This window comes from Choloepus didactylus, chromosome 17, assembly GCF_015220235.1.
Source record: "Choloepus didactylus isolate mChoDid1 chromosome 17, mChoDid1.pri, whole genome shotgun sequence".
Classification (NCBI taxonomy): domain Eukaryota; kingdom Metazoa; phylum Chordata; class Mammalia; order Pilosa; family Megalonychidae; genus Choloepus; species Choloepus didactylus.
Genome location: NC_051323.1, coordinates 72392629 through 73385281, shown reverse-complemented (window position 1 = coordinate 73385281; position 992653 = coordinate 72392629). Strand labels below are relative to the sequence as shown.

General features: G+C 42.5%; 6 protein-coding genes, 2 long non-coding RNA genes and 1 pseudogene across 26 annotated transcripts; 3 read left to right on the top strand and 6 right to left on the bottom strand.

Annotated features, from left to right (window-relative positions):
• Positions 1-33340: 33340 nt before the first annotated feature.
• On the bottom strand, positions 33341-41353 carry LYG2 (lysozyme g2). The gene is made up of 6 exons (XM_037807335.1): positions 40891-41353; positions 40348-40415; positions 37790-37930; positions 36838-37034; positions 35853-35991; positions 33341-34613 (listed from the first exon to the last, which is right to left on the bottom strand). Exons 2-6 carry the CDS (start codon positions 40388-40390, stop codon positions 34495-34497), a joined length of 639 nt encoding a protein of 212 aa, XP_037663263.1. The 5' UTR covers positions 40391-40415; positions 40891-41353; the 3' UTR covers positions 33341-34494.
• Positions 41354-66116: 24763 nt separating this feature from the next.
• On the bottom strand, positions 66117-75444 carry LYG1 (lysozyme g1). Its single transcript, XM_037806636.1, has 6 exons — positions 75346-75444; positions 73399-73465; positions 71335-71439; positions 70197-70363; positions 66487-66619; positions 66117-66290 (listed from the first exon to the last, which is right to left on the bottom strand). Exons 1-6 carry the CDS (start codon positions 75442-75444, stop codon positions 66172-66174), a joined length of 690 nt encoding a protein of 229 aa, XP_037662564.1. The 3' UTR covers positions 66117-66171.
• A 32513-nt stretch (positions 75445-107957) lies between these two features.
• Positions 107958-121569, bottom strand: TXNDC9 (thioredoxin domain containing 9). Of its 11 annotated transcripts, none has more exons than XM_037807475.1 (6): positions 119773-119872; positions 119142-119324; positions 117556-117774; positions 114005-114123; positions 112075-112329; positions 107958-108160 (listed from the first exon to the last, which is right to left on the bottom strand). In XM_037807475.1, exons 3-6 carry the CDS (start codon positions 117742-117744, stop codon positions 108043-108045), a joined length of 681 nt encoding a protein of 226 aa, XP_037663403.1. In that variant the 5' UTR covers positions 117745-117774; positions 119142-119324; positions 119773-119872; the 3' UTR covers positions 107958-108042. The 11 variants fall into 11 exon arrangements, with proteins under 11 accessions (XP_037663403.1, XP_037663401.1, XP_037663404.1 ...); XM_037807473.1 differs by having other exon boundaries at positions 119153-119324; positions 119773-119871; XM_037807476.1 differs by having other exon boundaries at positions 119142-119190; positions 119773-119789.
• On the top strand, positions 120749-223057 carry EIF5B (eukaryotic translation initiation factor 5B). Of its 2 annotated transcripts, none has more exons than XM_037807470.1 (24): positions 120749-120954; positions 173203-173328; positions 173430-173514; positions 174199-174874; positions 179431-179648; positions 180051-180201; positions 182812-182910; positions 183369-183458; positions 185096-185170; positions 188143-188423; positions 201242-201349; positions 201537-201647; positions 204885-204952; positions 205532-205673; positions 210791-210922; positions 211871-212053; positions 212178-212339; positions 213765-213896; positions 214913-215044; positions 215154-215230; positions 215324-215488; positions 217202-217340; positions 220363-220524; positions 220880-223057. In XM_037807470.1, exons 1-24 carry the CDS (start codon positions 120920-120922, stop codon positions 220985-220987), a joined length of 3657 nt encoding a protein of 1218 aa, XP_037663398.1. In that variant the 5' UTR covers positions 120749-120919; the 3' UTR covers positions 220988-223057. The 2 variants fall into 2 exon arrangements, with proteins under 2 accessions (XP_037663398.1, XP_037663397.1); XM_037807469.1 differs by having other exon boundaries at positions 188140-188423.
• REV1 (REV1 DNA directed polymerase) lies at positions 222533-311191 on the bottom strand. Of its 6 annotated transcripts, none has more exons than XM_037807463.1 (23): positions 311049-311191; positions 293782-293845; positions 292307-292433; positions 275253-275421; positions 269687-269839; positions 267064-267701; positions 264535-264642; positions 262973-263089; positions 250392-250500; positions 244571-244699; positions 241917-242071; positions 240037-240156; positions 236757-236977; positions 235702-235874; positions 228420-228522; positions 227137-227302; positions 226661-226863; positions 225341-225574; positions 224638-224758; positions 223909-224126; positions 223644-223800; positions 223258-223360; positions 222533-222942 (listed from the first exon to the last, which is right to left on the bottom strand). In XM_037807463.1, exons 2-23 carry the CDS (start codon positions 293833-293835, stop codon positions 222831-222833), a joined length of 3690 nt encoding a protein of 1229 aa, XP_037663391.1. In that variant the 5' UTR covers positions 293836-293845; positions 311049-311191; the 3' UTR covers positions 222533-222830. The 6 variants fall into 6 exon arrangements, with proteins under 6 accessions (XP_037663391.1, XP_037663393.1, XP_037663392.1 ...); XM_037807465.1 differs by having other exon boundaries at positions 250392-250497; XM_037807464.1 differs by lacking the exon at positions 311049-311191 and adding an exon at positions 309571-309618.
• A 43676-nt stretch (positions 311192-354867) lies between these two features.
• AFF3 (AF4/FMR2 family member 3) lies at positions 354868-879075 on the bottom strand. 2 transcript variants are annotated; one of them, XM_037806556.1, is made up of 24 exons: positions 878998-879075; positions 878782-878883; positions 786648-786722; positions 784271-784391; positions 782908-783220; positions 782412-782797; positions 629815-629862; positions 549212-549292; positions 541288-541324; positions 529303-529354; positions 461665-461716; positions 438750-438790; positions 397165-397348; positions 390381-391439; positions 387776-387900; positions 384192-384390; positions 381087-381208; positions 372711-372774; positions 370283-370419; positions 365933-366004; positions 364284-364377; positions 361651-361700; positions 361316-361539; positions 354868-358196 (listed from the first exon to the last, which is right to left on the bottom strand). In XM_037806556.1, exons 2-24 carry the CDS (start codon positions 878832-878834, stop codon positions 358075-358077), a joined length of 3711 nt encoding a protein of 1236 aa, XP_037662484.1. In that variant the 5' UTR covers positions 878835-878883; positions 878998-879075; the 3' UTR covers positions 354868-358074. The 2 variants fall into 2 exon arrangements, with proteins under 2 accessions (XP_037662484.1, XP_037662485.1); XM_037806557.1 differs by lacking the exon at positions 786648-786722.
• On the bottom strand, positions 492849-494530 carry LOC119512019 (annotated as a pseudogene).
• Positions 513644-530943, top strand: LOC119512021. Its single transcript, XR_005212310.1, has 3 exons — positions 513644-513756; positions 514766-514902; positions 530785-530943. It is a non-coding gene; the product is annotated as an uncharacterized LOC119512021 (long non-coding RNA).
• On the top strand, positions 716947-720133 carry LOC119512020. Of its 2 annotated transcripts, none has more exons than XR_005212309.1 (3): positions 716947-717111; positions 718377-718638; positions 719923-720133. It is a non-coding gene; the product is annotated as an uncharacterized LOC119512020 (long non-coding RNA). The 2 variants fall into 2 exon arrangements; XR_005212308.1 differs by having other exon boundaries at positions 718358-718638.
• Positions 879076-992653: the final 113578 nt, after the last annotated feature.

Here is a 992653-nt window from a genome sequence, read left to right as displayed (position 1 = left end):
TAAACATTGAATTGCCATATGACTGGCACTTCTGCTGGCTATATACCGAAAGAAGTTGAAAACAAGGGCTCAAACAGATATTTGTACACCAATGTTCACATCAACAAATGAATGGCTATACAAAATGTGGTATATACACACAATGAAATTATTCAGCCATAAGAAGGATTGAAATGCTGACACATGCTGCAGTACAGGTGAACCTTGAAAACGTGGGTGAAATAAGCAAGACACAAAAGACAAATACTGTATGATTTCATTTATATAAAATTTCTAGTTAATACAAATTCACAGAGACAGTGGATTAGAGCATGGGATGGAGGCATGGAGAGTGGCTTGCTGGGTATAAAGTACTTGCTAAGAAAAACAAAAATTGTCCCTGCAAAGGGGCCCAAATTTAATTGGATCAGGCATTGGAGCAAAAACAATACAGTAACTTCCAGTTGACCAGGATGGTGGTGTATAACACTCTTGGGTGGTGTTCCCTGTGGAATCGTTCAACAACTAGTGGGAAATGGCAGAGCCATCCTCAGAGCTCCAGAGAACAATTAAAGGGTTGCAGTGACTGGGCAAGTGTCAAATCAAGGAAACAGTTTTAAAAGTGATGGGAGAGTCTCATGGCACCCTTGGTGGACTTTTCCCCCACCCCATCCCCAGCACAGTGTGGAGCCAGCCTACACTCGAACTGTGAGTCCATGGCCCTACTCTGTAGAGAGCCAGTGGCCTTTACGCATATGTTGGGGTGCCTGTATGTCAGTGCCTGTCTGTCAGCAGCCTGAAAGACCAAACCAGAACTTGCTCTGCAGGCAGAGGTAGCTTGCGGATAGCTAGAGTGTGTAAGAAACAATTGTGTCAAGGCAGCCTGGGGCAAAGGATTGCCAGCTTTGGGACATGAAGTAGAACATCCGGGAAGGGGAAGAGTATTTCATGGGAAACAGCAGCAATAAGATTCCCGTAAGTGGGAATTCCTCAGCCACAAGCAAGCACAAGCCCAGAACAAAATGCAAGCTCAGTGAGGACCCAGCTCTTCACTTTCACATTGGGCTGATCTTGATATGAGGTCTAAACTGAAGGCAAGCACCAGCCATCAGAGCCAATTGGCAAAGACTGTGAAAGGGTTTTTGCAGTGATGTGTTTGTTAGTAGCTCCTGGCATGCAAGGAAATCTCGTATCACCAGCAGATTCAAATTTAAGGAACAGATAGCTCAGGCTAAATCCAAGAATTAACCATTAAAATATTTAAATATACAGTGTGCAAAAAAAGATTACAAGGCAAAGAAAGAGGAAATGATGGCACACCCAAAAGAACAAGATAAAAATCAGAACCAACAGAGAAGACTGGACATAATAGATAAAGATTTTTTTAATTTTCAAAATGCTCAAGGAGATGAAGGAAAACATGGAGAAAGAACTAAAGTACATAGGAAAATAATGAGCAATATGAAATCTCAAGAGAAATTTTTAAAAGGAACCAAAGAGAAATACTTGAGTTGAAGACCACAATAATATGCATGGAAAAATTCTCTAGAGGGTTTCAACAGCAGATTTGAACTGGGCGAAGACTCAGTGAACTCAAAGACAAAACAATTGAGATGATTCCAGCTGAGGAGCAGAAAGAAAAAAGAATGGGGGACAAAAAATGGTGAACAGAGCCTGAGAGACCTGTGGGACACCATCAGCCATACCAATATATACATTATGGGGTTTTCAGAAAGAGAGAAAGGAGCAGAAGGAATATTCAAAGAAATAATGGCAGAAAAGTTTCCAAATTTAATGAAAGAAACAAGTGTATACATTCATTCCAATGACCCCCAAACAGGATAAACTTGAAGAGAAATACACCCACTCACAGTAGTCAAACTGTCACATGCCGAGGTCGAGAGAGAGTTCTGAAAGCTGCAAGAGAAAAAACAAGGTATATACAAGGAAGTCCCAGTAAGATGAAATGCTGATTTCTCATTAGAAAGCATGGAAGCAAGAAGGCAGTGGGATGAAATATTTAAAGTGCTGAAAGAAAAGAATTGCCAACCAAGATTTTGTATCTGATGAACTTCTCTCAAAATGAGGGGGAGATTAGGACATTCCAGGTAAACAAAAGCTGAGGGAATTCGTCACCACTAGACCTGCCCTACAAGCAATCCTAAATGGACTTCTTCAGACTGAAAGGAAAGGATACTACCCAGTAGATTGAAATGAGATACATAAATACCTCCAGAAAATGTAACCTAATGTTTAATTATAAATGTCTTTACTACTGGAAGGCGGGGCAAGATGGCAGACTGGTGAGCTGTATGTTTTAGTTACTCCTCCAGGAAAGTAGGTAGAAAGCCAGGAACTGCGTGGACTGGACACCACAGAGCAATCTGACTTTGGGCATACTTCATACAACACTCATGAAAACGTGGAAAACGTGGAACTGCTGAGATCAGCGAAATCTGTAAGTTTTTGTGGCCAGGGGACCCGCGCCCCTCCCTGCGAGGCTCAGTCCCGTGGGAGGAGGGGCTGTCAGCTCCGGGAAGGAGAAGGGAGAACTGCAGTGGCAGCCCTTATCAGAAACTCATTCTACTGATCCAAACTCCAACCATAGATAGACTGAGACCAGACACCAGAGAATCTGAGAGCAGCCAGCCCAGCAGAGAGGAGACAGGCATAGAAAAAAAACAACACGAAAAACTCCAAAATAAAAGCGGAGGATTTTTGGAGTTCTGGTGAACATAGAAAGGGGAAGGGCAGAGCCCAGGCCCGAGCTCAGGCCCTGAGGCGCATATGCAAATCCCGAAGAAAAGCTGATCTCTCTGCCCTGTGGACCTTTCCTTAATGGCCCTGGTTGCTTTGTCTCTTAGCATTTCAATAACCCATTAGATCTCTGAGGAGGGCCCTTTTTTTTTTTTTTTTTTTTTTTAATCCTTTTTTCTTTTTCTAAAACAATTACTCTAAGAAGCCCAATACAGAAAGCTTCAAAGACTTGCAATTTGGGCAGGTCAAGTCAAGAGCAGAACTAGGAGAGCTCTGAGACAAAACGCAATAATCCAGTGGCTGAGAAAATTCACTTAACACCACAACTTCCCAAGAAAACGGGGGTGTCCGCTCACAGCCATCATCCTGGTGGACAGGAAACACTCCTGCCCATCGCCAGCCCCATAGCCCAGAACTGCCCCAGACAACCCAGTGTGACGGAAGTGCTTCAAATAACAGGCACACACCACAAAACTGGGCGTGGACATTACCCTTCCCTGCAACCTCAGCTGATTGTCCCAGAGTTGGGAAGGTAGAGCAGTGTGAATTAACAAAGCCCCATTCAGCCATCATTTCAGCAGACTGGGAGCCTCCCTACACAGCCCAGCAGCCCAGAACTGCCCTGGGGGGACGGCACTCACCTGTGACATAGCACAGTCATCCCTCACCAGAGGACCCGGGGTGCACGGCCTGGAAGAGGGGCCCACTTGCAAGTCTCAGGAGCCATACGCCAATACCAAGGACTTGTGTGGGTCAGTGGCAGAGACAAACTGTGGCAGGACTGAACTGAAGGATTAGACTATTGCAGCAGCTTTAAAACTCTAGGATCATCAGGGAGATTTGATTGTTAGGGCCACCCCCCCTCCCCGACTGCCCAGAAACACGCCCCACATACAGGGCAGGCAACACCAACCTCACACGCAAGCTTGGTACACCAATTGGACCCCACAAGACTCACTCCCCCACTCACCAAAAAGGCTAAGCAGGGGAGAACTGGCTTGTGGAGAACAGGTGGCTCGTGGACGACACCTGCTGGTTAGTTAGAGAAAGTGTACTCCACGAAGCTGTAGATCTGATAAATTAGAGATAAGGACTTCAATTGGTCTACAAATCCTAAAAGAACCCTATCAAGTTCAGCAAATGCCACGAGGCCAAAAACAACAGAAAATTATAAAGCATATGAAAAACCAGATGATATGGATAACCCAAGCCCAAGCACCCAAATCAAAAGAACAGAAGAGACACAGCACCTAGAGCAGCTACTCAAAGAACTAAAGATGAACAATGAGACCATAGTACGGGAGACAAAGGAAATTAAGAAGACCCTAGAAGAGCATAAAGAAGACATTGCAAGACTAAATAAAAAAATGGATGATCTTATGGAAATTAAAGAAACTGTTGACCAAATTAAAAAGATTCTGGACACTCATAGTACAAGACTAGAGGAAGTTGAACAACGAATCAGTGACCTCGAAGATGACAGAATGGAAAATGAAAGCATAAAAGAAAGAATGGGGAAAAAAATTGAAAAAATCGAAATGGACCTCACGGATATGATAGATAATATGAAACGTCCGAATATAAGACTCATTGGTGTCCCAGAAGGGGAAGAAAAGGGTAAAGGTCTAGGAAGAGTATTCAAAGAAATTGTTGGGGAAAACTTCCCAAATCTTCTAAACAACATAAATACACAAATCATAAATGCTCAGCGAACCCCAAATAGAATCAATCCAAATAAACCCACTCCGAGACATATACTGATCACACTGTCAAACACAGAAGAGAAGGAGCAAGTTCTGAAAGCAGCAAGAGAAAAGCAATTCACCACATACAAAGGAAACAGCATAAGACTAAGTAGTGACTACTCAGCAGCCACCATGGAGGCAAGAAGGCAGTGGCACGATATATTTAAAATTCTGAGTGAGAAAAATTTCCAGCCAAGAATACTTTATCCAGCAAAGCTCTCCTTCAAATTTGAGGGAGAGCTTAAATTTTTCACAGACAAAGAAATGCTGAGAGAATTTGCTAACAAGAGACCTGCCCTACTGGAGATACTAAAGGGAGCCGTACAGACAGAGAAACAAAGAAAGAACAGAGAGACTTGGAGAAAGGCTCGGTACTGAAGAGATTCGGTATGGGTACAATAAAGGATATTAATAGATAGAGGGGGAAAATATGACAAACATAAACCAAAGGATAAGATGGCTGATTCAAGAAATGCCTTCACGGTTATAACGTTGAATGTAAATGGACTAAACTCCCCAATTAAAAGATATAGATTCGCAGAATGGATCAAAAAAAATGAACCATCAATATGTTGCATACAAGAGACTCATCTTAGACACAGGGACACAAAGAAACTGAAAGTGAAAGGATGGAAAAAAATATTTCATGCAAGCTACAGCCAAAAGAAAGCAGGTGTAGCAATATTAATCTCAGATAAAATAGACTTCAAATGCAGGGATGTTTTGAGAGACAAAGAAGGCCACTACATACTAATAAAAGGGGCAATTCAGCAAGAAGAAATAACAATCGTAAATGTCTATGCACCCAATCAAGGTGCCACAAAATACATGAGAGAAACACTGGCAAAACTAAAGGAAGCAATTGATGTTTCCACAATAATTGTGGGAGACTTCAACACATCACTCTCTCCTATAGATAGATCAACCAGACAGAAGACCAATAAGGAAATTGAAAACCTAAACAATCTGATAAATGAATTAGATTTAACAGACATATACAGGACATTACATCCCAAATCACCAGGATACACATACTTTTCTAGTGCTCACGGAACTTTCTCCAGAATAGATCATATGCTGGGACATAAAACAAGCCTCAATAAATTTAAAAAGATTGAAATTATTCAAAGCACATTCTCTGACCACAATGGAATACAATTAGAAGTCAATAACCATCAGAGACTTAGAAAATTCACAAATACCTGCAGGTTAAACAACACACTCCTAAACAATCAGTGGGTTAAAGAAGAAATAGCAAGAGAAATTACTAAATATATAGAGACAAATGAAAATGAGAACACAACATACCAAAACCTATGGGATGCAGCAAAAGCAGTGCTAAGGGGGAAATTTATAGCACTAAACGCATATATTAAAAAGGAAGAAAGAACCAAAATCAAAGAACTAATGGATCAACTGAAGAAGCTAGAAAATGAACAGCAAACCAATCCTAAACCAAGTACAAGAAAAGAAATAACAAGGATTAAAGCAGAAATAAATGACATAGAGAACAAAAAAACAATAGAGAGGATAAATATCACCAAAAGTTGGTTCTTTGAGAAGATCAACAAGATTGACAAGCCCCTAGCTAGACTGACAAAATCAAAAAGAGAGAAGACCCATATAAACAAAATAATGAATGAAAAAGGTGACATAACTGCAGATCCTGAAGAAATTAAAACAATTATAAGAGGATACTATGAACAAATGTATGGCAACAAACTGGATAATGTAGAGGAAATAGACAATTTCCTGGAAACGTATGAACAACCTAGACTGACCAGAGAAGAAATAGAAGACCTCAACCAACCCATCACAAGCAAAGAGATCCAATCAGTCATCAAAAATCTTCCCACAAATAAATGCCCAGGGCCAGATGGCTTCACAGGGGAATTCTACCAAACTTTCCAGAAAGAACTGACACCAATCTTACTCAAACTCTTTCAAAACATTGAAGAAAATGGAACACTACCTAACTCATTTTATGAAGCTAACATCAATCTAATACCAAAACCAGGCAAAGATGCTACAAAAAAGGAAAACTACCGGCCAATCTCCCTAATGAATATAGATGCAAAAATCCTCAACAAAATACTTGCAAATCGAATCCAAAGACACATTAAAAAAATCATACACCATGACCAAGTGGGGTTTATTCCAGGCATGCAAGGATGGTTCAACATAAGAAAATCAATCAATGTATTACAACACATTAACAAGTCAAAAGGGAAAAATCAATTGATCATCTCAATAGATGCTGAAAAAGCATTTGACAAAATCCAACATCCGTTTTTGATAAAAACACTTCAAAAGGTAGGAATTGAAGGAAACTTCCTCAACATGATAAAGAGCATATATGAAAAACCCACAGCCAGCATAGTACTCAATGGTGAGAGACTGAAAGCCTTCCCCCTAAGATCAGGAACAAGGCAAGGATGCCCGCTGTCACCACTGTTATTCAACATTGTGCTGGAAGTGCTAGCCAGGGCAATCCGGCAAGACAAAGAAATAAAAGGCATCCAAATTGGAAAGGGAGAAGTAAGACTGTCATTGTTTGCAGATGATATGATCTTATATCTAGAAAACCCTGAGAAATCGACGATACAGCTACTAGAGCTAATAAACAAATTTAGCAAAGTAGCGGGATACAAGGTTAATGCACATAAGTCAGTAATGTTTCTATATGCTAGAAATGAACAAACTGAAGAGACACTCAAGAAAAAGATACCATTTTCAATAGCAACTAAAAAAATCAAGTACCTAGGAATAAACTTAACCAAAGATGTAAAAGACCTATACAAAGAAAACTACATAACTCTACTAAAAGAAATAGAAGGGGACCTTAAAAGATGGAAAAATATTCCATGTTCATGGATAGGAAGACTAAATGTCATTAAGATGTCAATTCTACCCAAACTCATCTACAGATTCAATGCAATCCCAATCAAAATTCAAACAACCTACTTTGCAGACTTGGAAAAGCTAGTTATCAAATTTATTTGGAAAGGGAAGATGCCTTGAATTGCTAAAGACACTCTAAAAAAGAAAAACGAAGTGGGAGGACTTACACTCCCTGACTTTGAAGCTTATTATAAAGCCACAGTTGCCAAAACAGCATGGTACTGGCACAAAGATAGACATGTAGATCAATGGAATCGAATTGAGAATTCAGAGATAGACCCTCAGATCTATGGCCGACTGATCTTTGATAAGGCCCCCAAAGTCACTGAACTGAGTCATAATGGTCTTTTCAACAAATGGGGCTGGGAGAGTTGGATATCCATATCCAAAAGAATGAAAGAGGACCCCTACCTCACCCCCTACACAAAAATTAACTCAAAATGGACCAAAGATCTCAATATAAAAGAAAGTACCATAAAACTCCTAGAAGATAATGTAGGAAAACATCTTCAAGACCTTGTATTAGGTGGCCACTTCCTAGACTTTACACCCAAAGCACAAGCAACAAAAGAGAAAATAGATAAATGGGAACTCCTCAAGCTTAGAAGTTTCTGCACCTCAAAGGAATTTCTCAAAAAGGTAAAGAGGCAGCGAACTCAATGGGAAAAAATTTTCGGAAACCATGTATCTGACAAAAGACTGATATCTTGCATATATAAAGAAATCCTACAACTCAATGACAATAGTACAGTCGGCCCAATTATAAAATGGGCAAAAGATATGAAAAGACAGTTCTCTGAAGAGGAAATACAAATGGCCAAGAAACACATGAAAAAATGTTCAGCTTCACTAGCTATTAGAGAGATGCAAATTAAGACCACAATGAGATACCATCTAACACCGGTTAGAATGGCTGCCATTAAACAAACAGGAAACTACAAATGCTGGAGGGGATGTGGAGAAATTGGAACTCTTATTCATTGTTGATGGGACTGTATAATGGTTCAGCCACTCTGGAAGTCAGTCTGGCAGTTCCTTAGAAAACTAGATATAGAGTTACCATTCGATCCAGCGATTGCACTTCTCGGTATATACCCGGAAGATCGGAAAGCAGTGACACGAAGAGATATCTGCACGCCAATGTTCATAGCAGCATTATTCACAATTGCCAAGAGATGGAAACAACCCAAATGTCCTCAACAGATGAGTGGATAAATAAAATGTGGTATATACACACGAAGGAATACTACGCGGCAGTAAGAAGGAACGATCTCGTGAAACATATGACAACATGGATGAACCTTGAAGACATAATGCTGAGCGAAATAAGCCAGGCACAAAAAGAGAAATATTATATGCTACCACTAATGTGAACTTTGAAAAATGTAAAACAAATGGTTTATAATGTAGAATGTAGGGGAACTAGCAATAGAGAGCAATTAAGGAAGGGGGAACAATAATCCAAGAAGAACAGATAAGCTATTTAACGTTCTGGGGATGCCCAGGAATGACTATGGTCTGTTAATTTCTGATGGATATAGTAGGAACAAGTTCACAGAAATGTTGCTATATTAGGTAACTTTCTTGGGGTAAAGTAGGAACATGTTGGAAGTTAAGCAGTTATCTTCGGTTAGTTGTCTTTTTCTTACTCCCTTGTTATGGTCTCTTTGAAATGTTCTTTTATCGTATGTTTGTTTTCTTTTTAACTTTTTTTTCATACAGTTGATTTAAAAAAGAAGGGAAAGTTAAAAAAAAAAAAAAAAAAAAGAAAAACATGGAAAAAAAAAAGATGTAGTGCCCCCTTGAGGAGCCTGTGGAGAATGCAGGGGTATTCGCCTACCCCACCTCCATGGTTGCTAACATGACCACAGACATAGGGGACTGGTGGTTTGATGGGTTGAGCCCTCTACCACAGGTTTTACCCTTGGGAAGGCGGTTGCTGCAAAGGAGAGGCTAGGCCTCCCTATGGTTGTGCCTAAGAGCCTCCTCCCGAATGCCTCTTTGTTGCTCAGATGTGGCCCTGTCTCTCTAGCTAAGCCAACTTGAAAGGTGAAATCACTGCCCTCCCCCCTACGTGGGATCAGACACCCAGGGGAGTGAATCTCCCTGGCAACGTGGAATATGACTCCCGGGGAGGAATGTAGACCTGGCATCGTGGGACAGAGAACATCTTCTTGACCAAAAGGGGGATGTGAAAGGAAATGAAATAAGCTTCAGTGGCAGAGAGATTCCAAAAGAAGCCGAGAGGTCACTCTGGTGGGCACTCTTACGCACACTTTAGACAACCCTTTTTAGGTTCTAAAGAATTGGGGTAGCTGGTGGTGGATACCTGAAACTATCAAACTACAACCCAGAACCCATGAATCTCGAAGACAATTGTATAAAAATGTAGCTTATGAGGGGTGACAATGGGATTGGGAAAGCCATAAGGACCACACTCCACTTTGTCTAGTTTATGGATGGATGAGTAGAAAAATAGGGAAAGGAAACAAACAGACAAAGGTACCCAGTGTTCTTTTATACTTCAATTGCTCTTTTTCACTCTAATATTATTCTTGTTATTTTTGTGTGTGTGCTAATGAAGGTGTCAGGGATTGATTTGGGTGATGAATGTACCACTATGTAATGGTACTGTAAACAATTGAAAGTACGGTTTGTTTTGTATGATTGCGTGGTATGTGAATATATCTCAATAAAATGAAGATTAAAAAAAAAAAAAAAAAAGAATGTAGGATGAAGCCTAAATGGATACAAAAAGTTGTAGGTTTGTAAAGTGGAAAATTTATTTCTGTAATCAAGGTTGAAAGATAGATACAGAAAGCTGTAAAAAGTTTGTGAAAACAATTATTTCTGTAGTCATGTGAAAAAATAATAAAAACTAGTAATAACACTGCTTAACAATAGAACCTCAAAATTTAAACAAAAAAGTGGTTTTATAAAACGAAATAGCATCAAATATTTTATCCACCACCCAAAGCAGTAATTAATATTTAATGTTGTGGGTATGTGTCTAATAATTCATAAAATATAAAACATTCCTCACTGTACTGCAAGCTTCTCACATTAAGGTCTCTTGCTGTTTTTATTAAGAAAAAATGTCCTTAAATTATTGAGGTGTTATTTCTTAACAAAAGGTTGTAAAGTGTTTTTCTGAATAATCAGTGTAGGTCACAAAAAGTCTCTTTTATTAAAATAACTTCTTGCACTTTATGTTAAAAAAAAAATGTCTTTACTACTGTATTTTTTGTTTTGTAACTCCACTTTTTTCTTACCAGTTCTACATTGCAAATGCTTTAAAAATAATGACAAATCTATGGTTTTGGACATATATAAAGATCTAATTCATACAAAAAAAGGTACAGGGAAGGAGGGGTATAGGAACAGTACATGTATGCTGTTAAAAATTTCAATATGATATCAAATCAAATGTGATTCTTACAGATTTAAGATGTTAATTTTAAGCCCCATGGTAACCAAAATATAGTATCTGGGAAAAAATATATATAGAAGAAAATGAGAAGGGACTCAAAATAATACACTAGAAAAAATCAAATTAACTTGAAAGTAGGCATTAACAGAAGAAAAAACAAAAAATGTGTAAGGCTTACAAAGACCAAATAGCAAAATGGCAGAAGAAAGTCCTGCATTATCAGTAGTTACTTTAAATGTAAATGGATTAAATTCCAGTCAAAAGGCAGAGGTTGGCAGAATTAATTAAAATGCATGACCCAACTATCTGCTTTTACAAGAGACTCACCTTAAATTCAAAGACCCAAGTAGGTTGAAAATGAAAGGACAGACAAGAAAATATACCATGTAAATAGTAACCAGAAGAGAGCTAGTGGTATCTATACTAGTATATAAAATATACTTTAAGTCAAAAACCTTTATGAGGGACAAAGAGTTCATTATATACTGGTAAAGGGGTCAATTCAACAAGAGGACATAACAATTATAAATGTATGTGTACCTACCAGCAAAGCCCCCATATATATGAAGCAATATTGACAGATTTGAAGGGAGAAATAGATGGTTCTACATTAATAGTAGGAGACATCAATTCACCATGTTCAATAATGGATAGAATAATTAGAAGATCAATAAGGAAATAGAAGACATGAATGATAATATAAACCAACTAGATCTAACACATATGTAGAGCATTTTACTCAACAGTAGCAGAATATATACTCTTCTCTAGTGCACATGGGTCATTCTCCAGGATAGACTATATTATAGGTCACAAAACAAGTCTCAAATCAATTTAAAAATATTTAAATCATACAGTGTATCTTTTCCAACCACAATGGAATGAAGCTGGAAATCAGTGAGAGAAGAACAGGAAAAGTAGGGATAATTTTAAGCGTATTGCTGAAGATATTTCTAATGCATGTCCTACCTGCCAGTAATACAGTCCTGACAGGGTAATGGACAGGGACCACAGCTTGAGGCCCCTTTGGACACTTCCAAATGAATGATAAATATGTTCTGGTTTTTTTTATTCTTAAAGTGTTTTTAAGGATTTTTCTTGCTAGAGATCCATGACTGTAATGGTAGGAAAAAATTCCTTGATTTTATATTCCCAAATTGGAGAATCCAAATTTATTTCTCCAGTAATAGGGGCACACATTTCACTGGTATTGCTGTTAAAGAGTGATGTAGTAACAGTTACAAACTTTACCTTTTACTCGGAACTCTACTGTTCTGATCATCCACAAACTTCAGGAAAAATGAAAGAGACCTAATGGAATTCCAGAACTACAAATATCAAAGCTCTTAAAAACCCTAGAACTTCTAAGAACCAAAATATTGGTGCCAATTAGATTAGTCCCTTTAAGACCCACAGGTTATCTCCTTCTGAGTTAATAACATGCCACCCTATACATTGGACATTCACTTCTAATGCTAGATTACTAGATTTCAACCTATTACATGTGGATACATGTGACTGGATATTACAAAAGATTCATATTATGTCTCCAGTTTTATCACCAGCAGGTATAAGTTTCATTTCCAAAACACCCACTGAAGCTGCTTCTACATGATCTGAAACCTGGAGATTTGTTCTTCTGAAAAGGGCATCAGAGAAAACTGCCCTTGAGCCTATGGAAAAGACCATATCAGGTACTGCTAATAACTGACACAGCAATAGGATGCTGAGGTGCTGATTCTTGGTGATTTATGTCCCAGCTAAAAAGACATTCATCACTTTGTCCTAACTACTGGATGCCCACTCCACTGGGGGACCTCAAACTGAGGAGTCTTAGGAATTCTCCAGAAACTTCTTCCACTCCAGGAAATGGAACAAAATTAATTTTCTGCTTCTTCAGCACCCTTTTTCTTTCCCTTTATCTACCACTATTCTGGCCTATCATTGTACTTTGACACCCCCTTTTAACTAACCAACAGATTTCCTATGATCTTCGAAGACGAAGACTTCTTGTTACCTTTGACCCCCTATGGTCTTCTACCTATTAAACTCTCTGAATTGCTTTTTCAGGCCACAGCTGTCGTTCTGAATTTAAATGATTGCTGAAAAAATTTAATAACTACTTCTTTAAACACTTCCAGAGGTAGATTCCCTTTTATGTCCCCTTGGTACTTAAGTTCCTCTTACATTGTAAATCCTAACCTTCGGTCTTGTAAAAATTGGACCTTGACCTTGTGGTCTACTGAAATCATTTTAACCCTATCAGCAAAACCTAACCCATCAGAAGTAAAAACTAATTTGGGGATAAACTTAATAGCTTGTTCTCTCCAAAGACATTCCAGCCTGCTCTTCAGGAGCAGTTAAACATTAACTCTTTCTGAGGAATCTGCCCACTTTAAAGGGCAAGAAAATCGGCTTGTTCCTGCTAAATGATGCTTGTGCTCCTGATACAAGTCGGCCACACCAGGAGACTACTTCTTATGTGGACATCAGGCTTACACCCACCTGCCACACACTAATTTATTCTGTGCATCAGAGTGATTGTTAGAGACTTTCAGATGTTTAAAATTCCACCAGTCCAGTGGATCATGTTTCCGTGAATTATGTGAGCTGAAATTTCCACTATGGGACTAATAAATACAACTGTATGCAGCAGTCTGAAAATTGGATCTGACCCTAGCAGACAACTTTTGCTCTAGAAACAAAACAAACCAGTTGAAATGAAAATTCATTAGCCAGAGTTGTCAAGGATAATCGCACAGACCTTGATTTCCTCCAGCCAAGGGGGAGTTTGTACTATCACAAGCATTTATCGCTGCCTGCAGGGCAAGTAGAATAGTGGTGATTAAAATAAGTGGAAAGCCACCTCTTCCCCCTCACTGGATGCCATCTCTCTCAGGATATCAGCTTCTCACCCAACTTGACCCACCCCATGAATTCTGATGAATCATTTGCCTGTCATCCCTCACCACCAACCCTCTCTACCCTATGATGATCAGACTCCACTTTAACTCTGACTTAATCTGAGTTGATTCCAATCTTACTAAACATTGTCCCATAGAACTCATCTCCAGATAACCCTGTTGGTTGGTCTCTTCTGTCTGCACAATCTCAGGCACTGACTGCTTCTGCCCATTTCCTTCTGCTTGTGGCAGGTATCAAGGACTCGTTCCTCCCTCCTCATCATGCTGTGATTTCTAGGAAGAGCTTCTTCCCTTCCGTCCATTAGAGGCTTCTCTCTGGGGAGACCCTGCAACCAGGTATATGGAGGCCAATAGTTTCTCTTTCCTCAGCCATGAAATCCAGGAGCTCCTGGAGCTACAAGTCAGAAAGAGTGCAGTTAAGATTTGGGAAAAGAAAGAAAAGAAGGGGTTAGACTACCACTGAGATCTGAGAAAGTCTTAGAGCCCCTTGGTAATGAGCAGTACACCTTCTAGAGTACTGACGGCGAACCAGAGCAGCTCACAGTCCTCGGTAGTGCCCACCTCCTGAGACCGTGTGGGACCATCTGCAGGATAAATGGATCTGGATACTCTGAAGTCTCTCTCTGCACAGTGAGTCCTGATGGTTTTCTTCCTGGTCTCTGGTAGCCGTTCCCTGTTACAACCTCCCTTTGCTTAGCACCATCCCCCAGTCCAAATGCAGGCTAAACGACCTCCCCTGCTTCTGCAGCCTCAGCCCTAACTCTGACACTTTTCCATTCTCACCTGTGGCCTTACCCTGTGGCCTCTGTGCCCTCCTGACCTTCACCCGTCCTGCTTCAATCCGCACCCTACCTCAGGCCTGGCTCCTGCCCCGGCTCCCCTTACTCCTGTCGCTGACTCATACTGACTTTATTCCCCACTAGGTTAGGGGCAGTGGAGTATGCTTCCCTAGAGCCCAGGATGAGGTACAGGGTCTCACTGCAGCCAGAATTCAGGGCTTGGGACGGTGTTTGTCAGAGAACCAGCTAGACAGTTAGTGGGCTTACCCTGTGTGGCCCGAGGATCTCAGGGAGACTTCGGTCTGGCCTCCTAGGCTTGTGTGCCGTAGCCTCAGGGAAAAGTCCAGGCACAGCTCAGCCGGAGAGCAAGCGTGGAGCCTTGTGGCCCTGTCTGGCTGAGACAAAGCAGTGTCTAAGGAAGATTGGACTGAGGCACCCAGGAAGCTTCCGTGTGACAGAACTGGAGAGTCTCGTAGAGTCACCTGGGGAAGAGCGTCAGGTGTCTAGGGAGAGACCCAAAGGATAACCTCTCAAAGTGCTCAGAAAGCTACCCAGGAAAGGGCCTGGGTACCGCCTCTGGGAAGAAGACAAACAGTGAACTGGTGCGTCACTCAGGAAATGATGCAAGGCAAGTCTTCAAAGGCTCAAGGGAGAGCCTAGACCAGAAGCAACTGAAAAATGCCCAAAATTACACACGGGGCCGATCAGGGCAGGGCTCCTTTAGGTGTGTGCAGTTTATGGCTTGCTGCCAGCTATATAGCACGCACCCTTCCCCTCCTAGGAAGTTCCACACCACAAGCAAAACAGAAATCTCACCAGGAGTGGGTTGGGAACACCATCTGAGTACCTCTTGGGAGAGTTCTTTCTTTGATTCAGGTGCTCAGGAGGTGCTAGAAACCCACGTTATATAGTTTTGGGTAAGGCCAAGATGGGGCCTACCCCTCAAGGCCCTTGACTCCATAAGGCTTTAAGCTGAAAGGGATGTCATCCTGGCCCCTTTGCTCGCCCACCTTTACCTCCCCAACCATCCATGTAAACAGCCGACATTGCCAGGCACCTTGGAGGAAATCTTCAGGCAGTTTGGGGAGACAACCTGATCACAAAAGCAGTTCACATCCAGGGTAGCCTCATCCTGCCACTCACCTGTGGGAGAGAAAAATCTGAGAAGGGCCTTGAGATGTTCCCCTCTGATAGGACAGCAGGGTTCAGGGGAGTCTGCAGCAGGGGGAAAGCAGGTCGCTGGCTCACCAGGGACCAACACCTACCTGAGCTGGACATCTGTTAAGTCAGAAACGTGTAGGGTCTGAGATTTTAACCTGCTTTCAAGCAAACAGGTTGGCCAGCAGTAGTTAGATATGCAGAAGATTGCAAGATCTCTGGGATGGACAGACAATTTCTTACTCAGAATCAGTAGGTTTCTTCTCCATTCTGACAAGCCACCTGGGTCTTCCCAGACACCAGGGAGGACTTCTCTGAAATGGCCAAGGGGCTGTGGGTTATACCCTCTCTGTGATAGCACAGCCCCAGAGAAATTTTGGGATGCAGGGAAACATTACTGGTGGCACATAACTGGCACCAGAGTTCTCCAATCACCTTGTATGTTTGCAGAATTAACTGGTGGAAGATGAGGAAAGAACTATGGGAAAAATTGTTTTAAAAACTATTCTTTCAGTTTCAATATTTCCCTCAGTAACTAAACAACCCAGTCATGTACTTTAGGGTAGAATCTCCTAGCTTCATTCTGAATGAACAGAATCACAACTACCATATGATGATAATTAGCATTGCTGTATTACAGAATGAGAGGGAAGATGTCCACTCTCTGCTTGTGTCTCCTTTGCATTAGAAACCATTTTCCTTAAACCATAAAGCTCTGGCTACTACATCATTGGAGTTCTCTTGGTGTGTGGTGAATTCGTTCCCCTGGTGGTTCTTGACATTATCCACACCTGCATTGTATGCGGCGCTTGCTCCTGTAAAGAACAGACAAGAACCTGTCAGTGTGGAGATGCCACAGGACTAGCCCTGACTATCGCGTGTCCTTACGGTAGAGGAGGAGGGGAGAGGGGGAAGGAGGCAGAGGGGAGGGAAGAGGAGAGAGGAGGAATAGTTTTCTCTGAGGCTCCAGAAGCATAGAGCACATCGCAATCATTCCACCGGGATTCCTGAATCGGAATCTGTTTACTTCGGTGATTTCACAAGTCTGCCCCATCCCCTCCTGTGATGAGAAGCCTCTGGCTAAGGGTCTTCCTGCCTGATCAGGATCCATCTGGGATTTAGCACCTGGAACAATCCACCTGGAGAACAGAGCCGATGACAGTGCGGACTCGAGCTAGTCTGAGCTGCGTCCAAATCCCAGGTGTGTGAGCCACCTCAGAGTTGTGAGTCCTTGACAAGGTAACCCTCTAAGGCTTAGTTTTCCCGTTGCTCAGCTCACAGGATCTCCAGGAGGGTTAGGGAGATAGTGTCTAACTACTTGTCAGAGGCAGTGGCCAGGAGCTGTCTGTTGTTCTCAGCCAGTCCACAGGCCCCAGTGACTTCAGGGACATCGGGGCTGCATGCTGCACCTGTCCCCCCAAAACCTACATGCATCCTGGAGTTGCCTGGAATCTGCTTTTTAAACATCATTTCTTTAATTTAAAACTTCTGTCATAATTAAAATGCAAATGCCTCAGTCAGAGGTAGTATGTTAAAGGAACATCAGTTATGTTTGATAGCATAGGTGGGACAAAGATGAGATAACCCTGAGTTACGAGGTAATAACAGGATCAAACTTTGCTGACACTGAGGCAAGACTGGATTCAACTGGGACGGTGATGAGTAGCCTGGGGCAACGTTGAGGTAGATTAGCTGCCGCAGAGCCTTTCCTCAGAGACTGAGGGCTGGGACAGGGCACAGTATGTGAGGAGGTTCCTTCTTCACAGATGGAGGGCTGGGGATGGGGCTCGGTGTGTGAGGAGGTTCTTTCCTCAGAGACTGAGGGCTGGGACAGGGCACAGCGTGTGAGAAGGTTGCTTCTGGGACCGGGAAAGGCGGTGAATGGAAGGCTGGGAAAACTAAAACACAACACGTGAACTTCATGACGCATACTTACACCATGGATACCCAGGGCTCCCTGCGTAGGAGCTGTGGGCCCTTGAGCTCAACCTTTCTCAGATTCCTCAGGGTTACATGGGGCCTAAGAATAGTTCCTACATCATATTACGGTTTTGAGGATTTGCTGAGAGAATTCAGAGTTAATACTTTAAAAGTATTCGTAACGGCTCTTGTTTGCTGAAACTCACCCTTGTGCCCGGAAGGCGATTCAGGGTGTGTGTCCCCTAAACAACATCTTTCAAATCTTTACAGGGGGAGCATCTATCCCCATTTTACAGATGAGGAAGCTGGAGGCCAAAGAGGACACAGTCCTTGCTGTTTACCCGGGCGATATCATCGACAAGGTGAAGGGGCTCTGACCCTCAGAGAGGTGGGCCTGCCCCAACCCCACTTCCCCACGTATGTCCCTACAAGGCACCGGGCATTAAGTATTCAGCGGGCTGAGTTGCAGGACCCCGCTGTGCAGGGCTGCTGGGAGGACAATGAAGGCTGGTCTGAGGTGGACGGGGAGTCCAGGCCTCCCTGCAGACGCCTGTGATGCAACAGCACACGGGACCACCCCCAGCACACACCACACCCAACAGACCCCCCAGCACACCCAGCACACACTCAAAAAACCCCAGCACACACCACCCCCAGCACACACCTGCACACGCCTAGCACACCTAGCACACACCCGCACAACCCCAGCACACCCCTAGCACACACCCCAGCACACGCCCTGCATGCACTCCTAGCACACCCCCAGCACACATCAGCACACACACAGCTCACCCCAAGCATACCCCAGCACTTACCCCCAGCACACACACCCAAACACACACCCAACAAACCCCCAGCACCCACCCCAGCAGTCACCCCAGCACACACCCTTGCACACCAGTGAGGAGGAGAGGAGGCAGGGCAAGGGCAGGCACAGAAGACACGTGAGTCCTGGCAGGTGAAGCTGTACAGGGGCTGGGGCTGGGGCTGGTTTCCAGCAGGCACCTGGGCAGCCTCCATGGAACCAGCAGGGAAGCAGAAAGAAAAGTGGCCTTGCGTGAGAGGAGCAGGGTTCCACCCACTCTATTCCCCTCCAGGTGAGCCAGTAGTGCAAGGGCTTTCCAGACTGAGCTGCCTTTACGTTAGCTATTCTTTAAACAACATCTACTAAGAGGAATACCAACTGAATATCTGAAAATGGAGAAACCCAACAGATTTCTCTTTGAATTACCAATTACCAATGGTGTGATCACTTGACGCCCCTAGAAATGAAGCACAGGAGAGTGGTGGGACTCAGTTTTGCAGCATAAATAGTAATTTTTACTAGTGGTGAGAGAAAGAAAAAGAGAGAGAAACAGAATCTCAAAAGCAGTTACCCAGGTGGTTGAAAGACGCTGTGTGTCAGTGTGTCAGTCATAGAACCTGTACCGTGTGGGGAACCAGGAGACAGGCAGCGACATGCTTGGCGGTGGCAACTGTTGCACTGAGACATTTGCAACTAGGTCATAGGTGAGGCTGTAGTCAGTGGACGGTTTTTGGTGGTTTCCACAAAGTTGAGTTAAAACCCATGGGCTTGTCCAGATCGCCCGTGCACTGGCGGACTGACTTCTTGTGGTTGGAGATGGCCAGGGAAGGAAGCTCCCGAAGGTGACGACAGCCTCCTCATGATTGGGCTCCCAACAGGCAGAGCCTGATCCTGAAGACTTAGTCAACTTGTAAAGAGGAGCCACAGTCTCAGAAATACTTGGCATCCATTGTCTGCAATATCCAGTCCAACCTAGAAATCCTCTCAATTGTCCTTTTGTGAGGGGCTTGGGATAAGTTTGAATAGTATTTCTTCTATCAGGAGAGAGTGTTTTTCCCTCCTTACATAGGTCATGACTTAAATAATGGACTTGGTTTTGGCAAAATTGTAATATATCTTTGCAACTTTATGCTCTTTTTCTGCTAATGTTTAGAGCAAGTGAGGAGAATCCTTTTCAGGCTTTCTTGTTCTCTGAATGAAAAAGATCATCTACATATTGTACCAGAACTGAATCACAGGAGAAATTTAGATCTTTTAAGTCTTGATTGAGGACCTAAGGAAAATAGGAGGAGGCTTCAGTGGCTGTCCAAGTATATTGTCCTCCCCAGGTGAAGGCCAAAATGTATCTACTGTCTGGTCTAGCAGTACCCTGAAAAAGGGAGAGCAGAGACCCACTACAGTGGGGCAAGTGGGGGCAGAATTGACGACAGGATGCTATTTACGTTAGGTAGTACCATGAAGCAAGGGACAAAAATTTTGTTGATGGTACAGAGGTCTTGAACAAATGGATCTCCTCATCCATTTGGTTTATTTATAGGCAGGATGGGAGTTCCTCTTTTTTTGGGTGACCTCAAGGACATTGGAGAAGTTTGGGGAATGGTTTGGTAGGATCTTGGTGAACTTCAATAGGTTCTGCTCCAATTATTTTTCCCATCAGTGAAATTTTGGTCCATAGAATGTCAGATATGGTGTCAAGATCTTTATCTGGAAGATCCATCAAATATAATGGAGAAGGTAAATGTATATCCAGAGCAGAACAACTTTATTTGAATAGAGGAGTCCTTTGGAATCTCAAGAAGCAGTCCATCTATTGTGCATTTAATATTACAAACCCATTTGCAAAGTAAGTCTCTCCCTGTTAAATCTGCAGGGGTGTTATCACAGATCAGAAAGGAATGTTTTTCAGTCAGGGACCCAAGAGTTACAGTTAAAGTCTGGGGATTATTTGAAATACTTACCAACTATGTGGTCTATTTATTCTGAGATGAGGTTGAACAAAGGTGTCAGGACTTAATGTGGAGACAGTCACACCCATATTTACTAGGAATCCATGAGGATGACCATCTATGGTGGTTTGGAGCTCTGTACACCCAGAAAAACATGTTCTTAAACTTAATCCATTCTTGTGGGTGTGAACCCATTGTAAACAGGACCTTCTGATAAGGTTACTTCAGTTAAGATGTGGCCCAGGATAGTCTTCATCCTATTACTGAAGACTTTTAAAAGTAATAAAAGTAATGAAAGTCTTTAAAAAGCAGAATGAAATTCAGACAGAGAAAGCCACAGGGAGCAGCCAGAAGCTGAAATTCAACGGAACTGGAAGAGAAGGGAGAGACCAGGAGATGCCACCATGTGCCTTGCCATGTGACAAGCTAAGGGCCAAGGACCAGCAGCAGCCAGACCCAGGATGTCACAGTCTTCAGGGAGAGAGCATCGTCCTGACAACGCATTGATTTGGACTTTTTCCCAACCTAAAACTGTGAGTGAATAAGTTCCCATTGTTTAACTCAACCCACTGCTTGGCATTTGCTTGAGCAGCCAAGGAAGCGAAGACACCATCTATACTTAGAGCTAACTCACTTTGAGTGTTTGAGAGTAATGCAAGATATTGGGTGCTTTTTCCTTCCTGAAAGCAACCACAATCTGAGCTGAGGGAATTTTCTTTGTCCTGTTTTTTCTTTTGTAAGATGGGATAGCCTTTTGTTCCAGTGTCTCCCCTCTTCACGATATGGATAATGTCCTTGTCCACAGGTGGTTGGTTGGAAGTGGGCCACCTTGCTGTTTGATCTGCAGGGCCATAAGTTTATTTTGGGTCCAGTCTCATTTTTGTTCTAAAACCCTTTAAAATGTTCTGACAGGTGTTGCAGTTCAGTTAAGGGAATATTCCCACTCTAATTTCTATCTTGTAATTAGATCTCCAATTTCAACTTTAACTCTCTTGACCAAATGAGATAAAAGGGCTGCTGCTATATTGACAACCTTCTTTAGCTCCTGAATGTTGTAAGGAGGTATTTTCTAGTCTATCCTAAAAATCTCTGATAGTTTCATCTTTTTGATTTGAATGGCTGAATTACGATCCAATTGATTTTTATTGGAAATGTTTCAGGTATGGCTTTTAGGAGCCTTTGCTCACAGAAAAAGGGATCCTGTAGGTCCTTTTCTGGTTCAGTCTAATCAGCTTTTGTCATCCATGACTTAGCATCTGAAGTTCCAACCAACCTGTGTACAAGGTGATGAGGTCAGGCAACCCTAGATCATAAGCACTCAAAGGAATTCTAAATTCTACCAGGAAGAGTTGTTGGTCTTTTCTGGGTTTAGGAAAAGACTTCATTGTAGATCTTAATTCAGTTTGGGTCCAAGGTTTAAATTCTACAGTTGCCTGCTTACCTGACTCATGGGCAGAATGGATCTTTAGAGGCAGCTAGAATGTGAGAGTCTTAGGAGAGTCGCTGGGAAAAGGTGGGGAGTGTAGACAAGGGGAGATGCCTGCAGGGGAGTGTGGGAGAGAGATGGGAAGGAGATGCGCAGAGAGAGAACTGGAGATAGGCAACTGGAGGACAAGGAGTGGAAATTTATTAGGGAAATAAGTCTAGTTTATTAAATTGCTCATTAGCTTTGGTCAAAGAATCTTTTAATGAAACAATTTTTGAATCAGAATTTCATTTGGAGGCCTCTGCATACCAATCAAAATATGCTGCCCACAGAGCCTGAGAAATTTTATTCCCTTTCTTCTCCCAGGCGCCTCTCAAATGAACAATTTTGTTCTAGTCAAATGTTCTAAAGAACAGCCGTTGATCGTCACCCTTGGGGCAGTTATGGCACTCAGTGGCCGGGCCGGGCCGGGGCGGAGGTCCGTCTGTTAGCCTCATCCTCAAGGTCTCTGTCTGCCAGTTAGGATCTGATCCAGGCGTGCCCAGGTCAGGCTCAGCCTGGGAGGCCATGAACGACTTTACGGTGTCGCATTTCAAGCTGCTCCCTCTCTGCCGTTTCCCCAGTCCTCTCTGGTTCTTTGGTCCTTCCCTTTACAGTCCTCCAGCCAGAAGCAATCATTGCATCAATTTCTGTGTGTCTGCTGCCCAGTTAGCAGGAGGAAACGGAGAGTTAAAGAACACAGGGGTTTGGTACCACCCCTTGGAGCCACATCTCTACCAAATGGAGAGGCGAGTTCTCCTGCCTCAGAGACTCAGCTCCTGCTTGCTGCCATCACTGGCTGCTTCTGCTGCTGCCACTGCCCCCGCGAAAGTGGTTTCTTGGGGACTGGTGCATGAGGTCTTGGAGGAAAAAACAGAGTGAAAAAAACGTGGGATTTCCCCCAGTCTCTCTGAGCATTAGTAGGTTCCTTGTCTTCACCTCCATCCAGAACTCTGCTCATGCTCTCTGCCCATTCTGGGCTTCAGGCTGCCTTGAGCTCATGCCAGTGAATAAAGAGTACACGCCGTCATTTGCTGGTACATGTGTTGCAAATTCTGGTGCCCTTTCCTGATCATCACCCTGCTACATCTCTATACAGAGTTCTCAAACAGCTGCTCAGGCATCTGCCTGGCTCTCCATTTAGTGGGAGAGAAAGGTTGGTATTTGTTTACTCCATCTTATCTGGATCTAGAACCTTCTACTTAATACCATAACTTCAAAAAATATAAAGCAAAATTTTATAACTATGGTTGGGAACCTTAGTACCCCATTCTCAGCAAGTGATAGACAAAATTCAGTTATAAAAGATGAGAATAAATCAATTAATCAACATGTCCTGTTTTTACTTATAGAGAACTCTACATCCAATAATTGCAGAATGCACACACCCTTCAATTGCACATGTAATGTTTTCCAAAATAGACTATATTCTGGGCCATAAAGAAAGCCTCAACAAATTTTACGTGATTGAAACCATACAGGGTATGTTCTCTGACCATTGTGGACTTAAATTAAAAATTCAGTCACAGAAAGATACTAGAAATCTCCAAAGTAATTGTGGATTAAAGCAGAAAATATTTTCAACTATATCCAAATACATTGGGTGCACCACCATTATGGAGAGGATGTGACTCAAAGTCAAAGAAGCCTCAGCCAGTCTTGTTAGCCTTCTCTGTGGTAGAAAACCGAGTCCTGGGGCACCAAGCAAGACTAGCTAGTCAGCAGCTAAGCTGCTGTGAAAACGTGAGGCTCCCAAGCATGGAAACTACTGTAAATGTCACTGGATGGATCAAACCCCAGAAGACTTGTTGCCCTCGTGCCCCTTCTGAAGGAAACTGCTCTGTGGATAGTCACTGCTAAAGGCATGCTCAGGCCAGAGGTTCCGACATGTGGAAACAGAAAGGTAACCTGGACCAATCAATTCTCCCTCTGACCCAGAGCTGGGAGAGGGAAATGGGGTGGACCAGACAAAAGAACTCTGACTCCTAGCTGAGAGGAAAGCAGGGTCTTAAATGATCACAATGACCCTTCATGCTTCTGGAGCTCCCTGGAGTTTTCTAAATGCTTTCTCCTGTTCTGATCTTATTCACATTCGTGGACAGAGGAGAGCTAACATTCTTACTTCCATTTCGATGAAGCCATGGAACCAGGATGAGAAGTGATGTGGCTGAGCCCTGCAGCTGGTAACCTGCAGAGCAGGGGCAGGACCTCTGCCGTCTAATATGAACCCCGCCTCCTCTCTGTGCTCTGCCTGGCTCTGGCTGGAGTATCCAACCAATTCCGCTCACAGCTGAACCTTTCAGCAAGCTGATTTCCCCATGAGGCATTCTTGTCCCGTTTCCATACCTGCCCCCTTCCCCAATTTGTGTTTCTAAAGAGGCAAAGGAGCTCCCTCTGCACCCAGCAGGACAGGGATGGGAGGAGCACCTCTGGCCTTTTTCCAGGTGCCTCACGGTATGGAACACTCATTCTTAGCTGGTGGGAATGTAGAATGGTGCAGCTGCTGTGGGAGACAGTTTGGCAGTTCCTCAGGAAGCTAAGTACAGAACTGCCATACGATCCATCAATCCTGCTACTAGGTATACTCAGAAGAATTGAAAACAAGTATGCAAACAGACATTTGCACATTGATGTTCATAGTGGCATTATTCACAATTGCCAAAAAATGGGAACAACCCAAGTGTCATCAACTGATGAACAGATGAGCAAAATGTATATATGCACAATGGAATGTTACTCAGCTGTAAGAAAGAATGAAGTCTTGACAATATGTGACAATATGGATAAACCTTGAGGACATTATGTTGAGGGAAATAAGCCAGACACAAAAGGACAAATGTTATATGGACTCAATAAAATGAATTAATTTTAATGAGCAAACTCATGGAGTTAAAATCTAGAGTATAGATTACCAGGAGAAAGAATGAGAGTAGAGAATGGGGAGCTGATGCTTAATTTGAGGAAAAGTTTTAACAAGGTTGATTGTAAATGTTTGAAAATGGATAGAGAGATGGTAACACATTAACATGAGTCCTGAATTATGGGTGTGATTGTGGATGAAAGGAGAAGTTTAAGATCATGTATGTCACTAGAAGGAAGCTAGAGGATGTAATAAGGGACTGTGTAACATAGTGAACCCTGTTGTGGATGATGACTATGGCTAATAGTACAAATATAAAAAAGTTCTCCATGAACTAGAACAAGTGTATGCCGCTATTACAAGGTGTTAATAATAGGGTGGTATATGGGGGGAAGTATAACACATGCAAACTATGGACTATAGTTAACAGTAATCTTGTAATATTCTTTCATCATTGTAACAAAGTTTCCATACCAATGCAAAGTGTCAAAAATAGGGGGTCTAAGAGGTATGGGATTTTTCTTTTTGGAGCAGTGAGAATGTTCTCAAATTGATTACGGCGATGAATGCACAACTCTGTGATTATACCGAGAGTCACTGATTGTACACTTTGGATGGGTTTTATGGTGTGTGAATAAAACTGTTTAAAAAACTGACTGCTTCTTAAATGATCCCCAGTTCACTGGGAAAATCTCAGCCAATTTTTCCTTCAGACACCTCCTAGACTCAAGTTGGGTCTGCACATTTCAGAAACACAAATGAATGGTGGTGGCTGTACAGTCCATCCAAAGTAAAAGTAAATATTGGAATGACAGCTAGAAAGAAGTAACTGAAAATACTGCTCCCTTCTGTACTCAGCAGGCAAGGAAATGAAGGACTACCTCATAAGCTAAACTCCAATTAGGCTGGCAATGGAGAACATTGCAGAGTCAGCCCCTTTGTCCATGGAGTCCTGGAAATGTGTTTGGTGCCTTCAAGTATTCTAAGAATTGATGCCTACCTTTTGACTTATTGCCCTCTGGCAGAGAGACATGGCCTCCTGGTGTGCATACCTTGTGGGAGCCACACCTTGAGATTAGGCAGGTCCTGTGACTCACGGCTAGACAATAGAATATAGCGGGGACTTCCAGGAAGATGGTGGACTAGATGAGGCAGAGCAAACTTCTCCTCTGTGGAAAAAAAAAAAAAAAAAAACCACTGGAGAAAAGGCATAAAACACCCTGACAGCAGTTCCAGGACACAAGTGGCCAGAGAAGGACCTCTACAATACATAGTGGGGACTAGAATGAAAAGTGGAGAAATTACATCTGAAAGGATGGGGTGAGTTTATTCAACCAGGACTATAGCCAGGGGCTGGCAGCTGCAAGCCAGCTGCCGAGCACGGAAGGGAGCAGCTCTCCACTTCCATGCACCCATCTCAGCAATTAGCTGGGGACATAATACTCCTCAGCCCCACAGACAGGAGATCCTATGAGGGAACCTGGGAAACAGTGGTCCTGTGTTAACCTCATTTACCCTCCCCACACAGAAGCCCGCAGTGAAAAGAGGCGAGAGGTGAGGATAGACGAGGGTGCCACATGGAAGCACCAGGAATCCCTCCCCCACCCCTGAGGCTCGTGGGTGCAGGCAGGCAGGGACCAGGGCATGTTTGAGCTGGAGGGTGTGATGCGCAGCCCCACAGCCTGACAGTGATCCACTTGGGGGCCCAGGAATCACCAGAACCACTGTGCTCTTAAAAGGACTCCCTGCTGAACTGAACAGGGCCCACCACACCCCCCCCCCCCCCGCCAAGTACCTAGGAGTAAACTTAACCAAGAATGTAAAAGGCCTCTACACAGAAAATTACAACATTTTACTAAAAGAAATCAAAGAGGACCTAAATAGGTGGAAAGACAGCCATGTTCATGGATAGGAAGGCTAATGTCATTAAGATGTTAATTCTACCCAAACTGATCTACAGATACAACACAATTCCAATCCAAGTTCCAACAGCTTATTTTGCAGTCTTGGAAAAGCTAGTTATCAAATTTATTTGAGAAGGAAAGGGGCCTCGAATTGCCAGAAACAGTCTACGAAAGAAGAACAAAGTGTGAGGATTAAACTTCCTGACTTTAAAGCCTATGATAAAGCCACAGTGGTCAAAACAGCATGGTACTGGCACAAAGATAGACATATTAATCAATGGAATCGAATCAAGAGTCCAGAAATAGATCCCCAGATCTATGGTCAACTGGTTTTTTATAAGACCCCCAAATCCATTGAACTGGGAAAGAATAATATCTTCAACAAATGGGGATGGGAGAACTGGATATCCATATCCAAAACAATGAAAGAGAACCCCTACCTCACACCCTATACAAAAATTAACTCCAAGTGGATCAGAGACCTCAATATAAGAGACAGTTCCATAAAACCCCTAGAAGATAATATAGGGAAACATCTTCAAGACCTAGTAAAAGGAAGTAACTTCTTGACCTTTCACCTAAAGTCCAAGCAATGAAAGAAAAAACAAATGGGGAATTCTCAAAATCAAAAGCTTCTGTGCTTCAACAGACTGTGTCAAAAAGGTCAAGAGGCAGCCAAATCAATGGGAGAATATAATTGGAAACCATATATCTAATAAGAGACTGATATCCAGCATATATAAAGAAATCCTACAACTCAATGACAATAGTATAACAGCCCAGTTATAAAATGGACAAAAGATATGAAAAGCCATTTTTCTGAAGAGGAAATACAAATGGCTAAAAAACACATGAAAAAATATTCATTTTCACTAGCTATTAGGGAAATGCAAATCAAAACCACAATAAGATATCATCTCACACCGATAAGAATGGCTGTCATTAAACAAACAGGAAACTAAAACTGCTGGAGAGGATGTAGAGAAATTGGAACTCTTATTCATTGCTGGTGGGAATGTATAATTGTACAGCCACTGTGGAGGACAGTTTGGCCATCCTCAGAAAACTAGATATCAAGTTATCCTACAATCTGGCAATTCTACTTCTTGGTATATACCCAGAAGATCTGAAAGCAGTGACATGAACAGACATTTGCACACTGATATTCATAGCGGCATTGTTCACAAATCGCTGAGTTGGGAACAATCCAAGTGTCTTTCAACAGATGAGTGGATAAACAAAATGTGGTATATACATACAATGGAATACTATACAGCGGTAAGAAGGACAAGGTCCTGAAACATATGACAACATGGATGAACCTTGAAGACATAATGTTGAGTGAAATAAGTCAGACACAAAAGGAGAGAGACTTTCTTACCACTAATGTGAACTCCCTGAACAATGTAAAATCAGTGTCTTATAATGCAGAATATGGGGGACTAAGGGATAGACAGAAGCTAGTGAGGGGGAATGATTACCTAATACGTACAGATGTGTTAATGAGGGTGAACTTAAAGGTATAGGAATGGACGGGGTGATGATAGTTTGTTAATGGGATTATAAGTATCAGTACCACATTGAAGGCGAACATGATTGAAAGGGGTTGTTTAAAGGCATGTATCCCACAGATTAGCACTACAAATATAAATTAGTGCTTGTGTGATCAACTTCTAAGGTATGACACTGGTACAAAGAGTTAATAACAGAGTGGTATTTGGGAAAAACGATTGCAAATTGTAGGCTATATTTAATAGGAATACCTTATTGGTACCACACTAATACTAAGGATAAATAATTAGGGACTGATAAGAGCTTTGGAGTGTTTTGGGTCATGATAATTGTTTAAAATGGAGAGTGATGATGATTATACAACTAAGTGAATATAATGTGAGATGTTTATCTTGGACATAATGTATGTGATGTGAAATTACGAACCCCGTACTTAATAAGTCAAGCTCTCAATCTTGAGCTTGCTCTTATGAAACTTATGGCTGAAAAGCAGAGGCTAAGCCTACTTGTAATTATGCCTAAGAGACACCGTCAGAGAATGTCTTTTGTTGCTCAGATGTGTAAGCCCAACTCTGGAAATAAACTCATTACCCCCCCCCCCCCAACATGGGGCATGACTACCAGGGGTGTGTGTCTCCCTAGTGACGTGGGACACGACTCCCAGGAATGAGCCTGGCCCTGGCACCGAGGGATTGAGAATGCTTTTTTGACCAAAAGTGGGAAAAGAAAGGTAACAAAATAAGGTCTCAGTGGCTAAGAGATTTCAAATAGAGCTGAGAGGCTGTCCTGGAGGTTACTCTTATGCATACCTCAGTAGATATTCCAAATGGCCACAGTAAACCAAGCCCTAATCAACAGTAGTCACAAAAATACTAAAGAATACCCTGGTCCCTATGTGAGACTCTATAAAAGTTTCACTCACTAAGTTTATTTTTCAGAAACTTAAATCCTCCAGAGTTCCTGTGCCAGGTAAGTCCCCAAACCCAGAAGCAATAGCCTCTTCAAGAACATCAACCAGATGCATCCCCCTTCCCCATAATTTTGACACCCCTTTTCAATATGAATAAGTTAAGGTGGTCACTGCCCATATATCCCTGAAGATTGAGAAAGTGATCAAATGAGAGAGAGGAGTAGCAACTGACAAGATAGGATTTAACGAAGGATTAGAAACCCTGAATCTTTATATAATTTTTTTTTTATTTTTTTTGTTTCTAGGGCATTAGAATAGCTAGAAGAAAATAACTGACATGGCAGAACTGTAACCCATAACATTCTTTGAAACTTGCTATATAGCTACTTATTAAATTGTATTTTGAAAGTTATTATCTTTCTGTATTTACGTTATATTTCACAATAAGGAAATAACTGACATGGTGGGAGTGTAACCTGTAACATTCTCTGAAATTTGCTCTGTAACTACTTGTTAAATCTTACTTTGAAAGTTATCACCTTTCTGTATGTTCTAGTTTGCTAATGCTGCAGAATGCAAAACACCAGAGATGGATAGGCTTTTATAAAACAGGGGTTTATTTCACTACACAGTTACAGTCTTAAGGCCACAAAGCGACCAAGGTAACACCTCAGCAATTGGGTACCTTCACCGGAGGATGGCCAATGGCGTCCGGAAAACCATTGTTAGCTGGGAAGGCAGCTGGCATCTGCTCCAAAGCTCCGGCCTCAAAACGGCTTTCTCCCAGGACGTTCCTCTCTAGCAAGCTTGCTTCTCTTCAAAACATCACTCCCAGCTGCACTCTCTTTTTCCCCCCCGGAGTCAGCTCATTTATGTAGCTCCACCAATCAAGGCCCACCCCGAATGGGTGGGGCCACGCCTCCATGAGAACATCTCATCAGAATCATTGCCCACAGCTGGGTGGGGCACATTCCAAGCAAATCCAACCAACACCAAAACTTCTGCCCCACACAAGACTATAAAGATAATGGCATTTGGGGGACACAGTACACTCAAACTGGCACACTGTTTAAATGTTATATTTCACAATAGAAAAAACTAGTTATTAAATAAAGAACATAGCAAAGGTGGTGGGTGCGAGTAGTCCCATCAGACGGCAGCATCCATCTTGAGAGTCCCCCACTCCTCTGCTGCCTGGAGGACACAGAGAGCCACGATGGCAAATCCCCCTAGCAGGGCACTGTGGGTGGCTCTAGAAGCTGGGGGCAGCCTTCAGACAGCAAGCAGCAAGGAACAGAAGGCCTCAGCCACACAGCCTTGAGGAGTGCAACTCTGCCAACACTGTGTGAGTTTGGAGGCAGCTCTTTCCCCAGCCAGGCCTCAGAGGAGAACCGAGGCCCGGCTCTCACCGTGACTGCAGCCCGGGGGAGACCTGACCTGCAGAAACTGCCAGATAACAGAGGTGCATTATTAGAGGCTGCTATGTTTGCGATGATCTTGTTACTTTGTCATGGATAACTAATCCATGCCTCTAGAAGGTAGAACAAATGGCCAGCAGCCAGGTCAAGACAGATTGCAGTTCAGGCTCAAGTTGACAGGTGTCCCAGTTTTGTAGGTGAGTGAGGTTTACTGCTTGGTAGAATGGTTGCAGGGGAATTTTGGATGTGATTCCATGTGTGCAGCAACATATACTACAGACCAATTCCAATAATCTGTAACTCCAACTTGCCCCTGCAAACCCTCTAAAATACCTGAGTCTGCCCTTGGGATATGGTGTCCACACGCTACACCACATGGATGTCGTGAACCTCTATCAGACCAGACCTGCTCCCCAGTCACAGGCATTGGGGAGCACAGCAGTTGGTCACTTCATCTTTGAGTCCTTTAACTCTCAGTCATTCCCCTCTCACAGAACAACTGCTCCCTCAAGACCCCATTGCCCACCCACTCACTCTGGTGGCCCTGTGGCCACCACACAGCGATGCATAGTGACTTCTCACCTTCATCTCCTTTCATCTCCTCAGTATCCCCTGAGGCAGGTCTTATTCTCAGGCCCGTTTGTCAGATAAGTTCATTTAATGTCATTGTGCCAGTTTGAATATATTGTGTCCCCCAAATGCCATTATTTTTGATGTAATCTTGTGTGGGCAGACGTTATCAGTGTTGATTAGACTGTAATTCTTTGAGTGTTTCTTTGGAGATGCACCCCACCCAGCTGTGGGTGATGACTCTTATGAGCTATTTCCATGGAGGCGTGGCCCCACCCATTCATGGTGGGCCTTCATCAGTGGAGCCATATAAATGAGCTGACAAATAGAGGGAACTCAGTGCAGCTGTGAGTGATGTTTTGAAGAGGAGCTACAGCCAAGAGGGACACTTTGAAGAAAGCACAGGAGCTGCAGATGAGAGACAGTTTGAAGATGGCCGTTGAAAGCAGACTCTTGCTCCAGAGAAGCTGAGAGAGGACAAATATCCCAAGTGCAACTAAGAGTGACATTTATGAGGAACTGCAGCCTACAGAGGAACGTCCTGGGAGAAAGCCATTTTGAAACCAGAACTTTGGAGCAGATGCCAGCCACGTGCCTTCCCAGCTAACAGAGTTTCTGGACGCCATTGGCCATCCTCCAGTGAAGGTACCCGATTTTTGATGACTTACCTTGGACACTTTATGGCCTTAAGACTGTAACTTTGTAACCAAATAAACCCCCTTTATAAAAGCCAATCCATTTCTGGTATTCTGCATTCTGGAAGCATTAGCAAACTGGAACAGTCATGCAGAGGAAGCAAGAGGGAAAGCTGCAGCTTCTGAAACCTCTGATAAAAGCTCTCAGCACTGATGTATAAAGTTCTGGGAGGTATGGCCAAGAAAGAGAAAGGCTGAGAGTGTAATTACGTATAGCCAGGGAAATATTTTAATTTTTTTTAAACAAATAAGACAATCTTTCTTCATTGTTAATTTTCAGGCAAATAAAAGATGGGAAAGAAAGAAAGAGGTTAATTTTCAGGCAAATAAAAGATGGGAAATTTTATACAGTAGGTAGTAAATACAGAGCAATTCATGATCCCTAAAGGGGTACAGGCAAAAAATATTAATAAAATTGAGGATGACGGAAATAATGCTTAATGGAGCCACATTTGAGTCTAACAACATTGAGGTTATTTTCAGTAAATCCCAGATAGTGGGGCTACAGATTGGAAGAAGATGAAGTCTTGGAAGGTTCTGTGACAGCTAATTAGTAAATCTAATAGATTATGGAGAAGCTTGGCATGAAATCAAGAGGTCTAATGAGGCTTATATGTTATTTCCAAACTGTTCTCACCATGTTAAGTAGTGAAGGAAAGCAAGCAATACTGGAAGGATCTTCCTGACCTCCAGGCGTAACTAGTCCTTGCTGTCAGTGCCCCTCCCTTATCCCTGGGCCTTGCAGGATTCACTCGCGGCTGATTTCCAGCTGCCTGTATCCGCATCTCTGTGCCTACAGTCTCTTTTTCCTGGAACTGCAGAAATGTGTGCGGCCTCCTTACGGTGGACCAGAATCGGCCACACTTGACACTCCCCTGCCCTCCCGCTCCCCTGCCCACAGGCAGAGCCCTCCACCAGTGGCCCTCAGAAGTTGATTCCAAAGGCCCCAGGGGTAGGACAATTCCGGGGTGTGGATTTGCACCATTTCTTACAGTTTTCCTGCAGGATTCGGCTCCGGTTGCCCACTGCGGCCGCTGACTAATGAAGCTTGCTTGACTGGCCATCTGCCCTTCCTGCATCATTGCCCACCTTTATACCACTGTTCCCTGCGCCTCTGGAATAAAATCCTCTTTACCAGGTGCACTTCTGGGGGAGCCAAACTGACACACTTCCGGCATGGGCTCTGCCACAGGACCGCCTCTGCCTGCAGTTATAAGGAAAATACCGGGGCACTAGATTCAGGGTGTAAGTCAGTGTCCTATTTCTTGTTTTTCAAATTACCCCCAAATTATCTCACCCAGATGTACTCTCCTGCCCCTGTGGTGACATGAGGGGGCTGGCATGAGAATGCATGCTCGTGAGGAAACGACCGAAAGAAATCATTCATGCCCACACTCGGGGATAGCAGTTAAAATATTTAACAACTGGTTCAGCCTGTGCCTTGGCCAAGCAGAACAGATCTGGTGTCTGCTGCAGGGCTGCCATAGAGCCAAGCCTTGGTTCTGCCCCGTGAAAGAAAGGGGCCCCTGTCCTTCCAGAGTCAGCTTCAGGCTGGCTTGAGAAAACATTGGGTAGAGAATGGTTTCCTTGACTTTCTCCAAAGGGGCTCAGATGGAGGCGGATATGACTCTGGTTCCCTCTCAGAAAGAGAAACAACAGATAGAAGCATTTATTAACCATCTCAGAAGGAAGTGGGGGCTAAAGACACAGCAGGGGCCATGTCTATAGGGACTCTGTGAGTGTTACACTACAAAGATTATCATTTGTGTCCTCTCCTGACTGTAGAAATAAAAGCTGCAAACACTACCTGTTGTCGTTCTAGAGAATTGCCTCTTCTCCATTGTGGGTAGTCTGGGCAAGATCGAAAAGCAGAGTAGCCAAGGGGTGGGAGACCTAAGATAAGCCAATCAGATTCTCTCTCCTAGGACCAGGTCAGGAATAGAGTGACACAGAGATGGGGGGATCCCATTTATACAGTGAGGGAGCTAATTCATTCATGCAGTGGGAATTCTATATGGTTGAGCCAACCAGTTCCTGCTACCCCAACCCCCAGAGTTGCCAAGTTCCCATTCATGTCCGTGACCTTCCCGTTGGCTCTGTGAGCCTTTTCATAGCCTTCCTGTAATTTCCTTTCTTGGCTTACATTTTCCAGAATTGGTAACTTTTGCTTGCAACCAAAGAATAGTAACTAATTCAGATCCCACATGCTTATCTTCAGTCTGGTTCTGGGGGGTGGGGGGGGGTCTCTCTGGGGCCAGGGCATGTGGCAGTAGCTACTGAAAGCAGCAGAAAGGAAGCCAGGCCCTGGATCCTCAGCCAACAAGACGACGACACCGGAGGGTGGCATGGGCCTGGGGGATGTCGTGTCCATTGTTTGAGGAAGGTCAGCTTTCCCACAGTCGGCTCTTAGCTACTCGTGGAGCCAGAATTCCATCCCTAGCTGCTTCTCACAAGCACCGGGAAAGCTCAAAGGCTCACGTCAAGCTTCCTTAACTTCTCGTTAGCAATTCTGGTAAGATAGGAAGCAGGTTGGATTGAAATCATGGACTAAAATGAGCCCTAACTGGGAAATGCAAACTTCAGTTATCACGATATTCACATTTACTACAAAACATATGTGTGTCTACCTACATTTTGTGGATGCTGTGTTGTGAATTGGGTGCACTTTCTTTCTTTCTTTTTCTAACGCTATTTTCAGTAAGAATATCGGGAAATGAATTTTCTGTCATAATTGCAGCCATTCCTGTGCTGTGTTGGTCCATCCTGGGAAGAGAACGTCTGGACGCCCTGCCAGCCTGGCCATCCACACACTCTTCCTAGAAGCCATGTCTTTTATAGAATTTAGCTCGGGCAAGAAGATCATTGACGAGGTCAGTTTCTACGTCCGAAGGGGTGACAATGGTTTCAATTCCTGACTTAAAGGCTGAGAGACCACCTGAAAAGAAACACAGATGTTTAGATTCAAATATTAACTTTCAGCAGAAATAGGATGAGTATTTCTAGAATATCGGTCCTCTAGGTAGATCTCCCAAAGCAGGCAGCCCCAGTCCTTCTTTCCCCCTCCTCCCCTCCTGAAAGGGTATGCTGGGAAATTTTCAGATTTCTTTCTTTCTTTCTTATTTTTTTTAAGACTTCATTTTTCTTTCTACAAAGGTCAGATTTGCTTCTTCTATAGTCTAGACCTGGGAGTAATGGATCCCCAACAAATCTTCCATCTGAGAATGCTTGTGGCCTTCTCTTATTCATTCAACAATTCACTCATTTGTTCAGGCACTCATTCATTCATCCAATAATTGTTTTTAAGCACCTACTTGGTGCCAGGATATATGCCCCACTAAGCGTGGGATGCACAGTGTACCCAAGACATATTCCTTTGTGGAGGTATGTATGTGTGTGCTGTTTTATCCTAGAATGTCACCTTCAACAGTTATTTATTAAACACATAATTGTGCTCTTTGACGTCTAGAGGAAAAGACCGCTGGTCCGAATCCCTGCCTTTGATGACCTTGAGATAGAACATAGAGACTGTTCTAAATCAAGGCTGCTGAGGTGTGGAGGGAAGGGAGGCTAATGAGGTTGGCTTAGGCAGGAGTGGTGATGGCCAGATGTGAAGTGAGGAGGAGCCGGGAAAGCCTGAGAATGCAATCTGGTTTTCCGTCTGGGATGACTGGATATATTATAGTGCCTTTTGCAGAGACAGAAAATGCACATGAAAGAACAGATTTATAATGGGAGGCTGGTGAGTTAATTCAGTTTGGGGGCTGGGGGCGGCCAGGCAGACAGTGCTCTCCAGGGGGGCATATCATGGCCCCTGAAGTCCTGACGGCACCCAGAGTGCTCACAGGGTAAAAATTTCTTCAAACCGTTCAGAGAGTGGTTCATGGTTTCAAGTATTGGAGGGAAAATCTATCAGAGGAGGGCAAAACCTCTTCTTTGGAACCATCTCAGGAATTCCGGGGATCACCCAACGGCTCAGAAACCAAAGAGAAATGCAGCAGGAACCTCACCACACAGCGGGAGAGAAGATGGGAGCTGGGACAGGAAGATCACCAGGCGAGCTCCAGGCCGCCTTGGAGCAGCTGCTCCCAGACCTACCGCCGACCCCACAGGGACACCCCCAGGCAGGCCTGGGGTCACCCGGCCTCAGTGGCCAAAGCCCTGAAATGTGGCCTACCTTTGAGGTGCTGAGCTGCGCTCCACGTGGGGAATTTTCTCTGGATGGCCTGAATTCTGTCCACTAGAATCCCGACAGCCTGCATTAGGTGTTCTTTGCTGTCCCAGGAACCAACAGGATGATATGTTTTTTTATCAAGCTGCAAAATTTGGATAATAAGGTCAGCATCTGGAGGAAGCCACCCATTTTTCTGACGTCCTGATTTCTCCTCCTTGTGTTCAATTTCACAGATACTGTCCTTGGCTCCTCTCCTTCATCTCCTCAGAGTCAGATCTGCCCTTTCCTTTATGAGGAAGAGGGACATGGAAACCAAATAAGGTGTGGGAGAAGTGGACATGGCATGCATCGTTTTAGTTAAGCATTCCACTATATATGTATAAAAAGAAAGAGAATAAAATGAAAAGTTGTTTTAAAACGAAGAGCCCCTAAATTCCAGATGTTTGCAATAAAAGATAATTATCTAGCAAATTCAGGAAAAAAAATTGTTTCTAACTGGGAAGGCTAGAAGGCTGGGGGCTTTCTACAGACAATTTTAAATAGAGCCTGGAAGCAAATATCCAAATAATTTGGATCCACTTCCTCCAATTTACCTAAAGAAAAAAGTTGGTTCGGGAAGGGCTAAATTAGATAGGATTTTGATCTGCGTGGGTAAAATTCGCCACTTATGAACCCCCAAAGACACCTGCAGTAACAGTATGTTTTATAAGAGTTTTCTCAATTCAAATACGTTGCATATTATTTCTTTCTGAGCTGCAGTTGTGGAGCTTATAAAAGACTTTTTGGAGGATATCCAATAACTCATAAACCTTGAGTACAATACCAAAGGTGTGTTACAGAAATCCCAGAGCATGCTCTGCTGCAGCACCTGTGGACAGACCCCTGGGTATTTTGGAGCCTGGAAGCACGACAAGTGGATTTCTGGTTGGGGCTGAGCTTTTGCAAGGAAGGATGAAGTGGGGCTGGTTTAGTGCTTCTAACCAAGTACCTGCATCAAGCCAAATTTAAGTCCTGTGTGGTCCCAGCCATCACGCAGGATCGCTCCACCGTGGCTTTCTCTGGAGATGACGGCGGCGATGAGCGCTGGGTCCACGCAGTGCCTCTGCCCAACTTCTTTGATCAGAGTCTTGTAAGACCTTATGGCTCTCAAATCCATCTCGGCAAACATTTCAGAACCACGGATCCCTGAGTCAATAAAAAAGAAAAGAAACTGTGTTTCCTCTACTCTGGAGCGAAACTTTTTTCAAAGTATAATGTTAGCCACAGCCCCTCACAGCTGCCCACGACTTGGGTCAGCCTTTCAGACATTCTCTTGGTCTCTGACTCCATAACCAGACAGGTCCACAACTGCAGGCAGTTGCTGGTTCTTTTCTCCTTTTCTTCCCCGTTGCTGCACGGGGAAGACTCTTGGACTAGAAGTCAGCCCTCCTGAGTTGGAGCCCGACTCAGCCACTCCCTGGCTTTCTGAGCCTCAGTGTTCTGCCCTGAAAATTGAAAGGATGGGATCGGGCAGGACCTCTGGGGTTGCTGCCAGCCTTGACTCTTTATAATAGTGACAACATCATGAAGAAGACTTTGGAACAGGATTGCAAAAGAGAGGAAGAACAAAGAGCAAGAAGCTTACTTAAAATGCTCATGCTATAGAATTAAATAAAGCAATAAGCAAAAAAACAAAGCAAGAATATGTAACCTTTTATTTATGCAATAATTTCAATACATAGCAATAAACACATTTGGACAAGGATTGGAAAGAATGGAGGAAAATTAAAAGAAGTGGTTTGTTAGTTTGATCAAGATTCTGTTTTTTTCCCTAGTTTTTAATGTTGATATTATTATTATAATAATGATTATGCTTTTAAAACAAAATAATTGTTTCCTAAGAAAGAATCTGAAAGTGATGAAAGGGAGCAAGTCAAACCTTTGCTCTAATTTTCACTTACCGCAGTTAATCACCATGTTTCCATCACAGGGGGCTCCAGAGGTTTCTATGGTCATGATGTCCCCGTAGCATCCGTGGTACAGGCGAGGAGGGAGTGTAGGGTTTACCAAGTGAATAAAAGGGTACAAACCCTTAGCAGTGCCTGGGAAGCAGAGTGATAGTTCTCGTGAAGGCTGTGTGAAAATAATGCTTGAGCTGCGATTACCAATGTCACTAAACTAAAGACGGAGACTTGGTCTTCCCCAGGCTGCTTTTTGCCATTCTTGGCTCATTAGCTAAGAAGGAACAGAAGAGTGCCCCCCTCCCCACTCTACTCCCACCTAAAAAAAAATACAGTAGTTAATTCTAAAACACTGGGCAAAATATTATGAAGATCAGTTGTGATAGGTCCCAAATATATTTGCCACAATCTTGATTAAAATTGCTGCAAGATTTTTAAGCTGGAACCTTAAAAGGAATTTTAAGACACTTAGGACACAAATGCTTCTGGAGATGTAAACCATCCAGATTAACAATTTGCGCTTGTTTAGAAAGAGAAAAAATAAGGGTATCAAAACAACTTAAATATATTCTCATTCTATGTCATATCACTGTGAAATTGAGTTACTAAGTCTATTTATTAAAATTAGAAATAAAAATTTAATTTAAATCTATTCTTATTTTTTTCTTTTGTCATTATGAAGTAATTTTCTGCCCAAGTCTACTTACTAAAGGAGAAAAAGAGCTTTTCTGTAATATTGAAAAATTTGTTCTAATAGTTCTACGAAATGTTGACTGGTACCTTAAGACTACAAATATTTGTCATAAGAAATACATTAAAATGTTAATTGTAAAAAACTTACACTTACACTTAGTGTTATAAACCATGTTTTTAAATAGATAGGTGGATTTTCCTTCCCACATGGCTGCCCGTGAACTTAACAGTAGAAAGAGACAGCATGGTCTCTTAGAATTAGGGACACAACCAAAGGAACTCTTCCTTATGAATATTTATTTTATGAGGAAAACATAGCCACTCTAAAAATTGACTTTTCCAAAAGGTGTGGTTAAGACAACAAAAGGAGGGAGCAATCAAACAAACAAAAATAGAGGTACAGTCAGCTCTCTCCCACCCACCAACAGGCAAAAAGGGAATCATGAACAAACCAAGTAGACAATGAAACCATCGTGCAAACCCGGCATCCTAAGAAAGCCTGTCTAGATAATAAAAGTAGCAGAAACCAGCAAGTCTTTAAACTTCTCCAAGAAATGGGGATTTCCATGTTTTGCAGAGAGCACAAGCCTTTCCCTCAGCAACTCCTTGGCCCTCAGAATAGTATCTTGTGCCCATAGTCCGCTTAGGAAATGTGGGCGACCAAATGAACCCGACATGGGTCACAGGGAAAATCGAGGCACGGGATAGAATATGCACCGTCATCGAGACAGTGGATCATAGGTTACCAGGGGGCGGGATGAAGGGGAGGGGGTGCTTTTGCTTGATGGCTGCAGTTTCCCTTTGTGGGTAATGGATGCTGGCAATGGTAGCACGTACTATGAATGCAGTTAATACCGCTGAATTGTACGCTTCAAAGTGGTTAAAATGGGAAATTTTAAGTTGTATATATATGTTACTACAATAAAAACTTTTTTTAAAAAAAATTGAGGCATGGGGATGGGCAGTAAGGGGCAGACTGAAAACATACCTCCAGAATCTGCCCACTTCTCGCCACCTGAGCTGCCACTGTGGTAGAAACCAGCATCATTGCTCACCTGAACTACTTAACAGCCTCCTACACCTCCCTGCTCCCACCCTTGCAATCCACTTTGCAGCCAGAGTGCTCCGTGGAAACATGCCTGGGACCCTATCATGTTTCCTCTTAACCTTCCAGTGGCTTTCTTCTCACTCAGAGAAAAAGCCAATTCTGTATCATAACTTCCAAGGCCCCACCTACCTGCTCTCTCCAGCCTCTGCTCTCCCTCTCCGACTCTTCTCCAGCTGCAGTGTCCTCCTTGTTAATCCTTGAACAGCAGGCAGGTTCCCTTAGCCCAGAATGCTGTTCCCTCACATACCTGCTCAATTTCTGCCTCTGAGCCTTTACTGAAGTCACACCTCCCATCCAGCAGGCTCTTCCCTTCTCTTATTAAGACACCTAGCCTTCTTCAACTGCCCCTGGATGTGAGTCCTTACTCCTAAACTCCTCCCAGACTAGTATTTGTTTAACTCATGTATTAGTTAAGCTACCATTCATTTTTGCCTGGCATCAATACTTCTCTCTTTGGGTGCCTTGATTCCCAATGCTCCATACACCTCTTGCTAAGATAAGAAGCCTAGTAGGTCCATGGTCAGTCAGGAAGTAAGCAGACCAGTAAATAATTCATTATTTAAAATTCCCATTGATTTTGCCTTCACCTGCTTGGCAAGCAGAATACACTCTTAGATATAGAAATAAGCAGTTGATGAATGCCAGGCTGGTTAGAAGGAAGCCCACTCTCTGTGTAATCATTCTTTTCTGATTCAGTACTGTGCTGAGTATCTCGTGGACACCTGGTAACGATGTTAAATGTCAGTTGATGACTTACCGATGAGGGCAAAAAGTCCCCAAAGCACGGCAGCTGATAGCATCGTGCCCACTCTTATTCTGCAGGACCTGTTACAATTTGAAATAGAAACGGGTTGACTTTAAACTTGACAGTTTCTAAGGGAAAGGTTATTTGGTTGAATAAAAAGTTTAGAGTTATTTTCAGTTCAATCCCCTTTTTCTAGTTCCAAGATATTATTCTCACAGACTCAGTATTTTGGCTATTGGATCACTCTCCTTCCTAAGCATAAACTCCCCATCATTTTAATTCAGTTTCATGTTAACAGGAGTCCAGTTACCACATGCAGATACTGCCACCCCATCTCTAAGCTTAGTCATCCTGTAATTTTGTCCCTGTTCTTGTACTGCAGTCTCCTTGGAAAGAAAATTCAAGAGAAACTGCGGGCACTGCCGGGAGGAACACCAGAGAACCCGACTTGGTAGAGGTTTGCTGTGCCCCATCTCTTCCTCAATGGACTCTTTTCTTGGTTTCTTTCCAAATCAGCGTAGATAGTTCCCAAGAGGCAAGGAAACCGGCACTAACCTGGCTTGTGACCCGAGAGGGAGAAAGTCTACCCCTCGGTTTGAGAAGGTCTTCCGTTCTCAGCAGCACCCTTCTACAAAGCGGAGGCCGTGGTCCTGCAGCATAGGGTTATCGCGTGAGAATCCACTCGTTGGCAGACCACTGTGGACCTGGCTTCGATGCGGGCTGACCTTGGTGTAGCTCTACCTGCGGAGGAAGCTTCTAAACGCCAGCCTGAGACGCACCTGCGTCTGCTGAGCTCCATCCTGTACCAGCCCCCGCTGGGGGAGTTTATATAGGGACCAAAACCCTCTCTTTAAACCACTGACCTCATTAGGCCTGATTATGATAGTACTTTGAATTCAGGTGGCCCCTCTAATAAAAGGATTTCAAAGCATTCATTAGCCACTATTAATTAATTAGTCTAATGAACCCCCTGGGTGTACTGGAGGCATATATTTGGTAGATTGTTTCTGGATTTCTAAAATTGTGCTAGGCAAACAGCTTCTAAATTTGAGAACAGGAAACAGATAATTAGCCCCAATAAGGCAAAAATAAACAGGAAATACTAGCAGCTCTCATTCCTGGATTGGTTGTTTGCCTAAAATGTTGAGTCTCCAGCTCGTTATTCCTCATTCCAATGTCACATGATCCCCATATCAACATGTCACATGAGCGCAGACCCCCCACCACATGGTCTCAATAAGTGCACGTGGTTCCTTGCTCCAGCCCCACCTCTGACAAACAGTTGTGAGAGCAGCTACCTGCTCTGGAGAGCATTTCAGAGCCAGGTAGTAGCAGGGTGGGTGCTGGTTTCCCAACTTTCTGAAGAAATGAAAAAGAAATTGGCCAGGGGTGACAATGTCTTCAGCTGTGGAGTTTCTTTCTTCATCCTTACGTCCGAAGGAGTAGATGGAGCACATCGTGCAGCCCTGAACACAGGAGATGGAAGGGGCATTCTCGAAATGCATAAGGCACAGCGCCCAGAGGGCAGGAGGGAAGTCTGGCCTGAGTCCTTCCACTGGTGTGAGAAGTTTCTAAGACTGTGCACCGTCCGTCTGCACATCCAGGAAAGAGACGGCGGAGGCACGGAAGACAAAGGCACTGAGTCGAACAAGTTTCATGATTCCTGGGAGATCATGCCCTCCTGAAGCTGCTCTCCACCCACTGCACGTCCTTCTGTCCTGCCCTGTAGGAAAGGACCACCCTTCCGTGGCCTGCAGCCTTCCACTCCTGGGAAGAGGGGCAGGGATGTTCTGAAACCCTGGTTGATTCCTTCCTCGACTATCAGGAAAACGACTCGGGGGGCCTGTGCCTCCCCGCCCCCACCACCACTCTTCAATAAGGGCTTTCGCGTGGGTCCAGCTGCTCCGAGGCAGCACTTGGGGCCCGTGGGCCATCAGTGGTGGTGGTGACATCATCGCACCAATGTTGTGCTGAGTGCATGAGATCACGTTGAGGCTTCCGGGCTAAGGACAGTGAGAAGTTTCAAGAGAAGGAGGAGAAGAGGGCAGAGGAAGAAGGAAAAGTCAGGCCACGGGTGCGGGGTGGGGGCTGGCGCTGTCCTTGGAAGCTCCTGCAGAGAATGAGTGAGAAGGAAACACAGAGCAACCTGTGCATGGTGAGGCGGGTGCCACGTCTCCCCCTGCTTTCACGGAGCGGCTGCGAGTCCTTCTGGGAACCAGGCACAATGGCCGGGCCCTGTGCGGCTTCAGCGACTGTTTCCAGGCTGATGTCCACTTTGCTCCAACAGTGAGAAGACAGAAAGGACACTCATTTAACACCCACCACACATCAGGTTCCTGTGGCCACGGTGTCATCCGATCCACCAACAACCGCATAGGGTGTGCGTTCACCCTCCTCTTAGAGATGAGGAGACCAAGACTCAGAGGAAATTAAGCACCTTTTCTAAAGTGGCACAGTCAGGATGTGGCAGAGCCAGGATTTGAGCCCGGGTCAGTAAGATTCCAAAATTCATGCCTTTCCACTCTAGCAGATGATCCCAGAAGCAGTGACTGCGCAGGTCCAAATCGATTTGTGTACAAGGTACATGACAGACAGAATAAGTAACACCAGTCCTGGATATTTGCCACTGTCTCTCAAGGGTTTGTAGGAGCTATTGTCATTGCTAAGATAGAAATTAGTATGTTGATTGAATCCACAGTGGCTTTTTGTCATTTTATATTTTCTCTGCTGATATTAATCATAGCCAACACACACTGAGCTTCTGCCACAGCTCTGGGAGACACTGGGGCCAAGCATGGCCGCTGGTGAAGCCAGGTCTGCTGCCCTCCACGGCCGGCTCTTGATGGCTGGACCCGCTGCCCCAGCAGACGGCTAAGGGCCAGTGCTCTCATATGCAGATCTTAGAAATCTTCTGGCCCTTGGCAGCAATTTACTGAATGATTCTCCATCTCTTTTTGGGGGGTCATGAGTTTCTATGCTTGTGAGGAGGGGTTTGGGGGGACTGTGACACCCACCATAGTCTCCAACCAAACCATCCAAAATAAAAACACAGTCTACGTGCCATGTCCCTGCCATGCACGTGAGACTCTGGGATCCGGCCCCTGGCCCCTGCCGCGCCCGTCCAGTCAGTCAGCCCCTGAGACTGCCGTGGAGCAAGTCTCTGGTGGCCTCTGCTGAGTCATAATGCATTTGGGGTTCCCAGCCTTAGGAGTGGGGTCTCTAGGCATCCTAACATCTCAGTGGCCTCAGTGAAAGGCCTCGAGCCAAGAAGTATGTAGGTGCAACAAAGACGACTTTGCTTTGGTCAGTCTCACCAAAAGTTTGGTGTGGCAGTAAGTGTCCTGGCCTGGATCTGACCGCAGATCTGCCTGAAGCCGACTGGGGACAGTGGGCAGGTCACCGAGGCACCACTTTCCCATCCGAAGAGTGAAATGTCTGGGTGAGAACACACCACCTCGCTCCAAAAATCTACCAGTGTGGTGAGTCACGCACATCCAGGGAAGAACCACGGGGGTGGAGTAGAGAGACTTGGGGACCCCTCAGATAACACCACACAGAGCCCCTGTGGGCCTGAGCAAGCCTAGGGCAGTGCCCTTGGGAGCTGAGGGAGCCCAGCGCCATCAGCCCCTCAGCCCCTGCCTGCTCCCCACCTCGCCACAGCCCTCCCCAGGGCTGGGCTGTGGGGCTGGAGCCTCGGCTGCCTCTGCCTTTCTCAGGACGAACCCGGGGCCACTCGTGGAACCCCTCTAGGTCTCAGTTTTCCTCATCCATAAAATGGAGATGACAATAATGCCCCATGACTTTGTTTGGGAGATAAAAATAAATTATATACACAAAAACATATTAAACTGGAATGCTTCATACCCATGCCAGTGGTTAGGTCCAGATGTCTTAGCTTCTTGTTGATTTATTTGTTTGTTTTTTTATCCATGGGACGTCTGAGAAAAATACTGAAGGACTGACTTACAGGACTCCAGCTGGGAAGGACATAGGACAGCACACCAGGGACTCCTTGGGGGGCTCTGCAGCCTCCTGGCAAGACCAGTGGAGGGACTCCAAGGGGGGGAAAGAAAAACAGGCGGAGTGGGGAGTGGCTGAGTGAGGGAACTGAAGGGAGGCGGCTGTGATCAGTGAGCAGGAGATTTAAGTTGATTCTGGACATGAGAAGGGTTTGAGTCCTCAACCTGCCATCGCTGGTTTTGAAGATAGAGAAAGGGTGCTCCAAGCCAAGGAATGCAGCAGCCACTAGAAGCTGGAAAGGGACCTCGGCAGCCGGCCAGCAAGAAAACAGGACCCGAGTCCTACAACCACAAGGAACGGAGTGCTGCCAACAGCCCCAGTGAGCCAGAAGCCAGAGTCTCCCCACAGCCCCGAGAGAGGAAGACAGCCTGGTGACCCTGGATTTCAGTCCAGAGAGTCCCGTGCCAGACCTCTGACCCTCAAAACTAAAAGGTAAAATTTCTTTAAGCTGGGAGGTTGACCAATTTGTTACAGCAGCAATAGAAAACTGATACACCATCCCAAGATTTGCAGGTGACCTGTGACATCCCTAAGGGATATTACCTGAGACCTTTGCTAAGCCCTCAATTTGTGACTAGATATCTTTAGAGCACATACAAAGATATCGTTGGAGCATTTTCTTCCCTACCCTACCCCTGCCCCAATACAGTAAAATACAACCAGAGTTTTTACTGACTATTCAAAATCAGTAGCCACCTCACAGTGAAATCCCCAGAGTCAAATGCAGTTTGTTCATTGGATGTTTATCTCTTGTTTGGCAACATGGTTTCACCCATGACTTTCTCTGACTTCATATAGAATTGCAGGTGTGACTGGCCTCTGCATGGGACATGCCAATCTAATTTATTCAAATGTTGCATTTGGCCATGAAATAAAACTTTTCAGGTCTCTTTAGGTTTTCTTCATTTCTCTTGCTGATTTTTAGCAATTGACTGTCTTTTTGGTGGCATTGATAATAAATAAATAGATTTTTTGTTGTATAAACATTTGAGGAAATGTTTGTCAGTTCATCAAAGTTGGGTCGACTTGGCTTAGGTGAATTGATCCCACTCACAACCTTGTGAGACGGGATTAAGGTTGAAAATTAGCAACTGAGACGTTACAACATGGGCCGTGAGGATCACTCTCCCAACCAGCAAATATTAAATCCATGAACAGTAGAGGGGACTGCAGCCCAGTTTGTTTGCTTTTCTTTGTAGAGACCATCCACAAGGGAGTTATTCCTACTAAGCTCTCATTAAAAACCATTCTTTTAGGCATTTGGAAGTATAAAGCAAAGAAAAAAAGAAAAAAAGAAAAAGATCAATATATTTAACTCCATAAAATTTGAACACTGTTGTATGTAAAAAGAATTTAATTCAAACCATGGAGTAGGAAAAACTCATTTAGCAACATATAAATAGAAGAAGGGTTAAAATCCTTGATATGTAAAGACCTCTTTGAACTCAATAAGAACAACTCAAACACTACATGGGAAAATGAGCAAAAGACTTGAATAGGCAATACACTACAGAACAAATACAAAAGGCAATATATAAACTTTCCACCTTACAAGGAAGCAAAGACATACAAAATAAAACAGTGAGATTCCATTTCTCACTTATATTGAAAAAGATTTTCTGAAAAAATATTATCCAAATTGATTGTACACTGTGGATGATTGTATGGTTTGTGAATATATCTCAATAAAATTGAATTTAAAAATATTATTCAAAGTTGGAAAGTCCAGGAAGCACTTTTTGGAGAGGATACTGGTAACTTAAATATGAGAGAGAACACTCTTTGACCCTATAATTCAGCATGCAGGAATATCCTAAGGAATCAATTACAGAAAGACAAACAACAATAACAACAGTCCAAGAATAATCATCCCATTATATAACATTATTTATAAATACTTATATATAATAATAAAATGTTGGAAACAAATAAATTTAGTACATCCATATGATACAATGCTTTGTAAACAAAAGAGATGTTTGGAAGACTTTTGATAAGTTTTCTTGTTTACTAACAGAAAAATGTTCCTGGTGCATTGTTAAGCTTTTTACTTAAACAGGCTATTTAATGCCATTCATGAGTGTTTCTGATTTTGTTTTAAATGTGCATATATACAAGTCTGGACAATAAACTGAACTGTATCTTCAGCTGTACTAGACGTTAAAAAATTGTTCTTCGAAGTGGCCGCACCAGCCTCTGAAGCAGGATATGTGGGTTCCTAACCCTCCACGTCTCCACCAGCATTTGCTTTTACCGGACTTTTAAATTGCGTGGGAAAGCGCGTCTCGCTTGCTTTCCCCTGGCTGATGGTGAGCTGTGTTTCATATGTGCTTATCGGCCATTCCAGGTTTGCCATCTCTGAACTGCCTGCTTATACTGTGATCCTTTTTCACTGGGCTATTTGCCTTTTTCTCATTTTTTTATAGAGTCGATATACAGTCATCTGGGGTCTTAGTCTTCTGTTAATTATACGCAAAAAGAGAGAGAAAGCAATTGCATAACATAATACAAAAAATTAATGGTGGATAATCACAGTAACTTTCAGTCATTTTCAAGGACCCCATATTAGGTTGTCGGAAAGAAATGCTATTTTAAAAACTGTTTAGGATTTTAAGGAACCCCATTTGTTCTCTACAGATAAGCCAAGTCGGATTCCACGGGTGGTTACCATGTGGACTTCCCTTTCACGGCCGAGGAGGGATCCCTGGGCCATGGGCCCTTTTGCAGCATTTTGTGACAACGACAAGGGAATCTTCCAGAACTGGAGCCCCTGGGGCCTCAAAAGGTAGGCTGGGCTGGTGGGCTGTTGGGGGGCATCCATGGTTGTCTACTTCCTGGGTTAAACTGAGGGTTGAGAGGCCGGACCCTGAGTTTTCATTCCACCTGTGCTCAGCAGAACAGGGGCCCTCCATTGGGGTCCCCGTCTGGCGACAGGCAGCGGAGAGCAGCCACCTCGAGTCGCAGCTGTTGGCGACCCCTTCAGCCTGGTCCCATGCTCAGCTGCCCCCCTGAGGCTGGCACAGGATGAGAAGGCCTCGGGCCCTTCCCCCTAACAACCTGCAGCTGAAGAACGACTGTTCAACTGTTTGGGAAAATTGGGAAAATGGCCCCAAACATTCATCCAACAGAGAACGACATTGTTCCACTTTCTCCTCTGGAAAAAAACAACTAAAGAAGGTGCCACCTTAAGCGTAGGGAGTAGCTCAGCCTGAAACATCCTACAACCAAGTCTTGTCCTGTTTTATTCATCTCAACCCGATTTACTCAACGTTCCGCTTTCCAGGAGTTCCCATCTGAAGTTCCCTTAGGGGCTGTAACTATGGTAGAAAAATAAAAAGGAAAGAAGAAAATAGGAGTTCCAGGGTTCCTTCATCTTTGCTCCATCTTGCTTCTCTGGAAGCCACCAGGCACACACACCTTCGTGTGTTCAATGGCAAGTTCTCTGTGAATTAATTATCTACCTTGAAAAGTATCGACAGTGACCTGTAGATCTGGGCCGAGCCAGGACTGTAAAGCAAACAAAGTCTCCTTGATGATGTATTTTGTACAGTGCTTCAGAATTTAAATGGGCTTCTGAATAAGGTAAAAATGACTGAAATGACCCCTGGAAAAGGGGCAAGCATGAGTCTGTCTCCCTTTAAGCACACACAAAGTGACTTCCATGGTCTCCCGGCCAGCAGGTGATGGAGACGAGCCCAGACCCTGGGTCCAGGGCACTTCCTGCCATCGTTCATTGGCTCAGATGGCCTGGAAGGCACTTTCCGACCCTACATGTCAGGATTTGGTTAATTCTTTTGTAGTTTCCTAAAGCCAGGAATTGATGACCTTGTCCAGAGGTCCCTCATCGGGACCACCCTGATTTTGACTCTGCCCACTTCCTCCAACACACCCTCTCCCAGCCCTGATGGAAAATGTCCCTGCTTGGCATCCGACAGTCCGAGGCTTTCTAGATCAGCACCTTCCAATAGAAATATAATCTAAATCTGTATCTATCTATCTATATATATAAATTTTCTATTAGCCACACTAAAAAAAGACAAAAAGGAAAAGGAGAGATGAACTTTAGTAGTACATTTTATTTAACCCATTATACCCAAAATTATTATTTCAACATGCAGTTAATATAAAAATTGAGATATTTTACAATGCTCTTTTCCACACTAAGTTTTCTGGGTATTTCAATCAGCACGATGCTAGTGCCCCCTTGAAGTGCTGTGTGATACCTAAGTCTTGACCCTCCATCCGAACCCCTGCTCTATCCTTAACTGGCCATTTGACCTTAAGCACCTAACTTGACCTTTCTAGGCTTCTATTTCCTCATCCAAAAAACCAGAAAACTATTATTTATTTGTATTGTTTTTATGAGAATTGAATTCAAAATTCTATATAAGGCATGCATCATAGTGCCTGTTACATATATATATCAGTCATTCAACAAACGTATCTCTTCATTACCAATTATGGCTCCTCCCCTGCTCTCCGGTCCTGCCCCGTCTTCCCTGACTAGAGCTGGTTGGTGCGGAACCATTGTCCTCTGTGGGCCTCAGGCCTCCCCAGCTCTCGCCCCTGAATCTCCATCGTCTCTTCTGGGTGGTCTCCCGCCGCCTGTTGAGCAGTATTCTGTCATGCTTGTTTTCACGTCCCAGCATTTGGCTCAGCACTTGGCATACCATAGGTGCTCAATACATACCTGTGGGCTGGAAGTGCAGCAGGAGAGCACATGGAGTAAACCAAGACTGACAAACACACCACGGCATCACGCTCCCCGTGATAGATCCCAAAGGCTGGGGGAGAAAGCAGGTGTGGAGAATTCTGTGGGTGACTGTACCGAGGCGGAGCCCATGCAGCCCTGATGGGAGGGTGTGCAGGTGACACCGAGAGGGACACACACAGTCGAGCAGCCAGAAGCAGGAAACCCCCCGTGGAGAAGGCTGGGAGCAGAAGAGAAGCGGCAGCGGGAGGAGCTGCGAGAAAGAGACAGAAGATCAGAGAGAACCAGAGCCGTGAGCGGCCGTCAGGAGAGGCAGCTGGCCACACAGGAAGGGGCAGTTCCTCATGTTAGGACAGACAAGCAGACTCCTTCTGGGCCACTGGGCTGTGACCTCCAGAGAAACATTCCAGCTCTCCCTGCCGCCTGCTTCCTGTGCCTTTTCATTCACTTTACAACTATCGCCGTCATCTCAGGTGACCTGAGCATCCCGCACTGCAGCCAAAATCGATATTTCTTCTAGTTTAAGTAGGCTACTTCTAGGTTTAATTTTTTTACTTCATAGATGAGAAAACTGCAACTCAAATAAGCACATTGATGGGGTCTCTCTCTTCCTCCTCCCCTCCCCTTACCACACCTCCCGCTCCCCGTAAGAAAGCGGAGATGAAGACACGGAGAAGACGGGCGACAGGAGAGGTACATGTTGACACAAGGTAGGTGCTGGTGTGAAGTCGTTTGGGGGCAGTTGGAAGGGCCACCCCCAGGAAAAGAACGCTTGAGTTGGACTTTCCAGTTTTGCTCAGGCTTACGTCAAAAATCCCAGGCCACAAACTGTTCCCCGTGGAGTAACAAAAGTCTTTTTTGTGTGTATTTGGCCATTTTCATCATTGTGTTTTCACCCTGCTGAGCTTGGAAAGGACTGTTCTAGAAACAGCTCTTAGCAAAGTCCTGTTGACCCCACACGCTGCACTCGATGCCGCTGCACTGGACTCCAAGGACAGTTATAAACAGTTTTCCCTCCTGGGACAGTTCAGATAAGGTGTCCCGACACAGCTTCATCAAACAGACACGGTGCTCTTCAGTGGATTCGTTGGCGTGATCCCAGAGCCCTGGGCTCATGAGGTCTGAGGTGGATGAATTAACAGGAGACGAAGCCTCGTGCCAATCGGCTGAGTGGGAAAAGAACGGGAGAGGCCTTCCTTCACCTGGGGAGCAAGGAAAGGGTGTCCCTTCAGGACTGACAGATCTGCAGCCCCTCTCCCGGCTCCCCAGGCCAAGGAAACCCCGTACGGTCAGCTCCACAGTGGGAGCCCTGTGAGCCAGGCAGTTACTGCTCCTTGCACATCTGCCTCACATCCCTCAGGGTTTTTATTTCCTCTCAGAACATAGACGTTGTTTCTCTAGATTGATTTATTTCTGCTAAGCGCTTACATCAGAAGACAGCGTGCACCAGCCCCCCTTTATGTTTTCTCCCGGGGTCTGTCACACGACGCAATGCCGCAGCCTTCCATGCAGGCTCCGGGATACACACAGCGCTCATTAAAACCAGAGCCTGAGAACACCCTGTTTCTTTTAGCTCCCATTTTACAGATGGAGAAATTTGAGCAGAGGGATAAAGTCAGATTTGAACCCACGTCTTTCTCACTCCTCGAGGGTAGTTGCCTTTGTTAAAGCCATCATCTTCAGTATTCTTAGAATTTCTGCAGAAATGTCTATGTAACTTGATTGTGAACATGCACCGGTGATGTCGTATGAGCAAACTTTTAGGACAAGAGGTAGTCAAAACAAATTTTTTAATGCAACTCCCTGGAAGCAGCATAATTGAATAAAGAGAAATTAAACCCACTAGAAAATTCAGACCATTAGTCATTCCAATCCCTGACCTTACAGATGACTAAACCAAGCTCAGGTTGTCACCGCACAAGATCACACAGGAGTGGCAGAGCCAGGATACAACCCAAGACTGCTGACAAAAGATGTGTTGTGACCATCTGACCATCCACCGTTCTCTCTCTCTCCCTCCCTCCCTCTCTCTCTCTCTCTCTCTTTAATACATTTTGCACTGTGAAATCCAACATGCACACATAACAGTGATAACCTTCAAAATACGATTCAACAAGCAGTTGGCTGCTGGCCACCATACTCACTTAAGACAAAATACACCTCCCTCTCCTTCTTCCCAGTTCCAAAGGCAAGTGCTCAGGGCTGGGAGGAGGAAGGGGGCCTGGGTTCTGTGAATTCCTTCCAATTGTGCTGCTTGCAAGCTGCAAGCCATGTGATCCCACAAGCTTTGTGGGGCTCAGGTTTCTCTTCTGTAAAATGGGAGTGGCACGCATGCTGTGACAGATATCGCACAGTGGGGTGGCTTGACAATAGGAATTTGCTGACTCATGGTTTGGAAGGCTAGCGGTCGGAACTCAAGGCATCAGCTAGGCCATGCTTGCTCCTCAGCTCTTTGATTTTGGACTTCTGGTCTCCAGAACTGTAAACCAAGGATTATAGATGTCTGTGTATTATAGTGAAAAACACAAGCATACCAGAGATCTTTAAAGTCGACCGAGAGAAAAGATGGACTACCTACAAAGGAACAGTCAGGAAGGTCCACATGTTGTATGATTCCGTTCATACGAAATGTCCAAAGTAGGCAAATTAGAGAGAAACTACTGGAGTCTTATCTTACTCCACACCACCCTGCACTGCCTGGGACTAGTGCTGCCTGCGCCACACCTGCAGCCAGGCCCAGGTGTCCCAGGTGTCTAATCGACCCAGCACGGAAACCGGGGCTCCTGAGGACGAGACGCAGGTGGGCCTGATCACCTTCCCACGCCCGCCCTCCGAGTACAGATGACTGGCGGGTGCCCAGGCCCCTCTCCCAGAAAAGCCCCTGGGTCCCTGCACCCCTGGGGCCATCACTGAGAGGCCTGTGCCCCCACCGCTCCCCGCAGGGCCAATACACCAGGGCAAACGGGCTCACAGGCAAAATTACAAGAAGCGTTTCAGAAGGGAAGCATCACATGAATTCCATCAACATCGAAAATATTAGAACAGACCAACTCATCATTTTAAACTAGCTTAATAAGATTAAATTCAAGGAAAAGTGAAGAGACATGAAGAATAGTGTTATCCAGATACTAATCTAGATAACAAGAGTTCCAGAAAGAGAGAAAAAATCAAAACAAAGAGGAGGACATACTCAAAGGAATACTGGATATGAATTTCCCAGAATTAAAAAAGGTGAAAAACCTCAGATGGGAAGGACCCAGAGAGTGTGAAGAGGAGAGAGCACAGACACCTCAGGATGCATTGTAGTGCAATTGGAGAATATTAATAACAAGTGCAATATTAATATTAAAGAATATTGATAGGAAATAATTAAAACTTACAATTTTATATCCGGACAAAATAAGGGCATGGTAAATATGGCCTTAGAAGATTTGCCTCACAAAGACCCACATTGGAAATAGTTTTAGATGAAGTTTTTGAAAAAGAGAAGAGCAACAAATCCAGGAGAGGTTATAAAGATCTATGAAGGAAAGATAATGAGATGCTTTGGTAAAGGTATTTGTTGTCTTAAAAAAAAGAAATAAAAATAAATCCATAATTACCATGAATTGAAAATCAAGATAAGAGCACCCTGATGAGAGCTGGGGTAAGGAGAGGCCAATGGAAGTGAGAGTGTGCTCATTTCTTACCTTTTCCAGGGAGAGGTATGAATACCTATTCTTTTTTAAATATAGGAAAGAATTTAAAAGACACAAAATGAGTGCAAACAGAAATAATAAGCTAAGATGATAAAAATAGATTCAGATTCATGAATGATTACAATAAATGTAATTGTGATAAATTTACCATTCATTGAGTTTAGTGACAAATTGGGTTTTTGTTTAAATCCAGCTATATCCTCTTTGAACAGAGATAAAACCTAAAGATCTAAGGACATGCTAAGTTGAAGATTAATGGGTAAAAAGACATCTCTGGCAAGTATTAGCTGAAAGAAGATTGCTGTGGCTACATGATATCACGGAAAATAGACCTTAAGATAAAAATGCAAAATTAAAGATGGAGACACTACATAGAGACAAAGGTTCAATTCACTAAGACGATAAACCATGTAAGCACCTAATAAAGTAGTGGAGAATATATTAAACAATATATATGTCTACCATCATAATGAGAAATTTCAACTTCCGTCTCTTGATTATTGATAGGTCAAGCAGAGTACCCCCACCCCACCCCAAATCTTCAAAGATACAGGAGATCTGGACAACCCAGTTAACAAGCTTGTCCTGATGTTTGTCCTCGGTATGCCCTCGGTATATCAAGTAGGAGAGAAACTCTTGTACATGTACTACAGAAAACATGTTTGAGAACATTCATAGTAGTACTATTCACGCCTGCAAAAACTTACAGACAACCTAAATAATGTCCATTGATGGAGGAGTGGATGAATAATTCATGCTACATTCATACAATGCAATATTTTATAGCAGTCCAAATGAATGACATGCAATGAGTGCAACAATACAGATAAATTTTTAACTATACATTTTTAATTAAAAAAGTCCCAAAAGATTACATAGAGCATTATACCCTTTTTATAAAGCTAAAAACTAACTAAAATGTGAAGCCATAAAGTTATACACAAAGCAAAACAAAGGAATGAGGATCACAGAATGTCATGAACTAATATTCATGAATTATTACAATTCTGACTCCTGAGGTCTGAAAAGCATTTAAATAAAAAATAATAGGAAAAGCATATTATTTAGCATTAGGAGTTAATCATCAGAAATTCCACTCCTAGGTGTTTATCCAAGAGAAGTGAAAAAAAAAACATGTCCATAAAAAGAGTTGTACAAAAATTTTCATAGCAGCTTTATTCATAATAGCCAAAAACTGTCAACAGCCCAGGTGACCATCCGTGGGAGAAAGCATCAGCTGGTATATTTGCACAATGGAATCCTAGTCTACAAAAAAAAGGAATGAAATACTGATAAATGCAACAATACTGATGCATTTCAAAAAACATTTTGCTGAGTGAAAGAAGCCTTATACCAAAAGAGTGTACACTATAGAATTCCACGTATAGGAAATTCTAGAACCAGGAAAACTGTGGTGTGAGGAATCAGCACAATTATTGCCTTGGTGGGAGAAGACTGATTGGGAAAGGGCACGAGAGAACTTTCTGGGGCGATGGCAAACTTTTGTATCTTGACTGGGGTTTAGGTTGCACAGGCCTAGGCATTTATTGGAACTCACTGAATGATGCACACGATAGTTTCCATTTCATTGTATATAAATCTCATCTCCAAAGAACAACAAAAAAGAACCAGGAACAAATGTTGAACTCAGAGTGTTAATGATTTTCATGCTGAAGTATGTGTGAGTTGGGTACTGATGTCTGCAATTTAGTCTGAAGGATTGAGGGATGACCAGAGGGATGGGTAGTTGAATCGATATGTGACAAAGCTGGTAGGGTAAAATGTTAAGGTAGAATCTAGGTAATAAAAGCTTTCAACTTTCCCATATGTTTGAAATTTTCCATAATACAGTGTTGAGGGGGAAAAGAATGGCAATGATCCAAATTTCCATTAGGAAATTTGTTAAATGATGGTTTATCTGCATACTGGAATGAAATACTATACACCAATAAAAAAGAACTGTTGCCTCAAGGAAGTGTGACTGGGGACCAGGGAGGGGTGATGTGCTTTTAATTATTTGTACAATTCTATTTTCTCCCCATGTGTGTATATTACTTGAGAAAAATAAAAAGGAAAGATGACAGAAAATTTTCAAAATGAAAAATAATTGATTTTTTTTTCTTACTTGGGAAACAATGATTATATTTATCTAATGAGACAATCTACTTCATTCTCCAAACTGATCACTGTTCAAAAATATAGCCAGGTTTCATCTGGAAGTAGAGCAGACTGCCATTAATTTGATAGTGATTGTATTAGTTATCAATCGCTACATGACAAATTGCCACAAACTTAATGTCTTAAGAGAAGCACATTTATTCTCTCTCGGTTTCTGTGGGTCAGGAACCCAGGCAAGCTTTGCTGAGCCCTCGGCTTCAGGGTCTCTGACGAGGCTGCACTGAAAGTGTTGGGGTTTCACCTGCAGGATCTGCTTCCAGGAGCACACACCTGGTTGTTGATGGGATTCGGTTCCTTTGGGGCTGTTGGCCAGAGGCTCCCCCCCCAGTCCTTGCCGCATGGGTTTCCCCAACACGGCCTCTTGCTTCATCAGAGCCAGCAAGGGAGAGAGTTTGCTAGCAAGATGAAAGTTACGAGCTGTGTGATTACATCATGGAAGTGCGATTCCGTCTCCTTTGCTGTATTCTACCCGACAGGAGCAAGTTGAGGGCAGGGGATCATAGGAGAGTGTGACTATCAGGAGGGGATCACCGGGGAGCACTGCAGAGCCCATCTGCCACAGGACCTGCTGCTCTACCAGCCATAGTCTAGGTGTGATATTAACAGCAGAAGCCAAGAATTCTGGTTGAAAATTCTTCATCCTCAGAGGAAAACCTAGATTTTCAATAGAATGTGTAACCTTTATCAGACTTCACACCAATAATAAGAAAAATCCTTAGATGAAGGGGGGAGGGGAGGGAAGGAAGGAGGAAGGGAGGAAGGAAACTTCTAAGGCCAGCTGTTACGGTAGACAGATAGCCGCACTTTGAAGTACTGTCAAGCATTCAGTTACGTATTTGTCCGAGCTGTCTCCTACCTGTCTCAAAAGCTCACATCCTTTCTGCTCCCTCTGCCAGGCCCTGGGTTTCAGCCTCATAAGCAACAGCTTCCTCACCCACCTTTATGCCTCCACGCTGTCTCTCAGCCGTCTTCCCTCCCCACAGCTTCAGGGGGGATTTTTCCAACCCACAAATCTGATCACAGCCTGGGCTCGAAATCTTCCAAAGGCTCCTTTCACCCTTGGGACAAGTTCTAGGATCCCTGGCATGTCCTAAAGGACTAGGTCAAAATCTGGCTCCTGCCCAACTGTCCACTCCATCTTCCAGAATTCTTTCACCATTCAGGGTCCAACGGTGCACAGCCACCTGTATTTTTCCAGGAAGTACCTGCCTTTTCAAGCGACCATGCGTTGGCTTGTATTTCCCCCATTGCCTGATATGCTCCTCCATAATTATCTCCTGGCAAACTCCTGTTCATCCTTCAAATTCCATCAAAAATGGCACTGAGGAGTGGTAAGGAGCCAGACTTCAGGTCAATATGGTGGCTTGAACACAAGCGTATGAATTCCTCCTTCCCAAACCCACTAAAACTGCAGCTAAGGAATCTATGTTAAAAAGGCATAAATCCACAGGGTTAGGGATCTACCAGGTTTTTTGAAGGCATGGAGGGGGAGGGGAGAGCAAAAACTGGGAATTCAGATTGAAAACTACCTATCCTCAGAGAAGATTCTAGATTTTCAAGACATAAAAGTGAAAGCTGGAAAGCAGATGGACAAACAGTCACTGATAAAACAGAAATGAGGAAGGGAAATCCTATCTTGGCCTAATTCACAACACCAAATCCTCAGAAGACTCAGGAATTGGCAGCCCTGGTCACCTCCTGAAGTGAGGGTAAAGCAGAGTAAAATAAGAGCGCCACAGTTGAAAGAGGATTAGGAAGCAGCTGAAATCTCACATCTCTTCTCTGATCCCAGCAGATTCCATCTCTGGAGAGAGTAAGACAGAGGTCTCTGAACAGAACCCCTGGCACTTTTGGGGAGGGTGGGGCATTGAACAGAACAAAAGAGCTAGACATGGAGGATTCCCAACAAACAGCCCAGGAAGATACATGACAGGGAGGCTCACAGCTGATAAGCCCCACCCGTGTGCTCTGAGCTGCCGATAAGCTTTTTAGTGCCCCCCACCCCCTTTAAATATGGGCAGATAACCAAGTATTTCCTGACATCTGAAGAAAGCCTCCAACCTGTAATAAGGAGACCAAAACAAACAAGAAATATCACCTTGGAGGAAACAGGTTACACAAGAGAAAAAGCGTGTGAGAAGGGCCGGGACTCACTAACATCCTCGGAGAGAAAAGAGAAGACATTGCATTCATGAAACAAAGGCAAGACACTATAAAAAGGAACACTCAGAGAACAACAAAAGCTCTTAGAAAATAAAAACAGGATAGCAGAAATGAAAACATTAGGACATTTAGAAGATAAAAATAAGGGAATTTCCTGGAAAATAAAACAAAGGACAGAGGTGAAAAAAGAAGAGAAAAAAAAATCAGGAAAATAGAGAACAAGTCCAGGAGGCTGATACTGAATAACAGAAGGAAGAGAGAGAAAAATGGAGGGGAGGAAATTATGAACAAAATAATTTTTTGAAGATTCCAGTTGAAAAGTCCCTGGAGTTCCTGGATAAAATTAACAGATAAAATGAAAATGCTGCCTAAGCACGTCATTGTGAAATGCCAAACACTGGAGACAAAGAGAAAATCCTACCATCTTTTAAAGGGGAAGAGGGGGACATACAACATACAAAGGATTAACATTAGGCACTTCTCAACGGCAACCCTAGTAGTTAGAAGACCAGTGGGGCAATCAATCCCTTCAAAATTCTGAAGGGAAATTATTTACAAACCAGAATTTTATACCAGGCTAAACTACCAAAATGTGTGAGAATAGAAAAAATATACATTTTGGACAGGAAAGGTCTCTAAAAAAATGTTACTTCTCACTCAGCAATCTCAAGAAGCTGCTGGAGGATGTGCTCTTTTAAGACAAAGGAGGAGGCTAATAAAGAGGGCTGCAAAAAATGGAAGCTGCATTAAATCTCGCCTCAAAGGAGTGATGGTGAAGGGGATCCCGGGATCTTGCTTCAGACAGGAGCAGATCAGAAGGCTCCTGGAGAGAATTCTTCATGAAGAAGAATTGATAGAATCCCTGATAGGAGAGGAGATATAGAATCGAATGAGTGATAAGTACAGAGAAAACTAAGGCAGCAGGCAAACAAAGCACGCATATAAATTCCAGAGAAAACAAGAAAGAAGTTATTCGAGAAACAAGTTATCCTGGGTCACAACACACTCAGCTGTGAACTCGGTTTACAAGTCTGGTCCAGGACAGAAACTTTTTGTGTTTTAGCTCACAAGCTCCTTCCTGGCAGAAATGAGCATCTTGATGAAAAGGTTGAATACTTTTTAAAAAAAAATAAACTTTAATTAGTTAAGACTTGTTCTGGGACACGAGTCCCCTACCCATCCAGCTGACTGTCCGTCCGTGCAGTGACCTTTAGCCAAACAATCTTTCCTTTCTGTATTTTTGGGGAATAAAAATCCTGCTGACCCAGAGAATCCTCTGCAGAAAACATGGAAAGGAGAGCAAGCAGTTTTCTTACTGAATAAGTACACACCAGAGTATCGCGGGCCTCATAGATCACTGCAAAGAGACTAGGAAGACAAAAAGAAATTCCACCATATTCCAAGAAATTGTAATCCTTTTATGCTGCTCTAATTTTAGGTGTTACACACGCATGTTCTTATGATTAACAACTTATCCTCCCATATAATAATCTGTCCTTCAACAGCACCCTTTGTTGTACATTCTTTCATAGTTTATCCTAAATTCAACTTTATTGGAAGGAATAATAAAAGTTCTCTTATCTCTATATTATGCAGCACAGAGAAAGATGCTCAAACTCCCGCAGTGATAGGCAGATGGGGTCACTAACTTCCTAGACATTTACGTTTCAAAGGGATGGCTCCAGGGTTGTAAAGCTGACGAGGCTTACTCGGGTTCTAAAGACATATATACTCTCCACTGCCTTGGACCACCTTGCCAATTGCAAATTACAAAATGTTTAGCATCCTCTGCCCCTTCAGAAAATACCAGTAACTTCCACACCACACGCCACTCTCACCCAACATTATGGCAGCAACAAAAGAAAGAGAAGGAGGTAGGGGAGAGGGAGGGAAGAAGAAAACTGCTCTCACACATTTTCAATACCTCCGGTAATACCCACCCGGCGCAGCCAGCTTGTCCTGATTTGCTTGGAACTTTCCTGGGTTTAGCACTGAAAGTCCCCATCCCAGGAAACTTATTAGTCCCAAGCAAAATACACTCATCAACGTCATTGTTGTCATCGTTATTCTCCTACTCCGCCTCCTCATTATCATCACCATCATCATCATCATCATCATTGTCATCATCATCCTCATCACCATCACCATCATCATCGTCACCAATATCATCCTCATCTTCATCTTCATCCTCATCACCATCACCATCATCATCGTCATCATTGTCATCACCAGCATCATCCTCATCTTCATCCTCATCACCATCATCGTCATCATCACCGACTTCATCTAATTAGTGCACGTGTCACTTGGGTAAAAATGAAAACAAGAAATAAAAAGAAAGGCTTTAGAAATAAAGACATCCGGGTTTGGACTCTGGCTCTGCCACTCACCAGCTCTGACTAGGGCTTGTTCTTCACAGCTCTGGTTGGCAGTTTTCTTGTCTGTTAAACAAATAAAAATGGTGCATCTTTTCAGGGCTGGTGTGAGCCTCCGAGGCGCAGCCTGTTACCTTGTGTGAGCTCAGCCAGGCCTCAATTCTTCTCCAAACTTCTCACAGCAATTTTTACTTATCTCTTTCTTAGAGAAATGTTGCTTATTGTGTCCTAGGTGTTAGTACACCTGTACCCTGCCTAGAAGCCTTTGCGGGCAGGAAATACATCTTTTCCTCTTTATTGTACGGTTTCTAATACAGTGGCTGGCAAGTAGAAGGTGTTCAATAAGGAGCTCTTAAATCTCTGTGTAATGAATATTCTTACATTTTACCACCTGCTGTGACTTCTCCAGAGCCCCCACTGTGATGTCACGGTGCTCCTGGGATGCCACCAGCACATGGTAACATGAGTCACCTCCACTTAACCAGTGTGCGTCCAGGGTGGGAGCTGTGGGGGGCCGAACTGGTGTTGGGACTTCAGGAGGACTTTATCCACACAAATGCTTTCCCTGGGGGCTCATAACCAGGGCCTCACGGTCTGTTTGCCTCCTGCCAGTTCAATGACCATCTCCAAAGGGGAGGTACCTGTGAGGTCTCAGTTCTTTTCTCCTTGGTGGCAACCAGTTTGCTGGGCTCAGCCTTGGGAGTAGGTCTCGGAAGGTGGAGAGAACAAGAAGGCAGTGGCACTGGAGGGGGTCAAGGGCACCCCAGGCCCCTCAGGTGAGGCCTCCCCTGTCACCTGGCCCACTCCTGCCTCTGTACCTTGTGCCACCTGTGGTTGGCGCTCCTCCTCACTGCCGTGCGGGCTTCTATCCCCAACTAGATTTTATGATATGACATTTCCTGAGGGCAGAGACTCTAGCATAGTGCTTGGTAGAGAGCTGAGAACATAGTACTTGATTCAAAAAAGAATGTGTTTGGGGACTGACTGAACTTGTTTGAAATGATGACGATTGTTCTAGAATACCATTCTTTAAGTATGTGTGTGTGTGTGTGCTCTACAGAATATTAATATTGCACAGTTGATACATTAATGACTTTTACAGAAAACAAACCCTCAAATTAAATAATTTGCATGGTTGATGTACTTGGTGTATTTGATGGCAGCAGAAACTGATGGATTACTATCCCGTGGCCCCAAAACAAGAGAACAGTTTGGCTGAGTTCCAGAGATTTTGAGTGGGAAGTTGGGGGGCATGGGTGGAGGAAAAGGGCTTGTGATCCGGGAAAGGACAGGAAAGGAGGAGGTGAACTCAGATGACAGAGAGACAACAGGGTTAAGAAAATGTGGCAAAGTTAAGAAGTGACTCAAACTGTTCCACCTGGAGATGGGGTTGGCCACTGGCTTACCTTTTTTCTCATTAAAGCTTTTCAATGAAAATTTGACTTTTATCAAAGAAGCCAAAGGTAAGGTTGCCAGATAAAACAAAGGCAAGCCAGTTAAATTTTAATTTCAGATAAACAATGAATAATATCTGAGTATAAGTATGTCACAAATGTTGCATGGGACTTATTATATATATATATATTCATCGTTTATCTGAAATTCAAATTTAACCAGGCTTTCTGTATTTTTATTTGCTAAATGTGGCAAGGCTAGTCAATGAGGCATAGGGTTCATTTTACAGAAATCCACATTGCAAGTAACCTGAATAGAAATATCTTTATAAATACAAAGCTCTCTGGGGGAGGATACGGAGGTGTTAGACTTTCTCACCTGAATTGTTGCTGATGTTCTCACAAACACTGGGGACTGACGGCTTGATATGCTGATCCCTCTGTCCTGGGGCTTGCCCTTATGAAGCTCGTTACTGCAAAGGAGAGGCTAAACCTGCTTATAATTGTGCCCAAAAGTCTCCCCTTGAGTGCCTCTTTGTTGCTCAGATGTGGCCCTCACTCTCTCTAATTAAGCCACCTTGGCAGGTGATCTCACTGCCCTCCCCCCTACGTGAGACCTGACTCCCAGGGGTGTAAATCTCCCTGGCAATGTGGGCTATGACTCCCAGGGATGAATCTGGATCTGGCTTCATAGGATTGAGAACATCTTCTTGACCAAAAGGTGGATTTTAATGAAACGAAATAAAGCTTGAGTGGCTGAGAGATTTCAAATGGAGTCGAGAGGTCACTCTGGTGGACATTCTTACACACTATATAATTAACACTTTTTTAGGTTTTAATGTATTAGAATAGCTAGAAGTAAATACCTGAAACTACCAAATTCCAACTCAGTAGCATTGACTCTTGAAGATGATTGTGTAACAATGTAGCTTACAAGGGGTGACAGTGTGATTGTGAAAACCCTATGGATCGCACTCCCTTTATTTAGTGTATGGATGGATGAGTAGAAAAATGTGGACAAAAACTAAATGAAAAATAGGGTGGGGATGGGGGTGATGGTTTGGGTATTCTTTTTTACTTTTATTTTTTATTCTTATTCTGATTCTTTCTGGTGTAAGGAAAATGTTCAAAAATAAATTGGGGTGATGAATGCACAACTACATGATGGTGCTGTGAACAGTTGATTGTGCACCATGGATGACTGTATGGTATGTGAATATATCTCAGTAAAACTGAATTTAAAAAAAAGAGAGAGAACAGTTGTAAACAGCTGAAATAAACAAATCCAAATACTTTGTTAGTTCTATTAAAGATTCTTTCAGGAAGGGACTGGGAAGATGGCGGCATAGAGAGAAGTGGAAGACTTAGTCTCCCCCAGAACAATTCATAAATGAACAGAAAACCAGTAAATAACCTGGAATGGTAGCGGGGAGACAAATGTGACACTACATTCAACATCCACCAACCTGAATTGGGAGGAATGCCCAAGATCACAGCATAAAATCTGTAAGTAAAATTGTGGACCCGCGCTGAGAGCTGAGAGCCTAGAGCCGGGAGCCCCTCCCTCACGGAAGCCGTGCCGTGCACTCTCTCAGCCCAGCTCCAAGTGAGGTTTTAATAATAACTGCTCAATACAGACAGTGAATCCTCAACAAGCAGACAGTGTCTTTTGGTGACAACTGACCTTGGGAGAATCAGGGGAAATATTCTGTCTCTCGCTCTCTCTCTGGTGAGAAAACCTCAGCTTCTCTCAGCCCACAAGGCATTGCAGTAAAGGCAGCCTCACACATTCTGCATTCTGAAACGAGCTGAAAGCCCCATGGCACAGCCAAATGGCCCAGGGCTTCCCTAGAGGGACGGCGCACACTGATGACGTAGCATGGCATCCCCCTCAGCTGAGGGAGGATCGCGGCTGGGAGGGGGGATCCGCTCGGAGAACCCAGGGGCGCTACGCCAAGTCCGGTGGTTTATGGGACACCAAGAGAGAGCTGCCCTTCCTCCCTGGCCACCCGTGCGCGCGCCCCACATTCAGGGCGGGAAACTCCAGCGGCGCCCCCAGGCTGAGCTCTCCAACTGAACACACAAGAATCATCTCCCTTCACTACGTGGGAAAAAAGGTTGAGAACTGACTGGAGGGATATAGGTGGCTCACAGACGCCATCTGCTGGTTACTTAGAGAAAGTGTACGTCACCAAACTTTGTCTCTGAAAAATTAGATCGATATCCCTTTTTTTTTGATACAACTTGAAAGAACCCTATCAAGCAAAACAAATGCCAAGAGGCCAAAAACAACAGAAAATCTTAATGCATATGATAAAACCAGATGATATGGAGAATCCAGCTCCAAACACACAAATCAAGATTACGGAAGAAACGTTATACCTCACAAAATTAATTAAAGAACTACAATCAAAGAACAAAAACATGGCAAAGGATTTAAAGGACATCAAGAGGACCATGGCCCAGGATATAAGCGCCATAAAAAAGATCCTAGAAGAGCATAAAGAAGACATTGCAAGAGTAAATAAAAAAATAGAAGATCTTATGGAAATAAGAGAAACTGTTGGCCAAATTAAAAAGACTCTGGATACTCACAATTCAAGACTAGAGGAAGCTGAACAACATCTCAGTGTCCTAGAAATCCACAGAACAGAAAATGAAAGAACAAAAGAAAGAATGGAGAAAAAAATTGAAAAAATTGCAGTGGATCTCAGGGATACAATAGATGAAATAAAACATCCAGACTTAAGGCTCATTGGTGTCCTAGAAGGAGAAGAAAAGGGTAAAGGTCTAGAAAGAGTATTCAAAGAAATTGTTGGGGAAAACTTCCCAAACCTTCTACACAATATAAACACACAAAGCATAAATGCCCAGCGAACTCCAAATAGAATAAATCCAAATAAACCCACCCCAAGACATATTCTGATCAGACTCTCAAATACTGAAGAGAAGGAGCAAGTTCTGAAAGCAGCAAGAGAAAAGCAATTCACCACATACAAAGGAAACAATATAAGACTAAGTAGTGACTACTCAGTGGCCACTATGGAGGTGAGAAGGCAGTGGCATGACATATTTAAAATTCTGAGAGAGAAAAATTTCCAACCAAGAATACTTTATCCAGCAAAACTCTCCTTCAAATTTGAGGGAGAGCTTAAATTTTTCACAGACAAACAAATGCTGAGAGACTTTGCCAATAAAAGACCTGCCCAACTTCAGATTCTAAAGGAAGCCCTACGAACAGACAGACAAAGAAAGAAGAAAGAGATATAGAGAATTTTAACAGACATATATAGTACCTTACATCCCAAATCACCAGGACACTCATTTTTCTCTAGTGATCACAGATCTTTCCCCAGAAGGGACCATAAACTGGGACATTAAAAAAGCCTCAAGAAATTAAAAAAAAAAAAAATTGAATATACTCAAAGAACATTCTCCAAACACAATGGAATACAAATAGAAGTCAATAATTTTTGAACTATAACTCCACTATTTACTTCCTACATGATAAAAAATACACAAACTCTAAGGACAAATCGATGGTTTTGAACTCAATGTAAAATATGTAATTTTAGACAACTATATAAAGGTGGGGGAATGAAGGAGTATAGGAACATAGTTTATGTGCCCTATTGAAGTGAACGTGGTATCAAAGAAAAGCAAGATTGATAGGGATTTAAGAGGTTAATTTTAAGCCCCACAGTAAACACAAAGAAATTATCAGAGAATATAACCGTAGAGATGAAAAGTAGAGTTTGGGTTAAGAGAAATGGGGGAAGGGGCAATGGGAAGTTAAGAAAGGAGTGTAGGGTTGCTGTTTGAGGTGAAGGGAAATTTCTAGTAATGGATGGTGGGAAAGAGCATTACAACATTCTAAACGTGATTAATCCCACTAATGGAAGGCTAGGAAAGAGGTGGAATGGGAAGATTTAGGCTGTATATATGTTTCCACAATTGAAAAAAGAAAAAAAAAAAAAGACAGTCTAACTAGACGACAATTGAATGCTAAGGATGAACTTGGATGGGATTGGAGGGTGGAGGACAGGTGGCTCGAAGGGACACAGTTGAGACATAAGGAAAAGGAAATATAGAATGTAAGCTTTGTATCATTGTTGAATCCCTTATACTTCTTAGCTGCGCTTAATGGAATTACATAAAAGAATGTTCTTGTTCATGGGAAGTACATACGTGAATTATAGTGTATATTCAAGGATGTGTGCAGCTAACTCTCATATATTCAGAAGACAGAGAAATATATGATGGATGATAGATAGGGAGGGAAAGAAATAGCGATGTGACAGCTTGTTAAAGTTGGTGGATTGAGCTATTGGGGGAGGGGGGTCAGGGTATGATGGAGTTCTGTGTATGGGGCTAGTATTGTTTTTGCAACTGTTCATGTAACTTTGAATTTATTTCAAAATAAAATTAAAAAAAAAGAGAATAACTGGAATAGACCAAAAGCAGAACAACAATAAAATATTTAAAAAAAAAGATTCTTTCAAATAAAAAAAAAATAGCATCATTGATGATAAATGTTTGGAAATGGATGGTGGTGCTGGTAGCACATTGTTGTAAGTGTATTCAACGGCCCTGAACTATAGAGGTGAATGTGGTTAAAAGGGGAAACTTTAGGATGTATATGTTACCAGAATGAAAATTGAAGGATAAAACAGGACTATACAACACAGTGAACCCTGTTATAGACAGAAGACTATAGTTAGTAGTACAAGTTTAAGAATGTTCTTTCATAAATTATAACAAACATATGACACTAATGCAAGGTGTTATGGGAAAAATATAAACGTAATGTAAACTGTGGATGATAGTTAGTAAAACCATTTTAAAGATCTTTCATCAACTGTAACAAAGGTAACTACTGTTAAAAAATAGTACAATTATAAAAAAGTGCTATCAACAATTGTAACAAATGTTCCACACTGGTGCAAGATGTTGGTGGTAAGGTGGGGTTTGGGAATCCTGTATTTTGTGCAGGATTGTTCCGTAAACCCATAACTTCTCTAATAAAAATTTTTTTTAAATCCCCCCACAAAAAAAAATACAAAGCCCTTAGTACACACACACACACACACACACACACACACACACACACGCACGCATGCACCTGTCCATACGAGACCACAAAACACAGGTTATAATTCTTCCTTTAATGAAATTCATGTTACTTTGAGGACCTTTGGGTCAAACTCAGGTGCACAGTTACAACCCCACTGACTGGTTTTATTTATAGAACAACCGAGGCCTCATATAGACGATCATCTTTGGTGTGTTCTGAAGCACTAGAAGCCGTTTCTCTTGTAGTATTTGGCCCGTGCAAGGACGTCGTTGCAGAAGTCACAGCTCAGGTCCTCGGTGCTCCTGATGTAGCCAACATCCCCACCGTAGGCGCAGAGGCCACCTGAAATGAAGGCGACAGGTTTCAGAGCTGCCCAACAACCCCTCGCTCGTCTAGCGAGGTCGGCAGGCAGCTTGGCTGCTCTTTCCTAATTGCCTATCAGGAAGCAGCCGGGTGTGGGGAATCTCGTGGCATGTCTGGCCTCTGGCCTTACTAACCCTGTGCTGTGGAATGACCAGCCAACTGGCATCACACATACCTCTCAAGTACTGGTCCGGGGTCCAGGATGGAAACCGACTCTGGATTTCTTTGATTCGAACAACAAGAACTCCGATGATCTTGGCAACCTGGGACTCGCTGATCTGGGGTCTGGGAGCATAGAGGCCGGGGTCCTGGAGGGAGGCAGAGGGAAACTGGGTGGGAGGGCAAGGTGGCTCCAGGGGCTCACCGCAGCGCTTGCCTGTCCCTTCTCTTTTCCTCGTTCTCCTTTGGAGGAACCAAAGCCGCCTTCAGTCTCCCTGGGCATAAGCATTAAGCTACCCGGTTTGGGAAAAGGAAGATATCACTGCTTCAGTGTGATGATGGGGTAGAGTTGGAAAGCAAGGATGACAGTTAGTTGCATCTTGAAGGCAGCCAATGCCAGCCCTCCAAAGAGATCACAAAGGGGCTTTTCTCTCTGCACTTGTAATCTCCTTCCAAGTAATCCAAGTATCTAAATGAACTTCTAGCCTTTCTCACACTCCTTTGGTTTCACAACTTTTAGGGGAAATGTCTGACTCTTTTCTCACTCCACCTTCCAAGGAGATGGACTCATCCTGTTCCCAAAAATCAGGTTTGACAAAGGAGGCAGAAAAAGGCAGCGGAAGCCACGATGGCCCTGGCATCACAGGACACGGCCCGGGGCGGGCTCTGTGTTCTCCCACCGCCATGTGACCAGTGACTTCGCAGCCGTGACACATGCTTTGGGAATCCATTTCCCCACTTGCCATTGAGGGATCAACTGCCCCCACTGATCTTAACGGATTTCTGGGTGAGTACCAAAGGCAAACTAAGATGAAATATTTGAAAGTGCTTTTAAATTGTAAAATGTCATAAAAAGTACTAAGAGGAAGAACATAACGAATAAATATTCCCAAGAGCTTTAAAAATGACTGTAAGAATTCTACGTTTCTCAGCAATGACAATTATGGGAAATGCTGTACAAAAGTGGCATCCTCGCTCTCACCCAGCCATCCTCTCCCTGACCACCCAGGGAGTCAACCCAGTAGTGGGACTGACAACCAGGTCATCAGAAGTCACTGTCAGACAACAAATGGTGTCAGGCAGAATTACTGCAGAAACAAAGCTTGATCTGAAGACCAATTGTGAAGAAAGAAGACAAGAGAAAAGGAATTTAAAATGTGTTGAGAATCTACCATATACCCGGTAATTTTTCACATCATTGCATTTAATTCTCATTCAATTCTAGGAGGGTGGCATTTTTACAGGTTGGGAAACTGAGGCCCAGAAAGATTGGATGACTTATCCAAGGTCACCAGACTACAAAATAACAGAGCAAAGATCCAATCCCAGTCCTCTCTTCCCACCAAAGCCCGTCATCTTTCTCCAGCACCCCTGCCTCATCGGAAATACAGAATAGAGAACCATGGGCAACATCCTGGAAACACTGCACAATTTGCTTTGAAAAGAAATTCTGGAAATAAAAGGCATGCAAATTGGAAAGAAAGAAGTAAAACTGTCATTATTTGCAGATGATATTATCTTATATCTGGAAAACCCTGAGAAATCGATGCACAGCTACTTGAACTAATAAGCAAATTTAGCAAAGTAGCGGGATACAAGATTAATGCACGTAAGTCAGTAATGTTCCTATACACTAGAAATGACCTAACGGAAGAGACACTCAAGAAAACGATTCCATTCTTAATAGCAACTAAAAAAATCAAGTACCTAGGAATAAACTTAACCAAGGATGTAAAAGACCTATACAAAGAAAACTACATAACTCCAATAAAAGAAATAGAAGGGGACCTAAAAAAGAGATGGAAAAATATTCCATGTTCGTGACAGGAAGGCTAAATGTCATTAAGATGTCAATCCTACCCACACTGATCTACAGATTCAATGCAATTCCTATCAAAATTCCAACAACCTACTTTGCAGACCTGGAAAAGCTAGTTATCAAATTTATTTGGAAAGAAAAGATGGCTTGAATTGCTAAAAACGTTCTGAAAAAGAAAAATGAAGCAGGAGGACTTACACTCCTGGACTTTGAAGCTTATTATAAATGCACAGTAGTCAAAACAGCATGGTACTGGCACAAAGATAGACATACTGATCAATAGAGTTGAGTTGAGAATTCGGAGATAGACCCCCAGATCTATGGTTGACTGATCTTTGATAAGGCCCCCAAAACCACTGAACTAGGACATAACAGTCTATTCAACAAATGGGGCTGGGAGAGTTGGATATCCATATCCAAAAGAATGAAAGAGGACCCCTACCTCACCCCCTACACAAAAATTAACTCAAAATGGACCAAAGATCTCAATATAAAAGAAAGTACCATAAAACTCCTAGAAGTTAATGTAGGGAAACATCCTCAAGACCTTGTATTAGGAAGTCACTTCTTAGACCTTATACCCAAAGCATAAACAACAAAATAAAAAATAGATAAATGGGAACTCCTCAAACTTAAAAGTTTCTGGACTTGAGGAAATTTGTCAAAAAGGTGAAGAGGCAGCCAACTCAATGGGAAAAAATATTTGGAAGCCATGTATCTGACAAAAGACTGATATCTTACATATATAAAGAAATCCTACAACTCAATGACAGTAGTACAACAGCACAATTATAAAATGGGCAAACTATATGAAAAGACATTCCTCTGAAGAGGAAATACAAATGGCCAGAAAACATGAAAAAATCTTCATCTTCACTAGCTATTAGGGAGATGCAAATTAAGACCACAATGAGATGTCATCTCACACCAATTAGATTGGCCACTATTAAACAAACAGGAAACTACAAATGCTGGAGAGGATGTGGAGAAATTGGAACTCTTATTCATTGTTGGTGGGACTGTATAATTGTACAGCCACTCTGGAAGACAGTCTGGCTATTCCTTAGAAAACCGGATATTGAGTTACCCTTCAATCCAGCAATTTCACTTCTTGGTATATACCCGGAAGGTCGGAAAGCAGTGACATGAGAGATATTTGCACACCGATGTTCATAGTGGCATTATTAACAATTGCCAAGAGATGGAAACAATCCAAATGTCCTTCAACAGATGAGTGGATAAACAAAATGTGGTATATACACACGATGGAATACTACGCGGCAGTAAGAAGGAACGATCTCGTGAAACATTTGACAACATGGATGAACCTTGAAGACATGCTGAGCGAAATAAGCCAGGCACAAAAGGAGAGATACTGTATGTTACCACTAATGTGAACTCTGTAAAAAATGTAAAATAAATGGTTTATATTGTAGAATGTAGGGGACCTAGCAATAGATAGCAAATAGTGAAGGGGGAACGATGATCTGCTGAGAACAGGTAAGTTATGGAGGGTAAACTTAATATTATGGGAATGCTCAGGAATGACTATGGTTTGTTAACTTGCGGCGGGGGGGAGGTTAGGGTAGGAACAAGTTGGCAGAAATGTAGTTATTTTAGGTTATTTGTGGGAGGGAGGGAGGGAGAGAAGGAAGGAAGGGAGGGAGGGAGGGAGGAAGGAAGGAAGGAAGGAAGGAAGGAAGGAAGGAAGGAAGGAAGGAAGGAAGGAAGGAAGGAAGGAAGGAAATTGTGGCTCTAAATGAAGCAGAAATGTCGCAGCTCGAATCTCCTTGGCAGGGCCGGGCTCGCGCGCCCCAGGGAGCTCCCCAGGAGCGCGGCCGAGGCTGGTGCCCGCGGAGAGCGGCTGCTCCGCGGAGCGCTGACGCCGGGGAGCCGCCGGGCGTTACCTGCAGCGCCGCGAGCGGGACGCGGCCGCCGAGCGACTGCCGGGACAGGAGCCCCGCGATCACCGCGGGGTCCACGCAGTATCTTTGGCCCACGGCGCGCAGCACGGGCTGGTATCTCAGCAGGTACGGCTTGTCCATCTCCGCCAGCCTTTCGGACGCGCGGACTCCTAAGGCACAGCCAAGAGGAAGACTTTAGTTTTTCTGTTTTTAACAGACGGGGCTCAGCACCCTGGGTGGCTGAGGGGCTCGGTGGGATGGCGCTGACATGGAAGTTCTCGGGGGGAGGTAGACGCCAAGCCTCTGCGGGAGGCCTGGGACTGAGAAGCCCGGGGGCCTGCATCCCTCGTGGTCACCTCCTGCCCCGGCTGTCCTCCCGGGAGCCTGAGTCGGTGTCCCCTGAGCAGGGTCCTCTGTGGCTGCCAGGCGTGCCAGTGCCCCTGGGGGCGTGTCTGGGGGGCTGCGCTGGCCCACCAGGGACAATTTCTGTGGGCACAGCACCCCGACCCCATCCTCAGCACCCCAGGCAGGGTTGTCCGGTAAAATGTGGGCACAGGATGTGAAGGAGAAATTCTCCCAACCCCTTCAATGAGTCCTTGGAGAGTTTCCCTCCATAGTTCTGCTCAATTTTCCACTCTCAAGTGACAACCAGAAACCATGTTTCAGATTCCGTGTGACCTGAGACCCTTATAAAGTAGCAGCAATGCTGAGCAAAATGAAAAGCAATATGAACCTGTCTGGCTAGCCACTTACCTTCTAAGCACTTCTATGGTTTAAAAAGCACGCCCATCCATGTTAGATGGATCAGAGTTTACAACATTGAAAAGTGACTACTGTCGTCCTTCCTTCAATGGAGGCTCAGAGAAGTAGGCATCTTGTTCAGAAAGGAGAGCCACGACCCAGACAAGCTCTCTGGACCCCGTCCCCAGGCTCCTCCCACCATGCCATAGCTTGGGGCCGTGGGGAACGGTGGGAACCAGTAGGACACGCTGAGAGGAGCAAAACCTGAGGGAAGGACTGAGAGGTCTGGGGGAGCCTATAAAGGGAAGGGACAAGAACCCTGTGGACGTCTCTCTAGACAACAGGGGGCTGCCTTCTGAGGGAAAGAGAAAGGAAAGGAGGAGGGCGAGAGTGTAACTACCACAGTAGTTCAGTCCCTGTCGTCGTCCAGTTACACAAGACGCCCCAGGGGTGTCGAAGGTTCGGATGTTTCCATAGCATCCCCAGTTGCTGCTTTCAGCTGAGTCTGCACAGTGAGAATATTTCATTATAAGGCATGAAACTAGAAAAGTTCTGGTCACCCTTCCGTCCATAAACAAAGTGACATTGATTACGATAACTATAATCAAAACGACAACAACAAGAACTTCACTCTACAGTGGAAACGTTTTGGAAATTTACGATATGCTAAGAAATTACCATGGAAACCATCTGATACTCAATTTTCACCTCCTATCCTGTGGACATAAGGAACTATTAGCATCGTTAGACCCCACGCCAAGCTCTGGGGCTGCCGCTCCCTGTAAACGGGCCCTCATCACACATCTCATCTGCGCTCGAATCCCCTCCTGCTCAGATATTCCCAACTCGCTGGTCTGTGAGACGTTTGTTTGCTCTGGATAAAAAAATGGATGAAGCCTGGGCATCTGTGGGATCTGAACATAGACCCAAAGTAGAGGCACTGCTCTTATGCTGGGACTTGGGGGTTCCTTCTTCTGCTGTTGGGTGCACATCTGGGGGAAGCCCTGGAGGCCAGGCCCTGGACCTGTCTCCACGTGAGGGAGCCTTTCCTCTTCCTGCCTTTCCAGCTCGGTCTCTTCCGTCTCCTCCTCTTCCTCCCTCCCTCTTCCTCCCTCCCTCTCCCCCTCTAGCTCTCTTTCTCTCTCCCTCGCCCTCTCTCCCTCTCCTCTGGTGTCATTCCAGTCACCACCGAAGGGGAGGTGTGGGGCTAGGCACCCTCTGCATTCCACAGCGGCCACCGAAGGGAGGAGCAGTGCCTGGTGCTGACACCAGTGAATTCCCACCAAGATGGCGGGGGACGGGAAGTTACTCGCCTCACCAGTATAAGCCTGTAAGGACTTTTCATTAGCTTGCTCCTTTTGATCTATTTTAATTCCTGAAGTAGATTGTATAATCAAATCTTCATGATCCTGGGAATCATTGGAAATTTATCTATTGCATATCACCATATATCTACTGTACGTTTCCATAAATACATTTTAAGGTTCTGTTTTCTAACTAAAATCTTCATTGATTTGACATCTGAAAATACTAGTATTTTGGAGTAAATATTTTTGCCTTACAAATTTTTGAGGCGTAATCTCAGAGAAATGTAAAAATAAAAATACCTGGTCCTCTATGAGTATAGTAAAATTAGAGAAGCCAATGTGTACGTTTAAATTTTTTAATCGGTACTCTTTCACCTTTGTGACTGGTGACTGATACTCTTTATGTGGTAGGTGGTTTTATCCCACCTCCCTAACCCCATTAGATGCTCCTTGAAATTCCTTCCATTCCCAGTGCTTAGCAGCTCATCGGAATTTAAAATATTTGTTGAATTAATGGGTGAATGAATAAATGAATGGATATAAGACTCCATATGAGAAATTTTTAGACTGCCGAGTCAGGAAGAAGTTTCCTTCTCCTGAGGAACTGAGCCTCCTCCTATAATTTATCCAGCACCATGCACTTCCCCTTTTGGCCCGACTGCACGGAACCCCAGAAAAAAGCCTGAAGTTCAGTGCCAGCCACCATGCCAGCCTCAATGGGTAGCTTAGTCACATCTCCTTGATTCCCTAAGTACCAGTTTTCTGTTTACATTGTTAGTCTTCTAATGGTAAACCACTTCAAAATCTTCAGTGGAAATATGTGGTGTATAAGTAAATTCAATCAAGAAAAGAGCAGAAAATACTTTCAGTGAAAGAGTTTTTATAGTGGGACAGTGAGCAGCTATCAGTGGTGTATACTGAAAGTCCAGCCTCAGGGAGAGCTGTTTTAAGCCCACCCGCATTCTGGAGAAGCCCCTTCTTTGGGGGCAGCAGGGAAGAAGCTGCTTGTCAGTGGCTGTTACCAACGCCAGGATTTGTTGGAAAGCCTAGGAGAAAAAGAATGCTTTCCACTGCGGTTTCCAGTATCAGAAGTGCCACGTGCTCCTAGGCTTTCCTTCCCATTGCCAAGTCACTTGGAAACAATGACACCCACTCACGAGTGACGGCCAGGAGGCCCAGCAGCAGCCACAAGGCAGACATGGCTCCGATCCGGCTCCACAGGTCCTGAAACAATTTCAAAATAAAAATCAGCTTGAAGATGTGCAAATATTCATAGTTATGACAATATATAATGTTTCTACAGAAAGGGAGGAAAAGAGAAAGGAACAAATTTCTCTGTGTCTGAACTAGGAAAAGTAATTATTTGAATCATAACGAAAAAGCAAAAGTAAGGTGTGTGCTCTGTCCATCTTCTTGATTAGCTCGAAAGTCCTTAAAATTAGCTTAAAAAATTCTTGCTTGGCCCTCAGAGACTCAGTCATTACCAGACATTAATTTTTTTCAAGAAGCCAAGATACTTTGATTTCCAATTATATTTCTTGATATAGTAACCTGCCCCCAGATCCTGCAAAGCAGTTGATGTGCCTTGTCCCATTAGTCTCTTCATTTTCCAAAGATAATAAAAAGAGAATTTTGAATTAGTGATTTCTCTGATTTGGATTCGTTTTTCTTCAGGTTAGAGGGAAGTTTACACTTTCCTCAGTGCCGTGGAACATAGATTAATTTTTTGCTTTGGAGGGAGGAAGGCGTTGGCAGCCATTTTCCCGCTGCTCTACCCGCCCCCCCAACTCCATCCCCCACTTGGGCCTGGAATCCCAGGCTCCCTCGGCCACCTTCCCCGTTCTCCCTCCGTAAAGCTCCTGTGCTGGAACAAACCTGGGCTAGAGTCCTGGGAGGACGGACAGATAGGCTACTCCCTCCAGCAAAGCCAAATCCCCTTGGAGGCAGCCCACCCCCGAGCACTCACACTCCCCTCACACCTCGCTCTTTTTAAATGCCCACCATTGCTCTAATCACCTTCCAAGTGTGCACACAGTCCCGGTTCCCTCAGGAGCTACCGAATACACAAATACCACACAGAAAGGTTGTGGGTGACCCCAGGGAATGCTGGAGCAGTGGGTCCCTGCCCCCGAAGCCTCCACCTCCCCACCAACCTGTCCCCCTGCAGAGTGTTTCCCACCTTCTCCCTTGGTCGGCTGAGCCTGGCTGCCTGCCATTTTGAATTATTACTACCACTATATTAGGAATGTGCATATAAATATGACACTCGGCACTTTCAAAATGCTTTTGTCATCTCTTTTGTGTTAATGGGTGGTTGCACCCCAGGAAGGAGGAGAGGAATTTAAGAAGTCGTTTGAAGTGAGTCTTCTAGAATTGAGGTGGTGTGTGCTCCTCCGATAAGGCCATGGTTTTTGTCTTTCTTTTCCACAACATCGAGATGGTCTGTCTGATTTCCCTTAGTTGAGCAGAAAATATGATCAATCCCAACACCAGAAAGTAAAGGACCTTGCGATTTCAGCTGGGTTAGAAGAAACTCTTGAATTCAATCACGCAGTAGAACTCATTTATTCAGCACTGAGTCCCCAGCACAGAATAAGAGAAGACAATGGCACAATCGGTTCCATCAATTGCAGGAGAAAAGAATGGAGAAAAAGCTTCTTTGGGTCAGGAAAAGTTCAGAGTCTTGTGAAATTTTATCTTTATTGAGGCTTCTCACTGGCTTTATGGCAAAGACCCTTTAGAAAAAGGCATTGTTTGCATTCAAATGATATACAGAGTACTTCATTCTTTTCACTTCATGCTTTTCCAGGAAACAAAGATCCGTCTCTTGAAAACCCAGGTGAAAGGACTTCTCTTTTATTATAACCTGGGAGCTACCTCATTTTTCCAACACGAAACTCTATCGGTGTTTAATAAAAGCACTTGAATGAAACAAGTCTAGATAAAAATACCTGTGGCAATTAGGAACACAGCGCTCTTTTCGGCTGACTCTGAGACCAGGGCTTCGAAATAATTTTTTCAGTTACATCAGGGAAGAGCTAGAAGTGACAATGGACATATACATAGCCTGTTGAAGCAACCCAGACTCCACGGCCCAACCTTACAGGCACCTGAAAGGATTCTCTGTTCAGGCGGGGGACGTGAGGCACGGCGGGGACGTGCTTGGGGAGTGGCCTTCGGTTACCAGTGACTGATCTGTTCATGCTCCCGTAGCTCCCTGCACTTGAAAACATTGTGAAAATGCCAGGCAGTCTCCGTATGTTTTTTTATAAACCTTCAACTGCTCTAAAAATAAAAATAACAACATATCAGGCAGAAACAGCCCAGTGGTCATGCTTTCAAGTACAGTATCTATGTCGGCGTTCGCCTTGTCCCTTCCTGGAGAGCACAAGAGTAGCAGAGCATGGGGCTGAAACAAGCCGGAGCAGGGCTTTGCAAGGCCCTCTGGACACCCGATCTTCCCTCAGTAGCCACCTCAAGATTCTGACAGCCTCTACCAGGCCCCCTTCTTCTACCTACCCTCCCTCCACGGAGCACATTGTCCTTCTTAAAGCTTTACTGAGATTCGTCAGGCATAACGCCCCAGTTCTTCAAGCCCAGTTAGCCACATTTTCCTGGGAAAGGGGAAGCGAAGGTGTTTGGTCTTTGTAGTTCTCTCACCCCAGAACTTCCAACCCTTGTCTATGAATGTTCTCCCAGATTTTTTGCCATCGCCTCAGGCAGTAGCCATCCCCAGGTTGTCAGGGCCCCTGATGTGCTAGGAGGTGAAGGCAGCCCTCCCGGATGGTGGTCCCCCTTTCCATCATGGAAGATTCAAGAACCGCTCTGCGCATCCGGGTTTGCTCCATGCTGTCTCGTCCTCCTTGCTCTACTGCTAACGCGTGTCTCCATCTGTCTGCTCCCTGCGGGCTGATAGGCCTTTCCGTGGAATCACGTCTTGGTCACACACCCTTTCGTGGTCTTGTCTCCCCTCTCCCCACCCCCCGCCACACAGCGACAGTCCGGGCCAGTGCCTGGCAGAGTGCAGTGCACCAACAGGCCTTCAAGCAAAATAATAGCAGCGACAATCATGCATATAAATAAATATCCCGTGCTTCTGACACTAGGAGAATGTTGTCTTGGACAAATCTAACTTTTTAGAGTAAAAGGTAAGGCAGCAACATGATAGCTCATTTTAATTGATCATTTTTTGGGGCAAGGATTGCATCTTCACATGGTCTGCGAAAATATGTATCACCTCTGTTTGGACTGCCAGCAGCTATAGCCAACCCTGAAAAGCTCATGATGTTCGGTGGCTCCTCTTTCCTCACTGTGGGCAAATCCTTTCCTGGCCAGGCAAGATTGTCAACCGCAAGGGAATCTCTTCTCTCAGGACTTCTGCTGCAGGGCTACTTTCTTCATTTTGCCCATTTAGGTTCCCCAGGATTGAGAATGCCCAGCTGGCTCTTCTAGAGCTGGGGATGTCCCCAGGAAGATCCCGTTCTGAATGAAGATCAAAACAAAGAGCCCTTGGCCTGTCTGTTACATCCATAGATCTTGAAACTTGTGCATCTTTTTGTTCTGTTAGCCAAGACTTAAGCTGTTAAGACATCTTGGCCTTAGTTCTTTCATTGCTTCCAGAGAAAATAAGACATCACCTTAAGTGATGGTTATAAAACCATCGCTTAAGGTGTGTGGAGTTACAGTAACATTTGCAGGACTGAGGGTGAGGGTGTGGGGTAGATTGACCAACTGGCCAAGTACAAACAAATTAGTCCTTTGAGTTTAATTCAAACAAGAGACACCCGACTTGGCCTATTACAGCTACTGTTAAATGCACACATATTTCTGTTCTCCCATGCTTTGATTCATCCATTCTCACAAATACAAAAGGAACTATATACTTGCAGTAAGAGAAACAATTTTTTGTGGGTTTTGTAATGAACAGGAAAAAAACCATTCTATCTACACAGTTTTTCATAACTTGGATTTTTCTTGCAAGGTCCTTAAGTTTAATCTTACTCCAACTTTTCCTATTTTCTTAGCAGCAGACACAACTATTATCAATTGATCACCAGACCCTGGATTTTTCATCCTAAATAAGCCTGAGTGTAAGTTCCACGACGGTATTTTCCACTCACCTGTCTTCAGTTCACTCTTGTCCTCAGAAACAGTCAGCACACAAAGCTTTATATATAGTCTGCTTCCTGCCTCCTCTCTTTAAAAGTGTTGACCTCATCCTACTGTGCAGAGAGTTATGGCTGTTTCATAAATTATAGTAATAATCATAATAATTACAAATACTTTGAACTTATATAGGGCCTTTTATTCAAGAATGTCCTGGCATTTTGCAAACATTAACCAATTAGTTCCTTACCATAGTTCAGAAGGCCGATCTTAGTTGGAGGCTCATTTTGACACTTTCAGTTCCAATACTTGTTTTTATTCTCACTACTTTCTGGGAATGGGTCTTGGTAGGAAAGAAAAAGAGAGTGAAAGAAAAAGAAGAAGAAAATGAAAGAAGGGAGTGGGGAGGAAGGGAGAGAGGAAGGAAGGAAGGAACGAAGGAAGGAACAAAGGGAAGAAGGAAGGAAGGAAATAGGAGGGGGTCAGGGAGGGAAAGAAAGTGGGTGGGATTAAATTTGGGGAGCAGCCACCTTGATTCTGGGTCTGTATCTGAGGCACATAGAGCCATAGCTATGCATATTGTCACCCACACCCTACAAAGCTGGGTGATGTGATTTTATATGTTTGGGATCTACACTTTGCTCCTAGATGTCGACATCGGTAAATACTTTGGGAGGGTTTATGTGAAGTTCCCATGAAAGATTCTCTGTTCCAGATTTCCCAAGGGATGAGTTTCATAACTAAAAGTGGGAATCCCCTTCCACCACTCACACCCTACGCTCCAGCTCTTCCGAACTATTTGATTTTCCCCAAACATGGCGCTGTCTTTTGCACAATGCCTTCCTACAGGCTTCTCCTCCTGGCTGGAACGCGCTTCTCTCCTTTTGATCTAACCCCTTTAGGGACAGGGACTGTCTCATTTGCCTTTATAACCCCAGCGCCAAACACACTACCTGACACATCTTAGACACTCAGTAAACCTGGTGGAATAAATGAACGAATGGCTTGTTCATCGACCAACTTGTTTCTAATTATCCCCTCTACACTCCCCCTTCCCCCTGTACTCCATGAGAGCAGTGAACTTGGTTGCCTTATTTAGGACTGAATGAATCCGCAGTGCTCAGATAGGAGTCTTGTCCACTGTGGGTGTTCTCAGTAAACAAGTGTTGAAAAAATCAGCGAGCGAATACTTCCTACAACCTCACTCATCAAGATCCCAATTGGGCCCCCACCTTTGGGGGTTAGGCTCCCACCGGTATTTCTATCCCAGCACCTGTGCCGTTTTGGTTTGTTTTTTATTAGCCTGAAACGAACCCGAGGGCAAGGACTGGGTCTTCTATCGTGTATTCTTTTACTGGCACATAAGGGGTATTCAATATATTGTCTGTGGAATGAATAAATGAACAAATTAAAGGGCATTTGTGGCTGTTGGTAAGTCACTGACTCAGCACCCCCAGCTTCCGACTTTGGGATTTCGGATTTTGCTGTTCTCTACCCTTGGCTGGGAAGGCGAGGCCATGAGAAGGCACGTGAACCAGGTCTAGACGTGATAACCCAGAGCACTCCAGAACTTTAAACTCTTGAGGGCCCAAGAGTGTTGGGCTCCTCTCTGTTGGTGGCAGAGTTGTGGAAAAAAAAGCAGAGAAATGTACTAAAACCCATATCCCTACCTGTTGGGGGTTGAACTCTGTCCCCCATAAAGACACGTTCGAGCCTAAATCTGTGTTCCTGCGGGTGTGAACCTTTGTAGACAGGTGAGGAGGTTGTTACTAGTGTAGGTGTAGACTCATTTGTAAATAGGATCTTCACAGAGCCTTCTGGAACCAGGATGGGCCTAAATCTGTATGGCTGGGATCCTCGCAAGGAGAGGAAGTCTCGGCAGAGACCCAGATGACTGCGCAGGAGGAATAGAAGCCAGAGAAGTAGGAGAAGCCAGAGAGAGAAATGGCAGCAATGTGAGCCAAGGACTCTCAAGGATCGCAGCAAGATACAGCAGGACACTGCAGACGCAAGGAGAAAGCGTGGCCTGTCCATACCGTGATGTTGGACCTCCAGCTTCCACAACCAGCAGCTGAGAGATTACTGTTGTTCAGCCAACCCACTGTGTTGTACATGTCGCAGCAGCCCTGGCTCCCGAAGACGGAACCCTTTTTCTTCATTTTGTCCACAAAGGTCTAGCACACACCAGCAATTAACATTTATGACAGCGGGAGGATACGTGGGGAAGATCTGGTCCCATTTGTGAGAGCACCGTGGACTTCCATAGACCTAGTTGAGACTCGCACATCCTGCTGCCCCAGACATCCAGGGGGTGGTTTTGAAAAGAAAGCTTGCTGCAGCAGGACCGGAGTGAGACTAAACAGAAACAGCTGAAGATAGTCCTGCCCCACCCCAGCCTTACCTCACACACACAGGATCCTCTACTCACTTCTGAGTGTGCCTTAAATGAATTGTCTTCTTACCCTCAGCTTAAGGCCAGTTTCCACATGGTACCCCTCCAAAGGAACACAAATTAACCTCCCAGAGACCCCCAAACAAATACAGAGCTTTATAGTAAATCATCTCGAGGGATACCAAAAAGGAAATCATTCCACACATCTCAAAACTTCCTAAAACTCCGTTTTGCCCATCTCTCTCTCCAAGGTTTTAGAAAGTATCTGCCCCACCCATATTATTTCTCCTTTGAAATGTCTCCGAAACAGTACCCTCCTCCCCTTTTTTTTTCTCCTCCTGTACCTCTGGGCATCCACTGTTACCCCAGTAGGATAATAAATATCACAAGGAGAAGATTCTCCTGCACACCGGTGGAAAGCATGAGGGGAAGAAAAGGAGCATTTATTGAGCATATCAGGGCCTTTCACAAATGCCATCTCTTTTGATCCTCATTTAAACCTCTGAGTTGGGAGATGAGGAAAAGCGCCTTGCTTGGGAATGGAGGCACAGAGCCAGGACTCAGGTCCGCAAAGCCCCTCTTCCTGAGGACCCTGGCCCAGGTGGCATTCCGCTTTTACTTTCTGGATAATCCCTTTTAGGCAGGTGCTTCTTGGAACCTTGCTTCTTGAGGCTCCTGCCCTCCTCTACGTTTGGCCTTTCAACAGCCATCAATTCCAATGGGGCTGCCATCTTTGGTTGCCCTTCAGGCCTCTGAGAAATGGCTTCTCCTGGACCCTGCCGAGTCTGCGATGACATCCAGCTCCTCACCAGCTGTGACCTCAGGAATCCAAGTGGCTGAGGGGACTTTCTCCATAAAGCTCTTGGCTCCTGCCCTGCTCTCAGACAAGCCGCTTTGGAAACCCTGTTTAGCCAGTGCTTCTCTCCTCTGACTGATTCTAAACTTAGGGCTCTTGGCTTCCCAAAGGCATCTAACTTGTCCCTCCATCTCTGCTGCCAGAAGGTCCTGCCCCAACTTCCCACCTTGGCCCTCAACTTCGCCTGCTGGGGGTTTCCTCTTGTCCCCAACAAATTTGTTCATCATGGCCCCATTCAGGACTTTCCAACTCACACCTGCATTTTAAGGTAAACTCCTATTTTAAACCTCACCGTGTCATACTTTCGTTTTGGGACGGCCTCCCCCTGGACTTTAGTGCCATGGTGGGCTGGGGGGACAATTTATTTCACAGAGAGTTAGATGCTGGGCTGGACTCATCCAAGTAAACTGTCCAGCAACATTTTCCTCAAGGAAGAAGAGTGGTATGTGCATGTGTGTGCACGTGTGTGTGTGTGTGTGTGTGTGTGTGTGTGTTGTAGCAAAATAAAAACTTGGCTTGTCTTGGTCTCCAGTTCCTGGAGAGGTGACCTCTCCATTCGTGGAATTTCCCCTGATAGGAGCAGCTTTTGTTATTCCTGGTGGGCCCAGGACCACACCTGAGAGTTCATAAGCCAACGAGATGCTGGGGCGGGGCCACCACGCCTGCAGCCTTCAGATTGGGGCAGCCTCGCCAGAAGGGCCACCCAGGTGATTAGGGGTTTGGGGCTTTGAGCCAGGACAGGTCAGCCCACGTCTTCCACCTCTGGGCAGGGAGGGGCTGCAGACTGGGGTCGGCCACGTGGCATAGATTCCACCAGTCACAGCTATGTATTGAGGCCCCATGTCAACTTGGGGCCCTCGAGCTTCCCTGTGGCAATGGCCCCCACTGTGCTCAGCACGGCTTGTTCTCATCCCACATGGAGGGGACACGGAAGCTCACGTCTGAGACCCTCCCAGACCTCGCCCCGTGGTTTCTTTTGGTGTCTTTGTTTTGTATCCTTTTACTTTGAAAAAAAACAACTATAATCATAAGTATAGTGCTTTCAGTGAGTTCTGAGTCTTTCTAGTGAATTACCAAACCTGAGGGGGTGATGGGAACCCCAGAATTTGTAGCCAGCCAGTCAGACCTTGCCCCTGGCCCCTGAAGGACAGTCTCTTGGAGGCCCTCCCTTAGCCTGTGGGGTCTGACCTGACTCCGGATTGAGTCTGGAGCGAGTTACTGCAGGATTTGCAGAAGCTGATGAAAGGTGCCGACATCTTTGTAACCCACATAAAGTGTGTGCGTGTGTGAATGTGTGAACCTCTTCATTCCCCAACAGCTGAAGTCAAACAGCTCCCAGACCACAGCTGAGGAAGCCCTGCTGATCCGGTTTCAGCTCCCATCCCATACGCCTGTCCTCGACTCCTTTCTAGGGTCCCAGGGTTGGAAAATTCTGGCACAGCCTACCTACCGTGCAGGTTCTGCTTTCCAGACCAGTGGTTCTCAACCTTTATTTTATTCTACATTAAACATGATGGACAACACACAGGCCCAGCATGCTCCATGCTGATGAAAAAAAAATTTTAAGTTGTAGGAAAGTAAAGCAATATAATACAGTTTATAATTTCCACAACTATTAAAGGTATGTTGGTGAGTACCTTCAGGTAGTGTCCACAGAATATAATGTGTGAAAGATAAGACGATGTTGTCCCAATTCAAATCAAGCCATGCCAAACTCTCATTGCAAGAATAGCTTTCTTCTGTCCCCTCTCTTCTCCCGTCCATAAATACCCGAGACTCCCGAGAGCATGTGCTGAATCTGGAGGCCCTGTCTACTGAGGGAAAACCAGGAAGTGTGTTTAGTGATGCTTCGCTCTCTCTGGTGGTTGGCAGCTGGGGCAGCTCCTGGGCGCTGAGACCCTGTCCCACCTCTGTGGGGGTTCCTCCAGCCTCAGGGGAGGTGGACAAAACCTCTGCTCTAGTGTTATATTCAGCATTAAGGGTTCCTTGTCTCCATGAAACTGAGCTCCCAATGCTTCAGTGCTTTGGAACACGGCCTCGCTCACCTTACATACACACATGCACTCAAGGAGCCATTTTCCCCAGTCCATTCCACAGTGCTGGGGCAACTGGGCCAGAAAGAGGAATGTGTAGACGTAATTCTTTCCCAGAACCAGCTCTCCTGAACATCACAGGCCCCAGATTCTAAGAGCCAGTCTTGTCTTTTCTATTTATCTATTTCCAAAAAAATCATGTGGGAAGTACAGATTTCCTGTGTATCCCCCTCTCACACACAGTGTTCCCTATTAAGGTTTTGCATTAGTTTGGTATTTTGTCACAATCGATGAAACGATACTAGTATAATTATGTTATTAGCTTTAGCCCACTGTTTACATTAGGGTTCACTCTTTGTGTTGTACAGTTCTATAGTTTTGTGTGTATGTGTGTGTATGTGTTAACATAAATATAACTAAAATATCCCTTTTCAAATATACAATTCCGTGACATTAATTACATTCACAAAGTTATGCCTCTATCACCATCCTCCAGGGCCACAACTTTCATCATCTCAACAGAAACTCCAAACCAATTTAACATTAACTCCCTGTTTCTGTTTGCTAAAGCTGCTGGAATGCAATGTACCAGAAATGGGTTGGCTTTTACGATGGGGATTTATTAGCTTACAAATTTACAGTTCTAAGGCTGTGAAAATGTCCAAATTAAGGCATCAACAGGATGATATCTTCTCTGAAGACAGGCCACCAGTATCCAGGGTTCCTCTGTCAATGGGAAGGCACCTGGCAACGTCTGCTGGTCCTTCTCTCCCAGGTTTCGTTGCTTCCAGCTTCTGGCTTCGGTGGCCTCCTCTCAGCTTCTCTGGGGCTTTTTCTGTGAGCTTCTCTTAGTTTCATCTCTTAGCTTTTGTATGTGTTTTATCCTTGTATAAAGGACTCCAGTAAGGGGATTAAGACCCACCTTGAAAGTGGTGGCTCACATCTCAGTTGAAATAACCTAATCGAAAGGTCCCATCTACAATAGGTCTGCACCCACAGGGATGGATTAAAAGAACATGGCCTTTTCCGGGCTACATAACAGCTTCAAACTACCACACTCCTCATTCCTTTCCCCAACCTGCCCCCTGGTAACCTGGTGTTCTAGTTTCTGACTATGAATTTGCACATTCTGCTTATTTGATATGAGATTATACAGTATTTTTCCTTTTTTGTCTGGCTTATTTCCCTCAACATGATGTCTTCAAGGTTCATCCATGTTATAGCATGCATCACAACTCCATCCCTTTTCACTGCCTAATAATATTCCACTGTGTGCATCTACCACATTTTCTTCATCCATTCATCTGTCAGTGGACACTTGGATTGCTTCCGTCTCTTGGCAGGATTTAGAGTTGGCTCTTCACTTTTCTCTCCTGAGTGTCAGCTTCATCCTTCCCTCCATCCACCCACCCAAAATGACAGCCAAGAAATCTCTGGGTTCATTCTTTCTCATTCACGCCTAAGGAAGAGAGAGATGCTTCCTTCAGCCACTCTCAGAAACGTGAGAAAGCTGCTTTCCAGAAGCACCCGGGAACCTCCCTTCATCTCTTATTGGCTCCGACTGAGTCACGCGTCCGTCTCTGAGCTAATATAAAGGAAACTAGGGATTGCAGTATGAAGAGTGGCCAAGGCTTGTGAGCTTAGACAGGTCTAGAGTCTGAGGTAGAGTCAGGTGCCTCCAAAGCACCTAAACTGGTCAGGCAGATAGAGGTGCCTGATGGAAAGAGAAGAGCGAGGGGTGAGCGGGAGGTCTCCACAGTGAACACGACACAGGGCGGAGCCCGATGGAGAAGATTCAGTGGTGAAAGGGAGATGAGGCCCTGGAGAAGCACAGGTGGCGGCTCTTCCATGGGGTTTGGCTTGAAGAGTAGAGAGAGATAAGGTGCCCGCTGAGAGGAACGTGGAGGCAAAGGAGGCGTTTCCATGTTTTACTTTTATAAGAGAAGCTACTAGAACATCTCTGAACACTGACAGGAGGGATCAGTGGAGGAAGAGGTTGGAGATGTGGTGGGGGCAAGGTGGGCACAGGCTCGGGCACCACAGAAACTTTCAGCAAGTGCCGTGGAGGGGCAGGAAGTTCCGGGTTTAAGTTCTGGTCAGGCCCTTCCACTGGACCTAACATCTCCCCTGGGCTGCAGAATGGAAACTTATTGAAACATCTGCACATGGTACAAAAGGAGGGGTGGTTGGTGAGAGCTGGGAGAGGGCCCTGTGTGTCCACGACTCCCCAGCAAGATGCCCGGAGGAATGAGCGATGGAGCAAAGCCCCTGAGAAGCTGAGCGGGGCTCCTGTGCGGGCTGGGCTTTGGCTGGGAGAGTGATACAACTGACTGGAATCTGAGGGATTTGTGAGACTTTGGGCAAGTTACTGTTTGAGCCTGTTTCCTTGTCCATAAAATGGGGATAATACATGCCTTAGGGAAGTCTGGAGAATTGAATGAGATAATGTTTGTAAATGACTTTTGATGGTATTTTTTTTTCTTTCACAAGATCTTCCCTCTCCCCCTTCCAAGCTCAGTCAACTCTACAACTCATGTAAGGCCAGTGACAAACTTCTGGTTAAGTGCTGGATTGTGTTTTGGGGGCTGTGGGATCCAGTGACACGCTAAAAGGAGAAGCAAAGGGGAGAGGAAGAGATCACTGATATAAATTTATATTTGTAAAACTTTTGTTCTTCGAGTAGACTCCAAGCTGCTTGCCAAGGAATCTTCAACAAAGTCCTTGTGGAATTTTTCAAGGTGGCAATTAAACAAGTCCCAGTAACCAGGATATTGGCTACCTGGGAAGGAATGCTGTCAGCCGCGTCCTCTTCCCAGGAAGGGCTAAGTAAGATGTCATTATTCTTAAACCCTTTTTCACAGCTTTACTAGGTCATGGGTGGTTCTGGCCACAGATGCCAGGAAGCAGACAGAAGGGAAGAAATCAGAAAAAGGGAACTGAGAAGGAGCACTAAGGCTGGCCGTGGACACCACCGACATGCTATGTTTTATTGTGGAAGTCACTGAACTTCTTGAATAGCTAGTTTTCCTTTTGGTTAAAACAAGAAAGGAAAAAAACCACATAAAGCAAAAAATACCACACCGAACCAAACCCTTCTTCCTAACTTAGCTCCTTGGGATGGGCTAAATTGTTTTCAACTCGGGGTGTTTGGAAATAAGGAGAGGTATTTTTTTGGTTGTCACAGTTCTGGGGTGTGGTACTGGCTTTCAGAGCCCCCTGACAATGCTGCTTGACACTGCTCGATGGGGAGCCCCAGTTGTGCCAGTCTGTCGGGTTCTGTACTATTGCACGATGTTGGCACCCAGGAATCTTCCAGGAGCATTTTACACGAGGAGCAGATGCTGTGTGTGCTCTGCTAATGTTTCCTGGGGGGGAACAGCAGCTTTTTTGCCCTCCTCTAAGGCTGTGCCTAGACACAGGTTCGGGATGCAGCGTTTGGCTCCAGCAGCTACCCAGTAGAGATTGGGTGTGGCAAACACTCCCTTGGCAGGCAGGCTCAAGGGGGCTTTCCTGTTTCCATAACCTGGAAAGACCTTGCTAATGTTTTTCTGAAAGCAAAGGAAGGAACTGATCTGATCAGGTCTGATGTGCACTCAAAGAACCTTTGTGTTCGCTCAAGGAGACCCTGCGTCACATAAAGCTCGTCACTTTCTTCACCCCTGATTAGGCAAAACATCAGGAACAATAAAAGCTACATTAAGTTTTTCACACCTTGAACACATAATTTATGAATTACTTTTTCTGTTTCTCTTCACACGGCATGATGCCATCCTCAGAAACAGAAGTCCACATGTGGTCAAGCAAACTCATTGCAAAAGATCACGTCTTTCAACTCATGGTCTGTCCAGAGGGAAGCTGTGATTGAATTTCAGAGTCACAAAGGTTTGATTACTTAAAACCACCAGATGTGTAGATAGACCGCTGGTTGCTGCCAGGGCAATTCAGGAACTTGCTGCCGTTACTGGGAGTGATTGCTGGAAGAGGAGAAGTGGGTGGGCCACCCTTGCTTAGGGGAAGCCAAACCCCAGTTCATTGAGAGGTTCTGCCACTTACATGGTTATTATTTTTTTAATAAGCCTCTACTTTGCAATTCTACTTTTTATCTTTGGCTTGGCTCTTCCCTGAATTGTAAAAATTCCTTGTGTATTAAGAGGAATGATGAATACCAGTTTACAAATGTGTGGATGCTTATATAAATTGAGACATAGAAACACACATCTTTTATTGGCTTTCCTCTTACATCAAGTAAAATTTCAGAGAGAAATACTTTTCAATTGTTAAAAACCTTAACTTAAAGGTCCTCAACTACCTTTGCCTGAAAGCCTTGAGGAGAACGGCTACAAACAAAGGCTAACCATTTCATTAGGGGAAAAAATGACTGGGCATTTGAATTATGAACCTGAGATAGGTACTGTGTGTGTATTTTCAATTTATATTCATATGGTGCCTTTTATCCAAGAAGTGTGAAATAAAATATCAACCCTATATGACAAGGAAAAAAATGTGTCTATAATACAAAAACAAGTTAAGTAACAAACAAATGATTAGACTGACTATGGAGATAGCAGTTCCAAGAAGCAAATAATAAGCTATCTCATCCAAAGCATCCATCCATCTAATCAGATGCGCCATGCCCTGGGCTATATCCCAGAAATAAAAAGTTGAATCAGACACAGCCTCTGCCCTCAGGAATCTCACTGTCAGGTAGTGAATGGGCATTTACTGACATTTTCCTATTTTCTGTCGGGCTAAGGGGTTCAATTGCTGGCTCCCACCAGAGCCAACATCAGATTCTTCATGTAGAGATCATAAAACTAGACTCCATCAGCCAGCCCCTGACATACTGGTGACGTAACACTGAGACAAGTTTTTTTTATCATCCACAGGCGTAGAAGTGTGAGACATACCCAGCACCCAAGGAAACTGTCATAGATGCTGTGACTCTTGCAGTCTGTGGAAACCTGCCCATGGGGTCACTTTCACGTGTGCTACTGTAACATCCCCATGACACATGGTAAGGCAGCGTCATGACTATCTGTATTGTACATATGAGGAAACAGTGATGCTCAAAAATGAAATGACTTACCTAAGCTACCAAGAACAGCAAGGGGCAGCGGCAGGGCTGGGACACTGTCATCTACGTTGGAATCACCTTGATACCTGGATACCTGGATACCTGGATACCTGGAATCATCTTGAAGGCTTGTTAGGACCTGGATAGCTAGGCCTCCCCACCAGGGTTCCGGATCCAGTAGGTCTGGGGTGGGACTCAGCATTCTGCCTCTCTAACAAGTTCCAGGTGACACCAGAGGTGCTGGGCCGGGGACCACACTTTGAGAACCACTGGTCTGCATCAGAGTTCACGTCCCTTTCTCCAGCTGCTTCATCCTGGGAGTTGGAGAGCTCTGATTCAGCAATAGCAGGGTTTCTCCACCCACCCTTCAGACTCATCTGCCTTTTAAAATATCCCAAAGCCTTCCCACCCTCATTCTGATCCTCTAGCTTGGGATGGACTCAGATATCTATACTGTTTAAAAATTCCCCAGGTGATTCCCATGGGCAGCTAGAACTGGGGACCACTGACTAATTGCAAATCATCAGGTGATTCCTAATTCCTTCAGGTCCTCCCCAAAGCTGCTGAAGTATAAAAAGACTTTGAAATAGGGCTTAGAGTTATGGAAAAGAAATTTATAATACATAATAAACTGCACCATGATAGTTGAGTAAACTTAAAAAAGAAAAAAAAAAGACATTGAGCCTTCGAGAGTCTAAAGGGAAAGAAAGGCAGTTTATTAGTTAATCCACGAAACAAATTTATTCTGCTTTGTTTGATTAAGAGTTAAAGGTCCAAAGAGTTTTAATCATTTCTAAATAATTCTCCCATGGGAGCAGGGATGGCTATTTCTCCCCAGGCTTTCCAGGGAAGGACCCCAAGGAGACAGGGTGCATTTCAGGCCTGTCCGTGAGTTAGAGGGGAAGAATGTTCTGATGTGGTTTGGGGTCTCTCCCTTCTGGGATTGTACAAGGTCATTGCCAGCTTGCTCCTTGGGGACAGAACAGACAACTTCAAGTTCTTTCCAACCGTGGACTTGCGTAGGATAACGCTGGTTTACATGCAGACTCTCGACCCTCACCTCACACTCAGACGACGGAGCACTGAAGTACCCTCGTCACTCTTCCCAGCCATGTGATCCTGCTTTACCGCCTGATTTGCAAGAGCACTTGGGCCCGGTGCCATCCCAGGGGTTGGCGATGAACACCGTATTAATCGTAGTCTGTGAGGCTGCTCAGTGCTGGCCCACATGCAGCCCCATTCATCTGCTTGTTTCCAAATAATAAGTCTTCAGGAACCCACCAGCCAATATGGAAGCTGAAGCATTGGCAACATTTTAATCTCTTTACGTGGCACCCTCCACTTAACCTGAACGCTGACTCAGTCATTCCCCTGAACGCTGACTCAGTCATTCCCTTGCTTTTATTTTTAATTAAACTTTTTATTTTCAGATTGTTATAGATTCACATGCAGTTGTAAGAAATAATAGAGCGAAAACTTTACCCAGTTCCTTCCAATGGTAACATTTGAAAACTGTAGTGGAAATCGCAAGTGGGATATTGGCATTGGTACGGTGAGGATACAGAAACTCCCATCACCACCAGGGCCCCTCGACTGCCCTTTTCCAGCCACCCCCACTTCCCGCCTGCCCCCACCCCTCCTTAACCCCTGACAACCACTAGTCTCCTCTCCATCTCTAGAATTTTGTCATTTCAAGAATGTTATGTAGAGATGGATTCATACACTATGTAAACTTTGGGAATTGGCTTTTTTCCCTCACTTAGCATAATTCCTTGGAGTTTCATTTGGGTTGTTGGGTGTATCAATAATTGTTTTTTTTTACTGCCAGATAGAAGTAAAATGAGCCATTTTACTTAACCCTTCACCCATTGAAGGACATCTGGGTTGTTTCCAGTTTGGGGCTATTACTAATAAAGCAGCTGTGTGTGTGTGTGAACATAAAAGTGCAATAGTTGGGTTGTATGGCAGTTGTGGGTCTCATTTTTTCAGAAACTGCTAAACCATTTCCCAGAGTAGTTGTACCATTTATGTCCCCACCAGCAAGGTATGAGAAGGCCAGTTTCCCTGCATCCTTGCCAGCACTGGGTGTCGTCATTATCTTTTAATTTAGCCGTTCTGATAGGTGTGTTGCTATTTCATAGTTAATTTGTGATCACCCTGCAGAGGAGGGGTGGAGGGTAGAACGTGGAGGTTGGTGATCAAGGGGACTTGAGAGGAAGTTTACAACCCACACGGGGCACGGCTGGGGGCACGGGGGCAGCGCGGGCTTGAGCAAGGCCGAGGGCGTGGCCAGGGCCTTCAGTGGCCAAGTGATAGCCCTGGGAAAATCCCTGGGGAAAAGCCGGGGGATCTTAAGGTCTGAATATCCTGCTAGCTCCAAGGGAGGGGACCATGTGTGGGCTTTTTCAAAGTCAGCTTGTCCAAATGTAGGGCAGAAAAGGAAGGGGCAGGTGGTACTTGAAAACTGTCAAAGGTGGAACATCAAAAAGGATCAGACTCTATTACAGTTCACAACTGATGTTTGAAGACTGAAATGTGCCATGTCTCATTTAATTGAAGCTTAATTTGTTTAAATATAAATTTTAAGGGCCACCCACTTAGGTAGCAGCCAACTATAATGAGAGGGAAGTGGCTTGGAAGAGTGTAAACGTCTGATCCTGTCAGATGGTTGGGAAAAGTCAGGAGAAGATGTAGGAGATGTTCAGGTCATTTGCTCAAACATCTGAGATATCATTAGCAATTTTAACCCATTGCCTCATTTTCTGGGCTCAGAGCAACTTTGTGGGTGTTATCTGTTCACGTGCTGCAAGAAGTAGCCTTAGGGGGACAAATGCCCCTTGAGCCTGGCTGACGGAGAGCCTAGGATGAGGCAGGTGCCAGCGGCCGCGGCTGTCAGAGAGCATGACCCTCACTGAGGGCTTTGAGGTCCCAGCAGGACGAATCATCTATTTGGATATTATTTTGGACCCTTACTGATTGTCATCAATTATTTTATTTTGCTATATTGCATGGTGGCCTCCCAAGCACCAGCGGCCCCATTCTCTGGTCAGGGAAACCGGACAGAGTATAGCCCACTTGGAGTGTGGGAGCAACCTTGGCGCAGTTTGTGAAGGGGCAGGAGCCCCCAAATTTGTATTTTTGGTGTCTGAGAGGCAGGGAATTCCGAGTTCTTTACCCCGGGTGGCGTGACCTGAATGAGAAATGGTTGCCCTTGACTGAACCAAACAGCCAGGCCTTTGGCAATGGCCCAGAAGTGGCAGTGTGTAATTAGGATGTCCTCCGAGCCAAGGTGACTGCACTTCACGTCCCGTCTGTCATTAGGGACGCCCTGGTTAAGGGACAACAGCCACATCTGGGGCCCCCAGCAAGAGTGTGGTGGCGCTGCTCTCTGGGAAGTGGGTGGATTCCCTTCGTTGATCCCAAGGGGTTCCCCAGGCAGCCAAAGGGCTGGGAGAGAGGTCACCTTCAGCACTGTGGCCCCTGGCAAGGGACTGGGACAGGGAAGGCCACTCTCCCTGCAGGTGGGAAATGCCAGAGGGCCCGGACTGGGCACTATCCCGCGGGCAGTTTCCATATGCACAAGGAGGCCTCGGCGGCTGTGACAAGCTTTCTACAGCGACAGGCCACGGGGCAGGTCCCGGAAGAGCCTGTTCCCAGGAGGCCTGGTGTGTGGCCACAGCTGTCACTCCAATGCCTAGCGCAGGCAGTTGGGACTTTTTTTTTAATTTTGTCCAAGAAGCCCATGGGCAGTCTGTGGGCACGGCAGGTGGTGTAGAGGCCCCGGGACCCACGGGGGTGGTCACCAGTGCTCCACCAGAAAGGAGACTCGTGGGGGCACTAAGAGAAGAGCCATTAAGTGGCATCTAGGCGACTCTGGGATCTTTGGTTGTAAAAGGTCATTCAAAGTGGGCTGATTTGTGGGTGAGCACATGAATAGGCTTTATTATTATTTGTAAATCGGGGATCTGTCTTGCCTCCAGAAATCAAAGGAGCTAGTAAGCGTTGGGCTTGCCGGAGAGTGATTGGGGCTGTAAAATCAGGAGTTGCTTTTTAGCTATAGCAGGAATGGAATGGTTCTCAGCAGATGCCTGAGAATTATTTAAGTGCAGGGCCCTGAGCCTTATGGGGAGCAGTAGCCTGTCCCCCTTCTTAGTGAGTGCCATGGTAAGTGGGAGCATGTACTGGGTGACAGTGTCCCAGGAATCTCCTTGCAGGAGAACGTTGCCAGGGTCGTGACATAACTGGGCACCTGGGGGCAGGTGGATCCAGTTAAGGTCCTGCTCACAGAGGCTGTTGAGGTGCCCAAGGCCAGCCAAGTAAGGGTGCATCATGCCCCTGTGAAGGGGCACATGAACCAAGCCTGAGAGGCTATTGAAATGGGCATTAAATAGAATGTAGTAGCCAAGTCTGTACAGCAAACTTTTTTTTTTTATTAAATTCAGGTTTATTGAGATATATTCACATCATACAATCATCCATGGTGTACAATCAACTGTTCACAGAACCATCATATAGTTGTTCATTCATCACCCCAATCTATTTTTGAACATTTTCCTTACACCAGAAAGAATCAGAATAAGAATAAAAAATAAAAGTAAAAAGAACACCCAAATCACCCCCCATCTCACCCTATTTTTCATTTAGTTTTTGTCCCCATTTTTCTACTCATCCATCCATATACTGGATAAAGGGAGTGTGATCCACAGGGTTTTCACAATCACACTGTCACCCCTTGTAATCTACATTGTTATACGATCATCTTCAAGACTCAAGGATACTGGATTGGCGTTTGATAGTTTCAGGTATTTACTTGTAGCCATTCCAATGCATTAAAACCTAAAAGGTGTTATCTATATAGTGTGTAAGAATGTCCACCAGAGTGACCTCTCGACTCCATTTGAAATCTCTCAGCCACTGAAACTTTATTTCATTTCGCATCCCCCTTTTGGTCAAGAAGATGTTCTCAATTCCATGATGCCAGGTCCAGATTCATCCCCAGGAGTCATATCCTGCGTTGCCAGGGAGATTTACACCCTGGGAGTCGGGTCCCACGTAGGGGGAGGGCAGTGAGATCACCTGCCAAGGTGAATTAGTTAGAGAGAGAGAGGGCCACATCTGAGCAACAAAGAGGCTCTCAGGGGGAGACACTGAGACACAATTATAAGCAGGTTTAGCCTCTCCTTTGCAGTAACAAGCTTCATAGGGGCAGGCCCAAGATAGAGGGCTTGGCATACCAAGCCATCATCCTCAACGTTTGTGAGAACATCAGCAAAAATCCAGGTGAGGAAGTCCAACACGTCCACATTTTCCCGCAGCTCCTTAGGGGGGCCCTGCCTATATATTTTTATTCTCTGTCTAAATTACTTTGGGATGTGTTACTATTTCACTCTAACCTACACAAACCTACCATATGTCAATTCCTCTTCAAAGTTCCATGTAATTATGGTGTTTGAACAAACTGACTGTAGAAGTTATATTGTTTAGAAAATATAGATCCTGCACCAAATAAACATTTCTTCCCTTGGTCTCACATTGAAGTTGAAGTTTTCACACACAGTCAGTTTCAGCCTTTACCCTTTGGCCTGATTTGCCCTCGTCTTAACCAGATCTGCTTCATTCATATCTCTAATTGAAGTCTGGGCTCTTTTTCAGCTTTTTGTAAAGCAAACTGTTTGCCAGTGGACGGTTGTGTGGCCTTGGACATCTCAATTATGTTACTGGAGACTTAGTGGGTGGGACCACGGCACTAAGATGTCAATGACCCACCCTGGGGCCCCCATTCATTCTTTCCCGTCCCCTCCATTTTGCTGTTGAGCCTGTCTACTGACTTCTAAAAATGTCACTTATTATACTGTTCAGTTCTAAAATTTCCATTTGGTTTTTCTTTATATTGTTCACTTTTTTTTTTTTTGGCTGAGATTTTGTCTCTTTGCTGAGACTATTTTTTTCATCTGTTTCAAGTGTGTTTGTAATTTGTCATTCAAACATTAGAAAAATCTGGTTGGATAATTCTAATGTCTCTGTCATCTAGATGCTGCCGTTTATTGTCTTCTCCATTTAGTTTGAGATCTTCCTGGTTCATGGTATGAGAAGTGATTTTCAACTGAAACCTGGATATCTGGGGTGTTTTGGTTTGCTAAAGCTGCTGAATGCAATATAACAGAAATGGGTTGCCTTTTACAATGGGGATTTATTAACTTACAATTTACAGTTCCCAGGCCATGAAAAATATCTAAATTAAGGCTCAACAGGACAATACCTTCCCTGGAGCCTGGGTGGTGGTGAGCTTGGGCTCCTCTGTCAGAAAGCAATGCACATGGTGGCATCTGCTGGTCCTTCTCTCCTGGGTTTCACTACTTCCAGCAACCCATAGGAATGGATTAAAAGAACAGGATTCTTTCTGGGGCACACAGAACCTGCAAACCATCACATGGATTATTACAGGATAAGACTCTGGATCTTATTTAAACCTTCTGGCTGGCTGGCTTTCTCTGACACCACTCCACCAGGGGAATGGGGGCTGGTGGGGGTCATCGCTGTGTCTTTACTGCTAGGCGGAGGTGGAAGCCCAGGTTCCCATTTGACTTCGGTGTCACCCAAAGAGGGAACCTCATTACTGCTGGGCAGGGGTGAAGTTCTGGCTCCCCCTGGGCCTCCACAGACACCTCCCTGGCTGGGCAGGTTCAGAGTGCCGTGATGCTGTCACCCGGTGGCCTCCACTGCCATCGTGGTTGGGGTGGCCTTGGCACTGCTGGGTGGTGGTGGAGTCCTGCTCTCCGCTTGGCCTCTTCTGACTCTGTTTCCTAGGGGACTGCAACTCTGGACTTCCCGTGTGGTCTCCACGGCCCCTGCAGGGGTGTGTGTCATTACGGCCCAGTGGGGACGACAGTCCCAGCCCCTCGGCCACCACCCTGGAGGGAGAACGAGGGACCCTGCCTCAGCCTGGGAGGGTGGAAGCCCAGGAGCTCATGTAGCCCTTGCCGGGAGGGGTGTTGATGGAGCCACAGCTCCTTCCAGTGGTGTGTGGCTAGGGTAGAGCAGTTATTACTACGAGTTTTCTGTCTTGCCAGGCCACCCCTTTCCTGAGCTGGCTTTCGTTGAGATTTTGTGTGTTCATTTTTGCCTGCGCCCGTTGCTGCTCCGGTGGTGGGCTTCCCCAGTCTCAAGTCCGGGATATATGGGGCAACAAGAAATAAGAACCCAGGGAACTGACCGCTGTGCACAGCAAGGTCCTGACCCATTTTCTCTCTTCTCTCCACCTTTCAGTCGGGTTCATTTTCTAATGTCCTGGGCTTTTGGTTTGTACTTTGCAGGAAGAGTAGGGAAAGTAAGTCTAGTCCATCTTCCCAGAAGTACTCCATTCCTTTGCTTTTTTAAGAAAATGTTTTTTTCCACATCTACATTATTTCCTTCAAAATATTTGATTAGGCCATTTTCTCACTTACTATTATAATGATAAGACTCATCCATATTGTGCTAGCTGCACGCGAGGTTTGGGGGGTTTTCCAGGACAGACGGTGGTCTCAGCCCTGCTCTGTTCATGCTGGGCTGTGGGGTCCAGCTGAGCAGCCCCCGTGCCCTGGCCCCACCCCTCCGCCCTCCGCGAGGGCATCTGAGGTGGCGCCTGGACTGCCACGGGCTGAAGATGACAGTACACTGACTGTGGCTGCTGGGATCTTTGCAAAGGTCAACGTTTCCCAGCAGCTCCCAGAGACCCTTTCAAATGCCTTGGAGGAAAGCTGCCCAAAGCTGCTGAACGGCACTTTACAGGGAACGGAGCTACAGTTGGGCTGAGTTTAGGACATGCATCCCTAACAAAAACCAGAGATGATCTGTTTTAATCAGAGTAAAAAAATATATATATTCTGTGTCTTGTTTCAAATGCATGAAGTTAGTTAACCTCAGTATTCGTTTATAAATCCTGAAATGTAATCTACCCCATTGGTCCTAGGACCATGTAAATGGACTTGTTTATGAACTTATTAACCACTTCTCCGAAGATGAACTCCCTGTATCAGGGGCCTCTGGCTGTGTCTACAGCTTCTAGCACTCATCAGTTTCTATTCTTCCAGGAATTTTGGGTGTCAGATGCCTAACAAACACCTTTTTGCATCTAAACTCTAAATGGTCTTGGAGCTCTAGCATCCAGAGCAGGGCGACGTCAGACAGACCTGGGATCCAGACCTTGCTCTACTGCTTCCCGTCGCGGGACCTGGGGCAACTTGCTGAGGCTGTTTCCTTATCTGTAAGAGGGAACAGGGTTGTCGTGGGGATTACTGAAGGTAAAATACTAGTCCAGTTAGCTTATCAGAAGGTCTGACATGTAAGCAGGATGTCGGGGCAGTTAAATGGTATGTCAATAATGGAAGCCTGTGGGCATGGCAGCCAGTATGTAATACATGTCTTTTCAGAGCCGTGTTCTCCCTCTTGGCTGCTGATTAGAGCCGCACAGGGAGCTCTAGGAGCACCTGGAGGCCTGGGCCGCCTGCCAGGCCACTCACAGTGGGGTCTGTGGGGTGAAGCTCCCCAGGTGTGGAGAGCAGAACACAGCCCCACAAGACGTCTCCGTCCTGCTCCCTGGAACCTAAGTTCTGTTCTGTTACGTAGCAAAAGGGAAGTAAGGTAGCAGGTGGAACTAAGGTTGCTAATCAGACAAAATAGGGGGATTATCCTGGATTACTTTGGTGGGTCTTCCTCATTCTTACCTGCGGAAGAGGGAGGCAGAAGCGTTAGTGTCAGAATGATGTGACGTGATACTCGAGCCGTCACTGCTGGCTTTGGAGGTGGATGGGGCCACGGGCCAAGGAACGTGGCAGCCTCCAGCAGCCAGGAAAGGTGAGAAAATACATTCCCTCTAGAGCCTCCAGGAAGGAACGCAGCCTGCCGACACCCTGATTTTAGCCCCGGGAGACCATGTGGGATGTCGCACCTCCAGAACCACAAGGAAACAAATTTGTGTTGTTCTTAGCCACCACGTTGGTGGTAATTTTTACAGCAGCAACTGGGAACTAAGACAGGCAGACAAGGTTAAGAACTGCTGCTCCAGAGTTTGGTTGCTCACTGCCTTCATTTGTCACAGTCTTGTCTCAGCTCTTTCTAGGGGTGGCTTTGCCTGAGAGGTGGGGGCTGGCTGGCTTTCTTGCCCAGGATTTTCCCTTTTACTCAGGGGATTCATCCTGTTTTATTTTTACTTCTGTATTTATAAAGGACCAGACCTCTACCCCTCCTGTGAAACTTCAGACAAGGATGGACACAGGTTTAGATAATACAATGGGCTTCTTCACAGAGATACTATGGACAAGTGCAAAATTAGGTCAGTTGGTTTAAAAATACATGAAAATGAGCTGAGAATTTATATCAAGTATAAGAAAAAAAGCTGCACAAGGAAGAATATGCATTTAGAAATTTGGAACATGGAAGAAAGACCAGGAAGGTATCAGCTAGTTTCCCGAGAGGGGATGGATTAGCTTGGGGTGGGGTGGGAAGAGGAGCGGGTAGGGACACGGCAGAAGGTAGAGGTGAAGGCCTGGCGTGGTGACCGCGGAGGGCAGGGGCCACCTCGAGAGCGGCACTGTCAGAGAGCCAGCGGGGCGCCACGCGTTCCCCGACTCATCACTCCCTCCCCACAAAAAAACCCACACCCCTCATTCTGTGGGACGCATTCCCAAGTAAACATTCTACTTGGAACATGACACTTTAAAACTGGAAATGCTGGAGAATTTTCTTTCCCAGGCCCAGGGCTCTTCTCGGTGGGAATGCTCTATTCAGTAATGTGCTTCACCACGCAATTAAAAAGGTTAGGATGGGCCACAAGGCTGCCGCATGACATGTAATGTGTGCTTTCCATTTTATGAGCCTATAAAGCTTGCTCCCTTGGCCAGGTTCTTCTGTTTTGTTTTACCCTGAGATCTCATTTAGAGATTTGACCTTCTCTAGTTCTGTGGGAGGGAGGAAAAAAAGTCTTGCCAAGGTTGTTCATCCAGAGCAGTGAGAATTATATTTCCTGTGGAGCTGAGGACACTGGAGAAGCCTTTAATGAAGTCAGGGTTTTGAGGTACACAGGAAGGAAAAGGAAGTCCAAAAACTTTTTTCCTTCACATTTGCCTGATTAATATTTTTGTGTGCAACATCTCTACAAAGGTGTTATGGATTGAATCATGTTTCCCAAAAGATATGTGCACGTCCTAACTCCTGCTTCTGTGAATTCAAACTCATTTGTAAATAGGAAATTTGTAAATTCCTTTATAATTGCTTCTTACTCTTTTTTTGTTATTGATTTTTCTTTTTCCCTTGTATCTATCTCCATCTTATATATTTTTGTTTTTTCCCCTATATCCATCTCCATCTTGCATTTTCTTTTCTCCCCATCACACTTATTTCATCGGATTCCCTAGTTTGGTTAAAGGGAGTCACTCAGGCTAGATATTTTCAACTACTGCCCCCCCCAGCCCCCCATCACCTGAGCACCCTATCAGTCACTGCACCCTACCCCATTCCACTTCTCAACGTCTCTCGCTCCTGTCCCTGGCTTTTCTCCGTTCCGTCTGGCACTGCACTAGCTCAGGCCCTCATCCACTGCTACTGTGCTCCGACCTCCGAGCCAGCCCAGTCCTGAAGAAACCTGCAAAGCCACATTTTGCCTAGGAGAATTCCAAGTTTTCATTCAATAAGGCAGAGAAGTACACTCAGAGAAGATGCCTCTCATCTAGCAACTGAACAAAATAGCTGGAAAAGCCATAAAAACTGGTGAGTTTTTCAATGTCAACAATCATATAAAGACATCCAAAACCTGGTCACCTGGCAGAACTGGCTTGGGCAGTTAGGAAGGTAAGAAAGCAAGTTTCCCAAGAACCAGTTCCAGAACCCTACAGCAGCCAGGCTTTCCCAGTGTGCTAACTGGGCTCCCTGAAGTGACCAGTGGTTGGGGAATTCTATTTCCTCCGTGGTTAATACTCAAACAAGTTAAGGTAAGGTCATTATTAGAACTGCTTTAAGACTTCATTTGGGTGGAGAAGAAACTCCTTTCATTGTCTGTTTACAGAAAATTGGTTAATACTCAAGAATCATATCTGGAAATTGATATTTAAAGGGCAATGCACATTACCCCCCCAATTGTGTCAAACAGTGTTCAAAGACAATGAACTGTTTTTACCAATGTAATGCATTCAGGACACTTACTGTAAGATGACTGGGGTAAGGGGTTGGGTGGAATTCCAGGTAAATGATTTAACTTCTTGGCATTTCCATTTCCTCATTTGCAAAATGGGGGTAATAATTTTTGCCCTGATTACCTTACAAGCGTTTAAAGGTCCAAATGGGAAAACTTATGTTGAAGCATTTTGTAAAATACAAAGATATCTACATACAAGTAGGCATTATTACTGAACATGAATACCCAGCTATATACAAAGTTAAGATTACACTCACCATTGGCACAGGTTTTGTTTTGTATTTTTTCCCAATGTTTTTACAATTTTAATTCAATACATATTTATTGAGCTCTTGTTCTAAACATTGAGCTACACAGTAAGGAGAGTATCAAAAACACGAGAGAAAAGCAGTCCTCATAGTGAAGGTGTTCATAGTCAAGATGATTCGATATAAGGTCACTAACTCATTTTATTCAAAATATATACTTAAGTAAAAAAATTATTTTCTACATGGTTGTAGGACATCTAGTTTATCATAATAATCTTAAATTTGAGGAAAGCCTATGTCTGCACCATCCAAAATGAGCAGAAAGTTCAAGGAATTATATTGCAAAACTTTCTTCAAAGACATACAGAGGTAACTGGTGTTCAGAATGGTGAACATCCTATGGTCTCAGAATTATACAAGTAAATACTGGATTATTTCAGTACAATTGTGCTATAAAGTCTACTCATTGAATCCATTTTCAAGTAACTGAAGATGGTGATCCAAGAATAAAACAAAAAGAGCTCATTTTCAGTGAAAGTAGAGTTTTCTGTATTACTATTTCTTGTTTTTTTTTGAGAATTCATGGAGTATTTTTCATCAGGCAATTAACCCTTGCATTGATAGTGTATATAAAAGCAGTGCCAAGTCATTATTGACCAAAATGAAGCAGGGGTGTCTTCCATGTGCTTAAAGCAATTTCAGGTGTGCGAGGGACAGTAGTTCCAATAAATCTCCACCAAGACAAGGAGACAGGGCCAAAGGCGCACCGAGAAGCCCTGGGGGCAGGCAGCAGCCTGTGGGGCAGGCAGCGTGGAAGACGGAGATTCTTCTCTGTGAGCAGAACGAGAGCTGCCGCTCTCCACACACAGCCTGCCGGAGGGGCTTCCTGCTGGCCTGGCGCCGTGTACTGGTCTCATTATTGCGTGGCCCTGTCTTTTCAGTCGTCTTGGATACACACCTAGGAGTAAAACTGCTGAGTCCCACGATATCTCTGTGTATACATTTTTTTTTAAGGAATCGCCAAATTGTTTTCCAGAGTGGCTGCACCATTTTACATTCCCACCAGCAATGTACAAGGATTCTCATGTTCCACATCCTCACAAGACTTATTATCTTCTGTTTTTATTATTATAGCTGTAATAGCTAGCTCTTATGTTTAGGTTGTTGACCCATTTTGAGTTAATTTTTGTATTTCATTCTTTTGCCTGTGGATACTTGCCTTTTCCAGCAGCATTTCTTTTAGAGGCTGTTCTTTCCCCATTAATGGTCTCACCAAAAATCGATTTATGGCTGGACTCTCAATTCTATTCCACTGGCCTACATGTTTATCCTCATGCCAGTTACACACAGTTTTTATTCCTATAGCTTTGTATTAAGTTTTGAAATTGGGAAATCTGATTCCTCCAACTTGGTTTTTTTTTTCAAAACTGTCTTGGCTATTTGGGGTTCCTTTCAATTCCATATGAATTGGAGGACAGGCTTTCCGTTTCTGCAAAAAGGCCATTAGAATTTTTATAGGGATTGTGCTTAATCTGTAGATCACTTTGGGTAGCCCTGCCATCTTCTTAATATTATTTTCCAATCTATGAACATAATGTTTTGCCATTTATCTAGGTCTCCTTTAATTTCTCTCAGCATTGTTTTGCGGTTTTAAGTATACAAGTCTCTTACCTCCTTGGTTAAATTTATTCTAGGATGCTATCTTACTTTTGGATGCTATCATAAATGGAACTGTTTCTCTTCATGGCTGGCATATCTTAACACAACCGATTTTTGTTTTTTGCAGTGGAATTTTGCTGAATTTATTAGCTCTAGGATTTTCCAATCCATAAACATTGGATACCTTTCTGTTTATTTAGGCCTTTTTAATTGCTTTCAACAGTGTTTTATAGTGTTCAGTATATGAGATTTGAATTCTTTTCTTAAATTTATTCCTCTGTATTTTGTTCTTTTTGAAGAATTAGTCTCATGTTTGGCTCATTCAAACGCTAGTGTATAGAAGTACAATTGATTTTTGTATACTAATCTTGTATTCTGTGATCTTGCTTAATTTATCAGTTCTAAGTTTTTTTTTTTTTTTTTAAGTAGACTCTTTAGGATTTTCTACACATAAGATTATGTCACCTAAATACAGATACTTTTACTTCTTCCTTTTCATGTGGACACCTTTCTTTTTCCTGCCTAATTACAGTGATTAGAACTTCCAGTACAATGCTGAATAGAAGTGGCAGAGTGGACATTCTTACCTTGTTCCTGGTTTTAGTGGGAAAGAATTCAATATGATTTTAGCTTTGTCAGGTTGAAGAATTTCACTTCTATTTCTACTTTGTCAAGTTTGTTATTGTATTTTAGTCATGAAAGGTTGTTAGATGTCAAATACTGTTGGGATGATCATGTGGTTTTTGTTCTTGTTCCACATATATGTTGTATTACACAGATTTTTGTATGTGGAGGGAACATTGGTTTTCTTGGACAAATCACACATGGTCATAGTGTATAATCTTTTTTATAGCTGCTCGATTTGATTCGTAGTATTTTGTTGAGGACCTCTGCATTGATACTGGTTTCTAATTTTCTTTTCCTGTGATGCTGTGATCTAGTTTTGCTATTAGGGTAATACTGCTATCATTACCTTTTTTTCTGAAAAGTTTGTGACGGTTTGGTGTTAATTCTTTAAATGTTTGGTAGAATTCACCAGGGAAGCCATCTGGGTCTGAGATTTTCTTTGTGAGAAGTTTTAAAATTACTAATTTAATCTCTTTACTTGTTATACCTCTGTTCAGATTTCTATTTCTTTCTGAGTCTGTTTCAGTAGTTTCTATTTCTAGAAATTTGGCCATTTCTTCTAGGTTATCTAATTTGTTGCCATATGGCTGTTCACAGTATTGCCTTTTTATTCTCTAAAGATGGTGATATACTTTCATTCCTCATTTTAGTAATTTGAGTCCATCCCACCCCACCCCAATTTTGTTGATGTATTCAAAGACCCAACTTTTGGTTTTATTTTTCTATATTGTTTTTATATTCTTTACTATTTCTGCTTTAGTCTTTATTATTTCTTTTATTATTTCCTTTTTTCTGCTTGCTTTATGCTTAGTTTGTTTTCTTTTTCCAATGTCTTAAGATTGGATCTTTCTTTCTTTCTAATAATTTTTTATACAGGTAGCTACTGTTATAAATGTCCTCTAAACATGTTTTTGTTGCAATCTATAAATTTTGTCATGCTGTTTTTTGTTTTATCTCACAGTATTTTCTAATTTTCCTTGTGATTTCCTCTGACTCATTGGCTACTGCTCCTAATTCTAATGTTATTCATTTCTAATTTCATCCCAGTGTGGGCAGAGAATATAGTTTAAAATTTTTTTAGTCTTTTTAATGGCCTAACATACAGTCAAGTATCATGGTGAATATTCCATGAGAACTTGGAAGTTTTTTGGATGCCTGATAGGTCTAGTTGGTTTATAGTGCTGCTCACATCTTCTGTTTCCTTGTTGACTTTTGGCCTAGTTGTTCTATTCATTATTGAAAGTGTAGTAATGATGTTTTCAACTGTTACCACTGAATTGACTATTTCACCCTTCAATTCTGTCAGTTTTTGCTCCAGCATTCTTACAGCAAGATACTGACAGATTTCTGTAATTATTTATTGGTTCTGGTTTGAAGTACATATGTTTATAATTATTAAAGCTTCCTGATGAAAAGCCTAGTTTATATAACGGTGTGGCTTGAGCACTGTATAACTCCAAGAGGCACCTTGATCTCTGCGAACAGGAATCTTTGTGAACAACAACCATTGGAGGTTGTACATTGTAAAACCTGCAGCTAGCCTATTAACAGCTATAAATTTCAGCAAAAAGTAACACTAAGATATATTTACTGAGCTATTTAAAAATTGGGGTCCTCAAAGGCAGCTAGTATCAATATTTCAAAAAGCCAACCAGCAATTATGCATGTACACATCATATAACTGCAAAAGGTAATTAAAATGCCTTTGCCTTTGGCTCAGTTTCTATCAACTCATGGTAACAATGTTCATTTTATGCATTTTAAGAAGTAATGTCTTTTTAGGTTCTAAAGAATTGGGGTAGCTGGTGGTGGATACCTGAATCTATCAAACTACAACCCAGAACCCATGAATCTCGAAGACAATTGTATAAAAATGTAGCTTATGAGGGGTGACAGTGAGATTGGGAAAGCCATAAGGACCACACTTCACTTTGTCTAGTTTATGGATGAATGAGTAGAAAAATAGGGGAAGAAAACAAACAAACAGACAGACAAAGGTACCCAGTGTTCTTTACTTCAATTGCTCTTTTTCACTTTAATTATTATTCTTGTTATTTTTTTGTGTGTGCTAATGAAGGTGTCAGGGATTGATTTAGGTGATGAATGTACAACTATGTAATGATACTGTGAATAATCGAATGTACGATTTGTTTTGTATGACTGCGTGGTATGTGAATATATCTCAATAAAATGAAGATAAAAAAAAAATAAAGCTTCCTGATGAACTGATCTTTTTATCATTAATAAAATGACCCTTTAACTCTAGTTAAAGTTTTTATTTCAAATATTTTGTCTATCCTCTCCAACTCTGATTGCTGGTTGCATGGTATGTTTTTCATTGTTTACTTTCATCCAACTTCTATCTTCAAATCTGACGAGTGTCTCTTGTATACATATAGTTGGACCTTGATTTTTAATATAGTCTGAAAATACATGCCTCATGATTGTTTAAATACTGAATTCATATTTAATGTTAAATATAAGACTGGATTTACATCTGCCTTTTTTTGTTTTTAATATACATTAAATCTTTTTTTGGTTCCCCTGTTCCTCCTTTACTAGTTTTCCATATTAAGTGAATACTTTCTAGTGTAAAATTTTAATTCCTTTAATTATATTTTAGTATTAAAATTTAGTATTTTGGGGGGATTGTGTTACTGTAGGGCTTACAGTATACATCTTATCTGAACCTACTTAAGCTATATACTGAATTCCAGCAACATATAGAAATGTTACTCCTATACAGCTCTATTCCTTCTTTCCTTTTGTTATTGTTGTACATATATTACATCTCTATAGATTACAAACCCAACAGTACTTTGTTGTAATTATTACTTTTTATAATTTCATGTCTTTTAAGAAAGTTGAAAACAGGTGAGCAGTGTTTACAGCTTTTATATATTAACCTTTTAGTTTACCATTTTTTGTTCTCTTCATTTCTTTCTGTGGATTCCTTACCCCAATATACCTTTGCTCCCACCCAACTGCTTTGTGCTGCTGTCACAGATACATATATTTCTATGTATATGTGTATACATATTGTTTTATAGAATTGCTTTTTATATCAGTTAAGAGGAGAAGTGGTAATTATAATGTCTTTTATAATTTCTTGTATCGTAACCTCTAGTGGCACTATTTTGCTAAGGATTTCAACTACTGCCTGATGCTTTAAAGCCTGAAGAACTTCCTTTAGCAGATAGATCTTGTAATGTGGTTTCCTAGGAACAGATTCTTCTTCTTTTTTCAAGTCTGGGAATGGCATTATTTTGCCTTCATTTCCAAGACTATTTTGATGGATATGATTCTTGGCTGCCAGTACTTCTGTTTCAGCACACAACATTCATCCTACTGCCTTCTGGCTTCCATTGCCTCAGATTAGAAGTCAGCTGTTAATCTTAACAGGGCTTTCTGTACATGATGGCTTTTTTGTTTTCAAGGTTTTCTCTTTGTCTTTCAACATTTCTCCTGTGATATGTTCAGATATGAACCTTTTTTTGTGATGCTCCTATTTGGTATCTGCCAGTATTCTTTGATGTGTAGATTAATGTTTTCCAACTTTGGGAGTTTTCAGCTATTATGTCTTCTAATACTTTTTTCTGCTCCTTTCTGGCTCCTCTCCTTCTAGCAGGCACATTACACACATTCATGTTGATATCCTACATTTCTCTGAGGCTGTTATTTTTTCCTCATTGAATTCTCATTTTTTGGTTCATATAATCTCTATTGACCAATCTCCAAGTTAGATGATTCTTTCTACAGCCCATTCAAATCTATTTTTGAGTTCCTTATGAATTTTTCATTGTAGTTATTGAGTTTTTCAACTTTACAATTTCCATTTGTTCCATTTACAATTCCTGTCGCTTTATTGATACTCTCTATTTGATAAAATATTGTTATCACATTTTCCTTTACTTCAAGCATGGTTCCCTTTAGTTTTGGGAAAATACTTATAATAATTGCTTTGAAATCTCTGCTAACCCCAAAAATTTATGTTGGTTGCTTTTTTCCCTGTGTATGGGTCACATTTTTATATTTCTTTGCCTGTTAACTGGGCATTTCAGATAAATATATCATAGCAACTCTGCATACTTATCCCCCCCCCCCCCCCGTCCCCACCAACTGTTGTTTGCTGATCTTTTAGAGACTTGGCTAAATTATTTCCATGAAATTTAAACCTGCAGTGTGCAGCCTCCAATTCTGCTCCTCAGAGGGCACAGCCTGAGCACGTGTACAGTCACCCTGACTCTTCCCCCCACCACCAAGGACAGTGCTTTTAGCCAGGTGCTTCTTTTTCTTTCCTTGATCTCTGTGCTGGTTTAGATGCATTATGACCCCCAAAACGCCATTATCTTTGATGCATCTTGTGTGGGCAGGAAGCATATTGGTGTTGATTGGGTTGCAGACTTTTGATTGGATGTTTCCATGGAGATGTGTTCACTCAATTGTGGGCGAGACCTTTCATTGGATAATTTCCATGGAGGTGTGGCCCCGCCCATTCAGCATGGGCCTTAATTAGTTTCCTAGAGCACCATATAAGCTCAGACAGGAGAGTGCTTGCTACAGCTGAGAGGGACACTGAAAAATGCACAGAAGCTGAGAGTAGCTACAGGTGAGAGACAGTTTGAAGACGGCCATTGAAAGCAGACTTTGCTCCGAAGAAGCTAAGAGAGGACAAATGCCCCAAGAGCAACTGAGAGTGACACTTTGGAGAGAATCTGAAGCCTAGAGAGGAACATCCTGGGAGAAAGCCATTTTGAAACCAGAACTCTGGAGCAGACGCCAGCCACGTGCCTTCCCAGCTAACAGAGGTTTTCCGGATGCCATTGGCCATCCTTCAGTGAAGGTACCCCCTTACCATGGACACTTTATGGCCTTAAGACTGTAACTTTGTGACCAAATAAACCCCCTTTATAAAAGCCAGTCCATCTCTGGTGTTTTGCATTCTGGCAGCATTAAGACACTAGAACCATCTCCTTTTGAAGGTAATAGTTGGCTACCTCCATTTTACCACACCTTGCTGTTAACATCCATGTTACAGCTGATCACCCTACTGTTTTTTTATAATTCTCTGGGGAATAAATTGCTCCACAGTTTGAGCCAATTCAGTTCAGGTCTTTGTAGTGTTTGAGGCTTGCTCTGACTCAAGGACGACTCTTCAAGGCTGTTTCTTTCTTTGGTTCTCTTTGTTAAACTTCTTACTGGTTTACCCTTTTGCTTTTTGGTATCACAGAGGTTCCAGTCTCCTCCTAACTGCTCACTAGAGAAATCTCCATTGTTTTCAGCAGCACCCGTAGGCTTGAACTTCAGCTCCCTTACTCTAAACGAAATCAGTCCCTTTATGGAGTGCCATGGAGCTCTGTTTTTATAATCTGCCTCTTATACTGGGCAGAACCTCTATGCTATCGCTCTGGAGCTGGAGGTGGGACAGTAGCCTGCTTCTCTATGAATGAGACCTTGGTCTACAAGTGGGGTGCTATGTGGCAAACTTCGGTCTTCTTGGATTGCCTCTCATTGTGTGGAATCTCCACCCCATGAGCAAGCTGTTGTGGTGAGAGCAACTGGGGCCAAGTACACTCTGTCCGCTGTGCTGGGGGAGAGCCTCTTCCCCATGGGTGGAAGAAGGGAGCTCCAGATCTCTCTGCTGCTTTTGCCTGGAACAGAGCTTCTGCAAGATGGGAGTGGGGGTGAGAAGGATAAGAAATGGTAGCAGTCTGCTCCTCTCAGGGAGAACTAGCCCTAGACTGGGAGCTGGGGGGAGGGGGCCTGGGGTTTTGGGCCAGACCTGTGCTGGGTGGTAGGGGGAGATGGGGATATGGGACCATAGCAAAAATGCCACAGACTCTCACTGTTCTTACCGAGATTCAGTACATTTTTTCAATCTTTTTGTGTTTGCTGTATGTACTTATGACAATTTCCAGACATATAAACTTTTTTTTTAAATTTTTTTTTTTACCCAGTTATGGCTGCTCCACTGAGGAGTCTGCAGAGTTTCTCATGCTGCAATTCCAGAAGTGCTTCCTGATTACTTTATAATTCAAATCTTAAAATACAAGCAATCAGGATCCTTTAAATAAGGCAGTATGTTCAGGGCCTGAAATAGCTCTCTGCTGCCATCAGCTGCTGATTCAGCATCAACATGCAGCAAACAGAATGATTAAATAAGTGGCTTAACAGTTATTTAAAAATATGCCAGAAGTGAAGAGTGTTTGTAAATTCATTTATGAGGGCATTATGTTATACCAGTAAACATTACATGATGTGTTGTATAAAGTAAATAATCTGCTTAAAAATTAGTCCTGGGACTAGTTAGTTGAATTCCTATTTCTAACTCAGTAGATTGAAAACACAACTGTGAATGGTATAAAGACATAAGAATCACATTGTGATCAAATCCACCTCAAACACAGAATCTAGACCTTTCCCAGAAAATTTAAGAACTCAAGAATTTTCCTCAACTTACCATGATCTCCACAAAGAAAATAAGAAAGCTATCTTTCAATGTGATGCAACTGTATGAAACTCCAGAATACAAGCATTAGATGAACCACGTATTGAAACCAAGAGAATTTAGTAAACACATCTAAATCTGAAGTAAGGAGAAACAATAGATGATTTACAAAGAGTTTTAACTGAGCTTTAATCATCATCAGAGTCTGAATCATATTTCTTTCCTCGGATTGTTTTCTTTTCCAGCTTTGTGAAGTTTGCTCCAAATTTCTTTTGGCTTTGAAATGGTGGCTCCATTAAATTTCCACTAAAAATAAAGCAAATTTGAAAATCATTTTATTCTTTATGATTTAGTACAGTGGTATTCCAAACTGCACAAAAATCTCTTTTCTTTTTCACTATAATGTATGGGTAGATGGTTAACAGTTTTAAACTATACCTGGTACTAAGTGTTTTAGATCAATTTTTACTTTATTTTCCCTTTTATCATTAGTTACTAGTTAACATTTCAAGGGTGCATCAACAGAATTTCTGGCCGAAAAGCACAGAACAAGGTCAGAGTGTTTTGGTGTCATCTGCTCTGGATATGCGGAACCTGTATTAGACATCCTTGTTCCTGTGAGAATGACTCAGGACAACACTTCTCTATTGTTGATAGCTTGTTAGGACTGGTTTGGTCCTTTCCAACATATCTTAATTTTTAGATCTACCTACAGCAACAAAACTTGTGGGATTTGTTATTAATTTGGAATTGGTATGAAACTCCTGTCAATGATGCTTGAGAAATAAATGAGAGTATTTCTTCTTTTAAAAATATCTGGGGGACTACTCTTAACACCCCATTCTTGCTTCTAAATATCATTAGCCAGAAAAAGAAACCACGGCTCCATAGAAAAACATCTTGTTTGTACGAGAAAGGAAGTGTTCAAATAATTACAGGGACATGTCAAAGGCCACACAGACCAGCCGGAAGGGGGCTCTCAGTGACCAAATCCTGGACAATTTGAGCTTCAAGGTAAATAACAGTAACAGACTATAACCCACTGACTACAATAATCCATAGCCTACACTGATATAAACAAACAAATGAAAAAGTAAATAAATGTGGGAGATGGAAGAATTCTTACAATTGGTTAATGCACATCTCAAAATTATAACCACCAGAAATGAGACAAACTATTTTCATATGCCTCCTCACAGGATGCACTGAGAAGGGTACAACATCACTTCCATAAAAGCCTACCAAAAATGTACAATCTGAATCTAAACTTGAGGAGACAAATCCAAATTGGGGAATATTATACAAAACAGCTTTTACTTTTCAAAAATGTCAAAGTCTTGAAAAACAAAGAACTACTAAAGAGCTGTTCCAGGTTAATGGATACTAGACACATAATAACTAAATGCAACATATTTTTTGGGTACGGAGGACAACGTTGGGACAATCGGTAAAATTTCAGTAAGGTTTGCAGATTGGATAATAATGTTGAGCAATGTCAAAGACCTGTTTTAATCACCGGTACTGTGTTTATGTAATAAAATGTCCTTGCTCTTAGGACATACAGAAGTATTTAGGAGTAAAGGGATATGACAGCTACAATTTCTACTCAAACGGTTCTGAAAAATATTATATGTATATTGAAAGAATGATAAAGCACACATAATAAAAGTTCAAAACTAGGGAATGTGAGTGCAGGGTATATGGGAATTTCTTATACTAATGTGAAACATTTAAAAGCTTAAAATAATTTCAAAATAAATTTTATTTAATAGTTATTTATATTTTATTAATATTAAGAAAATAAAACTTAAAGCTTCTAAAACCAATTCTACAACATAGGAATGGTTTAGGCATGTGCAGAAGGAATTCGGAGAAGTGGGGAAGTGTGCGGTGAGAAAAGATGACAGAACTTTCTACTTATTGAAAGGCACTATGACTCTGAAACGATTGCACAACTTTACCTACTATCATTGCAAATTAAAAACAGGTACAAAAAACTACAAGGAGTGAAGCTGTGAGACACACAAGGAGGTGAATGGATCCTGCAGACAGTATTTTGAGTGAAGTAGGCCAGAAAAAATGGCAAATACTATAATGCCTCACCGATATGGACTAACTACAACGTGTAAACTCAGAATTGAATCTTAGAGCACAGCCTAACAGGGAAATGATTATTGTAATGGTCCCTAGAGTGTAAGCTCTTACAGCACTCAAATCTATTCCTAAATTGTAATGGCCTTCTCCAAACTTTGAGATGTTGATCCCTTGGTGTATAACCTGACTGGTCTCTGGAACACTGGGTATCTGTGTGCACCTGAAACGCAGATCTAGAGCTCAGCAGATATGGATGTCAGTATTAGCGCATACAGCAACTGTTTAAAAAACAAAAAACAAAAAAGCTGAAAAAGAGCCCAGACTTCAATTAGAGATATAAATGAAGCAGATCTGGTTAAGACTAGGGCAAATCGGGCCAAAAGGTAAAGGCTGAAACTGACCGTGTTAAAACTTCAACTTCCATGTGAGACCAAGGGAAGAAATGTATATTTGGGGTAGGATCTAAGTGAGATATGACAGGTCTGTATAGGTTAGAGTGAAATAGCAACACATCCCAAAGTAATTTGGGCAAGAATAAAAATATATACTTGGGGGCCCCCTTGAGGAGCTGCGGGAGGATGCAGAGGTGTTGGACTTCCTCACCTGTATTTTTGCTGATGTTCTTACAAACACTGGGGACTGATGGCTTGACGTACTGAGCCCTCTATCCTGGGGCTTGCCCCTATGAAGCTTGTTACTGCAAAGGAGAGGCTAAACCTGCTTATAATTGCGCCTTAGAGTCTCCCCCTGAGTGCCTCTCTGTTGCTCAGATGTGGCCCTCTCTCTCTCTCTAACTAAGCCACCTCAGCAGGTGAACTCACTGCCCTCCCCCCTATGTGGGACCTGACTCCCAGGGGTGTAAATCTCCCTGGCAACGCAGGATATGACTCTTGGGGATGAATCTGGACCCGGCATTGTAGGATTGATAACATCTTCTTGACCAAAAGGGGGATGCGAAATGAAACAAAATAGAGCTTCAGTGGCTGAGAGATTTCAAATAGAGTAGAGAGGTCACTCTGGTGGACATTCTTACACACTATATAGATAACACTTTTTAGGTTTTAATGTATTGGAATAGCTAGAAGTAAATACTTGAAACTACCAAAATCCAACTCAGTAGCATTGACTCTTGAAGATGATTGTATAACTATGTAGATTACAAAGGGTGACAATGTAGATTACAAGGGGTGTAGATTACAAGGGGTGAAAATCTTGTGGATCACATCCCTTTATCCAGTGTATGGATGGATGAGTTAAAAAAATGGGGACAAACACTAAATGAAAAATAGGGTGGGATGGGGGGGATGTTTTGGGTGTTCTTTTTAAATTTTATTTTTTATTCTTATTCTGATTCTTTCTGGTGTAAGGAAAATGTTCAAAAATAGATTGTGGTGATGAATGCACAACTATATGATGGTACTGTGAAAAGCTGATTGTACACCATGGATGATTGTGAATATATCTCAAAACTGAATTAAAAAAAAAAAAACAGGCACAAAGGACAAGATAATATACTCTGATTTGTGGAATCATAGACAAATCTGTCTGAAGAACTGGGCAAGTAGATGAATGAGAAATGAAGGAAGGATTTTAGATTTGTTTTCCAACTGAGACTGTTCCCCACCTCAGGTAATTTAAGAATAGAAACCTTCTTGTATTTTTTCTGATTCTACACTTTAAACAAGAATAGCTACATTAAAAACTTAATGTTTTAAAATATAAGCTTTATAGGGATGTGTGGTTTTAGTTTTCATTTTACCAAAGAGAATCATTTAGTTCAAAATCAATTTGTGTAATCTGGTTAAAGTTGGAGAGATTCATTTCTGGAGTGTCATTGTGTTACCAGACTGAGACACAGAATTAGTTTCAATAGTACCTGTTTGTTGAAAACTTCTATACTCCATGATTCAGTTTTATTTATAAATCTGATTTTGCTTCCATTAATTCTTGTTGTAAAATCATGCTAATAACTTACATTTTAAGAAATATGCTTTTCCTTTGTGAAAGTTTTTCTACATCTTAGTCAAAAAGTCTTAATTTCATAATATAAATGAAGATATAAAATCCTCTCTAAAAATATCAATAATGAAGACATGAATTTAACCCAATGTTTTTATAAAAGTTACCTGTAATTAAGAATATCAGAACAACCGAGCCTCCATTCTAAGGTTTCTGTGGTAAAGTCGTCTGTATTTCCTAGGTCAGTAAATCCAACAACATAATCCTGTGTTTTCCCATCTTTTACCAGTGCTAGCGTGGGAATGACTTTGATGCGCAGTCTCTCGCAAAGGAAAGGTGCTTTTTCCACATTCAGCTTCAAAAATTTTGTCTCGATATGTTTCTTAGACAGTATCGCTAAATGTCTGTCCAGTATCTTACACCTGTAAGTAACAACAAAATAGAAATTCAAAAGCTCAGGGAACAAATTTCTTTTCTTTTCTGAAAAATATCATTAGGATACCTCTAATTTTATAGGTTTTTTGTGTGAGTCTCAACTCAGCAGCCAACTGGTGCTCGTGTCAGACCTCACATTTCCTTATCACAGGTTCGCTGCCTGATTATGAGGGGTAGCAAAAAAACCTAGCATTCTAGTAAGTCTCATCTGCCCTAATGATATTTGTAGGGAACAAAATATTAAATCTGCCTTAACTCAGTAAGGGATTCAAAAAGTTGTCATGCTGGTGGCAAGAAAAGAAAATTAAAATTGTCATTTCTCTTATACATGTTTCCTAGTATCACACAGAAGGGAAATAACTGTGAACTTGATGGAACCCAGAGGAGACAAGAATAAGAAACATAATACCTCATGCCACATTTGGAGGCCATTAAGAAGGACTGAATGTTGCTGAGAGGTAAATCTTTACTTCTAACTGTGCACCTGTCAGTAAGCAGCACAGTAAGGTTAGTCTTTAAATAAAACGACCATTATGATTCTAAAGAAATGAAAGATATCAACAATAAATTTTATTAAGCCAATTTTTATTGAAGTGGAAACTGGGAGGGACATGTTCTTTAGATTAAAATCTTTTGTTTTAATCTATTTCAGCTTTTCTGCAACAGTGTTGTAATAATCTCAGTGTTTTTTTTTCACCTTATTCTCTCAGTCAAAGAATTCCAGACAATCAATTCCTGAAAGGTGTTAACCAAAAACCAAGCTGCTGGGTGATGTTGCCAAGACGGGGGTCAGGCAAGCTACATAAATGAGAAAGAGGGCAGGGCTGAGACAACAGAGTGATGGAGACTCCGTAGTGGAGGGTACTTTCATCTGAGGGTGGCAGCTGCTACTCAACACCAACAAGGCGTTGTCACACTGAATTCCAGGTCTACTATTAACAACACTTTTGATTTTTAAAAGAAATTTAGAAATGTGGATTTTTAAAGAAATAGGATCTCTCCCAATTTTTAAATGTTAGCAACTAATTAAATTTGTAGGCAAAAATTAAAAAAAAAAAGCAAAGGCTTGCATTTGCCGATTTGAGAATAGCTTCTTCTAGGGGTATTTTCCCTTTACATGAGATCTTTCTCCTTAGAGAGGTTTGCAGAACAGGGCCAGTCTAAGAGAAATCACTTTCTTCTTCTTCCAGCCAAGCTTGGAAGCCCCAACTCTGCTTCCGGTGAAAGTCCTGGTCTAACAGAGGGCCCCCCCCCCCACCCCATCAAAGTTGCCAGCAGAGAAGAATGAACGAACAAACTATGAAAGGTTACATCCTAACAGCAGGAAACACAAAGCAGAAATAAAATTTGTACTGATAATAAATTAAGTATACATTTCTAAGATGTTTATGAGATAGCTAGTGAAAATATAATTCAGAAACTATAAACCATTTAAATGGGAATATTCTTGATTTCCAATAATAATTCATTTATACCTTTACATATCACTGGTTTTCGAATTTACCTTTAAAATAACAACTGCTTAACTTTAAAGTACTGATTTCCAGCCCGACACATACTTGGGAAGGACTTATCTTTTATTTTTCTATTAAGCCATTGTATGTCTATCAAACATTTCATCATGTTTAAGAAAACAAAAATCACTGATGGTAAGGAAATTACCTGAATGTGGAGTCTCTGTAGAAATGGCAGACCACTTTTTTACTCTCCTTGACTTCTTGGAAAAAATCTCTCTCACTAGGGATTTCTCTGTATTCCCCATGTCCTTTAGAAAGCCATTCCTAATTTGGAGAGGAGGGAAATATTACACATTTGAAGTATCTCTTTGAATATTACTATATATTTTAAGTGTCCAAATCACTGTAACATTTTGTAATGAAGTTGGTTTTATCTTGCAGAGGAATGAATTCCTTTTAGCATTCTACTTTCCTATGTTCTAAAGTTAATGCAAAACTACAGCCTATGGGCAGCAACTGTCTCCACAGCATGGCTTGGATTTGAGACAAGTGCTTGTCTTGGTAACTTAAAACATTTGTTTTCTCAGAACTTCTTAAATAAAAATTTAGATCCAAGGGACTTTGAATGTAAATATCCATTTAATTTTTTAGCACTCAAACTACAAAAATCAGAAATATTTGATCCAGGTTACTTTAGTTTTAAAACAATGTTCATGAGATAAAGCCAACCCTGAGAAGAGGAACATTATCAGTGCAGCTCTGAAGTTTGGGAGCCCTGTTTGCTTTCAAGAGGCAGTGACACTATACTGCCACTGACAGGCAGTGTCCTAGGGAGAAAGAACTGTCTACTCACGTGGTGCCCAGAAACAATAACGAGCTCACAAGAAATCTAATCCCATTTCCCATTCCCTATGGGAATTTCTTATTAGTCATGCCTGACAGACCTGTCAGCTTCTTGGACCTTTCCCGTGACAGGAAGTTTATTACCACAACTGGAAGCTCATTTACCAGGCAATTGGTTTTAATAAAAAGATCACAGGGCTTGCAAGAAGGCATAGGTTTGAGTACCTGTTCTACCATTTATTAGGCAATGAACTCTACCCCTCTGAGCCTGTTTCGCCATCTGTAAAGTGGGGATAAGAAGTAACTATCTCATCGGGTTGTTGTGAAAATGAAAATGAGACGATCTATGTGAAAATGCCTAGAACGAGGTCTGGCACATGTGCTTAAAAAACATTTGTATACACATACTCTCTAATTTTTAGAAGGTCTTCTCACACTGAACTGTGATATAACTGTAACTTGGGTCTGTACATCCCAGCTTGGGACCTAATATTAGAGGGCAAATTCTAATCTCTCTTTCATGTCAGCCCTTCAAGTATCACACCTCACCTAAGTTTTCCCTTCTCCAGACTGAACCTTTCCAGTGCCTTCTGACTGTTTCTCAGATGAAAAGATTTCTAGACTGCTTACTCTTCGGCTGCACCCTGCTGAACACACTCAAGCCTCGTCCATGTTCATTTAAATGTGCCGAGATCTGGGTGCCTCCCCTCCCCTCCTCTGGGCTGCAGCTAACAGGGCCCAGCCTGCACTCCGTTTTCGTATCCATGTCACACTGGCTTACTTGAAATAATACTCACAAGGAGACCTGATGTTTTCTCCTTATGTGATGCTTCTGTGGTAAAGCTTCTATAAACTGTTTAAACTCTCAAATGCGATTCCTTAATGGCAGGTGACATTTCATGACTCCTTTCTTAATTCAACAATATGTTCTCTTTTTTAAAAAAGGTGTTTCTTTTAACAATAGGGTGGTATATGGGAACCCTGTATTTTGTGCATGATTTTTCCGTAAATATACAACTTCTCTAATTTAAAAAAAGAGAAACTTCTTTATTTCTCTTTTTAAAAAGCTGCTATTTTTTTTCCATTATTTATTCTCACATGTTTACCAACAGGCTGAAGACGTGAACTTGTGCACGTTCCTCAGAGGGAAGGCAAGTCCAGTCTGACCTCCAGCAATGCTTGGCACTTCTTCTCAGGAACTCACCACACCCCTGCCCTCTTAGCTCAGTGCCTTTCACAGAGCATGTGCTTGGCAGCTCTCTGCGAAACAGAATCAAGTCAGGGTGGGCACAGATTCCAGGGCAGACTGAGCTTACCTGAGGCAGTGGCAGCTGGGTACCATGGCTCTTGCTTAGTGGATTATTACCAAAGCCTTTGCTGGACACTTCCTGTTCTCACCTGCCCCCTGTGCTTTCTACCTAATCTGAGGTTGCTAGCTCCTGCCATAGCAGGAAGATGCTTGGCTGGCAGAGAAATAGAGAATAGCGTAGGGCTACTAAGTGCTGAGTATAAATCACTTCTTATGCCTGATTTCTCCAATGCCTTGTACATCAGAAAATCAAAATTTGGTTAATCTACACCACTCTCTCAAAACGAGTATCTTTACAAACCACTAAGGCTACTTGCCTACTTTCTCAGAAAACATTTTAATAAAAAAGATCTATTAAAATGTAATCAAAGTTTTAAAATAAGATTCTCAGTTATCCCATGACAAATTGTTTTAAATCAGTTTATATATTAATAATTTAAAAAGGCCTAAAGTCTGCCTACTTCACTTGGTTTTTAAACACTCAAGACTACTGTTTTGAATTGCTGACAAGTTCATTCAAGTAATAAATTATTTAATGTATGTTCCTGACTGCAAATCAGGTTGAATCAAAGTCTTTCTACAAAAATATGGGAATTGTATCCCATAGATATGATGATTTTTTTCATTTGAGCATTAACAATTAGTAGTGTACTTAAACATGGTAACAAAGTATCAGTTTGTGGCAGGATCTAATTATATGTTACCTTAAATCCAATAGTCTGTCTTCTAGTTACTAACACTATATTACAAAACAAGCAGCTTGGTTTGAGAACCATGTAATATCTTAGAAAACTCAACATATAAGACTCTGAACTCAGTCATATCATAAAAGATTCCTTCTTTTTGTAGCAATTCTTCTAAACATTGAGGGTGTAAATATACTAAATGGATACTATAGCAGCACAAACAAATCCAGTTTTAAAGTTTATGTTTTAGTAGCCAAATGAAAGGGAACCCGAGTTGATAATGTATTTCAATATAACTTAAACTAATGGAAACATTTTTTTAGTCATAATCCAATTTACAGAGTTTACCCCTGTGGTGTCAATCAGGGTCTACAACTCCGAGCCTGTCCACACTCACACTCTGCGAGACCAACCGGGACAGAGCTGTGGCTGTTTTCCTCTGTGCCCAGCATGCGATCTTTTGAATAAAGAGATCACATACTTAAACGTTACACTGGAAATGCCTGAAATAATTTCTTCAACATGAAGTACCTCATAGCTCTTATCTGTCATTCCTACATTTTGAGGCTAGCTAAATTATGACCAACTATAGTTCTACTTGAAAGGGAAACTGCTGATTCCTAGCGTTCTCAGTGCTCTTCGGTCAATTCTCTCCATAACCAAACAAATCTGAGCTCAAAAAAGAACCCTGAGTAGGACATGTCTCTTTTACTTGACTGTGGTTTAATAAACTGACTAGATTAATTTTTGCATTGTCTTTGAAATTTTTTTTTTGAGCAAATTTTTAACAGTGATAGGTACTTTCAATTCAGAGACTATAAAAAAGAGGACCAAAACATAACTACTGCAGCCCACGTATATATAATTTTTAGGAGCATACTGTTATAGCAATTTCAGAAAGCAGGGCAGAGAGGTTACTTGTTTCTGCTGTTGAGCTTTCCTTAGTGCTTCAAGTCTCTTTTCTTTGAGGCGTTCCAATTCATCCTCATCCATCCGATCCAGTTTCTGAATTTCAGAATCCAGATGTTCTTCCACTAGTTTGCTTGTCTGAAGCAACTGATTCTCCAGGACTTTTGAAAACATGCCAACAGATGCATCACCTTCCATTCTTCTAAATGATACAGTTCAGCCTTGGTGCTGGGAAGATTTACAAAATTAGAAAAAAATTTTTTTAAATACACAAAGTTTTCTCTCCCATCTCAAAAATTCTAGCAAGTATATATATCTATACTCTGCAAAGTATTCTACTGACACCCATGCACATGAGGCTAAACTTAAGAATTTTAAATGTTTTAAAATTTAAATTTTTTAATAGGTTACAGTCATATCAGTCAAAAACTAGAGCAAAATTTACATGCTTCTGACTTAGTTCATGATTTGCTATACAAAAGCAAAGACAAGTATTCAAGACAATCACCAGACCAGAGAGAAATTAATAGATGGAGTTATAGCTAGTGGTATATATTGACAATCAGTGTTCCTTACCAAAGGAAAAGGGAAACAAAGCAGAAATGACTGTGAAACAACATACTTGTACTGAGGTTTTACACATTCACATATAAATCAATTTGATAGAGTTGAGAAAATGCAGTTTTTCATGGTCTCTGCTCAAATGAGTTTTCATTAGTCTCTGCCTCCTAATTAATCTCATTACAATCTGTGTAAAGTAGTGCCTGGTGATCCACAAGCATTCCCGTTCTCCCATTCCATTCCTGTTCTGTAATCAAAGAAAATCTAAGAGTCTGCAAAAATTGATATACGTATTATTTACTGACACTCAAGTGTTCTTAACTTTGATGTAAAACAATATAGTAGAGAGATTTAAAAAAATTGATTTTCCATCATTAGTCCTCTGGGTAAAATAGTTTAGAAACTTGTCTTTTTGTTAAACAAAGTATTATAAAACAATTAATTCAAACTAGAAGGGAAGATCTCAACTATATATTTTAAGAGAAATGTTATTTTCTACCAGCTACAATGTCGTGTTGAATTCCTGGGAAAATTTACCACGGACATAAGATTTACAATTTGCCTATTAAAGCAGGAGTTTGTAAATCTGAATAAACTATGATACATTTGTAAACTCTATTGAAGCTCCTTAAAAAATGTGAATAAACTGTGAACTCATTCACCCAACTTCTGACACAGTACCTGGCCCACAAAGACCCTCTATAAATGTTTGTTAAACAAAAGAGAAATATTCTTCTTGCAAACTTCACTTGTAATTTCTTTTTCTTTACAGGAAAAGCAATTGAAAAATAACTGAGTTAATCTTTGTATCCTCAGAGCTACCAGCACAGGGTATGGAACACCGCACGTGCTCAATAAATATCTGTTTAATGTTGAACCAAGTGTCTCGCTTCTGTTCAAACTGTCATAAATTTGAAAAGACACCTATTTCTAAGTTAAAAAAAAAAAACAAAAAACAAATTGCAAGCTTCCCATAAATGCCATAAAACTGAAAAGCGGTTGTATTGCAAATACAGTAAAAGAATTGCACTCACACCACACTCACTTCCCAAGAAAAATGTCCGTCACTTGCGGTGCTCGGGGCTGCAGCGGGTGAAGTCAGAAAACCGGGTATTAAGACATTGATTTGCACATCAGGACCTGTTCTTACTCGGGGCCTGGCGCACGCTCACCTCTGGAGTTTTACAGGATGAGCCCAGAATTTAATTCTGCGAAAACTGGGAACAGAAACGAGTAACAAGAGCGGTTCTGGAGGCAGGTGCTGGCGTCCCGATAACTTCGTTCTTCCCAGACCTCCGCTTCTTCCCTTTTTTAGGCTCAAATGGAGAGTGGGAAGCAGCACCGCCAGTCCTCCAATGACCTACCCGTTTCCCCGACTCCCTTCGGGAACTGCCAAAACCACCGAGGGGGCGGCCTCACTCTCAAGTGCTCCGCCGGTGCCTTCCCAAACGCAGCCCCCGACCCTCTCGGGCGCCCCCAGGACAGACCCAGGTACAGCCACCGCCGCCCGGACTTCAGCGCTCCCCCGGGCGCATGCGCCACAGCCTCGGCCCCCGACTCGGACGCGCCGCGCCCCTCCCCCGCGCCGGCCGGATGTCGGACGGCGGTGTGTCAGTCAGCGTCGGGACGCGGCGGCGGGGTGTTCCACACCACTCCCTGACTCACCTGAGCGCCCGGTGAAGCTTGGGAGGTGAACAAACAGCAGCCCCGGGAAGGCGTCGCTGCCCGGCCTCAGCCTCGCAGAAGGTGGGGTAGCAAATCGGCCACCGCCCCCACCCCGTCATTGGTTGCGGTCCTCTCGCGATACAACCCGCGACGTCCGAGGCGGCCGGGCGGGCGGAGGGCGCTTCTGCGCGTGCGCGTCCCCCCGAGCCAGGGGTTGCGGCGCTTCGCCTCTGTTCCGCTGATGGGCCCGCGGGCGAGAGACCCCGTCGCTGGGCCTCGTACCTGCTCGGTGCGCAGCTCTGAGTGTCCGACCTTCGGCTCTGCTCAAGTACTGACTATAGGAGTACATCAGAAATAACGAAGCCTCCTTCTTGCTCAAGAGTTCGTTTCCTTCCCATTTATTAAGCAGTGGAGGCATCACTTAGCGCGGCGCGAGGTGGTGCCGCCGCCCAGATCAGGACACGGAAGGGTCCTTCGTGACTTCCCTACCACTCGAATTGTCGAGAACGTGCTCTGAATGTGAAGACCGAAACCTCCCTAGGGGGTAACTGCTGGGCATGCCCTCGCCTCGTGATTTCTTTAGTGACTGTGCACACTTCGTAACCAGTGGGCGCTAGGGAGCGGTCCCAGTTTGGGGCTGGATTTTCGTATCTCCCTCGGGAACACCCAGAGCCCATGCTCGGCCCCTTCGTGGAGGGTGAAAGGTTGAAGGGAGGCCCAAATTCCTCCTCTGAACCGAGTGCCGGTCTCTAGGTGGCTTTCCCCGAGGGGCGAGGGCTGACACGGAACTGACAGCCTCATTGTCTGCCCCGGGTTCTAGAACCCGGCTGCCTCGAGGCGGCCGCTGACAGGGGGCGCGCGGGCTCCTGCCGGGCCGGCGGCCGACTGGAGACGCTCTACCCCGAGCGCCCCTCTCGATGAGCCGCGCGCTGCGTCCCCACGCCGAGGCGGCGGGGCGACGCGCGTGCGCACTGGGGGCCCACACCATATGTGCCCTGTCCCAGTGCGCGGGTCTGTGGAGAGCCGGGTGCGAGAGGCGGCAGCGCGGGGGGGACGGAGCTGAGCGGACGCCAGAGTCGGCCGGGGCGCGGTGGGTCCGCGACAGACCGGATAAACGGGCTAGGACCACGAGCGCCGCTGACACGCGATGGGGAAGAAGCAGAAAAACAAGAGTGAAGACAGGTAGCCAGCGTCTGGGCGGTACGGCGGCGGCCCCCGCGGCTGACTGGGGCTCGCGGGTTCCGCCGAGGTGGGGGCGGGGGCCGGGTTGGGGCTCGTGGAGACCCTCGCGGGGCGTCGGGCCCGGGCACGGCGTGGGCGGCGCGGGTCCCAGAGCCAGGGGCCGGGCGGGGGCCGGGAGGGCGCGGAGGGCCTCAACAGCGGGCGGGTCCTCCTCGCCGGGGCTCAGCTCCACCTGCCCTTGCCCGGCCTGGGGAGAGGGGACCCCGGCAGGCGCCGCTCGGTCTGAAGAGAGGGGCAGTCGTTTGGGGGTCCCCGGCCGCACGAGGAGGGTCTCGGACGGCCGGGAGTTACTTTTGCGGTGCAGCTGCTGGGAAGGCTGAGTTTCCCTCTTCACGGCGCGGGTCGGAAGAATTCTTAAGCCTTTGTACCTGTGACTACTTGTGGGGAGAAGGGAATCCCAATCTGGTGTACGTGCTTCCGAGTCGGTCAGGAATGCTGGAGTTAGAGAGGCGTTTATCAGCTCACTCCTTCTCATACTTCATCTAATTTGGATACAGTTCTCAATTATCTCTGGGCTGATTGTCCAAACTCCATGCTTTTCGCTTTCCTTCTTCCGGCCTGTCTTTTGGTGGTTTCTTTTCTCTCTAGCACCTCCCCTAAGGAAAGGAGGAGGAGAGGAAATAAACCAACCAGGGTCGCTCCTTTCTAACCACATGAAAGCCTTTTGTGGGGAGGGAGTGTAAGGGGGGGTCTGTCGAGTTACCTACCGGGAGATCCTTGAATCGTGTGTCACATTCGATTGAGTTCTTTTTCTCTTTTCATTGGAAGAGTTTACTTCCTGGGCGTGAACAACATCTGTTACTTTCCTCCTTTGTGCACTATCCTCAGACACTTCAAATTACTAGGGGGAGAAAAAGTTAAAAAAAAAAAAAAAAGAAGGTAAAAATCCTGTGATAGTTGATCACTCTGACTCAAAAGACGTATGTGGTATGAAGCTAAAATAAGTACTATTAGAGTTGGAATTCTAGATTCTTTCTTTACTTGGCAGGCATCTAACTTATGAGTGGAATTAAAGACGCCGAAGTGAGACTTGTAATTCAGCTACAGATCTAATGGAAAATGTTAATTGGTTCCGAGAATAGACTTACTGGTTATCAAACCTGGTGAATAAGAAACAGTAGCCAGAAACAGTTTCTGTAGTTCTGACGATTTTTGTGTGTGTGCGTAAGATTATTTTTTCCCCCACTGAGAGAAATTTTCAAGTAAGCACAAAAAATGTACCCATTACCCTGTTTCAACCGTTGTTAGCACATGACCAATCTTGTTTTATCTATTTGCTGGATATCTTAACGCAATTCTCAGTATCTTTTCATCTGTAGATTTTTCAGGTGTATCTCTGAAAGATAAAACACTTTAAAAAAACATAACATGAGACACAGTCACAATGTCATCATCAAACCTAAGGAATATTAACCATGATTTCTTAAATATTGTCAAGTATTTATTTGAATTTCCCTGATTGTCATATATATGTATAGATAGATTGAATAATAATTGGTTTGGATCAGGATTACAGAAGTCTGTTGAAGAGATAGAAAGTACCTATATGTCATTTTTCTACTTTAAGTGTATACTTTCCAGGATCTTTCATTATGGATAAAAGCTTTTTATTTATTAAGCCTTTTCATAATGGAAAAAAAATGATATTTTTGTCTGTATATTTTTAGAGAAAAGTTGTTTCTTAATGATTCATAGTTTTCCGTGGGTGGTGTAAAGTTTTAATTGCAGACACTAGAGCCTGTATTAAATGATTGGTTTGGTAGTATAGAAGGAATGCTACATCCTCCCCCCACCCCCACTAATGTAGTCTTTATTTTTTTGGCTCATGTTGAACGGAAAGTGGTGGCAACATAATTGAAAAACATACAAATTTATTTTCTCATATGCCAATATGCAGATAGTACTTTCCTTCCCTCCTTCCTTCCTTCCTTCTGTCTATCCTTCCTCCCCTCCCTCCCTCCCTTCCTCCCTCCCTTCCTTCCTTCCTTCCTTTTAATGCTTCATGGAATCTTTACTTGAGTGGCTTTCAAATTGTATCTAAGAAATTGTTTGGTTTTGCAGAGGGCCCCCTTTACCAGAACTGCTTGGCTTTTTTATTTTTGGCACTCCACATAAGATATTTTGGGGAGATGGGGAGAAAGTTTCACTGTTTTGCAAGTTAGTTTGCTTTTGCAAAACCTTTGTATGTTTAGATTGTACTTTCTTGAATATTTGTAAAAGGAACAAAAACACAAGAGAAAAAAGTTTAGAAGGAGAAAATCCTATTTTAGGATTAATATTCTTGTTTGCATAAAATGAGATATTATATTTGGTTTCACTATCTTGCATGAAGATCCTCACTTTAAAGGTTTTATCGTCATCCTCGGTCTCCTTCTCCACATGATCCTAAGCCAACTGTTTCTGGCCAGGTTGAACTGTGGGTGAAATGCGCAGCTGCTTATTAGTTATCAAGATAAAGCACTGAGCCAATTCTCAGTTCTCGAAAAGAACATAAAATACACAGCTGTTCTTAATCCCTATAGCTTTGTATGTAATTAATCCTTTTATTCAATTTCTTGGCCATACACTATTCATTTAAAATTAGATTTTATTATTAAATTTGCATATCTAATTTATCGATACAGCATGTGTTTTGTTATATCAGTGACTTACTTTTGTTTAGAAACCGAGTTTCAGAGTTATGCTCCAGCTTGTGATATGGTGTTCAAATTTTCCTGCCTTTTTTTTAATTGGGGAAACTTGTTGAGACTAGGGACAGGATTCATTATGTACAGATCAAACAAAATATAAGGCAATATTTTCATTCCTTCCTATAACCTTTCCATTCATCAGTTTACATATGGGACTTTCTGTGCTCTAGTGATGCTCCACTGTTTCTGTTTGCATAGTACGATGAATGCTCTTACTGATGTGTGCAGAAATAAAAGGATCTGTGTTATCTAGCTTTTCACAATTGGTCTATAACTCTTCATTCTAGTCCCTGTTTTTTTTAAGAATTGCTTTAAAGGTGATGCCTTAACTAAGGTAGAATTCTCGAGTTATAAGAAATCTGAGTATGTTACATAGTTATTGAGGGAAGATGATAATTATTTAGATTTTAAAAAGATGTATATTCTGAGAGTCCTTTTGGAGTAGTTTGTTCCTCCTCTGACATTTTAGGAAGCTGCCATGTGGAAGGAGGGGGAGAAGTCCTGATTTGCCAGAAATGAATAACAAAGCAGATGATGGACTTTTGTTGGTAGTTACAGTAATCTCTTTAGCCTTCCATGCTGGAGATCCCTATGAGGAGGTTGTACAGCTACTTTTCTTCTCCTCCTCCTCCTCCTCCTTCTTCTTTTTAATGCAGTTTTATTGAGATATATTCACACAAGATACAATCCATCCAAAGTATACAATCAGTGGCTCACAGTATCATCATTATGCAGCTAGTTTTGATGCTGCTTTCCACTAGTTGTGCTTTACTTATTGTTCTAAGTGTATTCCATTCTTGCTACTGGTCTGTAGGTGAGCAGTGCATTATTTCACAGAGAAACTGAATGTCAGTGGCTTGGTTACTTGGAGCAGTGGTTCTCAAATTTTTTGGTCCTAGGACCCCTTTACACTCTTGAATTACTGAGGAAACCAAAAGGCTCTTATTTATATCTGTCAATTCTTAGCATATTAAAAGTTAAAAATTCTTTATTAATGAATTTAAAAATAATAAGCAACACTTTACATATCAACATAAATAAAATTTTTAATGAAAAATAATCATTTTCAAAAAATATTTAGTGAAGAGTGGTATTAAACATTTTTGCAAAACTCTTTACTGTCTGGCTTAAGAGAAGATAGCTAGAGTCTCATATCTGCTTCTGCATTCTAGCTGTAGAAATATCACACGTGGCCTCTGGAAGACTCCACCATATAATTGTGAGAAAATGATTATAAAAAGGTTAATGACCTCATTACTATTTTGAAAAATAGATTTGACCCACTGAAATAGTCTCCCCCTCCCCTGAACCACTGGCTTGGGGATTCCTAAACTAGGTTCAGGCATTTGTGAGGCATTTCCCAAACTATTTGACCATTATTAATACTTGTATTACATGTGCTTAGACTGTTAGAGAATCAGACAAAGACAGCTTAAGATATCTGTAGACATGTAATCTCTCTTGATATTTTACTCACTTATTATTTTCTTTTTTTCTAATGCAATAGATGAACTTATCAGTGCTGGTTGAAAAAAGGAAACAATTCTGATTGATTTTATTAGGCAATCCCGGTGTTTTTAGATTGCTCTGGGAGACTTGACATCTTTATGGTATTGAATCATCCCATTCAGGAAATATATTCATTGTATGCTGAGGTGCCAGATATTGTTCTAGGCTCTGGAAATACGGTAGTAAGCAAAATAGATGTGATATACTTCTTCATTTATTGAGTTATTTTAAGTGTGTATCAGTAAAAGTTTATTATTTTCTTTATTTGGTTATTTAGGATATTTCTCATTAGAGTTATTCCTAGGTATTGTATAGTTTTGGTTCCTATCAATGTAATCATCTTTTCTTTCTTTCCTTTTTTTTTTTTTTTTTTTTGTAAATAGAAAAGCTTTTTTCCAAGATAGTTATTATCTCGTGTCTGACCAAATTACTCAACTCAGTTATTATGGTTAAAAGTAGTTGTTTAAACGATGAGGACTAAATTGTGATTTAGTTTATTAGCTTGTAGTAATATGTAATAACTAAATAGTAAAGAGAGAGAGGGTAGTGGGAAAATTAAAGACATTATAGCATCATTCATATGTTAAGCAATGCTCAAAACAGTTCTTTTTTCTTTCCCTTTCTAACTTATGCATTGTGACAAGCTTGTGCTGTTAAGAAATTGTAGTACAAAATATTCAGGTACTTTGGGTCCTCATTAATAATAAACAGTTTTTATTGGAATTATCGTAGTGTGCCACTTACCTGAGCAGTGACCACAATATTTGCATACTTTTAATAATAAAAACACTGAATGTAGATTTAACTGTTAAACATGCTATAGTAAGCAGTTTGAGAATCTGGGAGGTGGGGAAAGGTGGCTACAAGAGCTGTTAAATAACATGAAGAAGAGGATGCTGGGATTTAGCATAATAATGAACCTGTCAGCTATTAAGCCAAGCCTAACTCCAGAACTTGTTGTATTTTTTACACTGTACTGTATTTGCTGACTTAAAACATCCTGATATTGAAAAATACAGACTTGCCAAAAGAAAAATTAATAATTATAGTGTCTTCACTGAAGTAATGGTTAAGGATTATTCAGAATTTAAAGAAGGTGGGAGAATAGAAAAATGACAGCCGTTGTCCATACTGGTCAGTCAGTGCCAATGTTTCTTTGAAGCTTTTCCCTCTTCCCTAACCTTGATTGAAAGACTGCCTATCTCATAGCCTGTCTATTTCAAGTGAAAGCAATGATGACTTCGGTGTATCATTCCTTCACTTTTCAGACATGGTATTTGAAACTTCATGTACATCTTTCAGAGGAATCCCTTCTTTTCACCCAGGTAGCAGTCATTTTTTTCAGAATCATTGGTTTTCAGAATACTCTGTTAACCTCCATTTGCTGTTAAAAATGTATCTTCTACACAAATATAATTTTTTTTTTCTGTTTCTGAAATATTATTCAAGTCAGAACCTTAGTTGTAGCAGTTCCTAAAAAATACGAGTACTGTTTTTTCTCAAGATATTGGATCTTCAGTCTGAGCCTCTGGTGAAGCTAGCAGATGTGCTTGATGATACTGTAGTTGGAATTTCTTCTAAGTTTAGAGCCATATGTCATAGGATTGCAGCTTCCATTAAAGTACAAGTAATATCACCTCTTTGAAGAGAGATTAATTACTACTTTAAGTGTCAGTTCTCATTTCTCAAATTGAGGCACTTTTCATTTTTTAGCTTTTTATTTCAACATAATTCTAGATTTACAAGAGTTGCAAAAAAAAAAAAAAAAAATGTACAGGGAGATCCTGTGTGCTCTTTACCTAGTCTCCCCCATTGTAACATCTCATATAACAGAGTACACTGTGAAAACCAGGAAGTTGACATAGGTACAATCACAGAGTTTATTTAGATTCCACTAATTTTATAAGCACTCAATTTTGTGTGACCAAGTGTGTGTATAGTTCTGTGCAGTTTTATCACCTGTGTCTCTTCAGGTACGCCACCATCATATTCAAGATGCAGAACTGTTTGATCACTAGAGCTTTCCCTCTTGGTGCCCCTTTATAGCCACACATCTCCCCCAACCACACATTCATTCTCAATTTCTATAATTTTGTTATTTCAAAAAATGTTACGTAAATGGAATTATTTTGAGATTGGCTTTTTTTCACTTAGCATAATTCTCTTGTTATCATTCCCAGTTTTTGCAAGCACCAGTAATTTGTTGCCCTTCTAATATGGCACATACCATGGATGTGCCACAATTTGTTTAACCATTTAACCACTTAAGTGTATTTGGGTTGTTTGCAGTTTCTGGCTATTAAAAATAGAGTTGCTGTGAACATTCATGTACAAGTTTTTATGTGAACCTGTTTTCATTTCTCTGGAATAAATACCGAGTGCATTTGCTGGGTTGTATGGTAAGTGTGCATTTATTTTTGTTTGTTTAGTTTTTAAGTGAGACAGTGATCTTTATTTCCTTTTTCTTTTTATACTGAGATATATTTCACATATCATAATATTCACCTTTTTAAAGTGTAAATTTCTGAAGTTTCTAGTATAGTCACAAAGTTGCCCAGGAATTACCAAAATCTAATTCAAAAATATTATCATCACCCCAAAAAGAAATCCTGTACCTATTATCATTTATACCCCCCACCTTCTTCTGCCAGTCCCTGCCAATTACTAATCTATGTTCTGTCTCTTGAGAAGTTTCCGATTCTGGGCATTTCATATAATGCAGGTATGCATACAGTGTGTGGCCTTTTGTGTGTGGCTTCTTTAATTTAGCATAATGTTTTCAAAGTTCATCTATGTTATAGCATATATCAGTACTTTATTCCTTTTTATAGTTGAATAATATTGCATTGTATGGATATACCATATTTTACTCATTCATCATTTGATGTACATTTGGGTTATTTCCACTTTTTGGCTATTATGAATAATATTGCTGTAAATATCCTTGTACAAGTTGCTCTGTGGTCACATGCTTTCAGTTTTCTTTGGTATAATCCTAGGAGTGAAATTGCTGGGTCATATGGTAACTGTGTTTAACCTTTTGAGAACTGCTTTCCAAAGAAGCTGCTCCATTTTATATTCCCATAGCAATGTATGAGTATTCCACTTTCTTTAGAACCTCATCAACTCTTGTTATTATCTTATTTGTTCATATATCCATCCTAGTCAATGTGAAGTAGTATCTCACTGTGGTTTGTATTTGCATTCCTTAATGGCTAATGAAGTTGAGCATCTTTTCATGTGCCTGTTAGCCATTTATATAACTTATCTATTCAGATCCTTTGCCATTTGTTGAGTTTTTTTTTCTCTTTATTGAAGAGTAAGAGTTCTTTATATTTTCTAGATTCAAGTCCCTTATTAAATATGTTTGCATATATTTTCTCCCAATCTATAGGTTGTCCTTTGTAACACAAGAGTTTCTAATTTTGATGAAGTCCAATTTATCTATTTATTTTGTTCCTTGTGTTTTTGGTGTCATATAAAGGAAACCATTGCCTAATCCAAGGTTATGAAAATGTATACTTACATTTCTTTCCAAGAGTTGTATAGATTTAGCTCTCATATTTAGGTTTCTGACCCACTTTGAGTTAATTTTTGCATATGCTGTTAGGTAACTATCCAGTTTAATTCTTTTGCATGTAGATATTTGGTCTCCAGCACCATTTGTTGAAGAGACTATTTCTTCCCCGTTGAATGGTCTTGATGCCTCTTGTCAAAAATTAATTGACCATAGATGTATAGGTTTAATTTGGACTCTCAATTCAATTCTATTGGTCTATATGTCTATTCTGCACCAGTACCACAGTGTTTTGATTACTGTAGTGTGATTTTATTTAAATGAAAATTTCAAGCACATATAAAAGTAGAATAGTATAATGAGCTCACATGTACCCATCAACCCAGATTCAAACAGTATCAATTCATGAGTGGTCTTGTTTCATCATCTATATCCCCTCTACTCTCTTTCTCCCTCTTCCCTTTATGTTGAAAAAAATCCCAGACAATTGTAAATACTTGAAGAAGTTACCAATTTTAAGAAAGATTTGCATGTTAAATATATATACGTTTTTTAAAGTGGTGAATTTCATTACCTTTGCTGTGCTGTTAGAATAATGGATTGCCATTCTCCTTTCCTTCTCAGTGCAATTTCTTTCACTTTTTTCTTCTTTTTTAAAATTTTTATTAGCGATGTTGTAGGTATACAGAAAAAGAATGCAGAAACTACAGAGTTCCCATATACCACGCCTCAAACACCCAGTTTTCCCTATAATTAACACTATGCCTTAGTGTGGTACCTTTTTTAAAAATGACGAAGCAATAATATTGTAATTATACTATTAAATGGAGTCCATAGTTTACATTAGAGTTCATTCTTTGTATTGTACAATTCTATTGTTTTTAAAAATTGTTTTTCTGGTAACATATACAATCTGAAATTTCCCCTTTTAACCATATTCAAATAAACAATTCAGTGGTCTTAATTACATTCCCAATGTTGTGCTACCATCACCACCATCCATTACCAACACTTTTCCATCACCCCCAGACAGAAACTCTGTGCCAATTAAGCATTAAATCCCCGTTCCTTACCCTCACCCCAGACCCTGGTAACCTGTTCACTAGTTTTTGGCTCTATGAATTTGCTTTTTCTAATTATTTCATATTAGTGAGATCATACATTATTTGTCCTTTTGTGTCTGGCTTATTTTGCTCAACATGAGGTCTTCAAGGTTCATCATGTCACATGTATTAGAACTTCATTTCTTTTTATGGCTGAATAATTTCCCATTGTATGTATATACCACATTTTATAGATCCATTCATCGGTTGGTGGACACTTGGGTTGCTTTCATCTTTTGGCAGTTGTGAATAATGCCACTTTGAACATCAGTATGCAAACAGCTGCTCGAGTCGCTGCCTTCATTTCTTTTGGGTATACCTAGAAGTGGGATTGCAGGATCATATGGTAATTCTATACATAGCTTTCTGAAGAACCACCAAACTGTTTTCCCATAGCTTTACCATTTTACATTCTTAGAAACAATGAATGAGTGTTCCTATTTCTCCACATCTTCTCCAACATTTTTTTTTTTTTCATTTTTAGAATAATAGCTGTTCTAGTGGGTATGAAATGGTATCTCATGGTTTTGGTTCTCTAATGGCTAATGATGTTGAGCATCTTTTCATGTGCTTTTTGGCCATTTGCATATCGTCTTTGGAGAAATACTTTGTCCATTTTTTAAGTTGGGTTCTTTGTCTTTTGATGTTGAATTATAGGATTTCTTTGTATACTCTTGAATATTAAACTCTTATCAGATATGTGGTTTCCAAATATTTTCTATTCTGTGTATGTCTTTTTCCTTTCATGATGAAAACCTTTGATGTACAAAAACTTTTAATTTTGATAAGGTCCCATTTATCTATTTTTTCTTTTGTTGCACATGCTTAGGTGTAAAGTCTATGAAAATCATTGTGTAATACAAGGTCCTGAAGATGCTTCCCTTTGTATTCTTCTGGGAGTTTTATCTAGGTCTTTGATCCATTTCATGTTGATTTTTGTATATGGAGTGAGGTAGGGGTTCTCTTTCATTCTTATCCTACTTTCCCACCCATTTGTTGAAGACTTTATTCTTTTTGCATTGAGTGGACTTGGCACCCTTGTCAAAAATCAATTGGCCATAAATGTGAGGGCTTATTTCTGATCTCTCAATCTGATTCCATTGGTCTGTGATTTCTATCCTTGTGCCAGTACCACACAATTTTGATTACTATACCTTTGCAATAGGTTTCAAAATTGGAAAGTGTGAGTCCTCCAACTTTGTTCTTTTTCAAGATGGTTTTGATTATTTGGGGCCTCTTAGTCTTCCATATAAATTTGATGACTGGCTTTTCTATTTCTGCAAAGAAGGCTCTTGGGATTTTGGTTGGGATTGTCACTTTGGGTAGAATAGACATTTTAACAACATTTAGTTTTCTAAGCCATGAACATGGAATGTCCTTCCATTTATTTAACTCATTGATTTCCTTTAGCAATGTTTTGTTGTTTTTCTGTGTATAAGTCCTTTACATGCTTGGTTAAATTTGTTCCAAGATACTAGATGCTGTTAGTTGCTGTTGTAAATGGAATTAAAAAAAATTCCTCTTTAGATTGTTCATTATTAGTGTATCAACATTTTCGTGTTGTTCTCGTATCCCATCACTTTGCTGAATTTGTTTAAGAGCTCCAATAGCTTTGTTGTGGATTTTTCAGGATTTCCTGTATTATAGGATCACGTCTTCTACAAATAGGGAAAATTTCACATCATCTTTCCCAGTTTGTATGCATTTTCTTTTTCTTGCCTGATTGCACTATCTAGAACTTCCAGTACAATGTTGAATAAGTGTGATGAGAATGGGCACCCTTGTCTAGTTTCTTATTTTACAGGGAAAGCTTTTAGTCTTTCACCATTGAGTTTGATGTTAGCTGTGGGTTTTTCATATATGCCCTTTATCTTGTTGAGGAAGTTTACGTCTATTCCTAATTTTCTGAGTGTTTTTTTTTTTTTTCTTCAAATCATGAAGGAGTACTAGATTTTTGTCAAATGCGTTTTTCTGCATCAAAACCACACTGGTCATGTGGTTTTTTAATCCTTCATTCAAGTTTGTGTCTGACTGGTGTTCATTCTTTGAATGTTTGTTTAAAATTCACCAATGAAGCCATCTCTGGTCATGAGTTTTTCTTTGTGGGAAGATTTTTGATTACTGATGCAATCTCTTTACTAGTTATTGGTTTGTTGAGATCCTTTATTTCTTCTTGAGTTAGTGTTGGTAGTTTGTGTGTTTCTAGGAATTTGTCCATTTTATCCAGGTTATCTAATTTATTGGCGTGTAGTTGTTCACAGTATCCTTTTATAATCCTTTTTTGTTTCTGTGGTGTAGGTAGTAATGTTCCCTCTTGCATTTCTGATTTTAGTGATTTGCACTCTTTTTTTGCCAGTCTAGCTTAAAGGTTGTCAAGTTTATTGATCTATTCAAAGTACCAACTTCTGGTTTTGTTGATTCTATTTTTCTATTCTCTAATTTCATTTATCTCCACTGTAATCTTTATTTCCTTCCTTATGCATGCTTTGGGTTTAGTTTGCTCTTCTTTACCTAGATCCTCTGTATTAGTTAGGGTTCTCTAGGGAAACAGAATCAGTGAGAGGTGTCTCTGACTATCAAATTTGTAAAAATGACTCATGCAACTGTGGGTAGGCATGAGTCCAAATTCTGTAGAGCAGTCAGCAAACTGTTAACTCCAAGGAAGATGTCCAATGAACTCCTCAGGAAACGAACCGGCAACTTCGACGAACTCCTCAGGAAATGAACTGGGATCTTCGACAAACGTGTTTGATGAACTCCTTAGGAAATGCTTCACTGGGCAGCCGAAGAAGTGAAGGTCCTCTATCTGTCTTGCTTATAAGTCTTCAGCTGATTAATTGGATTAAATCCAGCCAATTGCATTCTGTCATTGTGGAAGACCCGCCTTTTGGTGAGTCATCAGTCACAGCTGCAGTCAATTGACTGATGATTTAATAAACCAGCCTGTTGGTTTATTAACCAGCCAGAAACTCCTCACAGCAATTGTTAGGCCAGTGTTTGCTTGACCAGACAGCTGGGTACTATCACCTGGCCAAGCTGACACATGAACCTAACCATCACATCCTCCAATTGTGAGGTTAGGTACCTGATTTGAGATCTTTCTTCTTCTTTAAGCATTTAGAGTTATAATTTTCCTCTCAGCACTGTCTTGCTGCATCCCACAAATTTTGGTGTGTTGTGCTTTCATTTGCATTTGCATCAAGGTATTTCCTGGTTTCCATTGTAATTTTTTCTTTAAGCCATTTATTGTTTGAATGTGCTGTGTGATTTCCACATATTTGTGAATTTTCCAGTTCTTTTGCTGATTTCTAGCATCATTCCATTCTGGTTGCAGAAGGTACATTGTATGTTTTCAATATTTTTAAATTTATTGAGACTTGTTTTGTAATCGAACATATGGTCTATCCTGGAGAATTACCCATGTGCATAGTGAAGAATAAGTATTCTGCTGTTGTTGAGTTGTACTTCATATATTGTTTGTTAGATCTAGTTGGTTCATAGTATCATTTTTCTGTTTTCCCTACTGATCATCTTTCTAGATGTTCTATTCATTATTGAAAGTGGTATACTGTAGTCTCCTATTAATTAATGTAGAACAAGAAAACATAACAAGATAAATATGTACTCAACAGCAGAGCCCTAAAAATGTATGAAGCAAATATTGAAAGATTTGAAAGAAAAAATATGTTCCTCAGTTCTGTGGTCTTTAAATCCAGTAGTTCCATTTGGTTCCTTTTTAAAATCTCTCTTTGTTGGATTTCTCACTCATTTTCCTGATATCCTTTAATTCTTTCTCTGTTTCCTTCTCTCTCTCTCTTTTTTTTTAATTTAATGGCAGTTTTATTGTGATAAATTCACATACCATACAATCCATCTGAAGTGTGTACAATCAGTGTCTTCTAGTATATTCACAGTTGTGCATTCATCACCACAATCAATTCTAGAACATTTTCACCCAGAAGAGGTTTCAGTGAAACCTCTGTGTTATACAGCCCCATGTTTCATCCTTTGGCTTTCCTTCTAGTGACGTACATGACCCTAAACTTTCCCTTTCAACCATAATTGCACCCATATATTGCTATTAGTTACATTCACTATAATGTGTTCCTATCACCTCCATCCATTTCCAAACATTTATAAATAACCTTATTATATATTCTGCACAAATTAAGCATCAGCTCCCTGTTCTCTGCCCTCGTTGTATCCTTTGGTGATCTATTACCTGGATATTAATTCCCATGAATTTGCTCATTATATTTAGCTCAAATTAGTGAAGTCATATGATATTTGTCCTTTTGTGCCTCATTATTTCATTCAACATGGTATCATCAAGGTTCATCCATGTAGTCACATGCATCATGACTTCATTTCTTCTTACAGCTGTAATCTCCCATTGTATGTATATACCACATTTTATTTATCTGTTCATTGGTTGATGTATACCTGGGTTGTTTCTGTCTTGGCAATTGTAAGTAATGCTGCTATGAACATTGGCGTGCAAATGTCTGTTCACATCCCTATTTTCAGTTCTTCTGAGTATATACCTAGTACTGGGATTGCTGGATCATATGGCTGTTTTATACTTAGCTTCCTGAGGAAACACCAAACTGTCTTCCCCAGGGGGTGCACCATTCTTCATTCCCACTAGCAGTGAATAAGTGTTCCTATTTTCCACATCCTCTCCAGCACTTGCAGTTTTCTGGTTTTTTTTTTTTTTTTTTTTTTTTTAATAGATGCCATTCTAGTAGGTGTGGCATTTTATCTCACTGTAGTTTTCATTTGCATTTCCCTCATAGCTAGTATTGTTAAAAATCTTTTCATGTGCTTTTTACCCATTTGTATATCCTCTTCAGAAAAATGTCTTTATATCTTTTGCCCATTTTTAAGTTGGGTTGTTTGTCTTTTAATTGGATTGTAGATTCTCTTTATATATTCGGGATATTAAACCCTTATCAGATATGTGGTTTCCAAATATTTTCTCCCATTGAGTAGGCTGCTTTTCCACCCCCTTGACAAAATTATTCAATTTTGAGGAGGTCCCATTTATTTATTTTTTCTTTTGTTGCTTGTGCTTTGGGTGTAAGGTCTAAGAAACCACCTCCTACTATGAGATCTTGAAGATGCTTCCCTACATTTTCTTGTAGGAGTTTTATGGTTCTGGCTTTTATATTTAGATCTTTGACCCTTCCTTTATTTATTTTTAATGTCTCTGTGTGTATGTCCAAAGTCTGATCTTGTTTGTTGATGTTTTCTGATTTTTATCTTGTTCCTTTGGATGGGCTTCATTTCTTGTTTCATTGTTTGTTGTGTAATCTTTTGTTGCACATTGTACATTTTAATATTTTATTACATTGACTATGGGATTTAGTCCCTGGGCTGTCTGTTCCTTAAATTTGTCTTCATCTAGTTATATGAGAGAGACTTCCTTAAGTGCCGTGTGCTAATAAAACAAACAAACCAATGCAAAAAATGCCTTTCATAGTATTTGTAAATTGATTTTCTGCAGGCTGGTACTTGGCTTCAGAGTTTAGCTCCCCTACTAAGAACTTAGATCAGCCCAATGTGAAAGAGGTTCTCTAGTTATTTTTTTGAATCAGCATCTTTTCTTGGTTTGAGCTTCCTTATGGCCTTAGAATTTGCCCGTTTTCAGGAATTGGGATGACCTCTCTACTCTCTATGAAACAGACTTCCTCTCTCCTATGTGCTTTGCTTTAGTTGTTTTTTTGCTGCTTAAGGTGCTTCTGCAGTTCTGGGATGGTGAACTAGAGAGGAATGTCCTGGTTCAGTCTTTCATGCTGCCTCCTGATGGATTGGCAGCAACATACAGGTATCATGGTAGTATATAGGGGTTACTTTGCTCCCTCTGGAACAGGGCCAGGGACCCATGATAGGAGCGCATGCTGGTTTCACACCATGCCAATGAGAGGTTGGGGGAAGAGACAGCAAAGGTTCCGTGAGTTTCTCTTACCTTTTTTTTTTTTTTTTTTTTTTGGCAACAAATCTTTATTGAGCACTATTCTAGGCATCAGGAAAACTAAAGAACATTTTCTCCTTGCCTTCATAATGATTGTTTATGATAATTATACAGTATTGCTTTGAGTGTCTGTGATGTAATTTACTCAATGATTAACAGTAAACTATTAGGTAAATTTTGGTTACATTTTAATGAAATTTATAACTCTGTGCTTAACTATTGATATATTTGAAGTTTCATGACAGAAGGAACCATAACTGTTTCATGTAATACTGTGTACCCAGAGGATGGCTTATTCACACCAATGCAAATAAGGATAGAGTAAAAAAGAAAAATGGAAGGAAATGTAGTTAAGCTGTTTTTCAGTTTTTGTCTACTATAATTAATGCTGCCATCCACTTCATGCATTTAACTTTTTTCCTTAATTTGGTAAGAGAGATGTGTACTTACTTAAGCCTGATGAATAGGAAGAACTGAAAGATGAACCAACCAGGTGGTCCACCAGCTTGAGGACTATGGCCCAAAGGAGACTCCTGTAAGTTAAAGCACTGATAGGAAGTACCTGAAGTAAAGGTTCAGTGCTTAATAACTAGGCCAAGAAATCAAATAATGGGAAGCTGCCTTTGGAACACATGGTAACTGGATGAAGTTTGCTTCTCAGAACTCCGACTCACTAGAGAAGAGCTTTACTGCACCAGATGAAAATAACAAGATGGAGGATGGGATACTATGCCCCAGGGAACAGGGCTAGAAGTCTCTTTTCTTCCTCCGTGAGCAGTTACACGGAAGAGTGGCCCTGTTTATCATTTTCCATATTATATGAAGAGATTTTACTCCCTGAGCAGCTGGATATGAGCATTTCTTCATAAGGAAGGCCCTCCTCGTGAAAATGGGATTTGGTCAGCCCACTTCGGGCCCAGGTGTCTGCCTGAGGAAACAACTCTATTATAGCACAGAGTTTCTCCTACCATTTTTAGGTTGTATTTTCTTGATTCTGTACTGGCTCAGTTACTGCATCCCTTTAACTGTTCTGGAGTTTTGAGGAAGATTGCTCTTGTAGTTTTTGCTGTGTGTTCAGAAATTCTGCTGGGGAATGGAACCTTGGAGTGTCTTTTTTTTTTTTGAAATAAATTCAAAGTTGTATGAACAGTTGGAAAAACAATACTAGCCCCATACACAGAATTCCATCATACCCTGACCCCCCTCCCCCGATAGCTCAGTCCACCAACTTTAACTTGCTGTCACATTGCTATTTCTTTCCCTCCCTCCCTATCATCCATCATCTATTGCTGTCGTCTGAACATATGAGAGTCAGCTGCACACATCCTTGAGCATTCACTATAATTCACTTATACACTTCCCATGAACAAGAACATTCTTTCATGCAATCCCATTAAGTGCAGCTAAGAAGTACAATAGATTCAACAATGATACAAAGCTTACATTCTATATTTCCTTTTCCTTATGTCTCAACTGTGTCCCTTTGAGCCACCTGTCCTCTATCCTCCTGTCCCATCCAAGTTCATCCTTAGCATTCAGTTGTCATCTAGTTAGACTGTCTTTTTTTTTTTTTTTTTTTTTTTTTCAGTTGTGGAAACATATATACAGCCTAAATCTTCCCATTCCACTCCCTCCCTAGCCTTTCATTAGTGGGATTAATCACGTTTAGAATGTTGTAATGCTCTTTCCCACCATCCATTACTAGAAATTTCCCTTCACCTCAAACAGCAACCCTACACTCCTTTCTTAACTCCCTATTGCCCCTTCCCCCATTTCTCTTAACCCAAACTCTACTTTTCATCTCTATGGTTATATTCTCTGATAATTTCTTTGTGTTTACTGTGAGGCTTAAAATTAACCTCTTAAATCCATATCAATCTTGTTTTCCTTTGGTACCACCTTCACTTCAATAGGACACGTAAACTATGTTCCTATACTCCTTCATTCCCCCTCCTTTTATATAGTCAAAAATTACATATTTTACATTGAGTTCAAAACCACTGATTTGTCCTTAGAGTTTGTGTATTTTATATCATGTAGGAAGTAAATAGTAGAGTTATAGTTCAAAAATTATTGACTTCTATTTGTATTCCATTGTAGTTGGAGAATTGTTCTTCGACTATATTCAATTTTTTTTTTTTTAAATTTCTTGAGGCTTGTTTTATGTCCCAGCTTATGGTCCCTTCTCGAGAAAGATCTGTGATCACTAGAGAAAAGTGAATGTCCTGGTGCTTTGGGATGTAAGGTACTATATATGTCTGTTAAAATTCTCTATATCTCTTTCCCCTTTCCCTGTCTCTCCGCCAGCAGGGCTCCCCTCAGAATCTGAAGTAGGGCAGGTCTTTCATCGGCAAAGTCTCTCAGCATTTGTTTGTCTGAAAAATTTAAGCTCTCCCTCAAATTTGAAGGAGAGTTTTGCTGGATAAAGTATTCTTGGCTGGAAATTTTTCTCTCTCAGAATTTTAAATATGTCATGCCACTGCCTTCTCGCCTCCATGGTTGCTGCTGAGTAGTCACTACTTAATCTTATGTTGTTTCCTTTGTATGTGGTGAATTGCTTTTCTCTTGCTGCTTTCAGAACTTGCTCCTTCTCTTCAGTATTTGACAGTCTGATCGGAATATGTCTTGGAGTAGGTTTATTTGGATTTATTCTTTTTGGAGTTCACTGGGCATTTATGCTTTGTGTATTTATATTGTGTAGAAGGTTGGGGAAGTTTTTCCCAACAATTTCTTTGAATACTCTTTCTAGACCTTTACCCTTCTCTTCCCCTTCTGGGACACCAATGAGTCTTAAGTCTGGACGTTTTATTTTATCTATCCTATCCCTGAGATCCATTTTGATTTTTTTGATTTTTTTCTCCATTCTTTCTTTTGTTCTTTCATTTTCTGTTCTGTGGACTTCTAGGACACTGAGATGTTGTTCGGCTTCCTCTAGTCTTGTATTGTGAATATCCAGAGTCTTTTTAATTTGGCCAACAGTTTCTTTTATTTCCATAAGATCTTCTATTTTTTTATTTACTCTTGCTATGTCTTCTTTATGCTCTTCTAGGGTCTTCTTTATGTCACTTATATCCTGGGCCATGGTCTTCTTGATGTCCTTTAAATCCTTTGCCATGTTTTCGTTCCTCGATTGTAGTTCTTTAATTAATTTTGCGAGGTATAGTGTATCTTCCAATATTTTGGTTTGTGTGTTTGGAGTTGGATTCTCCATATCTTCTGGTTTTATCATATGCATTAAGATTTTCTGTTGTTTTTGGCCCCTTGGCATTTGTTTCGCTTGATAGGGCTCTTTCAAGTTGTAAAGAAAAAGGGATATCAATCTAATTTTTCAGGAACACAGTTTGGTGATGTACACTTTCTCTAACTAACCAGCAGATGGCATCTGTGAGTCACCTATATCCCTGAAGTCAGTTCTCAACCTTTTTTCCGCGTTGTGTGGGGAAATGATTCTTGTGGGTTCAATTGGAGAACTCAGTTTGGGCTGGAACCGTCTGCCCTGAATGTGGGGCGTGTGTACGGGTGGCCAGGGAGGAAGGGCAGTTCTAATGTTCAAATCCCCCAGGATCCCGGAGATTCAAGGCCACCACATGAGTCTAAGCCTTCATTTCACTTCAGCCCCAGCCTCTCACTCTCGCTGATCCATAAACCACCGGACTTGGCGTAGCGTCCCTGGGTTCTCCGAGCAGATCCCCCCTCCCAGCCGCGCTCCTCCAGGAGCTCAGCCGAGGGAATGCTGTGCTACGTCACCAGTGCGCGCCGTCCCACAAGGGAAGCGCCGGGCCGTGCGGTGGCGCACTCCCAGCCCGAAGCAAAAATGGCCGAGCGGGGCGTCTCAGCCCCCTCCTCCTCGCACAGTTCCTCCTTCCCAGCTCCGGGACAACTGGCGGGGCTTTGGGCTGTGGGCACGGCCCCGGGCAGGAGTTTATCCAGCCCTCTGGGGGCCAGCTGCGAGCCGCGGGGTTTCTTTCTGCTTCCAGCTCTCCCCTCCGTTCCCCCGAACCCAAGGGTATCTGCTGCAGGCTATCTTCCTGGCCAGACGGCAAGAGGCCGGCCCAGCCCCCTCTTGCTGTGTTTTACTGCGTGGTTTCCACAATCGCTATTGGAGCTGCTCCTTGTTTTTGTTTTTGTTTTTCTTTTAAAAAAAGAGCCAGCTGGTCTCCATACGCTGAACCCTGGCTTCCCCAGCCTGCCGCACAGCTGCGGGTCTTCTAGCCAGCTTACTCACTCGTTTCAGAATGCTGACTCCCGGTTTCACCAAGTATACGGCCCCTCTGGAGCTAGGAGCCCTCATCCAGCTGGTGCATTGCTGTAACCGGTATTCTAGGTCACTTTCTGGTTTTTAGCTAGTGTTTTTCACGGAGGCGTTTTTTTCGCCCTGTCTCAGCTAGATGCCATCTTAGTTTCCCCTTGGAGTGTCTTACTCTACCATCTTGGTCAGCTGGAAGTTTTCTTGTTTCTCCCAATGTAATTTTTAAGATGGTGTTTCAATTATTGATTTAGAAAATTCAATTTGGAAGATACTCTGATCAAAAAGTACAGTAATAGTTTTAGTGGTAGACATGGTTTTAATTGAATTGCTGGAATGAAACTGATGAGCCTTTATCATTTAATGGTTGTCTTTGCTGTTCAAGAATAGGGCTTTTTCTTTATTTAATAGTGCCTATTAGGAATTAACATACCCTGCTGGATGCTGGTTGTAGAAGGTAGGAAAGTGAATTGGTCATACAAAAAGAAATTTTTTACCCTCAAAGGATCTTACATTTTGATGGGGGAAATAGCCATATACATGGATAATATGGAGTGAGAAGCTGAAGAGAGAGAATGTAGTTTAGGTTAAATATGGGAGTACCACCCTCAAGACTTCAAATTTGCCTCCTAAAGGTAAGGTATATGTGATTTTAAAGTTCCTTGTAATGAAATCTGCCAGCAGGAGAACATGGCAGATTGGTAGGCACAGGAGTATGCTGTATGCTTGACTCAAGTACCAACGGGAGAGATAGGGAGTAACTAAGATCTTGAGTTGGTCCTGTACTGCCTGACAATTCTGACACAAGCACAGCCAGACCATTCTAATGATGGCATTGTTCAGCAAGTTGGTTTCTGAGATTAATTGTCTACACCAGAATTTTTATTTGCAAGTAAAGAAGATGAGAATAATCCTTTAACCATGCAGTGGTAAGGGACCATAGCCAATTCTATGGAATACAAAGACTTTCTACGAGTTCACATTTAGTGAGCATTTACCCTGTGATCAGTTATTTTAGGACATAAATTTTATCTTTTATTAAGGTGTTGATAATATAAGCTTCTATCTCTTAGGCAGTTATGAAACTCAAAATATTCTTATTGAATGTTAACAGGTAAAAATTTTATAAAATTGAAATATGGAGCAGTGATGTGAATGATGACACTGTTTTGCTGAATTTAAATCATTTCTTCTCAAACATTAATGTGCATATGATTCTCCTGAGGATCTTGTTAAAATGGAAACTCTGATTGAGTAAGTCTGGGGTTTGGGCTTCAGATTGTGCATTTCTAACAAGGTGATACTTGTTCTGCTTCTCCTGGGCGACACTTTTGAGTAGCAGAATCTAAGTGACCATTCCACAGTGAATATATTGCCTTGAATAATGAACTTTGAGCTCAGCATTGCTGTACTATCAAGGGCTTGATTTTTCTAATACTTTTCAATTTGAACTAAAGATTTTTTTTTTTTTAATGCCATTTAATTGAGATATATTCACACACCATACAAACCATCCAAAGTGTACAATCACTGGCTCGGCGTATCATCACATGGTTGTGCATACAATCCTATGACCAATTTTAGAACATTTTCATTACTCTAGAAAAGAAGTAAAAATATAAAAAGAAACCCTAATCCTCCCATACACCTTATCCCCCCCATTATTGACCCATAGATTGGATGTAGTACATTTGTTACTGTTGATGAAAGAGTATTAAAATATTAGCTACAGTCCATAGTTTGCAAAAGGTACATTTTCCCCATATAGCCCTCTACTTTTAACTCCTTGTAATAGTGTCATACATTTGTTCTAGTTCATGAGAGAACTTTTTAATATTTGTACAGTTAATCACGAACATTGTCCACCATGAGATTCACTGTGTTATACATTCCCATGTTTTAAGCTCCAATTTTTCTTCTGGTTACATACATGATTCTAAACTTCCCCTTTCCACCACTTCAATGACCTTTTTTTTTTTTTAAATCTTCATTTTATTGAGATATATTCACATACCACGCAGTCATACAAAACAAATTGTACTTTTGATTGTTTACAGTACCATTACATAGTGGTACATTCATCACCCAAATCAATCCCTGACACCTTCATTAGCACACACACAAAAATAACAAGAATAATAATTAGAGTGAAAAAGAGCAATTGAAGTAAAAAAGAACACTGGGTACCTTTGTCTGTTTGTTTCCTTCCCCTATTTTTCTACTCATCCATCCATAAACTAGACAAAGTGGAGTGTGGTCCTTATGGCTTTCCCAATCCCATTGTCACCCCTCATAAGCTACATTTTTATACAACTGTCTTCGAGATTCATGGGTTCTGGGTTGTATGAACTAAAGATTTTGACCATCTTCTCTTGGCAAGAACACTTAGTTTATATATTTAGTCTGCTTCTGGTCTCTTCATCAACCTGAAACAACTTAGCATTAAGTTTCTAAATGACACTTAGGTTTATGTCTTGTTACAGTATTCTGTAATATGATGGCTGCTCATCCATATGGTTCATGGTATGTTTGTCAGAAGTCTTTATTTTCAAAATGACAACAAAATTAAAAATGTTACCAGCGAAAATACCCGCAAGCCTGCCTCTCCCTCTTCACTCCCTCATTGGGGATACACCAGTTTGAGAAAGCTGCCCTGGACTGATTTAGTCCAGATTACTTTTTGCCATATTGACTTGGAATCTATAATATGTATGAATTTATATTCAGTATGTTTGGAGTCTAAAACATGCTTTTGTATCCTTACTACTTGAATGTATTGGTATTTAGAAAGTGAAGGATAGGCTGAATTCTGTGAAGGTAATGCAATATATTCCCTTTACATGGCTTTGTACAATGTAAAAGCAGTATGGTTTCATATCCCTTTTAAAGACGCCAAGTCTTAGTTTCTAAGGAAGTTGTAAGGAGGATTTTTTTTTTTTTTGAGATGTTATAGATAGGTAGCTCTTAACTTAATAATGGTTGTTTGGTTGTTGTGCTTGACAGATTCCACTGAGGAAGTGGAGAGTGCGGGAACTATTGGGATCAGTAAGTGAGGAGAAGTCTAGTTGGCTTTTCCTTCTTTGTCTTGTTTTTCCATTTCTTTGCATGCATAACTGTTGATGGTTAAGGATGTGCTGGGTAAGAAGAAGAGATGGCAATTTGGGGAAATTAGACGCTAAATAAAGCGTCCTGTGGAGAACACTGGACTGGATTTCCCTGTTTTCCTCATTGCTGCTGGCATTGCTGGGGATAGGTTAGGGGTACAGAATTCTCCCTTATGCTTTTCCCCTTACTTGCTTCGGTTGGTAAGAGGTTATTTATTTATTTATTTACTTACTTATTTGTGGGGAAGGAGCAGACATTGAAGTAAGGTGAAAGAGCACAAACAGAGCTGGGCGTGACCTTTCGTTCCCTCAGCATTGTGTTTAGAGATTGCAGACAATTTATGTTTCACAGCTTGGGGTTGGAGTGAGAGGAAGGAATGGTGTGGTTTGGATTTTACCTCCTTCGACTAACACTTTCCATTACTACAAGGACCTAATATGGATTGGAAATAAGAAGAGATATGGGGGTGCTCCAGTTATTATTGTTTCCTGATAAGTCACCCAAATTTAGTGGCTTAAAACAACAAAGATCATCATTTTCTCTTGTGGTCATGGCATTGATGGGGCTCATGTAGGAGTTCTCACTCATGGTCTCTCATGTGGTTGCAGTTAGACAGTGGCTGGGATGAAGTCATCATAAAAGCTTCCTGAAACATTCTGATAGTTGATGGTGACAGTTTTGGGGGACCTCAGTTGGGGCTGTCAGTTGGAGCATCTGGGCTCTCTCACTGTGGCCTGGAGTTGACTAACCTGGCAGCGTGCATCCCAAGATACAGAAGGTAGAAGCTGCCAGTTTAAGGCCCAGGCCAGGAAACCATAGCGTCACTTCTGCATATTCTGTTGATCAGGCAGTCACAGTACCCCACATTAAAGGGGAGGAGATGTGGACCTCCACAGAGAAATGTGGAGACAGATTTTAAAAGTTCCTTTGGTGGCCAAGCAGCATGGAGGAGAGCGGTTGATAGGAGAGTCCCAGGAGCCTTGAGGAATTTGAATTGTGAAACAACTTGGGAGGGGGGTGGGTTTCCTGTATTTTTGTCTAACTTTTTACTCATTAGGGATCTGTTCTGTTGAGAATGCCTGTCTTTATTAAATGAAATTTGCTAAGTTTGGAATTGAGAGGAAGTTTGTACATAAGGTTAATTTTCATTTTCTTTGTAGTAAACAATTTTTGTAATATGTTATATACCTGTACAGGTTTTGCTCCATTGATCTCAATATAAAGTAAAAGTTTTATTTTTAATTTTTATCAGGATTTATTTAATTATTCCAAAAAACCAAGTCCCACAGTTGAATATATGCATACACAGTTAATAAATACCATGTTTTAAAAAGATACCTCCAGAGTAACAGGTTAGCAAACTATATGTTACAACATGCTAATATTCTGGTATTTATAATTTATAAAAATGGAGAAATGAATTATATTAGATTTACGTAATTTTAACCTTAATTGTTTTTAGTAGATACTCTTAAATGCATTCTGTAATTCTCAGCTATATTTTATAATATTCCTGGAAATTCAAATTAGCACCTTTTTTGAGAGGTAATTTACATAAAATAAAATTCACAAATTTTAAATGTGCAGTCAGTGAGTTTTGATAAATGTATACAATTGTGCATCCTTCACAACAATCATGATACAGACAGAATATTTCCATTACCCCATTAAGTTCCATTATGGACTTTGTAGGCAATCCCCTCTGCGAGTAGCCACAATAGCTTTTGCCATTTTGGTCACTGTAGTTTTGCCATTTATCAGAGTTGTGCCAGGTTGGATATATTATTTCCCCCCAAAAGCTATATTCTTTAATGCAGTCTTGTGGGGGCAGACATATTAGTGTTGATTAGGTTGGAATCTTTTGATTGAGTGTTTCCATGGAGATGTGACTTAATCAAAAGCTTTGCCCACAGTTGATTAAATTATTTCCATGGAGATATGGACCCTGCCCATTCAGGGTGGGTCTTGATTTAATCACTGAGGTCCTATAAAGGAGCTCACAAACAGAAGGAGCTCTGAGCAGCTAAGAGGGACATTTTGGCAAGAAGCTAAGAGCTGACACTGATGCTGACACTTGGAGATGCTTGGAGACATTTGAAGATGCTAGCCCAGAGTTTGTTCCGGAGAAGCTAAGAGAGGACTCCAAAGCTTAAATGCACAGAAGCTGAAGAAGCTAAGAGAGACCCAGAGACATTTTGGAGAAAGCCATTTTGAAATGTCTTAGGAGAAAGAACCAAGAACGCGCAAGAGCTGAGATTGGAGCTGGAACACAGTCCGGGGTCAGTAGATGCCAAGCTACGTACCTTCCCAGCTAACAGAGGTTTTCTGACGCCGTCAGCTGTCCTTCAGTGAAGGTAGCATCTGTTGATACCTTAGTTTGGACACTTTATGGCCTTAGAACTGTAAATTTGTAACCTAATAAATCCCCTTTATAAAAGCCAATCCATTTCTGGTATTTTGCGTAACGGCAGCATTAGCAAACCGGAACAAGAGTATGTAGACTTTTTTTTTTCTTTTCCTCTCCATCTGTGGCTTTCCTTTACATTTTGTGCCTTTTTAAAAATTAAACTTCTATTTTAAGATAATTGTGCATTCACATGCAGTTAAGAAATAAAACAGAGAAAATAATAGAGAGATCTATGTGCCCTTTACCCAGTTTACCCAAATGATAACATCTTGCCAAACTATACTGCAATATCACAGCCCAGATATTGACACTGAAACAATTCAGAGATCATATTCACATTTCCCATTTCACCTATACTCATTTCTGTGTGTCTGTGCGTGTGTATTTAGCTCTATACAATATTATCACGTGGGTAAGTTCTTTTTTTTTTTTTTAATCTTCATTTTATTGAGATATATTCACATACCACGCAGTCATACAAAACAAATCGCACTTTCGATTGTTCACAGTACCATTACATAGTTGTACATTCATCACCTAAATCAATCCCTGACACCTTCATTAGCGCACACACACAAATAACAAGAATAATAATTAGAGTGAAAAAGAGCAATTGAAGTAAAAAAGAACACTGGGTACCTTTGTCTGTTTGTTTCCTTCCCCTATTTTTCTACTCATCCATCCATAAACTAAACAAAGTGGAGTGTGGTCCTTATGGCTTTCCCAACCTTCCCCTATTTTTCTACTCATCCATCCATAAACTAGATAAAGTGGAGTGTGGTCCTTATGGCTTTCCCAGTCCCATTGTCACCCCTCATAAGCTACATTTTTATACAGTTGTCTTCGAGATTCATGGGTTCTGGGTTGTAGTTTGATAGTTTCAGGTATCCACCACCAGCTACCCCAATTCTTTGGAACCTAAAAAGGGTTGTCTAAAGTGTGCGTAAGAGTGCCCACCAGAGTGACCTCTCGGCTCCTTTTGGAATCTCTCTGCCACTGAAGCTTATTTCATTTCCTTTCACATCCCCCTTTTGGTCAAGAAGATGTTATCCGTCCCACGATGCCGGGTCTACATTCCTCCCCGGGAGTCATATTCCACGTTGCCAGGGAGATTCACTCCCCTGGGTGTCTGATCCCACGTAGAGGGGAGGGCAGTGATTTCACCTTTCAAGTTGGCTTAGCTAGAGAGAGAGGGGGCCACATCTGAGCAACAAAGAGGCATTCGGGAGGAGGCTCTTAGGCACAATTATAGGGAGGCCTAGCCTCTCCTTTGCAGCAACCGTCTTATATATTATATCTTATATCTTATATCGCCTACCACAGTCAAGATACAGAACAATTCCATGTTGTCCATTTGAAACCACACTCAAATCCTTCCTGTATCCTCAACCGCCAACCTGTTCTTTAACCCCTGATAACCACAAACCTGGTCCATATTTCCAAAATTTTGTCTTTTTAAAGTTGTCATATAAGTGGAGCCATGGAGTCACCACTTTGGGTTGGCTTTTTTCCACTTAGCATAATTTTCTTGTCAATATCCAAGTTATTGCATGTATTGGTAGTTCACTCCTTTTCATTGCTGAGTAGTATTTCATGGTGTCGGGATGAACCACAGTTTGTTTAACTGTTCACTCATTAATGGGCATTTTAGTTGTTTCCAGTTTTTGGCTTGAGGTTAAAGCAGCTACAAACCTGTATCTGCAAGTTTCTATGTTAATATAAATTTCATTACAAAGAGATAATTGCATGCTGGGTTGTTTGGTAACTACATTTCTAGCTTTACAAAAAACACACTATTTTCCAGAGTTGCAGTACCATTTTCCATTCCCACCAGCAATGCATGAATGATCTAGTTTCTCTGCATCCTCACCAGCGTTGGGTATTGTCACAGTTTATTTTTTGACCATACTAATTGGTGTTTATTGATATCACATTGTGGTTTTAATATGTATTTCCTGAATGGCTAATGAAATGGAATGCCTTTTCATGTGTCTGTGTGCCATTTTGTGTATTCTCTTTGGTGAAATGTATTTCCATGCCTTTTGCCCATTTTCTAATTTGATTTCTTGGATTTTTGTTGTTGAGTTCTGAGAGTTCTTTATATATTCTAGATGAAAGTTCTTTGTCATATGTAGTTACTAAACATTTCTCCCACTCCATAGCTTGTCTTTTGATCCTCTTCACAAGGTCTTTTGCAGAATAAAAGTTTTTGTTTTTGGTGAGGTCCTGTTTGTTATTCTTTTTGTGAGTCGTGCTTTGTGTTTCAAGTCTAAGAACTCTTTGCTTTGGGCTAAATTCTAAAGATTTTCTTCTAGTGTTTTCCTGAAAGTTTGATATTTTCGCATTTTCCATCATCTGTTTTGAGTGGGGTTAGTGAGAGGTTCTTTTTTTTTTTTTTTTGAGTATGGATGTCCAGTTGTTCCAGCACCATTTGTTTAAAAGTCTATCCTTCCCTTATTGAATTGCTTTTGTACCTTTGTCAGAAATCAGTTGCATACATGTGTGGGGGCTGTTTTGGGGTTCTCTTTTCTGTTCCATTGATCTATGATGTTTTTCCCTCAGTCAGTACTGCACAGTCTTGGTTATTGTAATGTCTGTATCTACAAAAGATCTTGTTGGGATTTTGATAGGACTTATTAAACCTGTTTCTCATTTTGGAGAAAATCAACATCTCTACTATGTTGAGTCTTTTAATTCATGAACATGGTATGTTTTTCCAGTTATTTTAGGTTTTCTTGGATTTCTTTCATCAGCATTTTATAACTCTTAGCACGCAAGTCCTGTACATGATTTATTAGATTTATACGGAAGTATTTTACTTTCTTTGGAGTGAGTAAATGATATTATGGTGCTTTTCTCCTGCTTGGTTTTGTTTAAATATATTTTGTTTTTTAGAAAACTTTCAGATTTACAGAAAAATTGTGATGATAGTACAGAGACTCTATAAGCCCCACACTCAGTTTCTCCTATTATTAACATCTTAATATTAACAGAGTACATTTGTTACAATTAATAAACTGATATTGATACTTTACTATTACTGAGGTATGTTTTTTGCACAAATTTCCAGTTTTACCTGCTCCAGGTTCCCATACAGGATACTACATTACATTTTTTTTTTTTTTTTTTAATCATCATTTTATTGAGATATATTCACATACCACGCAGTCATACAAAACAAATTGTACTTTCGATTGTTTACAGTACCATTACATAGTTGTACATTCATCACCTAAATCAATCCCTGACACCTTCATTAGCACACACACAAAAATAACAAGAATAATAATTAGAGTGAAAAAGAGCAATTGAAGTAAAAAAGAACACTAGGTACCTTTGTCTGTTTGTTTGCTTCCCCTACTTTTCTACACATCGATCCATAAACTAGACAAAGTGGAGTTTGGTCCTTATGGCATTCCCAATCCCACTGTCACCCCTCATAAGCTACATTTTTATACAACTGTCTTCGAGATTCATGGGTTCTGGGTTGTAGTTTAATAGTTTCAGGTATCCACCACCAGCTACCCCAATTCTTTAGAACCTAAAAAAGGTTGTCTAAAGTGTGCGTAAGAGTGCCCACCAGAGTGATCTCTCGGCTCGTTTTGGAATCTCTCTGCCACTGAAGCTTATTTCATTTCCTTTCACATCCCCCTTTTGGTCAAGAAGATGTTCTCCATCCCACGATGCCGGGTCTACATTCCTCCCCGGGAGTCATATTCCACGTTGCCAGGGAGATTCACTTCCCTGGGTGTCTGATCCCACGTAGGGGGGAGGGCAGTGATTTCACCTTTCAAGTTGGCTTAGCCAGAGAGAGAGGGCCACATCTGAGCAACAAAGAGGCATTCAGGAGGAGACTCTTAGGCACAAATACAGGGAGGCCTAGCCTCTCCTTTGCAGCAACCGTCTTCCCAAGGGTAAAACTTATGGTAGAGGGCTCAACCCATCAAACCACCAGTCCCCTATGTCTGTGGTCATGTTAGCAACCATGGAGGTGGGGTAGGTGAATACCCCTGCATTCTCCACAGGCTCCTCAAGGGGGCACTACATCGTTTTTTTGTTTTTTTTTTTTTTTCCTTGTTTGTCTTTTTTCTTTTCTTTTTTTTTTTTTTTTTTAACGTTCCCTTCTTTTTTCAAATCAACTGTATGAAAAAAAAAGTTAAAAAGAAAACAAACATACAATAAAAGAACATTTCAAAGAGACCATAGCAAGGGAGTAAGAAAAAGACAACTAACCTAAGATAACTGCTTAACTTCCAACATGTTCCTACTTTACCCCAAGAAAGTTACATACTATAGCAACATTTCAGTGAACTTGTTCCTACTACATCCATCAGAAATTAACAGACCATAGTCATTTCTGGGCATCCCCAGAACGTTAAATAGCTTATCTGTTCTTCTTGGATTATTGTTCCCCCTTCCTTAATTGCTCTCTACTGCTAGTTCCCCTACATTCTACATTATAAACCATTTGTTTTACATTTTTCAAAGTTCACATTAGTGGTAGCATATAATATTTCTCTTTTTGTGCCTGGCTTATTTCGCTCAGCATTATGTCTTCAAGGTTCATCCATGTTGTCATATGTTTCACCAGATCGTTCCTTCTTACTGCCGCGTAGTATTCCATCGTGTGTATATACCACATTTTATTTATCCACTCATCTGTTGATGGACATTTGGGTTGTTTCCATCTCTTGGCAATTGTGAATAATGCTGCTATGAACATTGGCGTGCAGATATCTGTTCGTGTCACTGCTTTCCGATCTTCCGGGTATATCCCGAGAAGTGCAATCGCTGGATCGAATGGTAGCTCTATCTCTAGTTTTCTAAGGAACTGCCAGACTGACTTCCAGAGTGGCTGAACCATTATACAGTCCCACCAACAATGGATAAGAGTTCCAATTTCTCCACATCCCCTCCAGCATTTGTAGTTTCCTGTTTGTTTAATGGCAGCCATTCTAACCGGTGTTAGATGGTATCTCATTGTGGTCTTAATTTGCATCTCTCTAATAGCTAGTGAAGCTGAACATTTTTTCATGTGTTTCTTGGCCATTTGTATTTCCTCTTCAGAGAACTGTCTTTTCATATCTTTTGCCCATTTTATAATTGGGCTGTCTGTACTATTGTCATTGAGTTGTAGGATTTCTTTGTATATGCAAGATATCAGTCTTTTGTCAGATACATGGTTTCCAAAAATTTTTTCCCATTGAGTTGGCTGCCTCTTTACCTTTTTGAGAAATTCCTTTGAGGTGCAGAAACTTCTAAGCTTGAGGAGTTCCCATTTATCTATTTTCTCTTTTGTTGCTTGTGCTTTGGGTGTAAAGTGTAGGAAGTGGCCTCCTAATACAAGGTCTTGAAGATGTTTTCCTACATTATCTTCTAGGAGTTTAATGGTACTTTCTTTTATATTGAGATCTTTGGTCCATTTTGAGTTAATTTTTGTGTAGGGGGTGAGGTAGGGGTCCTCTTTCATTCTTTTGGATATGGATATCCAACTCTCCCAGCCCCATTTGTTGAAAAGACCATTATGGCTCAGTTCGGTGACTTTGGGGGCCTTATCAAAGATCAGTCGGCCATAGATCTGAGGGTCTATCTCTGAATTCTCAATTCAATTCCATTGATCTATATGTCTATCTTTGTGCCAGTACCATGCTGTTTTGGCAACTGTGGCTTTATAATAAGCTTCAAAGTCAGGGAGTGTAAGTCCTCCCACTTCGTTTTTCTTTTTTAAAGTGTCTTTAGCAATTCGAGGCATCTTCCCTTTCCAAATAAATTTGATAACTAGCTTTTCCAAGTCTGCAAAGTAGGTTGTTGGAATTTTGATTGGGATTGCATTGAATCTGTAGATGAGTTTGGGTAGAATTGACATCTTAATGACATTTAGCCTTCCTATCCATGAACATGGAATATTTTTCCATCTTTTAAGGTCCCCTTCTATTTCTTTTAGTAGAGTTATGTAGTTTTCTTTGTATAGGTCTTTACATCTTTGGTTAAGTTTATTCCTAGGTACTTGATTTTTTTAGTTGCTATTGAAAATGGTATCTTTTTCTTGAGTGTCTCTTCAGTTTGTTCATTTCTAGCATATAGAAACATTACTGACTTATGTGCATTAATCTTGTATCCCGCTACTTTGCTAAATTTGTTTATTAGCTCTAGTAGGTGTATCGTTGATTTCTCAGGGTTTTCTAGATATAAGATCATATCATCTGCAAACAATGACAGTTTTACTTCTTCTTTTCCAATTTGGATGCCTTTTATTTCTTTGTCTTGTCGGATTGCCCTGGCTAGCACTTCCAGCACAATGTTGAATAACAGTGGTGACAGCGGGCATCCTTGTCTTGTTCCTGATCTTAGAGGGAAGGCTTTCAGTCTCTCACCATTGAGTACTATGCTGGCTGTGGGTTTTTCATATATGCTCTTTATCATGTTGAGGAAGTTTCCTTCAATTCCTACCTTTTGAAGTGTTTTTATCAAAAAGGGATGTTGGATTTTGTCAAATGCTTTTTCAGCATCTATTGAGATGATCAATTGATTTTTCCCTTTCGAGTTTTTAATGTGTTGTAATACATTGATTGTTTTTCTTATGTTGAACCATCCTTGCATGCCTGGAATGAACCCCACTTGGTCATGGTGTATGATTTTTTTAATGTGTCTTTGGATTCGATTTGCAAGTATTTTGTTGAGGATTTTTGCATCTATATTCATTAGGGAGATTGGCCGGTAGTTTTCCTTTTTTGTAGCATCTTTGCCTGGTTTTGGTATTAGATTGATGTTAGCTTCATAAAATGAGTTAGGTAGTGTTCCATTTTTTTCAATGTTTTGAAAGAGTTTGAGTAAGATTGGTGTCAGTTCTTTCTGGAAAGTTTGGTAGAATTCCCCTGTGAAGCCATCTGGCCCTGGGCATTTATTTGTGGGAAGATTTTTGATGACTGATTGGATCTCTTTGCTTGTGATGGGTTGGTTGAGGTCTTCTATTTCTTCTCTGGTCAGTCTAGGTTGTTCATATGTTTCCAGGAAATTGTCCATTTCTTCTACATTATCCAGTTTGTTGCCATACAGTTGTTCATAATATCCTCTTATAATTTTTTTAATTTCTTCAGGATCTGCAGTTATGTCACCTTTTTCATTCATTATTTTGTTTATATGGGTCTTCTCTCTTTTTGATTTTGTCAGTCTAGCTAGGGGCTTGTCAATCTTGTTGATCTTCTCAAAGAACCAACTTTTGGTGATATTTATCCTTTCTATTGTTTTTTTGTTCTCTATGTCATTTATTTCTGCTTTAATCCTTGTGATTTCTTTTCTTCTACTTGGTTTAGGATTGGTTTGCTGTTCATTTTCTAGCTTCTTCAGTTGATCCATTAGTTCTTTGATTTTGGCTCTTTCTTCCTTTTTAATATATGCGTTTAGTGCTATAAATTTCCCCCTTAGCACTGCTTTTGCTGCATCCCATAGGTTTTGGTATGTTGTGTTCTCATTTTCATTCGTCTCTATATATTTAGCAATTTCTCTTGCTATTTCTTCTTTAACCCACTGATTGTTTAGGAGTGTGTTGATTAACCTCCAGGTATTTGTGAATTTTCTAAGTCTCTGATGGTTATTGACTTCTAATTGTATTCCATTGTGGTCAGAGAATGTGCTTTGAATAATTTCAATCTTTTTAAATTTATTGAGGCTTGTTTTATGTCCCAGCATATGATCTATTCTGGAGAAAGTTCCGTGAGCACTAGAAAAGTATGTGTATCCTGGTGATTTGGGATGTAATGTCCTGTAGATGTCTGTTAAATCTAATTCATTTATCAGATTGTTTAGGTTTTCAATTTCCTTATTGGTCTTCTGTCTGGTTGATCTATCTATAGGAGAGAGTGATGTGTTGAAGTCTCCCACAATTATTGTGGAAACATCAATTGCTTCCTTTAGTTTTGCCAATGTTTCTCTCATGTATTTTGTGGCACCTTGATTGGGTGCATAGACATTTACGATTGTTATTTCTTCTTGCTGAATTGCCCCTTTTATTAGTATGTAGTGGCCTTCTTTGTCTCTCAAAACATCCCTGCATTTGAAGTCTATTTTATCTGAGATTAATATTGCTACACCTGCTTTCTTTTGGCTGTAGCTTGCATGAAATATTTTTTTCCATCCTTTCACTTTCAGTTTCTTTGTGTCCCTGTGTCTAAGATGAGTCTCTTGTATGCAACATATTGATGGTTCATTTTTTTGATCCATTCTGCGAATCTATATCTTTTAATTGGGGAGTTTAATCCATTTACATTCAACGTTAAAACCGTGAAGGCATTTCTTGAATCGGCCATCTTATCCTTTGGATTATGTTTGCCATATTTTTCCCTCTCTCTATTAATATCCTTTATTGTACCCATACCGAATCTCTTTAGTACTGAACCTTTCTCCAAGTCTCTCTGTCCTGTCTTTGTTTCTCTGTCTGTAGGGCTCCCTTTAGTATCTCCAGTAGGGCAGGTCTCTTGTTAGCAAATTCTCTCAGCATTTCTTTGTCTGTGAAAAATTTAAGCTCTCCCTCAAATTTGAAGGAGAGCTTTGCTGGATAAAGTATTCTTGGCTGGAAATTCCTCTCACTCAGAATTTTAAATATATCGTGCCACTGCCTTCTTGCCTCCATGGTGGCTGCTGAGTAGTCACTACTTAGTCTTATGCTGTTTCCTTTGTATGTGGTGAATTGCTTTTCTCTTGCTGCTTTCAGAACTTGCTCCTTCTCTTCTATGTTTGACAGTGTGATCAGTATATGTCTCGGAGTGGGTTTTTTTTGGATTTATTCTATTTGGAGTTCGCTGAGCATTTATGATTTGTGTATTTATGTTGTTTAGAAGATTTGGGAAGTTTTCCCCAACAATTTCTTTGAATACTCTTCCTAGACCTTTACCCTTTTCTTCCCCTTCTGGGACACCAATGAGTCTTATATTCGGACGTTTCATATTATCTATCATATCCCTGAGGTCCATTTCGAGTTTTTCAATTTTTTTTCCCCATTCTTTCTTTTATGTTTTCATTTTCCATTCTGTCATCTTCCAGGTCACTGATTCGTTGTTCAACTTCCTCTAGTCTTGTACTATGAGTGTCCAGAATCTTTTTAATTTGGTCAACAGTTTCTTTAATTTCCATAAGATCATCCATTTTTTTATTTAGTCTTGCAATGTCTTCTTTATGCTCTTCTAGGGTCTTCTTGATTTCCTTCATATCCCGTACTATGGTCTCATTGTTCATCTTTAGTTCTTTGAGTAGCTGCTCTAGGTGTGTCTCTTCTGGTCTTTTGAATTGGGTGCTTGGGCTTGGGTTATCCATATCGTCTGGTTTTTTCATATGCTTTATAATTTTCTGTTGTTTTTGGCCTCGTGGCATTTGCTGACCTTGATAGGGTTCTTTTAGGGTTTGTAGACCAGTTGAAGTCCTTATCTCTAATTTATCAGATCTACAGCTTCGTGGAGTACACTTTCTCTAACTAACCAGCAGGTGGCGTCCACGAGCCACCTGTTCTCCACAAGCCAGATCTCCCCTGCTTAGCCTTTTTGGTGAGTGGGGGAGTGAGTCTTGTGGGGCCCAATTGGTGTCCCAAGCTTGCGTGTGTAGTTGGTGTTGCCTGCCCTGTATGTGGGGCGTGTTTCTGGGCAGTTGGGGAGGGGGGGTGGCCCTAACAATCAAATCTCCCTGATGATCCTAGAGTTTTAAAGCTACTGCAATAGTCTAATCCTTCAGTTCAGTCCTGCCACAGTTTGTCTCTGCCACTGACCCACAAGTCTTTGGTATTGGCGTATGGCTCCTGAGACTTGCAAGTGGGCCCCTCTTCCAGGCCGTGCACCCCGGGTCCTCTGTTGAGGGATGACTGTGCTATGTCGCAGGTGAGTGCCGTCCCCCCAGGGCAGTTCTGGGCTGCTGGGCTGTGTTGGGAGGCTCCCAGTCTGCTCAAATGATGGCTGAATGGGGCTCTGTTAATTCACACTGCTCCCCCTTCCCAGCTCTGGGACATTCAGCTGAGGTTGCAGGGAAGGCTAATGTCCACGCCCAGTTTTGTGGTGTGTGCCTGTTATTTGAAGCACTTCCGTCACACTGGGTTGTCTGGGGCAGCTCTGGGCTATGGGGCTGGCGATGGGCAGGAGTGTTTCCTGTCCACCAGGATGGTGGCTGTGAGCGGACACCCCCCTTTTCTTGGGAAGTTGTGTTGTTTAGTGAATTTTCTCAGCCACTGGATTATTGCCTTTTGTCTCAGAGCTCTCTTAGTTCTGCTCTTGACTTGACGTGCCCAAATTTCAATTCTTTGAAGCTTTCTGTATTGAGCTTCTTAGAGTAATTGTTTTAGAAAAAGCAAAAAGGATTTAAAAAAAAAAAAAAAAACGGCCCTCCTCAGAGATCTAATGGGTTATTGAAATGCTAATAGACAAAGCAACCAGGGCCATTAAGGAAAGGTGCCCAGGGCAGAGAGATCAGCCTTGCTTCGGGATTTGCATATGCGCCTCAAGGCCTGATCTCCGCCCTTCCCCTTTCTGTGTTCACCAGAACTCCAAAAATCCTCTGCTTTTATTTTGGAGTTTTTCGTGTTGTTTTTTTTCTATGCCTGTCTCCTCTCTGCTGGGCTGGCTGCTCTCAGAGTCTCTGGTGTCTGGCCTCAGTCTATCTATGGTTGGAGTTTGAATCAGTAGAATGAGTTTCCTGTAAGAGCAGCCACTGCAATTCTCCCTTCTCCTTCCTGGAGCTGACAGCCCCTCCTCCCCCGGGACTGAGCCTGGCAGGGAGGGGCGCGGGTCCCCTGGCCGCAAAAACTTACAGATTTCGCTGATCTCAGCAGTTCCACGTTTTCATGAGTGTTGTATGAAGTATGCCCAAAGACAGATTGCTCTGTCTACATTACATTTAATAGTCATTTCTTGTTAGGCTTCTTTTGGCAGTGACAGTTTCTCAGATTTTGTTGTGACTTATCACTGTTGATGTTGACCTTGATCTTCTGGTCAAGGTAATGTATGTCAGGTTTCTACACTGTAAAGTTACTCTTTTTCCCCCTCTTATCATACTGGACTCTTTGGAAGGAAGTCACTATGTGCAATCCACATCTAAAGAGTTATGCTCCAGCAACTTGAGGACTATGATTTATGTGCTCTGGGCTCAATTTATATATGTCCTGCCCCAGCCCTATAATTAGCCATTTTGCACTCACTAGCAATGAGTGAGAATTCCTGTTGTTCCACACCCTCACCAGGCAATTGGATTTCAGCCATTCTTAGAGGTATGTAGTGGTATCTTGTTTGAATTTGCATTTTCCTAATGACAAAGGATGTTGAGCAATTCTTTTCATATTCTTTCCCCCCCCCCCCCCATCTCTATCTTTTTGGTGAGGTGTCTGTTCAGATCTTTTGCCCATATTTAATTGTTTTTTTTTTCTTATTGAGTTTTTTGTATCATGTTTTTTATTGTAGAATATGATATACATATATAGAAGTGATAACTTTCCAAGTGCAATTTAACAAGTAGTTAGCAAATTTCAAAGAATATTATAGGTTATAGTTCCACAGTTTCAGTTATTTCCTTGTTGTGAAATACAACATATATACAAAAAGGTAATATCTTTCAAAGTATGATTTAACAAGTAGTTATACAGGAAATTTCTGAAGTTGTTACGAGTTATAGTACCATAGTTTCAGCTATTTCCTTATTGTGAAAAATAAGATATATACAAAAAGGTGGTAGCTTTCAAATTACAATTTAACAGGCAGCTATAGAACAAATTTCAAAGGATACTATATGCTACTGTTCCACCATTTCAATTCTTTCCTTCTAGCTATGCTTACTGAATTTTAAGAATTCTTTGTATATTCTGGATGCAAGTCCTTTATGAGATAATGTGTTTTGCAAATACTTTCTCCCAGTCTGTGGCTTGTATTTTCATTCTCTTAATTGTGTCTTTTATTTTTATTTATGTTGTAAGCCAGATAGAAGTATCAGGTAATAGGAACTGAGACAAATAGGCCTTTATTGTGAGGTTTTCTGGCTAGCAATTGTGCTTACGTTTGCTGAAGATGTAGGTTCCAAAGGCTTTGAATTTCTCTAGTGTTCTTGTTTTAGTCTCCCTTCATGTGTTTTGGCTTCCCTGGGTTCTCATAGATAAAGAGTCTGTATCTTGCAGCTCTTTCACCTGCAATCCACTGTTATTACAGTGGGGGTCTGTAAATTGAGGGAGGGGCTGTGTTCTGTGATCTTAATGATTAAATCTCAGCCTTTTAGTGGGTTTTCCTGGGCTTTGACCTTTGAAATGCTTCTTTGCTTCCCCTCCATCCTTAAGTGAGAAAGGAAGGCTAGAGGGAGTCGGATTTGGATAAATGCCCTTCCACCAGGTGAGATTGGCTTTGGGAAAGTGTTTTCACCTTGAGAGCAGGGAATGCTTTGAGCAGATTTAAAAATGGTGTTACTGTTCCCTTTCTGTTGCCAGTGCCATTAGGGGATCTTTACTGGCTTTTTGCCACTAGAACTTCCTGGAGGAAACCCACAAAAGTATGGGAGCCCTGTAAGACTGTGAATCCCAGGAGTTTCTCATTTTCACACTAGTCCACACTCAACATCCAGCGATTTGTCAAAATTTTTTAAGTGTTCCTACCAGATTATGGTTCCAGTGGCTTCTGTTCCAAATAAACAGATCTTGGGTATGACATTCTGTACTTGGCCTGTATCTCCAAATTTCAGGGTGAAGTTTCCCTGCAATCTCAGTCCTCTCATGAATCTGAGAGAAGCCATTGAATTTCAGTATGTTTAGGATTATTTTTTTGGTAAGATTGAGAATGACAACTTCTAAGCTCTTTACAAGTATGAGCTGAAACCAGAGGTCTGGTGTTTTATTTTTAATTTCAGTTTCTACATGTTATTAGCGTATAGATATGTGATTTATTTTTGTTTGTTTATCTCATGTCCTGCAACTAAAGAAGGCAGGGGGAATAGAAGCTAGTTAGCAAGGCCCAATAGAGTCGGAAACTGCACACCTACCTGACAGCAGTGATCCTGAATGAGGCAGTGCGGAGGAGGGTTAGTTGGCATCTGGTTCCTGTCTCCCTCTGTTGTCAGCCACTCCCCATGGGAGCTGGTTCTCCACCCTTACCTGGCATCTAGGCTGAAGAAGGTACGCAGAGGCAGGGCTAGTTGGCTCGCTGCTTCTCCCCTTTGCCCTCCTTTGGTATCAGTGGAAATATTCAGGGAGCTGAGCCTCTGCCCACAACTTGCAGCATTAAAGAAATGTGAATCAGCCTCTGCTTCCTCCCTGCCTGTTAGTAGCAGGGCCCAGCTGGGACCTTAGCTTAAACCTCCACTTGAAAGCGACAAGGTAGTTATTGCTCTGTGCCCCACTTTCACTGGAGATGTTTCAGCAGAGCTGACAGGGCAGCTGAACTTCCTCTCCACTTGTCTGCAGTGAGGCAGTGTGAATCAGTGCTTCAGTTTTGCTGGGGTGGTGGCAGTGGGGGCCGTCAGGAAGCTGAACATATACATCCACCCGTCCCATGCACTACAGTGCACCGAGGGAATGCCTGCTGTAAACATTTTCATACAATGGGGAACCCATGGGGAACCTAGACTTCTGCCAGTAGCAAGCACCCCTTCCCCTCCTAGATGGGGTGGTGCTAATGGAGGCCTAGTTGAGAGTCAGGACTTCTACCACATTCACTGGGAATGAGGCCACCCTAATAATGTCTTTGGAGACCACATATACTTCCAGGAATTGCACCTCTATCCAAACGTAATGAGGTACCCCTCTTCGTCCCTGCTGAGGTGGTGTTAGGAGAGGCCTACTGGAGATTCAGGTCATTTGTCACCGCTCAGTGTTAATAAATCACACCTTCCATCGTGACAGAGTAGGCCACATAGGGAGTAGTAATGGGACCTTCCTCCGCCTCCTAGCCAGGGTGGTGTCAGCTAATGCCTTTTAGGGAGCCACAACTACCCCCATCTTCAGCAGTAACAAGGAATCCCTCTTTTCCCCAAATATGCTTGGAGGTAGAGTGCACCAAGTTTGGGTGTGTTGTTGGTGCTGTCCGCCCTGAATGTGGGGCGTGTGTCTGAGCGGTTAGGGAGGGAGGGCAGCTTTAATAATCAGACCTCCCAGGTGTTCCTGGAGATTTAAGGCTGTTGCACGAGTCTAAACCTTCATTTCAGTCTCGCCACAGATTGTCTCTGCCACTGACCCGCAGTCCTTGGTGTTGGCGTAGGGTCCTTGTAATTTCTGAGTGGGTCCCTCTTCCAAGCCGTGCCCTCCCAGGGCCTCTGCTGAGGGATGGTTGTGCTACGTCACAAGTGCACGCCATCCCTAAAGGGAAGTTCTGGGCCGCTGGACTGTGTAGGTGCGTTCCCAGCCTCCTGTAAGGATGGCTGTATGGGGCGTGTTAATTTACCCCTTTTTGCACAGCTCCGGCTTCCCATCTCTGGGACAATTAGCTGTGGGTGCGCGAAAGGCTATTATCCACCCCCGATATTGTGGCGTGTGCGCATGTTGCTGGAAACACTTCCTGTCGCACTGGGTTTTTTGGCGCAGCTCTGGGTGTGGCTCCAGCGCTGGGCAGGAGCATTTCCAGCCCACCAGGAAGATGGCTGCAAGGGGCTTGGTTATTTTCCCCTTTTGGCCCACCTCTGCCTTCCTCGCTCTGAGACAATTAGCAGCAGGTGTGCGAAAGTCTATCTTCCACGCCAGATATCGAGACATTCCCACAGCCCATTCCTGCCACGCTTCACTGTGTGGTTCTTGCTGCCGTACCTGCAGCCACTTTGGGGTTTTTTAAAAAAGAACTAGTCCGATTCCAAACGCCAACCCGTGGTTTCCCCACACCGCAGTGTGGCTGCCAGATATTCATCAGCCTTACACACTCGTTTCAGAACTCAGACTCCCGTGCATGGTCCCTGTGGATTTAGCAGACCTTGTCCAGCTGGTGCATCGCTGGAACTGGCGTTCTGGGTCACTTTCTGGCTTTTATCTAGTATTTTTCATGGAGGTATTTTTTTGCCCTGTTGTCTCTCCTAGCTGCCATCTTAGGTTCTCCCTGGAGGCAGAGTGCAAAGCCTGCATTTCCACCCCCACCTAGCAGCGTGCTCCTTCATCCATACAGGATTTAAATGAGATCCAGAATCTTACAACATAATACCCAAACATCCAGCTTTCATTGAAGACCATTTGTCATATCAACGGGAAGATCTCAGGCTGAATGAGAAAAGACAATAGACTCCAATACCAAGATAGAACAGATGTTCAGCTTATCTGACAAGGATTTTAAAGCAGCTAACATAAAAATGGTTTAAAAGGCAATTTAAAATATGCATCAGGCAAATGAAAAAATAGAATCTTTTTCCGGCAGAGAATTAGAAGATCTAGAGAAGGATCAAATGGAAATTTTAGAATGAAAAAGAAAAAAAAAAAACAAAACCCCAAATTAAAGCTTATTGGATGACTCAACCTTAGAATGGAGAGGACAGAGGAAAGAATTAGTGAACCTGAAGACAGAACAACAGAAACTACCCACTCTGCACAACAGAGGGAATAAAGATACCCCATTTCCCAGGTAAAAATGAATGGAGCCTGTTCTAGTTTGCCAATGCTGCTGGAATGCAAAACACCAGAGATGGATTGGCTTTTATTAAAGGGGGTTTATTTGGTTACACAGTTACAGTTTTAAGGCCATGAAGTGTCCAATCAGCAATTGGGTACCTTCAGTGGAGGATGGCCAATGGTGTCTGGAAAACCTCTGTTAGCTGGGAAGGCACGTGGCTGGCGTCTGCTCCAGAGTTCTGGTTTCAAAATGGCTTTCTCCCAGGACGTTCCTCTCTAGGCTGCAGTTCCTAAAAAATGCCACTCTTAGTTGCTCTTGGGGTGTTTGTTCTCTCTCAGCTTCTTCGGAGCAAGAGTCTGCTTCAACGGCCGTCTTCAAAATGTGCGTCATCTGCAGCTCCTATGCTTTCTTCAAAGTGTCCCTCTTGGCTGTAGCTCCTCTTCAGAATGTCACTCTCACCTGCACTCAGTTCCTTCTGTTTGTCAGCTCATTTATATGGCTCCAGTGATTTAATTCAGATCCACCCTGAATGGACAGGCCAACACCTCCATGGAAATTATCCAATCAAAGTCATCACCCACAGTTGGGTGGGGCACATCTCCATGGAAACACTCAAAGAATTACAATCTAATTAACACTGATAGGTCTGCCCACACAAGATTACATCAAAGATAATGGCGTTTGCGGGGACATAATACATTCAAACTGGCACAGAGCCTCAGGGACATCTGGGAATATAACAAAATATCAAATACATGTGTCATCAGGAAGGAGAGAAGAAAGAGGGTGGAACTTTAAGTATTTGATGAAATAGCTGAAAAACTTTCCATGTTGGACAAAAGATATAAATATACAGATTCAAAAAGCTGAGTGAACCCCAAACTGGATAAATCCATGCCAAGACATATAGTCAAACTTTCATAGAAAAAGTCTCATAAGCAGTGAGAGAAAGAGACATTACCCATGGTGAATTTCTCACCTGAAACTGTGGAGGCTAGAATGAAGTGGCACAACAATTTTCAAGTTCTGAAAGAAAAGAACTGTCAATCCAGATTTCTATATGCAGTGAAAATATCCTTCAGGAATGAAGGGAAAATCAAGACATTCTGGGATGAAGGAGAATGAAGAGGTAGACTTATCACAAAGTAGTGGCTAAAGGAAGTTCTCTAAACGGAAAGGACTAATAAAAGAAGGAAGAAAGATCAGAAACTTAAATCTTTCAGAAAGCTCCTGTGACAGCTAAGTCCCAAAACCCAGAGGCAGTAGCCTCTTCCAGAACATCAACTGGATGTGTCCTCTTTGCTCATAAAGTTGACACCACTTTTCAACCTGGACAGGTTAGGGTGGTCACTGATTAAACTAGAGGAAGGGGTAGCAACAGACAAGATGGAATTTAACAAAGGATTTTGAATACTGAATCTTTATATAATTTTCTTTTTCTTAGTTGCTTGCTAGGTTATTAGAATAGCCAGAAGGAAAGAATTGGAATGGTGGAACTGTAACACATAGCATCCTTTGAAATTTCTATAGCTACTTGTTAAAGTGTAATTTGAAAGCTACACCTTTTTGTTATATGTTTTTGTATATATGTTATATTTCACAACAAGGAAATTATATCTGTTATGGTAATCTGTGATCAGAGATCTTTGATGTTACTATTGTAATTATTTTGGGGTGCCATGAACTTTTCCCATGTAAGACAGCAAACTTAATTGATAAGTGTTGTGTATGTTCTGACTAATCCACTAATGGGCCATTCCCTGTCTCTCTCCCTCTTCTTGGGCCTCACTATTTCCTGAGACAGGAGAATATTGAAATTAGGCCCATGAAGGACTCTACGATGGCCTTTAAGTGTTCAAGTGGAGGAAAGAATCACATGTCTCTCACTTTAAATAAAAAGTTAGAAATGATCAGTCTCAGTGAGGAAGCTTGAGATAGGCTGAAAGCTAGGCCTCTTGCACCAAACAGACTAGTGAATGCAAAGGAGAAGTTCTTGAGAGAAATTAAAGGTGCTACTCCAGTGAACACATGAATGATAAAAATGAGAAACAATCTTACGGAGAAAGTTTTAGTGGTCTGGATAGAAGATCAAACCAGCCACAACATTCCCTTAAGCCAAAGCCTAAGCCAGAGTAAGGCTCTAAACTTGCTTCAATTCTGTGAAGGCTGAGAGAGGTGAAGAAGCTGCAGAAGTAAAGTTTGAAGTTAGCAGAGGTTGGTTCACGGGGTTTAAGGAAAGAAGCTATCTCCATATCATAAAATTACAAGGTGAAGCAGCAAGTGCTGATGTAGAAACTGCATCTGTCTAACTAAGATAATCTTGATGTAGGTAGCTACACTAAACAACAGATTTTCAGTGCAGATGAAACAGCCTACTGTTGGAAGAAGATGTCATCTAGGACTTTCATAGCTAAAGAGGGGATGTCAGTGCCCTGGCTTCAAAGGACAGGTTGACTCTCTTGTTAGGGACTAAATCAGATGGTGACTTCAAGTTGAAGCCAATGCTTATTTACCATTCCAAAAGTTCCAGGGCCTTTAAGAATTATGCTAAATCTTTTCTGCCTGTGCTCTATAAATGGAACAACAAAAGCTAGATGACAGCACATCTGTTTATAACATGGATTACTGGGTATTTTAAGCCTTCTGTTGAGACCTTCTGCTCACAATAAAAGATTCCTTTCAAAATATGACTGCTCCTTGACAATGCACCTGGTCCCTGAAGAGCCATGTTATCTTCATGTCTGCCCACACAGCATCCATTCTGTAGCCCATGGATGAAGGAGTCATTTTGCCTTTCAAGTCTTATTAAGAAGTACATTTTGTAAGGCTTTAGATGCCAGAGATAGTGATAACTTTGATGGATCTGGGCAAAGTAAACTGAAAACCTGGAAAGGATTCTCCATTCTAGATGCCGTTAAGAATATTTGTGATTCATGGGAGGAAGTCAAAATATCAACGTTTACATTAGTTTAGAAATAGTTGATTCCAGCCCTCATGGATGACTTTGAGGAGGGGTTCAAGACTTTGTTGGAGGAAGTAACTGCCGGTATGGTGGAAATAGCAAGAAAACTAGAATCAGAAGTGAAGCCTGAAGACGTGACTGAGTTGCTAAAATCTCATGATAAAACGGTAATGGATGAGGGAGCTTCTTATGGGTGAGCAAAGAAATTGGTTTCTTGAGATGGAATCTACTTCTGGTGGAGATGCTGTGAAATGATGTTGAAATTTTGAATATTGTTTAAATGATTTAGAATATTACAGAAACTCATTGATTAAGCAGCAGCAGGGTTTGAGAGGATTCACTCCAGTTTTGAAAGGAGTTCTACTCTAGGTAAAATACTTTCAAACAGCATTGCATGCTACAGAGAAATCTTTCGTGAAAGGAAGAATCAATGTGGCAGACTTCATTGTTGTCTTAATTTAAGAAGTTGTCGCAGCCATCCCACCCTTCAGCATCCACCACCATGATGAGTCAGCAGTCACCAACATTGAGGCAGCACCCTCCACCAGCAAAAAGATTATTACTCCCTTAAGGCTCAGATGATGGTTACTATTTTTGAGCAGTAAAGTGTTTTTTCATTAAGGTATGTACATAGTTTTTTTTTTTTTTTTTAGACATAATGCTGTCGTACACTTAATAGACTGCAGTATAGCATCAACACAACTTTTATACGCACTTGGAAACCAAAATTTTATGTGACTCACTTTATTGCCATATTCGCTTTTTTTTTTTTTTTTTGTAGCGGTGTGTTACTGAACTCGTGATATCTCTGAGGTATGCCTGTGGATAGAAAGTCAACATCAACCATCAACCCGAAGAGTTTAATTGACCTATATAGAGCAGTTCACCCAAGAAGAGCAGAATACACATTATTTTCAAATCCTCATAGAACATATACCAAGTTAAACCATGTCCTGGGCTATAAAATAAACCTCAAAAAATTTAAGAGAAGTAAAATCATAAAGAGTATTTTTTTCTGACCACAACAGAATCAAACTTGATATCAGTAACAAAAAGATTACAGGAAAATTTCCAAATACGTGGACACTATAAACTGCATAGTTCTAAATACATGGGTCACAGAAGAGGTCTCGATGGAAATTTAAAAAAAATACATAAAATTAAATGAAAATGAAAACACAGCATAACAAATATCTTGGGCACAGCTGTAAATAAAATTTATAGCACAATAGTCTCACACGGGAAAAGAGGAAAGTCTCACATCAAGTTCACTCCTTAAGAAATTAGAAAAAGTAAAACAAAACAAATCCAAAGTAAGCAGAAGGAGGAAGATAATAAAGATAAGAGTTTAAAGCAATGAAATTGCAGGGGTGTTGAAGGGGACCCTAAATCAGAAAGCAATAGGAAAAATTGATGGAACACAGCTGCTTTTTTGAGCAGATCAGTGAAATTTACAAACCTTTAGCAGGACTGACAAAAAAAGGACAGACTACTAATATCAGGGCTGACGTGGGATACCATTTATATGTGCCTTTGTATATCAAAAGAATAACAAGAGACTGCTACAACAACTCTATATACATAAATTTAACAACTTAGATGAATTTCTCCAAAAGTAGAAACCAAATCTCAACCACAATGAAATAGACAATTTGAGTTGTCTTACTCCTTTTAAGGAAATTGAACTCATAATTAAAACCTCCTGAAAAATAATTCTCCATGCTCTGGTACTTTTACTGGAGGTGTCTTCCAAAGGATTTAAAGAAGAATTAACAATTTTAACTCATCTCTTCCAGAAAATAGAAGAGGAGTTAAATATTTCTTCTTCATAACTTAATAATGATATTAGATAGTTTTATAATTATTAGCTCAACTGTCAATCACAATTTAGGTAATTCCCAGTTCTTTTCATGAAGCTACTATTACCCTGAGGTTAAAACCAAAGGTAGTATAAAGAAGAAAACTACAAACCAATGTCTTCATGAAATAGATGCAAAAATTCCTAACAAAATAATAGCAAATAGAATTCAGTAGCAATACATTTTAGCAATACATAAATAGAAATTATACCAAGATCAAGTGGGGATTATTCAAAGGATCCAAGACTGGTTCAGTATTCAAAAATTAATCACTGTAATCCACTGTATTAACAGGCTCAAGAAAAAGAAATCACATAATCATTCCAATTGATGCAGAAAGCTCTTGACAACAGTCACCACCCATTCATGATGAAAACTTTTAGAAAACTTAGAGGGAAACTTCAGCTTGATAAAGAACATAAAAAAAAATCTACATCTAAAGTCATCCTTAGATATGAAAGACTGAATGCTTTCCCCTGAGATTGGTAGCAAGGCAAAGATGTCCACTCTTACACTGCTATTCAAAATAATACTAGAAGTTCTAGCCAATGCAATGAGGAAAGAAAAGGCATACAGAAAAGGAAGGAATGAATAAAACTCTTCTTATATGCAAATGATATGATGGTCTGTGTAGGAAATCCCAAAGAAGCTATCACAAAACTCTTAGAACCAAAGAGTTCAGCGAGATTGCAGTATACACGTCAACACAAAAAAATCAGTCACATTTCTCTGAACTAGTAAGGAGCATGTAGAGATGTAACTTAAAAGTACATACCATCCCAGTTGCTTAAAAAAATTAACTTGTTTTGTGAAAATTACAAAACTGATGAAAAAAATAAAAGAGTATCAAAATACATGAAGAGACATTGTGTTCATTGACTGGAAGCCCATAGTAGAGATTTCATTTTTCTTCAAACTGATGAATAGGTTTAACATAATTCCTATTAAAATTCTAACAAGATTTTTTTTGTAGATATATACAAAATTATTCTAAAATTTATATGAAAAGTCAAGGTAGTTAGAATAGCTCAAACAATTCTGATGAAGAGTAAAGTGGGAGGCATAATCTCATCTATTTCAAGACTTAAATGGCTGAAATAATCAAGACAGTGTATTGTCAGAAGGAAAGACATATCAACAGAACAGAATACAGAACTCTGAAATAGACCTATCCAACTATGGGGAGTGAGTTTTGACACAGGTGCTAAAGCAATTCAATGGTGGATGGTTGGCCTTTTCAACAAAGGTTACTGGAGCAATTGGACATCAGTAGGAGAAAAATGAATCTAGACCTCCCACCTTATGCAAAAATTAAGTCAAAGTGGATTTTAGATTTAAATGTAAAACGTAAAAACTACAAAACTTTTAGATGATAGTAGCGGAGGAAATTTTTAGGACCTCAGGCTTGATGAAGAATTCTTAGTCATGACACCATAAGCATGGTCCATAAATGAAAATGATTGATAAATGGTACCTCAAGAAAATTTAAAACTTTGTGAACAGGATGAAAAGAAAAGCTATAAATTTGAAGAAAGTGTATGCAAACTACCTATCTAACCAACAATTCATCCAGAATATATAAAGAGTTCTCAAAACTCAACATTCAAAAACATCCATACAGGATATGGGCAATATGAAGAGACAGTCCCAAGATGATGTTGATTGCAAATAAACACATGAAAGGATGTTTAACTTCATTGGCCATTAGGGAAATGCAAATTAAGACCATGATGTGATATCACTCCACGCCTGGTAGAACGGCTTAAAGAAAAAGTAGCCATAATATCAAATGCTAGCTGAGCTACAGAAAAAATGGATTGTGTAATATGACTAGTGTGAATATTAAATGGTACAGCCATTCTGGAAAATAGTTTGGCAGTTTCTTTAAAAAACTATACATATACTTACCATATATTCTAGCAGTTGTACTCCTGTGCATTTATCCCAGATAAGTGAAAACTTTATCTGCACAAAGATCTGTACATGATTGCTCTTGACAACAGTCACCACCCATTCATGATGAAAACTTTTAGAAAACTTAGAGGGAAACTTCAGCAACACCACACAATACTACTTAACAATGGAAAGGAATTAACTACAGTATTAAAACACACAATAACTTGGATGATTCTCAAGGGCATTATACTGAGTGATAAAAAGCCAATCTCAGTCTCTCATGTATGATTATATTGTATAACTTTCTGGCAAAGGAAAAACAAAGATGGAAAACAGATTAGTTGTCAGGTGTTAGGAACTTTGGGGTGAGGGAAGCTGCAGGTCAGGGTGTGTGAATGTAACTATGAAGGAATAGCATAGTTTTGTTTGTGGTTGTGGTTATATGTGTGATGAAATTACATAGAACTATATATACATTATGCAAATGTCAAATTAATATGGTAATATTATACTATAATTGTACTATAATATTGAACTAAAATTATGTAAGATGTAACTATTGAGGTAACTGTTAAATAGTACAAAAGACTTCTCTGTACTATCTTTGCAACTTTTTTGAATCTTAAAAAAGATTTTTTGAAAAGTTAAAAAATGTATTATTTGTCTTGAATGTATTTTGGCTTGTCATACACCCTTCTGCTACCTTACAAGAAACTTTACTACACTAAGTCCTGTTTTTATGGTTTGATAACTTGCTTCCAATTTCAACATTGTTAATTTTCAGGTAATTTTAACTTCTAATGAATGACCTCATTTGCATCCTCAAATCATGAGAGTAAATAAATATTGTTCTTATAAAGAATATGTGTCTGGCGAAGAAGCAAAAGTAAATCCAGGTAAAATTGTTGTAAAGAAATAGAAATTCAGAGATAGATGTTTTAAAGGGCAACCTATAAATAAATTGAGGTGGGGGGGTAGTGGTAGTTGGTAGTGTCACATTTATAGGCTAAAAATGGATGTTTTGGGTGATGCTATCAATATATACATTGTAGGTGTTCTAGAAGGAGAAGAAAGGGGCATAGAGAACATTTAAAGAAATAATGGCTGAAAACTTACCAAATTTAAAGGAAAAACATGAATGTATGCATCCAAGATGCTCATTGAACTCCAAACAGAATAAACCCCAATAGGCTCACACCGCACCATGTTGTAATTAAACTTTTGAATGCCAAAGATTAAAAGAGAATTCTGAAAGCTCCAGGAGAGAAGCTACATGACAAATACAAGGGATCTCAATAAGATTAATGACTGATTTCTCACCTGAAACCATACAAAAAGGCAATGGGATGACATTTAATGTGCTGAAAGCAAAAAAAATGCCATCAAGAATTCTATATCTGGCAAAACTGTCTTTCAAAAATGAGGGAGGAATTAAGATATTCTCAGATAAACAAAAGCTCATGGACTTCATCACTACTAGACTGGCCCTACAAGAAATGCTAAAGGAAGTTGTGCAGGTTGAAAGGAAAGGGCACTAGACAATTGACTGAAGCCACATGCAGAAATAAATATCTCGGGTAAAGGTAATGACATGTGTAAATGTAAATATCAGTTCTATTATATTTTTTATTTGTAACTCCACTTTTTACTTCCTACATGATCTAAAAAGCAAATATATAAAACATCCTGATAAATCAATGATTTTGGACTCATAATGTGTAAATATGTAATTGGTGACAAGAACTTCATGAAGGTGGTGGATTGAGGGGTACAGGCACAATACTTTATGTGCTGTTGAAGTGTTAAGTTGGTATCAAAACTAAAGATTTAGTATGTTTAATTTAAGCCCCATGGTTCCCACAAAGAACATGTCAGGGAATGTGCAAACTCATAGAGACAGAAAGTAGAGTGCAAGTTTCCAGGGGTGGGAGGCAGGGGCAATAGTGGGTAAGAACAAAATGAGTGTAAGGTTTCTGTTTGGATGAAGGGAAAGTTATGGTAAACGATGATGGTGAGGACCCTGCAACTCTGTGAATGTGATTAATCCCACTGAAGGATATACTTGGGAGGGGTTAGGATGAGAAGATTTATGTTGTATGTTTCCACAATTAAAAAAAAAAAAAAGACAAAAAAAATTACCATTAAATACAGTACACAAAACTGGATAAGATCTAGAATGGCAGAGAAAAGACTCAAAAGGACGTTATTGGGAGATAAGAAAAAATTGGAATACAGAATGTAAGCTTTCTTGAGTTTGATAAATGCACTTAACATGTTTATATAAGTGAATATCCTTTTTTTTGCAGGAAATGTACATGGAAGTATCGTAAGTTCAAAGAGTATGATGTTTGAAACCTACTCTTAAATTATCAGAAAATAGATGATAAATAGAATGATATGGCAAAGTTGGCAAAATGTTAAAATTGGTGAATCTGGGTTTTAAGGGGGTAAGGGTGGGATGAGTTGTGTTGGAATTCTCTGTATAGGGTTTGTATTATTTTTGCTACTGTCCTGTATGTTTGAAAGTATGTAAAAATAAAAAGTTAAAAAAAAGGATGTTGTAGATTTCTTTATAAATGAACTAACTGCATAAAACGATAGCTTGATTCCTAAAAGATTGTAGCTGCTTATAATTTTAATAGTTTTATTTTTTAATGCTCTCAAGTTTCCTTTTTTTTTCTATCTTGATTCTGGAGGAATGTAGCCTATGAAAACACTGAGTTGAATATAACAGAAAGTTGCCTTCTATAGTTCTGCAGTAATTTTAGAATAAGCGATTAGGGACTAAAATGGGGAATATTAACAGGAATGTTATAGCTTTGATAAAGGAAAATTTAAGTGGTCAGTAGATAGGAATACCTGCAGAAAAATGCTTCTACAGATGCCTTTCATTATGAATGCCATGCCTGGACTTTTGATTTGACTACTTAGATAGTTGACTGTCATCTTAAATCTGTAATTCGTAGTGACCGGGTAGAGGAGTGAGGCTGAAAATATTGGTGGAGTATGTTTAAAGTTCCAGATTAAGTCACTGGTGTTACATGTCAGTGACATGTCTGGTCTTTGTAATATGGTTGCCTTTTTAGGAAGTCCTCCTGAACCCGGGGAGGAGGAAGTACAGTACACATTTAAGGAACCCTTTACAAACTACTGGAGTTAAGACTGTTAGTCATATTATATTTGATAGATTTTATAGCTGTGTTTGAACTTTTCAAACAAATAATTCAGCAACTAGATTATTCCCCATTTTCTAGGAAGGTAGTACAAGCTGATGTCAGATTTGGGTTTGTTTGTCATATGCTACTTTCATCCTGGGTGGCCTTTTGTAAACTATTTTCTTTAAATATAACGTCATAGAGTTGTTATGAGGAATAAATGACATAATTTATGGCATTTCTGGGCTCTGTTGACAGCACAATGCCTGATACATGGTAAACACTCAGAAACTGTTGTCTTTTATTATTAGCTTGAAGAAGATTTTCAGACTTCTAAATCTTCTGTCATTCTAGAGTTACTTGTTGGTGAATACTCCATGAATATAGCCAACCACAAGAAGACCTCTAAGCTCTTATGATGAAGGGAACATAATTAAGGTGAAGGCTAGCAAGTATTTAGAGGGAGGTGCCAAGGTAATCATTAACACCTTCTTGCCCTGTTCTCTGAAGCTTCTGTGGTGTGGAATTCTGGCCGAGATGCCTCTGGGGACACCGGGAGATGCTGGGCCAGACTTCAGTTCTTATTACATAAGGATATCTGAGAATTGCCTGTGATTCTTCCCTCTTCCTTTCTCTACATACCAGTCACTTACATGTTGCTGATTGGATCCCCTTAATATTTATCTAATTGACTCTTAACCTTCCTCTTGCCAGTGCTGCTCATCATTTCTTACCAGATTTACTACAGAAGCTCCCTAACTGGTCTCCCTGCTTCCTGACTAGTTGGATTTCTGCACTGCCACTTATACCGGAGGTTGCTCTCTAAAATGCAGATTTGATTATGTCATCAGGGTTAAGAGCTCTGCTATGGAATCAGACTTCCTGGGTTCAAATCCCATCTCTGCCCAGTGTGATTCTGAGCAAATTCTCTGTGTCTCCATTTCTTCATCCATACAGAAGAATGACAGTTCAAATCTGGCCCATAGTCACCTGGAAAGATTGCTAAAACTTACACTGCCTAAGTCCCATCCCCAGCTTCTGATTCTTATCTTGGGATGGGATCAAAAAATCCAGAACTCACATAAAGGTTCCCAGGGGGTTCAGATACCCCTCTGTGAGCCCCTGCCCTTGGGTGCACTGTGCTCTGCCTGCCGTCTTCTCATACTCATCGTGCCCGACGTGAGCACCCCTTTGCCTGGCTAACGCCTACACCTCCTTCACTGCTTGGCTCCAGCATCTCCTCTGCTAGGAAGCCTTCTCCGACCCTCTCATTCTGGATTGGTGCTTTAGGAAGTGACCACCACTGCAGCAGCTCATTAGTTTATGACAAGAGCATCCTCAAATAAACTGTCTAAAATATAGGGTGAAAGCAAACATATTTCCATTCTGGCCATCTATTTATGAAAGCATCCAATTGTGATACTTTGCATTTTGCAATTCCTTGTTTAGTTATTTATTTGCTCTCTCTCTCTCTCTCTCTCTCTCTCTCTCTCTGCTACTAAGTTCCTTGATGATACACCTTATATCTTCAGTGTCTTGTTATGTATGTAACCTTTAGTTATATTTATCATAAAGTTATTTTTTCTCATTAAAAATTTTCTTTACTGAAATAAAGTATCCTTATACAATATGTCCATCTGTGAGGGTCATATTGCATGACAACTTTGTTTGCTTATGTGTCATTCATTTGAATTCCTCCACCTTTCTATTTGTACATATCAGATTGACTGACCTTGGTTTCTTTAACTGGAACGCTTTACTCCTAGTAATATTGGTAAGTGAGGACAGTGTGGGATGGACTCTGAAATGAAACTAGGTTGGTGTAAAATATTGTGAGAGGTTTAGTTCTAGATTTTTGGTGGTTTTATCTGTTTGTTTTGGCAGATCATCTGAATTAATTTAGATTTGAAAGTGTGGTCATAACTCCATTCATATACATACAAAAAATTTGGTATCTACAAAAGTTAATCTCCTTTGTTTGGTGAGCATTTCCTGGAACTTTTCATCATGGCTTTTGATTTTAAGGTGACCCAGAAACTTTGTTGAAGTAGATACAGGGAAGCTGATAAATGAGTATAACTCAACTGTTATCTTGTAAGAACTTGCCAGATGATTTTTCTCAGTGGGTTACTTATTCTTAAAAAGGGTTAAAACAACAAAAATTTCTCTGAATGTAAGTATGACGGCTTATTTTGCTTTTGAGTAACATTTAGGTCTTTGTTTTCATTTAAGTGCCAAAGATGATATTGATCTTGATGCCTTGGCTGCAGAAATAGAAGGAGCTGGTGCTGCCAAGGAACAGGAACCTCAAAAGTCAAAGGGGAAAAAGAAGAAGGAGAAAAAAAAGCATGACTTTGAGTAAGTATATTTTAAATATATTTGACTTTTATTAGCTTTGGTATTGGATTCACCATTTCAACTAACCCTGTGCCTCAAAATATATTTTAATTCTGTTCTAGTGAAGATGATATCCTGAAGGAACTGGAAGAATTATCTTCAGAAGCTCAAGGCATCAAAGCTGACAGAGAAACTGCTGCAGTAAAGGTGAAAGAGGGATCATTGTTACTCACTCATGTTTCGTGTTCCGCTCACATTTCATAGTGCTAGTTTGGGGGGTGTACATTTGGAAACTTGAGCAACGTACATGTTAGTTAAAAGTTTCTGTAAATTTTGATACCAAAGGAAGGAAACAAGTTTGAGAAGAAATTAATGTATTTTAAAGATACTTTATTTGGGAATCTAAAAGTATTTTGTGGTATGTTGCCTGTCCATAAAATTGGAACATTTGTTGATATGACCATATGAAAACATTTTGGGTAGTGAAGGGTTCCCTCCTCCCAGCTCCACCTCCAGTTTTGTATACTGTTTCTTGTTTGTCCTTTGAATTCAAATAAGCCTCAAAGTGGTGGGAAAGTGATAGATATTTTTCTTCTTCCAGTTTTATTTAGGCTTTGCATGCCGTTTGAAGAAGGTAATAAATGTGCACTGGTGATGAGTCCTTGTTTCAGAATACCTGGATTCTGAAAATCACAGTGAATATGGTGTGTGATGCCTAGACTAGCTTTTGGAACTGGTTGAGTTTTCATATTCTTGTAAAAAGGAGCTTATTTTGACATTATTTTGAGATTTTTTTCCACATGTACTTCACGAAGCACTTTGAGGGGTTTAGATAATTCGAAAAAATAAAATATAAGTCTGTTAATATTGCTAACAATGGAAATATTTTAGCCAACAGAAAATAATGAAGAAGAATCCATCCCAAAACAAGAGAAAAAAAAGAAAGCACAGAGGGGAAAAAAGCAAAGTTTTGACGATAACGATAGTGATGACTTGGAAGATAAAGATTCAAAATCAAAAAAGACTGCAAAACCAAAAGTGGAAATGTACTCTGGGAGTGATGATGATGATGATTTTAATAAACTTTCTAAAAAAGCTAAAGGGAAAGCTCAAAAATCAAATAAAAAGTGGGATGGGTCAGAAGAAGATGAGGACAGCAGTAAAAGAATTAAAGAGCGTTCCAGAGTAAATTCTTCAGGTGAAAGTGGTAATGAATCAGATGAATTTTTGCAGTCTAGAAAAGGACAGAAAAAAAATCAAAAAAATAAGGCCGGTCCCAATGTAGAGAGTGGAAATGAAGATGATGACTCTTCCTTCAAAATTAAGACAGTTGCCCAGAAGAAGGCAGAAAAGAAAGAGCGTGAGAGAAAGAAGCGAGATGAAGAAAAGGCAAAACTACGGAAGTTGAAAGAAAAAGAAGAGTTAGAAATAGGTAAAAAGGATCAGAGTAAACAAAAAGAACCTCTAAAGAAATCTGAAGAGGAAGCTGTAAAATCCAAAGTGACTCTTGATGCTGGAGCAGCCCCTGCCTCTGAAGAAAAAGGAGAGATTCCCACAGCTGCAGAAGGTTGGTAATAAGGAGGGTAGAGCAAAAGATTTTTAATTCATGCTTTGTCTAAGATTTGATCATCGTGCTCCAAAGTCGTTTTGTTGCTTGTTGGTGATGAAAGTACTTGAAGAAGCCTTTTAAAAATTACAGCTGAGTACTCTTTGTCTTGATTTTCATTGTTAAACATTTACATGTATAGTTTAAAATATCCTTCAGAGGGTCCAAGTACAGATGGGAATTTTTATGGAATTTCATTGTAAAAAATATATATATATATTTTGATGCTGATAAAGACTGGAAGTTGCCTAATGAAAAATTTATTCTTTGATAACTTAATGACAGATAATAACTTTGAGTCTTTTCTGTCTTTGAAAACCCAGTTTAATTCATGAAATAGAAAAATAAACTTCACATACTAAAAAACTTATTTAACATCTTCTAAGCGATAGTGAACCTCATTTTTGTGCCAGAACAAAATAAGTTTTCTAGATAAATTTCCTCTTCCTATTCAGCATGAAAATTGCTAGGATAGTAAAGTGATTCTCATGGAAAGACTATCTATTCTCAAAATGCAGATTTGTTTTTATTTTAGACTAGAAGATTTTTAATGGAAAAATTGACATAGCTTTTTTAACAACTGGAATTTTTATCATCAGACATCTTTGAGGACAGACACGATGAAGGTAGCTTCATAATCTTTAATTCTTCAGCATAATGCCTTAGTTTTTGGAGTGTAAATATATATATATATACATATTTATTTATTGAGATTGTTCATATACCATACAACTATCCAAACATCCAAAGTGTACAATCACTTGCCCATGGTGCCAAAATACAGCTGTGCATCCATCACGACAGTTAGTTTTGTTTTGTTTTTTTCCAATTTTTTAGAACATTTTCATTATTCCAGAAAAGAAATAAAGACACACAAAAAAGGAAATTCAAATCCTCCCATACCCCTAACTATCCCCCTTCCATTATTGATTCATAGTATTGGTATAGTACATTTGTTACTTTTGATGAAAGAATGTTAAAATACTAACTGTAGTATATAGTTTGCAATAGGTATATATATTTTTTCCTAAATGCCCCTCTATTATTAACTTCTAATTATGTGTCATACATTTGTTCTAGTTCATGGCAGAGATTTCTAATATTTGTACAGTTAATCATGGACATTGTCCACCACAAGATTCACTGTTTTATACATTCTCATCTTTTAACCTCCAGCTTTTCTTCTGGTGACGTACATGACTGAGCTTCCTGTTTCCCCACCTTCACACACCATTCGGCACTGTTAGTTATTCTCACAATTTGCTGCCATCACCTCTGTCCATTTCCAAACATTTATGTTCACCCTAATTGAACATTCTGCTCATAATAAGCAACTGCTGCCCATTTTTTAGCCTTGTTCTCTGTATCCTGATAACTTAATTTCATGTCTATGAGTTTACATGTTATAATTAGTTCATATCAGTGAGACCCTGCAATATTGGTCCTTATGTGTCTTATTTCACTCAGTATAGTGCCCTCAAGGTTTCTTCATCAACCCATTTTTTTAAAGACGATTTTGTTCCCACACCATACATTCCGTCCTAACTAAACAATTGATGGTTCCCTGTATAGTCACATATTTATGTATTCACCACCATCACCACTATCTGTTTAAGGATGTCTCCATTTCTTCCACAAAAGAGGAGGAAGAGTCAAAGAAGGTAGAGAGACAGGAGAAAATAAAAGAAAAAGAGTAAAAAAGAAAAACAAAAGAAAACATGACAGCTAGGAAGCAACAAAAGGAAAGATAGCATTAAACTAAAGTAGAATAAAGAGTCAGACAACATCACCAATGCCAAGAGTCCCATACCCTTCCCCTATGTCCCCCCCCCATATGCATTTAGGTTTGGTGTATTGCCTGTGTTATATTAAAGGAAGCATGATACAATGTTTCTGTTAACTGTAGTCTCTAGTTTGCATTGATTATATTTTCCCCCCAATCCCACCCCATTTTTAACACCTTACAGTGTTGACATTCATTTGTTCTGCCTCATGTAAAAGCGTATTTGTACGCTTTTATCACAATTGTTGAGCACTCTGGGTTTCACTGAGTTATACAGTCCCAGTCTTTATCTTTCCTCTTTCCTTTTGGTGTCCCACATGCTCCTAACCTTCCCCTTTCAACCATACTCATAGTCACCTTTGTTCAGTGTACTTATGTTATTGTGCTACTGTCTCCCAAAATTGTGTTCCAAACCTCTCACTCCTGTCTTTTTCTTTGTCTGCAGTGCTCCCTTCAGTGTTTCCTGTAGAGCAGGTATCTTGTTCCCAGTCTCTGTCATTGTCTGTTTGTCAGAGAATATTTTAAGCTCTCCCTCATATTTGAAGGACAGTTTTGCTGGATATAGGATTCTTGGTTGGTGGTTTTTCTCTTTTGGTATCTCACCCCACTTCCTTCTTGCCTCCATGGTTTCTATTGAGAAATCTGCACATAGTCTTAAAAGCTTCCTTTGCATGTGATGGATCACTTTTCTCTTGCTGCTTTCAGGATTCTGCCTTTATCTTTGATGTTTGATAATCTGATTACTAAGTGTCTTGGCATAGGCCTATTTGGATCTATTCTGTTTGGGCTATGCTGTGCTTCTTGGATCTGTAATTTTATGTCTGTCATAAGAGATGGGAAATTTTCATCGATTGTTTTCTCTATTATTTCTTCTTCCCCTTTTCCCTTCTCTTCTTCTGGGACACCCATGACACTTACATTCCTGCATTTCATTTTGTCCTTAAGTTCCCAGAGATTTTGCTCATATATTTCCATTCTTTTCTCTGTCTGTTCTTTTGTGTGTAGGCTTTCAGGTGCCTTGTTCTCCAGTTCCTGAGAGTTTTCCTCTGCCTCTTGAGATCTGCTGTTGTATGTCTCCATTGTGTCCTTCATCTCTTGTGTTGTGTATTTCATTTCCATAGATTCTGTCAGTTGTTTTTTTGAACTTTTGATTTCTACTTGATGTACACCCAGTGTTTTCATCATATGCTTCATCTTTTTTGCCATATCTTCCCTAAACTTTCTGAATTGATCCAGCACTAGTTGTTTCAATTCCTGTATCTCAGTTGAAGTGTAAGTTTGTTCCTTTGACTGGGCCGTAACTTCATTTTTCTTACTGTAGGTTGTAGTTTTCTGTTGTCTAGGCGTCTGGCCTCCTTGGTTACCCCAATCAGGTTTTCCCAGACCAGAACAAGCTCAGGTCTTGGAAGGAGGCAATAGTTTCAAGTCTCCCTGAGGGTGACTTAGAAGATTGATGCACCCTGTGAGGCTTCAAATCACTATGCTTTTCTGCCCAGCAGGTGGCACCTGACAGCCTGTAGCTCCAGACTGGTGTAAGGAGGTGTGGCCCGTGGCTGTTTTCCCCCAGGTTCTGGGGTCTGGTTCTGAATGGACGGCAGGTAGTAGAGCTTGGCACTGCCTCTTTCCTCTTAGGGATGATATACCCCCTGTGGAGAGGTCATTAGCATTTGAATAGACTCTGACTCCGCTATCTCCACCCTTTTCTGGGTCAGAGTGCTAGGAATTGACAATAACTGAGGCTTTCTCCACTGAGCCGAAAAAGGGACAGAAAGACCCCCTTCAGGATCAGTGCAGCCCCCCTCAGTTTCACCCATCGGCCAGAGACAGCACCAGTGTCCTCTGGGCTCCCACTCTCTCCCAGAGAGGTTCTCCAGCTCTCCAAGGTCAGTCAGAAGCCTCTGTCTGCTTGTTGGGGTTTCATAGCTTGTATTGAGCATGTACTAATTAAAACCCCAGTTGGAGCTCAGCTGAGCTATATTCGCTTGCTCGGAGAGAGCTGCTCTCTAGCACTGCACGGCTTTGCAGTTCAGGCCATGGAGGGAGGGGCTTCTGGCCCGGGACCGCATTTTTTACTTACAGATTTTATGCTGCGATCTTGGGCATTCCTCCCAGTTCAGGTAGGTGTATGATGAGTGGATGGTCACGTTTGTCCCCCCACAGTTATTCCAGATTATTTTCTGGTTGTTCCTGGCTGTTTATTAGTTGTTCCAGGGGGACTAACTAACTTCCACTCCTCTCTATGCTGCCATCTTCTTTCCCTCATCTATATTTTTAACTATTATCCTCCAGTTAACCCTTTAAGGTAGGCATTATTCTTGTCATCTCCAGCTTATAGAAGTGAAGTTATTTACACGAACATTAGGTTGGAGTTAGTTCATTCTATACATTACAGTTTCTGCTTGAGCATCTGCCATGTGCCAGCCACTCTGCTCAGACACTGTGGGTTCAGAGATTCATTAGATGCAGCGTTCCCCTCTCCCAAACTGGTGCTCCCTTCCCCTGTCTTCTTGGATGGGTCAAGACAACTGATAGCAATGCAGCATCGTAGGCTTCTCAGAAGGCCTGTTGCTGAGGCATTGTGGTTACTCAGTTGTTTTAGGTATTCAGGTGCTTGTGATGGCTTGGAGGCCCTGGACCTGGCCCCAGTGGCTCTCGAATTCTGGAATTTGCTCATCATTGCCTTAAGAAATGACTTTCTTAAAAATAAAGTCTTTGCCTTTTTTTTCTTTGGTAGATGACAATGAAGGTGACAAAAAGAAAAAAGATAAGAAGAAAAAGAAAGGAGAAAAAGAAGAAAAGGAGAAAGAGAAGAAAAAAGGACCTAGCAAAGCCACGGTTAAAGCTATGCAAGAAGCTTTGGCTAAGCTTAAAGAAGAAGAAGAAAGACAAAAGAGAGAAGAGGAAGAACGTATAAAACGACTTGAAGAATTAGAAGCCAAACGTAAAGAAGAGGTATGTTTCATGAAGTTGCTGAAATTGATACTGTGTTTAATTTAAAAACTCTTGTCATCTAAAATATCTCGAAACTTCTATTTCTAAAAATTTTGTAGTTGTATGAGGATTCTCTTATGTTATTGTTTTGATATAAATAATAGGATGAAGTAGAAATCCTAATTTTATTTCCCCAGTACACATAGAACTTGCTTGTGTATCGTTACCAATGACTTATCCACTCCAATGTTGATGTTAATTAATGATCGTTATGTACAACATTAAAAATACTTTAATTTGGATTCTCCTACCATAATACTTCACATGTATACTAAGAGCTTTGTTGAAGCTTGGGTGTTTAATTTTAAATTTTATAATTCATTAAGGTAATAAAATTTTTGCTTGACATGACCTCTTTAAAAGGAACGATTAGAACAAGAAAGACGAGAAAGGAAAAAGCAGAAAGAAAAAGAAAGGAAAGAACGCTTGAAAAAAGAAGGGAAACTTTTAACTAAATCCCAGAGAGAAGCCAGAGCCAGAGCCGAAGCTACACTTAAACTTCTACAAGCTCAGGGTAAGTTTTCTTAATAAACTGAATAGTCTATAAGTTTCTCTCATGCAGTTATATCTCTGTAACGTTCAGAAGGAGAATTGGATTGAAGCAAAAGGAGAATTCCTGTGAAAATGCTGTGAAAAAGTCCAATAAAAATGTAAGGAAGCAGTAATGTGATTCCATTGTTGAGGAAGATGACTTCTACACTATGACAAAAATCTATGGATGAATGATAACATATCTACAAATATATACGTACATGCACAAAGAAGAAAAATGACATGATCATCTCAATAGATGCAGAAAAATCATTTGACACAATTCAACATCCATATATGTTAAAAACTCACCAGGAATAGATAGCAACTTCTCATATAGGGCATCTACGAAAAAATTAAAGCTGTCATTGTACTTAGTGGTGAAAGACTAAATGCTTTCCATGTAACATTCAGAATAAGGCAAAGATGTCCACTCTCACCACACCTGTTCAGCATTGCACTGACATATCCTTGCTAGTTTAGTTAGGGAAGAAAAAGAGATAAGAGGTATAAGGTTGTAAAGTAAGATGTAAAATTTCTGTTCGCAGATGGACATGATAATCTACATGGAAAATCTCTCGGACTTTATCAAAACCAAGCAAACAAATAAATACTAGAGCTATTAAGTGAGGTGAGCAGGTTTTTAGGATACAAGACCAATATGCAAATATCAGTTGTATTTTTGTATGCTGGCAGTGAACAACTGGAAATTTTAAAAATGGTACCATTTACAATAACACCCTCCAAAAGAGAAAAAGAAATTGAAATACTTTGTAATAATCCTAATGTATTATTATATGTAGGGTCTATATACTGAAAACTATAAAACACTAATGAAAAAAGTCACAGAAGGCCGGTATAAATGGAGAGATATATCATGTTCATGGATTGGAAGATTCAGTATGGCTAGGATGTCAGTTCTCCCCATGTTGATCTGTAGATTCAGTGCAGACCCCGTCAAAATCAGAGCAGGATATTTTGTGGGTATCTGCAAACTCTTTGTGAAATTTATACAGAAAGACAAATGAGTTCTGGCAGTCAAAATATTTTTGAAAAAGGAGAACCGGAGGACTCATACTACCTGATTTCAAGACTCACTAATTAATACACTATGATGTTGACAGAATGATGGACCTATAGATCAGTAGGACAGAATCAGAAGTTCAGAACATAAATGAATAAATGGTCAGTTGCTTTTTATTTTTTGGTCATTGGTTAAAAGCAATTCAGTGGAGAAATTATAGTCTTTGCAACAAGTGGTATTAGAACAATTGGAAGTCTATAGGCAAAACAATAAAAAAACCTAGTCTTAAATCTTGCACATTATGCAAAAATTAAGTCATATTGGATTGTAGATCTACATATAACATGTAGAACTATCAAACTTGTATAGGAAAATAGGAGAAAATTTTTGTGATGTTTTGTTAGACAAAGAATGCTTAGGTACGACTCCAAAAGTTTAATTCATAAAAGGAAAAAGTGATAAATTTTGATGAAGTCTGATGAAAAACTTTTGCTCTGCATGATGCCATCAGGAGAATTCAAAAACAACCTACAGATTGAGAATTATTATCTGCAAATCACATATCTCATGTAGGAGTAATAAAAATATCTGTAAAGATCTCTCAAAATTCAACAATAAGAAAACTCACAATCCAACTTAAAAACAGACAGATCTGAACAGACACTTCACCAAAGAAACTATTTAAGGATTACAAATAAGCACACGAAAAGGATGCTCAACATCATTGATTATTAGGGAAATTCAAATTGAAACCACAGTGAGATTCTGTGCATCTACGAGAATGAAAAAATTTTAATGCACATATCCTTACCAAATGCTGGCAAGTATGTGGAACAGTTGGAACTTTTATACACTGCTGGTGTGAATGCAAGGTGATAAAGCCACCTTGGAAAACACCTGGCAGTTTCTTATGAAGGTAAACATATACTTGCTGTATGTCGCTTCAGTCCCACTACAAGATGTTTACCCAATAGAAAGGTTTTTACAAAAGGCTGTGCACACATTTTCATAGCAGCTTTATTCATAATTGCCAAAAACTTGAAACAGTTCAAATATCCTTCAGCTATTGAATGAATAAAGAAACAATGGTGCATCCTTATAGAGGAATGCTATTCAACAATTTAAAAAATTTAATATTGATACATGCAACAATATAGATACATTTAAGATTCAGTATAGATGAATTTTAAATGTATTATGGTGACAGAAGCCAGATTCTATTTAGGTGACATTTTGTAAAACCAATCTTTTGGGCTGGAGAACAGATCAGGAGTCCCCAGGGGCTAAGGCTGTGAGGAAGATCTGACTTACCACAGGCCTGTACAGTGGGTCTTCACTCTGGTGGTGTGTGCCAAAACACAGAATCGTACACCAAAGAGATTTTACTGTTTGTAAATTTAAAAATGCAATATATAAAACAGATAAATAGTGTCTTCCATGAATGTCCTTTTGTTGTTCTTTTTTTAGGGTATGTATCTCGGAGGTAAATGAAGTATTTTCTTTTTAAATAATATTTCTCAGTAATGTGCAAGTATTATAAACCTGAAGTTTTCAAATTTTATCTTTCAGGTGTTGAAGTGCCATCAAAAGACTCTTTGCCAAAGAAAAGGCCAGTTTATGAAGATAAAAAGAAGAAAAAGCCACCACAGCTGCTAGAAAATAAAGAAGGTTTGTATATAAAAAGCTTCTGATTTACTGTTTTCCCACAACTTTCAAAACAGAATGTCTTTTTAAAAAGAAGTTACCAAATCAGATATGCAGATTGAAACTTATTTTCTATAGATTGTTTCCTATTATGTCATCATTCTCACCTGATTCAAATGACAGTAATGGAAAAAGTACTTTACTTCGAAAAATCTGGGTCTTACCTTATGAATCACTATTGTTAACTCTCAAAAGCAAAACTCATATTTTTCTTTTCTTCCTTCTCTGTGATTTTACATTCCATTCCTTAAGCAGAAGAGTAGTTTTCTATAAAACATTCGAGTGACTGATACTTAGCATTTTTCTACACTTGCCAAAAAAATAGGTTTGTATTACTGGTTTTCTTCAACGTTTAACAGAGTATCCTACAGAAATTATGTACTAAAAAAGTATTGTTAACTTAGTTTCTTCCTTTTTTTCAGTGTCAGAACCCATAGAATTAAGTGCTGCTATAGAAGTTGTGGAAAAAGAAGTACCAGAAAAAGATGAGACACCACCTCCTGTTGACCCAGGTCGGTAGTATTAGCTGTGATTGATGAATTCCTATTAAATGGCCTTGATGTGTCATAGCTGTCTTCGAGTTACCATTAAATAGTTTAGGGAAACCAAATATTTGGATGGATAGCCTTTTCTTCTCTCTTTATAGTTACTTCTTAGCATTTCCCACCTTTAAAAAGAATGAAAGTGAGATTTGAATCAATTTTATTCTCTTTAGTAGTGTCAGCAAAATTTTTGTAGAGGGGATGGAGGGTTTTGGATTTTCTGTATCAGTCAAAATCTGGTGGTACTGAGAACTAAAGTTCTTTCTTTATGCTTCAGAAGCAAATTGAAAGCATATTTTAATTAGAACTTTCTAAGAACAAAAAAAATTGGCATTTGAAACCTTGAAGATCAGCTACTATTTGCTAATCAATAAGAGGGTTCAGCTTATTCGTTCTGCACGAGCATGTGTGTGTGAGGTTTTTGTTTTTTTTTTAATTAATTTGAGCATTTGTAGTTTCATAGGAAAGTCATGCAAACTCCCCCCCCTGATTTTTTTTTTTTTAAGGTAAACATTGTTCTCATTCATGAGTCTGAACACTGATAGAATAGCAAGGAGCTAAACGGTAAAATCAAGATAATCCCTAGAATTTAAAGATAGGAGTGGGAGTGGAGACAGCCTTGGAGATTATTGAGATTTGACCCACACTGGTAAATGATATCGTTGATAGTTCTTTTCCTTACTTTTTTCTTTCCTATTCTCAGTATGAAAAGGATTATTCACCTGGGCAGACATCAGCTTGGTATTAATATGATTGCATTGGAGAAATTCAGATTGATATGACTCATAGCAGTTCACTGAAATGTTCCTAACAATCTGAAAAAGGATACATTTTTGTACCACCAAAAATAACTGCTGATTTAGAGACATTTTCCACTCTCATATCTTCTTCAGAATGACTTATCCAAAATTATTGGTAAATAATAATTATTGCAGGGAAGCAGATACCCCATGCCCCACCCTCATTTTCCTTTTATTTGAGATGAGTTTTTATTGCCTTTTTGGGTTTCTGTTAAAAGAGAGTTGTAATTGGTAAGGAGAGTATGAAGTCTGTAATATTAAACAATTTTTAAATGTAGCTTTCTGCCTATTTTGGTGGGGGGGTCTGTAGTAAAGCACTACGTTCAGTTCTTATTTTCAACTGGAGTTGTAGTACCTTTGTACCTACAACTTATTATTTGGGTGTATCTGTAAAGGTGAAAGCAAAATTCTTATGTGTAAGTATGAGTTAAAGATCAAAAAGGAGAGATATATGAAATTTCATTTGTCCTCAAGTAAGAACTGAGTATGTACATGTATCCTTTCTCAGATTGCTAGGAACATTTCAGTGTCTGGGTGTCTAATATTTCACTTACCTTATATATGAAATCTAGGTTAAGCCTAATATGGCATATTGAAAATAGTAGGAAATTATGACGCATTTAGTAACAGTAAATTGTAACATGCTAACTATATTGAAATAGAGTTCCAAAAATACTGAAATGATGTATATATTTTTTGCATAATTAAAACCTTTTCTTTTTATGTCAGAGCATAGTTTCCCACTTTTCTAAAAGCCTCATATTTCCAGGTAATTTTTGTGTCTTTATTGAAAAATTTTATTTACAGAAGAGGAAGAAGAAACTGAGGATGCTGGATTGGATGATTGGGAAGCTATGGCCAGTGATGAGGACAGAGAAAAAGGTGAATAGCTCATAAGCACATGTTGACAAATCTGGTGGTTGTTAGAAGTATATGTGTTTACATGAATAGTCAGTCTGATTATGAAAGCCCTCTGAACATTCCCAGGGACATGGACCTGTCTTGTTCTCTCTGTTGCCGTGGTTCTTAAATCCTCATGGGGATTTCATTTTATGAATAAGAAGGTCATTTGTAAGATAGATAGATAGAATGCAGTTTTTCATAGTGATGATGTTTTAAGTGTAGTTAGGTTATTAAGGCTGGCCTATAAAAGCTTCTTGACCTTAAGGGTAATGCATGTATAATATGAATAAATAGTATAATTCCTAATCACTAGGAATAAAAAACATCTAAGTATTTTTCTTGGTTATTATTTTCTTTCCTTTATTGCTTGAATCTCGACTCTGTTTGGGTTAAATTTGCAGTTTTTTTCCCTAACTTCTTGAGATAAATGTTTGCCTCTCTGATCTTTTTCAGCCGTATACATGTATATAAAGCTATAAATTTTTCTTTAAGCATTTACTTAGCCAAATTCTACAGATTTTGGTACATTACTATTTTCTAATTTCTATTTTGATTTCTCAGCTATACCTTTGGTTTATTTAAAAGTATGTTTCTTAAAGTTCCACATGTGGGAATTTCCTAATCATCTTTTTGTTGCTTCACTGGGATCAGAGAATATGCATCTATCTTTTGAAATATATTGAGACCTGTTGTACAACTTGGCATATGTTAATTATTGTAAATGTTTCATGTGTGATTGTAAAATCTTTGCATTCTGCAGTAGCTGAATGCGTTGTTCTCTCTAAGTAGGTCAAATTAGCTGATCATTTTGTTCAAGTCTTCTATTTCTGTACTTTTTTTTTTTTCCGTTTCTGTTAGAAATCTATTTCTTCTGGAATTCTGTTAATTTTTGCTTTATAAATTTTGAGGCTGTCTTATTATGTGAATACAATCTTATATCTTTCTGGTGAATTGACTTTTATCATTGATGCTCTGCATTAATGCATAAAGTCTACTTTATCTGATATAAATATAACTTCATCAGTTTTGATTTACAAGGAACTGTTGAAAATACATTGGTTTTAAGTTTATCATCTTACCAAGTGCTCTTTATTTGTTCTGCCTTTCTTTTTTTCTCCTTTCTTTAGGATTGCTTGATTTGTGTTTTATTACATTTTGTCTCTTTCCGTTTATTTGGAAGTTCTGTACTTTCCATTTTGTTTTAGTGGTTACTCTAAAGATTTTAACACACATCTTTGAACTATATTTCTAATGTTACGTTCTTTCCAGACAGTGCAAGGACCTTAGACTTCTTGAACTACATTTACCCACCTCTTGATTTATGTATCCTTGCACACATTTCTTCTAATTCTGTGTATATTTTAAACCCCATAATAGTTTATTATTCTTATTTTTTACAGTCAATTTTTATTTATGTTTACCCACATACTCAGCATTTCATTGTGCTTCATTTCTTCCTGCATCTCTGACCTTCCATTTGGGATCATTTTCATGCTATCAGAAGAGTACCTTTTAGTATTTCCTTTAGCATGTATTTATTAGTGACACATTTTATTTTTGCTTTTCTGAAAATGCCTTCATTTCATCTTCATTCTTGAGGATATATTTACTGAGTAAGGAGTTCTGGATTGAAATTTTATTTTTTTAAGCACTTTGAAGATATTATTCTTTTGTCTTGGTTTTCATTGTTTTTGTTGAAACGTCAGGAATCAGCTTAAATTTTACTTGTGTCTTTGGTTCTCAGCAGTTTTGTCATGATAAACCCAGAGTGGATTTCTTTTTATTTATGGTCTTAACAGTTCTGCATCATTAATGAGCCATTGTTTCCCTCAGGGATTCCAATTAACACCTATGATAGACCTTCCTACTGTATCCACCTACTTATCCCCTTTTCTCTATTTTCACCCTTTTGAGTCTCTGTGGTTCATTCTGGATTGTTTCTTCTGATCTGTCCTCTAGTTCATTAATTCTTTACCTAGTTGTTCCTACTCTGCTGTGAAATCCCTCCTTTCAGTTCATCTTTTGTGTTTTCCAGTGTTAGAATTTTCATTTTATTTTTTATAGTTTACATTTCTCTTCTTACATATTGAATCTTGTCTTTTGTTCCTGAATGTTATAAGTGTAGTTGTTTTGAATTTTGGTTTTATAACTTCAGTATATGGAACTGCTCAGGGAATCTGTATGCTGACTTTCCTCATGTCAGTTGTTGTCTGCTGTGCTTTGTTACTTTTGTATATTGTCCTGGGCATTGCACTCGTTAAGCTGTATAAAATAGTTTGAGGCCAAGGATAGTGTTGTCTTTCTCCAGAAAGGATTCATATTTACTTCTGCAAGGAGTCTGAGGGAAGTAGCAATATGAAGTTGTCTTAATGCTAAATTCAGGATTGAGAGGATCAGAAGGTTATCTGCCAATCCTTGGAGCTCCCCAGGTGTAGCTCTTTAGGATTTCACCCTTCATTGAGAATGTTCCCCAGTGTCCAACCCATTCCTGCCTCCAAAATTCTTAGTACTCTAGGACTCCCGGTGTCTGGCCCCCTTTCACTGAGGGATTGTTAAAAAGCACTGATTAGCATTTCAGTTGTCTCTTCCAGAGTCAGCAAATGAACTCAAGTATAAAGTAGAACTAAATACTGGGCTCATGTCACTAGGTTTCTCTCCTCCCTTGGATCCTGGCTCAGTAATGCTTCCCCCCCCCCCCACACCTATTTCAGTATGGATTTATGCATTACATTTTCACTGTGAAATAAGCAGTTTTCACTATAGCGTAGAGACACTTTGCAGTTATGATGCAGCAAGACATTAATTTGCAATTAATGCTATAACTACAGTGGTACTGTTTTATTAGTATACTTTCAGTATTGTTGTCCCTTACCTTAAAGTCTCTTTCTTGATACATATGTCTCATTTTAACTTTCATTTATTTGAAAATCTATTTGTTTCCCTGAAAGAAGGCAATACTGTGCATATAGAAGTAAAAGAAAACCCTGAAGAGGAGGAGGAGGAGGAGGAAGAGGAGGAGGAGGAAGAAGAAGAGAGTGAAGACGAAGAGGAAGGAGAAAGCGAAGGCAGTGAAGATGATGAGGAAGATGAAAAAGTTTCAGATGAGAAAGATGCAGGGAAAATATTAGATAAAAAGACAAGTAAAGAAATGAGCTCAGAATCTGAATCTGATTCTGATGATGATCGAACTAAAGAAGAAAGGGCTTATGATAAAGCAAAACGGAGGATTGAGGTATTTATCTTTCCCTTCTCTTTACGCCTTTCTTCCCCTTTCCCTCTTGTGCTCAGTCTTACAGCAAACAGCATACTCTACAACTAAGGAGTTTCATTGAGCACAGCTTTAAAAAAATATATTTTCAGAGTGGTGTTTTTACCATTTTTTTGGTAATGTTTAGATGTAATAGTCTTTGACACTTGTAATCCAAGGACTTCACTCCCTTTCCTTACTCAGAATGCTGAATGACTCATCACTTTTTTGTTTTTTCCAAATTTTAGTTGCATGCCTTCGTTTATAGATATGCAGAGGTAGTCTGAGCAGATACCCTTAAGTTATAAATGTCAGTTATGTGTTTTTCTCACATATTTACATTAGTCAGTATGAGACATCTGATCACTTTAATTTTTTAAAATCTGGTGGGTTGAAGAGGCTTTTATTCAGTGAAGACACATACTTAGTGGGCTCTGTTTTTCCTACTTAATTCAGTGGACTTACAGAGAAAGTTTTCTTTAGTTCTGTCAACTCACATAAATAATCTGTTAAAAAGTATTTTAGCTTGCTTGAGGATGCTAAACTATTTTGAAGCTAAAAGGTATTTTAGCTTTCTTTTTTCTTCATCTTTTCATGTATAAATCTAACTTTTTTGTTGTTCTTGTTTGTTTTGTTTTAAAACCTATATGTCAGTGTTTACCTTTCCCTTCTATTAAGTCCAAAAAGGGATATGTATTCTGAATTTCGGAAAGACTCAAAAGGTCAATAGTTCTAAATTAGGATTTCTTACCCTTGGCACTATTGGCATTTAGACCAGAAAATTCTTTGTTGTGGGGGTCTGTCCTCTTCAAGTAGCATCCTTCCCCTCTGCCCTCTAGATTTCGGTAGCATTCTCTTCCCTTCTCCCAGGTATGACCACCTGTTCCCACAGTACCTACTCGAACCAGTTTCCTTGCTCTGTACCCACGTCTGAGGGACTGGTGAAATATCTGTACTGTATTTGCTGGTTGAAAAACAAACAAAAACCTGTACAAAGCAAAAAGTAAAGATTATCCCATCACCCCACTCTCCAGGCTTGTTAATAGTTCTGTGTATGAGATTAAAGTTTTAAAAATATTTAATTAAAAAATAACTTAGATAATAAATTTTATAAATACATATTCTTTTTTTAGCATAACAGTATGCTATGGGCCTCTTTTGTTTTTTATGTACTTTTTTTAATTAGAGAAGTTGCATGTTTACAGTAAGTTGATGGAGGAAAAAATAGGACTTTCATACCCACCCTCCCCACTCCCTCCCCATCACTCCCCATCACACACTATTAAAACTGATAGAACAATAATACCATAATTATACCACTGACCACAGTCCATAGCTTACAGTAGTCTTCACTGTTTGTGTTGTACAGTCCTATGGTTTTTAAAATTTTTTCATTCTAGTAATATACACACACCCCAAATTTCCTCTTTCAACCACATTTGAATACACAATTCAGTGCTGCCAGTCATATTCACAATGTTGTGTCACTATTACCACTACATACTACCAAAACTTTTCCATCACCCCAAACAGAAATGCTGTACCAATTAAGTATTAACTCCCTGTTCCCTACCCCCACCCTGGCCCCTAGTAACCTGTATTCTAGTTTCTGAGTAGGAATTTGCTTATTCTAATTATTTCATATCACTATTATACAGTATTTGTCCTATTGTATCTGGCTTATTTCACTCATCGTGGTCTCCTCAAGTTCATTCATGTTATCACATGTATCAGAATTTCATCCCTCTTTATGGCTGGATAATATTCATTGTATGTGTTTACCACATTTTGTTTATCCATTCATTTAGGGGCGCTTGGTTTGCTTCCATATTTTGGCAATTGTGAATAATGCCTTCTGTGGGCATCAGTATGCAAATATCTGTTTGAGTCCCTTCTTTTCTATTCTTTTGGCTATATACCTGGAAGTTGGATTGCCAGGTCATATGGTAATTACATGCTTAACTTTCTGAGGAACTGCAAAAGTGTTTTCCACAGTGGCTGCACCATTTTACATTCCCACCAGCAATGAATGAGTGTTCTTATTTCACCACATCCTTTCCAACACTTATTTTCTCTTTTTTAAATAGTAGCCATTCTGGTAGGTATGAAATGGTATCTTGTGACTTTTTGATTGCATATTCCTAATGGCTAATGATGTTGAGCATCTTTTCCTGTGTATTTTGGTCATTGGTGTATCTTCTGTGGAGAAATGTCTCTTCAAGTTTTTTTGCCTGGTTTTTAATTGGGTTGTTTGTCCTTTGTTGTTGAATTGTAGGATTTCTTTATATATTCTGTGTATTAAACCATTATTGGGTATATGATTTCCAAATATTTTCTCCCATTCTGTAAATTGTCTTGTACTTTCATAGTGAAATCCTTTGCACAAAAATTTTTAATTTTGATGATGTCCTCTTTATTTTTTCTTTTGTTGTTTATGCTTTTGATGTAATATCTAAGAAACCATTGTCTAACACAGGATACTAAATTCTAAAGATGCTTCCCTATATTTTCTTCTAGAAGTTTTATAGTTTGGTTTCTTATATTTAGGTTTTTGATCCATTTTGAGTTGATTTTTGTATATGGTTTGAGGTCAGGATCCACCTTCGTTGTTTGCAAATGGAGATCCATTTTTCCCTGCACCATTTGTTGAAGAGACTTTTCTTTCCTTTTCAGTGGTCTTTGCCCCCTTGTCAAAAATTCTTTGACCATTATGTGAGAGTTGATAGCTGTCAATTCGTTTCCACTGGTTGTTGCTTACTTTTGATTAATGGTTTTATTTTATTTTTTTCCTCTGCTGGTTTGGAAGCAATTCATTTTTTTAATTCTTAGTGTTTATCATAGAAATTATAACATTTAGTGTTGATATAACAGCGTCTAATGATAATTGGTATGTTTATCCTTCTCCTAAATATCCCAGTACCACAATGTCTTGATTAATATAGTTTTATATAGTAAGCTTTGAAATTGGTAAATCTTCCAACTTTGTCTTTTCAAGGTTGTTTGGGCTATTTTTGGTTGCTTTTCCGCATGAATTTTAGGGTTATGTTTTCAGTTTTTGTCGGGATTTTTATAGGGATTGTGTTGAATCTGTAGATCAATTTTGGAGAGAATTAACATCTTAATATTGACTCTTCTAATGCATGAACATAATCTATGGATTTTATCTCCATTTTATTTAGATACTCTTTAATTTCTCTCACCAATGTTTTGTAGTTTCCAGAATACAAGTTTTGCAATTCTTTTTTTAGTATATTACTACTTGTATTCCTTTCTTGGTACAGTTGTGAATGAAATTTTCTTAATTTTATTTTTTATTATTCATTGCTAGTTCTAGAACTATAACTGGTTTCCATAGATTGACTTGTATCCTGCAAATGTGCTAAAAATTTTTTATTCTAATAAGTTTTTATGGGTTTTTTAGAATATTTTACAAGAAGGATCATATTATCTATGAAAAAGACAATTTTATTTCTTCCTTTTGAAATCCTTTTCTATACGATTTTAGAAGGATTGTATTATTTCCTGTTTAAATATTTGGTAGAATTCACAAAAGCCAGGCCATTTTGGGCCTGGGCTTTTGTTTTATGGGAAGATTTTTAAATTACTAATTCAATTCCTTTATTCATAGGTCTATTCAGATTTTCTATTCATCTTAAATTAGTTTCTGTAATTTTTGTCTTTTTAATAATTTGTTTTGTCTAAGAGCATGAAGTTGTTGATAGTATCTGTTTACAGTGCTGTAAGTTTCTGTAAGGTCAGTAGTGATATCCCCTCTTATGATTTTGGTGATCTGTGTCTCCTCTTTTTTCTTGGTCTGTCTAGCTAAAGATTTGTGAATTTTTTTTTTATCTTTTTAAAGAACCAACTTTTGGTTTCATTGATTTTTCTCTGTAGTTTTCCTGTTTTCTCTTTAATTGATTTTCATGGTATTGTATTTCCTTCTTTTTTGCTTGGATTGGATCTAGTGTGTTCTTCTTTATCTGATTTCTTAAGGTGAAAGCTTAAGAATGCTTATTGATTTGAGATCTTTCCTTTCTAATCCCACGTAAATTTGTACTTACAAATTTACCTCTTTGTACTGCTTTAGCTATGTCACACAAATGTTAATATGTTCATGCTTTTGTTTTCATTCTGCTGAAAATATTTTCTAAAGTCCTTTACAGTTTCTTCTTTGATCCGTGTGTTAAGAAGTGTTTGCTGTAATTTCCAAAGGTTTGTGGATATGCAAAATTTCCTTCTGTCATTAATTCTGAATTCTGACCATTGTGTCTGGAGAACATACCTTGTATGGTTTCTATAATTTAAAACTAATTGAAACTTTTTTTATGGCCTAGTATGTGGTCTCTTTTAGAATATTTCTTGTGTGCTTAAGAAGGATGTATATTATGCTGTTGGTGGGTTGAGTGTCCTATAGATGCTAGTTAGGTGGTGGGTTAAGTGCTCTATAGACGCCAGTTAGGTCGTTGCTTGATATTGTTGAAATTTCCTGTAAACTTGCTGGTTTTGGGGTGTAGTTCTTCCATCCATTATTTAGAGTCACGTTTCCACTCTGATCGTTGAATTGTGTATTTCTCCCTTCAGTGCTATCAGTTTTTTCTTCGTGTATTTTGAGACTCTGTTTTTAAGTGCATATTTGTTTACACTTGCTGTATTATCCTGTTCACTTGACGCTTTTATCGTTATAAAATGTCCCTCGTCTCTGATAACATTTTGTGTCATAAAGGCTATTTTGTCTATTGGTATAGCCACTCAATTCTGTTATGGTTTATCATTTCCCAACATTTTATTTTCATTCTTTCTCTTGTAGACAGCATGAAGTTCAATCTTGCTGTTTTATCCCATCAGACAGCCTTTTCATTGGAGTCTTAAATGATTCACATTTAAGTTTATTGTGGATATGGTTGTTAGAATATAATTTTTTTTCTGTTAACTATAGTCTCTATTTGCATTGATTCTATTTTCCCCCCAATCCCACCCCATTTTTAACACCTTGCAATATTGACATTCATTTGTTCTCCCTCATGTAAAAACATATTTGTACCTTTTATCATAATCATTGAGCACCCTAGGTTTCACTGAGTTATACAGTCCCAGTCTTTAACTTTCCTCTTTCCTTCTGGTGTCCCGCATGCTCCTAACCTTCCTCTTTCAATCATACTCATAGTCATCTTTGTTCAGTGTACTTACATTGTAGTGCTACTGTCTCCCAAAACTGTGTTTCAAACCTCTCACTCCTGTCCTGTCTTTTCCTTTCTGTCTGTAGTGCTCCCTTTAGTGTTTCCTGTAGAGCAGTTATCTTGTTTACAAACTCTGTCATTGTCTGTTTGTCAGAGAATATTTTAAGCTCTCCCTCATATTTGAAGGACAGTTTTGCCGGATATAGGATTCTTGGTTGGTGGTTTTTCTCTTTCAGTATCTTAAATATATCACTCCACTTCCTTCTTGCCTCCATGGTTCCTATTGAGAAGTTCACATATAGTCTTATCTAGCTTCCTTTGTATGTGATGGGTTGCTTTTCTCTTGCTGCTTTCAGGATTCTCTTTTTATCTTTGACATTTGATAATCTGATTATTAAGTGTCTTGGCATAGGCCTATTCAGATCTATTCTGTTTGGGGTATGCTGCGCTTCTTGGATCTGTAATTTTATGTCTTTCAAAAAAGATAGGAAGTTTTCATTGATTATTTCCTCTATTATTGCTTCTGCCCCTTTTTCCTTCTCTTCTCCTTCTGGGACACCCATGACACGTACGTTCCTGCATTTCGTTTTGTCTTTAAGTTCCCGGAGACGTTGCTCATATTTTTCCATTCTTTTCTCTATCTGTTCTTTTGTGTGTAGGCTTTCAGGTACCTTGTTCTTCAGTTCCTGAATATTTTCTTCTGCCTCTTGAGATCTGCTGTTGTATGTCTCCATTGTGTCCTTCATCTCATGTGTTGTGCTTTTCATTTCCATAGATTCTGTCAGTTGTTTTTCAAACTTCAATTTCTACCTTATGTATGCCCAGTGTTTTCATTATACGGTTCATCTCTTTTGCCATGTCTTCCCTAAACTTTTTGAATTGATTTAGTATTAGTTGTTTCAATTCCTGTATCTCAGTTGAAGTGGAGTTTGAGTGGGCCATTAACTTCATTTTTCTTAGTGTAGGTTGTAGTTTTCTGTTGTCTAGGGATCTGGTTTCCTTAGTTACCCCAATCACGTTTTCCCAGACCAGAATGGGCTCAGGTCTAGTAGGAGGCAATAGTATCCCGTCTCCCTGAGGGTGTTTTAGATTGGTACACCCTGTGAGGCCTTAAGTCACTGTGCTTTTCTGCCCAGCAGGTAGTGCCTGTCAGCCTGTAGCTCCAGACTGGTGTAAGGAGGTGTGGCATGTGGCTGTTTTCTCCCAGGCTCTGGAGTCTGGTTATGAATGGAAGGCGGGTAGTAGAGCTTGGCACAGCCTCTTTCCTCTTAGAGAAGATACATCCCCTGGGGAGAGTCATTAGCATTTGAATAGTCTCTGACTGTGCTGTCTCTGCCCTTGTCTGAGTCTGAGCTCTGGGAATTGAAAACGGCTGAGGCTTTCTCCACTGAGCCAAAAAATGGACACAATGCCCCCCTTCATGGTCAGTCTGCAGACCCCTCAGCTTCACCCATCGACCAGAGACAGCACCCAGTCCTCTGGGCTCTCCCTCCCTCCCAGAGAGGTCCTCCAGCTCTCCAAGGTCAGTTGTACCAAAAGCCTCTGTCTGCTTGTTGGGGGTTCGTAGCTTGTCGTGAGCAGTCCACTCGTTAATTAAAATCCCAGTTGGAGCTCAGCTGAGCTATATTCGCTTGCTTGGAGAGTGCTGCTCTCTAGCACAGTGAAGCTTTGCAGTTTGCCGTGGGGGTGGGGTTCTCAGGCTTTACAGTTCGGGCCATGGTGGGAGGGGGCTCCCAGCATGGATTTGCAGTTTTTACTTACAGATTTTATGCTGTGATCTCGGGCATTGCTCCCAGTTCCGGTTTGTGTATGGTGAGTGGATGGTCACGTTTGTCTCCCCACAGTTATTCCAGATTATTTACTAGTTGTTTCTGATTGTTTATTAATTGTTCTAGGGTGACTGACTGGCTTCCATTCCTCTCTATGCTGCCATCTTCTTCCATCTCCTAGAATATAATTTTAACACCTTTGTTAAATTTTTTAAGCTTTATTTTTAGTTATTTTCTTCATGGTTCCTCTAGTGATTAAAATATATGCCTTAATTTATCATTGTCTTCTTTTGATTAATACTAACTTAATTCTAGTAAAACATAGAAACTTTGTTTCAGTATAGCTCCATTCCTTCTCCTTTCCTTTATGCCATTATTGTCATACGTGTATATTTGTTGTAAACCAACAAAAGTGTTGTTATTATTGCTTTATTTGATCTTATATTTTTCAAAGGAGTTAAGTGAAAGGCAAAAAATATATTTATAGAGTCTTTTATATTAACCTATATTAGCATATTTGGTGTTCCTCATTTCTTCCCATGGATTTGAGTTACTGTCTGGTGTCATTTCTTTGCTACAATATAGCTTCATTCCCACTCCCTCACTGCTTTTGTGTTATCTTGTTAATTTTTATTACCTCTTTATATATTATAGGCTCCTATACTTTTTTTTTAATTAGAGAAGCTGTAGGTTTACAGAAAGATCATGCAGAGAATACTGAGTTCCTATATAACTCTCTTCACATGCACAGTTTTTCCCTATTATTAATACTTTGCAGTAGTGTTTTACCTTTGCTACAACAGGTGAAAGAATATTACTCTAATTATATTATTATTTATAGTCCATAGTTTATGTTAGGGTATACTCTTTGTATTGTACAGACCTATGTTTTCTTTTAAATGTTTATTCTGGTAACATATATACAATCTAAAATTCCCCCTTTTAACCAAATTCAAATATATAATTCAGTGGTGTTTAATTACATTCACAATGTTATGCTACCATCATCACCCTTTATTACCAAAACTTTCCCATTGTCCCAAAAAGAAATTCTTCACTAATTAAGCATTATCTTCCCGTTCCCTACTCCCTGCCCAGCCTCTGATAACCTTTATTCTAGTTTCTGACTCTGTGAATTTGCTTATTCTAATTATTTCATACCAGTGAGATTATACAGTATTTGTCCTTTTGAGTCTGGCTTATTTTACTCAACTTGATGTCTCCAATATAGTTTCTTTCTTTCTTTTTTTTGGTAATCAAACCTTTTAATAAACACTTAACTGAGGTATAATTTACATACCATGAAAGTTTCTCGTATAAAGTGTACAGTCCAATTTACTAAGTTGGGAACCATCACCATAATCCAGCTTTAGAATAGTTCCATCACTCCAGTATGATTCCTTTAGGCCTCTCACCTCTCACCTCTTTCCTTGCAAAACTGCCCACATGCCCTTCTGCATGTGTACTTAATAAATAAGTTTTTTTCCTGCTTATTCAGGAAAAAAAAAAAGATTCCTTTGCCCATTTATAGTTAATCGCCATTTCCTTCCTCTCCCCAGGCAACCACTGATCTATTTTCTCCCTCTATTAGATTTGACTCTTCTGGAATTTCATATATATGGGATCAAGCAGTAGAATTACTGTTTCTTGAAGTTTTTTAAATCAAGAGAAGAAAGTTGAAAAATGGACATTTTTGCTGTCTTTTGTATTTGCCTATATATTTACTTTCACTGGTCCTTTTTTTTTTTCCCCTTAATCTGAGTTCAGGTTATATCTGGTGTCACTTCATTCAGCCTGAAAAACTTCCTGTGGTGGTTCTCATAATGCTGATCTGGTAACAGTAAATTTTCTTAGTCTTTTTTTAATCTGGGAATTTGTTTATTTTACCTCCAGTTTTTGAGGATAATTTTCCTGCAATACAGAATGTTTGTTTGACAGTTTTTTTTTCATGCAGCACTTTAAATATGCCATCCCACTGTCTCCTGGCCTCCGTTGTTTCTGGTGAGAAGTCAGTTATTAATCTTACTGGGGTTCCCTTGTTCATGACAAGTGGTCTTTTGTTGCTATCAAGCTTTTGTTTTTGACTTTGGCTTTCAGCAGTTTATGGTGTCTCTTGGTGTGGATTTCCTTTGGCCTTTATTTCTTCACATATCTTTTTCTGCCTCTTTTTTGGTCTCCTGTCCTGGGCTTTCATTACATGAAAATTGGTGCACTTGTTTGTGTCCTACGGGTTTCTGAGGCTCTGTTTTTGTTTTTTTTTTCATTCTCTATTCTTTCCATTGTTCAGATTAATCTGTCTTTTTTTTTTAAAGATGGAACAATTTTAATTATCCAGTCTGAGGAATAGAAGGAAAAAAAATGAGGGAAAATGAACATAGCTTCAGGAACTTTTGAACTCCATTAAACATACCAACATACACATCAAGAGAGTCCCAGAGGTGGCCTCTGGGTCGCGGCCAAGCAGATGGCAGTGAGCATATACATGACATCAGTGACTGGTGATAACTAAGTTGATGTGAGATGCTGGTGTGGATCAAAGAGTCTCTGCAGTTGAATTTTTTTTTAATTAAATTCAGTTTTATTGAAATATATTCACATACCATACAGTCATCCATGGTGTACAATCAACTGTTCACAGTACCATCACATAGCCATGCATTCAGCCCAACCTATCCTCGAACATTTTCCTTACATCAGAAAGAATCAGAACAAGAATAAAATTAAAAGTAAAAAAGAACACCCAAATCATCCCCCCCCATCCCACCCTATTTTTCATTTAGTTTTTGTCCCGATTTTTCTACCCATCCATCCATACACTAGATAAAGGGAGTGTGATCCACAAGGTTTTCACAGTCACGCTGTCACCCCTTGCAATCTACATTGTTGTACAATCATCTTCAGGAGTCCAGAATACTGGGTTGGAGTTTGATGGTTTCAGGTATTTACTTCTAGCTATTCCAATACATTAAAACCTAAGAGGTGTTATCTATATAGTGCATAAGAATGTCCACCAGAGTGACATCTCAACTCCAGTTCTGCAGTTGAGTTTGAGAAAGATTGAACAGTGGTGCCCAGGGGCTGCCCATTGTCAGTTTGTGGACAAGCTGTTCCCTGGCTCCATTAGCGTGAAGAAAGAGACATTCCAAGCTAAGTTAGAACATGAATACATACAGAACTTCAAAACACTACAAGCAGGTTTTAAGAGAATGGGTGCTGACAAAATAATTTCTGTGGAAAGTTTCAGGATAATTTTGAATTCATTCAGCGGTTCAGAAATTGATGAGCTGTTGAGCCTCTCTAATGAGTTTTTAATTTACTTAACATTTCAACTCCAAAATTTCCATGTGATTCTTAAAAAATAATTTTTTGTTGTTGATATACTGTTTTTGATGAGTCATAATTGTTATCACACTTTCCTCCATTTCTTTAAACTTGGTTTAGTTCTTTAAATATATTTATAGTAGCTGCTTTCAGGTGTTTGCTAGGTCTAACATCTGGACCCCTCAAGGACAGTTTTTTTTTTGACTACTTTTTCCCCTGCTATAGGTCAAACTTTCCTGTTTGTTTTTCTTAGAGTTTTTTTGTTGGCAGGTGGACATTTCGGATAATATGTTGTAGCAAGTCTGATTTCTGCTGGTCCCACAAGAGTGGTGGTTGTAACTGTATTTGTTTGGTGAATTGTGTGGATGAATTTGGTGGAACTTGTTTCTCCTGTGGTATATAGCTGCTGATGTTTCTTCTTTGTTTTTATTTTTAAACCTGGCTTTCTAGGGATTCCATCTGGGTCAATTTATCTTAGTGGTTAGCCAGTGATTGGTCAGTGGTTGTGCTTAAAGACTTTGAGGCAGTAAAGCTTCCACATTTTTAGTGTGGCTTAAAGAATGCATTCAAACTTGGGTCAGTTTACTAGTCTACTTTGGTATGCGTTTGCAAGGCCTCTTACTGAGTCAAGAATGGGTGGCTCAATAAGGCCCTCTCTGGTCTTTTTTCATTATTTCCACAGCCGTCAGCATCAGCACAGCCTTCCAGATAACCAGAGAAAAGTGGAATCCACAGGGGATCTCCTTGTGACTTTTCTGGCTGATCTTCCAGGTTATTGTTTGCGCCTCCAGTTTCAAGAGCTTAGTCTTTGCTGCGAGCCTTTCCTGTGTATGCCATTGAGCTCACTGTTGATTTTGACAGTGCCCAGTGCATGACCTCCACAGTCTTGCTAACCCAGTCCTACTCCATGGAGCTAGAGGAGTGCGTGGAGGGTGATGGATAGTCCCAGTTTAAAACTCCACCGACCTGCATTGCTTTTACTAAGGGTCAGAAGACTTTCTTCAGTTAAATGTTTCTCAATTTGTTAGTTATTTTCCTTTGGCCAATTTCCATGATCTTTAAATGATTTTTTTTTTTTTTTAACTGTTTTGCACCCAGTTTTATCATTGCTTTTTGGATAAAGGATTTGCCAAACCCCTCGTTCTATCGTTGAAGAAGTCCCATCTCAGCATATTTAACAGCTCCATTTTATATTTGTTTTACGGAAGGATTCTAATTTAACTTCATAGTTCTAAAATCTTGGTGTATTTTAGAATTTGGAGAACTTCCTCCCGGATTTCTTGTGTCAGAATCTCCATGCTGGTTTGGGACCTCTACCCAGTTGATTCTTTGGCAGCCAGATAGGTATCAGCCATGATGTTTGGAAGACACTCATCACGAAATCCTCCGCTGAAGAACATTAAGTTGTTACTTATTTTCCACTATTATAAACAATACTGCAGTGAACAAAACACTTTTGTTGTACAAGTACCTCTCTGTGACTTGTCATTTTATTGTTTCAGGATAAATACTTAGAGGTGGAATTTCTACATCCAAATCTGTATCACATTGCCCTTCAGAAAAGCTTAACAATTTCGCCAAGTGTGGGAGGCAATTTTTAAGCATATCAAATCATAATTAAAGTCATGATGTTTGAATTTGAGTTGCACGTACTGTGAGGCTGTCATATACTACTCTTAGCTAGTAAATAAGTCCTACTTCTACAGTTCTTAAAAGTTTTTCATTCTGGGACCATTTCCTACCAGTGTTTAGTGCTAGAAATGAAAGTAAAGGACACATATAAAAATGGATTTTAACTAGTAAATGGTTTTGTAAATGACATTACTTCAGGATTTTGATGAAAGTCTACCTCATTTGCATACCAGTTTTACTGTACTTGAAAGGTTGTCATTTTGAAGAAGGACTGTATATATCCTGGCAGGTATTTTTGTTTGGTTATCAGAAAACTGAAATATTTAGGTAAATGCTGCAGAGAAAACATTTTGGTTCAAGGAAAAGCTTTTCTCAGAATTATTGGTGTACCTGGAAGTGGTAATGTCTTGGGATGGCAGTGAATGTCATTGGATTTATTTAAGCAGAGACTTAATAGGCTCCTAACTGAGGAGGTTTAATAGCATTTGTACACTAGATAAAAGTTTGAAATAAATTCCTTTAAGAAACTATATAAAAATTTTAGGTTCTAACAAATTTTTTAAAAATTTAATAGACTGTACTGTACTGTATGGTAAGTATGACTGAAAATCAAATTGATTATATTCTGTTGAATTAGCTATATACAAAGGTGTTCAGAAAGTTTGAGCCAAATCTACACCATTCTTGTTCACATTTAATAGTGGAATTCTGAAATCTCTTTTAAACAGGTTTCTCCTTGTTCACGGTAGCTGCGATAGGATTTAGATTGTAAAGTTTACATTATAAAATTAATTACATGTAGTCATGTCAATATAGAACTTGAAAGCAGGCTGTGGCATTCTGTTAAATGATAGTGAGGGCTTGAAATAATATTTAATTTTTGTGACTGTTTCTTCATTTCTAGAAACGGAGACTTGAGCATAGTAAAAATGTAAATACAGAAAAGCTAAGAGCCCCTGTTATCTGTGTACTTGGACATGTAGACACAGGGAAGACAAAAATTCTGGATAAGGTGAGAATGTTTTATGAATTGACATAACTTTACATAGCTAATTTTTAATTTTCTGAAATACCTAACTTTCTAATTAGGTTTTTTAAAAAGCTAATAAAAGCTAAAGCATATATAGGCAATTTTTGTTACTTTTGCTTCATCTTTATCTATTTCAAAATACAAATCTGAATTTGCTGTCTTTTTACAGCTCCGTCACACCCATGTGCAGGATGGTGAAGCAGGTGGTATAACACAGCAAATCGGGGCTACTAATGTTCCTCTTGAAGCTATTAATGAACAAACTAAGATGATTAAAAATGTAAGTACACTGTATTTCTTACGGGTGTTTTCATTTCTAAGACAAAGTTAAGATACAAGGTATTTCAAACAGAAAAAGCTTTGTATGTCAGATACCTATATGCTCACCATTCAGAATTAACATAGGTTAATATGTAAATAACATAAAGCGTTACTTTGCTTTAGATCTTTCTTTTTAAGAAAAAGCATTACATATTGTAGGAGCCCTTACTTACCAGTTCCTTTTCTCTCTCCCAGAGGTAACCACAGTTCCGAAGTTAAAGCGTCTCATTCCCCTCCTTGTTCTAAGACTTTGACTATATATCTCCATCTTTAAAAATTCTGTTTGGTCTTCCACTCCTTTTTTATGTTAAATTGATTACATTTTTCTTATCTCTCTTTTTTCTCTAAATTGTTTGGGATAACAGAGAAAATCATGTAAGACAAATGTAAAGCTTAATGAATCAATCATTATAGTACAGACACCCTTTAAAGTGTCACCTATGTTAAGAGATAGAATGTCAGCTACCTCAGAGGCTCTCCACATGTCCCTTCCCAATCAAAACCCTCTTCTTCCACCCAAGTGTAACTTTCATGGTGATGATCCTCATTATTATTTTTTAATGTATTAGTGGTGACAGAATGGTGATATTCCAGTTCTATCATCCATCTTCCTTTATTTATTGGATTTCTTCTATAGACAAACTATGCCTCCTCAATTGTTTGACTACTCAGTGGTAATATGTATAGGAAAGGCAGAATAAATGCCTGATCCTGTATCTTTATTTACCAACTTTTAAAGTAAACAGTGGCCACTTTTGTTTTGTTTTGTATTATTATGAACGCTAAATGGATTTAAACATATTTGCTGTTTTTCACCCCTTTTCAGTTGTATTACTGATGCTGAGAGAATCGCATCTTTGCCTGGTGGTTGGCTGCTGCGTGTTTTGGATTCAATTATCATAGTATTAGTCTTCCTTGCATCCATGCTATGTGGCTTAACATGATGTTCCAGGCTCAACTCACACATCTTTACCCCAGGCCTGAAATGGTCATTTCTTCAAGAAATCCAGATTAGTTTTCATGGAAATTGGCTTTCAGCCCACAGTCTGGACACTGGGGAGTGGACAGAGCTAGGAAATTAAAAAGTGTGCATGCGTGTGTGTGTCTGTGTAAAGATTAAATTCCTCATTGGTCATACTGATACTTTCAGTTCATATTTAGGACTTGAAGTATTTACTTAGCCTCTTCTTAATTTTATCTGTATTTCTCTTTTCCCCCTACATTGAGAATCCTGCATCTCAAGTACACTGAGGTTGATAGAATTAGGATATCATATAATTACTTATTTGCTGTACCCCATATTACGTACATGACAGTCTCAGAATAGCAGTACCTACACTACCACCTGCCTGATTACTCGAACAGTTTTTAAAATTTTTGTGTATGCTCTTTCCATTCATTCTCTCTCCTTTGTTTTGTTTTATTGTAACAGTTGTAATTAGAATGTAATCAAATCAGGAGAAAGAAATGACACAGTTATTTGAACAAGGAAGACTGGTATAAAAGATTATTAAGGGAACTGGACTAACGGTGGATTGGGTAAGAGGGGAGGAAAAGACAATCCTAAAGGATACCCTAAAGTTGAAGGGAGGTATCCAGCAAAGGGCCCAATTCAGAGGACAGAATTCTTTTCAAGGCTGGGATTCAGACCTCACTGGAAAGGAGTGGTTGAGGCCCACTGGTTAGTGGAAAAGTACTCTGGGCTTTCCTAGGCCAGAGCTGGTCCACAGTCACAGGGTAAGGCTGGAGGCAGAGACCCACCTGCTGAAGCTCCAGTAGACTGGCTAGGAAGCTGTCCCCTGGGCTTTCTGTCGATTTGCTGGACAGCCAGCTGGGGTCCCATCTGCATTCCTGGACAGGTCCTGGGAAGTTGCCCAGGGAGGAGGCTTTGCTGTTGACTCACTGGGAAGCTGTCGTTAGGAAATCACCTGGAAGTGATCTAGGACATCCGGGTCCTGCTTTTTATGCAGGAGGCACAGTTCCAGCTCCCTGCTTCACATGGGCCCCAGGCCAGGAATTCTGTCCTGTCTGAATAATTAGCCCCAGCTCCTACATGTTAGAAGTCACACTGCCCTCTCTTGGTCCCTTAGGGCCCCCAAGGCCTAGGATGCCAACTTCTCAGGCTCCGTGTTCTCTCTTCATTTCTTTCTAGTACTCGGGGAGTTTCCTTTTGGGCCAGACTGTATGATTTAGAATTTATTTTGGTTGTATTTCATCTACCATTTCTATGTATTGGTAACTGAAGAGTTCGTATCAGTTTATCCACCATGTTGCCAGAACTTGAAGTCTCATGTAATATTTTAGAACAGTGTTAAAGAGCAAGATTTTATTAGGCCTGTATTAAAGTTCTTGGGATAATCTTTATATGACAAATGATCGTAATTCTTTATGTTTGTATTCAAGACACTGAAATGAAAATATATATGGTAGTCACTAAACGTTGATTTAAGACCTTCAGAATGGAAATTTGAAACATTTTACCTTTGAATCATTTTGGCCTAGATCAGGAGATAGAATTTTGACAAATCATTTGAAGATTGATGAAAAATATAAATGAGCATTGTAAAGGGTTTCAGTTTTGTTTTGTTTGGGGGTATGTATGTATGTAACTTGTTGGTTAATACTACTTTTTAGGTTAAAAGAGAATGTCAAACTGAGTCCTGTTGTAGTGTTCACATTCATTTATACACTTTTGTTCAGAAAATCAGGTATTTATGACATGACTTAGATAAAGCAGAGTATGAATTTATTCTTTAAAATTTAGGTCAAAGTGGCAGATGTTCTTTAAAACACACTTTGAGATATTTCTGAGAGTTTAGACTCACTTTAAAATTGGACCAGATAAATTTTCCAAATGTTGTGAAATATCTTGAATATCCGCTTCTTACATATAATCACTCTCAGATGACTGTCATTTATATCATCTCTCACTAATAATTGGCTCAAACTTATGCTACATTTTAGTTTTGTGACTTAAAGAAAGAGGCTATTTTCTCATTTCAGTTTTTTTTTTTTTTCTGCAAAACTCCTGATGTTGATAAAAGTTTTTTATGCTTTGCTTGTTGACTCACTGTTTTAAAAGTTTATTTGGAAAAAGGAGTGCTGATATGTTTGAGTTTTTATGGCAGACTGTTTTAAAAAGAAACTTTTTGTTCTGGCTTCCGTAAGCTCTGCACTTTTCCCCCACTATTTCTAGTTTGATAGAGAGAATGTTCGGATTCCAGGAATGCTGATTATAGACACCCCTGGGCATGAGTCTTTCAGGTAAGAACAATTTGAGTCTTCTGTGATCATGCAGATGGCTTCATACCCTCGGGTCTAGAAGCTCAGTGGGTGAGAAGTACGGTCAGTCATTGACCTTGCTGTAGCACTTGTGAGACGTTGGGTCCCTCTGGCTGCCAGTCCTCATCTGTGCCTCTTTGCTATAGTAGTGTTTTATTTGGATACTTGTTTTTTATAGAGGGAAGGCTTTTGTGCTTTGAAAGAGCACCTCCTTAATATGGAATGCAGAGCAAATCCTAGTACATATCTGGTAAATCTCCTGTGAAACTTATTACAGTGGAAAATTATAATTTTGTCTCTTGGCCACAAAATTGTCAGTAAAATTGGCAGAAATATTGGAGTAACTTATGGGACTAACTCATTCCAACTGATGTCAGTTCACTATGTGTGTCAGATAAGCATTTGGCAAGTTAAGGAATAATGGCACTTTAACAATTTCATGCATGTCCCCCAATTTTGTTCTTTTTATTTAGCTTTTACAAAGACAGTGAAACAGTTTGTCTTAGAAAAAGTATTAATTTCAAGATTTTCTGTTTGTACATATTTCCGTGTTTTCAACAGTAATCTGAGAAACAGAGGAAGCTCTCTTTGTGATATTGCCATTTTAGTTGTTGATATTATGCATGGTTTGGAGCCGCAGACAATTGAATCTATCAACCTTCTGAAATCTAAAAAATGCCCCTTCATTGTTGCACTCAATAAGGTAAGTTCTTCTTCTGAAAGATTTAATTGTAATGTAACTTAAATATAGTAGAACACACCCATGCTAAATATGCAGTTCAATGTGTATTGTTACATTTATACACACATATAACCACCACCATTCAAAATATAGACCATTTCCATATCCCCAGAAAGTTCCCTAATGCTCCTTTGCAGTCAATTTGCCTCCCTTCCCTCTAGCCCCAGGCAAATACTGATCTGCTTTCTGTCACTGCAGGCTAGTTTTGCCTGTTTTAGAATTTCACATAATTGTACAGTGTGTAATCTTTGAGTGGGGCATCTTTCTCTACTCATGTTATTATTGATTTATGACTTTCATGTATCATAGGGTTGTTCCTTTTTATTACTGAGTATTACATTGTTTAGATAATACCACACTTCGTTTATCTATTCACCTGTTGAAACACATTTGGATTGATTACATTTTCAGATTATTTATTAATAAAGTGGCTGAATATTGCTATACAAGTCTGTGTAGACGTTTGTTTTCATTTCCCTTATTATAAATACATAGGAATAGTATTGCCGTGTCATATGGTGTGTGCATGTTCAACTTTAAGAGAAACTGCCAAATTTTTCCAAGAGTCTGTTCAAAATCCTTTGCTCATTTTTATTAGATTGTTGTCTTACTGAGTTTTAAGAGTTCTTTCTATCTGTTAATATAGGTCCTTTGCCAATTTTGTGTATTGGAAATATTTGCTTGTAGCCTGGGACTTTTTCATTTTCTTAATGGTGTGTGTTGAAGACCAGAAATTTCTAATTTTTGCAAAATCTAATTTATGTGCTTTTAAATTATGATTTGTGTTTTTTTTATGTTCTATATAAGTCATCTTTTCTTTCCACATGTCTGTGAAAATTTTCTCCAGTGTTTCTAGACTTTCAATAGTTTTAACTCTTAATTTAGATCCATGTTTAAATTTTTGTGTATGGCATGGAATAGGGGCTGAAGGTCACTTTTTTCCATATAGATAATCAGTTATTTCAGCACTATTTGTTGAAAAGGTTATACCTTTCCTCATTACCTTGTAATCCCAGTTGAAAATTAATTGACCGTATAGTTGTATCTGTGTGTCTGTTTCTAAACTTGATCTTCTGTTTCAGTGACCTGTATGTCTGGCCTTGTGCCAGTACCAGCCTGTCTTGCTTATTATAGCTTCATAGTTAAGTCTTGAAAGCAGGTAGTTGTAAGTCCTCAGATTTGTTTTTTTTTCCTCAAAATTGTTTTGGCTATTTTTGGTCCTTGAATTTCTATGTAAGATTTAGAATCATCCTGTTTATTTCTACATAAAGCCCTGTGAGATTTTCACTGGGATAGCATTTTATCTGTAGATAAATATCGGAAGAATTGATTGAGTGTTCTGACGAGTGAACATTTGTAATTTAGAGTGTATCTCTAAATTTATTTAGCTTTACCTTCCGTTAGCAGTATTTGTGGTTACGTTGTCCACATGTTGGACATAATTTTTCTAAATTTATCCTTAAGTATTTCATGAGTTTGATGCTATTTAAATAGCATTTTTTTTTTAATTTGAATTTCTAATTGTTTGCTGCTGTTATATAATATATTGACTTTGTGTCTTGTGACCTTGTTAAACATTTCATTGATTAGGCCTAGTAACTTTTTTTTTTTTAAATAGTTCCTTGGGATTTTTTGTGTACACAATTATGTTGACTGCAAATAGACTTTCCTCCTTATCTGTATTTTTTAAATTTTTTTGTTGCCTTATTGCACTAACTAGACCTTTTAGAACAGCTCTGAATAGAGGTGATGAATGTAGACATTCTTGCCTTTTTCCCCATCTTGGGGGAATTTTTTCATTTCATTCTTTCACCGGTAAGTATGTTGTCAGCTGTAGGTTTATTTTGGCATGTGCATCTTACCAGGTTGAGGATATTCCCTGCATCCACTCTCATGGGGTGCCGAGAGTGGTGGTAGTGGTGGTGTTTTAATCATGAATTGTTGATGTTTGTCAAATGCTTTTTCTGCACTTCCTGAGATGTTCATGTGGCTTTTTGCCTTTATTCTATTAACAACATGAATTACTTGGTTTTTTTAAAATGATAAACCAGCCTCGCATTACTAGAGTAAATTGCACGTGGTCATGATGTGTTATCTTTTTCCTCTGTTGTGGATTTGATTTCCTGATATTTTGTGGAAGATTTTTGTGTCCATGAGTGATACTGTTATGTAGTTTCATTTTCTTAGTCTTTTTTTTTGGATTTGCTATCAGAGTAACATTGGCCTCATGATTTGAGAAGTATTTACTCCTTGATGGTTTTTTGAAACAGTTTGCATTGGAATGGTATTATTTCTTCAAATGTTTGATAGAAATCACCAGAAAAGCTATGTCAGCCTGGAATTTACTTTATGAGAAAGTTTTTTTGAAAAATTATCTCCAGGAGGTTTTATTAATAATTTTTCTGTTAGGGAAGTTATAGGTTTACTGAAGTATCATGCATAAAATAAATAAAATATAGAGTTCTTATATCCCACCCTATTATTAAACCTACCATTAGTTAGGTACATTTGTTATAATTCATGAAAGAACATTTTTATAATTGTACTATTAACTATAGTCCATTGTTTGCAATAGGGATGATTATGTTGTGCAGGTCTATGTTTTTAAATTTTTATTCTAGGAACATATATATGACCTAAATTTTCCCCTTTTAACCACATTCACTTAAATAATTCAATGTTGTTACTAATTCACAATGTTGTCCTACCATCACCAAAACTGTACAATCAACCCCAATAGAAATTCTGTACGAATTAAGCATTAACCCTCCATTCCCTACCCCAAGTAGCCCCTGGTAACCTGTTTTCCAGATTCTGACTCTGAGTTTGCTTATTCAAATTATTTTATATCAGTGATATCACATGATATTTATCCTTTTGTGTCTGGCTTATTTCACTCAACATGATGTCTTCAAGGTTTATCCATGTTGTGGCATGAATCAGAACTTCATTCCTTTTTAATGCTGAATAGTATTCCATTGTATGTATATACCACATTTTGTTTATCCATTCATTGATTGATGGACACTTGGGTTGCTTCCATCCTTTGGCAATTGTGAATAATGCCTCTGTGAACATCAGTGTGCAACTATCTGTTCGAGTCTGTGTTTTATCTTTTTATTTCTTGATCATTCTAGCCAGAGGTTTATCAAATTTAATTAGTCTTTCAAAGAACCAGTATTTGGTTTTATTGATAGTCTCTGTTATTTGTCCATTTTCCATTTCATTGATTTTCATTGTTAATTATATCATTTCCTTCCCTCTACTTGCTTTCAGTTTCATTTGCTCTTTTTCACATTTCTTACGTGGAAGGTTAGAGTTCAGATCTTTTTTCTTTTCTAAAATAAGCATTTATAGGTACTAATTTCCTTCTAAGCACTACTTGATATGTTGTGTTTTTATTAGTATTGAGGTCAAAGTATTCTCTGATTTCTGATTTTTTTCTTTGACCTATGCATTATTTAGAGGAATGCTGTTTAATTCTAAATATTTGGGATTTTCCAGATATATTATTATTATTGATTTCTAATTGAATTCCATTGCAGTCAGAGAACGCACCCTGAATGATTTCATTTCTTTTAAATTTATAGCAGTTTGTTTTATGGCCCAACATATGATCTCTTGTTTTCACTTGAAAAGAAGGTCTTTTCTGCTTTTTGTTGGGCAGATGCTCTATAAACATCATTTAGGTCAAGTAGGTTGATAGTGTTATTCAGTTCTTCTGTATCCTTACTGATTTTTGGTCTGCCAGTTGTATCAGTTACTGAGGGTGGATTATTGAAATCTCCAACTGTAATTGTGGATTTGTCTGTTTCTCTTTTCAGTTCTGTCACTTTTGCTTCATATTATTTGAAAATCAGGTGCATAGACAATTAAGATTATTGTTTCTTCTTGATGAGTTGATCTTATTTCATCATTACAAAGTCTGTCTTTATCCCTGTTAATAGAACTTATTCTGATGTCTGCTTTGTCTAATATAATATTAATGTTAGCCACTCTAGCTTTCTTATCAATATTATTTGCATGGCTTCTTTCACTTTTCATGGCTTTGTGTCTTTATTTTTAGAATGCATATCTTGTAGGCAGTATGTAATTGGATCTTTGTCTTTTTAGCCAGGACAGTATTTGGAGTGTCTAGACCATTTACATTTAATGTATATTGTTAATATAGTTATATTTAATTGGACTCTACTGTTATTTTTTTCTACTTAACTCATCTCAAATTTATTCTTTCCTTCTTATTTTTCCTGTGTTTTGGGTTAATTGCATTCCACTATATTTTATTTTATGGCCACTATTGGATTATTAGCTATGTGTTTGCTTTATTTCTTAGTGGTTGCTCTAGGTCTTGCAATATGCACATTTTGTATCACTGATGTATCAGTGATGAATCCCTTTCTACATTCAAATAATACTATTACCCCTTTCTATATATTGTAAGAACCTTACAACAGTATACTTCTCTTTATCTCCTATCTTTTGTGCCTTTATGCTTTTGTTCTCATACATTTTACTTCTCTATATTAGAAACCTACAATTCATTATAATTTTTGCTTTAGTCAGCTGTCTTTTAAAGCAATTTTAAAAAATGTGAAAACAAGTCTGCTTTTACCCACATTTACCATTTTGATGTTCTCCATGTCTTTGTGTAGATCCAAGTTTGCTTTCCATATCATTTTCATTCAGTCTGAAGAGCTTCCTTTAACCTTGACATACAAGCCTACTGGCCATACATTCTAACCATTTCACCATTCTGAGTACATACTGCATTAGTCATCCTAGGATAATTTTAGCATCTCAGGTTTCAAACAAATGGCAGTCTCTCATGAACTTGGTGGAAGCTGACAGGGGCAACATGGTATCTAAGCAGTTTCTAATTTAAGAAGGGATGCACTTAAACATGCTTTAAGGGACTTTTAGTACAATAAAATCTGAGTAATTATTAGTTTTCTGGATATATATATATATATGTATGTATGTATAATATACATTAGGATTTTCTGAAGTTGTTAATCTCATTAAATGTTCTCAGTGTTGTGAATATTTTAGAGATGTTTCTCATGAAGAAACTTTTCCAGATTGATAGGTTGTATGATTGGAAAAAGAGCCCCGACTCTGATGTGGCAGCTACTTTAAAGAAGCAGAAAAAGAATACAAAAGATGAATTTGAGGAGCGAGCAAAAGCTATTATTGTAGAATTCGCACAACAGGTGAGCCATCTTTCTCCTCTTTAAAAAGCCTGTGTGTCACAGAACATTTTTTCTTCTCTTACATTATTGTTCTAGTTTGCTAATGCTGCAGAATGCAAAACATCAGAGATGGATAGGCTTTTATAAAACGGGGGTTTATTTCGCTACACAGTTACAGTCTTAAGTCCACAAAGCATCCAAGGTAACACATCAGCAATCGAGTACCTCCACCGGAGGATGGCCAATGGTGTCTGGAAAACCTCTGCTAACTAGGAAGGCAGCTGGCATCTCCTCCAAAGCTCTGGCCTCAAAACGGCTTTCTCCCAGGACGTTCCTCTCTAGCAAGCTTGCTCCTCTCCAAAACATCACTCACAGCTGCACTCCGTTTCCTCCCCCTGAGTCAGCTCATTTATATAGCTCCAGTGATCAAGGCCCACCCTGAATGGGCGGGGCCATGCCTCCATGGGAACATCTCATCAGAATCATTACCCACAGCTGGGTGGGGCACATTCCAAGCAAATCCAATCATCACCAAAACGTCTGCCCCACGAAACTACAAAGACAATGGCATTTGGGGGACACAATACATTCAAACCGGCACAATTATCATTATAATGAAGTCCACATTTCCATTAATACTGGTTCTGTTCCCTTATTAGTCCAGTTTGGTAGTGTTTTATTTTGTTTTTTCCTTTTTCCTTATCCCTTTTTCTTTTTAATATCAGAGTCGAAATTTCACAGATTTCCTTGCAGTTTGAATGTTTTAATTTAAAAATCTCAGTTGCCTTGGAAAGAAACGTTTCTGTAATTATTACCTGCAGAATATACATGATCGTTTCTTGAATATTTTTGAGGAGCTTCAGAATGATCAGCCATTTGTTCATTTAGCTTCTAGTTTGTCATTCCTATTCTGGATACCATCTTCCACTGCCTGGCATTTTGGAATGACTTTGCTTTTTGCGTACCTAGGGCTTGAATGCCGCTCTGTTTTATGAGAATAAAGATCCCCGTACTTTTGTGTCCTTGGTACCTACCTCTGCACATACTGGTGACGGCATGGGAAGTCTGATACACCTTCTTGTCGAGTTAACGCAAACAATGTTGAGCAAGAGACTTGCACACTGTGAATCGCTGAGAGCTCAGGTGATGGAGGTAATCATCGTCTTTCCTTATTTTGTAGAGGGTTCCTTGGGTGGGGATATTCACTGATTTTAGGTTTAATGAATGTGGTACATCATAGCATGTGTTTCCCTCCCTTTGCAATAATGTCTCTTAGGTTAAAGCTCTCCCAGGAATGGGCACCACGATAGATGTAATATTGATCAATGGGCGTTTGAAGGAAGGAGATACCATCATTGTTCCTGGAGTAGAAGGGCCCATAGTAACTCAGATTCGAGGCCTCCTGTTACCTCCTCCTATGAAGGAATTACGTGTGAAGGTAAGCAGAGGTGGTTATGTTTGCACATGTGGGTTGTACGGTGTGTTAGAAGTTCTGCTGAGGTTGCTTCCTCACTTTGAGAACCACTTAGCTTAACACACATTACACACGTCGCTCACTTTCCCCATCCTATTTAGATGTCATCATTTAAAAGTACAGTCCTCACCTGGAGTGAAAGCACCTGGTTACCAGACAAGGCTGTTGGTACAAATTGAAGTACAGTGTTTTGGTTCTATGCTGCCAACTAGTTTTTTGTTAACATTTTTTATTGGGAAATAAAACATTTCATATTGAAAATCCATAAAACATAGGTGAAAAATATAATAAATTGTTAGGACATAAACCCACCTGATCAAGAATCAGAATGGCACTGCTACCCCCAGAAGCTGCTTTCTTGCCTCTTCCTGATCATAGCTCCCCCCACTGCCTTAGTTTTATGATAATGATAAACATACTTCCTTTCTTTTCTATAGTTTTAATACCTATGTTTAGACCTTATATAAAGGCAGTTATTCTCAGGGTATTCCTTTGTATTCGGCTTCTTGCAGTAAAAAAAATAACCTCAAGATTTATCCTCCTTGTTGCATTTAGCTGTAGTTGGTTCATTTCCATTGTTGTGTAGTGTTCCGTTGTATCAATAGGGCATGATTTGTCTCTTCTTCTCTTGTTGATGGCAAGTGTAGGCTATTCCCGGATTTTAATTTTTGTTATTTTTATTGCTGCTGCTGTGAACCTTCTCATATTAGCTCTTGGTCCAGTCGTGTGAGTCTCTCCACAGTGTCCACCTAGGAGTGTAATTGCTGAGTCACTGATTACGCTTCTCTCCAGGTTTACTAGATGAGGTCACACTATCCACAGTGGGGTGAACATACCAGTGTGGTTATAACTGTTTATACCCTTTCATCTGCAGTATTTTTAAAGTTCTCATTGTTTCACATCTCCACCAGCTCTTTGATGCTATCATGTTATTAAATTCTTGCCTTCCCAGTGGGGATGTAGCTCTTTGCTATTTAATTTTGAATTTCCTTGATTGTTAATATGGTTTGTCATTGTTTTATGTGTTCATTAGCCATTTAAATTTCTTCCTTTGTGAAATGCCCATTTTTACTCCTGTACTGCCTATCCTTCCTACAGATTTATTTGAGTTCTTTATATATTCAGGATACTAGTCTTTTGTTGGTTTATCTGTGCTGCAATGTCGTCTCCTACTCTCACTTGACTTTACTTTTTCTGTGGCATCTTGAGAAACAGGAGTACTTAATTTTAACATTGACTTTATCAATCTTTTATTTTGTGGTTATTGCTTTTGTGTCTAGTTTAAAAATTCTTTTCCCATCCCAACATCATGAAGATACTGCCTCTTGTATTATCTTCCATTGCTAACCACTTTTCAAATAAATGTGATAAATGCTTTTCCCTCTTTAGAACCAGTATGAAAAGCATAAAGAAGTAGAAGCAGCTCAAGGGGTAAAGATTCTTGGAAAAGACTTGGAGAAAACATTGGCTGGTTTACCGCTTCTGGTGGCTTATAAAGAAGATGAAATCCCAGTTCTTAAAGTAAGTCGTTAAAAAAAAATTTCTTTTTCAAAAGCTGTTTTAGTTCTTCTGTGTGTCAGCAGGGTACTCACCGGAATGGGGAATGAATGGCACAGGTACCGCTCTCTTTGTGAGCCTATTGTCTGGTGGCCTCTTAGCACACAGATAATCCTCTTAAATTACTTCACTTTGTCACAGTCATAATAATTGGCATAAATATTTATATAAAATATCTGGAATCCTGAAGTGTGAATTTTCTTCAAATAAAAAATGGATCACAAGCTGGAAGTTATTTGTGTTTTATTTTAGATGTCCTAATAAGGATTAGAGAAATCTTATTAGGTACTAGGATTCAGTTAAAGGCTATCTGCTTGTTTGTAGGAGCAGTTGGCCTTCATAAACCTAGCATGGTTTCACAAAAGCGGGCTTTGCGCCACAGTTTATCTGAGAAGATATGACCGTTAGCAACAAGAGGCTCTTCCAGTGGCTGGAGCCACCACTGTTGAAATCATTGGCATCAGAGACCCATTACCTTAGGGACGGTGAGAACAGGGGCCTGTCCTTGTTTGGCCGTCCCTGCATTCAGTGGACTGCCGTGGCTCTGACAGCCCCAACCTGCTTATTTCCTACTTTTTTCTGGTTGACCTTTTTTTCTTCAGAGGCGTGGGGGCAGAGGAAAGAGGAACTGAAACCTAGGGCATTTCATAGTTAAAACAGTCAGGCAAAGGCTTTCAGTGCTTTTAACTTTTAAAAGATTATTTGTTATTTCTCATACACACACACACACACACACACACACACACACACACTTGTTTCCATATAGAGCAAAGGATAAACATGTTTCATAGCGGAGAAACCCAAGGCAGAGAAGGGGGATGTGGTACAGCTGGGCGTGGCCTTAGCCTCCCCCCTGCTCTCGTGCAGTTCCTCACGCTCTCAGGGTCACGTTTTCAAGGCTGAATACACAGCCCGTCGGAGAAAGCTCCTGAGGATTCAGACATGTTTACACACATTGTGACATCTGATTTCCTTTCAAGGATGAACTGATCCATGAGCTGAAGCAGACCCTCAATGCCATCAAGTTAGAAGAAAAGGGCGTGTACGTCCAGGCGTCGACGCTGGGCTCCCTGGAGGCTCTGCTTGAATTCCTGAAAACGTCAGAAGTGCCCGTAAGCAGTTGAACCCGGTTCTGTAAGAATCAGCATGGGACCGGTTTGTGATACTGTTTCTGTGGCCCGGTACATGCAAAAGGAATTCTGAAACCCTCTTTTTTCCTAGTATGCAGGAATTAACATTGGCCCAGTCCATAAAAAAGACGTTATGAAGGCTTCAGTGATGTTGGAGCATGATCCTCAGTAAGGAATTTCTCTTCTGCAACTAATGCCTTCCTATTAATCTTTCTTCTTAGAATTGACTCAGGTTTTCATTGATTTGTTTTACCCTTTCAGGTATGCAGTCATTTTGGCCTTTGATGTGAGAATTGAGCGGGATGCACAAGAAATGGCTGATAGTTTAGGAGTTAGAATTTTTAGTGCAGAAATTATTTATCATCTATTTGATGCCTTTACAAAATATAGACAAGACTACAAGAAACAGAAACAAGAAGAATTTAAGTAAGTTGGTGACTCTTACTTGGGATCTTTGGTAAGGAAGGTGGTTGTTTAAGAACTACCAAATACCAGAAGGCTGTCTGGACAACAGAAGTGTGGCATTTCCTCACCCACCAGAGCCTGCGTCCAGAAGGGTGTTAGCACTCACACATCCTGCACATTGCAGACACCCAGGCACTATGTGAACAAATACCCTCTGTAGCCTTTCATTTTATTTTTTAATTTTTACTTTGTCAGGCATAATTACCATTAATGGGTGAGTAGTTGCTAAATTTTGGGGACTTGTTGGAATTCTGTATTAGGGATTGCATGGAATAGAAGTCACAAAGCTGGAGCATGGAAAATTAGGAAACAAGATGATGGATTTTGAGAGAGAAAAGTTCATTCCTCTAACGAAGATTTGTGTGCCTTCAGTGTGGGTGGCACCGTCGTGTTAGAGGAGTCAGCAGTGAACCGGACCACATGCTGTGGCCTCAGAGCTCAGGTTCTCTTTCCACGAGAGAGGCAGCTGATAGAGAAATGAAAAGTGGTGGGAAGTTCTACAAAGCACAAAATACAGAGTGAGGGCCTAGAGTGATGAGGGAGGAGGGGCTGGTGTTGTAAGGGGAGGGGTATCTCATCTCTTTTGGGTTTTTGAGTCGAGACCTGAAGGATGTGAAGGGAGCCATACAGAGAACTGGGGAGGGTCCGCAGGAGAAGGGCAAGCTGTAAAGGCTGCAGGGCGAGGCTGAGTTCAGAGGAGGGAGGCAGCCACACAGGCTGAGGCAGAGAGCCCGGGGAAGTGGTGGGAGGCCAGGCCAAAGGGCTTGTTGGCAGGGCCGGTATCAGGTCAGACCCTGTAGGACATGGAAAGAATCGAGCTTCTGTTCTGAATTGTATGAGAAGCCATTGCAGAGGTTTGCCTAGCATGATCAGATTGGCTGTGGTATGGACCAGATTTGTTAGGGTACCAGTGACAAGAGACCGGGGAGGTTCCCACATCCAGGCAGGAGATAATGGTGCTTAGACCAGCGTGTGGTGCTGGGGAGGCTGGGGGGAGCGGGTGCGCCTCAATCTGAGTTACATTTTTGAATAGAGCTGCTGGTAGAATTTAGATACGGATATGCTGACTTTAGATTATGAAACCTGAAGTGAGAAGACTTAAATTTGGTTAAGAAGACTGCTGGAAACTATTATAAGCATATGCTTGATATGCAAGGAAATTAACCTTCGTAGTAGCCTTTTGGACCAGTCCATTTGGGAAGTCGGTGGAGAAAACGAGGTTGTGGTTTGATGTTTATGCAGTCCCAGAAGAGTGCGTGCAGGTGCCAAACGACAGGCCTGTGAGCAAGCGTACCTGGGCTCAGGGCTGCAGGGTGGGTTGCACAAGTGCCTGACATCTCAGAGGCACCCAGGGTTCCTGCCTGGTGGCTCCTCCTAGGGTTGGGACTGTAGGAGGGAAGGAAGGCAAGACTTCGGAAGAAACAGAATGGAAAGGAGGGAAAGATGACGAGAAAACGAGATGGGGAGAGTGGGTGTCCATGGACTGCACGTGCACACACACGCCTGGTGGGTATCCACAGCCCCTCACATGGGACCTGGGAGGAAATGTGCTTTTCTCTAATGGCAGAAGCAGCCTCATATACATCTTACTTGTTTTCTGACATTTAAACAATTTTATGGTGACTCATACGCAGCTTCTAAAAAATCTTGGGTTTTCCTTTTTTTTCCTTTCAGGCACATAGCAGTATTTCCTTGCAAGATGAAAATCCTCCCTCAGTATATTTTCAATTCTCGAGACCCAATAGTGATGGGAGTGACTGTGGAGGCAGGTCAGGTGAAGCAGGGCACACCCTTGTGCGTCCCGAGCAAAAATGTAAGTACTGTTTGTACTTTTGTTGATCATTTCTTAAAGTAGTAACTGTTGGCCACCAAGAGTGGTGGCCGACAAAAATTTTAAGCAAAATGCCAAACAGCACACCCCTGCCCCTCCCTTGGAAAAAAAAACCAAGACCTCATATAGTGTATTTTCACCTAGTCGTACAAAGGAGACTGAAAAATTTTATGTTTGGGGGCAAATAAGGACTGGCTTGTTTTGAATTTTTGAGGTATCTTTATGCCCTATGGGAAACGGACAACTCGACTCAGTCGATTGTAACATGTACCATTTTCACATTTTAAACACTTTGAAATTGGGGTGCATTTCACAATTAAGTGTTTTACAACTACTTTTTGCGAGATGGCAGTTTTATGAAAACTGATAAGATCAAGAAAATGCTTGAATAGGTTGTCTTAGGTTTGATGTAATTTTATTTAGCTGCAGTAGGGCTGGTTTTGTTTTGGTTTTGTTTCTTTGAAAATGTCTGGCATTTTAATTAAAAGAAGGTGGCTTAAGAACTGTACACATGAATTTTTAAAAATATATTCTCTATAACTAGAAATTGCCTCACTTCAGGAATGAATACCTTTTTTTCCCCAAGTCAAGTTCAGTTCACTTGCTTTGTCCTGTAACTCAGAACCACATGACAGCTGTCTTCATGTGCTTGCTTTCTGGCACTGACTGTTGCCCAAGCAGTTGCTTTGGGCTGGTAACTGCCCAGCAGTGGCTCTCCAGGTGTGGTTCCCAGGCCAGCAGCAGCAGCTTGTTAGAAATGCAGATTCTTGGGCCCCGCCCAGACCCAGTGAGCACTCTGTTTTACCAAGCCTTCCTGGGGACTCTGATGCCTGCTCAAAATTAAGAACCACTGCTAGAAGTCTTGCTTCCTTAGCTGTTACTGAATAACAAGAGCACAGATGTACTGGGTGTTCACTAAGTGTTGGTGTTCCAGGCTTCACGTCATCATAGTTATTTTCACAAAAATATGGTTTTTTTCAAGAAGATACTAAGGTAACCAAGATGTTTAAGAACTTGCCCAAGATCACCTAGCCAGTGACCACTGCCTGTGTCATGTTGACCTTTCATGGCTCTGCTGTTAGCGATCCTGGATAAGGGAAGAATTGAGGGTGCCTTCTGTCATTTATACCTCGTTATCGCCAAATATCAGCAATCTCAGTGTTGCTATCAGTGCTTCAGTTAATGAAGGTTTGCAAGGTGTCATGAATTACTGCATTTTTTAATTTTGAAAAGTTTCAAGCCTAGGGAAAAGTTAAGAATGGAATATACCCATATACCACACACCTTTCCACTAGATCAGTGTCATTAATTTGGTAATATCCATAATGTATCTTCTTTCATACATCACCTGTTGTCCCCAAAATCTCAGATGTCCAACCACTGACATCAGTTCAGGGTGCATTCAAGGTGCATGGAGTTTGGTGACTCTGCGTCTCAGTGTCACTTAATGAAAAAGTCCCTCACCCCCACCCCTGACGAGTCCAGCCCTGTTGTGCCAGCCGCTCCTCAGTTTGGATGTGTCCGGTTCCTCCTCTGCGGAGAGGACACTCCACAGGTGCCCTGGCGGACCCCCTCCGCCATCTCACAGGTTGTCTTACTCTTGGTGATGTTAAATTTGATTACTTGAGGAAGTTACTTTTTCATAAACCTCTCCTTTGGAAGGGTAACTTTTTCTCTCTTTGTAATTCCTAAGTAATCCATGGGGTGTACTTTGAGTCCCTGTGAACTTCCCATTTCTCAGCAACCTTTATCTCAGTGGTTTCGGTACCATTGGTTTTCCTTGCCTAAATCAATTATGACATACGTGGTTGAAAATTGTGATTTTTTTTTCACACTTCTATAAAGAAACTTCTTCCCTCTGACCTTCATCAAGTATCCTACAGACTTGGTGTGTTGTTTTTTTTCAAAAATTCAGTGTGTTACAATCCATGACCATTATTCATTTTGATACTCAAATTGGTCCAGATTTGCCCAGGGGAGCTGTTCACATGGCCGTGTCCTTGCCACATGGCACTTGGGCACTTTTCTCCCTTTGTGGGCTCCAAGGTGCTCCAGGTGCATTTGGTGCTTTCTACCTCAGACCTGTTCCTTTAGGGGGAAAGGGCACCTGGAGACCACCTAGGCACAGCCTGTCCCTGCCAAGGAGCCACGCTCCTGTACCGGGGCAGGAGACTGAGCCAGGGCGGCTCACTTTTAAAGTTTTATGAGTCCACATCCAGCACCAGTTTCCTTTGCCTTTCTCTTTTCCATACTTGCACCTCACGCCTCCCACAGGGAAAACTCGTTTCTAACATTTATATATTTACTCATTTGTTGTGTTCTTCAATACACAAAAGCTCAAGTTTTTTCCCCTCTGGAATGAATATATTCTATTAAAGAGATAGTCAAGGACTATATTCACGTTACATGCAGTAATTATTTTCTTTGTGGCCTTGGCCTCCTAAACCCATCTCCCTGTTTCATCTTACTTTCCTGTATCTTCCACAAAGCGGCCAGTGTTTTTCCACCCCCAAACTATACCTGAGATGTTACTCGCTTGCTTAGAACTACTCCCACATCCTGGGAGTAAAACCCAAAGTGCCCACGATGTCCTGCGAGGCCCTGCACACCCAGTCCCTCGTTCCTCACCCTCACTCCCTCCCGACTCCGGATCGCGTGTGGACAGGTAGAGCATGAATGGGGGAAACAGATTTTTAAGTCCATCAGTGTCCAAATATGTCTGTTTCATATTTTTGGGACTGACCACACCAGCCAGGTTCTGTCACAGTGCACCAGCCGTCTCCTTCAGTCCTTGCGCCCCTCTGGTGAAGGGTGTGTGTGTGGTGGTGTGACCCCCCCCCCCCCCCGCCCCAAGTTTAACTCGTGAGAAGATTGCACCGTGGACACCTCGAATGAGAAGCCCAGGGTGGGGGTTCTGCCGCAGCTCTCACCGCCGCTGCCAGGCCCTGTTGCCCAAGAGCAGCGCATCTTTCCAGTCACCCAGTGAGTTCTTCTTTCCTTACAGTTTGTTGATATTGGGATAGTAACAAGTATTGAAATAAACCACAAACAAGTGGATGTAGCAAAAAAAGGACAAGAAGTTTGTGTCAAAATAGAACCTATCCCCGGTGAATCTCCCAAGATGTATGGAAGACATTTTGAAGCTACAGACATCCTTGTCAGTAAGGTGAGTCTTTGTGGGAAGTGGCTCAGCTCTGGCCGCGTTTCCTTGGCAGCCCTGGAGGCTGTAGTCGGCGCTGGCAGGAGGTGGTCCCCAGACCTCTTCTGTGGCCTGGCCTCGCCTTGGCAGCATGCCAGGGCCCTCTTGCCCACTGTGCTAGACATTCATGGCAGTGGGCTTCCTGCTCCCCCAGAAGGCAGGCAGCCCCACCTTTGCTCTTTCAGCTCAGGGTTTCTTCCTGACAAGCACCATCTGGGAACAGCGGGTGGGGGCCCATGCAGTCCTTGGGCTTTTCCTTGTTGGGCAATGACAGCTTTAGCAAATATCCTGTTTTGTTCATTCTGTGCCTTGGGCATTGCAGATCAGCCGGCAGTCCATCGATGCACTCAAAGACTGGTTTAGAGACGAAATGCAGAAGAGTGACTGGCAGCTTATTGTGGAGCTGAAGAAAGTATTTGAAATCATCTAATTTTTCCACGTCGGGGAAGGAAAAAGTAAATGCAATATTATGTTGTACTATCACCAACAAAAACAAGACAAGAATATGGAACAGACATATTTGGACACTGATGGACTTAAGTATGGAAGGAAAAAAATAGGTGTATAAATGTTTTCCATGAGAAACCAAGAAACTTACACTGGTTTGACAGTGGTCAATTACTTGTCCCCACAGTCCACTGTGCCTGTTCCCACCTTCTCTACTGGCTGCTGTTTTAAAGTTTGCCCTTCCCCAAATTTGAATTTTTATTACAGATCTAAAGCTCTTTCAATTTTATACTGATTAAATCAGTACTGCAGTATTTGATTAACCAAGCTTCTGCAGATTTTGTGATTCTTGAACTTTTTTGATGTAAGAAATACTTTATTTATGCATATTCTTCCTGCAGTGATTTTTTTTCCAGCCTTCTTCTGCCATATGCCCTTAGGAATTTTTTAAAATAGAAAATTAGGCATTCCAGTATTTCTTGATCTGCTTTGTGTGAAACCATGGTGTGAGGCATAGCTGGCTGCTTGTTACTGCTTGTATAGTCCTGAGCGTCCTTTGTAATCATCACAATTCAGAACTACCAATAAAGACAGACATTGCCCAGGGAGTGCTGTTAGGCTTCCAGGCCAGCACAGCTTCTCTTCCCAGCGGGCTTGTTCTCCTGAGGATGAGAACAAGTTATTACCTACCATACCTTGTGTACTGACTGAGCACATTAGGAATTTTTATATATTAATCTCGGTCTGTTTTGTCCTAGGAAATTCTATCATGCAGACATTTTTTGATGAGACCAGCTGGCAATAACAGGGACTTGATTAACATGTTTGGGCTTCGTGCTCTAAGTTGCTGCCAGTACAGCCTGGTGATTTATTTGTAGTGATCTGACTGTAGCTGCTTTGTGGTTTCCCTGAACACGCGGCGTGGGTCCAAGGGAGCACATGCTCCGTTTCCCCGCTTAGGAGAGCGGTTAGTGTGATGTTACTTGTCCACAGCGCTCTGGCTCTGACTACCTATTTATAGCACATTGTTGTAGTCAGTTGTGAGGTGTTAGAGGAAAACGTTCCAAGTCTTCATTGGCATAGAATTATAAACTATATTTTTTAAAGTGTTCTGGTAGACTAGCATAGAAAAATATTTTATATACATTTGAAAATCTGGGTCATTCTCTTTATTATTGACGTTTCTCAAGGGCCAGTAGAGGCAGACATAAAACGTCAGCTGCGGGGTGGGGGTGGGGTGGTTTCTACTACAAAATATGTAAATTTTCCACCTGGAAGAAGTAAAGATTTGTTAATGTTCTCCTGTGTTCATGCTTGGGGAGAAGAACTGTGAGATTTTTAGAAGCTTTACCCTTGCCTGGATGGAACAAGTGGGATCCCAGTTTAGGACTTCTCAGGAATTCCAAAGCTTAGCACCGATTCTTTAATAGTCGGGCCTGGAGGTTTTTCCACCTTTAAGTATAATAAACAGTAGTTCACCATTTGTTTTCTAGAGTTGAGTTCTTAAGGATTCACAAAAAGGAGCCTGTACAAAATATATATACAGTTCTTTATTAAACAACTGTAAACACTTCACTGTAAAAATCCATAAAACTTTATAAACAAACATTTTGTAAATAGAATCTATGCTACAGTAAAAGAATTAACACAATTATTTACATGCAATACTGACAAATTTGGCACTTCTTGAAAAGAAATGTACAAAACACTTGCTTAAAAAGAAATTTAGAATGGTAAAAACTCAGAGCGTTACTCTCATGCACTTTGCAAATACCTCACGAGCACCTAGGGCCCAGCTAGCAGAGAGCCCAGGCTCCCGGCAGGGCCTAGGTGACCTTCAGTGTGCTTCCGTAAGTCTGCTGTAAGACCACCTGGACGTTATCAAGAATAAAGTCAAATGCCATATTCCAAACCGATTCCACAGACTGCTGCATCAACCTAAGGTGGGGGGAGAAGCGTCATCAGGAAGGAACAAGTCCTGACGAATCAGCTTAAGGTGTAATAAGAATCAATTTGGGCAATAAAGTAAAATCCTAGAGCACACAAAAGAAAACATGCTTCCTGTGGTTTTAATTGCATTACATAACCGCGAGACGCACCACCATGTTCTGGCCTTACCTGCGGCTGAGCTAACATTATGACATTTCTTTTTCTGGGGTTCAAAATCAAGTTTAAAACTTGTTCAGACCCCCTTCAGTTAGCCATTTGGCAAGCCACTCTTTTCCTTTGATAACAAAAGTACTGAATAATTACCTCTTCATGTATTTTATAACTAGATCCAGTTTTTCCAAGTCTTTTTCCTCTATTAGATCAGTACAGTATTTCACAACTTGCAGAATATCTTCTTCCATTGGATCTAGGGAGTGGAAAAACCTCAAATGAGAACCAAGGTAGCTTCTGAAGGAGAAAAGCAGAGGCTGGCAGGGATAAAGAAAAACTGCATTTCTACAGCTAGACCCTGACATACAGCTCTCAGAAGAAAGGGCTACAGTAAATAACTTCTCAAAGACTGGATTTTAAAAAGCATAAGGAGTGGGTAGCTGGTTAGGGCTTACTAGACTTAGAAAAATGAGTTAAACAGATCTCTGTCTCAGTCTGTTCATGTTCTCAGCCTTCTGGCAGCCCCCTCTCCGGCCCACCTGAGATGGTCGTTATCCACTCCCGGAGCAGGGTCTTCACGTCACAGAACTCGACGGCTCCAGCTAGGTTGGGGGCTGGTGGCCGAGCACAGGCAGGCACGTCCGGCTGCAAGCTGGTACAGCCCGGCACACCTGCAGTGGCAGCAGCTCGTTCTCCCTGTGAAGGAAGAAAAATGATAGAAAGTGCTGTATTTACACAATATCAGGTACATTAAAAGCTGATAAACATGAAGAAAAAAGTGTAAAAAACACAAAAAAACATTACCAGGGGTTTTTCGGCAGCAGGACCTTCTTGTTTGAGGAAGCCATTGATTAGCTTCTGGGGACTCCCACAGGGCCCTGCTAGAGATTTTGCTGGACTACCAAGAAGCTTGTTTTTCAAAGGACTCTGAACCTTTTTCTTGGGGCTGATGAAGTTTTTCTTGTTTCTTTTCTTCTCTTTCACTGCTGCTGGTTTTAGCTGAAGCAAAGGATTGTTTGGCACTAAAAAGAAAGACATAAGAGCTTCAACAAAATGTTTCCAGGTAGTACCAGGGGTTCTTTTTCCTCCTCCAATACATCCTATGCACACCCCTGCCACATGCTCTCACCACGTGTGGGAGGCAGCTAATGCCCAGGGCTGAAAGTGCAGGCACTTCCTAATGTGACCTCTGACATGTCTAATCACCTGCGCTTAGCTAATGATGGACTAAATGAAAATTCAACAGGTGAAAAACTTAGAACAGTGCCCACTAAACTGGAGGCTCAAAGAAATGTCTGGACAGGCTATTAAGTAAGGAATGGTGCTTTGAAGTTGAGAAGGTACAGATACAAATCCAATTATGACTACGATAAACACTTCTTCATATTTCTACTTGCTCACTTCAGACAGTCCCCAATGTGAATGGCTCTTAACGTGAGCAGCAGGCTCACACTGGGCCATTAATACGCACTGATCACACGCGGCAGTGACTCGCTGATCCCCCCTTCTGGTACAGGTGGCTCCCAGGCTCACCAGCTGTGCGGGTGGGCTGCGGGGGTGCGGCCATCTCGGCCTGCCTTTGTCTTTGATCATAGGCTGCCCTCAGCTCCTTCTGCAGCTCCACGGGGAGGGCAGCAAACACCTCAGGGTCCACCTGGTGGAAAACAAAGTTCAAGGTTGAACTGGAGTTAATTCAATATGGCTGCTGCTTTATGTTTTTCACAAAACAGAATCTGTTTTCAAATCATACTTTTCTGATCTGTATGAATAGGCCCTCAATATCAAAGCTCACTGTAATCCTCAAAATGCTTAGGATGAGAGTAGGAATAAAATTTAGACTACTAATTGACTTTTTAAAACAAAACAAAACAAAACAAAAAAACTACAATAGAATGACCAGGGCAGGAAGCACGCCTAGAAAACGGGAAGGGGAACACAAGAACAGCCACGTGGGAAGTGTGTTTCTGTGGGCACGTCTCCATCCTCCGGGTGGCAGCCGGGGGCACCGCAGGCCGCACGCTCCCTCTTCTCTCTCCTTCTTGCCACGAGCAGGTGTGCTTCAGAGAGGCCGCCCTGTCCGTCCACATCCGGCAGGTGAGGGAGACCCGCGTCCTCCCAGCCCCCTCAGCACGGGGTGAGCTACTGGGGGAGAGTTCAGGGCACACGGAAAAAGGGAAATGAGATGTGCTCCAGCCTGAGGGAACAAACCACGCAGAAGGTCCTGAGTTTAGCTTACTTGTGAAAATGCTGGGAGGGCTATTAGGTTAATCTCTGTGTCGCTGCTCGATTCCTGAGGTTCAGGTAGCTCTAACAAAACTGTCCCAACTGGCTGTGGCAAAATTCCTGTGTTACAGCCATTTAACGGTTCTTTCTTTCTGTCCCCATGTGGCTCTCCTTGCTGAACAGCACAGACTTGCTCTACTTGTTCCCGGAGGTCAGGTGGAAGTGCTTCTAAAACAGACGGATCAAGCTGTAAAATACCAAACGTAGGAGTCTGAAGTTAAAGCATGCTCCAAGATGAAGTTTGGAGTTAACACAGCACTTTAATTCCTATTTGAACACCTTAGATAATGACCAGATAACCAGGCTGAGAAAGCAACCTCCCGAATCAGCAAATTTTTGGACTGTCTTGGCCTTTTGCCATCTAAGCAGGAGTGGTCATGTGTGGAGTGCACAGCTCAAGTTTACTTTACTCACCAGTCCCACGGGAGCAGATACATTCAAACACACTAAGTCTCTGCAATAGGAGGAAGATACTCAGTTCTCCTTAGGTTCCCCCAGGGTAGCAGTCCTGGGTCAGAAGTTTACGTTTCAGGTGGGAGATTTGTTTGCCCAGAAATAAAAATAATTCTTATTTTAAGAGCAGCAAGCTAGAGGAAAGGATTTACAGAAGTTAACTTTTCTCCAGCCTGCATCCTCCCTCTGCATATCAGTCCTTTGGAAAGCTGCAACCCCACAAGGCTGTTCCCTTGTGTTTTGGCATTATCTGTCATCAGCAACCAGGGCCAATGCAAGCAGATCAGTACCATCCCTTTGCCTGGTCCAAGAGCCAGCGTTTACATCTTCAGTCTCATTCCACTTTGGGGTACAGAGGTGGCCACACCCAGACATCCCCGATGTTGCTTAAAGTGGAGCAAACGGTGCCGACCACAAGCCACAGTTACGGTCCACACAAACTGAATTAACAGCTTACGTCATGAAAATCATTCACTCTTTACCTGTTTCTAGAAACATAGAACCCTTTGCAAATGCTCCAAGAAAAACCTCTGACATGGGCCTCGCCTGCTCACTGAAGATACTTTGTTGAAGACAGCAAGTCCCACAACTGTCACGGTTACCCAGAGCCAGGGGTGCAGACAGTGGCAGTTCACATCACATTTTACAACTTGCAAGGAAAACACACCCTCTCCCCTAAACCTCACTCTCACTCCTTGCGATTCCTCAGCATCATTAACCAATGGTCCTTTCTCCCCTCTTGGTTATACTGAGGAAGAAATTAAAAGGTCCTTCCTGTTTTAAAAACATCTGTTCTTACATTTAAACCACAGACACACACCTGGGAAGGTGACGGAACCTCTATGCTGAGGTTCAGTCTTGACTTCAAAGTGACAGGAGAATGCAGACCATTGCACTTCACCAGAGGCTCGGCTTTGCCGGCAGCAGGACTGACCCCAGACGCCAGATGTGTAGGAAAGGAGGGCAACAAGGGGCAGGCTCTGGAGGCAGCTGATGTTTCGAGATCCACAGCAGCAAGAAAGACTACAAGAGAAAATGCCCAGTCATCCTCTTCAGAGGCTTAGCAGACGCTTTACCCCTGACTGGCTTCCCTCTCTGCCCACTGCCAATACTTCTTAGTTCACTCAAGGACCAAAGAAAAAAGAACAACACGCTTTGTTACTGACTTGCCATAATTTAGAATATAATTCTGTTTCTTAAGACATCATACACAGACACACCTTTCACTCTCAAGTCAACTGCCTTCCCAAGGATGCAAACACTGCCAGAATGAGAACCAGACAGCCTGCCACTGACCTTCCTTGTGCTGCTCGTCAGTGGATTTCTTCACTTTCTGAACTTGGAAGAGATCACGGACGGAGTGCGACCCGCCGGCAAAGTGGGCCGACGGCACCGAGGGGTGACTGGGACACGTGGAAAGGGTCCGGTTAGTCAGAATCAACTGGTTCACGTGAATCCCAACCTAGAATCAGAATAAATAAGTTATATTTCCAGGAAGCCTAAGGTGAAAATATGGATTCAATTAAAAATTCTTAGCTAATCTTTTTTTACTATCTTCTAAAACCTACACCTAGAATAAAGGGGTAAATAACCAGAAATAAACAGCCTTCTGTATGATTTATCACACAAATGAATTCTAGATTATCTAGTGAGCAGTTATTCATCTCAATCTTATACCATCCAATTGTACCAAAATATACTGCAATCTCCAAAAGCAGAAAATCCAAACAAGTAGAATACTATATTCTCTGACACTTGGTTTCAATGTCTAAGTTTTTTTTTTTAAATCCTACAAGACAGTGTACCTGACAACCTCATTCCCTACTGTTTCTTTTTACACTGAAGTACTTTTCAAATAAAAAGGTGAGGGGCTGTGCAGGTGGGATGGGCAGCCAGTGCCTGTGGGTTCCCCACCACAAAACCCCAGCAGAACAGAATTTCAGAGGGCAGCTTTAATCATGACTGGTTTAGTGACTTCAAACCTTTCACAAAACCCACACCAAGCCACAAAATACCCTTTACTCACACGTGTGCACGTGCACAGCCAAACCTACAAAGGTTAATCTTTAAGAAAATAAATGTACAATTTTTGCATTTTTGATGCCTCTTGCCTATCTGTTCCAAAGGCATCTTCATGTGCCTCTGGCCAACTCCCTTTCAGGTCATCAAATCACTGCAAACATCAGAATAAATTTCTAATTACAAAGGACCCCAAAATACAAAAATTATTTAAGGTTTTAGACTTCCCATAGTCTTATCTACTTCAAGGGGAAAGAGAATAGAAGAAACAAGATAATGCAGGTAAAAATGAGTTCTCAGTGAAAAGAAAGGTACTATAAAATTCAAGGCAAAAATTTTAGGCAAAAAAGAATGAGCTTTCAGAACAAATTTGACTCTAATCTGAAAAATAAAGAGATCAGGTCAATTTGAGAATGTCAGGTTTTTGTTCGTTCTTGAATTTAGATCAGAAGCTCTGAAGACCTGATATACACCCCAACCCCACCGTGACCTGAGTTCTCAGATCAAGTGTCCAACAAGCAAAACAACACAGAAAGAATTTAAAAATGTTATCTACTTACCCCTCTCATATCCGATATATTTAGCTTCATTGAATGAAACATGTTTAGTGTAGCCTTTCCAATGATTTTTGCACTATCTGTTGCTTGGTCAAGAGTTACAGTCCTGTAAATGAATAATTGCTTTTTTTAAAGGAACAAACGCTACATTGCATATGTAGTCACTAAATGCCTCATGAGTAGTATGGACCTGCTTCACGACTTTTAGACAGGTTGTAAAGAGAGTTACAAAAAAGTTTAAATAATTAAGTACTATACATAATCCTTAAAAACAAATGAGGTCATCATCCTTCAAGGAAGTCGGTAATACCAAATTAATTACATTGGCAGCAAGGAGGTAAGAAAACAAAACTGTAGAGAACATGGGACTTCTAAGGGAGTGCTCCAACAGAGAACTGGCCAATGAAAAATGAGTTGAGAAATAAAAAAAAAAAAGATTTTAGCTAACATACAAATATATGCATATTATATTGCAACCGAAGCATGAAGTGTAGCAATATCTTAGGCTCCAAGAGAAGCTGTAGGTTCCAAGATTATCTGTGTTGAGGTACGATTAACATTCAGAAGAGAGATGAGTTTCTTGTATTTTGGTTCTTGACTGCTCCTTTTATTATAAAGTAAAACCACTGAATAATCCCAACATGTCAATATGCTCACTGCAATTCTACATTTCCCTCAGAGGCTCTATAAATGGATAAAGAAGTATGTGGGGTCATCTGTCTAAAATCCAGAGGGCAAGAATATACCAGTGTTATATCTTTCAGAAGTCCCACAGGAGGACCAGAGGGTCACCGCCAATTAGGAGGGGTCAGGAAGGCGCCGAGCCTGCCCCCCGGCTCCACCAGCCGCTTTTGGGCTTCACTGGCATGGGCAGGGCGGCCCGTTGCAAATGGTTCCCACGTTCCCGTGCTACGTGTTACTGCACTCAGTCCAGTCACGGCTGGACGAGGCAGACACTCCGGCCACCAGGCGCTCGCCCTCCCACCCGCGGGACCCATGTGCGGCAAACACCTGGCTTGAAATATCACCACACTGATTTTCACCACATTGTACCAGAATCGTGCCACCTAGGTGATTTGTTAATATTGGTTTTTTTAGAACTACATTTATTTGTGGTTTTTTTTCAGTACCATTATGTATTCATCGATGAAAAGTACCCAGTTTCTCTAAGGAAACCATTCACAAATTACTTCCATTGGTTTGTTACCTAATGATTACCTTAAATTATTCAGAGACAAATACTGTATAGAGTAACTTGAAAGTAAGATTGTTAAATGTGGAAGTCTGAACACATTTATATTCGCTTCTTTCCAAAACTCCACCTCACTGACTGGAAAGGATGTAAAAAGGTATAAACTCTTAAAAGGTTGACATGGAGAGGGGACGAGTCGAGAGGATCACCAGCCACACCGGGGGGATGGGGGACAGCCTGGCAGGTGAGTTACCAAGCACCAAGCACCTGCCAGCGCCCGCAGGAGAGCCAGCTGGAGGCACACTCGGAGAAGCCCCAGGACTGCAGTGCAGGGTGTCTGAAAGGAGGGCTGAAGATGAGAAGGAAAATGCCTGAAAGAAAAAGACCCAGAGCCTCTCTTCTCCTGCGGAGGGTGCATGACTTGGAGACACTGACCCCAGAGGCTGGGGGGATCAGGCACACAGGGGGGAGGCACGGACACTGTCCCACTCAGACCCCTTTCCGATTGGTTACCAGAGTGCCAGTTCATTCTGGGGAAGTGCTAGAGACGCTGACAGCTGGTGCCAACGACTGAGCCCCCTGAGCCACTCACCCCGGGGGAGGCCCCACGATCAGCAGCCCAGTACGAAAACAGGTTTCAAATGACTCCTGGGAAGTTGACATGTTCTTCTGTTGGAAGAGAGCCTCTAACAGAAGACAGCCCTCGCCACACTCAGGACAAAGGGACTCAGACACAGACGCACCGGGACCAGAGGAGAATGAGATGACACAAGCCCCGTGAGATGACAGAAGCCACCGTAAATGTTACACATTCAAAGAGGAAAAAAGCTCTAAGAAACTAGAAATGTTAGTAGAAATTTAAAACAATACTGACCAAGTATCTGGCACAAGACCAAACTGTAACATTCCAAAACACCTGAGGTAAACTGAGGAAATAAGATTTCTAACCTCTAAGTTAGTTACAACCTATAAGCGAGCCAAGCTGTTAGGCATGGGGGGTAGACACACAAGGTTCCAGACACTCAGCTCCACACTCTTTCTCAAGAAGAAACCAGAAGACGTGCTTCAGTCACTAAGGGTGAACTCAGAAGAGGGAGACAGGGATCCAGGACTGATCACGGAAAAGGCACATCCCAGGTCGCCCAAGGAAACCAATCCGGGCTGGAAGAGGAAGCCAGAGAACCCCAGAGAGAAGTGTCCAAGAGAAAAGACCAAACCAACAGAGTATTGGATTGGAGTGTGGGGTGAAACTCGGTGACAAGTTCACAAAAAAAAGCAACTGACAAATCCAGGTACTCGCTAACTCCAGGAAAAATGAGTTCTAAAAGAAAGGAGATGTGATCGCCACACACAGGCATCACGCCATCAGCTGGGGGCAGTAGGTACGTGGTCGTAATCGGGACTCGAGTGATTTAACCAAAACTTGATGGCGTCGCTGGCGGCGAGGGGAAGAGGAGAGAATGAATAATCTACAGAAGGCTGTACAAAAAAAGAAAAATAAGGATGGCAGTTTAAGTCCACCTAGAAATATGGATGTAAATACCAGAAGGAACACTAAAAAGAGGACTGGGGCGCAGAGGTGGACGGAGGGGCACAGGAAACTGAAAGCGTTTTGACGTTTCAAACTATGCATGTGTGAACATGTATTACTTTAATAAAAATACAAATTATAAAACAGACATAAAAGAACCCCTAGGGAAAACATTTCTTTTCCTGGGGGGAAAAATCTTTTATAAGAATGTTCCTAGTTGATTTAAAAAGGAAGAACAGGTTAAAAAACAAAACAAAACAAAACAAAACAAAACAAAAAACCAGGAAAAAAATTTGTAGTGCCCCCTTGAGGAGCCTGTGGAGAATGCAGGGGTATTCGCCTACCCCACCTCGATGGCTGCTAACATGACCACAGACATAGGGGACTGGTGGTTGGATGGGTTGAGCCCTCTACCATAGGTTTTACCCTTGGGAAGACGGTTGCTGCAAAGGAGAGGCTAGGCCTCCCTATGGTTGTGCCTAAGAGCCTCCTCCCGAATGCCTCTTTGTTGCTCAGATGTGGCCCTCTCTCTCTAGCTAAGTCAACTTCGCAGGTGAAATCACTGCCCTCCCCCCTATGTGGGATCTGACACCCAGGGGAGTGAATCTCCCTGGCAACGTGGAATATGATTCCTGAGGAGGAATCTAGACCCGGCATCGTGGGATGGAGAACATCTTGACCAAAAGGGGGATGTGAAAGGAAATGAAATAAGCTACAGTGGAAGAGAGATTCCAAAAGGAGCCGAGAGGTCACTCTGGTGGGCACTCTTACACATAATATAGACAACCCTTTTTAGGTTCTAGTGAATTGGAGCAGCTAGCTGTAAATACCTGAAACTATCAAACTACAACCCAGAACCCATGAATCTCGAAGACAGTTGTATAAAAATGTAGCTTATGAGGGGTGACAAGGGGATTGGGAAAGCCATAAGGACCACACTCCACTTTGTCTAGTTTATGGATGGATGAGTAGAAAAATAGGGGAAGGAAACAAACAGACAAAGGTACCCAGTGTTCTTTTTTACTTCAATTGCTCTTTTTCACTCTAATTATTATTCTTATTATTTTTTTGTGTGTGCTAATGAAGGTGTCAGGGATTGATTTAGGTGATGAATGTACAACTATGTAATGGTACTGTGAACAATCCAATGTACAATTTGTTTTGTATGACTGCGTGGTATGTGAATATATCTCAATAAAATGAAGATAAAAAAAAAAAAAAAAAAGAATGTTCCTAGGCGCACATCAACCATGGCCCCCCACTGACCCGGGGCCCTCTGACAGGCCGTGTGGCATCTGCACCTAAACTGGGCCATTACGGCGTCATCGTGTATCCAGGCCTGTGAGCCACACGACTGCAGGGAGCTTTTAATTAAGGCCAGTTACAAGAGATTACAGAATTAATACGGACTAGAGGAGGGGTCCATAAATTTTCCTGTAAAGGGCCACACAGAGAATATTTGGGTTTTGTTGTCTCTTTTGGAGTTTTTTACAGCCATTTACCTAGAACCCATTCTCAGCTCACAGACTATAAACCTGGCTCAGGCTGCGCGCAGAGGACAGGAAGCAGTTTGCCAGTTCCTGGGGCAGAGGCAGTACAGGGTTCAGCATCATGACATGACTTCCACTCATCTGATGCATTTCTTGTGTAATTAAAATATCACCAAAAGTTAGAAGGTTTAAAAGTTGATCTATATCTTGGTAACATTTATGAAATTACACGTTTCAATTACTCTTGTGTTCTTTTTGCATTTATCATGTCTCACCCAAAGTTAATATTTTAAGGATGCAACAAGATGTACACTTACTTTCCAACAATGCAGACTGTTGAACTGTCTGTGTTTATTAAACAAAGATTCCTTATCTTGTTAAACACTGAAATGTTTATGGAAGATATTTGGGGGGGGGGGGTGCAGGCTGGCTGTGAAGCCAGAGGGGTCACTGTTGAAGCGACCAACTATTTGTCCTACTTCTGATTATGTTTCAAATATTCCACAATAAAACTTAAAACAGAAAGAAAAGTTTAGGACAAAAATGGAACTAATACCAAGAGCATGCAGATATGCACTTTAAAAAAAAGCTGAATGATTATCCTTGAATGAGGGGGAATAATAAAGCATAATTAATCCTAATTTTTTAAATGTTATAATTAAATTTCCAGAGTACTTGGATTCTCCAAAAAGGATTAAACAAAAGCTGATGATCTTATTAAGATCAGAACAGAGTGAGCCTCTAGGCCCTGCTGAATGTACCAAAATATATGAGGCTAAGCTGTCTGATAATCTTAAAATGCATACATGGGTGTGTGTGTGGCGGAGGGTGGGGGTGGGGGGGTGGATTATTTGCAGTTCTCTTTCCAAAGGAAAATTGTTTAATTTTTTGGATGATCCTCTCCATGAACCTTTTTAAAATTTAAAAGTTCCTCTTTCCACATGCCTAGGCAAAGGAAAAAGTAGGCAGAAAACTGCTAAGAATCAGGGCCAATAGATTATAGTCATTTCAGTTATTAGTCAATATGACAGGGCTTTTTTTTGCTTTATATAAACAAAATATGACAAAACTATAGGAATACATAAAGGACTATTAAAAAATTTAATGAAGTTTAAAATAGCTCACAAAAGGACAAGTAAAGTTCTAGGCCTTAAAACAACAGATGATATTCCCAGAAAAGGTGCTATAAATCGGATCTGATTTTCCCATAGAAACAATGTTTAAAAAGGTAATTATATATATGCAGGGCCCCACTGAGGAGCTGGGGGAGGATGCAGAGGTGTTGGGCTTCCTCACCTGGATTGTTGCTGATGTTCTCACAAACACTGAGGACTGGCAGTTTGATGTGCCGAGCCCTCTATCACGGGACTAGCCCTTATGAAGCTTGTTGCTGCAAAGGAGAGGCTAAACCTGCTTATGACTGCCCTGAGTACCTCTTTGTTGCTCAGATGTGGCCCTCTCTCTCTCTCTCTCTCTCTCTAAGTCACCTTGGCAGGTGATCTCACTGCCCTCTCCCCTATGTGGGACCCGACTCCCAGGGGTATAAATCTCCCTGGCAACACAGGATATGACTCCCGGGGATGAATCTGGATCCAGCATCATAGGATTGAGAACATCTTCTTGACCAAAAGGGGGATGCAAAATGAAACAAAATAGAGCTTCAGTGGCTGAGGTATTCTAAATGGAATTGAGAGGTCACTCTGGTGGACATTCTTATGCACTATATAGGTAACACTTTTTAGGTTTTAATGTATTGGAATAGTTAGAAGTCAATACCTGAAACTATCAAACTGCAACCCAGTAGCCTTGACTCTTGAAGATGATTGTATAACAACGTAGCTTACAATGGGTGACAGTGTGATTGTGAAAGCCTTGTGGATCACACTCCCTTTATCCAGTGTATGGATGGATGAGTAGAAAAATGAGGACAAAAAAACTAAATGAAAAATAGGGTAGGGGGTGTGTTTTGGGTGTTCTTCTTTACTTTTATTTTTTATTCTTATTTTCACTTTTTCTGGTACAAGGAAAATGTTCAAAAAATAGATTGGGGTGATGAATGCACAACTGTATGACGGTACTGTGAACAAGCGATTGTACACTTTGGATGACTGTATGGTATGTGAATATATCTCAATAAAACTGAATTTTAAAAAAAGATAATTATACTCCTGAAAGGGCCTAACTAACCAACTTCTTATGGAAATGACAATTACCACCATATTTAATTAACCATCATTTGAAATAAGTGTACATAATGCTCACTAAACATATGTAACAGCTCAAGATAACCAATCACATGAAGAATATTTTATAACTTGCGTTGCTTAAGCTGTGCTCCGTAATCGCTGTCTGGACGGCGTGTGAATGGACTGACTGATGAAGCCGGAAGTTCCCTGTGCCGGGGGGGTCTCCCCTGGGCAGTAGCGCCCTCTGCGGGAACGGGTGGGAACGGCTGGCACGAGCTGACCCTTATTTACACTTTCTAATTCCTGAATTGGGGCTTTCAGTGTCATAAGCCTCAGGCTTCTGTTCCTCTGACAGATTAACACGGTGCGCTGGGTCGAGCCCATCGGCACGCGGAATCGAGTGTTCGCATTCTGGTCCCAAACATCACACGAGGTTTCATATTAGTTGCCCTCACATAAAACAAGGGCTTGTAGCATCGCCCATCACTTTTCAGAGACTACAACAAGTCATCTTCTTACAAAGAGAAACGACATCTGCCCAGACGACACAGACTGTCCCACTCACACCATTTCTGGGGTGCTGCACAGAAGGCTCCCTCAGGGACAGCTTAACCCAGTCCACAAAACCAAAACAGCCCTCCGTCTACAGCCCTGCCCTCCTGTCCGTGCACCCGGAGATCCTCCCCCAGGAAAGGCCGGGCAGACCAGGCACCCCCAGGCTGGCAGGCGCCCCGCGGCCGGAGACGAGCCTGGCTCTCCAGAACACTGAGGGCACCGGACGGTGCAGTTCTGGCTCTGGCTCGTCCTTGGTTTTCTCCACCATCTACTAATTACAATAACCCACTACACAGTATAGCTACCAAGATCCTTTTTGAGACACACTTACCTGGTAATGTTATCACAAATTCCATGGCCTCCAAATTTTGCGGTTTCTACAGGGGCCCCAGGCTTCCGCACCATGATCTTCAGGGTCAGACGTTTGCCCTTCACGCCAGCAGCTTCAAGGCGCCTTTGGATTTCTTCAGAAAGACTCAGAAGAAAAGTTTCTGCTTCCTTTGGCTGTGGAAGGAGGAACATGGAAAAACTTCCACGTTACTGCGTTATCTACCTAACAGTTCTCAAGTATTTTAACTTGTAATATTAAAAATCCAGTATTCACTAAGCTGCTCACCTTCTACTAAAAATAAGCACTCCGTATATCCTGAACTCATATTCAATAAAAATACTCATCTCCCCAATAAAGCAAAGTAATGAGCACTTCTAAAGAGCTTTTCCTTTCTTACTTTCCTAAACCATCGTTTACCCGTAACAAATTCTTTTGTTTTTGTTTTCATTAAAATAAAGCATTACGTTCTATTAATAAAACACACTCTCTTCAATATCCTGCCCTACATTCTTATGTATAACCCAGGCATCATCTCCATTCTCCAGGAAGTGGGAACTGCCAAGTTCCAAGGAGTAGGGAAGATGAGGAAACTGGTCAACTCATCAGATTTCCAATCCTCCTGACATGGTTTTGTTTGGTTATACAAATTTCCAGAGTCAGAGCCAAATCCAAAGACATACTCTAAGGGAAAATGAAAACATGCTACTACTTCTTTCCACAAAGCACGAGTAACCAGGAATTCGTTGAAACTTACTTTTAGCCACAGCTTAAAAGGTATTTCAAAACTAACAATATTTTCTGGCCTTTCCTTCACCAGAAATTACAATTATTACTATCTCAAGTTCTCTAAAGATGGACCCCAACGGCATACCCTTTTCCACAAGACGCAGGTTCCCCAGCCTGCCCTGTGGCTCGCAAGGCCTCTGCAAGCTCGGGGAACACCCAGAAGCAGAAGACTTAACTTCGAGCCCCCAGTCTCCCGGCACGGCAGGGAAGACAGGACTACGTAAAAGACAAAGAGCAAAGTAAGGTAAACTCCACGAAGAGGCCAGTACCTGGATAAACCTGATTCCATAGTTGATCTCAGCTGAAACAGATTTTCTTTCCTTCTCCGTTCGAACTGGTCTATCATCCAAGCCCCGGCAGAACCTATAAAGCATCTGACCTGTTTTTGGACCAAATTCTTTCTGAAGTTTTGCCATGGTCATATATTGCAAATCTCCACAAGTTTTAATTCCCAAAGATGCTAACTTGGATTCCATTGAATGTCCAACTCCTAGGAAAGGGGACAGATACATAGTTCTTTAGTTCTGCATATAAATTATTAAAAATAATTTTAGCAATGTATCATTCATGCAAAAAACAACTAATTTAAAAGAACCTCCCTTAAAATCCTTGTTACGTGACACATCTGAAGCATTGAGATTACAGAATTTTTTAAGTGCAAAATCCTTCTAGTATTATTTCTAGAATCTAATTCTCAATTTGGATTCCACACATAGGTGGATTTGAAAGTTCTCAAATGTGTATGACTAAAACAAATTATCAGAAGAATGTGATTTTTATTTATTACTGAATAGCAAGATTTCTATGTTATTCACGGAATCAACTAATTATGCAATAGACCATTGAGTAAATGAGTCTACTAGGATGACATACAGACATAGTAGCAGACTATGGAATATTAAGGACTCGTCAATGATTTTGGAGATGACCAAACTTCACAGTGGTGTCCTATTTTTTTTTGCATGGGAACTAGAACAAGAACAAGAACTTATGATACAGGTCGAAACCCAGAAATGCTCCTGGCTGTGTTACTGGAGAGAAGCACACTACCAAAGACTTGGAAATGAAGGTTCCTAAGCAAACAAACTGGCCACAAGGGGAAGACAGATTTTTTTACTGATAAAGAGGACCTCCCTGAGAAAGTGTCAGCTCCCCTTCAACTGAGCCGGCGGCAGCAGCCCCCACACCACACTCAGATGCAAGGTTCTGAGCTTCACCAAGAAGATGCTGACGAGCTCTACTGCTCAGAGCTGGACCTCGGTTACCTCAATTTGCCCTAAAAGCTTAAAAAAGGTAGGTGTATCCAGGAAAGAGGGTTAGAATAACCTAGGGAACCTATAATTCTTATTAAAATGGTCTCCACACCATCAAAGGCCCTCTTTTCACTACTGCTGGTCCTCTGCAGGACTCCTGTCGAGGGCTGCTGCCCAGCACCGGCCTGGTGAATCCTGGCGCCAGCCTCCCTGGGGTCTTCAGTCGACAGGAGAAACTCCAGTGCAGGGCTCTGCCACGAGGCCCTCTGGAAACAGCACTGCAGGGCAAGGCCGGAGGCTGTCTCCCTACCGCCCGATGCCACAGAGGGTAAGGCGGCTGCAAGCCACGGTCACCTATTCACTAACCGGAGAGGAATGACCCAAGAGAACAGGCAAATCTCATACCAGCAGGGCCAAAAATAGACACACACTGCCCACGGCTACTCGTGTTCCAGAAAGATGTTCCAACGCTTCTCCTTTTCATGGAGCTACTGCAATTGTTTTTTACTGCTAGGAACGTTATGTGCCCAATAATCATGTATGGGCACAGGGGCGGCAGTGGGAGACGGGTGGGGGTGGGGGGCACATATGACATGGAATTTCATCTGGTTAATGGTTAGGTAGAAAAATGTCCTCCAGACATGCTCTGTAAGTGGTCACGGGGGCTGCATGCTCATCTGCAAGCGTCTCTGGGAGGAACCCCGCTCTAACAGAGGAGTGCAGGCGGCTTCACCGCGGGGGTTCTTAGAACCTCTACTGCAGGGACCCCCCCACCTCAGGGGCGCAGCGGCAGCACCCCCCACGAGCCCCCTTCAGGGGGACACATCCCAGGAAGAGATGGATTCAAGTGCCATCTCCAGGACAAGAGCAACAATGGAGAAGGCTGACATTTTGTATGCCTGAAACACTCGAAATCAGTCAGAAGAAGATTTTAGGGATTTGCTAAGAATCAAGTTTAAAATCACACAAACAGCTCTGGGTGGACGCAACCCAGGAGGAAGAGAAGGCGACAGGGGTCAGGTGGCCACATGAGCTCCTCCCCAAGGAAACCGAGGCTGCACCCACGACCTCAGTGGGCACGACCCCTGACCCCTGCCCTTCTCCAGACAGGGGGCGAATGGAGGTGCAAAGGTGAGATCATAGGTCAAGAGGCTAAAAACTATTTCTACAAAAACACCTACAAAATCTATTCAGTTTAGAGATGGCCAATATAATAAACTTGAAGTCAGATTTCACATGCAGCTTTTAAAACTGCAATAAAATTTATTAAAACTGTTTAAATTGTGTTGTTAGGATAATTTGCTACGGTTAATTATTCTTCAAATTAAACCTCCAACAAACCCTCAAAAGGTCGTATTTCTCACTTCTGATACTAATACCTTACAATTTACTAGGGGGTCAGCAAGCTTTAAAACTAGCTTGTCATAAAATAGCATATAAACTTAGGGGTTTATAATAGAAATTTCTCAATTCAGATTATCTGAAAGGATTATCAGAAAATTGTACCAAGATGCCTGTTTGGTTTAGAGAAATTTCTCAAAAAGAGGTACCTAACATAGAAAGGATGTCTATATATTTAATGATTTGTGAAATAAATTGTTCCAGATCCCCTCCAAAAAATCTTAGATCTATTCAAGGTCCCAAAAGGGTAACTATTTTTCTGTTATAATAATTAAAATCTGATGATTTCTCCATGGATGGATTTTTAAATGCCAAGGTTAGTTAGCCACATGGTAATCACACAGAAAGACCAAATAATCAGATGCCTCCAAGTGAGAGAGACGCAGACGGAGGTTTCTCTCCCACCTCTGGAGTTACCCAAAATACTTCCTCATTTAGGTTTTATTTTTCCTAATACAGAGCATACATTGCCTGCTTTTAAAACCATTTGCCCCTATCCTGAGACAACTCAGTGCCATCAGTCTTGCAGGAGACTCAACTCAGCATCACCGTCAGCTTTGGAGTGACCTATTTCAATTATGATGTATTTAAAAGGACCCAAAGTCAACTTTATCATATTCCCTTTAAAATGATTTCTTAGAATTCCTCGATCTTGCTATTTGAGAAATATTTAAAAGTAAAACCCATGAGAGGCAAAACTGAAATATAACATAGTTCCTGGTAGATCAATCAGGATGTTATTCATTGTGGAATTCCAGACTTTGTTTTTATGGTACTCAATAACAGATTTTAAAAATTCAACTTCGGGAAAGAGAGATATATCACAGAACTTTTACATAAACAGCATTAATAAATGTTTATAAGAAACAAAACTTAAAAAAAAATTTGCATTTACCTGGTAGGTTAGTAACTAGTTGACCTCTGATAAAATCATCTACTTCTTCTGGTTTTAGGTGGTATTGACCATCTGGTTTTGCTTTTCTAGTTGCCATTCTAGCCAGGAGAATATTAGAACCTATAAAGTTTTAAAAACAAGGAGGAGGAGGAGAAGGAGGAAGAGGAGGAGGAGGAGGAGAAAGAAAAAAAGAAAAAGAACATTGTTCAAGAAATACTTATAATAGGTTTTTAATTTCCTAACAAAAACATCTCCAGATAGGTGTACCTATCAAATTTTTAATTGAAAATCAACGAGTTGCAATTTTGATCATTTCAAACACTACAATACTGGCAGAATTTTGTTACATGTTACCAGTTATAACCAAGAGAGTTGCTGGCAAGAGGGGACAGGGGCTTTCTGTTCTAAAGTGAGTGCCACTTTTCCATCTCCCACCCAGAAAGAGGAAAAGAGAGAGCAGAGCAGTCCTGACCTTAGCATGGGGGTTACAGGAATGGAAGGCAGGGACAGAAATCAGTTCACCAACCAGGGGACCCACGGAAGGTGGGGAAATGAGACCAAAGGATGTTCTCAGCCTGGGAAAAAGAGAAAGCCCGAAGAACTAGAAGTCTCACCACACGATCAGAGCACGCATAGTGGGAACTGAGGGCGTAAAAGTTTTCAAAAGAAAGACAGACACTGACATTGAGGTTCAGGGTGTAGATGCAGAGAGTTAACGCAGAGCAGAGTGAAGCAAGGATGGTGGGTGACAAACTGGCTTCTGTGTAGACATTAATTCTCTAGCGATCACAGAAGCCTTACATAAAAACTACGTATTTTCTTGGGGTAAATAAATACATAGATTCATGAACAGAAAAGGTTCTGGAAAGTCACACTGGCTTTTGGAGATGGACAGAGGCTGGGGCGGGGTGGGGTGGGGAGAGATCAAGCAGTTTAACTTTATTGATATAACTGAACTTCCAGGGGTGTATTCATCTTATCTTGTAAATAACTAAGCACAATTTAAAAACTAAAACCTGAGCTGCGAGTGACGCTGGAACAGAGAAGCTGAGCCCAGAGTGGGTGCTGAAGGGGGCCCGTGCACTGCGGCAGTGGGTGCTGGCAATGTTAGGAGAGGACGGGCTTCTGAACGAGGGTGGGAGAGCAGTGGCTGGAAGTGACAATGGCGAGAGAAGAGAAAGGTGACTCAGCCTCCCAGGCCTGTGGCACTCAGGAGGATGGCAGGACAAACTGGCTTTGCTTGAGAGAACAGCAAGAAAACAGTATGCTGGGTGGTTTCAGAAAGGAGGGTGTAGGGAGTTTAGATAAGGCAGAGAGGGTTCCAGAGGCGCGGCTGGAGGAGTCAACAGAAGAGGCGGTGGTGGGAGGAGCGGAAGGAGCCAAGCCCACACTTACAGGCAGACCAGGGGGGAGCAGGGGTGGGTGGCAGGGGGACAGTCATGGAGGCACCATCAGGGAGGATGATGTCGAGAATCGAGAGAGTGAACAGAGGACTGGCTGAGCATTCTAGGAAGACCAAGTCAAGAGAGTAACTGAATTACAGTGAGACTCATACTCGATGCTTAACTCCAAATCCCACATGGCCAGACTGTTGAAATATGGCTTTTGTTCACTTTTGAAAGAAATACTGCTTAAAAATATTGAATCAATCCTCCTGCTTTTGAGGAATAAATAAGAAATATTCCAACTTGTTGATGCCAAAGATATTACCAACCCCTTCGCATTTCTAACACTGTGTATAATGTTAAGAACAGTTTTAGAAACGAGAGGACAATACAATAAGCTAATGAAAACAAAGACTAACAATCACTTCTTAAAATTAAGTGATAGTCATGGATTCCGAAGGAAAACAAAGAGTACATCATAAGCTGGATACTAACCAATTCCAACAGAAGCCGCACATTTAGTCTGGTCTTTGATTTCCATCCGGACCGCGTTTGCAAATTCATCGGGAGTGAGTCTGGTCTCGGCAAGAATCTCGGTGATGTCCACCAGGGCTTCGTCGCAGCTGACAGCCTCGATGTTGTGGGTGTAGCTGTCAACACAAAGTAGAGGCAGAGGGTCTCGGCCTCAGCTCGCCCGACGCCCACAACGCTGCACAGTCCGCCCGTGCCTCGTTCCTCCAAAGGTTCAAAATACCAAAAAAACCAACGCTTTAAATAAACTGGCCCTGCTGCCGTTTAGTTCCCTAACTTTAAACTGCAAAGTTAACTAATTTTAATTAATATTTTTTTTCCATATTAACAACTAAAAACACAGCAAAAATAATCATTGTAGCCTCTCTATACTGAAAATACCTTTGTATACCTCTGACTAGTTAAGAAAGTTCTAGATGAATCAGACCTGTCAAAACATATATTCTAAAAAATTTTCAAATACAGTTTACCAAATCCTAAACGAATAGAATAATTACACAAACGAAGTAAGTTAATTGTTTCTCTCCTAAAACAAAAACACCACAATTAAATGCCACTCACGGCAGCAGGTCTGGATGTGGGAGGATAAAGGGGCCACTTGTTCCCGAGGCCCCGCCAAGACTGGGGAGCCATCCATGCTCCCTGCAGGCGGGAGGAAGGGGTCACCTTACGTGTGCTGCCCACCCAAAGGACTTGCTTTAACGAGCTGCAGCGGCGACGTGGCTCTGACACTACTAGATACGAGGACTATGAAACCATGAAATGGAACTGGACCAGAAGCGAAGGCAATCAGAAAGGCAACCAGAAACCTCTCTGCGCCGTGCCAGCCAGTCATCACGGCCGCCAGCCTGGTGTGCCGGAAGCAAAAGGGCACGGGGGCGCAGGTGGACGACAGCAAGTGGGTCTACCCACTCTTCCTGGACGGGTCCCACTCGAGACCTCATCTCGTATCCAGCACGCAGTAGGACTGCTGCGCAGCTCAGCCACCCGTTCCCAGCCCCCACCTGGATGCGACCACCAACCTCTGCTTCGGAAGAGGACTAAGGCACACTTTCCCCTGGAAACACCAGCCCTGGACTCGGGATTAGGGACAGCGTTGCTCAGAACTGGCCTGTGGCCCAGCACTCGCTCCCACACGGCAACGCCAGCTCAGAGTTCTCTGTTCACCCACACAAGGGCAGGACTGGCTCTTATTCCACTCAGTGAGACTACCATCAAACAGCAGAAGTTTGCACTTAATGGATACACAATAAACAGGTATTCAAAATAAAGGATAAGAAAGCAGCAGCAGAGGTGAAGACGGGCTAGAAGGGCAGCTCTTGGAGCAAAAACACAGCCCACGCACACATTTCGGCAAAAAAAAAATGTGCCTGGCACCCTGCCACGCCCAGCTCCTCAAGGGTGGTCCATGGCTGCTTTCACACCACAGGACGGGGGTGCACAGTGCAACACAGAGCCTATCCGACCCTTTACAGAGAAAGCACGCTGACCCCGCTTTAACACACATGTGCTCTGCCATGCGGTTTTTAAGGTTTTGAGATTTGAGCTAATATTAAATATACTTGCACTGTACATTTTTTAAAAAGTCATCTCCTTTAACAGAGGTGACAGTAGCACGTTATTGTGAGAATAACTAACAGTGCTGAATGGCTTGTGAATGTGGCCCAAAGGGGCAGCTCAGAGTCATGTTTGTCACCAGAAGGGAAGTTGGAGGTTACAACATGGGAATATATGACACAGTGAATCTTGTAGAGGACAATGTCCATGATTAACTGTACAAATATTACAAATCTCTTTCATGAACCAGATCAAATGTATGACATTAAAACTAGAAGTTAATGATAGAGGGGTATATGGGAAAAAATGTATCTATTGCAAACTATGTACTACAGTTAGTAGTATTTTAATATTCTTTCATCAATAGCAGTAACAAATGTACTATACCAATACTATGAGTCAATAATGGAGGGGGGAGGTTAGGGGTATGGGAGGATTTGAGTTTCCGTTTTTCTTTTTATTTCTTTTCTGGGGTAATGAAAATGTTCTAAAATTGAAAAAAAATTAATTGTGGTGATGAATGCACAACTATATAATGGTACCGTGAACAAATGATTGTACACTTTGGATGATTGTACGGTATAAGAATAATCTCAGTAAAATTGAATTAAAAAAAAAAGTCATCTCCTTAACTAACTTTTGGCATACCTAGTAATGTCAGAAGACAAAGGGATTTAAAGAGTCTCCGCTTCTATTAAGCCATTGGTTCTAATTTTAAGCAAAACAATAACTCGAACACGGTAACAAAAGAAAATGAGACAGGTTTAAAAGGCCTAATCCCTCGTCTAGAACCACAGATTAGTAGTTACGGAGGAGGAGAAGCAAATGCTACATCAACATGGGGAAGCACCTGAACAACTTCAGCAAAAATGCCCCCTGGGGCTGGGCTCCTGGCTCCTGGCTCCTGGCACTGCTGGGGGAAAGTTTAAAGGCCACCAGACTGGGGTGAGAGGAAAGGGTTCCCGAAAGAGACGACCTGGACAATCCCAGAGAAAACTGGATTACTTTAATATTAGATAAGAGAAGCAAAATGACAGACGTGAAATGATCATGCACAATACCTTGCCAGTGTTTCATACATCGTCCGTGCAACTTCCTTATATGCGTGAAAGTCATATGGAACAGCTTGAAGATTGGGACACAGCTGTTTAGCATACCCAAAAAACATTCCGTTCTTAATGCCAACTTGCCTAAAGAGAGAATGGAGCACAATGGAGGTCATATTAGAAAGTTTCAAATTCAAAACCTAACACTAAATATGCTGATTCATACTTCCTCACGCTAACACTACAGAATTTTGATTTAATGCCATACTCATTAGGGGTCAAAAACAGGCATGAAGAAACCTTGCAGGCTTGCTTCCCCGCCCTGCAAAGGAAGGTCGCACAGCTGCCTGCCCATCCTGGGTGGCACGTGTCGGTGTGCCATGTGTCGGTGTGCCGCATGTCGCCCGCATCTGGCGGCCCCCCGAGGCTCAGAGCTCTGGCCCTGCTGCAGAGGTGCCACGTGTCAGTGATATGACAACCACTGCGGAGAAGGAGCGTGCCGGCAGAGGGGTGTCGTCTTGCCCTCACACGGGGCGTGGAGTGGGCACAGGGCATCCCCCACAGACAGCATACAAGAGAACCACATGGAACAGTGCTCCGTGACCAACAGACAGATGTACTCATCCTACGCCACCCAACTCCCCATTGACCAACTCCATGCTCCCGAGGCGGCTGTGGGGGCTGCGATGCCAGCAGCCCTGGGTATGTAGGCGTCCTCTGGGCAGGAGCCAGGGTTCCAGAACCCTGAGGGACCTAATCACAAACAGTAAATTAAAGTGTGTCTAAATGCCCCACATTACCTCCGACACTTGGAGCATTCAGCACAAAATTACAGTTATGGAGTTATGCAGAACTAGTAAAATTCCATTTTCCCACTTTATATAGAATCAAGAAGAAAATCTTATAGTAAAAACACAAGCAAAAGAATAAAGCAATGTTTCACCATATTACACACTCCTCTGTAAATACATCAAATGTCCACAGTCATACATTCATTCCACACACACATTCATTCCTGCGCTCCACAATCACCTGTTCATCGTGAGGACATGTCTGATATGGAGGGTGCCTGTGTTTAGGAACAATCACAAACAGCACACACACACCCAGACCACAGCTGAAAGCCGAGAAGGAAGGGGTCCTCCAAGTCACTCAGGTAAACGCAAAGTCACATGCAGTTTTTGAGTACACAAAAACAGTAATAATCTTATTGCTAAGCACCTCGTAATGAGAAATATCTAATAGATGGAAAAATGATAACCAGCAGTCAGGGAAGGGACTGAAAACAGCATGATAAAACAAACGATTCTTCCATCCGTTCAACAAATATTTACGCCTCAGGCACTTCACAAGGTGGCGAACCAAAGAGGCATGATTTTCCTGAGGATGTTCCCACTCTCACCTCCTAAAGGACGAGTGACAGTCCACAGACCCTGTTCTCTAAGGCAGGGGGTTTTACAGACAATAGTTTCAAGGCACACATGATAGTTTAGGAAAGTTACCAGTAATGACTGAAGCAGAAAAAAAGTCTGCTATTATGCAAAATGAAACAAAATAAAGTTTCAGTGGCTGAGAGATTCCAAAAGGAGTCGAGAGGTCACTCTGGTGGACGTTCTTATGCACTATATAGATAACACTTTTCAGGTTTTAATGTATTGGAATAGCTAGAAGTAAGTACCCAAAACTACCCAACTCCAACCCAGTAGCCTTGACTCTTGAAGACGACTGTATAACAATGAAGCTTACAAGCGGTGACAGTGTGATTGTGAAAACCCTGTGGATCACACTCCCTTTATCCAGTGTATGGATGGATGAGTAGAAAAATGGGGACAAAAACTAAATGAAAAATAGGGTGGGATGTGGGGGGATGATTTGGGTGTTCTTTTTTACTTTTATTTTTTATTCTTATTCTGATTCTTTCTGGTTTAAGGAAAATGTTCAAAAATGGATTGGGGTGAGATCATCTAAGATGGTGGCATAGAAAGGAGTGAAAGCTAGTTAGTCCCCCTGGAACAACTAATAAACAACCAGGAACTAGTAAATAATCTGGAATAACTGCAGGGGTACAAACGTGACTGTCCACTCACCAAACATCAACCTGGATTGGGAAGAATGCCCGATATCACAGCATAAAATCTGTAAGTGAAAACTGCAGATCCAAGCCAGGAGCCCCCACCCCCCACTGCCCGAGCTGCAAAGTCTTGCAGTGCTAGAGAGCAGCTCTCTCCCAGCAAGTGAATACAGCTCAGCTGAGCTCCAACTGGGGTTCTGATTAACAAACGTGGACTGCTCGTGGACTGCTACGATTCCCCAACAAGCAGACAGAGGCTTTTGGTGGCGACTGACCCTGGAGACCTGGAGGATGGCTGCGGACTAGCCCTGAAAGGGGCTTTCTGTCCCTGTTTTAGCTCAGTGGAGACAGCCTCAGCCATTTTCAGTTCCCAGAACTCTGACCCAGACAAAGGTGGAGATAGCAGAGTCAGAGAGAGACCATTCAAATGTTAATAACCTCCCCCTAGGGGGTCTATCTTCCCTAAGAGGAAAGAGGTGGGGCCCAGCTCCACTACCCGCCTTCCATTCACAACCAGACCCCACTCAGAACCAGAGCCTGGGGAAAAAAGCCCCGGGCCACACCACCTTACACCAGTCTGGAGTGACAGGCTGACAGGCGCCACCTGCTGGGCAGAAAAGCACAGTGACCTGAGGCCTCACTGGGTGTACGAATTTTCAAAGACACACCCTCAGGGAAACTGGATACTGAATAGTTCTTCCTTCTGGGACCTGAGCCAGTTTTGGTCTGGGAAAACCTGATTGAGGTAACCAAGGAAACCATGCCTAGACAACCTACACTAAAAAAAATGAAGTTATGGCCCAAAGGAACAAACTTACACTTAACTGAGATACAGGAATTGAAACAACTAATAATAAGTCAATTCAAAAAGTTTAGGGAAGATATGGTGAAAGAGATGAACCGTATAATGAAAACACTGGGCGTACACAAGGTAGAAATTGAAAGTTCGAAAAACCAACTGGCAGTATCTATGGAAATGAAAGGCACAACACAAGAGATGAAAGAAACAATGGAAACATACAACAGCAGATCTCAAGAGGCAGAAGAAAACACTCAGGAACTGGAGAACAAGGCACCTGAAAGCCTATACACAAATGAACAGATAAAAAAAAGAATGGAAAAATATGAGAAATGTCTCCGGGAACTTAAGGACCAAATTAAAATCAGTAATGTATGTGTCATCGGTGTCCCTGAAGGAGAAGAGAAGGGAAAAGGGGCAGAAGAAATAATAGAGGGAATAATCAATGAAAATTTCCCATCTCTTACAAAAGACATAAAATTACAGATCCAAGAAGTGCAGCATAGCCCAAAAAGAATAGATCTGAATAGGCCTACGCCAAGACACTTAATCAGATTATCAAATGTCAAAGATAAAGAGAGATACCTGAAAGCAGGAAGAGAAAAGCGATCCATCACATACAAAGGAAGCTTGATAAGACTACCCACGGATTTCTCAATAGAAACCATGAAGGCAAGAAGGAAGTGGGGTGATATATTTAAGATACTTAAAGAGAAAAACCAACAACCAAGAATCCTATATCCGGCAAAACTGTCCTTCAAATATAAGAGAGAGCTTAAAATATTCTCAAACAGACAATGACAGAGTTAGTGAACAAGATAGCAGCCCTACAGGAAACACTAAAGGGAGCACTGCAGACAGAAAGGAAAAGACAGGAGTGAGAGGTTTGGAAAACAATTTTGGGAGATAGTAGCATAGCAATGTAAGTACACTGAACAAAGATGACTGTGAGCATGGTTGAAAGAGGAAGGTTGGAACCACGTGGGACACCAGAACAAAAGATGAAGGATAAAGACTAGGACTGTGTAACTCAGGGAAACCTAGGGTGCTCAATGATTGTAATAAAAGGTACAAATATGTTTTTACTTCCTACCCATATGTATCCCACACTCTGTCCCTGCCCTCTCAGAGCCACATTCCAGCTCTTCTGACCCCATTACTAGTCTCTGTCTGCTGGAAACTCATAACCCACAAACCTGGGAATGATCCCCCACAACCCAGTCCCCAAAACATTTCTCTAATGAAATTGTGACTTATACTTGCTTTAAACAATCTTATTTAAGGATAATACAAGTAACCAGTACCCAAAAAAGGGAACCCAGAAATGTTCTAGAGATCTTCATCAGGAAGACCTGCCTAGAAAACTACAATTAAAGGACAAAACCCACTGGTGCATTGCTGCTGTTTTCCAATCTATCCAAGTTCATTTTCAGTTCACTGTTCTATGCATCTCCTTAAAATAAGTATTTGCTGCTTAAGTGACACTTAAATGGCCTCCATATATTGTCTCCCCAATCACTGTGTAAAGTCTTCGGCTTGAACAATGTTGGCTGGAACAGGCAAACACTAGTGGAAGGCTGCAAGCTGGACACAACCTCTTCTCTCTTCAGGCGGCCTTGGGACTGCCCACCGAGCCGCCTCCTGGGTGCCAGGGCACGGGCCAGGCTGGAGCCTTCCCTGAGAGCTGTCACACCAGTGACCAACTGTTCTAGTTTGCTAATGCTCCCAAAATGTAAAACACCAGAAATGGACTGGCTTTTATAAAGGGGGTTTATTTGGTTACACAGTTATAGTCTTAAGGCTATAAAGTGTCCAAGGTAACGCATCAACAATCGGGTACCTTTGCTGGAGGATCGACAATCGCATCCAGAAAACCTTTGTTACCTGGGAAGGCACGTGGCTGGTGTCTGCTCCAAAGTTTGGGTTTCAAAATGGCTTTCTCCCAGGACGTTCCTCCCTAGGCTGCAGTTCCTTAAAAATGTCACTCTCAGTTGCCCTTGGGGTGCTTGTCCCCTCTCAGCTTCTCCAGAGCAAGAGTCTGCTTTCAACAACCATCTTCAAACTGTCTCTCATCTGCAGCTACTCTCAGTTTCTGTGCATTCTTCAAAGTGTCCATCTTGGCTGTAGCAAGCTCACTCCTTCTGTCTGAGCTTATATAGTGCTCCAGTAAACTAATCAAGGCCCAGGCTGAATGGGCAGGGCCACACCTCCATGGAAAGAATCCAGAGTCACACCCACAGTTGGGTGGGTCGTATCTCCATGGAAACACCCAAAGAATTACAGTCTAATCAACACTGATACATCTGCCTGCACAAGATTACATCAAAGATAATGGCATTTTGGGGGACGTAATACATTCAAACTGTCACACCAACACCCAAGGACAGAGAGTTCTCCTGAGCCTCATCATACCCTCCAGAAACCTAAGGCAGCTGTGTAGCCATCAGAAGCACACACCAGCATTCAATAACTCAGGGGAGGAGCCAAGAAGACAAGTCACTGAGCACAGCACAAATCAGCTCTGAATGGCCTGTGCCGATAAAAAGGCACACAAACAACCCAAAACACACCCGTATGTTACTTAATCATTTATTACAGTAAATTTCATAAAGGAAAGATTACAGGAGATGAGTATTAAAGTCCTCTTCCATTCAAAAATATCTAATCTTTAATTCCATGTTTCAAGAGACAATGGTTAAAAAACCAAGAGTGCCCAATTTCTTTTTATTTCCACTGTAGGTCCTGCAACAGGTTTGCCAGGAACTATTAAGTTACTTATTTAGTTACCTCACATTTGTAAGTGATTGAGACTAGAAAAATTCCTTTCCATAAATGTAACATATTTAAATGCAAAGTTAAATCCTACACCTTATTAGTATGTCTGAATCCACTTCCAAAGATTATATAAAAACAATTAACTAAATTAAACACTCAATAAATGTTAAGACACTTAACTTTTTACATACCTGGCTTCATAACTACAAGATGCAATTTCAGCCTTTGACAAAATAGTATCAATTCCATTTGCTTGTGCAGAATCTTGACTCTCCCACATTGATGAATCTGGTATATCTGCTTTAAAAATAATAAAATTTAATGATAATATGCTAAAAACAGATTTTCCTTAACTTTTGTTCCTTTCCTATAGAAATGTTTAGTAAATTTGAAATACAGTTAACTCCACTGGCATTTGTCTCCTCATTTAAGAAAACTCTGTGATTGTAAAATGGTTTCTTGCCATTATAATCATCATCAGCAACCAGACAAAAGTTTGTCATCAATAAACAAACTGTCCTGTTTTAACAATAGAGATTTTTTTAAATACACAGAAAGATAAATATAAATATTCCTTCAACACTGTCTCTTGACATCACAAAGACAAAAAGTGATCAGAGAGACGAACCCCTCTCATAGCCTTAAAGGGTTGGAAAGCTCTCTGTAAGGGGGAGCAGTTAATGGGAAATATAAATTTTTCTGAATGGTCTTTGCCATTATCTCCTAAAAGACGTATCTGCAAAATTTAAAGCTAATTAACATGTTCAGCAAACATCCAGTTCTACAAGCCATTTGATCAAACAATAATTTAGCAAGTCACATACCATAGAGAGAATTTTATCCTAAATTTAAGATTTCTCTTTTGAACACACATCAGGTAAAAAGAGCTTCACAACATTATCTGTTTGAAGTAATTCTACTTTGGGTTTAACTACCCATATGCAATTAAAAACAATCAAATGTGATTGGAATACCAACTGCTTTACAGAACATAATTGTAGTCTAAATAGTACAGTCCACCAGTATCTCTCAATAGCAAAATGAAATTCACAGCTTTACATGAGAATATCAAAGCACACAGTCTAGCGTCTACCAGCCGCATGCCCACGTTCTCCTGCTATCACTTTGTGGATTCACTAGCAACTGAGAAACAGATTTAAAATACAACTTCAGTTATAGGTCTCTTATGATACTATTATAAGGTTCAAGAAGGGCATGAGGTAAAAACATATCACACATCCCACAAACAAAATCTCAGTCATATCTCTACTGTTATAGACAAAAATGCCATTATTACTAAAACAAGATAAAAAAGAGACTGCCTCAGCCAATTCTAGACCAACCATTTTGAGTACAGTGTAAGAATATATAATTTACTTAATCTGACATTTCTTTCTTGTCTATTTCAGAGACTCAACATTCCATGAAAAATCAGCCAAGTTAACACACCACCAGAAAAACACGGCAAAATATCTGGCTTCGTGGGCTGAAACCACTCTTCCTCACCAGACTCCAATAACTGTCAGCATCCTTTACCAACGTTGCAATCCACACACGCATTCTGGATTCCAGCAACCAAACACAAAAAGCCTACCGGCAAACCAAAAACTGAGGACTGGCATCTCGGCGAGTTCAAATTCTACTTGCTTCAAAGAAACCCCCAGCAAACTGTGTAATCTAAGCTATAGTTTCTGATGCAACGTGAGTAACAAATGCTACACTGCTACAAGTTAAATGCAGAAGGGCAGAGCAGACCTCCAGGGTCTCTGAAGCTCTTAGAAGGCTGTAGAGTGCCTTTAAAGGTCCCTTATTCTAAGCTTAAACTGCTCTAAGAATTCCAGGATTATCTGTTCCACAGCCCAGCAGCGGGTGCTGCTAGACCAAAAAGAGTACGAAGCTTGCTGCATTTCGGAGACCCTGCTCTGAGTTATGCCTTACAGCAGGTGAGCTCTGTGCCCTCCATCTGAAGGGCGAGTTCAGTAACTGAGGATTCCAGTCCTGGTCCAATGGGGCTTGGGCAAGACGGGCCCCCTGGTGCGGCACCATCATGGTTTCTTTACCAGGCTGGCCTTTTCCGCAGTGCAGTGGTGAGGTTCCCTCCACGAGCGCAGTGAGTTGCTTTGTGTGAGATGCAATGTGGGGACACTGTCCTCACTGGAGGGCCAAGCAGAGACCTGCTCACCAAAACTGGACAAACTAGGCAGCACCTGGAGAATGTGGAGGGACACTGGAGAAATCAGAGGCCAGGACCCAAGTCTGTGAAAAAGAAATCTCTGAGAATAAATCTATGACTGACACGATTTTAAGACTGTTGAACTGTAGAATAAAATCTGAAGTCATGGAAGGGAGAGGAAACATCTGCATCCCAGGAATCTGAGAATGGGCAATCTTGTGTATAAATGGATTCGTCGGTGGGAAGTGTCTCTGCTGAGCACAGCTCAGGAAGCAGCTTCAACAAGAAACCATGAACAGAAAGCCCCTGGCAATGCTGGTCCGACTTGATGAAAAGCTTCTGAATGTTGTGAATAAGAAACAAAAGATGCCATTTGTCCAGATACTTTGCCTTGCCACACAAGTCGAAACATTAGAACTGTTCTTTTTTGCAACCTAACTTTATAATAAAGGACAATCTATTCCTTTTAGGTGTAGCAAAACAATTTCTAAGCTCCTAATGGGGCAAAAGGTTTAGGACACAAAAGCTAATGCAAGAGTATAAAATACAAAGTTCCATCTTTATCTTTCCTAGTTTTCAATGGCAAGTAAATTTTAAATATTTCTAACATTTACCTTTTGGTTTACCACCCAAACTTACAGGTGGAAGGATCTAAATAATAAAAGGTCATTAAAATGTTATGAAGGCGGGGCAAGATGGCAGACTGGTGAGCTGTATGTTTTAGTTACTCCTCCAGGAAAGTAGGTAGAAAGCCAGGAACTGCGTGGACTGGACACCACAGAGCAATCTGACTTTGGGCATACTTCATACAACACTCATGAAAACGTGGAACTGCTGAGATCAGAGAAATCTGTAAGTTTTTGCGGCCAGGGGACCCGCACCCCTCCCTGCCAGGCTCAGTCCCGTGGGAGGAGGGGCTGTCAGCTCCGGGAAGGAGAAGGGAGAACTGCAGTGGCAGCCCTTATCGGAAACTCATTCTGCTGATCCAAACTCCAACCATAGATAGACAGAGACCAGACACCAGAGAATCTGAGAGCAGCCAGCCCAGCAGAGAGGAGACAGGCATAGAAAAAAAACAACATAAAAAACTCCAAAATAAAAGCGGAGGATTTTTGGAGTTCTGGTGAGCATAGAAAGGGGAAGGGCAGAGCTCAGGCCTGAGCTCAGGCCCTGAGGCGCATATGCAAATCCTGAAGAAAAGCTGATCTCTCTGCCCTGTGGACCTTTCCTTAATGGCCCTGGTTGCTTTGTCTCTTAGCATTTCAATAACCCATTACATCTCTGAGGAGGGCCCTTTTTTTTTTTTTTTTTTTTTAATCCTCTTTTCTTTTTCTAAAACAATTACTCTAAGAAGCCCAATACAGAAAGCTTCAAAGACTTGCAATTTGGGCAGGTCAACTCAAGAGCAGAACTAGGAGAGCTCTGAGACAAAACGCAATAATCCAGTGGCTGAGAAAATTCACTAAACACCACAACTTCCCAAGAAAAGGGGGGTGTCCGCTCACAGCCATCATCCTGGTGGACAGGAAACACTCCTGCCCGTCGCCAGCCCCATAGCCCAGAACTGCCCCAGACAACCCAGTGTGACGGAAGTGCTTCAAATAACAGGCACACACCACAAAACTGGGCGTGGACATTAGCCTTCCCTGCAACCTCAGCTGATTGTCCCAGAGTTGGGAAGGTAGAGCAGTGTGAATTAACAAAGCCCCATTCAGCCATCATTTCAGCAGACTGGGAGCCTCCCTACACAGCCCAGCAGCCCAGAACTGCCCTGGGGGGACGGCACTCACCTGTGACATAGCACAGTCATCCCTCAACAGAGGACCCGGGGTGCACGGCCTGGAAGAGGGGCCCACTTGCAAGTCTCAGGAGCCATACGCCACTACCAAGGACTTGTGGGTCAGTGGCAGAGACAAACTGTGGCAGGACTGAACTGAAGGATTAGACTATTGCAGCAGCTTTAAAACTCTAGGATCACCAGGGAGATTTGATTGTTAGAGCCACCCCCCCCTCCCTGACTGCCCAGAAACACGCCCCATATACAGGGCAGGCAACACCAACTACACATGCAAGCTTGGTACACCAATTGGACCCCACAAGACTCACACCCCCACTCACCAAAAAGGCTAAGCAGGGGAGAACTGGCTTGTGGAGAACAGGTGGCTCGTGGACGCCACCTGCTGGTTAGTTAGAGAAAGTGGACTCCACGAAGCTGTAGATCTGATAAATTAGAGATAAGGACTTCAATTGGTCTACAAATCCTAAAAGAACCCTATCAAGTTCAGCAAATGCCACGAGGCCAAAAACAACAGAAAATTATAAAGCATATGAAAAAACCAGACGATATGGATAACCCAAGCCCAAGCACCCAAATCAAAAGACCAGAAGAGACACAGCACCTAGAGCAGCTACTCAAAGAACTAAAGATGAACAATGAGACCATAGTACGGGAGACAAAGGAAATCAAGAAGACCCTAGAAGAGCATAAAGAAGACATTGCAAGACTAAATAAAAAAATGGATGATCTTATGGAAATTAAAGAAACTGTTGACCAAATTAAAAAGATTCTGGACGCTCATAGTACAAGACTAGAGGAAGTTGAACAACGAATCAGTGACCTGGAAGATGACAGAATGGAAAATGAAAGCATAAAAGAAAGAATGGGGAAAAAAATTGAAAAAAATCGAAACGGACCTCAGGGATATGATAGATAATATGAAACGTCCAAATATAAGACTCATTGGTGTCCCAGAAGGGGAAGAAAAGGGTAAAGGTCTAGGAAGAGTATTCAAAGAAATTGTTGGGGAAAACTTCCCAAATCTTCTAAACAACATAAATACACAAATCATAAATGCTCAGCGAACTCCAAATAGAATAAATCCAAATAAACCCACTCCGAGACATATACTGATCACACTGTCAAACACAGAAGAGAAGGAGCAAGTGCTGAAAGCAGCAAGAGAAAAGCAATTCACCACATACAAAGGAAACAGCATAAGACTAAGTAGTGACTACTCAGCAGCCACCATGGAGGCGAGAAGGCAGTGGCACGATATATTTAAAATTCTGAGTGAGAAAAATTTCCAGCCAAGAATACTTTATCCAGCAAAGCTCTCCTTCAAATTTGAGGGAGAGCTTAAATTTTTCACAGACAAACAAATGCTGAGAGAATTTGCTAACAAGAGACCTGCCCTACTGGAGATACTCAAGGGAGCCCTACAGACAGAGAAACAAAGACAGGACAGAGAGACTTGGAGAAAGGTTCAGTACTAAAGAGATTCGGTATGGGTACAATAAAGGATATTAATAGACAGAGGGGAAAAATATGACAAACATAAACCAAAGGATAAGATGGCTGATTCAAGAAATGCCTTCACGGTTATAACGTTGAATGTAAATGGATTAAACTCCCCAATTAAAAGATATAGATTCGCAGAATGGATCAAAAAAAATGAACCATCAATATATTGCATACAAGAGACTCATCTTAGACACAGGGACACAAAGAAACTGAAAGTAAAAGGATGGAAAAAAATATTTCATGCAAGCTACAGCCAAAAGAAAGCAGGTGTAGCAATATTAATCTCAGATAAAATAGACTTCAAATGCAGGGATGTTTTGAGAGACAAAGAAGGCCACTACGTACTAATAAAGGGCAATTCAGCAAGAAGAAATAACAATCGTAAATGTCTATGCACCCAATCAAGGTGCCACAAAATACATGAGAGAAACACTGGCAAAACTAAAGGAAGCAATTGATGTTTCCACAATAATTGTGGGAGACTTCAACACATCACTCTCTCCTATAGATAGATCAACCAGAAAGAAGACCAATAAGGAAATTGAAAACCTAAACAATCTGATAAATGAATTAGATTTAACAGACATATACAGAACATTACATCCCAAATCACCAGGATACACATACTTTTCTAGTGCTCATGGAACTTTCTCCAGAATAGATCATATGCTGGGACATAAAATAAGCCTCAGTAAATTTAAAAAGATTGAAATTATTCAAAGCACATTCTCTGACCACAATGGAATACAATTAGAAGTCAATAACCATCAGAGACTTAGAAAATTCACAAATACCTGGAGGTTAAACAACACACTCCTAAACAATCAGTGGGGTTAAAGAAGAAAATAGCAAGAGAAATTGCTAAATATATAGAGACGAATGAAAATGAGAACACAACATACCAAAACCTATGGGATGCAGCAAAAGCAGTGCTAAGGGGGAAATTTATAGCACTAAACGCATATATTAAAAAGGAAGAAAGAGCCAAAATCAAAGAACTAATGGATCAACTGAAGAAGCTAGAAAATGAACAGCAAAGCAATCCTAAACCAAGTACAAGAAAAGAAATAACAAGGATTAAAGCAGAAATAAATGACATAGAGAACAAAAAAACAATAGAGAGGATAAATATCACCAAAAGTTGGTTCTTTGAGAAGATCAACAAGATTGACAAGCCCCTAGCTAGACTGACAAAATCAAAAAGAGAGAAGACCCTTATAAACAAAATAATGAATGAAAAAGGTGACATAACTGCAGATCCTGAAGAAATTAAAAAAATTATAAGAGGATACTATGAACAACTATATGGCAACAAACTGGATAATGTAGAGGAAATGGACAATTTCCTGGAAACATATGAACAACCTAGACTGACCAGAGAAGAAATAGAAGACCTCAACCAACCCATCACAAGCAAAGAGATCCAATCAGTCATCAAAAATCTTCCCACACTCTTACGCACACTTTAGACAACCATTTTTAGGTTCTAAAGAATTGGGGTAGCTGGTGGTGGATACTTGAAACTATCTAACTACAACCCAGAACCCATGAATCTCGAAGACAGATGTATAAAAATGTAGCTTATGAGGGGTGACAATGGGATTTGGAAAGCCATAAGGACCACACTCCACTTTGTCTAGTTTATGGATGGATGAGTAGAAAAATAGGGGAAGGAAACAAACAGACAAAGGTACCCAGTGTTCTTTTTTACTTCAATTGCTCTTTTTCACTCTAATTATTATTCTTGTTATTTTTGTGTGTGTGCTAATGAAGGTGTCAGGGATTGATTTAGGTGATGAATGTACAACTATGTAATGGTACTGTAAACAATCGAAAGTACGATTTGTTTTGTATGACTGCGTGGTATGTGAATATATCTCAATAAAATGATTAAAAAAAAAAAAAAAAATCTTCCCACAAATAAATGCCCAGGGCCAGATGGCTTCACAGGGGAATTCTACCAAACTTTCCAGAAAGAACTGACACCAATCTTACTCAAACTCTTTCAAAACATTGAAGAAAATGGAACCCTACCTAACTCATTTTATGAAGCTAACTTCAATCTAATACCAAAACCAGGCAAAGATGCTACAAAAAAGGAAAACTACCGGCCAATCTCCCTAATGAATATAGATGCAAAAATCCTCAACAAAATACTTGCAAATCGAATCCAAAGACACATTAAAAAAATCATACACCATGACCAAGTGGGGTTTATTCCAGGCATGCAAGGATGGTTCAACATAAGAAAATCAATCAATGTATTACAACACATTAACAAGTCAAAAGGGAAAAATCAATTGATCATCTCAATAGATGCTGAAAAAGCATTTGACAAAATCCAACATCCCTTTTTGATAAAAACACTTCAAAAGGTAGGAATTGAAGGAAACTTCCTCAACATGATAAAGAGCATATATGAAAAACCCACAGCCAGCATAGTACTCAATGGTGAGAGACTGAAAGCCTTCCCTCTAAGATCAGGAACAAGACAAGGATGCCCGCTGTCACCACTGTTATTCAACATTGTCCTGGAAGTGCTAGCCAGGGCAATCCGACAAGACAAAGAAATAAAAGGCATCCAAATTGGAAAAGAAGAAGTAAAACTGTCATTGTTTGCAGATGATATGATCTTATATCTAGAAAACCCTGAGAAATCGACGATACAGCTACTAGAGCTAATAAACAAATTTAGCAAAGTAGCGAGATACAAGGTTAATGCACATAAGTCAGTAATGTTTCTATATGCTAGAAATGAACAAACTGAAGAGACACTCAAGAAAAAGATACCATTTTCAATAGCAACTAAAAAAATCAAGTACCTAGGAATAAACTTAACCAAAGATGTAAAAAACCTATACAAAGAAAACTACATAACTCTACTAAAAGAAATAGAAGGGGACCTTAAAAGATGGAAAAATATTCCATGTTCATGGATAGGAAGACTAAATGTCATTAAGATGTCAATTCTACCCAAACTCATCTACAGATTCAATGCAATCCCAATCAAAATTCCAACAACCTACTTTGCAGACTTGGAAAAGCTAGTTATCAAATTTATTTGGAAAGGGAAGATGCCTCGAATTGCTAAAGACACTCTAAAAAAGAAAAACGAAGTGGGAGGACTTACACTCCCTGACTTTGAAGCTTATTATAAAGCCACAGTTGCCAAAACAGCATGGTACTGGCACAAAGATAGACATATAGATCAATGGAATCGAATTGAGAATTTGGAGATAGACCCTCAGATCTATGGCCGACTGATCTTTGATAAGGCCCCCAAAGTCACTGAACTGAGTCATAATGGTCTTTTCAACAAATGGGGCTGGGAGAGTTGGATATCCATATCCAAAAGAATGAAAGAGGACCCCTACCTCACCCCCTACACAAAAATTAACTCAAAATGGACCACAGATCTCAATATAAAAGAAAGTACCATAAAACTCCTAGAAGATAATGTAGGAAAACATCTTCAAGACCTTGTATTAGGCGGCCACTTCCTAGACTTTACACCCAAAGCACAAGCAACAAAAGAGAAATAGATAAATGGGAACTCCTCAAGCTTAGAAGTTTCTGCACCTCAAAGGAATTTCTCAAAAAGGTAAAGAGGCAGCCAACTCAATGGGAAAAAATTTTTGGAAACCATGTATCTGACAAAAGACTGATATCTTGCATATATAAAGAAATCCTACAACTCAATGACAATAGTACAGTCGGCCCAATTGTAAAATGGGCAAAAGATATGAAAAGACAGTTCTCTGAAGAGGAAATACAAATGGCCAAGAAACACATGAAAAAATGTTCAGCTTCACTAGCTATTAGAGAGATGCAAATTAAGACCACAATGAGATATCATCTAACACCGGTTAGAATGGCTGCCATTAAACAAACAGGAAACTACAAATGCTGGAGGGGATGTGGAGAAATCGGAACTCTTATTCATTGTTGGTGGGACTGTATAATGGTTCAGCCACTCTGGAAGTCAGTCTGGCAGTTCCTTAGAAAACTAGATATAGAGTTACCATTCGATCCAGCGATTGCACTTCTCGGTATATACCCGGAAGATCGGAAAGCAGTGACACGAACAGATATCTGCACGCCAATGTTCATAGCAGCATCATTCACAATTGCCAAGAGATGGAAACAACCCAAATGTCCTTCAGCAGATGAGTGGATAAATAAAATGTGGTATATACACACGATGGAATACTACGCGGCAGTAAGAACGAACGATCTCGTGAAACATATGACAACATGGATGAACCTTGAAGACATAATGCTGAGCGAAATAAGCCAGGCACAAAAAGAGAAATATTATATGCTACCACTAATGTGAACTTTGAAAAATGTAAAACAAATGGTTTATAATGTAGAATGTAGGGGAACTAGCAATAGAGAGCAATTAAGGAAGGGGGAACAATAATCCAAGAAGAACAGATAAGCTATTTAACGTTCTGGGGATGCCCAGGAATGACTATGGTCTGTTAATTTCTGATGGATATAGTAGGAGCAAGTTCACAGAAATGTTGCTATATTAGGTAACTTTCTTGGGGTAAAGTAGGAACATGTTGGAAGTTAAGCAGTTATCTTAGGTTAGTTGTCTTTTTCTTACTCCCTTGTTATGGTCTCTTTGAAATGTTCTTTTATTGTATGTTTGTTTTCTTTTTAACTTTTTTTCCATACAGTTGATTTGAAAAAGAAGGGAAAGTTAAAAAAAAAAGAAAAAAAGAAAAACAAGGGAAAAAAAAAGATGTAGTGCCCCCTTGAGGAGCCTGTGGAGAATGCAGGGGTATTGGCCTACCCCACCTCCATGGTTGCTAACATGACCACAGACATAGGGGACTGGTGGTTTGATGGGTTGAGCCCTCTACCACAGGTTTTACCCTTGGGAAGACGGTTGCTGCAAAGGAGAGGCTAGGCCTCCCTATGGTTGTGCCTAAGAGCCTCCTCCCGAATGCCTCTTTGTTGCTCAGATGTGGCCCTGTCTCTCTAGCTAAGCCAACTTGAAAGGTGAAATCACTGCCCTCCCCCCTACGTGGGATCAGACACCCAGGGGAGTGAACCTCCCTGACAATGTGGAATATGACTCCCAGGGAGGAATGTAGACCTGGCATCGTGGGACGGAGAACATCTTCTTGACCAAAAGGGGGATGTGAAAGGAAATGAAATAAGCTTCAGTGGCAGAGAGATTCCAAAAGGAGCCGAGAGATCACTCTGGTGGGCACTCTTAAGCACACTTTAGACAACCCTTTTTAGGTTCTAAAGAATTGGGGTAGCTGGTGGTGGATACCTGAAACTATTAAACTACAACCCAGAACCCATGAATCTCGAAGACAGTTGTATAAAAATGTAGCTTATGAGGGGTGACAATGGGATTGGGAAAGCCATAAGGACCACACTCCACTTTGTCTAGTTTATGGATGGATGAGTAGAAAAATAGGGGAAGGAAACAAACAGACAAAGGTACCCAGTGTTCTTTTTTACTTCAATTGCTCTTTTTCACTCTAATTATTATTCTTGTTATTTTTGTGTGTGTGCTAATGAAGGTGTCAGGGATTGATTTGGGTGATGAATGTACCACTATGTAATGGTACTGTAAACAATCGAAAGTACGATTTGTTTTGTATGACTGCGTGGTATGTGAATATATCTCAATAAAATGAAGATTAAAAAAAAAATGTTATGAAAATCCAGTGTCTAAACTGATAAGATGATTAAGTAACCATCTAAACTGATAAGATGATTAAGTAACCAGTGACAGTTGTCTGTTAATAAACAGTTGGGCACATGCTGGTGATGAAGGAAAGACAAAAGAGAACCATCTCGCTGCTACATCTGAGGAATGTGCGCTTGTGATGTCAAAATTCTAGCTGTAGACTGGTGAAAACAAGGATGTGTGTAACACACAACCTTCCCCCCACAGCTGAGAGCTGAGTGCTGAACCACTCAGAGCTGCCACTGACAGGGATGCACATGGTATTTTTTCCTTCTTTCAATATCCATTCAGTATGTACTGAGTGCCAACAGGTGAGAAGGACTGTGCATTTCCTTACACAATTTATATCATGCCTTCTAGAACTCAAGAATTCATCTTTTTAATAACACCACACACACAGACACAAAAAAGGAAAACCAACTTACCACAGAACCATACCACCAATAGTTCAGAAACTATCCATAATGCCAAACACAATACATCTCAACAAGAACAATTCTATGCAAATAGCTGCTTTAAGATCTATTCATGACACACAAAATTCTAGACTTAAATCTCTTAAAAGATTTAAACAAGAAAAGTTTTTAAAAATCTAGAAAACATATATAAGCATAAATATGTTCTACATTTATTTTCTATCGTACTTATACCACTAAATAGAAGATTACAGCCAACAAAATGACTGTAATCCCAAAAAAGATCTGCAGAGACGTCCACCAGCTTTCCTTTTGACTTAATATGCCCAAGGTTTGTAACTGAAAAACTAGAGAATGAAACAAAATGGGAGAAAACTACATTGCCTGCCTTCCACTCCACTCTGTATCTAATTTCTCACTACTTTCTGATTACTATTTTTCTGAAAGGCTAATTAAAAATTTTTTTCTTTTTGGTTTTGCAGAGAGCCATGATCAGGATCAAAGAATTTAATTTCTAAGCAAACATTTCTCAGGGGAATTTACTCAGGGAAATAGGAAAGAAAATAATAAATGTACAAAAATCTTAAATAGTATTGTGGTTAGTATAATCTATGATTTTTGTTTATTAATATCCCAAATTTTAAAGCCAGACAAGCAAGACAATGTTGTTTCTCACATGAAATAGGTTCAAAAAAGCATCTGGGGAATGAGCACTGGCATTTACCTGCTTTAAAGCTCTGCTTTCTATTCCACCTCCTCATACAAATCTTTCAGCAGCACAAACCTCAGTTCCTCACTGCGGGACAGTAACCAAACAACAGACAGCTCCGGGTGCTGCAGGGGAGAGACTGCCTCATTTTCATCACCAATCTAAACGTATGCCCTGCAAACTAATCACACCTTCAAAAACAGTCTTTACTCTCTGTCCTAGGAAAATGCCACCATCCAATTCAACAAGGCATAATTTATGGAAAATAACTAGAAACCAGTCATTCACGTATTAAGATTTTGCTTTGCTTAAAGATGCCACTGACATCCTTCAAAGACTTGAATAGAACAGCTAATTATTTCAAGTCTGCTTTTATTTTGTAACAACCACACCAGCAGCAAGCGTGAGCATCTTCAGCGGGTGCACCGCAGCCTCGCCGAGCGCCTGCTCCTGGTACCTGCTTTGCCTCTCAGCATCCTGCTCTGGTAGTACTGCCACTCCAGCTGGGGGTTGGCGCCCGGACGTAACGGCGCCCTTCCCGTGCCTCTGTTACTTGTAACGGCAACTGGCTTTCCTGCGAGGAAAAGAATAAAATGACTTCTAAGTTCAGGAATAGTAACACTGGCTACATGTAAAGGAAAAGTTTTCAAAGGATTTAAAAATTATGATAGTTCTTTTCTTTAGCTTTAAGCTTTGATCCTTACAGATGGTGATAACCTGTAAAGATTATTGATCTCCATGCAAAAGTCGTCTAAGTTTCTCATAAGTCCCCCAAAAAGTCAACTATTGATGACAATTTTGATACATTTATTCAACTTAGAAGCAGCACTGTCATTTATCTTTTCATGGTTTTTGTTTCATTTTGTATGGAAGATAAATGGTAACTCAGATCCTAGATTCAGATTGGAGGGGTGTGGAGAGAAATAAAAATTATTGACAGACTTGTATTTCTAGTATAAGATTAGTAGGGTAACAGCCACACTAATTTTTCAATTTTAGAGCAAGAGAAACAAATTAAATATATATGCATAGCCATCACAAGCTGACTTACCACATCACACTATTATACAGTCTCGAGCAGGAGTTTCTGCTCTAGTTATAAAATTACCTTCAAGTGTTATTTTCTTTTGTGTGTGTGTTAAGTTACAAGATGATTATAACTTTGTTAAGCAATAGCTTGGATGACTGAAATATATTTAACTGAAGTTGTGAGGATACAAAAAAAAAAAGTCAACAATGAATCAAAAAGTTCCTTACGGGCTAAAATCCATTCTTCAACATTCTAAAATTCCTTTCAGCACTGGAATGGTATCTACTCATGACAAAAATCAAGCCCTGGTGTTAATGCAGCAAATTCTTTGCCATAATCAGTAATCCTTTAAGGGAAGAATCAATTCTCAAAAGAAAATGCTAATAGTTATCTCATTCAAACATAGAAAAAACTATTGAAAAAATCCATAAGAAGGGTTTTTAAAAAGCATTGACCAGTTTCCAAATATCTGAAAATCCATTAAAACAAAGAATGCACAGATGACTTTAACATACTCTAGCAATATTCAATAATACAGAATTACTCTACAAGCCAAAAGCTGGACTATTTACCAGCATCAGAACAGGTAATCAAGTTTTTTATTCAAGAGAAAGCATGGTGGCCTAAGCCTGGTTAGCTGGGTCTCTAATGATATGGGCTACCACAGAATTTCCACTGATACAGGAAATACGTGAGAAGAAAAACACACAGGACGCCACTGCAGGTGCCAGCCCCTACGAGTCTGAGGTGACAGCCCCTGCGGCTGCCAGGCGAGTGTTCCTCCCTGAAGACCACATCTCATAGACAGAAAATACAGTTTTCTAACCTCCCTACAGTTTCTTAATAACGGAGTCCAGAACATTTTGGAAGCAGGAACTGATTTTGCCAAGGAAAAACAGAATAAATATTCTTTTAAGATTTTGTGAATCTTAGCATATGTATTTATAATCATATATCAAGTTTCTTAAAACATAAACAAGAATACAGACCTTTGAGATCTGGTCTATTTCGTATACCCACTGATACAAAGAAGCAATCCATATCAACATGCATTATACAGCTCGGATGTCTGGGTGAACTCAACACTGACATATTTCCTAGGAAGAAAAAGAGAACATTCAAACCCCAAACTAATTTTTAATATTTAAAAAAGTAGGTCTAGTTCATTTTTAAAATATTTTAAAGATGTTTATAAGTAGAAAGTGTCTTTTAAAATGCAGTATCCACTACAGATCATTTCTATCACCTCCTAAGTCAAATTTAAGTTTCATTAGCTGCTAAAAGTAATTCAACAATTCAGACTTAGTTTCCTTTTTACTTTCAAAACAATGTTAAATCAACTGTGAAAAATACCATGTTTTCCCATTCTATGCTAATAATTAAATCTTAATTAAAAGTTTGTATAAAAGCTTATCTTAAAACTTCTTCTGTAAATTGACTGCTCCATAAAATGCATAAAGGTGTTCTCATATATTTAGTGACAGAGCTAAGTGACTTTTGACAACCACTCTTCCACGTACTCTACAAATGTTCCTTGACAAAATAACAGAAATCGCTGCTATTATCAAGCGTTTGGTATGCATCAGGCACTGCTGTAAGAGCTTCCCGTCTATTAATTTTATTGAAATTCTCACAACACTATGAGGTAGATAATCCTATTATCTCCACTTCATGGATTAATAACTTGCTCAAGTCACACAGTCAGTAAGTAAGTGGCAGTGCCAGAATCCAAGCCACAGCAGGTCTGACTTCGGAACCCTCAAACACCAGGCCCCTCTGTTCTCAGTAGACATACTTCAGATACAGTCTATAAAAAAAAAATTTTATATATAAATGTGTTTTCCCCCTTATGCCATTTGACACGATGAAAAACCAGCCCTGAAGCATAAACACCCTTGAGGAGTCCAAGCGCCCTCTCCTGAGGGCGTGGAGGTTCCCCATCTGGGCCTGACCGAATTCAGCCACCACCCCAGAGCGCTCGTCCTCAAAGATCCACAAACCCTAAAAAGAAGAATCCTGAACTTGTAAAAGTTCTAAGCTCACGAAGGAGTTTTCCTCTGACAGGCCTAGATACAGCAGTAGTTCTGAGGGTCATTGCTGGAAAATGGCTTCCAAAAAATAGATTCTCCCAGAACAGTTCCTGAGCACTCCGTTTACCACAGGGTCACTGTGAGAGCGCTGACCCAGCGGCCACGATGCGCAAGGCGTGTAGCATCCACGTGGGCCACAAGCGCACGCCCGAGAAAGGAGCACGGCCGCTGCGGGGAGCCTCCCGTGTGCCACAAGCGCGGCGCCCGGGAAAGAAGCACGGCCGCTGCTGCTCAGAGCCAATTCCGGGAGCTGAGCCCTCAGCCAGGGCCTGCGGGGGCAAAGCGGGACTTGGGTCCAGACTAATCTATTGAACTTCCTGCTACCTGTTCTGTTATCTCAGGAAACGGTTGACAGAACTTTAAAAATCACAACTCTGTGTTCACAATTCAAGCAAAATCACGGCTTCCTTAAACATTCAAGTTGCACAGAATGCACCTACCAAATGCTCTTGTGTCATACAGACAGTTCTTTTATTCCCATTCATGAAACTAATTCCTAAGAGCTCTCTGACACTTCCAAAACTAAACAAACTGCAGGTCACAAGGCCAAGGCATCTAAAGATAACCTAATATCTAAAACATTATTCTTAAATATTTAATAAATACCAAAAAGCATTTTTGACTAATGCCATGTAGAAACACATCAAACGAAGCAAAGCATAGCATAAAAAACCCACGTGGAGAGGCTCTGTCATTTTCTGGAACATAACCATCAGCTTCTCTCTCAGTTTCCACAGCTATAAATTTAAAGAGTGATATTAGATGATCTCTGAGTTCTCTCTCCCTAAAAAAAAAAAAAACCCATATAGTCTATAAAAAGCAACTAAAACCTTAACCCAGATAGTAATTTATAATTACTAGCACAGAAATACAGATTGTCATTGTTGGTTCTGTTTGTTGTTTTTGACAATAAAAGTACTAAAAAACAAAATACAGTTAACCAATCTATTTATATATGCAAATACTTAAGTTACTAGGTTCTCTCCTAAAATTAGAGTAACAGTTATGTCAGTCATTTAATTACTTAAAAATCATTACGATGCAAATTTCTAGGAATTAAGTTACTCTCAACAAGCCAATTTCATTCTTACACAAGTTTAAGCACTGAATATAACACATGCTGCATGTTACACAGTTCGAAACTTCAACCACGGAAAGCATCTTCTTAAGGAATGAATCCCAACCTTGTTCCTGTTTAAATTACCTGCAAATTTCGGCTAGCTACCATTAAATCTAATGTATTTTTTAAGCATCTTAAAAAGTAAGCAAGCTTTCACAGACCCCAGTTATACTCACTGTGACGCAACGACCTGACGTTTCTAGAGACTCTCGTACTACGAGAACTTAGCAGGCTCAGAACACCGAGAGCGTGAGAACAAAAACCACCAAGCATGACCGTTTCTTAAGAAAACTGTAGTAAGTATCTACCTGTGTCAGTCACAACAAGTGCAGACCTGCCTGCTTTCATTTTTTTTAACTTTTCCCTTCCTGGGAAGACACCACTACTCTGTCTCTGGAGGGCATTGACAAACTCAGTCAGCTCACACTTCCACGTCGAGATGTGGTGCAGTCTCGAGCGGGAGTAGAAGTCTGAGATAAAGCTGCAGTCCCAGGGCCGGGCCGGCGCTGTGGGCACCACGGAAGTGCTTCTCGTGCCTGAGGGCCCCTCGGCGGCGGCATGGGCACCGTTGACCTTGGCGGGGCGCCGAGTCCTGTGCAGGGCCCGCCCAGCAGCAGGCTCCTGGCTGCAGTCTCCACACTCAGGGCTGCCCATGTCCACCCTGCCCTCCACCCGGGCACGGTCCGGAGGGGGACTGCTGGCAGCACCGCTCCCCGCGGGCACCCAGCACTCCTGGGTCGATAAGGCACCATTCGAGCTGCGGGCGTGTCCGTTGCACACGGCCGTGCCAGGGCCAGGGAGTGGGAGTCCGTTCTGCTTCCTTCCCGGCAAGGCCCGCTCCAGCTCCACAGAATCAGGGTCAGCGCCGGAGTCCTCTCCATCCCAGCTGCCCGTTCCGTTGGCTCTGGTTTCATGTTCCGGCTCAATCTTCTTAAGGATGTGACTTCTAAAGCAGGAAAAAATTGTCTTTTAAATTAATAATTTCTGACGTAGGGGCCCAAACAATTTGTTTTCATTTTAACATTTTCTCTGTGATAAACACTTTGATACTTGCTTCCCACCTAAAAATGGAGAAATTAAAGCACAACCCTTATATTCTCTGTTCCAACAAATCAAAGTAGCAAAACTAGGAAAATTCTAGAACATTAACAGGCCTTTTTTTTTTTCCACTTTAGACATTCCAAAGAAGAAACACAATGGAATCTTTTTCAAGGTAGAACAACCAACCAAAAAACTCTTTTCAATTACTTTTTCCCACCAAACATTAACTGGAATCTGTAAACTCCAAACGTTCACAGCACAGGACCTGGCATTTGCTAAGTGGGCAATAAATATGCAATGAATACAGTATGAATAACTCCACAGAAATGATGAGAAACTTTATTTAAATTCTTAGTCTTAGTTTTACTCTTAGTTGTATACAAGGCCCGGGCTCTGCGTGAGCACCTCATGGAGTGTAACAGCCAGCTCTGGGTGGTTGCAGTCCACAGATGATCACACCAGTAGAGGGAAAAAAGAACTGGGAACAATTAAAAGAGGGAGGGAAGAAAGGATAACATGTTACATGTTACAAGTCTCATCCTGAAGAAAGAAAGTAAGGGTACAGAAAGTGACATAAGAGCATTTCAAAGGAATTTTATAAAGCATATTGAACATCCCCCAAAATAAAGATCACGGAAGCAATCAGAAATGTCTTACATATAGTTTTCTGTGTGAAAGAAACATGAGGATTCTTCACATTTACAATAGCAACCCCTGTGACAGAAAGGCATATGCTGGCAAGAAAACACACTGTGGTTAAACATTCTTTTTGAGCTATAGTTTCTTAGGCTACACAAATGGATATTTGCAAAGTAACTGTACTGGAAATATATATTGGTAGATACACATTTACTAGACAAGAGTGTAAACAGATTAAGAAGTAAAAGCCAATGGGTAAATTTTTCCTAAAATTGGCACAAAGAAGAATTTCAAAAACCACAAATCTATTTTTTACTTTTATTAGTGTAGGCAAGAAAAAAATATGAAGCTGTGTATTCTTCGAAAAGGTGTTTCTGACATTATTTGTTGTACCCTGGCAGTATTTTAAAAATTAAGTTTTGGTAACGTGAAAAACATGAATATGCTTATATAATACAAGTTAAATAACAAATGACAATTAAAATTACAGAAGGTAGTGATATTGGATCCTCCCAGGTTAATTAGACTCCAGGTCTCTTGGAAAAAAATATATCCAACTCCCAAAGCAAGCAATTTAATAAATAGGGAGGAGACTAATGATAACGAACCACTTGATATAGAAGTTAAGGCAACACACCAATTAACTGTGAAACCAATTTACTACCCAGGACTACTGCAATTAAAGCTCAAATCAATATATTTTTAAAAATCAGCCAAACATGAAAAAGTCTAGACATCCCCAACTCTATAACCTCAAAAGTCACCACCTAAACTTTCATTGATATAAAATATTTACATATTTAGAACTGTTATGAATTTGGAAGTTTTCATAAATAACCTGGAAATATTAACCTTTTCTTCAACTTTCTTTGCACAGTACCTGACAAAAGTATAGCTCGTACAGTTAATTCAGTTTTTGAAAATGTGATAATCCATAGCAAATTACTTCTGTGGACTTAATTACTTTCAGGTAAATCCATGAAAAAATTTACTCCTACTAATTTAAGAACCACTGGTTTAACACTGGGATATATTACAATTAGAAAAATAATTATTTACATTTCATTGATTAAACTGTTATAAAATAATTTTTAGGTAAGACAACCCCCTGCAGACACAGACACATTTCAAGAAATGTTTCATACAGGGGGACTGGCCAGATTTGACACGTGTTTCTGTCTTCAGCAGAGCAGGGGTCATACTCACTGCTCAAAATCAGCTTTGCAGTATCCCCAGTCGAGACAAACTTACACCCTGTTGTTGAACTGTTCGGCCACGTTGCTCGGACCCGGCAAGGGGTCCTCGGGCTTGCACACAGGTTTAAAGCCGAGGCCTCTCTGGACACTGGACTGATGGGTGTACAGCTGATAAGGGATGTGCGACAGGAGGCGTCCGGCTCTAATGCTGAAACAAAGCAAAGCTAACTTAGACTTCAACACCTGGGGAAAACGAGCTTCATTTCATATGTTCATATATTTATGTTAACTTTAAACAGCCACCTTGAACATCAGGAAGAATTTCAAATAACATTTCTGTTTTCATTAGTATATATTACAATAACACTAAGGAAATAATTCCTTAATTATTTTGGAAAAAATAATAAATAACAGACCAAAAAAATTTTATTGTCTCATAAATTCAAGAGTTTTGACATTTTATTATTGGAAATGGCACGCCCCAAAACATTTAAAAAATAACAGCCATATGAGAAATGACTGAATTGGCCTACTGAAAACCAACTTATCCAAATCAATAACTTGAACACAGGAAAATATACTGATGATATACTCTAAAAGCAAAACAAAACTGGCAAATGGTACAGACTATGTCCTTTGAGTAATTATAGCAGTGTGTATTTTGTAATTTCACCTCAAGTACCTTAAACTATATCCAAATGCTAAAACTCCTAAATTCTGATGGTGAAGAATATATTCCTGACAATACATTTCATTTAGCCAAGGAGACAACCTTATCAGCCTAGAAGTTATTTTTACCAAGATTACAGAATTACAAATATTCAAATCAAAATCCTAAAATTAGACCATTTGTTAATTTACTTTATAAGACACAAAACCAACTTTTTTTCCCTTTAAAAGTTGATCTCAACTGCCTGCCTATGGATGTCTTCTTACACTGGCTACCTCAGCTCACTCTTTTCTTCCCCTCTAATGACCAACTGAAGAGATTCGGGACTTCACCCACTACCCTTTCCATCATTTAGAGCATTAACCCAGGGATAAGAAAACAGTCCAACTACACCCAATTTGGCAGGTGCAATGAAGAGAAAGTGCAATGAAGAGAAGGAATGCCCCACACAGCTGTCTGGACGCTCTCCAGAGCCAACACTGGCCACACCAGGGCCCAGGATCTCACCCGCCCCTAAAGAGCCATGTTGCGAAACAGGATTCTTAGGTTTCTACAAGGAGGTCCGGGGAGAGTGTTGTAAAATAAGACAGCCAATTTAAATCCTGGAGGTCTGAAATCGGGTATCCTCAGAGATACTTGGTAAAAAGAATTAAAGCCCAAAATGCTATAATAATGCTAGATAAGAAAATCCTTTCATTTATAGCCCAAACCATTAAATGTTAGTTGTGTACTCATAATTATCCCGGCTTTTCCCTTTATCTATCTATAGATATATGGAAAGTAACATTATCTGAAATTATCTTTTTAAAAGACGTTGAAAAAAAAATCTCTCAGGGATTAATTTCTAACATTTGCTGATTTCCCAATGCGTACCCTAAGCACAGGGGACTGGATCTATATTCTCTATGATTCTGCTTCTAAAAAAGGGGTGGGAGAGGGCAAATATCAAAATCTGAACTTCAAAACCCAAAGGAACTGATAAAGGAAACCCTTCACCAAAAATATTACTACAGGAGTCTTTATACATTGTTTTCCAAGTGCACCGAAAGTATATTCTGACGTGTACGGAAGAGTTTACATTCTATGCAAAGGACCAGACACATTCACTGCAAACGACGCACTCCCCTGCTTTAGGGAATCCTGCCTCCTGCTTTGTCCTACAGCTCCAGTAAAGTTCTCTCTAAAATAAAACATTATATCCGACAGTTCTCTGAATCACTTCCTGCTATCCACTGCCAATGACTTTATTCTGACAGCTGTAAGCAGATTCTGGGAAATCTGACAGAAAAGTAAGAGACATAAAATCACTACACTGTTTTCTATTCTAAACTTTTTATTGCAGTAATAGCGTTTTCTTTATGTGAAGTAATTCAGCACACCAACGTCTTCTCCAATCCTAGTCAATGGTACAATCCTTCTCTGTTTAAAAAAGCAGCTTCCGATACCTGTACACCCACCCACTCATCCAGCAAGTGTCCTCTTCCTTGCTCAAAAGCAGATTTCCGGAAAGAAGGCTCTAACTGTGTGCCAAGAAAACGGAGCTGCCCTTCACCTACTATGCCACCATTCGGGATGCACCCTCCCTCTGCCTCATGCCCATTACCTAAATATTCAGACCACTCAAGATACCAGCAGCTCATAAAGAAAATGCACACACATTTCTTTCGCATTTTCGTTATTGTCCAGATTATTTTTTTTTTTCACTCCAGATGAGAGCTAAGCTAGTCATTCTTTAGCTCTTTTAGCTCAAGAATACACCTTCTAATAAAATATTAGTTATAAGCCATTGGGGAATAGCCTGAAATGTGTGTGTTGGTCAGGGCTAGCCAAGTAAAAAATCAATTTTAGAAGAACTGTGTAGTTCTGCGAGAAAAATGTAAATGATACCAAGATTAATTAAAAAAAAAAAAAAAAAGCCAAATCTATACCAGAAACTACTCATGCAAATTTTCCATAAAGGATAAACTGAGGCAGGACATAAGAGCAAAAGGTAAATGAAAAAAAGAAAAAGACAATCATGAGAAATAAAACTGCAATCAACTTTTACTTAAGTGTTGAAAAAGCACTCAAATTACACGGAATGTATGAATATGGTATCTTCAGATCATCCGACGTTCATGCAGGTGCTGACATTACGGTTTGGGTGCTTGGAAAGAAAGGGCCAACTCTGACCGGGGATCGGTCATCCCAGCAAGGGGCCACCTGCCCGCTGGCACCGGACCCCGAGAACCCCACCACGGAAGGAGACAGGCACTCAGGCCACAGAAGCCTCAGAACCACGTCAAGAGCAACAACAAACCAACTGGCAACAACTCAAAACCCGTTTCCTAACCATGCTCCACATCCCTCCTCAGGCTCCACAGGGCACCAGGGAGAGTCACAGCAGCCTCACCTTATCTGTCCTACATTTCAACTTTCAACGAAAAATCGTCTGAAGAAAAGGCCTGACTATTGGAAAACCACTGAGACCGTGTGCCAGTGTAAGATTTACAGGGCAGAGGCTGTAGCGAAGTCTCACACCCTCAACTCATGTGTGCGGCCCCCCTTAAGGCCTCCCCTCCCCTCGGAAGGTGGGCCCCCAAGTCACCCCCACATTAACCCAGTCTAACAGCATCCAGCCAGACACCACGGAATCCTAAGCAAAGCAAAATAATCATCCCACACACATACAGGCACAGCTGCTTTTTACACTGCTCAAGCTAAAATCAGGAAAACTAATTACGGAAGAGAATAGCATGTATCCCCCATCAAGTAGCTCATATAATTTTTCAAATTCAAAGTATGATAAAATCTCATTAAAATATTGCCAAGAAAGTGAAGAGATGAACAAGATTGGGGCTAGAGAGGGGAAAGAAAACACTACTGTGATTTACCCACAAGGACTCCTACTGACACTCACTGGGCATCTATTTTATGACACGATCACACATGCTCCAGCCGATTCATTTCCACACAGGCCAACGCATCTACAACAGGACAAACGATGGCAAAGGGAAGCCTGAATTCCAAACCCTGCCCTGTTCTTGGGCAAATCTGCTAAGCTGATTTATACAGATTCAAAACTGAGGGAAAAAGGCCATTTAATCATTATGTCCAAAGCCACTTTTAATTATTTAAAAACAGATGATTATGCCTAATTCCAGGTTAAAATAATATTCATTTAGGTGAATTTTTAAATGTGTAACTATCTCAGTTGCTTTCCTTGCTGAATTATCTGCCCAGGTGAATCCAGGGCAAGAAGCAAGGGCAGGTATTAAGAAAACCACGGTGATGATGCCCCCCCATTTCTTAAGCAAATCAAGTCTCATCCATCAAGAGCCCTTTAGACCCCCACTTTCCCACTGCCCAAGGATCTCCCCCATTCCCTCCAAAGCTAAACCATATATAACCCCCAATCAAAATTTCAGCCCCAGCACAGCGACAGGATTGTAAGTGACAACACAGCTAACTCTGGAATGACGTAAACTTCACAATTCTTTTATAAGGAGACACATAAGCTAAAAGCCACGTTATCGGTTCCTGTGTAATGGAGAGACAGTGGCCAGAGGTCATGAGAACAGAACACAGCCCAAGGAATCAGCAGGAGGGTCTATCTAGAGATGGGCTTTCAAATTTAACCCCCAAGGTCTGAACAACCCTTAATCTCTAAGACACACTCAGCTTTCTGGCAGTCTTACTGTACTCTGTGAACTTAGAGAATTAATTTTCTAACATTTGCCAATGTTTATAGACTCCAAATGATGTTAAGAGTAGCTTCTGCATCTATTAGGCTTCTACCAGGCATTGTGCTCTGGCAGTTTGTACAAATGCTTCCAGTGACTGCCCGAACCATCACCCTCAACCTCACTCTCACCCTCACAGGCAGATATTAGCCTGCTCTTTAAAGAGGAAATAAGGATGCAAATGGCTGCATTAGCTATTCCCAGGGTTACACAGATGCGGAAATACTAATTTTGGGCATGAATCCGGGTCTGTCTCCGGAACCCAGGCCCAGCCTTCCCACCCCTGCAAGTGTCCTCTCACCGACTCTACACTGTATGCATTACACAATAAACCTTGGAATAAGTTAGTGGAACTTATCAGGATTAGTAAAACCTAGAGTTAGAAAAAAAACTTTGGCAATTGACTTAAAAAAATCTCCAAGTCTGTTTCATTAGCTAGCACTCCATCACAAAATGCGACCATTCTCTCATACACTCAGCACAAACTATCCATACGTACAACTGTATGTTCACTTTTATCATTCCGTTTTTCATAAGCATAGCAATCAAAATACATGTATCATTTCAAAATCTTAATCACGTAAGTCATTCACCAAGGCTCTAGATGACATATTTAAACTTAGGAAGTTCATATGAATTGCCACCACTGAATTACAATATATCAATTCCAAATCAACAGCAGAGGAGCCATAATACAATAATTGAAAAAGAGTTAATTCTGCACACTGCTGCTACCCCTACTTGTCTCCACTCCCAGTGCTCCCCTTAGCACGTATTAACCTTTAACATATAATTTACTCATATATTCAGCTTACTGGGTACTATCCACCCCGGCAACAGAACGTGAGCTCCTAGAGGGAGGAGAGGGATCTTGGTTTTGTTTTCTGATATTTCAAGTACACAGAACACTGCCTGGCCCATAATAGGTGCTCGAATATGTGCTGAATAACATGCTTAGTCACCCCCTCCAACCACTTCTTCCTGCTCCTGCTAATTCCTGGTAGTCAAGATGGGAAGGACACTAACAGGCTATTTTTAGTAGGATGCCAAATCCTAGGCTACCTGAATATCAATGTGAGCTTAAAGAGTGCAATAATGTTATTTAGGACATTATTTTTTACCTGTCAATGTAAGAGAAATCAGGACAAGCATCTATAATAGAAATTTAAAGTGTTCCAAATTAAAAAAAAAAAAAAAAAAAAACCATGACAATTGAAACATAAACTTACCTTTCCACAATCCATTCTGGTCGGATTACTTTCTCCCCCTTCAACTCCTTAATTTTGGCATGAGGGAGATTCGTGGCAATAATGTGTGTCGTTTTGGACCTGGAGTAATACACATGGTACTGGCCTCCGTGCAGCAGCATCAGCTTTCTCAACTCCTCGGCAGAAGGGTCTGTGTAATCAACATTAAAACAGATAGAGTTTTATGTAGATGAAAAGTTGAGCCCTAGGTTGAATAGTCCCTTCAACAGGCCAATTTACAGAGTTCACTTCCTCCCTGGCCGTGGTGCCAGGAAGCAGAGCTAGGAGGTAAATCGCAGTGTGACAAAGCCACGCTGACCTGGACCTGTCTTGTCCCCTGGCTGCCGGACTAAAGCATCCACTGCAGGAGGGACCTCAAGTGACAAGTCAAACACTGATAACGGAGCAAGGGTTTTTAAATTTCTGACCATATTTAGCAGATGACCCTGATACTGGCATCTTATGTTTAAAAAAATTGACAACTATAAACCCATCCATGGATCACGTTACACAGACTCCAACTAATCCTTCGGCTCCTTTGGGGTAACACGAGGGCTGTCAGATGTATAAATGGCTCATACCTACTATGAACAAACTTACTATGTGGCTTAAAAGACTTCACTCCTACTAAGTTTAATAATTTTTACTTTATTTCAGAAAATCTAAAATAAGTTACTCAAATAAGCTAATCTTTATCAGTTCTCTAATATGAAACTGCATCAAGGCCAAAAAAGAAAAGTTCACCAAGACAAAAAAGAAATACACACACACACACACTATGTATGGAGAGAGAGAGAACAAGAAACACGTTTTAAAATTTTGTTTCAAATTGTTACCGTATTTGCAATAAAATAAAAGAAAAACGTCCTAAACAAGAACCAGTGCTGCTCATGCTTCCCCATGAAAAGAAATGCCCAGCTCCCAGAAGTTACCTCAGTTTCTGTTTCTTTCACCCATCATCCTAATGAATCTCTAAATCATTACCCCCAGCAACAGCTGCACCTGGGGGAAAGTTCTCACGGGGGGCTCAGGCACCCACTTTGTTATTCAAGCAAGACGCATTTTCCTCAAGCCCAGGCAGTACCGGTCCAGGTATTTAAATAAACATTTTTATTATGGTGACTGTCTAATTAGGTGAGCCCTTGTCTTTAGAAAAAGAAAAAATTAACATACCACATACTGATATGCCAGGTTTGGCTAAATTCCTTGGTAAATTCCTGTTGCCTAGAATTTATTTGGCGCTACTGATTTCACATCCTAGCACTCAGTTCAAGAGAAGCATAATGTGAACCACAAAAGCAAGCCACAGAAGTAATTTTAAATTTTCTAGTAGCCACATACATTAAAAACAGCAAAAAGGTGAAATTAATTTTAGTAATATTTTTAACCCAATAGCTCCAAAACATTATCATTTCAACATGCAATCAATATAAAAAAAGATATTCTACTTTTTTTTTTTCACACTAAGTCTTCAAAATCCAGTGTGTATTTTGCATTTGCAACACTTCTCACTTTAGACAAGCCATGTTCCAAGTGCTTACAAGTCATGTGGCTGCAGCTGCCATGCCAGACAGCGTAGGTACATCTTCCGACTTGAGCATGAAAACATACTTTAAATAAAACAGATTCAAAATTCACAATGGAAGGATTTCAGGGGATAATGAATCACAATACTAAACTATAGCATAATCACCTTGTAATGTAAAATAAAGGAAATTAAGCAGCCAGCCAGTCAGGAATCTAATTCACTTACTTTCTTTAAGATTAAAAACTCTGGCTGATCTTATATAAAAGAGTTTAAAGGACCAAATTAAAGGCCAGCTACAGTGTAATATGGACAGAGAGCAAACATGATAAAGAGCACGGAAACTAAAACTATATCTATTTTACAAGTTAATCTACTTTTCTATATTAATCCTAATTCTATTAAATCACTCAAATAGAAGATAGCAGGTTGTCTTCCACTTAATCAAAAGATATGTCAGGAATGCATTAACTTTACTTATACACACCCATAAAGCGCACTCCCCGAGCAGGTGCTTTTTGAAACCTAATTTCTCTAGACACTTGCAACTGGAAAACCTAGAGAAGATCAGAGGACTCCTTGAAGGTTCAGCTCTAAAAGCTCGTGGCTATTCCTCAGTGTGAAATGGACCATAAAGACCAACCCAGCTGAAAAGAAGAGCGCATAAGCTCTGGAGGCAGACTGGCCTGGGTTTAATTGAGGCTTTAACATTTCTTGCTTGCATGACTTTGGACAAGTTACTTAACTCCTTGGAACCTTCCCTTTTTCTTTATAAACAAATGCACATGGCTATAAAATGAAGTCTGGCACCAAGAAAGCCCTCAGTATGAAAATTTCCCTTTTTTGTAAACTAGGTTCACATATGAACTCCTTTCAAGTACTTATATAACTTGAGACTCCTAACACAGACTCTACAAAATGACGAAGAAAGAAGATGACACATGGCACCTGGGGCCCCAACACCCAAACCAAAGGAGATGAGCAAGGAGCACATCCCAGACAGTGGCCAGGGGCCACTTGTCAGCCCAGACACCCCGGTGTGCAAAAACCCTGCACATGTGGTGGCTGACTTTGATTTTTTTTTTTTTAATTCTTAAAATATTATTTCTGTTTGGCTCTATTTCTTCAGCAGAGAACATATTCCCATATTATAATTTCAAAAGAACCCAACAGATAACTCTGAAGATTTGCATAATAAATTCATTTTTGTGGAGCTTAATTCTGCCCTTTAATTCAGCAGATACTGAGTTAGAGAAAAATGCTTGGGAAACTATACCCAACACCATGAAATGTGGATGACACTAAGCTCTGAGTGGCACACTGCTGCACGGGCACCCATTTCTGGCAAGCTATTACACCAACCAGTTCATTTTCTTTGTGGCAACGACAGCAGTCTGAAGTCACCTTGTCTGTTTGTCTACTTGCTTATTTTCTGGCTCCTCTGTGGAAAAAACTTTCCTTGAGGGAAAGAACCTTCTCTGTCTTGTTCACTTCCACAACCCTGGCGCAAAGGAAGCACTCAGTAAGTAGTTGTTCAATTCATATCCCCGGAGCTTCACAAACTCCTGCCTGGAGTCCTCCTTTCTAGCAAAAGTGGAGAAGTTTCAATACTTTGATTCCCAAAACCTTTATCCACCCACTCACACAACACAGCGGCCACCGAGCACAGCTCTGTCCCTGGCCAGTGGTGTGGACCTCGGCCCAGCCACCCACTCCTCACGGCCTCAGTGTCCTCACCTGTTCCACGGGGACACTAACACAGGGCTATTGCTGTAATAGCAGAGGAGTGCTGGGGGACTTACTACTAACTGAGAAAAGTGCCCTGCAGGCAGCTGGACTCCAGGTCAGCTCCAAGCAGTATCGCTGGAAAGACTATCACCCTGATCCCGGAGTGGGCGGGAGGCTCTCCAGGGCGAGGCGGCCTGACACCGTAAGTGTGAAGTCCTCCATCCATCGCTAACTCAGGAGCCCACCTCCGGAGTCCTCCCACGCTCCTTCCCAGTCCCTCCTTGGGCTGCCCACTCCCCTCGGTATCTTTTCCTAACAAAGCAGAGCAACACAAAAATAGATTCGGGGAAGTTCTATCCCTCCAAACCTTTACAACCAATGTCACATCCTCACGGGCATCAGAACTAAAAAGGCTTTTAGAGATGTGATAACCGTTTCATTTCCTACGTTAGGAAACATGTCTAATCAAGTTAACCAATTGTACCAATTTAAATAGTTAATATTAATAGTAAATAAAATTAATATCCTCTATTCCCCATTATAATCCCCATTGTTCTTTTTTTAAAAAAATACAGAAGAGTATAAAAAAGAATTTTAAAATCACCAACAAGTATCATTACCCAGAAACAACTACTGACATCTGGAGACCCTTTAAATGAATGGGAGTACCCCTGGGGCTAAGGAGCCCCCACAACATTGGCTCGAACAGATTATTTAAGGGACATGAGCCAAATAATTTTTTTCCTTCAAGTTCTACTAAATTCTTAGACAAGCAAATTATTATTCAATAAATGCACTTAATATTCTTTAATAAATAGCATCAGTTTTATATTCACTCAAGACAATCCCAGGAAAAATATTATCCTAGTTTCACAGAGAAACAAATCAAAGAAATTAAGGTACTTCTGAAAGTGGACACGGCTAATAGAAGAGCCGTGGAGACCAGGTCTGTGGCTCTAAAAACTCACAACTGATGAACCACAATGCACTACAACCCTCACCTGAGGGGCCCGGTTTCCACCTGCAGGTCAACACCAAAAACCCTGACATCTTGGGCAACACAGTCTACAAGTTTGTGAGGGAAAGAAAAGCAGGTTAGATCATACCCAACTTTACAAACAAGGGGACTAGAGAGGAAAAAATTTAAGTGAGGAAATAGATAATTAAAAATCAGCAAGGCACTGAGGAGGTAAGCAGCGACTCATCTACTGAGGAGGTAAGCAGCAACTCATCTCGATCACCCAGTAACCACAATGCCTCATGCACATGGCAGACACAAAAGTCAACAAGCAAAGCCTCTACTGTGGCTAATACAAACGAAAATTTGTCTTCTCAAATGTCTTGGTTTGCCTTAATTAGCTAAGTGACATTAATTTAAGTTCTCTACTTTCTTGTGCTTCAATGTCCTCTGTCAAATGGGATGATTAGAGCAAATGACCTCTAATGTTCCACTTCATATCACCAGTTCATATTCCATTACAAAACTCAAAATCAGTATTATAAAACCAATTCTATGACCTATCAAAAAGTCAGTACAAGAGCTTTGACAATCTGGTTACAATAAACCATCATTTATGGCATCAATTTGTCAGATCTGCTGCTCAATTTAGTTTATCCTCTACCATGGAAACTCTTGCCTGCTATTATCATTGCCTAACAGTATTTATGGGTGAAGGGGAAAGATTGAAAGCGAGTCTTCACTTCTATTATTCTCTCAAGAAGCAATGTTTTCAACATTATTATACATAAATGGGTGGATTGTATACATTTTTGTGTGGGTGTGTGTGTATCATCACAATCCCCAAATACCTACATCAACTTCCACACTGTCCATTAAAATACCAGTATAAATGACCCAAGACATTTGAATAAAAAGTGTAAGTAACCAGTTCTTTTCACATGCTGCCTCACCACCGAGTGTAGGTACATCCTTCTTTCCTTTCCCAGGAGATGTGAGACTTGATACAGAGCAATATGCTTAGTAAAAAACCATCTATGACAAAGCAATCTAGCAGTCATGCAGAATTTTGTGATTTTCCTAAATGTCTGATGTAGCAATTGAGATTAGTCACCAGTTTCCCTAAACCATTCCATTTAACAAAATATTTTTTTAAAGAGATATAATAGCCACTGCATATCCTGGTATAGTTTAACTGCTCAATAAATGTTTACTAAGTGAAATAGCAAAGGTAAATTTTTCCACTGGATGATAATAAAGCTTGAAACATTTTTTTCTCTCCTATACTCAATGGACACTTTGTAATAGCACCAATATATATGTCAATTATTTAACAAACACCCACTGTTTGTACAGCAAAATAAAATGCCACTAACTGCTCTAGAACCATAACCAGGCAAGGAAAGTAAAATAACATCAATTTGGAGACTATGACAATCAGGCATTTCACATAATTTAACTCACTCAATCCTCACAACTGATGCTTCCAAAACTGGAATTCAAGACTAGAGTCTCAGCGTAAGTTCTCTGCGAGAATCTTTTAATTTCATTTCGATATTACTCTTTAAAAAAAAAAAAAAAAAAAAGGCATTTTTTTTGAATCACGTGGATAACCACTCCCTAAACCAAGTACTGCCACGTGATTTTGGTGCCCAGATTTTTGTTTATTAAGGTGCTGGTGCGATTGTCACGGACTAATGACAAAGAACAAATGCTAACTGAAGGTATAAATATGCGTTTTCATCAAATGAAGACCAAAAGATGTCATGGTGCACTGTTCCAATGAAGGCTCTGTAGTGCTGACAGTCAGAACAGAGAAACCCAGGTGGAAAATTGCCACTACCAAACACATCTGGACAGCCAGGCCAAACAATAAAATATGAATTGTAGAGTTAGGACCATACTCACACTGAGCAGCAACTTAGTTTCAGCCAAACAACATCACTTGCACATTAACATTGGTTCTAAGTTTGTGTTTAAAACTTTATCCACATTTAATATGCAAATCTGCAGAACCCACAGCATAAAGGCTTTAGAAAACTTTATTATTACTTCTATTTCACAGATGTTTGTGGCCATTAAATAGATTGAAATCTCACAGCCAATAAGAAGGGAAAGAATTAGCTAAAAAGTGAAGGCCCTGTAATTAAATTACAATCCCCAAGTCTTGAATCTTGATCCCATGTTCATTCTCCAACTTCCTGCCTCCCAATTAGTAAGAATTTTTATATTATATTCTTACTAATTAATGAATATGTACATTCATTACAATAAAGGAAGCAACTAGCAGAATAAAGAAATATTTTCATATTATTTCCAAACTTATTTATAAGTATGATATCCTATACTGAGAAATGGAATTTGAGGACTGGAAAACTTACTAAAAATCTTTCAAGACTCATTATACCCTTTTTCTAGCTGCTTCAGCATCCTGACTGAGGTTTTCTAAGGCAAGACAGTTTCAAAAAGGGGACTGTGTAATTCAGCAACATTTTCAAGTTTTACTGAATCTAAAAAACAGGTCGTGAGGTTTACCTCAGCGCCCAGCTTGGACGTATACTGCTTTCTCGTCTCTGTGTCCTCATGACATGGATCCTTTCTTGAGAAAACAGAGGATACATCTAAACCACCACGCCATCCTAGCACGGAGAACTGACATACGCACAAAGGAAAAGGAAGTCCAGCTCACCAAATCCTTTTAGTTCTGCCCTTTCCCCTCCCCCATACAGCTAAGTCAAAAGTTGGCTGCAAAAATCCTGGGTTCAGAAAAGGCTGGGGACAGATCTGCTCCTCCTTACGAAGGTCAGATTATACCCCTACAGCAGATGATCTCATGTACAGAGTCAACATTCGATAGACTCCGACCAACTTCGCTGGAGAACTGCAGCAAAGAGCAACTGGGACGAGCCCTCTGCAGACCTCAAAACCAAGCCAGGCAGGTTAACTGTTTACTGACATTCCAGTCATGTCCAAAACACCCAAGGAAACAAATTAAGAAACTGCTCTGCTTAATGAGGAAGACAGATGGAGACATTTAAACTAGTGGTTTTCAACTTTTTCTTTTTTTAAAAAAAGAACAGAACCCTTATTTTCAAATGAAGTCTTATAGGAAATTCTCAAAATACAAAACAAAAGTGGCATTATATTAGACAACTTTATTTGGAAGCTCGATTTGTAACATATACATTTTGCACTTGAGCATACTGTTGGGAAACCCTAATTCGCAGACATTAAAACCAGAAACCATTAAGATTTGTAATGACTCCGAAGGTTATATTCCAAGGTCCATGTGAGAACTACTTAAACTGACAGCAAAAGGTAACGTGCCAGTGGTATAGATGCTAACATTAGTAAATAACATTTGACTACTAGTTTACATTTTTATTTTCGAATGCTTAAAAATACATACAATTTTAAGACTGAAACCTGTAAGACATTTTGGAACTCAAGTTGAAAAACAATTAAAAACAACCAGCAGCTTTAATCAGGCTTCCAACATTTACCACTTAGGATAAAGCATCAGCATACCCTCGGTACATGGATTTTCAAACATCCCACTTAGAATTTAGTAAGGGTGTGTGTAATGTATTAGCAGTGAAGTCCTGTGGGAACAGAAAGCTGATAAAACACTTGCACTGAACTTGAAAATCACTTGACAAGCAGCGGGGCTGATGAGCCAAGACACGGGTGGGCAGGTGCTGGGGCGCAGGTGGGAGGTGGTAAGGTGGGGCCATGGGGTTGAAAGCTCCTTGTCAAACACTGGGAATAATCCAGTTCTGGAGCGCTGTGGAGTGAGGCGGTGTGGAGACCACACCGAGAGGACATGGCCGGCTTCGGGTTTATTCTCTGCGGGCTGAGCGGAAGGAAGGACCGGTGGGCAGATCTCAGCCCAGGAAGAGTCAGGCCTGCCCAAGACGAACCGGCCGTGTCCCAGACAGCGCAGCACTGTGGGAGCCACTGGCTCCTCCAGGTACGATGGACACTGACGAGGGGCTCCACACGTAGAAAGAAGCCACTCAGAGACTCGTCCCTCCCAACCCCAAGATCCTGGAGTCCAGGATCCAAAACAAGGCTTCAGCAAGTCTGGCCTGTCCTCGTAAACTGAGTTTTACAGGAATGCAGTGATTGCATCCCATCCGTGGCTGACTCGGGGCTGCAAGGACAGAGTAAGGGACTGCGTGGCCCACAGAGCGCTGCGTCTTCAGGAAAGCAAAGCCTGCCACCTCCCAGTCTAACGCTGCCAGGGCGCACCACACCGGAAACCCTAACAGCAATGGATGAACGAATATTTGCTTCAAATACTCCTCCTTTCCTCCCTCTGAGACACCGCTCAGAGAGGACAGGAGGATGCTGAGGCAGCCAAGGACCTCAGTCTCACCGACTTAGGGCACGGGTCACTATACTCGTGGGACATGTCCCTCCTCCGCACTAACGTGCCCGTGGAGCTGTGGCCCCAGGTCACCTTCTCCGTGGGATCCAGGGGATGGGACAGCTTCCATCACTAATCATTGTAGCAAAAGAAAAAGGGCACGCACTGGCTCTTAAAGCTTTTTCCCCAAGGTGAGATATATCATTCCTGCTCATATTTTGTGGACTAAGATGGCCAAGTCTGACTTCAGTGTGTAGGGAAATATCCTCTTCCACAGAGAGGAAGCAGATTTTGGTGCACAAAAGTATAACCCACCACACATGTGTCTGGAAATATTTACAGAAGTGATCCATTTTCCTTATATCTGCAACCTACTTTATCACACATCTTGAGCCTAAAACCAAAATAATCAAAGGCTCTAATGTAATTCCATGTTTCCCAAGACAAATAATATTAAATCTCAGGATTAGTAAAGGCTATTCTTTATTCTATTAAAAACATGCTCAGCAAAAAAATAAAAAATAACATTGGAAAAATAAAAAGAAAATACACTACCCTTAGTTCAACACCCAAAGAAAGTTAAGCCTATGACATATTTACTTCTAGTGTCTCTGTGCTTTGCTTTTTTAATAGTTTGATCATACCCTACCTTCCACTTTGCATCCTACCCTTACCCTTTCTTATTGACCAAAAACTTTATTCTGTTATTATAAAATATCCAGTTATCTTTTTATTTAATGTAAAAGTCATCATGCAGATGGCACAATTTATAAATACATTCCTTTGTTTTTAAAAAAAATAACAATATAATAATGTATCTTTTACATAAACTTTATGTCAGGGGCCTGATATTTAAGCTGTCTGCCTTAGAATAGATTCTTAGAAGAAGTACTGAATCAAAAGTTATCCGATGGAAAAAGGCTCGTCAGACCTACTGCCACCTTCCAAAGTAAGTACACCAAATTACACTCTTGCTCCTGCAATGTTTGGAGTGCCTACTTCATTCACTCATGCTTGCATTACATAATAATTTAAAACAAACAAGAAAAACCTTTGCAAAAAAAAATATATATACACATATATATATGCCTGCTTTAACATGTATCTCTCTAAATATGAGTGACGCTAAACCTATTTCCATGTTTGCTGCCTGGCTCTATTTCCTGGAATGAACAGTTATGGAAATCTGCCTTTTTATATACTGGGATCTTAGTTTGTTTTTTTTTTTCCCTGTCGTCTAATCACTGCAACAAATTTTATTGAGTAATCCTACCTTTTCCCACACTGATCTGTAGAGAACCTATTTTTTATTTACACACACTCCATATCCAAACATACTGAAGTATCCTTTATAAGTAAAAATATTTTAACACTGTTCTAAGTGTTTTATATGAATTAACTCACATAGTTTAGACACTAAATACATACACATGTACCTACACAGGTATACATATGGTACCTAACTTACAGATGGAATTTATTTTTAAGCTACTCTAAACCATTTACCTCCCTATTCTTATGCCAGCTACACAAAGTTTCAACTCCTTACAGGCTTCTAATACGTTTTCTCTCCTCACTGTTCTTTTCATCACTGTCTTGGCTAGTTCCATCTGCCGCTCGAGGCAGACTATTGGGGGAAAACTAAAATGTAAGTCAGGTAATTTTCTTTAGTAGGTTGACTAACAGCAAATGGTCCTAACAAGCATAAGATGTTGGGGTTGAAGCACCATCACTAGGGCAATGAAAGGATTTCTGACATGCTAAGAAGTCAAACTATTTAGCAACACTTCTCAAGCAAAATGGTAATGTGTGTGTCCCTAATAGCAAAGAAAGCACTCTAGGATACTAAAGTATCTTCACCACCTTCACCACCATTTAAATTATATTCTGCAATACTCCTACTTTTAGTTTTATTTTACAGAACATTCTTTGAGAAGATTCTGTATGCAATTAAATTTCAGGATTAACTAAAACCATTCCTTCCCTCAACCACAGTAATTAACAGACACTTAAACACAGTAAAAGTAAAAGGCATACACTAAACAAAGAACAACAATTTAGGCCTAGAGTTCTACAAGTGAAATTCCACCAAACACCATTACAAGGCACCACAATGTTGTGTAAATGTGCACAGAGGCACAGCTTGTAAAGAGTTTTGCTCATCTGGTTAAACAAATTCTATAAACCAAATTTTTACATTTTATACAAAAGATTTCTGTGGTGGTTTGGAGCTATGTACCCTAGAAAAACATGTCCTTAAACTTTCTATTCCTGTGAGTGTGAACCCATTGTAAGTAGGACCTTCTGATGAGGTTATGTCAACTGATAAGATGTGGCCCACCTCCATCAGGATGGATCTTAATCCTACCACTGAGTCTTTCATGAACAGAATGAACAGAGAGAGAGAGAGAAAGCCAGGGGAGCACAAAGCTGCAGGTCAGTGGAGTCCAGGACAGGAGGGAGAGGCCAAGGACCAAGGACCACTGGCAGCAAGCCCGGAACGCCAGTCACCAGGAAAAAGCATCACCACGGTGATGCCCTCATTTGGACATCTAGTCTCTAAACTGTGAGCCAATAAATTCCCACTGTTTAAGCCAACCCTTTGCATGGTATTTGCTTTAGCAAGAAGGAAACTAAAACACTTTCCTAGACAGATCTCTACTGCTCTAGCATTCATTATGTGTTCCACTTCACTCTGCTCATCAAAAGAATTTGACTAAATGCTGGCTGTGTCAAATTCGAGGGAGAAAGAAGTAAGCGGAATGGCTGCTTATTACCTCCTTTGGTCCTCCAATGGCAATATCCCACAGGTTCATTATCTCAGAGAATTAGAAAAGGTGGCTCCTCGCACGTTCCTGAGGAGGAAAAAGACTCATACAGCTACCAAGCAGGCCCTGCCTCCTGCCCGTCACTCGTGCCCCAGCCTGCCCTGCTCTCCTCCTAATGGCCCCAGCTGCCAACTAAGTCACATTCAACTAAACATTCCAGAATTAAACCAAACAAAAATGTAGGAAAAGCTTACAAAGATGAGAGAACAATTTTTTTGAGTGCTTACTGGGTAAAAACACTGCATCGGGCAGCTGCTAAAATTAGAAGAGGTAGCATGAATTAACAAAGTTGGTCCTCTCCCATTGTCGGAGGTTAAATTCCCACATTCCTAACTTACAAAATCAGTCTCACAGAAAACAGAAGGATATATGTACTTATCCACACAAAATAATTTCTAGAAGCAATCTGCTTTCCACAAATTAGACTTGTCAACATTAAAACGGAGACTTCTCCAAAATCACCACATTCAGAAGTTCAGAAAACTTACATAAAGCTTTCACATATTTCACACTTACATCACTTGAAATGTAAGTCTGTTATACTTGCATATTGCCTTGCTTTATTTTGCAAGTAGTGTCAAAGTATTTGCCTGCCTGCCCACCTTCCCACAAACTCCAACGGGGCCAAGGCAAAGGAGGCAGTCTTTTATCCACATTTTGAAAAAAGTAGCAAATATCTGGGATGCCTCTTTCCCATGTTAACTGCCCCCATCCCACCCACCAGCCGGAGCAAGTACATGCTGGGAGCATCCACCAAAACCACCACAAGCAGGCCATCTCCCCGCCTTCTCAGTGCAGTCACCCAGGGTGGGCCCACGCCTTACTGCAGACCAGTTAAGATGGCTGCAGGTCAGCAGGAGGGAGAAGATGAAAAATGTTAACATTTGACATACAAATACAAAGCCCTGTTGTTCATTCACCCGCTCAACTAACGTCCCCCGGGATCTACGTGAGCCCAGCGTGGTTATGGGCATGAGGGGAGCCTAAGTGAGGAAGACGAGACCCTGACCCAAGGACTTTTATTCCAGTGGGAAGCTGGAAAATAAGTGTGTCAGGTAAATAATATCGGTTTAGGTTAAAAATAAATAAATAAAAGGCTAGAGAGAGAAACCAAGCTGGCTGAGAGGTCAGAGAGCAATTGGAGTGGTCAGGGAAGGCGTCCTTGAGAAGGTAACATCACAGCAGAGATTCAAACGATGGCAGCTTGGGGAAGCAGCAGCAAACGAAAGGTCCTGAGGTGTTGCCTCTGATCCACACCTGGCAAGGGGTTCTGGCACCAAAGAACTTGAAAGAGAAATAAGGACTGATAATGCAAGGCAAAACTCAGGTGCTAAAATAAACGCTTCTAGCAATAACGCCATGCAATTTAAGGATGCCATAAATATGAGCAACTGGCTTAGGCAGGAGGGAGGCAAAACTAAACTCAATCTGGGTCTTTCTGCGCAAGTACAATTCTGTTCACAGAAGGAAGGAAGGAGCTTTTCACCAGAGGCACAGAAATGTCGACACAAAGGCACACCTGTTCACAGAAATCACAGAACGTGAGGGTGAAAATGGAGGCTAGGATTAGGATTAGCAAGATGTTCCCATTTTCATCTGGAAAACACCTATTTATCCAAGACCCAGTAAAAACATCTGTAAGGGATTCACTCCAACTCCCAATAGCAATTAACTCTTCTCTTCCATGTTCACATCTAACTCCTGGACTTTACTTATCATCAGAAAATCCATATTCTCCATCAAACTCCATCTCGGGGCAAACATCGTTCCTAACACATGAGCAGCATCCAAAATATATTTCTTTAATCAACTAAAGTAGAATAAAACGGAATGGAAGGTCCATGGATTGGAAAACTCAACAAGGTGAAGACGCTAATTCTTCCCAAATTGATCTATAGGTTTAATCTAACTCCAAACAAATCCTGATAAGGTATTCTGTAGACATAGACAAGCATATTCTAAAATTTATACGGAAAATCACAGGCTCTAAAACAATCTTGACAAAGAATAATCATGTGAGAGGATCACTCCACCTGGTATTAGGGCTTGACAGACATCTACAGGTTTGAGCCAGTGGGGCGTGGTGGAGGGACAGGCACACAGACCAACGGAACAAAACAGAGGACCCAGAAACAAAAATGTAAAAGTAATTTAATGCAGGAAGGCCAGCCTTTTCAACAAATGGTGCTAGGGAAATTAGAGAGCTACAGGCAAAAAAAAAAAAAAAAAAAAAAAAACACCTCAAAATAGATCACACACTTACATGTAAAACATAAAATGTTAACATTTTTAGGAAAAAAAATCAGAGAAAATCTTTGGGATCTAGCACTAAGCAAACAGTTCTTAGACTTGAAATTAAAAGACAAACGGAAAGATTGATAAATTGGATCTCACCAAAATTAAACTTTTGCTCTGTAAAAGACCACGTGAAGAGGATGAAAGCCAAGGTACAGACTGGGAGAAACTTAACAAACCACGTATCTGAAAAAGAACTACTACTTGAATATATAAATAACTCTCAAAACTCAACAGTTTTTTAAAAAAAGCAAACAATCTAACTAGAAAATGGGCAAAAGACATGAACAGACATTTCACTGAAGAGGATACACAGATGGCAGATAAGAACATGAAAAGATGTTCAACACCATTAGCCTTCAGGGAAATGCAAATTAAAGGCACAGATACCAGTACACATCGATTGGAATATCTAAATTTAAATTAAAAAAAAAACAAAAAACCTGTCCTTACCAAATGCTGGTGAGGATGCAGAGCAACTGGAATGCAAATTAAAAGCGCAACAAAGTATCACCACACACCTACCAGAATGGCTAAAATAAACACCAAATGTTGGCAAGGATGTGGAGAAACTGCATCACCCAGGCACTGATGATGGGAATAAGAGTGGTAAAACCACTCTGGGAAAGTTTGGCTATTTCTTAAAAAATGAAACATGCAATAACCATACAACCCATTACACTCCTACGTTTACACAAAAACCCGTACACACAAGTTCGCAGCAGCTTTATTTGTAACAACCAAAGGTTGGAAACTATCCAGATGTCCTTTAATGGAACATGATTAACCAAATTGTGGTACCTCCAGGCCATAAAAAGGAACATCCTATTGTTGCAACAACCGGGAGAGAATTGCAGCATGAAAAGAGCTAATCCCAAGAGATTACGAGTGCATATTTTGTTTACATACCATTCTCGAAATGACAAAGTTACAGAAATGGAGACCAGACCAGAGGCCGCGGGGCCCTGGGGGACTGCGGGGACGTGGGCGTGGCTGTAAAAGGGCTGCACGAGGTGATGGGGATGCTCCCAGCCCAGCATCCCCACATCCTGCTGTGATTCGTGCCACCACTTACAATGTGCTCCCAGTGGAGGAAGCCGGGAAAAGGCTACCAAGGATCTGTGTTATTTCTTAGAACTGCAGGTGAATCTATAATTATCCCAAAATTAAAAATGCAATAAAAAGATAGGATGGCAAGCAAAGAAGTTAATTTTTACAGGAAAAGACGCTTTTTCTTTTGCAATAAAAGAGAAAAGAGAGTGGTTGACAGAGGCCAAGAACCCAGAAGATGGGGACCTTCTGTCTAAGCTCAAGTTCAGCTAATAGGGTTGGGAGGGTTGGGGATATGAGAGAGCGCCTCGGATGGCAGAACTGGAAGCCACAGGGAATCAAGAAAACTTGGAACACTCCTATCTGCCGGAGCAAGGTGAGGCATCAGCAATGACACAGCATCCCCTGGTTGTCTTCCTGCATTTAAAGCATATTCTCTTGCTAAGTGATTACACAGAAGCTGGTGTTCAATTCTGTTTTATCTATAAAATAAAGTATTCACTAAAACTGAAAGTTTTCTAAAAAAAAACATGTTTTACATCACCACAAATTCAGCATAATGAAACTTGACTTGCAGAATTATCCCTGAATCCTAACAAGAACAAGAAAAAACTTTCCTCTATCCTAAAGGGGGGGGGCTAAAGAGAGAAAATATCTTCTAGTCTCAAACAAATTATGAAAAAAAGCAGAACTAGAATCTAGAATTCTGGATTCTGATGCATGGAGGTAATTACTGCAGTGGTTATTGTTTTTCCCTCACTAGAGAATATCCTTTCCTTCCTTTCATGTGAATAAGGATGCCTCCATGAACTGGGGACTTCCAGAACTGGCTAATGTAACAAGCCATGTTTATTTCTTATTAACGTTTTTAGATCTTTTATAGTACATCTTAGGAAAGGCTGTGGAGCTTGAATTCGCCAGGGTACTTCAGTAGAAAAGTTGTGAGCTTTCTACATGTGAACTCCCCAAAGCTGCACCAGCACGCATTTTGAGATCACATTCTTAGCCTAAACTCATTGTCAATGATGCCTGATGAAACGATAAATTCCAGCCAACACCTTCCATCCCCACTAAACCAGGCAAATTTTATCAATTAATACTTAACTTTAATTCAACGGTATTTACCGACTGATTATGTACAGTCACTGAGTGAGGCCCAAGTACACAATAATGATGAAAACGCAGCTCCTGCTTTGTCTAGTAAACAGGCAACTATAATAAGGCTCGATACATGTGAAGATGCAGATAAATGCAAGGTGCTCCATAGGGGCATGAGCAGTCAGTACAGAGACAATCGGAGAAAGTGTTCAAGAAGTGAGTGAAAAGAGACCTTAAGGAGAAGGAGATATTAGCCTGGAAGAAGTGGAGAGGGAAGACTGTAATAGACTGAAACACATATTTATAGTCATTTCCTTTATTTAAAAATGTACACAATCATAAGGTAGGAATCCTCCAGAGAACGAAGAGCAAACCTTGGCAGGAAAGTCTGACAGCCAATTATCAGTGGTACCTGACTCTAAATCAGAGCAAGCTAGAATCTAAATTGGCTCTGTGGAAGCCAGAAAGGGCTGCCTGGGGCCACGGAAACCAGGAAAGACTCACGAAACAGAGGCACCAGGTACCAAAAAGCAGGTGTGTGACTAGGTCTGAAAACAGAAAAGCCCACGTTTAAAGTTTGTATAAGAAGCAAGTTAGACTTTCCAGATCTCCTTCCAGACTCCCAAAGACCAGCCCCATCATCTCCAGATATCGGATGCAACGGCAGCAGGCACTGCTGGGGGGTGAAAGTCTACCTCTTAACTGACAACTCTGGCCCGCTTCGTTCCCCTTGGCAACCAAATGCCACAGCCAGGTTTATCGCCTTCTCTAAGGAAGAGTCCAAAAGATTTCTCTCAGAAATTGGACCGCCCCTTCCCACCAGGACCCATGGATCCCAACAGTTGGAAATTCACCAATGAAACGACCCACCAGATCCCCCAGCCGGGTGCAGTGGACTTCCAACCAACAGGATGACTTCTTTTCATTCTGAGCCTCACCTGACTTTTTAAACCATGTATTTTGATAAGACTTACAATACAAAAGACAATGGCAGGCAGAGCTGAGAGGGAAGGGAACAGTGAAGGAGGAGTGTCCTGGGAGAGGGTTCAATTTTTGTCACTTTTACATCATTTTTGTATACATGATAAGAGATTAAAAACAGAATTTTGGAACAACTTATTCTCAATCTTAATGAAAGTACATACATGCTAAAACAGGGAACCTAAAAAGTAAAAAGTACTCCACCTGTATAGCCATTAACATAGATGGCAACTCCACTAAAAATGGTAGATGAAGTTCCATCCTTCTGCATAGCAGCTTCGGATCGAAACTGTTCCTCCAGTTTCCGGACCTTGGCAGCCATATATCCACTCTAGAATTAAAGAAAAGGCAAACCAACAGCAAAAGTTACATTTTTTTTTCCACCTTTTTTTTTTTTTTAAGAAATTTATGGGGGGCAGGAAGGGACCTTATCCTGTGCTACTGACAGAGGTAGAACAATGACAACTTAAACATGACAAGGCAACAAAACAGTAGGTCAAGGAACACTGCTCCCTCTTCCAACTCAACTTGTAATACTTTCATCACATTCTTATGATGATAAAAGTTACTTTTAAAGTGGAAAAAGGCAGGTCAAGATTAATAAATTTAATGCCACAAAATACAGTCCTTGTCTACATTTTCTAGCAAAAGTCACCCTAAAGTTTAAACCAATTAGAAATTTGATAAGTGACCAATAACAGCATATTTTAGACCAGCTTCTATTATCGCTTGCATATACGAAGCTTAAAATTAATTACTTCAGATAAAGAAAATGAAGCAATTTGACAAACGAGTGCGTATGGCACATGGGTAAGAATACAAAAACTATTTCAGTGGTTACATTTGGATAGAATCTGTTAGTAATGTTAATTTTCATTAGATAACATAAACCTCAAAAAAGAATATAAAAACATTATTATTCTCATTAAAGGCCTTTTCAAATCTCTGAATTCAGTTACACTCTTCCTCAACCTTGTCCTAATTAAGACTGATCACTCTGAACTATTGAAGTCTTTAAATTATAGGTGCAGGCGTCCAGAATAGGTCATATCTTTGTCCCCAAAAATGTTTTTTTCTTAGTATTACATGCTCACCATTAAACACAACTTTTTTCCCCCAGAAAATACAAAAAGTATAAAGAATAAAATTAAAATTGGCTGTGATCCCATTCATGGTTAATATTTTGGGATGTTATTTTCAAAGCTTATTTCTATGCCTCAGAGCATAGAGGTTTCACAAAAATAGGATTATACATAATATTCCTTTCAAACATACCCTTTTCAGTCAAGGCCATCTTTCCAGGATAAGAAATATAAAGCTAAATAATGGCTGTATACTATTCTACTGCATAATTTATTTGACCAATGCCCTGATGTTACATATTTATGTGGCTTCCTGTTTTTCAGTGTTATTAGCAACGCCACAGTCAAATCATCACACGATCAACTTTTGTGCACTAGCCCATTTACTGCCTCGGGATAAAATTCCTGAGAGTAAAGTCTAGAGGTTAAAGATTATGAATGTGCTCAGGCTTTAAATTTACATTTGTGAAAACACAAGGAGTCAGTTTCTCAAGAGATTTACAATTTATAAAATGCCCTAAGCAACATTATAAACTAAAAGAAGAATGAAAATACCTAGAAAGTTAGAACAATTATTTTTATTCTTTTAAAACACACCCAGTTTTCCCAGCCATCATTTTCAGCTCGTTTCCTCCATTCACTTCGCCTCATGGTGGAGCTTCTGTATTAGGGGGAAAAAAAAATGTCAATTGTATAACACAATGTACTTTTAATTGATATTTTATTTTAATATCAAGAAAAATAATGAGAAGTCAAAATAAGCTCAAATTTTCAATTCAAAAAAGTTAAAATTACGTTAACTAAAATTTTTCCAAAGTATATCATCTTGCTTTACAAGTAGAATCTGTTCCTAAAACACCTTCCTTGGGAGAATTATGTTTAAATTCTAGCCATATAAAATTCCAATAGGGAAAACTTTTATGCCTTCCTGAGTGCTGACCCCAATGCCCATTTATATAAAACACCACCAAATCCCACTCACAGACACGGGCACTTAACTTGTAAGTGTGAAGAACCAACAAAACACTGTCCTCCATGAATTGCCCTATATCTGACTCTGTCTTTGCTATCACATCCTGGATACTTAAGAGTGTAGGCATACAACTTGAAAGGTGAAATCACTGCCCTCCCCTCTACGTGGGATCAGACACCCAGGGGAGTGAATCTCCCTGGCAACGTGGAATATGACTCCCGGGGAGGAATGTAGACCCGGCATCGTGGGACAGAGAACATCTTCTTGACCAAAAGGGGGATGTGGAAGGAAATGAAATAAGCTTCAGTGGCAGAAAGATTCCAAAACGAGCTGAGAGGTCACTCTGGAGGGCACTCTTACGCACACTTTAGACAACCCTTTTTAGGTTCCAAAGAATTGGGGTAGCTGGTGGTAGATACCTGAAACTATCAAACTACAACCCAGAACCCATGAATCTCGAAGACAGTTGTATAAAAATGTAGCTTATGAGGGGTGACAATGGGATTGGGAAAGCCATAAGGACCACACTCCACTTTGTCTAGTTTATGGATGGATGAGTAGAAAAATAGGGGAAGGAAACAAACAGACAAAGGTACCCAGTGTTCTTTTTTACTTCAATTGCTCTTTTTCACTCTAATTATTATTCTTGTTATTTGTGTGTGTGTGCTAATGAAGGTGTCAGGGATTGATTTAGGTGATGAATGTACAACTATGTAATGGTACTGTAAACAATCGAAAGTACGATTTGTTTTGTATGACTGCGTGGTATGTGAATATATCTCAATAAAATGATGATAAAAAAAAAAAAAAAAAAGAGTGTAGGCATAGTGTAATTCACCAATTGTGCCAAAAGCCCCAAGAGAAATCAGTTAAAACAATACATCACAGGGAACAGGAGGTAGAAAGATTATCGCTGATATTAACTAGTAAATCCAGCCTTCTCCTTAAAGAACACTTGGCCACCTAGAGTATAAAACAGCCAAGAAGACCAAATGATGGCTCATCACCAAGTATAAGCTGGCTGAGTGGCCTCCAAGGTATAAAATGACTCACAAGTCAAAGCAGGTAGAAGTGCGAGTTCTCGGAATGTCCAAGTCTTCTAACCCAAAGAACTATATCTTGGGACATGACTGCATCAACCATCACAAAATTAATACGACCCCATTTAGATATTTTTCTTCTAGTAACTACTTAAATAATACCAGGTAGTTACCATTTATCATTAGAGAAGCCTTATACATTTCCAAGTCAGACAAACTAGAGGAAAATCTTTATTGAATGACATCTTTTATCAAATGACACTTGTATCCACGCACATCAGCAGATACCTTCTTTCATATACTTTTATTCCTGGCATACCATAGGATTTAGTTTCTATTTGCTGACATGTAGATTAATTATGAGTTTTTATTTTCCACTCTTAACAGATGCCTGAGATGCCTAAAAAAATTTTGAGGGACAATTGTCTCCAAAGAGTTAAGGCCAGTAAAGAAACAAAAACATCACAAATGTTTTGGGGGCATGTGCAAAGTGCTCTGCAAACAGGGTGCACACTGACGAATCCTGACCCAGCATGGTGGTTGCTGAGGCTGTGCTGTTGTTCTTTAAGTTTGATAAAAGTAGGGACATGGCTACACAATGTGCTCATTATCAAGCACCAGACATGCTGTATTTTACTTTGAAATACTTCTTATCTTTTCAAAAGGCTCACTTTGTCCATCCCTCAAGGCTTCTCCGCTTACATTTAAGAACTCTGAGAAACATATTAAAATCCGCAGTTCTGGACTTCACATAAACTCTGAATGTAAACATGTGGCTCACAGAAGCAGAGTTTGGGAGTTCTGCTACTCACAATAATTAAGTGCAACTATTAATGTACTAAATGTAGACAGATGAAGGAATAAAATACATTTTTAATGTTTCATTCATTTGCCCCTTCATTTACTTAGGAGCTCCCTCCATTTACTTAAGATCTCTTGGGTACCTGCTACAAAAGGCCAGTGGTGAAAATCCGTACATGGTTTAGAGGGAAGACAAGAAAACAAAGTTGTAATAAATACCATCCAAAACCAAAAAAGGTATTAAAAGTTCTTCCTCCATTCCAAAGTAATAAAGCTGTCCCAGACAAACTAAAAACAATGAAGGACTGAAAATTTTAATTTAATCATTTCTCCTAACTTGGCCCATGTACAGCAAACACCCACTGATTCAGAATTCAAATTAGAAGACCAAAATCAAGGAAAAAGGGAAACAAGAAACATTCCAATTCGGACACTCCAAATTCTACTTTTGAGAAAATTCCATAAAAAAGAGCGAACGAGGTAGTTCAGACCTGCCTCCCACTGAGGAGGAAGAAAGCTAGACAAAACATTTTTAAAAACTGCCTTGGGCACAGAACATCTGGCAAACAGTGGAAAACTACTGGGACAAGAGTCAAAAGAATACTAAAGTCTACAGAGACCTTCCACCCCATCTTTCCTCCCCAATGGAGTAGTTTTTCACCCTGAGGGCCTCTGGTAATTCCAGACGAGTGGTCGGGAGCCTGGGCAATGTTTTGACAAACATGCAGGGCTAAGAAAACAAAGGCTGGAGCCAGAGGGCCCTGGAGGGGTAAATCTCCACCTCTGGGAGCAGGAATGCAGGAGGAAGGGCTAACCGGAAGGAGGCGACCAGGCCAAGCAGAAACTAAACCTGCCATAGACCTTTTCAGCCCCAGAAGTCAGATTTAGGGGATCCTGGATGGCTGTCACCCTAGGCACCCAGGACAAGCAATTGTAAGTCCTCTCTGGGGATAAGAACATCCTATTATTTCTACAGTTTTGAAAAGACAATGCCTGGCACACAAATAAAAATAACCAGGCACACAGAGACAAGACCACTTGAGTGAGAACCAAAAAACAGCACTGTAGACAGATTCAGGGACCCCAGATACTGAAGTTGACAAACACAGACTTTAAAATTACTATGCTTACTGTGCTCAAGGAGATATAAAGCAAGTTTCAGTGGAGAAGTGGAAATTAAGAACTCAACAGATGGGTAACAGCACATAGGAACAGTTAAAGTCAGAAGAAAATATCCAAACAAAGGACAGAGGTATAAAAGGATGGCGACTACGGAAGGGGGTGGGGTGGTAGGAGACAGAAGACACCTCAGAAGGTCTAAAGTACTTAAATTTGGAAAAAAGGGAGAAAGAGTTATATTTGAAGAAATAATGGCTAAAAACATTCTAAAATTAAACAAAGATATCAACAAATTCATGAAGCCCAATGAGCCCAAAGCTGGAAAAATTAAAAAGAAACCTACACCTTGACACACAACATTAAAACCACTGAAAACCAAAGACAGAGAAAAATCTTTAAAGTAGCCACGGGTGAGGAGAACAGATAGGGGCCATGGAAAACATCCAAAGGGGCAGCAATTAGACAGACGAAGACAACAGTGCTGAAAGGAAGTAATTACCAACCTGGAATTCTGTACTGAGAAAGCTTCAGTTAAGAAAGATGACATAAAGGCATTTTCAGGCAGATGAAAACATAAGTCATCGCCACTCGCAAACCTGCACTATGGGAAATCCTAAAGGGTATCCCTCAGGTAGAAAGAAAATTCCCTTAGGTAGGTCAAAAAAGCAGGAAGGAACTGAAAGCAAAGAAAATAGTAAATATCTAGATAAATGGATGTTAAATATTGACTGAATAAAACTTCAATCACAATGACAATCACTTTATATTGTAGGCAGCACAGATAAATAAATAACATAAGTGAAAAAGGCTGAAATACAGACTATGGGTAAAGAGCGTTCCCATCCCAGGTTCTGCCACTAACTGGCTTCACCCATATCTGGTAAATCTCCACCTCTTTGGGTCTCAATTATTCTTTCTTCAAAATACGAGGTTTGGGTAGTAGATAACTGTAGTTTCCTTTGGTATCAGGAACTAAATATATAAAATTAAAACTATTACACCTGTATAGTTTAACAATGTACTTTAGTTTTAGAAGTTTTATTATTCAACCATTTTGATGCTCTATATTTGTTTTATTTATTTAAACAGACTTTTTCTTATTAAAGAAAAGAATTAAGGCAACTTGTCCTATTAAACTCATTTAAACAGTCTACATGTGGACTAATGACAGTGGCTAGGGGAAACAAACAACTGTCATACTAGGAGTGGCAATTTCTAAAACCTGTCATTGCTGGATGACATCAATTGTGCAACTTTTGTTGCATAGTAGATGCCAAATAGTTCATTATACAGGTGTATTACATTTTTTATAGCACAGGTTAATTGTGGCACATGAGAAATAATTCAGAGCCTTGTGTACAGGGACATCACAATTCTTAAGCTACCTACACATCAACACTAATGGACTATTATTATGAGTGAAGCACCATACTACACTGGACATTAGTGAGACAAAAGATGTTATTGGCATTTTTGCTGCACTCCAGAATTTTACAATAAAAAAAGATATGAGCACCAGTCAAGAAGTAGCAGCCCTACAAATAAGTTTAAGAGAAACATTTTGAGAGGAATGAGGAGGAGGGGGAAAAAAAAATATCCCTGGAGCATAAAGCAAACTACACGATGCCCCTCTATAATGCTGAGCAAAGGCAGGGAGACCAGCCCTGCAGGCAGCAAAGCTACCTGACAACCTAACCCCTGAGGCCAAATAAAAGGGAGCAAACACAGTAAGCTTGTCAGTGCTTCCGACATGTGCACAGCATCAAAGGCTGCACACATGCCACTCATTTCAGTCAGACCCACAGTCATCTCCTTTCTGATCCTCAAAACATCACAGAATGAAAATATTAACAGGCTATATATGAAATTGCCATTAATCTTGTATTTGATAAGCAGTCAATAAATTCTTGTTGAGGAAAGAAAATGAACTCACATGTAAGATATAATGCATGGCGATAATGGAAATACATCCCAATATATTGATATTCCAACCTGTACCTTGCGTAATTGTGTCTCGTTTTTACACCTTTCCAAAGGTTCACAATCGAACCCTGTGCTAACTGTTTAGAAGACAGCACCACCTTTTCCCCCTCCCCAAGAAGGCATGCAGACAAGGTCAGCAGGCCATACACACGCTCTTCTTCCCTCTGCAGGGATTTTCTCTTCTTTGGTTGGTGTCAATTCGTCTCTCTTGAGCACCGAATGACAATTAAGGAACTGGTCAGTAACTGGTCTAAAGCAAGACTCATTCCAGGGACATGGGATCTAAAAGGACACTCTGCAGGCAGCGGGGATGGCAGAGATGGGCAAAACACAGGCAACAGGGTCAACGGGCTGCTCCGTCGGGGTGCAAAGTGGAGGCCACTAATGGAAGGAACTTCCCAGTACCAGGCACTGCCCTTTGGTGTGAGTAAGTGAAGGCGGTGCGGGCAGCGGGCACCGTGCAGTGGGCTCCTGTTTGTCCCCGAATGCGAAAGGCTTTCCCACCACGTAAACATCGTTTTAGTAACGTTTAGATTCAAAAATAAGGCTGTTTGGAGGCTTTGTTTCCATTCTATCACTGAGACCATTCCAGACTCATCTCACACAGTCCAGCTAGGTTTTGACTTTGAAGGAACTCTGCCCAAGCTATTTAAAGAAACAAACAAAAATCAGACGCCTCGGCCAAGGGCCCGGCACCCCTGGAACAATTCCCAGGGCAGCGCAGCCACTGGCTCTGGTCTCTGGCAGGCCCCAGGTTTTAGGGGTTCCAAACCAAGCGGACAGTCTGCACTCTTAAGAGCAAGGTCACTTTAAAAGACCTCTGAAAATACAAGTTCATAATATTACCAGATATTATTCCTAACCTAACAGAAACTTTTAAAACTTTCTTTTATTCACCTTCAGTATAAACATTTTCCTGTTACTAATGTTTCCCCAGCAACAAAACAATTCCTATACTATCTTAGATACCATCACCATCAACACCAAATTACCACAGAACTCAAAGAACATTACTCCACCAAATAAAAGGGTCTACAACAAACACAGCACTCTCCAAAGAAAGAGATTACTGTCTTTGGTACAGAGGTTTTCTTTGTGAAGATCAGACTTTCCACCTTTTCTTGGGGCATCCTCTCTTATCCTCCAATTCCTGATGTGCAGTTGTACACTGCTGTGGCATGCTGCCAGGACTGTCTTCCTAGATGTTTCTTTTTAAAACCAGTTTTCTCCCTCTAGTTATAAAAATATTACGTTTATTGTAGCAAATTGGGAAAGTACAGAAAACGGAGAAATCACCCATATTCCTACCATCTAAAAAATTTACCTGCTGACACATTACATTTCCTTCCAGATTTTTTTATGTTTTCCATCAATTTTTTAAAATTTACATTCAAATCTTTTACATTCAAATACACCACTAGTGATACTTAACTTTCCAGGGAGCTTTTATTTTTTAAAGGGCTCCTTTTATCTATTCACCTTTAGAATACATCCATGGAGTAGGGGGACTGGTACAATTTATTTGCACACAGATGCCTTCCAGGGTAAAGACTGAAATGCCTGATCAGGTGGCATTGCTGGTTTGTGGTAGAAAATCATACTCATCTTTTACAAAACTAAGTCCCAACTCTTCAATGGAGAAACTAAGAATGGTACTAACATCAACTGCTAAATCACACGATTCAGCAGGAGACGCTCCACCGGAGCCTCTGGCAACCGACCGTCTGGGTCCGACACACACAGTGGCTGTCACATACGTGGGGGAAGACTAAGGAACCAGCCCTGGAAACAAGCCCCTCCGGACCCCAACCAGAAGCAGGATGCACCCAGGAGGGCACGAGTTGCCTGGGGCAGCCTGTCAGCCCCAGGAGGCCACCATCTCTGCTGCCAACTGGTTGTCTGAACTTAAGTCAGATCTGAGTTCTTCCATCTGTGGATAAGAGTCGGACCTGACAAATTACAGGGTCTCTTACAGTTTTTTAAAACACCTGTCCAGTAAAAAAAAAAAAAAAAAAAACTTTAAAACAAAAGCACATATATTATGCAACTTTGTCTACACTTTCCAAAAAACCCGATTAGTCCACACATGCCTAGACTGGCAACTGGTATCCACTCTCCTGTCCCTCTAGGGGGGAAGTAGGGCTGCCAGTCAGCCAGGGCCCCATTTCCCGGGCTCCTTTAAAAATCAGGTGTGGCCATGCGACCAAATTCTGACCAATGGGATATGAGCAGGTAATGGGGACAAAATCTGCACCCAATCCCTAAAGGATGCCTTTACTTGTTCTCTGTCTGGAACGCACCTATGAGATAAGCCAGCTTCGACCACAGGAACGCCGACAACTCCCCAGGGGACGGGAAATGGCCAGACAGAAGGACCTGAGCCCTGCATGAGCTCTGGGAGCAGAGCCACTCATCCACTGGCGGCTGCCCGCCAACCTCTAGAAAATTATTGAGAGGGAAAAAACTTCAACAGTTTCTGCCACTGTATTCTGAAGTCTCTGTTAAAACAGCTTAATCATTTTAGTATTAACATTTTCATTCAATATTTAAATAAATTACACACACAAAAAGAGAAGCAAAGAGTAAGATGAATAATAAAAAAATTTGGATATACTAAAACTGAAAATGCCTAAGAAATATTTCTAAAGTCTCAGTTGGAGGTTGATCTTCTTCAAAGGAAAGTTTCTATATAATTCAATGTAACAAAGAATCTTCTCTTATCCTTTTGGCTATTCATAACAATGAAAAATACAAAAAGATGCTTGATTTAACAAAATCAAAATCATTTAAATTAAAAAGTCAGTTGATGACAGGCTATATCATTTGACTACAAGCAGAAGGGGATGTTCTAGTCGAATTATGGATAATTTTCTTTCCTGAAATTACAGATCTCCACAGACAGACAAAGGAGAACTGCTCTCCAGGGTGCAGTGAAATCGCCTGGATTCTAAACATACCCCCTCTTTTTACCTGACGTCCTAAAAGCTGAGATCGTGAGAAAACAAAAGGGAATATTCTGTCTCCAAAGGTTTTTCACTCTGAGCCTGAGAACCCTTCTTCCTATCAGTGGCACGACCAGTTCCTACTTCAATTCTTGGGAAAGACACTTCACACACTGCTTATCTGTACCATTTGGCGCTTAGCTTCCTTTCTTTGCTATTTCTCCCACGAATATTCCTCACTTATGTATGTGTGCCCTGAGTTAACAGAAGGAAGTCTTTCTGACCTTGGGGCAAAAGCCCTTCTTAGTGGCTCATGTTTCTGGGTGTAGTTAAGAAAAGAAATTAACTGCTGGAAACCATAAACTCAATGAATCTACAGAATAGAGATACAATTACTTAGGATTCAGAGAAAGGCAAATAAAAAAATAGTATTCTACATTTAAAACAAATACTTAGCATAGGCTTTAAAATGATTTCAAGCAATATGCCAATGACATTTTAGAAGAATTTGAAAACGGAATTCAAGAGGGGTGCGGAAAGAGAAGCAATCAGACAGGGAGAAGAAAAGCCAGGAGAGGAGTATCCAAAAGCCAAGAAAGGAGGAACATTTTAATAATGAGTCTCAGGGAATTTGACTTTGTTCATTCCTTTCCTCCAAACTCAGTCTTCCACGAGTCTCCAAGACATAACTTTCCCAAGGTTGGTTCTTTCTCAGTTCCTGCTCAACTTCCTATTCTTCTGCCTCCTTAAATATGTTGTTCAACAAGATACAATCTTGACAGTCTTCTCATTTTTCACATACTATCTGGACCCTTTGATCTAATCCATAAGTCAATTATCACCTTGTTTCAATTTTCAAAATGGAGGGATGATTAAAGGTGATAAGAGGAAAGAGAACAAAGCCCCCTTTCCTGAGCTCCAAACCCACGTGGCCCAATTGCTTAATAGGTATCTCCACCAGGATACCCCGCATGGAGCTCAGAGTCAGCGTGTCCAAAAGCAGGGATCAAGCTGCAAAGGAAAAAAAAGAATGTTTTGGGAGATAACAGGATGAAAAACAGAGTCTAGAAGGAGAACATTACCACCAGGGAGAAGCAGTATATTCTCACAGGAAAGCTCAATGATTACCTGTAGAAAGGATCAAGGCTACAGGCAAACAGGGACTCCCCAGGCCAGGGTAAAAGGGCTGGTAACAGGGCCAAGACTTCCCCAGAGCATAGGGAGGCCATGGAAGGGACAGGGTTTGAATTTGGAGCAGTGGTTCTCAAGCGGGAGCAGCTGCAGGGTCACTTGGAGGGCCTGTAAGAACAAAGACTGCCAGCCCCACCTGCACAGTCTCTGATTCACCAGTGTGGGTGGGGCCGGGGATGCCGTTTCTGCAAAGTACGGGGTCCCACTGATGCGGCTGGATTGGCGCACACACTGTGTGAACCACTGATTCTGCATGGACCTAACGTGCACATAGAGTGGTGAGAACAGACACGAGGACGCTGAGTGAGAGAGGCAGAGAGAATGCTGCTGCCGTGTGCACTCTGTAAAACGGCTCTCACCACGGGGGTAAAGGCAACTTGTCGGGATCACACGTGACAAAGTCTCCCCTGCCCTGCCCCTGTCTGCTCCCTAACTCCAAATCTGATCTACTGCTTGCTCCACAGTCACCGGGCACCCACCGTGCTTGAGGCACTGGACTAGGAATCAACAATAAAATAAGTAAACACAATCCAAGGTTACCTATTAGAAAAAGACTTGCAAAAAACTGTAATACAGGCTCCTACATTAGAGACACTGACAAAATGCACAGATAACTCAGAAAAGAGGGCACTAACTCGCCTGTTAGAGAAGAGACCCAGAAGGCTTCATCAAAGATGTGTATCTCAGCTGAGAACAAGAATGAGGAATGGGATGGCAGAGGGTGGAGGGTGGGCAGAGGATTTTAGGAAGGGAAATTTATCATTGAAACACTAAAGAAAAAAAGCAGAGAGATGTTTAAGGGGACAGTCTGAAATTGGCAGGTGTAGAGCACATGGTCAAATGCGAAGCACCTGGCTGGATGCAATCCGAGATGAAATAAAGTGGCTGAGGCACTACATCAGAAGGCCTTGAATATCAAGCCGAGAAGTCTGGACCTTACTTTGTAAGCTTTAAGGAAGGCGGGTATGTTAATTGGGGGCTGAGGGACTGGTTGCACAGACAGGATGTTCTGGCTCCTGAGCCTGACTCACACCAAAATGTACAAATCTGTCTTAACAGAAGCCCTCGCTCTGTGTGTTCTACCCGAAGCCTGAATTCACTAGGTAAGCTGGCACATGCAACCACACACAACCAAAAGACAAATCCATCTGGGTAAATGCAATTCAAAAACATGAGCAAACTCAGTCTTTTTCCTCTTTCACAAAAATCTATTTTCTCACAAATCCTTGTAGTAAATGCAATTGCAAGTAAACATATAGGGAGTAGAATGTTTTAAGAGAAGATGACACTGCTTTATTTCTGGCCTCTTTTTACTTGCCTTATACCAAGTACACCATAGCAGCGTAAAAAAAAAAAAAAAACTACTTTTTAAGGTGTGACATTCTAATAAGACGTTACATTCATCAAAAGATAAAGTCTAATTCAATGTAACAGTTTATTCAGCACTCTATAACTAGTAGATTCCAATTCTGAGAAACATTTATTGAGTTCAAAGAGAATTTAATATAACCTTTAAAGTGACAATCAGAAATAATGATTACCTATTGGACACAAATGATATCCAGAAGATTATTCTGGCTCAATGTTCAACAGGGTAAACTTGAAATTATTAGTAACCTCAATTCAGGTGCTAAAATTCACAATGGCAATTAAGTTACTAAAACTTTTGCAACTCTAACAGAGTATCAACACATCCATACCTCCAAAAATCTCACTTCAGATTCAGTGTAACAGTACCGAATAATAACCATAGCCTAAAAATACAAATTCTAAAGGAGTACCAAAAACCCAAGTTTTCACAACCAAAATTACTGTCTAAATATATTCAATGCAACCTGTTCTAATTTTTAGTACAATGCAAAAGATCATCAAGCTTCTACTACAAAGATGTGTTCAAGTTTTAACTGTCACAAACTGAACAAGTGTTTTTCCCTCCCTTCTTCAACTGTAAAATAGGATCCACTGCCCTCTCTTCCCAAGACTTGCATGCAGATGAAACAAGAAAAAGTTAAGTGAAAGCACTTTCTAAAGTCTAAAGCATTATAAAAAGTAAAGGATTTTTTTGTGTGTGTATGTTCTCAAAATATTAACGAGGAAACTGTTAAAATATTTTTAAAATTTAGGATTGTCCAACTTAAATGAGGAAAAAATGGGCTTAAAATAGCCAATAAGTCATCTAGAAATAGAATTTCTTATTGACATAAAGTAAAATCCAGAACTTCTAATGGAAAGCATTCAAACGAGCATGGCTCTAAATCATGATCGCAAATGCATAGTTCAGCCTAGTGCCTAAAAGATGAAAATGCAAGAAGTTCATTCTTAATAACCTCAAATTTAGGGATGACGGAGTTCAGAGAATGTAGGATCCAGTCATTATTTTGTTTACAGAGTGAACTCCCAAGAAGCTCTTTTTTGACATGGGATATGATCAGAAATGGTTAAAGCTGGTAAGTGACATTTTGGTTACTCAGACACTGGGTACAAATACAGACTGTTTCACATCACACCTAACTTATTTGTCCATCCCTACTTAATCTTTTAATTCAAGCATAAATCCAGGGGATTAGACTGGCCTTTAAAAAGTTTCTCAAATTACCTTATGTGAATAAGCCAGCTACCTGCCTACATGAGAAAACAATTTCTAATTGAATTACAGAGGAGGATAATTTTTTCCTATCACTTTAAAGCCTATGATAAAGAAGTTCAAGACTTTAAATCACAAGTTTTTAAGAATATATTGTTCAATTCTCCACCCTCCCGAGTATGTTTCCAAGCATACGGTGGTCTCTCCCTGGATAAGGCAGGGGGCAGTTTAACCTAGCAGGGTAAAAATGGCCTTAGAATTAACACACACACTCCCCTAGGTCTGGTCTAGTTCTCTCCTTTAGCAGTCTCATTTTCTTCTGGCACGTCTACAGAATCTACAGAACATAAAGATCCTTCCAGCACCAGTACCAGCATTCTAAATCTACTCAAGTGTGGAGAAGTCAACAACTCATAATCTGGAAATCCTTACTGAAAAAAAACAGCCTCACAAGTAGATGTCAAGGTACTGAAGCTTACGCTGGTATAAAAACGGTCCATCAGCTGTCTCCCTCCTTACTTGTTAAAAACAAAGACAACAAAGATTCGCTCCATAATTAGCAGAAACATAGCATTAATAATATTTATTAAAAATTTACTAATAAATTTATTTTATATTATTATAAATTGCTACCTTAAATTTATTTTAGACTTAACCAAATTTAAAGACTTTTATGTTCTTTCATGTGATTGCACATGTCTATTATATCCATAGGAACATTTTTTGCACCTTAAGTTTTTTGAACTATTTACAAAGTTGCCCTACCATTACATAATGCTTTGACTTATTTTTAATGACTTTACATAAGAATAAGAAAAAAACATTAATGATTTTGTGTATCATCAACCTATTAAAATGTTCCAGACTTAAAGAATAGTTTGGCATTTAAGTACAGCAGCAGTTAAATCCAAAAAACTGGGGCCATAAATAACAATGAAACTCCCAGTACTTCAGAGGAACAACACACTCATACAGAACATGGTAAAATGTCATGGCAGGTTTCCAAACAGAAACTTGTGTGTGTGCCTCACAGCAGAGTAATTATGAGCTTTGGTTATAGAGGCAGGTGGGAACTAGGCTGAAATTGTGGCTCCTTTCTCACCTGTGTGACCTCACCAATTAACACTTCTCTAAATCTGATTATTAAAACTTTGAAACAAAGGTCACACAGAGAAGCAGTATTTTATTTATTTATATTTTAAGATTAAGGTCCAAAGTTTTGGATCCTATTACTTGTTAAAATTCAGAATGAGAAGTAAAATAAAATAACCAATGATACTACAAAGAGGCATTTTACTAAGAGCACAGTGGACTAAGTAAAAACACCTGTTATTACCCAAGAGCAACGAGCTCTTCTTACCAAAGGGAGAATCTTAGTTTACAGGAACAATTCAAGTCGCATTAGCTCAGAGTATCTGTTATTAAAAAGTCACTCTCTGTCACCATCAACTCTTCCCTCCCCCATTTCTGTAAATGCTAAAGAAAAACAAAAGTCACACCAGGAAAAGGACAGAAAGGAAAAAGAAGATACAAATCACAGCTGTGTTACTTGGAGCTCCATTTAAGAAGTTAATACAATTTGGGGGGAAAACCCATAATGAAAGAAGGCAGGAATTGAACACATTAAAGATAATAAAACTTCTCTCCCTTCCTAAATACCAAAGATGCATGCTTCAATTGGACCTTCAAGGATTTTCCTGTCTCCACCCTCCAGCAAGGCTTTTTATCACCACACTCCTATCTCCAGCTGAACTTCAAAGGTAAATACGGAAAACCTGCTCTGGCGGCAAGCTGTTGAGATAATCAGTCTTAGCATCTTCCACAGGTCCAAGAACAAAACAGCTGTCTTACAGATTTGACCAAATACTGGTCACTATTCTGAACATTTTATTTTTTAACCTGTTCTAGACATCCACAGAATGTATTTATTTTAAAAAGGAATTCCATAAATGTAACTGGTAGCCAACAAATCTCAGCAAAAAAAGTTATAAATTACATCTTTATCTTGTGCAAAAATGACTATTCTATAATGATAACCCTAAAAGTTCCTACTAGCCAAATGTTCTCCTTTTTCCATCTCTACCAACTACAATCTTTATGGTTAAGACCACAAAATCCTAAGTGAATACTCTAAACTAATTTCAAATATTGCTTTAAAAAAATATAAAATAACCCTATTCTAAGCACTTTATACATATTAACTCAACTAATACTGACCCCAACCATGAACACTGTTTTTTAAGACAGGTATTATCGTTCCCAGTGTACAGGTGAGCAATCTGCCTCCAAAAGGCTATTAACTTGCCCCAGGTCACACACAGCAAAACGGTAGGAGCCAGCATTACCAGCCAGGCTGTCTGAGTCCAGAACCAATGTGCAAATCAGCGATGCCGTTCTGTCATTTAACAGGTTTCACTGAGCATCTACTATGTGCCAGGCACAGTTCTAAGCTCTGGGAACGCAGCAGTGAACATGTTGGTTAAGTCCCCTGCCTTCTAGTGGAGGAAGGGGGAGGCCTGGGAGCACCCAAGTTTTCTGGGGGAAATAGTAAACAAATAATGACTCTTCACCTAGCAATAAATACTATGGAGAATACTAAAGCAGAATGAAAGAATAAAAGTGGTAGAGGGAGGGGCTTCTTTCCGGGATCCAAGAAGGCCTATGAGATGAGGAATTTGAGCAGCAAAGCAAGGATGTGAAGGCAAAGACTGTGGCCAGTGGGAGGAAGGTGTCGTCCAGCCAGACGAACAGCAAGTACAACTTCTATAAGGTAAGAGAGGGTTTGCTCAAGAACTAGCAAAGGACCCATGGGACTGGGGCAAGTTGTTGAGTCAAGTGGCAAGCAGTGAGGTGAGATTTTATTGTATATAGAACAGGAAGCTTTTTGAGCAAGAGACCGACAATCTGATTTATATTTTTTAAGATCACTCCAGTTCTTATGTGAAGAACAGTCAGAAAGGAAGAAAAGAAGGGAAAAGTTGGGCTATTTCAACAGTCCAAGCCAGAGACTCTGGATCTCAGACTGGGATTCATGGATTATAAGTAGATGGGATCCAAAAACAAGAGCTTACAACCTGTCTCTTTAATAAAAGATTTTTTTTTAATATCTGTCAGCAATCCTTTCTCTCTCACCCCCATTCCTAACTTGACCTTGGGGGAAAAAAAAAAATCAGAGACTCTTTTTTAAAATCCAGGTTAATGCTTTAGCTGGTGTTTTTAAGACGTAAAAAGGAATGAGTCTTTTCTTCACTTTTAAGTGTTCGTTTAATACATGCTGCAATTGGTAACATGCCACATATACCTCTGCATTCTCGAGAAGAAGAAAAAGCTATGCTGAAAGCGAGGCTTGTTCATTTATTAGGAGATAGGAAGAGGCACTTATCATTAGCCTTTTCTGATTAGCTTTCCTCACATGCTTTGTCTCCAGCACATCCCCGGCCGCTTCTAGACTGTGACTTGTAATAAAGAGGTATATCAAGGGAGATGTGTGTTAACCTGGCAGCCCTGTGTGCCAGGGGCTCAGCTGCCTTACATTTAAGAACTTATTTAATCCACGGCTACTAAAGGCAGGAAATAATATCTTCATTCTACAAATGAGAAAAAAATCAGAGCTATTCGCACCTTAACTTGTCCAAGGTCCCACAACTGATAATTGGCAGAGCCCGAATTCAACCCACATCTAACACCAAGTTCTTGTCTTTCCACTACAGCATATCAAAGAAAGGACCATCAAACATAGTTTTCGTAACTTACTAATAATGACTAATTTGTTGCCAGTGGGGGCAGGGTTTCTGTAATTCTGTAATTCTGTAATCTGAGTCTTGAAGCTGGGGGTGGAGAAAATATTTTGAAAAATTAGTTTCTACTTGAGACTTCATAGAAATTAATCCTAGAAGAATGATCCCCACCTTATTAAAAAAATCTTAAATATGTATTATTTACCAAAAAAATAGAGGAAAGAGTGTGTGATAAAGACAAGAGTTCAGTTCAGACTCTGCCCTAAGGGGACCTACAAGACCTGGAGAAAAAGAGGATACAAATAAAAAGATAAACGTCACAACATGCTAGACAGCAAATGAATAGCACCGGAGGCGTCTGGATGTCTGAAGGAGGGTCCCTGGAGCAGAGGGCCTTCAGGTGGGCGCCAAGCCCACCACACCAGGTGCAGGGAGGGAGGGCCCCGCAGCAGCACCTGCTCGGCAGACCAGGCTGCGGCAAAGCAGAAGCCCTATGTGGAAAGTGGCAGACAGGACCCCGCAGGTTAGGTTACCGTGCGCTCAGCAGGAAGAATGAAGTTTACGATCTGTCCCACCCTCTCTAGAGAGGAAACGGCTAATTCTCCAAAAGTGGAGGGGCCGAGCGGATACCCAAGAGTTACACTGTTACACAAAGTCTTGGGCGCTGCAAGCCCTTTGCTTGGGGTGTGCTCGCCTGCAAGGTCCTCCACTAAACGGCACAGTTTCTACTCAGTACATGATCTGAGGAGACTGGGAGACAGCATCAGGAGATTCGTGGCATCTGCAGGATTTTTTTAAAGGAGGGTCAATTAAGGAGTGATGGATTAACGTTATTTCCTTACACACTGGGACTGGGCGGGAAGGGCAGAGAAATACACGGAGAAATGATTTGAATAGTGTGTGGAGAGGTGAAAGGGCCACTTGGAAGGACAGTGGGGAAGGGAGCCCTATAAGGTGAAGGCACAGGTGAGTGGCAAGGAAATACAATAAAAATTGCCTTCAGATATCCCGATGTCGACTCCGGGATCCCGGAGGGACGGTGGCGGGGGGCGCGAGGCAGACCACCGGCGCCGGGCCCCGGGTCCGCAACCCTCCAGCGCTCCCGCAACCGGCGGCCGCAGGCGCGGGAATGAATGGCGCGGAGCCCCACGCACGGCCCGGGCGCCGGCGCAGGAGGAAGGAGTTGGCGGCGCGCTCGGGGCCCGGGGGCGGGACGCGGGCCGGCGCCGGGGAGGCCGCGGCTGCGGGGCGTCGGCGCGGCACCTCAGCGGGGTCCTGGCGGCGCCGGGGCCGCGGGGGATGGGGAGGTCGCGTTACATAACCCGGCGGCCGGCGGCGCGAGGGGCGCGCGAGCGAGCCCAGGCCGCCCCCTCAGCCCGGCCGCGCGGCCGCGGCGCCCCCGCCGCCCCCAGCCCCGGCCTCGCCGCCGCCGCCGCCGCCGGGCGGGTCCCCGGCGCCCCTCCCCCACCCCCCCGCCGGCCCGGGGTCGCTCACCTTCCGCGTTGCCCCCGGCCACCATGCCCGGCCTCGGCCGCCCCCTCCGGCCGCGCGGGCCCCGGCGCCACCGCCGCCGCCGAGTTCCCTCAGCCGGGCGCGGGGAGGCAGGGGCGGAGGGCCGAGGGCCGAGGGCAGGCTCACAGCCGCGCCGCGCGCCCCGCTCGCCCCACGCTCGCGGCGCTCCCCTCCGCAAGGGCGCGCTCGCCGCCTCCCCTCCCCCTCACTCCCGCGGCCCCGCGCGCGCCCCCGCGGCCCCGCCCCGGCCCCGCCCCCGGCTCCGAGGCCCCGCCCCCGGCCGCGCGCCGCAGACCCCGCCCCCGCTCACCTCGCGCGGCGCACGCTCTCGGCTCGCGCCCTCCCTTGGGCGGCCCGGAACCACGGGCGCGGCGCCGCGGAAGTCCGCGCGGACCCGGGGTGGGGGCAGCGCCGCGGCCGCACGTGACCGCCTCGCCTGGCGGGCGGGGAGGGGAGCGGGGCCCGCGCCCGGCCAAGCCTCCCGGCCCCAGGCCTCGGTCCCCCCTCGGGCGCGGCGCTGCCCTCGCCGCCGCCCCTTCGCCCCCGTCCGCCCCGGGCTCCCCGCGCGGCGCCTTCGGGGAGGACACCGGCGCGGGGACGGCCCGCGCTCAGCCGCCGAACTCCCCGCAGACGCGGCAACCGCCAGCCCTGGGCGCGCAGTGACATCTAGTGGGGAAAGGGCCCCGCGCCCCTGGAGCCGGAGCCGTGGCGCGCCCCGGAGCGGGAGCGGGGCGGCGGCGCCGGGGAGGAGGGGCCGGTCGCCGAGGCCCGCGGGGAGAGCCTTCGGCGGGTGTCGCCAAGTGGGGCCCCCATCCACATGCAGCCCCGGAGCTACACAGGAAAGCCATTTACCACTGATAGAAAAAATTCATACACGTTAGATATGCATGAATGCAATTTAAGTTGAGGACATCGAGCAAAACCCTGTTTTTCCGTAAGGACGTTTCCCCCCCAGCCCTTGGCTGTGTCATTTGACAAGAGGTCCCACGTTGCCGTCACAATAGCCCTTCTTGTTGCAAATCACCAGCAGGAAGCCGGCCTCCGTGGCCAGGCTCTCCTTGTTCTCTTCCCTAAGATACTTGGAAAGAGTTTGCAAACACTTAGGAAACAATCCGGATTCTTGTGAAAACTGACTTGGTAGACCTGGGACAAAACAATATTTGAGTAACTTGCTTCTTTCTTCTAGCCCCTGCATTTTTGCCATTTCGTAGCTCTTTGTAAATGCACGTCAACTCCTCATCGCTAACCCAGCCAGGCGTGCTTGTCCCCAACTTCATCACCGAAAACAAACGGCCGGCTCCCACCCACGGCCCAGCAGTCACCTGCCCAGATGCCGTAGGAAACTCCGCAGAAAACCCGGCAGCCCCTTGTCAGTCTTGTTCCGCTTTCCATACATGTCTAAATGGCGCTGTTGCCATTACCAAGAAATGGCAAAACCCGATTTTCGCATTGAAAAAATAGCCTGCGAGCTGCACAGGAAACGTACCTTGTATTTCTGTTTAAGTGTTCGTTCCCACGCCTTTCTAGTCAAGTCAAAGGTCTTATTTTCTACTGTGTTTTCTCAAGCAGGTTACACCAACAGTGAGTGAACTGATCTTGGCAACACCTTTATAGAATGCTGTAGGGTGGTTAATACACTTTAGTGTAAAGTAGTAGGCAGCCTCTGGTAGGCAGGGAAGAAGTCACATTGCTTTAGACAAAACAGGATAAAAAGAGAGATGAAAACCACACAAATAAAATGTGTACGAATTCTAAGGTCCTTTGTACAATTTTGCCAAGGTTTTCTTTCATTTTTGCCCATTTCAGAACATCCTATCTTATACTATCCCATAATTCATGACTAGACTTTCCGCTTTAACTTCATCCAGTCATCTTCATTCATTCATTCCTCTACTTTCGTTTTATCTCCTAAGGACTAGGGGAGCTGGCTTGATCCTTGTGGCAGTCAACTGAGTGACCTCCCTGAACCCCCACATTTGAGGGAGTGCTTGGGCACACTGCACCTCTTCACTCTCTTCTCAGCATCATTAAAATTCATTTTTGAAATTTCCACCATTGCTGAGAACTCCAGGAGCCTGTGAAAGTACAGACCCTCGCCCCTTGAGAGGTAGCTCTGGGCAATGACGTAGCTTCGGTGGCCTTTTAACCTCTGATCCAGCCACGAACTATTCCTTGGAAACAGCCTCAAATTTCAAAAACAGAAAATAAGGATACGAAATCGTTAAAAAACAGGTTTGTCCTCTAGTCCCTTGGGCAACGTGCACAGAGTAGCTCGTGTGATCATACCTAGGCAAGCGCACCTGTGCTGATGGTTGGCATTCAGCACCTTAAGCTGAAAGATGAAATAACAAGGAAGAAGCCACACAAGCCCACAGAAACCTAGAAAGGAACTTGGAACCAGAATCGGCTCACCAAAACTGAATTCTTTTAGACATAGATTATCTTTTTCTTTTCTTTTACAGAGTTAAAAAGGTCCACTTCCATATCTTAACTCCACACTTCACAAAATTCAGGATGATTCAACAGTTAGTTATGGTGTGTGTTCTATATGCCAGACCCCTAAATGGTCGACAGTGAACAAAATACACTTCCTGCTTTCAAGATGCTTCCAGCCAAGTGAGGGAGGCAAACGAGTAAACCTGCACCTGCAGCAGAGGTTCAGAACTGCTGGGGGAGGGCGTTCTAGGGGCACACAAAGGAAGGGAGCCACAGAGGCTCCTCGAGGATCGTGACATCTCTGAAGGGCTGGGAGATTAGTCAAGTTAGAAGAATGCCACTCCTGTCAGAGGGAACACTTTGAACATTGTGGAAAGGCAGAGAAGGGAGAGAACAGGGACATTCCAGGAACTGCCCAGTGTGACCTGCAGAGGAGCGTGGCCGGGGGAAGGGGTGCATGCTGCAAAAGGAGGTTGTGGAGGCAGGTAGGAGCCAGAGTATGAATTATATAGAGTAGTTTCCTCTCTATCCCGAGGGCCATGGAAAGCCACTGAAGCGTTCTAAGCAATACAGTGCCTGGAGAAAGCCACTCTGATGATGCAAGGAGAGTGGGTGTGAGGCGCAGTCAGGACCAGGTGCAACTTGGGCTGGTGGTTCGCTAGTTCTGCTCCACAGCTGTGGTTCTGAGATCTCTTTTCACTCCTTCCAAACTCCCTTCCCCTCTCTCCATCTCAATCCCATATCTTCTTTCTTGATTCAGTCCCTTGTTTTTTAGTGCACACACATCTTTTCATAGATTCCTGAGAAACAGTATAAGAGGCCCTTTTTTTCTTTCTTCTACGCTCATCTTCAGATGACAGATAGAGTGGCACTTTTTTTTTTTTAAGTTGGAAATAATTTTCCCCCGGAAACTTAAAAGCTTTGCTCAATTGTGTTGTAGCTTCCACCCTTGAAGCTCTGATGCCGTTCTGATTCCTAGTCCTTTGGATATGTCTTTTTTTGGGTTTGTCTCTAGACATTTTATTTCTGGTGTTCTGGAATTTCACAATGGTATGTTGTGATGTGGTTCTTTTTCTGTTCGTTATGTTGGGCACTTAGAGGACCCTTTCAATCTGGAAGCTCATGTTCATCTATTTTGCTTGCACTATTTTTCCGATCATCTCTTTCTTTAAATTTTCTTTCCATTTTTTTTTGTCTATTTGACTGCTTTCTGGGAGATTTCGTCACTTTATCTTCTAAACCTTCAAATAACTTTCAAAATTCCTACTATCATATTTTACATTTACAAGAGCTCTTTTTTGCACCACGAAGATTCCTTACATTAAAAAAAAATGTCCTTCTCTTCCTATGGCAGAGAATGTCTCTTTATCACTCTTTGGATATTATTGATATTGTTTAAAAGCTTTCTCTCCCGTCCCCAGTATGTCTCTATTTCTTCTTTTCACAGTTCCGTTTGCTTCTTATCTTTCATGTTAGAGACTTTCCTCAATTGTTGGTGGCCTTGACTATCTAATAATGTTCCAGCATGACGCCCTAAAACCACTGTGTGGCATGTTAAGAGCCCGTTGAGTGGGGCGATCCATTACAGATAATCCGGGGAGCCCACAGGCTTTTTAGCTGGGACACCTAACTATCAGTAACTGTTGGTCTTTTGGATGGGACGGTCCATTTTCTCCAGAGATAGATCTTCTGTTCTCCTGCTGGGAGACAGGGCCTGGCTGCTGGCAGTGTGGAGCAGTGGGGGCCAGAGTAGTGGGGTGGAAAGGCGCCTGGGCACCGCAACATCTCGTACGTACACTTCATTTAATCCCATTTCATCCAGGCATCTCCACCTTCAACTTTGCCTTATGTCCCTGAATCCAGGACCTCTCTAGAGATCAGCCTCTTCAGAGAATAAACTTCTACTCTTATGCTGGGGTTGGAGAACGTGGGGCTGCTGGGTACCCAGGCTGTGAGGAAATCTAAGGGGTATTTAACTGCTTTTTAATTGATTCATTCAAGTTCTGCTCAGGGTGCTGGAGACATGCAACAGTCAGCAAACTGGTTGAAGCTCTTGTGGAGCGTACTTTCTAAAGGGTGAGGGTAATTGACAAGCAAATAAAAAACTATGTTAGTACCATGTCAGGTGCTATGGAGAAAAACACACCAGGAAAGAAGGACGCAGAGCCTGGAAGGAGAAGGGGGTTATATTTATACAGGAGGTCAGGAAATCCCTCTTTGGTAAGGAGTGTCTTGAGCAGAGAAGGAACCATGCAGACACCTCCAGGAAGGGCATCCTAGGCACAGGGGACAGTAAGGTCAAGGCCCTGAGTTGGGAACATGCCAGTGTGTTTAAGGCCATAGGCTGGCAGAGCCTTGGGAGTCACAGAAAGGACCTTTATGCTGAGTGTGATTGAGCCTTTGAAGGGTTTGGAGCAGAGGAGTGTGTATAATCAGAATTACTTAAAGGCATCCTCTGGCTGCCATGTGGGGATGACCGGGGACAAGTGGGTCTTGGGTCAAAATCAGGAATTCTGCTTTAGTCATGTTACATTTGAGATGCTTATTAGCTATGCAAGTAAGTAGAGATGTTGACAAGGCAGTTAGATATTCAGTTGCAGAGTTTGGGGAGCTGTCCAGGTTCAGGATATACATTTCGGAGTTCTTGGTTATGGGTGATTTTTAAAACTATGTGCTGGATCCAATCAGTTAGGGAATGAATATATAGAGAAAAGACATTCAATGAATGAGATTTGGAGTACTGTGATATGCAGACGTTATTGAGATGATGAGCAAAGTGGGCCGAGAAAGGTGAACAGTCATAATGTAGAAAGAGAAGTAAAAGAAGATGACTTGAAAGCCAAAAGAAGGGAATGTTTCAAGGATGAAAGAAAGATCAACAGTGTCACACACTATGGATAATTCAATAAGGCAAGGACTGAGAGTGGACATTGGACTTGGCAATGTGGAGGCCACTGCTGGTTCAGACAAGTCCTGTGGACAGGTGGGAACAAATCTTGATTGACGTAATAGACAATGAGAGGAGAGGAGGCAGACGGTTCTGGTGCGGGTGGAGGGCATCTTGGTCTAGGGTGAACATGGTGGAGGTGAGACATGGTCAGACTTTGATGATGGTTTTAAGGTCAAGTCAGTAGGATTTGCTGAAGAATTGCATGTGGGATAAAAGTTATGAAAGATGACTGCAGGCATTTGGCCTGAACAACCAGAAGCATGGAGCTGACATGTAGGAGATAAGGAGGAGAATGATAATCTTTTCGGAGTGATAGATTTTCTCCCCTCCTCTCTCTCTAATTTTTCTTCTCTGCACTAAGCAGTGTATTTTATGTATGAGTTGTCTGGGAATACTACCACCAAGCACCAGTCTGGAAAAAGGTCAAAATGTGCCATGACCACTTAAAACGATAAGGAAAGTTTGCTTAGGTGAAGAAAATGCAAGCAGGGGTGAGTGTGTGCAGAGCTGTGTTTATGTTTACATTTGAGGCTATGCCATTATGAACATGTATTCTGTGATTAGGGAATCACAGAGAACCCCACACATCTAACTGCACCCCACCTCCACTCATTGCAGGCCTCAGCTGGGTGGGTCCTGCACAAGACCCCCTTCCCAGGGAATTTGGAACCAGGACAGAGAGAGAAGAAATATCCACGTGGCATATGCCTTTGGGAACACGGAGCAAACTCACGGGCTGGGGGTCAGGAAGTCTGTACACAGAGGGAATGCAGTTTCGCTCCAAGAATCCTGGGCTCCCTCCAGAGATTTTTTCCTGGCCCTGGATTGGGTCCATGCCCTCTTAGCCCTGCCCAGCCCTGCCCAGCCCTGCCCTGAGCTCTGTGATGCAAGCTGTGTCCTTGAAGTGGACTTCTCTCTCCAGCTTGAGCTGACTCAAGTTGGTTTCACTGACTCGCAGCCAGGGAATATATCCTAAGATTAAAGACCTTGCATTTTGAGACTGGGCAATTGATGATGCAGGAGAACAGGATGTTCAATAAGGCTGATTGTAAAGGTTCCTAGATTGTAAGCTCTTACAGCAGTCACATCCATTCCTGAGTTTTAACTGTTGTTTAAGATGTTTATTTGGTACAAAATTTATATTTGCTATAGCATACTAATTTAACCCTTATGGTCAATTTATTTAAACAACATAATTACATGGAATCTAGAATAGAGAATGAGATCTTGTAATTCTATACAGGTTAATGTACTACCCTGATACATCCCAGAGTATTTGGGGCAGAAAATAAAAAATTATTTGCAAAGTCCCCTTGAAGGACTGGGGTAAAATGAGGAAGTATTAAACTTCTCCACCTGGGGAATTCCTGATAATCTTGCAAGCATTAGGGACTCCCAGTTTAATAAGCCAAGTGTGGAGACCCAGGGCCCGGGCCCCCTCCCCTCCGTAGTGATTTCACGTAGCTGCCAACTTGACCAGGATAGATGTTAAAAGTCATCAGACCTCCCCAGGGAAGGAAAAAATGTATTAACAAAGCTTTGAAACTCCCCTCCCCTGATCAATGTTGATAACAAATCTCCAAACCCTTGTGTCATGAGACCCTGCCAAAACTGTTCTTACAACCTCCTTGTAACCCTTATAAACCTCCCTCTGCTTTTGCAGATCACTAACTTCCATCTTTCCCGGCCCACTGCTGCTGTGGGACCATAACTCCTGTAAGTAAGTCCTGTTAAACTCATGTCTAACTCTGTACCTGGCATGTTCTTCGGTCTTGGGCTAAGCTGGGTTAGAACACCAAGCCCTCAGTCTTGGTGCTTGCCCTTATGAAACATATTCCTGCAAAGGAGAAGCTAAGCCTACTAAAAATTATGCCTAAGTGTCACCCCAAGAGAACCTCTTTTGTTGCTCAGATGTGGCCTCTCTCTCTCTCAGCCAACTCTGCACATAAACTCACTACCCTGCCCCCTACGTGGGACATGACTCCCAGGGGTGTAAATCTCCCTGGTGGAACATGACTCCCAGGGATAAGCCTGGCCCTGGCATCATGGGATTGAGAATGCCTTCTTGACCAAAAAGGGGAAAAGAAATGAAATAAAATAAAGTTTCAGTGGCTAAGAGATTTCAAATAGAGTTGAGAAGTCATTCTGGCTGTTATTCTTATGCAGTATATAGACATTCCTTTTTTGTTTCTGGTGTATTAGAATAGGTAGAAGGAAATGCCTGAATTTGTTGAATTGTAATTCAGTAGACTTGGTTCTTGATGATGATTGTATAACTTATATAGCTTTTGTCATGTGACCATGTGCTTGTGAAGACCTTATGACTGACATCCCTTATTCCAAATAAAGAAAAAAACATATAAATTATGGGGGGGGGGGGTGCGGTATAAGGGATGTGGAATGTTTTGGGTAATCTTTTTTATTTTTATTTTTTCCTTTATTTTGAAGTAATGAAAATGTTCTAAAATTGATTGTGGCAATGAATGCACAACTGTATTATGATACTGTGAGCCATTGATTGTACACTGTTCTGGTTTGCTAATGCTGCCATTTTGTAAAACACCAGAAATGGATTGGCTTTTATAAAGGGGTTTTATTTGGTTAAACAGTTACAGTCTTAAGGCCATAAAGTGTCCAAGGTAAGGCATCAACAATAGGGTACCTTCACTGGAGAAAGGCCGTTGGCATCCGGGAATCCTCTATTAGCTGGGAAGGACCGTGGCTGGTGTCTGCCTGCTCCTAGGTTGCATTTCAGCTCCTCTCTCAGCTCTTGTGCGTTCTTCAAAGTGTCCCTCATGGCTGCATCTCCAAGGTCTTTCTGTTTGTGAGCCCTTTATAAGACTCCAGTGAACTAATCAAGGGCCATGCTGAATGGGTGGGGCTACAACTCCATGGAAATTATCTAATCAAAGTTATCACCTACAGTTGGGTGGGTCACATCTCCATGGAAGCAACCTAATCCAAAGGTTCCAACCTAATCAACACTAATACATCTGCCCCAACAAGATTGAATCAAAGAATATTGCGTTTTGGGGGACAGGATACTTCCAAACCAGACATACACTTTGGTTGGATTATATGGTGTGTGAATATATCTCAAAAAAATTGCATTAAAAAAAAAAAGACACCCCCCCAAAAAAACAAACAAACGAACAAAAAGATCTGGCATTTCACTGACCTAGAAGGCTGATCAAACTTTCTACAGAGAGTTAAAGGTGATCATTTCTCCCTGTGGACATCACAAAGGACCAAGGCCCAGGCTTAGGAACAAGAGCTCTCGATTCAACCTTCTGGGGGCAGATTGAGGGTGTCAAGCAAATTCCCATAACCCTGCACAGAACTTGATCTAGGGACAAACCATGTCCCACCAGGTCAAGAAAGGCTGCATAAGGATATAGCCGAGTTTATCAGCTCTTCCCTGGAGCAAGTAAGCAAGCTAAAGGAAAATTCTAAAATGCCCTAAATCTTGGACTTAGTGGGAGAGGCTTAGAAATGTCCTCTTGCCTAGCATGAGAGAGATGAGGTCAAATTTCTGGGTTTAAAGTAAGTGCACTCCTCCAAATTTAATGTCCTAAGTGATGCTATAGATCTCATTTTTAGACTGTCTTAGACAAGGTCTTTCAGAGGGTTTGCCTGTAACTGGAATCCAACACATTAGGAAAGCCCAAGGGGAAAATATTCCCAAAGTTATACGCCAAGCCAGCAAGAGAGAGCTGAAAGTAAAGCCCAGAGATGCTTAGTGCTCACTTTATCAATAACCACTCAGCCAACACGCAGGGAGGTTGAAGGATGGAGTCTGTTTCTGGATTTTATTGAAATATTTCTCTTTTGTGGGTGTTCCAAGTACAAGCACTGAAGGAAAAAATGGTTAACACGCATGACGTGAAAATGACGATTCGTAGTGAGGGTGTCCCAGCATAAACGGCACGTAAGATGGAGAGGCCGGTCTACTGCAGATGGAGAGGCCGGTCTACTGCAGAAAGCACTTCGGGCGGGAACTCAGGACCAGGCTTCAGGATGAAGAGCTGCTTGATTTTGGACAAATAGTTTGATTTCCTGAACTCAAAGTCCTGGTTTTTTAAATAAAAGGACTGAGTTTCTAATGTCTTCTGTTAATGTTAAAGGTCTAAAAACTAAACAGAATGAATTAGAATGGCAGTTGTATCAGGTTGTATTGATATATTCAAAATAATACAATTTATCTGACAGAATTTTAAAAAGCTAAAATGGTCACAGAAATATACTCAGTTAAAGATAGAACAATAGAGAGGGCTTGTGTGTGTGTGTGTGTGTGTGTGTGTGTGTATTTAAGTTATGAGAGAGCCAGAATAAAGATAAGGGAATTATAAAAGACAGACAGAATTAATTGTTGTATGAATTTAATAAGGGAAAGATTAAAAAATCAAGAGGCTCAAGATTGCAGGCTACATTCATAATCATAGGCTTCTAAGCCACACACACAAGACATCAAGTATTATCACAGAAGACAAAAACAAAAAGGGTTCAGAGTACAAAAGGGATAAAGGAAGACTAGATTTTGCAAAGACAATTTCATTGTTCACAGAGTGAGAGAGTGGAGAATTCCCAAAATGAAGAGTCTTATATCTAGGACAGCAGCTGATGTTCAGGAGACTGAGCTAAAGGAGGTGATGGTAGACTTAATTATCAACAGGCAGAAGGCATTTCAGCCAAGACAAAACCAAGCGCAGATATGACTATTGTCTCAAGGGTATCTGGCAAATGAGCAGAGATATAGGTGAGCCTTGAAAACAATTATGGGGAAGAAAAAAGAAAACCACCCCCACTGACATGAAGAAAGATTTCAAAGTTAGAAGAAGCACAATTATCTCAAAGAAGGAAGCAGGAAAAGCCACTGAAAGTCTAGCTCAGAATATACCATAGTTCAGGCAAATGAAAAACCTATTGTGGGAAAATGATGACAAGAAAGCTACGGGAAAGGAACTGGACTTGTTAAAAAGCCCATTTGGTCCCATTTCTAGACACCAGCTGGTCACACTTAACCAAACTTCAGGCATTTCCGGAGGCCACTGCTGTGTGAAGAAGGAAAGCTGGTGGCTTGGCCCTTCTGTAAGACTGATTCTGAGTAAGCCTTATTTGCAAATTCCTGCAGGAGAATTTAATTTCGAAACGTTGAGTCAGAGACCAGGAAGTCACCAATTTGAGCAGCTGGAAGAGGGAGGAACGTGGGCTCTCAGTGTCCTGGGACTAGGGCATCACTGCTGAGGAAGCCCAGAACCAAGAGGGGAGCTCGGGGAGGGCGGCGGGAAAGGAGAAAACTGAGGAAAGGTGAAGCAAAGGGGCGTGTGAGAGAAACAGCATGAACCCGTGCAGGCTGGCTCTCCTCTCCTTGGCAGAGTGCTTGTCTTGCCACAGAAGAATCCGCTCCACTCTAACTTCACTTCCACTCACCCCCCCTTTTACCGGTTTGTATATATTATGTCCCCCAGGAAAAGCCATGTTCTTTGATGCAATCTTGTGGGGACAGACATATTAGTGTTGATTAGATTATAATTCTTTGATTGAGTGTTTCCATGGAGATGCAATCCACCCACTGTGGGTGATAACTCTGATTGGATAATTTCCATGGAAGTGTAGCCCCGCCCATTCGCATGGGCCTTGGTTAGTTTACTGGAGCACTGTATAAGCTCAGACAGAAGGAGCGAGCTTGCTGCATCCAAGAGGGACACTTTGAAGAATGGACAGGAGCTGAGAGAGGAGCTGCAGGTAAGAGACAGTTTGAAGATGGCCTTTGAAGGCAGACTCTTGCTCTGGAGAAGCTAAGAGAGGACAAACACCCCAAGAGCAAATGACAGTGACATTTTGAAGAGGAGCTGCGGCCCAGAGAGGAACATCCTGGGAGAAAGCCATTTTGAAACCAGAACTCTGGAGCAGATGCCAGCCATGTGCCTTCCCAGCTAACAGAGGTTTTCCAGACACCATTGGCCATCCTCCAGTGAAGGTACCCAATTGCTGATGTGTTACCTTGGACACTTTATGGCCTTAAGACTGTAACTGTGTAACCAAACAAACCCCCTTTATAAAAGCCAATCCATGTTGGATGTTTTGCATCCCAGCAGCATTAGCAAACCAGAACACCCCTTCTCTCTCTTAGCTCCTTTCCTTGACTTCGCGCTGCATGGAAAGCTCCTTCCAGTCTCTCTGTTTGGCCAGCTCCTGCTTCTCCCTCAGGCCTTATCTCAAAATTGGCCACTGCCGAGTGCCCTTCCCTGACCGAGCCATCTAAAGTCGCCACCACCACCTGTTTTTTCACGCTCCTTCACGTTACCCTCTCTGATGTCTGTCACACCTTCCATCAGTGGCCTTCTTCATTGTCCTCCCTCATTGGGACCTGAGCTCTCTGTCCCAGCTCCCGGCAGGCACTGGCTGCATGAATAAATGAATGACAATTAGTCCATGCCCAGCACTTTGTCTTCCAAAATGCCTCTGAAGATTTCCCCTCCATCTTCATTCTCATCTACCATTCTCATAGACAAGCACAACCATGTCCTAAATAGTCACCCTGCCTTTTTGCTGACCATTCCCACATATTACTTCCAGATGACTCTTCCTAAAACCCCATCCCTGTTATGACTCTCCCTACAAGGGCTTGGCTGATGCCCTCCAGCCAAAGAACCCCGGAAACATGGCTGGAGTTAGGACTCGGTGCAGCAAGGGGGACACGCCATGAGGAGGAGGGGCTGTCAGCCCAAGGATGTTCGAAAGAATCCATTACAGGATTTCAGCTGGTTGATTTGGGGGAGAGTCTAAGCCAGCAAGAGGGAAAGATCAGACTATGTCAGAAAGAGGAGGGGCAAGTCTATGGTTGGGTGTCTCTATAAATATTGTCTACAGGACAGGAGATTAGGAGGATAACGTTGTAACAGTCACTCATTTGGCTGTGAAAGGGGGCATTTGGTGCTTTGTGGATGGTGCAGTGACCTTGTTTTTGTCAGCGCTTAGACAAAATTATGAAGTGGCCTCGCTTTGTCTTATTTTATCACTGTCTCGGAGCAACCACGTCTGCTGTTGGTTTCTGTGGTTGTTTATATCTAGTAGGAGACTAACGGGGCTGTGCGGTGCGAGTCAAGCGAGCTTCTGAGTGTCAGGGGCTGTTGGTTTTTCTCTCTCTTATTCCTCCCTTTTGGCCAAGGGCAGATGCAGTCAGGCCACAGGGCATTAATCCATGATCTCTGGGTTTTCACCACTGTCAAGATTTCATTGATAAGCATCAGAAGTGTGGTGGGTATAAGCCACAGTTGATCCAGGGTCAATCTTTTCTTCTCTTTCTGTTGTAGGATGAGTGGAACCTCTGACATGACAACGGCTGCACAGAAACATTTAAGCCTCTGGATACATCAGTCAGTGGTAACACAGGCACTTATCAGAAATGAAATGACAATTAGTCTTTGTGATGTGTCTCAAAGCCAAGGGTCTAGATTACGAAACCCAGGCAATGAAAACATGTGCCACAATCCCCCTGGGTCTGCTTCAGGGAGACAGATGGCTTTTCCTTTTAGCACCGTCATAGATGGTTCTATTTACTCTCTAGTATTTAAATAGGGGCAACAAGAAGTATTTGCTTGCACACCGTCTCTCTCTTGGCTGGCTAAGAGGAAACTCAAGGCTATATGACTGTCCATGACAACTCTAGCTAATGACCTCAGACTCGTCTGGGGACTTCCTGAGTGGACGTACTGTCATATGACTTCTACTAAAGTCAGAGACAAGTTGCAAACCACTTTTCTAATTGCATAATTCCTATCATGAGAATCACAGCTCACAGAGGGAATCAGACAACCTTCCTGGAAATTCTCCTGAATAACCTGTGCTTGCCTCACTTTGCAGGCTTCTGGAAATCCATCTCAAGGAAACAGGATCCACTGGGCCCAGGTAGTTTTATTTAAATATCTGATAATCTCTAACAATTACTCTGAATATACAGGATCAGAGAGGGGTGTGGATGGAACTGATAGCATAAATACCATTTATTATCATAGGAACGAGTTGAGATTGTGTCCCTTAGGATGGGCACATTCTTGAGGGGGGATTAAACAGCTCCTGGAGAGCAGACTGAGTCCCTAGAGAGAACAAACTGGCCATCGTGGCTCCCCCATGACTGCCTGTCCTGACTGACGAGGCCTAGGGTTGAAATGATCTCAGCAGAAGTACTTGGTTGGCAGAAGGTCAAAGCCCAATATTCATAAGATGGAAGGCTGGAGATTGATGCGAGAACTTAAACCCCAGAAGGGGTCTGTTAAAGGTGACTTTGCCTTCAGAAGTACTTAAAAGAACAGCTATTAAATTTTTGTCAGCAAGATCATATATGGGGTTACAGATCCAGCAATACATTAGATTCGGAGCAGTAGCTATGGTCTGGGAAAAATATCTGTGTTTTGTTTATTCTTAAGGGAGAAATAATAGGCTGAAGCCTGGGAGATAATATTAGTGTTCTAGAAGGTGCTAATGTGAGACAATGGGCAAGATTTCAGAGTAGAGTGAAGGGACAAGAAAGGACATAGAAGGATCCAAATTAGTCTTGTTCCACTATCCTGGGAGGAGGTGTCCTTCTGAGGTCCACTGCTGTCATCGTGGATGGAATCTGCCATCTCTGGTACCTTCTGAAAGATTTCTAAGAATCCTCAGTTTAAGGTCTCCTATGGAACGGACGGCCAGGGGTCAGGAGGAAGTGAGGGGTGTCCTCTGAGCCGGGAAACATGAATCCAAGGACCAATACCTTGGAATTTTACTGCTGTTATTTGTTAATAGTACTTGGTAATGTCCTTTCCATCGAGACCATTTTCCCTCTGGTCTCTTTCTCAGAAGACTAAATCTCCAGGTTGCAGATCATTCAGAAGCTGTTTAGGTGGGAATTCTGGAAATGCAGCGGTAACCTGTTGATGTTAAATTTGGAAGGATCCTATGAGTCCCTTGCAGTGGTTAAACATATCTGCTTGGTTACGGTAGAACCAAAGATGGGGGTGAAATTCCCAGACAATTGGGGTGGTCTTCATAAAGCGATGATCTGTGCATCTCAGAGGGGGTTGATCTTACAGGCATGGAGCTACCCACAGTATTTTGTCCATCAGAGTACAAGGGTTTCGAGAGCTTTGCTAATTTAATTTTAGAATTCCACTAGTTCACTATTTTTCTGCGGACTGTGGATGTTAACGTAGTACAGTTTCCAAGAAAAAGGCAAAACTTTACAGAGTTCTTTAATACCAGTACCAGCAGAATGAAATGTCCCTATCACTAGAGAGAAAAGTGAAATTTCCCAAGTTGGAAAAACAAAGCCGAGGTGTGGTTTTTTGTTTGTTTGTTTGCTTTTTTGCCACTGATAGGGCCATCGCTCTCTGGCAAGGAAAGGATCCACACTACCCTGACAACAGAAAATAACCAGAATGGACAGTGCAGGAGGCATTTGTATAAAGTCTTTCTGGAGATGTTCAAAGGGCCCTTGAGTCTTGGTTCCTGTCCATGTCCGGTCTTGACAGTTTTATCAGGATCGTGCCATTGGCAGGTAGGACGTGTTTTGGAAACATCCTCGACAATTACCTCTAAAATTACCCAACTCTAGTTGGCCTAATACTGATGCAAAGTTATTTCTGCTATTCTGTGCTATGTCACGAAGCATTTTTGCTAAACTCCATTTTACACTTTTTGGCACTACCGGTCAACTGTCCCGAGAGCGCCAAATGTTATCTTGATGCAATGGACACCCTAATTTTTCCCATTTGCTCCCTGCCCCCCAAAATCAGGGGCTTGTCTCTGACAGTTAATAATACCCACTTTGGATTCCTCTAAGACCTCTCTCTTCTGTGTGATTCTGTGTGATTGCAGGAACAATGACATTGGTTAATGTTGTCCTTTTGTTGGCATAGTGGTCAGCATTACCACAAGATTTAGGGTCTCTGTGCTTCCAATGACCTCTAATTTGATTATAGCTCTTTCCCTAGGTGAAGGCAAAGCATTTAAAAGTTCTTTAATTTGTCTTCCAGTTTTTATGGGCGATCTTGTCAAGATAAGAAAACCTCTTTGTTTCTAAAGCATTCCAAAGCGGTGAAATATTCCAAAACTATATCCGCTATCAGTATAAATATTTGCTCGTTTAATCTTTTCCAATTGGTAGGCCCAAGGGAGGGCAATAAATTCAGCCATCTCAGCTGTTTTAATTTCTGGGTGTGATTTATATTCCAAAGGGACATTTGGCTTGATAATGTTAAGTTTCTGTTTTTACAAAGGAACCATCCACAAACCAAATTAGGTCAGGTTATCTGGGGGTATTTCTAACAAATCTGGATGGGACATAGATAATTCTCTAAAAGGATTAAACAATCAGGAAGTTCTTCTCCAGGGAAAGGGAGGGGTGTGGCTGGGGTTAGTGGGTTGTAGTGATGGATAGTGATATTTGAAAGGGAAGGCTTAACATTTCACAAGACGTCAGGCAGCCAGCCAAGAAATGCTGACTATTTTCCATCAATACCAGAGTGTGGCCAGCAGTCTTTGAGGAGTCTTAAATCTTAGAGGAGACCTTGGATCTAAGGCAGTTGAGGCGTCTGTAAGCTTAGCTGCTTCTGCTGTAGTTCTTAGACAAAGTGGATATGCCTTGGCTACTGGATCTAATGGCAGACTGAAATAAGTGATGGGCCTCTGACAATTCCTTGTAGTTTTCCAGAACTTTCATCAACAAAGAGGGAGAGGGGTGCTTGCCATTAGGCAACTGCAGGGTTGGTGGTGGTTGCTCTTCCCGGGGTAGAGATAGACGGGACTGAGGACCTAGGTCACAGAAGGGGGCTGCGATGTCAGGAAATCTGGTGCCCAGCGCCTGCCATATCCACTCAGGAAATCCTCGAAGTTGTCTTTCAATAATTGCTCTTGGAAAAGTATGAATAGTCTGTAATTTTTACATAGTGAGGGATTTGCTTCTTGTGATAGTCTAAACAGTGAATCTTTTTGTGTTGTTGCAGAACTGTAATTTCTCTTTGAAGGTTTTATGTCTCTTCTGAGCTAAGGTCTTTAAAAACAGACAGAGTCAATCTTAGAGCTTTGCTCCTCTTTGGAACATAGTAAAAGATCATCTACATATTGTGTGAGAACAGAATCGCAAGGAAGTCTCAAATCCTTAAGGTCCCAGTTAAGAATCTGAGAGAAATAAGAGGGGTGTTTTGGTAAATCCCTGGGGCCACTCAATCCAGGAGACTTGCTGATTTCTCCATGAGGAGGCAAATTACTGCTGACAGCCTGGGTGGGATGGGACACTAAAGAAGGCAGAACCCAAGTTCACACAGTGGGTGGCTTCGCATAATGTTGAAGACCAAACAGAATTTGAGGTAAGGACCGCTGGGGAACGAGGAGTCACCATCTTTTTTAAGGCCCTAAGGTCTTGTGTAAATCGGTATCTGCGCCCACAAAGCCTGCAAACACTGAACTACTGCACGGACCAGTGCAAAGAATAAAGAGCCCCCGCTGTACAAAATCTTCCAGCACAGGCCACAATCCTTCGATAGCTTCAGGCTCTAAAGGGTACAGAGGCAAGCACTGATAAGGGTTTAGGAAAGTCAGTTTCTACTTGGATGAGTGTGGCCCCTAGAATTCACCCCACACCAGAAGATCTGTTGTCCCCGAGGGAATCAGGGGCTTTACATGAATCCTCAAATTGAGGTTGGGTTAACTTCATTGGGAAAGGCAAAGTGACATCATTTAATTGTGCTCTTAAACGATCATGCATCGGAGACTCTCCAGGTGTTTCTAGAAATAGTTCATCTGAGGAACATGTGGTTTGGCAGTCCCATTTACATAAGAGATCTCTCCCAATAAAACTTCCTTTGTGTGTTTCCTTTCCCTTCTCCCTTTTGGTCCAGAAGGCTTTCTCAATCCCACGATGCCAGGTGCAGGCTCATCCTCAGAAGTCATGTCCCACGTTGCCAGGGAGATTTACACCCCTGGTTCATTGTGGTTTTCATGTGCATTTCCCTAATGGCTACTGATGTTGAGCATTTTTCCATTATTATTATCATTATTATTTTGCCATTTGTATATCTTCTTTGGAGAAATGTCTCTTCAAGTCTTTTGTCCATTTTTCAATTGAGTTGTTTCTCTTTTTGTCGTTGAGTTGTAGGATTTCTTTATATATTCTAGATAGTAAACCCTTACCACATATGTGGTTCCAAATATTTTCTCCCATTCTGTAGGTTGTCTTTTTATTTTCATGTTCAAGTCCTTTGATGAACAAAATTTTTAATTTTGATGAAGTCCCATTTATCTATTTTTTTCTTTTGTTTCTTGTACTTTTCCTGTAAAGTCTAAGAAACCATTGCCTAACAAAAGGTCTGGAAGATGCTTCTCTGTGTTTTCTTCTTGGAGTTTATAGTTTTGGTTATATTTAGTTCTTTGATCCATTTTGAGTCAATTTTCATAAGTGATGTGATGCAGAGGCCCACCTGCATTCTCCTGCATGTGGGCATCCAGTTTTCCCAGCACCATTTGAGTGGACTTGGCCCACTTGTCAAAACCAACTGGCCACAAGGGTCAATTTCTGGACTCTCAATTTGATTCTGTTGCTCTACGTGTCTATCCTGGTGCCAGTACTACACTGTTCCGATTACTGTAACTTTGCAATATGTTTTAAAATCGGGAAGTATGAGTCCTCCAACTTTGTTCTTCCTTTTCAAGATGGCTTCAGCTATACGGGGCCCCTTGGAAAAGCTTGTTTTTGCCGTCCTATTATTGAAGATAATTCTCCTTGTTGACTTCAGGGCATCATTGGAAACTGGGCAGGGCAGTTGTCCTCAGAGCACCTTCATCTTCCCATTTGGAATAATGAAGAGGTCCCACCCCATCTTCCTTTTTTTCACAATATTGTGGAGTGTCTTTGTCAAAGAGAAAGTTTTTATCATCTCTTGAAGGAGAGAATGATTGCTTTAATTACTATAGTCATAGTGCAATATGCTTAGTTTATTTTTTCCCTTTTTGGAATTTAAAGCCTCTTCAGCATGTCCAGCCAAACGCTGAAGTTCATGCAGTGGGGTAATTTGTAGACCAATTTTTTGTTTATGTACAATAGCTGCAATCTCTGGTTTTAAATTACCATAAAAAATGGAAAGGGCATTAGAAATGCCAACCTAAGAAGCTAAACCAGCTTCCTGGCAAAGGTGCTGATTAGTCTCTGAAATCTCTTTGAGCTCATCCTTTTGCTATTTGCAAGACTGAATAAACGTCCAGTTTACCTGAGCAGGAAAGTCTTGTGTTATTTGTATTATAGTTTCCCAAAAGTTCTGACCTATTTGCTGCTCTTTAAGGTGTCCTGATGGGGTAAAATGCTTTTCATGATTTTTTATTAAAATTTTTTTTGAGAGAAGGGCAGATTCACATGCAGTTGCTGGAACTGCTACGGAGAGATCCCAGGTTCACACCTTGCAAACTACAGCACAGCTTTACAAGGCTATTGACATTGGCTCAATCCCCCAGTCTTGTTCGGATATCCCCAGTTTTACTTGTCCTCCTCTTTGTGGGTGTGTGTACTTAGTTCTATACAATTTTGTAACACATGCAGGTTCACGTATTCACCACCACAGCCAGAGTCCCACCTGTGCCGACATCACGGGGATCCCCTGTTGTCCCTTGATGATCACAACCACCTCCTCCCCACAGCCTCCCCCCCCAGTCCCTGACCCTCGCAGCCAATAATCTGTTCTTCATTTCTAAAATGTTATCACTTCAAAATCTTCTATAAATGGAATCACGTATGATTACAGGATGATCCAGTCATTTATGTCTCCCGGTTGAGTTTTGGTAGGCTGTGGTTTTTGGGGAATAGGCCCGTTTCTTTGAGTTGCGCAGGGCTCCATGTAAGACAGCTCACTCCAAAGAGTTCGGGGCCGGGGCTTTACCTCGGCCAGCAGACAGGTGAGCGTGCAGCCCCCCTCGGCCCGGGCAGCCACCAGAACCCCCGGATTCTGCCAGGAGAACTGCAGGGGGATGCCCAGAGCAGCCAAACGGACGCCTTTCTGAGCAGTTCTGGTGAAATCCAAGTAGCAGCCCCCATCGCGGACGCTCTCCCACCTCCAGGGGCCGGTCCGCAGGCAGCCCCCGTTCCCGGTGGCTCCTCGCTTCAGAGCTGCTTCAAACTTAACAGCTCATGGGGAAAAGATGAGAACCCAGGTGAAGGAGCCAGGGGGCTTCCTCGTTTTCCTGAATGTATCAGACCAAATTTCCCAGATCCCAGAAAATACCTTTATCTCAAACCCTAAAATGAGACACTGACTACAATTATTTCTTTTTCCATGACTGATTGGATGCCTCCTACCTGGGTTTCGGAAAGCACACGTATCATAAGATTAGATAGAATCCAACTCAGAAGCCCTCCTCTCTGAGCTCCCCAACGCCCCGTGCAAATCAGCCATGAGCACTGTACTGTGCTGAAATCATCCCTGCCATCGTTTCCAGGATCTGTAAGTTCCTTGAGGGCAGGGACCGAGTTATATTTGGCTTCATATTCTGCCCACTTAGCACAGCACCTGGCATTTAAATTTATTGGATGAGTATATGAATATATGACTGAGTTGCACTCCTTAAATGTTTGTTGACTGTGTACACCTGAGATAGCATACCATTATTCTACAGTGGCCTCCAATGGTTTTATGCTTGTTTCCCCCATCATACCCCCTTTTTTTTTTTTTTAATTTTACACAAATATTCACAGCAGCTTTATTTGTAATAACTCCAAACCAGAAAACAAACCACACGTCTATCAACAGGTTACCATGGATAAAAAAAACTGTGGCATATCCACACACTGGAATTCTACTCAGCAATATAAAGGAATGAAATATTCATACTCGTTACAACATAGATGAATCTCAAATAGCTAAGCTGATTGAAAGAAGTCAGGCAAAAAGAGTACATATTCTATTCACATAAAACTCCAGAAAATGCAAACTAATCTATAGTGACAGAAAGAATATCAGTGGTTGTCTGGGAAGAGGGAGGGACAGTTTACCAAGGGGATCCAGGAAACTTTTGGGAGTGGTGGATATGTTCACTTTCTGGAATACAGATGCACACATGTCAAAATTTATCAAACTGTATACTTTATGTGCAATTATTTTTATGTCAATTAAACCTCAATAAAGCTGTTAAAAATATGACATCCCATCAAAGTCAAGGAAACAAGGTTAATATGCCTTAACTTATTGCTTCTAATAAATATAGTAGCAGTCAGCGGTAGTGGTGGTGGTGGTAGTACTAGTGGAGATAGCAGCACCTAATGTTTATTGAGGATCTCTTATGTACCAGGCATTTTTAAAGCATTTTATATGAATTGACTCATCTATTACTCAGGATAATCCTGTTGTCTCATGAATTAGACACTAATCATATCAAATTTCACAGGTGAGCAAAACGAGGCAAAGAGTTTAACTTTCCCAAGATTTCACAGCTGGTCAATGGATGAACAGGTTTTGGAATCCAAGCACAGTGGCCCTCTAGCCTGCCCCCACCTTTTACTGCCTCCCATTAAAAACAAAGAACCCAGGCTATTTGGCCAGATCCAATACTCCTAACCACTAGATTATTACTTTACAAAAAAATAAATAAATAAAAAATAAAACACAATAAAACAGGACCATAAATCCATCTTCTCTCTTTTTCTAAAGCAAACACAGTCCTGGGTACCATTGCTGGCACAGGAGTCATACCCTTTCAAATACTGGAAAGTTTTAAATGGATCCAAAAATAAAAAGTCTAAAAAAGATCTAAACAAGCGGCAGAAATTGCCAGTCGGGCTCTGCCACAGAATGATGATGTCTCCACGTGGACAGACGCACCTGCAGGTACATAACTCATCACGTGACCACCGGCAGCCCCACCTGATGTCCTGAGCTGTCCCCACCTGCTCAGGAGGTGAAGTGCCCTCCTGTCTCCAAGTGTGCCGGTTTCAATGTATTGTGTCCCCCAAATGCCATTATCTTTGTGGTCTTGTGTGGGGCAGACCCTTGGGTGCTGGTTGGATTTGCTTGGAGTGTGTCCCACCCAGCTGTCGGTGATAATTTTGATGAGATGTTCCCATGGAGGCGTGGCCCCACCCATTCGGGGTGGGCCTTGATCGGTGGAGCTATATAAATGAGCTGACTCAAAGAGGAAAGAGAGTGCAGCTGGGAGTGATGTTTTGAAGAGGCACAAGCTTGCTAGAGAGGAACATCCTGGGAGAAAGCCGTTTTGAGGCCGGAGCTTTGGAGTAGATGCCAGCTGCCTTCCTAGCTAACAGAGGTTTTCCGGAGGCCATTGGCCATCCTCCGGTGAGGGTACCCAATTGCTGATGTGTTACCTTGGACGCTTTGTGGCCTTAAGACTGTAATTGTGTAGTGAAATAAACCCCCGTTTTATAAAAGCTTATCCATCTCTGGTGTTTTGCATTCTGCAGCATTAGCAAACTAGGACAGATTTTGGTACCAGAGAAGTGGAGTGCTTTTGCTGCTGAGTTTGCAGATACCGAACATGTTGGAACGGCTTTTTAAATGGATAATGGGGAGTTTCTGGAAGAGTTGTGAGGATCTTGATAGAAAAGGCCAAAACTGCTTTAAAGAGACTGTTTGTGGAAATATGGACTCTAAAGATACTTCTGATGAGGACTTGAGCAGAAATGATGAATGTGTTGTTGCAAACTGGAAGAAAGGTGATCCTTGTTTTAAAGTGGCACAAAATTTGGCAAAATTGAGTCCTGGTGTCAGATGGAAGGAAGAATTTAAAAGTGACAACCTGGAATACTTAGCTGAGGAGATCTCCAGACTATCTGTGGAGGATATACCCTGGCTTCTCCTTGCAGCTTATAGTAAAATGCGAGTGGAGAGAGATAAACTTAGAACTGAACTCTTGGGTTCAAAGAAACCAGAAGCTGATGGCTTAGAAAATTACGAGCTTCCAGGGGGTGGAATCCCAGAAGCTATAGCCCAACATGAGGATGTTACCAAACATGGAACCCAGCCGCCATTTCAGTACAAGCCAAGATTGGAGATGGAATTATCCAGAAAGGATTTGTGGAAAGTCCTATTGTCTAATGGCTTTGACCCCTGTGTGCTTCATGCAAAGCCAACAGAATTTTTGCGAGATCTTTATAGACAGAGCCATTGCCGGTCTGGACTGGAGGAGACAGACAAGGAAAAAATTAAAGGAAAAATCTCTTCAAAGACAGAGCCATGGAGGTTGAGGTCTGGAGTCAGGAGGTCTCGGGCTGGGAGAGCGGAGCAGCCCACACGCATGGAAAGGGTGAGTTTGCCCTGGAGGTCGAGGGCGGGCCTTCCGCCTTGATGCTCTGGAAGAGTTTTGCCACCTCAGGTCCCAAAGAAGGTGGAGCACATTTCCAGGGAATTGAGGAGAGCCTGGCTGCCACCACACTGTTCTGAAGGGGTTGAGCGTGTGTCCCGGAGATGGAAGGGAATCCGGGAGCTGCCCTGAGGTTTTAGGAGGGTGGAGCCGAGAAGGTGGTCTCCCCAATGTGTGGAAATGTTGGAGCACTCACCCAAGCATTTGGAGAGAAAACAGCTGCCACAAAGGCACTTAGGAAGGGTTAGACTCCCGCTCTCTCAAGCCCCAAGGATGCAACGTCGTTCTGTAAATGACTCTCAGACTTTGAAATCTAATGGAGTTTGTCCTGCAGGTTTTAGGAACTGTTTTGCTCCTGTTAACCCTGTTTTCCTTACTGTTTCTCCTTATGGCAATGGAAATGTTTATCCTATGAATGTCTCTTCTTTGTATATTGGGAGCACATAACTTGTTCTAAGTTCACAGATCCACAGCTAAAGAAAAATTATGCCTTAGGACTGACCATGCCTAAATTGATTTTGATGGGATTTTGTACTTGACTATTGTTACTGAGATGATGTAAGTTTCTGTGATATTGTGATGAAATGAATGTGTTTTGTATTTGGAAAGATAATGTCATTTTGGGGTCCAGGGGGTGGAATGTGCGGTTTGAATGTATTGTGTCCCCAAATGCCATTATCTTTGTGGTCTTGTGTGGGGCAGACCCTTGGGTGCTGGTTGGATTTGCTTGGAGTGTGCCCCACCCAGCTGTCGGTGATAATTTTGATGAGATGTTCCCATGGAGGCGTGGCCCCACCCATTCGGGATGGGCCTTGATCGGTGGAGCTATATAAATGAGCTGACTCAAAGAGGAAAGAGAGTGCAGCTGGGAGTGATGTTTTGAAGAGGAGCAAGCTTGCTAGAGAGGAACATCCTGGGAGAAAGCCGTTTTGAGGCCGGAGCTTTGGAGCAGATGCCAGCTGCCTTCCTAGCTAACAGAGGTTTTCCGGAGGCCATTGGCCATCCTCCGGTGAGGGTACCCGATTGCTGATGTGTTACCTTGGACGCTTTGTGGCCTTAAGACTGTAATTGTGTAGTGAAATAAACCCCCGTTTTATAAAAGCTTATCCATCTCTGGTGTTTTGCATTCTGCAGCATTGGCAAACTAGGACACCAAGTTTGCCATCTTGTTTGGGTGCTGGTTTGAGGTGAAGCCAAGCTTCTCGTGTCTCTCTCAGTCAGCGGCACCCAGTTTTAGATTGTGTGACAGGCCCTGCTCAGTTCAAACAATTGGGTCCATAAGTCCACTCAGGTGTAGCACAAATAAATTTTACTCCTGGTACTCCCGGTGTGAAAGGCCCCTTTCCAGCACGATGGGTTGAGAGCTAGCTGAGTGCAGTCAGCTGCCAGGGCTGAGCAGGGGCAGCGAGCAGTGCTGGAGAAGGCCGCCATCGCCAGAGGGAGAAAAACAGCCCTGTGTTTATTAGCGGGAATAAAAATCAACTTCCTTGCCATCTGCAAGCACCCATCGTGGAGGGCCGGTGGGAAATTCCTTCTCAGTTTATTCGGGACCCTTCTCCCTTCCAGGGCTGCACCAGCCTCCAAGGTTTTTGTGCCTGGGTCATCAGGTAAGGGCCTTTCTTCCCAGTTGCAGCCCCGAGGGGCCTGGACGCCCATCGCCAAGGCCTCCCTGCCCGACCTTTGGCCTGCTCTGGACTGGAATGGACAGACTTGAGTCAGGAAAACAAGCCCCTGACACCACTGTTCTATTAGTCAATAAAAATAAGGCCAGTTTTCTCTCCGGTGCACGCAAAGCCGGACAGAGCGGACGGGACTGGATGTAACCCTCTGCCCCTGATGTTTCCCAGGCTCCCTTGCAGCTCCCTGTGGCCATCTGCCTGAGTACTGGCCAGCGGGACAGAAGCAGAAGTGAGACGTGGTGGGGTCTTTAAACGAAGGAGCCTGTGCTCTCTTTGCAGCTGTGTCTTGTTCACATTAAAAGGAGCGGATCTCCGAGGCAGCTGGAGTCTGGGGCCTCCTGATTTCACCGAGGCAGGCCAGATTCTCGCCAACTTCTGGACATTTGTATGAGAAATTGTCTTCTTTCTTGATGAAGCCATTGCTAATTTTGAGTCTCTGTTGAAGCAGCTGAAACAATATCCTAGCTAATTTAAGTTTTGTTTGTTTTGAGCCACCTTTATCCTGGTGTGACAGAAATCCCATTGGGGTTGGGGGGTCTCCATGGGTCCCGGGCACTTCAGGGACCCCTGGGAGCAGCAGCCATGCCAGCAGAGCCAGCCCCCATCCTTGTTGTCCCTGGGTCTGGGTGCCGCCAGGCCTTGCCTTTTCAGGTTTGCTGTTTCCCAGGGCTGTGCCCAGAGGAGGGCACAGCTACCCTCTGAGCTCGGCTCCCACACACCTGTCTGGGATGTTCGTGATCTGCAGGGCTCTCACCTGGAGCCAGGTAGCAGGGACTCTCTCTGGAGCCCATTCCAATAAATCAGCACCTCATTTTCCCTCAGTCACACTTCCCTGAGCCAGCCTGCATCTTTCTAGTCTCAGGTGGAAGCAAACACTCTCCTTCAATCCCCCTCTCTCACCCTGGCTATTTGTAGGGCTTTGCTGGAAAGTGTTCTCCACGTCTCTGGGATTTTGGCTCCCCTCCCCCTTACCCCGCTCCCTTTTGCCTGATGAACCCTCCCCTTGAGAAAGTGGCTGGGGTGCTGGATTCTAAAATGGGGGTGGGATATAAAGAAAAAAGTGGCAAAAGAACTGGCAAACATCTCAGAAAGTATTATTCCAGCAGAAGAGTCAGTATTTCATTCCTTTTAGGCCCTCTGTGGGTTTTCTGTATATTCTTTGCCTTATTATTGTTGATATTATTGGCTTATGCCCAATGACTTTCCCATCCTGAGAACGGGGCCTGAACTTATTCCTCACACTGCTTCGTGCTGCTTTACTTCTAGTTGGAGGCCGCCCCAGCTTCAGGGAAGCCTGTTTTCTGGTTTTCTGCCCTGAAAGGTCTCCGCTCGGCCGCTGCGGCCTCCACGGCTCTCCTGCCGGAAACTGGCAGCTGGGCAGAGGACGGGCACGGCCACAGCATGCAAGGGAATTTGACCACTGAGTCATGGCTAACGCGGCCTGGACCGGACAGCGGATACACAGGTCAGCCTGAGAGCAGAGAGCCTGCCCCACGCAGGATGCAGGCCCGGGCCAGCCTGGCACGCCCAGCACCAACCCACACGCAGGGGCAGCCACACGGCCACTCCCCGCCGGGGACACCGGGCGAGGAGCTGCCCGAGGAAGGCCAGTGTCTGAACAAGGCCCGTCTGTGGCAAGCAGGGAGCCCGAGAAAGGTGAAGGGCTGTGCCTGGGACCAAAAAAAACCAAAGTGCAGCAACTGATCCAAATCCTAAGGGCCTTAGTCACTTTATTGTCATATCTTTTTTTTAATGAGGGACCAGCATGTATTTTTATAGTTGAGTTAATGGACTTCTAAAAATAAAAAGTGAATATGGAGAGCAACATTTATTGCTCATGTAATGGAAAAATCTCATACAGCCTCTCTCCTCCATGCCCTCCTTCCCTCTCGTCTCTTCTTTCCCTCCCTCCCTCATTCATTTACTGAACATGTCTGGTGCGCCAGACACTGGGCAAGGCATCACAAATGAAGAGAGAAAAGATAGAGCCATGTCCTGTCTGCACATTCTGGCTCCTAAAAGTCTTGCACCCCGGTGGCTCCCAGGAGGTGCAGGAGGGGGCTGGCTGGAGCCCTGAGTGAGGGGCCAAAGGGGGCCCCGCACCCCGAGGGAGGCTGGATTGGGGGCAGTGGACTGGGCGACGTGGGCGGAGAGGAGCCAGTAGTTCTCACCCTGCACTTTGCCCCCAGGGGACCACTGGCAATGTCAGGAGACAATTTTGATTGTCACAACCGGGATGGGAATGGTGCTGGCACCTCGTGGGTGGGAGCCCAGGACCCTGCCATCATCCCATGCACAGCTCACCACCGCCCCCCAGCCCCCAACCCAGGGTGCCAGGCCCCGTGCAAAATAAAAACACAGAGCCCCTTGCTCAAAATGCAGGGAAAAAATACCATTAAAAGTATCAAAATATGAAGCTTGTTCCTTTTTTCCACAGTCTTGCTCTTGATTTTTCAGTGTGATTTCCATTGGCTATTTAATGTTGTTCTGAGAAGTGAAAATTTAAAATTTAAAATCATCAGCATAAATTTTACCACTCAGTTTTATATTGTGCAATGCCAGTTTTGACTGCGACTATAAGAACATTTAACTCACATGCAGAATTACCAAAATCATACTATTCATTTTTGCAGTTCATTTATACACTTGCATTTTGTTCTTCGCAGTGCAGTAGAAATGCTGCACAAAACTAACTCAACTGTTTGTATTTCATTTCTTAATACTGGCACAGTCGACCAACACCCTCCACCTTCAGCTTATTAATGAGTAAGGAGAAACAGAAAGGGAAAGGAACTATGAGTTGTCCTATTTTTCCTTTTCCTCCTATGTAGGATTGCCTGATAAAATATAGGATGCCCCGTTAAATTTGACAATTGATCAATAGTTTTTAGTGTAAGTATGTACAAAACATTGCATGGAACATACTTACACTAAAAAATTATTCATTGTATCTGCTTCCAAAATAAGTCTGAGGTTGAAAAGTTTTGTCCTAAAGGAAATAGGGAGCCACTGAAAGAGTTTAAACAAATGGGGAAGGCACAGATTGGAGAGGGGTGGAAACAGCAGTTTTTTTTTACTTTAGAAGAGTCTCTCTGGCAGATATTGTAGAATTTAGATCCAAGTAAGGACAATGGAGTTGATCTTTTGGGAGTGGTGCTGGTGGTGGTGGTAGGGTGGGGTTGGTAGAAAATATTTAAAAATCAGTGTGGATTGAAAATATCGCTTATAGTCAAATACCCTCAAAACCCCTTAGGAAGGTGCCGGCTGGTGACAGTCACAGCTTCTCGCCACACCTCAGGATCTAACCACGCTTCCTCCAGTTTTGGTGCAGTTTGCTCTCCCTTTAGTTGATATGGCGCGTTGACGGCTTCTGTTTAGCATCTGTGTTGCATGGAAAATGTTTAAACACTGGAATTGCACTTGGTGCGGCGAGATGCTCCCACCACGAGAAGCCCAGGGATGCCAAGTCTAGCCGAGGCGACAGCACTCTCGTCTGTGTACCACGTTCGCTCCAAGGCAGCTCTCCACGGCGTCACTGCACGTGCTGGTGGGTAGAACTGCAGGGTCATTTAAGTGTGGCTCCGATATCCATTTCCCTCTTCTTGCCATTGGGTCACAGCCACGTAGTTTGGGGGGTGACCCGGCCCCCAGCTCGGGCACTGTGACTGGCTCAGCTAACTCAGCCTCAGTGATCAGAGCTTGGTCTTCCCTTGGGCACAGGAAAGGAGTGGCCAATCAGTGTGGGACTGGTGACTTTTGTTCAGTGTTTGGGTCAACAAGGAGCCCCAGCTGTTGCTGGCAGCCATGTTGTCACCATGAGGGAGGCGACTGAGGGCAGAGAGAACATGTGAAAGAAGACAGAGCCGAGAGGACGGCGGATAAATGGGGCCAAATCCCTGATTGAATCCTGCTTGAAGCCACCCCTGCATCAGGCCTTTACTTCGCCGTTGCAGTCCTCGTCATAGTTTACTCTACTTTGAAGGAAACTGAAGCTGACGTTTTTGGGGGGGTTATGTGACTTACCCAGTCATATTCCAGGCTGATGTGATGTGAAGTGACTCTACCAGTGAGCCCGGGGGCTTCTGGGTGTTAAACTGTCCCCGGGACCCACTGAGAAGCACGGGTGGTGAGGTTTCAGGGCTGTCGTTCAAAGTGAGCACATCATGCTTGCTCTAATCCAAATCTGACTGATCAAAACTTCTCCACCATCCCCTCTGAGCTCTCCGTCTCTCTCGGTTTCCCTTTTGCTCTCAGCCGGCCACTGGCCGATTCCCATACCTTAGGCAGAATTCTCAAACAGCACCCCCAGATTTCCAACCTTAATCTCTGGGACAGAGACTCTGCTGCAGTAATCTGCCCATGATCATGTCATGTTATGTGGAAGAGATTTTGAAGATGAGATTAGGTTAATAATAGATTGACTTTGAATTTGTGGAAAGGGAGATTTTCCGGGAGGGCCTAATCTAATCCCAGAAACCTTTAAAAGCAGAGAGTTTTGTCCACCTGGTAGCAGCAGCGGAAGGCAGAAAGGTTCAAGCCAAGAGAAGGACTTGATGCACACGTGTTGTCTTTGAAGATGGAGGGGCTGCAGGCAAGGGCTGAGCGCAGCCGCTGAGCCGAATGACTCTGGACTCCCTCAGGCAGGGAAACAGGGACCTCGCCTCGAGGGGCGTGCAACTGAATTCTGCCAACAACCTCAATGAGGCTGGACCCGGATTATTCTCCAGAGCTTCTGGACAAGAGCCCAGCCGGGCCGACCCATGTTAGCCTTAGGAGATCCTATGCAGAGAACTCACTTGCGCCTGGGCATCTGCCCTACACAACCATGAGATAATAAATTGGTCTTATATTACGTTGCTAAATTTGTAGTTATTCATCATGCAGTAATAGAAAACTAATGTTCACTCCATTAAGGTGTCAGCTAGTCATTCCTAATGGCGCATCCATGTTAATCGGCAGCTCCAGAGGTTGGCAAGCTCAAGCCTGCAGATTTGTGAGTGTGTATTCCACCTGGAGGACGAGGGGGATATTTTGGGTTGAAGGAAGGATCACACACACCATGTGCTCACGTAAAGACAGTAAGACCTTCTTAACAGTTGTTTGGTTTGATTTCTAATAATCATTAAGATTTTAAAAATCATCTTTGTTGCTGTATTCACAAGTCCAGGAAATTCATCTGTAGGAAAAGCTATAAACTGGGAAAAACAATCACAAGCTACTTCATGAACTCTGATATGGAAAGGGCTGTAATAGAGAGACTTGGGAAAAGAGACCAATGAAAAATTTGTCCTGTGTTACCTAGAGACCCTCTTGGAGACCAAATGCTGAATAATTTACAGCTAAAGTACATATTTCCAAGTAATAATTTTAGATTATGTACAAAGGTAGTTTTTTATGCAAAGAGAGAAATATACTTTTATTAGAGCAATTGCAGTCCCAGATTCTGCACTTGTGGGTCAGTGCTTCTCTTTACCTGCACCTACAGGTAGTGGGTGTGAGCTTGGCAAAGGGAAGGGTTGGGTCCTTTCTTTGCAAACCCTGCTCTGAAAGCAAACACGTGCCCAGATGCATGTTTCATTGTGCACCCAACAGCATGTGCAGCCCATCATCAGGGTCTCAAGAAGACGGAGAAGACGGCTGTGCTCAGGGTACTCTTTACTCATGAAAACACCAATGCCCAATTATTTAGGTCTTGGTTTCATATACATTTCCCCCTTTTATCTTTGGAGAGCAAACTTTTAAGGCAGCAGATACAGCCTGTTCAAGCCTTATTTCTCTGCGTTGGATAAATGAATCGACAAGCCTAGAACAGTTCAGAATGGTGAGAAAAAATTGTTTTCCAGATATTAAGAATATGGAGGGTAGGAATTACCTATAAGGTCATCCATCCATCAATCCATCACTCACCCACCCACTCATCCATCCATCCATCCATCCATCCAAGATAGATTCTTTGCACACTTTGCAGCTCTTTGTGTTGGTCTCGAGGTCAGGAAGATTAGTGGGACTTACTGAAGCCTGGGAGGCTCTGCATCACTGTTCTTCCTGTTGAAGTCTGTGCTTGAGTTTATATTCCTGTTGAATCCTCTTCTGTTTCAGAGCCTTCCCTGCATCTTACCTTTATGCACATCCTGGGCGTGCAGCCATTGCCATGTTCTAATTCTCAACTGTTGACCTTGGATGCAGAATTTTCAATGCACAGCTGCTATTTGGAGATCCTAAGGCCCAATTTTCAGAACGAGTCCCTCATAGAAAGATAGATGTGACTGATGGGCAGCTTGGGAAAGGATTCAAGACTTGGCTCCCCTGCCAGACTTCGTCAGACTAGAACAACCAGCTGGGAAGGGCCTCCTTGAAAAGTGAAAGTTTTTCTGACATTGTAACCTCTGACAAACGTTCATTTTAGGACTACTTGTGCTACCCTCCCCCCAATCTTAATGAATCCATAGGGATTAAAAGAAGTGAGCAGATCTAAAGTCTTCATTCAACTGCATTCGTCTTTCTCACCCCCTTTCTCTCCCCTCTCCCCCTCCCTCCTTCCCTTCCTTTGTCTTCCTCTTCCCTCTAGCAACCAGGGGCGCATGACAGCCAGCAGGTCTCTGGTCTCTTCTGTTTCCCTGAGTTGGAGGATAAGAGGCTGGGACCACAAAGAGGAACAAAACTGGTGGAAATCTCTAACAGCTGTCATGTTTCCTCAGCCAGGTTGAAGTTGGGTTATGTGGCTATAGAGGAGCAAGGAGAAAGAGGAGAACCCAGAACTGCTTTATTTAGTATTTTGTTGTGTTCTGGAACCATTTGGCACCACCACGAGGAGAGGACAGAGCCCTTAGCCCCGGGACCCATAAACTGTGAAGGCTCAATAGATGGTAGGCGTGAGCCCACCGTGCATTCCGGGAAATGCCAGCACCGGATTTAGGGATCATCTGGCCCAACTCCCAGGCCTTCCAGAAGCAGGTACCACGGCCCAGAGAAGTTGATGTCCTTTTTCAAGGTCACAGATATTAGTTAGTGGCGCCATCCCCTGGTTATCAGATTCCTTGGCTGGAATTCTCGGTGCCTCCCCAGTCCTTGAGTAAATCACAACTATGGAAAACCCTGCATTCACACCTTGCTCGTTTCCTTTGACAGGTGTCTTGTCCATTGCAGAATGTGGGGTTGGAAACCATCACTTTCATACCAAAACAAAACAAAATAAAACGACCTGTTCAAGATGATTTACAAATGGAAGGCACCTAATTATAATACCTTGCATTTCTGGAGAGCTTTTTATCAGCAGAGCACTTCCCAGATAATAACTAATGAATTCTCTAACTCCCCTTAGGAACAGAGACACGCGTTCCCACATGTCTGGGAAGTCCTGCAGGAACTTAATTTACATGAAACGAAGAAAGAGACATTACCCGTGCCATTCCACTAAATCACAATCACAACTTCAAGCACGAGATCAGCACGTTTAGCAACCCCAGGGAGGCTCAGATTCTCACCCACTGGAGAGCTGATTTCCATGCTGGCTGCAAGGGAAGGACAAACCAAGGGCGCTAAGAGAAAGTCAGCGGCCTTTGTGATCCAGGTCCCATTTTCCAGGCACACACCTCGGCACACGACGCATTAGGGACCCCGTGCCGGAGCAGTGGTCAGTCGAGTGTGGGGCGTCCTCCCCGGCGGGCACCCCTTCTCTCAGGGAGGACCCTGTCCCTCCCTGGCACCCCCACCTCTCCGCTGTCTTCTGCCAATCAGAGGGCGTAAGGGTGACAAGCTGCCGGCGGGGCCAGGGACACCTCCTTGGGAAAAGAGGTGTTTTACAGCGAGGGGCCTGGAGGTGTCCCTCCAGGGACTTTCGGTTGCAGTGCCCCGAGGATGGCCCTACCTGGCTGACACCCACCTCCGCCTCCCCGAGGGGAAGGCCCCCCGGATACTTTCCATGAGTCTTGCCTTCCCGTCACACAGAACCCTCAGTGCTACGCGAGGACCCCGACCACCAGCCAAGAGGTCTCCAAGTCCTGCATTCGACGTGTCCTGAACATTTGACATGTCCTGGGCTAATCACTGCCTCTTAGACACAGTAAGAATGCAGAACCGCCTTCTGGGCCACTGGGCTCAGAATCAGTCTGGTAGGAGGACTGAGCCCCTTTGCTTGTCCCTGCCCCTTAGCCCACCCACCCGGGCTTGGCTCTGAGCTACGCTGAGTCAGAAATCACTTCTCAGGCCCTTTGTCTTTGTGCCAGAACTAACAACCGGCTTCTGCCCTGTTTCTGGGATAGGGCCCCGGTTTATTCCCAGGTAGGTGCGCTGTGTTGACCACCAGTGGGTTGGAACTGCCTGATCTGGCTACGGAGTGCTGTGGGAATTCTCTAGATAAAATATTGTAAACTAGAATGTCTCGCTTTGCAGTGCTATGCTCTCGCACGCAGCCCATTCCACTCCCACGGCCAGGCTTATCTGTTGTCTACTTGCCTGTCGATCTTTGTGTCATAAAGGTCAAAACGTCCTGCCTCCCTCAACAGCCTTGAGTCTCCCTACCCCGAAAATCTCAATAAAAACTGAAATGAGAACTGCTTGGGAGGACACGCTCCCTTGAGTTGTTCTCACTCTCGCCTCTCTTGACTTTTGTCTCGAGTAATTCATTGCGTCTGCTGGACAGAAAACCACCGAGTGCAGCTAGAGTAAGAAAGATGTCAGCACAGTCTGGGATGGAGAAGATATTTTTGTCTCCGGGGGTGGAGGTGGGCACTTTTAAGCTAAATCAGGAGTGGATGCCAAAATCCCCCTCACACAAGACACACAAGTATGGCTGAGACAACAAAGGCCAAGAACAACCAAAAACCGTGCGAGGAGTGGAGCGTGACTGAGCAGCAGAGAGGAGGGGCCTCCTGGCGGCCCCACCGGATACCCTGACCAGAGGCCCGGAAAAGTGGCCAGCAGGAACGGGCTGCAGGAACGAGCAGTTACTGACCCAGAAAGGCCAGGATAACCAGAGCCGGTCAACCGGGTAGGACGGCAGCCAGTGGGCCTGCAGGCCTCGGAGAGGCTCCCACTCACACAGAGTCCGGAAACCCGAGTTCCCAGGGATGGACGAGAAGGAATGCAGACCACCCGCATCCGGAACATTCCATGAGAGACTCCGAGCAGCATCAAGCCTGGTTTGTGGGTGGAAATTCTCCTTCCGCTGGAAACATTAGGACTTGGCTTTATTAAAGGAGAGAGATCAAGATGGCCAAAGCGATACAATAATCATAAATCTACAACTACACTAAAAATCAAAAAGGTCCAGGAGGTCCTCAGAGGCCCAGGAACTTTGAGGCCTCCCTGAAAGCTGGGGTTCCTCAAGAAGAAGGAAGCCACAGCAGAAGAGCTGGGGGGCTGCTCCAGGAGGGGACAAGCCCGAGGGCAAGGGTGTTGGGAGGGTCCCCAGGGCAATGTCCGAGCAGTCACCTCCCCACGCCCAGGCCGAGCAGCCGGCAGCTGAGGTGCAGCCCCCCAGTTTGCAGGAGTGGTTTCAGGCAGCCGGTGCAGCCTCTGACGGCTGACAACCCCCAGCAGGGATGCGGTGTCTCCATGTCCCAGGCACTGGGTGCAGTAAACACAGAGAGCTTTGGCGGACAGACTGAAGCCCAAACACAAAGCTGAGCACACAGCCAATAACCACTACACACTTCTGAAGGCAGCCACAAAAGCATCACCAACCCCAACATATAGAAAAGCTCACACCCAAAGAAGCAGAGTCAGTAGAGCAAACAGTACAGGAATTTGGCACACATATAATTAGAATCCTCGGAGAGAGATAAAATGATATTGCACCCATAAAAAGGAATATTTTAGAGATTTTGGAAATGAACAATTTGATGATGGAAATAAAAATCTCTGTAAATGGGCAGAAGCATTGAAGCTGATAAGAGAATAAGTTGAAAGGCTGAGCCAAGGGGTTCTCTCAAAATAGCAAACATGGACAAGGAGACAAAAAATATTTTTTTAAAAAATGGTTAAGAGAAGTGGAAGATAAATTCAGACATTCCCAACATTCATGTAACAGAACCTTCCTTCAAAGAGGAAGAAGCGAGAACAGTTGGACCAGTAATAGAAGACAGTTTCCAGGAAGTGACAGCAGACACGAGCCCCAGAGCGGAAGTGCCCACCGATGGCTGAGCAGACTCCAGGAGAAACAAACCAGCCCACAAAGATCCTTAGCAAGTTGTGTCACAGTGATATTCCAGAACATCAAGGAAAAAGAGCAAACCCTAAATACTTCTGGGGGTGGGGAGAAGGTGCCATGTTATTTCAAAGATAACACTGGATGGGAGAACATTGAACAGTATCTTCAAACTTGCCTTGGCCTCTGACCAGTTTTGGTCATTATGTTATTTTTTAAAATTATTTCATTGGATATCTTCGTATTTTAAATATTACGTCAAACCTCTGTTTTGGCTTTTCCAGCCTTAGTGCCTGCTGATGATGTAGATGTGGGAGCTGGTGGCCTCCGCCTCTCCTTTCCCGGGCCTGACTTCTCCATTCTACTACATTTCCACTGGCAGGCGACAGCCCTTGCCGTGGTTTGTAACCAAAGAAACAGAGTGTTTCTGTACTGTTTCGACAGTATTTTTCCTGTAGAGAAGGAAATGCAATGCTTTGTCACCAGACCTTTGCTTCCCAAAGGAGAATGATTTGAGTGTGCATGGAGAGGAGGTGGTGGATTGTCTTGGACTCACGCTAGCAATCGTTTGCAAGCATGTCACATTTTAGTTGGCTTCACGTATGGATCTTAGTTGCTAGAACAGCTTTAGTTTTTTCTGCTTTTAACTGCCTTTCTTTTCTCTTGTTAAGAGACGACACGTTTTCTTCATTAGCACCACGTTATCCAGTTTCATCATCATCTTATTGAGTGATGACTACAATCAGAGGGGACTGTTTGCCAGGCCTCTGGTGCAACTCTCAGCCTATCTTCTTGTCTTGGTGCCCAACTCCACTGTTTCTGTGATACCCAGTCTTCTGCTTTCCTAATTTCCTTGTTTGTTTCTTTGGAGTTTTCCTGAAGCCAATTTTTCTTTTCAGAAAGGTGAATGAAAGGTATTCTTTGGAGGTTTTAGGACTTTATTTGCCCTCTTATCTTATTGACTTCTGGCGTGAGGTTGCCTGAGGGTCTGTGTAGTGTCCAGAAGCAGGTCACGGGCAGACATCAGGGTGCCCTCCCCAAATAAGGAGGGCTTCTCTCTGAGGTATCAGCTCCCACTCTTGGAGCCCTAGCTCCTCTGGAATTTCTTTAAAAAGCAAAGTTGTCTTGGCTGGGGGCAAATGGTTGTTGACTTTCTCTATATGTAGGGGTGGAGAGGGGTGTAGGGGAGCAATTATCCAAGCTCTTAATAAGCATTCTTTAATTAAATTTCCCTACGACTACCTCAAAACTCCTCTCTCTGGTCTTGGAAAACTCAAATTTGGAGGACACTAGCCCTCACTTCGGCCCCAGCTTCCCCTAGACCTTCTCTTCGGCAATTCCCTTTCCACTTCCCAGAAATCGGATTTGGCTTGCTAGTGGCTTCCTTCTCATTCTCTGTATTTCTGTAGTTTCCATGGGATTTCAGAGGTACATGGGATTTGTGTTGGCTCAACCCACCAGCTTGAACCAGAAGCCAGTTCTCCCTCTGTCCCCGGGACGTCTCCTCCATCTTTGTGAAAATTAGCATGTTGGAGGGGTTTCCTCCACGGCAGCAGACAAATAAGGGATTGGAACGGGGAGATGGTTAAGAAGGGAGGGACATATATAAATGGCCAACACATGAAAGATACTCAATATCATTAGTCATTAGGGAAATGCAAATCAAAACCACAGAGAGCTCCGACTTCATACCCACTATGATGGCTGAAATAAAAAAGATGGACAATGACAAGTATGGCAACAATGTGGAGAAACTGGAACCCTCATACATTGTTGGTGGAAATGCATAACGGTGCAGCTGCTTTGGAAAACAGTCAGCAATTCCTCAAATGGTTAACTATAGAGTTACCATAGGACCCAAAAATTCCACTCCCAGGTATATACCCAAGAGAGTTGGAAACATATGTTCATGCAAAAACTTATGCATAAAGGTTCATAAGGCATTATTTACAGCAGCCTAAAACCACATCCATGGATAAACAATGTGGAATATCCACACAACGGAATATTATTAGCCATAAACAGGAATGAAGTGCTGATACATGCTACAACATGGATGAACCTTTAAAACATTATGCCAAGTGAAAGAAGCCAGCAACAAAAGGCCACAGATTATAAGATTCCACTTATACAAAATCCATAGGTACGGAAAGTAGATTAGTAGCTTCAGAGGATGGAGGGAAAGGGGAATGGGGAATAACTGCTAATGTGTATGGGGTTTATTCTTGGGGTGATGAAAGTTCTGGAATTAGTAATGATGGTTCTACAACCTTATGAATATAGTGAAACCCACTGAATTGTATACTTTAAGAGGGTGAATGTGAATTATGTCTCAATTTTAAAAAATTTAATGGTTCAACCCCAAAATTAATCAATAGGAGATATTAAACTATCCAATGGAACGACTGTGCAGAAGTTCAAAACAAATAAGGTAGATCTTTATGTACAGATATGGAAAGAGGTCCAAGAATTATTAAATGACACAAGGAAGTTACAGAATACAGAACAGAAGATACCATGTATTACACACACACAAGCAAAACCAATACGGACCGAAACCTAGCAATTTGACAAGAGTGGCTCTCTCTGGGGAACTAGGTAGGAATCAAGGGGAACTTCTGACTTCTTTGTATTGTATACATTTTTCAATGCAAGAATTTATTCCTATATTACTTGCCTGACTGCAATTAAATTTCAGAGAACAGGAGAAAATAAATGTAGTAAACTAAAAATAGCTTAGGTTAGCCATCAGAATTGAGTATTTTAAATGTTTTCTGGCTGTATGAGTTTGAACTATGTCACAGTTTAACAGCTTATGCTTGTGTATTGCTTTTATCGTAAACAAGGTTTGATGTGCAAAAAAAAAAAAAAATTAAAAAAACACTTAGCAAGAATATTCTAGGCTCTATCACAGGTTGTTTCATTTCTTTTTCACTTTAAAAACAACACAATATTTTCTGCCAAGAACATTCTCAGACGGATGCTGATTTCTTTAAAATACTGCTGTTCATTCTAGTTGTTTAGGTGGATTCATACTTTTATAGAGGAAAAGAGAGTTTAGTTTATGACAAGTTGATGATACATACAATGAAATACTGAAACATGAAAAAGGACAACATTTTACACGAAAAAAGTTCAAGAAAGAGACAGTGGGATATTTTTGAGACAGAGTGATGGATTTCAAGATTTATAAAAACAAAAAAATTACCTCACTGAGGAATTAATAATTACCTTTAAATATATAAGTGGCTATTCTTACCAAGCCTCATGGCTCATTCTGTTACCTTCTAGTAAGGGGTTTCCTAGTCCAGAAACTGGGCTGTGTGAGTCTCACGAGAACGACAGAAGCAGTAGAATCTCCAAACAGTTAAGTAAGTCGTCAATGATTCCATCACCTTTTTACATAAAAAGTTTTAGACTCAGAAAAAAAACACGATCTCCCAAAACAAATCCCCAGTATTAAGAGGTCTTCTCCGCTCCTTCCTAATATCTTGCCCAAATAACTCGTTATTGAGTTATGCACTATTCAAATGTGGAGTATTGTTTATTGGCAATATAGTAAGTACAGCTGTGGGGGAGCAACGTTTAGTCTCACACAAGCTAGAGGGAGGAAGAAAGAGAGGGTTTAGCATTGCACGTCCTTAGCAGATGTGCACAACCACCAAAGCAAGGCTTTGGGCTCCTGTCTTCCAGACACCTTAGAAGGGGGCCTCGGGGATGAGACCCCTCTACAGGAATGAGAGAACTGGTCTGCTTTTTCCCTTGGAAAAAGCATTCATGAATTTTGGGAAGGAAAGCTGGAGAAAGCAAGTCTCACGGAAGCCACCGGTCTTCATTCATTGCTTGGGTTAAGATTTTTATCTCATACTTAAATACACAGTTAAGAGCAGACAATTTCATCCTTGGTAGTGCTTCTTATTTTGATGTTTGAGGAACCACTACAGATACTTCGACTAAAATAGTGACTATCAACCCAGATTCTGGACTTTTTCCATAACCATATCTGAGTGCATGAAAGAGAAGCCCGAAATGAATATCACATAACGAAAATGAACTTCAGCTATTTTAACATAGGATAATGAGATAAAAATGAAAATGGTATCGGATCTAATAAATACCACACTTTAATCCATGTTTCATATGGACATTTTTACAGCATAAATTACAGTACAGAATTGTCCTGTTTAAAGTACACTGCAATTCTTGAAACATTCCTAAGACTAATTCATGTAAGCGGAGAAGGCAAAAGTCCTGTAATTTGGTTTTGTGGCTGTTAAAACCAGATCACGGGGAAATTCTGGTGGGAGATCAGTAGGCTCCAGAATTGCCGACAGCTTTCCAAAGACCGTGATGCAGAATGTGAAATGGTGTTGGACGTAACATGCCAGACTTTTGCTATCTGCATATTGAATTAAAGTTGCCAGCTACATGAATTACCGAGATGATAGGGCATAGTGTGGTGGAGTTTTAAATTCTTGCAGTGACCGAAGTCAACCACAGGCAGGTGCCTTTAAACTTGGCTCCCCAGAACTGCAGAAGCAGCTACTCCACTGTAACATCCTAACTCAAGTGTCAAGCTGGTGCACTTCCTTCTCATCCTGATGGATTTCATGTTGCCACTTGAGAATTTTTACCTAAGTCCTGGGAGTTCACACTGGAGCACATGGGTCTTTGCCCCTCTTCGGGCTTCGATGAGGCGGGCTCTCTCTGGACCTCTGGCAGTTGCTCCTCTTCATTGGAGAAATTTCCAGTGAAGACACCTCCAGTGAATACAAAAGAAGGGGACCTTTTGCGTGATTATTTTATGGTTATTTTGGTGACGCTCAAAGCATTGATTTAGGGACACAAGGAAGCCTGACTTGCCCTGTGTTTAAATGATACAAATATTAGATAAAAGCTAAACATTTCAATCTGTCATTTAGGGACTTGACCACAGGGGCACAAACCATTCAGATCGGTGGTTGAATTTCCACTCTTTGGACATTTGGGGATAGACTATCTGGGGACTAGTTGGGCATCACAAAAATCACCGAGTTCTTATGCTGATTTCTCTCTCCTGGCACCCTGCCTAGGATTTAGCCGAGACATAAGTGATCATGTTGAGGCCACCACCCAACCCACTAGAGAAAAAACCACCCATTTTCTCAACAGAGGGTTCATCTTCCCTGAAGCTCAGGAAATACCCAAGTCCCTTCTGATGGATCTCCTTTCTCGGGGACAAACCTCCCAGAGCAGCTGTCCGCCACCCTCCCTCCACCCTCCCCCTCCCCACTCCCCAAGTTACCATCCGAGGCCCAAGGTTCACGTGAAGAGAACTCAGCTCATGGCACTCAAAGCCATGCAGGAAGGAATGTGAGTGGGCAGGAAACAGAACTAGGCAGTGGTGTTCTCACCCTATGGTAAAAGCCCAGTGTTGAGCAGGCAAGTTATTTTTCTCATGGAAGATGGCAGACATTGGAAGCTGGGACCAAAAGTGCTTCTTGTCTTTTCCATGTGGACACCTCCTGATTTCTTAAGGCCAGGGATGAACAAGAAAGAATTTCCAGGCATGGAAGGTGTACTGGTTTGTATATATTATGTCCCCCAGAAAAAGTGATGTTCTTTGATGCAATCTTGTGGGGGCAGACATATCAGTGGGGATTAAGTTGGAACGTTTGGATTAGGTTGTTTCCATGGAGATGTTCCCCACCCAACTGCGGGTGATGACTCTTACTGGATAGTTTCCACAGAGGTATGGCCCCGCCCATTCGCATGGGCCTTGATTAGTTTACTGGAGCACTATATAAGCTCAGACAGAAGGAACAAGCTTGCTACAGCCAATATGGACACTTTGAAAAATGCACAGAAGCTGAGAGTAGCTGCAGATGAGAGACATTTTGAAGAAGGCCGTTGAAAGCAGATGCTTGCTCTGGAGAAACTAAGAGAGGACAAACACCCCAAGAGCAACTAAGAGTGACATTTTGAAGAGGAGCTCTAGCCTAGAGAAGATTGTCCTGGGAGAAAGCCATTTTGAAACCAAAACTTGGAGGAGACGCCAGCCACGTGCCTTCCCAGGTAACAGAGGTTTTCCAGACACGATTGGCCATCCTCCAGTGAAGGTACCCGATTGCTGATGTGTTACCTTGGATGCTTTATGGCCTCAAGACTGTAGCTGTGTAACCAAATAAACTCCCTTTATAAAAGCCAATCCATTTCTGGTGTTTTGCATTCCGGCAGCATTAGCCAACTGGAACAGAAGGTACAATTTTGCAGCCCCATTGCTCTCAACCCCCATCTGTCTATTGGAGCTCTGCCTGCAGCGGGGACAGGCTCCAGGTGGTGACGGTGAAAGCCACCTTGCCCTTCCGGCCACCCTCCCCTCCCACAGAGAGGCCTGTGGCTGCCTGACGGTCATCCTCTTCTTCCTCCAGAAAGAACGGTTCCCCACGCTGCGAGCCCCTGCACTGGTACCTGCGGATTGCACGTGCTTCCTTTGTGCCTGTCCTTAGAGTAACGCATCCCCCTTGCTAAGTGCTTGAAACGGGGGTCTCAGGACGCTTGCCCCGATCTGGTGGTCCTCGCACTCTCTCAGCGAGGCAGCTGATGCCCTGAGTTACAAACATCAGTTTCAGTTTCACACGGTTTCCCCAGTTCCACACGGAGGAAACTGAGGCACGAGGAGGTGCTGTAATCAAGGATTGGGTGCAGCCGGGCAAAGGAGAAGAGGGTCTGCGCCCCCAGGCATCTTCCTGACAGCTCTTCCCCTCTGGCAGCAGCTCCGGCCTTGAAGCCTTGTTTCCTTAAAGCCCCCACCGTCTCCAAAATCTGTTACACTATGTAGTCTGGATACAAAATCTGACTTGGAGAACTGAAAAGGGAAAAACCTCAAAGGAACAAAAGCTCCATGTGGCTTACAGAGGAGGACACTCTGGGTTGAGTCTGCAGCCCTGGGAATGTCAGGGCATTAATAACCAGTTTGCAAGTTCACCACAGAACTAGGTCTCGGTGATGCCTGGTGATGCTGTGCAAGTGTGTGACTCAAGAGTCACCTGTTGTTACGTGCTTCCGAGTACTGACATCTCGGTGGCACGGCCTCAGGCTGCGGCAGCACGCACAGTACACGGCCAAGGTGTCACAGGAGACCCAAAGAATGTTCTTTAAAAAGTCAAGCGTCTTCAGCTACTGTGCAGCTCGGTCAAGTAACGCACGCTCCTCGGGGCTGAGTATTTTCTCTTTGCTCTTTTGGGCATCTAGAAATGAAGATATCAAAAATACTGGGAGGAAAAGTCAGTTTTGCTTCATGAAAAACTGGAAAAGTGTTCAAGAACAATAGGGAAACTAGAAAACTGTACTTTTTATAACCAAACAGCCAGAGGTTTCGGAAAAGCCCAGATATTGGTGCTATTTCACATCATGTCTGGCTGTAATTATCTCCTGATTAGTTTTTCCTATTTTAAAAAGGAATAGAAAACAAGTACTTCATTCAGATTTCAGGCCTCATCAATACTTCCCGATGCCTAAGACAAATGGTGAGTCTTGTGGAGATCTGCAATTCGTCCTCGTATTCGTGGTGTCCAGTGTGTTTAGAATTGGCTGTAAGAGGTGGATTTTCGATGTGGTGGGTCAGGATTTAACCCTGATTCCCATCACGGTAAGAGCGGTGAGTCTAAATCCGCTTGCTGCAGAACCCCCAATTTACCTCTTGTTTCCCCAGAGAACCAACTAATAATAAAAACCAACTGTGGTCAGATACAATTAGCTCGAGGACAGTTTTATAATTTTCCTCATGATAAACAAACAAGCGATCCCCTCTGATGACATACACAGAATAATTCCGTTTGGACAAAGAGAACACAAATCTTAAGTCTGACCATTTCTTTTGATACTTTCCAGGAAGCTGTAAACTGAAAAACTGTACTTTTCTGGGAACAGGAAAACCAGGAAATAAACTCTGGCTCCAACTCATTGGAAATACAGCTTATGGTGTTGGTTGTTTTTCCCTTCATTTAAAAAATACATTTCTCAAGGCGCCACTGGATCCAGGTTTCAGCTAAAATGTATTACTGCTTAACAATAAGGTTCTAATAGGAACAGACTTGAAGTGAAGCTGTGCAGAGAGTTCTTGAAAGGCTGCGGGCGTTTCTTAGCCCACAGGTTACATCAAAACCAGCTCTGAAGGAGCACCAAGCTCTGGGGCCCCCGGTGCCAGGAAAGCCCCGTCCCCTCCGCCTGGCTGCTGGGCTCCCGGCCGAGCTGCACAGCTGGAGTGAGCCCCTGCACCGGCCCTCCCAGCACGCGTGGAGGAGCAGGACGGGGCAGTGGGAAGGGCCAAAGGGCATTTGAATCCAAGGGTACCAGACTGGATATGGTGAAGGAGCAGTTTTTTTTTTTTGGTTGGTTTCTCTGTTTCTTTGTTTAGTTTAGTTTGGGGAGAAAGGAAAGGGAAGGCGAGGGAGACAGGGGCAAAAATGAAGTTAACAAAAACCCATGTGGCTTTCCTCCCACATGGGGGATACAGCACGTCAAGTCACTGGTGTAATAGTCCCATCTGCTTTAGTTCAAACTTTCCCTATTTTACTCAACCAAATATTGCAAACATTATCACACCACATCGGTCTGAGCTGGCAAAGCCTGGCACACACACGTCAACGAACTAACTTGCTTCCTTAAGGAAGGTGGCGTGAAACAGTGATGCAGGTGGGCTGGTGGATCAGGTGTCACTACCGTCATCAATAAGGTGTCAGAAGCTTCAAGTCAGTGTGCTCTGGGGGCATTGGGGTGGGTCGTGTGTATGTGTGTGTGAGAGAGAGAGAGAAATGGAAAGACAAGGAGTAAACCATAACAATAGCAAAGAAAACAGTGTTTTTTTTTCCCTTGAAAAATATATGAAACTGAGTAACGAAAACCTACGGGAACTGTATTAAAAGGACTCAGGAAACAACAAGGTTACTTCTAAAGAGATTATGAACTGGGAACAGATTTGAACATATTTTGATTCTGAAGTTTCCCTTGTAAAAATGTTCAGAGAAATTAACGGACATTTTTTATGTACAACTCAATTCCTCTCATTTACAACATAAATCATTTAATGTAACATTTGCAACCTTAGAAAGGCAGACATATTTAATCCAAGTCAGTTTATAAATTCCAATTTCACATGGATTAAAAACTGCAGATAAATTAAGTAACAATAATATCCTGTACATGCATTAAGGCTGGTGACTGCTAAAGTCTCTTGGGCATCTACAAACAGAGAAATCACACACAGATTACTGGGTCTGAGAGTGTCTACGTCATTAAAAAAATCTTGCTTTTTTTTTTTTTTTTGGTGATACAGATTTCAACAGTAACTCTGGAAAACTGTGAAAAATGTTATTTAAAAATATATATGTATATACTACTGCACAGTTTCAAAGATGTGGTTCATAAATAATGGTTGGCTGCACTGATTAATTTTATAACAATTACTGCACTTCCAAATGTGATGTGAACACGCAGTGACATACTCAATATTAGGCACTAGTAGTATCCTTCAGGCTCACTACAGTTTTATGTTAGCTGTTTTGTACATATATATTTTTAAATGTATGCATTTATACAAACTGTGTATATTATGTATGGGGTGTCAGGAATGTACACGTCACAGTTATATAATACACATACCGTTGTACAGGCGATGAAAAATTTTAGTGCAGAAGTCTCACTGCATTGCATTCCATGTGTTCAATCTAGAACATTGTTTGTCGGCTCTTCAAATTATTTTTCCAGTACATTCCTCTTTAGATAGTGGGTCTGAGTTTCCATTCACAATTTGAGATTTTCCAGAAATATTTATTTTAACCAAACTTCTCTCTCCAGGCACAATTCTGCACATGAGGCTGATTTGTATAGAGTGTTAACAAATGCCAAATTTTGATCTGGAATATATTTGGGTACTCTTTTTCCAGGATAATTCTAACATTGTGATAAAGGATGACATCTAGTCACATCACGGAAGGATAAGGTCAGTCAAGGGCATGTTGAAATTCTAAGGAAAGCACACGTCTTCAAATAGAAATGATAATAAAATTATATGTTCAAAAGGAAAAGCCTCTGGAAAGACAGACATCAAACCGTGAGCAGTGGCTGTCTCAGGGAAATGGTACAACCAGGACTTACATATTCTACTTCACACGTTTCTGTATCGTTTGGGTTTTTACAATGAGGATCTGTTACTTTTATCATCAGAAAACACAGGAAGGATATTTCTGCTTTGAACAAAACTAAATAAAAGGAACAAGTCATGAATGACTTTCACAAGCAACAATCAGAAGGTGGTTCCTGATCAAAAATATCCATACCGAATCAAACCCCACAGCTGCCCCACACGCTCGACGAACCGCAAGGTGGTGCCGGGAACTGCGCGCTCTGACCAACCCCAGAACTGCCAGTTTCAAGAAGCTTTGCCAGGACACGTGGATCACTAGAGGGCCAAGAAAATGCTGCTGGCACCATTAGCCAGAGGCCACCTGCGTGTTCAAATGGGGTTTCATGTCTAAGCACATCACGTGATGCCACAACCAAGTCCCCATCTTTAAAGATGGGCAAGACCCAAAGGCACCCGGGGCTGTGTGACGAGGCTAAGGGTCATCCCTTTATGTGCGAGTTTGAACATTTCATCAGAATTCACCAAGAGTAAGCAGAATGAAGCCTCAGTCCTCAAAATAAGAAAAAAAGAAAAAGATCCAAAATTTAAGTTAGATTCAAATTTCCAACACAGGATGGGATCGTGAAATCTGGCAACCACTAGTGAAGGGAATGTATGAAGCACCTCGGCGGCATAAACATAAAACAGAAATACCGTCAGTATTGCCAGAACCCTTCCGCAAAGGCCAAAGCCAAATGCAAATTGAACAAGCCCTTCACTTGCTCATTTTAAATTAATTTCAAATCACCAAAGTCGTTCAATTGTTTGTACAGTTTTGAATCGGGGTCTAGAGCCTGGAATGACACAGCCTTATTTCCACCTGTTGATCAGATGACAACGTTATCACGGCACCCAGGTGAACAGGAACCCAGCGTGCGCGCACATCAGCCTCTGGTGTAACTACCTGAGCCAACGTCACGGCCTGCCCTCGTTCCACATCACCTGGCTTTCTCAGACCATCCTGGGGCAATGTTGTCAAGTGAGAGGCCTCGAGGACACTTCAAATAAAATGTTTCAAGGCATGTCCTCTTTTTCAGGAGTTTGTTTTCTTTTTACCAATGTTTTCACATCCAAATATACTTAACAAGACTAAATCTAGGGCGAAACATGATGCTATAAAAAATAGATTTCAGACACAAACTGAGAACAAGATGTCAAAAAATCTAAAATGAGAAGTTAAAAAAAAAAAAAAAAAAAAGGAAAGAAAAGAGCTAAGGGCAAGGATTAAACGTACCAGATGCACAGGCTGTGGGCAGGATGTTCTGGCTGTCACTGCCCAAAAAAGAACTGTTTGGAAGCAGCCGGCTCTCATCACAGCTTGTAAAATGCCCCCACAATCAAGATGAAGGGACATTCTACATAATGTCCTAATTTGGCCAATAAACTTTGTAAGAAAGCTACTGTGGGAAGAAAAGACCTGAAAAGTATTGCCGTGTCACAGTGGCAAGAAAGAGAAATGCACGGGCAATGCATTCTCCGCTGCATATGCAAAACCTTTCAATTTCTAGCTGAGCCCCCAAACACAGCCATCACTTTAATGTCTGTTAACTTTCAAAGACACTGAGTTTTTACCAAATCTCAGTGCCATTTTCACACTGAAATTTGGGGGTGGGGTGGGGCAGGCTTGTGGGAGTTGATCTGTTTGCGTTTAGTTGATAGTAAAGTTGGATTTTGGCTGGGGCAGGAGAGGAGGGACGGGGGGTTTGGTAACATGCAATCTATTAAACTTCGGCACAAAAATAACTGACTTATTTTCCTTATTCAGCTCAACCCATGAAAGCACACCAATCAAAAAATAATTGAGAAACAAAAATTAATACTGAAAGTGATCAATAGTATAAGACTTACGTTCATCTTAACTGGCAGTCAAGCTTTTGGTGTGCTGTATTGCACCTGGTTAACTAACCCATGAGATTTTGGTTGAATTTCCTAAGAAGTCATGGTTTACCACTGGAATAGAAAGAGTGTGTGTGTGCTTGTGTGTGTGTGTGCTTGTGTGTGTACACGTACTTCTAGGATCAGAGACCTCTGATTGCGTTGTCTAGCCCGGGCTCGTGGGAACCAGACACACACAAAAAGGGTTCTGAAGAGCCGTGTATCTTACACACACATACACAGGCAGCTACATACACAACCACGCACACAACCACACGTGCCCTGGGAAAACACCGCTGCTCGAGGCTGAGGGGATGTTCGCTGTGGTCTGACAGGGGCTGTGGCTGAGAATCTCGGTGGCCCGTGTCCCGAAGCTCTGAGCTGTCCGTGAGATGAGACGCAGCCGGGCCAGCCGGGCCCTATGGCAGGTGAGCGCTGTTCCGCAGCCAGTGCAGGCCCTGCTGCGAGTACTGCACCAGGTGCTCCATGCTGCTGTGCAGGGTGACGGGTCCCATCAGCAGGTCCAGGTCGTTGAAGAATTCTGCGGGACCGAGAGAGCTGTTAAGAGTCCTATGCATGCTAACTACGCTACCCCGAGTGGCTTGACTGACTCAAGGAAAAATCCCTTTCGTGGCTTCTAATTAATCAGATAGCCTCCATTGCATCGTGTGACGTTAGCAATAAATTGCACAAAATGAAATCCAAGGGTGGGAAACTCAACCTGTATCCACATAACTCACTGCAACAGCTATTTCTGCTTCAAATAACGTTTACTCAATGAAATAGCAAAGATAACCTATTTCCTCGGACCCTGTCTGTGAAGGTGGCTCGAGATATATTCACATACCGCGCAGTCATACAAAACAAATCGTACATTCGATTGTTCACAGTACCATTACATAGTTGTACATTCATCACCTAAATCAATCCCTGACACCTTCATTAGCACACACACAAAAATAACAAGAATAATAATTAGAGTGAAAAAGAGCAATTGAAGTAAAAAAGAACACTGGGTACCTTTGTCTGTTTGTTTCCTTCCCCTATTTTTCTACTCATCCATCCATAAACTAGATAAAGTGGAGTGTGGTCCTTATGGCTTTCCCAATCCCCTTGTCACCCCTCATAAGCTACATTTTTATACAACTGTCTTCGAAATTCATGGGTTCTGGGTTGTAGTTTGATAGTTTCAGGTATCCACCACCAGCTACCCCAATTCTTTAGAACCTAAAAAGGGTTGTCTAAATTGTGCGTAAGAGTGCCCACCAGAGTGACCTCTCGGCTCCTTTTGGAATCTCTCTGCCACTGAAGCTTATTTCATTTCCTTTCACATCCCCCTTTTGGTCAAGAAGATGTTCTTCGTCCCACGATGCCGGGTCTACATTCCTCCCCGGGAGTCATATTCCACGTTGCCAGGGAGATTCACTCCCCTGGGTGTCTGATCCCATGTAGGGGGGAGGGCAGTGATTTCACCTGCCAAGTTGGCTTAGCTAGAGAGACAGGGCCACATCTGAGCAACAAAGAGGCATTTGGGAGGAGGCTCTTAGGCACAATTATAGGGAGACCTAGCCTCTCCTTTGCAGCAACCGTCTTCTCAAGGGTAAAACCTATGGTAGAGGGCTCAACCCATCAAACCACCAGTCCCCTATATCTGTGGTCATGTTAGCAACCATCGAGGTGGGGTAGGCCAATACCCCTGCATTCTCCGGCTCTGTGGTTTCTTACACTGTGCTCAGCTCTGCTCCAGGCTGGGCCCCTGGAGTGCCTCCAGGGTGGGATGCTCCGGGCTCCTGGGGGCAAGGCAATGGGAGCCGGGACCCCACTCAAGCCGCCTTCCGACTGTGGACATTCCCCGCGTTTCCGGTGGATACTGTGCCCTTTCGATAGGCATTTATTATACGCCGAGGCCCCAGGTGAGGTGCAGGGTGGGTAGGGACAGAGGAGGATACGGAGATGAATGCATGGGCTCGGCTCTCTCAAAGCTCACGGTTTAATGACTGGTAGGGACAAATATATCCTCCACTGCGAGATGTGGCTGTGCTGTCATAGCAGAATCCCTGAAAGGAGGTGTCTGGGAGAAGTTTTCCAAAGGTGCTCACATCATATGCCAAATGAAGTCCCGCTAGGGAGGGGAGGAATCAGGGAAGACGCCAAGTTCCAGAGGGCTGGGAGAAGAGCCAGGGCAGGAAGCCAGGAGCAGAATAGGGGAGCAATGAGGGGAAACGTGCTTTGGGCCTCGGTGGAGACACCTAGCAGACACTGACGATGCAGCTCGGAACCCGTCTGGCTCACGGGCTCCCCAACTGACCACGTGTGTTTTTATACATTTTTCCTTCTGCCTTGTCCACCCGGGTCACCTTCCCAGACCATCTTAGCCACTCGGTGGCTGTTTGCTCCTCAAAGCCCTGTTTCGTGCCAGCTTTCTACTGAGCCTCCCCCGGTGGCCTCAGCCTCTGGTACCTGACTTCCTTGGGGTTCCCGCTGGACTTGGGGTGCACAGTAGGTCCTGCCTGGCTTTATTCCTAATTTCAGTACTCAGGATTTGTGTGCCCATCTGCATCACAAACTCCTCATTTCATCGCAGATTTTCCTTCTTGTTCTTAGCGGATTCTGCTATGATGGGGGCATAATTTGCACTTAGCCTGAAGGTGGGCTCGGATTTGTATGCCTGCCTGTTGCGGCTGGAAGGAGAGTGGTAAATTGGTATAGCCTTTCTGGAGAAAAGTTAACAGTATGTGTCAATACGCCTTAAAAAAGTCTATACCCTTTGACCCAAAATTCTGCTTCTACAACTTCCTTCTAAAAAATAACCAGAAATGTGGACGATGGTTTATATAAGAATATTTATGACAACATTATTTGTAATAGCGGAAAAAGAATGGAAGTAACCTAAGTGTCCAAAGGGAATGGTTTGAGAAATTATGGTACTTCACAATGATAAAGCCTTGATAAAACCATTTTCATAAAGGGAGCTTTTGAACTAGTTAGTGACATGAGACAATATTAAATGAAAAAAAGGAAATAAAGCTACAACTACATTATGATCTAAATTTGGTGAAAATAATGCATATTGAGAGAAGAAAGACAACAAGAAACTTAATCCAGAATATTAAGAGTAGCTTTTCTTGGTGGTACTATTACTGATGATCAAAAAATTTTTTTTCATTGTGTTTTTCTGTACTGTATAAATGAGCTATAATATGTGTGCATAAACTTTTATGATCAGTGGAAACAAACATTCTTTTAAAAATATAGCTCACGGCCTTATGTAAAACACTCTTTTCAGCTGTAAGAAGTTAGCACTTAAATAGCTAGTAACATTCATTCCTTCATTCATTCATTCAATGCTTTGAAGCACAACTGTGTTGGAGGCACTGTGCTGTGTCTTAGGATAAAAAGTGGAATAAAGCATGATCCCTATGCTCAAGGAGCTCACAGTCCAAAGGGAAAAACGTGTGTGCGTGTGTGTGTATCTACAGCTCTCCCTCTCCCTGTGCACCTGTCTCACAGAGCATTCCGCATATACAGGTAAAAGCAGGTAGAAGCACAGGAGGCCGTGAGCGAGAGGGCGAGGCGGGCCAGGGCTTCCCCAGGGGTGCAGGGGCTCCCACTTCCCCGACGACGCCCAGCGGCTGGGCTCTCTCCCCGGGCCGCGCGCACCTCGGTTTTCCTTGGCCAGGTTGTCCGCCATCTCCCAGTAGTCGTAGCTGTGCAGGATGCTGTTGGTGATGCTGACGTGGTTGGCCGCCATCTGGTGGATGCGCTGCGGGATGCTGACGATGGTCGGAGGGGACAGGGCGCTGGCGTTGGACAGGCTCCCCTGGGACCCCACAGAGCCGGTGGGAGAGGGGTTGGGGGACATGGGGGATGGGGTTCCGGTGCTCCTGGAAGCAAGAGGGGAGAGGCTGGTACCAGGCGGGGTGGGGCAGCCCTGACGCCTGCTCAGCCTCATGCACGTCTCGCTTATGGCGCTGACTTTGGAAAAGGGAACTTACTTTCCACTGGGCCTCCACGGGGAGGGGGCCTGGGTCGCTTTCGATGAATTCTGCAGGAAAACAAAGGCAGGAACAGTGAGTACCGTCTGCTTAAGGCCAAAGAGCCAACAAGAACATGTCCCCAGGTGACTGCTGATGGAAGGGACAGCAGGCCTTGCAAATAAAATGCAGATTCTTGTCATTTGGATCTGGAAGTTCCAATTATTGGGCCATTTGCTCCCTCTCTGGAAGCTGGTGGGGGACAGTGGGTGCCCCGTGGAGCTTGCCACAGCCCACGTTCCACCTTTATGAACCAAATCAAACCATGATCCCCAGACTCTCTTCAATCCTGGACCAGCCTAATTTTTCAATCTTAAACAAGCCTAATTTTTTTAAAAAGGAAAAAAGAGCAGGAACCCACCCCCCTCCAAAAAACAAAAAACAAAACAAAACAAAAACCAACAACAACAAGAGAAAACTTGATATTTAAACATAAGGCATACTTGTAGAAGTCTTTGGCACACATTTAATGCCTGGGAATATCTGAGATGAAATTCTCCTGTTTTAGCTTACTAAGTTTAACAGTGTAATTCCTTAAAGGAAACTGTTCTTGAATATTTCTAAAAGAATTGATTTAAACAGTTACTTAACAGATGATATTCAAAAATTTTAATCTGATTTAGGATGTTACATTTTGTGAGTCAGATGTTTGCCTCAGGCACTGAAAAGTTTTGCCTTTCCTAAGGAAAGTTGCTAAACGTACAATTACATTTCCTCTTTGAGTGCCCGATAATGCTTTCTTGGAAGTCTACAGGACTGTTATGGACAGGTGACATCTTCGTGATGCCGATGTGAATTTTTCCTTCCAGAGTCAAAAAACCACCTGGGCATGGTTCCCCAGTCTCACTTGGTTAAAAAGCTTTTATGAAGTAGTGACGATTTCTTTAGTTTTTAATGGGGGTTATTTCAAATGGTCCAAGAAGACCCGAGTCAGAACTCAGAGGCACAATGGCAATTGCAGTGTGAAAATACAAGGACAGAACTGCAGACCGTGCCAAGTTTCACCTATCTCAGGGAATGACATTGTTTTCACTGAGAGAATTAAAGAAAAGGAAACCTTCCTACAGACAAGCTGCCCTGCCCTCCTGACAGGACAGACTGAGAACTGATGCCCCTCTCAGTCTGGCTCTACGGACCCATCAGACTTGTTTCCACTTCATACTTTGGCTGTAGGAACCTGACTTACATCGCGGATGTTCTGGAGCCAAGAACACAAAGAAGGGGGAGGGAGACAAGTTTTGTGGCTCCAGAAAGAGTCCAAAAAAGGACCATGAAGAGAGAAAGAAGTTTCCCAGCCTCTCCCACCCCCACTCAGCTCCATGAGTGTAAAGAAATAGATGTGAAAACAAACTACTTTTTTCAGAGAAAGTTCTGTACTGATAAAACACATTCTTCATAGACGAACTGTCGTTATTACCTGACGGTTTCATGGTCTCTGATCTTTACGTGGCATTTACAGTCTCTGATTAACTGCTGATACATCCCAGAGGGGAAGCTCTGGTTGTGTTCCCTCCTCATTCTGTACATATTCATGGACTAAATTATGTACATCAAGCAATTCTCAGAATCCTTAAAAGTTGTGACCTTGTGGCTCGTGGCCATTAGTCGTCTTCTTTATTCGACCATTTCTCTCTGCTGTAATAACTCTACTCAGCATAGGCTCTTGGGTTCTGAATTTCTAAAAACTTCTGATCTTGACCTCAGGGACCCAAAGTACAGAGACAGACTCAGTGCCAGTTCTCGCCATCGTGACACGCGATGACCAATGGGCCACAACAAGCTCTCGCTCTGGCCAAGCACCCGGTTATTTCACAGGCACAAGGAGGAAGGAAGCAGTGTGTGGACAAAGCCCTGGGACCTCACGTGGCCTGGCCATCAGGGACCACCTCTCCGAAGTGGAGCTTGAGGACTACAGGGTCTAAAATGATGGCCGTGCATCTGGCAAAGAGTTGGTAGAGGTAGAGATGGTATGATTTTCTTGTTTCCAGAGATAACGTAAATAGCAAAGAGGCTCAGAAATCTCAAATGAATTATTACTTCAGGTCCATTTACAGCAGTCCATTAGAGGTTTTTAAAATTCTCTCAGTGAGAATAATTCCATTTGCTTGAGCGAGGTAAGAGTTGGCCTGGTCTGCAACTCCATCCCTATATTTTCAGACTGCTATTGTCCAAAGGCCTTGGCAGCTCCAAACAAGCCATTTCTTACCATTTTAAATAAGACCTCTATTAAAAACTAAATTAGCTACTGGAGACCAGCCAAGAGGAAGTAGCTCTAAGTAAACAAGAGGAATTCATGGGAGCTAAAGAGGAATTCATGGGAGCCATGAATATGAATTTTCTAGGACACGCGGATGAGTGACAGATCTTTGAGAAACACTTGGGCGTTAAGGCAGGGAAAGAAAGCAGATGGGCTCCCAAGGCCCACTGTCTGACTCTGGACACCACAAGCTTGTCATACGTGGGTTAGTCTGACACCAGAGGGGAGTTAGCCTGCACTGGCCTCAAAGCAATGATTCTACCAGACTTCCAGAAATGTCCTTGCCAGGGAAACCTCTGAACACAAGGTACAAAGCTGCCCCTTAGCCAGGGAGTACCTTGAAATAGTCGATAAGTGCTTTGGAATACTTTACTGCGTGGTCCCTTTTGAGTCGAAACATCCGCCAGTAGAGGAGAGCCAGGCACCGGTAGCTGCAGCAGAAAAATAAAAATGGGCCCTGAAGACCATGAGTGTGTCAAGATGTAGAAAATCTGGTTGTTCCAAGGCACTCAATATTTATACTGTATTTACAGAAGTACACACACATCTTCCCATATGTATGCATACGTCTGCATGTATCTGACCTTCCTTTTGTTCCCCCCAAAATGCCATTCAAAATCCCAAAGAGTAACTAGATCATTTTTCAGCACTAGCTTTATCATCTCTTTGTTGGGCGAAAGAGCCGGCCGTTTTCCACTGGCACCACCAGAGGGCAGCGTCTCTCCGCGAGAGGCACGGGGACACTCTAGCCGCTGCTCGCCTCTTCCCAGACCCCTCTGGGTCTGCCAGGCGGCTCTGCAGAAAGAAAAGGCCCTCCTCCATTTGTGTCCCCTCCACTTTTTATTTACTTCACTGGACTACAATTAGTTCAAATAAAGTAACATGTGAATGTGCTTTATAAACAATTAAACCATGCTTTTTTATGCTTGAGGGGTTATCATTATTCTATTTTATATATTTATTATTGATGTAATATTAGTATGATATTTTCTATACTGTTAACCATGCCAATTGATTTATTAATCCCAATATGAAACTTAAACAAAGCTTGAAAAGAGTACAGCAAGCTTCTCCTGAGACTCATCCTCTTTTCCCTTGGTGCTTTTAACTCATAATGATTTATTAATCTCTATCTGGTGTTGACATGCTAGCATACCAACATTCTAAAAACAGTTTAGTAGTCCCTTACTCCTAGCACACCAAACTCCAGATGACACGATGATGCTAAGCTACCTGAGGCCCTCTCTCTCATGTGTGCTGCTGTTATTTTATTATTATTGTTATTACTGAAACCTGATTCTCTGATTTGCATATCAGGCTCTATGGTGGAATATGATCCTTGGAGGCAAAGCCCATCATTGGTAATGAGGGTGAACAAAAATTGTGGATCTCTTTCACAGGAGGAACCTAACAGAGAGGTGTCTGGTGATTTCAGAGAGCTGCGTGAGGCATCCTTAGGAGATGCAGTGGGGGAAATTATTATTCTTACAATTACATAATCATTATCATGGTAATCATCATCAATATAGGACAAATCTATTACATACTGGTTAACGTTTTGAAAAGAAATGATTTTATTATCAAAGGGTAATGAACTGATCCTCAGTTTAATGTGTTGAGAACTTCAATGCATCATCGTGATTTAGTCATACTCAATCCCACATTTAACGCAACAGAGGAATTATTTTAATTGCATCTAAAATGTGAAACATGAGAAATTACATTTGTCACAATCAGGATTCAAATTATTAAAACACAGACCTACCTGACTGAAACACACACACACACACTCTCCTCGACCTGCCCATTTTTATTCACTGTGAATTCAGTAAGATTCAGCCTGCCTCTCCTGGGCCATCAGAGCACCATTTCACTTTGTGTGTGAGAAAACACTAGGAAAGTTATGCATTTCAGTGCCTGGTTCACCAGTGATGATGGATAAGCCTGGGGACCCCACTTCCATCTTCCTTGACACAATGCACTCACCACAACGCAGCCAGTTGTTTGTCCTCGGGAGTGGCATTGGGCCCTGAGTGGGTTTTTAGTCTCATAGCATACCTAAAAAACAAAAACAAAACAAAACAAAATGTGCTTTTTTATTAACGATGGAACAGTTTCTAGGATGGTAGTTCTCTCTCCCTGATACTTAAGTTTTCCTTGCACTTGCAAGATAATTCTTACTTAAAAGTTAGCTGAGGTAGCTCCATTTTTCCTAAGCACTACTTTACTGTGATGACTAGACTCAAATGGCTTTTCTGCTCGTCTAGCCACTTTCTGCTCTTTAACAATTCAAGTTCAAATGTGACAGATGGTCGAGAGTGCTATCAGTTCCATGTATATTATGCATAATTATTAAGTATATGGTAACATATCCATTTTCACAAATTTTGATTTATGGCTAATTGGCTGACAAGATGGAAGCAACTTCAGGCCTTCCAATCTTACCTCCATGAGAATTTTCATCCTCTACACTGAGACAAATGCTTGGATTTACCCCTTTGTCTTTGATGTGGAACTACTACTTTGACAAAGGTATATGTGTCCTGGGTACATTTAAAATCTGTATCTACCTGTACAGGTACGTATGATGAGAAACCCATGGCTTTATGAACTGTACTTAATTTCATTTATTTCTCTGAACCAAGAGTCTATGACCATTCCTTTCTCCCAGTAATATGCCAAGTTACATGCAGATTCTTTGAGAGACATGAGGCAGCGTGTAGAACCATCAGAGTCTTGGATTTCCCAGACACTTACTAGTTGTGAGATCTTAGACAAATGTCCTAAGCTCTTTAAGCCTCCATTTCTCTATTTAAAAAATGAGAATAATATTGCTGACTGCACAGCATTGTTGTTAGGTTAACTAAGAGTGTCTGCAGAGCTCTTGGCCTAGTGGGCTGGCTTGTAGTAAATGCTCAAAAAACAATACTGTAATTATCATACTCTCACCACAACTTGCAGATCTGTAGTGTTTTTGAGTGTATCTCTTTGCATTGTTTTCATAATAGTTGCAATTTACATATATGACATCACAATTCACCAATATCAACCTTTTACCACTTTGAGTGAAGTCTGGTAACTTTACTTCCATTTAGTTCCCTTTATCTTCCCCATTTTAAAATAACATTGTCTTGAGTATCATGTGGTGGTATAATTTTTGTTTCAATCATCAGACACGATTTATGAAATTCATGATGAGGACAGTCTACTGTATGTACTATATATCTTTTCTTTCCATTGTTCTTTCCTCCTAACTGATCCTTCTTTGATCACTTCCTTACCATTTAAAGAACTTCCATAAGCAGTTCATTAAGGGAAGGCCTGCTAGTGACAGCTACTTTCAATTTTCCTTCATCTGAGAATAACTTTATTTGGTATTCCCCTACCAGGGAATGTGTTGTTTGTCTCTGGTTGCTTTCATGATTTTTTTTCTTTGCCTTTGTTTTCAGAAATTTAATTACTATGTGTTTGATGAACATTTCATTGGGTTTATCCTATGTGGGTTTTCTCAGCTTCTTGACTCTGCAGGTTTGTGTCTTTTGCAATATTTAGGAAGTTTCAGTCATTATTTCTTCAAATACTCTTTCAGCCCCACTCTATTTCCCCTCACCTTCTGGGACTCCAGTGATATAAACATTGAATCTTTTGTTATTGTCTGTGAGGCTCTTTTCACTTTTTTTCAGTCTATTTGCTCCTTGTGGCTCAGATTGAGTAAAGTTGATTTTCTGTCCTCAAGTTCACTAATTCTATCCTCTGTCATCATCACTTCATTATTGAGCCCTACTAGTGGGTTTTTTGTTTCTGTTATTGTATTTTTCAGTTCTGTAACTTTCATTTGGTTCTTTTTATAACCTCTATTTCTTTGCTGAGATTTTCTACTTTTTCATTTGTTTCAAGAGAATTTAATTGTTTACTGAAGCATTTTTATGATGGGTGCTCTAAGATCCTTGTCAGATAACGCCCCCATCTGACTCATCTTGGGACTAGCACCAGTTGATTGTCTTTTTCTCATTCAAGTTGTGATTTTCATGGTTATTGGTCAGACAAGCGATTTTCTATTGTATCTTGGATATCTGGACTATTAAGTTTGGATGCTTTGGGTTCTATTTAAAAAAAATTTTTTTTAAGCAGGCAATCATCCAGTTTAGATTTCACAGGCAGGTCCTGGCCTACTTCTGTGGTTCCAATTTCAACTTAATTTTCAGAGCCTTTGTGGTGTTCTTTTGGTCTGCTTGGTTATCTGGTGCAACTGGGCCTCCAATGTGTCCCTGCTGGTGCTGCCCAAGGCAGAGGAGAGAGGTTTCCAAAGCCGGGTGCTTGCTGTGCCAGGACCCCATTTGCCAGTGTCTGGCCGCATGAGTCCCTTGGTGGGGACAGGGGTTCTCTGCCCACCAGGACAGGGAGTGCTTCCTGGGGCTGAACCTTGTTCTGGTGGGGTCTTCCTTGCTATTGCTGCCTGGAGAGAGGTGGGAAGAGATCCTGTGTCCTGGAAGAATGAGAGGCTTCCAGGCAGAGTGAACTGCTGTGCCAGGATCCCCTTGGCCAGTGCTCACGGCTGCCCACTGTCTCCGTGGGGAAGGGGCGTCCTAAGGCCAGCGGGCAACACGCGGATTTAAGTCGCGAATTAATGCTGTTTTCTAACTTAGGTAAGAAAATCTCCTGTTGTCTCAATTTTCTGGTATTTAAGAGACTCTATTCAGTCCGAACTATCAGAAAATGGGCTGCATTCTCCACTCATGCAAGCTTGTTTGAAGAGTGGGCAGATCAGAGTCACAACCCTGGTGCAGCGCAGGGAGGTACAGCAGCACCCAGGGTGGACTTGGCTGGCTTTGGGCTTTTTTATTTATTTGTTTGCTTGCTTTTTAAAATTTGGATGCCTTTAAGCAGGCCACACATGCTCCAGCTCACCGAAGGCTTTATACTTGCTTCTTCATTCATTCTTCACTTACTATGGGGCTAGGAACTGTTCTTGGGAGTAGGGATCCATCTGTGAACAAATCAGATGAGACAGGGCCCTGCACCCCAGGCACTCATGCTCCAGGGCACCCCACTGCCTGTGCCCACCGGGCTTCACCCGCTTTGCTCCTGTTGGTCTGGGGGTCCTGGAGCCCACGCTTCGGTCTGAGAAAGGGCTGTGAGGCTCTAGAATCTCAGAGCGACTTTCACATTTCAAAAATTCTGTTGTTTTCTTTTCTTCACTGCTGAAAATATAGTACCATGTATGAAGAGAGAATAAAGAAATCACTGATACACTTGTTTGGTAGAAATATTTTAATAAGAAAAATGGCTGGGCAGTGTTGACATTCAAAACATTCTTGAGAATTCTGCTTTTTTAAGATGATGTGTTCTCTGATGCCGGAAGGACAGTTTCAAATACTAGAAGCCATATCCTGAAGAAGAGTTTGATGACATACCAAGTAGCCTCCTTGGGCCAATTCAGACCAAAAAGTTCATAACCTAAGATGATTAGAAACTTCCACCTGGAACGGTGAGGCATGGCAAAGAATATCCAGTCTTATGGGCACATGGATTTCCAGAATAGAAAAGTCTCTGAGTTGGTTTTGGGAAGAATGATCTCACATGATGGGGCATTGGACATTATCCCAAGCAGGTAAACAGGCTGAAAACACAAGCCATATCCCAGAGGTTCCAGCAGGTTTTAATAAGTGGAATTCCCTTCATGGTTCATTAAGCAGAAGCGACGGAGCTCCTCTTCAGGTCTCCATCACGGAAGACACGGTTTCCCACCAACACCTTTAAGCAGCCCTGTCAGAACCTGGCACGGCACCAGGACAATTTGCTCCGCTTCCGCTCGTGTCACCCCGACTTATTCCAGGCTGGGGAGTGATGCTCGTGTGGAGGTTCCAGATCAACGCAAGTGCCTCCAAGCAGCACATCTCAGGATGGCTTTTCCTTTCATGAATTCCCTCTGAATCTTCTATCCTTTCATCAAATACTCTGAATAATTTACTGATGGAGGTAAAATTTAGGTTATAAGTGGAACCCGATTAAAAAAAAACAACTTGGAGGTGGACTGAGTTAAAAATCTCCCACCCTCTAGCTGGGTAAAGTAGGCCCGTCACCTCCCCAAGCACACCCGCTTCCTCCCTGCAGCAGCCAGGGGTTTGAGGGCCTGCCCTGCCTCGCTCCAAAAGAGAGCAAAGGAGGCAGGCTTGGCGAAAAGGACTTGCAAAATCTTAAGTTCTCCTATTTTGGGATGAACTTGGTTACCGGTGGCTGAAGGTACAGGTTCCCACTGTCCTCTCTGCATTGAGTACTTGTATATACTCCTCACCTGCCCCTGCCCCAGACCTCCAGCCAGACCCCCGGCCCTACCTGATGAGCTCCACTGTCTCTGAGTACATCGTGTAGGGGGACTTGGACTCCATCGGGCCTTGCTCCATCGCATTCCCACACTCAATGAACGACAAAGCCGCCTCGGCGTAGTTCAAAGCCTTCCCGAACTTCTCCACCTGATCAGCAGAGTCAACACGATTTCTTCTTTAAGAATAGTTTTCGAAACAGCATTTTCACATAGTTTATACATTATTTTATAAACCCAGCTTTGAAAAGTTCTAAAATCCTGTTAAATCAGCTGAGAGAAGCAAGGAATCACACTCCCTTCTCTAGGTTTTTTTGTTTGTTTGTTTTTTTAATCTCTCCAAAAATTGCTACTGGTTTGGGGGAAGAGAAAGGTGACATACAGAATTGTACCAAATCCACAGCACAAGAGCCACTCAAATTGCTCAAAAATTCAGGTCTTGGTTATCTTCTTTAATATTATTTGTGACATTTACAACGTCTCCATGCCTTCCTTTTATCACATGATTTTGGTTATTTGGTTGATAGGATCTCACTTAAGGATGCGTGTGTGGACAAGGAAAGGAGAAGAGATAAAACTCTAGGTACTGGCTTTGTTAAGATGGGGCACAAAGTTGAAAACTAATAATAAATATTTTTATTATTATAGTATATAATATAATTTATTATAAATAAATATTTTTTGACTATCTTATCTGCCTAAACTTGTGTTAATTTTCCCCTAAATCAGCAAGGATAACCAAGAAACGGCTTTATATTTTTGAAATTCTAAATTTACATGTCAAGTCCCTGGTCCGATACATTGCTATTCTTTGTAGATAATTATATATTCTAACTTTGGATTGCACTCTCTCCTCAATTTTCAAATGATTTATTCATCAGTCAAAAACAGAATAACCCAAATACTCTAATGACTCCCCTAAGCCTTGCTACTAAAAACAAAACAAAACACAAAGAAAACTTCATTAGTAATGATCTCTGGGAAGGCAGAAATGCAGAATAAAACCATTCTCACTAACAAATCATATTTATAAAGAGTGTGTAACCCCACTAGGCTACAAAGCAGTATTTCTTGACAGTGCTTTCAGATTAAAGAAGCCATTTCATTCAACAAATGCTTTCTAAAAGCTCCACTTCCGTGCTATGTGCACATGATCTACAAAAGCATCTTCCAAGAACATACAATACACTTGGAGAGAGAAAATGTGCACCCACAAGATGGTTCAGAGAGTGAGGGAATTTGTCAGATGCAAATGGGATGGGAGGAAGGGGTCAAGTGATGTGGGTTGGGGAGAGGCTGGGAAGGGCTCGGGAGGAGAGCTGAAAATGATACTGGGGAGGAATGGTGTGATTTGGCTGCATTTGGGAGGACGCTGAGGGGATGTGTGTGTGTGTGTGTGTGTGTGTGTGTGTGTGTGTCAGCATGACAAGCTCAAAGGTCTGCTGGCATGAGTAAGGGGTACTTTGGGGACCAGTGGGGAATCAGCCTGGCGGAAGCAGTGCCTTCTCTTGGGAAACGTCTCCAGGAAAGGTAGAGTTGGATTAGATGAAACTGAATGGATAATCCCAGTAGACTGTGGATGAGGGATCTGGGCAGGAAATTTCAATCTGTGTTAAAATTCAATGCTCTTCTCCAACAGCGGACATACATCAGCTTCCTCAGATGACCAGAACCCTCCATCAGGCTGTGAGATTGGGAGGACAAGAACTGCAGGTTCCATCTCCCTACTTTCTTCCCTGATGCTCAGTGCCTTCTTCACCCCCAGAACCCTGATATCAACTGCAAATGCTGGAGGGGAACAGAACTGAAATTGTTTAAGGAATTACTAGACCTTAAGATGGAAGAATTGTACGATCTCTTTTAGAAAAAAAACAGAAGTTTTCTTTCTCTTGTCTGAAAGCGTCAAACTTCCAAAACTAGGAGATTATCCAAGTAAGGAAGGCTACTCTTTGAAAATGTCAAATCCTGGGGACTTTGGGGCCCAATGTGCAGAATAATAGCTTCTGTGGTCATCCAGTTTCAGATGAAGTATTCATTTTGGCAAATAGGCATGAAGAACACAAAAGTCTTTCTGAAAAGGGATTTCATCCTGGGGCCAAGCCAAGGGTTGGCCAAAGAGAGAAAAATTCAAACCTAGATTTGTTTTTTTAAGAGGCAAAAAAATACTACCACTCACAGCCTCCATTGGCTCTAGTTGCTATTCAAACCTTAGGACTAAATTGAAATCTTCATTTATCCAGGGCTTTCTCCCGGTCAGACACTACTGGTGGAAGTCATAATTTATTGGGCTATGAGCACTTGATTATATAAACATTTCTCCATTTAACAGACCCAGCCATCCTTGTAATAGATTTTATAATTACCCCAGTTATATTGCCCCATGATGAAGCCACAGTACAAACATAATTTGGAAGAACATATATGGAGAGAACAGGGTCTTACCATTGCATCTGCTTTATGCTTCATCCGTTTAGCTTCTTGCATAAAATAATCTGCACTGCGTGGCCTACAAGAGAGAGCGGTATTAAATGTCATAATTGCTTAAGTGCAAGATCTTTTAAAAATATTCTTTCCTTTGGCTCATATATGAGGCACAATTTAAAAACTTGGCTTAATTTAGAATCAAGTAGTTTTTACATTTCCAAATCACTGCCTATATGTAAAATACCATGATTATTTTTCTCTTAAGTTAGCAGTTGAAACCACACTAAATCACTGCAGAGGGGCTGCATTTACAGCAGCTTTAACATGCCCCCCAGTGCCCAATTTGTGAATCAGAGTTTTATTGCATGGTTAAGAAAACAAGTGAGGAATCTTAAGTCACACAATATTTACAAAAAACAATCCCCCTTTAACATAAAGGTTATAAACGTATCTCATAAATAATTGTATGGATTTGTATGGATGAGTATATTGATGTCGCCTCATGAAAATAAGTATCATTTTATATGCATAAGTGGTAACTATAGTTATAGGTTTATAAACTTAATTATCTTAAAGCCTCATAGTGAAACATGAAGAGGTGATGCTGTATGATTACATTCCAGTTGTAATGAAGTTAATTGCAAATTGATGTCTACCTTGTAACAATGCAAACGTGGCATGTATCCTCCAGAGTTCTGACTAACTAGCTGGTAAACATGAACGGCGGGCATGCATGTGATTAAAGCAATAAGCCTGGCCAGCATGACTCTGTGGGGAGATGAAGGTGATTCACCCAGAGACCAACCTAGTGTGTGTGACAATCCCATGTCACACTGAGCTGCTCGTCCATCGGTACCTTTAAATGCTTCATCTGATAGATTTTTTTTTAATCTACCTCCTTCAGGTGCTATCACCATAAACCCTTTTTTGTGTTATGGCTGTTTTCTTTTGTAATCAATAAACTTGACCCGTTCATGAATATCAACTATAAGTCAGGAATCCCTGAATGGGAGATATAAGTCATCATATTAACCAAGGACTGTTTAACCCATTGTTACCTGCTTGTTTTGAACTACCTTGTTTTAGGTTCTTATGGGTCTTTTGTCTTTAAGGTTTGATAGTCAGAGCATCCCTTTATCCAGATGTCAAAATGCTTAGCAAAACTACCTGCCGTGACAACGATATTGTAATCCAGTACTATTAGGCTTATTTTAATGGTTTTAATCAAGTCAACTAACCAATTAGAATCATAGCAGATAATTAGTTTTGGGTCACAAATCACTGAAGTGAGAAAAGGACCTCGGTTTCCTGCCTCTTACTTCTCCATGAAATATGGTCAGTACTGACTTTCCCAACAGAGAAACGAGGAACACACTTGCAGCACATCCTTAAGGTCCAGAACCATCCATTCCTCTTCCATCGGTGAGAGAGGCCTGGGGTCTCCTTCTCAGGGAGGCCCTGCGCCTTCCCTCTGCGTCCTCTCGTTCATCTCCTGGAGGCCCACGTGCCCCTATTTGAATGTCTTCTCAGTTGCCTTTACGTGGAGGTTTTTCCTTCTTGGTCCATACATTGACTGTTAGTTTGGTCTTTGATTCCAACTCCAGTAATTTACACTGTATATATATATGTTTTTTACCTTTTTGCTTCATACCCCAATGTGGAAGACAGGACCCCACTTCTCTTCCAAAGCTGGATCTGTCTCCTGAGCTTAAGATGGGGACCCAAGAGCCTATTTGTTTAGGTACCTTCATCTTTGTACCCACCCACCCCCCCCTTATCAAACGCTCTGAATGCTTCCTTGTAAACATTCCTCTTTTTTTTCAATGACTGCATCCACTACCCAAGACTAGCCTTTCATCACCTTTCTGGTGCCTTGGTCTCTAGTTTTGCTCCCCTCCAATTCATCCTGAGCTTCATCCCTTCACCAGTGTTTATACAACATGGCTTTCATTACATCACCAAACTGTTCAAAAACCGAAAATCAATCTCCAGAGCCTATGAGATCAAATAACAGTTCAAGGGCCCCTGTAATTCTGCTAGCTCCCTGCACCACATCACTCACCAAGGCCCTCGACCACAGCCCGGTGGTCTTCTCACAGTTTTGGAAACACGCCATCCCTGTCTTGAAGCTCCGCTCATCCTTTTCCTCCTTCCTGTGACACTCACCTCTCTACTCATTCATTAATTCAACATATAGTTACTGAATACCGACCACGAGCCAAGTTACCCATCCTCAAATTCTACTGCTGTGAGGACTTCCTGCTCCTTGGCTCATTTCTGTTCTTCCTGGTCTCATGTAGCACTTCTTGTTGGCACCCTACTTCTGGCATTTCAGGACCGTCTGAGCTGCACTGGGCTACAGTCATTGCATGTGCGAACCTGTGTTGGTCATTTCCAGCAGGGATCGTGCTGCAGACCCCTTTGATCTGCCTCATCCCACAGTTTTAGGCACATGGTAGAAGCCAAACAAATTCTCCTTGAGTAGCAGAGTTCACTTTGAGCTTAGGAAGGAGAGGCGGCTTCTGATAGGGTGCCGCATCACAGCCAACGAGCCAGAGGAAGTCTCCATGGCAACCTGAAATTCTCCGCATCATTATCCACTCCACACACCAGCAGACGAGTTTGGTAATTTTTTCTTGCCCTGTATTGTAGACCTTGTCACTAACAGACCGTCCTTTCGAATGCATTTCATTTGCATGAAAAGATTCTCCTGGTAATAAGCTCTTGTATCTTGGTTTTCACCAGCTTCTAAGTTAGCCTTATGGATGGAAGTAGCTCATAATTCCTAGTATGGGTTCCTTAATCGATGCTGTCTTTTCTGGCAGCATATGAATGCATTTTTTAAACTTGATATGGAGACTGAGTCACAAATTCTCATAGTGGTGCATGTAATAAATAACACCCATGTACTTTTCTGACTATATCATAGTTACCTAAACAGTAACATGAGTTGCTGAGAAAAAAGGTTCCATCCAGAGACCCATCACAAACACATTACTCACGCCCCTCATCTTGGCATACAATGGAGGGCTCCTTATCCAGAGAGACTGAAGATGGTGTCTGGTGACTGGCCCATTTTCTCCTTTCAGGTGGGCTCTACCTGTACAGGTCATTATAAAGCCAATGGGGCCAATGGGACATCACCCAGCACCTGGCTGTCCAGCAGTGCAGTGGACACGGCCACCACGGAGGCAGGCAGAGCTCCCCACGGCAATATCCAAGTCCGCAGGAAAGTAAGATCATCGTTACTGTTGCGGCAGTGACAATATAATACAGCAGAGTTACCAAAATAAAGCCTAATTACCTCAGTTTTCAAAGATTTTTCATCTGATCCTCAACTGTTTTTACATGAGAAACCTAGAGTTCTCTTTTTATTCATTTACATGAATCATTCATTCATTTACATGTGTGGTTTCTCACAGTGATGGTGTTTGATGACGATATAGAAGCAGACCTCATCTTGAGCTGCTCAGAAATAAATGGGCGCTGAGTGACCTAAAAGCCAAAGCTTAGCCACGTGTATCTTTGTTAATAAGGGCCCTCGGAAACAGAAACAATCTGAGCCCTTGTTCCAAATGCAATGTTTTCCTTTGCTCTCCTTGTTCTCCGTCCACCTGCAAACACACGACCTGGTTCTCTGCAGCAACGGGGTCTGTCCTGGTATTTCTTCTGCTCCGGAGGGTTAAAGCAACCTGCCTTCTCCTCTCCTTTGTGGCTGGGGGAGAGGTGAGTGGTGTCCCCAAGGGGCTGGCAGACTTCTCTCTGTAATTGCCACCGCGGTGCAATGCCGCCCCTTGGCAGCACCACCCTGTTTGTGAAAACTGGCGAGGACAAGAGCTCCGTGGGTTTGACCCAAAGGGTTCCCCAGCACAGGGAAGTGGAAACACCAATCGGACAAACAGCCTGTTCTGTGCCACGCGCTTCTCCTCCCATACCCCGCAGGCTTGCCAGTCGATAAGCACCAGAGGCGTCCCGTGTCCAAGCTTTGAGGCACTTTCTCCACGGAGGAGAATGCATAGATGATAAGTAATTATTTTGAACAGGCCGAGTTAGCAGTCACAGATGATGAGGCCACCTCAGAGTACGGAGCACTATCGCCTCGGGGTGCTCCCCCAGGGAGGCAGGCAGATGGTCTCTAGGCGGCCGGGATTCAACTGCAGCCCTGGAAGTCGGCTTCTTGGATGCACAAGTGCTGGTCCACTGTGTCCGCTGTGTCCGCTGTCCCCCTCCAGGCCGTGCGCCCCTGAAGACTGCCGCCCACTTCCCTCTTGACCACACGAAGGAAGCAGCCTGCGCAGTCCTGGACGCACGGGCTGGGCCCGGCCGATTCTTGTCATTCGATCAGAAGCAACTTGCTGTTGATGTGGAAAATGGTCAGTTTGGTGGTTGTTCTTTTCTGGGTGTGGCATTTAAAATGATACAATTTGGATCTTTCAATCAGAAAGATCCAAAAGGCCTTGCTCCTTGTCCACCCCCTGCCCAGCCTAGTCCTTGTCTTTCTGTCTCTCTCTGATTTGGTGAGAAAAGAATAAGGAGCTGGTTGAGAGAGAGGGATTTCATAAAATGAAACATCCCAGGAAAGATGAATCAAGGAGTATTGATGGTTTATCAGGAAAAAAAAAGGTGGAGTCCGGCTTTGAGGCGACTGGGAGTGGGGGGCCTCAGGAGAAGGGCACTGCCTGTAATGAGCCCCCACCAGGGCACCCTGCTAGGAAAATGTCTACTCAAGAATTTCCAGTGGTCGTCTTTGACAAAACCATGCTGCAACGAGACACGATCTTTCACATCCGGCAATCTCCCCATCCTCTGTAAAATTAAAAACCTTTTAGCGATGAGCTGGCCGCACATAATCACATCACAAATGTCAAGTCCCTCTTTCTCCCTCCAGCCACGTGTCACATGCCACAGTCCCCAGCACTGTGCGGCCTGGACGCTAATGTGGCTCGGCTCCCAGCACCGGTGCCACCGGGCCAGACGGGACGGACGGGGGTCCGGCTGGATGTGATGATAGCAACTGACTCTTTGACGTGAAATATGGGCAACAGCTAGCAAGTTCTCCGGAAGCAGCAGGCGGCTCTGGCAGTCGGCGTCCACGGCCTTCCCACATGGTGACACGGCTGGCGGGAACACGAGGCTTTATTTCCCAGCCAAGTATTTCCCCCCTCAGCTCCGCGTGGGACTTCACGGCACAGTTGTTCTTTCTAGGTGTTCTCCAGCCAATAACTCAACTGTCACTAATGATGACACCAAGTCATTTAGAGCTCACGGCTCAGCACCAATAAGATCAGCCTCTAGGGCTTCACGGTGAATCAGGCACGGTCACTAATTGAGACGCAGGCTCACAGATTTATTTTTAAACAAAAATTGGGTAATCACACCTTAGAACTGTTGCTGTCTAGCACTGACTGCCCATTAGTCCATTGCTAAATATCAGAAGAGGTGGTGGAGCTGCTCTGCCAGTTATGCAGGACAAGCTGGCCTGGGCTATAATTTAAAATAAGTGTTATTTAGTTCAGTTCCAACCATACTCTGAAGGTGTAAACTGGGTGCCTGTTTAATTTTGGCTAACACAGGAAAGGGGGCTCAGGAGCCCAAGAATTCACATTTACATGTATGTGGCTTCCTCCCATTCATGGAAAAGGAAAGCAAAAAAAAAAATAAATAAATAAAAAATGAAGGCACGATCCCTCGGGAATGCAGTTACAATCAGGCTGGTTCATCGGACACTTCTTATCGAGTGCCCACTATATTCAGTGGTTGTCTGAAGTGCATGTTTATTCAGCCATTCATGAGTATTTATAAGACAAAAAGAAGAGTTTATTTTCTAAGAAAAGCTGCAGGATGTGGCTTTAAAAATTAAATGACAGCACAGCATCTGCTCCTTAGTTCTGGATCACTAAAACTGGATGTCAGTCAACTCTCAATTACTCAAGGTGCTAATTACCCCGTTTTGAATGAGGCTTGTTCTTTCCTTCCACCTGTGGCCTCCGCTGGTGGTTTCGCTGCTGGTGGGGAAGCTGGGACAGTGTCCCGTGAACATTCCTGGGGGTCCACCCTGTGCCCCCTCCCCACGAAGGACAGAGAACCACGCATTCTGTCGCATTCCCACCGTCGTCCCTGGCTCTTAGCAGGTGCCCCAAGCACACCCATTAGCCTGGGGGAGATTTGACACAATTTCAGGGGCTTCCAGGCAAGGCATTTTAGTTCCCAGCCCAGTGACATCTTGAGGGACACTTATTTTTATTGCTTAAAGGAGAGATGATTCCTATTTTTGCTTTTTCAAGCTTGAAGAATCTCCTTACAACTTTCTTAGTTTGGTGGTTGAGTGGCTGTTTGAGTTGCATGTTTACTTCACTGTTTTGGATTTCAAAGCCAATGGGACACATAGCACTCGGCACATGACATCTATCCTCCCATATGATGGACGTGTAAGAGTGCTTTTTAATTTTATTATATCTAAAGCCATAAAAAGAGAAACAGTTTTATTGTCACTGTCAGCCAGAAAAATTATACATATTGCTAATGGGAAGAATGAATGATAACAGCCTCTTCGTTGATACAGATAGTGACAAAATTATATTAGCTCCAGCCACAGCAGATGGAGAAACATTTCCTCTTGAAAATAGTCCAAGAAACTGCAGTTTGAAATATAACCATTTAGTTGTTGCTGTCCCTGGCTTAGCTGTCTGGTTCATACATTGGAAAATTCCTTACATTTTAATTTTCCATCCGTTTGATTCTTTTTTTTAAATGCCACATATTTATAACCACCTATTGGAAGAGTTTAATGTTTTCAGTACCCGAGTCTCTGAACGCTTTTGGCTCTGTTTGATTGTGCTGGTAGATTATGACATCTGAATGCAAATTTCCACATTGTCCTTAAACATGATTTTAATCTCCTGGCTTAAAAAATGGCTACAGTTCACATGAACAACTCATGGCCCCAGCCAGAATCATAAACTGAGTGAACCAATGGACTGCACTCCTGCTACAAGCTCTCCCGGGGGCCACCACCACCTCCCCCACGCTTGGCAAGAGCAGCGGGAGATGCCGGGCGATACACAGGGTGTGAGGGCCAGCGGGAGGGTGGGGGTGCAGTGCAGCCGAGTCACCACAGCCGTGGGAAGAGGGGAAAACGTGTCCTCCTGGGCCCCCTAAACTTGTCAATCCAATGGTCCTGGAACATCTTCATTAAACGAAACCAAAAAATGTGGATCTGGCTTTCGACCCCCAAATTCTGTGTCCCAGATAGCTAACCAAAATCCAGGTAATACTCGAGGACTACTATGTAGTGTTCTCCTTTCTCAGAGACATCTATGGAGGTGAATGAAGAGATGACACCCATACTCTGGGTGACAGGGATGGAGAAGAGGATGCTGAGGACATGGGGATGGGACGATAAACACTCCGTACAGTGCTTTAAATTCTCAAGGCACCTGAGGGGCTGTCATCTCAGCGGATTGCACAGGCAGGCACCACATGTGTCATCTGCCCGATTTTCCCATCAGGAAGCCGGGACTCAGAGCCTCTCAGTGCCCTTTAATTTCATGGGGTCGGTGGTTTGCAGTGCACCACCTGAGCTGGACCGTAAGCAACCGGAGGGCAGGACCTCTCACTTTTCACACAGACATGTACTGGATGCTGTTGAACAGCTGGACTTGAAAACAGGATTCAAGCTCAAGTCCTGAAACTGTATCTTCTGTCTTCCAGGCTTGTCTCTGCCAAATATTTTTTCCATAAGAGTCTTAAACAATTTTCAGTATCATTTTATCATTTGTCATTTCCAGCATCTCAAGAGCATTCCAGGATGCTATTTTTATCTTCTCCTCTCATTTATTCTCCTTTTAAATTAATGCTAATGGATATAACACTGGGGTTTCACTGTGTGATCCTATCCCTCACAAAACAGAAGCCATTTAACTCTAGGATGGGGTTCCAGGACTGGGGGAAGGATGACAGGATATTTTTTTTTCCTGTAAAACAATTGTTTATATTGTTGTATAGAATATGGCATGGGGGGGTGCTTTCTGGAGTAAATCACCATTATTTTTGCCTATTATAATTAACACAACCCATAGAGCTTCTCTTTCTGCTGGCACAGAACTGCCAACAGCCCCAAAGCAGACACAGGTGCTTAGGGATGCAAGGCTCAGTGAGTAACACCACGTGCCTCAGCTTGCTAAGTGCATGTTCTGGAGCAGCCCCCACAGAGCTGGGTGTTCCACCTATCAGAACGAGCAGCTTCAAACACTCTGGCAGGACCCAAAAGCATGCTGACAGCTGTGGCTCCCCTGCCCTCCGAGAGGGCCGCGTTGAGCTTGCCACATGGCAAATCAGAACAGGACAGGTCTACCTGTGGAGCCTCAAAGTGATCTTCTTATATCAGCAACTTACATATCATCGAAGACAAGTTTCTGCCTCTTGCAGTCCTTGTGCCCGTTGGAGACCGGAGACCACGGCTCTGTTTGTGGCCTGGACTTGTGGAGGAGGTTTTCAGAATTGTTGTGAGCTGCTTTCTAAAGAACAAATAACACATGAGTCTTTGAGAAACCAGCCCCCTGGTTGAAAGATCAACCCATTAAACAGAAGAGCTTTTGATGGTGCTTTCTGTGTAAATGAAAAATAAATACATGCACGGGCTTTTGCACATGTTTTCAAACATCATTCTCATATAGCATCAAAAAAGAAGTCTCGCTATGCCCACTCTCATGGATGCCGAAACTGAGGCTTGTGGTTAACCTGCCTGAGCTCAAACAGCTTTGGCAGGTGGGCGCGGGGGTTAGGATTCGAGCCCCTGCTTTTTCCAGCCCACCAGGCCAGGGGTCTCTAAGCTGACTGTGCGTCGGAGGCATCGGCTCTTGGGTGTGTGTTTTGCAGGCCCAACCCTGGGGTTTCTAGTTCAGGTCAGGATGGTGCCTGAAAATCTGCATTTCTAACAAGTCCCCAGTGGTGTTGCTGCTGCCTCAGGGACTGAGCTTTTGGAATCACTGTACTGTCCCATCCCTCACCAAAGAGAGGCCATCAAGTCACAGCGACTGGTTCTCATTCGTGTCTGTGAAGAACAGGAAGGGCCAAAGGGGATTTCTAGAAATTACTTAAAACGTGTCTAACAAAGGAATACTACTGATCTGTGGAGAAATTAAAAGATCGTATTTCCTGGGGATACACAGCCTCTTCTATAAATATTTACAAAGTACCTATTATGTGCTAAACACGTGGAACATAAAACAACTAACTTTGGTTATGATATGCAAATTGATTTCTCTGAAGTCATTAAAACTGAGTGTACCCAACCGCTTCTTTAAATGTGGACTGATTTTATATGTAACATCTTAAAGGTTAGATTTTATTCTCATATATGATCAGGAAAATACGATGTTACACTTCCAAATCTGTCTTAATATCCTCCAGTGGGGTCCATTTGCTCTCGATAAAAGAACAAAACCAGGCCCGGGGCCTCGTCCGCCTGCAACTCGGGCTTTGCCCACGTCTCGCCTACTCTTTCCTGGGCCCTCGGGGCTCTGCCTCGCGCGCCAGTTCTCAGCTTCTCCTCACCACACCGTACACGCTCCTTCCTCCGTCTCCGATGCCCTTTTGCCCTGGCTTTACTACTATTCGTCTCTTCGAAATCCTAAATTAGGGGTTAGCAACCTGCAGCCTGTGGGCCAAACTGGCCCTTTTCATAAATAAAGTTTTATTGGAAACCAGCCATGCCCGTGGGTTTATGGACTGTCTACGGTTGCTTTCACGCTACAGTAGCAGAGCTGGTGGCAGCACAGACACTGCCTGGACCCCAGAGCTGTAAATATTTATGATCCGACTCCCCCCAGAAGTGGTTCTCAACCAGGGACAATGTGGCAATGTCTGGAGACATATTTGGGTGTCATGACTGGGGACGGGGGTGGTGCTACTGGAATGTAGCGGGTCAAGGCTGGGTTTGTTACCAAACATCCCACAATGCATGGGACGGCCCGCCAAGACAGAATTTCTGGCCCAAATTGTCATTGTGTGGAGAAACCCTGCTTTAGAGGAGAAGTTTGCAACCCCACCCCAGATCAAGCCTCCCCGTCAAAGGGCTCCGGGCAGTCTCCCTGTCCCCTCTGGCACCGGCAGGTGTTGTTGATGATGGATGACCCCTCACCTGAGTCCTTCTCCCCAGCCACCCTGCCAGCCTCAAGGGGACGCAGACTCAATGTGTTGGACTGACACTGTGTTCAGACACTGTCAATGTCTGGCACACAGTAAGTAGCTGCTCAGTAAACATCTGTTCAGGGAAAGAAGGACTATGTACAATCTGTAACTGGTTTAAAATTCTCTGCCTCACAGCTGCTTGCAATATAAGGATCGTGAGGCACAAAGAGAAAAAAAAAGTGTTTTTTTTAAAACCAGAATTGGAATTGGTAGCTCTTTATCCCTTGTTTTTCTAATACGGATTTCTCAGATTCTCTCAGCTCACAATTAAAGATAATTGTTCCTAAATGAAGGTGTGTAAGAGGGTTGATTTCTTGATGATGTATTAAGATTTAGGCTCTTGCAGGACCTTTGATCAACTTTAACATCTTTAATTCACGGGACAAAGCATGAAACAGTGCCCCCCTCGGCTTCCTTTGCGGAGCTCTATTCTCATACATTGGATTCCTTCTTCCCGTCTCCCCAAGCCCCACTGTTCCGGGAGGCACAGTGACCCAGGAGAAGACATGGGGACAGGCGGGAGTCGAATGAGGTACCCCAGAGGGTGGGGGGCACAGGCACCCGCTGCTGGAGGCGAGGGTGGGGGTGATGAGGAATTAGCAGGCAGAGGTAGCTCCAAGGGTGTCCACGGGTGTTGGGTTCTTCAGAAAATGTCTCATTTAAATCTTATCACCCCCATTTTGCAGACAAAGAAACACACCCAGAGGTTAAGCAGCTGCCCCCAGGTCACAGGGCAGCTAAAATGGGGTGGGGAAGGAAGGATGGACGGAAGGACTGTGAACCCAAGTTGCCATCCCTCCGCGGGGGTCCAGGGCCCGGAAGATGCTCCCCAGCTGGAAGAGAGTGTGGTGGCGGCAGGGGGCAGCGAGCACGTGTGGCGGCTGCACCTCTCAGGCGGAGTGGGGATCCTGCACATCTGGGGCTGTAGTTTCAATGCAGATTTAATTCTGCACTAGGGCAAGGACTGTTTCCAAATGAAAGGGTTGGCTGGTTCAAAACTCCCAATTTACCACCTCCTGGGACAGTATTACCTTGGGACCTCTTCTTTCAGGCTGGGAAATAAAATCCCGCTTCCTTTGAAAACCTACGAGGCTTGACAGGCCCCTCCAGCTGCTTCCTCCCAGGCCCTCTGTGGGGAGAGGTGGCGGGGCACTCTCCTCTGCCAGGTCTCCCCAGCAGCAGCAGCGAGGGGTTCTCCCGGGCACCCCCGTGTGTGGTTCACCCGTGCCAGGCTAGAGGCAGGTGGAGGACGGGTGTGGGCTCCGTTTCACATTTGCTTAAACTGGGAAAGGAAGAGCAGACACGCACCGTGAGGTCTCCGGGGAGGGCCGGCGGCTGGCTCTCGGCCTTATGCTTCTTGTTGGAGGAGGCGGACGTGAACAAGCCGTTGCTGCTGGGCCTAGCAGCAGTTACCTCCTCGCTGGGGTATTTGTGTTTAGATGCATCGGACAGGGGTGAGACGGGTGACCGCAGCATTTTTTCATTTTTATTTATTGGTATTGCCAAGCTGAAAAAGGAAATTACAGTAATGGGATGTCACACAGTCAGCACAGGAAGGTAAATGTTTTATATATGACCCAAACCTCCCATTTAAAACCTGTCACGAGGAAGTTTATTGGGAATGATTATACCAGGAAACAACTTTATGGTATTAGGATCATAGCAAACGATAAACAAATTTCACTCATAGTCTCTTTATTCTTCCTAGCAGGATGAGTAGTAATTTTGTAGTTAGCACCAACGTAAATGACTTAAGAATAAGAATACTTTTGTTTTCTGAGTTCCTCATCCGAGTATCTGAAAATATGTGATGAACAACTTACTGTTTTTCTAATGAAGCGTAAGTAGCAAGTTCTTCATTTCTAAAAAGACTTCTAATGTTTAAGCTTGTACTAATTACTATGTGGAAAACAACAGAATCACAGAACAACCTGCAAAGCATGAAATCGACTTTCAATCGTTTAGTGTCTCAGCTAACCATTGATCAGAATAAATATCAGGTAGAAAAAACTGTCATTAGAAGCTACATTTTCTGATTCCTACTTCCTTATTTTAAAATACTTTTGAAACTGTAGTATATATCTGAATATACAAAGAAGAGTGAGTCACTTATATTCATATCTTTATACTGTATATCATATGTTAGTTTATTTTTTAAGAGAAGTATTTTTGGGGAAGTGTGACACAAGCTCAATCATTGCTAATTCGGGAAGCTTATAGAGGTCATCTGCCTGATCAAGTCAGTTAAAAAATAATGGTAAAGGCAGTTAAAAATTGACTCCTTATTCCTGGGGTTATGATGGGAATCTTAATCACACATTGGTTATCACAGCAAACAAGCCATTAAAAGTCACTTCAAAAAGCAATTTCCTCAGTTGGTGACTACACTGCAGAAATCGCCACAGAGGCCTCAAGAAGAAACGAGCAAACCGAAGTTCTTAATGTTATTCTAATAGATGCATGTGGGGAAAGAATTTCTGCTGATAGATTTCTGGTTTCTGACAGATTTCTGGTTCAAAAAGCACTGTGTGTCCAACAACTTAGAAAGAAGTGTTCTGGAAAACCACTTCTGGTGGATCAAAAAGTGGCTCACCTAGGGATAAAGAAGGCATGGATGCTGAAAACGGACGTGAATACAACTGTTCTTTGAAACGTGAGTGAGAAAAGTAGTATTTATAAGTCTATATTATTTGATATAACTTCTGATTTTAAACGTGCATGTAAAACTCAATTATTAAGTGAAATATTGCAGTGGGCATATGATTACACCTTCTACATCATTACAAGTGTATAGATTCAAGTTGACCAAAAAATTATTTGTGGAGTTTCTCCTTGGGATAGGGGTGGGGTGGGGTTCACCTTATATTTGGGATATTTATCATGTTGACAAAACTTGACAGTAGTAATAGCATTTCCAGAATTACCCAGTCCACCCTTTCCTAGAACAAACTCAAAGTACTGTCTCGTGCATCGTGTCACGAATTAACTTGAAAGAAATATCAGAGCTTTGAGGCTTTGCGAGGTGAAGACTCAGGAGCCAGAGCTTTTAATCTGGCGTCTGGGACCTTGGATGGAAAAAAGTCACACCTTCATTTTCACTAACCTCTACCTCAACTCAACACTTCCTTCCATTATGAACAAAGGCAAGAAACCACGATATCTTCATGCAGTTTCATACAACTGTGGCTGATCTCTTGAAATAGTGTCTACATTCAACTCTACTTAGAGATTATGGCAATTAGGCCTGCGGGGAGGTCATTTAATGTAATAACAAAGAAGCATGTATGTAACTGAATCACACATTGACACAAATCCCAGAACCACATCCCCCGTTCACGGAAAGGGTCCACCGTGGGCAAGGCCGGCTCCCTTGGTCTCAGACCTCCCAGCCCCTTGCCTTCCTCCCCACAGTGATCCCTGACACCGTGGAGGGCCCGCGTGCACCCCCGTCTCCAATCTCCTCTCCGAGTTTTAGTACTGCGCTACATCTTTTCCTAATCTCTTGGTTTACATTTTTATGTGTTGCACTGAACATTAATCTCCTGCTAAAAACTCTTACGTGTACCCAGTCAGGGAGACTGAGCTGTGTCTTAGCAGAGGAAAAGTGATTTTCAGGCCTGGTATTTCTAAATGGAAAGAACTTCCATGACTGATGATAAGCTGCGAGCTCATAATAAATACCTGGGACCTTGCCTTGCTGGAGGCCATTTATCACAGACAGGATTCAGTGTAACGTGAGTCTGTATGAAACCCCTGTGGAGTTGCTCCGCGGCAGTTTAACCTTGCAGGCCCAGGTTCTGCATGACGCCAAACTTTTAGTCTACGTTTGAGAGTTTCAGGGGCATCCTCTGGAGATTCTTCTTGAAGTTTGTATTTCTTCATTTGTATAATAAGCTGAGTGCTCTCATGAGCTTAGCCACTACTATTAAAACAATGGTTTAAAAAAGACAGTATTAAGTTTTCAGGGGGAGGGGTGTGTGCAAAACTGTGTTTAAAATGATGCTTTTGGGGCAAAGTAGCTGGTCTTTTCTCATAAAGAAATAACCTCATGCAGCCCTTGGGAGCTGGTCTTTTGTCATAAAGAAATAACCTTACGCAGCCCTCTGGAGCTGGTCGTGAGCTGCCCTTTCAGGCACAAATAAAACCCGTGGGTTAAACTGAGAGAGGCGAATATGGAGATACAGATGGAGATCAGTCATTAAAAATCCGACTCTTCTGAAACCTTACATCCACTCAAAAATCTGCACACAAGTGTGTAGAGCTGCTTTTATCAAATTTTCAAAACCTAGAAGCAACCAAGAGGCCCTTCAAGAGGTGAACGGAGAGTTGCACTGTGGCACGTGCAGACGATGGAGGTTATTCAGTGATAAAAGGAAACGAGCTGTCAAGCTACAAAAAGACAAAGAAGAACCCTTAATACATACAGATAAGTGAAAGATCAGTGGCTACCAAGGGTTCGGACAGAGAGAGGAGGGATGACAGGCAGAGCATGGGATTTTTAGGGCAGTGAAACCATTCTGTAAGATCTTTGAACAGTGGATACCTGAACTCACGCCTTTGTCCAAACCACAGACCTGTTCAACACAAAGAGCGAACCCTAATGTACACCATAGACTTGAGTTTATAATAAAGTATCAATATTGGTCATTGAGTCATCACAAATGTAGCACACGAATGCAAGATAACAACCAGGGAAAATGTGTGCGGGGCAGAGGAGGTATATGGGAATTCTCTGTACTTCCTGCTTCGTTTTTCTGCAAATCTAAAACTGCTCTAAAAAATAAAGTCCATGAAAAAGAAAAAAAATCCAGCTCTCCCCCAAGATGGTGCGTCACGTGACTTTCAGACCATTGGCCCTCCACCTCACCTGCGCCTCGGAGGTGAGCACGTACCTGTTGAGGTTCACGCTGCAGTGATTTGTAGACAAGGTGTTGTTGGCAGCTGCGTTCAGCCGTGAGGAGCTCTCCTTCTCTCCCTGGGCCTTCTTGATCTCCCTGTAGTCGTCTTCATTTTCACACTGTGTGGGAATAAGAGAAAACCACTCGGCTTTGGATTTCAAGAGGCCACGGCCAGCTAGCGGGGACTGATGTCCACTGGGGAAGGTCTCCAGGATGGCCCCCATCCTGGTGTTGCCTGACAGCACCCTGAACGGCAAACGTTCTCGTGCCAGTGTGGGTTCCTGGTCAGCTCCCTCAACGGACAGGGATGTGATTCGGTCAGTTTTACTAATGACAGCGTATCAGAAGAGAGCCAAGACTCCATGAACCAAATTCTGGAGGGAACACACTTTGTATTCTGAAAACCGCTCTGCAATCAACAGGCCTAGGGTTTATTCCCCTCCAAGGAAGACCTGTTCTGGATTCATTCTCTAGCTCAGCATCACCAATTTTGTCATTTCTTGATATCAGAATAAGGTATAACAATTGCCTATTCTCTGGGCTTAACGCAGTAAGGGCAGTGAGAAGCTTGGAGCTTTTTTATTTTCTTTCTTCTTTCTGAAATGCTTTTATGAATTTTAAGCAGTGATTGTCATCTCTTGGTGCCTACATCTTGTTAACAACTGCTATCCAATGACTTCTTAGAATGCTTAAAGAACCTTTTAATAAAATGGTACTTAAGATTGGATTCTTGTTTCCACGATGTTTAACTTCAGACATGTATTAGACTGCCATGCAAATGCAGTCAATAAAGTGCCATTTTCTGTGAAATCACAAGAACACATTAACGGTATATGCAGAGGTCCCTGAGCACCTTCTGGGACACAAATACCAGCACCAAAGACAGAAAGGCTCTGACCTTCTCTCTTGACCTGGGGTTGTGTCACTGCACGTTCTGCTGCAGGGGTCCCGGATGCTCTCACGGGAGTGGGGCCCCAGTAGAGGGCCCAAACTACAGCTCAGACCTCTAGCCCTTGGCTCGACGGCTCCAGCAGGGCAAGACGCAGCGCGTGTGGCAGTCTGCCCTGCCACCCTTCCAGTCTCCCACCTCCAGCACCCAGTGCTGGCATCTTACTGCCCCAGGATGCCGAGTAAAGAGTGCTATGAAAATGTTCTTTCACTTCTCTTGCGTCTGTGTTTATTGATGGTTCATGAGATTTTATGAGTAGTATTGGGCAGTAAGCTTAGAATCAAAGAAGCTTTGTAAGTTAAAATAAAAATGGCCGTGAATAATAAAATTATCAAAATACAGAATATTCTGGAATGTATATGTATGTCTTTCTGCATATCTCATTGTCTAGATAGCTATATATATATTTTCAGCTTACCTCTATGTTTAACAATTTCTGTCTCTGTACATTTCCTATACCTCTATGTATATCTCTCTATAGGTATTTCCATTAGTAAAGCTTCATTTATCCATCCATCCCAGAGGTAATATCCACACTCATTCTCAATTGATGAATTGATCAATTCATTGAATATAAATTAATTGAGCACTTACTAAGTGCCATGTAATGTATTACGTGCTGGAGAAAATGAGAAAAATCCAATGAACTCCAATTCCAGCTTCTGAGGAGCTCCAAACCACGTAAGCCATTAAAGCATGAAAAGAGCTAAAACAAAGAGGAGTGCAGAGTGGAAGCACAGAGGATGGAGCTATCAATTCTGACTGGACTTTTACATGGCTTCCAAGAGTGTCTGCTTTGTTTCTATAGCTTTGCCATCTCCGAAGCAAGATCCCTTAAGAGGCACAAAGTTCTGACGGGGTTGGGGTGGCACAATCCGTCTGAGTGAAGCACATAGATAGCTGACCGTGCCGGCAGGCAAGGGGAAAACAGACTCTGGCCAGGTCATCAAACAGTCACTCGACAAACACTGACAGAGGGCCTACTCTGCCAGGCACCCTTCCTTCTAGGTGCTAGGGATACATCCATAAGCAAAACAGACAAGAATTCCCACCCTCAGGGAGGTTATGTTCTTGTGGTCCACTAACTGACCCCCCAGCCCCCTTCTGGTCCCTGGTGACTCAGTACAGAGCCAGTATTGTAGTATCTAGTGTGTCTTCATATGGCAGTGGCCCCAGAAGTGGAGACGATAGAATTTGGATCATCCTGACCCGCAGGGAAATGGGGGATGTTTCTAAATGGCACTACGAAGTGCATCTTACTACTCTCTTCACCCTCCCAGCAAACACTTGGGATCCACCAAGTATTTTGGATTGTACACATGCTCAGCAGCTCAGCATATACCCCACATCTGTGCACACTCCAGAAGTATATATATATATATATATAGTGATTATTTCAGCATGCAGGGGACCAGGACTTAATACAGTAATAACAACAGTACTTACTGGCCAGCTCTAAGGATGTAACTGCTACACTAAGATAACCTAGCACAGCGCCCAGCATAGGTGAAGTAGATGTGAGTGTTGAGCACAGGTGAGCAAAGGTGAGTAAAGCTCCTGGCCGTGTGTGATGGGGCCCGAAGGCCAAGGTGAGCTCTCCCACTCGGCGTCCACTCGGGGAGCCCCCTCCCCACCCCAGCCCCCGCCTACCTTGCGTTTCCTCTTGGACTTGGGCAAAGCCTTCTCGGGGAGCGCGTCGGGCAGGTGGCCCGGGGGCTGCGCGCCGTCCGCGTCCTTGGCGGCGGGGGCGCTCAGGACCCCCGGCTCCTGCGGCAGGTGCTCCGGGACCCTGGACAGCAGGGCCAGGTCGATCTTGACCCAGAGCGCCCTGCCCTCGTCGCTGTCCTTGAGCGGGGAGAGCAGTTCGTTGCGGCCGAAGGGCACGAGCGTGTAGAACTGCTCCTCCAGCTCCTTGGCGAAGTCGCTGCTGCTCCTGGCGTTGACGGAGCCCACGGGGGCGCGGGGCGCGGGCGCCGCCTCCCTGGGCCTGGGCTCGGGGCCGGGCGCGGCGCTCTGCGGCTTGGCGGGCGGGAACTCCTCCTGCTCCGACTCCAGGTCCGACGCCGCCGCCGACGACGACGAGGACGACTCGGTCTCGATGAACTCCTTGGACTTGGGGGCGCTCCGGCTCGGCCCCCGCGTGCGGCGCTTCTCGCAGGCGGCCGAGGAGCGCGGCTCCTTCCGGTGGCCGGGGCGGCCGGGGCCGCAGGGCCGGGGCCTGGGGGGCTCCGGGGCGCCCCCCGCGCTCGCCCCCAGCGCGTCCCCGGCCGCGGGCTCCTCGGGCCGGGCGCAGGGCGCGCCGTCGCCGGCCGGGGTCCTCTCGGCGCGCCGCGCCGGCTTCTTGGCGGCCGCCCTCCGCGCGGGTGCCGCTGCGCTCTCGGCGGGCGGCGCGGAGGAGGCGGCGGCGGCGGCCACGGCCACGGCCGCGGGCGGCGACTTCTGCTTCACCGCTTTGCTGCCCGGGGCCTTGTTGGCTGTCCGCGGCCTCTGCTCCTCCTTGCAGGAGCCCTTGAGCTCCTTCTCGCGCAGGCTGGCCGGGCAGACGTCGGGGAGCTTCCCGGCCTCCTGCGCCTCGTCTTTGGCCGGGGTGTAGTACTGATTGCTGTCTGGTCCGTGGCTCTCATTTTGGATCAGAATAGGAGGCTTGTGGGGATTCACTTTGTTTAGCCATTTATCCAGCTGCCACTTGTTAGAGGACGCCGGCTCGGCCTAAAAGCAGAAAATCGGCAACAAACAGAACATCATTTATTAAAGGCTCACTTACTAGGGGCCCGGCTGTTTTTATCTTGACTTACTCCCCTGGGTGTTTGGTGGAAAATGAATGGACTTGAAGCAAAGGAAAACGGGAGCAGTGGGTCTGTGGGACAGCTCTCAGCCGCACAGAGGACCCAGGGCTGGCGGCACCCGCCCTGGCAGGCGGCAGGATTGTGTCAGTGCGGCGGTTTGAAGCCCGCTGGAAAAATAAGTGGGATGGCACTTTGCCTCATTTCAACCCATTTTGAGCACTTTACAACATATACTTTAAATAATTAGACATACGTACATAAACTTGAGGTTCCTTGAAGCTTAGATGGGGAATAGTTTGGGGACCCTGCATGTCAAAGCACTTACTTTTGGTGAGACTTAAAACTTGGGGGGAAATCTGAAGAGGGGCTAAGTGGAACTATAACAACAAAGAGTTAGCATGGAATTTGTGGTCCAAGAAAGCAGGCATGGTTATTTAACAACAGAATCAATAGCTTTGGGAAGATGGATTTTGCAATATAGAACTCACATTTCAAAAGGGGCCTGTATGTGCCCCACATGCTTTAGTGACCTGAGGCGGTTAATCCATCCTCAATACACCTCTGTCATGCTTTGCCTGAAATGCTCCAAAAGTGGAGGTTCCTGTAAGCAGTGAGGCTAACTCAGAGCAAATTCTTACATCACCATCAAGAGTTAAGGTTCTTAAACTCTTGTCTAGAGATTGGCACCAGTGGGTCAAGTGGAACTCCAAAAATGAATATGAAATGCCTAGAATCTCTAAGGATCTGTATCCCATTAAAAATACTAAGGACCAATGATTTTGAATTAATAAAAGTACACTTATACAGCATCTGTGATTATCAATAGAAGAGACGTGTATTGGTAAGTACAGAACTTTAACCAGAATGATAAGTGAAATGGGGGAAACATTTTGAGTGATTAAGTTGATGTACTTTTCCTTCCCTGTGGCTGCCCACTCACTGAATTTATGGCCTCTGTTGTTTCTGGGGGAGACAGACAAGAGCCTAGAGTTAAGAAGTCTCTGCTTAGCTTTGCATTTCAAACTTGGTTGGTTAGAGTCCAGAGTAAGCCATGCTGCTTGGTGGGAGAAAGCACATGTTTTTAAATAATAAATTCCCAAAGTTTCTTAGGTGCATTGACATGTGCTTTAATAGTGGGGTTTGTTTTAAGGGCAGGTGTTGGGGTTCAGAGCACAGCCCAAGGCAGCAAGAAACTAAGGGGAGTGAGGAGAGGACGATATCTTAGACAAGGGTCCTGGTGCCGTCCGGGGAATCTGGGGGTCACGGCTCAGGGAGCTGGGAAGCCTCTCAGAGAGAGCTGATGGGCCAGGGGGGTCCATGGGGAGGATGCAGTGGCCAGAGAGGAGGACACCTGCTGCTTCCCCCACCCAAGACCAACTGCACTTCAGGGAAACCAGCACCGAGTGCCCAGTGTCCTGGAGGGACGCAGGCATTTCAGTGGGGGCAGCACGAGGATCTGAGGCCCCTTCCAGGGGAAGCTTCTCCTGCACTGGCCGCTGTCCTGGATCCCAGGGGGGCAGAGGAGACCCCCATGGCCCTCACAGGGAGTCTGGTGTTTGACTTGACTCTTAGCTTTGCTTGTTTTCATGCCGCCAAAAGGACCAGGGCTCTAGAGTGAGATGCAAAAGAACAAAAAGACAGATCTTTTTAAAAAGCACCGCTGAGTTGTTACATGTAAATTCTGACCCAGTCTTATAAGCAGGGAATGTTTTGGCTTCTCTACTTGAAGGGAACAAATGAAACCTATAAGGGCTCACCTGGTACATACTGCAATGGTAGATGCCTGCACTTTTGAAAATAATAAAAATTCCAGAAAAAAAAATCAGAGAGCAGGACACAGAACAGCTTCTTTGCAAAAAGGAAGCCCTCACCTTCCCTGAGATTAACTGTGAGTGGCTAATTTAGTAGCAAACAAATTCATGGCCCCTAATTTTGTCTCCCATCTCACTCCTGCATTTTTCTCACTAGGCGACCCCTGGCAAATGACCCCTGGCACGTCAGTGACTTGGTGCCTCAGTGTCCCTAGACAAATGAGGCATTCAGGGTATGAAAAAGCTGAAGGGGCCTCTCGCGGGTCTTAGGAGCGGGCAGGAACGTTTATGGCGGAGCCACCACTCAGCTGGACACGGTGCCACCGTTAGCGCTAGTTCTCCCTCGGCCCCTCAGCCTGGGCCTTCCAGGGGCCTCTCTCTCGTTTGCCTGTAGCCCAAACATGGCTGTGCACACGGCGATTCACACTAAAACTTCACAGAGGGTGTATCATCAGTGAAGGGTAGGATTAATCCGTTTAGTGTGGGCCCACTGCCCGATGTGCTTTAGGGACATATTTTCCTACACTTCACAGCTAAAGAAATCAGCCTGAAGTACCATTTTTCAACACATCACTAAATCACTCCCTTTCTTGAGGATTTACAATGACCTCCAATCGCCTCTTGAATGAAATCCAAATTTCTCAGGCTGGACCTCAAGGGATCCGTGATCTTCCAATCAGTGTTTGTGGACAGAACATGTATAACGTGCCTCCTGCTTTACAGGTAACATCTCATTTCCTCCTTACGGGTAAGAAATGTGATCACCTCTAATCTGCAGATGAGGCTCAGAGAGGGTAGGTGACGTGTCCAAAGCTACACAGCTATGAGGCACCAACCAAGACTGAACCCAGATTTGTCTCAGTTTAAAGACCCACGTCTCCCCACTGCTGCTTCATCTTATCCCCCACTATTCCGGCATCGCCTCAAGAAACTGGGACCTCAATCCTTTGAGAAACGTCAGTCTTCAACCTAAAATGACAGAACTCAATCTGATTTTTGGAGAAAGCACTAATACCTGTTGCCCTTTAGTATACTCAATTGCGTTTGTTTCCTGTGTGTATGTCTTCTGTCTTCAACAGAGCCAAACACTCCTTCCCAGCCGGGGTAGGCGCCTGTTTCTTTTGTGTCCCTTGGAGCGTCCGTTACGGGTTAGAGAGGCAGTGTGCCAGGACTCTGCTTCCAAGAGGCTCTCTCGGTGACATTTAGAAAGAAGGTACTCAGACGTCTTCAAGCGACCCACAATGCACTCACGGTGTGTACATGACTCGTCTCCCAACAACCTCACCAATTAGGCAGGACCGGAATATCCGCCCTTCTGGGGCTGAGGCAATTGTGGCCAAGGAAGTGTAAATGACAGGGTTAAGTGGAGGAGGGAAAACTCAGGGCTTCGGACCCTCGTCCCTGGGCCCACTGCTGGCGACGGTCCATTTCCTGAGCCGCCGTCCTGGGGTTTTTGCCGAGTATTTTGGTTTGCTTGCTGGCTCACTCCGTAGAATTTTCAGCCACGACTCTCCTCTCTGGTTAACCTCCCTAGGGATGAGCTCGGAGTCATGCACCTGTTCCGTGCTGTGTCCTCTGTCCCTGCCTTGTTAGGTCCTCAGAGCACCCAGGGCCGTGGAGACCGGAGACACTGAGCAGGGGAGAAGCTTCTTGAATCAATGAACAACTCGCCTCACATTTCTGCTGCTTTTCAAGGAGGAAATAGGGCAGCATTTTCCAAAATGTGCTTTTAGTTTCTGTGCTCCATGAGAATAGGTTCCATGGTCGGATAAATCTGGGAAATACCCCGATGGAAGAGCACAGTTTTCCGGCTCAGGGATGCCCTACAGTAAGGAAAAGGGCTAAACCTAATTTATTCTGGCTCTCTGCAAACTCACGGCTGGCCTCTGTTTTCCACGGAATACTCATTACTGACCCAGGGATCGCTGTGTGCGAGGGTGAGCGTGCTAGCCGGGTGGGGAGGTGGCTTTCCTCCTGTAAAGCTCTGACTCAACAGAATGTCCAATGCCAGGGAGGAAGATAAAACTCTAGCGAAAAAAATTAGGCTGAGAACAGCTAAGCCAACACGGGTCGCCAACATCAGGAAGAAGGTTCCCAGAAAGCTCAGGTGAGCCCGGGGTTTTCCGCGTGCTGGCGCCGAGAGGTGGAGAATGCAGGTGCCCTGGGACATAACGGATGCCCACCTGCCCCACATCAGTATGTCACCGGGCGGGGAAGCGATGGCCAGACGCGTTCTGCTTCCAAGTAGAGTCCGCCGGCGTGACCAGGGGAAGGTGAGGGCCGAGACGTTAAAGAAAAGAGCCCGATGGTCGATTGTCATGTGGGGTCCAGAGAGACCACTCACTGCTGTCTGTCGGGTGACCGGGCAGCCTGAGGACGCTGTGCAGTGGACAGCAGGAAAATGCAACTTCCGACCTAGGGAATTTTAGGTAGCAAAACTCTTATTTCCAAAGGATGTGTGTTTGTATCACTCTTGGGGAAAATGCTAAAAGAAACCTCACTTTTATTCTGACTACGACATTATTTTCCAGCAAAAAGGAATTAAAGACAGGGTAGCTAACACATCCCTTGCCACTCCTGCTTTCCCCAAGCCTGGAGAAGCAAAGAGCTGAAAGACATGTGTGGCCTCAGGCAGCTTAAACGTCCCGGCCTCCTTTGGTTGCCTGGTGCTCTCTCCTCACCAGGGACCTCTTTGATAGCTGCTGGAGGACGTGACAAGACCCTTCTTTCATCAGCAAGGAGCTCAACTCTCTGTAATTATCTCAGTGACATTTACAAAGAGGAGAGTGGCGGCGAGAAATCTGAGGGGAACGTCAGAGCCACTCTCTGAGCTTGAGATGAAACATGACTACTTTCAGGTGGTCCAGACACTAAAGCTGGAAGCACATGGCTGTGCCATTGCACGGCGGCCTGTGCCGCTGGTGTGGTTGGCATGGGGGGTCTGGTTCCATCTCAGAGCCTGTTTAGGAAACTGGTCCTCTACATGCACAGAGGGCTGAAGGTGAAAAATTAGAGCCTCCAGTCCAGGGCAGAGTCAGACAGATGTTCACATGCTCAAGAAGAAACTGCACTTTCTTCCCCCTCTAGGCGTCAGCCCAGCCTTGCAGCCCCGAAGACTTGAGCAGCTGGCTCTCGCCCCTCTGCCAAGAACCAACCTGCCCTGAGTTACTATTTAATTTTCCCCTTTCCACTTAAAAGTGGAAATAGCAATGGTTTTTTTTGGTACCTTGTAATGTTTTTATATAAGGCACCTAAATCTTTCACACAGATACTCATCATAGCCATAAAAGGTGTCATTATTATTTGTGGCTTGATGCTAATTTTTCTTTTTACATTTTCACAAAGAAAACACAGTTAAGGTTTTATTAGTATTTATAGCCCTTGTCCTTCTAACCAGGGACAAACTGCAAAAAGGTAAGATCTGGACCATGTCTGATCCATACAACTCCTTCCCCTGGGATTTGTCAGGGGCTCTCTTCCCTGGGGTCCCCCTGTCTGGTACTGCCTGGCCAACCCCTGGGGAGACCTGCTCCATGGGTCATTCCAGTCAGCGAGGTTTCCAGCAGACTTGGGCACTTTGGAAAGTCCAGATGGAGGTTTCTGGACAATGAAAGATGAAGTTTCTGAACTTCAAAGGAAGCTGTGCAGTGAGGGGCCCGTGAGGGGTGGGCGGCAGTGAGCCCCATCACCGACCCCAGCCCAGGGGGGTGGCCCAGAGGCCACCCTGGTCACTGCCCTGGTGGCTGGGGGGCTTGGGAGTCTGGGGAGGCGTGGGAAACCTGACCCGGTGGGCTGCGACCCTCACGGGGGGAGGGGGCCGAGGGGGGTGCGTCTTACCTCAGGGCTGGAGTAGTGGGGAGCTTTGCTGCCCTCACTCTCGCTGGAGCTGCTCTCCGTTTCTGAGTCGGACCCGGAGCTGCTCTCTGAGTCGCTGGAGCTGCTGCTGCCACTGCTGCTGCCGCTGCTGCTGCCCTTGCTGGACGGCACGGAGGCGCTGCCCGTGGTCTGCGGGACCCCGGTGCTGCCAGCCGCGAGGCCCAGGCAGGGGAGGGAAGGAAAGCCAAGTGAGCACAGGCGGACACATGGGGGCACACACGGGGGCACACAAGGGGGCACGCAGCCTCGTGGCCACAGAGAGCGGAGGCGCCCAGCTGGCACACCCGTTGCCTGGGAGCTGGCACGCCAACGGCCGTGACCAATGTCAAAGCCAAAGATCCCGTAAACAAATAAAATAGGGAAGGGAAGCTGGTGCCCCTGGATTGTCAGGCACAAGCTACCTGTGGGGCTGTTTTGGAAGGGAGGGTGGCGTGATTGCAGAATGACCATTTCTCAGTGGCTGCGGTTCTGGGATCAGCTTTTCAAAGGCATCAGCCAACCCTCCACGTTCACGATCATCCACAAAAATGCAAGGACCACCAAAAAGTATGACATTCTTTTGAAAGTGTGAAAATGCCTGTTGACTTCATTTTTGCCCCTGAGGAAAATGCAGAAGTGATGGCAGGGCTTGGGGACAGGGCTGGAGACCGCTGGGCAGGCCAAGGGACAGTTTTGTTTTCACCTTTTCCCACCCCTGGCGGTGAAGGCTGCAGGGCTTATGTGAGCCGGCTTTCCGTGTGACCAGCACCCTCTGCCCCTTACTAGAGAACTGAAAGTCTACCACTCACACGTTTCTACACATCTTCTTGCAGAAACAACATTTAATCTTTACACATCATATTCATATCTTCACTGAAATTTGCCAGAAAGTGATGGCATTCTCAGAGACAACAGGAGAATCCGATGCTTTCCGATGGTAATTAATTATCCATGACAATTCAAAGCACACATCCAACCAAAGAGAGTTTGAGCCAGAAAGAAAATTTCAGTACTCACATAGTATTCAACATCTCCAAAGTCCTTTATTAAGTGAATCAGAACACACCTGAAGGTGTTCTTTTGAGGCCAAGTTTTTAATCCAGAAAACGCAGCCACTGCTCTTGTAGGTCAAGCCAGGAAATATCTGCCTTCCCCTTTGCTGTCCACGAAGGCTGCGGCCCAGACGTCAGCTGTCAGGCTTACAGTCTACAGTGGACAGTAGCCTGAACCAGGAAAAGGACTCTTTTTTTTTACCCACTCTTTAAATCTTTGACAAATACTTCTCCCAAGGACTCAAATAATAAATTCTTGGCGTCGGGGGAGGACGTGGGGAAGGGGGAGTTCACACTGACAGGAGCCTGGCTTCTCCCTGAAGAATGACGAGACAAGAAACCGTCCTGCAGGAAACTCAGAAGTAAAAATGCCTTTTTGAACTGCAGGGTTAGGGGAAACTGGAGTCTGAACAGAACCTTCCCTTGTGGTTTTTTATTTCTTCCACCGTCACGGTCGATACCTACAGTCCGACAAAATTCTTCCAAATCAGCCAACACCTGCCCCTTTATGCCTGGCCTGAGGGGCAGCGACCTTTTTCCAGCCCATCCTAAGTGGTGCTGAGTGAGGCCTCTTGGCTCTCAAGGCAGAGGAGGGGACGGGAAGGTTAGCGATAAGGGGGCTGTAGTATTTCCTTCCCCCCTTATGAACTCAAATCCATCTCTCTTGTTGGCTGAACTGAGAGGGAGTCATGAAAGAAAAAGCCTATTGGATTCTGAACATGAACATCTGGGATCCACGGTAACCGTTTGGTTGGCAGGTCCCCCAAATGCTGGGCAAAGCCCCCAGCACGTGGTGGAGAAACTTCCTTGTTCAAACAGTGGAGGGGCATGGGGGAAAGAGATGTGTCCCCGAGACACCCTAGGATGAGATTTGTTGAAAATTGGAAAGTTAAGATGGATGAGGAGCATTTTGATTGTTTTGATATGATTCTCAGGGCTCTGATCACCGACCAGTACTTTGTACCTGCTTTAACGCAAACGTAAAGGAACGTGTGATGCTGGTTCTCGGCACTCACAGGCTCTGTGTGTGCAGCAGAGGCCGCGACGTGTGCAGAATTCCCTGTGGCTTTCGTGCAAAGTGACTGACTGCCTTTGGAAAAGTGGAACTTCAATTTCTGGGAAAACATCCATTAAACGTTACCATGCTGCCTTTCTTTTATGACTGCCATCCTACAGTAACGAGCCACGCTAGCCCAAGGAGACGGAGTCTCAGATCTGAATTCGACTGGCAGACAGCCTTAAACTTTTATGTTTTCCCTCCTTAAATTAGGAAATTCACTTGAAATGACAGTTTTACCTACCTAACTGTTGTTTGTTTTTAAAACAGATGAGAGAGCCAAGAGTTTCAGAGTTTTCTCCATGCCCTGCATGGGTTGTGAGGTTCATGGTGCATCTGGGATCAGGATTGAATAGACTCCTGTTTCAACGGTCCAGGCAGAGAACATGGAGCCTGGAAAATCTGCTTCTCAAGGATGGGGCATGCCTGCCAGGACGGGCTCTGGTTGCTCCCGCTGTGGAACTGGGAAATCTCTCCCTCCCCTGCGGAGGCTGCACTCTGGGGACTCGTCTTTGTGCAGGTCCTTGGGGACAGCTGGTCACCCAGCCTCACTGTAAGGATGCTCTCACAGGCGGCTGCTTTGTCCTGTCGGGGAAACTGCAGCAGCGAGGACGGCAGAAGAAAGAGAGAAGACGAGAAAGCCGGGCCATCACTCTAGGTGAGTACTGATAAGAGAACAGGCTCAGGTAAGCCAGGAAGGCTCCAAGAAGACGGTACAAGACATATCAGGAGGCCCTCCATGAAAGAGGATTGAGGCTTTATAAATAAAAAATTACGAACGGAAAACTTTTGTGTGCCTGCTGGTTGTCATGTTTATACAGCAAAGACAATTTTTAAAAAGAGATTTCTTCCCCTGAAATGATAGCATGACCAGCTGACGTGATGATAGTGTTTTCCTGAGTGCGTTCTTGGACCCAATGAACATGGTGCATTCTCTGCAGACATTAAAACATTATTGAGATCATGAAATAACATTTTTTTACCAACACCTAGCACAATGCCTGGTGTGTAAAAAGTGTTCATAAATGATTACCAAATGAAACAAATAATGAAAAAATCCAGAGTTGGGTTAGTAAGTTAAAAAAAGAATGGACTTAACCTTTCAGAAAGGTTACAATTTCTCTTGTCCATTTAAAAAAAAAATTAAGGGGGTCTTCAGCACCTCTTGTGGTAACCTGTTCCAATTTTAGTGATTCTTCCTTTCACTAAAGAGTATATTTCTTTAAATGTATTCCAAATTTGTTCTGCTGCAATTTAAGCACAGTTCTCTCCTGGATGGTTTGCTTAGTTTTTGTATTTTTGATTTCTTGATTTATTTCACTGGTTTTGAGGCAATATATGTTTGTCCCTCTGAGGGAGCCCCCACTTGATTCTAAACAATGTGTTGTCCCTTTCTTTGGCCGCAGTGGCACACTCTTTCAGGATCTGGCCCAGGCTACCTCGGAACACAGACTGTAGAAGATCTGGGACCTAAATGGCAAATCCTGCATCTCACGGTCTGAAGCGAGCTCCTGCCAGTCTCACTGTGGCCCTCAGTAAAGATCCAGAACTGTCCACAAGCTTTCAAGGAACAACTACCCTGGGGTCAGGCCCCTGCCTCGTTGGCCCCGTGTGGACAGAAGAGAAGCCAGCACAGAGCCACCGAGCCCGTGGGCGCCCCGTGGGAACTGCCTCAGTGATGGTATTTTAGAACCAGCCACGGCTTCTTCTCACTCAACACTGTAAAAACGCAACAAATGCTTGATTCCCCAACTATGATCACCTCCCTGGCAACGGGATTCCTCTTTAGCATATTTTTTGATATTATATGATCTAAAATTATAATCCTATCATGAAAAGTGAAAAAAAGGAAAAACGGGTTCGAGGAGGTTCACTGTGGCCCAAATTATTTTCCAGAAAACAAAACTGGTGTTGTTGGTCCCATACATAAACGTTTTTTTGTTTGCTCTGCAATAACCCTGAGAACAATTCAGTTTGAACATTATAGCTTTTGAAGCTCCTCATGGTCTGCTCTCAATTAGACTTGCAGGTTCACCTCAATAGTCCATCCCAGCCCCCCTAAACCTTGGCCATAATACGTTTCTTACCACCTTGATCAGCCAGGTCTGCTTTTAGCTGTTTGCCTTTGCATGTGCTATTTTCCGTGCCAGAAAGTCCATTCTCCCTTTTTCCTTCCGATTACCTCCTACTCACTCTTTGGAAATAAATGTAACCCTGTTCTGTACAGTTTTTCCCAGCTGCCCCAGGCACAAAGGATACTTCCTTTCCTGAGTTCCTCTAAGTGTGTTGCCCATTTCTCTTCTGTAGCACTCACCATATTAAGGACAGGGTTCATCTAATTTATTCGTGTGTCCCCGGAGCTACAGAGGGTCTGGCATAAATAGAGTCTTAATACATATTGATTGAATGAACTGATATTGCGTGGACATCAATGTATTTTGTTAAACTATGAAATAGCCCATGAGGCATTCATACACATGCTGGAGATGTATTTTTTTCTCTTGCCTTGGGGCGCCCTAGGATTTCATAAAATGGATCACTTTAGAAAGCTACCATCTCTATTAGAGGTTGAAAACTGAAAACCCACAGGGGTCAGGCAAGTAGCAAAAATGAGTGAAGTGGTGAGGAATAAGAAAACAACACGTGATGCTAAAAGTTCAACCTGGCTCCCGAGTGGGAGAGGCATCAAACTGGAAAGCCCATTGGATCTAAGGCTGCTGTTCCAAGATGGCATATCTGCCAGGCGTTAACCAATCTTCTGACTCTTCAGGAAAAGCCCCAAATCTGGATGTTATAGCAAATTCCATGACTTTAACATGCTGGCAATTAATCTGCAAAGCTTTAACAATGAAATGTTTCATTGTACGTTTAGCATGAACACATCTCTGGGTCAGATGAGCCCAATGGAGCACCAGTTTAAGACTTCTGATCTAGGTCCTATTACCATGTACTCCAAAAGCCTAGGGTGATTTCATTAAGAAGAGAGAGACCAAAACCAGGAGTTCTATCTCTCTTAGAGAGGAACAAACAAGAGGTTAACCAAATGTGCTCACTCTCCCAGTCCACATATTTTTAAAAATTTAATTCTGAAATAATTACAGATTCACAGGAAGTTGTAAAAAAAATAGTAGAGATGTCCCATGTACCCCTTACCCAGTTTCCCCCAATGGTTACAGCTTTTGTAACTATAGGACATCGAAACCAGAAAATTTACAATGGTATACTGTGTATCATTCTATGTCACTTTATCACGTGTAGATTCATGAAACCACCACTGCAATCAAGAGACAGAACTTGTTCATCACCACAGAGATCTCCCTCATGCTGCCCTTTTATAGTTACACACCCACCATTCCTAACCTCTGGCAACCACTAATCTCTTTCTAGCTCCAAAAGGTTGCCATTTGGAGAATGTTTCATAAATGGAATCATTTGTTATATGTCCTTTTCTAAATCAGATTTATTGGGATATAACTTACATACCGTATTATGTATTCTTTTGAGATAGGCTTTTTTATGGAAAGCATAATGCCCTTGGGATTCATCCCAGTTGTTGAGTGTTATCAACAGTGTGTACTTTTTATTGCTGAGTAGTGTTCCATGGTGTTTACCTGTTCTCCCATTGTTTAACCATTCATCCATTGAGGGTTGTTGTTTCCAGTTTTTGACTATTACATATCAAGCAGCCATGAACATCTGTGTATAGGTTTTGTGTAGACATAAATGTTCATTTCACTGTGATAAATGCCAAGGAATCTGTTTGCAGGGTTGGATGATGAGTGTATACTCAGATTTTTAAGAAACTGCCAAATTATTTTATCAGTTTTGGCTTCACATATTTTGCAGCCCTGTTGTTTGGTGTGTACACGTTTAGGATTGCTATGTCTTCTTGGTGGAGTGATCCTTTTATCATTATGTAATGTCCCACTCTATCCCTGGTAATTTTCTTTGTGCTGAACTTTACTTTCTCTGCTAGTAATATAGTCACACCTACTTCCTTTTAATTAATGTTTTCATGATATATGTTTTCCCATCCTTTTACTTTCAATCTTTTAAAAACTGTAATGTTATATTTCAGTTAATTTTCTTGTAAACAGCATATAGCTGGGTCACATTTTTATATCCATTTTGCCAATCTTTGTCATTTAATTGGTGAAATTTATGCCTTTAACATTTAATGTAATTATTAATTTTTACAGCTTAAGTCTGTAATGCTATTTTTGATTTTCTGCTTGATTCTTTTGTTTTCTTTTTCTGCCTTTCTGTTCCTCAGAACATTTTTTTTTTTTTTTTAGAATGCTGTTTTGATTTATCTGCAATGTTTTTGAATTTATCTCTCTGTATAGCTAATGGTTTCCCTAGGTGCTATTTATACATTCATAATTTATCACAATCTTCTGGTGTTGTCATTTTACCAGTTTAAGTGAAGTATAGAAACCTTGCTCCTTAATTGTCTTAAATATTTCTTCTGCATACTTTGAGAATCACATCAACAATGTTTTAAATTTTGCTTCAATCAGCAAACACAATTTAGAAAACACAAGAGAAGTAAGAGAGTTTATTGTATTTATCTGTATTTTTATTCTTTCTGTTCTTCATTCCTTCCTGATGTTTCAGGATTCCTTCTTTTATCATTTCCTACCTGTCTCAAATTCTTCCTTTTAGTCATTCTTTTAGGGCAGGTCTGCTGGCAACAGATTCTCTTAACGTTCCTTCATCTCAGAATGTTTTCATTTCTCCTTCGTTCCTGAAGGATAGTTCCATGGGACAGCATTTAGTGTTGACAGTTTTCTTTCAGTAATTGAAAAATGTTGTGCCATTTCCTTCTGGCTTCCAAGGTTTCTGATGAGAAATCTAGTGACACTGAAATTATTTTTATTGTTTTTCCTCTATTGGTAAGGAAGGTGTCATTATCTCTCACTGCTTCCAAGATTTTTTCCTTTGTCTTTTGTTTCCCAAAGTTTGACTATGTTGTGGATCTTGGAGTGGATTTCTTTGGATTTATCCCATTTGAGTTTTGCTCGGCTTCTGGAATCTGTAGGTTTATGTTTTTGCAAAACTTAGAAAAATTTTTAGCCATTATTACTACAAATACTTTTTCAGCTCCACCCTCTTTCTCCTTTTCTTCCAGGACTCTGATCACACAAATGTTAAATATTTTGTTGAAGTTCCACAGATCTCTGAGGCTCTATTTTTTCTTTCCAGTCTATTTTATTTCTATTTGTTCATCCTGGGCAATTTCTGTTGTTTTATCTTCAAGTTCATTGATCCTTTCCTCTGTCCTTTCCATTCTGCTGCTGGGCTCATCTATTGAGTTTTTTTTTTTCCCAAGGCAGTTTTTGGTTCCAAAATTTCCACTGTTTTTCTTTATGTCTTCTATTTCTTTGCTGAGACTCTCTTCACTTGTTTTGTGTGTGTGTGGTATGGATGAGTCATTTTCTTTTACATCCTGAACATCTTTGGTATTATGCTATGAGACTCTGGATTTTAAAAAACTGCCTGTTCAGAGATACCTCCCTCCTAGGCTGTACAAACTGATCTTGGAGTCTTCAGTCCGAAACTGCTCCTCTGCTTAGGAGCCCTTTCCCTGGGAGACGCCACCAGCCACCCAGGCTCCAGACCTACCGAAGGTCTGGGTGAGGCCATTGACAAAGTCCAGGTGAGCAGAGAGGAAGCAGCTTGCGTGGGGACTGGCCTCAGGTGCACAGACAGAGCAAGAGTCACCACTGAGGGGGACACACAGACTCTGTCACAGCCTGGGAGGAGGCAGGCAGCCAGCAGGGAGGGAGGGAGTCAGGAGGAGCAGGGGACTGAGACACTTTGGGGCTGAGATGGAGCCACCTCTGCTGCTCTAAGAAGCCCCAGAAGCAGCTCTTACCAGCTCCAAAGGCTTGGTGTCTTCACTAGCGCCCTAGCAGCCCCACCCCTAAAAGCTATTTTTGGAAGTGGGGGATGTGTAAGTCCATAGCATTTTGTTTTGTTTTGTTAAGTTTTAAATGTATTTATTTCTATTAGCTTTTGGTAACATGAAAAAGGATACTGAAGAAAACAAAATTTCCATTTTCCAAGTAAATGTCTGTTGATATTTAAGGAACAATAAACTGTTAATTCTGAATTTTCAGAGTTTCAATTGTAAGCCAAAATGACTAAAGTATTTTGAAATACTTTACTATCTTGAAACAACAAAAAAATAAACAAACAAAAAGAAACAATAAACTAATACATGACTATGGTTTAACCCTCAGTAAAAAAAAAAACAAAAAAAACACAAAACAAAACAAAAAAAAAACTGCCTGTTTTAGCAGATGTCCACTGATGCCATGCCAGTGGGGTGGAGGGGTGCATCCTAACAGCTAGGCAAGGCTTGGGGTCAGGCTCCCCATCTGGTCTTTGCTGATGAGGGGTTTGTCCCAGTTTCTCCCTGGTGTTTGGCTGGAGTATATGGTTACTGTCTAACACCTTTCTGTTGTATGAGGCTGCCCTGACCCTTTGGTTATAGGGAACTGGCTTGTTGGGGCTGCGTTTTGCCTGCTCCCATTGGCATTTCTGGGTGGCTGACTTTTCCAGCATCTGTTTTGAACTACAGGAGGCAAAATGAAAACCCAGGGGGCTCACTCCCATGTCCTTCCTTAGGCCCAAAGTCACCAGCCAATCTGCCTTCTCTCCACCTTTTGGTCTTCTTAAGTTTGTTTTGTATATACTGTCCAGGGAGTTCGGCTGTATTTAGCAGGCAAAAAAGAGCCCTCTCTCGAAACTTCCAACCTCCAGCTCTGGTTAGTTGTATCAGAAGCTGATGAACAAAACAGCCACACAGCCTCTGCTGCAGTTCCTACCCGGTTTATTACCCAGTCAAATTAGGCATTTAATAATGAATGATTACTAAATTGATTATGATCACAAATAAATTGGTAACAATTATTAAAATGATAACAAACAATTAATTTGCTTATTTAAAACAGGAATTATTGAGGGAATTATGCTCATATCTTAAAAGGATGCACACCAAAGCTGGAAAGCATATGTTACCCAGGATGTGTGAAATGAGGTTTGTAAAAAATGTCAAAGATAAAAAAGGTGAGTACTTTAAAAGTTATGCTCAGGAGAAACGGCTTGGAGGTAAAGGGTGGTACAGATGCTGACATTTATCGAGGATCCTCTTTGTGCCAGGCATAGCAGAGCCACTGCATGTGTATGTGTATAAGCATGCATGAGTGTGTGTGCACGTGTGTATGTGTGTGTGTGAAAGTGTCTAAGAGTGTGTATAAGTGTGTGAGCATGTGAATGTGTGTGTATGTGGCTAAGTGTGAGCATATGCATGAGTGTGTAAGTTTGAGCGTGTAAGTGTGGGTGTGAGCGAGCATTGTGTGAATGAATGAGTGTGTAAGTGTGTATTAGGGTGTGAGTGTGAGAGTGTGTGTTTGGGGTGGCAGGAGAGCTGATAAGACACGCAGCCTGCAGCAGAGGACTCAGCTGCTCCCAGCTTCGCAGAGGAAAAACTTGAACTGCCAGAAACAATACAGAATCAGGACGAGTAGAAGGAATCAGCTTTGCAAACTGTATAACAAGTTACAGTTTGATTTGCTGACAACGTATAAACTGCACATTTTTCATTAAGCCAGAAAAGAAAAATTCTATGAATAAGTCAGAATGGAACGCCCGGTACCCAGGTGAGGGAACGACAGGCTCCAACACAACGGGGTCTTAGCACAAGGGACAGCACCTCCTCCAGACGCCGGACCGAGTGTGTTTTTGGTTACTTTATGCCTTTGTCTTCTTGTAAGGTTGGTGTCATTTTGCCCTTTTCTAGGTGAGGAGAATAATAAGGTCTGAGGTGGTTAAATGACTCCCCTAGACAGGCACAGCTGGTATGGGACAGGGCCGAGCTTCTACCCTGTGAAATCACCATGGGTGTTTAAAAACATTTACATATAAGGATATTTGCTCCTATTTTATTTGCAATAGTAAAGGATTTGTAAACATCCATGTATCCCCAAATAGGGGATTAGTCAAAAAATATGCCACGCCCTTCTGAGAGAATACTTTCCAGTATGATGTGGTTATTATGAATACACTGGAGCAGAATAGCCACAGTTATGGAAAATCCTCACAGTGTATTTGTGAGGAAATGGGCTTTCTAGGGTGCCCGTCGGCAGGTGGCAGAGAAAGCCATCAGGGACACTGAGGTGCCAACTGTGCTTTTCCCCTGGGAGAGCAGGGCATTTTGCTGCCTCTGAGTTTTGCTTAAGAATCAGAGGGTTCCAATGTCTATAAACAGTCCCTTGCATGGAATTATTAAGCACAGAGATTGTGCACGTCTTCCTGATGAGTTAGACAAGGCCCAAGCAGAAAAGAACTGAAGTGTGTGCCCCAGTTAGAACCTGCAGGGGCACCTGGGGGCTCTGGGCCAGGACACCCTGCACCTGCTCCAGCTCTGGGCCCCTTTGCCTCAGGTGTGTTCATGGAGCCCGAGGCTGATGCTACATAAAGTGAGGCCCTCATGTAACCCCTCAGGGAATCGGCGTGTGGTCTTTCCCCACCACTCTGTTGGCTACAAAGTAGCAAGATCATACTTATGTTTAACACACACATACACAAACATGGTAGAAATATGACTGCATGTTTTTTGAGCTTTTCTATATTTTCCGATTTTTCATTTTTTTCAACATGTTACCTTTTTCATGCCTACTTGGTTGTGGTGGATGACTCCGATTATATATTATCTAGTCCTAGAGCCTTTTAGGATAATGATTCTTTGATATCTTTTACTATATATTCTTTGTGTATGGTCCATTTCTTCTGTCAATTTTATTAACTATTTTTTCCAAAAAAGTATATTTAATTTATATTTTCAAGTTTATTAGCATAAATTTATATAATATTCTCTTAAAATAAAAAAAGTACCTGTTCTATCACTTATCTAAAATTTTGTTTTCTCTTCCCCTTTGCTTCATTATATTTGCCAAAAATTTGTCTAGTTTATTTTTTTTCAAAGAGACAGCTCTTGATTTATCTAATCTAGTATTTCCTGACCTTGTGTACATCTGCATTTTCAGGTTTATTTTATATTCTTTTATGGACGTCTTGAGTTGATGGCTCATTTCAGTTATTTTTATTCTTTTTTAATAATGGAAGTACTGGGGACTGCCATTCTGCCTCTGAGTTTATCTGCAGTTGCAGGTGATCATCCTTGTTACTCTGTTTTCATTTTCTTTGCTTTACAAATAGACTGTTATAGTAGTTTACAGTAGTTTTAAATCCTCCTTTGATCAAATAGTTTTTTAGAAGATTGCTATTTAATACAAGATGACTTTTAAGAGGGATACGTCCAAAAACAAACGAGATGGGGATATAACTTAGAATAGAGAACTTCAGGATTTTATGACGATAAGCTTACTAATAATAAACAAACAAGAAGGGGATATAACTTAACATAGTGAACTTCAGGATTTTATGATGATAAGCTTAAGAATATAGATAGATAAATTATGCCACGTGAAACCCTGAGGTAGCCTTAGGCTGCAACAATGACGGGGCCTTCCTCTTCCTCCTTGGTGACGCCATCTTTGACAGTGGTGTGCTTGGCTCTTGGTCCCACTTTTTAAGAGAAAGTTCATAAAACAAGTAGACCCAGAAGATGTTCAGAGCATGTCTAAGGAAGAGCTCGAGGAAGTTACCTAGAGAAGACACTGGGAGGGTAATGGTTACCTTTATAGAAGAGGAGTCAGACTTTTTCTGTGGTGTTCCTCAGTGCAGACCTGGGCCGGCTAATGGAAGCCACAGGAAGACTGAGTATGGTCAACAAAAAGAACGTCACAGCTGCTGAGGGACGGAGAAGTCGTCGGTGACTCACGGCCCTATCGCATGACTGTAATTTTCTGTTTACTTGCGTGTAGTCCCTCAGCTCTCCAAGGCAGGGGATGCTTTTCATTACTGTCATCACAGCCTGGAACATTCTGCTAATGCAATGCTCTAAGAATGAGCAGATGCTTTGGAAGATGGCTAAGGAGGTCTGTTATTTTCAGTGAATACTGCTGAAAACGCCCTGGTTGCATTACTCAAACTGCCTGGGAAGAGGATTCTAGCTCTTTGTGACACAGTGACCCATCCTTTCAGGGCTTGATGGGGAGGGAAAGTGAGGAGTGAAACCCTGATTCAAATGTCCCACGACAGAAGTGCCAGAAAACAAGATAATCCAGCATCCAGAGCCACGGACACTCGGGCACCTCGGAGCGGAGTTCAGGAATGTGGATGGGAGAGGTAAAGGAACAAATCCAGCATCAAGCGGAAGCTGTCCTTAGAGCTAACCAGGAAAGGGCCGCTCTGCACGTGCTGTGCTCCAAGAGGAAGTCGCATTTAGAACTGTCAAAGCCGCACACAGGCTGCAGGGTTACGTGAAAGTGGGGCAGTGCAGCCCCCGGGTCTGTCTCTCAAGGGACCCCCAAGGCTGAGGGCTTGTAACGGAACCAGAGACTGTCCACCCAAATGGGGTGTGTGTTTTCTACCCCCTGGCTTCACACTTTAGAAGATTCTGTTTCTCCCTTCCGTACCAATATGTCTTTTCTCTTTTTCATTTAGCGTTCGTTGCTTCCTTTTCTAAGCATACACCATGCGGGCAGAGAAGATAAAGAACTTAGTGCGGGGATCAAAATATCTGAGAGGTATTTCCTAAAGGGAAAATATTGCTGTTTATGAAGGCAACCAAAGTTTGAGCTATGCTGAGCATCCCTGGAGGGGGTCACTCACACAGGGCAGGCCAACAAATGGAACATCTGGGCAGAGCTAAGACTTAATTATTGGGACTATAAAAGAGTTTTTATACTTCTAAAAGCGAGGAAATTCCGAAAGGTTAAAACTCTCCATCATCAGAGAACTGATTTCCTATTCTAGTGTCAGACTCCGCAGGTGGGATGGTGGCTTCAGCCTGAAGGAGGGAACTCAGGGCTCAGGTAAGACAACTTGGAAGAGAAGGAAGGGGCAGCACAGCTCATTTCCCCTGAACCAGGAGTGGGAAGGGAGTAGGAAATGGCTGGGGAAGGGATTAGGACCATAAAAAAAGACCAAAGCAGTGCTATCCACTTCCCTGAAGTTCCCAAAACCCTCTGCTGGCCTTAGGGAAGGACAAAAGTCAACAGAAACCTACCACATTTAGCAGAACAGAAATTGAGTAATTTAAGAGGGCCATAAACTTGGACATAAATTATGCTTCATATTTCACCACTGCTGCTATCCACAGATCTGAAATTCTTTCTATGACAAACCAAAGACTCTGGAGATCCTCCCGATCAGCCAAGTAGACCATTTACACAATACCATCAGGGAGTGACGAGTTGATGCCAAAATTCCAATTTTAGGAAGAACGTTGGGCCACGAAGGCTTTGTCACCAATTTCAGACTCCAGATAGCACAGATGTCACCTCATGGAGCCTTGTCATTTCCTGGGTTTCCAACCTTTGTAACATCAAATGTCAGAGATGAAGATTAAGCTGTTAAAGCTGAGCCAGCTGTTGGCCGCTCTGCCCCCAGCTCAGACGGGGCCTTGGCGTGGGGGAGCCGCTCCAGCAGCCAACACGGCCCTGAGTGTGGGATTGCTCACGGCCTTACTGCCTGACTGATGACACTAAGGAGGATAAAATCTCTTTCCTGGGGTCGGCCCTGATCTTGGATTTATCAGCTTGTCTTTTACAGATGGGTAAAGCATGGGACCTTCCAAGAGAAGGGAGCCACTGCTTGGAGCCCTGGGTCACATTTGGAACAAAGTTTTACTTTCAGTTGAATGAAGACCCTCATATGGCCCAAGGAGAAAAACATTTCACAAACAAAGGAAAAGCACAATGTACACATATTCCTGGGCTTGTTGACAATTTTTCTCTTTCTGTTTTTTTGTTTTTTTTTTTCAAATAAAGGAACATCAGAAACAGCTCCCACCCAGCCATCTTCTCTGGACGGCAGGCTCTGAATTGGCCGGAGCCCTCATATCCCTTCTTCAGAAGGAAGTGGTCTGGGGGGCTGTAACTACCACGAGGAAACAGAAATGCCTCACTTCTTGTTCACGTATCGGATGTGATCCAGCCTGGGAAGCCTGATGGTCGAGGGCCTGGAGGCTGGTGGGCTCGTCCCTGTGCACGATGCTCCTCTGACAGCCGAGCGTGGCTTGGCCGGCCCCCCCCTCACCACACCTCTGTGCAGCAGGGGCCTGGTCGCTGTTTGAGAGCCGAGAAGCACCAATGTCTCACCTGGCAGCCTGCTTTCCTTGCGGAGTCAGCGGGATGGCAGCCGAGACGAAAACCCCTTCCCGGCTCCAAGAGCAACCCCTCAAAGAGCAACCCCTCAAAGCAGGGAACTCAATGTCCTTCTCTTGACTATTGGGATGGGAGAGCTGGGAAATCCCATTCCTGCCAGAGACAGCTGAGCACATGGGCTGAAGGGAGGCCCGCCCAGGTGCGAGTGTGAGGCCAGAGGACGCTGGCCTGGTTGAGGCCAGGGTGGCGGGCTGGCGGCTGTGGGAGGCCGGAACCAGGTGTTGGCACAACCCCCCCGGCTGCTAGAATGTTCTGGCCGCCCCAGAGAAGCAAACTTCAGTGGTGTTTCCTTCCACCTGCTCACAAGGCAAGGACAGCCCTGCTGATGTCATTGGAGTGTCTGTCTCTATGAATTTGCCTATTTTGGATGCTTCTTATAAATGGAATCATACAATTTGTGGTCTTTGTGACTGACTTTTGTCACCGAGCATGTTTCCGAGGGTCATCATGTAGCATGGATCAGCACGTCACTCCTTTTCATGGCTGAAAAATATTCCACTGTGTGGACACACCACAATGTGCTTGTCCCCCCACTGACTGATGGACACTCGTGTGCCAGTTTGGATGTACTGTGTCCCCCAAAATGCCATGTTCTTTGATGCAATATTGTGGGGGCGGATGTATTAGCGTTGATTAGGCTGGAATCTTTGGATTTGGTTGTTTCCATGGAGATGTGACCCACCCAACTGTGGGTAATACCTTTGATTAGATTATTTCCATGGAGGTGTAGCCCTGCCCTTTCAGCGTGGGTCTTGATTTGATCACTGGAGTGCTTAGACATGCTTGGAGTTGCAGACCCCTGATGCTAGCTGCAGCCGAGAGATACATTCTGAAGACAGTTGTTGAAAGCTGAGGCTGACATTTTGGAGAACACCATTTTGAAATGCAACCTGGGAGCAAAGCAAGCAGACACCAGCCACATGCCTTCCCAGCTAACAGAGATTTTCCAGACACCATTGGCCATCCTCCAGTAAAGGTACCCGATTGCTGATGTGTTACCTTGGTCACTTTATGGCCTTAAGACTGTAACTTTGTAACCAAATAAACCCCCTTTATAAAAGCCAATCCATTTCTGGTGTTTTGCAAAACAGCAGCATTAGCAAACTGGAACAGCTGGGATCTCCACTCTTTGGCTCTTGCGAACGCGCTGCTATGAGCATTCATGTACAAGTTTGTGTGTGGATGTACCTTTTCATTTCTCATGGGTATATCCTTAGGAGTAGAGTTGCTGCGTCATACGGTAACTCTGTTTAACCTTTTGAGTAACTGCCAGTTTTCCAAGGCAGTTGCACTGTTTTCCATTCCTACTAGGAGTGTATGAGGTTCTAATTTCTCCACATTCCGCCAACACTTGTTATTGTCCATTTTTTTAAATTACAGCCATCCTACTGGATATGAGTGCTCTCACTGTTGTTTTGATTTGTATTTCTCTACTGACTAATGACATTGAGCATCTTTTCCTGTGCTTATCAGTCATTTGTGTACTTTCTTTGAAGAGTGTCTATTCAAATCCTTCACCCTTTTAAAAACTTCTATTATTAAGCTGTAAGAGTTCTTTAGTCCCTTATCAGAGATATGATTTGCAAATATTTTCTCTGAGTCTGTGGGCTGTCTTTTCACTTTCCTCATGGTATTTTTGCAGCAAGACAGTTTTAACTTTTATATAGTCCAATTTATCTATATTTTTGTCATGTGCTTATGTGACTACTTTTAGTAGTAATAGATGCTTAAATCCATATGCCTCTTTAAAATTTTCCAAACCTTTCTCTTTTCAAGTACCTCCTCTCAGCCTCACAATAAGCCTATAAAATAGAAAAGCCTGGTATAGTTAGGTTCACTTTACAGAAGGCAAAAGAAGAGGTTCATGATCTGCTCAAGTTTGCACACCTAGTTAGAGCTAGAAAGAGGCTGGAGGCCAGGTTTCCAGTTCCTTATGCTAAAATCGGCTCTCTGAGGAGCAGAACTTTCCAGGCAAGTGGGGTAAATTATCAGCCTTTCTAGCCTCGGTCACGCACATTTAGATAATTTCACCAGTTGAGGCAGGATGGTGTGTAAGCTTTAGAATCAGACAGACCCAGAAGGAGGTTTTACTCCTCTACCTGCTGGCTGTGTGACCCTGGGCAAGTTACTTCACCTGGCTGAGCTTCAGTTGCCTCGCTGGTATTAAGGGGGTATTAACAGTGCCGAGCTCGTAGGAGGATTAAATGAGAAAATGCTTGTCATGTTCTTAGCACAGTGCCTCTGATATAAAATAAGTGCTCAACTAATATTAGCTAATATTATAATTTAATTTTTAATACTTGTAATACCTCTTCCACACAATAGCCGAATCAAGTAGGAATTCCTCAATTTACTTGCATTCTTAACTCATGTTACTTATTTGTTCATTTCACATAATTAGAAAATGTTTGATAAGGAAGGAATCTTGGGGACCAGCTGGTCTAACTCCCCGGAAAAAGGAGGTGGTGGTTCGGGTCCAAGACCACACAGCAAATGGGCTTTCCAACTGCACCTCTTAGAAATCTCCTCTTTTATCCTTACATGGCCTGACTTCTTTTGTGCAAAGCTCCATGTAGCTCTGATTCTGAGCAAGATCAAAAAGCTCCCGAAGGAGGCTGGAGCGGCCCGGAAGACGGTGGTACCCGATGCTCGTCTGGGGTCATTCTGGCTGCTGAAAGCCCTCCTCCTAACCTGACTGCTTTCTGGATAAACCGATTCCACTACTCCCCTCTGTTTAAAACAAATAAAGTGAGCTTCTGAATGTCAGCGGCATGTGGTGTTTCATTTGCATCTCACCAAGGAATACAAGACATAAGGATGACGAGGGAAAGGATTTTTATGGAAACCAAATTACAGCGTCCGGGACACAGAGTTGTGGCCACACCAGCTCAAGCTGTGATCTCGTTAGCCGCGGACACCAAGCTGGGCTTGCGCCTTGGGTAAGGATTCTCAGGGCAAATGTGTAAAATATTTACTCGGGTGTCTCTGCAGGACATGCTGTTCGTAAGGGCCTTGTCAAAAGCCCATGTCATAGGGCAGATCTGATAGATGAGGTCCTGCTGGAGGGAACAGGGACCACCACTGAAATAAGCACGTGCCCGTCCTATAGTAAGGAGCCCGAGGAGCGGTGTGTCCAGGATTGGTTAACGCAGGGGCTCAGAGGCCTCTCTAGAACCCAGGTTCCTCCCTTCCTTTCTCGCTGCCCATCGTCGGCCTGTCCTTTAGCCACAGCCATCCCACACAGATGACCATGTCCAGAGAAAGGGCTCGTCCAGGCTGGTTTCCCTTGTTAAGTGGCCTCCACCTCCTGTCTCACTGGCTTGAGCCATCACTGGACCACGACTAAAGCTGTCCCCTAGCATGGCTAATGGGACCACTAGGGTCAGCTCAGACCAACTGTCACCCCTGGGCTGGACAGTGATGGCCCTATACCAAGGCCACCCCAAGTAGGGTAGATTGAAGAGGGGGACAGGCAATTAATGGTGTCTTCCACCTACGGAAAGCTTGCTCCATTAGTGAGTCCCTGGGCATATGGGACAAACCAAATCAGCCAGGTATCTGCTACGTGACCGACAGGTTAGCCTGGTGGGTGATTCCAGTCCAGATGCCAGGGGCGAGCCCTTCCATCCTGGAACGGGGACAGCTGCGTCCTGGTCACGGCGGTGCCAGGACCCTCACCGTGAGTCTCAACCCCTCACTCATCACACCATCTAGACGAGTTCCAAGAGCCCCTTCATCTCTCATATCCTTCGATAAATTACAGTTAATAAAAAAACCCAACTGTTCCGGTTTGCTAATGCTGCCACTATGAGAATACCAGAAATGGATTGGCTTTTATAAAGGGGGTTTATTTGGCTACAAAGTTATAGTCTTAAGGCCATAGTGTCCAAGTAACACATCAACAATTGGGTACCTTCACTGGAGAAAAGCCATTGGCATCCAGAAAACCTGTTAGCTGGGAAACCCGTTAGCTGGGAAGGCATGTGGCCGGCGTCTGTTTACTCCCAGGTTGTGCTTCAAAATGCCAGTGTCAGCTTTCAGCAGCTGTCTTCAAAATGTCTGTCTCTAAGCTGCAGCTGTCTCCAAAATGTCGCTCTCAGTTGCTCTAGCAAAATGTCACTCTTGGCTGCTCTGAGGTCCTCCTGTTTGTGAGCTATTTTATAGGACTCCAGTGATTAAATCAAGACCCACCCTGAATGGGCAGGGTCCACAACCCCATGGAAATTACCCAATCAGACATTTCACTCACAGTTGATTGAGTCACATCTCCATGGAGACACTCAAAGGATTCCAAACCTAATCTACACTAATACCTCTGCCCCCACAAGATTGCATCAAAGAACATGGCATTTTGGGGGACATAATACACCAACCTATGACCCTCGTTATCCCTGAAATGCCTTATACTAGAATGTCTAACTAGATGTCACAATAATTTCAATTCCAGTTCTATTCCTTTCCTTTCAGGCTGATGAGCAGTGAGGATGCCAAGAAAAAGCCATAGAACACTGGAGCCCAAAGCCATGGGCAGGTCTCTACTGGATAGTTCATACTGAGTTGACCAAAACATGCTGTCTTACAGCTTCTTCCTGAAGTTGCATGCAGGATTACTGGATAATAGTTGAGCATATGCCAAGTTCCTGGGTTTGTTCCCTCTAGGAGTCCAGGTAACTGCTGACAGTCACGCAATCAACACATGAGCTCACACCTCTAACGTGCAATGTGCTGTCTGGGGGCTGCAGGTTTCCTAACTTGCGTGTACAGTGCATTCAAGGATGAGCCAAAGAGCCTTATCTACCTGAAGCCAGTCACGTCCAGGACACTTTTCTGTTTTGTTTTTGGTCAATGAGGGTTTTTCTGCCAACGAGAGTTTCTGTGCCCCTTCCCGTGAACCACTGCCTTGTACTGTTCTGAGCGCGGTGGGGGCAGAAGGCACAAGGTCAGTCCACGTCCTGGTAACTGGAGGGCCAAGGACAGCGTTCAAGAGAAGACAGTTATGTATCTTAAGTGTCAATTTCATGAGACAATTCTTAGCCCTAAGGGAAGGGAAGGAGTTTTGAGGGCCTGAGTTTCCCGGAGGGAGCCCCTGGAGGAGGCAGGGCCTGAGCCCCATCCAGCAGGTAGGATTTAGGTAGGGAAAGGAGGGAAGGGGCCAGCGCCAGGCAGAGGGGGTGAGCAATGCCCGGGGAGGCCAGAGACCAGCTGGGAGGCCAGGGCTCCCGGGGGCAGGGGTGCGGGATGAAGCCAGAATAGGCTCAGATCAGAAGGTGGAACCATTTCTCCTTCCTCTGATTTTGTAGAGTCCGGTGCCAAATGGACCTTCTGTTTAGATACAGAGATGACAATGAAAGGAGCTGGGAAAAGCGAGAGGGATCAACTGACTTCCTATATTCTGTGAAGCTGAAATCCCTTAAGCAAATCTATGTAATTTAAAATAAGAAAAATATTCGGAGTGGGATGCTGTGAGAAAAACGCCGGACCAGGGGTCTCCGGCCACTGCAGTGCAGCCCTGGTGGATGTGATGCTGCGGGAGGGGAGGGAAACTGAGTCCAGGGCAGGGGGTTCTTCCCCCAAAAGAAAACCCAGGGAGATGTTCATGACTGACAACGACAGCTACATGCAAAGGCTGAGACTGGGCTGAACCTGTGAGGGGGAAATTATGAGAAGGACATTTTATCGAAAGGAAAGATGTGTTCAAACCAGGCCACTGTTTCTTTAAGGTCTGCTGAAAATAGAAAGGTTGGTTTATGGGCAAGATGAGCAAGAGGGAAAAAGGAAGAGGGGGTGGTAAGAAAAAGAAGGGGGAATGAAATAAACTAGAATGGGGTCACTATAATTTTATTTGTTTTATTATTCCTGAGTCTGGTGCGAATAAATCTGGGACTTCCCAGCTCCACTCTCAGGGAGAACGTGAACAATCCCACTCTGAGAATGAGCTGTCCCCTAAAAGGAAAAACACTGCCAGCATCACACAACAAGTGAACACAAGTCTCCGCCAAGGGCCCGGCCCGTTGGATGGAGTTTTCCCAGCACGGTCTGCACGGATCCCTGCGTCGGGGCACGGGGGCAGGCCAGGCCGGCCATGCTGCAGCCTGTTCTCTCATCGAACACACATCACAGGGCCAGGAAATGAAATCAGGTGCCCACTGACCACTGGGCAAAAGGCAGGAGGATTTGAGCAGGAACCCGAGATAGACCCTGCCCACGGAAGCTCCCAGTCCAGATTTGGCTCATCTCTTTGGAAAGAGTTACTCTGCTTCAAATGAAGCTGGTCTCACTTTTCCCCCAATGAATTAAAGATGTGTTTGGAAATCCATTCAAGATTTGGTGGTAGGAGGAAGGCATTTAGGAACACATCAGAGCATGCCAGGCATTATGTGCGTCAGTTAATTCCAGAGAGCAAAATGCATTTGGGACCTCAGAGTGTCACATGAGAGATGGATTTCAAAGATACAACAGGATCTTAAAACCTTAAAAAATAGGTCTTTCCTGGTGCCAGATAAGATCAGTGACCCAGCTCCTCCGTGCTCTGGAACCAGGACCAGCCAAACAATTAAAGAGCCCAGTACAAAATGACAATGTGGGCCCCTTGTTTAAAAAACAGGAAAACAGTGCCATCACAGGTACTAAAATATAAAGCTTTTTCCTTTCTTCCACAGTTTCTCTCAATCTGTCATGGTGGTTTTTAATGATGTTGTTTTTTTAACCCCTTCAATTTTGAAATAATTTTAAATTTACAAGACAGTTGCAAAAATAATACCAAAACAATACAGAGAACTTCAACATACCCCTTACACAGATAGACCAACTTTTAACATCTTGCCACATGTATTATCTTTCTATCATTGTCATCTGTCTTTTGTCTAAATATTTGACAGTAGTTGCCAACATCATGCTCCTCACTCAATTCTCCCATATATATTTCCTAAGAATAAGGATATTCCCTTATGTAACCTCATTAAGTACAGTTATCAAGTTTAAGAAATTTAACATAGATTTAATATAGTCTATATTACATTTTTTTCAGTTGTTCTTATAAGTCCTTTCGGCACTTTCTCTTCCATTATCATATCCAGTCCAGGATCATGTATTGCATTTCACTGTCTTTGTCTGTTTAGTCTTACTGTCTCTTCTTTAATTGTGGCAACATATATACAACATAAAACTTCGCATCTCAACCACTCCCGAGCCTACAATTTAGTGGGATCAATCACATTCACACGGTTGGGTTACCCTTACCATCATCCATTGCCCTAGTTTTTCTACCACCCCAAACAGAAACTCTGTATCCATTAGGCATTAAATTCCCATTCCCCTAAACCGCAACTCTGGTTTATCTGTACTCTATTTTCTGTCTCCATGAATTTGCATATTCTACTTATTTCACACACAATATTTGTCCCTTTGTGTCTGACTTATTCACTCAACATGATGTCTTCAAGGTTCATCCATGTTGTAGCTAGCATATATCAGCACTTCATTCCTCTTTATGGCTGAATATATCACATTTTATTTATCCATTCATCGGTTGATGGACACTTGGGTTGCTTCCACCTTTTCACTATTGGGAGTAAAGCTGCTATAAATATCAATGAACAAATATCTGTTCAAGTGTCTGCTTTCAACTCTTCTGGGCACATACCTTCCAGTGGGATTGCCAGGTCATGTGGTAGTCCTATGTTTAACTTTTTGAGAAACCGCCAAACTGTTTTCCACAGCACCTTCACCATTTTACATTCCTACCAACAGTGTACTAGGATTACTATTTACTCAACTTTCCTAACACTTAAGATTTTCCATTTTTAAGATAATAGCCATCCTAGTGGGTGTGAAGTGGTATCTTACTGTGGTTTTTGAGTTGCATTTTCTCAATGGTTAATGCTGTTGAACATAAGATGTTGAACATCTTTTCATGTATTTACTGGCAATTTGCATATCTTCTTTGGGAAAATAACTATTCAAGTCCTTTGCCCACTTTTTAATTGGGTGGTTTGTCTTTTTGTTGTTGAGTTGTAGGATTTCTTTATATATTCTGGATATTAGACCCTTAACAGATACATGGTTTCCAAATACATTCTCCCATTCTGTTGGTTGTTTCCTTTTCTTGATAAAGTTCTTTGATGCACAAAAGTTTTAAATTATGAAATCCAACTTTCTATTTTTTGTTTTGTTGCTTATGCTTTTGGTGTAAAGTCCAAGAATTCATTGCTTAATACAAAGTCCTAAAGATGATTTCCCTGTTTTCTTCTAAGAGTTTCATAGTTTTAGTTCTTATATTTAGGTCATTGATCCATTTTGAGTTAATTTTTATATGTGGTGTGAGGTAGGGGTCCACGTTCATTCTTTTGTATGTGGACATCCAGTTTTCCCAGTGCCATTTGTTGAAGAGACTATTCTTTTTCCATTGAATGGACTTGGCCCCCTTATCAAAAATCAGTTGGTCATGGATGTTTATTTCTGAACCTTCAATTAAATTCCATTGATCTATATGTCTCTCTTTGACCAAGTACCACACTGTTCTGATTACTATAGCATTGTGGTAAGTTTTGAAATCAGGAAGTGTGAGCCCTCCAACTTTGCTCTTCTTCTTTAGGATTATTTTGGCTATTTGGGGTCTCTTGCCCTTCCATATGAATTTGATGATTAGCTTTTCCATTTCTGTAAAGAAAGCTGTAGGAATTTGGACTGGGATTATGCAGAATCTGTAAATCACTTTGGGTAGCACTGCCACCTTAACGAGATTAAGTCTTTCCATTTGTTCAGGTCTTCTTTCATTTTTTTCAGTCAAGATTCGGAGTTTTTCATGTATAAGTCCTGTACATCCTTGGTTCAATTTATTTCTGGATATTTTATCCTTTCAGTTGCTATTGCAAATGGAGTTGTTTTCTTGGTTTTCTTTTCAGATTGTTCATTGCTGGTGTATAGAAAAACCACTGATTTCTGTGTGTTGATCTTGTACCTTGCCACTTTCCTGAATTTGTTTATTAGTACTAATAGTTTTCTTGTGGATTCTTCAGGATTTTCTCTATATCAGATTGTGTCATCTGCAAATAGGGATAGTTTTACATCTTTCTTTCCAATCTGGATGCCTTTTATTTCTTTTTCTTGCCTAATTGCTCTGGCACAATGTATGTACAATGTCTGGTACAATGTTGAATAGTAGTGGTGAAACTGGGCATCTGTGTCTTGTTACTGATCTTAGGAAGAAAGCTTTCAGTTTTTTACCATTGAGTATGATGTGGGCTGTGTGTTTCTCATATATGCCCTTTATCACATTGAGCAAGATCCCTGCTGCTTCTAATATTCTGAGTGTTTTTATCAAGAATGGATACTAGATTTTGTCAAATGCCTTTTCTACATCAATTGAGATGATTACCTGTTCTTTCCCCCTCATTCTGTTAATGCAGTGTACTACAGTGACTGATTTTCTTATGTTGAACCACCCTTGCATTCCTGGAATAAATCCCATTTGGTCATGGTGCATAATCCTTTTAATGTGCCGTTGGACTTGGTGCTAGCATCTTGTTGAAGACTCTTACCTCTACATTCATAAGGGATAATGGTGTGCAGTTTTCTTTTCCTGTGATACTGGTATTAGCCTGATGCTGGCCTCATAGAACTAGTTAGGAACTCCTCCCTCTGCTTCAGGTTTTTGGAAGAGTTTGAGAAGGAGTGGTGTAAATTCTTCTCAGAATGCTTGGTAAAGGTCACCAGTGAAGCCATGTAGTCCTGGACTTTTCTTTGTTGGGAGGCTTGTCATAGCATTTTAAAATGTGCTGTTTAACGTCATGCTCCCTGGGCAGGTGATACTGCAGGGCCAGTGTGGACCCTCACGGGCATCAGGGCCTCACCCTGCTGCTTGGCTGGAGCCCACTAGTTACCGGACTCCCCTCCCATCAGCTGGCAGACCAATGTGCTGCGGCCTTGTTGTAGAAGGGAAGTTGAGCCAGGCATCCCCTTTCCCACAGCCCGTTACCCCAATCCGCATGGGGAGAAAGGCCAACCCTAGGTACTACAATCTTCATGCCGGGATGCGCCAGGTGAGGGGACGCGCCAGGTGCAGGGATGCGCCAGGTGTAAGGATGTGCCAGGTGCCGAGACGCACCAGGTGCAGGGACATGCCAGATGCAGGTACACGCCAGGTGCCAGGCTTTGGATGGGATGGGCCAGAGGCTCCCTGAACTGCCACGGTGCTGCCCAGTGGGGTGGACATGGCCACCTGCACGTCTCTCCCCAAGACGGTGCAGGTGTGTGTGCCCGACCCTGAGCTTGCATGAGCCCTGCCCCCGGTGGGGTGGAGGACGGCAGCAGCCTCTGGGTGGGGTGGGGAGGGGAGGGGGATGGCTGGGTGGGGCCAGGGGCACCAAGGGGCACAGGAGTGGGCAGCTGAGAACCCATCCCAGTTGAGCGGGACACTCAGGAGCTGAAGCTCCAAGCCTCTGCTGCACTGATTAGACTTCACTTACAAAACACAGATTCAAAGGTAAAATGATGAAGAATTTCAAGATGGCAACCACAGAGCATGAAAGCAAACACAGGGCTCTGTGGGACTGCATGGGCCACTTGTCCCTGAAGCTGTTCCTGCGTGCGGCTGCACGTTTCTTCTACCTTTGCCCTCCCCTGAAAGATTTTAAAATGTCCATCACACAGGCCGTCTTCCAGGCTCCTGGGATGGTGGCCTTCTGAAGTAGCCCAGTTTCTGCCCATAACCTACCCAGATGCCTGTCTGAATCCCCCCTAGTTGCTCACTAATGGAAAACTGGAAGAAAATTTCACAGACTATCTCTGGGTAACCGAGGTGGTGACAATTTCAGAAGCTCAAGGAGGCTCTGTGGAGACAGGATTTTAAATAAGTTGGAGTCCCATGTAATTAAAGTAATTTCAAATTAAAATTGTCACTTCAGTAATTGCTTTCCTATTATAATATTTACTACCACCATCATTGTGTAACGTATCACATTAATTACTGCTGGAAAAAAGTTAGGCAATGAATAATTAATATGACCTGATAATCGAGGGATTAACAGTGCTTAAGGAACGCAGCTGGGAAGACCGTGTCCCCACATGCAGCCCGGCTCCCGCGCGCCCCGCTGCCCTCGGCCGTCACTGGCTGCTGCTGCAGGTCGACAGAAGAACCTCTCTCTGGTCTTGTCAGAGCACGGAGACGGGTCAGGAAGGCTCCTCAGTGGCAGCAAGAAAAAGCTTCCCTCTCATCGAAACAGAGAGTCTTGGCACAAATAACTCAGCCGAGTTCAAAGTGGAACCAGCACCCAAAGGTCAGCGAAGTGCTGGGGCAGCAGCCCAGGCTCCCCAGGAAGTGGAGTCTGAGGTTCTCCGTCAGGACACACATGGTTGGAGAGGACGGAGCTCTGCACCCCACCTGGGCTTTCATGCAGACCACACACCTGCAGCAAGGACAGCTCACGCTTCACCCTGCACACAGACGCACGTGGCAGGGGAAATCAAGAGGAATGGGTGTGCACTGCTTCTTTTGGGACTGAACTGGTTATTCTATGGTTTGAAAAAAGAGAATTCATTTTCAAAGCAGCTCTCTTGAAGAGCGAGACAGCATTTTGACCTAAGTTGCCTTCCTAGTCTGTATAAAATGGCCCTTCAAGTCCTTTCCAACAAAGATCAAACACTTTTACAGAACATTTTTCTTAATGGTCTTTCCATCAAAACATGGTTTGTGGAGGGGTGCCAGATAAAATAGAGGACACCTAATTATATCTGAATTTTAGATAAACCAGGAATTATATGTAATATTTGGGACATATTAAAGAATGATCGGTTGTTACTTGTTTTTATTAGTTAAATCTGGCAACCTTAGGTCTGTGATCTTTCTTATCCACCCAAGGTGAAGACAGATGGTACCACCTGCAGAGGAGGCACCTGGAGGGCCAGTGGAGGGTTGCTTAAGGAAGGTGAATGACACGTGGCAAATAGCATCACCATTAAATAATGTGCAGGTGATTTCCTGCCTGAAATTTCTGCAAAACGTCTTCTGGGTTATATGACAAGACCCTAGAGGGAATGATAAGCAGGAGAATTAATTACCATTAATCACATATCTGGAAGTTTGGAAACCTGGGAATTCGTATTTCAGGTTGCTAAAGCTATATTTTAAAAGCAATGTAATACCATAGACAGAGTGATGGAGGAAGGGCAAGAAAATGAAAGTAAAGTGATGATGAAGTATCACCTGAGTCTATTACAAAGTCACAAAATTCAGGGTTAAAATATTGTCTTTTAAGGCTTCTGAATGAGATAAAAGGGATGAGAGGAACGTCTCACGGAACCACTCTTCCAAAGAAAGGAAGCTGGTTTCCATCTCAGCAACTGAATCACCAGCCGGCTCATTTAGAATCCAAAGTTGCCACATGAAGAGCCTAGAAGTTCTACAAACAGAAATGTATCAACTCGCCTTCCCGTGCAAGTGCAGAGAGCGCAGCTCCTGAAGGCTGTCGCACTTCCAGCCAGGCAAGCTCCCCCAGCCAGGGCTGTGCTCTGTTGCGTATGGACAACACAACATTGAAAGACGTTATTTTATTTGACAGAAGAGGCCTGGGGATAAGGCAGGAGTTAATCAAGACATACCATGTCCTCTTTGTGATGTTTTACTGGAAGAAAGCAGTATCTGCAAATCTAGAGGCCATTTTCCAGCTCATTTTTGTTGTTGCCAGTTTTATTCTCCTACTACATAAAAGGCACACAGTTCCTCTGGAAAGCGATTCTCCTTTAGGCCCATTATTTAGACCTTCCGATGTTCTGGATGTGGCTTACTCTCCAGAGCAGCGGGGAGGAGGAGAGGGGGATGAGGCTGGTTACCAAGTGTCACTCCAGGCCCCCTTGGTGCCGCCCACCCCATGTGGCCCTAACACCTCAGAAACAGGGCCATGTGGGAGGGGGCTCAGGAGCCTTGCCTGTGTGGTGAGGCCCCCAGAGGACGTGTGTCGCCATTGGGAAGCTCACTATAGAGTAAAAGGAGCACAGGAGGGGTGGGCCACACGTGTGGGATCTGCAGGGGGAGGCTGGCACAGACACACGGAACTCTAACTAAAGTCATGGCGGAGCTGTTAGGAAGCGGAAAGTGGTTCCCACCTCCCAAGGAAATAAGGGGGCGACTTTTCAATGCTGTGCTCTCCCTTCCCACATGAAGTTTAGGGGATCGGGCCCGAGTGCTCAGGGAGAAGGGACTGGGGCACTCGCACACAGCTGGACACGGAGGTGGGCAGCGAGAGAAGCCGTGCGTCCTGGGCTCAGCCCCGGGAGGAGTGAGCTTTTGGAGAACCTGGGCCTTGAGGGGGAGGAGGGCATTGCAGAAGGAAGCAGCCAGCAGGAAAGGGTTGCTCCGGAGGGCTCAGCTCCGGGGAGCCCCGGCCTGTGATCCCCACTGCGGCTTCCCCACCGACCTAGAAATGGGCAGCTGACCTTCTACCTCGGAGAACCCTGGCACCCAGTCAGTAAAAGGCTGAAATTTGACTTCCCTTCCCAGATTCTGGTGTGAACTGCTGCTTCTCGTGGCGCCCAGCAAGCAAACGTCCCTTAAGCGTCTCCTGCCGGCCTGCCAACAGCTCAGACTCCTTCATGAGCAGAGTGGTTTTCTATTCCGTGGTTGGAAGCGAAAGGCCTCCGATGAACTCGCTCCCTTGGGCAGCACGGTGACTGACCCCGACTCAGTGTCAACTGTAAGCAGGTGACCACGTGACTTACGGGCTAAACCAGGACCCTTTCAGGAGTGGCAGGAGGCAGTACTCGGGTTTACGGTGGGGCATGAGCATGAACAGGTGCAGGGAGACTGCAGGGACCCGGGACGCAGCTCCGTGGGCTTCCTCGCTCCACGGAGGTCAGGGCACTGCAGCCCGAGAGCAAGGCTCTGCTGAAGGGTCGCCTGGGGTCACCAGCCCGCCCTAGGCTGGGGGTCAGGGGTTAGGGGTAACGGAGGGGAGTGGGGTGGTTTGACTTTACCTGTTATCACTCCTCAAGGGTAGCAGCTATTCAAGTTGCTTCTATTCATTCACTTTTTCTGGCAGAGACTGCCCTACTAAGGAACGGGCCTGATTTGTGAGCAGCTTTGTTGCACACAGCGCGTCCACAGAAAGGCTTTCCCAGGCCCGGCCCCGATGCTGCGAGGTGGCCTTTGTCATCTCCACTTGCCAGATGAGCAGAGAGGCTCCGGGGAAGTCAGTTGGTATGCAGCAAGGCCACGCATCAGGCGTGGAACCAGGGGCCCACATTTGGCAGGAACGTGAGGAGCTCATCCCTCACGGGAAGGCAGGGAATTGAGCAGCTCATTGCAGCAGTGCAGGGGTCACCAGAGGAAGTGGAGGGTGTGGGGCACGGGGCAGAAGGCCCTGGGAGACGGATGTGTAAGCCAGAACGTGCCTGTGGGAGGGGTTGGCCCAGTGAGCCGAGGGAGCAGAGTGGGGAGCAGAAGGGAAGCTTCCGGGCAGAAGGAAGGACATGTGCACGGGTGTCGGAGGGCTGGGACTTCCGTGCTTGGAGTCACAGAGCGAGAACGGGGCAGAGCCAGGGCTTGAAGAGGGCTGGGAAGTGGTGCTGGCCAAGCTCCTCTCCTCCCCCCACCGTTGCAGACCCTCCAGGGAGGGTCGGGGTGGTCTCCAGGACCCTGAGTCCCCTCGCTCCCCGAGACAGGGAAGCTGGGGGACACCGACGACCCAGAGGAACAATATTTTGGCCAGGCTCACATTTTAAAGACCCCTGGGTACAGAATGGCCATCGAGATGTGAGCAAAAGCTGGCCTTCACTCTGAAATGTGAGCGAATAGCTAATACTTTTCCAGCCAGTTGGAGGGAAAAAGAAATCTTCAAGAAATGTTAAGTCTTAGGAAATAATGTTGGCTTGGCTCTCCTCTCCTAATCATATAAATCTGTCTAAATATGACCACTGCACTTTCTGGCACTTTTTGAGGCTTTTTGTTTTGTCATCTATTTCTAGGGCTGAAATCCCTCTATCTCTTCCGTGGATGGAACAGAATTTACTAGATGAAGTTTGTCCTCCCAAGCAAGCTCCCAGCAGAATTCTTTGGGGAACTGTGTTCGTTTCTGGTTTTCGTCAAACATGGCATGAGAGAAGAGGGCTCTGTCCGACCAAACGTGAATGCTGTCCGGCCAGTGGGCAGGAGGTGCAAGTAAGCTTGGCCCTGTGAGCCTCGTGGCAGAGCTGGATTTGGGGTTGACTTTAGAGAAGTCAGCGTGGAAGAGGGGTGAGGTCCTCAGCCCCCATCTGTGGCCCGACTCGGCCACCAGCCACCAGCCGGTCTGCCGGCCGTGCCCACCCCAGGCCACCCACAGACCCAGGCTCCGGTGAGCTCGGGCCCCTTACTGTGTTCATCAGCCCAGGCCTCAGTTTCCCCACGAGTGAAACAGGGACAATGACTTCGGCTCCAGGGGCTGCTGCGGGGGTGACAGGAAATGTTGACCAAAGCTCCCAGTGCAGACCAGGGCAGCAAGCCTGCCCACCAAGAGGCCATGAGACCACACACCCGTGCCCGAGAGGGGGGCCAGGGTTCCCCGGGTGGAACTACAGTCCACAGCCCAGCGGCCGGGCCGGGATGTCAGGAAAAGTGACTCCTTCCCGTGCTCCTCAGGTGCCCGGTGCTCTGCTCAGCAGCTCGCACGGTGCACACGGCGAAGTCACCTCCACACGCCATTCCCTCCACCCCTTGGCAGCCTGAGCAGGGGGTCCGGGGTGACCGTCTCCACTGGAGGACGGGGACTGGTGGCCGGAAGTGGCTCCCTGACCCACTGGAAGCAAACGGGGCGAACAGGGGGGCTGCCCGGGGCCAAACCCCGGCCTGGCTGGGCCTGCCGAAGGCCCCCGGAAAGTGCCAGGCAGGCGAGCAGGCAGCCCTGGGTGGTCGTGGAAGGGGGCCTGGGGACCCCCCCCAGGGAGTGGCCTGGCTTCAACATGAAATTGGGGGATGTGGGAGGTGCAAGGGGTGTGAGGGGGAGAGGCAGACAGGCCGAGGAAGCTGTGCAGAACCCAGCAGCGCGATGGCTATGCCCGAATGATGGGGTGCAGGGGGCTGGGCGGGTGGGGCCCCCCAGGGAAGGGACCCTCACAGCTGCAGCTGGGAGCTCCCTGTGCTCCAAAAGCTGTACCAGAGGCTGGAGGTGGGGGTGGGGGGCAGCACCCGACACTCGATGCTGGGGAAAGGCCAGGAGGGAATTTAATATTGGGGGGGGGTCTGAGGGGGAAGAGGGGGAGGAGTGCTGCTCCACAGCTTTGTTAGTTTCTCCACTAAAAGGAGTTCAGAGAAAAGAGAAAAACAGAACTGGTGGCACGATTTAAATAAACCCCCTTAAAAGCAGCCACTTAGTTTTGTTTAACAAAACTAAAAACCCCAATCAATCCGCTGGCTTCCAAACCACCCAGCCACCATCCAGACTCCCCCAGTGGGGTGGCAGCAAGAAGATGCACCAGGAGTGACCCTGAGGGGCAGACTCTGCAGACGGGCAGCAGGGCACTGAGAAACAGGCTCGTGCCCTGAAATCACATCCTTTCTGCATCTGAAGGAGGAGGGGGTCTGTGCATCGTCTTGTCACACAGTGTAAACATTTTAATAGAACGGACCACCAATTAACCCATCTTAACCCAGTGCAGGACAAAGTAAGTGCTGAATCTAACCTACGTCGTTAGTCGAGAAGGTACAGCTATAATTCTATAATTCTGTTATTACACAGTTTTATTGCTCTTAATTCCAACTTTGAGATGTTACGTTGGCTACATTAATAAAAAATAAAACCTTTGGATGCAAATTTAAATAAAAATTAAATGGGCGACAAACATTAGACACATACTGTTTAGTTGTCCTCACTCTAGACGGGACAGCGACCCAGGCGTTCAAAACGAGTATGGCACAGTGACAAAGGCTTTAAGTAAAATTAATTTCCAGTTTTGTCACTTAGGTATTTTGCCCTCAGCATCTTTACTTGGTTTGAGATCATGAGCTCAGAAGACGGGCAGCACAGGGTGGGACGACAGGTCAAAACCAGGAATTTCAAGCACAGTTCTTTAGCTTTCCCGTCACTCTGTCTTCGGGGAAATGTGGTTTGGCCCCTCTGAACCCTGCCCCGATTTAACAGGGGTGTGGGGGCGGCTAACTCAGGGGCGAGGAGCTAATGGTGCTGGGGTGCGGACGCCGAGCTTTCCTGAGCCCTGGCCACAGGCGCCAGGCTCCCGGGGCACGGGAGGGACGGTGTCCGGGGTACCAGGGCCGTCTGTGGGAGACCCTCTCAGTCACTCAGGCGGGAAGGGAGGGGAACGCTCCAGGCTGGAAGTCCAGGGGGAGAGAGACTGGCTTCCCACTCTAGGCGTGCGAGAAAACGGGGACCACCCAAAGAGCCCGGCGTGTCTGCTCGGGCCGAGATGTTCACTATTTGTAAAGAGGTCAAGACTCTCTTAAACACACCTGAGCCCAAGTGTCCCTGTTGGTTCTGGGCTCATGGCCGCGGTGGGGAGCAGCTAAATGTGTTTTCAGCCAGCAGCTCCTCCTGAGGGCCCGTCCCTCATGGTCCTCAGACACCCCCACCCCACTGACCCGTCACCCAGGGCAGCAAATGGCTTTAGACAATGCACTTTTCATTTGGTCAAGTGTCTTCCGGGCTGCTCTCTTCTACTGTGTAAAATACATATTTGGGACCTTTTAAAACCTGTATTGTTTACCTGATAGAGCGCAATGGCTTCTCTGGAGCCATTCAGTTTTACAGTGGAAATTAGTGCTTGGGAGGCGTTTCAAAGTGAATGTTTGGGTGGCCTGCATCTGCTCCCGGGTAAGGCAGCTGGGGAAGGGCCGTGGGGACCCGGTGAGGCCGCCAGGGGCTGGGGCTGAGCCCCCCAGGCCCTGAGCACAGACGGGAGGCAGGGTCCGTCCTGGGTAGGAGAGAGGGGAACCACAAGACGCAGTCGTACTTCTTCCAGCTGCATCGCAAGCGGTTACCTAACGGACCCCACGTTCTCTGAGAATTACTGTTTGTTTTTGAAAGCATAAATTTTACTTATTTTGAAAATAATAAAATGAGACTAATTCTTGGACAATTAGCGGGAAAATGTGTCAGGAAATCACCCAAGATGACTTTTCCACGTGTGTGAAATAGGAAGATCTGAGCTGCCCCCTTAGAGGCGCATGTGGTCCTCACCTCAAACCTCCAGGGACCTGAAGTTTGGCTTCTAGGAGAACAGTTTAGATTAGAACACATTACAGAAGAGGGATGGTGTGAGCTACGGTGAGGGATGTTTCTTGGAATGAACTGACATTTGGTTTTCTATAACATCAACATAAAAACATGCCCCAACCAATAGTTAATTGTTTCATTCATCAAACTCATTCTCTAATAGTTCCCTCTTTTGGTTTTTAAACCTCTTGGTGGGGCTTCAGCCAAAGCCACACGATAGCTGGACATGCGGCTTTTTCAGTTGTACAAAAGGATAACCACTGTCACTTGGATAGAGTAACAAAGCACTTTTTCTAATTTGCCAGCTCATTTAATGTGCACATAAACCTAAAACGGAGGGCCTTGTTATTGTCCTGCTCATGCAGTTGAGAAAGTTCAGACTCAGATGGGTAAATACTTTGTCTGAAGCAAATTCCAGCCCAGGTTCAAGGTTTCAAAATCCCACGCTTGCTTCAAGATGTTTTGTGAAGAAGAGGCTCGGTGAGGGAAATCTGGGCCAGAGATGTGTTTTTGTTTTTTTTCCTTATCACGAGAGCAACGATGAGTGGCACAGTTTGCATTCTTGGTCCCTCTCAGTACGTCGTTACCGAGCAGTAGCTCCGTATAAGGCACTTGCTGATAGTCAAGAAAGAAGATCAGAAGGTGACAGCGTTCCTGCCATCAGGTCAGAAGTCAGAGCATAAGGAGGAGAGGACAGGAGCAGGCCCACGGTGAGGACCAGAAGCTGCAGGGTGTCGGTTACCGAAGAAAGACGAGGCTTGTCGCCGAATGGAAGGAGGCACAGCAAAGTGAGAGAAGTGCATGCGTCCCTCGCGGTGGGCAATGCCAGGGCTGGCCCCGACCCTGACGTCCTCCAGCCCGCTGGCCTGCACCCGGCCGACTGCCGGCTCGCCGCTCCATCCCCTCGCTGCCCACACCCCACAGCCTGGCCCTCGCTCAGCCATTCTCTCTGCAGAGGAAGCAGGTCTCTCATCCCTCTCCCGGGTCAGGCCGTCCCACCCGTCGCTCAGATGCTCTTCAAACGTCTCCTCCCCACTACCTTGCAAAAGCACCTGAGCGTTTTCCCTGTAATCCTCCAGTGCCACTTCTGTGTGTGTGCGTGCGTGCGTGTGCAGGTGTGCGTGCATGTGTGCACGTGTGTGTGTGTTGCTGCAGCAGCTATGAAAACTGACTCTGGAGCCAGCAGACCCCTCTGGGGCTTTCCAGTGGTAAGGCTCGGGGTAAGTTACAGGAATGTGGAAACCCAGACACGTTAGTATTTGGGGGAGAGTAGTTTAGAACATGAGATGGAAAAAGCTTCATTGAAAATATTCTCTTTAAAGTCTTCCAAGCCGAGAGGGTTGGGGTGAGGATTCAATGAAGCCATGTTTGTGAACTCTTAGCATAGCAGCTGACACACGACTGTTCCACCAATAACACCCACTATGATTTAGGCGTCTCTGTTCTAATACGCACGTCACGTACGTGCGTGCCTGCATCTCCACCGCATGTAAACTCACTGAGGGGAGGAGCCTTGTGTTGTCAATTCCTGTGTCTTCCTAAGAGCCCAGCACAGTGCCTCACACAGTGTGGGGTGACAATGCTGCAAATAGTCATAGAGTGGATGAAGGAAAAGAGAGAAGCGTGAATGGAGCTAATGCAGGAGAGAGGTGTAGTTGTGTCGTTAGTACGAGGTGCAGAGAGAGTCCCAAGTAATCCTCAGTGAAGAAGAACCTCACCAGCCTGGTTGGAGCAGACGGGTAAATGCCAACCTACTGTAAAGGGAAGGGGGAAACTCAGTGGAGGCTTTAAATACTGGGCCTAGTTTGCACAATGTAATCCACAACACACAGTGTTTCATTAGGGTTAGGTGCAGCTACATTCATCAGAGAGACTCCAAATCCCAGGGGCTCAAACAAGGAAGACATCCGTTTCCCTCTCTTCTAAAAGAGGTCTGGGGGCCGGATGCCTAGGGCTAGGATGGTAGCACCACTCAGTTGTCAGGGCCTCAGACTCCTCTCGGCTCATCACCCTACATCTTTAAGGTGTGGCACTTGTCCTCATAGACCAAGATGACTGCCAGTGCTCCAATCATCACATCTGAATTCCAGGCAGCAGGATGGCAAAAGGGAGAAAGGACATTTTCCCTTCCTTGAAGGAGACTTCTCCAAAGTTTCACACAACACTTTTTCTTATAGCTTATGGCAATAATAGGTCATGCTGCAGAAGAGCATTTTTATTTTATATATAGCATTTTTAGGTAGGAGGCAATGTATATGCTAAAAACCAAGGTTTGTTTTTCCTAAAGAGTGAGAAGAGAATGGACATTGGGAAGGAAGCAGCAGTATCTGCCACAGGCTGCTACTGTGGCTTTTTGAGCTGGGAATGAATGATACGCTAAAATGGGTTTGGGAAAGTTGAACTTTGCGACGATCGGGCAGTGTCAGAAGGCAGAACGGTCAGCCTGAGAGCCCCCGAAAGCCCAGTTCTGAGACTGTGGGGCCCAGGGTGGTGGCTGTGGGGACTGAGAGGCAGGACAGGATCCAGAGACATCTGGGTACAGATCTGGGAGAGTTAGGGGATCTCAGGCACTAACTGAAGACAAATGAGGCCGGTACATTTCTTTGTGAAGAACAATAGAATTTTAGACCTATGCCTGGGGAATGCTGGTTCCCTGGATTTCAAAGACTGATATTTTAACATGATTAGTTTGCTGATATGTAATTTTTTATTTATAATTCAAGAATAACAAACAAATGACCATGTGATATTTTATCATTCGTATGATAAGACATACTAAAGCCTAATCCTTGGGTGAACTGCTTATGAAAAAGTAAAGAATCTGGGAGAATGTAAGAAACAAGCACCTTAGAGTGGGGGTGGCGGCAGGTGGGCAAGAAGCCAGAGGCCACCTGGTTTAACCCCACAGGTGCAAGAAATGTCACTCTGCATCACAGAGTTCTCTTTTTGTTACTGCTTTCTAATCTAATTGATTTGAATGCTTTGAAATTTGTTGAGAATTTCTTGCCTCCTTTGGACTGACTTGAAAAAAAAAATAATTCCAGTTTCTCCTTTCCACTAGTGGGGCAGTTAATAGTGTTTTTCAATGCTACAGCATCTTCCCAGGTGGGCACTAACAGCTGCCCGAACCCCTCTGCCTCCACTTACGTGCCACAGTCATCTGGAACCCACTCCCCTTTGCTCTGCCAGGTTCATCCCTGGCAATGCCTCAGGAAGGTGAGGCTGAACGAGCCCCCACCCCGCCACTGGGAGGCCCGCCCCACTCGCCACACCCTGCCATGTGGCAGTTCCGGGCCTGCCTTATGGCAGAGAGCATCTCACTTTCCTTCACCCACATGGAGTGAAATCCCCTTAATTTTAGGCAATTCCCCATTTGCTTCGTTTCATGCTATTCTCTCAAAAGGGAGGAGGAGATTTGCTCCATGAGGTTTTAGAAAGGGCAATCCTGAGAGGAGCACATGTACCATCCTGGAGAAGACTTTTTCTTTGCAGAGCCCACCCCTCTCACGACTGTGAAGCGATGTGTGAAGGCACACGGCTGCTGAGGGCACACGGCTGCTGAGGGAGCACGGCCACTCAGGGAGCACGGCCACTCAGGGAGCATGATGCTGAAGGAACATAGCCACTGAGGGAGCATGGCCACTGGGGGAGCATGATGCTGAGTGTGAGAATGAAATTAAGTTTAGCTTTCACACAGAATAGGTGTGCTTTGCAGGGTGGGGCAGTTAAGAAATTGGCAGAAGGTTAAAAAGACAAACTGTAATCCACAGCCAGTCCCCCTGCTTATCCGCCCACTATCTACTATCCTTGCAAGGTGGAGACTCAGGATAGAGGTTCCCAAAATAGCCTCATAACTTGTTACCAAACTAGCCCAGACTGGCTCTAAAGAGGCCTGGGCATACCCATTATAGTCAGGGGTGGAGATTTGTTCCAACAGTTCCTAATGTTGCAAATTTGCAGGGGAAACATATTTCAAATGTTTCCAATTTGGGCGGGCTAGTTAGGCTTGTCAAATAGAATGTAACCTCTGGAGCATCCAGACAATGGAGAAACAGGGGAGGGACTTGCGGTTAGGTTTAGGGGATAAATACTGCTGAATCTATTGTTCTGGGCGCCAACCCCCACATTTGGTTGGGCGCCCGTTCTTGCAAGACCGTGAATAAATTCTTTTCTTCTCCACAATCAGGTGAGCGTTTATTCCCTTTTAGGAATAGTGCTTATTTCTCACATGAGGGAACATAGCCACTCAGGGAGCACGATGCTGAGGGAGCACAGCCACTGAGGGAGCACGGCTGCTGAAGGTGCATAGCCGCTGAGGGAGCACAACCACTCAGGGAGCATGGCCTCTGAGAAAGCACAGCTGCTGAGGGAGCACAGCCACTCAGGGAGCACAGCCGCTGAGGGAGCACAGCTATTAAGGGAGCACAGCCGCTGAAGGTGCATAGCTGCTGAGGGAGCATGGCCACTCAGGGAGCATGATACTGAGGGAGAATAGCCACTCAGGGAGCACAACCACTGAAGGTGCATGGCTGCTGAGGGAGCACAGCCGCTGAGGGAGCACAAACACTCAGGGAGCACAGCCACTGAGGGAGTACAGCCACTCAGGGAGCAGCCACTGAAGGTGCATGGCTGCTGGGGGAGCACAGCCACTCAGGAAGCATGGATGCTGAGGGAGCACGACCGCTGAAGCTGCACGGCTGCTTTTGCTCACCGCCGTGCTTTCACTCCAGCATGGTGCCAGGCAGCTCATGCTGTATGTGCTCAATAAATGTGTGTGGAATAAATGAATAAATCAATGGCAGTTGTTTGGACTTCAATATAAATGGATCTTGGACCTGAGATACTGCCAGATGGGCAGACAGGTTATAATCTGATGAGGCATCTCAAAGGCTATAAAAAATGTAGCCGTTTCTGGAGTTGCCGGCTGACATTTCGGAAGATGATTATATGCACAATTTAACCACATGGCCAGCCATGCCCTCCGAGTGCCATCACTTTAACGAGTGTTTTCATGTTGGCTTTCTTGCTCGCTTTTTTTTTTAAGGCGAGCACAATTTTTTCCAGCCTCTCATATATCTAGCTGAATGTGATTTATTCATGTGAAATTATGCTCCATTTTTATAAAACCCAAGCTACTGCAAATGATGCTTGGGGTTTCACAGAAAATATTAATTCCTGATCTTGTGCCATAAAGCATCCTGAGCAGGCTGCAGCAGTTCTGTCATGCAGAGACAGATGGAAGCAGTCCAAGGGTGTGATTGACTTCTTAGTCCTGGCAATTTCCTATGCTCCTCCTGCCCTAGATTTCAAGATTGACCTCCAGCTTCTCTGCAAGTGCACGGTGGCTCAGCTCGATAAATCACATGAATCTTTTTTTGATCACAGTTATCTACTATTTACTACTTATAGAGAGAAGTTAATTGTATTCAGAGGCACTTCATACGCTGCACACATTTCCTTCCTTCTTCCTAAGAGCACTTTGCATATTTTCCACATTACCGGTGACACGGCAGCTTTCGCAGTGCAGTGAGTCTACACTGAAGGCACAGCTGTATAAATGACCTCATGCCCCCGCCTCTCTCTACCGCACACAGTACTGCAGCTCAGAAAAGGAAAATAACACGTAAGAGCCATATCGTAAGGAATGTAAAAGTTAGAAGGATGGTGTCCTTTTGCAAATTGGGATTTTCTTATAACTGGCTTGTGTACCTAGCTAAGCATTTTACCACCTCTTTCTGCCCCGGTTTCATGCTTTGTTCTTTATTTGGAGCATTGGCGGGCCTCTGGTAGACCAGCTGGCTCTCACATGGCATAAAATAGACTGACGAAAAAATTCTACCAGTCAGGAGGAGAAAAGAACAACAACAACAAAAAGCATGCCCACCCCACTCTCATACAACCCTTCCCCAATCATTGTACTCTTTACTGGAACAAAGGGCTCAAGTTTGTTGGACCGAGGCCCACAGTCTCATTTTGCCTCGCCGTTGTGAACCAGTTTTGACCTGCAAAACAGTTTGGCCGTTTTTGCAGAACCACAAACGAAACCCACTGCTTAGGCAAAACCAAACAAGTCAAAAGGGTCACTTTAGGGGTGACCGCAGGTGGTTAACTTAATTTAGGTATTGGAAAGATCATAGCTTTAATTTAGCAAGATTGCACAGTGACTACAGAAGACTCAAAGAACTCTAAAGCATACTCTCTTAACTGCCAGATACTGGCTTATTGCTATAACACCTACTTAGAAAATAAACTCGGAAACTTTGGGGAAATGAAAACATATACAAAATTGATCTTAAGCGGACATCTGGCCATTCCCTAACCTCTGACATAACTGGTTTCACTGGATCAGGTCTCAAATCCTTTAAGATGGGCTTCCTTACAGGAAAACCAGCAACAACTGGCTTTTTACAGCATAAACTCACACCCCCTCCCCACCCACCAAGCCGACAAAATCCTCTTTCATCATCAGTTGCACATCTTGAAACCAAACGTGGCTCTGCCCTTGTACAACACCTCCCTGTGCTCGCGGGTTACTCAAGGGGGCCGTGAAGCTCCGTGGGAGTGGGCTGAGCCCAGGGAGGAGGAGACCTGAGAGGACGCCAAGGCCCTGAGGGAAGGTGAGTCCCGAGGGACCGCTCCAGGCCGAGGGGCTCTTGGTGACGAGCCGCAGGGAGCGCGCCCTCCCACCCAGCCCAGGGCTGCGGGCCTCGGAGGCGCTTCTGTAGTCTGAAAAACGCTTTTTTTTTAAAAAGCACAAAAATGAAAGTGCTGCTTAATCTGTATGGAATTTTATATCAAAAGGTGATAAATAGGCTGAATACAAAAATAGCTTAGGAAACTCAAATGGTCTGGGGAGGAGGAGCCTAATTTGCTTCCACTCCCACCCTCGGCCCCCTCCGACTGGCAGGGTATCAAGCTGGTTGTGCGGTGTGACCCCAAGCCACGTGCTCATTTCTCCAGAAAACACTGACTTAATCAAAAGAACAAGGAACGTGATGTAAAGTGTCACCTACCACTTGATATGTTAGTATTCCCTCATTTAAAAAATTAGAAAATGTGAATCCAATTAATTCAGCAGATTTTTATTTAAGTCCTTGTTTTGAAGAATGTGGTTTTAAATTGTATCTCCAATCAATTACAAATGTTTCTCCTTTACGGAAATTACTCCTGTGGTCCTGAATTAGTGGGAAACAGACTAGAAGAAGTCCAGAGAAGGCAGCTGCACGTCTCTGTGTTACTAGAGCAGCATGACGAAGTCAACTCATTACTTTGAAATCTTTTTATGACCCAAGTTCCCCCAATTCTGAACTGAAAAACTGTTCGATTTAAGGTGGAAAATGCTCTGATACATCTGAAGATAAAGTAATCCACAAAGACGTGTAGCGACAGTGGGCACCTCCGTTTCTGGGTAGAGAAAGGACGTTTTCCTCACGGCATTGAGCTTGGCCCTGACGTGACATCACGTGTATGTATATTTTAAATGGCTTCAATGAGATATAATTTATATACCATAAATTCACCCACTGAAAGTGCACAACTCAGTGGTTTTTAGTATACGTAGAGTCATGCAACCATCGCCATAAACTAATTTTAGAACCTTTACATCATCCCAAAAAGAAACCTACCCATCAGCAATGACAGAATATTTTAAACTGAGGGTTTTCCTTTGCTTTTCGATGCATTTTGTTGAAGGAATCACTAGCTTAAGAAACAAAGACACAGGAAAAAAAGAAATGTATATAGGAAGGGAATTATTGTGTCAGATTTTAAATGTGTTTTGATCCAGAGTTGCTCTTCCTTTTACCAATAGACTCAGAAGCCATGCAGTTTTCAGCTTTTGTGAAAATCCCAGAAGCAATTCCAGATCACGTGACAGCCACGCTCCCAACATGCAGGCTTGTGCGGTTGTCAGGGGAAAGGCTTTCCAATTGATATAAAAATACTCAGGCTCAGTTTGCCACTACAGAGAAAACGCTTTTCACCCATGCACACCAGATAATTCCGTCTACGTGACAGGTTTTACCTTGGAGAAGCACTGAACTGAGCTGGTTTACACAGTCAATTATTCCTCATTCCACACACACACAAAAGAACTGGAAAGGAGAGAGGGGGTGCAGGTTGGCTAGAGAGGCGGCGGTGGCTGCCAGCCCGTGAGGTGAGCTTCTCCGCCAGCTGCTTGCAACACCGTCCCTCACGCACCTCACTTGTGGACAGATGCAGGGGATTCATTTTTACCTCCTGACAGTTCTCAATGCACACACACACACACACACACACACACCAACCTTTGTAAGTGAGGCAACAAAAACAAAAAGCAAACCCAAACAAAAAAGGGTCTGCTCTGCTCCAAAAAGTAATTTTATATATCCCTGTTAGCGATCTTTCTACAGCCTTTCAGGCAAAGCAGGATGTGAAGTATACCTCAACTGTGTGTATTGACAAGGGTTACATATCCCGTTCAATAACACAAGTCAGAAGAAACAAGCCAAAGCAAGGAGTAAAATGCCAGCCACCCAGGATCCCGAGTTGCTGGGCTGTGTGCATAAAGCATTTCAAGAGAGAATCTTATCAAAAGATGGATCACTCCCAGTGAAATGATATGGAAAGTCTGAAGAAACAAGTCAAAATAAATGAAGCACTTATTCCTGAAAAATGAGCTTAGACCTCAGCTAATTCTAAAGTTCAGAATTTACTGTGCCATTCAGGGTTTTTCCTCCAAGTTTCTTGTCTCTTGTTTCATGGTACAACAAGGGATTCTTCACACTTTATATGAAATACAACGAGGCGACTTTTGCGGTAATGAACTCCACACATGCATGACACATCCAAGCATGCAAAATGTTCCACATCCCAGTTCACAGACACTTTAGGGACAGAATCCGATTATGAATTATATGCCACAATAAATACGGCTCAATGTTTCATAAAGCAATTTATAGTTCATAAAAATGACAAAATGTACCTGTCAGAGAGAGCGCGGAGAGCAGTTCTCTGGGCTGCCTGCTGGAAAAAAGGGCAGAGGTGTTTATTTAATATTCTGACTTTTACATTATGTGCTCAATCAACTCTTTTAAAAAAGCCACGTTACACGCAGTTTTGTTACGTGGCCAAATCGTAAACTTCTAGTCACATTGAGGAGAGCCATGCCACGTCACCGAACGAAGCTTCTGGTGAGCTGACTGGAGGCTCGGCTGTGTGCACCGGGCACCAGAGCCGGGTGGGGGCAGGGGTGGGGGCAGGTGGGGGTAAGGGTAGGGGTGGGGGGCATGCAAAGCCCTCGGCTCAGATGATAGCCAGCGCAGTTCAGGAAGCTGAGCAGACTTCAGAGAGATTTTGTTTTTACAACCTGAAATCACCTTCACCACTGCTTTCTTCTCCTTTCTTGCAAGGAAAAAAAAGAGTCTATTTTGGTTCCTATATAGCTTCTTTCCCGATGAATGTACAATTTTGGACCTGATTTTCAGATTTGCTGAAAAAGTTTCCACAACATGAGATTTGAACACTGACTAGAAATTTGACGACCTTATGGGGTTACTGATTGGTGTTTGGTGTAGTAATGACAATGTGGTCATGTTTTTTTTTCAAAGTCTTTTAGAGAATCATGTTGACAAATTTATGGATAAAATCATATGATGCTGGGATGCTTTAAAATAATACAGTTGTGGGGGAGTGGGAGGGAAGAGGGGGTGGACATATAAGTGAAGATGGCCTTGATTTGATGACTGCTGAAGCTGGGTGTTGAGTACATTGGGGTTTATTATGTTATTTTGGCCATTTTTGTTTGTCTTTGAAATCTCTCATAATTAAAAAAAAAACTAAAATAAAAATTTTAAAAGGGAAAAAAAACCCTTCATTTCACCATCACACTCTCCTAGTTTTATGCTCACGTTCCTTTTCTGCCTAATTTTTCTTCCATTTGTCTTTCCTTGCCGGGCACTGTTAGGCCCACAACGGCAGAAGGGCACACTTGTTCTCCACCGCTGAAGTCACAAGTGGGCAGAGGCAAAGCAGGGTCTTCAAGACCTAAGACCTGGCTTCCCTTGGGGTACACCAGGGAACAAGGGGTGCACTTCTGCCTTGCATGCCACACGTCAAGTTTACTGTTTTTCAGGGACACAAAAATACTTCTCACGCTATTCCTCACCACGTTCAGACAGAGAGAAAACACCCAGAATCTTCTTCAGATCAGAAAAAATGAGACCTCAGCAGATCCCTGACACAGAACCCTCTAGGGCACTTCCAAGCCCTTGGATCAGGCAGTCATTCCAACAGCTCCGAGATCCCTACTGTGCAGAGAGGGATTCCGTGAAGGAGAAACTTAGAAGCAGAAGGAATAGCCACTGCCTTGGAGACACACAATCCCTAGGTGAGAGGTTGGAAGACAGGGTTTGGAACGACTTGAGGACACTTATGAAATAACGTGGAAATTAAAGACTCGGGAGGAACAGTGCTGGGTGGGTGTGGAGAGCCGTGCGTCCAGCGGGTGTGTGGGCTGGTCTCTTCCCCCTGTCATGGGAGAAGAGGCGGTGGTGGCGTTGGACTAGAAGTTGACTAAAGCAAGGGTCTTTTTGAGCCCTGAGCAGCGGCTCTCGAGGGAGGGTTGGTGCACCTCTTACTCTCAACACCCAGTCCCAAGGTCCCTGGGTGCCCCCGTCACGAGGGGATTATGACTTGCAGTGAGTGCCTGGGCCAGGGCTCCTAAAGCCCTTCAAAGAGCAAGAAGTGCCCGAGAGCAGAGAAATGTCCCTTAAAACGTCCAGACCATCTTTGAGGAGCAACACTAGAGCAAAGCGGGAGCGAACTGCAGATCCGGAAGGAGTGACACAGAGAACAGCAGCTTCGGGTCTGGGAAACGATAAGAGAAATGCAGGTAATTTCCACAAAGGACATACCCTGCTTGGTTTAGGAACGAACATAAAACCCATCGGACTGGGAACTGAGTCTTGCATTCTGGGACAAGTTCTGTCATTAATTCATTATGAATTCATAATTCATCCCTCAACCGACTTCTCGGTTTACAAACTGCTCTTCCCTTCTCTGAATGGGCACCGAGGGAGCCAGTCGGTCACCGTACAGGCCATTCCAGACACCGCAAGGGGTTACCATCCCTTCCTGGTTCCTTGGGTTCCAGGGAACGAAGGCCCAGTGTCCTGCTATTCCAGTTTTGCATAACTGCTTCAGGAGGGGAAAGGATCTTCCGCACAGATTCTCCTCTAGGTGAAGACACCCGAGGAAGGAGAATGAGGCAGCAGAAAAGGGTGAGAAGCTTGAGGAAGCCCCGGTGGCCTCCGAGGGCACGGACCCTCTCCAGGAGAGCCGGCCCAGGAGCAGCTGCCTGGGGAGCACCAGCAGGTGACCAGCAGCCACGCTTGGCCCAGGTGTGTCTTCCAAGGGCTTCTCCTAGCACTCAGCAAGGCGGCTTTCACTCTCGGCAGCTCTGCTTGAAAAGAACGTAACTCTCTCCTCCTGGCTCTGTTTGGATGAACATGCAGGAAGTACTCCGAGCAACCGCAGAGCAGAGTGGCCTGTCTGATTATCCCAGTCTACTGGCATTGTCTCAGCGTGAAGCATCGGAGACCGGCTCTTCCCGGAATAACAAAAACCATAAAACATGTGACTACAAGCTAAATAGAAACCTCTAATGTTGCTTCTGCATCTCCTCCAAGCCATGGAAATAGACTGCGGCTGACAATATTTTAAAAGCCTATTGACTCTCTTGTCTCCTACTTCCAAATACATCCTGCTGACTTTCGCGATAGGAAAACAGTGCATGTTGATGTAGACGGCCTGTCAGAAAATAATGCAAAAAGCAAAGCAAAACAAAGGAACAAAAAAACAGAAACTCAGCCTCTCCACCAGCACCAAAGTGCCTGCAGATCGACGTGCTCCTGTGGAAGATCTGTCGAGAACACTGCAGAGGTCTGACGATGTCAGATCCTCTAGTGTGAGCTGGATGGGAAGCTCGGGGCTGGGGCTGCTTTCCTTTAGACTGGGGGGGATGCTGGGACATAAAGCTGTTTCTCTCTGGTCATGGAGAGAGAGCCTTCTGTGATTCCTCCCTCACCTAATCAGCCCCCCTGACGGACATCATCACACACTGAACACAGTGGTACCGGGTGCCACCATTTGCCCACACCATTCTTTTTAATGCCTGATTTTGATTGTGCTATTTAGTTTGCATTTATTCTACATCATTAAAAACTTTACAGAGGACAACTCATTGTCCATCAAGACAGGAGATGAGACTATGTTAAATGTCCAAAACAATTCCTTGAAATAAAGGAAAAACTTTGGCATTAGATTAAAATTGTATGCCATATAGCAACACAAAGACCACTGGAATTTTTGACTGCCTCCTCTCTAAGAGGAAAACACTAGCTTTTTCAGGTTATCTTATTTTGCTGTTGGAAAATAATAAAATTAATAGGCATTGGAATTGAATAGCAAAGAAAAATATTACTTGAGTGACTCATGAAGTCTGAGAAAGTAAACCAGATGAATTGCCCAATTTCATTCTTTCGAGAGTCGTATGCTACAGCAATCACATTTTTCTCTTCTTAAACCTCTCATCATCCCTTCCTCGTGACTTCTCTTTTATTCATTTCTCAGACAAATAGGTTGAGAGGGTCAAGAGACTGCTTCGTGGAGCCACCCTAGTTCATTACTCATTCTTGAATGACACCGGAGCCCACAGCTATGAGACAAAGCAAGTGTTCTGCCAGAAACAGCCGTCCTCCAGGCTCTCCTCAAGACAGGACATCTTTTCTCCATCTTTACTGCTACAAGCTGGGTGCCTGGGAGCATGACCAGCAGGTTTTCAGCATGTGCTAAATGAACTTGCAATGCTGATTACTAAAGAGTCACGTGTCATGATCTGCTCTTGAAGGGGAATCAAAGAGGAAATCAAATGTCCACAGTGTGATCAGGTTGTGCCTATGCAAGTTCATGGAGCGGAGCGGGGAGGAAAGCAAAGGAAAGAGGCTGGAACTTGGAGGACTCCCAGAGCCGTCCCATTCCTTACTCGACAGAGATGGAACTAACACCTGCACAGCAGTGTGATCCAATCTAAAGCTTCTTGGTGCCGTCTGGGCTCAGACAGGTGACGGCCGAGTGGACAGAGCCGTGGCCATAATCACTCCATCTAGTGAGAGTCTAGAAGGCAAGGCTGGTGGAAGAGTCTAGCACACCCGGAGCATCCTAAGGCCTATGCCTGAGAACAGGGAGCCAGGAGGAGAAGAAAGTGGGGGACTCGTCTGGAATGGGTGGTCAAGGAGGGCCCTCCAAGAAGGGGTAACAAAGCAAGGGCCCAGTGGGAAAGAAGAGCTTCCCAACCAGGGGAATGGGTTTTGGGGTGGGGAAGGAAGGGCTCCAGGCAAGAAAAGCAGTTTCTGGAGTAAAGGACCCAGGCAGACCTAGACCCAGCTCCACTGAGGACCCGAAAGTCAGGACAGCCACCTGTCGTGGGTGTAGCTCGGGGAGCGGTAGGGGTGGAGAGTGGCAGGTCACAGTGAGGCCAGGGAAAAGGGCCAATCTCACGGGGCTTTGGGGACCATGTAAAAGATTTTCAATTTTATTTTCAGGGCAAGCAGAAATCAGTGAAGGATTTAGGTTAGGGGCAGCGGTGGGAAGGGCACACGGACATTTCTGTGCTTTCTTCCCAATGTCCTGTGACTCTACAATCATTTCAAAATAAAAAGTTAAAACCAAAAAGAGTACATCCTGAGGTGACAAGACCTACATTTTTCAAGGACCACACTGGCTTCTGCGTGGCGAGAGGATTTGCGAAGGGAGGGACCAGGTTGCAGGCTACTGCAGAGACCCCGCCAAGAGGAGACAGGCATGGCGGGGCAAAGAAGGAGGGCGTCTGTGTGGCATTTTGGAGGTGGAACTGACAGGAGCTGGTGACTGATGGGAAGCAACAGACCAGGGGAGGGATCAGGAAGGAGTCACGGTTTCTGGCTTGAGCACCTGGTGTGAACAGAGAGGCAATGACTGCGACGGATAAGGCTGGTGCCGGAGCCCCAGCTTCTTTAAAAGGGCTCGATTTCGGGTGCGTTTGAGATGTTCCAGTGCAGATGTTGAGTGGGAACTTATAGATAAGAGATGATGCTGTGACATGACACTTAAGTACAAAGCATCAATAACAGACCCCAAGAGAAGATGCATGACTTGAGGTTTCTGGATCTGCTATCTTTCCAAGAGAGGGAGATTCAGGATTCAACTGGTTAGAACACACCTTTGTTTCTCCAGCCCAGATGGGGCTCCATCGTAACCATCAACAGAATCAAACTTGGCGGTATCTCTGCAGCAGTGACTTCAATCACTTTGTGTCCCTTGCTAGCATCTGCATCCAGGCACATCGATTTGCATAAATGCTATTGGAGCTACTCTTAGCTCATTTGTGTTTTGCTGTTATCCAAACATGTTGTGAAATTTTGTCAAGTAAGGTTTTACTTTTTTTCTAGCCTTCCTTATTCAAGTTCAGACTTGTATTTATTAATTTATTTCACTGTTTAATTTCCTTCTATATCTATTAACACATTTTATGTGTCATTAGCTTAGTTTTATGCCATTGTTCTTCATTTTAGTCCTAGTTGATGGGGTCTTTTTTTTTTTTTTTGTGCTTTTATTTTTTTTTAACTTCATTTTATTGAGATATATTCACATACCACGCAGTCATACAAAACAAATCGTACTTTCGATTGTTTACAGTACCATTACATAGTTGTACATTCATCACCTAAATCAATCCCTGACACCTTCATTAGCACACACACAAAAATAACAAGAATAATAATTAGAGTGAAAAAGAGCAATTGAAGTAAAAAAGAACACTGGGTACCTTTGTCTGTTTGTTTCCTTCCCCTATTTTTCTACTCATCCATCCATAAACTAGACAATCTGGAGTGTGGTCCTTATGGCTTTCCCAATCCCATTGTCACCCCTCATAAGCTACATTTTTATACAACTGTCTTCGAGATTCATGGGTTCTGGGTTGTAGTTTGATAGTTTCAGGTATCCACCACCAGCTACCCCAATTCTTTGGAACCTAAAAAGGGTTGTCTAAAGTGTGCGTAAGAGTGCCCACCAGAGTGACCTCTCGGCTCCTTTTGGAATCTCTCTGCCACTGAAGCTTATTTCATTTCCTTTCACATCCCCCTTTTGGTCAAGAAGATGTTCTCCGTCCCACGATGCCGGATCTACATTCCTCCCCGGGAGTCATATTCTAAATTGCCAGGGAGATTCACTCCCCTGGGTGTCTGATCCCACGTAGGGGGGAGGGCAGTGATTTCACCTTTCAAGTTGGCTTAGCCAGAGAGAGAGGGCCACATCTGAGCAACAAAGAGGCATTCGGGAGGAGGCTCTTAGGCACAATCATAGGGAGGCCTAGCCTCTCCTTTGCAGCAACCGTCTTCCCAAGGGTAAAACTTATGGTAGAGGGCTCAACCCATCAAACCACCAGTCCCCTATGTCTGTGGTCATGTTAGCAACCATGGAGGTGGGGTAGGCCAATACCCCTGCATTCGCCACAGGCTCCTCAAGGGGGCACTATGATGGGGTCTTTTTACTTTGTATCTTGTATGCTTCCATTTGGTGTTTTCCAACCCATTTTGTAATATTTGCACGACAAAGAAAAGCTTCTTATTCCCTTTCCCCCCCTCAGTAATTACTGGCACTTTTCATTTTCAGATCCCTGGAAATGCTATCTAGGAAGCACTTTGGTCAGTGGACTTTGAGCTTATTCTGTTCTCTACAGGGGTCAGTCAGAGTCACGGGTGACCACATAATTTATCATCCAAATAAGAACATTTTTAGAGAATGAAAGGGGAATGCAAACCAGATGGGAGTCTGGGACAACAGAAGAAAACCTGGGCTCTGCTGGGCAAACCAAGCTGCCTGCTCTCTCCAATAAAGATGTCTCTGTGCAAATATCACCTGAGGTTTATAAAACCCATAACGAAAAAGTTTATAATGAGAAGGCAGCATTTTGGGATGGAGGAACTTGTCAATAAAGAAAGCAAATTGCTGGGATCAGCAGAGGACAAATCACTCTAAATCTTGGTGTGTCCTTAAGTCAAGTCCATGCTTTTGTAGTTTTCACCTGCTCCTTCATCTCTGTAGATTCCGCCTGAACTCTGAGGCCCTTTTTAAGAAGTGTTCCTTGACTATTAAAGTTTTCATTGATCTTCCTGCCTCTGAACTGCTAGTTTGAAATGCTGGTTAGCACAGATTCTGTTCTTAGAGTTCACCATCTACTTCTGGAGAATTTTAGTACTGTTTCAACTAGATCTAAATTTCCTTGATCCTCCTTCCATCAGAAAGTGCTTACTGAAAACTGACATTACTCCTGGAGCGATTTGCCCATAGGATGTGAAGAGATAACTTTTGGGGATGACAAATACTATATGCCGCTGGCTCCAATCCAAGTGTCTTGTCAAAATACATTTTTTTCTTAGCCTTATATTCTTTCTTTCTTTTTCTTTTCTTAAAAATTAAGATACAGTTTGCTCTTTGTAGAAATTCTGTTGACTTTTTTTTCCCTCTAGATTTCTTAGATGTGTTTGTCTACCAGAAATTTGATGACAGTAGCATTTACTGAGCACCTATTATATCCTATGGAAGGTGGCAATTTGGGTTGTCCACATCAGACGAAGTTTGCCTAGATAACATCATCTCATAAATTTGGATCCTGACTGATTTGGGGGCTGTTCTAGTTTGCTAATGCTGCCAGAATGCAAAACACCAGAAATGGATTGGCTTTTACAAAGGGGGTTTATTTGGTTACAAAGTTAGTCTTAAGGCTATAAAGTGTCCAAGGCAATGCACCAATGACCGGGTACCTTCACTGGAAGATGGCCAATGACATCTGGAAAACCTCTGTTAGCTGGGAAGGCAAGTGGCCAGCATATTCTCCAAGTTCTGGTTTCAAAATGGCTTTCTCTCAGGATGTTCCTCTCTAGGCTTCAGCTCCTCAAAAATGTCATTCTTACTGCTCTTGGGGCGTTTGTCCTCTCTTAGCTTCTCCAGAGCAAGAGTCTGCTTTCAATGGCTGTCTTCAAATTGTCTCTTGTTTGCAGCTCCTCTCTCAGCTTATTCATTCTTCAAAATGCCCCTCTTGGCTGTAGCTTCTCTTCAAAATGTCACTCTCAGCTGCACTGAGTTCCTTCTGTATGTTAGCTCATTTATATGGCTCCATTGATTTAATTTAGACCAGGTAACACCTCCATGGAAATTATCCAATCAGAGTCATTGCCCACAGTTGGGTGGGGCACATCTCCATGGAAACACTCAAAGAATTACAATCTAATCAACGTTGATACATCTGCTCACACAAGATTACATCAAAGATAATGGCATTTTGGGGGACATAAAACATTCAAACCAGCACAGGGGCCTTGCTTGAGGTCAAATTGGTCCTGATTTGGCAAGTCAAATCTTCCGATTTGAGGTATTCAGAGAGGCTTACTTGTTTTTACTTAGCGTCTCCAGGACACTGTACTCACTAGGGATATACTATGAACCATCTATAACATCCACCTTGTGGCCTTTCTCTGTTCCAGAGCACGTGGCTTTTCCAGGTCCTGGAGACGGTTACCATCATCAATGAAAATTTAGAGGCGGCAGCTGCAAGTCATGGAAAAGAGATGAAAGGTGGGGGATGCTGCGAGCAGGTGCCCCAGCACCGGGGGCTGGCAGCACAGAGACTCGCATGGGAACCCCCAGTGGGAGCCACGACTCCACTGAGGGCCTGGGGATGTAGGGTCCCCCAGATGGTGGACGTATCCTGACGGCCAGGACAGCAGCCATGGGTCAGAGGGATCCCAGTGGATTCCTCGGGGGCAGGGAGGCCAGTGTGGTAAGAGGTCAGTCAAGTGGGAGCATGATGGCAGGAGGATCATAACCACATAACCAGGTCCTGGGGACCATCTTGAGTTTTAAGATCTGTGCCCCACTCACTGCCCTGTGGCAAGCAGGCTGCTTCTACCCAGGCAGGAAGTGGGTACTAGTTACTCTCTTGAATAACTCTTGGCACAATTTCTAACCAACAGCACTGGACACCCAAATGCTTGACAAATATGATGGCAGGTGAAGACTGAGTTATAATGGGGTCACTGCTGAACCCCTGAGGGATGGTGGATGGATGAGCCTTTGACTCATTCATTCATTCAACGTGACTTCATTCCAGAACCATTTTGTGTCAGGGGATGAGATCACCAAATTGCCAGTTGTGCTTAATTCTTTAATATAAATTCTTTGAAGAAGCCAGAAGTTTGCTTCTTTCAGGGCAATTACAAACCAAATATTCTTTGGTTTTTTAAAAAAAAGGAAAGAAAAGTCAGTGTTTTGCTTTTAATAGGTATCATCCTTCAATTGCCAATTACCTTTTTAGGCAAAAGGATTTGAAAAATTTTTGCTTAATTGCTATTTTTTAACAAAAATCAAAATAGCACTCTATTTGAAACTTCTTTCCTTAAAAGAAATTTATTTTTATTCTTGTGCTGTTCTTCAGCTAAGGCTAAATAAGGGAACATTAATACATGACCCCTTCTGGACAGGTGGGAAGTTACGAGTCTCTAACCTTCTATTCCCAACATAACTATTTTGTCCTCCTAAAAAATATGTTCACAAGACTCAATTCCCATTAATTATGGTTTTGGTGTTATTTTTACCTTATGTTCTCAAAACAAAAAGGTAAATTTATATTTATTTATAGTAAATATAATAAATTTATAATAAATATTGTATTATGGCTTTAGAGGGAGAGTTGATAGAGTTTGTCAACAGAGAAATAACAAATTAAGCTGCAAGGCAACAAAGGCATTTATTGCAATTCTGGAAGCACAGACTGAGGTAGCAACCCAAATCGTTGTAACCGAGAAGTTGGGATTTAACAAATGATTATGATTACTGAATCATCATATAAATATTTCTTTTTACTTGCTAGTAAAAATAGTCAGAGGGAAATACCTGACATTTCTGATCTGTAACCCAGCTGCCTGGATCTTTGATGACTGTATAACCATATGGCCTTTATCTTGTGACTGTAAAAACTTGTGACTGACCCTGACTTATAACCCCTTATTCTCTTTTTCAACTTTAGAGTCTTACGATCACTGAAGACAGCCCCTAATGTTTATTAATGAAAGGCCTCGAGGCAGCCTAGAACTAACCCACCCCAATTCCAAGGCTGTCTTGAAAATTGAAGCTGGATCTAACCAAAATGGGCCCATCTGACATGTGCAGGTTAGACTTTAACCTGTAAGTGAACTTTACCTCGTTATAATACTAAAAATCACACCCATCATCATATTAAGGCTGCTGTTTTCTTACATATGTTCTGTAGCTAAGCATGTAACCAATGTGTGCATGCTCAATATTTAGATCATTTCTAATTATATCATCTGGAGCCATTGTGCTCATTATCCTAAAACCTGCCCATCTTTCGATACTATAAAACAGCCCGAGTTACTGCACTTTGGGGAGACAGATTTTTAGGCTGACAGGCATCTGATCTCCTGCTTCATGCTTAGCAATAAACTTCCCATTGGAAACCTGGTGCCTCAGGAATTGGACATTTGAGCACATCAGGCAGAGAACCGACTGCTTTTCATGTGTATCATCGTGTCCCAACTTGGCATTTCCAGGCAACTGTGAACTCCCTCCAAATCGTCATTTATCTGCCATTTCTAATTGGCAGGCTGTGGGGCAACTCCCACACTCTCTTCTCCTTTCCACCCTGCCTCCTTCCCTCTCTTCCCTAAAACCCCAGCCCAATCCTCACCTCCTTCTCCCACCTTCTGGATCTATTCTTCCATAATTAGCTCCCTGCTTTTCTTTTTTTTTAATGTAAATCAATTTCCTTGTCTTCTTTCCATGTTCATCTCCTTCAGGTACCTAAATCAGCATAAAAATTGCCAGCCAGGCCAACAGAGTCTTCCTGGGGAGAAAGGGAAGTGGAAAGGGGGAAGGGAGTGGGGAGGATGATAAGATGAATACTTTAATATTCACATACTATTATAGCTAATAGGTATATATTAATATACTTCAGCGCTTTTGCCCAGTTACATTAAGGTACCGAAGGAGGAGCCCTGCGAGGTTTGCCAAGGGTGGCAGAGCCCGTCAGCCCCAGATCCCGTGGGCGAGGACGAGGCCTCCCGGGCAGCTCTGTGGGCTGCTGCGCCGAGGCTGGAGGGAAGGGCCGGGTGAGGTGTGAGGACTGCGGGGACGCTGGGGACGCCCACACACACACTGAAAAGCTTTCCGTGGAAATGCCCACGAAGAGGAAGCCTGGGAGTTGCTGTTTAAACAGGTGCTTGCAAGGGAAATGGGAGGATTTTAGGTTTCTTTGACTAATCTCTTTTTTCTCATCAGAATTACAGGCAGAAGCACAGTGTTTATCTCAGAGGTTGCCAGAAACTCCTGGGGAAAAATTCTTTTTATCTCCAGGGTGACAACATGACAAGACTATCTATGCAAAGGAAGTGCAAAGTTTACTGGGTCTGGGGGTGGCGTGTGTGTGCAAATGCGGTGAATCTCTGGTGCAGCTGGATGACGGGAAAGAGCCAAGCTTGGCGGCAAGTTCTCAGAATGGAAGGGCCCCTTGTGAGGGTGGCAGGGACCTTTGGATTCCGGGACAGAACACTGGCAAAGCAATTCTGTGTTCCGGATGTCTGTGTGCACAAGTGTGTGTCTGTGCATGCACGCCCATCTAAAATTCCAAAAGTGAAAACACACACACAATAGCCATCATAAGCAAACCTGATGGAACTACCTGGAGATACTCCCTAGGCAGTATCTGGATTCAATTCCTGGTTCTTGGAAGTGAAAGGTTAAATCCGGAGTGTGCACAGTGATGCTGGGCCACAGGCCAACGTGGGGTGGTGACTTACTTACTGGAAGGCTGCCTTGGCTTCCATTTGTCACTGGAGTGGGCCAGTCTGTTTTCTAGAGGTCAGTGACAAAGCTTCATGGCAGAGACATGGAAAGTAAATCAGTGGCGAAAAATCTATATACTAAACACATGGGTTGACTTGTCCTTCCAGAACACCCAGTCTTGCATGGATGACGTATCACAGTGACTGGACTACGCGTGGTTGTATTCCCATCGTCTCAGCTTTACATGAAGGTGGTGATGATGAGGCATCTCAGCACTGCCCTGTCTAACTGGTTATTTAGATTCTGCTTGGGTAACAGACCAAGGGGTTGTCCCTGCACGTGAGGATCCTCGTGCACAGGAACTGTGGCTTCATGGAATGGCCCCTCCAGATGAACGCAACGATGAAGTCCTGGAGGGTGTGTCATGGCCCGTGGGCTGCTCCTTCGGGCTGTGGCCGTCCAGCTGCTCCTGGAACTGATCTCACAGGGTGATTCCAGTGCACGCCAGACCTCGAGCATGGGGGCCACGAGGGGTGGGGGAGGTGCCCACCAGTGAGGCTCATCTTTGGCCCAGTGGGTGAAGACTGGGATTTTCACTTCCCACCTTGTTGGGTTTGCCCAGAGCCCTTTGGTGGTGTCTATTCACGTCCTACTCACCTTAGGAGGTGGCTGATTATTATGAAAGCAGCCAGGGCCAGAGTTGTGGAATATAAATGTTATTTTGTTCTTGTATGAAGAATCATGAAGGTAACATAAATGTTTTGGTAGTTTTGTTAAAAATACAACCTGTGTTTGAAGAAGCAAAATCTAAATCTGGCTTTATGTTTCAGTTAAACCTTTTTTTTTTACTCAAGTAAGATAGCAATATTTGAAGGTAAAAATAGGTTTGTAATAGTCTCATAATTGTACTTTGCCAACCAATTATACGATACAAGAGAAAGCTGAACCGACTCTGAGCATGTTATTACTGGTTTTAAGATTTTCCCGTCAAGTGAACAGTGCTTTACAGTTCATATCCAAGAAAGGGCTTCCACATCTAACACTTCACACTCTCCCCTCCTGCTTCAGCTGCCCTGGACTTTTAAGAACACAGGTCAGGTTGAAAGAAGAGGCTCACGGGGGCTCGCTGGATCCGACCTCCCCAGAGAGCCATTCTGGCCACGCAGGCCCTCTCGCAACTTCCGAGTGTGGAGGGATCATGTATGGTGGCCTGATGCCTGGAGAACTGTCCAGTCTGCTTTCTGCAGAGGGTCTCATTTTACTGAACAACACATTTGTTGCAGATCTGGTCAGGGTGTACCAGGCAAGCACCAAGAGTCACTGAATCCCCACGAAGGAGTCTGCCCCAGGAAGAAACAACAGGCTGAGAGGGTCTCCTGAGAAAAGCTTCACAGGTGAGATAACCGGCTCCTCTTGGAGAAGATGTGGAGAAAACAAAAAAACAAAACCTTCCCATGTGCATGTCTGGACCAAACACCTGGCGAGTTCAGGTAAGTCTGTTAGTTCATGAAACCACCTGTGTCTGGATACAGTGGGCACAGCCTCTGAGGAGTAACCACACTTCTGAAGACGCTATTGAAGAGAAGGTCCAGTAGAGTCACAGGCCAACGGCCACTCTGCTGACTTAAACGAGGAGCGTCCTCTGGACAGGGAATTCCGCTTCCTTTGCCAACCAGCAGCCCTGCTGGAGGCGGCACTGGAGGAGTGCACCTGTGAATTAATGATGCACAGCTCCTATTCTGCTCACCTAGTGGAGATCCTATTTTGGGGGTCTCCATATCTACCATTAATGGAAAGTGTGGTTCAAAGATGGAGCTCCCTCTACGAATTCCTCAACATAACAAAGGAGATGGTTCTCCATTTTTGTGTTAATTGCATGTTTGCCCAAACTTAATGGATCATTTTACAATTTTTGTATAATTTTCTCATTTTCTAGCTTTACATTTAAGGTCCTCAGACTGAAATTAGGCACACATATGGCCCAGGCAGACAGATACAACTAAACCTGCACAAATTTCAGTCAGGTTCCTTTAGGAGGTCTGAGAAAATATCTTAGGAAATGGGGTTATGGGCTTTTGTATGCCTGTTTTCAGAGACATTTAAGTCAGTGGATCATGTCAATTTTGGAAATTACAGTTGATCAACATGCAAAAAGGCAATTACATTTCCCTATGTATGCTTGTGTAGTTTGTAAATCTTTATAACAAGTGCATGGATATTTTGCACTTGTTTCTAGTTACAGCAAAATTTTATTTATAAAATACAATTATTTAACTAAGCTTTAAGACTGCTCGATATAAAAAACAAAACAAAACCAAACCAAAAAACCTCTTGCTGAGACATTTGTGTTTTACTGATTATGACCAAAGGCTCAAATTTACAATTACTTTAAGACACAAAGATGACAAGGACCTGATAGACAACAGTTATCAATTAGAGTTATTGTTCTGTAGTCTAACTGTTCCATATTAAAAAGAAACCAGTTTGGTAGTACAAACAAAAGAAAAACAATCATAAACTACTCTTCTGTATGTTTCTAGTTTGCTGTTAGGCTTGATATATGCTTATTTTTTACAGTCATTTAGAACGGGGACATTGCTTGGCATTTAAAATTTACCTTAAACACTCCTTTGAGGGTTGTTTTTATGGTTAAACTATCATAGTGAAATATTACTAATACACAATTCAGCAAGACCAACAAGCCAGGGTCTCGCACTAAGGTTGATGCCAGTAGGCATTCAAAACTATTCTCAGAATGAATCTTAGGTAAAATTTTTCTAGATCTTGTTTAAGTATAAATAACAATATCAGAACAGTTTATTTCTAACGTAGGACAAACTGGATTTTGGAGCCTTGCCCCTCAAACCTGGTCCTGATTACTGTTTCAACTCCTGCTTATACAATTCTACACAATTTGGCAGCATTCAAGAGCACATACCAGGATGTTGGCTTTTATGGATCTCCTGGGATATGAATGTCAAGCTGACTGGATGAACTCTGGCCACAAATCCCAGACAAGCACAATGACTCTATTTATTCAGACTTGGCCATCTGAATGCAGAGTGACTCTGTGGGTAATAAATTTTCACAGGCCAAGAACTTCAGCATCAACCCAGATGATCCTGAGAAGAAAAGCACACCCAGGGAAGTGGAGTTGGGCTGCAAAAATCTCCTGTATTATTACTGCACGTCTGCAGATCATTCAGCTAATTTATTTGGTCACTGATTGACATGCACTGCAATGGTTTTCATGGGTTCTTTCTGAAAGCTCTGCTTTCTGTTATGAAATTGTCATATTAGAAAGGAACAAGGGAAAAAACGAACAGCTCCCATTACAAATGGCAATCTGCTTTTAATATTACACCCACAAACGGTGGCAGTTATCTAGTGGCTTCTACAGTAAAGAACAGAGAACTGATATGGGAATGTTTCTTGTGCCACTTTACAAGAAATGGAAAGAAACAAAAAGTGGTAAGAACTGCCACCTTGATATTTCAATGCAATGAGGCTTTAGATTTTTGCTGAGACACGGTATTACTCTACACATTATAAATAAAGAGAGAATTGGCTCCTTAACATGCAGATTTATGTTAACTACCTAGAAATCTATTACATTAATTCTGTGCTCTCTAAATATTGATTGGGGATTAAAAGGTAACTTTTCTTCAGTGTGTAAGAAATAAATTATGCCGACAGGAAAATTTCCACTGCCTGTAAAATTAAAAATGTCAGTTTAAGTGGATAAACCATGTTCATTTAAAGGAAAAAGTGCAGTTATATAATTAAAACTGACTGCCTGTTATGTGTGGAGAATGTAATTACTCGAAGCTGCACGCCCATATCAAGCTCCTCATTTCTGACCCGGGTTCCCCTTCTCCTGAGCTTATGTGTTTGTCATCTCTGAGGCACTGTCGGCAGTTAACACTAGCTCGGCTGCTCCTTGCTCAAAGTCTTAATCTGTGTCCCTCTCCTCAAGCCTTTGCTATAGTAATTGCATCAAAATATTTGCCTGTGTCCAATCTCCCAAGTTTCCATTGGCTTGGAAAGCAGAACTCATCATTTTTCTACTAAATGGGAAGACATGTAATACAACTCATCTTTTCCTTCCACTTCATCTAACATCTCCCCTAGTTCTTAGTGCCCCCAGAAATAACTTCGTCTTAAGTCTTTTAATTCCTTCACATTAGTCTTTGGAATTGTCAAAACCAAGAGTTACAGAAAAGGAGAGAAAGTGCTACCTGTATCACTTATCCTTGATTAACTCAGAAACACCATAAATCAGATTCTCAAATCATCTGTCCTATTTCCAGTTTGACCCTCATCATCAAGTATGGAACACGTAGATGCGTCCGTGAGCATGTGCCTCCATTTCAATTATATTCCTGAAGTTTCTGAAGGCTGGCGGAGAGACCCTGTCACAACCCCAGTTTTAGAGATCAAGTTAAAATTCTGTTATCCTTGAGAGGGAAGGCTGAGGAGAAACTCATTCTCTCGGTTTGGGAGGCTTCTGTTTGAGATAAACTATGACAAAAATTTTTATGTTGATATATCTTGATGTTAATCCTGTTGAAGAAGTGTTACAGACATCTCCATGGAGACTGGGTAGATGCTTTTCTCTTAATTAAATAGGTTATTTGAACATAACTCTATAGTTAATCTATGATCTTTAGTTTTATTGTTTTGCCATTTCTGTCATCATCTTTGATCTTTGGATAAGACTAAGTTGAAAAATCATTGTGCTCAGTATAAGAAAAAAGGATAGGGAAGTGGTCATCTTTGATTCTGGGTGATAGATAGTAGAAATGGCATCAATTCAATTCAACAGTATGCATTTTTTTATGCAACCATTCAACAATACTTAGCACCTCGTTTGTTCCAGACAGAGTTGTTAGAGACAGATACGAAAAAAGCAAACATATGAATATATAATTAAAATTATAAGACCTAAGAAGAAAGGCTAAGGTTACCAGGAGAAAGACTAACCAGGGGTCCAATTTAGGTAAGGGGAGGCCTCTCTGAGGAAGTGAAAATTACACTGCATCTCCAAGATGAGTAGATCTCAGCCAGGCAATGTATAAGAGAGCTGTGGAGGCCCTGAGGCAGCTGAGCTTGGCTTCTGGAGGAGCTGAGAGAAATCCCCTGTGGCAGAAGGTAATGAATGAGCTCAGTGTGAAGCAAAGGGGGAGAAGTGGGCAGAAACCAGACCATGCAGGGTTGTGCTGAGCATGTCATGGGCTCTGGATGGTATCCTAAAGGGAATGGGAAACCTACCTAAGATTTGAGATCAAGGCATGACTTGATCAATTTCTGTTTCTAAAAGATCACTGTGAGGAGGCTGAATCACAGGGAGAGCAGGAGAAATACGGAAGATTGGACGACGGAGGGTTTAGACTAGCCAGGGTCGGCAGAAGTGGATGGACCGAGATTTAATTCTGGATGTTGGACTGATAATACTTGGAGATTAAACGAACAGCTGAGTGGGGAACAGGGAGTTGTTAAGGATGAGTGTGATGTTTTTGGGTTTGAACAGCTGGGAGTGCCAGTTCTGGAAACGGGAACAATCACAGGAGGAGCATATTGGGGCGTGTGTGTGGGTAGAGGTATGGAAAGATCAGAAGACCTGTACTGGAAATATTGAGTTTGAAATGCTTGTGTGAAGTCCAAGTGGAAAAGTCAAGTAGGTCTGAAGTTTGGAAGAATGTTCTGAGCTGAGGAAATAACTTTGGAAACTGTCAGTGGATAAAAATGGAAAGCCCTGGGAAAGGGGGTGATCGCCCAGAGAGGAAGTGCAGGGGAGAAGAGAACGCAGGGCCAAATGCTGGAAGACGTCAACACCAGAGATTGGCGAGCAGAGGAACGGTCAGCAAAGGAGCCTGAGAAAAAACAGCTGGAGAGGGAGGAAACAAACGAGGAGAGCATGTTTCAGGAGAGCGTGTGGCTCAAGAGGGAAGGAGTGATGGACAGTGTTCAGTGTGGTAAGGTGGGGAATGAAGAGAGCCCAGTACACTCAGCTCTGGTGTTTTTTGTGTGTGTCTGGTGCTTTCTTTAATCGAGTGCAGACTCATTCATAGAAAACCGAAATGCAACTGTCACATGGAAACACATAAAATAGAGTTCTGAAAAAAAACAGAGGAAGGGTGATTCCAAAAGCCCCTCCTGGGATGGGCTTTTATAGGAGGAGAGCAGCTTTCTCAATAAACTTACAAGAATTGAAATCATATAGGGCATGTTCACTGACCACAATGGAATTGAACTAGAACCTCCCCCCCCCAAAAAAAGGAATTATAAGAAATCTCCAAACACTCAGAAATTAAACAACACAGGTATTCTTTTTTGAGCTTAAATGACGATGAAAATACAACATATCAGAATTGCAACTAAAGTAGTGCTGAGAGTGAAATTTGTAGCACCGAACACTTACATGAAGGAGGATAAGTCTCAAATCAATAATCTAAGCTCCCACTTCACTTCAAGAAACTAGAAAAAGAAGAGCAAAACAAACCCAAGGCAAGCAGGAGGGAAATCATAAAGATAAGAAATCAATGAAACTGAAATCAGAGAAACTAAATAGAGAAAATCAGTGAGGCAAATAACGAGTTCTTTGAAAAGATTGATAAAATCGACAAACCTCTAGCAAAAATGACAAAGAAAAAAAAAGAGAGGAGACAAATGATCAGTATCAGGAATGAAACGGAGGCTAAAATTATGGTCCCTGCTGACATCAAAAGGATAATAAAGGATACTATGAACAACTCTACACACATAAATATGGAAACCTAAATGACATAGATGGACTAATTCCTTGAAGAGCATGTATTACCACAACTTGTCCAATATGAAACAGACAATTTGAATAGCCCTGCACAATTAAGGATATTGCATTTTTAATTTAAAAAACTCCAGAGAAAGAAGTCTTCAAGCCCACATGATTTCACTGAAGAATTCTGCCAAACATGTAAAGAAGAATTAATACCTGTTCTACAGTTTCTTTCACAAAGAGAGGAAGAGGGACTACTTCCCAGTTCATTTTATAAGGCCAGTATTACTCTGATCTCAAAGCCAGACAAAGATAGCACAAAACAGAAAACTTCAGATCATTATCCCCATGAACATAAACAGGCAAATGTGCTGAGGATGTGGGGCAACTGGAATTTTCTTACATTGCTGGTGGGAATGTCAATTGGTACAAACTTTTCAGAAAATGATTTGGGATTATCTCCCAAAGTGGAGCACACACTGCTCTATGTCCAAGCATTTCTACTCCTGGACATAGACTCAGCAGAAAAGCTTCCATTTGTTTCCTAAAAGACCTGTACAATGTGTGAATAACAGCACTGTTCCAAAAGCCCAAAAAGCCTTAAAATGGGTAAGTCAATTATGGCTTATTCACATAATGGAATATGATACAGCAATGGGAATGAACAAACTTGGATGACAGGCAACAACACAGATGAATCTCATAAACACATTGTTGAGTGAAAGAAGCCAGACACACATGAGCACATGCTATATGATCCACTGATATACATTTTTAAAATGAGCAGAATTAGTCAACAGTGTAAGAAAACAGGACCTGGTTAAGACCTCTGGGGATGGTGCCTAGAAGGGAGCATGGGGAGGTCCTGGAGGCTGGGCACATTTGCTTCTTGATTGAGGGTGTTTGGCTTATGAATATTCATTGAGTTGTATACTTAGGATATGTGCACTTTTCTCTATGTATGCTCTATTCAATTAAAAATGGACTAAAAAAAAAAGCCAACTGGATCTGGCAACATGAAGATGATGGATGATTTCAAGTTCGGTGAAGTGGCAGGCTCTGGGGGTCTAACATTTATTCCATTTTTACGTGGGGGACACCGGAGTGGAGAACGGCTCAGAGCTGAGCCAGGCTGCCAAGCTGCCATGTAGCAGAGGGCGGATCTGAGCCCAGGGAGCAGGCTGGCCAAGCCTGTGCTCACAATCATTAGACAGCTTCCTTCTCTGAGAGCACGAAGGCAAGGAGGAGAGAAGGATGCAGCGGGCAGGAGCATTTAAGGAACAAGAGTCCAAGGCTATTTGAGGAGGGTTCAACCAGGGTAGCCCCTTGGAACACTGGAGGACATCAGTTGACTCCAGTGGCTGTGCAGGATGGTCAACAACCAGTTTAATGTAAGAAAACCTTGAGGGATTCAGGATACTATGTTTACTGAGGCAAGGAAATGTACAATGCAGTTCTGAAAGATGTGGGGTAAGGGACAAACTCGGACTATGCCTGGAAAAACCCTTTGTGTTACACGTTGAATTATCCCACAACGGCAGAGCACTGAGATGTGTGTGTGTTTTGCATGTGAGCACAGGCTCCGGTCTCAGGGCAAAATCGTATTTTGGCTTTGGAGAGAAAAAAATACCCTATCATTAGTTTTGTTTAAAAACATGGGAATTACTTTTTTTTGATTGGTCCAGGGTATAATTATAGGCCAAAGCAGGAGAGCTTAATATAATTAGTGTTGAAGCAATAACTTAAACTAACACATACAAAACCACTGTCTGGAGTCTTAATTAGGAGAAAGGGATTATTGTATAAAAAGCATTCATCCTGTCAGCTCCTTTTATTGCAAAATATAGGAAGATGTGGTGTACATATGTAACTGAGAAGTTAGGATTTAACAAATGATTATGATTACTGAATCATTATATAGCTATTTCTTTTTACTAGTATATTACAATAGCCAGAGGGAAACAGCTGACATCACTGAACTGTAATCCAGCTGCCTTGATTTCTGATAATGATCGTATAACCATATAACCTTTATCTTGTGATTGTAAATCCTTGTGACTGACCCTCACTTGTACCCACTTTATCCGGTTTTCCAACTTTAGAGTCTTATGATCACTAAAGACAGCCCCTGATGTTTATTAATGAAGGGACTTGAGGCAGCCCAGAACTAACCCACCCCCAAATTCCTAAATTATCTTGCTAGATGAAGCTGGATCTAACCAAAATTGGCCTGCCTGACATGCGCAGTACCTTAAACTTTAACGTATAAGTGACTTATACCTCATTATAACACTAAAAATCATGCCCATCACTGTACGAAGGCCGCCATTTTCTTACATACGTTCTAAGCATGTAGTCAATCTGCGCATGCTCAATAATTAAATCATCTCTAACCTCCTTCTCTAGAGTCATCGTGTTCATTATCCTAAAACCTGCCCATTTTTTGATACTATAAAACTATCAGAGTTACTGCAGCTCGTGGAGACAGATTTTTTAGGCTGATGGGCCATCTGGTCTCCTGCTTTGTGCTTAGGAATAAATCCTTTCTCTCTTTGAAACCTGGTGTCTCAGGAATTGGTCACTTGAGCACTTCAGGCAGAGAACCCCCTGCTTTCGAGCCGTACCACATACACTGGGACCAATTGCAAGAAGAAAGTTCTGACCTGAGTATTTACAGTACAATATTAGCAATGGCTATCGTCTAAAAGGGAGTAGTAAAGAAAGCAACATGAGTGAAATAAAACTTCTTATTGCCTCAGAGAATGTGTACAATACACTCTTGATAAGAAATTTTTTAAAATTGAGTTTTCAGTGAAACTATTTCCTGGAAATACTCAGGATTCTTTCCAAATTTAAGGAAGCTTTGCTGAATGAACTAGCCTTTGAAAACTTTTTCTAATATAACCTATAATTTAAGAGTTTGATATGATTTAATTCACAAAGTTCTATCTCAGCCTCTCAGTGGGAAAAAAACACAAGACAAATTAAATCATTTTCTTATAGTCGCATATATGAGGCATCAAAATTAGTAGTGCAATCATTCTACATTTCTGCTAAGAGACATCTGACTAGCCAGGTGTGTACACTTAGGAAAAAGCTTAATCTCTAAAAAACCCACAGTGCCAGAGGCCCTCCTTGCTCAGGAGCCATCCTTCACCTGGGTTTGCTCACTTGCCAACCTAGCTGTGGATTCACCCGGTTCTGTTTGATACCCAGGCCCTGCTCTGGCACCTCCCTTCTCTCACAGAGCAGTGACATCTGGGGCGACGGCACAACCACGTTCTGTCCATGAGCTCTTCCTGAAAAATTTTCTTTGACTTTTATTTCACCTCCAAATACTCTCTCTCCACACTATTTGTACTTGTGTGTGTGACAGCCAAATCACCTGCATAGCATTTCATGACATCTTTGAATAAAACACACAATTCCAAAAATAAATTGAATAGTGTATCTTGTGTTGCACATAAAAATGACTCATAAAAATGCCCTCTCCATTGTCTTTATACCTATCACATTTATGCAAACTTGACAAAATACAACACAGGTAATGAGAAAAAGGAAACAGAAATATAAGAAAATCTGTCTTTACTATTTTCAAACTTGCTTTAAAATAAACATTTCTGAAATACAGAAGTGAAAAGGATGAATATTAAATGGATATTTTTTCACCTTAACTGACTGATCAGAATAGTATTTATAAACCCCTGACTGATGTCTTGAGTGGATAAATCAAAAGCAGGGGAGAACATTTCAAGCGCATTTATCATTTAAGACAACCTACACTGAGAATGATTATTTTTTATTCATCATTTTAGCTCCCCTCTATGCTTGCTGCTTCTCAGTGTTAATAATATCTGCAGAAGACTTCTCAAAATTTAATGCTCTGGTTTGCCTGTTGCATGCTGATGAGGTTACGGTCACATGTCTACTCTCCAGAAAGCCAGGGAGCTTTGCGGAGAAGAGAGGCTCCTATTTCACAGGCGGGTGTCACGTGCCATTTTCCTTGGATGTACCCCTTGTTGTCTCAACATCATAAAATCACAGAATTACAGTTTTAAGGGAAACCAACGCCAGGATATTTTAACAGACTGGCACAAGGACAGAGAAGTGAGTCATTAGCAGAGGAAAGCCCAGAATCCTGGGGCACCACGACTCCGGGTTTGTGTGACCCGATACCCTGCGCGTCCAGGCCAGTGGCACCCATGGCCCACCCCAAGGATGGCGCAGTCCAAGAACGTCTTACCTGCTCATTCTCCTCTTCATCACTGCTCAGCTTGAGGTCATCTTCCAGCATTCTGAAAGAAGGAGCAAAGCGGTACGAACACTTAGCAAAATAAGGCAGCACCAAGATACCTTTATTAGAGCAACATTTCAGTAGGAATCTATTTGTTTCCTTATGTCGTTTTCTTTTCTTTTTTTTTTTTTTTTTTGTCTTTTCCTCTTAAACGCATTTTGCCTGATGTGCTTGGGAAGCAACACTGCCACATCATGAAAATTAGTCCTCACAAGAGTTATGTGCTAAGATGGGCTGGCCCAAGAATATGATTTTCTAAACCAACAGAACCACACAGATGCTTTTCTCTGTAAAGCTTTAATTCCATAATTATTTGTGTTTCCCACATGTCAGGCACGGTGCTATCGACTCTGCTGACCTGGGGGAGGGGTGGGGAGGAACTTTCATGATCAGTAGAATTAGAGACCAGGTAAAACTCTGCCGAGAACGATGAGACAATAAACTGGAGCTGCGAGCAGTAGCTGTTGATGTCTCCCAGCAGTCAAAGGTCTGGAGAAGACATCTGCCTTAACATCCTGCTGCATAAGCACCTTCATCTTCACTGGAAACCCACACAGGAGAGACCTTCCTGAAGAGGCCCTGTGAAGACAACTCCCCAGCCCACCTGGGTCCCTCGGATTCCTCACGATAGCACAGCGGAGAAACCTACTTTTGGGTCCATAAAAGTTAAAAGTAGTAAAAATCAAACAAACAAAAACTCTGCTATTACTGATGATAAAATTGGATTCTTGCCAGTACTGCTAAATTGTTCCTTATAGAACAGTAGTTTTCAGATTAATTCATTTGAATAGAAATCGTACTCAGAAGTGCAGCATGTAACAGAGAAAAGCAGAGCTCTCTGTTAGGAAGCAGGGGGCACACTCCACTTCTGATGAGCCCTGGGGCCCCACAGATCGGTTTGAAAACCACTCTGCAGTGCCCTGTCATCCTTGAAGTCAACTTCCAAAGAATGTCACTTAAAATGTGCCCAGTTTCCTTTAAAACCCAATTATAGGCTTATCATGCATATATTCCTCTGAATATTTGCCTGAGTAATTTCAGTGATCTGTGGGTAAAGACCCCGCAGGATGGGTCATGGTCCCCAGTGTCCGTGCATTTGGGGCCAGTCCCCTCACTCCCCAGCCCTATTTCCCCATGTATTAAACGAAGGATTATGCTGCACAACCTCTAGGGTTCGTTCCTGCTTTAGATCCCGTGAGTCTATGAAATAAATTTGCTCCCTGTTTCGTCAAGTAGAAAAACTTCTATTTGTTCTAGAGAACACAAGTGAGAAATAAATTTCTAGGTAATGTCTGGTGTACCATTTAAAACTTACCATGAGAGCACCAAATCCTCCTCCTGCCAGCTAGCTGAGAAGTGTCATTCTCTCCTTCTTTAAACCATAAACAACCGCACATCAGTCCCAACTGCAGCGCTTCACCCCCAATCGCTCTCTACAGCTGGCACGCGTCCATTTCCCTGAGCCACCCAAATGCATCCACGGAGGCGTTAAGAGAAGAGGCATCTCGATGACTTACTGGAGCGCTGTTCTGGAATCGCCCGGGAAGGGGCTGGGTTTCTAGTCCTTGGGCCCCTACCCCACCCCAGGCCCACACGGCGACGGCACAGAGCCCAGTGCTGGGTTGTTGGCTGAGCTGCGGCATCTTCGCCAAGGCTCTGTCCTACCAGAAGGCACATGTGTCTTTCTGATGAAACAGACCAGAAAAGCAGGATGGCTCCTGCCTCTGCCCATCACCCCTTCTTTTGGTTTAATCTTGTGGATTGCCCTGCAAACATTCAGTGTCCCGCGTGTGGTGGTCCTGTCGGTGGGTGGGGAAAGGAGAGGGAAAGATATACCCAATCATTTTTTTAAAATTTAATTTTATTGAGATTGTTCACATACCATACAATTATCCAAAGATCCAAAGTGCACAATCAGTTGCCCATGGTACCATCATACAGCTGTGCATCCATCACCACAATTAATTTTTTTCTCAATTTTTAGAACATTTTCATTACTCCAGAAAAGAAAGACAAAAAAAGAAAACTCAAATCCTCCAAAACCCAAACCTCCCCCTCTCCATTACTGACTCATAGTATTGGTATAGTACATTTGTTACTGTTGATGAAAGAATGTTAAAATACTGTTAACTGTAGTACATAGTTTGCAGTAGGTATATTTTTTCCCTCTATACCCCTCTATTATTAACTTCTAGTTATAGTGTCATACATTTGTTCTAGCTCAAGAAAGAGATTTCTAATATTTGTACAGTTAATCCTGGACATTGTCCACCACGAGATTCACTGTTGCATACATTCCCATCTTTTAACCTCCACCTTTCCTTCTGGTGACAAACGTGACTCTGAGCTTCCCCTTTCCACCACATTTACACACCACTAAGCACTGTTAGTTATTCTCACAATAACGTGCTACCATCACCTCTGTCCACTTCCAAACACTTAAGTTCAATCTAGTTGAACATTCTGCTCATAATAAGCAACTGCTCCCCAATCTTTAGGCTCATTCTATATCCTGTTAACTTATATTTCATGTCTATGAGTTTACATATTATAATTCGTTCATATCAGTGAGACCCTGCAATATTTGTCCTTATGTATCTGACTTATTTCACTCAATATACTGCCCCCAAGGTTTCTTCATCAACCTGTTTTTTTTTCTAAAGATGGTTTTGTTCACCCACCATACCTTCTGCCCTAAGTAAACAACTGATGGTTCCCTGTATAGTCACATACTTATATATACACCACCATCATCACTATCTATATAAGGACATCTCCAATTCTTCACAAAGAAGGAGGAAGAATCAAAGAAGGTAGAGAGACAAAAGAAAAGGAAAAAGAAAGAAAAAAACCGTGACAGCTAAAAAGCAACAAAAGGAAAGACAGAATTAAACTAAAGTAGAATAAAAGAGTCAGACGACATCACCAATGCCAAGGGTCCCATACCCCTCCCTTATGCTTTGCTGCATTAAAGGAAGCATAATACAATGTTTCTGTTAACTATAGTCTCTAGTTTGCATTGAGTGTATTTTTTCCCCCAATACCACTCTAGTTTTAATACCTTGCAATGTTGACATTCATTTGTTTTCCCTCATGTAAAAACTACTTGTACCTTTTATTATAATTGTTGAGCACTCTAGGTCTTACTGAGTTATATAGTCTCAGCCTTTATCTGTCCTCTTTACTTCTGGTGTCCCACATGCTCCTAACCTTCCTCTTTCAACCATACTCACCGTCGTCTTTGTTCAGTGTACTTACATTTCTGTGCTACTATCACTGAAAATTGTGATCAAAACCTCTCACTTTTGTCTTTTCCTTTCTGTCTGCAGTGCTTCCTTTAGTATTTTCTTGTTCACAAACTCTCTCATTGTCTGTTTGTCAGATAATATTTTAAACCCTTTCTCATATATGGACAGTTGTGCCAGATATAGGACTCTTGGTTGGCCGTTTTTCTCTTTCAGTATCTTAAATATATAACCCCACTTCCTTCTTGCCTCCATGGGTTCTATTGAGGAATCTGCACATAGTCTTATCAAGCTTCCTTTGTATGTCATGGATCGCTTTCCTCTTGCTGCTTTCAGGATTCTCTCTTTGTCTTTAACGTTTGATAATCTGATTATTAAGTGTCTTGGCATGGGTCTATTCAGATCTATTCTATTTGGGGTATGCTGCACTTCTTGGATCTGTAATTTTATGTCTTTCATAAGAGATGGGAAGTTGTCATTGATAATTTCCTCTGTTATTGCTTCTGCCCCGTTTCCCTTCTCTTCTCCTTCTGGGACACCCATGACACATACAATTCATGTGATTCATGTTGTCATTCAATTCCCTGATACGCTGCTCATATTTTCCCATTCTTTTCCTTATCTGTTCTCTTGTGTAGGATTTCAGGTGTCTTGCTCTCCAGTTCCTGAGTGTTTTCTTCTGCCTGTTTAGATCTGCTGTTGTATGTCTCCACCGTGTTTTTCATCTCTTGTGTTGTGCCTTTCATTTCCATAGATTCTGACAGTTGTTTTTTCAAACTTTAGATTTCTACCTTATGTTCACCCAGTGTTTTCCTTATATTCTTCACCTCTTTTGCCATATCTTCCCTGAACTTGTTGATTTGGTTTTTGATTTGATTTAGCATATTTCTTTGAAAATCTTCAATAGATTGTTTTATTAAAGTGAAACAATATCTCAACTATATCTTGATTGAGGGGTTAGTTTGTTCCTTGATTGGGCCATATCTTCGTTTTCCTAGTGTAGATTGTAGTTTTCCATTGCCTAGGCATCTGGTTTCCTTGGTTACCTCAGTTAGATTTTCCCAGACCAGAACGGGTTCAGGTCTCAGAATGGGGTTATATTCAGGGTGCATCTTAGAGGAATGACAGACTTTCCTGTGAGGTCTCCAGTTGCTGTGCTTTTCCTAACCTGCCCAGCAGGTGGTGCCTGTCAGGCTGTCACTCCCGACTGGTGTAAGGAGATGTGGCCCCTTTAGTCTCTGTTTTGACTGTTTTCCCTCCCGGCTCTGGGGTCTGGTTCTGAAGGGAAAGCTGGGCCCCTCCTCCTTCCTCTTAGGGCGGATGAACCCCCTAGAGAGTTATTACTTGCACATGAATTGTTGTCTCTGACTCTGTTATCTCCACCCCTTCCTGGGTCAAAGTGCTGCGAACTGAAAATGGCTGCGGCTCTCTCCACTGAGCCCCTCAGGTTGAGAGAGAGGAAAAGGGACAGAAAGCTCCTTTCAGAGCCAGTACACGGTCCCCCAGTTTCACTCGTTGGCCAGAGGTAACACCTGGTTTTCTGGGTTACCCCTCCCGGGACAGCGGAGTCTTCTGGTTCTTTAAGGTCAGTTGTCACTAAAAGCCTCTGTCTGCTTGTTGGGGGTTTGTAGCTTGTATTCAGTAGTCCACATTTGTTAATTAAATCCCCAGCTGGAGTTGGTCTGAGCTATATTTGCTTGCTGGGAGAGTGCTGCTTTCTACCACAGCGAGGTTTTGCTGCTTAGCCTGCCATGGGGGGAAGGGGCTCCCTGTGTGGTTCTCCAGTTTTTACTTACAGATTTTATGCTGCGATCTCAGGCATTCCTCCCAATCCAGGTTGGTGTACAATGTGTGGACAATCACGGTTGTCCCCTAGCAGTTGTTCCAGATTATTTACTAGGTGTGCCTGCTTGTTTATTAGTTGTTCCAGGGGACTAAATAAATTCCACTCCTCTGTATGTTACCGTCTTAGCTCCTCGATACCCAATCATTTTTAACAACTTTCCTTGTTAGATTGAACATGTCAAGAGTGCTGGAAAGTTGTATCTCTATACAGGTAGTAGGATGCACAGATTTGAAGGCCACCGTCCACCCGGATAGGGACCCCCAACACTCCTGTGGGCAGCAGCCAGAGCTCGGCAGCAAACCAGCCCTAGGACACAGTTACCATGCGAGGCTGGCATTACTCCAAGTAAGAACAACAGTAAAAAGAGGCGTGAGGTTCTCTTTTATTTTACAGTAGGAAGTGACAAAATTGTACAGAGAAAGCCCTGGGGACCCCCAGGGCCAAACAAACAAACAAACAAACAAAAACCCATGCCCGACTTCCTCCTTGAATTCCCTCCTGTGTCTCCTCTTTACCTTTTGGAATTTGAAATTCCCACCAAGGCAGCTGACCCAGAGAGCCAACCAAGCTCCTAGATCATTACATTTGACCCGAAGCAAAATAAAGCCCACCTGCCCTAAACCCACCCCTATAGGACGGACAAACTCATCCAATCAATAGGAGCCAAGCTAACTTCCTTCTTAGGTCTATGAAAGTCATTTTCCAGCCCTGGAACCCCAGAGCTACTTCTGTTCGGGCTTCCTTGGCTGCAGCAAAACTTTGGTGTCCCGAATAAAACATGGTCATCTGCAAACTCAACTCTGACATGTTTTCACAGCTTATTTTTATTTTGCGCATGTGCTAAATGCGTAAACTCGCCTCTGTCAACCTCATACTACCTCTTACACGGATTCCTGGGCAGTTCGCCCCTCTGGGTCCCGGCTTTGTCATTTCTCTAGTGGGACTCATCCATGTTGTCATCACGTCCAGGAGAAAAGCAGTCAAGGACCCACCATGCTTTGTGACTACTCATTACTCTGCCCCTGAATTTACCTCTCTTATGTTTAAGTAAATGAATTTATAGTGTTTCTGGCTGAGATCTAAAAACAAAGAATGAAATGTAAAACCATTTTGTATTCAAGAGAGATTTCAAGGGAAATTAAAATCCAGTAAAACACCAGAGTATCTCGGGAGTGGGAAAATGTTCTTTATACCCACAGCGATGGAAACACTAAGTTCAACAGCTTATTCGCGTGCACACAGCAATCCCGGGAAAGGGACTGTTACCAAAACCTAAAACCACAGATGCAGAGTAGACAGTCACCACCACACGCCCCCTCCACCCCCCGACAGGCTCACAAGCACGAGCTCGGGCGACGGAGGTTCAAGGCATCAAAGAACACGAGCCCAGCCTTTCTCCTTTGCCCCAACAGTCACAAGCTGAAGCCCCCGACTCAACTTCCAAAGCTCAGCGCTGAGTCCCATCAGCTGCACTCTTTAAGTCTGGTTTAAAGAAGTGCTCCATTTCTAAAGCTGCCAATATCTGAGTGGCCTCTGAGAAAGTCTGAGGGGTAGCTGATGGGAATTTGGGGTGACAGCTGAGCAATGAAACAAGGAGAAGACAGAGAGGTTGTGATACCCACAGGCCACGAGAGCTGTCACATTTGTGTGTGACTCCCTCCATTCGAACACACAAATGGCACTGAGTCGCAGCCCCATCCCTGCTCCTAGCCAGTTGTGAAGGCTTTTTTTTTATCATTTGTCTACTTCCAAAAAGAAATAGATCGGGATATTATATGGAATATTACACAAAAACAAACAAACAAACAAAAACAGTAAGCCGAGAGTAAAAGGATAAGTGCAAGTCCCTAGCAGGGGTGGGGGCTGCAGAATAAGTGTAAGTCTCTGCTTCGACATCACTCCTGGCTTGGTGCCCCGAGGTGGCACCCACCCAGAACCACACCAAAGAAACTCCCCTTTCCCGTTCCCTGAGCCCGGCTAGGTGGCCGAAACCCAAAACCCATCTCAGGATAGAGGGTCCCACTGTTGAATGGGGGTGAGCACTTGGCCTGCTAAGCGCTTTCTAGACATGACCTCATTCAGTCCCACAGCAGCTCCCTTGAGGCGGGCACTGCTGGAGGCGCAGGCTGGGGGCATTGGAACGTGGGGCAGCCTCAGACCGCCCGGATGGACCCCAGCTTGCCCCTCCACCAGCTGAGTGACCTGGCACCTGCCTCCAGGGCTTTCCAGAGAAATAATTACACGGTCACCTCACACACACAGTCCCTGGCACCAAGTGAGCATTCAAACTCAACACATGTGAGTCTCTATGAGCAATCCCCTTTGACCCAGAGTGAAGATTCAGACCTTAGAGCATTTAGAAAACTTGCATGGGTAAACAAACTGGATGATGACGATGTTTCCATAATAATGACTTAAAACTAAGTCATCTGTTCTACTGATTAGGCCATTTTGAAAAGAAGAGACGATGTTCTCCAGAGGCCGTGGACGGGAATATTTTTTGGGTTATAACTGCTACCGTGGCTGATTGGTCTGACGTGGTGCCACATCTCACTGAGGACAGAAAACACAACCTTCAGCCTCAGTGCACGGGGAGGTCTGACCTGGGAGCTGGAAGCTGGTATGCGTCCGGGCGTCCCTCACAGGGCCCATGTCTGATGACAACGGGGACATTGGAAGGACAATAAAATACAACTTTGTGGATTAAAGTCAAGGAGCAGAGGTGCTGCCAGGGATGCCGAGAAACCTGTACTTTGTGGCCTTAACACTTTACCCAGCTGCCAGGAGCCCTCCCAGCTAGCGCTTAATTATGATTTTGCAGGGGAGTTTGAGCCAGATCGCTGGGAACTGCAACCCTTAAAGGCCTCCTGCAGGATTTTTAAAATTGCAATTAGGTGACTGGGATCCTGCCCATCGTTTGCTTGGGAACTGTGTTAGATAACTGTTCCTTAAAATTAGTGCCCCAGGCATGTTATCGCACACACTGCCTGAACACCCAGCGGAAGGGGACAGAAGGTTCTGAGCCACCTGCGGAAAGATCTCCTGCTTTCAGGCAGAGAGAAGGGGCCTTCCGTGACCTGGATAGAGGATATGACAAGAGCTGAACCCAGAACTCTAAAGAAGAACCAAGTACAAACATTTCCCTTGTGGTTTGCCAACTCCCACCCCAGGTGGACCATTCTCTTTCTGCAAGTGAAAGACGAATGGAAACATTCCTCATCACCGACAGTAAACCTTTGCATCCAAACTCCCCATCCTTCACACGTTCATTTGCTCCTGCCCTCTGTGCCTCGTGCGCACCCATCAGTGGACAGCATCTTGTCTCCCAGGGCTGGTTCCCTTCCTACAGGACACTCACATCCCCATTCGCGTTTTAACCATTTCTCAGTGTTCCACCATTGCTAAGCTCTGGCACACAGAACTCCAATGGACCCGGTCGCCTCATTTCAAAATAACTTCAGAAGTGCTCAGGAACTGGAGGAACTAAATACAACCCTTGCAACTTAATATTTAATATTATGGCAATTCCTTGTATATTTTTTTTCTAATTGCGTAAGAGACCGATTTACGTTGTGCTGGGGCCTACGTGTTTGAGGCCCCAAGTTTACTGGGAGCAGATCAGCAGCCGGCCTACCGCAGATGGTCACTGGCTCCTGGCGCACGTCTGTCTCACCTGGGTACTGCATAGGGCACGGCAAACACCTTCTCTAGGAACGGCAGGCATTTCACAGAGCAGTGGGTTCTGATTAATAGGGTTTCCCCAGCATCATCTGGGGCCCTTCACAGATCTGAATCCTTTAGTCCTTTAAAGTTCATTTCATTTAACTATGTCTTAATGGGTTTTTTAAAATCTGAATTTTAATTGGGTTGTTTGATTTTTAGAGTTGTTTCTATAGCTGGTGCTGTCACTATCTCCACCTATTTGAGATTTAAAGCCAAAGACAAATGTTTATGCACCTCCATTAAACATATTCATATATGCAAATATCTACTCTAGCCATTAGCATCATATGGGAGCCTGCTTAATATGCAGTGCACTCTCCGCAGGTGTTCCCCAAGCCATCATCTCACTGCTCAGAGTGGGAGGGAAACTTATAAAACTCATTACATTCTTTCCAAAGTCCATGGTTCTGACAGGGCTCTGTGCCACCATCTGCCTGCACAAACAAGTGACCGCTTTCCTCCCCATATCTGTTCAGAAGAATTTAGCTCAGGCAATTCTAGCTCTTAGGGAACCAAGAGAGCCAAATTAGGTCCCCTCCCTGGCCAGGGCTGGTAGTCAGCAGGTCCAAGGCACACGTGAGGTCACCGAGCATGGAGGCAAAAGATGGAGAGAAGGATCCAGATGAAGGAGAGTTCTAGAAGGCCTATGAGTTCTAACTTCTATCTGGGGGTCTTTCCATGGTTTGAAGCAATTTTGGTTCATAGGGAGATGGTGTTTCCTTACCAATATTTTCTTCCTGGATTCTTCCTTCCTAGGACCTGCTCTGATTGCCAATAAATCACAAATGCTCGTCTGATTCTGCCATGGTCAACAAAGGGCCGTGATGCACTGGACTCCTTCTTTTTCTCATGCATCTTTTAAGTACGGACTATTCCAATGGTCCCTTTCTCCACTTACAGGCTGAGTTCACCTGCTACCTTCCACACAAGCCTGTTTTTTCTGGGGGAGAGCATATTATTTCCTAACGACACTCGCAAAAGTCAAAATCATTTAGAAAACCTGCTGCCAAACCTTGGTGAAATGTGGGGTGAATGCGTGTCTTCAAAATCTCAATCAAGAACTGCCTTTCCCAATTGTACCCATACCTACTATAGGATACAAGTATATAGAATATACAGTATAAGTATGCATATGTATACTTAGGAGTGTAGGTATTCTATAAGTATATAGAATAAATAGAAATCAAAGGAACATTGAAAATCAACACTAATTAAAAGAAAACGGTCAGTGACCGTAAAGTGTGGTGCGGTGGACCGAGCCCTGAAAGGGCAGCCAGCAGGCTGTCCAGCGCTGAAGTCCCTGACTATCTCTGTGAACTTGGAAAAATCATTTAATTATCTGGGTAGCATTTCTACATCACTAAATGAGGGCTGACTAGAATGAGATTTGAAGTCCATGGCTCCGTATCTCCAGGAATGGAAAGGAAGTCCAGGAGGACCATTGGAGAATTAGAAGGGACACTGAGAAGATCTGATATGACTTAGTTACAAGTAAAACTAAGAGACTGGACTTGAAGTAAATGGTCCAAGCTCCTGCTGGGAGCCAGGGGCCCTGGGCCAAGTCCTGTTACTTCTTCAAGTTTCACTTCCTCATGTTTCAGGTGGGAAATGTTGTTCTAAAACTCAATTAGACACTGGAAGTGATGGTGCTTTTGAATAGAAGAGTAACATAAATATAGGGTGTCCGGCTATTTCAGGGAAACCTTTCCCAGGTATTATGTGATGTGTAGGATTGAGCCTCCCCTCAGACTCCAGTCCTGCAAATCCCAACGCTGAAGGGGCTTCCCTGAGATGAGGAGAGAAGGCAATAAATAAGCAGATGGTGCCCCAGACACTGCACCAGCTCCCCATCTGTACTTGAGCCCTGGTACCTGCTCCTTCCTTGGTTCTCTAGACTCTTCTCTATTGGAGTGAAGTGTTACCCCCAGACACACATCTAAAAGCTTTGGGATAGTTTAAAAAATCATATTCATTTCTTTTTTTTCTTGTAACAGAATCTACAGATAAAGTCAGATGATGTATGAGAAAATGGTGACCAGGCCTCTAGGGTGCTTGGCCAAGGCCAAAGGAGCACTGACCAAGCTCTCCAGGCCGCGTTCCACACAGCACCGGAAGGACGCATCCTCTCAAAAAGTCTACTGCAACATGATCCTTCAATTCTTCCAAAAGATACGTTTGGTTCTGGAACTCCACTAGGAAGATGCGATTGGAAAAGCACGACCCAGAAAATACCACAAAAGGCCATCGAAACTGTGAGTGGGGCAGCTGGGGGAGAGTGACCCTGCCCGGGAGGAAGGCGGGCAGTATTCACCAACCCGGAGCAGCAAGTCCCGGGGCTCCCATTTGATGTCACCCTTTGAAAATAGTTCATTTTTCCTCCAAAGCAGTTTAGCCGGCTGCATGCACTGTAAGTTCCTCACCAGACGGCCCTCTGGGAGAGTAAGGACCCTGAAGGTGCGGGGGGAAATGCTTAGAAAGGGACACCCTGAGGGGGTGACGGGCTCAGAGGTGAGAGGGAGGCTCTGCAGGAGCTCCAAGGAAAAAGGCTCCATCCGTGGTTCTCAAACCTGAGGGTGCGTCAGACCACCCGGAGGGCTTTGGGGAACCACAGATTGCCGGGCCCCACCCCTGATTCGGTAGGGGGAGGGGCCCTGAAATTTGCATTTCTAATTAGTTACCCGGCGATGCTGATGCTGCTGGGCCAGGTCACAACCTCCTGTCCACGAGGGGCTAACACATTTGGGGTCAGCAACTGGAGGCAGAGCCTGTGGGTGCTGTCCCCAGTCCCCTCACCCCGAAGGGCATCTCAGGCCTTGTGGTTTTGGGGTGGGGGACTTGGGGCCTCCTGACACTCAGACACCAGCCTGGCAGAGTCCTAACAGATCCCTGCCACAGTGTTTTCTGGGTTCCAGGGTAGGATCCCAAGGAGAATTGGGATCCGCACCTGTTAAGGAGAACTGCCATTCATCCTTCAACCACAGAATACAAGGTCCAAAAAGGCTGTGCACCTGCCCTCAAAGAGCAGGGGGGGCAAGCAGGAGAGAGAGGCAGTGACCCAATGATTTTAATGCGGTGGGATAAGCACTCGAGCAGTCATGCTCTCAGAGACCGCACGGCTCAGGAAGAGGGGCCTGAGGAGCTGGTACTGAGCTGTCTTCAAGGTCACAGGGGGTCAGATGAGGCCAGGGAAAGACATCCCTCCAAAGGAAGGGCCACAGCCAAGCACGGAGTGCTTGGGGAACTGAAGCCGTCTATTTTCCCATGCTCTCTTCTCTTTCCCTCCCGTCCCCTCCTCTCTCTCTCTTTTTTGAAAGGTAATACACACACACAGTTCGAAACTCTCCAAATAGAAACAGGTATCCAGTGAAATGTCTCCCTCCCATCTTTGTTCCCATCTGCCCACTTCCTACTCTTGTCCCCCAAAGTCACCACTGTTGGTAGTTTCTTAAATATCAGTTTAGAATTTCTTTAGGCATTCAACAAGCAAACGTGAATGTAGCACATTAGATCCGTTAGAGTAAGAAGACGACATTGAAGAGCAACCACAGGGTAGGTGAAGAGAATGTTAACTGTGTGCTCATTCTCTGCCCCAGACAGTGCCCAGGGACCCCTGCCTCCTGGAATCCACACCCCGGTGTAACCCTTTCCCCCCAGGGTGGCTGGACCAGTGACTCATGAAAGTGATGGGCTGCCCCTTGGTGAGATTAGGTGGCTTTCATCCTGCTGGCAGGCCTGAGGCTCTTGCTGGTTCTGATGAAGTCAGCTGCCATTGTGTGAACTGCCCAGTGGAGAAGTCCATTTGGCAAGGAACTGAGGGTGACCTCAGGCCCAGAGACTGCGAGGGGCTGAGGCTTTGGTCCAACAACCCAGAACGACTGGAGTCCTGCCACCCGCCGCCCAAGTGAGCTCAGAAGCAGATCTTTCCCAAGTGGAGACACGAGACCTTGAGTGCAGCTGAGACAGACCCCATCCCACCACGCCCAGGCATCTGGTTCATAGTGGCTGGGGCAGCTTGTCAGGCACCAATAAATAATTAACACACTGGAGGATGGTGTTAAATATTTACTGCATCTCTTCCTCAAGAAGGCGTCCAACTGCCAGAGCCAAAGCATCAATGGGCCCCATCCAAGCTGCCCAACAGAAGTCTAATGCGAGCCACAGAAGTAATGTTATGTTTTCTGGTAGCCACATTAAAAAAGTAAGAAGAAACAGGTGAGATTAATTTTAATACTACATTTTATTTACCCCAACATTTCCTTTTAGCATGTTGATATCGCATTCCAAGAGCGCAATGTCCACATGTGGTTGGTGGCTTCCATTTTGGACACTGCAGGCTCAAGCCTTTTGTCAAAAGTGAGGGGTGTTCACATCTCCAAGAGGTTTTATGTTTTTCCCACTCAGCACCCAGTCTCCTTCTTGTCTTTTTCAGACGTCAGTCTTCTCCACACCCCCGCCGAGCTGTGTGCACTGGACAAGCCCGGGAAAGTGGGAGATTCTGGGAACAGAGAGAGTAAGCGTGGGAGAAAGGGGAGGCTTTGGCTGGAAGTGATGTGGGTGCACCCCCTACAGATGATTCCAGGTGGAGCCTGGGGTCCTCAAGATCCACTTGGCCTCCGTGAAATGTGTGAAGGACCCACGTGGCTCCTGATTCTGATGATGGCTGGGACCCCACAATGCGGCAATGCTCAGCACGGCGTGTTCAGAACCGCTCCCAGGAGAGCCCCGGGGGCTGCCCTGTGGATGCACCGTGTGAAGCTGCGGAGCTGGCGAGGGCATCTGTAGCACTTGTTGCTCGGATTCATCTCCTCCTCGCTTCTCGTTGGAGAAGTCAAGATATGTCTCCCTAAAGTTATTTGAAATTTCCTAGGTTTCTTTTTGCATGTGTACTTTTAAAAATGTGCTGGTTGTTCTTTTTGCTTGTACTTGCAATTCCAGCTAGGGGAGCTGAGTGGCCCAGAGGGAACTCGTCTACGAGAACTGCAATATTTGAACATCCCACGACTCTTTCCACGAGAAAGATGAACATGCTGCACAGAATGTGGAAAACGCTCCGTCTTTTCCGTTTAGGGCAATACACACCACGGTTACAAAGTAGCATTCTCTGCACACATTAGACTTTAAAACTGCTTGCTCCTGAAAGAATTACAGGGAAAGAGGGCTGTCCGAACTCCATTTCTATCAGACAACAACTCAGGCTTTAGAAACAGTACTTTAATAGGGAATGCTTCCTCCCCAAAGGCAGTTTCAAAATTCCTGTCTGTGTTTGTTATGACTTCTAGAAAATTAGTTTCTGAACTTGACGTTCTTGGTATTCAAGGATCCCATTTCCAAGGCTGAATGAATCCAGTGTCAGAGAAGCACGAGTATGTGAAGGACTACGATCCTTTCCCAGCCCAACCCCAGGTGAGAGGTGAGGGGACCCCAGTTGGCAACGTAAAGCTTTTCCAGCTGCAGAGAGTCTAAGGGTATCTCTTTACTTAACCTCTTTGAAGGGGAACTTGCCACACATCACAGAGGAAAGAAGATACATGTGTCTTTGGTTCAAGTCTGTGATGGTGAATATGTATCAAAGTCAGTAAATTATTCTGTTTGCTAACTAATGGTTTACTTTTTCACTGGCAGTCTTTGAGACTAAGAATGCATTGGATCTAGAAGGACCATAAATATATTAGGTTAGGATTTGCTTCTTGGTCTCGATACCAATTGCTGCATTTTTGTGGCTGCTGTTATTGACAAGTTAATTGCTAAAAAAGCCCCTAATTAAGAGATTTATTTGCATGGATAAACTGTTAGGTTTAGAAGAAAGAACCCAGCATATATAATCTCCTTATTATGAAGTGAATGAGTGCACTTTAAGCTACTCCAACCTCTACATGTGTGCCTGAGCATGGGATAACACAGTGGTTTCTAAATTTTGCTGTCCATGGAATCACTTGGGGATCTTGAAAAATACTGTTGCCTGGCTCCCACCCCCAAACCCCGATATTCTAATGTAATGCATATGGCTTGTGACCGGGACATCTGGAGTTTCAAAAGCTCCCCAGATGATTCTAATAAGTGACAAAGTTTGGGAACCACAATAAAGCAAAAAAAGGCCAGACGAGGAGTGAGAAGAGTCGAGTGCCTTGAACAGCTCTGGACCTTGCATGGAGTCCCAAACTCTGGGTTTAGTTTGTCCATTAATAAAACAGGCTGATTGTTATGCTCCAAACGAGACAGTAAAGGTGACAGCACATCGTAAACTGTACGGTTTTCTCAGCGATGGGGTTAGCATCATTTGGGGTGCTTGAAAAAATGCTGCTGCCTGGGCCTTCCTAAGAGACTGGTTTTATTGGTCTTGGGTTGGGTCCTGGCAGCAGTATTTTTTAAAAAAAAATTTTTAAATTCAATTTTATTGAGATATATTCACATACCATACAGTCACCCAAAATGTACAATCAATTGTTCACAGTACCATTATACAGTTGTGCATTCATCACCACAATTAGTTTTTGATAATTTTCATTACTGCAAAAAATATATAAGAATAAGAATAAAAATTAAAGTAAAAAAGAACACCCAAAGCATCCCATACCCCATCCCTCCCTATTATTCATTTACTTTTTGTCTCCATTTTTCTACTCATCTGTCCATACACTGGGTAAAGGGAGTGTGAGCCACAAGGTTTTCACAATCACACGGTCACACGGTATGAGCTATAAAGTCATACAATTGTCTTCAAGAATCAAGGCTACTGGGTTGCAGTTCAATAGTTTCAGGTATTTCCTTCTAGCTATTCCAACACACTAAAAACTACAAAGGGATATCTATATAGTGCATAAGAATGCCCTCCAGAATGACCTCTCGACTCCAGTGAACTTGCTTAGCCACTGAAACTTTGTTCTGTCCCATTCCTTTCCCCCCTTTTGGTTAAGAAGGCTTTCTCAATCCCATGATGCCGGGTCCAGACTCATCCCTGGGAGTCACATCCCACGTTTCCAAGGAGATTTACACCCCTGGGAGTCATGTCCCACGCGGAGGGGAGGGCAGCACCCAGGCGACTCTCCTACCCAGCAAGGCTTAAGAACCACCACTGCGTACGTCCGACAGGAACAGCACCCTCTCGCTAAAGCTGCTGCCCACCACAGGGCATGCTGTGGACTGCACCCTCGTAACACACAATGAGTGCATGTACTAGGATTATCTACTAATTTATCTGGCTCTATCATTCCTCTACTTCCCATCCAAATAGGAACAGTTCATCAGAGTGGTGTGCTTCCTCAAAGCCTAGAACAAGGCATAGCCCCATCACAACTAGTAAGTCAAGGAATTATCATTCTGCTTTTTCAGAATTCTTCAGTGGTTATTTTCAGAAACCACAGGCAGTGCTGAGGAATCTGAGATCATTTCCTGATCTATTCTTCAGGCTTTGGGAGGAAACACAGAAGATTATACAGATTATCCTGCTTTTCTAGCTCTCTGGAGAAGTCCCTGGGACTTCCTATATGTCAGCGTAGAATCACTTGCCGGGTTGTCTGTTGGCAATTCACACTATGCCTCCCCCAAGTGCCCCTCTCTGTATCACAAGGGCTCAAGGCCTGGAAACTACATTTCCCAGAATGCCTGCCGGCAGCACTCTGGGTTAGAGGTCACCAGTGAGGAGCCTAGAGTGGCATTTGGAAGGTGGAAGAGGCTAGAAGCATGACTGCTCTCAGGGCACTGGAAGTAGGTCCATGAGCTTCAGCACCTGCAGAGATGAGGCCCTGCCAGTGGCTTCCAGGCATCCTTCTGCAGGAACACCCGCAGGTGCCGCTGACAGCTGAGGGGACGGCCAGCAGTGTGCTGTAATTCTCGCACTTACTGATTTCCTGCTGGTTTCCCTGACCCTCTACCCTTCTGAGGGTTTTAGAAGCTACTAATTCTGTGTTACCTGTCTTTCTGCTTGAAATAGCTGGCTGGAGTCTTTTTTGTTTTCCAGATGAAACTCTGATTGATTGTATTGTGATTACAAACAAGAGCTCTGGAGCCAGTGATTTACATTTACAACTAGCTCTGTGTCCTTTGTACAAAGGACTTAAAATTGCTCAACCTCAGTTAGCAAATGGAAAAACAGGAATATTTACTTCCTAGGAGTGTTGTGGGAATTATATGGAGAAAATGCATAAAACACTTTGTACAGTGCCTGGCACATAGTGATTAATAAATTATTCAATATTATTATTTTTATTTTATAACCCATTCCATTGTGTAACAACCACTATGCTCTAAGTTAAGTCCATTTCACTTTTTCTAACAGGGCTCATAAACTTCTTACTTTATTGACCAGCTACAGTGAGCCAGCTACTAGACATAGGAGCTAGAGATATAAAGTTGAGGAAGTCTTTGCCTTCAAGTGGCTCACTGTTTATTGGGAGGAGAAGCTGAAAAGTAACTGAGAGATGTGATAAGATGATAGGAACACAGATCACTGTCTATTTTCTTTGTTAGGGAATCCTGGTCCCTTTTATCTTTATTAATAGGTTATATTCTCTCGTCTTTTAAATGCCTGCATTGTTTTCTTCTATATCTCCAAGTTCTCCAACATCCTTCACAATCTACAGTCTTGGGTGGGGCACTAAATAGCCTACAGGGGTTAACTGCAGTGGGAGAATGACCTGTTTTATGCTGGAACCCAACAATGATGAGAATTAAGTCCTAAGTTTCACAAATAAAAGCTTTCTCCACCTTAGCTCATTGAGTTGTTCCAGTCCCAACTGTCTTGAGGGAAAAGCCATCTGCCTCCCTATTCCGGCCATCCATCATGGAATTTTAACACCTTTCCTTTGCTCTCTGGACCAAGGGGTACATTCGGGGTTACCCCAAGTTGCCCAGTCCCTGGAACATCCACCCTCAGGACTGCAGCTGCTGATGACTGGACGGGGGCCAACCCCAGCCCTCTCTGCTGCAAAAATACGAAGCTGATCATTTACATGTAAAGAGGAAGAAATGACTTCTGTATTCCATGTTAAAGAAAAAGCGTCCTATTAGTGGTTCATTGAGCTGGGAGATTGCTACTTGATCCTCAAACTATAGCATTTCCATGAATTCAGCTTTCATGCTACCACCTTTGTAGTACTTTGCAAATTATCTCTGAAACTTACAGAATTTTTCATTATAAAACTAATCCAGTTTGGCCAAATATACAAAACTAAGACAAAAACAAAACAAAACAAATGAACAACTCACACCAGGAATAATTTACCATCTTCTTCCCCTTTTTTTTAATGAATGGGGTTAAAAATTAGGCCACGTACATGATATATTCTAAACCCATTTTCAGGTATACACATTTTACAACGGAAAACCTGGTTACCCAGCTAACACACATCTCAATCCTTGGGAATTTTTCTCCTCGTGGCGACATAGAATGTATCAAATAATCACTGTGAACTGGACCCGACAATGTTGACTGCAGAGGATGGCTCCATTTACCTGAGTGGAAACAGCTCCAGTCAAGGCCACTCCTCAAAAAGTTTCTGCATTTCCTCCTGGCTTTACACCAGATATATTTTGGGGTTAAGTAAAGAATAAAACTATAAAATCAAGTTAATTGATGCTGTCCAACTTTTTACCTATTCATTGATTTGACTTGCAGGTGGCAGAAAGGAATCTCAGAGCGAAGTAAATAATTCCCATCAAGAATTTTAAATGGGAGCACATATTTTTGAAATAGAATCTGATGGAAGAACAATGCTTCTTCCACTTACTACTTAAGAAAATAATCAGGAAACCAGGACAAATTTAGTTCGAATCCTGGAAGTCATGGGTGTAAATCCTGCGTGAGTGGGTCTATTCACTGACGGAGGACAGAATAGGTCAGAAAACAGACAGGATCCAGGCCCGGTGCTGATTTTCTGATTTTCCGATTTTAAATGGGTCAAGAGTCTTAGGTCATAGTTTTAAACTAAAATGGCAGAAAATCAATTATTATCAGCCTCAGCACTAGACAACACTGTGAAGCAGACTGAGTTTATCTTTGCAAACTCCTACCATTATAGATGGGTCCCCTCCCCACCTTCTTCCACACTGCTCCTTTCTCACCCAGCAACTGGAGCTCCTCCCCATCCTCTGGGATGGGCCTCCTTTCTGTCCCCCTGCTTCCAATGACCCGCTTTTGTATCCCACCCCCTCAGGATTGGCTATGAGGTCAACTCATTGCATGGGATGAAGCCACTCTGATCCCTTCTCACAGGTTCCCAACCTGCGTTGACTTCTCTCACATATGTGTGTCTTAAAATACATGAATGTGTTTCTTACAACAGAAAACAATCAAGAAACCAAACCCTAAATAACAACAACGAAACGATGCTTACGGAGTGACATTAGTGGTAGACATTTTTAGGTATGTGACAGGCCACTGAGGAACAAAGGTTTTCCCCCCAAATTGGACCTCTCTGCCATCTTCCAATCTTGCTACCCAGCAGTACGGACAGCAGCGGGCATTCCTGACCAAGGCCCTGAGGGCCTGACGGAGTCACAGAGGTGAGGCGGCGTCTCATCCACTCCAGACAGCACTGCCTGGACTGCATCCACTGCCACGGGGACCCCAGCCTGTTCTGGTGTGACAGTGCAGCAGCAGCCTCTGTCATCGCTGGGGATAGTCATTATTTAAGTCATATGTTTTGATTGCATACAGGTGGCCAGGTACTGCGTGAGCCAATGGGAAAGCACCAATGAATACAAAATGGTCCCTGCCCTCACGGAGCTCCGGTCTGGGAAAGGAGCTCAGGCTTACTGAGTTTTCTTATCCAGGCAACCAACTGTCCAGGGTCTTTTACAAAGTCCTCCTGGAGCCCCAGTGCAGAGTATATGACATGAAACATGTCTAACAGAAGGATTTATGAATGCCATTTTCTATACGGTCAAGAGCTGTGTTCCTATCGCAGATGGACCCCTGGCTACGGCTGCACTTACATTGTTCTCATCCATGTCGCAATTTTTATTAGTAAATTTCTGTCTGTACAGAGGGAGGTTTCTCTATTTGCCCCATTTATTTATTTATTCAATCATCAATTTATATCAGCATGGGCTCTTGGATATTTATTTTATACTCTGGGTTATAATCGAACACTAGCCAATTGTTTTTGAATCCCATAAAAATACTAGACTACGCACTCATTCTGGTACCCAGGAGATAAAACCAAAAGGCAAAGTTGCAATCTGTTGCCAGTGGTAGCTACAGGCTCAAATCAAAGGCTTGCCATTACCTCACAAAGTACTTAAAATTCTGGCCAAATAGACATTGTAAGTCACACAAAGCCTTCAGATCCTTGACCAGCAAGAGCAGAATTCTTTGCAGATTAAGGGTATCTGCAAATCCATGCATACACATTAAGATTATCAAGGAAGTCCAACTGCCACATCAAATGGACCTTTGCTTTTTTCTCTCACTTGGTCACTGATTTATGCGACATTTGGGACACATCTTCCTTGAAATACTCCCCTGCACACCTCTGCTGACTCCCAAGGTTCTCTTTCTCTTTGCCGCCCCACTTCCTGTGATGAATCCACCCCTTCTGGCTGCCCTTCAGAAGTTGATGTGGCCCTAGGACGCCGCTCCCCATCCTCTTCTCTTCTGCATCCCCTTATGTCTCTCCTTACCCCATGGATTCCACACACGGCAGACCCCTCCCTCCATGGGGCCATTGCACCCGCACTCTGGCTTCCTGGGGCTATGACCCACATCTTCTTCCACTGGGTATCTTCAGCATCTCATAAAATGCCTGGCACAGAATAACTGCACAACAAATGTTTGTTGAGTGAATAAATTATCTCCACTTGCACATGCCTCTACCTCAATATGCTCAAAGCTGGAACTCTACCTCTGCACCTAAAAACCAAGGCTCCCTCCTGAATTCCGTGTCCAGGCACTGTCACCCACCCGCTCACCTGAACACGGTGTCTTGCTTCCTCTCCCTTCTCCCTACAGACCCATCTCTTTTCCTACCCCTTCTGACACTGCTTCAATTCACACCTTCCATTCTCACCGTAACAGCTTACTAACGCCCTCCCTCCACATCCTATCTCACATCTTGTACAGTCCATCTAAAAGTCAAATCCACGGGCCCTGCAGCTGCACACAGCACACAAGGCTCGGTGGCTGGGCCTCTGCTTATTGCAGCTGCCACTGGGCTTACCCTTCAAGTCAACACTGGAAAAGCAAACTGTCTTCCATCCCCGAGTACGCCGGGCAGTTTCGCTTCTCTGTTCCCGGGGCCTGAGATGCCCTCGTCTCTGCTCCTTGTCCTCATCCATCACTCCCCCTTCAGAGGCTGCCCCAAGGGCACGTCTCCACGCTCACTGCTCTGAAACACCCTCCCGTGTACACACTTCCATTACTGCATCTGCCCCGCTGTGTTACCATTATCTGTCTTCAAGTCTGTCTCATCCACCTGCCTCGAGGGCTCCTTGAGGGAAGTGCCGGGACACACACACACACACACACACACACACACACACACAGAGACAGGTATTTAATTAACCGAAATAAGGATAAGCTCACACCCCTTCATAACAGGAGACGGCACCTGTAAAAGGGCACAGCAAAACTTGACTCCCAAGAGAATGGAATGCTTTTAAAATAAATCTTTAGTCAGCTGAAAAATAATGAGCTCAAAATAAGTTATAGCATCTTATTTAAAGAAACAACACTTGGATTTGTAGGACTTTGAATTTTTTTAAACTTATTGTCCATTAACTTTAAAAACAAAAAGTGGTCAGGCAAATCTGCCTTCCACAGAATCAGACCAACAACGGGAAGGGCTGGACTGGAAATGGCTGAGGTTCCGGGGCCCCGAGGCTGGGCGATTACTCGGGAAACGGAAGCGGGAAAACCGAACGGGCGGGGACTGCTGTTGGAACTCACAGGAAACCACCGGCTGTCGTGTGCTTCTTTTCACCCAGGTCTCTTCCCAGGGCAAATCTGGCTTTTGACAAATGTATTTTGGTAAAGGTATTTGGTAGGGATTTTTAAAAAAGAACATTTAACTTGTGTTGCGAAGAGTTTATAGTTGCGTGTGGTGGACTTTTTTCTGTTTTCTCGTTGGGGTCGGTAGGAGCAGAGAGGACCCGAAGGCATCATGCGATAGAGCAAAGAAGGCAGCTTGGCGAGCCGGGCCGGGCAAGGGGCCTCCGCCCGCACTTCCCAGATGTGGGGCACAGGGGTCAGTGGCAAAGGTCAGCGGGAAACGCAGCTGGAGGGACGCGTCCCTCACTTTGCCCTGGTGTCCTGGGCCTAAAAAAACAGTCTCTTAAAAAGCGGAGGCCGAGCCAGGTCAGAGGCCCCTCACTGCCTCTTCTCCAAGCCCACCTTCCCCGGAATTTCCCCCCTCCATCCACACTCCCTGCCCCAGACACACCTCACACTGCCGGGTTATCATGGCTGATCCCCAAAGAGGCTGCATCCGATCACTGCTCACTCCCCCGACGCCGAGGAAAAGTCCAGAGGGAAATTTAGAGTCTTATTTGTTCATCAGGGCTCCATACAGGATCTTTTAACATATCTGTGCCCAAATTATTTCCATGCAAACCACAGAAACCGCAATGAAGTTCTGCCAAGACTGCATGTGCCAGCTTACCCCCCGCAGCCCACAACTTGGGACGGACTGTTACTTGGGGGTCCCCGGCACTCGGAGTCTCTCAGGCCCGTTTCCCAAAAGGACTCTGCATTCAGTGCCATTGCCAAGGGCCTCAGACCACCACGGGGCTTGTGCACCAGGCAAACCCTTGTACACATCCCGTTTGACCCTCAGAATAACCTGTGGAATGTTAGAAGTGAAGGGACTGGTGGTAATCGAGACCAGTGGTTTATACATTTTGTGGCTGTTTCTGTTGCTCTCCAACACTTTCTTCAAAGGAGAACTCGTGCAGGAGAACCGGAGCCACAAGTCAAGTGTCCCCGGCTGCTTTTCCCTTCCGTCACCAAGCTACGGGTAACGCCAGCGGTCGCGCTGCCTGTCAGCGGAAGGAACCCACGCGGAGCCCGTGGTGGTTTGATGAGATCAGGAGAAAAATTAACTTAAGGGAAAAAGTTTCCCTAATCGGAGGCTGTGGGATAGAGGGGAAAAAATCATTCTGAGAGGATCTGGTTTCAGAAGGATATTTAATTAATTGTGAAGACCCGGTGAAGGACATAGTTCACATAATTAACTAAAATGAACTTGAACTCGTCAGCGGTTAAGGACTTTGCTGAATGGCTTTCTCGCCCTCCTTGGATGGCCTGGCGGGTGGCCTCTGGGGTCAGCAGCTGGGCTGGCCAGGGCGGAAGGCTGCTGGGCCCAGGGCGTCGGCTGGAACTGGCCCACATCCTCCCTCCCCTGCCCCAGTCCTTTCCCTGCAGGACCGAGCCTCGAGGCGCAGAAAAGCTGCAGCTGCTCACTGTGGGTCCAGCCCTCGCCAAGGGTCCCTGCGAGCAGGGGTGGACCCTGTGGTCCTGGGGCCCGGATGGAGTGTTCTGCAGGCCCCTTGTCTCACCACCTTCTTCAGCGGCTTGGCTCTCTATCCTTGCCCTTCCACCTCATTAGCAGCAGCAAGAGTTGGGAAGAGGCCACCAGTTGACCGGGCCGGGGGCAGGGGCTGAGGCTGGGATATGAGTGACGCGCTAAGGAAGAGTCACCTGAAATCAACCCTGGACATCAGGGCCTGGAGTCGTGCAGGAGAGGAGGAGGGGGCAGTCAGCCTGATGCCATCGCCTTCCGAGCTGTGCCCGCACCTCAACACCTGCCTCCTTCCTCCGCCGATTCAGATCCTGCACACCCAGGAGGGCCACCCTGAGGGCCACTCCTCCAAAAAGCGCTCCAGACAGTTGCGCCGTCTCCAACCCTCCACCTCCTCTGAACCCTGCCCAGGATGCATGTACTGGACTGGGCACCGGGGGTTCTCCCGTGCTGGCCTCTGTGGGGTGCAGAGGCTTTAACCTTTTCCGTGTCCTGCAGAGTCAGGTGACCAGGTGCCCAGTGAGCGCTGAAGGCGCGTCATCCTGCAGCGGTCTGCTCTCTGACGGGGCCCTGAGCCCCCAGGCAATCCCTACGCACAGCCCCTCTCGCCTTACAATGAAACGGCCATGATGTGTCACCCTCGGTGTCCGCAGGGTGAGCTTCTCTGGAGCAGGGGCCACACCCCATCCCCACATGCACTGTGTGATTTCCAGGGCTCAGAGACGGCCCCAGGACAGCGCAGGAACGTGACAGATGGATAAATCCTAAACCGAAACCAAGGGAAATCTACAGATTCTGTGAGGTTACAGAGGAAGGAGCTGGTGGCGGGAATTCCATTATCAACTACTACCCATATCATTATTAAAACTAATATTAACGTTAATATTATTACCAAAAATTCCATTATTAACTACTACCCATATCATTATCAAAACTAATATTAATGTTAATATTATTACCAAAAATAGGTAACTTTAAATGTGATTCTGCAAGAAACAATTTTTTCTCTGTGTATGTTTTAGTTAGATTCTTAGAAACAAACCTTCTCTTTTCCTTTAGATATTGCAAAACTGGATATGTCCAGATCTGCTTTACTTATGGAAATAGTTCATACATTATTAGGATTTCTTCTCCAGTATCACCATATACAATCACTCTATTTTTTTCTATTAAAGGAAAACACAATTTTTATAAAGAAGCCAACGTGATTTTAACCAAAGAAAAACAAAAGAGTTGATGAATGTTACAAAAAAGGTATTTACAACCTGGCTACTGCGATCTGTAGGTCTTAGGTTTCTTTCTGGGCTTTTCAAAACAGGGCACCGCTGGTGCACACTTCCAGGCATGACTGTTTTTATTCTGTGATACCAAGTACTGTGCTCTATCTTTCCCTTATTACCAAAAAGAATATCAATAAAAATATATTTTTTAAAGCACGGAAATGAAAACAGTGATTTTTGTAACCTTATTTATACTCTTTGGTTGGTAAATAAGAAAAGCATCCCAAACACCTCTTTTATTTCCCACTACATCATTCTAATGGTAAGGCATCCTATAGAAAATCCAGCCTTTTAATCATATAAATGCACATTTTTTCTCTCCTCAATGCTTTTTGGAACCATCCAGCCAATACACTATAGACAGGTTTTTAAGACTTCCAAAGCAATTTAGGGACTCAAGGTCAAATTCTGACTGAAGGACTGAAGGAAGTGGCCGTTTGGCCATTCCTGCCCCACTAACTGGGGCGGTGGGTGAAGACCGGGGATGCCTCTAGCCTGAGCCACGAGGAAGAAGGTGCCCTGGGCGCTGGGTGAAGCCCAGGGCACTGGGCCGGGCTTTCCTCCATATTCCTCCACTTGCCTGGCGACCTGGAGTCAGTGCTGATGGTCAATTTCCTTCTCTATCAAAGAGAAAATAAAATACTTTCACAGAAGTGTTAAATTTGAAAGACAACTTTGCACTTCCAGAAATAAAATGCAATAAAAGTTGTCATTTTGTAATATGATATACCGCAATTTCATAAACATGGGATTTGTCCATTAAAGTCTTGCATCTCCCATTTCACGCAACCACAGAAGTGCAGCTGCTTTAACTGGCCCTGCATCCTGGGACATTTTTGTAACCAACAGTCATAAATTATTTGCTGCCTTTTCTGCTCCACCCTGCCACATGGCTTGGTCAACATTTCCTTTACAAGACCTAGTTTGGGGGAGAGTTTAGGTTTTTAGCTTAATTGTTGAGATTTATTCCGAAAGCAACTGAATATTCGCCAGGTTGCTTTGGCAACTAGCAAGAAAAGTTAAATTTCTGGGCCAGCAATGGCAGTGTGTCTCTGCCTCCACAATGACCTCCTCATGTCCAACACCAACCTGAAAAAAAGCTCTTAGTCCTTCTGGTTGCAGGATGACACAGGACGTAGCTGATGCCTATGATGGAAAAAGTGCTGGATTTGGGGTTAATTTTTGACTTCTAGCTTTGTCACTTAGTAGCTCTTTGATCCCGAAAAAAACCTGAGGCCTTCACTTCTGAATGGGAATGGGTAATCTGTATCCCCTCAATTTTAAAGGATGACAGAGGCACAGAATAAGATAATGTATATAAAAGTTATTGCAAATTTTAAAGCACAAATATTAGGGATAATAACGGCACAGCCTCAGGGCCTTGCATATAGTAGGTACTCAATAAATGGGAACTAAATTGAAAGGGCTACCAAATAACCATCACTAGTTCCACTGGTGACCTGGCATCGGACATGTGCAGTGGTCTGTGGGGCAGCAGCCCTCTGTCGTCAGCTTTCCTAACTATACTGGGATCAAAACAAACTTCAATGCCTGGTGATGTGACACTAAGGAATGAGTTCCAATGATGAAACAAACTGCCTTCTGACAGGGAGCACAGTTCATTCTAGAAGGTGGTGTCCTCTGGGGCCTGGGCCCCCTGGAGAGGCAGGCAGCAGCCAACCCTCCTAGCTGTCTGGAGAAGAGAAGATCCAGGAGGAGAGGCCCGGGTAAGGAGGGTGCAGGGCCTAGCACCCACCTTTCCTTCCTTCTGTCCACTGTGCCCCCATCCTCCGGACCGGGGAGCCTGGGCTGCCTGGCTCTCTTGCTTCTCTCACTCTGCCTGCACCGTAGCCACCTTGATCGACTTTCGCATTTAATTCTGCTATCCTTCACCGTGGTTCCTGGGTTTCACTGCCCTCTCTTTGTGGTCAGGGGCCCTATTTCAAGACTCTTTTGTCCCTCTCCGAGTGCTGAGCCCCAGGCAGGTGACAAACACCTGCTTGGAGTGTGGCCTTGATCCTGCAAGCCACAGGGAATTCTGAGAAGCTGGAAAGCAGGACAGGGATGTGATTCCATCCGACTGCAGAAGATGACGTTCAAGGCAGTGTGGATGAAAGAAAGACCAAAGCATGATTTTCATCGGAGGGGAAATTTGCTTCAGGTCCAGAAGGCCTCATCCGAAACCGTGGAGTCTGGGTGCATTCTGGAATTCAGAATTTCTTTTGTATTTCCGAAAGGTAAACGGATGCCTGTACTGCACATCATACAACACCCCCAGTAGGGCCTGGGGTGGTCTGATGAATAAAGACCCACACTCAAGGGGATCAAAGCCATAACTAGCTGCAAGGCAGCTCTGGTCAGGTTAGGTTTAGTCACCAAATGAGTTTTGAAAAACTTCAGGTATCCAGAGCTTTTTAAAATTCCTGAATTGAGGACAAAAGACTGACAGACAGTATTTTAAAGGAAAGCCTTCCTACGGAGGGTGGGTCTTATAAACCAAAGACTATTCTGTTCTGCTGAGCTCTTTGAGGGGTGCATGTGGAGGTGCCCAGGGAAGGAACTGTGAGCCCAAGAGAACGAGAGGTATCTGGAGTTTGGGGGATCCTGGAAGGAGAGGCGGAGGAGGCAGGACGGGAGGAGGGCAAGAGGAGGGTGAGCCGGCAAGCTACCCAAGGCCAGGAATGGGTTATGCTGAAGCTACAAAAGAGACGCTCAAGTGTAGACATGCATTTTCCTGCCAAAGCTCCAATTTTATACACGCCCATGGACACTAACAGCTGCCACAAAGCATGGACGCAATGAGGCTGTCCCTCCCTACTTTCTCTCATCATAAATGAACACATTCGGTCCCTTAATAAACTTGAAACACAGTATTACATTTTCACTTTTTTCTTGGTAATCGGGTAGGATTTCATCTGTAACGTACAATTCTGAGTAGTCATAGGCACTTAGAAGCACTTAAGTGCTGCAAAATGAGGGAGCTGATTAAGAAGCTCAGCTAAAGTGTCCATAAAAATAAAGATGCTCAATCCCAGAATTGTTTTCTCTAACCAAAGAACTCTCCAGAATCAGTGGAAAGATTACTTGTGAAAGGAAAACAGCTCCCAAACCATCCAACATGGCGCGTACTCAAGGTTACTTCTCATCTTCCCAGGGACTGAGTGCACTCTTTTCACGGCCTGACAGTGCAAGACAACAGCTGACTGTCCAAACTCATTCACACAAAACTGACTTTTCTTTTTTGGTGGAGGATACAGATAAAATTCTCAAATGAATTGCCTGTGAAGTCAACTTGACATAATATCACATAAAACCTGAGCTACTTGGAAAAACTGTAAAAAATTTTATTAACATAGCTTCATTCTCCTCCGAGCCCTGCACAGCAACGTCATGGCATATTACAGCATCAAGGCTCGAGGGATTTACACACAGAAAGCTAGAATCATTGCATCTCTGCCAAATAACATGCAATTTTAAGCTGGCTTACACTCCTGTTACTTAAACTTTGCATTGCATTTAATGTTTGCAAAAGATCAAATCCAACACGGTTTGATCTGCCCCTACTGAGTTTTCTACAAAATGAAGAGAATTGAGTTACACTTATACTATGTTTATTGTTCTATCTTCTTTCCCCTACTAGGTATGTAGTCTCTGGAGCTCAGAACTCGGACTAATGAAAGGTCTGCACATCTTATAGCATGGTGTGTGCTTTCTAAGTATTTAATGATGAACTTCTAGATGGTTATGGGGGGTTCCCTTTGCTCTCCTCTCCCATCATCTATTTCTTCTGAGGGTATCATCAGATGTCTCAACACAACTTCCCTGCCCACCCCAAGAACTTAGATGCAGGGAAACAGTCCACACGGTTCTTTGTAAGAGACCAGTGCAAGGATGAGGCAGCTGGTGAGGGGCATTTCACAAGAGTTGAGAATCCTAAATGTCACCTGGCTCTGCTCACACCTGCTGTGTGTGTGCATGTGTGCGTGGGCGCACGTGTGTGTGTGTCTGGGAGCAAGGGGGGATGGCTGAGATTGCAGATAGCCTATGTCAGTGAGACTTTCCAACCCAAAGACCAACTGTTAAGAGCCCAGAGTTTTTACAGAGGAAAAATAATAAGTTTCAGGGTTATAGAGCACATGTACAAGGAAGAATAATTAGTAAAGGGATGAATTAGGTTTCTGTACATTGTATTGCTAAGGTTAATTCTTTGTTTTCTGAAGCAAGGTATTCTGCTCTTGCATAAAGGCCTTGGGATCAGAACAAGAGAAAAACAGGCCCTAGGAGGGACGACATTCTGATAAAACCTTCCAGGTTCTGACAGCTCTGCCAGACGTTAAGACCCAAAAATCAATGGACCTGATTTCTAGTCCCAGTTGTGATGTTAACCACATAGTTATAATCTTTCTGTAGAAGGAATAATAAAACCAGCCCTGCCTTCTTCATGGGTTGTCGTTGAAGACAAAATGATATAATATAATTGCAAGTACTTTGAAAAACAAACATTGCTTTAGGAGCTTAAATCAGGCAGTAAATAAATACCTGACTTTGTGAATTTGCATGCTGCCTGCACAAGACCTCATTTATGATGCTCTGTGATGTCTATGTCTGTTTTGTGTTTTTTCCCCTCTGAAACATCCCTGTATAGTTCCAGGCTGTGTGAAATATAATTCCAAGTTTGCATTGTCTGTAGGATTGGACGATGGCAGAGTGCTGTGTCGCTCCTGGATCTAACCCAAAGTTCCAAGAACTAGTGGATCCCTAAACTTCTTCCCAGCTTGAAAACTCTAATCTATGCAACAATCTCCACGCAGGCCATCTCTCACCCCTGCCCTTCGATGACTGAGCAGCTATTTGTGGTTTTTAAAGCTCTTTCCCTGCCCCAAGGACAGCTACACACCTCTCCGCACCTCTGAGGCTGGGGCCAAGCTGGGCATGTCAGCCAGGTAGACTGTCCATGAGTCCACTCACGACTCTGCCGTGGACTGCCCAGGTTTTAGGGTGCCACGTTGCTGTCCATGTAAGGTTTGCACGACTTGGAAATTCCACCCCAAGTTCAACCCTATGGGTGTTGATTCTGGCTAACTACTCTTGTGCAAAACAATCAACCATTCTAACTCATTTTGGGAATCTGGCACTTTTTTTTTTTTAAGAGTTTGATAGAAAAATTCTTCAATGAAAACAAGTTTACAGGTTTTGACACTATGGCTTAACTAGAATAAATCTATCCAAATCCAAACAGATAATGACTGGTTTACACAATATTAAAGCAGAGTCCCCTCAAAACAGTGGGTCCTAGTTCCATTGTAAAGCTCCTCAAAATCAGAAATCCAATTATTGTAACTCAAAATTAGTTGAAAACAATTATCCATGAGGGGCAATACATGTGACATACATACTTTTTTTTATTGGCAACTTAAAAACTACTGGCCTCAAGTATAACTCTACCTCGTATTAAGTCATTTTCACACATTGATTTACTTTAAAAATGTTGGAAGTCTCTTTTCGCTACTGAAAAATGCTAACTGACCTAATACTCAAAATGTCTTAGAACCCTTAATTTTCTTAACATTGGTTCCCCCTGATTTAAGTCCATATACGTGAATATACAGACTATCATAGTCCCTAGTGACATATTTTGTCTACTGCCTCAAAGCAACTTATGTTTCTATTCTTTGCAATCCTGTCACATATATGATATAGAAACAAATGAAAATTCCCTTCTAATGTAGCCATGTTTTCAAAATAGTCTAGTTTCTTTATAGTTTTTACTTATATTTACTGCATCAACATCATGGATTGATTTTTTTTTAACTTAGAAGTTTGAGACATTTCTCAAAAATAAACTTTCATCTTTTAGTTCTCAATATTTAGTTACTAGTGCTTATAAAGAATATTTGATGGTTGATTTCATGAGGGGTAATAACGCTAAAGCCAGATTCATTCCAAATTATAACCCATTCTGCTCTCTGCAGGACAGTCATATCATTTCACTGGATTCCCAGCACAAAACTAAATTACCTTCAAAAATTAACACAAGTTTTGTACCTCACAGGATTGCCAGTTCAACATTAGTTGGATAGCTAGTTGTCATACAAAAAGGCATACAGACCACACATTGTTACAAAGAAGCAGGATAATTGCACAATGTAGGCTATGAGATTAAAATTAACTTTTGATAAAAAGGAGTGAGTACTTGTATAGAAGTAATATTTTATCTACCATATAAATGCTCAACTTCTACAAAACCCACAAACAGTGAAAAGGTAGTCAGGTAAATCTGAGATTTGTAAAAGCTATGCACAAAAAACACGGTATTTGGAAAAAGAGGAAAGATTTATATAAGTAGTTTTTAAAATGTAACCTTTTTCTACTATCAATTACACATTAACATATACACACTAATTGAAAATATGCTACAACCATAATGTTTGGAAAAGCAGTTTAACATTTTCTAAATAGATTTTTCCCCACATTTACTGTATAATGTAGCTGTTAATACTGCACAAGTACAAATAGCAATAATGTTTAATTACTTTTAAACAAAGATAATGGGATTTTCTCCCTCAAAACGAGTTTTAAACCTCAAAACCTACGCTTATAAAAATTTAAAACTTTCAGCAGTCTCAGTGTTTCAAATGAAAACCATTACAAACTTCTCAAATGTTCTTTCTTTCTAGGTATGCCAACCTAATTATCTAGTGTAGAATCTTTCAGAGATATTTCAGTCTCTCTCTCTTCACTGGATGGCTTTTTCTTACTGCTGGCCTCATGGCTGTCTTTGCTTTCTTCATTGCTGTCTCCATTATGCTGTGGCCGACCACTGTCTTGAGCATCAGATCCTCCATTTAAAGTCTTTGAACCTGTTTGTTCCTTTTCTAGCTTTTTGTTTGGCCCTTTCTTCCCTTGATCTTTGGTTTTATTTGCTTCCTCATGCTGTCTTTGCTCAGCAAGAGATTTATTCAGCACTTGTGTGATCACAGAATCTCCTTCACCAACCAAAAACATGTTCTTAAACTTGTCATACAACATAGTAGATTTTTCCATGATAACCTAACTTTAAATCGCCGTATTTTTTTCAGTGTTGTAATCATCTCTGTGTGTTTCTGAGCCTGTTGCGTTGTGACCTGAAGTGAAACAAGTTCATCCAAGGCCTCAATACATCTGTTCACGTCAAGATTATCAATTTTAAGTGACTTTTTGATTTCAGCATGTATCCTTTGCAGCTGAGAATCCACTGATGTTTCTCGCTTCTTCTCCACTTTCTTAACTTCTGGCTTCTTTCCTTCATCTTTATTCTGCTGCTCAGTTTCCATTTGTTCCTCTCGTTTGTGTTTTCTATCTGCTGCTTCTTTCTCATGTGGGCTTCTCATCATATCCCTTCTACGAGCAGCCTGAAAGTTTCTTCCACCTTTTCTTTTCACTTTCTTGATCGTCTCCTTCTTCTTCTGAATCAGAGGTTGTTGTAACCCCTGCTTTAGCTAAATTTTTTCTTTTTGATTCAACTTCTTTCTTCTCCTCTTTTTTGTCGGGCTCTTTTCTTGGCTTATCTCTTCCTTCTGGCTTTCTTCATCCTTTTTAAGCTGTTTTTTAGGTTGTTTCTCCTCTTGCCCCTTTTTCTTACTTTTGTCTTCTTCAGTGACCATGTCACTCTCTGAAGGACAAGGTTGTTTTACCATTTTGGGTCTGCCTCTTGGTTTTGGAATCTTGACTTCTGTAGCTGCAGGTCGTCCTCTTTTTGGGCTCACTTTTAGATTAACAGATGCTGTTGCTGTTGTCACTACCCCTGCCTCCTCCGTTTCTACTTGTTTTTCTGCCTTTCTCTTTCTCCCTCTTCGGGCAGCTTCGGAGTAGTTATATCAATTGCTTTACTCACATCCTCGTTACTGGCTTTTTCTTCATGATCACTATCCTCCTTTGAAACACCGGCTTCTTTTTCTTCAACTTCAACATCAGATGATACATTTGATTGTTTAGTTGAGGCCTGTTGACTTGAAAATTTAACTTTCGGATTGTTATCTATCTCCCATAAACCTTCATTAAAACCTTTTCATTTATTTGGCTTGCCGTACTTTTCCTTATTTTCAGAGTAAGGAAATATGTCCTTTGGTCCTAAAAAAGCAGTCTCATGAGTTCCAAAAAAGAAAATAGGTAGTTTGTTTGTGGGTGGCTTTACAGCTCCATCAGGAACTTCATCTACTCGAGCTGGCCAATGAGGATAACCTTTCATCTTGGCGAAGATGAGTCTCCAGGCTTGAAGTCCCGAGTCATGTTTCGAGGGTGATGCCGGGGGTCCCAAGGCTAGGAAGGAGCTGCGGCGGTGAGGGAAGCGAGGGGATGCGGGAGGGCAGACTGGAGCCGAGGCGGTGAGCTGGCGGGGGGAGGAGGAGGAGGAGGAGGAGGAGGGGGAGGGAGTGGGAGGGAGGGGGGAGGGGGAGGGGGAGAGGGGGAGGGGGGAGAGGGGGAGGAGAAGGACGAGGGGGAAAGGGAGGAGGGGGAAGGGGGGGGGGGAGGAGGAGGAGGGGGGAGGGAGGGGGAGGGGGGAGAGGGGGGGGAGGGAGGGGGAGGGGGGAGAGGGGGAGGAGGAGGAGGGGGAGGAGGAGGGGGAGGGAGGGGGGAGAGGGGGAGGAGGAGGAGGGGGAGGAGGAGGGGGAGGGAGGGGGAGGGGGAGGGGAGGGGGAGGAGGAGGAAGAGGATGGCTCCGGGCGTCCGGACGCGCCTGCCCGGGCCGCGGGCGCTAGAGGCTGCTGTGACGGGCCGGCCGCCTCCGCCCGCGTCCACGCGAGCCGCCCGCGTCCACGCTGCCGCAGAGGTGTCCCAACCGCCCGGGATCACAACCGCCGCCGCCGCGCTCGGAATCTGGCATTCTCGAGCTTCTGATATAGAGACAGTAGAAAACCTTTATACTGATGTTTTTTATCCATTTAAGCTCTTGATCTTTTGCATATTTATCCAGCAATTTACAAGGCTCAACCATGGATGAGTCAGCACTCCTCTCTTCTGAAAGGAGAGAAACTGCCCCACAGGGCTGACAGACGTGCATTAACAGGTGTTGCGTGAGAACGTTTTTGGCATAAACTTCATTTCTTTTTGGCAACCTTAAAGAAACCTTACAATATAGTTTTTAACCAGATGATAACTGATTGTATTATTTAATGAAAAAAAAACATAAATACAACCAAAATATTATTTTTAATTTGTACTGAATACTACAAAATTATGACCACCCTTCTCAGCTTTATTCTTTTGATGTTAAAATTTACATTCAAATAAAAAAAAAGGGAAAAGCCTCAGTGTAAGAAAGGCATATTGCTTCATCAAAAACTATAACAAGCTTTGATAAAAAGGGATTTAAAAAAATGTATTGCCTTCCCCCATTCAGAATGGTAATTCCATACAAAGCTGCAGACTTAACCAGTAACACATGTTGTCTCTGTGAATAAAATATTTTAGTGATGCAATCATTCTGGGATTATTAATTATATACTATAAAGATCTCCCATGAATGTATTCTGGCTATTCACATTTACTGAGTTTTCCTATGTAGACAAAGCAGCCTGATGAGCAGGCTGGGCTCTGCCCCATCACCTGTGATTGCCACTGGTTTCTGATGAATGCTCTTTAGCTACTGGGGTCAGTTCAATTTATTGGACCACCGAGGCATGGATGGGACACAGAAATGTAAGAAGAGGTATCATGTGGCTTACTTAAATAAAGCTCACTTACCACCACCGAGATCCCTGATGTGAAATGAACTGGCCCTACTGAAAGTGGGGAGGGCCAGCCGACAGCTACTATCGTATTTAGCGGTCTTTTCCTAAATCTGTGTTAATCGCCAAGCCAGCTTCTAGGGAGGAAAGTATCTGCTGGGAGAATTTATACTGAGATTAAATTGGAATCTCACATCGTAGATGTGACCAGAGGTGGGCAGTAAGGCCTGGTCTTCCGTTAGCTTGTGTTCCAGGCTTATAAGCGAACTCTTCTCTCGGTCCTACCCCCAACCCCCATGAGGGAAACAGGATTATGGCCACAGAGAAAGTGGGGACTTTCATTCACAGCAAGGCTGACCTCTTTGCCTCCCCAGCTGGGCTCACCACAAAGGCTTCTTTCTCTTCAGGACCATAACGGGTCCTGTGTATAAATTGTTTGTGGGCCACTGCTGAAAAGGAATCAACAGGAAAAGCAAGATTCTAACCACTTTGATCTTGTGGTTACCACAGGCTCTCTAAGTCGCTGGAACCTTCCCAAGTCTAGTTTTATCCCCCTCTCATGGAATCGAATTTCCACTAAGAACTCCTGCCCACCATTTGGTATGGAGGAACCTGCTTTTTGCAAATAACATTCATGATGTTTCAGCCAGTGACTGCTCTGCCCACAAGGTGATTCGGAAGGAAAGCAAGGTGCATGGCCTATCGTTGTGACTTGAGAGGGCATGAAAAGGCCCTCTGCTCCAAAACATCTCTATTATTTGCCCTTCTTTGGTGCTCAAAATCTCTACACTCAAATTACTTGTTTTGAGTTAAGGCATTCATTAAAATTTCCAGTTAAGATACAAATGGTGGGGAGGTGGAGGGAGGGAGAAAAACTGAGACTGAGAAACGTTATCCTCAAAAGCCATGAACACTTTGGTTTATATCAGTTATTTAAACCTCAGTTCATATCGGTTTGTCAGATCCCTGAGGGAACCGACGCAGGCAGAGAAACTTGGATGGAGAATGAAGTGTCAGGGTTGGAAAGATCCAGAACCTGGGATAAGGTCCAGAAGACAGATCCACAACAGTGTTGCGAAGGGGTGAACTGTTTGCAACCCACGAACATGACATGTCTCTCCAATTATTTAGGTATTCCTTGGTATCTTTCATCAGCATTTTGTAATTTTTATCACACAGATCCTGCAGAGATTTTATTAGATTTATTCTTAAGTATTTCATTTTCTTTGGAGCAACTGTAAATGGTATTGCATTTTTTTTCTGATTTCGGTTTCTATTTATTAGGATATAGATATGCAATTGGTTTCTGTGATCTGATCTTGTATCCTGCGATCTTTCAAAACTCATGTATTAGTTCTAGGAGTTCGATGTACATTTTTGGGGGGGATTTTCTACATAGACAATCACGTTGTCTCCAAAGAGAGACATTTTTATTTGTTCTTTTCCAACAGGTATGCCTCTTATTTATTTTTTTTGCCCTGTTTCAGTGGCTAGAACTTTCAGGACCATGTTGAAGTGAATATCCTTGCCTTGTTCTAGATTTTAGAGGGAAAGCATTAAGTCCTCCAGTAGTAAATACTATGCTAGCAGTGAGCTTTCTGAAGATACTCTTTAGGAGTTTTAGGAAGTTCCTCTTTATTCCTAGTGTACTGAGATTTCTTACAACAAATGGGTGTTGAATTTTTTCAAATGCTTTTTCTCCAACAATTGTTATAATCATATGACTTTTCTTCTTTAGCTTGCTGATATGGTGGATTACATTGGTTGACTTTTGAATACAGAACTGGCCTTGCACACCTGGCATAAATTCCACTTAGTCATGGTGCATTATTCTTTTTATACTTTGTTGGATTTGATTTGCTAAAAATTTCTTGAGGATTTTGTTTTTGCATTTAAGATTATGATTTTGTTGTTCTATCTTTGGTTTTCACATAAGGGCAATGCTGGCCCTACAAAATGAGTTGAGATGTATTCCCTCATCTTTTTTTTTTTTTTCCTGGAAGGGATTGTGTAAATTGGTATCAATTCCTCTTTAAATATTTGGTAAAATTTTCCAATGAAGCTTCTAGTCCTGGGGATTTCTTTTTTGGGATCTTAAAAAATACAAAGCTAATTTCTTTAATAGGCAGCTATTCAGGTTAACTGTTTCAACTTGGCTGGGTTTTGGTACTTTGCGATTTTCCAGGAACAGGATCATTTCTTCTAAGTTGTTGACTTTGTGAGCATCAAGTTGTTTGTACTATTCCTTCATCATCTTTCCAACGGCTGAAATATCTATAGTGTTATCCTCTGTTTCATTTTTGATATTGGTTATTTGTGTTTTCTTTTCCCTTTTATGTTTAGTCTTGCTAGAATTTCTCAATTTTATTAATTTTTTGAACCACCTTTTTGTTTCATTAATTTTCTCCACTGTTTCCCTGTTTTCAATTTCAACGATTTCTGCTCTGATGTTCTGCTTGCTTTGGGTTTCTTTTGTTCTTACTTTTCTAGTTTCTTGAGATAAGAACTTAGATAATTGTTTGAGATCTTTCTCATTTCTACCACAAACGTTTAGTGCTGTAAATTTCCATCTCAGTGTTACTTTAGCTGCATCCCACACAATTTGATATATTGTATTTTCATTTTAATTCAGTTTTATGCATTTCATAAATTTCCTTTGAAATTTCTGCTTGACCCAAGGGTAATTTAGAAGTGTGTTGTTTAATTTCCATGTGTCCGGAGATTTTCCCATTATCTTTTTGTCATTGATTTCTAGTTTGATTCTGTTATGGTCAGAGAATATACTGTGCATGATTTCCATTCTTTCAGATTTGTTAAGGTTTATTTTATTACACAGGATATTAACCATTTTGGGGAATGTTCCACTGCTACTTTACAAAATGGTGTATTCTGCTACTGTTGAGTGAAGTGTTCCATACATGCCAATTAGAGCCTGCTGGTATTGTTCAGATCCTCTATATCACTTCTTATTTTCTGTCCAGTAGTGTTATTTATTACACAGAGTGGGGTGTTGAAGTCTTCAACTGCAACCGCGTATTTGTCTATTTCTTTTTTCAGCTCTAACAGTTTTTGCTTCATATTTTTGAAGCACTGTTGTTTGTGCATACATATCTGTGGAAAGCCGCCTCCCGAATCGGGCCTAGCGTATGCTGCAGCCTGCTCTAGAGTTACCCCCGCCCATCGAGTGAGCCAAGATGGCGCCTGCATCCTGTTTCCGTATAGTGACGCATGTATCCGCCACCCGCTCCTACCAATCGAAATCCTGTATACGCGATACTAGCCTAGAAGCTTATTGGTTGTTAATTGTGTATAAAAGGTCTTACCCGGACGGGGTAGGGTGAGACAGCCCACAAGGAGCCGTGCCTGACGGCCACATCGAGGCTGCTCTCCCACGAGGCGCCGTGCCCCGTGTAGGAACCAGTAACACAGAATGTTCATCTAGCTGTAGTAAAGGGCTTGCTTTCACAACTGCCGTGTGGTTCGAGTCGTGATTCATGACCAGGTTAGTTCGCGCAGTCTGCATCTCTCTCTCTCCTTCCCTGTTTCCCCTCGCCGGCCGGGAACCGGGGACCGAGCGGGGCAGCGCCGGACAAGTGGTGGCCCGTACGGGGAAGCTCCTCCTCCTGCCTCGCTCTCGACGGTCCCTCTGTGAGGAGAGCAGCGCTGCGCGTCGAGCTTACGGCGGACTTCCCGCGCCTGATCAACGCGAGAAGGTGAGTGCGTCTTATTACATGATAGTTAGGGCCCGTGGGTTTTCAGGTGACCCCGGGGGACTCGGAAGAGCTCTCCGAGTGACTGAAGTATAGTGCCGACTGCAATCATGGGGCAGTCCGGAAGTTCACCTCTCTTAGCTCCCTTAAAGAACCTTTTGAAACAACGGGGTATCTCGGTCAGGAAAAGCTCCCTTCAGCGTTTTCTTGATGATGTTGATACTTTTGCCCCTTGGTTTGCCTGCACCGGCAGCCTTAGCCTACCCTCTTGGATGAAGCTCGGTCGCGACATAGACCGAGCGCGCCAGACGGGCGTGTGTATGGACCCGATTCTAGTACCCATATGGGAGACCGTCCGTGCGGTCCTTGAACTAGAATCGGCTACCGGCCTAAGCCCGTCCTCTGTCTTGCAAGAAGCACGGTGCGCGCTCCAAGAAACCCAGTCAGTTTCGTCAGCGGACGGCTCCTGTAAGGGCAAACCGCCGGAGTCCAGTGACTCTGACTCAGAGTCAGATAGCGATACTGACGAGAAGGCGGAAGCATCCCCGCTAATTGAGTGGGAGGAGCCTCCCGCCACACCCGTGCGGCCTTCCGCCCCGCCAATGTCTACCGCTGCACCCCCAGGGACACCCCAGCTCCCAACTGACGCTTTGGGCGGTCCCACCAAAGGACCTTGCCGAGAGCTCCCTCTAGTGGCCATGCCCAGTAAATGTAATTATCCTTTGCTGCCAGACCCGGAAACCCCGATGGGTCGGTCAGGGGAGGGGCAACCTTTGCCGTACCCCCCGCCCGAGTATACAGGCCCTCAGGACCCTTTGCCATTAGGTAGTGGTGGGAGACATTTCTGGAGATGGAACCCTTTCACAACATTTAGACCTTTTGGCATGCTGGGTGGCTACCAGCCACTTGAGCCGCAGCCAGTCTCAGAAATGTACCCGGTTATTATCAATCCCCAAGGTGGCAATCGGCACGAATCATATGATTACAAACTATTGAGGGAATTGAGGCAGGCCGTCCATCAGTATGGCCCCAATGCCCCTTATACCTTGAACATGATCGAGAACCTCTCTGCTCTAAATCATACACCCACAGATATTTTTCAGCTAGCCCGTGCTTGCTTGCCGTCAGGCCGATTCATAGATTGGAAAGCATGGTTTGAGGAGTTAGCTGAAGAGCAGGCCGCAAGGAATGCGGCGGGGAGACGTGGCGGGTGGAATGCTGACATGCTGTTGGGGAGAGGCGCCCATGCCCAGAACCAAACGGGTTTCCCACAAGAGGTCTATGCCCAGATCTTCCGCTGTTTTGTGGGTGCCTGGAAAAAGCTAACAGGTGAGGGAGAGGCTCAGGCCTCACTCAGCAATATACACCAAGGCCCCACAGAACCATTTGCGGATTTTGTAGCCAGGATGCAAACCGCAGCTGAGAGAATCTTCTCAGATCCAGGAGTAGCAGAGACTGTGGTTAAGCAAATGATTTTTGAGCAGTGCAACAAGGAGTGCAAAGTTATCCTGGCACAAAACAGAGCAAAAAATTTGACAGAGTGGGTCAGGCTCTGTAGAGATGCTGGCAGCCCTTTAACTAATGCAGGTCTAGCTGCCATGCTAGCCAGCTCCCTACAGGTGGCTACAAAAAGCCCGAGAACCTTAGGGGCAAAGTCTAACGGGTGCTATGGCTGTGGCCAATCAGGGCACTTTAAGAGAGATTGTCCCAATAGACGTCAACCCCCTGCCACTCAACGGTTTGGCGAACCAGGTGCAGCAACCAGGCCGTGTGGCCGTTGCCACAAAGGCCCCCACCGCGCAGAAGACTATAAATCGGTTTTCGATGCGCAGGGTAGACGCCTCTCTGGCCGCCCCGAGCAGATTCCAAAAAACGGGAAGAGGGGGTCCGCCCTTTCGACGGACCCCCTTGCATGCCATTCGACAACACAGGATCCGATCAAATTCGTGCGTCCCCCGGCTCAGCAGGACTGGACCTCTGTGCCACCTCCAGACTCGTACTAACCCCCTCCATGGGTGTCCAGTTAGTAGGGACCTCCTTCAAGGGGCCCTTACCGGCTGGTACTGTAGGGCTCATATTGGGAAGAGCATCCACGGCCCTGAAAGGATTAACAGTTATACCAGGACTTGTAGATTCAGATTTCACAGGCCGTGCCCAAGTTATGGTTCAATCTCAGCGGGGCACCTTAGTCATTGCAGAAGGTGATAAGCTGGCGCAGCTCCTGCTCTTACCCAGCTTACATGCAGTCTTTCCAAGCAGAATCAGACAGAGAGGGGAAAAAGGGTTCGGATCCAGTGGAGCGATTTTTGAGGGACTCCATATGTCCCTGGAGTCTCGACCTATGCTAACCATTAAGGTGCAAGGCAGATCTTTCTTGGGCCTGCTCGATACAGGGGCCGATCGGTCTATCATAAGACAACAAGAATGGCCCCCCACCTGGCCAACGAGCAGGGCGGAAGAGCCCATTAGAGGAATAGGCCAAATTTCAGCGCCCATGCTCAGTGCAGCTGCCCTTCATTGGGCCGATGAAGAAGGACACCAAGGCAGTTTCCAGCCTTATGTATTAGCCCTGCCTGTGTCTTTGTGGGGAAGAGACATTCTGACCCAAATGGACGTTACTTTAATTAGCGGCTACTCCCCAACCTCTAAGCGACTGCTAAAAGAAATGGGGTATACCCCCGGCAAGGGTTTAGGAGCTTCACTGCACGGACGTGCGGAGCCTATACAAGCTGCCCCCAAGTCTGACAGACGAGGCTTGGGTTTTTCATAGGGGCCACTGAGGAGAGATTCCCACCCACACCTATAAAACTAAAATGGAAAACCGAGGCTCCGGTGTAGGTGCCTCAGTGGCCCTTGCCACAGGAAAAACTTGCAGCGTTGCACGCCCTAGTATCAGAACAACTAGAAAAGGGCCATATCGCCCCTTCCACGTCACCGTGGAACACCCCTATATTCGTAATAAAAAAGAAATCTGGTAAATGGAGACTGCTACATGATCTAAGAGCTATTAACGATTGCATGGAGCCTTTAGGGCCCGTTCAGATGGGACTGCCCCTCCTCTCGGCATTACCGGAGCACTGGTCGATTTTCATCATAGATCTGAAAGATTGCTTCTTTTCTATTCCGCTCCACCCTGAAGACACCCCTAAGTTTGCCTTTACTGTGCCCTCTAGTAATCAAGAGGAGCCCTGTCAACGCTTTGAATGGACAGTCCTGCCCCAAGGCATGGCTAATAGTCCTACCATGTGCCAGCTGTATGTCGCTGCGAAGCTAGCTAGCACTCGGCAGCAGTTCCCTCAAGTGAAAATCATCCATTATATGGATGACATTCTCTTAGCCCATAGAGACACAGATCTTCTTAAAACAGTTTTGTCACATTTAGTCCTTAGTCTTAGAGAAGCTAACCTAGAGATTGCCCCTGAAAAAATCCAAATGACTGATGTTTCCCCCCAAAAGGTGTCTCTCAGGCTAGACAATATACACACTCTCAATGATCTACAAAAACTCATGGGGGATATCAATTGGATCCGTCCATACCTAAAAATACCCAATGTCAAACTAACACCTTTGTTCGACCTGTTGAAGGGGGATTCTAATATAAACTCACCTCGAAGCTTCACTCCAGAGGCAAGGCAAGCACTATGCCAGGTGGAACAGGCGCTCAGTGGCGCTGCATTGAAGAGAATAGACCCTGATGAGCCTTTTGAAGCCTGCGTGCTGCCGACAGAATTACAGCCCACTGCGGTACTGTGGCAGCGGGGGCCGCTGCTCTGGGTCCACCCTGGAGTTTCCCCCAAAAAAGTCCTAGAGCACTATCCTACAGCGGTTGCAGACTTGGCCCTAGAATGCATTAAAAGGGCTGTGCAGCATTTCGGTCAGCAGCCCAAAAATCTCAGGGTGCCTTATTCTTCCCAGCAGCTTGAGATACTCACCGGATGCATAGATCAATGGGCCATTCTCCGGTGTACATTTCTTGGTCCCATTAACAATCAGTTCCCTAAGGCTCCTCTCTTGCAGTTTGTCACCCGGCACCCAGTGATTTTTCCCAAAGTAACATCTCCTAGGCCACTAGCAGGCGCCCCCACCGTATACACGGACGGCTCCAGCTCTGGAACAGGGGCGTATTGTGTGGAGGGGGACACTCCTAAAACAGTGCTCTTCCAACCACAAAAGCCTCAATGGGTAGAACTGCAGGTTATCATTGCAGTCCTGGAAAGCCTTTCCGAGCCCTTAAATGTCGTCTCGGATTCTGCTTATGTTGTGAACTCTGTACAAATTTTAGAAACGGTGGGCATTGTTAAACATTCCTCTACAGTAAGGACGTTCTTTGCCAAACTACAGGAGGTTATATGGACCAGGCAACACCCTTTTTACATAACCCATATTAGAGCCCACACAGGTTTGCCTGGCCCTATGGCCCAGGGGAACCATAGCGCAGATGTAGCCACTCGACAGCTGCACATCTTTCCGACGCTGGTACCGTATCAACAAGCCCGAGAATTCCATGCCAAGTTTCACATCAATGCAGGTACCCTAGCTAAGCGGTTCAGCATACCACGTGCAGCTGCTCGAGATATTGTCCGAGCCTGCAACAATTGTGCAGAGCAGAGAGCAGTCCCCTCGGTTGGGGTCAACCCTAGGGGTCTCACCCCAGGGGATACTTGGCAGATGGATGTCACTCATCATTCAGAGTATGGTAAGATCAAGTACTTACATGTGTCGGTGGACACATGCTCCCAAGTTTTATTTGCCTCTGCTGAACCAGGAGAAAGAGTCTCCCACGTCATTGCACACTGCCTTGCTGCATGGGCAGCTTGGGGTAAGCCAAAGACGTTAAAGACGGATAACGGGCCTGCCTACACTAGTAAATCCTTCCAAAAATTTTGTGACAACATGGATGTCCAATTAAAACATGGCATCCCCTATAACCCTCAGGGGCAAGGAATCATTGAAAGAGCGCACAGATCTCTCAAAGACTTGCTTAAAAAACAGAAAGAGGGTATAGGCCACGGCCTGTCCCCAAAAGCTCGACTGTCTGTAGCCTTGCTCACATATAATTTTTAAACGAAAATTCACAAGGAATGACACCTGCCCTGCAACACACCACCCCGAGTCCTCCGCATAGAGGTCTAGTCCGTTGGAAGGATGTCCTGTCGGGGCAGTGGAAAGGCCCTGACCCGGTGCTCAGCTGGGCCAGAGGCTCTGTTTGTGTTTTTTCCCCAGGAACCAGGACGTCAACCAGTGTGGGTTCCGGAAAGACTGGTGAGAACCGTGACATCACCTGAAGAAGCCAAGGAACAGCTGTCAGAAACGCCAACGAATATACAACCTGAACCATTAGACCAAGCCTCCGACCCTGCTGATGATGGCGATGACCGACAAGACGATAATATGGAACTATATTTCCTCCACAAGCTTCAACGAGTCCTTCCCCCTCACCAATGACACACTGATCCTCTCTTTTGCTAACCTCTCTGTCAAGGTTGTCAACACCACAGTTGCGGCGAATGCTACTTGTGAAACTGGTAATGGCGAGTTAAGTAAGGGAGTCTTGCTTGAATTTCTTAACGTTACAGGGAAGAGCCGCCAGTCTTGTGAAGGGATCTTGAGTAAAAAGGAGACTCAAAGGTGCCTTTTCCTTCCAGGGCTTGCTCCTACAGTCTGCAACCGTTCCAAAGACCCGGATGCCTCGCCGCCCCGCTATCCTAGTGTATCGCCCAAGTTATGTCTGGCTCCCCGTCAAGGCAACCGACTGGGTTGGCCCTGTTTCTCAAGTTGTTTCACTTAACAATATCCCCTTCTCTAAGTCTAGGCGTCCAAGAGGCATAAAAGAATGGCTATCGAATGCTGCCAGTGTAGCTTCCTCTTTGTTTGTCCCAACGATCGGGCAGGCTGTGCTACAAGCATGGACAGATCGGCAGCTCGCCATAACGATGGAAACGGTAAATGGCTTGGTCAACCTTACCCGAGACGTGCTACGCCGCCACAATCAGATGCTGAACTTAAATTTCCAGGCCATTCAGAAACTCCAAGCGGAGATAGATGAACTTGGACTGGAAATAGATGGACTCTGGAGAGTGCTTCAGCAAACATGTGACACCCGGTGGCTTACGGTTAAACTCTGTGTCACTCCTGTCAGGGCCAACGTGACCGGAAGCATTTCCAGAGTCTCTGATTGGCTGAAAAGGTCATATTTTCCTGAATTTGTTAATCTCTCCCAACAGGTGGAATCTAGTTTAGACACAATTGGGGGGATCAAGTTAAAACCCGTTAAAGTCGATCTCTCCGGGTTAGGCGAGGTTCTACAGAAACTATTGCACAGTGTTTCTTCCTGGTTCTCTTGGCCCAATTTAACTAATTGGATCCTCATTGCAGTGGGATTATTGGTGGGATTAGTCGTTGTTAAATGTTTGCTAGAACGCCTGTTTCAAGCGCAGCAGCAATTGCGTGTTACCACTATGATGGCTATGACTCCCACCTCTGTTACCCCCGATAGTGACCGATTTATTAACCATACCCCTTCCTGGTCGCCTCAGGTGGGGCGCTTTGGAGCAAAATTTGTAGCGAATCGCATGGCTGTTTCTCGGGTGTAAAAGGCGACACCAGTAGTCATAATTTTGTCTCAGGTGGGTCTCTAGGGCAGAGTCCTAGTTGTGGGCAGACTGGACCCTAGCCATTGCACAGAGACACCTAGTGACACCCCCGACTCTGGTTACTGCTGTTCCTGCCCCCGTCGTTGTTCCCCAGTTGCCAGGCAAAGCACTGCAGGGAGAGTCACGTTGCTTCCAGCTTACGGACTCTCCGGTCTCCATATGACGTGAGCATTCTGGTTGGTGCTAGAGGCTCCGCCGCTGGATGGCTGAGGCCTAGTCCAGACTCCCCAAAGCACCAAAGAGGTTGTGAACCATTTGGGTTCACGGGAGCACGCTCATCACTGGAGACACTGGGTCAAAAATAAATAAGAAAGGGGGAGATGTGGAAAGCCGCCTCCCGAATCGGGCCTAGCGTATGCTGCAGCCTGCTCTAGAGTTACCCCCGCCCATCGAGTGAGCCAAGATGGCGCCTGCATCCTGTTTCCGTATAGTGACGCATGTATCCGCCACCCGCTCCTACCAATCGAAATCCTGTATACGCGATACTAGCCTAGAAGCTTATTGGTTGTTAATTGTGTATAAAAGGTCTTACCCGGACGGGGTAGGGTGAGACAGCCCACAAGGAGCCGTGCCTGACGGCCACATCGAGGCTGCTCTCCCACGAGGCGCCGTGCCCCGTGTAGGAACCAGTAACACAGAATGTTCATCTAGCTGTAGTAAAGGGCTTGCTTTCACAACTGCCGTGTGGTTCGAGTCGTGATTCATGACCAGGTTAGTTCGCGCAGTCTGCATCTCTCTCTCTCCTTCCCTGTTTCCCCTCGCCGGCCGGGAACCGGGGACCGAGCGGGGCAGCGCCGGACACATATCTTCTTGGTAGATTGATCCTTTAATCATTATGTAATTTCCCTCTTTGTCCTTAGTGATTTTTTTTTTTGTTTTGAAATCTACCTTGTCTTATATTAATATAGACACCCATGTGTTTTATTAAAGTTCATATGATGTACCTTTTGCCATCCTTTTCTTTCAACCTACCCTTGTTAGTATGTTTGAATTGAGTTTCTTGTAGACAACATATAGTTGGGTCATGTTTTATTTATTTTTTTTAACCCACTCTGCCAATTTCTCTTTTAATTGTTGTGTTTGGACCATTTACATTAAAGTAATTATTGATATGTTGGGGTTAAGCCCACCATTTTATTACTTGTTTAACATTTTTCCTTCTATTTCTTTTTTCTTGTCTTCATGTGGGTTATGTGAACATGTTTTAGAGTTCCATTTTGGTTTATGTATAACATTTTTGAGTATATCGCTTTGTATAATTTTCTTAATGGTTGCTCTAATTTGTGCTAAACACATATATTATTTAACACAGCCGACCAGTGTTGATGTTTTACCACTTTGAGTGAAGTGTAGAGAACTTACTCTTCATTTAGGTTCCTTTACTCTCCACACATTTAAATACAGTTGCGTTAAGTATTTCCTCTACATGTGTTGAGCACCACATTAGATGGTTCATAATTTTTGCTTCAAATCTAAAATTTGATTAAAGAAACTCATGAGGTGAAGGATGGTCTGGTATGTTCACTCCTAATTTTACCCATTCTGTTGTTCTCTTTCTGAAAGTCCCAGCTTTCTTCTGTTAGCATTTTCCTTCTGGTGGAAGGCTTCCTCGAGCCATCCTTTAACGACAGATCTACTAGCAACAAATTCCCTTAGTTTTCTGCAGCCACTCTGGGGAGCTGCATGCCTTCAGGGATGGATGGCTGAGCTGTTGGATTAGCCCCGGCACATACCCAAGTGCTGCTGTGTAGGAACTAGTATGAACTCCCTCAACTCCTGGAATCCCTGTTGGGTCATGGGCCCAAAAGGCAAGGGCCAGAAGGACTTACGGACTCTCTTCTGGTCTAGAGTAAACTCTTGTTTCCGAGGCTCCTGCAGCTGGTAGGCCAGTTCCTCCTATTTACTGGGATTCTTAGAAGCACGGGAGGAGGGAATCAGAGTAGAGGCCCATTCTTGGAAGAGACAAAAGCCCTTATAAGATCAGTTGAGGAGAGGAGAGCTGTGGAAACCATCTTCACCAGCTCACCTGGGATCAGAATAGAGTTTTAGAAGTTGGGGCCTGAAATATGCAATAAAGTATGAGACCATGAGGTCTCAGAGGCACCCCTAGATTCAGGAATATCCTGTTGGCACAGGCTTGCAGGGGACCCTATGCAACCCACCCTCCTTTAAGACCATGGGTAGGCCTTAAAGGGACATAGGAATTTAACCATCCATTGTCACTGACCTCAGACGTAAGACAAAGCCCTTGGCAGAGGTTGGCGTAAATATATACTATCCTATCGGTGGTGGGAATTGGATAAATTGAACTATTGAGTATGGGAAGGTGTGGATTCCATCATGGAGAGCCACTCCACTTTCACGATTTGGTTCCTGTACTACCTCTGCACTCTGGTAATTAAAATGAACACACAGCTATGGGCCTTGTTTCTTGCCCTTTGTTTGCTTTTCTAGCCTGAGTCATCTGGTTAGTGGATTAAACCTTGCAGTTCTGGATCCAGGGATGTATTATGTTTCTAGTCAATGTGCTAATATATGGTTAATCTAAATTTCAAAACATTCGGGCAGTAACTAAGTTGAATTTTCATTTTGTAGAGATTTTATATGCCTAAATATGTATAAAACCAAAAAACTCAATATACTCAGTATACTATGAGTAAATATACTGGGGCCAAATCAGGCCCCTGATATATTTGGCATAATAGTAAAGGCAGAAACTGTGCTGGACCTTAAAAACTGGGGAGCATTCTCAGAGGAGAACCATGAGAGAATCCCACAGAAGATTAGGAGAAAGCACCCTGAGCAGAGAGAATGGCACAAAGGCACACAGGACAAAAATCCCAGGGCATGCTAGAGGAAGAGTAGGCTTACCAGTTTGGCTGGTGCTTTTGATATGTGAGGAGTGGGGGGTAGGTAGTGGGAAATGAGGCTAGAAAAATAAATGGGGCAGATCACAAAAGATCCTAAAGGCCAGGCTGGGAAAGTAAACTTAATTACTGGAGTTATGAAATTATCAAACGTTTTTGAGAAGAGAAATGGTATGATTAGAACTGTATTTTAAGGAAATTGATCTGGCAACACCGTATGGATGGAATGAAACACCTGGTGGCAGGAGAGTGACAGAAGGCAGGGATGAAGCAGGAAGGACTAAAGCAAGGTGCAGCCATGGACACTGAAGAAAGAAATAGAGTTAGGTAAGAGAAGCTGTGCAATAGAAATTAATAGGAAATAGCAACTGATTGGAGACAAGGAGAGTGAGTGTCCATGCTTTTGAGTTTGGGAGGCATCATTAGCAAAAGCAGGCAACATAGAAGGAAGAGCCGGAACAGGACTGGAGGATGCGTCCGATTTTGAACATGCAGGCGTGAACCACCAGTGGATGGCTGGAGAAACTGACTTGGAGCTGCAGGAAGAGGTCAGCGTTAGAGAACTGGATTTGGGTGGCGTCTGGACAGAGTTGAGAGTTGAATCTTTGGAAATGGAGGAGATCACCACGAGGCGAATGTAGACAAAAAGAAAAGAATTGAGCCAAAGACTGAACCTTGTTTTACAAACAAAAGAAAACCCAAGAGAATGTAGTGGGTGGCAGCCAAGGAACAGAAGGGTCGAGGAGGGCACGTCCACCAAAGAGATCACAGACGATCAGGACCGTGCAAGGACCACAAAACATAAATGCTAGAAACCAGCTCCACTGGACGGATGGAGGGCAGGAGAGGCCACGCCAGGTGGAAGGCCAGGTGGAAAGAGAGTCAGAGTCAGCTTGAGCAGTTCCAATGGTTGGTGAATGCGGCTGGCTTTGTCTGGTTTTGTTTTAGGAAAAGAAGAGCCAGGTGATAGGTGATAGGCCCAGTTATAGGAAGAACAATGAAGAAAACAAGAGAGGGGTCTGCAGAGGGAGGGAAGGGATAGATCAAAAGCACCAGAGAAGGATCAGGCATTTCTTTCTCCGAGATGGGAGAGAGGCAGGCATGGATGAAGCTGGAAAAACGTTTAAGCTGAAAAAATTGGGAAATTTAGGATGTTTCTCAAAATGCACTGTACATATGACTACATTATTTTTTAACCAAAAAACCTTTTTTTTTTTTTTGGTTGAAATTAACGTGACTTGGTGAGGGCAATAGTGGTTCCCAAATCTGACTAATCAATAAAATCAAGGGGGAAACTTCTCACAAATACAGATTCCTAGGCCCAAACCCAGACACATGGAAGCAGACTCTCTGGTGGAAGGGCCTAGGAATATGCACTTGAAAGTCTCCTCAGTGATTCTCATTGTTAGTCGGGTTGGGAACCTCTGGAGGTGTGGGTTTCAAGCAAGGAAGGCTAGCAGAACCACGGGGGGAGGGCTTTATTACCAAGACCCTCTAGAACACATGCACTCATTTATTAAAAAGCTCCCCAGGTAAGCCGATGTGCACCTGGCTAAGATCCATATCAGGAAACTGGATTGAAAAAATAAACTGTTTGGACAGTGTGCCAGTTTGAATGTATTATGTTCCCCCAAACGCCATTATCTTTGGTATAATCTTGTGTGGGCAGACCGATCAGTGTTAATTAGATTGTAATTCTTGGAGTGTTTCCATGGAGATGTGCCCCACCCAACTGTGGGTGATGACCTTGATTGGATAATTTCCATGGAGGTGTTGGCCTGTCCATTCAGGGTGGATCTGAATTAAATCACTGGAGCCATATAAATGAGCTGGCAAACAGAAGGAACTCAGTGCAGCTGAGAGTGACATTTTGAAGAGGAGCTACAGCCAAGAGGGACACTCTGAAGAATGAACAGAAGCTGAGAGAGCAGCTGCAGATGAGAGACAGTTTGAAGATGGCTGTTGAAAGCCAACTTTTGCTTCAGAGAAGCTAAGAGAGGACAAATGCCCCAAGAGCAACTAAGAGTGGCATTTTTGAGGAGCTGAAGCCTAGAGAGGAACATCCTGGGAGAAAGCCATTTTGAAACCAGAACTCCAGAGCAGACACCAGCCACATGCCTTCCCAGCTAACAGAGGTTTTCCAAACGCCACTGGCCATCTTCCAGTGAAGATGGATACTTCATGGCCTTAAGACTGTGAACTGTGTAACCCAATAAACCCCCTTTTATAAAAGCTGATCCATTTTTGGTGTTTTGCATTCTGGCAGCATGAGCAAACTAGCACAGATAGGATACTTGCATTCACCACACCGGGGGGTCCCCTGTTATCTAGGCACTGTGACAACTCCCTACAGACATTTCTCCCATGGCACCTGCTTCTAATCTGGCTTTCACCTGGGGAATGGCTTGGTTCCCGTGGCGTGATGGTGCATTCCACACGCAGCCAGGCCTGTGGCGGAGCAACCCTGGTTCCGAAAAGTGACTGGCTCTGGACCTTTTTGGAGACTTTTTTAAGGAAAAGCATATGGAATTATATTGTTCTTTATCTGAACTAGCCACACAATGAGTCTTCAAAAGAAACAGTAAGATGCAGAGCAGAGGAAAGACGCTAGAAAAAGAAACTAGCAGGTTCCATTATTCATTAATTCGAAGGAAAACAGTATCAGGTGGATTCATAATTAATTTTGTCAGGAAATTCCTTGCAACATGAGTTCGATTTTTTTTAAAGCAGCAGCAACAACACAACAGCAACAACGACACAAATGAAGGAGTTGGCACATGTTTGATTGACTTTGAGGGAAGGTGTATAAGTCCAGCCCTTTAAATGCCTCTTAAAGAAAAAAAAAAATTGTCTTTTAGCCAAAATGATGGTGTGATCCAGTTTCTGCTCCAGTAGTCCCAGTCGTCTGCTGGAGTCTTTAAGTTACGGCATAAATGGAAACTGTCCTCTCCTCTTTTATAGGACACGCACATTTGCATATTCAACAGACAAAGCTCAAAGGCTACATTCCCCCAACATAAGAATCCTACTCTGGGACACAAGAGATACAAGAGTAACACGAAAATAGTCTTACCCTGATGAAGGCTGGCTCCAGCTGAGGCTTAGCAAGTCAAAAACTAGTAAACTTGCTTGTAATAACATTCTAAAAATCCAAAAGCTATTTTCCCCGTCCACAGTTAAAAAGCCATTTCCTGCAGAACACTGTCACATTTGTGACGTGTTCAGCGTTAAGACTTCTTGCTTATAGTGATTTGACTGTTTAGAGGTGTAAAAACAATCTATACTGAAGCTGTCAGTTATTAAATTTTTAAGAAAAGCCATCTTCTCGCTTCACAGCAATACTGTAGATTTTAAAACAGAGGTAAAGACTTCATATCAGGCCTCTGACTTTTTTTTTTTGCATTTCAGTGCAACGTTATCCATGAAGTTTCAAACGTGTGGTAATAACCTCAAATGAAGTTTGTTTTCTTCCTTTGATATTGAATTACCGAAGTATCTCAATGAAAAAAAAAAAAAACCCCTCCTTTGGAATTAATAAATAATCATGGTATTCCAACAAAGCTGAAAACTAAGAATCTTCAAATTCCAAATCTTTCCACTCCTGGATGAGCTTTGCTGTTCAGATGTTAATGGGATCCCTACTTTATTTTTGTTATTGTTTTAACTTGGCCAACATTCAGGCAAAAGAGTCTGTGAAACAGACTTTTTCCATCCCATGTCCTCAGTTTTAGAATTTCTTTCTTGCTCAATGCTAGTTATTTTACTTGACAAATCGCCAGAATTCAGTTCTACTTTTTCTATCTTGTTTGTTTCCTATTGCTCTTCCCGTCTCTCTTCTTTCCTTTTCATTTTGTCTATCTTCTATTCTTCTATAAATTATGGATTTAAATTAAAACCCCATTGGCACTACATTCTATGTGGTTATTGATAGGGTTGCCAGAATTAGCAAATAAAAATAGAGGATGCCCCGTTAAATCTGGATTTCAGATAAGGAGGAATACTTTTTTAGTATAAGTATGTCCTGTGCAATATTTGGGATATACTTACATTAGAAAAGGATTCATCATGTACCAAATTCAGAAATCCAAATTTAACTGGGCACCTTGTGTTTTATCTGGCAACCTTAGTTTGAAGTTAAACAGTGGGGATTAAAAACCCGACCAAGGCATCCATTTACAACCCTGGAAGAGGAGAAATTTCCATTTGTCTCCTTTTGAATGCTTTTGGTTAGGTCTATCGTTCTCTATGGCATCACTTCAGTTTACTTTTGTCTAAGTTTACCGGACCTATCAAGTTTTACAAAAGCTCCACAGAGCATGCCACATCCTGATAACGAAGAAATCCACCCCAGGTTTCGGGTTTTACCCACGATCAGGCCACACCAGGGCTTGCAAAATTGGTCCCCCAGGCAACAAGGGACCTTCCTCCAGCAACAAAAATCACACAAATTAAGTTGTAACTGATCACTTTTCTTCAAATTTCAACATCAAATTTAATATTTTCAAAGGCATTGAAATGGTCTTCTCTCCTTGATTCTTACTGAAGAAATATAGCCTGGTAAGTAATTATTAGAAAAAAAACAACAGAATTTAAATGAACTTCAAAACCTAATAAAATGATCACCTCTTGGATATTTTGAAAGGGCAGATACAATTACTGACATGCTTCAGACCTTTAAAGATTAAATAAGGACATTTTAATTGCCTTAACTATTAGTTCAAGTGTATTTTTGAACATGTAAGTAAACCCAGGGATGACCCATAATTTGGAAATGCTGTTCTCACTTAGAGACACATTACTATTCAGTATTTTAGAACTATTTTGGAGTCTAATAGCAGAAACTGAGGCTGTGTAGAAGAGCGGTTAAAAAATGTAAGCTCTAGAGTGGAGCTGCCTGGTTCAAATCCCTGTGTGACGTTGGGCAAGTTACTCAACTTCTCTGTGCATCACTTTCCCCATGTACAGATGGGGATGCCCACCTCAGAGAGCTGTGAGGGTGAAATGAGCAAAGTGCTTAGACCAATGCCTCAAACATAGAAAGTAAATGCCAGGAAATGCTGAGAGTGAGGGTCACGTGACATCATCCAACCTCAACGGGAAGCAAAACTCACAAAACCAGAGAGAACGTCTTCCGTTTTACAACTGTTTCATAAGAGAGACATTTTTTCTTGCTGTCCAAATGGATGATATATTTTTTGAAAACTCTAAATTACAACATTCTTATGCATATACCCACTTTAAAAAATCCTCTTCGTTTTTTTACACAACGTCTGTGGTTGTGTGAAATTAGCCTCATGTTGTCCCAAGAAGTGAAGCCGTATGAGTATCATTCCATCCAAATATTGTTCATTTTTACTGTCTGACCCTGGTTATAATTCCCCTCTCCAAAGCTCCGAAGGCAAATGAATAACACTTGTCCTCTCTCCTACCCCCAGAAGCCAATTACTCTAACTCAATCCTTTTGCTTTAGTGTTTAACCAGACTTTCAAATGAAAGAGGCCTGAGTTTTTAAGGGTTTCCTGCCTTCTGGTCACTTTGAACTTTACTCGTTTGTGTTTTTAATAAGCAATGGAGTCCAGCAGTGCCAGATCCACAACACACAGCCCACGAGTCTGTAGCCGGGGGCAGCGCCGAGGAGAGCAAGGAGAGTGTGCTTTCCAGGCGGATCTGCAGGGTGGAAATCCCAGCTCTGCAACGACCTGGGTGAGCTCTCCCAGCCTCGGCGTCTTGAGCTGTGAACTGCTGTGCAACGCGGCCGACCTTTCTGAGTTGCTGCGAGGATTCAGTGACTGATTCACCTATGGGGTGACCCCAGGTTTCAGTTTACACCTGTTGTCCCTTCATAATTATCTCAAATTATTGTTATCGTCTTTATAGGAAGCACTTTGCCTGCACGCAGTTAATAGTATTTGTTACCTCTTAATCATGATATATTGACACCCATACTATGCTCACCATATGCTTTATATCCCATGGGGTCCTCATTTTAATGCAAGAATGGCCTTCTTAACATCAAAAGGTGAGTATGTGCAGATATGTGAAAGTTTGGTCCCCGGTCCATTATCCTTACAATTGCTCTTTCTTTGTGTATGTCAGTTACTTAAGAAGCTTAAGTAGGAGTGGAATTGTCTATGGTAGAACCTTGGAGGCAGAGGCTAAAATGTTTTACATGCTTTGGTGGAATTCTGTGAGACGGCTTTACCAGAATACTCTCTGACGCAGCAGAAGGCCCTCTGAGGTGAGCAGGTGGACCGGGGCTGAGAAGCTGCCATTTTACCTTTAACGGATACTTGGTTTGTAGATGACCACCAGCCTGCAGCCTCTGCTCTTTCCCAGACCCCGTCACTGTGCAGGCCTGTTACGTCCATTCGTGGCCCACTCGCAGGCTTCCTCTATCTCCTCTCCCCCAGGCCTCCCCAAAGGCTCGTTGAGACACAATTTTCTTGACAATATGGTGGCAGGGCAGATAATAGGAACTTCTAGGGAAATACCGACCCTCTGTTCAGAGACGGTGACGTACTCCTTAGCCATCTCGTCATTTCCTGTGCCTCCTGGGCCGGCCACCGACACAACGCAGGGCCTGCAGGAGGCTCTGGAGCCAGGCACACCTGCCCAGATCCCAATCTCACAGCCAGCGGTGAGACCTCTATTGGCCAATTTCCACTCTGAGGCCTTGTTTTCCTGTCCTGTAGTATGAGGATGATATACCTCATTGGACTACTGTGAAGATAAAATATGACAACCTGCCTGGTAGTAGAGTGTCTGGCACTAAATAGGCACTGATTGCACAGAAAGTCTCAATACAGTGCCAGGCTGTTTGAGCAAGCATTAGCAACACGGGGGGTGTGGTGGGGTGTTCCGTTTACACAAATAAGAGCTCTGCATTTTGGAGGTTTCCATCTTAATCAGGATCAGGAGAAGAGAAAGAACAAATCTAGCTAATGGTATTTCTGAAAGGCAATCCATCAAATGCACAGCAAATGTATTCCAGTCATCCTTTGTGTTATTCTGCTTCATTCATGTATTCATACTAATAATTTTCTATTGAATAAATACTATGTTTAAATGTTGTGCAAGGAAGGCTTCAACAAAACATCATGAAGAAGCTTTAGGAAAGATAATGTTCGGAGGAAATATCGCCAGCCTTTGGTGTCAGACAGTACAATGGGCAATCAATAAATATGGTAATATGAACCATACCCCGCCATGGCCCAAGCAACTCAGAAAAACTCTGACATCTGCTAAAAGCTTGGTGAACGCAGAGCAGCTAATAGCTGTGTGAACTGGAGCAGCTCGTTGCAAAGGTGTCCAACTCATTTCTCGAGACTGGGACCACTTCAGTCACAAAAGAATTAAGCAGTTTCAGATGGGAGAAGGGGGCTGCTGAAAAATCTTTGCCTTCTCCCATAACACACACTCTAGACACCTACTTCCTGAGTCTGTGAATGGGTCCTAAAGCTTCCAAAGCCGCTGGTCCTTTCAGTGCAAGCTGCCCTGGCTCCGTGTGCATGCTCACAGGGTGACTGAGAGCAGCGCTGCAGGAGCTGGGGCAACGACTGCGTTCTGGGCAGAGACGGAAAGACAGCTTGGAGGGGGGCAGACTCACTGGCTGCAAATCTTTGGGCCAGTTCTTAAACTCTTGGAGACTTGGTTTTCTCATATGTAAAATGGGGAAAGGAAAACCTGCCTTTCAAGGCCATTGGGAAGGACTGACGAGATCATTTCCAAAAAGCAACTAAGCCAGGGCTGGAAGCATGGCAGAGCTCAAGGCATGCAATTTCCTTTTCCTTCCTCACTCCTTGGTACGAAAGTATCTTGCTGGCTGGGTGGTAACCTATATCGATGTTCTGTGAACAGTGGGTGATGGTTTTGACCTGCATTTTCAAATACGACATAAGAACAGAAAATATTGGAGTAATGCCAGGTGATATTCTGTGACACTTTTGTTTCAGTACACATGCTCTCATAGGTTAAGATGTAAAATATTTCTTACCATGTAGGTTATGCTCAAAAAGTTCGAGAAACCCTGACCTAGCTACACTATGGGGAGGGGTAAATCTGGGTGGGGCCTGGGAGAAGAGGAAAGAGAAGGTGTGAGCATCTGGGAACCCAAACAGAGGACAGGGCACAGTCTCCTATTTCTGTTCAGTGCTCCCTTTTAGCACTTCTGGGGCCACGGGCCTCCTAGGGTGGCACAAGAACATGGAAAATGATGTCTGTGGTCTCGTTCAGGGATGGCACAGTTTCCAATCTACTTCTTGGGTTCGGTGAGTGTTTTAATCTGAGGGTTCAGCAAAAACAACAGTTACTCCCAACTTCTTTCTCGGGTAAAACTGACATAACTTCCTCCCATCTTGTCTTCAATGAGTTACCCAACCCAATGCTGATTTGCTGGAGTCTTTCTTTTGTGCACTGATAAGCTTGGTGTTCAATCTACTCGATGCAGCTACACAATGGGGAGGTCCTCCCGAAGAGCCCTTCCTGTTTTACTTGTTATTCTTGGTGCCTACGAGCTGGAGAGGCAGGATCTGACGACTCCCCAGCAAAGGCTGTATTCTAGGTCTCTAATTTTCTTAGCAGACAAGACCCTGGAAAATCACTTAAACAGATACGGAAAGCAGGTCCCTGGGGACAGAAACCCCATAGACTAAAAGATCAGCCACAGTTCACCATTTTGGACATGGATCATTATGGCCAAAATAAATATCAGGAAAGTTTCAAGTTTCTCTGAAAAAAAAATAACATTGTTCAGTAACAATTCTCAAGTTGACTTTGATCTTTTAACTTCCTGAACCTATCATACAGCCTTTTGTATAATCTGTGTATCTGTAATTTGTATAATTTGTGTAAACTTATTATGAAGTACACACATGTGGTAGTTTTTTTATATGTCTCACACCTAATTGTTCCTTTGTATTTTTCCCTCCATGTTTAAACACTTTTAAGATAGTTCTAAAAGGGAGCACGGCATTTCTAATGATTTCTTTTCATTGAAATGAACACGTGACACCTTCATCTTTATAAACAAGGCATAAGTTACACATTGTTCACTTGGAAAGGACCTTTGGGCATTGTCTAGAACTAATCTGTCCCACCAGTCAATGAGGTCCAAATCTTCCAGGAATATCCTATTTTAAAACAGAAGTCAATAAGGAGGTGGATTCTTTAACCTCCCTCAGGCAATCATTGTTCACCCCAGAGAGGGTAGAACCCTCTACTCACTCCTGTGGTTCTATCCTCTTGAGGTCTCTTGGCAAGAGCTCCTTCTGGTTGACGTCTCTGGAGTCCACTGGTGCTCGGCCTTTCTCCCTCCCAGCCCCAGACTTCCCGAGAAGACCCTTTCAAACTTTCTAAGAAAGTCTAACTCCTATTTTTGCTACCCTTAACCTTTTCTACATTTTCTATTTCTTTTATTTTTTTAAATAAATTTAATTTTATTGAAATTGTTCACATACCATATAATTATCCAAAGCGCACAATCAATTGCCCATGGTACCATCATACAGCTGTGCATCTATCACCACAAATACTTTTTTGTCCATTTTTTAGAGCATTTTTATTACTCCAGAAAAGAAATAAAGACAAAAAAGAAAACTCAATTTCTCCCCTACTGCTAACAACCCCCTCCTCCATTATTGGCTCATAATATCAGTATAGTACATTTGTTACTATTGATTAAAGAATGTTAAAATACTCTTAACTGTAGTACATAGTTTGCAATAGGTATATTTTTTCCCTATATACCCCTCTATTATTAGCTTCTAGTTATAGTGTCATACATTTGTTCTAGTTCATGAAAAATACTTCTAATATATGTACAGTTAATCACAAACATTGTCCACCACAAGATTCACTGTTTCATACATTTCCATCTTTTAACCTCCGAGTTTCCTTCTGGTGACCTACGTGACTCTAAGCTTCCCCTTTCCACCACATTCACACATCATTCAGCACTGTTAGTTGTTCTCACAATAATGTGATACCCTCACCTCTGTCCACTTCCAAACACTTAGGTTCAACCTAGTTGAACATTCTGCTCATGATAAGCCACCACTCCCCATTTTTTAGCCTCCTTCTATATCTTGTTAACTTATATTTCATGTCTATGTGTTTACATATTATAATTAGTTCATATCAGTGAGACCCTGCAATATTTGTCCTTATGTATCTGACTTATTTCGCTCAGTGTAGTGCCCTCAAGGTTTCTTCATCAACTTGTTTTGTTTTTCTTTTAAGATGGTTTTGTTCACCCTCTATACTTTCCATCCTAAGTAAACAATCAATGGTTCACTGTACAGTTACATATTTATCTATTCACCACCATCATCACTATCTATATAAGGACATCTCTATTTCTTCCACAAAGAAGGAGGAAGAGTCAAAGAAGGTAGAGAGACAAAAGAAAAAGAAAGATTAAAAAGAACATGACAGCTAAAAAGCAACAAAAGGAAAGACAGAATTAAATTAAAGTAGAATAAGAGTCAGACAACATCACCAATGCCAAGAGTCCCACACCTCTCCGTTACGTCCCCCTCTTATAGGCATTTAGCTTTGGTATATTGCCTTTGTTACATTAAAGGAAGCATAATACAAAGTTTCTGTTAACTATAGTCTCTCGTTTGCATTGATCATATTTTTCCCCAATACCACCCTATTTTTAACACCTTGCAATGTTGACATTCATTTGTTCTCCTTCACACAAAAACATATTTGTACATTTTATCACAATTGTTGAGCACTCTAGGTTTCATTGAGTTATACAGTCCCAGTCTTTATCTTTCCTCCTTCCTTCTGGTGTCCCACATGCTCCTAACCTTCCTCTTTCAACCATACTCACAGTCATTTGTTCAGTGTACTTACATTACTGTGTTACTGTCTCCCAAACTTGTGTTCCAAACCTCTCACTCCTGTCTTTTCCTATCTGTCTGTAGTGCTTCCTTTAGTATTTCCTGTAGCTCAGGTATCTTGTTCACAGACTCTCTCATTGTCTGTCTGTCAGAGAATATTTTAAGCTCTCCCTCATATCTGAAGAACAGTTCTGCCAGATATAGGATTCTTGCTTGGTGTTTTTTCTCTTTCAGTATCTTAAATATATCACACCACTTCCTTCTTGCCTCCGTGGTTTCTACTGAGAAATCCGCACATAGTCTTATCAAGCTTCCTTTGTATGTGATGGATTGCTTTTCTCTTGCTGCTTTCAGGATTCTCTCTTTGTCTTTGATGTTGGATAGTCTGACTATTAAGTGTCTTGGTGTAGGCCTATTCAGATCTATTCTGTTTGGGGTATGCTGTGCTTCTTGGATCTGTAATTTTATGTCTTTCATAAGAGATGGGAAATTTTCATTATTTCCTCTATTATTGCTTCTGCCCCTTTTCCTTTCTCTTCTTCTTCTGGGACACCCATGACACATAAATTTGTGCATTTCATGTTATCCTTCAATTCCCTGAGACGTTGCTCATATTTTCCCATTCGTTTCCCTATCTGTTTTTTTGTGTGTATGATTTCAGGTGTCTTATTCTCTAGTTCCTGAGTGTTTTCTTCTGCCTCTTGAGATCTGCTGTTGTATGTCTCCACTATCTCTTTCATCTCTTGTGTTGTGCCTTTCATATCCATAGATTCTGCCAGTTGTTTTTTCAAACTTTTGATTTCTACCTTATGTTCGCCCAGTGTTTTCTTTATGGCCTTCCTCTCTTTTGTTATATCTTCCCTGAACTTGCTGATATGGTTTTTTATTAGTTTTAGCATATTTCTTTGAAAGTCTTTAATAGATTGTTTCATTAAAGTGAAATAATATCTCAACTGTATCTTGATTGAGGTGGAAGTTTGTTCCTTTGACTGGGCCATATCTTCATTTTTCCTAGTATGGACTGTAGTTTTCTGTTGTCTAGGCGTCTGGTTTCCCTGGTTACCCTAGTCAGATTTTCCCAGACCAGAACAGGTTCAGGTCTCAGAATGGGGTTATATTCAGGTGTATCTTAGAAGATTGACAGACTTTCCTGTGAGGTCTCCAGTTGCTGTGCTTTTCCTAACCTGTCCAGCAGGTGGCGCCTGTCAGCCTGTCACTCCTGACTGGTGTAAGGAGGTGTGGCCACTTCAGTTGCTGTTTTGGCTGTTTTCCCCCAGGCTCTGGGGTCTGGTTCTGAAGAGAAAGCTGGGCTCCACCTCCTTACTCTTAGGGAAGATACACCCCCCTTGTGAGTTATCATCTGCATTTGAATTGTTGTCTCTGACTCTGTTATCTCCTCCCCTGTCTGGGTCAGAGCGCTGTGAAATGAAAATGGCTGTGGCTCTCTCCACTGAGCTCCTCAGGATGAGAGAGAGAAAAAGGGACAGAAAGCTCTTTTCAGAGCCAGTTCACGGCCCCATAGTTTCCCTTGTTGGCCAGAGGTAACACCGGGTCCTCTGGGCTCCCCCTCCCAGGTCAGATGAGTCCTCCAGTTTTCTAAGGTCAGTCTTCACTAAAGTATCTGTCTGCTTGTTGGGGGTTTGTAGGTTGTATTCAGCAGTCCACATTTGTTGACTAAAACCCCAGTTGGAGCTCAGCTGAGCTATATTCACTCCCTCCACTCAGATAGTGCTGCTAGTTTTTACCATGGTGAAGTTTTGCAGTTCAGACTTCCATGGGGGAGGGGCTCTCTACGTGGTTCCGCAGTTGTTACTTACAGATTTTATGCTGCGATCTCAGGCATTCCTCCCAATCCAGGTTGGTGTATGATGTGTGGACAGTCAGAGCTATCTCCCAGCAGTTATTCCAAATTATTTACTAGTTGTTCCTGGTTGTTTATTAGTTGTTCCAGGGAACTAACTAAATTCCACTCCTCTCTGTGCTGCCATCTTGCCCCTCCTCTTTTTTTTTTTTTAAAGTAGAGATTAAAATTCTGATAAAGCTTTAATCAGTACAACTGCAGGGCAGCTTTCTAGGTATTGCAGGTCACAGATCATGTTCTGATCACAATAACAGCTTTTTATTGGGTGCCTACTAGGTAACTGGCACTTTACATTAATTCCAATTCTTGTGTCAAATTTTGAAGCAGGGACATTGCAGGGGTTGCTCTAATTCAGTTTGAGCTTATCATGATTCCCAAGTCTTTTACTGTGCAAGGTACACAATTGGATTGGCTGATCACCCACCTCATTTTATTTTTTTCTCCTGGGAGTACAACAGTGCTTTGGGTTTGATCCCATTTCTTTAACTTATGATGGCCATTCCAAATTATCATTTATTCTTTAGGGTGACAGTTACTTTGATCACTTGAGGGTCATTTACAAATGTAGATGGGTACTCCCTTGGGATTCTTCTATAAGCCTTTGCTTGTAGAAAATTCTGAGAAGTGTCAACAGTTGGCAAATCTGGATTAAGCAAGCACTGATCGTGCCAACTGTAGCCTCCACGGAATCTTGGAAATTTCCATTTGCTCATTATCCTTGTAATTTTTCTAGTGCAGGTGACAGTCTGGCAGGATCTCGCCTGCTCCTCCACTTTAGGCATCACCTCAACGACCTGCTCTTCTTCCGTGGCTCTTTCCCTCAGGGAACCCACCTAAGAACTCGGAGATAGAAGCAGACTAGGACAGTGGTTGAGAGTTTGGCTTCCAGGGTTCAAATCCTGGGTTCAAATCCTGACTCTGCCACTTCAAACTATAGAAATGCAGCATGTTAATTAGCCTGCTTTTGCCTATTAGGTGGGGATATTACTGGATTGTTATATAGAATTAAAGGGGATAAATTAATTGGATTGTTGTAAGGACTAAAAAATAAAACATTTCCAGTGCTAAGACTAGTACCTGGTCAAGGTAAGTGCTCAAAACAGGTTAATCATTGTTATCATCAGGTAGACAAGCTGCACATAAATATTTTTATCCTAAATATGCATGTGCGTGTGTGTGTACAAATTTTTTCAATGGAGGTAAAATTTCTAAACAGTGAAATGCACAGATCTCAAGTGTAAAATTCAGTGAGTTTTGATATGTGCATCCTTGTTACATACAATAGATTAAGATACAGAATTTTTCTGTCACCCCAGAAAGATCCAGCACACCCTCTTCCAGTCAGTCCCCATTCCCCTCGTGACAAACCCTATTGTGATTTCTGTCTCCAGGGATTAGTTATGACTGTTTTGTGAACTTTATGTAAATCAAATTATATAGTACACACTCTTTTGTATCTGGCTTGTTTTGCTTAACATAATGTCTTGGTGATTCATTTATATTACTGTGCATTTGAGCAGTTTGTTCCTTTTTACTACTGGAAGAATTCCATTGTATGACTATACCACAGTTGTTTACCCATTCACCAGCTGAAAGACACTGAAGGGGTTTTCAGTTTGGGGCCATTATGAATAAAACTGCATATGCTTGTACAAACAGTTTTGTGTACTTAAGTTTTTCATTTTTCTTACACTAATGCCTAGGAGTGGAATTGCTGGGTCATACAGTCAGTAAGAACTTTATAAGAAACAGTTTTTTACAATGATTATAAGTTTTTGCACTTCCACCAGCAATGCATGAGAGTTCTAACTATTCTGCATCCTTGGCATCGTTTGGTGTCATCATTCGTTTTAATTTTAGCTTTTCTAGTGAGTGTGTAGTAGTATCTCATTGTGGTTTTAATGTGCATTTCCCTGATGATGAAGGTTATTAGTCTAAGTGACTTTTCATTACTTATTGGCCAGATGAATATCTTCTTTTGTGAAGTGGCTGTTCAAGGCTTTGCTCATTAAAAAAATTTGCTTCTTTATCTTTTAGTTTTTGAATTGTCAGTGTTCTATATATATTCTGGATAAAAATTCATTATCAGATATTATATATTGCAAAGATATTATCCCAGTCTGTGGCTTATTTTTTCATTTTGATGAGCAGATGTTTTAAATTTTGCTGAAGTCCAACTCACTAAGATTTGCTTTTCTGTTGAGGGTTTTTGTGACCTCTGTAAGAAAACTTTGCCTATCCCCAGGTCGTGAAGATTTTCTCCTATGTTTTACTCTAGAATTTTTATGGTTTTACCTTATACATTGAAGTCCATGATCCACCTCAATTACATGGGGTTTCAGGTTCATTTTAATTTCCAATAGTTGTTACAGCATAAGCAGTTGAAAAGAGCTGGCATTACCCCAGAATTGCCTGGTGCCTTTGTGGGAAATCAGCTGACCATTTGTGTGGATATCTATTTCTAGACTTTATTTAGTCTCATTGATGCATTTTTCTATCCTTACGTTAATACCACACTACCTTAATTACTTGAGTTTAATAATATGTCTTGAAATCAGGTAATGTAAGGCCTTCAATTTTCGTTTTTGAATTTGTTTCAGTTATTCTAGGTCCTTTGCTTTTCTATAAAAATTTTAGAATCAACTTGTCAATTTTTACAAAGAAGTTCCACTGGTCTTTTAATAGCAACTGTTTTGAATCTCTGTATGAGAAGAATTGACCATTAATGTTACTGAGTTTTCAGGTTTATGAACATGATCTATCTCTCCATTCATTTAGTTCTTTGGTTTTTCTCATCAGTGGGCTGTTTTTCATTGGACGGGTCTTACATGTTCTTTGTTAAATTTATTAAATATTTTATGTTTTTTTGATGCCATTGTGAATGGAATTGCTTTTTAGATTTCATTTTCCAATTGGTTATTGCTAGTAAGTAGGAATATGATTGATTTTTGTATATTAACCTTGCTAAATCCACTTACTGATTCTACTAGCTTTTTAGGTTTCTTAGGATTTTCTCTGTAAACAAACATTCTCTTCAATCTCTATATCTATCATTTCCTTTTCATGCTTTACTGTCATGTTGGGACCTCCAGTACAATGTTGACTACAGTTGGTAAGAGCTGACACCACTGCTATGTTCCAGATGTCAGAAGGAAAGTGTTTGGTGTTTTGCCATTAAATATGATGTCAGTAGTCCTTTTTATACTAGATATCCTTTACCAGACTGAAGGAGTTCCCTTCTAGTCCTAGTTGGGTTAGACTTTTTTATTCCTTTTTAAATCATCAATGGGTATTGAATTATGCCAAATGCATAATGATGTATATAATATATTGTTTTCTCTGGACACTTCCAAGATTTTCTCCCTATCTTTAGTTTTCAGCAATTTGTCTATAATATGCCAAGGTGTGGCTCTATTTATATTTCTCCTCCTTGGGGTTTGCTGAGCTTCTTGGATCTATCTTTAATATTTTTCACCAAGTTTGAGAAGGTTTTAACTATTATTTTATCAAATATATATTTTTTTACCTATTCTCTCTCTCTTCTCCTGTTAGGTTTCCAATTGCATGTTTATTAGACTGCTCAATATTACCCCATAATTCACTAAGGCTCTGTTAATTGTTTTAATCTTTATTCTCAGTGTTCTTCACATTGGATAATTCTTATTAACCTGACTTTTCACTGACTCTTTCTTTATTTATCTCCATTACACATCTTAGGCCATTCAGTGAATTTTTCATTCAAATATTGTAGTTTTAAGTTTCATTATTTTCATTTGGTTCTTCATGCTGAGATTTCCCTTCTATTTAATTATTACGTCCATGTTTTTCTTGATATCCTTGACCATATTGTCATAGCAGCTTTAAAGTTCATGTTTGCAAATTCTAACTTCTAGGTCACCTCAGGGCCTTTTATTGTGACCAATTTTCCTATTGACCATGGATCTATTTTCCTATTTCTTTACATCTCTTTTAATTTTTGATCAGTTAATGGGTATTGTAAATGTTATGTTACAGAGACTCTAGAATCTTTTTCTTCCTTTAAACAATGGTGCTTGTTTGTTTATAATATCAGGCAATTAAATTACTAGCCGATCACCATGAACTTGTGGTTGCTTAGTGTTATATTTTGTTAGGGAGGGTCTGTTTTTGTTTAGCCCTTAGTTTTAGGTGAATTCTCAGTTCTGGGACACAGTCTTTACTCCTGAGGCAAGGCCCTTCTGGGGTTTCAATAGAAAGCCACAGGTGTTTACCGAGTTCCTCTAACTTGGGTGGAATTCAAACTCTTAATTCTATCTCCTCACCAGTGGGCAACACCCCTGCTCAGCCTTCTCAGCTTTCTAGTTACCACCTACCGCTGGGCTCACTGGCCTCTCTCCACACTGCAGTTTAGGGATTAGCCATGGACTGAGGGAAATACAAATACAGAATCAGGGCTCTACTCTCTCTGACTCCCTCCTAGGACTTCCTCCCTTAATTCCCAGCCACTCTGGCATCCCTGAACTCCATCTTCTGTCATCTTAAGTAAGATTGTGGCTTTCTGCTTGAATTCTAGTTGCGTTTGGTGGACTGGGGAGTTCCCTCAGGGGAGAAATTGTATAAACTAGATCTTTCCCAGTCCAGTTCTTATCTTTCAAGGATCAAATTCCCTAGAGTCTCTGCCTCTTTCAGTGCTACTCTAATGCCTTCAAATAATTAAACAAAAATTGTCCACAGTTTAGAGTGGTTAGCTATGGAAGAGTTAGTCCAACGTAAGCTTTCCATCATTATTAGAACTAGAACTCTGTCCTAGAAATTTTAATTACATTTTTTGGTGTTAAAAATAGATTTCATCTTACGAATACTCAAAGGGTCATGAAATAACATATCCTAAAGGGATCTTCAGGTGTTATCCTTATCCAAACTACTCTGTCCCACCAGGAAAGGACTGTCTAAAACCTATAGAGATTAATCTCCTGCTTTTAAAGGAAGCCAGTGAGGAAAGAGACTCTTAGGAAATTTTCTTCCCTCTGGAGACTCCCAACTTTATACTAAAATTGAAGCCCATAAAATGGCTTTAAGTGACTCACAGGTTAATGGAATTCTACAGACAGAAGAAGGAAGCCAAGTCTATCCCACCAAGCCATGAATCTGCAGGAGGTACCTTTTCTAGTGCCTTGGGTTTGTTATCAACAGTGTTCTTTGCTCCGCCGCACCCCTTCAGCTCCCAGAGAACCCACAATTTTTTATCTATTTTCCTTAGCTGCTCTCCCCTTGTTCCGTTTTCTGGCCTCAGTATGTTCCCACCTGGCTTCCGAATCATTCTCACTGCTTGACCCTCACCATTTAACAAGTAATCTGACCCCTGTTTTTCTACTTGATTCTGACTCACGGCTTTGCTTTGTCTCTTGACACTCAGTCATGCCTCAGAATGATAAGTAGGAAAGAAAGCAAAATATCTGAAGATTTATGTCCTAATTTTATCACTTATGTTGAGTGACCGTTCTGATTCTCAAATTTCTTATCTGTAAAATGGGGGTATTGTCCATGCCTTACCTGTTTACCTAAATAAAGCTCAAATGAAATATTACACATAACAATGTAAAGTCACACACATCTAAGGCACTCCGAGTCCTCACTCTGTATTCATAACATATTGTAGCTCTTCCTAAATTAAAACAGAATCACTATTAGACAGCTTTTTAAGAGGATAAAATTCACAATTCTCCACTTTTAACAGAAGGTTTTTGCAAGCGATCATTTTCTTTATTTCTGTTCTTTCTAGTTAAAGAGGCAGGACATGCAGCAGATGACAAAGCATCTGCTTTACCCAAAGAGGCAGAGATGTGGGCTGCTATGTCCAGTTCCCGCCATTCTCATTCCTCCAGGGGACTTAAAAGTAATTCCTCAGACAATGAATTTATTTTTATCTATGTTGTAAGAAATAAGGCACTGAGCTATGGAAACTGATTCCTTTTGGAATAGACTTTTTAGAAATGCACAAGGGAAAGAGAACTTAAATGGCACATCAAACTGCATTAACAAAATTAGTGTCTACTGAATGCAACTTTAAAATATGTAAAATTAACTGTACGTAAGATGCTAGCAGCTCCAACATATTTTGTATGTCCTTTTTCTGTCTTTAAAATAATTTTATTATTAAGAAGTGGGAAAAAAGTTTGTACAAGTAACACTTTTATAAAATAACTGGTAAAAAATATAATAGCTAACCTTCAAATAGCTTACATTCCAGTAGCATAAATTCTTACCACGTTACTCAAAAGAACTGAATTTTTCAATAATTCTACCCTTTTCAGTTCCCTAGAATGCCTCCAGATGGCATCGAAACCCTTTTCCCACTACACTTTGCAACATGCAAAAATTTAAAAATAATCATTTAAACCTTATTAGACCAGTCACATTCATTAAATCATCAGAAACCAGGACAGTGGAAACATTTAGAACTTTTAGGATAATATCTTTAAAAAGACAAACATAATTATGTTCCTTATGAAATATATAGCCATCCAATGTAAACCGAAGGATTTTCTAGACTGAGAAACAGACTTTGGACGAAATAAGATACTCAATAATATTATATCACAGTGATTTCTAATAAATAGGACTTTAAAGGCTTAGTAATAAGAATCCTGGATAAATTCACAAAGCTCTCCTATAATGAACAAAATTACCTCACTCCTCAGAAGAGATAAAAATAAAGGTTTTTCGAGAAGTAAACATGTTACTGATTCCTCTGGAGCTAAATAAAGTCATTTGTTAACTTGAAAATGAACCTATTTAAACTCTGGTATATCAATTTGGCTTCAAATTCATCAATAAAAACTTATTTAGATTCCTTGAATATTGAGAGGAAAAAGACAACACACAGAGTGGGGGACAAACATTTTACAAATGTTTTAAAATTGCTTTTGTTAATTAAAAAAAAATCAACAAACTCTTCAGATTCCAGAGATACCTATAATTATGTTTTTCATGTAATTCAGAGGTGAGGTTCCAAGTGGCAGTCTTTTAAAATGACACTAGTACTTCCCAGGCATGTGGGATGGAATATCTCCTGGTATGTGTGAAAAGTTCTATTATTTGACAGCACTGAAAGTCTCCAGCCAAATTCTAAAAGGTTTCCTTCCTTCCTTCCTTCCCCCAATAGGTGCCCTCAAATCTCATTATTTTTCTATCTTTATAATGAAGAGCTTTTGGGTTTTCAAGCTCACTCCCACTCACAATGCTAAAGACCTCAAAATGCATCTGCATTGGAAAGCATTTAAAGACATGATCACAAGAAAAGAGAACCATGGGTTTCCTTCCATTGCTATTACTATCACAAGATACGTGCGTGTCTTCTAGCATAAGGCATTCTAAAGAATAGCGATTTCCGATAGAAACACGAAAGAGACTTACGATGTATTTGATGTACCATTGTCTGGACTTTCTGGCTCAGCATCACCTTTCTCTTAAAAAGAAGCAGGAAAAAAAAATACCAACATGTGAGTGCTACAGTCTTTAAGATTTAAGAGAGATTAAATATATTTCCATGCTCATATGAACAATCTTTTGAAATGTGCAGCAGGAGGCTTTTAAAACATCTTTTATTGTCTGAGAACTGGATTTGCAAAATAATTTTTTCTCTGCAATACAATTGCTCAGGCACAAGTCTGTGAGTAGGTACCAAGGAGCGACTTACAACCAGCGGCTCCAGAGGAGGAACTGCCAAAAGATGAGGATCTTACAGATGGAACCCGTTTCCTTCCAGTTCATTTTACAGAAAATTTAAAGAAATAAACTCCGTTAGCATTCTACAACCAAGGCACTTTGAACTTGGATCCATCTGCTAACACGAGCTAAACCAGGTCAGACTGAACCAGCACTTGGAGAAGAGGATGTTACAGAACACTGAGGTCTCACCACATGTTACACAGTCCCCAGGAATTACAGCCCCAGAGAGCCCCGGCAGAGTATTTTGGGACTCCACGTTAATGCAGAACATGATGTAAACCAGAAATCCCTCCTGAGCATCTGAGAGGCTAAAGAAACTGTGGTCTGCGTGGCCATGAAGGATTTAACGGGTTTTAGTTAAGGGAGCCTGGAAACAGTTTACTTTTTGTAGTTTTAAAGGGCAAATCCCTTTGGCAAAAAGCATAATGCAATTCTCAGATCTCATCCATTAATGGTTTGAACCATGCATCCTCATTTTGCAAGGAGCTTCTTATTTATTTCTCTGTGGCCAGGGGATGGAAGGAGAAAGGTCATGACAGAGAGGGTGAGTTAGCTGGTGTTGCTGATAGTTGCACAGTGCCAATAGTTGAATAAATCTATGAGAAGTTTGTGCGCTGCAAGAAAGGGGCCTGATGGGGGCAGCTGGCTTTGAGCTCTTGCAAGTCGGGCCTTGAGATGTCACAGAATCGTCTCGGGGCTGTTTGGGGCCTGAGGCCAGGGCACCGCCCTGTGGCCCCTCTCGTGGCTGTCAACATCAGCTTGCGGTCACCTGTTCTCAGAAGTAATCCCTCAACTACAGAATGAACACATTCCTAAGATATTTTTCAAATGGAGCTCAAAAATAAACTTTGTAATTTCTTCTCTTTTTTTTATAGGAAAATGAACCGTTAAATAAAAGGGAAGACATAGATGTGCATAGATTTCCCAAATCTATCTCAGGCATAACTCTAGGCCTAAACAGCCAGAATAACCATGAGAGGCAGACAGTTTGTCAAAAAGTGGGTCAGTTTAGTGAAAAACAAAAAGCCATAAAATCAATTTTTACTGCCTTGATAACAAACATTGATCAGACAGAGCGCCCAAACCACACGGCAGTTCAGAGCAAAGGAAGCAAATTCATAAATTTGCTTTTCAGCTTGTACTTTTACATTATATCTTATCTTCCAGGCCAGATCTGCGGTGCACTCATTAGAAGACCTGTAAGGCCTGTCCAGCTGACTTCAAGGCTGAACAATCACCAACACCATTTTATCACCAAGCTACTACAACTCCTGCTGCAATCTCAATACGGGGGGCTGTAACACCTACATTCAGTAACAAAATTAAATGGAGGTTTCATTTCTCTCAAATGAATTGATCCATTTTTCCCCTTTAACCTGGGGCCACTGATTACTTCAAGTCTATAAGCCGTCCGTTGTCACGCTCAATCCTAATCAAGGATGTAAAATAGCAGGCTTGGCAGCAGCAGGCAAGATCAAACATTCCACACAGCTTATGGCAGAAACGAGGAAATTGGTAATAAACACAAAGACAGTGCTTGGTGGTTTGAATAAATCTGTTTTACCTTGATCAATAACCCGCAGGTGGAGAGTGCCCAGGCCGGGTGCCTGGGAGCTGGGGTTTGTGGGACTCTCTGGCTTCCTTTGTTCTTAGCTGTACTTATGTTATGGCAACAGGGAACACAGAACAGGTTCCGGCACACAGGAAGGACATGACGGGGCCAGACAGGACATTTTCGAACAGCCTGAGAGTGAATCCTCAGCAGCTTCAGTGCTGACCACAAAACAACCCCTCTGGGGAAAAGTAAGCCCAGGATGGGACAGGGATTGTAGTGCTTTCTGCCCCACGGAAGGAATAAAACACAAAATTTCCCCCAGCACCTCGAAATTGTAGGTGATGCAATTTCTGACATCAACATGAAATGCTTAAGTTCACAAGGTCTCTTTACCAGCACACAAGGGAAAATGATGAATGTGGGCAAGAAAATTCTCAATAAGGGAATTTTTAACTGGGAGCTCAGGAAATGTCATCTTGGAGCCATCAAAAAGGACTATTTGGGGTTGTCCTGGCTATTCCAGGGCCTCCGGGATGGACACCATGGTGGTCTTTTGGCGAGGGAACCTGCATCATCTTTAAGTTTTAAATAAGAGACAGGCTGGGGGCAGCGTGGTCATTTTGCACATGGAACTACCATTTCAGAGTGGAACAGGGAGGAAATGAGACACTGGAAAGACCATCTGTATAGTTTATTTTTCTTTTTCAAACAGACCCCCCCCCCCATATTTGCCTATCTGTGCATTCCACAGGGCCTGACACATATTGGGTGCTCAGCATATTGATTCTGTTCAATGCTATGTCTTATCAATACAGAATCCAATGTTACGGTGGGAGAAGATGTACAATTTGAAGCAATATGGAACAGCTTAATGGCTCCAGTAGGCCACTTAAAAAAATTACAGCAGCTACGCTTTTAATTCAACAAATGGACTAAGCACTTACACGTCAGGTGCTTTCCCTTAAAGATAAATACAAAGAAGACCTAACCATGCCTTTTAAATCCTAAAGTTACTGAACTGCTGGAGCATTGCCATCTCCATCAAGTGCAACACAGTTATTACTACGGACGAGTTTTGAGAAGCGATCAAAACAGCCCTGCATTTTGCTCGATTCTGCTTCAGAGGAGAGTTTTGCTACACTAAACTTTCAAATAATTATATACCACTACCTCTCCTCTCAATATTAATTAGTTCTACTATTATGCTTAGTGATTCTAGTGAATATCGGTAACTTTGAATATATTTAACCTTCTCTTTCCTGATTACTCAATTTCTTCTCTACTGTGTAAAATGAGGACACTCACCCTTCTCTTCTTCCCCCCACCTTTTCTCTAACTCTCTCTCCCACCTCTCACAGCTATATCTTTTCTTTTATATAGCCAAGATTTAAAATATCTATATTCAGTTCAGTAATTATTAATGAATCATCTCATTAATATTAATTTAATTAATAATTTAATTTTTTAGAATTTCCTATAGGTCGATTAGGAAAGTATAAACCAATAACCATAATTTACAATATGATAATGATATAAATATTAATCACTATACAGGACAGTAGCAGCCTGGACCTGTAGTCGAAGGAAATGTCACTAAATCTGAATGAAGGCTGACAACATTCCCAGCCTTTATGCCAAATGAATTCTCATTCTTGCAGCCCATGGTGCCACAGTTTAGTTTGTCTCAAAGAAAGGCTATGCTTTTTCCAAAATATTGACAAATAAATTACACATATAATGTATATAAAATGCATATGAATATGCATAAGTATGCAAATGCTTGACATACTGTTTAAAAAATTAAAGTGAATACCTGTGAAAACACTTCCCAGGCCAAGAAATGGAGCACTGTCAGTAAAGAATCTAGAAGCTTCCTGTGTGCCTCCACCGGATTGCAGGGTTTTCCCTCCCTCCCAGCCATCAAGTATATGGGATTTTGTGTTAATTGTTGCCTTTCTTGATAGATTTTTACTACCCACATATGTATTAGTAAATCAAATCTGCTTTCGTTTTTCCTGGTTTCGAACTTCATATGAATGGAATCATATAGTATGCATTCTTCTATGACGTAGTTCTGTTATTATGAATTTTACTATGAATTTTAGGCCCAGCCCTAATGATGCATGTTGCTGATCCTCACTGCCAGGAGGTATTCTGCAATTTTCTTATTTATTCTACTCCTGATGGCCATTAGTTTTTTTTCATTATGAGCAGTGCTATTACAGATATTCATGAAAATCCTTCCTCATGCACATGCAGAGGAGTGTCTGGGTCTTAGGGTTCACACATGTCCAAGTTTCCCAAGAAACCCCTATTTGGTTTACAAGTTAGGATCCCACCAGCGGCATACGAGACGTCCCACTGAGCCTCATTCACACCAATACTTGTGATGATCAGTCTTTTCAATTTTCATTAATCTGATCCTGGACAAAGAAATCTCCTTGGGGCGTTTGCATGTCTCTGAGTAAGTACCAGTGAGCTGGATCATCTTTTCATGTTTATAGATATTTTGTGCCCGCTCTTCTGTGACATTCCTCATTTCGTATAAAACATTTTTGTAGCATAATTTTTTAATTCATAAAAACATTGTATTGTCTCAATACAAATTGTGTGTGTGTGTGTAAATCTCAAATAACTTTTCCCAGTGTGTCTTTTTACTTTTTTTTTCTGGTATCATTGGATAATTCTAAGTTCTTAATTTAATGTAGTTGAAAATATTGTTATTTTCCTTTATTTGACACTTTTTTGGGGTGTTTTCTGAAATTTGATAGATTTATTGTTCACATTTAGGTCTCTTAAAAGTCCTAAACTGGTTTTTGTATATGGTGTGAGGCAGGAATTAATTTCATTTTTCTCCTCCTAACCAAACATTCCAGTATTTTATTTATTGAAAAGGCCGTTTTTTTTCTCCACTGTTCTACATTATCTGCTCTTCCATGAACCCAAGTCTCATCTACCTGTGGGTCTGATCTGGCTCCTCTATTTTGTTACATTGTTCAATTTGTCTATTATTGTCTTCATAACTTAGCTTTAACATCTTCTTAAAATTACTGGTAAGGCAAGGCTCCAACCTCGTTCTTCTTCAACGGTGTCTTAGCTATACTTGACCCTTTCTTTCCCCACATAAATTTGAGAACCACCTTGTCAACCTCCACATACACAAATGTTGGGATTTTGGTTGGAAATGCACTGAATCCATAGATCAATTTGGAGATACCTTGTATCTTTACAATACTGTTTCTTCCAATCCAAGGATATAGTATACTTCTATTAATGTAGGGCATCTTTAATATCTTTCAATGACAATTTTCTCCATTGATGTCTTACACATCTTTTGTTAGCTTTATTGCTTGGTAAGTTATATTTTTATGCTTATGTTAAAAGCTGTTTTCCATTTTTTAAGCAGCATTTTCTAACTGTTGTTGATATAGAGACATGCAACTGATTATGCATACAGCAACTTTGCTAAATTTTCTTACTAATTTGAATTCGCCTGTTATATTCTTTTGGGTTTTCTACATAGACAATCATATAATTTGAGAAAATGAGTTTTGTTTTCTTCATTCGAATACACACACACACACACACGCATTCTTTCTCCCCCTGTCCCCCATGTTTTCTTATTTTACTGCCTAAAACAGAGAATTCCGTACGGTACAAGTAGAACTCATGTCTTGTTCCTAAGTTTTAGGGGAATGCTTTCAATATTTAAACATAAAGTAGGATACTTTGTTCTAAGTTCTTTGTGGATACCATTATCATGTTAACAGAGTGGCCTTCTATTTCTAATTTGCTAAGAATTTTCCCTTTAAAATATGAATAATGAATTTTATCAAATGCTTTTTCTGAACTTATTGAAATAATCATAACTTTTTCTCCTTTCATATGTTAATATGATGGATTAAATTAATTAATTTTCTAAAAGGAAACCAACGTTGAATTCCTGGAATAAACACAACTTCTAAACAATAAATTATCTTTAAAAACGTATTTTAAACTTTGCTAGATTCAATTTGCTAATATTTTGTTTAGGAGCTTTACATTTATGTTCATAAGTGAGACAGGCCTGTAACTTCTCTTTCTCATACTGTCCTTGCCAAGTTTTGTTATCAAGCTTTTGTTGACCTGACAGAATAATTGGGGATTGTTACCTCTTTTTCTATTTCCCATATGGAATTATTTCCTCCTTGTGTAAACTTTCTTCCTTCCTTGGTAAAATTTTCTAACCCTGGAGTTGTATAAGTGAAATGACTTTTTAAAAATTACTGAGCCAATTTCTAGAAGTGGCTATAAAATTATTTGAATATTATATATGCTACTTTTATCTAATAAAAATATTATCTTTTTAATTGGTGGCATCTGTAGTTTGTTCTCTTTTTCATTCCTAATTGTTTATCTGTGCCTTGTCTGTTTTTGTCTTGATCAATCTCATCAAAAAGTTTGCCAATTCTATTATTTTCCCAAAGAACAAACTTTTGGCTCTATTGAGGATTTCTATTTTACCTGTGTCATGTTTTTTTTTATTAATTTCTGCTTTTCTCTTTTTGTAAATCTCCTTTCTATTTGCTTTCAGTTTATTTTCTTCTTTGACTAACCTCTTAAGATGGATGCTTAGTATATTAATTCATTTAATTTAAGGCTGCAAATTCCCTGTTATTTAGTTACATCCCCTGTTTTGATATTAGGTATTTTATTACCTTCCATTTACAAATATGATGTGTTTCTTAATTTCCAAACTTAATCATCACATGCTCAGAGACAATGATCAGTCCAATAGTGATATTTTGCAATATGCTGAAGCTTGTTTTATGGCCAACTATGTTGTCAATTTTCATCAACGATTCCTGTATACTCAAAAATAAGGCATGTTCTGCAGCTGTTGATGATGTGTTCTTGCTAACTGTGTGGCTTATATCTTACATTTTCTTACAGAGTTTTTAAATTGTATTATGTAATAATTACTAAGTTACATACCAAAATGACGGACTTCTCTTTGTAATTTGGTTACTTTTTGCTTTATAAGTTTTGAGGGTATGTTACAGGAATTTACATGTTTAAAATTCTTCCGTCTATATGCTGAGTTGCACTTTTCATTGATATATAGTGACCATCTTTAACTAGTAATGTTTTTTGCTTAATGTTTATTTTTCTGTTATAAAAATAAAGCTGCCATTTTTGTTTTCATTAGTATTTGTCTGTTATAGCTTTTGCTACCCTTTTTCTTTCAATTTTTCTGTATCTTTAAGTTCAGAATGTGTCATAAATAGCATAGTGTTGGAATTTTAAAAATCCAGTTGGACAATATTTGTCACTGTCATTAAATTGTAGCACCTAATCTACTTGTTTAAATTACTGATTTAATTTTATTTATGCTACCATATTTTCTCACATAATCTGTTTCATTTTCTCCCTATTTTGCTTCTTTTGAACTAACTGATCATATATTCACAGTCCATTTTTTACTTAGTTTGCAGATATTTTCACATCTGGTTTGTTGGTTTTGTAGGTTAAGGACCCCTTTCCCATTGTTTGATGGATACCCTAAAAATTGCAGTATGGTCACTTAATCAATCAAAGTCCAATGTTAATTAATATTTTTACCCTTCTCCCAAATAATTACAGGAACTTGGAAGATTTTAATTCCAAATTCTCCTCCCCCTATTTTGTGTTATTGTTTTTGTGTTTTCTAATTCTATCGTATTTTCATCAACTGTTGTTCCATGTAATCAATATTTGTTCATAATTTCCACACATTTACTCTTTTATATTTTATCTGTTTTCACTTCAGAACTTCACCTCAGGAATTGTTTTGCCAGGTACACAATTCTGGGTTGACAATTATTTTCTCTCAGTGCAATGAAGTTATAATTCCAGTGTCTCCTGGCTTCCACTGCTGTGGCTGAGATGTCCGCTGGAAGTTTATTGCTTCTTTGAAAGCTTTGAAGGGTATTCTAAGATTTTTTTTTTCTTTATCTTATGTTTTGCAGTTTAACTACATTGTGTCTAGTGTGACTTTTCATACACCCTGCTTAGTATTTCTTGGGTTTCTTGAATCGTGGTTTGGTGTCTGTCAATTCTGGAAAAGTCTCAGTCATTTTCTCCTTTAACATTGTTTCTGTTTGCTTAGACTTTCTCACTTTATCCCTCATGTTTCATAACTTCCATTTCACAATTTCCATTTCTATGTTTTTCTAGGCTGTATTCTAGATAATGTCTTCAGTTCATTTTTCCAATCTTTTAGTTCTTTCTTCAGCTGTGTCTATCTTCTGTTAAAGTTGCCCATGGAAATTGTCATTTCTATTATTATTATTATTATTATTATTATTATTATTATTTCTAGACATACTGTTCAATACTTCTTTACATTTTCTTGCTCTTTACCATATTTTTAATTCTCTATTTTACATCTGGAAATAAATTAACTAGTCTTATTTTATATTCTGGGCTTGCAAATTCAAATATCTGAATTTTTTGCAGGTCTAATTCTCTGCTGCCTACTGTTTCTCCCTGTTCTTGCACATGGTTCCTTGTTTTCTTAAATGTAAGTGTTTTAAACTGTGAGTTGCTCATTTACCTTGTAACTCCATTTATTTTTATTATTACTTCTTCCTCTCCATTTCCCTTGTTTTCCCTTTTTTGATATTCCTATTAGCTGGATTTCTACCCTCCTGCACTGATTAATCTTTCATAAATCTTTTCTTTCATATTTTCCATCTCTGTCTTTTGTTTTATATTCAGAAAAAATAGATTCAACTTTAACTTCCAAATCCCAGGCTTTAGCTGTTATCTATTCCATATATTAAATTTTTTATTTTGTCAGTCATATTTTAAATCCCCAAGTGATCTCCTGTTCTGTAATTACTTATTTTTCACAACAATTTCATTTTTTTTAAACAAATATTTCCACTTCTTTCTGAAGATAGTACATACACTTGAATTTTTTTTTCTCTTCCTTGAATTAGCTAGATTTATTTTGGGGTCAGTCCTTCTCTTCGGTGCTCACTGGTTATACATTCATATGTTTGAATGATAACAGACTAATGAAGGATAATTGCTGTGGATTTCCTGTACCAGTATATTGATCTATTTTCCTGACATCCCTGTCCCTTGCAGGAAAGGGCTGACTGGGTTCTGTTTAAGTGGACAAGATACGCTGACGGAAAGGACTCACTTAGAGTTCAAGGGAAGAGAGATCTCCAGGAGGACTGGGAAACACCTCCTTTTCCAGCAAAAAATGGAATGTGCTTCACTCCGGGTGTATAACATTTCTGTCTCCTTCCGGAGAAAAGCTGACTCTTCTTCCACCATTCATCTATGTCTGTTTTTAAAGTGTGGTGTTATCTCAGCATCTATTCTGCTTCTTTCTCAGGTATCAGTTCCCATCTGGGAGTTCCAGTCAACTGTTCAGTTTCTTCCTGTGGCTTCTGGTGTGTAGGCAAACCAGGCTAAAAGTTCTGTATGAGAGCCAGCTAGGATGGGCGTGGAGGGGTACTGGTTGACCCCGAAATAAATCTAGCTACCCAGTGTCCTATCACTGCTGGCAATCCACGTCTGTTCTCTGTTGGGGTCAAGTGAAAATCTGTAATCTTTCCTCAGGCTCCCTAGGGCAGAACCCACCACAGTTAAAACATTTCCCCATTGTTCTTCTCCTTCTTTTCTTTTTCTTGATCATGACCTTCCTACTCAGGATTATCTAAAAGTAGGGAACTGTCTACTTTCTGTTTTCCAGGAATTCAACTGAATTTTTGGTTTGTGGATCCATCCTTTCCTGTTCTCAGTGCTCTTATGGATTTACTTCCATAAGTATAGTTTTATGGCTTTTTAAACAGGGATCCTGAAGGGAAGAGAAGTATATATGCTCAGCCTGCCACTCTGAACAGAAAGCACTCCTAACTTTTAAAAACTGTAGACACACACCAACTATTTTAATATTTAAATCTACCAGTGCTTAATAAGCATCCATTTTATAACATTAAATTAAATTGATCAAGCATTCAGCAAAGTGACTAAGCTATCTATCTTTTAAAAGATTTGGATTGAAATCATTTTCTGTTTAATTTTTGTACTCTTTTTCTTTAGTATCTATATAACATAGTTTTTCTAATTTCAAGAAGAAGGAAAAAAGCACTTACCCAAAGGACTGAGGATTAATCAATCAATCCACATATATGCTAATAAGCACAAATTCAAGGGATTGGGTTTGGTTTTTCTGAAGTTCAGTGTTTCCCTCTTTCCTACATATTTACTTGAGTCATGGCTTAATGTCTCAAAACCAAGCAGAAGAAACAGCATGGGAAGTGCTGGTGGGATCAGCTCTCCTAACATTTCAAATATGCTATAATCTACAGAGAAGGTTCAGATTTTAAAATAGTGACATTACCTCTTTATTTCTGTGTTCAGCTTTTGGGAGATCTATTTGAAAAATACCAAAAAATTTCCTTTCCCCTAAAGAGTCAAAGCCAACCCAAAATTTTTCTAGACAATGAAATGCCAGAGGTTTCTGTACTATGCAAGGCAGGTGCCACGTCATGTTCCTTAGAAGATGGGTCTACTTACTTTTACCTATTCTAAATTGCAGTATAAACGTGGATATTATGACATGCCATTAAAATGTCCCAGATGCATGCAAAAGTCACAATATCTTAATTCTTGGACAAGGATTCAATCTCTCTGGGAAGCGAAAGACACAACCTTCTTGGGAGTCAAGGTAGTGGAATGGAAAGTCTTTGGGACAGATCCCTGAACTGAATCCTAGCTCTCATTTTTTAGCCATGTGCTCTTGGGCTAGTTACTTAACCTCACAGTTTCATTTTCTTCATGAGTAAAATTGGGATAATAACGTCTACCTTATATGGCTAGTATGAGGATTACATAAAATAACATACATCAAAGCACTGGCACATAGTAGGTGCAACAACTCTTTGCTTTGCTCTTTTTTTCTGTCAAAAACTCCAAGCTGAGAGGGGGTGCATTTATTCACCTATCAAATCCTCCCTCTTCCGTGAACTGTTTACATTCAAATGGAGAGAAAGCGGTGGGGAAAGCAATGGCAGCTTTTCCTATGTTGCTGATGCCTGCACACCTTGCAGGCTTAACTGTGCATTTCTTCTGATTCCTCTTCTGATTCCTGAATTTGCTGTTTCCTTCAGATTTCACGTCCCTTGACGTTTCACCTTTTGGCTGGCACCTGTGCTCCCAGACATCCCAAGAGAGGCTGGGATAATTGGGTGACATTGCCTGTGCATCCTGAGGGTATCATCTGCCTACATGACCTTTCTTTAGCTGTGCGCTGAAAGCCTCTGGTTTCCTAACACGTTTGCTCTGGATCTCTTTTCTACCCAATCCCTCTGCCCTCACAGATGCCCAGTGGGTGGGCATTCTGTTCTGAAGACACATCCGCTTGTTCAGGATGATTTTCATCTTCAAACACAGCTTTGTAATTGGCAAGGAGTGCTCTCAGCTGACTGACTGGTCATGAAACTAACAAGACCCCATCTTTGTGGGTGGGCTTTCATGACATGAGCAGGGTAGGTCTTGCATTTTTACTACCCATAGAACGTTAATACCAATTGGTAGTGCCAAACAAGCACACTGAAGCACTGCTTCACAGAATAAGATCCTCTATTTGGTGACAAAGCCCACATGCTTTATTAGCTGCTGAATTCAATAAGGATACGTACCCCTTCCTCAGTCTTCGTCTTTTTCTAGAAGAAAAAGATTTTATATGTACCCAGCAAGGTAGGACTTTTCTTCATGGATGCTAAGGCCATTTGTCTCAAGGTCTTTTGATTAGTTTTCTTTGCTCACTCATTTTCTTTCAATTTAGACAACTCTTTAGTTGCCTTAATGTTTTTTCCTCCACACTTACTAGGGACCAGCTGTAATACAGCATGCTGTTCTCTCTCAGGATTCTATGTGCTGGCCCTCCTTCCCTTGAATAAAGACAAATGAGCACTCAAAGTCACCATGAATCTAATCCGTTTGCAGAGTACTTGAATAAATGGCCATCCTTTCCCACTCAATTTTTTTTAGTGTATTTCTCATTAACCTGCTGTCTATTACGTGTGTATCCTCTCCACCCCCCATAGACACCTGTAGAGAGAAGCCTCACTTACTTGGATTATTGTGTCCAGAGGATGCAAGCTGAGAGTCCTAAAAGAACAAGAAATATCAATTAATTTTCTTATTTTACTTTCAAAACCCAGATTGAACATGGGACATATTACTAGTCATTCAGAACCTAATCGCTGATCATAATCTCTGCACAAGCACATTTGTGTTCTGGGCATACAGTTTACAACCCCTTCTATTTTGTATGATTGACTTTTGATCTAACTCACGTCCCTGTGAATGCACCTGATTGTCATCACCCGTCGGCAGACAAGGCTGGCAACCGCCCACTGGGACACTCTGTTGAAGAACTGTTGACAATCTCACTTTGGTGGATGAAAAAAAGATTACAGATTTCCATTTAATGGAAATGGCAGAGCCAGTAGTACATGGTATTTGAGGAGTTTGGTTATTGCTCAGGTAAACAGAGCTTGAGAATGATTTTATTTGTATTAAAAAGAAAAATACTATGCTAAAGTTGTCTTGAGAATTCACATCCTTTTGCCTTCCAAAATTCCCATTTAATATGAAATGTATGAGAGATTTATAAAAGAATGAATTATTGAAAAGGTTGGTATGTAAAAAAAAATAGTGCCAATACATAAAATCCACCAAAACTGGATTCTGGCGAGTAGAAAAAAATCCAAGGGAATGTCATTAACTGCTATTTTATGGCTTAATGTATTTTGCCAGATTTTTGCTCCATGCCGTATAGCTGTTATGGGGGTGGGCTTCACGCATGTTCAAGTCCATGTGATAATGCCTTTTTAAAGGGGGAATTCCAGTGAATAGCAGGCAGATGGGGGGTGGGAGTGGAGGGGTTCCCACTCTGTTAAGCCTAAAAATCTTCATCCAGCGTTGCTAATAATGAGCTACTCACCTGAAGAGAAAGAACAAGTTCAACTCTAACTTTGAGATTTAGTTTTTTGAAATAGTATATGAGATGAAATATTGTTCCTGAAATGATGGACTAAAAATATAATTTTCAAAAATCATTTTGGCCTAAATGCAATTACCAAGCAGACAGCCACAGTTAAATGCCCCAAGAAGACTGGGGAGCTTTCCTTCCTTTTAAAATAATGCAAAATTTTATATCTCAATCTACATTTTTTTCCTTTTAATTTTTTTATTAGAGAAGTTATAGGTTTACAGAAAATTCATGCATAAAATACAGAGTTCCCACATACCACCCTGTTATTAACGCTTTGCATTAGTGGGGTGTATTTGTTATAATTCATAGAAGAACATTTTTATAATTGTACTATTAACTATTGTCCTTCGTTTACAATAGGGTTCACTGTTAACCTAATTAGTTTTAGCTTTAATCCATTAAAAATACTGAGTCCCATTTATTGCATGAGTTGTGCCATCTGTGGATTTTGGCCCTTTAAAGGTGTTCTATACTAGAGAATTGGAGACTTAGTCCCCATCAAATGGGCAAGAAGGACAAAAGGAGAGTTTTTAACATTAAGATCATTCTTTTATACATAAAAAAAAGAATAGCAGGAATTTCTATAAGACTGTTTGCAGACATTGCTGAGAAATAGAATTTTTCATTTCCTGATGCACTTCAGATGTCCTAAAACCCAGAAGATATCTTTGATAGACTCTGCAGCAGAGGATCAAAAATGGGCTTACAGATGACTGCAATTATAGATCACACCCTTCCTACACAGCAAGCTTCACATTTTAAATAAAGCACCTGTGAATTAATGACTATCATTATTCCTCTTTTGTGGGGGGGGGGGGGTGAAAAGAAGCAGGAATGATGGAAGCAATTTTTAAAAAAGATCACTATAGAAGTCTGCTGCAGGAGAGGCAAGAAAAACATCAGACTCTGCCCCTAAGACGGAATCTCTTATTTCCCTCTGACGCCTCCCAAGTGGGGCATTGAACTAAGAACATCAGCTCAAAAATCCTGACTCCCACCCCAGTGTCCCAGACCTCACCGCTGGGTGGGTGGGAACGAGCCCCACTGTCATCCTTCCTGTGCCCGCCTGCCGCTGGTTGATTCACGGAGGGTGCCTGTGCCTTCAAGAGGCCCGGGGTCCCTGCTGGCCTGCCCAGGCTGTGCAAAACCCTGAGGCCTGCAGTGGGTGCAGGTTCTTTCATTCTTCCATAGGCCCAAGCAGAGCAGAAGGAGGCCCGGGCACCGAGGTCTTTCCGTTCTCTTGTCCCCTCCCTGCCCTGCACACCAGGCACCCACACACCTACAGACTCAGTCCCAAAGACCTTCACCCCTTGCAAATGTCTTCTGCAAATAGAGGTCTGGGGAGGTGCACCCACCATCTGCTCATTTCCTTGTAGCTTCCTCTGGAAGCACTCGAGCAGGCTGCAGGGTTCTCTGTGAGGCTGTTTAAGGGTTACAGAGGTGAGTATATAAAATCCCCTACCTCGAGGGATGGGGAGACCAGCGAGGGAGCCGTGGTGGTAACTCAGGGCTGCAAATGATGTCACAGCTGCTGAGCAAGGCGTCTCAGGCCTTCATGCCCTTTCCTTTCTCCCTTTCCTTGGAATGCGTGTCTCCCCTTCTCCTCCCTTCCCCCATCCTCCCAGCTTCCATCTTCTGCGTCATACCTCCATTACAGTCATTATCTTTTCAACTACGACTCTTATTTTTAAAAATAGCTTTATTGAGGGCATAAATGATATAAGTAAACTGCACATATTTAAAGTATACAATTTGAAAGTGTTATCAGAAGAATACTACCATTATTATTGATTTGACTCACAAATGGCTCACTTTAGTTAAGTAGCATTTACTATTTTTCTAAAAATATTTTTTTGTGAAATATTAACATATGCAGAAAAGTGATAAATTTCAAAGTACAGATTAACAAGTAGTTATAGAGCAAATTTCAAAGTATACTATGGGTTACAGTTCCTCAATTTCAGGAGTTTTCTTCTGGCTGGTCTAATAACTAGAAACTAAAAAGAATTATCTATATAATGTCTCCGTAGTCATAATCATTTGTTAAATCCTAACTGCTCTGTCACAGCTCCTTCCTCTCATTTGATCATTCTCTCAATCTTCAGGAATATTTAGGCAATGACCTTTCTAAGTTGCATTTACTATTTTTTAAAAAAATAAAAGTAATATCTGTTAATTAAAGAATATTCAGACAAAGTAAGGACGTACAACAGAGAAGTTGCCCATCATCCCACACCAGGGTCATTATGAAGTTAACCTGCCTCTATGGGGTTGCCGGGGTCAAGCCCCAGGTGTGTGACCCTCTGAGGGTTGGGTCACGGGCACCAGCTGCTCTGGAGCAGTGAACAGGGACCACTCCGGGTTACTCAGAACATCTACAAACAGAAATTTACCCTTCTCCATCTTTAAAACCTAACCTATTCTTTGGCACAGGGGAACCCTAAAACTCCTCTAAATGTGGTATTTAGCTGAGAAGTAAAGTTCATACAACCCTTTTTTCTGAAGACAGGAACACCAGGTGCACTGGTATCCCACAAAGTCCTTTGATGAAGCACCCTAATAAATGCCATATTTCACCAAGCGTAACATGCCATCAAAATCATCAGAGGCCACATCATCTCAGGCACTGCTATGGAAGAAAAATGCTGTCAATTTATTGTAAGTGGCTATCAACCATAAAACAAATCCTGATTTCAGAGACCTTAAAATGTGAAAAAGAAACATGCATCTTAGGTCAATGAAATACAGAAGTGTTAAGCCATGTTTCCGATGGAGGACCATATTTATATTGAGGGCATCACTTAAAAATGGCGTTTGTGAGTACTTGAGGACCGCTCCACTCACTCCCTCCTTGCTTGTCTACCAGTCCACTACCAGGATACAAAAGGGAAGAAATGGAAATATATCTCCTCTTGTTTTCAGAACTCCAGGTAAAGCCATTACTAGTGGAAAAAGAACCATCAGATTTGTCTGACTTTCTCTTCATTCCCACTAATCACTTTCTTCTCACTCTTATTCTCTAAAGCTCAAAAAAAGTTGAAATAGTATAACTTACAATTAATTTAAATGTTTGCCTTGAGATAACGCTAAACATGGAGTTTTAGTCAAAACACTCTTTGGTAGTTTTTGAGGCATACTAGAAACCCAAGAAGGAGATTTGGAACAAACTCTCCAAGTTCAAAGCCCTTTCACACTTGCTGGCTTTCATTCTCATTCTAGTATATAAAGAGAAAGGCAATAAGATTCTCATTTCTGTAATGATGCTCCAATTCTCCTGTATGATACTTTAAAAATCAATCAGCAAGAATAGTTTCAGACCAGGTCCAATCCCACCAGATTCAGCATCTGTTGCCACGTGAAATGCCTGTGAAATGCCATCAGACTTGGATTTATGCTTTCTGATGAAAAAAATTCTATAATTTTGAGTTCTTTATTTCATTTCAAAACTTATGAGACTGCTGCAGAAATGAAGCAAATGGGGCAAAGCAAATTTATTTCCTTCTCTTCTTTGTTGAAACACCTGATAATTGCAGCCAATTTAAAGGAGTCCTGCTTTTTTTTTTTTTTTCTTTACCAAACCCAATTACTTTTGAGATTTGAAGATGAAGCAGAAGTGTCCGGTATTGTATGTCTAGGACACTGTGACTCCAGAGTAAGTCCTCAGAGAAAAGAATAAATATCCATGTTCAGTATCAATTGACTTTACTACATCTTATGTCCTTCAATACTCAGACAAAATGGGGGAAATTCTCGTAAGTATTTAGCTAATTAATTCTGGGTCCTGGTAACTCAGAATGCAGTTAAATCAACTTTTCTTGTGAGGTCAAATTACCCCCTTAATCTTAATAAGGGTTTAATTTCGTTGTTTATTAGCCATTGTGGAGATTTTGCTCAAGTTCCATAACCGATTCTAGCCCATACACATTAGCAACCGCGTTTAGTCTGAAACATTAATGGTCCAATTAATAAACTGCAAGCCTCTAGCTGTCAAGATACTAATTAGTTGAGATACAGGTTAAAGGAAGCCTCCGTGTGTGAAAATTAATGGCAGTCTTTGTGGTAGGCGGAATAATGGTCCCTGAAAGATGTCTCCGTCCTAATCCCCGGGATCTGCCAGTGTGTGACCTTACAGGGTAAGGGGACTTGGGAGCTGTGATTATCTCTGTCCTGAGATGGGGCCATTATCGAGGATTATCTGCTTGGGCTCAATGTCATCCCAGGGCTTCTTATCAGGGCAGGCGGGGGCAGGAGGCCAAGGATGGAGACGTGACCGCAGAAGCAGAGGTTAGAGGATGGCAGTGCAGGAGTGCCACGGCCTCGAGAAGCTGGGGGAGGCAGGAGAGCGAGTCCTCCCTGGAGCTGCAGAAGGAAGGCAGCCCAGCTGACTCACTGATCTCCGCTCAGTGAAAGTGATTTCAGGTGTCTGACCTCCACGATCGTAAGTAACAAAATTGTGTTGCATTAGGCCACTAGGTTTGTGGTTATTTGTTACAGCAGGAAAAGAAAACTTAGTCCATCTTACTTCATTTGCACAGATTAAATTTTTAACAGTATTTATCGTGAGTTTTTTTTAAAGAAAAGCATTGTTAAATCATGCAATATTTCTATCCTTTGTAAAATCACTTATTCTTTCTTTCTTAGGCAAAGCAAAGGGATCTAGGGGTAAAATAGCTCCACACAAATCCTATAGTAGTCCTAAATAAGATACATTTTTAAAAAACTAAATTTGAAATTCTGTGCCCTCTATAACAGCTAATAATGCATCTTTAGGAGTGAAAAAAAAATAAGATATTTTTTACTTTATTTCTGCCTTGAAAAATGTATTTTTTGTGCTAATGATTTAAGTCTAAATTTCACCTCAGGAATTAAGTTACTGCTTAAAGTTAAGTTTCCACACTATAAACAGGACAAATTTGTACAGTTCTTTTGGGAAAGTCACAACCAAATATGTTTTGGTGTTTGCCCAATTATATCAGAAATTATATTTATACCATGGATGTGTTATATTACAAAAATGGTCATGTGATTATATTTTAGGTCAAGCCATTATTTTGGCCAAATAATGTGCAAAGATTATAAAAATTCTGCATTTTATTCTAAGTGTGACAAGATGGCATTGGAAAGTTTTGAATACAAGAGTGACAAGATCTGCTTTGCATTTCAAAATATTGCAGAGGCTATTGTGCAGTGAATAGACTGTGTGTGGGGTGCAAAAGCAAGTGACTGGAGAGCTGTGATTGTCCTCGTTGTCTGCGATCGTGGGCTGGAATAGGGCGGTGGTGGAGAAAGTGTGGCAACAAGTTAGGAAGCTGTTGAAGTAACAATGCAAGAGCTGATGGTGATTTTGACCAAAATGGTGGCAATGAAGGTGGGAGAGGCATTTGGATTCAGATATTCTGAAAATCTGTAAACAGGATTTAATGACGGGTCAGATGTGAGGTTTGCAAGAAGAAGAGAAGAGGGAGGCTCCAAGGCTTCTGGCCTGAACCAACTGCAGGAACAAAGATGCCACTTACTGGGACATCGTGGGATAGAAGAAGGTTTATGGGGTGGGGGTGGGGCAGAGCTACAAGTTCAATTTTAAATATCTCGCGCTTAGGGTGTTCGTTAGAGACCTAAGTGGAGAGGGTGAGTAAGAAATCAGAAGTGTAAATATGGAGTTTGGGAGAGAGGGAAGGGGCTAAAGAAATAGAAGTCACCAGCTCAGCATACAGAAAGTATTTAAAGCAATGGGTTTAGCTGAGATCATCTAAGGAGTGAACAAACAGAGAGAGCAAGAAAATCTATATTCACTGGGGAAGATCTCTAATACACTTAGTTAAACGAAATAAAATTCAACTTAGAAAAATGCTTCAGGATTATGCCTTTCACAATTAAAAAAAACTGCACATGTACATTTCTGTACATAATTGCACAGAAAAAATGAACTCCAACCTCTTGAGGGTAATCTGGGTGGGGAAAAAAATCCGGACAGGGTGTCAGGGATTTCCCCATTTCCATCTCTTTCCATTTGTAATTTGATCTTTTATAAGCAGTATGTGGCTATGTGTTGGTTGTACAAAAATCAAACAAAGCCTAGTAGACTCACGTATAGCAAATATATTCTGTGACTGATTTTTGTGATTTTTCTTACAAAATATGGACATCTTTTAGAGTCTTAGAAAATATTTTCCTTTTTTAAACAGATAGAGAGGAATTAAGTCCCACAAATCCTCAATTGTAAGACATTGATTTTAAGAGACATCATTAATTTAATTACAGCTTCTCAGGAAAAAACAAAACATACTACCATATTAAATGTATAAATGACTATAAGATGCATTTCAATTTTATAAATGCTAAAATGTTAAAAGTGCATTTAGAATCTAGGAAAAACAGTATATGTGTGTTTGTGTTTCAACATATACATGCATAGATGTTAATAAGATATATAGCTATGTAGCTACATATATATATAAATTATATAATCTAAACAAAAAATATAATTACTAATTGCCCCAAAAATCAATTCTATATATTGCTATTTAGCAAAACTTAAATAAGATCTAATCTTTATATATTAGCACAAGATAATTTTAAGTAATCCAAATTTCTCACATATAAGTGGAGAAAAATAAAATCTAAATATCAACATTAATGCCTAGTTCAGGTAAAAAATTCATGCGAGTCTACAAATACAGATTATCATATTTTCTTAAGAAAATCAATTTACTTGTAAGCAGTATTTCTTATATAGCATTTGAGGTTAAGTTTTAGATCTACAGGCAATGAAAGTATGCATCATAGTTTGCAGAGAATATGGAAGTATAGGTAAATAGGATTGCAAGCTCAATTTTCCTCCTTTGATGAGTAAATACACGCTTGCAAATTGATGAAGATCAGATTCATATGTCTTGGGAAGAATATTTATAGAGGAAATGACAATCAAGGGTAAATCTGTCCACCAAAAACATCTGCATGAGCAAAGCAGATTCCTCCTGAGTTATGCAAGAGCTCACCTTATTTGGAAATGGAAATTTGTTTGGTTCCACTTTCCCAGGTGCTTGAACGGCAGAAAGTGGTGGAAGCCAGGTCATCTCCTAAAGGGGGGAAAACACCAATATTGTGATATAGACAGTATTTAAAGTCAATAGTACATAAAACAGCTGTGTGAGCATGCCTTGTGTTGAATAAGGATGGAAAGGGATTTCTTTTTAATTCCCAAGATTTACTGAATGTTTATCACATGCATTGTGCCGAGAGCTTCTCGTGGATCATCTCAGAAAAGCCTCACCCTGTCCCATGTGACAGGTTCTGCAGTTACCCTTTAAATCTGCAGCGGGCACAGGTGGAATTTGAACCCAGGCTGCCTGGCTGCTCGGCCCACAGCTCTGCCCCCAAGGCGACGCTGAGCCCGGGGATTTTGTTTTTGAAAGATGTGAAATCTACTTTTATGATTTCCCAATTTTATCAATCATCACCCCCATCTCCCCCAAATTCACAGCTTAGCAAATCCAACCTTTATACCTTAACAAGATCTACAAGGCTGTCCTATTTTCACTTGATTTAAGCCCCTGAATAAAGGGACAACCCAGTAGTAAAAGTTCCATGGAAAATGCCATACAAAGGGGGCTGGGTCTCTTAGACTTGATCCCACAAAATTCACAGGGTGGTTCTGAAGGAATGCACAAAGTACATTCAATGTTCTGAAGGAACGCACAAAGTACTTTCAATGTAAAGAATCTTTATTAGGGGAGTTCTATTAGAAATAAAGTGTGAGTTTCCAATAAGCTCCATAAGTCACTTTGGTCTTCAAAAAAATGTCATTCACAGAGAAGATAAAAAAAAAAAAACATATCACACTTTGAAACAAGAGAGAGAATGGTGTCATTTTATGACATGGTATAAAGAACATGAATTTTGGCTTAACACATAATAATCTGTAAGACATTTTTTATATACTCCTTCATTTGGCTGTGAGAGAGGAAGAAAGGGTTGTTTTATTCACTTCCAGCTTTCTTCTTCTATTCTGTCCTCTGTAAGATGCATTCAATAAATGACTGTGGAATTAAATTGAATGGATTTCTGATTACCAGGAAGCCAACTTGGAATTTACAAATAGGTTCTGAATCCCGTTTCTTGATTTTCTTCCTCTTCCAAACCTAAGCAAGCAGAGAGGCAGCAGTTCGTCCATTTTAAGAAAAATGGGACCTTCTCTCTCTTCAGGTGAAGACCTGTCCTCACCTCTCTTTGGGAAATCTCTGCAGATTTCTGTAGATTTCTGAGGGGAAAGAGTTCCTTGCGGGTAGGTAGGCTTGTGATTTCCTTCCTTGGTAAATCTCCAACCCCAGCACCTCAGTGGGTGCAGAACCCACACAGGGCGGTGTGTTCACAGCCTCCGTGGGAGCTTTCCTGCCCCACACTATCTTGCCCCTTTTCCCTCCACATCTGCTCCTCCGGTACCTGCCAGTGCCCGCTGCCCCTTTCCAGAGGCTGTTCAGTTTGTGTCAGGAGGCATCTGACCTTGCCCACGGAGCCAAGCTCCCCGTCGTCACTCTAGTGTCCGGCCCGTCGGGTCTCCCTGGACGGCTGCTGGTTAACTAGGAGGCTCTGAAGACAATCGGTTTTTCCTTCCGCTTCCCAACCCTATCCTTTTCTACAACCTGCCTCTCCCACGGAGCCCTCTCTCCTCTTTTCTCTACAGAGTTTCCGAGTTTTCTCTTTGATCTAATTACTGGCTAGGACATGACCTCGAATCTTTTGTAGAAGGAAGTAGTTACTGATCACAAACACATAAATCCACTGGTCTTTTCCTCGGTTGCTGACCGTCTGCTGTGTCCCCACGTCCATTTCTCTTCCCTGCCTCCCACTAATAGTCACCCACTCAGCAGCTTCCTCTGAAATCACCTTGGCTTACACAATTTCAACTTTACAATCCTTAGAGGACAAAATTGATGAGCACAAATCAATTACTCAAGATTAGACATCAGACTTGCACATACAACCCCAATATGTCCTTGTTAACTTTGTATAAATTACATCACGATTCCACCTGTATAGCAGAATGGTTACACATACGGTTTGTGTCTGATGCTACCGAAAAACAAAAAGGATAGACTACAGTTTCTGCATGTCCTACTCAGGAACAAATGATATAAAAAGTGCACAAAAATATAAATAATAGTCCTTTCAAAACACTTCTTAGATCAACACCTTAATATAACTGACACTTTCCAGTTCAAATGTGTTTAATACACAGTTTATCCAAGAGCCAGACAGTGGACACGTTCTAAGAGGCCACCAGGCTGTGATGCTGAAGGGCAGAGGCTGTGTCCTCCTGATCGTGGGATCTTGTGCAGGGTCCAGCCCTTAGCACCCACTTGTTCCCTGCACAAACATTTACTAAAGACTCACCGTGGGCCAGGCACCGTGACTGCCTTATACACACGGGCTCAGGCTCAGGATCTATGACTGAAAGTTAGGAGAACAGGTCTGGCTGTGTCTACTACAATTCCTTCTTCTCTATCCCAGCTATACCCCCATACTTATAATCTCTCCATTTCTTTCTTTCTTTCCTTCCATTCAATCCATCCACCCACCATCTGTCATCCAGCCAACCTCACAAACAGTTGTCACAGAAGGCAGACGCCACATTCTGTTAGCGCCTTGTCCTGCAACTTCCCTTCTCCTTTGAGGCTTTGGCCATGTGCTTTTGGACCCCCAGTTCATTTCCTCATCTCCTTAAAGATGCGCTATCTTTTTGGTAGGCATCTTTCTCTCTGCCCACTCGACCCTTCAAACGAGCCTAATGGATCCCTCCCAAATCTCCCCTCTCAAACACAGATGACTTTTAAGGATGAACTTGTGGATACCCCAAGCATTTCACTAGACCTTCCGGACTTGGTGTTCTGAGCCTGTCTGCTCCACCTCAAATTTTGGCTCCAAAACCCTAACTTTAACTCTGATCTTTGGGCTTTATCTTTAAAAATTAGAAATTTGGCTCTCCCCAGTCTATTCTGAGATGGTTCACTCCTGGGGGTAATCAAGCCCTATTTCTCTTCAGGTAAAAAATGGCACACTAATCACCCTTGAAATCCAACTCCCAACACTAACCACCTACCACCTACAAGACATCTTAGCTGGGCTTATATTAGACCCTCCCACAAGATGGGAATCAGGTGCTCTTAGGTCCACTGCAAATCCCCAGTGTTGGATCACGCCCTCATTCTGCCTTCTCTGATCCTATGTCTGGTCCGCTCAGAAAGAGTCAACTGTGCACATTGGTAGTGACACGGAATTAAGATGCTGAATACCCTAAGTCTGGGCCCCCAGTGTCTTTGGGCAATCATTGCAACTGATCCTCATCTGTTCCGTCTTCCATATTTCTCAGATGTTATTCCCATATTTTGTGATTCTCCTTGAGCCTTACTTTGGTTCTTAAGTCTCACAACAGGTGACCCTGCCTCCTATGTCAGTGTGAAAACAAAGACTATTTATTGGGTTTGAATGTCCTTCCTGGACTGGGACGAATCTGTTGGTATTTGGGCCCTCAGGACTGACTGGAGGAGGTGTGTGTCACCTATCTGTGCCCTCAATCTTGTATATTCCCCGGTTCCTAGGCATCTACTGCGTCAATATCCCATTGGTCTCCTCTAACTTCAATCTCTCCTCCTCCACTGACTCCTTCCCGCAAGACCGATGAATGAATAATCTCAAGCCTCAAACTCTTCCTGACCTTATGCCCCTCTACTAACTGCTCTTTATTTCTATTTCACCTAATAACCAACATTCTCAGAGAAGTCTCAATATTAGCTGTTTTGACATCCTCAACTACTTTACTTTTTTGACGTATCATTTTTAAGTTTTTGTGTTGGGACCTATATATATTGGAGTGTATATAATATGTATATATGTGTGCATATAGTTTAAGAATAATTAAGATTAATAAAATGGATACCTGTGAACTTACTACCCACCTTATCATCTGCTTTTCAAAAGACCCAGCTCTGACAAACGGTCTTCCGATTGTGAAGTTCACTGGATTTTGTTGAATGCTCACTTCTTGAAACTTCCTCCTTCCTGGGCTCCCATGATATGGTGCCCCTCCTGGCTCACCTCCACTCTCTAAGATATTTCTTCCTCTTGCTTTTCCTTGAACATTTTGTTTTATATTCAACTTTCTTGTCACTACATTTCCTTTTCCTGGGTGATCCTGTCTACTCCCATAGCTTTAAAAACCTTCTAGTACGTGGTTGATGCCCACATGTATATCCAGCTCTTGGTATCCCTCTCTGTGTGTCTACTGAACCTCTCAACATTTGTGTTTAAAACTGGACTTTGATGCCATAAAACCTTCTCCTCTTCTTGTATTTTATGTCCTGGTTAATGGCACCAACATCTATTAACTCTTCAAGTCAGAAACCTTGGAGTCATCCTAGACTCCTTCTCTTTCACACCCCTCCCAATAATAACTGTAGCAATCATTTATTAAACGCTTAAAACATATACCATTCACTGTTTTAAATGTTTTATGTGTTTTATTTAATGTCATTCTCAAAGGGTAGGATTGATTATTTCACCATTTTATAGATGAGGAGATCAAGTCATTAAGAGGCCAAGAGATTTGCAGTCTGACTGACCACATCCTAGTCCTCTAAGATTTTTACAAGTGCATGAGAGACCTTCTCTGTTCTAGCCAAGGAAGGCTTACCCCCTTGCTGCTATTCCCTGCTGAGATCTGAATGTACAGAGCTTTGCATACGCCAGAAGTCTTCCCCAATCTCCTCTCTTTTTTTGCTAGGATGCTTAATCATTTGCCAAGTGCTGCTTCCATTTCCTCCTTCTCTATGAAGCCTTCTTTGGCCAACTGAAGCCGTGGTTGACTTGACCTTCTGTTGCACCACATTTCCCCTAAACAGGTCTTTATCAGAACACCTGTCCCTCAGTGGCACTGCCTTGTTTAGAAATCTGTCCCTTACACAGCCTGTGACGACCTCCTCAAGGGATGAAATGCGTAATTCGTCTGGGGGCCCCAGCACCTAACACAGAGCTTGGAACAGGGTGGGTGCTCAGTACATTTCTGAGTGAACCCCAAATTAAACAGCATCTGCAATGTCTCTGCCTTTCTTTCCTTTCCTGTAACCTGAGCGACTATCCTAATCACACCTTCATTACTTTTTACCTGGATTACTTTCAGAGCTTTCTAACTGGTCCTCTCTCTTCGGTCATGATCAATCCATCCTCCACACTGCTGCCAACTTAATTTTCCTAAATTGCAGATCCAACTGGAACCTCTGCTGCTCCCAAATCTTCATATATATATATAAACATTACATATCCATATGCAAGAACAACAACAATGATGACGATGACGGCAAGGCACTCGATAGACATGAGAAGGACACGTGTTTACAGTATGAGAGCTGGAACCAGAAGGCAGACTGTCACCTTGTTGGACCTCAGCTGGGAAACGGTGCGTTTGATAACACAAATCTCTGATGCTCTGCCCATGTCCACAAATGACTGTGAAGGTGCCATGGGTACTGATTTTGGGGTTACAAATGAATTTTAGCAAGTAAGTGAATTTGCACATTTGGAATCCGTGAATAAAGAGGATCTACTGTATCTCCATTTCCTCTTCTGTCACTTGGGCTCAGGGACTGCACGCAAGTCACAGCCTCATTAAAGTTTAGTGAATTCAAGCCACAGACTTTGGAGTTAATTAGATCTCAGCTTGTGGCATCTTAGAGCCAGAGAAAAGGAGGATATTAACTACGTTATGGCTTAGCCATGAGTTAAATGAGATAATACATATAAAGAGCACAGCATGGTTCGCTTCACACTTAAGCATTCAATAAAAGAAAGCAGTGATTACTAGCAAGCTAAGCTTCAGTTTTCTTGTCTCTAATATGAGAAATATAATTTCTCTCTGAGTTTAAGTTACTGGGAATTGGAGATAAGAAAATATACAGAAAACTGCTTTTATGAATGAATAAAGTATTGTGCAAATGTATGCTATAATTACGCTAGTAATTACTAATACAAACTATACTACTAAAACAGAAAGTTATTTAAAGAGATTATTATGATTTCCACGTAGGATTTGTACTCTAAATTGGAGAACACATCCCTCACTTTTCTCACGGAAATAGATCTCTGACATAATACTAGCAAGTGGTGGAAAGATAAAGGTACACAATAGAAAGGTATTTAATTTGTACTTTACTTTTGGTAATGACTTAAATTGTAAACAAAGGCAAATGTAGCAGGCCTAAAATTTCACTTAGCTTGCCTTGATATTTTCTTCATAGAAAAAGAATGCTATTCCACTGCCCGGACTCACCGTTCCCCATGCCTGCCCAGGCTGCAGAACCACCTGACTTCAGCCGCCCCCCATCACTGCTTTGTTTCTGTTTGCCCCTCCTTGGTCATAATTTAACCTCTTCCTGGGTCACATATAAGCCAAGAAGAGAAATGTAATGCTTAAAGCCATTTACTCCAAAATCTAGCTAGTTACCTCTGATTTTACAAATTCCCCTGCCACTTCTCCCCTGCCACTGTCGGCCTTCCTTCCTTTTTAAGTTTCTTGCCACTTAGGAATAAGATCATCTCTATTCCCGGCACTGAGAGATTTAAAACGTCCCTCAAGTTTGAACTCAGGTTCCTTAGCCTTTTAGCACACCAACTGATGGGATTAGAACTAACATCCCAGTCTTAAAACAGCCCAAGACCCCCATCTCCCTGAGCAGATGTCTACTTATCCAGTGGACATAGTTCAGGATGACTACTTCTCTCCTGGACAGGCTTAAAACACCAAGTCTCCTTATAGCAAGTACATTCACTTTTCTCTTAAAATGAAAGCACAGCTGTCCAAATGATAAAGGTATGGAATATTTCAGAATTTCATTAATTGTCTAACTTTTTCTTTGACCTCCATATACCAACTTTCGGGATGACTTGGGGCATGCAAGCCAGTTTCAATTTCCATGTCTATTGTAAAGCAAGACTGATCATGGGCCCCAAGAATCCACATCCTGATAGCGAGTAGATTTTCACGGGCTCGTTTTGGACAACGCCCCTCTCCCTCTGTGAGCTGCCCACCTATTTCTAGGCCACCCGCATCAGCCTGTCATCGGACAAATGGCAGGAGGTGTAAGGCATCCATTCATTAAGCAATGTAGCTCTTTCTTGTTATTAAAGGCGAGAAGAAAGAAACAAAAAAGAGATGAATTTTAGCCTGAAGTCTATACTTAGGGTTAAAAATGTACAACCATAAAGATCTGCAAAGTATATTTAGTTTGCAAACAGGTTAAAATAGAAAATTTTAAAACAGAGTATTTTAACTTTCCTATTAAAATAAACAGATAGGAAAGCACTCTCCCAGGTTTCTCCCTGTCTACTGTCTCCCCACTGCAATCTATCTTGGTCACCACCACATAAAGCATTTTGTCTCAAACAGTTACTGCTGCCCTTGCTCAAAAGATCCCAAAGGCTCCCGGCTGTTCAGAGGATAAAGTCCAGTCCTTCAAGACGTGCTGCCATACAGTTCCACCAAGAACTTTGCATGTCCCTGCCTGCTACTTTTCTAAATGGTCTTCCCCAAACTAGATGGGCCGACTTTCTAGCCTGTCCTAGATTTTCCTGCCTCCACATTTTTGCTTTTCCTTTCACATGATTTCAATGTCACTTCCTTTCTTAGCTGGTTCTCTCTGCCAAGACGACCACGGCTACCCTCAGCGAGGGCTACATCCTCTAACCTCCACTTACACATTCTCTGTGTCACCTAGGACTTACATGTTGCTGGGGACAGTGCGTTTTCTCTTCGTATGTTAAACCCCTACTAGATTATAAACTCTTTGAGGGAAGGGGTCATGTCTTAGAACTCTCTTGTAACTCCCTGAAGGCCTCACACAATGGATAAAAAATAATAGGAATGCATTCGGCCTCTCTGGGATTCTCTTTTCTTGCCTGCAAAATGATGGGAACGATAAATGACACTTGTCCTACCAAGCATGTAGAACCGTTGTCAGGATTAGGAGATTAAATTACTTCCTTCTCTTTCAGCAACATCTCAGTATTCGCTGCCAACTTAGAGGTCTGCAGGAAAGCGAAGCGAAGCCCATCTCCACAGGCCTGGCGAACGACCACAGTTCACTCCAGAGTTCTTTGTGTTGAGAAACTGATTCTTTTCTAAATAAAACAGTGGATTAATTTTGCCACTCTCAGGAATAAAAATGTAAAATGCCAGAGTCGATTTTTGTGTGTGGCAGTGGCTGCTGCAGATTAGAGCATTATTTTGTTTCCATTTCCCATATCTGAATAATCACTCAGCTTTCAGTTCTTTCACACATGGTATTCGTGTTATGACACACTGATCAGATAAGTGCGGCCAACAACAGAAGGTGGTCATTCTATTGCACTGCACAGCCTTTACCTGGGTTGGGGAAGTGGGGGACCCCGGGCAGGGCCGGGCCTGGGAGAATGAGGTAAGTGGGGAGGCACACTGCTTCCCTAAAAGGACCGCAGGGTAAATCCTAACTGTTGGCCTATCCCAGGCATTTGTGAAGAAAACCTCCAAACCACCGTTAAAGAGACCCCAGGGTCCGACTCGAAGGCTGGTTAGATTTTGGTTCAGAACAAGATGGTCACAGCTGAAACCTCTCGTTGAAGGGCTACCTTAATGAACAGAATTCCAAGAACATCTGTATTTTGCTATTCTACCATTGAGGATTTACAGTTTGAAAAATAACAACTATAGTGCATTCATGTCCATTCATAACAACTACTATTATTTTGATGGAAAACAGTGCTCACGGGAAGCTTTTGGAAAAACAGCTGCTGAAAAAAAGTACCCTCCTTATTAAGATTTCTTAAAATCAATTTTTTACATATAACCCTGGCTGTTGAAAAGCCAAAAACCAAATTTGCAGTTAATTCAAACACAGATTCAAATAAGATAATAACCAATTAAAATATCTGTACAAACAGGATTACCAAAAATCATAGTGAAATCTTATCTCTTTAAACTGAAAACCCAGGAATATGTCCAATTTGAACCCAGAGTGGCCTGAGAAGGGGATGCCTGGGAACTGTATATTATTTCCTGGTTAAGAGAGCTGATCTGTGTCTCACTCACATCCCAGATGAGAGGATCTGAGATGGGAACATCGACTAACGTAATTCATTGCAACACCAGAGCTTCTTAGTTTATCACTGTCCCCTTTCAATGAGGTTACTCAGCAATGGCTAAGCTGGAGGTGCCCCAGGTGGGTAAAGATGACTGGAATCGGCGTGAGAAGCAGCTTTCGATTCAGGTTTTGCAGACTGAGAAGGAGAAGGGGAAGCCTGCGTCAAGGCATGCACCAGCTAACGAGGCACACGGTGGGCACAGAAGAACACGGAAGCCTGCCCTCAGGCTGGCAACGTCGACGGGGCACAGACCCATGCATCACACTTGCTCGTTGGTCCCTAAGATTTACATCCACGTGGTGTCTGGCTCTCCATTATTTCCTTCACAGTAGAGTGGTATTTTAATTTTTTGTAGGAAAATCAATCCCGTGCCACTGGAGACCCCACCTCTGACCTCCCTGACTTTAGTTGTCCCTGGAATTTGGACTCTCCTGGAGAGGATAAGAACAGTGTCTCAAACCAAGACACAATCCACACCTTTTCTTTTCTGGGTTCAGTTTTGCTGTTTTACAGGAGGAAAATGGGAGTGGCTTGACTTACTCTTTTGTCCCTTTCATGTTAAGTGCATTCCTGTTTGGTCTATTTACTTCAAGCAATGGAACAATGAAACCATACATTTGGAACAATAAAAACTATACGTTTCTAAGTTTTGTTTTAGATTTACCTGGTTTTCAATCTGCATTTTATTATTGTGTCTAAAACACACATAATTCCCATTCTTTAATTTGGATCTATATTTTTAGAACTGAACATCGTATTAAAATGTTAAAAGTAGTGACATCTCTATCGCGTCATCAGAAAGTAAAGATGGTTTTGACATTGCGCGACCGAGCAGCTGCGTGAACTTCATGGCTCCTGTTAAATCCAGGTGACCACAATTTCTCCACTGGGTTCGGCTTCAGCACACACAGACACCTGCTAGCTACCAGCTCTCTGGCAAATCCTGTCCCCTAAAGGGAACCCGTTAATTGGTCTAATTTTAAATTCAGAAATACGCTTTCTTAAAAAACAGTAAAGCATTGAGGGGCATTGACAGCGTTTTCCAAATTCTGAATTTGGGACCAGTACATTCCTGTGTCATTTCTGAGAACAAATCATAAATCTAGGCTTATAAAAAGTGAGCCAAATTTCAGACTAGCTTGTGAGAAAAGGTCACCTTTTAAATTATGTCTCCATCAGTTTATTTCTGACTCACATAATGCCTTTCCATGGTAGCACAGACACCCAGAAATTAGCCTTCCAAATAGACATATAGATTACAATTAATCTTTGAACCAACTGTGGTTTGCAATAACCAACTCACTCTTCAATACACTCCAAGAGTGAAGATGACATTGTTTGGGACAGAGGCAGATTGTGGAGGCTAGAAGGCAGGTGACAGCTACACTCTTGGCCAAGTCTTCCACTGAACTTGTCCCTGTACCCCTTTCCAGAGACAGATGACCTGGAAATGAGCTTTGGACAAATTATGGAGAAGCAACGTGGCGTAACAAAGGCTTGGAGTTGGGAGTCCAAGAAACCTCATTTAACAGTGACTCCGCAGTAAACCCGTAAGAATAACCTTCAGCAAGTTTACTTGCCCCAACGGTGACGTCCTCATCTATAAATCAGTGTTAAAAACCCTATTTTGCAGGATTACTGAAAGAGTAAAAGATAAATATGCAATGTCCCTGGCATAATATCTGGCACACAGTAGGTGCACAATAAAAGGTGGTTACTGTGTCTTGTTCCCTTTCTAATCAGTATTGGTAGTTTTTGGCTTGGATCCTGTGTGGATGTGGGGGGTGGAATGGATGTGGGTGAAGGCTCTGATAAGTTTGTTTTTTAATCTATTTCACTTGGTTAATTATTTAATATTTAACTGGTTAATTATTCATAGTCAAATAGAAGGCATAATAAAAGTGTGTTTATTAAACAATAATTTGCTTCCCTAACTCCCTTTGCACCATACGTGCACAAAGGCAAGGGGGTGCCAACTGAATGGCTGCTATTTTTCTTAAAAGGGACGATCACTGGTAATCAGGGATCCATCTTCTTTCCAAAAACAGGTTGCGGGTCCTAAGGCATTTAGAAGCTTGGCCGTCTTGCCTACGTAGTTGGCCTCAGAACACAGCTGGCTGGCGCCCGGGCCCCAGGGCTCTTCTCCTTGGGTGATGTGAAGGACGCCATGGGGAGGACACAGGTGGGGTTGGAAAGCTACTGCCCTGTGTTGGCCTCAGGCAGGGAGCAGAGCTGGGCAGGCAAGCTCCAGCGACAATGAACGTGCAAACTGCTGGGGTGCGGGTAACAGTCCCAGGCCTGGTGGGGCTTCTGGTCTACCAGAGGGAAGGCAAGCCCCAGCTGCCATGGAGAGATCGGGCCCGTCCTGCCAAAGGGACTTGTCTCCCTCCCTTCCAAGCCCTTTCCCAGGCAAATGCCTTTTGAACACGCAGCTTCTGCCTGTTAACTGCACCCAAATTCGTCTTTTCCCTTTGAGAGATGATTTATCAGTCACTGAATGGAATTGCCAGGGTCCAGCCAGGAAGCTTCTGAGCCTTAACACGGTTGTGAAAAGCAGGATGACTTTACAAGCAACAGGAAATATCTACTGAAGTCCTCCAGGGACTGACAGCAAATCCAGTGCACAGGGAGGAAAGCCAGTTAGCCTTGGAGACACCATCTTTTTTTAAAACCCAGAGGTTAAAATCTCCTTAAAAAGGAGAAGCTGAAGATTAAAACGTTTCAGAGAAAAAGTTCATAGGTTTGCAAGGAAAGAGGCTAAAATAAAACCAGAATGACAATTATTTTTATTAGAAGAAAGTACAGCAAAGAAAACTGAATCAGGATAGCCCAATAAAGAGTGTATCCCTTGGGAAAGGATATTCTGCGAGAACAAAGAAATGAAGGTAAAAGATGAAGGGATCAAATTAACGATGCTTAAAGAAGAGGCGATTCTGAACTCAGTTGCTAAATGTGTCTTTAAAGAGGCAAAGGAAGGCAAGCACATTAGGCAATTAGGAAGAAATGAGGCTCTTGCAAAAGTCCCTTTGAGGGGATGGCGAGAGGAAGATTCAACATACCCGAGGGCAATCTGACACTCTACACATTTCAGACATGCTTTTATTCCTTAATCCTCTCTGGCAATGCAGATGAATTTCACTGCCTTGAGAAGACGTCTATAATCGTGCTGAAGAGTTTAGAGGACTTGGTAGAGTCAATCGACTCAGTTCCTAACTTGTGCATCCAGGCAGGCCTGCAACTGGATATATATTTCAGCACCCACTCGGTGCCAGATGGTTTTCTAGGTCTTGCTGACACAACACAGACAACAGACAATGACTTTATCCAGGAAATAGGACAGGGCCCCTGCTCTCAGGAAGCCTAAGTACCAGAGGGGGAAGACAGGCAGTAAACAACAGAAAAAAGAATGCAAAGTCAACAGATCCCCATTCCTCTGAAGTGCTGCGTTAGTGTTTTGTAAGAAAGAGCCATGAGAGGGGGCAAGCTGCTGTGTCATGGATCTGAGAGGATGACTTGACAAAAAGAGATTTCATGTGGTTATGGGAACAGGAGGCACCATGAGAGTCAACAGGTTGAAACCACAGAGAAGATTTTGGTTTTTAGTTTCTGGCAATAAATGTTTCTCATGAGCTTTGTGCTAAGTACCGTTTTAGATGCTGAGGATACAGCTGCAAACGAGGTGAAGTCTCTGCACTCAGAAGAGGTTATAGTCTGGTAAAATGAGACAAGTGGTAAACCTGCACAGAAATATTATCTAACATTATATAAAGAAGAACACAATGTAGTTTAATGGTATAATGTGATATAACATGGTAGCCATTAAAATGTTCCATCAATAAACTGACCATGTAATAAAATGTCGGGCTTCTTATCACGGGAAGTGTTCGGGATCACAAGCAGAGTGGGAAGTATCTGGGAAACCCATGTCCCCAGCAGGTGCTGCCTTCTGACCCTGCTGGAGCCACTCTGGTGGCCTGGGGCAAGCTCTGTCCCCTGCCTCCATTTGTCTCCATTCCTGACTCAGTGAAATTCTTAACTGCACATGTGTGCTCTAAGGGGATGGGGTGGGGGATACATGATACCATTTTAATTTTTAATTTAATTCAAAGAGTATCTTCATTGTTTTTTCTGCTTATATAAATTAAATTCACTTCTTGTTAAAAACTCAGACACTGCAAAAATACAAAATGTAGAGAAATGAAAGCCTCCCAAGATTCTGACACCTATAGATAATGGCCACAGTGAACAGAGTTAAACACTGGGTACTTATCCTACTTTTACATACATATACCGACATGGGGATTATACATATATTTTAAACAAGATCATACTGTTTGGTCACTTAACTTTTTTTCATTGCACATCATTCTCAATACAGCATACAGATTTATCTTCCATTTAAAGGTGACACAGACTACTACTTCACTGCCTACAGGTACTACAGTTTATCTAATCAAATGATGGAGATTTGAGTTGTTTCCATTCTTTCATTACTACAAAACACGACTTGGTGAAAATCCTTTTATATTCTCTCTGTTTTTCTGTAGGGTTAATTCTTTGAGTAGAATTTCCAGGTTAAATGGCATAAATATTCTAAATTTTAATATGTTGTCAAATTGTTCTCCAAAAAGGTTCTATCAATTTCCATCTCTTCCAGTGGTATATGAGAGTACCTATTTCTCAACACCTTTGCTAATATTGCTCTATGTATAGGTGAAAAATGATCTAACTGCTGTTTTAATTTCATTTCTTTATTAGTGAAGTATATTAAACATATTAATTTCCTATTCTTGAAATACATATTCATATTATTTGCCCATTTTTCTATCAGAATACTTACTTTTCATATTACTGGTTTAAGAGTGCTTTGGTTATTAACGAAATTAGCTCGTTAACTGTCTCATCTCCTAGTTTTTCATATAAATATACTTTCCATGTCCACATCTATAAGGAAAGATTATTAGATTCTTTCAATCAGGCTATTCACAGATAGGAAACAAGATAGACCAAAAACAGAACCATATCAAAAGTGATATATAAAACAGGCATGAGGGATTTTATTGGAGAGCTGAAAATGTTCTAAAACTATATTATAGTGATGGCTGCACAACTTGGTAAATTTACTAGAAATCATTGAACAGTACACTTGAAATGGGTTAACTTTTTGATATGTAAACTATATCGCAATAAAATTGTAAAAAAGACAGATAGATAGGTAGGTAGGTAGGTAGATAGATAGGAAGAGAGTGATAGCCAGGCTCAATTACACCCTAAAGAGCACAAGTAGAATAGTGGCTCTGGGAAGATGCAGACCCTCCTGACATAAGGCAAGGAGCCGATGGGGAAGGGGCAGTAGGTTTCTGATGAAGAGCTAGAAGCCACCTAAGTGTGGCCCTCGGGGCAACGGCTGGGCGGGTGACGCTGGTGCCGGGGTGGAGAGCACCAGCGGGTAGGGCAGGGTAAGAGAAGACACTGGAATAGGGAGCGAGTGGCCAGACAGAGGCACTCTAAGACAGCTATTCACACACTACACAAGCCAGCAAAGACACCCAAGCCCGAGCTGTCACCCTGAGGGTGGTTCCAAAAAGGAGAAGGTGGGCACCAGGGAATGTATCATGTATCAACAAATGGCCAGAAATGGGAAACTCTAATGAAAAATTTGTAAATGTCACCTGGTTTACACAATATTTATTTTTAAAAACTACAATTCTTTCAGAGTCACCAGAGACAAAGAAGGTAACACTGTGGGAAGAAGTAGGAAAAGCATGGGACTATAGTAATCGAAGCTATTTCAAAAATACGGTACTTAATGTGAAACAACGCGCTTCAGCGGGTTTCTTACCGGCATTACTGGAGGCAAACTGGTCCTCTCACATCTCATTCAAGTCTGTCCCTCCTCTTTCCCCTTCCCCCATAGGAAATGAGAAAAGGGATGAAAGAGGAAAGGAGGGAAGAGGAAGAAAACAGCTGAGAAGGGCCCCAGGCAAGGGAGGGGGCGTGCGAGGCACTGAAGCCACGGACGACGGGAGTCAGTGCACCCTGTCCCCGGTCCCGTCCTTGACCAAAGACGGGTGCCCGGCCTGGCGGGGCCTCCAGCCTCTCCTCGACCCCACTGAAGGGAACACTGGGAGAAGAAATAGCTTATTTTATGTGTCAGATTAGCTAGGTTACAGCGTGCTGTTGTTTGCTCTAGCACTGGCCTAGTGGTTCCTGTGGAAGTATTTCGTAGATGAGATGAGCATCTACAATCAACTGACTTTAAGTAAAGAATATCAGCCTCCATTCTGTGGCTGGGTCTCATCCAGTGACTTGGAGGTCTTAGGAGTGAGAACTGAGGGTTCCCGGAGTCAGAAGGAATTCTGCCTGGAGAATGCCCCTCCACTCCTGCCTGGCCTCACCTACAGACGTCAACATCACTCCTCTCGGAATTTCCAGCCTCCACCCCGCCATATGGAATTTGGACCTCCAGTCCCTGCACCCCCAATCCTCTCTTTCTCGCTCCCCACTGTTGATTCTGTTTCTCTGAAGAAACTTGGCCCGATATATCAAGTATGTACCAAAAGAAGGAGTAAATCACATAGAACCATCCCATCCTACCCCAGAACAGCTGTGCACTATACATAGAATTCTTGCTGACGTTTACACAGAAATCACCCTGCTAGGCTTAACAATTCTGAGTGATAGAAAAGGAAAGTATTTACTCCAATAAGTTCATTTCAATTTATAACTGAGGTTTTAATGTTTTCAGATTCTCTGGCATTTGGCTCTTCCCTTCTCTAGCACTTACTATTTCTTCTGCATCTCCTCAAGAAGACAAGGTGGCAACTGTTTCAAAACAATTTATTCTGACAGGCCTTAAGTGATGTGGTTAAGCCAAGTACCATTTTCTCTTCAGAGTTAAACAACTGATTTAATTCTCAAATTGCATCCCCAAGCAGAGGAAGTAAATGACCAAGCTCCGGCATGTAATACTAGAACCATTGATCATTAAATGGAGTTGAGTGTAAGGGAGCTCGGGCGATGGCGGCTACAGGAGTCTCCGTCCGGGCTCGCAGGCCTCCCACAGCGGCTCACGGGAAGGAGACCCATGCATTCCCATCTGCCTTCCCTTCCCTTCCACAGCCAACCCTTTCATCACATCTTAGGTCAGCACTCAAATGTTCAGAAAGCATTTGCCGATTGCCCATTCCTTTGATGGAACGTCTAGAGCACTAATGATTATGCCCTCAATCCACCGCCTAATGCCACAGCTCAGCCTTCTGAGGGCAGACACCGCCCCCCAGCTCACTGCTCCATCCCCAGTATGGGGCTGAGTGCCATGCCCACAGAGGACCTCGGGAAATAACTGCTGAGTGCATGCAAGGTTACTACATGAGGTGACGAGGCTGATTCTAAAACACAGCACACATTCAACAATTGTTTCCCCTTCAAGGAGTCATCTAGGCAATGAGTCTTTTACTCCAGCAGTGCTGGGGAAGCACAACATGCTCTTTGGAATCCCTCTTTGGGAGCTATTCCAGCTCACTGTCCTTTGGATTTCTGTGGAGGTGGGGAATCTCAGCTTTAAGAGTGGATATGAAATGAGAAAAAGCCAAGAGTCACTGAGAGCCAGTCTCAGCTACAGGGGCTGATGATCCTCAGATAGCTGTTTTGGATCAAAATCCAGGTAAGGGGGCTGGTTCCTCTTTGTTCACTCTCACTGCTCTCCAGAAGAAAGGAGTTCTAGGAATGCTGGAGAGATGACAACATCACTGCAATGAGCATTTAGCTTCTCAAGATTATTTTGCAAGATAGCAATCACTTGAATGTCTAAAAAAAAATACCCTGACCATAAATATTTCTTTTTAAAAAAGAATCTAGCAACCAGCAGATAGAAGGAACTAAATCAATACCCACTGACCTAATCTGATTGATGGTTGTGACAGACCACTAGTTTGGTTCTGTGCAAATATAAGTTTAAAAGAGATTTGATGCTTTAAAAACACCATGCTTCTATAGAAGAACAATGAAATAATACAACCGTGGGAGACATGCAAAAATGCATGACTACCTCTCAGGAGGAAGGAAAGCATGGGGAAACTGACGATTCTCAGAGGGGTTTCAAACAACATAGAGAAAAAAGGAATGCACTAGATGTTTCTGGAGTCCTTTATAATAGGACTTTGGCTTCTAACAAAGAACCACCACCAGCAGCAGGATTATTTGGAGCAAGAAATTAAAACAAAGGTTTAAAAGAAAAAAAAAGAACAGGGGTCAGGCTGTTTACCTTGCACAGACAGATGGTTGTATTTATGTAGTTAGAGGAATAACGCAGAAAGACTCCAAAGTTCCATATGAGGCACATGTGCTGAGAAAATGCTTCAGGTTGGCAGAAGGTAGAAACCCCGTATTGGGTAAATATTTAGCAACAATAAAGAATTTTTACGCTAATATCTCATCTGCAGTAGAATATGCTTTATGTTCTAAAATCTCTTTCCCCATTCTGTTTTATAAGTGACGATAAAAATCAAAACATAATCACCTGTCAAGGATGAATCCTGCACCTGTGAAACTATTTCGAACAAGCCAACTTCCTAATTGCAATGGAGGGTGGGAACTGGCAGGAAGCCGCACGCTTTTTCCGCCATCCAGCTGCGGCTCCCGGCTCTCCGGAGGAGAGCTGCCGGCACAACCACAAAACACTGCAGCCGCGATCTTTTATGATTCCTGTCTGCACAGCAAATAGCTCAGTCCAAGGCTCGGAGGCAGACTCCAGCCAAAATTTAAGATGGCTCGGCCCTGAGACAACAATGGCAGCCTGGCCTGAGGCAGAAAATCAGACCCCACCAGATTCAGCATCGCTATGGTCAGTGTCCCTAGACGTCAGAGAGCAGCTCTGTGCAGGGCGCGGGGCTAAGCGTGCGGAGGGACAGAGAATATGGACCAGGGCTCTGTCCTGCAGCAGCAGACGGTGCGGTTGAGGTGGGGATCTACGAACACACGTGGGCAGAAGGGTCTCACACATTCCACATGGGTGGGGCAGGCGGCCAGGCTCTGGATGGAGGGTTTGGGGAGCCCTGACTGGGAGTGGGGTGGCCGAGCCCCTGAGGAAGGCAGGGCCTGAGCGAGCAAGTCAAAGAGGGTGTGGCTGAGATCACCCGGGGCAAAGGCCTGTGGAGGGCTGAGCAGGCCGGGGGACAGGTGGAAGGCAGCCTGGCTCGGGTGAAGGAGCGCTGAGGACAGCAGTGAGCTCGGTCACGTTGAGCTTTGACCTCCTGCCAGAGAAGCCACGAGGGGTGGGATGGCAGGAGGGGACTCCACGGGCTTGAACGCGGACAGACACACACTCCGGATGCTGCTTGGGCAGAGTGCCTTGGCAATGTGTGCAGCAAGGTGCAGCCGGGGGGACAACTAAAGGGCAGAAAAAGCATTTTAAAAAATGATTAAAAATATGATTACAATAGACTAGGAATGAGGAGGTGGCAGGAACTAGGAACAATTGTTTCAGTGTCCAGATGAGGAATTGTTTTGGGGGACAGAGAGGTGGTAGGGCGACTTCTGATCTTGGAAGAGGTTTCTTCGAAGGAAGTTTTCAGAGCCAAGCATGGCCAGGAGCAGACAGGTGCCAGACTAAGGGCCCCTGCCCCATGCTGAGCCCCAGGTCCCAGCCTGGCCCCATCCGACCCTGCCCTGGGGTGGCAAGAGCTCCTGGGCCTTTTGCACATCAGTTGAACTAAGAAACAAAAACTGTAAACCAGCCCACTCAAATTTCTTCAACCCCATTTGGGGCTTCCACGCGGCCTGTGCCCGGCTCTGGCCAGATGGAGGACACAGAGAAACCACGGTCCTCCCCTCAGGGGCACACTTTTAGACTTTGTCCCCACAACAAACATACAGCAGGCAGTAAGCATCACAAACAGTTGAAATTTAGAGCAACATTATGTGCTGTAGATCACAGCGGTTGTAGACGTTCAGAGACATTTAGCATCGAGGATCAAACAGTATTAAAAAAGCACAAACAGCCTGCAAACAAGCACAGCAGCAAAACTTAAGGTCTCTAAGTCTTTCTCCATTAAATGGAAGGCAGCGAGTGCTGGGCCTTGAAGGAGAGGGAAAATGCCTGGGTTGCTGGATAAAGAGTAAACACAGTAAAAAGAACAAGTCAGCTTTAACTGAAACTCCAGAGCACAGATCCTAACTAAGCGAGGGCCTGCCGTGCTGATTGTCCAGAGCCAGGTCTTTAAAAAGGTGCTGTGGGCTCAGCGGCGCCAGGTGCCAGGAGCCACGCCACGCGGGCCCCTCACGTCCACTCACACAGGCAGTGGAGCAACTGTGGGCAAGCGTTTCTGTTCCGTTTTAATTTAAAGCCCAGGATGCCGCGGCTCGGCCCTCAGCCCTGCTTCCCGGCATGACCCGCCTGTCCCTCTGTGGCTCCTTGTCTGAGATGTGGGGCCGTCCACCTCCCCCCCAGGCACCTCTTGCCACTGCCTGCACCCCTGGAGCAGGGTCATCGGGGGGTGTCTTCGTAGAGACCCCACTAAAATCCTAATTAAGTGAGGATATAATTACAATAGACTAGGAATGAGGAGATGGCAGGAACTAGGAAAAAATGTTTCAGTGTCCGGATGAGGAACTGTTTCAGGGGACAGAGAGGTGGTTAGGGCGACTTGTGATCTTGGATTTGAAGGCAGTTTTCAGAGCGGTGGGTGCTCCCTGAGGGCCTGCAGGCTCCACACTGCCTGTCGCCTTTGAAAAAATGAGGAATTTGACTTTTCCAGGGAAATCCGTGGTTCCAGAGCATGCTAGTTGCAGAAAACTAGGTCCCTCTGGATGCCGACTGCGGTAAGCAGTAGGTGTTGGGGCCGAGCCACACTGGCCCCCCATTCCTGCCAAGCAATCTGGCTTTCAGAGTAACGTGGAGCATGGGCGCTTCTATTTTTAAACTAACATTTACTGAGAACCTCCTGTGTGTGGAGCACCATGCAGAGTTCTTACATGTCATCTCATTTATCTTCTTCCTTCCCAGAAATATCTCGGGAGCGCGCCACTGGGAATCCGCGATTCTCTCTGCAGACAGGAAGCCTTCCATTCTTCTCCGAGCCTTGCCTCGGTACATGTCCCCCCTGGTGTTAAACCAGCTGACACCAGAGCAGTGGCTGGTGCCACTCGGAAGGTGGGGGTTCAGAGCAGCCAGGAGGAAAGCGACGGCACCAATGCCCGGGTGTGGGCCTTGCCAGGACAGACCATGGATGGGTCAAGTATTCCCAGCTGCCCGGCCTTGAAGGTTTCCTATCATTCTTAACTTCCTGGTTCCTCTTTCATGACGCTCTTAAACACCCCAGATAAGGGTTCCAAGCTCTGTGCCTTGGAACAGGATTTACCGTGACTTTCGGCCAGCACCCTGCAGACGTTCCACTCAGTTTCTTTCCTTTCTACATCCATCAACACGTCCCGAAGAGGTGGTATCAGTCAACCGCCCCCAGGCCCTGTGTTTGTGCCCACAAATGGGTCAGCAGCCTCCCCGCCAGCTCCCCAGGGCCCCGTGGAGCAGAACTCTGCCAGCTGTACCATGCCGGGGCCTGGCCCTGGCAGCACAAGTCCGGCCTGCAGAGTGTGACTGGAGCAGGCCCCAGGGTTACTTAAAAAAAAAACAAAAAACAAAAAACAGGCCCTGGGAAAATGAGTTCCAGCACTGCTGGTTCCAGTGGGCAGCCGACAGGCCCCTGTAGGACTGACGATGTATAGACAGTCAGTAGGTTTGTCCAGACCTAGAGCCAGAAGACAGAGCTGTCCCTGAGCTCCCAAAGCAGAGTGACCCCTGCACAGCGCGTACTGTCAGGGCCTGCTCGCCTTCCGCTGCCCAGGGCCCACTCTCACCCCTCCTCAGAAGTGTCCCTTCTTCCCTCCAGGCCCGGGCCCGGCCCCAGCACCTTACACAGCACCCGGCACGGGCACACAGTGATGCTCAACAAGCATCTGTTCAATGAAGGACCAAAGGAACCAGTGAAACAAGCAGTGGGTGCTGCAGAAAGGCAGCCACTGGCTGGAAGGCGAAGGAATCAGCAGGTGCAGAAAGCAACACAAGTGTTCACACACATACTATCCTACACGGAGATGCCCAGTTTCCAAAAGCAGCTGGCTGGAACAAGGCCTGTCTCCTCTCTCCTCCTCCCATCTCCATCTCCTCTTTCAGGTGAATATCAGAAGGAGGGGTGTGCATGCATGTGTGTGGGTGTGTGTGCGTATGACAGAGAGCTTCTGTGTGGGCATCTCTTTATATACGCACACACATGCATAAATACAGAAAAGGAGCTTAGGAAAGCCACTTCCATTTAAGCAGCTCCTCCCCAAACATCTCAATACAAGGACACCTTTCCAAAGTCAACATTTTGTGGGCCTGTAGTTTTAGAATTTGTGGACAAGGAACTGACAAGAAATCACACTGAATTCAGCAGCACCCTTAAATGAACATGCTATGTTTAATAATCAGGAAGAAAATGAATTTTTTCAAAGTATAGCCCCTCCTTAGGGATCAGCCTAGACTTAATGACAAGAGTAAGAGGCACTGAGAGAAGTTCTCATTGGAGTCTCATTTATGAAGCAATGAAATGAGTTATCCACAGTACTGGCAGCTAAATTCAGATGTCCAGTAGTGATGATGTTAAAAATCTTAAGCCATTTTCAATTCTAATAAATATAGGAAAACACATGGATTCAAGACTCCCAGAATTTGAAATTTAGACAGACTTTGGGGAAAACATGAGGATAATGAGTTTCTAAGACTAAATTCACCAATTACATCAAGTGGCACTTAACCACAGAATTTTACTTTATTTCCTATGTGAAAGCACTTTTTATTATTATTATTTTTTACCATCTAAACTGTTTACCTTCATATTTAACAGAACAACCGTAGGAAAGAAAAGACTTTTGGGGCTTGTGTGCATGAGTACATATGAGAGTGTGCATGTGTGCAGGACAGGCCCGGCACAGAGAACTTGGCCACTTCTCAACAAAGTGCACATCGCAGTTGTATTTTTTTCTGGCACCTCTGAGCCTGAAATCCCTACTGTCATTTTTTACCAGGAAGTAAAAAACAACATTCTTCAAAAAAAAAAAAAAAAAAAAAAGGTGAAAGTCACCACATTAATCACGTTAAGGCATACAATTCAGTGGTATTTAGCATATTTATGGAGTTTAGGGTATTTCATATTGTTCCTCCCAATTCTACTCTCCTCCCAGCCCCTAGTCTACTTTCTGACCATAGATTTGCCTATTTTGGACATTGCATATAAGTGGAACCATACAATTTGTGGCCTTTTGCATCTGGCTTCTTTTACTTAGCATAAGTTTTCAAGGTTCATCCATGTTCTATCATGCATCAATACTTCATTCTGTTTTATGGCTGAATAATATTCCAATGGGTGGATATGCTACATTTTGTTTATTGATTCACCAGTTGATAGAGATTTGGGTTGCTTCCACTTTTTGGCTATCATGAATAATGCTGCTGCGAACATTTGTGTATAACTTTCCAGGTAGAAATAGGTTTTCAATTCTTTTGGGTATATACCTAGGTGTAGAATTGCTGGGTCATATGGTAACTCTATATTTAACTTTCAGAGAATCTACCAAACTGTTTCCAAATTAGGGCCCCATCTTACATTCCCACCAGCAATGTATGAGGGCTGCAATTTCTCTATGTCATCACCAACACCTGTTATTTTTATGTTTTGTTTGTTATAGCTTCCTAGTGGGTGTGAAGTGACATCTCATTGTGGTTTGATTTGCATTTCCCTAGTGACTAACGATATTAAGCATATTTTCATGTGTTTAATTGGCCATTTGTATATCTTCTTTAGAGAAATGTCTATTCAAATACTTTGCCATTTTTGCATTGGGTTGGTTGTCTTTTTTATGGCTGAGTTGTAAGTGTCCTTTACATATTTGGATTCTAGACCCTTATCAAATCTATGATTTTCAAATATTGTCTCCCATTCTTTGGATTGTTTTTACACTTTCTTGATAGTGTTTTTTGAGGAACAAAAGTTTTAAATTTTGGTTTAGTTCAATTTATCTATATATATTTTGTTGCTTGTGCTTTTGTGATCATATTTAAGAACTCTTGATTTTCCCCACAAACCTGTTCTTTCCATAATCTTTCCCGTCTTGGTTAATGGCAACTTCATTCTTCTGGTTGCACTAATGAAAACCCTGGAGTCATTTTGACCCCTCTCTTTTTCTCACACTGCTCATCCTCTACTAGCAAATACTGTTGGCTCAATCTTTAAAATGCATCTTGAATCCAACCACTTATATCCTCCAAGGCTACCATCCAGTACAAGCCATTAGTATCTCTTTTTGACTTTTATTAAGGTCTTCTTGCTTCCTCCCTTATCTCCTGGCAAGGATCTTCTCCATAAAATAAGCAGAATACTCTTTTAAAAACACAAAACAGATCCTGTCACTCCTCTGCTCAAAAACTTTAGTGGATTTCTGGCTTCTGGAAAATACAACCCCAGGTCCTTACATCAGCTTATGAAGTCACACATGATCTGGCTGTGGACCCTCTAGGACTCACCTCCTTCCATTCTCCCCTCACCATCTGCACCCTAGCTACGATGGCCGCCATAACGCCGCCATGCTGTTTCTTCCAACAAGCCCAGAGGCTCCTGCCTCAGGGCCCTTGCACTTCCTGTCCACTCTGCCTGTCAACACTATTCCATGACTCCCCCCTTTTTCAGGGATCGCTCTTCAACTGTCAATTCAGTAGCAAGTCTTTCCCTGTCCATCCCATCGAAAAACAACACTTGCCCAGTCACTCTCTATTTCCTCACCCTGCCTCATTTTCCTTCTTAGCACTTATCACCACCTGGCATTTATATATTTATTTACGTGTTTATTGACTCTCTCCACTAATATGTAAACTTCACGAGAACAGGGAACTTTGTTTTGTTCACTGCTGTATCTTAGGGTAGGAGTCGACATACAACAGCCTGCAGGCCAAACTGGTCTGCTAATTGTTTCTGTAAATAAGGTTTAATTGGAATACAGCTAAGCCATTCTTCTACTACCATTGTCCAGAGATGATTTCTTGCTATAAAGGCAGAGTTGAGTAGTTCCAATAGAGACTAAAATATTAACATATAACCCTTTACAGAAAAAGTTCGCTGACCCATTTTGGGGCCTAGAAAGACATATGGTAGAAGCGCTGAACACACTTGTTCGTACAATGAATGAACACATGAAAGAAAGGAAGGAGGAAACAAAGGAGTGGGGTTAAAAAATATTACATCAAAAGGGCATCTGCATTTCTTACTAGGTCAACAAGTATAGCAAAATATAATAGCAGGGATGAACCGAACTTAATAAAACCCACATATAGATCAAAGATATTTTATAATTTTATTTCCTGCAAAGTTGAAAATACAATGTATTTTCTTTGATGTGATGTGAGGAAAATGCTGAGATGACTATCAGCTCACGTACAACTTTATTATCTGGGGCACTTTGGTCCAAATAAACAAATGTGCAATAGCCAAAAACGACTGCTGCAGAAACATGAAAGGAAAGGTTTGTTTTTTAATTCTTTAAGTTATTCAGGCCATTGTTTTGATTTTCCACTTCCCCTTGTGCGTGAAGGCAGGCTTCTTTTGGGATTTAGGGTACTCACACTGTAATAACTGTAAACAGAGGACACTAGAAAGGCTTAACGTAGATGTTACCAAAAGCCCTTTCGCCCAAACATCTGTAAACACTAGTGAAATTATAAAGTAAAGAAACAGGATTCCCTTTTTATGAAGTTGCTTTTTTTTTTTTTTTTTAATGGCACTAATTCTGCCAGCTTTGGGGGGTGGGGAAGAGAAACAGAACCCAGAAAGGACAAGGTAAGTGCTGGACCTGGGAAAGATGGCACCAGGTCGGCAGCCTCAGCCCCAGCCTCTCCTGCCGCTGCAGGATGAGTGGTCCACACTGACCCTGCACATGTTTTCGTGGTGATCCCCTCGAATCTGCTCTTGAAACTTTTCCTAACCTTGATCTGCAATGCTGGTTCTCAAGAGACCCAGCTTTAAAAGTTTTGAGAAAGTCTCTCTTGCCTTGCTGTTCGACAAAAGTTTCCACAGTTTCAGAGTTTAATGAGGAGCAAAGACAGTGAAAGGGCAGCTTGGAAACTCAGGCCCAAGTTGTCCTCTTCTCTTGGCAACTCTTTTGGATGGAAGGACAATGGTGTACAAAATCCCTTACTCTCCAAAGGAAAAAGTAATAATAAGCAGAGATTAAAATTAGAAAAATGTCATGATTCGCCTGGCTTCTAAACGACAATAAAGATTTTGCTCTCTCCCAAAGTCTGACGATGGCCATATATTGCCAGTCCCCACCTCCAAATCCTCTTTGATATCCTCCTCCAAATATGAGAGGAGGAAAATCACCCCGCCTCCGATTTTCAACAGGAGATTCTGAAAAGCTGTCACCTCCCATTCCCTCCTATGGAGCCCACGTGCTCTGCAGGGCGTGTGAGCTGTCAGTGCCCAGGGAACAGGGGTGGGCTGTGGGGAGGGGGGTAGTGAATGGATGTAAGCTCTGCACTTTGTCCTGGTAGCTACGCTGCCCTCCGCTGTGAGGACTCACAACTTAGGCCAGTTTCACTGGGACACTAGAGAGCCACTGACTAAAGACGCCACGTGAGAGCAAGGATCAAAGAACGTAAGAGGACCGACTTCAACCTCACCTCGTCCTAACGACTAACTAAATAAAGCTAGATCATGGATAAAACACGCGTTGTTTTCTTAAACAACCTCTTTGTTCAAATCATCTGTGGTAAATAGTTTAGCCTGTTTTTCTGGAATCCAGGCACAATGTGTGCTACGGGGGCTGTCATCAGCAGAAACTTCAAAAAATGGACAGAATGGTCGTGAGACCACCTTCAAGTTATAAACCAGCCACTTTTCCAAAATATTCTATTCTTGCTCTGGCAGTATATGAAAGGGTCCTGATGGAGAGGAAAGTGATTCAGGAGGGTCTCCCGAGCCTGCTGAGAAGCAGGAAGTCAGCACCGCTTCTGAGTACACACATCCTGCGCTCAGCACCAGTTTCTCGCTTCATAGGTGTTGGAGCATCCATTCAAGTCCCTTTGCAAGGTACACTAACTGTCTTTGATCAAGAGCTCCCTTCTCAAAAATCCATGTTTTAGGTGCACCCAGGCATTCCCTAATAGTATTCACAGAAAACAGTCACAGTAACCTTGGGTTTACCAGCTGCTGTGGCCCAAATGGTTAGCAAGGGGCTTATTTAATCCCAGGGCCCCTTGGGAATCTGATCCAGAGAACCTGCTCTCAGTATTCGTCATCAGAACCAGCCCACACACCCCAGAGCGCCAGGGACGTTGTCCCCAGGCCACTTCCCAGCATGGAAATGACGCTGGTGAGCTGCCACAGGACGTGGTCTCCGGTGCCCTCACGGATGGTCTGAGGGGAGCTTTTCAGTTTCCAGGTCTGTGTGCCAAACCTCCACCAGCTCCAGGGAGTCGTGTGAAGGGCCTATGGTGCTCGGCACAGAGGGCAGTGACGGACACAAGCCTGGGAGCTTCTCCCCGGCAGGGCCAGGGGCTCACAGGATCGAACAAAGGCAAATGGGCTGGCAGACATAATTGCATATACTAACAAATTCTACTAGTATAGCTGATACAATAGTTTGATGCTAGAATAGTGTAAACTGCTGTGACGGTTAGGTTCGTGTGTCAACTTGACCAGGTGATGGTGTCCAGTTGCCAAGCAATCAGCTGAAGGTTTTAACAAAAGTCAAGCTTTCAGAAGGGAGAATTTCCGTCTCTACCCCAGCCAGCCAGCTTCTCCTGGGGGATTCATCAAAAACCTTCATCCGAGTTTCCAGTTCACGGCCTGCTCTATGGAATTTGGACTCGTGCATTCCCAAGTCACATGAGACAATTTTTATAAAAATCTCATAATATTTACAGATATCTGCTGTCAGTTCTGTTTCCCTCGAGAACTCTGACTAATACAACTGCTTTGTGCAGTTTTAAAATATTCTGCTTCTATAGTTTAAAATCTTAGTCTATTAGCATGTGGGGAACAAGCTCTACATGGCTTTTAAACACGTGTGTTCTATTGAATAATGTGGACTTCAATTCTGTTAGCCACTTTTTATTTTAGGATCTAAAGCAAGAATATACCAAATGTATGTCCTAAAATGTAGTCCGCACCCTTTAAATTACATTTACAGCCTGTTTCTGTCACAAGCACATTGCAAGTGATTAGAGTTTAAAGATTCATCATAATGACCCGATAAGGAGGTTGTATTAGCTTTCCTCTTTGCAAACATGTTCTCACGACTCTCTTTTGCATGTTTCCTCACTCCTTAACTCCAGCTCTAAAATTATCTATAGGAAGAGTCCTAACCGTAGTTACTCCTGGTCGTTTGTTTCTTGTTGAGTGATGGTGCACAGCAGTGATCCCGGGGCCCTCCTGAGGTTCCATTCACTCTTTCTTCACCACCCCTGCTTGTCCTGGCCGTCAAGAGAAGAAGCAGAGGTGGAAAGAAAAGAAGTGCCAGAGGTACTGCAGGGCAGCCCTGAATTGGTTTGTCTGTTCCTAATCAAAGTGTAGCCAAGTCATTGCAAGTTCTAATTTATGTCGCCCTCTCCAACAGGAAGAGAGTGCAAGAGTGAGTAGAGAATTACAGTAATGGAGTCTGCAGGTAATGAAATGATGTATCACCACCTTGGCGCCACACTTGCATTAAACAGATATTCTTAAATCTAAAATAACAGCACAGAGGTGGTGTCTACATGCCTTTAAAAGGACAGCACTAGTTCAAAAATTATATCCAAATCTCAAAAATTACCTGTGAAGGTTACGACTAAAGATAGGAAGGCTAACTTAGGAAGAATAAAACTTTATTTTCTCCTTATTCCTTTTCTGTTTTCATGACTGAATCCCATCAGAAGTTCTAAAAGGGCAATAAAAGGGGACATTTTTATTTCACTTCAGGTTCTGTTAGGTATTGAAAATAAAAGTTCTACAAAATATTTTGCAGATGAAAGGCTTTTCTCCTGCCTCTTCTTCCACTGATTGAAAATTTGGAGAAGTTTAGAACTCTTCAGAAAACCCCCAACTATTTCCACGCACTCAAGGAATTATGGGAGTTGAGTCGGTACAAACTTAAAAATTATTTAAAAAGAAAACATGAACTCTAGCTCACCGAGTTCCGTGGAATTTACATATTCCATGTGATACATTCAACTTGCTCCCCGAGTGCCTACCTTTTCTCCTCTCCGAATCGTACTCACCCAGCCAAGTCCTGGAGGGTAATTCCAAAAAAACCGCACAAAGGTGAAGGCTTGGGCTCTGCAACCCAAAGGCTGGGGCTGAGCCCTGGCCCTGCCGCTTTTGGGCCACGACCCTGGGGAAGCCATTCAATCTCTCAGGCTCAGTTCCCTCAAAGGCAAATGGTGACTGGTAAGTGGACCCCACCCACGGGGCAATGTGGGGCTCCAAGGAGACAGTAAAGCCTGGGCTGCCATCAGCACTCTGCCTAGCCAAATGCTGGTCATGACAATGACAATTATTATTAAAGATTAACACGGTCCTAAAGTGAAGGATATAACATTGGGTAGCCAGATAAAATAATGTTTCACCTTCAAAATGACAAATGTTTAAAAAAACCAAGATTTTCCACACTATTTCTTGGTCACATGGGATAAACAGTAGTGTGTAGATCAGCCATGAGTAAGGAATCAGCCCGACACGTGTCTCTCAAATGACAGAGGTGGCTCAGCCCAGCAATCAGGGGCATGGGGGCAGTAAACAGAACAGAAAGGCATTTGTGTTTTTTTTAATGCCATAAGTGCTATAAAGTAAGAAATAAGCTATAACTTCAAATTAATCCTTTTATGCCAACTTACTGTAAAATATTTACAACATGCGGGCTGGTTTTAGTGATGGATTCAATGTGCCGCAGAGCTTTGTCCTTCACTGTGTTTTAGCTCCAGTGGCTGGATTTTCAGCACGCCATCTGTTTCTGACACTTGGTCTCATTAGTACGACTCTTTTTATTGATACACACAGTAATGCTTCCCATACGTCTTAGCTAAGCATTATTTATTGTGTCTCTACATACAACAATATTAACACGGTCGAGCACCACGATCCACACTTGGGGGCATCATTAAAATCAGCCCGTGCTCAACGAGAGATTTAATGATGGATTTAATAGTATTAAATGGGAAAAAATGCCCTTGGCCTTTCCAGTCTCATTTAAAAACATATAAAAGAGCAGTAATTCAGGCAGTTATACTTCTCTCAAAGATTTTGCTTTAAATCACAGATGGCAATGGGAGGCCATGGCTGTGTGCTCAGGCCCGTCATCCTGGCCAAGCCAGATGCACCTCATGGGTCACCGTTAGCAAACTGTCGGCAAACTGGACTCTTTAAATCAGAGGCCAGTGTGTGCAGGCTAAAGCCCAGAGAGTAGACAAGCCAAAAGGATTATCTAGGCATTCTCTGGGAGCTGTCTTCTCCGGACAGCTGTAATCCCACATTTCAACATCATTCGACAGCGGAACAACCCCAGGGTGCTGTGGGAAGTGTCACACTTTGCTTTCCAAGAACTTCTCATCGCAGTAAGCCAGCACACTGCCTCCTGCTCAGCAACTCCCTGACCCCTTGTCACAGGCAGGTCATAAATTTCTGTTTCAAAACACATCATTTAGCAACCAAGCATCAATTCCCTGTGATGTGTATCCCAAAGAGATCAGAACAGGGACTGCTGGTCTGAAAGTCTAAACATTTCTGATTGGAGACCATTAAGCTGGATTTCAAATTTGGGCAGAGATAGTTTTGGAAGAGCAGGAAAAAACCTTGGATTTTTGTCCACACCTGAGTTTGAATTTGCTTGTTTTTACTAGTTCAGCGAACTTGGGCCGACCACCCTCTTCGTCTGTTTCCTCATATATGGGTAATAAGAGCTGTCTCCTAGAGGTGCTAAGAGAATTAAATTAATAACACATCAACATGCTTACTGCAAAGCCTGGCATTAGTAATTGTGATAAGAAGTTGTCTAGAGCTCAGTCCACTGTCTTTGCCTTCTTTCCTGGAGAAGGAATGACCATATACCTGTCCTCTCCCTGAACTTCAACCAGGTCTCCCTGGGTCCCAGCTGGGATTAGGATGGGCTCTTCTTCTTCCAGCACCAAGAGAGACCCCCATTCTGGGGATGCTAAAAAGCCAGGCCTTCAGAACGGGTCACGTGAGAAAGCAGCTGGAAGAAATATTGTTCAAAGACCTGACGCTGCTTCTGTGAAGAAATCACAGCACTGAGTCCTTTCCACATTTTCGAGGGCCTGTCGGGAAAAATAAACATCAGTAGCAGAAGCACAAGCTCTGCAAATTAAAAGATAGCTCCAAAATGATCTTCTTTGCATTTTAAAGCAAATTACAGAATCATCCCACTAATTTCAACACTGAAAGGAATGTAGATCCAGTCGAAATTACATGTCCACGGACGTTGGTGATGATACCTAAAATTAGATCCTGGGTGGCAGCTCACGCAAAAATAAACGCAAAGTGATTGCTCATCGGAAAACATATACGTTCCATTTGAAATTCTCTTGCCTGTGATAAATCCTTCCAGCAAAATGACTATCAAGCATTTACCGACCTGCCTTAGAAAATACTGCAAGCCAATGTTTCTTGTCTAAAACTGTGTGTACAGCACAGACAAGGGAAAAAATCAGGCCACATCATCCTATTCTGAACCCTGTTAAGAGCCTATACAGTAAATGAAGTGCCACAAATCAGCCTAAAAATATCACCAAGAAACAGGTAAATGTGGAAACACAGTATTTAAAATAGCACCAAAACCAAAACCACCCAAAATTTGTTAACAAAACCACATATGCTTTCCAACATCTAGACATATTGGGCCCAATGATTTGGAATTTTTCAATGAAATACCTAAATAGAACCTTCTGTGAATGAATGAGAGATCTAAGATTTTCTTCTCTGAGAAGTATTTATGCATCTAAGGATAAAATGCTTCCTTTATGAGGACTGTTTCCTTTTACAATTTTCTTATCAACACTCCCTATGTGGCCACAGAACTCAACGTGGTTCTCAACTTGGGGCAATGTCTGGAGCCATTTTTGGTTGCACACTTAGGGTGCTACTGGCACCTAGTGGGTGAAGCCTGGAGGGCTGCTAAACATCCTGCAGGGCACAGAACAGTCCCTCACAACAAGGAATGATCTGGCTCAAGATGCCAGCAGTGCTGAGGTCGAGAAACCACAATAAATTTACAACCCAGCAATTCTGCTCCTAGGTATTTACCCAAGAGAAATAAAAGCATATGCACACACAAAGACTTGTCCACTAGAGCAGCTTTATTTATAACGGCCAAATGTTGGAAGTGCAACTATCCATTGACAAATTAATAATGGATAAACAAATGATGTATCCATTCAATGGACTATTACTCAGTAAGAAATATGCAAAACATGAATGAATCTCAAAAACATTTTGGTGACTGAAAAAAGTCACGTAGAGCACCTATTCTTTGATTCCATGTATGCGATCTTGTAGCAGTGGCAAAACTAATCTAGGGTGACTGCAAGCACATCAGTGGTTGCCTGGGGATGGGAGTGAAAGAGTTGAGGGTCCTGTTTTTTCATATGACTATCCAAATGTTCCAGCACTATTTTCTAAAAAGAGTACCTTTTGCCCATTAAATTACTTTGGGAAATGTGTTAAAATCAGTCAACCATACATACCTGGGTTTTTTTCTAGACCCTCTTCCACCTGGGCTCTTAATTCTACATCAGTGTGTACCTCCCTAAGCACCATAGAACCTCACCATTTGTTTAGATTTTCTTTAATTTCCCTCAGTAATATTTTTAAGTTTTCATTGTACAATCCTTTTAAGTATTTTGTTGAATCTATCAACAAGTACCTTACATTTTTTACATTACTGTAAATGGAATATTTTTGGATTGGCCACTGCTTGTACATAGACACTGGCAACAGTGCACATCCTTCCCTTGCTCGTTATCTTAGGAGGAGAGCATTTGTTCTTTTATCAGTAAGTACATCACTCTAGGTTTTTTTGGTGGATGCACCTTTATCAAACTGGAGAAGTTTCCTTATATTCCTGGTTGGATGAAAGTTAATATCTACTCAATTTTCTCAAATGCTTTTTCTACATCTACTGAAATGATCATGTTTTTCTTTTATTCTGTTAATATGAAATAAAATTACATTGACTGATTTTTTGTAAACTAAACCTTCCTTGAATACCTGGGTGTTGTGGTTTGAAGCTGTTATGTACCCCAGAAAAGCCCATGTTCATTTATCCATTCCTGTGGGTGCAGACTACTGTGGGTGGGACCTTTTGATTAGGTTATTTTGGTTGAGATGTGACCCCCTCATTCAGGCTGGGTCTTAATCCTTTACTGGAGTCCTTTATGAGAGGATAAAAGACACACAGAAAAAGCCAGAGAGCTCAGAGAAGCCCCAGAGATGCTGAGAGATGAAGACACATACACAGAAGCTGAGAGAGGAAGCCATCAAAGCCAGAAGCTAGAAGCAATGAAACCCAGGAGAGAAGGACCTGCAGACGCTGGCCACATCCCCTCCCAAGTGACAGAGGTGTCCCAGATGCCGGCAGCCTTTCTTTAGAGCAGGTATCATCCTGTTGAGGCCTTACGTTGGACATTTTCATGGCCTTAGAACTGTAAATGTGTAAACTAATAAATCCCATTATAAAAGCCAACCCATTTCTGGTATATTGCATTCCAGCAGCTTTAGCAAAACAGAACACTGGGATAATTTTTCCTTGATTACAGTATGACCCTTCTTATATATTTGTGGATCTGATTTACCAAAATTTGGGTAAGATTTTTGTGTCTGTGTAAATTGAAGGATACTAGTCTATAGTTTTCTTTGTTCAGTTCTGATCTCAGACTGATGCTGGTCTCATAAAAGTATTTGGGAAGTACATCTTCCTCTTTTGTTTTCTAAATATTTTTGTACATAATTAATATAATTTCTTCTTTCACTGATCAGCAAAATTTATCAGTGAAGCCATCTGAGCCCAAGTTTTCTTTGGGGATTTAAAAATTCAACTTCTTTAACACTGATAGATATGCAGATTTTCTACTGTCTTTTTTTTTTTTTTTTTTATGAGGGAAGAGGTCAGATTTGGTCCTTTTAATCTTCAAATAAATGTATACATTTCTTCTGATTGTTGAATCTACCGGCTTAAAGTTTCCCAGAAGCCAGTTATTCTCCTAACATCTGTAAGGTTGTCCTGATATCCCCCCTTTCATTGGTGATATAGTTTGTGTTTTTATCTTTTTTTCTCTTGGTTAGTCCACTTAGAATGTTATTAATTTTACTGATCATTTTAAATAACCAGCTTTAGATTTAATAAATTTTCATAGAGAAAATCCTTGTCCATTTTCTATTTCAATGAGTTTTGCTCTTACCATTAATATCTTCATTCTGGTTTGATTTTTCTTCTTTAGATTCTTAAGGTGGAAACTTAAGACATCAGATTTTCAGACTTTCTTCTTACTTAATATACACATTTGAAACTATAAATTTTCCTCTAAGCTCTGCTGTGGCACTTCATCCCTCAGATTTTTATACATTATATCTTCATTCAGTGTAATATATATTCTAATTTCTCCTGTGATTTCTTGAACCATGAGTTATTTAGAAAAATCTTGTTTAATTTCCTAATATTGGGGGATTTTTCATATATCTTTTTGCAGGTGATTTCTAAGTTAATTCCGTTGTGGTCATAGAGCATATTCTATATTATTTAAATCTTTCAAAATTTATTGAGAACTGTTTTACGGCCCAGAATATTGTCTATGTTAACAAATACTCCATGTGCACTTGACAAAAACTACTGGGTGAGGAACTGTTGGGTGTAACCTCCTATGAGATTAACTACAGAATTACTTAATGCAGAACTACTGGGTGCCGGGTCAATGAGGTTAAATTGGTTGATGGTATTTTAAGGCCATCTATGGTCCTATGGACTTTGTCTACTTGTTCTATCAAATAATGAGAGGGGAGCGTTGACTTCTCCAACTAAAATAATGAATTTGCTTATTTCTCCTAGTAGTTCTAGCAGTTTTTGTTTCATGTAAGTAAAGCTCATTTATTAAATATATTCATACTTAGGACTGTTATGTAATTTTGATTACTTAACCATTTGATCATTGTAAAACGTATCCCTACATCTCTGGTGATGTTTGTCCTGAATTCTACTTTATCTGAGATTAATACAGCCCCTCTACCTTTCTTTCGGTTAATATTTGCATATGTTTTTCATCCTTTTACTTTACTTATCTCTATAGATTTAAAGTGGGTTTCTTATAGATGTGTATAGTTGATTTCTGATTTTATTGTACCTGTTCTAATGATTTTTTACTTTTAATAAGAGTAAATGTTTAGATCATTTATATTTAATGTAATTATTAATATGGTTGGGTTTAAGTCTATCCTCTTGATAAGTTGTTTTCTATTTGTCCTATCAGTTCTTTGTTCCTTTTCTTCTCTTTTCCTTCCTTCTTTTATATTAATTGAGTCTCTTCTGAATTTTATTTTTCTCCCTTATTGGCTTATTTGTGATGCCTCTCTAATTTTTAAGTGACTGCTCTTGGGTTTACAATATGCATCTTTATTTTATTACAGTCTTTATTATCAAGTAACATCATGTCACTCCATTTATAATGTAAGAACTTTATAAAGGTAAATTCTGTTTCCCTCTCAAGTCCTTTGTCTTATTGTTGTCATTCATCTTACTTCTGAGTATGTTATAAACCCTTAGTAACCTGCTATATCTTTGCCTTAGACTTCCAGTTATCTTTAAAATAAAACTAAAAATAAGAAAAACCATTTTATAGTCACTAATTTCTATACAATTCATGGAGCCCTTCATTCTTTTCTATAGCTCCAAGGCTCCACCTGGCATTATACACCTTGAGAAGGAAGGACTTCCTTTTAATATTTCTTTACTGAAATTTTTGGAAATGAAGTCTCTCACCTTTTGTTTATTTGGAAAAGTTTATTTTGCCTTTATTTTTGAAAGATATTTTTGTTGTATACAGATTTCTAGGTTGACAAACTTTATTCTTACAAACCCTAAAAATGCCATTCTATTGTGTTCTTATTTGAATTGTTTCTGGCCATAAGTCTGTAGTCATGTTTTTATGTTTCTTCCCTCTTGTGTAGTGTTTCCTTTTTTCTCTCTACTTGTTTTTAAAAGTTTCTCGTTGTGTATCATTATTACTTTTTTACATATTGCCTCCTATTATAGACTAGATTTTTGAGGAAGTGAGTGCAAAATCAGATTTACGTTTTAGAAAAATTAATCAAGAAGCAATATTTATGAAAATTAAATAAGGGATATGAGACAGAGGCAACTTAAGAGACTGTTTCAATACCTACCATCTTATTTAATATCTAGATTCAAAGCTAAATAAGCCCAAAGGCCTCTTAACCCCAAGTCATCTGGCTTCTTACTCTTAGATTCTCAACCAAAGTAAAACTCTATTTGCAAAATCAGGATTTTACAAAGTGAAAATCTCAGTATGGAGGTTCTCCATATTTTGTGATCCAAGCAAACCTGTCAAACGTTCTGGCATTCGACACTGGCAAACTACCTGCAATTCTCCCATTGAACTTTATTTGCTATCCTACTGTAGTGGTACCCAATGCAACTGACATACATGGACACTGTGCTCATGAACACAGCATTTGATATAAAGCTCTGCAATATAACATATGGGGTTGTGAATTTGTATTTCCTTTAAAGAACATATTTTTCAATTAAAAAAATTTCCTATTTAGGATTCTACTTCAGATCAACCTCGAGTAACAGGTAGCTATCTCATGTGAAATAGCTAAAAAAACAAACAAAAAAATCCACATTAAAAAAACAAAAGCAGCCCAGGAAAAATACGTGAAACTAAGGTTTTCAACACACTGGGCATCAGACAACCAAGAACACTGATTCCATGGAGGTGGAAAACAAATGTGGTCAGCCTTACTATTGCCCCAGGTTACCACACTGAGATATATAGAATACAGCTGTAATAACTGGCCAAGGGACAGGCAGGGTGAAAGCAGGTGGAGCTTAGTGGACTCCCTGGGCTGAGAGTCTGGGAGAACAGGTCAATTAGAGCTTGTAGGACAAATTACCATAGAGGAGATTGCTGCACAGAGAGAGAATCCTGGAGAGCTACAGAAGCTGTCCCTTGAGAACCAGCAGAGTCTTGGGTGGTGCATATGTGCGATGAAAACCCGATGCCAGGGAAAGAACCATCCAGAAGGACTAGAGGGAGAAACACCAGGTTCCCATCAAGATGACTGTTGGGTAGAGCACTCTAAAGCGTCTTGGCTCAGAGGTGGGGAGTAATTAGCCCTGGACTAAATGCTGCTATCTTCCTACCTAGGAAATTGTAAAAGCAAGACCCCAAAAAAATGTTTCCAAGTAACTTAACCGCATCACAGAATAAAACTCATTAAGATTCATAGAAATATAAAAAGGCAAAATTTGCACTGTTTGGAATCCAACCAAAGATTACCAGGCAGGCAAAGAAGCAAAAAAATGTGACCCATTATGAGGCGAACAATTTAATCAAAACCAAATTAGAACTGAAGCAGATGTTCGAATTAGCAGACAAGGATATTAAGCTAGTTATTACAGCTGTATTCTATATGTCCAAAAAATAGAGACACAGGATATATAAAAAAGGGCCAAACCAAACTTCTAGGGATGAAAACTACAATGTATGAAATGAAAAGAAACACTGGTCACATTAATGGCAGATTAGACATTGCAGAAGAAAAGATTAGTGAACTTCAAGTTACAGCAATAAAAACTATACAACATGTAATAGAGAGAGAGAAAAATAATTCAAAACTTAAAAGCATTGGTGAACTATGGGACAACTCGTGTTTCAGGAAAATGGGGGTCAGAAAATATATTTGAAAGAATAATTAAAGAAAAACTTACAAATTTGGTGAAAACTATAAATTCACAGATCCAAGGAGCTCAAAGAATTCCAAGCACAAGAAACATGAAGAAAACTATGGAAAGATACAGTATTATCAAATTTCTCAAAACCAGTGATAAAGAGAAAATATTAAAAGCAGCCAGAGTAAAAGGGAATGACAATAAATTATAGCAAATTGCTCGTAGGAAACAATGCACATGAGAAAACTGTAGAGCAACAGCTTTAAAATACTGAATGAAAGTAACATCAACTCAGAAATATACACCTAGAAAAAATAAAATCTTTCAAGAACTAAGATAAAATAAAGACATCGTTAGACATACACAAGCTGAGAGACAGCCTAACCAGCAGACATGCAGTAAAAGAAATATTACAGGAAGTCCTTCAGCAGAAGGAAAATGACAACATGGAAATGTGGATATACACAAAGGCAGAAACAGAACAGTAAGTGTTAACTACAGTGCTTGTGTATGTGTGTGTATATATATATGATTTTATTATTTAAATGTGTTTAAAAGATAATTGTTTAAACACAAAAATAACACTTTATGTGGAGTTCATAAGGGCTGTATAAGTAAAAAGTACAATAACAACAGCACAAAGGCTGTGAGTGGACAAATGGACATACGCTGTTTTATTTGAAGTGGTATAATACCACTTGAAAGTAGACTGTGGTAAGTTATAGACTCCTACTATAAATCCTAAAGCAACCAATAAAACAACAAAGCAAAGAGTTATAACTACTGAGATGATAAATAAGAAAATGGACTCATAAAACAATACAAAAAGAGGCAGTGAAGCAGAAAGGGCAACAAAAATGAGATGGGATGAACAGAAACAATTAACAAGACAACAGACTTAATTCTAACCATATCAATAATCACATTAAATGTAAATGCTCTGAAACTCCAATTAAAAGGGATAAATTATAAGACTGGACAAAAATATCAGGACTCAACTATATGCTGTTTATAAGAAACACACTTTAAGTATGAAAAACCAAATAGGTTAATAAAATGATAGAAATAGATATATCATGCTAAAATTAATAAAAAGAAAGCTGGAGTGGTTATATAAATATTAAAGATCTCAGAGCAAATAGGGATAAAAATGGTAATATCATAAAGTTCAAGAGGTCGATCCATCAATAGACCATAACAAAATAAATGTATGTCAACACATTTTTTTTTTTGAGCTGCAAAATACATGAAACAAAAACTGATACAACTGCGAGGAGAAACAGACAATCTCATAATTATAATCAGATATTTCAATATCCCTCTCTCAATATCTGATAGCACAGGTAGGAAGAAAATCAGTGAGAATGTAAAGGAGTGTAACAACACTATGACGTGATTGTCTATACAGAAAATCCAATGGAATCTACAAAAAAGTTACTAAAATTAATGTTTAGCAAAGTTGCAGGTTACAAGAGTGTTTTAGTTTGCTAATGCTGCCAGAATGCAAAACACCAGAAATGGATTGGCTTTTATAAAAGGGGGTTTATTTGGTTACACAGTTACAGTCTTAAGGCCATAAAATGTCCAAGTTAACACATCAGTAATCGGGTACCAATGGTGTCCGGACCGGAAAACCTCTGTTAGCTGGGAAGGCACACGGCTGGCGTCTGCTCCAAAGTTCTGGTTTCAAAATGGCTTTCTCCCAGGACGTTCCTCTCTGGGCTGCAGTTCCTCAAAAATGTCACTCTTAGTTGCACTTGGGATATTTGTCCTCTCTCAGCTTCTCTGGAGCAAGAGTCTGCTTTCAACGGCCGTTTTCAAACTCTCTCTCATCTGCAACTCCTGTGCTTTCTTCAAAGCATCCCTCTTGGCTGTAGCTCCTCTTCAAAACATCACTCTCAGCTGCACTGAGTTCCTTCTCCTTGTCAGCTCATTTATATGGCTCTACTGATCAAGGCCCACCCTGAATGGGTGGGACCATGCCTCCATGGGAGTATCTCATCAGAGTTATCACCCACAGTTGGGTGGGGCACATTTCTATGCAGAACTAATCAGCATCAAAACGTCTGCCCCACATGACTGCATCAAAGAATATGGCTTTTTCTGGGGGACATAATACATTCAAACCAGCACAAAGAGCAATACATAAAAATCAATTGTATATCTATATGCTAGTAATTAATAATTAGATATTGAAATTTAAAAACAAATATTATTTACAATAGTATAAAAATATGAAATACTTAAGGATAAATCTGACAAGAGATGTGCAAGTTCCATACACTAAAAGTTATGAAACATTGTGGGGGGAAATTAAAGGAGACGTAAATAAATGGAGAGACATGCCATGTTTCTGGTTGGGGATAATCACTATTGTTAAGATGTCAATTCTCCCTATGTTGACCTGGAGAGTCAATGAATCCAGATAAAAATCCCAACAGGCATTTTATTCGAAATTGACAAGCTAATTCTAAAATTCACATGGAACTACAAAGGCACTAAAATAGTCAAAATGAATTTGCAACATAGTTGGAAGACTAACACTACCTGATGGCAAATCTTATCATAGAGCTACAGAGTCCAAGATGGTGTGGTAATGGGATAAATATAGACAAACAGAAAAGAATAGAAAATACAGAAATAGATCCACACATATTTGGACAACTGATTTTCAACAAAGGTGTGAAGGCAATTCAGTGGAGTAAGGGCTGTCTTTTCAACAAATGGTGCTGAAACAACTGGATATCCAAATCCAAAAACTGACCTTCCATCCACGCCTCAAAACTTAAAACTATAAAACTTTTAGAGTCAAACAGGAAAAAAATCTTTGTCACCTTAGGTTAGGCAAAGATTTCTTAGTTACAATGCCAAAAACACAAACCATAAAACAAAATATCAACATATTGTATTTCATTGAATTTAAAATTAAAAATTAACTTAGAAAGCTGCGGGACACTGTTATCGAGTTCTGACTTGGCGGGCCTGGGCCAGGGGAACTGATCAGCCCCTAGGAAAGGTAGTGGGGCACGGGTGGTTGCGCCCTCCACGGCCCCCCGGGCCTGAGAAAGTGGAGCCGAATGCAGGCCCCATTTCCTCACCCCAAAGTAAAAACCATTGGGGAGGGCTTGCCGGAGAAAACCGCCCCCTTTACCTTGCCCACCCACTCCCCGTTACCGGAGCAACTCCCGCCCCTTTTCAATCAACCTCCGCGCCCTCTCAGAACCAATCCAAGCCTTTAACCCTTACAGCTACCCCGCCCTCTAAATGCCCGATATAAGCTTGTACTCTCCCCTAATAAACTCTCTTGGTTTCATCACCCTAAAAGAACCGTGTCCCGCCTGTTCCTTTCTCGCCGCCCTCCATACTTGCACGCCTCCCGCCAGGGACCTGGCCGAGTCCCCCGCCTCGCCCTCGCCTCCGGGAAAGAGCCCCCGCCGCCGGTACCCTCGGAGCAATCCTGGGAGCCTAGGATTTAGCAACCGGCCGCCACCCTCCCCCAGACGAATCAACTGCGACCGCAACTGGCGCCCAACGTGGGGCCCCTGGAATTAAAGGTCCTCTCCACGCAGCGGTCCAGTGGAACCGCCCGCTCGCCCGGACGCCTCTCCAGCTTCCCTTCTCCTCGCCTGCAAAGTAAGGGCCGCCTCTCCCTCGCCGCCCCGCGGAGCCGCCTCTCCCTCGCCGCTCCGCGCCCGGGCCGCTCTTCCTTTCCCGCGTTAACCTAACTTTTACCCCCGACTACCTTTCGTCTTCTCTTCCTATATCCCCCACATTCCTCCTAACACTCTTCCTCCAGTAGCTTTCCCTCTTCCCCTCCATTACTTTGCTGTGGTCCTCTGTGTCTTTGTTTCTTTGTTTCGCGCGGTGTGCCTCTTTGCAACCGCCCCCCCCCCCCAAACTGCTCTCGCTACTAGAGGCTCCTGCCTTCCATTCTCACCATCTCCTTCGGCCTCGCTGCCACAGTTTACCTCATTTTCTTTACTCAATAATCAACCCCCCTTTTTTCTCTTTTCTCACTCCGCTATGGGTAATCGTCTATCTGCACGCCAAGCACCCCAAGTTCGCGCTCTGGCGGGTCTCCTAGACACACATCGCTGTAAAGTGTCTGTCCGGCAGCTGCAGGTATACTGGGACCTCCTGCTGCCCTTTAACCCATGGCTCACCACTTGCCATCTTTGGGACCCTGTTACTTATGATCGCCTTATTGATCGGGTCACCAACGCCATGGAACATGAGAGCAAGCGCTTCCCTCCCGGCTTGCTCCCCACCTTAATAACCGTCCGCTCCTGCCTTCAAGGCTCCCTCCCCCCTGATCGAGGCCCCATTAAATCCAAGGAGGCCCTATCAACCCAGCCAACAGATTCAGACAGCGATACTAATGTAGACCACGATTCGGACACAGAATCCTTAGTCGAGCAAATTAACAACGCGCTCGAAGTCGCCCCCCAAAAACAAAGCAATACTAAGCCTCGCCAAGATGGCGAACTTCCTCCTTCTTCTTCCATCGAGGGGAGGAAGTGCTCCGGCGATGACGTCAGCCCTAAGCTGGGCCGGAAACCGCAAGCGCTTTACCCCGCCCTTTCACAGGGCGGAGCTAGTCCACCATCCTATGCCTTAGCCACTCCCACCGCGCCGCCGTCTTGCGACGCTTGGGGCCTCCCACTCCCGCCTCCCCCTTCGGCGAGCTCCCCCTTGGAGCCGCTACCGGCAGCTGCCGCCGCTCCTCCCACCCTGCCGACTAACAACCCCTGGCTGCCTTCTACACCTCAAGGCAACCCTTGGGGCAACGCTCCCCCTACCCCCACTCCCGCGCCAAGCCCTCTGCAAGCGCGTCCTCCTTTCTCTCGTGCCTTTCGCTGCTTTCCTCTTAACCTTACCCCCACACCACAGAAACCGTATGACTGGTATCCCATTGACTCTAATACTATTAAGCAGCTTCGCAGGGCCGTCAAGGAGGACAGGTTGGGTAGCCCATACGCTTCCCAAATACTGCAGGATCTCGGCATGGACTTTTGCATCCCCCAAGACTGGGCCTCGCTTGCCCGTTCCATTCTTAACCCCGGCCAGTTTATTGATTGGCGTGCTCACTTCCAGGCGGAAGCAGCTAAGCAAAGTGAGCAAGACGCAGCCACTGGAATCTATCATCCCCCCGAAGCCTATTTAGGCACGGGAGCGTTTCTAAATGCGTCTGCTTATATTAATGTCCCTGCCACCTTCTGGACTATCCTCAGAGGCATCGCCTTACGCGCGTTTGCCAACTGCTCTGCCCGTCGACCTGACAGCTTTACCAAGCTCCTCCAGGAGCCAAACGAACCTTTCGCCACCTTCGTATCCAGAGTCGAAGAAACCTGCGCTAGAAAAGTTAGCAACCCCCAAGCCCAGCTAGCTCTCACCCGAGAACTCATTCTAGAAGGGGCTAACCCCCCCTGTAAGCAAGCCATTCTCCCCTTGAGGGAAAAAAGTCTAGATGACTGGGTTCTCGCCTGCAGCGCCTTTGACCCAGCTGCCGCGTCACTAGCCCAGGCTGTCTCTGGCGCTGTCACTGCCGCCTTAGCCATCACCACCGGTTGTTTTAAGTGCGGGCAGAGCGGTCATTTTGCCCGGGAGTGCCCCAATGCAGAAATCAACCGCCCGCCTTTCATGCAGCACAATGGGCGCCCCCCTCCCACTCCTTGCCCACGCTGCCAGCGTGGCTATCACTGGGCGCGCGATTGCAAGAGCAGCCCCAGAGATCTTAGCAAGGATAGCTTAAAAAACCACTGCTATCCCTGGTGCCCTGATAGCAGTCGGCGCCAGGGCACTGAGCAAGCTTTAAACTCCAAATGGGGCAAGCCTCAGCCCCGCCCCTAAGAGGCAGCGTGCCGGCCGGTTCTAATAAAACTAATCACTTCACCGGCAGTAAAACGCTTCTCTGGACAGTCCCTATCACCCCAGAAAAGCCTACTCGTAAATTAAGAATAGAGGGGCAATGGTACACGGGCACGCTCGATTCAGGGGCAGAGGTCTCTTGCATGCCCGCTCAGTATGCCACCATGTGCATGGTTCTCGATGGTCCCTCAGTAGTGGGAGCCACTGGTACCTCCACCTCTCTTCAGGCCATAGGTCCCAACCAAGTCATTAACCCCCTTTTTCCACAGCTCTCCAGCCGCACCTCAGCTCCAACCAGCCGCACCTCAGCTGCAAACGGCGCGTTGCCAACACCACCACCCCAACCTCGTCCGCCCCCCGCCCGTTACTCCTCTCCCCTCCTCAGCCTTATCCAAGCGGCCTTCACCTCAGTGAATTCCTCCAACCCCAATCTTACCTCCTCCTGTTGGCTTTGCCTCTCCACCTCCTCCTCCCTGTATGAGCCAGTCGCCTCCAACCTCTCCTTTTCAGAAAACACAGAGGACAGCCCCTTGAAATGTATTTGGAATACCTCTGCCGTCCCCCTAACCTTTCATTCAGTCTCCTTTACAGGAAAGTGCATCCGCCCTCGCTCTAGTAACTCTCCCAGCCTCACTGCCTGTGCCAGCTACTCATCTCCCAGCAGCTCTGCCAAATTTCTCATTCCTCATAACTCCTCTCAATGGCTCTGCTCCTCTACAGGACTTACCCCCTGCCTTAACGTGCAAACCCTCAATACAACTAATGAAACTTGCCTCCTAATTGTCCTTATCCCTAGGGTCCTATACCACAGCGAGGAAGACTTCTTCCTCCGCCTGGAAAGAACTGCAGTTCCTGCCACTCAGCAAAAGCGAGAGCCCATCACCGTCCTCACGATTGCCTCCCTCCTAGGTCTTGCAGGCGCTGGCACCGGAATCGCTGCATTAGCCAGTCAAGGCTCCGCCCTAACTCACCTCCGGGCGGCTGTTGACGAGGACATTCGTCACCTACAAAACGCTATTTCCCATCTTAAAAATTCTGTCAATTCCCTCTCTGAGGTCGTGCTCCAAAACCGCCGAGGCCTCGACCTTCTCCTCCTCAAAGAAGGAGGCCTCTGCGCCGCCCTAGGAGAAGAGTGCTGCGTATATGCCAATTCCACAGGTCTCGCCGAGGACAGCCTAAAAAAGGTCCGAGAGGGACTGGAACAACGCAAAAAAGACCGTGAAGCCACCAGCTATTGGTCCCACATCTTTACCCCCCTCCTCCCATACCTCCTCCCTCTCCTCGGCCCCCTACTAATGATTATTCTAGCTCTCACCTTAGGACCCTGCATTATCCGCAGAATTGTCCAGCTTGTAAGGAAACAAACGGATGCTATTTTTTCCTCGTTCGTGCAAGTCCAGTACCAGCGACTCGCCACCTCTGACGCTCCCTACTCCGAGATGACAACCAACCCTCCGCGACCTCACCGCCACCGGTCAACCCGCCGACCGCGAGGCCCTTCTCGATCGCCTGAACATCGCACCAACCTCGAGCTCCAGCCTCTCTAACTACCATCTACCCCTATCCCTTCCCCCACCTCCCCTTTCCCTCATCCCTTGGCGGATCTCTCTGGTAAGCTTCTTCCTCTAATTAGAAAAGAAGGGGGAAATGCGGGACACTGTTATCGAGTTCTGACTTGGCGGGCCTGGGCCAGGGGAACTGATCAGCCCCTAGGAAAGGTAGTGGGGCACGGGTGGTTGCGCCCTCCACGGCCCCCCGGGCCTGAGAAAGTGGAGCCGAATGCAGGCCCCATTTCCTCACCCCAAAGTAAAAACCATTGGGGAGGGCTTGCCGGAGAAAACCGCCCCCTTTACCTTGCCCACCCACTCCCCGTTACCGGAGCAACTCCCGCCCCTTTTCAATCAACCTCCGCGCCCTCTCAGAACCAATCCAAGCCTTTAACCCTTACAGCTACCCCGCCCTCTAAATGCCCGATATAAGCTTGTACTCTCCCCTAATAAACTCTCTTGTTTTCATCACCCTAAAAGAACCGTGTCCCGCCTGTTCCTTTCTCGCCGCCCTCCATACTTGCACGCCTCCCGCCGGGGACCTGGCCGAGTCCCCCGCCTCGCCCTCGCCTCCGGGAAAGAGCCCCCACCGCTGGTACCCTCGGAGCAATCCTGGGAGCCTAGGATTTAGCAACCGGCCGCCACCCTCCCCCAGACAAATCAACTGCGACCGCAGAAAGCCACTGTTTGGGGAATGTAAAGACGAACCCCATACTGGGAGAAAATATTTGCAAAGGACTTGCATATTTTTTCAAAAATCAATATTAAGAAAAAAAAAACAATAAAGAAGGGCAAAAAATTTGGAAACCGTCTTAAACTTGCCAGGTCAAGAATTCACTGTATCACAGTTTTGCAGGCTAGAAGTCAAACTCATGGTGCTGTGCTTTCTCCAAAGTCTGTGGCTTCTGGCGGTGGCTTTCTGGAAATCCTCCAACCATGGAAATCTGTCTCCTTGCGTTCCTTGGGTTTCTACTTCTGTGCCCAATTTCTTCTGCTCACAAGGCCTCCTGCCATATTGCATTAAGGCCCCCGCTCATTCAGTGTGGACGCACCTTAATTAATAACATCTCCAAAGATCCTATTTACAATTGGGGTCACACCCACAGGACTGGGGATTAGGACCTGAGCATGCCTTTCATGAGGGATGATTCAATCTCCAACAGACACTTCACTAAAGAAGGTATACGGATGGCAAATAAGTGTATAAAAAGATGCTCAACATATTTACTCATTAAGGAAATTCAAATTAAAGCCACAATGTGCTACCACTACATGCCTATTAGAATGTCTAGAATTTAAAAAGACTAACCATCCTAAATGTTGCTGAGGATGTGGAGGAACTGGAACTCTCACACACTGCTGATGGGAATTGAAAATGATTCAAGCACTTCGAAGACAGTTTGCTAGGTTTTTTAAAAAGTTAAATATACTCCTACCATTTGATCCACACACTCCACTCCTGTTTACTCCAGAGAAAAGAAAGCACGGGTCCACACAAAGGGCTGTACATGAATGTTCACAGCAGCTTTATGTGTAGTCGCCAAAAGATGGAAACAACCCAGATGTCCTTCAGCAGGTGAATGGATGAACAAACTGTGGAATATCCATACCAGGGAACACTGCGGAGTAATCAAAAGGAATGACCATTGGCACATGCAACAACACGGATGAATCGTCAAATAATTAGCCTGAGTAAAAGAAGCCAGAGAAGAAAGAGCACGTAGTGTGTGATTCCATTTAAATTAAACTCTAGAAAGTGCCAGACAATCCATCAGATCTGCAATGGCCCGGGAATGGGTGGGGCATGTGGAGGAGGCAGGAACTGCAAAGGGGACCGAGAAAACTTGCGAGCGTGTGGCGATGATTTCACAGGTATAAACATATGTCAAACACATCAAGCTGTCAACTTAAATATGCAGTTTACTGTATATCAATTAAGCTGTTAAAAAAAGAAATGCAAAAATAACGTTTCCTATTTCCTCCTGTGACTCTAAGCACTATAGACTTCATACATCTCATACTTTTTGTAAGATCCCGATCTCTTTCATCTAGATCACCTAAACAATTCTGAGAAATGTAACCAAAGTTTTGAAGAATGCTAACTTCAATCACTTCTTATAATTTCATAGATCAATTTTCTTCTATAATCTTCATCCAAATGTGCAACATGACATTTACTTGTGTTTCCACGAACGTGGTCTTCAATGTTACAGATTTTGGTGGCTGCGGGTATTTTCTGAGACACGAAAGTGACGCCAGCAGCAGTGCCAGTGGGAAAGGAGGGGGTGGGTCCCTGAGCAAGTGACGAAGGGCCGTGTGGGAGGGCCTCGCAGATGCCTCCCCATTCTGGAACGAGTGGGAACTTCCCGCCAGGGAGACAGAGAACTCACACTTCCTATTTCATTCAGGAAATCTGGATTAAAAAGTTCCACACCAACTCCACTAGCTTAGCATCTAGTGACCGTCCCTCCGTTTCTTACTCAGACCCCTAAGTTCTGGCTCCTTAGCTCATTATTTGCCTCTGACCAGAAAACGTAAGTAGAAATTGTGAACATGAATGCTGTCACATCAGCATGGATATAAAACTGTATGCAAGCTCTCTATAGTCTTTCAAGTTATTAATTGGCCAAGTTCCTTAATTTTCTTTAAGTCAATCCTTTTACTTCTATTCCTATAACCACCTCCCTCAGAACTGTTTTCTTTGTTAAATATATGCTTATGCAGGTTTTTACATGTGTATTATGTATCAATTATCATATAATTACATAATTACTGTAATCGGATTTAACGACATAATTAGAATGGGTAATTACATAATTAAAACATGTAATTACCAAGTTTTAAAAAGTTATGGAAATTATTTTTTTTTTAATGAATAATGCATGTATGAGTAGGCAACTTTAAGTTCACTGCCTAGGCCTTCTAAAAATCATTTCGATGGGAAACAATTTAAAATCCAGTAAACCAGCTATTTCAGCTAAGACATTAAATGCCCTCAAAATTTTTCATGGATTTTTTTATTTTATTAAAATCCATCAAAAACTCAGCATCTGGAAGCAGGAGAAAGAGGCATGAGACAGTTAGATTATTAATTTATTATTAATCTATTTCCATACACATATTAAAAATTTCCTTAATGATGTTGATTGCAACTAATGATAGTTATGACTAGTTTGAAAAGCCGTTACACAGCTGGGGTTTTGGTGAATCCAGGAAACAGAGCTTCCGATTCTGCCAAAAAAAATTTACCCTTGGTCTCAAAGACTTAATGTTAGTTTTAAAAATAAATGTTGACTATTGGCTAAATACCTGTTTCATAAGAAGAAAAAACTGCCTCTGTTCATTTAATTTCAATTTACAGAGTTAAAAAAATGTAAAGAGTTAGATTAAATCAGTGATGTGGTTACGACAGTAGTTCAACTGTGCTAGAAGCTAGAGATGAAAGGAATCAGATATGTTTTCTGGCCTTATGTTATTCAGACAGACACATAGGCCAATAAATAAAACACAAGGAGATATGGGCTTAATAACATTCGAAAACTTTTGTTTCTTAGTCTAATACGTTATGATTGCTGTCTGAGTAAGTAATCCTCATTGTCTAAACCAGCAATCAGTTATTTATGTTCTGACTCGGATCCAGAGAACAGTTGATTACTCTCTGGGCAGAGCCCACACCTCTCCATTCCCACAGCACCTGTACATCCTTAGGAATATGGCACTTGTCACAGTATCTCATAATTACGTATACGTCTGCTTCGTTCTGAGAACGAGCTCTAGGAGGGCAGACGCTCCCTGCATGAAGCATTTTCTCACATGCAATGAGTGCCTGAAGGAATCTTCTTTACACGTTGTACACACACATGCCTTCACACACACACACACACACACACACACACACACACACACATTGAAGGAACACTTGTCTTCCCTCTTCACGGGAACAAAATGTGTGTCTCTTGACAACACATATAACCAGCACATCTTTCAGAACTCGACAGTTTAACATGCTAATATTCTTAAAGATCATTCTCAAATGACAACCTCCTCTTGGACAAAATAAACCCCAAACAGACAAACACACCCAAAATAGAAGAATACGGCTCGTAGAGATGGCAGAGAAAATAGCAGAAGTGTTATGATAAACCCAGGCTAAACCCTGATATTATGAATCGGATCAACTATGATAAATAAGGTCTGTGCAGCCAGATCCCATAAGCCTGGTTCCAGGTTAGCCCCGTTAGACAGCCCGTTCTGCTACTAATCATCCTACAGAGTCACCTGTAGCAGGTGCATTTTCAGTTCATTCATGAATTACTCCCATCAGCATTTATTGAGTTTCTGCCTGCTATGTGGGAAGCCATGTGCTGGATTTGGAAGATTTGACCAAGAGCATGAATCACCCCTGTCTTCATGGGGTTCAAGTTGCAGGAATGGGGCAGACATAAAAAGAAGCCAAAGGGCATATGTCTGAGCTCTGTGACGGGAGCACGCGCCAAGTGCTGGGGAACATGGAGGAAGAGGGTGATGGCTCCACTAAGCGAATTCATTGCACCAGGCATCCAGCTCCCCATATGCCTCTTCTCTGGGTGACCACTCCAGGCTTGGGGAGGAAACTCCAGCTGGACTTCATATCCTACAGCAAGTAACGTAGAACGACCCAGCATCTCAGAACCTGGAAGAGCCGACCCTGTCTCAGGAGCTTCATCCCTTCTAGACATCCATCCCTCATTCCAGATAAAACTTCATCAGCATTGCTTGTCATGCTTCTTTGATTGTCTGGCAAATGGTGAGCCCTCGATGTTGGACGCTGAATCCTTACACGAGTGACTCTTATAATCAGTGCTATAATACATGTCAGTGGCATTTTTTCCCCAATAAATTGAAGAAAGATACGTATTTATGGAGAGTGGTAGTACATGGAAACATGGTTTATCATGAAGTTTCCTGGGACTTTAGGGATTATGAAAGCCGTGTTTAAAAGCTCAAAGCTTGGCTGAGATTTTGGAGAGGAATGGAGACGGCTGGGGAAGTGGCGTGAAACCGCCTAGCCCCAGACACCCCCTGCTCTGTCTGTGTGGTATCACTCGCACCACCAAGGCTGTTCCTTGCAGAAATCAAGAAATACCAACAGAAGACCACTGTTAATACGTATGAAAGGAACTTGTCACCCATGAACACAGATTTGTTTCACCCGATTAATGGGTTGTCACCTCAGAAATGAGGAAACGGGGTCGTGGATGGAGGCAATGGAGTGTCGGACAAGTCAGAGAAAAACGCAGGGCTCTGGGTTGCCCCCTGGTCCTATGAAATCACAGAGCCACATTCTGGAAGGACCCTGCGGCAACCACGTGGCTGACACCTGAATCCCTGGCACCACCCCCAGCCGCGGTTCTGGGAGAGTCACAGCCGAGCAGACCACTCGGTTTTCTACCTCAGGTGGCAGCGGGTCTCCCCGACATGGAGCCCTGGCCCTGGCTCATGCCCTGAGGTCTGGAAAACCAGCCTCAGGTCTGATGCACCTGAGAAGGAGGCCCCAGGACCCTGGGAAGAGCGGGTGAGAGGGAGACCCGGAGAACGCTCACTACTCCGTGGGAATTTATGCATCGTCTTGCCTCACTCTTCCCCCCTCCTGCAAACACTGCGACGGAGTCTTCTTAGGAGAAATCAGTCGCTGATGATGTGACGCAACAGTAAGAACAGGGAAAAGGGGACAGGAGCAGAAACAAAGAATTGAGCTTCAGGAAAAAGAAAACAAAGAAATATTCTGGGGTGTCAGGCCACAGGTGACGAGGAGCATATCCTAAAAATATGCTAATTACTCATCTGAGTCACCAGTGACTCTGCCACATCTTGCCCTAGTTCTTTGGATACTGCATCCCAGGGGACAGAACTCTACCTGTCTATGTATGAAAACAAAGAGTGAGGAGCGGGGAAACGGATGATGGGCTGTAGTGCACACATTCCAGCTACAAACACAAACCCGTCCCACCTGCCCCCCCAGCTAGAACCTCAGTCAGTACACTTAGGAAAGACCACAGATCAATAACAGAGCTAATTTAACAGAATTAAGAAAAGGCTCTTTTTTTTTTTTAAACAAGGAAGCAGACACATTTGAAATAACCACATGCTTGTATGTTGCCTAGCAACAAGATATAAAAATGATGTACAATGTCAGTAACTTATTTTCACATACAAAAACAGCCCCCTGCCTTGGCAGTGCTATAATGTACTTTTTTCCAACTAGAACTCCACGGAGACTATTAATGCTTCCATTTTCCATAATACACTCTGTTAAACAATCATATGTTTTTGTTAGTGCATTAAAACACTGAATTTACTTAATGACTTCTCAGCGATGCAGCAGCTCCAGGAAAGGGAGTTTTTCTGTTTCCATTTTGAGCTCACAGGTTCACTCCCTGGGCAGGAGGACTCCACAGAGAGCAAAGGTAACGGATCAAAGCACTGGAGTCTGCTTACGAAAGGTGAGAGAACCTGGACAAAGTGGACCCGTGTGTGCTTTCGAGGGAAAACAGAAAGTGGCGTTCAAGTGTAGTGTTGGCGTTTCTTGATGATTTTTAATTTTTTTCTTTGGAATATGAAAGGAGTTGCAAGATATGTCCTGGGGCATGGTAGCAAAGGTGTGGCGGGAAGGGAAGGTGACAGCAGAGCGCTCTGGCCGAGGGGCTGGCCGGAACGAGGGCAGCTGTCGAGGCGTGCAGCTCGCAGGGACACCCACGGCCATGGCGGTCCTCGCTCTTTAATGTGACCCGCGGCTCCGGCAGGTGGGAGGGGGGCAAGCTGCCCGAGTTGCCGGCTTTACATACCTGATCTTATTTCATCCTCCTAGGACTTGAAGCCTGTTTAACAGAAGCCAAGAACAGTCTCCCTGAGGTTAAGTGACCTGCCCAGTATCACTCAGCTATGAAGTGGTGCCGCTGGGATTCAAATCCAGGCCTGTCTGTTTCCAAAGCCACCACACACCTTGGCCTCAACTGGCTGCCACTGATTTCCAGTTGTGGGGTTTGTTCCAGGGGCGGGGGTCACATGCGATGTGCCATGCCACCCTGCACCACACTGACGTGAAGCCTTGTTAACTGGCATGCTTCTGTGATCTTCCGCAAGTGTCTTAATCCCGTTATACAGGATGCTTAACTCCTTTAGTAGAGGGCATGCATTAGATTTTTATGAAAAGCATTTTCTGCTGAAGAGAGAAGGTAGTGACCGACAACTTGTGGGGCAAAGCACACCCAGTTTTATGAAAACCTTGGGGGGAAAGGGGTGGTCTTGTCCCCAGGCTACCTTCATCACCTGTGTCGCACACAGCAGTGCTCAGTCAATTCGTACTAAGATCAGCTTCGTGCCCTGAGGACTTCTGAGCTTTCCCTGGTGGGCTGACTGCCTGTGACTTTCACTTAGGGTCCTCTGGGGCTTGAATCAACGTTGGTACCTGTGAAACAGTCCAAAAGATGTGAGCAAAGAGAGGCATGGTGATTTGATGCCCATCTGAAGTGGAATGTGTTGTCAAGTGCCAAGGGCAGGGGATTAGAGACGGAGACGATGTGATTCAGCGGAGCAGTCTCCTGGTTGCCTGGCAACCCGGCAGGTTCCCTCTCCTTCTTACCCCTGGCTGCCCTCACCTCACACCTGTTTCCTCATCTAGGCAATAACCGTAACACTTGCACTGTCAGGCAGTCAACCAGCATTTACGGAATACCCACAAGACACCAAGCAACAGACTTTCACTTATTTAAGCTGAGAAATAAAGCTAAAGCAAAGCAGAGGATTAGTCCAAATACCTGGGAAAGTAGCAGCATTAGGCTCTTAAATTCTCTGGGTAATTGTGATCATATGCAGTCTTGGCTTCGGGTACTTTAAAGTGGCATCTGACAAACCCTGTCTACTCTCTCTAATCAAAATGTGTGTGTGCTGGTTTTCTATTACTGCTGTAACAAATTACCACAGACCTAAGGGTTTAAAACACACATTTATGATCCCACAGTCTATAGTTTAGAAGTCTGAGACGGGCTAAAGTCATGGTGTCAGCAAGGCTGCATTCCATTCTGGAAGCTGTAAGGGAGAATCTGCTCCTGCCCCTGGCCGTTTCTAGAGGCTGCTCATATTCCTTGGCTTGTGGTCCCAGTCCCCCATCTTCGAAGCCAGCAATGCCAGGCAAGCCTTTCTCACCTTCCATTTCTCTGGTTCTCCCTTCTCTGCCTCCCTCTTCCACTTATAATGATGCCTGTGATTACACCAGACCCTCCCAGATAATCCAGGATAATCTCCCCATCTCACGGTGAGCTGATTAGCAGCCTCAAGTCCACTGGCAACTTTAATTCCCCTTTGCTATGTGACCTAACATATTCACAGGTTCTGGGGTTAGGACCTGGCTGTCTTTAGGGGCTCATTCTTTGCCTACCTCCGTGCGTGTCTGGGTATCTGCTGAGAGCAAGGATGGGTAGTGAATTCTATGGGTGCAGTCCAGGAACCGTTGCATGACTGTCTGTGGCCTCAAGGACTTTATGTCCTAAAGAAGGTCATATACACATAACATATTAACTACACCCAAACAACCCTGACATTTACAGCATGAGATATAGTCTGCAAAGCCCTTTGACATACATCCTTCTGATTAGACCCTCATCACTGCTCTGTAAGACGGTAAGGAAACTATTACAATCTCTGATTTATATATGAGTAAACTGAGGCTCAGAGAGATTTTCTTAAGTCCACAAAAATAGCAGATTCATGCCCAGGTTTGTAAACTTCTAGCCTAGTCCTCTTTTCACTGCTCAAATGGCAATAACATTACAATACACATCATATCAACAGATATTGCCAAAAGAACGAAAACGAGATCATGCTTCTATTCCATGAAAGGGAAAATAGATGCCAAGTTGCTGAAAAACTTAATAAAGAACACGAAGTCTGCCTCTCCCTGGGCTGAGGAGAGGCAGCAGATTTTCTCCCCACCGGCTCAGTGCCTAGCCCTGCTCCATGCTGTGCCCAGCACACAATGCCCGGGTGACGTGAAGAACTGACGGCACAGACGGAGCCACTGCTGGGGAACAACGGACACTTGTGCACTTCTTGCCCACGGCTAGAAGAGATTGCTTGTTTTCTGTTGTATCAGTGGAAGAGTGCAGTGGAAGATGACTATGACCTTATGTGCACCTGCTAAAGATGTACAAAAAACAGAGACTCAGGGAAGTGGGGTAGTTGTGATAAAACATTTCACTTGTGTCTGCAAAAAGCTGCATCGTCTTCATGGAGAATCCCAAACCAGAACTTCACTTGTTCTACCCGTGACCTCACAGACGTGTCCTGATGTCTTACCTTCCTCTTCTCTGTCCAACCCAGAGAGATGCTCGGATGGTTAGTGAAACGTGGGCCACCTCGATGGGCACTGCTATCCCTGGCGAGTCAGGCACCACCCCTCGCTCACTCGCTCCTTCATCTCCTTTCCAGTGGCTGATCCTGTTTTCCTCCCGTGACCTCCAGGAGGTCTCTGAAGGTGAACCTCTAGAAGGCACAGCCACATGCTGGCAGTGCCCAGCCAGGCCCACGGGCATGAGAATCCTCACACGCTCACTCTACACTACATCGATGTGACTCTGATGTCACGCTGGCAAAAGATAAGGACAACTGGCAGTCACTGGCACCATATGGGCACATACACAAATATAAATGCAGAGAGGGAAGTCAAGTGTGACTCCTTTTCTTAATTGCCCAACGCAATTCCCACTAGAGGCATAAATTACAGTCCCTATTAGCAGCACTATGAATAATAATCAGTTTACATTTCGACTTGTATCCAAATATACTTTCTATATGATTTCATCTTTTATTCAGCTGTTTAAAAGCAGAACATCTAATTACAGTTCCTATTAGTCAACACTTTTTTTTTTTGCCATGGAGCATGTGTGATGACTGATTTTCTAAAAACAGAATTCTTTAGCATATGGAACAAATCATGTTATTATTAATGCATTCCCAGATGACTCTGCATTTCAATTCCCTTAATTATTTAGCCATTGCTGATTATGTCTTTTTACAATTCATTATCCCATTTCTTGCAGCTTGGGCATTTTAGTCATTAAGTGTCAAATTGAAGGGCTTGATACCCCTCCCCCCAAAAAAAAGATAATCAGGAAATACTGACATTTTTAAAAGTCTGTGTTTCCCTTATGTGATCACTTCTTTAGCATTTTCATTTCATGTGGTAACACACTCTAACCAACAAGGTTTTCAAGGACATTCTCACAGCCATGTTGGCAGAGGCTGGGGGAAGGTCAAAGAGGAGAGGAGGGGTCGTCCACAGGAGATGTCTCAAGGTTAGACAGCATCACATCCAACCTGAGTGCAGGGACACTGTGATGCTCTTCTTTTAAGCAGAAAAGACCATTTCTGTAGCAGACTGTTGTTCTAGTTTTATTCAAAAGCTAAAATACTATGTTTAAAATAGACCTTTAGGTACTACTGGGAAGCCAAGGGTAAGAAGCGTTTACTAAATTAAAAGTGAATTAGCTCTTAATAAGGCTCATTTTTTGTTCTCTGACTGATCCTACAGGAGTTATAAAGCCAGATCTGACCTGGAATATTTAATAAGGCCTCAGTTCTCCCATCTTCATTATCTCAGAGAGGTCTTGTGCACCTTGTCAGAGATCAAATTCTTTGTAAAAATAAAAAAGGCAAAGGGAAAATATGAAAGGACTAAGAAGGTTGAGCATGTACAGAAATTAAAAGAGAATAAACACACCTATTTCCACCTCGCTGAGGCCTTGTCTCTATCCAGGATGTCAGCTTGAGATGGGTAAAATCTTAGCAGAACTTTTTAGGCTTCCTCAACAACCGTGCTGTATTTGTAACCTCTATGGTAGATATTACAGCAAGACAGATTACAGTAGCAGAATACAACAGGACACCTTTTATCAAGTGCACCTTCCAGCTAAAAAAGTATATCCAGATTCTCCTAAGATTGAGTACTAAGAACATCCTAAGAACAGGCTGTTAAATGGGACTCTTTCTGTCTTTGCTTTTTTGGTTAAGAACAAAGAATAGATGCTGAATAATCCAAGAGAGGTATACTCAGGCAAGGCAAAGCTTGCAATAGAGGGGCTGAAAAGGAGTTTTATGGCCTTGAGTTCAATACCCACCTAAGGATGTACAAGGGTTAAGGCTGATGAGGCCCAGAAAGAGAATTTCTTTGGAAATTTACTGTAGTACTGTGACATTTTTCCTTCCCCATTAGAAGTAGGTGAGGGGAAGGAAGATATTTCTTCATTACCACAAGCCTAAGTGAAAGGGCTTCTGAAAGAACAACAAAAACAACTTAATCAATCTACATTTGCTTGGGGGTGCCAACATAAGCCTGCAAACCTCTAAGGGGAGAGGCTGTCCGAAAGGCCTGGGGCAATAGCATGGAAAGTTGTGCTGGATGTGAACCTTATTTACAACCACAGAGAGAAAAAATATACCACTGGGTGCAGAGGCTGGGTTGGGGGCAAGAACAGGGAGGGAAGAGGGTCATAAGTGCAAGGCCAAAAGAGAGGCCCTGCTCTCTTTTCAAAGGAGCCTGCAGCTGCTCTCGATGTCACAGTGGGGGAAATCTCTGTGGAACCATTTAACGCATCCCCAAAGAGAAACAGCCAGTGTTAACACCCGCCAATTCCAAACAGTGCCAAAGCCAGCTCATGACATAACTAGCCAAGAAAGTGGTCCCTCACAACTTTTTCATCACCCTAGCTCCAGCCTTGGAGCAGCCAGAAAACCTAACGAAAAAAAAGGTGGAGAAATGTAAGGTGCTTTTAGAGAAGCAGCCAACTATGTCCCTCTTTCTCTCTTAGGATTCCAGCTGAAAGGAAACCCAAACTGGGGGAAGAAAAAGCTTTAACTCTAAGAGAAGTTCAGAGCTCTGACTATGCTTGATGAGTGACCATTTTAATTGTCAAAAGGAGGATTTTTTTTTCCCACTTAGAGTAACTGGAAGGCATTTTAATTATCTAAAAGTATCTGGAAAAGCTATGGGAAATTAAATACTGGAAATTACATCCAGGGGCAGAGGAAGCAGCCAACAAAAAGAAAAAACAGAGTTGCTTTATGATTGTATCCTTTTGAATCTCACTCCTTGGATATAATGGTTGTAACTTAATGAGTGAATAAAAGAATACAGCGTAATGTCTGGCTCCTGACTCCAGCACTTACTACATTCTACTGTTGTTCTTCTACCTTTATTCCTTCTCTGATGCTCTCATTTTCTTTGTGTAGATCTGAGTTTCTGATTATATCATATTCCTTCTGGCCTAAGAACTTCCTTCAAGATTTCTTGTAGAGTAGGTCTACCGGCTATGAATTCCATTATTTTTGTTTGACTAAGTCTTTATTTCTTCTTCACTTTTGAAGAATATTTTTGCTAAGTATAGAATTCTGGGCTGGCAGTTTTTCTTTTTAATTTTAGCACCTTAAAGATGCCACACCACTGTCTTCTTGCTTGCCTGGTTTCTGGTAAGAAATCTGTGTTAACTCTTATCCTTGTTCTGTTGGTATTTTTTTCTCTGGCTGACTTCAAGATTTTCTCTTCATCTCTGGTTTTCATTGGTTTGAATATGATATGCCTGTGTGTGTGTGTGCATGTGTGTGTGTGTGTTTGTGTGTGTTGGTATTTATCCTGCTTGGTATTCTCTGAACTTAATATTCTTGAATATGTGTTTCAGTGTCTGCTAATAACTTTGGAAAATTATTAGCCATGATTTCTTCTGTCCTGTTATATATTTTGGGATTTTAATTACATATATGTTAGGCCATTTGATACAGTCCCGCAGCTTTCGGATGCTCTGTTCTGTTTTTAAACTTTTTTTTTTAATCACTTTGTGCCTCAGTTTAAGTGATTCCTATTGGTTTATCTTCAAGGTCATTGTTTCTTTCCTCAACTGGGTTGAGTCTACTGATGAAACCACTGAAGGCACTCTTCTTCTCTCATATTGAGTTTATCACTTCTTAAGCTTTTTCATTTGGTTTTTTCCTACAATTTTCATCTCTCTGGTGATCTTGCAAGTCATCTACCTCTTCCATAACAGCCATTAACATGTTAATTGTAGCTATCTTGAGTTCTCTGATAGTTCTAACATCTGTGCCATATCTGATTCTGACAATTGCTTTTTCCTTCAGGCTTTTTCTTGGTCTTTTTGTATGTCCCATAATATTTTGTTGAAAGCACATGTATAGAATAGGAGATTCTCAGGTAAATACTTGTTCTGCTTGGGGATGACAATGCCCTTCCTTCCCATATGTTTCCATAGTCAGGTGTGAAGTTTGCTCTCTGCTTGGCTCCTCTGCACATTCCTCAGAGTCTGTCCCCCGCTGCTATCCTCAGGGCATTGCACCACTGTCTTCACTCAACACTTGTTAGCATGGTGACTGGATGGAGAACGGAGGAGGAGACCTTCTCTGATGTTCCGATGAAGCCTCAGTCTTAGGTGGACACTGTGCACGAGGGTCTCGGTGAGCTTCCCATCTTTCCTCCTGATGTAACGTGAGGCAGCATACGCTCCTGCGGCTCCCCCAGAGGCAAGCACTTGGCTTGCTCTTGCTCGTCTCTCCCCAGCTGCAGGGGGCTCCCACCAGGACCCTCTAGATGCAGTTCTACGGCCCTTCTTCCTGCAGATCACAGACTTTATTCAATGGGAGAGATGGAGGAGATGGTTCTGGGTGTTTCAGCAGCACCCGTTACTCCCCTTACCCGGGCACCACACAGGAGAAGCTTTCTCAGGATTCTCTCAAGCCTTCCCTAGGAGAACCTGGAGGAAAAGTCCGCAAGAAGGTACAAACCTCCTTTTGTTTGTAGCCCCCGGGTATTTCACACTCTCAGGTGAGCCCACACTTGGTCTTTGCAATGCCTTAAAAATTCATTGGTTTGAATATGACATGCCTTTGGGTGTGTACCTGTCCCACCGAAAATCTAATGAGTTTAATAAAATAGTCAATTTGATGTTTGTCTGGCTTTTTTTTCTTGTTGTAAGAGCAGGAGAAGCGCTCTTTCTAGCTCTTTAACTTCTCCAAAACACTGCTGTTTTACATAGCACTTTTCAAGTTGTGAGCCATCCTTAATCTCATTTAAGCTACACAATCAGCCTGGGTCTGGGACGGAGAAGAAAATCAGTTACAAATCCTCCTATTTACCATGCCGGATATACTCTTCATTTTCAACTGCTCATAGGTATCATCATAAACCCCCAGTTCACTCAAGGGTGACTTCCTGCCTGAGGTAAAAACAAAATTTGTCATTTCAGATGCCTTCGATTTCCCATGAAGATATGAGTTTTCTGGATGCAAAATTTCAGCATTTACACATTTCTAGACCTAAAAAAAAAAAATAGTAAGAACTCTAGGCACTGAATACAATTTAACAAGTTATATGTTCCATAATTGAAATTATATAAAATGTCTTTAAATATGAAATGACTCCATCTTTTCATGAAGTTAGATTTTTCAATAAATCATCCAAGTACTTATTGAGTCTATTAGCTGGGTGCTACAAAAACATATTCACTCTAATTGACATGCAATGTGTACATCAATGAAATATGCAATACTGAAAAGAAACAGACAACCCTTCATTCATGGTACAGGAACACCAACCCATTTCCCCCCCATGTCTTCTTTTAAGGGTCTACGTGAATGCTGGGGATTTTCTGAAACTACTTCTTTGATACCTTCCACATTTTAATTCATTGTCCTTTCAAGTCCAGGTAGATTTCTGAGTTTTATGTTGTTCTTCTCAGTTGGATACATCTTTATGCAGAAAAGACTGATATTTAAGCAGGAGGGACTATGTCATTTGCCAATAAGTGAGACAGCTGTTCCAAGCCATCTACCTAGTGTATTTCCACTTGAAAATATTGCTATAAGTTAGAAGTTATGTATGGTTTTTAATCCTTTGTGAGCTCTCAAAAGGAATCTTTAGAAACATAGTAGACTAGAACATATATTATAAAAATTACTTTGCCTGGGTAATCTGCTTCATAATTAGGCATATAACCATATACTTGTTAAAGCAACTTACTGGCAAGCGCTGACATAAATGAACAGAGTTTTACAATCAACTAAGAAAGCAGAGAAATTTAAAGAAGCACTTTAACTGTACTTAGAGAGATAAAAAGCTATCAACCACCTATCAAACAAATGTTCCACCAGGGGGTGTAGTCTGCATTTATTCCCTTTGAGCCACTTTACACAGTGTATGAAAAGCTGTATTTTTGCAAAGTGATTTATAATGTCCCACTGGCTTTCATATTTATTCCGAGGAAGCTTTGTCTTTGTATTTTATTGTCTGCCAATCAAACTCAAAGTGATTTCCAACACTTTTGTTTTTCTATTAATGCCAAATTGTAAATAAACTTTAAGCGAATATCTAGATTATTTATGGGCTTTTGTTATTAATCTGAGGTTAATCCTTTCCTATAGTCAAGAACCCTTCAGCAAAGCAATTGTTTTTTAGGAATAAAAACGATCTCACAAATATTCTACAAGTGGATTTTGAAGATCCAGATTTCTTTAAGTGAACTCCATCTCTCACGAATCTGAAAATACTCAATTATCCTAACTACAAGAATAATAGCAGCTAACAGTCATCAGTTCCAAAACAAAATATTTATTTCAATCGCAGATTTACAAAATTGATTTACCTCCAGAACTGCATCTGATGAATGAAAACATTTTGTTAGACATGTTGATTCACTAGGACGTTTGTATTAAAAAATTTACCCAGCAATAGATGTTGCAACATATGAAATAATGAGTGAGAACAATAGCTTTTTTCCTTACAAAAAGTGCACCATATGAAATTTATATTGGCTGAATGTCACCAAAATAAATGAATGCAGGAGTGTCTGGTGGTGAAGCCCGACCTCTAGTGACTATCCATGTCCAGGGAAGCCAGTGGGGCTCACAGCCTACAACTGTGACTCTCCATCTTTACTGTCCCCCCCACCCCCAGAAGAGGATGGTGTGGACAGCTGCATCTTTATTAAGGGTAAGAGGACTCCACCAGGACGTGTAGGTCAACTCAAAGCTCCACAGGAAGCAGCATAACACGGGTTGATGCAAAAACAACCCAACATTTCAGGAATGTATTTCTCGGCAGCTGGGTTACACACAAATACATACTCAAACTCAGTTTGTAAGGAATCATCAGAGGAATTCTGCACACCCCTCGCGTCACACGGCATGCGCCCATCCTCTGTCTCTTTCCTTGCAAACTTTTGCAGCTTCTTACCCCTGACGAGACACACACAACCACAGTGCATCTCTTCCTTTCCTCAAAGTCTCAGAAAGAGGGGTACAAACCTAGGATTCTTGATGGAACACCCAAAGAAAGTCTTCTGCTTTGAAAGTGTTCAGAGGTTTAAAAATATTCCATATTGTGGTTAAGAACGTGGGCTGTGGAGTCTAGGAGATGGGAGTTTGAGTTAACGCTGTGTCGTCCTTGTTGATTGTTACCCTCTCTACCTCCCTGCCTCCTCCGTGAGACAGGATCAGAGCAGGTGGGGGTGTCTGTGAGGATGCCAAGAGGTAAGGATGTCCAGGGCGGAGTCAGCCATCAATGCCTGCCGAGCCACACGGCTGCTATCATCGTTTCTGTTGCTTTAATTCACGGAGCTTACTACAGTTCAAGGAGGCCATTCAGCTTCCTGCGCCTCAAAGAGAAGCTGTCATGAGATATTGATCGGATTGGCTCTTTATCATCTGTAGTGATGTGATGAGTTTTCCCAGTCCTGCTAAGGCATGGGGGCAGGGAAGGGAGGTGGAGGCGTGCATTTTCAAAACACTCAAACCAAAATTATTGCTGACCTGACTTCCTAAGCATTTGTTCTAGTTCACCAAATATTTTGCTCGCTGTGCTTTCATTTCGTTTTCCTCCAGTGGCATGTGCTTTGCTTTTGATGTGGCACACACTTTAAAATACATTATTAACCAGACAATCACGTCGCCCTGGAGCCAGCACTCTGTCCCCCGCTTATTCTCAACAAATCTCCTTTTGTGTTCTTTTGTGCTGAAGTGATTAATCATCTCGACTCTTCCAAGGGCTGCTGAGGGTCTTTCTAGATGACTCCAGCCACCATGACCCCCCATCTACACGGTTTTTAACATGTTAGGGATCTGCTCTTGGGTCTTTATTCATATCACAGTGGGTTCTCCGTTTCATGCAACAAAAACTAGCAAACCTCCAAAAAGGGCTCAGTTTTTACTTCTTGTCTTTTTTTTCCGAGTTTGGGGTTGGGGGTGGGTATGGAGGGGGTAGTGACAGACTTTAATGAAAAATAAGGTATTAGAAATTTAGAGTCAAATGACAAATGCTTATTTTGTGGACTAGAAGGGAAGTTTTTATCTCACTGTCTGGAGAGAACCTGTTGCTTCTAATTTTTCTTTGCAATATCATCTTCATTGCACTATGGATGGGGGTTTCTTTCTCCCTCTTTTTCTTCCCCTTGGTTGTTGACCATGGTTTTCAAACAGCTTTCATATCTGTATCCCAGTGTTTGACTCACCAGTTTCTTAATCTGTAGTTTGGTTACCAGAGAAGCAGCCTGGGTAGGTTCTGGGGAGCTGGTCATTTAAAATAAGCCATTACTAGCATTTTTAGCTAACTTTAAAGGTTCTGATTTTACAAAGCCTTTCCTTTTTATCCCCCTCACAGATATGTACTATATTAAGCTGAAGTCAGAACCATGTTCGAAAAATGGCTCAAAATATTGGTGGGTCTCTTAAAAGTTATTGCCAGAGAAGGTAAAGCTAAAATGATTTATAAAGTAAACATGCAGGATATGCATGTTTTAATAATGTTAAATTAATTAGCACAGAATCCCAGGGTGATTTTTAAAGAATATGTATTTTATATACATAAATAAATCTAGATTTGAGACTATTAAAAAGGTATTTACAAGTAGCTAAGAACAGAGTTTTAATGCATAATAAATCAATAAGCATAAGCAGGCTGATGTGAAGATTTTTTAATCAGGTTTCAGAAACCTAATCGATGTTCATAGAAAGATAATTTTTAAAAAGTAAGGAATAGAACATAAAATCCTTAATATTTTTAATTCCACAGAACCACAGATCTCTAATTGTTTAGTTACAATAAAAAAAATAAGGCACTAAAATGGAAATACAGTTCTAACAATATTCAATGACTGCCCATAGGGTGCAGTCGCTATAATTTTCTAAGAAATCCAGGCAAGAGTGAAAGATAAACATTTGCATATGTTTTTGGTGGGGGAAACTATAATAAAATAAATCAGCTAGTGGTAGCTTATGACAGTTATTTTCAAACTCAGTATCTGGGGAAGTCCACCTCTCCCGGACTATCATCAGAAACTGAAGGTGTTTAGGAGAATAGTACTTGGACAGTGGAGGGGTGGGGCAGTGCCACTGAGCACCGCACTCCACAGTGCTTCTGAGGTATGTGTGGTTCTGGAATGGAACTATGGGCAAACGGAAAGACTCCTCACCTTCAAAAAAATAGCTAATTCGGGAAGCCAAAGAACTCTGACACTGGGTTATGTATTATCAGACTTCAGACTTCATGGAGAGCTTTCAAAATCAGAAGAAAACAGCAAATAGATATGGGAGCATGTTCTGAAAATTCTCCAAAGTTTCTGAGTTCCAACTCCTACATTTTTTAAATACCTACATTTCACAGCGCATGAAAACAAAGGAATTGCACACCCACAAATCAAATTTATCAGAACTTATAAAACAATGTATAAATTCAATGGCAAAAGACAAATCAGGTTTCTAAGCTTGCCTTACTTTACAATAATCTAAATAATTAGAAGATTATAAGAACTACACATAATTATGTCATATTCAAAATCTATGATATTGTCTAGATGTTCTAAGTTTTTCGAGGCTTCCATCTCCTCAATTCTCAAATTATCATTTTCTAACTTGAAAATCATGTCAAACTTTCCTGTGTGTGTACAATCGTAATTTGCAGAAAATCAATGTAATTTCACAACCCCCAATTTGAAAAACTGATGGAGTATATACTGTGTGTGGTTTTCACAATAATCAATATGATTTTAAAATGCGTGTCTTGAGTCGATCACTTTGGATAGATGTATTTTACTTGTTCTAAAACTGCTTTACACAGAGTATATCAGCAGTGAAAACAGCTTTGACTTCCAGACCTTGATTCCACAAGCAGCACATGGTAATTAACCAAATTACCCCTGCAAATTTATCATCTTGATTTCTTCAACTTGTACATTACATTCATTACCTAGCAACATGAAAAGCTCGATCCCGTGAAAGATAATCAGAATACAAGTAGCAGATACGAAAGGTCTAGGCTTCCCTGAGGTGTGCACCAGCAGGAGCTGCTGGATTCCTTTTCACTTCCAACCTCAAGAGTTAATGGGTGACTTTTCATTTCTCTGGCGTTTGTGCTAATTGTCAAATGCACTCTGCAGCTCCAAGGTGACAGGACTTGCCTTGTCAGTCCTAGGAGAGCTGATGTTTTGGGGGGCAGCACCCCGTATTTCTGTTGCAGGACTGGAAAGACAACAAGGTGGAGAACAAGAGCAGACGTTGAGCAAAAGGTCAACGTTACTCATTCATTTAGTCAATATTTATTGAGTGCCCACTGTGTACCTGTCATGGTGTTGGCTCCTGGAGATAGAGCGTAACAGCCTAATGGGGATAGGACCACTATGACTCAATGTACTAACTGTTGTAATAAGGATAATGGGCACCTGGGCAACAAAGAATAAAAGGATCTCTCTCAGGATTTAGGAATCAGAGGGCTTCCGGAGGAATTCTGGGAAGATGGCGGAGTAGGTGAGGCGGAGCGGGCTTCTCCTCTGTGAAAGAAACTAGAGAGAGGCCAGAGGATGGTTGGAACACGGTTTTGAGTTGTGACTGCCCATAGACGGTCCCCCGCAGCACGTGGAGGGGATGTGGACAGAAACGCAAGAGACAGCGACTAGAGGGACAGGGTGAGTTACTTTGGCTGGGACTGCCTCCCGGAGCCACCTCCGGGCAAGGGAGTGAGCAGCGGTTCCCCACTCCTGCGCACCCACCTTGACAGTTTGCTGGGGGGTGACCCTCCACAGCCAGACACCCAGGAGTCCCCATGAGGGAACCTGGGAGGCAGCGTTTGCTCTCCACCCATGGAAGTCCAGGGGGTGCACTGGTGAGAGGAAGGGAAAGGAGAGGGCAGATACCAGCGCATCAGGAGCCCCTCCCACACCCCAGAGGCTTGCGAGCGCACGGCAAGCAGGGCGGGGCACGTGTGAGCAGGAGGGTGCCCTTGAGCGGACTCCCAGCCTAACTGCACAGGGCCCACACTGCACCCCCAGGGCACGCAGTCCCCGGTGCACATGAAGAACTGATGCACTGACTGGATTCCCACCTGGTTTGGACTCTGCCTGCCACACAGGAGAAGACTGGGAAAGACTGGCTTGAGAGCACCACCTGCTGGTAGGACAGGGAAACTGCACTCCAGTAAGCTGTAGCTCTGCCAAATTATGTATAAATGCTCAAATAATCCTGCATTTCCCCAAATACCTTATCAACACAAGAAAATATGCTGAAACCAACAGAAAATCATAAAGCACCTGAAGAATCTAGAAGATTTGGACAAGCCAAATGAACAAATTAAAAAGCTGGAGGACAAACAAAATTTGGATCAATTAAAGAAGTACACACAAATCTCCAAAACAATGTTGACAAGATGGCTAAAGACATAAAGGACATCAAGAAGACTCTAGAAGAGCATAAAGAAAAATGTGAAAGAGTAAATTAAAAATAGCAGATCTTATGGAAATAAAAGATACTGTTGATCAAATTAAAAATATACTAGTGACACACAACAGCATATTTGAAGAGGCAGAAAAAGAATAGGTGAACTAGAGGACAGTACAAATGAATGCGAAGCAAAGCTCTCCTTCAAAATTGAGGGAAAGCTTAAAATTTTCACAAACAAATGCTGTGAGAATTTGTTAACAAGAGACCTGCCCTGCAGGAAATACTAAAGGGAGCTCTACCAGCTGAGAAAAAGATAGGGGAGGGATGTATGGAGAAGGGCACAGAACTGAAGAGTATTAGTAAGGGTAACTTAAAAGGAAAAAGAGGTGGGGGGAATAGATATAACAACTAAAACCAAAGAATAAGATGGCTGGTTCAAGAACTCCCTAAACAGTAATAACTTTGAATGTGAATGGATTAAACTCTCCAACTGAAAGATACAGACTGGTAGAATGGATTAAAAAGCATGACCTATTGATGTGCTATTTACAAGAGACTCATCTTAGACCCTGCAACTCAAAGAGATTGAAAGTGAAAGGATGGAAAAAATATTCCACGCAAAGTGCATCCAAAAGAAAGCTGGGGTAGTTATAGTAAGATTGGAAAAAATAGACTTAAAAAAAACAGATGTCATAAGAGACAAAGAAGGACACTATATATTAATAAAAGAACAATTCACCAAGAAGAAGTAGCAATCACAAATGTTTATGCACCTAATAAAGGAGCTCGAAATACATGAGGAAAAAAGACTAAACTGAAGGGAGCAATGGACACATCTACAATAACAGTGGGAGACTTCAATACACCACTCTCTTCTATAGACTGAACATCAAGACAGAAGACCAATAAGGAAACTGAGAACTTGAACAATATGATAAATGAATTAGATTTAACAGACATACATAGATTGTTACATCCCGAAGTACCAGTATATACATTCTTCTCTAGTGCCAACAGAACATTCTCCAGGACAGATCTTATGCTGGGGCACAAACCAAGATTCAATAAATTTAAAAAGATTGGAATTATTCAAAGCACATTCTCTGACCATAATGAAATGCAACTAGAAATCAATAACTACCAAAGAACCAGATCTTTCAAAAATATATGGAGGTTATGGACTGATGCTGATGTTGTCACAAACATTGAGGATTGGCAGTTTGATGTGCTGAGCCCTCTATCATGGGACTTGCCCTTATGAAACTCGTTACTGCAAAGAAGAGTCTAAACCTGCATATAATTGTGCCTAAGAGTCTCCTCCTGAGAGCCTCTTTGTTGCTCAGATGTGGCCCTGTCTCTCTCTAGCTAAGCCAACTCGGCAGGTGAACTCACTGCCTTCCCCCCTACGTGGGACCTGACTCCCAGGGGTGTAAATCTCCCTGGCAATGCAGGATATGACTCCCAGGGATGAAACTGGACCTGGCATTGTGGGATTGAGAACATTTTCTTGATCAAAAGGGGGATGCGAAATGAAATGAAGTGGCTGAGAGATTTCAAATGGAGTCGAAAGGTCACTCTGGTGGACATTCTTATGCACTATACAGATAACACCTCTTAGGTTTTAATGCATTGGAATAGCTAGAATCAAATACCTGAAAGTATCAAACTCCAACCCAGTAGTCTGGACTCTTGAAGACGATTCTATAACAATGTAGCTTACAAGGGGTGACAGTGTGTTTGTGAAAACTTTGTGGATCACACTCCCTTTGTCCAGTGTATGGATGGATGAGTAGAAAAATGGGGACAAAAACTAGGTAGAAAAATAGGGTGGGATGGGGGGGATGATTTGGGTGTTCTTTTTTACTTTTATTTTTTATTCTTATTCTGATTCTTTCTGATATAAGGAAAATGTTCAAAAATACATTGGAGTGATGAATGCAGAACTATATGATGGTACTGTGAACAGTTGACTGTACACCATGGATGACTGTATGGTATGTGCATATATTTCAATAAAACTGAATTTAATTTAAAAAAATATATGGAGTTTAAAGAACACACTTATAAACAACCAGTAGGTCAAAGAAGAAATTTCAAGAGAAACAGGTAAACAAACATCTAGAGACGTATGAAAACAAGAACACAACATATCAAAACCTGTGGGATGTAGCGAACACAGGGCTGAGAAGGAAATTTATAGCTCTAAATGCATTTATCAATCAGCAAGAAAGAGCTAAAACCAAAGACCTAACTGCACAACTAAAGAGGCTAGAGAATGATCAGCAAACTAACCCTAAAGCAAGTAGAAGAAATAAAATAACAAAGATTAAAGCAGAAATAAATGAGCTTGAGAACAAAAAAAAAGAAAAAAAAAATAGAATAAATAACACCAAAAGTTGGTTCTTTGAGAAGATCAACAAGATTGACAGACCCTTAGCTACACTAACAAAGTCAAAAAGAAAAAAGACCTAAATAAACAGAATCAGAAATGAGAAGGGGATCCTGAAGAAATAAAAAAGAATCATAAGAGGATACTATGAACAACTGTATGCCGACAAACTAGACAATTTAGAGGAAATGGACAATTTCTTGGAAACACATAAACAACCTAGACTGACCCAAGAAGAAACAGAAGACCTCAACAAACCAATCACAAGCAAAGGGATCCAATCAGTCATCAAAAATCTACCTACAAATAAAAGCCCAGGGCTAGATGGCTTCACAGGGGAATCTTACCAAACTTTTCAAAAAGAATTGACACCATACCATTCCTGCACAAACTCCTTCAAAAAACTGAAAAAATAGGAACACTTCCTAACTCATTTTATGAAACTAATATCACTTTGATATCAAAACCAGATAAAGATACTACAAAAAAGGAAAACTATAGGCCAATCTTCCTAATGAATATAGAAGCAAAAATCCTAAACAAAATACTTGCAAATAGAATCCAAGAGCACATTAAAAGAATTATACACCACGACCAAGTGGGGTTCATTCCTGGCATGCAAGGGTGGTTCAATGCAGGAAAATCAATTAATGTAATACAACACACTAACAAACTGAAAGGGAACAATCAAATGATCATTTTGATAGAGGCTGAAAAAGCATTTGGCAAAATTCAACATCCCTTTTTGATAAAAACACTTCAAAAGGTAGGAATTGAGGGAACCTTCTCAATATGATAAAGGGCATATATGAAAAACCCACAGCCAGCACAGTACTCATTCAGCCTTCCCCCTAAGATCAGGAATGAGACAAGGATGCCCGCTGTCACCTCTATTATTCAACATTGTGCTAGAAGTTCTAGGCAGAGCACTTCATCAAGACAAAGAAATAAAAGGTAACAAAATTGTAAAGGAAGAAGTAAAACTGCCATTATTTACAGATGATATGATCTTACATTTAGAAAATCCTGAGAATTCAACAACAAAGCTACTTGAGCTAATAAAAAGATTCAGCAGAGTGGTGGAATGTAAGATTAATGCACATAAGCCAGTAACGTTCCAATACACTAGTAATGACCTAACTGAAAAGGCAATCAGAAAAAAATTGCATTCACAATAGCAACTAAAAAAAATCAAATACACAGGAATAAACTTAACCAAGGATGTAAAAGACCTCTACACAGAAAATTACAAAACTTTACTAAAAGAAATAAAAAGAACCTAAATAGGTGGAAAAATGTTCTGTGCTCATGGATAGGAAGACTAAACATCATTAAGATGTCAATTGTACCCAAACTGATCTATAGATTCAATACAATTCCAATAAAAATTCCAACAACCTACTTTGCAAACTTGGAAAAGCTAGTTATCAAATTTATTTGGAAGGGAAAAGGGTCTTGAATTGCCAAAAACTTCCTAAAAAAGAAGAAGGAAGTGGGAGAACTTACACTTCCAGACTTGGAAGCTTACTATAAAGCCACAGTGGTCAAAACAGCATGGTATTGGCACAAAGATAGACACATTGACTGACGGAATCAAACTGTCAGAAATAGACCTGCAGATCTTTGGTTGACTGATTTTTGATAAGGCCCCCAAATCCACAGAACTGGGACAGAAGTCTCTTCAACAAATGGTGCTGGGAGAACTGGGTAGCCATATCCAAAGGAATGAAAGAGGACCCCTACCTCACACTCTATAGAAAAATGAACTCAAAGTGGATCAAAGACCTCAATATAAGAGACAGCACCATAAAACTCTTAGAAGATAATATAAGGAAACATCTTCAAGACCTAACAGGAGGTCGCTTCTTAGACCTTACACCCAAAGCACAAGAAACTAAAGAAAAAAATAGATAAATGGTAACTCCTCAAAGTCAAAAGCTTCTGTGCCTCAAAAATCTTTGTCAAAAAGGTGAAGAGACAGCCAACCCAATGGGAGAAAATATTTGGAAACCACATATCTGATAAGAGACTGATATTCTGTGTATATAAAGAAATTCTACAACTCAACAATAGTACAAACAGCCCAATTATAAAATGGGCAACAGATGTGAAACAGTATTTCTCCAAAAAGGAAATACAAATGGCTAAAAAACACATGAAAAAGTGTTCATCTTCACTAGCTATTAGGGAGATGCAATCAAAACCACAATGAGATACCATCTCACACCGATAAGAATGGCTGCCATTAAACAAACAGGAAACAATAAATGCTGGAGAGGATGTAGAGAAATTGGGACTCATTCTTTGCTGGTGGGACTGCATAATGGTTCAGCCACTCTGGAACACAGTTTGGCAGTTTCTCAGAAAACTAGATATTGAATTACCCTATGATCTGGCAAGTCCACTTCTCAGCATATACCCAGAAGATTTGAAAGCAATGACACGAACAGACATTTGTACACCGATGATCACAGCAGCATTGTTCACAATTGCCAAGAGATGGGAACAATCCAAGTGCCCTTCAACAGATGAGTAGATAAACAAAATGTTGTATATACATACAATAGAATACAATGCAGCAATAAGAAGGAACAAGGTCCTAAAACATATGGCAACATGGATGAACCTTGAAGACATAATGCTGAGTGAAATAAGTCAGACACAAAGGGAGAGATATTGTATGTTACTACTTCTATGAACTCCCTGAACAATGTAAAATTATTGTCTTATAATGTAGGATATTGGGGACCTAGAGATAGACAGAAGACAGTAAGGGGGAATAATAATCTAAAATGTTCAGATTATGTTAATGATGGTGAATTCAAAGGTACGGGAATGGATAGGGGTGACGATTGTTTGTTAATGGGATTATAAGTATCAGAGTTGTATTGAAGGCAAATAGGATTGAAAGGGGTTGTCTAAAGGCATGTATCCCACAGATCAGCACTACAAATATAGATAGGTGCTTGTATGATGTATTTCTAAGGTGTGACACTAGCACAAAGAGTTGAAAACAGAACGGTAGATGGGAAAAATCTACTATTGCATACTAGGGACTACAATTAATAGGAATACCATACTAGGGCCACACAAATACTACGGACAAATAATTAAGGGCTGAAAAGAGCTATGAGGTGTTTTGGGTCATGAAAATTGTTTAAAATGGAGAGCAATGAGGATTGTACAACTAAGCGATGATAATGTTAGATATGGATGGGTTATTGTGGACATAACATATGCTATGTGAACTTAGGAACCCCCTACTTTGTAAGTCAAGCCCTCGATCTTGAGGCTTGCTCTTGTACAGCTTGTGGCTGTACAGGGGAGGGTAAGCCCACTGTGATTATGCCCAGAAGTGACCTCCAGAGAACCTCTTTTGTTGCTCAAATGTGGACTTTCTTTCTCTAACCCCAACTTTGCAAATAAATTCATCACCCTCCCCCCAGTGTGGGACAGGACCCTCCAAGTGAATGAGTCTCTCTGGTGATGTGGGAATTAGATTCTGGGAATGAGCCTGACCCTGGCATCACGGGGTTGAGAATGCCTTTTGACCAAAAGGGGGAAAGGAAAGGCAACAACATATGGTTTCAGTGGCTAAGAGATTTCAAGTAGAGTCAGGAGGCTGTCCTGGAGGTTACTCCTATGCAAGCTTCAGCTAGATATGCCAAATGACCACAGTATGATAAGCCAAAGTCAACAACAGTCCTGAAAACCCTAAAGAATACTTGGATCCCTATCTGGGACTCTATAAAAGTTTCACTCACTAAGTTTATTCTTCAGAAACTTAAATCCTCTAGAGAACTCCTATGCCAGCTAACTCCCAAAACCCAGAGGCAACAGTCTCTTCAAGAACATTAACCAGATGTGTCCCCTTTTCCCATAATGTTGACACCCCTTTTCAACAGGAACAAGTTAGGATAGTCATGGCCTAGACATCCCTGAAGATCGGGAAAGTGATTAAACTAGAAGAGGAAGCAACAGACAAGAAGGAATTTAACAAAGGATTATGAACACTGAATCTCTATACAATTTTCTTCTTCTTAGTTGCTAAGGTATTAGAATAGCTAGAAAGAAAGAACTGGAATGGTGGCACTGTAACCTATAGCATCCTTTAAATTTGTTCTATAGCTACTTGTTAAATTGCACTTGAAAGTCATCACTCCTGTAAGTTATATTCTACAATAAAAATATGATTAAATAAAAAAGAAAGAAAGAAAGAAAGGCTTCCGGAGGGAGTGATGAGGAGGAAAAGCAGGGGTCAGTGAGCTGAACTGGCGGGCAGGGTAGGGAGGGCGGGAGGGAAGGCCGGGGCTGCGGCCTGCGTGACGCTGCGGACCGTGTACAGGCTCCCGACCGTCCTGCTCCGGGGCCCCGCGGGGAGCAGACAGCAGGTCTCGGAAGCGTCCGGGGCAGGAGATGATGGCGGGCAACAGGGCAGCCCAGGGGTGGGGGGCTGTGAGCCGAGGTGAGGGGGTGAGTGGGGCGAGTCAATGCTGGGCTGGTGGACACAGGACGGTGACACGGGCTGGAGGGAAGGCAGGGGCTGGGCGCAAGGGGTTAGGGCCGGGGGCTGCACTGACTCCACGCAGCAGCTGGATCCATGTGAGGGAAACCTGGACAGGAGGTGGTCTAGGATCCACCCGACAGATGCCAACAGGAGTTGAGGTGCGGATGGAATTCCCTGGGAAAGTGCAGGCGGGAGAAGCCCAGGACAGAACCCTGCGGAACCCCCACAAAGGAGGCCGGGAGGAAGTGACTAGAAGTCGGGAATAAACCCAGGAGAGCGGGGGGTGGGACACCAGGGGCATTTTAGAGCAGGCGGTTCATCATCAGAATCAAATGCCCACCCAGGATCAACGTGGAGTGGTCTGCACCTGTGATAAGCGAGCTGGGCGTGGAGTCTCGGGGCTGGGGGGTGAGGGGTGGGGGGTGGGCGCCGGGCAGCAGCGGGGTGAGTGGGCAGTGGGTGTCGGTGCACCAGAGGTCTGCAGAGCAGGGGGAGAGAGCCACGGGATGCAGCTTTAAGAGACTTTTTTTTTAAGATGGGAATAATTTGTACCTGTCTACTTCTGAGGACAAGCAGCTGGTGGAGAGACGGAGGTTAGAGGAGACCTCAGAGAGGAGAGATCTGTGAGCTCCAGAGGAGACTGGAGTGTAGATGAGAGAGTTCAGGTGGAGGGATTAGCCTAAAGTAAGAGAGATGCTGCTTTAATTTTAGGGAAGATGGAGGGAAGCTTCTAAGTGTCTGCCCACTGGAGTGAAAGTGCTCTGGGAAGGCGGCGTCTACCCTCTCCTGGTCACTGCTGGCCCAGTTCCCAGAACAGTACGCGGCACACTGAATGAATGAAGCCAGCGGCACGAGGGACTCCCGCTGGGTTCCATCTGTCTTCTCAGGGACAAAGACGCTGTGGGCTAAGCGTGAGCTGGCATCAGAAGTTTGGGGCAAATGCGGGAGCTCTGATGAAGCCGTGCGTTCTCCACGAGGGCTCTATAAAACTGGATCTTTGAGGACCAAAAAATCATACTCTTTTTATATATAAAGCACAGATACACATGCAGTAAATAAACAGATACACAGTATGTCTGTGGGGGAGTGCCACTAGGAAAAAAATGTCTAAAAAGGTTCTGTAGGGGATGATGATGGAAAAACAGGGTTAAAAACACTGGACTAGGCAAAGGTTTTAAAAAAATCCCACAGGACACTCAAGTCAGCGATGCCTGGTGAAGGTCAAGTCGATGGTGAGCTCTGGAGGAAATAAGTCACCCTTGAAGGGAGGCAGCACAGGTGGCTACTGGGGGCCTGTCCTGGGAGTGGGGGTCAGCCTCGGTCGGGGGCTCAACTGGTCGACTGCCCCAAGTGGTCGACTGCGCTGGCCGCTAGAGAGGAGACAGCACTGCTGTATCCCAGGAACTCCCGGAGTGACGCAGGGCGGTGGAGACTCCGAGTGGAGTGCACAGGGGCAAGGTGGACGCATGCCCCGTTAGCAGAGGGCAAGCAAAGATACTACCAGCCACAGGCTGAACCTCGACAAGGTCTCAGGGAAGAAGGACAGCAGTGCCCTTACGGAATCTGATGGCGGTCCCAGGAGATCTTAGGTGACTTGTCCTCAAGGACCTGTGTGAAGCAGAGACTGCCCCACTGCCTGATAGGATTACGAGGTCAGGGTGAGAACAAAACTTGTGGGTAGAGGTGAAGGACACACGATCCTTCAAGTCAGAAATTTTCTGACACGTGGGTTACACACACACACTCACACTCAAAAAATACTTTTGCAAACAAGTAGAATTTCTTAATTGCCTTCAGATCTTAAGTGTTAACATCACTTCAGCAAATATTTTAATGTTTATATACTTCTTAATTAGCACTCAAAATTCTTTATTCTTCTCTACTCTCAGTTTTCTGTTGCTGAAACGAGACCCTGCAAACCACATTTCAAGGAAGTGATGGTACTGGAAGGCGTCCATCTAGAGTTTTTTTCTCCCCCACATCCTTCCTCAAACCCACCGAGCCCATAAGCACCTGCTGAGCACCTCCTGAATGCCTGACAGGTGTTCCAACGTAATGAGTAAATCTATGTGTTGTTTTTTTTTTCTTACTTTCAGATATCTCAATTCTTTGTTATGGACCTTGCAAGGCAAGGAGAACAGAGAACATTAAGAAATCAAGTATTTTAATGTCTTGATCCTCTAAAACTGTGCTGAACTTTTCCAAGTAAGGTCACAAGAAACGGAGGGACTGCTTCTGTGACCTTGGGAGAACCGGCCCCCTCGCTTCCTGGCTAGCTCACCTGCTTCCCTGGCGCCTCTCCTGGGCTCTACCAGCAGGAAGCTCCCAGCCCCAGTGGAGCTGTGCTATCCGAGGCATCGGACGCTCGTTAATGCTGTCTTCATGTAGCTCTTCCTTCATTCTGGACAGCACTTTCCCATTAAATATCAACAGACATCCCAGAGGAGATTCTGCCTGAGATATCAGAACTTACCCTTTATGTTAGGGCAGAAACTACGTCCTCACAGTTGTTCAGGAACTTCACCGCTGAACACTCTCGTTAGTATCCCGGTGACTCTGAATGCCTTTGTGGTTTTACTCATGGTGTGCACCAGGAGACAGGGATGTGTGGAAGACAAAGCCACTCACAACAGGAGCTTCCAGACCTCTGGGGCTCGGGGGCTGTCATCCCAAAGCCTCTGGGCCCAGAACAGATGTTGAAAGAGTGGGTCTCTCGCCCACCTTTGTGGGCAGCAGAACACCCAAGAGCCATCGCACAGTGGACAGAGCACAGCCAGACGGCTGGGAGAGATGGCCCTTGACACACCTCATGGGCACTTAGACTTCATTGGAGGTAGAAGCAGAGCCATTTAGGCAGGGCTTTCCGTTTCAGCCAAAAGGACTAATAGCTTCTTAATAGATGCAAAATAAGAAATGAGTGTAGTATTTCTGTCTCCAACCATTCACTTGGCTAAATGGAAAAAGAAAACAAAAAACACAGAACACTACATAGTGAAATTAATCTATCCTGGATAAGACTTAGAGGTTTTGCTTGGTGAATTTCTCTAGCCCTACGTCAGGTTTACTATTTTTTTTTTTTCATTTTACTCCAGTAAGCAATGTGATATATCAGTGGAGCTTGTCTACATTTATACCTGGATTGATTTTGCCATTTGTGGGCTTAACTTTGTCACTAATAAAATCTTTACTGTTTAAAACAAATGAAATGATTTACAGAAGAGTCTGAGCTATGGTCTGAAGCAGAGGAGATCTGATCTGGGTCCAGCTCTCCAAATGACCCAAATAGGTCACGTGAAACAAGTCATCTCTTTGTTCTCTATTTTCTGTAGACACAGAGTGCCCAATATATTTTCACTTGGGCTAAGAAGTATGCAGACGTTTATGCACATGACTTCTCTGGTCCCAGCACCCAGGATCTGAGCACATGGGGGTGGGTGGGGGGGCACGGTAAGCTGCATTTCGTATGACAGTGCTTTCAACCCTCCCTACTCACAAATCTCCCAGGCACATGTGGAAATCCAAGAGGCTCCTTACTTTCTGGAAAACCAAGAAAAAAAGAGTCCCCTTTATTTGCTGGAAGTGTGTTCAACTGTCAGGAAACTGATTTGGGTCTCTAGGATTTGCACACACGCTACTTACCCCTTCATATAAGCAGAAATGCAACTCTATGTAAATATTCACCATGAATATTTCACAGAAACCCAGAACTCAGTTATTGACTTCAGATGAAAGTCAAGAAGGGAATCTGCTCAGATGTTGCACAGAAATTGTCTCGACATTCATCCCGTGCGTTCAGACCAGACTCTCAAACCTTGGTATCTTATGACCAAAGCTCACTTGTTATAGGGAATGTCCTTCAAGAGATGCCATCCAAAGCCATCCTACATAAAACTTGTGCATTCAAGATTCCAGCCCTGTACAAGCCCATTAAGTTGTAAACAGATTTTATTTGCTGAACAAATGTTAAATCCATTCTATGTTAATGGATAATGCTACAGAAAGCTCCCAAGTATTACAGCACTGGAACCTTTAAGGATGAAATACAGTGTAACTTAGAAAACTGTCTGTTACCAACTTATGTCAGCCTTGAGGGTTTCCAGCTCTCACAGCCCATCTTCGTGGAACTCAGTTATAATTTCTCCCCTGGCTAAGTGAATTTTGCAGTAACACACAGATTTATTAGGTCCCAAGATTAAAATTCTCTAAGTAAGAATAAAAAATAATTATAATTTAGAACATAATGCAATATTCAAATGACTTGAAAGCAGTTACCTCAGCAAAAAATAAAAGAGGGGGGAGGAAGAAGTTAGGATGAGGTTGATAAAAGTGGCCATAAAATCTCTGTAATTTCAAGTGCACCAAAGCACGATCAGACACTTCCAAATCATAAACACATAACGGGAAATCTCCCTTTCGTGGCAAAATGCCTGAGTGGTTCCATTGATGAGCCAGGGGGGCTTCTCTATTTAATAAGACATTACGGTGGCTAAGGGAGAAGGCTCTGGTGCCAGGTTGCCTTCGTTAAAAGTCTAGCTTTACCACCTACCAGCTGGGCAACTTTGGATGAGTTGTGTTCAACTTCTCTGTGCCTCAGTTTCCTCATTTGTGAAATGGGGATAAGAGTGGCTCCCTCGTGGAGATGCCTGGAGGTTAAATGAGTGAATATATGCAAGGCACTCAGAGCCCCTCATGCACAATAAGGTTGCAATCAGGTTGGCTTTTCATTACTGGGGAGTTGCTATTGTCTACAGCAGTTACTGTAAATGTCAAGGGAACAGAATGGGAGACTCTAGCCTTTTCTCACAAGGGGTCTCCAAACTCACTGACACCATTTCCCTGATTTCTCTCATCTGGATTCTGTCCCCTCCATTCCATGGAAAGAGGACTCAGTAAGGTCACCAATGACCTTTCTGTTACCAGATCCATTGAGGGGCAGGGACATTTCTTGTCCTTTCTGCAACTCTGAACACTGCTGACCTCAAAACTCTCTTTCCTTGGAATCCATGATTTTCATTCTCATAATTTCCCCTCAACTTTTCTGGTCATCATCTTGCTTCCGTTTGCCAGTGGATCTTCTCCCTGGCCCTGAACTGTTGGAACTTAGGTTGTTTCTTGGTCTCTAATCTCTCCCCAGACAAATCTACCCATTTCCATGGTTTTATTATACATTACATGCCGATTAGTCTAAAATGTTGAGCTGCAGTTCAGACCCCTGCTCTGAGCTCTGAACCCACACATTTAAATACATATATTGTCAAAGACATTTCAAATTCAACATGTCCAAAATTTAATTTATGCCTCCCTCCTCACCCCCAAACCAGCATCTCCCCAGTGTTTCCCGTCTCGGCGAGGGCACCCATCCATGTCTCACCTGGATTCCTGCCACCCACTCCTGCTTCTTCCCCTCCTCCCACCCGGTCCATTCTCCACAGCAGCCAGAGTGGTGCATTTGCATTGCCAATATGATCACACCACCCCTGCTCAAGATTCTTCACCAGCTCCCCAGTGCTTTCAGCACCTTGAACATGGCTTTGAAGGAACGACATTTGGTTACTTCCTCCTCTCCTACTTGCCCTCTTCCGCCCACTCTCTGGCCACCCTGGCCTTCACTGGCCTCTAACAAGCCAAGCTCTTCCATTTCCTTTGCTTGGAACTCTTGTCATTCTCCCTCCTTGGTTGGTTGATTCCCACTCATCTTCCAACTATGGCTTCCTCAGAGAACCTGTTCTTGCCCCCAAACTAAGTCATGTGCCCTACAGTGATCTCTCAGAACACCCTGAGTACTTATCACAGTAACATTATACACCTATGTGATTAAAAAACCATAACTAATATCTATCAGGGGCAAGAGGACCAGGGGCCATGGCAGTTTGGCCCACCATTATTTTCCCAGTTTCTCCCACGCAGAGTATGCTAACTCTTGTTCAACGCGCACTCCGGTCTTAATCATCTCCAGGCATCTTCCATGACCCTCCCCCTCCTCCGCCACAAGAGAGCCATAATTTACACACTACGGCTGCGAGCAACAAGTACCCCCGGTGATCCCGACCACATCAGGTTTCCCCGAGGTAGTGACAAGGGGGAGAGACTGACAAGGACACCTGGCATGGAAAATACTGATCCATTCTGTCCGTGATTTGTAGCAAATGGCATTTGTTTGTGAGCCATCACCACGATGTTCATCATTCTCTTTGGAAGATGCTTTCTTTCTCTCACTCACTCACTCATTAAACAAAATTGCAAATTTCTGAAGTCCAACATTGGGGCCACAGTCTGGGAGGAACACTGACATGTGACACATACACAACAAATACAACAGGCTGTCACTGTGCAGGAGCCCCAGGCTGGTGTCTGGAGGAGAGGACATGCTTAGGGTAAGAGGGGAAGGTGAGTTTGGAGAACGGCTGATGTGAGTCAGACAGGGCATAGCCAGAAGAACCTTCCAGGCAAAATTAGGAATTCTGACACCATCCTCTAGGAGCTCCCCACGCCCCACCTGCTCCCACCAGCACCTCAGGCGAGGACGAGGGGGCAGGGAGTGAAGGGCTCGATCTGATGCTACGGGCACCAGTAGGACCACAGCTTCCTCTTTCCATCCCCAACCAACTCCTCAGCTGTTCTGTAATAAAGTCACCATCTCCACTACCATCTGGCATGCATCTAGACACTAACTTAGTATATGTGTATAAATCAACTCCCCCCTTGAGCCGCGTCTTCCCCTTGCTCCCTGCCTGCCCAGCTCGCTCTGGTTCAAGGTGGGATGTGGCGGTGGCAGCATCAGTGACACGGGTCACTGGGACTCGGTACGGTGGGAAAGTAGGAGGGGGGTCGGGGGCGTGAGGCTCTCAATGGCACTCCTTTGGAAAAAAAACAAAGCGCCAAACTCAGTTTTATTTTCTTGAATTATACTTTACCTAAACTATACCCTTTTGGTGTGTGAATTACTCAAGTCCTTATTTAAACTCCAAGCCCTTCTTTGAAAAGAAAGGTCAAACGACAGATTTCTTAAATATCCTCAGAAGGGCTAAAGAAGGAGAAGAAAAGGCAGGATTTTTCTAAATATCAAAACTAAAATGGGCTTTGGTATGTTCTCGTTATCATCTTACAGACATAAACATGATTATCAACCAAAAGAAGATGGCTTAAAAATGGGATATTTGGACCCAAAACATGAAAGCATGTTGGAAGATAAAAACAAAAAGGGTTATATCAGTATCTAACACATCTGTTGTTTAATCTGAAGCAAAACTCCAGAATAGAGATGATATAGATATAAAATACAATCTGTATTTTATTTAACATACGCCAAAATGCCAGAAATGAAGCAGGCTGTTTTGACAACTGTTTTCTATGTAAATCTCTTCCAGAAAATAAATCATTATTAATTTAATAAATCAAACTTAAATTAATTAATCTGGTCAATTTGAGAGTTAAAATATCCATTTAATGAACTAGCACTTTGCAGGAAAAAAACAGACCTGCTTTTGAAAACAGTTTGGTTGTTAAGGTATAAACCAAATAATTATATTACTCTAATGCAATAGCAGTTCAAGAAAAGTGTGTAGGATGTCCAAAAGTTGGGAACAAATTAAAATCAAGTGTTTGTTTTTTTTTTTTTAAACAGGGAATTGCCACACCATCTGGTCTAATTTGTCTTGGTATTTTGCCCAGTGTAATATCAGCTTTCTGAGAACTGTAAATTATTAGGTTACTCCCCTGAAAAAAATATGAGTGAAGAAGAAATAAGAGTTGAAGAAGACATCCTGATTATAAGTTTGAATACTCAAGAGAACACTGATCTAGCAGAAGAGCTCAATCTAAGTCAACCTGGGTGTGAAACTGGTTCACGGACAGAATCCAGACTGGAGATGGCAGTGATGAAAAGGACGAGTGAACAGAGAGTAACAGAGAAAGTAATAATATGTAAAAGAATATAGAAATAAACTTTCAGACACTGAGCATGACCTCCTTACTACAGTGCTTCCGATTCTAATTAAGTTTAGGAGAAAAATAACAAGGCAACTTCTGCTTGACTCGGAAAGTACAGACCATCAAAGGATGCTTTTAAATACTAGGATGATCAATGGGGCATCCACTTGTGAAGACAACCATATTTTTCATCTAAATTCTGTTCTTCTGTCTTCCAACTGATGACTTTAACACAGCGTCACCCCAGCCTGTGCAGAGACACCGGGAGCGGCTGTAGCTCAACTGGTGGTCTCTTAGATTGCTAAAGGAAGCGTTGTTTTGAAAAGGGCCACTTAGGCCAACTTACGATTACACTCATAAAACGTAAACACAAGGCAACAAACAATGGGTCTGCTTTCATAACGTAGCCATGAGCTTCTTCTGTATTTGGAATCTATGCCGAACATGTTAAGTTAAAAAGAATACCCTTACCCGAATTATTTCTTCAACACAGCTGTTGCTTTCTCCAGATCTGCTCTCCTGAAAGCAAAGAAAAAAAAAATAAGCCTGAGAGGACAGATTTATGGTCACAAAGAGGAGAGAGAGAGGGGATGGAGTTTGGGACTTCGGGAATGCCTAAACTGGGACTTACTGGGGAGGCCAGTTTTCAGGGTCCACGGTGGCTCCTATCTTGGCTCCTGTCCCCCACTTCCCCACCTCTGCTGCACTGCAAGCTCAGAGCCCCACATGCCCCACATGCTCAGCTCTGGGTCCTCCTGCCCACTCCCTAAGGGGGACAGGCTCCTGCAAATACAGAACATGGCTCCAGGTAGGAGCTGCGTCACCTGGGCTCCAGCAAAGTGTGGAAACCAAGGCCTCTGCTGCAAAAATGGACCCAGCTGCATGGTCCAGTTTACCCCCAAAATAGGTACACTCGGCCTAAGGCGTACGAGAGTGCTCCAGCCTGAGTACGAGCCTGGTAATTCCACAATCCTCAAAGCCCGATTCACTGGTTTGATGGGGAGAACTGAAAGCCCTAAAGGAGAAATCTCCTCAAAAAGTTCATCCGGTGTGCTGGGCATCACGGTCCAGAGCCGCCTGCTCTGTAAGCTGCTCTCCGTGGGCTGCGGAGAGGTTGGGGGGCGACTGGGTGGTGGCAGCAGGTCACAGCCAGCCCCAGGCAGCACTGGGCCTTCCAGAGATGCCGTTTGGTTACACTTGTTACACAGCCCAGAACTCAGGAGGTGATTCCGTGGGATACAAGAGCAGCGTTTGCAGGAGAAAGTGTCCATCTGTGGTCTCAGGAGGGTAACTTCTTTGGCCCTGTAATTCAAGGATGTCGACCACAACTCGGGGACATCGTGGATTGAGGCTTTCCATCACCATCTCCTCTCCAGGTCCTCCTGCCATCAGGAACGCGGCTGCACCTTCCCAGCCTTCCTTGTCCGTGCCGAGTCACCCTGGGGATGGCAGCTCCACTGGGGCTTGCTCAGAGTAGCCTCCGCTGACCCTTCCTCCTCTCCCATGGCCCTTCACCTCCTTTCCCCAGCACGCACCACACTGCCCTTCAACAATTATCCTTCAATAAGATCTCCTTCCTCTGCTCCACCCATACCACGGAGTCAGGGGCTCTGGGCTTCACACAGCACTTAGTGGGTGCAATAAATATTTGAGTGGACAGTGTAAGAAGAAACAAACGAATCTTGCAGTTCTCAGGAATGTGCAGCCTCTGAGCATCGGCTCTCAGGCTTTTAAATGTTACCGAGACTAAATGAAAGGCCGTACCTTCCCAGGCACCCACTCCCTTTCCCTGGTGGTAGAGACTTGTGCTTGAGTTATTCTACCCTTCACCCTGGACAAGGGGTCAGGGTGAAGGGAGATCCGTGAGGCTTGAAAAAGTCCTACACGTGACTGAGAATTTCTCCCACTAGATATAGGAGATTAAGCCAAGTCTCCCACCCAGGCCAGGAAGTTGACATGACTGGCCCAAGGCCACAGAACAGCAGAACCTGGACTAGAAAATGGGGCTCCTGATGCTCAGTCTGTACATTTTCCATTCCAGAAGCTTTCCCTAATCCCATACAGTCACCCCATGAGCACAGCTGAGCATATTTGCTTCATTACTGGAATTTCTGTAAGTTTTTTATAGTTTGGGAACTTTAAAGTGAAATGGGTTTCCTTATAGATTATTTAGGAAGTTGCAGTTAAAATAGGAACAATATCTTTGTATAAATCACTCTATTCTAGTCTCATCATTAAAAGGTCAGTAACAGCATATGTAAGGTGACATCACTGTTGCCAGTAATGCCTGAGCAAAATATTCATGTTTGTCCTTATAAACCAAGAAAAGTCCCATGGCAGGATCAGGAGACCCAAGTGCTTTTATAAATATCTCATTGCCTTTTCCCCATACTCATCCTTGCTTCTGTTTACCCCAAAGTTTCTCCAGTTTTGTAACTCAGTTTACAAGCCCCCCTCCCATCCACCATGACTTACTCCAGGTCTGCTTTGGAATCTTCGTCATTCTCAAGCTCCACTCACACTGGGCCAGGGAGCGCCTTTGGAACTCACCAGAAACCTGCTGCCTTTTCAGGGCAGCCTGAAGCCTCCATCACAAAGGCTTATGGTCAAGTCTCACTCAGCCTAGGCAGGGTCTGAGGGTTCCTTGGAACCATCTCCTTCAGTGTTCAGTGGTGGGAACGACGGTCTCAACTGGAAAACCCATCTTCAAACCCACAACCATTTATCTCACCCTACTTCCAAATCCCAACCCTTTCCCGTTGTGTAACCTGCCAGCAGAGCAAATGCTAAATTCTGAATATACTTTCTATTTCCCACCTTAAAAAAATGAGTCCCAGAGAACTTAACCTCATGCTGTTGTGGTGGAATTACCCAGGTATAGCAACATGCTAAAAAGCCTCTTCAAATTAAATTTTGGAGTTTGACTTTTAAAGCTAAGTTCCCCTGAATGTCCCACTTCAATTTCATTTGAAGTGATTCATATAACACCAGGCTTCTCTTATGACTATCTTCCCCTATAATCCTATACTCTTCCACGTCCCCTCTCTGGTAAGGGGATGCAAGGAGGGAGGAGTGCAGGATGGATGCCTGTTAAATACTTCTCTTGTCACTGGAGATGGCGGATGTAGGATGACAACATTGGGTTGCCTTGACGGCAGCTCCAATCACAAGCCCTGGTAGTCTCAACAGATACCAGGCCATTCTCTCCTGGGAAGACCCCTTGTCAAGTTGATGATGTGCCAGAGGCGAGGCAAGGACCAAGGGAGTCCTGGCCTTAAGTTACAGCATGGATAGCCTTTGGCAGAGGAGAATCTTGGGTCTGCTCTGCAACATTCCTGACTCCTGGAGGCGTGAGGTGGTACCACATTGGTTTGAATCTCCAGAACCCTGTTTGGATTGGAGTGGACCCATGTGGCACAACACTAGAAGGTTTGAGTTGGGAGTCATTTAGGCCAACTCAAAGACTTGAATGGATGGAGAAACCGTGGCCCAGAGAGGGGAGGCTTTGCCCACAGGCATTCTGGCAGGAAGACGCAGCAGGTCAGAACCCACATGCATTTCTTCAGCACCACTTCAGTGACTTTTCTACTGCCTCATGCTGTCTCTCTATGCTCAAGGTTTTCCCCTAAATTCAGTTCTTAGAACTGGCTCAGGTCAGGTGACCTTAATGCTTAACATAGGGAATTAAAAAGAATTCTGAAGGTATTTGGGGACATTTCCTTCTTCCTTCCCAGGCTGCAAATTATCCAACACTTAGTCACTGTCTCTCACTCACTGACATCTAATAGATGTGTAGAACAAATGAGGAAGAGATGGGAGCAGAAGTGGAAAGAACAGGTCAAAATTACCATCACTTCTGGAACATTTAACAAGGAAGCGAGAAGGATCTATGTCTTCAGATACTTCATCTCTCCATTCACAGAAAAACTTTTGTAGGGTGAAGTGGGGGTAGGTAGGGTTTGGGGTGGGGGCTGGGGGGTCTGTCAACTCCTGAAGGTCTCTCTCAAATCTGCTTTCAGCTACAGTTGAACGCTTTGATTATATTTACCTTCTTTTACACTTTCAATGTTTATGAAAAATTAAAACATGCATGTGATTTACATCTCCTTTCCTGAGAAAGGTGCCCACTGGGAAGGAGGGCTGTGCAATGCAAATTTTAATTACTTGGTATTTTTTGAGGGTTTGTAGCTGCTGTTTCATGCTGAGTTGCTGAGCTGTTGCTCCATATTTACTCCAACTTTGATGAACCCACCTCATTTTCCTATCATTACAATTTGAAACCTGTCATAACAGTCTCACCTCATTGAATCTCCAACTACACTTCAATTAAAAGCCAGCAACCCCAGCTAATTTTACTCCTCTCCCGCCTGCCTATCACCTCTTCCTTTCTCGCATAGCTGTTTTTCTCAAATCTTACCACTTAAACACACACACCACACACTCCGCCGGGCCAGGGTAAGGAACTAAGCCGTGGGTAAGGACAGCTCAAGAAATAGCCAGGAGCGTCATTTCACGGGAGCAGAAGTCCCTAATTACCATGCCAAGCACAGCGCGAGAGGCAGCAAGGCTGAGGGGAAAAGTGCCATCAAATCCGCGGACAATGGTACCTCACTGCAGAGGGAGGAAGCTGCACACAGTCCATTTTTCAAAACCAGGTTAACCCTTCCTCAGACACATTTAAGGTGGGACTTTTATTCTAAAATAATACTACTTTAAAGTCACAATGCTTTTGTTTGCAAATACTCAGAGGGCCCCTGAGCACTGAGACATTGTTTTCCACATGGACACTCCTACATACTTCCACAGAAGTACTTAAAAATAAATCTTAGTGTTGTTGATTTACAGAGAAACAGAGAGGTTAATAAAGTGGTTGAATGTAAGTGAAACAGTCAAATAATTGCTCTTCTGTGTAGCAGCAATAAACAACTTAAAAATACAAAAAAAAATCTAACCATGATATCAAGAAAAATGAGGAATAACCTTAACAAGAAATGTTTAAGACCTATAGGAAGGAAACTCAGAATTTCCCTGAAAGGTACAAAAAATTACCTGAAAGAGACTGGGCTAGCCTTCTCAAATATCTTCCAACTCTAACATTGAATAATACAAAGTCAAATAAATACACAGAGAAGAACAAACCACTGACAGCATTAACTTTTTAATAGGATTTTTACTGAATTAACAAATACTATGCAGAACTGAAAAGCACAAATTGAGAAAATCTGTCTTTACAGTGGATGTCATAGCTCTCTTTCTTGTGTTTTATGACAAGTCCCTAGGAGAGGACTCAGCACTATAACATGTTATGCACTTGAGGTCTGTTGAATGAATAAATAAATAAGTGGGCAGCATACTAAAAACAAAACAAAACAAAACACACAATTCACAAAGACTTTTTAAAATTAAAATCTTAAAGTAATAAGGCTGGTCATCTACATAATAAAAAGAGGTCTTTGCTTTATCCAAACAAACATCACAGAATCCCCTTAAAGACAACTTCCTAGAACATTGTACTTTATCTACTTCATTAAAATTAAGCTTCTACCATCAGAACAGAAACCATAAGCAAGTTATGTGTCTCCTCCTCCTCATGTGGGTGCCTGCAAATCAGAGGACTAGAGTTAGCCTTCCACAAACAGGCAATGTTGTCAGAGAGTTCATGATCAATTCTACCAGATCCTTGGACAGAGAAGGTCTTTCAATTACAATGATAATTTATGTAATGAAGATTAGTGATCTCCATTGGAGCTAATAGTTTTATAAGAGCATTTATTTTCATAACGTTAGGTAATCTGTCAGTGCTCTGGCCTTGCCAAAAACCTCCCGATGGCATGAAGAGGTAAGAACCAGAGAGAGTGGTTTTACATTCTGGTCACTCACTGGAATTGAGAGCTTTCCCACTGGGTCATGTCCCAAGAGCACCCACACACTGTGTGCTGGGTCACCGTCCGAGCTGTTCTGTCAACTCTGGATGAAGACACCATGTAACAGCGGTAAGGAAAATGTGCAGCCGCTTATCTGGCACTGAGCAGAACGCTTCTAGACTCCCACGATCTCGTACCTAAGCTGTTCAGGCACCACTTTGGGCTGGACGGAGTGAAGACGCTGAAATTCCTTACCCCTCCCGTGACACCAGACTTTCCTGAGACTTCTCACATGGGTTTCCTTGCGGACGCTTCCCTGAGTCTCACCCCACTCCCCATCTATTTTGTGACTTTCAGGTAGCGGAAGGCTTGCTGATGGGACATCACCTATAAAACTGTCCTCTTGTCCCTAAACAATGGGGGGGAGTGTACAGGCAAAACACAGTGGTTTGTCGTTTATAGTCAGGAACATGGTTTTCTTTCCTCTTTTCTAATTCATGAAATTCGGGACACAAAAATTCCAAGATGGGGAGAGTAATCTAGTCTGGTTGAAGAAATTAGCCAATTAAAGATGCTACAACTGCTCTAACTGGTGTCCCAGACTAGGGGAGAGAATTCTCTTTCAGCCATGAGTGGAAATGACCACTGCAAATGGGAAGAGTGGTGCTAAGTATCTGACAACGTTCTATGTGGTATATTTAGTTAATTTTACTTAAGCATCTTGCTAAAAGAAATAAGACGTAAGACACAGATTCACATATAACCCTTTCCATGCCAGGTTCCTCACGGGCTTTCCTGTTTCCACCTGGCATCAACTCTCTCCATATGCTCTCAGAGGAGAGATTCTATAAATAAGTGCTAAATAAATACATCCAGCTGAAATCAGCTGGGGGGAAGCCTGCCTGAAAGCTGGGAGCAGGTAGCACTGGAAAGCATGGGTGAGTACATATTTTTGTTGACTGGTGAGAATTTTTCAAGACTCAAAGTTTTATATTTTTAAAGAATTCTCTATACAAGGCCATATTTTAATGATGTGTCTATTTTAAAATCTGTGAACCTTTATAGGGTTTTTGTTCCTCACTCTGCTGGTGTGGCTTTACCATTAGTCTTGGAAAGGGTGTTGGGAGGAGTTTTCACAGTGGTAAAGGATTTTAACTTTTCCTTTCCATTCCCAGAAAATGCCGAGCGCCTTCAACGACGACGTGTATCCCGGTGGAAGGCAGGGAGAGTGTTTTGCTTGCGGAATTCGGTGGTTATCTGGGGGCTGAACCTGGGTAGTGAGCCATACATTTGCCCCTTCCCTAGGGTAAAGTGGAATGCCCCGGCAATGCCTTCTGACCACCGAATTTTCAGGTAAAACATCTCCACATAGAGCAACTCTCTGGTGATGTTTGTCTGTCAACTCTGGAAGAAATACTACAGCTCCTATGTCCCTCCCGTAAAGAGGGCAGAACCGCATTCTATAGCATTTCCTCCAGATGGAGTGGTACAGCCCCAAGCCCTCCCAGCAGGACACACAGAGGAGAGAATCTCTTTGTATCTTTATACTCTTACTTGTATCAAATCAAAAACTAAAAATAAAACAAAAAATATAACCAATCAACCAACCATGGGACTGTAATCAAAGGGGAAAAAAGTTTTACAAAACAAAAAAGTAGATTAAAAAAAAATCACATTTTAAATACGCTGAAATTATTATAGCAAGATTCTATTTGGACAGTATGTATACATTCTCTCTAGAATGTTAGTAAACATCACAGGTAAGATACTCCCAACACAGGGAAGCACTGGAGAGAAGAGCATTTGCATAAGTCACTTCTTGGTTTCACAACCTTTAGCTTCTTTGCCTTCTCTCAAGTGATTATTTGTTATGGAATTGAGCACAAAGCAAATTTCTGTGTCAAGATCCCCCTTTTCTAATAGAACACATTGTAACTGTGTTTCTTGAGAAAAATAAGAAGGCCTGAAGTCTAATTAAAAGACACTAAAGATTATGTTGGAATAATTTAACAAAAAATGATCATTTTGGGATAAATATCAAGAACAGTCAAACTAAGTCAAAAGAGTGAATGAAAATTAGTCAAGGTTATTTTCAGGCTAACACCTGAAATTAAACACCATAGATTAAAGGCCTACAGGAAAAGCAAAATAAAATAAAAAATAAAAACACATCACTCAGTTATCTATCAACCTTCCTCAACTTATATAATACTGAAGGATAACATTCCAAGTTTGATTTTGGACTCCATCTCTAGCACTGGGAAAGTTAGAAGACTTAGAAACTACTTCCTTTAGACTAAAGAAAAAGGACACCCAGAAATTCAGCAATAATAAAGGATTAAATGACGTACATTATTTAATGCAACATGCAACCAAAGGGGAGACTTGAAAAATCTGCAAGGTAGTCTAAAGGCTGGCCACAACTCAGGTAGCTGGTATTATGTGAAATGGCACAAAATCAACAGGTGACAGAAAAAAAAAACCTGGTTCAGCTTCTATTTTGCTTTTGCCTCCCTGCTAAGAATCATCTTCAAAGTTTAAGGGGTAGAACCAACGTAGGCCAGAGGGAATTCAAACCCCAGTTTAGAATGCTTCTAATCACTTTACTTGTCAGTCCTAGAAAAACTGCACTCCCAGAGCTACCACCTTAAATATACCATAGAGACATCAGGAAAAGGAAGAGGCTCTAGCTCTCTCTAAGGCAGAATCCCCAAACTACAGACTTCTAAGTCTGTAGCCAAGTCCTAACAATTACACCAGAGGCTCTAGGGTGTGGAAGCTAAGAGTATGGGCTTTTGCAAACCCAGTTGTGCCATCTGTTACACGTGTCCCCCCAAGGGACGTTACCTGACTTCACCTCTCGCATTCATAAAAGAGGGAAAATAACAGGCCTACTAAAAGTGAGCACTAAATGAGGCAACACATATAAAGCATTTAACAGGGTGCCCATGTGGCAGCCGATCAGTAAATATTAACAATTATTTTATTTTAGAATTAAATGGAGAGCATTTTGATACTTAAAAAGGAAGCAATAATTACTAGAAGCCAACTTGAGTTCACAAAGACGAGATGGCATTATCTCTACCACCTTCCACTGGTCTTAAATATAATATAACTGTATTTCTGCAAGATTATCTGTCAAGCTCTTATAATATCTCTTTGTGGGTGACAGAGATTTGTCTGAATTGGTTGTTATTAATATGGTTAGATGGACCAGCAGCTAGTTGAATAGCCACACCTAAAGAGTTTTATTCAACAAATATTCATCAAGTGTTTACTATGCATGCCACACGTTCTAGATGCCAGGGATCCATAACTGAGCAAAACAGACAAAAAATTCCTGCCCTCATGGAGTTTAGAGTCTCATGAGGGGAGAGAATAAAATAATAAAATATTATAAAGTACACTAGAAGATGAAATGTTATGGGGATTGGAAGTGAGGGTTGGGGACAGTGTTTGTAATTTATTCATTTGATGAGCATGCTATCTCCACCAACTAAGAGAGTTTAAGCACGTTTAAGACCTGGGATAATTTCACCGCCCTCCATACTTGTAAATCCAAAATAATTTTTCCTTGCCTTGTGAGAACCTCATTACTCTTGGCAATAATCGTGTGTTTAATGTGTACTTCTGTTCCTGAGCTGCAAGCTTCGTGAGTCCAGCAAAGGACAGCGAGGCTGATTGGAGGAACGACTGAGGAAGGGGGAGATATTTGTCAGGGGGACGAGAAGAGGTCAACAGGCCACACTGGAGGTCTAGAATGTTTAAAGAGCATAGTTGTAGAAGGTTAAAGCATATTCTGGCTCATTCTAGGCTTGGGAGCCTAGACCAGCGGGGAAGCACAGGGATTGTTTCAGCTTCCTGTAAGTTCTTTTTCACAAACAGAACCATCCAAATAGAGAATGGTGGGATTACATGTTCAATCAGAACTTAAACGACCATCTGAGTGATGAGTTATCCCTTATAAATTTAAGGCTATGCTTCGGGTCATTTCCAACGGATTTTTGATAAATAAAATGTTGACTGGTAAATTTTCATATTTTTTGGTTTAGTGGAGTACTGTAGTCTGTATGAGTTATTTTTGAAGAAGACCCTTAAAGAGAATAAAAGGAAGATTCTGAAAGTGCCAATCTTAAGAGTATGAAAACAGGAATTACAGGATCCTATAAATTAACTGTATGAATTGGGTAGTGGCTTTAATTAACAATAAGTCAGTAAAAGTCTTCAACATGAAAATCTGTTTTAGTTTCCAGTGGCTAAAACAGATACCATACAATGGGTTGGCTTCATCACAGGAATTTACTGGCTCAGGGTTTCAGAGGCTAGAAGGCTAGAAGGCTGGCTTTCCCCCGGGGTCAGTTATCTTCTGGCTGCTGGAGATCTTTGGGGTTCCTCAGCTTTTCTGTCACATGGCCATGCCCATGGCTTCTCTCTGTGTGGCCTTCTCCGTAACGCCTGCGGTAACAGGATTAAGACCCTTCCTGATTCACCTGGGCCCCACCTTAACTGAAGTAGCCTCATCCAAAGGTCCTACTCACAATAGGTTCACACCCACAGGAATGGATTAAGATTAAGAACATGTTTTTCTGGGGAACATAACTCCAAGTCACCACAGCCTTCAACATGAAAATCTATTACAATTCTGTTTATGTTATTTTACTTCAAGCACTTCCGTTCTGTGTGCTTACAACTAGCAAGCTATAAAAGATGTCATCCATAGGAACAAATGAGAAGAACTGTTCATAATGATAATTGGTATTATCCTCATAGGGTTGTAAACAAAGGGTTAAACCCACGATGGAGGAAAATACTACACTTGGGCACTATTTATTACAGAACCGTGTTATGCAAAGTCTTGCCTTAGAAAATACATCATAAATAATGCCTCAGACTAAAATGAGCAAGATTTTCCAGAGTGAAGTACAGGGATGCCAAGATATTCCATAAATATGCTGGATTTGACTAATCTTACTTGTACTGGTAATAACTAACCTCCAGCTGCTAACTTCCACGTCCTGTTCCTGTTTTCCCAAATCATATCAGGATAAATATTTTATTTAAAATATTTTGTGCATTGTGAAGTCCAGGAGTAAGCGCACACACACACACACTTTTATTCCCGCCTTCAGCCTGGAATTTGCCTTCTACAGCACTTTATCTCCTGCCCTGAGTATGTTTGAGGCTCCCCATGGGCTTGCCAGTGGCAAAATGTAGGCTCAGAAGTGGGAAATAAAAACCCACAGTATAAAGACCTTTGCTTTTTAGATCCTTTTGTAATTCCGGCTTTAGAAAATCAAAGTTTTCATTCAACAGAGATGAAGCTCCCGCCCCTTTCCACCAAAGCCCTAATAGCTATAAAGACCTACCCAGTGGAGCCTAAAAGGCTTTCTAGACACACGATTGTAGCCATAAAATGTGTCTTCACCCCCCACTGTACCTCTGAGCTGATAGATGAGATTTAAGTTACTCAACCGACAAAGACCCTGCCAACACTTTGCAATGATTTAAGCAAATGGTCCTTTTCTAGATACAGCATAGTACAGACTTCAATATTGAGATTTTTCCCACCATTTGTTCTATACACGAGCCCAGGGCCTGAACAAATCCTGGACTAAGCCCTCGGTGGAAGTCACGGAGTCAGGGGTGCACATTCCAGGAGGGCAGCAGCAGTGACGGAGAGCAAACCCGATCAAGATGGTGCAATGAGCCAGCAGTCGGACGTGCAGGGCCACCCCCTGCACCAGGCAGGCAGCTCAGTGGTCCTTATTTAAAAAGAGAAAACCAAAGGATATCGATAGAGATTTGGGTGGGCTTGGTTTTCAGCATCACGTGCCTTTAAAGGACAGGCCTAAGAGTCAGCTCTGATCAGTACAGCCTCTCCTGCTTCCTGGGTCTTTTCAATCCGTTAAGCAATAAAATACCTTTATGTTGGCCCTAATCCCTTCATGCCCAAGGGAACCAAGAAGCCCTTGGAGGGACTCTCTATTTCATATTTACACCGTCAGTTTTTAGGGAAGAAAATAACAACCTAAAGAAGTGATGACTGTCAGGAGAAAGCTACTAGAAAAACTGTCTTGCAAACATAGCTGGGTCCAACAAATGCAAAAAGAATAGAGAAAGCAGTTGTGTTCAGGGCACTCCTATTCTGCTTGTAAAACTTGTTCCAGTTTCTAGAAAGGTCCTTATTAACCAGTTCATTTGTTCATGCATTCATTCAACAGATTCCTATAGAGCACCAGCGTTGTTTCTAGAAAGTTCCTTATTAACCAGTTCATTTGTTCATGCATTCATTCAACAGATTTCTATAGAGCACCAGCGTTGTGCTCGATGAAAGAGACAGGACCCTAGTTTACATTCTATGGGGGGAGCCACACAATGAATAAAACAAACACAACAATTTCAGATAGTGACAAGTGCTTCCAAGAAACGTAAAGGACAATGTGAAAGAACTGGTATAGTCCATAAGATTCCTTTCAGCAGCAAAACCATATTATTTCCCCAATATCACAAAATTATAGTGAGGATGTTAGTCCTTTGGATAAAAGGGGCTGTTTAAGATGAGACATACAAAACCCCAAAATATAACAACGTAAAAATGAAAAGCAGCAGCAGTATACAATCCCAATTTCTACACTATACCCAGGACCCTGGAAGGAGATGATCCACAGTTTCATAGCAGCCATTGTGAAAAGGTAGAGAAAGAATCACAGGTTTTTGGAAAAGAAATTTTGCAAATAACATGGCACTATTGCAAAAATGTAAATGTAAGTGCTGCTGAACCATCTGTTCAATATTACGGCAACACTGGGAAAAGTCTCTGAAAGAAATGATGTTTGAAATCATTAAAAAAATAACATGTCAAGTTTAAAATACTCAAGAATCTTAAAACCAGCATCAACACATTCAGCAACCATATGGATCTACAGCAGGTTAAAGAAAAATTGCCCTGCTTGCATTTTCTACTTCAACCCAATGGTTTTTGAAACATGTTTCCTTTTCTCATCTGAGTACCTTTTTATTTTTTCTATTGAATTTCTTGGTGTTTACAGTGTCTTGAATTATACCTAGACTCATAATATATATTTAACTGTTTCTGAAGCAGGAGACAATATAGTGATAAAGATTAGGAGTGAACTGCTCCAGAAAAAGATGCACGTAGGTAAACAGTTATCACTTGTTGAACACATCTTGTTTTAGTTCTATTGATTTATCCATACTGACCTCAGAGCCTTAGTAATAATACCTAATTCCATTGAGTATCATAATTTTCCAGGTACTGTGCTAAATAAGTGCTTTATATTCTTCATAATATTGAATTTTCACAATTTTATAAAGTATACCACTATTACCCACATTTCGTAGAAAAGGAACTTCCTCAGGGTTATACAGTTGGCACATGACAGGGCTGTGCTCGAAACCCAACTGCGTAGGACCAAGTCTGTGTTTTCAACTGTTATTATATGGAACATCTCAGTGTTCAGATGTTTGTGTGGACAAACCTGGGTTAACTTTTCAAGGTTAAGAAATCTGAGCCTAATTTTTAAAATGACATTTTAAAAGCCATCATTACATTGCCATCGACACATGATTTTCCCTATAGCACAACCGAAAACATCCACCACCAGAGAAGCTGCTTAACTCAGTTACAGAAGCAGACTTTCCATGAGAGTCAATTTTTCAAGGATAAGTCAGTTGCACCTAACACGATGACTCGCCAGCACTGCAGAGAAAGTTGTCCGGAAACCAAGTGAAGAGTTTGTGCTAAATACTCAACCTGTGAAATGGGAAAGCAGCCTGAAGCCCAATGGCTGTACTATAGTTTACAACTCATTTCATAAGATACTTCTAATGTCTTGTTAAAATGACAAAATTACAAAATTTATAGAGGCCCAGATAATTAAAACTTTATAATGGCAAGTCTTGGGTTTCAAAATGAATTAAAAAACTAATTTCATTCAACTTAACAGCTTCATAGAGTGTCTTGTGGATACAGTGGGAACCCAGCATATATGCCAATTAGTTGGTGATATTAGTTCACATGTAAAAATCAGTATTACCAAAAATGCTCAGGGTCTAGTGTTTAATTTTTTTAAATTTAATTTTATTGAGATTGTTCACATACCATACAATTATCCAAAGATCCAAAGTGCACAATCAATTGCCCATGGTACCAACATACAGCTGTGCATCCTTCACCACAATTATTTTTTTTCAATTTTTAGAACATTTTCATTACTCCAGAAAAGAAATAAAGACAAAAAAAGAAAACTCAAATCCTCCCATACCTCTATCCAGCCCTCCTCCATTATTGACACATACTATTGGTATAGTACATTTGTTACTTTTGATGAGAGAATGTTAAAATACTACTAACTGTAGTATACAGTTTGCAATAGGTATATTTTTCCCTATATACCCCTCTATTATTACCTTCTAGTTATAGTGTCATACATTTGCTCTAGTTCATGAGAGAGATTTTTAATATCTGTACAGTTAATCACGGACATTGTCCACCACAAGATTCACTGTTTCATACATTCCCATTTTTTAACCTCCAACTTTCCTTCTGGTGACATACGTGACTCTAAGCTTCCCCTTTCCACCACATTTACACACCACTCAGCACTGTTAGTTATTCTCACAATAACATGCTGCCGTCACCTCTGCCCACTTCCAAACACTTAAGTTCAACCTAGTTGAACATTCTGCTCATGATAAGCAACCACTCCCCATTCTCTAACCTTGTTCTATATCCTGGTAACTTATATTTCATGTCTATGAGTTTACATATTATAATTAGTTCATATCAGTGAGACCCTGCAATATTTGTCCTTATGTGTCTGACTTATTTCACTCAATGTAGTGCCCTCAAGGTTTCTTCAACAATCCATTTTTTTTTAAAGACAGTTTTGTTTACCTACCATACTTTCCATCCTAAGTAAACAATCGATGGTTCCCTGTATAGTCATATATTTATGTATTCATCACCATCACCACTACCTATATAAGGACATCTCCATTTCTTCCACAAAGATGGAGGAAGAGTCAAAGAAAGCAGAGAGACAAAAGAAAAAGAAAAAAAAAAAAAAACATGACAGCTAAAAAGCAACGAAAGGAAAGATAGAGTTAACTTAATGTAGAATAAGAGTCAGACATCACCAATGCCAAGAGTCCCATACCCCTTCCTTATGTACCCCTCTTAAAGTCATTTAGCTTTGGTATATTGCCTTTATTACATTAAAGGAAGCATATTACAATGCCACAATGTTTCAGCTAACTATAGTCTCTAGTTTGCATTGATTTTATTTTTCCCCCAATACCACCTTGCAAGGTTGACATTCATTTGTTCTCCCTCATATAAAAACTTATTTGTACATTTTATCACAATTGTTGAGCACTCTAGGTTTCACTGAGTTATACAGTCCAGTCTTTATCTTTCCTCTTTCTTTCTGGTGTCCCACATGCTCCTAACCTTCTTCTTTCAACCATACTTACAGTCATCTTTGTTCAGTGTACTTACATTGTTGTGCTACTATCTCCCAAAATTGTGTTCCAAACCTATCACTCTTGTCTTTTCCTATCTATCTATAGTGCTCCCTTTAGTATTTCCTGTAGACCAGGTATCTTGTTCACAAACTCTCTCATTGTCTGTCTGTCAGAGAATACGTTAAGATCTCCCTCATATTCGAAGGACAGTTTTGCTGGATATAGGATTCTTGGTTGGTGGTTTTTCTCTTTCAGTATCTTAAATATATCACCCCACTTCCTTCTTGCCTCCATGGTTTCTACTCAGAAATCTGCACATAGTCTTATCATGCTTCCTTTGTATGTGATGGATCACTTTTCTCTGGCTGCTTTCAGGATTCTCTCTTTGTCTATGATGTTTGATAATCTGATTATTGTCTTGGCATAGGCCTATTTGGATCTAGTCTGTTTGGGGTATGCTGCGCCTCTTGGATCTGTAATTTTATGTCTTACATAAGAGATGGGAAATTTTCATTGATTACTTCCTCCATTATTGCTTCTATTATTGCTCATATTTTTCCATTCGTTTCCCTATCTGTTCTTTTGTGTGTACGATTTCAGGTGTCTTGTTCTCCAGTTTCTGAGTTTTTTCTTCTGCCTCTTGAGATTTGCTGTTGTATGTCTCCATTGTGTTTTTCATCTCTTGTGTTGTGCCTTTCATTTCCATAGATTCTGTCAGTTGTTTTTTCAAACTTTCAATTTCTACCTTATGTTCACCCAGTGTTTTCTTTATGGTCTTCATGTCTTTTGTTATATCTTCCCTGAACTCATTGATTTGGGTTTTTATTGGATTTAGCATATTTCTTTGAAAGTCTTTAATAGATTGTTTCATAAAAATGAAACAATATCTCATCTGTATCTTGATTGAGGTGTAAGTCTGTTCCTTTGACTGGGCCATATCTTCGTTTATCCTAGTGTAGATTGTAGTTTTCTGTTGTCTAGGCATCTGGTTTCCTTGGTTACCCCAGTCAGATTTTCCTAGACCAGAATGGGTTCAGGTCTCAGAATGGAGTTATATTCAGGTATAACTTAGAAGATTGACAGACTTTCCTGTGAGGTCTCCAGTTGCTGTGCTTTTCCTAACCTGTCCAGCAGGTGGAGCCTGTCAGCCTGTCGCTCCCAACTGGTGTAAGGAGATGTGGCGTCTTCAGTTGCTGTTTTTGCTGTTTTCCCCCAGGCTCTGGGATCTGGTTCTGAAGGGAAAGCTGGGCCCCACCTCCTTACTCTTAGGGAAGATACACCCCCCCTCGGGAGTTTTCATTTGCATTTGAATTGTTTTCTCTCTGACTCTGTTATCTCCTCCCTTGTCTGGGTCAGAGCACTGAGAACTGAAAATGGCTGTGGCTCTCTCACTGAGCCCCTCAGGATGAGAGAGAGGAAAAGGGACAGAAAGCCCCCTTTTAGAGCCAATTCACTGCCCCCTAGTTTCACTCATCAGCCAGAGGTAACACCTGGTCCTCTGGGCACCCCCTCCCAGGACAGATGAGTCTTCTGGTTCTTTAAGGTCAGTCGTCACTAAAAGCCTCTGCCTGCTCATTAGGGGTTTGTAGCTTGTATTCAGCAGTCCACATTTGTTAATTAAAACCCCAGTTGGAGCTCGGCTGAGCTATATTTGTGCTTGCTGGGAGAGTGCTGCTTTCTACCACAGCAAGGTTTTGCAGCTAAGCCTGCCATGGGGGGAGGAGGCTCCTGGCGTGGGTCCACAGCTTTTACTTACAGATTTTATGCTGTGATCTCAGCCATTCCTCCCAATCCAGGTTGGTGTACGATGTATGGACAGTCACGGTTATCCCCCAGCAGTTATTCCAAATTATTTACTAGTCGTTCCTGGTTGTTCATTAGCTGTTCCAGGGGACTAACTAAATTCCACTCCTCTCTATGCCACCATCTTGACCCCTCTGGTGTATAAATTTTAAATGGTAAAGTTGGTTCTTTATCAGGACACTAAACACTTCAAACATTTCAACAACTTGAATAATTTATGATGAACCCGAAGGAAGTCAAGCAGTAGGAATGCTGCCAAACACTTAGGTTCTCTAAATGTGGAGATATAAATGAAATACAAATGTAGCCACAACAAATGTGAAAACTGCAGAAGGAACAGATTTGCACATAGCCACTGATCTCAAAAATCTGTAAAGCTATATTGCACAAATCAGCCAGGGAAGGAGGTGCTGGTGAACACGGTCACAGGCTTCAGTCTCAGTGGAGAAAGTCATCCGGGCTTATAAAACCCTTCCCAAAACTTTTATTTCATATTCATCCATCTATTGCTCCTGACTACTGATGTTAGCACCTGACTGATTAACAATCTTGACTGTATTTCCCAACACTTTAAATTCCCCTTAGCCAAAACAGAAGAAAAGAACAACAAAGAACAACAAAGATGATGACAAAACTTGGGGGAAACAATTCAGCATGATAAGTAGTCATGGAGGTTTTTACAAACAATTTTATTATTGAAAAATCCATACAAACACACAAACATTAATTACAGCTCACAGCCTTCTACCACCTTTTCCTTTTGTTTCCTAATACAGGACATTTGGTAAATCACTAGCCTAGAGTGGCATTTTATTTTTGCAAAAGTCAGAGGTTAATGAGCCAAGAATAGTTGCCTGTTGCTAGAATTTGGTTCCTGCCTTCTCCCCTCACCAGTCCTTATAAAAAAGAGGCCGAGGTAGGGTTCAGAATGGGAAACATAAAAGGCATTTTATAATATTACCAAAAAAAAAGCTTAAGCGGAGGTTAAGAAATAGACCTACATACATACAGTTAACTGATTTTTTTGATGCATGTAATTTGTCAGAAAGCAATTCGGTGACAAAAAGATAATCTTTTCTATAAATAGTACTACAACCCTTGGATATCTACACACAGACCTTTGCCTCAAGCCACAGAAAAAAATTATCTCAAATTGGATCACAGGCTTAAATGTAAGAGCTGAAATACAAAATTTCTAGAAGAGAACACAGGAGGAAACCTTAATGACTTTGGGTTAGATAAATATTTCTTAAATACGACATAAGAAGCACAAACTACAAAAGAAAAATAATAAATAAGTCTTTGTTAAATTAAAAACTTTTCCTCTTTAAAACACACTCTTAGAAATGAAGAGATAAAGGATATAGAGTCTCTAAATTTTTCTAAAATTGATGCGGTAATGGTTGCACAACTTTGTGAATATACTAAAAACCACTGAATTGTGAATTGTATACCTTAAATAAGTGAGTTGTATGGCATATAAATTACATCTCAATAAAGCTGTAACCAAAAAAAAAATGAAGAGAAGCCAGAGTCTGGGAGAAAATATTTGCAAAACATATATCTGATAGAAGACTTGTAACGGGAATAAAGAAATAACTGTTACAACTTTAATAATAATAAGACAAATAACTCAATAAAAAAATGGGCATAAACATTTTAGATGGAGGGAGGTCAAACAGACCCAGGAGCCAACTGAAAGAACTCCCAGTGGCCAAAGCTGGAACAATTTGACCAATAAGATAAAGCAGTATTGGAATATAAATCAAAGTATAAACTACATATCCATGACTCAAAATTTATAAAAATAAATAATTGAATAAATAAATAAATAGACATGGGAGAATAGATAAATCTCCTATGCATAAGAATTACCAATAATTTATGTAACTACTTCACCTCTCAGGGTGGAGCATAACCCCCTGTGCCAGTTTGAATGTACTGTGTCCCCCAAATGCCATTATCTTTGTGGTCTTGTGGGACAGACGTTTTGGTGCTGGTTAGACTTGCTTGGAATGTGCCCCACCCAGCTGTGGGTGGTGACTTTGGTGGGATACTCCCATGGAGGTGTGACTCCACCCATTCAGGGTGGGCCTTGATCAGTGGAGCCATATAAAACATGCTGACTCAAAGAGACTTAATGGAGTGCAGCTGGGAGTGATGTTCTCAAGAGGAGCAAGCTTGCTAGAGAGGAGCGTCCTGGGAGAAAGCCGTTTTGAGGCCAGAGCTATGGAGCAGACGCCGGCTGCCTTCCCAGCTAGCAGAGGTTTTCCGGATGCCATTGGCCATCCTCAGGTGAAGGTGCCCGGTTGCTGATGTGTTACCTTGAATGCTTTGTGGCCTTAAGACTGTAACTGTGTAGTGAAATAAACCCCCGTTTTATAAAAGCCAATCCATCTCTGGTGTTTTGCATTCTGCAGCATTAGCAAACTAAGACACCCCCCACCACTTACAACTGGCCTGCACACAGTGACGTCCTTCCAAAGAGCCGAGCATGGGAAGGGAGGGGAGGAGGATACCTTTACAGTGGAGACACCCAACAAACACGACCTCAGCCACGTACCAAGCCATGCAGGCAGCACGACCTGTGACATGAGGCGATCTGCACGACCTCCTCCCCAAACCCCAGCCATGGTCTAATCATTAGAGAATCAGCAGATGACTCCCCACTGAGGGGCGTTGTACAAAATGCCTGGCCAGTGCCCCTCAAGGCCATGGAAAACAAGGAGAGTTTGAGAAACTGTCAAAGTCTAGAGGAGCCTAAGGGGACGTGACGACTAAATGCGAGGTGGTACCCTGGACAGGATCCTGGGGCAGGAAAGGCACACTAGGTAAAAACAAAATAAATCTGAACAATGTTTGGACTTGAGTTAGTAGTAACGTAACAATATTGGTTCATTAGTTGTGAAAAATGTACTACACAAAGTCAAGATGTTCACAACAGGGGAAGCTGGGTGTGGACACTGAGAACTCAATACTCTCTTGGCAACTTTTCTGTTATCTAAAACCACACGCAAATAAAGATTTGTACAAACACGCTGCCAAGGAAGATAATAGCAATAACAAGTAAACACATGAAAATATGCTCAATGTCACTGGCCATTAAGGGAATGCAAATTAAAACCACAATGAGATATCACCATGTAGCCACCAGAAAGGCTCAAATTAAATAGACAGACAGTCTGGTTTTGGGTTAAGATGGAGTGAGCACACTCTATTCTCTCTCACACACTGAATAAGCTACACAACCTCGACAAAATGCATAAATGACTGAAAATTAAACAGCAGCAGGCTGACTGACAAAGAACACCCAAACCCAAAGAAGCAGTGAACCATTTTCATTTTCCTGCAATATCCCTTGGTCTGTATTCAAAAAAAACCTGAAAGTGGATGTTGCTGTGTAGAGAGAGAGAGAGAGAAAGTCCAAGAGAGGCCCTCTAGCATGGCTCGAGGGGAGGAAGCAGATTCTCCTAACAAGTCTAGAGCATAGAGGGAATCACCCCTGTTCCCCTTTATTTTCTACAGCTTCTTGTACTCTAGTTCCCAACAAATCCCTTGTAAGTGATGGCAGCAGCAACAAGTGCTAGCAAGAACCTACACTCTGAAGGAGAAGACCCTTCCTCTCCAATTAGAGGGATGCCCAATCAACATTAAGATAAAAGAACGTAACATTGGAACAGTTGCCAGCTTGGAAGAGACTGATCTTCCCAAAGGAGAGGGGTCAAATCCCTGGGTACAATTGCAGGAGGTATGTGGCAAAGTAAGATAGATAAAGCCCCAGTGTTCTGCCTGGAGGTCTAAAAGGGGAGCCCTAGGACACCAGAAAGTACCAGGAAGTAGGTCGTGGAGAGGGAGGAGATGGGCAAATCGACCCCGTAAAGTTTTTATGAGCTCCTGTACTCACCCCAGAGGTGCACATGCTTGGATCTAACTCTAAACAGCACAGCACAGACTTTAAGATCTGAACTATGGGCTGGACACTGGATAGTGCACATGGGGGACCCCTCTGAATAGCATACGAGGGGTCTGAAAACAGAACTGACATTGAAACTGCACCCACAGAAGGTGCATCAGAACTTGCAACCTGAATCCAACCAAGTTGAATGCCTGCTAAAACAAAAATATCAACATTCTCCATAGGATTTAAACAAGATACAGAGTCTCATTATATAATATTCAGAATGTCCAAGACACAATCCAAAATTTGCAGCATACGAAGAACCAGGAAAATCTCAAGTGACATGGAAAGAGACAATGAACAGATATCAATGGTGAGAAGACAAAGATGTTGAATTGCTCATTTAAGATTGGTGAATTTTATTATATATAAATTATGACAATAAAAAATGAATAGAACAATAACAATTTTTTTCAAAAGGAGGTTAAAATTGAAATATGACATTAGCATTATTTTGGCTATACTGTGAGTTAAATTGATTCTTATAGACCATTCTGGAATTAAACCACTATCTAAAACATTATTTCTTTAAGAAATTATGTTCTACGTTTCAAACAATCAGCTTATAAAAGATTGTTTGGCACCTAGTCTTTTCAGAAGTTGATGACCAAGAATTTTAGAAAATGTGATACTTACATACCCCATCTTAAACCAGGAAAGTGAGACTTCTGATTACTTGGATACCAAATTATAGATAAGCATATCTTAATGCTATTAACATCCCTCAAATGATTTTGGAGAAAGTACATTTGGAGGAAGGGTAGATTTTAGAAAAGTCTCCAAATTATAATCCAACTGTTGTGCTGACCGGGGGCCTGCAAGAGAAAACTATTAAACTCCCTCCCTTCCTCTGGCATTAAAATTACTGTTAGCGATTAATTAATTCTACTTTTTTAGAGTACTGCTCATTAAAATCCTCAGTCTTTTCCTAGAAAGAGGCATGGAGACAAACAATCCTCTAATTTTTATCTTTACATATAACTATTGGGGTGGGGGGGAGGCTCCGTACGCATAGGTACATAGGTTTCAAGAAGATTGTCCAAGATGAATATTTATTTTCCAAAGGGCAAAATATGTGAAACTGATCATCTTTCACTTTAAATAAATGAATAGTCATAATTGGTATCTAGTCTGTGAGCTCATTTGCAAACTGTTCCTATAATTGTGCCACTCATTTACAGGCACAATAGAGCGAATCAGAACACAATACTGCATCCTGCTTATTTGCATTAATTGTGATAAAATTGTCACAGTTTGTTTATAAGACTGAATAATTTTTAATCCTAAAATAGTTATGCTGATTATCAAATTATTCTCTATTATTTAGATTTTAGAAAATGCTTACTATAACCATTGCATTCTCATATGTTGAACTACAGGGCTTCTTATTTCATTCTGTTTGCTAGAATTTCCAGAAATGTACGGGTTTTTCCAAGCCATTCTGTCAATACTCATTAGAAAAACAAACTAAGGTGAATATATGTTGTGATTTTTATGCACAATAAACACTGAGATACAGGAACATAACACTGGAACACACACATACACACAAACCCTGGCTTGGATCAGATTCACTTTCTGATTCTGAAGGCGAAAGATCCCACCCATCCTACAAACCTTACAATTCAACCTTCCTGGATGGTCCTAAAGATAATCATTACCTTTCATGTTTTCCGAAGGTGCTTCATCTGTCCCTCCATTTTCATATTTCTCCCAGCTGGCCTTTAACTAGATCTAGACTTGGACTTGCGAGTCTTTCTCCCCAAATTGACATTGAACCATGAAGACCAAGATCTCATTAGTGGCTTTTTTCTTGACATAAACTAAAGACAAATATCTCTAGTTCATTGTGCTAGTTTGGGTTATTGTTCAGAAAACATTCATTCTTCTCCCACATTCTTCCTTGGTCCTTGACTTTGGCTTGGCCCCGTGACTTGCTCTGGCTAATCGATGTGAGTGGGCATGATGTGAAAAGGGGCTAGAAGGTGCTTGCACTCCTGCTACCACCAAGAAAAGAATAAGCTCCAGGTAGTACCTGGTTGAGAGAGGATGAACACGCAGACCCAACCTTCAAGTTGGAGCTGGGCCCAGCCAATTCCAACCAAGATGGGCAGGCCCAGATATGGGAGCAAGAATCAATGACTGCCGTTTTATGTTACAAGTTTGGGAGTGGTTTCATCCTTGGTAATAGCTGACCAATATGCTGACCTATTAACACGGGGTTTCACCCCCCATGAATATGTCTAGGTTAGATCAAATTTCGGAGTAACCCCCAAATAAAACAGCCCTGCTTTTCATATGTCCAAAGTACAGTGCTAAATTGAGTTTGGACGGCTTTCCACTTGCCTACATTAAAGCTAATGTTTGTCTTTCTGCCCACCCTTTCTTTCACGCTTTCCCTGTGATTTCTCCTCACTACTTTGGTATAGCACTCTTCAGAAGAGTCACAGTCATCTGCAAACATGTTACTCTGTGTTCTGTCTTCCAGAATCACATCATTTTTCATATGAAATTTTTTTAAGGGTTGGGGAGAGTGATCCCAGAACCACCCATGGCACAGTCCCTTAGAACTGTTGTTAAAGATGCCAACGGCTGGGCCCACTCAAACAACCCGAATCAGAATCTCTGAGGTGGGGTCCAGGAATTTACATTTTTAACAAGCTCCCTAAAAAATCTGGTATTACAGCAAAGTTGGTGAAACACTGATTTATGAATATGTTAATTAACCAGATTCTGAGCCAATACCTAGTCCTAGAAGATTTAAATGATTATCTATCATCATCCAGAAAACATATTTGTTTATTCCTTCTGTTTTTTATGTTTATTATATATCTTTTACAAAACATTACTTTTGCTTTCTTCTACTTCTTTTAGTAGAAGAAGTAGAACCTTGATATAGAATATTTTCAAAGGCCTTTTGATAGATCAGTTATTTCAATGGCTTCTCTTATTAACAAATTTATATATTATCTCCAAAATGTGGCACTTTCCCTATAGAAACACCACTCCCTACCCATCAAAGCACTGTCCTTGCATCTTGTATTCTGTGACTGTCCCCTTTAATGGAGGTCTCTAGCTTGCCTCAGATGGAAGAGACTCAGAAATTGTAATTCATTGGATTCACTATGAAAGAAGTCTTACTGGTGGCAGACCAGACTTTCAGCGATGATGCTGGTTAAAATGATGAGTTCTAGCTGATAACTCCAGGGTTGTGGCTGCCACTGATTATTCCATTTGATCTGCAGCTTCCATCCTCTCTCACTGAAAAGACAATTTGATCCTTTCCGTGTAAGAACCAATGTTAAATTTTATTACTATATGGGTAATATGGAAATGTGGCCAAGAATATGGGTTTTGAAGCCAAACTGGCTGATTTGCACACTCTGTGTCTCGGTTTCCCCCACCGCATAAATGGGGATGATGATAATCTACCTTACAGACCTGTGGATTCAGGGAGTTATTACAATAAAAAGTGCTTAGGACAGTGTCTGGCTCATTAGAAGTTGTCAAGATTTGCTAGTTATTGTTATTCTGACTTTGTAATCCTTGGGTGTATTCTCTGCTCTGTGATGAACCTTCAGTCAGGCTCTTTTCTGTTTAACCACTCCCTATTTCAATGTTTTATTTCGAAATGTATCATATACACAGAAGAGTGTGCACAATGCACATGAATGTTTTAAATAACGATAGTGAAAGCAACATAGAATTATAACGAGAAAGTTTCAAACTCAGTGTGCGTGTCACTTATCCCACTGCCCTCTCTCCTGCACTATCCCAAAGGTTGTGTCTGTCTGCTTTTCTTAATAGTTTTACTACATATTTGTTTATTCCCTGTTTTAAAAGAAACTTTACAAGTTGCTCATAAATTTTTTTATGAACTATCTTCTTGTTAACACCCCATCTGCCATCTTTTCTCGGCTTTCCTGCTCTCCTCAACTGGAGGACTACCCCAATTTTTAAAGATGCTTTTCCCCACCATCTTTCACTGTTCAGGCTTCCAACACCCACCCACCCACCCACCCCAATACTCTATCTTCCTGAACTTGGACAGCTACTGGTAAGAGATTTTAAATTGTCCAGGCTTTCTTGTAATTTTTACACTTTCTACTTCTTCCCATTTTATTTTTCAAGCTGAATATCATTGCATTTGCGTTTTTTAAAAACCTCTGGAACCAACTGACGGACTTCTTTGGTTTTGCCAAGGCCACCAGAATGCCTGCACTCACTCCAGGGCCCTGCAGCCCATCTTCTCACCCACAGATAATTCCCAGCGGAGTTTTCTGCTGGCTGGGGCCGAGAAGCACCAATCTCAACAAGTTCTTCAGTTCACGTTTTAGGAAGCAATCTAAAACTGAAACACCTCACACGAGGTAGGGGGACTTTTCTCAGTCCCTGGAGTACAGAGACTCATCATTTTTACAGTCTCATCTAACTTCTTACTTTCTGCACTCATGTTTTCAGATAATACCCAGCCCTGTTGGTCTGGCCAAGTACTCTGTGGTGTGGCCCAAACACAAGCCTGCATTACTTGGGTACGGAATTTCCAAAGGCCTCTCTCTTTCCTTATGTGTTTGACCCTTCGTAAGAGCTGAATAAAAACACTGGATGTTTTACAAACATGAACGGGATCTGTGAAACCTATTTGGTGTGGCAGCATGCCAAAGGCTGTGGCATCATAAAAGGGACCAAATCAGGTTGTGATTCAATTTACTGAATTTTCTCTTCTAAACTGAAATCTAGTGCTAGACACGAAAGGTTTCCTCTTCCTGTCTTCTTCTAAGTAGTTGCAATGACAATTCTGAAGAGCCCGTGGGTCACTCGACACCACTGTCTATTCCAGTCACTCCCTATCATCTAACAATACGATTTTGACAAAGTAATACTGAAAGGATTTTTTAAGCAAAATAAATATGGTTTTAAATGAAAACACTCAATAAAATCCATCAACAACTGTTCTTCTGCAATGGCAATGACACCACAGAAACTCAGAACTAATTTATCTTTCTGGAGGGCTGCCCAGCTTGTTCAATAAGGACGACTGTTCATTCGTGACGGCCATTGATTTTTGCAGGTAATAACAGTAGCTGAGAAGAAGGCAAGTGTAAGCTTTTGTAAAGGAGCATGTTTCTGTCATTCACCAAAGAGTTTCTGTATTGTCTATTTCGGACAAAAAAGTAAAAATTTATCTTTTGTTATAAGGATAACTATTTCAGAGTAAAAGTAATATTTTTGTGCTATAAAGATAACTATTTCAGTGTTAATATAATATTTTCTTGTGGGCTGTGAAGTCAAATGATGACTGATTTGAATCCCACAAACATCAGGAGTCAGACTGCTCTACTACTTAAAAAAAAAAAAAAAATCCAGAGAAGAGTTCACATAACCTCAACCCTAATCCTTTAGCTAATAAAATAAAGTATCTTAAATAAATGAACACATGACTTAAAGACACTGGAAAATATTTATATTCACCCACTAATTTATATACTTACAAGCAATATTATAGAAGACACTTTTTAAAAAATCAGCTATTAATGTAAATTTTATACTTTTGATCCCAAGATATAATAATTATTATTTGAGAGACTAATTTATCCACATGGTAGACCCCTTCTTAAAAAGATTACCCAGAAGTTACTGGGAAGAGTGTGGCAAGAGCATATCAGTCAGTTGACAATTAACATTCTAACCAAACAGCCCCAAACCAGATTATGCTAGAAGCTTGGGATGAATTAATGTGACAAATGAAATCCATATGTTGCCCCTTGCACGTGCTAGAGTAAACTCTGAATTGTAAATGACAAACAAAGGGCAAAAGACAGATGTTATGAGGTCCTTCTAACCCATCAAGAATAGCAGGAAAGTGGAGTAGACACTTGGTACTTCAATCCCACAGGCTCACCTTCGGGAGGGAAGCCGAGAAGCTAGCTGTCACCGGGTCCTGACGGGTAGCACACCACCACTGGCAACACCTGACTGGACTAGCTGCTTCCTAACCATGCCCACTGTTATCCTAGACAGTGACAGTTCATATAGCTGCCCCTTGCTTTATGACACAAGGAGCCCAATTGATGGCTGCACAGAAAACAGATGGGGATAAAATCAAGGTCTCTGCTCTAGGCCTGTCAACTTTATCAACTTTCCCTGTCTGATACCACCGTTGGACAGGGACTCTGGACTTCTGGTAAGTTTATCTCTTGATAAAAGCCCACATATGTACCACCTGGTCTTTTCCACGATGACAAGGCCAGGAGTACAATCTCTGAAGAATTACCATCCCCACTGTGAGTGAGCAGAGCAGAGTTCCATTATGGCTGCCATTTTGTTTAACCTATTTTATAGTAATTTTAAAGATAACTATAAAGACAGATCTGAGGACAGTTATAGTTATGCACCCAGTCCTTTGAGAGAGTCTCTCTAGTTAACTGGCTACAAAGGTCATGAAAAGTCCCTCAGGCCTGCCATTCAGGAAGGGCTGCCTGCCACAACTGTTCTGAATGAAGCTCGCATTCCAGATGCACGGACCACTCTGCTGAGAATGCACTTTATGAACCAACAGTGAGCATTAAGAAGCTGAGGTTAATACGTTAGTCAATGCCAGGGAATACTGCAAGCAACCAAAGATTTTCATTGAGAAAGAGAATGGAAAGCTTTGTCTGAATTTTGCTTCATTGTCCAATGCATTCGTTGGGATCCCTGCTCAGGAAATGAAATATTAAGTAAAGTCTAATATGTTCTTTGGGGGCATGATAGACAGAGGTCACATCCACCCCAAATCAAATAAAAGGGCAAACAGTGATGCCTTCTCTGCAGCTGGAGACTTAGAGCTGACATGGATGTCACATGTTGCTTCTTGGGCATTTTAATTAGTATCCCCTATGAACCTTCTTTAGCATTAAGTATAAAGTAAAGAGATTTTGAAACACAGCCTGACAGCACTGGAACAACATATGTGGAACCCACACTGCTGATAACAGGTGGGGGGTGGATGGAAACCAACAGTTAAGCAACCACCATGTGAGATGCTGAATGGACAGAACATAAGCTAGATGGGTTGAAAAAAATGCTCTAAGGGCACAACTGCACAGCTCCAATTGCTGTTCGGGAAACCACAACAAGTGGCCATCCTGGGCAGTGGAAAGGGGAGAGCGCTTTTGAGCAGACTCTTTGGAAACCTTCAAGGAAAAAAGTGGGCAGCTCTGGCCTATAGCCAAAGGGCCCTGGAACAGAGAATGGTCAATGAGTAAATCAAAGAATAATTTACATGAGGATGGAAGATCCTATCTGTCAAACAGCTTATTTTAGTTGTGTCTAGCTCATGCGTTTGATGGCAATTAGATTCAGAAAGATCTCTGTAGGCTGGATAAGACAATCCTACAAAATGTAATTTAGTAGAGATAAATGAGTATTCTATTTAGGAAGGATTATACAACTCCAAGAACATAAGAGTTGCAGCTTAACAGTCACATGAGAATTAGACTTAAGAGTAGCAGTTGGGAGTCAACAATGAAGTGTGGTTGATAAAAAAAATTAATTTGATACATTATCTAGAACAAAGAAGGGGACAACCCTTTTCATAGACCAGGATGGTGCACTGGGCGATGGATGTCATCTTTTAGGAAGGTGTCCAAAGAAGAATACACCAAGTCTCTAAAAATGTTGACTCGGGGTTGTGAGAACTCACAGACATCATAAATCCCTCATAGTTTTGAAGGGTTATCACATGGACACGAGATGAGAGTTAGTCTATAAGGTATTATAGGCAAAATTAGAGCCAATGATGGATACCACAATCCAATATTTCATTCAACAAGTATTTGTGAAGCTCCTAATATGTGCCAGGTATAGTATTAGGCAGCAGAACTGCAAGATAAAGAGAAACTCTCAACATTCTGAGCTTTCCAAAATCAAACTGGGCTGCCCTCTGGAGACAGTGAGTGCATGGCCACTGAAGACAGTAAAGCAAACACTGGAAACTGTATTCAGTCTTAGACTGGATGGGAATGGAACAGATGAGCTTTCAGGTCCCTGCCTCAGAGAGGTTTATGATCTTCTGTGAGCTACAGTGCACACTTCTTCAACATTCTAAGCTCTTCGATATTCTAAGAAAGAAGCTAATTAACTCCAGAAGGTTTTCAGTGGAAAGTATCAAAAACCAACAATGGTAAAGTTAATTAGAAATGACATTTATGAAAGGGGATGTTAGGTTGCTTGCAGACTCACAGACTCTCCAGGAGACCTGTAAAGCTAGACTTGAAGACCTCATAGCCAGAAAAGTTGCCCAGGATGACACAGCAGAGCTGGTCTGGGGAGTCATCTCTGCTGTGACTATCAGTGGCTACGTGATGACACTGCCAGAAAAGAGCAGCCTGGAAACCAGAAGAAACCGCTGCTGTTGTCACCATACTCACTGGAATGAAGTTAGAGAAATCTGTCTCCCAATAGTCACTATGCTAAGCCCAGTAACTGAAACAGAAGGCAAAAGATGAGACAATTATTCAGCAAAATAACTTTTCTGACATCACAGGGACTATCTGCTTCTGGAGTCACTTTTTTGGGAAGCAGCTGGATAGTCACAGTCTCTCATGAGCAAGGTTAACATTCACTAGAAATCGTCATAGCAGGGTTGAGACGAGGCTACTCGCCACTGAAGGGAACTGATAACAGGAGAAAAACTGAGGAGAAACGAGAGCGTTTTGGGTGGTGTTATTTCAGAGGAGTCATGGAGCCATCCTCCTAGGAAACTAATGACCACAGCAGTGACCAAGAATTACCTCTTAGTGTCACAAGGCTGGAAGGAACCTCCAGCAGAGAAGTAACCCACCACCCAGTCCCCCCAGGGCGTGCGTGTGTGCATGTGTGTGCGTGTGTGTTCTCAAGATGGCTGGCACCACCCTTTCTTTAAAAGCCACTAGAGAAGGTCATTTGATAACCTCCCCAGATAACTGAGAACTGCAGGAGTCTTATATCTCACTGACAGATGTTCTTTGATGGTGTCTTATTCCATCCCTCCATTCCTCCCAATCCCTGTATGAAAACAGAGGAGGAGCTCACCAGCCTTTCCTTCCATTTCACTGTGGTTTCCAAAGGGTGTTGCTGGAGGGTCACAGCCAGAGTCACCTCAGATGCCACTCAGCGAAGCACCCACGGGGACGTTCTGAGCCCTGGGCGACACTTGGGAATGTCAGATTTCCTCCAGGAAGTGTGAGCGGGCGAATCGTGCCCCTGGGACAGGTGGCATCATGGAGAGAAAGGCTGGCTTTCTCCCACAGCTGCCAAGCTGTGCCCTCTCATTAACACCCACAGTTCTCTCCCTCTTTCTCTCTTTTTTTTTAGGTCCTTTGACTGCAGCTTGTATACTTGAAGTAAGTCATTGAAAAATGCACAGATGGGATCTACCAGATCATGAGAATGCTTTCACAGCTTTTTAAATTGTGCTGGGTTTCTTTTCTTAAGAAAAAAATCCTGTATTCTAATTTCTACCTATTTTCACTGTCCTCATTCTTTAGAAATAAATTGTTGCAGAAGCCAATGTTCCAAACAGTGATAACCAATAGGGCAATAATTTAAATCTAGTTCTTTTGATTTTTTCTTGTATCCTAAAGCAGCTAGTTGTATCTGCTAATCACGTCTTCCATAGTTCACGGAGAGGGCACAGCATCTGAAATATATTCAGCATGAGCTGCAACCTACTGAAATTCAACGTTGGGCCAGAAGGAGAGACAGCAGGGCGGGCGAGAGGGCATCTGACAGGTGGTGCCCTGAGGGAGGATGTGTCCCGACGCAAGGGGAAGTAGTTTGGAGGAGGGGTCCTCTATCTTGCTACTCAAGTTCTGGAAAAGGGTTGGGCATTCCAGTATTGAAGCCACAAGATAATGAGGAACGGGGGAAGATTACCCAGAGTTGTGAGTATTGCGTGTCTTGGATAACCATGTGGCTTCTCGAGCATTTTAATCAGCATCCTCCATGACCCTCTCTTAACAATGCAAACGAGGCAAAGAGGATAACGTTAGTACTCGAGGTGGATGGTGTGTTGTCTTTGTACGAAGCAAGGGAGCTATGCCAAGATCCAAGCCCTGTTTTAATATAACTTTCTAGTTCTGGATTTGTAGGTGGCCCCTAACACATCCACCTGACCCCAGGGCTCATATCTGACTCACCAAGCAATCTGACACCAAGCCAGGTTGGCCCCAGATAACCAGAGAGGGCTATAGTTTCTAAATTTAACACATGCCCGGGATTTGGAATGGATAATATTAGTAATCTTCTCAGACAGAAATAACCAACAGAATCGATTTAGCTGGTATATTACAGTGCCTCTTAAATCTCAGCAAGGGTCTTTCCATAAAAATATAAGAAAATATTCCCTCGATAAACATTTATGCAGCACCTACTGTGTCTGTGTGTCAAGAGCAGGGCTGGGTGGTGGGGATGGGAAGAGGAAAGGAAATCAAAGATGACCAGGATATACTCTTTACTATATGGAATCCCAAAATTTAAGACGTTACTGATATAACATTGGAAATTATAGCATCTGTCTTGAGGAAGTGTTGGGAATGACACGGTACTTTGTTGACTAATAAGAAATGTTGAAAAAGAAGACTTCAAATGTGTCTGTTTATCTCCAGCCCAGCAGGGCCACTGTTGTGTGTCCTTTCAAAGTGCCACATGTAGTGGGGTAACAGCTTACACTGGGGAACCCCCAGGATCAGCACCCCCATGTAAGCAGTGATATGCTAGTTGGCAATCAAAGCCAAAGCATAAATGATGGAACGTCATCCCAGAAGCTATGGGAAAGTCTAGGTGGGAAAGTTATGTTTTCTTTAAAAAGTGGTGATTGGTGAATGCACTCAAAATTCTGCTCTTCTCTGAGAGCTAATTTCTTGTTCCTGAAAACCCAGGTAGAGTAGAAAATCTTTATGTTCATTGAGAGACGGGGTGGATAGTGGACATCCTGAAGCCTGGTGCTGCAACCAGGTCAAAGAGAGATTGGCAAAGGTAAGAGGCCGCCACAGATTATGCTTGCCACACTGGTCTGCCACTTGTGATTCCTCAGCATTATCTGCAGGGACTTGAATAGGTAGTTTTTAAAACAATGAATGAGACTGCACATCCAGCAGTCCTCCAACCTCCTTTCCAGCAGCAGCCTCAGGGACCATCTTCTCGGTCATTCTCTGCTTACAGCAGCAGCTAATACCATTTTTTGGTTTCTATCTTGTCACTGACCAACCATGAATTCCCAGATCCAACAGAATTTTCCTATTGAAGTCAAGAACACATCAGCCAACTGGTCAACCTGCATCAACCTCCTACACCTCCCTTCCTCATGGCTGCCTCTTCCACCACAGCAGTGTGGGCCCTGGAGGGTGTGGGTCACTTCTCCTGCAGTTGGTGAGGCAAGAGCCAAAGCATGCCCTCTTCCACCGGACAGAAGCTGCCCTGAGACAAGGGGAGTTGTGCTGCCCTGCGAGTGCCCTGGTCTTAAGGAGAACTTGCACAAGGCCCTGCAGGATCTGCATGCTCAGGATTCTGTCTACACAGGCTCCATCTCTGGGACTTTCTGGAAAACCCTTTCTAGATGAGGAGGTGAAACTCATCAAGAAGATGGGGACCACCTGACCAACCTGCGGCAGGCTGAAGACCTCTGCAAAAGGCTCACTCTCAGGCGTGGCCAGGAGCTTCCCGAGCCTTCGAGATGCCCAGGCCTCTCCCTGGGCCCCGGGCTCCTGCTGCTGCAAGGCAGCGTTTGAACCACCCTGGTGCTCTTTCTTCCATCTGTGGAACAAATGGAAACAATAATGCTTCTTTTTGTAAAAAAAAAAAAAAAAAAAATTAATTGATAACCATAAGAAAAAGAATTTGAAAAAATCTTCAGTTACACAAAGAAGCCACACAGTCCCTCCAGCTGATCTGAATTCAATACAATGTAATTAAAAATTGGGGCTCTGGGATTAGACTGCCTTAGTTTGAATGCTGGCTTTACCACTTCATAGTCACTTAACCTCTTTGTTCCTGAGTTCTGCCTACAAAATGGGGAATACAAGACTACCCACCTTACAGGGAATTTGTAAGTAGTAAGTGCATGGCACTTAGTAAGCATTCACTTAATAAATGTTAGCCATTATTATTAATATGATTAAATGTGTCTTTGCATCACCACACTATGCTTTCCATTTCTCACCTCAATGAATTCTCTATGACCCACCTTGACACCAGATTAAAAACCTGAAAAAGTTGAATAAAATTACTATTCACTTTAATGATAAAGGAAGGCTTAAAATTTTGGATTATTTTGCAGATGTTCCTTCAAGGCTGACTCTCAAACAGCAACTAATTGTGAGGCACTATTGGGACTATTTTTACTAAACATGAAAAAATTTTTTGAGAAATAAGTGTTGGTCGTGGAGCAATATGATGTGGAAGATTATAAAAAGGCAGTATAGTCGAGCAGTTAATGAAGTCAAATGGACAGGTTCCCACTCTAGATCAGCCACTAACTAGCTTACTAGCTGTGCAACCTTTTGGTCTCAGGATCCATTTACAAAATTGAAAGCTTCTGAGAACCCTATAGTGCTTTTGTTTGTGATGGCTATGCCTATTGATATCTACCATATTAGAAATTAAACTGAGAAACTTTAAAAATATGTACTAATTTTAAAAACCATAATAAACCTACTACATAGAAACAGATTTACATTTTTATAAAAAAAAAACTGTACTTTCCCAAACAAAAAATATTTAGTGAGAAAAGTGGCATTGTTTTTGCAAGTTTTGCAATCTTGCCAACTTCTAGCTGGCGTTTCATCTCTGCTTCTGCATTCAACCTGTTGTGATATATTCATTTAGTTAAAGGAATACTTTAGCTGTTTTAGAAACTTGTGTATGTTCTTCAATGCCACACACCCAAAACTGACAAATGACAGTTCCTTAAAGGTTAGTTGTAATGGGGAATCTGAAATCACAGCATTAAACTTTTCGAGCTCTATTATATTAAAATCCATTGGTCTATCTTGAACATTAAATGAATCTTTAACACTGTATGATTTTGTAACATCACACATTGGTCATATGGAAAATACTGGTTCACTGAGTAGTCATGCAGATCTTCGAAATGTTAACACATTTCATTATACAACATCACAAAATCACATTTGTTAATATCACAAAGATCTCATCAGCAAAGTCTTTAAGTGTTTATGTGGATGCAGATGTCAAGCTCTTGGTGGCAGATACATGTTTTCTAAAATTCTAATTTTGCTTGAAAGCTCAAATTTTATCATTAGCAGCAAACACAGTCAGTTGTTTTCCTTGAAGTGACAATTTCACTTCATTCATTTTTAAGAACATGTCTGTCAAATATCCAAATTTGATAACCAGAGTTTACCTCTTTGCCATTCTTTCAAATAAAAAGTGTTTCATGAGAAAAAAAAGTGGTTTTTCTTAAGAAAACCATCTTACTTGGGTAGACAGTAGCAGTGCCTAATACTTATTTCCAATCTAGAGAGTATTACAAAGATGTGCATTCAACTGCTGAGATCTAACAAAATTCATAATTTTTACTGCTTCACTAAGGACCTTCTGGGGTGAAACTCTTGTTTAACTGCGAGGGCACGGCAGTGAAGAATCAATGACGACTAACACAGCTTGGTGGCCCTCTTTGATTCATGCGAAGGCACCTGCAGTTTTACCTCCTTTCCTTTGATGCCTTGTATAATGTCAACACAGCGAAAATGACAAATAATGTCTTAGTATTATTATGAAGATGGTTTTCATCTTGCAGACCCATTGTAAGGGTTCCTGGGACCATACTTGGAGAACTGCTGCCATAGGTAAATTTCTTCACCTCTCTAGACCTAGGTTTTCCCATCTGTGAAAGGGAGATAATTCATAGTATATATCTCATAGAGTTATTGTGGGGACTGAATTAAAAAATCAAGTGAAAAACAAAGACCAAAGCTAGCCTATGGTAAGTGCCATGTAAGGGTTAGCTACAAAGGGTCTGTGGATCACCTGAGACTCTCGGTTCACTCAGGTTAAAATGACCACCTCAGTGATGGGTCCAAAAAGGAGAACATTTATCAGTCATCTCCACTGAAAAACTTCGTTGCTGAGTATTTCCTTGCGAGTTAAAGGGACAGACTGGGGAGACTTTCAGGTCACCAGATGACAAACAGCTAGGCCTTTCTTTAAGAAACGCCAATCACTGTAACGTGCCCGACAGTGCCTGAGAACATCACCTACCCCACTTCTGCAGCGGTCTGAGCTTCTCCTAAAGGCTGCCTGGGAATCACTCAAAGCACTGGAGCAAAATAGCTGACATTGACATTCATATATTTATGTGAGTCTGGGTTCTCAAAATATTATGATGCCAAGAGAGTGGTGACAAATTGCCTGTCCCCTGAGCCTTATGGGCAGTGTCAGCTCTCTTCAGTTTAGCGTGGTTTTCAAAAACTGACAGATTTGGGACAAAAACATCTGTCCCTTTAGCCAACAAGAGAGAAAACTGATGGGGTGGGAGTAGGGGTGGGGGGATGTTTTTTCCTGATGGTACTAACTTGAAACTTTTCTTTAAATTAAAGCCGACATGGATGTATTATGCAATAAAATACAAATCGGCATGATATTTTAAGACAGCATCTTCAGCTTCAGCTGAGAGGACTCGGTGACACTGCTCACAGGTGATTTGCTTCAGCCTCATCTGGCACCACCCTCCCCGCCCCCCTCCTCCAGCCTCGGGCCATGTCACTGCTCTCTCCTCTGAACCTCAAATGTCCAGATATTCCTGCCTGAGGCCTGAGGCAGTGATGTTCCCTAGGCCTGAAACACCCTTCCCAGCTTTCCTTTCCCCAGGACCTGCTCCTCCAGAGCAGGAATCCCCTTAGGTGTCAAGTCCTCAGAGGCTGTTTCTGACTGTTCCGCTTAAAGGGTCTCCATCCCTCCCTCTCCACTCTCTACATCCACTACCCTGTTTTGTTTTATTTTTTTCATAACACATCCTGATCTGAAATTATTTATTTGCAGTTATCTATCTTCTTCCACTAGAATTATTCTCCCTGAGGGTCGAGTTATCATCTTTTTGGCCACTACTACTTTTCCAAGTCCTCAAACAGTGCCTAGAACATCAGAGACTCTCAGTCAGTATCTGTGGGCTGAACGAATAAACAGATGCCCTAAGACCTCCTGGTAGGAGACATTCAAATTCTTCCACCATTAGAGGTATCGGACATGGTAAGTACCCAGTATTTATCTGTTGCCTGAGTGACAATATGTGAATGAATGAATAAATTATAGAGTTTCTGGGAGGCTAATAACCTCACCAAGTACAGTCTGCCAGGCACTCTCTTTGACATTTACTATTCAACCACTCCAGTCTGAATTTCATCTCATCACTCCACAGAAGTCTCATGCTAAGGCCACTCACGAGCTCCACGTTGTCAAATCCAACAGGCTTTTTCAGTCTTCATCTCTCTCATCATTCTCAGCAGCACTGGACAGTCTGGGCCTGTCCTTCTTCAGTACCTATTCTGCCCATTTCCCTGGCACTAGATTTTCCCAAACGCTCAACTTTCTTTTGCCAGCTCCTCCCCAATCACTTACAATCCCTGGTGGTTACAAAGGACCCAGTCCCAGGCCTTCTTCACTTCTAAGCAATGCTGTGCACTTCTATGGCTTCAATTATAATTTATATGTTGATTCCCAAATTTATATCTCCAGGCCCACTGATTCAACTGCCTACCTGACACATCCACTCGGATATTCACAAACTCTCAAACTGAACAAGTCTAAAACTGAACCTGTGATCTTTGCTGCCAACCCTTCCTCCTTCCAATTCTCCCCTCAGAATGGCCACCACTAGGTGCTCTCTTACTACCACATCTACTTCGTCACTAAGGCATGTCGCTTCTACCTCCAAAAGCTGCTTTACATCCACAAACTGCAGCCATCTCAAATGCCATCATCACCTTATCCTAAGGTATCACAGTATCTCACCTCTTCTAACTGATTTCCCGGCTTTCTTTCTTGCCCAACTTCAGTCTTTGTTCAGAAATAGATCATGTCATTTCCTTGCTTGAAACCCTTCAGTTGCTTTTCATGACTTACAGGATAAAAAACAAATTCTTAACACAGCCTATTTGGTCCAATATGGTCCACCTTCTTCCTATTTCTCCACCCTCATTCCAAAATCCTCTCCCACGGCTCACTGAGCTCTAGTCGGACTGGTCTTCCTGCATTTTCTCTAGGGGATAAGGACGTTTCTCCTCCGAAGCCTTCGCACATGCTCTTTTCAGCCTGGAACTCTTTTCCTCCGTCTTTTCAGCTGCCTAAGTCAACCACGGGATCCCGGCTATAATGCAATTTATTGAAAGATTTTAAGTAGGAAAAGTGCTTCAAATCAAATTTGGGTTTTACAATGATCACTCTGGTAGGAGAACAGAAGATGTATTGGGATGGCACAGGATAAAACAGCAAGCAAGCAGAGCAGCTGGGGTATACTGAAGTTGTTCAAGGGGGAGGGTAAGAAGGCCTAACCTAACAGCATCTCCTGCACAGTGAGGAGGAAACAGATTCTCCTGAGAGACTTAAAAAGGAAGATAATGAGAATCCAGAGGAGAGGAAATGAGGATGTCATCTCAGTTTCTGGTTTGGGGGAGTGACTGGTTGGACAGCGACGCCACTGAGGTGGGGCATTTAGGAGGACGTATAATTGGTACATGGGGTGGGAAGATAATGAGCTCAGTTTGGGGCGTGTTTTTACAACATCTGGTAGAAATGTGTGCCACCTCCCATGATGGGGTCTTTGGAGAGTGCTGTTTGCAATCACCACGTCATAAATGAGAAAGAGAACTGACTGGAAATGTGAATTAAGACACACCGAGAGTCCATGGGTGGTAGAAGCCAGTACAGTTGAGTGGTATCACAGGAACTTTGTGATGCAACTAGCACTAGTGCTTTATTAAAAACCATGATCCTGCAGCTACACTTTTCATACCTTGTGCACAAAATACAGGAAGCCAGCCATGATTATTTTTTGGAATGTAAAGAAAATATTAAGTGAAAATGAAAAACTTTTTAATGAGCATATATTACTTGGTTTTGAAAGCAAGCTATAACGTTTGCTTGCAACTAGCATGAATGTTGCTAAAACAGATACTAGCTATTATTCTCTAGATATTAGGGGTTCATTTTCTCTTATTCTAAAGCAATGTAATTCACTAAAGAATGCACTCTTAATTCCTTAAGTAAATATTCACTGAGCACAACTGGGTGCTAGACAGTCTTCTCGATGCTGGATATAAAGTGGTGAGAAAGACAAAGACGACACTTAAAAAAAAAGTTGAATGAATGAATGAATCAATAAATCAAATCACATTACACCCTCAACACTGATTCCCAATTCCAACACAGAACTTAACTGATCGATACTTTAAAAGACTCCCAATAAAATGCAATTTTAGGTTAAGAAGTAGGAGAAAACAAGAAGCAGGGAGAGGAAGTTTGCATAACCTCTATGGCAACATTCCCCAGGGCAACCCTGAGTGTCGCTTGAATTGAAAGAAAAATCAAGGCAGGGCACTTTGGCCTCGAACAAAATACTTTAGGTTGAATTTTAAGTGGCTAAAATACAGCTTCTGGGAGAAGTAGTTCTTGTCCTGAAACACAGTTCCCCGTGTGATTAGACTTCACCTGGATTTGCGTACTTCAGATTCAGGGGCAAGTTCCAATCTACAATCACCAACTAAACGGACACAGTGTGGCTTCCCCATTCATGATGGAGTTTTAAGCTCTCATAGCCTTCCAAATTAATCCAAAGTCCCATGATTTCTTCCTTAAATATTTTAATTTACATTAAAGAAAGTTTAGTAAAAAATAAGGCAAACTATTTCCTGGAGTTCTGTCAATGGGCACTGAACTTGTGTTTCTTCCAAGTTTCATGCTCTCTGGGGGTAAACTTCTGTGAATATTGATAAAATCTAAAAAGAAAGGTTAGTAAGTTTAGAGTTGAGAATGTGTAAGCTCTTTCATCAATTACTTAAGAAAGCTATCATGAAACTTTTGTTTGGGAAACACAGTCTCTCAAATAAAAGGAAGGTTGGGTGGGAGCCTGTCAAAAACTTGTTTTAGAGCTCTTATTTAAAAGCGTCCCAGCCAATACACTTCATATGGATTAAAACAATAATCCTTTTTTAAACACCTTTATTCTTTAAGTCTATGGAATATTTTTCAAACTTCTGAATTTAAACATGGGCCGAGGTAAAGAAAACTTGACAACCTTAAGGTCACAAAATTAGGTCATGCTATAGGGAAGAGGTCAGATTTTCTTTGTGTGCACAAGACTGCTCTCAGGAGCAGCCTGGAAATCTGGTGGAAAGAAGCAATGAAGGGACAGCTCACGGGGCTGAAAAAAATCCCAGAGCTAGTCACGGTGATGGAAACATAAAACATGCAATAGTAATTCTAAAACTGTTTTCCAGATTGTATTCTTTAACAAAGATACCTATTATTTATGCTTTTGAAAAAGTCAGTGACTTCCCGACACACTCCATAATGACTTTTGCAGATTCATGGAATTCCTTTCTTGAAATCATTTCCTCTACCTGAATTTTTAAGTTTATATTTCCATCCCTGGGCTTATTTAAATTCAGATTGTGAACAGGGACCATATGCTTATGTATTCTGAGCTGTTCTCATCAACTTACTAGCGGCTTCATAAATATCTGTAACAGTATTAATGAAGTACTACGTGAAAACTTTGCAGCGTGTATTGATTTCTCTTCCATTTCCTTGAAGTGCCACAAGTCACCTTTGTAAAAATTCTCTATTATCTGACGGTGGGAGAGTGGCCAGAGGTTTCCTGTGAAGGTAATTCCAAATGTTTGGATAATTTACTCAGTGTCATCTGGGCATAAACAAGTGGTCTTTATACTCTTGTTTCTACCAAAGGCAGTAAAAGAAAGGGGTCGTCATTTCACTCGTGGCCAGGTTACCCTCTGCCTAGGAACCCGTCAGTGTCTTGGTCTTAAGATCCTCCCCTCTTTCTTGAGTTTTTATGTCCTTTTCAATTATTAATGTCCATAAGAACAGATAAAGTAGCTACACATTCTTTTCACAGGTACAGCCCATCATCAGTGCTCACAGTAACTTTCATTTCAATTTAAAATAGCTAAGGACCCAATAGAAATAGTATCACTTATTAATATTATTTTAAATAACAAAGAAAGTGGTAAGATGGTTTTATGTTCATTAAATTGCTAATGAAGCCAGACCAATGACTCAAAGCTGTATTCCCTGCAGAATATCAATTTAAAGTATTTGCAGCAAAGATCATTTGATAAGAGAGATTTAAAATTAGTATTAGGATTTTACTTCCCCCAAAATACATCCTCTTGCTGGCTGTTTTATTTCCAGCCTGCTAAGAAGGTAAGATCACTTAAGCAAGCAAGCAAGCAGGCGTGTCTCTAGAATAACGAGCGATATTGTCGTGAAACATTTGTAGATCGAGTTAAAGTGAATGGAACCAAGCCGCACATCGTCTGGTTTCATGTCATCTGGTTGTTTGTCCCGCACTCTAGAGAAGCCCAAGTGCGACCTGGGGCCGCTGAGACATCTCCCTAGGACACGCTCTCACTGCAGCCTCTGACTCACAGGGCCTGGGCTGTTTTTCCTCTTGGGAGAGACCTAACAGACACTTGCCCTTTTATAAAAACCTCCAAAATGAGTCACAGGTAAAATGAGTTGGCATTCTGAGGTGGTGGGTGGAAATTAAGGCTTGGAACGAGGCCATGTGACGGGCAGGGATGCTCGGCTGCTCCCCAGGCAGTGTGGGCTGGGGTGTGTGGCTGAGCCACGTGGAGAATCCCCGGCTCTAGAACTCCTGGTCTGGAGCTCATCACGCACACCAGACTCCCACTCAATCTCAAAAGGATGCTACCACCCTGGAAAAAAACCCAGCCCACTGCGTCGCTGTGAAAATACACAGCCAGGGAAACAGATGGCTCAGGAAGAAGCAATCTGGGATAATGGAGAGGGTGTGGGAGTGCAAGTGCAGGTTTGGTGAGATCAGAGAAGAGAGAATGGGCATCAGTATGTGGTGACAGATGACAGAGCAGCCAGAGGAGGCAAGGGAAATTGAAGTAATGTATTTATTCATAAGGACTGTATCATAATTAGGAAAATTTCCCTTCTGTCTCTCTGTGAGTCCCGCTTGGCTGAGACGGAGGCTATCAGCAGACAGCACTTGCTCTGCTGAGGAAGCAGAGGTTACCCGCTATTCCAACAGGCTTTCTATTTCTGATCGAAACAAATCCAAACTGAGCTAATTTGTGTACAGCTGCAGGCAATATAAACATGGCGGCTGTTTAGAATTCTTTATAGAGTACAGGCCTTTGTACTCCATACTTCACGGCAGTTAATAAGTAGGTGTCAAACTCAGAATTAAAATTCCCAGAAGAGGACACAGCACAAAGGACAATAAAAATGATTTTTAAATAATCATAGGGATAAATAGCATCCACTTCTGACAAATGTAAGTGCTGGCATAAAATGTTATTAGGCTACAGAGATCATCTTTTGTTCAGGAAGTCTGTTTTATTCTCCAGCCGCGTCATTCATCATCCTAATAAGCCCTCAAAATGTAAATTAAATAGCAGAGACGGATTCATTCCGAAAAGCATCTCTGTGCTAGGTGTTAAACCATTTTTCTAACTTTTATTCTTATATATTGGTTTACTTTTTCACTGAGGGAAAAAAAAAGCCTCAGTACTTGAACACTTCATGGGGTAAGTTCATGCAATTCATATTTTCTGTAAACAGTTCATTCATCCTCCAGTACTCTGGGGTCTGTGATTTCAAAAAAGAAAGAAAGAAAAAAAGAAATCTCACTTTTAAAATGTTGTGCTCTGTAAATTATGTTTGATCCTGAAAATCTGAGGAAACTGTGAGCACATTTTCTTTCTTGTTTTATTCAGAAGTTATTGGGTCCAGGGAAACCCTCAATGGGAAAGGATTAGTGAAAATTTCAAACAGCTTTAGTTTTCTGAACCAAATGCATTAATGGCTAAGCAAACATCATTTCAACCACTGATGATAAAAGAATAAGGTCATGAGCCAAATTAGTTATGATTTCTTGTTACGTATGGATAAGAACATTACCCGTTCTGATGATGAATAGAGAAATCAGGGTTTGGTACTTGGCCTGAATTTATGCATGAGCACAGACACCAGGAGTGACAGAAGGCTCAGCCAAGGAGGTGCCCAGGAAAAACACACTGAGAAGGGAGAACAGCAGCAAATCACACCTCATTTGCCTTGTTCCCGCTCCCTCTCTCTTTCTCTCTGTCTGTCTTTGCCCATAAATCATTTGGCTGTCCCTACCTGCAGAGAGCTCAGCTCGCCCCTGTGTCTCCCCAGCTCCTAGCCCAGTGAGAGTGCACATAAAATGAAGATAGAACTAATTGCAGTGATGAGGTTTGCCCGATGTCCAGGGAACAGCCAAGGGGGTTTTCAAAGCCCCGATCTGCAGAACAAATTATCATTAACAAACCTAGGTATTCTAGAGACATTATATTTTTATGAGGTCAAAATGTTGGAGAAATATCCCAGGTGGGAAGGCTGAAACCATCTGGCTGGGGAAGAAGTAAGCTGGTGAGCACCGTAAAGCCTGAGTTCTCACAATGGCTAGAGGCCAACTGCTGACCTGGCTCCAGGTAAATCCCCCAATCCCCTCTGATTCCCCAGAACAGCTCTGTTTGGGCAGCACCCAGCCCCTCGGTGGCAGTGCCCAATCACAACCCTGAAATGGCTGATGAAAGAGTGTATCATGGCAAGTGGGAGCCTGGAGTAAAGCCTGCCTAGCACCCCAGCCAGCAGGTTCTAGTGTATTCACCTATTTATTTCTAATGGAGGATTTTCTTTTGTAACGTGATCAACCTGAACTCTGTGCAAAGCTCAAAGCTGTCACCACAACAGTCGGTCACATGAAGAAATTCTGTAGTCTGAACCCAGGCCATGGCCACTCACCTCTCCCTATCAATTTTTTGATAATGCACATTTTGATAGGCACATTCATTGGTGTATGGCCTAATAATAACACTAAAAAGTGAGGGAGAAGCCAACGCCATGTGCAGGTGGAGCCTTTGAGATGAGTCAGTAAAAGGGAGATGGCAGGACGGGGGGTGGAGGGTGCTTATGACAGGAAGTGAATGTCTGACAGAGAAAAACAAGGTTTCACCATTGTCCGCAAACTCTGCTATGAAGAAGCCACACACAAGGAGAGGTATCAGCACGGAGCTTGAGCCTTGTCCAGAGTCGGGGAAGAGAACTGGTTCATATATAAATAAATTGTTCCAAATTTAACCCCAGACAGGAAAAACATCTAGCCCAGGGACAGGATGGTGCCCTACTGCAGAGAACGTGCACCTCAGCCTTTGCAATATGTTAATAATTAATATGAACTCACACCAATATGGTCTCCTCATAAAAGCACAGGACTCTCACACACAAAACCTTTCGAGTATAAAAGAAATAAGCTACCCCCTAATGGTTTTCTGAGAAAATTCCCAAATGAAGAAGGATCTCACGGTATGAATACACAGACTTTTGACCAGATCTAAAATTCCTGAGACTAGACCCCATGTTAAATGACTGACAGTACCACTAGGAACTCTATGAAATAAAATACATGCTTCATTAGTCCCCCAGCTGAACTCAGAATCCTCTGGCTAGGAATAAATCTCAGCCTTTAAAAATAAATTCTCTTCTGAATTAACATCTCAAAATCATTAATCTTCGGAGTGACCCTTCAATTTCACTTGGAAGAGAACGACTGCATTTCACAAAGCTCTTTTTTCTTTTGGCACACCACCGTTTCATGGGGAGAAGGAAAACAGCATGCTCTTTCTTTTCTCCTTTCTCCATTCTCACCCACAATGTGGCTTCTTTTTCCTTCTCGACTGAAATGTTTTAAGTCTAAAAACAACAGACAGCCATTTACTGAGTCAGGAAGGGGGCAAAATTTAGCTTTAGGTATATATGAAAATATAAACAAGGCTAGATTGAATTATTGTAAATTTCAGGAAGGAAGCTCCCTAGTTAATAAAATTTTGCCAAATTAAAAATGCTCAGGACTTTATTCTTCTTTGCAGGGGCCTGTTTACCAAGTGGACACAGAACTCAGCTTGATTCTTCTATGATCCAACCACAATACATTAATAAGGCTGATTTGTTTACCTGGCCAAACGAAAGCATGAAGTCTGTGTGGATACAGGATAAATGTTGCCTCGATTTACTGAATGTGTGTTACTAAAAGTACAGACATCATATTTTAGGTATATTAGGAGAGCTTGGTCTATTGTAATTCCTTCTAAAAACAGCCATTTTGTAAAGCAAATGAGTATTCCTTAATTTTCTTATTTACTACTCTAGACTTTCAGAGTCAGGCGTTTACTTAAGGCAGAATATGTCTATACTGTCTGCCACCTTTCACAAACCCAGCTGCCAGGGGCCCACTGTCCCCTCTGGGGTTGCCAAGCTCCCTATTAACTTTTCCTATCTATCCCCCGCCCCGTCCTTCCTTCTGTCCAAGCTGTTCACTGGAACAAACACGGTGCGTGCCCCCATTTTAGGCTTTCTCCAGCCAGAAATGACTCCCTAAAGCTTGCTTACCCCTCCCCCCTTCCAAACAACTTTACACTCTGCTACCAGGTTATCTTAAAACACAGCTTTCGTCACTCAGTTTCCAGGCGCACCAACCTTCAGTGGCTCCCCACTGCCTCCAGGATAAATCCAAGGTCCACGGAGCCCCAACTTAGCCTTCCTGACCCTCAGAACGCTCTACTGGGAGCGTCTGTCCTCCCTCACACTCTTACCACCCCCCCAATTCAGAATTCCTCCCCCCAGGGTCCCTTGGACCCTGCTTCACTTATGAAGGCCGTCCCTCCCCCTCCTCCTCGGAGCCCACTGGAGGTGCCCTCTTGGCGCCGCTCCCTCGCTCCCGTGCTGGCAGGTCCGTGTCTTACATGCTCAGGTAGGAATCCTGCATATTCCATAGTGCCTTTTCCATTGTAAGGAAAATACATATAGTTCATCACTTTTAAACTACTTTCCTGGTTCCACTTCAATCTGAGGAAACACACGTCTAAGGGGATACCCTGGGCTTCCGAAACTGTTTGTGCCCAGCAGTCGCTTGTTTCAGGGAAGGGGGCACAGGGAGCCTTCCAAGCTCTGAAAATTCCTCCGTGACCCCCTGAGAGTCTGAGGAAGTAAGGGGTCTGAAGCCTCGGAGTCCTTTTCAGGGGCCACAGGCTGCTTGTTGTGGATCCATCCACTGCTGCCGCGCGCTCATGGGTGGACGAGGAACTCAGCCACTCGCCTCGGCCGCCTGAATCGCTCCCTGGCTTGTCAGGGACAGCTCCGGGCTCTGTCCTGCCACAGGCCTTCTCCAGCCATCCTCTCCTGCTACATTATGGGGAAGGGGGCTTCTCTCTTACTGACTAGTTTTATCTCAGCCCCTGCTGTCCAGAGATGGCCGGGGTCCTGGAACAGGGAGCATTTAGACAGATTTTATGGATCCAATTCACTACTGGTGATTGATCAGAAGGAGGAGGGAATGTGCCCTGAACCAGGTGTGCACATCTCTCCTAAACCCTCAAACACATTATTAATACAAATCTCCCTTCAGCCTACTTCCCTTGGGCCCTCTACCTGCTACTCAACCGTGTTCACATTTTGTACTTGCCTTTCAGTTATACTGTACCTTTCTTACTTCAAAAAGGTTGGCATGACCCTATGGTGGGGGCTCGGCCTCAGCCAGCTGGGCCTCATCATTGCTTTCCACCTGCTCATTCCCAAATTGTGGAGCACACCTCTTGTCCCCGGCCAGCTCTTGCCGGGGAACCCTTTCTTCAGCTTGGCCCTTAGCCTGTTCCAACACACTGATGTCCCAAGATGCACACGGCTAAATTACAACTCAGACACTGGATTCATTAAAAAAAAATAAAATGAAATTCAGGAACAAACGCAGCACACGCAAGTGAGACCACCTCCATGAAGCAGGCTGGACACATTCCCCCGACACCAGGCACACGAGCAGAGCTATGCCGGGAAAATGCAAAGCATGCAACTTTGCCATCAGGAAAATCCTTAATTGCCTTTGGACTATTTTAACTTCTAGCACACTGAATTAAAGCTGTTTAAAAAGCTGAATACCATGCTCATGGAAGAAACTGTATTAACCAAACTGAAAAAGTTAGAAACAAGGAAGCAGACATATATTATATCAAAACGACTGCTGCTGAAGTAATTCCATTTCCATTACGACATTTGATTGGTAAATTTCTTGAACAGCAAAAGACCAACAGTATCAATGAATAATTTTTACTGTATTAATTTGGGATACTCTTCCAAATTTTAGTTTTTAAAAGACTGTTATTTAGAAAAACCATCTTTAGAATACACCTGACTGTAACTTGTACCTAATACTATTGGAAATAATAGATTCATTTCAGTTAGATTTTCAGTCACTCCTAATTTTTAAAACGTTATCACTTATCTCTCAACTTCCACTGACCGCCTGGCTGGACTATCTCATCACCCCTGGTTGCCCTCACGAGTCGCGGCCCCGCCCTGGCTCCAGCAGGGGCAGGGATCCTGGAAGCAGGACGGAAAAGAGCTGAGCTCGTCTGTCCAGCTGAGCTCGTCTGTCCAGCTGAGCCCCTCGTCACATTCAATTCAGCCTCAATCTCTAGAAACCCAATCTAAGAGGGACAAGGCAAACAGCACCCGCCTAATGCAGCCTCAAGTCAAAGGACTTTCCTTGAGTCCAAGACAGCTAAAAATATAGATTGTTGCTTGCCAATTTTTTTTTTGGAAAACTCAAAATCAGAAAAAAGAAAAAACCCTATTGTTAACAGGATCATTTTTAGGTAAGAAAGACAGTGAATTCTTCCGAGACACTAAGCCTTTCTGTAACTGGGCTTGCTGATTCAGACTCTGTTTAGTTTAGAAAGTTGATTTTTTTTTTTAAAGCAACACATTATCCCTGCTCACAAAATATCATAGTGAGTACTACTAGTAATGTGCTTATCATATTATATCACAATTATCACAAACATATGTGCCCTCACTTGAAAACATAAGCTCCTAAGTGGCAGAGATAATGACTTAATCATTTTTTAAAAATTCCAGTTCATAACATAGGAGCTGGCACATGGTTAGCACTCAATAAATATTTATTCTTAGTATGCTGTGGTTATTTTTAAGCTATGACAACCGTTATCAATCATGGAGTACTTGTTGTAAGAGGCCCTGGGTGAACCCTTCCCATGCGTGATCTGATTTAGTCCCGTACCCTGTGACTCAGGCACAACCATCCTCCTTTCACAGGTGAGGAAACGGGGCCTAGAAAGGTAGGCAGCTTGCCGCAGAACGCCCAGGTGTGGGGGCAGGACGCCAGCTTCAGTGTGGGGTCTGCCAAGCTCTGAGCAGGCACGTTCCCAACTGCCGCCTAAACGGCAGGGAACACTCCTGGCCCATTCTAGGATCCAGTTCCCCTGGGCAGCTACTAAGTGTAACGTCAAATTCAGCAAGCATTGTACCGGCAGCTTCACAAATACTGCCATACACAACCAAAACTTCACATCAGATGTTTTAGGTATGAAACTAATACTCAAAATAATACTTTAGACAATTCCCAAAAGAAGCCGAGAAAAATAGTCGTGCTACTCAAGAATATCAAAACTTCCCTTTAAGATCCTGGAATGGGAAGACACAACTCTAAAAATAACATTTAGTAAAACTTCAGTATAATTTGGGTCTCTGAAAATCAAAAGTAGGCATAAGCTAGACCTCTCAGAGAATGAGAAGGGAGTAATTGATGGGAGTATTGGGATAAGCATAGCTGTCAAGGACAGCAGTATATCTAATTTCAAGTGAATAAAAATTGTCAATTGAATAGAAGCATTTGTTTGCTCTTTGAACTTTGTCATTTTAAAACAGCATTTTGTTTTTGGTATATGTCAAGCTATACTTTACACACACTCAGAACTTTACAACTACAGGACTAGAAATGTTTATTCGAATTAACTGTGAAAATTACCATTACCCTGGTGTGTGTAGATACATATATTTTCTTTTCCTTACATTTCTTCCTACTTTTTGTTTTTTTTTTTTTTACATTGTATAAGCAGCACAGTCTTTGAAAATCACCAGCTTACAATGTCTTTTAAGTATTTCAGGGGGACACATAACCACCCAGTGTAACTTTAAGAAGTCTTTCACTTCCTTTTATTCTAATCAATCACTCTTACTTCCGAAAGACTAAAGCATGTACATCAGAACCATCTTTTTAAAGCAGGCAGCTGTCTTTGTCAAAGCATTGCATCGCTTCAAGAAAATGTCAGCAATGTTATTCTTGGGCGTCTTTGGCCCAAGAGGCCAATGAGGGCTGAACAATGAAGCCAACAAGACGGTTAATCAATAGCAGACACAGCGCTACTTTTTATCCTCCAGAATCTTCATTTTCAATGAGCGTTACATCATTAACGTAAGAAATCAGGATCGTCAATCTCCGTGGGTTTCAAGTAGTAGATGAAAGAATTAATTTGACTGTCATAAAAATAATGATGTACCTGCTTGCTCTAAGCCTTTAAAAATATATTTTTAGGTGTAAAACCTAGAAGAAGGAAAAACATAAGGCCTTAGAGATAAAACAGTGATAGAACAATTCTTTTTTTTCTAAAGTCCAAATGATTTCTAGCAGAGCTGAATCTTGTGAAAAAGAGAAAAAGCTTCCACTACAGGTCCTCTAAGGTGTCGTGAATAATATGTTTGAAGTATACTTATTAGCAGTGGTAGCAGTGCCCTTGTTTCTGAGGGTTGTTGACACATGTCCTCTCACCGTGTATTCTCATTAGGGCAGATTTAAATGAAAGGAGTAAAAACATCACATCTCAGGGGCAGAAGCAGGTTTCGTGGAGCAGGAATACTATGGAGTTCAAGGGGCTCTCTCTAAAAAACACAAAATTATGAATACAAAATTGGATATAGGGATTTGGAAGAGGGCTCTCCTGAGTAGGAGCCCTGATACTTAAGCTTGAAGGATTGAAGGGTAAAACCACGTGCCTCAACCACTGAAAGCACGAGTCATTTTGCTTGAGTGCAGGGAGTTTGCGATGGAGTGAAGCCTTACATCTTCGATTCCTAATTTTCCACAGCGTTCTCCACCGACGGCCAGCAGGTGTTCCCCGTTACTGATGCTCGGGCACCAGTGTCCACGAGGGTGAGGCCACGGGCCACGGGCTCAGCTCGGCCCGTCCACCACCCGGCCAGGCACCGAGCACTTCCTGTTTCCACCAGTTTAGGGAATTGAGAGGACTGTCAAAAGGTAGGCACTCCAGGTTTTAATAGCTCCCCTTCTACAGGCGAACGTTTTACTTTTCATCATTGGTTTTTAGCGTTAATTTTCAATTGAAAATTCAACAGAGATTTAATAAAGAATGACAAGGTAGCAAACGAAGCCAGTAAAAACACATAAATTTTAATAATACATTACAAAACACGCGTTGGCACCTCATTTTTAACGAAAATGAAAGCCAAACAAGCCCCGTCTCAGACTGATGTGCTGCCTGACCAGGCGAACCGGATGTATGTGGTTGATGAGTTGTTCTTTCCAACAGGTGCAATGCACTAGTCCCCCACCCCCCAAAGGTGTCACAGGAGGGGCCTGGGGGGCCCTGTCCTGCCTGGGGAGAAGTGACTTCCTGAACCCTTGGCCTACCAGGTGCAGGAACAAGGGCCCGTAGTCCAGATCACCCCCACCTCCACACGGGTAACCCCACACACTGGGAGTAGGTTTCCTGGCTCGCTGGGGCCTGCTTTCCCCGGGACTGATCTTCCTGGTGGCCAGACTGAGGGGTGGGGAGGAAGGAGCAGAGGGCAGGTTAAGTGAATCACATCCGAGAGCCCCCCACCCTCAGATTGCTGGGGATGCTGCGGCTGGAGGAAAAACACCTCCCCAAACCTTCCACCTGGCCAAGCCGCAAGCAAACACCTCCCCAACACCAAGAAAGCACACGCCACCTCACCGGGACAGGCATGTTACCCCCACTTTGCAGATGAAGACAGTGGGGTCTGGAGAGTTTGAAAGCACCTTTCCCGATGCCACAAGGCTGGGAAGCAGCAGACCCAGGGTTTGTACCTGGTGCCGGATCAACTGATCTCTTAGGCACAGGCTTAGTGCCCTCCAGCTTAAGGTTCCACAAAAATGTTTGAGACACAAAGAAGAGATATGGGGGCTCCAAAATAAAGAGAAAGCTAGAATGTCAAAATTGTAAATGTTTAATTAAGTGTCTAAAAACCAAAATAAGTCATTTTTATTCATTGTTACATTTAGCATTCATTAAGAAATTCACTGTAAGAATTCCTGAATTGGCCTGATGATTACAGAGAAACCAACTGTAAATTAAATGAACAGCTCACAGTCAAATGACTTTAAAGGGAAAATTATAAAACCCCTTCCAAAAAAACACAAAACCCCAAATGAGGTATTTAATGTGGGGAGGGGGTGTGTTTTAATGGGTTCGAGAGGCCTGGCTCAGTGGTGACGCAGGCCACCTGCTTGGAGGGTCTTCCCTGGTCCGTCAGCTCCCAATCCAGGCTCCGTCTGCTCACACGGGGGAGAGGAAAGCTCCAGAGGACCCACTCACTGCCGCGGTAAATGACCCCAAATGCTACAAGGGAGGTGAGAGCACTCACCGGATTCCAGGCGGAGGCTCCAGGGTGCCTGTCAAAGGCACCCGTGAGAGCTGGGAGTTGGGGGACCCAAGTTCTCCTCAGCTACTAGCTGTCCTTGGCTGGGTCTTATTTCCCTTATTTATGATTTATAAGACTTGAATTGTATCAGACTGAAGGTTCCCTGACCTTTAAAGTTCTTTCATTCTTTGCTAAAACCATACACATCTCTTGGCATGAGGGCATGATTCCTAGGGTGGAATGGTGCACTTCAATAAGCTGATAATAGAAACAGTATTTAGAGGCTGAATTTAAATACAGGCCGTACACGGCAGCCTTTAAGAACAGGTTCTGGAGCAAGACTTCTGGATTTGAATCTTAGCAGCTGCGACTCTAGGGTGACTAAGTCCCACCTTCCTCATCTGTAAAATGGGGTTAACAGCTCCTGCCTCTTGGGGTTGCTGCTATAATCAAACAGAAACATTTATATCAATGCCTGGCACACGGCAAACTCTAATGTTGATTTATTGTGTTTAATTTGAAAATCTGTGTTAAACTTTCACAAGTTCAATTGCCCCTAATAAGGCCTGTGTCACTGAACAGAAGATAAAAAATAAAGATTAAACCCAAAGACCCTTGATATCTGCAGACTACCTGATCAAAATCATTCAGAGATAGAAAGTAGATAAGTTTACCAGGGTCTGGGAGAGGCTAAAGAAGGGGTTACTGCTTAAGGGGTACAGAGTTTCTGTTTTGGGTGCTGAAAACATCTTGGTAATGGTAGGAAAACATTGTAGATCTTATTAATGCCACTAATTATACACTAAAATGGAAAAATTTTAAATATATATATATGTATATATATATATATATATATATATATATAAACACAGGTCAAAAAAAATGAGTATAAATAAGTATAAATTTAAAACTCCCTGGTCAGATTTGGCAACTAATTCCGTGCCTTCAAAATGCAACAATATTCTTTTAAGTATAAAACAATGTCATATTTCCTACCCAGAGTCAGAAAAATAAATGCAAAACTAGGGAAAAAATCTCATAGCACTGTCTGTATACATTATGATGTCTATCATAATTTTAAATGCATAAGAGCCTAAAAAAATTGAAAAAAATTACTGCAGTCTTTTTACTGGCCTTCTCTATCAGCATACCAAGGTTAGTGGGTCAAAAGCAGCCTGCTGCTTGCATTTGTAAATAAAGTTTTATTGGAACACTGCCATACTCATTCATATACGCTACTCGGCTGCAGCAGACAGAGATCCCATGGCCCACAGAGCCTAAGACATTTACTATCTGCCCCTTTATAGAAAAAGTTTTCCAGTGCCTTTCTATATCGTTTCTCTGCTATTTACATATTCACAGAATTGCCTGAAGCCCATTAGAGGCTGACTTTCACGCTTACTGATTTTAACCATGATCATTTTAATTCCAAGATTTAGGTTCTTTGGAATCATTTTTCTTAAGCCATTTTCCTCTCTGTTTTGAATGTCCTTTCAACCTCATCTGCTTAAAGAAAATGGGTGATGCCATCTCCCTGAGAAAGTTGTTTTGAAAAATGTTTTCATAACTTTACAAACACATTTTAAATTATCTATTTCCTCTTTTTTTTTTTTTAAGGGAAACTAACAAGATTTTATTATACCTCAGATGCTAACATTCTGAATTTAACACAATCTTAGGGTATAATACATTAGTCTAGGCAACTTAAAACAAGGATACTATTATTAAACAAATTCTCAAATAGACCAATTGTGTAGGAATGTAAATCTAAACAGGTAAGCTCTATATTATTTTATGAACTACATAAGGCTCTTTGAAGAGAATCCTTCCCTCATGGGCCTGGATGACCATGAGATAGCAGGTCACCGTCACTCCTCCATCCATCAGCAAGCACCTGCCAGGACCTCCGTCCCTCCGTGACCACAGTCCCTGCATATACACTGACATCTTGCAGGACTCTCCCACCTCAGCGGTGGCGGCTCAGCACTCAACGCTGAACAGCGGGGAGGGTGGGCGTAGGCTGTGGGGGACGGACACACGTGGCCAAGTGAAGGGGCCCCAGTCATGGACAGGAAGAAGACACCATCACCCAGTTCTCACCATCCCGAGACTGACACAACCCTTCTGAGACCCCTGAAGGAGAGGAACACTGCTCTTACCATGCAAACAGCCACCATGGATTGAACCGTGACCACTGCCAGCTATGCACATATACAAAACGCCCCTGTCACCCATGGCTGTGCCCACCACCCCTGGGCTACTTGGGTCTTCGGCTCAGACTAGGGTGTCCACGCCTTCTCCACGCCTTCTAGATGAGGGAGAATCCCTCTCACAAACATCTCTGCAGTACTTCACGGAGTGTGCTATGCAGTGCTATTATTTACTAAGGGTCACTGAGCGATTGAAGTTCCACAGTCTTCATCTAGATGATTATAGGGGCTGACGAAGAGATTCCGTTACCACTATTTGATTTTATACATTTAGACCAAGGATCTAGGCAAAAAGACACAGAAATTGCTAACTACCTTTATCATTATCCTTAGATCTTGACTTACAATTTTTATATATCAATATAACTCAGTAATTAAGGGACTCAGAAACTTAAGAGTCTGGTTCAGTCTGCCTAGTTCATATTCTGTTCTGCTGCTTTTTAATTTTTAAGCCTCCCCTTCTCTGAATCAGGTTCTTCTCATCTGTAAAATGAGGGTAATACTCAGACCCCCTCATGGGGCTGTTGTGAGGATTAAAAGAGGTTCATTTAAAGTGCCCAGAAAGGTGGGAGCTCTGTCTCTACACAGGAATATAAGGCAGCAGTTCTGGGACCTTAAATACCACATAGCTGCGGAAAACAAGAAAGAAGCTTCCACAAAAGGATCTCCTAGATAAGCTGGTGATTAAAAAAAAAAAAAAGACAATACATCTTAATGTGGTACGTTTCTGTAAAATTTTAGAAAGGAAGAAAAATAACAATATTTATTCCTAGGTGCTTGTATTTGCTTAAAGGAAACTCTGGAAGAAGACACATGATAATAAGCGAAGCTCTCCGGTGAGTTGAGAGTTGGGAGAAGGTGGAGTGGGACAAATAGGGATGGATGGGGTCACGGGTGAGAGTGAAATTTCACTGTATAGTTTTTTTTTACATTATTTAAATCTGAAACATTACTTTTAAGAAAGGAAGGGAGGGAGGGAGAGAGGGAAGGAGGGAAGATATAAACTACTTAATAAACATTCAATGTGAATTGGTACTTCTCTTGTTTGACTTTTTTTTCTGAAGAATGTCAGGAAAATGTCACAAAATGCTTAATTACATAATACATACGTATGTCAACACTTCACATGGTACAAAAGTACATGGATTTAGAAATGAAAGTACCTCTTCTTATTTCTGTACCAGTTTGTGCCTGTCTCTTAGAAACTAACTGATTATTTGTAATGTTGGGTGTAATTATTTAAAAATAAAAGTGGGATCATACCAAATATTAATTTTGCACCTGCTTTTCATCGACAATTTCTTGAAGCTCTTTCACTGTCGGCACACATAGATTTGCCTCATTTTTGGTAACTGATACAAGACACAATTTACAGAATTTCTTCCCTATAGGAAGACATTTGGGCTGTTGACAGTTTTTCCTCTATTGTGAGTTCTTTGTGCGTATGTGTGTGTATTTCTGTTGGAAATGCTTTTAGAAGTGGAACTGCCAGCTTGAAGGGTACATACTTTCAAATGTGCGTCAAAGAGCACTCACTCCGAAAGACAATGCCAATCTACAATCCCACCAACGGAGTATTTCCCACACTTCAGAAGGAATTTAATACAAAAATCAATTTAGAAATTAAAATGTTTTTGAAGTTAAATTTCATTTCAATAACAGTGTAGAAACATGCCTTTGATTTTAATTAAACAGACGACATTTTGAAATTCAGATATGCTAAAGAACAGAAATATTCTTGTGAAATAGGGATCTTGGCCTTCTCTTATCTATAATTCAATTGCCTCTTTTCACATAAGCTTTTGAAGTCAGTTTCATGAAGAGACACGATGCTTGCTGGAAGGGGAACCCTCAGCCTCTGAAACAGCCTGGCCTGTGCACTGCAGGCAGGAAGCCCTGGCCATGATGCCAACTGCAAAAACATCTGGGCCACGCGCTACTACGCCAACAAAACAGAAAGAGTCATATCAGTGCTTTAAAGTGAGATGACAAAAGTAACAAACCATATTTTTACCTCCTCAGTAGCTACTTCTACATTTATTTTTAAAAGTCTCTTTTCACCTTCTTTTTTCTTTTCTTTCTTCCTTTTTTTTAAGGGTGAAATCATTTTATTTAGGGGTATCTGGGGGGTCAAAGAAGAGGAGAGGACAATGAGGCCAGATGTCCACCAACCAGATGGATCTCACAGTTGCCAAAAGTTCATTCATTCATTGACTGACTAAATTTGATTGAGAAATCACCTGCTATACCGGTTTGGATGTACATAATAATGTCCCCCAAAATGCCATGTTCTTTAATGCAATCTTGTGGGGGCAGATGTATTAGTGTTGATTAGGTTGGAATCTTTTGATTGTTTCCATGGAAATGTGACTGGTAACACCTTTGATTAGGGTGTGACCTGTTGATGGGATTGTTTCCATGGAGGTGTAGCCCTGCCCATTCAGGGTGGGTCTTGATTTAATTACTGGAGCCCTATAAAAGCTCAGAAACAGAAGGACTTTAGAAAAGCTGCAACTTAGAGAGATATTTTGAAGACAGCCGTCGAAAGCTGATGTTTTGGAGAATACCACTTTGAATGCAACCAAGGAGCAAGTGGATGAAGCCATGTGCCTTCCCAGCCAACAGAGGTTTCCTGGATGCCAATAGCCTTTCTCCAGTGAAGGTACCCGATTGCTGATGCCTTACCATGGACACTTTATGGCCTTAAGACTGTAACTTTGTAACCAAATAAACCCCCTTTATAAAAATCAATCCATTTCTGGTGTTTCATAAAACGGCAGCATTAGCAAACCAGAACACCTGGCAGTATAAAACTCAAGAAAGCTGTTTACCTTAAGCTTTTGAATAAACAACTAGGGAGTCCTAAGTTGATGTATAATACAGTAAATACCGTAAATTACATGAAAATATAATGCTAAGGAATGATTCAGACACTCAGCATTAAGGAACTTCCCAGTAACACCAGGGGACTCTGAAACCTTCTCATTGAAAGAACTCACCTGACGGCTCCAAATCCCCGCAACAGAGCAAAGCCCGTCCCTTCACCTCCATGTCACCAAGCTGTGCCTGCAATACCATCCCTGCCACTTCCACAGCTGCCTCTGGTTCCAGCACTTTCCTGGGCTTTGTTTCCCAGGGCTTTACCCAAGAACATGACAGAAGTGCCCATCTGAAGCAAGCAGATTTCGGTCAGAGTACTTTCAATTGCTAGTCCAGATGTTTCATTTGGTCATTTTTCCCCTGTGAAAAATCCATTCTTATTTAACAGTTCTCTATCCCAGCTGTAAATGAATACTTTATTTTGGAAATACACTCTCTAAATTTTAAAGAAATGGTTCACATTTTTTTTTCAGTTGCATTGTGAAGGTTCATTAAAAAACTGAATATCAGTTTGGCTACTTTATTTACCAAAGTTAAAGGAAACAGACATTGATAAAGTCAAATTCAATACACTCATCTAGCAGATTCAGTTGTCATTTTAGGACAACAAAGACCAATATATAGAATGCATTTCAAAACATTATATCCTACAACAAATATAAGACATATTTAATTGTAAGTATATACAATTTTGAATTTTATTTTTAGTCATGTGAAATTAATTTACTTCGTGTTGAAAAAAGAACTCCACCCCCGCCCCCACCCTCACTAAAGCCATTCCAGTCAGATTCTCATGAGGAACTTAGGAATGAAACAGAGTCTCAGTGGACCTGAGAATGGCCCCTTGGGTCTTGGCAAAGACCCTCTAACCAAGTGGGTCCTCTCATCATTCTGTGAAGGTTCCCTGCTCAGGCCCAACCCCGTCCCCTCCTGCCATCGCCTGCCACTGCTCACACTTAGCTGCCTCTCCAGGGCCCAGCCGCATCTCCTTAGTGAAGCCTTTGCTGATGATATCGGCCCACATTTCCAAATTCTTTCATTTCTGGAGTGCTTATTGACCCCTTTTAGTCAATCATTCATTTACTTTTTTAGAGCATCATTCCATCATCTCATCTTTCCAATAAGATATCTTTTAGGAGGAAAATACACATCTTTTTTATTTGCCCAGTATAGTAATGAACACATAGTTGATAACTGTCAGTAAATACTGAATCAAAATGTGTGATTGAAAAAAATTATATAGGCACAGCAAATGGCTATTACGCATTTAAGAGCCTCTGAACCATAAAGCAGAATTATAATCTGCCAGCTTAATAAAAACACAGTAATAGTGAATTCGTAAGAAAAAAAAGGCCTCTCAAATTATTGACTTTTGAAAAACACTGGAGAACTTATCTGATGATCTGGGTTGACCAGTGTTAGGACTTCTCTCCTTCCAGCCGTCCCTACAGTGTCCACTAAGGACTCTACAAGGTTATATGCAGATCATTGGCCAACTGGACCCTCTTCTCCCTCCAGTTAACTGAGAAAAGTGTTTGCCCAGCAAGAGAAACCTTTAGCTCTCACTGCCTTAAGCTTTTGCTTGAGCTTCCCTAAGAACTAATTTTCCCTATATAATTTTCAAAATACTCACACTAATTGAGCACTGACCCTGTGTCCAGCATGAAAGCAGATGCTTGCCATTGTATCGTCTCATTTAACGTCACCGACTCTAAGAGAAAGGTGCTCCTTCAAGGACACTGAGGCACACAGAGGGTGAGTGTCACATCCAACGTCATCCTGGTTCTCGCCAGTGGCCAAGGCGCTCCACAACCTCCCTCACAGGACAAACTGTCATCTCAAGCCTCAGTGACAAAGACCCAGGAGGAGAGCTTCCGTAAGAATGCAGGCCTTGGATGCCTTCTCCATCTCCTCTCTCCCCCAGGCACTGTGTCACCCTCTGTCTGGTCCTCAGGCCTGTCCTCCCACCGACACCCGGGGCTGCCTCCAGCCGGCATTGCTGCACCCAGCTCCTGACAGAGCCCAGACCCCCGGGGGGCTCCTCCAGCCATCACTCCACCCACCTCCACCAGAGCAGCTCTTCAATCCGACATTTCCCTCTCAGCTTTCCTCAGCTGAAAATTCTAAAGCAGCGCTCTTAGGAGAAGTACATAGAAGGCTTAAGTGTTCAAGAAGCACGATGCATATAACCCCCTCTCACATGTTTAGAGAAGAGACAGACAGACACAGATGACAGAAGGATGGATGGAAGGATGGAAGGATGGACGGACAGACAGACGGACGGAGATATAGATAGAATGACATGGCAAATGCAGCAACATGTCAAAAGTAGGTGGATATGGGTATATGGGTGGGGGCATATTGGAGTTCTGTAGAGGTTTTGTATTATTTTTGCAACTATCCTGCAAGCTTGAAATTATTTCAAAATAATAAGTTTATACATTAAACAAACAAACAAATTTGAAAGCCCCTCCCGCTGCCTCGAGGCCTAAAATTCACGGCCCTGCACTGAGTGGCAGCCTCACCTTGGCAAACTTTGCCTCTTCCCCAAAAAGGGCACCCTCCCCCCTGCTCCTGCGCCCACTGCCCCCTGGCAGGCTGATCTCCCCCCTGCTCCAGTTCCGCTCCCCGTCCTCACTGCCTCCTCCTTCCCCAAGCCACTGCTTACGCTAATCTCATCTGCAAAACCAAGACCAATTCAAATGCCAACCCCCTCCAAGAGCCCTTCTCCCAGGGCTGGGCATGCCGGATATCCTTAATAAGTACCTGTAGATTTGACATGTATAGTTTGGGCAACACAAAACAGAATGAATAATGTTGAATGTTTAGGAAAACAAAAAAAGCCCACTTCTGAAAAAAATACCCTCTTGTTTTCCTTTCCTTCTTTCACCCCACATTCACAAATACACCCAGTCCTTCCCACTCCCCTAATCTCGGCAAGTTTCAACCGCAGTTTTCTGAAACAAGGGTCACTTGCTCAGCCACAGATAAATAAAAATTCACAAGCATCTCCAGGAAAATCAATACAGGTACTAAAAAATCTAAGTTGATAATAAATTTTAGTTCCCCTTTCACATAGCTCAGGAATGTCACTATTTACTGGAATCACTGTAATATCAGATATTTCAGAAGGGTATTGATTTTGCCACTGAAGTGTGACTAAAGGGATAAACTGCTCTTGAGGTCAATCGATCCATTTATCTTCACTGTTATTTTATAAAAAGTCAAAGTAGCATAAACTTTGATAAATAAATGTTACCATGAAAGAAATACTGCTGACATAAGGATTTGAGGGAAAAAAAGAACAATTCTGCTACCTGAAGGCCACAGTTTTAATAATAGCTACCAACATGGAAAATCCTTTTTCTATGGGGGTTCAGGTAAAATTTTTGAGCCACATGGCCAAGAAAAGTTGGGGCCACACATCATGTCCTCACGATATGTAACCAACTTTTTTTCCTGTTTAATTTGAAAGCAACTACTAGAGCCCCGGGGGTAGACAAATGTCTTCTGATAATTTGAAGGTATGCTTTGGAAACTGCAGAAGTATTTAGGCTTTAAAAACCAGAATGGGCTGCACCATGAAGCAGCCTGTTAGAGCTTTATTGGTAAACCATCCTTCACTAATAACCATGTAACTGCACCACAACAATCCTATAAAGATTTCAATGCAAGGCCATGGAGGACCCACACCCTCGTGGCTGTAATAGGATATTAAGTTTCCAAAAGAATCTTAATCCAGGTATAGGAAAAGTGGAAACCCTGGGATGACGCTATTACCCACCGTGAGAAATTATACCAGCAAGGAGATTTTACTGCGGTTGTGTGAAAACAGTATTACCGTCTCACGATGAAACAAAATGATGGTGATGAAAGTATGTGAGTTGATACTGTAATTTCACACAATAATGACTCCACTTAAATTACCAGGCCCCAGAGAAACATACAGCTTTCGTGATGCAGACACTGCTGAAAGAGTGGAAATTTTGTTTAGGTGACCTGTAAAGGAGCTGCCAAAGTTTAGACATTTTCCAGTCCAAACACATGGCTCTGGATACAAGCCCTCTCTGCATCTCTCCTTGACCCCCTGTGGCCACGGAAGAGCTCCTTATTTTCCTCCTTTCCTTCACACAGGCATTGTTGCCTTCAGAGGCCCCTGCCCAGAGAAACTCCTCCCCAAGGTCCTATTGGAGAAAAGCCTGCTCAGCATTTGGTGAGAACTAAAAAGCCGTGTCTCCTGCGGGCTGGTACGATGCCCAGCAGGACCCGGTGAGCACTGGATACGATGTTATTTACTCACTGAAAGTGTCCGGGTGGCCAGCCAGGCCTGGGATTTTCTGAAGGTCACAGGATGTTGGCAATGTGGCTCTAACAGCTGCTAGAGCTACCCTGGGCAGGAACACAGCCGTGGCCCTGGGTTCAGTCAAAGGGGGCAGGACCCATGACGAAAGGCTGTCTGGCAGCTTGGACCATCTCCACGAAACCAGTCTGGCACAGTCCTCTGACGCTGGGTCACTAGAAAGAGTCCGCAGAGTTTGCAATGCTAGTCCTTCTTCTCCTCTTAAAGAGCGAGGCGAGCAGGATGAGCCACGGATTCGAGGAAATGGGTGCCCCGTCAAAGGGTGGCACCTTTCCAGGTGACTCGAGGAAGCACAATTTGTGTGCACACATGCAATCCAGCTTTGTATTTATTGCAAAAAGTCTAACTGATATTATGGCCCTTAGGAAATAAGAGAAGGTTATCTTTGATGGGATTCTCCCCTCCTCTCTTCTGTTCCCCAATCCTTCGAAGTAGCCTGGACTTGTCTCCCCAGTGATTATTATCTCCAGTGATTATTCCCCAATTGGTTGAACTGGTTGTTCCTCGACCATAGATCTCATCTACTTGTGGGTTACAAGGTGTGGCTAGAGAAAACCTAAACAGAATCCAGCAAACTGGTGCTTCCTCTGGGCTCTTCGTCTGCACAGCGAAACCTTGTTGACACTGCTAAACCCCCGCTCTCCCCTCTTTCTCCACGGCAAATGGGACATCTCCATTTGGATGCGTAGTAGGTGGCAAACTCAACACACTCAAGAGTGGATGCATTACCTTGACACCCCCACCCCCAAACCTGCTTTTCTTCCTGTGCTCACTGTTTCAGGGAATGGCACAACAACCCCCAGTTTCCCAAGTCAGAATCTGGGCACCACCTTAGCACAGCCTTTGTTTGTCTGTTTCACCTCCCCATCCAGTTCATCGCCACATCCTTCTAAATCTCTCTCTTCTCTCTTTTCTGGACACTCACCTCTGTCCCTACAGCATCCAGTCTAGCTCACATCGCCGTTATTTCTGATCCTTCGTTGCAGCACCGCCCCAGGCATCTCCTTCTCCGTGGATTCTCCCACTGCAGCCACAGTGGTCTTTCTAAAACGCCCATCTGATCATGTCCCTCCCCTGCACGAGACACGCTGATGGCCATGCCCTTAGACTGAAAGGCCAGCTACTTGCCCCAGCTAAGAAGGCTCTGCAGGATCAGCCCAGATTTTCCTCTGTAACCTGCATCTCAGCTCCACGACATGACCTCTCTCAGTTCTTAACCTACAGGTCTCTGGACGCCTCGAGCTCCCAGAGAACCCACGTGTGGTGGTCGTTAAGACTGATCGCCAAATATGGACTCTGGGAGTATTAGGAAGTGTATTTGCTCACAACTCTTTAAGCTGTAGCCTTATGTACTAAATAAAAGCATACACTTCAATAAACAGTATAAACAATTTATGGTCCTATAAATAATTAAAATCTGGAATTTATATGCCTCAAAAAATGCTGAGTTGTTATATATATACACACACATACAAAAGAAGAAATACTTCTATTTTGGAGACAGAGAAACTGAGCTCAAAATCAATGAATGATAAATTCTAATTCCTTGTTAGTATTCAGACTATTCTGAATAATGTTTTAAATGCATCACTATTAAATGTCCTCATGAGCGTGCACCTTACTACTTATTTGAATATATTCATCTCAATTCAATTGTTGCGTCAGCTCAACAATGCAGGTGTACCTCATTTTACATGACAGTCATCTTTTTAAACTGCACGCAAACTGAATTTTCGTGAATCAGAGTTGATTTTAAGTGTTCCATTTGAGTAAATCCTATGGTAATTCCATGTTCAAAGGGAAGAATCGCCTCTTAATTTAACTTTCTTGAATAATCCAGATTTCCATAATTGGATTTACTTACAGCAATATCATAAAGTAATTAAATTGGTTTTACTCACAAAATAAAGCACAAAGAAAAACAGTGATATAAGATGTGTACACACACACAGCCAACATCCTACATAAACCGAACACTCAGACAATTAAGCTGTCAGCAAAACCCCTCACACATAATGAGAGGAGAAATACAGGAAAGTTTAGTATTTATATTCTTCTGAATCCCATTGTATCTACTAATGCCATTTTTTTTTCTCAATTTACAACTCCCAAGGACATACAGCACTCTATATTGGGAACATTTTTTCAGAGGCACAAAAATGAGTTTCTTGAAATACTTTTCATTTTCTAAACAAATATGAATAAATCAACATATATGTAGGCACATTGACATATATATGTATAATTATATTTGCTTTGTTACACCCTATTTTAACAAATCACAGATGCTATTGATTATAACACACAATGCTGTACGATGCACCACTTAGAAAACAATCTGCCAATTAAATTATGATATAATAGACTGTAAGACATGTTCCAATTTCAGGAATGAAAAAAAAATGTGAGGAAATGTGCATCTTGGAATCAATTATGTACAGTACTAGACTGTTTCCTGCTATATCCCCCAGCATTTCAAATAGCACTTGGCAATAATAGTAAACACTAAAAATATCTATTGAGTGGTTGAAGAACAGAATTAGTAAATACTTAACTATAATGAAAATAACTAAATACATTTCTCAGGGGAAAATAATGAGAACAGTGAGCACTGATCAAATATTTTTAAAAATTAGCAGGTGCTTTATATTCCCAAGTCTCGCTCTCTGTTTTTAAAAATTCTGCCCAGGAATTTGAATCTAAATAATAAAACCTGTTTACAAACATCCATTAAACAGAACTCTATCAGGTTTAACACATGCATATAAAATCATATATATATATGACAAGATTACTCTTCTTCAAAAACTGGATTTTAAAACAACTGTCCCGTCATGCCATTCTCACATGGCTTGCCATAGGTTTCCTCTCCAAGTTGTGCTTTAAGCTTATTACTTATGTCAGACTTTTCCGGCACATCTTGGGCATCTCACAGTGACTGAACACACTTCCCTCAGCCTCACATCTTGAGTTGCACCAATCTGAATGGAAAACACCCTCCTTTACAATCGCTAACAACCTGCTGATGCCAATTGCAAATCTGCTTTCTAAATACCCTACGTGAACAGTTCTTTCTTTATTACATTTCTCTTCTCTAGCTGACATCATTTCAAGAGTACTTTCATAAACAAAGAATTCCATAGCACTCTGTTCGTGGCTGAAACGTGTTAAGTTTTAGTCAATCGTCTAACACAACTTCTTTACTAATTTCATCCTTCATCTGAAAACTCTTCCCTTTTCCTCCTCACTTGCTCTGCCTTCATAGACTCATGATTATGAAACGGAAATTGGTTATGTCATTTCTGATCGGTTCTAACATCCGACACTCTCCTGGGAAAGGAAGTTACAACTTCCCCAAACCTTGATCTTCGTACATAAATGTCGGGTCTGCTGGGTCTGCGATAAATCCGTGTCCTCTCCAGATGCTCAATGCACAATGCAAAACAGGGTCCGCACCTCCAGAGGATAAGCAGGCAAGGGCACCGTGTTCTATCTTTACAATAAAATGCACATCTCCCATTAAATGGCAAATCCTTCATTTCTAAAGGTTGAACAGGACAGTACTTATAAACGAATTCCACCTTGGTTACATTTATAGTGCAGGAAAAAAAAGTCCTATCCAAAAATATACTCGGGCTTGAAGTCCTTTTCATCTAATTTTGCATTTATTTTACACCCTTTCCTCTCAGCATTTTGTGAGACAAAGAGCATTATCAAGCCCTGAAATCTGGAAAACTTTAATGATTGAATTTAGTCTTCTTGTACAGTTATTCATTAAAAAAGGGCTTTCTATTTACTGATAGGTTTTCAGTGCATGCAATACTGGCAGTACCATTTGTTTCCTACCTTGTTCATTGCTTTGTTTCTTCAACCATCTACTTTGTCTTTGCCTCTTTTCCCAGACTTCTCTGGAGCCCCTCTTCCCTCTTCCCACTTTGGAGAGGGAGAGAAGGTTCCAGAGGGGCACAGCCAGGTCTATGAGCCTGTCTGACTCTTTCAAGGCTCTGTCTGGGATACTAACCTGCTCTGTCTGGCCCTCTTTCCCAGGTGGCTGTCAGATCTAAGGTCATAGCTCTTCCCAAGGAGCCAGCGCCTACACAACTCAGTTCCTTGGGGATGACACTCAGGTCCCCAGGCCCCCACCACCCTGCCTTCCCTTCCCTCCACTCCCCCTTCTGCTGCGAGCTGGGGCTGGGCTCTGCCCACTCCCTTGCTTTCTCCTGTTATCCTCCCCGGGCCGTCACTCTCCTTCATTCCCTTCTCCCACCGCAACCCCCACATGGAGGCAGCCCAGAAAGCACGCCACCCAAACGGCAGCAATCTGGGGGCCTCTGATGATGTGCCACTGAGGCGGCGGCTGCTGCCCTTTCTCCCTGCTGCTGCCCAAACCTTCCCAGAGTTGCCCTGGAGACCCCGTTGACCTGACCCTGCCTGTATGGAGGAAAACTTCCATGAAGCCTTACGTGTGGTGACTTTCACACTCAAGGAAAGGACAGGCTCCCTGCTCCTGTCCCATTCTCTGCCCACCTGTGTCTCACCCACCCTTCCCTCTTAGAAGTTAAGAGCATGTCATCAGTTACAGCTTCTTTTCTTCGCTACCCATTGTTACAAAACTCAAAGAAGGAACCATGCCAGTTTGCTGTCCCCTTTGCTCTCCTGAATTTATCCTGAGCTTCAAAGGCACAAAGAGAGATGCTTCATGAATTTCAGCTCTTTGGTGCAAACAGTCATCTAAAGCTTTTGTTTCAATTTTATATTTTAGAAATGGTAACAGATATTCATGAGTTTAATTTAACTGTCTACTTACTAGCAGCCATGCTTGTTAAGGGCTGTAATAAAGCAACTGAGAAATTAAGCTCTCCACTTCCTTACATCCTAAGCTGTACATTATTTTAAGAGCCCTGTCATTACGAATTCTGCTGGCACTCAGGCCAGCGGTGCAGATCCTAATGAATCCATTTGGTATTCACACCGATGTTATAATGTATCACGTCCTCTGCTGCCATCCAAGAATCATCCTCAGTGTTTTTTATTCCCTGTGTTTGATAAATAAACTGATAATCTTTACTCTGCACAATAAAAGGATATTAAAACCAGGCTTGAATAATGTGTGACTGGAAATGTTAAGAGGAAAGGAACTATGATAAGTCTCTGAATATTCCAGAACACCAAAATATTCCCACCTCTTTCTTACTACTCCATCCGGCTGGTTTTTAGGCACCCTTACATCTCTGGATGCCATTTTAAATGCTGTGAAGAAAAAACCCCCTAATGTGCATCCTAAACTTCAGCTCCCCAACCATGACAGCTGCCCTTAACTGTGTCTCACACTGGATAGTCACTTGATCATCCTAGGAACCACCCTCCCCGCAAAGTTGCCATTATTAACCCCATTTTAAGCATGAGGAAACTGAAGCAGAGAGAGGTTAAGACATGGGTGCTATGATACAGAAATGAAAAGCTAGGAGTCAGGGAGGATGCTCAGGGAGGGAGAGGGAGAGGGAAAAATAAAGAGGGATAGATGGATGGATGGATGGATAGATAGATAGATAGATAGATAGATAGATAGATAGATAGATAGATAGATAAATGTTGATAGCCCACTGTTTCTGCTCCCTACCGGAGCCCTGACTGGTACACCATCTAAGAACTACATACTGCCTGAGCAGCTTCAGGTGCACTCTCACCTGTTCACGTACAACAAGTCTGTACTCACACTACACATCAGGCCAATCCTGGGTGTGCCATATGTCAATACACACAACTATCCCCTCATATCCTACATTCCTTCTTCCATAATTTAGGCCTCCTTTTATTCTTAATCGAGGGGGAAACAACCTTCTTTCCTCTTCATATATATGAAGTTGCTCATGTATTTATCATGTCACTGATAAAAAGATATTGGTAATTATGCAAAATCTGTGCAAGCTGCCTAATATCCAATTCTGTTGCATTGTGTACAATTTTACCATGTGACAGCATTAATGCATGCAAAACTCACTCATTCTACATGCAAGATTAAAGTGAAGTATTTCCAGTATTATCAAAATATTACTCCTTAGATAATAGTTTAGAAATGCCTATTCTTCTTTTCAGGTTAAACAACCCAAGCTTCCTTATTGCTTCACCGTGAATCATGCACCCCTCTTGCCTGCCTGGGGAGCTCTCAGTATTCAAGTTTTATTAACCTAAGTAGCTCAAACTGGGTTCATTCCTCTAATAAAAGATCCTGAAACACTGAGGAATTCTGATCTTAACATGAAACAAATATTACTTTTTACCAAGCACACTCAGTCATGTTTCACCATTTCTAACCACCCTCTCATTTTCCTCCTTCCAAGCAGAGGGAATCTTGATTCACTATCATCAGTCTTGATCCCGGTGGACAAGTGATGGCCCATGACCACGTGATGCTCACAGTTATCTCTGTCTTCCACAAACTGTCCATCCTACACTTGCTTTTATTCAGTGGCCGTCTTTATTCAATGGGCTGATGCTTGTCCATTTTCTCCCATTTCCTATTATACTTTTGAATCTGTGTTGGCTATTTTACCTCCTGCCTACTGGTGTACAACCAATAATAGTTCATCTATGACCCACAGAAGATGGTTTCCAACCCTTGGCTTGTCACACTGATCGGAAGGTTTAACAATCACCTTTCATGCATGGCAGCAATAAGTTTAATTCTGAGACAGACTTTGAAATTAAACGTGCAGATTTGGATTGAAAAGAGCATAACCACAATGCTCTTCTCTGCTACAGAAGAGGATTCTCTACATATTAATTACATTAAAATGACCATTCAGGAGAAAAACACTCAATGCTGATTGAGAAAAACCACGCGTCTGGTCAGATTGAAAACATCTTCCCGTTATTTATTCACTAAGCATTGGTAGTTAACATTTTTATTGTTCATTTGTTTTCAATCCTAAGCAGATTGTTAATGTAGACTTGATAAATAATTTAATATACTGGATTATGGAGCAGCATTTTGATATCGTGCTAAAGCATCACAGTAAGATCTAGATAGGGGAGAGGTGAAATAGCAGTGTGTTCCTCTTCCCCTGCCAATGTACATACTTTAGAATTCTGGTCACTGCATATTCAAAGGGATACAACAAAAACATCAGGATGAAACTTGCTAGCTATTGCGAGGACATTACAAACAATCTTATCTTCTACATCACTGTCTGTGGGGGCCAGCAGGAATAATATCTTTTGGACCACAGTGTGAGGGAAATCTTTGCTTCTCCTAAGCAGCTGATAAGTTTATATTTAAAGGCAACATGACTCTTGAAGTCATTCAACATTTCCTTTTTTGCTTTGGCTGCAAGGAAGCTCAGAGACAATTTACGGGCAGGCTACTTTTAATTATTAGGTAATAAAGGTATGCATTTTGGTAGATCACCTTATATCCTTTTCAGAATGAGATACATGCGTAACAGTGTGGCTTGGTGGACAGGGTTAAATGTGGTCATTTTAGGAGCTCTGGTTGACTTTGCTGTTTGGCTGGACAAATCGTTTAATTAGAGTTAACAGCACATATTTCTCCAAATACTGAGTAATGAATTCTACAATTTCTTCCTCCCTATCCTAGGTTACTCTGATGATTGGTGCAGTTTAATTGAAGCATCTTAAAAGAATGCTTTACATAAATGCTAAGGAAGGCATAAAAATGCTTTTGATTTATGGGAGCACTATATCCAGGGCTGGGCCTGAATTAGAGTTGCCAAGGTGTGGCTGCCTAGGGTGAAGCACATCAGCTCAGTTTTTCTGCCAGCTGTTGGATGCTTTATCTTGATGGGGGACTGGCCTGTATTCCGTGAGGGGTAGGCCTCCAGGGTCTAAGGCTTTGGGTGTGGCTCTCACATCCTGATCTCTTTCAACCACTGTTCATTCTGTTACTAATATATGTTATTTTTATGAGACTGAGCACATACCAAGATTTAGTCCGAAAAGAGGATTTTTGTAAGAAAAGAGTTCCTCTCAAAAACTCAGGAGAAACTGGAAATGACAGGCTAGCTGCCTCAATAGATCCAACTGCTTCTGCTGAATCTTTGGGCCCATATAAAGATTTACACTTTCCACGTGGACTCCGACCAGAAGGGCGAAGGCTCAGGATAGGGGTCTGGCCCTCAACTACAGGTGCAGACCCAGTGATCAGGCAAAATCCCACACAGGCAGGTTCAGGGGGTCACTCTAAGTTTCCTGTAGGAATAGCCCCAGAATTCATATCAAAGTCTATTGATGAACACTTGAACTGCATATCAAAGCAGATTGTAAATGCAGGTGTTAGGTATTATTTACAAAATATTCCTTAACGAAATAAGCTTCACGAAATAAGCAGCTGCCACCATCAACTGCACCGTGGCTCTGTGGTAACGAACGGGGTGAACTGAGTGACGGCAGCCGGGGCTGTGTCTTGTAGAGAACAGCTCAAGGCAGAATTTACAAACAAAATAACAGCTGGCAGGGAAAGTGCCCAAATGAAAGAGAGGAACAGAATCCATCCACAACCAGGAGAGCAAACCTCAGAAACAGGATTACCTGGCAGGTGGAAGTAATTCGGGATCAATGGGGGCAACGTATTGCTGTTTAGCTCAAAGAAGAACAAGGCTAAGCTCTGGTCACTGAGTTGCAGAGCATCCTGACTTCTCCAAGTGATTAGCATTTAAAAGGAGGACTTCTCTAGTTATTAACGTAAGAATCTAGCGTTATCAGAGGCTCAGGGCAAAAATCCACCGTGATCCAAGAGAAAATATTTGCCTGTGAAACTAATGATCAATAGTTCTACATTATGCTTGATGACAAACACAGTCCATAAATGTCAGGTGATAACTTGCACTGGTAAAAAATTATCAGCCAAAAGTCACACTTGGGGCATATGCATTTCCAACTACCACATAACTGGATACAACATGTCCTCAAATTTATACCCATCCTGTATGTTCCCATTAAGACCCAATAAATAACTTCTTTGCACTACTGATTATGAAGATTTTTCTTCATTAGGGTGCCTTCCGATCATAAAGAGCTTTCAAAAGGTCATGTTTTTAACCTGAATTGTATTTCTCACCAAATGAGCTCTCAAGATCAGAAATTGCTAGGGTATGAAAGAGACATGGAGCAACACATTCAAGCAGGAAACCATGTCTTTAATGAGAAGAAAAATCTCACAGGGTCATACAGTCCCAAAAGATAACATGGGGAAACAAATTCTTAGAGTATGGTTTCTTTATCAGAGATTGATTTTTGCCCTGCCAAAACTGCATATCAATGAGCAAAATAAATTATTATATAGGCATATCTCATTTTATTGTGTTTTGCTTTACTGTGCTTCACAGATACTGCGGTTTTTTGTTTTTGTTTTTGTTTTTTACAAATTGAAGGTTGTGGCAACCAAGCAATGAGCAAGACAATCCTCGCCACTTCTTCAAAAGCAGGTACTCATTTTGTGTCTCTGTGCCAATAATTTTGATAATTCTCACAGTATTTCAAACCTTTTCATTATTATTATATCTGTTTTGGTGATCTAGGATCTGGGATCTCTGATGTTACTATTGTAATTGTTTGGGCCACACCCATATAAGAGGTGAACTTAATCAATAATCGTTGTCTGTGTCCTGTCTGCTCCACTGACTGGTAACCCCAGTCTCTCCCTCTCCTCGGGCCCCCTCTTTCCTGAGACGCCACAATATTGAAATCAGGCCAATTAGTAACCCTGCAATGGCCTCTAAGTGTTTAAGTGAAAGGAAGAGTCACACATCTCTCATTTTAAATTAAAAGCTAGAAACGACTAAGCTCAGTGAGGGAAAGCTGAGACAGGCTGAAAGCTAGGCCTGTTGTACCAGTTAGCCAGGTTGTGAATGCAACGGAAAAGTTCTTGAAGGAAATTAAAAGTGCTACTCCAGTGAACACAGGAATGATAAGAAAGTGAAACAGCCTCATTGCTGATATGGACAAAGCTTTAGTGGTCTGGATAGAAGAGCAAAGCAGCCACAACATTCCCTTAAGCCAAAGCCTAGTCCAGAACTAGGCCCTAACTCGCTTCAATTCTGTGAAGGCTGAGAGAGGTGAGGAAGCTGCAGAAGGAAAGTTGGAAGCTAGTAGAGGTTGGTTTATGAGGTTTAAGGAAAAAAGCTGTTTCCATAACATAAAAATGCAAGGTGAAGCAGCAAGTGCTGATGTAGAAGCTGCAGAAAGTTATCCAGAAGATCTGGCTGAGATAACTGACGACGGTGGCAACACTGAACAGCAGATTTTCAACGTACTGTAGAAGAAACAGCTTATTTCAGAAGAAAATCCCATCTAGGACTTTCCTAGCTAGAGAGGAGTAGTCAATACCTGGCTTCAAAGCTTCAAAGGCCAGGCTGACTCTTGTTACTTGAAGTTGAAGCCAGTGCTCATTTAGCATTCCAAAAACCTTAGGGCCCTTAAGAATTATGCTAAACCTACTCTGCTTATGCCCTATAAAAGGAACAACAAAGCCTGGATGACAGCACGTCTCTTTACAACACAGTTTTCTGAATAATTTAAGCCCACTGTTGAGAGCTACTGCTCAGAAAATGATTCCTTCCAAAATATGACTGCTCACTGACAATGCCCCTGGCCACCCAAGATCTCTGATGAGATGTACAATGAGATGAGTGTTGTTTTCATGCCTGCTAACACAGTATCCATCCTCAGCCATGGATCAAGGAGTCATGAAGACTTTCAAGTCTAATTATTTAAGAAACATATTTTGTCAGGCTATAGCTGGCATAGCGATTCCTCTGATGGAAAAAAAGTCAATTGTAAACCTTTTGGAAAGGATTCACCATTCTAGATGCCATTAAGAACATTTGTGATTCATGAGAGGAAGTCAAAATATCAACATTAAGAGGACTTTGGAAGAAGCTGATTCCAACCCTTACAGATTACTTTTGAGGGGTTCAAGACTTCAGTGGAGTAAATAACTGCAGATATGGCAGAAATAGCAAGAGAACTAAATTAGAATGTGTAGCCCGAAGATGGGGCTGAACTGCTGCAATTTCATGATAAAACTTGAACAGAATTGCTTCTTATGGGTGAGCAAAGAAAATGGTTTCTTGAGATGGAATCTATTCTTAGTGAAGATGCTGTGAACATTGTCGAAATGAAAGAAATAATTTAAAATATTATTACATAAACTCAGTCAATAAAACAGCACAGGGTTTGAGAGGACTGACTCCAATTGTGAAAGAAGTTCTACTGCGGGCAAAGTGCTATCAAACAGCATCGCCTGCTACAGAGTAATCTTTTGGGAAAGGGAAACGCAACTGATGCAGCCAACTTCACTGCTGTCTTATTTCGAGGAATTGCCACAGCCCTTCCAGCCTTCAGCAGCCACCACCCATGATCAGTCAGCAGCGTCAGCACCGAGGCACGATCCTCCACCAGCAAAAAGGCTCAGAGGATGATTAGCATTTTTTAACAATAAAGTATTTTTAAATTAAGGTATAAAGATTGGTTTTTTAGACAAAATGCAACTGTACACTTACCAGACTGCATAGCGTAAACTTAAATTTTATATGTACTTGGAAACCAAAAAAATTTGTGTGACTCGCTTTATTGCAATATTTGGGTTATTGTGGTGGTCTGGAATCAAACCACAATCTCTCCGAGATTGCCTGTGGTTATTTTAAGCCACTAAATTTTGGAGTGGTTTGTTATGGCAGCAGCAGCTAACCCAAACACTCCCCAGAGGAAGAGCACAAAGATGCATGCGAGAGTCTGAACTCTGCAGAAATAAAGAATAAGCAATACCAAAACAGGAAGAGAAAAGAAAATCTCCGTCTGCACTGCCTACACGTTATCCTCCTCCCCCTTACCCCTCAGCTCCATACATCATCATAGCCTGAACTCTCTAGTCCTTTCTACATTCTGTTAGACACTGAGGCAAAAACAATTCCATCTCACTCCTTCAGTTCAGAGAAGAGAAGAAAGAGGAAGAGTTTCAGTAATTTAATGACAAGACAATGTCTTATGCAGCTATACCTACTACTGTGCCTTACATGAAGTATAAAGAATTATATTAAACAGATATTGAATTCTAGATAGTAGCTTTGTTTTTTACACTTATATGTGTTACCTATTTTGTATCTACTTTTTGTGTCTTCTAATATGGTGCAAAGAAATAAATATATTGTGGATAATAGGAAAAAGCTTCTCACTATCAGAAAAGGGAGTTATACATACAGGTAAGAGAGAAGGAGAAGAGTACAATAAACCTGTGGAATTGGAATGGAATTGGAAATATCAGTAAGAACCCTGATTTTTGGTAGATGGATAGATGGATGGATAGAGATAGGTAGATATAGATGCACATTATATATCACTGTCCAATGAGAAGTCCTAGAAGCAATGATACCCAAGTAGCAATGAGCACACACAGAACCCAGTTCCTAGTTTCTAAATACCATTTCTGAACCAGGACTCGAAGCAACAGATGACTCCAGGTCTGGGGATGGGAAATCACAAAAGGAACCTAGAACATCTTGCTGTACCAGAAAAAGGAATAAGGGAGATGTGTCAAATGGAAGCAAGCCACTTTGAAAGGGAACCCACTGACCAAATATGCAAAAATTGCCACATCTGGCATAAAAATTAATGTTAATGATTGACTAAATCCATTGAAAAAAAATCCCTGGGTCCACACGGATTAAATAAATAAGGTAGAAGGAAAAGCTCTTCCTTAGATAGGAATGCCGATTAATCAATGCAGAAGTAATGATGGAATCAGGACATCACCATTCAACAAGCACCGTGGTAATAACTGATTCCTGCAAGAACCATTAATGGAGGCTAAAAGTTGTGAGTCAGAGTTTGATGAGAAATAGGACATTTACGCAGTCTCAAAGATACAAAGGGGAAAATGGTAGCTTTACAGAGCAGAAACCTGGCAGACATCATCGTTATCAAGGGATTGAAGATCACACCACAAATAATGCAACAAATTGATACATGCCTCTGCCTATGACCCACTGAGGACCAGCATCTCTCCTGCAGTATTTCTGTCAAAGATGCAAAATATGAATCTAAAATAACAGCCTCTGGTCCTCTTTAACATCAAGGTCATGAAAAGCAAAGGAAGGCCAAGCAACTGATTGATACAAAAGGAGCCTTAACAGACATGTCAAGTCAACTAAATGCAATGCATAATTCTGGACTGGAGCCTGGGCCAGGAAAAGGAAAGAAACAACACCAGGACAATTTGCAAAATTAAAGCAGGGTCTGCAGATTACAGTATTGCATTAACGTTAATTTTCTGATTTAGATGAATGCACTAGGTTATATAAGAGAATGCCCTTGCTTTTTAGGAAATACACACTAAAGTATTCAGAAATAAAGGAGCAGGTTGCCTGCAATTTACTCTCAAATAGTTCAGAAAAAAATTGGAGATATATGTACATGCAAATACTATTATTTTATAATATGTGCTTATATATATAGCAAGACAAGAGAAGAGAAGAAAAGAATAAAGCAACATGGTAAAATTTAACATGCGGGGGTCTGAATGAAAGACAAAGGGAGTTCTTTGACTTTTCTTGCAACTTAAGTATGAAATTATTTCAAAATAAAAGCTTAAATTATATTGACATGGGAAGATATTCATCCAATGATGAAATGAATAAATTAAAACATTACATATTATCTTCTAATAGCAATTAACATGGAAATGTACAGTGTCACATGTATCGATGGAGATAGATGCTGAAACGTGCTGAGTGACAATGTGCCAGACAGGACAATACCATTTATGTAATTTAAGATACACACATGAAACATTACCACATATTATTTTATATACACACAAATGTAGAAAATTTTATGCAGCCTGGATACCCATTACTTTGGCATAGCAGTGTTCTCTGGGGTGGGAAAGAAGGACATGTGAATGCAAAGGAAAAAGGAACAGGTGGGGTGAGGACTTCAAATGTCTCTGGAAGCCAGTTAGGACCCACATGGGTATGCTCTGCATGCACAGGGCCCCGTGCTCCATTTAATGCTCTGCTGCTGCAGTCCTGAGAGTCTTAAAATAATTTCTCACAAGAGGCCATATTTCCATTTTGCGCTGGGCCCCATACACCATGTAGCAAGTCCTGTTTGTAACATTCTATCTCTTTCATTAAGAAATAGCAGAAGCTGAGCCCTCGAGCATGGGACTTGCCCTTAGGAAGCTCATTACCACAAAGGAGATTCTAAATTTGCATGTAATGGTGCCTAAGAGTCTCCCCGAGTACCTCTTTGTTGCTCAGATGTGGCCCTTCTCTCTCTAACTGAGCCATCTCGACAGGTGAACTCCCTGCCCTCCCCCCTACATGGGACCCGACTCCCAGGGTGTAAATCTCCCTGGCAATGCAGAATATGACTCCCAGGGATGAATGTGGACCCGGCATCGTGGGACTGAGAGTATCTTCTTGACCAAAAGGGGGATGCAAAATGAGACGAAATAGTTTCAGTGGCTGAGAGATTTCAAATGGAGTCAAGAAGTCACTCTGGTGGACATTCTTATGCACTATATAGATAACACCTCTTAGGTTTTAATGTATTGGAATAGCTAGAAGTAAATACCTGAAACTACCAAACTCCAACCCAGCAGTCTGGACTCCTGAAGACAATTATATAATAATGTAGATTACAAGGAGTGACAGTATGATTGTGAAGACCTTGTGGATCACATCCCTTTTATCTAGTGCATGGATGAATAGAAAAATGGGGATAAAAACTAAAGGACAAATGGGGTGGGATGGGGGGATGATTTGGGTGTTCTTTTTTCACTTTTATTTTTTATTCTTGTTCTGGTTCTTTCTGATGTAAGGAAAATGTTCAGAGATAGATTGTGGTGATGAATGCATAACTATGTTATCATACTGTGGACAGTAGATTGTATACCATGGATGATTGTATGGTGTGTGAATGTATTTCAGTAAAACTGAATTTAATTTAAAAAAAAAAAGAAAAGAAAGAAATAGCAGAAGCTAATTAGTTATTTTGGGCTAGTTTATGTCCAGATGTTTAATATATTAACCAATGTGCTTTCTGTATTTCAATATACTTTTTTTTTCAATTAGAAACAGTCTTTTCTCAAATTCATCTTAAGATGTTAATATAGCCTGTGATGACAAAAGTGAAAGAAACAAACAAAAGATGAAATCCTGCACTTCAAGGCTGGGAAGCCCTAAAGTGGGATTCAGTCAGAAGAAAAGTTCTCTGCCTGGGAGAGATCCTTTGCACTTGGTTCTCTGCTGAAACTCCTCCTCTTCAGAAGTTTTCTTTGGCCACTCCATCTAAAATCCCCTTTCTGCCTAGACTATCACTCCATTCCCTACCCCTTTTTGTCACTGCATTTACTACTCCCTGAAATTATATTATTTATTCATGTATTTAGGTATTTTATACTCTCCTTCATTGTAATTGAAGCCCCGAGAGGTTAGAGGCTCTATCTGCCTTGTCCCCTGCTCCATCCCCAGCATCTCAAAAAGGAATCGGCACCTAATGCCCACTGGCAAAATGACACTGGCAAAGAGACAGGGCGAGAAAGACTGGAAGAGATGGAGTGACCATACTTCCGAAAAAAGCTCAGAGTCAGATTTTTCAAGAGGCTGTAGGATGCACGTGCAGCAAAACCCAGATATGGAGGAATCCTGGTTCTGGAAACTATCTTGTACAGTCACACCCTTTGCAAAGGCTTCAGGTCAGTACCGCGGAGCAGAACTGTGGGCTTCCCGTGCAGCAGCCTCCCTGGGCAAGCAATGCTGGTCTCCTCGAGACATCACAACTGGGGAGACGAGGAGAGAACCTCAGCCGGGGGAGGGCACACGGTAACGACACCTGCACAGGTGAGGCCCTGGCTCCTAAGGCCCGGGGCTGCCTGGAGGCTCCTCGGGAAGGTACAGCTGCCAGACTCACAGCCTTGCCCTCCCAGAGCCCCTGCTCTTGTTCACCTTCTCCCCATTCCTTAGAACTTCCCTCCCTCCAAGGCCTGAATGGAGCACCCCTCACCAAGACCTGCCGTAACTACTGGAGCCAATGGTTGGGGTCAGGGTCCTGCACCCCGGGCCAGCTGATGGGGTTTTCCATAAAGGGTGTATTTGCTACAATACTGCAGGATGTAGGGAGCCAAAGGGACAGCGCAGCACCCAGCCTGAGGTCAGGAGCTAAGCGGGAAGTTACCAGTCCCTGGTTTGAAGGGCCGGAGCCAGAGGCTATAAATATGGGGGGGGGGGGGCAGGGAGATGGGGACCTCACTGGGCTCCCCTCCCATCTCCTGATGAGGCTCCTCCGTGGCTGAGCTGAACCAGGAGCCAAGGGCAGGAGAGCAGAAGGCCATTCCTCCAGGTGCATGTCCCTGGCACCAAGCAGGGGGTGGGGGGCAGCAGATAGAAGAGACCCCACACACAACCACCTCCCCTGCTCTAAACTCTCAGGACAAGCAGCAGTTACACACCCTCACTCCAGCCCCACCCCGTTCACTGTGACCAGTCTTGCCTCCCTCAGCTGGACTCCAAGCTCTTCAGGAGAAGTGACTGCTTATCATTTTCCTTACAGCCTCTAAAGAGATTATCATATAATTATATACCATATCATAGAATCACAATTTAGTGATTATATGAATGATTCCTTAACAGGTCACCAGATTTTCTGATATTAAAAATGACCGTAAAGTATCCAAATTTACAATACTCTGGTTTATAAGTGATAGAATGGATATTTATCTCATTAGTAGTAGCCAGGATTCTATACCAATTAATTTACATTTCTACAGCAGAGACAGCACTACTAGTAAGAAAAGTAAATGATGAAAGTAATTTGCTATTTGACAAGAAAACTGCATTATCCACCCCACAAAAAGCACAAAAATATTTCTGTTGTAAAAAATACTTGGTCATTACATGAAAATATTATAGAAATAAAAACTGTAAGAGGAGAAAAAATCCTAACAAATACTTAGAGGACTGAATGGTAATACGCCAGTGCACAATTCTGATCTTACAAAGGGAAAAGGAAAAAAAACAACCAGCTTTTTTCTTTCAGCATAGTTTTCTAAGGGGAATAAATTATTTACTGTTCCTTCAACTAAGCAATTCTCTTCTATTACTTAAAAAATATATTCCTGTTGCAGTTGCAAAACAAAATATAGTTCATCTTTTTTTCCTGGCTCACCCTTTACTATTGTATATCTTTTGATTCTGAGTATAACACAAAAAAAGGTTTTCTGAAAACACCATCTTGCTTTGAAGACAATAAGGATGTAGTGATCATCAAAGTTTGAAATATCTTATGAATATCTTGGGCCATTTAAAATATAATTAAAAATAATTTAAATTAGACTACTCCAGAGTACATTTCCTGTTCTCAAAAACTGTACTAATAAATACGGTCATTATGCAGTTCCTAGTTCCTCAGATACTGTGGATATCAGAATCACTGATCCAGTCACCACATGCAATAGTCTGCTCCTGCCTTCCACAAAGATGGCGCCACAACCAAAAACACATCTGTCCTAGTGACAGTGTTCATAATACTAACTGGTCCAGTCTCTATTTCATAAACACCTTTAGAGTGTTCCATACTTTTACTTCATCCTTTCATTGTGATAAAAAAAATAGTGAGGTGAGGTGGACAGACAACACAAATTAATACAGTAAGTCAATAACTTATCATTAGTCACTATTAATCACTCACTATTGCCAACCTAAAATCACAAGCGTGGGACTTAAGCACAGGATGCAGGATGAGTACAAGCACTTATCTGAGACCAAAACTTAATAGAAGCAGCCTCCAGTGGCAAACCTTCCATGTTTTCCAGCTCATTTTCAAAGGTTGTTATGAAAAACAACAATAAAACTAAAGCCAGCAGAAAAGTTCCAGTATGAAGACTAAACTTGGACACCTTAACTCCCTCTTTGCCATCCAAAACCACTTTTTCAGAAAACCAGCATATCCCCCTCTGGCCCCACAGAAAAGATAATTTTCATCTGGACTGTGAAAATGCCTAGCTATCATGCTTTGGAAAGCAAGAAGTACTCTTAATACTAATCATTATTATTATTGGTTTATGGTACTGTCTGGATTTTATGAATACAGACAATAATCATTAATTCTGTTGAGTAGTAGGATAGAATCATTTCCCTCCACTGTCATGTTCTCCCTCATAAAGGACACAGATGAAAAACATTAGGGGCAACTCATTCTTCTTTTATGGATGATTCCTGGGCATAAAGCTATTAATGTTTATCTCTTAAGTATAACTACCATATTTCTCACATCAATGCCCACAGTTGAATGCATCAATTAAAACTGCATGTATAATTTTCACATTTTGAATGAAGATTAATCGTGTGACGAGGATCGTTGTCTGCCCTCCTTCATATATGGACATATTTCTAGAGGTGTTACTTTAACATTTCTGGAATGGCTAGTGGAATATGGGATGGTTCCTTCTATGAGTTAATCCAACTCTCCAAGGAGCTGCCATTAAAACAAGGGTAGCCAGGCCTGTTCAGGTTCTCTCTGGTCTAATAAGTGAAATTTGTTCTTATTTTAAAAAGCTGAGATCAAGTTCAATTTATACAATATTTTGTACAAAAACATTCCTTTTAAAAAGCATTTCATACTAATTATTTCTCCTTTTGTTTTCCCTTTACCAACCAACTAGTGGCCCCTTTAAGGCAAAGGTTACAAGTAATACAGTTCTCCAAATTAAACCCAAAGTAAAGTAGAAGAAAGAAAATAAAAACAAAAGAGAAAATCAGTGAAAGAGAAGCTGGCAAACAACAGAAAAAAATCAATGAAGCCAGAAGTTGGTTCTTTGAAAGGATTAATAAGACTGATAGCAACCCACCAATATACCATGAGCCAATAAATTTGACAACTTAGATGAAATAGATTCCTTAAAAAATGCAAGTTACCAAAACTGACACAAGAAGACAAGAAATCTAAGTAACTCTTTATTTGTAAAAGAAATTGAATTTTTAATTAAATGATTTCCTACTAAGAAAACTTCAGGACCAAGTATTTCCAATGGCAAATTCTTTCAAAAGTTAATAAAAGAAATAATACAAATCATACACATTCTTTCAGAAAAATAAAGGAGAGAATACTTTCCAACTCATCCTATAAAGTTATTATAATCCTGGCACCCAAATAAAGACATAATAGGAAAAGAAAATTATAGACAAAAATCCCTCATAAACATAGATGCGAAATCTTTAATAAAATATTCACACCTAGTAATACAGAAAGAGGATAATACACCATGATCAAGAAGAGCTTATTCCAGGGATTCAACATAATGAAATATATTAACAGAGTAAGAGGGAAAACTCATACGATCAGATCAGTAGCTGCAGAGAAAGCATTTGGCACACCCATTTATGTTAAACACCCAGCCCATTCATTCACACCACAAAACCTGTTTATCTCAGCAAACTAGAACAGGACTTTCTCAGCCTGTAATAAGCATCTGTGAAAAACTACAGTTAGCCGCATGTAACAACAGTAAAATAGTAAATATTTCCCTGAGATTGGGATTAAGGCAAACATGTCCACGCTCACCATTTCTATTCAACGTTGTATGAGAAGGTCGGCCAGTGGAATCAGACAAGCAAGAGAAACAAAAAAGTATAGAGATTGGAAAGGAAGAAGCAAAACTCTCTTTCTTCACCAATGACATGACTGTATACATAAAACTCTAAAGCAATCTACAAGAAAACTACAGGCTCTAATAAATGAATTTAGCAATGTCATAGGACAAAAAGTCAATATACTAACAATAACAATTGTTGAAAATACTATTTGAAAGGTATCAAAATACCAAATACACGGGGATAAATTTAACAAAAGATGTGCAAGATCTGCATACTGAAACTCTAAAACCTTGTTGAGAGAAACTAAAGAAGACCTAAGTAAATGGAGAAGCATTTCATGAATTTGTGAATTGGAAGATTCAATATGGTGAAGATATCATTTCTTCACAAATTGATCTAATGATTCAATACAATTCCAGTCAACATTCCAGGAGGCTTTTTTACCCTGGAAATTGACAAGGTGATTTGAAAATTTAGATGGAAAAGCAAAGATCCTAGAATAGCCACAATATTCTTACAAAAGAAGAAAAAAATGGAGAAATTACTATAAAGCTAAAGAAATCAAGACTGTAGTTCTAGTGAAAGGACAGATAAGCATATCAACTGAACAGAACAGAGGATCCAGAAATAAACTCACAGATATACAGTCACAGATTTTCAACATGGATGACAAAGCAATTTCATGGGGAAAGAAAAATATGTTCAATAAATGCTGGGGAAACAACTAGATATCCATATTACAGAAAGGGAAAAATAAAGACTCTCAACCCCTACTCCACATCATTCACAAAAATCAATTTGAGATGATCACAGACTAACCATAATGGCAAAAACAAAAAAAGTCATTAGAGTGAGAAGAGCCAGTCTCCTGGTAGTCTTCATTTTTGTGATAAATCCATAATCTCAGTCTAATCAGGTGAATCATTTCACACACACCCAAGTTTAGGCCCATTCTACAAAAATCCTGGAGGAATCTTCAAAAAGTGTTGAGGACAGAAAAGACAAAGACTGAGGAAGTATCACTGATTGGAGAAAACTAAGGACTTGTGACAACTAACTACAGCACAGCATCTTGGACTGGATCCTGGAGAACGAGGACATGAGGAAAAACTGGTGAAATCTGAATTAAAGTCTGCAGTTCAGCCAATGTATTGTATCAACATTAATTTTTTAGTTCTGACAATTATACCACAGTCAGGTAAGATGTTAAACTCAGGGGAGGCTGTGTGGTAGACACTCTGCTGTGTCTCTCTAACTCTTCTGAACATCTACGATTATTTCAAAATAATAGATTTTAAAAACTATTAGAGGAAAGAATAGAATATATTCAAGAAGTTGAAGTAGGCAAAGACTTCTTAGAGAAAACACAGAAAACAATAAACGTAAAAGAAAAAAGATGATAACTTGAACTTCATCACAATCAAAAACATCCGTTCATCAAAACATACCTTCACAAGAATAAAGAGGTAAGCCACAGACTGGGGGAAAATATTTGCAATGCATATATCTGACAAATGACTTGCATCCAGAATATACAGTGTACTCTGGGACTCAATTATAAAAACAAAACAACAACAGCAGAACAAAAAAATGGGCAAACAGCTTGAAGAGACACTTCACAAATGAAGATATACGAATGGTCAATAAACACATATAATAAATGCTCAACATCATTTCCACCCAGGAAATGAAAATAAAACCCACAGTGAAATGCCAATATTCACCCACCAGGTCGAGTAAATGAAAAAGACTGAAAATACCAAATGTTGGAGAGGACGTAGCACATCCAGACCTCTCCCACACTCTGGTCAAGCATGAAACGGCATGATCACTCTGGAGAACTGTCTGGCAGTTTCTTAAAAGTTAAACACACATCTAAACTATGACCTAACAATTCTACCTTTAGGTAGTTATCCAAAAGAAATGAAACCATAAGTCTACCAAAAGCCTTGTGCTAGAATGTCCAGAGCTATCTTATTCATAATAATCAAAACTGGAAATAGTCGTGAGCCCTAATGTAAGCCATGGACTACAGCTGAGAGCACAATTACAAAATATTCTTTCATCAGTTGTACCAAGGGTGTAACCCTGATGTAAGGTGTTCACAACAAAGGGGTATATGGGAATTCTGTATTTTCTGCATGATTTTTCTGTAAACCCACAACGTCCCTAATTAAAAAATATATACATTAAAAAAAAACCTGGAAATAGCCCAGATTTTCCATCAACAGGAGACCGGATCAACAAATGTAGTATATTCATAAAATGGATTACTACTCAGCAACTTTTTAATAAAGGAAGTACAGGCACGGGTAACATTATGGATGAATCTCAAAAATACTATGTTGAAAGCAACCAAGTCAGAAACAAAGAGTGCACATTGTATGATCCCATAGCTATGAAACTGTAGAGTTGGTTAAGGCAATAGATATCAGATCGGTGCTTGCTTCTGGGAGCAGGAACTGACTGGAGAGAGACATGTGGGAGCTTTTAGGGTTGATGGAAATGGTCTTTACCCTGATATATGTTCATCAAAACTGACTGAAAGGTACACTTAATATCTGAGCATTTCACTGCATGTACATTATACCACAAAAATTAAGAAAAAGCAGATACAGTTCCTAAGAATCAAAAACCCTTGTAAATCCTTCTCAAGTTAACATGTATTTTTCTTTGTGCCTAAAATCTTTCCTACCTCTGGGTCTGATGTAAGCCCTTTTCACATTCCAATCCTTTGGCTACTTCTTAGGAAATGATGGTAAAATTTTTTCACCTAGCTTTTTGGAGCTCTTGGCCATGTGACCCAGAAATGCTTCTCAAAATGCTATATACAACATTCACGCACATCCCATTCACTCCTGATGCACTCGTCCAGAGCAACGACCCCAAAAATGTTTCTCATTTTACAAACTTTCAAGAACAACAAAGATTCCTGCCACCTTGGGCAGAGTCTAAAACCACCATGCCAAATACAGTATGTTTTAAGCAAACTCTTTTCCTTCTCCCACAGGAAGCATGGCATACCCAAGCTTTCTAGAAGAGAGAACATGGGGGAATTTAAAGATGAGACAGAACTGGGGTTCTGTTTAACCTTGATCCACAGGGACCTTTCACAGCTGCCATCTCTGCAGACCAAATGCCAACTTGCTCAACATTAAATGGCCCCTTGAGGAGTTACTGGCTTGTGTACAGCAAGACAAGGACTTTGGTCTGAACTACATTTGTGATGCTTCTAAGAGTACAGATTGTCAATTTCTAGATTTAAGCTTTCAGTGCAGAAAAGCATATGGAGTAGCTGGAAGGAAATATGCTCCCAGCTTAAGAATCAGCAGGCACTTTACTTTACATACCATCCAAGTATTCTGAAGAGCTGCAATTACAAGTTGTGTAAACGTGAGAGCTCATTTGTACTTTTTCAAAAGAAAGAATGAAAGATAACTAAGCTCTTCTGAATTCTACCTGAGAAGAGAGTGAAGTCCAATGAATTTTCTCAAAACAGGTAAGAGCACAAAGTGACAGTGGTTTTTCAATTGGATATGAGTATAGCTACTTGTGAAAGTCATCTGAATCAGATACTTTTAGAAGACTTGTTCTATAGTTCTTTGGCAATAAAAATTCAATTTTGCTTTGGGGAAAAAAATTTCCAAAATAGAAAATTTCTGCTTCTTTGGTTTCTGACATTTATATAGTGTAGAAAAAGGAAAAAAAAAGAAAACATAAAGAGAAGGTGCTATGGCTGACCCCAGTATGCATGTACTAGCATAGTAAATGTATTTGTTGTCTCCACACAGTCACATCACAGAATTCATTTTTAACCCTGTAATTCTTACTTTGGTTAAACCAAGGGAGAGAATAAAATCAATAATAAATATCAAAGATGGGAAAGTCCTACATTAAAAACTGGAACTGATGGCTCAGTTCAGGTCTACTGGGATGAGCCTGTTGGAGAAGCAGCCTGCCACATGCCACTGTCCCAAGAAGTATCGGACACAAGCTCCTCCCCGTCAGGTCGCTGTGACACTCCCCCATGCCCTTCCTGCTCTTTCCTTCCTCCACCAAGGACCAAAGGGCAACCTCCTGTGCTCTCCACTGGCCTGGGGACTGAGGACCTCCGCCCCATTTCACGGCTTCCTGCCTCAGGGTTGTAAGTTCTTTTGGAAGGAAAAAACACACACACATAAAAACAGCAATGTATTTTTTCCACCTTCAGCTAAAGAAATCTTGCATGTCCTTCCAGGTTCAGTAGATGCCGGCTCCTTTGAGTGGCTTCTGGGAGCCCCCAAAGGAAACGACTGTGCTATCCCCATCGAGTCTGTATCTGTATTTTAGCTCTTACTTGATTCCACTGGGCTGACAGTTCATAGCTGAAGTGTGTGCAGTCCACTCGGAGCCCCTCTACTTCCAATGACTGCATTCTTCCCACAGTGCTTGGTACAATATCTTACACGTGGTCACTGCTCACTGAATAACGTTGAATTCCTGATCTTTCCATTTAAATATGGAATTTGTAAGAGGATGGTCACTGAGAGGAAAGTGGAGGAATGAAAATTCATCTTCTCATTACAGACTGTATCATTACTTAGAAAAACAGCCTTAGCCTGACCTCTGCTTATTGCTATGCAATCAACATTGATCCGGCAAAAAACAGCAATGTGCAATCACACGCCATGTTTCAGCTTTAGAAACGTGATGCATGAAACCCCAAATGCTACTTCATCAATTTAATTTTCCAGTGTCCACACTGGGAATTTCTATTTCGGAAATCCAGCATCAAACGCAAATGACTAAAATTCATTTACTTTTAATTACAGATTTTTTTCCTCTTGTTCATATAGATTCATTAATATTTCTTTCGGACGTGGCATGGAAGATCAATCCCCACTTTGCCAAGCTTCATAGTGGTATTTTTCCATAAAATAAGTTTATTATTATAGACGAATGCCAGTCCTTCTAAGGAATGATTCTCAAAGCCAGTGAGCACGATCTGGGAATTTATGTCTATTGCTCTGGAGCTCCTCAGGTCAAGGACCACATGTTAGTGCCTCTGTGTTCTCACACCTAGCACACCCAGCATACACACACCCAGCACACACACACACATACACCAGCACACACTGCACACCCAGCACACACACACACACCCAGCACACCCCTGCACATCCAGCACACATCTAGCACACCTAGCACACACACTCTCAGCACACTCAGCACACCCTGCAACCCAGCGCACACATGCACCACACCCATCACACCCTGCACACCCAGCACACACACACCCTGTGCACCCAGTACACCCTGTACTCACAGCGCACACACATACCCAGGACACCCTGCACACCCAGCACACACACAACAGCACATGCACACACCCTGCACATCCAGTACATCCTGTATGCACACCCAGTATACCCTGTACTCACAGCACACACACATACCCAGACCACCCTGCACACCCAGCACACACACAACAGCACATGCACACACCCTGCACATCCAGTACACCCTGTATGCACACCCAGTATACCCTGTACTCACAGCACACACACATACCCAGGACACCCTGCACACCAAGCACACACACAGTGGGTACTCAGGGAAAGCCTGTGGGATGAATGCCCTGGAATTACGCTTGGGCAGATGAAAGGACAACTCAAAGATGATGACAGGATGCTGAAGTCTGAGGCTTCCATGACCTCCAAGCAGCCTCCTGTGCTTCCTGGAGGTCAAGTCTGGGCCATCACTGACCCCGTGGAGGTAGAACAAGCAGGTTCAGAAGCCCAGGCCAGAGGACGGCAGGGAGTGCAGACATGGGATGTGACTGCAGCCCCCAGACCCTGGCATGGGCTCAGCACACAGAAGACCTTCGCTAAGTGTTTGCTCAGTTAAATTCCTTATACTGTGCCAACACCCACAAGCCAGGCTTCCATGTTCAGGGAGGTGCTTTGTTATCAAGGAATAAACCAAGCTCTCACAACTAAGGATCAGAAACACGAAAATGTTGGGATGCCAGCTGATGTTCCTTTTATGCTACGGGCAACTGTGCAGTCTTTGCAGACAGACATTTTGATGAATATCCAAAAAGGCTGCTCATGAGAAGATGAAGTCATGCACACATTTGGTAAACATTTATTGAGCACCAATTCAACTGTGCTGGGGTTGAGGATACAAAAATAAACAATTCACAGTCCTGAGGCCCCATGGGGCTCCCAGTCACGGGGTCACAGTAGTAACATAAACCAGTAAGTTCAAGACAAGAATCCACATACATAAGCCTAGAAAAGAAAAAGAGAAAGGGGCCATGCTAGGGAGAGAGGAAAGTGCAGACACAGGAGTGCAAGAGCACAAAACACATTTAAACAGTGCTACTGATTCCACCTGCCCTTCTCCTCAGTAAGCATATCTGCCCCGGGGTAAATCCGGAAGGGCAGCTGGGAATCTGCTGTTCCCAACACTGGCTTAGGCTTTTCATTTCCCCACACCGACCTGGACGCTATTGTTCAAAGATGCATATTTTTCATACGACAAATTCCCTAAACCCAAACTACTTTACACATTATTAATTTGTACATACATGCATATTATTATGCAGGATCGAATATACTAAAACATGCATAAATTCGTGTTTATGGGCAATTTAGGGCATCTCAACGGTAGTTTTGACTTAGTGCAATTTTTGCCTTGCACACCAACTGTGAACCTACTGGTTCCAGCGAATGTGCAAAGGGCTTCAGGCGCTAAGGACCTGGACAAATGGACACGCCATGGGCCTGGAGGGCTGGGGAGGATTAAATGCTCTATACTTGCAGCATCCAACAAAGTCTTCCAGGCCACCAATCCACTTAACAAGGCTTCCAACAACCTCCTTACTAGAAACGTGATTCCTTTCCTCTGCCTATACTAATAGACTACACAATTAAAAAAATAAACTTTCTGAAGTCAATCAGGATTTTGCTCCAAAAAAAATCTGAATAGAAGTGTGTTGGAGGCTGGGGTGCTAAACCTGGTCAGTTTCTACTGAGCCTGCCATCGGGTCCTGCTTCGAGCACAGGCTCAGAGCAGAAGCTCACGTGCAGGGTGCACTGGACCCCCGAGAGCGGACTCCCGCCTCCTTGGAGGAGAGGATTTGCAAGCTCTGCACCTGTCCTCTCCCTCCTTCTCATCATGCTCCCACTCGTGCAAGCCAACTCGTGCTTAGAAGTCAAAAGCTACAAGGAGAAGCACAATCCAACAATTTTCCAAAGGTTTCCAAATGAGTATGAAATAAATCCAGCCCCAGAGCCTCTCCAAGTGGCCCAATCCTTAAAAATACTAAGTGTTCCAATCAGAAAACAGTGAATGTATACAGAGAGCCCATGAGAAGATGGGGGAGGCTGTTTCATGCATCAGAGTCCACAAAGTTATTGTGGGATGGATTAATACGGAAAAGGAAACTAAAGTTTAAGGCTAAATAACTTCATGAAAACGTCAAAGTGGTAGACAAATAGCATTAGGTAAGTCACTGTAGTACACACAACATGGAGACAGGAATCTGTCCTAGAACACAAGTTCCCTAATGCTCTTTGTCCTTGTAGATATTCACCAGTGAAGGCTGATATTTATAGGTCACTCACAGCACACACTCATCTAACTATATTTATATAACTAGAACAAACTGGACTTTGTTTCCCAGTATCAGGTGGAATTTGACAGCGACTGATAAAAGAATCCTCCTTCAAAAGTTCAGTAACTGTATCTGCATAAACTAAGTGAGGTTACTCTTTTTCTCATATTGCTTCAGGCAAATAAGATCAGCCCAACTATTGTTCAACAGGCAATGCAGAGAGAAGCCAGAAAAGAAGATAACGTTGCTCAGGTAAGTCTTGGCAATTTGCTGGGTAAAGTCATAACGCTACTGTCATTTGCAATGGCCTCAACCTTGATTCATTTCAACAAAGAATTTTAGCATCTCAAACCTAAGGAACCAGTCAAGTTAGTCCAGAGTGGCTCAGACCCACTACTCTCTCAGAGCAACGATTGTCTTTGACTGTAAGAATTCCGATCACATAAAACAGCCTGCAGAAATGCCACAGACAAATCAAGTTAAGACATCTCAGGAGCCAAACTTAATGTTTAGAATTAAATGCTATATATCAAAGCTACCTTTTTTTAAAAATACACAAATATTTTAGATCAGTCTGATACATTTTGGGTTATGATTTAAGAAATGTCATGGGTAAATGAAAGTAAAAATTCCCATGATTATGAGAAAACTCACAACTAATTATGTTACAGGGTTGAAATTAATGTTAAAACTTCTGCAACAACTCAGTCCAAGGAGAAGAAAGGATATAGCACTCTATGTTCTCAATGAAAATAGCTATCTTCTTTGGTTTAAGTTTATGTTGACCTTGGTATTTTATGTGGAATGTATGTATGGGTGTGTGTGTGTGTTTTAAATGAATCTAGAATCTTGTTCCCCTGAACTTTTCTTATTAATCATCTGAAAAAAAAAAAAAAAACTCACTCAAAGCACATCTTATTACACAAAAATGCCTTCTTAGAACAAAGCATATTCTGACATCACATCGAGCTGTCTTCACTTGATTTAAATTCAAGTTCACAGTGTGATAAAGTAAAAATAAATTCATAAATTTTAAAATAAATATGTTTTGGTACAACATTTTACAACCAAAGTAGATTTAAAATAGAATTCCTAAACAATTAAAGAGGCTGAATGCCAAAACATACCTGATAATCAGCATAATTTTAAAACAACTTTGACATGTTTAATGAAGGAGAACCAGGGGTAAACGTTATACATTTAGAATTTTTAGTTTTTAAAATGGGCATCTGGCTTCTTTATATGTTTCAAATTCAGGAAAGCAGAAAATCTCAGGATATTAAAACGGATAGAGTAATTTCAGGATTAAACAGAGACTACTCACACCTTATCTAGCATCTGTCTAAACTTAGAGGGAATGCTGGCTTCTGGGCTGAGAGAGTGTGAAATGCACCGTGGGGTCTATAGGACAGGCTCCATTAGCCCAAACCCTGTGCATTTCATCCAAGAAATGATGATATCTGAAGAATGAAGTAAAACCTTACTCATCCTTCCCCAGTATTGCAATCTGTTTACAGGAAGACAAGCAGAGCTGAACCAACATCCAGCCCCCTAGGAAAGCCAGCCAGTGCCTGTGAAGATGTAGACTCGAAGGACAATGAGCCCCTGAAACACCTGCTCCGGAGCCCCACCTGGTCAGGGGTGTCTTAGATTTGTTACCTGCAGGCTGGCCCCTCAGTCTCCACTCCAGACCGAGCCCTGGCACCAGCCATCTATACCAGTGGACATTAAATGTATCCAGGGCTTGTATGGAGAAGGGAGAAGATGAGTCTCTGATAGGTGAGATACCATCTCTTCCCTCCCCTCCTCTCCCACCCCACCCCAGCCTTCCCCTCCCTCTCTCTTCTCTGCCTGTCCCTCTCTATCCCTCCCCCCCTCTCTTTCCCTTTGTCATCCTCTCCCTCCCTCTCTCTCTTTTACACAAATCCTACATTTCTGCACTCTGTGACAAACCAGGCTTCTGACCAAAGGCAATCTGTGACTTGAGTCCAAAGCTTTGATTAATGCTTATAGTTGTTATGCAGATCCTCTGTTAGGGTAGGAGGGAGGATACTAGCCTAAGGGCTTGCATATTTAGACTAATAATCAGCCACTAATAAGTTAAGTTTACCACTGGGAACAAGGCAGCTAGCTCCAAAACACAAGCCCAAATGCATTTATTTTCCAGTCTATGGTTTTCAAGGACATGCTCCATTTCTATGAGGCTTGAATGCGAACTGAGAAGTAAAATTTGTTTTAAAGCATACATGTACAATGGATCTCACAGCAGATTAGGGCACGATTTAGTAACTTGCCTAAGCTTTTACATAATAAAAATTCCAGCAACCACTGGCCTGAGATTTGAAATTGAAATTCATAGGGAAGAGGGTCACAGAATGAGTTTTTGCTTTTTAAATTTCCTGACCTTGTAGATGAATCATAGTTTTAAGATGTTAAATAATCTTGGAATATCATGATCCTAGTATCAGTTTGCTTTATAAAAAAGCCAACAAAATGATGAAATAAATATAATGCTGCTGTTGTAGTTTCCTGGCTGCTAAAATAAATACCATGCAAGGGCTTGGCTTAAACAACAGGAATTTATTGACTCATAGTTTTGAGGTAAGGAGAAGTCCAAAATCAAAGCATCAATGAGGCAATGCTTTTTCCCTGGAGATTATGGTGTTCTGGGTTTGGCTGCTGGCAATCCTGGGTCCTTGGATTTTCTGTCAAACGGCAACACACTTGGAGAAATCTCCTGGATGTTCTGGGTTCCGTTGACTTCAAGCTTCTTCCCAGGCTTTCCCTCTATGTATCTGAAAGTCATTCTGCTTATAAAGGACTCCAGTAATAGGATGAAGAACCATCCTGACTGAGCTGGGCCACACCTTCACTGAAGTCACCTCATCACAAGGTCCTATTTACAATGGGTTCACACCCACAGTGATGGGTTAACATTAGGAACATGTTTTTCCGGGGTACACAGCTCCAAGCCACCACAGGAGTCCCATTCTGCCCTCCCCCATTGGTTTATGCCCTGGGTACGATCAATCAGGACCTAAATGTGATCCATTCATTGAACAGGTATTGACTCTGGACCACTCACTGGAGACGTCAACAATGAGCTAGAAACTCCATCTTCATGAAGCTCTCGGTCCCTGGCACCCTAAGGAAGCCAAAGCATACAGTTCCTTTTCGAAGGAGAGAAAAGTATTAATCTGTATAGCCAAAAATAAACCGGGCCTCTCTGGGTATAAATCTGGCGGAACCAGGCTCAGAGCACTAATTAAAGTTATGGAGGAATACTGACAGGTTCATTTCTTTTTCTTCATTTTGTTGAGTATTTAAAACCATAGTTATTTATGGGGCACTGTTTAGAGACCACCGTGATACTTTTTCTGTGTGTGCTTTGATTTATATTAACACATTTTAAGTTTAAATAATTTGCATCACAAGGTTTGTTATGTTGATGTGCACCCTCTTCAGTCCTGGGGAACTCTGAAGATCAAGATGTTAAACAGCATCGTCTTTCTAACTAGAAACATTAGGTGTGTTTATTTTCCTAAATGTAACACTACAACCAGTGGCTGGATGGGAAAGCTCCATCTGCTCTTCTTTATCTTCGAGAAAGAGCCTTTCAGAAGATATTGCTCCTCCCTTCAGAATTTTTGCTGCTTAAAGAAATCAAGCTGTGGGAACAGAGCACCCTCCCGCCATCTGAGGGAGCAGCCACCACTGAGGGGTCCTTCTACTCGACAGCACAGCCGGACCACCGTGCTCAGAACCACTCAAGCAGGGCTGACCCTCCATGACGCCCTCCAGACTCCACTGCAGCTGTGTTACCTTCATCTGCCTGTTCAGCCGAACGGGAAGATGCTGAGCATGGGGATGGCAACTGGAATTCACCTGTGCCGGCAGGTTGACGATGCGCCTCGACGCGGGCTCCACACTCCTGGGATGAGAAGGCGCAAGTTCAAGGGCTTCAAGGGCTTCAAGGTCAGCCGGAGGCAGCAAGGTGAACACCTTCCACGTGACCCTGTGGACTTCTCAGGTGACCAGTTTCCAGTTAACTTTTCACCGTGCTTTACAGATCTTGCTCTACGTCTGATCATACTCATTCCAACAAGGTGGATTTTTTAATGATGAGAGATATGCTCCTAGAAGTTTCACTGCAGTGAAGTGATTTCATAGAAAGGAAAACTGGATGTATTTGTCAGATAATAAATATATATGTTCATAAAAAAAACAGATTTCCAGAAAGGAGCCTGAAGGAATGAAGAAAGTGGGGAAGACATCTGAGCCGTATCCCATTAGTGACACATTTTACCCAAGAGCTTTTTCTGACAACCCAACATTATGAAAACTAAAGGGCTTGGGATTAGGTGGAAAGAGTTCCTTTGAGGACAAGCTTAAACTAGATTGGTGGTATTTGGGTTAGATATTTGAAAGAATCTCTTAAACGTGGGACTGGAAGGCTGGTAGACCAGACAACTACAGGTGCCTGGAGACGTTTAGGCCAGGCTGCGCCAACCCCATTCGAGCACCCTACAGTGCTGGAGTCCCGGCCGCGAAGGGGCCACTGTGCAGCACAGGTTTGCTAACTTCTCTGGGTTGACCACTCCTTTCTCTACAAGAGTTGAGGCTGACAGCAGAAAGAACCGACAGGGCTCTCACATAGGAAACAATAAGGTGAGTAAGGAGCAGGAAGCATTGCCCAAAGCCAGCCCATCAGAAGCCAAGCTGGGCTTGAACTCAGACCCCTGATACCTCTTCCCACCGCACCACCGAGGTGACAGTTTCTAGATAGTGATTTCCAGATCGAGTATGAGATCTCTAAGTCCTATGAGTTTACATTTGACACTGACCTATCCATTAGGCATTTTCAGGTTTAGAAGGTGAATGTTATATACATTTCTATAAAGCTCTGAACATCAAAAAGTGTCTGAGAAGATGTCCTTGCCACCCCCATACCTCAGCACAAAAACGGATACAAGGGTCATTCCCTAAAACACAAGACAGGCCGACAGGGCCTCAGTGGTGCTGCACAGCATATCTCCTCACGTGCCTCTGAGGCAGCTGACAAAAGTTAAAGCAAATCTCCTCTCAGGGAGGCAGAAAAGTGGGGTAAGGAAAGGGAAGAAATGTCCTTCAAAATCTGCAACGACATGGTAGAGAAAAGGGTGCCTGGGACCAAACCCCATCAGGGAAGGCTGCTTGGGACCTGGAGAATGAGAGAATAGACACAGACGCACTTCCTAAACAACTTGCATTAGGATAGATGTTCCCAGATAACTGGTTACTGTTTTCCCCTCTTCTCACTTTACCCAGACAGGATTGGCCCCGCAGGAGAACCTGCAGTTGTTCAGCATTTCAAGAGAACTGCCCTAAGAATATTTGGTTCTGGGAAGAAGAAACACAGATGGAAGGCCACCTTCTCTACTCTGTTTAATGAGTACTAAGCTGAGGTTTCAGCCTACGTTTGACTGTCACTGATGTCTTATTTTTCAATTAGTTCTTAATTCATGAGGGGAAGAGAGGGATGTATTTAGGAGCCCCTAACACCTCAACACCTATGTATGTCTGAAAAGGGGAGCTGACCTGATGTTTAGCATTAAAACAAGGATGACAAGTCCCTGCTGCCACCAGTGCCTCCCAGCACCTGGCGCTCATTCCTCCATAGCCACGAGGTCACCCTGGAATCCATTCTCCACACGGGGCTCATTGCAGCAATCAACTGGCCTTGCAACACGAGATGCAACCCAGGAGTTATCTCCAACCTACACATACTGGACGTTGGCATGTGCTGCTTTTTGAAGAACTCTTTCTTATTATACTTAGCCAAAGGGGTTATCTGTGGCCATTATTCTCATTCATCCATTCATTCCACAAATATTTAACAGGCAGTTTAGAAGACTAAGTGGGGGAGAAGGAAGCAGGCATTTTCTTTAAGGAACTTTGAAATATTAAAGTAGTGAGAGTAAACCTCATGAACCCCACTGAGCAGACACATTCTTGGTACACTAGTGTGTACAGTTTGGAAAGAAAGGGATCAAAAACACAGACTCCCCAAAGATGGAAGGCCGTCCCCAACTAGGGCTACAATCTTAGGCTGCCATGGATGGCCAGGTGGTTCCTGAGATCCAAGGACCCCACAGACAGCTGCCATCAAAAGGCCTGTGGTCTGTCCTCAAACTCGATCACTACTCTCTATTCTGAAGACACTCACAGTTTGAACACCCTTCCGTTTTTCTCATTCCACATAAGGATGTTCAGAGAGCGAAGTATTGGATTCAGTGACTCAGAATAGCTGCTTGGGACAATGTATCTTCAAACAGTCTTTTGATAAGAAACCCAGTTATTCATCCTCAAAAGAGAAGATTAATCATGGGAATTGTATGACAAATCATTCAGTAAAAGCAAAAGGAAGAAATGGAAGGAGGTGGGAAAGAAGAAATCTGAATTCAAACAAAACCCCCCCGAACACCTCCACTGTTTACACTTCAAAATCAGAAGAGAAAAAACACCCACACTAATTGGCTGACGTTGATGCCTAGATAGATAGGTGGAGATGGAGAGAGAGAGAGAGCAAGAGAGAGAGAGAGAGAGAGAGAGAAGAGAGAGAATTCTCCAAGAAAATGCTTGCAAGTAGGCAAAGTGATGCAGCACTGTCAGGCATTTTCTTGCCCTGCCTCAGCTTCTCCCTGCCCCTCCCCAGAGATGGACGTCTTTGGAGAAATGGATCGAACTTGGCTGGCATGGAAAGATTCCTGACAGCTCAGCCACAAGGTGCTGGACTAGAAGCCACAGTGGCCTCCGGTGGCAAGGGCAGATCCTAAGGAGACCTAGAGGTTCGTTTCCCAACAACGTCATGTGCTGAGTGTCACCAACTGGCCTGTTCGGATGCGAGGTGTTGCCCTAATTAGACCACCCAGGACTGAAGGGACAGCACAGCTGAGTGTCAGGGAGACGTCTAAGAGGGTTACAGAATAAAGGCTTTCCTTTCCTCTGTCGCAGCCACATACATTCCTACACAGATGGAAGGAAATGCCTCTTGGGCCCACGTGTTTAGAGGTTATAGGCTACAACTTTGCCTTCTAATTTTTAAGAACACCAAGGAGGAATTGTGCAATACTAAAAGAACAATGTCCAACTTTAAACTCCAAAGTCTCCAGGGAGGAGAAAGAAATTAGGGCACATTCAATTTGTTTGGAGATACACATTCATGGGTAGACATTACTACATGTATGAAGAACACACAGACTTTGGCAGTACTAATGGCCTTCATCAAACAAAAAAAAAAAGGTTTCTTACTTCCATAATTGCTGGCATGAATTTTCTTCCCCCAGTCCAAACTCTAGCCAGGGTTGGGTCTGACTGTAGCATAATCTGTGATCAGTGTCATCAGATCAGGAAGGGCAGCCTTCAGACATCCAAATGAAATCTGAGGCCATCTAAGGTTCTTTCTTGGGTCCAAAGAGACAGAAAATAACATTTAAAAATGATTATTAATACTGAAGAAGAGAAGAGGACAAAACCACAGGGTCTTTCTTGATGGACAGGCATTGGAACCAGTGATGTCCCAGGTTGCAAGGCTGGGAGAGAAAGGAAGAAGCTGAGGGCAACACAGGGATCTCTGGGAGGTCAGCATACAAAGGACATACATAGGTAAAGGCTGCAGAATTTAAGTGAATTGGAGGGTTCTTAATAGAAAAAGATTAGAGAACAGTTTTAGACTTCAGGTAAGAATCCTAAGTCCAGTGACACATGGCCTAACAAACAGGGGAGCATTTGGGAGGTGTGGAGGTGGTTGTAATAGGGGAGACTGCCCTCAAATAGCCAGGATATGGGTCCCTGGATAACATGCAAAAGAAAATAAAGAGAAAGTAACTGGTCATTTACGTATTTTTAGAGCCAATTATACTTTAATATTGGCTTTATCCTTTTAATACCTGGTAAATTGTAGCAGTCATTCAGGAATCACAAAGACCTAAATGGGGCCCCTGGCTCCATCATCTGGAGTTCCATAACCTTGCCCAGGTTCCTTAACTTTTCAGAGCCTCCACAACAGTTAAAATACCTACCCTCCTTAGAGCACGGTGAAGATGGGAGTGCCAACCCCATCCCTAACATGCAGCAGCTGCTCAGAACAGGAGCCGCTACCATTCATTCAGAAAACAGTCACTGGGCACTTACAAAAGGGGAATCATACCAGCCCTATCTTCAAGGAAAATTCACAGGCAAGAAAGACATGCGTACAAGCAGCCTTGTGGCTGTGGGTGTGTTCTCTGAGCTATCATCTGTGAAACACACACCGTGCGAGTCTCTACTCAACAGCGTTGCAGTGGGGATTCACTGAGTTAATACATGCAAAGTGTTTAAAATAGCATTGGCGCACAGTAACTAGAAACACTAATAATGTTGTTATACGGTGAAGCGTGATGAGAAATCCGAAGGATTAACAGCACAAGCAAGATGTGAGCTTGATCGACTTTTCCTAAGTGGCCTGGTAAGGACCACCAAGTTTTGATCTTTGTCCTCTGTAAAACACAGGTGCAGTGTCACGCAGAGCATTCATTTACTTGAGACCTGGTCATTTCCTCTCTATTAGAAAATATACATAAGTGTTTACTTAGGATAAACTTACATAACATTTTACCTTCCTGATGACACTGTGGGGCAGCAGGTCCTACGCTCAGTTCACCTAATCGCAGCTACGTTCTCAGATTTCCAAGAGAGAAAAGCCTTCCACAGCCTCCTCGTCACCTTATCGAAGGACACTGAAGAACTTGCTTCAGTGTTGGCTGACACTACATGGAAGGGGCATTTAAACATTTGTGACAAGTTTAAACAAATTACTCAAGATGAAAAATCCAACCTCTACCTGTAGCTTTTGGAAGGCTATCTCATGTTCAGTAAAGACTAACAATTTTCTTTAATTTCTCTTAACTCCACACAGGACTAAATACAGGTATTTGTTAAAACTAAGCTTCCTGAAACATTTGCTATTCTGACCACTTCTGTGGGATTAATGAAACGCTTTAAACGTAAAACGCAAAATCTGTATTTCTCTCATTTGTTCATGGTGGTAATAAGAACTACTTTGCTAACTCCACTGTTTTAAGTTTTCTACTGGGATAATGTTACTCTGAGGTTTTCAGAATACACAAAAGCTTTATATTTAAGTCTTGTTTTTTTACATTTAAGTTTTGTTTCTTTATAATTAAGTCTTGTTTTTAATGATAACTTAATGGGCCTAACACATTAATATTATAGTTGGAGACGTTATACTGTATTGAGCTAAAGGCTAATTTAGGAAAAAAATTCCCCTCAACAAACACTGAGATCAGGCTAATTTAGGAAAAAAATTCTCCTCAACAAACACTGAGATCAGGCTAATTTAGGAAAAAAATTCTCCTCAACAAACACTGAGATCAGGCTAATTTAGGAAAAAAATTCTCCTCAACAAACATTGAGATCTTAGATTTCTTGATAACTTACCCCCAGATTTACTTGTCTGATGCAGCAAACGACTCTTAAATTAGGAAACCTGGATGTGTGTGGATGTGTGTGCAAGGTGTCTGCCCATCTACGTGGGCTTTCCTCTGTCGTTATAAAGCAACAGCAAGTGCACAGGTCCTGAGGAGGGATAAGGGTAGCCAGCTGCAGGATGGTGCTCAAGCTGCATCCAGCCCTGAATGGGGGGCAGGCAGAAGTCAAGAGAAGCTTCCCGAGTTGGCCTCAGCTGCAACCAAGTTCCCTCTCCTCTCTCGAGCCACAGGGATCTTCACAAAGGAAGGAGCACAGCAGACTGAACTCCCTGTCCACCCACCCCCTCATTCTGCCTCAGTGACACCACTGTCTGTGCCTCACTCCCAACAGACTTTCCTTTCCTGAGAATCACTCTTCTGAGACTTGGGGAAAAACCAGAGAAATGCCTCCTTCTCCTTCTGGATTGGAGGAGAACATTTTCAACAGTGCTGCCACCTCGAAAGCAGTTGTCAGGAATGAGACCCAGTCTGTCCCCAGATCAACGGCCACACGAGAGCTCTCTGAGACACGATCCCTACTCAAGGTTTACCTGGTACCTCAGTTTGCTGGCCATATTCCAAGCCATTGTCGAGGAGAAACAGCCCCAGTATCTCAAAGCGGTAGGGAGTACCAAAGGTAAGAGAAATCGATGCAGGGCAACCCCTCACTCTGGAACCCTAAGTTAGCACCAGGCGAGGCCCGTGGACACGCAGGAACGCACCAGACACACTGCAGTCCCAAGTACCCTTCAGTGGCTTCATGACGAACACCACAACACAGTAGCATTCCTAATCTTTCGGTTTAGTCAGGAATATTTAACTGTCGGGAAATGATAAACACGTCAGCCTCCTGACCCATCCTGAGAAGCCTTTGGAGGCAACACATCCAATTTCCAATAGACAGTGATGTTAAACGGACAATGAGCCTTTGATCAGTAAAAGAAAATGTGACACTGCCCTCCTCCCAACCCAGAAAGAGCTCTTTGCCTCTGAAAAATGAGGTTTTATCAAGCCAAAGGATTTTTTCTCATTTTAATGAAGAACCTTCCTCTCCTTTCATAGATCTACTACACTCGGTAATTGTCAAATTATTACCTGGTGATATATTGCTAATGAATTCTACTTGGTTAAAAGAAAAGTCAAACACGGAATAATAATTTCTCATCTGTTGTCCTTTATCTCTCTGCTCATGGTTCACAGTCCTTCAGTAATAAGGGAGCTGATCACAGTTTTGTGGATTCTTCTGGAGTCTTCCCTTTTGTGTGTTTCTCTCACATTTGTACTTCATTTAAAACTGGGACTAATAGATCATTTATCTCACTAAAGTCATTATTTGCAATTCTTGTCTGGATGGTCATCAGATTAGACTGAATTTAGGCTGTCAACAGAGTCCACTTCCATCTACCATGAGTTCTTAGTGTTTAAAATAAGCTATTTATATTGACTTTTTGTTCTAACTGCCCAAATTGGGTGTTTCTTGGATTGTAGTTGATTACAGTCATTCCATTTTGACACACGGTGGTTATTTTGCACTGAAAAATTAAAGCTATTTAAATGTATTACCTTTTCCACTATTGGAAATAACATTGGATCCAGGAATGTCCCTAATAAGTGGTGTGGGTGACTAGATAAAAACTCAGCTAAGGCCAAGCCGACCGTGAAAGTTGCTGATGGAAAACCTGGACCCCCACTTCTTCAGACACGTGGAGATTGGTCAAAGCATCCCATCTTCAGCAAATTCATACCAAATGCCAGGGGCTCCAGCACTGAATGAAACACAGCCTCTCCATTTTCGACAGATCAATAATTTTACATTGCAAGAAAGAGTCCACAATGCTCTACTACCTTGTTTTGCCCTTGAGTCTTCAACGCATGTATTTTATGAACCACGCTTGGCCCTGGAGGTACAAAGAAGGAAGAGACAAGGCTGCGGGTGACAGGTGGCCAAGGGGTCTCCCTCTAACAGGAGTGACACCTAACCAATGGGCACAGGGCCCATGCCCACAGAGAGCTTTCTTTTTCAAGCAAAGACGTAATCATCAGAATCTAAAATGTACCTTATTTTGCATTCAATTACAAAAAGAAATAGAACTTACATGAGTATTGGATTTTTTTAAAACAGACCTACAGAAAATGGAGCCATAAGGAGTATCTGTGACTCCTGACCAGGCTTCAACCATTTAAGAAGTCTGCACCTACTGGACCCCTGCGGCATCAAAGCTGGGATAATGAAGGTCTTGACCCCGCTCCCCAGGATGCCACATCCTCAGAGAGGGAGAACCTAAAGGAGTACTCTCAGTGCAGGATGATAAGGGCTGACAGAGACGAACTAGCAGAGCAGGTCACTGGAAAACCAATGCGGTTCCTGAGAATGAGCATGCTTTGATTCAAAATTACCTTGGAAATTCTACTCTTCTAAACAGCAGTGCCTCCTTCTCCCTTGTGCAGACAAAATCAGGCATGTAAAAGATACAAATGCATATGTCTCTACATGACTAATTATCCAAACAAGGGGAGAGAACCATCTTATTCTTGGCCCAGGTAAAACCACAAGACTAGTGGAACTGTGAAGTGAGCTTTTACACTTTTCTTGAAGACTTTCTCGGTTCCCATTGTACCTTCCCACCCAGGAAGCCAGGGGCCATGCCAGGACCTCCTGGAGGTACACACCCGAAGGTCTCATTGGGCCAGGCCCTTTTCTCCTTTCAGGAAGGCGACTTTTCCATTTCCTCAATTTTTGCTCCCTGCTGGGGAACTCTCCATCCTCTTCCCCATCATGGGGAAACTGGATGTGATCCACGTTATGCAAAACGATGTTCCTTCACACAGCTTCATGCTGCCTTTATCACATAATCAATAGGGATTTCTACAGATGGCTCAGCTCTAAACTCTGGGTTAAATAATTGTTATAGCAGCCTTATCCCCAGAAAGTAAGCCACATTTGTGGACAATGCTCGGTGCTAGAGAAGCACAGGCTGTCAACAAAAATCTTACCAACCACTCACTCCCTAAGAGGGAAACTGCAAAGGACACGTGCCACAGGAACCCACCAAGCACCAGCAGCAGTCTGGGGACCATTCAAATCATCCTTGCTGAGTGAGGGTGTATAAGTGACTGTTTACGTGCAAAGCCAATTAACCAGATTTTGAATAGATAGGAATTCTTCAGTGACCTATTTGATGGATTTTCTAAATGTTTCATAGAAAATTAAATTCAAGAATGTGTCTCACTTGTGCAGTGCTCCTCGAGGCCCTGTACCTAAGATACAGAGCCTCTACCTGAAGAGGCTGGACCTGCCAGGGAAACCAGGCAGGTAGCGACAGTGCACCTGAGACCAGGTAAAGGACAGCAGGATGGACAAGCATCCTTCCTGGCGTCTGCAAGAAGCAGAGAAGGTGAAACCAGGACATGAACTTCCCCGGCAGCCTGACAGTTTTCAAGAGTGGAGGACAGCAAATTAATTTGGGCCACCCTAATTTGAAATCAATAATAAATGAATAGGAATTAGGCCAAAGTTTACATCTTCACCACTTACATAAAAGGGGGTTAAAGAAATAAAGGCACCAAGAGATTGGAATACAGATAGATCACACTTAACCTACTTAAGAGGCTGAAATGTTTCAGGCGCTTTCAAATCCCCAATTATAATACAAATAATTAACAAACTAATTACAAACCATTAAGGCACTGACTCTATGTCTTCGCCCAAAGGGCCTTGCATTCTAGATAAAATGATCATTATTAAAAGATGTCACTTCTGGGCTTCTATTTGGCAACATTTTGTTCATTGCATGCAAGTGCATATATTATTGGTTTAGTCATACATTAAGTAAATATTTATTCAATACCTGTTCTGGGCAAAGCCCTATATTAGGTTCTATAATGGAATATAAAGATGAATACCATGTCTACATGAATGGAATATAAAGTTGAAAAGTGGAGACATGCTTTGAGATGTCACAGGAAGCGAGACTGCAGCTAACCCAGGAGGTGAAAAAGGAGGCATTTAGGAGCAGCGTGAGGAATGCACGGATCTGGACACACGGAGATGGGGGCAGGTTGGAAATCATCTCAGGAGAGGTGGGAAAGCACGTCACGAGGGGCACATGGTGCGAGGGCACATGGGAACACCAAAGTGTCCGTTTTTCAGCACCAGGGAACTAAAGAGGGGCTGGGGAGGATAAAATGGAGAAGAAGCACACGTGGCATGAGTCACCCTGCAGCCAAGACAAGGCCTTCCGATTCTGACAGTCCAGAGGGAGTTGCTGAACATTTTAAAGCAAGGAGCCCAAGATAATTGCGCTTAGGAGCAATAAAACCAAATTACTTTGCTAGTCCTCTCTATAATTCAGTCTCTGCTCTCATGCAGGTTGGTTGACTTCCCTCCCCAACTGCAGTCTGGATGAAGGAGATGCTTCCATACAGGCAGGTCATCGGTCTGGGCTGGCATCACAGCTCTCTGTGAGGCTAGAGGCTTGTCGTGACTGCCTGTACCCACCTCCACCCTGGAGCCAGGCCTGCCAGCTCTCTGTCTGCAGAGTTCACTTGCTGCTACCCTTCATGGAACTGCAGTTTGGGTAGAATCATACACTTAAATCGTGCAACGGTTCTCCATGCTGCCTCAAGTTCCACAAACCTGCCCTGGTAAGAATTTTCATTCTGCAGCACAGTTGGAGGGCCTCACTTGGCCTTATGTGCAAACTGCATGAATAATTTTCTTTGCTACTTTATTCTATCATATTGCATTTGGAACAGGAAAAGTCAAAGGAGATTAGTAGACAGCAAGGGCTTCCAGTAAAAGGACACATGCTTGCCCTGAAGCCCCATAACCTTCTCAGAGATTCTCCCCGTCCCCAAATGAGCCTCCCTGCCTAATTCTGAGAATGCAAGTCCTAAAGACAGGGCCTAGGAAGTCCAAGGCAGACTCTAGACAAGTGCAGCCTCCTCTCACCGCAAACCAGCACCTCACACAGGAAAACATCTAACAACTAACAGAATTCTGCAAAAAAAAAAACAAACAAAACACTGTGTCTTCTACACCACTGGCTCTTGATGCTGTCCAAACTTCCCAACTAGAGCGTCACGAATTCCAGGAAAGACCCCTAGACGTGTCCTCAATTGAATCCCTCCTGAATATAATTTTAGTTGGAAAAATAAAAGTAAAGGCAACAGAGGACCTTTGTTTAAGCTGCCAACAGTATTGTCAACTAAGCTCCTATTCGTTCTGGTTTCAGGAAACAGATTTGAAACTTTGCATAGTTTCTACTTCCCTTAGGAGGCACGCAGGGGCGGCAAGCCCAGGATTTTGGGCATCAGCACAGCTCAGGATTTAAATTCCAGCTCTGCCCTTTTCAAGAGTGACCTTGAGCACGTTATGCAGGCTGCCGAGTCCCTGTCGGTTCTGTCAAGAGTCAAGTGAAATACTACACATAAAAGCACTTAACACCTCCAGTTAGAATGTTTTATTGCCGCTTACATTTATGTATCTCAACTGTCTTATTTATTTATTTGTTTCCATCTCCTTAAGTAAAACATTTGTTTCCTTTTGTTTCCCGTTGAAACATGGGAGGAAAGATGAACGTTTTAGGAAATGAATGAAACCTTTTTGGTGTACGGGTGTCCTAAGCACTCTTAGACTTCTAAATATGCCTTCCCCACCTCAAAACAGTGTTTCAAAGATCAAACAATGGAATAAAATGTCTTTTCACATTATCACACAATAACCATGAAATGATACTTTTCACTCTTCCTGGGTACTTTAGAAAAGCACGTCATCTGATACATGTTCCATGGTGATTACACATAAAATAAAAAATCAAATCTCTAACATAAGAAATTTGATTTGTAAGAGACAGATGACAAAATATTACTAGCAAAGTGATTTGCTAAATCTTAATTACATGTGCAACTACATCAATTCAGTTTTGATAAATAATTACATGATTAATCATGCAGAAAATATAACAGTAAGAAGAAATAGATTAGATCTCTACTCCTTCCTTAAACAAGTATTTCTGTGTCTGTGGTTGGGTGTGGGAAACTGTCTTCCATGTTGCCTGAGGCATATCTGGGGTGGTGGCTTAGAACGCTGAGCCCCAGGCCTGCATAGAATGCCATGCAGGCCCGCCCTGTAAAGATGTGTGTCTTGTGACTACCGTTGCCTTAAACCTAGATTGTATACACCTGATGTAAACATAGGTATCTGGCGGGCTCTCCCGAGCCTGAGGACCTGTAGCATATACACGTGATCTTCTGAAATAAATAGCTGGAGCAAGAGTGCATTGGCGTCCACTTAGCACGAGATGCAGTGGGCCCCCTGCTCCCTTAACTCTTAGCTTTGTGTCCGTGTCTCATTCCTGCATCGCCCTGTCAGCAATAGTTGGTTTCCTAGAGATTTTTTCTTTTAACCTGGCAAAAATGAGGGGGGAACAAGTTAGAGGGGAGTGGGCATGTGGCTGAATATATGACAGGGATTGCAGGAGAGGGAGAATGAAAATAAGTTTTGATTCTGAATATTCTGTGTGACAAAAGGGATATAAATTGGCTATATTCTGTTTCCCAGGGCCAGGAGCATGGTAGGGCATTAAAATGTTTGTTCTACAAATGAATTATCACGGTAATAATAATAATGAGAATATGTCCTAAAAAAAATTTGTGGGTTTTTTCTTTTTCAATGAACTATCTTATCCATGAACTCATTTTATCTTACAATCCCAAGACAAAAAAGGCAGGTTTTACCATTCCAATAGCAACTTGGAATTCAGTAGGTGGAAAATGTATCCATCCATTTAGTAAATAATTCTTAAACACCTACTATGCATAATTACAAAAGGAGAATCAGACTCAGATATTGATATGTTAACATTAAACAGTTTATTAGTTATATGTTTCCTGCCCTCCAGGTATCGTGGCAAACTACTGAAAAGTTTAAGAACATGCGCTGGTCTTGAAGGCAAATAAAATCTAATTTTCAGAGAGAAAACTCATGTTCAAGAAATCAGATAAAAATATGGTTATCTGAACCTCTGTGCACACACACACATGTGCACCTTATTATTTGATTTGGTGTCCCAAAGGGGCCAATTTAAATGAACCCACCAAAAATGGAGACCTAAGCTCTACATTAAATAGTATTTATTTCATCTAAAAATAAGGAAGACAATTTACTTAAAGCCTAAAATTTTTGTTATAATTGTAAATGTACACTCATTCTTACAGAATGAATTGAGTCATAATGATTCTCCAAAATACTTTTTTTCTGACAAAAATTGTCTGATTGACCTTGTGAATACCTTTCTGGCTTTTGTGGCACAATCATAGAGTAGATCGTTCTTACAAAGATAAGTGAGGGTTTCCCTGATTCTTTCAAGGGTTTCTCTTTTTTGAAATAACCTCCCACATCATTAAGCTAACTGTCAGATGCTCGTTTATCAATGGCATGTGACTCAAGCAGTTCTCTAACAACATTTTCATTGACATCCATGAAATCTCCTGTTTTTATAAGACTTGCACTTCAAATTTCCAAAATGAGATTTACTGAAATTTACAACATCCATTAATGAGAGACCAAAAACCTGTCTGGTAGGATAGGAGTCAGTTCATTAATAAATACCTTCACATCACAAGGACGTTTTGCTCCTCCCTGCAACCCTGGAAGTGACTGCATTTTCTGAGAGTGTTGGGAGAAGCAGGATAAACAATGAGACGCTCAGCTGCCTTGTTCAGTGAGCAAGAGTTGAGTTTGGTTTCTCTTTTTCTACTTCAAAAAAGTTCCTCTGCTTTCCAAATTTCCAAAGCCTCCCTGTTTCCTGCTGCCCGATCACCCCCACCCCACATGCCTCGCCTTGGCCTGCCCTCCTGTGTCTGCTTTTACCTTTCCCTCCTTCCCCGATTTCCCAGTCCTGTGTGTTATTATTTCTAAGCTTTATTAGGAAAATAGGTGATACATTAAAAATCCCCTCTGAACTAGACAATGTCTGACTAAAAAGGGTCCAACTGCAGACGCTCTCTCACACCACACGTCCTCCTTCACCAGGTCTGTCTGTCCCCTCATCACGGGGCTGGCTCAGGACAGGCGGCCGGGCTCCAGCAGCCAGGACCCGGCTCCAGAGAGCAGGCAGCTCTCCGACTTACTGGCTGCATGACTCAGGTGAGCCTGCTTCAGTTTCCTCACCTGTAAATCGGAGGTAATAACAGCACTCTCCTTACTCAAAAGAGTCAGTGAGAGCATTAAACAAGACACAACATGCAAAGGGCTTAAAATAGTGCCTGGTGCCCAGTAAGTGCTAAATAAGTGTTGGTCCTTATTGGGAACTTCAAGCAACATGCTAGAGCCTTGGATACCAAAAAAACAAAAACAAAAACACCCATTTCCTTGCCCTGAAATCTGCCAACGTTCTCTACTGAAGGAACTGCAGGGGCACAGCCACATTTACAGGCTGTGGGATTTGGGGGTGGGGTGGGGGCCTGGGACAGGCTTCAAATGCCACCTGGGCCTCTTAGCAGCTGCATGACTCGAGTCCGTTTGTCTGACATCTTTAAACCTCAGTTTCCTCCACTTTAAAAAAATGGAGATGATAACCCCTCACTCCCAAGGTTTCTGGAGTAATGAAAGAAGACACATTTGAGAAAATGCTTAGTGCAGACTCACTCAAAAACTGTTAATTTTCCTTGCCTTCTTTAGAAAAATGATAAATTAAATTTGCAAATATGAAGATGTGCCATTTAACCATAAAAGTCCTTTCTGATTAATTTTAAATCCTTCTATGTCCAAACTACTAGACTTAAAAGATTGAGCATTTTTTAGCTGAAACTTCTCAAATTCAGCAAAATGCATTCTTTCATCCTGGACAGAAGACACAAGCCAATGAGCTGAGAAAATTATATTGTAATAGCTTGTCTTGGGCTGTTTTATATTTTTATACAGAAGAGGAGAAAAAAATATGTTGTTAAAAATAAGCAGGAAGATTCTGTGAAAATGAGAGACGAAGTGATAGATGGTGAGAATTGTAGAGCCAACACGGCAGGCTGCAAACGTGGGATGGAGAGGGAAGGATGGTGTGGGTAGATCCAGGGAGGAGCTGGGCTTCCCTCCTCGCAGCTCCAACTGTCCAGCCCACCTCCCTGGGGCTTCTCTCATCCGCCCATCGATAACAGTCCACGGAAGGAGAAAACCCACGCTCAGCCACACAACCGGGGGAGTCGCCATGGAAACGCAACACACACTTGCACCTACAGAGCACCTGTGCTTAAAGGTGTATCGCCCGGCCGTGCACACTAACTGCAGGGTGTTTGGGGAATGTGAACAGATGCATATTCTTTATCACGAGAGGAAACAAACAAAAGACCCCTAAGAATAAGTCTTATTCAGAGTGGGTGAGTGATGTCATTTTGTAGACATTTGGCATCATATTAACAGGAAAATTAAAATGCTGTGGTACCCAAAAATACCCACTAAATTAATAATTTGCCATTCTGATTAATTATGCATAGAATGCATTGCTTAGGTTTTTCTATTTTTAGTCACATTTTAGGACTACTCTGACATACAACTTAAAGAAAAGATGGATTTCATATGTTTCTCCAGTTAAGTGAGGACTTACATATGCATAAATTTGAAACTTTGTAGAAACGTTAGCAAGGTAATAGTACATCCACACAAAATACTGTGCGGAAGTAGAGTGTTGAGAAACGCTTAGATTTTCATCAAGGTAAGACAGTAAAACGAGGATAATGAAATACAATTAAACATTAATTACAGAAACTATCAAAAATAATTGTCTTGTACAAAGCACAGCACTATTAAAAAATAAACTGATGGATAATAAAACATATATAGTATTCTCTCCTCTAGACATAATCATTTCTACGTAGCAATTAAATTTACAGAAAATTGTTAAGTGTCTTCTGTGCCTCTTTACTACCATGAACTCAAGACATTTGGACCAAGAATTGCTTCCAAAAAATTCTTATGGCTGCTTAACATGTTACTAGAAAAGACTACCATAAACTCAAAGACATGTGTTACAAATGAGTAAGCTGCTTTAACACACTGATGACTCTGCTGCACTGTCACAATTCATGGTGCCCACAACACAGACTCTGCTCCTATTAGAAATGTCTGACGCTCGTATGGCCGAGTTCCGTACACTGGGTCTGAGAACAGTTTAATATTCAGGACAAGTTTAACTTTAATGCAGAAATAATACTCTGCAAAAAGACTGGCAGAAAAATAGATCCTTACTAATAACTGTCATGCCAATTTTTCATTTCAGTTTGTTTCTTCATCATTTAAGGAAGTAAGACACTGTTACATGAAATCACTCCAGCATCCTTATGGGAAGCATTACATTCTTAAAAGGGTATAAAATCTCTCCTTGGGGTCTTTTTACAGCATATTCTGAGAGACTAGTCTTATCTCAGAGAATTCTCTACATATAGGTGGCCGTAAACACAAATTTCTCTAAGTTGTTGGGGATGTGGTTAGGATTTCAAATGTTTCTACACTGACAAACCTTTTTAGTCACTCAAAAATGAGTGTGTTTTAAGTCAAACTAGGAGTGTGTGGGCACATCAGTAGCCAAAATAAAGCAGTAAAGTAGAGAATTATATTTGGGTGTATAGAACAGTCTTCAAAATTCCAGTTGTATTTCATTTTTCCTCCTCATTTTATTATTTTTTTTTGTCCATAAAAGATGCTTTTAAAATTATACTGTTCTAGTCTCATGATGCCTTCAGCACAAGTAAAGATAAAACTACAGGGATGTTTGATTAAGACAATGAAGTATCAACTGACGCATGGCATGGAAAGAAGAACTGAATAGTGAGAGATGGGGAGCAAAGGAAGAATCCCTGTTGGCAAGCACCACGGTCCTCCTTTATCACCGTGGGAAGAAAAGCCTGAGCCCCGAAATGAGTATGATCCAAAGCAGAGCTGAAGTTGAACCACAACAGATGTTTAATTTAAACCACCACGTAAAAATCCACTAAATCAGGGGTTGTTTGTTACTGCAACATAACTTAGCTTAAGCTGACTGACACAAAGCCTAGCATCTAGACTTTACAATCAAGGTACTGCATTGACATTCTAATAGCCTAATAGTTAAGGCTTGAGGACCTGATTTTAAATGAGTTTTCCCTCCTCTGCAATGCACTGCTTTTGTATTAAAAGGAATTTACATGATTTGGTAACATTCCTCAAATATGTCTAACTTTTGATAACTCGAGACTATACCACTAAAAAATTTTCAGAGGCTCATGTGCGCATCATCAAACTCTATTCAGGACAGAATATTTCAGCATCACTGAACAATGAGCAATGTATTAAACCTGGTCTGTGGGGAGAGGCGATTTGGGAAAGGGGTTTCTGAGAATGGAGCAGGAAATGGAAAAGGAAATAAGGAACCCAATGATGTTATATGATAATTCACCCTTTGGCCTTTGAAGAGGAAATGGGAGAATCATAAGGATCACAAGGTAAAAGAAAGTTAAGTGTAAAACAAAGTAATATACACAAACACCTGTCCACAAAAATCACAAGTTACACCTGACAGCGGTGCGCAATAAACATCAGACCCTGTTTTAGAGCCTGGGGGTACACACATTCCCTGTGCCTGAAATCTGAAGGGGGGTCTACACTTGTACTTCAAGAACTACAAGGACACTCTAGCATTTATGGGCTATATAATACGCACACGCGCGCGCGCACACACACACACACACACACATTACTGCATCATCAGGTAGAGACCAGTTTCTCAACCTTGCCTAAAACTGGGGGGCAGGGGTCGGGGTGGGGGAGGAGCATTCCAGTGTTATTTTTAAACAAGTTATCAGCATATTATAGGGAAGAGAGCAACTCTCAGCATCTTAGGGTTTCATACAGAAATAGATTAAAATTGAAGTTTACCTCCACAGCCTGTCAAATTAGAAAATTTATTTACATATGTGCATGGGATGTGGAAGGTGGGGGAGAGGAGTAAAAGGAAGTGAGTCAATAGATTTCTTTATAGGGTGAAAAAGACACAGCACAGGAGCACAAAAACAATCCAGTCGGTGGCTGTGTTCAAAAGGCAGCACTGTCTCCAAAGATGGTGTGAGGTTTTCGTTTTAAAACGACCCACTGGGCTGCTCCAGGTTAGAAAGAGCTTTCAGATAACGCAGCATGCGACAGGTGATAAAGAAGCGAACTATCGGCCTGTCCAGATGTGAGAAAGATAAAGGGCAGTTCACGCTCTGTCTGAGGCGCTTTGAGCATCTACACAAGGCAAGCAAGTGAGGCTTTCAAAGATGAGCCCTCTCGGGAGCCGCGACTGGCCGGCCAGAGGCCTGAGAGCCTTGGGCCCATTAGCCGCTCCAAGAATTCCTGGTTGACCTGACTTTGCTACAATAATTAAAGCAAGATGACTCTCAGACGGGTGCACAGCTTTCCCCCAGAAGGAGGAAATGGGTAGCTGTACCTTCTTCTGCCCCAGTAAGAACACTATGTTCATTTCTAGAAACAATGGACGAGGGACAATCTCCAAACAAGAGCAAACAGAAAGAGGAAGGCTTGGGAAATCTTGGCAACCTTACGAGGCATGGAGACGTACAGCCTGGAAAAACCTGTGAACAGAATAACTGTCCTTGGGTATCTGAAGGCCCAGTATACAATTCCATTGAATAAATATTTACCGAACAACTTCCATGTGGACACTGCAATGCTGGGAAGCCCGGATGCACAAACAACCCCTGTCCTTAGGGAGTCTGCACGGTAGAGGGTTGGGGGTGGTAAACAGACAAGCAACTGTGACCCAAGAAGGCCACGGGGACGCTGAGTCCTCTCAGGCTTTCGTGGAGGAGAAGTTCCTGTTTCACCAGAGGACAGTGTTGAGGGTGGACAGGATTTCGATAGCCAGAGATTTTTTGAGGGTAGAACAGGAATAAGGACATTATTAGGAACAGTATGAACAAAGGGGTGGAAGTGGAAAATAAAATACCTGCAGTCAGGGGAAATACCAAGAAAAGCCCGATTTTGCCTGGAGAATATCGCATGAGGAGGAAAGCAACGGAAGATGGTATGTCTATTACATATTTCTAAACCATATTGTACTGGAAGAGAATTTTTATGACATTAATATAATGTTTTCATTTTATAGTTAGGAAAATGAAGCAAAAAAAATCTTCTTCAGAACTCCTTAGTCCCAAGTAATACTTTTTTTAAGTCCAGCACATTGTAAACACTCAAAATCAGATCACACTGGGACTGTCTAATGTAACGAATCCTAGAGTGGATGATGATGGTGGTTAATTGTACAAATATAAGACAGTTCTTATGTGAACTAGAACAAATGTACGTCACTATTATAAGGTATTGATAATAGGGCAGTATATGGGAAAAATACAATAAATGCAAATTAAGGTTGTAATATTCATTCTTTAATGATAACAAAGGCTAAATGTCAATAATAGGGGGATATATGGGCTATGGGATTTTTTTTTTTTTTTTCAGGAAAAATGAGAATGATCTCATAGTGACTGTGGTAGTGAACGCACAACTCTGGATTATACCAAGAGCCACTGGTACACTTAGGGTGGACTGTATGTGTGTGAATAAAACTGTTTAAAGAATATGTGGATGTACTTTATGGGTAACTGTGTATAATTTTTATATTCACAATAGATAATAAACAAAATGAAAAAAAGTCACTGATTTGAAAGGAAAAAATGAACTTATATTTTTTAAAATACTGTATAGCATAAATACATATGAGATTCTTAGCATTCTTCTTCTTAGATGAGTCATATATTTCCTCCCCTTTCTGTTTGTACACACAGCCCATTCTTGTTAAACGCATGCTATGTCCCCAGTTTTGTACTTCCTACCAGCTTCCTGCTGGCAGCCAGCACAGTTTTTGGCATCTCCTTACCACCACCAACCACACCCACACTCAAGCGAAAGACCACAATCACTTTAGGATTCGCCTAAATAGAATAAACAAGCACAGGGATTTTCGGGTATTTCATTCTCTGTTATATTCCCTGGACCTGAAACACAGTTTGTGATCAAAAAATACTTAATTGTTGAATAAATTAAATACATTTTCTAACTTATGCAGAATGAGACCAAATAAAATTGTGCATTTTTTTGTTTGTTTATATGCTACTTAAAGATTCTCCACGATACTAATGGAGTGGCATAATCAAGACTTTAGACAATGGTATTTGAAAATGCATGCGTTTGCCCTCTTCTTTCTTGGGTGGACACCAGTGTTGTTAACATCTGATCAATCAGTCTCCCAATACTCACCTTGAACTTTTTAATTGTGTTGAAATAACAACAGTAATAAAAATAATACAGGTTGTTCTCCACTCAACTAGAAATTTCTGGTCACACATAACTTCACACTTTCTTAACTGTTACAGGAAAGTAGTCTTTGTGATGCTTCCTTTAATATTTCTATCTACAGTTTTGGGTTTGTTTTCTTCACGTTTACTGAGGAAACCATATGGACTAAATCAGAGATATCCTGCTGGGATGCTGCATTTTATTAACAATATGCTAAATGCTATTATCCTTATTATAACCCACAAACACTTTCCCTTCTTCCAAGTCCAGTGTGTCATATTCCATGCAGCTTTGAAAAACATCAAGTCTGCTCTGCTGTGTTACGTTTCATCTCAGCCTCCTCCTGTTTTCCCCTCCTTTCCTCCCACGTGCTACCTAGGACAGGCAGCCTCCCTCCAAGGGACCAGGAACTTGAAGCAGTTTGGGAAGGGGCATTTGCAGATTCAAAGCAGGATGCATATTTGCAGCAGGACACATCAAAGCAAGAGCCTTCCAGCCCCCTGGGAGCTCTGTGATGTGCTAATCCCGGCTCTGGGCCTCCACCCTTTACCAGGCACCACGATGCTGTACTCTTTCCTTCCGAGCTGTCTTGATGCAGCTGCCAATTCAGTGACCTACTTTCATGCCGTCCTGTGCTCCTGGCTCTCACCACAGTCACACGCCTTTTCACGTGGTGGGCTTGCTACCTCGTCTTCTCAAAACCGGAAACCACACTGAGCCAGGCAGATATATTTTAGCTGTTTAGTCACTGCCTTTAGGGTTTTAGTCACCATGTGTAGGCTAGTTTGAAAGACATTCTCCCCAAGTTTCTCCATCGTCCCTTCCCCCTGATATCTCACCACCCTGCTTCCCACTCCCCCATATATGGATAAGAGGGACCAGATGCTTTGGGGAAAGGTATCTTGTTTTAAGATGTTACTTTGGAGCTTTCTGTTCCATACTACCAGCCAGAGGCCTCTTTAATCTGAAGATCATATCCAGTGGGCATCCCAGTGCTGAAAAACTGTGGTTATTAATTGTTCGGGTCAGGTGGGGAGAAAGATCGATCTTTTGTCTCTCCGAGTCCCCAGCATTTCTTGCAGAGATCACTCACTTGGCAATTAATCATGTTTTGCCTTGAGATGTCTGTGGTTTAACTCTTGCAATGTTCTTTTAGCTCTTTGTGGATTATTGCCTTGTGCTCCAGCTGGACGGTTAACCTTATACATCAAGGTTATATACAGTATGTGTTTCTTTTCCACACAACCTACATAAGCTGGGTCTCAAAAAACATTTGCGGACAGACCTGTGGACTTCATGTCCAGACAAGATGGTATAATCTTATTCGTCCCTGCTCCTCCTGCTATGGAAATAACACGAGCGATAACCAAAGGGAAACAGGAAGGTGGAAAGAGTAGATGAACCAGTTAGGGACCCCAGGACTGGAGGCAGGACAACATGTCAGGACATCTGTGCCCACTCTACTCAGTAGAAGAAGGTAGCCCAGACCAATTTTCCCAACCCACAACCCAGCAACTGGGAGTCCTACCAACAGGAGTCTCACCAGCAACACTGCGTGAGCCCTGAAGAACTGGCCAGGGGGTCAATCGGATGCCCCGAGAAAAAGTGGCCAGGAGAAGTGTTCCCCTACCTGGCCAGGCGCGAGACTCCCCACCCCCACCCAGAGACACCATGCAAGGGGGTCCCACACAGCAAGCACTCAGCCCAGGAAGTGCTCTCCTTCCCCACCTGTGACCTGTGACCCCCCCACCCCAATCCATCAACCTCCACCATCAACTGCCATCCACCACAAGGCCAAGGGCACCAGAAAAGGGATCCTGCCATAACAAGCACCTTGCCCAGGAAGCACCCTCCATCCCTGCTCTCCCACAGGTCAGAGACTCCCTCCTCCACCACAGGGGCCAAGGAACCCAGCCTGGGGCAACTCCTCTGCCCCTCAAGCAGCCCGAGAGGCAGAAGATAAACCAAAATAGCACCACAAGGGTCCTGAAAATTGTCATTGTAGCTGCAACCTACAAAAGTAGCCTATGTGCTAAACCTAAAAAGGGAGACTCTTAACATAATAACCAAAATGTCCACGATAAAATTTAAAACGCCCACCGTACCAAGAAACTGGAAAATTACAACTAGAGTAAGAAAAGAAAATTATGATGTCAACCCTGAGTCTAGAGAGGATTTTAAAGTAGTCATTGTAAAAATGCTTCAACGATCAATTATAAAATCTCTTGAAACAAGTGAAAACTAGAAAATCTCTACAAAAAAAAACACAAAAGTTACAAAAAATGGACAAAACAAATTAGGGAATTAAAAAATACTGTAACAAATAAAGTCTTGCTAGACTAAGCCACCTCGGCAGGTGAACACACTGCCCTCCCCGCTATGTGGGACCTGACTCCCGGGGTGTAAATCTCCCTGGCAATGCAGGATATGACTCCCGTAGATGAATCTGGACCCAGCATCATGGGATTGAGAACATCTTCTTGACCAAAAGGGGGATGTGAAATGAAACGAAATAAAGCTTCAGTGGCTGAGAGATTCCAAATGGAGTCGAGAGGTCACTCTGGTGGACATTCTTATGCACTATATAGATAACACCTTTTAGGTTTTAATGTATTGGAATAGCTAGAAGTAAATACCTGAAACTACCAAACTCCAACCCAGTAGCCTTGACGCTTGAAGACGATTGTATAACAATGTAGCTTACAATGGGTGACAGTGTGATTGTGAAAACTCTGTGGATCACACTCCCTTTATCCAGTATATGGATGGATGAGTAGAAAAATGGTTACAAAAACTAAATGAAAAATCGGGGGGATGAGGGGATGATCTGGGTGTTCTTTTTTACTTTTATTTTTTATTCTTACTCTGATTCTCTCTGGTGTAAGGAAAATGTTCAAAAATAGACTGGGGTGATTAATGCACAACTATATGATGGTACTGTGAACAGTTGATTGTACACCATAGTTGACTGTATGGTGTATGAATATATCTCAATAAAACTGAATTTAATTTAAAAAAATCTTGCGAGACAGGATCAACAGTAAAGTTGAGATGACAGAGGATAGAATCAGTGAAGGTGAGGAGAGGTCAGTAAAACATACTCAATGCAAACAACAGAGAGGAAACCAACTCATGGAGCAATGTATTTGTATCAACAGAGTACCAAGGAGAAGAGTGTTGTGAATGAAACAGTATTTTAAAAAAGTAATGGCCAAAAAGGCTCCACATTTGGTGAAAGGTATAAACCCACAAATTCGAGAAAATTAACTAAACCTTAATAGGATGAATCCAAAGAAACTCAAACCAAGAAATATCATAATTAGACTTTTGAAAACTGAAGACAACAGAAAGAATCTCGAAAGTGGCGACAGAAAAAAACCACATGACTTATGGAGGAACAACAATTCATACGAAAGTGAATGTATCATCTGAAACCGTGGACACCAGAAAGAAGAGGTATAACATTTTTCAAATACTGAAATAAGAACCTTCAAGTGTGAATTCTATACCCAGTGATGATATCATTCAGAAATAAAGGGTAGACAAAGAATTTTCAGATAAAGGAAAACAAAAAGAATTTGTTGCTAGCAAACCAACCTTTAAATAATGGCTAAAGGAAATTCTCTAAACAGAAAATAAAATAAAAGAAGATCTGGAACTTCAGAAAAGAAATAAGACTATCAGAATGGGCAAAATTAATGGATGAAGCAAAAATTATAATTATAAAATTATAACACCAGCCATGTGTTGCTCAATGAATATAGAGTAAATACTTACAATTATATATAAACAGAGGGGAGGGTAAAAATATCTAAGTGGAAGTAAGGTTTCTACATTTTACTTAAAGTATACCAGTAGACAGTATATTACATATTGTATATTACATACAGTATATTATATACATTACATATGTATATTGTAATACCTAGAGCAACCACTAAGAAAAATATACAAATAAATATACCCAAAAATGATATAAATAAATCAAGACAGAATCATAAAAAAAAGTTCAAATAATTCATAGTAAGTTAAAGAAGAGAAACAGAGGCTAACAAAGAGCACAAAAAAAAAATAATAATATGATGGAAAACAAACTCAAACACATAAATAATTACCTTAAATGTAAATGGTCTAAATACCCCAATTAAAAGACAGAGATTGTCACAGTGAATAAAATAACACAATCCAACAACATGCTGTCTACAAGAAACTCACTTTGCACACAACATTCTGGGAAGACTGAAAATAAAAGGATGGAAAAATACATATATCATGTAAACAGCAATTGGAAAAAAAGGAGAAGTGGCTATATTAATATCTGATAAAGCAGACTTCAGAGCAAAGAAAAAATACTAGAGACAAAAGGGAACAGTCCATAATTGTAAAACAATCAATCCTCTAGGAGGGCGTAACAATCCTAAATGTGTATGCGTTAAACAACAGAGCCTCAAAACACATGAAGCAAAAAGCCGGAAGAAGAAACAGACAAACACATGATTATAATTGGGGATTTAAAATACCCACAGACATAAAAGCAGCAAGAATACAGAAGAAACGAACCACACAATCAACCAGCAAGATCTAACTGATGTATACAGGCCACTCCCCTCTGCAATGGCAGGATAATACACAGTGTTTTTCATTCACCACGTTCACCAAGAGAGACTGTATCCTGGACCATAAAACAAATTTAAACCCATTTAAAAGAACTGAAATCATATAGAGCTTGTTCTCCAGCTCACAATAGAATCAAACTAGAAATCAGCAACAAAAAAGATGACAGGATAATCTCCAAACACTTGAAAATTAAACAGAACACTTCCAAATTAAAACTCCATAAAACTGAATGAAAATACAACAGATCAAAATGTGCAGCACACAGCTAAAACAGTGCTGAAAGGGAAAATTATCCCACCAAATGCTAACATTAGAAAAGAGGAAAGGCCTCACATACTTGGATTCTAAAATCCTCAGTAAAAAATAAGCATATCAAATCCAGCAATGCATACACGGAATTGTGAACCATGAGCAAATGGGATTTATTCCAGGGATGCTGACGGGACTCTTCTGTTTCTTGACTGTGTCAATGTCAATATCCTGGTGTGACATTGCCACCACAGTGCTGCAAGTTGTTAGCACTGTGGGAAAGTGTGTAAAGGGGACCCAGGGTCTCTCTGTATTATTTCTTACAATTCCATGTGGATCTGCAATGATCTCAAAATAAATAAAAAGTTTAATTAAAGAATCTGTGGATGCAAGAATGTAATTCCCCTCAGTCATTCATCTTTCTATTGCTCTTGTTACCTAAATAATACCTAACGACCATGCATTCGTTTTCTAATCAGAATAAAGAGTGGTAGAAAGCTATGAGGTTAAATCCTTTTTTTTTTTTTTCAATTATTCAGGTTTTTATTGCACAGTGTTTTCAAAAATGTTTTTTTTAAATACCATGACTTAAAACATTGTTTCTATAGAGTTCTCTCTGCACTTCGTGATCTAATCAGCTCAGAGTCCTGGCTTTATGAATAAGGAAATTCACAGAGTCAGAAACCAGAATACAGGTTATCAGGGGCCGGGGTGAGGAGCGAACGGGGAGGTAATGCTTCAGTGGTACAGTTTCAGTTTGGGCTGTCGGAAAAGTTTTGGTGATGGATGGTGGTGACACTAGCACACAACATTGTGAACGTAATTAATTCCACTGAATTATATATTTGAATGCAGTTAAAAAGGGGAAATAACAGATTATATATGTTTCTAGAATAAAATTTTTAAAATAGGATGGTACAACACAAACAGTGAATTCTAATGTAGACTACAGTTAATGGTAGACATACAATAATATTGCTTCATCAATTGTAATAAAAGTACAACACTAATACAAAGTGTTAATAGGGAAAACTGTGTGAGTGGGGGTGTACATGAGAACTCTGTATTTTCTCCATGATTTTTCCGTAACCCTACAACTTTTCCAATAAAAAATTAATTAAAAAATTCAAACTGATGAAATACTGCCTGAAGGCCATATGTTCTTAATAGGAAACAAAAAATGACCCAGGAAAACTGTACCCTGATGTAATGGTCTCAAAAGAAAATTAAGAATTGCAGAAACTATAATCAGTGAAATCCAATGGGGATTTTAGAAACTTATTGATAAATCTAATCATCATGATTTTTATGAGGAAAATAACTGATCCTGATTGAAATAATTTCATTAAGATAAATATGAAAATGGGAAAAATCCGAAACAGATTAACAGTATTCTATGGAGAACTGATTATGGGAAGGAATTAAATTGGCTTAATAATGTTCCCTCAGGAACTTCATGGAAATTAATTCATGCTGGGCCAATTCGGATAAAAGTGTTTATATTCATAAATTAGGAGTCAAAATATCCCATACCCCCATGCCATAATTCCGGTTCTTGGACTCCCTGCTGCTTCAGACACTGGAATGCTGTCTTCTCCCGAATCTGATCCTACCCTTTCCACTGTTCCCTCTTCCCGGGCCTTTCACTTCTGTCCTTGATCCACATCTTATCCCTTAGGTACCAGCATCCGCCAAGTTTCCCTCTCAGCCCACTTCTAAAATTCTGCCTCCTGCCTGTGAGAATGAGATTAAGTTTAGCTTACACACAGGACAGGTGTGCCTAGCAGGGTGGGGCAGTTAAGGAATTGGTAGAAGGTTAAAACGACAAACTGTAATCCAGTCAGCCCCCCTGCTTATCTGCCCACTATCCACAGTCAGTCCCCCTGCTTATCCACCCACTATCTATTATCCTTGCAGGGTGGAGCCTCGGAATAGAGGTTCTCAAAATAGCCTCATAACTTGTTACCAAACTAGCCCAGACTGGCTCTGAAGAGGCCTGGGCATACCCATTATGGTCAGGGGTGGAGATTTGTTCCAACGATTCTTAATGTTGCAAATGTGCGCAGAAAACGTATTTCAAATATTTTCAACTTGGGCGGGCTGCATGTTTCAAATTTGCGCGGGCTAGTTAGGCTTGTCAAATAGAATGTAACCTCTGGAGTATCCAGCCAATGGAAAAACAGGGGAGGGACTTGTGGTTAGGTTTAGGAAATAAATACTGCTGAATCTATTGTTCTGGGCGCCAACCTCCACATTTGGTTGGGTGCCCGTTCTTGCAAAATCGTGAATAAAGTCTTTTCTTCTCCACAATCGGGTGAGCGTTTGTTACCTTTTAGGAACACTGCTTGTTTCTCACATGCCTTCCTCCCTCTTTCCTCTCCCTCCCTCCTCCTCCCGCCACCCTCACTTGAACGCTGATGACTTCACTCTAGGTACTTGCGGTCCTTTCTCCTGGGCGCCAGCTATACGTTTCCAGTGGCTGCCAGGCTCTTTCCATGTGGATGTTCCATGGATGCACTCAACTCCAGCCATTCAAAGCTGGGCCTAGCATCCTTCTCCATAACCTCTGGGCACTGTGGGGGGCTGGCGTCAGCTCGTGAACCAACCGTGTGGGTCTCCTCCCAGCTCCACGTTCGGTGTAACTGTGTTGGGGGCTTGAAGTCAGCTTTGGTGGGAATACTTAGACCATGGAAACCGGCAAATGCTACAAATAGAACACTTTCTTCCTGAAAGAAAGAGCATACCCTGCTTGCAAGGTACACCAAACCTCGGCTGTACAGCATAGGAACTTGGAGTCATCTTCAACTCACCAACCCTCACCCTGCACATTAACTACCAAGTTCTCTGTATCCCACTTCTGAAACGCCTCTCAGAGCCACACTTTCTTTCCAAACTCAATGATCCAGCTTCAGTTCAAGCCATCACCACAGTGGCCGAGACTCTTACAACAGTTTCCTAATTGGTTTCCCCAACTTATCTTTCATTACACATTCTGCCCTTCACACAGGCACAGGATCCTCTCCCTTAAAATTCAGCTTACACACACCAGTCTGCTCACCATTTTCTAAGGAGTAAAATCCAAAATCTTTTTAGCCACAGCAGATTATTCTGTGTTCTCTGAACACAACCCATGCCCACACACATGCATCCGGGACTTTCCTCAAGTGACCTTACCCTCATTCTCCCCACAAGGATCCTTTGCTGGCCAAGAAATTTTCTCCTGACCCCCCAATAAAAATTAATTCTTCCTGCCTTCTTCCTTTCCTTCCTTTTTTGGGCATCCACTATTGTGTTCTTCTAGTCCATGCGTCAATGTCTTGCCCAATTGACTCTGTTTTCCTCCATTTTTAAAATCTCCTTTTGCCCTTAAGTGACAGAGATTCTATTTTCCTTTCAACCATGTATTTTCTTCATTTTGTTTCCCTGACCCAATTTTAATTATCCCCAAACCATAAGCATTTAGAGTGCTAAGAATGCCTTCTGTCACAATCGTGCGAGATGAAAGGCTATCTAACCCCGGGCTGGGTGCTCCGAGTGCCTGCAATTAAAGCAATCCCCAACCCCCGCCTCTTTGGTCGACTCTATGATTAAAAACGAAAATGATTTCATTAAAGGTAATTTAGCTGACATTTCTGCTTTGGTACAACTTGGAGCTGAGACTGCTTTCACCGCCCTGGAATAATTGAACGTGCAGTAACATCACAAAACAAGGAGCAAGAAAACCCTCGACACACATGAGCAATGGGTAAACCACGACAGGGCAGCAGGGAGATGCGGAGTCCAGGGGACGTTTGGTTTGTCAGAAACTACCTTGGGGAAGCCATGACTTCTGGCTGTTCTTTTACTATCTCCCTTCCCTTTCCAACCTTTACTTTCCTCTCCTTCTTTGCTCCACATCCTTAAAACAGCAGAAATGATATCAAAATTGTACCCAAATTCAGCCATGTGCCACTGCAAAGGAAGAGAATCACGGATTCAAAGGTCTCAAGGAAGATGAGAAGCAGAAGCATAAACCAGTGTGGCAGTAGAAAGGGCACTGGTTTTGGAGTTGGACAGAGTAAACCAACTGACTTCTACCCTACACCCTCGCTGTCTTCCAGGGAGCCAAGAAGAGGGTATGGAGCGTGGAGCAGTTTTCCGACTTCTGCTCGCCCCTTTTCTCTGGCACTAAGGTGAAGAGCTGGTGGAGGTGGAATCCTCATTGTGCAGAGACTCTGGTTCAGGGCTCTGGTGGATGTCAGGCCACAGGGCCAAACTCACACGCTCACTCCACTTAACGCCTTCAGAGATGATGCCGACACTCATTTCCTCTTTGGGTGACTAGTGACCTCTGTTCACCTTGAACAAAGCATACTGTTTGATGAAAGATCCAAGGCTGTGCACTTTCCCCTGCATATGGGGGATAGCATAAACTCCCTTGTCTATGAAGACAGATTGTTTATAAAAGGAAAGTGAACCACCTGAAAATCTGCCCCATTTCTACCAGATCATCTAGATCCAAATTTTCAAGTTAATAAATACCTAGCAATACAAATAATTCTAGGATTTCTAAGTCTGAACATCTATTTCTTATCATCTTCTACAATTAGGTCCTTTGAAATTCTACATATAATTATCATAAGAGCATTATAAGAAAACATCATAAAATGTTTTCTTCCTAAGAAACACGAAACATTTACGGGTATCATCTCGGTCTCATAACGGCTCTCTTTGTGCAGCTCTTTGGATCTGCACGAGAGAAGCACAATATCACCTAAGAGCAGACAAATGGTGCCTTGGTTCTGTGAGAGGTAAAGGACTTTTCTGATAAGGGATGAAAAGGAAGAAAATGGCAAATAACATACACATAAAAAGATGTGATCCCTGGTCTTCCTTTTGGACATTTACTCTATAAATGACAGTAATTTCTTACAGACCTGAAGGTGAGGACCTCGAGGGTAACCCCTCCTGCTGTGACCCAAACCATCCCTGCCCGCTCCTGTGCACCCCCACGACCCTCTTCCTTGCCAACACTTGCTTCCCATCCCCTTTAAAACAATCATGGATCTTCCATAGCTTGAAAACCCCACTGATTAACCCTGTTGATTTTCCAGAAACCATTCTTTTCCTTCCTTCCTTCCTTGCTTCCTTCCTTTCCAAACTTGGTTTAGACTCAAAATCTCTGTTATCATCATCCAGCAACTCGAACTCGCTTTGAAATCCTTTGCCACCTTTCTTACCTTCTTACCAAACTATTTTTACTGTTCTCACAAAAGTCAACGATGTCCTTCTTTTTGCCACAGAAATGAGACTTCTTCCTAACTTCTCAAGGCATTCACAGAGCTGGTCTCTGTTTCTCTCCTTGACACGCTCCCCTCCCTCCACGCCAAGACACTCACTGTCCTTTCTCTCCCACACACCCCAAACCACGTTCTCCAAGGCAAGAGTTCTTGGCCTCCTACTGTTCTTTCTCTAAATCTCTTTATCAAAGAAATTTGATTATTGTTTTATGGATTTGATGATCCTATCTACAAGTTTTGTTTCAAGCACCTTATCTTACATCTCCAAATTCTCCTTCAACATTCCACTTGGATGTTCCACTGTGAACTCAAATTCAACATAATTAGACGAGAATTTGTCACATTCTAAACCAGCCCCCAGAGGGCTTCGGCTCCATGACAGCTTCTCCACTTTAATTGGCCACGTTCCTTGAACTTTCTAAGCTTCAGCTTCTACTGTAACATGAGAGTCATATCTTTCCTGCCTGCTAGAGGGTTGTTGGAACCATCAAATGGTTTCTAAATCTAGAGAATGCTGTAAACATGTAACGTGTTGTCCTATCAATTCTAACATCCCCATCACTCTAAATGGCCATTTCAATAATGAAGTCACAAGATCAAAATCTTCTCATCTATTCTCCCCTTCATCTCCGGCAAATGATGGCTCTCCAGGTCCTATAACTTTTCCTCTGAAAGGTCTCAAAGGTTGATTCTTTCCGTTCTATTCCACGTTTCTCCACAATTCTCACCCAGGTCTTTATCTACTAGTGCTTGCTTCCTGCAGGAGTTTCCTAATTCAGACATTCCTTTCTCCTCAATCCATTCTACTTCCAGAACAATCTTCCTAAAACTTTTTATCACATCTCTTCCCTTTTCCAAAACTCATAATGGTTCCCATTTTGCCCAGGAAAATATCCAAACTCTCTGGCTGGCTTTCAAACCCTCCACAATCTAACCCTTTCTCTCTAGCCAAATTTATCTCCAACTAATCCAAAACCATAACCCACCACTAAATGGAAATGTCACATCTCCCCTCAAGGCTGAGAGCTTTTTGAATTTATTTTCTATAATTCACACTGAGAAATCCACTGCTGACTGAACATGTAGGGTTTGATAGACGCTCACATTGAGAACTACAGGGAGTGTAATATGATCTTAAAGTATATTTTGAAAGCCATTCCTACCTAAATAATAACTAATCATCTAGCCCCACACTGGGGAGTCAGGCTCAGGGCCAAACCAAAAAGTGAACAACCAAAGTCAATGCATTAGTTGGAGGTCTCAGCTCAGTATGACTGATTGGGAAATGTATCCCGAGGCCCAGTTAACGAAGCTTTATGGTGGAAGAAAAAATTAAAAAAAAGATTTGGATTGATTTCCACTGTCTAAATCATGAGCAGCAAACCAAAAGAATTTGACACGTCTGTGCATTTTAGAGACAGAAGAATCTTAAATCCATGAACAGGTAAAACAACTTGAACTGGATCCATATCAAGCCCATGTCTTTCCCAGCGGTACAGCAACCTCCTGCCTAGGACCAGCTGAGCATTTGCCAGAACGCTGGCAGTCCTAACAAATCCACTGGGCAAGGAGCACATGGGACTACAATGCTGGGTATCACCCAGAACATATCCCCAGTCCTGGAACCGGGGTCAGTGAACTCTTGCTGCTGAGGCCACTGGAAGGTATCCCACGAGGAGGCCCAGGCTGGCTGCACAGACACCCCCAGGGTCTAACCTCTACCCCGGAGGACATGGTGAAAAAGACCCATCCAGCAAGATGATCTGGACAGGAGCAGATCCATAAGAATTACTGACATCCGTAGTTGCTACAGTGGATTCACTTTTGATCTGAGTAAGCCTCAGGCGATGTTCTTTCCTGCAGGGTCTGCTCAGGGGCAATCTTACAGGAATCACCTGGGAGTGTAAAGTAAATACAGAGCAGTGTGAGGAACAGGGCTTCATGGAACACATATTACCCTGCTTTTCATTATGGTGGGCATTTTACTCATTAGTTCATTCATGCAACGAAAAGTTACCTCTGCTGCATGGTAGGCACTGTTCTCAGTGCTGGGATTTGGCAGTAAACAAGGCAGACACAGTCCTCGATATCCTCAAGAGGCAGATATTAACTAGCAAACAAGTAAGAGAACTGCAGATGCTGATAAGTCATATGAAGAGTTTAAAATAGGCTAAAGAATGGAGAATGACTGCAGGGTGGCCAGGGGCTTGAAGCACCGTCCATGAGAAACGGGAAAAGGGCAAAGATTAGTTCCGAACCCCTCACCCACCTCTCAGAGGTGGTTCTAGCTCTCAGCACTTCTGCTGGATAGAAGTAACGCATTACTTTTTTATTCCTTTGTTGAGCCTGGCCCCACCTTAACAGAGCCAAGATTCACCAAGGGCAGCGTCTCAAAACCTATAAACGGTATAGCTTGTCTCCTCTGACAATTTTAGTTAGCAGATGGATCAGAAATGAACCCTAGAACCACACGCGATACCTTTACCTGTGTAATGTCCACTTAGCCTCATGTGACCCTCAGCTGTTCAACATTGAGCATTCACAGCAAAGTCTCCAGGAGCACGTGGCTCCTGCTGACCCAGTCCCTCATGTCTTGCTAGGCACGGATGCAGCTTCAAAGCTGTCCAGCCACCCCTACAAGAGCACTTCTTTGTTAAGATTCAATATGAGGCACAAAAACGTAGATTCTTAGTACTTCTATCTGTTGGAACCGTTTTCAGCAAGGTGGAAAACAGGAGCAGACAAGCAGGTGTTCTACTGACTCTACTTTCTCATCAGTAAGGTGGAAAACAGGAGCAGACAAGCAGGTGTTCTACTGACTCTATTTTCTCACCACCTACGTCTTTTCAGAATATTTCAGACACTAAAAACAGATGGCTATATGTTATTTCATGCACACAGGCAAAAAAGTCACTTAAAATTGACCCAAATTTCTCCAAAGTTTGACACCTCCAAATTTGGGCTGCATAGAACTGTCCTCACAAATTGAAGTTCCAGTGTGATAATTCTCACCATTTCAACTTGAGTATATAAAACTGCACTGCATACGCCCTAATTACCTAATTCTAATTCTCTGTTTTCACCTTTCTAGGTTGAGTCTTTTCCGCTTCTTATAAATGAGAACATTACGGGGAAATTATTGCTCCAGGTGCAAGTCCCCTATGTCAAGTCTGCCTGCACAGCTATCGTTTTAATTAGTCAGCCTCTCGCTCGCCGGCCCTCTGCTGTGGCCTGCTCCAGGCAGGGGTGCCCACTTCCTCTCCTGGATGTGCTAATGAGTTATTTTAGTATCAAAAGCCCTGTATCGAGCCAGGAACCAGAGCACCTTAGCCGCCCAAGGCAGCAGAAACATCCACGAATTTCTGAAGCTGCCTTTCTGATTTGCATTTAAACATAACTCCTGAAGAACAATCTCACCTGTGGTTTTCCAAGCTAGAGGGGTAAGGGAGGGTAAATGTTGAATATGTACAAATTTTGTTAATACAACAGAGGCAAATGAAAGTCAAATGCAATGTCACTTTAAATTTATATGTCTTATCTAAATGTCTATTTTTTGCCCAAGTGTGTTTTATTTTCCCCCCTCTGGTGAAACGTGATGGAGAAATTTTTAATTAAAATCAATCTTTATAATTCCCCTCTGACTGCCCCTCATTTTTCTGTAGCCTAGACTAGAAACCTTAGCATGGGCGGGGGGGTGGGGGGGGGATTAGTAGGCAACTTCATACAATGGATTGAAACCAATCTAATCTAACACCTGTGTGCTCGTCAATACGTGTACTCAAGCACAGGAGTGAGCACAGTGTTGAGGCATTTTGACACTGTCTGCGCGACAAGCACGGATTCTGTATCCAAACACTCACAGACAAGAAGCTAACTGCAGTGATGAAAGGCACACTGCTAAAAGTGTGCATAATTGCTGCCTTCATCCGAAGACTGGCTCTGCTTTCATGCCAGTTGGTGCCACACAGATCCAAAACCTGTCTCTACCCATGCTGACAACCTTTTGTCTCACTGGCCAATTTAAAGAGGAAATAATTCTTTTCATTATTGCTCCTGAAACAGAGAAGTGTTTCCTCCAAGCTCAGAGATTCAGTTCAGTAGTTGAATTTAAAACAAATGCACAAGCTGACATTTGTCATCACACCGCAGACATGAAAGACTCATTAATGGGATCTGTTTTGAATCCCTTCTCCCCAGTCCCCGCTTTGGTGCCCATGGAGATCACCAACACAGGCACAGCCTCCTTCCTGAGCTGAGTTGCGACACATGCAACAAACTCTTCCAGGCAGATGATGGTGTGGGGAATTTGTCACAATGCCGCAGTGCAGTGTGGTGACACAGAGGGAATGTATCATCAGGTTGCAATTCAAGGTAGTGGTACTTACTAATGTACCTCCTGAAATACGGAGCTCAGCCACCAAGGAAAGTTTCAGATTCAAGTAGAAACTTGATTTGAAACTTGAAATAACCAAGTGTACGTGCGCCAACCAAGAAGCCTGCTAAACTAGGAATCATATTAAGCATCTCTTAACACCACAGCAGACTTGATTTTGTGCTTCACAAAGCTCTTTGGGTTTTTTCTCTTGTCAACTATTTAGCTACTGAATGACACAGGGTCCAACTTGAAGCAGGAATCTACCCCAACCCACGGAACTATGGCTCTCTCATTTCAACCCAATGAATCGGGATTGGGGTAGAAGTGGGATATTCTAAAGTATCCCACAAGGGAGAAAAAATGCAAAATTTATCTAAATTACCCCTAACAATCTCAACTGAACAATTTTACTTGAAGAGGATATACTGCTTATGAAATACGAATAACAGAGGGAAGTCTTCCAATTTCAAAATCTATGGGGCCAACCTTCTTTGTACCATCATAGTAATATATGTGTAAACTATCTGTAAATCAAGTCATTTTCTACGGCATTTTTCTAATAAGCGGGAATGAAATTGAGAAAATTGTTTAGAAAATTGGGATTTTCACAAACCATTTTTCCCTAAAGTGGCATGGGGGTGGGGAGTGGGAGACACTGGAATGACCACTTGGCTGCAGCCGTGGTGAACCCGGCAGGCGGCAGCAGGTGACCGGCACACGTGCTTTGAGGCCCGTTGTGGACACAGCCCCTCGCACCAACATCTCATTGCAGCCCCACCCTCCACCCCACTCATTTTTTTGCCAAGCCATCCTGCTAGATTACAAAAGTATCACTTCAAGGAACATCTCACTAAACTCCTAAAAAGTCCAACCATGGAGATGGAAAAACAAAACATAAAAATCCAAAGCTAAGAAGCAGAGCCTGAATTCAGCAGAAAGGAGAACAGGCCCAGGTCTACCCAACCAGCTTGCAGATAAGCCAGGGGGAGAACCTGCTTTCCTGGAGCCCACCCAGGGTCCTTCTCCATCACAAGGAGGTTAACACCAACGCCTATTCAAAGTTAAATTCTGTTAAGATATGATGGATTTCTGATGGGAATACCTCAGAAATGAAAATGCATTTTCAATTTAAATTAAATTAAATTTCCAATTAAGTCACAGAGAACAGTACTTCAACAGGAATCTGTTTTACTTTACCCCTTTATAGAAAGCAATATTCACTTTTTTTCTCTGTGGCCATGTATGAAGAGTTTTCTGCAAAAGGATTCATTTTAACCTCTAATTAAAATGCAGCCTATTTTAGGTTTGGGAATTAGAATCTGAGGTCCAGGGAGCCAATGAAATTCTATGGAAAATCTCCTGTTATATGCATATACACATTTTTCTAGGATTTCCAAATGGGTCTACAACTCCTCCAAAAGATTAATAATTTCTGTCCCAAATAGGGCTAAGGTTTTGGTAAAAGCAAGGAATTCACTTACTCTGGAATCTTGTTTCTCTCAATAGCCCCTGAATCCCTTCAACCCAAATAACTGCTTTTAAATTCACAAAAGAAATCCATAAGATCTACAAAGAAAAATATATTCCAGTCCTCAATGAAAGAGAGATGGGCAGCAATTGATAAATTCTGCAGTGATAAAAATTTAATATAAAGCTTCTGACTTCATTTCAGGTAGCCTGAACTTCAGATAGGAAGTTGTCAGCAGTGAAACCATTTCCTTTTCTCTTTTTTTCCCCTTAAAAAAAAAAAAGCTTTCTAGCAAGCTTTCTCTACAGAATTCGGGTGACTAGAACTGAAATTATTCCACCTGAGGAGAAGAGAAAGCTGAAAGCTAATTTAATATCAGTTTTCAAACACAAGAAGGGAACTCAGAGAGGGAATGATAGCCAAAGGAAATGGTCTTTGAACTAAAGTATGAACTGGTTTGCTCTAAAGCTAAATTTCTTGCTGTAAAGAATTCATAACACTAAACTGAGAACCCGAGGATCTGGGGGGTTTTTGAGACTTTTAAAATACGATGGATTCTCAAGTGTCCGAGATGATTTGGAGCGGTCCTGCTTGAAGTCAGGAGGGTAATTTTACAGTCTGAGAGTATGACTGGTCTATCGAAGTTAGAGGACTGGCCCAGGACAGCCGGAAGTTGTCTTCCCCAGGCTGCCATTTCTCAGCTGCCTCTGCCACAGCGTAACGAGGGGCCTGTTTCTGTCTGAGACCGGGGAGGGGTTTCACGGGCTCTGCTCTCTAACACCACTCCCAGCCACCACCAACCCCTTGGAGATCTATGTTTTCAAGAAAAACAAAAACAGATCTCAGGGTTGGTAGTAGAAATTACATGAAGGCCACATTTTTAATCTGTACGTATTTAACTTTGCAGAACCCCTTGAGCTTCTCTTGAGGAAAGGTGATAGCTCAACTCTTGTTTCCAAACCAATAAGCTATAAGATTGGGCCACAATTTGCCTTCCCTTTTCCTGCCCCAACTTAGAATGAGGCGATATCCACAGCTTTGGACTTCCAGATGGGGCTCGAAAGTTCCCTGTGTGGATCCCAAGGGGGCCCTAGCGGACACCTGAGGTGCTGGAAGCTCGGGTCCCCCATCTCCCATCACTAGTGGGTGAAACTCCCCCTCAAAGGCCTAAATGAAGAGACTATCACCTGGTTAGCAAAGTCCAAAGGCCAGCTGCCTCACTCACTCCCTCTGAGGGTCAGGGACAGAATTCCCGTCAGTTTAGTGTCATTTCCTCTTTTTTAGAAACAAAATAATCTGAAAAGAATATCTGAATACACTTTACACAAGTGAAAGATTGCTCACACAACTCCAACCACAGGAACTTCAAATCTAAATTTAGTAAATGTGTGTATATCTGTATGTCTGTTATAAAGGGAAAAATCCAGCAGAAACCAAAAGAGGCTAAAATGCACAATAATAAAACTTGCATTATGGTTTTATTAATATCTCCAATGTCAAAATTACTTATTGTTCATAAAAAACCAAATGCATCAGTGAGAACTAAGTGAAAATGGACGTCGTTATCGATGTCTCTGAGAGAACGGGCCCAGCTGTTGACATGACAAATAGAAAAGCTGGACATCAACTAGAGAGCATCATCCTCCCCCCAGGCAAAGCCGTGGTGCCAGGTGTACGCAGGTCTCGTCACCATGTCAAGTAGGACACAGAGAGGAGAGGAACAACCAACACGGCCCTCGGACGGGCAGCACACAGACTAAGCACGGGCTCTCCAACTGAAGGAGATGCATGCAGTAAGGGAATATGATTTATTTTAAGTCTATCAAAAATCAGGAGGGGTATTTTATCAATAAGCACACTTGCCTCCCACAAGTCTCCTCGCAAAAGCTGGAACTCGGCTGTCCTCCTAGCACCAGAGACCCAGGCATGCCCTATCCACTGCAGGTGCTCAATGCTGATTTCCTCCGCTTCAGACTGCTCTTCTCCTCGGGGAAAGTCAGCGCCCGAGAACAAGCTCTCCTGGGAGAGAGGCTTTTGTGGGAAAGGGGGTGAGAGGGCTGACGGCAAGCTCAGACCAGCTCTGAGGCTGAGGAAGAACCTTTAAATTAGGAGAGGAGCCTCTGAAGTCATGAGTAGGGATCCCTCACAGCCCATGCAAAAGAGAACGCACAGTCTATTCTCTTTTAGTTTCTTTTTTCTTTATTCTATCCTCTACCTTTAAAAAAACCACTCCCTAGTTCTACTATCTCGCTATTCAACAATTTCTTTCTCACTGCAAATCCACTTTTTGAACTCGAGTGGCACTAAGAACTTGAATTTCATAAAGCACTGGCATTGCAGATAAGCAGGCACAGCTCCAAGTACCTTCTTGTCTATAGTTCTATCGGTGGTTTTAAACAACACTACTTACCATAATCATGCACTCTTAATTAAATATAAATTTCCAAACAATTTTTTTTAAACGTGAGCACCCGTGACAATGTCCTTGCGTTTACAGCATCCTTGTTGTCACAGTGTGCTGTTCAACCTCGGCTATTGCTCGGCCTGAGTTAACAGAGGATTTTGTTTTTCATGTTCCAAGCAGCAACATCCCTCATGGAAATAAATATTGTGCTGTGTGCCTTCCCCTGCCGCTCAGCAATCTCGTTTCAGCCCCGAGGGCTGTCTGGCACACTCGGCTCTTGTGACAGGACACAGGATGGGAGAAAAGCCCTTCCAGATGCTGTGTCAATATTTTCCTTCCTCTAACTGCAGATATAACGACGTGCGGGCACAAGCATGCGGGAGGTGCCATTAGAGATGGGTCCATCTCAGAACAACTGTACCTGAAGGACACAGAGAAAGGCAATGACTTCTCTTTCCCAACCTGTAGCAATTTTTAGATTTCAAAAGAATAGTAGATGGACCCACTCTAGGAAGGGACCAGATTTGTGGCAACTACATGATTCCATTCATGCCAAGTTTGTTGGCCTGAAGCACCTGGCCAGGTATTTCCTTCTCATTTTGTACTCCGAGTATCAATGTTCTTTTATCCATAGCCATTTGGTTTTCAAAATGCATCTTTTAGTCACTTTGTTTTATTCAACCCAATTATTTGTTGGCATAATATTCTTTTATAGTCGATCTAAGGGAACTTTAAATAACGGTTATTTTTAAATTACATGAGTTGTTTCTGATTATAAAGGTAATTCAGATTCATTATAAGAACAAGTCGGAAAAGCATAAAAAAATTCAATAATCTGTAATGACACAATCAAGTTTATCTCTGTTAATAGACTGTATTCATAAACTTGGGATCGTATTCTACATATACTATTTTATATACTGATTTTTCAGTTAACTTACCAGGAAAATTTTCTCATGACAACAAGCCCTCTTCAAAATCATCTTTTAATGCCATATAGGACATATGGATTTTTTCCCAATTCTTTGAGATTTTAGTCAAAAGTATGATACACACATTCCTATAAATAACATTTTAAATTTCTTCATTCAGACTCTAATTGCTCTTTAGAAAGTTAACAATTTAAACTTCTTTAAGGATAATATGAGAATGTCTGCTTCTCCAAGTCCTTTACAGTTTTAAAATTTTTGCCAATTTGATAGGGAACGCGTGATGCCATCTATTTTCACTGACATGTCTGTGACTCCTCTGTGTTCACTGTTCCTTGTTGGATATCTTCTTTTGCGAACTGTCTGCCCAGTTGTGGTGGTGTTTTTTATCTAATTGATTTTTAAGAGTCCTTCACATTTTAAGGCTATGAACAATCTGCAAATCCTTCCCAGTTTGCTAATAAGCTTTAAATTTGAGTTCGAGTTATAAGATTCAAGTAAATATGAACTCATGGCTGCATCATTTCTCATACTGACTTCAAGGTGTCATTGGAAATTACTCCATTTACAATAATCAGATGCATTTTATGAGCTTGTCCAGTGAATATTATCTACCTAAAATGCAAAAACTCTAAAACCTTTCAAAAAAGAGCCTTCAATCACCAACTATAGGAAAACAGAAAAAGCAGGACTTTCCATTGCTTATTTGCCGTTTGCTGTGCCTGGGCCCAGCCAAGCCCCAAGCTGCTCTCCCTGCCTGACAGCCTCAGCCCAGAAAAGCCACACACAGGCTCGACCACACTTCCATCTTCTTGACTCAGTTTGGAGTTCTAAGGTGACAGAACCAGGAAACATAAACATAACAGAAAAATGTGATCCAGCCTGTGCAACCACAAACACCCACGGAGTTATTTGAATTTCTGAGTCTCATCTTGGCATGCTAACTCCTGGAAATATTCCTTATGACCCACCCGGTCTAATGTTCCAACTTTCCTCACACTGTGGACCCAAGGTATTTAGTTTATGAGAAATTTATCTTTAAACATGGAGCATGTGACTCAAAATGAAACTGCAAACCAAGCAATTGAGAAGAGAGCAGGGAGGTAAAAGAAGACAGAAAACCAGAAAGGACGGGAAAAAAACATTTCAAAGTCAAAGACAGGGAGGGGTTCAACAGTGGGGAAAACAAAACACTCCCGGCTGAATAAGCCAGGTTCACTCACCTACATCGCTGACCATCATCCATATAACTTCCCTGATGGACAGGACATAACCTCTGTCACAACAGGTAAGTTCTCGTTCATCCTTCAGGTATGCAACCAGGCATACAAAGGATAATCCACCAAGAGTTTAATAAAAACAAAACTCCCAGCCCCTTAACAAATGATCCATGTGTCTATGGCTGATTGGACCTTAACCATAAGAGATCAGAAACAGAGTAGATGAAATCCACTTCATCAAAAGATGCCGGCACAAGTGGGTGGACTTAATTTACAGCTGTACTTGAGCAGAACGGCCTCATCGAACCATCAGTCAACAACGAGATCAATGTCCAAGGAAGGAGAACTGAAGGAAGCCACCGTTCACCTGGCCCATTTGCGTCACTGGGCTTTGAATGGGTTACAATGTCCCAATAACTCGTGTCCAGGATGCCCCCGTACATTTGATCACCTCCCTGCTTTTTCCTTAATCCAACATAATGAAATTCGTTTTCTGTGTATTACTTGTGTTTGAGCTTTTAAATAAGTCTTTATTATTACCATTACTATGATTGTATTACTATATCCTGAAACGTGAAATTCTTGGCAGAATCTCTGCTCGCCAGGCATGGACTTCACCTTCAAGGGCATCAGATGTTTTCTGCCATCTGAAGAGAAAGACTGAAGAGCCACAGGACCAGTTTCTTCTCATCTGTTGTCTTGAGAAGGGCCAGAAGGCAAACGCATAATTTCCTGGGCAATTCGGGTCAGAAAACTTACTTTTCCCTGAATGCTTGGTGTAAAAGCAGCTTTACTGGGCTGAATTACTCAGATAATTGTTCTGCACTGGTCTGAATTTAATTAAAATAAGAAAGGGAATAATGCTGTCAGGCAGCAGTTTTTCATAAGGTTTAGAGTCCTGAGTACTCCAAAGGTTTTGCAATAGCACATAGCTCCAAAAGTGCCAGCGCAGCATAAAATTAATTTAATCAACGTTAATTTTAATTTCACTGCTTTCAGAAGAAAGCCATGGCAATAGTGTATTATAAATCAAAAAAGGTTATACAACGCTGATTTTTGAGCATGAGGGTGGAAAAACGCTCTTTGCTGTTTTTCATAAAATAAAACAAAATATAAAAGTGATTTCCTTCGAGACCATATGAGTAAGCTTTGTTTTTGAATTTTTGTCTTTTATTTTTTAATTCTACAATGTGGTATAAATTGTCTTTAGAATTAAACATGTCAAACTTCAAGTGTTAAAACGATTGTGAGTACAGTGGAAATAATATGGATTCTGAACAACTGTACTCTTTAAAATCGACACACGGGTATCAATCACTTCCAATAAAACAATTCATTGGTTTCTGTATATGAAAGGAAAGCAGGAAGCTTTTAAATGCAGTCCTGAGTGGAAACTTGAATAACAAAAAATCCTCTTTATTCAGCTTCCGCTTATTTCTAATTGTATCCAAAGTCCGTATTTTCATATGCTATGATCTATCTAGAGAAAATAAATACAGTCCCCTTTGTGGGTGCCTGGATCAAGCATTCAGGTTGCTTAAGAACTAACCTGAAAGATCATCTAAACGCATTTTGCTCTGTTTGAGTAACCCACTTGCACATAAGCATAGCTCTATGGATGTAAAAATAACTAAGGAGAAACAAAATAGGAGTATTAGTAAATCTCCAAACCTAACAACAAAATAGCACATTAATACCATCTGTTCCAGTTCTGTAGGATCCAACTCTGTCCCTACCCCATCACAAGGACACAGTTAATTTAAATGGACTGCTCACTGCCTGAGATTCTTGCCAGAATCCTTAACAGCTCCCTCATTTGTTGGGTGGGTTTATAGGTCTCTGGTGTCAAGCAGAGGTAGGACAGCCTGCAGTGTGCAAGCAGGACAGATAAAACCACCCTGCTGGGCAGATTTAGTCAATTTGCACTGGCTCTCATACCAAAAACAAATCGCAACCTCTCACAAAGGGTCCCCTTTCTGCACTAGCAGCCCTGAAAAATTCAGGCAAAAATGAGTAAATTGGGCAACTTCACATCAGGAGGGGATAAAAATGGCTGCCACTCCAACAGCTGCTCTCGTAATTAACAACAGATTTCATCACTAAACTCTTGCTGGTTATGTCTGTAGCAAAACAAATACCCAGATGTGAGGCATTCATAGGCCGAAAATTTTGTTCTGGGTACCCAAACCGAACTCTCATTTTCTGCTTTAAAATATTCTCTTCAAAAGATGAGCTGGTCAATGGCACAGTGCTTAAGGCAATGCCCAGACCTAAGCACAACTGTATGTCTGTCATTATCTTGCAAGTGAACTCGTTTTGGCAGTCTACCAAATTCACTTTCTTTTTACATCTTCAGAACTGCAATGGACTGCCATTTCAAGTAATGAAAATGTGCTACCTGCGTCTTTTACTCATAAAATTTGCTACATTTATGGCTGCCTCATCTACTCATGTTTTAAAAGGTTGGATGGCAAATGCAGTAAAAGGTAAATTGGTGTGGAGTTAAATCAGAGAAATAAAAGTAATGAAATGAGAAAATTATAATAAAAATGATCGGCAAGGATAAATTAATGGAATGCTGCTACAATGAGAAAGCAATTGATGCTTCATACAATATGGATGATTTAACAAACATAATGCTGAACAAGAGAAACCAGTGATACAAAACATAAAATGATCAAACATAATTTTGCTTTGAGAAAGTAGGACCATGGTCACCCTTGGCAGGAGAGGGGGGCAGTAAGTGGAAGGGGGCAAGATGCATCCGGGGTCCGGAAATGCTCCATTTCTTGGAAGCACTGGTCACAGAGGTGGGTTCACTCTGGGAAAATTCTTCAAGATGAATCCTCAGAATCACTTCTCTATATATGTTACATGCCGTAAGAGGTAAAAAAAAATGAAATGAAATTGAATCAAATAGGGAGGGCCTGCCTTGAATGCCACATGCTCACCGTCAACCGAGCATCTGTGCAGCCTTTTTAGCAGAGCTCTGCAGGTGCACAGCCCACCACCCCCCCGCCCCACCCAGTGCTCAGAAACCTTCATGGTGCTGTGGAAATCGTTTCCTTAGTAACAATATTTATCAAGTCATAAGTCTTACTTTTAAATGACTAAATTGGCCAAGTGTTCAAGCTTAAATTAACAGCACAACATTCTACAACTGTCCCTTGTCTAACACTTTAATCTGATTATCATCCCAAAGGTTCAAAGGTTAAATAAATTTTTATTGTGTATGGCATTATCACTACTATAATTTAAAGCAAAGAAGCAGCTGTAAACTTGTAGTTTTCAGTAAAATGTGATTCTACATGCATTTTCAAAATGACATTATTATACTGTTTTATCCAAGGAACAATGACAATAATCCATATAGAAATTCACAGATATAAATAATCCAACACAAATAATACCTATTCAAGTGGACCTAGTATTTTCAAAGAGCCTGGGTACTTAAGAATAGACTTTAAACACTACCACCACCAAAATATCCAACGTGTAGTTCAGTAGTGTCTGACTGTAGGGGAAATGGTGGAGTTTAAATTCCAAATTGCACTTTCAGATGTTGAAATTATGTTATAAGTAAACACTAAGGCATTAGAGGACCTGGAAAAGAAAACTTATGGGAAAAAAAAAAAAGTTGTGGTTGTTGAGGATGATGGGGATGATAAAACATGTACACAGTGTTCTCCACCCTCTTTCATTCCAGCTAGATCTTTGGTGAACTAAAAGGCCAGTCATTACAAACATAATCACATACCCCTTACTTTAAGTGGCTTCGCAGCTGCACTTCTCCAATGGTGACCGTAAATGCATGCACCAGGGGTCAAAGGCATAAAGAGGCCGTCTTTCCCTAAAAGGAAAGCCTCTCTGACCTCTTTTGTGTTAATTCATCCATTTCAACATTGTTGCAAAGCCTCAATTCTCCTCTGATACTGCGAGATTCTACAGAGTAATTAAAGTTTAAACCATTAAACCTAAAAGAAAAGGGTCTGGGAAACTTTATCCATAGTCTCCGTATTAATTTATTTGAGGGTCCACATTTGTAAGTGAAATCCCTAAAACACCTGAACCTAGCACACAAACACTCCACAAATTGGTGTTTGTTGTACTGAACAGAACTAACTCAAAATTAGGTTTGGCTTTTCCGTGTGATGATCCCACATGAGATGGACATACCTGGAGCTGCCCGTTAAGCGAATGTTAGTTTAGATCCATCCACAGAACCTCCCATTAGCGGCAAAATGAGATCCAGCTGTGGATTTGGGCAGTGCAGGGGTCATTTAGCTTTAATTTCTTCTCGAATTTAGCTGTAATATGCACCATTATTCAGACTTTCACCAAACTCATGCCAGACTTTCGGCTTTTTCTTTCTTTCTTTTTCAAGGAAATCTTTTGTAGCCAGAATTTGAGGAAAGTAAGTCTGTATCTTTAATGAAATTATATGATTGTAACTTCCTAATTGCTCAGACTGTAGACACTTCTCTGGTTTTCATCTGCTACCCAAACAAAGGTTTTACCCATGATCTTCCTCTTGCAATACCAGAGCCTTTCAATAAGGTGTTCTCTGGTGTTTAAGAACCTCAGCCAGAGCCCGGGCAGGATGTAAGATGGGAAGAATATTATTTTCTCGGTCCCCCAAATGGGATAATGCTTTCTTTTAAAACACTACGAATCCTGTATGGAAGGAAGTACTATATGAGTTTTAAAGGTATTTGTAATTTAAATCAACATTAATTGATGAAGCAGTTGTGTATTAATCACTGTGCTCGGGGCCAAAGATATAAAGATGAACAGGACAGGACATCTGTGCTTCCCAAGGCCACAGACAAGTCAAAGAGACAGATACACGAGCTAATGAAAATAGGATACGATGTGTGGGTGGGTGGGTGTGTGGGTGGATAGATGGAGAGACAGATAGAAAAAGATAGAGATACAGAGATAGAAAGATAGAGAGAGCCAGGGAAAAAAGGAAAGAAGTGCTATTGAAAGAACATAGAAAGTGACTCATCCCATGGGGAGTAGAAAAGGTTTTGCAGAGGAAAGGAGAAGGAAGGTTTAGTATCAGGTCATCTTGATGGGGTGGGGAGGAGTAGATGCAGAAGACTTCTGGAATGGAAAAAATCATGGTAAAAATATGGAGGCATGAAAGTGCACGGCAGATGGGAAGACAGTAGCTAAGTGCTGAGTGGCTAAAGGGTAGTGTATCTAGTTCAGTGTAGTAAGGCTAAAGCTAGAGAGGCAAGCTGATGTCAGACTGAGAAAGATCTTTTACGCTAGGCCAAAGTATCTAGCTTTTTATCCTCTAGCTCAACATTTTCTAGCATATGTTCCTTAGAATACTAATTCCATGAGATGCTGTACAAAAATAGTTATATGATCAAGAGAATATGGGAAATGCTGTATTCTCGTCTTCTCTCAGAGACTCATAGGGTACAGCTGGTATGAAAGGAGCTGAGAGACGGCAGCAAAGAAACCAGTTTAACTTGAACACCATTTCACAGAACTATCAAACTCCCTCCCAAACAACATTCTGCAGAATACACCTGGGGAAGAGTGAAGCTGCTCTAGGAAAGTGGGCAACAAAGGTTTTAGAACATAGATGTAACATGCTCAGATTTATTTTTGCCTTTTTATTATTATAGAAATAAATATTTCAAGGCATATACATCTGGTAGGGATGTGGAGGTGAAGAGACAACTGGCAAGAAGCCAAGAGGTGATGGAAGTGAGGTGAGAAATCCCACCCAAGAGACTTTCTTAGATAAAATTAAAAGGAATTAATGATGGTGTAGAGAATGGTGGAAGCACAGCAAATGAGAAAGAAAATAAAAGTCTCTAGCCCTGACACAGGATTCAGAAGAAGCCTGATCTGCAGAAAAGGGAGTATGTTCAGTGCTGGTCATTTTGAGGGTGGGGTATCTAAAAAACATCCACATAGACACATCAAGAAAACAATGGGAAATACGGTTCCTTGGCTTAGAAGGAAGGTCGGGGCCAGAGATACACACGGTAATCATACAGACGGTATTATGAAATCATCAGCATGGCAAAAGAGCATCCCTCAAGGGCAAAAGAGCACAGAATCCAAGAGAATACCAACATTTCAATGTATAAAATACAAAATCACTCAGCTTTAGAGACATGCAATGTTTTTTTGTATTGTCATTTTCCGTTCTCCTATACATTATCCTGAACAGATTATAGCGCTGAGCTTGACAGCGTTGTACATCATATTTCTAGTACTGGTCATCAGTACAATGTTTAAAGGAATGAAAATATTTGGGGCACAATATAGGTCTAACTAAGTTCACCCAAAGGCCAGGGAGATGAAGACAGCTGACCAAATCTTGCAGCATGTCACCCTCATTTGCAACTAATCCATTAATTACAAATAAATTGGAAGAATCAAGGACTGAGGTACAGAAAGGTGCCCGAGAGGTCTATCTGTGAATTTTAATCAAAATTATGTATTTTAATCTCACAAAAAAGGTTGAAAATTAGTTCAAAATATGACGCTCCCATTCATTTAACTTGTTTCTCACACATTTGAGAATCAAATCAGATAATCCACATGAACGATAAGATGGCACATAGATATCAGGAAAGCATTTTACTACTTTGACATGTTCTCTTTTTTTATTTGAATTGCTATGATATGAGAGTGGTTAACAATATTAGCCTTTTTTGTTTTTTTGATGTACTTGAATTGTTTCATTGGAGCATCATGGGAATTAGTCTGTATTCTTGGAAGGGTGGTCAAGGAAAGCAGTATTTTAGGTCAACAATGGCCTCATCACCCCCCACATCCACCCCACAGCCACTTGACAAAGGTAACCAAGTTCCTAACTTGAGCACGGCACAGTCCTGTGTCAAAGGAACAGGGAGGGGCACAATCAGAATTGAGCTCAAGGAAGATTCCAGTGGCTGCAGCCTAACTGCATACAGCGCTTTCAGTTAACCTACTGGAAGTACTTAAACACTTTAGTATGTAATAGTTAATGACTCAGGATTTACAGGTCTCTTCATTGAGAAAAAAACTAAGAATTATTAAATTAAATTATCTTTAAACAAATTACATTTGGCCATAAAATGTTTGTTCTCCATCCTACAGATAATAGGGAGCTTGTTGATATTTGAACTGGGGAGAAGGAGGCAAACTAGGATGATTAAACAGAAAATACTGCTAGGGTTTATTAAATAGTAGTAGACTGGATGGACATTAAAAAGTTAGAAAAGCTGCAATAAGAAAGTTTCAAGTAGAGAGGTAACCCTTGGATTTGGAAGAATCTGAGAGATATGGTGTGGATATAGAAGAATCAAAGATGACTGATTCTAAGACGTCCAATTTAAGGGTGAACAGGGAGCCTGTTGGCGGAGTCAACTGGAGTTTATTAAACCATTAAAACAAAAATATCTAGGAAGCAGTTGGAAAAAGGAGACAGTTTCAAGGCTGTTTCACCAACGAGGCTCCTGAAGATAACAATCTGTGGTACGTGCCAGGAACTTCAACCAGGAAATCAGATGAACCCAAACTGAATCCAACTTTTACAAGAGCCATCACTTTTTTCTCACTACTTACTTATCCCTACATTTTCCTCACTTTTTACCTAGTAAGGAGAAGAGTTTAGCATAGAAAGGTATAAGTCACCTCATCTCAAATTTGATGAAACCAAATTTCATCACATTTCTGGAGGGCTAAAGCATATTTTCTAAAAATTTGCCTTGCTCTAGGGAGACAGACTAGAACTAAGAAAAATTAAACCCTTTACAAATTGTATGCCCTTCGGCAATCTGACAAGTGTTGAACTCCCTCCATTTCCGGCTCTCAGTATTACGAGCAGCTCAGAACTTTTCTTGCTCTGACCTGTACATAAGGTCATTTCGTTTTTCCAGATCAATCTCTGTGTTGTTCCTTTTACTAAAAAAGCAGATTAAATTAATCTGGGCTGTTGAACATTCACAAGGCCTGCAAGTACCTCCTTGCTGAGTCAGACTGTCATTATCCTGGAGCTGGGGATGTATAATATTAAAAAAGAAAAGAAAAATCAGGTTTTAAATTAAAACGTTCAGCACCTTATCACAAATGTTTCAGCCTCTGCAGTTCAAATGGAACTTTTCCACTTATAAGAAGCATAGTCAATTTCTAGGGGAGAAAAACAGTACTTGGAAGAGCAAAGCAGATTTATTTTCACTGAAATATATAGATTGAGAATATTTTACCCAGCTCTGTCATTTAAATTTAGCCTCAATATTTTATTTCATTTAAGAAGTGGGCATGTTTTAATTTCTAATCTAAGGACATTATGGTTTACTAAATAATTTTTTTTTTAACTTCTGATAGCTACTTAATACAGCTGTGAAATACAGCTCAGGAAAAAATTGCAGCTATAAAACCTGTTGGTACAAAGATAAGCAGTTTATTTAATATCTAATTAAATGTGGTCACCAGAGAAACCACAGTTTATGAAACTTTATCAGAAAAAGATTAATCCATTTCAGGCTTAACCCAAATGTCATAAGAGAACTCATGAATTTAGACAGGAATCCATTTATTATCCAAAGACATTTTCATATTGACGTAGGAGAGCAGATATTGCCAGCTATATTTATACTTACTTCAATCAAATTCATATGCTCTGTAGCTATCATTGATTTCACGGCAATTATCAAACTAGAATAATATAACAGGGAGCCTTTTACCATTTGTCAAGAAGTTTTAGAATATTCTAAAATACTTCATGATTTTATAGCCCACATGCTTTCAGAAATTCAAAAAAATTGTAAAGACTGTGTCATTTCAATTCAAATCCAACAAGTCAACAAATACCTACTGAACACCTTTCATATGTGGAACTCAAATAAGCACTGGGGAAAGCAGGATGGGAAAAAGGATTCCTGCCTTTGAAGGGCTCACTAAGCCCTGAGAGAGGTACACTGTGAAACAAACCACCGATATAAAAGCATATAAAACTACCAGAGAGCAGAGGCTGCTTGTTTTTCCCAGTATCTGTTCTTGTCTTCAACACAAACAATCATCTTCCTGGACAGACGGTGGCCTAGCATGTCCTAATCTTATCTGAGGCCAAGTACAGACAGGCGACTAATGCAAGCCAAGGGGGTGAGAGCTGGTGACCTGGGTTCCAGCTGCCCCTAAAAGGGCAGGATTTGCCCACCCCTTCCCCTTCCCTCTTCCTCAGGGCTGAAGAGAGACAGAGACCATCCTGGATCCTGCAGAAATTAGAGAACAGAACAGAAGGAGCCTGAGGCCATGGTGTGAGTCCACAGGACAGAACCAGCTCACCGCCTCAGATTTACAAGAAAGAAAAAAAGACTTTACTCTTGTTTCTAAGCCACTATCATTTGGAATCTGTCACATTCAGCAGAACCCTGCTCTAATATATATTAGAGATACTTCTTTTTCTAAGGGTTACTGGTACTGGAAAATGCCCCATAAAATGAATCATCTTAAAAGGAAGAACTAAAATTTGACAGCATTAAGTCAAGAAAAATTTGATTTGTAATTTTTTCATGAAAAATAAAACTCTGAATTGTGACAAATTAATCTTACTAAATTACTAGATTATAATTAAAATCATGTAACATCTTGGAAAGGACTGATTTAAGTACTCATTGGGGGGCATAATTTTTTCAACAAAACTGTATAATCGTGTGATAGCAATAATTTAAATAGAGACAATAAAAAACAGAATAGACCAGAAATTGAATCACTGACATATAGGAAAGGTTTACAAAAATAACAGTAAATGTACATTAAACACATACATACACACACACACAAATCAATTAGAGAAGAGCGAGAAGAGCTAGCAGAAATGAAAGACAAAAGCAATTCAACATAAGGATAATCAATGTTCCTTTAAGAGGCAAAACTAAAACATCGTGTGCAAACACTTAATATATTTAAAAAATCCCTGAACTAGAAAAGAACTGATCTGCACACTGAAAGTGCATGCCATGTTTCAGGAAATACCCAATACTGACACACATTTTGGTTAAGCTGCAGAAATTTAAAGATAAAGAAAAAATTCTTCAGGTATTCAAACAGAAAGAGCAAATCACCTAACAAGAAATAATGGGATAGGCAAATTAAAAGAGTATAATATCAATGATTAAGGGAGACTTCAAATTTTATGAAATTAAAGAAACAAAAAGAGAGAGGTGAAGAGAGAAAGAATGTTATCTGGAATGATATTCATCTCATGTTTGTGATGTGTTTTTTTCTGGATGGTGGGATTTAATTTAAGTTTCATTTTTCTGGATTATTTGAATTATTTAAATAAGCATGTACTGTATTCATAAAAACAATGAGTAATCAAACAGAAAAATATAAATAATAAGATAAAAAGCAAATATGCCAAGATATTAACAATGACCCATTCTGGGTGGTGACTTCCTAGTTTCAAAAATGATTATTATTTTTTATAAGAGGAACTGGCCTTGAAGGAAGAATTCCACAAACTGCAGAGGGCTCTACCAAGAAGTCTGGTAAGTAGAGGGAAACAAAGCCTAAATCAGAACGTATGCTATGGTTAAATTTCATTCTATTTTTTATTCTTTATTTTGTCATTGATCTAACTAATATCATTCAAACCAGTGAAGTAGATTCATCTCCCTACTTTTCAGATATAGAAATTCAATGCCCAGACCCCAGGGACAAAAACTGTTTTAAATTTTTTAAAAAAATCCGTACTAAACGTAAAAGGATTCTATTCTAGAAGGTGATGTACAAAGATGAATGGGTTCTTGTCCGTCCTCAAGTTGCTTATATTTGTGAGACCAGACAGATACAAAGAAAAGTAAATAATATATGGTAACATTACACATGTTCACACCAAAGGAATTTAAAAGAAAGGAAGCTCTTCGCTAGTTGGAACAAACTGAAGGGGTAGAACTTGAGCTACGTCTTGAAAGGATAGAGCATTTTGGTTTAGGATTTCTAGTTATGTGAGAATTACAGGATCCCAACCTATACTGTATCATAACCCCACAAATACTGTATATTTGCCCTTTTTTCTTACTGAAACAGTAAAGAAAAGATAGATCAATAAATTATGCTGGGATTTGACTATTTGAAAAAATAAACAAATATGTAAAGCCTTAGCTTATATCAACATAAATTCCAGATAGACAACTTTTTCATTTATTTTTTCTAGTTCCTTTATGATTTCCTCTTATTTTAGATTTAACATTCTCTCATACATCTATTGGAGCAGCTTTTCTAACCCTAATAACAAAGAAAGAGATTAAAAAGGTAGAGAGATACAAACTTTTAATTTCTCTGCTATATAGTAAACAAACTGGGGAAATTGCTTACAATATATTTAGGAAAGGTCAATTTTCTTAATATTTCAAGAGCTATTATAATTCAGTAAGAAAATGCAAATACTTCATTAGAAATGTGGGTAAAAGACATGAACAGAAAATTCACAAAAGAGTATACATGACAATCTTTTGCCCACTTTGGAAATATCAATGAGATGTCTAAGAATTTTTCTTCAGAAATAATCATATATTCATAATACTTATTTATAACGCTGTGCACTACAGAATAATTTACCATAGTGAAAAAAACTGTAAACAGCTCAGATGCCCAACAAAAAGATTGTGTAAATTAATTATGGTACTTCCATTGGATGATGATATTGACATTTCCCAACTACATGGCATGCAACCATTAGAGATCAGACTCTGAATGTTGCCAAAAACTGTTCCATGACATAGTGAAATGCTTATGATGTGTAAGGAAAACAAATAGGATCCTACTCAATAAAGAAGATATAAATATAGGGAAAAAGACCAGAAGGATCTGTACCAAAATGCTCATTATGACTATTTCCAGGTTGTAGTATGACAGATAATTTCTATTTTTTTATGCTTCTAATGTACCCAAATTGTTTTAATGAACACATACTACTTTCATAACCTTTGCTGTCCTTTGCAAGGAAAAAAAGTCTGTAAAAAGTCACCTTGAAAATGTAGTTTCTAATTCCTCTTCTTCCACTCCAGACCAGGCTAGAGCCTACTTATCACCTCCACTTAGATGTCAACAGACACCTCCCATTCAATAAGCCCAAATGAACTCCGGATCCTGCCCCCAAACAGCTTCTACCTGTAGCTTTCTCCATCTCAGTTGAGAGCAACTTTGTCCTTTCAGTTGCTCAGGCCAATAGCCTGCCCTCAAGTCCTCCCCTTCTGTCATCCAAGCTGTCAGCAAATCTTATTGGCTCTCCTTCAAAATACATCCAGAACCCCACCTTCTCACCAACTTCTCCACCACCCTGGTCCTAGCCACTATCATCCCTTCCCACACCCTAGCGCAATAATCCCCCACTGACCTCCCTGTTTCCACTCCCCGCCCCATTACAGGCTATTCCAGCACCACAGCCAGACACATCCGTTATGTACCTAAGTCAATCATGCAGCTCCTCTGCTCAAACCCTTCCACGAGTCCCCGTCCTCCAAGGAAAGCCAACGTCCCTCCTGTGGTTACAAGCCCTTCCACGATGAAGACTCCTCCCACGCCCCTCTCCTCGCACACGCTGCCCCAGCATGCTGGCCTTGCTGCTGCTCCTGGGCAAGGGTGCCTGTTCCTATCTGGGCCTTTGCTCTGCCATTTGGTCGACCTGAAACATCCTTTCTCCAGATATCTTCCCGGCTGACTCCCTCATGTCCTGGCCTTGCTCCTTCCTTGCTCAAATATTTGCTTAGTGAGGATTCCTCTAACCACCCTTTTAAGTACTGCAACCAGCTCCTACCCCATGTCCATCCTCTGTCCCCTTCCTCTGCTCTGCAGTTTCCTTTTTTTCCACAGTACTTATCACAAATGATAAAAGGGTAAAAATCAAGGCTGTAAAAGAGTATTTTAGACAGGCTATGATGAAGCGAGGAAGACCTCTCTAAAAACTCGTGCTTAAATGTACTTTGGCATCTATCTGGAAAAGGGTGTTAGGTGCTTTCTAGTAGGACACAATCAGGAGCTAGCCGGTAGGCATTAATAATCAAAGACAAACAAAAAATGAAATAGCCACCAGTTATGAAATCCCAGGGAGCACAGCTAAAGGTAAAATGCATAAGTCAGACAAAGGCTGATTTGTAGGTCCAGACAAGGAAGAGAGCTGGAGGCTGTGCAGGAGGGTGTGATTCCCCCTGAGCTGTGGGGTCTGAGCAGAGCAGGGATGAGCCTTTTTAGGGACATCACAGAGTGGAGTCAAACATCCCACATGGGCTTTGGATGAATGACCTTAACAGACCTTCCATCACTGATGCTCTATGTGCTTTTCAAGACATTCAAGAGTTGGGGGTGGAGGGAGGTCTAATCTGTACTTGTCCGGATTTACACAGATAAATAGCTAAATGACTGTTTTTTCTAGATTCCACTATGCATCGTTCTGTCATGAAGATAAAGGGTCAACCATTTTCTGTATATTAAAGGCATGCCAAGGACTATTTGGACCCAAATGCTATGTAATCCACAACAGTTTGGGAGAATATGTCTGTAAGACAACAAATAAACAGAACTCAGCATAAATATGTGGATTATGAGTGTACAAACTAGGAAACAATGCATGACCATGAGTAACTGAAATAGGAATCACGACAAAAACAGAATGCCTGACACACAAAGTAAAACAGGGAGGAGAAGGGCTGAGAGACGTCCTTGGCATCAGTATCCCATAGGATGGAGGGCTGCCTCTAAGAACTCCATGTATTCTATGCCATTTAAAATCCACTAAAACGTAATTCACGACAGCAAGTTTGAAAATTTGGACTGTCCCCTAAATCCCACCCCCCTTTTCCTCATCCCCACATCCTTCGACTAGAGCTCAAGGCATCTGGCCAGAGAACATAAGTATCTGCCTGCGGCACACACAACACACATGCACACACCACCCCCAAAGCAAGGGCTTCTGCTCATGAAAGCCAAACAAAGGAGAAAAAGGAAGAAGCTGCAGAGTGCACATCTTCCCTTTTGGAGCCCCTGCCTGCTTTGGCTGTTGTTTCTGAGGCAGCCTATAGTTCTATGGTTTATTTTATAGGTGCCGTGTTTACATACACCGATAAATACGGTTCCCATTTCTCTTCGTAACAGCAGCTATAAATTGTACGTTGGAAGTGTTTGGCTCCTCTTTTCCCATAAAAGTTTTGGCAGGAATTACTGAAGCCTCAGTGAGAGGAGATCAATGACAGAAGGAGAGTGGCTTCCTTCACCCATACCCTTAAACTAATTAACTAATTAACTAATTCCATAAAAATCTATTGAGCACAAACTGTGTGCAAAGCAGGAAGGGAAAAGCACTGCTTTTGTGCAATATTTAGTGAAACTTATCCACCTCACTTCTATTTCTGGATTCTTAACTGTGGAACAATCTAGGACTGGTCAGATTAAAAAGTGAAGACAAATAGAGCCACCATAGATAATTATAATAATTATTATCATGGGGACTTTTTATAAAGTGCTCACTATGTGCCAGCCACTGCTCTAAGCCCTGTGCAAGTATTAACTCACTTGACAGTCCTAAAAATGCTACCAATAGTTACTAACATGGATCCATTCCACAGAAAAAGCAAGCGAGGCACAAGGCCCCTTTGCTATTGGGATTCACATGCAGAGTAACTCCAGAAACCACCTTCTCAATTCTACTCTCGTCTCTCAAGCCAGTTACTAGGAGTAATTAGAAATCCTAGTCAGGTGGCTCTGGAGCCAGACCTTTGGTCAAAACAGACCTGGAAAGCGTCCAGGGTGATGGACTCTGGTGGCTTTTCCCAAGTGCAGTTACCGAATGGAGCTTGTAAATAACACCAGGGAGGCTCCACTTTCACCCACTCTAAAGGGATTGCTAAGGCTGGTTCATCATGTGGAGACAAGTGATTACACTGCGGGGCCCAATTAATCACGCTACTCAATACTTTGCGGCTGCAAACAGATCTGTTCCAGTGAGTCATTCCAAATACTCACTACCTGAAAATGTTACCAGTTTTCCTAAACCCAAGTCTTGTTGATTTGGCACATCATTCAAATGGCAATAAAGCTCACATGTGATACGTTCCACTAAGGTGATTATAGCTCAGAAAAACCAAATACACAGAAAGAGAGAGCAAATTTGATCCTGGACTTGGCAATAAAATCTCAGAAGGGGGCTAAGCGGTAAATAAGGGAGGGCCATGTCACTCTCTGCATTGATCCTGGCGAAGCTCAGTCTTCAAGGTTTCTGCTATTTCTAACAAATAATTACAGAGGAACTTTCAGAATTTCGTCATTCATTCTTTCTCTCTCTTTTGCTCTCCTTGTACATGCACATACCCTAAACCACCTCCAGTAGCATATCTATGTTTATTTTTTGTTTGCTTTTGTTGTTTCAGAGGTCTTCCTGATAACAGTAACGTAGTTAAGATTTACTGAATGCTTACCACATTGTAACTGTGCTAAGCATGTTACATACTTTATATCATTACTACTACTCCTCCAATAACTCGGTGAAGCAGGTATCATGTCGCTTTTTCCCCTTCACAGGAAAGGAAACTGAGGAGTAAGAGGCTGAGTCCGGGTTCAACCCCAGATCTTGCTCGTCTCCAAAGCCTGTGGCCATCCCACTGTGCCACCCGTCTCTGTGCATTGAAGACGGCACAGGGTGTGTGACCAGGAAAAGAAGTAATGCAGAAGAGGTTTTTCTCGTTGGACTCGATGGTGCCACTTTCCTCAGGGTGAGAGAGACGCCGGATCGTTTCAACCGACTCCAAACACAGAGCCTCGGGCTCCGGGTTAGCCCCAGGTGTAGAGTCCAAGGACACCAGCAGCACACGTAAGGTGGCAGCTCACGGAAAAGCAGCCCTGCATTTGTCCAGATGCTTTCCAGGGGAGAAAGCTTTATGAGGACTACGTAAACACGCCGGGAAAACAGAGTGGAGCTTGCTAATGACCAAGTTCCCCACACAGTGGCAACACTCTCAGTGGGTGTTTCCCACTCGTAAGGCAAAAGAACGTGGCTTTACAACATAAATCTTAAAGAGCCCGGAGAGGAAGGGGAAGGAAAAGGACACTGGCACTTTAACACAACAGGATACATTTTAATACGCTTTCTTCAAATTTTCCAGTGAAGGGTTAGGGAAACTGAAGTTATTTTACGTTAAGTGCTTTACCTTTTAGAGCCACGCTGGCTGAACACAAAAGCACCAAAAAATAGGGAAACATTTCCACTCGCCAGCTTTCATTTTGACTTTCAGAATGACCCATCTACCCTATGGAGAACAAGGGCTTTGATCCACCATCTGAGATCAAGGTTGTTAGTCTTTACTCTTCCGAGCAGACCCAGCACAAGCACTCCGAGTCCTCTAGACGAGAATGGGGGTTCTCCACGGGGAGCAGGGTGGAAGGTAACCTCCACGTTGCCCCAGAGGATGTGGCCTCTCCCTGCCGTGGGTGAGCAGGGCTGGAGGTGGGGTGGTGGGGAGGCTGCGACTAAGACAGAGAGGAAAACCGAGTCTCCCCACTCACCACACACCCTCATTTCATCAATGGACAACCGGATAGGACCCTGCGATTTGAAAACATCATGCATCTCAAATGTAAGTAAGAAATTCAGAGCAGCATGAATACGTGATGTACACACTGCTTTACAGAAACCTTTTTTCGCCCGACAGGCTGGTGCCAACTTTAATTTGGAAGAAATCCATTTTCATAAAAAGGTAACCAAGAGTGACAGGAAATAGGAAGCTGAAATCATTTATCTTCTGTAACTTAAAAAAAATAATAAGCTAATTGCTTTTCTGGGAATCTATTTTGTGGAATCATGATGCTTCATTTTCCACTCTTGTTTGTGGTGTAAATGGTGATTTTTAAATGCCCATTATGAAAACACTCTGATGTATCAATGCATCTTAAACTATCTCAATTACTTATTTCAACAAATAAAATTCCTGATCAACCAAAAATGGGTATCCAGTTCTTGTTGACAGATTATCAAGCACTACTCAAACTCCTAATTTATTTAGAGCCTATTAATTGATGTTCAAATTGAGCTGTCTCTTTCCTTATCACTGGCTAAGCTACGAGCCTCCGTCGCTGGTTTCCTTTCTTGCCTAGGTTTTCAAAGGTGTCCTATTCCAGCCATCAAGCTCTGTGCAATTGCAGTTTCATATCACTGCTATTTATTAAATTAAGAGGAAACAGAAACTAAAATGTATATGTTTTGGTACACCACTGCTGAAGCTGTAACTTGCCAAACAAACCAATTTCATAACTGCAAGAGACATTTTATTTCGAAGCACTGCATATTAGGCTTTTTCATAGTGTTCTATTTTTACTTTGCCCATATCATCTGGTGTATAAATATGTATATTTACATCCTACCAAGTTTTATTCTAATAAAAAGCATTTTTTTTCCAAATCTAAAATTATCATTTTAATAATAATTTCTTATCATGTCACAAGCCTGAGGCAGATAGACCATGAAGCTAATAATGATGCTTAAGTTTTAGGGCCTCCAACGGGGCAGGATTTCCCAGGCCCCAGAAGGAGCCCTGGTGACGTGGTAGCATGGGTGCATGCTTTTGTAGAAATTGCAAGCGTAAAATATCTTTCTATTGATTTTTCTTAAAGAGGGTCATGAAGATCACATGAATTTTAGGTCCCATGAAACCAGCATCTGTCCCTCTAGGTTAACAATCCCCGATGTCCAGATCTCAGATAACATTCTATGGACAAATCATTAATTTGTAAACCAAAACAGTGTACTGCAATTGGAAGTAAGATTTGGTGTGTCTGGTCCTGGAATGTTCCGGAATGCACGCTCTGGCCACTCGCTAATCCTGTGCCTCTCCCCTTCGGAGTGGCACTGCATGGGGGCTCCCTTAATGAGGGGTAGGATCCGGAATAAAAGACACTAGCTACAACAACGAGAATATGGTTTTCATTAAACACAAACGGGGGCTGGAAAAACCAGCCAAGAGGCAGGTGTATAAGTTAAAGGAATCCCCTTGAGGTCTTTAACTTTCACATCCGATTGCACTGAATTTTTCTACACTAATTACCTATTATTGAAGACTAAGGATTTATAACAAATAATATGCCATGGTAGCAGACAGAGTGCAGATGTTGTAACGGGAAGAATGAGGAATTTATGAAGTGTAAAATCAGGCAAAAGAGATTCACAGATTCTCAATTTTTAAAAAAAGCATTAAAAAATTTTCTACTACAAGAATAATGAATGTGATGGATTTTTTTCTAGTTCTAGAAGGCCAATTTTAAATTTAGTTTGGACTTTAAGTGAGAGAAACTGCAAATTAGAATCTAAGTGCTGGAGTCTTAATTTATTCAATTCATGCAAATTTCTTGGAGGCAGAGAACATGTCTTAAAATTTTAAAATTTTCTCCCATCACCATTGCAGCTAGTAATTGCTTTGATTTTCTTATGAGAATTGTGCCCACACAATACCATACAGCTATTCCCACACCTCCACCCCCTTCTTTATATCATTTCTACCAAGTGCGTCTTTTTAGCCCGTCCAAGTTGTCACATTGCCAGAAGTCCCACTCTCCAGCTCACATCCTGAAAAAGTGTCATCAAGGAATGTTAATTTCCCTAAAAAGCCCTTTAGTAAATTTCCCTAAAAACACATTCCCTACCTCACTGGAAACTGATGCCAGGACTACAGAGAGGACGTTTTCATACTGTTTATATATCTAAGCATTAATATTTTTAAAATTCTGTGCCATATTAAACTGTTAAATCCCTTCAAAAAATAACAAGTACTCTCTCAATCATGAAATCTGATTGAGTGATAAAATCCCTCACCTTCTATTTTATGATTGTGGATTTTACAGGAATGGCCCATAAATATAGGGCATTGTACCTGCAAAAGGTTATTCTTAATCTTCTTTGTCCCACTGTTCAAAAAACTCCCTTTGAGTCTAAAGGATGAGAAGAGTAATTTACAGAGACCACCCTGCTGCTACTTGGCAAAGATTCCTCTTCTTATTGTGATGGTGCACAGATTAAACAGACAAGTGCTACAAGAGTTACATTACAGTATCTTTCATTATACAGGCAGCTTCTTGCCAATATAAGAGCTGCACACAGCCCACCAAATCCAACAACTCTAACTTCGTTCCATGAATAACACCCCTTCCTACCTCTTTTCTGTCAGTGCAGGATGGCCGTCTTTGAAGTTTTCAGTGTCAGGAAGAAAGCAGGCTGACTGGTTCACTATCATTACATGTAAGGGAATGAAACACTTCCTGTATAAAGGCTCTACTTTCTCTCGGTTTGGCTCTGGTGCTTTCAGGAATTTCCTTCTTTCTGTAATTACTAAACACTAATACAGTGTTCCATTAACAATCTGGAGTCCTCGAAGGGCACCCTGAAAATGTCCAAGTCATTAAAGACATTCCCAAAAGCCTAATTAAAACTAGGGTTATCTGCATAACGCTGTACTGGGTATCGAAAATATTAATCCTTCCCCTTTAACCAGAAGATTGTAAACTCACTAGTCTCCAAAATAAATAAGCAAATCAAGGATTAGCTAATATATTTGAAGTTTCTTTGGCAGACAAAAATCATTATAACAAGGACTCAATTGGGATTAAAATTATACAGGGATTTTGGTGGTTGAAAGAGTTAGTCACCACTGTTTAAAGATAAACCATGCTTTCTGTGCTAGCTCACGCCATTTGACAATGATGACAGAAATCAAAGAGCTTGGCGAAATTCAGTCTTGTAAGGTGGGATCTATGTATGTTGCCTATAAACTTTTAAAAACATAAATGCTTGTAGAAATTTAAAGTTACAATTTGTCTCTGAATTCCTATAACACAATTTCTGTAATCCACCACAAATCAATAATCAAAAGAAGGTATTGGTTTACAAAACACTCAATTCCCTCATTAGAACTGGTAAACATCTCAGAGGGAAGAAAGATGTCTTCTTTAATGTTACTCTCCCAATTGGCCCATGGTGGTTTCTGAGATGATAGACCTCTTAAATATTTAAGCTCAGACTTGTCAGAAACCCAACAAGAAATGTCAAGTCATTTGTTTCATTTGATTATTAAATCAAATTAGGCTACAAAGAATATTTCTGACCACACTGCTACTCAGTCTTTAAAGAAGACTACGTCAAAAAGAAAAAAAGAGTTAATAACAGTTCCTACGTACAATGTTCTAGAACTCACTTTATTTTAGTTGATATACCATATCACAACAAAACAAAAAAATGTGTGCGCCGTCATATTTCTTCTTCATGTGCTTTTGACAACTATTGTCAATTTGGAACATCATATTAGATGTGCTTCTCTAAAACAAAACTTCATTTTCCATCCAGATTTACTGTTTAAGTGACAAGATTTCTTTGCCTCCTCTGAGATTGTATGACTTGCTTGTTTAGAATTCTAATCCTAAATACGTCCACATTATACATTGTGAAATCCAAGGAATAAATACTTATGATACAATCAAAATGCAGGCCAGATGGAGCTGACTAAAAGATTTCATTCCCCCCATAGAACCTAAGATCATTTTTACCGGACTTGGAGGATTCAAGTAAGAATTCTGATTAACACCACTGAACCTGTAACTTAAACATTATAATATGGACAGAACATAAGATCAATTGGAATATTCACCATATTCAGTACTAAATCACTTAAACAATTACCATAAAAGTTGTTGTGAGCTTTACCTTGTAAAGTTTCTCCAGAATGATTTCAAAACCGACAAAAATGTTCAAAAAGTTTCTGAAATCTTTCAATAAAAATTAACCTCTTTACATACTAAAAACTTCAGCCTTTCAAATACTAATATAATGTAATATGACATAATATCACATCATTTAATAAGGTATTTCAGCCAACACTGGCTTGGCCACACAAAAAATGCCTTGGATATGCTGAAGGGGACTGTCCTGCCCCAACCAACATATATGCACAGACACACATCCACAACTTCATTTGTTGGTACTTAATTTTTTTTATTATAATGCATTTGAGTTTAAGAAATCATTATTTATGTCTGCCTCTCCTATTAGTAACTGCTACAATTGCTACAAACCCTACCACATTAAGTCAGCCACTCCTTGAAAAAAAGAAATTTGGAGACTGAATTTATCCTTGCAAGCAGTCACGTGTGACCACTGAGCTGCAGGTAAGTGGTACTGAGAGGAGACTCACCTCGCCTTGTTTGGGGATGCTGAACTTTGAAAGCTTGGCCTTGGCTCTGGCGGACTCCGGCTTGGAGGACAGGACTCCCCTGTAGGATGCACAGTGCACACTGGTTTCCGTCGATGACTTCAGCTTTGGAGACTCGTCAGGAGCCTGATCTTGGCCGTCCATGGGCCGCACGTAGGCGGTTGGTTTCTGCTGAACCAGGCTGGGTTTGGTAGCCAGGGATGGAGGGAAGTTCTGAACACAGTGTCCACTGCTGCCATGCTTGGCAGGCATGGCAGGCGGCCTTTCCTGTGTCTGAAGGCCCACCTCCATGTTGCACACTTGTTTGGTCCGTGGCTGTTGTCTGCCAACACCGTCTCCAAGCAAGGACCTCAGAGAGCCCTGTGGTGCTGAGTTGGAAGAAAAAGAAGAGGAAGGTAAGGATGAGGGGCTCAACACACAAGGTTTAGGCTTTTTATGACTGTTCTTTGCAAATCAAGCAATCCGTGCCCGTGCTTACTTGCTCTCTGCTGGCCTTCGGGTGGCGGGTGACCGGCCTTCTGCCAGCCCAGGGTGACTCTCTTACTCTGGGGCACGGGGACAGCTGCTGGGGTGGAGGACGCAGAGCTACACACAGATGGGGGCTGGGGCTGGGCTCTCGACTCTGCAACAAAATGTTCATCGATCTTGTTCACGGGAGCCTGAGGAACCCCCGGTTTGGGAACGCCAACAAGATGACTCTGATTGGATCTATCAGTTAAAAAGTCTTTCATTTCATCATAATTGCCTAAAGTGTTCTGGATCCGGTTGGAGAGCTCATCCCCCTTGTTGGTCTGGAGAAAGAAAAACAAAACACCCACACTATGATTACAGATAACAGAAACTGACCTTAACGGAGAGGTGCCCTTACTGCTAACAGAACCAGGGCTGTCGTGTTCAGAAAAAGAACTGAGAGACGAAACCAAAACTCTCACAGTCTCCCAAGACACGTGTCAGTCCTCTACCTCTCACCGGAAGGGGAAAGTGGTAACACTTAGGGTCCATAAAAAGGGAATCTGTCTTTGGTATCATGTTGCAGCTGAAATGTGCTGCCTGGAAATCAGAAAATTGACTGCTGGGACGTCTCAAAATTGTTTGGATTAAATTTTTCCAGGATTAGCTTTTCTTTTCTATGTAGTTTCACTGGAAGCCTTTCTTGAAGACACAGATTTCATTCACAACTGTTCTGCTTCCAGTTTCTAAATATAAAATTATTTTCATCAGAAACCAAGCGTGACAGACAAGAGAAGTCAGGGTGAAGCTGAAAAAGAAACATGGGGGCCAAATGTGCAAGAAACTATCAGCTTGAGCCATCCACAGCTCCAAGAAGCCTAAAATGTGAGTGAAATCTGGGAAGAAATTTGTTTTTAGAAGAGAGATTATATTCCTGGCATTTGATATAAATGAGAAATAATACAACAATTTCTTTTTTATTTGCTCTAACAGGTACCCTGCTCCTAGAACGATCCATGCATGACAAACATGTAATCTAACCTCTTTTAAACAGCGTTTGTTTTCTAAGGGCTTAGAAATTAAAGCAATTTTAAAATTAATGCAAAAATGAAGCCTATGTTATAGATAAGAATCACCACACACAGATATGAGACCTCAATATTAAACAAAACTAAAATTTTACTGAGGGAGTAGCTATTAAAGACATGTGAACTATCAGGATTTGGGGGGTAGAGAGGTGGCCCCATACCTAGGGGCTGGGCCGTCTTCCTCGGGCTAAACAGGCAGAAACCTAACTGAAGTTGGCTGGTCACGTCTTCCAGGCAAGGCTGCCATACACAGGGTTAGAGGTACGTGTCATGGGTGCAGGTAAGCAACTGTAAACCATCTACCTTGTAAGGTTCACTGAAGAGGGAGTAGCTCGAATTAAACGTGCCATCATCCTGTTGAGTTTCTTGATTTCTTCTTTCTCGTTCTTTCCTCCGTAACACATTTCTATCTGGTTCATAGGCACTACATCAGGAGAAAGAAAAGAGAATAACCACACACAAAAAATTAATGGATAAAGCCCAATCTAACATCCGTCTAAGTGCAAAGGTCTGGTTCCATGGACAAATGGCAACGGTACAAGAACATGGATCAGATTAAAGCCAGTCTAACAGACTGTGTGAGCTCAGTGCCTGGTAATGACATTCTCTGCAGGGGAAAAAAATCCTGAGGACAAGTTCTAACCTGTATTTGACTTCTCTGCCTGATACGTGAAAGAGGAAATACCTAGACAACTTTGACGGGAGAAGACTGAAAGTAATCTTAAAGCAGACGGTAATTACAGCAATGTGTAAATAGAAATTATGAGCAGATTTCCTCTTATGACATAGCCTCTGAGTGTTATATGGGAATATTACTGTTTTTTTTTTCTTTTTCATGGCATAGCTGTGTTTCTGTAGTGATTCTTTCATTAACTAGCTCCCTAAAGAGCTGTTAAAACTCCATGCTGCAGTGGTTTTCACAATTACGAGCCTTCTTCTGATCCCTGTTAATCAGTCAAGCTGTCAAAGTACCAGTGAATCAATTCTTCCTTCTGATATATTTGACATTCTCACTCCTCCTAACTATGAAAAATGTGCCAGGAGGAAGAGGAGCAGGCAAGACAGGGAGAGAACAGAAAGTGAATTATGGTGTGTCATCAAGGAACTGGGTCTTTTCTTCAAGAAAATTAATATCTATTCTCCAAAAATACAATTATGAAGCGTCCAGACACCAGAAGACTGGAAGGACTAAGGAAGAAATGAAGTATTCCCTCCCTCTGTTGGGGAGAAAATAATGGGCCTAATTCAACTAATGATAAGGAAGTGAACTGTTTACTGAAGGAAGGAAATACACTTGTGCTTTCAGTTCCCTCGAAAAAGAAATCTGCTCTCTGTGTAGACCACAGAGCTGCTCTATCAATCCGATCGGAAAGAACAGACAGATCCCTCAAAGTGAGCATCATGTTCATTTCCTCGCAGAGCACCTAGTTCCAAAGACCTTGTCCAATTCTGCTTCGAGCTTCCACGTGGTGTAGTGGGCAGGATGCCTGAGCTGGGAGTCAGATACCTAGGTGTGCTTCTCCCCTAACTACTAAAGGATAACAGAAAAGCCACACCATTTCTCTATTTAACCCAGTGTCTTCATTTATAGAACAGGGATATTTTACGGTGTTATTATATGGTTTAAACGTGAAGGTAAAATATAAAGGGGCTTTGAACAGTTTTAGGTGCCATAAAATCCAATGTCTTGCTATTAAAACACTAATAATGAAAAGATCTGTGGATTCAAAGGAACCTATGAAGATGGTAATTTTTATTTTTTTTTTTAGCCAAACAGTTATCTTTAATAAAAGGAAGACTGTCTCCTAGCTGTAGAGAATACAAATAAAATAATCATAAAATAAATACCACTTCTCCTCCTGGCTCTGCCCCTTTGGTCAGAATATACTTTAAATTATCTGTTTACGGGCGATGCTGAACCTGCTTCTGGCAAGGCTGCTTCTGCACCTAAGGCATTTCATTTAAATTTAAGATCAGGGAATGTTAAAATACCCAGAACATGCAACCGATCAGCATTTTAATTCATCCTTAGTACATTACCCAAAGTTATTAGACTTGGAAGTCCAACCACGACCTTCATCTAAAGGCAGGCTGCAGCCTCTGCAATCTGTTACCAACTGAGAGCCAAGGCTCAGGCATCCCCACCCCTCAGAGCGGCATAAGGGAGGCAACGCGGTGGAAATGACACCCTTGTTCACGGAACCAAGCTGCACAGTCAAATGCTTACGGACATTTGTAGTAAGAAACCCAACATTCATGAACATTCCATGGATTTAAAATGGAAACTGCTCCGAGGACACACGATACATGCCGTGGAGAGAGGGATATGAAATGGGCTTTACGAAGAGGAAGATCCCAGTTTTACTTAGGATGAACATGTGTACTAGTTTTCAGACCAACATCGGCATTTGCAGTCAAAAAAAAAGCTTGTCTTGCATGCAAGGCACCTCTTATCCCCTCCAGTCCCTAAAATCATCCGTGTAGCACCCATTGACCAAATGCACGGAACATTATACACAGAGACTTCCACACACATGCGTATGCCCTTGGCCAGCGAAGGCCACTCAGACAGACAAGACCAGCATGATACATGAAGCAGCCTTGGGTACAGATGGAGCAGGCAGGTGTCATTGAGGATGATTTCGGCCTTCTGAGAATGCCCTCAAACCTGAAATAATACCTCCTGCATCTGCTGGTTGACGACTGAAATTCCACAGCTAGAGAGTCATTCCTCTGGTTTAAGATGTCTTCACCCCTGTAAGAAATGTAAACATCTCAAGAAGGGAAAACACTTTAAACCTTTATCAGCCTTCTGGATCTTGGTGTGACTGCGTTTGTCAGCATTTTTCCCAAAGGCCAAGGGGAAAGCACACACAGACACTTGAGTTCAAACCCTTGAAGAAAAAGACAATGCTCGAGTATAGTGATAAAACAATATATAAAAACTCTACCTATTTTGCAATGTGGCTTAGATGTTTAGGACAAAGACAGCAGTCAGCAAAAATCGATTAGGCAGAGACCAGGCTCACTGCATTTCCAGTGCCTGGGAATAAGGTTCACTCTATAATTTGGAGACGTTGTCACTAAGGGGGAAGCTGTTCCTCTTTAACTAAACCTGCCTCATTTGCCAACCCCTTTACGTGTGAAGATGACCTGTAGCGTTCCAAGATGCAGACCACTTCAAGATGAAGTTCTCCAACTTCTGGCTGAATAAGCAATCTATGGTTTTTTAATACTAATACTAATAAGGAATTGGGCACCCTCAGGACAACTTATGTATAATCTATAAATGAAAACATGTTAGCCATCTTTTACGGACAATCAAAATGCTTGTGCCATGCAGTAACTCCACACCAGAAGATGAAACCAGAACGACCTAAAATGACAATCATTTCCCCTTCTGCAGAGCACAGCAAAGGAAACCCAGAAAGAGAGGCAATCATTCTCTGACGCCTTTCGTTTGGGCAGCTCTGCAGCCTCCACTGAGTATTCAGCCTGTCTTTAAGGGAGCCCACCCACTCCTTCTCCTTCACTACAACCGCACCCCCCACATGGCATTTCGGTCCTGGGGAGCTAAAATGGCACCTGCTCAAAGCAACCCCCATCACAGGAGAAAGTCTGGATTTCCCATCTCCCAACTCTCCCTAAGCTTCTGAACTTTACCTCTTCTACCATCACTGAACTTTTCAACTCACAAAGACAGTACCTTCTCTATAGCAAATCTTCAAATCCACTAATTGCAAGGGAAATTCATGCAACCACTCACAAGCCGAAAGTGCCTTTCACTGACCTTGCACCATTAAAACTGGATCCTCTCCCCCCATATGCCATTCGGGAAACACAAGGTCCATGCCACAGGTTTTAGAAGCCAAGGAACCTTTCCCCTGACAACCTGAAGTCAGGTCAGCTTCCCTGGGGATAACCGTCTAAAGTGTCAGAGAATTCCGACTCCCGGCAGGCCGTTACACTCAGAAAGAATCACGTTACCAGCTATACTTCTTTATTACCAGTAGATGGTAAAATCTCTATCACCCGTAAAGTTGCTCCTTATTTTCATGAAAATTACAAGAATCACATTCCTCAAATGTATGTCACCAAATGTATTTATTTATTTTGCATGAAAGTGGAGGTAGCCAACTGCTACAATATTATTTATTGCAGATGCATAACATTCCCAGAAAATGAAACTTTTTAATCAACTCCCTTTTAAAGGCTTATTTATTTTTAGAATAACAAAAACAAGAAATGAAAAATGTACTAAAATCATTTCTGATCATTTCCCTTTTACTTGATTTTAATCTATGCTTTGAGAAATCTTGCTGGGCTCAGGCCAAAGCAAATTATGGTGCTTAAGTAGACATAGATGGCCACACATGAAATTATCATCATTTCCAAAATGAATTGATTTTTGATCATATGGTAGCAGCATGGAACTAAATAACCATCTGGTGCCTGGTGGTATCTCCCTGCACCGAGTTCAAAACATTTCATATAAATGAACCTTACTTAGCCTTACTATGTCCCTTGGAAAAAGAGAGTTGTGGCGAATATTAATAATTACTAAGTTAATTTTTTCAAGATCAAGGAAATTAGGATAAGAATTTAATCATTGTTAAGACATCTTACGGAGGGAAAAGCAAATGTTCAGAGTACTTTACCCATCTCAACCCAAAGAACTGGAGGCAACTAGCAGCCAAAGAGGAGGCTACAATTCCCAAAATCCTTATGTCTGCAAGCCCACTGCTAACAAACAGGACAAAGCAAACAAAGGGACGCTAATTTCCATTCGGAGAGACCTACAAGAATTTCAGAGTAAAAGCTTAGCTGTTTTAAGTGTTTATACCCCAAAAACAGCAAAACATAAAAATCGATCTTTTGCTACAGCACACAGGCACACACACACATAAGCCAAAGCACATCCACGTAATACAGAACTGTGGAAATGAGGACAGATGAGTGAATAAGGAAACTGGATTATAAACTGAGGCAGCGAGGGCCGATGGTATCACCCCTTTCCTCACACCCGACCCATCGTCAGCCTGCTCGGATCCTCGAGCCACCCTCCCGGAGGAAAAGGCGAGCACAGCCCCCCCAGCTGGGCCCCAGCCTCGACCCAGCAGACATGACTGCCCAGAGGCACCGTCACATCCTCCTGCACTGATCCACGACCTGAAGACTTGGTCAAACAGAACCATTTCCCATAGGGGAGACATCCAGCCAGGTGTATATGTAGCCAATTACACTCCCTCACTAAAATCATCAAAATCTTTTCTCTCTAAAAAAAAAAAAAATCCTCCTAATGGGTAGTACAGAGCTACATACCCCAGAAAAACACATTATTAAATGTAATCTAGTCCTGTAGGTGTGAACTCTTGCAAACAGGACTTTTAGATGAGGTGACTTCAGTTAAGGTGTGGCCCAGCTAAATCAGGATGGGTCTTCAACCTATGACTGAAGGTCTCACAGAGAAGGTCACAGAGGAAAACCCACAGGGAGCAGCAGAAGCTGGAAGTCAACAGAACCAAGAAGCCAGGAGCAGCCGCTGTGTGCTCTGCCATGTGACAGAAAAGCCAAGCACCGGAGACCGCCAGCAGCCAGCCCCAGAACGCAACAGTATTCTGGGAGAAAGCATCGCCTCGATGATGCCTTGGTTTCAGACTTCTAGCCTCGAAACCATGAGTCAATATATCCCCAGTGTCTCAGCTACCCCATTGCATGGGATCTGCTTTAGCAAAGAGGAAACTCAAACACCTAACTGCTGGTAAGTCTACAGGGTGGGATCCAGGAGACAAGCGAAGCAGAAGATGATAAATAACCCCTCATCTATGTTTTGAAGGAGTTATTTTATTCTCCATGTCTAAAAAACACTGTCCCTTTCAAATAGCAGAAATACCAGCCATTCTGGTCCAAGAGGATTTCCTAACCACCACTGAGTTGGGTGCTCGGGAGACAATTAGAGCTGCGATCTCTCCTGCTGCTGAGAAACTAACCATCCAGGGAAGAGGAGAGCAGGGCCCGTTTGTGGAAAATGCTGACATAATGTGGTCAGGGAATTGGTAAAGGGGAGCACAGAGAATCAGGGCTGACTTCCTGGAGGAAATCATTTTTGAGCTGAGTCTTGAGGAAAGGGCAGGTGGAGGAGAAGGAAGAGATAGAGATACATAAGTTACTTCTAAGGGTCTTTAACTGTATTCAAAGTAGGTGACCCTTGCCCTTCTTTACCAAACTGGAATTCCACATTTAAAGTTCACTGCTAAACTGCCATCTCTACTTCACTCTAAGGGTCTGTCTGGTCCCTTCCAGAAAGCAGGTGTGGTTTGGAGGTGTGGATGAGTGCAGGGAGGATGGAGGAGAGGAGTTTGGAGAGAGAGTCCAGAGACACGTCTCCACCCTCTACAATTTGCACCAGGCCAGCCCTGAGCAGCCTGGCCACAGAGGAGACCATATTTCCAGGCATTTAATGGTACTGGACAACATGCCAACATGCGCCCGGGGCTGGGACTGATGGTCACTGGGGACATTGGAAGAAGAAAAGGCAGAAAGTGGAGAGAAGATTGTTCTGCAGATGCCCCTGCTCTCTGGAATAGCAGCATCAGCTACTGTATGTAATTAAAGAAATTTAATCAAACGTCCCAAAATTATAACAATTTTTTAAATTTTATGAGTCAAACTAACATCGCTTGTTATTTACAAAGCAAATAAAAGGTCAGTAATCATTCCTTCAATTAGAGAAAGGAAGGCTACTTTAGTGTACGTGCACATTCCCTGTTTAGACCACACACAAGCTGGTGGACACAAGGCAGGAAGGTGCTCAGGGAGGGAGCAGGCGGGAGAAGCAATTCGGGCAGAGAGAGAAGACGGGGCGAGAGTTCCATCTTGGTAAAGAGGAGAGACTCCTCACAACCAGGTTCTTTCTACCCGTATTGTTGTGGTGGCAGTGGTGAGGGCACAGGTGGTAGGAAGGGTGGTTACGGATGAGCTGAGAAGGAAGACCCACCGTCAGCACTGTGCACCACAAACCTTAAATCCTGAACATCCTCACTCTGTCCCCTGCTCACCTACGCTGGCCTGTTCTTTTTGTGTCAAGTGATGTGAGTCCTGTGTCTGTCCCCTCTATTCTCCCCCAACAGCTACCAGTCTCGCCTCCAGCTTTGTACTGTGAGGCTCATGGACTATTTCTACCAAACCCAGCTTAAGAAAGCCAGTCCAGCTCCTTACCTGTCAGTCTCCGACCACAAAGGTGACCTCGATCTTAATCCAATCTTGAAAATACATCTGAGAGCACTTACAGACCTCTTCCTTGGGTTTTCCAACCAGTCCTACCAGGATGGGAATGGGATTGAGGGTAGTTTGTGCCATCATCACAACTTCTCCGGCACCACAGCTTTCGGGAAACGAGGACACAGAAGGGAGCCACAAAGTAACACACGCCAAGAGACAAATCTAGCCCACAACTATCCCAGAGAAAAACTGTCTTTCGGATGATCTGTGCCACCTTCTCAGACCCATCTGATCCATGTTAAATTGCACTAATAACAACCACAGTTTATTACTACATGCCAGCCACTGTACTGCACTTTACAGGCATTATTTCATTTAACGATCTTATGAACCCCAAGAGACATTATCTCCATTTAACCAGTAAAGAAACAGAGTCTCCAAGATTAACTATTTTTTCCAAATCACACAACCAGTAAGCAACAAAGTCTGGATTTGAAATGAAGGAGGCTGTCACCAGAGACCAAATTCTTAGGCTCTGCTCTGCAGCCTTCCCTGGGAACTTGCTCACTGACAAGCAGTAGCGGTTGTAACCCATCTTTTGTTAGTAAATGCTAGAAACAAGAGTATTAATTTCCAGATCAAAAAAATTTCAGTTTCTTCTAAGATTTGCTAAGCCTTCTATAAAATAAAACAAGGTTATGCAGTTCAAATGAGTGAGAACTTGCAATTAACTAACATTCTAATCTTTGTAAGCAGAAGATTTTAGGAGTTGTAAATCAACTAAGTCCCCTATTTCATCAGTTTTTTAAGTGTGGAATTCTGTACACTTAATCCCTTAGGAATTACAAATAGTCATAGTAAGGGCATTTTATAGCAAAAGTCACAGAGAAAAGCCACTGCTGCAGTCCAGTATTGGACTCATATCAATTCTTTACTGATCTTTTATGGAGTCCCAACTCCATTTCTAACTCGGTGGAAATGATGACTGTTTCAAATCTCTCTCGTAAATATGCTCCAGTGAGGCTTCAGAACGATGACAGATAAATGACAGTTCTGCCTTTCCAAGGGTTAAATGCTTTTCCTGGGGGACCCTAAGTCTTGGTGCCAAAGAGTGCAAATGTCAGGCTGTAATAGAACTATCCCGTGAGAAATAAAACACCAGGCTGCGTGACAGGCGGCTTTCAAAGAGGCTTTCCACACAGTATCAACAGCAGAAGTTAATTGGAGTTTCTTAACAGGACCTTTTTCCTTTACATTATAAAAGAGCCATGGGATGAAGCAATTACTCTGATTTACCATCTCCTCCTTGGTAGAATATAAAGATGCAGCAGAGCCTCACAGAAGCAGCAACTCACTGAACGAGGCCCACCGGCGAAGTCCCTACTACGCTGCCCCTAAGTGCTCACCTTGCAGGCGGCAGCCCAGAGCCGCCGTCAATCACGCGTCCCAGGTGAGAACCAGGCTTTCTCCACGTTAGGTCCAATAAATTACTTTCCTCCCACCAAATGCTCAGCTGAATTTCATTTTCACTTTACAGCACCAGTCCCAAAACTTCAAACCTTAGGCATTTTTACAGCCATATACACAGTGCATCATATTTGATAGCATGCTTAAGATTTTTGTTCTTATACAATGAAAGCAAACTAAGGACTCCAGTTAACAGTAAGACTGTAATATTCTTTCATCAATTGCAAAAAGGTACCAGACCAAACCAAGTGTCAATAACAGCAGGGTGTAAGGGGGGGTTGGGATTTTTTTTTTTTTTTTTTTTTTTTGGAGCAATGAGAATGTTCTCAAATTGATTGTTGTGGTGATTGCACAACTGTGTAATTATACCAAGAGCCACTGATTGTACACTTTGGATGGATTGTATGGCATGTGAATAAATCTGTAAAAAAAAAAAGTTTTGTTCTAACCAGGAAGCTCGGAATCTCGGGGTTTGGCACCCTAAGTCAGAGCACAGGTGGCTGGACCCTCTCCCACACTCCAGACACTTCACTTAGGCCAGGCTCCTGGACCCAGGAGGCCTGGAAAGACTAAAGCCTGCTCTTCCTGAATCCAACGCCTCAACTCCTTTTCTACCCAGAACCACTAATGAGATGCACAAACTGTCTGAAATGGGATTTCTGAAAAGGAGTAAGGGTCACCTTGGGTCACCTGAGTGAATTTACCCGTGCAGTACAGAACTAGCCCTAGGCAAGAACGAAAACAAACAGAACCGACTTCTCGGAAAGGTAAAAGTAAAGGGATGTGCCCCTGAAGGTCTCAGCCTGGTGGTGCTTCCCCCAACACCTGCCTTGGGCCACCTTCACAGACCCCCTGACCCCAGCCCCACCCACGCAGCACCACAAACTTCTCCCATAATCCCAGCTCTCAGGCTGCTTGTCAGAATCCTCCACTCAACTATTAGTTCTGTAAGAAGAGGGCCTGCGCCTTCTCTAACAGCTACCCACAGCACCCGAGACAGTACCTGGCACGTGCAGGAAGTGAAAAATACACTTTAAAATCCTCGCTAAATGAATGTATTGGTTTTTTTCTCCTTCATTTTCAAAATTTAGGTGGTTTACCTCTCACAATTTGAACAAACAGAACTAAAATCCATTAAGATCCTGGGTCTTAAAATGTTCTTAATGATTAGAGAATTAAATAACAATGAGAATCTAACAGTAGTCATTCTGAACAACTGTCCAGTACCAGAGACTTTATAAAGCAAGTTTATATGTGTTATTTATTCCTCTCAACAAACCTGGTATGTAGCCATTATTTATGCAAAATACAAAATTTTAATAACTGAACATACAAACATAAAAATGAAATAAAATCTGTGTGCCATAAACATTATTATGCTCACTTTTCAGATAAGGGCCTCTCAGAGATGAAAAAAGTGGGGCTTTTAAAACTTAAATGATTTGCCCAAAATCACGCAACTATTAGAATCAAGATTCTAATTCCAATTTCCATGGAAATTTTAGATACTGAAAAATTTCTAAATGTAATCCCTAACACAATAGAAGTTTTTAAAATGTTATACTTTGTTAATTCCAGAAATATTTACTTTACACTTACTATCTACAAGGCACTAGGCAGACAAGGAAAAATGTCCATGGCCAGCTCAGGCACAGGTACTCCAATTTCCCACAATGAAAACTCTGTAGTCAACTGCGCTTGACTTAGAAGACAACGTTGGGAATTATGAATTACCTGAACCCTATGGTTCTATAATTCCTTCTTGCTAGGGGCACTAAGGATGATTAATTCTAAATATCTGTACAACACAGTGACAGAAATCAAGGGATCCTCCTGTCGTTGACGCAACATCACAAGTTCCTTGTTTCAATTAGGCACACAGTCCATCACAAAAGTATTTTATTTGTTCATTAGAACATCAGGATTATTAGATTATATATTATGGGGCTGCCCACACATGGTGGTGATTAGAATTCTGTAAGAAATGTTGGAAAGATCACACCAAGTGTACTCTGAAAACATGTTTGCCTCATGCTATCAGACAATGTCTTCACCCCTCCTTCCTCTTTCCTTTTATGTCTCCCACCCCTTACTCTCTCTTTACATCTCCCATAAATCCCCAAATACACCAAATAGAATAAGCTTACAGTCACAGGTAATCTAGGCAGCTCTGCAATACTGAGACAAATTCATTAACATGAAGAAAGCCTACGAAGAAGGCTCTTCCACCTCAAAACACTATGCAGAGCAAAAAGATGGATGCAATCTAGGGTGGGTGGGGTTGGCTATTTAGGGGCACATAACACAGGGAGGGAGGGTGGAGGCATCACACTTTCCTGCACCATCTCTGATGTCTGCCAATTCAAAATCAATTAACCCTCTGCCGAGTTAGCAGAAGGACCCATCCTGTGGACGTCCCTCTTGACTTTTCAGTGTCCTGGGCTCTTTGGGTTCTCCTTCTGCTGGACGTCAGGGTTCAGAGCTCTCAGAATTAGGTGAGAACAGTGCCTGGTTCCCTGTCAGCACCCAATTACCACATAAAGAACGAATGGCCAATGTTCTTTGCAATTGGCCCCTACTTTCACTGAAAAGCCAATAATGAGCAGTACTGTGAATAGATATTTCTGCTCTTTCCAAGAAAGCACAACACATATTATGATAAATAAAAGTTTTTCAGGTACATTCTGAAAGCAGCAGCTGAAGGAATTGATCAAGCTGGGTTTTGCCAAATAGTTTTTTTATGACTGGCGCAAGGAGGAATATAAATGTCATGTCCTTATGCAATTAAAAAACTACATTCACTAATGAAGACACTGTAATATCCCAGTGGGAAAAATACTAGAAAATCGCTAAACCTGAAGATTTCCAACACAAGAAGCAAATGATTGAGAAGACATACCAAAGTATCCCACTGAACCAGAACATTTCCACCACTGGGCCTATAGCTCCTTTACTTTCAAAGATACTTGAAGGTAAATATCCCATCACTTTCCAAGAGGAACTGGTCCAGGAATGAGGAGACCCGGGTCCAAAACCAGCCATGGACAAGTGAGTAGCCACTCTATGCCTTTGGCCCTCATCCTAGCGAAGGACAGTAAAACCAATCCACATAGTGAACAGTGGTTGTAAGAAGCAAATGAAGTAAAGGACCCAGAAGTGTTTGAAAAGGACACAGTGTCTGCCAAGGTGAAATATTGATACCTATAGGGAAGGTGAGTAAAATACCCACAATGCAGAAAGAAATACCACTCTATCCATCTCAGGTAGAGGCCTGAGCAAGCCTATCCCTCAGTAATGATTCTGACGATTTCATATTTAAGAATATACCATTCAAATTTTAGGATCTCACAGAAGCAGTATTTAAAACCACAAAACAAAAACAAATGTAAAACCAATTAAATATCCATTCTTAAGAGTACTTCATACTATCAAAGACTATTTACCTATTGGATGGAACAGATCTAAATGTATAGATAGGGAAAAATGTCCAAGACTTACATATTAAATGCAAAGAATGAATTATAGAAGAATATAGATGATATCTCTTTTGCATAAAATTATATGTGTTCATAGATACATAAATTTTTTTAAAAAGGTATCTCTAACGTGAATTATGGAGTGGCATGGAGTGGGAAAGAATTCATATTCTTCTGATTGCTTGGATGTTTTACAAGCACATATTACTTTTCTAATACAAAGCATCATTTTTTAAAATATTGACAATGTAAAGTTTTACTCTGTTTTGTCCCTCTGAACGATCTATAAACATGTAAAGTTAAGGAAATGATCATTATATACAGCATGGGATTATGTGCTGCACTGTACCCAGATGCTCTACCCGGCCAGGCCTATTTTCTCTCCTCTTCTCCCCACCCTAGAAGGATGAACGGAACTAATCTCTCCACAACCTCACTTCCAGACTTGAATCCCAGCCAACTCCATGTGGCTCAATGACTTTCAGAATCTCTCAGTAATTCACCTATACTTGGGCATGCAAAAAAAAAAAAAAAAAAGAAAAGAAAAACCACTACATTTGTCCTGATTGTATCTAACTGCATCTACTCCACGTAACTGAGGTCTCGGACAAATTATCTGCATTTTCCCAAGGATGACTCAGAAGACAACAGGTCTTCTGAAAACAGGCCTGGGAGCTTCTCTTCATGAAGTTGACTTGTCTACTTCTTCCAAGGAATATACAACCTGAAGACTAAGAACCTGGGGACACAGGCATCTGGAACTTTCAATTTTTAGTGGGATAATAATTTACATCATAAAAGGTTTACTGAAATTCCCAGGTCCTCCAGGAATTGTACATCCCTTGCTACAGATTTACTACCTGTCCATTCCTGCCACTGTCAGCCCGACCCTCAAATATCTCCTACCTTTATAATTTAATCAGCAATTTTTCAGTTTTTGCATGAAACTGTCTCCTTAATTCCCATCTAGTCAAAATTTGTTTGTTGTTTGATAAATACTATTTATTGTTTCTTTTCAAAAACAATAAATAGTACAAAAAAAGGGAGTAAATATTGATGTTTTAGATAAAAACTAATTTCCCTTCTGATTATGGCTTGCATTTCCTCTGTTCTAAATATTGGTATTTTAAGCAGCTGTCTCAGATTAGAATGTACACACCTTACATGTCAAGGAAATCATCACTAACAAAAGCAACATCATACCTAATATTACTATTAAGTATATTACATTTTCTTAAACATTAAAATCCAACTGCTACAGATCACATCACATTTAGTCTAAGTCACCACATCTTTTTTTAACATTTCCAATTAATCTTTTAATGTTATATAGGTTATTCAAAGGGAGACCGGAGTTCATTCCCAGGAAGTAGTATGGCTTAACTCTTTTAAACATTCTTATTGATATATAATTCACATACCCTAAAATTCACCTTCATAAAGTGTAAAATCTAGTGGTTTTTACATGGGTGAGAACTTCAAGTGGATAATTTCCATGGAGGTGTTACCCTACCCAGTCAGGGTGGGTCTTAATTGAATCACTGGAGTCCTATAAAAGAGTTCACAGACAGAAGGAGGTGCTGCAGCCAAGACAGAAACTTTGAAGAATGCACAGGAGCTGAGAGTGGAGCCAGAACACAACCTGGGATCAGCAGACACCAGCCACCTGCCTTTCCAGCTAACAGAGGTTTTCCGGATACTACTGGCCTTCCTTTGGTGAAGGTATACTTGTGTTGATGCCTTCATTTGGACATTTTCATGGCCTTCAGACTGTAACTTTGTCACCAAATAAACCCCCTTTATAAAAGCCAAAAAAAAAAAAAAAAAATCTAGTGGTTTTTAGCAGATTCACAGTCATGCAACCATTACCACTAAGTTTAGAACATTTTCATCACCCCGAAAAGTAACCCTGTACCCATTAGCAGTCACTCCCCGTTTACCTTTCTCCCTCCACCCCCAGCTCTAGGCAATAATTCCTCTACTTCCTATTGTTATAAATTTGCCTATTCTGGACATTTCGTATAAATGGAATCATGCAATATGTGACCTTATGTGACTGGCTTCTTTCACTTAGCATCAGGTTAAAGTTTCATCCGTGTTGCATCATGTATCAGTACTTCATTCCTTTTTATTGCTGAATAAGATTCCATTGTGTAGATATTTATCTTACCACTGTGGCTTAACTCTTTTAAGTCAATATATTTGCTGAACTTACTATGAGTTGTGCTAATGCAAGGCAAGTAAGATTTGGTTCTCATTTTAAAGATGACCCCAGCATGAACACATACTGATGATAACACCAATTGCTTTCTGAATTAAATGTTTTTTGCCTGATAACTACATATGTGCTAATGCAGGCAATTTCTATTTTTAAAATATTGTGTCATTTTCCAGATTGAAAATGTAAGCACTTAATTATATTTTGGGAACTATAATAATGTATTTGTGCATTTAGACCAGTGGTTTTCAATCCTTCTGCTTGTTGAAACCGTCCGGGAAGCTTAATAAAATATAAGCCAGGAGCAACCCCCAACCAACCGAGTCAATGAGAATCTCTGCGGATGAAGCCCGGGCATCAGAATCCTGTAGATGCTTCCCTGGTCGTTCTAAAATGCAGCCAGGTTAAGAATCACAAATTGAAACCTTAGTTACTCACTGACAACCATTTTAAGTTTAGCTTCCATTTGTAAGATTAGAATTTATATAGTTCTGCTAAGCATAATTTTGTGGGCATTTCTCCTTTTAATCTTAGATCAAAATAGTAATATTATAACAACAAAAATATAAAGCTAGCTCAGTGATGTTTTGATCCTAAGTCATATGAAATACATATGAACCCTAATTTTTAAAGCTGCCAATATTAAGCAGAAAAAAAAATTGATCCAGTACCCGTTTAATGTCCAATCAATTCTCAACCATTATTTAAAAAAATCACCAGCCCTTTTCTCAATGATTTCATGTTAAAATGTCCCTCTGTTTATTTCATTTGGAAATTAGTTTTGTTCTTTTCAAACATTAACTAAAAAATAAATAAGTATATATTTATATATTTTATTTACAAAAATTTCAATAAGTCAGCTAGGAAAGTTATAACAGAATGAGAAAGTAAACAACTACTCTAATCTAAATGTTATTTTTAATTAAACTTTCCAAAGTTTAATATAGTGTCTATTTTTAATTAAAATTAGAAATTAAAGTATTATCATTTGACTAAGAAATATGAATCACCAAATTGAAAAATTAAATTAAACTTTCTTTAGAAAAAAACTTATAAACACAGAATTGGAAGAGAGAAAACTAAGAAACCAGAAGTGGAAATAATGTTTTCTGAGTATTCCTCTAAGCCCAATGATTAATAAACTGCAAGCACAGGGACTCAGCCCAATGTTTCCTTCTAGAGAAGGAAATTCTGCTAACCTACTTTAAGCCTCCACTAAATCTTTTTAAAATTATTACAATGCATTTTTTACTTATATTGTCCCTTGTTCTTCTCCTACATTTCTTTATCCTGCCAGTGTTTTTGTTATTAATTTTTAATTATACATAACCTTAATATAGTTTCCCTTTCTAAAGAAATAATATTATTGGATCCATTAGGGTCCAATCAGAAAAAGAGGAGCCACTGTGAGTAGCTGAGACAGAAGGAATTTAATGCAGGGTACTGGTTAAACCGTGCAGCCAAAGGGATGATGTGGCAACCCAGAGAGTCACATCAACAGGAAGCCGTTGCCACCCGTAAGCCTAAGGAATGTGGGACAGATGCTTCCAGTGTCCTGCCCGGATCTCCCCCAGCAGGACCAAGGCATCACCCCACCTGGTGCTGGGGTGTGGACTGCAGATGACTCGGCAGAAGGGAGCTGCCTGCCCAAGGTCATGCTCCATGCTCAAGGTCACCTACCCCTTCCCACGACCCCGTCTCACTTCTGACCAGTCCAGAGGGCCCTCCCAGCTCCAGATCCTCCCCAGAAGCTTGCCTGAGGCAGCGCCTGTTGCAGCTGCATCAGTTCGACTTCTCCTCTCCCTATCTGGTTGCCCTCCCTCCTTCACAGCTGTTATAGTCAGGAGCAATCCCCAACAGACTTCCTGAATGCAAATCCCTACCTCACAGTGCGTTTCCTGGGAAGTCAGTCCTAAAAAAAAGGACAAAGGTGTGGTACTGCTGGAGCACAGGGGCCAAGGTGTCCTGGCAGAATCTGGGTCCACCATGGGCCTGGCAGCAGGAGCTGGAACCACGAAGGAGACAAGGTGGCTGAGAAGCCTCAAGGCTAGAAAGGAAAAAGTAACCTCCCTCCAACCTCCAGCTTCTGCCCCGCACTGGCAAACACAGCAGAAGCTGGCACAGGGGCCTGAGAAATGCAGGAGTCAGCCTCCCCAGACAGAGGGGAGAAGGTGAGGGCAAAGAAGGAACTGAGGCAACCAGACCCAGGCACAGTGACAAACAAGGCTGAGTGACGCCTCCTCGGCCAACACTCCCAACAAGAGACCCTTCCACGGCCCAGAAGAAACCACATTTATCGGTTAATGGTGTGTCCTCCAAGACCTTTTCCCATGTACAGGAAGAAATAGAACTGGTTCCATTCACTGGTTTACCAATAACTAGTTATTGAATATTTACAATGTACCGAACACTGATCTGGGCATTTAGGAAATATCAGGGAACAAAATCCTTGCCTGCATGGATCTCACATTCTATCAAGGAAGCCAGCCAGAGACTTACAAATAAACCTAACAAATACAAATTTTATGACAGAAAACAAATGTCATGAAAAATGATATGAACAACACACATTGTGATAGAAGGTGAAAATGCTATTCGGTGCTATTCAACAGAACTTTCTATGATGACGGAAATGTCCTATACATGTTCTATCCAATACGGAAGCCACTAGACACAGGTGGCTGTCAAGCCCTGGAAATGTGGTTAGTACAACAGAGAAACTGAATTCTCCATTTATTTAATTTTAACTAATCAAAATTTAAACAGCCACACGTAGCTGGTATCTCCTATACTGGATAGGATAGTGTACAGAAAAACCAGAGATTAACAGAGATTGGGAATGCAGGGTGCGGGTGAAGGGTGAGGAACAGGTTAAAATTTAAGATGGTCAGGATAAGCCTCGTTCAGAAGGTGACAACTGAGCAAGGATTTGAAGGAGAGGAGGGATTTAGTGATACAGATATCTGAGGGAAAGAGTTCCAGGCATAAGGAACAATCCCTGAAAAATACGCAGAAATGCCTGGTGGGTTCCAGAGAGAGCAAGGAAGGCAGTGTGGCTGGAGAGGGAGAAAGAGAGAACCAGCAAGAGAGTCAAGGGGATGGAGGAAGGGTCCGAGGGGACAGAGGTAAACACAGACCCCTTGGGGCCTCTGTGCCTCTCTGGACAAAATGGGGAACCACTGCAAGGCATCAAGGAGGAGTGACATGGTCTGAATCAGTGTTTTTTTTCTGTAAAATTAAATGTCTTATTAAATCTTTCTTTTCTTCAGTTACCTTAAAAAGCTAGTATACAAGACATTATATTGGTTCTAAGGCACCACAACTGTAACAGAACATCAAGGATTTTAAAACAACGCTTCAGGAAAAAGAAAGGAAGAAAAGGAGGGAGGGACAAACAACCACACTGAAAGTAAGCACTCGTTACAAAAGCATTCTGCTTTAAGAAATGATTAAAAAAAAAAAAAAATACACCAATCTTAGATTTGAAGAAACATTAGAACTCAATACCCATAAGCTATCTAGACAAGAATATAATATACGATTCCTTCCCACATTAAGCACAAGCAGTTATAGCATCAGGAGCTAAAGTAAATGAAAAAGTATCAGTATCATTCCTATATTTCAAATGCAACTGCATTAGTATACACTGTTTCTTTTTAATTAAATATTGTATGGTATTCCTATTAATTATAGTCCCTAGTATGCAATAGGTAGATTTTTCCCATAAACCATTCTGTCATACTAGTGTCATTCCGTAGAAGTATATCATGCAAGCACCCATCTATATTTGTAGTGCTGATCTGTGGGAAACATGCCTTTAAACAACCCCTTTCAATCCTATCCACCTTCAGTACAGCTCTGATACTTATAATTAAGAGGCTGCTATAGTAGATGGTGCCTTGGCCAAGGCACCAAGGAGGTGGTAATCAGTAGTTGGTTCTGGGTGTATTTTGAAGGTAGATCCAAAAGATTTCCTGACTGGGTTGTGACAGAGAAAAATGAGGATGATTTCAGGGTTTTTGGCCCAGGTGACTAAGATGCAGAAGGCTGTGGGTAGGGCAGACTTTTGGAGAAAAAGCAAAAGTTCAGTTTTGTACACATCAGTTCTGAGATGTCAATTAGACATATAAGAAGAAACATCACATAGACAACTGGATAAACAAGTATAAAGTTCCGGAGAGAGGTCTGGGATAGAGATACATTTGGAAATCATTACCATAATCATAACATTTAAAGACAGTTTAAGTCTTAAGACTGGATAAAATCAAGGCAGTGAGTGTAGATAGAGAAGAGGGCAGAAGAGTGAGCCTTGGATCCTGCAAAATAAAGAGGCTGGGGAGAAGGAAAGGAACCAGCAAGGAAAACCAGGAGACTACGGCATCCCGAGAAGCAAGTGAAGAAGGCGTTCTGAAGGGGAGTGAACTGCTGGGTCAAGCACAATGGGGAGAGAGAAAGGACCACTGGATTTAACAACATGGAGGTCCGTGGTGCCCTTGATAAGAGCAGTTTGGGTGGGGTGGCAAAGGCTAAAGGCTGTCTGGAGTGGGTTTAAGAACAATCAGAAGAGGAATTAGAAACAGCAAGTATAGACAAAGCTTTGGAAGAGTTTTATAGAAGGGGTATCAGGGAAAAAAAAAGGGCAGTAATTGGTGGTGGTAGTGGAGTCAACAGAAAGAATGAATAAAATACGTTTATATGCTAGTTAAAATAACTGAGTTAAGAGGAGAGAGGGGAGAGAATTCCAGGATGATATCCTTGAGTATGCCAGAGAAGATGGGATTCGGGGTGCAGCAGGAGGGAATGGCACCCAGGAGCAGGACGGACAGCCGAGTGCATAGGGCAGAGGCTGGCGTGGGCAGAACTTTGCTTCTGGTTCCTTCAGTTTCCTTGGGGAAGCAGCAATGAGGCCAAAAGCTGAGAGTGAAGATGAAGAAGGAGGTGTTGAGATGCAAAGCAAGAGGAGGTGTGAATGAGTCACTCAGAAGAGGGAGACTGTAAACAGGCTGGGAAAACACAGGATAACTGCCAGGCAGCCTGAAAGCCCACCTGAGATTCACGGTCGTGGGCTGAAAGTAAGACAGTCAACATGGCTGTGGGCTGTCCTCCAGCACATGCCGCTGCAGGGCGCAGAAGCAGAGTCGGCGGGATATCAAATGTTCCCAGGGCTATGGTTCTGCCAAGCAAAAACAGTGACATGAGAGAGGAGAAGGGAATTAACAGTGTTTTAAGGAAGTGGTTGTTTCTGGTCATGGAACTGAAGCCAGGGAGAGGGCCAGTGAAAAGACAAACTGGTGGTCCCAGAGGGTCAAAGAATTGTTGGCGTCGGTCACTAAAGAGGGTAAGCCAGAAAGCCAAGCACTGGTGGTCAGAGAATGCCCAAGGTTGAGATGATGAAGGGGTTATTACTGATAATGACCAAGTCTTCTTGGAAAACCTGTCTGAGGGAGGACAGAACAATCATCGGAAAAGAAGAATTCAAGGAACAATTGGTACCTATTGATGCACCCAGCATTTTAACGGTTGCCCAGTATGATAACACCATGGTTAGTTCTGTCATTCTCCTCTGACAGGTATTTACCTTATCATTTTCTTTGTTATACAAAATGGTGCCATAAATAGCCTTGAACAAGCCTCTGTTCAGACGTGTTTCTCAAGGATAGATACTGAGATGAGAAACTCTTGTCATGCAGAATATGCATTTTAGAAATAAATATTGTAAAGCCTCCCTCCAAAGTTGCTGTCAGCCACCCACCCATCATCTTTGGAGCATAACCATTCCCACATCCTCCAGCTGACTGCAAACTGCCTTACGTGCAGCTTGTACCCACAAGCCTGTGTTTGGAACCAAGAAAGCCTGCTGGAAAGGGCCAGAAACTAAGGCCCACCCCCAGCAGCCCTCAACCAACGATGCTGAGGAGTCAGCACGCCCCACTTCCCCCAGCTGAGGTAATTCTGAGACTGATGTTTTATACTACCTCCCAAAGTTTCCCAATGGGACTAAGTTGCAACCCCCAACCGTAGTTAGCTAATAACACATCCTTGATGAGCTGCCTTCCCTTCCTGTGTCACTTCTCCACTCTCTACTAGTGGTCTCTGCAGCTCCAAAAATTAACTACTTGCACACAAATTCTTGTCTCAAAAGAGTAAGAGTCTGCTTCTGGAGAAACCCAAACTAGGACAAAAGCTCTAGCAACTCTGTAAAACAGCAACACACGCCTCTCAGCAGTAAACAGAAAGCACCCATTTCCCCACATTCTCATCAATACTTGAGACTAAATTTTAATTTTTGCACATGCGATTATGTGCAAAAGTTTAAAGTTTTTCACTGTACTCATCTAGTTTTTTCATCTGCTTATGTGGCCTACAGGCCACCACTGGAACATAGTGCCCTTCTCTTCTGCTGTCCTCTTCTGATCTAGGATCATAATTACGTTACCTTCTAAACGTGAGTTGGGGAGACTCCCTTTTTTATTTGCTCTCCTCTTGAACAATTAGCACAGATGGGGATTATCAGTTGTTGAATATTAGGAAACACTTACCCAATTGATCTGTGTAGCCTGGTGCCTTTGGCTATGAGAGCAACATAAAATGTCAGTAGATTTTTTGTAAATCAGTAATTGGCACTTTTTGATTTTTTTTTTCCTGGAAAAAGAGAAATCCACATCCACATAAATTTTTTTTTTAGTAACTAAGAAAGAGAAGGAAGGAAAAGGAGTGGAAGATGCATTCTCAAGCTGTGACTAATAGCATCACATTCTTTTATCATAAAAAATACTGGTAATTCTGCAAATTTGATGTGCCATTCCTATCCAGGTGAATTGTACATATGTGAACAAGAAGTACGTGAAAAACCATACATTCTTAGTAATCATCAAAAAATGCACGCCAAATCAAAGTGAGACCAGTTCTACATACCCAACTGGAAAAATGTTTTTTAAACTATTTTGAAAGATAATATTCAATACTGTTTGAAGACGGGTTGATGCAAAATTCCCCTACATGGCTGGTGGACATAGATATCAGTGGACATAGACATAAGTATATACTCCCTGAAAACAAATACTAAACATCAAAAGCATATGTAAACATAATATTCATTCACTCTAATTCAGACTCCTTATCATTAGAATTGTTCATTCTTTCAGTGAACAAATTAAAGCTGAGAAGACAAAACGTGTATATCTTATGTATCATAACTTTTCCTAACTGATATTGTCAAACCATTAGGGAAAAAGGACAAAAATCTTGAAACTGGATTTCACCAAAGAAGATACACAGTCAATGAACATATGAAAAGGTGCTCAACCTCTTTCCTCATTAGGGAAATGGAAAATACAATACAAGAAAGAATCACACCCGCACCAGAAGATGAAAACTGAAAAGCCTTCCAGTCCTGTCAAGGACGAGGAGCAACAAGATTCTTATGCAGTGTTGGTGGGAGTGAAAACTAGTACAACACTTTGTAAAATACTGCAGCATTTATTCCAAAAGTGAATTTAGGCATATAATATGTCCCAGTTATTCCACCCCTACTGTGCCAGTTTGGGTGTATTATGTCCCCCAAAATGCCATATTCTTTGATGCAATCTTGTGGAGGCAGACGTCTTAGTGTTGATTAGGTTGGAATCCTTTGGTTGAGCATTTCCATGGAGAAGTGACTCAATCAACTGTGGGTGAGACCTTTGACTGGATAATTTCCATGGAGGTGTTACCCTACCCATTCAGGGTGGGTCTTAATTGAATCACTGGAGTCCTATAAAATTGTTCACAGACAGAAAGAGGTGCTGCAGCTTAAAGAGACATTTTGAAGATGGCCGTTGAAAGCTGATGTTGACACTTTGGAGAATGCCATTTTGAAACACAACTTGGGAGCAAGCAGACACCAGCCATGTGCCTTCCCAGCTAATAGGTTTTCTGGATGCCAATGGCCTTTCTCCAGTGAAGGTACCCTTTGTTGATGCCTTACGTTGGACACTTTTATGGCCTTAAGGCTGTAATCTTGTAACCAAATAAACCACATTTATAAAAGCCAATCCATTTCTGGTATTTTGCATAAAAGCAGTATTAGCAAACCGGAACACCTACCAAGAGACACATGCACAAATGTTCAGAGCAGCAGAAGTAGCTGCATGTTCTTCAAAAAGAGACTGGATACACTGTCAACAGTCACATGATGAAGACTGTACAATGGTGAAAATAAATGAACCAGAGTGAGACACAATATAAATTAATGTCACCAACATACTGTTGAGTGAAAGATGAAATACAGGGAAAAATACCTACTGTACAATGATATTTGTATGATATACACAAACAAGCAAATGTAAACTTTGGTGTTAGAATTCAGGAGAGTAGCTGCCTCTGGAGAGCGGGGAATGAGTAATGCCTGGGAAGAACGATTGCCCAAAGATGATTTGGGGGGTTCTCACCATACTCTATTAAACCGATCAATGATCTAATTTCCAGTAATATTCTAATCAAGTTAATGAATTAAACTTGATCCCTCCCTCACACTATACACAAAATCAATTTCTGCTGGGGAAAAAAAAGAACTGAAATCGACTTTCATGTGAGACACGGATCACAATTAAAATGTTTCTATTCGGTGATCCAACTGACCCAGCACTATTAGTTGAAAAGACCATTATTTTTCCGTTGCTCTGTAGTGCCAATTTCTGCCGTAAGTCAAGTCTTCATATATGTGCGGTTCTGTTCCTGGACTCTGTCTTCAATTCCAATGTGTCTCTGCCTATCCTTATGCCAACACTCCATGTGTTAACTGCTATGGCTCTATAACAAGTCTTGATACACAACAGACGAAGTCCTAATGACCTTAATCTTTTCAAAATTGTCTTGGTATTCTTGGCCCTTTGCACTTTTCACACATACTTTAGAATCAGTTTGCCAATGTCCTCAAGTATGTACACACACATTCACACACAACTGTTGGAACTACTTTGCAAGATGCCGTATCCCTTTTCTGTCCCTTGGCAAAGGTGGACACCTGGAGATGGGGCTGCCTTTTACCTGGCCCCTTAGTGAGGCCAACATGACTCACAGTGGCTCCGACCCCGACCTACCCACTAACACATTGTGTACGTGTTTAGTGTGAGCAAGAAATAAACCTTTGTTACTAAAAAAAATTCTAGGGCCTTAAAACTTGAGGTAGGGGGGAGATTTGAGGTGAAAGAGTTTAAGATGAATTGCAGATTTATTTTAAATATCTGAGCTACAATAACCTTATATGCATGCAAATACTCACATATACACAAATGTGGGATACATGATCGTTAATTCAGTATGAAACATCTGAGTTACTTGCAACTCTCTGAAATTAACTCAAACCATTTGCCAGATGGTAAATTCTGGAAATAAATTTAAAATATGCAAAACAATACTATCCGACTTTTATATGAAGCACAGAGTATCTAACTGTAACTTCATATTTAAATTTTGAGAAGAAGAAACAATATGGAATTTTTATTTCTGATATTAGCTTGGAATGATGACTAATTTTGACTTGCAAAAAGGTCTATGTTTTGTTAACAAATCAGCATTTCCCACTTGCTACTTTTATTGGACAATAAAAGCCATATGGGCTAAGAATTCATCAGTATTAACAAAAAAAAAATGTAAATTCTTATAATACAAGGTTCCACTAAACTTTTAAGAACCTCTGCAACAGCTTTCTATGTATATCAAATTAAGATTTATCACATCATAAAATTACATAGTAATATACCACTTTTATCTAAAGTCATGTTCCTTCAACCTTTATCCAGTGCTATACTGTAGCACATAAATCATGCAAGAGAATTCATAAATACATACTATATATGGCATAGACTTATTGATTTAATTCTCAATAACAAGCAAAGCAGTTACTTGTTACTTTAGACTGGCAAATCAGTATCAAGTAGTTGTTCTAAGATCGGTTCTCACTCTAGTCAAGCAAGTAGCTTTGAAAAACTGACATATTAGCATTGACAAAGGGATTGCTCTATTTGTTTTCCAAAGGCTTTGCAGCATTACTCTATCCTTGGTTTTATGCCAAAGAAAATCAATTTCTTTATTCAACTTGTCAATCAGAAAACACATTGAAACAATGATTTTATTGTAACACATAAAACTACAATAAATAAGATTATCTATAAATATAAAATGGCATTATATACAAAATTTACAAATATTATAGAATTAACATAAATATGAATATAGACTTAAATGCAAAATCAGAATAAATATGGAAATTAAAACTAAACTGACAAAGCAAACAGCTGAATAGACGTATTCTCATCTTCAGTACTCATATACACCAATCTCTTTTCAGTTCATAATTTTAAACAAATCATCATTATAAAGACCAGCTTCTTCGAACATGATAAAAGTCCACAGAGACCTAATTTTCCTTTTTTTTTTTTTAATTTGCAAACACTAAACTTTCTAGAGGGATAATAATCCTTGCCTCTTTAAAACAAATATTTTGAGTGACTCTGAATTATTCTATATAACAAAGAACCAAGAAATGTAAATGTCTGCCTATAGATCTAATGCCTATACAAAGCACCCCCTCCCCACCAGAAGTATAGATTGAATACCAAGGTAGAACGCAACATAATACATTGATCTAACTACACCAGAGTTCCCTCACTCTAACAAGGTTACTCGAGCTCCTGGCACATGAGTATTAAATGTCATCCACATTAATTGCCTCGTGTGAGTTGCCTTTTATTTTAATAGATGGGTAATGTCAAGCCCCAGAGGCTGGCTCTAAAAAGTGAAGTTTGATTAAGGAAAGGAATCAGATCCTTCTTTGTGCCCCTGCCCACTCCCCTGGGGACCACCAGGCCCTCCCCTCCTCCCCCCCACCTCAGCGTGCAGCATCCTCAAGGCCACCTGCAAGGCAGGACATCGTCCCTACCACCAGGTCACCTTCTACAGCCTCCATCCAAATTTTAGCCTTCAGGAACCTGTGGAATCACATTCATGCACAAAGAAGAAAATGCTCTCAGGATGCTCAGGCCAAGAAGCAACCCTGGCAAAGCAAAGAGGTGTAGGAAGCAGATTTCATCCAAGTATCAGCCTTTTCCTATTCTAAAGGGATCCCTATCCAGGAATACTATCACTGTGCCTCCGGTGAGAATGGATCACATTTGCTGAATAGGAGTCACCAGACCACACCAACGATGAAAACAAACAATTGCTGGAGAGCACGATGGCTCTCAGTGGTCTAAGGAGGACACCATGTCCCTATAAATGAAGCAACCCAATCACTGATTAGTCAGTCTCGGCCGAGAAGCTCGCGGATACACATACCAGAAAGTATGATGCACCTGGAAGAGCACTGCACTTGGAGTCACAGCATCTGGGTTTAGTCCCAGCCCTGCCTCTTACGTGAAGAGCATGCACCTTCCTTTCCACCTGTGTGTCCTGGTCCCTAGCAGAGCCTGGCATACTGTGGGCCCTCAGTAAGTATTTGTTCAATGAAAGAATGAGAAGACATACATTATTTGGGTGACCTTGGGCACCTAAAGTCTTTAAGTACAAGTTTCTAGACTTTAAAAATAGGAAAATAATAGTGCATGCCTTCCCTTCTTCAATGGGTTGTTGTGAAAACCAAGTGAATGTCTATGAAAGTTATTTGTTACCCATGAAGCACTTTACAAAGGCAAGCTGTAAATAAAGATCAGAAAACACTCTTCCAATGGGGGTGGTGGTGGAATGAGGGCACGTCAAGGGACATGGCCTTCAGAAGCTACGTTTCACCTCTGTCCTTTGAACCAGGTAATCCACCTCTTGGCTGATAAAGATGTTCAATCCACTGAGACAGACAGATGATAAGACTCCAGCCAAAACTGAAAATCTGTGCCAAGCTCTGAAAGATATGCTGTTGAAAAACAATTTACCAAACTCTTTCCTAACAACAGCCTTCCCTGAGGAATCTCCCCACTGACATGGAAGGTGGAGCCGTATGTTTGAAGAGCTCTCCCTCCTCCCACCGTGGTGCCTTCTCAATAACCCTAGGATTGTCCCTTTCTTCACACACTTCTGTAGTCCATTATTATCCTACCACCTTTCCTAAAGTCTAGCTGCACTTCATTAAAAACCCACCCAAAAATAGGGTTATTCAATAAATGTACTTGAGAAAATGGGTAAAGTATTGAGCAAACAACATACATTTTGATCTCACTTCATAACATGTTCAAAATTAAATTCCAATGATTGAAGAATAAATTATTTTAAAATGAAGCCACAACAACAAGAAGAAAAAATAGGTAAACAATTATATGATCTTGGGAAGGTGCGGGATTCCTAAGCATTAATGACATGAAAAAATGCAGGAAAAAATTGATACACTTGACCCTACAAAAATTATACACATCTATCCATTATAAAGTGACCACAAAATTAAAAGATTAAGAATAAACTGGAGAAAAGATATATAATGTATGGATACCTAACAGGTTAATAGTCTGACTATATCTACAAAATTCTTACAAATAAAGAAAATAGTTTGAAAAAAAAGAGAGAGAGAGAGAACTAAAAATGGCCAAACATGAAGAAACATACCTGTGGGGACTGAAGCCTGGACTCCTCCTCCCTGATGGGGAATGAGGCCCCACAGCACATAGCAGCCTACGTGACCGGGACAGAAGTTGAAGGTCATCAAACCTCCTCAGGGAAGAAAGTACGTACAGATCGTATCGTAAACAGAGCATTGAAACTCCCCTCCCCTGATCACTGTTGATAACAAACACCCAGCCCCGTGCCAGGAGACCCTGCAGAAACTCTGTTCACACACCCTATGGAATGTCTTTGTCCTAACACTTGTAAGCTGCTATTTGCACTCCCCAACCTTGCAAAGTGCTAATTCCATTTCCAGCCATTGGCCACCAAGAAAAAGCTTCTCCTGACCATAAGTTCTAATAAACCCACGTCTGACTCTGTGCCTGGAGTATTCTTTGGTCTTAGGGCTACAACAACCCAAGCCCTTCAAGAGCTGGGTTGGAACAATATCTTACCAGTAATCAGAAGAAAAAAAGAAACAAACAATAAAGAAATACTGTTTTTACCTACCAAACAGGGAAAGAACTAAGAATTATTCTCAGTACAGACAGTCGTGCAGGCCTCTGGGTATCATATGCTCCTGCTGGTAGCAAAACAGGTAAGAATCATTCTGAAGAGAAATTTGGCAACATAGGAAAAGAAAACTTCATAAAAGTTCACATCCTCCCAACAGTAATTCCATTCCTAAGAATTTTTACTAAAGAAATTATCAACAATGTGCACAATGATTTCTGCAAAAGAATGTTCACTGTGCACATGTCTATGTGACTGTCAAAATACTTAGAGAAAATAATCTATATTGTCCAATAGACAAGTACCTTAAACAAGTAGTAAGGTATAGTACATTGTTGTAACTGCTTATCACGCAGTCTGTTTGCAAATAAAATTTAATGACATTTAATGATAAATGTTCACAGTGTTAGTGAAAAGGCAGGACCCAAACTTATACAGAGTACGATCAAACATGGAGGAAAGCGGCAAATAAGAACACACATTTTATACAGCTCTGTGAAAAGGTCAAAATCTATACCCTCAACTTCAACCTCGAGAGCTTTTCTGTTTTTTTGTCATTATTTGAATCAGGTCTCCTTAAACTCTGAAATGACATGGATAAAGGGAAGATTTTCAAAATCAGTAATTCAAATCAGAAAGCTCCTGGCTGGGCATCTTCCCCCTAAAATCGTCAAAAAGCCATGAAGGGAAGAGAAATAAAGGAGGAAAAACAAGGACAGTACAGCCATCAGCCCTCTGCATCAGAGCCCAGGGGACATAAGGAGGCAGCCTTGGACACGACAGCTGAGCGGAGCCCCCAAGCCCTGACAGCTCTCCCACCTCTCAAAATGGAGGGGTCACTAGCCCCTCCAGTCATCCAGGGGACTCAAGGAGGCGGCCTCGGACACCACAGCTGAGAGGAGCCCCCAAGCCCCGATGGCTCTCCCACCCCCCAAAGGGCAGGCTGTGGTCTTACTCCACAGAATTAAGCCCAGGAGACCTCCTGGCCCCTTATCTCACTCTCTCCAGGAGTCCACCATCAGTCAAGTTGATTTAAATTTTTCTCTAATTGAAAAACAATCTGGAGATATTCATATCCCCTCAAAATAACATACAAATGCTAATATATCAAAAAGGGTAGGGTTGCACTAAGCAAAAAGCATTTTATAGAAAGACACAGAAAAGGGGAAACAGGCTCACCCATTTTGCGAGCTAATAATACAAAGAGGGCTTTGATTTCATTTCTCATATATTTTATAAACACTGGAGAGTGGGAGCGAAAGACATCATGCAGCAGGCATTTGGGGGGAAAGAGGCTGGGCTCCAGTCCAAAACCTTCCCATGATTTTACCCATGACACACATACATGCACAGAAAAGACTGCAAGGTAACAAAACATTAAAATGATTTAATTTTTATCTATGAATCATGGGACTAGGCCGCATATCTATTTTCTGTTTCATGGTTTTTCTACTTTTTGAAATTTTCTGAAAAGGCTATATTTTACTTTTAGAATAAGAATTAGAATTATTATAAAAGTGTTTAAAATGTAATTAGTTAAATAAAATACCACCTTCATTACACCACTTTTCTGTTCAAAAATTTACAGTGGCTTCCTAGTAGCTCCATTTCAACTTCTTACTCCTTCACATATTTTCACCCAGTCCTGATGATGCCCAGAATCCTTAGCATAACTCACCAGCATCCCCCTGACCTAATGCCTCTCTCGTTAGCTCCACACAAGCCACTGGCCTCAAAAACATCTATACTCCAGGTGCACAGGACCCCCAGGCCCTGTGTTTCCTTACACTCAGTGCCTTTGGCCACCTTCTCTCATGGCTTGAAATCCTGCTTCTCTCTCTGCTCCCCGCATCCCACTCATCCTCTGACTCCGCTCCCAAAGGGGTCCCTAACACAACACACTGCTGCCTCATCCCTGCTTCCGGTGCTTTGTGTGCACACCCAGCACAGATGACATTTCATTTTCTTTCTCCCCCTAAGAGACTGCGAGTTCTTGGGCAGGGACTCATCTTTGTTCTCCTCAGCACCTAGCTCAATGCCTGGCTCATACAGGCTCTGAATAAATGTTGGTTAAATTGAATTTTCATCTTATTTATTTCTTATCAATCTCCAATACAGATTTACTACTCGAGCCTGGCAGATACCTGCCTCAGATGTTACGGACCCATTTCAACCCCAGTGACCATACATGCCACGCTTTCCAAGCGGAGCTTCACCTGCTCTAACAACCCATAACCTACCCTCTTTCCAAGACCCTCACTGCTCCTTGGCAGGAAGCCTTCTCTCCTTGACCACGCTCTCCACTGCCGCCGTATGTGCCTGCTGCCCTATTTTCTCTACTGGACCTTTCTGCATCTGTCATCATTTGACCCCTGATTTGCCCAGTGTTATAAAGTACTATGATAATTATTGTTTACATCCTCCCCCGTTAGACTGGAATCTCCTCAATAAAAGCAGTGTGACAAATTTATTGGAATTCCATTTCCCGTGAGACCCTGATACAGTGCTCCACCACAGAAAGACCTCCAGCCCCTGACCGCAGCATTCCTTTACTCCGGGAACAAGTTCATTCCAGCAGAGATGTGGTCATTTTACCAACTGCCGATATGCACCACTGAGTTTCAAGGCCTCCCAAAGCTTCTGGAGCTTTCACGCTTGCAAGTAAGGAGCAGAAGGAAACATAATGGATCCCTTTTCTGATCACTGGCAGGAGAAATAACAATGTCCAAGTCTTACATCCTCATCAGCCACATCAGGAGACCCACCCGAAGCCCCCTCGGGAGGAGACATGGCTGAGGCCAGGGTCTGTGGCACCTGCTTGGTGAGAGTGATTCAGCGCCGTGGTTCGGAAGCACCCATTTAGTTCATCTAATATTGGCATCTAATACTGTCTTCCATTAAAGAAGGTTCTTGTGGACCATCACAGTGAAAGCAGAGTTAGAAAACACAGTTTTCGGGTCTAGGGAAGTAGTGTCTGGTAAAAGTGATGGGAAAATCAGACTGAGCCATGATGGGGCAGACCTCCTTGAGAATGGAGAGCCCCCCCTTGCCGAACCCTCCAAGAAGAACAAGGAGGCAAGGCTAAATCAGTCTACTGTAAGATCTAAAGCTTCCTGTGCTGCCTCGACATCTTTGAGCCTCAGAAGGCCCCAGAGGCCTAAATGTGAGGTCCCCTGCCCCACCCTACCCCCAGGTGCTCCTCAACCAGCGGGAAAACCTCTCCAGGGCCAGCTCCCCATCAGCTGGGCCAGCTGCTTCCCATCGGTCCCCAACCTAACAGGTTCGCTTCCCCGCCAGCTCACAGAATTAGTCACGCAAGCCAGTCACATCCACCTGGGGAACCCGGGGGCACCCCCTCCTCTTGTTACCACAAGGCCCTGATCCTGCAGCCCCTGCCCATTCACTTGCTCCTGAGTGTGACCCTGTGTGGCCTGGCACAGAGAGCAGTCCCCACCCCACCCCGCGCTGGGGCTGCATGGACTGATGAACTTGTCTCTCTCGCCATCCGGGGTCGGGGTGGAGTGTTCCAACATCCCCCAAACCCCAAGGCAAGGGCTCCCCCCTCACTGCAGGTGGAGAGGAGGCACACAGAGCACTCAGCTTTATAACTGCATCCAATTACCTGTGTTCTCCCCACAGCCTGCCACATGCTGCGGCGAGTTTCTTGACCTTGTTGCTTTTTCCCCTTCTGTTAGAAATTTTTAAAGGAAAAGAAAACTGTGAGTTTTTAGGAAAAAAAAAGGAAAAAGAAAAAATACAGAGGTATGAGAAAAAAATATTTAACCTCTCTTCACCCTTCCCCTCTATTACCACCCCATGCAATCCAGCTGTCCTTCTATGTGTCCTGGATCCCATACAACACAAGATCTAAGTCCTATCAAATTCTGCTCTATGAATTCTAAAAACAATATGCTTCAAGCTCAATACCAATAGCTCCAAATCATCAAGAAGATATGCTTCTTGACCACCTTGAACTTGCTACATAAACCAACAGGAAAGAAATCTTGGAACATCTGGATTAATATTTAGTAATTCTGCATCTTCACTCTAAACTGGAAAGTCCTGAGCTCTGCTGACGCGGCCTCCAGCCATTTCTCCCTGCAAATCCTGAGCGGCGGGTGGGATGGCAGTGGGAAGTGCTTCAGGCCAGCACATCTGGGTTGGGGTCCAGTTCTACAACCTCCTATCCACCTTAGAAACACTTCCAGTGATGTCATCTGAAAACGGGTGCAAAAATACCTAGTCTGTGTGCTTTCTGGATTTTTCAAAAGACAAAGTAAGAAACTGCTCTGAGCTATAAAACACTATTCAAGTAAAAAAGTAATATAATCAGTTATACAATACAAGAAAAACTGGTAGTAAAATAAAATATTAAAATGTGGAGCACAGGTTCTTTCAGGGGCTGTATTTGTCTCGACTACCAAATTTTATTATTGAGCTTCTTAAAAGTCATCAACTTCAGTCACCAAATTTATTTCAAATAAAATAAATCTGAAAGCGTTAGGGGCATTTGAGTGGTGATCTTCCCAACGGTGGTGGGAGGGTCTGGATTACCAGGTAGGAACGTCCTGGAGCCAAAATGCCCAGATTTTATTTCTTTACTCCCTGGAGGTGAGGAGGGAATAGACTCGAACGCAGCTCTCCAGGCCAAAGGGCATCCCAGAGGGTCAGGTGGCACCCAGGCAAATGTCAGACAAGTCAAGCCATTGTCAGGGTTACAGCATCCCTCCTCATTGTCAGGGTTACAGCATCCCTCCTCATTGTCAGGGTTACAGCATCCCTCCTCATTCCCAGGGTTACAGCATCCCTCCACATTCCCAGGGTTACAGCATCCCTCCTCCTCACCTTGAAAGTTAAGCCAACCCAGGTCCCTGGTTTTCCAAAACAAGGCCAACAGAGAGCTAAAAATATGTGTAAACACATAATCTTATGAGGATAGCAGCTGTGTGCTCTACAAATAATATGTCAGCAAAGCAGTTCAGCAAGAGCCTCTTAAACACATGGAATGTTCCAATTCCATTAAAGTGGCAGATAAGTTCCTATAGAAACTGTGAAATGGGCCTTATCACAAAGGTGTGGCTTCAACCACAGCTGAAGGGAGCAGCAGGTCTTTGAAATGCAACTGGGAAAATAACTTGCTAGTAAGTAAAGCTTATATATGCAGGGACATGGTCAATCCTTATCTAAAGACAGTTGATACTAAGCAAAATATTCTGTTATCAGGCAGAGAAGTATCATGATTTTAATTCTAGAATGTTAAATCAACTTATCTTCCGTGTTCCGTGTCCAGATGACAGGCAGGCAGCTGAAGCTAGAGTTTATGCTTGTCCAGTTAATCAAATAACTTCCATGCCACTTATCCTTGGAACTGGCATTAGAAAAGCCCCTATGTGCCCCCAAATCATATAAATCCCATGGTTTCCTATTCATTAAATCCAGGTTGGCCAGGCTGATATGTCATATTTTGACACGTAGCCTCAAGGGATACACAATCAAAATTAAAAGAACTTCGCTAAAATTGACATGCCCTACTCAAATGAACAATTTATGCCCACATATGAATAAAAATGCATATATCATCTCCAAGTGATGAATATTAAACTGTTAGAAACACAAAGAGATATAATTCATTTATTCTTTTGCATAATTTTTTTTTAGCTTTCCACAAAATATTCAGAAGAGATACAGCACAGCGAGTACCCAGGCTATTATTACACATAATTACATACAACTCTTTCAATACTACCATCACAATTATTTATTGAATAAACCTATGATTTATTTAAATATCATTGCTATTTATTGAATGAACCTGTAGTTTATTTAAATAGCATCATTATTTATTGAGTTAACCTGCAGTGCTAACCAGCTCATATTTCCCCCGCCTCTCCTATGCACGTGAAATAAACTCCAAACTCCTCACCATTGCCTCCAGGGCTCCATAGGGTGCAGCCCGCAACTTTTTTCTGAGACTGCCCACCTCACCCTGCCCCCTCTCCAGCCCCCTGGCCTAGCACCCCCCTCCCCATCACCCCCCTGCCATAGTGGCCTTTGTTCTTTGTCTCCTGAACAACCTACAGGAAAGGCCCTGGTCCCTGCTGTTTCCTTTGTTTGAAAGGCTTTACCCCAAGACCTCAGATCTCAGATCAAATGTCACCTCATCAGTGGGCCTCCCCCGGCCACCCTCACTAGCGCTCCCTCCACTTGCCCCTCTGTCACGTCACTGCCACAATCCTATACCAACCTGAAACTGATTGTTTAGTGATTATCCGGCCCAAGAAAATATAAGCTCCAATAAGAACAGGTCTCTTCTGTTTGCTTTCACCGAAGCTTACAGAACTGTGCCTGGCACACAGTAGGTCCACACGAAGCATGTGATATATAAATGAAGGCAGAGCATGTTACAGACATGGCGGCTGCCCCCTTGAAGCCACCCAATGACTGAGAAACCAAAGGACAGATAACTGCCAGGAAGGAACCCAGAAAACACACTGAGCAGTTAGCCTAAGTTATTATTAAGTAAGAAAAGGTAATCGAATGCACCCAATATGAACAAGGAATTTAATAAAATAAAGCAGGGCAGCATGGAAATGCAAGCAGCTGGGACTGGGAAGGCTCACCGAGGGTTAATAATGAGGGATGTGTTGAACGGGGTGGCACCTACCACCTGACACATCACAGTTGTGCAATAAAAATCTGCTCAATTTTGAAATGTCTAAGCTAAGAAAACCTTAAAAAGTCATTCGAGCTTTCTTAGTGAATATCTGTAAAGACCTCTTTCTCTCATTCCTATCATTTTCTTTCCAGCCTAAATACCATATTATGTTGATATTAAAACCAGGCAATAGAAAAGTCCTCCATGAATGTAGGTAAGATGACGTCAGAAGTTTTTGTTTTTGTTTTAGGTAGGGAGGATTTTTTTTTTAACCCTACAAGTTTCAAAGAGGCTTTGCAAGTGCAAGCAGACTTCTGCGCTTTAAATCTCTCTGGCCCAGAAACTGGGACATTAAAATGCCAGGAACCCTTTCAATATCTAAACCATGTGACACACACAGAAGAAACTCTCAGGCTACCAAGATAACTGTGGAGCTGCCAACAAGCCAGATGCTTCTTGCAAAAGAATATCGATTTGGCTTTGGAAAAAACCTATGGCCTCAGCCCCAAACAGGAAGGGCGGGTGGGAGGACAGGGTGTGAGCACGTTCCCAGTCGCCTTGCATCTTCTAACAGCACGTCGTCGTCACCACCAGGCCTGGAGGCCTGTGCACAACACAAGGCTCGGTTGCATATGAGGAAAGGAAATGAAAAGATTTGGTCTGGGGCCATGCAAAACGAACACTGCACATTTATAAGGGGAGAATGTGATATTGAAAAAAGATGCAAATAGCTTCTACAGCACTTGAAATTTTTATTGAAAGAAACTGAGCATAGTTGAAGGGGAAAAAGAGCTGTTATTTTTTTAAAGCTCTGTGACCCATGATACTTAAGAAAATAAAACTTAGTTTTTTTTAACCAATACATGCAACAAAGAGTAATTGTTTTTACTACTACCATCTACAAAACTATCGACTGGATGATCTTTCTCCTTAACCGTGGGCTTTTAAAAGGCCCTGTTCATGCTCATTCATTCTCACAACTCTTGTGAACCTAGCATGAGAACTTGGCTTAAAATAATAAATACAAAGGATTTTTGTTGTTTTGGAGGCTTTCTGTGTTTTTTATTTTTTTAAGAAAGCTTAGACTCCATTTCTGCATTTGTAACTCTGCATGGAGTTCATCCCAGTTTAAATTTGCTGCCAAAATTATTTTTTCAGTATCCTGAACACGGGCCGGCCTCTTGAGAGTATGTGTGCCCTGGGCTTGCTTAATTAGGCAGCCTGCACCTGAGCATATCTGAGTCTGGAAATTACATCTCCCCATGGTCGTTCCTGGCCATGCAGCCACTGGGCCCGGACTGGACATACTTGGGAGCTGTAACTGTGGGGGGCAACGGCCATGAGAGGCAGGTCCTCTAACAGTGGCATCGTAGCCAGGAGGGCAGGGACAGACATCCTCTGCGTCCATGTTCTGTGGGCTACAAGCAGAAACGCTCCCACGTGGAAGACGGCAGATGACACGTTCATTTACCGACAGTAACAATATCTATATATCCCTGAATAGCTGTATGTTTTTGAGTAAAGCAGCTCTTTCTGCTTCCATTTGCCATTGTCCACTGCGACACAAATATTGAATAGGGTACAAAGAGAAAAGCTCCAATGAAGATACTGAATTTTTATTCAGAATTATCCCTTCCCCTCCCCTCCTTTAAATTTAACTCTACCAATGACTCTCGATGTCTTTTTTCAAGAATTTTCTTGTTCTCGATACCCAACATGAGTTTCCTTTCCCAACCTTATGCAGTAGTCAACAGCTAAAAAAATAATAAGACGAAAATCTCCTAAGTAATAAAAAGAAACACAATAGCTCATTTTTTGGCCTGCCCTTTTCTGGTTCGTTGGCCAATGGATGTCAGGCATTACATTCAACTTTGGGTGAGCTGAGATTTAGTTCAGGGCTTGCTGATATATTTCTATCCCTTCACAAATAATCCGTAGATGAGCCTAAGTGGAAAAGGAAAACGGTAGTGTCCAGGCCACGTCAACCCTTTCCAAACCCTCGGGGTACCCCACTGCCATCCCGCTGGCAGCAGGGTCAGTGTACCACAGTCAGCAGCGAGGTGGAAGTGAAAAGACTGATCAGAACAAGCTGGGGGAGACCCGTACAAGGCGGCAATCTGCTTAGGGAGAAAGAAAGGGGGTGGAGGAGAATAAGCCACAGCCATCGTGCGGGGCGGAGGGCAGGAATTGGCTATTTTCATTAACAGCGTGGCCAGTGGTGGTCAGAGGAGACGGTGAAATGCCCTCAGAAAAGCAAACAACTGATGAGCTGTGGAGCAGCTGAATGGTAGAATTGACTATCTACCAGCGACAGTCATATTTCACAGGCACTTTCACCAGCGTTCTTATTCTGACGCTAAGAAGCACAGAACACAAACATGCAACTGAAGGCAAATTCACTTCTTGGTAATAAGAACCACAGCTATCATTATTGAGTTTGTGGCAGATACTCGGCTAAGAACTGCCTTCAATCGTCGCTTTAGGGGTATCAATGAATATTTCCTATTCTGGGCAACTTATACATACACTACACATATATGTGCACGCACACACACACACACACATATATTACATGGATGTATATACACTGCTTCTAACCTACAACTCTGCTACGATGGTATTATTGTCAAAATCTCCACTTTGTGGAAAAAAAAATAACAGGATCAGAAAAGTTAACTTGCTCAAGGTTCCACAGCTCATAAAAACTCACGGCAGAGTCAGGATTCGAGTCCACGACCGTCCACACTGAAGCCGTCTCTTTCCCTTCACTCTACCACGCTGTCTCAGGGCACCCATTCCCCATCAGGGACATGGGAAGGGCGGGATCAGGGTCGAGGGGTCCAAACCTGACACAGCCAGTCCCCGGGGGAGGCAGTACTGAGGAGAACTAGAACACGGGCTCTGGAAATACACACACTCCTGGGTTCAAAGGACAGTACGACCATCGACTGATCCCAGACCGAGGGCCATCACTCAGCCTCCAAAACCAAGCTGCTCCTGGGCTGTGAGACGGGGGAAACAGGATGAATGACGGTTACGACTCTAACAGCTATGAGCTATCTAATTCCGTACCACGGTTTCTACACAGCCGGGCCTGGCTCTGCAGACACACTAGCCCCCTTTAACCCCACGTGACAAGGCACAAGAGGGCTGGTAAGCTGCCCAATTTCACAGCTGGCAAGCGGCATCGTCAGGACTTGAACCCAGGCCATGTGGCCCCAGCACCCACAGTCTGCACCTCTACAGTGCACAGCCCCCCACCGATATCTGTAGGAAAAGGAAAGGGGAGAGGGGAAGAGAAGGGGATAGAAGCAGAGTGAGGGGAACCAGTCTAAGCCCGGGGCAGCTCTGTCATCTCACTACTGAGTCACTTCACAGAATCTCTCAGGGCTTCAATTTTCCCACCTATAAAATGTGGGTGGGGGTTATAGTTATCTAACAGGGTGGTTCTAAGGAATAAATACTCACATGTCAGCAATATCCAAGATCTGTTTATAGACAAATTATTTCCTAGATTTAACTATAAGTACTCAGTTATCAAGCTATTGCTGAAACTTCCGTAAGTTTAACTGTCTAAATTCTTAGTGGTCTTGAAATTATTTCAGAACAGGATTTCTCAGGGTGAAAACAAACAAATCCATCACTACTCTTAACATTTATATTGATTTTTAAAATAAAGACCTGTGGTTTCCATTACGGTCGCCAAGAGCTATACATGGCTATTTAAATTTCATTTAATTAAACTTCAATTAAATTAAAAACTCAATTCCCCATTTCAAATGTCCAATAGCAGGAGTAGCCAGTGGCCACCTGACTGGTCAGGGCAGATGTGGAACATCCCACTGCTGCAGAGTTTGATTAGACAACGCCGATACAGATGCTTTGTGGTCAAGTAAGTTTTCCCTTAAAATGTGCTCAATGTACTTTACTTAAAACATTAAGTTCTTATAATATTTGTTACTACTGCATTAGTTAAATAAAGACACCAGCATCCACTTCCCACCTGAGTGATCTCAAATCCCGTCATTTAGCCAGTTCTCGCCTTTGTCCCTTGGTTCGTCCACAGAACTGACCACAGAGGAAAGTGACCCCTGACTCAGGTCTGTCTCCCCCAACAAGACCGTGAGCTCCAGCACTCAGCAGGTGCGCAGTCCTGGCTTAGAATCTTCCAAGTATTATCCACCATCTTCTACGTGCCACTTAACAAGGCACAACACAGACTCCGCTCTTAATAAACCTCGCCATAAATAAGTTAAAAATGAAAAATATTCAAAAAATAATCCAGACTATAAGTATCTGGTTATCCTTGAATATTTTTAACATATCCAGTTAGAGTGATTAAAATCTTGAGTTAAAAAAAGAGTCCTCTTTAAAGCTCTAGGCTAATATTTATCAACGCAGTACTGCTTAAGTTCTTCCTTCAGTCATCTGGGCACTGATGAAATTCTCTGCAAGGGGTAAAGCGTCATGTCCTTTGTGACAAATTAAGCTGCAAAGCTGGTTTCTCTGCCCTCTGGTTTCCAGCTTATATTAACTAGCACCATAAAAGCCTTTAAGATCATATTTATTTGCAGAAACAAGCATCGATTCAAAGCACTTAGAGGCACATATGTGCACGGAGGGAGCCACTCAAGGGAATCCTGCCGTTTCATCCTGCCGTGGCTGTTATCGCCGTCATACATGCGTCTCTCCACGCTCAATCCACTCTCGATATTTCATGTCTGGCTGTGACCCAGCCAAAGCTGTTCTGGTGACATGCCTGCACATCGGCCACAATAACCACACCAGTGGATACGACATTGTATCCTATGTCAGAACTAAGACTACATAAACAGGACATATTTCAAGAGGGAACGCATCTCCGTCGTTTACAATTTAACAAAGATAAAGCCATGACAAATGTCACAAGCTATAAATAAAGACATCCACCATTGTACTGCACTGATTCATCTCCAGGTTGAACAAATGTTAATTATAGAGAATTCGAAAATGGGGCTGCTTAATGTCATTTTTAATTTAGCATGTTACAGTGTAAATGTTTTCCATTGTGTTAATTTACACCTGTTATCACAAGCTTCTTTATTAGGTTTACAGTGGAACAGCTCTGGGTGACTCTGAAATTTGCTTATAATGGCAGAAACAATTATAATTAGTAGGGCATGTTTACTTTAATTATATTTATTTCCTAGTCTAGTTTTATATGAAATGCACTATGGAAGTGTATGATTTAATTAGCAAGACCCATTTATCTCAAGCAATTTCTCAAATGAGTACTGGCTGCTTAAAAAATACAACAGATTCTTTCAGTGTGTCCTAAATTCTTTGGATGATATTTCTACAGACAGATACATCTACCTATATGGAGATCTCTCACTCAAGACCTCAGAGAATTTTCCCATTTCCAAATACTACAATAACTACCAATAATAAGATTCAATTTTAAGAATCTTTAATGCCAAGCTTAAGATACTATGTACAGAATTTAGGAATCTATAAGCACAGAAACCTATATTCAGAATTAACACAGGTTTTTATTTATTGATATTCAGACTCAAAGTTGTAAATCTCAGTTTTAAAATCTATTTTAAATATATAAAATCCAATTTCATTATTTTTCTTAAACAAGAAGATCTTTTTTTTATCCTCTCTGGAGTCATTTCTCTGGTACCGAAAGTACAATTGACTTTTTTTCCCCCAATACTGGGACACAGTAACCAACAGTGTGATAAATGATTCAGGCAAAGATCATCAATAAATGTTAAAACTCCTGGGAAAGACTGTTGGAGAACAGGATATTCACCTGGTCTCAAAAGATCACCCCACAGGGTATTCACTAACGACAAAAGGGCAGAAAAGCACATTTACAGTAGAGACGTCCGATAGCCACAACTTTCACCAAGTGGACAAACCCAACTTCCCCACCAAGGGGACAGACTGGCTTTGTTCCTGACGTGCTGCTGTGGGAAATCCGCTCCTGCCCTACGTGATGCTCTTGAATCTAACAGGACGAAACAAACGGGAAAAAATAGACTGTGGGGCATTCCACAAGACAACGAGCCTGGACTTTTCAAAGCTGTCAATATCACAAAAGATTCTGGAACAGCTGGGAGACCATTCTAGAGTAAAAAGAAACTAAAGAGACATGACAACCAAATACAATGTGTGATCCTTGACTGTATTCTGAATTTTAAAAATAAAAAGTACAAAACCCAAAACAGCTACAAGGAAAATTACTGAGAAAATCAGGGAAATTTGAATATGGACTGTATACTAGATACTATTATTATATCAAGGTTAAATTTTCCCAGTGTTGTAATGATTTTAGAGTATGTTAGAGACTAAACTAATTCTTAGGAGTAACACTGAACATGTTTAGGGATGAATTATGATTTGCAACACTCTTTCAAATGTTCAGAAAACAAACTGAGAGGGTTGAAGCCAACGTAGCAAAATGGTGAAAAGAATTCAGTAGTGTTTACTGCACCAACTTCCCAACATATCTATAAGCTTGACATTTCTTTTTAATAAAAACCTGGGGAAATATAAGTAATGCAATGAGCAGGGTGGGAGGCGAAATTATGAGAATTCTTCACACAGCTTCTTTTTTTCTTACGTTTTTAATTTTGAAACAATTTCCAAACGCAAAGGACAGTTGCAAAAATAATGCAAACCCCATCCAGAGAACTCCAACATACCTCCACACCCCCAGATACTGAGATCCACCAATTTTAACATTTTGTCACATTTGCCATATCATTCAATCCATCTATCATTCCATCCACCTACCTATCAATTTTCTAAATATTTGAGTTATACATGTTCATACAACTTCTAACACACAGATTTTCAAGAAACATTGCTGTGTGACTCTGGATTTAAGATGTTAGCGTTAATAATAAACCCGTTAAAATGGTAGTGAGTAGCTACACTTGCAAACAGCTTCACAGTGATTTAAAATACATACTCGCGATGCTCCCGTGAAGCACATTCTAGTGATCTCATGCTTTCAGACCCCAGAAAGAAATTGTGCCAGAATAGCCAAGACAATTCCCCATAAAGACTCTCTGGAAGAGAGTTCCAGTACATGTGGTTTAGAAAAGATATATCTATAGAGTCTGTTTTGTTTAATTTTAAGATGGTTACTGTAAGTTTCATGACATAGTATTCTACAGTTGTAAAAACACACTTTAAAAAAAAAAGGCAAAGAAAGAAAACGACCGTACATGTAGGATTTTGCCTGACAGACAGAGGTCCCAAGAACCCGAGAGGCTCAGCCCCGTTCCCCGGCAGTTACCGCCGCACCTACACAGCACGTCAGGCTGACCGCTCGGGCCAGCTGCCCGGTCACACGCAGGGCTGATGCTGAGAATGTCCCCGGGGGAGACCCCACAGCAGGGTGACCGCTGTGGACTCACGGCCGGGAGGGGACAATCTCATCCAGGGGGAAACCCCGCAGCAGGGTGACCGCTGTGGACTCACGGCCGGGAGGGGACAATCTCACCCGGGGGAGACCCCGCAGCAGGGTGACCGCTGTGGACTCGCGGCCAGGAGGGGACAGTCCCACCCAGGGGGAGACCTGCAGGAGAGTGCAGCCTCTGATCCCCTACTCAGAACAGAAGACCCACCAACCTGCTCGCTCTCCTCTGTGAGCATCACCAAGCTTTTCAGCACTCCTGTGATTCTTTTAGGTAGGTGGTAGTTTTTGTTTTTGTTTTTAATTAAATTTCTGATTTCTCTCCATGGCAGAGAGACTTTTTCTTCCAACTCAAACAGTCATTCCAGTAGTCTTATTTAAACATGGTTATCTTGGTGGTTAGGACAGATACAAAGGCCCTTTGTTTAATGTCCTCCTGCACCCACCCCAGCCCTGGCTTTTAGCCTGCAGTATAGACAAGTCTAACTAAGGAAGTGAGAAGGTGTCTGGAGAAGGAGCCAGAAGATCCAGCAGACACACTGGATTGGCTACTGGTTACCTGTAGAGGCTACTGGTTACCACAAGGAAGACCCTCCAATAAAGCTGCAGCCCATCTGCTTTCAACTCCACTCCCCAATAGGTACTGTAACTGCAGTGTTCCAGTACTGAAAACAGATCTTCTATCTTCAGAAAATGAAAGAATTAGGATGAGGCAAAACTTGTTATGAAAATCAAAAGAGGCTGACGTTGAACCTGACAGTAGCGTCTTCCCACTCTCCTTTACCAAGCTGTAAAAAGTTAAAAAGAAAAAACTAACATGGCTCACATTACTTACCTCCCATTTATTTACAGAGTCAAAATTAAAACCCAGGGAACTTTATGAGGATAGATTATCTGTGGGTGTCTGCAAGGGTCTGCACCTCTGAGTTTATATATGTGTAACACACACCATGTGTATGAGCATGTGTGTGTGTGAGCATGTGTGTGTTTCAAGGGAAAGCTGGAGTAAGAAAAGGTTGCTGAAGCAGGTAAGTTTCAGCAAATGTAACCATCGCCTTAGAAACCAGGAACCAGAGTAATTAGATTGCAATCTTTCCAGCACTGTGGGAGAGATTTGATCAATTAGAGCCAAGATCAGTTACATTATTTGGTTTACCTAAGTAATGGACCCCTAAATGCAATCAATACTTCTCCAGACGGCAGCAAGTCTTCGAGACCTGAGATGAATTCAACAAAAAAGACAAATGAATTTCCAAAGGGCCTTAGGATTTTCAGTCACCGAATGGGGAAGGGGATTGGAGAGGGTAGGGAAGAGGAAGGAAATACTTTTAAGCTTGCTATATGGACTCTTAATTTGCTTCCTTCCTGTGCTATTTGCACAGGTTGTGATTTTTGGTGATTTTGTTTGTGTTCAGCTTTTTTGGCAGAGGTGAGGGCGAGGGACACAGTTCACATATGAATTAAATTTGTTTTACCAAAGAGCCTTAATCCAACGATGAGCAGCCACACCATTCAATTTCTTCTTAAAATTTCAGCATTAGAGCTTACTTGGTAGGGGAAAGATTAAAGTTTCTATTCATAGTTTTTAAAAGTCCACAAAACTTAAGTTGTGAAGTTATGATGGAAAATTACAGAAATAGCCTCCAGCTTTCCCATCCTACCCCCTCCACATAACGGGCAATGGCGTGGGGGGTTAGACCCGGTTTGTTTGGGGCCTGCCTGGAGCTGACCACACTGCCTTGTGGGACTGCCCCAGCTTAGGACATTTCTCCAAGAGCCTCATGTGAACATCAAGCTTCCCGGCTGCCTTTGCTTGCTGAGCCCACGGGACTGCATCTCCAGGGCTACGATTATAGAGACGCGTTCCTCGGTGTGTCTAAAAATAATGGATGCGTGCATCCAAACAGAACACTCCCCAAAGTGCTTTTTTCCCCCTAAATTCATTCCCTATCATCCTAAATTAAACCTCGGGAAGGGGGGCAGGACAGGGATGACAGCACCTGCCAGGCCTCTCTCCACCAGCTGCCTGTCTGTGCGACTGGTGAGCGTGCACATCGGTAACACGCAAGACTCCTACCAGTGATTTAACACACTGGTAATAACTAGGAAGTTGAGCCACTAATTCCTAACTCCCACAAGAGAAGGGCTTCCCTTAAAAGGTATGGGGATGTGTGAAAAGAGAAGAAGTGGAGAGGGAGACATTTATCCTGGGTAGAGAAGGTGAAGTGATCTAAGACAATAGGCTATCAAAAAATCATTTCTATTTACCTTTCTCTTCCTCTTGGCAGCAGTTGAAAAAGTATGTTTTACTTAAAAATCAGACTGTTGACTATTTATGAAACACCTGAACTGGGCTGGATGGCACTGGGCTAGCCACCGCAGAATCTCGAATTCTGCTGATTGCCAGGGGCTGAGAGTTGACCCTGAAAGCAGACTTCTGAGTAACTTTATTTTTGTTCCCTAAAACCAGATGTTCTCCTGGCTACCACGTGGAAACACAGGGACACTCCATTATGTACTAGCATCTAGGCTGTGCATTCAAATTGTTTCCTTCCAAAATGGAGAAACCGCACCTGGAGCCAAGTCTTCTCGACGATGAAAATGGGGATAATAGCGTGTACTTTGCAGAGCCGTCTGTGTTTACTAGGAACAACGTGCATCCATCTGAAGCCTCGGGATGGTCCCTGACACGTGGTAGTGCTGGGCTTCCCAAGACGACCATCAGAAGCAAGAGCCTCGAGGAAGAGCTTCCCCTGAGTGTCCAACATCCTTCTGGCCAAATCGTCCACTGTTGCAGCAAGAGGAGGCCATCTGCTGAGAATGCAAAGGGAAATCCTCTGTGGAGCTTCAGCGGTGGCCTTCGGCTCACCAATCGTGTGCCAGCGTGGGATCCTGCCTGCTCCTCCTCTAGAGAGCCTGGAGGGACTGAATGCCATTTGGGGCAGGTGAAGAGGCCTAGAGGATGTTTATGTATAAAATGAAGAGCTTGAGAGTCAAGCACACGTGCCTATGGCTCACCTGGGGGCACTCCAACTGCCTCGGCACCTGGCTGGCAAATCGTCCCTCAGAATCGAACACCACAGCTGCCGGGCTGTTGGTCTTTATCCTGCATGAGGTCTCCCACTCTGCAACATTGTTTCTTTCACTTCTTTTAAGAGAGAGCACCATAAAGGTCACTAACAGAGACCTCTACACCTACTGAACAGCCTGGCAGGAGGAGCACGGGCTGCCAAGCAAGGAAAAACACATCTTGGAGCCACGGTGGCCAATGTCCACACTGGGGGACCCTGGACAAGTGATGGCCTCTGAGCCTTATCTGTGAAATGGGCAACCTGGACATGATCACCAGAGATGTTTCCCATGCAAACCTCTGCAAAACAGCCATCCGATCTCTGCACGGACACCTCCTGGAGATGACAGATCCTGCCTCACGTGGCAGTTCATCCTGCTTATGGAAGCAGAAGCCAGGCTCCAAAGCTGAACCACACAGATAGCCCCACCTGCAAGGGGCTTATACTCTAACAGGTGTGACCACACCTGAGCAGAGCAAAGAGATGCTCTTATCCTCGCTTTTCATTATGATTACTTATATAGGCTGCGATCACCTCAGATTTTTATTGTTGTTGTTTTATTTCATTGGGTTTTCCTGGTTATATCATTATATTGAGCAATACTGAGTCTGTAACTAACCCCCTGCTCATTTTCACATGAATTGTGGTGAGGTCAAATAATCATCACTGACTACTACTTCTGCTGTGGACATCTAGTATGCATACACACTCATTACTATATCCAACATCATCTCGTTAGCTTGGCACCAGAAAGACAATCTCTTTCTCTCGTGTCTGTGTCACCAGGAAATGGGATTATCTATCATTATCTCCACTAAAACACATTAGATGGCACCCAGCCCAGTGCACAGCTCCCAGTGACACCCTCCCTGCAGGACGGTGGTCTCCAGCTCTGGAGCTTTTTAAAAACACCCATGCCAGGCCCAACCTCAGCGGGTGCTAGGGATGGGGGTGGGCAGCAGGGGGTGGGTAGGAGCAAGCCAGGGCAGTAGCAAGAATCTCCCAGCTGATTCTAGCATGCAGACAGTGTTCTATCTAGGCCAGAGGTTCTATCTAGGCTGCAGAGAGCCAGACAGCCAATCTCTCAGGTTTTGTGAGCCAGATGGTTTCTGTCATAACTACTCAACTCTGCTAGTAGCATGGAAGCAGCCATAAACAATGTGTAAATGTATGGGCTTGACTGTGTTCTGATAAAACTTTATCTATAAAAATAGGCATGGGCTTATGGGCCACAGGTCAAAGTCTGCCAATCAATTCATTCATCATCCCAGTTTTAAAATGTATGTGGCATCAAATATAAAGTCACATACTGCATTATCTCCTGGCTCATATTTCTCCATCTTGTCCGTGTCACGACAGATTCTCAAGTGGCTTGTTGAAATCAATACTCGCTCTCTCATCTGGCATTCCCCTCATGTGTCAGACCAATAAGCCTATCCAAACAAGGAACGGACTTGTTCCTAGAAGATCCACTCTGTCTCCTAGTATCACTGCTTCTTTTTCACATCCACAAACATCTGCTTCATATTGCTTCTAGAATTTCATCAGAAACTGACTTAAGCACATCCATCTGTAGTTTCTAAACCATACTTTCCCCACTTGAAAACTGGAACATGTTCATTGAAATCATCTACAACCCTCTGGCATCTTATTCTCCTGATTCACAAAATATTATCTAAAGTGGTTCCACAATTACATCTGCAAGTTCTTTTCCGGGCCCAGGAGACCTAAATGCATTTTGTAGCAGCTCTCATTAGCTCTTCTATCATGGGCTTTAATTTCTCCTAACCATGTTTATTCTACCCTTTCCAATTTGAAGATCATTCTTCCTGATAAAAGACGATAAAATCAAAGCAGGCATCCAGCAGTTCTTTCTCCATGTCATCTGTTTACACGACACCATCTGTTCTGAATAGGGCTATGGTATTTTTTTTTTTTTTTTTGGCTCTAAATATAATTATTTGTAAACCCCTATATACAGGGGACAGTCTAGTATACATCTGTTGCCTCGGGCTACACGTTAAAACTTTCCATTCTTAAAAGTATCCAGTTTGGACAGCTGGTTCCGTAGGTAAAGCTGAAGAAACGGAGGTAGATGGCATTCCACCGGCTTGAGAGGCTCTCAGGTCTCTCACACACTTAAGGAAAAGAAGAAATTATCTCAATTGACGTCTCTAACCAAAATGGGTTCATTTCCTGGATCTGCCACTTACTAGCTCCATGACTTTACAATAAGTCACTTAATCGCTTTACCTCTCAGTGCTACTCTATAGAATTTTTGTACCTATTAAATGACTAAATGCTTGATGAAAGCACTCAGCATGGCACACGTACCACAGGATAAGTGCTCAATAATTACCTATTATTACTTGTATTGTTCCCAATGTCATTCACTCCCGCAAACCCCACCTCAGCCTGGCAGCATCTGTAACTCTGTTGGCACACTCCACCCTCCCTTTCCACTGTGCCACATCCCTTTTCTAATCCAGTCTCGCTACTGGGTCAAACTCAGCTCTACCTCCCCACAACTCCGCAAAGTGTCTCCCGTCTTGTCAAAGAAGCTGCATCTTCACCAGAAAGCTGGAAGTTTCTCCTCTGACAAAGCAGCAACCTGCACTGATAACCTACGTAATTTGCAAGCTGCTCTGGCAGGAAGGCAAACGTATTCCATGAACCCCTCAGCATCGACATTTCCTGGAGTCAAAGGTTAACTGCTATCCTTCACGGTTCCCTTGGGAACACACCCTGAAAAACGTGGGAGATTCTGCCTCTTAAATAGCTCTAGTAAATCACCCTAGGTACAAAATGAAAGGACTACATCAGCTTTCTGAGAAAAAGACTGACCTAAGGCATACTGAAACAGGGACATTAATAAAGGGATCATGGAAGAAAAAAATGGGTGATGGCTGGGGTTTTAGTACCAACCACAAAAGTAACAATCACTGCTGAGCGACTACTATGTGCCAAGAAATGACATACGAAGCATTTTATAAAAGTTATCTCAACAATTCTGCTAGAAATCAAGACTCAGAGGGAAGAAGTAAATTGCCCAAGAAACGTAACTAGTAAATGGCAGAGATGGGATTCACCCCAGGCCTTCTGCACCCAAAGTTCACACCCTTTCAGATCTACCATGCTGGTTTGAATTAAGAAGATACAAGCCTGTTTTGGTTTTTGACAGTTAAGAAATAACTACTAAAAAGATAAAAATACATAACATTTACATAAAATTTACAGAAATGTATGACTTATTGATTAATTGATTATCTGATCTCTAATCAGAGATTTTGGATGATGAGAGTCAGATATCCCCGGTTGCTTGTACAGAAGACATACGTAAAATACATGAAGACAATACCTTGAAACAGGTAGCTACAATGAAGTATGCTTTGAGAAAACTCAAAGAAGGGATCCTTCTGATTCATCCTGTGTACCAGAAAGAAAATGAGTAAAGACCATGAAGAGGCCCAGGATAAAGCATGTGGTTCCTGTATTTAGAAGATTCCTGAATCTTATCTTAGTCCATATACATGCTACATGTATGACCTTGCATAAGATATTTTGTGTCCCTAACTTTCAGGAGTTAAGTTCTCTTCAAAACTGTACATCTTCCTTCAACAAACAGTGCTGGAAAAACTGGCTATTCACATGCAGACAATGAAGTTGGCCCTTATTTTGGGATGCCCTAAAACTACCTCCTCACCAGGAGACTCACTAGAAGGGCTCATGGTACTTGTGGCTAAGACTTATCACGGCAACAGTCAGGACACACAGCTGGATCATACGGGAAAAGAGGCAGAGCCTGGGGGGACCCACATGCAGGCCTCCTTACGCCCCTCCTGGGCGACAGTCAAGACACACGGAGCACACGCCTCCCCAAGCAACGAAAACACACGTGTGTGGGGTTTCTGCCCAGGGAAGCCCAGAAGAGACTCCACACCCAGGTTTCTCCCTGGAGGGCCGGTCACAGAGGCATCCTCTGCCTCGTCCGTACCAAAACCACAGACCCCCAGAAGGAAACAACGTTCAGCATAAACCACACCATTTGCACAACCAGGAGTGATGCCTGTTATCTCTTCGGGAAAGTGGGAAGACCCATGAAATCTGAGTTCTCAGACCCCAGCCAGGGGCCCACCCTGCCAGCAGGCCTCCCCTAGGACAGCAGTCTCAGGCCTGCAGGGTTAATCCTTTTCTGCGTAGATCCCTTCCTCACACAATACACAAAAACTAACTCAAAATAGATCGCAGACCTAAATGTAAAAACCAAGACTATAAAATCTCAGAAAATATAGGAGTAAATCCTTGTGGCCTTGGTTAGTAGAGCCTTTTTAGATACGACACCAAAAGCACAAGCAACAAAAGAAAAACTAAGGAGACTTTGTAAAAATTAAAAACTTTTTGTTCTTCAAAGGGTATCATCAAGAAAGAGAAAGGACAACCCATAGAATAAGAAAAGATAGTTGCAGTCATCTGTCTGAGAATGGACTTCTGTCTACAAGTTATAAAAAACACTTACAAATCAATAATAAAAGAGATGTAACTCATTAAAAATGGGCAAAGGATTTAAATAAATATTTCTCCAGAGAAGATATACAAATGTCCAAAAAGCAATAAAAAGATGCTCAACATCATTGTTCATCAGGGAACTGAAAATCAAACCCACAATGAAAATCAAATTCACACCCACTAGGATGGTTAGAATCAAAAAGAAAGACAAATACCACGTGTTGGCAAAAGGGTGGAGAAATTGAAACTGTTATTCATTGCTGATGGGAAAGTAAAATAGTACAGTTGCTTTGGAAAACAGTCTGACATTGCCTCAACTGGTTAAACACATAGAGTCACCATATGAACTAGTAATTCCACTCCTAGCTACATACCAAAGAGAACAGAAATAAATTTCCATACAAAAACTCATATACAAATGTCCATAACAATATTATTCATAATAGCCAAAAAGTGGAAACAAGCAAAACACCTATCAACTGAAGAATGGAAAAACAAAATGTGGCATATGCACTCAATGGAATATTATTCAGCAATAAAAATGAATGAAGCATTGATACACGCTACAACATGCATGGACCTTGAAACATACTAAGTGAAATAAACCAGAAACAAAAATGTCACATATCATATGATTCCATTTACATAAAAGGCCAAGAATAGGCCAATTTATAGAGACAGAAAGTAGATTAGTAGTCACCTAGGGGAATAATTGCTAATGGGTATAGGTTTTCTTTGAGGAGTAAAAAAATGTTGTAAAATTGTGATGATGGTTGCACAACTCTGTGAATACATTTTTATGGGTGAAAATATAGGTGAATTGTATATATGAATTATATCTAAATAAAACTATTTTAAAAAAGAAAATTTTAATGTCCCCATCATTCCTTCTTAATCCAAGGTAAACAAGAAGACAATTAGAAAAAGAAGGCAAATTTTGGATCCAGAGGCCACATAGAGGCTCCCATTTGGCTGAAGAAACTGCCCAGAAACTAGATGTCAGGAGTAGAAGAATAATCCCAGGATCTGGCACTGAGGCCCTGCCAAAGCCTGTGAAAGAGAACAGCGGAGCTTATCGGGCATGAAACACAGCCGCTTCCAACGGACAAGCTTTGATGTTCCCAACCATATGATGTGTTCCTTATGATCATAAATAAATTAGGTTTTGCAACCAACACAAAAAGCATATGACTAAATATATTAATCAGATCCATCCATTAACATTTAGAAAGCACCGAGGGAAGCAGTTTTCACCAAACACACACTCTGTCTTGTTCAGTTCCACACTGGCCTCTGAGGACAGATAATTTCATACTAACTACCCAGCTTTGTGTTATCCACAAACCTGCCACCTTCACAGTCATTTGAGTGGTTAATAAAAATGGTGGGAAAATGGAGTGAAAGCCATGGTGTTACAACAGGGAGTGTTTGCTCTATTCCAGGCAAGCTTTACATTCATTATCCCGTTTAGTTCTCACGACCACTCAATGTGGGCAAAAACTTTACAGATGGGGAAACTAAGGCACAGGTCAAATTTGCCCAAGGTCACACAGCTGGAGGGAACAAAACTGGACTTCAAACTTAATCATTCTGGCTCCAAAGACTAGCCCTTCACCAATCTGCTAAGTGCTCTCTCCTTAACTGTGCTATGTTGACAGGCCACCATTTCTCATCGTGTCTAGAAGATGGGCAAACACAGATAACACTACATACATAATATTTCCCTGAGCAATTAGGGAAATTTTTTTAATTTGTATTTATTTATTTTTATTTTAGAACTTTTTATTTAAATAAACTTTTTATTTTAAAAGTTTTAGGTTTTCAGAAAAGTTGCAGAGATATAGTACAGAGGGTTCCTGAATACCCCTCACCCGGTGTCCCTCTTGTTAACTTCTCACATTACTATGCACCTTTGTCACAACTAAGGAACCAACGTCAGAACACTACAATTAAATCAACTCCACATGTTATTTGGATTTCACTCCTTTTTCCTAATGTGCATTTTCCATTCCAGGAGCCCATCACCTTACATTTAGTAGACCTGGCTCCTGAGCCTCCTCTGGAAACCTTCTCAGATTGTCCTTACTTTCTTATAATCTTGACTCTTGAGGAGTACTGATCAGGCATTTTATAGAATGTTCCTCAATTTGAGATTTTCTGATATTTTTCTCATGATTAGGCTGAAATTATGTGTTTGGGGTGGGGGGAGAACACAGAAGTAAAGTGTCTTGCGCCTCATATCATCTCAAGGGCATGTGCTAAGGACATGACATCCCTGTTGATGTGGACCCTGATCTGACTGGAGAAGTCTCTGCCAACCTTGTCTACTCCCAAGTCCGTTTCTCTCCATCACCATTCTCTACTCTTTGACAGTAAGCCACAAAGCACAGTCCACATTCAAGAGATGGAGAGTTAAGTTCTACCTCCTCAAGGGAAGAGAATTTACATAAATGCAACCTTACTTTTAATGAAGTTAATCTGGCGATATGCCTATCCCTTGTACAGTGATCCCACAGTGGCTCTGATAGTTCACAGTTCATCCTTCTCAGAATCACAGAGGGTAAAATGTACATTCCGCAAGGTAACAGGAAAGAGAACCAACTGGCTTGAACAGAAATGAGGAAATGCATCCTATTCTAGGAACAGTCAGAAGAATGGGAGGTCAGAAGAAGGAGAAAAATTATCCCATGATAGAGTATGTGTTTGTATGGACAGATATTAAATTGGAAACTTCAAAAGATTTACAACAGATAAAAAATTTCAAAATGAGGTGCCAGACTTTTCAGGGGAACTTCCAAAGGAAGCATGGCAAAACTCATTTCAGGCTCTTTATACTCTTCACCCACTCTGAGAGAAAGAAAAGGAGATCAAAGAGGATTCTGTATTTCTTCGAGGAAAAAAAAAACTGCAGTGTGACTGACACCACCAAAGAGTCTGGATGGAGTGTGGACCTCTGTAAAATCAGAAGATGCAAGAGCCAGGAGCAGCGGAAGCAAAAGGAAGAGCCCAGGAAAAGAGCCCAAAAAGTGCCTAGGGGAAAGTCACTTTAAAGTCAACTACGGCTTCTGAAGTATGGTAGACTAAATACTCTTGGGGTCTACCAACAAAAAACCAAATACCAAATAAAAAACAAGTATTATTGTTTTGCTGAGTTCAGAAGCAGCAAGAAAAATCTCCAAGGAGGCAAAAAAGGAAAAACTAAACAAACAAACACAACAACAAAATAAAACGGGAGCAGTGAACACAACAACGGGGACAAAGTCCTATGAGGTCAAGGGCCTGATTCAATGTGGCCTTTGGCAGACTGGGCCTTACATCTGCGGTCAGGTGGGAAAACCAAACTGAAATCTCTGGAAGGGGCTGAGGGGGTAGAATGGACTGAGGACCATTCTGCTTCTCCTAGAAGAAGCAAAAACAAATACTCTCTGAAGAAAAACATCCTTGAGTTAGGCCCTAAAGGCTTTTTCTATAGATTAAGATCTATCAAATATGAACCAATAATCAATGTTTACCAAACGCACAAGGAAACAAAACACAATGAGTGAGAGTAAGAAGAAATAACTAATGATGGATTTAGATTACTATGGACTTCAGAGGTTTCAATTATCACATGCAGAAGACAAAATAACTAAATGTGAAATAGGAAAGAAGCGAAAGATAGAATCACAAAATAAGCAAATAGCTAGTGACTATCAAAATGTCTAGGCATGCCCACCCCGATCAAGATGACAGAGCAAGAAGCTTCAGGGCCCCATGCCCCCACAGATGCTGTGAGCCACCAGCAAGAACGGGCAGAAACATCTTTCTCAAAGCTCCATAAAACAGTTAAAGAACTATAGTAACAGGAAGGAGAAGCATCAAATCAATTAAAAGGCATCCTAAGCACAGTAGGATCTCATGGTGTCGTGGCTGGCCCTCCCCTTGCCTCACTCACTTGGCACAGAGCCAGCCCACACTCCCAGTGCAGACAGATCCCTGGTCCCAGTTCCAGAGGAAGCAGAGGAACCCTCGTGCACACCCTGGGAGCACGGATGCCTCGCCCAATCTGCCCAGTAGTGTCCTGAAGGACCTGCTGCTGCAGACTTGCCCTGCACGTAGAAACTGGCTCACAGAGGCAAAGCTTTCTCCTACAGATGCTGTGGGAAAGCAGTCAAGTGGCTCCCTGGAGTAAGGGATTGATGGCTGTAGGACACACTGCACAGTTAATGTACGTTATTGAAATTAACTTGTATCAAAACAAATGAGGTTGTTATAGATTCAGGATGCTAAATTTAAGCTCTGTGATAACCACAAAGAAAATATCAGAAAATATGCAAACTCACAGAAACAGAAAGTAGAGTACATGTTACCAGGGGTTGGGGGCAGGGGCAATGGGTAATTAATGCCAAATGAGTATAGAGTTTCCATTTGGGTGAAAGGAAAGTTCTAGTAATGCATGGTGGTGAGGATACTTCAACATTGTGAATGTGCTCAATCCCACTGAATGGATGCTTGGGAGGAGTTGGGATGGGGAGATTTGTGTTGTACGTATGTCTTCACAATTTAAAAAAAGGAAAAAATAAAATACTAAAGAGATAATGATAACAGGCTCTAAAAATGGAAAAGTAAAGGCTCAAAAGGACATTATTGGGATATAAGAAAACACTGGAATACAGAATGTAAGCTTTATATCCATGTTAAATTTCTTGAACTTGATAACTGCAATTGAAGTGATTACATAAGTGAACATCTTTGCTCATAAGAAATGTACATTCAACGAAAATGTGTGCAACCTGTTCTCAAATATTCAGAAAACAGAGAGATAGAGATGATAGACAGACAGACAGACAGCATGATATGACAAATGTGGCAAAATGTTAAAACTGGTGAATCTGGGTATCTAGGGGGCAGGAATGTTGGAGTTCTCTGTATGGGATTTGTATTATTTTTGTAACTCTCCTGTAGGTTTGAAATTACTTCCAAATAAAAAGTTAAAAAATGAACAGGCAGATTTTAAAAGAACCAAATACAACTCTCAAAAACAAAAACTGTAATTATTGCAATAAAAAACTCACTAGCAAGACTGTACAGCATATTAGTCCAAGTTAAAAGGAGAATTAGTGAATTGGAAAAGAGATCTGAAGAAATTACCTGAAAGGAAATACAAAGAGCCAAGATGATGAAAAATATAAAAGAGATGTTACCCACTATGGAGAATAAAATAAGAAGGGCTCAGTTATGTCTAATCAGAGTCCTAGAAGAAAGGGAGAGAAAGAATGGAGGAAAGAGAATATTTAAGGAAATAATAACTGAGAATTTTCCAGAAGTGATAAAGGACATGAATCACAGATAAACCAATCGGAATACATACAAGAAAATCCAACCTGGGCATATTACAATAAAACTGAAAAACACCAGAAATAGAGATGTTTAACAGGGGCCAAATCCGAAAACACAAAATCAGCTTATAACCAGACCAGTAGAACTCCTCTCTACTTCTTTACAATTATCTGCCTTTCCTCAACTCCTTTTCTTCCACAACACTAACCGAATGAGAAAAAATAGCTAGAGTGAGGAGACAAAAATAAAAAGATACCAAACACACCTCCTCTCCCACCGCCAGGCTGAAAGTCGATGACAATGCCTCACGTGGGAGAGAAAGTCACCTCTGAATGCGTGAAGTTTGTGAAGTTTTCTTTAACCCATTAACATTCTTGATCAGGCATTCTAATTGCAACTAGACGGATACTGTGTGCTTTCAACTTAACACAACTTTCCGGTATAGGAAGAAAGAGACCCATGAGTTAGCCTTCCTATACAAAAAAAAGTCGACGATAAATTCCTGCTACTTATATATTGCAATCTGCAGAGGAAACCAAGAATACCTTCCACCATTTACTTTCCATGGGTCAGAAACCACAGTCAGCTTGATAAACACGGCCTATGCAAATACAAAAATATATCCTTATGAAGTGATCATGGTGATGCCCACCCTCCACCCCCATCAGTATTGTGCAAAGGATTTGTCTGCCAACTCACTGCAAAGAACACCTAGGAATTGTGCTCTCTTTTATAAACTCTATGGATACCTTACAATTAGATGCTCTTCTCAGACATCAGACATCCAGAAAAGAGGATGAGCTAATGAATAACACCCAAGGGGAGGAAAATCCCTTTTTCAGCTGGTTTAAGTCATGCCAATAATGTGCACACAACATTTTGCATTTACCATAAAGCTCTTCAATTAGTTCACAGACGAGTTAACATTCCAACTTCCAGAAAATATAATTCATGCACATTTTATACCATGTAGCATCGTGTTAACTATTATCCATCATTTACAAGTGTTATTTGTCTATAAAAATGACACTAAATTTTTGAAAAATGAGACTGCTCTGGCTGCTTCTGGCTGTCTCTAGCTGTGTTTTAACAAACGGTACCGATGCAAAAGGCTCTAAGTCACATAAGAAGCAATTAGTCAAAGAAGCCATAAATATTTTTTAAAAGGATATAAATGATTGCTTGTCCAGACAGCAAAATGTCGAAAGGCTGATACATGATAAAATAAGAGTTAACATAAAAGAGTACACTCATTATTTATTGTTAATAAAGTTAATCAAATTTAGTGCTTCCTACTCATGCATGCATTTAAATAGAAACATTAGCATGATGTGCATATTTATGGAAAATAGCCTGAAAGATCATTATCTCTAAAAGAAAATCCAGCAAAGAAAAGGATGCATAAAATGTAGCTGTTTTCCTCTCACAACATAAACTGTTTTGTTTCAAACACAAATATTTAATTAAATTATTAAGCTAATATTTCCACAATATTTTAGACAACCATGACAAAAACATGAATTCCAAAATTAAGTTAACAAATTTTCTGGAGCAAGATAAACAGATATTCAGAACCCTTCAGGTTTCCTTTTTCCAGTATCTTATTCACCTATCCTAGAGATTTTTGTTCTTCCACTCAAAAATCTATTCTCAACAGATACTTTAGGATCTTCTTAAAACAAAATTAGATAAGCATATGCTCATCAATCAGCAATTTCTAAATGCATTATCTCCAAGTGGCTTGGTCTTTTATGTCACTTAACTGCTTAAAATTAAGTGTAAGAGAGTTTATAAGAAAAGAAGATATAAAATTAACTTCATTTCATAATAAGTTCTCCAATCATGCTAGCAAACAGCTGACACTATTACAGCTCACACTTATAAATCAGTGATTATATACACTAGTTAAGCAAGGAAAGAAATGAAGAAGGCAATTATATAGTGGTAAAATTCCCAAGAAGCACATTTGCACTCAATGTTGTCAAACAAGAGTCCACTTGCAGTTAAGATAAAAGACCCCCCAGATCTTTTGGGGGCAGTGATTTCTGAGGAGGAGGAGGAGGACAATCTACGCAATCTGTGTTACATGCAAAAATCCAACAAGAAATTACTAAATTGTAACTTGCATTCATGCTATTGCTTAGTTTGAAATTGAATTCTAGAACTTACATGTGTCATTAAACAATAAAATAGTATTGAATCAAACTGGAAGTGGAATACTTTGGGGCAAGGGTGACAGATAAACTATCTGCAGACGCTGAGCAATGAATGAGCCAATGGAGAATGAGGACACAGGAGGTGCCCTGAGCTGGATGTCCAAGCCCCCTCCTCTCCCTGCTCCTTGAATAAGGACCGAAATGCCACTTCTCATCTTATTTTCCATTTCTTAGATGTATTTTATTAATGCTCTTTTATCGTACAGTTAAATATCCTGATTGGCACATCGTGGACCTGCAGCCACTAGATGTCAATTACACTTGAACATGTTTGTAATGGTCTGCAGTCTCACAGCTCCGGCAGACCCAGTGGGGGCCCATTTATGTCCTCATTTATAATTACTGTGTGACAATATAATCTAAAAAATGCATCCGAACTATGTAGTTAGTATGCCTGCAAAAATAGGAACTTTCTCTCCTCTTTTGTCTTTAAATTACTTTGAAGAAATGAGATATCCTTACTACTTTCTCCAAATGGAAAACAAACAATGACGGTCATTTCTGAAGTACCTTCTGATATTCAAAACATTTCATGGTGATCTATTAACCCACGGCACCTCAGCAAGGACAGTTAAAGGAAATATTGTCCAATGCTCACATTCACAGAGTAAAAACAGAGAATTTTACAGAGGTCTGAGAACTTCTCATATGGATCCTGGAGAAGATTTGACTTTCACCACATCTTCAGCCCGTGTTAGGGCCTGAAGGAAAGACTATTCATGATCACGTGCCACTGCAATTCACTGACCTGCTTTTTCTACTCAGCCGTCCTACCTGTAAGTATTTCCCTCAGTTATCACACTTAAGAAGGACTGTTCATAGTTCCACTTACTTAAAAAAAAAAAGGGCGGGGGGGAGGGTGTTGTACAAGGTCAGATGGACAGACAGCCCTAAACCCACCCCAGGGAGCTGTAAAAAGTTTATTTCTTAGAGTCCAATCTAAAGGCAAGGAAAGAGCTGGATAATCTACAGAGGGAAGTGCCTCTTATCTGCTTCCTTCCTGAGAACAAATGGAGCAAGCACTCAAATCCCACTGTGCACGTGTGCACACACGCCAAACCCCTCTCAGAGCTCATCTGAAGTCGATTACAAGAGTCGTTTCTGACTGTTTGGGCAGCTCCCTGAAAAGTCAGAATTTTCTGGTAAATGTTCTTGATAACTCCACCCTGTCTAAACCAACAGCAACAGCAAAATAAACAGCTAAATAGGATGTTAGAAAAAATTCTAGATTCTACTGATAAGGCGACAGTGGCACTAATAAAAGCAATTAATTCAGAATAGCATCGCTTGGTTTTATGTAACACATTTCTCCAGATAGCTCAAAACACAGAGCGGCCACTATTTTTAGTATTCCTCTCCACCAGGCAGGGCAAGGGTATTTATTAATCCTGTTTCACAAAAGAACCCTGGTCCAGAAAATGACAAGACTTGTCTAAGCTCTCAAGTGATGACAACGTAGAGACATGAGCTCAGGTCTCCCAATTCTCTGTCAACTAAATAATGGCCCAGAAGAGGCACAGCAAAGTCAACACAAATAGTGTCAGCTGTTATTTACACTGCCCACAATAAATGTTTGTTCCAGAAAAAACAGTTCAAACAAGATGGGAAATAGTTTAAACACAAAAGGCTGAAGGGTTCAATATAGAAGAAAAATATATTTGCTTTTAATACAACGGAGGAGCTGTTTGGGAACAGTTTGTTCTTCTATTGCAGAGGATGGCCTTGCACTACCGTGGGCTGCAAGAGCAGCTCTGTGGAATTGAGGTGACTGCCACTCATTTCGGCAGCCCCCCGACTTCTCTCATAACACTCTAGATTCCTGTCCTTTTAGAGTCTTCATATTTTTGACCTGGAACTTGAGTGATCTGTTTCAACAAACAAAATTTATACATACGTGTGTTATAAACAAGGACTGAGTGTCCTAAATCTGAGGTTGAGCTAAATAATAAAGAAGGAGAAAGAAAATTAAGTGGGAATCAAGGAAGCCAAGAAACAGCATGATGCTGGGGAGAACCAGCCAGAGCTGGCAGTTCTCGTGGCTGATGCTGTGGTCCTTTGTTGAGGTTGTGATGGGACTTCTGGCTTTTGGTGGGTTGGTGAGGAATCCTGTAAGTGATTCAAACCTGAACCAGACACAGTCCGCCTGGAGCTGGGGAGCCTCAGTAGAAAGAAGCCGTCAAAGGCTTCTTTGATGCGCAGATCAATACCCCAGAACTTCTAAAGCTTCACCTCCAGAGGTGGGGCCGAGAATCTCCATGCTGAGAAAGCTCCCCAGATGACATGTGGGCAGGCCAAATTGGGGAACCATTGATGAACTCACATCTTCATTTGTAAAACAGGGTTAAATGAGTCATGCAGATGTTTAAATAAGAAAACAAACATAAAATACTCTGCATGCTGCCTGTATCTAGGAAACACTCAGATTCCCTTAAAAAATGTGTTCTCTGCAGTACATAACCAGGCTCAAGAGTATCCAGTGGGCTTATGCTGGATAGTTCCAGAGGGCAAAACTGGTATGTTCCAGGCAGGAATACTTGTGCCAAGGTAGACGGAAGCTTGCTAATGCTTAGAGAACTGCTCAGCAATTGGAAAACCGGAGGCTCGTTTTCTCTGAACTGCTTCCGGGAGAAGCTCAGATGACCACTGTCAAGGATCTACGTGAGGAATCCCACACGGGGAAAGCATGAGGCAAGTTAAATGCCCGGATCCTTCCAAATGCTGGAATTCAGCAATGACTTTAAATTGCCTCTTCTCAGAGCCCACGAGGGCTCCTTACAGACGGTGCGAGCTGCGGAGTCACACAGAACTGAATCCCAATGCCAGCCCTAGCCTGTAGTAGCTGTGCAGTCAGATCTGCCAACCAAGCGTGCCCTCCATACCCAGATGCTTGTGAGAATCAGCTGGGGACACTACTTAACCATAAAGATGCTCAGATCAATACCCCAGAACTTCTGAAGCTTCACCTCCAGAGGTGGGGCCAAGAATCTCCATGTTGAGAAAGCTCCCCAGATGACTTGCAGGCAGGCCAATTTGGGGAACCATTGATGAACTCACATCTTCATTTGTAAAACAGGGTTAAATGAGTCATGGAGATGTTTAAATAACAAAACAAACATAAAATACTTTGCATGTTGCCTGTATCTAGGAAACACTCAGATTCCCTTAAAAAATGTATTCTCTGCAGTACATAACCAGGCTCAAGAGTATCCAATGATTAAAAATGAGTACAGTATGGCTTATGTAGAATTAATATCTAGCCACCTCTTATTTTCTTAACTGTTTCCATATCCCATGTTCTGCAGGCAACACAGACAAAATCTGATGTGATATAATTTGAATCCTTTGAAGAAAATTAATTACTATCTGAAAATTACCTTAAAATTAATTTAACAAAGAGATGACTTTAAAAATTGCATGTAGCACTACATAAAGCCTATGAATTCTTTCTCTTTTATATAAATAGAAGCTCCAGATAGAAACTCTTCAAAGTTTAAAATTCTTATTTATCCTTGTATGTGCAGGTAAAAGATAAAATTTCTCTTCTTCTCTGGACCAAGCAGGCACACTCGCTCATTTAAATTCCTGCAAGGAACTGAAGTGAAAGAATGATCCTGTTCTGACATTTATACCCCTGCAAATGGCTTCAATTCTTTAATAGTGAAGTTGCTCCTAGACACTAGGTAAGTGTTAAATACCCCAGGACAGAAATGAAGAAAGGAGGTAATCGAAGCAATTTATATTAAGTGAAAAAAAGTCTCCCGGATTTCTGTATTCCTAGTTGCAAGTTATCAGACTGTTTCTGTTTGGGTGGTTTTATACAAAAAAAAAACTGTAAAGCGCGTTGCTTAAGCACATCTAAAGGTTAAACCCCAAGCAGCTAATCTGCATGTGAGAACAATGAACTGTCAAACACTTAACCTTTTGCAGATTAAAACCGTCTGACTAACAGATGTGAAATCATCATGGCTGTAATCGTTCTAAGTAGAAATCCGAGCATTTTTAGAAGATAGATCACTTTTTGGAGCAATCATTTTATGCCTCAGGTCAACTTTCCTGTTCACAACTGAGATAAAATCACTTCCCTTCACTGATGCTTGCATTCTGGTGCCCTTGAATTACTCTGCAATTATTCATTTATTCCACAGAGGTGTTCTTGAAACACTGGTCTCGAAAGACTGTTCTACACACAATAATTTTAGAAATGCATTATCTTCTTTGCTGACTGATCCTAAGGGGCCACAGCTCCTAAGATCCTCTGCTACCTTCCACTTCTCTATGCTCACTTTTGTCTCAGAATTAGAAATGTCTACTCATAGATGGTGAATGAGTAATTACCTTTAACATCTAAAAGATTTATTCCCTGAAGACATTTTCTAGTACAGAACCAAGTCTTTTGAATTGTAAATTGTCATCTTCAATGAATGTGTTTGATAATTTTTAATTTTAATAAATGAGACTTTCTTACAATGGAATATACTGTTTCTACTTTTCAGTATTAAAGTTACTGACTGGAATGAACATTTTGTAACATATGAAAGTATATGATAGAATAAAATTGCAGTTATAGGCTTGTCCAGGACAGTGTAAGCAGCTAGATATTTTGGCAACATGGAACTCTACATTTTAGAAGCTATAGCATAAGAACAACATATGAAATACTGCAATTTCATAAATTTCTTCTTCTTATCAACACTAGTTGACCAGTAAATGACCCATTTCTGAAAAGAAAACAGAATGTGAGCAAAACTTTTAATTCTGAAATTGTCTTCATATAAAATAGATATTTTAAAATATAAAAAATGGCTGAAATGAGAAAAATCTGAGGCATCTTTGAGTGGAAGTATGAAATAGACAGGAAGCATTCAAGTCTCCATATTCTGAGTTTCTAGGTACATAGTGCATAAAACATGAACTATAAAATATACCATGACAGACCGAATCACGCCCCCCACAAACACCTGTTTAAGTCCAGCGCCAGCCCTGTGAGTGTGGACGCACGGTCGACAGAATCTTCAAAGATCCCACGTGGATGAGACCAAATGGAATGAGGGTGGCCTTAACCAACACGGCTGAGGTCCAGAAACTCGGACGCAGTTAGAGAAAAAACCAGAGGAGAGCGAGCGCACACGGTGGAGGTGGAGCTGCACCCACAAGCCAAGGACCCCCAAGGACCCCCAAGGACACCAGCAACAGGACACCTCCGGCTCCAGAAGAAAGCACACCCTTGACGATATCTCGATGTTGGACTTCGAGCCTCCAAAACAGTGAGACAATAAATGCTTGTTGTCAAAACGAACCTGTGTGTGCCATCTGTCACAGCAGCCCTGGCAGACTAAGACAGACACACCAGATCATCTGTGAGCAAAATAACTCCTAATGTCATGCTTTATAAAAATGTACTCAGGTTTTAACGAAACAGCAGGGTACAACAGAGCACGCGTCCCACTGTCTACACCTGAAGCATACCTGGACAGAGGAAGGATGCTTCAGGGATGCCCTGGTCTGAAGAAAGGAGCATCGAGCCCTGGCTCCTCCTGATTCTGGGCACAGGAGTTGCCTCAACCTTGGAGTCCTCCTTGAAAGGCGTTGGCATCTGCATGGATATCAGAAGGAACTGGAAGGAGTCGCTCTAAAAATGTTGAGCAAAACTGTACATAAATACTAAATGATGAAGTAAATGGCTAGTATTTTCCTGAAGAAACCACAGTCGCGGCTTGTGTCTCCCTTTTCTGTCGGCGAGTCACCTGTCTTTTCCTCGTGAAGATACCCCGTACGCGCCAGAGTTTCAGAGAGTATTTATTCAAGGCACATACTGAAGAGCAGATGTGGTTATCCGCAGGTAGTTGAGCTGTAAATCCAGCCTTGCTCAACTACACCGCACTCATCGTGCCTTTTTACGCCTTCTTATATCTGTTGCTAAATATAAATAAGGGGAGAGTCACTGAAAACTGGCGATTTCTACTCTACGGGTGGGACAGCTGACAAAGTACCTCCATTTCAACCAGCAGATGAAACATTTTGGCATCCCAGTGTCCAGAGTCCTTGGTTGTCCCCTAAATGACTCTTCGGCCTTTGAGCAGGACCCAACCACGAGGCCTCTTCATGAGCACCGCATCATCCTGCAGGGTGGGAGCTGGCCAGCTGCACGACAGGGGCCTCCCGCTGGTGCACCAGAAACCCGGGGAGCTGCCAGTCCCAGCCAGGAAGGGGGGTGCTCACGGTAAACCGAAACATCTCCCGAGTAACCCTAATGGCCGCACCTTGGTCTTCCTTGTTTATTTGGTATGGGATTGACACCCTGAGAGCTAAGAATCCACAGTGGCACAAACATCGGCCTGCTGAGCCTTATTAAATGCGTGTTTGGAATACTTCGTGGATTTTCTGCACCAAGAAAATCCATCTCCACATGCCCCAAAATAACCGTCATTGCTGTTTTCTTCTTTGTGTTTTCTTTGTCTTTGCCATCTTATGTTCGTTTCCCACTCTCATGCCACCCCATAACTGAGTTATTCTGATCCCTATTTCCATATCCACATTAACTGATTTGGCTAACAAATTTACAGATTCAAATATGAAGAAGTTATTGTTGGCCTTCACTAAAATGTCATTTTCAATACAAAGCAAAATAAAGTGCAGTACTTTAAGTCAGAATCTGAGGACAAATTCCCCAACTTCAATCTTTGTGAATCTTACTTGGCAGTAGTTTAACAGGCCATGTGTTTTCTCCATTCACCCAGCAGCTCACCAAAAGATCTCACTTTGGCCAAATAAAATGCAATATAGAGGAAAATAAATAAGATGCCAGCCTCTTTCCCAAATCAGTGCAAGTTCACATATCATGGTCAGGAGTTCAAAAATTAAAGAATAATTGTTGTTGCCTAGAGTTCAAAGGGGATGTTGCAAGCTCTGAGATGGCCACTGGATGGAAATCAGATTCACTCTTTGCCCTTAAACTGTGTTACACATAAGTAGAAAATTATAAATAAGCAGTTCAATGTGCAAAAAGCAACATTCTATTTCACAATAAGTATCTAATAAAGAGACTGCGAAAATGAGAACATTTTTATAATTAAAAAACACTGGGCCATCCTAGAGCACTGTTAAAAAGCCTGTCAGAGGAATCCGTCTCTCACGACGCATGTAGCAACCGAGCCGTAAACTCGCAGGAAGGCAAGATGCACACAATCATTCTGAGCTTTGGTTTGCTCGTGGCTCTGTCAGCTGTCTCAGGTGTGGCCACCCAGACCAACAGAGACCTTCCAGAGCTGATGTAGCTGAACGTTTCTGTTGCATTTTACTCTGTTGACCCTTGCTCTTTAGAATTTCCCACTTCCTGGGCTTCTGGGACTTTTCTCCCTCCCAGGTCGGCCCCCACCCCCCACCCCATTCCTCCTCCCCTCTGCCAAAGGCACCCCTGCGTTCTCTCTTGTTCTTGTCACCCCTGGTGCACTCCCCGAGAGAGCTGGCCCATTATTTCCAAACCAACACTAACCCCTCGCCTACCAAGCAGAAGCATCTAGGAAAACTGCTCTGTCAAAAATCATAATAATATGCCTTGCATTATAACACTTATATTTATTCTGGGCTCAACACTGACAGCTGATCCACACAGCAAGAACAGATAAAACAACCTGAAATCAGTTTATCAAAAACTGCCTGTCAGCAGTTTAATCCCTTAAAGAAAGTTAATACATCCCAGCCCCTGTTTTACAGTATTCTTTGGGTTAGCAGACGCATTTACCTCATTTTACCTGAGGGAAAGTTAAATTTAAGACCCAATTTTTCCATGAATTTTGAATTAGAGGGGTAAAAAGAATGGTGAAGTGTTTTCAACAACATCCGACATGAGTATCTGCAGGTTCTTGCCGAGACCAACCAGAAGCAAAGGACGGGGATCCCCGTAGAGCCTGTCTTTACCTTGTTTTTCCTGACTGGAGAACTAAGGAATATTTTGGAAAGGGTCGCTACCACTTGGAAGCAAACTGAAGTCAAGTTCAGTGTGAAAGGACAGTGGTAAGGAAAAGCAGCAGGGAGCCTGGATGGGTAAAAGTATACTAATTTAAATGCCCAAAAGGCCCACTACAGGATCTTAATTCCTTCCAGTAAACAGAATATTTAATTCTGTGGCAGTGGGCTATAACTATAACTCCTCTACAAAGGAAACATGGGGTCAAACTCTGCTCCAGAGAGCATCCTCAGCTTTCATAAGAAATCCTGGGCTAACTCCTTGTGTTTCTGGGTGGGTGTGCTGAGGCAGCTTGGGATAAAAGCCACGTGGGGGATAAGGGGCATGGGAAGCTGGCCACGGAGTAGATTAACATCTCAGGCCCCAGGCCAAACATGGCAAACTTCCCTGTCTTCACCTCTTCTAAAAACCCACTTAAGAAGCAGGATGGTCAAGGCCTCCCTTTTGTAAACCACCCCCCAAGAACCTGGGGCAGCAGCTCCATCCCTCTAGGGAGCGGGTCCTTCTTTACTGTAGAGCCCTGGGGACTAAAGAAACAGTGGATGAATGGTAAGAGCGACAAATTATTATGCAGGATCTTTGCTTCCCTTTTTCAAAATATCTCATCAAGGTTCTTCACTAGTAACATCCCTCCACACAGCATGACCAGGAGAAAGCTTGGAGAATAAGCACTAACATTTCCTAGAAGTTGTCAGAATAGAATAATCCTATTTCTAGACATGGCAACAACAGTGGCAAAAAACTGTTAATTAGGGAAATAATTAAGGGAATTTCACTATAATTAGGGAAACTCTCAAATTCTAAATTTTATAAATGTTTCCAGCTTTCACGTTTCCCTATAGGTCCTGGCTAAATTCCCAGCATGCATTTATCTGATGGTGTCTCAAGTGAAGGCAAACACAGAATATTATATTGCAAATGTTCCCACTGCTTGTTTCTCCACACGTCCCTCCTGTAAAAGATGGTTTGTGCCTTTGAGGGCTCTTGTCCTCCAAGAATGTCAGAGGCCTGCTCTGTGTTGTCCCATGCCACTGGATAACTGGACACGCCAGCATCCAAATCCAGCTCAGGCTCCTTCCCGAGTCACCAGTCAGTGTTTCTCTGACTCTCATCTGAGTTGGAGGCAGGTCAGCATGCTTCTATCAAAGCAAACTGGAAAGTGAAAACGGACCAGAGAAATGTAAATTTCCACAGCAACCAGGTGAGTTTCAGCTGATGACCCGAATGTCTGTCAAACTGGAGAATACATGCAAAATTCCTGGAGTTTATGGTGAAACAAAAGGGACTTAAGAGTCCCTGACTTGGTTCTCCAAACTCTGCCTTGTGCTCAAGTCAATTACGCCTCTAAACACAAACCAGGACAGCTTCTTGTCTAAAGCAATGACAATTAAAATGTCTCCCTTGGGATAATAAGGACACAGATTCTTCATGGCTTCTACCACAGGGAACTATAAACACTGTCACTGTCACATTCAGATTGAATACAGGAATTTCTTTCATTTAAGAAGATTGGATAACTTCTCAATGCTTTCAAAAAACCTCACAACTTGAAAGTAAACCTAAACATTGAATGCATGTGTCCAATGCAGCTGAACTCTCAGAGAATTTAAAAGCTGACATTCTGCCACATTTCCTAAGAGACAAGGCTCAAAATCCTCATGATTCTGGCCATTGGAACCCATTGTCTTTCCTCGGCACACAGAGCCAGAGCACACAGCACACTCTTCTCCTGAAAGACTCCATTTTGAGTTGGAAAAATTGCCTCCCAGCTGAGTAGCGCTTTTCCCATTTTCTCCCCTCTTCCCTTTTAATAAACTCCCTGCAGTGGCACAAGGGGCTGGAGCAGTGAGCCTTAGGTCCCTCCTGAATGGCAAAATGATTTAATCTGCCAGCAATATTTCCTTCAAGAGAGGAGAGTGGGGTCTCCTGAGCCAATGCAATATGACCGACATTATGTATGGGAAAAAAATATTGCCCACCCACCCAAAAATATCCCTGTCCTAATCCCCAAAACCTGTGCAAACTGACCTTACATGGCCAAAGGCACTCTGCAGATGCAATCAAGTTAAGCATCTTGAGATGGGAGATTATCCTGGATTACCCCAGTGGGTCCAATGCAGTCACCCGGGTCCTTATAAGGGAAAGAGGGAGGCAGGAGGGCGAGAGAAGGAAGCACAGGTCAAGCGACATGGTGTGAGAAAGACAACCTGCCCTTGCTGGCTGTGACAACGGGGAATGGACCACCAGTGAAGAAACGTGGGTAGCGTCTAGAACCTTGGAAAAACCAGACACAGATTCTCCCCTAAACCCTCGGGAAGGAACGCAGCCCTGCTAGCACCTTGATTTTAGCCCAGCAAAACCCATTTCAGCCTTCTGAACCCCAGAAATCTGAGATAAGAAGTATCTGTTGTTTAAGCCACTACGTTTGCCTCAATTTGTTATGGCAACCGTAGGAAATAAATATGTTACTTCCTCCCTCCTGATCTAATTCAATTTAAGAGCTTTGGGAAGCTGGAGGGAGCGGGGCGGGAGGGGGGATAGTTCTAGCTAATTCCCAGGCTAAAAAAAAAAAAATGTATTTTTTCTACCTCTTCAATTCCCTATTCCATTAATAGTACCATTAACAGAAACAAAGAAACTAACCAGGTAAAACTTCCTTTGTTTAAATAATGCACAGCATTGGAGAATCCGTAAGGCTGAAGACATTTAAGCCAAACCTCTAATTTTATCCAAGAGGAAAAAAAGAACTTACAGGGGTTCAAGGCCGATCGTGGCCACCCAGTTCATCGCTGACTCTTGCTGGCATTCTACTCCGGTTCTCTCAATTTCCCATCCGGTGTGTCTGCTGTTGATAATTCTGCCCTCCAAGAGGCACCTTCTTCCTTCCCTCTCTAAGAAAATTTTCCTTTAAAATTCAGACTAGGAAGGAGCACAGACCAGCCCACAAATTCATGCCGAAACAGGCTGGCTCAGAGAACTTTGGTTTATACCTCCACCCCCGTTCACGGGCTAAGACAAGGTACTACGTTGCCAAAGACTGAAATCTTGATGCCAGCTAAACTCAGCTTCTGCGGAAATGCAGAAGATATTAGAAATCAAAATCCAGGTTTGTCGAGGTGTCACTTCCATACACCCCAATCCAAAAATCCTAGGACAGTTTTTACCTCTCCCCCACCATATGCAAAGCTTTTACAAGGCTTGTTTGTGTTTATTATTTTAAACCAAAATCAAATATTTAGAGCTGAAGGAGACTGTAAAGACATTCAGTTCAATCCTTCATTCAGAGACTTCCTTCTATAAAAGAGGCTACGCAGGACAGCTCTGTGCTGACCCCCAAGCACGTAACACACCCCATCCCAGGGGGCTCTCTCCTGGCCACGACATCAGGTGGGGTTTTTAATCAGTGACTTGAGTGACGACACAGAGAACAGGCTCACCTGGCCACAGACTGAACTGAGTTAAATGGACCCACAAACATCTCCGAATGAAGGAATAAAAAATCAGATTAAGGAAAATACCGTCTCAAGTGGAATTAAGTCATTACAGGGAAGTATATTTAATCTAAAAAAAAAAAAAAGAAAACTAGAAAACAGACTTCAAGATTCTCATCTAGGTTGTAAACTCCTTGAGGGCAGACGCTGTCTGAACGTACTTCTCTTTCGTGCCTGTGCCACTGTATTTAATAATGGGTGCACAGCCAGCGTGTGAGTTGAATTCAACTGGAGCAGTCGGTCCAGTTTAGCTCTCAGACATGGTGAGAGCATCTAAAACAGTTGACAATCTGAACTGTATTTTATTCTAGCCCTTAAATGGAACTCACACTTCCCCAGTTTCATAAACACTTTTAGAAATAATTTAAACTGCCTTATAACCCAGGTTCCAATAGCTACACATGCTCTGGCTGAGTGCAGGCAACTGGAGGTGCTGTCAGGGTCACCGTAAGAAAAGATTACGATGTCAGACTCCCCTTTCCTTTGGAGCTCCCCAAGCTCCTCAAGAACATTATTTTCACTCTTGTCACTATCATTTAAAGAGTATATAACATGCTATGCACCCCAATCTTCTAGCACTCACCAGAAATGAGAACCAGAATTTACATAAACTATAAGAGAACAGCAATATCCTTTAAAAGAGAGACAGAGCACCTGCTTTGGCTTAAAAATCAGAAAGGCATAGGAGAGGACACTGGGCTTAAACCCAAGGATGCCTCGGTTTCCTCATCTGTTCAACAGCAGCGGTAACAACTGGAGGACTAGAGAGAATGCATATAAATGCTACTAATTATTAGCAGTTCTTAACTATTATTGCTAGTTGCACAGTATTACATACATGATTACTACAATATTTCTAGTTCCATCAAAGACTATATTTCTTGTAATCAAAACAATACAGTTCACCTTGAAGATTTTCTTTTCCTTTACACTTTTATCTGGAGCCTTAACCAAAGCTCAAAAGAGCCCTATGCACATTTGTCACCCCTCTTAGACATCATTTTCCTGAAATCTGAAGGGAAAAGTAAAGCCTTTTCTATCTGTAAGGAAGGAGGGAGGAAGGAGGGAGGGAAGTCAGTCTATATAGCAATGAAAAAAAGGTAAGATTAAAAAAAAAAAAAAAAAGCACAGGTATGCACCAAGCACTAACTAGTTTGCCCTTGAAAGAAATAATTTGTATTAAGGTCAAATGATCATTTTTAGATAAAGATTAAGAACCAGCGCATTCTGGAAGATTTTCAGGTAAATGTGTACTTCCGAGCAGAAGGGATTTGTTCTCCTCCTCTGGGGACACAGAGAAGAAAAGCCTCCCTGCCTCTCAGACAGGGCCAGGACCAAACCCAACCCCACCCCTCGGGAGCTCCCTTCACCACAAACTGACCCCTTCAGTTCCCTGTGGTCCCCATCTGTCAAGCAGGGTGATGAGTGCCTACCAGACAGAGCTAGCGAGTGTACAATAGGTATTTGATAATTGTTAGTTATCATAATAATTGCTATTATATTGACAATCATAAACTATTTCATTCACCTACATCCTATCAGCCTGGGCCACCCATCCTTGGCTGCTAGGAAAACACATAAATGCAGCCCCCATGCCACCCTGGAGGGTGAACTCGACTGCTCCTAAAGAGAATGGCACCCAAAGGCAGGGGGCCTAGGACGACAGCCAAACAAGGCTGGGGCCAGACACGGGACCTACATGAGGCTGGGGGCAGACTAAGGGGGCCCCAGAATCGAGGAGGTGAGAAATTCAGGTGGACAATCGGGACCTGGGATCCACACCGAAGTGAAGAAAGAGCTGGTGCTCAGAAACGGGCATGAGCCCAGGCAGAGTCAGAAAGCCCCAACAACCAAATCTTATTCTCCTAAGTTTTCTGCTGAGGACAGGAGCCACCCACAAGGTAAGTGAAGCCCAGAATCTAAAGTGGAAACAGAAAAACCATCCTCAGAAAGTAAAGGGGTTAGGGTTAAAGGAAAGAAAGATCTTGACTTTCTCTGTTTCTGTTTTCTCTCTAACCACAAAGTGGTTTCCAAACTATAGCAAGTGGGTTCTTCCTAAAAGCAACTGTCTCCCTTTCATTCAGCTTTAGAGACAGGAAAGACTGTCTCGGGGCAGCCGCGTCAAAGCTGAGCAGGAAGGAAAATCCCCACAGCTCCAGCAGTCACCCGCTGACCTCCCAAGACCCCTAACAGCATTCTGGTGACCGTCCACCCCTGGCTCTGCCTTCCCAGATGCCCACGGCCTGCGCACCTGTCTCTCACCTGCCTTAGGAACTGTTTGGCCCCTGTTCCACCCATGTCCTAGATTCACAGATACAAAGAGAACAGGAAGAACTTCGATTAAGATGGCATGCTCCCTATCACTCATCGCTCCTTCTGATGCACAGAATCATTAGGGAAAGAGAGTTACGATTTATTGAGTGCTGAGTGTAAGGAGCTGCCCTGGGCATTCGCACGAATTAATTCAATTCTCACACAACCCTATGAAATAGATAGTACCACTGTCCCCATCTTGTAGACATGGAAACAAAAAATGAGTTTCTAATGAGTGGCATGGCCAGAAGTAAGCCAATATTTGGTCTCTCACTGACTAACAGCTCTCTCCTATTAGTCAGTAGTCTGCTTTGTATAAAGGAATTAAATGGTTTAGAAAAAAAATGAGAAGCAATCTCGCAGAAAGCTCTTTTTTAAAATTACTTTAAATAAAGAAATTCCTATTGATTATTTCTTTCCTTGGTGTAGTACGTTTTAATATCAGCTTCTCGAAAAACCTTTTAAGAAGGTTTTGCCAAAGTGCATAAGCACCTCTAATTTTTTCCTAACTTTAAATTTTCATTATGAGTTTTTCTTGTCAAAAATAATTCAGGGATTGTAATGCCTATCTCTAAACTTTGAGATGCTGATCCCCTAGCGTATAACCTGATTGGTCTCTGGAATAATGCATATTTCTGAGACACCTGAAACTCAGAGCTAGAGCTCGGCAGATGTGAATGCCAGTATTAGTGCATACAGCCACTGTCAAAAAAAAAAAAAAAAAAAAAGCTGAAAAAGAGCCCAGACTTCAATTAGTGATATGAATGAAGCAGGTCTGGATAAGACCAGGGCAAGCCAGGCCAAAGGGTAAAGGTTGAAACTGATTGTGTTTTAAAACTTCAACTTCCATATGAGACCAAGGGAATAGATATCTATTTGGTACAGGATCTAAATTTTCTAAATGGTACAACTCTACAGTTGATTTGTTGAAACACCACAATTGCATGGAACTTTGAATAGGAAGTGAGATACGGTAGGTTAGTATAGGCTGGAGTGAAATAGTGACACATCCCAGAATAATTTGGGCAGATAATAAAAAATATATTTACAGCCTCCCCCTCCCCAGCCCCGAGGATCTGGGGGAACGTGCAGATGTGTTGGACATCCTCACCTGGACTGGTGTTGATGTTGTCACAAACATTGGGACTGGTGGTTTGATGTGCAGAGCCCTCGAGCATGAGACTTGCCCTTATGAAGCTCATTACCACAAAGGAAAGTCTAAAGTTGTATGTAATGGTGCCTAAGAGTCTCCCCCTGAGTACCTCTTTGTTGCTCAGATGTGGCCCTCTCTCTCTCTCTAACTGAGCCATCTCGACAGTTGAACTCACTGCCCTTCCCCCTACATGGGACCCGACTACCAGGGGTGTAAATCTCCCTGGCAATGCAGAATATGACTCCCAGGGATGAATGTGGACCCGGCATCGTGGGACTGAGAGTATCTTCTTGACCAAAAGGGGGATGCAAAATGAGACAAAATAGTTTCAGTGGCTGAGAGATTTCAAATGGAGTCGAGAGGTCACTCTGGTGGACATTCTTATGCAATATATAGATAACACCTCTTAGGTTTTAATGTTTTGGAACAGCTAGAAGTAAATACCTGAAACTACCAAACTCCAACCCAGCAGTCTGGACTCCTGAAGACAATTATATAATAATGTAAATTACAAGGGGTGACCGCGTGATTGTGAAGACCTTGTGGATCACACCCCCTTTATCTAGTGCATGGATGAGTAGAAAAATGGGGATAAAAACTAAAGGACAAATGGGGTGGGATGGGGGGATGATTTGGGTGTTCTCTTTTCACTTTTATTTTTCATTCTTGTTCTGGTTCTTTCTGATGTAAAGAAAATGTTCAGAGATAGATTGTGGTGATGAATGCATAACTATGTTATCATACTGCGGACAGTGGAATACCATGGATGACTGTATGGTGTGTGAATGTATTTCAATAAAACTGAATTTAATAATAAAAAAAAAAAACAATTCAGGGAGCCTTATAAAAATGTTCTATAACTAAGTATAACATCCTTAAAAAGTGAGAAAATTTTGTTTGAACACAAAACACGAATGAATGAACAAAAGAACAAACTTCAGACAGACAGTGCCACTGCCCAATATGACTAAATTCTCTAATTTCAGCAAGCACTGTGACTGGAAAGTCCTCGCCGACGACAGCCTCGCCGTGGTTTCTGGATGTGAAATATAGGCCGGGTCCAAATTCCCAAGGTCCATCTCCAGATTATCACATTTGGCAAAAGAATGTTTCCCTGACCCAGGCCTCCTGTCTGGCCTGGACTGAAGGTTCCTACCAAGGACTGATCCCCCTGAGTGCCAAGGGAGAAACGGGTGGCCTCTGTACTCTCGGTGTCCAGCCAGGCAGACACACGAAAAGTCCGTGATCCTGCCATGAACACAGACGTGCACGGCCGTCAGTTCTGTCCAAGCTGCTGTGCAGTTCATGTGAATACTGCATAATGGAGGAAAAGATGGAGGCTCCACACAGCTATAAAAAGGAGGCGTGAAGCTCTTTGGTCACAATTTTAGCAAAGAGTGGTAACCTTCAGGATAACTCAAACTGCAACCAATACCCTTTGGAATCTAGTGTGACAGGCATTTTATAAAAAGGCTCTTGAAAGAGAATGCATTTAAATTCCCAAGTCAGTATACACAACACTGGCCCTCAATTTTTTTTTAAGCAAAGAACAACAGCATTTTCTTTTTAGAAGTTATGCCATACTACGAGAAAGTCAATCACTCCGTTTGCAATGAGGACAAATCTGAACCTCCTGACTTGCAGAACACCAGAAGGAAACCCTGCAGGCTCCGATGGTACTGGCTTCCTTTCTAAACTACAGTCTGCATGCATTATGCCCTCTTAACACTCTGGCTGTATGACCTCAACCTCCTGCAGTTCAGATGCTCAGGAATGGATTTGACAGTGTCTTCATGATAAAATCATTTCTGCCTGGCAGAACGGCTTTGCCGAGCTTCCCTGTAACTGCCCATCTTTTCCTGTGTACATGGAAACACGGACAAAGGAACGCTCCGAGCTCTACCTCAGCTTCTGCTCTCAGTGGAAAACTGCTGCTGCAGAGTTGCTTCAACCCTTAAGGAAGTGGGATCACAGATGCATTTGGGAGTGTGATGAAAGCTGTAGGCGCTGAGAAAAGACGAAGGAAGGAAGGGAAGGACAGAGTGACAGAGGGAGGGAAGGACAGAAGGATGGAGGGAAGGAGGGGGCACTATGCTGTGAAAGGGTCCCCTGACCTCCACGTTAAGAATCTTAGCTACACAAGGCCTAGAGGAAGAATGCAGAGTGTAAGGGAGGGAGGAGACGGACAGAGAGCACCAGGCCAACCTAAGGAACGCCAGAAAAAGCCCTTAAGAGAGAAGTGACTCTCCTCTTCCCTAGCCTGGGAATCAGGACAGTTTCTGCCCCAGGCTGTCATAACTTCCTGGTAATCTTGAGCAAGCTGTTAGAGTTAAGTCCCAATTTCTCAGTGTGCACACATCCCGATTTCTCAATGCGTACATCATCACTGAAGAGATGATCCCAAAGCTCCTTCAGATCTTGATCTATGATTATTTTATTTCCAGGGTTCTAAAACTACAAACAAAATTCTGTAACTTCACCAAAAAATGCTCTCCTGCCCAGAATGCCACTATCTATTCCATACGAACACACAAATCTTTGTGACCAAATATTCATTCTCATTGATTCTACTATTCTACGACAAATTTGATGACTTTAGGAAATATACATGATGGAAATAGCTTAGGGGAAAAAAGGAAAAATACTTTAACAAAACTTTACAGTAATTGGTCCATTCACTCATTCATTCAATGAATACTCAAGAACCACATGCAATGTGTAAGAAACTAAGTGAGATACAATTAGTGAGCACCTACTAAATCCTTTACACATGTTAACTCCTTTAATCCTTTGGAGTAGGTATTACTATTTCCCCAGTTCAAAGTTGACAAAAAAGAGTTCCCGTAGCTAACAAGTAATGCAGCAGGGATTGGAACTCAAACCGGCTGATTCCAAGTCCATGTTCTCAATTATTACTATGTATCTCCTGCCTTCAATAAATTTGCACACCTGGGAGAACTGTTACACTGCAAAAAAAGAAAGAAATTCTTGTTCTTGACAGTTTGACAGACAAATGAACATAATGAAAAATGTACATGCCCATAAAATGTTAGTATTTTTAAAAAAAGAAATTCTGTTTGGTATCTTACACGCACTGATTAAATACATTTATTTATTAAGAAGAATTTGTATAGACACAATGAAGTTATTGTCAAATTTCATATATCTTAGTAACAGTTAAAATGTCATAAAGATAACCTGCTTTCTTGAGAGAATAAAATTATTTTCAACAAAAGAATAGTTTAAAATGTTAATATTTTACTGGTTGTTCATAGTGCACTTCTTTCTCTGACACATTAGCACATTGCATATTAATTACTTTATTACCAAGAAATATAACAATTAGGCATACCAAATTCTGTTTCATAAGAATTTGGGGAAGGCATGGATGGCACTAACCATGAAGGTGGTAGATGAACTAGAAAAAAAAGCACACCTAGTCAAATACAATGAATTTGGGATTACAAAATTACTTGTTAATGAAATCAAATACTTTCTTAAAATCTTAAAATGAAGAAATAAAATATTGTCTATACGCAAATGACATGATCTTGTATAGATAAAATCCTAAGGAATTAACAACAACAGAAAAACACTATTAGGACTAATGAACGCATTCAGCAAGGTTGCAGAATACAAGATCAATATGCAAACAGTAAGTAAAAATGTCAATGATCCAGGCTTCCATCATTCCATAATTAATAGCACCTAAAAACTTGCTCTTTCACTTTCATTAGCCTCAATCTGAGATAAGGAAATTTAAAATTCAGAATTTACTTTCGCTTTTAAAAATACCTACAATATTCACTTAAGAAAAATGTTTCCTGGTATACACACAGCTCAGGAAAATGTGGAGGGAAAGATCCTTTTGTTTATAGCCAAGAAGGTTAAGTGATAAGAATTAGAAAAGACTCTGAAACAACAAAAAATCTGGTAGGTCCATTAAAGAACAGCTAATCGGTTCAAGTCTTAATTCTCTTCTAATGGGTTTTCTTCAAAGTACTTTACAGCAGTTGCAATCATTTCAAAATATTGCATCTTGATGCTTGTACAAACTCAAATGCAATGACTACGTTATCACTTACTCAGTCCATATTTTTGCTATGGCCCACTCTCCCAGAGATTTTAAACACCATTAAGTACTCCACAATATTGGTGTAAGATGAAGTTTGCTTCTCCAGTTTCATAAGAATTAACATAAAAGTGGGATCTTAGTCTAATAACACTAAACATGCTACTTAGGTAACATAAACCAAAAATACATATAAAGGAAAATTGTTCTACATTTTAGAAAAGCATTACATTTATTTCTTTTCCGAAGACTTGAATTCAGATCCTACTTACTCTAACACTCATGAGGCATTAAGTGGGTCAAGGATAAGCCCAGGCTCAGAGAATAAACATTGAGTTCCAGGAAATTCCTTCCTACCCTCTCTCCAAAGTCCTGGGGAAGGAAACTTCCACTCAATTTTGTCAATGGCTGAGTCTCATTTCCTACTTATTTGTAGGTTCAGATACCTTCTTTTGTTGTTTACAATTTTTCAAAAATCAAAAAGAAGTTAGAAGTAAAACTGTAGTTAAAGAAAGCATTAATGGAACTTCATTTTTCTGTGAATTAGATAATTGATTACCTGATTTCTTCCCAATTTATATGATTTTACTCTTCATTCATAATTTGACTCTAATTTGTCAGTGGCAAGCAAAATCAGGTTATTAATTTAAGAATCAGAACATAATAACTGCATATACAGTATTCTTAGATGATAAAGGAAAATTGTTTAGAGATAAAATAGTAAATAACCGTATATTATTAAAACAATTTCTCTAATGTTTTAAGCCTATAACACGGAAACTTTGAATTTTTGGATGAAAACATTTATCACCTTTAATCATCAATCCCTTTATTTGCCATGCATATTCAAAATAAGGAATAATCCCTGTGAAAAGAAAACTATAGACCAAAAGATGAGGAAAACATTCTGCCAGACAGTTCCTTAAGCTCTTTTGGGAATCTTGCTATTTTACTGTAACTTAAAAATATTTATTAACTGTGCAGCAGACTGTTCTCAGTTTTTCATTGCCTTCCCTGTAAAAGAATTTGCATCCCTGCTTGTCACCATGTGATATTTTGCCACCCAACTGATGTCAGGCTGGTCTATGACATATGCCACATCCAGCAGAAGCTCTTCTTTTTCCTCCACCAAGATAATGGAATGTTCCATAAAGGGGCTACTCTGTCAGCCTGGGTCCCGGGATGAGAAAAACACTAGCACAGAGCTGACCATCAACTGCCACATAATATGAATAAGAACTACTCCTTGAAATCGTAAGCCACTGAGATCTGAGGGGCTTTTATTAACCGAGTGTCACCGGGCAAAAGCTGACTCATACAAACTGCAATCCTAAATTTTAGCCCACTTTGTCATTTTAATTTATCCATAGGTTGGCAAACCTGATAGATGCCATGAACCCTTAGAGGAGGTTGATTTTACAATCACATGAGAAAGAAGTAAATAACGACTCATCTCCAGTTTTGCCAGAATACAGCAATTTGATGTTAGGCTATCCTATGATCTGTATCAGCTACGAATGCAGTGACAAGAGACGAGAAAATCAATGGAGCAGAAAGCACACAATTCTGAGTCTAGAGAAACACTCAAGACGCGGCTCAGGTTCACTGTACCTAGACCACAACGTGGCGTAATTCACCTGGAGAATCTGGGGTCATTCAAAATCCAGAGACTGGGTAGCATGCCGCAGGCTATGGCTCAAAGTGGAGATAGGAGGGAAAGCTGTGGTCATCCATCTCAAACAGGAGAAAGACCTCAGCCTCGTAATGACAGAAACAAATTACTAGAAATTATGGCATTTGGGCAATCAAAAGCCATTACTCCTTAAATTCACCTAAACTAAAGGAAACATTTTAATAATGTAATTGCTTCACTACTTTGCAAGGGCTGTGTTTTAGTTGCTTTTTGGTTTTAATTAAAAATATATATTAAAAAATCAGGTATTTTTAAGTACCTACAATGCATATGGCTCATTATATTAGCACTGAAGAGGATTAGGAAGTCATAAGAAAGACCCCTTGCTCTCAACTAAAGAAAACTATCAGACTATCTTTGAAACATGCCTGCAGTAGTCACTAAATCATCAAAGGTCCAGAACCTGGAAAAAAGAGATCAGTTAAAAAAAGATACAAATTGAAAAAGTGACTCACATTAAGTGCTTCTAAATATTTTTAAGCAACAGAACAGATACTGCCATTGAATATGATTGCTAATTACGACATTTAGTAACCATCAGAAGGAAAGGAAGAATTAATAATAGAGTCAGCATTTTCTTCTGAGGACCTACTGTGTGTCAGGATATTGACATAATGTTCTCTCATTTAATCCTCATAACAAATCAGCGCCTCCATATTATAGATGAGGTAACTTGCCTGAGATGGCACAGCTCGTAAATAGCAGGCAGAATTTGAACCTGGTACCTTCTGGCTCCAAACTCCTTGCCCATTACCAAATGATCTTTCTGGGATTTTGCCAGCCAAGTCAATATTTTTAGCCTACCCTAATATTTAGTTGTCTTATACAAAAAGATTTTGAAAAAAGAAGCTTAAAATTTAAAGTTTCTTTTGTCATCTGTTTGAATATCGCACAATCCCTGAAGCCAAAGAATCTCATTAATTTTTCTTTCCTCAAACAGCTCGTGACACAAATGAGGCCCATTTACTCTTCTCACAGAATCAGAGCCCTAGCACTGGAAGGGATAGACTGCCTTTACTTAGAGCCTAAGAAGAGACTGCAGGGTGACATATATGACAAAACCCACTTACACAATTTCAGATTATTCTCATAAGGGAGTTTTACTAATTTTATTGCTACACTGTCATTATTGTTATTAATAAAGCTACAATGAGGTGTTCAGGTAGATTTAACCAGCTGTGGCAAACAGTTGTTAGCATGTTCTGCATCCATAAAAGCTGTCAAATTAGTGGTTTTATGGGTATACATAATTAAGAGAAAATATGTAGACGGTGTATTTTTATACATTTTAAACACTTAACAAAAAAACAGTACCTAAATGACAATGAGTTACAGACAATCCACACACAGTAATACCTGGTTAATGAGAATCTCATGAGTCCAAAATACACTCAACCTGGACAAACATTCATTTTGAGTTAAAAAGTTCAAAATAAAGCCCAAGATGTTCTTCTATACATACCTCATTAAACCTATTGAAAGCAACCATTTATGTGTGAGTTGTTTACATATACATCAAATTGCAGCTATTTTACAGCTGGCATGGACCTCAGAACTCAAATCCTACGATTCTGTCAATGAGAGATTTATCAGAGCGTTTCCAGCTGTGGGACCCGAGGCAAGTTAAATTGTGCCTCTGTTTCCTTCTCTACAAGATGGAGAATAACAGAACCTACCTCACAGATTATGAAGATTAAATGAGACACTACAAGTGAAGGATTCACTCCACTTCCTTAAATAGTAAACACCAAACATTTCTGATGTCCCGATGAGCTAAGTGCTCATCCCAGAAAATACTGCTATTAAATGTCAGAACAACACCCAGGGGCTCCTGACTCCGTGAATCGTGTACGTTTGAAAGCAACTTTTAAAAATCCACTGAAATAGTCCACAATTAGAACATTTCACTCCTTTATCCTCACTATGTTGCCCTATCCAATTACTTCCAAATCAAAATTCTTCATAGAACACTCTAATTAAATTACAGATGATTGGATACAAATTTATGCTAACATGGTTAATGTGGACTTTTCATCAAGTCAATTATTTAAAAGTATTTATGAAGCCCCTATTATTTACATTTAACAGTCTAATATTCTTTTCTGTGGTTCCATTCTCTCAAACTTCCATTTCTCACCGACTTTTTTTTAAAGATTGAGTCTATCTCCATCTGTACCCCCTTGTATTCTTCCTCTTCTAGGCCTGCCCCCCCAACTTCCTCCTCCAAGACCTTCCTCCATCACTTCATCCCGTGTCCCCCCCAAGATTAAGACATTCAGAGTCTCCAATCCCCCACGGCCCATTCATTCTCTCCCCACCACTACCCACTCCCAAACCACTTCCTGCAACCTTGTGTGACCACTCTGAGGCACTTCACCCCAGAGCCTCTCTCTCATGGTCTCTACCTTCTCGGACCGTTTCTTTTCAATCTCCTGCTCACGCCGCTTTCCTTCCCACCGCACCTCAGTGTTCTGTCCTCAGCCTACTTCGTATTCTCTCCTCACTCCTCCTGGACAATCTTGTCCAATCCTATGGCTGTAAGCAGAATCCATATCCTGCTAAGTTCCAAATCTTTATTTCGGGCCTCACCATCTCCCTAAACGTCTATGTCATGCAGCAAACTTTCTCCAGGCAATTCTACCTGGATGGCCAACGGGCATGTCAAATGCAATGCACTGAAATCCTAACACTTCATCTTCCCCTGATCAACTTGCTCCTTGGCCTATATTCCCTGCCTCATGACCCAAGCCAGAAGTCCTAGAAGTATCTCTGGCCTTCCACCAGCACAGTCGATCATCGGTCTCGCCAACTGAATCCTCTCAACACCTCGAATTCATGTCTCCCTCCAGCCCCATCGGCCCAGCCCATCAGGTCCTGCCTCCAGACTTGGTGCTCACAGCCACCGGTTCCGCCACATCAGATGCCTGCTAGAGCAAACAATAAAATGCCAAAGCGACCAATTTACTCCCTTTGTCAAAGCCTTCAACAGCTGGCCATTACCTACTAGAATATGTTGAAATTCCTGGGAATATCACACAAGACCCTCCAAGGCTGGGCCTCTGCCCCACTCCCCAACTTTCTCTCCTGCTGCTCCCCACCTTGAATGCTACAGACCTGCAGCCACCTGCACCTGTCACTGCAGCTGCTCACACCGCGCTACCCGTCGCCTTTGCCTTTGCTTCCATTGTTGCACCTGCCACGCCCGCCGTGCTCTCAAACTGGTTAACTCCAATTCATCATTTAAGACTCAGATCTGATGTCACTTGCCCAGGAAACTGTCCCTAAAACTCCACGCTGGGTAAGGTACCCTTGCGTTTACTCTGCAGCATGCTCTCAGAGCATACGACGGCACTGCCACGACCCTGGTCCAGGCCCAGGTATGAAAACATCGAGGGCTGACCATGTCTGCCTCAGTAAATGGTTCTGCATCTGAATCCAGAAACCTACAAATCTAAAAGACTGAGGTTACCAAGATCAGCTTGATGCGTCCAGGCTGCGTTACGCTGTTATATATAACACCTTAGGGTTCTAAAATATTACTTTCTTCCTGCTGAGAGATAAGAGTAAGGAAAACGGAAATTAATTTATGTACCTAATTATCCACTTAGATATTAGAAACCAAAACACCATATTTCCTTTCAGACTATAAATATTTAATTTCCATACTTGGAATGTGTTAACTTAGTCTTGGAGTTTTAACTCAAGTTATGGGGAGTGGGGAGAGAATAAGAAGGTAAAATTCACCAGCCTTTCCACCAAAGACAGTTCATACAAAAAGATTAAACTCTGCTTATTTTTTTAAAACACCTTGAAGGAAAGTGACCCAAAATGTTTAGTTCTCAGAAGATACTGCACCACATTCTGGAGACGTTAATGAAAGGAACGCAAATAGGACACTCCACGTGGCACCATTGGAACTGCCTTCTCCTGCACGTGGGCATGAGTCTGACACAGGACTGGGAAGGCTCTGCGTGAAACATCTGCCCTGGCTCCAAAATATCCCGCGGCAGCAGGCGAGCAGTGGCGCTCAGACACAGCATCGGCTCTCTATGCAGCACCCTCATCAGAGGCCACGTATTGGGCCTACAAAGTCAACTGGTCAACCATGGTAAAATTTCAAACAGCTTGATTTTACTTCACAAAGGGAAAGATACTACATATAAATGTTCATTGTAATAGTATGGTTTTCCCATTTCTACTGATGCGGCAGTCTGATTCCTCAGGACAACACTTCTATAAATCTGCACCTCTCTTTACCTACCATCAGGTGACTCATTTCCACCACCTGCTACAGAATAGGAGAGGGGCAAGGCAGGGCATTTCAGAAAGTGGAGGGACCAAACATTCCCTATCCCGGGGCAACTGGGAAGGGCTGGGAGTGCGGGACACTGATTACGTGCTTCAACTTGGCGGGCCTGGGCTGGGGGACCTGATCAGCCCCTGGGGAGGGTGGTGGGCACGGGCGACAGCGCCCTCCGCAGCCCCCCGGGCCTGGGAAAGTGAGGCCGGAGGCAGGCCCCATTTCCTCACCCAAAATAACACTGTTAGGGGAGGCTTGCCGGAGGGAACCGCCTTTTCCCCACCCCCTTATCTTGCCCGGACACTCCCCGTTGCCAGTGCAACTCCCATCACCACCAGTGCGCATACATTGTTGCCAGACACCGTTACCGGAGCAACTCTCGCCCCTTTTCAATCAACCTCCGCACCCTCTCAGAACCAATCCAAGCCTTTAACCTCTACAGCTACCCCGCCCTCTAAACGCCCGATATAAGCTTGTACTCTCCCCTAATAAACTCTCTTGGTTTCTTCACCCTAAAAGAACCGTGTCCCGCCTGTTCCTTTCTCGCCGCCCTCCACACTTTGCACGCCTACGCCGGGGACCGGGCCCAGTCCCCCGCCTCGCCCTCGCCTCCGGGAAAGAGCTCCCGCCGCCGGTACCCTCCAAGCAATCCTGAGAGCCTAGGATTTGGCAACCGGCCGCCACCTCCCCCCCCCCAGACGAGTCAACTGCGACCGCAACTGGCGCCCAACGTGGGGCCCCTGGAATTAAAAGTCCTCTCCACGCAGCGGTCCAGTAAAACCACCCGCTCGCCCGGACGCCTCTCCAGCTCCCCTTCTCCTTGCCTGCAAAGTAAGGGCCGCCTCTCCCTCGCCGCCCCGCGGAGCCGCCTCTCCCTCGCCGCTCCACGTCCGGAGCCGCCTCTCCCACGCCGCTCCGCGCCCGGGCCGCTCTTCCTTTCCCGCGTTAACCTAACTCTTACCCCCGACTACCTTTCGTCTTCTCTTCCTATGTCCCCCCATTCCTCCTAACACTCTTCCTCCAGTAGCTTTCCCTCTTCCCCTCCATTACTTTGCTGTGGTCCTTTGTGTCTTTGTTTCTTTGTTTCGCGCGGTGTGCCTCTTTGCGACCGCCCCCCCCAAACTGCTCTCGCTACTAGAGGCTCCTGCCTTCTATTCTCGCCGTCTCCTTCGGCCTCGCGACCACAGTTTACCTCATTTTCTTTACTCAATAATCAACCCCCCTTTTTCTTTTCTCACTCCGCTATGGGTAATCGTCTATCTGCACGCCAAGCACCCCAAATTCGTGCTCTGGCTGGTCTCCTAGACACACATCGCTGTAAGGTGTCTGTCCGGCAGCTGCAAGTATACTGGGACCTCCTGCTGCCCTTTAACCCATGGCTCACCACTTGCCATCTTTGGGACCCTGTTACTTATGATCGCCTTATTGATCGGGTCACCAACGCCATGGAACATGAGAGCAAGCGCTTCCCTCCCGGCTTGCTCCCCACCTTAATAACCGTCCGCTCCTGCCTTCAAGGCTCCCTCCCCCCTGATCGAGGCCCCATTAAATCCAAGGAGGCCCTATCAACCCAGTCAACAGATTCAGACAGCGATACTAATGTAGACCACGATATGGACACAGAATCCTTAGTCGAGCAGATTAACAACGCGCTCGAAGTGACTCCCAAAAAACAAAATAACACTGAGCCTCGCCAAGATGGCGAACTTCCTCCTCCTCCTTCTTCTTCCATCGAGGGGAGGAAGTGCTCCGGCGATGACGTCAGCCCTAAGCTGGGCCGGAAACCGCAAGCGCTTTACCCCGCCCTTCCACAGGGCGGAGCTAGTCCGCCATCTTATGCCTTAGCCACTCCCACCGCGCCGCCATCTTGCGACGCTTGGGGCCTCCCACTTCCGCCTCCCCCTCCGTCAAGCTCCCCCTCGGAGCCGCTACCGGCAGCTGCCGCCGCTCCTCCCACCCTGCCAACTAACAACCCCTGGCTGCCTTCTACACCTCAAGGCAACCCTTGGGGCAACGCTCCCCCTACCCCCACTCCCGCGCCAAGCCCTCTGCAAGCGCGTCCTCCTTTCTCTCGTGCCTTTCGCTGCTTTCCTCTTAACCTTACCCCCACACCACAGAAACCGTATGACTGGTATCCCATTGACTCTGATACTATTAAGCAGCTTCGCAGGGCCGTCAAGGAGGACGGGTTAGGTAGCCCATACGCTTCCCAAATACTGCAGGATCTCGGCATGGACTTTTGCCTCCCCCAAGACTGGGGCTCGCTTGCCCGTTCCATTCTTAACCCCGGCCAGTTCGTTGATTGGCGTGCTCACTTCCAGGCAGAAGCAGCTAGGCAAAGTGAGCAAGACGCAGCCACTGGAGTCTGTTATCACCCCGAAGCTTACTTGGGCATGGGAGCGTTTATAAATGCATCTGCTTATATTAATGCACCTACCACCTTTTGGCCTATCCTTCGGGGAATCGCCTTGCGAGCTTTTGCCAACTGCTCCGCCTGTCGGCCTAATAAATTCACCAAGCTCTTCCAGGAGCCGAGTGAGCCTTTCGCCACCTTTGTCTCCAGAGTCAAAGAAACCTGCGCTCGAAAGAATTGTCCAGCTTGTAAGGAAACAAACGGATGCTATTTTCTCCTCGTTCGTGCAAGTCCAGTACCAGCGACTCGCCACCTCTAACGCTCCCTACTCCGAGATGACAACCAACCCTCCGCAACCTCACCACCACCAGTCAACCCACCGACCGCGAGGCCCTTCTCGATCGCCTGAACATCGCACCAACCTCGAGCTCCAGCTTCTCTGAACCTCCAACTTTAAACCCCCCACCCTCGTCCATCCCGCAAGCAGCAAGGCCCCTGTCGAGCGCCCGGGCGCCACACCAACACCGAACTCCAGCCTCGCTGAGCCACCGTCAACCCCTTTTTCCCCTCCCCGGCCTCCCCCTTCCCTCATCCCTTAGCGGGCCTCTCCGGTAAGCTTCTTCCTTTAATTAGAAAAGAAGGGGGAGATGCGGGACACTGATTACGTGCTTCAACTTGGCGGGCCTGGGCTGGGGGACCTGATCAGCCCCTGGGGAGGGTGGTGGGCACGGGCGACAGCGCCCTCCGCAGCCCCCCGGGCCTGGGAAAGTGAGGCCGGAGGCAGGCCCCATTTCCTCACCCAAAATACCACTGTTAGGGGAGGCTTGCCGGAGGGAACCGCCTTTTCCCCACCCCCTTATCTTGCCCGGACACTCCCCGTTGCCAGTGCAACTCCCATTACCACCAGTGCGCATACATTGTTGCCAGACACCGTTACCGGAGCAATTCTCGCCCCTTTTCAATCAACCTCCACGCCCTCTCAGAACCAATCCAAGCCTTTAACCTCTACAGCTACCCCGCCCTCTAAACGCCCAATATAAGCTTGTACTCTCCCCTAATAAACTCTCTTGGCTTCTTCACCCTAAAAGAACCGTGTCCCGCCTGTTCCTTTCTCGCCGCCCTCCACACTTTGCACGCCTACGCCGGGGACCGGGCCCAGTCCCCCGCCTCACCCTCGCCTCCGGGAAAGAGCTCCCGCCGCCGGTACCCTCCAAGCAATCCTGAGAGCCTAGGATTTGGCAACCGGCCGCCACCTCCCCCCCCCCAGACGAGTCAACTGCGACCGCAGGGAGGAAGGGTCCACTTGCCCCATTTCAGGAAACTCTGAGCTTCTATTTATATCAACTGCAGTGTCCGTGGCCAGTGAAGAGACCTGCCACTTAGCTTCTAGCTCAAGTCCTCATTCTCAAACAGCACTTCCCATCTCTGCAGTGCTGAGAAATGATACCACGGGGCTCCCACCATGGGACGTGGACAGTGTGAAAGGGGGTTGGCAGGCCTGGGCTGGCTACCCGTACTCAATCAAGGCAGGTGCCCACACCCAAAACTGAATGATGTAACCAAAGTTCATAGTTTAGCTGCCCATCGTCAGCTGCTTCTTTGTTCTTATGGAATTCTTGGATGTTTCGTTTCAGGACCCAAGAGAGCAATCCTCTGAGTCTGAGATCCTTATTTTTTTTTTTCTATCAAGAGTTATCTAAATCACCTGACCATCCCATTATTTGCTCCATATATTGAGAGCCAATAAATAACATCTTCTCCAATAAGAATTAAAAAAAAAACCAGTAACTTTGATGGCACTTGGACAAACTGAAGCAAAAAACAAACACTTGCTTCCCTTACTATAGGCCTTACCTAACACCGTACATGGGGCCTCCCCCCAATCTGAAAGAAAAGTTAATTAATAGAAAGTAACATGCATATTGCAAGGAATGTTTAAACACAATTAGTCCCATAAGAGAAAGGACCACGGTGTGTAAGACAGTATCATGACCACTGGGGGCATAATAAGAAACGTGCCTCCAAAAAATGGGCTAAGGCTCTTGCAAGCTGTACCACCGCCACCTCACATGTGCTCCAAGGCTGTCAGATTTAAGTGTCGCTACTGGTCCTGCAAATTCAGCTCTCTCTTCCAAGGCTGAAACAGTCAACCAGTTTTTTTAAACCCAATCTGGCTTTCTCTTATCCGCAGCAGGCTTCTATTCTGCTCTCCCCCATCAGCCGATATAGTTCAGAGAAGGAAAATTAATTTGCATGTGTTTAAGCAAACACTTATTAGGAAGGTAAAGTGCATAAACTTTCTGCCAATCTCACTGGCACAGTCAAAGTCAATTGCGCTACATTTTCTCACATAATCAGTCCTATCTGCACATATTTTTCTAAGAAAACAGTATTAGAAACTCAACACTGAAACTGCAGCTTATTTGGACAACCTAATGAGTGCCGGGACAGACGGTCCCCAACTGAGGTGTCTGAGCTCTATCCTTGGCTCTACTTGGGACCTGGGTTGCGATTTCTCCTAGGATTCTAGGAAAGTTGCAATTTGCGGTTATGGCCACAGGGTAGTGCACTAATTCTGCAACTAATTAACTGCCCCCCTTTCCCCACCATGCACTCAGACCCCCCAAGAAATTTCTTTGGAGAGAAATTTCGTGGCTAGAAGGGAACAGAGATATTAGGCCTGAGTCCTGGGCAAATGGGAGATTCCTGAGGAATCCAGAAATATTTATAACTACGCAGTTACTCTAGGCATTCACTCCCGAAGCTGCAGAGGCAGCAGGACCCAGATTTTGAAGGACTGGCAAGAACGGAAAGCTGTAAAAAGTGATTAGCCTATTTAGTACAAAATTTGTTTACTTAGCTTTTTATGTTGATTTCCCACTAGGATACAATTAACCACCCCCTCACTCATCAGAATTGTAGTTGAAAGCCTCGCAAAAATAAAATAAATGCTGCATCCAAATGTAACCTTCCAGCATTATGGAATTTTAATGTTACAAAAGCCTCCTCAAAATTAAGAGAAAAATATGCTTCTTTTCAAAGGAATTTTTATCCTTCTAGTCCTTGCCACTCAAAAAGTCTGGTCCTTAGACAAGCGGTATTTTCTGGGAGCTGGTTAGCTACCCTCCCCCTGGACCTTTTAAATCAGAATCTACATTTTAACAAGTTCCCCAGACGATCGGGTGCACAGTAAAGTCTCAGAAACACTAGCCTGTGTGCTAGTTAAGTTTACTGACCTATGTCTGCAAAGACATTTTCTTAGCCCTCTTCTTCCTCTATATGTTCTACATAAAAACAAATGCATTTAGAAATTTCAAACAAAACAGATTATTTCCCAGAACTGCTGGTCCACTACAGTAAGGTTCTTTTCCATCACAACTGCCAGGTAACTAATTAACATTTCACTGAACGTTGACAGAAAATCAGTTCTGTCACTTCATAGCTCAGGAAAATGGTACGGGTATGACAAAAATTTAAGACAAACAGACTCGCACTACAGCACTCCAGAGGATTTCTGAGAACTAATTTTCTGTCCATAAACGGGGAAAACTAAAATTATTTTCAATATCAAGTGGAAACTGAGTTGCTGGGTTAGAGTGGTCTCTGAATTACAGTCAGTTTTGTTTACCTCTGCCAACAATGAGCCTCCGGGGGAGAAATTACGTGAAGAAGTTTAAGAACCCGAACCCACTATGCCTTCCTCCACGTGTGAGTGGAGAAATTACAGAGGGGACAATACACAAGTGAATACAATTAATGACTTCTGCACTCTTTTGCCTCCTGATCTTCTCTGGTGGGAATGATTACAGATTTTAGAGTTGGAAGGAATCTCAAACACAGCCTATTATTCCTGGTCCACTTTCCCAGGAATCTTTTCCCACAAGGGGGTCCACAGCCTTCAGAGACAGGTAACTGCTCCCTCCTGACGCAGCCCACATCACATCACTGAGAGCAGATGCTCTCACACCTGCTTACTGAACTCATGCCCTTGAACGACCCAGAACCAGAACAATGCTGTTCCCACTTCCCAATGAGAGCCCTTCAAACAACCAAGGACCCCTAAACCCAGTCAGGTTTTTGGATGGGATTGTTTCCTCTTACACTGTATACTTGTGTTTTTGTTTCTATTGAAACTAAATTACAATTAGCATAACATATTAATGAGACCCACAGGGCCAAATGAAGTCATTTGATGTAACGGTTGGTAATGCAATACGTTCTCAGTGAAATATCAAAGATTATGTAATGGTTAATATATCTACATAAGCTGGTAGCAGAGCCGTAAGAGTGCATTTGTCTGCTAGACTGTGATATACAACTAAGAGAAACTACCAAGCTGTGCTCACAATGCTCACAAACGTCCCTGGGTCTCACCACCAGAGAAAACTTGCACTAGATGGATCGTGGCCTGATCCCACGTGGCTTTTCTGTTCCCCTGCTTGTTTACGAAAAAGAGAAGTTTTAAAAGAAGCAAATGGCATAAATGACCTGCATTTGGCATTCACAGAGCAACTGACACTTTTATTACTTAACATCACAACCTTATGAGGTAGACCAGTATAAGTGCTGTCATTTTATAAGTGATTAAACTAAGACTGAGAATAGGAAATGAGAAAAATTGTGAGCTGCCCAGGGCCAAACAGAACACAAGGCTGGAGCCAGCTGAATTCAGAAACCTCAATTAAATTCCCTGACAAAAGGGAACAGCCAACATTGAAAATAAGTTTTATGGGTTTCACTTTGAAATAAAACAAGGAAACATTATGTTACCATTAACGGATATTAAAATCATCTTTTATGGCCTCAATTTTGCCACCAAGGCTTTACTCCCAAAACACAGAAAATTTAAATGGACAAATGTATTCCAGGTAAAAAATCCATTTACCCACAAAAAATCTTGCATTCCATTTTCAAAGATTAATTTTGGGGATGGAGCTTAATTTGATTGTCATTGTAACCTGTATTATGCCAAAGGGCCTAGTTCAAGTTGCTCTGATTCACCAGGACATTCTCCCAAAGTAGATTCTTGGCATTTTATAACCCTCCTGCATTTGCACAAAAGAAAATCTGGAACACAGGAAGGAATCACTTCCCCACACTCATCTCCATCATCATCAAAAAGGATGTGGTTAGAACCACCTGTGCTGGCAAGGAACGTCCTCCCTGCACACCTGCGGCCCCACCCTAGCCTCAGTCCTCAACTTCTGGGCCCTTTGCTAACCAATTCCCCACTGGCTCTCTCCAAAACACACCACACTCCTCCAGGCTGATGCTCTCAAGGTGCACCATCACTCTGGTCCTGTCCCCAGAACTTCACTGCTCTCAGCGAGGCTTCCCCACCTCCTCCAGGCCTCAGGCCCCGCCACTCATCTCACTTTTCTTTATACCAGCACATGGTGAGGTATTTTCCCACGCTCTGGGCATCGTCTGGGGCTCTCGGCCAATGAGAGCCGCAGCAGTCAACCATCAGCCACTCTAAGCCAATGAGAGTGAGCGCAGCCAACAGCAGGGCTTCTCTCAACCAATCACGTTCGGAACACCTTGTGCTCAGCTCACTTCCCCTGCACCCCGGCGCACACGTGGTGAGTTCCTGCAGCAGCCCCTGCGCAACCTTTCCTCCTGCACTTTCTCTGTATTCTCATGATCAGCTTAGACGCATGAGGGCTCACAAAACGGGCAGTGCTAGACCTAAAAAATGTTGGTTTTTCTAGGGCTGGAGGAAATGGTCGAGGCACCTGTGGGTCCAGATCAGGAATCTGGGGATATTTCCCGGGAAGGCTAAGGACATCCGAGGCAGATCCCGGAATGGCTGAGCTGAAGAGAGCTCAGGGGGTGGGTGGGCACTTAGGGGAAGCTTCTCTGCTGAGACTAAATTATTGGGAGCCCTGCATGGCTCCGCGTGGCTCCACCCCCCAGCCTGCGTTAACACTTTTATTTTCACCCACCAAGCTCCATACTTTATTCCCTCCATATTTCTATTCATAGCCTTCCCTCCACGTGGAATTTCCTCCCTTTTATTTCCCTCTGCAGAAATTCTACTTTTCCAGGATCTTTTTCAACTGCCCTTCTGCCGCAAAGAGCTTTTAAGCGTTTACAGAATGCGCCCACGTCCTCTCCCAACACAGTGTGGACTGTGTATTGCAGTTATTTATTTGTATTGCTTATTTCCCTATAATTTCCCAGGAGACACTCTCTGCGGGTTTCAACCCATGGATGGGAAATTAGAAAGAAAGCGAGGAAGAAGGGGAAAAAAAAAAGAAGGAAGGAAACATCAAAGCAAATCACACATAGTAAAGTCATGTCATGAAACTTTTGTTTCAGTTGTGTGTGTGTGTGTACGAGTCTAATGGGCTGCAATGTTAAATGTATTTGTTTCTGTGGGTTATGATCTAAAAAAACTGAAAGCCACTGCTCTACAGCACCTATCCTATGGAGGGCTTTGTGAATGCTCACGCAGTTGAACAAATTGATGAGTACGAAACAATTCATTTATTATAACTTAACAAGAATCAGTTTGAAAGTATATAAGGTATTATATCTATCTGAACAAAAAGTAAATAAGATTCTGATTCATGTGCGAGGAGAGCAGAAGGTAACATCTGAATCTTAACTGTTGTATTTCAATAGACTTTCTCCCCAACAACTTAAATGGGTTCATATTTAAGGAAGACTAAATACAGTTTGGGTAAGTTTATTTTGGAAAATTTTTCTCATTCACTGACACCACTTTATGACTACAAAGTTCTGCATCTTTTAAATACCTGGTACAGGTAATTCCACCATGATTCATAAAAGGATCTTTCATGAAAGCCTTTGTTCAAGTTCTTTCTTTGCCCAAGATGCTGTTATGTCTTCTCAATAACCCCACCCCCACCATCTGTAAAATTCCCATTCATCTTCCAAGGCTTAGTTCAAAGGCCACCTTTTCCATGGAAGCCTTTTTTTCAAAGCTCACTTTTTCCTCTTTCCCTCCCCCACCAGCCCACTCCAATCTCAAATATGGTCTTTCTCTCTTCTGAATCACCAGTGTTGAAAACTTCTTTTTTTGTTTGTGTACTTGTCTCATTCTCCTACCAGACAATACTGCGCTTGACCCATGTTTCACTTATCCCTGTACCCCCTACTCATCTCTGCATCCCTTACAGCAACCAGCCCAGGGGCCTGTACTTAACAGATGATCAATAAACATTTAAGTGAATAAATGAAAGCCATGGTTAGCCTGTTATAAGGGAACGGTCATTATTTTAAAGGCCCTGAGGAATGGCTTATATGTCCACCAGCTGATTAAAGGCTGGTGAGAGGAGGAGTGGAGATGGATGTATTCTCTGAATTGCTGCCCCTGGAATTCACTGCATCTCTCAGCTCTACAGGGATTCCACTCTGAAGCATGAAACTAGGTGCAGAACGAGCATCTTCACCTCGTTCAAGTTCTGCATTCCTGCTACAAACCAGAAATGGGAAGTGGAATTAAGGTGGACATTCAGGCGATCCTTCCCTGGGTAATTCAAGCTCAAAATACCCATTTTAAGAAGTAAGTATGGGTGTTTTTGAGTGGGACAGGGCTGTGTGTGCAAGGAGGCAGAGGAGTGGATCTTGAGTGATCAGCTGATTGTCTACATTGGTTAGAGTCAACATTACTGAGCTTCCTCCCTTCATGTTGTCTATATAGACATTAGTGAGCATTTTTCTGTGGCCACTTGACTAACAAGATAGCTCTGGTTAAAAGTCACAGTCACAAACTACAATTTGTTTCACTGGAAAACAATGTCAAACAATTAGAAAAAGTTATTTGGGATTAAAATACAATTCTTTTACCTCCCGCAACACCTACCCCTCCATCCCGAAAGAAAAGGGATTATCTAAAATGAATTAAAGGAAAAACTTTTTAATGGTCTTTACTTCTTAAAATTTATTTTTCAGTTAATTCATATAGGACAAGCATAATTTCCTCCTAAATCATGGCATTTTGTTTTCAAATTTTTAATTTTAGATCAATGCAATCTCACCTTTTCTTTCTTTGATATTTTAACAGAACCTTAACTTCCAGTCCATCAAGGTTTTGTTTTGTAATTTCAGAGCTGCCCTCACAAACCAGGAGACATCTCTACTCTAGACATGCACTGAAAGTGAAGTCAGAAAACTGGGCCAACTGTTGGTTCCCATCCACTTCTATATGCGTGACCCTGGGCAGGTTACTGAACCTTTCTAACCCTTAATTTCCCTACCTATAAAATGGGAATAACAATAGTACTTGCTTCACAGGGTTTCTGTGAGGATTAAATGAGTTAAAACATGTCATGTACTTAGAGCAGTGTCCAGTAAATGTTAACATTCAAAAATGTTAGTTTTTTAAAACACTGCTGTCATTTGTTTTATGGCCTCAGAAAGTCATTTAACCATTTGAAGCCTCCATTTCTTCATGTATAAAATGGAAACAATACCACTCACTGCCTGCCGGACTGTTACAGTATTCCAATAAGAAAACAATAGGTACGAAAACATCAGGGACATTGAAAGTACTCAGATGTTAGCTGTGTTGGGTCACCTACAGGCTTAAAAGTAAACCACAAACTTAAAAACATATACACTTTTCTTGTAAGTAATAACACTGTTAGAAAACGCCATCCAAAAACTCATGCATTTAACTTAAAAAATGTCTGACTGTGCTGGAAGTACATACTTAAAGAGTTTAATCTCTAACTTGTCAGAAATATGCAAGCTTTTGTGAAATGTAAATTCTACATCTGCAAAACTAAGAATCCTCCTTCAGTCACGCCAAACTGTCCTACAATATTGTGTTCAGGAACCTGTACCCTTTCGTGGGCCGATAATAAATTAATGCATTAATTAAAATCTGGCTGCATGTACAGCAACTTTTCCTGAAAATGCTGAATTCTTTTCATTTTAAAAAATAAAAAATGCACCGTAGTCAATATAAATTTCAAGTTGATTGAACAGACATGTATTGAATGTCTGCTCCAGGTAACTCAGCCGAGCACTAAAGATGCAAAGGGAAATAAAGCTCAGATCTTGTGCTGCAAGAGCTCACAAACCATGGCTGACAATCTCAAAATATTACTTCTTCCATCACAAGGGGGGTTTCAGTTTGAGTCAGCAGGCAGAGACACAGCATAAAACACTAAGTTCTTCCCTTTGACTAAAAAACTGCCTTTTAAAAGCAAAAGTCATTCTTAAAGTACAGTTTCTATCTGAAAACCTATTGAACCTCTGCCCAAAACCAACATTTCTAATGGTAAACCTGTAAACTAATTGATACCTGCAAATGAAAGGCTGAAATAACCCCAGGAGCAGCAACACGGTAATTAGCAACTTTTATAGAGTAATAACATGTTTCATATTCTTTCTACATTGCCCTTTGAAGTTTCCAGTGTTAATACATAAAAGTTTTATTACGTTAGGGCCTTCCTCGTGTGTCTTAGAGGTGCCAGTATTATGCAGAGCAAGCTGTACTTATTTATCATCGAATTTTTTTATTAAAAACTGCTGGATAATGTGCTACCTTTGTGTCCAGTCTATTTTGTTACACCTGTCTTTAGAAAAACAAGTCACCGGAAGCCTAAGTCACCAGAAATATACACACATTGACCTATCATCTATGTGATCTATAAATCATAAACCATTTTAGCTCTAAAATCACACATTGTGTATTCAAGTGCACACTACTTGCCGTTTTAGACAAATGTGAACTCAACTGAATTAAAAGAAAGAAAAAAGCTCAATTCTACAAATAAGTGTTTTACAGAGGCAGAACAGAGTGCAGATAATACGTTGCTCCCAGATGTTCACGCTCATAAATATTAGACATAATACAAGTTCCTCCAGGAATATGCAGGCAGTAATTTTACCACCTGAATAGGGCTAGTTGGAAACATTTAAGAGATAGTGTGGGGTGGGGGGAGTGAAGGGAGGATTGATAAGGGATGGCGAAGCAGCCAATGGGATTTTTAAGACACCCGCAACTGGAATGAAACTGCTTCTAGCGGAGATTTACCTACAGCAGCTGCTCAACGTGAGAACCCGGGCTGCAGACCCAGGAGAGCTGCCCGGCCGCCCGCTCCCCAGGCTGCAGAGAGCGGCAGAAAGGGACACACACCGGGCGCCGGGGTGGGGCGGGGGGGCGAGGAGGAGGAGGAGCACCACCGTGGGAGGTGTGAAGACCGGGCCCAGAGGAATTGCGAACCTCGAGGAAACAAGTCTCCCCGATCCCAGGATCCCAGGCCTCTGGAATTCCCGCACGAAGGAGCACTAACCTCCCGCCCGGGGCTTCACTCTCCCTTCCCGGGTGGGTGGGTGAGACAGAAAGGATGCAGGCGCCCAGCCCCGGCGCGGCCAGCGAGGAGGCTGGAGCATCCTCGGAGGGCACTTCGCAGCAGCCGCAACTCCAGGGGGCCGCGGGTGTGAACCCCAGGCTCCCGGGGATAAGGGGGAGGGGGCGCGGCCGCAGGGCTGGGGGGCGAGGAGGGGTAGGGGGCCACGGGGTGGATCCCCCCGGCACGAGTGACACGTTCTAGAAATCGTTTCTTTTTCTCACCACGGCTGCGCTCCGCCTCTGGCTCCGCAGACCACCGGCCCCCCGGGCTGGGGCGGGCATCGCCGGGGGGAGGCGGCAGGCGAGGGGGTAAGACGACGCCAAGGCGGCGGTGCCTCCCCCCATCCCCCGGGGGTGGGCAGGAAGGAGCCGGCGAGGCGGGCGCCCCCGGCCCACCCCACCCCCACGGCGGCCGGGCGCCCGGAGCCCCCCAGGCCCAGGTGAGGGCGCGCGCAACGCCGCGGCCGCCCCCCGCCGCTCCCGCCGGCCCGGGGACTCACCACAGCGACTCGAGGTCCCATTCCTGGAGCAGGGCTAAGTCGAAGCTGTCCATGGTGGGAGGTGTCAGCGTCGCCGCCGCCGAAGCTCGGGCCGCCCGCGCGCTGCAACGAAAGGCGCCGCTCAAGGTGCAGCCCGGCCGCCCCCGACTCCCACCCCGCGCCCCGGCCCCCGGCCCCCGGCCCCCGACTCCGCGCCGGCCGGGCCCGCGCTCTCACCCGCTCGCCGGCTCGCGCGCAGCCACACTCCGGAGAGAGCGGGCGAGCTCGCCGCGCCGCCGCCGCCTCCGCGCTCCCCTCCCCCGGCCCTCCTCCCGGCCCTCCTCCCGGCCCTCCTCCCCTCCCGCCTCCTCCCCTCCCGCCTCCCGCCCCTCCCTCGCGGCCGCCGCCGCCGCCGCCCCTTTCTCCTCAGGGAGGCGCGGGGGCGCGGGCCAGGCCGAGGCGCGCGCGCGCCCTGAGCCCCGCGCCGCGCCCGCCCGGGGTGGTCCGCGGCGCTCGGAGGCCGCGCTGCATCTTCGTCCCACCCGCCCCGCGGCCCGCCTGACCCCCGGAGGCCGGAGGGGGCGCCGGGCCGGCCGGCCAGCGCGGGAGCGGAGAAAGGCGGCGGCGGCGGCGGGGATGCCGAGCCGGGCCGGGCCTGCCGCAGCTCCGCGCCCCGCGCCCTCGGCCCGCCCCACCCCGGCGCGGCCGCTCCTCACGCCCTCCGGGGCCGCACCTCGCCCGCTTGACCCCGGGAGGCGCCCGCTCGGGCCGGGTCGAGGCCCCAGACCAGGAGTGGGTGCCGGCAGGTTCCCTGGCGCGCGAGAGTTAATTGTAATGGTCTACACCCGCGCCCTGAGCAAATCGTTTGAAATGTCTGGAGTCAGTAAGTTCAGTGAAATGAAGAAGACGGAGGCAGTCGCTTCCAAAAGGACCTGCTCTCGAGCTGCAGTTTGGCGCCCCAGGTTTGGGGGGCGAGGGTCCCACCATCCGCCAGCTGTCAAGTCCCTGGCAACCAACCTCCTTTCTTCTTATTTCTTGCAAGGAAAGGGGATGAGGCCTCTGCAAACTTCCCGCCCCATCTCACGTCTGGATAGTAGCCTATTGTCAGCTGGAAGGATGCTAGAGTATCATTTTGACCTTTAAAAAAACCCAGTCATTATTATTTCCCAGATTTTAAAGAACATTTCTCCCCCTCGCCTACTCTTATGGCCGTGCTGAGAAGCCCACGTCTAGATCTTCTCTCCGGCTGCCCTAGAACCTGGAACCTCTTCTCGGTCCCCTGACTCTCCTTTTGGCCACAGCTCTGGCCCTGGCTCAGGATTTCAGAGAATCCCAGGAAAGAGCAGCACAGCATAAAGCAGGACAGAATAATGCATCATGCCCCACCACTTCCACCAAAACCCCCAATTCCCTGCCATAAGGGAGGTCTTCCCAATACTGGCCCCTTTGTTCCTTTTTTGGACAGGGAGATCCACAGACTGGAGCCATGGGATATTCAGACGCTTGGGTAAAAGTCACAGGTCCCCTCCAGGGCCCCATCTTCAAGCAGGAGGGCCACCTGCCTCACATCCCCAGCCCCTGAATAAAAATTAGCAAACTAAAGTCTGGTCTTCACTTAGAAGACAAAAAGACCACTGAGTATTCTTTCCTACCTGAGGTTGGATTACAAAATGCTCACCTCCCCTGTCCCCTACCCACCTTCCCCTATCTGATGTGGTCCTTCTTTTATTAGCATCCAAAACTAATGTGCAAAATGCAAAACACTGAAATAAGGCAGAGTCTGTAGAAACATAGTTTGAGGAAATGGAATTATTTTATAAGCTGACAACTCCCAGCCCCTAAAAACCTTCCTCATTAGTTGAAGAGTAACCAGGCTCCAGAGGAACAAAGGGGGTGTTAATATAGAGAAAGTACAGGTGCAGAGGGCTGGCTTCCCAAATCTCAGTCAACTCAACAGCACATTTGGAGAGAAGAAGAAAAAAAAAAACAAAAAAACTGTCTTCGTGATATCTCTTTAGCATAAGCCTTGTTGGAAGTGTTTGCTCTGGCAAAGTGAGATGCCTGAGACATCCAGGCAGCATTCCCGGGAACAAAGGATGGGGGTGGAGGGTGGAGGAGAGCGAAGGGAGCAGCTCTTCTCTGGAAGAACTGCAAGTTCCACTGCTTGAACAAGAAGGGTGTCCTGTTCCTGCGTTCAGGGCTGCAGCCGCGAAGCTCCTGGAGAGAGGAGACCTCCCTTCCCACCGCATCTGTTCATACAGAGCAGGGCTGCTGACGTGCAAACAGAACCATGTTTACTGCGAATCCCACTCTGGGCTTAATACTCAAGATACAGATTTGCCCTCACCTTGGAGGCCAAAGATAAACAGATAGCTGTGGAAACAGAAAGGGTTCAAACAAGCACCGGTGGATACAGAGTTAGTTGAGCGGTTTATTCATATGAGGGTCTCTCCAAAAATGCCACGGAGTAATGGGTAGATTTAGATCTGAATTTAAACACAGTGCCTCATCTTAATATACGAGTGTACCTCAGCCCAAAGCAATTTCACTGTGGGTTTTTAAAATGATCTTCAGGAATAGCTGTTATTTTCTGTTTAGGGCCGCTAGCATGGGGGGGGAGGGGGTAGCATTAAACGCTTTTATTTCCAGTGTATGATTTTGTGCATGGTGTCCATTTGGATAATGGGAGCTTTTGAGACAATACAATAATAGTTGTAGGTTCCATTTTACTAACATGTCATAGAAATAAATCCAAATTAATAGTTTTTACAAGTAAAATATTGAACAGTTATGACAGCCATTATGGGGAGATCTTTTTATTATTAATGATATTTATCTGGTTTATGAAGATGTTCCCCTTATCCTCCAGCCCCCAGGTACATGTAACTAAACAAGTGCTGCATCTAGCTAATCAAAAATACCAATCCTTAATCCAAAGCAAAAGGGCTTGCACATTCTAGGATTAGAATGCCAAAACTAAAAGAGAAGATTTTTTTATAAAAGAGTAACAGACTGACAATTAAAAAAAAAAAAATTATCAAAAGGTGTTTCCCATGAAGCCGATACAGGTTTTGTGCATACCAGAGACTTTACAACCAGAGGGAGCTTGTCCCTTGAGATGGGAGCAGGCAGTACTAGAGAGCTTAAACAAACCACCCAGCTCCGGAAAGGGCTGCCTGGGGAGGCAGCTAAAGGAGAAGAGCTGCTCTGCTTTCTAGTCCAGGATTGTTTGTTTATGCTAAATGCATGAAAGGAAAGGACTAAGAAATGGATCCTGCTCAATCTGGGGCAAGGGATATGAGTGCGGTTAGCAAGGGCCCCACTCACACTCTGCTGTCGAAAGACAAATCTGAGTCTGGTTTGCAGACTACAGCATTTTACTCAGGACACAAAAGTTTTGCTGCAGCAAAGGAAGCTAGGCCACTTACAAGAACAGAAGTAGCTTTGGGGTTCTAGGGATGGCAAACAATTTTTATACACATAAGGAGGAAGTTAGCTTGGCTCCTATTGATTGGATGAGGGTTTGTCTGTCCTGTAGGGGCAGGTTTAGGACAGATGGACTTTATTTTGCATTGCGTCAAATGTCATGAACTCGGGGCTTGATTGGCTATCTGGGTTAGGGTTATCTATTGCCTTTAAGGAATGGTATATTGACATATAGGGCTAATTGGGTATAAACTCCAAAAGGAGAATCATAACCATCATCTTCATTGTTATCTGATATCTTGGTCCATTTAATCAGCAATTTCTTCTTCCTGACCTTTTAGCCTACCAAAAATTTATGCCTTGAGTGGATTAAGTTCTTACATTACTAAAACCTTGGAGTGCTGGAAGAATAACAGCATTGGGTTCGAGGTAGGAATACGTAGAGGGGAAATAGGGTCTAAAAAGGAGATAGAAAAAAAATCATGGTGAAGGTATGGTATTGGGGATGGAGATTGGGCATTGTAAGGGTATAGGATGATTAAGAGTAATTTAGAAAGATGGTAAAAAGGAAGAGACAGAAAATAAGATAAGGAAATTCAAATATGTCTTGATCCATGATCTTGGCCATCTTCTGCTTGTTCTGTTATTGTGGGCAGAAGCTGTCTACACCAGATGCCCTCAGCTTGGGGAATCCTCATGTCCGTATTTGAGATCCCAAATGGGAGTAACCTCAAGGGCTTGGAGCATATTTCATTGTGGCGGGTGGGCCCAGGTGACTGTCCCCTGTAGTTTTAGCGCACCATGGGGTGGTCTGTAGGACTTGGTCAGGTCCTTCCATGCAGGTGCTAAAGCAGTCGGATTAGCAATTTCACACTATAGGTTGGAGTCGGTAAAGTAGGAGAAATAATAAGCCTCATGGGTCTCCCCATTATGATTTCACAGGAGGTTAGCCCATGTCTTCCCAATGGGCTAGATCCCAATGGCCATGAAGGCTAAGGAAAGACCCCTAGGCCAAATAATTTAGCTAATTTAAGTTATAAGTTACCATTGTCCTTTCTCCCTTTGCTGGCAGTGGAGGATGGTAGGGACATGAAGCTTTTGGTGATGGGTGAGACCTTGCAAAGTTCCTGCGTTACAGTTCCAGCAAATTGGGAGCCTCTACCGCTTGAGAGAATGGCAGCAATTCCCCAGGTAGGGAAAACAAAGTCTTACCATTTTTTAGCTACTCTGAGGGCCGTAGCCTTGTGACAAGGAAAAGTTTCTATCTGCCCAGAAAATAGACAGACAATAACAAGGACATATTCATTTCTCACAGAAGGGGGTAGCTGTGTCAGATCCATTTCGAGATGTCCAAAAGGGCCCTGTCAGTCAAGGTATTTGACCCTGTCCCACCTTCACAGTATTAACAGGGTTATGTTAATTAACAGTTAGGACATAATTTATATACCCACCTTGTTTCTCTTTGAAGTCCCTTTTTTTTTTTTTTTTGGCTGAAGATGAAGCTCTGACCTGTAGCTGATGACAAGCACTTTCAGAGAAGCATCAGAGTAAGACAATGTAACTGACGAGGAAATTCCGTTGTTTCTATGGCATGTAGCATTTTTTTTAAAGAAAAACTAAAATTATGACCTGCAGATCAGTACCAGGACATAACAAACAGTGAAAACATTGTTAAATCTTTAAGAATTTTATATAATCTCCAAATATTTATCTGAATAAAATTTTACCCATACAAATTTAACCAACAGAAAGTTAGAAAATCCGTTTTAATTTGACATCACTTCCCATGCAACTCCTAACATATCAAATGAACCTATTTCTCTTTTTATAAGGTGAAAGAACAAATCCTTTGTGATCTTCCCGGGGCTCTCTGAAAAATCCCAAAGAGAGTAAAAGATATCCTTTAGGATTTAATTTTAAGAAGACAAAATGTCAAAAGTTGTACGGAGGTTTAAACACTTGGCTACATAGGATCATAGGTCACTGATATCAATAGTTGGCTACCTACTTAACCAAAGTGATAATAAAAGATTTTAAAAGATTGTTAAAAAAGAAAAAAAAAAGAAAGGAAACAAAAACTTAGTTCTTTTTAAAGTGATAAGACTTGTTCTCCTAAACATAAAGGATGATTAGGACAATATAAATATCAATGAGGCTAGTATTCTGATATGACATAAAATCTATGCCTGCTAGGCAGATTGCACAGATGGTTAAGGAAAATCCCTTATATAACCTTTCACTAAAAGAGACCAACAATCCAAGAAAATTTCATTATTTTAACAGAGAGAAAATCAAATTCTAGTTTTACAGGTATACTGTTTGATATGAAAGCTCTTTAAAAAATCTTATAAATAAGCCTATCAAATCTTAGCATGACTATGACAAATAAAATTCATTTCCACAAATGTTATACAACCTTCCATATCCATTTAGGTTTTGTCCTACACTTTCCTGTTTCTCATTCCACAATATCCAGTCAATTTACTTTAGGACAAAACTATTGGTTTTCCTTAACAAAAGCTCACTCTGCATACCTTACATATTTAAGTTCCCAAAAGGATCTGGGAAATTGTCTTCAAGCCAACATCCTACAAAACACAATAACTCTTGATATAAAGTTTGTCAGACTAATAAACCAACTTGGTTAAACACAAATTCACATTTTTCATCATTTTAAACATCTAATAGAAATACTACTAGCTTATTTGATCAGTAAACCTATATAAATTTAGGAAGAACATACCCAAGTAGAATTATATTGTATGCTTGTATTGTACTTACATTGATAACTCAGAAGACATGGCTGTCTTTATTTAACTAGCAATATTAAACTAGTCCTGTTTGCCAAAGATTTACTTAGAGTGAGTGCACTAGAATTTTTAAAACATTTGGGTTTAGTTCTACAAATGTATATTTTTTTACATTGGAAGTATTAAAAGTTTGGTTTCTTTAATTTCTGGGACTTTAGGAGTATTAATTTATATATGTGTTTATCTTTAAGCAATTTCAATAGAGCTCTTTTAAGGATTTTTATATATTAATTTGGAGTTACCATCGAGAGATAGAAAAATATAAATCAAACATACTGATAGACACAAATACAGAGCTTGTAGCTTCAGTTAAAAATTTTTCAGCCATGAGTCAAACAAAAACAAACAGAAACACAGAACTACAAAACTCACTAATTTATATTAAAGTGCTGACATTCTCTCCTTGCTCCACTCTTATATTCTTATCAGAATTTTTGTTCTTGGCAGATGGGACAAGTTGAGATGATTTATTTAATATGAGGGATAAAGTTTTCCCATCGTAATTTGTAGAGGACACTTTTAAGATTTTCTTTGTCCAGATTTGTAATCTTGCAGAAGCTTTGCCCTTTTTGTCAGGCCTATTTGACTCTCAGATTTATTGTGGAAAGAGAGATCTGTAGGTCCCTTTCCAAGTGAGTCCAACCAGCTTTTGCTCCCCAGGGGTTAGCACCGGAGGTTCCAGCCATCACATTTGGATTGTATGCACCCAAAAGAATTCTAGGTTCTTCCATGAATATTTGCCGGTCTTATGTGGGGAAATCTTTAATTATAGATCTTAAGTCAGTTTGGGTCCAAGGTTTAAATTGTGCTCTAGCAGGCAGCCAGGTTCCATGGCAGCCTTAATCTGTGAAGGAGTCTGGATTGGATCATTTTCCCTGAGGAGGACAGAGGAACTAACAATTAGGGCAGCTATGGGAAGGTGCAGGAAGATGGGGGAGCTATAGGTTTGGTTTGGAGCTTGTTCCCCTTTGTTCCGTTTTTGGTCTTTTCTTTTTCTAATGAACCTTTAAGTGAAGCTTTTAGGGTAATCTTTGATCCTTTAAAAAAAATTTCAGGGCGTCTCTCAAGTGCACAGTCTTGCTCCTATAAAGTTTCTCAGTGTGGCCCCTACTAAGACAAATTGTCCTTGTCAGACCTACCCACATACAGAAAGTCACAGGTCCCTAGTGCAAGTGGGTATAAGAAGCAGGAGTTTTAGCAGGAGGAGGGGAGGGAGATTTAGAGCCAGAAAAGCTGTGGTCGGGCAAAATGTCTCTGGGGCCCCAGGCCTTTGGGCTCAGCCGCTGGGATACCGTCTGAGCTTAGCAGAAGCCCCCATGAGTGGAGGTTCCAGAAACATGTCTGGCACTGAACACGGGCAGCGTAGTGGGTCAAAAGGGAGGCTCATTACTCAGGAGCATGAGGATGGCAAACTGCTTGCCAGGTGACCCAGGCCGGGGGTCGGTTTAGGGGGCCTCATGGATTCCCAGAGCCTGTCTCTGAGAGGGACGCTCAGAAAATGAGAACTGGAGGGAGAAATGAAAGAAAATCAGATAATTCCCAAAGCAAACTCAAACAAAGGGACCTAAGCCAAAGCAATAAAAGGCAATTGAACTCGACTCAAATTGAAGAGTTCAGATATAGAAAGGATGTGGGGTCTCGGTGATCGGACAGCAGATAAAAAGGGGTCTTTCTGTGGGTGCCTGGCCTGGCCTGTCCCTGGAGCCCACAGCCTCAGAGGGTGCACTGTTTATCTCACTGGGATCTCCAGACTTGTTGAAAGACAAGTCAGAGTCAAGTTTGCAGACTACAGCCCTTTCTCTGGGACATCAATGTTTTGCTGCAGAAAAGGAAGCCAGAATGGAAGTTGCCTTGGGGTTCTAGGGACGGCAACCGATTTTTATGGAAATGAAAAGGAAGTGAGTTTGGCTCCTATTGATTGGACAAGGGTTTGTGCGTCCTGTAGGGACAGGGTTAGTGGGGCAGGTGGGCTTTATTTTGCGTTAAGTCAAATGTCATGAACTCGGGGCTTGATGGACTATCTGGGTCAGCTGCCTTGGTGGGGATTTCAAATTTCAAAAGACATCAAGAGGAAACGCAAAAGAGAGTTCAAAGAGGAAGTAAGACATGGGATTTTTGGCTCTGGGGGTTCCCCAGAGCTTTCTTCATATAATTTTATCACTGCCAATGTGGAACTGGAAGCCTCTTAAATAGTCCAAGAAGCAAATCTGTGGCGTTAAACTAAGGAACTCTCCCGTTAGGTACAGATTGATAAAAGAGAACCCTCGTATGGCTTTACTCGTTAATGGCTTTATTCATTAATGCCTTATTCTGAACACAGCGCTGCAACGAGGAGGTCACTTTTGTGACAAGGTGGGATTTTTCCTCTCTTTGAAATCCCGAAATTCCCCTGGTAAAGCATGCCTGGTGGAAAGCCAGCTTGCAGGTGGTGTTGGAAGGTGATAGGTGCGCCACCAAGCTCCTGGCTCCCACACCATCTCCTCCAGCGTTCTTTGTAGCCATGCAATGCTGCTCCTTCCTCTTCCAGCAATGCACAGATGTGTCCCTCCGTCTGCTCTCTCTTCCACAGGCTTCTTGGGTGTTCATGACTGTATCTAGGGATTGTAGGCTAAGCCCTCTAGGCTTTCTGCTTGCAAATTACATGCTCATATTGGAGCCCCAGGACAGAATGGATTTTAAAGCCACCCAGAAGTTCCGGCATCTCTGGACCTTCCCCTCTTCTCAGGTGTCTCCGAGTGCGCCTATGCTGTGATCCCAGGTGCTTTCTCTCTCTGCGTTTCTCCTCATTTAACCAGGTCCCGAGCAGATGGTGTGGCTGTGCTGGCTACCGTCCCTCCTCCCCTGTTTCCATGGAAACGCAGGGCACAGGGACCATCTCTGACTGGGGCTCTGGCGGAGAACTCGGGCTCACTGCCGCCTTCCCTCCCGCCTGCTGCTGACAACCTGGGGTGCAACCTGGGGTGCTTGCAAACCTTCTGTAGCCCAGGAAGCCGGGGGCATTTCAGAGATCCTCTGCAGACGCGCTCCCCACAGCGAGTGGATCGGCTGGAAAAGGGGGGGAGGTGGAGGAGGTGGAGGAGGCGGCCACTGCCCAGCAGGTGGCTGAGGCCACTTCGTAATGGTGGCATATCAGATGGGCTGTCCCCTCAGCCAGCTTCCATATGGGCTGAGTATGGCTCGGGGGTCAAAAGAGATGCTCCTGAGGTTGTGTCTGCCCAGGCAACAAACATTTGTTGAGTATATGCATGCCGCTGACATTTTACACTCCTCCGACATTCCACTCCCCCATGTGCATTCCTCTTGGGTGTTTGTTTTTTGTTTTTTGGTGTTTTTTTTTTTGGTATAAAACCAGGTTTTCCTTAAGGAATGCATCTTTCTCAAAGTTTCCAACATCCTTCTGCCTACATAATTCACTTATACAGCCACTAAGACATTAATTAGATTCAGAAGTCCCTGGAAACATCAGAGCCAGGCAGGGTCAGAGGGCAGAGAAGGCAGAGAAGATAGAGGGAGAAATGACCCCTGGGAGAAGGTAAGGAAGTAGAGGAAAAATTTGCATGCCATTCAAGTGCCAAACAAGAGAAAGGTCATTTGATATGTGGTCAACCACCATAACATTATTTAGAAAATTAAAGAATTGTCAAATTAAAAATTTCTTTAAAAAAAAGATGATTTGGCCTAAGGATCCCATGCATATAGGTCTTTGGTATTAGTTGCCTACAAGGACATTTAAGTCAGAAATTAAACTGGTAAACAACCAGTGAGTGAAACTCTTACCACGTTTAAAAAGAGAAAAGGAAACAAAGTAGGCACATGTACTGAAGATGAAAATGCAGGTGGGAAAGTCATAGGCTATTCATAAAAGGGGATCAGAAAGTATTTTCTATCACAGCTTGCGTATTCTGAGCTACCCTGACTTATTTGGGGGATAATCCTGTTATTTTGTATTATGTGAAAATCCCTTGGTTCTGGTAACGAGAACCAACCACCCTGAATTAATGTCACAGCTGGCTCTTTGCAGTGCTTCTTCAGGATGTGCACAAACTGTTGGTGCAAACATTTCTATGTTACTATGTGCTGAATACTGTTCTGAGTATTTCCTTCATTTATTCTTTCTAAAATCATATGAGCTGCTATATTATTGTTTTTATTTTACAGGAGTAAACTGAGGAACATAAAAGTATCACAAAGTAAGCCATGTCAGAGCTGGGATTGCATCTGGCAAAAAAATATATAGCACTTCACTGTCCAGAACTTTTGCCATACTTATCTGTAGCATTTGTGCTTTCCCCTGCCCACAGGTGCTTAAATAATGAAAGTAATACAGACACCGAAAGAAGGTAGAGGGAACCTTCTACCCCATTCTGTCCAATCTTCCTTCCCTCAATTTCAACCCCAGGGTGCTGTCACGCCAATGTCTGGAGTGAAGCACTCCTTTTCTCATGGAGGCCTCTGTGTCTTCCTGTGCAACGAGAGAAGGCTGGATCGGATGCCCCGTGACAGTTCGGAATGTTAAAGTTCTGTTTCCAGTTGCTCTTCTTTGAGCACTGCCAGACAGGAATCCCTGGAGCACAACAGGAGAGCCGTAAACTTTTTCTTGTTTAAAGGCAGGTCCTCCTCCTTGGCTTAAACAAGTCTCAAGGTGTTGGTTTGTTCCACCCAGGTGTGCCTGCTGTTCTGGCAGGTGTGACAGACTGCAAGAGCGGCGTGCCCAGGAGGAGGGGGCTCAGCGTCGTCTGGGGGGCCTGTGGGAGAGACGTCACAGCACGACCGCGATGACAGGCTCTTTTCCCCCTGGCACCACAGAGTAATCAAGCATGGAGTCCAAGGAACCAAGCAGTCCCTGGAGGACACTGGCTTACAGTCTGAAGACAGAGACATTTCAAAATTCCATGTTGCTGGGTTAAAACTCATGGGCAAAGGGCAGTGGTGTGAGATCCTCACAGGGTCCCTCACTCCAAGGTGTCCCCCCTAGCTGAGTCCACTCGGGGAGTCCTCAAAGCCAGAGAAAGAAAAAGCTGAGAGCAGCATCCTCCTCAGCAGGTGCTTGAGACCAAGGAGGTTTGGTTGCTGGTTGCCCACCCGGAATCCATTCCTCTCTTCCTTTCCAAGAGAATTTGGGGAACAATGCGCCTGCCTGAAGGAACTATATTGTCCAGTCTTTCTTGCAGGAAGGGCTGGGCGTGTGACCCAGTATAGGCCACCGAGGCACACGCGGCAATTCCCGGGGATGTTTTGCTTTCCCGGGAAAGTTTTGCTTTCCTCTGGGTCACTTCCTTCTTCCTTCTTCTGTCCCTCGGGCTTCTGGAGCAGCCACCCGGACATGAGGGTGAAGGGGCAGACTCAAGATGGCAGTTCAGAAGCGAGAAACAGGCTGGCTAGGTCTTTGATGACTTTTCATTTAATTGCATCATCCTTGGGCCATCTTTATAGCTCTGGACTTTGGGGGACAAATAAGACCCTATTTGGCTGAGCCACTGTAGTCATGCTTTTGATTACTGCAGATAAACTTGATCCTAAATAATAAAAAAAGTCACAACCCCCAAGTGTGTGCTACACACTGCCACATTCCGTTGATCCTTCTGGATTTCCCAGCCGATATGCCCCAGCAGAGGTGACACTGCCAGAAGGACCGGCTGTGATTTAGAAGAGCCTGTGTTTGATTCCATAAATATAATCTTGCATTCTGGGTTCACTCCAATTGTAAGAAAGTCAATTAATAAGAAACCCATGTTTAATTGTCCAAACACTGGTTAATCTGGCTCCAGCATTTTTGAATATTCCATATAATAATCATTTCTTTACTTTCATGTTATTTATTATCTGGTTAATATATTACATCCTCCCAGGGATGCTAAAAGATTTCATGTCTGGAAAATAATGCAGGAATAATAACAGTCTGTCTTTCTTGTGTCCTTACCACATACACAGAAATATGTGTTTTTCAGGCTCTGACATTGTTTCTACCAATAAACTAATTACCACTGTATGAAGCTGATTTACTTCAGAAGGAGTTTAGAAAAACAGCTAATTAAGTATAGTATTTTGAAATATAAACTGCATTTCAGGGTTAGCACCCTATAATAAAATCACAGATACTTAAAAGTCAGAGAAAACATGGAGGCTTTATCTAAGCTTCTGCCTGCTACAGAAATTCCTTCCATCAGCACTGTACGTTCAGACTCCACGAGATCATTTCTAACAGTGGGTAGCTCACTCTGTCAGGAGGCTTCCTGATGCCATGTTTAAAGAGCTCGGGTCTGACTGCAGCAACGTTCTTCCTTATATGTACGGATCCCGGGTTGGTTTCCCCTTAAGTTCCTGGCATATTGCTGGTGTGCAGTAGACACACAATTAGTGCTCAGTGTCCTTGAATTCCATCTACGGCTCCTCCAAGCATTGAGACTCATGGGCTCAGGCAATTTCCTGAGCACCTGGGGCAGAGGGACGTCTTGCTCATTTGATGATCCTGCACAGAGACGGGGAGACATTTGGTTAAAAAAAAGCCCCAGCTTCTTCCAGCTGGTAGTGGGTCTCTTGGAAGAAGGATGCTTCAAAAAGAGGTTGGAGCTGGCCACAGGGAGGAAAGTATCCACCGCAAGACAGAGAGGGAGGAAACGTCCAGAGAGATGATAACCTCCCTGCCAATTCTCCAAGAAGCAGTAGCCCAATGAGAAGAAGAAAATGGGAGCCCAAGATCTCAGGAAGGGGATGAACCTGAGTTCTGGACGGAGTCCTGATTAAAGCTGAGGAACTTAAAGGTCAGCCCCCCCCTCACGTAAAGAGCAGCTCTTTCCAAGGATGGCCTCTGGTGTTTTTCCAAACTTCCAATGTTCCTGTGATGCTTATTATCATTCTATATCCTTGGCACAGACAGTTTCATTTTACGAATTTCACATTGCTTTCTGTTACCCTCTAGACAGAGGATAAGGCTGATTACAAGATAAAGGGAAGTTCATTCTGTTGGGCCTGTCAGCCCAAATCTCATGCTGTCGCCCTGTTATTGTCCCTTGAAGAAAGCCACCTCAAGTCCACAATGAAGTCATCGGGGCTAGTTCTCCAAGCCTGGGTCTCGGAGTCAGGCTGCAAGATGACAGTCTCAAGGGTCACATAAGTCACTTCAGATAATTATTTACTGAGCAGATATTATTGAACACCAAGGATGTGCCAATCAGTGTGTTAAGAAATGAGCGAAGTAAGAGAAGTAATAAAAGCCCGAAAGATCACAGGCTAGAGGATAATGCAGCTACATCGTCATTCGCATACTCACTCTTAAATTCAACAGGTATTGATTGTGCTTGTTATGTACTCAGCACTCTGCTAGGTACTGAGGTTAGCAGTGCGCGTGTGCCAGTTTGAATGTATTATGTCCCCCCAAACACCATTATCTTTGATGTAATCTTGTGTGGGCAGATGTTATCGGTGTTGGTTAGATTGTAATTCTTTGAGTGTTTCTTTGGAATGCACCCCACCCAGCTGTGGGTGATGACTCTGACTGGCTAATTCCCATGGAGGTGTTGCTCCGCCCATTCGGGGTGGGTCTAAGTTGATCACTGGAGCCACATAAATGAGCTGACGTAACAGAAGGAACTCAGTGCAGCTGAGAGTGAACTTTTGAAGAGAAGCTACAGCCAAGAGGGACACTTTGAAGAAAGCACAGGAGCTGTAGATGAGAGACAGTTTGAAGACAGCTGTTGAAAGCAGACTCTTGCTCCAGAGAAGCTAAAAGAGGACAAATACCCCAAGAGCAACTAAGAGTGACATTTTTGAGGAACTGCAGCCTTGAGAGAAACGTCCTGGGAGAAAGCCATTTCAAAACCAGAACTTTGGAGCAGACGCCAGCTGTGTGCCTTCCCAGCTAACAGAGGTTTTCTGGACACCATTGGCCATCCTCCGGTAAAGGTACCTGATTGCTGATGTGTTTTATGGCCTTAAGACTGTCACTGTGTAACCAAATAAACCCCCCTTTATAAAAGCCAATCCATCTCTGGTGTTTTGCATTCTGGCAGCACTAGCAAACTAGAACAGCGTGAAACAGAGGAGGCTCAGGGCCTCAAGGATGGATTATGCAGATTATGGCATAATGCTATTAGTGGTGGGATGAGGGAAGTGCCAGCCCTCTAGAGAGATCTGTTTCTAGAAAGGATGACTGACTTCTATTCCAAGTCAGGATGGGACTTATCCACTATGAGGAAGGCGGAGGAATGGAAAAGGGGAATAAACTGCTCTAACAAGTTCCCTGCTGCGCTGGAGGTGTTTACAGAGCTAGAGGGGCCAGAGCGAGCGGGTGAGTGCATCTACCTGATTCGCTCTTAAAGGGCTTAAAAAGTTGAGTCTAAAAGAATGAAATCTCGAGTGAGGGTGAGGTGGCAGTGAAGGAAGAGCTTCCAGCAGAAGGAGAAGCACGTGACCAAGCAGAGGCGAGAAGCATCAGGTCAAGCTCGGGAAACAGCGAAGGTTCTCTGTGGCCAGAGCATGGCCTGGGTGTGGGGAGGATCGCGGACGTCAGTGGGTCACGGGCGGAAAGAGGCAGAAGTTGAGTGAAGGGAGAAGAAAAGGAGCCCAGACCAGGTCAAGAGATGGGAGCCAGGCTATGAAGAACCTCATTCTGCTGTGGTGAAAGCATTTCAAGTGAGCAGGAAACAAATATCAGAGGCGCAGTAAAGCAGTGAGTGAACACCCAGCTGACAAGCCCAGGGGGACAGCTCAGAGTTGAAACGAGGAAATGGTTTCTGGGAAGTCAAGGCATTCAACCCAGAGATTTTACTTCTTTTTATGCTTTAAAATCAAGCAAGCCCATAAACCCCTTCCCTTGGCCCAGGACTGGATACAAAGTTTGTGGGGCACCAAGCGAAATGAAAATGTAGAGCCCCTTGTTCATAAATTAGGACAGTGGCAGCAAGCAAAAGTCCTAAGCCCGGGGCCCTGTGCAAGCGCACATCACATGTGTGTGAAGCCCACGTAGCCCAGGAAGCCCACCAGCCCCAGAGGTGTCTGTGCGGCCAGACACGTGCTCCCTGACAGAGCTGGTGGGAGCTTCTGGGCCTCCGGCCTGCCAGGACCGAGCGAGCCGCACAGCTGGACAGAACACTGCACTCAGACACTGCATCAGGCAAGGCTCCTGCACTTTACTTGGTTCCTTTTTCCTCTCCTGATTGTATGGATAATAAACATTCAGGAAGAAAATTCAAGCCAGGCACAGCAGTTACAGTCAGAGGAAAAACGTTAAATTATAAGTACTTTCAAGTTTTCTCTCCCCTTTTCCTAAGTATAGGTCTCCAAAAAGACTTCTGTTTGCTAAGCAAGGTGATGATAGAGCTGTAGGTTGGAGACGCTAAGAGAAGGGGGAAATTATTCTACAAAATAAAAAAATAACCAGGTATAGGAAGAGATGAGGAGATTGGCCATAGAAGGGAGGAGGGGGAGGGGAGGGGAAGGGAGAAGGGAAGGGAATGGGTGGGGGGAGTGAAATTTGGTGGAAAGACAAAAATATTTAAATGGGATCTTCAGAAAGTTTTGCAAAATAATGTCCCTCCATTTTCCATCCTCATAATGAACTTCACATAAAAAATTGCTTTGCTCATGAAAGTTCAGAGTCAGACTTCTGTGTGTAGATGTGTATGTGTGTGTGTTGGGGAGGTGATTTTCAAACCTAGCTGCAGGTTATGATAACTTCGGGTGTTTGTTTAAAATCCCACTGACCTCCGCCTTGCGGAGATACTGATTTAATTAGTGTGAAGTTGTTTAAGGAGCCCTGACTTAGGGGAAAGCATCAAACGGAAGGGGCCAGGTGAGTTGTCTCTTTTGGCCTGATCCAAGTCCTTTTCTTTTGTGACCCTCTCATTTTTCCACTGGTCTATTTATCTGACCTCGGGTCAGTTACACACTTGTAATTACTGTGGCTTTATCATAAATGTAGATCGCTGGTAGAGCCACTTACTCCCACCTTGTCCTTCCTGAGGATGATCTCACTAATCCTTTGTTTATCCTTGTAATTTTAGTATCACCTTCTTAATACACACACATGCATGTGCAAGAAAGCCTCTTGGCATTCTGTCTGAAATCCTTTTGAATATATTGATCAGTTTGGGGAGAACTGATACATACATTAACAATATTCAGTCCTCCAATCCCTAAACATGTAAATACCTTTATTTATTTATAGTTTCCTTTATTTACAAAATAATGTTTAATATTTTTCTGCATCAAAATCTTGCATATTCAGTTAGATTTTTTTCCCTGTGTTTGATTAAACTGACTTATTCATTCTGATAATTTGTCTTAAGTTTTACATTTGCTTTCTATGTATGCAATAATGCAATAATACCATCTGCAAATGATGGCTTTGTTTTCTTTCTTGGCAATCATTACACCTTTGTTTATTTCTTTTCTCAACTTTCCAGCTAGAATTCCAAATACAATGTTGAAAAGAAGTGGCATTTGTGAGCATCTGCGTCTTGAGCTCAAAACTGACAGATTTTGTTGTGGACCTTTTAACAGAATAAAGAATTTCTTAACTATACCTAGTTTGTTAAAATCTTATATCTATTTATTGTTTGTTGAAATCATAAATTGATGCTGAATTTTATAACTTTCTCTGGCTCATTGAGAGGATTACATTGTTCGACTCCTTTTTTCTATTAATGATTAGTGTGGTAAATTACATTGATTAATTTTCAAATCTTGTATTCAAGTAATAAACACAACATGGTTGTGATGAATTCCTCACTGTATATTTATTGCTAGATTCTATTTTTTGTTTTGTTTTATTTTAGGACTTTTGCACCAATGATCAAGAGAAAGATTGACCAATAAGAGAATACAATTTTCCTATTTTGAAGTGACTTGTCAGCTTTTGCTAAGAAAGTTCTGCTGGTCTGTGAAAATGAGTTGGGGAGTTTTACCTCATTTTTTAATTCTCTGGAAGAGTCTGTATAATTTTGGCATTATTTCTTCTTTAAAGATTTAGTAGCATTCACCAGTAAAGCCATCTGAGCCTGGAATTTTCTTTGAAAGGAAATTTGAAATTACAGGTTAAATTTTAAAAATAGTTTTAAGTAATTTTCTATAAATTTTTGTAAGTTATATTTTTCTAGAAATGCATCCAGGTCATCAAAATTTTCAGATTGATTGTCATAAGTGATATAAACCTATTATCTCCTTGATCTCTATAGGATCTGTAGTTATCCCCTTTTTCATTCCTTATTTTCATTGCTTATTTATGGCTTCCTTCCTTCTTTCATCTTTATCATTCTCACTAGGACTTAATCAACTTTATCAGCATTTTCGAAGAACCACCTTTTGGTCTTTTTGATCCTCACTACTGTGTATTTGTTTTCTGCTTCATTCATTTCTACTCTCATCTTTATCATTGCCTTCATTCTAAATTACTTGGTTTTGAGTTCCTGTTCTTTTTCTAAGATTTTGAACTGGAGGTTTGACTCATTGATATTCATCCTTCCTTCTTTTCTAATATATTCATTTAATGCTGTACATTTCCTCTAAGTGCAGCTTTAGCTGCATCCCATAAGTTTTGATGTGTAGAATTTTATCATTATCTTTCCGTTAAAAATATTTCCTAATTTCCATTGGTCCCTTCTGTGACCCATTAGTCATTTAGCTGTGTATTTCATAATTTCCATACATGTGATTTTATAGTTATCTTTTTGAAATTGACTTGTAGCTCAATCGTATTGTGATCACAGAACGTACTCTATCATTTTGATCCTTTGAAATGTGTTGAGACTTGCCCCATAGTCCCATGTATAGTCAACATTGTAAATATTCCATCTTCTGCTTGAAAAAATGCATATCTTGCTGTTGTTGGTATGGTGTTCTTTAAATATTCATCATACATGTTTTCTACTGGTATTATTCATCTTCTCCTTATTGATATTTGTCTGCTGGATCTATAGTTTCTAAGAGGTATACTAGCATTTTTCTACTATAAATTGCAATTCTTTCAAGGTTTATTTTATATATTGTAAGATCATATTATTAGATGCATAAAAATGTAGAATAGTTGTATCATCCTCATGAATTGACCCATTATAATTATGAAATATCCCTCTTAATCTCTAATGATGATTTTTGCCTTAAAATCTACTCTGTCTCATATAAATGTAACTACATCAGCTTTCCTTGGGTTACTTTTTGTAGAAAAATTATTTTTCCACATTTCTACTTTTAATCTCTCTATATCCTTATGTTTTAGGTATGTCTCTTGTAAATAGTATACCGCTCTATATTTTTAACCCAGTCTGACAAAATTTGCCTTTTAATTGGAGTATTTAATCCATTTACATTTAATGTAATTACATATGTATTGGGCTTTAAATCTACCATCTTGCAAGAAGCTTTCCATTTGTTCTGATTTCTCTGGTTCTTTTTATCTTTCTGTATTACCTTCATAGAATTATTTGAGTATAGTTTTATTATCCTATTTGCCCCCTCTATTAGCTTAGAAGTCACTTGTTATGTTTTTTACTGTTTGTATCGTTGATTTATCAAAGTCTGGTATTAATTGGCACTTTTATCCTTTTCTGTGAAAATGCAAGACACTTAGAACACTTTAACCCCATTTATGCCTCTTTTAATTTGTGTACCATTCTTGTCCTGAATTTAAATCTCATATACTAAGTCTCTAAAGACACTATTATTTTATATTGTCAATCTCTTTACTATTTTGCTTGCTCTTCATACATTTTTACATCTCTGAGCTTGCATTTAGGATAATTTTCATTTTGCTTAAATAATACTCTTTTGTATTTACTGTGTGTCTGTTGGTGACAAATTCTCAGCTTCTTTATGTTTTAAATTGTCTACTGTAACTTTATTATTGAAGGATTTTTGTTAGTTTAAATTTTTAGGTTAAAAATTATTTTCATTCAGCATTTTAAAGATATTATATCATTGTCTTCTGGCTTCTGTCATGTCTGTTAAAAAGTCAGCTGTCAATTTTACTCTTGCTCTTGAGAAGATAAAGCCTCTTGTACTTCCAGCTGCTTTTAAGATTTTCTTTTTATCTTTGATTTTCAGTAGTTTTACCATAATGTGCCTAGATATGGATTTCTTTTTATTTACTCTTCTTGGTGTTCATAGAGATTTTTATTGAAGTTTGGTATCTTTCATCAATTTTAGAAAATTCGTAGCCACTATCTTTTTAAGTATTGATTTCAACCAATTCTCTTTTACCTCTCCTTCTAAGACCCCAATTACATTTAGGTTAGTGTTTCTTACTGTCTTCTCTATCTATTACTCTTTCTTTTATAATTGAAATTTTTATGGTTTTAAAAACCTTCTTTCTGGATAGTTCCTCTAATTCTTTCTTCAGCTATATGTAAACTGCTGTTAAACCTATGTACTGAGTTAATTTGGAGTATCATATTTTTCAATTCTAGAATTTCCATTTGATTATTTTTTATATTTTCTAGTCCTTTGCCAAACTTTCCAACCTTACCTTTTCTCGAGTTGAACACTGTCAGCATAATTACTTTAAAGTTTGTGTCTAATCTCTTCATATCTATGTGTCTGTTTCTATTGTCTATTGTTTCTGCTGACAACATGTCATTCTTATTGTCTTATTTTCTTAAATCTAATTATTTTTTACTAGATGATGGACACTGTTTTTGCAAAATAGTTTACAGAAATAATTTGAAGACTAGGGTGAAGTTATCTTTCCCCAGAGAAGTATGTTCCACATTGCCAGACTCTTGAGGTCATTAGTAATTCAGTATCATTATACATACTGCAAGTATTTTAACCTATATTTAACTTCCCATATGGAAGTGTCTATTTTCAAGTCCCCATTTCTTCTGGAGTGTGTTCTTCAGGATTCCAATCTAAATAAGAGGACTTCACTATATTCTGTTTTTCCTTGGTGAGCCCTCACTTCATTGTCATCCTTCAAGCCCCAAAAGGCTGTCAAGAGCATGCCTTAGCCTCTCAACCACTCCTCCAAAACTGGAACAGGTCACCAGGGGAAAAGTGGTCCCAATCACCAAATTCACCTCCTTGAGTCTCTGTTCTCTCCTGGATTTGGATCTATAATTCTCCTACTTATTTGAATTTAAAAACTGCTTTTAGATGAACTGGATAGATGCATATATGCTGTGAAAACATTTGGATTTGAGTGACTTGCTCTTTCAGTGACCTCTACAGATGGCTACAATCTATTTTGTGTGTTGGTTAAGAGCACAGGCTTTGGACCCAGCAGATCTGGTTCAAATCCTAGCTCTGCTTCTGCTAGCAGTGTAATTTTAGGCAGCTTATTTAAACTTTCTTATCCCCACTTCCCTCACTGGTTATAGCTCTTTTGTTGAGGAATAAATAAAATAATATTTCCAAAGGATTTAATATAGTGTTGGCATGCAGTGTAAGTACCCAACAAATGGAAACTATTCTTTTGATAGGAACTATTTAAATGTTTAATAATGTCTGCCAAAGATAACTATTTTAAATTTAAAATGGTTAATATAATGGAATTCTTTCTGATGACGTATTTAAGGAATGAGCTCTTAGGTCCTGACTGTGGGGTCCTGGCAATACAAGCTTTGTAATTTTTTCATACCCAAATCCAGCAATATTTATACTGTAGAACTTAGGGAACTGGTGAAATACTTCCTTACGTTCTGGTGTAAACTTCAAACTCCAACTAAAGAAAATTCTGGCTCTGCCTAAGGGCTCACTTATTATACCTACAGGTGCCCTGTTTGTATGTCTCAGTTTCTACAAGTACCGCAGTTGTTTATTGCCCTTGATAGGACTTTCTTCACCCACAGGTAAGGGCCAAAGGCGTATTACTAGTAACAAGTTCCTACCTTTAGGAGATCTATTGCAATAGCCCCATCTTGAACCACTGGACCCTCCTTTTACATGTCTAGAGATTATCCTCTGTCCCGAGACCTCCCTGAAATTCTGAGTATTGGGCCTTTGGATGCAGGTTCCTGTAAACGTCAATAACTAGGAGTCTCCATTGACCTCATGCTGCTTAATTACTAACCTGATCTTGACTCCAGGGTCAAAACCCCGTGAAAAGTCAATAAAAGCAGTAAACAATGTTATATTATTCTTGGCAAAACAATGAAAGAGTTTAACAATAGTTAATTGTGGCTTAATAGTTGCTAACAAGGACCGAGTGTTTACAACACGGCTGGCAATGAGTGCACATTCTCAAATGAGGTCGCCACTGTCTTTAGCCCTGTTTTACGGAGTAGTAACTGTGGTTTATAGAGGGAAACTATTTAACCCAAGGCCACAAAACCATGACAGCAGCCACATTCAAGTCAGTTGTTCCTGTAGCCTGTGTGACCCCGTGTAGAATATCTGAGAAACTCAGACACTTGGTTTAATATGGTGGAAGCTGTCATGAAGATTTCAGGGAATGTCTAGCATATTAATAGTCTGTAGGTACTCTACAGAATTGCTGTTTGAATGGAGTGGATTATACTTTTAAAGACTACATTGAAGGGTGTGAAGCCTGAGGACCTCATTAAAACAAACAGGTCGGCGTTGTTCAGCACTAACTCATCAGAATAGGGAGAGTAACTTCTGGCAGCAAAGGGATTTCTACCAGTCATCGTGGTGATGGTGTTCAATAAAAGGAGGCATTATCAGGTCCTCAGAAGAAGCCCACAAGACGAAAGGCAGCACTCCTGATAGAGTAAACCTGTAAGAAATCAACCTCCGCATACCTGGAATGCAGGTTTCCACGAGCTCTCAGACCAGACACATTTAGTGGGTCACAGCATTTGCCTCCATTAATGATTCCAACAGCCTCACCCAGGTCGCCCACAGGGATCGTTGTGCTTGAAGTTCTTTTATGGAGGAAAAAGCAATTATAATAAGATTAAATTGGGCAGCTGGTCCTGTGAGTCCTCATCCAACCAGAGGGCTGGAGTGAGAAGCCCACATTTACCCAGATAGTTCTGGTTCTGAATATTGCTAATCGGAAGGTGGGAAATGGAGGGGGAAATAACTTCTTTGGGCAATTTAAATGGAGCTTCAGAACATTATCATGCGATTGAAGAGTCCTTCGCGCCACTACAGCCTTTTAACTCATCTTACCAAAGGGTGGATGACGAGGCCTGCCCATGGCAAGGTTTAGGTGGGGGATGGGGAAGATGGGTCAGTACCCAGAAAGCAAAACCTGTCCCCAGGTAACAGGTAGGCAGTCCTTGGGGAGCCACTGAGTGGGGGGGCAGGGCCGTGCTTGCTGTTGGCCCTAGGGATGCTGAGAACATCTCCTGCCACTGAAATTTTCTAGCTGCATCAGTAGCACAGTATTGTTGTACGAAAAGTGGGGGACTTCTGAACAATAATTTATATAAATGCAAACATTTTGAAATAAAAAAAATTAAAAACAAACAAAAAGAAAGGTGAAATGGTCCAACGTATCCTTCGTTTCAAAGATGATGGAAACGAAGGGGAACTAGTGCCATGGGCAACAGCAGTGGCCTCCATGGTGAAGATGTAGAAGTGAGGTTCCCCACGGGCTGCTCTTCACACTTCCACTGCGTAATCCTGGATTCTGCCTAGCATCCGAAGGACTCAATGAATAAACTGATTTCAGATGTGCCCGGTCTGCCGAGGCTCTGAGCTGGATCATCAAGAATGAGTCTGGCCAATGGAGAAGGGGTGAGTGGGAATCAGGGAGGAAAGCACTTGGCGGGGGTTGATTCCCAGCCTCATTCAGGCGGCTGCTATGGGAGATGATACCACGAACTCAACAAGAGGGTGGGCATAGGAGGAGGCTTCTGTCCAAGTAATAATGAGAACGTGATGTTTAGCTACAAGTTGGGGAAACCAGTCTTCCAGAGAACAGCGCATTGTGATGAGTGTCACTGTCTACGGTTATCCTTCTTGCATGTTTCACAACTTTTGGTCCATCCTAGAGTCTGACTCTTTTTAGACTCTCAATTTTTTTGCTTACCACAATGGTGTATGTTTCCTAAAGTTTGAAATGATCATGAGAGAACTCTCCAAAAGCAGGAAATTTATTTCAAATTTATTTATTATCACCAAAGCATGACTATCTTTCAGATAATAGGTAGGCTGTCATTTTTTCTTGAGCATTTCCCACTAAATGCTAATGTGTTTGTGTGTCAGCATGGTGTAGGCAAGGAAATGAAGGCATTAAAATATAGCATTGTTTAAGGATGTGGGGGGTGGGGAGGAAAACTAAGAAGTGGTCAAAGCAGAGAGGCAGAAAATGAAAAATATAATAGTGAAGTTGGAAAACTATATTGGCTGGGTGACATGGCCCAAGTGTGAATAATTGAGAACAAGCCTGTCTCTTAAGAGGAAAGGAAAGCAAAATGGCTTTTTAATAAATTAAGTCAAAGTTTTTCAAAATGTGAGTTTTCCAAATCAAGCATTTCTCACTCTCTGCGAGATTCACAATGCATATTAGCACTGAGGAGACCTGCAGTTAAGAAAACTATTTGGCTTCATTTAATTCATTCTTTACCAAACATGTTTGACCTCGGGATGCATTTTTCAGAGAACATCCATCACCACTCCCAGGAACATATGAGGAATATTGAATTAAGAAACCAATGTTAAATTTCTTAGTGTCTGGTATATACGAAATGATCAATACATGCTTATTTTTGAATTTTTAGAAGTAATTTTCTAATAACCAAATCATTATACGTTGTAAACATTTCTCAAAAAAGTAGATTTTTTATAAAAAGGAACATAGTCGTGACCTTCAGAATTATTAATAATATGGCTTTCATGACATCTACTGAAAATAATTGCAGAAATTTCCACCATCCCATGGCCTGCCCAATCCAAGGATAAATTATTTCTTCTAGTTCTTTGGCACATAGTTTCTCTGAAACTGTTAATTTTGCTTAGGTGCCTTCTGAGTGTGAGTGAAACTTAATTATTTTGTTTTCTTTAACAGCAGAGAGTGGATTAATTGCTTAAAAGGAAAAAAAATGGCTTGTCACATGGGTGGGGAGGTGCAGAGTCCCCACCGTGAAGGTAGAACCTTGAACTATATGGATTTGAAAGTCTATATTACAAAAAAAAAGAGAGAGGGCTACTTATTCACATTCCTTTCACTTGATATTGAAATTTGTTTGGATTTAGTGGCATGAGAAGAAATGATGGTTTAGCAGGTTCCAGTTCAGTTTTTCACTTCTTCACTTACTAGCTGTGTAACCACAGGCACATCCCTGAGCTTCAGTTTTCTCTTTGTAAAAATGGCATTATTGGGGCTGGAGTGCTAGAATAAAGCCCTCTGCATTTCAGCATTTAGAAATCCCCGGTGTGATTGTAGCTCACTATCACCCTACTCTAAAGCTTCCCCGCAGACACACCTCTTCCTGTCAGTTGCTATTCAAACTTTTCTGAGGGGAGAGATCAATAGACCTACTAACAATAAGTACATGAAACATACACAGTTGCTGAATCCTTCTGCCTTAAAAAGAAATGCAAAACCTGGATCACCAGGCATATGGGGAGAACCACAGCATGGAAGAGAAAAACTGAGAGAAACAGAAAAACAGATGCAGAAAAAAATTACAATTAGGGAAAAAAACAACATCTGAAACACTTTAATATGCCAAGGGAATTTTAGAGAATATGTTGCATACTTATAATTAGAGCAAAAGGCTAAGAAAAAGAAATAAATAAAGAATAAAAGTAAGTGCTCACAGATTAAAAAGAAAGACCAATTGCAAAAACGTTTTACAAAATCAAAGAAGGACTGGCAAACTCAAAGACTCTCTCCTACAGGATACAGTGAGCTGGGGGGAACAAAGAAATAGAAAATTATGAGAGAAATCCTAGAAGAAGTTCCAGGAGGTTTAACGGACGTGATTGGAGGTGAAGAAATTATCAAAGAAATACTTGAAGAAAAAATTTCCAAAGCTTAAGGACAAAATCCTTCAGATGTAAAAGGGCTCCCTGAGCACCCAGAAGAATTAATTAAAAGAGAGCCATATCCAGACACTTCCTTGATATGCCAGAGTACCTAGGATAGAAACTTCTAAAGTCTTCTATAACCAGTCAGTTATTGAACAAGTGTGAGAACAGAATATGATATTTTCAGACAGAAAGACTCCAGAAAGTTTCTTTCCCATCCATCATTTCCCTTGAAGATATTTCAAGATATACTCCAGAAAAACAAAGGGGTGATATAAAAAGGATGCTGTGGAGTTCGAGAAACTGTAGTTTGCAGTCCAGACTCCTGAGAGCAGAGGGGAAGGTTGCAACACGGCAGCTGCACAGCAGGCATGGAAGGCACCCAGTCCCTGCTGGAGGAAAAGGGGGGTGTAAGGTGGTGACAGAGCTCTCTAGGAAAAAGGGGAACGTAATGCAAAAAGACAGGCTTAGGGGAAAGTAATCACAAGGGCACAAAATACAAGAAAAACAACATCAACGGAATTTGCAGGGTTGAGGAAGAGTGGGGGAAGTGTAATACAGCCAATCATTCCTATTTGAAGCAAACCAAAATGCGATAACAATGGAGTATAATAGCAGAGAGAGAAATTCCATTGAGCCCTATTAGATTGGATACCCTCTTCACCCATGACTTGAGCCAATCTGTGGGTAAGCTACGGAGACTTGGTTGCAACTTCAGGACAAATTGGAAAGTAAACATTTTTCTGACAAAGTGGGACAAGGAAGGTAGGGATGGCAGGGTGCCGATGACTTTACCTTACAAAGTGGAGAATCGAGAGAGACATATCACAAGTTGATGGAAAAAGCAATTGAGACTTAGCATCATACTGTAAATTGCAAATAAAACCACAAGAAGAACAAAGATAACAATATACCTGCCAGCCGTTGGGGGTGTCCGGTATCCCGGGGGGCAGGAATGGTATTGCTGGGCTGAATCCTCACCTTTCACGCTGAGGAGTCTGTGAATATGATCTACTGTTGACAAATTTTTAAAAAAGGGGTATAAGCATGGTTCCCATATGGAAGCAACATGGGAAGAATTAAAAATGGAGACAACCCCTTAGAGCAGGGGCCTTGTCTATCTCCCTCATCCAACCTGGCACCCCCAGTGCCTTGAAAGTACCTGGTGCACCTGCTTCTTAAAGGTGTAGTGAAGAGAAGGGGACGCTGGGAAATGGTCCTGGGGTAGGGAGGGGCAGGGCCAGAGGCTGTTGCTCCCAGCATTGAATGGTTACCAGATGAAGGTATTATTTTGACTTTAAAAGTGTTATGATTGTGAAAGTGCAAAGAATAATGGAGCATGCTCTGAATGGAGGTGGTTTCCTTGGGGTGGTGGCATGAAAGACGAGAAGGGGAGAAGGAAGGGGGGTGGGGGAAGGAGGACTGAGCCAGGTGAGGGGAGAGAGTGCCCCAGGCTGAGGGAGCAGGTATGAAGACATTGAGGAGAAAGAAAAAGATCAGGATGTAAGAGAAGGACCCCAGGTGAGCCTGGTGAGGGGAAAGGGGCCGATTCCTGCAGGGCTTTCCCGGTTGCGTCAAGGGTGCTACTGAATCGTTCAGGAGGCGACCTGGAGCTGGTGACTCACCTGCCCTGAGCGACCACATGTGTGGCTGGCTGCTCCCTGGCTCTGCGCCTCCCCTTGGGTCCAGCGCTCCCACATCACGCTGCTCCTGCTCTATCAAGGGAATGAGGAGCAAATGCTTAATTGGTATAGAATTTCCATTTGGGGTGATGGAAAAGTTTTGGTGATGGGTGGTGGTGACGGTAGCACAACATTGTCAATGTAATTAACGACACTGACTGATGTCTTTGAATGTGGCTAAAGGGGAAATTTTAGATTGTATGTATGTCTTTACAATGAATTAAAAAAAATCCATAGGACTGTACAACAAAAACAGTGACCCTAATGTAAACTATGAACCATAGCTAATAGTGCAATTATAATATTCTTTCATCAGTGGGAACCAAGGTATCACACAAATGCAAGGGGTTAGTAATAGGAGAGAAGGTATATGGGATCCCTGTGTTTTCTGCATGATTTTTCTGTAAACCTACAACTTCTCTGATAATAATAATAAAAAGATGGAAGTTTAGTATCTAATACCTGTGAGCTACCAAAAAAGAAGAATAAAAAGCTACCTATTAGATAACTGAGTAGAATGTGATCAACTTGTGCAGAACATCTGGATTTCCTCCTCCTCAAGTTTCTGGAGCTTGTCACAAAGTTGCGATGCTGTTTTCATGGGGACAAAGAAAACCGTTCTGAGGACAATTGAGGCATTGATCACTGGCAAAGCCCGTTCTACCCTAGAAGCCGGAGGAGCGTTTTTGAGGCTCTCCGGAGCATGGGGCTGGGCCAGTTGCCAACGATAATTGTGGAGATATGGCCTGTCCCCTGAAGAAGTGCCCATTCTTCAAAGACAGAAATAGATATGGCTGAACCCAGATCCAGATTCTCACAGAGCCTGAGTGCTGCCTGGGGACCGGGCTGTGCTGTGGGAGAGGACTCGACTCTTCCAATCCGCCAGGGTCCTTGTTAGTGCTTCGGAGCAGTAATTTCCTCAATGACAAGAGTTCATGTCATTTTCCAAGGCACTTAACTCGCTCCCAAGATGTTGGTGCACACCAGGGGAATCCGCCTCGCTAATCTTTAACGCTTGTCATAATTATTTTTCTTTCAATAATACTATTTTCCCCCTGAGAAACTCAAAATTATTTCGTAAGAAATGTGGAAATATACGTATGTAATATTTTTAAATAAAACACAGTCAGTGGACCCAGGGAATTTTTTTTTTGTAGCAAAAGCCTCTCAAATCAATTATATTTTCTCATTTCTGGTTCCAATAATTGAATATTTTATTTCTATATTTATTTACGTTCTTTCAGAAATGAGCAGGTGGGGTTGTGTTGACACACTGAGAAAGGAGGGCATTATTAATTAAAGTTGTTTAAGGTCCAAGATGCAAACAGTGCCGCTGCATACAAATTTGCTTTGACGAGCGCTTGGGCTGCTCTGCGAGGTTGTAAGAATCCTGTTGGCAGTCCCGGGTGGTGGCCCCTGTCATCTCCAGGAGCTGCCTGCAATCACGGTTCATCCAGTCCGAGGACAAATAGATGCACCAGAGTTCAGCGCACATGACACAGCAACTTAGAAAACCCGAGGGGGCGTCACTCCTGTCCGCCGTCCCGGGGGATTCTCGGGTCCCCACTGGGGCGAGGACAGGGTGCTGCGGCTACTCCTCTGTAAGAGGGAGGGACCAGGGCTCAGAAAGACGGATGGCGCCTGCCCAGGGTCACGGGGCTGACCGGTGGTAGAGGCAGAACAGATTCCTCCCTGCCCCCTTGCCGACCCCCTGGCCCCAGGTCCTATTTTGCCTAACCTCTGACCTTTCCTCCACACCCTCCTCCTCCTCAAGGGCTCTGAGTAAACAAGGCCTGGGAAGAGCAGCCCCAAGAGGCTCCTTTTCCCAACGGGATGTTGAGGAGCTGCCCAGAGGCACGGCGGCTGGAGGGCTGCCCAAGCCCCATGAGTGACCACTCTTTCCTGCTGCCCCATCTTCCACCGGGGGCTCCTCTACCACAGCTAGGAGCCACACCATTCTCCCTCTCTCCATCTCCCGCTCTCCCTCTCTCCATCTCCCTTTCTTTCTTTCTCTCTCCTGCCCTCTCCCTCCCTCTCTTTCTCCTTCTCTCTCTCTGCCCCTCTCTCTCTGTCTCTCTCTTTCTCCCACTCAGCCCATTTTCATGATCAAAACTCTCGAGAGGCATCCGATGTTTTTTGTGGTTGCTTAAGGATGACCAGGGGTGACCCATTCAAGGAAGGTTAATTTCAGAGCTCAAGGGCTGAGTTTCCCAGAGTCTGTCTCTTCTAACCCTGCCACTGGAGGCTAATAAATGTCAGTTATTGTTATTTGGCTCAGAGGATGCCTTGAATACAGAGATCTATGATCTCTTTGCCTAAGTCATTCTCATATTCTTAGCTTTATCTAGGGTGACACCAAAAGGCAAACTGGAAACCAGGGTAGAGATGACAAAGAGGCTGATTTCAGTCTGAAATGAAGATTCTCAGTAATTAAAACTCATTGTAAAAGGAGGGTTTGTTTCAAGGGGCACTGAGGATTCTGTTGCCAGAGATAGTTAAACAGAATGATTACCACTAATCAACAAGTTGGAAAAGGAGAGTAACAGGCCAGATGGATGGTTAGAATAAAAACTCTAAGGTCTCAGCTCTGAGGTCCTTTGATTTGTTTATCCTTCCTTGGACACATTTCTGAAGCATAGTGGGAGGGGAGGGGTCAGAGGTTGGGGCCAAGGGTCCAGCTAGGAGGGCATGAGGGCAGCCGCTGGGCAGAATGCAAGTCCATAATTAATGGGGCCTGGCCTCTACTTCCAGCTCCATTGTCACCACGGACACAGTTAGCAGCAGCCACCTAAATGAACCAAAGTATTATTCTGACCAGAATCTGAAACAAGAATTCCTAATGATTTTTTTTTTTTTTACCCAGAATAGTTGGAAATGTGACAGGGATATTCCCATATCCTATGAATACACACCCGCTTGCCAATTACTCTGGATTGATGCTTCCAGATATATACAATCAGCTGAACATAAAATCTAAATCATGTGTCTGACATTTCATTCAAGAAAAGCAGGATTGGCTATCTCCCTAGTAGTTTTCCTGGCAAATGTGCTATAACTAAAATGGATATATACACACACACACACACACACACACACACACACACACACACACACACACACACACACATCCCACATTATGAGCATGTAATGGTCAGGCCATTCCAGTGGGTAATTCACTCTCTAGGAAACCAGCTGGGTCTGTGATACATGCAGACTTTTCTCCAGATTACTCAAGAGGCATTTAGAAAATTACTATTATGATTGACAAAATACGCCACCAATCTGAGGACTTAGCCCATCTCTCAACCTAATTTACTTGTTCTTCGTGTAGCCGGCATGCGCGAGTTGATGCAGTTCGTTGTCTAGCTGATAAAAGCCGGCCACCGTCTATTGAGTGCTTAGGAGTCCTGGGCACTCTAAATGCATGACATGCCACCTCATCCATCCTCAGGGGGACCTAGATGAGGGATGCATTAATATTAGCACCTCCTTTCTAACTGAAGAGTAACCTGGGTCTCCGAGAAACAAGTCTTTTGCCCAAGGTCAGGCAGTTACTGGGGCCTGGCACCCAGGAAGCCAGACACGGGTGATCACCAATATTGCTAACCTGGGACTTGAGCCAGGCCTGACACCTGTCAAACCCTTCGCACCATCCTCTGTGTGCTCTGCCTCGTACAACGGGTACTGTCTGTGAGAAGGTGTGTGTCCCGGCCCAGGGCCACTAAGGAATCCCTGTCGTCAGGGAGGCACGCTGAGTGTGTCACCCTTTCAGGAGCTCGCTACAGCCGTGTAAGGTCCAAGACGTGCAGCAAGTAAAATGATGATGAAGATGGTAGTCTCCAAACCTGGATGGGGCGACACAGAGCTTTTGAATGTTTTCTGAGCCATTTCTTGTTAGCGGAAGCTATTGCTAGGTTTTCCTTTCCTCGGACTGAGTTTTCTGAGAATGCTCCATGGGCAAGGCTCCTCGCCAGCTCCTTTCCCCACTCCTGGCACCACAAAATCCTGTCCCCCCATGCAGGCTGGTCCCTTGGCTAAGGGCTTGGGGAGATGCTGGAGCCTCTGAGAATTAGAGAAAAGGGGTCCCTTCCTTGGGGCTAAGGGGGCATGTGCTGGGCTTAGTGCACCCTTTGGGGAGCCACTGTCCACATAGATCTCACCAATGAGCAGGGTGTGTCCGCTGCCCCAGAAGGAGAAGTCCTCTGGGCATCCAAGGGTGTCTCAAACACCGATTTTCAGAACACTTCGGAGAACGAGTTTCCTGAAGTTCTTCTAGGAGTTCTGTAGCAAAATCATTTGCAGTCCCTGGGCTTAGATGAGGCAGGGTGGGTAACGGAATCACTGGGTCTCCATCACAGCCACCCAAGTAGGGACTGTCACTCAGGGTGACCCAGCGAGGCATGGACAGCGCTCCAGAAGGCATGTGCCACCCAAAAATGTTAACCATGGGCTATATTTCTAAACAAAGATTGTTGCATGTCTCCGAAAGTACAAAGATAGAACTGCAGGCCAGACAACAATAAAGATTGAAATGAAATTAATGGCCAGAAATTCCACAGCAACATTTACAGGCCTAAGTTCTCCTGACCCAGATTGTAAACGACCCTCACTCTACTTAAAAAACAAAAAGATGGATTCAGCGTGGCGGGCCCTCTTGAGGAGCAGCGCGGCTTGTCTAAGCCTGGGAACTTCAGACCCCAGGGACATACTTCATGCGTTTTTTTAACCAAACTGAGGGAGTATTGGCTCACATTGTGTTGTCTGGTGCTTTCTCAGGTCTTAAAGTACTTAAATGAGTATGATATTCAGGTGAGTATTATTGAGATGCTGTAAATGCAGTTTCCTAGGAGAGGCAGCCTTTTAAAATAGATTTCTCAGAAGCTGAGAGCTCCTGGCATACCCTCTTCATTGCACTTATGAGTCAAAGAGTGGACACAAGCTGAGTACTGCTTCTGAAGGTGCACCCAGGGCAGGCACGAATGAGCAAATGAAATAACGAAAAAGCACTTTAAAAGTTCCATCTGTGTGTCCTATGTGGCGTTAGGAGATAGTGATCATTCCATTGCACCTTCTAGATGCCAGGCACTGTTCTGAAGAATGAACATCCATTTGTGCATTGAATCTGCACAGCACCCCCTGCGACAGATGGAGAAACTGGGTGCCCGAGATCACTCAGCTGGAACCAGTGGAGACGGTTCCGGCCTCGAGGGGCTCACCTGCCCCCCACCTGCTCCAAGGGGAGGGCCTTCCAGCCACATGCCCTCCCTCCTTGGCAGAACGTTTTTCGGTCTACATCTTGGAGCACTCGTTCCCAATCTATGCCCTGCAGGTGCACCCAGGGTTCTGCCATTAAAATTGAATGATGCTGGTCTTTTCATAGTTGAAAGAAGAAATTAAGTTCATGGGTAGAATTTCTCAATTTTCTATTTGTCTCACATTTACTTTTCTTAAGCTTTTGGCCTCCACTCATACTTTCTAGCAGACAGCAAAGCAAATGATCAGATGGCAACAGATTTTTTTTTCCCTGAGTTTGCAGCAATATAGTCTTTTAAAACAAGGGAAGGCAAAAGAAAAAAAAAATGCACTCATCCAAATTTCCAGCACCAGAGATAATCAGTTTAATATTTGCATGTCTATCTTCAGTACATGTATTTTTTTTTCCAGAGTGGAATCATACTACACATACTACTTTTTTGAAAATTTCTTATTTTTTTTAATGTTTTTTTAAACAGTGTTTTTCACACACCATACAATTCATCCAAAGTGTACAATCAGTGGCTTTTGGTATAATCACAGAGTTGTGCATTCATCACCACAATCAATTTGAGAACATTCTCATTGCTCCAAAAAAAAAAAAAATTCCATACCTTTTATACGCCCCTATTATTGATATTTAGCTATGGTATAGTACCTTTGTTACAATTGATTGAAAAATGTTACACTGTTACTGTTAACTATAGTCCTTTGTTTGCATTAATTGTATCTTTTCCCATATACTGCCCTGTTTTTAACACCTTGTAATAGTGACGTACATTTGTTCTAGTTCTACATACTACTTTTTAACCAGCTTTTTTCACTTGGCAACATGAGGGGGTCATCTTTCCATCTCAAAAGAAAATAATCAACGTTTTATTTGACTGTGTAATATATCACTGGAACGATGTACTGTAATTTATTCAAGCCACCCTCTATCTCTGGGAATATAGCTTGTATCCAAGTTCTTGCTATGATCGTATACATTGCAATGAATATTCTTGTACATGCATACATTAGGAGAAATTTCGAGGAGTGAAAACTCTGGGCCAAATGCCGTTTTAAAGGTTTTTGATACCTACAGGAGACTGTCCATAGGAAAGTTTGTACCAAATTACATTCATTCAAACACTATACTAAAATGTGCATTTTCCAACACCAGTGCTCACATAAAAAATTTTGTCAGTCTTATAGTATTTCAATTTGTAGCTTTGGCTTACAGGAAGGTGGCATACTGTTTTTCAAATGCTTGTTAGGCAATTGTAGTTCTTCTTTACTGAATTTGACAGGGCTCTTTTTATGTTAAGAATAATATGCTCTCATGATATGTTAAAGTAGTTTTTCAAGTTTGTTGTTCATCTTTTTACTGTTTTGTGGTGTTTTTGACGGAGCCAAATCTAACCTGCCTTACATTTATATTTCATTTATTTGGTATCAAACTTAAAAGAAACCTTCCTTACCCCTCAATTATTTAATATTCAGCTGAATTTTCTCCAAGTAATTTTCAAACTTGATTCAATTACATCAAATTCCTTCTAGAATTTATTTGGATTTAATGTCTAAGGCATGCATCTAATTTTACTCTCCTCCTCTCTCTGCCAACAGTTAGACAGTGTCCTATTATCACTTACTGAAAAGTTATTCATTCATGCATTCATTTATTCAGGAAATAGTTATCCAGAACCTACTTTGAGCAGGCACTGTTTTAGGTACTGGGGATATAGCAGGAAACTTACATTCTTGTGGGGAGAGACAGATAATGGCAACTAAATATATCCTAGGTGAGGTGGTGATAAAGGCAGTGTACAGGTGCGTGCGGGAAGGCCTCTCTGAAATGGCGACAATTGTGCAGACCTGAAGCAAGTGGGATGTGACCCGGACATCCAGGGAGGAGCCTTCCGGGCTGAGGGAACAGTGCAGCCAGGCCATGGGGTAGGAGTGTGATTGGCACTTTCAAGGAATGGCCAAGGGGTCACTCTAGCAGGAGCAGAGGGACTGAGGGGGGAAAGGGTCGTGGGAGGAGGCTGGGGGATAGTGGGAGTCAGATCACATAGGGCCTTGGAGGCCACGGCGAGGCCCTGGATATTGCGCTAGGTACGTGTAGTGGATTGCTCCGTCTCTTCTGCGGTGTTCCATGGCTGTGCTTCCATCAGAGGTAGAGTCTATCTCTCTACCTGTTGCATCTGGACAGGCCCTGTGACTGCTGTGACCGGCAGGATATGGCAGAAGTGACGCTGTGCCAATTTTGAGAATAGCCCTTAACCAGCCCCGCAGCTTCTGCTTCCTTCTTCTTAGAAGCCTCCTGCAAGGGAGAAAGTCCGTCTACCCTGAGACCGCCTTTCTGTGGGGAACCCAGGCCACAGGAGGATGAGATGCCACCTGAAGAGAGAAAGAGGCCAAGGAGCACCAAGGCGCGGGTTATGGGGGTGAAGACGCCACCTTGGTAGTGGGTTCTCCAGCCCCCGCTCCCCCAGCTATCACTAAACTGCCCAAAGTCTTGACCCATGATATCTTGAGCAAAATCAAATGGTTGTTTAAAGCCACCAAATTCTGGAGTAGTTTGTTATGCAGCAGTAGGTAACCAGAGGAGTGAGGTGGGAAGGCATCCGAGTATTTTGAGCAATCATATGATTCGACTCATGTTGTACATTCAAGACTTTCAAGTAAAGGAGGCGAACGTGGAAAACAGAGCAGGGAGGAAGAGGTGGAAGTGGTGAGAAGGGACTCAATTCTAGATATTTTTCAGAGGAAATGTGGATGGGATTTGCTGATGGATTAGATAAGAGCTGTGAGAGAAAGCAGAGCAGGATGACACCCAGGTTTTGAACTGCCACCCGAGGAGCAGAGGGGCTGCTTGCTGAGATGTGAGAAAAGCTGCAGGAGAAGCAGAGTTGGAGTTGGAAAAATCGAGAATTTTGCTTTGGACATGTTAAGATTGTGAGACCACATAGCCATGCAAGGGGGATGCTGTGTGACGCTGGACAGCCGAATCTCCAGTCAGAAAAGACCTCAGAGCTCGGCAATGCACAAGAGTGGGAGAAGGCACCCCGAAAGGAGATTGAGAAGCAGCAGCCCAAGAGACAGAAAGAGAACCGAGAATGATGTTCTGGGAGCAAAGGAAGAAATTGTTTCAAGAAGGAAGGAGTGAATAAGTGCCAAACTGGCCAACAGATGATGCCAAGAGAAGACTAACCATTCTTGAGATTACTGATTTGAAAAGGCACTTTTATCATCTACCAAATTTGTACCTGTGTGAGTGGGTATGCATGGCCACTTCCTCGACTCCCATTGATCTGTTTATCCATTCCGGAACTAGGTGACCCCTGAACTTTTCATATCTGACTGGCCAAGCTCCCTCTCCCCGCACCCCCCGCAAACTCCAGCCACTTACTACTTTTCCCCCTTTTCAAAAACATCCTGGCTATTCTTATCTACAATTCCAGTTGAATCTTAGATATATTTTATCAGAGCCTCTCCCTACCCAAATATATTGGAATTTAAATTTTATTTTCTCTGCATAAATGAGCTTGGTGAGAATAAATGTTCAGTCTTCTTATCACATGGCATGTGTTTCTATTTACATGTTCTAGCTCCTTTAGTAGTTTCTGTAGTTTTTTGTTTTTTTCATGTAGGTCTTGTATGTTTCCTCTTACATTCATTTCTAGGTATGTACATTTCAGAGGCTTTTGTGCATTATATCCTTTTTTATTCCATTGTATTTTTTTTACAGGCTATTTTTGCTGAAAGAAATCTATTTACCTTTGTGTATTTTGTAACCAGATGTGAAAATTAATTATTTCATCATTTCTAGTGATTGTACAGTGGATGCAAACAGATTTCAACACCTTTGTTATCTCCATGGGCAGGGGGGCTCACAGCTATGGATTTATATAGTCACTTTATGAGGCAGTCCTAATCCCCGCTGCTAAAATCATTCCTAGTTTGGAGGATGGGATTTAACATCAGTATTTCAGGATGTTCAGGTGTTCTGGGAATGATCGTAGCCACACATCTCAAACTGTCCCAGATATTCCCACTTTCAAATATTCCTTCTTTTGTTACCCCATGAGTCAGACCAGATGTCCTTTGATCTTTGCTTCAGAAAATATTGTCACGGTATTTGGAAACAGGGACTGGTCAGGCAAAGCTTTAACATATGGGATGCTTTCCTCTGAGCCCCTAGCTTTCCTCTCAGAGTTCTCCCTGGCTGCCCATGTCTGGAGCACATGTGCACACACACACTACACACACACACAGAATGGTGTCCTGGAAGAAAGGATTTCATTCAGATAATACCACATGTGTTGGCTGCTGTCTTGCATCCTGAACTCAGAATAACCTCACAGCAACCTGGCGTAGAAGGTTCTAGAGTTGGGCAGCCTGTATTTGAACCCCACATCTAGCTGAGTGTACTTGAGCAGGTCTCCTTTACATACATTCACCCATACATAAAACCAGGGCATAATATCCACCTGGTAGAGCTGTTCTGGGGCCTTGGAAAACGTCTGTAAAATGCCTTGTGTAGAGCAGGAGCTGGCGAAACCATGCGGGAGTTCAACATTATAGCTCAGGGCCCTAGGAAAATTCCTTCTTGTCGCTCTCCGCTCCCAGCTGGGGAAGCAAAGCAACCGAGTGAGGATGGAGGAAGCAGTGGGCAGTGGGGAAGTCCTATCCCTAATTCTCTCTCTCTCTCTTTTTTTTTTTTTTTTGCAGTTCTACATGAAAGAACCTGCCAATGGCTGATCTCTTCCATTTACAATGAGCCAGCCTCCACTCAGAGACGGGGGAGCAGGGACCGGCTGTGCAAAAGACATTTGCCCCTTTTTGGCTGTCACCAGCCACCCGTCCGTCCCTTCCTATTCTGGAGAGGCCCCACTGTGCATAGTTTTGGGTGGTGGTGCCTGAAACCAAATGCACCGCTCTGGTTCTTCCCTTTCCCCGAGGGGCAGGCACATGATTGATTGGAGAAAAGTGAGAAAAGGAGGCTCATTCCTCTTAAGAAGAGCTCTCTCGTACATGGTCAACACCCAGGGATTCAGAGAAAGGTGAAATCTTAAAACATGTCACCAGTGGAACACCACAACTGAGTTGAGGTCACATGTCATCATGTGAAAGAGGATGCTGGAGAAGAATGCCTTCCGGTTTGTAAATGTGTCACTTGAAGGAGGCAAAAGGATGGGGGGATGGCAGGAGAGTGGTGAATATCAACTTACACAACTAACAACTCCAACACAATCTCTTTGGGTGCTTTTAAGAGAATTTGAAACAATTTCATTTTTGGGGAGAGGGGGTCATAAATACTCTATTTGCCCTTTCTTTCTTCAGTATCCATTGTCTCAGCATTGCTCGTGGGTCCTTAGAAAGTCCCCACAAAACCATTTTACTAGTTGTCTGCTTGTCACCCTACTTAGCACGTTCCATGGTCAGCTGGCTGATGGCAGTTTAAGCAGGATCTAATTGGTAACATATTGTCGACTGAATTAAGTGCCATATGATAGAGATTTAAACCGTGATAATTTTTCCAATAAAGAAAAAATCTGTCAATGGGCTACAGCAGAGAAACAGCAATAAATCAAATTGTCATGTTTATTAGTTATTGCAGGAGCCTAGTTGTCTTGTATTCATTATAACCTCCCTTTTTTAGCACCAATAAAAACTATAAAGAGGAGAATTTGTGCAAGGTGCTTTTTAATTGGTTTATATTTGTATACAAACACCTGCTTGTGTTTGAATCTTGAGAAAATGATGCTATTTCACTTTAAAAGGAACATGTATTTTGGCTGCTTTCTGGATGAGGTTTAATGTTTTTAGTCTTCTGCAGAGCTATGTCTTCAAACATTGAGAATCAACTCACTGATAACCAAAGAAAAGCAAATAAAAACAAAAATGAGATACCAATATTTGCTTATCAGAGTTTCAAAAATCCAAAGAACTGATGGATGACTGTACCAAAGGGTTTGTAGAACATTTGCTGCAGCTCAATTTGTAATATTCAACATTTGGAAATAAGCTAAATTTCTATATATGGAGAAAGGTTAAATAAATTATGAAGCATCAGTACAAGAGAATGCAAAATAGTCATTTAAGAGAATAAGTTAAATCATAGTTAATGACATGTTAAGTATCAAAATTCTAACCCCCATCCCTGTCCTTTTGGAGCTTATGGAACGGAAGATTAAATAAACTAGGAGAGGGATTGGAGACTGTGGAGTTTTACTCTAATACTTCTGTATTGTTGAAATTTCCATGTAATCCTTTTTTAATTTTAGTGTATTTTTAAAACTTTCATTAAGAACCAACATCATTTGTGCTTTTCCTTCCCCTTTAACTTGCCTTTACTGAATGTAGCTTGCAACATATTTTTCTTACATGAATCAGAAATCACATAATAGTATTTTACGTATGTAGCCTCATTCGAACCTCATAAAGCCCTGTGCACTATGTGGGGTGGGTTGTTATCTCCCACTTTACAGATAACAAAATTGAAGAGAGGGAGGTCAGGTCGCTTATTTGAGGGGTCCCAGCGCTGGCAGCCGTGGGACAGGATGTCAGCCTTGCGGTTGTCCTCTGGGCAGTAGCATACAGTCAAGGGTCTGGAAATTGGAGACCCCTCCCTACCGTGCCCTTCTCTGTCCCTGTAACCTTGAGCCAGTTTCTTAAATTCTCTGGGACTCACCATCCTTATCTAGAATATTCATATTCTAGAAGCAGCACATGGGTGTAAGGCTCAGAGGCATTGGAGCTAGAGTCTAAGTCTACCATTCCCCAGCTCTGCACTCTCAGGCCGTCTGTCAATCTCTCCCGCAAAATAGACCTAATCAGTGACTCTTACACAATCAAGCGTGTAAAACGCTGAGCACAATGCTCCACGCATGGGAAGTATGAAACACGTGTTGTTTACGACTACTTGGATGAGGCGAGTACACGTGTCTCTCTTCTACGTTGACGTGCACACGGATGTCCGAGGCGTGCATGAGCATGCATGCCGGAGCACACAGTCCCAGCAGCCCCGTCTCTGGCCGGTGAGCCTGGGAGCCAGGGGGATCCCAGCGATCCTTTCCCAGCCTCACGCTCCTGGAAGATCTGCAGGACAGGAACTAGGGCGGAGCCGCTCTGACCTCACCTCTGATAAGTCTCCTCCTAGACCCATTTAACACCCCCTTCAACCTTTCCTAACCTTCCTGCCTTCCCTGCAACTCTGACTGCTTCCTCAAACACAAGGTGGTGGTGACGATGATGATGATAGCAGCTAACATTTTTCTGGCCCTTTTGACATGCCAGGCTCTGTTGGAAGCACTTTACACCTCTTACTAGTTCATCTAACCCTTTTACAAGGTAGGGGCGATTACTCCGATTCAGAGATGTGAGAACTCTGATGCAGAGAGGGAGTGACTGCCCAAAGCCATACTAGTTGTTAAAGTTGGAATTTGGACCCCAAAGTCTAGTAAATGAGCAATGTGTAGTCTTCCGTTTTCCTAAATGTAAAGAAATATGGATATATGCATGATACAACTAAACGCTAAGTTTGGATAATGCCTGGAGCCAGGCACCAGCCACCGAGAGAAACAAAACCAAAATCCTGAGAACGTTGAGTGTTTGTGTCACTTTCACCTCAATATAGCTGAAGTGAGAAAGGAACCCTTGACCGCCCCTGAGTAAAGGAAAGTGTCCTTGTGGTTAGAGGCTCCTCCACTTTGCACCAAGGAGCAGAGGCTTTTGATAAAAGGCGAGACCACGACTTTTTTTTTTAATTCACTTTATTGAGATACAGTTACATACCATACAATCATCCATGCTGTACAATCAACTGTTCACAGTGCCATCATAGAGTTGTCCATTCATCACCCAAATCTATTTTTTGAACATTTTCCTTGTACCAGAAAAAGTGAAAATAAGAATAAAAAATAAAAGTAAAAAAGAACACCCAAATCATCCCCACCCTATTTTTCATTTAGTTTTTTGTCCCCATTTTTCTACTCATCCATACATACACGGATAAAGGGAGTATGATCCACAAGGCTTCCACAATCACACTGTCACCCCTTGTAATCTATATTGTTATACAGTCGTCTTCAAGAGTCAAGGTTACTGGGTTGCAGTTTGATAGTTTCAGGTATTTACTTCCAGCTATTCCAATACATTAAAACCTAAAATGTGTTATCTATATAGTGCATAAGAATGTCTACCAGAGTGACCTCTTGACTCCATTTGGAATCTCTCAGCTACTCAAACTTTATTTCATTTCATTTCTCATCCCCCTTTTGGTCAAGAAGATACTCTCAGTCCCACGATGCTGGGTCCACATTCATCCCCGGGAGTCATATCCTGTGTTGCCAGGAAGAGTTACACCCCTGGGAGTCAGGTCCCATGTAGGAGGGAGGGCAGTGAGTTCACCTTAGCTAGAGAGAGAGGCCACATCTGAGCAACAAAGAGGCACTCAGGGGAGACTCTTAGGCACAATTTTAAGCAGGTTTAGCCTCTCCTTTGCAGTAACAAGTTTCATAGGGGTAAGTCCCATGATAGAGGGCTCGGCATGTCAAGCTGTCAGTCCTTGATGTGACAATCCAGGTGAGGAAGTCCAACACCTCCACATCCTCCCCCAGCTCCTCAGGGGGGCCCTGCATATATATACATGTAATATGCTGTCCAAGGAATTCAGAGACAGCACTGTGGCCCCCTAACCCCTAACGAGGAGCTGCGGGCCGTGCACTCCGAGTCACCTCCGCAGGAGTTGTGTGAGTTTAGGGTGAGCCACGCACACTGCTCCTTCCTGTGACCAGGTGTCTGTGAGGTCGGGCACTTGGGTCCCCCCAGGGTCCAGTGTGTGGTCACGCCAAGGTGTGGTTCGGGCCTGTATCGGGGTTGGACAAGCTTTTAAGAAGGCCTGTAGAGCCCACTGTCATTGTAACTGTGTGTGAGCGTGTTCAGACCTGGGTGTGTCCTCTTCACCTCCTCTCCACGCCTGAGCCTGCGGCCTGTTCTGACCCCATTCTGTCTCTGCCGTCTCCCTCTGCCCGGCCGGTCACCCAGGGTGGGTTGTCTCTAGGGGACAGTTGGAGGGGCTCCCTGACGAGCGTGGGCCAGGCCACTCTGAGCTCCAACCTGCAGGACGCAAAGTGGGGTTTACCTCCCTTCCACCCGAGTCAACCCCAGTGGGCCCAGGCCCCCTCAGGCACGGCCTTGCCTCCGAACTCACTCACTCCGTTCCTTTATCTCCCCCCAAAGCCGGTCAGCTTCTTTTTTTCTGAGGCTGAGTGTGGCACGCACTGGAAAGCCTTCTGAATGGCACTTCTGAGTAAACAGGAAGAGTGTGTGTGGTCACGACGGGAGCGTGCAGGTGTCGAGAGCGGATGTGAAAGTGTGGAGGCGGGTGGCGAGCAACAACCAGCCAAAGGTGTGGCCCCCCCAGGCCCACAGACCCCACAGGGCCAGGTCGGCCGGAGCGGGGAAGCAGGAGCCTGGGCCTCGCTGTGGGACACCTCCCCGGGCTGCCCAGCTCCCCGACCCTCAGCTCCTTAAAAGAATCCCAGGAAATGTTTGGAAGCCTTTACATATATCCTCCTCATCAGGCTGACTTAAATGGGCTGCTCGCCTTGTTCAGAGCTCTGCCAGTTCCCAAACTGCCTGGACCCCCAGGAGACCAGAAGCCCAGGCCTCACCCTGCCGGTGGACCGTGGTCAGTCTCCTCGACTTATTCTAGTTCGGAGCTGCACTGAGGGTGGAGAAAGCGCAGATGAAACAGCAGATGAGCCAGGGCTGCTCTACTTGAAGGATGTCAGCTCAGCCCCCTGCCGTCGGGATTCTTGCCCCATATCCTTCCCTGCCCCCCTTCATACTTGACATTACTTCTGCTACAGTCACCATGGACCTTATCCAAAGGACACTTGTCTGTCCCTGTCTCATTTGCCCTCCCTGTAGCATTTGACACCAATGGCCGTGTCTTTCTTTGGGGAACTTCTTTGTCCTCCGTGACTGCCCTCTCTGGGTTTTGTCACGTGAACCCTCTCTCATTGTCAGGCCCCCGTTCCTCTGCCAGCGTCTTCATCTTGTCCTTCTCCAGGGTGCTGTTTCCAGCCTGCTGCTCGTGGTAGCTGCTCTTCACGGGCCACCTCTCCGACCCTCGTGCTGCTGCCTCCCGACCCCACGTCCAAGCCACGTGGTCAGGGCTCTGCTGCCTCCCGGAGACGTCCCACAGGCCCTCGGACCAACCAGCCGAAAGGAAACCCTGGTCTGTGCGCCCAGCCGACTCACCCACTCACCACGAGCCCTGAGCGCTCCTTCCCGCCAGTGCCTGACTGCTGCCTGCTTCCCACACCCTTCAGAGTTTCCCTTTTCCTGTCCTCTTGCTTTTCCCTCTGCTTATAAACCATCTTCCAGTTTAACTCGCAGTTGTCCTCATCCAAATGGAGTTGTCCTTATCCTAGACTGGATTTGCTTCTGGATGTACCTGGAAGCTTCTCCACCCAATTCTTTCCCAACCACTGGGAACTTATCCCAGTATTAGCCTTGGCAGGTCCCCAAAAAGGGGGAAACCTTTCTCTATATCCAAGCCAGCAGAGCTCATTGCACCCCGTTATTATCGGTGGGAGCCGGCACTGAAGCCATTTGTCTCCATGTTGGATGGTACGATGGGCAATTTTGTAGCTAAGAGGGTGGGCTCTGACATCAGAAAGGCCTGGGTTTGAATCCTGCTTCTAGCTCTTACTAAGGGCACCTTGGGTATGTTACTTGAGTTTCCTCATCTGGGCAGTACCCACCTCACCAAGCAAATGAGAAATTAAATGAGACTGAATTTACGGCACCTAGGACATGTTCAGTAATCAGTGAGTCTTTTCATTATGGCTATTTTATTTACCTTCCTATATTGTAAATTCCTTAGGAAATTCGTAACTTTCCCACCAAGGAGGGATATTTTTGATGAGGCAGAGTGCCTTAATTATTTTTTTTAAAGAGGTTAATTAGTGTAAAATTATAATGGAAGCTCAAAGAAGGCATTTTCTCTCCAGCCACTTCTCCCCACTCTACCATCCGTTCACCTCCCACCACTCACCCAGCGGTGACCCTCCTTCTGAGTTCCCGAAGGCTCTGGACGGCGTCTTGTCACTGTGCTTTTGTGCGAGTTCTTGGCTGTCCTTGCCCGGCCAGGGAGGACTCCGGGGGGCCTCCTGGGCCTCTTGGGGGTGGGCGTTCAGACAGCTGAGCCCTGGGTGAGCTGCTGGTCGGGTGGAGAGAGTAGACGGAGCAGGAGCAGAAACAGGTCCCCAGGGTGGGACTGCTCCCAAGAGTCATTCACTCAAGTTTACTTACAGCCTCTGGTAAGGTCCCTGGTACAAGGTTTAATAAACGTACTTCCCCTGCTGTGGCACTCACCACACTTCATTATAATCAATTACTTAGCAGTGTCTTGTCTGAGCCACTGGAGGCTTCGTGAGGCAGAGATGGCACCTGCTGGCCCACTCCTCGGGGCCTGGTGCACAGAGCTGGCCCTCAGTCAAAGTTTGTTGAATGAATAAATGAAAGCAGTTGCGTAAAACCACTTCTGCCATGTGTTAATGGTGATGTTGGGCATGTTCTCTGACCTCCACTTTCCTTAATTGTAAAATGGAAGGCTCAGTGCCCTCCTCCCGTAGGAGCAGGGATGTTCCCAGAGCAGCCTGTAACCTTCAAAACCCTTTACAAGTGTGACGCTGCTGGGCACGCTTGGAGCTGGGAGCAGGAAGTGCTCCGGGACAGCGGAAGGGTCTGGGAAGGCCCTCCGCCCACCCCGCCTGACCTCGGCCTCAGGAAGGGCTGTGTTTGTGGGGCCACTGTCCCCTGGGCCATTTCCCTGGAGTGAAGAGGGTCACTGTGCAGCCCTGTCATGTCCTGTCGCAGGGAGGGGTCCACAGGCAACGCCTGCGTCATGACCGCGGGGGCCCGGGAGGAAGCCCACCCTGGGCTGAGCCCGCTGGGGTGTGAGACGCGGAGTGTCCAGTGGAGCCTCTTCGAGGCCGGGACCGAGACATGTGTAAGGAGATCCTGCAGTTTGCTGATGGGCAAAGGGAACACCCAAGGCCATGGGGTACGGCAGAGCTGGTTAGCAGGGGCCATTCCCAGCTCCCAACCAGGTGGGCATCGCCAGCCTACCTTGTCGAGGAACCAGGATGGGGTCCTCGCCCTAGAGGACAGTCCAGAATAGTCGATGCACACCTGAGGGTGGAGATCCCGGGGGCTCCAGCAAGGGAGCTGGCACTGGCAGGTGCGAGGATGCTGAGTGGGCGAATAGATGCGTCTGATCTGATGGATGTCTGCTGTGTATTTGTCTATATCTATTTATTATCCCATGCAATAATAAAAATAGCTGACATCCATTGAATTCTTTCTAAGCACTGGGAAGTGCTCTAGGAACTTTATATGTACAGATGTATTTAATTGTCACGGGGACCCCATGAGCTGGGTGCTGTGCTTATCCACATGTCACAGAGAAGGAGGAGGTACAGAGGTTCGCCCAGCCTCACACAGCTAATTCATGGGGTATCAAAGGTTCAAACACAGGCTTTGAATTCCCAGAGTCCCTGTCCACAACCACCACATCATATAACCTCTCTATTTTTCTCTCTCCAAACACACACACACACACACAGAGTACACACATACCCTTGTATGTATGTGTCAAGACAGATATTCACGTTGTGCTTATATTTGTATGTACATCTACATGTCTCATGTTTTATTCTTGGTGTGACTCTCCCACATGAACTCCCATTAGATTTCTCAGCCTGGCTGAGCAACCCAAGGTGCACACACGCATATAAAGTAATTTTCCCTCGTACTTAAGCGGGGCATAAATCAAACTGGGGCAGACAGTGAGAAGAGGCTAGATTAGTTAGTTGAACAACTTATCTCTGTTAGAACCAAATGACTTGTCGTTAAAAAGAAAAGAGAAATAAACAAAAGGTGAGAAGGGGAAAGCCTCCTAAATTCAGCTGAGAGAGATGCCTCCTGTAAGCGGGTACCGCACTTGGAGGAGGAAAATGGAGAGCACGCCCAGAATCCGTTAAGAAAAATTGCTGCAGGAGCCACTCTATGATTCATGGTGGCAACATAAAGCAGGGATAGCTGCAAGGATATAATAGGAAACAAACAGGGTAGACAGGATGGAACATAATTATGGAGACACTCAATCCGCTAGTAGCATTTACCAAAGAGTAAGATGTGCACAAGAGAATTTGCATACAAATGAGTTGCTGAGAACATGGTAACTGGATAGCAATAAGACCTCACACATGCTATTAAAGCATGTCAGAAAAAACACATTCAGTTGATTCCACATAGCTGTAACTGTTGATCATTAGCAAAATAAATTTTAAATGGCATGCTGAGTGTTAAAACAGGTGTTTGGGTTTCTAATTCTGAATGTTAACTAATATTTTTTCTGTGTGTCTCTTTATTTTTATTGTTTTGGGAGTATAACTTTAGGAACGAATTTTTCAAAAATAAATACTAAATTTTCAGGTTTTCTATAAGTTAAGTGTAATCATTCTTCTATTTTTATGAACATTACTTTTAATTCTCGTTACATACTAAGTACAATTCCTAGGCAAGACTTTTAAAAAACTTTTTATTTTGATGCAGCTTCAAACTTACAGGACAGTTGCAAAAACAATACAAAATCCAGACAGAGAATTCCAACATACTCCCCACCCAGATACCCAGATCCACCAACTTATAACATTTTGCCACATTTGCCGTATCTATTTGTCTATCCATCTATCCGTCTATCTATCTTTATCTATTTTCTGAACATTTGGGGAAAAGTTGTATGCATCACATTCCTTAAACAATTCTTTCTTATACATTTCCACCTTAAGTACAGTTATCAGTTCAAGAGATTCAGCATGGCTATAAAGCATACACTCTAGATTCCAATTTTTCATGTATCTCCCCACCCCACTGGCTACCATAGTAGCCAATGATAACTGGTCCTGAGGAAAGGCCACTTATGGAGTGAATCTACTTAAAGCAGTGCCCAACATTTCACACTCAATAGAGAAATAAATTTGATTGTGATTTGATCTTGAAAAATGTGAAAAAAAATGAAAGGAAATTTATTTTGCATTTATTAAAATGTAGGTTATAATTATAACTGTGTGCTAATTCTTAAAATAGCAGAAGACTAAATCAAGTACTATATGGTTGGCTTTTGGGTGCAATAATTCGTGACAAAATAGTAGGAGAGTGCATCAGGGCATTACTCACTTCACATGGAGTTTTAAAGCATAAGCATAAAGAAAGCTTTGCTTTTATTTAAAAAAAAGATGCAAAAGATTTATATATTTGCCTAAGGGCCTCTCTTAATCCTTTAACCTTAAAATCACTTTATTTTGAAGTCCCTAATTGTTGATTTTCTGCTCAGTTTTTAACTGCAGAAACTACCAACCCCCCTGAGTGAATGGTTTTGCGTGTGAGCTGAGCAGTTATCCAAACTCACTTTCATCAGCTTCGTGAAATCCTGTCTTTTGAGAGGTGTAATTTCACTTTGCATTTGACTTCCATTGCATTTCCATTACACTGCATTGCTTCCTGCTGCTCACGTCTGAGGCGTGAGGAGAGACCAACTGCACCAGTCTGGGGACCCCGCAGGAAACAGGCTGCAAAATTGGGAAGAGTTCAATAAAGAAACTTTTAAAAATGCTGTTGGCCAAGGTTAGGAGACCTCCAAAGGATGCTGAAGGATATCTGGGTTAGTGACATCACCCCCACATCCCACCTGTGAGCCACAGACCTGAGAGAAAGTCACACCACTGCCCCACTTGTCCCCTGGTCTCCTGCCCGTGATTCCCATTGGCCAAAACCAAATGGAATCCAGCAAGCAGGGGCCTCGCTGATTGTATTTATAAAGTTCTGGCTCCTAGGATTCAAAGCAGGGTGGAAAGGGAGAAATTTGATCTAGAGAGACAAACAAAATATCCATTACAATGACCAAAATCATGTTGATTGGTTGCCTCAGTAAAATCTGCTGTTAAGTGGAAAAGGATGTTTAAATGGGAACAAATTTAATAGGCTTCCAATTCATTATGGATTGTCTCGTTTTGCAACTTGTCTTTCCTACATTACCTTCTAAGAGTGTGGAAGGTTTCCCTTCTATTTGAAAGAGAGAGGAAATGGAATAACAGATAATTTACCGTGTGTGTATGTGTTTCCATGTGTGCACATGTGTTTGTGTAAGCATAATCGTACAGGCACACCACGTTACAGTGCGCTTCACTAATTGCATTTTGTGGATATTGCGTTTTTTACAAATTGAAGGTTTGCAGCAGCCCTGCGTCGAGCAAGTCTCCCGGTGCCATTTTTCCAGCAGTATGTGCTCATTTCATGTCTCTGTGTTGCATTCTCGTAATTCTTGTAACATTTCAAACTTCTTCCTTTTCTGTATCTGTTACGTTGGTCTGATTAGAGATCTTTGATGATACTATTGTAATTGTTTTGGGGTGCCATGAACCTGCCCGTATAAGATGGCGAACTGAATCGATAAACGTGTGTGTTCAATGTTCCCCCGACCGACCATTCCCCCATCTCTCTCCCTCTCTCGGGCCTCCCTAGTCCCTGAGACACAACGATATTGAAATTAGGCCAATTAATAGTCCTAAAATGGCCTCCAAGAGTTCAAGTGAAAGGAAGAGTCAATCTATGCAGCCAACTGCATTGCTGTCATATTTTAAGAAATTGCCACAGGTGCCCCAACCTTCGGGAGCTACCACCCCAATCAGATCAGCAAAACCCTCCACCAGCAAGAAGATTACAACTTGCCAAAGGCTCAGACGATGCTTAGCATTTTTTAGTAATAAAGTATTTGTCATTAAGGTATATAGATTTATTTTTAAACATAAGGATATTGCACCCTTAATAGTCCACAGTATAGTGCAAACATACTTTGTATGCACTGGGAAACCAAAAAATTTCATGTGATTCACTTTATTGCAATATTTGCTTTATTGTGGTGGTCTGGAACTGATCCTACAATATCTCTGAGGTATGTCTATATATATGTTTACACACAGAGGAAAAAGTCACCTATGCAGCATGAGTGAATTTGCTGAATTATCTGGCAATAACCTGGCAGCTCAGTTGCTAGACAGTGCTTGCCGGCATTCTAAAGCCAATAGCTCCTATCTGGGCCTTCAGTCCTTAACTACCAGTTTCACAATCTCATGTGACTTACAAGCTTTAATGAGCAAAGTGGAAGTTTCAGAAAAGAATTATGTTGTAAATGACTATTTTGTATCACACTTTTAATGGCTTAAGAATTAAAAAAAAAACGAAACAAAAAACAGAAAACCACTGTACTTCCTGGCTCTTTTTTGAGGTCTGTCAGAAGACCTGAAATGAATGTCAGCTAGAATAGTGATGAAAATCTATTTGCTTCTATACATTTAGAATAATTTCATTGGTTTTGAATATTCTGATGGTTAATCTGGGAAAAATAAGGTCAACGGGAGCAGAACATATCATCCTGATTTTTAGCTTAGTCTGCGCTGTGCTTGCAGAGAAAAGCATTTGTTGTTGACTGGCGGGGCAGTCACTGATTCTCAGGCTGTAGCACACACTTCCCCACCCACTAGGGAACAGAACCCTCGCAGGTGTAAAGGACCCTTTTACATTTAGCATCCTTAGAGGGAACATTCATGGGACTCTGCAAGGCTGCCCGTGACCCGGGGCCCATGGCCCTGACACACCATCATGTTTCATCCCTGGAGTCCCGTCATCTCTGGCTGTCATTTGGGGTCCAGGCCCCACTGCACCTGCACTAGCCTAGCCCTGCACCTCAGTTTGGGTCGCCTTACAAGTCGTTGCTGAGACAAGGATTCTAGGGCAAATAGTTTATTTGGGAGGTGAAGGAAACCCCCAGGGGACCCTGGGGAAGAAACAGGGAAGAGAAGGCAGTCGAGAAGGGTGTGTCATCAAGTGAGTTGCCATTGGCCAAATGGGGTGTAACCCTCTGGGAAAATGATCTGGGCACCAGTGTACAGCAGACGTCTCAGCGGTCCCCCTCCACTCCGAGGAGTTGGGGGCAGGAGTATTTACATACTGACTCCTATCCATCAGTGGGTGACGGCTGCTTGCTGGAGGTCTGAATTCCCTGGCACTTCCAGTGGGCCACAGATGAAGGCAATGTGGGATTTGGAAGCCGGGAGAAACCCTCCGGCAAAGACATGCAGGTATTTGTGGTTGGAAGTCAGACTGGCATACCCGAAAGTAGTTAGGACTAGGGGATAGAGGCCGGGCCCCCCCCAGCATCTGCTAAACCACAGCTCTCTCTCCCAGCACTCTCTCTCCTTGCATTGCCACCAACTCGGGGAATTGTCTCCTTGTGTTGGCGTAGGTAGACCTCTACCCTTTCCATCTTGCTTCTCTCAAACATTTTGCTGAGGTCTCAAATTTCTAAGTTCTCCTAAAGGCCTAGGCCTTTGGAACAGTAAAATCTGAGACATACAGGCCTTTTTGTTTTTCTGTTGTACATCACAGAACTATGCATATAAATGGATAAAAGGATAAGTGGAAATATTGCGAGATTTAATGTCTCAAAACTTCATCCTGTGGAATCTGCCATTGTTACTGCCAATATCACCATTAGTTATTTTGTTATTTGGTTATTTGTAATAACCATTAGTTATTTTGTTATTCTGAGCACAACAAAAAAAATGTTATAATGAAAACACAAAGTAGTACTAATAAATGTGAACTACTGTAGTCAAATCTATGACATCTGGGTGCTCACAATTTAAGCTTGTTTTTAATAAATCCTATAGATGTTTTTCTTCAAGCTATGATGGAATGACTTGTGGGAGACTAATGTTCCAGCTGAAAACAAGAAGAAAATCTGGAGTAAATACAAAATGCATTTGTTTGAGGGCTTTGGAGAGGTGCTGGGACAGTGCCAGGACTTGCGGAGCCATGGTCCCAGGGGAAAGAGAAGCTCATTGAGGTGAACTCAGCCATTTCCATCCCATTCTTTCTCTTAGGACATTTGCTGACTTCTGCACAGAGAGATAAAGATTGAAGGCAGGAGAAGGCTGCGAAGAATCAGATAATACAGGAGAGGTTTTGACATTCTCACAGGGCTGGAGAGGCTGGAAAGGAGTGTGGAGCTGCCAAGGCAGTCAAAACTTGAAGGGCCAAGAGAGTACAGGGAAGAGAAATTGAGAAAATGAAGCCTAACACTCCAACCAGTCTGTCCCTGGAGGCATTTGCTGATTCTCAAGAAGCTTAGAGACCTCTGAAAAATCCAGGTGGAAAATACGGCAGATATTTCAGTGGCTTTGCATTGCCAGGGAGGAGCCCTGGTAAACACTTAAATCCTCTGTTGATAGTCTGGATTATGTATAAAATATACGTGTGACTCAGAGATGGACTCAGTCTTCCAAAGGCTGAACCATAATTTAGAACCAGGGATTAAGGTAAACTGCCCATACTTCTGCTGGGAGATAAAGGGTTAACCCTCTCTGAAGCAAGATAAAATTATACTCTGTCTCTGTAATTTTTCATGCATAATATTTGACATTTAATTTAAAAATCAAGTATATAAGGAACAGGACCAAGCGTAAAAGTAGGCAATAGAAATAAACATAAAGGTGACAGAGATATTTAAGTTATCACACAGACACTCATATATCTATGATTAGAATGTTTGTGACATAGATGATAAGATATAGATTTAAAAAAAAACTAGTATGTTAATAGTGTTAAATGGAAATTCTAAAAATTAAAAACATAATTTGTAATTAAGAACACACACACAAAAAAATAGGATTAACAACAGAGTGCAGATAGCTGGAGGATTACTATACTAGAAGATAGACCAGTAGAAAAGAGCCACACAAGGAGAGAAAAATGGACAGATACTACTAGAAAAAAAGGTGTTGAGAGACATAACATTATAAATTCCTCCTGCAATTTCAGAAAAAGATAGACATTGAAGCAGAAGCAGTATTTACAAAGATAATGTCTGAGAGTTTTCCAAAACTGACAAAAGACATCATCCCACAGATCCAGAAATCACTCCAACTCCCAAGTGGTATAAATAAGGGGGAAAATTTTGCACATACCTTGTTATAGCACAGTAAAACTGAAGAAAGTTAAAGACAGAGAAAATCTCAAAAAACTGCCAGAAAGGGTGAGGGTGGGGGGACAAAGCACCTTCAAATGGGCAATGAGCAGGAAGGCTAACAGCTGACTTCTCAACAGAAACTTCAGAAGCCAGGAAAAAATGGAAGGATATTTTAAAGTGTCGAAAGAAAAGAATTGCCAAATGAGAATTTTATACCAGAACAGACATTCTTCAAAAATTAAGGCAAAATAAAGAAACTTTTGGGAAAACACAGAATTTATCACCAAAGTTCCCACCTAAAAAGGCAAAGATAAACAACAGCAAGTGGAGCAGAAGGGAAATGATCCCAGAGGGAAACAGAAATACAGAAATGCAGAAAGGAATGAAGAGCAAAGAAGATACACATAAGCAAATGAACATTGTAATAATCCTAAAAATCCTACCAGTTAATGAGAAACGCATGATAAAGTGTCCCAGTAAAATTGTGGATTTATTTATGTCTCCTTTTATATCTGTTCATTTTTGTGGTAACTCTGATTAAGTGCATGCAAATTTAAAATTTTTATTTATTTATTAAAGTTTGACATGTTTATCATTAAGAAAAGTATCTCTTTATCTCTAATAATGTTTCTTGCCTTAAAGCCTACTTTGTCAGTTGACAAGTAGCTGGCAGTTTAGCACACCTATTCCAGCTTTACTCTGATTTGTGTTTGCACAGTATATTGCTCCCATGCTTTAATTTTTAGCCATTTTTTTTGACCCTTATATTAAACTGTATCTGCTAACAAAAGAAAACTAGAAAATCCCAAAATGCTTGGAAGTTATACAATACATTTCTAAATAATTTATGGATCAAACAAGGAATTAGGATGGGAATTAGAAAATATGTTGGACTGAATGATAAGAGGTTCTGTTCCAGTAATGGTGGAGTAACCTGTATTGGATTAATCCTCCCACAAATAAAAGTTGTAAACTCTGAGCAAAACACTAAAACCTCCCTCCAAAAATATGATGTAATAAGTTACAACATAACCAAAGAGCTCAAAACCAGTGAAAAAAAATCATAAAAGGTGCCAGATAAAAAAAGACAGAATAGGCACAGAAAGAAAATATATAAAGAATACGCTGACTTTCAGTGGAAACAATGCAAATTACAACGCAGTGCAGCAACATCTTCAAAGTACTAAAAATTTTTTAAAAATCTGTTAATGTAGAATTCTTTACTCAGGGAAAATAAAGATATTTTTAGACATACCATGTTAACACTATTCCGAAGTAAATTTGAATGAGTATATCAATATCAGATGGAGTCAATTTTAGAGAAAAAAATTATCAGGTACAAAAAGGATCACTTCATAATGATAAAGGAATCAATTAATCATGAGGTTTAAACAATTCTACATTTTTATATCTAATAACATACTTTCAAAATATATGAAGCAAAATTAAAAGAACTAGACAAATCCACAATTATAGCAAAAGAGTTCACCACCCATCTCTCAATAACTGAGAAAATAAATATACAGAAAATCCAAATGTATATAAAATATTTGCACAATCCTATCAAAGTACCTGATCTAATTGACATTTACAGAACTTTCTACCCAACAACAGCAGAATGAACATTCTTTTCAAGTGTGCACAGAGCATTTACCAAGACTGACTATATTCTGAGCCATAAAACTACCCTCCTTAGAAAGGAATCATGTCATAAAGTATGCCTTCTAAGATGGAATTAAATTGAAAATAAGTAATAAAGTTCTCCAGAAAATTCCCAAATATTTGTAAACTAAACAATAAACTTCTAAATAACCTATGGATCTCAGAAAAAATCAAAAGGGAAATTAGAAAGCATTCTGAACGGAATGAAAATGAAAACACAACATATCAAAATTTGTAGGATGCAGTTAAAGCTGTATTTTAAAAAAATTATAGCACTAAACACTTGCATGAAAAAACAAGAAAGATTTCAAACCAAAGACTGAATCTTAAGAAACTAAAATAAGAGGAGCCACTGAAACCCACAGTTGGCAGAAGAAAGCAATGAATAAAGACCAAAGTGGAAATCAATAAAATAGAAAACAGAAAAGCAACAGAGAAATATTAATGAAATAAAAAGCTGGTTCTTTGAAAAGAGCAGCAAAATCAATGAACTTCTCGTGAAATGGCTTCACTGGTGATTTTGACCAAACTTTTTTTCCTGGGTTATCATTTCTTCATTGCATACGTGTTACATGCATTTCTTCCTTTCTCATTGTAGGCCTTTCTTCTTGTCCAAGCTCTCAGAACTTTTATTAAAACATCTTAATTAGGAGTCTTTCAAATCACAACTAGGAAATTTTCCTTGATACAATCTACTGGCCTTACTCAGATTTCATAAATCTTATATGCATTCATTTGCATGCATGTGTGTATTCAGATCTATTGAATTTCATCCATTATGACCACTTGTTCAGTTAGCTAAAATTGCTGTTACGTGAAATACCAGAAATGGATTGGCTTTAAAAAGGGGATTTACTGGGTTACAAATTTGCAGTTCTAAGGCCATAAAAGTGTCCAAACTAAGGCATCAACAAGATGATACCTTCACTGAAGAATGGCCAGTGGTGTCCAGGACACCTCTGCTAGCTGGGAAGCCATATGGCTGGCATTTGCTTGTCCTTTGCTCCAAGGTTCTGGTTTCAAAATGGCTTTCTCCAAAATGTCTCTGGGCTTCTGTCTCTCTCAGCCTCTGTCTCTCAGCTTCTGTGCATCCTTGCTTGTTCTCCCAGGGCGTTTCTCTCCAAGTGTTTGGGGAGTCCTCTCTTAGCTTCTCCAGGGAAAACTCTGGGTTTTGTCTCTTAGCTTAGCATCTCCAGATGTCCTTCTGTCTAAATCTCCCAATGTCTGCAAGCATCTGGATGTGTGTTAGCTCTTAGCTTCTCCCGGGGGCAAACTCTGGTTTACTTATCTTAGCTTCTCTCCAAAATGTCTTTCTCAGCTTCTCTGAGCAACTAATTTCTGTGAGCTCTCTTAAAGGACTCCAGTGATCTAACTGTGACTCGCCCAGAATGGGTGGGATCATATCTCCATGGAGGCACTCAATCAAAAAGTTCCACCCAACAAGATTGGATTAAAATATCATGGCTCCTCTGGGGTCCATAAATTTCAAACCAGCACACCACCACAACAATGAAGAGACAGAAGAGTTCAATTGCACAGCTCCGCCTGGCTACTCTTTTCTAGCCACAACCATTTCCCTCCTACCAGCCTCCATCCTGGATCCTGGCTCTATACCTTGGCAACCACTACTCTCTTCCATGTCTATTTAATTTTGTCATTTCAACAAAGTTATATAAAGGGATTCATAGAGTATATAACCTTTTGGGATTGGCTTTTTTCACTTAGCATAATTCCCTGGAGACCCTTCCAAGCCCTTGCATGTATCAATAGTTTGTTTCTATTTATTGCAGAGTAGTATTCTATGGTATGGACATACCACAGTGTGTTTAAACATTTCCTGTTGAAGGACTCCTTAGCTGTTTCCAATTTTGGTTATTATGAAGAAAGTTGCTATGAACATTTGTGCACAGGCTTTTGTATGGATGTAAATTTTCATTTCTCTGTGATAAATGCCCATGAGTGCAACTGCTGGATTGTATGATGGTTGCATGTTTAGTTTTATAAGAAAGTGCCTGCTTTAGTTTTCTGGGCTGCTCAAGCGAATACCACGCAGTGGGTTAGCTTAAACAATGGAGGAAATTTATTAGCTCATAGTTTTGAGGCCAAGAGAAAGTCCAAATCAAGGTATCATCAAGGAGATACTTTCTTCTCAAAGACCGGCTTTCTGGGGCTGGCTGTCAGTGACCCTGGGTCCTCTGTCACATGGCAGTGCACTTGGTGACCACCACTGGCTTCTCTGTTCTCTTCTGGTGCCACTAAATTTCAGCTTCTTGCTTTCAGTGGTTTTTCTCTGTCTGAATTTCATTCTGCTAAAAAGGACTCCAATAATAGGATTATGCCCCATCCTGATTGAAGTGAGCCACACCTTAACTGAGGTAACCTCAATGAAAGTTCCTACTTACAATGGGCTCACACCTACAGGAATGGATCAAGTTTAAGAGCATGTTTTTCTGCAGTACATAGAGCTCCAAACCAGCATTCTGGCCAACTGCCATATAAAAAAAATGAACACAAAATGATCATAGACCTAAACATAAAATCTAAGACAACAAATTTCTTGAAGAAAACATTGAAAAAAATCTTTGTCACCTTGAGTTAGGCAAAGATTTTTTTAGATACAACATGAAAAACATGATCCATAAAAAGAAAAAGTTGACAAATTGCGCATCATCAAATTTAAGAATTTTTTCCTTTCAAAATATACTTTTATGCAGACTAAAATTTCTCCTTTTACCACATCAAATATATAATGCAGTGCTGTTAATTATGTTCACAATGTTGTGCTACCATCACCACCATTCGTGACAAAAACTTTTCCGTCATTCCAAATAGAAGCTCTGTACATTTAAAGTCTTAAATCCTTTTCCCTACCTCCACCCTACACTTTTAAGAGAATGAAAAGACAAACCACAGACTAGGAGAAAATATTTGCAAATCCCATATCTGATTAAAGGGCATGAATCCAGAATATGTATAAAGAACTCTTAAAACTGTGCAATAAGGAAACAAAGGACCCAATATAAAATGGGTAAAAGATTTGAACAGACACTTCACCAAAGATGATATACAGGTGGAAAATAAACACATGAAAACATGTACATTATTAGTCATTCAGGAAATGTAAATTAAAACCATGAGATACCACTATACATAGATTAAAATGTCTAAATTAAAATGTCTGACCACACCAAGTGTGGGAGAGGATAATAAATAATAAATAACCTTTCATACACTGCTGGTAGGGATGTAAAATGGTATAGCCACTTTGGAAAATAGTTTGGCAGATTTTTAAAAAGTTAAACATATACCCACCATATGGTCTAGCCACTCTACTCCTAGATTTAAAAGAAGAAAAAATAAAACTTATATCTATACCAAGTATTGTAAACATTCATAGCAGCTTTGTTGTCATCAACCCCCTATTATAAACACCCTAAATGTCCATTAATAGGTGACTGGTTAAATAAAAACTACAAAATAGTGTATCGAGAAATTAAAGAAGATGGAGGGATATACCCTATTCATCTGTTATACTGTAAAAATGTCATTTATCCTCAAGTTGATCTATCCATTCAATGCATTTATAAGGGAATGCAAAGGGCCAAGAATAGTCAAGAAAAGTTTGAAGAATAAAAAGAAATCATAGATGAATTCTGTGATGGTTAAGTTCACGTGTCATCTTGGCTAGGTTTTGGTGTCTAGATGTTTGGTTAATCAAGCACTGGCCTGATTGTTACTGTACGGATATCTCATGGATTTAAAGCATTATTCAGTTGATTGCATCTATGGTTGATTACATCTACAACCAACAAAGGAGATTGCTTTCAGCCATGAGAGAAGTCTCCTCATCCAGTCAGTTGAAGGCCTTAAAGGGAGAACTGATGATTTCAACAGTCAGAAAGAAGAATTTCTGTCTCTACTTCAGCCAGCCAGCTTCTCCTGGGGAATTCATTGGAAAGTTCATTGGCATTCCCAACTTGCAGCCTGCCCTATGAAATCTGGATTTGCCAATCCTCACAGTCATGTGAGCCAATTCCTATAATAAATCTCATAATATTTGCATCCATACATATATCTATATCATCTATACATACATATATCTATATCATCTATCTGTCTATCTATCCTGTCAATTCTGTTTCCTTGGAGAGCCTTGACTAATACAAATTCTTATGGAACATAATAGTAAATCCAGGAAGAGATACTACAGTGCATTTGAGAAACAATTTTTTTTGTAAAACAGTGCTTAAATGATTAAAACTAAAAAGACTGACAATACCAAGTATTGGTAAGGATATGGAGCAACTGGAACTCTCAATCACTGCTGGTGCATGTGTAAATTTGCACAACTGCTTGGCAGAAAGTACCACTAAAGCTTAATATCTGCATATCTTATGCCCCAATAACTCCACCTCTGGTTATATGGCCAACAGATATGAGTACTCACGTGCACCAAAATACACGTACAAGAATTTTTATAGCAGCCCTGCGCTTGATTGCTAAAACCAGAAAACAACCCAAATGTCCGTCAACAATAGGATGAGTAAATAATTGTGGTATAGTCGCTACTCTACAGCAAGGAACAGCAAAATTTTTCTGTAAAGGGTCAGGAAAGGTCTGGGTTGCATATTCTTCTTTGTTATTTTTTTACAACCGTTTACAAACGTAAAAATCATTCTTAGCTCTCAGGGCAAACACGAGCAGACTAAGCCAGCTGTGGTCACCAGCCCTGGCTCTCCACCGATAGCAATTAATACACCTCCACTACAGGCGATGAAATGAATGAATTTCACAAACATACTTTTGCATGAGAGATGCCTAAGTCACAAAAGAGTGTGTGCTTGTAATTCTAGGCAAAATTATCATTGGTGACAGAAGTCATCATGGTGGCAACATTTGGGGTGAGAGATGGGGCACAAAGAGGGTTTCTGAGTTGCCCGCAGCGTTCTGTTTCTTGATCTGGTTTCACTTGCCTCTGTGCCTATGTGGTTACATGTGTATTCATTTTGTGGGAACTTGTTGAGTTATACACTTACGATTTGTATAATTTTCTGTATGGATATTATACTTCAATAATAATTTTACTTTAAAAATCCTATAAAGCTACAGAAGTCTAGGTTCCTTGCTCTTTTCCCCCCCACAATTTAATTGCTTTTTCTTACTGCCATTTTATAGCAGTTTCTTTCCAGCTCTCCTAATTAATAACAACTTTAGCCCACCAAAGTTTCTACTTCCATTTTTAAAGTTTGCCAGTGACCCAGAGGTTTGCATTTCTGACTCACAGGCACTGTGATATTATTAAATAACAGTAACCAAATGCTGACTTTCCTTGCCGCTGAGAGAGAGGGAGACAGAGAGAGAAAGAGAGAGAGAGAGAGAGGGAGATCCCTGAGGCTCTCAAGTAGGGCCGTACAATAGCTTCAGCATCTGGGCCTGCTGGGATCTCAACACATTTCAATAGGAGGGAATTAAGAGCACAGTTCAGTTAGAAACTAAAAGCCTAGTTGAACACGTTTTTCCCATTTGTGCTTATCCTGAACATTTGTAAAGATTTAGCAGCTCACCCAGGCAAGCCTGTTTTAATCCACATTCCAGTAACACAGATTTCATAAATGTTTCTCAAGGACGTTTTTATTTCCAGGCTTCAACCAAGCCAAGTTACTTCATTCCTTTAGGTTGTTCTGTGAAACCTCAAGGTTATGACCACCAAGACAGAAGGAAAGGGGGTTCCAGCGGGAGTGGTGCCCTCGTACTGGCCCAGAATCCCACCTCGGGGGCCTGGGACACGGAGGGCAGCCCCTGGGCCTGCGCCGGAGCAGAGACACAGACGTGGTACGGGTTGCCTTGCACTGGTAGGACATGTTGCTGTGTCTCAACGCTGGATGGAGAAACTGATGCAGACGACCTTTCCTTTCAACCTGTAGTTGAACTTGAGATGCAACAGGGTTAGGCTTCTTAGGAAAAATGAGGCTTTAAGAGAAGAAAGGGACCCCAGCATCAGGGCAGCTTGTGGTCCCAGGAGGATGGGAAGATGTGTCTGGGAGCGTGTGGGTTGGCAGAAAGAGGAAGGAGAGAACAGAGAAGCCAGATATGGGGAGAAAGAAAGAGAGAGTGAAACAGAGTGAAAGGGCAGAAATGAGGCAAAGCGGTGAAAGGGGGCCCGCTGAAACGGTTGTTTATCCATTTGGGGTATTTTGGGTTGTTTCCAAGTGTGGGCTGCTATGAGTAAAGCTGCTCTGATCATTCCAGTACAAGCTTGCTGTGTGGACCTGGGCCGGTGCACCTTGACCCGCTTTAGCCCCGAGCACAACTCAGCTGCTGGTGACACTTCAGACTAACCTCTCAAGGAAAGAATTTGCATTGCCTTGACCAAGTGGGCTGATCCCCTCCCCACATTTTATTTACACCATGAGGGAAACTCTGGAGGCAGAAAGGGAAGAAGTAAGACAATAACGTGTGGGAGCTGCAAGGAAACTGAGACGTAGTAATCTTACATGACCTGCTTGAGGTTATTCCTCAAGTAGTGGTGTGTTGGGGGACATTTTGGTCTTCAGATTCCAAAATAATTATATTCTACAGATCACCAAAATTGATGGGCTACTTATAAGGTCTTTTCCAAAACTGCCTCCATTCTGACTGCCATCGCCATCTAATTCTACCATAGAGACACACTCAAGTCAGATCTGTTGCAAAGAACTCTGTAAGGCTTAAGCCAGCGGTTCTCAAACTTCAGTGTGTGTAAGAGTCAAATGGGTGGGAGGGGGGAGCTATGACAAAGCAGATTCCCAGGCCCTGAGCAGGATTCTGATTCCCTGGGTCAGGGATGAGGTCAGTAGGAGCACCAGTCGATGATTTCTCACGGTAGCATGGGTTTAAGTAGGGGTTGGGAGCAGAGTTTTGAGAGATGGGGTGGCTGTGGCACTTAGCTGCTATGGCAATCATAGTGATTCTAAATGGGGCCAGATGACTGCTTTTGACAGCTCTAGGGAGTGCAGATAGGGAAAATAAAAAATTAAAAGCCTTGAATGCCCAACCCAGAATACACAGAAAATCAAAAAGCTGCCAGGCAGCAGTGAAGGATTCTTTAATCTCCTACAGCCGTAGGGTGGACATGGCTGAGAACCAAGGCTGGAATGGGATGTAGCAATTGCAGTAGTTCTGCATCAATGAAATGCTCAACCCCACCAGATCCCTTACACCAAGGACTTTTATGTCACTGTATTAGGGCCCTGTAGAGAATGAGAGGGACCCTAAGAAATGGGATGGGACATTTGGGCAGACTTGGAGAGGCTGATAATAATTTTGAACTCTCATGCCCCCTTAGTCCCTTGACAGTGGGGGCAGACTCATACCACATATCCCAACCACCTTTCGACTTTCAGTGACTACACCTGGGGCAGTTGCATCCCAAGACCCACTGCTGCCACCCCTGCTCACCCCTAGGCTGAGCTACATCCCAAGGTATCCCAAATGAAGATGCACAAGGGCTTCTCCGGGAGGCAATCACCTATACAGCAGAGTTGCAGATTTTTGCTGGGTTTTTCTGGCAAGACTCTAGGAAGTACATCTGCAAATGAATTGTGAGGGTGTTAAGGCCAAGGAAGAGGAAATATAAAGCATCATGAGGCCAAATTAATTAACATAGGTGTATTCATCCAGGATATGGATTTAAAGTGTTGGCTTGTTCACCTGAGAGCAGAGTTAATAGTTTATTAGGATTAATTAAAACCTGGACTCAAATCGTGGCCTACAGTCAATGAGGCTGAACTTCTTTGGTAATTCATTGCAAACTTTGTGTGCATAAGAATCACCTGGGGAGCTCCTTAAAACACAGTTTCGTGGGCCTCATCCACAGAGATGTTGATTCATTAGATCTGGGTTAGGGCCTGAGGAGCTGCACTTCTAAAATGCTCCCAGGTGATGTGATACTGCAGAGGAAAGAGTCTGAAGATTAAGGGAGATAAGAGTGATGGAATGGATCTGCTCAGGCATTCCCTAACTCTAAGCCCTGGGAGGACGTGGAGGAACCTCCCTTCCCCGACACCACAGAAATGCATTGAAGAGGGCCCTGGGACCACTGAAAAGCTCTGAGGTGACCGTCCGCTGAAAGTTGAGATGTTGGGTTTTCTGATCTCAGTGGGATCCTGCAGCATCGGGGCCAGGTGGGGGTATTTGACCTTCAGAAACAAGCTAAGTATAATGGTCACAATCAGAGGCAGAGCTGGAGCTGTTAGAATGTTTTGAACCACATCTGACGAGAGGCGGATCCTGGGAATGAAGCAGATGGATAGCCTTCTTGAGTGCTGCTTGACTTGACATCTACAGGTGAAAAATTCTAGGTCTAGTAGGCAGCCAGCTAACTCAGGTTGCCATGGTGGGAATGCAAGATCTTGTGCAATTCTCAGACGTAAGTCAGTTCATAGATGAAAAACTTCTCAGTTGAGGGGGTGGCTGGGGTCCCTAGAACCCAGGTATGGTAGACTGCAAATATTCTTTAGTCTAAAGGGAACTCAAGGCAAGACTACCAAGGACTCAGATTTGGTAGGAATAGAGTTTGAAATGCATGCTGAAGATGGACGCTGTGTTATCAGCTTAGACCTTGTGACCAGTTACAAAAGTGGGGACTAGAGTAGCTTGTTTTTGTCAATGAATCACTATTGCCCCCTTTTTCCCCCTTCATATGAAGAGTACTAATGGTGACTAACATTTTGGGTTTCAGAAGGAAGTATGACCAAAGTGACCATGATCCAGTAGCTGAAGGGATTTTTTCCTTGGTTGGGGACACAAATTGTTTCCTACACAAAACATAGGTGAGGGAGCTAAGAAGCAAAAGGGGTAAACTCTGCTGGGTATTTTCCACTGTCCTTCCAGATTCCCTCTCCACCCTTCTCTACCCTGCTCTGTGCCCTGGGAGGCTGAGCTGCATGAACTACAAAACTAGTCTGACTTGCCCTCTGCCTTCTGGTTGATTTGGCCAAGGAGAGAAGCCGACACGAGACTGGAGAGTGGGAGAAGAGTGGGGTCAAGGTGTTTATTCTACCCCCTCCCACCATACTGGATTGCCTCTGGTTGGTTGTAACTCTCTAAGGAAAGCCCATTTCTGCCAGGCAGCCCTCTCCATATACCTCCACCACCTCAGGTTCTACTTAGGCCTAGGGAAATGTGTGTGCTGCTAGCTCTGAGCACTGCCCTATATTCTTTTGATCTCCTTAAACTCTGTTTGCACCTTTGTCAATAACTCCTTTATTAAATTGTTCTCAGTTACCCAGTTTGAGTGCGCTATCTGAATTCTGCTAGGACCCTGACTATACAAAGAGTAACAGTTTTCAATCCCCTTTAGCAATTTCCATCACCCAGCAGGGGATGTTTAGGCCTTAGATAAGGAAGATGGGGAGGGGGCTGCAGCCACAAATGCCTGCCATCCTTTGTGTCTCCTTTCCTTCCAATCAGACCAAGGAGCTGGAGAACCAGGAGCATACCCCAGGAGTACCCCCTTCCCCTCCCATCTGGCCTCGAGCTTCTTTTTGTGGCCTGCTCCTTCCTCAGTCTCCCTCTATGACTAGCATCCTGCCTGGAATCAGCCCACCTGGCTTTAGTGTTCTATTTCTCTCCATCATCTTCTCCAGGGCAATGGCTCCTGTTCCCCAAGTATCCTCCTTCAGTTAGAGTGGGCACATCCCCTGGGGCCAGGACAGCAGCCTTCCTGCTGCTTTGCCCAGGCAGCCTTCTGTCCACTTGGAACTGATCACTCCTAAAATGAGAACCATTGTGCCGGGCAACCACGACCCCCGGACCAACTGTACTTTCTGAGCCAGGTCAGTCCTATTCCTTCTACTTCCATTTGAAACACCTTGACCTCTGCCCAGCCCCAAATATTTCACATTTAAGCTGCCCCTCAACCAGGCACCCCGAAGGTAGACAACTTCACCTAGTGCAGCCCGTTGTCCATGGATGTTCATCAATAAACGGCACACAAGGAAGCATTTCGTGAACTCTAAAGCCCTAGAGACAAATGATGCCATTTTGATTATTTGTTGAATAAATTAAATGACCAGCTTGTGCACATGAGTTTTGACATTTGAAATAGTCTTTCATATAATTGATATTGGTAATGTGACAGTGACAAAACCAGAAGTGCTGTCTTGTTTCTTCCTAAAGGTTCATAAGGGAAAGCCCCCACTTTGAACCATGTGGTAACATGGAAATAGTCAGCTGCTCTCTCTGGAAAGGGACAGCACCCAGGTACACGACTGGGGTGGGGGCACAGCCAGAGCCCCTGAGAGAGGTAGGAGGCTGCAGAGGCTCCAGATTCTCGCACTGCAGGTTAAGAAAGGAGCTTTGGCAGGAAGGATTGTTTGGAAGCTGACTGATGCCTTCTCTGAGCAGAATGAAACAGATGGGGCCAGAAGACGTGAAAAGGATCCAGGGAAGTGCAGAACCAAGGAGAAGAAAAATCACATTCTTTGGTATCAAAAAAGACAATATGTAATGAAATAGGGATTACAATAGTTATGTGATACTGTGAAGGCTTAACTTGTACTTAGGAGTTGTATTTATTTTAACCCTTGCTGTATCTGGAGGTACTTTGGAGCTTATGAAAAGATATATAATGATGAAGATGATGATGATGATGACTGTTTCTGTTTGCAAAAGCTGCCAGAATGCAATAGAGCAGAAATGGGTTGGCTTTACAATGGGGATTTATTAGTTTATAAATTTACAGTTCTAAGGCCATGAAAATGTCCCAGTGCAAGCATCAACAGAAGGACACCTGGGCTGTGAAGACAGGCTGCAGGCATCCGGGGATCCTCTGTCACATGGGAAGGCACATGGCCGGCGTCTGCTGGTTGCTTGCAGCTCCTGGCTTCAGCGGCTTTCTTAGCTCCTCCAGGGGCTTTCCTTCAAGGTTCTCTGGGTGTTTCTCTCTCTAAGCTCTCTCAATGTCCCTGACTTTTATCTTCTCATAAGGGATCCAGTAAAGGATTAAGCCCTACTTCGGATGGGCTGGGTCACGTCTCAATTGAAATAACCTAACCAAAAGGTCCCACCCACAACAGGTCTGCACCCACAGGGATGGATTAAAAGGACACGGCCTTTTCTGGGGTACATGACAGCTTCAAACCAGCACAATGACTAACAGGCACTGAGCATACACTATTGTGCCAGAGACTATTCTAAGCCCTTTGTATGGATTAGCCCATATAATCCTGATGATAACCCTCTGAGATATGTACTATTATTATCCCTACTTTACAGATAAAAAGAACTGAGGCACAGAGGGAATAAATGACAACTGGCCAAGGTTCACACAGGAGGTGGAGCCGGGACTCAAGTTCAAGTCATCTGGCTCCAGTCGGTGCAGCCTATTGGTGAAGCTGATGAGTGCGTTGTTTTAATAATTTAATTTCTGTAGATAAAAGCTAAGGGACTGGCTCATCTTTAATAGTTTCGTTTTCCAGATATGAAGACAAGTAATCTTTTATCTTATACTACGCTAAATCAACTATGCTGATATTAGCCAAAAATAGGGTGGGCAGCCAGCCTGTTTGCCCAGGACTGGAAGTTTCCCAGGACTCAGGATTTTTAGTGGGAAAACCAGGAAAGTCCCTGGCAAACTGGGATGACTGGTCACCCTAAAAGGTGTGATATTTAAAAAGAACTAGTTTACCTGTGTAGACTTTGACCAGTTTGCTTTGTTTTGGCAATGAAAGCATCACAAGGGCAATTTCTACATTTTTCTCTGGCATCAATTAATAGTTGAGATATAATGGCCCTCATTAGTTTTTCATTATGTGGCTCTCTTCCCAGAAATCCTGGATGATTTTGTTTTGCTGTTGTAGAAGGGAGTGGGGGAGGAACCCAGGCCCTTGAACCCACCGAAGGCGGTGGAGTGTAGGCACAGATGGGCGAAGGGCGAGCTCTCCCAGGGAAGTAAAGGGCCTCTCGGAATGGCAGAGTCTTCCGGGTTGCCCGTGGCTCTTCCTTCCAAGAGGTCCAACTTCTCTACTTGCAGAAACACCCCTTGCTGTGTGGCTCTCCCGTACAAGCCTGGAAGAGGGCACATCAGTAACGCCCCAGAGAGCCACCTCCGCCACCACACGTCCAATGTGCCATGCCTGCTGGGTGAGCCCTTCACTCCGCAAGTCACTCAAGCTGCACAGCCAGCGCCTTCGGCGTTTTCATAGTAACTGGGCCATTGTCTCTCCCACCATCCCACAGTGGAGTCTCAGGGCTTCTTCCCCACCAAGCCTGTGGTTTCTTTGTCACTAGCCTCCTGCCATCCTGCTAGAATCTTTCCCTTCACTTGAGTGACTCGGGAGACACATATTTATGCCATCTCTCTGGCAAGCTCTTACTGCCTCAACCCAGTGCACTGGCCCATTTGATTCAACAGTTCAATCATACTGGGAGGGAGAAAAGAAACCATTTTATCAGAGTAGGCAACAATGAAAGGAAAGTGACAAGATGGGAGTGTGCTAATTTCCTAAACCTCAGTTTGCACCCACAGCTGCACCACCTGGGCTGGGGCCAGTGGAACCCACAAAGCCAGCCAGTCAGAAAGGTGGTGCCCAGGGGGCACTAACTGTATGTACAGACTGAAACGAGGTGGCTTTTGAACTCAATTCTTGCTTAAAAGTGAACTAGAAACCATTGAGAAACTAACATCCTGGGATTTGGAGTAATTTGTGCAAAAGTTCTGTTTGCATTGAAAGGGCCTGTGTACCAGAACCAGAAACTCTGGTCGTATTAGCTGACTAAATCATCCCGAGTGGTGATCACAAAAATGGAACTCTGCATAATTTCCTGAGATTTCCATATCTCCTCTGCATGAGAAATCAGTTCTGAAATCCACATAGTTCCTCAGAAAGAAGTTTCATATTATATTTCTTATAAATACGAAACTAAGTACTATTTTTCTCCCCATTGCTCAAGTGGCACCACTTCAAAGGAGGCACAATTAAAATAGCTAAAAACCCCGAACTTAATCTATCTAGGGCCGTTATATCTAAACTATTAATTGATGCCAGAGAAAAATGTAGAAATTGCCCTTGTGTTGCTTTCATTGCCAAAACCCAGAATCGTACAATTCTTCCTGGGGTGAATTAAAACCTGGAGGTCCCTGCTTTTAGTATTTTACCATTAGAGGCACAACCAAATATCCCAAACCTGGTGTTTACTGTTGTGCTCTATTTGCTTCACTTCGAATCATCAGCTGGGTCCCAGTTACAAAGATGAGCCCGGAAGGAAATTAAGGCCTTTCTAAGAACTAATAAAAGACCATCTCCTCTGCAAGTGCTGTTTGTATTATGTTTGTCATCATTTGGCTGGAAGAGTCTAGGAAATGGAAAGGAGATTATTACACAAGAATACATATTGCAGGGAGGAAGAAAGATGTGCCCATCAATCCTGTCATATTCCAGAAACTGGGCGATGCAGATCCAAGATGCTCAGTGATGCTCATTTATTTGCTTTTACAGAGAGAGGGGCAGGGAGAGGGAGAGGGAGAGAAGAAGGGGGCAAGGAGAGAGGGGCTTCGTAGGATCACGCTGGGGGACAATTTGTGGGTTCAGGCCCCTTTGCTGATCCCCACTGCAGCACCTTCCTAAACCCCCCTCCAATCCTGCCCTGTGTGCCTGGGGCCTCCCAGCCAGGGGGCCTTGGCTCGAGGCTCAGCAGGCGGCTCAGATGGCTCCACTTCGAGCTGGGCCCTGGCATGGCGCTGAGGACAATCGTGTGGGAGCTCACAAATTAACTTAGGATTTAAAATGTGATTTTAAAAATCCTGGCATTGCCAGGCTGGCAGAATCTCCAATCGGAAACGGAGAGGGAGGGCTCCTTTCTGTCAAGTTTTGCTTAATGGCTGGAGAGAAACTGTGCACAGGTTCAAATCTAAGGAGTGTTTAAAATACATTGCTTAGTCACATGTTAACCCGCAGACTTATTCCTCGCTCCCTCCCTCCTCTTTCGTGAACGCTTCTCAGCTCTGCACAGGACCGGGAGGGTGGGGGGCAGCTGCGGGTGAGGGGACGGTGCTGTGAAGTCCCGGGGCTCCAGCGCCCCTTCCCTGACAGCAAACCCTGCCTCCGTGTGCAGCCTCCCAGCTGTCTCTCTGGATAGGGTCTCCCCAGCCTGGACCCGGGTCTCTGTCCCACGGCAGCCTCCCAGCTCCATAGACCACCGTCTCCTGACCTGGGCTCCGGCGACCGGGCTAGCTGAATCCTCTTCCCCTGCCACGTTGTCCTTAGGACAGTTCTCCCGCCCGTAGTGTTGACTTATTGGCTGTTTTATCGGGAGTCCAAACTCACGCCACCTTCAACCCCCAAACAAGGCAGCAGTGTTGCAGTCAACACCGAGGCCCCGCCTCCTGTAACCCCGCCTCCCCGTGGCCCCGCCTCCTGCAACCCTGCCTCCCCATGACCCCACCTCCTGTAACCCCTCCCCCTGTAGCCCTGCCTCCCATGACCCCGCCTCCTGTGGCCCCGCCTCCTGTGGCCCCGCCTCCTATAACCCCTCCCCCTGTAGCCCTGCCTCCCCATGACCCCGCCTCCTGTGGCCCCGCCTCCGTAGCCCCGCCTCCTATAACCCCTCCCCCTGTAGCCCTGCCTCCCCGTGGCCCCGCCTCCTGTGGCCCCGCCTCCTGTGGCCCCGCCTCCTATAACCCCTCCCCCTGTAGCCCTGCCTCCCCGTGGCCCCGCCTCCCACAGCCCCGCCTCTCCGCCGACCTGAGCCTTATCAGTGATTGATTTCCGTACTCTGGTCCCCGGAACCCTTCTCAACTGAGCCCTCCAGGTGGCTAGTGGCTACCGATGTGAGTTAGCAAGCACAACTGTTCAGCAAGGAAGTATTTGCTGAACTCTGTTATGTTCCAAGTACCTATCCTAGGTGCTGGGTACACAGCAGAGAACAAAACCAAGCCCATGTCCCCAAATATATAATTTAATTTAATGGGAAAATGATGTTATGAAGAAAAATTAAAGTAGGGTAAGGGGCAGAGTTTCCTGGGGGAACAAGTTTGCTAATGGTGGTCAGAGAAGGCCTTCTGAGGAGGGGACATTTGAGCAGAGAACTGAAAAGGAGTGGGGAGTGAGCCCTGCAGACGTCGGGGAGGGAGAACCTTGCAGACAGAGGCCCTGAGGTGGGAGCCCCCTGGAGATGTTTGCCACCCCTGCCCCAGAGCCTGTCCCAGTCTACTGCGCCAATCCCATTTTCCACTCTTGCTAAAGGCCCGTCACTGCACCACGCTGTTCACATGTTCAAGCTCTGTTAGTTCTCATCTTTGTCTCTGGGCCTGCGAATGCCTCAACACTCTTGTTTAGATCACTGAAATCTCCCCCAGAAGCTCCAGGAACCCAGAGGCTGGTAAGTAGATGAAGGTAAACAATCCCTTGTTTTGCTTTCTGGCTAAATGGTGACCCTTCTTACTTATGCAAGGAGATCAGCTGGTCATGGAGAAGGGGTCATCAGACATTCTGGATGCTTTCTTCAAAACCATTTAGGGAGGAGTGAAGAATTGCTCTTTACTTAGGATTTTGAACAAGCTTCTGTCTACTGAGTCAAGTCAATGTTTCTTCCTTTTCTTCTCCAGTGACCCCATTTTGGGTTGGTGGATCCCAGCTGTGCTTGGTGGAGGTGGCACCTCGGGGCTCCTAGGCTGCCTGCTAACTGCCCAGTGGGTGGGGAGGGGGCTCTAGACTTCATCCTGGCCTCCTTCTTGGGAGGACCCTAGCAGGACTCACCTTTGGGATTTCCTTCACCCTTGTCTAGTCCCTGCTTCTCATCCTCTTCTCAACCCAGGTTTGCTACCTTATATAATTGAAGACCCACCATGGTTGAGCTTCCTCAGTCAGCATCTGCCCCATCAGTATGCCCGGGCTGTACACTGCGTTGGCTTCTTTACAGTGATGCATATTTTGTTTCCACATTACTGGATCCATCCAGAGTTATTTGCAGATTTTCTGGTGATACTAATGGACTAATGGAGAATCTTTGGATGGATGGAGAAAAGAGTGGTGTGGAAGTGGCTTATAACATCAAATATTCATTTCCAGCTCCCAGAACAAACCAAATCCACATCTCCAAATTCTGAACCCTGATGCTACTGCCGGGACTGGAAGTTCTCCTTTTTCCTTTTTGCCTGTGACTTTAGGGCCATGTCACTGACCTTTCACGTCTTGGATTTCTTATTGAACTTAACGCTTTGCTTTTTGTTTCATTCAGGGTAGGATAACTATTCAAATAAAAACAAAACAAAATCTGAGCAACTTAAAACGATGACAATTCAATTCTTGCTGGCATCACAGTCACAGTGGGTCTGGCTGTCCCTCTCCAAGCCATGACCCAGGAACCAAGCACTTTCCCTCTTCAACGTGAGTCCTCCAAGTGCACATGGAAGGGCAAAGAGAACGGAGGACCCCACTGGGATACTTCAGGCGCCAGGCCTGCAAGTGGCACACGTAATTTCTGACCACGTTTCCTCGGCCTGGAATCTGTGCTCTAGCCTGCTTCTCTGCAGGGGACGCTGGGAAATGTAGTTGACTCTTTGCCTGGAGAAATAGGGACCCATTTGGCAGGTGCATAAGCAATCTCTCTGCTACATCAGTTGATGCCTCCCCTCGATTATATTTTGTCTAATTATTTTCACTGATGTAGAAAAGTGGAAAGGGACCTCAGAGTTTTAATTCATACATCTCATTTTATGGATGAGGCCCAGAGAAGTGACGAGATTTGCCCCCTGCTGTGTTCAGACTAGAACCCTGATATCCAGACTCCTACTTCAGAGCTTGTCTTTCTCCCTAAGCATTCTGCATTATTTTTCTGTGACTCAGTGAGCTCAGAGATTAGGTCTCTAACCCCAGCTCCTGGAAGAGTGCAGGGCATGGAGTAAATCCTAACAATTGATCACGGGTGAAGTTGCTAGACCAGCTCTTCCTCTTAAAAGTTGAGCCCCTCCCAAAGCATAAAGGACAATATTGACTGTGTTTTAAAACTTCAAATTCCATGTGAGGCCAAGGGAAGAGATGGTTAGTTGGTGCAAGATCTATATTTCCTAAACAATTTAACTCGTACAGTTTGTTCAAATACCATAATTGCATGGAACTTTTAATAGGAAGTGAGACCTGGTAGGTTTGCATAGGTTAGTGTAAAATAGCAACACATCCCAAAGTAATTTGGGCAGAGAATAAAAATATTTGGGCAGAGAATAAAAATATTCTCAGGGCCCCCCTGAGGAGCTGGGGGGAAATGCAGAGGTGTTGGGCTTCCTCACCTGGATTGTTGCTGATGTTCTCACAAACACTGAGGACTGATTGTTTGATGTGCCGAGCCCTTTATCATGGGACTTGCCCTTATGAAGCTCGTTGCTGCAAAGGAGAGGCTAAACTTGCATATAATTGTGCCTAAGGGTCTCCCCACTGAGTACCCCTTTGTTGCTCAGATGTGGCCTTCTCTCTCTCTCTAGCTAAGCCACCTTGGCAAGTGAACTCATTGCCCTCCCCTCTACATGGGATCCAACTCCTAGAGGTGTAAATCTCCCTGGCAACGCAGGATATGACTCCCAGGGATGAATCTGGACCTGACATCGTGGGATTGAGAACATCTTCTTGACCAAAAGGGGAATGCAAAATGAAATAAAGTTTCAGAGGCTGAAAGATTCCAAATGGAGTCAAGAGGTCACTCTGGTGGACATTCTTACGCACTATATAGATAACACTTTTTAGGCTTTAATGCACTGGAATAGCTAGAAGTAAATACCTGAAACTATCAGACTCCAACTCAGTAGTCTGGACTCCTGAAGACGATTGTATAACAATGTAGCTTACAAGGGGTGACAGTGTGATTGTGAAAACCTTGTGGATCACACTCCCTTTATCCAGTGTATGGATGGATGAGTAGAAAAATGGGGACAAAAAACTAAAGGAAAAATAGGATGGGGAGGGGGGGATGGTTTGGGTGTTCTTTTTTACTTTTCTTTTTTATTCTTATTTTCACTTTTTCTGGTACAAGGAAAATGTTCAAAAATTGATTGTGGTGATGAATGCACAACTATATGATGGTACTGTGAACAATTGATTGTGCACGTGGATGACTGTATGGTATGTGAATAATCTCAATAAAACGGAATTAAGAAAACAACAAAAAAAAAACTGTACAAAAAACCAAACCAACAAACAAAAAAAAACTGAGCCCCTCAAACGGGCCTTTTTTATATGGCAGGAGAGAGGGAAGGAGCCATAGGACCATATTTCAGAAATCTAGGGAGTCATTGACTTAAAGATGCACCATTACTGTCTACACCACTAAGAAAAATGCTGCCAATTAACGATGACAAAATACTTTCTTATCTTAGAACTATTTTATACTTATTAATAGAGCTTTTATAGGTTAATTAGACATAATTTTTTAAACCATATGTCATTCTTGCACATTCATAAGAAGGAAAATACAAGTGAGATAGTTTTCCTGAAATGTCTCCACATGCAGTCTGACCTGCTGGAATCACCGTCTGACTTAGAGAGGCTGATGTCTTCCCATCCACGTCTCGCTCTGCACTGCTGATGCAGCATTTTTTAAGAGGCATAAAAACCACGGGCCTGGGCCCCTCAGCTGACGTAGCGTCCACGGAATCAGCCCGATTTCGCCTCCTTCTTTGAGAACGCTGTTGAGTGAGTCTGATTTACAACCTCACCCAGCACAGCCTGGCGACCGCTAAGTGCCTGAGAGTTGAGCCTGCTCCGCTGGGATCCCTACTGTCCATGTTTTGACGCATCGATCCCTGCACGGGCGATGGCGACGGTGACATGATGCTGACAGACAGCGGAAGATGTGATTGACTGCAAGGCACGTTCAGAAAAGCTAAAATAAGAGGAAAAATATGTGTGTCTTAGAATCGATGCCATGTGTTGATGACATGTAATGGGTAGGTGTTATGTTTTGAGTGTGGATCACTTGATAAAACTCTGCCATTGTCCAGCCCCCTCATTTCATAATTACCATTTAATAACTCACTTAGCTGGGTAAGAAGGACACAACCCAGTCTACAAATGCGAGCAGAGCCCTTTTCATCCTGGGTCCGGATAGGCAGGAGGAGGAAGGGCCCTGGGTTCACAAGAGGTGGGGTGCACATCCTGCCCTCGGGGTGACTGCCAGCCCTGGTTCTCTTGGAGAGGGAAGTGGTACTTGTCCTTCACTGAAAACCGAGGCCCATATGGAACAAACCCTGAGGGTCTCTTTCAGCCATCTGGGGCAGAATGGACATTGCTTGAGCACTGAAAAGACTTGCTTGTGCCTTCTGAGGTGTGATACAGTTTTTCCATGGCCTGTCAGTGCTTTTTGGAAAATGTTAATCCTTTTATTCATCCCTGAATGCTGATCTGGGTTTGCTTACTCTGCTATGGGTCCATAAAGAAGTGTGTGACCGGGGACGTGTGGGTCTGAATTCCTCCTGGGAAATTAGTGCCCAGGTAGAAGGGAATGAATGAGAAGGTAGAAGTATCCAAGGTAATCATGGAAACAAAGAAAAAGATCCCAGGAGAGGGAAATTTAGAAAATTCATTAGACCTGAGATAAAGTAATCATTATCATTCAGTTAAATTTTTATAACTGGAAAATATAGTATATATAGATAAAAGTGCATAAAACTATGATCCATAATTATGAAACCCTCAGGTCATTAATTAGAATGTTGTCAGCACCTTGGAAACCCACCCCTGAGTGCCCCTCTCTGTTCCCTCCCCACTTATCTTCCTGTAGACCTCTCAGCTTGGAGCTCTTGGCCCCAGGCAGGGCTGGCGACGTGGCACGTGGGGCACACAACCTGCGCCATCCCTCAGAGCTCATGGTCAGATGGACACCAGGCTTGGGATTGAATACTCTGCTGTCACCATCTTTAAATTCTTATGTTATCTTTAAACTTGTGTTGTAAGTGGAATGCAGTGGGATAGTGGAGCCTGCAGGTGAGCACAGGAGATGTGTGCAATCAAGATGAAAGCTTTGCATTTTCGTAACTTCCAGGCCACCTTTTCCTTCTTTTTCGAACAAGAAGTTCCATGTATTCAGTTTTCACTGGAAACCATACTTCGTGTAACCCGTTCTAGCTACAAGAATATTGTGCACCTTTTAAAAAAAAAGTTAACTGGCAATTCTTGGCAAGAAACCTATAAATATTTTCTATATGGCAGCTGGGGGCTGACTTCCAGCTATTCCTGTACTATGGAACGGGGTAACCAATCAGCAAGCTATCTCATGCACTGAGTAAATGTTGAGTGCCAACCATATGAAAGGTTTGTGACAGATTAATGAAACATGATTCCTACCCTCAAGGAACTCAGAGTGTCTCGGGGAAAGGGGGTGCCCATGTTTCCCCTTGCTTCTCATCTTGCCCACCTCTAATCACTTACTCTCCCTGCAGCCAGAATGATCTTTCTAAAACTTAAATCTGAATATGGCAATTCTCTCCTTAAAACCCTGCAGTGGCTTCCCAGGGACCTCAGGGTAAAATTCCAAACTCTAACCAGGGAATCACTTCATACACTTCCTGTAGCAATCATCAGACCATACAACTCACCATGGGCCAACAATAAGAAAACACAATACCTAATGTAACAAGAAGTCTCAGTTTTGTGTTATGATAATTGTTTAAAATTGAGCAATAAGATTGTACAATTAAGTGAAGATAATGTGAGATACTGATTTTTATCTTGGACAGAATATATGCTATGTGAAATTAGGAACCCCTTGCTTAATAAGTCAAGCCCTCACTCCTGAGACTTGCTCTTGTGAAACGGCTGTCAATGGGAGGCTGAGCCCTCCTATAATTATGCCTAAGAGACACCTCCAGAGAACTCTTTTGTTGCTCAGATGTGGCCTTTCTCCTTCTAAGCCCAACTCAGCAAATAAATTCTTTAACCGCCCCCCTGCATGGGACATGACTGCCAGGGGAGTGAATCTCCCTGGTGATGTGGGACACAACTCCCAGGAATGAGCTGGCCCTAGCATCAAGGTATTGAAAATGCCTACTTGACCAAAACAGGGGAAAGAAAGGTAACAAAATAAGGTTACAGTAGCTAAGAGATTTCAAATAGATTCAAGAGGCTGTCCTGCAGGTCACTCTCATCCCAAATGGCCACAGTATGCCAAGCCCTAACCAACAGCAGTCCTGAAATACCTCTGTTCCTATCTGAGAGTCTATGAAAGTTTCACTCACAAAGTTCCTATGCCAGACAAGTCCTAAAACCCGAGGCAACAGCCTCTTTAAGAACATCATCCAGGTGCAGCCCCCTTCCCCATAATGTCAACACCCTTTTTTAATATGAACAAGTTAGGGTGGTCACTGCCTAGACACCCCTGAAGATAGAGAAAGTGATTAAACCAGAGGAAGGGGCAGCAGCAGACAAGATGGGATTTAACAAAGGCTTTCGAATACTGAACCTTTATATACATATATACACATGCACACACACATACATACATACATACATATATATTTTTTGGATTCTGGGGTATTAGAACAGCTAGTAGAAAATAAGTGAAGTAGTGGAACTGCAACCCATAATATTCTTTGACATTTGCTCTAAAGCTACTCATTAGATTGTGCTTTGAAAGTTACCACCTTTCTGTTTATATCTTATATTTCACAGCGAGGAAACAACCAGCTGTGGAACTGTGACCCATAACATTCCTTGAAATTACCTATATAACTACTTGTTAAATTGTACTTTGAAGGTTATCACCGTTCTGTAATTACATTATATATCACAATAAGGAAATAACTGAAATTGCGGAACAGTAACCCATAACGTTCTTTGAAATTTGCTCTCTGACTACTTGTTGGATCGTAGTTTGAAATTTATCACTGTTCTGTATATGTTTTAAATTTCACAGTGGAAAATGTATAAAAAACAAACAAACAAACAAAAAACCAAGAAGCCCCTAATGACGAGAGGCTTTCAGCAGCCCAGTGACATCAGTATGGGTGCAGGTGTCTCAGCTGCCTGCTCTACCTTCCGGCACGTTGACTTGTCCTCTGAGGTCAGTGGTTCTTTTGATACAAAGGTGGCAGCCAGGATATGTCCCCAGAAAATAGAGGAGGTGTTTGCTCCTATGTGACTCTTTTAATCACCAGGAAAACCATCTTAGAAAGCACTCTTTCCCCACTGTCACACGGTCAAGTTCTGCTTTTTTGCCAATGCTAACCTAATCCCTGGAAAGGTGATGGGATTACATGCCTGTTAGTTAAACCACCTGGAGATGCCATTGGCAACGAAGGATGGCACATGAGAAGGCAACCAGCAACACCCACCATGCCTGGCCTACAAAACTCTCCATCATCTGTTCTGCTTACCCATCCAGCCTCATCTATGACTGTCTGCCCCTCAAATTTGACAAATCATCGGCTATGCTAATTTTCTCTTCATTTCTCAACCTAACAGGATCTGGCTTTCCTTCGGGCATCTATTCATGCTACTCCCTCAGTGTTTTTATATATCTGAATTAGTTCTGGACATTTAAAATTAAAACCCCAAATTTGTGACTTCTCTTGCAAAATGGGGACAGACTCTGGCCCCACATGGCCACAGGATTCCCTGCACTGAAGGTGTAGACTAGGCTACTGTCTCCGATCTCCGTCGCTTCCACCTGGCTGGATTAACTCACTTATATTGCCTGGCCCTGCAAGCATTTGAGAGTACAGAGCCTGGCTCAGACTGTCCCCAGCTGCCCACTCCCAATCCGGGTTGGGTTCTTCTGGATGTTGATGGAGCATCCTGTCCCTCCCCAGTGAAGATACTTATGCTCTACTGTCCCCACACATTTTCTGGCTGGTTACCCAGTGCTCTCCTAGATTACCCCTGAGTGTGTCTGTTTTGTTCATGGTTCTATCCCTATCACCTCACACACTGTCTGGCTCACAGTAGGTGCTTAATGGATTTGCAGACAAATGTGAAAAGTGAGGGGTGTGTTGTTTTTGTCTCCAAAGAGCATTCAGACCTTGTTTATTTAACCTACACTTGCGTATTCATTCAAGAAATATTGATTTCTTATTGAAATATTGATTCTTTCATTCAAGTGATACTGAAACTGTATGCGATAGTTCTGATAGTTTGCTAGATCCTGGGGTTGAGAGGTGAGGGTCAGGTTTTGCCCTCTGTGAGCCCATGTCTAATGGCAGACGAACAGAAATGCCATGATTACAGAGGAGGTGATAGATGCTCTCAGAGAAGAAAGTGGACGAGGCAGTGGCGGCCAGCTGATTAACTTATGCTGGGCAGCAAAGCCCATCTGTATCTGTCTGGGTCCCAGCCGGAAACAGAATTCGGGCTTGTTGGTTCAAGTGAAGAGGTTTGGGTGACAGGACCAGATACAAAGCTGTGGGCGGGTTAAGGAACCAACAAGGGATGTTGTTACAACATTGGGAAGCCATCACCTCTCCTGGGGCTAAGGGGACAAGAAGAGAAGACAGTGCCGAGGGAGCCAGGTGAGAGCTGGACATGTGGGACCCAGTTATACTGTTAGAGGCTCTAAAGTACAAAGGATGTGGAGGAAATACCTCAACCTCTCTCTCTCTCTCTCTTCCTTCCTGCCCATCTCCTGCCAGTCTGTCCCGTTGGCCAAACCCAACTAGAAGCCAGACAGACAGGGTCCCGGGGCAACCTGATTTTTGGGAATCAGCCTCCTGGGGACAGCATAGGGCAGAGGAGTGGAGAGAAGGGATCTGGACGGGGGCATGGGGTGGGTGGCAAACAGACAACAGCCAGTGCAGTCTTTCCAAGAAATGATCACTGGAACTGAGGCTGAAGTCTGGACAAAAAAGTGTTGTTTTCAAGAGTTTTAGTTTCGTTTCATTTGGCACTGCTTGCTTTGGTTTGGCTCATGCATTGGTCATTATTTTCTCATATGTAGTTGGAAGCTTCTGCCTGATTGGAAGTTATCCTCACATATAAACATATTTTTGCTGAGCCACCTACCCTTTTAAACCACAGATACATTTTCATTCACTAAGGCAGGAGATCTTCACTTGAACAATTGGAATAAAAATCTAAATAAAACTGTGTGGTAGTTTTGGGGATTCGTTTTCATCAATCACCGAGTGCACTGGTGGCGTTTGGGCATTAGCAAGAGCACATGGATCATGGTGTTTTCAGTATGGTTTTCAGGAATGGGCAGAAATTTCTTTTGTCATCAACCTGGATTTCCCTGTAGCTCTGCATTAAACAGAAAATTTGCATAAATATCATCTCAGAATATAATTCTCTTAAAATGTTAGATTTGGATTGGCATGGCTCTTCTATTTGCTCGTATAAAAGAAGGAGCATTGGTGAAGGATTTGGTTCTTGACACACTATCAGAAGGACAGTAGGGGGCCGGTTTCTTCCCTTAGGGGAAAGACAATGGTGGTAGAATGAAAGGGACTCAGGTGCTCGTTGTTATTTAAATCATGAAGGTTTAGAAGGGGAAATTTGGAGCTGCTTCCTCGCTGTGATTCAGTCAGGAAAATATCAACACTTATGTCTACCCTACAAGCACCAAAACACGAGGCTAAGACACCAGCTGTGCAGCTTGTCACCTCCCCAGTAAACACCTGGGGGTCAGGTGTGGTGCCACACCTGGTGCCCACGTCAAGGGGTCGGGTGGCGCTCCTCAGGCTTCAAGTGAGAAGATAAAAGGTGTTTAAAGAACTTGAAGGTAGCAAAGGTCCTTTGGAAAAGGCTATAAGGGAACCTTAAACTAAAGTGCTTCAACTTGGCATATTGAATAGTTTCTGATTCTCTTGTCAGTCTGTGCTGGCAGGAAGGTGCATTGTCCTGGAGGATAGTCTCCATATATTGTAATTTTTAAGTTCATGGGGATAAAAAATCAGGACTTCTCTATGTCCATGCAGGGTGCATTTCAAAGGACAATTTTTAAGTCGCTCCCATGGGCAGAGTGGGCCACAGCAAGGCCTTTGGGGCAGTGGAGGGATCGATGTTGAGGGCAAGGGCTTTGACCCTGAGCGAATGGCTGAGGTTCTGCGGGGCGTGATCTCTCCGTGAGTAAACTAAGAGTAACGTCCCGGCCTCACTTGCCTCCCCAAGGGACAAGGAGGGAGAACGGAATGAGGAAAAGTTCAGGCATGTCGGGAAGCTCAGAGCATCACCCCAAAGCCCAGCACCATGTGTCCGCCTTCCCGGCTCCACCGGGCACTGGGGGTATGGCACAGTTTGGCTCCCGTGCACAGGGCATGGGAGAGGCCGGGGCTGTTTGCCAGCTGGCAGGGGGCATTGGCTGCGTTTACTGCAGCAGCTGTGGGTGGATGTCAGAGGAGGTGACCTGCGGGGACGCTTCCTAAATAGTAACATCAGCACCTCCCTGGTCGGAGAGGTGGCACGTGGGAGGAACCAGAAAGACCTCTGCCCTGCGGACCTCCTGTGCTGCAAGGCTTTTCTCTCCTCCTGATTTTGTGGCCCCAGTGGCATGGCTCTTGAGCCTCAGTGACCTGCAAGGTGTGTTCGGGGGATGCTGGTCCCCTGGGTCCTTGGCCACCTGCCCCCCACCCCACACTCAAGGTCCTGCAACGTCCCCGGCAGGGCTCTGAGGTTATTCACGTTTGCCCCTTCCTGGGACATTCGTCTCTGAAGACAAGGACACTCCACTTGCCTGGTCGCTTCTCCAGCCCCGGTGCTTCCTGAGGAAACTGGCAATGTGGGGTGCCCCTTGTGTAACCTTGGGGTGGACCATGGCCTTGACATTCACTTTATGGACGTGCTCTCGTCTCTCCTCTGACCACCGAGGCCGAGTCCCCCTCTCTCGTGCTGCATAATCCTTGTCATGCCACCTTTGGTAGGGAAGGGCTCTCTTCAAACTGGGTTGAGACTGTAAAAAAATTATATCCTCAAATAGGGAGGATTTGAGTTTTTCAGTGGCCCTAGTGCTGTAGCTCTTCTTTTTCTCCATCTTTCATTTCTATATGGCCACCCCCCCCAACTCCCTCCAGCCTTCCTTTAAATTCCCTGGGGGCTTAATGCAAAATCCTCCCCTGCCATCTGTCCTTACTGGACTTTGGAACTGATGTTCCCAGGCCCTCCGTAGGAATTTTGTACCCATCTGGCCTGTTTCCTGGAAAGCTGAGCTTTCTCACCCCTCGGTGGATCTGGGGGGGGGGTCCCAGTTCTGGTGCTGCCCCGAACCCCCAAGGCCCCATAAAGCTCTCTCCTCACTTGGGCAGCCTCAATGCATAGCGTTGGACAAATATGCTGTCCTTTAAACTTATCCTGTAGATTTAACTTCAGACCAAGACAAATATGGAGTTTGAGCTCAAACCTATTAAAGGGATTTATGCGTGACTAAAAATAGAGCTAAATTCATTACATTCTTTCCTTGTAAGAAACTGGATTTACTTTGCCAAGTGTCTCAGAATGTGCCTCATGCTTTTTTTTCCCTGTCAATAGTTATATTTGCTGCCATTCCCAGCAGGGCAGATTGTCCATTAAATAATCACAATATAAGGGCATCCTCCATAAAACACAATTGTAGCTCAGGAAGACACAGGATACCTTGCTTTAAAGAATAGAGGTAGTCTTCAAAGGGAGTTTTCTGTAAAGCATTTAAGAAATCCCAGAAATGCATCATAAGGGAAATTTTTAAAACTGTGGCTCTGACTCCAGAGTGGGGGCTGGAGGCTGTGGGGGCAGCAGCCTGGGGGTGGGGGGTGGGGTACAGTTGGAGCTGTCTGTGGTTGCAGGAAGCTGAGGCCCCCGCCGGCCCGGCCAGGAGCTCCCCCACCTCCTCCTCCTCCCCTGTCTCTCCCCCACGTCCCCTGGCCCCCCTGCCGCCTTGCACACTGTCCGCCCCGGGTAGAAACAGTACAGAGGGGAAGATGCATTCGAGATGACCGTAAAGCCAACAGGGAAACGGCCTTTGCTTCGTGGACAATTTACAGCGGCTGTCTGAAGACAACTGCTTCTGTAATGCAAGGTACAATGGGCACAGCTCAGAGGAAGGCATTTTATGTACTAGAAACATTCCGTGCTGAGCCTGAGAAAGCTGCTTTTCATGCACACAAATTGCTTATATGATCAGATGTCAGCTGCAGCCACTCTGCCCTTGGAGTTGGGGTGAACGTGGCTTCCCCAACCCTGCATTTCCCAGCCTGGAGAGCCCTGCAGCTCCTGGCGACGCCTGCAAAGCTCAGGTTTCCTGGGAATTGGGTCCTACACATCTTGGGCTCCTGGGTCCTCTGCCCACACTGCTGGGGATCAGATGTGATCCCTTTTGGGTTCCTTTAATGAAATCCACTTACCCAAAAGCAATCCCGAGCTGCCAGGAGGACTCGTCTGGGGTGGGGAGGGATAGGGAGGGGAGGGGGATACATATGACACACTTCACAGCTCACCACTTCCAAATCTCCCATCACGGGGTAACAAAAATGGTCTGGAAGCAGATAGGGGCGATGGTAGCACAATATTGTTGCCATACAAAATGCCACTGGGTTGTGCATAACAAAAAGGTTGATCTTAATTAAAAAAAAAACAAAACACTCAATTAGAAACAAAACCTGAAACCCTCAGGCAGAGCACAGTCTCCCACCCCATCAGTCCTCCTCCCCTGTGTCTGGGGCCCACACTTGCACACACAAACCCCTCAGGAGGATCAGCTTCTTGGGGCAGGCTGTGGATGTGATCCACCCTCCACAAAGAGCAGACAGAGTGAATGAGTGAGTTTCATTGGCTTACATGAGGGGAGTGAGGGGTAGGTGGGGTGCAGAGGCAGGGCTGGTTCTCTGTGAGTGGGTAGATCTGTGCCATGGCCATACCCCATAGAGCTGGGTCCCAGCAGGTGGGATACACAGCCCTGCAAAGCGACTACCACTTTCTGCAAGTACAGCGAGGCAGGCCACAGAACCTGCAGCCTGGCAGTCGGGTGTGTGGCGCTGGAGGTGGACTGGACTCGATGGTGTCCTGCTTTGGCTGCTTACTTGCTGTGATGTGGAGAGAGCCCCGTGGACTCTATGCACGTCCATAAAATGAGGATAAAATTGGGCTCACCTCACCTGGTCATGAGATGTGCTTGAACACGTGGCCAGCACACAGTGATGGTGAGAGATGGTGGCTCCTGCCATCTTGGAATGGGAGCCAGCAGAATTTTTCGGCTGTGTGGCATTTTGACTTGGAGTTCCTGTAATATTTCCAAATCGCCTTTATCTCAGCATTCCCAGGGAACCTGCCCCATATGGGCTCAGAACCGGGGGTCCTGGGATGGCCAGGATTCCCAGCCTGGATCTGGAGAATGGTGGCTACAGGTCTCTGGGACCAGGCAATTCATTTCAACTGGAACTTGCTTAATTGCTTATATTTGTATTAATTACAGTTTACAAAACACTTTCACAATAATTTTCTCACTTGTTTTCACAACAACCACAGGAAGCAGATTTCATCCCATCATTAGAGATGAGGAAGTCGAGGCTCAAAGAGGTTAGGGGACTTGCCTGAAGTGACTCAGAAGAGAGCAGAGCCAAGAGTCGGAACCAGGTGTTTTGGCTCCCAGAGTGAGCCTCCAGGCTGGTGTGCTGTCACCCAGCCAAGGTCTTCCTCCGCTGAGCATGGGCTGGGGGCTAGCTGGGGAGGAGCCATGGGGAGCTTGCAGTCTGCATGGAGACGGCCAAAGTTCTGCGATCGCCAACATGAGTTCCCTGAACTCCAGGGCCTATTCGAATGATGGGTCCTTTTCTGGAAGACATCCTGAGGATGAGCTGTGCTCTCTGGTGAGCGAGCATCTGGCTGCAGGGAGGAGAGGAGCTTGGGTGACTCGGCAGGTGAGGCAGGATGGCCCCATGAAGAGGAGCCAGGGGCCCAGGTCAAGTAGAAGCCGGGGTCTCTGGGCCTCTGCTCAGGCTTCTCATCCATCAAACGAGGAGCATTACATATTTAGCACAGTGTCCAAAACTATCATCATCTACTTAAGCAAGCTCTGCTCTACCTTGACCATCTTCAGTAATGAGCAAATTTGACATTAGCTGATCCCACTTATTTTGTGCAATGATTGTGTATTACGAGATTAATGACTTCACGTACAATGAACTGCTCAAAGTTGGACCTCCTTTATTCTTATATATGCATCTATGCATAGATCAGAAATCTACAGAATGATGGAAACCCCATCCTAATGAATGGCAGGCACCAAAATTATATTTTGAGAGTTTTTCAACCTTCAGGCATAAAAGAAATTTGAGGGAGAAGAAACTAATCATAAGGACTTTTTAAAAATTTACTATTTCATTTAAACGCCACATTGGGGAATAGACCTTAATTATAGTTTTTATTATGTATACTTGACCTGTGTTTCATATCTACATGTAAAAAATTATACAGTAAAATGGACTTAGAAGGTGGAATAACATATTCCGTTTAATGGAAGGTATTGAATATATAAGGACTGACAGCCTCTCACTGTCATCTTTTTGTATAAATGAAGATAAAATGATTTTTAAAAGACAGTCGTCCCCAAACAAATACCAAAGGTAAACCACCTTTACGTGTAATGACAAGTTGGGCCAGTGACCATTTTTAATAATACGGATTAATGACTAAGTGTGAACACAATAGAGAAGTGGGTAATCAGGTAGAATTTATGTTATCCTAAAGCTGGAATAAAAGTCTATGAGATGGAAAAAAAAGCCTTTGGGGGCTTGGCCAGGTTCTTAAATAGTCAGAGGCTGCTCTCAGGAGTCGGTATCCAGCTGCACAGACAAAGCCTATTAAAAATTAACAAAATAGTTTGAGATCACTATTTTAAGCATTATGAATTGAAAAATGGCAAATGCCTCCATAACAGATGACTGGTCTTGATTCTGAATAGCCAGTCGTGAAGGAGCTGGACCACACAGGCTCTCAGACAGAAGTGGCCGTCAGCACCAAGACGGAGCTCTAAGGATCGACAGTTCCCCCAGGAGCAAACATGAAAAGTCCGGTCCAGTTTCCCATCAGTCGCTGAGCCCTTCCTGGTCAACTCAAGGGTAAATCTGGGCTGGGGGTGGGAGTGGGGGGAGAGCCTTCCTTGGAGTAAGTCTTAGGAGTGGAGAAGTGCAGCAACGGGGTGCAGCTGCCCATTTTAGGCATTATTTAATAGTTTAATGATTGTTTTGATCCATGTCAAAATGTCCCTGGCATCAAAGAAGCCCCATTAAAATGCCACGTCAGAGAAATCGAGGCCAAGAAAGTGAGTTTGGGCTCCATAATGCAAGGTCTCATGCACCTGCTCAAGGTACGTGTACTTCGTTCTGGACAGTGGGGAACGTCGGTCAACTCCCGAGCACAGCTGCACCCACCGCAGGTCTGTGGGGTGCACAAGCCCGGGGAGGAGGCTGGCGGAGCTGCCCAGGCAGGAGGTCCAGGCCAGGGTCGTGGCGGAGGGGCTACAAGGGACCCCGTAGATTGGAATGGACAAGACATCCCAGCTGAGGGGATGTGGGCAGCAGTGTGGGAAAGAAGCCCGTGACCCCAAGCTGCCACGCAGGCCTCTGAGGGAGCCCAGGCCACCAAAGGGGCGATGGAAGGATGAGAAGTTTTGGAAGCAAGGGTGTACCCAACTTCGCTTCCTCTTTTCCACCCGGAGTGTTATCATCATCCCGGCACCTCTGTATTTGCAGAGGGCATGCCGGGCCCTGTCCTAGGTGCTGAGGGTGTGTGTTGTGCCAACAGAACCAGAACGGCCCGCTTGCACAGAGCTTATGTTCCAGTGGGGCAGATGTTTAAAAAGTGGCTTTTTCTTTAGAGAACATGGTCACCCAGAGACTCACCCACAGACCCATCTCTAGCCACTTTCTGTTCCTTCCATCCTACCTCACCAACCTCGGTCATGCCGGTGCACAGCTGGCATCCGCACTTTTAGCAGACAAGCTGGAGTCAGTCCTCACCAACCTAGACATCCATATTTATATATCTTCCCTTCTGTTTACAAATAAATGTTAATAAAAAGAAGCAAAGGAGTCATATGAGTACAAGGCAAGTGTGAGAGCCTCTCCTGGCAAAGGAAAGTGATTTTTCAGGGGTTCCCTGTTCCTGGCACCGAGGCTGAGAAGCACTCTGGCCTGGCTCTGAGGACCTGAGCTCATTCCTAAGGAGATGATTTTCCTTCTGCCTGCAGAATAAGCATCTCATTTCTGATTCCTTCTCCCATGCAAAGCCTAGGAGGCACAGGCCATCAGCAAAAACCCCAGGTTAGGAACAAAGAGAAATCCATGTAAAGAGTACTGACATACGCTGAGCGCTTTCCCAAATGGTCATCTTACCTCTGTCCTCTGGGGTGGTGGCCAGCCCGTCTTTTCTGGCTCTGGGTAAAAGCTGCTGTATCCCCTCATTGGCCTGATGTCGTAGATCGGCCGCCCAGCTTTTCTCGGTAGGGAAGTTTGGTAGATTAGAGCTGGAAAACACACACACACACACACACACACACACACACAAACTAAAACACCAAGCAGAAGGTAAAAGGTTTTCATTGCTTAATAATTCCAATTTTATCATCACTTAGCATAACTTCCTTCTGCCAATTTTATCATCACTTACAATAACTTCCATTAGGATAATAAGGCATTAAGTGTATGTTGATTGCAAATAATCTGGTTACATTGACTAATTACATGGAGACTTTTTTTTTTCCTGTTTAAAATGTAATTTCAAAACATTTCTACTTCCTAAAAATGAGATGTATTGAAGTAAGGAGACACTATGCTGTAGAGATAGAAAGTGAGATCTTTGTATATTTGGCAAGTGCCTGATTAGAAGATGAAAATAAATGGAAAATTCCTCTTCAGAAATAAAGAATGTAAATGGCTCACTCTCGTTGATTTGCTCTCACTTTCTCTCCTTTGGGGTCAAATTAATGTGTTTACTACTGATAAGCCATTCGATACAGCTGAAGATTTTGATGCTCAAATACCATCTCACAGAATGAGGATCTCCTGTGAACATTCAGACTTTGAAGAGATTAAGTATCAATTGCCAGATTCTGAATTTTGTGAGTCTTCCATAACTGTAAAGTGTGGTTTAAGTAAAGAAAAGAAAACCGTTGGATGCATTATATTGTCATTTAGGGCCACTATAAAGTTTTGTTAGGTTGTCCACTATAACCCTTTCAGGTGGCTTTCACAACTCAATGGAAATAATAATAATAATGAAGAAGAAGAAGCTGCCACTTGAATCTTGGCATTCATGGACTCGATTCAAATGATTTGTTTCTACTTTCATAAAGCACCCTTTGGCTGTTTTCAAGTTTATAAGATTATAATTGCCCTGAGCACCCAAATCACGGCTGATTGTCAGACATGCCCTCTTTGGTATTTCCGGAATGAAACATGATTTCCTTTCATTCACAGAAATTGTCTAACCTATTTTTCAGTAAAATGTTCAGATCTCTCTGACTGAGAGGAAATAAAAAAAATAACTCAGATTTCAGATTCATGATGCTGATAATTTGCACTCTGTAGCATTTTCAACTATTTAAAAACAACTCCATGGGTATTACTCTTTCTTTAGAACACCCCGACTGGTAGGAGAGCAGGTGTTGTTTATTGTGCTTTATAGATTCAGCAGGTACTTGCCCATTTGACAGATCAGGAACAGAGGCCTAACCACAGGGGATGCTCAGTGTCACACCTCACGGGAGTGTCAGCGGGAGAGAAGGATCCGGAGCCACCAGCAGTCTTGCCCCCATATGATGGGAAATGCACACTACTCCACTGGCTAACTGTCTTTTATAAAAACATACTTTCCCTGCTCTCTCCCTGGGCATGGGTCTTCCACGGATGTGTGACTTTTAATGTTAGATCTGGACCTGTTTTGTCAGATGTGGAGGGGCTGGCTGATTGCACAGAGTCTATATCTTTTCATATTACCTCCAGAGCAAATGTGAAGAGGTGGCCAAGGCAATGAGACCACCTGCTCAAGCGTGTGGGGAGTGGGGGTACTTGAAGTGGCTGCAGAGGTCCCAGATGCACCCTTCCCCATCGCCGGACTGGCCGTGAGGGCCATCTGCTCCCCGACACCTCTCGGGGAGCTCAGTCATTCTGCTCTTCCTTCCTAAAAGTAATTAAAGGTGGGCAGAAGTTCTGCTCCCTGAAGGATTCCAAAGAGCACGTAAAAAAAGGAGAAAAATGTAACATGACTCAAATTCTAATGCACCCTGAACTATGAGCATGTTTCTTCTGCTTGCAAACTGCTGCCCCAAGAATGGGTTAAATCCCACTCAAAGTGGGAATTAATATCGAGTGCTGCCACACTCGATATTTTACCGGGAAAGGAAAAGGTCGAGAAAGTTTATGCTAAATGCAAGAGTTTTTCTCTCATTTTGGCCTCTCCCATCTGTATGTACACCCCACAATTGCAATCATACCTCCTAAATCCCTGGAACATTCCAGAGCCAAGGGCAGCAAGCTTTGGCTGGGAAGAGTGCCCCCAACCTGCATTTTAACGTGCTTCCTGCCATCACAGTCTAGTCCTGTAGACTGCAAGTTGCATTTCTTAAGTGATAGCAAGGAATTGCTGGGCTTCCCTAAGTGTAACATCACCAAGGTGAGATTTTTCCTCTTGCCGTGTTTTGTCCTGGGGAGTTTAAATGTTGTGGTCCTGCCGCCATCACTACCCCATCAATTTACCGAGCATGCTTTGCAAGATGCCTTGTGATGTGGGGTTCAAATGCAATCCCAGCACCAACAATCTTTAGATCAACAAGAACATAGGTCTAATTATTCCCCGTTCTGCTAAAATTAGACCCAAATGTTCAATTTTCCACGTGTTCCTCTTAATTAAAAATAAAACCAAAGAGAAAAAGAAGGCATCACAATTGTATAAATATAAGCAGATGGGATGCAATGTTGGAAGCTCTCTTTTATAATAACATCCCCTTTAATAAAATCCATGGGTTAATTTGGTTGATAAAAGCAGTGTTGAAATTAAATAAGAATTAGCATACACTCGGGTAAATATTTGTCGTTTCCTTCATGTGTCGCTATGATAAAGGTAATTTAGCTTAAGGCAGTCATCGTCTTTCTCCATAGCTGATAAAACATTACTAATTGTGTGTGTTAATATGGTACAATATGGAATTGAATTGAGATTTTATCTTAATAACATCCCCCATTAAATTAAAGACAGTGTTGAATGACAGGGAAGATAAGTGTTTATTCCAAACTAATGTATCAAAGGAACAACTGTGGGGAGATGATGAGGTCACGAACATTTTCTATACTATTCTAGCTAGTGCTGGTATATTTATAGCTGTTGTTGTAAACAACACTTTTTTGGGGGGGATAATCTAGATAGTATTTCATTGAGAAAAGTGATACTTTAATTACGGTGTTAAGGATACTAATCTTTTCCTTTCTGTGTCTGATAGGATATTTCTATTAACAAGATGCTGGGTGGTGAATAATCTGACTTGGCTGCCTTAAAATAACCATCGTTGCAGCTATTTCACCTCCCCCTCAGTCTCTGTTGGCATGGACAAGAGTGGCTAGAGATTGCCAACAGGAGAACCCGTCTCCCTTTGGTGGGAATAAATAAGAACACTTAGCTGAAAGAAGGATGGCACCATGGTCACAGGTCTTCTCCAGACTCCGAGGAGCCTGTTGTCTCCTGAGGCCACAGTGTGCAAGCCCCACTTGCCTTCGCCAGGTTGCAAGGCCAGGAGGAAGCTGGCGCTCAGCCCCGAGGGAGGTGGACGGTCAGATCAGCAGCCCAGCTCCCCGTCCCACGGGGGTCTGAGCAAGTTCACCCTGATGAACACACCACCACCGTGGCAAGGGCTGCCCTGGGGGACCAGGAGACCTGTCTCTTTACTGCCAGCTTTGACCACACACGTGTCACATGGACAGCTCTGGTAAGACACAGCATTAGCTTGAACAGCCGGGGTAGAGAGTAAGGATTGGCTGAGAAGGAAAGCAATTTGGAAATCATTATGAATCTCCCCCCAAAATATCCTGTTCAAAAAGTCAGTCTGCCGAAGCGAATGCCAACCCTATTTTTATACCAACCTGATTGAATTCTTAATACCAGGCCAAAAAGAAAATCATAGCTTCACAGAAAGGAGGAGATGTAATAAATAATGAGCTGCTCTAACAGCTTAGCAGCATTCGGAGGCAGATGGAAAACTTCCCTCCAGAGCTCTTTGCTTCCAGAATTAGAGGAAGGGCTTCTGGATGTGTTGAGAGTGGATAGTTCAAGCCTGAATTACAATGCGGTGGGAAGAGTTTTTACTATAAATGCAAGATTTTCATGTCTCCCTTTTAGAAAATACAGAGATTCTGGCCTTCCTGTTTCACCCAGGATCTGGAAGGCGGAACTCCGAACCTCAGACCCTTCCAGCATGTCTGATTCAATTAAAGAAGGTAAGAGGCAGCTGCGGCTTTGTTTCCTACAGAAGGGCTGCGATGCCATCATCTGTCCAGGAAGAGAAAGGAACACTCATCCGTGTGCTACAAGTTATCAGAAAACTGGAATGTTAGGAGTAAAGGAATTATTTCCACCAGAAAGTCACAACTAGTCAGTGGCTTGTGATGGGCTAAAAGGCCAGTGACCTCTTCTTGCGGACTCAGAAGGCCCGATGGCTGCGGCCCAGGGCTGCAGGTGAATCAACGTGGTCGCATCAAAGAGCAGGAGTGAGATTGGGTGACAGTGCCCTGCCAGGCTCTGGTTCCATTGCCTGGGAAAGGCACAGCCTCCTCATTTAGTCTCCATTCCCTTTCTAGGAAAGAGGCCACCTGTAGATGGACATATTGAGGCACAGGTAATCTTGGGGAGCTCATTTAAACACAAAATCCTGGAACCCCTGCTTTCTTGGTTGCCACCATCACTGAAGTTACCTGACCGTGTTTCTTTTTAAGAGGTAGGTGTGTGCCTCTGGCATTCTGGGAGCCCACCATCTGGGCTCCAGCCCCCTCTGCCTCAACTCCACCAACAAAGGGGGTTCTTCTTTAGACTTTTGCAACTCAACTTTTATTTCCCTGTTTCAGACGTCCTCTGCCGGTATACTCATCATCTTGCCAATATGGCTCTCCTATTGGCATGGCTCTGGGCAGTCCTCAAGAGCAAAATTTGCATAAATAGGTGATAAAAAATACTCTGATTGGGGCATGGGGACATCCAGAGCAAGTCTGGTGGATTGCTTCCTCTGGGGTACCTGACAGCTGAATCTTTACCACAATTACAGGCCATCCAATCAAATAGTTCAAATCCTCCCCAAACTGATGGACTCTACAGGAATAATGCCATCTTCTCTTTGGAGCACTGGAAATAATGGGGTGCTCCAGTTTTGGGTTTTTTTGTGTTTTTTTTTTTTTTTTAACATATCAGTTATTTAATTAGGTGCTTTGCAAGAAGTTTAGAACACAAATTTGTGAGTGAGAACATAGAACGCATGTAGTTTTGGAGCTGAGGAACAGTTTTGATTTTTGGCATAGGTTGTGAGTCCACAGTTTTCTGGTCAACCTTGCGCTGCTCTGTAAGCTCATATTTCTCTTTCTCTGTGTCAAAGATCTCACCTTCCTGATGTCGGGGCTTATGTAGCTTCTTCTTCTTAAAGTCAGCATCAGTGAGATGTTTCGGGATTTTCATACCACTTATGTCAATTTTGGTGGTGGTGGCAATGACGAACTTCACAGTGCCTCAGATTAGCTTTTCAATCTACAACCCTTAAGCACAAATGAATAGGAGCATGGACTGCCAAGGGCAAATCAAGTTCAAAATGTCAGAAAATAGGAGATCAGGAATGAGACAAACTTACTACTTAATTGCCATAAAGGATAGGAAATAATGAAATAAAAGGCACATTTTTCAAACTCAACACCAACACATACAAAATGTTAAAAAGCAAGATTATGATTGTGCGAGTTATTTCCAAAGTTGGGCTGTGAGAAAGCATGGTCGGGTCTATAAGAGACCAAAAACAAACTGCTGTAAGTCTCCTCATTATCTGATATTTCCAATAAGATAGCATATGGATAGGTCATAGAACATGATGGTGCTCAGGAAATAGGTTATGTGACCATAAGAGAGCTTTTCTATTTTTAAACTTACTACTTTGAAAAATTTCACACTTGTTGAAAATTTACTCCCATATCTCCTTTATCTAGAGTCACCAAATACTAACATTTTGCCACACTTGCTTTATTTTTCTGTATAAGACCATGAAAGATTTGTTATATTTTTTCTGAGACTTTTCAGAGTAAGTTGTACATATGATGACACCCTAATTTCTTCAACATATACCTCCCATGTATAAGGACATTCTTTTAACAACCCATATGCATTAGTTTTCTATTGCTATGTAATGCTCTACCACAAAATTTGCAGCTTGAAACAACACACATTTAAGATCTCTTGGTTTCATAGGTTAGGAGCTTAGGCATGGCTTAGCTGCGTTTTCAGCTTGGGTTACACAAGGCTGCAACCAGGGTTTGAGCCAGGGCTGTGGTCTCATCTGATGCCCAACTGGGGGAGACTCTGCTTTTGTTGGAAGAGTTCAGGTCCTTGCAGTTTTGGACAGAGGGCTTCAGTTTTTTGCTAACTACCAATTGGAAGCTCCCCCCCCCAACTCCCGGAGATCACCCTCAGTCTCCTGGTACACGGGTTTCCCAACATAAGTGACCCACAACATGACAGCTTGCTTCTTCAAAGCCAGCAGGGGAGGAGAAACCCACAAAAGATGGGGCTGAACCTTATGTAACACAATCCTGTAATGGGGTACACATAATCAGATACCTCCAGTCACTTTTGCTGTATTCTCTTGGTTTTGCCATATTCTCAAGTCACAAGTCCTGCCCACTCTCAAGGGAATGGGATCACACAAAGCAGAACACCAGGAAGTGGGGATCGGGGGACACCTTAAGGTTCTGTCCCCCATAACCTACTATTGCCAAGTTCAAGAAATTGAATATTGATTAATACCTCCTTTTCAGTGTATCAGCTTATCCTTATGTCACTTTGCTCCATTACCGGTGATATTAACTACGATCACTTGGTCAAGGAGGTGTCTGCCAGGATTCTTATTTATAAATTAAAAAATTTTCCCTTTGTAATTATTAAGTTATTTCCTGTTCCTCATTAAATTTTCACCCAATAATTTTTAGCAAAATTGATGATTGTTTGCCTGAAACAATCATTACCATGATGGTTGCAAAATGGTGATTTTTTAAAAAAAAGTCATTATTTTTTCTATATTCATTGGTTGGCATTCTGCAATAAGAGCAAGCTTTCTTATTTCCTTTATATAGATAAAGTTAGAGATAGAGATGTAGATGTAGATGTATGTATTTATATAGGTATGGGCTCATGGATTCTTCTTATTTTAATGGATTAAAATCTATAACTGTCATTATTTATTTTGATGCTAAAAATGCCCTATATTTGGTCAGGGTGAACCTCTTCAACTTGGCTTCTGTGTTGTTTTTAAATTCTTTTTTACTTGAGATTGTTCACATACCATACAATTATCCAAAGATCCAAAGTGTACAGTCAATTGCCCACAGCACCATCATACAGCTGTGCATTCACCACCACAGTTAATTTTTTTTCAATTTTTAGAACATTTTCATTACTCCAGAAAAGAAAGAAAGACACACACAAAAAAGGAAACTCAAATCCTTCCATACCCCTAACCACCCCCTCCCTCCATTATTGATTCATATTATTGGTACAGTACATTCGTTAGTGTTGATGAAAGAATGTTAAGATACTACTAACTGTAGTATATAGTTTGCAATAGGTATATATTTTTTCCCTCTATACCCCTCTATTATTAGCTTCTAGTTATAGTGTCATACATTTGTTCTAGTTCATGAGAAAGATTTCTAATATTTGTACAGTTAATCATGGACATTGTCCATCACAAGGTTCACTGTTTTATACATTCCCATATTTTAACCTCCAAGTTTCCTTCTGGTGACATACGTGACTCTGAGCTTCCCCTTTCCACCACATTCACACACCACTCAGCACTGTTAGTTATTCTCGCAACGTGCTACCATCACCTCTGTCCATTTCCAAACGTTTAAGTTCACCCTAGTTGAACATTCTGCTCATAATAAGCAACCGCTCCCCACTCTTTAGCCTTGTTCTATATCCTGATCTTACATTTCATGTCTGTGAGTTTACGTATTATAATTAGTTCATATCAGTGAGAACCTGCAATATTTGTCCTTATGTGTCTCTTAATTCACTCAATATAGTGCCCTCAAAGTTTCTCCATCAATCCATTTTTTTAAGATGGTTTTGTTCACACACCATACAATCCATCCTAAGTAAACAATCGATGGTTCCCTGTATAGTCACATATTTATGTATTTACCACCATTGCCACTATCTGTATAAGGAATTTCCATTTCTCCCACAAAGGAGGAGGAAAAGTCAAAGAAAGAAGAGAGACAGGAAAAAAAGAAAGAAAGAAAAAAAACTTGACAGCTAGGAAGCAACAAAAGGAAAGATAGCATTAAACTAAAGTAGAATAAAGAGTCAGACAACATCACCAATGCCAAGAGTCCCACACCCTTCCCCTATGTCCCCACCCCCCAAATGCATTTAGCTTTGGTATATTGCCTATGTTATATTAAAGGAAGCATAATACAATGTTTCTATTAACTGTAGTGTCTAGTTTGCATTGATTGTATTTTCCCCCATCCCACCCCATTTTTAACACCTTGCAATGTTGATATTCATTTGTTCTCCATCATGTAAAAACATATTTGTACCTTTATCACAATCATTGAGCATCTTAGGTTTCACTGAGTTATACAGTCCCAGTCTTTATCTTTCCTCCTTCCTTCTGGTGTCCCACATGCTCCTAACCTTCCTCTTTCAACCATACTCACAGTCATCTTTGTTCAGTGTACTTACATTGCTGTGCTACTATCTCCCAAAATTGTGTTCCAAACCTCTCACTCCTGTCTTTTCCTTTCAGTCTGTAGTGCTCCCTTTAGTGTTTTCTGTAGAGCAGGTATCTTGTTCACAAACTCTATCATTGTCTGTTTGTCAGAGAATATTTTAAGCTCTCCCTCATATTTGAAGGATAGTTTTGCTGGATATAGGATTCTTGGTTGGTGGCTTTTCTCTTTCAGTATCTTAAATATATCACCTCACTTCCTTCTTGCCTCCATGGTTTCTATTGAGAAATCTGCACATAGTCTTATCAAGCTTCCATTGTATGTGATGGATCGCTTTTCTCTTGCTGCTTTTGGGATTCTCTTTTTATCTTTGATGTTTGATAATCTGATTATTAAGTGTCTTGGCATAGGCCTATTCGGATCTAGTCTGTTTGGGGTATGCTGTGCGCTTCTTGGATCTGTAATTTTACATCTTTCATAAGAGATGGGAAATTTTCATTGATGATTTCCTCTATTATTGCTTCTGCCCCTTTTCCCTTCTCTTCTCCTTCTGGGACACCTATGACACATACATTCCTGTCTTTTGTACTGTTCTTAAGTTCCTGGAGACATTGCTCATATTTTTCCATTCTTTTCTCTATGTGTTCTTTTGTGTGTAGGTTTTCAGGTGCCTTGTTCTCCAGTTCCTGAGTGTTTTCTTCTGCCTCTTGTGACCTGCTGTTGTATGTCTCCATTGTGTCTTTCATCTCTTGTGTTGTGCCTTTCATTTCCATAGACTCTGCCAGTTGTTTTTTCAAACTTTCGATTTCTACCTTATGTACGCCCAGTGTTTTCATTATATGCTTCATCTCTTTTGCCATATCTTCCCTAAACTTTCTGAATTGACCCAGCACTAGTTGTTTAAATTCCTGTATCTCAGTTGAAGTTTGTTCCTTTGACAGGGCCATAACTTTGTCCCTCCTAGTGTAGGTTGTAGTTTTCTGTTGTCTAGGCATCTAGCTTCCTTTGTTACCCCAATCAGGTTTTCCTAGACCAGAACAGGCTCAGGTCTAGTAGGAGGCAATAGTTTCAGGTCTCCCTGAGGGTGTGTCTTAGAAGATTGGTACACACTGTGAGGCCTCAAGTCACTGTGCTTTTCTGTCCAGCAGGTGGTGCCTGTTAGCCTGTCACTCCCAACTGGTTTAAGGGGGTGTGGCCCATGGCTGCTTTCCCCCAGGCTCTGAGGTCTGGTTCTGAATGGAAGGCGGGTAGTAGAGCTTGGCACTGCCTCTTTCCTCTTAGGGATGATTTATCCCCTGGGGAGAGGTCATTTGCATTTCTATATTCTCTGACTCTGCTATCTCCACCCCTGTCTGGGTCTGAGTGCTGGCAACTGAAAAGGACTGAGGCTTTCTCCACTGATCCAAAAAAGGGACAGAAAGACCCCCTTTAGGGTCAGTCTGCAGCCACCACCCTCTGGCTCTCCAAGATCAGTCATCACCAAAAGCCTCTGTCTGCTTGTTGGGGATTCATAGCTTGTATTGAGCAGACCATGTTTCTAATTAAAACCCCAGTTGGAGCTCAGCTGAGCTATATTTGCTTGCTGGGAGAGAGCTGCTCTCTAGCACCATGAGGTTTTGCAGTTTGGGCTGTGGGGGGAGGGGGCTCCCGGCTTGGATCTGCAGTTTACTTACAGATTTTATGCTGCAATTTTGGACATTCTTCCCAAATCAGGTTGGTATGTGATGAGTGGACAGTCATGTTTGTCCCCCTGCAGTTATTCCAGATTATTTACTAGTTGTTCCTGATTGTTTATTAGTTGTTCTAGGGGGACTGACTAGCTTCCACTCCTCTCTATGCTGCCATCTTCTTCTGTCTTCCTGGCTCCTGTGTTGTTAACTCGTCCCCATCATTCTTTGAGTATTTCTTTACTCTTTGGCATAACAAAATGACCCAGGTATATCTTATATTTTCCCTGCCCCAGCCCTGGAATCAGCCATTTCTCTTAAGATCCCTGGTTCCTTGTAGTGGATCTTGTAGTGGATAGTGGCATTTGGATGCCAAGATCAGTGTGCATGAAAGGGATTCAAACAAAGACATGGGTGATAGAATTTGCAGAGGCCATTGCAGTAGATGGGACATTGGATACCAGCTTTGCTGTGGGTTCTTCAGAGGCTGAGAGTTAAACTGCAGGCAAAGTTTCTCTTGAATGCTCCAAACTGTTTAGAACCAAGCTAGACTCTTAATCGGTCCTCTATAAATATTTGGTTTATTGATGCATTGATTGACTGACTACGTTACTCAGTAATAAAGCCCAAGTATAGTTTATTAGATGTATTTTCAGGGACTATTGCAATAGGTAAAATAAAGTGCATAAGCAGCTTGGAGATCATCCAGGCCATGCCTCCATTTGGTGAATGTGGCTTCTTGGACCTCAGTGAGGTTAATGCCATCCCCAGGTCACCCAGTGGGCCAACAGCAGAGCCAACCCTGGACCCCAGTACTCCTGGCTTGCTCCTATAAGTCGTGCACCTCTCTTCAGGGCCATTTGTAATGAGGTATCAAAAATATTCCTTTCAACAGAAATGCTTTCTGACACATCACTCATGACTTCCTAGGCATGGCTTGGCAGGAGGAGCCATCCATTCTGCCCACACTAGCAAACATTCCCCAATACCACTATTTATGGGCTTTCATTAAAGGCCAACAGCTCAGTGTTGCTGGATGCCGGGCCCTCTGGTAGCAGTCACACCTGAGACTGGCTCTCTTGAGTCCTAAGCATGTGTACTGCAGGTTCAAATCAGATCTGCAACAGCAATGCTCTCTTGGTCATTAACTATTTGCAAGGCACTGTGCTCTAGGGGCTGTGGTGATTCAGGGAGGGGCGAGGTATCCATCTCTGCCCTAAGATTCTCGGTGTCAATTTCCTTGTAAGAGTAAGCAGTATTATCCCTTACTCATTATAAGTAATAAAAATAATAAGTAAATAAAAAAATTTTTAAAGACTAGTTGCACCCCCTGTCAAGATGGTGGACTGGGAAGCTTAAGGGTCCCACCCCCCACTTAAACTTTGAACAACCAGCAAGAACTGGCAGAAACATCTTTCTCAAAGCTCCAGAAAATAGTTAAAAGATTGCAGTAACAGGGTGAGCACCAAATCAAGAAAAAGGCAACTAAACAGCAGTAGAATCTCACAGCACCCTGGCTGGCCCTCCCCTACCCCTCTCTGGCTCAGTTTGGAGGCTGACCATGTTCCCAGAGCAGATCCCTGGCCCTGGTTCTGGGGTAGCATTGTAAACTTCATGCACACACTGGGAGCATCTATGTCTGGTCCAGTCTCTCTGGTGATAGCCTGAGGGGACTGAACCAGGACACTCACTGCAAGTTTGCCATCTCAGAACTTGCTCTGCATGTTGAAGGCAGCTCTCAGAGCTCCCCTACAGAACACTGTGAGAGCAGTCACATGGTGGCTGCCTGGGGCAAGGGATTGCTGGCTGCAGGACACATAGTGCTGTACCTGGATTGTGAGGAAACTGTCCTAGGGAAGAGGGGGAATCCGTATCCTTGTAAATTGTGGAATCACTCACTAGAACCACATGTGCATAGAAAGAATTAAGGAGGACCCTATGCTTTGGCCTGGAGCTATTCTCTAAACTCATCATATGGATAAGCCCTGAAGGAGAACACTCCCACAGGTCAATCTGCAAAGACTGGGGAAATAAGGGTTTTGTTCCATTTTTTTCTCTTAGCTCCTGGCATTCAAAGAATGCTCTGTCATAACACTAGCTGGATGCAAGCTTAAGGAACAGATGCCTCCAATTCTAAACTCCGGTAATACAGTATTAAAATAGCAACGTTTCCAGGTGTCAAAAAAAGATTACAAAACATACAAAGAAACAGGACAAGATGGTCCAGGCAAAGGAGATGACTAAAGCATTAGAAACCATCAGTGAGGAGGATCAGACCTGGGGCATTCCGGATAATGACTTTGAAATGATTGTCCTGAATGTGCTCAAAGAGCTAAAGGAAAACATGGACAAAGAACTAAAGGCAATCAGAAAAATGATGAAAACAAAACAGAATATCAGTATAGAAATGGAAACTATAAAAAGGAACCAAACTGAGCTGAATACCACAGAAAGAGAAATTTAAAATTCCCTAAAGCAGTTCAACAGCAGATTAGAGCTGGCAGAAGAAAGAATCAGTGAACTTGAAGATAAGAACATTGAAATCATCCAGTCTAAGGGAAAAAATGGAGAAAGAATGAAGAAAAGTGAACAGTGCCTGAGGAACCTGAGGGACCCCATCAAGCACCCCAATATTTGCATTGTGGGAGTCTCAGAAGGAGAAGAGAGAAAGGCAGAGAGAATATTCAAAGAAATAATAGCTGAAAACTTCCCAAATTTAACCAAAGACATGAATATACCTCATGTTCGACAAACGCCAAACAGGGTAAACCCAATTAGTCCCACAAAGCTCCATGTTATAATCAAACTGTCAAATGACAAAAATATACAGAGGATTCTGAAAGCCTTATATTGACAGGGGCCAGGGGGAGGAAGGGAATGAAGAGCTAATGCTAATTGTTACAGAGTTTCTCTTTGGGATGATGGCAGAGTTTTGGTAATGGATAGTGGTGATGATAACACAACTTTGTGAATGTAATTAACACCATTCAATTATATATTTGAATGTAGATAAAGGGGGAGATTTTAGGCCATATATATGTTACTAGAATAAAATCTTTATTCTAGTTTTATATTCACGTTTTTAAAAAACCAACCACATAGGACTGTACAACACAAATAATGAACTCTAAGGCAAACCATGGACTATAGTTGATAGTACAATTATAATAATATTCTTCACCAACTGTGACAAATATACCACACTAAAGCATGGTGTTAATAATAGAGAGGATATATGGGAATTCTGTATTTTCTACATGACTTTTCTGTAAACCTACAACCTCTCTAATTAAAAAAAAATTTTTTTAATTAAAAAAAAGAGAGAAGCAACATGTTACGTTCAACGGAGTCTCAATAAGATTAAGTGCCAATTTCTCATTGGAAACCATGGTGGCAAGAAGGCAGTGGGAAGACATATTTAAAGTGCTGAAAGCAACAAATTGCCAACCAAAATTCTATATCTGGCAAAACTGTCTTTCAAACCTGAGGGACTGTCATCATTCTGCAGGCTAAAAGAGGTTCTGCAAGTTGAAAGGAAAGGACATTCGACAGTTGACTGACATCGCAGGAAGAAATAAAGATCTCCAGTAAGAGTACTGACATGGGTAAATATAAATACCAGTACAATTGTATTTTTGATTTGTACTCCATTTTTAATTATTATAGGATATAAAAGGCAAATGCATAAAATGTAATGATAAATCAGTGGGTTTGGACTCATGATGTATAAAAATGCAATTTGTGACAATAAAATACATAAATGTGGGGGATGGAAGGGTATAGGAACATAGTTTGTGTATGCCGTGGAAGTTAAGTGTCAAAGCAAGCAAGATTGTTGGAGATCCAGGATGTTAAATTTAAGCCCCATGGTAACTACAAAGGAAATACTGGAGAATCTGCAAGCTCATAGAGATAGAAATTAGAGTTGCCAGAAGCTGGGGCGCTAGTGCATAATGGGTGTAGGGTTTCTGTTTGGGAGATGGGAAAGTTTTAGTAATGGGTATGGTGAGGGCCCCGCAACATTGTGAGTGTGATTATTACCCCTGAATGGTGTGCTTGGGAGGGCTTGTGATGAGAAAGTTTGTGTTGTATATATCTTCCCACAATTTAAAAAGAAAAAGAAAGAACAGCTAAATAGACTATGATAATTAAATGTAATACATGATCCAGGACAGAATCTAACAAGGGAGGAAAAAAGTCTCAAAAGGACATTATTAGGACACATGAAAAAATTGGGATATAGACTGCAAGCTTTATATCAATGTCAAATTTCTTGAACTGATAACTGCACTTCAGGTAGTTACCTAATTGAATATCCTTTTCCTTAGGAAATGTGCATAGCAGCATTCAGTGTTCAAGGAGCAAGATATATACAACCTACACTCAAGTGTTCAGAAAATGGGTTGTTTGGTGGATGGTAGATGGATAGATGCATAGAATGATAAGGCAAAGGTTGCAAAATGTTAAAACTGGTGGATCTGGGTATCTGGGGGTGGTAGTTAGGGATGTATTAGGATTCTCTGTATGGGATTTCTATTGTTTTTTTTTAACTGTCTGGTAAGTTGGAAAGTATTTCCAAGTAAAAAGTTTATAAAAACGAAGCTAGTTGCGAGTATAGCTGCAAGTTACTGAGGCTTTCTTTAGTTCGGCCAAATCCCTGCATAGTCCATCTCTAATCATCACAACAATATTGCAAAGGGGCTATAATTCTCTCTCCATTTTTCAGATGAAACACCTGGGGCAAAAGAGATCCGCAGGCTTCTCTAAACTCAACCACTGTGTGCAACCCAGACAGCTGGGGTTGGGCCCTGGGCCATGGCTCCAGAGCACAGACCTCCCTCGAAGGGAGGCCAGGAGGTTGAGGTGGGGTCCCTGGGCCCTTGTCTTCTGCTCCCCATCACCCAGGTTAGCTGTGTTCCCAGGAAGCAGAGACCCCTGTGCTCCCTGCCAACCAGATTCTCCACCTGCGTCCCTCTCTCCCATCCTCCAGCCTCAGGTCAGGCTCAGCCCCTCTTCTGGCCAGGAGCAACGTCCTCATTGGCTTCCCCCCTACAAGGACTTAGTTCCAGTTCTCAGTTTTTAAATCCCAGACAATTTCCTGGCAGGGCCAACCTGTAAATGTCCTTAGTTTGGCTGGAGGCAGAGAGGGAGCTGGCGCCAGAGATCTCCCTTGCATGCTTTGGAACTTTGCTTGGGGGCCACTTTTTTTTTGGTGGGGGGGCTTGGGGTTTAGATACAAGTGCTGGGCCGTGGCAGACTATTTCTGGCATCCTTTCTGGGAAACACTTATGGGACAGTCCCTTCTGACAGAACCAGAAACTACCACTCACAATTCATGGAGGGGCCTGTTCAGGGCATTTCTCTATAAAACTATGAACAAGCAATAATTTCCACTATGGGGCCAACATTCAAATAAGAAAGGTTTTAGTGACTCAAAATGGGGCCAACACCAGGGTTTAGAGTGGTGATGAAGTGGTTCCGGTGATGGCCCTGGGTTAAGGTGCTAGTTCTACATTTTAATAGCTGTGGGACCTTGGGCTCAGTTATCCAACCCGATAAGGGGCTGAAGATATTAGTCACCCCCTGCCAGGGGCTGGCCTATCCCAAAGCTAATAAGCTTCAGCTTTTTATATTGCCATTTTGTATTCATTAGTTTAAAGAGGCACCCTCAAATCATATAAATTCCAAAAACCTGGATCCATTGCTGCCCATTTCCAAGGGTTCTTTCCCTGTTTTAAAAGACCATTCTGTCTCCCTAAGGTAGAACTAATGGCACAATGGATTGATAGATGGTAGATGGATGGATGGATAGATGCATAGAATGATATGGCAAAGTTTGCAAAATGTTAAAACTGGTGGATCTGGGTATCTGGGGTGGTGGCTAAAGGTATATTAGGGTTCTCTGTATGGGATTTCTATTGTGTGTTTCTTTTTTTAATTGTCTGGCAAGCAATCACAGAGCAATTACTCTGTGGAATGAAACATCACTGAGCAGACCGGCCTGCAGCCTGTGCTCAAACTCTTTCTTTTCTCCCTACCTGACTAGTGCTCATGAAACCTGGCAGGTGAAAGTTCTTGGAAACTGCAAATGGGCTGCTCAAAGCAGACGAATAGCCCTGCTTTTTTTAGATCTTGCTTGCATGCCTCCAGAACAGCAGAGCCCCAGCTGTTTGCACCTTGGAATCAACTGAGAAATTGTGAAAATGCCAAACGCCAAGTGCTACCACATCTGAGTCCTGGGGCAACCTGGCCCCAACCACAGAGAATGTGTTTGGGTCCAAGGCCAGAGGGCAGTTTAAGAGCCCAGTAAGCAGCTGGAAAGCCACGATTTGGATTTTTCACTACACGAGTTCTTCATGATTCATAGTCATTTTGTGCGGCCAAGGTTAGAACAGAATGACTGGCTCAGCTACAAAACTTGGGTACTTTCCTGAGTTCCTGATGAAATAAATTAATAATGAGATGATCTATGAATATTTAATAGTCAATTAGAATTTTTTTTTGCTTTTTTGGATGGCAATCAACATCCTTTGATAATTGCATTTGAAAGTTGCAAATAATCCCTGACCCCCATGCTTTTCAATAAAACCTGTGTAAATTGCCTCTCCAAAAAAAAAAAAAGAAGCTATTTGGAGAAACAGACTGGGCAGGAAATACGAATAGCAAAACCAGTCAAAGTGAAAGAACTGGGGCCATTTTACTCTGATGGTGAGAGTACAGCCTGCAGGACAAAGAAGGAGCAGGCAGTGAGTGCTATATTTTATCTTAAAGGGGTTGATACAGAGCAAATTACATCCCCCACCAAGACACGTCAAGTCCTAACTCCTGGTCCTATGAGTGTGAACTTAATTGTAAATCTCCGCACTTTGGAGATATTGCAGGTTCAGTTCCACACCACTGCAATAAAGTGAATATTGCAATAAAGCAAGTCACATGAAATTTTTGTTTACCCTATACTGTATGTAGTACATTAAGTGTGCAATAGCATTAGGTCTAAGAATGTACACACCTCAGTGAAAAAATACTTTATTGCTAAAAAACGCTAACCATCATCTGAGCCTTCAGCCCATCATAATCTTTTTGATAGTGGAGGGTCTTGCCTCAATGTTGATGGCTGCCAAATGTTCAGGGTGATGGTTGCTGAAGGTTGGGGCATATTCTTAAAGTAAGATAACAAGGAAGTTTGCTGCATCGATTGACTCTTCCTTTCATGAAAGATTCTCTGTAGCATGCTAAGCTGTTTGACAGCATTTTACCCATTGTATAATTTCTTTCAAAATTGGAGCCAGTCCTCTCAAACCCTGCCACTGCATTATCACCAAAGTTTATATAATATTTCTAGGTCCTTCATTGTTATTTCAACAATGTTTAAGAGTAGATTCCATCTTAAGAAACCACTTTCTTTGCTCATCCATAAGAAGCAACTCCTCATCCATTCAAGTTTTATCATGAGATTGCAGCAATTCGGTCACATATTTAGGTTCCACTTCTAATTCTCTTGCTCTTTCCACCACATCTGCAGTTACTTCCTCCACTGAAGTCTTGAACTCTCAAAGTCACCCATGAGGGTTAGAATCAACTTCTCCCCAACTCCCATTAATGTTGATATTTGACCTCCTCCCATGAATCATGAATGTTCTTAGTATCACCTAGAATGGCAAATCCTTTCCAGAAGGTTTCAGTTTTGCCCAGCTCTGTAAGAGGAATCATTGTCTATGGCAGCTATAGACTTACAAAATGTATTTCTTAAATATAAGAACTGAAGGTTGACATTATTCTTGGATCCATGGGTTGAGGAATGGATACTGAGTGAACGGCCATGAACATTCATCTTGTGGTACATCATCAGAGCTCTTGGGTGACCAGGGGCATTGTCTGTGAGCAGACATATTATGAAAAGAATCTTTTTTTCTGAGCAGGTCTTAACAGTGGGCTTAAAATATTCAGTAGACTGTGTTGTAAACAGATGTGCTCTCGTCCAGACTTTGTTGTTCCATTTACAGAGCACAGGCAGAGTAGACTTAGCATAATTTTTAAGGGCCCTAGGATTTTGAGAATGCTAAAGAGCATGGCTTCAACTTAAAGTCACCAGGTGCATTAGCACCTAACAAGAGTCAGCCTGTCCTTTGAAGCTTTGAAGCCAGGCATTGACTTCTCTCCGGCTGCAAGTCCTAATCTTTTTCCAATATGAGGCTGTTTCATCTACACTGAGAATCTGTTGTTTAGTGTCACTACCTTCATCGATTATCTCAGCTAGATCTTCTGGCTAACTTGCTGCAGCTTCTACATTAGCACTGGCTGCTTCACCTTGCACTTCCATGTTATGAAGACAGCTTCTTCCCTTAAACCTCATGAACCAACCTCTTCTAGCCTCAAACTTTCCTTCTGCAGCTTCCTCACGTCTCTCAGCCTTTATAGAATTGAAGAGAGTTAGGACCTTGCTCTGGATTAGGTTTTGGCTTAAGGGAATGTTGTGGCTTGTTTGATTTTCTCTCCAGACCACGAAAACTTTCTCCGTATCAGCAATGAGGCTGTTTTGCTCTCTTATCATTCCTGTGTTCAGTGGAGCAACACTTTAAATTTCCTTCAAGAACCTTTCCTTTGCATTCACAACTTTCTAACAGCTTTCTGCCTGTCTCGGCTTTCCACATGCCTCCCTCACCAAGCTTAATCATTTCTAACTTTTGATTAAAAGCGAGAGACATACGACTCTTCCTTTCACTTGAACACTTAGAGGCCACTGCAGGGTTATTAACTGGCCTAATTTCAATATTAGGTGTTTCAGTGAAGAGGGGGCCCGAGGAGAGGGAGAGAGATGGGGGTCTACTGGTTAGTGGAGCAGACAGGACACAAACGATTATCGATCAAGTTCACCGTCTTATATGGGTGTGGCTCATAGTGCCCCAAAACAATTACAATAGTAACTGTTACAATAGTAACATCCAAGATCACTGACCACAGATCACTATAACAGATACAATAATAATGAAAAGATTGGAAATATTGTGAGAATTACCTAAATGAGACAGAGAGACCCAAAATGAGCATATGCTGTTGGAAAAATGAATTGCTCGATGCAGAGTTGCCATAAATGTGCAATTTTTTAAAAATGCAGTATCTGCAAAGCATAATAAAGCAAAGCACAGTAAAATGAGGCTCGCTTGCATTGGTTAAGTGAGGCCGGACAGGACTGGGGTGAGCCCTAATCCAACGTGACTGGTGTCCCTACGAGGAGAGGATGTTTGCAGCCAGAGAGACAGAACGAGGGCCACGTGGCAGGGGGAGGATGAGTTATGTGCCACAACCCAAGGACACCATGGACTTCTGGAAGTGACCAGAAGCCAGGGGAGAGGCGAGGAGTGGAGTCGCCCTCTAAGAGGAAGCCTGGCCCTGCTGACACTTGATTTCAGACTTCAGAACTGTGTGGTGATAAATTTCCATTGTTTAAGCCAACTGCTACAGCAGCCCCGGCAGACTGAGACCGGAGTATTGTCATCTTTTAAAGACATATCCCCAGACTGTCCCCATCCTCTTCCTCCACACCCAGGAAACAGTCAGCCGAGTCCCGCCCTGACCGTGGATGACCCTGGAGGAATTAATCTGCCTTGTGTATGTTGCTGGAGTTGAAGCCCAAGTTGCACCTTGTAAGGTCGTTGCTTTCCCTTAGTGACTGGACGAATGGACCTGGGAGCTCCTTCAAGACGCATGGCGGCGAGTCGGCCTCGAGGGGCCTGGGCTGAGGGCTCGGCGGGTTAGTGGACGTGCCCGAACACCCTGGGGCCGTGACCAGGCGCAACTCAGACGTAGCGTCACAGACTCCGGACACCTCAGAGGTAACCCAGCCCCTCCTCCTCTCTGTTGGACCCCAATCCCTCCCCCACCAGTGGGGTCCCCTGGACTTCTCTCACAGATTGGGGTCCGGGGAAGCAGACTCTGATGTGGAGATCACCGTGCAGGACGCAGGAAAGGAGTGGGCCCGGGAAGAGAGCGCGCTGAGTTGCAGTGCAGTCTCAGTGAAGCCTCGGCCAACCCCGCAGGGAGCTCTGGCTCGGGGTGGCTCTTCTGAGGTGTCCCGAGGTGAGCTGAGGGGCCTTTGCCTGTATCTGCCTGCACTGGTCAGTTACTGGATGCAGCTGCCCCGAGAAGGGGAGTGACTGGGGCCAGGCTGTTTTCCGACAGCAGCACTCCCAGCAGTTGGGGGCATCGTCCCTTCACTCCTGAAGGTGACCTCTGGTGCCCCATCCCAGTGTCCGCCGTGCCTCTCCTGACCACCCAGCTCTCACCCCATTCCAGGGCTTTTCCCCATGAAGTACAGTGGCCTTTCCGGGTGCTAAGAGAACACTCACCCAGGGAAATCCATGGCTGGTCCTTTCCAGCAGTCTCACTCCAACCCCTGAAGGGACAGAGGGGTCTACTGATCCTCCCCTATAATGGACACGCAGGTATTTGCAGGTGGGGCCTTCATACCCAGCCTTGGCCAAGACTTGCCCGAGGCCGTCCCGCCGGCCTCTTCTATTGAAGGTCGCTGTTAAAACCATCATTTATTGAACACATTTCCATATGCCAGGCACTCTGCTTAGAAAGTTTCCACACATTTAAAGCTCACAGCCAACACAGGAAGTAGAATCAACAAAATGATCATTCCCATTTTACCGACCAAAGAAATTTAGAGATGCTCAGAGGAATTAAGTGACCCTTGGGGTCGGTGGTAGAGCCTGAAGGCAAACCCGGGCCCTCTGACCCCAGGGTTGCTCCCAAGTATTAGAAACAATTCACTTTGGAAGCCAGTTCCAGGCCCAGCCTGTGAAAGGAGGACCAAGTGCAGTAAACCAAGCTCTCATTTCAGAGTCAGCATTAGAGAAACCCACACCTGGGGGCCGGGACGCTGGACGTCGCCCTGTTGGACCGGAGCCTTCAAGAGCAAAAATATGGAACGCCTCAGCAGAAGGTCTCGGCCATTCTCCCTCTGACATCCTCACACTCCACGCTTTCCTCAGCAGAAGAGCCCTCAGAGAATCCTTCAGATTTTATATCAAACAGCCCAGATCTTCCTCCTTTCCTAATGGAGAACCTGGGCTGGAGAAACAAGATCACGGGGCCAAGGTTCTTCAAGCAAATTTCCTCTTCCGCTCCTTGGAAGAATAACTGTTTTAAGGTGTAAATTGAAAAAGATCCCGGAGGCTTCCATAAAAACACAGGCCACACATCCCTTTGTCTCCCAGAAAGGCTTTTCTCTGACTTGAACTTTTAATAGAAGCAGGCAGGAAATCCCAAGATCACAGAGAAGCTAATTAGCAGGCGTGGAGGGGACGTCCTTTATCCCCATCTGGTGTCCTCATCTCCAGAGCCCTGACTAGGGGTGGGGGTTGGAGGTGGGGACCCCAGGCTTCACCTCAGGGCTCCAATACCCAGAAGGTGCCAAGATCCCAAACGAGAGTTCTAAATAATGGTGCACCCCACCCACCGCCTTGGGCATATCTCTCTTGAGGTTGGGGAGGGCCTGCTCCTGGCCCTGGGGCTCCTCCTGGGCAGCCAGACTAGAAGGACAGAGGGGTGATCAAGGCCTCCCGTGACAGGAGGGTGCAGTTTGTATTTGCTGGTGAAGGCGTCAGAGGTTCCCCGTTTCTTAACCCCACTCCCCCCACCACACCCCACACCCCGTGCTTGCCCTGCAGTGTCTTCCATGGCCACTGCTTGTCACAGAGGGGACAGGGACAGTGATGCCTTGCTCTGTGCTTTCTCCCGTCCTGCTCCACCCCCTGCAACCCCCACCTCCTGGATGAAATGGGGTCACTTGCTCAGCCACCAAAACGCAGTGCAACAGAAACATAGGCAATTCTGACTCTTTCGGCTTCAATATCAACTGAGCCCTCAGGCAGGCAATGACCCACGTGGTGTTTAATATGAATACAAAAGAATGTTTATCTTATAGTAATAATTTTAAAAAAGCCCTGACCCCCTTTTAGGCCACAGACACAGGTACTCCTGGGAAAGGCCGGTGTTGACCCTGCACAGCACAAATGCCAGCAGAGGTTGCTTTTCTCCTGGGAGTTAGAGCAATGCCAGCAGAGCCCCTCCCCCAGCGAGGGCCAGTTCCGGAACTTGCCTTAATGCATTTGTCAGAACATGGCAGCTGCATCAAGGGCCTGGATTAAAAGAGCAAATCCTCAAACACAGGCTCAGGGCACAGCAATTTTATACGTCCTCTGCAGAACGTGGCTGTTTGGGGCAAGAAATGAGCAGAAGTACTCTAATGAATTGCAACGGGGATGCTTGTCATTTGTCTTCCCTTAATTCTTCAGTTGATACAAGAAACTCCTTTAAGATTATTTTTAAAGGATTATTGTGTTGTATTAAAGGGTATGAGCTGGGATTTAAAATCTCTGTCTAGGGAAAGTACAGAAAGGCCTTCCACATTAGTGTAGTTAGAAAAGCACACGATTTGGAGTTCGGAGACCTGGGCTTCAGTTTGACCGCCACCATGGAAAGGGAAGCCGTCCTTGGGTGATTGTCATCTCCATGTTCTCCCTTCTTCCCTTGAAAATGGGAATCGCATCCATGTCTACTTCACCGAGTTATTTATCAAGACCAAACCATACTATGTATGTGTTTTGTCAACTATAAAACTTCATCCAAGGATAAGGGCTCTTCCTTTATTTTTGCCTCTGTTGGAGGAATCAGAGTCAACACTGAGAATCAAGAAAAGTTTATTTTCATCCTACTTTGCCTCCAGTTTATGTCTTGGTCCCTGGGAGTATCCAGTCTCCACCTTCATCTGCGTGGACGAAAGTGTAAATGTCTCTCTAGAGGACATGTTGGTTACAGGAAACAGAACTTCAGTCTGAAGTGCTGAAGGCCATCAAGTGAGGGATTGGGGGAATAATTTGGGAGCAGGGATGCATGTTGGATCCCCTAAATTCTACCAATAGGTGCATGCCTGCTTTGCAGATATTTAAGGTGACAGGGGTGGGATCAGAAAGGAGGAGTTTTCCACAAGAATCCAGGCAACTTTCCTCAACCTCTGACCCCCTTCTCACCTCAGACACCCTGTCCCATTCTTCAGGACCCGCCTGCTGGGGGTGAGCGCATCATTACCTGAAAGGGGTAAAGAGTGGGAGGCTCTTTATTTGGTGCCATCACAAGCTCAGTTGTTTTAGTTTCATTTTTCGGCTGCTCATTGCAAGTGTGTAGGAATTCCACCAAAGCTTATATATTGATCTTTAATCCTGCAGCCTTGTTGAAGTCATTTATTAGTTTTTTAGTGGATTCCTTAGGATTTCCTATATGCAAGTTCATGTCATCAGCAAAAAGAGAGTTTTACTTCTTCCTTTCTAATATGGATGCTTTTATTTCATTTTAGTGTCTAATCTCCCCGGCTAGAACCTGCAGTACAATGTTGAAAAGAAGGGGAAAAAGCAGACATCATTGTTTTGTTCCTGAACCTAGAGGAAAGCTACAGTCTTTTACCATTAAGTATGATTGTGGTTGTGGGTTTTTTATAGATGCCCTTTATCAAGTTGAGGATTTTCCCATATACTGCTAGACTGTTGAGTTTTTAAGTAATGAATCTGTGTTGAATTTGGTCAAGTGCTTTTTCTGCATTTATTGGGGCAATCAGGGTTTTTGTGCTTTTTTTCTATTTATATGGTGTATTACATTGATTGATTTTTGGATGTTAAATCAACCTTGCATTCCTAGGAAAAATCCCATTTGGTCATGATAAACAATCTTTTTTCCCCTAGTGGTTATAACGTTATTTACACATTCAAGAAATCTTAGATAAATTTTCCCTCCAAAGATTTTTTTAAAATTATTTTTTGGTTTACAGAAAAATCTTGCAGAAAGTACAGCGTCCCCATTTTTCTCCTTCTCCAAAGAGTATTCCCCATTATTTACACTTTGCCTTAGTATGGTAACTTTGTTAAGTTGATGAAACAATATTACTATAGTTATGATATTAACTATAGTACATACTTTACATTAGGGTTCACTCTTTGTGTTCTACAGATTTTTTAAAATTCTTCTAACATATACAACCTAAAATTTCACCTTTTAACCTCATTCAAATATATAATTGAGTTATGTTAATTACATTCATAATGCTGTGCTACCATCACGACCATCCATTACCAAAACTTTTCTGTCACTCCAAACAGAACTCAGTAACTATTAAGCATTAATTCCTCATTTCCTACATGCACCCCAACTCCTGCTTTCCTGTATTCTAGTTTCTGCCTCTATGGATTATTTTATTCTATTTATTTCATCAGTGTGTCCAGCTTATTTCACTTAACATGTCTTCAAGTTTCATCCATGTTGTCTCATATACCAGAACTTCTTCCCTTTTTACAGATGAATAATATTCCACTCCACTTACACCACATTTTGTTTATCCGTTCAAGTTGATGGACACTTGTGTTGCTTCCATCTTTTGGCAATTGTGAATAATGCTGCTATGAACATTGGTGTGCAAATACCTCTTCCAGTCCCTGCTTTCAACTCTTTGGGGCATATACTTTAGAGCGGAATTCCAGATCATATGAGAATTCTTTACTTAACTTTTTGAGGACCCGCCAAACTGTTTTTTATAGTGACTCCACCATTTTACACACCCTTAAACAATGAATGAGGGTTCCTATTTCTCCACATCCTCTTCAACACGTGTTAATTATTTTTAACAGTAGCTATTCTAGTGGGTATGAAATGCTATCTCATTGTGGTTTTGATTTGCATTTCCCAAATGGCTAATGATGTGGAGCATCTTTTCATGCACTTTTTGGCTATTTGTGTATCTTCTTCAGAGAAATGTCTATTCAAATCTTTTGCCCATTTTAAGACTTTAAATGTGTGTATTTTAGCTCTTTCTATATTCTGGAAATTAAAACTTTATAGTATATGCTTTCTAAATATTTTCTCTATACAGTAGGTTGTCTTTTTACTTTCATGTTAAAATTACATGATGCACAAAAGTTTTTAATTTTGATTAAGCCCTATTTTCTATTTTTCTTCTATTTCTTGTGCTTTTGGTGTAAAGTCTAAGAAACCATTGCCAACCACATTGTCCTGAAGTTGCTTCCCTGTGTTTTCTTCTAGGAGTCTTATAGTTTGGGTTCTTCTATTTAGGTCTCTGATCCATTTTGAATTTATTTTTGCATATGGTATTAGGTAGGGGTCCACCTTCATTCTTTTGCATATGGATATCCAGTTTTCCCAGCACAAGTACTTCACATTTATTCCTAGATATTTGGTGGTTTTAGTTGCTATTATAGTGGGGTTTTTTCTTAAATACATTTTCAGATTGTTCATTACCAGTGTATAAAAACACTACTCATTTTTGTGTGTTGATATTGTACTTTGCTGAATTTGTTTATTAGTACCACTAATTTTGTTGTGGATTTTTCAGGATTTTCTATACATAGGATCATATCGTCTATGAGTAGGGAAAGTTTTGCTCCTTCCTTTCCATTTTCGATGCCTTTTGTTTCTTTTTCTTGTCTAACTGCTCTGGCTAGAACTTACAGTACACTGTTGAATAACAGAGTTGAAGATGGTCCTCCTTGTCTTGTACTTGATCTAAGGGGAAAGCATTCAGTCTTTCCCTATTGAGTAGGATGTTAGCATTTGGATTTTTCATATATGTCTTTTATCATGTTGAGGAAATTTCTTTCTATTCCTACTGTTCTAAGTGCTTTTATCATGAAAGGTGTATTTTATCAAATGCCATTTCTGCATCAATCAGGATGATCATGATCATGTGCATATTTTTCTTTCATTCTGTTAATGTGGTGCATTACATTAATTGATTTTCTTATGTTGAACCACCCTTGCATATCCTGAATAAATCCCACTTGATGATGGTGTATAATTCTTTTAATATGCTGTTGGATTCAGTTTGTTAGTACTTTGTTGAGTATTTTTGTGTCTACATTCATAAGGGATATTGGTCTGTAATTTCCTTTTTCTTGTGGTATCTTTAAATGGCTTTGGTGTTAGGGCAATTTTGGCCTCATGGAATGAGTTAGGAAGTGTTACCTCCTCTTCAATGTTTTGTGAGAGTTTAAGTAGGATTGGTGTTAATTCTTCTTTGATTATTCAGTAAAATTAACCAGTGAGGCCATCTGGTTCTGACCTTTCTTTCTTGGGAGGTTTTTGATGACCGATTCAATCTCTTTACTTCTTAGAGGTCCTTTGAGATCTTCTATTTCGTCTTTCTTGTGTGTTTCTAGGAATTCGTCCATTTTATGTAAGTTATTTAATTTGTTGGTATAGAATTGTTCATAGTATCCTCTTATAATCCTTTTTACTTACATGGTGTTGCTAGTCACGTTGCTCCATTTGTTTCTTATTTTAGTTATTTGTGTCCACTCTCTTTGTCAATCTAGCTAAAGGTGTTGATTTTATTATCTTTTCAATGAAACAACTGTTAGTCTCATTGATTCTATTGTTTTGGGATATCTTCTGAGGTGAGGTTCCAAAATGGAACACTTGAGCATTCCCCCAAACTTGCAGTTTCCCACATCTAAATGAATCTCACTTTAAGCCAAAAAAAATGTTATCATCCTTGACTTCTCTCTCTCACATCCCATATCCAACCCAGCAGTCAATTCTTCAAAATATGTCTAAAATCCAACCATTTTTCACTATCTCCGTCACAACTTCACCTGCTATAATGGGTCTCCCTCTTCCCCATGCACCCCTCCTCCTCCCCCAGTAATCTGTTCTCTACATAGCAGCCAGAGTAGGCCTTTAAAAATTACAAGCCAGATCAGGCCACTTCTATATTCAAATCCTGCAATGGCTTCCCGTCTTACAGTAAAGTCCGACCCCTGGAGCTCTCTATGACCTCATCTCCTCTCATCTCCTTTTAACCTTTAATTGGCTGCACACCAGTGCTGGCCTCCTTGTCCTTTCTGGAGCACCTGCCTCAGGCCCTTTGCATTTGCTATTCCCCCTGCCTCAATGTTTTCCCTGGCTTGCTCTCTAAAGGCTCTCTGGTCTCCCATTAGTCAGGCCTTCTGTGAACTCTCTCCATAAAATAGGATAGACCCCACCAAGTCCTCTACCCCCGTCTCCTCCCCTTACCTGTTTATTTTCCTTCATAGCACTTCTAACTTGCTGACGTATTATTTGTGTATATGTTTAGGGCCTGTCTCCCCTATAGAGAGATGCAACTTCTTTTGTCTTCTGGGTTCACTGCTACATAAACAGCGACTGACACGTAGAAGCCACCTTTTAAACATTTGTTGAATGAACAAAAGAATTAATTTGTAATAGTATAATTTATAAACAACCCATGTCCAACAGCAGAAAAAGAATTAAATATATTATCATCTGGCTTCTTGATGGAATTTTACAGAGAAAGTAAAATTGATGGAATTGCTCTACATATTACTCAAAGGACGTGAACAATTTTCAAAAAAGACTTCAAATTGTTAACAGACACACAGGGGAAAAGTATTTCCCACTTAGCAATCAAGGAAAAACAAATTAAAAGAACTATGGAATACCATTCTCCTGTTACTAAATTAGCATGTTTTTCTTTAAAATTACATTGCCAGATTCTGGAAATATTTTCCTGTGTCTGGAAAGACCTTCTTCTAGGGAAAGTAAATTTACACACCACCTTTGGAAAGTAATTGGGGAAAAAATGCATCATGTTACATCAAGATGTTTTCTTTTAGAGCTGGTAATTCTTCTGGGAGTATCACCTAACGACTTAATAAATACCATGGATGTGTTTTTTAAAGGGCAGATAACCTATCTGATGGTTAAGAAAATGATGATGTTTCTATTCAACTGGATATTATATAGCCACTAAAATTAGATTTGCTAAGAGTTTTACTGACTTGGGGAAATGTTTATAACATAATAAAAGTTTTAAAAAAAATCAGCCCTGTGTGAGTTGCCAGATTGTCCACAAGGGGAAGTGGAAGGCACACACAAAATTCCTTTGGGATCCTGGAGAATTTTGACTTCTGCATGAAATTACTGACATGATGTTTTCTATTTGGGTTTCCAAAGGTTTAACTTAGTTTCTCTTCAGATAGTGCTTTGACCAGACTCTTTTCAGTTCAGAATAAACATGAAAGATTTCTCTATGCAATCCTACTACCACCCTTCTCCGTTAGTATCACACATAATTTTTTTTATTATGTTAGAGGTTTTATGTTTAATTTTAAACCCTGAAGCATTATTACCATATTAGTAAGTAATAACATCTGGTAACAAATATTAAGATAAATAAACTTTTTGATTTTCTATCATTATGCATCCATTTTTCTCATTAAAAAGCAGCTGCAACAACTGAAAGTATTACTGACAGGAAAAGTCTCACCTAGAACACATTCTCTCTTTATAGGATTGATATTAAGGACTGAGGGGAGTTTTAGAAGAACAAATAAACTGAAAAAAAAAATTGAATAGAACTTTGTGGATGTGTAGGACAATAACAAAGGATCCAACATTTGTAACATGAGATCTGAGAAGAAAAAGGGAGAGAGGATCCAAAGAAATTATGCCTGAAAACTATTCAAATTTGGCAAAAGACATAAACCTACAGATTCAAAAAGCAAGCAGAGTGTACTTCACACAGGATAAATCCAAAGAATCCCATGCTGTTCTAGTTTGCTAATGCTGCTGGAATGCAAAACACCAGAAATGGATTGGCTTTCTTAAAAGGGGGTTTATTTGGTTGGTTACACAGTTACAGTCTTAAGGCCATAAAGTGTCCATGGTAATGCATCGACAATTGGATACCTTTACTGGAGGATGGCCAATGGCGTCTGGGAAACCTCTGTTAGCTGGGAAGGCACATAGCTGGCGTCTGCTTGCTCACCGGTTGCATTTCAAAATGGCATCCTCCAAAATGTCTGCATCAGCTTCCAATGGCAGTCTTCAAAATGTCTGTCTCTGCTATCGCTAGCTGTGAGCTCCTTTTGTCTGAGCTTTTATAGAGCTCCAGTGAACTAATCAAGGCCCATGCTGAATGGGCGGGACCATGCCTCCACGGAAATCATCCAATCAGAGTTATCACCTACAGCTGGGTGGACACAATCTAATCCAAAGTTTCCAACTTAATCAACACTAATATGTCTGCCCCCACAAGAGCACATCAAAGAATATGGCTTTTTCTGGGGGACATAACACACACAAACTAGCACACATGCCAAGACATATCACAATTAAACTTCTGCAAACTAAAGACAAAGAAAAAATTTGTGCAAGCAGCCAGAGGGAAATGATCCATTACTTACTTATAGGGGAACACCAATTTGTAGGACAGCAGATTTCTCATCTGAGGCCACAGAGGCCAGAAAGAAGTGACAACAAGTGTTTTCAAGTGCTGAAAGAAAAGGACTGCCGACCACAAATTCTCTATCTGGCAGGAGTATATCCTTCAGGAATCAAGGGGAAATAAAAATATTGTTAGATGACAAAAAATTGAAAGAATTTGTTGTTGGTAGACCTATTCTTAAAGAACGGTTAAAGCACATTCTTTAAATAGAAAGGTGATGATAAAAGAAAGAATCTTGAAGCATCAAGAAAGAAGAATGGAAAGAGAACATATAAAGATACATACAGTAGATTATCATTCT

Bases quoted from the DNA above. Each gene is read 5' to 3' on its own strand.
- AFF3 (XM_037806556.1), bottom strand. From the start codon at position 878,834: ATGGACAGCTTCGACTTAGCCCTGCTCCAGGAATGGGACCTCGAGTCG. The intron at 784,392-786,647 runs GTATTATTTCAG...CTCCTGATGTAG, and splicing joins TCAACCAGCAGATGCAGGAG to TGCCTATGAACCAGATAGAA. The intron at 782,798-782,907 runs GTAAGCACGGGC...CTTCCAACTCAG, and splicing joins CGAAGGCCAGCAGAGAGCAA to CACCACAGGGCTCTCTGAGG.
- EIF5B (XM_037807469.1), top strand. From the start codon at position 120,920: ATGGGGAAGAAGCAGAAAAACAAGAGTGAAGACAG. The intron at 183,459-185,095 runs GTCGGTAGTATT...TTTTATTTACAG, and splicing joins ACCACCTCCTGTTGACCCAG to AAGAGGAAGAAGAAACTGAG. The intron at 201,350-201,536 runs GTGAGAATGTTT...GTCTTTTTACAG, and splicing joins AGACAAAAATTCTGGATAAG to CTCCGTCACACCCATGTGCA.
- REV1 (XM_037807463.1), bottom strand. From the start codon at position 293,835: ATGAGGCGAAGTGAATGGAGGAAACGAGCTGAAAATGATGGCTGGGAA. The intron at 250,501-262,972 runs GTACCAGGAGCA...TTATTTTTAAAG, and splicing joins GATGCTGAGAGGCAAAGCAG to CAGATATACCAGATTCATCA. The intron at 235,875-236,756 runs GTACTGGCCTCT...CTCCTTCCACAG, and splicing joins ATGGAATCAGGTTTATCCAG to CCAAAGGAAGCAGAAACTTT.
- LYG1 (XM_037806636.1), bottom strand. From the start codon at position 75,444: ATGAACAGATCAGTCACTGGTAACCGAAGGCCACTCCCCAAGCACGTC. The intron at 73,466-75,345 runs GTAAGGTTGGGC...AAATTGTTTCAG, and splicing joins GAGAATCCTTTCAGGTGCCT to GACCTGTGGAGCCGGATCGG. The intron at 70,364-71,334 runs GTAGTTACACTC...GCTGTGCCTTAG, and splicing joins ACAGGGACTGAACTACTGTG to GAGTCCGCGCGTCCGAAAGG.
- LYG2 (XM_037807335.1), bottom strand. From the start codon at position 40,390: ATGCTATCAGCTGCCGTGCTTTGGGGACTTTTTGCCCTCATCG. The intron at 37,931-40,347 runs GTAAGTCATCAA...TCTGCTTCCCAG, and splicing joins GGGACTTTTTGCCCTCATCG to GCACTGCTAAGGGTTTGTAC. The intron at 35,992-36,837 runs GTACTTGGTTAG...CAAATTTTGCAG, and splicing joins TTAAATTTGGCTTGATGCAG to CTTGATAAAAAAACATATCA.
- TXNDC9 (XM_037807471.1), bottom strand. From the start codon at position 121,489: ATGAGAAGGAGTGAGCTGATAAACGCCTCTCTAACTCCAGCATTCCTG.